Genomic DNA, 1,072,298 nt, shown 5'->3' on the forward strand with positions numbered 1-1,072,298 from the left:
TGTCAGAGAAAAGCCAGGATCCATTGAGGCAAGAAGTTAAAAGTGTTTTAGGGAAAGTCGTTTAGAGCTCTATAAGATTGTGTTTTCATGGGATCTTCTAGATTCTTCCCCTAGAATCAGAGTTGGATTTTCCATTAAGTGAATGAAGCCGAAGTTTCGGGGCCTCTCCCTCGCCTTTTAAGTCCCTGTTCATAATTCGGTATTTGTAATTATTTAAACCGCCCCACCCTGATTATATAACTTTTAGATCTCGCAGAAGCTTAGCCAGTCTCTGCCTTAGAGCTCCAGGAGTTGGGAGGATGAAAGAACTTCCATGTTTTGATTTCCAAACAATTTCCCTGCTCTTGCATTGTTAAAAGATACGCAGGAATAAGTGTTCTAGCTGGGAGTGAATTGTTTTCTTAACATTTTTTGGCCTGGATACTATCTGAAGGTGTTACTGTGACCTTGGTGAGGACACAAGTTACCCAATACTGCCCAGCTCAGGGTAAAGGTTAGGTGGCACGTTGGCGGGACATGTGACTCACATGCACAGGTGTGTTCCTTGGAAGGAAGGCTTGGACCAGACACCTGCGTTTGCCCAAGTGTTTCTAGCAAACACGGGGACCCGAGTGTCTAAGTACAGGCCCATTTTATAGGGGCGAAACCCTACCCACCTCCCCCTCCTGAGAACTGTGCCTTCCCAGCCAGAAGTCACTCATACAGAATGTTCCCAACTTATGAATGGGCATTGTTCTCAGAAAGAGAATTTGTAAGTCAGTTGTTTAGAAAGGGAAGGCATCTCCCCAGATAAACAAGTGTATGTGTGATCTTTGTTATTTAGGACAGCCCAAAAGAACATTTTGTGTCCCAGAAATCAAGGACTGTACAATGGTAACAGAAAACTCCAGCTGGTGGAATCATGTGGCCCTCAGAAAATGCCTTCCAACTTCTAGCCTGAGATCCTGGGAATCTTCTCCCCTGTCAGAGACCTGTGAGGAGGGGAGACACTTACCAGCTCCAGGCCCCTGTTGTGGCTGCCATGGCCTGGGGCAGAGGCCAGTGAGGAGAAGCAGCTGGGTATAGGCAGCCAGGCCACAGGGGTTGGGGGGCAGAGTCCATTCCCAGAGCTCCTTTCAGAGTCTGCCCCCTGCCCATGTCCTCTGAGGGCCCAGGAGTGGGCCTCCTTCCCTTTGCCTTCTTGAAATTCCCTTGGCCAGGAGCGGTGGCTTGCTCCTCTAATCCCAGCACTTTGGGAGGCCGGGGTGGGCGGATCACTTGAGGTCAGGACATAAGAGACCAACCTGGCCAGCATGGTGAAACCTTGTCTCTACTAAAAAAAATTCAAAAGTTAGCCAGGCATGGTGGCACACACCTGTAATTCCAGCTACTCAGGAGGCTGAGGCAGGAGAATCGCTTGAGCCTGGGAGGCAGAGGTTGCAGTGAGCTGAGATCATGCCACTGCACTCCAACCTGGGTGACAGAGTGAGGCCCTGTCTCAAAAAAAAAAAAAAAAGTTTCCTAATTCGTCTATTTCTTAGGACAAAGTGGTAAACAGACTGGGGAGGATTAGAAAAAAAAAAAAGACTCCCATGTGAGTGGGGGTGGAAAGTGGGATGCTCATTTTTCAGGTACTGGCCTTCTCAGGAAGACCAACATAGAGAAGGATGGTGGATTTCTGGGTATACAAAAGACCAAACAAATCCAGCTCATCAACGTTAGATCCCTTGCATTTGTGGTTGGCTTCAGTTGAGATGATTCCTAAGAGCTTACATAATAAACTTTACTTTTTAAAAAAAGCATATTTTCATTGATCTTGCCATGATATAAGCAAGCTATATCTTATACACTTATCTATATCTATATAAGATACACCATTACCGTTTTCTTTTTTATTCTTTTATTTTTTTATATTTATTTATTTATTTATTTATTTTTTTTTTTTTTGAGACGGAGTCTTGCTCTGCCGTCCAGGCTGGAGTGCAGTGGCCGGCTCTCAGCTCACTGCAAGCTCCGCCTCCCGGGTTCACGCCATTTTCCTGTCTCAGCCTCCCGAGTAGCTGGGACTACAGGCGCCCGCCTCCTCGCCCAGCTAGTTTTTTGTATTTTTTAGTAGAGACGGGGTTTCACCGTATCAGCCAGGATGGTCTCGATCTCCTGACCTCACGATCCGCCCGTCTCGGCCTCCCAAAGTGCTGGGATTACAGGCTTGAGCCACCGCGCCCGGCCTACACTTTGAATTTATGTATTGGAAACCATGTATTGGTAACTATTAGAAATAGAATTATTTATTTTATTATAAGTGAGGGTGAGCACCTTTTCATGTGTTTGAAGGCCAGGCAGGCTGGGCACGGTGGCTCACGCCTGTAATTGCAGCACTTTGGGAGGCCGATGTGGGCAGATCATGAGGTCAGGAGTTCAAGACCAGTGTGACCAACATGGAGAAACTCCGTCTCTACTAAAAAATACAAAATTAGCCAGGTGTGGTGGCACATGCCTGTAATCCCAGCTACTTGGGAGGCTGAGGCAGGAGAATCACTTGAACCTGGGAGGCGGAGGTTGCAGTGAGCTGAGTTCATGCCATTGCACTCCAGCCTGGGCAAAAAGAGCAAAAACTCTGTCTCAAAAAAAAAAAAGAAAGAAAGCCAGGCATATTTCTTCTTCTATGGTTTTTTAAGGTCTTTTGCCCATTTTTCTTTGGGGCTGATTATCTTATTGACTCTGAAGTGTACTATGCATGTGAAGAAAATTAACTCATATGTGTTGCAAATATTTTCCCCGTTAATTTCTTCTATTTTGGTTCATCTTAGCTATTTTTGCCACATGGAAATTTTTAATTTTTATGCAATTTTATCAATAAAATGTTTTTTTTTGTTTGTTTGTTTTTTGTTTTTTTTTGAGATGGAGTCTCCCTCTGTCACCCAGGCTGGAGTGCAGTGGTGCAATCTCAGCTCACTGCAAGCTCCGCCTCCCGGGTTTATGCCATTCTCCTGCCTCAGCCTCCGAGTAGCTGGGACTACAGGCACCCGCCACCACGTCCGGCTAGTTTTTTGTATTTTTTAGTAGTGACGGGGTTTCACCATGTTAGCCAGGATGATCTCGATCTCCTGACCTCGTGATCCGCCCGTCTCGGCCTCCCAAAGGGCTGGGATTACAGGCTTGAGCCACCGCGCCCGGCCAGTTCTAATGTTTTTAAGTGGAGATACACTTTCTGTTTTCTTTTAATTTTCTTCATTTCTCCCTTACTTCCCATTTCTAACTCAGATCATACCTCAGATTCCTGGGTCTAGGGTGATAGCAACAGCTGGAAGCCACCTGAGTTAATCCAGGTGAACCCTCGAGGTTCAACATAACCCCGAAGGCTCCAGGGGCCCTTGACTCAACTTTGCCCTGCTGTATATTTATAGGGTATCCTAACTCTGTCCTAAGCACTGACACTTCCCATTGTTCTTTCGATCTGAAGAAACTTCTGGTTCCAAGTTGGTCTCCTTAAAGACCTCTGCCCCAGGCAGGTCTTCACCCTTGGAAGCACCACGGCAAGGCTGGCACAGGGAGGCTGGGACCTTAGTGACCTACTGCTGCTTTTTCATTTGTTTCACTCCCCGTGGAGCCGGGTTTCTTACTGGCAGAGAAGCGAAAGGGAGAAAACAAGAATGGACTCATGCTGCCTAGACTTGGAGATTATCAGTGTGAACTTGTGCTTTCCAATACAAAATGGAGAGAGAGATACAGGTGTAAAAGTGTGTGTTATATTTTGAATCTACCTTTGTGTGTTCTTTCATTTTATTATTTTATTCATTTATTTTTGAAACAGGGTCTTGCTCTGTTACCCAGACTGGAGCACGGTGGTGAGATCATAGCTTACTGCAGCCTTGACCTCCTGGGCTCAAGTGGTCCTCCCACCTCAGGCTCCTGAGTAGCTGAGACCACAGGTGCGTACCAACCACACCCAGCTAATTTTTCTATGATTTGTAGAGACAGGTTTATACCATGTTGCTCAGGTTGGTCTCAAATTCCTGGGCTCAAGTGATCCTCCTGTCCCAGCCTCCCAAAGTGCTGGGATTACAGGCAAGAGCCACTGCGCCCGGCCTTGTGTGTCTTTAAATTTGTTGTTGTTGTTGTTGTTTGTTTGTTTGTTTTTTGAGAGAGAGTCTCGCTCTGTCATCTAAGCTGGAGTGCAATGGCATGGTCTTGACTCACTGCAAACTCCACCTCCCGGGTCAAGTGATTCTCCTGCCTCAACCTCCCAAGTAGCTGGGATTACAGGCACCTGCCACCACCCCTGACTAATTTTTGTATTTTTAGTAGAGACGGGGTTTCACCATGTTGGCCAGGCTGGTATCGAACTGCTGACCTCGTGATCCACCCACCTCGGCCTCCCAAAGTGCTGGGATTACAGGCTTGAGCCACCGCGCCCGGCCTTTTTTTAAATATCTTTCTTTCTTTCCTTTCTTCCTCAATTCCCTCCTTCCTTCCTTCATCAAATGTTTACTGCACTGCTAACAGAGTCCATGCTGTGCTTGGTGCTGACAATTCTGTAGTGAACAGTGCGACAGATAACTGGTGCCGCCTTCAGCAAGCGTACAATCTAGCAGGCATCCTACAGTGAACTGGCCACTACATAACTCAGCACCGTCGTCCAGAGGCCCCAGCTGTAGCCACTTTCAAGCCTCCAGCAGGAAACTATGTCCTTAACAAAATCATTGTTCTCTCCCCACCAGAGGAGAGAGCCGCTAAGTGCTCTGACTCCCTTGCTTCCAGCCCGTTAATACGAATTGGGAGTTTGTGGCTTCACACGCATTGGCTCACGATCCTCACAGCGGGGAGGGAAGACGCCACGACCTGCATTTTACAGACAGGAGGCGGAGGAACTTGCTGGAGACCACAAAGCAGGTTAGTACCGAGGTGGTGGGAAGCGACTCTCAGGCTGGGTGAGACCCTGAAGGCCGCCCTGTCCAGCCAGTTGTTTTCCCCGGGGCTTCTGCTTCCGGACTGTCTTCCTAGACGGGACAGCAGGCTGGGGCGGCCCTGCCTCCCAAGGGCCGCGCTGAGTGCCCAGTGCACCCCTTCACTCCGCACTCTGCCCCAGCGGACCCCCCGGCTGCCTCATGTTCACGGGCAGGTGCGCTGAGTTCACCAGCAGGTGCGCTGAGTTCACGAGCAGGTGCGCTGGCTGAGACACGGAAGCGCGGGCAGCTCCTCCAGGGTAGAGGCCTCCTCCGGCCGGGCCCTGGGCGACGGGCGATCAGGAAGGCAGGGTCCCCATCCTTGCAGTTGGTGGGTGAGGGGGCTAACCCAGCTGCAGGAAGCTCTGCCTGTGCCCTGAGGGAATCTCACGGAGGGTGAGCGGAGCACGCTCCGAGTCCTCTCTCCCGACAGCGGCCTCTCAGGAGGGAGGCGGGAAGTGAGGAGGGGGAGGCGGAGGGCGGCGGAACCTCCGCGGGCGCAGCTCAGGCAGCGCAGGCCGCGGCCACAGAGGCTGGGGCTGTGAGCGAGAGAAAGTCCGAGAGGGGAGAGGAAAACAGCCGCGGGGCCGCGAGGCCAGGAAGCGGGAATCTGGACAGGGGCAAATTCGCCCCAGTCTGCAAACGTTCTTGAGCCAACTCTGCAGTGGGAGAAAACAGGAAGAGAGGGCTGGACAGCGGACGCTGCAGCTGGGAAGGTTGAGAGGATGCACGTGTGACTCGCTCTGCGCCCGCGGAGGGGCCCGTCCGCACTGTGAGCAGCTGGCGTGGCCCCGCGGGGTGGGGGTCGCTGCGGACCGCACCTGAAGACAGTTCCCGGCGAGGGAGGCGGAGCCATTTCCCGAGGGCGGAGCTGCGGCCCCGCCCCCCCTCCCCCCTCCCCCCCACCTTCCCCCCCTCCCCCCTCCCCCCTCCCCCCTCCCCCCCTCCCCCCTCCCCCCTCCCCCCTTCCCCCGCGCCGCGCGCGGAGGCCGTCGCGAGGCCGTCGAGGGCACGGGAAAGTCGCGGCTGCTGCTGGGGTGGGGTGGAGTGGCTGGCAGTGGGAGAGAGCCGGCAGGGGAGGGGCGAAGATGAAGTCAGGGAGGGCACACGGGCTCCGGAGGGCGGTGCCGAGGCGGAGGAGACAGCAAGGGTGGGGTCGCAGGGGGCCGCAGGGGGCGCTGAGCAGGGAGGCTTCAGGTCCCGAAGGAGTGACGGACCCTCGGCTCAGCTCGCTGGGGGATGTGGGGCTGGGAGGAAGACGCCCGCGCGCCCCTGACCCTCGGTGCTTTGCAGAGGGGCCCCAAGGTGGGTGGAGGGCAGGGACCAACAGGCAGAGAGGCTGGTCCGGCTGGAGAGGCGGCTGAGCGAAGGGCTGCAGCAGCGGGGTGTGAGGACCCAGAGAGCAGGACCTCCCGCCGGCATGGGGGTGCCGGGAGGCGAAGAGCCTTCACCCGGAGGGTTTTCAACTGAATGACATTGTCAGAGAAAAGCCAGGATCCATTGAGGCAAGAAGTATTAAAAGTGTTTTAGGGAAAGTCGTTTAAAGCTCTATAAGATTGTGTTTTCATGGGATCTTCTAGATTCTTCCCCTAGAATCAGAGTTGGATTTTCTTTTTTTTTTTTTTGAGGCGGAGTCTCGCTCTGTCGCCCGGACTGGAGTGCAGTGGCCAGATCTCAGCTCACTGCAAGCTCCGCCTCCTGGGTTTCCGCCATTCTCCTGCCTCAGCCTCCGAGTAGCTGGGACTACAGGCGCCCGCCACCTCGCCCGGCTAGTTTTTGTATTTTTAGTAGAGACGGGGTTTCACCGTATTAGCCAGGATGGTCTCGATCTCCTGACCTCGTGATCCGCCCGTCTCGGCCTCCCAAAGTGCTGGGATTACAGGCTTGAGCCACCGCGCCCGGCCAGAGTTGGATTTTCCATTAAGTGAATGAAGCCGAAGTTTCGGGGCCTCTCCCTCGCCTTTTAAGTCCCTGTTCATAATTCGGTATTTGTAATTATTTAAACCGCCCCACCTGATTATATAACTTTTAGATCTCGCAGAAGCTTAGCCAGTCTCTGCCTTAGAGCTCCAGGAGTTGGGAGGATGAAAGAACTTCCATGTTTTGATTTCCAAACAATTTCCCTGCTCTTGCATTGTTAAAAGATACGCAGGAATAAGTGTTCTAGCTGGGAGTGAATTGTTTTCTTAACATTTTTTGGCCTGGATACTATCTGAAGGTGTTACTGTGACCCTACCCACCTCCCCCTCCTGAGAACTGTGCCTTCCCAGCCAGAAGTCACTCATACAGAATGTTCCCAACTTATGAATGGGCATGGTTCTCAGAAAGAGAATTTGTAAGTCAGTTGTTTAGAAAGGGAAGGCATCTCCCCAGATAAACAAGTGTATGTGTGATCTTTGTTATTCAGGACAGCCCAAAAGAACATTTTGTGTCCCAGAAATCAAGGACTGTGCAATGGTAACAGAAAACTCCAGCTGGTGGAATCATGTGGCCCTCAGAAAATGCCTTCCAACTTCTAGCCTGAGATCCTGGGAATCTTCTCCCCTGTCAGAGACCTGTGAGGAGGGGAGACACTTACCAGCTCCAGGCCCCTGTTGTGGCTGCCATGGCCTGGGGCAGAGGCCAGTGAGGAGAAGCAGCTGGGTATAGGCAGCCAGGCCACAGGGGTTGGGGGGCAGAGTCCATTCCCAGAGCTCCTTTCAGAGTCTGCCCCCTGCCCATGTCCTCTGAGCGCCTGGGAGTGGGCCTCCTTCCCTTTGCCTTCTTGAAATTCCCTTGGCTAGGAGCGGTGGCTTGCTCCTCTAATGCCAGCACTTTGGGAGGCCGAGGCGGGCGGATCACTTGAGGTCAGGAGATGAGAGACCAGCCTGGCCAGCATGGTGAAACCTCGTCTCTACTAAAAAAAATTCAAAAGTTAGCCAGGCATGGTGGCACACACCTGTAATTCCAGCTACTCAGGAGGCTGAGGCAGGAGAATCGCTTGAGCCTGGGAGGCAGAGGTTGCAGTGAGCTGAGATCATGCCACTGCACTCCAACCTGGGTGATAGAGTGAGGCCCTGTCTCAAAAAAAAAAAAAAAAAGTTTCCTAAGTCGTCTATTTCTTAGGACAAAGTGGTAAACAGACTGGGGAGGATTAAAAAAAAAAAAAAGACTCCCATGTGAGTGGGGGTGGAAGGTGGGATGCTCATTTTTCAGGTACTGGCCTTCTCAGGAAGACCAACATAGAGAAGGATGGTGGATTTCTGGGTATACAAAAGACCAAACAAATCCAGATCATCGACGTTAGACCCCTTGCATTTGTGGTTGGCTTCAGTTGAGATGATTCCTAAGAGCTTACATAATAAACTTTACTTTTTAAAAAAAGCATATTTTCAGGCCGGGCGCGGTGGCTTAAGCCTGTAATCCCAGCACTTTGGGAGGCCGAGACGGGCGGATCGCGAGGTCAGGAGATCGAGACCATCCTGGCTAATACAGTGAAACCCCGTCTCTACTAAAAAATACAAAAAATAAAAAACTAGCCGGGCGACGAGGCGTGCGCCTGTAGTCCCAGCTACTGGGGAGGCTGAGACAGGAGAATGGCCTGAACCCGGGAGGCGGAGCTTGCAGTGAGCTGAGAGCCGGCCACTGCACTCCAGCCTGGGCGGCAGAGCAAGACTCCGTCTCAAAAAAAAAATAAAATAAATAAAATAATAAAAATAAAAAAAAATAAAAAACATATTTTCATTGATCTTGCCATGATATAAGCAAGCTATATCTTATACACTTATCTATATCTATATAAGATACACCATTACCGTTTTCTTTTTTAATATAGGGTCTTGGTCTGTCACCCAGGCTGGAGTGAAGTGGCTTAATCCTAGCTCACTGCAACCTCAAACTTCTGGGCTCAAGTAATCCTCCTACCTCAGCCTCCCAAAGTGCTGGGATTACAGGCACGAGCCACCATGCCCGGGCTTAATATTTTAAAAGTTTATATTTTGCAAGAGGCTTTCACATCCATGTTATTTAATTTGAGGTAGAGAGAGTATTATTTCTGTTTTATTGCTGAGGAAACTGCCTGGAATCACTTAACTAGTTGGTTGGGAAGCCAGGTCCCCTCTACGGAATCCTGTGCCCTTGCTGTGTTTAGAGGCTGATTAACTCCTGAAAGGGAGACGGGACACACGGAACCCTCTAGTTGAAATGAATCTCTGGCCTGGCGCGGTGGCTCAAGCCTGTAATCCCAGCACTTTGGGAGGCCGAGACGGGCGGATCACGAGGTCAGGAGATCGAGACCATCCTGGCTAACACAGTGAAACCCCGTCTCTACTAAAAATACAAAAACTAGCCGGGCGAGGTGGCGGGCGCCTGTAGTCCCAGCTACTCGGGAGGCTGAGGCAGGAGAATGGCGTGAAGCCGGGAGGCGGAGCTTGCAGTGAGCTGAGATCCGGCCACTGCACTCCAGTCCGGGCGACAGAGCGAGACTCCGCCTCAAAAACAAAAAACAAAAAAAAAAAAAAATGAATCTCCAGAGAATGTCTGGTTTTCTCCCTGGCTCTAGACTCTACTAAATTCTAAAAACATCTAAATGCTCTTATTTTCTTAAACTTCTCTGGGGAATGAAATCTATCCTCTCATTTACCTGTCCCAGCAACAAATAGCCACTCTGTTTAGAAATCCATGCTGTGAGGCCAGGCGCGGTGGCTCAGCCAGCACTTTGGGAGGTCGAGGTGGGTGGATCGCCTAAGGTCATGAGTTTGAGACCAGCCTGGCCAACATGGCAAAACCCCATTTCTACTAAAAATACAAAAATTAGCCAGGTGTGGTGGCAGGCGCCTGTAGTTCCAGCTACTAGGGAGACTGAGGCAGGAGAATCGCTTGAGCCTGGCGGGGCAGAGGTTGCAGTGAGCCGAAATCTCACCACTGCACTCCAGCCTGGGCAACGAGCAAGACTGTCTTAAAAAAAAAAAAAAAAAAAAAAGCCACGCTGTATTTCTACTTTTGGTTTGGTCTTTTTGTTACAAAAAAGAAAAAAAGTTTGGTGAGCAGAGAAAGTGTTTCTGAGTACTTCGTCGGGAAAAAGCAGTAAGGGGCTTGGAAAACAAAGAACTAGCCTGTGGTGACGGGGTCAGTTCACAACAGTCCACAGCAGAACTGAAATAATAACGAATGCAAGAATAGGATCATATACATTTCCCAGAGCACTTTCTCACTTCCTGTGGCAGCTAAACTTTGCGGAAACCCTGAGCCGGCACTGGGAACTGAGGAGCAAATAAAGCCTGGAAGCCTGATCCTTCTTCCTCAGAGGCTCTTGAACAAGTTGACGACAGAGCCAGGGCCACAATTCTGGTTTCTTGACCCTGGGATTAAAAAACCAAATCTCTGACCTGACTCCTGGCACGGTGGTTTAGGGCTGTAATCCCAGGACTTTGGGTGGCCAAGGCAGGAAGATTGCTTGAGCCCAGGAGTTTGAGGCCAGCCTAGGCAACACAGTGAGACCCCAGTCTCTACAAAAAATGGCTTAAAAAAAATAGCCGGTCATGGTAGCGCACACTGGTGGTCTGAGCTACTTGGGAGGCTGAGGCAGGAGGAATACTTGAGTCTAGGAATTCGAGACCAGCCTGGGCAATATAGTGAGACCCTGTCTCTACAAAAAATGAACAAAATTGTCTGGGCGTGCTGGCTTGCACCTGTAGTCCTGGCTACTGAGGAGGCTGAGATGGGAGGATCTCTTGAGCGCAAGAGATCAAGTCTCCAGTGAGCTATGATTGAGCTACTGCACTCCAGCCTGGGTGACAGAGTGAGACTCTGTCTGAAAATAAATAAATAAATACATAAATAAATAAAGCCAAATTTCTCTGCCCATCAAAAAGTCAAGTTGACTTCACAGATGAACACAGTTTTCACTTGGGTGAGTTCTCACTTCAGCGTGCAGCCCAGGTTCTCAAGTTCAGGACTGCTGAAGACAGCCCCTGGGGACTTGCTCAAGCGAGAACAAGAAGCCCCAGTTGGATTCTGGCCCAGTCCTAGGGCAGAGCCAGCGGCATGTGTGCAACTGTGTGGTTGCTGGCTTTTCCCTGCTCAGGCCTGCATGGGAGCCAGCGACATTCAGAGGCTTTGTTTGATATATGATCCGTCAGGTCTGTCCACATTTGTGAGCTGCGTGATCTGGTACGGTCTGATTGCGAGGCTGTTTCGATGCACATAGTCTCCTGTGCGCCTCTCCGAAGCTGTAGAACCAGGTCACAGATGATGCAGGCCAAGCTTAGGGCTTGAGTTTGCCTCACAAACATTCCCTTCCTCATTTGATCACCTAATGCTGGTCCAACTGACCACACTGAAGACTAGAAACAGATCCAGGAAATAAAGTCCACACATTTTATCATTTGGGAGGATTTGGGGATGAACTCTGATTTTAGTCTTTTGCAAGATGCTAATCCAGGTCAGTTTACCATTCCTCCATTCCTTCCTTCTCCCAGGTCCAATCTTTTTTTTTTTTTTATTTAAGAAATAGAGTCTCGGGCCGGGCACGGTGGCTCAAGCCTGTAATCCCAGCACTTTGGGAGGCCGAGACGGGCGGATCACGAGGTCAGGAGATCGAGACCATCCTGGCTAACACGGTGAAACCCCGTCTCTACTAAAAAAAATACAAAAAACTAGCCGGGCGAGGTGGTGGGCGCCTGTAGTCCCAGCTACTCGGGAGGCTGAGGCAGGAGAATGGCATAAAACCCGGGAGGCAGAGCTTGCAGTGAGCTGAGATCCGGCCACTGCACTCCAGCCTGGGTGACAGAGCGAGACTCCGTCTCAAAAAAAAAAAAAAAAAAAAAGAAATAGAGTCTCGGACCAGTGCAGTGGCTCACGCCTGTAATCCCAGCACTTTGGGAGGCTGAGGTGGGATGATCACGAGGTCAGGAGTTTGAGACCAGCCTGGCCAATATGGTGAAACCCCATCTTTACTAAAAATACAAAAAAATTAGCTAGGCGTTGTGGCGTGTGCCTGTAATCCCAGTTACTCGGGAGTCTGAGGCAGGAGAATTGCTTGAACCCAGAAGGCAGAGGTTGCAGTGAGCCGAGACTGCGCCACTGCCAATGGAGAGAGACTCCATCTCAAAAAAAAAAAAAACAGAAATGGAGTCTCACTATGTCGTCCAGGCTGGAGTGCAGAAGCAGTAGCTATTCACAGGCTTGATCATATCACACCACAACCCCCAACTGCTGGACTCAAGCAATCCTCTTTCTCACCTCAGCCTCCAGTGTAGCTGGGATGACAAGTGTGTGCCACCACGCTCACTCCAGGTCCAATGTTGAGTGGGTAGATACTGATGCTTTAGTCTGAATTCCCATCCTTAGACCTCTAAGAGCCTGAGGCCCTGGCTACGTTTCCTCTAAACCCAACTCTCTCTGCAAATGGCCATGTTACTGCATGGAAGGCTTGGTGTAGTCAAATGTAATCACATATTATAGCTGCTATCATCGTGCCACTGCACTCCAGCCTGGGTTGCAGTGAGACCCTGTCTCAACAATCCCCTATTATAGCTGCAAAGCAGAATCACCCAAGGCATCTTTTTAAAACAGAGTCGATCCCAGACCACACCCCAAATTCGCTTAATCAGAATCTCAAGGCCTGGGCCCTAGGAATCTGATTTTTTTTTTTCAGTAGAGACAAGGTCTTGCTATGTTGTCCAGGCTGGCCTCAAACCCGTGAGCTCAAGTGATTCTCCTGCCTCAGCCTCCCGAAGTGCTCAAATTCCAGGCGTGAGTCACGGTGGCCGGCAGACTCTGAATTTTTAAATGTCCCCAGATGATTTTAATTTAGCCAGATGAAGGGATGGAACCAGTGCCTACGATGCATGAACTCCCTCCTTACCAGCACCACAAAAAGGGGAAAAAAACCCCACCTCTGTCCCCATCGCCACACATTAGGTAGCACTTGAGACTCCTCAGACCAAGGTAGGCAGGTGCAGCCCAAGCTCTGCTGCACACCCAGTCACCCTCCCTCTCCCATATGAACACCTCTTCCCTCTCAGCTGGGCTCATTTTTCTCTGAGCAGGTAGAGACTGTGGGGCCATGAGGAGTCCCCAGAGCTGCTCATTCCACCTCTCTCGTCTAAGACCCTCATCCCTCCACTCCCCTGCTCTGAACCCAGAAGCCCCAGGCGGGAGCTGAGTCACGTAAAGACAAGAGCCACTGTTCCTTCTCTTGCCCCCTCAGTGGGTACACCAGGAAGCGAGCACTGCGTTCTCCCTTGGAATCCCAATACCTGCTTCTGCTTCCTACCTTCTGTCCCAGCAGAACCTCTCTTCGTGTCCCCTGTTCCAGCATGACATGCAGTTTCAGTGCTGTGATGGGTAGGACTCCATCGCCAGCATGTCACAATGCCAGGGCCACACTGAGTTTAGGGATGGGGCCTTTGAGCAGCTGAAAACATGTCACTTAATTTGAAAATATTTAAGGTTGTCTCCTTGTGATAGGAGCTGTGCATTCATGATGGAGTTGAGTCCTGGCACAGAGATCAAGAGGCTGGAAGAGCAGACTGGAAAAGGGAGTTCAGAAGCTCGGTCCATGGCCCTGTCTGCTCCAGATCAGACATGTTAGGAGCTCTTCTGAGTTTAATCTTCACTCTTATTCAAAAGCACTGACTCCTAATGCCTAGAAAAGCCAGTGGAGAGAGAGCTTCCCTCTGAGTAAATTCGAGGGAAGCATGTGCTAGAGAATGCACATGGCTGTCTTGTAAAATGAAGCCCTAGGCACCAGATCTGCATTTCCTACTGAATGCGACCTACCCATCTGGTTCCATTATCCAAGGCACCAGTTTTCTCTTTGCTTCAATATGTACATCAATGTACTGTCTTTATTGTTTGCATAATTTTCTGTGCCATTTAGCCCTGTATGCTTTATCTGTCCCCCTACCTTTTGTGTTTTGTTTTTGAGACAGGTCTCACTGCAACCCAGGCTGGAGTGCAGTGGCACGATGATGGCTCACTATAGCCTTGAACTCCTGAGCTCAAGCAATCCTCCCACCTCACCCTCCCCAGTAGCTGGGACTACAGGTATGTGCCACCATGCCTGGATTTTTTTTTTTTTTTTTTTTTTTTTTTGATGCAGAGTCTCTACGTTACCCAGGCTGGAGGAATGCAGTGGCATGATCATGGCTCACTGCAGCCTCAACCTCTTGTGCTCAGGTGATCCTCCCACTTTTGCTTCCTTAGTAGCTGGGACTACAGGCAGGCACCACCATGCCCAGCTAATTTTTTGTGTTTTTTTTTTTTTTTTTGTAGAGACAGGGGCTCACTGTGTTGCCCAGGCTGGTCTCGAACTCCTGGACTCATGCAATCTGTCTACTTCGGCCACCCAGAGGGCTGGGAGTACAGGAATAAGCCACTGCATTCAGCCTTTTTTTTTTTTTTTTTTTTTTTTTTTTTGGAGACGAAGTCTCGCTCTGTCGCCCAGGCTGGAGTGCTGTGGCCGGATCTCAGCTCACTGCAAGCTCCGCCTCCCGGGTTTAGGCCATTCTCCTGCCTCAGCCTCCCGAGTAGCTGGGACTACAGGCGCCCGCCACCTCACCCGGCTAATTTTTTGTATTTTTAGTGGAGACGGGGTTTCACCGTGTTAGCCAGGATGGTCTCGATCTCCTGACCTCGTGATCCGCCCGTCTTGGCCTCCCAAAGTGCTGGGATTACAGGCTTGAGCCACCGCGCCCGGCCAGCCTTTTTTTTTTTTTTTTGGAGAAACAGGGTCTCATTATGTTGCTCAGGCTGGTTCGAACTCCTGGTCTCAAGTGATCCCCCTGCCTCAGCCCCCCCAAAATGTTGGGATTGCAGGCGTGAGCCACCGCACCTGGCCTGTTCACTTTAGATTCGGGATTCCCAATTTCCCCCTGCCATATGCCCCTACCAAATGAAACCTCCCAAGTCACTCTTCTCATTCAAAATTCATGGTGGCAAGATGAGGAAGATCATCGTACACTCCCTGAGACGTAGAAGGAAATGGGCACCTGTTGTTGCAGGTGACTAGATTCCTTACCCAGAAATCTGCAGAAATTCCTTACCCAGAAATCCACCTGAAAGAGGTCTGGAGTCGGCATGAATTACTAGCTGTGTGAGGCGAAGGATACTGCTTCACTACTCGAGTGTTAGCTTTCCCATCTGAAACACGTGGATAATATTGGCTACACTGCAGAGGCACTGAGAGGATTACATGTAATATATGTAAAGCAGCTGGTACACAGTCGTACTCGATAAATGGTAGCTATAATTATTACCTCCTTCATCATAACCTTCAAGCACGAAGAGCACTGTGGATGTCTTGAGGGTCCAGCCGAGTAGGGCAAGGCATCCCTTTCATGTTTTCTTTCCTAACTGCATTGCCCTCCTCACTCAATCTTTTAAAAATAAGTAAAATAAGACTGATCTAATTCTTCCCACATTTATCAAAATGAAAAATCTAGAACTCAGCTTTTCTGCTGTCCAGATTCTGTTTTCTGCCATCAATCCGCAAGGACCCACCACCCAACTTTTTTTTTTAAATTTACAAGTATACTTTTTTTTTTTTTTTTGAGACAGAGTCTTGCTCTGTCACCCAGGCTGGAGTGCTGCAGTACAATGACATGGTCTCAACTCACTACAACCTCTGCCTCCCAGTTCAAGCGATTTTCCTGCCTCAGCCTACTCAGTAGCTGGGATTACCAGGGTGCAGGCTACCACACCCAACTAATTTTTTTGTATGTTTAGTAGAGATAGGGTTTCACCATGTTGGCCAGGCTGGTCTCGAACTCCTGACCTCAACTGATCCCCCGCCTCGGCCTCCCAAAGTGCTGGGATTACAGGTGTGAGCCACCGTGCCCAGCCAAAAAAGAAAAAAAAAAAAAAAAAAAAATTGTTTTGAACCAAGGTGTGAGCCGGAGCTATTTGGCTAGAACTGAGAAGGTAGCGACACTCTGTGGCCAGACGCAGAACTGCAGACCAGTCTGGAGCGGGTTCTGGGCTGACATCTGCTCTGACCTAAGGCTGTGTTCTCTGTCAGATGAGACGCTAGGTGCATTAAAAAGTTTACTTTCATGTTAGAAAATAAAATGAGGAAGGAAACATAGCACCTAAAAAGTGTGAGTGTAATTATTTCTTATTTTACAAATGTGTCCTGCTGTCATAGCATTCAAGGACTATATAACTTTTGCTGTCAAAACAAAAAGGATAAAAGAAGGCCAGCCACAGGGCGTAAGCCAGTTTTTTGTTTTGTTTTGTTTTTCTTTTTGAGACAGAGTTTCGCTCTATTTGCCCAGGCTGGAATGCAGTGGCGCCATCGCAGCTCACTGCAACCTCTGCCTCCCAGGTTCAAGCGATTCTCCTGCCTCAGCCTCCTGAGTAGCTGGGATTACAGGCACCCACCACCACGCCTGGCTAATTTTTGTATTTTTAGTAGAGACAGGGTTTCACCATGTTGTCCAGGCTGGTCTCAAACTCCTGGCCTCAGGTGATCTACCCGCCTTGACTTCCCAAAGTGCTGGGGTTACAGGCGTGAGCCACCACACCCGGCTGTAAGTCAGTTTTCTTTTTCTTTTTTTTTTTTTTTGAGGTGGAGTCTCGCTCTGTCACCCGGGCTGGAGTGCAGTGGCCGGATCTCAGCTCACTGCAAGCTCCGCCTCCCGGGTTTACGCCATTCTCCTGCCTCAGCCTCCCGAGTAGCTGGGACTACAGGCGCCCGCCACCTCGCCCGGCTAGTTTTTGTATTTTTAGTAGAGACGGGGTTTCACTGTGTTAGCCAGGATGGTCTCGATCTCCTGACCTCGTGATCCGCCCGTCTCGGCCTCCCAAAGTGCTGGGATTACAGGCTTGAGCCACCGCGCCCGGCAAGTCAGTTTTCAAGTGCCTGCTGGGTACCCCCAAGAGCTGTGGAAGATTTGCAGAAACATCCTGGCAACCCTTATCCCTCTCAGGTCTTCCTTTTTGGCATACTCAGGCCTTGAAGAATGAGGAAAATGTGTGAAGGAAGCAATTGATACTGTAGAGTGGTCCTGTCAGAGGGAAAATACCTTTAAATCATTCACAGGAATGAAGGGCCTTCAAATACAGCTCAGTATTGAGGACTGAATGCACCTGTAGGGCGGAATGCCAGCCAGGGTCTGTCACTGACTCTAGTCTATTCTCTGCTTCTTAGCAACCTGGCTCCCTCAGCCCTGCAGGGTAGATGAATGGGTGTGTGTCCTGTCCTGGGTTATTCAGAGAACAGAAGCCTTCCTCTTCACACTACTGGGCTCAAGTTTTTACTTGTAATTTTAGACAATCCTCAGGACTTGTTCCATAATTATGCATTTTCACAGATAAAAGACTCCTCAGTAAAGATATCATGAGAATTTCCAGAGTAAATGCTTAGGGGTGTCATTCACACCAGCCGGATTATGTGTTCTCTGGATCTAACCATCCGCAGAGAAATTCGCGAGAATGTGAGCGGCTCCTCTCACCTCCATGAGTTCTTCAGCCCTGCCACTCATTGACTTGAACCGCTGCAAAGTCATGCAATGGTGGACAGAGCCCTGACCAGAAGCCCCTCCTGGGAATTGGGGACAAGGAGCAGGAGAGATTCAGAGTCCCTTCCTGTGGCTGGAACCGTGAGAGAGTGAGAGACCTCAGAGGAGAGAGGAGGAAGGGAGAGAGATCCAGAGATGTCCAGGTCAGTTCCTGAAGACCCTGGCGTCTTTGAGACTCTTGGGACCCCTCCTGTCATACTCCTTCGTATCTGGCTCAAATTGGTTTCTATTACTTGCAATTTTGATAGAACAAATGATATGATGGACCAGGCAGTTAATCACATTATGCCTCAGTTTCCTCATCTGTTCATGAAGAAACATCATTCACTCAGCAAATATTTATCGAGTGCTTTCTTTGTGCTAGGCATTGTTGTGGGTGATGGCAGACATAGCAGGGAACAAAAGAGATATTAAAAATTCCTTTATGGAATGTAACTGCTGCTAAAAAGGTCTCTGGAAATAAATATATGAAAGATATAACTTTCAAACCAGGTACCAGCCGAAGAGCTGGCTGACTCAACAGAGAGGGCACCCATATGGGATGGGGCCAGGGTCACTGAAAACAGTACTCACTCCTTTTGGCTTTACAGTAAGATTGGATCAAAAGGGTTCACCTTTTCTATAGTGTCTTTTCTTTCACATCTTTCCTTGGGCCCCCACTGAAGTCCCCTCCTGATACTCTGCTGTAGGCCTCCCCACCACCCGGTTTCCACACCAGCAAACCCTCTCTTGCCCCGAGTGATTTGAGTCTGTTTCTCTCTCTCTCTCTCTCTCTCTCTCTCTCTCTCTCTCTCTCTCTCTCTCTCTCTCTCTCTCTCTCTCTCTCTCTATACTGCAGTTTCCTTCTGGCTTTGGCTGGGAGCAGCTTTCAGTCTATTTTCAGTTCTCCTGTAGAGCAGCAGATAATACACATACATCTGTAATTCTTTTTTATTTTTATTTTTTTTTTTTTATTTTTAAGTAGAGACAGGGTTTCACCATATTAGCCAGGATGGTCTCGATCTCCTGACCTCGTGATCTGCCCGTCTCGGCCTCCCAAAGTGCTGGGATTACAGGCTTGAGCCCGGCCAACATCTGTAATTCTTAAAATCTCATTTGAACCATCCCTCCTCCCACCCAGTTGTTTATCAAAACGACTTAGGAGGCCTAAATTTTTTTTTTTTTTTTTTTTTTTTTTTTTTTTTTTTGAGGCGGAGTCTCGCTCTGTCGCCCAGACTGGAGTGCAGTGGCGCAACCTCGGCTCACTGCAAGCTCCGCCTCCCGGGTTCACGCCATTCTCCTGCCTCAGCCTCCCGAGTAGCTGGGACTACAGGCGCCCGCCACCTCGCCCGGCTAGTTTTTTTTTTTGTATTTTTAGTAGAGACGGGGTTTCACCGTGTTAGCCAGGATGGTCTCGATCTCCTGACCTCGTGATCCGCCCGTCTCGGCCTAGGAGGCCTAAATTAACTGATTCGGCTCTGTCTGCTGCTGCTGCTTCTGGTAGGGTTGCAAATGAGCATCGTGAAGACCAAGAGACCTGCAGCAAGAAGCAGGAAGCAAGGACTGGAAAATCTATACGAGGAATGCCCAAACTCTCCCACAAGCTAGAAACTTAATTGTGGATGGGGTTCAGCCTTCCGCACTGCCTGATGTCCCATCCTCAATGCTGGGCCCAAAGCTTCTTACTTCAGATAAAAATGGGCAAACTCCCATACTTCTTATGTAAAAGCAGAATGAAAGCGCCCGCCCTTTACTTACTGTTTTAGTATCAACACAATGCAGAGATTCTTACATAATAAAGAACTAACAGTAACACTTAGCAACCATGGCTCACAGCCCTTCTCAGCTCCCCAACATTCCTTCTAGAGATATGAAGCCTGTCATCACCAGCCAGGCAGAGGACAAACATTTCCAATAAAGACAGACAACCCAGGCTCTGCGACGTCTCAGCCAGAAGTGGTGAGTTGTTTTTAATTTTTGACATACTCCATTGCCTCTGGTGCCTCTCCACCTCCACCCCCAAATTAGTGAAAAATATTCATTCCTGTGTGCCTAAGTGCATGAGCGCACACACACACACACACACACACACACACACACCACACACACACACACACACACACACGTTCTCCCAAAATCCATGTGCCCAGTGTCAGTGGTGTCTGGCAAGGAGCAGAGCCTGTGTTAAGATGGAAACACTGTTTTCCCCACGCTCTCAGGATGGTGTGGCTCTCCGCCCAAGGAATAGGCTTGTCTGATAAACTACTGTATCTGTAAGATCTCTATTTCATGGAGGACATCTTGCTAGTTCCTAAAACTCCAGGGGATGATGGAGCTTAAATAAGGTACTAATGAGAGGAAGCAGGGCAGAATTTCCAAGGCAACAGCCAATTTGAGTTTTTTTTTTTTTTTTTTTGAGACGGAGTCTCGCTCTGTCGCCCAGGCTGGAGTGCAGTGGCCGGATCTCAGCTCACTGCAAGCTCCGCCTCCCGGGTTTACGCCATTCTCCTGCCTCAGCCTCCCGAGTAGCTGGGACTACAGGCGCCGCCACCTCGCCCGGCTAGTTTTTTGTATTTTTAGTAGAGACAGGGTTTCACCATGTTAGCCAGGATGGTCTCGATCTCCTGACTCGTGATCCGCCCGTCTCGGCTTCCCAAAGTGCTGGGATTACAGGCTTGAGCCACCACGCCCGGCCCAATTTGAGGTTTTAATACAAAGAGTAAGTTTTGTTTCTCCCCTCAAAGGATGGAGAGTGGAAGAGAACAAAATGGGCTCTCCAAGTAAGGACTTAGAATCCAAGTTCTGGAGACTGTCCACGATGCTTGGATGAATGGAAGCCTGCCCTACCCTTAACCATACCTGTGACTGCCTTCCTGTCCTCCCATCCTCTAGCTGTCCATCCTGTCTTTTTATTCAATGGAGGCAGTCAGGCATACCTTTATCTTAATTTTTGAAGATAAGGCAAAGATAAATAGCTAAGAACACATCGCCTTATGATAGACATTCAGGAATTAGATCAGTAGGTCTGTACCCATCCTAGACAGAGGAGGGAGGTGGAACATCCCAAGGCAAATCAGTTCTGCTCTGTGCCAGAAAGCTCTTCCCAACGCATCAGAACGGTTCTCTGGGCTGGCTAGGACTGCTTGGTCAAGTAATGCAACGATCTGGTTAGACTACATGTTGATTATAACACATTTCAGGTATAGGGAACCCTGCCTGGGCTGCAAAGAGCACTGGGCTGGGAATCAGGACCAGGCTTCCTGCCTCCTGGCAGGTCTTAGCTCTCCGCATCTGCAAGTCCAGTGTAGTCTTTGAGCTAACAGCATCGGATCCCTTCCGGTCCCACATTCTGCCCCAGACCAGCTGAATATGAATCCTGGGTGTTGGGGACCCAGGACTCTGCATTTTTACAAGCACACTAAGGTGTGGGACCTGCTCAGAATCTGGAGGTTCTTGTCTGGAGCCCCAGGAGCTTAAGTTGTGATTGCCTGTTCCCTTCCTGTTCCAGCATCCTATGATTCTGAGCAGAAGCTCACTTGCTTTTCTCAGGCTGGTTTCCACATTCTCCAGCCGCATTCCCACAGCGTTACTGGTCACTTCACAGATTCACAGACAGCTGTCAATCCAGCAGGCTTCAACAAGCAAGTGACAAGTAACTATAACCGTATTCCCACCTGCTTAGAAACATAGGTCAGTGGACGCAACAACCACACTGGTATTTGAACACAACTTAGCCCCACATCAGAAAGAAAACGGATTTACTCCACCACTTGCCATGACTCTGCAGGAAAACCTTACTCTGATAAGGATTATCCATCCCCCTTCATGAACATGGAAGTGACTTCTGGGGATTATGGACAACCATTCTCAGCTAATTTCTGGGGGCTTCTAAAAACAGGTTAGTTTGAGCACCAGATACACAGTCATTCCCCAAACCTCTAGAACTGATGTGGGGAAGAACAGTCATGTTGGCCAGTGTTTCAAAACCCTATCATCACGGTTGATCCGTGCCACTGGAGAGTTCTGGTTAAAGGTGGTTAAGATGGTTAAATGTCAACGAATGAAGACAAGGACATGGTTTTCATCTTTTGTATTAACTTCAATCATTTTTTTTTTTTTTTTCGAGACAGGGTCTCATTCTGTTGCCCAGGCTAGAGTGCAATGGCACGATCTTGGTCACTGCAACTTCTGTCTCTCAGGTTCAAACAATTCTCCTGCCTCAGCCTCCTGAGTAGCTGGGATTACAGGTATGTGCCACCATGCCCAGCTAATTTTTGTATTTTCAGCAGAGATGGGGTTTCGCCATGTAGGCAAGACTGGTCTCGAACTCCTGACCTCCAGCGGATCCACCCACCTCAGCCTCCCAAAGTGCTGGGATTACAGGTGTGAGCCACCCCGCCCGACCATAACTTAAGTCATTTTCTTTAATGAAAATGAAATGTCACCTTCAAAGTATCAACCAAAGGAATCTGGGTGACAGTGTGAGTAGCTACAGGTAAAATAACTCTAGGTCTGAGGTTCTTGGCTGGGTCAGAACATTCTCCTTCAGGTACTAAAGAGACAAGTAGTATGGATGGCATAAATGCCCTCAGGCAGAATCTCTTTTATTTATTTATTTTTTTTTGAGACGGAGTCTTGCTCTGTTGCCAGGCTGGAGTGCAGTGGTGAGATCTCCGCACACTGCAATCTCTGCCTCCTGTGTTCAAGCAATTCCCCTACCTCAGACTCCCAAGTAGCTGGGACTAGGCGTGCACCACCATGCCCAGCTAATTTTTTTCATTTTAGTGGAGACGGGGTTTCATCACGTTGGCCAGGATGGTCGCGATCTCCTGACCTCGTCATCCGCTCGCCTCGGGCTCCCAAAGTGCTGGGATTACAGGCGTGAGCCACTGTGCCCAGCCCAGAATCTCTTTTAAGCAGTTTTGCAAAATAATTTGCTCATTATAACCCAAATTAACTCAGCAATTATTTCTCCAGAAATGAAGTTTTCTAGAATAGAACTGATGTCTTTCTGTAGTTACCGGCTCACCTGCAGGCTGGTCACTGTACAGCAGCCTGGCTCAGTGTCTCTCTCAATCACTCCTTCCTCCCTTTTTAGGATAATAATATCTCCCTTCCTGGATCCCCAAGCTCAGCCTTACCCTCCTGGCCCCAGATACTGGAGTCCAAAACTGCAGACAGCAACACAGAGCAGACAGCAAAGGGCATCTCCATCACCCATGCTTTACCAGGGACCCAGGGAACAAGCCAGGGTTCGCTTGATAAGCTATCAAATCGGGGAAGGGAAAGGGGAAGGTAAATGTGAGGTTTCAGCTTAAATCTCTGAATTCCCTTGTTCATAGTAGTAATATTAATGGCTACCGCTTCCTGAGTGTTTAACTGTGTGCTAGTCCTTGGGGTGATGCCTAAATGTATCACCTTATTTAATTCTCAAAACATTCTTCTGTCCCTCTCCCTAATCACCAGACTATATAAGTCTAAGGAGTCTCAATTCCCTTACCGTCTTCCACACTGCGGAGGAGAGTTCTAAAGATCAAGTAAAAAATAAAAGGAGACTCGTGAAAGATCAGTGTGGGTCCAAATAAGGAAAGGGAGCGAAGCCTCCACGAAGGGCATTTAATGTCAGAGAGAAACTGTACACCTGGGACAGATGATGAGCACGCCGGGCCCGCCAGCCTGACCTGTCACCGTGTCCTGTGGTTGGTGAGGCCTCCCTTGGTGGAGGAGTGACAGCAGCAGCTCAAGCTTCCCCTCCCGTGGGGGGAGGACAGCATGGCGTCCACGCAGCCCAGGCGCAAACATTCAGTTCAGGGCTTTCCTGACATGTCAGGTCAAACGGCCCCCATTCCTCTTCAGGCAGGAGCTAGTGAACGGTGGAGGGTGAAGAATTCTCACTGGAAAGGCAGGCCCAAAGTCCGGGAGGTGCAGAGCTCTTTGTGGTCACTGGGCCAGAGACGACCTTGGACTTCTTCTCATTTTAGGGAAGGAGCCGTTCCTGTAAACTGTAGATGCTGCACATATGCATGGGAATGAAAGAGTAAGACAGCACCAGGCCTCTTATGGAACCAATCTACATTCTGGGCAAGACCCTGAAGACATCGAGGTTGAAGCTGAGTTCCCGCCACCTTCGTGGGGCCTCTGGGCCTAGGGGCCAGGGTCACAGGCAGTCATCTAACCAGCAGAGCCTCCAGACTTCCAGACAAGCTCGTCTCCTCCAACCACCACCTCCCTCCTCCCGGCCACGGTGGACAGACAGAAAATATTTCCAAGTCCCCCTACATCCTGAGCGTCCTCGACAGAGGGAGAGAAAAAGCCCGTTTCCCACCCACCAGGAGGAGAGAACCAGCAAAGTCCACTCCTCAAAGCTCTCCAGCGTCTCTTAAATAAGCTTTTCCTTTCCATTTTCATCTTTTCATTATTTAGCATCCATCCATTTATTAATACAAATATAAAATAGATTTATATAGATTTATATAATATAGACCTTTGTGAGGCAGAGTGCAGGGGGGCCGGGAGCAGGCCCCCCGGGCTATTTACAGATGTACTGGTCCACGATCTCGGTGCACTTCTTGCACTTGACGAAGCAGCACCAGTGGAACTTGCAGTGGCAGCGCTCCACCTGCACGCTCTTGAACTGGTTGTAGCCACGCCCGCAGCACATGAGCTCACAGCCATCCATGCCCTCCGAGGTCTTGTTGCAGAGGCGACCCTGCGTGCCCAGGGAGCCCGTGCTCTCGTTGCGCAGGCAGTAGTCAGGGCTGGGGTCCACGTAGACCAGGTCCTCCGGGGTGGGCTGGGTGAAGCGGCTGTTGACCAGCTCCAGCCGGCCCCTGCGGGTGACGCGCATGGCGGCCGCGCTGTCGTACTTCTCCTTCAGCCGGTCCCCCACCTTGCGGAACTCGGCCAGCTGCAGCCAGCAGGTCTTGAGGCTGCAGGACCCCGAGACGCCGTGGCATTTGCAGGCTACGTCCGCCATCTTATACACAGCCTAGGGGAAGAGAAGGGAGTAAGGAGGAGGATCCCGGCAGAAGAGGCCCAGAGGGTGGCTGGGCTAGTCACAGGCCTCGGACACAGGAGGGGCGGGTAGGGTAGGGGACAGACAGCTTTTCAAATGCATGCAAAGATCCTTCCAGGATGCTCAGGGGCTCAGAGGGAAAACAAAAGGAGTGCCACAGAAAATAACACCGGGAGGCGACTTGTTCCGATCAGCCAAGAGGATGGCACCGAGGCACTTTCACTTTCCACTGTATCCGTTTCTCATTCCTCAAAACCTGTTACAATCAACGCATCCGTTTCACAATCGGAAAACAAAGATATCTCCATCTTGATCAAAGCCTCAAACAAATAAATAATAACCAACAAAATACAGCCAGGCACTGTGGCTAGTGCCTGTAGTCCCAGCTACTGGAGAGGCCAAGGAAGGAGGATCACTTGAGCCCAGGAATTTGAGGATGCAGCAAGCTAGGATTGTGCCACTGCACTCCAGCCTGGGCAACAGGGCAAGACTCCATCTCTAGAAACAAAGCAAAACACAACAAAACAGGCCGGGCGCGGTGGCTCAAGCCTGTAATCCCAGCACTTTGGGAGGCCGAGACGGGCAGATCACGAGGTCAGGAGATCGAGACCATCCTGGCTAACACTGTGAAACCCCGTCTCTACTAAAAAATACAAAAAAAAACTAGCCGGGCGAGGTGGCGGGTGCCTGTAGTCCCAGCTACTCAGGAGGCTGAGGCAGGAGAATGGCGTAAACCCGGGAGGCGGAGCTTGCAGTGAGCTGAGATGCGGCCACTGCACTCCAGCCTGGGCCATAGAGCGAGACTCCGTCTCAAAAAAAAAAAAAAAACAAAACGTGTCGAGCTTTTGCATAACAGGAGCACAAGTCAGAAAAAAGAATCCAATTGTATCACAAGTCTATCACAGAAATCCCTGGCATAGCCCTGGTTAGCCCAAAACTCTCCCTGATCTTGTCAAATACTCTGAGAATTAAATGGCCCCTTTCTCCATGTTGCCACGTAGTCACTAGCTCCATAGTCATCAGGAGTCTTGCCATACGCCATCCATTTGTAAGCAAGACCACTTTCTTCTTCCCCAGCAGCCCCCAGACACCCCCGGGAGAGGCAAAGTAACACAGTGAAGCAACGTGCAAGGGAACTGCAAGTGGCTGGGCCTGCCTGCAGGAGCACTTCGTCGGAAAGCAAGTCTAACCCAGAAGTCACAGAACCACAACCACCTGGATTAGATGTGAACTTGAGTTATCCCAAATCAAAATGTAAAAGCAAGAGCAGACCAGAAAGCTGCTTACAAAGTGCTTTTCAATGGCAGCATACTGACGCACCATGGCAACCAACCCTGGCAGCAGGCCCAGACGTGCAGATGGCGGGATGAAAACGCAAGCCGGCTGCAGACCATTTTCTTAGGCACAGCTATTGTCACCAACTGAGTCAGGACTCATTTTTCAAGGGTTTCTCTTAGATTTCTTTTCAAGAGCCCCCAGATTGTGTCTTTATTCAGAGCTAAGCAGAGACCACGGCAGGTGCAAGAGACAGCACAGCCATCGTCAGTGCATATGACTGTTGTCAAAAGTCTTCCTGAGTTTTTTCCGGTACGGAATTATTCCCACTATTTTACGGTGGAAAAGCTGAAGCTCTAGAGAGGGTCACTAACCTCCAAGGCCACCCAGAAAGGAGTCAGAACAACAAGCACTTACCCACTCCCATCTTGGGGCTTAAAGTTGGCTTAGAGCAGAGGAGGAAGGGAAGGAAGGCTCTTCCCAAGGTGAAAGGCACCAGCACTGAGCCGGGCAGCTCCAGGTCCAAGACATAAAGGAACTGACACCCCATTCCCACAGACACTTCAAAGCCGGGACCTGCAATTACCCTTCCGGCCCAAATGCCCTGGGTCTGAGCCGCAGCCTGACATTCCTCTGGAAATGGTCCTTGGTTTAGAGAGGGATGACAGGCGTCTGGCACTGCTGAGAGAAGGAAACATTGAGGGTTGGAAACTGCGCACCGTGCCGCTTAGCAGCTCGGAGCATGGATAAGCATCTCTTGCAGGGCAAACACTCAAGACAGAGTTGGGGAAGGAGAGTCGGAGCAAGACTCTGCAGGGCAAGGACCAGAATTTTAGGAAAACAAATCCAAGAGGAAGCACACCAGTTTAAACACCCCCTCCATCCTTTCCCTAATTCACAGACGTTGTAGAGATAGGAATATCTGCAATTTTTTTCATATTTTACTATTGATATATATGTGTATATATATATCAATATATATATATATACACACACACACAAGCTCCTTTTGTAGGCGATAGGGGGAATGCCAATTTTCAGCCCAGACTGCTAACTCAAAAAGCCAAAAAAAAAAAAAAGCTTTAAAAAATATTTTAGTTCTACGATTTGTCCCTGGAAAAGCCCCCTCTCAGCTCCTCTTCCACTTCTATCTAATGGTGTGTTGAGCCTGGTGACAGACAGGAATGTCACAGGATTAGGCACCAGGCTTTTATCTGGAAAATGCTTACAAACCCTTCAGTGGCAGAACAACATCAGCCGCGGTTGCTGTCGCCACTGTCTAAGAAGGAGCTATTCGATGCTCTTGCAGGCCAAGAGAAACTTCTGGCAAAGGAGCTTAAGATTGACTCTGTGTCAAGACATCAGGTCCTGGAAAATCTTTTCTTCTTTTTAATCTGGTTCTAAAATACTTGTCTATTTGCCATGCCAGCCATCACTCAGTCCTTGCTGGAGAACTTTGTGTGTAGGTGTGAGGAGGCAGGCAGTGAATACCTCTGGCCTCAGATGATGACTGATGGCCAGGCCTGTTCCTTGGAGAGGATAAAAAATAGAGAGGGCCAGGAATTCCCAACCTGAAGCAGGCAGAGGCAAAGGGAGAGATAAGGAGTAAAGGAAGAGGAGAGGTGTGGCGCCTGAAGGAAGGGGCTAAGCGGGGAGACAGACAGGGAAGGTGTGCAAGCCAGGAACAAGCCCGATGGGAGAGAAGGCTGCCAGATAAGAGCCCAGACAAGTCAACAATTAAGGGCAATAAAGTGAGACGGACCCAGCAGCAGGGGAAAGGGGAAGAGTGGGTGTCACCTGCCTGGTCACAGGCACGTGCGGACACCATAGCACAGCTCAGCAGAGCCAAAAGCAGCCTCTGTGAATCTGACCTCTCCCGAGGAGGCAACACGGAACTCCTCCTCTGTGCGGATCCATTTGCCCCACCCACATACAGCACATGCACGGTTGAAGCAAAGGGGTAGAGAGGGCAATCCCTGCCCACAGGAACCCACCACCAACCTTCCAAGGCGGAGGTAGAGTAAGGAATACTTGAGAAAAGCAAGAACGCCCGACTGAAGATCAGGCGGGAGAAAAACTACTAACAGCGGGGACTGGGGAGGGCAGTGTTTCAACTAGGATCTCAAGAACTGGATCGACTCTGGGCATTCAAGAGATAAAGTGTGGATCTTAACCCCTTCACTGACGTCTCTACTCCTCGGGCTCAGACACCCGAAGACGTGGGCAAATGGACTGGGAGACAGACAGGATGCCTGAGAGACCGGGAGGCTGCACACACGCCCTGAGCAGAAGTCACCTGAGATGCCTCCAGTCTCTCTGCCCTGGGTTAGCCTATAGTAATCACAGATTAGCAATTACCAGAACTCCTAACATCACCACTGACTGACACCACCTTACACACACCCTTTTCTGGGAAACAAAAGTAGCCTTTGGATAGAGGAGGTGTAAGGAAGACCCTGAGCAAATAACCCACTCTGGTCTCTACCTGATATCCCAGGGCTGGTGATGCTATGCACACAGGTGCACCACATTCCATCCAGCCAATACCACAAAATCCCCATTCAGACAAAAGACACTTCCTATTCCATTTCTTGGATATGTGCTCCAATAGATGAGTTCACATTTTTTTCTTTTTTTTTTTTTTGAGACAGAGTCTTGCTCTGTTGCCTGGGCTGGAGTGCAGTGGTGCAATCTCGGCTCACTGCAACCTCTGGCTCAAGCAATTCTCCTGCCTCGGCCTCCCAAGTAGCTGGGATTACAGGCGTGTGCCAGCACGTCTGGCTAATTTTTTGTATTTTTACTACAGATGGGGTTTCACCATGTTGGCCAGCCTGGTCTTGAACTCCTGACCTCAGGTGATCCACCCGCCTCGGCCTCCCAAAGTGTTGGGATTACAGGCGTGAGCCACCGTGCCCAGCCTCTCATGAGTTCACATTTTTAGATTTTGCTATGTAAAGAAATTTTGAAAAAAGAAAAAAAAAAAAAAGAAATTTTGAGGCATATATTCATACCCTGTTACTAAATCACCAGGGTGCCACCAATAAACTTCTAAGAAATTGCCATTTTCATTTTTTTTTTTTTTTTGAGATGGAGCCTTGCTCTGTTGCCCAGGCTAGAGTGCAGTGGCGTGATCTCGGCTCACTGCAGCCTCCGCCTCCCAGGTTCACGCAATTCTCTTGCCTCAGCCTCCCAAGTAGCTGGTGCCCAGCTAATTTTTTGTATTTTTAGTAGCGACAGGGTTTCACCATGTTGGTCAGGCTGGTCTCGAACTCCTGGCCTCAGGTGATCCACCTGCCTTGGCCTCCCAAAGTGCTGGGATTACAGGCGTGAGCCACTGCGCCATTCTCATTTTTGAGTGAGTTCATCTTTGTTACAATACGTCACCTGGGAACCAGAGCCAGCTGACTTGACATAGACCCAAGTGGGGACAACACTCCAGGAAAGAAGTCCGTGCTGTTTCCTGAGAGCTCTTTTTCCAGGAGAAACAGCCTCTCACCACCCAGTGCTCAGACCTCAGATCTTTCTCAGGGGAAACCTGGGTGCCCACCCATGTCGCCCTCGGTCCCTGTCAACATTGACTATACAGAAGCAGCAAAAGGCAGAGCTTCCTGCGGGGCAGGCCCTGCCTCTCGCAGGGCAGAGGCAGCCATGATGGGGGACAGCAAAGAAAAGTGGAGGCCGGATACATGCTCAGAGGAGGGGTTTTCAGGAACAAGGTTCACGCCTTCCAGCACGCCACCTAGGGGCCCGAGGCTGCTGCCCAGGTGTGCTCTGCACGTACAATGAACCAAGCTCCCCTCAAACCTGCCTTGTTGTTTCTACCAAAACAGGCTTAAAAGGCGGTCACATCTTACATGAGACTGGGGAGGCTGTTTCCCTGAACCTTAAACAGATGGCTGTCTTCTCACACTTGCGCTTAGGTTTAAAAACTCCTAGCACAGAAGTGTATTTGTCATTAGTACCTGATCATGTTTTTTGACTGGGTTTCTGGATACGTATGATAGCAGTTCTTAAAAGTCGACTCTGGGCCGGGCGCGGTGGCTCAAGCCTGTCATCCCAGCACTTTGGGAGGCCGAGACGGGTGGATCACGAGGTCAGGAGATCGAGACCATCCTGGCTAACACGGTGAAACCCCGTCTCTACTAAAAATACAAAAAAAAACTAGCCGGGCGAGGTGGCGGGCGCCTGTAGTCCCAGCTACTCGGAGACTGAGGCAGGAGAATGGCGTAAACCCGGGAGGCGGAGCTTGCAGTGAGCTGAGATCCGGCCACTGCACTCCAGTCCGGGCGACAGAGCGAGACTCCGTCTCAAAAAAAAAAAAAAAAAAAAAAGTCGACTCTGGTTTTACTGGAGCCTTTCACAGAGCATGAACCCTAGATGAGGTCTAATGGCCTAAATACCCAGTCGCATGATCTGTTCAAGTTACAAAGCAGGGGTGGCCAAGAGCTCTGCTGGAATTCTGATCTAAACATTGCACCTAAGTCCTCTAGGAACTGTGAAATAATAAAGTTAGTGAAAAAAACAAAACAAAAAACAAAAAAAAAAGCACACGTGCCCATTGGGAAGTGAGGCATTGTGAAAAGGATTTGTTCAATAGTGTGGACATCTAAACTTGCAATTGTAGGTAAGAATCTTCACCGTCAGACGAACTCTGGCCAGGCCACAGCTGGTGGCACAGCCCGGGGACAGCCCCGTAGGTCTACAGTGCTGGGGAGGCCGGGGAGGCCCAGCTTACCCTGCGACCCGCCTCGTTGTTCTGCAGGTTCATGAGCACCCGACCCTGTTCCTCTGATCCTTTGGCAAAGTTCTTCTCTCGCTCCCGGGCATCCACAAACTCCTTGGCGAAGCGGTAGCCGTACTCCACATTGTCCCCACAGCCACCCCACAGCCAGTCCCGGGGCAGGTCCTTGGGCCGCGCGGTCCGGCTGCAGCCGCAGGTGGAGAGCTCGCCCTCCCGACAGGCCCGGCTGATGGCGTTGACCACGCCTGCGGCGCTCACTGCGTAGGTGAAGGCGGTCTCACGGCTACCTGCAAAATGAGGCAGGGGCAGTAAGGGGGTGCACTGTCCTCTCCCAGAGATTGTCCTTCTCCCCATCTCCCCCGACTGACGCGCCCACGGCAGCCTCTGCTGACACTCCTGGGGCAGGGGGCTCAGGAGGAGCGCTTTTCACTTCCTTTAGCTCTAATGCTAGAAAACGTCTCTTTATAATGGGCTGAAATCGGCTCAGTTTTATTTCCGCCTCTGGGCCCTAGCTCAGCCCTAGGAAACCACCCAGAATAAAACAAGTCCTGGGCCGGGCGCGGTGGCTCAAGCCTGTAATCCCAGCACTTTGGGAGGCCGAGACGGGCGGATCACGAGGTCAGGAGATCGAGACCACCCTGGCTAACCCGGTGAAACCCCGTCTCTACTAAAAAAAATACCAAAAACTAGCCGGGCGAGGTGGCGGGCGCCTGTAGTCCCAGCCACTCGGGAGGCTGAGGCAGGAGAATGGCGTAAACCCGGGAGGCGGAGCTTGCAGTGAGCTGAGGTCCGGCCACTGCACTCCAGCCTGGGTGACAGAGCGAGACTCTGTCTCAAAAAAAAAAAAAAAAACAAAACAAACAAACAAACAAAAAACAAGTCCCTGGCCGGGCGCAGTGGCTCACGCCTGTAATCCCAGCACTTTGGGAGGCTGAGGCGGGCGGTACACGAGGTCAGGAGTTCAAGACCATCCTGGCCACGATGGTAAAACCCCATCTCTACTAAAAATACAAAAAATTAGCCGGGCGTGGTGGCGGGTGCTTGCAATCCCAGCTACTTGGGAGGCTGAGGCAGAGAATTGCTTGAACACAGGACGCAGAGGTTGCAGTGAGCCAAGACGGCACTACTGCACTCCAGCCTGGGCGACAGAGTGAGACTGTCTCAAAAACACAAACAAAAACAAAAACAAAACAAAACAAAAGTCCCTCCGACCCTGGCCTGCACTAATACCCACTGCAGAAGAGCCTGTATGACCTGTAGGTTCCTAGGAGGGAGACCTCAGCAGAGGGGAGAATAGGCATTCAGAGACACATAGAACATGGGAGTCCGACAGAATGAGGCTAAGGAAGAAATCATGGGATCAAGAGTAGGACACTGTAGCCTAACAGAAATGTCTCCCTCTCCCTCACAGATGCCATTTCTCACCACTCTATGAGCTGCACATCTGTCTGTCTGTACTGCTGCCATTATCTAGCTAGACAGTGGCAGAGGCCAGGAGTCAAAAATGAATTAGAATTACAGTGTCTAGAAAGATCCACGCTGTCTTCCTCTCTCTTCCACAGGATCCACACTGCCTGCTAACTCAGGAGCACTGGGAACCACATTTATAGCACCTACAATTCCAGACACTCATCACGGTCCCTCTCAATACCCAGATCATTTTCCAGCAGAAAATCCCAACTATGTTCCCCTTTACTGCTGTGGTGAACCACCTAAAAATTCATATAATGTATGCTCTATTTCAGTAAAATGTCTGTTTCAGAATACTCAGCTATCAGGGACACGCAAGCCCAAATCACATCCACTAGGATGCCGATCATCAAAAAGACGGCCAATAACAAGTTGGTGAGAATATGCAAAAAAACAGAAACCTCCCTTACTGTGGGTGGGAAAGGTAAGCAGTGCAGCTGCTTTGGAAAACAATCTGGCAGTCTGAGGCTAACAGTCACGAGGTTAAACATAGAGTTCCCATAGGACACAGCAATTCCACTAAGAACACAGGCAAAGCTCCTTGTTTTACTGTGCTCAGCTTTCCTCTGCTGTGCCGGTGTTGCGTTTTTGTTTCTTTCTTTGTTTTTGGTTTTTTTTTGAGACGGAGTCTCACTCTGTCGCCCAGGCCAGAGTGCAGTGGCACAATCTTGGCTCACTGCAAGCGCCGCCTCCTGGGTTCACGCCATTCTCCTGCCTCAGCCACCGGAGTAGCTGGGACTACAAGCGCACGCCGGCGCGCCTGGCTAATTTTTTGTATTTTTAGTAGAGACGGGGTTTCACCGTGTTAGCCAGGATGGTCTCCATCTCCTGACCTCATGATCCATCCGCCTCGGCCTCCCAAAGTGCTGGGATTACAGGCGTGAGCCACTACGCCTGGGTGGTGTTACGTTTTTTACAAATTGCAGGTTTGTGGCAATCCTGCTACAAATGTATCAGTGCTACTTTTCCAATAGCATGTACTTACTTTGTGTTTCTGTCAGCATTTTTTAGCAATAAAATATTTTTAATTATACCCAAGAGAAATGAAAACATGTGTCCACACAGAAACTGGCATAGGAATGGTTCTTGCGGCATTCTTCGTAACAGGCAAAATATGGAAACAACCAAACTATCAGTGAGTAAACGGGTTATCAAAATGTGGTGTTATCCATGCAATGGAATATTACTCAGCCATAAAAAGTGACTGGGCGTGGTGACTCACACCTGTAATCCCAGCAATTTGGGAGGCCGAGACAGGAGGATCACTCGAAGCCAGGAGTCTCAGAACAGCTTGGCAACATAGCAGTACCTCATCTCTACAAAAACATTAAAAAAGAAAAGCTGGGCGTGGTGGCTCATGCCTGTAATCCTAGCACTCTGGGAGGTCAAGGAGCATGGATCACCTGAAGTCAGGAGTGAGCCTGGCCAACATGGTAAAACCCTGTCTCTACTAAAAATACAAAATCTAGGCCAGGCGTGGTGGCTCAAGCCTGTAATCCCAGCACTTTGGGAGGCCGAGACGGGCGGATCGCGAGGTCAGGAGATCGAGACCATCCTGGCTAACACAGTGAAACCCCGTCTCTACTAAAAACTACAAAAAACTAGCCGGGCGAGGTGGCGGCGCCTGTAGTCCCAGCTACCTGGGAGGCTGAGGCAGGAGAATGGCGTGAACCCGGGAGGCGGAGCTTGCAGTGAGCTGAGATCCGGCCACTGCACTCCAGCCTGGGTGACAGAGCGAGACTCCGTCTCAAAAAAAAAAAAAAAAAAAACAAAATCTAGCCAGGCGTGGTGGCAGGTACCTATAATCCCAGCTACTCGGAGACTGAGACAGAAGAATCATTTGACCCCAGGAGGCAGAGGTTGCAGTGAGCCAAGATCATACCATTGCATTCCAGCCTGGGCAACAAGAGTGAAACTCCATCTCAAAAAAAAAAAAAAAAAATTAGCTGGGCATGATAGCACGTGCCTGTAGTCCCAGCTTCTCAGGAGGCTGAGGTGGAAGAATTGCTTAAGCCCAGGAGCTGGAGGCTGCAATGAGCTATGATTACACCACTGCACTCTAGCCTGGGCAACAGAGTGAGACCCTGTCTCAAAAAAAAAAAAAAAAACAGAAATATATATCGACTACAACACAGATGAACCTTTAAATCATGGTGCTAAGTAAAAGGAGCCGGTCATAAAAGGCCATGTATTATATAATCCCATTTATAAGAAATGCCCAGGATAGGCAAATCCGTGGAGAAAGAATAGTGGTTGCCTAGGGTTGAGGGTTGGAATACGGAGAGTGACAACTAACGAGTATGCAGTTTCTCTATGGAGTGGTGAAAATATTATGGAATTAGATAGTGGTGATGGTTGCACAACCTTGTGAATATGCTAAAAGCCACTGAATTGTACACTTTAAAATGGTGAATTGCATGGTATGTAAGTTATATATTTCAATAAAGCGGTTTATAAGAAATAACAAATTGGCCGGGCGCGGTGGCTCAAGCCTGTAATCCCAGCACTTTGGGAGGCCGAGACGGGCGGATCACGAGGTCAGGAGATGGAGACCATCCTGGCTAACATGGTGAAACCCCGTCTCCACTAAAAAATACAAAAAACTAGCCAGGCGAGGTGGCGGGCGCCTGTAGTCCCAGATACTCGGGAGGCTGAGGCAGGAGAATGGCGTGAACCCGGGAGGCGGAGCTTGCAGTGAGCTGAGATCTGGCCACTGCACTCCAGCCTGGGCAGCAGAGCGAGACTCCGTCTCAAAAAAAAAAAAAAAAGAAAGAAATAACAAATGATACTTATAGGGACTAAGATATGGAGAGAAGGGAGTGATTCTTGGCAGGAAACAGATTCAATCCTGATCTCAGAGATTAAACCAGGGAGAATCCCACAGTCTTGTCTTAGAAGGTAGAAAGGGAAGCAGTCCGAAATCAATCAATAGATCTAGAGAAATCTCCCCCTTGGCCCTCCTTCTTGATTATCTGGGCGTGACACAGTGAAGTTTACAAACAGACCATGCTGCGTGAGTCCGTTTTTCTCTATGAACCAGTGGCTGCCTTCTGGTCAGTTGTGAAATAACAACAGCCCAAGAAAAACCGAAATGATGGCAGGAAGTTACACTCATGATTTGGCCAATGGGACCTGGTCTACGGGGCTCAGAATGAGATAAGGAGCACTGGGGCGGTAAGATGGCCACAGAGGCTCTCAGGGAGGAGGGTCTGGGCCCCACTTTGAGGAATTCATCTCCTTAAAATGCAGCCTCAACCCCCTGACATGGCATCCTGGAATGGAAGGAGCCTCCCCAGCTTCAGCCCCGAGCTATCCTCCATATCCACCCGGAGCTTTCCCTCTACAGAGTTCCTCAGAGAAGTGGGCTGGGTTTTCAAGGCAATCCATTCCATCTTTTTTTAAATGACTCTAATCACCAGAATGCTCCTTCTTGTATTAAGCTGAAATATGCCTCCTTATGATTTCTGCCTGCTGCAGTTGCACTGTGCTATAATCCCTTTCCCATTTGACAGCTCTTCCGTGTTTGAAAACAACTATTAAGCCTTTTACGTTTTCACTTTTCCAAGCTACATATGTCTGATTTATTTCTATCATTCTTTAGCAAACACACTTTTCAGAGTTGAATCAGCCCTCTCAGAACTGCCTTCTAAAATCACGTACCTGCAGCTGAACTAACACACCAGAGACTTTGGGAGGCCGAGACGGGCGGATCACGAGGTCAGGAGATGGAGACCATCCTGGCTAACATGGTGAAACCCCGTCTCTACTAAAAAATACAAAAAAAAAACTAGCCGGGCGTGGTGGCGGGCGCCTGTAGTTCCAGCTACTCGGGAGGCTGAGGCAGGAGAATGGCGTGAACCGAAAGGCGGAGCTTGCAGTGAGCTGAGATCTGGCCACTGTACAGAGCAAGACTCCGTCTCAAAAAAAAAAAAAAAAAAAAAAAAAACCAGAGATTTTGTACGCAGACGATTCTAACCTATCATGACTGTTTGGGGTCCAGATTTACCCTCCAGTGCGCTGCCTGCCTCTTTCAGTCGGGGCCTCATCAGAAGCTGAGTGTGGGTAGCTCTGCCTTCACGGGGCAGCCTTTGGGCCCTTGGTTAAGCCTACTGAGTGCCATCTACTGTTGCTACCTTCATTAAGAAAGAGATAATTCGGGGTTTCAGAATGGACATGCAATGTTGGCGTTTATCTATATATGCAACAGTTCAGAGCTGAATCTCTAACCATCTCAAGAATAAACGGCTAAAAAAAAAAAGCAGCCATGCAGCTACTAGAGGGACGCGTATCTTTCCCCTACAGGAGAGCGCAGAACAATTTCATGCCCTCTCTGTTCCATAGCAGCCCAAGGTGCCTCCAAGCTCCCTAGGCAGAGGCTGGGCAACGGGCAGAGGCTCCTCCAAGCTGCTCTGCTGCCCTCTGGTGACCGACTTTCGCAGCGGCTTCAAAGGAGAAAGGAAGCCTTTGTCATTCTCAAGATAGGGCGAGGGAAGACTCACCAGGAGCTACTCTGGGCTCAGGGGGGAGGAAGGGAGGACAGCCTCCTAGGTAGCATGAGCCTTCAGTGATGCTATAAAAAGGGAGGGGGAACATCAGGCAAACAGAAGGGGTCCATTTGGTAACAGAATAGGGCACAGAGATGGGCTCTCTTCGACAGGGTCTGCTTTCGGTAGGCACCTGGTGCACATCTGAACCCAGCGGAGTGTCTTGTCTCGCCAACCCCTTTCTTTCCTAAAGTACAGCCTCACGTTGGGGCCTTAGGCACATGAAATACACATGAAAAGGATCCAGCCAACATCAGGCCTACATTAGCTCCCCAAGAGACATTAACTCCGCTGAAGAGATGAGAGGAGACTCTCTCTGCACCTGGGCCGTCCTAGTCTCCTTGCCCACAACACAGGGCAGGGAGTGCTGCCAAGATTTTCGCCAGAAAGAAGAGACAAATGCCAAGTGGGTTTGAGATGAATCAATAAACTGTGAGTAAATCCCACTAAACCCCCAAGTCCACTCTGTTGGGAAAGCCGCCCCCTAAGACTGTCCCAGGAACACTAGGACCTTCCTTTTATGCACCTGAGTTGATACCGAAGGAATCAAGAGAGGAGCAAGTTTCAACATGTACTTTCCCCATCTTTAATTCCCTCTCTCTCTTAAAAAAAATGTTTTTTAATAGAGACAGAGGTCTCACTATGTTGCTGGTCTTGAACTCCTGGCCTCAAGGAATCCTCCTGCCTCAGCCTCCCAAGGTGCTGGATTACAGGCGTAAGCCACTGCATTGGGCCTTACTTCTCCATATGGGACAGAGAGGGTAGGGAAAGAGGTCTGGAAAAAATGGGAGGGGGAAGGAGCCTTCCGAGTATCCTCCCTAAGAGAGGAGCACGAAGAAATCTCTACTTCCCCAACTCCCCTGCCAGGCTGAAATCCCTCTCTCAGGAAACTCCAGCCTCAGGTAACCTTCTGAAGGGAGGTGTTCTGGGAGAATGTCAGGCAGAAGGAATACAGCATTCTAACACTTCGCTTTTATGGCCCTGGGGATAAGACCCAGTAGAATAGGGCCGGATTTCTCAATTTCTTGCCAGAGAGGGGAGGATTGCATTTCAAAAGGCCCGAAAACAATTAGACCTCAGATCACACCTCCATCTAAGCCATAGGGTAGCCCAAGAATCCTTGGCCAGCAGTGGGAGAGGGGAAGGGACAGGAATCCAGGAAGACTTGGCCCTCTCCCTCTCATCTTTTCTTTCGTCGGACCCCTTCCCCCAGGTTCACACATCCCTTTCAAATGAAAAAGCTGGGACTGGACGGGGCTGGGTTGGCGACAGCTATCACCAGTTTGGCCCAACATTTCTCTCTCTGTTTCAAAGGTTCAAGTGGAAAAGACAAAAATCCAACAGACGTGCAGGGCTGCAATTTCTGGTTCTCTACCCAAGGCTCTTTTTTGTGCTGAGAGACAAAGGCGGTGGCGATGGGCGGCTCTCCTAATCCACTCTCAGTCAACTCAGATGTTCTGCCCCCTCTCAATGAGTCCCAAGCAGCCTGCCCCAGGCGAGGCTGGAAGGCAGAGAGCTAGAGGAACATGAAGCGTGTGGTTTCTGCAGCCTCCCAGAGCCCACTTCCTCATGTGCCTCTCTTGGTGCTTGGTACCCACCACTGCCAAGCCTAGAGAGAGCCCAGTTAGGCTCCATTTGGGCTCTCCCTGTGCCAGTCCTGAGAGCACTTCATTGTTCACAAACAAGATGAGTGCAGTTCCTTAGCCGAGCCCTCTTGTAATGGCCTCTTACCTATCTGCATGACTCTCCCAAAGACAGACACGTTGTCCACCGTGCTGCAGTTCCACCGCCGCTGCCGGAACTGGTGCTGGCACTCCTTGATGCCTGTCTTGGCTCCCTCCCCTATGTAGGCCATGTGCTCCTGGTACAGTTGGCACAGCTTCCTCTGGCCAGGGGAGAGCCCAGGAAGCTGACTGCACACGGGCTGGGCGCCGATGATAAACATCTCGGGTCTCTGCACCGGGTTCAGAGCTAATGACCTATGACAGCAATCCAGAAAGGGGAAAGAAAGGCCCAGGAGTGAGCATGCGCCTGTGTGCAGCATGAAGTCATTCATTCAACACATTTAGGGAATGCTTCCCTGTGTACAAGGTCCTGGAAAGAAAAATTAGTAAATCAGAGTTCTGGCCTTCAAAGGACAAACTGAAGGAAGCTGAGGCATGAACACAAAGGACACGCGAGAGGCCAAATGCCCCAGACAGACTCGAGTGTCTGGATCTGCTGTGATCAGAGAGGAAAATAGCTCTCATGGCTGAAGAGAAGCCTTTATAGGGAAATGGCCAGAATTTGAACTGGATCTTAAGAATGGGGGTGCAGGCAGATAAGAAGACAAGGGGTGGGGAGCAGCTCTTCATTTTAGGTAGAGGGCAAAAAAGAGCCAAACCTCAACGGGAGAGCGCAGGCCTCATTCAAGGAGTAGGAGTGACTAGTTCAGTGCAGCCCAAGTGCATGGTAAGCCATGAAAGCAATCAATTCCTTTGCATGGGACTCCCCTTGTGCCTTTAACATCCAATCACTTTACATACATCACGATCTATTCTACATGTTCTCGCTGCCATGTCTCACTTTGAGCCTCCTCTCATCCACTCTTCACCAGTTCAGAGGCTCTCCCTTTTGCTCATCATCTACCACCCATATAGAGTGTTAGATGAGAAGGCTGCAGATTTGCCATCTGAGTAAAAATGCTAGTGGCAGAGACCATGCAAAATAGGTGGTGATCGCCTGCCATTTCCACGTCAACTTGGCAATGACAATAGCCTTTAAAACACAAGAAGAAAGCCAGCCACCCATGGTGCTGTGAACCCCTCATCTGGCCTTCAGACTTAGAAAAGAGGAATTCTATCTCCTACCAGCAAAACACACAAAACAAAGGAACAAAAAACTACGAAGTATTGATATTCTTGTTGGCCCAAGAGCAATTTCTAACAATTCGTGGGTACGAGGGAAGGTCCAAGGAAAAGGCAATGCGGACAGGATTAGAGAAAAAATCAAATGAGCGGATCCTTTATCCTCGGGGAACCCTTACAAAGGTAAGGGCTGAGAGAGGCACAGAGCGTTCTTAGCTTTCCTGGGATCAAAGAGGCCCTTAGTATTCCTAGGAGTCAAGGTACCATGGACACACGGTACCCTTCCTCCTCATCTCAGCCGCTGAAGGGGGCCTCCGGCTGTGCAGGCGGGACCTCAGCCCCTCTCACTCACCACCAGGAGTTGGCGTCTGTCAGAAGCTGAGCCCAGCTGGACAGCAGGGCAGCCGTGAACAGCAGCAGCAGGCTGGGCATGGTCGGCCTCAGCCCTCCCCAGTGCCCTGGGACTGACAGCTTCCAGAGTAGGGCTCCCTGGAGAAAACAGAAATGAAGACTCAGTGGAAACTCAGCGGATAGGGGCACACCAGGAGCCGGGGTGAGGTGGAGAAAAGTGCATGGATGCTTACATGCTGCTTGCTCCCCACAAAGAGGCTCGGCCTCTTTCCAGTCTCCACCTCCCACCGCTCATCTTCCCACCCTAGGACTTCTGTCTCTTACCCCAAACTCTGGGAGCCCTGTGCAGGGCTTACTTTCCAAAGAAATAATGATCTGAGAAACCAGAAACAGAAATGAAAACAAGTCATTTCAAGAGTGGAGCTTGCTGCGTTCCTCCGTTCGGCATCCGGGAGGCCACTTAGGCTGTTGCAAAACACACCTGTCCTTGCTGCAGAACGTCCAAAGAAATGAGGACCATCCTATCCACTCCACTACGTCACTACCTCTCATTTCAGCCCAGAGACTTACTTCTCTCTGACCCTCAGGCTCTCCTTTGTGGAATTAAAAAAATTAGGTGAATTGGATTTACCTGCACCCAAGGAGGAGTTTTCCCCTCTCCATCTGTGCCGTGCTCACCTGCAGCAGATTTTCTGAGTCCCAACCCTTGTGTACAGATCAAGCACTTTTCACTTTCTCAAGGCACCTTCTCTGAGAAATGTAAAAGCCACACCGCGAACCGCCCGCCCAGAAAGCTTTGGTGGCTGAGGTGGTGCCTCCCTAGGCGGCCCCTGCCCCTCCTGGCACCGTGGCCCCCGAGGGCGGCACTGAGCACGTTGCCCAGCAGCTGCGCCGAGGACACTGCCAACGCCAGGCGGCAGCGCTGGCATCAAATGCCTGAGCTGAGGACGCATCTTCCAGATGCCACAGCCCTTCCCTGGTAGCTCCCGAGCCTCCCACCTCTCGGCCTCCTGCCTGCTGTAACTCACGCCTGTTCCTCTATCCATCCCCGAGAACCCCTGCCCCAGCCCCTCAGACCCGCGGCAGATCCGGGCTGCTGGACCCTAGCGCGAGCCGACGCCTAAGACACACGCCCCCTGCAGCTCCCCCGCGGTCCTCTGGGGCCTCCGTCTGGGCGGGACCCGCGCCTCCAGCGGCCTCCCTGGGCCCCTGCGGCCCCGGACCTGACGAGCGCAGCCCCGCGCGCCCCGGCTCACCGCGCCACTCTTGCGCGTCGACGTCCCCAGGCTCTCCGGGAGGGGGCGGCAGGTGCTTCGGGCCATCGACCCAGGAAGTATTTTTGTCCTGGGGCCACCAGGAGACGAAGGTGGCCCAAGCAGGATCCAGGAGAGCTGGGACACAGCCTTTCCCCCACCCCCTTTTGATTTTCCTTCTAGAAGTCTCAGCTGGAGCGGGGGAACCAACAGGCAGGTGTGTGGGGCCGGCAAGGGGCAGATCAAAGAAGAAACTTGCTCCTTCCCCTTTGTCATGCAGAGCCAGCTCGGAAATGAGCCGGCCTCCAGCCCGGGACTAACAGCCCCCACACCCGACTCTCCTCAGACCTCCCCTCCTCTGAAGGATGCCCCTCCCCCTCCCCTCTCCCCCCATAAATCCTCCTTGTCCCCCAGGGCAGAAGGTCTGTGAATGCACCGACTGGAACCAAGAGAGATGGAGCAGAGATAGGGCTGGCACCAGGAGCTAATGGTTTTATAGAGGGGAGGGGACCAGGTCCCGAGTAGGGAGGACAAGAGAAAAGCTTCAAAGCGTTTGCTAGTCCAAATATCCTTAACTCCACCTACCAGTCCTTCCCGGGATTGCAGAGCTAGGGCTGCCCATGCCCTCCTGCTTCTCTGGTCCCCGAAGCCTCCTGCCCAGCCCATGCCCAGCTCACCACCCTGCCGCCTGCAACACCTACTCTCCCTGCGGACTTTGAGCCTCACACATTTCCACCACTAGATAGCGGAGTTCTTCCTCTCCACCTGTGACACTTGTCCCTCACACCAGTGCCTCTCACCTGTCACCCTTCCATCAGGCTCCAGTGAAATCTCTCTGGTCCTGCAGTTCCTAGGTTCAACCCAGGCTACATTGGGGGCCACCGTTTCTGAGCCAAAGACAGGCCTGGGTGCCCGCTAATGGTCACTGTGGCTTTGACTGCCCCCAGGACAGGCTGACACAGCGACTAGGGCCAGACTTCCCAGGAGCCGCTAATCCCGCCCTCAGTGCCTTATAAACATATATGGAGACAAGAATCACTCCCGCAGCTGTTTCCACTCCACCCCCGCCCCCCGCCCCCCGCCCCGCCCCAGACTTTCCACCAGACTCTCGGCCTATTAAAAATGCTTTTTTTAAAAAAAAAATGGCCCCCCCCCATGGCTCTAACATGTGCAGTGGCTTCTTTCTCCGACTTCCAGATGTGTGGTACCTGAAACTGAACTCCCCCATACACACATGTGCACGCACACACACACACACACACACACACACACCCCAACCCCCTCAGGACGCTCTCTGTCCTGGCAGACAGATGCGAGCCAATTCTTGAGTGGCCATAGAACTGAAGCCAGGCAGCTGTTCGCCCTCTCTTACGTTCTCGTGCTGGGGTAGGCTGGGGTGGGAGGAGAAAGGACCCCTTAGAAAGCTAAATGCTGGCGACTGGTTTCATCAGCATGGGCAGTCAGCATGCTGACTGGGGCGGCAGGAAGCTGTATGGGGACTGATGGTTTTGTGTTAATAGGTCACATCAGGACCCCTGTTTGTGGGTCACTAGTGAGATTTATAGCAGGATTCAACCAGGAGAGGCTCTCTTCTGTGTAGGAAGAAAGATCTGGTAAATGCCCAACAGGCAGGGAAAGGCCTTTGCAATAACTACGGATTTCCTCAGGGTCTAAAAAGTTTCCCCTTCCTAAGAGGCAAGTGTCAATTCAAACACACCACAGTAGTTAAGAATGTGGGGCTCTTAGGGAGGCCAAGACAGGCAGATCACCTGAGGTCAGGAGTTCGAGACCAGCCCGGCCAACATGGTGAAATCTCATCTGTAATAAAAAATACATAAAAATTAGCCAGATGTGGTGGCACATGTCTGCAGTCCCAGCTCCTTGGGATTTGAACCTGAGAGAGGTGGAAGTTGCAGTGAGCCGAGATCGCGCTACTGTACTCCAACCTGGCTGACAGCAAGACTCCACCTCAAAAAAAAAAAAAAAAAAATGTAGGAATCAGGGTCTCTATGATTCAGTAGTGACTAGGAGGCAGTGGGGAGGGAAAGATGCAAAATTCCCAATCAGGATCCTTCCAGAAGCCAAAATGAGCTGGTCAGACATCTGCTCTGTTCCTCCTCTTCATTCATCCATTCAGCCATTCAACACATTCATTAATCAAATGAGTTACGCACTGGGTGCCTAATATGTGCCAGTTACTGCTCCCAGTACCAGAGACACGGCAGTGAACAAACAAATACATAATACGTTAGTATTATGAATACTATGAGGAAAATAGAGAGGGGACCAGAATCAAGAATGGGAAGGGGTGGTGGTATACTTGATGTAGGGTTCTCAGGAAGACTACTCTCCGAGATATCTGTGCCACCAAAAGCACAGTGTAGGCAGGATGGTGAGAGGGGGTGTAACGCCGCTACACCTCCAAGACCCCTTCTAGGGCACATCCAAGGTCCCTGCTGAGATGGCACTGTCCCACTTCACCATCACAACCAAAGAGGTGCGTGTTGGAAGACAGGAACTCCAAGATCTCCTCCTTTTTCTGCTAGGACTCAGTAACCCATTTTCATTCCCTTAAGGAGCCACGCCCATCCAGCCTAGCGTTAAGAGAACAAAAAGAGAGACCCGGACAGGTAGGCCTGAGACCCCAAGCAACTCTGTGCTTTCCACCATACTTCAGAGCAGTACCTGAAACGACATCCCCGCCCCACAGGACGAGGGGTTGATTTCAGGTCATTAGCCATTTACACAAACCCACCGATATCTAGAACTGACTCCCCAGCACCCAGGGACTCAAGCATCGCAGGACTCCTGCAGGAAATGGAGCCACCTCCCACCTCTGCCCCTCTCCCCAGACAGGCGCCCTCACACCTAGAAACCCATCCAGAAACAGCCACGAGCCTAGGTGGGGGCCTCTTTGAGGGTGCTGAGCAGACTCCTTGGTCATGGAGGTCACACCTTCCAAGGGGCCTTCCCTGACCATCCCTCCCAGAGCAGGCCCCCACCGCCATTATTCTACTTCTAGCTTCTCGCATGTTTTCGCCGCGGCGTTTAGTGTGACGTGGGAGAGTGTGGCATATGCTCATCTGTCGCACTTTTTCTTCTTCCCTCGTATGCTCTGGAAATGGTCTTGTTTACCGTGTTCTCCCCAGTGGATAGGATGGTACACAAGGGTAGGTGGGAGGTGCTAGAAAAATATTTGTCGACTGAAAGAAAAGAAAAGCACTCTTACTTGGTCACCCAGTGGGGAGCTACAGAATGTGTAATTTAAAAATACACTTGGCGGCCAGGCACGGTGGCTCACGCCTGTAATCCCAACACTTTGCGAGGCCGAGGCGGGTGGATCACGAGGTCAGGAGATCGAGACCATCCTGGCTAACATGGTGAAACCCCGTCTCTACTAAAAATACCAAATAATTAGTCAGGTGTGGTGGTGGGCACCTGTAGTCCCAGCTACTCAGGAGGCTGAGGCAGGAGAATGGCATGAACCAGGGAGGCGGAGCTTGCAGTGAGCCGAGATCGCACCACTGCACTCCAGCCTGGGTGATAGAGAGAGACTCCGTCTGAAAAAAAAACACTTGGCCCGGAGTGGTGGCTTAGGAGTTCGAGACCAGCCTGATTGACATGGAGAAACCCTGTCTCTACTAAAAATAAAAAATCAGCCGGGCATAGTGGCACATACCTGTAATCCCAGCTACTCGGGAGGCAGAGGCAGGATAATTGCTTGAATTCGGGAGGTGGAGGTTGCAGTGAGCCAAGACTGCACCATTACACTCTAGCCTGGGCAACAAGAGTGAAACTCTGTCTCAAAATAAAAATAAAAATAAAAATAAAAATACACTTGTGGCCAGGTGCAGTAGCTCACACCTACAATCCCGGCACTTTGAGAGGCTGAGGTGGGAGGCTTGCTTGAGCCCACGAGTTCAAGACCAGCCTAGGAAACACAGCAAGACCCTGTCTCTACAAAGAATGTAAAGTTAGCCGAGCATGGTGGTGCCGGGGAGGCTGAGGCTAGAGGATCACTCGAGCCCAGGAGTTCAAGGCTGTAGTGAGTCGTGATTGTGCTATTGCACTGCAGCGTGGATGACAGATTGAGACCTTGTCTCAAAAAAAAAAAAAAAAAAAAGAGAGACAGAATAAACAGGCCAGGTGTGGTGCTCACACCTGTAATCCTAGCACTTTGGGAGGCCAAGGCAGGAGGATCACTTGAGGTCAGGAGTTCGAGACCAGCCTGGCTGACATGGTGACACCCGTCACTACTAAAACTACAAAAAGTAGCTGGGCGTGGTGGTGCGCACCTGTAATCCCCGTTACTTGGGAGGCTGAGGCAGGAGAATCACTTGAACCTCGGAGGTGGAGGTTGCAGTGAGCTGAGATCACACCACTGCACTCCAGCCTGTGTGACAAAGTGAGCCTCCATCTCAAAAAAAAAAAGAGAAAAAACAAAAGAATGAAAATACATTTGCAATTTTGTTCACATTCCTGGCATAACAGGGTAAACCATCTCAGCAGTCTTTGGAAAGGAAATGCTTCCCTTTGTGAACTCCTGGCTGCACTGCTGTTGAAGGGGGGGCCTCAGCCTGGGTGATTTCCATGGGGCAGGGGAGGGGCAGGTGGAGGAGGACAAGGTGCTGCTAGCTGGAGTCCTGTGCCTTCTCTCTCTTTCTCTCTTGCTGTAGAGAAAGGCTGTTGATGGACCTCAGAACAATAGACAAATACCTCCTAAAATATACATCAGGTTCACTCATTTCTTTCCCAATTTCCAAGTGAGTACTCACCCTCCTGACATCTGAACACCAGAGTAGTTCTCCATGGTCTCACTCACAAGTGCACCTAGATGCACACCAGTTTTCTTTCAAATACTCATTTTACATCATAATATTCCTCTATTTGAAAACTTATAGTGGTTCCCAATTATTTATTTCCAATTTGGTCTCATCTTACCTCTCATTGTTTTCCTGAATTTCCCAACATGAGGTCTCCTTTTCCAATCTCCTTCTACTCTAGAACAAACCCCACTTTTCCCCCAAGACCTCATTCTGCTCCTCTTCCCAGGGAAGCATTCTCCTCTGCTCTGCAGCAATCCGGATCTTAAGCCACTTTCACATCCATGCTCAAGATTCACTCCCTCCATAAAACCATGCTTGATTAGTCCCACCCCATGAGAATCTCATCCCCTGAGACCTCTCTGGCCTTTATGAATCCATGTTTCTGGTCTGTACCTCCCTACCCCACTTATGCTGCCTTGGGCTGTTTTTTAGGTGAAGTATAAACTTCTTACTTCTCTAGTAGATCAAATGCTTCCTAAATGTTCAAACTTACCTTTTCTACTTTCTCTGAGAGCCTCTTTGTGCCCAGTATCATTTTACTCAGCAGTAACAAATGTCTTTTGATTGATAACCAATGACAATAGCTAGTATTAATCAACGTTTATTGAGCACCTCCTAGTGCACTGAACTAAGTATTTCACATCTATTTTTCTCATTTAATCTTTACTAAAATTTGTGTCATATGCCATTATTATTCTCACTTTGAAAACAGGGAAACTAAGTCCGGGCGCGGTGGCTCACGCCTGTAATCCCAGCACTTTGGGAGGCCGAGGCGGGCGGATCACGAGGTCAGGAGATCGAGGCCATCCTGGCTAACATGGTGAAACTCCATCACTACTAAAAATACAAAATATTAGCCAGGCGCCTGTAGTCCCAGCTACTTGAGAGGCTGCAGCAGAAGAATGGCGTTAACCCAGGAGGCGGAGGTTGCAGTGAGCCGAGATCACGCCACTGTACTCCAGCCTGGGTGAAAGAGCGAGACTCTGTCTCAAAAAAAAAAAAAAAAAAAAGAAAGAAACAAACAAACAAAAAAGAAAATAGGGAAACTAAAATTAAGTAATTGTTCATACAGCAATTAAATGGTTGACCCTGGCTTGGAATCCAGATCTTTCTACTCTTCCCCAAACACAGGTCCTCCCTGTCACTAGAACATAACACCTTCTCTGCTTTCCTTTCTTTCTTCTTTTCTTTTCTTTCTTTCTTTCTTTTTTTTTTTTTTGAGACAGTCTCACTCTGTTGCCCAGGCTGGAGTGCAGTGGCATGATCTCAGCTCACTGTAACCTCTGCCTCCTGGGTTCACACCATTCTTGTGACTCAGCCTCCTGAGTAGCTGGGATTACAGGTGCCCGCCACCACGCCCGGCTAATTTGTACGTTTTTAGTAGAGATGGGTTTCAACATGTTGGCCAGGCTGGTCTTAAACTCCTGACCTCAGGTGATCCACCTGCCTTGGCCTTCCAAAGTGCTAGGATTACAGGCGTGAGCCACCACACCAGGGCTGCTTTCTTTTCTTCGTTGCACCATGGCCCTGTTACTAAGGCTGCGAATAGTGTGAAAGTCAGAAAACAACATTCTGATATACAAGAGGTAACACAAAAAGCACGGTTTATAAAACATGCAAAGTTACTAGTATTAATACACATACTTAGATACACACACAGCCTTGTGGGCAGAAAGAGCCAGACTTTTCCTCTAGCCAAAATGGTATGTGGGTTGAGAACAGGCCAGGCTGCTTAAAGCTGAAGGAATTAAAATATGATAGTTTTAAAGAGTTATACTTAGTTTTACTTGGGGATAGAAAAGACAAACCAGGTCAAGAGCTAAGAGTCTGGAAGGGTGGACCCTGGTTTAGTGTGAGGGGCTCATGGGAGACACTGGCAGAGGTGAGGTACAGAGTGAATGTGAAGAAGCATAAGATTTGGAGAGAACGTGGAAGGACGTTTTAGATTAGCCTTAACAGTGAAACTGACCAAGAAGCTATATCCTCAGCAAGAGAGGACTACTTTGATAGCACAAAATTGTCTTGCCTTTCATTGGAGACCACGATCAAGGAGCTCTGTTCAAAGCTTAGATTTGACCATGTGACTTCTCCGCTTAAAACCCTTCAAAGGTTTCCTATCTTCTAAAGGATGGAGTCACAACGCCTCATCCGATAACACGACGCCTTCCAGAATCTGACCCCGCCAACCTTTCCATCCTCTTCAGGATTTCACGTTGTGCTCTAGAACCCCAAACTCCTATACCTCCTCACCCAGCCCCATCCTGTTTCTCCCCGCTGTGCCTTGCTGACTTCTGGGAATGGTTTCTCCTCTGTGGACAGAGCAGGCTCCTCTGTCATTGAGGCTGCACCTTCCAAGAGGCCCTCCCTGACCATCCCTCCCAGAGGAGGCCCCCAGCAGCATCATTCTGTTTCTAGCTTCTCGCGTGTTTTCGCCGCGGCGTTTAGTGTGACGTGGAAGAGTGTGGCGTACGCTCATCTGTTGCACTTTTGTTTCTTCCCTCATATGCTCTGGAAAAGGTCTTGTTTATCATTTTTCTCCTCAGTGGATAGGACGTTGCGCAAGGGCATTTGCTAGAAAAATATTTGTTGACTGAAAGAAAAGAAAAGCCCTCCTCTGGCTCTCAGGGTAAGAGGAAGCAGGCCACGAAGGCCAGCCTCTCATGAAGACAAGGAGAGTCCCTTTGGCTTCCATACAACTCGGTCCGTTCACTGTGACGAAGCTGCTTCCACCGTGGCTCCCCTTATCTGAGAATCCACTGCTAATTCAGGTTTTGGAGATTCCTGGTCCCAGACATATCTCTCTGTCTTTTCCTCAAAGACATGAGTAACATTCAGTTTCTAAGAGTAAAGTCTGGCACTGCTTAGTAAGATAATGTAAAAATGTGTAAGACCTTGGGGAGTGCCCCAAGGTGCGTTGGTCTAGCTGGGGAAAAGAGAAAACCTGCCCAGAAAAGCATACTATAAAAAGTGTCAGAAGAGCCTAAGGGAGCAGCTGTAGTCAGGATGTGGGATTTGAGTCGGGCCTTGAAGAACGTGAGGGCTTTTAGCAGGAGGAAAAGAGCAGGAAGGGTTTCACATGATGATGTGGTTTGGTCAAAGAGAAAATTTCAAGGTCCTTTTGGAAGAAGAGGAGAGATAGTGCAATAAAGGAGGACTTCAACAATTTCCAATGTTTTCAGAATCACTTGTTTGTGAAATTTATGTAGTCCCTCCACAATCTAATATGGGGTCAGGCATGGTGGCTAACACCAGTAATCTCAGAACTTTGGGAGGCCGGGGTGGGACAATCACTTGAGGCCAGGAGTTTGAGACCAGCCTGGCCGACATAGCAAGGCTCATCTCTACCAAAAAAAAAAAAAAAAAAAATTAGCTGGACATGGTGGCACATGTCTGCAATCCTAGCTACTCAGGAGGCTGAAGTGGGAGGATTGCAGGAGGTCAAGGCTGCAGTGAGCTCTGATTGTACCACTGCACTTCAGCCTGGATGACAGAGGTCTCTAAAGTAAAAGTTAAATTAACATTTTAAAAATCTGATTTGGTATTCCCATCGATAATTCAGTATCAATTATCCAGGAAAACTCCCATGCTGACATGCTTCCAGTTTCTGGGGGCAACACTGCAGGAATGGGGTCAAAGATACAGGGGACCAGTCACCCTGGGTACTGTCCTCTTGATCATAAAACGTGGGTTGAGTGAAACGTCCTAGAGAGCCAAATATAGAAGTTAAAATGCTCATTGATTACACACTTTCATTTCAATCATGCATGTTCTCTTTCAATTCTCTTCCTGGATCCAGGCCTGAAATCTTGGTATCCTTTGTGACTCCTCCCTCTCCTTTGCCTTCCAAGTCAAATCAATTGCCAAGGTCTCTTGACTGTATCTCTATAGTGTTTTTTGAATATATTCCCTACTCACCATTCCTACTGTCTCACTCTGAGCTACTACAAGAGCCTACTAATTGACCTCTTTTTCTCTAACAAATTCCAAGTGTCTTATGTCCCATTCTTATCTCTTGAGAGAATAAATGAATTTCCCCACACCAGTTCTCTAACTTTCAAAATAACAGCCAGCAACCAGGTTTCTCAAAGTGTGGTCCACTCTATCCGCATCATTTGGAAACTTGTTAGAAATACAAAATCTTTTTTTTTTTTTTGGATGGAATCTCACTCTGTCTTCCAGGCTGGAATGCAGTGGTCCACTGGAGTGCAGTGGCCCGATCTTGGCTCACTGCAACCTCTGCCTCCCGGGTTCAAGCGATTCTCCTGCCTCAGCCTCCCAAGTAGCTAGGACTACAGGTGCAGGCCACCACATCCAGCTAAGTTTTGTATTTTAGTAAAGATGGGGTTTCACCATGTTGACCAGGCTGGTCTCCACCTCCTGAGCTCAGACAATCTGCCGACTTTGGCCTCCCAAAGTGCTAGGATTACAGGCGTGAGCCACTGTGCCCGGCAGAAACACAAATTCTTTTTTTTTTTTTTTTTTTTTTTTTTTTGAGACGGAGTCTCGCTCTGTCGCCCACGCTGGTAGCAGTGGCCGAATCTCAGCTCACTGCAAGCTCCACCTCCTGGGTTTACGTCATTCTCCTGCCTCAGCCTCCCGAGTAGCTGGGACTACAGGCGCCCGCCACCTCGCCCGGCTAGTTTTTTGTATTTTTTAGTAGAGACGGGGTTTCACAGTGTTAGCCAGGATGGTCTTGATCTCCTGACCTCGTGATCCGCCCGTCTCGGCCTCCCAAAGTGCTGGGATTACAGGCTTGAGCCACCGCGCCCGGCCCAGAAACACAAATTCTTTTTTTTTTTTCCGAGACTGAGTTTCGCTCTGTTGCCCAGGCTGGAGTGCAGTGGCGTGATCTTGGCTCACTGCAAGCTCCGCCTCCTGGGTTCATGCCATTCTCCTGCCTCAGCCTCCCAAGTAGGTGGGACTACAGGTGCCCGCCACCACGCCCAGCTAATTTTTTTGTATTTTTAGTAGAGATGGGGTTTCACCATGTTAGCCAGGATGGTCTCGACCCCCTGACCTTGTGATCTGCCCGCCTCAGCCTCCCAAAATTCTGGGATTACAGGTGTGAGCCACCCTGCCCCACCGCAAGAAATACCCCACCAAGACCTACTAAATCTGAAGCTCTGTGGATGGAGCCTAGCAATCTGTCTTAAGCCCTGCAAGTGATTCTGATGCTCATGAAAATATGAGAACCACTGTAATTTAAGCCATCCATGGAAATAAGTAATGAATTAATACACTAAGGCCTTCAAGTAAAACTATATATTTTATTTTATTATTTATGTATTTATATATTTTTGAGACAGAGTTTCGCTCTTGTCGCCCAGGCTGGAGTACAGTGGTGTGATCTTGGCTCACTGAAACCTCTGCCTCCCAGGTTCAAGTGATTCTCCTGCCTCAGTCTCCCAGATAGCTGGGATTATAGGCGCACGCCACCATGCCCAGCTAATTTTGTATTTTTAGTAGAGACAGGGTTTCACCATGTTGGCCAGGTTGGTCTCAAACTCCTGACCTCATGTGATCCGCCCACCTCGGCCTCCCAAAGTGCTGGGATTACAGGTGTGAGCACCACCGCACCTGGCCTGAACTGTATACTTTAAATGGGTGAACTGTATGGTATGTAAATTATACCTCTGGAAAGCTGTTACATTTTTTAAAAGTGTTCCTGATGGTGCAGTTAATCCCACCCCACTAGAGATGTCTGTACAGCAGGAAATTTGTCAAGAATAGCAACACTCTTGACCGGCCAGGTGCTGTGGTTCACACCTGTAATCCCAGCACTCTGGGAGGCGGAGGAGGCAGATCACGAGGTCAAGAAATCAAGACTATCCTGGCCAACATGGTGAAACCTGACTCTACTAATAATAGAAAAATTAGCCAGGCGTGGTGGTAGGCGCCTGTAGTCCCAGCTACTTGGGAGGCTGAGGCAGGAGAATCACTTGAACCCAGGAGGCAGAGGTTGCAGTAAGCCTAGATCACGCCACTGCACTCCAGCCTATGTGACAAGCTGAGACGCCATCTCAAAAAAAAAAAGAATAGCAAGACTCTTAATAGCTTCAAACCAGAAACAACAATATCCATCAACAATAGAATGAACAGAACAATTAACTGTGAGATGCTACGACCATGAATTATTATACAGGAGGGAAAACAAACGACAGTTACATGCAACCACATGCATGGATCTTCTGAACATAATATTGAGAAGAAGCAAGTCACAAGAAAGTATATGAACTATGGTTTACATTCACAGCAAAACTGTCTTGTCTGGGGACCCACACATTGGTGGGTAAGCCATACAGAAAAGCAAGCAAGGGAATGACAACACGGAGCGGTTTCCGAGGGAGGGGCTGTGATGAGGAGGGAGCTCAAGGACGTTCCCGGGATGCCAGCCATGTTCTATTTTCCAACCTGGTGATGGATATGTGGCAGTTCACACTACAGCCGTTTATTAAGTTGTGCATATATTATGCTGTATGCAATTTTCTGTATTACATTATACAACAAAAATAGTTAAAAATGAAAAAGTCTTATTAATACCTAATGGCTTGAAGGTCTTTATATATTATATTTTCTTGGTGGAAAGTACAACTGTAGTCTCATGGGGCATGTGATTTTGTTTTTATTTTTATTTTTTGACTTAAAAAAGAGGATCCTCATACTCAAAAAGAAACAGATGTTGGGAAATTTAGGTACAGGGACAAGCTGGGATAACTCTTCGAGGGCAGGTGGGGCTGGTGGGAGGGAGTTCAGTGCAAACCACATGGGCATCGCACATGCAGTGCCAGCCACTATGCCAGAAGCCGACTCAGCATTTCGCTTCCTCTCTTGCTCAGTCCAGGAAATGAGGATCTGGCAAAATCACCCTCGGTCTCATTTTTTTTTTTTTTTTTTGGTCAGTTATTACTATTTAGTCCTGTAGCTAGCTGTTTCTCTTGCATGAATTTTTTTCTAGATACCATTCTTCCCCAAAAATCATTCTTTTTTTTTTTTTTTTTGAGACGGAGTCTCGCTCTGCCGCCCAGGCTGGAGTGCAGTGGCAGGATCTCAGCTCACTGCAAGCTCCGCCTCCCGGGTTCACACCATTCTCCTGCCTCAGCCTCCCGAGTAGCTGGGACTACAGGCGCCGCCACCTCGCCCGGCTAGTTTTTTGTATTTTTAGTAGAGACGGGGTTTCACCGTGTTAGCCAGGAGGGTCTCGATCTCCTGACCTCGTGATCCGCCCGCCTCGGCCTCCCAAAGTGCTGGGATTACAGGCTTGAGCCACCGCGCCCGGCCCAAAAATCATTTTTAAAAGGTAGTAACTAAAGACGAATCCAATAATGTACCAATGACTTTATCTGCAAATTCCACCGCCTCTTACAAGAATCCCTGATGCTCATCTTTCTGCTCAGCTCAATTAACACAGCCTTTCCCTGCCAGCCTTAATTATTTCTCCCAAGGGTCTCTGTCTCTAGGTCTCTCTCTAGTTCTTCCTTCCAAGCTTTGCTCAATGAATCCCCCTAGCCCTGAGGCATAGTATCCCTTTGGGTGATCTGCTTGTGTGTGTGTATAATCTACAGTTGGTAGAGATGAAAATAAAAAATTGGGCAGGGAGAGGGTTGTACCAGCTCCACCATGACCCCAGCAGTCCTTTGGGAAGCCTCATCGCCCAAATATTCTGTGTCTTTTCTCATTGTTTCTCTGACTTGCAGAAGAAATGTCTTAGGGGTGGGGAGGGGCTGGGGGCTCGGTAGGAGTGATGAGATTTAAATTCTGGCCCTTAAGAAAAATGCTAAACTACTCTTCCCCAGAAATGTGTGTGTCATTCCCAATGATAATGTACATAATTTGGGAAGCATACAGCAAAACAGACCCAATCACAGCGCAGGGTGGCAGGGGCGCAGAAATAAGTCCTGAGGCCTGCACACTAAAATCTAGTGCTTGAGGTTCCAGAGAATAGAGCTTCCCGGCTTCCAGCTCCTGGTGCCTGGAGCAGTGTGAAAGTGACCAACTCATGCACTGTGAGAATAAATTCCACAAAGTAGGCGGAGCAAAACCCCAAGACTCTGGGTCCCTGTTCAGTTCCCAGAAATGGCAGATCCCAGATGACTCATCTGACTTGGAAAAGCACAATTTTCTCCCCAGTTATCAAGCAAAAGTCCACTGGAAGTCTTATTCTGTGCAGATGATAATATGAGAGAGGAATTTCCCTTCTCCTGAATACTGATAAATTAAAATAGTTTTAAAAGATGCCTTGGAAAAAAAGGCAGAAGTGTATGGGTAACAGGTCAGTGTGGTTTAGAAATTGTTTCAAGAGAACAAGGCTGTGGACTTCCTTTTCAAGGGCTGGAAAATTGAGGGGTGTTTAGATGCTCTTGTCTTGCAAGTAATCTATTTTCACCAGCTCTAGAATTTTGGGGTATTGTACTCTAGGGGAAAAACATTGATTTGTGCAATTGCTACTGTTTTCTGCAAATTCCTGTCTACTTAGATAGAGTGAATGAAGTAAATAAATGGATTTCTGGATCGCCACCAAGGGCAGGTGGATAACGTCTCTCTATGCCATGCGCTAATTAGAATAAAAATGTGTCTTGTGCTACCAAGTAGATGGACTACTGTGTTTGCAAAATGGAGCATATTTTTAAAGGACCTGGGGAAATCATGCAACTTTAAAAACCCAGATCTCCAACTGGCAGACAGCTGTCTTGCCTTTTCTTTTTTGGAGACATCGTCTCACTGTCACCCAGGCTGGAGTACAGCGGCACGATCACAGTTCACTGCAGCCTCGAACTCCTGGGCTCAAACGATCCTCCCACCTCAACCTCCTGAGTAGCTGGGACTATAGGTGTGAGCCACTGTGTCTGGTTAGGTTTTTTTTTTTTTTTGAGATGGAGTCTCGCTCTGTCGCAGTGCAGAGTGATATGCACTGCAGTGGAGTGCAGTGGTGCGATCTCGGCTCACTGCAAGCTCTGCCCCCCGGGTTCACGCCATTCTCCTGCCTCAGCCTCCCAGTAGCTGGGACTACAGGCGCCCGCCACCACGTCCGGCTAATTTTTTGTATTTTTAGTAGAAACGGTTTCACAGTGTTAGCCAGGATGGTCTCCATCTCCTGACCTCGTGATCCACCTGCCTCAGCCTCCCAAAGTGCTGGGATTACAGGCATGAGCCACCGTGCCCGGCCTAAGTTTTAAAATTCTTTTGTAGAGATGGAGTCTCCCTATATTGTCCAGGCTGGTCTTGAACTCCCGGCCTCAAGCAATCCTCCCACCTAGGCTTCCCAAAGTGCTGGGATTACAGGCATGAGCCACTGTGCCCAACCCAAGTGTCCTTGACTAACACAATGTTTAAAAATCTTTGGAATATGAATGTCTTGGTGGGAGGCACACAGGCTCTCTAACTTTCCCAAATCCCCACTGCTCTCTGTTGTATTTCTCCTGGCTACTTCACTCATTCATTTTGGAATGTTTGGAGCATTCACAAGTCATGTTCCAAAAGACTTTCAAATTTGTCATGTGGTTTTTTCTTTTTCTTTTTTTTTTTTTTTTTTTTTTTTTGAGACGGAGTCTCGCTCTGTCGCCCAGGCTGGAGTGCAGTGGCCGGATCTCAGCTCACTGCAAGCTCCGCCTCCCGGGTTCACGCCATTCTCCTGCCTCAGCCTCCTGAGTAGCTGGGACCACAGGCGCCCGCCACCACTCCCGGCTAATTTTTGTATTTTTAGTAGAGACAGGGTTTCACCACGTTTGCCAGGATGGTCTTGATCTCCTGACCTTGTGATCTGCCCGTCTCGGCCTCCCAAAGTGCTGGGATTACAGGTGTGAGCCACCACGCCCGGCCTCTTTGTTGTTTTTTTTTTTTTTTTTTGAGACAGGGTCTCACTGTGTCGCCAGGCTGGACTGCAGTGGTGTGATCATGGCTCACTGCAGCTCTGACCTCTCTGGGGTCGGGTGATCCTCCTACCTCAGCATCCTGAGAAGGTGAGACTACAGGCACATGCCACAATGCCTGGCTAATTTTTATATTTTTTTGTAGAGTTTCACCATGTTGCCCAGACTGGTCTTGAACTCCTGGGCTCAAGCAATCCACCTGCCTCAGCTTCCCAAACTGCTAGGATTATAGGCATGAGCCAGTCTATCATCTGTTCTTTAAAGGGACCTCAATATACATTTTTAAAATATATATTACATATATGATAATCATTGTACTAAATGCATAATCACTATTTATAAATCTGGATTTCCACAGGTGGTATTTTCTGAAAGTGGTTATATTGACTCTTTTTCTAAACAATTCTGTAATTCCACCCCAGAAACTAAGTTTAGATAAGAAGTTATGGCCTCACCTGATTCCAGTCTTCTCGCGCTCTTGAAATCTTACTGAAGCTGTCAACCTTCTGCTTCAAAAATTAGCAATTTCCGTTTGGAAGAATAGGATAATTATTTTATTTTTCGTAAACAGGCAGGAGATGAATGTTGCAGTGAACGGAACGGCGGAAGTACAGCACCCCTGGGTCCACAGCACCTTCAGTGACGAACCCGAGCCTGTCTTCATCAGTCAGGCACCCAGGGGCAAACGGCAACACAGGGACAGGGGACGCGGCTAGAGGGACTCTAAAGGCAGAGCGTAGCGGAGAGGCTGCAAGCAAATTCTCCTGTCACTCACTGCTCATGCAGAAATGTCACCTGGGTTTTTATTTGGGAGGAAACCAGTAGCTCTAAGTAATGTGGGTCCCTCTAATGCTGTCCCCAGCTGACGCCCCTGCGTCTCAAACTGCTCCTTCAATGGTGCGGGGAAGACCTTCCAAATCCTCTGAGAGAAGAGGAGCCAAGCAGCTTTCTAAAGAAAACCACAGGCAAAACAAGTTCACGCCCACTCAGGCACAGCACCAGTTCCTTCCTCACTGATGAGAACCTTCAAAGCCGAAGTGGTCACTCTCCTGTCTTCCCCTCCAATGCTAAGCAGCCCACATTCCCTTTGCCAAAACTAGAGTCCCTGCTAGCAAACCTCAGACCAGGGCTGTGGGTCTCACAGGCCCTGGTTTTGAGAATGCAATAACTTCTGTGGCTGCCTCAGGCAAAAGCACGATCACCAAATTCAGGCCTGGGCAGGTTACAGAGGCTTTTGGTTCACCACCAATATTCTTTAGTTTCTTTTATGGCTCTGTCAGGCTTCGTTTCACGGAACTCCTGACCCTCTTGCTAAATTGCTCCCTCGGCTGCCTGTTTTCTTGGTGAAGGCTGCAATGACGGAGGTCAAGCCTTGCTGTCTATGCTGCCCCAACACAGCGCTCTGCAGAAAATGAAGGTAACACAAGGACAGCCTCTGGGAAGCACCTGGCATTCAGCAGGCACTCAATAAATGTTAACCGTTCATCATTTAACAAATGCTTTTTTGTTTTTTTTTTTTTTTGAGACAGAGTCTCGCTCTGTCGCCCGGGCTGGAGTGCAGTGGTGCGATCTCGACTCACTGCAAGGTCCGCCTCCCGGGTTCACGCCATTCTCCTGGCTCAGCCTCCCGAGTAGCTGGGACTACAGGGGCTGCCACCTCACCCGGCTAGTTTTTTGTATTTTTAGTAGAGACGGGGTTTCACTGTGTTAGCCAGGATGGTCTCGATCTCCTGACCTCGTGATCCTCCTGCCTCAGCCTCCCAAAGTGCTGGGATTACAGGCGTGAGCCACCGTGCCCGGCACAAATGCTTATTGTAGGTTTACTGAACACACAGTACTGTATAGGATATTCCAATAAATTAATAAAATGCTGCTCTCCTAGGAACTCAATATCACTGCCCAAGACGGTAGCCACTGGCCACATGTGGCTATTTAAATTAAAAATGAATTTAAATTAAATGTTCCGTTCCTCCATTGCAGAAGCCACGTTTCAAGGGTTCAGTAGCCACAAGTGGCTAGTGGCTATTGTTTTGGACAGCACAGATCATAGAACGTTTCCATGATCACAGAGAGTTCATGGACTCTTTCATAGTGCTGGTCTAGAGTGGAAGCCAGGCAAGAAAACAAAACATCACTTGTACAAAACCAAAAATTCAATTTGAAATCTACTGTTTAAATGTGGTACAGTAGGAACTTTAACAGAGTTACTTGCAAAGTACCATGGCACTCCAGGTAAGGGCAGCAAACTGTAACCTACCGCCCAGGAGCAAGACCCCACCTACCAGCCGTGGAGACAACCACTTTCTATTCCAATGATAACCTATACTTCCCATCATTACAGATAATCTTTAGGAAAAGCGGCCGTCCTGTAAGGACCCAGAGAGCAATTTTCCATTATCAGAACTAAACTGTTTGCTGTTTTAAATTTGCTACTCAGAGTAAACAAAAACGTTCAGACCCAGTGAAAATGCCAAAAAGTAATTTAAATGGAATTCTTTCCGTGACTCTTAATTCAAATCAACCAATATTATTGAGCATCTATCAGGTCTTACTCAAAGTTGAGTAACAGGAACTCTGAGTTGAGTAACAGGAATCTTGTAGAGGTGAGGCAAACGTATGTGATTATAATATTTAGCAGGGCAAAATGTTATAATGGAGGTTATCAATTACTATCCAAACACCCGAGACTATGTCGTTCCAGTGGTGGGGATGCTTCCTGGGGGTGACGGTATTTGAACCTGTCCCTAAGAGGACAGGCAGGATTCTCACAGCTGGAGATAGGAGAATGAGATCCGCCCACTGAGCAAAGGCACAGAGGCCTGAAAAACGCACGTCGTTTCAAGTCCAAAATTCAACTTCAGAAAACAGAAAAGGGAAGGGGCAGAGAAAGAGACAGAGAGAGAGAACCAAAGTCAAAATCTAAAGACAAACAAAAGGGATTACGTCTTGGTGAAGCAGAACCTTCCTACGGGGGCCCACGGATAAGGAGTTTGGGTGTCTCCTGTCATCTGCAGGAGACAGCTGAGGCATTTGAACAGGGGACAGGCATTATCAGATGTGGATTTAGAAAAGCTCTGGTAATCGTTTGCTCCAACAATGATGGATGGAGTGTGGAAGGTAAGAGTCTGGAGGGCGGGAGCCCAGCTGGGAGGTCTGATTCAGTAGAAACACTACAAGGAGCAGAAGGAGAGCACTGTCAGCCCGAGTGGAAAGGAGATGAGGAGGTGTGGTCTGTGCCTTATGCAGCCATGGGATGACAAATGTCAGCAGCTGGAACCAACCACCAGCAGAGGCCTCCGGCCGCTGGCCTCTGGTCACTGCTGAATGGAGATGAAGAGTCCTGATTATAGTCTATCTGCGTGTGGCTTTGGGGAGGGCCCACTGTTTCTGTGGTCACCTCCCCAGCTGCATGAGACGGATGGAGCAGGTGTGATCTCCCTGGGATCCGGGCTATCTTGTAAGCACAGGCCACGGATCAGAGAGAGTCACCACTCCTGAAAATACAAACAACTTGAGATACATATCCCACCACCTAGGAGGAGTCTGCAGAACTCTCTAATTAAAATTAAGACAAAATGACCATTAATAGTAGAAATAATTATTAATGATTTATGCCTTCCTAGGCATGTGTGTATTCATCCAAGAAGTTACTTCACTCTCATATGACCTCCTCCTCCTTTGGACGCTCAAAGCCCATTGTAGCAGAGATCACTTGATGGTCACTAAAATTGCGTGTCGCTGGACTATATTACCCAGCATCCATTGCACCAAGAGGTGGTCATATGGCTGGGTGCTATATCTAAAGGTATGCGAGAAGAAGTGATGTCTGCAACTCCCAGGCCTGGCCTCTAAAAATCTCCAACCAGGAGACCTCCAAGCTCACTTTTCTTCTTTCAGCTTGATGCACACAAGCATGGTGGCCTTCAAAACCAGGCCAAAGATAGAGTGATAAATCAGAAGAAGTCCAGACCCCCAAATTACCCAGGAGAGACCTGCCTGTTAATAATGAACATCCGTTTGGCTTTTACAGGGGCTAGAAATAAATTTCTATGATTTTAGAGCCAATTTACATTTGGGAGATTTGTTTGTTATAGGAACAGCAAGACCTTACTGAGTACAACCTCTTACAACATTTATTCTGTTTTGTATTAGACTTACCTATATACTTTTTTTTTTTTTGATACGGAGTCTCACTCTCGCCCAGGCTGGAGTGCAGTGGCGCGATCTTGGCTCACTGCAACCTTCACCTCCTGGGTTCAAGCAATTCTCCTGCCTCAGCCTCCTGAGTAGCTGGGACTACAGGCCCCTGCCACCACGCCCAGCTAATTTTTGTATTTGTAGTAGAGACGGGGTTTCACCATGTTGGTTAGGCTGGTCTTGAACCCCTGACCTTGTGATCCACCCACCTCGGCCTCCCAAAGTGCTGGGATTACAGGTGTGAGTCACCGTGCCCGGTGAGACTTACCTATATACTTTTTATCCCTCTTTTAGACTGTACATACCTTATTTTTATTTGTAGTTGCTCAAGGGGTTTCTAAGATTATCAAACAGGCATCAATTGTGCAAGGATTATTATCCCCATTAAACAGATTTAGGCTGGACGTGGTGGCTCGCGCCTGCAATCCCAGCAGTTTGGGAGGACGAGGTGGGAGAATCACTTGAGCCCAGAGGTTCCAGACCAGCCTGGGGAACCTAGTGAGACCCCTATCTCTACAAAAATAAAAACATTAAGCAGGCATGGTGGTGCACACCTGCAGTCCCAGCTACTCAGGAGGCTGAGGTGGGAGGATCGCTTGGCCCAGGAGTTGGAGGTTGCAGTGAGCCATGATCATGCTGCTGCACTCCAGCCTGGGTGGCAGAGTAAGACTGTATCTCAAAAAATTTTTTTTCTAAAGATGTAGAGGTATCCAGCCACTCGTTCATCTAAGGAGAAAGAGTGAATGAGGGAACAGTGCCTGATTTGAGGTCTCGGACATCTTGTCTGTCTGGAAAGACAGGGAGGCACAACATCCTTGAGGTATTGAAAACAAAAAGTTTAATCCTATGTGAAGCTATTTGCTGAGAGCAAGATCTAAATAAGAACTCGTGTTTTACTAATGCAATTCCAGCCTCCGTACAACTGTGTGACCCCAGACGAGTCACACAACGTCTCTACGTTCCAGCCTTCTCAGTTAGAAAATGACGGGGCAGAGCCACATAAGCCCTAACATCTTTTCCAGTCCTAACTTCTCTAGCATCTATTGACCAGTCAATCAATCGCTTAAATTGGACCATTAAGTTTATTGGGCCATTCATTACCCTTTCAAAATAAGTTATTTTTAGAATTCCCAACCTTTCATGAAAGTAAAGCCTAATAAAACACTAAACTGGGTTTTAGTATTAAATGACAAAAGCTAATTAAGATGTTTGGATATTATCATTAAAAAAAATTCTTTCTCACAGTAGTGAAAAAATGCTATCAAATTTTAAACTGCATTTCTTTGATTATTCGTGAGGGCATACATTTTTTAGGTGTTTACTAACCAATTGTATTCCCTTTTTCATAGTTTGTTTAGTTTTAAAAGCAGAACACTTGCAGTAGGATAACAGGAGGAGATATTACTGCCTGCATGTTTTAGCCGGCAGCCAACGAAAGAGGACTAAAGTATTTTGCCCAGAATTTTCACCAGCTCAACCTACTTGGAACTGCAGGACTCCCAGCACTGGTTCAGCTCTGTGCCTCTCAGAGTATGCCTGCCTTTCATTATGTGTGAAATTCAATGGAATAAAAGTGGCCGCAAGCATAGCATTGTGGGGTTCCATATTTATTCTCTTTCTGTGACAGCCGCATCCAATTTTCTCAGTTGAGAAGTCAAAGGGGTTACAAATTCCACCCAGGACCTGGAAATCCAGCTGGGCTGTTTGAGTTTTCTTCTACTTCTCCGTGAATACGGATTCTACAGAAGGGCTCTAAACAAACAATGCTGCTACTGATGTGTGAGGCAGATGGGTCCTCAAACTCTACCGGCCAGGGGGACGCTGGCTTTGCCTGGCTAACTCCAGTGCAAAAAAATTGCTTTTGCCAAAGCAACCTTGTAACTAGATATGTGCTTAAATCACATAGAATGGAAGTGTCGAATCAGAAGGCACTTTTTTTTTTTTTTTTGAGACGGAGTCTCGCTCTGTTGCCCAGGCTGGAGTGCAGTGGCCGGATCTCAGCTCACTGCAAGCTCCGCCTCCCGGGTTCACGCCATTCTCCTGCCTCGGCCTCCCGAGTAGCTGGGACTACAGGCGCCTGCCACCTCGCCCGGCTAGTTTTTTGAATTTTTTTTAGTAGAGACGGGGTTTCACCGTGTTAGCCAGGATGGTCTCGATCTCCTGACCTCGTGATCCGCCCGTCTCGGCCTCTCAAAGTGCTGGGATGACAGGCTTGAGCCACCGCGCCCGGCCTCAGAAGGCACTTTTTTTCCTCCCTGCTGCTTTTCCGAACTTAACCATGCTTTGTGACCACAGCACTGTCCTGAAATCACCCTGTTTCTAGGTGATATGGTGCTTGTGCAACGATTCAAACGATGAAAGAAAAAAAAAAAACCCAAAAACTCCCTCCTCCCATCTGGGTTCTGTCAGCACAATAAAACAACACTGTCGGTTTCAAAAGCATTTAGAAATTTAGCTTAAAAAATCAGGTTAAAAAACAGACAGAAAGAGAAATTCTAATGAGGACCCTCTGCAAAAAATGCCCAGTGGCCAGTGTCCTAAAGTTCAAGTCCAGGAAACATGAGTAATGGTCTCTGGCACATCCCAACTACTGGAGCAGGAATAAGGGAGGTGTGTTCTCCGTCTCCTGCAAAAGGGCCTCATCCTTGTGGATGTTACTGTCTGGGACGGCTGGATCTGAGGCTCCGATATTCCACAAATAAATGCGTGCTACTGGCACACGGCATCACAGCAGTTTCCTTGTCTCCCAGGCTGCATAAGAAAAGCCTCACTTCTTCTACTCATACGTAAGCACATTCACTGTTCCACAGAAAGCCTATGCTCTGGGTGGCACCCACAGATGAAAGTGAGAACCGGAATGTAAAAGTGCATCCCAATGACCATCTCCAACTCAAAATGACTGAACCCCTAGGAAAATCTCAGTGGTACAATGTATTCATGTTTGTGTGAAAAGAAACCACACATCCAACACTAAAAGCCAATATCCATAACCAAAAAGTCAATGGAAAACAGCGCAGTATAACATAGCAAGTGTAATATGACCTGATTTGGTTCAGTAGGGAACAGCATGGCAAGGTATGTGGCAAGTGATAAAACGATTGCATTTTTCCAACATTAAGAAAACATCGTCAAAGACAGAGGCAAAGCCAGAATGCCTTGTGTTCTTCACGCCAGCTCCTGCGCAGCCCCAGACTTCTCCCCATCTGTACATTAGAAACGAGCTCCCTTTCTCTCTTCTTTCCCATACTCACTGCCCACCCCAACACATATTTTTTTAAAATTATTTTGAAAAAAAAAATAAAATAGAGACTAAGTCTCACCGTATTGCCCAGGCTGGTTCTGAACTCCTGGGCTCAAGTGATCCTCGCACCTTGGCTCCCAAAGTTTTGAGATTACAGGCATGAGCCACCGCACCCAGCCCCCAACACCTATTAACCAGAGACAAACAATCAAAATTACAGTCAATATTTATTGAGTGCTAACTGCATACGTGGAACTAGGGGCTAAGGGATGGGATGAACAGAGGCCTGGCGAGATGAAGGGTAATGAAGAGAAACAAAATCGTTGCCCCAGTTCAGCAGCGAAAGCGGCCAGGCCAGAAAAGGCCAGGGAAGGAGTGGGAATCACAGGCAAGAGAAGGGTGGAGGGTTCAGCGGTACGGTCATGTTCCCATCTGTGTACAGCTCTGGGCAGCAGCCACTGTAGAATCTGTCCCTATTTGGTTACCCTGTTTGAACAAACACACCTTGAGATAATTTGTATGCACAGAAGTAAAATTTTCTTGACCCATTAAACCCCTTCTGACTTAAAAAATAAATAAATAAAAACGTTTTAAAATGGAAACAAAACACACAGACTAAAACGCACAAGTCTTAAATATACAGCTTGATGAGTTTTCACATATGTGTAGACCCGTGAAACTAAGACCCAGACCAAGAACCACCTAACCATGGGCAAACCAGATTGATATGCTGCAGATAAATGCAAGAGTAGAATCTAGTTGGATCTCTAACATACCTTTTAAAAGTTGTTTCAGCTGGGCACTGTGGCCCATGCCGGAAATCCCAGCATTTTGGGAGGCTGAGGCAGGAGGATCACTTGAGATCAGGAGTTACAGACCAGCCTGGGCAATATAGGGAGGCCCTGTCTGTACAAAAAATTTTAAAATTCGCTGGGTGTGGTGGCACACACCTGTAGTCCCAGCTGCTTGGTAGGCTGAGGCAGGAGAATAGCTTGAGACCAGGAGTTCAAGGCTGCAGTGAACCATAATTACACCACTGCACTCCAGCCTGAGCAACAGAGTGAGACACTGTCTCAAAAAAAAAAAGGAAAAAAAAAGAAAATATAAAAGTTGTTTCATTGTTGTTGTTTATTCTGACATTTAGAGACAGTTTACTCCTTCTGGGGGTTTGTGGGTGGGAATTCAACCAACAAGGATCTAGGAAATACTACGAAATATTCTACCAGGCACACACACACTCATTCAGGATAGAATTTTCTACTTGTTGGCCGGGCGCAGTGACTCACGCCTGTAATCCCAGCACTTTGGGAGGCCCAGGCAGGCGGATCACGAGGTCAGGAGATCGAGACCATCCTGGCTAACACGGTGAAACCCTGTCTCTACTAAAAACACAAAAAACGGCCGGGCGCGGTGGCTCAAGCCTGTAATCCCAGCACTCTGGGAGGCCGAGGCGGGCGGATCACGAGGTCAGGAGATCGAGACCATCCTGGCTAACATGGTGAAACCCCGTCTCACTAAAAAAATACAAAAAAAACTAGCCGGGCGAGGTGGCGGGCGCCTGTAGTCCCAGCTACTCGGGAGGCTGAGGCAGGAGAATGGCGTGAACCTGGGAGGCGGAGCTTGCAGTGAGCTGAGATCCGGCCACTGCACTCCAGCCTGGGTGACAGAGCGAGACTCCGTCTCAAAAACAAAACAAAACAAAAACCCTTAGTTTGGAACACAACCCATAGTTGGAAGTGAACCACCTGCTCTCTCCCAGAGCCATGGATAACTCAATGTTAACCATGGGATTATGCTGGCTGAGAATTTCAAAATGCTCATATTTTAAGCACTTACTGTCTTCTACTATATGACACTGAAAAATACTACTTAGCATATTAATTTATGCAATAGCCCCAACTTTCTATCAGTTTGTGACATCTTACAGGGTGTTTTTAATAAGCAATATGTTTACAAATAAAGTTGTGATGGTCAGGATGCTAACATAGCGTTAAGGAAGCAAATGTGTATTAAACTTTATTAGCAGCTCCTGGGCATTTCCTGTAGTGAAGCTTTACAGACTAAGACATGTTTCTGATTAAATCACAAGGCAAGCTGACTCAATTTTAGCTCTGCCAGTGGTGACAATTTCTTAGTATACTATTATTTAAAGTATGCCCTACTTTTTAAAGTTTATACATATAAAAGCAGGAAAGTGGCTGAAAGAGGGATCCCAAAGATTGTGTTTTCCATTTTCCCACAGCTCTTTAGCAGCTACTGACATGCCCGCGGACATCCATAATCACTCCATTTGAAATTTCTCCTTTTCCTCCCTTATTACAGGAATATCAACGAGCAATCCTAATCACATAGCAGTCTAAGTGATCGCCGGGGGCGGTGGCTCATGCCTGTAATCCCAGCACTTTGGGAGGCCGAGGCGGGCAGATCATGAGGTCAGGAGATCAAGACCATCCTGGCTAATATGGTGAAACCCCGTCTCTACTAAAAATATAAAAATTAGCTGGGCGTGGTGGCGGGCACCTGTAGTCCCAGCTACTTGGGAGGCTGAGGCAGGAGAATGGCGTGAACCTAGGAGGCGGAGCTTGCAGTGAGCCGAGATCGTGCCACTACACTCCAGACTGGCGACAGAGTGAGACTCCATCTCAAAATAAATAAATAAATAAATAATCAAACCTTTATGTACTGTAGCAAATTTCTTACCATTCCAATTGTTCACAAATTTATTGAAATATCAAGTAAAAAGGCAACAATAGGCCAGGTGCAGTGGCTCGTACCTGTAATCTCAGCACTTTGGGAGGCCAAGACCGGTGGATCACCTGAAGTCAGGAGTTCAAGACCAGCCTGGCCAACATGGTGAAACCCCATCTCTACTAAAAATACAAAAAAATTAGCTGAGTGTGGTGGCACATGCCTGTAGTCCCAGCTATTCAGGAGGCTGAAGCAGGAGAATCCCTTGAACCCGAGAGGTGGAGGTTGCAGTGAGCCGAGATCGCGTCACTACACACCAGCCTGGGTGACAAGAGCGAGACTCCGTCTCAAAATAAATAAATAAAGACAACAATAACAGATGACTGCAATCCTGAGTGTGCGCCTGGGTGAGGAGACTCCAAGATGCTCGGGTGGTGGTGGAGAGATGCACTCAACCTGAATTGTTCCCATGACCTGAGAAAGTGACTTCTCATTCTATGCCTTATTTTCATTTGTAAACAAACAAACCAAAAGCAAGCAAACAAAAAGCAACTATTGTCATTAAATGTCTACACAGTGCTTTTGTTAAATATCTACACCCTGCTTTGAGTGTCCTCTGGTTACTAAGATTTGCTAGTATGTGACAACTCTCATTTAGGTTCCCTGAACCAGTTAAATTAAGGAATCCTTTTTTTTTTTTTTTCTGAGACAGAGTGTCGCTCTGTCACCCAGGCTGGAGTGCAGTTGTGTGATCTCAGCTCACTGCAACCTCTACCTCCCCAGTTCAAGCAATTCTGCCTCAGCCTCCTGAGTAGCTAGGATTACAGGTGTGCTTCACCACACCCAGCTAATTTTTGTAGTAGAGACGGGGTTTCACCATGTTGGCCAGGCTGATCCCGAACTCCTGACCTGGTGATCCACCCGCCTCAGCCTCCCAAAGTGTTGGTGTTACAGGCATGAGCCACCGCGCCTGGTCCATTAAGGAATTCTTGATGGTTACAACGGTAGCCACTGATTTCTTATGTTAGTTACTTGAACTCTTTGGTCTTCAATAGTAAAGTTAGTTAGTTAGTTAGTTAATTTATTTTGAGACGGAGTCTTGCTCTGTCGCCCAGGCTGGAGTGCAGTGGCTCAATCTGAGCTGACTGCAACCTTCACCTCCCAGGTTCATGCGATTCTCCTGCTTCAGCCTCCTGAGCAGGTGGGATTACAGGCGTATACCATCACACTGGCTAATTTTTATATTTTTAGTAGAGATGGGGTTTCACCGTGTTGGCCAGGGTGGTCTCAAACTCCTGACCTCAAGTGATCTGCCTGCCTTGGCCTCCCAAAGTGCTGGGATTACAGGCATGAGCCACTGCGCCTGGCCAAATAGTACATTTAAAAATAAAAAATAAACAACAAAGAATCTCACTGAAGCTTGAGACTGAAGCTCAGTCTGAAGCCCCAGGCAAGCTGTTCCAACTTTAGAGAAAATGTGGACCGGGTTTTCATGCGTCTTTAATTTCCTGCACACAAGGGGGAAGGCCAGTGCTTGGTGTTACTGACCTCTTTAGGAATGACTGGATTCAGGAAGGCAGTGGCATCACGTGACATAAAGGTGTGGTTTTATCTCCGAACGCTCTTTTCTGGGGTGTGAAGAGTTAATGCTGGCACGGCCGAGCCTTTGCTTTTCTGCCCCTTGAGATTCTGGCTGTTTTTTTTAACCTTTAACCCTATCCTCTTGGCGGAAAAGGGGACCTGGTTGTGAGCTCTGCGGCAGGGCCAATCCCTAAAGCTCCTCTGGGTCTGACATTATGTAAGAAATGCAAATGATCTGGCTCATCCAGATAGGACTTTCCAGCAAAGCCTGGCCTGGTGCCAGCACCTTTTCAAAGAGGGAGTTAGGGGGCAGGGTCCCGCCTAACTCGGAGTTCCAAATCCGCTCTGAGCAACACTGATCTTGATTCCTTCTTGTCTTCTGAAATATTTATCAACATGCGAAAGCCTGTGTGGATCCTGATAAAAATGACCTTTACTGGCAGAGAGAACACAGCCCCAGGCTAGGCAGAAGCAGCCAAGTCTGCGGTCCACTCCACGGTGGTGACAGTTTGGAATTTAGTCAGCTGTAGGCGGTCTCTAAACCTGTGCCTACTTCCCTTGGAAAACAGAATTGAAACTGCTTTAAAATATTGCTTCTCCATGCCCACTTCGGCCCTCAGAACTGACATTCTGGAAAGAGCTCTAGCTGCGGTAATCATCCCACCCCACAAACATAAAACGGCACTTGACAAAAATTGACATGCAAGAGCCTCCCTTGAGAGCGCCTTCTCTTCTCCCCTCCAGATGCTCTGCCTCGCCTGCTTCCCCTTCTGCTCTGCAGGGATACACGAATCATCAGTCCTAGTTGTCCTTTTCCCTCTTCCCAGGTCGTCACTCTCTTCATGCCCGGCCACACCTCGCTTTTCCTGGCACTGCTCCTCCATGCCAAAATCTCCCTGAAGTTCTACTCCCGGGCTGTCACTGGGAAGAGAGGTCACCGACATCAGAGTGGGCTTTTCAAGGATAAGGGGCTAGTAAGGAAGTCACCGCTAGAGGGTGACATAATTACACACAAACACATTCCTGGCAATGCAGGGCCACAGTCAGCGGTGGGCCTGAAGGCATAAAACAGATAGCAGCATCTCTACCCTGCAGAACACACACTCACACAGGCACAAACACACACACACATTCTCTCTCTCTCTCTCACATCCTTCCCCTACCCGCCCCCCCCACACTCTGACCTACTTTAGCTAGCAAACCCACCAGAGCCTTCGAGTGTTTTGCATGATCACCACACCTCACCGTGACCAGGTCCTGCCCACACTATGGTCAGTATCACACTCACTGTTAACTCTATTTTTGTCCCAAGACAAAGGTACTTTGTTTTATGAGGAGTTGTTCAAATACCTAATGGGACAGCAGTACTCCTAACAAGCAAAACATACCATACATTTCATGGCACTTTAAAGATATTTGCACATCTTTTTTCCCTTTTGTTTTCAGTTGGCATGTGTAAAAGTTGTACACATTTATACAGCACAGAGTGCTATTTCTATCCATGTAGGCTACGTATAATGGATCCAGTCAGGGTAATCAGCATATCCATCACCTCAAAAACCATTTCTTTGTGTTGGGAACACTGAAAATCCTCTCTTCTAGCTTTTTGAACAAATACGTTAACTACATTTGCCCTACAGTGCTTTAGAACACTAGAACTTATTCCTCCTGTCTAGCTGTAATTTTACATCCATTAACCAACCTATTCCTGCCCTCCCCTCCCTGCTGCACTTCCCAGCCTCTTTCTTTCTTTCAGACAGGGTCTCCCTCTGTCACCCAGGCTGGAGTGCAGTGGTGTGATCATAGCTCACTGCAGCCTCAACCTCCTGGGCTTAAGCAATCTTCCCATCTTAGCCTCCAGAGTAGCTGGGATCCCTGGTGCGCACCACAATGCCAGGCTAATTTTTGTATTTTTGTAGAGATGGGGGTCTCCGCATGTTGCCCAGGCTGGTCTCGAACTCCTGGCCTCAAGTGATCCACCCGCCTCGGCCTCCCAAAGTGCTGGGATTACAGGCGTGAGCCACAGTGCCTCACCCCTACTTCTATTTCTATGAGCTCAGTTGTTTTTAGCTCCCACACACAAGTGAGAACATGTGGCATTTATCTTTCTGTGTCATGGACCTCTCTTTATGTGGCATCATAGAGTAACTGCATCCTAGCAAGGTGGAATGCTAAACGTATATTGTTAACACAGCAAAGCATGGTGGCTTGGCTATGGGCTCTAGATCCAGATCACAGAATTCAAATTCCAGTTCGGCCAGCTGTTTGGTCTTAAGCAAGTCACTTCTCTGGGCTGTACTTTCCTTATCTGTAAAACGGAGATAATAATGAACCCTCTTCATAGGTTGTGAAAATGGGCTGTTGTGACAATTAGGTAAGTTCATATATGTAAAGACATTAAAAGAAGGCCTACTACTCAATAAATGCTCAATAAACATCGGGCTGTTTTCATTATGGTCTGTCACTGTACTAGGAGGTTACACACATTATCCCAGTCAACCCTCACAAAACTCCCGAGATTTGGAAATCACAAGTCCATTTTATAGATGAGACAACTGAGGCTCTTAGTGGTTAAATAACTTGTCCAAAGTCATAGAGCTAATAAGGGACCGAGTCAAGATTTTATCCTAGAATTCATCTGACTGTAAAACCCAAGTTCTTTTCACCATACCACTGGAGAAAATTTCAACCTTTGTATCAGAGGAGTTTATGATCTAAAAGACAGAAGATGGAGGCAGGGGGGACTATAGTTTTTTCCTATATTCCTTTTTTTTTTTTTTTTTTTTTGAGGCGGAGTCTCGCTCTGTCGCCCGGACTGGAGTGCAGTGGCCGGATCTCAGCTCACTGCAAGCTCCGCCTCCCGGGTTTATGCCATTTCTCCTGCCTCGGCCTCCCGAGTAGCTGGGACTACAGGCGCCCGCCACCACGCCCGGCTAGTTTTTGTATTTTTAGTAGAGACAGGGTTTCACCGTGTTAGCCAGGATGGTCTCGATCTCCTGACCTTGTGATCCGCCCGTCTCGGCCTCCCAAAGTGCTGGGATTACAGGCTTGAGCCACCGCGCCTGGCCCCTATATTCTTTTTATTTTGCCAAAAATAGATAGCTTTTAAGAAGTATAATGTAACAAAAGTTTTAAAGAAGGAAAAAAAAAAAAAAAAGATGGGTACTACAAGGTTCTACCAGTGATTCTCAGTTCCGTGATCCCCAGTTCCCAAGTGATGCTGACAGCAATGTGAGAAATGCAAATTCTCAGGCCTCTCCCCAGATATCCTGCATCAAGAGCCCTCAAGTTTATTCTGATGCCTAGTCAAGCTTCAGAACCACCGCTCTAAGCAAAAGAAAGAGTAAGAGTTGGGCCAGGCGTAATGACTCACGCCTATAATCCCAGCACTTTGGGAGGCTGAGGCGGGTGGGTCACCTGAGATCAGGAGTTCAAGACCAGCCTGGCCAACATGGTGAAACCCCATCTCTACTAATAATATAAAAATCAGGCCGGGCGCGGTGGCTCAAGCCTGTAATCCCAGCACTTTGGGAGGCCAAGACAGGCGGATCACGAGGTCAGGAGATCGAGACCATCCTGGCTAACACGGTGAAACCCCGTCTCTACTAAAAAAATACAAAAAAAACTAGCGGGCAAGGTGGCGGGTGCCTGTAGTCCCAGCTACTCGGAGGCTGAGGCAGGAGAATGGCGTAAACCCGGGAGGCGGAGCTTGCAGTGAGCTGAGATCCGGCCACTGCACTCCAGCCTGGGCGGCAGAGCGAGACTCCGTCTCAAAAAAAAAAAAAAAAAAAAAAAAAAAAAAAAAAAAAAAATCAGGCTGGACGCGGTGGCTCACGCCTGTAATCCAGCACTTTGGGAGGCTGAGGTGGGTGGATCACGAGGTCAGGAGATAGGGACCATCCTGGCTAACACGGTGAAACCCCATCTCTACTAAAAATACAAAAAAAAAAACTAGCCGGGCGAGGTGGCGGGCGCCTGTAGTCCCAGCTACTCGGAGGCTGAGGCAGGAGAATGGCGTGAACTCGGGAGGTGGAGCTTGCAGTGAGCCGAGATTGCGCCACTGCACTCCAGCCTGGGTGACAGAGCGAGACTCCGTCTCAAAAAAAAAAAAAAAAAAAATCAGCCAGGCGTGGTGGCAGGTGCCTGTAATCCCAGCTACTCAGGAGGCTGAGGCAGGAGAATTGCTTGAACCCGGGAGGTGGAGGTTGCAGTGAGCCGAGATGGAGCCACTGCACTCCAGCCTGGGTGACAAAGTGAGACTCTGTCACAAAAAAAGAAAGAAAGAAAGAGTAAGAGTTGGTAGTGAAACCATAGGTCCAAGGCCACAGGATGGATGGATGTCTGGCAGAAGAGGAGTTCTGGACTATTTCTTTGTGGGTCAATGGAACACGCTGCCCTTCCTGACTTACAGAGGAGAAGATAAGATGCAAGCAGATGGCTGGCTCTACCTGAAAGATCATTCTCTTATGCTCCTACACTTTTGTTATGTTTCTAGTCCTTGAACCTGTACATTTCTTTTTCTTTTCTTTTTTTTTTTTTTTTTTTTTTTGAGACAGAGTCTCACTCTGTTGCCCAGGCTGGAGTGCAGTGGAGCGATCTCAGCTCACTGCAATCTCCGCATCCCAGGTTCAAGTTATTCTCCTGCCTCAGCCTCCCGAGTAGCTCCGAGTAGTAGCTGAGATTACAGGTGCCCCCCACTACACCCAGCTAATTTTCTGTATTTTTAGTAGAGACGAGGTTTCACCATGTTGGCCAGGCTGGTCTCAAATTCCTGACCTTGTGATTCACCTGCCTCTCGGCCTCCCACAGGGCTGGGATTACAGGCGTGAGCCACTGCGCCCAGCTTCAAACCTGTACATTTCTTTCTTTCTTTCTTTTTTTTTTTTTTGAGATGGAGTCTCGCTCTGCCGCCCAGGCTGGAGTGCAGTGGCCGGATCTCAGCTCACTGCAAGCTCCGCCTCCCGGGTTCACGCCATTCTCCTGCCTCAGCCTCCCGAGTAGCTGGGACTGCAGGCGCCGCCACCTCGCCCGGCTAGTTTTTTTTTTTTTTTTTTTGTATTTTTTAGTAGAGACGGGGTTTCACTGTGTTAGCCAGGATGGTCTCGAACTCCTGACCTCGTGATCCGCCCGTCTCGGCCTCCCAAAGTGCTGGGATTACAGGCTTGAGCCACCGCGCCCGGCCACCTGTACATTTCTTTAAAACAGGAAATAAAGTTTAAAAAAAGTTTAACTGTCAGCAAATGTGCATCTGTATAATTTGGAGGCACATATGTGAGGGTTTTTTTTTTTTTTTCTTTTTCAAAGTGCATCTTTATTTTTTAATTTTTTTTATTTTTTTATTTTTGAGACGGAGTCTCGCTCTGTCACCCAGGCTGGAGTGCAGTGGCCGGATCTCAGCTCACTGCAAGCTCCGCCTCCCGGGTTCACGCCATTCTCCTGCCTCAGCCTCCCGAGTAGCTGGGACTACAGGCGCCCGCCACCTCTCCCGGCTAGATTTTTGTATTTTTTAGTAGAGACGGGGTTTCACCATGTTAGCCAGGATGGTCTCGATCTCCTGACCTCGTGATCCACCCGTCTCGGCCTCCCAAAGTGCTGGGATTACAGGCGTGAGCCACCGCGCCCGGCCTCAAAGTGCATCTTTATAAAAGAAAAGAACAAAAGCAGCATTTACTAGGTCCCTACTATGTGCCAGATATGCCCTAGGCCTTTCCTTTCTTGTGGATGTTTTCTTTTTTTTTTTTTTTTTTTTGAGGCGGAGTCTCGCTCTGTCGCCCGGACTGGAGTGCAGTGGCGGATCTCAGCTCACTGCAAGCTCCGCCTCCGGGTTTACGCCATTCTCCTGCCTCAGCCTCCCGAGTAGCTGGGACTACAGGCGCCCGCCACCTCACCCGGCTAGTTTTTGTATTTTTAGTAGAGACGGGGTTTCACCGTGTTAGCCAGGATGGTCTCGATCTCCTGACCTCGTGATCCGCCCGTCTCGGCCTCCCAAAGTGCTGGGATTACAGGCTTGAGCCACCGCGCCCGGCCTTCTTGTGGATGTTTTCTTAATGAATTCTAACCACAGCTCTGTGAAGGGCAATCACTTTCGTTTTATAGATGAGGAAATTGAAGCTCAAAGAATTGAGTGACTTTGCCATAGGTCATGCAACAGACTACAGTGGGAGGGCAAGGACTCAAACACACAGCTTCAGACTCCAAGTGTGGTGTGAACACAGCTCATGGGAAATGGGAACAGAAGGCACAGGCATGTAAGGGAGAGTCACACATGGACGCCGCAGGCAGGACACCCTGAACTTCTCTCTTTTTCCATCCTTGTCTGGTTCTACTGTTAGAGAGAAGAATGGGGCACATGAGGAGAGAGCTGACTAAAACAAAAAAAAAAAAATTTTTTTTTTTTTTTAGGCAATCTTGGTTGTAAAAACAGTTGCAAAGTCCAGACAATGAATTAAAATTTTCTGACTTTAGATAAGACACTGACTTTCTTTTTTTTTTTTTTTTTTTTGAGACGGTGTCTGGCTCTGTCGCCCAGGCTGGAGTGCAGTGGCCGGATCTCAGCTCACTGCAAGCTCCGCCTCCCGGGTTCACGCCATTCTCCTGCCTCAGCCTCCCGAGTAGCTGGGACTACAGGCGCCCGCCACCTCGCCCGGCTAGTTTTTGTATTTTTAGTAGAGACGGGGTTTCACCGCATTAGCCAGGATGGTCTCGATCTCCTGACCTCGTGATCCGCCCGTCTCGGCCTCCCAAAGTGCTGGGATTACAGGCTTGAGCCACCGCGCCCGGCCAAGACACTGACTTTCAATTCCAAATACATAAGAGTTAAAATAAAGGTTTCTCTTTTTTCTTTCTCTCCTCTCGCTCTCTGTTACCCAGGCTGGAGTGCACTGGTGTGATCACGGCTCACTGCAGCCTCGACCTCCTGGGCTCAAACTATCCTCCTACCTCAGCCTTGTGAAGAGCTGGGACTATAGGTGCGCACCACTGTGTCTGGCTAATTTTTTAAATTTAATTTTGTAGGGCTAGGGTCTCCCTGTGTTACCCAGGCTGATCTTGAACTCTTGGGCTCAAGTGATCCTCCCACCTCAGCCACCCCAAATGCTGGGATTACGGGAATGATCCACCGTACCCAGCCAGATCTCTTATTCTTGGGAAAAATAAAAGCTAAGAATTCTTTGGGAAAGTGATTTTTTTAGATTAACATAACTGATGCCTCAATATGGGATATCCGTAACAATGTATGACAATATATGGTTGCTATTCTAATGTTCTTATTTTTTTCTAAACAACGTAAAACTTCAGCCTATTCTCTTTTTTTTTTTTTTGAGACGGAGTCTTGCTCTGCCACCCAGGCTGGAGTGCACTGGTGTGATCACGGCTCACTGCAGCCTCGACCTCCTGGGCTCAAACTATCCTCCTACCTCAGCCTTGTGAAGAGCTGGGACTATAGGTGCGCACCACTGTGTCTGGCTAATTTTTTAAATTTAATTTTGTAGGGCTAGGGTCTCCCTGTGTTACCCAGGCTGATCTTGAACTCTTGGGCTCAAGTGATCCTCCCACCTCAGCCACCCCAAATGCTGGGATTACGGGAATGATCCACCGTACCCAGCCAGATCTCCTATTCTTGGGAAAAATAAAAGCTAAGAATTCTTTGGGAAAGTGATTTTTTTAGATTAACATAACTGATGCCTCAATATGGGATATCCGTAACAATGTATGACAATATATGGTTGCTATTCTAATGTTCTTATTTTTTTCTAAACAACGTAAAACTTCAGCCTATTCTCTTTTTTTTTTTTTTTTTTTTTTTTGAGACGGAGTCTTGCTCTGCCACCCAGGCTGGAGTGCAGTGGCCAGATCTCAGCTCACTGCAAGCTCCGCCTCCGGGTTTACGCCATTCTCCTGCCTCAGCCTCCCGAGTAGCTGGGACTACAGGCGCCCGCCTCGTCGCCCGGCTAGTTTTTGTATTTTTTTTTAAGTAGAGACAGGGTTTCACCGTATTAGCCAGGATGGTCTCGATCTCCTGACCTCGTGATCCGCCCGTCTCGGCCCCCCAAAGTGCTGGGATTACAGGCTTGAGCCACCGCGCCCGGCCAACTTCAGCCTATTCTCTAATAAAATTTCCACTATAATGTAATGACATTCTTCCCATCAACACCTATTCAAATTCTAGTTTTCCAGGTTTCACTATGGATCCTCCAAACTGAGAACTTTATTTCTATCACTCTGCTGGCAAATAACACTAACAAATACTGTCACTGTCACAGGTATTTTCTAGCTCACCTGCTGGATCCCAAGTTCTTAAAGGCAAAAACATAATCTTCTACATCTTCATTTATTTCATAGCACAAGCAATGTATATAATTTGTATTAATATTTTCCTGAATTTTTTTTCTTGAGAGATGGTCTCGCTCTGTCACCCAAGCTGGAGTGCAGGGGTGCGAGCACAGTTCACTGCAGCCTTGGCCTCCTGGCTCAGTGGTCTTCCCGCTTGCCTCAGCCTCCCGACTAGCTGGGACTACAGGTGCATGCCATCATGCCTGGTTAATTATTTTTATTTTTATTTCTTGTAGAGATGGGATCTTGCTACGTTGCCTAGGCTGGTCTCAAACTCTTGGGATCAAGTGAGCCTCCCACCCTGGCCTCCCAAAGTGCTGGGATTACAGCCACCCTGCCCAGCCCGAATGAGTGAATAAATTGAAAACACATCTTTCTAAGTGTTCAGTGACCTGGAAATGGCCACATTTACAACACACTGTATTTTTCTAGAGTCGTTCTATCTACCTGTTTTGTAACAAGTACCTAAGGTGTTTGTCAACATTGAACAAACAATACCTGATATCCGAGATTATTCTATTACTGTATTTCTAATTCTTTGGTTGGGTGCCTGAAACTGCAAAAACACCTATTACAGTTAACACTCAAACGTTGCAGATAACAAATTACAAATAGCAACCCCATTTCAAGAGTAAAAGGGCACGACCATCCATCGGGGGTGAATAGTAATAGCACAGAACCTCCTTTCACCTCCATGAGTTTTCCAGTGTGGACAACACAGGACACATTCACCCTCACAGGAAGGCTCTTGCTACCCAGATCACAAGCCCTTACTTTTACAGTATTGGATAAAGATGATCCTAAGCCTGCATTTACAAGATATAGCAAGCTAACAATTTGGGAGAACATCTCAAATATCTCAGGGGGTTCCTGGCAATCTGTTGATGTGAGAATACTTTTCATCTATTTTTCTCTTTTTCTTTTCTATCTTTATTTCAAAATGTTTGTCCTGCTGAAATCTTTTAAAAAGTTTTAATTGTAAAGTACACATAACATAAAATTTGTCATCTTAACCATTTTTTTGTTTGTTTGTTTTTGTTTTTTTTTAGACAACGTTTTGCTCTTATTGCCCAGGTTGGAATGCAATGGCACAATCCTGGCTCACTGCAACCTCCACCTCCCAGGTTTAAGTGATTCTCCTGCCTCAGTCTCCCGAGTAGTTGGGATTACAGGCAGGCGCCACCACGCCCGGCTAATTTTGTATTTTTGTATTTTTAGTAGAGATGAGGTTTCTCCATGTTGGTCAGGCTGGTCTCGAACTCCTGACCTCAGGTGATCTGCCCGCCTTAGCCTCCCAAACTGCTGGGATTATAGGCGTGAGCCACCTCGCCTGGCCCATTTTTAAGTGTACAGCTCAGTAGTGTTAGGTATATTCACATTCTCGTGCAACCAATTTTCAGAACTTTTCCATCTCGTAAAACTGAAACTCTATACTCATTAAACAACTCCTCATTCCACATCAGCCCTCTCCCCAGCCCCTAGCAATGATTATTTTTTTCTGTTTCTATAATTTTGACTGCTCTAGATACTTCGTATAAGTGGAAGTTGTACAGTATTTGTTCTTTTGTGACTGGCTTATTAACTTAGCACAATGTCCTTAGGGTTCATCCATGTTGTACTATGTGTCAGAATCTCCTTCCTTTTCAAGACTGAATAATATTCCCTTGTGAGTATATACCACAATCTGTTTTTGTTTTTGTTTTTGTTTTGTTTTGTTTTTTGAGACGGAGTCTCGCTCTGTCACCCAGGCTGGAGTGCAGTGGCCAGATCTCAGCTCCCTGCAAGCTCCGCCTCCCGGGTTCACGCCATTCTCCTGCCTCAGCCTCCCCAGTAGCTGGGACTACAGGCGCCGCCACCTCGCCCGGCTAGTTTTTTTTGTATTTTTAGTAGAGACGGGGTTTTACCGTGTTAGCCAGGATGGTCTCGATCTCCTGACCTCGTGATCCGCCCGTCTCAGCCTCCCAAAGTGCTGGGATTACAGGCTTGAGCCACCGCGCCCGGCCACCACAATTTTTTTATCCATTCATTTGTCAATGGACATTCAGGTTGCTTCTAACTTTTGGTATTATGAATAATGTTAACTAGGAACATGGATGTACAAATAGCTCTTCGAGCCCTTGCTTTCAATTCTTTTAGGTACATACCTAGAAACAGAATCATATGGTATTTTTAATTTTTTGAGAAATGGCCATACCATTTTCCATAGCAGCTGCACAATGTTTTGTAATAGAGATGGGGTCTTGCTATGTTGCCCAGGTTGATCTTGAACTCCCGGGCTCAAGCAATCCTCCTGCTTCAGCCTCCTAAAGTGCTGGAATTACAGGTGTGAGTCACTGTGCCTGGCCCACAACTTTACATTCTCACCCACAGTGCACCAAGATTCTACTTTCTCCATATCCTTACCTACACTTGTTATTTTCTGTTTTATTAATAGTAGCCATCCTTATGGATATGAGGTGGTATCTTATTGTGGCTTTCATTTGCATTTCCCTGTGACTAATGATGTTGAGCATCTTTTCACACGCTGTGGGTCATTTGGTTATCTTCTTTGGAGAAATGTCTATTTAAATCTTTTGCCCATTTTTAAATAGGGTTTTTAAAAATTGTTTCTGCTTAAATCTTTTGTTTGTAATCAGCGAATCAAATTCTCACCCTCTCTTATCTTTAATATTCTATCACCAAGAAGTGTCGAGAGTGATGCTCTCCTACTTAGAAACACTTAGCAATAGAATGAATGTTATTCTCAAGAAACCTTTAAGTTGGAAAGGCAGCATTTTATTATAAACCTCAGATTACTAATGCCTGCCCAGCTCTTCAAGAAGTTCGATATGTATGAAGTCTTACATAAAGAGATTATTATTTATATTATCCATCTCGTTCATGTCAGTTCAACAACATTGACAAAATGTCTACTACATAGCAGGCATTGTGCCAAAGATACATTAGAGTTCAAGGAAAATAGACACAAAATATTTTAACTTTTTTTTTTTTTGACAAGGTCTCTTGCTCTGTTGCCCAGGCTGGAGTGCAGTGGGACAGTACCAGCTCACTGCAACCTCTGCCTCCTGGGTTCATGTGATTCTCATGCCTCAGCCTCCTGAGTAGCTGGGATTACATGCATGTGTCACCATGCCCGGCTAATAGTTTTGTATTTTTTTTAGTAGAGTTGGGGTTCACCATGTTGGCCAGGCTGGTCTCGAACTCCCGACCTCAAGGGATCAGCCCACCTCAGCCTCCCAAAGTGCTGGGATTACAGGCCTGAGCCACTTTGCCCAGCCCATTGTAACTCCTTTGACCCAACCCATAGACTAGACTCTGGACCACTAGTTTTGGAAATACATATATATTCTTGAATGAGGAGTTAAAAGCTCCAGAGCTCTTCTGACCTTTCCTGCCAGGTGTGCCCCTTCTGCAGGAGAAAGTATGAATCCTTAGGTAAGCCTGATCGTGGGGTTGGGCCTCTCACCCTACCCAGGTGAAAAGCACACTCCATCTGAAACATCTAGAATTAAAAGAAAAATTCTTGGTAAGGCTTTGGAGGGACTTCCCTACACAAGGCTGTCAATTCTGCTTTGAAATAGGCTATCGTTAGTTCAGAAAAAATCTTCTGGTTGCAATTTGTTAAATCATATACAAAAATCTCAACAAGTTTTAAAAGTATGAAGAGCAAGCCACGGAATTTTCTTCATTGGTGCACATCTTTGCCAGACAATCAGAGTCTCCCATCTATACATACTCTCCATATATTTTTAGGTCCTGAGTCTGAGCATAAACCAAAACTCCCAAGAAGTTAGTGTATTCAAAATTATTCTTAATATCTGGAGCCTGCATTAGGAACAATGTCTACTTCCATGGGCTAAGGAGATGCTATGCTAGGCTCTTGGCCTCACAGTGTTCCTACTGGAAAGGTCCCTGAAGATTACCTAGTCAAATCACCCTGTAACACAAGGAAACGGAGACCCAGAAAGGGGAGTTGCATAGGCACCAGGTGTTCAGATTCTGCATACGGCTCATTCTATGCCCTAGTTCCTTTTCCCCACGAATGCTTTTTCTGTGATGCCTCTTGATGCTATATTTTCCTATTTATTGCTGAAAATCCTTGTAATATATACTTGAGTGCCTTAAACAAAAGGCTCTGTGTTAATAAGATTCTAGAACTCAAGTCAAGAAAAACTGTTGCTAGAACAAGGACCAGACAGCCAACTTCTAGAGAAAGTGCTTCCAGATGCCTCTGAATGACTCTTCAGATTTGAGAACAAAGGCCTTTCTAGAGAAGGAAAACCTTTCAACTCCTTCTTAGTCCGAGCCTGGTCAGGCCCCCTGTCTAAAATTCCCCCCAAATGCGTGGGGTACTTGGTTTTGTATTAAACAGGATTAAGTTACACTAAGGTGCTTTGGGTTAAGGCCTTGATACCAACCCAAACACATCTAGGTGCATAGAACAACCCAAAAGTGACTTTCACGCAGAATTTAAGGTAAAAGTTTAGGCAGAAGTGACTGATAAGAATAAAAGCCTAGATAATCCCCAGGAGAAGAGTGAAACCCAGGCATACCCCAGAATCGTGACACTTACTACCACCATACATCTGGAGGTACTGGATGACTAACAGTACAGTCTATTTTTTTCAGGAAGGTTATAAAAATCTATGGGCTTCACACTGCGTGTAATGTGGGTGAGGTAACAAGCTGGTGAGAATTTTTGCTTCTGCATTTCCTGATTTAGGAAAGAGGAGTGGTAGGGGTGTAAAAGGTGTATTATGCCTATTACTGAATTTGTACGTATTTGGTCCAATATTGGTTGCTTGGGCAAAAGTTACTCTCCTACACTGAACATGGAACCCCTTCCAAATCTTGTTCAAGTCCTCAAAGAATCAATGAAACCATTTTCCCTTTCTGATAAATCCGGTTGTGTTGTATCTAGTTGTGTGGATCCATAAATTAAAATACAGAGGGTCATTTTCTCTGATCCAAAAATTCTTGGTTTGGGGGTAGTTAAAATGAAACTTCTGAAATTCTATCCTTAGTACGGACATTTAGGAGCCGGGGGCTACATCCTAGAATGTAATTGTGCCCTGTTTCCATAAAACAGTTGATAAACCAACAGACACAACTGGATTGTCTTAAACCAAGTTCAACTGTCATTCCATTTTAATCAAAAAGTAAACTGGATTCAGCATATACGAATATATTGACTATCAGTACAACTCAGCCATGCAACTGATAGTCTAAGGCTGATGACAAGGAGAAAGCTCCTAAAACAAGGCTTAGGGAAGGCTGTTCCCCTCTAAGCAAAGTGGGCTGAGGGTATTGGTAGTGCAGCAGCCTGCAGAAGTAGAGGGAAGTTTTGATGTATCAAGTACCGAGGGGTGAACACACACAGCATGTCTGGAAACCATCAGAAGATGCTGGAAATATAGATAATTCTAGAAATTTCTAGAATACCGACTGGAGGGGGTCATTGTTTAAGATGAGTAAAGCCGAGTTTCTCTACAATTTAAGACACAAGACTGGAGAGAAAGGAGTCATCGGAAACAGCCCCAACCGGGGGAGCAGGGGGTGTGATAATGAGATGTGTTAAGGGGCATTAGGGACAGTAAGAAAGGAGAGTTGGGGTGATGATTATTGAGCACTGCTATAGGAGGAGGCTCTCGCAGGGATAATCAAGGCAGAGGGGTGTGAAGTAAGGGTCAGGGATTGTAGGGGTAAACTGTGAGAAGGGGTTGCACAGACTTCAACAGCAAAGAAAAAGAAGGAACGGGGCTGGGGCGTGGCCCAGAGAGGGAACGGCTCAATAACGGGCTACGGGGTGAAAAAAAGCCGGGTGGGGAGGCGCTCTGCTGACAGCTGCTGCTCCCGCACGGCGCCCACAGGGTTAAAAACCAGGGGCCACGGGACCAGGCCGAACTCGGTTTCCAGGGCAACGGCTCCACAGTTCCGGCAGCGCAGGCCCGTACCATTGCGCGGGCGCGGGGGAGCGGGAGCGGTGGAGGGGACGCGCTGCAGGGCGGCGAAGCCGGAGCCGGCCCGGGCGCTACCAAACGCGCGGCCTGCCTGCTTGCCCGGGGTCTGCGCCGAGCCGCGCTCCGGCCGGACGGCCGCGGCGTCCTCGGTGCGGGGGCCGGCAGCTCCCAAGTGGCCGCGGACGGCGGGGGAGAAGGAACGCGCGCCGCCAGCCGGGATTGGCCTCCTGGTCCCCCCGCCTGGGCGGCGGAGTGCGGGCGGCCCGGGGCTGGGAGGTTTGAAAAGCGGGCGAGAGACAAAGGCAGCAGGAAGCCTCCTCCGCGCCCGGAGCCCGTGCGCCCGGTCCCCGGGGCCCCCTCGCCGCCCGCCGGCCCGCGGAGCAGCGGCGGCGGCAGGAGGCGGAGGATGCGGCAGGGGGCGTGGGCGCGGCGGCGCGGGCGGAGCGGCGCGGCCCGGGCGCGGCGTGGGTAGAGCCGAGGCGGCGGCGGCCGGCCTCCGGGAGCGAGAGCGAGGCGCCTTCCCCGCCCGGGATGTGAGCGCCGCGCGGAGCCCGGGGCGGGGGAGGGCCGGGCCGGAGGCGCAGCCGGCAGGAAGGAAGGACGGACCAGGAGGAGGAGCGGCGGCGGCGGCCGGAGCCGGAAGGCGGGGAGGGGCCGGCCGTTGGGCCCGAGGCGGCGGCAGCGGCGGCGGCTGGGGAGAAGCGCTCTCGTCGCCTGCCCGAGTCCGGAGCGGCGGGGCCCGCGCCTCCTCCCCCCAGCGCCGCGGAGGGGGGAGGAGGAAGATGGAGACCCACATCTCATGCCTGTTCCCGGAGCTGCTGGCCATGATCTTCGGCTACCTGGACGTCAGGGACAAGGGGCGCGCGGCGCAGGTGTGCACGGCCTGGCGGGACGCCGCCTACCACAAGTCGGTGTGGCGGGGGGTGGAGGCCAAGCTGCACCTGCGCCGGGCCAACCCGTCGCTGTTCCCCAGCCTGCAGGCCCGGGGCATCCGCCGGGTGCAGATCCTGAGCCTCCGCCGCAGCCTCAGCTACGTGATCCAGGGCATGGCCAACATCGAGAGCCTCAACCTCAGCGGCTGCTACAACCTCACTGACAACGGGCTGGGCCACGCGTTTGTGCAGGAGATCGGCTCCCTGCGCGCTCTCAACCTGAGCCTCTGCAAGCAGATCACTGACAGCAGCCTGGGCCGCATAGCCCAGTATCTTAAGGGCCTGGAGGTGCTGGAGCTGGGGGGTTGCAGCAACATCACCAACACTGGCCTTTTGCTCATCGCCTGGGGTCTGCAGCGCCTCAAGAGCCTTAACCTCCGCAGCTGCCGCCACCTCTCGGATGTCGGCATCGGGCACCTGGCCGGCATGACGCGCAGCGCTGCGGAGGGCTGCCTGGGCCTGGAGCAGCTCACGCTACAGGACTGCCAGAAGCTCACAGATCTTTCTCTAAAGCACATCTCCCGAGGGCTGACGGGCCTGAGGCTCCTCAACCTCAGCTTCTGTGGGGGCATCTCGGACGCTGGCCTCCTGCACCTGTCGCACATGGGCAGCCTGCGCAGCCTCAACCTGCGCTCCTGTGACAACATCAGTGACACGGGCATCATGCATCTGGCCATGGGCAGCCTGCGCCTCTCGGGGCTGGATGTGTCCTTCTGTGACAAGGTGGGAGACCAGAGTCTGGCTTACATAGCCCAGGGGCTGGATGGCCTCAAGTCTCTCTCCCTCTGCTCCTGCCACATCAGTGATGATGGCATCAACCGCATGGTGCGGCAGATGCACGGGCTGCGCACGCTCAACATTGGACAGTGTGTGCGCATCACGGACAAGGGCCTGGAGCTGATCGCTGAGCACCTGAGCCAGCTCACCGGCATAGACCTGTACGGCTGCACCCGAATCACCAAGCGCGGCCTGGAGCGCATCACGCAGCTGCCCTGCCTCAAGGTACTCAACCTGGGACTCTGGCAGATGACGGACAGTGAGAAGGTCAGGTGAGGGCGGCAGCGTCAGCTCCCCTTGTCCCGCCCTGTTCATCCTCCCATCACCACCGCCCCCGCACACTCACACGCACACTTATGCACAGATCATTGCAGCGGATGAGATGGGGCTATGACAGAAGCCTCAGGCTCTTTTTCTCCTCCCTCCTCCAGCCCCCTCCCAGCTTCCAGCCCATTCTCTTTGCAGCTGGGGTTCCTACCCTACCCAACTCCCAGCTCCTTTTCCCCGCGGATGGAGAGATGGACTCTGCTGCTTACCCACCCACTCCCCTGCAGGGGGTGGAGGACTGATTCAGCTACTGTATCCCCACTGCTGTGACTGGAAATGGGGGTGGGGAGTGACTGTCTTTTCAACCCTGGGGAGTTGAGGAAAATGTCTGCCTTCACTTCAGCTTTCATTTGAATACTGTGATCTGGTTTTTATTTTCAAATGTATAAAAAGCAAACCCAGCTACAAAGGCCTTTTCACCTTTCTTCCACTTTGTAACTAATCCCAGTCTCTTCTCATCACTCCTCCTCTTACAGTACTCTGCTATTCACGCTCATTTCATTTTCTCAATCTTCTTTCCTTTTTAAAATTTTTTTTTTGGAAAAAATTTGAAATCATGGTCCTTTTTTTCTGCTGAATATATTCTATATATTATATATATATAAATTATATATATATACATATATATGTCTGGCTACCTCGTTTTAGTTTACTTGTTTTCTGAAGCCCTGGAATTCTACAAGAGAGATATTTTGAGACTGAAACATGTTTGTGCCTAGACTGGAAAGATGCCCTTGGGTTTGTGTGTCTTTTTGTGTTGGCTTCCTCCCAGCCTCCATCCGTCCAGTGTGCCCCACTTCCACATTCTGCCTGTAATTTCCTTTTTCTCCTTGTTCATTGGGATTTGAGGACCTGTTTCTAAATCTTGACTTAATTTATAGCACAAATATGTGGGAGCAATGAGAGTTGAACCGTTGTTTTTGTTTGAGATGCACATTGTGTCTTGAAAATGATGATTATATATGCAAATTCTGCCCCACCCTCACCCTCTTCCAAGTTTCCCCCCAAAAAGGTCACACAGTGCGGCTTCCTGTGGGAAACAGGAGCAGAGCTGGCCTGCAAAGCCCCGGGGCTGTGATGAAGCTCATGTCTTATCTCTGTTCTGTTAACAAAATGGGAGTTTGTGGGTTTAAAAAAAATTCTGTTTCTAAATGGAGGAATAGATGACTTTCTTTATTTTGGTGGGGGTTGGGACTTGTGGCTTTAAAGAAATCACTTTTGAGTAGGATGTATATTTTTGTTGGATTTTTGTTGTTTATTTTTTTAGAATCCTCCACAGCAACATGCGAGACCATGGAGTTAAAGAAACCCAGAGACCTTTATCAATTAATTGTACTGTTTGTGAATTTGTATAAATAATAACAAAGATCCTCTTAAAACGTTTATATTCTTACAGTAAAAGGTTAAACTGATATTTATATAATAAAAGAGGAAATATGAAGTATGTTTTTGAAAAAAAAAAAACCAACAGCCTTGTATCTGCGAATTATTTTTAAGGCATTGTGTGCTTGGGTACATGCCAAGGTAGGAGGTGTTGTTTGTATACTCTCAGAGGACGCAAGGTGGAGTTCGGTGCATCCTATGTGGGGGGGAGTCAGCTCGTGGGCGAGATTTTATTCTGTATAAGGTTTACTACTGACCTGTTTTATTTCTAGAAATGTGATTAGACTGGAGATTTCTATAATTTTTGGCTTTAAACTGTCAACAACCTGGAAATTTAAAGAAATTGAACAAAATGAAACTTTTTAAAAAACCAGATTTGTATGTAAGTCACAGTTTCCCCGAGTGGCCAGTTTTTCTTTGGGTGAAAATGAGATCTAGGGGTGACGTTGAAAAGTGGATCACGATGTGGCCAAGAAAGATGGATCTCTTTACCCTGCGAGTGGGTGTGGGGAGGATGTGAAGGTGGAAGGACTGAAGCCATTGTTCAGAAAAGTTAAAAGAGCGCTGTCCTTGCGTGCTGGCCGGCTCAGTCATGCATGCTGGATCTCCCAGTGTGAGCGAGGGTCCCGGTGGAAAGGAGGAGGCAGCTCAGGCCCTCTTTAACATTCCCCTCCAGGCCTAGCTGTAAGGAAGCACTTTCCTGGGGGATGGGGAGCTTGGCCAGGATTCTTGCACATTTGCATTTTAGCACTTCCAACAGCCGAGGCTGGCCACTGGATCCACGCCGTCAAGGGTTTTTAGACTGAAATCGGGGCAGATTAATGAAATACCAACAATTCCAGCAAAGAGTTCCCTTTGGTAGACAATAACAAAATAATCTGACACCCTGTGGTTTGACTGTGGAGACCTATGGGTATGAATGCGCCGACAGGGGAGTGGCTCATATTCCTGGTTTCACATTGGTCTTCGTTGTTTCTGAGATTGTTAAAAAAGTACTGATCTCAGCAAGAGCTGATAAGAGTAGTATAAAACTTTCCTGGATCAACCCCTCTTTCCAGGAAGAGGGCTGGAACCCAGGTTTCTCCGGGGATAAGATTGTTTTGTAAAATGTCCAGGCTTTCTGCCTGAGCATCTCACAAAAGCCGCATTGTTCCTTTTTGGAGAGTCATCACAATTGGGTCTAATTGAGCCTGACACTAGATCCATCTTCTGTTTCTTTGGGGAAGGTGTGGGTCTCTTTCTTCCCACTTAGGTTACAGTGCTTAATGCCTGGAAAAAAAAAATGTGTGAAGCCTATTAAGAAGTAGGAACTCTGAATTAGGGTCAGCTTTCTAATTTAGCATTTGACACAACTCCTGAAGGTTACAAGGCTGTGGGTTCTTAGTCTGTTTTTCTTCCAAGAGACTGCATGGCTATACAGATTCAATTGATAAAAATTTGAGCACCCAAGTCTTAGGCTCTGTATTCACATTCTTCATTTTAATACGCAGAATATTCCTACCACCTATAACGTGAAGCATGTTCTTCTGTTTTGTCTCCTTTTTATGTTAAATGTCAAATACGTGCTTGACTAAAGGTGGGCAAATTAATGTTTGAAAGTTAAGACCATGGGTCTAGCTATATCCTTATCCTGAATGAGGCATATTTAGTATAGCGGGAGCTTCTCTGGAAAAGATGGTAAGCCACCTAAAGTGGTTAGTGAAGGTCAACTGCTAATCTCTCAGCCTTTTTGGATGGAAAGCAATTAATGTGTTGAGAACCTATGTGTGCTTTACAAGGTACTTGTAAGTTTTAATCTTCAAAGCAACCTGCTGAAACAGGTATTATCCCTGTTTTCCAGATAAGTCATAATTCCTGCCGTAAGTTATCCAGCCAGTAAGTGAGGGAGCCAGGATTGAAATCTAGGCTCCATGTCTCCATTTCCCTTTCCTTTTTTTTTTTTTTTTTTTTTGAGACAAGGTCTTGATCTGTTGCCCAGGCAGGAGTGCAGTGGTGCAAACACAACCCACTGCAGCCTTAACCTCTCAGGTTCAAGTGATCCTCCCACCTCAACCTCCCGAGTAGCTGAGACTACAGGCACACACCACCATGGCTGGTTATCTTTTTTTTTTTTTTTTGTATTTTTTTGTAGAAACAGGGTTTCACCATGTTGCCCAGGATGGTCTCAAACTCCTGGGCTCAAGCAATCTGCCCACCTCGGCCTCCCAAAGTCCTGGGATTACAGGCATGAGCCACTCTGCCTGGCCCAGGCTCCATTTCTAAAGTCCAGCTCCCTTTTGCTTGGTGAGAAGATTTAGTTACTCGTCATACCTTGGTTTCCTGTAAGGTGACCCTCAGAAGTGAACGGTAGCTGTTGGAACACGGTATGAACAAGCTTATGCCATAGGGTACGACGTCAAAGGGAATAAGGGTGATTCTTGGTGGAATAAAAAGCTGATCCCTACCATACCTATAGGAATGGGAGAAATGCATTGAAGAATAGAAGAGCTAAAGGACATGAGTTGATGGGACACTTTGCGTGGTGGTACAAGAGTTAAAAGGCACTCCAGGGCAGTTCTTAGAGTAACAGAAGAAAACTTGGTTCAGGTATCTGCTGAAACTTGAGAACTGAAAAAACAATGTAAACTTCGTGTAAACTTGGTCATCTAGAAGTAATAAACCTCCACAGAAACTGGGTAGTAGTCAAGGAACAACTTCATTTTCCTTCTTTTTCTAAGTGTCATCATGCATAGCCCTTCAATGTTCTTACTGAAAAGATTATAAATCACCTGCGAAGCTCGGCCAATGTCTGCAGCTCCCAAGCTAGGCCTTTCACTTGTCCAGCTTAACATTTACTACAACTAAAAGCCAGTGCCAGTATATCCTAAAAATAAACTCAAACTGATCACGTTCTTTCATGAGTCAGATGAACAACAAAGATCTAAACAAGTAAACGTTCCTTTTTCTTTTGAAAGCTATGAACTTTCTCTTACATAAGGACATATGATATGTAAATTAAAGCATGACCTAGCTCCCAAATCCTGCTGCTTTCCTGAAGTGGTTACTAGATAGGTGCTGGTCTTAGAATATAAACAAAACCTTTCACTTTTGACTTAGAGAATTCGAATTCAAGTTTTCAAAGGGAAGGGGTAGTGGCCCCCAGGGACCACTGTGTTTCTAAAGAATAAGAACCTCTTGATTAAAAGATCAGATTTGTAAAACAAAACCAAGACCTCATGCAGCTTCTGACAACTGTCTCTTCCCAGTTCTATGAAAGGGAAAGCCCTGGCCTCTGATCTCTGCTGTGTTCTGCGGTAGAAAGGGAGGGACTATAGTAAGTCATCTAGTGGTCCCCTCTCTCTGTTCTCTTTCTCTTCCCTGCATCAAACATCACCCCTTTTAAAAGTTAATTCCATCCCTTTGGTAGAGGGCAAGACCTAAATTTTGTGCCATTATGAACCCCTGAGGAGTCAGAGGGGTGAGGCTTTTTGATGAAATAATGTGGATCATGAGTAAAGCACAGGATTAGAAATTAGAAAGCTGCATTCAAACCTAAGCTCAGGCTTGGGCCACATATTTACCTAATTTCTGTCAATGTACCTGGTCAACTATTAGGCAGCAAGTTAAATTTTTTAAAAAGTGTTGTAAAATAGATGGGACATGCATGTTTAGATGAGTGCCAAATATTTATTTACTTAGTGAAATATCAAAGGTAAGTGCACAGTTGGAATAAGAGCATATATTCTCAGCTCTTGTATGGAATTTCTAGACAATTGGTAAATTTAAATATCCACAGATGATCAGTTTCAGTTTTTTCCTCTTTTCCAGGGATTGCTCTGATTTTGCCTGGTGGAGTTGCCTTTACCAACACAGAATATTTGGTCGTATGTAAAGCCAAGTCCTCCAGTTGAGGTGCAAAAGAAAGTAAGCTTGAGATCTTAGCAGTATTAGAGTAGGGTATATTAACCCCCCCCTACCAATAAAACAATAGAAGTGGAATTCCTCTGCCTGCTATTTGTTAACCCAGAAAAGTGCACATATTTTCTTCAAAAAGAAGACTGAAGTTTCTATTATTTCATTACTCTTCTACTTTCATTTTTTTTTTTGAGATGGAGACAGAGTTTCACTCTTGTTACCCAGGCTGCAGTGCAATAGTGTGATCTTGGCTCCCTGCAACCTCTGTCTCCCGGGTTCAAAAATTCTCCTGCTTCAGCCTCTCGAGTAGCTGGGATTACAGGCGTGCGCCACACCCGGCTAATTTTGTATTTTTGGTAGAGACGGGGCTTCTCCAGGTTGGTCAGGCTGGTCTCAAACTCCCGACCTCAAGTGATCCGCCCACCTCGGCCTCCCAAAGTGCTGGGATTACAGGCGTGAGCCAGCGTGCCTGGCCACTTAAATTGTTTAAGGAACAAATGCTATATATCCTTATAACAAACTTACAAGGATACTTGCATTTGTGATAGTGGAAACGAATGAGTCTCAATTACAAAGAAGGGAACTGAGTCTGCAGCCGTGGCACAGCAGAGAAACCCAAGTGACGCAAGGTTAGGAATGTGAATGTGGTCTGCTGAAGAACTTGGTCACACACAGTGTTCGGTTTCTCTGTCTCAAAATTTTTGTTTTCCCAAATCTGGCAGATGTGGTACATTTATTTTATTTTATTTTATTTTTTGAGACGGAGTCTCACTCTGTCGCCCAGGCTGGAGTGCAGTGGCCGATCTCGGCTCACTGCAAGCTCTGCCTCCCGGCTTCAGGCCATTCTCCTGCCTCAGACTCCCAAGTAGCCGGGACTACAGGCGCCGCCACCACCCCCGGCTAATTTTTTTTGTATTTTTAGTAGAGACGGGGTTTCACTTTGTTAGCCAGGATGGTCTCCATCTCCTGACCTCATGATCCGCCTGCCTCAGCCTCCCAAAGTGCTGGGATTACAGGCGTGAGCCACTGCGCCTGGCCACATTTAATTTTATAAAGGGGAAAAGATGCTTAATGAAGTGGAAAAGATTTTGCCTAGGTAATTAGTGGAGAACCTAGTCTCAGAACCTGGGCTGCTCTAGACTTAATGACCAATGCAGAGGTGACCAACACGGAGGTGGCTGACAGAGGCACTGCAGAGCACCACCCTGGCTCTCTTCGGAGACGCGCTGCACCAACCCAGGCACGGCACACATCTGTAGTCCCAGCTACTCACTAGGCTGAGGTGGGAGGATCACTTGAACACGGGAGTTCAAGGCCAGCCTGGGCGACACAGCAAAACTCCATCTCTTAAAAAATTTTGTTGTCTTTTTTTTTTTTTTGAGACAGAGCCTCACTCTGTTGCCCAGGCTGGAGTGCAGTGGCATGATCAGAGCTCACTACAATCTTGGACTCCTGGGCTCAAGGGATCTTTCCACCTCAGCCTTAAAAAAAAATAGTTTTTTTAAAGGTGCTACACCAAAGCATATTATTTTCACTGGGAGTTAAAAAAAAAAAAACCCAAAATGCTAAAAGTTATTACTATTTAATATGCACTACATTATGCAAACCTAGACATGTCTGCAAGTATTATATAGTGTTATTCAGGAAACCAAAAAACTAATACATGTTGTTAAATGGTCTATAAGGTACTGAAGTAGCTAATTGTCAAATCTGTTGCCTGTGGCTCTCAGAGGATTTGAGCCACCTTCCAAAACACTGCTTTGTCGCACACAGTAATGTGGAATACTAATGCTGGGAGTACATGCTTATGAGAGTTTCAAAGCTAGGAACTTATACATATTTCACATGCTATAAATATCTGCCACACAATCCTTTTATAAGGTAGAATCAAGTTGCAAAAACTCTATTTTCTCTTCATTCAAGGGTAAAAAGGCTTGACTTCACAGATGTTTTAGTTACAAATCCCACTTGTCCAGAAAGAGTAAAAGGGTCTAATTTGTTAATACTGGGCACCTTCTTATATTTATTACTCCCCCATTTACGTAATCCACACTCCAGAAGGATCAGACCTACCACACACTGGTGTGTCAACCATTACTCCTTACATCATGGATCTGGAGACACTGGAACTGGACTGTGGGAAAACAGTTCTTTGAGACCAGATTAATTTTTCATAAATATTAATGTGGAATTACTTAATACGGCCTGGAAAATATTGTTTTTCTCATCTAAAAAGGTATGAGGAAATATTTACTACCAAGGTTCATAATATTTCTCCTTAGGAAATCTTGATCTCAAACTGGCATTATTTATGTACACATCTGCTACCTTTTTCTAGCCCAAGACAAGGCTTTTTGAGAAGTGGTCACTACACAGGGAGGAGCCAAAAAAAGTAGTCCTATTTCTCAGAATCTCTAGAAAAATCACTGAGGCTACAATTGGACACATGAGTAAAGTAAGGGAGAAACTGTAAGAGTTAAGCCCCTCAAATGCCCCTCAGACAAATGCTTAATGTTCTTGGATGGAAGACAACCATTTCTGCTTTCAATCATTTAAACCTTAACTTCATTGCCCAAAAATCCACTGCTGTGAACAACAACAACAACAAAAATAAAAAGACAGCCAGTAGGTGTGCCTTAAGCAAACAACATGAAAATGACAAGATGAAAGTGACAGTTTCTACCTATTTCAAATGCATAGAATTTAGCCAGTTTTCAGGAATCTGTAAAAGCAGGATGGTTAAGTTCTGTGGCCCCCTGAACTTTATCCAGCTGACAGCTGACGATTGGAGGAAGCAGAGAAGGTCTTCAAGTTTCCAGAGCCTGGAGTAGATAGAGGATTGGCTCTTCCAGCCCTAGCTGACGTCTGTGCACTTGAGACAGATGCCCTGCCATTGTGCTCAGGGTCAGATGTCAACAATCAGAACAGCATGACCCACAGGAAGGCAGCTGGCCGCTCTCTTCCCTACACAGAAGGGTCTAATTTTCAATGGAATCACAAGAGGAACTGCAGAAACTCACTAACGTATGACACAGGACTTAGCAGCAAACAGCTTCATCACTGCTTTATTTATTTTTAGAGTTGGGGTCTCGCTCTGTCACCCAGGCTGAAGTACTGTGGTGTGATCATAGTTCACTGCGGCCTTGACTTCCTGAGCTCAAGCAATCCTCGCACCTCAGCCTCCCAAGTAGCTGGGACCACAGGCATGTGCCACCACGCCCATTATTACTATTATTATTACTATTTTGTAGAAACAGGGTCTCGCTATGCTGCCTAGGCTGGTCTCCAACTCCTGGGCTCAAGTGATCCTCCCATCTCGGCCTCCCAAAGTGCTGAGATTACAGGTGCCTATAACTTTAGAAATAAAAATGCACATATGTGGGTTAAAAGGTAAAAGTCAAGCACTAAACATTATTGAAAAGTAGGGCTGGAAAACTGTTATTGTCTCCTTCTGGACTGTTCCTTCAGCCTCCCCAACTCTTTGAAAACAACAACAACAAAAAACCCTCTTACACACAATTTACTTTCCCCATTGTGAAGCAGCTGTGAATCATATCCAAACCAGTCCTGGAGGTATTAAAGCTAGGAGTCCGACCTTGTGTTTTTCTGTACCCCAAGTTTGTGAAAATGATTTCAGGGTCCAATATAAGGTAGTACAATAAAGTATGGTTAGTGCAAAACTAAGTATTTGTTCTCTACTGTGGAAGAAAGTGGAGAAATCCAAGTCTGCAAGTCCCATGTCTTGTCAGTAGGTGGCAGCATTGTCTGTGAGTTGGAAGCTATTTCCGGTGGCGCACTACCACTTCCTCCCATCTCACAAATCCCCTCTGGTCCTTTCCCTTTCACCCGCACCCCCCGAAGTATTTCCTCAGGGCATAAGAGTTGACAAACGAGGAATTTCACTTCCTGGAAAAGATGAAATTGAGTTTTAAAATATCAGCGAGGTTACTCCCCAGGGCCATGTGTTATTTTGCAGCTCTCTGCTTTTGGAGGTAAGAGAATCAAACAGCAACTACTAATGCTTTTTTTTTTTTCTCTCTCTCTTTAAACTTCTAATTCTTCTTAAAGGGCATTTCATACAAATCCTTGTTAGATTGCCATATCTGGGGAGTTTGGGAGGAAAAAAATGGGGAAAATTTTAGTCATACATGGAGGTGTCAATTTAAACAGCAAGAAAAAAGCTAGTTTTTTTATTACAAAAGAAAAAAGTGTATCGTCTGTGATGAAAAATTCTAGAGAGCCTTTGAGGAAAAACAATTTTAAAATGTTAGGAGTATCTTTTTAAATTTTTAAAAATTTTTATTGGCCGGGCGCGGTGGCTCAAGCCTGTAATCCCAGCACTTTGGGAGGCCGAGACGGGCGGATCACGAGGTCAGGAGATCGAGACCATCCTGGCTAATACGGTGAAACCCCGTCTCTACTAAAGAATACAAAAAACTAGCGGGCGACGAGGCGGGCGCCTGTAGTCCCAGCTACTTGGGAGGTGAGGCAGGAGAATGGTGTGAACCTGGGAGGTGGAGCTTGCAGTGAGCTGAGATCGGGCCACCGCACTCCAGCCTGGGCGACAGAGCCAGACTCCGTCTCAAAAAAAAAAAAAAAAAAAAAAAAATTTTATTAAAAGGAGTACCTTTCTTGCCCAGATGAAGACATCTTCATAAAATATAAGAGAGTCTATGAGGATGAAAATAGTAAGAGCCCTGATGAAGAAGTGAAGTTGCTTGTGTGACCTAAATTCCTCCTACAGAAAACTGACATCAGAACAAGGTAGCAGAACTTACAAAAAGAATTTCTGAGCCAATATGACTAGATTCCGTAGAAAGGCACAAGAAGAGAGAGGCCGAGGGCAGGAGAGGCCTTCGGGTCTTGCCCTCCTGGTACTCAACAGCCTGGCCTCAGGGAATCAAAGTGTGAGTGGGAAGGGCAGGTGTAGAAGTGGGAAAGAAGGTGGAGGCGGTTGCCCCCTGCGGGTGCTTCCACCAAGCTGTATTGGCGAGAGGAGCCACAGCTTGTAAGCTCTGTAACATAGAGGTCATTTCTGGTTAGAGAATGAATAAAACAGGAAAAGTTTCAGGGACTTGGGGCCTATGCATGAGGCAAATTACATTCCTGGCACCATCTATGAAGGTCTTATGAAAGCAGAACATCTCCCTGGGCAGCTTTTGGAAAGTAATAGCTGAAATATGCCATTCTTAGTGACGACACTGAAAGAATACAGATTCAGGGAAGACACCCCAGAGAATACAGGTTATAAAGGAAAGAAAAGAAAACATGTATCAGCCCGTATAAAGCCAAGAAGGAGAAACCGGGGCTGGCTGAAGAGCCAGAATGAGAACTGAGTGAGGGGAATGTGTGAACACTGAGGACCAGCAGTTCCTAAAGCTGCTCCTTGGAAGAACTGGGAGACTGGGAGGGCTGCTCCTTGATTCTTCACAGCCTCCAAGAACAGCTTTCCTAGACTTCATTTTCTTTTTTTTTTTTTTAGACAGAGTCACTCTGTTGCTCAGGCTGGAAGTACAGTGGCGCAATCTCAGCTCACTGCGACTTCTGCTCCCCGGGTTCAAGCAATGCTCCTGCTTCAGCCTCCCGAGTAGCTGGGACTACAGGCACCTGCCACCATGCCTGGCTAATTTTTGTATTTGTAGTAGAGATGGGGTTTCACCATGTTGACCAGGCAGGTCTTGAACTCCTGACCTCAGGTGATCTGCCCGCCTCAGCCTCCCAAAGTGCTGGGATTACACGCGTGAATCACCACGCCCGGCCCTGGGCTTCATTTTCAAGAAGGTAGGCCGTCTTTCTGTGGTTGTTTGAATTTGACTTTAGACAAATCTCTTGCGAATGTGGCCACCAGGCTGGTGTGAGGGTGTTCCTGTGACTGAGACCTCTGAGGTGACAGTACTGCAAGCCTGAAAGTGTCCCACGCAGAGACAAGTGGCTCTCACTCCAGCTCTGTGTGCACAGCAGTTAGGACCAACATTGTTGTAATCCATACCTGTTTTTGCCAGGAAGACAAGCTAGAGCAACAGTGTAGAGAGGACAAATAGGAAAAAATGCTTCCGGGGCAGGCCGGCTCCGACATTCCTCACAGGGACCCTTCAGGCAGCAGTTACTCTACTGGTTTCAACATTCTCCATCCAGCCTCCGCGACTCCGGTTTCTGTGCTCCATTTTGCAGAGGAAGGTATGGCTGAGGGCTCCAGTAATCCCAAGAAGATGCACGTTTCTGTTTTAGGTGACCTTCCCCAAACCCTCTTCCCCGGAGGCTCCCGTGGCTCAGTCTGCAAATCCACATAGCCCGGACACTGATTCGCAGGCTGACAGCCACTGCTGCGGCTTTCCTGACCTTCCTCTGTACTCTTTTAGCCCCTACCAGCACCCGCACCCCCCACCCTAAAGGTGTCCATTTGCCCGTTAAAGGACTCCAGCATGGCCACTTCCCAGTTTCTGAATTTCCTATCGCCATCTATGGAGACTGTCAAGACTGGTGGAGTGTTGCGGGCGGGGGATTCCAGGTGGCGTGGCCATATATAACAGCAAGGAGGCCAGTCCCACGGCCATCTACACACCGAAGCAGGTATCAGCACCACCGTGCCGTCCTTCCTGATTTGGGCTGCTTTCCATGGGATGCCTCAGAGATAAGGCCTCCCTGTGCCATTTTCGAGCCTGTTAGTTCCACTCCTGCATTCATTCCTACCTCGGTACCTGCCAGGAACTTGCAGAGAAACTAAGGAACTTGTGTGCAAGTGGCTGCAAACACCTTCCCACTCTTCCACTGGTGCCAAAAACAAGCCCGCTAATGCTAATCTGCCCCTCTCTTGCACTCAACAGCTTTTCTCCTCTAAGCCCCTGATAATGGTTTTACTAAAATCCCCTTTTGATGGGAAAAATTCCCAGCTGGACATTTCAGGCCCCGGCACAATATCCAAGTCTGCAGGTCCCTTTCCCCACCTCACAAAGGCCTCTAATCAAGTGGAAAATGTGCTGGAGGCCAGAGGTTGGGGTCCGCAATTATTTTTTAAGGGATTACTGGAGAAGAATAGGGGGCAGCAAGGACTTCCCCCCCACTGTTTTCCATTCTGTCCTGCTTTTAGACACACTGAGCCAGGAGTAGCCGTCCAGTTCTCCAAGCCCAAGAGCTTCATCTCTCTCTTCCCAGGTGGAAGGATGTCATCTTTGAACACTATTGCTTCAAAAAGATGTAGAGAGTTTGGAAGCAATATGCGGGTCCTTTTCTGACCCCATTTAAGCCCTTATGTATAAAACCACTATTGAACGGGGTCCCGAGTGTGGAGAGAGCACCCATTCATTAACCTCTAACCTCTGGTCTGTATTCAGAGGGGAGCGTTCGTTCTGTGTCCATACACTGCAAGATTGGAGGCATTAACTTGGGCATCCCAGGCTTTGGAGGGCAAGAGGTCACGTTCCCAACCCTGCCAGAGCACCTTCTTCCTAGTTATACACACTGACCCTTCCCTCGCCACTGAGCAAATGTCCACGTTACTCCAAATGTTTAATCTTGGGGCAAAACGTGGCTAAAAATACAAAGTGTTAACTATGTGTATCGGTCTATTGGAACCTCAAATGTGAACTATGTGTATCCGTCTACTGGAACCTTCCTTTAAGAATGTACACTGCGGAAGGCGGTTTGTCTTCCTGCACATGGCAAAGGACCTTCTTTGAGATCATCCATGCATGAGTGTTCACTAAGGATTAATCGATGAGGATGAACATTTCAAGCTGGCCCTGGGTTCTCATCGTTCTAGTTCAGCATCGAGAGATTGCTCCTTCTAATCCCAGCTGGTCAGTGATGTATGCAAATACCTAGTAAAAAGGAAATGACTACAAATTCCTAAACTCACTCTGGAATGATCAAGGATTAGATTGTTGAGCTCTGAGAGTTAAAAGTCAGCATACATTTCAAACTAAATACCAGCCTGAGTAATAATTTCAGGTCCTTTCTTCAAAGTTCCTGAAATACTTTTGGTCAAAAACAAAAAATTGATAACTACATTTTTTTTTTTTGGAAATGGAGTCTCACCCTGTCGCCAAGGCTGGAGTGCAATGGCGCGATCTTGGCCCAATGCAAACTCCCCCTCCTCAAGCGATTCTCCGCCTCAGCCTCCCGAGTAGCTGGAATTATAGGTGCGCACCACCATGCCTGGCTAGTTTTTGTGTTTTAGTAGAGACGAGGTTTCACCATGTTGACCATGGCTGGTCTTGAACTCCTGACCTCAGGTGACCTGCTCACCTCAGCCTCCCAAAGTGCTGGGATTACAGGTGTGAGCCACCGTACCCGGCCCAGATTATTTTTTAAAACCTTTGGTTTTGTTTTCATCAGTATGATGCCTTATTGATATATTTTGCTTTACTGACATTTTTGGTTTGCCCTCAGAAGATCCCTAAACAATTGAGAACTGGATAGAGAGAAGCACAAATACTACATTGAAGATACTATATTTACTACTCAGGGCAAATATCATATTCGTATTTTATGTTGGCTTTCATACTTCTTTTGGGGAGTGTTACAGGAGGAGGGGACCATGTCGTTTCCCTAAAGAAAGGAAGTAGAAGTGTGTTATCTGGAGCCCCCTCCCCAGATAACGACCGGCTTGCTGAGGCACACTTGCTGCTTGTCCCAAAAATGTTGTCACAGCTTTCTCCAGGAGTGAAAAAGCTTCACCCTACTTTAGATGGAGATGAGCACCTCTAGAAAGGTGAGCAACAAAGCACACAGTGGAATATCTCTAAAGCAAAGCCCACAGTGGTCTGACTCCTTAAATGAGGAGGGAACCGTGAGATAAGTCTGCGTTACAGGAGGGCTGCTCTGAAGCCGCCCCTCATGGACACGCCCCTGAATCACTGCACAGATGCCTGTTTAGTTCTTTGCTTATCATCGTTACTTTAGTCTTCATCATCATTCTTCAGCTTCTCTGCCCTTTTAACATACCGTGTTAGACAAACTATCCATTGTTTTATTTTATTTTAGAGATGGTGTCTCGCTCTGTCACCCAGGCTGGAGAGTGGTGGAGCAATCTTGGGTTACTGCAACCTCTGCCTTCTGGTTCAAGTAATTCTCCTGCCTCAGCCTCCCAAGTAGCTGGAATTACAGGCGCCTGCCATCATGCCCGGCCAATTTTTGTATTTTTAGTAGATATGGGGTTTTACTATGTTGACCAGACTGGCCTCAAACTCCTGACCTCGGGTGATCCACCCACCTCGGCCTCCCAAAGTACTGGGATTACAGGTGTGAGTCACCATGCCCGGCTAATATCCATTGTTTTAAAAGTCACTCTTCCTACTAGAAGAGTAAAACAGCATTTTAGAAACAATAATTTGATAAAATAGTAGCAGCAATGCATCTCAGGTCTTTCAGGGTCATTGAAAATGTTAGTACGGTAGAATGTAATCATCTTTCAGACTGTCTATTAGAGGTAGATAAATAATTCAAAAAACAAGATGAACGGCCGGGCGCGGTGGCTCAAGCCTGTAATCCCAGCACTTTGGGAGGCCAAGACGGGCGGATCACGAGGTCAGGAGATCGAGACCACCCTGGCTAACACGGTGAAACCCCATCTCTACTAAAAAAATACAAAAAGCTAGCCAGGCGAGGTGGCGGGCGCCTGTAGTCCCAGCTACTCGGGAGGCTGAGGCAGGAGAATGGCGTAAACCCGGGAGGCGGAGCTTGCAGTGAGCTGAGATCCGGCCACTGCACTCCAGCCTGGGCAACAGAGCGAGACTCCGTCTCAAAAAAAAAAAAAACAAGATGAACATAATTAGAATTAAGTATAAAATATGTGCTTCCCCATTAAAGAAAATTTTATTCAGTGTCTAAAAACAGAAGGAAGTTATATCTCAATGATGAAATGTTATCAGTCTGAAGTTCATCGTGTCAAACTGGCATACCTAAAATAGGTGGGGAATGCCCCGAATCCACGGAGAAAACAAGTATCAGCCTCTCCCAGTCACACTAGGTGGGGTAACTACAGGGGGCAATGGAGCCGTGCTTCTCTGCAGTGTTTGTGCTTCTCTGCAGTGTTTTCGTTAGCTCCTCTGTGTACGTTCGTGATAGCCGAGAGCGTATCTACACTGAAATCCTGCTCAAATATCTTTAGCCTTTGTTGTATTGCTTCCAATTTCTAAGTGATCCCAGTTCACTCTTTTCCCGTCATTTTTGGGGCATATTTATCTGTTTCACCTGCCATCTCTATGCCTGGTCTCCTGAAGTCAGCATCTGCAGACCCTGCTTGGGGTGATCTCTGCACTCCTGCGGTGAGCTCTCTGCTCACCCTGCCCTGCCCTCAAAGCCCTCTCGGGCATCTCCCAGCAGCGATGAATGCTCTAAAACCATTCTAACTCTGCACTCTGTTTCCTCCAGGCTGGGGGCAGGGGCAGGGGAGTGATAATGGCCATCACTGTATTTGACTGGCAGTCTCCACACTGCAGGGTTAAAAAATCATTTTTATTAAAATATGCCTGCCTATTTAAGCCTGCTCTTTAAAATAATACATAAGTCCTTTTTTTTTTTTAATCCTTATTTAAAATTCCCCCAGAATAGGACAACTAGATGACAAGGCAAAGAGGAGCTCTTGAATCTTCACCTAACCCCACTGCCCTCCCCGAGGAGGGGCTGCATCCTTTGGCCCAAACTCCAGAGTTCCAACAGCAGTGAGGTGGCACGCACCCCACACTCAGCGCTGCTAGGAGACGCTTGCTCTTGATTTGTATACGATCTTGAAATGAAGCATTTGTCCACACAGGGCAGAGGCCTCCAGAGGGCCTGTGGTAAGCAGGCAGCATCAAGATTCTCTCTTCCCTGGCCTCCTGCTTAAGCATTGCTAGAAGTTTCTCCCTGGGAAGGATGAGGAGTTTATCCAGGCAGTGCTGACAGCCAACGGCAGGACTGATAAAGCCTGTGGCTGGCTTTATCAGTGACACAGCTAAGACGACTTTAAGAGCCCATAAAAATGCTAACAAATATTCCTGCTGGCCAACACATTGCAACAGTTTCACAATCACAAAATCCTGCCGGTTTATTGGGATTAATTACTAACTAATAGTTAAAATGTTAAAGTTTATGAATGACTTTTAAAAAAATACGAATTAGTGTGGATTCAGGGCTATCTTTCACTTAGTAAATATTTATTTGGCAGCTTTTACAGGCCGAGTCCCACGCCAAGGGCTGGGACGACAGAGCACCATCTCCCGCTTACTCGTATGGAGGTCTGCTTTCTTGAGTGGGAGAGAAAGAAGTGGGGTTTTACTGGGAACTGCGCCCAAGCCACAGCCTGATTTATCTGTACCGCAGCCTGCAATCTAGATATGCCCCATGGGAGTGCGTCTCGTGTATTTTAGGGGGAAAATAGTTGGGAATTGCTGCTTTACAGAGCTGGGCTTCAGATTCTTGGCGCAGAACGGAGCCAGCCAGTCCAGATAAGGAGCGGGAACTGAGATTAACATGTATTCAAGACAGAATTCCTTCTCAGTCCCCGAGCAGTAGCTCCTGAGGGTGACAGCCTCTGCATTGCTGCCCTCGTGGTCTCTCCCCGCCTTCTTGAAGCTACCCTTGATGTCAGTTTCAACCTGATTTTACTGGTACAGAAATATGGAGGAGTGAGGGGCCAGCCCAGCACTCAGGGACCCACACTGCCTGCCCCTGCGCTGCACCCCACCACGGGCACTGCCACCCTGCCGTCTACCCTGGTCGGTTTATCTCATACAGACGTTATCAGCGTAGCTAAAACGAAATCAGCATAGCTAAAACGTTATATCCAGCTAAAACTCCCAGGGAGGCCAAACCAAACCAGGTCCTTGATTTAAATGCCAATTTGAATCACTCCCTGCTTCATCTGCAGTAATTTTGTTTTATTAGATAAAGGGTTTGTGAGAAGAAAAGGAAATATTTAAGGCTTCCTCCCGCTGTCCAAGGCTAGTTAAGTGTAAACAGAAAAAACCTGTTGGGCTGTGCTGAGGCATCGCATGCGATTTGTCATGTGCATCTCCATGAGGACAAAAACACACATGCAGGCAGGCTTCATCAGCAAGAGAAGTGCCTCTGAGCATTTCCTCAGGACAGGACCTTTTTTTTTTTTTTTTTGAGACGGAGTCTTGCTCTGCCGCCCAGGCTGGAGTGCAGTGGCCGGCTCTCAGCTCACTGCAAGCTCCGCCTCCCGGGTTCACGCCATTCTCCTGTCTCAGCCTCCCGAGTAGCTGGGACTACAGGCGCCCGCCTCGTCGCCCGGCTAGTTTTTTGTATTTTTTTAGTAGAGACGGGGTTTCACCGTATTAGCCAGGATGGTCTCGATCTCCTGACCTCGTGATCCGCCCGTCTCGGCCTCCCAAAGTGCTGGGATTACAGGCTTGAGCCACCGCGCCCGGCCAGGACAGGACCTTTTTACTGAAGATCCTGCAGAGGGAGGAAGGTCAGAGTTCATGCCAAACCTGACCCCAGGATCCAGGCAAAGACAGTTCCCTAAGGACACTACCACAGAGACAGTGACCCTCTCATGCCGCTTCCTCAAACACGATCGCACACACTCCACACTATTTTCCTACCGAGAAGCCACCAGGTGCCTTCCTAAGCTCCCACGCCTGTCGGCTGCAGTTCGCGACCCACAGCATGGGCAGAAGCCCACAGCAACCTCCTGCAGCAAGGATCCTAGTGTGCTTGGAGCTGGAGAGGGCTGATCCGGAGGATCCCAGAGGCCTGCAGGGGCTTCAGACAGGAGATTCCAAGGGGGAGTAGAGCGTGAGCACAGGATTAGCACTGACCAATGAGGAAGAGGGTGTTTTCCCCACGGGATCCTGAGCAGCACAGTGTCAGTGTCTGCTCAAAGAACCATTAACCCCAGGGATGCAAAAGATCGACTACTGATGGCTGCAACATGGACTATTCAAAACCAGATAGACAGAGAGGTCGATAGATAAGACAGACAGATAAGCTTAGATGGATAAGATAGATTACATAGATAGAGATAGATAGATTAGACAGACATAAATACTTTCTTTTTGTTCCACTCTTAATCATCCAAACTACTTTTATCTCAAAGTGAAATAAAGCAAACCCAGTGAGCAAAGGAGGATGGAGCTGTAGGGGATCTTTATTTTTATTTAAATAGAAGTTTTTTCTCCCTTGGGGTTTTGTTTATCTGTCCATACACATCCATAGAAAAATATTATTCTTAGAGTCCTGAGGCCGTTCACATTTGTTTGCACAGACTTTAAAGGGCAAATAAAAGACAAACAGAGATATTTTCAGACATACTGTTGTACTTAGATGATGTGATCAGATCCCTCCATTTAGTTCAGGAGCCATTTGTTCATTCATTACTGGCTAAAAAGTGCTTTCAAAATATTCTACTAAATTTATCAAAGATAATTAACAAAAAAAAACTCCTAACTTTTCAAATAAACTCGTACCAAATCCTTTCCAATAGCCACACTAATACTCACATGACACTGAAATGACCCTCGGGACACCACGGGCTGTGACCCGAGTAAATCTCCAGAGTAAGGCGGGATTCTGCTGGCATGGCCCGCTCCCACAGCCTCCTGCCCACATCCAGTTGTTCAAGCAGGCACGAGGCAGGACTGCAAAGCTTCCTGAGGTTTTTGAACACTGATGATCTGAGGCATTTGAGAACTTGAATTTCAGATCCCTCAGAAGAAGCTTCTGCAAACTTTCTGGCTACTGAGCAGGGTGGCCTTTACCAGCTCTCAGTTGCTGTCCTTGTCCCTGCCTCCTGAGGCGTCTCCACTGCCACCAGCCTCCCCCACCCCAGCCTCCATTCACACGGCTGCCACCAGCCTCCTCTCACCACAGCCTCCCCTCATACCAGCCTCCATCTGTACTGCTGCCACCAGCCTCCCCTTACTCCGGCCTCCACCCACATCGCTGCCGCCAGCCTCCTCTCACCCTAGCCTCCACCCAGACCGCTGCCACCAGCCTCCCCTCACCCCAGCCTCCACTCACACTGCTGCCACCAGCCTACTCTCACCCCAGCCTCCATTCACATGGCTGTTCCTCCAGGTATGCTCTCTGGATGACCCACAGGAGAATCACTTGGATGCTGGCCAAAACTGCATTTTTCAGGGGGCAGGTTTCATCATCCCTGTATTCTATCCCCAGAGATTTCATCCTAAAAATGTCATAGGATCGTATGACTATCTTGTTTCAAAGTCCACTAACTTCCTGTTTCATAAAGAATAAAGTCCCAACCCCATTACAGTGGTCCCAATTACACCCCAAGCTACATCTCCTGCCAGTTCTCATCCTCCTGAATCGCAGCCTCTTATTCTGGTCACACACAACCGTTTCACTCCTTTTTTTTTTAAGATGGAGTTTCGCTCTTGTTGCCCAGGCTGGAGCGCAATGGCGCGATCTCAGCTCACCACAACTTCCGCTTCCCAGGTTCAAATGATTCTCCTGCCTCAGCTTCCCGAGTAGCTGAGATTACAGCCATGCACCACCACACCAGCTAATTTTGTATTTGTAGTAGAGACAAGGTTTCTCCATCTTGGTCAGGCTGGTCTCAAACTCCTGACCTCAGGTGATTCACCCGCCTTGGCCTCCCAGAATGTTGGGATTACAGGCGTGAGCCACTGTGCCCGGCCTCATTTCACTCTTTTGTGCATTTATGTATGTTGTACCCATGGACCTACAATGGTCTTCCCTCCCTGTTTGACTGGAGAACACTTCCTCATCCTTTAAGTCCTGGCTTGAACACTGTGCAGCCTTCCATTGCCACCTCTGTGCCCCTCAGCTGCCTGAGGCTCTGGTATTGGCCCTTCTGGCCCAAAAATGTTACATCCTAATTACATCACTGCTCTCCCGAGAAGGACCCCCAGTTGTGTGTGGCTGGGGTGGCTTTCAGCTGACAAGGTTGAACGTATGTGCTGTGCTTCCACGAGGCACCCTGTCCCGTGATAGGGGCTGAGGATACAGCGATGAACAGACCTCGGTTCCAGCCTAACAAAGCTTACAGTCTTGTGGAGAAGACAGACAAGAAATGTAACACCAAGGCATGGTGGCTCACACCTGTAATTGCAGCACTTTGGGAGGCTGAGGCAAGCAGATCACGGGGTCAGGAGATCGAGACCATCCTGGCTAACATGGTGAAACCCTGTCTCTACTAAAAATACAAAAAAATTAGCCGGGCGTGGTGGCGGCGCCTGTAATCCCAGCTACTCGGGAGGCTGAAGCAGGAGAATGGCGTGAACCCGGGAGGCGGAGCTTGCCGTGAGCCAAGATCGCGCCACTGAACTCCAGCCTGGGCGACAGAGCAAGACTCCGTCTCAAAAAAGAAAAGAAAAAAAAAAAAGAAATGTAACACCAGATACTAATGTAACCCAAATCAGGAGGCCCTGCCTGGTCCAGGGGTCAGAGAACGCCTCCCAGATAGTGCCGGCATTTACCTTTGCATTTCTAGCGCTGTGCCTTGTACTCTGGAAGGCTCTGAGTCAGTTTTCTTAGGTGAAGTGTCACTGAAATGCTAAAGACCCTCAAATATTCAGCCCAGACCTCTGGACCCACAGACTCAACTATAAGACATCTCTACGAGTGTATCCCACAGACATAGGAGCCCAAAATTAAACATATTTCCTCCTAAATCACTCTACTTGCCCAGATTTACAGCCTCCATAAAAGGCGCTGCCTGGATGACCACACAATCAGCCTGGAAGTTATGAATAACTCTTCTCTCTCCTATTACACCCTGTGCCCAAAGGACTGTCCCAGCTCCGTCGATTCTGTCTGCTGGATTCTGACTGCATTATCTCCTCTCCACCCCTCCCTCCGCCGCCACTGCCCTCAGTCAGTCCTCACCATTTCTCATTTTGACCCAGGTCCCAAGAGTGATTTTTCTAATGTGCAAATCTGATTCTATCACTTCCTGGTCACAATCTCCAGTTGCCAATAGGTTAAAATCTCAATTCTGCTGCATGCTGTCCAGGACCCTCGACAACCTGGCTCTGTCTTCCTCTCCATTGCCACCCCCCGCTCCATCCCCTACACTGAGCCCCTGCAGTCACCGTTCGTCCAATGATAGACCACAGCCTCTCTGGGAATGTGGGGGGGCCCCCTGGCCCTGGTGGTCTAGTAGTATATGGACTCAGACCTAAGGACTAGGGTGCCTGGGGCATCTTAGTTGGTAACAAAAAAAAAAAAACAAATCAAAATGCTCTTGTGTTGAAAGGGGCACATGATTGGCACTAACACATAGCCTGCGTCCGGTTGCAAATGTACAGCAGGAAACTCTTGGGAGCCAAGAAATGTTCTGTATTGTGACTGTGGTGCTGATTTCATGGGGGTATGCATCTGTCAAAACTCACCATATTGTGCACTTTATTTATTTATTTATTTATTTATTTATTTATTTATTTTTGAGACGGAGTTTCGCTCTTCCTGTCCAGGCTGGAGTGCAGTGGCGCAATCTCGGCTCACCGCAACCTCCGCCTCCCTGGTTCAAGCAATTCTCCTGCCTCAGCTTCCAGAGTAGCTGGGATTACAGGCGCCCGCCACCAGGCCCAGCTAATTTTTGTATTTTTAGTAGAGACAGGGTCTGGCCATGTTGGCCAGGCTGGTCTTGAACTCCTGACCTCGGGTGATCCACCCGCCTCGGCCTCCCAAAGTGCTGGGATTACAGGCGTGAGCCACCGCGCCTGGCCATATGGTGCACTTTAAATGAGTGCAGTTTGTTGTACATAAATTACGCCTCATACAGGTATTTAGAAAGTTCCCTCGATCAACACTAGCTTGCATGAATTGTCATACTCTCACTTAAAATGCTCTATCCTCGCCTATCTGCATGTAAATCCTACTTTTTTCTTCACTGTCCCCCAAAGCCTTTCCTGACTCCCCCACATAAACGCGACTGCCACTTCTCTTGTTGCTCATCGTTTCAGTCACCCCTCCCCATCCTTGGTGGTGAAGCCTCCTAATTCCCTCAGTGGGAATTTGTAGTTAAGGAACTTAACAATTCATAGAAATAACAGGCTTGGGGGTGTGGGGTCTCCAGGAACTAGAGCACAGCACTGTCTTCATTCTGGTACTCCTTGCACCTAGGGAGGTGCTGGGTATATAGTAGGTGTTCAGTCAATATTTGAGGAACAAGGAGATGGGAAGATCTGGAGTTGATACACTCAGTACATTAGCTCAGCTGATTCTTACTTGAGGAAGACAGATGGAGCTATTAGTAGTGACTTCAAATGGCATAGGGACAATCTTGCAGTAACCTTGCTAGTGAGAAATCGATGACAACCCCAGCCTCTGTTAAAAAGTCACTCTAGGCCGGGCGCGGTGGCTCAAGCCTGTAATCCCAGCACTTTGGGAGGCCGAGACGGGCGGATCACGAGGTCAGGAGATCGAGACCATCCTGGCTAACACGGTGAAACCCCATCTCTACTAAAAATACAAAAAACTAGCCAGGCGAGGTGGCGGGCGCCTGTAGTCCCAGCTACTCCGGAGGCTGAGGCAGGAGAATGGCGTAAACTCGGGAGGCGGAGCTTGCAGTGAGCTGAGATCTGGCCACTGCACTCCAGCCCGGGCAACAGAGCGAGACTCCGTCTCAAAAAAACAAAACAAAAAAAAGTCACTCTTTGATAATTGCTGTGTCTCTGTCCCAAGGTAATCATTTTAAAGTCAAATAAACAACATGTATGATTAGGATATTTCAAGTCTCTTTTTCAAAAGCACTATCTCTGTTTATGAAACTGATGAGGTGTGTTGCTTAAGCTTTGCTAACTAAGACAATAGTGTTTTACACCGGCTGGGCACGGTGGCTCGCGCCTGTAATCCCAGCACTTTGGGAGGCCAAGGTGGGCAGATCACCTGAGGTCAGGAGTTCGAGACCAGCCTGACCAACATGGAGAAACCCCCGTCTCCACTAAAAATACAAAATTAGCCGGGCGTGGTGGCGCATGCCTGTAATCCCAGATACTCTGGAGGCTGAGGCAGGAGAATCGCTTGAACCTGGCAGGCGGAGGTTGCTGTGAGTCAAGATCGCACCACTGCACTCCAGCCTGGGCAACAAGAACAAAAACTCCGTCTCAAACAAACAAACAAACAAAACCACCAGAAAAAAAAAAAAGTATTTTACACCTATTGCCATGCAATAGCATGCTTTTGATACATGAGTATATGTATAAATTATAAGATAGACACAAGATTCTAAAATAGTGGCTGAAGGACCATGCAATCAGGCAGTCATAACAATGACCGATTATTAGTGATAAACACATGCCACACAGAGAAAGGACTATGGACAATAATGGCCTATTTAACCTGCCACTGTCCTGCAGGAACCGCTCACCTGGAGCAGCAGCAGACAAGGGTAGATGGAGCTGCATTATATGGCGACACTGGGCGGCTTGGTCCATACCATCACTGCTCCTCCCATCATTACCACACCACCTGGGACGACCACCAAAGGGGAGAAGATCAAGAGAGACCGAGGAGAACTGCTACCGCTTGGTCTCGATGATCACGGCATCAAAGATTCATTCACTGACTATTCAGTGTATGCTCTGACTAAAATGGGAAAAAGTGATCGAGACACTTGCGTTCTGTTCTGCTTTGCTCACTTAGTCCTTAGCTTGACTACCCTTCCTCTGCCTCACATTTTTCACTTGCAAAACCAGACAAAATGCTAGACATTCTACTCACCATCAGACCCAGGAAAGCCTACAGGGAATCATCACACGGCATGAAATCAGCTCCAGCTCAGCAGGCAGGTATTGCAGGCAGAGCACACAGCCGTGCCCACCCACGGTTTCCACCTTCACCCTTCAGGCACAAGACCCCACCTTCTGACCACCAGCTCCTGCATGTTTTTGCGGAGCCCTCTTGCCCACCCTGGTAGGAAGGAGATACCAGGGATGAGTGCTCCCTGTGACAGCCCTCAACCAGGGACAGGCAGGAGCTGTCGTATAAGGACATATGTTCTACCCTGGCTGACTTCCCCAGCAGGTTTGGCTCCAATGGCCACAGCCATAACTGGAGTGATAACCCTCTCCTGATTGGCTGTCTTCCCTTCCTTGTCTCACTTGCCCACTCTCTCATCAGTAGCTCCTTCATGTCACAAGTAATCTACTGGCCCTCAAGTCACTGTTTCAGGGTGGGCTTCTGTACGAACACAAACTGGGACAACAGGTCTTCTCTGGACGGGACCCCACACTAGACAAAGCTGGGCAGGGCTTAGACCAGAGGGGAAAAAATTCAACTTCTAACATGCAACAACAGCCAAACTGGTTGTCTTAGAAAGAGTCTGAACCTCAAAAAAGCATCCTTCTTGTCTGGAAAGCTTCCTTGTGAAGGAGCTCAGTGGGTCTGAGGGAAGCAGTGCAGCTCTTGAGGGGCATGCTGGCTCTGCAGTGGGCATGTGGTGTGCCCTGCCCTCCCTTGGCTCTGTGTGAGCCTCCTTTCCTTTGCACAGGGGACTGTGGGTGAGTGGCAGAGCCTTCAACAAAAGTGGCTCTGCTCTTTGGCAGTGATCTTTTCTGCGGAACAACATAAAATGAGCATTAAGGCCGGGCGCGGTGGCTCACGCCTGTAATCCCAGCCCTTTGGGAGGCCCAGGCAGGCAGATCATGAGGTCAGGAGATCGAGACCATCCTGGCTAACACGGTGAAACCCCGTCTCTACTAAAAATACAAAAAATTAACCGGGGGCGCTGGTGGTGCCTGTAGTCCCAGCTACTCAGGAGGCTGAGGCAGGAGAATGGCGTGAACCCGGGAGGCGGAGGTTGCGGTGAGCCGAGATTGCGCCACTCACTCCAGCCTGGGCGACAGAGCGAGACTCCATCTCAAAAAAAAAAAAAAAAAAAAAATGAGCATTAAAAAAACTTCTAGGACGAGCTATGCTCAACAACTATAAAGAACCAAGCAGTTTCTTATTTAGCACATGAGAGCATGGGGTTGAAGAGGGAAGAAGGAAGAGGCGAAGCCAGGAGAAAGGAGAGGGAATGGGAGGGAGAGGGAGAGAGAGAGAGAGAGTTAGAAAACATCATAAATTAAGTGGATAAAAGGAAATGACCACTTCACAACCAACCACTACCTTTCCTCAACCTGGAAAGGAGAATGAAAAGGAGAAAAAAGAGAAGCAAAACAAGCATTGATTATATAAATTCGCATGTACAGAGATAAAGATGCACCAGCTTTTCCTTTTTGTTCTGTAAAAACGTCAATGTATTCTTTATAGCTCAATCTTATGAAAATACTTGTGATATTATAATTATGCTTTATATTATTAAAGATAATTATTCTGGGTTATTCTCCATGTCTCAGGACTTTGCCTTTTGCTGGTCAGCCTAAAGTGACCTCACAGAAGCACAGTTTATATCTGAAGTGGGTTTCTTGTAGACAGCGTATAGCTAGCTCTTATTTTTTGACCCATTATGACAATCTGTCTTTTTTTTTTTTTTTTTTTTTTGAAACGGAGTCTCACTGTCGCCCAGGCTGGAGGGCAATGGCGTGATCTCGGCTCACTGCAACCTCCACCTCCTGGGTTCAAGCAATTCTATTGCCTCAGCCGCACGAGTAGCTGAGATTACAGGCACGCACCGCCACGCCGGGCTAATTTTTGCATTTTTAGTAGAGAGGGGGTTTCACAGGTAGTATGAGTTTCTTATCATAACAACACAATCCTAATTCCTCCCCCCATCCTTTGTAATATTGTTGTCACTCATTTCCCTTATAAATAAGTATATATGTGAGGGCACATAATTGAATACATTGTTGCTATTATTTTGAACAGTTATCTGTTAGAGTAAGAGTAAGAAAAATAAGTTATTATTTGGCTTTCACTTATTCCTTCTCTGCTGTCTTTCTTTACTTAGATCTAAGTTTCTGACCTATGGCATTTTCTTTCTCTCTAAAGAATTTCAACATTCTTGCAAGACAGGTCTACTGGCAACAAATTCCCTGAAGTTTTGTTTGTCTGAAAAAGTCTTTATTCTTATTTACTTTTAAAGGATAATTGTGCAGGGTACAGAGTTCTAGGTTGGTCGTTTTTCTCTCTCAACCCTGACGTCTCACTCCACTCTCTCCTTGTTTGCCTGGTTTCTGAGATAAGTCAGATGCATTTCTTCTCTTTGCTCCTCTACAGGTAATGTGCTTTGTTCACTCTGGCCTCTTCCAGGATTTTTTCTTTATCTTTGATTTTCTGCAGTGGAAATGATATGCCCAGGTGTAGTTTTTCTGGCATTTGTCCTGATTCTCTGAGATTCCTGGATCTGTGGTTTAGTGTCTGACATTCATTTGGAGAAATCTGTCATTACCATCTCAAATATTTCTTCTTTCTTCTCCTTCTGGTATTCCCATTACACATTACACCTTTTGTAGATGTCCCACAGTTCTTGGATATTCTGTTCTGTGTGTGTGTGCACGCGTGTGTGTGTGTGCATGTGGGGGGGGTTTCTTTTCGCTTTTCGGATGTGGAGGTTTCTATTGAGATAAGCTTATGCTCAGAGATCCTTTCCTCTGCTGTGTCCAGTCCACAAATCCATCAAAGTCCATCAGTGGCATTCTTCATTTACGTCACTGTGCTTTGCTCTCTGCCACTTCATTTGTTTTTGTCTTAGAATTCCCATCTCCCTGCTTTCATCGCCCACCTGTTCCTGCATGCTGCCTACTTTATCCATTACATCACATTAATCAGAGTTGGTTTCGATTTCCTGCCTGATAATTCCAGCATCCCTGTTGTCTCTGAGTCTGGTTGTGAAGCTTGCTCTGTCTCTTCAACGTGTGTTATTTGCCTCTTATTTCATTTTATTATTATTATTATTATCATTATTTTTGAGACGGAGTCCCGCTCTGTCGCCCAGGCTGCAGTGCAGTGGTGCGATCTCGGCTCACCGCAACCTCCACCTCCCGGGTTCACGCCATTCTCCTGCCTCAGCCTCCGGAGTAGCTGGGATTACAGGCGCCGCCACCACGCCCGGCTAATTTTTGTTGTTGTTGCTTTTGTATTTTTAGTAGAGATGGGGTTTCGCCATGTTAGCCAGGCTAGTCTCGAACTCCTGACCTCGGGTGATCTGCCAGTTTCAGCCTCCCAAAGGGCTGGGATTACAGGCTTGAGCCACCGTGCCAGGCCCTATTTGCCTTTCAGTATGTCTTCTTTTTCTTGATAGTGGCTCTGACTGAGTGAAGGCAACTGCTGTAAAGAGGCCATGAGTGTGTGGTGGGAAGGTCTATTCTGTAGTCTACAACCAGGCCTCAGAGTTTTGGTAAGCCTGTGCCCCTCAGCTGGACACTCACAAATGCGTCTCAGTCCTCCCTCCCACCCCCACCTTAAGTGAGCCGGAAGCTGGCTAGAGCGGGCTGGCGTGGGGGTTTCCCTTGCCCCAGGTCAGTTAGGTGCTGAGAAAGCCACAGTGGTGTTAAGGGAGGCGACCTTGTTAGGAGGAGCAGAGTGCTGCGGCCTCGTTCAAAACGGTCCTTTTTCTTCTTTCCACTGCAGGAGGCACGAGGGGATTTTTCTCCATTATTCACTGTGAGAACTCGGGGAAGCTCCAGAAGGTGAGGGAGAGGGGACAACGACTTGGTTCCTGTGGATCTTTAACTTGCCCGCTCTGAGCCTCCGGCACTTTGGTGATGACAGCTCAGGCTTCCCCGCCTCCGCACTGCTCCTGCAGAGGCTGCTGCCCAGGGCTTCTGCTCCGGTACCTTGCGAAGCTGCATTCTCCTGCCGGTTTCTCCAGTGTTGGGGACTGTGGTTTACTCTGAGACCTTATGGATCCAAGGAGACTTGCTTTTTCAGTTTGTTCAGCTTTTTACTTGTTAGGATGGAATAGCAATTTGCAAGCTTCTTCGACAGGAAGCTAGAAGTTCCACACTTTAATTTTATACATATAAATATATACATGTGTACATATATACATGTGTAGGGGTCTTGTATATATACACATAAAATGATGACATGTATAATGATGATATGTATTACTGAGAACGTAAAATATAATTACATAGTGATAGCTGGACACAAAAGGAATTCACAACTCCCCAAAGAAAATACATCTGGATGACCTGCCTAGCAATTTCCCCATGAGATAGAGGAATGTCTCGTATTTCATCCCCTGTTCCTGCCCTGAAACAATTTCAATCACTTGACAAATCATTATCATTCATTAATAATGTTTACTGAGTGCCCATATGTGAAAGAAATCCACTATACATTCCACAGATGCATTTCCTCTCCCCACGGGGTTTCCATTTTAATGGGAACAATGTAGCATATATCTGTCTTCCCTTTATAGATTCTGTTTGGGTTTTTTGTTGTTGTTTCTTGTTCTCTCTCTCTCTCTCTGGTCCAGAGGAATAATTTCCTGGTTTTGTAAACTAAGCTGGATCATTTCACTTCCATGAATCAGGGAATACTTTATGAAGGAATAAGGATTTACAGAGGACTGGGGATAAGAGATGGAGGGAAGCTGAACAGAAGGCAAACGAAACTGGCTGAGCCTCTTCAGAACAGAGGACAATTCCTGATGGTGAGTCAGTCTGGATGGGGGAATGGGACACCTTAGATGGGGATCCAGAAAGAATCACTGGGGTCAGAAAGAGCATACGTCAAGAAGAGGTCCGACTGACGACAAGCAAATATTGCCCCAGTATTACCATTCCTGTGGCCCCATCTCAAAATTACCCTGTCAGTTTGATGGGATAAAATTCTCAGACCTCATTTCATACCACAGACACTGAATCTCTCTTCCACAGCTTAGGAAGTTCGAAGAAGTAGACTGTACGTGTGTCTTCCAAAGCTGTCTACCAGAGACGATCAAGGTGTTGGAGAACTTTGTCTTTCTTAATTGTTCTGGTAACTGCTGTGTACAACCAGGCTAAACACTCACTGATAAGAATTCTTTCCCTGCTGCCCCAGTACAACCTCTGGATTGCACACTAGTACAAGAGTCCTAACTCAGGAACTTGCCTACATGCAGAAACTGGCTGACCTGGGCTTTGGGTGTAGCAACCCTTCCTAAAAACATGAGTATCATCCAGCAGTCTAAACAATTTGATGGGTAGACCTTATATTGAATCACAAAGGTTTAGGAGTAGGAATTAGCTAGTCCAGTGGTTTTTTAAAAAAAATTTTAGGCCGGGCGCGGTGGCTCAAGCCTGTAATCCCAGCACTTTGGGAGGCCGAGACGGGCGGATCACGAGGTCAGGAGATCAAGACCATCCTGGCTAATACAGTGAAACCCCGTCTCTACTAAAAAAAAAATACAAAAAAACTAGCCGGGCGAGGTGGCGGGCGCCTGTAGTCCCAGCTGCTCGGGAGGCTGAGGCAGGAGAATGGTGTAAACTCGGGAGGCGGAGCTTGCAGTGAGCTGAGATCTGGCCACTGCACTCCAGCCTGGGCGACAGAGCGAGACTCCGTCTCAAAAAAAAAAAAAAAAAAAAAAAAAAATTTTTTAGCTGGGCACAGTGGCTCAAGCCTATGTAATCCCAGCACTTTGGGAGGCTGAGATGGGCGGATCACGAGGTCAGGAGATCAAGACCATCCTGGCTAACACAGTGAAACCCCGTCTCTACTGAAAAATACAAAAAACTAGCCGGGCAAGGTGGCGGGTGCCTGTAGTCCCAGCTACTTGGGAGGCTGAGGCAGGAGAATGGCATAAACCCGGGAGGCGGAGCTTGCAGTGAGCTGAGATCCGGCCACTGCACTCCAGCCTGGGCGAGAGAGCGAGACTCCATCTCAAAAAAAAAAAAAAATTTTTTTTAAAGAAGTAGAACATAAATAAATAACATTTATGTAGTTGAAAACTGGGGAGGAAAAGGGATCTCCACTGGCCCCTAAGTAAGAACTGTCTCAAAGTTCTGTCTCAAAAACCACTTATGTAGCCCAATTCCTCAATTTTTATTATTTTTTTTGTCTGTTTTTATTTGTATTATTTATTTATTTATTTTTGAGATGGAATTTCACTCTTGTCACCCAGGCTGGAGTGCAGTGGCATCATCCCTGCTCACTGCAACCTCCACCTTCAGGGTTCAGGTGATTCTCGTGCCTCAGCCTCCTGAGTAGCTGGGATTATAGGTGCACGCCACCCCATCCAGCTAATTTTTGTATTTTTAGTAGAGACAGGGTTTCGCCCTGTTGGCCAAGCTGGTCTTGAACTCCTGACCTCAGGTGATCCACCCACCTTGGCCTCCCAAAGTGCTGGGATTACAGGCATGAGCCACCGTGCCTGGCCTATTTTTATTTTTTTAAACAAGGTGTTGCCCTGTCACCCAGGCTGGAATGCAGGGGCAGTATGAGAACTCACTGCAGCCTTGAACTTCTGGCCTCAAGCAATCTTCCCACCTTGGTCTCCCAGTAGTGCTGGGGTTACAGGCATGAGCCACTGCACCCTGTGCAATCCCTCCATTCCTATAGGTGAGGAAATGGGTACACAAAGAAGTCAGGTAAATTACCCAGGGTTACGGGACTAGGGGTAAATCTGGTTCCTGATGCTTAATCCTGTGCTCTTTCAACACCCTGTCTCTGAGAATCAATTCTGAACCCATGAACTACACGTGGCGATCTTAAGCCACAAAAATTACTGACACAGTGTTTTCATTAAGGACTCCCCCTGCCCTGTCCATTTCCTGAGAATGAGAGGTTTCTACCACATTGACTCCAATTGGTAATTTTGAATTCCTTCTTGGCAGAAGTAATATAGGTCAGATTCCATTAAACATATTGTTACAGTGAAAATTTATTTTTTAAAAAAATTCAAACCCAGCTTATGGTCTACAGACTTCTGTAAGATTTAATCAGCACCAGTTTAGTATTATACTGCAAAAGAATGTGGATGGTGTTTGGGATTTTACTATAAGTAGGTTTTGCGTATGTTGCCTATATTGGCCTCATGTTGGTACCTTCAATAATTCCGACAGCAGTTGGTTTCCAAGTCCCTCACCATAAAAGTGGCTGCCTATTATGAAATCCAACACTAGGATATCACTATCCCAGGATCCCAAGGAGTTTATCCCTATATCTCATTTAGTTATCTTCCAAGTAATCTGCTGTGATATGCAATTTGCTACCCTGGCACAGAGAGGAGGAAAAGAATCATTAGCCACCCTAAGCCTGGAGTTCTGAGGCTCCCCCAAGGTTCCCTAGGCTCCCCCAAGGCCTCAATGTGGCCTTTCTAGGAGGTGGCTCTGTGAGTCCAGCTTCATCACCAAGGAATCTTGGGTTATTGATGAGATCAGAGCCCTTAGGAATGTAATTCTGTTCAAGACAATTTAAACGAATGAAACAGGCATGATGCTGCACGCCTGTGGTCCCAGCTACTTGGCATGCTGCGGAGGGAGGATCGCTGGAGCCCAGGAGTTTAAGGCTGCAGTGAGCCACAGTGGTGCCACTGCACTCCAGCCTGGCAACACAGCAAGACCCTGCCTCTAACATTTTTTTTTTAATTTAAAAAAAGGGAAGATAAGTGAGAATTTGAAAGAAATGATAGACATATTTGAAAGCTGCAGGGGCAGGGTGGAAGCAGCCACAGAGGACCCGGCGGGGCGTCAGCTTGTGGGACTGGAAGTTCCATGCGAGCACCTAGAGCGAGGTCTCTCATACTCATTCCCACACCACTGAGACTGGCCTTTCAGGAAGGACCGATTGAGGAAGCAACAGCCATGAAAATGAGGCCACAAAGAACGAGGAAACAGTCTACATGGAGTATAAACTCAAGGCCAGCATCCAAGTAAAACATCAAATTGGAAAGAAGAAAAACAGAAACATTTCAGATGGCGAAGCTGAAACTCAGTCTCTGGGATGTGGCGACTTCGGTCTCCCTCTCATGCCTGACAGTGGAGTCAGAGCCCTGTCATTTTTAGAGGCTGGGTCCCTGGCACGCAACGCCTCTGGTATAAAAGAACCCACTCACCGCGCAAATGGTGTGGGCAGGGGACTAGGTGTGTGGGGCCAACTCACATCCCTGACTCCCGTTTCTCAGCCATTAGCTCATATCTGAAACCTGGTATTAGAACAGTTCATGCCGGGACACTCTTTGAACTCTGTTTGCCCTAGTCCTGGCATTGCTGCCCTACAAAGGGAGGAGAATTTTAACAGCATTAAAAAAAAAAAAAAAAAAAAACCAAGGGAAAGAGGATGAAATACTTGTAAAGCTTTTGATAGTATTGAGTCACACACATATAAGCATGCAAGTGGTAAGAGTACTGAATGTTCCAGAACATACACAATACAAGTTGCAGTAGAACTACCTTTTATATTACCTCACGGAGCAGCAAGGCTACGTTGGAGCTGAGAACAAAACTGAGGCTTCTAAACATTTGGGGCTTTTGAATACCTCTCCCCACACATTGTTTTGAAGTGACCCCCAGCTTTCTGAAGAGCACGGAGGGTGGAGCATGGGCATCGTGCAGCACTGCAAAAAGAGCAGTGGGCTTTAGAGCTCACTTACACTGATTGTTTTCTGCATGACATAGAGCAGACGACCTAGCCTCTGGTCCTGTTTCCTCTTATTTATTTATTTATTTATTTATTTATTTATTTATTTTTTGAGACGGAGTCTCACTCTGTCACCTAGCCTGGAGTGCAGTGGCGTAATCTTGGCTCACTGCAACCTGCACCTACCAGGTTCAAGCAATTCTCCTGCCTCAGCCTCCAGGGTAGCTGGAATTATAGGTGCATGCTACCGCACCCGGCTAATTTTTCTGTTTTTAGTAGAGACAGGCTTTCACCATGTTGGCCAGGCTAGTCTTAAACTCCTGCACTTCAGGTGATCCATCCGCCTCGGCCTCCCCAAGTGCTGGGATTACAGGTGTGACCATGCCCGGCCCTGTTTCCTTGTCTTTGAAATGAGAATATGAAAGCCTACTTGACAGGGCTGTAGTTGGAATAAACGAAATGAGATGATGTCTGTCAAGCTTCTACTGTAGGGCCTGGCATATAGCAGATCCTTCGTTTATTTGATCAATTTTAAGCACCTTACTACATGCCAGGCACTGTGCAAGGTGCCAGAAATAAAAATTAGTATGAACAGACTTGGCATCTGTCTTCTGGGAGCATGCAGTGTAGCCACCATTGTGTCACTAATAGTGGCACTTACTGCGAATGGCCTGGCTTGACTGAGGTGCACAGGTGGTACTTACATAGGTCACAAAGATGAGCAAAATACAGGCACTGCTTCTGAACTGCTCACATCTTACTTAAAAGCTAGGACATAACCACATAACTGGATGGCTCTGCCACTAATTAAGTGATCTTGGGAACATTATTTAACAATTTTGGACCTCAGTTTCCCCATAAGTAAAACGAGGAGGTTGGACTGGATTCATGGTTCCCAAACTTGGCTGAGTATCACAATTGCCTGGGGAAGCTTTTAAAAGTACATATTCCAGGGACCCACCCCAGACCTGCTCATCAGAATCTATAAGTGGAGGGCTCAGTGATCTGTAGTAATTTTTTAAATGTTCCCAAGTGATCCAACACAGATATTTTGGTCTTAGTCCATATGTAAGGTCCCTTTTAACAAAAGAGTTCTGGGGTAAATTACTATCATCCAAAGCCGAAGCAAAGAGTGCCACAGAAAAGGCACCAGTACAATGTTACGAAGCAAACATCTCGGGGGAGGCAGCCGCACTGAAGCGAAATGTGAGCTGGGCCTTGGATGAGGGCTGGAACCGGAACTTGAGGGGACAGAGAAAGGGAAGAGTATGGAGAACTGAAGCCAAACATTTGGTGGAGGACAGACTGCTTGAATGGGAATTATGGGATCTAAGGCTGGCAAGGTAAATCAAGACAAACTCACTTAGTTATTCTATCCATCCATCTGTCTGTCCGTCTGCCCATCCATTCATTCATGTAAATGATCGTCCATCCAGGCAGTGAGGAATGCCTGGCAGTGTGAAATATGTACTAACCTAGGCCCTGAGGGTGGAAAGATAAAGACATAGTCCCGGCTGACCCGGCAGGGCTACAGACACCCAGGCAGTGACAGAAGCTAATGGTGCTAAAAGAAGTACAGGGCAGGCCGGGCACGGTGGCTCATGCCTTTAATCCCAGCACTTTGGGAGACCGAGGTGGGTGGTTCACGAGGTCAGGAGTTCAAGCCCAGCCTGGCCAACATGGTGAAACCCTGTTTCTACTAAAAATACAAAAATCTGCTGTGTGTGGTGGTGCCCGCCTATAATCCCAGCTACTCTGGAGGCTGAGGCAGAATTGCTTAAACCCGGGAGGCGGAGCTTGCAGTGAGCCAAGATCACACCACTGCACTCCAGCCTGGGTGACAAGAGCGAAACTCCATCTCGGAGCAAAAAAAAAAAAAAAGTGAAAAAAGTGCTGGGCAAAGGCAGCCCAGAGGACTAACTGTGCCCAGAAAAGACAGACATCTGAAAGCAAAGGAGAGATAACTGGGTGTTACAGGTTCCACTGTGTCGCCCCAAAATGATATATTGATGTCCTAACTTCCAGTTCCTCTGAAAATGCCCTTAGAGGATATCTGAACACAGAGACAGACATGCGCTGTCTTTTTGAAGACAGTGCGAAGACACAGAGAGGCCACATGAAGGTTGGGGACTGAGTGATGTTCTGCAGTCTAGGAATGTCAAAGACGGCCAGCAAATCACCAGATGTGGGGAGAGAGGCCTGGAGCAGCTTCTCCTCACAGCCTCAGAAGGAACCAACCCTGCCAACACCTTCATCTTGGACTTGGGGCCTCCAGAACTGTGAGAAAGTACATTTCTGTTGTTTGAAGCCCTCCAGCTTGGTGGTGCTTTGTTTCCACAGCTCTAGGAAACCATACGTACAGCAGACGCAAAAGGAGAGCTGTGGGAGACTGCATATTGTAGGCTTGGCAGGTGATTTTTGAATTGTTGGGTTAGCCAGCTAATTAAGCAGCTAGCACACAGCAAGAGCTCAATAAACACTTGGTGAGTGACGAATGGGAGCCTGGGGAGAAGGAGTAAAGATGGGTTCCCGGGGAGAATGCTGGGATGTGGAGGAAATGCAGTCCCAGTCTCAGGCACGTTGAATCTCTCCAGAGAGAGAGATCTAGGGGCAGCTGGAGCACAGCCATGAAGCTTGGGAGCCAGAGATTAAGTTTTGGGAATCATCCATATAGAGATAATAGATTAGATGCAGTTAAACATTATATAGAAAAAAGAAAAGAGCGCTACAGGCAGACACACTGTAATTTAAGGTCTCAGAAAAGGATAGAGAAAAAGTAGAGGAAAGAGACAAGTCCAGCATCACAGAAGACAGGAGAGGAGATTTCAGGGAGGAGGACCCAGCTACAAGAAAACAGAAAAGGAAGACCTGTCTCAAGTGATCTGTTTTCCATGTCACAACTGCTGTGTTGTTTTGTTTAACCTAAATCCATGACAATTCCTGAATGATTTCCAACACAGCAGGTTTTGAATTTCTTAAATTCAAGAAAGATTTTGGAGGAAAAGATGAAGACGTTAGTATTTTAATCCTGAGTGTTTCAATAGTAATCTCAGCCTAAGGAGCTCAAAGACTGTGGGATCAGGCAAACAATCTAGGAGTGAATATTATGTCCCTAATAAAAAGGCTTGGCTGGGTGCAGTGGCTCACGCCTGTAATCTCAGCACTTAGGGAGGCCAAGGCGGGCGGATCACGAGGTCAGAAGATCAAGACCATCCTGGCTAACATGGTGAAACCTCGTCTCTACTAAAAATACAAAAAAATTAGCCGGGCATGGTGGCGGGCGCCTGCAGTCCCAGCTACTTGGGAGGCTGAGGCAGGAGAATGGCGTGAACCCGGGAGGCAGAGCTTGCAGTGAGCCAAGATCGCGCCACTGCACTCCAGCCTGGGCGACAGAGCAAGACTCTGTCTTAAAAAAAAAAAAAGGCTTAGAGAAGTAAAAATTCGTGACTGGTTTTAGGTAGAAGATCAGGTTCTAGTGAAGAGTTCTGATTCTTGGGCAAATATTCAAATCAGAGTACCAGCCATTTATTCATTTAACACATTATTGACCACCTGGCACGGAGCTAGAAGCACAAAGATGAATAAACCCGCCAAGGAGCTTACAGTTTAATGGGGAAGACAGAGACATTATCGGGTACTTAAAAAATACGTTGAAGACCTTAGCTAAAGAAACTTTAGAAATCAATAATATGGAGGTTCCCCCAAAACTAAACATACTCTGCTCCTCTGTGTTCACAAGATCAGCATCAAGTAAAGATTAATCTCGAGTCGTGTTGTTTTCCTTGTTGGGTTTTGGACTTACTTGCAACTCCTTTCTTCTTATTTCTCCCTTTTGGAATGGGAACATCTATCCTATACATGTCCCACCATTGTATTGTGGAAGCACATTCACTTGTTTGATTTCACGGGTTCACAGCTGGAGAGCAGTTTGCCTCAGGATGAAACAAACCTTTGAGTCTCATCTGTGTCTGATTTAGATGAGATCCTGGTCTTTGGACTTTTGAGTTGGTGCTGGAAGAAGTTGAGACTTTTGGCTGGGCACAGTAGCTCAGGCCTGTAATCCCAACACTTTGGGAGGCCGAGGTGGGTGGATCACCTGAGGTCGGGAGTTCGAGACCAGCCTGACTAACCCGGAGAAACCCTGTCTCTACTAAATATACAAAATTAACCAGGCGTGGTGGTGCATGCCTGTAATCCCAGCTACTTGGGAGGCTGAGGCAGGATAATCACTTGAACCTGGGAGGTGGAGGTTGCAGTGAGCCGAGATTGCACCACTGCACTCCAGCCTGGGCAACAAGAGTGAAACGCCGTCTCAAAAAAAAAAAAAAGTGGCCGGGCGCGGTGGCTCACGCCTGTAATCCCAGCACTTTGGGAGGCCAAGGTGGGCGGATCACGAGGTCAGGAGATCAAGACCATCCTGGTTAACACGGCGAAACCCTGTCTCTACTAAAAATACAAAAAACTAGCCGGGCGAGGTGGCGGGCGCCTGTAGTCCCAGCTGCTCGGGAGGCTGAGGCAGGAGAATGGCGTGAACCCGGGAGGCGGACCTTGCAGTGAGCTGAGATCCGGCCACTGCACTCCAGCCTGGGTGTCAGAGCGAGACTCTGTCTCAAAAAAAAAAAAAAAAGGACTCTTAAGTCTACTGAGCTAGAACGATGAACGAATGTATTCTGTATGTAAGAAGGGCGTGAGTTTAAGGGAGCCAAGGCTGGAACGCTATGGTCTGAATGTGTCTAAAGCCCCCAAATTAATATGTTGAACTTACCCCCCAAGGTGATAGTACTAAAGGTAGGGCCTTTTGGGAAGTGATTAAGCCCCTTATAAAAATGTCTGAGAGGAGTGCTCTGGCTCCTTCCCTCTTGCATCCCTTCTGCCATGTGAGGACACAGCGGGAAGGCACCATCTTGGAAGTGGAGAACAAGCCCTCACCAGAAGCCAAACCTGCTGGTGCCTATCTTTTGAACTTCCCAGTCTCCAGAACTGAGAAAAGAATTTCTGTTGTTCATAAATTTTTTAAAGCCTAAAAATGGAATTACCATATGAATCTTCTGGATATAGATCCAAAATCACTGAAATCAGTATGGTGAATAGATCTCTGCACTCCCATGTTCATTTCAGCATTATTCATAATAATCAAGACATGGAATCAACCTAAGTGTCCATCAATGGCAGAATGGATGAAGAAAATGTGGCACATCTACAATGGATTACTAACAGCCTTTAAAAAGGAGGAAATCCTCTCATTTTTGACAACATGAATGAACCTGGAGGAAACTATGCTGAGTGAAATAAGCCAGGCAAGAGAGATAAGTACTATATAATATCACTTATGTGTGGAATCTTAAAAAGTCAAACTTAAAGAATTAGAGTGCAGAATGGTGGTTACCAGATACTGGGGGTGAGGGGTGGGGAATGCAGAGAAATTAACCAAAGGGTAGAAAGTTCCAGTTAGACAGGAGGAATAATTCTTCAAGATTTATTAACCTGCATGGCAACCACAGTTAATAATAATGTATTATATATCTCAAAATTGCTAAAAGAATAGATTTTGAATCTATTCTCACTACAAAAAAGGACAGGTATGTGAGCTGATAGACGTGTGTGTTAGCTTGATATAATCATTCCACAAGGTATACATGTATCGAAACATCACATCATCCCCTGTAAATCTACAATTGTTATTTGTCAACTACAAATAAAAACTGAAGTTAAAAAATAAAAAAGTTATATTCTACTGGGGGATAAATAAAAAAAATGCTATATACACATGCAACGGAATATGATTCAGCCTTAAAAAAGGAAGGAAATTCTGATGCATGCGATGACATGGATGAAATATTGCTAAGTTTCATCCATGGATGAAACATGGATGCTAAGCAAAATAAGCCAGACACAAAAGGACGTATTTTATAATTCCACTTCTAAGAGGCATTTAGGATAGACAAATTCATAGATAGAAAGTACATAATCCAGCACTTTGGGAGGCTGAGGTGGGAGGATCGCTTGAGCCCAGGAGTTTGAGGCTAGCCTGGTCAACATAATGAGACCCTGTCTCTACAAAAAATAAAAACTAAAAATTTAGCAAAGAGTGGTGGCACACACCTGTAGTCCCAGTTACTTAGGAGGCTGAGGTGGGAGGACTGCTTAAGCCCAGAAGTTTGAGCCTGCAGTGAGCTGTGGTTGCAGCACTGCACTCCAACTTGGGCAACAGAGCAAGACCCTGTCTCAAAAATAAATAAATACATGCATACAAAGGAAAGTAGAAGTAGACAGAAAGAAGTGGTTGTCAGGGGCTGGAAGGCAGGAGGGATGGGCAGTTATTGTTTAATGTTAATTAAACAATAGTGTTAATTCTGAACAGAATTTCAGTTGGGGAAGATGGAAAAGTTTTGTAGATGGACATAGTGATGATTATACAGCAGTGTGAATGTGCCCAACGCCACAGAACTGTACACTTAAAAATGATTAAAATGGAAAATTTTCTTAAGTACATTTTACCATAATTTTTTAAAAAACAATAATGTTTGTGAACCTATCTGATAATTAAAGAAACTGAAGGTCTTTTTCCATGAGTCCCTATTGGAACATAAAGCTTCTTCAGCTCAATGAATGACTGAGCAGATACAAGGCAGCATTGAAAGGAACGCATCCCACATTCGACCGTCCAATTTGATAGCTGGCAGCACCCCATGGGTCAAAAGACATATGAGGCCGGGTGCGGTGGCTCATGCCTGTAATCCCAGCACTTTGGGAGGCAAGGTGGGTGGATCACCTGAGGTCAGGAGTTCAAGACCAGCCTGGCCAGCATGGTGAAACCCCATATCTAGTAAAAATACAAAAATTAGCCAGGCATGATGGTTGGTGCCTGTAATCCCAGCTACTCGGGAGGCTGAGGCAGGAGAATCACCTGAACCAGGGAGGCAGAGGATGCAGTGAGCTGAGATCGTGCCACTGTACTCCAGCCTGGGTGACAAGAGAGAGACTCCATCTCAAAAAAAGAAAAAAATCCTGGCTAACACGGTGAAACCCTGTCTCTACTAAAAAATACAAAAAAAAAACTAGCCGGGCAAGGTGGCGGGCGCCTGTAGTCTCAGCTACTTGGGAGGCTGAGGCAGGAGAATGGCGTGAACCCGAGAGGTGGAGCTTGCAGTGAGCCGAGATCGCGCCACTGCACTCCAGCCTGGGCGACAGAGCGAGACTCCATCTCAAAAAACAAAAAAAAAAACAAAAAAACCTCCTCTGAGATGGTTTCAGTTATTTAAATGTTTGAGAGCCAGGTGCTCCTGGCCTGGGTGAGAGACTGCCAGAAAACCGCTGGGCAGCTGGAGGCCATATGGGAACTGCGCCCCTGCAGCTGCATGGCCCTGCCCACCTCCTGGCACTTCTCCTTCTAGGCCTTCCTTCCACCCTTTCTTCTGCCTGATCGCTGGTCTCCCTTGCTCCTCTGCCCCACCTGGCTTCTCTGCTCTGCCCAGGATAGGATCTCTCCCACCATCTTTGTTCCTGTATTCCCTGCCACACCTCTATTGACCTGTCCACTCTACCTTCACCTGGAAGGGTTTTTCCCTCTCTTGCTTGCCAGTCCAGGGGTTTCCTCCGAGTCCTTTTCAAATGCCATTTATCTCTGAAAGGCTTCCACGAACCTCCCACACGGGTAGCTCTCCTGCAGCATCTGCTGGCCAGTCAGCCTCACCAGGGAGGGCTCGTTCATTGAACGAAATTTGCCCACACCTGCTCCGGGCCGAGCCCTTCATGAGGGCAGGGCCATGGGCACAGTAGTAAATGGAAGGGGGTTTCTGCCCTCAAAGATGGGGGCCCGCTGAGGAGGACAAACTAAAACCACATAGTTAAAGGAATGCACTAGGCTTCGTATCAGAATTTTTGTGTAGAGGTGTCTTTGGGAGCTCTCAGGAGGAAGCAGTGTGCTTGGAGAGGTTGGGAGGTGTGAATCTTTAGTAAATGTGGTCGTCCCCCAGGCTCGGAGCTGCAAAAGGGCGCTGCCGACAGCAGCAAGGCATCGGCATCATGAGGACCACAAGTGTGGCTCTTTGGGTGTCATGCTCGGGAAGACGGTAGGCGGCTCTGACCGGCCGTGATGCTGGGCTCATCCAGGAGAGAGGTGGGAAATGGAATTGAATCAGAAGGGCCTGGAACTCTCTGCTCAGGAGTGACAGTCGGGCCTCCTCCTGGGGCCCCATTGCGCTGCTCAGTGCTCCCTAGTAAAAGGGGTGTCACTGGCTGTGGTCTCACCGGATTGCGTGTCTAATTCTTATTTCTCATTTGGGAAAGTTCAGAGCAGTTTTCCCTTGGCGTCAGTTCACAGCAGAGCCAAAACTGTTGCTAAAGGCATGGTTAAAGATTCACAAACATCACAGCAAGTGGCACTGTCACAATGGCTCCTGTTGGAGCCACAGACCAGTCCCCAGACCCTATCTAAGATGAGCAACCTCAGTGACTGATGTCAGACCCTCAGGGTGTGCGAATGTTCTCATCCACTAAACATGGCAGAGGACAGATCGATGGTACGCTCTGACGAAGGGTTCCACAGTCAAATAAGCATGGGATACACTCCCTCCTGCCCCTGAGGGAGTCGCACGGCATATGAACACATTAATGTTCTGTGGTTTTAACAAATGTGTTTAATTTGATGGAAACCAGCATTTCTCAGACTTACTTGATCATACAACCTTTTTTTCCTCCAAGTGCCTATTAACCTCTCAGGAAGAACAGATGTTGGGAAGCGCTGGATTAGATGATTTCCAGCCGGCCTTTCAGCCATTAAAATCTACTGCTTTATGGCTTGAGTATAAGTCACTGGGCTGGAACTTGAGTAACCAAAACATAATTGGGTTTTAGATATACTAACATTTATTCCGAGAAGGCTTCAAAACTGGAAACGGGCATGACTTTACAAAGGGGATGTGATAATGACAAATGGTCCAAGGGAGGCTGGAGGGCCATGAGTGGGAGAAGAACACAGAAAGCAGGAGAAAGAAAAGGCCTGAGAGGAAGGCAGACCGGTCGAAAGATTCGGATTGGAAGAAGAAAAGGATCTAGTTAAGTTACGAAAGTCTGGAAAGCATGAGACAGCTTCACAGAAATTCTCTGGGCACCGAGAAAGGCTGAGATAGGGATCAGGAGGCCATAAGGAGAACGGCCTCTACTTCAAGGCAGAGGAAACCTGTTCCCTTGGGGGCCACTGGAATGGAGGGAAGAACCATGGCAGAGCATGATGCGCAAGCCAGGACGGCCTAGCGGGAAAGCACGCTCACACGCAAGGAGACAGGGACCAGATAACTGGGGGGTGAAAAGGATGGAGAGAGGAAGGGCTAATAAGCACCTCAGCCCACATGAAGAGCAAGGGGCTGGCTACCTGTCTTCTACCCAAACAGCACGAGTAATTCCAGGCTAACTCCGTCACCTGACTCTCAATCCCGTCCCCTCTTGCAGCTGCTGGAACCTTGCCCCACGGATCACCCTCCTATCTCGCACATCTTAGGCCTTTGGCAATCTGCCTTCATGTTTCCTTTGACACTGCTCCTCCCTCCAATTACTGCCCAATTTCTATTCTTTGTCAAACTTCTTGAAAGAAGTTCCAGTGCCACATTTATAACATTTATAACATTTATGGTACGCTCTGACGAAGGGTTCCACAGTCAAATAAGCATGGGATACACCCCACCTGCCCTCCTATCTAGACTTTGGATAGACTAGCCACCTCAAAGTCAGCAGCTCCAAAAGTAGCTCCATCCACCCTCCCCTCCATCCAGCCCCTAACTTAGTTATTTACACAACTGCTACAGCTATGTGCTGCCAGTCAGCCAGACTCAAAGTCACAGCCACCTCCCACGTCTACTTCAGTGACAAGTCTGACATCTTCCTCTGAAATAATCTTTTACCTCTGTGACTCTCTGCTGTCTCACTGCACCGCCCTGACCCCAATTACGGTGGTCTTCTGAATGTTCTCTAAGGCTGGGAGGGCAAATCCTCATCTTCATACGCGTGCCCCACCTCTTCCTCACCTGGAGACCAACCGGAGGACATGAGTGATGGGGCAATGGAGTTCTTTCCCGTGGATGATCTCACAATCCTCTCCAACAAAGCGTACATTCCTGGGAGGCCACCACCAGTCAGCTAAAGTGGGCATTCAAGATGTATACACTCCATCCCAGCTAATGACTCCAAAGTCCAAACAGGAATCTCAATGCTGGCAGCCAAGCCATAGTCATGACACAGTTGTTACTGTCTCCAAATGGCAGCACTTGGTCCCAGTTGTCCTGTTCCTGTCCCTCCAACTGAGTAATGTGCTTTGGTGGTATATACACGCTGAGTTTAATTGCCATGTCACCAAAAAGATGGCAGCACAATTCAGCATTGAAACACAGTTTCAGCTGTACACAGAAAGGCATGAATTTACATTTTCTATTGGCGAATCAAATGTTTTCATTGAAGAAGTGACCAAAATTCCAAACTCCTGACCTCAAGAGATCCACCCGCCTCAGCCTACCAAAGTGCTAGGATTACAGGCGTGAACCACCGTGCCTGGCCTGCTTCCCTTTTAAATATAAGTTCCAGTTTCTGATAATGTCTTTGCTCATGAATAAGAGGATATGCTGTTAGAAGCCAGGTCACATCTTGAATGCTTTGCTGCTTAGACATTTCTTCTGCCAAATACCCTAAATCATCTCTCTCAAGTTCAAAGTTCCACAGATCCCTAGAGAAGGGGCACAATGCTGCCAGTCTCTTTGCTAAAGCACAGCAAGAGTGACCTTTACTCCAGTACCCAACGAATTCCTCATCTCCATCTGAGAACACTTCAGCCTGGACTTCATTGTTCATATCACTATCAGCATTTTGGTCACAATCATTCAACAAATCTCTAGGCAGTTCCAAACTTTCCCTCATCTTCCTATCTTCTTCTGAGCCCTCCAAACTATTCCAACCTCTACCCGTTACCCAGTTCCAAAGTTGCTTCCACATTTTCAGGTATCTGTATAGCAATACCCCATTCCTGGTACCAATTTTCTGTATTTGTCTGTTCTCACACTGGTATAAAGACATACCTGAGACTGGGTAATTTATAAAGAGGTTTAATTGGCTCACAGTTCTGCAGGCTGTACAGGCTTCTGCTTCTCTTGGAAGTCCTCAGGAAACTTACAATCATGGCAGAAGGCAAAGGGGAAGCAAGTACATCTTCACGTGGCCAAGAGGAGAGAGGGTGGGGAGGTGCCACGCATTTTCAGACAATCAGATCTTGTGAGAACTCTATCATGAGAAAGCACGAGGACGTTGGTGCTAAACCATTAGAAACCACCCCTATTGATCTAATCACCTCCCACCAGGTCCTACCTCCAACATTGGGAATTACAAGTCAGTGTGAGATATGGGTGGGGACGCAGAGCCAAACCATATCACAGGCCAAACAATATGTCTGGAGGGAAGAGAAATGGACGAGTCTCCCAGAACAGATGAAAGAAAGTGCAGAGCAGGAGAGGCTGGCATGACTAACTCAAGTGTTTGAAAGTACTCTTTTAAAGGCATTATTTTATAGGGAATTGGCACTGTTTTTCTTTCTTTGTGATATGGAAAATAAAAGTAAAGTATAGACTAAAGGCATCTTAGAGTCAATGAACTTAGTTCATGTTGTCTTTAGCATTGCAGTAACTTTTACATAGAGTCTCTAGGCCAAAAGAAATGCCTAGTAGTCTCACTTATTAAGCAGGGAAATACAAACAACTTAATAAGTACTTATGTCCCAATAACATAAGTCCTGCCATCTGAAAAGACGATACACATCAATTGAAAGAAAAACATTCTTATTCCACTCTTAAGCAACTTCATAATAACCCTTTGAGGTGAATTTTCATAGTCCCTTTACGGATGAGGAAGCTGAAACTCAGAGAAGTTCAGCAACCTTCCCAGGGTCTTCGAGCTCCCAAATGGTTCTGCCGTGTCATATAGCACTGTGTGTAATTTAAAATTTCCTCTTAGAATACGAACTCTTGAAAGGCAAAGACTGTGCCTCAGTCATGTTACAGAACCTTGCCACAAAATAAAGAGTAAGAAAATCTTTCTTGGATTAAATCCTGTCTACCAAAAGCACCCTTCTTCTTATGGCACCTTTTGCATTTTTAGTAGCTAACTTGGTGCCTGCCACATTGAAGAGGATAGTGAGAAAAAGGTAAAAGGAAGTGGAAAGAAGAATGGCTGTAGTACCCTGGATAGAGGTGGCTAACAGTCATCCCAGTGGTGACCCCTCCTTGCTAGCAGCAAGCACAGCCGGAAAAGCCTTAAACTCACGAGCCACTCCTGGGCTGCTTGGCCTCCTCACATCCCCGCCCGCGGTGCCCCAGCCAGCTCTGCAGCACCAGCACGAACAGAAGGACATGAGTCCTCGGCCCCCCATGCACGAACACCCTCACGGTAAAACCACATCAGTGTGACTGCCAAGGAGTTCACCACGTGGACGCTAAAGCAAGGTGCACCAGAGGACAGAGGGCGGACGGCAGAGGCTCAGAGCCAACGTCGGACACCCGAGTCTCCTCTCCGCAGCAGTGTTCAGGGTCTCTGTGAGGGAGACTGGAGAAATTACTGGTTTGTGGAAACAAAAGTTTCCATCACAACTAGAACCACGAAAGCACCGTTGCCGTAGGACCCTGACAAGGCGACGCATTGCTGAGCGGCACCAGCTGCATTTCAGGAGACCGATTTGACTTCTGCTGTAATCACCAAACACAGCACAAGCTCCATCTTACACACTAAGCTGTGGCATGGGTGTGAGCCACACAGCTCAGTTATCTGTCCTAAAAAGGGCTTTTATTTCTCCTCTGAAGAAAGATCGCCTCTGAAGAAAGTGCAGAGGACGGTGGAGGGCAAACAGTTCTCCACAGGAATTCATTTAATTCACTTCACCTCACGTACCCTCCTCCATCCTGAACCTGAGGTCTGGATGTGTGTGTAATACGGGGGGGGGGGGGGGGGGCTGACAGAAAATGTGTCCCCAGGGACACAGCCAAGGAGAAACTCCGTAAGGATTACCTGGATCTCCCATGCAGAAACACTGCCAAGCCCCTGCAGTTCTGAAATGACAGCAAGTGAAGAACACGGGATTCACAGACCTCCCGAGGCCACAGAAGCCATCCAGTGGAAGTTACATGTGACAGAATGCGCAGTCAACAGGACGGGACACAAACAACCTGGGGGCCGCACAGCCCGTCCGTTTGGAGACCTTGCGAAAGCCCCGAAGCGGGCGCTCCCTTGTCCTTCTCCGAGGCCTGCTGCTTCCCCGGCTGCCCGTCTCAGTAGGGGCTGTCAGGGCGGGCGACCCGGTGGGAAATAAACCTAGCAGCAGCTCCACGATGCTTCAGGTTTGTGGGAACGGGTGCAGCGTCCAAGGCACTCTCATGGGTATCCCTTCACTTGATCCTCACAGCACCTCAGTGAAACGGCAGAGCACACATGAGCCCCCAAAAGAAACTGCTACTCACAAAAGCCACGTGTGAGCCTCGGGTCAGACCACTGGATCTCAAATCCAGATCTCCTCAAGTCAGGACCTGTCTACCTCATCTTTAATCCAAGCTCAAAGCATTTTTACCACGACACCAGTGGGCAAATGGCAGGAGAAAGCGATGTGCTCGAGTCATGCACAAACACAAAGCATTATCATCTTATTACCCGCTCTTGCAAACTGCTTCCCATAGACTCCAAGGTTCCCACAGACTCCAAGGTTGCTGGCTGATTGAAAGGGCTGCCAGGGCTGGGTGTGGCTCACTCCTGTAATCCCAGCACTTTGGGAGGCCGAGGTGGGCGGATCATGAGGTCAGGAGATTGAGACCATCCTGGCTAACAAGATGAAACCCCGTCTCTACTAAAAATACAAGAAATTAGCTGGGTGTGGTGGCGGGCGCCTGTAGTCCCAGCTACTTGGGAGGCTGAGGCAGGAGAATTCCTTGAATCTGGGAGGCTCGCGCCACTGCGCTCCAGCCTGGGTGACACAGCGAGACTCCGTCTCAAAAAAACAAAAAAAAAAAAAAAAAAGGGGGCAGCCGTACATGGAGACGGAGCCCTTACTCACACATGGAGGTGTGCCATTGAAATGTGACTCCTAGAAATGCATTTCAGGGTGTTTAACAAGATAGTAATGTTCAATTAGAGGTTTGTATTATCCCTGATTAGCTCCAATTGTTTTATGAGGTATCATGAAATACAAAACTAAATTAATTTCCATTCTTCTTTATTTATTTATAAGACGGCTTTGCTCTGTCACCAAGGCTGGAGTACAGTGACACAATCGTAGCTCCCTGCAGCCTCGACCTCCTGGCTTCAAGCAATCCTCTTGCCTCAGCCTCCAAAAGTGCTGGAATTACATGTGTGAGCCACTGCACCCGGTTAATTTTTTTTTTTTAACTTTCTTGTGGAGATGAGGTCTTGCTAATCACATTTCCTTAAAAGACACACACCATGTAGTATTTTGGGAGCAGGGACAGCAGAGCTGTCACAGCAGAGAATGATAAATACTTCCATTCCAAAAAGTTTGCTTTTATTTTTGGAGGACTTTCACTTCCCCTGACACTTCTAAAACTGTGAAAAGACACTATGGGTATAAACTCAAATTGCCATGGAATTTGAATATCCCTAAAATCCCTGAGGTCTAATCAGTAGGTGTCTCACTTACTCAGTGCTCAGATTCAACAAGCCGATTGTCAGATGGGGCTTTGCTACCCAAGTCATCTGTCCCAAAGGAAAGTCCTTAGGTGTGTGAGCTCCTGAAACCCCAGTGTATCAGTTTGTGATGATTTATAGTATTTTCTACTTATTATTTATTTATTTTTTTTTTTTTTTGAGACAGCGTCTCGCTCTTGTCACCCAGGCTGGAGTGCAGTGGTGCGATCTCAGCTCACTGCAAGCTCCGCCTCCCGTGTTCACGCCATTCTCCTGCCTCAGCCTCCTGAGTAGCTCGGACTACAGGTGCCCACCATGACGCCTGGCTAATTTTTTTGTATTTTTAGTAGAGACGGGGTTTCACCATAGCCAGGATGGTCTCGATCTCTTGACCTCGTGATCCGTCCGCCTTGGCCTCCCAAAGTGCTGGGATTACAGGAGTAAGCCACCGTGCCCAGCCTGTATTTTCTACTTATTATATAAGGAAACAGTATTTAAAATGCCAAATATATGAAGATTTACATTTTGTCAATTTATCATGGCTTGACGAGATTGTCTAAAGATATTCAGGTGGGCTGGGAGTGGTGGCTCAAGCCTGTAATCCTAGCACTTTGGGAGGCCGAGACGGGTGGATCACAAGGTCAGGAGATCGAGACCATTCTGGCTAACACAGTGAAACCCCGTCTCTACTAAAAATATGAAAAATTAGCTGGGTGTGGTGGCGGGCCCCTGTAGTCCCAGCTACTAGGGAGGCTGAGGCAGGAGACTGGCATGAACCCGGGGGGCGGAGCTTGCAGTGAGCTGAGATCGCACCACTGCACTCCAGCCGGGCGACAGAGCGAGACTCTGTCTCAAAAAAAATAAAAATAAAAATAATAAAAAATAAATAAAAATTAGCCAGGCATGGTGGTGTACACCTATAGTACCGGCTGCTCAGAAGGCTGAGAGGGGAGGATCGCTTGACATCAGGAGTTTTGAGGCTGCAGTGAGCCATGACTGCACCAATGCACTACGGCCTGGGTGATCTGAGCAAGATTCTGCCTCAAAGAAAAAAAAGAAAAAAGAATGAATGAACCACTGATACCTGCAACAACCCAGATAAATCCCACAGATATTATGCTGAGCAAAAGAAGGCAAACACCAAAAAGCTGAAAAAAAAAAAAACCATAATTCTGGTATAAATCTATTCATGTAAAATTCTAGAACAGACGAAAGTAATCTCGAATGACACAAATCAAGTCAGTGGGTGCCTGAGTTGGGGTGGTGGTGGGCTGTGGCTATAGGGAAGGGGGACAAGGAGATTTCTGGGGAAGCAGAAATATCTTGATTGAGGTGGTGTTGCATGGGTGTGTATATCCATCCAAATTTATTGACCTGTACATGTACAATGTGTGAATTTTATTGTATGTAAGTTATACTTCAATAGAGTTGATTAAGAAGAAAAGTCAGTAGTATCTCCACCATTCAGCTGTGGCAACACAGGGCGGGCAGTGGAGAAATACAGACAGGGCAGAGTGTGTGAAGCTAATGAATTTCACACAGTGCATGGAGCTAATGAATTTCACACTGTAAGACTTTCCCTAGCCCTCAACTGGGAAAATAGGTTCATGGTAACTTCTCAGAAGTCTATGCCATACTGAACGAGAGAGATCAGTAGGACACCACCTCCCCACAGCACATTTTTTGAGGGCAGGTCTCCTAGGCTTTTTTTTTTTTTTTGAGACATACTCCTGCTCTGTTGTCCAGGCTGGAGTGCAATAGCATGATCTCAGCTCACTGCAACCTCCACCTCCTGGGTTCAAATAATTATCCTGCCTCAGCCTCCCGAGTAGCTGGGATTACAGGTGCCTGCCACCATGCCTGGCTAATTTTTGTATTTTTAGTACAGACGGGGTTTCCACCATGCCAGGCTGGTCTCAAACTCCTGACCTCAGGTGATCCACCCACCTCGGCCTCTCAAAGTGCTGGGATTACAAGCATGAGCCACCATGCCTGGCCAGGTCTCCTAGGCTTTTAAGCATAAAAGTGGGATGCTGCTTAAGACTTCACCACATGGAGTGGGTAACAGTGAACTTCAAGAATCTCATTTGAAAGGAAATATTTCAAAGCTGTCTGGTAAGGTTTCGACCAGGATTCCTGATTTGGTTACTCTATAACATGCTGTATGTGTTGAAAATCCAGTATTATTTAGGTCAGACTACTGTTGAATTGACATGTTTGTGTAGCTTATTAATGCCATGGTTTAGCATGAAAATAACACCACTCCATTCCTTCTTCCAAGACATAACCAAGTTTTTGATTCTGTCAGCAGAACCAGTCACTGGCAATTGCACAATAGCGTGTTTTGTGGTTGTTCAGAAGCATAATTAGAGCCAGCATTTTCTGGTGCTTTCTAAGTGCAAGGCCCTGCATGCATTTACAATGTAAGTGCTTTCTGTTCACTTCATTTCATCCTCACAACAGCCTTTTAAGATTTTAGCAGATGAGGAAACTGGGGTCAAGAAAGTTTGCCTAACTTGCTTCAAGGTCACCTCTGTGTGGTGGTCACACTGCCATGAGGTTTTGGAGCGAGGGTTGAGCCAGCACCTGTTGCACTGCAGAATTTTTTTTTTTTTTTTTTTGAGACAGAGTCTTGCTCTGTCGCCAGGCTGGAGTGCAGTGGCGTGATCTCGGCTCACTGCAAGCTCTGCCTCCCAGGTTCAAGCGATTCTCCTGCCTCAGCCTCCTGAGTAGCTGGGACTACAGGCGCGCACTACCATGCCTGGCTAATTTTGTATTTTTGGTAGAGATGGGGTTTCACCATGTTAGCCAGAATGGTCTCGATCTCTTGGCCTCCTGATCCGCCCGCCTCGGCCTCCCAAAGTGCTGGGATTACAGGCTTGAGCCACCGCCCCTGGCCAGAACTTGATTTTTTTAAAACACTGTACATAAGAGATTAGACTTACTCTTCATGATAAATATATTTGTGTTAATGTTAACAATATTTTACCCCATATTTTCCAATGCCAAGGCAGTGAAACAGGAAAGTATAAAATGAAAAAAGAAAAAAAAAAGCTTGCATTCTATTTATAGGATGTAACTTCTTTTTGATCCTTTGGGATACTATTTCATCTCACCAGACAAGCTTCTATAATTTCAAAGTCTCTCTCCTAGAAATAGACAAATAAGAAGGTCAGTGCCAGGTATGAATCCACGCTGAGTCACCTGGGGCTGTGTTTTGTCAGTGAATTTCAACAAGTCTTTGGGTCACAGTTCCCTTCTGTGTATCAGGCAGGAATAGCACTTAGTTGTTCTTACGTTGGTTATAAAGCACTTTCCTACACACCATGTCGCTTGACCCTAACAATTCTATGAGATAGGAAGGGGTTACGTTGTGATTCCATTTACCAATGAGAAGAGGGAGACTGCCAGTGACAAGTACATTTGCTCAAGATGCTCAGTAATGCAAGGGCAGAAATCCTGGACTGCTGATCCCCAGGTGGCCACAAGCAGCCCAGCAGGCTCAAGCATCAGGGTCCAGGGTCCACAGGACGTTCAGTTTTTGCCTGGAATTTCCTCTCTCAATTTCTTTTTTTTTTTTTTTTTGAGATGGAGTCTTGCTCTGTCGCCCACGCTGGAGTGCAGTGGCTGGATCTCAGCTCACTGCAAGCTCTGTCTTCCGGGTTCACGCCATTCTCCTGCCTCAGCCTCCCGAGTAGCTGGGACTACAGGCGCTTGCCACCTCGCCCAGCTAGTTTTTTTTTTTTTTGTATTTTTTAGTAGAGACGGGGTTTCACCGTGTTAGCCAGGATGGTCTCGATCTCCTGACCTCGTGATCCGCCCGTCTCGGCCTCCCAAAGTGCTGGGATTACAGGCTTGAGCCACCGCGCCCGGCCTTCCTCTCTCAATTTTAACATGGTTAATAGATGTTCAGCTTGAAGGTGACAGGAAACAAATATTCTGTTTGGCAAAATACAAAAGTGCATTTCCAAGTGAACACTAAGGTAGGTGCCAGGAAATGACAACAGGCTACCTTAGTCAACGCTGATCGATTACCGTATTTCACCACACCTAAGAGGCTACTGATTCTAGAATGCACCATTATTTTGTACCACTAAGATAGAAAAGTACTTGTCATCGAACTGTCATACAATATTGATTCTGAGATGCATTCTGACCTCATATGTTGAAATGCATCTTAATATCAATGAAATGCGGTAATGCAAGGCTGGATTTCTTGAACTGGGGATGATAACCTGCTTAGAAGTCACTAGCTCATTAACTTGTCAGTATGACTGAGTAGCAGCAACGCTGAGTAGTGGGGTTATCAGTGAGGAGAGAGGAGCCCAGACAAGGAGGACATCATTCCTGCCATCCAGGAACCCACATCTTGGTTGGAAGGACTGTCTAGGAAAAGTTCGAGAGCCTGGAGCTGCACAGCTCTCACCAGCTCTTTGGTAAAAGCAGCTGTCGTGTAAATGAATTCTCAGGTCTCCTTTGTCTCCTCAAATTGTCAACAAAAACCAAATTATAAAACACTCAGTTCTTCTGCAAAAATTCTGACGAGGTATTTGAGAATCTAGGGGTCAATTTCTTGACACTTACTTTTTTTCAATGAAATGTTAAAGAGGGAGCTAACATTGACTAAGTACATGATATATGTCAGGCATTGCCCTAACTCACAAAATTATCACATTTCATTCTCAAAAATGACCTTAGGAGTTGGGCAGTATTATCTCTGTTTAAACAGTGAAGAAACTGGAGTTCAGAAAACCTAAATGGGCAAGGCAAGCCAGTCAGGCTTGAACAGCTGAGTTGGTTTAAACCCAAGTCCACCTGAGCCTCAAGGCCACGTACTTTCCACTGGACAGGACGGAAAGCATGGGCCTTGCAAAGACTTGTAAAAGCTTGAAAATCACTGCCAGACTAAACCAAGGAAGGCTGATACCCCAATTACATAGTAAATACCAAAACCTCTTCTGCCACGGGACACCTCGTTCAACTTGCGGACCTGTTTAATCAGCAGGGTGGCCGTTCATGGGTGAAGAGGGTAGCGTCATGGCACACTGCCAGCAGCGGGGGAGACGGCCTTGCGGGGGTGGGCCCGGGGACCAACAGCTAGTTAGAAAGCTGCTGCCATAATTCACATCGGCTCCCCAACGGCCTGCCCTCGGCAGTAGCATGGAAATAGGACGTAAAACGGATAATAAATCCACAGGATTTAGGGGAGACAAAAACAAGGGAAGATTGTCAGGAAAAAACCAGCGCATTTTAGAACAGCAGTCACCTCCCAGGGTGACCCTGCTCCCTCCCACTCTCCCCATGGGACACGTGGCAATGTCCAGAGACATTCTTGGTTGTCATCCTTCGGAGTGGGGTGCTACTGGCATCTTGTGGGTAGGCGCCAGGTATGTTCCCTCTTCAACAACGAATTACTACTGGGTCCAAAATATCCATAGTGTCGGGGCTGAGAAACCTGACTCTGGAACAACCTTAGGGAAACAAAAGTGGTGAACACATTGCCCTTACCAAGCAGCTCATGAACCAAAAAGGCAAAGAAATCACAGAGATTGGCTCTGCATGGACTCCAAGTGCTCACCAGGAAACTGACCACGCACCTGTCCAGTCACCCCTGTGACCTACCACTGTGTGCACCTGATCCACGCCAGGCTGGAGAGGAGCTGGAGAGGAGGAGAACAGGCATGGCGCTGGCCCTCAAGGTGTCACCGTCTGTCTGGAGGAGACACGCATGTGCAGAAACACACACCTGGGCCCGTAGATACATGTGTGCTCGTACACACAGGCAGAAAAACCGGAAAAGGAATGCACCAAAATCCCACCAATGATGACTCAAAATCATCATTTTCTTCGTGTTTTCAATGAAAATATGAACGAATTAAAAATTGAAAAAAAACTCAGGCCGGGCGCGGTGGCTCACGCCTGTAATCCCAGCACTTTGGGAGGCTGAGACGGGCGGATCACGAGGTCAGGAGATCAAGACTATCCTGGCTAACACGGTGAAACCCCATCTCTACTAAAAAATACAAAAAACTAGCCGGGCGAGGTGGCAGGCGCCTGTAGTCCCAGCTACTTGGGAGGCTGAGGCAGGAGAATGGCATAAACCCGGGAGGCGGAGCTTGCAGTGAGCTGAGATCCGGCCACTGCACTCCAGGCTGGGCAACAGAGCGAGACTCCATCTCAAAAAATAAAAATAAAAATAAATAAAAAAATAAAAAAATAGAAAAAAAAGCCAATGTTTTTCAGTGAACACGTTATACTTTTGTCAGTTCTGATAAAACAGGCACATCTCAGGGCCACATGTTCTCGCCAGTGGCCCCACTCTGTGGTGCGGCAAAAGAGGCCAAGATGGGGAGGGAGCAACGGAGCCGAGGAAGGATCAACGATTTTGTTTGTTCGTTTTCAGACAAGGTCTCCCTCTGTCACCCAGGCTGGAGTGCAGCAGTGTAATCATAGCTCACGGCAGCCTCAACCTCCCAGGTCAAGTGATGCTCCCACCTCAGCCTCCCAGATAGCTGGGACTCCAGGTGTGCGCCATCACACCTAGATACTTTTTAACATTTTTTGTAGAGACGGGTGTCTTGTTACGTTGCTCAGGCTGGTCTCAAACTCCTGGCCTCAAGCCATCCCTCCCAAAGCGCTGGGATTACAGGAATGCGCCACCACGCCCAGCCTGTTCCCACTGTTAACACGCTTCCCTGCCAACAGGTGATACCGCTGTCTTTCATCCATGTAAGTCTTTCAGCAAATGTTTACTCAACACCCACTGCATGTCAGGCACTGTCCCATGGACTCAAGATACAACAGTGGACAAGACATACAACAATCCCTGCCCTCCTGGTGTTTCTAGTTTAGCAAGGGGAAGCCGACAGAGGACCAGTAAGTGAAATATAAAACACCTGTATGTTCCATGGGCGGAACAGAGAGAAATAAAGCAGAGAAGAGGGCTAGAGAATGGAGAGAGGGTTATGATCTATAAAGGAAAGTCACAGGAGCCCTTGCTAGGGTGAGGCCGCAGAGGTCAGTGGAGGTTGGCTACCAAGGGCTTGTAAGCCAGTGTGGGAACTTGGCTTTGTCCCGCATGAGATGGAAGGCCACCGGAAAGTTCTGAAGAGAAAAGTGACAAGATCTGACATGTCACAACAGGACTGCTGCCCTAACTCACTCAGAAAGACCAATTAGGAGACGCCGCCTAATGAGCCAGGATGAGCCGGGATAAGAGGGGTAGAGGAGGTGAGAAGTCATCAGAGGGGGCTGGGAATGTTCTGAATTTGGATTTGGTAAGAATCACTGATGGATTCGATGTCGGAAGGGAGAGAAGGGAAAAGTCAAGACTGACTCCAGGGTTTACAGCATGAGCAACAAGGAGGATGAGACGGAGAGGGCTGTGCGAAGGCAGGGACGACCTCACAGGCGCGTAATTCTGCAGAGAACGTGCTGCTTCAGCAACACCCGTCTGGAGTTCAAGAGAGAGGAGCAGGCAAGACACAAAAACGTGAGGTTCCTAAGGGTAGAGACAGTACTTACAGCCATCAGTACAGTAGTCACGCGTCGCCTAACGACAGGGATACCTCCTGAGAAGCATGTCATTAGGCCATGTCATCACTGTGTGAGGTCAGAGTGAACCTACACAAACCTAGATGGTAGAGTCTATTATACATCCAAGTGAGATGCTCTAGCGGATTGCTCCTGGGCTGCAAACCTGCACAGCATGTGACTGTACTGAATACCCTAGGCAGCTGGAACACAGTGGTAAGTATTCACGTATCTAAACAAATATAAACACAGAAAAGGCACAGTGAAATATCTTATGCAACCACTGTGGTCTATGCAGTCCATCATGAACCGAAACATCGTTATGCAGTGTATAACTGTACATAGAGAAGATAAGAGGTCCAAAGAGATACAGAAAATCAAGTAAGCTGCTGCCAAGGAGCAAGAAGGGAAACTGGAAGAGTGAGACGCCCTGGAAGCCAAGTGAAGATCGTGCAGCAAAGGGGAGGCAATAGGCCAGGAGGCATGGCTCACACCTGCAATCCCAGAGCTCCCACCTTCCCAGAGGCCACGGTGGGAAGGTCACTTGAAGTGGAGTTCAAGACCAGCCTGGACAACATAATGAGACCCTATCTCTACAAAAAATTTAAAAATTAGTTGGACATGGTCGTGCGTGCCTGTAGTCTCAGCTACTCAGGAGGCTGAGACAGGAGGATCACCTGAGCTTAGGAGTTGGAGGCTGCAGTGAACTATGATTGAGCCACCGCACTCCAGCCTGGGTGACAGAGCGATGCCTCTAAGATCAATGCACCTGCGCATGAAACTGGAGACCTTTTTCCTAATAGTTATCTTCTAATTATATTTAATAAGACCTTAGTGAATACTGGTGCTGGGCAACCTGGAACCAAAGAGAGGAGTTAGAGATGGTAACGACAGCCTGGAATGAGGGCCTAGAATTGTTTCCTTCGGCAATGACTGAGAGCCTGTGATGTGCGGCATTGGGTGTGGAGCACTCACGGAACCCCAATCCGGTTCCTTTCACCACTTCTCAATCGGACCGCACAGATGGGTGAAATAGATTCCACCCGTAATGGCAGCACCTGAGGACCTAGCCTGAGCAAGGGGTCGCCTCTGTGCCTCCTCCAGGTTCTACTGCTTGGCCTGGGCAGCTTCCTCTGGTTTCCTGTTCCCTCTGCATTTCTACTCTATACTGAAAACCACCTTCCATGTACAGCATCCCAAGTTGATCTTAGGCACAGGATACGGGAGATGGAAGACTTGGAAGGTTCTGGAATACTGCACACTTGCTACTTGCACATAGTAGAAGTTATGAGAACAATAGCTCCTAAAGTTCAGGAGCTATATATTTTTTCTTTTTCTTTTTTTTAGTTTTAGAGACAAGGGTCTCACACTGTTGCTCAGGCTGGAGTCCAGTGGCACTATCGTAGCTCACTGCAGCCTCACACTCCAAGGCTCGAGTGATCCTCCCACTAGAAGAAACAGACAGGAAGAGAGAGCAGCTGGGGCCCGCGGCTACTCCCAACACAGGGCCTTTTTGAGACACCGAAAGCTGAAGGGCGGGGAAGAGCCACGCTAACACAGAGGGGACCAGGAGCAGTCAGCAGAGGGAGCACAGACGCGAGGGCCCTGAAAGACCACGGGTGTTCATATAAATTCAAGGAGGCCCCCCATCAGGAACTGGGTGGGAGAGGGCACCGTTCAAGACGAGGCTGCAGAGGCAGGGGAGGCAGGCTGTGGAGGGCTTGGTAGACCACGCTGCCAAGTCTGGGTTGTGTTTTAAGCTGCAGTGATGGTAAGGAGGGTATTCTAGGGAAGTGTGAAATCTCCCTATTGATGTCAGGAATGATACACAAAACTGGCAGGAAAGAGGACTCAGTGTGCGCTGGCTCAGTACCTGACACCTCCATAAGAGATGCCATTTGCGGCGGCCGGGCGCGGTGGCTCAAACCTGTAATCCCAGCACTTTGGGAGGCCGAGACGGGCGGATCACGAGGTCAGGAGATCGAGACCATCCTGGCTAACACGGTGAAACCCCATCTCTACTAAAAAATACAGAAAACTAGCTGGGCGTGGTGGCGGCGCCTGTAGTCCCAGCTACTTGGGAGGCTGAGGCAGGAGAATGGCGTGAACCCGGAAGGCAGAGCTTGCAGTGAGCTGAGATCCAGCCACTGCACTCCAGCCTGGGCCACAGAGCAAGACTCTGTCTCAAAAAAAAAAAAGAGATGCCATTCTCTTAGAGAAGCTGGGAGATTGAGTAGGTGAGAGCAGGGCTTGGGGGGGACAGTTGTCCCTGGGCCCTCACAAGTTAAAGGACCTGACCCAACTCCCTAGGTCAGGCACTCACCCCCACGCTGGGAAAGGGCCTTGATCGGGAAAGCAGGTGGGTCCCACTACTCAACCGGAGGCCCCCTGCCTGGCCAGGTGCACGCTCACTAACAACGGGTCCCTGACAGTACCCAGCCTGTTGCCAGGTGTTTGGATGTTTGGTAGGGCTGACTCTGAGTGCTCATAGATGAACCAGATGCCTTTAGGTGGAAACGCATTCGCAAGTCGGCCACAGGGGGTGCCCCTCCATTCCCTCTTGTGTTCTAAGCCCTCTCCTCTTCCCTCACTCAGTTCAGCCACCCACCTGGCTCCTGGGGCCCCCAGGTGGGAGGTCCTCAAACCTTTCCCTTCACAGGCAAACTGCTCTGCCTCAAAGGGTAGGTGGCCCTGGCCTAGGGGAAAAGGAAGAGTCTCAAGCAGGGTCTCCCCCACCTCGTATTTAAAGCTATTTTTTTTTTGAGATGGAGTCTTGCTGTGCTGTCCAGGCTGTAGTGCAGTGGCGAAATCTTGGCTCACTGCAACCTCCACCTCCTGGGTTCAGGAGATTCTCCTGCCTCAGCCTCCCAAGTAGCTGGGCCTACAGGCACCTGCTACCACGCACGGCTAATTTTTTGTATTTTTAGTAGAGACGGGGTTTCACCACGTTGGTCAGGCTGGTCTTGAACTCCTGACCTCAAATGATTCTCAGCCTCCCAAAGTGTTGGGATTATAGGCGTGAGCCGCCGCGCCCAGCATAAAGTTGATTTTAGATATTACTTCACAGAGGTTACCTTTTTAAGAATAACAAAATGCCGGGTGCGGTGGCTCAAGCCTGTAATCCCAGCACTTTCGGAGGCCGAGACGGGCGGATCACGAGGTCAGCAGATCGAGACCATCCTGGCTAACATGGTGAAACCCCGTCTCTACTAAAAAATACAAAAAACTAGCCGGGCGAGGTGGCGGGCGCCTGTAGTCCCAGCTACTTTGGAGGCTGAGGCAGGAGAATGGTGTGAACCCGGGAGGCGGGGCTTGCAGTGAGCTGAGATCCGGCCACTGCAGTCCAGCCTGGGCGACACAGCAAGACTCTGTCTCAAAAAAAAAAAAAAAAAAAAAAGAATAACAAAATGCAACAAGTTACGATTTTGGATGATTTCCAAATCCATGGAACATATCAGCATTTGCTTCGTTTAAACGACAGATGCCTCGGAGATGGGGTCAGCAGGACCCCTTCCTTTTCAGCCAGGGACTTGCTGGATTCTCAGCCGCGCAGGACAATGTCAGCACAGCTCTCCTTTCCCATCGACCTGCCTGCCTCTTCCTTCCCTTCGTGGCAGCTCACCCTGAGCATCTGTGCTCTCCCAGTCATTCCACAAACCTCTCTTCCTGTCGTGTAATGATCAAAATGATCCACAAACCTCTCTCCCTGTCGTGTAATGATCAAAATGACTCCTATGCCTGATGGGACACAATCAATGTCCATGAGATGCATTTCCCTGGAGAAGGGCGATGCATGCCGACATAAATAGTGGGTGATGCTAGTGTCCCACATAAAGCCGCCTCCATCTTTCAAGGCAGAGCAAGTCCAGGGCAGGTGCCAAGGGGTTCTAGCGGCCGTGCCAGCCAGCCCGCATCAATATCGCCATGAAAGCTGTTGTGTCTAGAGCCCCACAAGGCTCCAGGCATGGTCCAGGTGCTTTATGTACGCTAGTCCCAGCCACCACATACCACATAGCAACCATGTGAGATAGGTATAAAGTTACTGTTTCCAGTATACAAGTAAGAAAACCGAGACACAGAGAAGTCAGGTAACCTGCCCTGCCTCAGGTGACACAGCTGTGCTGGGGTTCGCATCCAGGAAGTCTGCCTCAAAAGCTCTCCTCGTCCCAGAGTATACCCTGCCAGCCCCATCCCAGAGTATACCCTGCCAGCCCCATCCCAGAGTATACCCTGCCAGCACAACTGAGGATGCCCCCTCTTCCCTCACTCACCAGCCCCCGCTCCCAAGGGTGATATTCTAGTTCTCAATTTATATACACAATCTCTTTTTTTTTTTTTTTTTGAGACGGAGTCTCGCTCTGTAGCCCAGGCTGGAGTGCAGTGGCCGGATCTCAGCTCACTGCAAGCTCCGCCTCCCGGGTTTACGCCATTCTCCTGCCTCAGCCTCCCGAGTAGCTGGGACTACAGGCGCCCGCCAACTCGCCCGGCTAGTTTTTTGTATTTTTTAGTAGAGACGGGGTTTCGCCGTGTTAGCTAGGTTGGTCTCGATCTCCTGACCTCGCGATCCACCCGTCTCGGCCTCCCAAAGTGCTGGGATTACAGGCTTGAGCCACCGCGCCCGGCCTATATACACAATCTCTTTAAAAGTTCAATTGCTTTGATTGCAGGTCTCATACCCCCAAACAAGATTTCTAAGAAAATTCAGTAATTCTTTACTCAAAATGTCTCAGGAGAAACTTCTCAACAAATACGGGTGAAATCTATAACCTTAGGGAGGAGTCTATGACAGGCACTCAACTCTGCCCCAACCGCCCAGAGCAAGACAAGCCTCCTGTCATCTGGGGGATACTCACCGGTAGGAGCAATGGGTGCAGGGCCACTGGCCTCTTGCCCATGTCCATCCACTGGTTAAGTTCAGAAAGTGTCACCAGCGCAGGCACGACACCAGCAAGAGCCCAGGAGCTCAGGGCTGCTCTGGGGCTGCACACCTTCGGTTCTGGGCCTGACCTCTCTAAGAGAAGCCAGACTGAGAGCAGCAAACAGCATGGCCACGAGCTAACCTCAGAAAAGCTTTGTTACTTTACATTTTTCATAACATTATATTTTTTATGTTATAGTTTTTGCTTCCCAACAGGACTCAGAGCAAATCCAACAATTAATCATTTGCAGATAACTCTAAAGTGACCTTTGGGGGCTAAAGTGTGTAAACCAGGAACTTTTGAGTCCATTGCCTTTTCTAAGCCAAGGCCAGCTATCATTTCCTAGGCCTCAGGAAATCCACTGTATAAATTAGACAGGAGTAACCTTTTAGGAGTTAGCATTTCTGGGGACTGAGGCTACAGAGGAGAGGAGACTGTACACCCCTTTAAGAAAGGTTCGGGTACCTCCCCCCAGGAACGCAAGCACCAGCCCCAAAGTCACCCAAAGCTGGAGACAGAGGCTTGTCATAATCTCCCAGATACCAGCGAACCACAGAGGCCCCTGGCAGGCCCAAGCCCAAAGCCAGGAGCACAACCTGAGCCTCCAGCTTGACCACAAACCCTGCCTCTGAGACCACGACTGGTGAAACAGTAACTCTGTGAAAGCAACAGGCCCAGAGCACCCACCCGCCCTCTGGTGGGGACACCCCAGGCCTGTCCACAGCTGAGGGATTCCCAAACCTGAAAGAGCTGGAGCTGTTCAGAGTGACAGGACGTTAGAGCTGGAGGGGCCTCTGGGACCAACTAACCCAATGCTCTCACTTTATAGAAAAGACAAGCAAGGCTGGGCAAGGTGGCTCGTGTCTATAATCCCAGAACTTTGGGAGGCTGAGGCAGGAGAATCACTTAAGCCCGGGAATTCAAGACCAGCCTGGGCAACATAGCGAAACCTGATTTATACAAAAAATTTAAAAAAACAATTAGCCAAGTGTGATGGTGCATGCCTCCTACGGTCCCAGTCACCGGGGAGACTGAGGTGAGAGCATCACTTGAGCTCAGGAGGTTGAGGCTGCAGTGAGCCATTATCACACCACTGCACTCTAGCCTGAGCAACAGAGAAAGACTCTGTAAAAAAAAAAAAAAAGGGGGGGGGAGAAAAGAAAATATTACTGAGATCCACAGAGAAGCTACCGTGTGCACCCCCACCCACTCAAACACAATCCCCAGCAAAACCTCAAGAAAACACAGTGAGGCAAAGAACAGGACATCCAGGTGAGTTGGCTTCTTAGGGGAGTTGGAGGTTTGGGGTGCCAAAGACCTTCTCAGAGAACGTCCCTGTCCCTTTAAGGGCTGCACTGCTGCCAGCACCCTATGTGCTTACCCAAAGGGGATCCGAGAGCCTGGCAGCCAGGCTGGGCAATGATTACAGTCAGCACAGCCCCCTGAGGACCTTAAGTGACAGCCAGAGTCTAGGCTTCCTGAGATCTCCGTGCACAGTATCTGGAAGGGTTAGGGGAGAGCATCTTCCCCCAGTACCGAACCAGGTTCCAAATCAACCAGGAGGAAAGAGTTGTGAAGAAAGCCACATGGGTGGAGAAGCAGTGGGGAGAGAGACCAACTTTAGAAAGTCTAGAAGAGGATTCATGCAGCACAAAAAGACCAAACTGCAACCACAGGGGCGAAGAAGTCAGGAAATGCTGCCGCAGCAGCCAGCCCAGTGGCGAGACCACAAGCCAGTGGGTCAAACTGGGATGGAGGGGGCGGAGGTTTAAATTTAGCCAGGTAAACAGAGCCGCGCCAGGGGTGGAGAGGGCCTGGTAGGGGCTGTGCAGTCACCTGCTCCACAGAGTTGGGGCATTTCTCGCTGAAGGGAACAGTCCAGTCAGAACTGCACCAAAGGGTTCCCATTTTCCGGGTTCCTCCAGCATGCTGCTTCGGGGAGTGCACAGGCTGCACCCCAGCGATGGACAGAAGGTTAGTTTTACTTTAAAGGGTGGCTCAGATTTAAAATGAGCATGTCTTTTCATCTATATGGCAATATCGATGCACAATCCCTCTGCTGGATGTTTCTGGACTCCTAGATACGGTGAAGACACTCAACAGAAACCAGCCAAGGCTGCCCTTAACTGGAGCTCCGACATGCTCTCATTGCCCCCGGGGTTTTACATCTATGGCTGTTGTGTGTCTTCAGAGACCTGATGGAGTTACCAAACAACCAGGAACTACCACCAGGACCAAACACTCTGAGGACTGCATTCAGGAGTGGCACTGGAGCAAAGGTGGGCTCTGAAGACCTGCTTAGAAGATTAAGGAGATAAATGGCAGGCGGTTTGAAAAGGAGCCAGAGAGAAGCAGCAGCTCTCACAGACGCGAGAGCTTTTGTGAACTGACTGGTTTCTGTTTCAGAGAAGACGACTATCACTTCATGTGAAAACTTTCCTCCATGCTAGAGAAGCCAGGCTGTGACAATCCAGAAACCAGCAGGACTGTCCTAGAATTAAAAATTAGAACAGACCAGCCTAGTCCTCTGCCTTTCTTGATTTTGAAGAAGAGCAAAAAATCTTTCAGCTGCCACTAGAGTCAGAGGGTGAAATACACAAGGGAAGAAGAATCCCAGATTTTTTCCTTTTGCAGCATTTGGCTCCCAGCAATTTTGGCGATATCCCTTTAACTTATGCTCTTTGGACAGAAGAACATTTAGAAAGGGTGGTTTCAAGTCAGTAAGAAACCCCTGGTGATATTACCATCACCAAATGAACTAAAGAGGGGACTGGTTTCAGACACCCTGGAGAAACACAGAGACACACACCCTCACTCACCTATTCATATTCAAATAGATATGATATCAGAGCCTGGGAAAGTACGAAACCCATCGGTGGAAAAAGACCAGCAAGCTCCTCCAAGCCTGGCTCCTGCTCCCCTGGCAGGCAGACCCCACGGAGCGCCGCACGCCCTTGGCCTGACTGTCTTTAACAAGAGAAAGAAAGGGAAAGGGAGCTGTCTCTTCCCGCTGCCCTTAGGTACTGACCCATCCACTGCCGCTTTAGGTTCCTTTACTTCCTTCACCTCCTGCCCTGTTGTCCGCGCCACCTGCACCTGTGAGTAAAAAGCCCTGGTTGTCACTGTGAGCCTTCCCTTGGACTGCTGGACTTGTCATCGCCATGAAGACTCCAGCTCCATCACTCCTCTCACAAGGGTGCCTAAGAGTCTCTTTCAGCACTGCCGCCCTTCCAAGGAGACACACCTCCTCCTTCTTGCTATTTATAACCACAAATCTTGTGTGTCCAAGAGAGAACAGACACTATTTTGAGACGGAGGAAAACCACCCCTCAGTCTTTCACCTCTAATAGGTCGGTGTGTTTGCCAGGACCTGTGTGTGAGCCTAGGCAGGGCTGTGGGTGCAAGCTCCAAGTCTGAAGTCCACTCCTCTGTGTCTGAGATGGGGAGTCCTGCCTTTGATAAGTGAATTCTGCCGGTTAATCGGACGGCAGGAGAGGCTGGGTGCAGGAAAGGGTCCTTAGGCTCTCTGAGGGCGTGCCCGCTGCTGCCTGGGCTCTCTGTTGCCTTAGGGGCCAGCCACAGGAGGGGGCTCCCTAAGCGTCCCCCCGTGTGCTTGGATGAGTGCTGGTGGCTGGCTAGCAGCTGACCCTGCCCTGCTGAGCCAGGCTTTGCGGCTCCACACTGCGGCATGGGCACAGACGTCCCATCGCAGCTCTGGTGAATGGGCACATTCCGGGGCCCCTGGAGCAGCGTGGGGGGTTGATTCCGTGATCCCTAGCCTTTCTCCTCCAGGTACCAGGCGGAACCTCTGCCCAGGGCAGTAGCAACTGGAAGCTGTTGCCAACGTGGCCAGGTGGCAAAAGCAGTGAAGAAGGGCCCGGGGAAAGTGGAGAGGGACACCCGACACACACACCCCTTCAGCTGAGTAACCAACCCAGGGCCGGAGCCACCTCAGTTTCCCTGCCTGTAAAACAGAGCCAGTCAGGCTCCCCGCAAACCGAATTGCCTCTCCCAGCGATTTGCAGCATGCAACTACCCCGGAGTTCGGCTCTGACTGGCGCGCTGCCCACATGTCCACCGAGGCTCCAGGAAGGTGGAGCAGGAGGTCACGTCCCGCCTCTCCCACGGCGGGGACGTGGAGCGCTGGAGCAAGCGGAGAAACACAAAGCTGAGCGGCACGCGGGCTCTACCTGCCCGGTCCAGGCAGAAATGCAGGCACCAACTCGCTTCTGGCGGGTAAAGTAATCCAGATGTGGTCCTCGAGCGGGGCTGCTCGATGCCGGCGCAGACCTCGGCGGAGGGTCCAGGCTGGGCCCGACCAAACCCGGGAGAGTGAGCGCGAAGCTCCGAGGCCCACCCCCCGCCCCTCTCGGACAGCCGCGGGCAGTGCCCGGCCCCGCCTGCGCTGCCGCCCCCGGAGCCTACCTGCCCGCGCCCAGGCCCGGCGGTCCCCAGCTTTGTTCGCCGCCCCGGCCCGGGGCGACTCCCTTCCCCCCACCTGACCCCGCCGTCGCCGCCGCGGCCCGCCCCGGCCCGCCCCGACCCGACGCCCGCGGCGCGCAGACCCACCCGGCGGAGACCCAGCGGGGCCGCGGGGCCGGGAGGGCGGAGGAGCCGCGCGAGGTTCCGCGGCGGGGCCGTCCCCGGGGGCGAGGCCGGCGCTTACCTGCATGTCCCGCCGCTTGTCAGGCCCGCGGGCTCCGGGCGCCGCTCGACCCGGCCCGGCTCTTCCTGCGCTCGGCGGCGCGGGGTCGGCGGGCGAGGCGCGGCCCGCGGGGGCGCAGGGGGCGGCTGGCGGGGCCCGGGACAGACCCTGCCCGCTCCTCTCAGCGCGCGGGCCGCTCGGGCCGCCGCATCCGACTCTTCATCCGCGGCCGGGCGTGGGCTGGCGGCGCGGGCGGGCGTGCTCCGCTCCCGGGGTCCCGCAGAGGCGTCTCGAGCCCCCCAGATGCCTGGGCAGCCTCCGAGGGGGCCAGCGGAGCCCGGCCAGGCAGCCCCGGCGCTCGGCGTCTGCGCGCCCTTCTGCCGCCGGGAGGGCTCCCTGCTCCGCGCCGGGGACCCCCGAACTCGGCCGGCCGGGACGGTCGGGGGTGCGGAGCCTGCGGCCGAGCCGGAGGGGGGCCCTGGGGGCCGCCGTCGGTCTCCCTGGGCTGCGCGCCCTGCTCCGGAGCGCGGGACCCGGGGAAGTTTCGGCCCAAGTTGGCTGCGGGGCGGGCGGCGGCCGCGGCTGGGAGTGCAGGGGCCGGCGCTGGGCGAGTGGATCCCGGGGGCGCCGCCGCCTCCGCCCCGCCTCCCGCGCCTCCTCCCCGCCCCCCGGCGGCCGCGCCGGCCCCGGCTCGCTCCTGCCCACCAGCCGGGCCGCGACACCCTCCCGAGGGCTCCTCCCCGGCGCTGGGACCGTGACCTCCGCACCTGCCTCCCGCCCGGCTCCCTCGGCCCCTCAGCAGAGCGGCCCGGGGGTCTCGCCGCGGGGGTGCGAACGGGGAGTCCCCGCCGCCCGGCCCCCTCCCCCGGCCCTGCACGCCCGCCGCCTCCTTCTCCTGGAACGTGACCCGGTCCTCCGAAGAGACCGCGGGTCTTACCCCGGCCAGCAGCCCCCTCGGCGCGCCCAAGGAGCCAGTGCCCGCGCCCCGCGATCCTGGCACGAGCTCCCACCCCGAGGTCTGCGGGGCCAGAGGCTCTGAGAGGGGAAGAGAGTTACGTCCTCCGCTTTCTTGCTACGCCTGCTCCTTTGAATGCCCCAAATCAGTGATCCGGGGGCTACTTCGCCGCTTTGCAAACCCAGATGACCCCCCCCTCCCACAGCGCCCAGCTCAGAAAGACCCCTGGGTTTGGGGAAAATGAGGCAGGAGGGTTTCAAGGGGCAAATGTGTTCTCTCAATACTTTTGTCATGGATATAGGGCTAAATAATTCTCCTGACGGTTTATGGAGAAACTGAGGCACAGAAAAGTGCGACGACCAGCCCATAGTCACTAAAGGGGCTAATAGCTTGAGAAGGTCTCTAGAGTCCAGGGCTCGACCTTAGTTCAGATCCAAGTTTAAATACTTTTCTGGAAGTCCCAGGTCCTTTTGCAGGTAACCTCATAGCACCCCTGGGTGAACTGCCCAAGAGGGTGTCCAAGGAGGCGAAGCGGGTGAGCTAAGGTCCCAGTGAAGGCAGGAGCTGCTGGTCCCTGCTCCAGACACAGGTAACAAGGACCAATCAAGAGCAGCCAGCAGGATCCCAGGCCTGCCCTCCAGCCCCTTTGAAAAACCCAGTCTGAAAAACCCAGTCTCTTCCTGAGTAGGATGTCACCCTGCTAAAGAAATTGCCTTCGAATGCAGTACAGTGAGGGGAGGGAAAATACAATAGTAATCATCAAAGACTTTGCCTTTTTAAAATTGGTAACCAAACAAGGTGACAGCCTCCCCCTTTCAGTGGGGGAAGGGGCAGCAGGGAGGGTCAGGGAATGGATGGAACCAGGAACCCACCACATTGGCCAGGCAATAAGGAGCTATTGTCCTCTGGATTTTACAATAGGAGGGTAAGAGCTGTTGTAGCAAATACCCCACTAATTAGAGGGCAAGGCTTCTTTGGAACTGTGCTGGCCTGGGCCGGAGGTGCACTGGGACCTTTCTCACCTCGGAGTGAATGAATGCGGTTTATGAGACCAGGTTCAGCAACCATAAATGAATGGCCTATAATTGTTGTGGGGAGCCTGCCTGTGCTGGAAGGAAGCTAGTTCAAGGCTTTATCTTAGGGACAGATGGGACAAGGAGAGTTGGCCTAAAGCAAGTAAAAAAGCTTTGAATCCATTTTGCCAAATCACAAACAGGCTCAGTTTCTCTCTTCCTCAGAATAAAACATCAGTTCTGGTGTTACGGTCTTCTTTTTCTTTTTCTTTTTCTTTTGAGATGGAGTTTTGCTCTTGTTGACGAGGCTGGAGTGCAGTGGCACAATCTCGGCTCACTGCAACCTCCTTCTCCTGGGTTCAAGCGATTCTCGTGCCTCAACCTCCCGAGTAGCTGAGATTACAGGTGTGCACTACCATGCCCAGCTAATTTTGTATTTTTAGTAGAGACAGGGTTTCACCGTGTTGGTCAGGCTGGTCTCGAACTCATGACCCCAAGCAATTCACCTGCCTCGGCCTCCCAAAGTGCTGGGATTACAGATGTGGGCCACCGTGCCCAGCCATGGTGTTAGGGTCTTTGCGGGAGGTCAAGGGAAAGTCTTGTCCCCAGACGCTGATTACTCCAGAATGCAACATGGGAGAAACCGAAGATTCACTTCATTTGTTGAGCCCTAAACACCCAGAGATGAATGAGAGCAGTTCCACCCTCAGGAAGTTTACAGTCTGAAGAATGAGGTGTGGAGAGGCTGACCTTTGATTTGAAGCCTAGAACAAGAAACAAGGGACGACTTTGCTTGGCCCCAAGCTGACAGTCTAGGATGAGAGCAACTGACAGACGACAGCAACCCCAGCTGAATGCTCTGCGAGTCCCCCACCTCCCACCATCTCTGTCCAAGATGAGTCAAAACTTGTGGCACCGGGAGGGAAGCTGCAGTGCCCCCAGGAAAGGAGCTTGTGGCTGAGTAGCTGGGAAAACATTTGAATCGGGAGACAGCAGAGACGTGGGCCAGATTCCCCAAGGGAAGTGGTGAGCACCCCATAGCTTGAGTCACTGGACTGCTGCGGCATCTACCTCCAGCTCTGAAGGAGGCACTGATGGGAATGCAGACAAATCTCACCTATGTGTTGTCTGTGGCTGTTGGGTGGGGTCTCTTGCCTTCTCTTCCAAATAAAGCACATCCCAATTTGGCATCTGTGATTAAAAAGAAAGGATGCAAGAAAGTAAGGAAGAGAGAGAAGAAAAAAAGAGAAGAGAAAGAAAGAATATTTGGTCCTATGCAAATGCGTAATGATCACTGCTCTTTTTATTCAGGACGCTGCTCCCCGCTCCTGGTCCTGCCCTCCCAGGCCCCAATCCACACTCAGAGGTCCCGTCCCAGCAGGAAAGTCTAACGAAAACCCTATCAGAACTAGTCAGAGAGGAGGCTGAGACTCGTCCGTGTGCTTAGATCTCAGTGGCTTTCCTGCCAGGCACATCTAGGGCTGAGCACTGGTCCTCAGGCATGATCTTTGGTTGACTGTTCCATGTTACCACCCCCAGTGCCGGGGGAGGAACTTCAGGAACACTGCTGTTCGGCCGCTTCTGGGTTCAGGAGGAGAGCACCCCTGTTGCAGGGCATCCCTCTACTCCATCCCAGTCTGCTTCTCTGGCACCTTTCAAAGGTGTTCTTTAAGAGGCACAGAAAATTTCTTGGGGGAACTGATGAGCCTTCAAAGCCCAGAACAAGACCGAGAGGCAAAGCTAATAATAAGGCTATTTCACAGGTATTTGACCCCATTGCCTGTGGTATTGTGTTATTCAGTGTTCAGTTTCTGCTTGTTCTCTGGACGTAACATAGAAGTCACAGTTTGGCTAAGAAAGAGGGCTTTTTAAAAACTGGTAGCATCTGACCCAAATATCCAGACACTATCCATTGATTACCACCACAGACTCACAGTCGCCAAGACAATTTGGGACAGCTGGATTGGGGGAATTCCTTTTTTTTTTTTTTTTTTTGAGACGGAGTCTCCCTCTGTCACCCAGGCTGGAGTGCAGTGGCCATATCTCGGCTCACTGCAAGCTCTACCTCCCGGGTTCACGCCATTCTCCTGCCTCAGCCTCCCGAGTAGCTGGGACTACAGGCGCCCGCCACCACGCCTGGCTAATTTTTTGTATTTTTAGTAGAGACGGGGTTTCACCGTGTTAGCCAGGATGGTCTCGATCTCTTGACCTCGTGATTCGCCTGCCTCGGCCTCCCAAAGTGCTGGGATTTTAGGCATAAGCCACTTGTGCCCAGCCAATTGGGGAAATTGTAAGTGCTGAAGGCAGCCGGGCTGATAAGAAGGAAACTGCTATCATGAGTTCTAATCTGGCTCTGCAGTGGATCCCTAGAGGGAAAAGATCATACCAGGATGTCAGCAGCATAAAGGAATTTTTATAAAAGCAGGAGACAGTTCTTAACACCTCATATGTGCATAGAGCTTACCAGTTTAAAAACTGCTTTTCTTTTCCTCCCACCTCAGCCTCCTGAGTAGCTGGGACTACAGGTGAATGCCACCACATCCAACTAATTTTTATATTTTTTTGTAGAGATGGGGTTTTGCCATGTTACCCAGGCTGGTCTTGAACTCCTGGGCTCAAGCAATCCTCTGGCCTTGGCCTCCCAAAGTGCTGGAATTCCCGGTGTGCACCACTGTACCTGGCCGATATGGTTTGGCCGTGCCCCAACCAAGTCTCATCTTGAATTCCCACATGTTGTGGGAGGGACCAGGTGAGAGGTAATTAAATCATGGGGGCAGATCTTTCCCGTGCTATTCTCTTGATAGTAAGTCTCATGAGATCTGATGGTTATTACAAGGGGAAGTTTTCCCACACAAGCTCTGTTTTTGCCTGCTGCCAACCACAAAATATGTGACTTTGCTCCTCCGTGCCTTCTGCCATGATTGCAAGGCCTCCCTAGCCACGTGGAATCGTAAGTCCAATTAAACCTCTTTCTTTTGTAAATTGCCCAGTCTCAGGTGTGTCTTTATCAGCAGCGTGAAAACAGACTAATACAGTGGCCCTCTCGTTGTGTCTTAATGGAGATTCATCAGAATGGTGACAGCCTTACTCATCTCACTTGGACGGCTCTCCTCTAACCACCTCTCCCCAAAAGAGAAGTTAGTGCCCCTCCAGGGAGAAGACGGCATGGCTGCTGCGCAGGGTGCCAGGTCAGTCCTCACAGGTGAAATTCAGACTCACCACCTGTGTGATCTTGAGCAAGACACTGATCTCTCTAAGCCTCAGGTTTTCTCATCTAAAAGATAGCGGTGGTAAGATCACCTACTTAAGGCGATGTGAGAAGTCAGAGAATACACATAAAGGATCCAAGTACTGCGCACGCCTGTAATCGCAGCACTTTGGGAGGCTGAGGCGGGCAGATCGCTTGAACTCAGGAGTTCCAGAACAGCCTGGGCAACATGGCAAAACCCTGACTCTACAAAAATACAAAAATTGGCTGGGTGTTTTGGCGTGCACCTGTAGTCCCAGCTGCTCAGGAGGCTGAGGCAAGCGGATCACCTGAGCTTGGGAGGTTGAGGCTGCGGTGAGCTGTGATTATACACCACTGCACTCCAGCAGCCTGGGTGACAGAGTGAGATCCTGTCTATTTCTTGCACATAGTATATATTCAATAAGTATTAATGATTGTATTATTATGATGAAGTAGACATGACCTCATTTTCTGTCGTCCACTCTAATGGAATGCTCTATCCTTGAACTCCTGGATTTTAATCCCTATTTTTTTCTCCCAAGACAGGGTCCTAAATTGTCTCTTTAATGAATTTCTGCTTTACTAGTACCTAGAATGAAGCAGTTGAAGGTGTCACTGAAAACTGGCAAAATCTGGAGGCTCCAGTCAACTGCATCATCATTTCATCAGTGCCACTCGTTAGTCAACTGCAGTGGGAAGAGTTTCATCATTTCATCAGTGCCACTCGTTAGTCAACTGCAGTGGGAAGAATTTCATCATTTCATCAGTACCACTCGTCAGGGGCCCATAAAAAGAAAATGGGGGCCAGGTGCGGTGGCTCACGCCTGTAATTCCAGCACTTTGAGAAACTGAGGTGGGAGGATTGCTTGAGGCCAGAGGTTTGAGACCAGCCTGGGCAACAAAGTGAGACCCCCCCCCAACCCCGCATCTCTTAAAAACAAGCAAACAAACAAAAGAATGGCGAGCAAACGGGAAAAACTAATGAATGTGATCCTGTTAATGAACTACTCATATGCTTGACAAAATCAAGGCACTCTTTGGAATTATGTTTGACAAGAAATACCATTTTCCCTTTGGAGACTCTAACATCCCCATATGCCTCCTCTTTTTCCCTCATCTCAGCTTTGACTGAAGCCCTTTAATGCTTTCTATACTGAGGGACATTTCAGAGGAAACGGAGACAGGGTCCCTGCCCCCAAGGAGCTTTGCTCTTATGGTGGGGCCAGGACATAAGCAAATGGAAACGAAATGAACATCAGATGCCCAGGCCACAGGCCTCTGGTGCCAGAGCCCCGGCGGCTCAAGGCCATCAGGAGTAAGGGTGGTGGCCGAGCTTCTCCTTCCCTCTCTCTTAGGAGCTGGTTTCCCCCGGGGAAGGTCACTCACCTTCTTGGATCTTCACCTGTAAAGAGCTTGGGTCTAAATACTCCCCAAGAGTAAGCAAATCTATGATGGAGCCAAAGGGGAGATGGAGAAAGATGGAGGTTTGAGAGGAAGGCGGTGAATCTGACGCCAAGACACTTACTTTTAAGGGTCAAGGGGGTATTCAAGTGTTGACAGCAAGAAACGGGCACGTAAGGAGCGTTAGAGGTCAGGGTGGCTGGAGGTGCAGTTTCAAGAAGTGAACCGATAAATACGAAGGCCAGAGGGCAAGGCGAGAGAGAGGGCCGAGTGGGCAACCTGTGTAGACAGGACCTACAAGTTTAGGAAGAGGAGAGGGCAGACTGGAGGGTGCAGGAGGGGTCCTCGGGTCGAGTGATGTGTGCTCCACAATAAGGGAGCCACAATAAGACACGCACAAAGGCAGAGGCAAAGCCAGGAGCACTGGCCGTTCCATTGGTAGAGGGGGCTGGCAGCAAGGAAGAGAGGAAGCCAGGAACTCAGCAGGGGGCTGGCATTCCAGAGTGGGGGCAGCGCCTTCTTCCTTCCTCTCCAGAGACTGTGAGGACGACAGAAAATGCAGATACCAAAGGAGAGGCCAGCAAGGAAAGGGAGAAAGGATGGCCACAGTGCTCCCACAAGGACACTAAAGTGGCCTCTCCAGCTGTCAGGGGAGGCTGACCACTCCAAAGTGGCTGCCCTGTGTGGGAGGCACACCTGTGCCAGGTGACCAGAGGGTGTCTCAAAGTTGTTCACTCACAAACAGCTCCTTGAGGGGCTTCCTAGGGCACTGAGGGTTGAGTCCCTGGTTTATCAGAATCTCCTGGAAAAGGACGTTTAAAATCCAGTTTCCAAGGCTGTGTCTCTTGTCTGTGACTTCTAAGGCTCCACAGGTCATTCTGATCCTGAACTCAGCCAGGGATCCCAAAGGCCCAGCATCCAGTGAGGTTTGCGGGATGGGAGAGGCTTGCGGGATGGGAGAGGCATGCGGGATGGGAGAGGCTTGCGGGATGGGAGAGGCATGCGGGATGGGAGAGGCTTGCGGGATGGGAGAGGCATGCGGGATGGGAGAGGCTTGCGGGATGGGAGAGGCATGCGGGATGGGAGAGGCTTGCGGGATGGGAGAGGCTTGCGGGATGGGAGAGGCATGCGGGATGGGAGAGGCTTGAGGGATGGGAGAGGCTTGCGGGATGGGAGAGGCTTGCTAACAGGTACAGGGTAGCCCGGAAGAGTTGTGGCACCCCCCACCCCAGGTCCAGGAAACACATCACTAAGTTCCCTGGGGCCACATTGCAGCAGAGGGTGGCAGAGAGGCGGGCAAGAACTGGAGTCTGCGAGGTCTTTCACCATCCTGGCTTCTTCCTACTTGGTCTTGCTAGAGACCAGGTGTGCTCAGCCTGAGCTGAGACTGGGTCCTGGGTTCCGCCATTGTGTTACCTTTTGCTAAATGGTACTAAGAGGGATGACAAAGGAAACCCACAGGTAATCCAGACGTCTCAAGGAAGTAATGGTTTGTCTCCTGACCTATGATTATTATCAAAAGCATTTATGGGCCGGGCGCTGTGGCTCACGCCTATAATCCCAGCACTTTGGGAGGTCGAGGCCGGCGGATCACCTGAGGTCAGGAGTTTGAGACCAGCCTGGCCAACATGGTGAAACCCCATCTCTACTAAAAATACAAAATTAGCCGGGCGTGGTGGCGCATGCCTGTAATCCCAGCTACTCGGGAGGCTGAGGCAGGAGAATCACTTGAACCCGGGAGGCGGAGGTTGTGGTGAGCCGAGATCACACCATTGTACTCCAGCCTGGGCAACAAGAGTGAAACTCTGTCTCGGAAAAAAAAAAAAAAGAAAAAAAAAAGCGTTTATAAACGATTGAATTCCGCCCTATGAGCTGCGATGCTTTGCTAGAATGTCTTATCTGAAGCACTTGTTTGGCTTCAGAAAAAAATGATTGTTTCACCAGAGACAAACAGTAATAAGTGAAAATGCATCATTGTAATGGACAACTGTTGTTTAACAATTGAAGTTTTTAAATATTCAAATGTTAAGCTGAAAGCATTTAGCCTGGCACTCTTCCTCTCTCACTGATGCTTTTCTCTCTATGCATTTATACAGTCAGCCCTCCCTATTCGTGGTCCCGTGTTCACAGAGTCAACCAACCTCAGATTGACAATATTTTTATTTTTTAATTTATTTTTTGGAGACACAGTCTCGCTGTGTTGCCCAGGCTGGAGTGCAGTGGCACAATCTTTGCTTACTGCAGCCTCCGCCTCCTGGGTTCAAGTGATTATCTTGCCTCAGCCTCACAAGTAACTGGGACTATAGGCACACACTGCGACGCCCGGCTAATTTTTTGTATTTTTAGCAGAGATGGGGTTTCACCGTGTTGCCCAGGCTGGTCTCTAACTCCTGAGCTGAGGCAATCTGCCTGCTTCGGCCTCCCAAAGTGCTGGGATTGCAGGCACGAGCCACCATGCCCAGCCTAATTTTTGTATTTTTTCAGTAGAGACGGGATTTCACCATGTTGACCAGGCTGGTCGCGAACTCCTGAGTTCAAGTGATCCACCTGCCTTGGCCTCCCAAAGTGCTGGGATTATAGGCATGAGCCACTGCACCCAGCCTGAAAATGTTTTTTAAAAATAAAAAATAATACTGCAACTATAAAAAATAATATAAACAAAAAGCAATACAGTATAACAACTACTTATATCACATTTACATTGTATTGGGTATTATAAGTAATTGAGAGATGATTTAAAGTATTTGGGAGGATGTGCGTAGGTTATATGCAAATACTATCCCATTTTATATCAGGAACTTGAGCATTCATAGAATTTGATAGATTCTGATATCATCAGGGTCCTGGAACCAGTCCCCCAGTGGGTATCCCGAGACAACTGTACAGGCATCTGGGTCCTAACATGTAACTAACATTAGCATCCTTTGTCAATTGTTGAGGTTCCTAAGTATGTTGGTCAGTGAAATGACTCATAGAAAATAGCAGTCACTGCCAGGCTTGGTGGCTCATGCCTGTAATCCCAGCACTTTGGGAGGCTGAGGTGGGTGGATCATGAGGTCAAGAGATTGAGACCATCCTGACCAACATGGTGAAACCTCATCTCTACTAAAAATACAAAAAAAAAAAAAAAAAAAGAGAAAGAAAAAAAATTAGCCAGGCATGGTGGTGCACGCCTGTAGTCCCAGCTACTCCGGAGGCTGAGGCAGGAGAATCGCTCAAACCCAGGAGGTGGAGGTTGCAGTGAGCTGAGATCATGACACTGCACTCCAGCCTGGCGACAGAGGGAGACTCCGTCACACACACACAAAAAGGCAGTCAGTTTTAATGCTAATTAGACCCTAACATTCCTCCATTCCTAGAAGTCTTCTCCGAGACTTCATGCATTGGCCATACTAAAGAAGGTGAGGGCCAGGCATGGTGGCTCACGCTTATAGTCCCAGCTACTTAGGAGGCTGAGGCAGGAGGATCACTTAAGCCTGGGAGATGAAGGCTGCAGTGAGCTATGATCGTGCCACTGCACTGTAGCCAGGTGACAAAGCGAGACTCTATCTCTAAAAAGAATTAATAAATAAATAAAGAGGATGATATAGACAAAGGTGATTACCGAAGAATGGAAATTATATCCAGTGATTTTTTAAATTTCATGTTTCAAATTATGAGCCTCGAACGCCTTTGTGTTCTCACAGAAGAATGAACAGATAAATATCATAGGTTTTTGTAGGCTTAGAAAGATATTCGAGGTGCTGATTTTCGTGCCCCAAACCTAAGTCCATAGGAGAGAAACAGATAAGGAGAGAACAGGGCAAGAGGGAACTAGCCTGGGAGAGAGAAGCACCATCTAGTCACTTTGTCCTCATGCAAAATGCTGACGATCTCTTGTAGACCCATACTCGTATGTCCCCCTCCCCTCAGCCTGGAGTGTAGTGGCATGATCTCGGCTCACTTCAACCTCTGGCTCCTGGGTTCACGTGATTCTCGTGCCTCAGCCTCTCAAGTCGCTGGGATTACAAATGTGCACCACCACACCTGGCTAATTTTTTGTTTTTAGTAGAGACCGGGTTTCACCACGTTTGCCATGTTGGCTAGGCTTGTCTCAAACTCTTGGCCTCAACTGATCTGCCTGCCTCAGACTCCCAAAGTGTTGGGATTACAGATGTGAGCCACTGCACCCAGGCCCTCTTCCCCCACTTTTAATTTTCCTTTTGCCTTTCTTGTAGCTTGATAACATGACCTCTATCCCACCTGCTTGTTTTATTCTTGGGCTGACATTTATGGTGCGCTTTAAGCTGGAATTTCTGGAAGCAGAAAGCTACAAGATCCACAGCAAAAGCTACAAAATGCAGTGGTGGAATTTCAGGCACCAGGGCATCTGCATGGAGGAGACATTCCAGGGCCCCAGAGTGGGTGGGGAAGCTGCAGAGAGCCTTCCAGTACCTTCAGACCCTACCACCCAGGCAGCAGCCTACCCAGAGTCCACTCCCTTGGGTGACTCCGCTTAGGGCTCCCCCATCATCTAGCTGGTGGCAGGCAGCCAGGAGCTACTGGCCTTCTTTAATTTAAATGTACATCCCGGTTTGCAGTAAGTTACAGGGACAAGGGTCTCCAGGATCGACCAGGGAAGGCCCTGCCCAGGTAACCAAGCCCATGTCAAGCAATCCACAGTCCTCAGGCTTCTTCCTCCATGGGTGGGGTTTTGATTGTGTGTTTTAAAGATGCCTTCATTGTAACAATTAAAGGATCAGAATAAATCTGGCCACAATCAGTACTTTAAAACCTTCTTCCCTTGCACTTAGAGAACGCTTGGCATGGCCCTGCTTGCCACTGTGACTGACAACAATGACCCAGACAGACAGAGGACACTCACTCGCTACACATACTGAGCACATAAATATTTACTTAGGTACAAGCAATGGCCTGAGTGCCTTTTATGCGGTAGGGAGAGAGGAATGAATCATGCGGGTTGGCAGCTGGAACAAGACAGGGAGAGGAAGGGGAGTCTCTTCTCTGGGGAGCAGCTGCCTAGGAGCTGCCAGAAATAGGAGAGGGAGGACTGGAGCTGGGGGAACTTGAACGTGGAGAGCCCTGAGAGGATGAGAGAGAGGATCACCGGTGGGCAGCCCTGGGAGGACCCAACCTCTGCCTGGGAGGAGCCTCAGGCTGCTGCCTGCCAGCCAGTGCCAAGGGCTGGAGGGGCCCCAGCGGAGTCTCACTACTGTTTGGAACAAAGAGTAGTAGAATCTCAGCCCTGCTCCCAGAGGGTGGAGGACAGGAGGCAGGGAAGAGTACACCTGGTGAGGGAGGGTTCACCACAGGGCCCCATGGAACTGCCAGGGGCCTGCAGTTCCACCCTCCCCAGTCCTGGGCTCCAGAAGCTACCTGCCAAGAAGGTGGGCCAGGTGTGCACCGTGCTGCAGAAGGTGTGTCTTCTCCCATGCCAGTAGCACCGTCACCCCATTCACACCCTGCCCCCAGCCTAGACCTGGTTTTTCCCACAGAACCCCACCGAGACCTTTGTCTCTTCATCTTCCATCTCACTGGGGTCAAGGAGTGGCTGACTACCTGGTAGCAACAAAGGACGTGTTGAGCCGCAGAATCCACAGGTTTCAACTGGGATCCTGGGGCTGGGAACAGAAGTCCCAACACCAGGTAGGGGCAGCCCGTGGACATGCAGGAGGCAGTCCCAGCACCAGGGAGGGGGTGGTCCCAGGACAAGGTGGGGGCAGCCCAGTGTGCATCCCTTCCTGTCTACATCCTCATCACTCGGCTGGTCCACCAACAAGAACTGCTTAACCTGGGGCTGCTTCTATGACTCCCCATGGGACCACTTCTCTGCCCCAGAGGGCAGCTGAGAGAGAAGGAAGGAAGGAAGGAGATTCTCTTTGGTCCTTGTTCCTGGCTTAGGTAAGAGAATGGGGGTGTTTGCTCCTCCTGAGCCAGGTCCTGGCCACCCCCTTTCTGCTGTCCCTCAGTAGACACCTGCACTGTGATCCTACGCATGGCGACTGGTGGAGGTGGAGGTGATGGGGTCATGGGAGGAACATCTTCTCCAGCACAATGCAGCTTTAAAACCATTGCCTCGGCAGCACGGACTCTGGAGGCCAGCTCCCAGGAAAAGCTTCAGATTAGGATATTTCTATTGTTACTACATGTAGGCACTTCATCAGTTGCACTGTAGCTTTTCTATACTGTATTTGCATGGGGTGTGAGGAAGTATGTGCAGGGATAGCAGCTCCTACCCAGGACTAACTTCTGCAGGATAATTATGATAGCATCGGGAAACAACGGTAATAACCCACTCTAGTTGAGAGTTTATTTGTACCAAGGAATTTAATCCTTACAGCAACACGATGAGGTTGGCTCTATTATCCCATTTCACAGATGAGAAAACTGAGGTTTAAAGAGGCCAAATTACTTCCCACAATCACACAACTAGCAGGAGTCCAGGTCAGGCTTCACACCCAGTTGTAGAAAAGCCTGTCTATAGAGAAATCTGGAGACCTTTGCTGCGTTTAGGCCAAATTCTGCCCCCAACCACCACAGACTGGGAAGTGGTTCTTCGTTCCTACTTTTCAGAGCCTACCTTCCTACAATCACTCAGGACAGGAAATCTACCACGCTGGCCCTAATCCTATATATAGTGGGAGAGGATGCATTGGCTGGAAAACTTGAGAGAAATGTGTAAGATGAAGTGCTTTTTATATCATCTGTTCAAATTCACAGTGAGGCAGGAAACCAGTTTTCCCCAAACTGAGAACTGAGGAAAGGGCCGTCCTTTGAATCTTACCTCCCTTTCTCACCCCTGTGGCCAGAGAGGTGTTGCTTTTAATAAAGCAGTTTCCAGGTGGTGCTTGGAACTCCAAGGAACAAAAACCCATGAGAAATGGCTTGGGGATGGGGTGGGGGCTGCCACTTCCTTCACTTTTCTCGGTTTTCTTTTACTTCCACCAAGCTTGAGATCACAAAACAAGCCAGAGACCCCACCAAATCGCAGGGTGGGGAGCTCCCCCTAGTGGCCCAGTGGGCCCCCTTATAGACCCCCCGGGGGTCTCGACAAAAGGGAAAGGAGCAGATGTTTGAACAAGTCTAGAGTCTTGTATAAGAGAAAATGGTCCACTCCTGGGCATACACCCAAAGAATAGTGCAGGGACTCAAAGAGATATTTGCACAGCCGTCCATAGCAACGTTATTCACAGTGGCCAAACAATCCAAGTGTCCATCAGTGGATGAGTGTATAAACAAAAATGAGGTGTAACCACACAATGAAATATTATTCAGTCTTAAAAAGGAATGAAATTCTGCCACAGGCCACAACATGGATGATCCTGAGAGACGTTATGCTAAGTGAAATAGTCAGACACCAAAGGACAAAAACTGCATTATTCTGCTTCTATGAGGTACTCAGAGTAGTCAAACTCAGAGATACAGAAAGTAGAATGGTGGTGGCCGAAGACCTGGGGGAGAAGGGAATGGAGAGTTATGGTTTAATAGGTACAGAATTCCAGTTGGGGATGATTAAAAATTTTGGAGCTGGTGGTTGCACAACAATGTGTGTATACTTAATGCCACTGAATTAGACACTTAATAATTGCTAACATGGTAATTTTATGTTATGTATCTTTTATCAAACACAAAAAAATAAAAATAAAACGAGAGAAAATAATTGCACCCATTTTTGTGGAAAAAGCACATCTTTTTCCAGGTTTCTAGAAATTTTGCCAAATCACTCAATTTAGGTGGAAATTCTCTGTACTTAGTCTCAGCCTAGAATGAAATCTAGGGTAAATATTGTATGGAAATTTATTTCATTAGTAGAATAAAATGTGGTCTTAGGCTGGGCGTGGTGGCTCACACCTGTAATTCCAGCAATTTGGGAGGCAAAGGTGGGTGGATCACTCGAGATCAGGAGTTCGAGACCAGCCTGGCCAATATGGTGAAACCCTGTCTCTATTAAAAAAAAAAAAAAAAAAAAATTAGCCAGGTATGGTGGCACGTGCCTGTAGTCCCAGCTACTTGGGAGGGTGAGACAGGAGAATTGCTTGAAACTGGGAGTCAGAGGCTGCAGTGAGCCAAGGTTACACCACTGCACTCTAGCCTGGGTAAGACAGCAAGACTCTGTCTCAAAAAAAAAAAAAAAATTGTCTTAAGGAAGGATAGGCAGGTCAATGGAACAGTATAGAAAACCCTGAAACAGGCCTACACAAATAACATCCAACTGATTTTTGCCAAAGGTGCAAAAGAAAATCAATGGAGGAAAAATCGTCTTTTCAACAAATGATGCTGAAGCAATTATACATCCATAGATTAAAAATATGAATCTCAACCTAAACCTCACATTTTACACAAAAAATAATTTAAAATGCATCATAGATTTAAATGTAAAATATGACCAGGGGAAAATCTTTAGGACTCAGGGCTAAATAAAGAGTTCTTAGACTTACTACCAAAAGTATGATCCATAAAAGGAAAAAAATCAATAAAGAAAAAAGCCCTGTTAGGATAAAAAGACAGGTTATAGACTAGGAGAAAATGTTTTCAAACTATATCTGACAAAATTTTATATCTAGAAAATAAGAACTCTCAAGACTCAACAGTTAAAAAAAATCCAATTAGAAAACGGGCAAAAAATACGAACAGGTATTTCACTAAAGAGGATATATGGATTGCAAACAGGCACACAAAAGGACATTCATGGTTAACCATTGGGGAAATGGAAATTTGAAAGCACAGCGAGATATCATTACACATTTATTAGAACAACTCAAATAAAAATAGTGACAACGCCAAATGCTGGCGAGGATGTGAGGAAACTATGTCTTTCATATATTGCTAGTGGAAATGTAAAATGGTTCAGCCACTCTGGAAAACAATTTGGTGGTTTCTTAAAAAACAATTTCTAAACGTAGATTTACTATATGATCCATGAATTGCCCACCTGGGCATTTACCCCAGAGAAATGCCAACTTATGCTTACACAGAAATCTATACTTAAAAGTTCATAGCAGGCCGGGCGCGGTGGCTCAAGCCTGTAATCCCAGCACTTTGGGAGGCCGAGACGGGCGGATCACGAGGTCAGGAGATCGAGACCATCCTGGCTAACACGGTGAAACCCCGTCTCTACTAAAAAAATACAAAAAATTAGCCGGGCGAGATGGCGGGCGCCTGTAGTCCCAGCTACTCGGGAGGCTGAGGCGAGAGAATGGCGTAAACCCGGGAGGCGGAGCTTGCAGTGAGCTGAGATCCGGCCACTGCACTCCAGCCTGGGCGACAGAGCGAGACTCCGTCTCAAAAAAAAAAAAAAAAAAAAAAAAAAAAGTTCATAGCAGTTCTATTTGTAATAAGTGAAAATTGCAAAAAGCCCGGATGTCCTTCAGTGGGTGAGTGGTTAAACAAAACTCTGGTACATCCATATCCTGGAATACTACGGAGCACAAAAAAGAAAGAAAAAAATTGTTGATACATGCAACAATTTGGATGGATCTCAAGGGTGTTAGGCTGAGAAAAACCAGTCTCCAAAGGTTACTGGATGAAAGATACCTGTATGATTTTTGTAACTTCCTGTGTATCTATAAGCATTTCAGAAACAATGAAGACTGGGATAAAACCCACTGCAACTCTGCAAGACAAGGAAGAGAAGGGAGGTAAGTTTATGAAGCAATTGCCCTGTGCCAGGACGTCCAGGACGCGGGCCAGGCAGTCTGCATGGGTCATCTTGTTTGATTCCTTCAGGGCCTGTGAAGTTATGCAGCATCCCCTGTTACAGACAAGGAGATCAAGGCCTCAAGTGGTATAATTGCGTTTCAAACCAAGTCTGTCTGACCCTAAAGCCTCCTCTCTTTTAGGGAGCCGAAGTGTATATGAACGTTTTTTTTTTTTTTTTTTTCTGAGGCGGAGTCTCGCTCTGTCGCCCAGGCTGGAGTGCAGTGGCCAGATCTCAGCTCACTGCAAGCTCCGCCTCCCGGGTTCACGCCATTCTCCTGCCTCAGCCTCCCAAGTAGCTGGGACTACAGGCGCCGCCACCACACCCAGCTAATTTTTTGTATTTTTTTTAGTAGAGACGGGGTTTCACTGTGTTAGCCAGGATGGTCTCGATCTCCTGACCTCGTGATCCACCCGCCTCGGCCTCTCAAAGTGCTGGGATTACAGGCTTGAGCCACTGCGCCCGGCCTTATTTCTTCTATCTAACTATATGTTAGTACCTATTCAATAAGCTCTCTTCATCTCCCCTTCGACCGACCACCCTGCCCAGTCTCTGGTACCTATCACTTCTACTCTCTATGTCCATGAGATCAAGTTTGTTAGCTCCTGCAAATGAGTGAAAACATGCATTATTTATCTTTCTGTACCTGGCTTATTTCACTTAACGTAATGACCTCCAGTTCCATCCATATGGCTGCAAATGACACAATTTCATTCTCCAAATAGTATTTTTTTTATGTCCAAATAGTATTTCATTGTCTGTATATACAACATTTTTAAATTCATTCATCTGTTAATGGACATACAGCTTGTTTCCCTACCTTTGTTATTGTGGCTAGTGCTGCAATAAACATGTGAGTGAAGGTATCCCTTTGATATACTGATTTCTTTTCCTTTGGATAAATACCCAGTAGTGGCATTGCTGAATCGAATGCTAAATCTATTTTTAGTTTTTGAGAAATCTCCATACTACTTTCCATAGTGGTTGTACTAATTTACATTCCCTCTAGCAATGTTTAAGAGTCCCCTTTTTTTCCATATCCTCCCTAGCATCTGTTATTTTTTTTTAACTTTTTGATAATAGCTATTCTAACTAGGGTGAGATGATATCTCTTTGTAGTTTTGGTTTACATTTCCCTGATGGTTGGTGATATTGAGCATTTTTTCATGTATCTGTTGGCCATTTGTATGTCTTTTGAGAAATGTCTATTCATATCCTTTGCCCATTTTTATTTTTTTATTATTTTATTTTATTATTATTATTTTTTAAGATGGAGTCTCACTCTTGTTGCCCAGGATGGAGTGCAGTGGCGCGATCTCGGCTCACTGCAACTTCCGCCTCCCGGGTTCAAGCAATTTTCCTGTCTCAGCCTCCTGAGTAGCTGGGATTACAGGCGCCCACCACCACACCCAGCCAATTTTGTATTTTTAGTAGAGATGGGGTTTCGCCATGTTGACCAGGCTGATCTCAAACTCCTGACCTCAAGTTATCTGCCTGCCTCAGTCTCCCAAAGTGCTGGAATTACAGGTATGAGCCACCGTGCCCGGCCTCTTTGCCCATTTTTTTTTTTTTTTTTTTTTTTTTTTTGTTGAGACGGAGTCTCGCTCTGTCGCCCAGGCTGGAGTGCAGTGGCCGGATCTCAGCTCACTGCAAGCTCCGCCTCCCGGGTTTACGCCATTCTCTCGCCTCAGCCTCCCAAGTAGCTGGGACTACAGGCGCCCGCCATCTCGCCCGCTAATTTTTTGTATTTTTTTAGTAGACGGGGTTTCACCGTGTTAGCCAGATGGTCTCGATCTCCTGACCTCGTGATCCGCCCGTCTCGGCCTCCAAAGTGCTGGGATTACAGGCTTGAGCCACCGCGCCCGGCCTCTTTGCCCATTTTTTTTTTTTTTTTTTTTTTTTTTTTGTTGAGACGGAGTCTCGCTCTGTCGCCCAGCTGGAGTGCAGTGGCCGGATCTCAGCTCACTGCAAGCTCCGCCTCCCGGGTTTACGCCATTCTCTCGCCTCAGCCTCCCAAGTAGCTGGGACTACAGGCGCCCGCCATCTCGCCGGCTAATTTTTTGTATTTTTTTAGTAGACGGGGTTTCACCGTGTTAGCCAGATGGTCTCGATCTCCTGACCTCGTGATCCGCCCGTCTCGGCCTCCCAAAGTGCTGGGATTACAGGCTTGAGCCACCGCGCCCGGCCTCTTTGCCCATTTTTAATGAGATTACTCATTTTTTATTATTGAGTGTTGAGTTCCTTGTATATTCTAGATATTAGCCCCTTATTGGATGAGTAGTTTGCAAATATTTTCTCCCATTCAAGAAGTTGTCTTTTTACCCTGTTGACTGTTTCTCTTGCTGTACAGAGGATTTTTAGTTTAATAGAGTCCCATTTATCTATTTTTGTTTAGGTTGCCTGTGCTTTTGAGGTCTTAGCCATAAAATATTTGTCTAGTCCAATATTCTGAAGAGTTTTCCCTTAATAGTTTTATAGTTTCAGTCTTGTATTTAAGTCTTTTTTTTTTTTTTTTAAAGACTGGTCTCACGCTGTCGCCCAGTCTGGAGTACAGTTGCATGATCATGGCTCACTGTAGCCTCCACTTCCTGGGCTCAAGTGATTCTCCCACCTCAGCCTCCTGAGTAGCCAGGAGTACAGGTGCACACCACCACACCTGCCTAATTTTTAAATTTATTTTATTATTATTTCTTTGAGATTGAGTTTTGCTCTTGTTGCCCAGGCTAGAGTGCAATGGCGCAGTCTCGGCTCACAGCAACCTCCACCTCCCAAGTTCAAGTGATTTTCCTGTCTCAGCCTCCCTAGTAGCTGGGGTTACAGGCATGTGCCACCATGCCTGACTAATTTTGTATTTTTAGTGGAGACAGGGTTTCTCCATGTTGGTTTGGCTGGTCTCAAACTCTTGACCTCAGGTGTTCCACCTGCCTTGGCCTCCCAAAGTGCAGGAAATATAGGCGTGGGCCACCACGCCTGGCCTAATTTTTTAATTTTTTTGTAAAGATGGGGTCTCATTACGTTGCCCTAGATGCTGTGTTTAAGTCTGTAGTCCATCTTGAGTTGACTTTTGTACATGGTGAGAGTTAGGGGTCTAGTTTCATTCTTCTGCATATAAATATCTAGTTCTCCCAGCACCATTTATTGAAGGGTGTCCTTTACCTAATGTATGATGTTGGCAGCTTTGTTGAAGATCAGTTGGCTGTAAATATGTGGGTGTATTTCTGGGTTCTCCCTTCTGTTACATTGATCTATGTGTTTGTTTTTATGTCAATACTATGCTGTTTTTGTTACTATATCCTCATAGTATGTTTTGAAGTCAGAAAGTGTGATGGATTCAGCTTTGTTCTTTTTGCTCAAGATTGCTTTGTCTATTCTGATTCTTTTTTGGTTCAGTATGAAATTTAAGACTGTGTTTCCTATTTCTGTGAAAAATGATGTTGATATTTTGATAGGGATTGCATTGAATCTGTAGATTGCTTTGGGCAACATGGTCATGTTAACAATATTAATTCTTCCAATCCATGAGTATGAGATGTTTTTCCATTTGTTTGTGTCCTCTTCAATGTCTGTCATCAGTGTTTTGGATTCTACCTTTTAGAGATCTTTCCCCTTATTGGTTAAATTTATTCCTAGGTATTTTTATTTTTGTTGGCTATTGTAAATGGGATTGGCTTCTTGATTTTTTTCTCAGCTAGTTCATTATAGGTGTATAGAAACACTACTGATTTTTGTGTATTGATTTTGTATCCTGCAACTTTATGGAATTTATGAGATCTAAGGGTTTTGGTGCAGTCTTTAGTTTTTTCTAGATATAAGATCATGTAATCTGCAAAGAGGGAAAATTTGATTTCTGGTTTTTCAATCTGGCTTCCTTTTATGTCATTCTCTTGCTTGATTGCTCTGGCTAGGACTTCCAGTTCTATGTTGAATAGAAGCGGTGACAGTCAGCACCCTTGTCTTGTTCCAGTTCTTAGGGGAAAGGCTTTCAACTTTTCTCCATTCAGTATGATATTAGCTGTGGGTTTGCCATATATGGCTTTTATTATGTTAAGGCATGTTCTGTGTATGCCTAGTTTGTTGGAAGTTTTTTTTTTTTTTAATTATAAAGGGGTGGTGAGGTTTATCAAATGCATTTTCTGCATCTATTGAGATGATCAGACGGGTTTTGTCCTTCATTCTGTTGATGTGATGTATCACATTTATTGATTTGCATATGTTGAACCATCCTTGCATTCCTGGTATAAATCCTACTTAATCGTGGTACATCATTTTTTTTGATGTGCTGTTGGATTTGGCTTGCTAATATTTTGTTGAGAATTTTTGCATCTCTGTTAATCAAGGATATTGGCCTGTAGTTTTCCTTTTTTGTTGTGTCCTTGTCTGGTTTGGGTATCAGGGTAATGCTGGCTTTGTAGAATGAGTTAGGGAAAATTCCCTCCTCTTCAATTTTTTGAGATATTTTTAGATAAAGAGGATTGGTATTGATTTTTGTAGGTTTAGTAGAATTCAGCAGTGAATCCACTCAGTCCTGGGATTTTCTTTGTTAAAAAACTTTGTATTATTGATTCAGTCTTGCTACTCATCATTGGTCTGGTCAGGTTTTCCATTTCCTCCTGATTCAATCTGCTAGGTTGCATGTTTCCAGGAAATTTATCCATTTCCTCTAGGCTTTCCAATTTGTTAGCATATGGTTGTTCATAATAGTCTCTGAAAGGTCAGGTGCAGTGGCTCATGCCTGTAATTCCAGTATTTTGGGAGGCCGAGGCAGGCAGATTGCCTGAGGTCAGGAGTTTGAGGCCAGTCTGGCCAACATGGTGAAATCCTGTCTCTACTTAAGAAAAAAAAAAATTAGCCAGGCATGGTGGCGTGCCCCTGTAATCCTACTTACTTGGGAGGCTGAGGCAGGGGAATAGCTTGAACCAGGGAGGTGGAGGTTGCAGTGAGCTGAGACCGTGTCACTGCACTCCAGCCTGGGTGACAGAATGAGACTCCATCTCAAAAAAAAAGTCTCTGATCATCTTTTATATTCCTGTGGTATCAGTTGTAATGTCTTGTTTTTCATTTCTGATTTTGTTCATTTGGGCCTTATCTCTTCTTGGTTAGTCTAGCTAGCGGTTTATCAATTTTGTTTGTCTTTTCAAAGAGCCAACTATTCATTTCATCAATCCTTTGTAATTTTTTTAGTCTCTATTTTATTCTTCTCTGATATATATATATATATATATATATTTTTTTTTTTTTTAGAGATGGAGTTTCACTCGTTGCCCAGGCTGGAATGCAATGGCACAATCTTGGCTCACTGCAACCTTCACCTCATGGGTTCCAGTGATTCTCCTGCCTCAGCCTCCAGAGTAGCTAGAATTACAGGCACGCACTGCCATGCCAGCTAATTTTGTATTTTTAATAGAGACGGAGTTTCTCCATGTTGGTCAGGCTGGTCTTGAACTCCTGACCTCAGGTGATCTGCCCACCTTGGCCTCCCAGAGTTCTGGGATTACAGGTGTGAGCCACCATGCCCAGCCCTCTGATCTTTATTATTTAATTCTTCTGCTAATTTTGGGAATTAATTTTGGTTTGTTCTTGCTTTTCTAGTTTCTGAAGTACATTGTTAGATTGTTTATTTGAAATCTTTCTGTGTTTTTGACTTAGGCATTTATTGCTATAAACGTTTCTCTTAGGACTGCTTTTGCTGTATCCCACAGGTTTGGTATGCTGTGTTTCCACTATCATTTGTTTCAATACATTTTTAAATTTTCATCTTAACTTCTTCATTGACCTAAGTATCATTCAGGAGCATGTTGTTTAATTTCCATGTATTTTTATAGTTTCCCAAGTTCCTCTTGGTATTGCTATCTAGTTTTATTCTGTTGTGGTCTAAGAAGATACTTGATATGACTTAGATTTTAAAAAATTTGTTGAGATTTGTTTTGTGACCTACCATATGGTCTATCCTGGAAAATGTTCCACGTACTGATGAGAAGAATGGGTATGCTGCAGTTATTGCATAAAATGTTCTGTAAATATCTTTAGGTCTATTTAGCCAAAAGTCCAGCTTAAATCTAATGTTTCTTTTTAAATTTTCTCTCTAGATGATCTGTCGAATGCTGAGAGTGGGGTATCAAAGTCCCCCACTATTATTGCACTGGAGTCTATCTCTCTCATTAGATCTGGTAATATTTGCTTTATGACTCTGGGTGCTGTAGTGTTAGGTGCATATAGTTAGAATTGTTATATCCTCTTGCTGGATTGATCCCTTTATCATTATATAATGACTTTTTTTGCCTTTTAATTTTTTTTTTACTGTTTTTGACTTAACATCTGTCTTATCTGATATAAGTATAGCTACTTCAGCTTGTTTTTGGTTTCCATTTGCATAGAATATCTTTTTCCATCCCTTTACTTGCAGTCTTTATGTGTCTTTACAGGTAAAGTGTGTTTTTTGTAGGCAGCATATAGTTGGATCATTTAAAAAAATCCATTCAGCCAATCTATACCTTTAAGCGGAGAATTTAATGCATTTACATTCAAGGTTATTATTGATATGTGAGGTTTTGTTCCTGTCATATTGTTAGTTGTTTTCTGGTTGTTTTACATGTTCTTTGCTCATTTTTCTTTTATTGTTTGTCCTTATGGTTTGGTGGTTTTCTGTAGTGACACCACTTGAGTCTTTTCTCTTTCTCATTTATGTGTTTAGTTTACCAGTGAGTTTTACCCTTTCTTTTTTTTTTTTTTTTTTGAGACGGAGTCTCGCTCTGTCACCCAGGCTGGAGTGCAGTGGTGTGATCTCAGCTTACTGCAAGCTCCATCTCCTGGGTTCATGCCATTCTCCTGCCTCAGCCTCCTGAATAGCTGGGACTACAGGTGCCCGCCACCACGCCTGGCTAATTTTTTAATATTTTTTAGTAGAGATGGGGTTTCACCGTGTTAGCCAAGATGTCTTGATCTCCTGACCCCATGATCTGCCTGCCTTGGCCTCCCAAAGTGCTGAGATTACGGGTGTGAGCCACTGTGCCCGGCTGAGTTTTATACTTTTATGTGTTTTCCTGATGGTAACTGTTGTCCTTTGCTTCCAAGTATAGTACTCCTTTGAGCATTTCTTGTAAGGTTGACCTAGTGGTGATGAATTCCCTCAGCTATTGTTTGTCTGAAAAATACTTTATTTATCTTTCATTTATGAAGGGTAATTTTTCTAGATATAGTATCTTCTGGTGGCATTATTTTTCTTTTTCTTTTCTTTTTTTTTTGAGACGGAGTCTCGCTCTCTATCGCCCAGGCTGGAGTGCAGTGGCCGGATCTCAGCTCACTGCAAGCTCCGCTTCCCAGGTTTACGCCATTCTCCTGCCTCAGCCTCCCGAGTAGCTGGGACTACAGGCGCCCGCCACCTCGCCCGGCTAGTTTTTTGTATTTTTTAGTAGAGATGGGGTTTCACCGTGTTAGCCAGGATGGTCTCGATCTCCTGACCTCATGATCCACCCGTCTCGGCCTCCCAAAGTGCTGGGATTATAGGCTTGAGCCACCGCGCCCGGCCTTCTTTTTCTTTTTTTTTATTTGGGACAGAATCTCACTGTGTTGCCCACGCTGGAGTGCAGTGGTGCGATCTCGGCTCACTGAAACCTTCACGTCCTGGGTTCAAACCATTCTCCTGCCTCAGCCTCCTGAGTAGCTTGGATTACAGGTGTGCACCACCACGCCCTGCTAAATTTTTATATTTTTAGTGGTGACAGGGTTTCACCATATTGGCCAGGCTGGTTTTGAACTCCTGATCTCCAGTGATCCGCCTACCTCGGCCTCCCAAAGTGCTAGGATTACAGGCATGAGCCACCGTGCTCAGCCATATTTTTAAATGCTCGACACCTCTAATCATCGGGGAAAGGCAAATTAAAAACAAAATGAGATATCACCTCACACATGTTAGAATGCCTATTATCAAAAAGACAGATGATAATTATTGGTGAGGCTGTGGAGAAAAGGGAACTCTTGTACACTGTCGATGGGGATGTCAGTTAGTACAGCCATTTTGGAAAACAGTATGAAGGTTCCTCAAAAACATAAAAATAGAATTACCATATGATCTAGCAATCCCATTTCTGGGTATATATCCAGAGGAACTGAAATTCGTATGTTGCAGAGATATCTGCACTCCCACATTCATTTCAGCATTGTTCACAAGTGCCAAAATATAGAAGTAATCTAAATGTCCATCAATAGGTGACTGGATAAAGAAAATGTGGCATATATACACAATGGAATACTATTCAGCCTTTAAAAAGAAGGACATTCTGTCATTTGTGACACCATCGATGGAACCAGAGGGCATTATGCTAAGTGAAATAAACCAGGGCAGAAAGACAAGACCGTATAATCTCATTTACATATGGGATCTAAAGAAGTTGATCTCATAGAAGCAAAGAGTGGCAGGGCTGGGAATATGAGGGGGAGGGATTGGGAGATGGAAGAGGTTGATTAAAGGATAGAAAGTTTCAGTCAGACAGGAGGAATAAGTATTGGTGACTGTTCTGCACAGTGACCTCAATAATAATGTATATTTCAAATTGCTAAAAATAGATATTTAATGTTCTAGCCACACACAAAAAAATGATGTTAGTGAGGTGAGGGAATGTTATTCAGATTGATTGAATCTTTCTATAACATACAGATAGATCAAAATATCTCATTGCACCCCATAAATATGTACAATTATTATTTGTCAATTAAAAATAAGTAAAAACAAATTGAAAAAGGAACTTAAGTCTAGCATACAGTCGGCACTCAATACAGGCTTGTCGAATAAGTTCATTATGAACCTATCACATGTGGCCTTTTATTTGCATTAAATGTGTATTTATGAATTCATTTTACCTTTCTAACCAGATGCTAAGTTCCTTGGCTCACACTGTTTTATATTCTCAACAGCCCTTAGCTCAGATTGTTAAATGATTTTAAAACAGCCACTAATAATGAGAGCTCATTCTCACTCTGCAAATGAGTAGCCACTCTCACTGCAGTCATCTATGTGGATGACCTTGCTTTAGACAAGTCACTGCTGGGGTGCTGGTGAGCTTGGGGTCCAGCTGCCACTGACATTCTCCTTGTTCCTTCTCTGCTTTTGTGGAGAAGTTTGAGTTGCCAAGGTCCCAAGACACACAATCTCTTAGCCATAGCCCGTCCATCCACCTCCCTCCTCATTATTTCCTTCAGCAATTATAACTTCCTTAGGGGGCTGACTGGGCTCCTTCAGTTTCAAGCCCGCATCTGGCATGAACTCAGACACCAGTGCTCACCACCCTGGTCATCCATCTCTGGGGATGAGCAAATCAGGAAGGAGCCATGGAAAGCGTCACTGAAGAAGAACGGGTTAGAGGCTGGGGAAGGGGCTGGGGTTGTTGCCATGAGTGGGCCTGACCTGACGGCCTTTCATAAATCACATGCACTGGACTTGAGGCTTGAGAGAGACACGCCAGAGGGAGGAAGGTGTTTGGGAAACTCACATGACTGTGGAGAATGAGCTTGTGTCAGAGGCAGTGAGTGGGAAAAGCTGCTTCTCCTTTCCGTTACCCAGGTTCTCTGAGCCAGCGTTGTGGGGCTCTGGTGACCCTCCTGAGCCGGTCAGACCTTGAAGGCATCTGCTCAAGGCGGCTTTTCAGAGAGGCTTTCTGAGTGTTCTTGAGCCTTGGAGCACAGGAGTCAGGCTATGTTTCTAGCATCCAACCTCATTCCCCAGGAAAGCACCGTGGGGTCCACGCAGAGAGGCTCTGGTGAAGGACTCGGCCATGTGTGTTTTGCTGCTGAGTCTGCTCAGGCAGAGGAGGAGAACCAGGATCACAACCTTGGAGACTAGAGTGACTCTGTATAGTGAGAGAGGAACGGGAAGGGAGGAAATGGCTGGACTTCTGTCTCTACTGCCATCATGTGGGTCAGGTCCAGGCTGTCAAAGGAACAGGTGCTGCCGCAGGTACATCTCCCACCTCTCGCAACAGTGTAGACACATGCAACTCTTGGCTACTGCTGACACCTCATTCCTGTGCCCCAGTGGGGCAGCATGTCAGCACGAACTGTGCAGAGCAGGCTGGGTAGGTCCCCAGGAGTCTGGGCCACCACGCAGAATTGCAACAAGAGGAAAATGATGGTATTCCCAAATATTTCTTTAAAGGCAGGGGTTGGCAAGCTACGCTTCCCCATCACATCCAGCTCAGTACCTATTTTTGTACAGGCTGCAAGCTAAAATGACTTATATTTTGAAGTGGTTGGAAACAATTTTTTTAAGAATATTTCATGACATGAAAATTACATGAAATTCAAATTTCAGTGTGCACAGATAGTTTTATTGCAACACGTGCCATATTTGATGTGTTGCTGTAGTGCTCTGACAATGGCATCAGAGACTGTATGGGTTTCATATGCTAAAATCAAGACTGGCCAATAATTAGAGATACAATATGCAAATATAGGGCCCCTTGTTTAAAAAAAAAATTAAGAATTCCACGATGGCAACAGTTGAGCATTAAACCAAGTGTGGCCCCGAAACCCAGAGTCCTGTGTGACTGCCTGTGAATCTGGCCCTGGCTAAAATATTTACTGTCTCTCTGGCCCTTTACAGAAAAAAATTGCCAACCTTTGCTGTAGGGGCTAAAATACCAACAAATGTTTTCTCTTTTATTTTATTTTATTTTACTTTTTTCTTGAGACAGAGTCTTGCTCTGTCACCCAGGCTGGAGTGCAGTGGTGTGATCTCGGCTCACTGCAAGCTCCACCTCCTGGGTTCACGCCATTCTCCTGCCTCAGCCTCCCCAGTAGCTGGGACTATAGGCGCCCGCCACCACGCCTGGCTAATTTTTTTGTATTTTTAGTAGAGACGGAGTTTCACCGTGTTAGTCAGGATAGCCTCGATCTCCTGACCTCGTGATCCGCCCGCCTCGGCCTCCCAAAGTGCTGGGATTATAGGCCTGAGCCACCGTGCCCGGCCATGTTTTCTCTTTTCTTTCGTACTATTGATGTTAATCTCCAGCAAAAAATACAGGGGAAAGTATTAAGGTATTTCTAGATACTTTGGAAAGGAAGTATTAAATACTAGGACTCAATATGGGTTGACTAAAAATAAATAATTCCAAATTAGAGTCATTTTCTTTTCTGCCACAATGACCTCTTGGGATGGGAGGGTGTGTAAGGCTGAGCAGGCGAGTGCCATATATCCGTGCAGCAGTCCTTCCACTCAGGCAGTCACCCACATCGATACCAAAACTATCAGGAAAACTGTGTGATTCTTCATGCATGAAGTTAAATTCAATGTGCAAATATTTTCTTATTTTTCAGTCACATAATAGCTCCTTCAAAAGTACTTCAGGCCAGGAGCAGTGGCTCATGCCTATATTCCCAGCACCCTGGGAAGCCGAGGTGGGCAGATCACTTGAAGTCAGGAGTTTGAGACTAGCCTGGCCAACATGGTGAAACCTCATCTCTACTCTACCATACAAAAATTAGCCGGGCATGGTGGTGCATGCTTGTAATCCCAGCTACTGGGGAGGCTGAGGCAGGAGACTCTCTTGAACCCAGGAGGGGGAGGTTGCAGCGAGCTGAGATCGCACCACTGCACTCCAGCCTAGGCGACAAGAGTGAAACACTGCCCAAAAAAAAAAAAAAAATGTATTTCAGATGCGTTATAGTTGGATTGATAAGTTACTTTTGAAAGTTATTTCCTCGGGAGGCTGAGGCAGGAGAATTGCTTGAACCTGGGAGGCAGACGTTGCAGTGAGTGGAGATTGTACCATTGCACTCCAGCCTAGGTGACAAGAGTGGAACTCCACCTCAAAAAAAAAAAAAAAAGAAAGAAAGAAAGAAAGAAAGAAAGAAAGTTATTTCCAAGTCTTGAGCTTTTTCTCAAGCCATTTTCGGAGGTTGTGAATGAAGCTGAACGTACATGAGCGTTTCTGTCAGATGCATTCATTGGATTTGGTACTTATGAGGCAGCAGATACAGTTTATGACTCCAAAATGGGGAATGAGTGAATCCTGGTCTTCATCCCCAAGGCTCATGTCTACACTTTGTAGCTGCTGAATTTTAGAATCTGAGTGATGTTATCAGTTGGAAGCATCACACAGTCTTTTGCTGTTTCCACCAGATGACATCAGCTTATTAAACAAAATGTGAGATGCAGCTTCTGTAGGAGGTCCCAATGGGGAATTCAGTTCTAGCTGGAGCAAATGGTATTGACCTTTGCTATTATTTCTGAAAGAAAAGATTCATGCTTGTTGAGGTAGAAACGGGCTGTGGGATGGGATTCAGGCTCTGCTTATGGCCAGTGGTACTTGCCCAGCTCTTGGGTCAATCTCAGGAAGACACGCTCTTCACTTCCTGTGGACAAGGAGTTTCCCAGAGTGGGGGAGCACATTGTCGGGGCTAAGGCAGGAGGAAGAGCTGGCTGTAGGGGGAACAAACTAGCAGGTGTCCAGGTCACCTGGGGCCAGGGTGCCCCAGCTCCAAGATCTTTTGTGTGCTACTGGAGGGAGCTTGGAGCCGAGGAGCAGGGTCCGGGTGCTGCCACGCATGGCCATGTGACTTTGAACACGTGGTCACATATTTTGAGGCCTCCTTGTGTTTAGAATGAAGAGACTGGACAGGATTATTTCTAAGATCCTTTACTGCTCTAATCATCCATGAGTCTTTAAGGAAGACTTTTTTAAACATAAAAATCTGTTTAAAAATAGAACTGGGCTGGGCATGGTGGCTCACACCTAAAATCCTAGTACTTTGGGAGGTCGAAGTAGGAGGGTCACTTGAGGCCAGGAGTTTGAGACCAGCCTGGGCAACATGGTGAAACTCTGTCTCTACAAAAAGCACAAAACAAATTATCCAGGTATGGTGGCACGTGCTTGTCGTCTCAGCTACTAGAGAGGCTGAGGCATGAGGATTGCTTGAGTCCAGGAGGTCAAGGTATGATCGTGCCACTGCACTCCAGTCTGGGTGACAGAAAGACTCTGTCTCAAAAAAAAACAAAAAAAAAACAAAAAAAAAACTAACTGCCTTCACGAGGTAGAGAGGATGTGCGCGTGGAGGGGATTCTTTTCATCCGAGGGAAGTTGGGGTGACCCCCACTGCCCTCCTGTGGTGCCCTTAATTGAAAGCAGCCTTTCCTTTTTCTTATATAAAATGAGTTTCTCAGGAGATTTGTGCTCTCAATCAAACAGATCGAAAAAAAAGTCATTTACTCAACCTCCTTGTGCCCTATTCCCCATTCAGAAAACAGAACACATGTTCAGAGATGCTTATTGACTGGGCGGGAGGGAGCCAACACAGTGGCTAGACAGCCTGGGTCCGCAGGGCTGGGGAGGTGCTGCCTCTGGACTGCAGGAAGGGCCGGGCTGGGCATGGGCCAGGAGCCTCTCAACAGCCCAGGGACACCACCCTCAACCCAGCCCAGGGTGGGCACCAGCGCCAGCAGGCCTGGGGTGCTGGGCCAGGGGTCTGTTGGGGGACAGGTCTTGGTGACAGGCTGGCAAATTGGCTTTTATAATTAATTACTTTTTTTTTTTTGAGACTCTGTAACCCAGGCTGGAGTGCAGTGGTGCCATCTCAGCTCACTGCAACCTCCGCCTCCTGGGATTCTCCTGCCTCAGCCTCCCGAGTAGCTGGGATTACAGGCTGTGCCACCACACTGGGCTGTATTTTTAGTAGGGACGGGGTTTTGCCATGTTGGCCAGACTAATCTTGAACTCCTGACCTCAAGTGATCCGCCTGCCTCGGCCTCCCAAAGTGCTGGGATTACAGGGGTGATCCACCGTGCCTGGCCAGAATTCATTAATTTTTTTATTGTGGTAAAGTGTACATAATACTTATCATCTTAGCCATTCAGAAGTATACAAGTACACACCGTGAATACATTAAATGCTGTGGCACTAAATTCATTCACGATGTTGTGGAACCATGACCACAATCTGTACCGAAAACTTTGCCCATCACCCCTAACAACTCTACCCATCAAACAATAACTCGCCTTTCCTCCCTGCCCCTCATTTGCTGTCTCTACCTACCTTAGGTCCACATGGGTGCCAGTGGCAGGAGGTGGCAAGGTGGGGGCCGGCTGGCCCAGGCTTGTTGGGTAACTCGAGTCTCTGACAGTGCAGTGACTGATGCAAACCTGAGACACACACACACCAGCAAACCTCAAAGGGCATCTCAACAAAAGCGAGTGAGGGACACAGAACGTCAATCATGGGGCTTGGGTCAGGAAACTCCTCCACCAGCCCAGCCCAGCTGCAGACAGCTGCGATTTTGTGTCCTGGAGACCCAGGAGAAATTCCTTCCAATCTTGAAACCCGTCCTGCTCAGCACCCGAATACGGAGAACTCTGGGCCACAGGCCCCCACAATTTCCACCCTGCGGTTTCCTGATCCCAGTTGCTACAAGTGGAGGAAGAGAAGAAAACAGTTTTGTGGTGGGATCTTTTGAAGCACAGGAAAAAACAGAAGAGAAAGAAAACAAGGAGAGCTCTGGGCAAGGGCCTGACAGGTTTGGGGTTGGAGATGCCCCCCCAGAGCCCAACTGGCAATTAGCGGGCAACGGTGGGTGCAGGTGAGGCGGGTGCGGGCGAGGCGGGGCGGGTGAGGCGAGGCGGGGCGGGCGCGGGTGAGGCGGTGGCGGGTGCGGGACCAGGGCCCACTGCATGCCACAGCCCTTCCTAGGTTGCAAAGATTCTGGGCAAAGCATCCATGCTCTCATGAGGTTATCCTGGGGAGATTTTGAAGAATTCTGTGGCCAGTCCCAAGCTGTGCTGATAATTTTTAACACCTAATGCTAGTACCAATACTTTTGTTACAACAGGAAAGACCAGTGGGTCTCCTGACGCCATTTGGCCACTGAAGTCTAGGTGGCCAGAGAACGACCAGCACAGAGCTGTGCCCACTACCAAGGCACCCTCCCCTCCTTCCTTCATCTTCACTGCCTCCCTCAGGCCAAGGAAATCAGAGATGCCAGCTCCACGGAGCTTTGTCACATGTAGGATGGGGTGGTCCCTGTCCCAGGTGCCACAAGGTCCTGTCCTTGCAAGCTTCTGTTGGATTGTGTGGATGAGATGCAAGTTCAGTGATGCAGAATCTCAAGAGCCCCTCACGGTGCAGAAATGTCATCAATTCAAGCCTTCTGGAGCTGAACCGCCGGGGGAGGGGGTCGCTGAGTGGGTGTGGGGGGAGGTGCCTGAGGTGGCAGGGCACTTGTGGGGAGTCATGGAGCCCAGTCTGGGTGGAGGTGGAGCCGGCTCTTTGCACTGTGAAAGCTTCTCTAGCTGGTCTGCCACGCTGGCTCCTGTCTGGAGGCCCGTGCTCACTGCGGAGTCGTGTCTTCATTCTGATTCCTGCCCTGGGTGTGGTGCCCTTACAAGCAGGACTATCCCGTGTGTGTCCTGTGGGAGGCTGACACCGTCCCTGCTCCTGCTGGAGTAGCATCTTATGTCTGGAGGAGAAAGGGTGCCTCTGGGTTGGGGGGTAAGGAACGGGTGCTCTTTGTCGGGGAGGACCCACTGGGACTTCGCTCTCTGCGAGTCTAGCAAGTGGGCATTCTGGCCAGTTCTCAGTCTTGCAGGAGTTGGCCCTCCCTCCCCTGCCTTGCTCTGGGCTCTTTAGGCATGAAGGAGGCTCCATTTGCTAAGGAAACACTATGAGGAGAGTAGAAGCAAGAACAGTTTAGAGGTCTTGCCAGGCTCCTGCGCCACCCTGCTCTGGCCACCGGGTGGGTGGCTGTGTCGGGGCTGTGCCTCACTCTGCCTGTCCTGGCTGGACGCGTGTACTCACCCCCACCCTGCTGTCTTCCTCCGCTCGATTCCTTCTGGATTAGCTCAGCGTAGCATTACCCCAAAGACTCTGTCCAAGCTGGCAAGAATCGCGCATTGGGCTGTTTGGCTTTTAATAAAGTTTATGATTTAAATCTTGTGCTCTTAACACCTTCTTTGCAAGCCTCAGAGGGAAACAAAAATGTTGAAGTTGTTGACTCATTTCCTTCGTAACATGGAGACCCTCACATTCGGCCAGGGCCTGTGTGTGTGTTAACACAGAGTCGGGTTGTGTGGCTGTACACACGCACACACACGTGCGCGCACACACACATGCACTCAGAGGAGAGGAGGAATCTTCGGGAAGACTGGTTGTATTTCAGTACCTGGCAAATTTCCAGAACATCAAATGAGCCCTTAAGCAGAAAGACTCCTCTGCAGAATTAACACCTGCAGCAGATTCGGAGCGTTTGCCTCCTCACCGAAGTCAGTACTGTTTCCCTGGAAGTAAAGGAGACTCATCAGGCCTCTTGTGTGCCCCTGGGAGGAAACACAAGTTGGAAGAGCACCAGAGGACCTGTGTGGAAATTTCAGTGTAGGGGAGTGAGGAGAGGAGAGGAGGCTGTGGTCGGATCCTCACACAGGATCCTGAGGCTCTGGGGTCAAGCCCCAGCTGCTTCCCTCCTGGCTGCTTGCACTGGAGATGCAGTCGGGCCCAGCACCAAGGCAGCTAAGGCTGCAGCAGACCCTGCTGTCCTGGACCCTGGCCTGGAAACAAGGAATTCCACAGAGGCAGCAAATGGGATTCCCCTTGACCTCAGGGAGCCACCGTGTAGGCTTGCTCTGACCTGTCCCGCCCACAGGGGAAGCTGGAGTCATAACGGATGTCCATGCTAATATTTCAAGGCCCGGCACATTTCCAATGCCATGGGCTGGACCTGTGCCAGCTGCGGAAAAGAAGGTCCTGGACTACGAAGCCCTGGGAGCCCTGCAAGTCCTCAAATCAGTGCTGATCCCTTGGCAAGGTCAGCATGTGTACAGGCACGCTTGACTGGGTGTGCAGGGGACCCAAAAGCAAGAACAGACACATGCCCTGCCCTCAAGGGGCTTGCAGTCAATGAGGAGAAGGAAAGACAGGAGAAGGAAAGCAGGCCGCCTGTTTTGGGTGGGAGGCAATGGAGATCAACATGCTATCTCTGTGGAGGCTGCCTGGGGACTCTTCAAGGGCCTTTTGTGACGTTTAGTCCGTGTAGGAGAGTTCAGAGATATTGGAGCCCAGGGATGGCTTGCATGCTGCAGCCTGACCCCATGACATGACATCCTGACAAAGAATCCAATGTTGGGTGCCAGTCTCCCTGGGTCCCCTTTGTCACAGTGACTAACAGGCAGGGAGACAAAGCTCTCATTCAAGAGACCATCCTGGCTGGGCGTGGTTGCTCAGGCCTGTCATCCCAGCGCTTTGGGAGGCCGAGGCACGTGGATCACCTGAGGTCAGGAGCTCGACATCAGCCTGACCAACATGGTGAAACCCCGTCTCTACTAAGGATACAAAAAATTAGCCGGGCGTGGTGGCAGGCACCTGTAATCCCAGCTACTCGGGAGGCTGAGGCAGGAGAATGGCTTGAACCCGGAAGGCGGAGGTTGCAGTGAGCTGAGACTGTGTCACTGCACTCCAGCCTGGGTGACAAAATGAGACTCCGTCTCAAAAAAATAAAAAAGAAAAAAAGAAAATAAAGAAAAAGAAAAAAGAGACCATCTCTGCAGGAGGATGATGTGGCCCCAGATGATGAGGCTGGTGGATTGGCATCTGGGCTTTTTTCCCTCCTCAAGCAGAAACGATCTGATGGTTGGCATCTGACTTCTTGGGGTGGGGTGGGGTGGGCATCACAGCCCTGCCTGGAGTGGCCTTTCAGGAAGGCAGGCCCAGAGGCCTCTGTGAGGGCTGGAGGGGGTCTTGGTAGCGTGAAGAGGCCAGCAACGCCCTCCCGTCTCCAGGAGAGCTCCCATTGCAGGCCTCAGTGCTCCTGTCTCTAGCTGGTTTCTACACCCATGGAGGATTTTAGACGCAGGAAATGGCCCTTGGAATAGGGTCTGGTCAGAGCGGCATGACCTCTATAAGGGTGACGGTCCTGTTCTCAAGAGTCTAGGCTTTAGGACAAATGATAGGAGGGTTTCCTCACAGCCTCTGAGGATGATGCCACCGACTTCCTGCAGACACCGCCTAGCAAGTTCCCAAGCAGGAGCCAGCTGGCCAAGGCCGACGGAATGAAGCCATGGGTGCTGGGCCCTGCTGTGTGCACGTCAGGCCTCACGCGGTCCCCTAGTCCCCTTGCCCACCTGCCTTCATGTGCAAGGCCAAGGTTCCCACAATCCGAGCCCCACTTTGCCCTGAAATGGAGAGCTGGTTCTTTGCCATTCCGCAGGACAAGCGTCCTGTCCCCACTGCCCTGTAGGCCCCATAAAGGTTGTGCTCAGGGAGGAGCGGTGAAGCCGGAGGCAGCCTCCCCTGAGACAGGTCAGTCCCCTTGGAGCCAGCCTCCCCCCATCCCCTGCAGCTGGCCCCATGGGAGTGCCCAGGCGTGACAGTGGGATGAGAAAGGCCAACTGGCTTCTTGCCTAAAGGGCCAGATGGCTCCTCAAAGCTGCTGGGTCATCCTGACATCAGTACTTAGGAGAAAAGCCAGGAACTTCAGGATGGAGAAATGTGGCACGCCTCCCATCACCTGGACCTGCCCTGCTTGTCTAGGGTCGCTGCCTGTGTCCTGGGGTTTACCGCTGACCTCAAGGCCCAGCCCTGGCTTCTGCGGGAGGCGCGGTGGTGGCTGGGGCACCGTCGCACGGAAGTCCTCATTCCTGGGTTGTGCTCCCGGCACGGGAGCGCTGCACAAATGCAGAGGCAGGAGTCCAGGCACATCAGCCCTTTACATCCTGCAACAGGGCAGGTCCAAGTCAAGATGCAGATTCCCACAACCCTGAAGAATAAAATCATAGTAATAAAAAAGTGTAAGCCCAAGATGAACTAAGCAGGAACCATCTTTCGAGTGTGAATTCTTTCAGATGCCAGAGATGGCTTTTTGTTATGGAAATTTTTCAGACATTTCATGCTCTTTTTTTTTTTTTTTGCCCACATCTGACCCTCCCTCTTCAAAGGAGCGTGGCTCAAGTTCTTCACTCGTATGAGCAAGGCTGAGGCGACCAAGTGCTGTGGATGCTGAGACTGAGGAGATGGGAAGGTGCCAAAGTGGTCAAGACAGAACTAAGCGTTCACTCGGGAAGGGAAAGATGAATGTCGCACGCCGGAAGCAGCAGGGAGAGTTGGGAAGAAGAGCGCTTCACGGCTGGACCTAGCCGAAGGCTGCGGATGTCCCAGGCCACCGTGTAAGCCATTGCCTATGGCAGAGGATGGCTTCTTCCCCAGACGACACGGGAAAGGAATGGTCCCTGTGGACAAGGTGGGCTGGCATGGCATTACCGAGCCTGCAAACCTCATTCCTGTCCCATCAAGGGCCTGAAGGAGAGAACATTCATAGGGCTTTGTCGCCCCATTCCCAGGAAATAAACAGTGCCCAGAGCCAAACGGAGCCTGAAATCCTGATGTGACACATCCACCCCAACGGTGACCAAGCCATGCAGGTTATTTTCCTCTTTCCTCTGAAACCCCCAGCCACCGTGTGGCCCTGATGCCTCAACCCCTCTGAGGCTGTCAGGGAGTCTGGGTCCAGAGAAAGGTTTGGAAGCGATGGACCCACTTTGAACCCAGGTCCAGTGAAGTCGCTGTGTAACCCAGGGCAACCTAACCTTTGATTTCTAGTTTCTCTGCCGGAGAAGTGGGTGAAGGGAGGCAAAATCCATACCTCATGTTGAGTAACTGAAGACTAAGTGATGCCCTTTCAAAAGGTCCCACCTGCCCGGATGCAGTAATAAACAACGTCACTTGTCAGCTGGCATTTTGTTCACACCTATATCCTAGCACTTAGGGAGGCTGGGGCGGGAGGATCGCCAGAGCTCAGGAGTCAAGACCAGTCTAGGCGACATAGTGAGACCTCATCTCTACAAGAGTTAAACAATTAGCCGGGTGTGGTGGTGCACACCTGTTACCCCAGCTACGCAGGAGGCTTAGGCCGGAGGATCACTCGAGCCCAGGAGGTCGAGGCTGCAGTGAGCTATGACCGCACCACTGTACTCCAGCCGGGGTGACAGAGCCCGATGTGTCTCTCCATGAATCAGTAAGAACGTTCTCCTCCCCTTAGGGAAGCAGTGTCCCCTCATGCAGCGTCTCTGCACGTGGCCTGGGGAGCCCTCCCTCAGGTCCCAGGCTGGCAACTCCAGAATGGGTGTGACCAGGTGTATTTCCTTTCCTTCGCTTTTTTATATCAGCCCCTGGGGAGGCGTTACCTTGTTGGTAGCTGGGGAAGGGTCAGGACCCGTGGGGCTGTGAGATTGTGTCTCCCAAGCTGGCCTCCTTCCTAGGGCACTGGGGACCTGCTTTCATGCGGCACCTGTGGCCATGGCCACGCCTCGTCGCTCTGAAGCCAGGCAGGGACGCACGTCCTCTGTCTACTTGCTGTCCCGAGCGCCCTCCTTGTACTTTCTTACCTCCCTGGTCTTGCTCATCTGTCTTTTGGACCTCCCTTCACCCCCTTTTCTGGCAAAATCCACCTGTTGAAGTTGTGTGACGAGCACTGCCTGCCCTCGTGCCCCACTGCACTTCACTGGGCTTAGCTGTCCCCAGCAGACTGTCCTCCCCGGGAGGTGGCCACAGCAGTGGGCTGAAGAACAAGACTGTCCTCCCCGGGAGGTGGCCACAGCAGTGGGCTGAAGAACACACACTCTGGAGACAGTCGGGTGTGAATTCCAGTCTCACCACGAACATGCTGTGTGATGCTGGGAAGGTCCTGCGTCCACTCTGTGCCTCTCCTGTAAAACGGGTAACAGTACCCGCCTCGTAGGACTGCTATGAAGGTGAACTGCCACCAAACCTGTGCAGTGCTCAGAACTGAAGCTGGCAGGTGGTCCACATGTCACTAGCTTTTATTGTTTGTAGCCTGGAGTGTAGAACACAGAGAAATACAAATTCTGAATGGAGCGCTACGGTGGCCCTGTGTGAATGTGGATTGCTTGGATCTTGTTGGGGGAGAGGCCTGGATGTGTTGTTTGGGCACGTACAATTGCAGGATGTGAATATTTAACTGATTCAGGAAAAATTCAAACACAAGAATAAGGAGAATGGACTTACAAACCCCATGCACCCAGTTCCCCAGCTTCCTAGTTACTTACCTCTGGCCCATCTTTTTGTCTCCACATCCTGCTCCTCACCCTCGCTCCTCCCCGACAGACACGCTGGATTATGTCTGAGCAAATCGCAGATGTGAAGAAAGCAATTTATGCTCTGTGGTCTTAAAGGAAATTTCAAGAAGGAAAAAGATTATCCTACAGCACCTTCATTATGACCTAGGCTGAGGACAGGGATGAAGGAGGCGTTCTTTCAGAGGGGAAGGAGAGGCTGGGAGGTCAAGGGGCAGCCCAGGGCTGCAGTCTGCGAGTCTGGGCCCTTTCCAGGACGCCTGGGAAAGCTCACGAACCTCACACCAGCTTCCCCCAGCCCCAGAGCCTAACTAGTTATTTTTGTTTTGAGATAGGGTTTCTCTGCACCTCTAGGCTGGAGTGCAGTGGTGTAATCACTGACGCTCACTGCACCCTCCATCTCCTGGGCTCAAGTCACCCTCTTGCCTCAGCCTCCAGAGCAGCTGGGACTATAGGCACATGCCACCATGCCCTGCTAAATTTTTAATTTTTTGTAACAGGAGAGGTCTCACTATGTTGTCCGGGCTGGTCTTGAACTCCTCGCCTCAAGCGATCTTCCCACCTTGGCCTCTCAGAGTGTTGGGATGAAAGGTTTCAGGCAGAGCCCCCAGTCCCTAACTAGTTCCTAATCATTTCTGAGCCAGCCTGAGATATTCTGTCTCAAAAATAAAGTACTAGTGATCTTTTCTCAATTCAGAAAAAAAAAATTAATGGATGGAATTCTTAAAGTTTCCACAGATTTTCGTCTGTGTTCACTTGCCTGCAACTGGGTGCTGGTAGAATGCAGCGTGAATAAATAGTAAAAAATGGGATGAATGGGAAACCTTGGAAACAGCTGACCAGGGTAATCTGACAGCTTTCTGTGGATACATCTGCTTGTGGTTGTGATTTTATATTGTGCAGAATAATACATGCTCTGCTAGTGAAACTGTTCCTGCTTCATATGATGAAAGTACAAGCAACCTCAGCCCTGCGGCCCTGTCCACAGCGCCCTGTCTCCCACGCACTCCTCCCCTGGCAGAGCTTCCTAACAGCTGCTCTGGCTGCAGAGAGGGAGGCCGGGGAGGGGGACCTGGGCACTGGGAGGGCTGACCAGGAAGAATGAGTTTGGACTCTCTTGCTACAATTCCCAAGAGCCACCACCCAGCGTGTGACAGAATTTACACGGGCGAGGGAAGGAATGCAGGAAGCTGACTTGATTCCTTTCTCGGGTAGACACAGAAGTGTGGCTAAGCAGAAAAGTAATTCTCATAAAAGAAATCCCCCAGAATAATTTCTTACTGAGCATAAGGCCCAAGACAAATAGCAAAGCTGGAAATGGCAGCCGCGTCCAAGTGCAGGGCTTCTCAGCTCCTTTCACTCTTGGAACTCACACTTGGGTGACACAGCCTGCCCGCCTCAGAGTCAGTGCATCAGAACACGCCCCACGGAAGCCTGAGTCCCAGTTCTGGGCAAAGCCCTCCCTCGAAGGCCCACCCTTACGGCTCTTCTATCTTGGCACGAGAGTAACACCATCCCTCAGCGCTGGGCACCTACTCCAAGCTCTGCGACAGTGAGATCTGACACGGATAACCTGGCCCGGGGCTGAGGGTGTAAAGAAGGAAAAAGGGAACTGGGAATTGACTTTGAGAGCTGCCAACCTGGAGATCAGGCGGGAAGGGAGAGGAGGCTCACTCCTCCGAGGTCCCAGCAGGCTGGGGGAGGCGGCACCACGCCCGTCAGGGCTGTGTGGGGACTCCCACACCCACGGTCAATCCTGGGACCCTGGCCCTCGGGCTGCCTGCCACTGGAGTTGGCCTCTTGGGGACTGCGGGCCTTGTCCATCTTTTCTAGCATTTGCGGACACATCTTGCTTAGACGAGCAGCTGGGTGAGACTCAAAGGAGGACACAGCACACAGTTTTTAAATAACTTTATAATTTCCTGGTGGATTTAGTTTGTGAATAAAAAAGAAAAAATGAACAAAGTGTTTACAATAATTATCAAGGCAAAGTTGAATATAACACAATTTCTTTGTAATGTCATTATCCTGTCAGTAACACAACTCCAGCAGGAACACACACATACAGTTGAAGGCAGCGGGTGCATTTGCATCACAGACACCACCATGGAGGCTGCTACTGTTACCAAAAGGAACTCAAGCTACAAGGGAGGCAGGTGCTCCTCGGCTCCTCCAGTAAAGTGCAACACGTCCTTCCAGTGCCGCAGGGAGCAAGTCACAGGCCCCGCTGGACATCCTGCAGTGCCCGGAAGGTGCCCGGGCCAGTCCTGCCATGGGCCAGCAGGCCCGAGTGGGTGGTGCTGCCCTCAGGATGTGTAGCTGCAGTAGGTGGATGCAATACTGGCGTGGCGTGGAAAGAGGGGCTGGACCCCGAGGGCTTGCTTTGGCCGGGGTGGATTCTCTGGCTTTAGTAGGGTTCACTTCCTTTCTTGACAGTGGCTTCTCTGGGCCCAAGAGAGACAGCCTGGGCCTAGGAGATCTGGGGTCGAAAAAAGCTCAAAGGGAAAGAATTGAGGGCCCGAAGCCAGAAGGAACTGACATGGAATACGGTCTGTTCCACCTGGACTGCAAGCTCCAGGCTGGACAGTGCTCACCCGTGCTGGGCGGTCACTGGATGAGATAGCACCATTGGGCAGGAGAGGTCCTGTGGCCTGCTGGGCAGGGCTGCAGGGTCAAGCCCAGGTTACCATGCAGTATTAGGCACACTGAGCTAGGACCCACGTGGGGTGAGGGTGGTTATGGGGTCACAAACTGTGAAACCTTTACCCAGAGGTCCTGAGCATGTATAGGAAAACCCTGGCACAACTGCGCGGCTCTGAGTCCTAGATTCTCGTTCCTGTTGCTCGGCAGGTGTCTCTCGCCCAGGCGGGCACTACCGTTCAGTGTGCTCCACGCTTGCTAAGCTGCCAGCCCGGGGCCACCTACGCCAGCTTGGCAGGAGGAGGGGAGCGTGGCTGCCCTGTAACTTGAATTCCTTTATTAACAAGATATTGGTTTGCATGTTTAAAACACAGCTCTTTTTCATTCTACAACTACGTTTTAATCTTTTAATAATCTCAACAGACACAATGTAACTGCCCCAATTCTCTGAATCACACAGACAATATCGACAAGCAGAGAAAGAAGAGAGGAGGTGGGATGGGACGAGCACCCGCTCCCCCAAATCAATCCCTAAAACCACTTCCCCCCCGAGTCAGGAGAAGTGCCTACAACAGGGTCACAGCACTTGCCAAACACATTGGAAACAATCAGGAGACAGGTGGTTACAGTTTTGACACTAAAAAGTCTGGAGACAGTTTTTGCTTAAAGAGTAGGTAAAGACAGCCATTTTGTTCAGAAGGATTTCCCTGTAATGTATGTCTTGTCTTGCCCAATTGTTCCCTAATTTGCATGGGGGAAACTCCAGATTCTCTTTAAGACATTCCTTTGAGTGGTTCACGTCCCCTCCTGAGAAGCCCAGGGCTGGCGGTGGTGGGTGGGCGGCCTTGCTCTGCGGAGGGCGTCTGCGGCACTGCGGTCTCTTCTCTTCCTTCCTCCTCAGTTCCGAACCCAGGCAGGTGAAGATGAGGCCGCGCACAGATGTTAAATTACTGGTATTTGCTGACACGGGGTCCGCTGGGCTTGAGAAATGCCATGTGGTGTCATACTCCACGCAGCGAGGTCTTCCGTGCTTGGCTCTTTCCTCAAAGACTCTGAGGGTAGCCACCAGGCCTACACTCAAGTAACATGGTCAACAGGAGGGCGGTGTGGTCCTCGGAGGAACAGGACTCTGGCAGCAAATCCAAATGCCAGTGGATGGGCAGCCCAGAAACATGTATATTTTGGGTGATACATGATGGTTTCCTGACAACCCTGACCCTCAATAGGGAGGGGTTAGGTCAGCAGGTGGCTAAGACCGTGTCTGTGATGACGTCGCCTTCCTCTTCTCCCACTCTGGGGTGGGTGAGTCCGCAAGTTCCTCATGGACAACCAGACTTCAATCGACAGAAAGTGGCAAGTCACAATGCCCCTCTCAACACTGAAGGCGGCCTTGGGTCCAGTCTGCTTTACAAGTTATTTCTAAAACCCAAGTATGAGGAAGTCCGAGAGCCACAGGTAGATCTTCTTTAGATTATAAAGTGCAAGGACAAAGGTTAAAAGGTTAGAGCTGAGATGAATTTGGCGATTCCCATCCATATATATATATATTTTTAAACGGAGTCTCTGTCACCCAGACTGGAGTGCAGTGACGCGATCTTGGCTCACTGCAGCCTCTGCCTCCCAGCCTCCAGCGATTCTCCTGCCTCCCAAGTAGCTGGGATTACAGGCGTGTGCCACCACGCCTGGCTAATTTTGTATTTTTAGTAGAGTCGGGGTTTTTGTCATCCTGGCCAGGCTGGTCTCAAACTCCTGATCTCAAGTGATCCACCTGCCTCAGCCTCCCAAAGTGCTGGGATTATAGGTGTGAGCCACCGTGGCCGGCCCCATCCATATTTCTTAAATATGTTAAAGCCCGTTCAAAATCTTTTCCATTTCAAATGGTATCAAAGTCCTTGCAAATCTCAACTGATACCTCATCAATGATTCAATGAGTACCGGGGGTTAGAGGTCTATGAAAACATGAGACACTCATACTGTACTTCTTCAGTCACAAAACCCCGCTGGGATCACACCTGCTCTTCTTCTTGCCCTCTTTATGGTGACACTGATGGGAGGTGCAGATCTTTAGGTGTTAAAGGGCAACTAGACTTGCCGATGGAGGGGTCTGGGGAAAATGAAGGGCAACCTGCATTGCGTTTTCAAGGCTATAAAACTTTAGTAGCAGCTGCATGGCCATATGAAACCATGACTACTAGGAGAGGGGCGTGGCATGACGAGTCCTAGTGTGACGGGAGTGGCACATTTGGTTAAGTGTTGGTTCAATGATTTAGACTCAATGAGATACTCTGAATGCTACAAACTGCATCCACTCTGCCCTACAGCACAAAGGCAGGCCATGTTTATTACTGAACTCTTAGGCAGTCTCCACATCATTTGAGAAGCCAGAACAGTGCCCAAGAAGGGTCAAGATTCCTTGCTGTTCATAGAAACCAGACAGATGATATCTGTCCCAGAAATTTTTCTTCTCAGAAGCACGGTCACAGAGGGCTTCCTTCCACCCGTTGTTCCGGGGCCAGTGATGGAGAATACTGAGATGAAGAGGAGCGCCACACACCCAGTGGCTGAGAGTGGCAGGTGCTGCACCTGATGAGAAAGGCCATGTGGGTGGATCTGGGGCACCTGCTTGATGCCTTCCTGGATAGACCAGGGAGAGAGCAGCTGGCCAGTGCCAGTGCCAGGCCACCTGTGTAGGCATGGCCTCGCCTGCTTTCTTGGTTCCACTGTGGCCCTGTGAAGGCTGAGGTCATACCCTAGTTCTTTACATTAAGGTGGATAAAGTGAGATTCGAACACTCCTGCCTTTCAGTACTGGGAGCTTTCTATATGGTGTATGGGCACTGCCATAAACAGAACTGAGGTAACTGACCACAAACGACCACCACTTACTATCTAACCCCTGCACCCCTCTCTGGCCAGCCTGGCGATCAGGAAGCATCTCAGTAACAGGTTTATGAGCAGAGTCCATTTAAACCTTCGATAAGAAACAGGCCACAGTTTCCTCTCACAGGAGAGGGATTGCTGCACAGCAGGGAAAAGGGGAGCTGGAGATCTGACCGCATCAGTTAATGGGACAGTCAAGGGCTGTTGGTGGGAAGTTCCTGGACTGATGGGGCTGTGCTGACTCTGCAGACTTTACATTCTCGGAGCAAGTGGGGAAGGAGAGGAGAAAATGCAAAAAAACCCAACGAGTCCAGCAACTCTTATCAGGAGATGTGAGTGTCTGCTGGGCTCTGGGGTAGAGATGGTCAAAGAACTAGATTTGGGTTAAGTGGTTTACTTCCTCGTGCCCAATTATTTACGACTCTGTTGTCTACGCTTGGGAAAATGTCCTTAACAATGCCAACACCTTCAACTGGATTTGCAGTCTTGGGGTCAGCTTTCTGATTGGCAACATGAAGCTGGCTGAATTCTACAAGGTACACGCAGATGTCAGCAAATGGCCACCCACAAGTAGATACTCAGAGCCCTCTCAGGGCAACAACAAACAGCCAAAATCCAGAATCATCAAATGGAATCCCAAAGGCAAGTGGGTGACTGAGCCCCCCAAACTCACGAATTCCATTAGGGAACTTTTCTAGAAAACATACCTTAAGATCGGGGAGGGGAAGGACATGCTATTTACTGCTTCGACTTCAGCTGGTATGTCACAGAATCCACTGCACCTCTCCCTTACTGAGAAGTGGCCTTTTCAAGGATGGATGACTTGCACACAGTAGGCATTTCATAAATATTCTCTGAATGAAATAATCGAGGAAGGAATGTGTGTAGGACAAGAAACCTTCATTTATGCCAGAAGAAGGTTCCAGGTAATGCATGAGGCTGAGGTTCTGAGAGGATGAGTCTAGGGCAAAGCTAGCAGGTGGAGTGAGGGATCAAAACTTCAGCAGCCACTGGGCTGCAGGAGCTCGGGATGCGGGTGCTGGGAAAGCAGGCAGCCTCCTGGAGGTGTTCAGGGGAAAGCAGCCCAACCCTGAGGCACGGGCATCTGCTATGGGGCAAAGTTGCAAGTGGGGACAACAGGGCCTCGTATGTCACCTTTGTATGTTCTCTTTTTACTTTTTTGTAGAGACAGGGTCTCGCTATGTTGCCCTGGATGGTGCTCTTTTAACCTCACATGTTCTCCTTCAGTTAGACATTTGATCTAATTGTATGATAAGGTCAACAGTCTCAAACAGGAGAGACTGGTGGAGAACACCTCACACCATCTTCTTGGTAACTGGCCGAGGAACAGAGTAAGGAAGGCTGGGACAGACAGTCAGGGCTGGGTGAAGACTCAGACCTTGGGGGACGAGTGCTCCCCAGCCATGGTGAGGTCTGCTCACAGCTCCCCGGTATAAAGCATCTCATGGGGAAAGTAAGCAGAAGAGACAGTGAAAACAAGAGTCGATTTTCTCTTCCCTTCCCCCTTCTCTTTTTCTCATCTTTTTGAGATTGTTTTTTACCCTTTTAGGAGAAAGCACCTATTGTGATATTAGAACACTCAGCTCTCTGGTCCACTGGAGGCATCCTCTCAGCCCGTTGAACTCCAAGTACATTCCTGGTTTCATTCTCACGTCAGAGGACAGGAGATGAGAGGCTCCTCTGCTCCATGGCCCTCTGTCAGGGCCGAGCCACCAGCTTCCACAGTCACTGTTGACGACCAGGTGGCAGTTCTTCAGAGACATTCACCTTTTATCTACCCTGGAGATCAGGAAGGTTAGTGTAGAGACCACATCCAAAGCAGGAAGGCAGAGAAAGATGGCAGATGTAGAGGCGGTGCTGGGATCACACTTCTTCAAGTGAGCAAGATGGGATCAAGTTGGTAGTGTTTGGTGCCAAGAAGGTTCCGGGCGCCTGTTCCTTGTAGTTCTCCTTTCTTGGCCCCTGGGTTGACTACCTCAGGCTTCCCCACAAAGCAGGGTCAAGAGGACTCTTCCAGGGCGTTGACCACCTGCTCTAGGATGTCGGGACAATGGTCTGCTATCTGCTGAAGAATGGCGTTGGCAAACTCCTGCAGTTCTGCATTGTCCCGTTCACCTTTCTCTAGCTCATCCTGAAGCTGAAAGGGAAAGGAGAGACGGATTTCAGATACAACAATCTCACTTGCACTGAGCTAAGAATTATGTTTCATCAATACATGACAAAAAAGGCACTTTCGATGTGAAGTCTCTCTGCATGAAAATTAACCATGAGAAAAGTGTAAAAGTAAGGATCAAATGTGTCTTCATGCAAGTGAGGCCCAAAAAGTCACTGGTTCTAGGCCCAAAGCTGATTATTTTTGCAGAGCTGTGGCTTCAGCCCTGGCCTCTCACTCTAAACAGAATGTTCTCTCCACGAAGTCCCAGGCTCACGAACCTGCGTGAGAGTGCGAGAGAGGGCATGTTGATCTCAGATAGGATCTCAACCTTGTGGAGTGACCCTTGCCCTGAGGGAACTTACAGTTTAAAGGACTTCTCCATTTGCTGTGTGTCACTTTCATTCGGTACATTAGCCTGCCCCACCTGAGGCCTGCTGATTTAGCTGAAGAGATTACTCTGAGAAACACAAGATAATCCCTTTGCTTAGAAGTAAGTATATTTCTAACTTCCTGTTGTTTTTAACAACCTCTTTCCCATTCCTTCAAGCGTTTTCACCAACATTTATTGAGCGCTACTCTGTGCTCGGTGCTGAAAGCTGAAGGGATTCGGTCCTTGTCCTAAAGACCCATTTAGGTGAATGGAGAAAAGCATGTAAACAGATAAACGACCACCCAGCAGAGTGAGGCCACAGCTGAGGCTTGAGCATGTGCTGTGGCAGCCCGAAGAGTGACTGTCTCACCCCGGAGGAATCTGAGGAAACGCTACGAAAGAGGCATGGGGTCTGGATCTTGAGAGCTGACTAGAGTCTGTCTGGGAGATCAAAGACAGAGGAGGCTTAGAGCAAAAGAACAAAGGCTGATGCGTGGAGCTAGGACAGGCCTGGCCCAGATCTTGCAAAAAGGGATGCCTCAGGATGGCAGGAATGTAAGGCACAGGGAGTGGGTGGAGAATGACAGGAAATGGAGCTGAAAACACACGCGAGGGCCGGACTGAGCATGTGAAGTGAGGGAGTTCCAGTGTGATCTGCTTAAAAACCAAACCCAAACTCAAACCACAAAAAGGAAGTCCACGAACTTTTAAATGGTCCAGTGACATGAGCACCTTCACTTTCTTAGACTGAGCAGAAGGAAGAGTCCACCAAGGGCAGCTCCTGCGCCCAGCCCAGGTCTGGGTTAGGCGGGGCTGACACGAGGGAGGGTTGGGGACGTGGAAAGGAACACACGGGTCTGAGCATCTTCAAAGGCAGGACTAAAAGGAGGAGGTGTTAAGTGAGGGAGAACCGGAGAATCATTTCTGACAGTTCTAGCTGGGGATACTGGACAAATAAGACCGAAAATGTAGGAGGCAGAGCAGGTTTTAGGAAAGAAAGGAGGAAAATTAAAAATGGCGTATAAAGTGTAGTTAAGAACACAGGCTCTGGAGTTAGGCTGCCTGGGTTTCAAGGGCAGTTCTGCCAATGAGTTATCTGATCTTGACTTCTCCGAGTCTCAGTTTCCCCATCTGTAAAATGGGGCAATAATAACCATGTCAGGCCAATGTCTTCAAGTTTAATTTTTTGGAGAGATGGGAGTCTATGTTGCCTACGCTTGTCTTGAATGCCTGGGCTCAAGTAATCCTCCTGCCTCTGCCTCAGCCTCCCAAAGTGCTGAGATTACAGAAGTGAGCTCCTGTGCCCTACCTCATACGGCTGTTTTAAGGTTTAATGAGACAGTCATATAAAGTGCAGTGTAATGCCTAACAAATAGAAAATGCCTGACAAATATGAGGTGTTCTGTTATTAAATGGATAAGATCACCCAGCAAGAGCATATAGATTAAAAAGCAAAAAGGGAGCTTGGTACAGCGATGCACGCCTGTAATCCCAGCTACTGAGGAGGCTGAGGGTGTGGGAATCGTTTGAGCCCAGGAGTTTGAGTCCAGCCTGGGCAACATAGTGAAACCCCATCTATCTTTCTTTTCTTTCTCTCTCTCTTTTTTTTTTCTTTTTTGAGATGGAGTCTGCTCTGTCGCCCAGGCTAGAGTGCAGTGGCGCAATCTCAGCTCACTGCAACCTCCGCCTCCTGAGTTCACGCCATTCTCCTGTCTCAGCCTCCCGAGTAGCTGGGACTACAGGCATCTGCCACTTCGTCCGGCTAATTTTTTATATTTTTAGTAGAGACGGAGTTTCACCGTGTTAGCCAGGATGGTCTCGATCTCCTGACCTCGTGATCCGCCCGTCTCAGCCTCCCAAAGTGCTGAGATTACAGGCGTGAGCCTCTTTCTCTCTTTCCTTTCCTTTCTTTTCTTTTCTTTCTTTCTTTTTCTTTCCTTCTTTCCTTCCTTCCTCCCTTCCTCCCTCCTTCCCTCTCTCCCTTCTTCTCTCTCTCGCTCTCTCTATTAATTTGAGACAGGGTCTCCCTCGGTTGTCCAGGCTGGAGTGCAATGGTTTGATCAGGCTTGCTGTGGCCTCGACCTCCTGAGCTCCTGTGATCCTCCTGCTGCAGCCTCCCAAGTAGCCGGCATTACAGATGTGTACCACCATGCCTGGCTGATTTTTGTATTTCTTTTTTCTTTTCTTTTTTTTAGAAGTGGGGTCTAACTATGTTGCCCAGGCTGGTCTTGAAACTCCTGGCCTCAAGTGACCCTCCTGCCTTGGCCTCCCAAAATGTTGAGATTACAGGTGTGAGCCACCACACCCAGCTGAGATTCCATCTTAAAACAAGCAAAAAAAAAAAAAAAAAAAAAAAAAAAAAACCTAGATGCTTGGCACCATAAGACAGGGCAAGAAAAAAAGAAGAGAAAAGAAAAAAAGAATCCAGATGCTCTGAGTCAAGAATTAGCACAGTGCTTCTTAAATATATCAGAGTTAAGAATAGACCTAGTAATCTCTTTCTGCTAAACGGTGACTAAAAGACCAGGACACTGAGGGGCCAGGTTTAGACGACATTGCCTTGATATATCTCAAGCTCTGGCTGCGCCACATGAATAGGAATAACAGGGAAAGCTAGGAGGCTGGGTACCTTGTAAATACAGCTGCAGAGAAAACACCCCAGAAATGCTGCTCGGTGAAAAGGCTACAAACTTTAAAGTCTCAGCAGAACTGACACCAACCAAGTTGAGAAGAGGTTGCGGGGTGGTGTTGCTTCAGCAGCTCGATTCCAGCTTGATCCTTCCCAGGAATATTCCAGACAATTCTAGTTTATATCCTGAGCCAGGTATCTCTTCTTCACTCTCTACAAGTCACTTATTTATTTCCCATGAAATAGTCTTTATTCCAGCCGGGTGCGGTGGCTCACGCCTGTAATCCCAGCACTTTGGGAGGCAGAGGCGGGTGGATCACTTGAGGTCAGGAGTTCGAGACCAGCCTGGCCAACATGGTGAAACCTCGCCTCTACTAAAAATACAAAAATTAGCCGGGCGTGGTGGCGGGCGCCTGTAGTCCCAGCTACTTGGGAGGCTGTGGCAGGAGAATTGCTTGAACCCAGGAAGCGGAGGTTGCAGTGAGCCGAGATCGCGCCACTGTACTCCAGTCTTGGTGACAGAGCGAGACTCTATCTCAAAAATAAAATAAAATAAAATAAAATAAAGTAAAAAGTGCTTCACAAATACTGTAAAAACTTTGGAAAATAAAGAAAAAAAACAAGAAAAAAATCACCCAGAATATTAGCATCATCTAGAGATAACCACTGCTATATATTTTATCATGCCTTGTTCGAGGCTTTATTTATGTCTGTATTTGTGTGTATAATACATTTCCAAACAAATCCTAAAGGTTCTTTTTGGAATTCGATAATGGATTCTAACATTTATCCTGAAGTATAAACATAGAGAAGAGTCAAGAAAATATTTTAAAGAAAGAAGAGTGATATTAAGACTTGCTTTACCAAATAAAACATGCTATAAAAGTACAATAATTAGAAGAGTATTGGGTTGATAGCATTAAATGAGTGGGACTTAGGATATGACCAGGAGGCATATGAAGTCAATGAACTGTACTGGGTCAACTGGGCCTATTTATGGTTGTATTCTTGCTCATACCATACAGCAACATACATTCCAAACTGGTTAAAGATGTATAATTAAAACCTATGCTGGGAAAATACTGAAAGTAAACTTAAGAGCATATTTTTTATAATCTTAGGATGGGAGACAGAAAAGTATTTTTAGCTTTATTTTGGGGAGGAGGGTAGGTGCTTTTAAATTCAGAAGTCATAAACGAATATAAGGGCAAGTTGGACTATTTAGAAATTTAAAATGTCTATGGAGACAAAAGAGCTATAAATTTAATTAAAGCACAAATTATGGCTTGAAAAACAATAAATACAAAACAAAAAGACAAAGGATTGACATCAATGTATTATGAAGTGGTACTATAAGCCTAAAAACCTATAACCTAATAGAAAAACAGGCAGAGAAAATGAACAAAAAACTCACAGAAGAAATACAAATGGCTAACAAGCACAAAAATAATACCCAACTTCATTAATAATTAAATATGGCCAGACGCAGTGGCTCACACTTGTAATCCCAGCACTTTAGGAGGCCAAAGTGGGCAGATCACGAGGTCAGGAGTTTAAGACCAGTCTGGCCAATATGGTGAAACTCTGTCTCTACTAAAAATATAGAAATTAGCTGGGCGTGATGGCGGGTGCCTATAATCCCAGCTACTTGGGTGGCAGAGGCAGAAGAATTGCTTGAATCCAGGAGGTGGAGGTTGCAGTGGGCCAAGATCACGCCACTGCACTCCAGCCTGGGTGACAAAGTGAGACTCTGTCTCAGAAAAAAAAAGAAATATTGACCAGGTGTGGGGACTCACACCTGTAATCCCAGCACTTTGGGAGGCTGAGGCAGGCAGATCACTTGAGCCCAGGAGATAAGAGACCAGCCTGGGCAACATAGAGAGATCCTATCTCTACAAAAAATTAAAATGAAAAAATTGGTCAGGTGTGGTTGTGCATGCCTGTAGTTCTCGCCACTCTGGAGGCTGAGGTGGGAGGAACTCTTGAGCCCAGGAGGTTGAGGCTGCAATGAGCTATATGATTGTATTGCTGCACTCTAGCCTGGGCAAGACAGCGAGACCCTGTCTCAAAAAAAGAACAAGAAGACCCAGCGCGGTGGCTCATGCCTGTAATCCCAGCACTTTGGGAGGCTGAGGCGGGCGGATCACGAGGTCAGGAGATCGAGACCAGCCTGATCAGCATGGGGAATCCCCATCTCTACTAAAAAAAAAACACAAAAAATTAGCTGGGCATGGTGGTGGGCACCTGTAATCCCAGCTATTCAGGAGGCTGAGGCAGGAGAATTGCTTGAACCCGGGAGGTGGAGCTTGCAGTGAGCTGAGATTGCACCACTGCACTCCAGCCTAGGCAACACAGCGAGACTCTGTCTCAAAAAAAAAAGGAAAAGGAAAACTCAAAACAAACAAACAAGAAATATAAACTACACAAGATAGGTTTATGTTTTTCCCCGATCACACGGGCAGACATTTCGAGGTCACTGACAATCAGAGTTGATTAGGGCATGGGAAGTGGGACACTGAAGCAATGACCTGTGGGACAACTGTTAGTAGGGGAGAAATTTGGTCTCATCAGCCAAATTTAATTCTATATTTCCTTTGACCAAATAATTCTACTTTTAGAGTATATTCAATAGAAACACCAGTAAGAAATTTAAGAATCTATGTACACGTATGTTTACTAAGGCAATTTGTGGGAACAAATAATTTTTTTTTCTTTTTTTTTTTTTTTTTGAGACAGTCTCACTCTGTCGCCCAGGCTGGAGTGCAGGGGCGCGATCTCAGCTCACGGCAAGCTCCACATCCCGGGTTTACACCATTCTCCTGCCTCAGCCTCCCAAGTAGCTGGGACTACAGGTGCCCGCCACCACACCCAGCTAATTTTTTATATTTTTAGTAGAGATCGGGTTTCACTGTGTTAGCCAGGATGGTCTTGATCTCCTGACCTTGTGATCCGCCCGCCTCAGCCTCCAAAAGTGATGAGATTACAGGCGTGAGCCACCGCGCCCAGTTGGAACAAAGAGTTTTTAAAGACCTCAGTGAGGCCGGGCGTGGTAGTTCATGCCTGTAATCCTAGCACTTTGGGAGGTAGGCGGATCACTTGAGGTCAGGAGTTTGAGGCCAGCCTGGCCAACATGGTGAAACCCCATCTCTACTAAAAATACAAAAAAAATCAGTCACATGTGGTGGCGAGCGCCTGTAGTCCCAGCTACTCAGGAAGCTGAGGCACAAAAAAGCTTGAACACCGGAGGCAGAGGCTGCAGTGAGGCGAGATCGTGCTACTGTACTCCAGCCTGGGTGACAGAGCAGAGACTCTGTCTCAAAAAAAAAGAAAAAAAAGCCCTCAGTGGATGGAAGGAGTTTCAATTTTACTTTACATACTTCAGTACTGTTTACAGCACAAGCAATATCAATTTTGCAATAATATACGAAAATATGTAACATAAATAATAAACACCCTTTAAAACTGTATATACTTTTAAAGGCAAAATTCTGATACTCTACAACCTTAAGGAGGGAAAAATTGAAGCGTATAAAATATCCACTCAAAAAGTATTAACCGACTGGCCAATAAAAAGGAACAAAGTTCTGACACGTTACATTATGTAAAGCTACACTACGTAAAGTATACAAAAACATGACGCTAAATGAAAGAAGCCGGTCTCAAAAGACCACATATTGTATGATTCTATTCTTTTTTTAGTTTTGAGACAGGGTCTCATTCTGTTGCTCAGGCTGGAGTGCAGTGGCAGAATCTCAGCTCACTGCAACCTCCACCTCCCAGACTCAAGTGATCCTCCCGTGTTAGACTCCCAAGTAGCTGGGACTATATGCGCATGCCACTACACCTGGCTAATTTTTGTATTTTTTTGTAGAGATGGGGGTTTTGCCACGTTGCCCAGGCTGGACTCGAACTCCTGGGCTCAAGCCATCTGCCCACCTTGGTCTCCCAAAGTGCTGGGATTACAGGCGTGAGCCACCATGCCCAGCCTGATTCCATTCTTGATGAAATTCCAGAGTAGCCGAATCCAGAGTTGGGAAGTAAGAGTAGCAGCTGCGTGAGGCTGGGGCAGGATGGGGTGATTGGCAGTGACTGCTAATGGGTTGGGGTTTCCTTTTGGGGTGACAAAAATGCTCGAAAATTGACTATGGTGATGGCTGCACAACTCTGAGAACACACTAAACCTACTGAATTATGTACCTGCAATGGGTGAGTTGTATGTATGTAAATTATATCTCAATAAAACTATAAAAAAATTGGCTGGGCACAGTGGCTCACATCTGTAATTTCAGCATTATGGGAGGCCGAGGGGCAGATTACTTGAGATCAGGAGTTCGAGACCAGCCTGCCCAACATGGTGAAACCCCATCTATCAAAAATACAAAAAATTAGCCGAGAGTGGTGGCGGGTGCCTGTAATCCCAGCTACTCAGGAGGCTGAGGCAGGAGAATCACTTGAACCCGGGAGGCGGAGCTTGCAGTGAGCCGAGGTGGTGCCATTGCACTCCAGCCTGGGTGACAAGAGCGAGACTCCGTCTCAAAAAAAAAAAAAAAAAAAAAGCAACAACAAAAAACTCTTTTAAAAAATTGACTGAGTGCTCTACGCAAAACAGTGTAGTAGCTGCCACAAAGACGTAGAGATAAAATGCTACTGCCTTCAGTCTGGACAGAAAGGAAGGCGGGGTGGGGGGTGGGTATTTTCTTGCCAGCAGGGGACAGAAAAGGGTCATTTCAATGGAAACACAGTATGAGGTGAGGCACAGAGGAGGAAAGGCACTGGCCTGCTCACTGCAGTTCTGGAGCACGGAATCACTGGCTCTTGACGGAAGCAATCCCAGCTCTTCAAGAGAGACAAAAGACCCTGGGCTGGCCAGCCATGGGCATCACTCCTGAGCAGACCCCCATTCCATTACACAGTTTCGGCGAGGCCACACCTAAGGGCACTGTGTTCCGTTTCAGACACCTCATTACTAGAAAAATGGAGACAAACTGGAGTAAGTTCAAAGAAAAATGGCAGCATGACTAAGAAGCTGAAAGAATCATTTTATGAGGCAGGATTAGAAAAACTAAACATGTAGACCTGAACTACGTAAAAACGAAGGGCAGGGAAATGTGATTATTACCTACAAATGCCAGAAGGGTGTAAACAAGAAGGGGGACTGGTGATTTAGCACTGGAGGAGGAATTATAACAAGAAGCGGTGGAATAAGATTAAGGTGAAAAAAAAATAGAGGCAGACTAGAAGGCTACGCTTTCTCCAGGGTCTAATGTATGCTATGCCTGGGAAAAGGTGTTTAAAAATAGAGGGAATCACAGAATTGAAAAGTTTAGAGAAGGAAGTGTTCCTTCACTAGTTGGAGTTGCTTTCCATCTGGTAGGCCTTTCTCTGTTCTCCAGGGATTAGGCACGGTTCACGTTTTATCTGAAAGCAGTATTACATGTGGGCACAGCTGAGCAGGGAGACATTTCACCGGTACTTGATCCATTCTATTTTTTCTTGTTTTGAAAGAATCTCAAGGATCAACTTCTCTTGTGTAACTGTGATTACTTTTAAAATGTGATTTTTATTTTGTTGACTTTGATTGTAAAGCTTTAGTCATTCTGAAGTCAAAGCAGTACAGGCACGTGTTGTTAAAGCTTTTAGATTGCTTAGGAAAGATAGGCAATGTGAAGAAACCAAACTAAAAACTTAGATGAACGTGTTATGCAGCACAGGTGTGAAAACAAAACCTGAAATGGACTAGCATCTCATTATACTAAAATACAGCAGCGCCCCCTTGTCCGCGGTTTCCGTTTCCACAGTTTTAATTACCCTCAGTCAACTGTGATCTGGAATTATTAAATGGAAAATTCCAGAAATAAACAATTCATAAGTTTTACAGTGCATGCTATTCTGAGTATTGTTATAACTGTCCTAGTTTATTATTAATCTCTGACTGTACCTAATTTATAAACTAAACTTTATCTCGGGTATGTATGTACAGGAGAAAACAGTATCTACAGGCTCCAGTACCATCTACAGTTTCAGCATCCACTGGGGGCGCTGCAACGTATCTCCACAGTAAAGGTGGGTATTTGCATTTCTTTGCTGTGTGCATCACATGAAAAGAGGCAGGTTTTGCATGGCCTTGGGATGCAATGGATTCTGTGGATAAGTTGGGAAAGACGTGTATTAGCGTCTGAAACTTCCCCTAACAGATACTGCTCAAGATATTCTTGCTCTCTTCGACTCCCTGCCCACTACCCACGCCCCTTCCCACACCTCCCACACCTGCTTGTCTTCCTCACCTCCTCTTCAAGGCAGGCCCCTTAAGGCTTAAAACCAGAAAAGAATTTCCCAAAGAGTACAAATTAAATTGTGATTTAATGAAAGTACTCATTACATTCTAGTTACAATGAATTGATTCCTTCTTTCCCCTTCCTTTTATTGACTTGTTAAGGCTACAAAGCCAAATGTAGTAGATCTAAGGAGTAATCCAATGAGATTTTCCATTTCCCACTGTCCATTTTCTAATACTGCCAAGTAATCCCACCACTGCAAGTCTTACGGTGAAACACATTGTCTTCTTGTTGACTTTATTAAAAACACCAAATTATGGGCAGCACGTAAGCTCACCCTATCAGTCCCCTAGATACGCAGATGCCATGTTCTGTGCATGTGCTGAAAGCTTTGTATCTAAACACAAACAATAACAAAACATCTAAACACACTTCCAGAGTAAACCAATTATCGCTCAACTGCAAAACAAGTTTGTTCCCATGAATTCTGCCAGCCCTTTCTATAACTTAAGCATGAAGTCTCGTATCTCAGCACCTAAGTCTCCTCCATTATAACATTTCTACTACGAAATGTTCCTCAAGCCTCCCGGGCACTGCAAGATTTTGTGAAAAAGCCCCTTTCCACCAAACCTTACTTTAAGACACTCTAGAGGAAAGGACTGTTGGAATGACACATGTACAAATACGCACCTCCGGTAGAGAAAATGCGGAATACGCTCTGTTAAAATAGCACGTGCTGTATTCCAGGGTGGAGGTGTGAAAACAGCCGTGAGGGCAGCAGGGCTTGCTGCTGCTCTCAGTGCAAAGGGCATGGCTCACGATGGCTCTGTGCTGCCGACTATGTGAGCACCCAGGGAGTCCGAGGTAACGTGTGCTGGACCCATCCTGCCTCAAAATGACCCCACCTGGCTTCTCCAGGGTGGCAGCGTTCCCTGCCCACACTCGAGCTAACTCTCCATGTCTCTGTCCCTTCAGTGAACTCTGTGTTTCCAATCCCTCCCCGCTGTGGCTTCTGAGGGCACTGAATCCCGCCCGTCCTGAAAAGACTTTCGGAATCTCCATCTCTCAAGCGTAGAAACTTTTCTCTTCCTGTAACGAAATTTCTCAAAAGAAGAGTCTACATGTGTCACCTGCATTTCTGAGTTCTCTCCTTAATAACTAAGAATTTAGTTTCTGCTATTTCACTGAAGTTACTCTCGAAAGATTACAAAAGCCTCTCTAACGAAACTATAAAATATTTGGAGAAACTAAAAATGTCTTAAATGAAGAGGAATAAACATGATTAAGGATTCGAAGCCTCAATTCTGCAAAGGTGTGAATTCTGCCTCAACTAATCTCTACAGTCGATGCAAGCCAAATCGAAACTGGCAGGTGTGTATGTGAATAGACGGGCTGATTCCAAAGAGTAAGTGAAATGCAGAGAACCAAGAACAGCGAAGATGGCCACCAAGAATGAAGCTACACAAACGTTCCTCTCTGGAAGAAGACTGTCACTGCAAGGTGGCAGCAATGAACATACGCAACACTGGCACAAGAGCAGATACACAGACCAATGGGACAAAAAGGGAACATGGAAAATGGCCACTTGATTGTGCAGTGGGGCAAGGATGGTCTTTCTGATAAATGGTGGGACTATATGCAAAACAAATTTGGATTTCTACCTCACACCATTCACAAACATCAATTCATGATGAACACATATATAAATGTGAAGGGTGAAACAATAACGCATTTACAAGAAAATGTAAGAGACCATCTTTAGGGAATATAAAGATTTCTTAAACAGAACACAAAAAGCAATAATCACAAAAAGAAAAAATTGATAAACTGATCTACATTAAAATTAAGGATTTCTGTCTCTCTTTTTTTGTTTTGAGACGGAGCCTCGCTCTGTCGCCCAGGCTGGAGCGCAGTGGCGTGATCTTGGCTCACTGCAAGCTCCGCCTCGCGGGTTCACGCCATTCTCCTGCCTCAGCCTCCCAAGTAGCTGGGACTACACACGCCCGCCACCTCGCCTGGCTAATTTTTTGTATTTTTAGTAGAGATGGGGTTTCACCATGTTAGCCAGGACGGTCTTGATCTCCTGACTTCGTGATCGGCCCGCCTCAGCCTCCCAAAGTGCTGGGATTACAGGTATGAGCCACCGCGCGTGGCCAGATTTCTGTCTCTTAAAAGACACCATTAAGAGAGTGAAAAGGGCAGTCCACAGATAGAAGATACATATCTGATGTATGCATATCCATAATATATAACTCCTATAAAGCAGTAACAACAGTTAGTAATGAAAAACAGGCAAGACATTTGAATGACCACTTCACAGGAGTATACTGAAATGGTTAACAGACATATAAGGCCGGGTGCGGTGGCTCAAGTCTGTAATCCCAGCACTTTGGGAGGCCGAGACGGCCGGATCACGAGGTCAGGAGATCGAGACCATCCTGGCTAACACGGTGAAACCCCATCTCTACTCAAAAGAATACAAAAAACTAGCTGGGCGAGGTGGCGGGCGCCTGTAGTCCCAGCTACTCGGGAGGCTGAGGCAGGAGAATGGCATAAACCCGGGAGGCGGAACTTGCAGTGAGCTGAGATCCGGCCACTGCACTCCAGCCTGGGAGACAGAGGGAGACTCCGTCTCAAAAAAAAAAAAAAGAAAAACAAACAAACAAAAAAACCAGACATATAAAAAGGTGGATAACTCATTAGCCATCAGGAAAATACAAGTTAAAATCACAAGGAGATACCACTAAATGCCCACCAGAATGGCTGAAACTTAAAGACACACAATACCAAGTGCTGACAAGGATGTGGAACCACTTGACCTCTCCCACACTCCTGGGGGGAGTGTAAATGGGCATGACCACTTTAGAAAAACATCTGGCAGTGTCCACCAAAGTTCAATGCCAAGGCTGAACATGTGGACTCGTAGGTACATGTAAATTCACCTGAAGACACTGATAAGAGTATTAAAACCGGGGAACAACCCGACTGTCCATACTGAATGAGAAATAGACGATAAATAATTCGTGGCACATTCATACAATGGAGTATCCTAGAGCAATGAGATTGAATGAAGCGTATGTCTAACAAAACAGATGCAGCTCATAAACACGACGCTGAATGACAGAAGTCAGACGTAATAGAGTCTACGTGGTATGATTCCAGGCATAGAAAGTTTAAAAACAGGCAGAACTAATCTGTGGTGTTTGAGGTCGGGTTACCCTTGGAGGAGGAGGAGTGACTGGAAGGAGGATGACAAGGGGCTTCTAGGCACTGATAACATTCTGCTGCTTGTTCCAAGAATTTGCTATATGAGTAATTCAGCTATATACACGATTTGTGTACTTTTCTGTATGCAAGTTATATTTCAAAAATTAAGAAAAAAAAACCCACCAAGGACCCCCAAGGATTATCTAACTGTACGATCCAATCTGACCCGAAAACACCTGCTAAGCTGTCTGCCCTAGAGGCCCCCAACACCCACATGTTTCCGGTTCTCCTCTGCCTGCCCCAACATTTCTTCCCTGTCCCGGTGCTGTTCCTCTTCTTTCTGCTCAGTCTCACATGTGCAGGGGTTTCCTGAGGTCTAAGGAGACTGTCCACTGTTCTTCCTCTTAGATCCTCTGCTTAGGGAACCTTGTTTACTTTTAGCTTTAAAAGGGGGGATGATAATAACAGCAACTAACTTACTGGGCATTTATTATGGGCCAAGTATTATTCTAAGTGCTTTAGGGCATTAACACATTTAATCCACTTTCTTTCAAATTTATTTATTTTGAGGTAGGTGTTTTATTAAATTTTTTTAAATCACAGAAAATATCACACGTATACAAAACAAACTGGCATAATAACTCTTCTATGTCCTCATCTAAATATAACCACTACGAAGGTGGATCCACACAGTTATAACCGTAGCTTCTTTCTCTACTGAGTTTCAGACGCACATCTTTCCAGTGCCTGATAAACATCCCTTGGTGAATGTTGCCTTTACACATCAAATCATACTGTTCATACTATTTAATGAATTGTTCATTTCACCTAATAATTAAACAGTTTTTCATGTGATAAAATATTCTTCTAAAATAATTCATAATGGGCTGCTTTGTAATCCATTTTATTAATATATTATAATTTAACTCCAATAGACATTTAGTTTGTTCTCAAGTTTTCATTACTATATTGATGTATTATATTTTCCCATATGTAAATCTTTGCATGTCTATGATTTCTTACTTAAAATTCCTGTGTACAGCTTTTGAGTGTAAAATTCCTGTGTACAGCTACAAAGGGTGTAGACCTGTGTACAGCTTTTGACAAGTAACTGGACCATTCTAGAATAGCTGTACTAATACTCAGCCCGTAAGTAAGAAATAAAGCTGCCCATTTTCCCACTCTCTTAACATACTAGGGACTCAAACCAACCAACCAATCCCAACCTTCCCAATAAGACAGCACTGTTTTCATCTGCAGTTCTTTCCATCTGTAGTGAAGTCAAAAGTTGGGGTAAAACATTAAAAAATATATTTATTGGCCACTTCTTCTGTGAGTTTCCTATTAATGTTCTTTCCAGATCATGTTTCTTCTAATTTAGTTTTTTCTTTTGAAGAGAAAGAGTCTGGCTCTGTTGCCCAGGCTGGAGTGCAGTGGAGTGATCATAGCTCACTGTAGCCTCCAACTCCTGGCCTCAAGTGATCCTCCTGCATTAGCTTCCCGAGTAGCTAGGACTACAGGAGAGCGCCACCACACCTGGTTAAGTTTTTTTTTTTTCTTTTTCTTTGAGACGGAGTCTCGCTCTGTCGCCCAGGCTGGAGTGCTGTGGCGCGATCTCGGCTCACTGCAAGCTGTGCCTCCCGGGTTCACACCATTCTCCTGCCTCAGCCTTCTGAGTAGCTGGGACCACAGGTGCCCGCCACCACGCCCGCCTAATTGCTTTTGTATTATTAGTAGAGAGGGGGTTTCACTGTGTTAGCCAGGATGGTCTCAATCTCCTGACCTTGTGATCTACCCACCTCAGCCTCCCAAAGTGCTAGGATTACAGGCGTGAGCCACCACGCCTGGCTTTTTTTTTTTTTTTTTAAAGAGATGAAGTTTCACTATGTTGCCCAGGCTGCTCTTCAACTCCTGGCCTTAAGCAATCCTCCCACTTCAGCCTCCCATAATGTTGAAATTACAGGTGTGAGCCATCACACCTAGCCTAGTTTTTTCATTTCTGATATCCTTGTTACAATCCTAATTCAAGCTCTCATGTCCTACCATCTTGCAATAGCTTCATAACCACTTCAACCCTGGTGTGAGAGAATCTTTCTAAAAGAGGCTGGAACAGTTCCCTCCTCCTCCTCCAATATCTTAAACGATTTCTTTCCTACAAAAGAAAAGACAGGCCGGGCGAAGTGGCTCAAGCCTGTAATCCCAGCACTTTGGGAGGCCGAGACGGGCGGATCATGAGGTCAGGAGATCGAGACCATCCTGGCTAACACAGTGAAACCCCGTCTCTACTAAAAAATACAAAAAAAACTAGCCAGGCAAGGTGGTGGGCACCTGTGGTCCCAGCTACTCGGGAGGCTGAGGCAGGAGAATGGCATAAACCCAGGAGGTGGAGCTTGCAGTGAGCTGAGATCCAGCCACTGCACTCCAGCCTGGGCAACAGAGCCAGACTCCATCTCAAAAAAAAAAAAAAGAAAAGACAAAGTGTTTTGGCCTGGGAGCTACTGCTCCAACTTCATCTCCTGGTACATTCCTGCCATTCCCTGTCTTTGCTTTTCCCTTTCTCTCATTCTAGAACGTGGACAATCTTATTTCCTACACATCTTTCTTCTCTATCTTTCTTCTCCTTCACGGTTGAACCCCTTTTCTCTGTAATGTCATCCCTAGTTAGAAGTGTCAACTGCTACAGTATTCATTTTGTCCCCTCCCAATAGCTGGTTCTATGTTTAATTCCTCAACTGTTCTTCAAGCTCCTTGGTGAATTCTTTTTTGTATACCAATGTTGCCTTGTAACAAAAGGCCTGCACAGAGCAGACAATCTGAAAATGACTGGTGAATGAAATAAAGGAACAGACACTAATTCTGGGGAAAGGCCTTGATCATGTTCTCAAGAGCTATTTAAGTTCAAATTTGAAGCACGTCCAAACCAAAACAGTCTGAGGATACAGGCCCTTTGGTAGACAGCAGGGCACATAAACTATACAGTGTAGCACCCCACTCTGTTTAAAGTTCTTAAGAGATGGAATACAGGACAAGTATAAGATACAAAGGTGGCCTCTGGCAGAAATTCTCTGGCTTTTGTGTGCTGAATGTTATTAAAATGCATTCTGTTCTTAGTAGCTGTTCCAGCCCTCCTTGAACTCAGAGTAGTAATATGATTTCTAGAGGGACTTGAGCCAAGAATCACAAATGCAACAGCAACTCAATCTGAATGCTCAAAGCAACACAGGCTGGAAGCGTATGCAGGGGAGAATGCCGCAGCCCCTACCACTGCGCAGGAAGAAACCGACAGAGGAAGCTCAGACGAAGGGAACATTTCAGAGATGAGGCTCTCCAAGCACATGGCAGACAAAAGCATGGTTACGGCTGGCTACAGGCGAAATCACTCAGGCCCCCTTCCCTCTTTCATTGTTAGGATAACTGCCAGAGAACAAGCTGACAGTCTAAAGAATAAGGAATGTGAGGTGGCTGAATGGAGGAAGAGAAGCAGAGTTGAGGGGTGGGCTGCTTGATTCAGGGAGACTGCCCCAAACATTTACCGCTCGGCACAAGTCATGATTTTAGAACAGAAATGACATTTTCTCTCTAGTAAAGATGTTAGAGAGAGCTACCAGAACTCCGTGAAATAAATTTGTAAAAGAGAAAAAAACAGTTAAAAGTTCTGTAGACTTGGCCTGATTTCAAGGTAAACAACTCTATTCATAGTCACAAAGCATGAGGTGAAACGGAGGATGTATTGATGGGTATAAAGAAGGGACGGCTACAAGAGGGGTCAGCGAATGAGTTCCGCTGTGGTTGGCAGTGACTCAGATTAATTCCTTTCTGCAGATGGTTTGGTGGAGGGCAGGAAATTATTCAGAAATGCCTAGTTTGGTTTAAGCAGACAAGAATCTAAACTTGAGGTTCTAACAGCTAAGTCCCAGGATGTGTCGGCCGTGAGGTCTGAGCTGTAATCTGGCGTGACGGCCGGAGCCTTTTGGAGCTGACAGATCAGGTGGAAATGGTGCTCGTCCTGGCCAGGTCTGGCCCACAAGCCCCCAGCTTGAATCTGCAGACTTCTTAGGACATATGAAGACATAAAATAACTTCCTACTTTGGAATTTCACACAACTGGAATGAATGGAAATGTATTTTGCCGTAAGAGCATCTATTGAATAAGACATAAAACTTACATGGTTAGAAGGATCTGCAATCCCTCTAAACCTCAGTATTTTCTGCCCAGGCATCTGGTCACTTTTTTACTCTACAGAATCCCTTTAGCACTTAGTACCAGGGAAAACTAAAATTGCTCTTGAAGAATTTATCCCATGGTTATTTCCCACTGGTTAAAGTTAACTCCAAAGTCCTCTGTTCCTTTCAAGTCTGCACTTGCAGCAGACTGTGTGCAAGTGGGCTGGAAGTGGTAATGACTGTGAGGTTGCTATGGAGCCTTCCCCTTCTCCCTCCCCGTACTTTTATTTTTTGAGATAGGGTCTCACTCTGTCCCCCAGGCTGGAGTGCAGTGGCGAGATCACAGCTCACTGCAGCCTGGAACTCCTGGGCTCAAGCGATCTTCCTGCCTCAGACCCCTGAGTAGCTGGTACTACGGGTGCGCACCACTACACCCAGCTTCCCCTCCTACTTTGTGATGAACTTCTTTGCCGGGCAATGTATGAATTTGTTTTTACAGGAAAGAAAGGCTGTTGCTTAGATCAAAAGTAAATAAGATGCTACTGCTCTCCCATAACTAACCTTGAACAAAATGGCATAATAAAAACAAGAGTTTGGGCCGGGCGCAGTGGCTCACATCTGTAATCCCAGCACTTTGGGAGGCCGAGGCGGGTAGGTCACGAGTTCAAGACCAGCCTGATCAACATGGTGAAACCCCCTTCTCTACTAAAAAGAATACAAAAATTAGCCGGGTGTTGTGGTGCATGCCTGTAATCCTAGCTACTCAGGAAGCTGAGGCAGAACTGCTTGAACCCGGGAAGTGGAGGTTGCAGTGAGCTGAGATCATACCACTGCACTCCATCCTGGGCAACAGAGTGAGACTCCGTCTCAGAAAAACAAACAAACAAAAAACAACAAGAGTTTGGCTCCATTCGGGTCTGTCTATCCAAAGTCAAAATTCCACTGCTTAAAAATTTGATAGGCCGGGCGTGGTGGCTCAAGCCTGTAATCCCAGCACTTTGGGAGGCCGAGGCGGGCGGATCACAAGGTCAGGAGATCGAGACCATCCTTGCTAACACGGTGAAACCCCGTCTCTACTAAAAAATACAAAAAAGTAGCCGGGCGAGGTGGCGGGCACCTGTAGTCCCAGCTACTCGGGAGGCGGAGGCAGGAGAATGGCGTGAACCTGGGAGGCGGAGCTTGCAGTGAGCTGAGATCCGGCCACTGCACTCCAGCTTGGGTGACAGAGCGAGACTCCGTCTCAAAAAAAAAAAAAAAAAAAAAAATTGATAGTCCACAGTCAAGTCCTCCAGATTCAAGCGGTGATATAAAGGGACCTCCTCTTTCTTCCCCTCATGAGAGAAGATGGGACTCCCTGGACAGGAGGAATCTCAAGTATGTCATTACTTTCTAGTATCATCAACAACACTTTATGCCTGGCACGTAATAAGTGTTCATTAAATATTTATTGAGTGAATGCTAGCCACATGCCTTAGTGGTAGCTGGATTTATCTTCTTTCCTCCCTCCTTCCCTTCCTTCCTTTTTTCCTTTCCTTTCTCCCTACCTTCCTTTTCTCTTTTTTTTCTTTAGAAACAGGGTTGCACTCTGTTGCCTACGCTGGAGTACAGTGGTATGATCATGGCTCACTGCAATCTCTACCTTCTGGGCTCAAGTGATTCTCCCACCTCAGCTTTCCGAGTAGCTGGGACTACAGGGACATGCCACCTCATCCCGCTAATTCTAAAAGTTTTTTGTAGAGAGGAGGTCTCACTATGTTACCCAGACTGGTCTTGAACTCCTGGCCTCAAGCAATCCTCCCACCTTGGCTTCCCAAAGGGCTGGGATTATAGTGGGGAGCCACTGTGCTTGGCCTAGATTTTTAAATGTTAAGTCGTCATATATTTCTACCATTCATTTTCAAAGGTTAAAAACAAAACAAAAACAAATCAAGAGCTTCTCTGCTTCCCAGCTATGGCACTGAAAACACTGCAACTGACACTGGCAGCCCCCAGCCCTAAAAGAAATAAGACCATTAAGATTTCTAGTGAACCTATATAAAAACATAAATTATCATTTAGTTTTCTACCCTGTCCCGTCCCCGACCTGCAGCTCAGGCAAATACCCAACAATGGAACAACTAGACCTACAAACGCTACACCCAAAATAGGCCAGTTCTGAAATTTAGACTCATCAGCCCGGAAGGGAGCTACAAGAACTACCAGTTCCATTCTCTAACCTTACAAGTAAGACAGCTGAGGTCTCAAGAGGTACAGAGCCAGGTACACAGGTTAGACTGATAGATCTAGCTGTTGTAGGAAAACTTAATATGCCTCTCTCAAGCCTGGCCAGTGGTTAGAGGATCAGGCTCTACTGCATCCAGGTGCACGAGCTCTCCATGGAGAAAAAGAGGACGTCTCCCCTGCCTGAGAGGAAAGCTTGACAAGGAATCTGGTCTTGCTAGCTATCAGACCTCTCTGAGCTGTCCCATCACTCACAGTTGTTTATTATTCTTTGGAAGGTTAGAGTCAACCATTATTTTGTGAAAGTCAACCACTGAGAGACCAAGTAACCCAAGCAAAGGTGGATAAATGAATTGGGGTCAGTGGCAGTCTAGAGGACCAGGAAACACATGTTGCTAACACCCGTCACTCCAAATTCACCTCCTCAGGTATAGCAGGAGCTGGAACCACGTAGTACAACAGATACGATGATTCAGTTTTACACCGTTATCTGGACAAAAACCAGCACAAATGTTTGCTTTCTGATGATTATATTTTGTATTTGCAGACGTTACCAACATACTCATGTCTTAATTTCTAACTTACTTATGTCTAGACACTTCTAAAATTCTGGCTGTCTTCCTGCCTAAAGCATTCTTCCCTAGCTGAGATAATTTCAGTTTTTTCTATGTGATAGTCTGCGCCTACAGCCACTTTCCAGATTATCCTCTTTCCTGAAAAGTTAGATCTTTCTAATTTTTTAGAGAAAGGGTCTCACTACGTTGCTCAGGTGGGTCTTCAACTCTTGGCCTTAAGCGATTCTCCTGCCTCAGCCTCCTGAGCAGCTGGAACTACGGGTGTGTGCCACCATGCTCAGCAGGTTTTATCTTGATGTGGGTGTTACACCTTCTCTCAACAAGCTGGGAAGGGAGGTGAACAGAACGGGAGTTTGGCAAGAAAACAGAAAACATGACTGTAAAAGACAAAAATGGGAATTAAAAAAAAAAAACTCAACAGGAGATTTGCATTGGTCTGATGAGCCTCTATCCACTAAGAAAACAGGGGACCATCTCTTGTGTAGAAATGTCCCTGGAACATCAAAGGAACGGTGACATGGTATCCCACTGAAATAACAAGCCAGTTACCCTTCTGTGTGGAGAGGTTGGATGAAGTATAGTCCTGAAGCAAGAGATGGACAGATGGACTCTAGAAGCCTTTATCAGGCCAAAGATTTGCTGATGCAGGCTTGAGAAAGTGTGGAGTGTCCTAAACAAAGAAGAAGATTTCCCAGCGAGGCAGCATTTTAATCCGGTTGTCTAAGTTGATTTGGTAGTATCTCACGTTATTTCTTACAAATCTATTAACTGAAGTGGACAGAGACATTCAAATTAAGGGTCCGTCATCATAAAACTGGAGAAAAACTTCCCTCCTTGCCAAAGGGACCCATCAGAGCAGCAGCAGGGCTCTGGGAATCGCAGACACGCCAGGTTAGCTAGTCCGCCTAGTGTGTTTGGTTTGGCTCTAAGAAATGAAAAGTGTCAAAGGGAGAAGATGAAGAAAAAAAAAAACAACAAACCCCCAAACCCAAACAACTAATAAGAAACCTAATGCTGAAACTGTCAGGGCGGTAAGAACAAGGCTTTGTTGCAGTTAAGATTTAAGTGCTAAACCAGCACAAAGCCTGATCCATGTCCAGCCAATCTCTCTGGCCAGGCAGGAAGAGAGAAGGAAGTTTCCCCCACAGCCACAGTGGCATGTGCTCAATGCACCCTCTATGTCCAGGACTGCACTCTGCCTTTTCCAGTGCTTGCTGTCTGATTCTAGGGCCACTGTGACAGGCAGAGACTGGAATGGCTCCCACAGACCTATGGTTCTTGCTGGATTTTCTTTTAGCACAAATCTGATACATTCTTTGGGTGGTATCTCCTGACTCCCTGGTGAGATGACGAAATGACCCTTTAATGTAATACAAACTCCTGGCCTAGTAACTCACAAGGGCCATGGGAGGGGTTCCACGGCTGCCACAGCTCTGGGGTCCAGCGGGCTGCTCTGAGTGACCCTGGACATATCTGCCCAGTTCATGGCACACCACAATGCTATGGTAAGTTGTGTCTGATTTGGCTGACATTGAGGAGGATGGGGTGGGGTGGGGTGGGGTAGGGCCTGGAGCTGCATGTTACTAATTTTGGATTGCTAAAGGGAAAAATGTGATGTGATTTGAAAGCTCTTGGGGAAGGTTGGGGTTGAAAGAAAAATATTCCCACAGCCCCCTAAAGCTCAGAGACTTTTGCTGTGTGTTTACTTAGGTGAAGAAGGGTGAGAACGAGGGACTCCCGGGACATTTCCAGGCCAGTCTGGCTCAATGAATGCTTCAGGCTCACCACACTTGTGAGCGCAGTTCCCCCAGAAAGTGTGGGTGCAGCCCCCCCAGAAAGTGTGGGTGCAGCCATGGCGCTCCAGGCCCCACACGGCTTCACATAGTTTATTCCCACAGGGAGGGAAGGCGAAGCCCGCACCACAGCAAGCACTCTGGAAGGATCGCCAGGTCTTTCTTCTTCGCCTCTCTTCCTAAGGAAACAGCTGGAGAGGGCGGTGGGCCCCTCCTCCGAAGGAGCCAAGAGAGAGAGTGAGGTCCACACAGGCCAGAGGCCTGGAATCATCCACTGCACACAGCCCATGGAGGCTGTTCCCAATCAACAGCTGCCCCAGCTACTCCCATGTTGCAGCACTTTCCAACGATCCCAATGCCCGTATGACAGCTGCTGGCAGGCTGCAGGGCGCTACACCAGACAGTGCTCAAGGCTTCCACCAGCAGGACAGGGAGCGAGAGAGCTGCGTGGAGTCACAGCCCTGTAGGAGACTCTTAATAAGATATTCTTGGCCAGGCGCGGTGGCTCAAGCCTGTAATCCCAGCACTTTGGGAGGCCGAGACGGGTGGATCATAAGGTCAGGAGATCGAGACCATCCTGGCTAATAAGGTGAAACCCCGTCTCTACTAAAGAATACAAAAAACTAGCCGGGCGACGAGACGGGCGCCTGTAGTCCCAGCTACTTGGGAGGCGGAGGCAGGAGAATGGCGTGAACCCGGGAGGCGGAGCTTGCAGTGAGCTGAGATCTGGCCACTGCACTCCAGCCTGGGCGACAGAGCCAGACTCCGTCTCAAAAAAAAAAAAAAAAAAAAAAAAAAAGATATTCTTAGTTATCTACTCTTCCTTTTCCTCCCCCCAAGAAATCCATAGTGCTTGGTTAGTGCACAACACCTAGCACAGACATGTATCTATCTGCTGTTATGCATTACAGAAATACTCTGCTTGAGCTAGAAGGCAAACGTCCCTGCGGCATCCTGCGGAGCAGTTAACATTCGTGAAGAACAGTCACAGCCAGAGATGCTTCTGACCGGCTAAGAGGACTTTCTTCCCAAGGTTGCAGAGGGAAGCAGTGGGAAAAGGTCTGAAATGGAAGAAATGTGTCTAGTTCTAACCCTGTCACTCAGCTTTACCATCTTGAGCCCTTCTGTCCTCAGCTTCATTATGTGAATAAAGGGGAGATTAGATGATTTCTAAATTCTTTCCAGATTTAATAATCTGTGGCTAAATACAGCCCATCCCTGGTTTGCCTTATGAAATAACAGAACAGTGATCCCTAACTGAGCCTGCAGGCTCTTTCTTTCCTTTCTTTTCCTTTCCTCTCTTTTCTCCTTTCTTTCCTTTTCTCTCTCTTTCCTTTTTGACGGGGTCTTGCTCTGTCGCCCAGGCTGGAGTACAATGGTTCGATCTCAGCTCACTGCAACCTTCACCTCCCGGGTTCTAGCGATTCTCCTGCCTCAGCCTCCCGAATAGCTGGGACTACAGATGTGCACCACAATGCCCGGCTAATGTTTGTATTTTCAGTAGAGACGGGTTTCACCTTGTTGGCCAGGCTGACCTTGAACTCTTGACCTCAAGTGATCCACCCGCCTTGGCCTCCCAAAGTGCTGGGATTACAGGCGTGAGCTGCTACACCTGGCCCCTGCAGGCTATTTCTAGTTGGAGTTTTTTGCTTTCGTGAAGGCTTCCTCCTGCAGCTTTTCTGTGTCGTATCACACAGTGCTAAGAAAACTCATTACTCCATCTTTTCCATGAGTCCTTACCTTCTTGCTAGTTGTATTCTGATATCTATCTGTGGCTTACTTACTTTTAGAAATAAGTATTTTTTGATTCAAATTTAGGCTCAACCCTTGTGAAAGGTTCATGTGATTTCTCATATACTCTAGATTGGGAGTCCCCAACTCCCAGTACTGGTGTACAACTCCGTGTACTGGTCCAGGCCCTGCTAGGAACTGGGCCACACAGCAGGAGGTGAGGCGCTAGCCAGGAAACAAAGCTTCATCTGCATTTACAGCTGCTCTCCATTGCATGCATTACTGCCTGAGCTCTCCCTCCTGTCAGATCAGCTGTGGCATTAGATTCTCATAGGAGGGAAAACCCTGCTGTGAATGGCGCATGAGAGGGATCTGGGTTGGGGGCTCGTTACGAGAATCTAATGCCTGATGATCTATCACTGTCTCCCATCACCCCCAAATGGGACAGTCTAGTTGCAGGAAAACAAGCTCAGGGCTCTCACTGATTCTACATTATGGTGAATTGTATAATTATTTCATTATATACTACAATGCAATAATAACAGAAATCAAGTGCACAATACATGTAATGTGCTTCAGTCATCCCGAAACCATCCCTTCCCTGCCGCTCCCCGTCTGGGGAAAAACTGCCTTCCATGAAACCAGTCCCCGGTGCCGAAAACGCTGGGGACTGCCACTCTACATGTATGAGGTAGCCTGAAGTTGGAGAATCCTAAGAATCAAGATGCTTAATCATCAGGCCTGGGACACAGTGAAGAGGTTAAGCTGGCTTTTAATCTGGCCAGTGGGTCCCTTTTTTGAGCCCTACTTTTCCCAGTCACTCGCCATTGGTATCATCCCAGATACACTGGGCATGCGAAGGAGAAACTGACAACGTGCTGCCCTTCCTAGGAAACTTGCACTTACAAAGCCAGTGCCTCAGAAAGATGCCTGATTCAAAGGAACAAATCGAACCACTGAAATTTCAGGCATGCAGGTAGGAGAGATGAAGTCAGGTCGGTTGGAGCCTTATCCAATATCCCATCACACTTTTCTGTTACATTGGCAGTAAGATGTTAGTGTCTGAAGTTTGGTTTTACAGTTTACATTAGAAAAGAGTAAGATTTTTCCAGTCTGATAACATTAAAAACTACTATTTATCTTTAACAAGAACACGATGAAAAAATCCCATCAATCGCAACCTGATCTTCAGAGCCATTAAACATCATCGCACTTTCCAGCAAGATCTGTTATCTTTGGTGTTAACATTAAAGGCTCTCTCCCACCCCTTCAGCATAGGCTAGGTAGGGGCACTTCCTTTTGTGCCTAGGTGGTCTTTTGTATAAAAAAAGGTAAACAAAGCAGTGAGATAGCATTTATACAGTGTAGAAGAATACCATAATCTTATCTCTGGAAAATTCCTGATTTCATTCACTTGCTAAACAAGCATCTACTTCATATTTTATGGCTTTATGTCTCTTACATAACTCTTTTAGAAAGGGCCAGAGACAGTGCTTTTCATACAGCAGTCTTTATTGAAGTAACCAGCAGACCCTGAATGGCCCCTAAGGGAATATTCGGTAATTAGTGGATGTAACAGATTTGCCCGGACCCCCACCTTTTAACAGGCAGAGCCCCGCAGTTTATTTGGAATGCAGTTTCCAGAGCCGGTTTGGCAGTCAGTTATTTTGAAACCCTTAACCATTACCCAAGTAGTAGTTAGGTTTGGAAGTTGTTGCCATGAGTCTATTTTACCCATAATGTTTGTGATGGGCTGAGCTGTGTCCCCACCACATTCATAGGTGGAAGTCGAAATCACCAGAACCTCAGAATGACGTGGCTGCGTTTGGAGACAGGACCTCTCAAGAGGCGATTCAGTTAAAATGAGGCAGGTCGGATGCTTCCTAATGCGATATGACTGGTATCTCCATAAAAGGAGGAAATCTGGACGTACAGAAAGACGCTGCGGCGCACAGGAAGAGAGGAGAGACCACGTGAGGACACAGCGAGCAGGCAGCCACGTGTACACCAAGGAGGGGGGGCCTCAGGAGAAACCAACCCTGCCAACCCCTTGATCTCGGACTTCCAGCCTCCTGAACTGTGAGAAAATCAATTTCTGTTGCTTACGCCACGCAGTCTGTGGTATTTTGTTATGGTGGCCCGAGCAAGCTAACGTAGTGTTGTCAGTGTGCAGTGCCACAGGAAATAACCACCGTTTCCTAACAGTGTATACACTGGAAGGCACCTTCTGACTTCTAACTCCAGACATCAGGAATATGTCCTGTCCCAGTGGCAACAGAGTTAGCCTGGTCCCATCTTTCCTCCTTGGCACCAGAAGGGGGTCTGGGAGAAAACCCACTACTGTGACAGTGGCCCCAGCATCAGGACATTCTCACAAGGCATGCAGGAGATTCTCCAGAAGGCTCAGGGAGTAACAGCAACAACAGCAAGGAGGCCTCACTAGTGCTGCTGTGGAGGGCTGGGACTTTTGGGAGCAGGTGGGACTGCGGGAAGAGGGGCTGTGGCAGCACTGCCCCCAGCTCTCTAGGGGAAGCGGGCCTTTCTGGCATGGGCACAGGGGAGTCAGGTGGAGAATGGCAGCAATGTCTGTCTGTAAACTGGAGAGGGTTCCTATTTCACGGTTCCCGTCTGATTTTACACCCGGGCAGTTATGCCCCACTGGGAGAGGGTGCGGCCCCACACCTTTTTGTTTAAATTTACATTGGTTGTCTAGAGATCACTGTTGTACATAGCTACTGTTCCTACAGGAACCTCACATCCTTCAGGTGGGCTGAGTGCCCTGGCACGCCCCATTGTAGACACTCTGTAAGTTACTTGTATTTCTAGGCTGCCTCAGGAAGATGAGTACCACCAAACCTTTTGAAAAGAATTTAAAAGTCTGGAAGAAAACTGTGGGCAATTTATTTCAGATGCTCTGAACGGACCGAAAAGCTCATTTCCTAGGTTTCCAGGCCCACTGGCTTTAGGTCTGCAGTGCCTCTGCAGGTCCCGTTCATGCTTCTTTGCTATGTGCAAGGGCTCATTTTCTTCTCTGCTTAGTTGGGGGAGCATTATCTCTGGAAGATGACACGGGCGACAACAGACCCGTGTTCAGTGTCCTGGATTATAGTAATTGTCAAGACTCATTAAAATTCCAGGATGGTAAGTAATTGTTCCTGCAGGAGCTCAGGGACCCGGGGGGTGAACTTTCCTCTCCCATGGGAATACATTCGACACAAAGGAAAAAAGCAATTAGGGCAGCTAAGAAACGCTAAGATCTCTACAAATGCAGAGCTTCGTATTTTATAAAGTATTCCATATTCGTATTTTAGGACTCTCTTAGAGTCCAGTGTGAGGCCAAGCTAATAAACACTAGATTAAAAAAGGCTTTTGTGGCCATGCACGGTAGCTCACGCCTGTAATCCCAGCACTTTGGGAGGCTGAGGTGGGCAGATCATGAGGTCAAGAGATCGAGACCACCCTGGCTAACACGGTGAAACCCTCTTACCAAAAATACAAAAATGAGCGGGGCGTCATGGTGCACACCTGTAGTCCCAGCTACTCGGGAGGCTGAGGCAGGAGAATCGCTGAATGGTGTGAACCCGGGATGCGGAGCTTGCAGTGAGCCAAGATCGCGCCACTGCACTCCAGCCTGGGCGACGAGTGAGACTCCGTCTCAAAAAAAAAAAAAAGAAAAGAAAAGTCTTCTGCATTCTTTGCTGCAAAGCTGAAGGTACGGAGAACTGAATTCACAATAGGATGTTTTTATGTTCAGTTTTATTTACACCTGGTGAGTCTGGGGTAGGTACCAGTAACGAGGATCAAGAGCTGCCCTAGTTTAGAGGTGGAGGGAAGACCCGGTAGGCGAGCCACGGACACCGGAACTCCCCTTCTCTGAGATAAGCTATGGAAGGAAATGGCTGGAACAATCTTTTGTATCATAGCGCTTTGGTCTACACAGGTCTCCTAATATTTTCTCTTTCTTTCTCTTTCCCCACAAACTAGATTATTCAACAGTTAGCACAAGGTCCCACATATACACCAAAAATCCATGAGGAGGTCTCACATCCATCGGGAGTGAACTGCAAATAATATGCAATATCTGTGTAATTTCAACTATGTAAAAGAGTTCCTTATCTCCCTCATACTCACATCCCCATTTCCTCTTCCATTCCCCAACTTCATCTGAGGGGATATTATCAGAAGGAAAGCAGCCATTTCGCATCCTAAGGTCCAGCTTAGTATCCACCGTCTTCCCCTGGACCTTTGGTGTGTCTGCCCAGCCTTCCCCACATTACCCCCCTCCTTCTTCTTTTTTTAAAGCAAGCTTTTCCTTGCCAGAGATTTCAACATCCAATTGGCAAGATACCCTTGTCTTCACATTAAAAGGTTAATGGCAGCTGTCACAGGAAGAAGAAAGTGCCAGACTGTGTGAGAGCGGAGAGGAGAAAATTACTCTAAAATGTTTCTCATCAGTTTGTCAAGACACACACACACACACACACACGCACACACACGCACACACGCACGCACACACGCACGCGCACACACACACACACACACGCACATGCACACACACACGCTCAGTCTCAGCCCCCCCAACCCCTCTCTTCCCGTTCTCCAGCCCAGTCCTGATATGGACACACATTTATCTTCACAGTTCTGCAATTCTTTTTGCTGGGTTGCTGGACTTGCCTCCCACAGTCTCTCACACTCTGCTGCTCTGAGGTTTTTTGGACAAGAGTTCAGCATCTGAACTGAGGAAACAAGTTCAAACATCACAAAAAGAAGCAAACCAGATCAGAAACATTCAGGCTGGGAAGCAGAAGACAGTTTGCTGCCCTACAAAGAACCATTCTTTTTTCTTTCTTTTCTTTTTTTCTTTTCTTTTCCCCTCCCTCCCTCCTTCCCTCTCTCTCTCTCTCTCTCTCTCTCTCTTTTCTCTCCCTGCTGCCCCTCAGGCCCTGCCCCCAACAGCGACATCCATTTGGCTACGTGTGCGACGCACCCATCTGTGCAGGCGCGTTCAGGAGGGAAGAACGAGCTGTCATGTCTGCGACTGATGACTGATGCGGTCCCTGAGCGAGGGAGATGACTTCGAGGTTCTGTGGCTAACACTGCCCCAGCATTAACATCCCCTAATCCACCGCTTTGAAGAAAGAGGGGTGCACGTCAAAGAGTGGGTGAGCAACACCGAGAAAACAAATGGAGAAAGGAATCCACGGAGAACAGGTCTGAGCCAAGTTCTGGAACAATACTTCTTGAGAATTAAAGATGGGACTAAGTGCTGGGAAAGGGACCTGGAATCCAGAGCTCAGTGACCCAGAGGGGCTGGCTGGCGAGAGCTCCCTCCCCTGTGGTTCAGCCTCTGACGGGAGGCTGGCATTCATGTCGGAAAAAAGAGAAATCGTACTCTACGGAAAATTTCTGTTTTTAGCTGTGCAGCAGAATCTGCCTATCGGTGGTACTGCTTCAAACAGCTCCAAAGGAGACTGGAGGTGGAGTATTGTTTTATTAAACATGGCCATGTAACAAAATGCACAGATCTTTAAGTGTACAATTTAATGAATTTTGATGAATTTATCTACCCACATGGCCATCTCCTCAGTCAAAATATAGGACATGTTCATTACCCCGAAGGTTCTATTTTATCCTGTTTCAGCCAATTCCTGTAAGTAATCACTGTTCTAATTTTTACCACCATAATTTATTCTGTTCCTGAATGTTAAATAAATGGAATAACACATTTAGTACATTTTTTGTGTGTGTGTCTGGCTTCTTTTGCTTAACATAGTGTTTTTGAAGATTCAGTTGTTTGTATTAGTTCATTCTTTTTTATTGCTGAGTAGTATTCCATTACATGCTATGTGATCATTTTAAAACACCTGTTCTCCTGTTAACGGATATTTGGATTGTTTCCACTTTTGGACTTTTTCCAATAAAGCTGCTATAAACACTCTTGTACAAGTCTTTTTATGGATGTATGCTTTCATTGCTTTTGAGTAAGAAGAGGATTCCTGGGTTACAGGACAGATGTACATCTATAAGAAACTGCTTATCAGTTTTCTAAAATATTATGCCATTTTACCCTCTCACCAAAATGTATCAGAGTTCCAGTTGCTCCATATCTGCACCAACATTTGGTACTGTCAGTTTTGTTAATTTTAGCTATTTTAGTGATACTGTAGTACTATCTCTTTGTGGCTTTCATTTGCATAAACATTTATTCATGTGCTCACTTTGTGTATTTGGAGCGTCCGTTCAAGTCTTCTGCCCACTTAAAAACTTACGTTGTTTTACATATCTAATAGATATTAAATATCTATTAAATATCTTTTGTTACTGACTTTTAAAATATCTTCTCAATACAAGTACTTTGTTGTGTATGTGTTTGTGTGTGTGTATGTATGTATTAAGTGACTATTTTTTCCCAGTGTTGATGAACAGAAGTTTAAAGTTTCATAAAGTCCAATTTACCATTTTGTTCTCTTAAGTTTAGTGTTTTATGTCTTTATGCTTGCTGAATTGGGGGTAGTTTTAGCAAAATATGTTATGTGCCTTTTGGTTTATATCTGGAATTAAAACACATTTCTTTATTAAGGCTTAAAACCACCACCCATTGCTACAAAGGTTCAATTTTATTTTATTATTATTATTATTTTTTGAGACAGAGTTTTGCTCTTGTCGCCCAGGCTGGAGTGCAATGGCGTGATCTCAGCTCACTGCAACCTCTGCTTCCTGGGTTCAAGCAATTCTCCTGCCTCAGCCTCCCAAGTAGCTGGGATTTTAGGTGCCCGCCACCACACCCGGTTAATTTTTGTATTTTTAGTAGAGATGGGATTTTCCCAGGTTGGCCAGACTGGTCTCAAACTCCTGACCTAAGGTGATCTGCCCGCCTCAGCCTCCCAAAGTGCTGGGATTACAGGCGTGAGCCACTGTACCTGGCTCAAAGGCTCAATTTTAGAACCCAAAACATCGGCTTTATCTAAAATTCCTGGGCGACAAAGGTTTTAAAAAGGAAAGCTGCACTTTTGAAAGTATTCAATCATTTAACATACAGGTCATACGTGTCTCATATTCATATATATTCCATATGACTAATTATGAGATGATCTGTGCCAAAGGGGTACAATATTGACAAGTATGGTGAGGTTGGAGAGGGGCGCTAAGTGATGGGGATTCAAGTTTAGTTTTTAAAATTCTCCAAAAGGAAATTCTACAACATTCTTTTGAATTTTTTTCCATGTTTCATAGTTTTCTGGTCAGACAGTTGTTCCTTACGTTTAATTAAAATATTTCTTTTTGTAATTTAGTATATCCTCTTGGCCTATCCTAAGTGGAACTAGAAAAAAGAAGAAAAAAGGGCCTCCTCATCGTTTAGGCAAGTTTTTATCATATGAAAACTGCCTTTTCTTTCTTTTTTTTTTTTTTTGAGACGGAGTCTCACTCTGTCACCCAGGCTGGAGTGCAGTGGCCGGATCTCAGCTCACTGCAAGCTCCGCCTCCCGGGCTCACGCCATTCTCCTGCCTCAGCCTCCTGAGTAGCTGGGACTACAGGCGCCCGCCACCTCGCCCGGCTAGTTTTTTGTATTTTTTAGTAGAGACGGGGTTTCACCATATTAGCCAGGATGGTCTCGATCTCCTGACCTTGTGATCCGCCCGTCTCGGCCTCCCAAAGTGCTGGGATTACAGGCTTGAGCCACCGCGCCCGGCCCGAAAACTGCCTTTTCTAAACACTGGTTCATTTTTCATTCCTCGTATCTTCCCCTTTTCAAGTCTTTTTACCTAATTTATTTTTTGTGGAGTTCGAGTTAGGATGTCACATTCAAATACTGTCCTAAAATTGGGAGGAGGGGCTATTTTACATCCTTTTTATACTAGATAATAGACAATCAGGGTTAGAAAAAAAAAAAAAAGGAAAAAAAGAAAAAACCTTAGAAACTGGCGGACTCAAATCATCTTGCAATCCTGAATTCTTTTTATAACCCCACCCAGTAGCTTCTCTCCTAGCAAAGGAACTTATTTCGTATTTGGCTGCCCATTCTTTTTGTGGAGAGATCTAGGAAGTTTCACTTTCTGTTAAACTAAAACCTGCCTTCTTGTAATGTTCACCATTAAACACCGTAACAGTAATGAAATGGATGTCGCATTCAAATGTATTTACCTTCTGTCATGGTGTAGTGACAGGTGGGGCTTGGTGTAACTGGCAACACTCGTCACGGGGTAACACCGACTCAGTCTGTACACAAAGCTCCACCGGCCACTACACCATTTTGCTGCTGCCTGTGGGTATTACCTTAGGGTTGTCTATTTAGGCTAACACTTGTATTTTCAATACTCCTGTGCCTCTCAATTTTCACAAGAGGATTAAAATCTTAATCCTAGTTTACTAACTTTAGTTTTAAAAAACTTTTTATTTTAAAGTAATTTCAAAAGAACATCTTCTTATACTAGAAAGTAAGGAAGTTTTCCAAGAGTGGTGGGCATATATTAGAAGGATGTGGGAAAAATCCTGGAGAATTTGATCACTGAAATAAATGATGATAACATATTATAACTCACTGAATAAAGCAGAAATCTGTAAGTCTATTCTGGTCTAGACTTCACCTGGATTCCTTAACTGCTAACATTTTACATTTGTCTTATCATTCATTAATTAATTCTCTATCTTGATAAATATATGTGTGTATACACATCTGTCTATATCTGTATCCTTATCTGTGTCTCTATCTGTACCACTCTATGTATGTTTCCTAGTGTTAAATTCCGGTGATAATTGTTTGGCAACAGTACCAACGGTACCTGTGTTCTTAGTGCGTAAGATGGAGAAGCACATATTGATGTGTCCTATTATTGGAGATGCTAGCCTTAATCACTTGGTTTAGATGGTATGTGTCAGATTTTTCCAATGTAAATTCACTACAAATACTTTGTGCTAATTAACTGAAACACATTTTTGCGTGTTTGAAGATACACTTTCAGTCTACGCAAACAAGTCTGTTCTCAGTAAACCTTTACCCAGTGTTTTCACATTCATTGATGATACTTGCCGAAATCAGTTACTACTATAATGGTGCCAAATAGAGATTCTTTAATTCCATAATTCTGTCTACGTTACGCTGGCATCAGCTACAGGGTAGAGTTTTCCGTTCTCTCCCATTTACTGGTTCATTCATTCATTCACTTCTTTTTTTTTTTTTTTTTTTTTTTTTGAGACGGAGTCTCGCTCTGTCACCCGGACTGGAGTGCAGTGGCCGGATCTCAGCTCACTGCAAGCTCCGCCTCCCGGGTTTACGCCATTCTCCTGCCTCAGCCTCCCGAGTAGCTGGGACTACAGGCGCCAGCCACCTCGCCCGGCTAGTTTTTTTTGTATTTTTAGTAGAGACGGGGTTTCAGCGTATTAGCCAGGATGGTCTCGATCTCCTGACCTCGTGATCCGCCCGTCTCGGCCTCCCAAAGTGCTGGGATTACAGGCTTGAGCCACCGCGCCCGGCCTCATTCACTTCTTTATACCATCACAGACTCACACATTTCTATTTTATTCATTAGAATATTGGTTATTTCTAGTCCTGAGATCTGAAAGAAATTTCTCCCCCTGGGTCCTCATAACAAGTCTAATTGTAAGCAACATCTTCAGCATCCTTCCAGATATACAGCCATGAGGTTCAGAGATTTCTTTAAAAAAAAATCTCAGCAATATCATAATGTCAAAGTTCATTTCATAGAAACCATTTTCTAGGAGACCCTAAATATTGCTGACCAAGTACTCAGCAATCTAATGTATGATTTAATATAGGAAATATATTTTCAAGTCTTTGCAAAGATTTAGGCAATACTCTCTGTATCTTAGCTGTTATGATCTGTTACTATCATTACTTATTTTGATGCTCGAATTACTCGAGACTTTCCCCGTGTTGTTTTGACATATTCCCAGCACTTTGGGAACGTTTCCTACTTTCTGGTATAAAACTGCTCTGGGATTCTCATGTGCTTTCCCACACACAGCCCTGGACTCAGTCCTCTCCCCAAAGAGCTCTGGTTCCTCCGAGTGGGAAAGGCGTCTGGAAACCGACATTTGAGCTCTCAGTGAGCTCTCTGTTCCTGGTATCACTGCTGGTCCCTTCGGCAGATGAGGTTAGAAAATACATACATGCTTTGGGAGGCCAAGGCGGGCAGATCACCTGAGGTCAGGAGTTCGAGACCAGCCTGACCAACATGGAGGAACCCCGTCTCTACCAAAAATACAAAATTAGCCAGGCGTGGTGGCGCGTGTCTGTAATCCGATTCAGTTACTCGGGAGGCTGAGGCAGGAGAATCCCTTGAACCTGGGACGTGGAGGTTGCAGTGGGCCAAGATTGTACCATTGCACTTCAGCCTGGGCAACAAGAGCAAAACTCCATCTCAAAAAAAATAAATAAATAAGAGCCAGGCGCGGTGGCTCATGCCTGTAATCCCAGCACTTTGGGAGGCCAAGGCAGGTGGATCACAAGATCAAGAGACTGAGACCATCCTGGCCAACATGGTGAAACTCCGTCTCTACTAAAAATACAAAAATTAGGCAGGTGTGGTGGTGCATGCCTGTAGTCCCAGCTACCTGGGAGGCTGAGGCAGGAGAATCACTTGAACCTGGGAGGCGGAGGTTGCAGTGAGCCAAGATTGCGCCACTGCACTCCAGCCTGGTGACAGAGTCAGACTCCATCTAACAAAAAAAAAAAAAAAAAAAAGAAAATACATACATGTGTATATATGTATATATACACATATAAAGACACACACACACAGAGAGAAATCTAAATCTATTTATCTGCTAAAAACCATGAATTCATATCAATGCCTCTAAAACAATCCAATACGACAGGGCTTGTCTTTACTCTTTCTGTATCTGGTTCTCTTATCTTCTATAATGACAAACACAAGCCCCAACATATTTTCTAATTTGCTTGATCTCCTGGTATGTAACCAATCTCCCAACCATGTGGGCCACCTTCTTGGCCCTGGCCTGCTTTTCCACTCCTGCTAGCCGAATCCTCAGCCCTTGCCGGCCAAAAATGTTGGCCATATGGGTTGGCTTCTTGGTCCCAGATGACAAACACACCAGCTATGCTAGCAGAATCCATGGTCCTGCCAAATGCCCAGGGCATGATCCTGAGGACCAGCTCCACTACCAAATACGCCAACCATGCTGGTCAAACCCGGTGCCTTTGTCCTGCCAGCATTTTGGCTACATCAGTTGAATACTTGGCACCAGCCTCACTGACCATACCAGCTGATTCCTCAGCCACAATTAAGGGGAAGGGGCAGATTGACTAACTGTTTTTTTTTTTTTTTTCCTTTTTTGTTGAGACAGGGTCTCGCTTTGTGGCTCAGGCTGGAGGACAGTGGTGCTATCTTGGCTCACTGCAGCCTCAACCTGCTGGACTCAAGTGACCCTCCCACTTCAGCCACCCAAGTAGCTGGGACCACAGGCATGCACCATACTTGGCTAATTTTTTTTCCTTTTTTGATTAACTTTTAAAGTGTATGACTCTATACTTGAAAGGAACACTGAATAGCTACATTCTGGTATCTGTCAAAGACTAGATCCTAAACACACTGCTGCTTAACGTACAAAAAAATTTGGTCAAGACAACTATTTAGAGAGTATTGCCTAAATCTTTCCAAAGACTTGAAAATTTATTCCCAATGTTAAATAATATATTAGATATCTGAGTACTTGGGTAGCAATATTTATGGTCCCCTAGAAAATGGTTTTTATGAGATGAACTTTGGCCTTATTATATTGCTGAGATGTTTCTTAAAAAAATAAGTCTTCTGAACCTCATGGCTGTACATATGGAAGGATGCTGAAGATGCTGCTTACAGTCCGACTCTTTATGAGGACCCATGAGGGAGAAATTTCTTTTTCTGTTTTTGTTTTAACATTGTGGGGTACTATAAACTGCATACTACAGACATGTCACTTAATGGTGGGGATACATTTTGAGAAATGCATCGTCAGGAGATCTTGTGGGAACATCAGAGAGTGACTTTCACAGATCTCGGTGGTATGGCTGCTACACACCGAGGTGGTACAGTACAGCCTATTGCTCCCACGCTACAAACCTGTACAGCATGTGACTCTACTGAATACTGTAGGCAACTGGAACACAGTGGTATTTCTGCATCCAAACATATCTAAACACAGACAAGGTACAGTAAAAATATGGTCTTCTCGTCTTATGGGAACACTATGGAATAAGGGGTCCGTCAATGACTGAAATATTGTTATGTAGCGCATGACAATAATTAAATCTCTGACAGTGCCTGTGAGCTCACTCCTGGCTTCACCCTATTTTTTCTCTCTTCATTTTCTCTAGATTATTAGAATTATGGGGATGGGAATGCAGAAGGGAACGAAGTTCTTCTGTGATCCTGATGGCCCCACCTCTCTGACTGCCCGCTCTCTGAGAAGTACAGCTCCAGAACCACTCACTGCATCTGGAGTACTGTGAGACTCAGACCCGAGCTTCTGCTTGCTTATTCCATCTTCTGATGTGTGCTCCCCCTTGGCCCTACATTACAACAATATTATAAATGTAACTTCGAATTTTATATAATTCAAAATAAGTAAAAAACATAACATGAACAAGATAAGAAAATTACCTTGAAGCAATAAAATAATGGCTGTTCTTTCATGTATACAAGATATTTAGAAACAATATCTTCTTGGTCATAAGGTGTCTCAAATCTGACCTGACCCAAGTTTACTTAGCTGCTGGGACTTGACAAGATTGCAGCTCGGGGTAAAGTGGCCCTGAGCTCATTATTTCAACAACATATGCTTGGTTGAATCTACAGACAGGAAACCCAAAGAAATAGAAACCAAATACTTAAGCCTTCAAAAAATACCTGCAAACCAAACTATTTAAAGTGTGTAGAATTAACTACATATAGGTAACCAAAACCAAATCTATTTAATCAAACTATCTGACTCTGGCCTTTTGGTGTAAAATCACGATACATAAAATTTCTTCTGGCCGGGCGCGGTGGCTCAAGCCTGTTAATTCCAGCACTTTGGGAGGCCGAGACGGGCGGATCACGAGGTCAGGAGATCGAGACCATCCTGGCTAACACGGTGAAACCCCGTCTCTACTAAAAATACAAAAACTAGCTGGGCGAGGTGGCGGCGCCTGTAGTCCCAGCTACTCGGGAGGCTGAGACAGGAGAATGGCAGGAACCTGGGAGGCGGAGCTTGCAGTGAGCTGAGATCTGGCCACTGCACTCCAGCCTGGGCGACAGAGCGAGACTCTGTCTCAAAAAAAAAATTTTTTTTTCTTCAAATTAGGATACTTTGAAGAACAGTATTATGTCCCAAATTGGTCACCGCATTCACTTTTTAATTACGTGAGCTATTGCACTGGTGACAAATTGAAAAGCTGAAGTTCACTGTTGCAGGGAAATTGTGTTACACAGCACAGCGGTGAGCGAACAGGAGAGCCATGGGAGGCCCATAAATGTTTCCTCACCTCACTGGAAAGCTGAACACAGTCACTGGCAGCTACGAGAAAGATCATATATGTGAGTGTGGTCTTTCCAGCATCCGCACCTGTGGATATCCAACTTTCCCACTCGGTTGCATCTTTTGAAACGCAGGAATTAATGTGTAGCACATGTTCAGTACTGCCTTTTAAAATCACACACAATGTTTATGTAAAACCCACTGTTATCCCTCTCAAAGGAAGCAGGACTCAAATCCTTGAGTTCTATGAAATTCTGAAGTTTGAAATTCTGAAGATGAAAAACGGTTTGCATTTATATACAAGGGAGAGGTGATTTGTCAAAAATGTTTCCATTGACGTTTTCTCACAATTTTCATGGAGTTCAACTTAAGAGCCACTAACGCAATTCCCTGAGTCGATGTTAGTTCTGTGTTAGCTAATGTCAATGCCGGATCCATGGAGGCACTAACAAGGCTGCCAGTCCAACAGATGGCAATAGGGCTTGGTGGTGCAACCAGGGCATCTTATATATGAGGAGAAGTTCTAAGTGCAGTGCAGAACCCCTGGACCTGGAATTTCCGTGATCTGTGATTCTGAAAGCTAACTAACAGTGGTCAAATATGGGAGCATCCTAAAGTAAACAGAGAAGATGCTCAAATCTAAAACTGAACTTGAGAGGTCAGGAAGGGGGCTGGGGCATGCTGAAGAGAGGTTGATTAGTGGGTAAAAATATAGTTAGATAGAAGACCTAGTGTTCTATAGATCAATAGGGTGACCACAGTTAATGTTAATCTGTTGTACATTTTACGAAGATGAGAAGAGAATTTCAAGGTTCCTAGCATTAAGAAAGGAACGTATTTAAGGTGACAGATATCCCAATTATTCTGATTTATCTTTACACAGTATATGAATGTATCAAATTATCCATACTCCAAAAATATGTATTTCTATTGTGTATCAATTTTAAAAACTCCTGAATTTCATAAAACCTTTTTCTTAGTGCTAGGTCAAGGCACTTTGTACCACAATAGTGTTCCCCCTTGACATTACCTCAATCTATTTTCTTTAAAGAAGGTCTCCTTTAGGGCTCCAGGACCATAAAAAGAAGTTCTAAGAATCATCCTCTCTGAAAAACTTCAAGAATATGTTTTCTTCTATTATCAAATGACTAGCGGGCCTGAGTTCAGTAAGTAATAATGAACTGACAGCCTAACTAGTATGAGGCCATATATTTCAACTTTATATCACACTCAACAATATTGTACATTGTTTATGGAAACATATATGTATTAAAAAGCTAAAAATACGGACTGTAAAAATGCACACCAATTTAGGACAGTGGCTGCCACTGTAGTTGAAAAAAGAAAAATACAGCTGAGAAGAGATACAAAGAAGACTTTAATTATTATTAGAGGCAGGAAAAAACAGAAAAAACGAAGTGTTCTTCCTCATCTCACAGAGTCAGCACAACTCTTCTGACCCAGAGTCTCCAGCAGACACCAACTGGGTGTCTTATAATTTAATTCAATTCTGACACCAGTTCCCTGGAGACAGTGTCAGACCCCCCAGATTAAGGGCTCAGTCCCACAATATCCACCCTCCAGCTTCCGATGCCAGTCACAGGTTGTGAGCTGTGCTTCTGACTGACCAGTTATAAACCGGAGTTCCCAAGATCCCTTCCTCGGATTAGGTTAATTTGATAGAATGGCTTACGGGACTTGGGGAAACACTTACTTATGTTTATCCATTTATTACAAAGGATATTTCAAAGGATAATACAAATGAACAGGCAGATGAAGAGATGCATAGGGCAAGGCATATGGAGAGGGAGCTTCCATGATCTCTCTGGGCACCACCCTCCCGCACCTCCGTGTGTTCTGCTGGCAATCTGGAACCCATCTGGACACTATCCTTTAGAGTGTTTACGGAGGATTCATTAAGCAGGCATGATTAATTACATCATTGGCCATGGGCAATCAACTCAACCTGCAGCTCCCCTCCTCTCCCTAGAGGCTGGGTGTGGGCTGGAGCGTCCCAACCATCTATCACAAGGTTGGTCCCCTTGGCAACCAGTCTCCATCCAGAGCTCCCAGCCACCAGTCGTCTATTAGCATTAAAAAAACAAACAAGCATCACTCCAGAGATTCCAAGAGTTTTAGGAGCTGTGTATAAGGAACTAGGGGCAGAGGCCAAACATATATTTCTTATTATATCACAATATCATACTCTATTTAGCATTTAAAAAGATCTGAAGCAGATAGGACAAAGTAATATTTGTTAATTCTGGGTAAAAAGGTAATGTTATATTCATCGCTATACTTTTCCAAATGCTTGAAATATTTCATTAAAGTTAATTTGATACAATCACACACAATAAAGAAAAAAGTCTGGGGACAAAAATAGAAATAATATATATATTATGTAAAAAATGGTAAGGGAAGGTTTTCACAGAGGAAACCTTCTTCTGGAATCTTCTGCAAATAATTTTTTGTGACTCCTAAAATATGTATGTTTAAGACTGCTTTCTTGGATGACAATATGGACACAGAATGACAGGGAGCTTGACATTAAGAAAGCCCAGAAGTAAGAAGATGTAAGGTCAAATTTTCCATGCTCAACATTCTAGAACAAGGGAAAATTCCAAGATTGATGTGGGGCTATCAGGCTGCTTCCTGGGAAAATACTAGCTGAAAATGATGATGGTAACAGCAATAACCACTACCACCTCTAAGCACTGTAATTCTCACAACAGCATTATGTCCATTGCAAGATGAAGGAACAGATAGAGAGATGTGAAAAAAATTCAGATCGAATAGGAAGTGGAGGGGAAACAAAGCAAATTCAAGTGTGTCTGACTCTAAAATGTGTGCCCTTACCTTCCATCATGCACTGAAGCAGACCCACAGCAAGTGGTCCTCGTGTACGTCTGCCTGCCTATCATCCACGTACCCATCTACTAATTCAGTTCAATCCAAATGAATATATCATGCCCAAAGAAAACTCCAGAGAGTAAAAATTTGGGGGCAGACTTACAAAATGCAAAAATGAAAAGTCACTGCTATGAACACATTCAAGGGAGAACCTAGAAAGAAGTTCATCATGCTCTGCCAGCTAGCAATCCTGTTTAACTGTCATTAACTTACCACAGGAAGTCTGATAAAAAAAAAACCTGAGAGTTCTATGGGTTAAATAATCTAACTTTCAAAAATGGAACGTTCCACTTGAAGTAAATCAATGCCAGTTCAGTCGATTGTGTAGCACCAGGAATAAAATGACAGCATTCCTCGTATTTCCTAAATGGACCGTCATGGAATTCTGACACAATGGTAAGTCTTTACTTCCTAATTCCTTCTCAGGCTCTGCCTTGAATCTATTCATAGCAGTGAGTTTTAATTTTTCAGTTTATAACTCTGACAAAAAAATTTAAGTTCTCATCTCTGGATTTATTTTCTTATAAGAGACAGTGTCTTGCTCTGTTGCCTAGGCTAGAGTGCAGTGATGCAGTCATAGCTCACTACAGTCTCGAACTCATGGGCTCAAGTGGATCCTCCAATCTCAGCCTCCTGAGTAGCTGGGACTACAGGTGTGTGCCACCACGCCTGGCTAATTTATTTTATGTTTATTTTTTGTAGAGACAGGGTCTCACTACGCTGCCTGGGCTGGCCTTGAACTCTTGGCCACAAGCAATCCTCCCACTTCCCAAAGCATTGAGATTACAGGCGTGAGCCGCTGGGGTCAGCCTAGGTTTTTTTTTTTTTTTTTAAGATAAAATTTATTCATCCTTCCAATCTATCTGAATTATTTCTATTCTTTATGATATAATAACAGGTTCTACAAGAACAAATGCCAAATGTACAACTGTCTCAAAAGAAAAAAAAAAGCTTAAGGAATTGAGAAATCTGAACTAGTCTATAGGGAGAACCTTTGATAAAGTGATTCATGATTGAACATATAGCCTGACATTCACTTGCTTTAATACACCACTACAGGTTGTTTCTTTGTAATTATTATTATTTTTTTTGAGACGGAGTCTCACTCTGTCGCCCAGGCTGGAGTGCAGTGGTGTGATCCCGGCTCACTGCAAGCTCCACCACCCAGGTTCATGCCATTCTCCTGCCTCAGCTTCCTGAGTAGCTGGGACTACAGGCCCTGCCACTGCACCCAGCTAATTTTTTGTATTTTTAGTAGAGATGGGGCTTCACCACGTTAGCCAGGATGGTCTTGATCTCCTGACCTCATGATCCGCCCGCCTCAGCCTTCCAAAGTGCTGGGATTACAGGCGTGAGCCACCAGGCCTGGCCTCTTTGTAACTATTTAGGTAATAATATCTCATTAAGCCTAAAACAATCCTGGGGGCCAAGTATGATCCCTATTTTAGAGTTGAAAAGACTAGGTAGGGCTCAGAAGGATTAAGAGTTGTTGCATGTCCCAAAGCCAGAAAGTGATGGAGCTGGACTTTGAACTCAGATCTGTTTTACCCAGTGTCATTATTTTTCTACTATGCCACTCTGTGCGCACCTGTGTGTGTGTGTGTGTGTGTGTGTGAGAGAGAGAGAGAGAGAGAGAGAGAATGAGTATGTGTAAGACGTGGGGACCATTCTCTTGAGTATGTTCCTTGGGTTTTATTTTTACTTGGTCAAAAGAGATTTTTCAAACTGGTTGAGCAGAAGAACACCTCAACCGGTGTTGCAGCAGGGGTTGGGGGGAAACGGAGTTTCCCTCTGTCCCCCAGGGCTGAGTGTAGTGGCGCGATCTTGGCTCACTGCAACCTCTGCCTCCTGAGTTCCAGCGATTCTCCCGCCTCAGCATCTCAAGCAGCTGGGATTACTGGAGTGTGCTACCACGCCCGCCTGGCTAATTTTTGTATTTTTGTAAAGGGGGGTTTTGCCATGTTGGCCAGGCTGGTCTCGAACTCCTGGCCTCAAGTGATCTGCCTGGCTTGGCCTCAAAATGTGCTAGGATTACAGGCGTGAGTCACTGCGTCCGGCCTCATACTATCATTCTTTAAGGACATGAGACGTTACCATGTTCTCTCTCTGGCTCTTCAAATAGTCCACCTCTCCTCTCCAACCAGTTATCCATCCGCACTCAAAAAGCTTAAGAACGCATAGGCAATGGGCTGTTTTCATCATCTCTCTTTTACATGTATTCTATACAGAAATGTATTTAAAAATTGGCACATAAGCTTAATAGACTACAGCTGTCCAGGTAGGTAGAACTTGAGGGTGCTAAATAAAGAGAACTTTGTGTAAACATGTGCAAAGGACCAGGAGATGCTGAAAGCCTGAAAATAATGCCCTTTGTGTATTTTCTTCTTTTACCTTGCAAACTGACAATAATCCAAGTTTATAAGGAGTTCCACTTCTGCACAGAATGTAGAAATCCCTCAAAGAACATTGTTTTCACACTAACAAGAATAGGCTGGACAATCTACAAACTCAAAAAAAATTTTTTTTTAGCTCATCGGAGTGGCAGTCCCAAGGTAACTAGGTGAACTGAATTCACAGGTAACGAGCCCATCTGAGGAGAGATGGGACACAGCTCTGGGTAGAGCACAGGAGGAAGAGGTGGCAGCCATAAAGTGGGCAGGAAGAAAACAGCTTGACAGATTCGAATCCCTCAGAGCCCCAGACACAAAGGAGTACACACCCACTATCCAGCTCTTCCACGGCCTCCCACTGGCTTTGTTGGAAAGACCGAGCACAGAGCAGGAAGAGGTGTGGGCCTGCCAACACAGGGCAGAGCAGCAGCACGAGAAATCTAGCCGTGTTCTGGCATGTATGAGCACAGGCGTGACTGGCTCCAGTGAGGACAGGTCCATGAGTTCCACCTGCACCCTGGACTTTCCTTTGACATGAAGAAAAAAAAAATGTGCCAGGGAAGAGATTTTCCAATTTGGGTGAGCAGAAAGAACATCTTGTTTCCCTTCTGATTCTCAGGCTATCATTCTTTAAGAACGCGAGACCCAGAAAAGGGCTGGAAAGACTTCAGTGCCTGGAGCCTGGTCCTACTGTGACAGGAAAAGCTGTGTGTTGCTGGGGGTAGGGCAGCAACCTTCATGGCCTCTGTTCCTAGGCTAGAGAAAGGGTATAAAATCTACCCTACCTCTTGTGCTGACATTAGGCAAAAGCAAATTGTTGCCAGGAAGGAGACAGGGAGTCCAGTAGACCCCCAAATTATGAAGGGATTCAAACCAGAAGTCTGCTGCTACTGGGGAAGGGATAGGAAATCAGCCGACAGTCGAGACCGGTGCTGAGTAGGGGGAGATGTTGTCTGTCACTGGGGGTGGGACAGAAGTACCAAGACCAAGACTGGAGCAGGAAAATGAAGAAGCTACTCCTGCCCAACCCTGAGTCTTCACTGAGTAACAAGAAGAGTCCCCTGCTTCGAGAAGGACAAGAGCATGGAGAGACAGCCCTCTGTGGTGCAGGCATGAAGGACATGCTGAAAGCTGAGAGAGAAGCATGAAACAGAAACACGGGCACCACAGAGCTCACATTAAGCGTATGAAGTGGCAATCCGCCACTGCAAATCTCAAGGTCTGTGACACAGTGAAGGTAACTACAGTGGAAAGAAGCCCAAACTCAGCTCAATTAGTGGATTATCTGATTCAGTCCCCAATGCTAAAGGCCTGACAGAAGAAGAGGAAAGTATATTTCCAGACACAAGTTTTATTTACCTTGGTTTCCACTGTTCTTTTTACTTAGAATATTTAACATTTAATACAAAATTATGACACACACACAGAAAGAAAGTGAACTCAAGTATAGATCAATATAAATTATCCAAACTGATCACAGAAAACTTCCAGTATAATAAGAAAATACAGAAAACAAAACAAAACAGAAATCCAAGAGATATGGGACAATATCAAATGATCTAACAAATACGTAACAGTAGTTACCAAAGGAAAAGAGACAAGTGGCAGAAGATAGATCTGAAGAGATAATGGCCAAGAATTTTCCAAAATTAATGAAAGACAACAAAACACAGATCCAGAGAAGGGGCTCAGAGAATTCCAAACAGGATAAATACACAGAAAAACACAACTAGGTACATTATCATCAAATGGTTGAAAACTAAAGATAGAGAATATCTTGAAAGCCTCCGGAGAAAAAAGAACATGGTATATCAACCAACCAACCCACTCACCCCAAAACAAAGCTACATGAATATAGCAGACCTCAGCAGAAACTATACAAGCCAAAAAAAATCCTTGTCAACCAAGAAATCTCTGCCCAGAGGACATCTCAAAAACAAGGTGTACAGTTTTCTAGGGCTGCCGTAACAAAATACCAGTCTGGGTGGCTTAAACAACAGAGAAAGTTAATTTTCTCACCGCTCTGGAAGCCGGAAGTCGAACATCAAAGTATTAGCAGGTTTTATCTCTTCTGAGGCCTCCCTCTCCTTGGCTTACCGACGGCCGCCTTCTAGCTTTGCCCTTACGTGGTGTTTTCCTGTGTGTGTACCGCAGTGTGTCTCTTAAAAGGACATCAGTTACAATGGATCAGGGCTCACCGTAATGGCCTCATTTTAACTTAATTATCTCTTTAAAGGTCTTATCTCTAAACATACTCATACTTTGAGGTACTGAAGGTTAAGACTTCAACACAGGAATTTTAGGAGGGGGGACACAATTCCGGCCATAACAGAAGGTGATACAAATACATTTCTTTAGACAAATAAACACAGAATTCATTACCAGCAGACGTGTACTACAAGGCATTTAAAAGGAAGGTCTCTTTAACAATTTATTTTTAATTTTCTGAGACAGGGTCTCATACTGTGGCCCAGGCTGGAGTGCAGTGGTGTGATCACAGCTCACTGCAATCTTGAACTCCTGGGCTAAAGTGATCCTCCCACCTGGGCCTCCTGAGTAGGTGGGACTGAGGCACACACTACGATAACCAGCTAATTTTTTAAATTTAAATTTAAATTTTTATGGAGATAAAGGTTTTACTGTTGTCCAGGTTAGTCTTGAACTCCCGGCCTCAAGCAATCCTCCTGCTTTGGCCTTCCAAAGTGCTGCGATTAGAGGCAGGAGCTACTGCACTCAGCCTCAGTAAGTTCTTTAGAGAGAAGGAATATGATGACAGATGGAAATTCAGACATACACAGTTAAAAAACAAAGATTTTTGAAAATGGTAAACATATTTTATAATCTTCATCTCTATAAAATATAAATGATTAAAATAGACAAATGGGACTTTATGAAAATAAAAAAATTTGTGCATCAAAAGACACTATTAACACAGTAACAGTAAGAAGGTAACAACAGAATGGGAGAAAATATTTGCAAATCATATATCTGATTAGGGATAACTATCTAAATATGTAGAGAACTTCAACAACTTAGTAACAACAAGAAGAAAACACTGATTTAAAAATAAGCTGAAAACTTGAATAGATATTTCTCCAAAGAAAAAATACAAATGACCAATAAGCACATGGAGAGATGCTCAACATCATGAATCATTAGGGAAATGCAAATCAAAACTATGCAATGCCACCTTACACCCATGAGGATGGCTACTATTTAAAAAACACACTAAAGACTACGAAATACCCAGCGCTGGCCAGGATATGGAGAAACTGGAATCCTGTGTGCCGCTGGTGGGAGTGTAAATTGGTACAGCCGCTGTGGAAAACAGCATGGTGGTTCCTCAAAAAATTGAAATTACGATTTACCACATGGTCCAGCAATTTCTCTCCTTTTGATTTTATATCAAAAGAACGGAAAGCAAGGTCTCGAAAAGATACTTATACACCCATGTTCATGGCAGCATTATTCACGACAGCTAAAATGTGGAAGCAGCCCAAGTGTCCATCGATGGAGGAATGAATAAGGAAAATGTGGTATATACAACAAGAGCCTTAAAAAGGAAGGAAATTCTGACACAAGAATTTCCCTAAACAAGGTATGACACAGATGAACCTTGCTCAATGAAATAAGTCAGTCACAAAGAGACAAATCTACATGATTCCATTTATATGAAATCCTTAGAATAGTAAAATCAGACAGCAGATGGAATAGTGGCGCAAGGGAGAATGGGGAGTTATTGTTTAACAGGTATAGAGTTTCAGTTCTGCAAGATGAAAAGAGCTACAGAGATAGATGGTGGTGACAGTTTACATTATGAATACAACCCTGAACTGTACACGTAAAAAATGTTAAGATGGTAAAATTTATGTTGTGTATGTTTTACCACAACAAAACAATCGAAAAAAATAACTGATTAAAGCAAAGACAGTAACAATGCACTATGGAGTTTATAACATATGGAGGAATAAAATGTGTACCAACAAGAGCATCAAGTCTGAGACAAAGGAAATAGAAGTATACTATTGGCAGATTCCTATACTATACCTGAAGTGGTATCTTATATTTTCACAATTTGACTATGATAAGCTAAAACTGTACACCGTAAACCACGGAGCAATCACTTAAAGGGGATGGGGAGTTGAGCTTTAAGCTACTAGTGGAAATAAAATTAAAAAAAACATTACTTTAAAAGAAAACAGAAACAGAGAAAAAAACAGATGAAATAAATAAATATAAAGATGACAGACTATCATGTGCAAATATTCTAAACACTTCAATCAGAAGACAATTACTGATTTGATATATGTTCTCTACAAGAAACCCACCTTAAATATAAAGACATAGTGTATCAGCCCTTTCTCACGCTGCTATGAAGAAATACCTGAGCCTGGGTAATTTATAAAGGAGAGAGGTTTAATTGACTCACACTTCTGCATGGCTGGGGAGGCCTCAGGAAACTTGCAATCATGGTGGCAGGAGACAGAAGTGCAAGGCAAAGGGGGAAAAGCTTATAAAGCCATCAAATCTCATGAGAAGTCACGAGATTCATCATGAGAACAGCATGGGGGTGGGGGGTAACAATCTCCATGATTCAATTACCTCTCACTGGGTCCCTCCCACGACGTGGGGATTATGGGAACAACAATTTAAGATGAGATTTGGGTGGGGACACAGCCAAACCATATTATTCTGTCCCTGGCCCCTCCCAAATCTCATGTCCTCACATTTCAAAACACAATCATGCCTTTCCAACAGTCCCCCAAAGTCTTAGCTTATTCCAGCATTAATCCAAAAGTCCAAGTCCAAAGTCTCATAGTCTCATCTGAGGCGAGGCAAGTCCCTTCCGCCTATGAGCCTGTAAAATCTAAATCAAGTTAGTTACTTCCTAGATACAATGAGGGTATAGGCATTGGCTAAATACACCTATTCCAAATGGGAGAAACTGGCCAAAACCAAGAGGCTGCAGGCGCCAGGCAAGTCTCAAATCCAATTGGGCAGTCATTAAACCTTAAACTTCCAAAATCATCTCCTTTAACTTCATGTCTCACATCCAGGTCATGCTGATGCAAGAGGTGGGCTCTCAGGGCTGTGGGCAGCTCTGCCCCTGAGGCTCTGCAGGGCACAGCCCCCTCCCAGCCGCTTTCATGGGCTGACACTGAGTGCCTACGGCTTTTCCCAGTGCACGCTGCAAACCAGCGGTGGGTCTACTGTTCTGCAGTCTGGAGGACGGCGGCCTTCTTCTCAGAGCTCCACCAGGCAGTGCCCCAGTGGGGACTGTGCAGGGGCTCTGATCCTACAGTTACTTCCCTCCTGCACTGCCCTAGCATTGAAAAAGATAGACAAAGTTCTTGCCCTGTCCTCAGGGGGGCGGTGTTGGTGGGAGCACGGTGGCAGTGAAATGCACTGGAGATAAGAGGTGAAAAACGCAAATGTCAGGAGCAGAAGGCTCTGCACCACAAAAACAAAACTACAAAACTATAAACAACACACACACACAGAAAATAAAGCAATATGCGTATTTGACAGTGACTCACATCTTCTGTTTCTTGGCCTTTACAGCTGAAGTCAAACTCTGATCACAATACTTTCCCAGGCAAGTCATTTTATATTGTTAGACAGCCTACATTACTTCCTTAAATTCTTACTTGGGGTAAGGAAGCAGGAAATCGGTTGGTTTCTCCACCAATCTTTAGAAGCTATGAAGAAGCTTATAGTAGGGGTTGTTAGTTATTGTATTCCTCTATAGATGACCCAGGTCTCTCGTTTCCCAGGGACTATTGGGGAGAATACAATTTCACACACCTCAAACAATAACTTCAGTAACCAAAGTACTTTCTCAATTAAAGGGAAACATGACAATATTAACAGAATTCATGTGTATGAGCACAATTATTTTGATGAGTGCAGAGCTTGATCTGCAATGGGAAGTCTATTAATCAGGTTTCATTCACTCAAAACTTGTTGAAAAATCCTTAGTTTGAAATTTTCTATCTTGGTATCACCCTGAAGATTTTTTTTTTCCCTTGGTTAGATTGAGTTAAGTCCATCTAGGCAGATTGAAAATACAGGACTGAGCAAAAATATCTTTTCCATTTCAAAGACAAGCTGGCCAGGCATGGTCACTCATTCCTGTAATCCTAGCACTTTGGGAGGTTGAGGCAGGCGGTCTGCCTGGGCTCAGGAGTTCGAGACCAGTCTGGGTAACCTGGTGAAACCCCATCTCTACTAAAAAACAAAAAATTAGCTAGGCACAGTGGTGCACGCCTGTAGTTCCAGCTATTCGGGAGGCTGAGGCACATGAATTGCTTGAACGTGAGAGGTGGAGGCTGCAGTGAGCCAAGATCACGCCACTGCACTCCAGCCTGGGTGACACAGTGAGACACTGTCTCCAAAACAAAAACAAAAACAAAACAAACTGTTTTACAAAGGAATAATTTAATGCCAGTTAAACTTTAATACATTAATAAGCACTGGGTTTTTTTTGTTGCTGTTGTTTGTTTTTGAGATGGGGTCTTGCTCTGCCACTCAGGCTGGAGTACGGTGGCACAATCTCAGCTCATTGCAGCCACGACTGCCTGGGCTCAGGCCATCCTCCCACCTTAACTACCTGAGCAGCTGGGACTACAGGCGTGTGACACCATGTCACTGCCCAGGCTGGTTTTGAACTCCTGGGCTCAAGGGATTCTCCTGCCTCAGCCTCCCAAGAGCCGGGATTACAGATGTGAGCCACTGTGCCCAGGAGCACTGCTTTTAAGAAGCACCGATTTTTTGCAAAATTCTGAAGCAAAAGTCTCTAAAATGAATAGCCATGTGCCCTGTTTCCAATGGGCTTTTGGTTGCACTGTAATTATGCATATATTTATTTATTTATTTCCATTACATTTTTACTATATGGCTATCAATATCAAAAAGAGCTATTAGGAATTTAATTTAATACTGTCCTTTTTTTTTTTTCCCCACTTTAGAGACAGGGTCTCACTTTGTCACCACCCAGGCTGGAATACAGTGGCACAATCATAGCTCTCTGCAGCCTTGAACTCCTGGGCTCAAGCAATCCTCTCGCCTCAGTCTCCTGAGTAGCTGGGACTACAGGTGTGAGCCACAGCACCTTGATGAATTTAATACTGTCCTTTCAATTTGTTTCCTCTTTCAAGAAAGAAAAAGATTAAAATTCCTATGGCAACATGCTAAATTTGAGAAGTAGGCCTTATCTTTACACATCAAATAAATGACGGATAACTAGTTATGCAGCAGGACGAGCGGCAGACAAAACTGCTCAGACACCGAGTTAAAGAAGGAAGGGGTTTATTCAGCCGGGAGCATCGGCAAGACTCCTGTCTCAAGAGCCGAGCTCCCCGAGTGAGGAATTCCTGTCCCTTTTCAGGGCTCACAACTCTAAGGGGGTGTGTGTGAGAGGGTCGTGATCGATTGATTGAACAAGCAGGGGGTACGTGACTGGGGGCTGCATGCACCAGTAATTAGATCAGAACAGAACGGGACAGGGATTTTCACAGTGCTTCTCCATACAATGTCTGTAATCTATAGATAACATAACCGGTTAGGTCAGGGGTCGATCTTTAACTACCAGGCCCAGGGTGTGGCGCCGGGATGTCTCCCTGTGGATTTCATTTCTGCCTTTTGGTTTTTATTCTTCTTTCTTTGGAGGCAGAAATTTGGCATAAGACAATATGAGGGGTGGTCTCCTCCCTTATTCCCTGCTTTTGAGACTCTCACTCATTTTATTAGTGGGAGTTCTCACTTTCATTTTTACTACCCATGTCTTCTTGCAAGACAGATTGATAGTGATTTATATAGTACACCTGTGCTGAGGCTTTTTGGTGAACTAAGGTAGCAAAGCAGCTTTTATCATTCGAAGAAGTACAGGTATCAAACAAGGGAGCAGTAGGCAGGTTCCTATTATTATTATAACTCCTTATTTTTTTTCCTTCTGGTTGATGAAATGCCAGGGTGAAAGGGATAGCCAATTAGACTAAAGTACAAGTGCCACTCCAGTTATGCAGCAGAGTGCCCAGTAAAGGTCCACCACAATACCACCACACATCTGCTCAGGGATGAACAAGGGCTGACTGACTGATAAGCTCTTGAAATTCTTAAGCTCATTGCATCCCTTCAGGTCTCCAAGGAATGCTAAGTTTCCTCCCTGCTGTGAGAGACATGAAGTGAACTCAGTGTTGGGAGACAGAAGCTGGATGGCTCTCGGGGGCTGACCCGCTGTGACTTTGGGATATAGCAGAGAGAGCTTGGCATGACTTACTACTCCAGGCTGTAGAATCCTGGAAAAGAGCTATCATGCAGCCCACGCCTGGTCGACTGGAGGACCACCTTAGTGGAAGGGGGACAATCTAGGCCTCTGGCCTGCCATGTGCACAAGCGTAACAATTGCTTTTGTTTAATGTGCAGATGGAATATTTGATCCATTTTATCCAGGCATTTGCATCTTGGTATCCTGTCTGAATTGCTAAAGTTTGTTTTAAGTCTTTAACTTCTATGATCCTCTAGTAAAATGAATGTATGGTTTTAGGGAAATTACAAAAACCAGTTGGGGCAGTCCATCCTTGCTCGTTAGTGGTCCACAGAACATTGGATCAACTATGGCATGAAAGCTGTACATCGAGGGCAACACTCCTGGTTGGCACTGAGGTCTTTATCGAAATCTCCCTGGATTAAATGGTCCTAGTTTACTAATGCCCAGTCTGAGGAGAGTCAGGAGCGACAGAAGCACTCTTCTGAAGTAGAGAACTGTCTTTGACTTGGCAAGTCCTCACAGAGTATAACAAAGCAAGCATTAAATGCAATAGTTTGAGGTGAAATTGACTTGGTTATATTAATCACTAGATGGTCAGCAATAGAACGAGGAAAGAAGAAAGAGTAATAGAATAGATTAAAAGAGTTAAATTTTTCTTCACTTTAGTTTGGCAGGGTTTTCCCCTGGGACTATGGCCCACGACTCTGAAGGGGGTGGCGCTTTCTTGACTCGGGTGTGATGAGTCCCTTCTTTTTTGTGCTGTACGAACAGCAGTCTTGGTGGTTAGCAACACAAGGTAGGATCCTTCCCAGGCTGGCTCGAGTTTTTTTCTTTCCACCTTTCGATGAGAACATGATCTTCAGGCTGGTGCTGGTTTACCAGAAATTCTAGGGATGGTACATGTGCTAAAATTGACTTTTAGTTTTTTTGTTTGTTTGTTTGTTTGTTTTGTGAGAAAGGAAAGTGGAAGATAAACCAGGTATATAATTGTTAAGAAATTGACTTTTTGTTTTAAATGTGGGGACCTTTGCAGTTGACTTTATAGTCCTTAGTGCCTTTTTACTGAGAAATTTCCCTTAGCATCTATTTTTATTAGTTTTTAAGCCAAAGAAAGCCAAATACCATTTTACATTTAACAATGCTTCTCGTATGATTTTTATACCAGATAAGCTAAAATTTATCTTTATATTAGTGTGTTATTAATGTTAAACCTAACTTTAATGAAACCTTGTAGACATATTTATTTAATTTTTAATGTTTGACCATAAGGGAAGATTTTATAGACTCTTTTTAATCTTTTATAATTTTTGCTAAAGAGCAGGTTGGTGCTTTAAGAAAAACCTATTACGCTTTCTTTTTAATGTCCAGTTCACATAAAAACTGGATGATACTTTTTAACCTTAGTATGTTTACACACAGAATGTTCTTTACAATTAACATGTTAAAACTTGCTTAAACCTTCAAAACAATAATTTTTAACTTTTTAATGTAGGTAAAAATGTACATTCTTATGCCTCCTTATAATCCTTTTACCAAAGGTATATTTTGCTTTTCTTATACACCTTGCACATAAACTGTTTTTTATTTTTTTTTCCAATAGTTTTACATTCAGGAGGCCTAGTTACTTTTAAATTAGACAACATTTTTTGCATAAAATTCTTTTTTTAACATGCATTTTTTATAACCTTTTTTTTTTTCATGACTTTTACAGGCAATTTTTTGACATGCCTTAACTTTCTGACTTATTACAAACATTTCTTTCTTTAAACAACCAGTTAATTTATTTCAGGACAAGAATTTACCATGTAACACTCTTTTTATATAAATTCTGCCCTCCCCTTTTTCTCTGAAGATGATAACCATTCTTTTCCAAAGCAAACCTTTTTTTTTTTTTTTTTTTTATGTCTGTGGACTAGACTGTCTAAGGCCACAAGATTAGAAGTTACTATAATACATGTCACACTGTTAACTTTGAGCAAACTTTACTTTTGTTGAAAACCTTGTACGTTTGGGATTTTAATTAATCTTTGCTGTTCATAAGACCTTGTTTTGTCCAAGTTAGAAGTGGTATGATGGCTTTTAAAGGAACAGGGTACACTTTTTTTTTTCTTAACTACTTGTATATCTCGTTCTTTTTTTCTTCTCTCTTTGACTTTGTCTCTCTCTCTTTGACTTTCCTTTTGCCTCTGTCTCTTTCTCTCTCTCTGCCTGTTTTCTTCTCTGTCTCTTTCCTTTCTCTCTCTCTGCTGGTCTTTCCTTGCCTCTGCCAGCCACTTATGCTGCTGTTCTCTCAACCACCGTGTGTTGGGGGCGGGGGATCCAAAACAAGCTGGTCTGGGTTCCTTGGCTTACAGGTTACCTTGTGCCATACCTTTGAAACAAGGGACCTGTCAAGGCTTCCTTCTAATGGCCAACCTACCTCTAATGCTGGCCAGTCTATCTTAACAAAGTTTTAAGTTTTCCTGGTGTTATAGTACTCCACAGTCTCCCTTAAATCCCTTTTTTTTTTTTTTGAAAATTTTCAATATAGCTCCTAGTGGAGTGGGCTTACTTTGTGCCTCACCCATGTTTCCTCAAGACAAAACACCACGCTCACACCACACACACACCACAAAACAAAGAACAGGTAAAAAGGGCACACACACACTTTTGTAGTTTACACCAAACCAAAATCAAAACCAAAATCAGAGTATGCAGAAATCCAAGCCAGGTCAAAACCAAAACCAAAGTATCAAGCAATCCAAGTCAAGTCAAAAACAAAAACCAAAGTGCCGGTACAGGCACACCGTGGGTGATCAGGCCACGCTTCCACTCAAATGGAGTGGGCAAGTTCCCAAGACCGGTCCTGTCAAGCAATTCAAACCAAGTCAAAACCAAAACCAAAGTGCCGATAAAGGCACACCATGGGTGATCAGGCCAGGCTTCCACTCAAACGGAGTGGGCAAGTTTCAAAGACTAGTCTTACCAAGTTTTAGATGTCCAGACTCCAAGTGCCCGTTCCTTCCCAATGTTCAGCCACTGCATTGATCCCCCATGGAGGCCTGCCACACACTGCTCTGGCGAGGCGTCCCACCGGGGCAAATGCCTACCCGGGAGCGCTCTCAGGATCTGCATCACTGGGGCTAGTCGGAGTCCCCCGCAGGGATGTTCCACAGGGCAGGCTTAAGCCACCTAAGGAGCTGCCTCAACCATCCGCCAATCGCCTCGCTTCCCGGTCAGGGAACCAAGAAATGTAGCAGGACGAGCGGCAGACAAAACTCCTCAGACACCGAGTTAAAGAAGGAAGGGGTTTATTCGACCGGGAGCATCGGCAAGACTCCTGTCTCACGAGCGGAGCTCCCTGAGTGAGCAATTCCTGTCCCTTTTCAGGGCTCACAACTCTAAGGGGGTGCACGTGAGAGGGTCGTGATCGATTGAGCAAGCAGGGGGTACGTGACCGGGGGCTACATGCACCGGTAATTAGATCGGAACAAAACAGGACAGGGATTTTCACGGTGCATTTCTATACAATGTCTGTAATCTATAGATAACAGAACCAATTAGGTCAGGGGTCGATCTTGAACTACCAGGCCCAGGGTGTGGCTCTGCGCTGTCTGCTGTGGATTTCATTTCTGCCTTTTAGTTTTTACTTCTTCTTTCTTTGGAGGCAAAAATTTGGCATAAGACAATATGAGGGGTGGTCTCCTCCCTTAGTTAGGCTGTGAAATATGTCTACGTACTATTAGGCAATATTCACATCATGGGAAAGTAAGTACAGCTCTAAGGCTCACCAGTTTGCATTTCTTGACTTGAGGGTTGTCACTGTCATCTTTAATATCACACCACAGGAAGTTCTGTATTAAATACAATTTACCTTCACACCATGAGTAAACAAACAATATTTAATAAATAGAAAGTATTTAGCTAGAAATAGTGCATAGCTTCAGGCCGGGCGCGGTGGCTCAAGCCTGTAATCCCAGCACTTTGGGAGGCTGAGACGGGCGGATCACGAGGTCAGGAGATCGAGACCATCCTGGCTAACACGGTGAAACCCCGTCTCTACTAAAAAATACAAAAAACTAGCCGGGCGAGGTGGCAGCGCCTGTAGTCCCAGCTACACGGTAGGCTGAGGCAGGAGAATGGCGTGAACCCGAGGGACGGAGCTTACAGTGAGTGGAGATTGCACCACTGCACTCCAGCCTGGGTGACAGAGTGAGACTCGGTCTCAAAAAAAAAAAAAAAAAAAAAAAGAAATAGTGCATAGCTTCAAAGTTCTGATGAAGAGTTTCAGTAAGTTTACAACACCTGTGCATTTCGTTAGACTTCTCTTGGTATGATGAAGTCTACAAGGGGTAAGGAATATAAGTAAACTAGGAGTTAAGTGAATATTTCAAAAACTGATCTATTTTTCTCTTTTTCTGTTTCTATGTCTCAATGTTTATTCACTTTTTCTTTCCTTCACTTTCCATGTCTGTACTCTATCCCTATTCTCATCCTGTCTTCTGTTTCTTTTATTCCTGGTTTTTTGTCTCCAGGCTAGCCTTACCTTGTCTTTTACTGAATTAAAAATCACAACATGTACAAAAGAGAATCACTGGATTTTTACAGGTGACAGTAGACAGAAAATGCAGTATAGGGAGTATTATAGGCAGAATGTTTACTCTCCTCCCCTCAGTTCCTACGGTGAAATCCCAACCCCCAACGTGATGCTGTTAGGAGGGGGGCCTTTGGGAGGTGATTCGGTCATGAGGGCAGCAGTATGCAACAGGACAAAAGGAACCAGAAACCAACCCTGCTGGGGCCCTGGTCTGGGACTTCCAGCCTCCAGAACTGAGAGCAGTAAATGTCTGCTGTTTATCAGCCACCCTGTCTGTGTTACTTTGTTTTAGCAGCCTGAATGGTCTAAGACATGGGATCAACCTAAACTACTCAGACTTTCCTTTAGGGGCTACCACTTCATGTAGTAACCTACGGCAACGTTAACAGAACGTCCTTAGTCTTCTCCCTTATAAATCAGCCCTTTCTGATACCTGAGTAAGTTATAAGAGGCAAGAATCGTACTTCCTTTAAAAGGTAACTCCAAATACCTGTTCAAGACTATTCTTTGCCAAGAATCTTGAATCTAAGAGGAAAATGGTGGTTACCAGGGGCTGGAAAGATGTTGCTAAAAGGTTACAAAATATCAACTGATAGGAGGATTACGTTCAAGAGATCTAGTGTACAATTGGCCAGGTGCAGTGACTCAGGCCCATAATCCCAACACCTTGGGAGACCGAGGCGGGCGGATCACTTGAGGTCAGGAGTTCGAGACCAGCCTGGCCACCATGGTGAAACCCCATCTCTACTAAAAATACAAAAAACTAGCCAGGCATGGTGGCGGGCGCCTGTAGTCCCAGCTACCTGGAAGGCTGAGGTAGGACAATGGCATGAACTCGGGAGGTGGAAGTTGCAGTGAGCTGAGATCGTACCATCGTACTCCAGCCTGGACAACAGAGCAAGACTCTATCTCAAAAAAAAAAAAGGAAAAAAAAGATCTAGTGTACAACATGCTGACTAGACTGAACAACAATGTATTGCCGAGAGTAGATTTTAAAGTGTTTTCACCACACATACACATGGAAAGTATGTGAGGAATGTGTATGCTAATTAGCTCTATTTAGCCATTCCACAATGTACACACGTCAAAATTACATGTTGCACATGAGAAATATACATTTTTAATTTGTGAATTTAAAAAAATAAAACAGTAAAAAATCAATTAAAAATCAGTTAAAAAATGGTATCTGGAAACCCCTCCCCACCCCAAAATCTTGAATCTAAACATGGAATTCCCCAAGGTAGCTCCCACTGCATCAACCTACACAGCAACTGGATTTTCACAGGCTCTTTTCAATGTGTGAGTGAGAAGCTCACCTGTCCCCGGGTCATCTTCTGCAGCTCATTCTCCCAAGCCGCCTGGTCATCGTCCAAATTATAGGAAGCTGGTGGAGTGAGTCCACGGAGGATCAGGGGGTCTCGGTCATGGCAGAGAGCTGTCAGGTGTCCAATGTACAACTTTAATTTACTTCTATTTTGGTCAAGTTCTAAGAGGGGCTGGATGATCTGAGGCAAAAAAAAAAAAGAAAAAAAAATGAGGAAAGTCAAGGTCAGTCTGAAATGAGAGGTTCAAATATTCTTTATGCCTCCCAAGTCAAAGAAAATTGAGCAAAGACTAAAGCTCTTCTAATCACTACTGAAATCTTCAGGATTACAGAAGCATTTTCACATACTGTCACACGTTTACGCTATCACACCCAGCCACCCTTCTGGGAGGCAGGAAGAGAATGCTGGCTTAATATACCCACACCAGACAGATAGCTCTGTAGTGAGGCAGGGATTAAGCACAGGACTAACTCATTTTTACAGGGATGTTATTCCGGATACAGAGAGACTCCAGTTACCTCACAATTTCTCTTTTCACTTATTTATGAGTAGATTACAAAAAACTGCTAGTGAAAGCTGCTCATCTGAAACCCTGGACTACATATACATCAAGCGTTCCTCCACCTCCTGGAATGGAAGGAAAATCCTGTCTCTGGAGAAAGTGCCTGTTTTTCTTGGCCGAGAGATGTGATGAGGGAACTCATTACGAATTCTGCCTCATCCTGGCTTATGCTCCCCTCAGTTCATTTCACAGAGGTTATCCGATATTCTTCTGAAACAGCGACTGATAAATCCTTATATAACACCTAGCACCTGACTTGCAGCCAGGGACTCTAAGATTCTTGGTTGGAACACTGGTTCTGTGTTGTTCTTAAGTAACAGACTTGCTCTACGTTTTTTTCTTTTCTCCTTTCTTTCCCCTGCTTGAACAGCGACTCCTTCGATTCCTTCTGGAAGCACACTGAATGACGGATGACTCCTGCCCCAGGACTTCATTTGACAGCTCTCGTGACAATAGTCTGGCCAGGTATTTGGTAGCTGGTCAAAGCCTGGAGTGTTCAGGAAGAGAGTGGGGCCAGACCTCACATCACAGAACACGGAAGCATTACAGCAGCACCTGCCTGACACAGCAGCTGTGAGCACTGCCAAAAGGCTGGCGGTTCTCAGCGTGTTCCCAGGGCTCACACGGCAGAGGTCTGCACCTGTTGCATGTCACCAGCCTGGCAACTTTCATGAACAGGACACCTCCGGCCTCACGAATGAACTGGGAGCTCAATGAGCAAGTCAACAGAAGCAGGGTCTGGTATTACTTTCCACAGTAACACTGATCCCTCCTCAGACCCTCTCAGAGGACTGCTCCTGCCACCTTCCTTTCTTTCTTTTTAAACAAGAGTTTTTTAAGCAAATAAAGTTTAATGTTTTTATTATAAAAACAATATACACTTTACTCCAAAAAATGTGGGGGAAAAAAAGAAAAATATAAAGGAAATAAGACAACTGCATACACTTCCACCAAGAAGTAATCATGTGGCCGGGCGCAGTGGCTCACGCCTGTAATGCCAGCACTTTGGGGGCCGAGGAGGGCGGATCACAAGGTCAGGAGATTGAGATCATCCTGGTTAACACGGTGAAACTCCGTCTCTACTAAAAACACAAAAAATTAGCTGGGTGTGGTAGTGGGCGCCTGTAGTCCCAGCTACTCGGGAGGCTGAGGCAGGAGAATGGCGTGAACCTGGGAGGTGGAGCTTGCAGTGAACCGAGATTGCGCCACTGCACTCTAGCCTGGGCGACAGAGCGAGACTCCATCTCAAAAAAAAAATAAAAATAAAAAAATAACCGAAGTAATCATTTGTAACATTTTGGTAATTTTCCTGCCAAGTCTTTTAATACATTTATATATATCAGCTTCTAACAGTATCATACCTCACATTTTGCTTGATACATTGTTTATCTATTTAACATTATATTGTGAGTACTGTTCACTACATTATATATGTATATATAAACCTATATATATATGTATATAAACCTATTTTCAGTGAAAATAGGTTTTTAATGGCTGTATAATAAATACAGCACATTTTCTTTGTTTCTAATACTATTTCCAGGAAACAATTAAAAGAGAATAAAGAGCAAGGACTTCGTGGCTGAAACAATGTTTAGCTTACTAAAAAGATCAGAGTTCAGTGTAGGCCTATACAGTATATAACACAGAAGCTGGAGCCTGGCTAGACAAACCAGAGAACATTAATCAATTTAGCATTACTTTTGTTTGTAAAGTACTCTCTCTCACTCTAAGGATAAACGATACACACCAAAGTGCTGCTGTGGAAGGCTCCTGGGCTCCATGAGACTCCTAATCAGCAGGTTTATGGTATCAGTTCTGTGCTGGAATTTCCTGCCTATGAAGGCCCTGACAACACAGCCAGTCACAGAAGGAAGATGGTGTTTCAATCGAGTAGAGAATTTAGAGTGGGGGAGTTGGATAGTTTTTTGCAAACAATACCAACCTTTCAAAAACATTGTGTGTTATTTCTGGGCATACACGTACACTTGTGGTTGGGCGTGGTGGAGCACGCCTGGAAACCAGCACTTTGGGAGGCCAAGGCGGGCAGATGACTTGAGGTCAGGAGTTCCAGAGCAGCCTGGCCAACATGGTGAAACCCTGTCTCTACTAAAAATACAAAAATTAGCTGGGTGTGGTGGTGCGCGCCTGTAATCCCAGCTATTTGGGAGGCTGAGGCTGGAGAACAGCTTGAACCTGGGAGGCGGAGGCTGCAGTGAGCAGAGATCGCACCACCGCACTCCAGCCTGAGTGACAGAGTGAGACTCTGTCTCAAAAAAAAAAAAAAAAAAAAAAAAAAGATACTCATTGTGGAAAGTTTAAAAAGAATTCCAAGTGCAATCTTTAAAGGTAAAATTACTTTAAATGCAAGTACACTTTGGGCACTGATGACGAAACTGTCTGATCACGGTTCCATTACTACATCCCCCACGATGCTCATGTGTCCCTATTTCATTCCCCATTTTTTAAAAGCTTGGTTTTCTCTATCTTCTTTCACAGATACATTGATTTAAAAAAATCACTTTTGGGATTTTCATTGGGTTTGTGCAATTTATTCCCATTCTCTTAGTGCACACGCGCATGTTTGAGTGCACACAGCTACCATCACAAATACCACATCTGGGATGCAAAGGCTGAAAGAGCTGATTATCTTAGGTAATTACTTTTGATGGACAAACTGGCAGAAAAAAGTATGACCACGAAGAAAGGGGACAATGTGATAAATGGTCACATTGAGAAGGTCAAATTCCTTATAGTAAAACAGAATTTAAAAAGATATTATTAGCTCACTCCTACCACTACTATGACTGTGGATGCTGACTTTTTAGGTCCTTATTCTTAATAAAAAATAAATTTCAGCTGGGCATGGTGGCTCATGCCTGTAATCCCAGCACTCTGGGAGGCCAAAGTGGGTAGATCACTTGACGTCAGCAGTTCGAGACCAGCCTGGCCAATATGGTGAAACTCCATCTCTACTAAAAAAATAGAAAAATCAGCCAGGCATGGTGGCACATGCCTGTAATTCCAGCTACTTGGGAGGCTGGGGCAGGAGAGTTGCTTGAACCTGAAAAGGGGAGGCTGCAGTGAGCCGAGATCGTGCCATTGTACTCCAAGCTGGGCATTGTAGCGAGACTCTGTCTCAAAAGAAAAAAAAAAAAATTTCAAATTGATGTAAATGCATTTTATACTGAAGGCTAATTGATTAAATAAACATGATGGCATTTGGTATTCTGAAAAATTTCAGAGTCCAACTGAAAACTTAAAAAATAAGGCTAAGGCCAGGTGTGGTGGCTCATGCCTGTAATTCCAGCACTTTGGGAGGCCAAGGTGGGTGGATCACTTGAGGTCAGGAGTTCGACAGCAGTCTGGCCAACATGGTAAAACCTTGTCTCCACTAAAAATACGAAAAGTAGCTGGGTGTAGTGGCATGCACCTGTAGTCTCAGCTACTCAGTACGCTGAGGTATGAGAATTGCTTGAACCTGGGAGGCAGAGGTTGCAGTGAGCTGAGATCACACCACTGCACTCCAGCCTGGGCAACAGAGTGAGACTCCATCACAAAAAAACAACCAAAAAAATAAGTCTGAGGCAGGGGGATCGCTTAAGGCCAGGAGTTTGAGACCAGCCTGGGCAACATAGCAAGACTGTGTCTCTATTTAAAAAAAAAAAAAAAAAAAGAAAATGCCGGGCACGGCAGATCACAAGGTCAGGAGATCAAGACCATCTTGGCTAACACAGTGAAACCCCATCTCTACTAAAAATATTAAAAAAATTAGCCAGGCGTGGTGGCGGGCGCCTGTAGTCCCAGCTACAAGGGAGGCTGAGGCAGGAGAATTGCTTGAACCTGAAAAGGGGAGGTTGCAGTGAGCCGAGATCGCGCCACTGCACTCCAGGCTGGGTATTGCAGTGAGACTGTCTCAAAAAAATAAAAAAACTTTCAAACTGATTTAAATGCATTTTATGGTGAAGGCTAATGATTAAATAAACATGATGGCATTTGGTATTCTGAAAAATTTCAGAGTCCAATCGAAAACTTAAAAAATAAGGTTGAGGCTAGGTGTGGTGGCTCATGCCTGTAATTCCAGCACTTTGGGAGGCCAAGGTGGGTGGATCACTTGAGGTCAGGAGTTCGACAGCAGTCTGGCCAACATGGTAAAACTTTGTCTCTACTAAAAATACGAAAAGTAGCTGGTGTAGTGGCATGCACCTGTAGTCTCAGCTACTCAGTACGCTGAGGTATGAGAATTGCTTGAACCTGGGAGGCAGAGGTTGCAGTGAGCTGAGATCACACCACTGCACTCCAGCCTGGGCAACAGAGTGAGACTCCATCACAAAAAAACAACCAAAAAAATAAGTCTGAGGCAGGGGGATCGCTTAAGGCCAGGAGTTTGAGACCAGCCTGGGCAACATAGCAAGACTGTGTCTCTATTTAAAAAAAAAAAAAAAGAAAATGCCGGGCACGGCAGATCACAAGGTCAGGAGATCAAGACCATCTTGGCTAACACAGTGAAACCCCATCTCTACTAAAAATATTAAAAAAATTAGCCAGGCGTGGTGGCGGGCGCCTGTAGTCCCAGCTACAAGGGAGGCTGAGGCAGGAGAATTGCTTGAACCTGAAAAGGGGAGGTTGCAGTGAGCCGAGATCGCGCCACTGCACTCCAGGCTGGGTATTGCAGTGAGACTGTCTCAAAAAAATAAAAAAACTTTCAAACTGATTTAAATGCATTTTATGGTGAAGGCTAATTGATTAAATAAACATGATGGCATTTGGTATTCTGAAAAATTTCAGAGTCCAATCGAAAACTTAAAAAATAAGGTTGAGGCTAGGTGTGGTGGCTCATGCCTGTAATTCCAGCACTTTGGGAGGCCAAGGTGGGTGGATCACTTGAGGTCAGGAGTTCGACAGCAGTCTGGCCAACATGGTAAAACTTTGTCTCTACTAAAAATACGAAAAGTAGCTGGGTGTAGTGGCATGCACCTGTAGTCTCAGCTACTCAGTACGCTGAGGTATGAGAATTGCTTGAACCTGGGAGGCAGAGGTTGCAGTGAGCTGAGATCACGCCACTGCACTCCAGCCTGGGCAACAGAGTGAGACTCCATCACAAAAAAACAACCAAAAAAATAAGTCTGAGGCAGGGGGATCGCTTAAGGCCAGGAGTTTGAGACCAGCCTGGGCAACATAGCAAGACTCTGTCTCTATTTAAAAAAAAAAAAAAAAAAATTGGCTGTGTGCGGTGGCTCACACCTGTAATCCCAGCACTTTGGGAGGCTGAGGAGGGCGGATCACAAGGTCAGGAGATCACGACCATCCTGGCTAACAAGAGGAAACCCCGTCTCCACTAAAAATACAAAAAAAAACCCCAAAAAACAAAAAACTATCCGGGCAAGGTGGCGGGCGCCTATAGTCCCAGCTACTCGGGAGGCTGAGGCAGGAGAATGGCGTAAACCTGGGAGGCGGAGCTTGCAGTGAGCTGAGATCGCACCACTGCACTCCAGCCTGGCGACAGAGCGAGACTCCATCTCAAAAAAAAAAAAAGAAAAAGAAAGAAAATTTTAAAAAGAATGAAATTCTAAATTGTTTATCCAGGATAAAAACTCATTTTACAAAGAAAAAATAGAGGCTGAGGTGATGGATTACTCTGATTTGATCATTTACATTGTATAGAGGTATCAAAATACCACATATACTTCCAAAATATGTACAAATACGGTATATCAATAAAAATACAAACCTTTACTCCAAAACAAAACAAACAAACCCCACTCTATGCAATGACTAGAGTGTCTATTCTTTCTTCCCCTGTCAAAGGGAAATGTCTTAAAAACAAAACTATAGAACTTACTTCGTGAAAGCATATGAAACTGCCCAGCTAGCAGAGTCCCCAAATCTGTCCAGAAAAAAACTACTTAAGCCTCTCGGGACACATGAACCATGTCAATCACGTGGGAAATGCCCTTATCTCTTCCTTTTTCTCCCTATCTAATTTGAGCAGTCCGCTTAGAAAAGAAACTGTTTCCCACAAGGTAGAACTGCCACTGCCTAATCTCAACAGGGAAGAAGGACATTTCCCATAAGTTGTAACTTTTTTCCACATACGACCTCAACACATTGTCAAGGAGTCCTACTAAAAATCATCAGATATGTGGTCAGGCCAAATTGGTTGTACAGGTATGCTGAACTACAGTTAAATATACTTTTCTGCACCAGGAAAAAAAGAAGTTAAAAAGTGAACTTGTCACAATTATTTGCTTGTACCAAATATGATGCCAAAACGTCATTATGGCCCCAGTGCTACATTTACATAATTGTGGAGGAAATTTAAATTATAAAAAGGGATGAGACATTTTTGGTTAAATACTAAGAGCTTTGTTTCATCTTATAATAATTGATTGTTTATGTAGCAGATTCTCAAACAGCTTTCAGAGGCCAGCATTTGATGGCATAGTGACAAGACCAGTGATCTTCCAAAGGTGTTTATTTTAACCCAGTTTCCACTTAAGTGAGGTTAGATAACTAATGGTCTTTAGGAAGATAGTTAAGCTGTTCCTGTATCATTCAATACAAATAGTAACAGAAGATTCTACAGCATTCCGTTTCTGCAACTCATTTATTTACGAGATCTAAACACACTTTCCTGAGCCATGTGACTTCAATACCTGGATGAAATGTGCAGAGTGAAACTTCTGTCCAATAGGTTTTTCTCTTCCCACTCGACTGTTTCTGTGCCAGAGAGTTACTCTAAGAACTCACCTTGAGAGGTATAATACAGCCTCCTCATAAAGACTAGACGAATAGCTACTGAATGTTATTTGGGGCTTAAGGTGTTTTCTCGTGGGGTACTAACATTTTGTCCTTTGAAAGATGTCATTTTTTATAATAATTTTTTTTTAATTGAGACAAGGTCTCGCTTTGTCACCCAAACTGGAGTGCAGTGGTGCAATCACAGCTCACTGACGCCTCAGCCACCTGGGCTCAGTGGTTCTCCTATCTTAGCCCTCAAAATAGCTGGGACTAGACACATGCGCCACCATACCTGGCTAATTTTAAAAATTTATTGTAGAGACAGGGCCTCACAATATCGCTTAGGCTGGTCTTTAACTCCTGGGCTCATGTGACCCTCCCGCCTCAGCTTCCCACCCAAAGTGCTAGGATTACAAGCATGAGCCACTGCACCCAGCCCAAAAGACACCATTTTTTTAAAGCTAACATTATTGATCACTTGCTGTTTTCCTGGCAAATTATTTTGATATCTACTGTGATTCTTCTGTGGTTAGCTCAGAGCCCTGAAGTGGCTACAAAATCTTTCTGTTCTTTTTACCTGCTGAAGTCTTCAGAGGCAGGTTCAACTGTCCATATATTAACTGCATAAATGTTAGTGGTCGTTTTGATTTCTTGTTGGACTATCACTGCACTACTGTCTCTCAACACAGACTACATTAAGAAAATCCCAGAACAACAGATTAACTTTCCATAAAAATTATCATCTTACAATGGCATTCTTATCCAGAGGCCCCAGCTGAGAGCTAAACTCTGAAAAGTAAAAGATGCAAGAAAATAAAATTCATTAATTCTGCCTCAAAGTCTTTACCCTCAATAACTAAGACATCTTCTTAGTCAATAATGTACTTCAGGGTCAGGAAAATGAAGGATAGTATGTCAAGCCTCGGCACAAAGGTTTGGAGCAATGCGTTATGTTCTTATTTAAACACAGCTATTTTGTGAAAGAATAGAGTTCACAAAATCATATAATTCAGTTACCACTGAGTTCAGGTCCAGGGACCACTAGGTCACTGAGATGAATGAATGTTAATCAGAAATCTCACTACTAATAGAAATATCTGGTTCTAAAAGTAGAAACTCTCTCCAGAAGTTTCAGATTTGAACGGTTTTATGGTCTGACAAAGTGTAAGTGTGCCTATGAAAACCACAAAAGACTATAGGTTTTGAAATGCAAAGAAACGTGAGAGTCACTTTTGAAAAAAACAAACGATCACTTCTTCTTCGTTTTACAACTCACAAATCTGTTGCCAATTTTTCTTTAAGCATGCATTACCACTCTAGCAAACAAAACACAACAAAACATCCTTTATTTCTGGACTCAGGTATGAAGAGAAAACATTATGTCCTCAAAGCTGTAAGGAGATGTGGAACAGTGTTCAGAATAAAATAAATCTTGAAATCTCAACTACAGAGCTGCTAACCGCATTCTGCCTATTCAATCTTCATTCAGTTAAAATCTCTTTTGCCTTACGCATTATAAAAAATGCTACTCAAAAGAAATCTAAGGGATGTGCATAGGGAACAGACTGTTAGGGGCTTGCCTACTAGTGAGGGAAGGACATTTCTGGCTGAGTATATCTATGATTCTCTTCATGTGCTACAAAGGATGTCAAGACTGTAGGCTTCTCTATACTTGCTTTAGTACTTGGAAACTTGTAAGATACATTAAAACCAGGTCATTCATCACCAGGTGGGCTAATATGTATATACAGATGAGCACAGCACATAGAAAAGGGGTGAAAAGTGAAAAGAATGCTACTGGGAGGCACAGAAGCTATTATTACAAGCCAACCAGTCAAGGGTACATACAGTATGCACCCTGAAAGGATGGCTGCTAAAAGTCAACGAGATAACCAGAATCAAGTCAAGAACGCCACTCAGAAAGCCACTTACTGCTGCCCTCAGAAATTCCAGGAGCAGAAATGTGTTCCAAAATTCTTTCTTGCTGTTAAGAGTTAACAAAGATGAGAAAACATTTTCAATTCAGTTCTCGGCTTGAGGCCTGGCTCCCCACAACAAATCACTCATTGTGTTTTAGTGAAAAACAGAAGAGTTAAATATAAGTGCATATATATATATACACACACATCTCTGAATGGCTTCCCTACTGTACATTACAGTTCCAGGGCTACAGATTTATGAATGAGACATTAGGGGCACACATCTAGGAATGTGGAAGAAACATGAGGCAAAAGAGGGAGAAGCGAGTCATACTTTTGAAGCAGGCCAGTCCAACAAGGACTGACGCTGGATTTCAAAGGAAAAGCTAGTTAGGCAGTTGGTCACAGGGAAAAACAGTGGCCTTTAACTCCCTGCGTGCCTGCGTGAACATGTAAACATTGAAACTGATAACTCACACTCTATCCTGGCCCTCTGAGGCCTGGTGCCTCACGTGCCCTGCTGTAACTGCTACAGTCAAGCACAACAGCACCTTCCGGCATTATCACATGTCTGCTAGACAGACGGATCTGAAAAACGGCAATACGCTGGTTGCCTACGGGGCAAAACAGTGTAACAACCTCATCATCACATTTTATTTTCTCCTTTCTCTCCTATGGCATTGGGAGTGGAGGGGAAAAGCAAGTGGAGTTACCCAGGGCAAACGAGAGGGACCTCCTGACCTTGACAGCTCTCAATCAACAAGGAACAACATAACCACGACGTGAACTGAAATGATGAGGAACACATTACGGGCTCCTCCTCAGTCCGCAAGACTACACAGAAGAGCCAAGGATGACTGTCTAGTCACTATGAGATTTGATGGCTTAGCTGTACAAAGGCTCTTCTGTGAGTGGTAGTTATCTCAAGGTCAGGTTAAGAGGGCATGTGTGTGTGTCCATCTGCCTGTACATGGAAGGGCTGGGGGAGTAGGCAGAGACAGTTTGCCATTAGTCACCTTATTATTTGAACTCTAGTGACTCTAGTCAAAGCAAACACAACAGACTATGCAGATATAAGTCTCCTGCCGAGTGCCCACAGACAGGCTATAGCCACTGAGGGTCTCACTATGTGTCTGGAGCCTGTGGTAGACGTGGCTTCTTATTAGAGTGCCTAATAAGAACATGGTCTAAGAGGGCACAGGTGGCAGGGAAGAAGAGTTAGCTATCACCTGAAATCCAAGGGAAACTATAAATATATCTGTAGCTGTGTGTAAGTATCAGAAATGGGCACCTCTCCATTGGAGAAAGGCAAGTCACATACAGATATCTGATCTGGGCTGGGCGCGGTGGCTCACGCCTGTAATCCCAGCACTTTGGGAGGCTGAGGTGGGCGGATCACGAGGTCAGGAGATCGAGACCATCCTGGCTAACACATTGAAACCCCGTCTCTACTAAAAATACAAAAATTGGCCGGGCGCGGTGGCTCAAGCCTGTAATCCCAGCACTTTGGGAGGCCGAGACGGGCGGATCACGAGGTCAGGAGATCGAGACCATCCTGGCTAACTCGGTGAAACCCTGTCTCTACTAAAAAATACAAAAAAAAAACCTAGCCGGGCGAGGTGGCGGGAGCCTATAGTCCCAGCTACTGGGGAAGCTGAGGCAGGAGAATGGCGTTAACCCGGGAGACGGAGCTTGCAGTGAGCCAAGATCCGGCCACTGCACTCCAGCCTGGGCGACAGAGCGAGACTCCGTCTCAAAAAAAAAAAAAAAAAAAAAAAAAATTAGCCAGGCGTGCTGGCGGGTGCTTGTAGTCCCAGCTACTAGGGAGGCTGAGGCAGGAGAATGGCGTGAACCCAGGAAGTGGAGCTTGCAATAAGCCGAGATCGCGCTACTGCACTCCAGCTTGGGAGACAGCGAGACTCCATCTCAAAAAAAAAAAAAAAAAAAGAAACAAATCTGATCTGTTAATGCTAACATAGGAACAGCCAGAAAACTGTTTCTCACTTTAACAGGTGAGAAATGGTTGTGATTTGGTGTTTAAGAATGCATGGGGGCACAAAGTCCAGATGGGAGGAGAGATCTGAGCAAAAGGGCCCTCAGCCAATATTTTCAGCTTAGTTTTCTCTGAAAATAGTGGCCCAAGAACTTTGTATCACCAAGAGGATGAGGAAATGTTTCTTAATATTAAAAAAGAGCACTTCAAGAATGAAAGCAGTTCCAGGACAGAAGGCACTAAGGGTGCCTCCTTAGCTTCTTCCTCTCAGGACTATAAACTAAAACAAAGCTGGATTTTCAGGGGGACAGCTGCTTATTCCAGGAAAGCCATGGGTACATACCTGCCTCCCCCAACTCCAGCAGCTTTGGTTTGTTTCTGTATACTACTATTCTCCTCCTTTCTTCTCCTGCCTCCCCTCTCTCCTTCTGACCTGTCCACAGGAAGAATCTTTACTTCCACTCCACACATGCACTAAAAAATCTCATACATTTGAGAAGCTAATAAGGACCTTGGCTGCTCTGACAGAGTTGTACTTCCTGGACTTATATCTGCTATAGTCAATCAGGAAATCATCTTTAAAAGGCAAATTCTTTCTGAAAATTTTATATACCATGAACAGATCCCATGGATTAACGATTTCCAGACATCACCCCTTTCACTTTGAGAGTAATCCAGACTTTGGGTGGAAAAAAAGATTTGGGAAAAACAAACATGGGAAAGACAAGGCTTTCTCTACCAACTGCCTTTATTTGAGAATAAAACCTCCCATGCAGTCACTGAATTATTCTCTCTCAGAACGTTAAACTGCACAGCACAACACAAACTCTGATGGTCATCACCACTTCAATATTAATAGCTGTGGATGCTTAAGCAAAGCTTTATTATTTGAAGATATACAATTGACTAAGACAAAAGAGGCTCAGCATGGCAAATACCAGAGATACTACAAATGGTGGCTGATGTTTTAAGTGAACAGCCAGGAGAGTTCAAGATTAAACAACCTGGACCAGAATTAGCCTAAGGATCTCCAGTCAGATGACCCTTTGGGCATATATATCACCTGTCTCTGGAAGAAGGACCCATGTGCTCTGTTGCCCTCTACTCCAAACACAGGATTATTAAGCAGGGACTGGAGATCAATTCTGAAGGGCAGTGGCAAAGTGAGGCAGCCCTACTGGAAAGTGGGAAGTGAAATGGGCAGAAAGAACAAACCCCAGCATTTGACAGAACTGACTGATACTCATGGGGGAACAGCAGAGTACCAGGAAGTGAAAAAATGGGGTGCAGGCAGGCCACAGATGGAAGTTCCAAGGGGTACGTGGTATATACATCGAGACTGAAGCACAGGTAACTACGTGAGTCAAAAGAGAGTAAGCAGGCTCCTAGTTCAGCTGTAAAGTGACTTGATAGTAAAAAAGAAAAAGGAAAAAGTTAAGCTTGCATAGAATCTTCATATATCTATTTTTTAATCTCCCAGACTCTCATACCAGTGCCACCTTTTAGTACTCATAAAAAAGCTACTGCACAAAGGAAGCCACAACCAATTTTAGTGAGGAAATCCAGAGGATGCAGGCCACGTTTTTGATATAATCAGATAATCTAATATATTATGGGTGTTTAGAAAATAGGAAACAGAATAAAGAGTGAAATGATAAAATCTAACTCTAGAAATCAAGCAAAGAAAAGGGATAAGAGCAAGCAGAACATGCCTTTTCTGCATCATGTTAATCTGCTCTTGTTTGTAGCTGCTTTTCCCTGGTTCTCCTACCAGCGAGTATCCATATATATATATATATATAGATATATATATATGATCACAGCTCACTGCAGCCTCAGCCTTGGGGAGTATACTTTTGATAGCACAGACACAGCAATTTCTACTTTAACGGTAGGAAAAGCGCTCTCCATGCTTTAAGCAGTCAGCCCAAATATACACAACATACAATTCTGAGAAATTCTCCATACTCAAGTTGCCTTGTGGGCTTCAGCAACTGTAATCTTCTTGCATGAGATGCTACTATTGACAGGAAACAGAAAGCCTTTGTTGGACCATTCAGAGGGAGTAAAGTCTCTGCCGTCTTGTTCATTTACACAGTAAGATCTCATGCTATTGGTCAGATACATTTCTAATTAATAAACTATCCTCTAGCTAGCAAACCATCCACACATCATTTCCCAGATGCAGCATTTCAAGGAATACTGCAAAGTCATTCTAAGGTGGGTGTGTGTGCCTCTGACTACCTGTGAGTTTAGTGCTGTACATTCTACGTACGAGAAGGTTTTCAGCTCCCCCTGATTTCATTAACACATTTTGTCTCAATGATCATGTATTTCTGTACACCAGAATAAAGCATCAGGTTAACATGCTATTTAAAACGTACACGTGCATATAGCTACGAAATGTCTGATTGGCTGGAGCCAGGCTCCTCTGAACTAGGACTCCTATCCCTGCCATCTCTTGGAGCAATTACAACTTGTACCTTCCAGGAAAGCACAGCTGTTTGCCTGGATGCTTGCCCTTATCTGCTCTCACGTCAGTTACTTCCCGCATGAAATTTTTTTTTTTTTAAGACGGAGTCTGGCTGTGTCGCCCAGGCTGGAGTGCGGTGGCGCCATCTCGGCTCACTGCAAGCTCCGCCTCCCGGGTTTACGCCATTCTCCTGCCTCAGCCTCCGAGTAGCTGGGACTACAGGCGCCCGCCACCTCGCCCCGCTAATTTTTTCTATTTTTAGTAGAGACGGGATTTCACCATGTTAGCCAAGGTGGTCTCGATCTCCTGACCTCGTGATCCGCCCGCCTCGGCCTCCCAAAGTGCTGGGATTACAGGCGTGAGCCACCGCGCCCGGCCTGAAATTTTTTAATTAGCCTGGAATTAAATTAATTTAGGTGATCCTCTGTATCTTATCATCTTAACTAAGAATTCCATGTACCTAAACATTTCTTTGGCAACAGATGCTGTGGCATCACAAACATTTCTTTGGCAACAGATGCTGTGATCCTCTGTATCTTATAATCTTAACTAAGAATTGCATCTACCTAAACATTTTTTTGGCAACAGATGCTGTGGCATCGCAGCACCTTACAGTGCTACGCTGGATGCAGACACGGTAGTCCATCCTTTAGTACCAGGGAAGGCAATGGGGCTCCTGTGGCTATGGCCATTTAAACACTGTACAGCCAGGAGGATGCAGGCGTGTGGCTGGTAACACCATGTTAATGACTGGGTATTCAGTTTCAGAGACTGGGGTGGAAAAGGTTTTTTTGGTTTTTGTTTTTTAGCCCAGAGGCTACCCTCACTAGAGACAGATGTGTATCACGTGCTATGACATCTTTGCACTGTATTGATAGTTCTGTACAACAGAGCAGAACCACACACAGAGTGACCCAGCGGTGAAGAGCATGGGCTCTGGACACATGCTGTATGGATTGATTCCAGGGTCTGTGACATTCTAGGTAGGAGACCTGGAACAAGTTGCTTTGGTAACAGTATATTAATGGGGTTGTCATAATCGCTGTGCCTGCCACGTAGTAAACTTCTTCAATAATTATTCACTACTATTATTTCCAATAACCTGTTTTGTCATCTGTAAAATGGGAATAATCATGCCCATCCTTGTGAGGATTACAGTACCTGCAAAGACAAGTTATTCTTGGTAACTACCTGACATCCTCACTCTGAGGACATTTTAATGCCACCACATGTGCGTGGCCTCACCAAGGACTGTGGATGGCTAGGAAGGCATGTAAAATGGTAAGAGACACAACAAGAACCAGACAAGCACCACAACACTACAGTCCATGAGCCAAATTCAGCACTGCCTGGTTTTGTGCAGCCTATCAACTAAGAACGGTTTTTATATGAACACGAGAGTTCAGTGTCTAAAACTGATTACTTCATGGCCACAGTCATTCATTTACATGTTGCCTGCGGGTGCTTTCACACTACAGCAGCAGAGGCGAACTGTTCTGGCAGGAAGTACACAGTTTGCAAAGCGTAAGTAAATGCTGCCCCAGCACTTTGGGAGGTCAAGGTGGGAGGACTGCTTGAGCTCAGGAGTTCGAGACCAGCCTGGGCAACACAGAGAGACTCATCTCTACAAAAAGTTTAAAAAATCAGCAGGGTAAGGTAGTGCATACCAATAGTCCCAGTTACTCAGGAGGCTGAGGGAAGAGGACTGCTTGAGACTGGGCAGGAGGTTGAGGCTGCAGTGAACTGTGATTGCATCACTGCATTCCCTGTCTCAAGAACAGACAGAAACCAAAAGTGTAACTATATACTATTTACTATCTGGACCATTAAAAAATGTTTGCCAATTTCCATAATAGACCAATCTCAGACAACAGGGTAAATATAATACTAAAGAGGAAATTCTTATAACTTTCTAACGTATTATTTTAAAAAGGAATACTAATTACTACCTTAAAAAATCCATTCACAATGAAAATTACTTGTATCATGAATAATATTAACACAAAATAAAACACTGGCTAAAAGGAAAACTGGATTTGGCGACAGGCATAAAATGAAAACTGACAGTTATAGGAAGTTATAATGAGTAAAATCTATGTAAAAACTCTGATAAATAAAATCATTATACAATTTAAATATGAAAAAGAACTGATACTAATTAAAGTGATTCCATAGGATAAGAAAATTTAAAAAGCTGAACATTTTCAACTACATGTATAAATGGATCGAGATACTAAGTTAACTCGGTTTCAGCTCCAGAAAACACTCAGTTAAAAATTCCTTGACACTGATACAACCTGAATTAAATATCTGTGAATAGGTTAAATGTTTCTATTGAGTCACATGTCCTCAAGGTTAGACAAGTCTAAAACACGAATTGGATCCAAACAGCATCCTGTCCTCATTTTGAGTACAGAATACAAAAGATAGAAGGAATTTTAGAGACATCTGCTCCCGTCCCCTGCCTAACTTTCTAAATGAAAAATTCAAAATCCTGAGAGGTGACTTGATCTGTAAAGATGAGCAGGAGCTAAGTTCTCAATCAGCATCAGTTCATCACAGCTCGCGGTCCTCCCCTGGAGCGGTTAGAGAACTTTCAGGCTTTATGTCATTGTTTTTACCTGAGTAGTTCCTGTGGGCAAATTACCTTTCTGAATTATAACTGGGCATTCAAATGGTGTTCTCTATTTTCTAAACCAAGAGGGACTGGAAACCATTTGGGACATTTCCTAGAAGAACCAGAGCTTCTTGATAATAAACATATTCTCACTTCTAAACTCTTCTATCACTGCACCCATTCAGCCCCTCAGTATCACTCTCCAGGACAAAGTAGCAAGCTCTGAACTGGCTGTCCTGTTTCCAGTACTGTGCCCCCTGTACCTCCCTCTCCACCTGTCCATCCTCTACAGATTGCAATGGCATGCTAAGGTCTTCACAATCCACCTGCTGCTGACTGCAACCACCTAATGGCTTGTTTCTCCCTCTCTGACATCCCGTAGTAACTGCAAAAACAAACCTGAGGCTGGGCACGGTGGCTCATGCCTGTAATCCCAGCACTTTGGGAGGCCAAGGCAGGTGAATCTCTTGAGGTCAGGAGTTTGAGACTAGCCTGGCCAACATGATGAAACCCTGCCTCTACTAAAACTACAAAAAAATTAGCTGGGTGTGGTGGCAGGTGTCTGTAATCCCAGATACTCGGGAGGCTGAAGCAGGAGAATCCCTTGAATCCGGGAGGCGGAGGTTGCAGGCAGCCAAGATCAAGCCACTGCACTCCAGCCTGGGCGACAGAGCGAGACTGTGTTGCAAAAAAAAAAAAAAAAAAAAAAAAAAAAGCCCGAAAATTATTTAGCATTCATCTTTTCAAATAGTGATGCCTAAGCCCTAATACCCTGCTCAGTGTGGGATGGTCTTAGTGACTCACTTCTAAGGAACAGAATGTGGCCAAAGTGATGTTGTATAATTTATGATTCCAGGTCATCAAAAGGCATTGTGGCTTCCTTCTGGCTCTCATCTCCTGGGTCACTCATTTTGGGTGAAGCTGGACTCCATGTCACCACATCCAGCAGCCCTATGGAGAGGTTCCATATGGCAAGGAACTGAAGGTTCCTTCCAGCAGATAGCACAAACTATGGGTTAGCAATCCTGGAATTGGCTGTTCTATCCCCAGGGAAGGTTTTAGATAACTGCGGTCCCATGAGAGACCCCAAGTAAGAACTACTCAGCTAAGACGCTGCTGAATTCCTGACACACAGAAACCATTGAGATAAAAATCATTTATTGTTGTTTTATGTGCCAGACTTTGGGGTCATGTGTCATGTTGCAACAGATAACTGATATGTACCCTAACTACGATCTATAATGAGCTACCAAGAATATACTAAATTTGTTATGCTGTTTATGCTTCTGTATCTTTGCAAATGTCTTTATCTAAAATTACATCTGCCTGGCAAATGCCTGTTGCTCCTTCAAGAGTTAGCTCAAGTGTCACCTTCTCTGTGAACCCCTCAATCTCTTTGGAGACCTGGGTTTTTCTATTATATCTTACATAATTTTTCTCTGTTGGAGAAAATCCATCATTCAGCATTTGTTTCAATGTCTTGAAACATGTATTTTTTACCATGTACCTAATGCAGTGTTAGGTACATGGTAGATGTCCCCAAAATATTTTTGAATTAATCTTATTTCTCATTTCAGTTTTAAACCAAAATAATAAAAGTTTCATATCACATGGAATTATTCCACATGAACTTGAGGACTCAGATGTAAATGATACAGGAGTGTGGAGAATGTACTTTTCAGTTAAAACATGAAATCAGAGATAAACATCCTGGTTCAGTTCTCAGAAGAGATAACAATATGAATACTGGATTTTTAAATAGTGACCCAACAACAAAATGATTACGTGACCAAATGTAAGATGCTTTCATTTGATTCTAGAATACCAACAGCAAAATTTTAATAACTTACTTCATATTCACATGAAAACCCAGACAATCTAATACCTAATTTCTAGGTTTGCCAAATCCCCCCTCCAACAAAAAGTTTGTGATCCTAGTCTTGAAATTCAGGAAGAAACAGTGATATGTGTTCAGTAGTGACTATCTTTCAATGAAAAGAAATGAAGTTTTGCTAACAAGTGTTTTGCCTTAAAACCTGAATTTTCACCAAAAAGAAGAAGCCATCTGTTTTGAATATTTTATAGACCAAGCCTCTATTTGTGCTCTGCTTTGATCTCCTAGCATAATAGGAAGCCAGTGATACAGTCCAGCTACACCTCAATCAAGTGTGCTCATTTAACTTATCCCAGAAATGCCAAGCCAGATCCAGCTGGAAACTTTAGCCTCGTCGTCCTAGGATCAGGAAGAAGAAGGAAGACACATCAGGGAGAAAAGCTCTTTTGTTTTGGTTGATAATGCAGTTTTGTGTCTAAGAAAGTATTCCTTTAACCCGAAACAGAGAGTAATCCCGAAGACAGAGACTGTGTATACAAAGTAACAAATTAGCAGGGAGCTGAGGACAAGTTAATGAAAGCAGTACTGTAGAGTCCTATTGTAACGAGTCTGCTGTTTAATATTTCAGATAAAATGTGAGTTGAATCATATCCTGCACAACATAACTCTATAAAATCAAAATGTGATATAATACGCAAGTGTTAGGCCTGTCTTCCAAAACTGGTATTAAAAAAGGTCAAATCATAGGCTGAGGGCGGTGAGTAATGAACTTAATGATATAGCATTCTAGAAAGCACACTAGGTATTGACTGGAGCTAAAATCAGCCTGGGACACTAATACACATGAATGGAATCAAATTATAGGATAACCTATTAGGGTGCAGGGAGAAACCGAAAGATTAAAAATAGCTACTACACTGCATACAACTGTAAATAACATACATGCAACTTTTCTTTAGGGCAAAACTCATCAATGTTTTCATTTAATAAATATTTATTGAGCCCTGTCAGGTCCCCACATTTACAGATGACTGTGTGGGAAAAAGTAATACACGAAGAGTTTTATTTCTTACAAAGTACAAAGATATTTTGTTGTCCAGGAAGAATGTTTAAATCACAAATAATACCACAAATAGGGCAAGACAGCTCTTCCTCATTAGTAAAATGCCCATAATCATTAAGACATGAACCCACAGATCTGAGTGCGTATGTTCCAGAGATGCTTCAAATGCTATACAATTTTCAGTCTAAGAAATAAATCAAGTGAGTCGCAGGACAACGCCACCTTAAATCACTCAACAGAAACCACAGAAATGCAGGGTCTACCTATGAAACACTATAAATGATGTATTAAAATATATTAAGTAAAAGGTTCTATCCCAAATTACTTACAATGCACTCATGTAGCCTAAGATGTCTCTGCCTCAACGTCACCCTCGCTGTCATTCAGTGAGCACATCCTATATGTCAGGCAAAGGGCTGAGTGCACTGACTACATTATTCTATTTAACTCTCACCATAACCTTTGGTACAGGTTTTACGATTGCCATTTAACAAATGAGGAATCTGATGCGTAGAGAAGAAGTTAAGTGACTTGTGGGCCGTTACACAGCCACCACACTGGATTCAGATTAGGTCTTAGGGCAAAGCATACTCTTTATCACCAAGTTAAAAGGCCCTCAAAATAATACAACTGCCCTGTAGGGGAAGCAAAAGAAAATATATTTTGCCAGTTTTATAGGTGGGATGCAATATATTAAAAAAAGAAGATAGGAAATTTATAGTTGCACTGTTGTCATGTATCACAATTATGACACCACCACATAAGAGAAATAGTAATGTTGATCTGTGATACACCAAAATATAAACTGAGATTGCATTGGGGTGATAGGATTATGCGATCCTTTTTGTTTTCTATTTTTCATGTAGTTACTGTTGACTACAAATCTCTCTTCCAATCCAACTTCCTTATGTAAAAGTTCTGATATGTATCGAGGCACCCAGGTTTCACACAAAGAAGGTCCCCAGTAGTGATTTACACAGTATGAGTACTGTCTGCCAGGTAGAGAGCACACATTATAAATCTAGGAGATATGGTGAGACCTACTTCTTTCTTGTCTGCTTCCAGAATGGGAAAATGGAATTGAGTATGCTTTTGATGGTCATCTAGTTCTGGAAGGGTCTGTCTGGGATTTAAGAACACAAAGAGTAGGTGAAAGCAGGTCTGAGACACTTCTAGGCTGGTGTCCAGTTATCAGAGAAATCCTAGTTAAGAATAAAGTGGCTGGGCACGATGGCTCACACCTGTAATCCCAGCACCTTGGGAGGCCGATGGGGGGGTGGGGTGGATCATCAGGTCAGGAGTTCAAGACCAGCCTGGCCAAGATCGTGAAACCCTATCTCCACTAAAAATACAAAAAAAAAAAAAAAAAAAAAAGCCGGTTGTGGTGGTGGCCGCCTGTAATCCCAGCTACTGAGGAGGCTGAGGGAGGAGAACCGCTTAAACCTCAGAGGCGGAGGTTCCAGTGAGGTGAGAGAATGCCACTGCACTCTAGCCTGGGCGACATAGCAAGACTCCGTTTCAAAAAAAAAAAAGTATATAAACCTGCCTGTAGTGTCCCAGGCATTGCAGCTCTCCAGACATATATGCTCTGGGGGCCACTAGAAGGAGCAGACACAGCTGTTTTGACGGAATCCCAATGGTTCTGAAACTTACATGGAGAAAAAATGGTTTTACGAAAAAAGTGGAAGATGGAATGTGGCCCAGTCACAAACCATGCTAAATTATGAAGAAAAAAGAGTGATACATTGAATTTAGAGGTACAAAGACAGAACATGGTAAGAAAAACTAGGGTAGAATTAGGAAATAAAAGAGCATTATATTGATATGATAATGTTGGCAGAGCTTTCAAATCTGAAATAGTATGCATTACTATACCACATTAGATGAACTACTGCAGTCCACAAAACATATAATATAGTTGTGGACTAAATTTGGCAAAAGCTGTATAGTCTAGAGCAAAGATCCTCGAATTCTGGGAATTTCTGCAAGTTATCCAAAAGTAATTGAGTTCTAGAGAATATTAATGTTTAAGGAGAGAGACTAACCCGAAAAATCCAGAAATCTGGTATCCTCCAACATTAGTGAACGACTACAGCCTGCTCTTATTGACATTACTCTAACTTACTCGTAAAGAATGTCTAAAGGCTGGGCGCAGTGGCTCACATCTGTAATCCCAGCACTTTGGGAGGTTGAGGCGGGTGGATCACCTGAGGTCAGGAGTTTGAGACCAGCCTGGCCAACATGGTGAAACCCTGTCTCTACTAAAAATACAAAACTAGACGGGTGTGGTGGTACGTGCCCTTGGGAGGCTGAGGCAGGAGAATCACTTCAACCCGGGAGGTGGAGGCTGCAGTGAGCAGAGATCATACCATTGCACTCCAGCCTGGGCAATAAGAGTGAAACTCCGTCTTGAAAAAAAAAAAAAAAAAAAAAGAAGGTTCTAAAAACTCCCTGTGTTAGACTTCAGATACTATGCAAAAGCTATACAGAAATACATGTTGGCTACCGGCAGGTTAGTAAACAACAGCCATTAATTATATGGCAAATCATGGATTTACAAACTACTTTCACATTCATTACATCAGTGCCTCAAGAAAAGTAGGATAGTTACCATCACGCCCACTTCAGAGATGAATAAACTGAGGTACCAAGAGGTTAATGGATTACTTTGAAGTCTCTGACCCTGATTCAATGCTTTTTCTATTAAGTAGGTGTCTACACTTTTCTTGGATAATTCATGTTACACAGAAAAACAGACATATCTGACCCGTGAGGAATTTAAGAGCTCTGTGCATTAGGGCCAGAAAAATGATAAGTTGATCCTAATACTAAGTCTGTCAGGAAAAAAGTAACTTTGGCCATTAAAAGGCTGTGCTAACAGCTCTAAGTCACGTACACAGATCAACATTGTCTCACAGTCATTCTGTAAGCCAAAAACACACTGAGGAGAAATGATTGCATGAGACCTTTGTTCCCAGGGGAATGATGATTATTGTAACCAATTCCTTTTCTGTCCCAGTCCTTGCTATGAGGAAAGGTTGGATAGGTACAGATGACTGGCATGTCTTAGTAGAGTCAGAGATTCAGGAATCTGGGCTGGTGACAATGCTGGTACAGAAAGTCTGTTTCTCTGCTCTGTTTGTCACAAGCTTCTACAAGTCTGTGGGGAAAGGGAAGAAAGCAGAATGCAGAAGAGGTCGCCATCCACTGTAACAGGAAAATATCCTATCCCCACAAGAGAGGTGGCTACGCCATCACACTAAAAAGTGCTCTCACTGCCAATTACCAAGCACAATCCAGTGTAAGTGCCTACTAAAATTATGTCTGTGCTTTATATTCCAGGAAGTAGATAGCTTTCTTTACACAACAGAAACACAAATTTAAAGAAATAATACTCTTGGCAGCAAAGAATTCTAACCCTGTTCTACTTTAAGCAGGAGCATGCTAGTCCAACCCTTACTCCCCACAAAAAATTAGCAGGCAACTGAACAATAAGAAAGAAAAAAAAAAGGTTCTTAGGTTTTAAGGATTTAAGAAAAAAGCTTCTGGAGGTTTCAAGCCACTCTGACATCTCCCTGGCTATGCGTTAGTGAGTTATTATTGACCTGTGGAGTAGAGACAGATTCTCTCTCTCTCTCTCTCCTCTCTCTCTCTCTCTCTCAAGCTCTTCTCAAGACACACTTTTAGCAGACAGCTGGGTAAAGAGAATCACAGGGGATTACTTCAATGTTTATTTCCTTTTCAAATGTCAAAACCAGTTTTCCTTTGTTTACTTCTAGGGATAAAGAAACAAGAGGAAAAAGGGAAGATTATCGGGAGCTTCCTTAAGGCTGCATGGGTCTCTCCTATTTTCCTGCTTAAGACACCACTGCCTTGAGGATCTTTAGAATTAAGAAAAACTACTCTTCTTTTCCAATGATTCTTTCAGAGACATGAGCAACTACTCTTTTTAAATCATGATATGAAGAAACTACTTTGTTTTAAACAGCTAAAGAACGGAATAGAATTGTACTTGTGTTGGTATATAGAGAATGAGCTTTGGTTCAAGTAAATATCAGGAAAGCAGTAAAAGTGTAGCCAAAGGTCCTAAGATCAGGTATTTATGAAGCTGTCCTTCCTGACCTGCTATTCCTCTCTACTGAAAACACCTGACATTGTATGTGCAATCATTAGTTTTTCTCTCAAGATTTAAGCTAGACTGCCTACTCATTCATTGTGTCATTACGAGCTGCTTCTTCCTTCAGTGTTAGGTATTAGAAGGCTAGGACCAACGCTCAACCTTGGAAGTAACTAACTAACTTCCTGAAGTGCACACTATTTTATCCATAGCATCTCATCCACTCTGAGACTTAGAAAACAGATTATTAAAAAAGAAACACACACACATGAAACTGTATTATCTGGCAATCTGCCACACAGAAAATACTAAAATTCAATATTCAACAAGTATTCACTGAATGCCTATTACTTGTTAAACATTATTTACATCTGCCTTTTCTGTCACTTTGTAGTGCCCCTTGCTGATTTAAGACAGGTAAAGTAGATTTCAAGATAAACAATATTTCTGAAAATAAAAAGGTTTATCAGGAGTATGTAATAATCATAAATGAGTTTGCAAACACATCCAGAGCTTCAAAATACAAAATAAAACCTGAAATAATTCAAAGGACAAGCAGAAAAATCTCTAATTTTTGTTGGAGATTTGAATGCTTCTTTCTCTGCAATTAACAGACCTCTTCCTCTACAAAAATTCAGTGAAGACATGGAGGATCTTACAAACTCTATCAACCACCCTGACCTAATTGATATTTACAGAACACTGTATGTGACAATTAAAGAATATCATTCCTTTAAGAGCACAAGGTATGTTCATTAAGATGGTCATGTTTTGGGCCATAAAACAAAAGTCTCAAAAATATAAAATGATTAATACAATGTATGGTTTGTGATCACAGTGAGATTAAACAGGTGTTAAAAGATAAACGCACATTAAAATGTTAAAGAGTTTATTTAAGCAGACCGCAATTCATTAATCAGGCAGTCTTAGGCCATAAGTGGTTGGGGGTTCTTCTGATGAAGAGATTGGGAGAAGACTTTTGTAAGGTGAAAGCAGAAGCAAGGTAAAGAAAATCCCTTATTGGTTAAAGTAGGGCAGTAATGTTTTTTGGATCATTCCAGTGGAAAGTCCCTGGTTAGAGGTTAGCCAGGCAGTTTCTGATTGGTTAAACTTAAGTATTGGGAAGCCCCAAGGTAGGGGGTTAGTTGGTGGTTTCTGATTGGCCTAGAATATGGCTGTTTACAAAAGTTGGGTTTCAGTTTGTTTATATAGGAACTCAGGGCATTGGAGCTGCCTTAGCCTAATGGCCTCCCAACCAAAATTACACTGTGTTTGAACCAGGTATATGAAAAAATGCTGAGCATCGCGAATCATCATACAAATGCAAACCATGATGAGATACCATCACACACCAATTAAAATGGCTATTATTTTAAAACCCCAAAAAACAAAAAATAACAAATGCTGGAGAGGATGTGGAGAAAGGGGAACTCTTATACAGTGTAGGTGGCAATGTAAATTAGAACAGCTGTTATAGGAAACAGTATGGAGGGTTTTCAAAAAACTAGAATAGAACTATCATACGATCTAGCTATTATACCACCGGGTATACATCCAAAGGAAAGGAAATCGGTACATCAGAGAGATAACTGTACTCCCATGTTTAGTGCAGCACTATTTACAACTGCCAAGATATGGAACTAACCTAAGTATCCATCAACAGATGAATGGATAAATGTGGCAAATATATATACAATGGAATGCTATTTAGTGATAAAAAAAAAAAAGAATGAAACTCTGTAATTTCAGCAACATGGATGAGCTGGGAGGACAATATGCTAGGTGAAAAAGTCAGGCACAGAGAGATAAATACCATATGTTCTCATTCATGTGCAGAAGCTTAAAAAGTTGATCTCATAGAAACAGAGAGTAGAATAGTGATTACTAGAGGCCAGGAAGGGTAGGGGGAAGGGGAAAGCCAGAGGTGGGTTAATGAATATAAAATTGCTTCTGCAAGAATTATAAAAGTGAGAGAAATCTAACCTAACTGACTCCATCTTGCTTCTAACCTCACAAGCTCACTCCCCTTGCTCATTCCTGGGCATAGGCCAAGCTAACTATGGGAGGAATTTAGTTTATAGTTTAACTTTGAAGCAAAAATGATAATCGTCCCTCTGCAAGCTGACCCCCTCTGGGGGCTGAAACCATCTTTGTGAGATGAATGAAAGGCCACAAGGTTAGGATTATGAGAAAAGACTGAATTCCTCTAAGACGTAGAGTTAAATGATAACCAGCCATTGTTCCCTAGCTTACTGTTTTTTTTTTTGTTTTTTGTTTTTTTTTGAGACGGACTCTTGCTGTGTCACCAGGCTGCAGTGCAGTGGCACGATCTCGGCTCACTACAACCTCTGCCTCCCTGGTTCAAGCAATTCTCCTGCCTCAGCCTCCCAAGTAGTTGAGACTATAGGCACACGCCACCGTACCCAGCTGAATTGTTTTGTATTTTTAGTAGAGATGGGGTTTCACCATGTTGGCCAGGATGGTCTCGATCTCCTGACCTCATGATCCACCCACCTCAGCCTCCCAAAGTGTCAGGATTACAGGCATGAGCCACCGTGCCCGGCCTGTTCCCCAGCTTACTTTTCTAAAATTGCTTACTCATCAAGAGTCATGTAGCTGGAGGTTACAAAATTTGTAACTTCCCCAATTGCTCCTATAGATAACATCACTGTTGTAAAACCTAAGATTGGTCTTTAAGATATTTTTGAGACTTTTGCATTCCGGCAACCAACTGACTCCACTTGGACCTGTCATTCATACCAAGGAACTGACTCAACTGGTCTTGTGACCCCCATCTAGAAACTGACTTAGTGTATAAAGATAGTTTCTGACACCTCTATGATCTCAACCCCAACCAATCAGCAGTACCCATTCCCTGGCCCTCAGCCTGCTAAATTATCCTGGAAAACCCTAGCCTCTGAATTCTTGGGGAGGCAGATTTGAGAAATATCTCTCGTCCTCTGATCAGCGGCCTTGAGATAATTAAACTCTTTCTCTACTGTAATGCTTCTGTCTCAGTGTATTGGCTTTTCTGTGCAGTGGGTGAGAAGAATCCGCTGAGTGAGTAAAAGTACAGGTAGATGGGAGGAACAAGTTCTAGTGTTCTATAGCACTATAACGTGACTATAATTAACAACAATTTGTTATGTGTTTTTCAATAGCTAGAAGAGTGAATTTTAAATGTTCCCAACACAAAGAAATGATACATGTCTGAGGTGATAGATATGCTAATTACCCTGATTTGAGCATTATACATTATACACATTTGTCAAAATGTCACTGTACCCCACAAACATGTAAAATTATTAGATGTCAATTTTAAAATAATAATAATAATAAAGGAAAAGATTTAAATATAACAATATAGTGCCTTATAATTTTAAAAAACCCCAAAATACCAAAAACAAACAAACACAAACACTGGGCTTGGGGAAGTAAACCAATAAATGCATACATTTGCACTCCACACACTGTTCTTCTCACAAAGAAATACACTCATTTTGTCAAGAGTTCCAGATAACTTTCCTGTAGAGTTTTGCTGAAAAGTTTAACCTCGGCCGGGCGTGGTGGATCACACCTGTAATCCCAGCACTTTGGGGGGCCGAGGTGGGTGGATCACAAGGTCAGGAGATTGAGACCATCCTGGCTAACACAGTGAAACCCCATCTTTACTAAAAATACAAAACATTAGCCAGGCAAGGTGGCGGGTGTCTGTAGTCCCAGCTACTTGGGCGGCTGAGGCAGGAGAACGGTGTGAACTCGGGAGGTGGAGCTTGCAGTGAGCCAAGATCCAGGCACTGCACTCCAGCCTGGGTGACAGAGAGAGACTCTGTCTCAAAAAAAAGTTTAACCGCATTAAGCAAAACAAAAAATGTTTAAAAAAAAAAAAAGGAAAAATTTCATTTAATTGATGTTGGGAAATTATTTAAGAGCCTGGTTCAGAATATTTTTCTGGATCCAATTTCTAAAAGATGGTCCCCAAATTTGTCTATTGAATGAAAAGTGCTTCAATTCATTAAAAAGCTCAGTTTGTAGCTGTCAAGTTGCCTAAATGTTCAGTCTTTGTAAAAGGTATAGGTGTGTATCTTTGTTAAAGGAAATGCTGAATGTGAACGTATTTAAAAATAATAAATTATGCAAATGATTAAAGACTTCTAAGCAGTTCAAATCAAGGAAGAACAAACAGTGTAATGCTTTACTACGCTAATAAAGCAACCAGTTAAATAAACAAACAAACAGCCCAGTTCCCAAGCAGAGAACAAAAGGCTAAATCAAAGCCTCATGGGCAGTTCTTTGCCATTTCAAAACCTTGAAATATTTACCTAGGAAAGAGGAAGTTGCCTCTTTCTCTTCACTAAGAAAACTTTTCCAAATAATATTCAGTGCATGTTTTGAACACATCTTTTTTTTTTTTTTGCCAGAAAATCAGCATTACTTCTTTTTTAATTAGGAAAGTTTTAAAATTATAGTAAAATACACCTAACATAAAATTCACCATCTTAACCATTTGAAGTGCACAGTTTACGAGTGCTAAATACATTCACATTGTTGTGCAACCATTCTCCAGAACTTTTTCATCTTGCAAAACTAAAACTCTACATCCATTAAACAACAATTCCTCATTTCCTCCATTACTTTGGTTTTTCACAAGGTTTTATGTCTTGAATGAAACGATGAAAAACATGGCTTCCATTTTGATATGAAACATTATGGGAAAAATAAATTTAAATGTAGACATTTATTTTATTGTCAGCTTTTTTTTTCCTCTCAAGAATGAGACCTGAGAGATGGCTTGCTAGATAGAATAAAGGATGTGAGTTCCAGCTTTAAAAAGACCACACCCTTGGAGGCTTCTTACACTACATGTTACTGATATTTGAAGCAAGAGGGGTATGTCATATCTACATAAGTGAATGCATCCAGGATTTGTAATTTTGGAGAAAAAGTACATTTGTAGTACACCAATCCTAACATGCATTATCAGAAACATTAAGGTAAACACTTAGGAGAACAGTTACAAATTAGTCCAACATACACACATTGCTACCATGGGGTCCCTTTCTACTCACATTTTAAAAGGAGTTTATTGTTAGTCTTCATTATTTATAATTGGATATTCTTATGGGAATATTCTTAGGGCAGAAGAGATTTTCTTTTTTCATCCACTGCTAGGTTAATGGGGGAGAACCCTATAACAGAGACTAGCAAGAGAAAAACATACACATTTATTTACTGTAAGTTTTACGTAACATGGAAGCCTTCGGAAATGAAGACCTCAGCCAGGCTCTGTGGCTCAGGCCTGTAATCACAGAACTTTGGGAGGCGGAGGTGGGAGGATTGCTTGAACTCAGGAGTTTGAGACCAGCCTGGGCAACATAGTGAGACCCTGCTTCTACTAAAAAATACAAAATTTAGCAGGGCATGGTGGTACACGCCTGTAGTCCCTGCTACTCAGGAGTCTGAGGCAAGAGGATCCCTTGAGCCCATGAGTCTGAGGCTACAGTAAGCTATGATCATGCCACTACACTCCAGTCTGAGCGACAGAGAGAGAGACTGTCTCTAAAAAAAAAAAAAAGAAAGAAAGAAATGAAGACTTCAAAAAAGGAAATCTGTGTATTTTTATACTAAGATGAAGAGTAGACAGTCATAGAGAAATGGATTTGAGGACAAAGAGTATAATCTAATAATAGTAATAAACTGGGCAAGGCCTGTTTGCTGTTCTTTGTGTTCCTCTGTCTTCAGAGATAAGGACATTCTTTTCCTCCAGCTATGGGGTGAGTACCTCTGCAATGAAGGTTTTATGACTTACTTTAGGGGCAGGTCAGAAAATTCTTTTATCACTTGCTTCAGGCAAGAAGGGTGAGGAGAAGGTCAGAGAGACCTTCCTGCTTCTGTTGTTTTATCCAGTGCCAAGGTGCCATATTTTGGGGTAGCATATCCTGAATTCCATCATTTACTCTCCTTTCTCTTGTAATCAGTATGGACACAAAGGCATAATAACCTCTTTTAAAAATGCTTCTAGCTTTGCTTCCTTATCAGAGGTGGGTCAAGTTTTGATATAACTAGACATATCTGGCTTCAAATCTGGCTTCTACTGTGTACTGGGTATGTGAACTTGGATAAGTAAGCTAACTTCTCCATGGTTCGGTTTCCTCAGCAGTAAAATAATGAAAATGGTACCTATCTCTTAGAAGTGTTACATTGGTTTCCACGAAAACATGCTTACAATGTGCTTACAAACTTGCAACTCCGTGTTTGGCACTTACTAGGTATTCTTTTAAAGGGAAACTACTAGCATCACTGATCATTTAGTCTTTATTTCCCAATGTCTTTGTCAAAAATAACTCTTCTTCAAAATCTTTTTTTTTTGAGATGCAGTCTTGCTCTGTCGCCCGGGCTGGAGTGCAGTGGCGTCATCTCAGCTCACTGCAACCTCCGCCTCCCGGGTTCAAGCGATTCTCCTGCCTCAGCCTCCCGAGTGGCTGGGATTACAGGCGTGCTCCACCACACCCGGCTAATTCTTACATTTTTAGCAGAGACACGGTTTTGCCATGTTGGCCAGGCTGCTTTCGAACTCCTGACCTTAGGGTGATCTGCCCGCCTCGGCCTCCTTAAGTGCTGGGATTACAGGTGTGAGCCACCGTGCCCGGCTTACAGAATCTTTTTTGATTTGACATAGGTTCAAGCTGCTTGGGACCAGGGAAAAAAAAAAAAAAAAAAAAAGCTGCAGCAGCAAAACTGTTTTTATGTTTCAGTGTATGAGTATCTGCTCATGAGAAGAGATGGTGGCTCAGCGAAGACAGAGGCCCACAGAAGGGACCGGCTAAGTATGGTATGCAAAAAGGGCTGGTGGAAAGCTTGGCTTGTAATAGCAGTGGGCAGAGTTCTGAGACAGTTGGTGAGAATCCAGGGTAGAAGGATGAGGTGGAAAGGGAGTGAACCCTCTGGAAAATAGTGAAAAGCAGAAATGAGGATTTTAAATTTCTTTGTGGAGAGGCGGGAAGAAGAGAAACCGGAAAAGCAGAAATCAGGTAGTGTGCCGAGGTCAAACAATAAACTAGTTAAAGACATTTCTGAGCATATAGAGGGAACACTATTAAACTGGAGTTCAGGTGGTGCAAGAATAGTTTGAATCCAGAGTTGAAGAGTAAGGAACTCTTATTCAATCCTCCCATTAAGTGAAGCTGAGAGGAAGACAGAGAAAGTGAGGAAGGGAGGGGAAAGAGAAAAGTGGGAAGGGTATTAATGCTGTAAGTGGTCAGCTTGTGCCTTCAGGTTAAAGCCAGTTAATAGCTAACATTAACTGACCAACTACTGACATGTAAAAGCATCGTTCTGTTTTAAGGGATTTATATTACTTTATTTAATCATCAAATAGCCCTCCGGGGCAGGTATATTATTATCCTGATTTTACAAATGAAGAAAGTGAGGTACACAGAAATTTGAAACCAAGTAATCTGGTTCCAAAGCCCACCTCTGACCAGGACCTGAAAGCAACAGAACTAGATAAAGGGACAATGAACTTAGAAGACAGTGATTCAGACAATGTCCAAAGAAAGCTGATTACTACTTTAATCCTCTGTAAAGCTCAATACGTAACTGTTCTTGTGAACGCCTCACATTTGTAGTTAGTCTCTTGAATTATGGTGCCCAATATTAAAACAGAAGTGTGGGTTGGGGGTAACCATGGAACGAATGAAAGGACAGACACCCTCTGTTTCAGTTGGGCTGGTTTCCTCACCAGCCCCTACACATCACATTCTCTTTCTTAGGTTGGAACTCCTGGAAGTTAGCTCCTATCTGAAATACTTTTCTTTTCCTGTTTCATCTTCCCAAACTTTATTCAACCTCCAAGACCCACTTTTTCTCCCTTCTATAGTTCCAAATTCCTCACTAGATTCCTGGTTAGTCACATGTCTCAGTGAAGTCAGAAACCGCTTAGCTCCCTTTCAGTGAGGGACTGTCTTGGGTAACCTACAGATATTTTTTACCAGCAAAGACCATTTTGTTATTTCCCCAGTTAGGAATGCAATTCAATTCAACACGTTTTTATGGAGTGTCTACTATGTCCAAGGAACTAGACTGGAAAACGGAAGACTCCTCTTTCGGTATGGTGTAATGGAAAGAGCAGGGGGTCTGGAGTCTGTCCTGGGTTTAAATATCTGCCATTTGTTAGCTGTGTAATCTTGGAAAATTATTTAACGTCTATGAGCTCTGTATGCGATAAGATATATGAAAGTGCTGGGCCCGTAGTAAATGCTTAATAAATATTCATTTTCTCCCTCCTATTTCTCTGCAGCTAGATCCTTGTGCTTCTTGAATTTCACTGGCTTTGTGCTAAGCTTTCCAGGAGAGAAGTTTCTTGCTAAAATCTCTGATCCACTTCTGAAAATAGATAAAATTCTTCCTTGTCTGTGATATCAAAAGTCAGTCTTGATATTGGCCCAAACTGGTTTTTGGACCATTTTCTCTATACCAGGACAATAGTGCAATTCACTGCACCATTTAATTCTGCAAGATAATTGAACACCTGCCTTCTGCGGATGTATTCTCTAGAGATTTAAAGCTTCCATTGTTGCACTGTTGCAGTGAGAATAATTTTAGGATGTTTCAAACTGATAAGGACATTGACAACTCTGCTAAGATGGACAAAAAGGAAATGCCAAAAGAGAAGAAGACACTTGCTCTGTAACACTTGTCTTAAAAATCTGTGTTAATATTTACATCATCTCTAATGAAAAATGAAAAGTCTGGCATACTGGTCCAAATCCTGTTCTGAGATGCTACAGGGCTGATCCAACAGTTAGGCCATCTCCAGATTTTAGTAAGTGGCAGGTTCTTAGACCAAGACCAACTTCTAAGGCCCTTGGTAGGTGCATCCTTTACTGGAGGGACCAACCACCAGTTCACACAAACTGCTCCACAGGGTGAAGTCCAGAAAGAGCACAGGCTGCTCTTCTTAATGGCTAAGAACCACAGGTTACCGGAAGGAATGAAAAAGATTCCAGAGTTACATTCAACTCCATTATACTCAGTGTCAAATTTTAGGAGGCAGACTCTAGGACTTCATTATGATTTTCCTTTAAATTCTCAACGTTTCTCTAAAATTCTTTTGTTTCTATTCGTCTTTCTTATCTTCCCTTTCTAGTAATAGCAGTGCTGATAATAAAGCTGACAACCAATTTCTATGCTCCTGGTTTCAATGCAAACTTTACTTCTACTTTTCTGGATTTTTGTCAATTCAGTAGTTAACAAAATAAATACACACAGACACACACACACACACACACACACAGACACACACACACGCATATATTTACTGAGAACCTACTATATCCTGGGCATTTATTTAGATGATGGGAATACATAAATAAGCATATTAAAGTCCCTATCCTCATGGGGCCTACATTCTACTCTAAGGAGGGAGGAGGAGGAGGGAGGGTAAAGGGAGATGGGGAGGAGGAGAAGAAAGGATAAAGAAAAAAGAAGAAAACTTACAGTAAATGGATAGAGAGTGGCATGGATAAACTAACTTACATAGGAAATCTTTGCTCTGGAACTCCCTATTGGGTTGAGACTAAGATTTGCACCGAGTTCTATGAGTCAGCAACGTTATTGCTATGAACTGAATGTTTGTGTCCTCTCAAAATTCATATGTTGAAACCCTAATCTCCAATATGATGGTACCTGGATGGCTTCGGGGAGGTTATCAGGTCATGAGGGTGGAGTCCTCATGATAGAATAGGTGCCTTTATAAAAAGAACCATGAGACAGCTCGCTTCCTGTCTCTCTTAGCCCTGTGAAGACACAGTGAGAAGCCAGCTATCTGCAAAGTAGGAGGAGGGCCCTCACCAAACACCTGACCATGCTGGGGGATCCTGACCTCAGACTTTCAGCCTCTAGAACTGTAAAAAATAAACGTTTGTTGGGGCCATGACCCAGTACCTGTCCGCGGCCTGTTTGAACTGTGCTGCACAGTAGGAGAGGAGAGGCAGGCAAGTGGGCATCACAGCCTGAGCTCCGCCTCCTGTCAGATCAGCGGCGGCATGGAATTCTCAGAGGAGCACGAACCCTGTTGTGAACTGCGCAGGGAGGGATCCAGGTTGAGTGCTCCTGATGAGAATCTGATGCCTGATGATGTCAGGTAGAACAGTTTCATAAAGCCATCTCCCCCAACTCCCTGTTGTGGAAAAATTGTCTTCTATGAAACCTGCTCCTGGTGCCAAAAAGGTTGGGGACTGCTGGTTTTTAAGCCATTCAGTCTACGATATTTTCAATAGCCTGAGCTGACTGAGACAGTCATATAAGACTTCATAGCTATAGCACCCAATGCAATTTAAACACATTACAATAGACATTGATTCAAGTGATTTATTGAATAGTTATATAACTATTATCAAATCATGCTCAAATTCTACTTAGTTATTGAACTTAAAACACCTAACATGAAGGTCTGAGCAGACGGACATGTGAGAGAGAGAACCAGTTTCTTTTTTCTTTTTTTTTTTGAGACAGTCTCGCTCTGTCACCCAGGCTGGAGTGCAGGGGCGCGATCCCGGCTCACTGCAACCTCTGCCTCCCAAGGTTCAAGTGATTCTTGTCTCAGTTTCCTGAGTAGCTGGGACTACAGGTGTGCGCCACCACGCCCAGCTAGTTTTTGTATTTTCAGTAGAGATGGGGTTTTGTCATGCTGGCCAGGCTGGTCTCCAACTCCTGGCTTCAACGGATCCGCCTGCCTCGGCCTCCCAAAGTGCTGGGATGACAGGTGTGAGCCACTGAGTCTGGCCCTCACTCAGATTTTCTACAGGCCAAGAGGAGAGTGAAGGAACTGTTATTTTTTCTGAGTGGAGGCAGTCCTGGCTTCAGTCTGTGTGTCTTAGGAGGGCTGCTTGAGAGCTAATGCTTTCCAAGATTTCACTGACTAAATGTCATCTCATAGGGAATTTCTTTATAAAATTCAAGGTGTTTTCCCAAAGGAAAAAATTCCTCAACATATAGGAGATAAAACTTGTGGTGATGAAAGAGAGCTATCACCATCAATATGTCTTTACTACCTCTTCTACTGTCAGATACTAGTTCTTCCTTCCAGACCACGGAAAAGCCTGGGGACCTTAAGTCACAACTTTGAAATCTTTGTTTTGCATCCTGACCTATAAAATGAGGGCACGGGATTAGATGATGAGGTTAATAACAACAGTAACTAACACTTCTTGAAAGCTTACTATTTCCTGGAGATGAATCTAAGTTAATGATGATAACAGCAACAATCGAAATAATAACAGCATGGAATAAGAGCATGTACAGTACTGTTCAAAGCATTCTACAGATATCAACCTATTAATCTATCATTAATCCTATAAAGTAGGCATTATTAATAAATCCATTTTTTAGATAAAGGAATTGGGGTTCAGGGAGTTTAAGTTACTTTTCCAAGGTTACAGGGCAGGTGGAGAGGTCTAGATTCAAAGCTGTGCAGTCTGGCTCCGGAGTCCATGTGCCTCACAACTTATCTACTCCCCACAACAACTTCCATCCTAAAGATGAAGAAACTGAAGTGCAGCGCCATTACATACCTTGTCCAAATCAGAAGCTGGTACATGGTGGTGTTAGAATCTGAACATAGGCATCCTGCTCTAAAGCCTACACTCTCAAGCATTGCGCTTTACCACCTCTCCTGAAATGGCCTAACTCCAGAATCCTTTTCAGTTCAGTACATCTATGGTTCTCTTCCCATCTATGGATTATATCAAGGAAGGCTCATACTTGATCAGTATATATTAGTATCCTAGAAAATGTTTTAGATGCAAAGTATATGTTCTTAAGTTTGATAAGGTAAATCATCAATTTCAAAAGTTTGAATTTTTAAAGAAAATCAATTTTCTGTAAAATTAGTAAGGAAACAGGAGAAGGAAAGTGGATAGCCAGTCAAAACTTCTGCAGTGTTTTAAGGGTCACTCATGCACTTCTTCAGGTAAAATCCTTATCCTATAATGACGTTTACAGCACATTTTATAAAATGGGAAACTCCATATCATAGAAACTCCAGTTATGGCTGGCTAATTGCAATTGCATGGTGTTAAACCAGTGAAAATTAATATATTAGTGCAATATACTCAACAGTGTGATAATTGGAAAAAGCTAAGAGTTATTCCATTTTGGTAGAGAAAGGAAAATGAAGATTTCAGGAACAAGTTTACGTGCTGGTTTCTTGACTTTTTAGTCTCCTGGTGAAGTTACCTATGGGCCTGTTGCCTAGAATACCAACAGGCTTCCTCTGATTGGCCAGAAAAAGGATTTGCAACAAAAATGTCATCATGTCCATGTGTGTGGTGCTTCCAGCTCAGGGAAGCTAAGAAGCTCCTGTGTTCTGCCAAAACAGACAAGGTAGAGGCATGCTCATTTCTAAGAGACCAGTAGACTACATCCAGCTACTGCATGGCCTCACATGCTTGATGATGACAAATACCCACCCTTGTAGAGTGCAGATAAATCAGCACACTGATTGCTCTCGCGTTAACTTTCTCTGACTTGCAGCATTCTAACCTGAAGAGCTTTCTGGTTGATCCAGTGCATTTCTTTTTTTTTTTTTTGAGACGGAGTCTTGCTCTGTTGCTCGGGCTAGGGTGCAGTGGTGTGATCTCAGCTCACTGCAAGCTCCACCTCCCGGGTTCACGGCATTCTCCTGCCTCAGCCTCCCGAGTAGCTGGGACTACAGGCGCCCGCCACCATGTCTGGCTAATATTTTTGTATTTTTAGTAGAGACAGGGTTTCACTGTGTTAGCCAGGATGGCCTCGATCTCCTGACCTCGTGATCCACCCGCCTTGGCCTCCCAAAGTGCTGGGATTACAGGTGTGAGCCACCGCGCCCGGCCGATCCAGTGCATTTCAACCTCATTCATGCCCTCAGGACAAAGCCATCTGGACAGCTTCCCACCTCACAGTGCCCCTTTCCACAGCTTACCTCTCCATCCTTCTTGGTTGTGTTCAACAGTTAAGAGGTCTACACATGTCCTCATCATTTTAAGCAGTTTAACACCAAGACAAAGACATTTCAGGGAGAACTGACTCCAAGGGAGTGAGATCACTGATAAGCATGGGCAGTGAATCCACGGTGCCAGGCCACCAATATGTGTGAACGTATTAATCATAATTGTTACTTTTTCTAAGAAAAGGATTTCCTTAGTCAAACCTCAAGGGCATCAGATCAAAGGGAGATACTGCCACAGCTGGACTATACTTTCCAGCCAATTGGCCTGAAAAGGAGAATCTAGACAGTGTCCTGGCAACTGTTGAACGCAGCAGCAATCCATGAAAACGGAGGGAAAAGAATTTTTAGAATGACTTCTAAAAAAAGTCTTCCTTTCCTTTGCTCCTCCCTATTTTTAGGGATAGTTTGAGCGTAACATCAAAGCCCCAGGGGTTGCATCCTAGGTGCTGACTGTGAGAGTTCATTCTTCTAGAGATAGAAACAAAGCGAGGTTTTAGTTCACAGTGCATTTTTTTTTTTTTTAAACACCATGTATTTACAATTAATCATCATAATAAGTATATGTCAAACTTAGGCCAATGGGCAAAGTACTTGTTCAATTTTCTATTGCCAGTTTCATATAAAGTTACTACAGACCTTGCCAGGACACTGTAAAATCACCCTAGAAAGGGTAATTAATAAAATCACAACTGGAGAAATTTAGTTACATGTCCTAGAAGTTCTCCCAAAAATGTATGAAAAGAAATTATAGAAGTGACTATGAACACACGAGAAAAAAAAAAAAAAGCCACAAAATCCAAACCCCACTATGTCAGAAGCACAGCAATACACACAAAAATCACGTGAAAATGAAAAAACAGAAAGCACACCAGGATTTCATGAATTACAGAGAAATGAGATGTGAGAGTTACTGTGTAAAAAGAAAAATGAAAACCAACAAAAACCGTTTCTATAGTCAAGGAAAGCTGTTTCTCACCGTTCTGAACAAAATGGCTGAACTAAGAGCCTCTGATTGGCTATGCCCATATACCCTCCTCCTCATCCTACAGGGAGAGCGATGACAAGGGGGCAATGCCCCAGAGCAGCATGGAATGAAAAAGAGGTGGTTAGTATTTAAAACAAAGACGTAAGCATAATGTCGCAGAAGATAATTTCTTGACTCTCTTAAACATATTCTAATTCCCTAAACTATCAAAATTAGTAGTTACTGTCGGTCCTCTGTATCTGCGGGTTCCACATCTGTGGATTCAACCAACTGCGGATGAAATACATACATATACATACATATATATAAAAATCAATAAAAATAACAATGCATTAATACATAAATTTTTAAAAATACAGTATAACAACTATTTACACAGTATTTACATTGTATTAGGTTATAAGTAATCTAAAGATGATTTAAAGTATATGGGAGGGTCTGAGTGCGGTGGCTCATACCTGTAATCCCAGCACTTTGGGAGGCCAAGGCGGGCAGATCACCTGAGGTCAGGAGTTCGAGACCAGCCTGGCCACATGGTGAAACCCTGTCTCTACTAAAATACAGAAATTAGCCAGGCGTGGTGGCAGGTGCCTGTAATCCCAGCTACTCAGAAGGCTGAGGCAGGAGAATCACTTGAACCCAGGAGGCAGAGGTTGCAGTGAACTGAGATCATGCCACTGCACTCCAGCCTGGGCAACAGAGCAAGACTCCGTCTCAAAAACAAAACAAAACAATATAAAACAAAACAAAACTAAACAAAACAAAAGTATACGGGAGGATGTGTATCGCTTATATGCAAATACCATGCCATTTTATATAAGGGACTTGAGCAACCATGGATTTTGGTATTTGTGAGTGGGTTTGTCCTGAAACCAATTCCCCGAGGATACAGAGGAACAACTGTAGTTTGTCATTATACTTCTATTCTTCCTACTTTCCAAGATGCCATCTCTATCTCAGGGCTGGATCTGGGCAAAATTATCAAGTTGGAGGGTTTTCCTTATGTTTTGCTTTTCCTTCAACCTTTCTCTGTTTCCCTCTTCCTACTCCAGACATCCGGTTCTCTATATTATCAAAGACCTGTTTTCATGTGGAATGAAACATGCATCTTATATCCCCTGGCACAGATTCAGTTCCAGGCATCAGGGAGCAGGCAGAAAAGGTAAAATGGTCTCTTGGCAGGGAAAGACTGCTGACACCAGGCAGATAGCTCTCCATTTTGCCCACATTACATATTTATACTGTTTTCCTTCTAAAATACAAGGTTTGCCTCAACTGGCTTAGTAAATGTCATCATAATAGGACGGACTATACCTTCTGAATCTTAGAAGCAACGGCAATTTGAATACCATTGCTGCTTTCATCTGCACTATCTCTGCTGCTTCTGCTAAGACAATGTCATAGCTATTATTTAGTAGAGATGTTTAGCAGGAAAGTTTTCCTTGATGCTTTAGTCATATGGATGTAATTACTGGACTATTTTTTTTCCCCTTAGCTATCTATTTTAAGGCTGGGTGTGATAGAGATGTTAACATTTGATTTTTGGCAATGGGATATGAGGTAATCTGTTCACCACTCTCCCATCCATCATTTTCAAGATTTGGGGAGAGTTCCCTTTTTCTAAGACACTAGAATTGAATATGGTTCCCCTCAGCTTCATCAGTGTCTCTTGTGTGTTGATGAGAAGTTGAAGGCCACAATTTTCCTTAAGCATGACATGCTGGAGGGATCCACAAGGACAGGGAGTGAAGAACTAAGTTTCAATCTTCACTTTTAATAGGTAATGAGCAGAGAGTTCATAATTTGCAATTAAACAGAAATAACCTAAAAACTGTGCCTCACTAGGCTTGCAAGGAAAGAGTCTTGTTTTTCTAATAAGGTACTACTTCTTTAAAAGGAAAATCAAAACAGTTAAAAATGAGTAAAGACAGTTAAAAATTACATATTATTAGTACATATCTCTGAGAAAGTTAATTTTTTTTTCTCAACCCAATTCAAGGATTCTTTGTTGTTCAAATCTTTCAAGTATCTGCTCTTAAAATATTTAGAATCACCAACTTTCTACAAAGAAACTGAATCTGTGATTTTTTTGAAAAGAATAGAGTTTTCTTTTTATTTATTATTATTTATTATTCTATTTATTTTTCTTCTTCTAACTTGTATCTCAGAATTTGCAACATGCTAGTACAAAACATTTCAAAATTTAAGTGTGTGGATTTTTTAATAAAACACTGCAGAGCCATCTTACCTGGTCTGGGGAGGGCTTGTGATTTGTCTGATTGGAATGAGAGGATTTGAAGTGGTCATCCTCGTAGTTGTCGGCCATGAGCTTCATTCGATTTTGCGTCTAGGAAGAAATTGTTCATAAGGTTAAATTTACGTCAAGTTTCTACGACACACTGTAAAGTAATGAGTATTTTAAGAGTTTCACAAGAAAGGATAAAACTAATCCTGTCTGCAATAAAATAAACTAAATATAGGATTTCTGAGGATATTGGAAAGAGTTTAGGCGCTACTATGGGCTGAATGGTGCCCCTGCAAAGTTCCTATGGACAACTCCTAACCCCAATGTTACTGTACCCAGAGACAGGGCCTTCAGGAAGTAATTAAGGTTAAATGAGGTCATAAGGGTGGGGCCTTACTCTGATAGGCTGGGCTTTGTAAGAAGAGGAAGAGACAAAGAGAGGGATTTCTCTATTTCTCTGCCGTATGAGGATGCAGTAACTAGGCAGCCTCCCAGGAGGAGCCTTCACTAGGAACTGCACCAAACACTGCCTTGTTTCGGACTTCCCAGTCACCAAACTGTGAGAAAATAAATTTCTGTTGGATTAAGCTACCCAGTTCATGGCATTTTATTACAGCAGCTTGAACTACGACTGGCAGTTACATTGATACAGAAATTTTGGGGGAAGAGGAGGCAATATCCCCAAAACAAGCATTTCATGAATTCTTTTTTTTTTTTTGAGACGGAGTCTCGCTCTGTCACCCAGGCTGGAGTGCAGTGGCCAGATCTCAGCTCACTGCAAGCTCCGCCTCCCGGGTTTACGCCATTCTCCTGCCTCAGCCTCCCGAGTAGCTGGGACTACAGGCGCCGCCACCTCGCCCGGCTAGTTTTTTGTATTTTTAGTAGAGACGGGGTTTCACCGTGTTAGCCAGGGTGGTCTCGATCTCCTGACCTCGCGATCCGCCCGTCTCGGCCTCCCAAAGTGCTGGGATTACAGGCGTGAGCCACCGCGCCCGGCCTTTTTTTTTTTTTTTTAAAAAGGGTTTCACTATGTTGCCCAGGCTTGTCTCAAGCTCCTGGCCTCAAGCTGGCCTCAGCTTCCCGAGCAGCTGGGACTACAGGTACATGCCACCATACTTGACTAATTTTAAAATTTTCTTTTGTAGAGACACGGTCTCACTAAAAAAATCAATTGAACAACTATTACAATTTACTACAGAGTTCAGTGATGTATTCAGACAGAAGCGCGCTCTCTCTCATACACACACACACACACACACACACACACACACACACAAATAGCTTTTCTTTATACCATCAATAAACAATTCAGGTCTTAAAAATAGGTAAAAAGTTCTGAAATCCTTCTCCTTAACCCTAAGCCAGAAGATGACTATAATCCTATTGTCTTTTCTCCGTCTTTATCAAAAACGAAGACTGGATTAGTGATTCTGTGTGGGTGGCTAATTTAGGCCTTGAATAAATGAATAATATACGGAACATTTTAGAAAATTATCTCTGCAGAGTAAGCAGCTTAGAAAATGCCAGGGTACATGATGCATAAAATCAAACAGCAATATGTTACACTAGTAACGTATAGTAAAATATTGCTGAAACCTGAAGTTTTAAAGCATTAAAAATAAACTTGCTAATATTGTATGATTTAAAAATGCTCACTATAGATAATTTGGGTTTTCTTTGTTATATTTTAGAAAGAGTCTCATTCTGTCACCCAGGCCGTATAGTATAGTGGCATAATCACTGCTCACTACAACCTCAGACTCCTGGGCTCAAGTGATCCTCCCAACTCAGCTTCCTGAGTAGCGGGGACTACAGGTATGCACCACCACACCCAGCTAAGTAGAGACAGGGTCTCACTATGTTGTCTAGGCTGGTCTTGAACTCCTGGCATTATATAAAATTAAAAAAAAAAGTACAAACAAAAAAGAGAAATGAAAGAAAAATCATCTATAATTCCTCTATCAGTGATTATCACTCTTAATATTTAAGTGTATCCATTTAGTCTCCTCCCTGTGAACATAAAAAGTGGCATGCTCTTCTGATTTATTCTATTTCTTCTCTTTTTTTTTTTTTGAGATGGAGTCTCTCTCTGTTGTCCAGTGGCACTATCTCAGCTCACTGCAAGCTCCGCCTCCTGGGTTCACACTATTCTCCTGCCTCAGCCTCCCGAGTAGCTGGGACTACAGGCGCCCGCCACCTCGCCCGGCTAGTTTTTTTTTTTGTATTTTTTAGTAGAAACGGGGTTTCACCGTGTTAGCCAGGATGGTCTTGATCTCCTGACCTCGTGATCCACCCGCCTCGGCCTCACGAAGTGCTGGGATTACAGGCGTGAGCCACCGCGCCTGGCCTTTCTTCTCTATTTCAGCTACACTGTGATATTTTAAAAATTACTATATCTTATAGCATATTTTCCTACCTGGTAGAATATGTTCACCAATTCTACTGTGTCAAAATTTGATTGGTTATTTTTAACACATTTTCTTTTCTAGATGAATTAAAAATAGTTTGTCTAGTTTCATAAAAAAATTTACAGAGATATGTAATGATGCCTAAGTGAGGGCTTTAAAAGAGCCAAATTGCCTGAGTTCAAATTCTAGTTCTGTCTCTTACCAGTTGACTGCAGGCAAACTATGTAAATGCTGTGAGCCTCTGTTTCCTCACCTTTAAAATGGGGATAACAATAGTTTCTCCTACATAAGACTGCTGCGAGTATTAACCTGTTGAATTAACACAAGGAAAGCACTTAAAAAGGTGCCTGGCATAAAACTGACACCCAGTACATTTTAGCTATCATCATTGTCAAGACCATTTTTTCATGTCATTAAATAGTGTTTTAAAATACTGCTTTAAAAAATTACATATATATGTATATGTGTATATGTATGTGTGTGTGTATATATATGTATATATATTTATTTTTTGGTTTTAGAAAGTTTATGTCGTTTTTTAGAAACTGTAGAAATGGGGTCTCACTATGTTGCCCAGGCTGGTCTTAAACTCCTGGCCTTAAGTGATCTTCCTGTCTTGGCCTCTCCAAGAGTTGGGATTACAGGCATGAGCCACTGTGACCAGCCTAAAATCTACTTCTAACTGGCTGCACAGCATTCAGCTGAATGGATAACCATTGATTTATATATTTTTTTGAGATGGAGTCTTGCTCTGTCACCTGGACTGGAGTGCAATGGAGCCATCTCAGCTCATTGTAACCTTCGCCTCCTGGGTTCAAGTGATTCTCCCGCCTCAGCCTCCCAAGTATAGCTGGGATTACGGGCGGCTGCCACCATGCCTGGCTAATTTTTGTATTTTTAATAGAGACGGGTTTCACCATGTTGGCCTGGCTGGTCTCGAGCTCCTGATCTCATATAATCTGCCTGCCTCTGCCTCTCAAAGTGCTGGGAATACAGGCGTGAGCAACTGCGCCCAGTCCCCTGAATGGATTTTTAGTGAGTCCCACATTGTTGAAGATTTAGGTTCTTTACATTTTCACCTAATAATGTACGTACATTTTAAAGTCAGTTCCTCCCTCTAGTATATAATGACAGGAAAAAAAACCTATTAATAAATTATCTGTGAATCAAATTTCTCTTTTCTGGGAAGACCCCCAGTGACCTTTGCTATGGTCTGAATGTTTGTGTTCCCCCCCAATTTATTTTATTTTAATTATTATTTTTTTGAGCCGGAGTCTCGTTCTCTTGCCCAGGCAAGATCTCGGCTCACTGCAACTTCTGCCTCCCGGGCTCAAGCAATTCTCTTGCCTCAACCTCCCAAGTAGCTAGGATTAGAGGAACACACCACCACGGTGGCTAATTGTTTTTGTATTTTTAGTAGAGACAGGGTTTGGCTATGTTGGCCTGGCTGGTGTCAAACTCCTGACCTCGAGTGATCAGCCCGCCTCAGCCTCTCAAAGTGCTGGGTTTACAGGCATGAGCCACTGTGCCCAGCTCCCCTCCAATTTAGATGCTGAAACTTAACCTTCAATTCCGTGGTATTATGAAATGGGGCCTTTTGGAGACGATTAGGTCAGAGGGTGGAACCCTCATGAATGAGATTAGTACCCTTATAAAAAAGGCCTGAGGGCATCATGCAATATACCCAGGTAACAAACCTGTATATGTATCCCCAGAATCCAAAATAAAAGTTGAAAATAAAAAGAAGATAATGAGGAACAAGGTTCTACTGCCAAAGTTTGTACTTTGATTTGGGAGACGTAAATATCGCGTTGTATCACGGGTGGGAAACTGAACTCCTAAAGAGGATAGTACGTCACTCAAAAGAGAAGATACGAACATAACTTTTTTCTTCTGTTTTTCTTCTCACTTTGCTTGTGAGACCAACTATAGATGTTTTCATATAGAACTGTTATCTCCTTTATCAAACTGGTGGCAAATAACATACTTTTTTTTTTGCAAATAGTAGTTGCTCAAAGGATAATTACAAATGAATGAATAAGTAAATGGATAAGTAAATAAACGTATCCATTATACTTGGAAAAAAAAAAAGGCCCAAGGGAGTCTGTTCGCCTTTCTGGAGTGTGAAGATGCGAAGCAGCGTTATCTATGAAGCTGAGAGCAAGTCCTCATCAGACACTGAATCTGCTGCTGCCCTTCATCTCGCACTTCTGGTCTCCAAAACGGTGAGCGATAAACTTCTGTTGTTTATAAATTACTCAGTCTAAGTTATTTTGTTATAGCACTCTGAATGGACCAAGACAATTTTGAAAAGATGTAGGCTAATTTTTCTTATGGTATGTGGTATCTCTTGACAAAGTCTTCTGCAAAGTAGCTCTCAGCAAAAAAGGAAAATAGAAGAAAGCAAAGAGGCACATAGAGAAAGTGAGCAAAACATCTGTATCATGTCATTCAATTGGCTAAGAGACCTTTCCATGTTGACTTTAATAGGAATGTGGGTGAAAGTATACTTGGCTAGTTATTTTCTTAGAACATGAGACAATCTTTAATATCTGATATCTCGCATAAGTTTAAAAACTTAAAAAGAAATCCTAATAAAGCACACACAAATCCATTTTCAAGGCAGAATGCATTTAAAGTACTTCTTAGGAATGAGTATGTATGCCTGCCTGAAGAAACTGATCCAAGTGGACAGATAAGACCAAAGATTACTTATTTGATCCACATCAGAGGATGAAAAAAATAGTTGTAAGAACTTCCTTCTCCATTTCCAAAAGACATGAAGATGGCCAACGTTTAGTGTTCCTAGGTCTAGTATGAAGACACTTGGTGTGAAGTCTGTTCCCTGCATAGTTATGATACTGAGCACTAAATATCTGACAGCTCACAGAGCATCAGATGCTACACAGATCATATAAATGACTCTGTGTTCTTAAGGGGCTCTCACAGTATGCTCTTCTCAAGATAAGACCAAAAAGCAAAAGGAGTAATTCCTTCATGTTTCACTGACGTGAAAGATATTTTACATCCAAATGTTTTTCCTCTTGAACCATGCCAGGTGCATGTGCAGGCAGAAGAAACCCTTGGTCCCAATGACATAAAGAATCAGATTTCCTGAAGGAAGGAAGGAAAAAAAAAAAGGAAGAAGGGAAGAAGGAAGAAACTTGCTGAAATAGACTTCTTTAGCTATCAATGCATATCTGTGTATCCAGGTATACATACCCTCCCAGACGAAAAAGGAATCAGTTGTCTATTCTGTTTATCTTTTCTTCTAAGACAAAAATGTCAATGTCCAAACAGAAACCATATTTCACAGGAGAATACATAAGCTAAGAAACAGGATAGGTTATCCAAACCCAGCTATTAAAAGAAAAAGTTTAAATCCTAATCAGATTTACGTTTTAGTACTGATAAAAAAAAAAATCTGAGAGTTCAGTTACAGGTTCTGTTAACCAGAATAAAAGCAGACTAATTAATTATCTAATAATAGAAGTCTGAAGGGACATCAGATGAAGTCACTGTTAAAATTATTACAATATCTGGTCTTTTCTTCATGAACAATCTGTCCACTATGTATTTCACATCTGATTAAGTCATTAAATCCTATCTATCTTGTGTGTTTTCTCCAAGAACCAGCTTTTAGTTTCACTGATCTTCTCTATAGCTTGTTTTCTATTTCATTTAATTTCTGTTTTAATTTTCTTTCTTCTTTTTTCTTGTGTGTGTGCTGGGGGTTACACAGATGTTCTTTCTCTATTTCTTGATGTAGATACTTAGCTCATTAATTTTCTTTCTTTTTTTCTTTCTTTCCTTCTTTCTTTTCTTTGAGATAGTCTCTCTCTCTCTGTCGCCCAGGCTGGAGTGCAGTGGTGCAATCTCGGCTCACTACAACCTCTGGGTTCAAGCAATTCTCCTGCCTCAGCCTCCCGAGTAGCTGAGATTACAAGTGCCTGCCACCATGCCCAATCAATTTTTGTATTTTTAGTAGAGACGGGGTTTCACTATGTTGGCCAGGCTGGTTGACCTCAAGTGATCCACCCACCTTGGCCTCCCAAAGTGCTGGGGTTATGGCGTGAGCCACCGTGCCCTGCCTTTTAACTTTCAATTTTATATATGTGTTAAGACTATAAATTTTCCTCCAAGAACTGCTTTAGCAGTATATCACAAATTTTGATACATAGTGTTTTCTCTGTTCTAAATATTTTGCAATTTCTCTTTTTTACAATATTTGCAATTTCCTTATTTTCTACTTTGCAAAATTTGTAATTTCCAAATTTTTAAATGTATACTTTCCTATTTTGCAATATTGGTCCTTCTGAATTTTCCGTATGATCTTTCTCAAAATTCCTATCAGGTGAATGTACCTACTCAGTCTGTTTTCCATGTCTCCTAGTCTCTCTTTGATATTTTCAATTTTGTTTTATCCTTCTGCACTGTATTTTGGATAATTTCTGCAGTGTTATCTTCAAGTTCATTAATTCTCCTTTCATATATGTTAACCTGCCACTAAGTTTTTAATTGAATGACTAGATTTACTGATTATCTGGTAAATCTACATGTACTTTTAAAAATGTTTTTTTTTTTTTTAACCACCCTCCCTTCAAAAATAGTCACTTTCCAAGCCAACATTTATTGAATACTTACTATGTGCCAAGCATTATTCTAAGAGCTTTAGGTAATTTAATCTTCATAACAATATGAAGTTGGTACAATTTTCATGTCGATTTTATAGAGGAAAAACTGAGCTACAGAGAGCCTAAATAACTTTGTGACATTCATATGATGAATAAGTCACAGGGCTAGGGCTCTAATACAAACAGTCTAGCTTTAGAGCCTTTCTCCTTTTAAAACTAAAAGAATTATAATTTATATTGAGAATTTCCAAACATACACAAGAGGATAGAAAAAAAAAAAAAAAAACCCATATATCCATGTCCTCCTTCAGAAACTATTCTATTGCTCTATTTGTTTCCTTTATCCTCCCTTCCCTTTATTGCTACAGCATTTCCTCTTCTACTACTATGACTACTACTATTAGTGCCACTTCTATTACTACTTCTTCAATTTTTATTTTGAGAGAATTGTAAATTCACATGGGGTTTTATAAAATAACACAAAAATAGCCAAAACAATATTGATTGAGAAGAATGAAGTTAGGAAGACTCATACGTCCTGATTTCAGAGCCTACAGTAAAGTAGGTTTACCCACAGTGTGTTATCGGAATACAGATGGACAAAGAAATCAAAGAAACAAAACTGAGAGTCCAGAAACAAACCATAATTGTTTGTGGTCAACTGATTTCCAGTAGGAGTGCCAAGACAACCTGATGGGAAAGAACACTCTTTTCATCCAATGGTGTGGGGCAAATAGAAACGGACATGCAAAGAAAATGATGTCAAACTCATTAGGTCTCAGAATATGTAAAAGAATAAACTCAAAATTGGCCAAACACCTAAATGTAAGAGCTAAAACTATAAAACTCTTAGAACAAAACATAAGAGTAAATCTTTGAGGCCTGGGTTAGGCAGTCATTTCTTAGATAAGATACCCAAAGAGCAAAAGTGGCAAAAGAAAAAAAAAAAAATTGGAACACATTAAAATTTATAAAATTTTATGCTGTAAATGGTATCAACAAGAAAGTGAAAAGAGAACGACAGGATGGGAGAACATATTTATAAATCATATATATGATAAAGGACTTGTGTCTATAACTCTTACAACTCAATAAAAATACAAATACCCCAATAGCAAATGAGCAAAGGATTTGAATCTTTTCAATCAACAAAGAGGATTTACAAATAGGCAGTAAGCAGAAGAAAAGATGTGCAATATCAATAGGGAAATGCGCATCAAAGCCACCATGATCTATGGGAACAACGGAGAAGCAATAAAATATAAAGCAAAACTAACAAAACCCCACAGTGAGATACCACATCACATCCACCGGGGTGGCTATTAAAAGTCAGTGACAAGTGTTGGTGAGAATGTGTAGGGATGGTCATATATTGCTGGTGGGATTGTAGAGTGGTACAGTCTCTTTGCAAAACATTTTGGTAGTTCCTTAAACAAACAAACAATTACCATATGACTTAGCAGTTCCAATCCGAGGTATACACTCAAGGTAACTGAAAACATGTTTCCATGCAAAAAAGTACCCACAAATGTTCACAGCATCATCATTTATTATGGTCAAAAAAGAGAACCAACCCAAATATCCAACAACTTATGAATGGGTCCATAAAATCTGGTATATCCATATAATGAGCTATTAGCCATAAAAAGGAATGGAATACTGACATGCTACAGATACGAATGAACCTTGAAAACATTACGCTCAGTTAAAGAAGTCATGCAAAAGGCAACACAGTATATTATTTCACTTATATGAAATCTCCAGAACAGGCAAATCTGTAGAGATAGAAAGTAGACCAGCGGGTGCCAGGCCTGGGGGAAAGGGACAATGGCTAAACTGAACAATGTGAGCAGCAAAATCAGTAATGCTTTCAATTTGTCAAAATGTATTTAATATATAAAAAGCTATGACACTGAAATAATACTAGAAAAAGATACTTTAAAAAATAGGATATTGTAGTGATGGTTACACATTTCTGTAACTTACTAAACAATATGGAATGGCATACTTGAAATGGGTAAATTGCACGGGATGAGAATCATATCTCAATAAAGGTATATAAAATAAGCCAAGGTGCAGCCATGCGAGTAAATAATGCTTTTGCTCTTAAAAAGTAGTAAGAGAGGCCAGGCATGGTGGTTCACACCTGTAATCCCAGCACTTTGGAATGCTGAGGTGGGAGGTCTACTTGAACCTACAAGTTTGAGACCAGCCTGGGCAACATAACCAGACCCTGTTTCTACAAAAAATACAAAAAATAAAAAAAAGTGCTGGGCATGATGTCACATGCCTGTGTGTAGTCCCAGCTACTTTGGAGGCTGAGGTGGGATGACTTCTTGAGCCCAGAAGGTCAAGGCTGCCTTGGGTCATGATCACACCATTGTTCCCCAGCCTGGTTGACAGAGTGAGACCTTCTAGGGAACTCATTAAATAAACAAATGAGTAAAGGAATAGATGTGTGCGAGGACACAGCGTCCCTGCCCTCGGGAGGATACAGCAACAAGGTACCGTCTTAAAAGCCAAAAGCAGCCCTTGCCAACAATCAAACCTGCTGGTGCCTTGATCTTAGACTTCCCAGTTCCAGAACTGTGAAAAAAATAAATTTATGTTCTTTATAAATTACTGACCTACCGATTTTGTGTGTAGCAGCATACCATACACAGACTGAGTGGGAAACCGCAGTCCGGGTGCTGGGGTGTTTACTGCTGCTGGAGTGTTTATTATCTATCATTTCTTCTAGTCTGGTTCAGAGATTGGAAATAAATATTTTTTTAAAAGGGAGAAAACTATTAGTTAATAATTATGTTTTACATTCAGATTTAAGATTACAAACCTCAATCTTGAAGACTGAGTTTACTAAAGTACTTTGATTTTACACTTTATATTTTTTCTCTTATGCTGAAAAATTTTGGTTCCCAACAATAACATAATTAGTTTTATCTAACAATATAGTGCTTTTAAAATACCAAAACCAATACAATCACTACCAATATGCCTTCAGGATGAACTCTACAATTTATTTGGGCTAGGCGTGGTGGATCATGTCTATAATCCCAGCACTTCGGGAGGCTGAGGAGGGAGGATGACTTGAGCCCAGGAGTTTGAGACCAGCCTGGGCAACATGGTGAAACCCCATCTCTACAAAAAATACAAAAACTAGCCAGACACGGTGGCACGCGCCTGCAGTCCCAGCGACTTGGGAGGCTGAGGTGGGAGGACCAATTGAGCCTGGGAGGTTGAGGCTGCAGCGAGTGGTGACTGTGCCACTGCCCTCCAGCCTGGGAGGCAGAGCGAAACCATTAAAAAAAAAAAAAAATGTGCATTTTTGTTCTTTTACTTGGAGTTTACCCTACTAAGATGTACAGAGAAAAATCTGTATTACAAAGTTAGCTGAAATCATTATCTGCTCAAAGTGAATGTCAACAATTTAATATATAATTAGATTCATTTGTTTGTTTTTAAATTTCAAGGACTGCTTTTTTTCCTTTTTTCTGATCTAATTTTATTTTTGATTATGTAATACATTCATTTGATTCTAGAGTCAAAACTATATAACTAGGTATAATCACAGAATGCTTGCTTCCACCCCGTCTCCTCTATCCTGTTCCCTCCTTTTTAATAGATAACCTTTTTGGGTACATTTTTGATTTATCCTTCAATTGTTTCTTCTTGCAATTATTAGCAATCATATGCTCATATAATTGCATGTTACCCCTTTTCTTACGTAAAAAGGAATATGTTAAATACATTATTCTGCATCTTGCTTTTTCATTTAACAGTATGTTCTGGGAATCACTCCGTATCAATAGAGATCTTTCTCATCCCTTTCTACAGCTGCACAGTATTCCACTCTGTTGGATATACTATAATTGACAACAAATATCCCACTGTGGCACAACTGGGTTATTTTGAATCTGTTGCTATTACAAATACCATAGCAATGAATTATCTTGTGTATATGTTATTTTGCTTTTTTGAAGATGTGTCTGTGGGACCAATTCCTAGGAGTAAAGCGCTTCTGGGTGAAAAAGTCAATGCACAGATAAGTATTTTACTACCCACTGCCAGACTGCCTCTATAAGAGGTCTACATTTTGCATTCCCACCAGTAGAGTCTCAGAGTTCCCAACTGGCACAGCCCGCTTCACTGAGTGTGTTGTTAAATTCTCGATTTTGGCCAAATAGCACCTCAGTTTGCCATTATCTTACTATGAATGAGCTGAGCATCTTTTCATGTGTTTAAGGACCATGTACATGTCTTTCTTTGTGATCTTCAGGTAGGAACTTCCCAGACATGTAGTGACATAAATTTTTAGTCTAAACCTGGGGAAGGTACAGGCTTTATAACTTTGATTTCTTAGAGCCAACTCTGGGCTCCTTCCCAGAGTCAGGGCAGAGAAAAGCTTCTTTGTCATCTATCATGGGTAGAAGTTTGACTGAATGAGTCTTGCTTTTCTGTACAGCAAGCCTCTAACTGACCCATCTTCAGCAGAGGTTCAGTTCCAACTCCCCACTTCTTGTGAGCCCAATGCCTCACTTCATTTTCTGTATAGGCATTTTGTAAACTCAAGTTCTAATCATAACTAGGTCTGCCAGCCCCTGGGCAGCTGCTGCACAGGCTCACATACCTCATCTTTATCTTTCAGCCCCCTCTTCGATTCTGACATCATTCTCTCACATGAGCTCAACCACACATCGCAAATTTTTAGAGGTGGTAAAAGCTTATCCAGCTTCTTGAGGTTTGGAACAAAAGGCTTTCGGTGCTATCTGAAACAGATTATAATCATCTGTTTACATAACTTTTCTTCCAATAGATTTGAGTTTATGAGGGCTGTGACAGAGTCTCATTCATCTTTCTATCAACTCAGTACCTAGTAAAATTGCCAGCATAGATAAAATCCTTAATACATATGTTTGTTGAATTCAAGAATCAATTTTCCATGATTGGTACAAAACAATGATAGGTTTGTAGCTCCCACCTTTCCTACCATTAAGGACTATATATATATTTTTGGCAATGAGCTTAATATTTTGAATGCTTTTTCTATAAAACTTCCTTTATTAAATAATTCATTTTCCTCTTTGTATTAATCAAAAATAGATATAGAGTTACCAATCAGAATTTAAAACCCAGTGTTACCACAATGAGTTATCTCAGTCAAAAGGAAAGAAAATCGACATTTTAACTGGCAGTTTTTTCTCAGATAAAAAGACAATTTCTGTTCCTTATACTAGTTTCAAAAAAGAACTCCAGAATCCACGGACTCCAGTTTATAAGTATTTATAAAGTTTTCTCCTTCATTTCCTTCCACACAAATAGATTTAATATGAAAAGGAAAATTTTTGATTATGGATATTCACTTACTTACTTTAGGACTTAGTGATTTTATTTTATTTTTTTTAAAGACTCCATGAAGTTTTTCTTCTTATCTCAGGGTATTCTTGGGCACATCACCATTTATGAAATTAAGCTCACAAGACATCTGTTCTTTCAACATATTCTGTATTTCCCACGAAAACTACTTTTTTTTTCCCTCTCTTGGTAGAAAGCAAAGGAAAAAACTTTTTTTTTTTTTTTTTGAGACGGAGTCTTGCTCTGTCACCCAGGCTGGAGTGCAGTGGCCGGATCTCGGCTCACGGCAAGCTCCGCCTCCCAGGTTTACGCCATTCTCCTGCCTCAGCCTCCCGAGTAGCTGGGATTACAGGCGCCCGCCACCTCGCCCGGCTAGTTTTTTGCACTTTTTAGTAGAGACGGGGTTTCACCGTGTTAGCCAGGATGGTCTCGATCTCCTGACCTCGTGATCCGCCCGTCTCGGCCTCCCAAAGTGCTGGGATTACAGGCTTGAGCCACTGCGTCCGGCCTGGAAAAAACTTTTTTTTTTTTTTTTTTGGTCAATCTGCTCATTCTTAAGAAACTGTTCTCTTCCATCTCATCATGACCATTTTCGTAATCCTTAGAAATGCCTGTATGGGATTCCTGGCTTCTATAACATAGACACATTGCCTACCTGGGCAGACGTATAAACACAGCTTACAGTTTTCCCTAAGCTGAAGATACTCCTTCTTAGCTGCCAGCATCAGTATGTTCATCTTAATGGTTAATTCCAATTACCATGTATATTTAGCACTTTCCCATATGCTGTGCAGATTTTAACTGTGAACTCTGGAGAAGAGCAGCCTATATTTTCTCTCTTCACACATGTATTAACGCAAGGATACAAACATATTCAACATTCTAAAACTGAAAAAAAAAAAAAAATCACAAAATTTCTATTCCACTCCTAATTTTTGAAAGATTTCCTGTTTTCTGGCAAGGCCATGGTATATAATTATGGCACATTCTGGGGAAAAAGTTACAGTCAGATCTAAAAAGCCATTCCTAAAAGTAGGTCATGAACTTAAGTTCCAGGAGTGAAATATCTTGTGGGGCAATTTGCCTATAATGGCCCACTGCAGTATCTAACATGAAACTGTTCACAAACAAAGAGTGGTTGAGCCTTTGCTCCTGATCACTGCCACACTTCGTGCTACAGATCTCACATCCTGGGAATAAACCTAACGCAATACAATTCAAGTTTTAATGTCATAGAATCATTTCTCCCAGCTGTATCTGTTCTCAAAGAACAGAATGTTTAAAGGGAATTATTAACTGGATACAGTGAGACTCAACACTATATCTAAAGAAAAGAAGAAAATGTAGGCAAGTATTTTCTGTTATTCTAAAAATCAGTCAACAATGGCCAGGATCTAAGAACATTTACCACAGTTTGTCTGTAATTTAGGTTATCTGAGTGGCTGAGTGTATTAGTCCACTCTCACACTGCTGTAAAGAACTACCTGAGACTGGGTAATTTAGGAAGAAAATAGGTTCAATTGACTCAGTCCCTCAGGCTTCACAGGAAACATGACCGGAAGGCCTCAGGAAACTTCAATCATGGTGGAAGGCGAAGGGGAAGCAAGCATCTTTTCTACATGGTGGCAGGAGAGAGTGAGAGCACAGGTGACGGGAAGTGTCGCACACTTTTAAACCATCAGATCTCATGAGAACTCACTCACTATCACGAGAACAACATGGAGGAATGCCGCCCCCATGATCCAATCACCTCTCACCAGGCCCCTTCCTCAACACTGTGAGTAACAATCAACACAAGATTTGGTTGGGGACACAAAGCCAAACCATATCACTGAGTATACAGTTGTATTTTACAGATACAGAGGCCATGAAAACAAGAAGTAATACTAAATTTCTTCACAGCTAACAGAAAGATTTTTTTTTTTTTTTTTTTTTGAGACCAGTCTCGCTCTGTCGCCCAGGCTGGAGTGCAGTGGCCGGATCTCAGCTCACTGCAAGCTCCGCCTCCCGGGTTCACGCCATTCTCCTGCCTCAGCCTCCCGAGTAGCTGGGACTACAGGCGCCCGCCACCTTGCCCGGCTAGTTTTCTGTATTTTTAGTAAAGACGGGGTTTCACCGTGTTAGCCAGGATGGTCTCGATCTCCTGACCTCGTGATCCGCCCGTCTCGGCCTCCCAAAGTGCTGGGATTACAGGCTTGAGCCACCGCGCCCGGCCCTAGAAAGATCATTTTTGTGTGTGATTTTAAATGGTGTTAAAATGCAGGCTAAAAAAATATTTTCTCAAGGATGGTGGCACAAGCTGCACCCCAACCCAACTATTTTATTACTGCAAAGTAGGGAAGTTTAGTATTTCTTCTTCAAATAAAAGTATAGGGCAGGAATGGTGGCTTACACCTGTAACACTAGCACTTTGGGAGGTTGAGGTGAGGATCTCTTGAGGCCAAGAGTGCAAGACCAGCCTGGGCAATGTAGCAAGACTCTGCCTCTATAAAAAAGCAATTTTTTTTTTTTTTTTGAGACGGAGTCTCGCTCTGCCGCCCAGGCTGGAGTGCAGTGGCCGGGTCTCAGCTCACTGCAAGCTCCGCCTCCCGGGTTTACGCCATTCTCCTGCCTCAGCCTCCCAAGCAGCTGGGACTACAGGCGCCCGCCATGTCGCCCGGCTAGTTTTTTGTATTTTTTAGTAGAGACGGGGTTTCACCATGTTAGCCATAAAAAAGCATTTTTTAAAATTAGCTGAGCATGGTGGTGGGCACCTGTTGTGCCAGCTACTTCGGAGGCTGAGGTGAGAGGACAGCTTGAGGCCAGGTGTTTGAGGCTGTCAAAAGCTATGATTATGCCACTGCATGTCAGCCTACGTGACAGTGAGAGACCCTATTTCTAAAAAAAAAAAAAAAAAGTTTTTTTTAAGTATGATCATTTCCTTACTAAATATACAGAAATTAAATTGCTTAATGCTTTTTATAATCACACAAATACAGCATATTTTATCCTGCTTGAAGAACAGCTAAGCAGAGAAAGTGATCTTCAAGAATCCAAGCACTTTACACACACACACACACACACACACACACACACACACACGTGCTCTCTCTAAAAGAAAAAAAAAACACTTGAGATCACAAGAATAAAAGTTATTTTTATATTTAAATTGAGACAGGGTCTCCTCTGTCACCCAGGCTGAAGTGCAGTAGCACAATCACAGCGCACTGCAGCCTTGACCTCCTGGGCTCAAGTGATCTTCCCATCTCAGCTTCCTAAGGGCTGGGACTACAGATATGCCCCACCACGCCCAGCTAAGTTTAAAATTTGTTGTTGTGTAGAGATGAGGTTTCCCCATGTTGCTCAGGCTGGTCACGAACTCCTGGGCTCAAGTGATCCTCTTGCCTTTCGGTTTCCCAAAGTGTTGGGACTACAGGCGTAAGCCACCATGCCCAAAGTTCTTAAAGCTAGAAGTTCTGAGGGGATTTTACCTCTTCTTTTTACAGAATCATGGTCCATATATGGTAAGAAAACAATATAATTGACTCAAAACATAAACCAACTATACACCTGTGTGTACATACACTGAAGTAGCTTTCTTTAAATAAACCCAGAGGATATAAAAGCATTTTTAGATTCTTACTGAACCATTCAGATAGAAAGCAAATGAAATGAAAGCAAATGATAAAAGGCCATACTCTCCAATACCACTTTTTCCTCCTATTCTCTGACTAAAGGATTTATCTGTATATATGTATTTGTACAAACATATGTGGTTACATTGTTAAAATTTTCCCACAACTACTATTGCATTCTTTATTTTTTTCTCTATTCTCCAAAGTTTCTTTTTTGTACAACTGAGATAAATGGCCTTCAGTCTTTTGTGTAGAAGAAAAAAACAGAAAACCACCATTTATTAAAATCAGGTTTTTCTAAAAAAAAGTTGTTATAGAAAAGTATCTGAAATGATCTATCTCTTCATAGTTGTTGAAATATCTCCACTTTAGAAAAGTGTTTTAAATGACCTATCTCTTCATAGTTACTGAAATATTTCCAACTTACAATTTTATAAATGCAAGTATTTGAAAAACTTTGATTTCTAGAAATACACTAGTATCAGGTATAGATTGATTCTGATAAGCAATGAATATCCATTAAGGACCACTTAAAATGAATTAGAAGCTGAATAAAGCAATGATACTAGACATCAAAACTCAACTGCTGCCAGAGGTATGGTTTTCCAAGACATGGAAATATGTGACTGGGGCTAAGGGATGAGGTAGTAATGAAAACTGTAACTTAAAAAAATTGGTGATCTGCATGTAAGCATTAAAATTCAACCTACTGATTACCTATATACCTAAGCCCAGAACATACATTTTGTTTTCCTAAAGAGAAAAGGTAGTTTGCTTAAGTCTTCCTTCAAAAATAAATCCCCATGCTTGACATCTGATCACTCATGAGATCTGATCAAATTCCTCATCTCCCGCTATCAATATGTCATCTCTCTGGCTTGTCTTCAGCAACTCCTCTTGAGTAGGTCTGGCAAGAACCCCCAGCCATGACATGTCTTCTTAGTAATTTTCCATCACTGACCCCCACCCTGCTCCTTGGCTACATATCTCCATTGGTCCTTATGTATTCTGAGTTGAGCCCGATCTCTGTCCTCTAATACAAATCCTCATCTCAGTGGTCCCCTGAATAGCGTCTGCCTTACTGTCTTTAAGAAGTATCAGGAATATTTTTTTTCTCTAGCACACTAAGTATAAAAGTTCAACAAAAACTATACACACAGAGAGAAACATTAAAAAGGCAGAGAGAAGGCAGACAAGTCAGGAGTGCTGTGACCTGCACCTCCCTGGATCTTCTTTTTGCCTTATATATCCAGATGTGGAGCTGAAGAAGCCTACGACCTGGAAATATCAACAGGCATAGACAAAAAAAGCCTCAACAGAAGCCCACTCTCTCTAGCCAAAGAAGCCTCTAAAGGAAAGGGACAGCCTAGCAAGAGAGAAACCTGTGGGACAATCATCACTCTACTCCAAAGACCACAGAAAAAACTGTGGTCTACTGTGACTCATGTCAGTAAAGACCAAACAGCAGGCCCCATGCTAACTAGGTTGTGGGGAGGTGCTTCAGCCTCTCCTTGCTCCACCGGAAGGTGTCAGGGAAAGCCGAGGGAGGCAGGGCTTTAATTTCCATCTGTCAGCAATGAAGTCTCCCCTCCACAGTGTCACTGGAGACTAGGTGAGGATTCTAGAATTCCATCCCCATGGAGCAGTAACAGCCGTGTCTCCTAGTGGAGAGTCAGGACCTTCACTACTGCACAGCAGTAACTAGGCCCCACTTCCTTCACCCACACGGTGTTACTGGAGGCCTTCCTACCCCAACCAGGCAGGGACACATCAGTGAAGCCTAGTGGGGACACGAATACCCATCTCCAGCTAGGAGTAACACGGAGGCTCTACCCCTTGACTGTCAGCAGGGCCCAAGTGGGGAATCTGGACTTCTACCTCCACTGGGCAACACTGAGGCAGCACCCCACTCTTCCCCTACTGGAGTGGTGTCAAAGAAAACCAGCTAAAACAGAAGTCTAAGTAAGACCCAGAGTCATACAGCATAACATCCAAAATGTCCAGGTTTCAACTGAGAATCACTCAACATCCCAAGAACCAGGAAGACCTCCAACTGAATGAATAAAAGACAATTATGAGTAAAGGCACAGCAGGGAACTAAAACATTCATCTTGCCAACAGGGTTAGGAATTGGGCAGCAGCTGATTAGCTACCATCATTGGACTCCTGCTCACCAGAAGTCAGAAACGGCTCCTTGGAAGACATGCTGACATAGTTGCTCCCTCCCTCATCAAACTTGTCATTAAGGCTTCATTAATTTCCTCTCCGTTCCTGGAGTGGGATGGTTGAATCAGAGCGGGACTGTGTGTGTCTGGAAGTGACCTCAACTCACTCAACTAGGAAACGTCCAGGGCAGGGCAACCTATTCCAGTCCCAGTTCTTGCAGTAATATGACCATAGTGAATCCCCAGCTGGGTCCATTTAATACTCCAAAACTCATGGTTGGACCACAGTTTTATTTTGGTGGTGACGAAACTACCCCCGCCTCCGGGAGGTGGACTGACAGTACCTCTGGGCATCCAAAGCATGTTCCGGTAAGTACTTTTGACTTTCCTTCCGGTTTTTAGGTTCAGAAACATTCATTCCTTGTCCCATGTTTCACCTTCCCATTTAGATTAAAAATAAATGTTAATTTTATTAACTCAGTAATATATCAATTTAGCAATTTTTACTTTTATCAATTTGAAAAATTAAACTATTATGTTTAAAATGTATTGATTTATTAATCAATATTAATGGACAGTTGGTATGTACTGCATCCTTGATTTTTTAAGACATTTAATGTATGTCACTGTGGGTTACACTGTCCTAGAAACAGAGACATAGTGGCTAGTGATCAGTTCTAATTATATCAAAAGACAGGTTTATCACTAAACAGGCTGACTTATCCCTGTTTAGATATTTGTTATAAGCTAATCACTAACCATAACATACCAGTGTTTACTCCTATAATTGGAAGGAAATAATCTATCAAAGAAAACAATATTTTAAATAAAATGTCTACTGGTATTTTGAAGTATAATTTACCACCCAACTGTACAAAGGTCATTTCCAGACACACACAGCCCTGCTCTGATTCAACCATCCCACTCCAGGAGTGGAGAGGAAATTCATGAAGCCTTAACGACAAGTTTCATTAGTTCATGAAATACGTGTGTCACTTAAAATGGACAGATGAACCGACTCAAGAGTTTTTTGTTGTTGTTTCTTTAAAGGCACTACATATTTTTGCTTAGAGACTGAATGCAAAACAGATTTTTTAATGGGAGGTGCTTTTAAGGAAAACAGACAAAATACCCTGGAATCAATAGCATTTGGACAGAATTCTTTTCTTGAGGGAATGCTTTTCAAGACTACTTTTATGTTAACTCTTTGGAGTATTCATGTAGCATTATCCTCATTTCCAGGAACAGAGCTTTATTAATTTATATATCAAAACAGCAAAATGGCTATGCGGTACCTAAGATCACAATCACTTGTGATACATTGTGCCATAAAGGCTTAAAGCATTTTCAACACATGTAAGACGTGAAAAAAAAGGTCTTAAAAACCCTAGAACTGCATAAAAACTTCTGGCAATGCCTATCCAGTAGAGCCAGTTCTGAAATCCATTACCAACAGGCTTACAGAGGGCATGTGCTAATTGAGCTATAATCTATAAGGATGACAATAATGGCCTCTATTAATATTTTAGTATGTGTCAGAAAACAGTAAAAAGTATAACTTGCCTATATTCTCTCTTTTTTTTTTTTTTTTTTTTGAGATGGAGTCTCGCTCTGTCACCCAGGCTGGAGTGCAGTGGCCGGACCTCAGCTCACTGCAAGCTCCGCCTCCTGGGTTCACGCCATTCTCCTGCCTCAGCCTCCCGAGTAGCTGGGACTACAGGCGCCCGCCACCTCGCCCGGCTAATTTTTTAAAAATTTTTTAGTAGAGACGGGGTTTCACCGGGTTAGCCAGGATGATCTCGATCTCCTGACCTTGTGATCCGCCCGTCTCGGCCTCCCAAAGTGCTGGGATTACAGGCTTGAGCCACCGCACCCGGCCGATTGCCTATATTCTCTCTTAAGTAAGCTATTCCATTTTCATGGGTTTAACTAGTATTTCTGTTCTGATGACTCCAAAATTAACATCTCTAGCCAATGGCCTTCTTGACATATCTATTTGGGTATAAATCACCTCAAATTCAACTCTACTAAAAAGGAACGTGTTATATTCTCTTCCATAAATGGTCTTTCTTCTTTATTACTCATTTTAATTAGGGAGACCACTTCCACTTACTCGGCCAAACCAGACATCTGACTGCTCAGTGGTCTGGGGGTAGTGACCTTGGGGCCCAAGTATAGAGGAAACAGCATGGGAACTACCAATTATTTGTTCCTTTGCCACAGTCACCAAGAAGGCCTCACACTGAAAGAGCTAAACTAGAAAATTTTAAGTAGAGTTGGATTACTGAATTGCTGTATGGAGGGCAACTTCCTCACAGAGTCAGCAAGATCTGCAGTGGACTTTGCATAACCAAGAAATAAGCGTTTACTGTGTTAAGGCACTAAAATTAGGTGGTGTTTGATACACAGACTGGCCTAGTGAATACATTACTCCATCTCAACTACCCTGTATTCTTGTCCGCATCATTTTCTATCTGCATAACTGGAATAGATTCTTAAACAGTCTCCCTGCTTTTAATCTTAGCATCTTCTTACTTCAGGCTCCCCTTAACTTCCTCCATTAGCTGCCAGAGCGACTGATTTATCTATAAAAGAAAACTCTGAAAACATCAGTGAGACTAAAAGCTTCTCCATGGCTTGGCATCACCTACAGGAGCAAGTCCAGACTCCTCTCACCATTGTCCATACAGGGATCTCCATGATCTGTCCCCTCCCAGCTCTGGAGTCTCACATTACTGCCCAGTAGTGCAGACTTGGTTAATAAGAAGCCTTCTATGGCTCCCTGATCTCAGGATGCTTCAAGCTTCAGCACCCCCGGCCACAATGATCCCTCTGCCTAAGAGGCTCCTTTTCTAGCTCATTCATGAGTCTAACTCTTATTAGTTTTTTAGTATTCTCCTTTCTCCAAAAATATTGTTTGACCTCTTCTGCCCCAGGCTGTCTTAAGAATGTCTTCTTTGCATATATCAACAAATGCTAGTCATTAAGCAGAGATAATGTATTTATCTTTCTCCTTCAAATAAAGCGGAACCCTAATACACTCAGAGGCAACAAGCTTGTCATACTCATACATGAAGGACTTGAGAAGGTGTGTTACCTACTCCATGCGTTAGTTTCCTGGAGCTGCCATAAGAAATGATCACAAACAACATAAACACAACATAAATTTACTCTCTCACCGTTCTAGTGGCCCCAAGTACAAAAGTATGGTGTTGGCCGGGCCATATTCCCTGTGGAGATGCTAAGGGAGAATTTTTCCTTGCCACTTTTGGCTTCGGTGACGGTGGACATTTCTTGATTCATAGCCACCCAGTCTAATCTCTGCTTCTGCCTTTACATCACCTTATCTTCTGTATCTGTCTTCTGTCTCTCACAAGGACTTGTCATTAGGGTTAGGGCCCCACCTGGATAATTAAGAATGATCTCTTCGGCCGGGCGCGGTGGCTCAAGCCTGTAATCCCAGCACTTTGGGAGGCCGAGACGGGCGGATCACGAGGTCAGGAGATCGAGACCATCCTGGCTAACACGGTGAAACCCCATCTCTACTAAAAATACAAAAACTAGCCGGGCGAAGTGGCGGGCGCCTGTAGTCCCAGCTACTCGGGAGGCTGAGGCAGGAGAATGGTGTAAACCCGGGAGGCGGAGCTTGCAGTGAGCTGAGATCCGGCCACTGCACTCCAGTCCGGGCGACAGAGCGAGACTCTGCCTCAAAAAAAAAAAAAAAAAAAAAAAAAAAAAAAAAAAAGAATGATCTCTTCTTGAAATCCTTAATTTAATCCCATCTGCAAAGACCCTTTACCCAAATACGGTTACATTTATAGGTTATAGGAATTTGGATGTGGACATATGTTTTTTGGGGGCAATATGTTTGGGCAGGGCATATGTTTTGGGGGGCATTCAATCTACTACAGCCTGCCTTCTAGTCCCACCAAATTAATATCTGTCCCATACACAAAATATGTTCACCTCATTCCAGTATCCCCAAAAATCTTAACCCAGTACCGCATCAACTGTAAATCCAAAAGTCCATCTAAATAGCATCACTCAAAAGTCCCATATCTCCTCATCTAATTAATCTGAATTGGGTATGAGGGAGACAAAGTATGATCCATCTTCTCCATCTGTCAACATGCGAAACAGAAAACAAGTTATCAGGTTCCAAAATACAATGGTGGGACCAGTATATAATAGACATTCTCATTCCAAAAGGGAAAAACTGGAAGAAAAAAAGGGGTCGTCAGTCCCAAGCAAGTCTGAAATCCAGCAGAGAAAATTCCATTAGGTTTCAAGGTCTGAGAACAATCCTCTAGCTCAAGGCTATGCCCTCTGCCTGTGGTGGCTCCGCTGGCTTCTGCCTCTGGATCCCTGGTTGCTCCGTTGACATAAAATCTTTAGGTTTTGACTTTTTAAGACACAACTAATCAATACGGTCAGAATTCAGTAGTTACTCTTGGAGGAATAGGCAGGGGATGGTACCTGAAAAGGGAGTGTAAGAACTAGTTGCTGGGGTGTTGGCAATAATCTGCTTCCTGGATGTAGATGCTGGTTACATAAGTGTGTAAAATTTCACTGACATGTATACTTAGACATGTGTACTTTTTAATGTATGTAATTATTATTATTATTATTTTTTGAGACAAAGTCTTGCTCTGCTGCCCAGGCTGGAGTGCAATGGTGCGATCTTGGCTCACTGCAATCTCTGCCTCCTGGGTCCATGCCATCTTCCCGCCTCAGCCTCTGGAGTAGCTGGGATTACAGGTGTGCACCATCACGGCCGGCTACTTTTTGTATTTTTAGTAGAGACAGGGTTTCACCATGTTGGCCAGGCTGGTCTCGAGCTCTTGACCTCAAGTGATCCACCCGCCTCAGCCTCCCAAAGTGCTGGGATTACAGGTATAAGCCACCGTGCCTGGCTGTATGCATTTCATTAAAAATTTTTTTGTGACTGGGCACAGTGGCTCAGGCCTGTAATCCCAACATTTTGGGAGGCCGAGGTGGGCAGATCACAAGGTCAGGAGTTCGAGATCAGCCTGGCCAATATGGTGAAACCTTGTCTGTACTAAAAATACAAAAATTAGCCGGGTGTGGTGGCAGGCACCTGTAGTCCCAGCTACTAGGGAGGCTGAGGCAGGAGAATCGCTTGAACCTGGGAGGTGGAGGTTGCAGTGAGCCAAGCTCATGCCACGGCACTCCAGCCTGGGCGAAAGAGCAAGACTCTGTCTCAAAAAAACAAACAAACAAAAAAAGGCTGTATTGCAAGAAGCTTTAAGCAATGGAGGAAATGATCTTGATATCTGACAAGGAGAGTAATTTCTGTCAATCATGGCTCATGCTTTTTCTTTGCTATAGTTATATCATTATGGTAATAAAAAGAAGGATATTTAAGTTATGGTTCATCTTACCAGACAACATAAAAGTGAGAGACCCACTTAGTCTCATCTCAGATTGTTAAAATATGTATTAAGAGAAACAGTTATTTTGGTGCACAGCCGTAAGAACAGCCACAAGTCAGCTGCTGGTAATTTCATCTACCATTCAGGAGGACAATGTGGGCTTAGGGAACATTGCTGTGACTACTGTCTTGATGTCTAAATACAAAGAGAGCTCTAGATAGCGATCAGCTGAACTAGAACCAGCCTTAGAAACAGGGTTCCTTCAGTTCTTCCTGGCTATTGTTTCTCAGTAATAAGACAGATAGGAAGGTAACTGTGAGCAAACTTGTTAGGGAAGAAAACCTGATTTATAAGAATCTTCCATGTAACAGAAGTTGAAATGAAGAACTGGTAAACACTGTGGACTGGGGTGGACTAGGGGAACGTGGTGCACCTGTCTCCCTTCACTGGCTTCGGGCCATGACTGGGAACCAACCAGGCTTCTCTAAGTGTTTCAGCATCTGGGTCTGGGGAGGCAGTTTGGTAATTGTTTCCGGTGTGCAATTTGGGTGTGCTCGTAAAGTGCCTATGTAGATTTAAACATAGTAATATCCACTCAATCTCTTTGTATATTTCTACTGAATCAGCTAGTTAAAAGTTAGGTAGGCCCAGACTGTACATGTTCCAAATTATTTTCTGAGAACCCATAATTTTAGATTTAACCATTAGTAGGTTGCAATTTTATGCAAGACCAGGAAAAACATCATATCCAATTCAAAATGCTCCAGGAAAAACATCATACCCAATTCAAAATGCTCCATTCAGGAACAAGGCTGGCGATACCATAAACTTTCAGCATTCTCTACCCTGAAAACCAACTACTACAAATACTGTTTTAGTATTAAAGCTCAACAATCTATTTCTTTAAATTCTTATATTTCATAAAACTTTTGAAATATAGGGGGAAAAATATTGAACTTCAGGTATGATAGACGTTCCTCCTTCAACAGTCACTATTTTCTATGAACTTTTCAACAGCTTTCCAATCACTCATCTCTATGAGCTCTTAAGAACAATTAATTCTCAAGAATTAATTGATTCTTAAAATTAAAAAAAATGCGGGTGGCTGAAAGCTATCTTAATAAATGCCGTGCAATACTTTGAAACCAGATTTGCATACATCTTGTCTATGTATATATGACAGTCAATAGTATTTTAATAACAAAATTATTTCCAAAGATAATTTAGAGTTATTAGCACATGGATTTTTGAACTTAGCTACTTAAAAATCAGCTTGTCATTTTACCCTCTCCTCTGCTGTACAGCTGTTCATTAATCCAGTCAACTATTTATAAGGTAATTGCTAAAATTAGAAGACATCTTTTTAATACAAGATTTGGAAAACAGTTTGACCTGTCAGGATTCTGAATTAATTTTTTAAAATTGGGGGCAGTCCTTTACAGTAATGTATATATTTCACTGTAATTTATAATAAGGGTAGATTAAAGCACTATTTATTACAACTGAGTACGATGGGGTTATTAATAATATGGCTGAAGGATATTGAAATCTCTTACCTAAAGCACATACTGTAATGATGGTAACACATTTTGGTGCAGTGATTAGGAATGTCAGCTCTGGAGTGATATGATTTGTTCTGAATCCTGGTTCAGTCACTTACGAGCTACGTGACTTAGGGCAAGTTACTTAACCTCTTTCCCTCTCTGTAAAATGAGGATAACTCTACTTCTTAGGGCTGTAGTGATGACTAAATGAATTAATTTACAGAAAGAACTCAAAATAGGGCTCAGCTGCCTAGATGTTAAATATTATCTTCTTGAGATGACTAATGGCATGAATACTGTTTTCTAGAAAGTCATGTGATAGTACATTGGGTCATATAAATTACAGCTTCTGAAAATGGCACTCAGTGACAGCTAATATTCTGGTTTAATACCACTCCTATTATCCTTGAATGCAAATATCATTTAATTCCACATTCGTTTTTTGTTGTGTGTGTCACAGAGTCTTGTTCTGTCTCCCAGGCTGGAATGCAGTGGTGCCATCTTGCCTCACTGCAGCCTCTGCCTCCCAGGTTCAAGTGATTCTCCTGCCTCAGCCTCCCAAGTAGCTGGGATTATAGGCGCCCACCACACCTGTCTAATTTACATCTGCTTTTAATGAGCGTCTACATCAGTTCAAAAGAGATCAAAAGAGGCAGCAGGAACAGATTTTTGGCATATATTGGTCTGACTGATTCCCACCAAGAGAAGTTTAATGGAGGAGGGAGTGACCCTCAAACTAATCTTTCTAGTTTTACATATGCTTAATGAGATCCTCAGGCCAACGTCAAGGAGCATAGGAAAGGCAGCTATAAATCATACCACCTGATGGACACAGAAGAAACGGAGAGGAGGGCACCGGCATACAGGCAGGAAACCTAGGCTGATTTATCTGCATTGAGATCATTCAAGAGGGATCAGGAAACTCAGAAGATTTATAAATTAATTCCCTGTGGCATCATAAAAGGGAGCAGTTTGACGATAGGAAAGGCAAGTTAGATTTGACGCTGGAAATGAAGGGAAGAGTCTTATCAAATTGTTGTGAGGGATTTTTCCTACATCTGGAATTTATGACAAAAAATGCAACAGATGATGAAAGGAGACTGGGCTGAATCCAGGTTTCCCCACATTCCCAGCCTCGGGACTTTTTACTTATCAATAGCTCCAATCAAGCAGAATTTATCAAAATATGATCTATTTCTTTGAAGGATTCAAAAAAAAAAAAAAAAAACCAGGATTTTTTCATCTTCAAAATGCAATACTTTTTAATAAAATTAATACTTTCATAAAAAAGCAAATTTCTATAGACAGAGTTAAACAATCTTTACATATGTTTTCTTATGCTTTTTGATTGCTTCTTTTTAAACTCTTAATGTCAGCACTTAGCAGATGATACAGCTACAGGTAAATAAGTTGATTTATCAAAATACAGAAAATAATGAATTTTAGACTTTAAAATCATTTGATCTATCCACCCAATATTATAGATGAGGAAGATAAAGCCCAAAGAGGCAAGTTAGGCAGCTTGTGGCCTTATTTGTGTTAAAACAAATAAAATGAAATCAGCCTCGTGGCCTGATTTATATAAAAATAAAAAATACATTAGCTGCCGACCCTTAGACATAAAGAGATTTATATAAAAGTCTGAATTCTCCAGGGAAACATGGATGCCTGAATAACACAGGACTCACGTCTAACATGGTCACAAGAGCTGGAATTAACAGTGCCTGCCTCTTTAGACAACACCATGCGGCCCCTGTGGCCTTAAACCACTTCACTCACTCCTTTTATTTATGACATCTGCCTGGCCCATACAGCCCTAGGGTTAGGCCCTATTAAGTATCCCAAGAGTACTTTGTAAAGTGTGAAGTGTTTGATGTTCTTTGATGGTGTTACTACGTTCAAGATTATATACTTAGTTATCAGTAGAGTTGGATCTAGAGCTCAGGTCTCCTGACTCTCAGTGTAGTGTTATTTCTATTGTACCACACTCTACATACAAACAGGAAAAACAGCCAGGAATGGTTAGAGAATGGGAATTCTTAGAGTCGAACAAATAATCACACCAAGAATATAGAATAAAGAATAAATACAATGAACAACTCTGGTCCAAGTGAAAAGTTTCTTTCTCTTTCTCTCTGCTCCCTCCCTTTCTCCTTTCTTCTCATTTGTTCAACTTAAGCCCAAGGGAAAATGAATATGTGAATAAAAAAAGCACAGAATGGTGTTGCTAATGATAAGGAAAAATACTGACTTCAGGCTAGGAAATTCCAGCCTATGAGGATGATTTGAAGAGAAGTTTAAAGTAGAGATTAAGCTGAGGAAGTGCAAGGCAATTCCAGAAGTGAGGACAGTGAATGAAAAATGGTTTGCATCTATCTCCTTTCAAAACAATCTGGATACCATCAGTAGGAACAATCTAGTTGATCTTAGTGTTTGTAATGGTTCAGAGGAAGAAGTGTATACATTCGAGTACTTAATATACACAAACTTAGGGTTGAAAGGAGATAAAATAGTTTTTAAAAGATTAACATTTTTATCTTAACTAGTCAATAGGGGCCACTGAGGCCAGTTGTGGTGGCTCATGTGTGTAAGCTCAGCACTTTGGGAGGTCAAGGTGGGAGGATGGCTTGAGGCCAGAAGCTATGACTGCACACTGCACTCCAGCCTGGGCAAGAGTGAGTCTCTGTCTCTATTAAAAATAAATAAGTACATACAAAAAATAAGGGCCACTGAATTATTAAATATAGACTGAATGAACTGTAATCTTCCATACTTTCTGAATTGTATTCTTCTGTCAAATTCTGAATATTCTAACCGAAGTTTTCATTTTCTAGGATATAACAACAGTCACTTTCAAGGAGATAATACCATACAGGACAGCTGGGAGGCTGATACTCATGTACACAGCAGATACAATATGACGTAGGCACCATCAAGGACAAGCAAGGTGAAGGGGCCCTGGCAGTGCCTAACACAGATGTGTTTTAAGGAATGTCTTCTCAGTCATAAAACAGGCACCTGGCATTATAAATAACAGATTTATATATAAAACAAAGGGGCACATAAATGCTCTCAGAGGCTGGCCTCCTTATCAAGAATTTAAACCAAGTGAGATGAACAGATGTTTACAACATTTTACTCCCACAATTTCTGCAGCACTTAAGCTGCTATCACACTTGCTATCTGATTTTCCCTTTATTCACTGACCACTCAGGAGCTCTCCGTGGTTTTATTCTACCACTGTTAGCTTCTTTTAGAATGTAAAACAGTTTTAACAGTATGATGAGTGGGCTTTTCCAGTTGTTACAGAATTGGTGACCAAGGCCCAAAGCAGGTGACAAAAAAGAGCTAAGCAACCAACGTGTATAAAGGCAGTTTAGTGGCCAGTGGCCGAAAAGGCACTATTGTCAGCAGTCCAATGTCTCAGCAGGTGCCCCTACATCCATCTAAGACTGGTGTGAGCTAGTGTTAAGGCTGGAAGAAGGACTTGTCACATGGAGAGTTATGTGTTCGGCCGGGCGCGGTGGCTCAAGCCTGTAATCCCAGCACTTTGGGAGGCCGAGACGGGTGGATCACGAGGTCAGGAGATCAAGACCATCCTGGCTAACACGGTGAAACCCCGTCTCTACTAAAAATACAAAAAAACTAGCCGGGCGAGGTGGCGGGCGCCTGTAGTCCCAGCTACTCGGGAGGCTGAGGCAGGAGAATGACGTAAACCCGGGAGGCGGAGCTTGCAGTGAGCTGAGATCCGGCCACTGCACTCCAGTCCGGGCGACAGAGCGAGACTCCGCCTCAAAAAAAAAAAAAAGAGAGTTATGTGTTCATTCACAAGAAAGCCCCTTCTGCCTTAGCTAAGAGACAGAGGGCTCAAAGAGAACCACTCCTGAAGACTGGGTGCGAGGACAAGACAAGGAGACTGACATCTCATTCCTTCATTTTGTATCTACTTAGGCATCAGACTTGTTGATCTGCCTGGTGCTTATCTGAGGAGGAGACAGATGGCAGATGGAAACAGAAATATCGAGGCAGCCTGTTTCTCACCATTTGGCATGGCAAGGATGCACGCGCTTTCCGTGGGTCAAGTGATGTTATAGAGAGCTGTCAGGTTTGTGTCTTTTGGCTGCTGCTCCACCCCAAAGGAAACAATGCTGGCCAGAGAAGCAGCATCAGAAGATGAAGAAGGCAGAGGAGTGAGAGAGAATGGGACTTGTCCCTTTCCCCCTGCAGGCCTCTCAAGTGAGCTGACGAGGGGAAGGAAAGATGAAGTAAGTTCTGCTTTGCTGTCTGATCTGCTTTCTTACACTATAGAGTGTGGTGGAATCACACAGTGTGTACTTTTCTGTGTCTCCATTTTTGCTCGGTGCGTCTTTGCGATTCGTCCATCCTGTTGTGTGTCTGTAGTTCACTTCTATCCACTGCTGAGCGGCATTTCACTGTGTGAACATACCCGATTCGTTTATTCATGCACTTGCTGTGGTAGTCGGCCTTCAGTATGGCTGCGAGGATCTCCGTCTCCGGGTGTTCGCATCATTGTGCTGTCCCCTCCCACAGGATGTAAGGGCTGGTCTGTGCGATCGACAGAATAAGGCAGAAGTGATGGTATGTCACCTCTGAGGTGAGGTTATGGAAGACACTGCAAATTCCGTTTTGGTTGCTCTCTTCCTCTCTTGGGCCACTTGTTCTGGAGAAGCTGGCTCTCGTGTCCTACACAACCCTGCGGAGGAGTCCATACGGTGGGGAGCCAAACCATCTCTGGAGAGAAAACAGGGACCCAGCTCCGGGGGAAGATGGAGGTGTTAAGGTTCCAGACATCACTCCCTGGCCACGAGGACTGCGGGACCATCCTCACAGTTTACAACATTCCGCGTGGCATCCAGGGCCCCAAGCACCCCAACCGCGGAAAGCCGTTTACTGCCAGAGGGTTTCCCTGCCAGTGCTACCATCCAGACAACACCCAGGGCCACAAGGTCCTGGAGCTCCCGAAGGTGGCCTGGAAAAGGTGGCTCATCTTCACAGTGGGCACGTCCAGTACCATGGGTGACAGCGATACTGCGGTGTGGAATGAGATCTACCACAAGACAGAGATGGACTGCAACACGACAGGCCACGGCTACCCCGACCCCAACTACCTGCAGAATGTGCTGGTCAAGTTGGCCTCCCAGAGGGTGACCGAGGACTGCCTGAAGCAGCAGTGACCTCTTGCCCTGGCACGCTGCCTCTGGTGGCCACCCTGCTGTCCCATGGCTGGCTGGGTGGGCAGGGGGGAAAGCGCCCAGCCTAAGAGGCTGGAATGTTTGTTGGGGCGTGGGGTATGCCCCACCTGAAGCTAGGGCTCCACCTGCCTGCCCCTCCCTCCTCCTCCCCTCCAGACAGGGATCTGTGTGGGAACTGGGCAATCCTAGGGAGTTGTAGGGGCTTAAGATGCAGCCACCTCAGTGTGTGGGGCATGTCTGTCCTCCGGGGGCTGCTTTGGGCCCGAGGTGCTCAGGGACTGGTGTGGGGCAAGTAGAGACGGCCCCAGCCTGGGCGGGTGTGGCTTCTGGGTCAGCTTCTTTTACCTCAATTTTGTTTGTAATAAATGCTCTAAAGCAAAAAAAAAAAAAAAAAAAAAACAAAGAATAAATAAAAAAAAAAACAAAAATAAATTCACGAATGAATCTGGAAGTGGGTCCTCCATCCCTAGCCAACCCTTCAGATGACCGAATACCAAGAGCTTGACTGTAAACTCATAAGGGACCCCGAGTCAGAACCACCTGCTAAGCTGCGTGGAGATTCCTGGCGCTCAGCCACTGTGTGAGACAATGATGATTACTTTAAGCCACTAAGTTAAGGGTAATTTTTATGCAGTAATAGATAACTAACAGATTCTGGCATAACTGGGAACGGGGTGACACTGTAACAAAAACTTCAAACGCCAGTGTGGCTTTGGAGCTGGGCAGTGGGCGGAAGCTGGAAGACTTGGAAACATTCTGAGGAGAGTACTAGTATAAACCTAAAGTGCCCTGAACTGGCTGTTTGCTGAAATGGGGGCTTTCAGGAGGCTGCCACTGGATCTTAAAGGGAAGCGAAGAACTTGTTCCTGGGATCGTTGATAAGCGGTACCAGAACGTTAACAACAACGTCATCTGCAGCTGTGTGGAAAGTGGAGCATGTGCTGAATGAACTGAGAGATCCGGCTAAGTAGATTTCCAGTTAAAGTGCTGAAGGTGTGGGCCTGGTTTCTTCTTGCTGCTTATGGCAAAATGTGAGAGGAAAATACACTAGTGTGGCCACCCCAAACACAGCTTAGCATGGCCCTTTTATGTATTTATGGGAATGTACAAACACAGCATCAATCTAAAATACATATATTTTAAAAATTCCGTATGTGTATTACAGCAACAAACTGAAAGTGAAAAATCAGACCAAAATATCACACAATATACTCCCTAGATTAGTCAGTATTTGACCTGCAAGTAGTGTCCCTGGTGATGTGCTTCCCTTTGACAGTGTATTTGTCAAAACCATGAAGCCCCTAATGAGAATTATAGATATAAAATACCCTAACTATGCAATTTATTTCAGGATGTCATCTGAAGGCTCAGATGCAATAATATAACAGTCAACAAGGTACGCCCTACCCTCATATTCCTTAAATCGTCACAAGGTACACCCCACCCTCATTTTCCTTAAATCTTAAGTCTTAACTTTCTGCCTCTGTAAGAAAATTTAGGCCGGGCGCGGTGGCTCAAGCCTGTAATCCCAGCACTTTGGGAGGCCGAGACGGGCGGATCACGAGGTCAGGAGATCGAGACCATCCTGGCTAACACGGTGAAACCCCGTCTCTACAAAAAAATTACAAAAAACTAGCCGGGCGAGGTGGTGGGCGCCTGTAGTCCCAGCTACTCGGGAGGCTGAGGCGGGAGAATGGCGTAAACCCAGGAGGCGGAGCTTGCAGTGAGCTGAGATCCGGCCACTGCACTCCAGCCTGGGCGACAGAGCGAGACTCCGTCTCAAAAAAAAAAAAAAAAAAAAAAAAAAAGAAAATTTAGTCCTCTGTTGGTTCAGAAAAGAGGACAGAGGAAAGGAAGGGAAAGTAGTTAATAAAACTGACTAGACATGTCTCTCTGGCTCACATTACAATACGGAATAATGGCAACTTGAGATTTTACATCATGTATGTGGCTTTAAAGGTTGATTCTCCATTATTCTTACTGGCAAGAAGCTTCCATCGTGGATTTCATTTCTAAGGAAAAGCCTTTAAATCACTAAGTAGACTACAGACAGGTCTATTTGCTTGGCTAGTTGGGAGAACTTTTCACATGATTTTTTTTTCATAGAACAGAATCAGTCCCAAAAGGTGATTTTCATCTAACTGGGTTCATATTAGATTATTAGTATGTCGTCACAGGATTTTAGCTGCGTTCAAAAACAATTCATGTATACTACAGAGAGCCAACAGTTTGACATGTAAGAATCCAATTATTTATTGTCTTCCAGCTTGGTGGTCCTAAATATTGCTCCAATGGGGAGTGGTCAGGACCTTGGGCTAAGAATTTGAAAATCAAATTTGAGCATTTTTTTAAAAAAAGTATCTGACCCCTACATTCTTCAGATCAATGTTAAGCCAGTTCTTTCCAAATTTTAGTAAATAAGAACAAATCACATTTTTCACATACAAAACAACTTATATTCTTCACTCAAAACTCTGAGATAGATAAAGAAGACACATTTCAAACCAGCAAAATGATTTGAGTTTGACTGCAGAATAACAAAACTGCATTTTCTCTCATAAAAGCTATGATCAAAGCACATGTCCACCAAAACTGAAAGCTGAAACGATACTATTTTACTGTTGTCATAACCCTAAGTTCCAAACAAACGGAGTTTACTGAACCTTCAAAAAGGTTCAGTAAACCTTTGTACCAATAAATAATAAGCCTGGGAAATTTTCGTCCAAATAATGATTTATTCGGAAAGTTCCAAGCGCCTAGAGTGGTGATGATAAAAGTGTCTTTTCAACCGCAACTTCATAATGAGTACACCATGCTACGAGAGTAGACAGTAGCCTTTCATGCCACGAGGAGGAAAAGATAGATGATATACAGTCATTTAAAGGTGGGCCAATGGCCAGCCCTACATCATGTGAGAAAAGTTGAAGTCAAAATAAGAAAGGCATTAACCTATATACATTTTCTATTCACTAACAAAGGAGTAAAATAACCCTAAATAAATGAATCAAAAGACAGTGAGTCCATATTAGGGGACAGATAGTTTCTGAGTGGGATATGTGGACAGAGCATTGAATCCGGTTACGACGGTAAGCAGCATTCTAACAGGGATGGGGAAGTGTGAAAGCATGTACAAATGTGGGTTCACAGATGCGTGAATGTGTGCCAGACGTCTGCTAGACTGAAGAAAGAGCCAATTCAGAGCATAGGCTGGTTTTCCCGACCTACTCAGCGAATGTGAAAGTATTCAGCTTTACCAGATAAAACAATAAGAGCACAGGTATCATTCAAGGTATCCTATGCAGTGCCACAAGAGAGACGAAAAATTGTTAACTACAGAGTGGACAGAAGTTAATAAAAGACAGGTACTCAAAATATTATTCACTTGATTCAGGTATTTTTTCTTTTTTTTTTTGAGACGGAGTCTCGCTCTGTCGCCCAGGCTGGAGTGCAGTGGCCGGATCTCAGCTCACTGCAAGCTCCGCCTCCCGGGTTCACGCCATTCTCCTGCCTCAGCCTCCCAAGTAGCTGGGACTACAAGCGCCCGCCACCTCGCCCGGCTAGTTTTTTTTTATTTATTTTTATTTTTTAGTAGAGACGGGGTTTCACCATGTTAGCCAGGATGGTCTCGATCTCCTGACCTCGTGATCCGCCCGTCTCAGCCTCCCAAAGTGCTGGGATTACAGGCTTGAGCCACCGCGCCCGGCAGCAGGTATTTTTTCATACCATACCTACCGAAAGTACTTGGGGCAACAGTGAAATACTCTTTCCATCAAGAACTTAGTGATTAGGGAAATAAAGTGGTCTTTGGAGGATTAAGCAAGTAAAATACACATAACACAGTAGAAAACTACTCTACGAAAATGCTTGACTGAAGAACATAGGATCATTCCCAAGACCAACTGGATCACCTGATGTAATCTCAAGGAAGTAGTGCTGGGACGACGGGAGAAAGACCGTGTGCACAGAAAGGTGATGCTCAGCCTGGAACAGTGAAAAGGGAAACCCAAGGAAAACAAATCACACCATTTCTGTTTTGTTTCTGGTTCTTTATAGACAGAGAGGGGAAGGGCTGGAGTATAAATAGATACTCTTTTCTGTCTCTCAGGGAAACAAATGAGTATCATAAAAACATAAAATAGCATTGTTTGTATTATTCTAATTCTAATACAGTCTAATTACCAACCATCTGGAATATTCACGTAAGATGGTAAGGGAGAGAAGAGGATCACTTCTAATTCTCGGTCCACCACTTAGTCTTCATGGAAATTTAGCCACCATTTTAACGTTTTTGGGTCTGAAGTGCTTCCCCTACATAACGAAGATACTATCCAGAGCTGTGGGGAAGAGCCTGTGATATAAAGCCCTTGTGCCCTGCACACTACAGTCAAGTGGTACGTGGTGGCCATTATTGTCACTGCTCTGTTTTCACAGAATTATGAAACGTTATACTACTCAGGGATATTTAGAACAGGCAGGTGACATGTGGAAAATCACAGAACTAGAAGGCGAGTGAGATGGGATGTATGCTTGGGAGTTATCACTTTCCTAATGTGGAGGACTTCAGGCAGATGGGCATTTAAATGTTCTTCAGTGATGAAAATTTAAGATTTAAGAAAGACATTTTAGAATTTAGAATTATTTTTTAAAAATTCTGTATTAGAGTCATATCATTAAAAAGAACAGGTGGTAAAAAGGAAGGATAAAAAGCACCTCTCCCTCTTTTTCCTAACTGCCCTGAGAAATACGTTCTTCCTCAGAGGAGTGGAACACCACGTGCTAGTGGTGTAATTCTGAACACTATGTGAGTCTGCACATTTAAATAAAGTGGTTAGAAATAACCAAGAATTAGAGCCAGGTTGGGGGCGTTGGCTCACGCCTGTAATCCCAGCACTTTGGGAGGCAGAGGCGGGTGGATCACAAGGTCAGGAGTTCAGGATCAGCCTGGCCAAGATGGTGAAACCCTGTCTCTACTAAAATTACAAAAAATTAGCCGGGCATGGTGGCGGGCGCTCGTAATCCCTGTTACTCAGGAGGCTGAGGCAGAGAATTGTTTGAACCCAGGAGGCGGAGGTTGCAGTGAGCCGAGATCGCGCCACTGCACTCCAGCCTGGGCAACAGAGCAAAACTCCGTCTCAAAAAAAAAAAAAAAAAGAATGAGAGCCATGCTTCCTGTGGCACAGTTCTCACTATGAACAGGGCTATCAGTGATAGAGAATGGAAGTGGGGATTCTAGGCACTTTAGGTTTGCTATCTTATTTAATTTCACACCAACTCTGTGAGGTAAATCTGAGGTGAATGGGTAAATAAGTTACATAATGTTTGGATGACCTGCTAAAGCTGTCAGTAGAAAAAGCTGGCAAGGCCAGGACCACCTTCCACAGAGTGTGATATGATTTGGCTCTGTGTCCCCACCCAAACCTTACCTTGAATTGTAATCCCCAAGTGTCAGGGGAGGGGCCTGGAGGGAGGCGACTGGATCATGCGGGCAGATTTCCCCTTTGCTGTTGTCAAGACAGTGAGTTATCGCGAGATCTGATGGTTTAAAAGGGTGTGGCAGTTCCTCACTTGATCGCTCTCTCTCTCCTGCCACCATGTAAAATGTGCCTTGCTACTCCTTCACCTTCCACCATGATTGTAAGTTTCCTGAGGGCTCCCCAGTCATGGGCATCTGTGAGTCAATTAAACCTCTCGTCTTTAAATTACCCAGTCTCAGGTAGTACTTGATAGCAGTGTGAAAGCGGACCAATACAGAATGTCTGCCAAGTGTCTAGAACAACCAGTGTTTGATGCATTAGCCTGTGAGTTCCTTTAAGATGAATACTGTGCCTTTGTATCCCCATGCCTACAAAATACTGAAATCAAATAATATATTATATGACAATTCTAATATAGAGGATTACAAAATTATAGTTGTAAATGAGATTATCTAGATTCAAACCAAATCAGTTTAAGTTTGTAGCCTTTACTTTTATATTGTTATAGTCAACTCTTAAAAACCGGGAAAAAAAAAAAAAATCCCAGCCTGTCCTGAAAAGCCCAGCCTGCTATGACACATCTGTGTAGAGCACACAGCGGCAAAACCAGATTTCACACTAGCAACCAGTACAATATGGAGGCTGTAAAATTCTGGAGGTGAAAAGAAGAAAATAATGCTGAGAGAAAGGCCATCTGGTGACAGCTGCTGTGACTCAACAGATTGTATCAGTGCTTTCCAGGGTTCTATCTGAGTTTACACGAAATCTCGTGTGGGGACCTGACAGTCGCAGCAGGGCTTCTTCATGACTTAAGGTCTGAACACACTGGTTGGCACCCACCACAGAACATCTGGAGCTTGTTAGACAGCCTTTCGTTTTTATTTTTTTCACTGGCCCTGGCCCCTTCCTCTGATGCAGCCTCTCCAAGTGCTGCTTTGCCATGAATGAGTCAAGGAGACAAGTTACCCTGGGGGGTTGGGGGTGGTTAGAGGGGATAAGTAAATTGGGACCATATTAGAAGGTGAACCCCAAATCTATATAACCCTCATTGCTTCACCTCTTTCTGACGATAGGAATCACAGGTGAACGCCAAGAGCCTATCAGGCAGTGGCAGCTCCATTTGCTGGAAAGCCTGGTCAATGCTGACGGTTTCCCTGTTAGGAAATAGCCTTTAGATTGAGGCACATTCCAGCAATTCAAGGACTAGAAGCTTTAAATTAAAACAGCATTGATGCCATATCCTCTTTCCAAAAGGCCTCTCCCTTGTCCAAAAGTTAGTACACACTCTTGGAGGAATGGAAGAATCAGATGCCTTTGGCAAGACTCCTTCCTTCTTGCTCACAGCATCCAGATACAGTTTGAAAGGGCAGGAACGTAAAAGGGAGGCAGGAGATGGCTGTAGGAAGGACTCCTGAGAACTGTTATTATTTTTCTCTGTATACAGGACACATCACTACAGAAAATTCAAGGCATATGGTTTGATATAAAGACACTGAGAATTTCTTAGCTACTTCCTTCTAAGGTTATAAGCTTATAGATTAATTAATTTCCGTAATTTTCTTTTTCTTTTTTCTTTTTTTTTGAGACGGTGCCTCATTCTGTTGCCAGGCTAGAGTGCTGTGGCGTGATCTCGGCTCACTGCAACCCCCACCTCCTGGACTCGAGTGATTCTCCTGCCTCAGCCTCCCAAGGAGCTGGGACTACAGACGCCTGCCACCACATCCAGGTAATTTTTGTATTTTTAGTGGAGATGGGCTTTTACCATGTTGGTCAGATGGTCTCGATCTCCTGACCTCGTGATCCACCGTGCTCGGCCAATTTCCTTAATTTTCACATAATGAAAACATATGGTCTTCAGAGGCCAGTAATCAAAAACCACTGTGAATGAAGTACGGTATTCTGGTCTGCTAGATACTCAATTCTATTTGGTGTCTTAAGTGAAGGGATCATGAACCGCTTAAATCACAGGCCTACGTATTCAAGCCTAAGTACTTAAGATAACTGATATTGCTAAATACATAAACTCACAGCACAGTGAACTCCTTTCTTCAATAATATCCTCCAATTTGCTATTATCAGCTTTGATGAGCCAAATTTCAGTTTTCAACTACTGGATGGATGTCTTTAATAATAAGCACATTCTTCCTATTTTACATAACAGGTAGTCAAAATATGAGATGATGTCCTCTTCTTGCTAAAAAGTATTTTAGGGCCCTGGAAAAGTTTTCTTTCACTTGTGAATGAGCAATGCGTTAATTTTTGCTGGTCAACTACCCATGCTGCAGAAAAAAGACATCTTTTGGTATTTTCTCAGCAAAGTGTGCAACATAAATACATATAAAGTCTATTTCTAAGCAGTTTTAATTCGATCCACAGAGAAAATAACTTCGTTGTTTAAATATTGATTCTTGTTAATATAAACATTATACCAAAATACCATCAGCTGATGACTGACCTCCAAAAATAGAAAAAAAGAAATTTCTTTACTTGAAAAGCTCTTTCTTGGTCTCACGACTTGAGGGAGAAGAGCACACCTGGTCAGCCAAAATGTACAGACAACGTGACTCAATGCAGGAGACAGTCACGGAGGCGGGGACGTGGGTGCTGCGCACAGCCAGGAGCACTCAGTGAGGAGCACTGAAGCTCAAGCAGGGCTCCGATGTAAACATCCAGCACTCTCATCTTCAAAGGGAAATGTTTTTCCCCATTTTTTTTATTGTGGTAAAATATGTCTAATATAAAACGTTATCATTTTAACGATTTTTAAGTTGATGGTTTTCTGTATTAGGTACATTCACACTCTTTGCAACTATCATCAAAGGGGAAAATTTTAGCTTTTATTTTCACAAACAAAAGGCGTTACATGAATATTAAAGCACTAAATTTTGAGAGCATTTAGGCTGGAAAAGAAAAGGGCCAACCTTTGTTCTTATCTTCAGAGCTTACCCGATCCTGAACAACTGAAAATCTTCTCATGAAAATATCCTTAGTGGCTGCTGTCACAGAAATCTTGCTGGATGTTTAAAAAAAAAAAAAAAGCCTTTTCACGTCAAATGGGCTAATTTCACCAATTTCTACAATCCATTGTACAAAATTAAAAAACATTCTCACAGAAGACCTGTGACATTGTCCAAAACAGCCCTCTTACCAAGAACGCTCTGCATTTCCTAGACACAGATTTGTGGAGGTAAAAAGTCTCTAATGATGGAAACTAACGAGCTCCAAGGATCAGATGTCTAATAGGAAACAAGAGACCTTAAAGTGCAAGCTGGCAGACACCCGTGTAGGGACGGTGCGAAGGCTGGCCCCACTGACCCTCCTCCTGGCATTTAATATACCTGCTGCTTAAGCTGCTGTACCAGACGATCCTTCTCCCGCTTCAGCGCAGCCACTTCCTCTTGGGTCTTTTTCTTAGAGGACGAAAGCTCCAAGAGAGCTATATTGGCATCCTTTTCACTAATGGCAGCCAGAAGAGCTTCCTGCCTGCAAAAGAAAGAAAACGCCGACAGTGTGACTTACCCCTTCTAACACTTCTTCGAGGTTACTATTATCATTACCCCCATTTTAAGGGTAATAAAACCAAGACTTTCAGAGTTCACACAGCTTGTCCAGGTTCACACTTGGAGTCAGTGGTACAGTCAGGAATCCCATTCAGGCTAATCTGACTCTAAAGGTCTGTATCATGTTGTTATATTGCTATCTTAATAAGTTCCCCTATATTAGGCTAAGTGAAATAAGCCAGTCACAGAAGGACAAATACTGCATGATTCCATTTACATGAGGTATCTAAAATAGTCAAACTCATGCAAACGGAGAGTAGAACGGTGGTTGCAAGAGAGAGGAGAGAGGGGGAAACGGGGAGTTGCCAATCAGTGGGCACAAAGCCTAAGTCGCATAAGATGAGTAAGTTCTAGAGATCTGCTGTGTGGCATTCTCCCTATAATTAACAATACTACATTGTACACTTAAGTGATTAAGAGGGTAGATCCCGGCCGGGCGCGGTGGCTCAAGCCTGTAATCCCAGCACTTTGGGAGGCCGAGACGGGCGGATCACGAGGTCAGGAGATCGAGACCATCCTGGCTAACATGGTGAAACCCCGTCTCTACTAAAAAATACAAAAAAACTAGCCGGGCGAGGTGGCGGGCGCCTGTAGTCCCAGCTACTCGGGAGGCTGAGGCAGGAGAATGGCGTGAACCCGGGAGGCGGCGCTTGCAGTGAGCTGAGATCCGGCCACTGCACTCCAGCCTGGGCGACAGAGCGAAACTCTGTCTCAAACAAAAAAAAAAAAAAAAAGAGGGTAGATCCCATGTTAAGTCTTCTTACTACGATAAAATAGTTTAAAAAATATTTAGGCCAGGCGTGGTGGCTTGTGCCTGTAATCCCAGCACTTTGGGAGGCCGAGGCAGGTGGATCACTTGAGGCCAGGAGTTTGAGACCAGCCTAGGTGACATGGCAAAACTCCACAAAAATTAGCTGGGTGCGGTGGCACACGCCTATGGTCCCAGCTACTCACTACTCAGTACTTGGGAGACTAAGGCAGGAGGATCTCTTGAGCCTGGGAGGTGGGGTTGCAGTGAGCTGAGATGGCACCATTGTACTCCAGCATGGGTGGACAAACTGAGACCCTATCTCAAAATAAATAAATAAAAAAAAATTGTTAACCTTTAAAAAAAAAACTATATTAGTAAGAACGTAGTATTTCATTCTATATTTTAAAAAAAGTTCCTATAGTTGCAGTTGAACTTGAAAAGTAAACAAAGTTACTTTCTGTAAGAATAATCCTGTCACTTACATACTTTATCCATTTAATTTATTCCTTTGATAATTATTCTGTAGCTTCCAGACCACTTGAGGCATCACTGACACTGAAAACACTTTCATGCATACAGTGTACAACGAACCGCAAACTTTAATAAAGTGGATATGGAAACCCAGCTACCTATTCCTGGGGCATTATGAACATCAATCGTTCTTTTTATCTCATCAATGCAAAGGAGTTTGCAGTTGTGGCTTTATTGGCAATGATCTGCACACTTTGACACAGTAATTTAAACTTTACAGATTCCTTGTGGTTTAGCTAATAATTACTTTATGGTTTGTGTCCAAAGAAAAACAAGGTGGATTTAGTGGGGAGGCTGATGTAAGAAATTTACAAAATAATCATAATGAAGTTGGTGAACAATTAGTTTCATAATCCAAAATGCATTTGTCAGGGGCTCATCTTTTATGAAAGAAGACATGTTTGATTTATAGGAACTATATAAGTGGCCTGAGCTTTTGACCTGAGGAAATGCTGAATCTGAGAATGCATTGCCCAAGTTTAACCTTGCTTCTGTCTTTTGTTAAGATAATTGAGCTTCAATAGCAGTCATATGGAAGAGTTTTAGTTTAGCCACAAACTGGAAGACTATCCGTCTACTGAATATTCTAATGGCTATTCTTTATTCTGGATGCGTAGGTATACTCAACTCTGAAAGCAAAACTAACAAATGGAAGATGTACACTCGGTTTACATCATGGAAATAAAGATCCGTTTCACTAGTTTTGCTACTGGAAGAGGAGAGAAGCTCCTCATTGCACTGTCCCCACACTACGTGATTCTAAGAAATGGCAGGCAACTTACACCACGAGGATCCAGTCAACACTAAAGGGATAATGACAGTCTAAATATATCCACGGACCACTTGAAAAAAATATGTTAAGTGGCGAAATGAGCTTAAAGGTGAAAGAGTTCAAGATGGTCTAACGATGCCGTTTCCTGTTGATTGCGGTCATCTGTTCCCTTTTGGGAAGCTCAAAGACTGACCAAGCTGGAAGAAGCGGCGTGCTTTCCCAGTAAGGGCGCTACATTTCTGTGCACCAATAGTCAGAATCACACATTTCGTAGCAGGCAAGCAGCAGAAGATGAATGACAGATAAATTATCTAATTAGATTGAAATAGCAGCAGCAGATGAATGACAGATAAATTACTCTATCTAATTAGGTTGAAATACCAGCACCTTTGCTGAATGCACAAGACAAAGGTGATCGGACCTGAGGCCTATTTTATGCTTAAGGAAAATATTGTAATATGACATAGCAAAAACGATTCCATGTTGTTGAATCTTCGTGACTGAATTCCAAACTCTTTCATAAATGCTATGCTTGGACAGCTAGTGTGGTACAGTTAATCTCTGGGGTAAAATGCCAGATGTGCAAATCACAATATGAGATAACAGATGACAGTTTAGATCTCTAATTTCAAAGTTTGAAGGAACGTGGCAATGGGAGTCTGAGCCACTGGAATAACGTCTTTGTAATAAGACATTTAATAAGACATAATTGGAAGGATTTTTTATGTAATTCAAATAGAGATTTTATTTCACTGATGCTGTTTCTTTCCTGAGCAGTGATAACATGCTACGGACTATACAGAACCAAACTTTCTCTCCTGTGACCACAGCTCTCATCCTCCAAAAACTCCCTCACAGACTATCCTGGCTTTGTCCTTTCCATTTAAAACGTACACTCCCGACGTTGACTGCTACATGCATAGGTGCCTGAGAAGGGCAATTCATAGTCAACAGAATAACATGTTTTGATTATATGCTGTACACATAATCATGTGAATTCTGAGTAATGTCTATCTTTGATAGGTATACCAGCTTTTAGGTTTTTCTTTTATTTTCCAAAAGGGACAACGACAGTATTGTTCGCTTGGTTACAATTCTGGTAAATGTGAAGTGGATACTATGAGAGAGAACAACCTCTTGGAAAAAATGTGGAGGACAGGCAAGAATGTGAAAGCTAGTACACAGTAACAGCAAAGACTTTTAGGAAATAAGAAAAATTGTTGTTCCTCAAATACATCTCTTAGAAAGGACTATATGGTATAGTTGAACTTACCTGATTAAGTTTTACATGGCACACTTGAGAGTGTCTAAACTCAAAAATGTTAAAAATATTCTGCTTTTCAGAGCGAATGGAATTCACAACAACAACAACAAAAAAAACAAGCAAATTGAAAAAGAATCTTATTTTAATAGCTGTCTATTCAATATAATTGCTTCTTTGACAAAAAGTATTTTCTGATAAAAGTAGTACACAGTCACTGAAGAAAAACTGAAAGATACAGAAAACTATAAAGAAAATAAAAATTACCAGAAATAATTCCTTTTTATAATTTCTTTTAATCTGAGTCAGTGGTTTGAGATCACCTGTTCTAATACTGATATAAATATTTTAAAGAAATTGAACCTCAGAGGAATTAATCACTGACTCTAAGAGCTTTACTAACTAAAGACTATCCACAGAAAGGGGAGACTTGCTCGTGTAGCACATTCTGACTTCATTCCCACGAGTCCCTACGGAGTAATACAAGCACATAAAATGTGAACGGTAATATATGTATGCCACAAGCCCAGGGCAAAATAAGAACTGCAATGCTCTTCCCGTCAAATTACTCTCCTTGTTCTGTTCCCTTCTTTTCCACAGTTAAAAAAAAAAAAAAAAGAAAAGGAAAATGTGGACATGAAACCTTTCAAAGTGATCAGTAATCCCCCCCCACCCGCTGCCTGACCAACATGCACATTACTGGCATAATGAGTAGGTAGCAGCAGAAATCCAACTTTAAGTCATCACAGTAGTCTATTCACTCTATCCCTGGTGCTTTAAACTACCAGGCCAGTTGAGTCTGCCCTTTGACTTGCAAATTCTAATAGAATCAAGATGTCTCTAAAAGGACTCTGCTGCGGCATCTGGGCTTCAGGAAACAGTAGAGCCACCTCCTCTACCCCTTCCCCCATCTGGGCAGATGTCAGAAACTGGAGGCAAACATCAAAGGCAAATGGAGCTCAAAATGCTTTTGAATAATATTCCTGAATCCCTGAGACCACTACCACATTAGCCTTCCATTGCCAGTAAATAAGAGACCATAATTAGCATTGGAATATGGTGGTTAAAAATCTGAATGAGTCCTAAGTATGTGTGTGTGTGTTTAACAGAAATGCAAGACAAAAAAAGAGGAGTATGAATGAAGGGATGTTACCAAGGTTTATTATTCGCTCCTTCTCCAACCAAGTATGCCAAATTGAATGATTGCGTAATCATGTTCTATACATTCTATAATACTGAAAAATGCCAGATGAAAACAAGAACAAGATAAGTAGCTTTGGACATTTTAATGTCATGGACACATAGGAATAGTTTAATTTACTCTAATTTCAAGATAAATCTGAAATCTAGATTCTCTTGCTGATGGACTAAATAAACCTTTGATTCTGCTGCCTTCCTTGTTATTTAACCAATTAGCTATCAAGAGTGAGTAGTAAACTACCAATATATCTCTTCTCCTCTTCTATGTCTTCTCCTGAAGAAATCCTCTAAGGACTAGATTCTTCAGCTTCCCTTGCAGAGGTTTCAGAGACTACGGTAGACACACTACTTAAATAAACTCTGAAAACCATAGTCCATGGGAGAGCCTCTGTGGGTGGACCTCACCGAAATGCCTGCTCCCGCCAACTTTGGTCCCTGTATATCTTATGTCCTCTGTAGGTCATCTTGATTTAGGTGCCCAGAAATATCTCTTTAATGTAAAATGTCAACATGAAATTAACTTTTCCTTCCACCATAACAAATTACCCTTTTAATGTTAATAGAGCCATCATATTCCTGGATCCACAGGCTGACCACATTTAAATCATTTGATTTCTTCTTTGCTCTCACTGGCTAATATCCAAGTTTTGCTGGTTCTTCTTGTCTAATAGTTTTTAATGTACCCGCTGCTTTGTATGTGCAGGTCACTCCCACCCTTTTATCTTGGGCCTGCATTATTCTTAAAGCTTCTTCTCTGATTTCTCCATCATTCTATACTGTCCTACTTCTCCAAGCTCACCGTCATTAGGTCTCTTGCCATAGCAAATATTGTGGCCTAATACTCAGGATCACCTACAATTTTTTAACCCATTTCTTCCCTATTGTCTTCCAAGGACTCTGTCATGGAGCTGCTATGTGTTTTCACTTAGGTTTATGTTATGTCCTCTGCCTGAAATGCCTGTGGCTTTCTCTCCTTCAAAATCTGGCTTCTCACTTAACTGCTAATTTCTCTCCATTCAGCATCTCCTTTCAGCACTTACACAGTTTGGATGATATTAACAGGCATTTGCTCTGTAAATGTTTTTTGATTCTTCTACATGGGTAGGGTCTGTTTCTCTGATTATAGTATGTTTATGACTTACCTCTTCAAAACTGTTTAACATTTCTGGTTTATTGGACTTTCGGTTTATTAGCTCATTAATTTTTATCTTTTAGATTTTAGTTGTGGTAAAACACACATAAAATTTACCATAACCATTTATACATGAACCGTTCAGTAAAGTACATTTAGATTGTTGTGCAGCCAATCTCCAGAGCTCTTTTCACCTTACAAAGGTGAAACTATACCCATAAACAGTAACTCCTCTTTTCCACCTCCCCCAGCCTCTGGCAGTCATCATTTACTTTCTATCTCTATGAATCTGACTTCTCTAGGTACCTCCCATAAGTGAAATCAAACAGTATTTGTCTTTTTGTGACTGGTTTATTTGACTTAACATGATGTTTTCAAGGTTCGTCCATGTAGCATGTGGCAGAATCTCCTTTTTCAAGGCTGAATAATATTCCATTGCATGCACATATCACATTTTGTTTATCCATTCATCCATCATGGACACTTGGGTTGTGTCTATCTTTTAGGTATTATGATAATACTGCTATTTTTACTTTTTTTTTTTTGGAGATGAAGTCTTGCTCCGTCACCCAGGCTGGAGTGCAGTGGTGCCATCTCAGCTCACTGCAAGCTCCGCCTCCTGGCTTCACACCATTCTCCTGCCTCAGCCTCCCAAGAAGCTGGGACTACAGGCGCCCGCCACCACGCCTGGCTAATTTTTTTGTATTTTTAGTAGACGGAGTTTCACCGTGTTAGCCAGGATGGTTGCGATCTACTGACCTCGTGATCCGTCTGCCTCGGCCTCCCAAAGTGCTGGGATTACAGGCATGAGCCACCACACCCGGCCTTAACTAAGTAATTTAATCCTTACATCAACCTCATGAAAACTAAAAGCTTTCAAATATTGTTAATGTTCTACATTGCATTAGCCGAAACTGCTTCAGCTTTCTTGTTTTATTTTATTGAGGGCTGCAGTTACTCGATACACTGATCATATCTGCTAGTCTTCACTGTTTGCCCAAAGCCTGTGCTTAGGAATAGTTGGAATACAAACTGCACAAAGACAGGATCTTTGTTTTATTCCCTAATGTATCCCAAATGCTAAGAATAGTTCCCAGCACAGAGTAGGCTCATAATAAATATATCTTGAACCAATAGCTGCTCTGATTCTGACTTCATTTCTGTCTGTTGTGGTGGTTCCCCAGCTGTTCAGTGTTTTCACCTATTCTGAAGCTGTATTTCACTGTACTTTTAAGGCATTTTTTTTTTCCAGGCCAGTAGCATCCAGGCAAGTGAGCAGAGCGCATAAGGAAGATAAACATAAAAGAAACTACAACTAGAAAGAAACCATGAGCTTTGGGCAATCTACATTTCATTTAAAGAAAGAAAGACTTGTGCTTTCTCTAACTGAACAGCTGACACCTAGTTCACTAGGTTCAATTCTATACGCCATAATTTAAGAGGGTACAAAAGTAGAAGGTATCAAAGGAAGGTGACATAGTGGGATTATATAAGGGTATGTTAATCAAAAAGATTTACTAACATAGCACAATCATTGCTACCAAAATTTTTAAGGTAGGTTTTGCAAAAACAGAACATTGAATCTGTGTTTGTCAAGAGGGCACAACTGTTACCAAAGTGGGGGAAGTCATAAAGGAGAGAGACTTTGGTTTATAAAAGGAACGGCTAGTGTATTAATATTTGTTAATAAGTAGAATTGGAAAGCCAAAAAATTATAGAAATTTCCATGACTACGTGTTTAAAGAGATTATCAGAGATACTGTGCAAGTAATTTTGTTTTCAGTGGTGAGACTGTCATTTTCAACTCTAAGATTTTAATATAACTAATGGGATGAAACAATAAATGATAGGTGCCAGATATATTGCCTGGGCAGTAAATGCTGAAGTAGTGCAGCAGAGAGGAGTCACCTCAGGCTAAGGACGTGGGAACTGAGACGGGCCCTATTTTGACAGAGCAATAAGAAAGACAGAGTGGCAAGTGTGAAAGCACCAGTCACATGTGAGGACACATCGTAGAACTGGATTACAGAGTGTCTACAGGGACAGGATTTGGCAGAGAAGCTGAAGAGGTAGCTCTAAATCAGAGGAGGGACAGTCTGGAATGATGGCCTAAGGAATAAACACAGAATGTGAAATCCTTGAGGGTTCTAACTGGAACCGGCAGGCAGAGGGTACACAAAAATGCTGAATGAGAAATGATTTGATTTTGTGTGTGATACAGAAATACCAAAAGTTTTAGAGAAGTAAAGCAAGGTCTTAGAAAGACTGAGCCGAAGGTAATGAGGAGAGATTACAAGATTCTGCAAGGAGAAAGGCCAGGATGCTACTACTAGAGATGTGTTAGAAGTAAAAATCTTATATTTCAAAAGCAATTCCTAAAGAATGAAGAATAAAACGCTGCTGTCTGACTCCTGGATTCAAGAATTGCAGTTAGGACTCTAAGTGAAAGACTGCGATGCTAGTCAATGAGTACGCAACACAAAATAACTAAAATAACTATCACATTTATGCTTAAATGCTACAAAGAAACTTTTAAAGGTCACCAAATATAGGCTATTTTAGGGCATTGTTTCAACACTGCATGCTGGGGTCCCGCCTAGCACAGCCTTCCTGCAGCACGATGGCAAGTCCTGTGCAAAGCACAATGTCCAAGTTTTCTCATTTGCTGCTCATCTCATGTTTTTCCATCTCCTAAAACAAGGGAAAGGAACTGACCTACACAGTGAGAAATATACTCGTGATTGGGCTCGGTGGCTCACACCTGTAATGGCAACAATTTGGGAGGCTGAGGCAGGTGGATCATTTGAGCCCAGGAGTTCGAGACCAGCCTGTGCAACATAGTGGAACCTCATCTCTGCAAAAAACTTTAAAAAACTAGCTGGGCCTGGTGGTGCATGCCTATAGTCCCAGCTACCTGGGGGGCTGAGGTGGGAGCATCCTTTGAGCCCAGCAGGTCGAGGCTGCAGTGAACCGTGATCGTACCACACTGCATTCCAGTCTAGGTGACAGAGCAAGACCTTGTCTCCAGAAAAAAGAAAAAAAAAAAAAAAAAGGAAAGAAATACGCTCACAAGGGAAGGGTAGAGAAGTTATCCCAATATGGACTGACTTCCATTTTTCACAAGTTCTTGAAAAGGATCAAAATTAACATCATAAAGGCAGAAACTGCTGGTGATTACAGCTTAGTAAATGACACTGACTGAACAAAATTGTGGGTGGAAAACTTGCCTTCAGTTTTTTCCTTCACTTTTTCCAAAAAATGAGCATATTCATACAAGATTATGGCAAGTTTAGAAGACTTAGTTGTACAGTGCTACTGAGGCTTTTGCTATAAAGCCTCTACCTGCTTCTCAGATGGGCAAAACCTCGACATTTGTATCTCCCCTTGTTAAAAAACAAGTTTATATATTCCAAATTTGTTTAAAAAATATAAAAATGAATTGTATTCTAATCTACAAGGATAGGAGGCAGATCAGTCGTTGCCAGGGGCTGCAGTGGGAAATGGAGTGTGAGTAGAAAGGGACAGAGAGAAGCTCCTGGAAATGACTGTAGTTTGACAAACTCTCAAAATGTACGACTAAAATGTTTGCACTTTATTGTATTTATACTATTTCTCAAACTAGTTTAAAAACCATAAAATCTTCTGAATGAGGAATGTTCTCATATAGCAAACATGATAAGTATAAGCACTTTTTTTTAAAATCTATGGTCAAATATAGATAACATAAAATTTACCATTTTAAACCATTTTAAAGCATGTACTTCTGTGGCATTAAGTACACCGACATTGCTGTGCAACTGTCACCACCATCCATATCCAAAGATTTTTCATTTTCCCAAAAAGAAGCTCTCTACCTGTGAAATGCTAACACCCCTCCTCTGCCCCCTCTAGCCCTTGGCAGCCACCATTCTACTTTCTGTGTGTTTGAATCTGACTACTCCAGGTATCTCATACAAGTAGGATCACACAGCATTTGGCCTTTTGTATCTGGCTTATTTCACCTAGTATGATTCAAACACAATATATTTTTATGTTTCCAAATTTAAATAATATGGAAGATACAAATTACTCTATGAATATTTTTTCCTCCAGTCTTCTTTTCCAACTCTTTACTGTATTCTCCAGACACACACACACACACACACACACAGAGATACACACACACACACACACACAGAGATACACACACACACACACACACATACAGAGATACACACACACACACACACAGATACACACACACACACACACATACAGAGACACACACACACACACACACACATACAGAGACACACACACACACACACAGATACACACACACGCACACACATACAGAGACACACACACACACACGCAGAGAGAGAGAGAGAGAGAGAGAGAGACTTCTAAAGATCAATGGTTCTTATCTAGCCACTGCTGGACTACGAAGGCAGAGTTGGCAAGTGCCAAGATCAGATGGACAAAGCAGATGAGAAAAGGTCTAGGGCAGAAGAACTCACAAGGCCTGGGGAATGCTGGCAACTTTGCTGGGGTCCTGATGGCCTTTTTTCTTTTCTTTTTTTTTTTTTTTTGAGACGGAGTCTGGCTCTGTCGCCCAGGCTGGAGTGCAGTGGCCAGATCTCAGCTCACTGCAAGCTCCGCCTCCCGGGTTTACGCCATTCTCCTGCCTCAGCCTCCCGAGTAACTGGGACTACAGGCGCCCGCCACCTCACCCGGCTAGATTTTTGTATTTTTTTTAGTAGAGACGGGGTTTCACCATGTTAGCCAGGATGGTCTCGATCTCCTGACCTCGTGATCCACCCGTCTCGGCCTCCCAAAGTGCTGGGATGACAGGCTTGAGCCACCGCGCCCGGCCAATGTCCTTTTTTCTTAAGTCTAGTTAAAAATATATAACCACAGCTTCCGTGCTGTCTGGCCGAATTGATGCAGAATCTCTGTGAATGACTTGTTTTTGGTCCCTTAATGTTACACATCATTTATAGTGATACTGAAAATTTGTTCAAGAAACGACGTATTTATAGGAATTCCAATATTTGGTTAAAATTCACATGCACCCAATAGTGTGTCTTATTTTCTACAGGGCTGTAAGATAATGACACCTGAAGAAATACTAGCAACAAAATAAAACAACTTGAAGATAAAAGGTCTAAAAGCAAACAAGGAACTGCAAGGAAAAACAGAATGACTTTAAGCAGCATTGGAATCCAGGTGCTTTTCCGTGAATATATTTTTTTTTTTTCATTTTTTTTTTTTTATATACTTTAAGTTCTAGGGTTCATGTGCATAATGTGCAGGTTTGTTACATATGTATACTTGTGCCATGTTGGTGTGCTGCACCCATCAACTCGTCAGCACCCATCAATTCATCATTTATATCAGGTATAACTCCCCAGTGCAATCCCTCCCTCCTCCCCCCTCCCCATGATAGGCCCCAGTGTGTGATGTTCCCCTTCCCGAGTCCAAGTGATCTCATTGTTCAGTTCCCACCTATGAGTGAGAACATGCGGTGTTTGGTTTCTCTTCTTGTGATAGTTTGCTAAGAATGATGGTTTCCAGCTGCATCCATGTCCCTACAAAGGACGCAAACTCATCCTTTTTGATGGCTGCATAGTATTCCATGGTGTATATGTGCCACATCTTCTTCATCCAGTCTGTCACAGATGGACATTTGGGTTGATTCCAAGTCTTTGCTATTGTGAATAGTGCCGCAATAAACATACGTGTGCATGTGTCTTTGTAGTAGAGTAATTTATAATCCTTGGGTATATACCCAGTAGTGGGATGGCTGGGTCATATGGTACATCTAGTTCTAGATCCTTGAGGAATTGCCATACTGTTTTCCATAATGGTTGAACTAGTTTACAATCCCACCAACAGTGTAAAAGTGTTCCTATTTCTCCACATCCTCTCCAACACCTGTTGTTTCCTGACTTCTAATGATTGCCATTCTGACTGGTGTGAGATGGTATCTCATTGTGGTTTTGATTTGCATTTCTTGATGGCGAGTGATGATGAGCATTTTTTCATGTGTCTGTTGGCTGTATGGATGTCTTCTTTTGAGAAATGTCTGTTCATATCCTTCCCCACTTTTTGATGGGGTTGTTTGTTTTTTTCTTGTATATTTGTTTGAGTTCTTTGTAGATTCTGGATATTAGCCCTTTGTCAGATGAGTAGGTTGCAAAAATTTTCTCCCATTCTGTAGGTTGCCTGTTCACTCTGATGGTAGTTTCTTTTGCTGTGCAAAAGCTCTTTATTTAATTAGATCCCATTGTCAATTTTGGCTTTTGCTGCCGTTGCTTTTGGTGTTTTAGACATGAAGTCCTTGCCCATGCCTATGTCCTGAATGGTACTACCTAGATTTTCTTCTAGGGTTTTTATGGTATTAGGTCTAACATTTAAGTCTCTAATCCATCTTGAATAATCTTCGTATAAGGGGTAAGGAAAGGATCCAGTTTCAGCTTTCTACTTATGGCTAGCCAATTTTCCCAGCACCATTTATTAAATAGGGAATCCTTTCCCCATTTCTTGTTTCTCTCAGGTTTGTCAAAGATCAGATGGCTGTAGATGTGTGGTATTATTTCTGAGGACTCTGTTCTGTTCCATTGGTCTATATCTCTGTTGTGGTACCAGTACCATGCTGTTTTGGTTACTGTAGCCTTGTAGTATAGTTTGAAGTCAGGTAGCGTGACGCCTCCAGCTTTGTCCTTTTGACTTAGGATTGTCTTGGCAATGCGGGCTCTTTTTTGGTTCCATATGAACTTTAAAGCCGTTTTTTCCAATTCTGTGAAGAAACTCATTGGTAGCTTGATGGGGATGGCATTGAATCTATAAATAACCTTGGGTAGTATGGCCATTTTCACGATATTGATTCTTCCTATCCATGAGCATGGTATGTTCTTCCATTTGTTTGTGTCCTCTTTGATTTCACTGAGCAGTGGTTTGTAGTTCTCCTTGAAGAGGTCCTTTACATCTCTTGTAAGCTGGATTCCTAGGTATTTTATTCTCTTTGAAGCAATTGTGAATGGAAGTTCATTCCTGATTTGGCTCTCTGCTTGTCTGTTACTGGTGTATAAGAATGCTTGTGATTTTTGCACATTAATTTTGTATCCTGAGACTTTGCTGAAGTTGCTTATCAGCTTAAGGAGGTTTTGGGCTGAGACGATGGGGTTTTCTAAATATACAATCATGTCATCTGCAAACAAGGACAATTTGACTTCTTCTTTTCCTAACTGGATACCCTTGATTTCTTTCTCTTGCCTGATTGCCCTAGCCAGAACTTCCAACACTATGTTGAATAGGAGTGGTGAGAGAGGGCATCCCTGTCTTGTGCCAGTTTTCAAAGGGAATTTTTCCAGTTTTTGCCCATTCAGTATGATATTAGCTGTGGGTTTGTCATAAATAGCTCTTATTATTTTGAGCTATGTTCCATCAATACCGAATTTATTGAGCGTTTTTAGCATAAAGGGCTGTTGAATTTTGTCAAAAGCCTTTTCTGCATCTATTGAGATAATCATGTGGTTCTTGTCTTTGGTTCTGTTTATATGCTGGATTACGTTTATGGATTTGCGAATGTTGAACCAGCCTTGCATCCCAGGGATGAAGCCCACTTGATCATGGTGGATAAGCTTTTTGATGTGCTGCTGAATCCGGTTTGCCAGTATTTTATTGAGAATTTTTGCATCGATGTTCATCAGGGATATTGGTCTAAAATTCTCTTTTTTTGTTGTGTCTCTGCCAGGCTTTGGTATCAGGATGATGTTGGCCTCATAAAATGAGTTAGGGAGGATTCCCTCTTTTTCTATTGATTGGAATAGTTTCAGAAGGAATGGTACCAGCTCCTCCTTGTACCTCTGGTAGAATTCAGCTGTGAATCCATCTGGTCCTGGACTTTTTTTGTGGGTAGGCTATTAATTGTTGCCTCAATTCAGAGCCTGCTATTGGTCTATTCAGGGATTCAACTTCTTCCTGGTTTAGTCTTGGGAGAGTGTAAGTGTCCAGGAAATTATCCATTTCTTCTAGATTTTCTAGTTGATTTGCATAGAGGCATTTATAGTATTCTCTGATGGTAGTTTGTATTTCTGTGGGGTCGGTGGTGATATCCCCTTTATCATTTTTTCTTGCGTCTGTTTGATTCCTCTCTCTTTTCTTCTTTATTAGTCTTGCTAGCGGTCTGTCAATTTTGTTGATCTTTTCAAAAAACCAACTTCTGGATTCATTGATTTTTTGGAGGGTTTTTGTGTCCCTAATTCCTTCAGTTCTGCTCTGATCTTAGTTATTTCTTGCCTTCTGCTAGCTTTTGAATGTGTTTGCTCTTGCCACTCTAGTTCTTTTAATTGTGATGTTAAGTGTCAATTTTAGATCTTTCCTGCTTTCTCTTGTGGGCATTTAGTGCTATAAATTTCCCTCTACACACTGCTTTAAATGTGTCCCAGAGATTCTGGTATGTTGTATCTTTGTTCTCATTGGTTTCAAAGAACATCTTTATTTCTGCTTTCATTTTGTTATGTACCCAGTAGTCATTCAGGAGCAGATTGTTCAGTTTCCATGTAGTTGAGCGGTTTTGATTGAGTTTCTTAGTCCTGAGTTCTAGTTTGATTGCACTGTGGTCTGAGAGACAGTTTGTTATAATTTCTGTTCTTTTACATTTGCTGAGGAGTGCTTTACTTCCAATTATGTGGTCAATTTTGGAATAAGTGCGATGTGGTGCTGAGAAGAATGTATATTCTGTTGATTTGGGGTGGAGAGTTCTATAGATGTCTATTAGGTCCGCTTGGTGCAGAGATGAGTTCAATTCCTGGACATCCTTGTTAACTTTCTGTCTCGTTGATCTGTCTAATGTTGACAGTGGAGTGTTGAAGTCTCCCATTATTATTGTATGGGAGTCTAAGTCTCTTTGTAGGTCTCTAAGGACTTGCTTTATGAATCTGGGTGCTCCTGTATTGGGTGCATATATATTTAGGAGAGTTAGCTCTTCCTGTTGAACTGATCCCTTTACCATTATGTAATGGCCTTCTTTGTCTCTTTTGATCTTTGATGGTTTAAAGTCTGTTTTATCACAGACTAGGATTGCAACCCCTGCTTTTTTTTGTTCTCCATTTGCTTGGTAGATCTTCCTCCATCCCTTTATTTTGAGCCTACCTATGTCTCTGCATGTGAGATGGGTCTCCTGAATACAGCAGACTGATGGGTCTTGACTCTTTATCCAGTTTGCCAGTCTGTGTCTTTTAATTGGAGCATTTAGTCCATTTACATTTAAGGTTAATATTGTTATGTGTGAACTTGATCCTGCCATTATGATATTAACTGGTTATTTTGCTCGTTAGTTGATGCAGTTTCTTCCTAGCCTCGATGGTCTTTACATTTTGGCATGTTTTTGCAATGGCTGGTACCGGTTGTTCCTTTCCATGTTTAGGGCTTCCTTCAGGGTCTCTTGTAAGGCAGGCCTGGTGGTGACAAAATCTCTAAGCATTTGCTTATCTGTAAAGGATTTTATTTCTCCTTCACTTATGAAACTTAGTTTGGCTGGATATGAAATTCTGGGTTGAAAATTCTTTTCTTTAAGAACGTTGAATATTGGCCCCCACTCTCTTCTGGCTTGTAGAGTTTCTGCCGAGAGATCTGCTGTGAGTCTGATGGGCTTCCCTTTGTGGGTAACTCGACCTTTCTCTCTGGCTGCCCTTAAGATTTTTTCCTTCATTTCAACTTTGGTGAATCTGGCAATTATGTGTCTTGGAGTTGCTCTTCTCAAGGAGTATCTTTGTGGCGTTCTCTGTATTTCCTGAATTTGAATGTTGGCCTGCCCTACTAGGTTGGGGAAGTTCTCCTGGATGATATCCTGAAGAGTGTTTTCCAACTTGGTTCCATTTCCCCCTCACTTTCAGGCACCCCAATCAGACGTAGATTTGGTCTTTTTACATAATCCCATACTTCTTGCAGGCTTTGTTCATTTCTTTTTCTTCTTTTTTCTTTTGGTTTCTCTTCTTGCTTCATTTCATTCATTTGATCCTCAATCGCTGATACTCTTTCTTCCAGTTGATCGAGTCGGTTACTGAAGCTTGTGCATTTGTCACGTATTTCTCGTGTCATGGTTTTCATCTCTGTCATTTCGTTTATGATCTTCTCTGCATTAATTAGTCTAGCTGTCAATTCTTCCACTCTTTTTTCAAGATTTTTAGTTTCTTTGCGCTGGGTACGTAATTCCTCCTTTAGCTCTGAGAAGTTTGATGGACTGAAGCCTTCTTCTCTCATCTCGTCAAAGTCATTCTCTGACCAGCTTTGATCCGTTGCTGGCGATGGGCTGCGCTCCTTTGCAGGGGGAGATGCGCTCTTATTTTTTGAATTTCCAGCTTTTCTGCCCTGCTTCTTCCCCATCTTTGTGGTTTTATCTGCCTCTGGTCTTTGATGATGGTGACGTACTGATGGGGTTTTGGTATAGGTGTCCTCCTGTTTGATAGTTTTCTGTCTGACAGTCAGAAGGACTGTCTGTTGGTCTGTTGGAGATTGCTTGAGGTCCACTCCAGACCCTGTTTGCCTGGTTATCAGCAGCAGAGGTTGCCGAAGATAGAATATTGCTGAACAGCGAGTGTACCTGTCTGATTCTTCCTTTGGAAGTTTCCTCTCAGGGGTGACTCCACCCTGTGAGGTGTGGGGTGTCCGACTGCCCCTAGTGGGGGATGTCTCCCAGCTAGGCTACTCAGGGGTCAGGGACCCACCTGAGCAGGCAGTCTCTCTGTTCTCGGATCTCAACCGCGGTGTTGGGAGATCCACGGCTCTCCCCAAAGCTGTCAGACAGAGTCGTTCGTGTCTGCACCGGCCCCCACTGCTTCTCCTATTGGACTTCAGCTGTGGGCTGTCCCCAGAGGTGGAGTCTACAGAGACAGGCAGGCTTCCTTGAGCTGCTGTGAGCTCCACCCAGTTCGAGCTTCCCAGCGGCTTTGTTTACCTACTTAAGCCTCAGCAATGGCGGACGCCCCTCCCCCAGCCTCGCTGCTGCCTTGCGGATAGATCGCCTCAGACTGCTGAGTTAGCAGTGAGGGAGGCTCCGTGGGCGTGGGACCCTCCCGGCCAGGTGTGGGATATATTCTCCTGGTGTGCCTGTTTCCTTAAAGCGCAGTATTGGGGTGGGAGTTACCCAATTTTCCAGGTGTTGTGTGTCTCAGTTCCCTGGCTAGGAAAACGGATTTCCTTCCCCCTTGCGCTTCCAGGTGAGGCGATGCCTCGCCCTGCTTCAGCTCACGCTGGTCAGGCTGCAGCAGCTGACCAGCACCGATTGTCGGGCACTCCCTAGTGAGATGACCCCAGTACCTCAGTTGAAAATGCAGAAATCACCGGTCTTCTGTGTCGCTCGCGCTGGGAGTTGGAGACTGGAGCTGTTCCTATTCGGCCATCTTGCTCCGATCTTCCGTGAATATTTTAAATAAAATTCAGCCCCATGGCTCTAAAGAAGGTCCCAGGGAACTCTGGACATTCTTTCCACTCTTTCCCCCATACTGCATACAGAGAGTCAAGCTGTTAGTTTCATCCCATACTAAGCAAAGGCCTTCCAAAAACTACATCCTCAGTTTTTACTGAATAATCATGGTCTTACAAATGTGGTACTCTGTGGCCCAATGTTCCAGAGTTTTGCTTTCCTGGAGGCACTTTCGTGAAAACCAACTCATGACAGATTTTCATTCCATATTCATGATGGTAGAATGGGAATTTAGGCTACGGTTTTAGATAGAGGTCTTAGTTTTAGTGCTCAAGATTAAGAAGGCAGCGGGACTCCTGGTATTTAAGTACAGTTCTAGCTTTTTTTATGAAGGTGGCCTCCAAAACTCATTTAATCAAATCATGCATTTCTACAAACTGTTTAATAGTTTAATAAAAACAGGCCATTATTTTTTTAGGCCAGAGACTGAAATAGCATTTCGTCAATTTAGTGGGTCTATCTTTGAGTATCTTCCATTCATCTTCTATCCCCACTTTTTTTTTTTTTTTTTTTTTTTTTGAGACAGAGTCTCACTCCCATCACCCAGGCTAGAGTGCAGTGGTGAGATCACAGACAACTGCAGCCTAGACTTCCCAGACTCTGGTGATTCTCCCACCTCAGCATTCCAAGCAGCTGGGACTACATACCAAGTAGCTGGCACCATCATACCCAGCCAATTCTTTCTATCTATCTATCTATCTATCTATATTAGAGAGGGGGTTTCGCCATGTGGCCCAGGCTGCTGTCCTTGGCTCAAGTGATCCTCTCACCTTGGCCTCCCAAAGTGCTGGAATTACAGGTGCGAGCCACTGTACCCAGCCCTTTATTTCCTTAAATGTTACTTTAGCAAAATTATCTAGCTGCTTCCTTTATAAAATATACTTGTACTTATATTTGAAATGAAAGATATGTTCTTTGGGTAATTAATTTTGGGAAGTTATACAAAAATTTATTCTAGTGATGCTGCCAAATTTCTCTTTAAGCTGGCTTCAAAGTTTTATTGCATTATTTAAATATTTGGAATTATGACAAATATCCTATTTATTAAACTTAATTTTAATTCTGACACCAAGTCTTGTGGACAATGAGTCAGAGTGCTATGTTTTGGATCACAGTGAGGTGTAAGTACATATTTATTTTCAGGGGCATCCTGCAAACTGGCTCTGAAAGCAATTTCCAAGAAAAGGATCACAAATATATTTGAGCCACGACAGCCCCAATGAAGTAAGTGCAAAATCACCTATATGACTCTTGTGAGACTCTACTGGATCCTAGGTTCGTTCCAACATTCTTGTTTTTTGATAGAAATATTCTTCTACTTCATAGCCAAGCGTCATTTTCTTCATGACTAGAGAGTCCCTTCTGCTGAATATGACATCCAGATCCTTGTTTATATTCTGAGCTTCTTTACTTTTGAATTATACTTAATAATGTCTGTCAACAGTAAAACAGACAATATAACCAAAATAAAAAAATTATAAGAGAAATTAAGAAATTACAACATGCCTCAGAATGCCTTCTTAAACAAAAAAAGAAGATGCCAGAGGAGAAAGGGATACCTTGTCAGGACAATGTCTGCTCATTTGGTATTTACTGTTTAGAATAAGAACCACTAACATTTTTTAAGATTTACATTAATTTGCAAAATAATGGCACATAGTATCTTTCTTTAAAGAAAAGCCTACATCTATAGAGTTACTCAACTGTCAAATTGTATATAAAATGTATCTATATATTCTCCATGTTAGAAGACTCTAAAGATGACGTAACTCTTTTGTGATACACAAATACATAGAGACCAATAGTTCTTTCAACATAATAGGTAGGGAACTACAATTTATGGTGAAACATAACAGAAAGGAAAACAGCATCAATTCAGTGAGACTGGGCCAAGGTTTGACTATTCCCTCCCAAACTCATGTTGAAATTTAACTGCCTTTCTAACAGTATTAATGGGTAGCACCCTTAGGGTATGTTAGGCCCTGACTGCTGTGCCTTCATGAATGGATTAATGCCATTTCGTGGGGGTAGGTCTGTTAACAAGGAAGCAGGGTCTGTGTAAAAGGAGGGGTTTGGCCTCCTTTCGCCTGCCTTCTGCCTTTCTCTTACTCTCTCTCTGCCCTTCCGCCATGGCATGACACAGCAAAAACACCCTTGTCAGGTGTCAGCTCCTTGCTGTTGGACTTTCCAACTTCCGGAACCATAAGGCAAAATTTCTGCTCATTATAAATTACTCAGTCTGTGGTACTCTATTATTGCAGCACAAAATGAATTAAGACCATCTTAGACTGTTCCCGACAGTCATAGTTCTAGTGAGTTGTCTCTATTTCTGTTGAGTGTAGAAGTGATTCTGGATTCTACCTAATGTCTACCTATTTTGACAGAACTCGTAAAGAAAATGTGTTTTATTTGACCTAAAATGATTGCTTATTCAACCCCTCACCATGCTACAATTACTGACGCTCAGGGAGAAAGCCTCGACTGAACCTACTTTTCCCTAAAGCTGTTATGCTTTCTCTTTCCCCACTTTGGTCAAAGTTTTGAGGACTCCAATACAGTACTAATGACAATTTTGGATTCTCGACTTCAAGGGAGCAGAGCAAAGACCTATCAGTGACATTTTCCTCCAGAAAATTACTCCCACACACCAGAATGCAAAAATGAAGCAAACGCTATCTTTGTTGATGTAAGATTTATGTCATGCCAAACTATAACGGTTAAAGTGAAAATGGATATAGAAATTCTAAACGATTTAGCCTATGAAAATCAATCCAGAGTGTCTATACCAGGAAATATCTATAAGCGGGAAGCAGCTTTCCCCTGCAGAACCCAAGAAGGGCTCACAGATAGGTCGACGGCTGTGGAGAGTTGTACAGCTTATTACATGGTGTCGGATTTGCTTTACAATAGTGGTTCTCAAACATGAAAGAAATTATTCAAAACAGAAGTCCGTGCTCTACTCCAGACCTACTGAGTTTCCGGAATGGACATCCGTACTTGAGATCCACTGTTTTAGAGAAAGAGGAGCTAATTTAAAAGACCAACATTAAGGTATTAGATACCTCTGATTCCCTACATCCTTGCCAAGACTGGATTTTTAGCATTTGTATGTACTTTCCTAATTCAATAAGTATATAAAAAAGAATCTTTCAATTCCATAGTGAAAATGATCAAAGTAACTTTCAACTCTTAAACTCTGATGATATTGCAGGCACTCATAATGTTGATCATTATTGGACTTAGAAATATTAGGCAGAGATGACTTCTATGGGTTGGTTCTATCTAACGTATTATTTGAAAAAAAAAAACAAAAAAACAGTTTTTTTTTTTGAACAGACAAGGCCTTGCTGTTGTCCAGGTTGGGGTACAATGTTTTTTCACAGGCATGATCACAGCTCACTGTAGCCTCAAACTGCTGGGCTCAAGCCATCCTCCCAAGAAGCTGGGACTACAGGCATGTACCATAAGAACATCCTATAATACATTCTTGTGCAAATCTCCTCCTATTTTCCTGGCAAGGGCTATCACAAGACAGATAGGTGAATTTAGGATCTTCTGCTTTCTACATATCTGCCTTTAAAAATAGCTGGCAAGCCAAGGGAGTTTCTGTTAGGGATTTACTCAAATCCTGTCAAAATCTCTACTGAATTATGTCTTAAATCCACTGATCTGTGCTGGAGATCTGGGGATGAAGTTGGAGGAGGGGAAGCTGAGCTTGAGTCTCAAGAGATGAAGCTAAGTAGGTTCACAGTAACATCTGGAGATGGTCTGATAAAAAGATTTATATTGGCCTTTTCTCTCATTTTGTCTTTATTATTTTACAATAGTATGTCCTTTATACTTCATGTTTGATAGTATATGTAACATGAACAGAAAATTTCAGAATACAATCTTCCCATATGAAGATATAGTCCCTTCAAACTAAGGTACACCTGTTGTTATACACGTCTACTTTTGGATTACACCATCTATCTTGTCTTCTTTCCTTAGGAAGCCTCTGTCTCCAAAAGAAAATAAAGTCTTCTTATGTTGCCTCTTAGAACTCAAACTCCAGAATGCTTCTACTTATTTAGACATCTGTTTTAAGAATTATTGAATGCTGTCAGCAATTACTCTCTGCACTTTGTCGCTGTCCCACTGTTTATTTAACTTTCCCAGTTTTAGATGGATAACATGTCCATACCAGCTGTCCACACTGTGCTACTGAGGGGGCTTGCTTGACTTTCTTTAGCCTGTGCTGCATTCCAAGTTTGTTTGCTATGACATTTGCTAGAAGAATGTCAGCAGTGTCAGGGCACTCAATTCTCCACCTCCAGCAAAATCAAGATCCAACTGTGTCTTGATCTCATAAAATAGCCAACGTTATATAGAATATCTAATTTTGGGATTTGTGGTACACTTAAAAAAAAAGTAGGAACTGCTCCAATGAGTAAGTATCCAAAATATACTCCTATAGCTGTATAGGAAGCCTATGAAAGCTGTCAGGAATATGTATGAGTGCATGCTGGGATGCTGAGAGAGAACTGAACACATTGGGGCTACTGAGATCTTGGAGGTCACCAAAAACATCTGTTGGCCAAATGGATGAAAACAAACCTGGTAATTTATTACCTTCTTGCATTAATGATTCAACAATTTTATTATTCATGAGCTATCAATTTGTTAGCAAAAACTGTAAGAGTACCTTTTCTCCTACACAGGTTTGGAAAGAGACACCTGGTATGTAAATTCTGTGGGAATGGGCAAATGACTACGCTTGTATCAGGTAGGTAAGTTACCATCAGCTGGGATGATCCCGTCTTTTCTGCATCCTCCTATAGGTTCTAGCTGCTTGTCATATGCCAGACAAAATCTAAAAACAATGCTTACTACACCGATTTTTCCTTTTAATAAGGGGCATACAGTTAAAGTAGGCATAAAAAGATGGGAAGTGCAGACTTTTAAAATGAAAGTGATCTTGTTTTTAATTTGAAGGTTCTCTCCTTAGCTATGGCATTATTTTTATTAGGGAAAAATATGCTCAAAATAGTAAAGCAATAACCTTTACTGCCTACTGAGTCACACATCCTACTTCTCAAAGATACAAAAAAAAACAAAAAAAACAAAAAAAAAACCCAGCAACTGAAAAGATTATTTCAAAGCAAGTTTTAGAATTTTATTATATACAAACTCAATTTTTTAAAGTTTTTCACTTTTGCATATTTTAAGACAGTAGCAGTAAAGATTTCAAAACTATAGAAACTGATACCTATTAATGTTTGTATTTTGCATATGACCTCTGGATCTCTTCTTCCTCTCAACAGAATATAAATATAAATATATATTATATACACACACACACTTTTGTTTTAAGACAGAGTCTCACTTTGTCACCCAGCCAGGAGGGCAGTGGTGTGATCTCAGCTCACTGCAGCCTTGACCTCCTTTGCTCAAGCGATCCTCCCACCTCAGCCCTGCAAGTAGCTGGGACCATAGGCATGTGCCACCAGGCCTGGCTATTTTTTTTGTATATTTTGTAGAGACGGGGTTTCATCATGTTGCCCAGGCTGGTCTTGAACTTCTGAGCTCAAGCAATCCACCCACCTTGGCCTCCCAAAGTGCTAGGATTACAGGCGTAAGCTACCGTACCCAGCCTGGACCGAATATTTTATCTCACTTAGAACACTTCTATTCTACCTTATGTTAAAGCCATTTTTCCCATTTCTGAAGCTGGTTGATGGAATTAACTTCATCATGTCCACCCTCAATTCAGCCCATCTTTGACTCGGCTTTAGTGGTTCACTGGTGCCTACCTCATAGAGTGAATTCAGTTTCCCAAAATACCATTCTGTCTGTGACCAGTTAGCGCTGACGATCAGAGCAAGAGGAATCAAGACAAGATGCTTTCGCTTGTTTTTTATAGTCTGCTCCACAGGCCAACCCTTACCTCTGGCATGCATAGCTATTCTCTAGGTCAGTATTTCTCAAAAGTACCTTCCACGGAAGTATAGCAAGAGACAGTAACAAACAAGCATGACAAAAGATTTCCACGGTCAAATATGTTTGAGGAACACTGGTCATAATAGCACTGCTGCGGAACTTAGAAAAGCTTTTCACGGTGGTGTTGGTTGTCTATCTTCAATAGGGGCCTATATTTTAAAGCAGGAATCAGCCAGCTACTGCCCACCCATGGCCAAAGCTGGCCCATGGCCCGTGAACAAAGAATGGCTTTTCCATTTTTAAATGGTTAGAAAAAAGAAAATAATAATACTTTTGTACCCCCAAATAATATAACATATAATAATTACATTTTGTGAAAATTATAGGAGATTCAAATTTTAGTGGCCACAAATAAAATTTTAGTGGAACAAAACCTTGCTCATGTTCTTACATATTTTCCATGGCTGCTTTGGTGCTACAAGAGATTTGAGTGTGACAGAGACCAAATGGCCCACAAAGCCCAGTAAGTTTACAGTCTGGCTCGTGAAAAAGTTCCAACCCTACCTATAAAGTATTTTCCAAACTTAATTGATCATGGAACCCCACCTTCTCTTTTTTCTGGGTAGAACATCACTTAACACCTTGAGGGATACTAGTATACAAGAAAACAGTTTGGGAAGTAGTGATTTAAAGATAAATCAGTGGGCGGGCTGCTGTAATTCCAGGATTTTGGGAGGCCGAGGTGGGTGATCACCTGAGGTGAGTAGTTCAAGACCAGCATGGCCAACTTGGTGACATCCCGTCTCTACAAAAACACAGAAACTAGCCAGGCGCACTCTTGTAGTCTCAGCTACTCAGGAGGCTGAGGCAGGAGAATCAATTGAACCTACGACATGGAGGTTACAGTGAGCCGATACTGCGCTTCTACACTCCAGCCTGGATGACAGAGCAAGGCTCCACTGCTCCTTGACCCCAAAAAAAGGATAAATAAACGATTCTTCAAGAGTATGAATGAACTGGGTAAAAGCTCACTATAATTAGCATGGCCAGCATGATTACTATAGAGCCAGATATTCTACTAGGCACCTTTAACTAAGTAATTTTTTTTTTTTTTTTGAGATGGAGTTTCACTCTTGTCACCCACGCTGGAATGCAATGGCACAATCTCGGCTCACTGAAACCTCTGCCTCCCGGGTTCAAATGATTCTCCTGCCTCAGCCTCCTGAGTAGCTGGGGTTACAGGCGCCTGCCACCATGCCCAGTTAGTTTTTCCAATTTTAGTAGACACGGGGTTTCACCATGTTGGCAAGACTTGTCTCGAACTCCTGACCTCAACTGATTGGCCCACCTCGGCCTCCCAAAGGGCTGGGATTATAGGCGTGAGCCACCATGCCTGGCCTTAACTGAGTAATTTAATCTTTACATCAACCTTATGAATTTGGGGAGATATCTGGTAGGCAGCTGTACTGACAGTCCTGCAATCAGGACCCGATTAAAGACTACGTGGGAATGATCCGCACTGAAAGTAACTGAAATCACCGGAGTTCATGAGACCACCAAGATAAGAGGCGGGGGCACACAGCACTGCTGGAAGAAGTCTATGAGGAACTAAGGTGGAATGGTCTTAGAGGAAAAAGAAAACAAAAAGAAGGTGGTCCCTTGGAAGCCAAAGATAAAGAAAGTTTCCAGAAATAAGAAGAGATTAAACATGTTAAAGTGTTCACAGGCAGGTCAAGATAAAGAATACAAAATTTCCATTGGATTTAGTTTTTCAAAAGTTACTACTTTGGGCCAGGCACGGTGGCTCACGCCTATAATCCCAGCACTTTGAGAGGCTGAGGCGGGTAGATCACGAGGTCAGGAGATGGAGACCATCCTGGCTAACACGGTGAAACCCCATCTCTACTAAAAATACAAAAAAAAAAAAAAAAAAAATTAGCCGGGCGTGGTGGCGGGCGCCTGTAGTCCCAGCTACTTGGGAGGCTGAGGCAGGAGAATGGTGTGAACCCGGGAGGGGGAGGTTGCAGTGAGCCCAGATCGCGCCACTGCACTCCAGCCTGGGTGACAGAGCGAGACTCCGTCTCAAAAAAAAAAAAAAAGTAAAATGCAAAACCATACTTTTATTTTTTTTTTAAAGTTTTCACTTTTATTAAAAACACAGGGGAAAATCTTGAGCTAGGCAGAGTTCTGAGACTTAAAATCAAAAGCACAATCTCTAGCAGGAAAAACTGATAAACTGGGTTTCATCAAAATGAACTTTTCCGTGAAAGATCCTGTTAAAGGCCAGGCGTGGTGGCTCACACCTGTAATCCCAACACTTTGGGAGGCTGAAGTGGGTGGATCATGAGGTCAAGAGATCGAGACCATCCTGGCCAACACGGTGAAACCCTGTCTCTCCTAAAAATACAAAAAATTAGCCGGGCGTGGTGGCGGGCGCCTGTAGTCCCAGCTACTCAGGAGGCTGAGGAAGGAGAATGGCGTGAACTTGGGAGACAGAGGTTGCAGTGAGCTGCAATGCCTGAGAGACAGAGTGAGACTCCGTCTCCAAAAAAAAAAAAAAAAAAAAAAAATTATTTGTCAAAAATTTGACCAAGTTCCTGTGGCTTAATTTAGCTCTTTCCTAAGCTCAAGTATACTGAGTCAAAGTCTTAAAGAGCCAGGTGACCTGTATGAACTGGCAGTTTATGGGTTGATTTGCTGAGGTTATTTCTAGGATATGCAAATATGTCTGGAATATTTTATTTAAGGCAATTATAAGCTGTGTCATGTGTAAAATAATGTTTTCTTTTTGAGACGGTGTCTCGCTCTGTCGCCCAGGCTGGAGTTCAATGGCGCAATCTCAGCTCACTGCAACCTCTGCCACCCAGGTTCAAGCGATTCTCCTGCCTCAGCCTGCCGAGTAGCAGGGATTCCAGGCACCGACCACCATGCCAGGCTAATTTTTGTATTTTTAGTAGAGATGGGGTTTAAGCATCTTGGCCAGGCTGGTCTTGAACTCCTGACCTCGTGATCCCCCCGTCTCAGCCTCCCAAAGTGCTGGGATTACAAGCGTGCAAGCGGAGATCGTGCCACTGCACTCCAGCTTGGGTGACACAGCGAGACTCCGTCTCAAAAACAAAAACAAAAAACACCTCAGTTAAACAAAGAGTCGATACATGTTGGAGGCTCCTGTCCTGATGATTTTATAGAACAAAGTCAGTCTTACGAAATTAGTACAAAGAGTACAAACAACAAATGTGGATCCTTCATGGCTTGTTCATGATTAGACTGATTTTAGGAAATTTTAAAGAGATTAAGCCATAACATCTCTTAATTTATAAAGTTCATTATTTTTCTTGTTCAAACATATTTCTAGAAAAGAAGACTTGATTGTTTCTCACGCCCAATAATTTTATCAAGGTGAGAGCTAAAAGATCTGACTGAATATACATGCTTAAATCACACTCCTCTGTAAGAAAAAAGGCATTTCAAACTTAAGGTAGTCCTATTCTAAATACACATTCCCTTACATAGGATATAATCACTATGTATTTGTATGTACTTTGAAAGAAACAAAAAGAGAAAAATAGAAAGAATAGAGTAAAAACAAGTGCTACAGTCTCCAAGAACAATCTCTCTTTAAACATATTATTTCCATTCTCACAGATGTCTGCGGTCACGGTGTGCATGTGCAAGTGTACCAGAGAAAACGGCAGGAAGAGCTCAGACTGAAGGCCAATGAGGACAAGAAATCACTGCCGGGGGGATACTGACAGATCGCAATGTGATGTTTTCTGAATTAAGAAGATACATTCTAAGAACATTCTAGCTATTATAAAATAATATCAAGCCTGTAATCCCAGCACTTTGGGAGGCCGAGACGGGCGGATCACGAGGTCAGGAGATCGAGACCATCCTGGCTAACACGGTGAAACCCCGTCTCTACTAAAAAAATACAAAAACTAGCCGGGCGAGGTGGCGGGCGCCTGTAGTCCCAGCTACTCGGGAGGCTGAGGCAGGAGAATGGCGTAAACCCAGGAGGTGGAGCTTGCAGTGAGCTGAGATTCGGCCACTGCTACCAGCCTGGGCGACAGAGCGAGACTCCGTCTCAAAAAAAAAAAATAAAAATAAAAAAATAAAATAAAATAATAATTCACCCTTCTACGAGAAAGGTAAGTATATATAAATACATAAACTATACATGATGACATTTCAAACCATTTGCAGTTTGGCTCCAACCTAAATTTTCTAGGCTGAGGGTCCAGTGATTTAGAAATTTCTCATATTCCCCCAAATACATGCTGCCTTTCCCAGTGTCTTTTTAATCCTTTTCAATTACAATGGCAGTCTTTTAAATCCCTTTTGCGCTTGCTGGTTCAGTTCAGTTCAGCACATTTATTAAATGCCTTCTACGTGACAAAGGTCACAAGCAGCACTGAGAAAACTAGGATGGGTACTTAATCTTGAAATGCTATCCTGAGAAAGCGCCTAAGCAACAGGAATAGGGTGATATGATGAAGGCTTGTGGTAAATGGAGCCTGGTGAGCTCTAAGAGTTCTTGAGGCAATGAGTGGTTAAGGCCTGGGGACTCCTGAAACTCTGGGGAGAACTGGGTATTTCAGAATGCTGTGCTGGGTTATAGCTGGAGGCCTAATGGATCCCTGGGCCCTTCCAAGCAGTATATGCTCAGTAGTGATTACTTACCAACCGTTTAACCATTATTATAAATGATGTACCATTAATTTATAAATGTGTTTAAATATTCAAATAGTAAGATAATGAGAAGATAAACCACAGAATGGGAGAAAATACTTGCAAAAGATACATTTGATCAAGGACTGTTATCCAAAATATACAAGACACTTAAAATGCAACACTAAGAAAATAAATGATCTGATTAAAAAATGGGCCTTATGATACATTGCATGTATTAAAACATCACTATGTACCCCATATATATGTACAACTATGCTGTATCAATTTGAAATTAAAACTATTATAAAAAACAAAAATAAAACAAGATGAAAGGAAGAAAATGCACCAGAGACCTTAACAGACACCTCACCAAAGACTAGATACAGACGGCACATCAGCATCCAAAAAGATGCTGCACGCCATATGGAATCAGGAAATGCACGTATGAGAACAATGAGAAACCAGTGCACACTTACTACAATGGACAAAATCCAGAGCACTCACACCACCACATTATGGCAAGAATGCTGAGCAACAGGAATTCTCATTCTCCGCGGGTGGGAATGCAAAATGGTGCAGCACTCCGGAAGACAGTTTGGCAGTTTTGTACACTTAAGATCTGGCCATCGCACGCCTTAGTATTTACTCAAAACATAGAAATGATTTGAAAAACATGGGCGACACTTCACAGAAATAAATCCAAGAGAAAGTATCAGTGACAACAGTGCTAGACTATATTTCAGAGCTATTCTTTAGATTTGTAAGCAGTAAATCAAAGACTGGATAAACCAACACAGCACACAAAGAGTCCAAGGATATTGCTATGGTGTGGATACGGTTCGTCTGTCCCCACCAAAACTCCTGTTGCAATTTGATTCCCAGTATGATGGTGTTGGCAGGTGGGGCCTAATGGGAGGTGTTCAGGTCATGGGGGCGAATCCTTCAGGAACGGCTCGGTGCTGTTCTTGTGGTAGTGATTGAGCTCCCACTCTGACAAGACGGCATTAGGTATTGCAGGGAACGGATGAGTTCCCAGGAGAGTGGGTTGTGATAAAGCCGGGACGGACCCTCGGGTTTTCCTGTTTGCGTGTGTCCCCTTCCCCGTTGACCTTCTCTGCTATTTGGTGAGGCAGCATGAAAGCCCTTGCCAGAAGCCAGGGCCATGCCCTTGAACTTCTTAGCCTGCAGAACCATGAGCTAAATAAACCTGGTTACATTACCCAGGCGCAGGTATTCTTTTATAACAACACAAAACAGATTAAGACAGATATATATTCCAAGAAGGATGAAGAACTGAATAAGCTCTAGAACTGTAAGTCCCTGTAAAACAGGAAGAAATCGTTTACCCGACATGAGCTCCTGCGGGCTCTGTCCTATCTGACTTCGTGGATTTACGGCAGTTTCCCAGTTAAAGGCCCATCCCATAGACCATGTGTGGCTTACATAGTTGCCATTCCTACTGTGGCATGGCATACATAAATCATGAGGCTTGGGTCAGTACAGCCAGTCTGTAAAGTGATTCATGGAGCTAGAAGTACCATCCCCTAGGACTGTGTACTTTATTACAGTAAACCTCAGAACAAGATACAATTTCCTGACTTAAGAAGCAGCCTTTAAATCAGGACACCTGGACAGCCTTGAAACCACTTGAAAAATACAATAGGTCTCAACCCACCACTGTTTCTCAGCGCTGGCCTACGCTTGCCCCAGGCCTGTTCTTTTAACACTAAATACGACCTTCAGAACGAGTCCCTTCTGAGTGAATTCTTGTGGTGAAAGAGCTATAGGATAAATTTAATGCATCCCATCCTCTTATCTCCATTGTTTTCTGTTTTTCCCTGACTTTACTTACCCGCTAAGGAAAATAACATTCCCCAGGACGAATTTTTCCCTCGTCCTTTAAAACTCATCAACCAGGAGGAGTCCCTTTTGGTGCCAAAAGAAGAAAGCACAACACTGTGAACCTGGTCTCCCTTCTCAGTAAGCAGCAGTAGAGTGGACCTGGAGACAACGTTGTCAGAGCATTCTCCGCTGCAGTCAGTGCTCTTTTATGTAAATTATATATACTTTAAACCCACACCGGCAAGAGCACCATACTCTAGTCTAGGAAAGCAGGAAGTCTAACCAGCTGTAAAGGTTATGTGTTTGATGAACTCCTACACGTTTTTTAAGGTCTAAGTATAATCAAGCTATCTTTTATGTTCTCAACTCTTTGAATAAAATACTGGAAGCAGCTAAAACAGCCAACACCTTCCAAGGTATCCAAAATAATTTTTTTTTTTTTTGAGACAGTCTCACTCTGTTGCCCAGGCTGGAGTGCAGTGGTGCAATCTCAGCTCACTGCAACCTCTGTCTGCTGGGTTCAAGCGACTCTTCTGCCTCAGTCTCCCGAGTAGCTGGGACCACAGGCGCCGCCACCACGCCCGGCTGATTTTTTTGTATTTTTAGTAGAGACGGGGTTTACACCGTGTTAGCCAGGATGGTCTCGATCTCCTGACCTCGTGACCCACCCGCCTGGGCCTCCCAAAGTGCTGGGCTTACAGGCTTGAGCCACCGTGCCCGGCCCTGAGTAGGAAATCTTGTTGCCTTATATTGTGAGACATTGTACTTTTTGTTTTTGAGATGGAGTCTTCGCTCTGTTGCCTGGGCTGGAATGCAGTGGCACGATCTCGGCTCACTGCAACCTCTGCCTCCCAGGTTCAAGCAATTCTCCTGCCTCAGCCTCCTGAGTAACTGAGACTACGGGCGCCTGCCATCACGCCTGGCTAAGTTTTGTATTTTTGGTAGAGACGGGGTTTCACCATGTTGGCCAGGCTGGTCTCGAACTCCTGACCTCAAGTGATCTGCCCACCTCGGCCTCCCAAAGGGCTTGGATTATGGGCGTGAGCCACTGTGCCTGGCTGGATGTTATACATTTTTTCCCCTTAAGCTGATTCTTCATCATTAGCCATACAGGCAATGTGTGGGTCACTAAGTTTCCTAAAAAGAATTCAGTAACAAAAGTCCTTTAATGAATAAATATAAACACTTTTGGAAACAAGAGGTGGCAGACATGCTCCTTCTTAAAGATGTCTGGGTCACTTCTTATATCCGTATTTTGCGAGGAAAGAAATCCAAACCAGGAAGAGGCAGTGGTAGATCATTTACATTGGTCACTAGAGTGGTTCCTTATTAGCAAATGCTACCAACCTTTGTAGCATGCCAGACAATGTAAATAAATACTGTAGACAACACATTGTAAAATGTATCACACTCTAGAGAATCAACGAAGTGGACAGACATACAAGAAGCCTGTGTTCATTTTTAATTTTAATTTTTTTTTTCTTGAGACCAAGTCTTACTCTGTTGACCAGGTGGGAGTGCAGTGGTGCCATCTCAGCTCAATGCAACCTCTGCCTCCCGGGTTCAAGCAATGCTCATGCCTCAGCTTCCTGAGTAGCTGGGACTATAGGCATGTGCCACCACACCCGGCTAATTTTTGTATTTTTAGTAGAGATGGGGTTTCACCATGTTGGCCAGGCTGGTCTTGAACTCCTGACCTCAGGTGATCTTCCTGTCTCAGCCTCCCAAGTGCTGGGATTACAGGCGTGAGCCACCATGCCCGGCCCTGTGGTCATTTTTGTAAGCCTTGAATTCTTAACCTGGGAGCAAAAAGGAAAATTTACGTGGCTAGCGTGAAAACTGGTATGAATCACAAAATTTATACTGTATTTTCTTGGAAATACATCTTAAGAACCTTCAAAATAGATAAGCCCTGAGTTCTACAGATTTTCTCTATATAGAAATTACATCTTGAAAATTGCTGAGTACAGATTCTAAGTGTTCTCACCATGAACAATGGTAAGCATGTGAGGTAATGAATATGTTAATTAGCTTAATTCCACAAAATATACGTATTTCAAAACATCATGTTGTACATGATGGACATACACAATTTTTATTTGTCAATTTAGGAAAACTAATTGTTTTAAAAATAAATTGCTATACCATATTATCTCGACTTCCCTTTTCAGTTGATCTTAGCCAAATGGCCGAGAAGCCATCAGCTTCCCTTTTTAAAGCAGTTAATTTTGATTTGGGTGCATTTTACACTGACTAATAAGCACACTGTGAAAAAGTAAAAAGGAGCCGGGCGAGGTGGCGGGCGCCTGTAGTCCCAGCTACTCGGGAGGCTGAGACAGGAGAATGGCGTGAACCCGGGAGACGGAGCTTGCCGTGAGCTGAGATCCGGCCACTGCACTCCAGCCCGGGGCCACAGAGCGAGACTCCGTCTCAAAAAAAAAAAAAAAGAAAAAGTAAAAAGGTACCTAAAATGTACGCTAGTATTTCAATGATGCATTTCAACGAAGGTATGTTTGAAAACTGCCAGGAGTGAGTCTCGACAAAGATAAATAATTGTGTTTGTCTCAATTTTATTACCTTGTCACAATTCTAAATACCTTCTCTGGACTACAACACATGATCCTCAAAGGATCAAAACAAACAAAACCCAAAAAACCTGAAAGCCATCATCTCTTAAATAAACAAATGTCACAATATGCTCTGTTTCCTATACACTGTTTTCCTATACTCTGTTTCCTATAATAACTGACTGACAGAATCTATTTATTCTATTAGGGTCAATCAGTTGTTCTCCTAGAAATGAAAGAAGGCTTGTCAGTGTTTTTGAGTTAGGCTGCAGGTAAGAAAATCAAACAAAAATTTTGGTGAAAAATAGTGTTACTCTTTACCCTATTCTAAGCCCAGAAACAATTGAGAAGTGAGGTGATAAAACTGTGAGAATTGCCAGTAATACCCCCAAATTTGGAGAAAAACAGATTGAAAGGGTGAACTGGTGGTTTAAGAGATGAGTCAGGACAAAACATTTAACTATGGCAACCTCATAAAGGCAAGAAAAATTACCAGGATATGCTGTTTTCTAGCAGTCTCTAAAGAATTTCACAGATGATCTGAACCTACTCACGCTTACCAGGATGAATACATGACATTTATCAAAATTTCAGGAAAAAAAAAACCAACCTGAGTCCAGGGCTTCCACAAAGACTGTGCAGATCCCTAGCTGAGCATGGTCCTAGCTCCTCACATTTCCCAGGCTACAGAAAAGCAGACTGAAGTCAATTCCTAGCCCCTCTGTTCTGACTCAGAGGGTGACATCAGACACACTGATGGTAGGAAGAGAGCATCAGGGAACATTCATCCACTCTGCATCAGAAGAACACACCTAAGAATTTCATAACCAGCTAAGTAATACTTCAAGTAGAATGGCAAATAAACACTATCAAGCATGTAAACAGAAAACAAGAAAAGCAGAATTCAGCATCAGTCTTTCCTGAAATAGTTAAGTGAAGATAAAATTAAATAAGCAAAACGATAAAGCAAAAAATTCAGGGATAGGGAAAATGTGGCAAAAGGTGTTAACTGCTGAATTTAAATGTAGAACCTAGACTAAGTAGCCTGGGAGTTATAAAATAAGATGTAAATGTTATAAACCTTGGTAAAGCTGATATAAAAATATATTGTTAAAAATTGATGAGAAGAATTGCTAATTTCTTCATCCTTTAGAGCATGGCATGAATTAATAATGATTAAAATAAAAATAAAAGATGTTGTTGTAAAACATAACCCCAATCTCTTATCTCTTTTCTTAAACTTGCAAGGATGGCTTAGGAATTCTCCTTTATAATAAAGAAATACTCTACTGAAATTCCCTTTGTTTATTCTGCTAATGTCAAGTAAAATTAAATTCAATTTTTACTTAAAATAGCACGTCATTATGATATGTTAATTTTTTTCTATATGTGCGTAGGAATATGACAGGAAGCCTGCTTACCTACCACACATGATGATTATTTTCTAGGCAATTGACTTTGGGGTTGTTTTTTTCTTTATTCTTTCTACTTTTTACTACTGTTTAAATTTATAAAAGAATAACAAATAAGTAAATCATATAAGTGACTGAAGGAGCACTAAAATACAGAAGAAAAGGCATGTACTTTGGAGTTGGATCATGCTGCTTACTAGTTGTACGACCCTACACAGGCAGCTTCCTGAACTTCATTGTTTGTATCTATCAAATGGAAACATAAATGTGTAAACTTACTAGAGTTGTTGTTAAGATTGAGACGGTATAAAACAATGATTATACCTCTCTTACAGATATGGATCTGGCACATGGCAGACCCTTAACAACTGTTAGTTTTCCTAGAGAGCTCAGGTTCCAACAACAGAAAGAGGAAGAAAAAGTGGAATTACCACTCTGGGTTTTAGATTTCTTTTTAATTATATCTTTTAATCTTTAGTCAAGAGTTAAATGAATACTTGTTTTAGTTCCCAAGAATTCTGTGGCTGAGGACTGTCAGCTCTGTTAAAACACATGATCAAAATGCACCATCAGGGTTTCACAGCACAAATCTTCATGTGGTTCCTGTCTCTCCTTTCCTCCTTGAGAGATCAACAGCTTCTTCACTCAATGCAAAGAGAACCCTGTATTACAACTGTATTGAAACTCCTCTTTCCCCTACTGAGATGCTGACTGCATCTACTGCATACTCCAAGCAAAGTTCATGATTAGTGAAGAAAAGACGCCACCACAGAACTAGGCCAGACATCTTTAAAAGATAAGTAAGTAAATAAACGACAGACCCCACCCCAACCCTGACTCGCCTCTGAGTCCTATAAAAGTATTTTAGTATAATCAGATGTTTTATTTATAAACAAAGATGAAAATGTTTTTACAGGCTGGACACAGTGGCTCACTCCTGTAATCCCAGCACTTTGGGAGGACGAGGTGGGAAGATCACGAGGTTGGAAGATCGAGACCATCCTGGCTAACACAGTGAAACCCCGTCTCTACTAAATAATACAAAGAATTAGCCAGGTGTGGTGGCAGCGCCTGTAGTCCCAGTTACTCGGTGGGGAGCTGAGGCAGGAGAATGGTGTGAACCTGGGAGGTGGAGTTTGCAGTGAGCCGAGATCAAGCCACTGCACTCCAGCCTGGGAGACAGAGCGAGACTCCGTCTCAAAAAAAGAAAAAAAAAAGTTTTTACATATGAAATCTGCACTTTAAATGATAAGCCTCGGAATATACTTTATTTCAGCATACTGGCATGTAGTTTAGAAGCTTTAAAGGAAAGCCCTGCAGTCACTGGCATTATATGATGCGTTTAATCTTTCCTGGTAGTATAAAGAATGAAAAGGCATCTAAGACTCGGGTGAGAAGCGAGACCGCGTAAGTGGCACAGATGTTCAGAAAGGGTAGTTAAGTGAATGAGTGATGAAAACACTGAGCCACTCACTAACCGCCACAGGACTCTCTAAAAATAACTCAATATCAATACTAAGATAACTAAATTCTTAAGTTATAAGAGAATCTGCTCCACGGAAGAACAGACATACAGTTTTTATACTAGATATGATATTCCTGGTGCAGCTCACAGGAACCTTTTGAATTAAAAGCAGCATGATGACTGCATGGGATATTTTCAAGCCAAAATAATCACCGGAGCACTGAAACTGAAATATAAAGACTAATACCAAAGCTGCTATAATTTGAATGACCCATGAACTAATTTAGCATTAGTGATACAGATAAAAGCGGGGGAAATACTAGTTGGGACGAATGGCACTCTCTTTTGAAGGACGAAGTCTATAATGGAAAAAAAATGGTCCTTTGCTCATGATGCTTGTTTGCACCGGGCTCTGCTGGCCTCATGTCGCCTACATGAGAGATCCCTGGAAGAGCTGGAAAGCCTGCTTTAAGTCCAGGTGCTCTAACCCCTGTCTGTCAAAATAGGACTGTTTTCTTAATAAACATTTCCAAGCTGTCTAACGCCCGGACTGATTAGTTTAAGGGCTGGAGGGAGTTGTGAGGACTGCATGAGTGACAGGCAAAAAAGGCAGATAACATAGATACTGGTAATTATTTCATTAAGTGTGTTTAATCAATTTTGAGAGTGTTGCTGTCTGCATTCATGTAATGGACTCCAGGGTCAGCACTACCTTCCTGAAATGTGGATTGGATCACTCATTTCCTTGCTATAGAATAAGAATTTAAATCAGTGGCATGGCATACAAAGCCCTTCTAGCCTTTTCCCTCAAAATTTTCCTCAAACATTTTTCGCTCGAGCAATACTAAATTTCTTCTAGTTCCTCAAATACATGTTAATAGTAATATTTCATACCTCTGTGACTTTTCATCTGCCATGTTATCAATTAAGAATACTCACAAGGCTCTCTTCTCTGATTTATCCTTTAGGAGACAGCTAAAAGACTAGGAGGGTCTGTACAATAGCATGGAGACCTGGGATAACGTACTCTCAGAATGAGTCTAGGTTCTAGATTTGAATTCAGCACTTATCACCTTTTGCCATGGTTTCTCTATCCCTGAATTATTTGCTCTGTTTTTTTTTTTTTTTTTTTGAGACAGAGTTTTGCTCCTGTCGCCCAGGCTGGAGTGCAATGGCACGATCTCGGCTCACTGCAACCTCGGCCTCCCAGGTCCAAACGATTCTCCTGCCTCAGCCTCCCGAGTGGCTGGGATTACAGGTGTGCACCACCACACCCAGCTCATTTTTGTGCTTTTTCAGTAGAGACGGGGTTTCACCATGTTGGCCAGGCTGGTCTCAAACTCCTGACCTCAGGTGATCCACCGGCCTTCGGCCTTAGCCTCCCAAAGTGCTGGGATTACAGGTGTGAGCCACCGCGCCCGGTCTGCTTTATCTTTTTGCTTACTGAGTTTTATCTTTACTTGACTTTTTCAGGAAAAACTCTCTACAAGCTCCCACTGAAACCTGGTCATATGTCCTTTATATCTATTACTGCAGTATATTATTAATATAATCTCCTGTGTTGTGTCTCTCTCCACAGATCTGGAAAGGTAAAACCATGCCCTTTCATCTATGAATTCCCAGAACAGAGCAGAAACTGTTTACCATTCAGTGAAATATAAAAAGAAATTCTTTTTTTTTTTTTTTTTTTGAGACGGAGTCTCGCTCTGTCTCCCAGGCTGGAGTGCAGTGGCCGGATCTCAGCTCACTGCAAGCTCCGCCTCCCGGGTTCACACCATTCTCCTGCCTCAGCCTCCCGAGCAGCTGGGACTACAGGCGACCGCCACCTCGCCCGGCTATTTTTTTGTATTTTTTTAGTAGAGACGGGGTTTCACCATGTTAGCCAGGATGGTCTCGATCTCCTGACCTCGTGATCCGCCCGTCTCGGCCTCCCAAAGTGCTGGGATTACAGGCTTGAGCCACCGCGCCCGGCCAAAATTCTTATTTTTCTTAAGTTCAAACGAAGTTTTGAATATCCATTCAAGTGATTCAGCAAGAAAGTGTCAACAGAATTTACCCAAAGTATTCTAGGCTGATCTCAAAGCTTCAAATTTCCTTTTTTAAAAAAATTATAATTTCTAGGGTACGTGTACACAACGTGCAGTTTTCATACACAGGTATACACGTGCCATGCTGGTTTGCTGTACCCATCAACTCGTCATTTATATTAGGTATTTCTCCTAATGCTATCCCTCCCCCAGTCCCCCCGCAAAAGGCCCCAGTGTGTGATGTTCCCCTCACTATGTCCAGGTGTTCTCATTCTTCAATTCCCACCTATGAGTGAGAACAAGTGGTGTTTGGTTTTCCGTCCTTGTGATTGGTTTTCCGTCCTTGTGATAGTTTGCTGAGAATGATGGTTCCAGCTTCATCCATGTTCCTGCAAAGGACATGAACTCATCCTTTTTTATGGCTGCATAGTATTTCATGGTGTATATGTGCCACATTTTCTTAATCCAGTCTATTGTTGATGGACATTTGGGTTGGTTCCAAGTCTTTGCTATTGTGAATAGTGCCGCAATAAACATACGTGTGCATGTGTCTTTATAGTAGCATGATTTATAATCCTCAGGAGATTAAGACCACCTTGGTCAACATGGTGAAACCCCGTCTCTACTAAAAATACAAAACAAATTAGCTGGGCATGGTGGCGGGCACCTGTAGTCCCAAAAACTCAGGAGGCTGAGGCAGGAGAATCGCTTGAACCCAGGAGTCAGAGGCTGTTGTGAGCTGAGATCGTGCCACTGCACTCCAGCCTGGGCGACAGAGTGAGACTCTGTCTCAAAAAAAAAAAAAAAAAAAAAAAAGAATAAATGGACATTCAAGGAAAAATAGAAATGCTAATATTCTGCGTTTTAAACCAATCTATATTTATTCCTCTGGAAGAAGGTAGAATACACTGGCAATGTACCCCTTAGAATGAAACTAACAAGAACTGGAAAACAGATCCTTAAAGAGAGTACTGGCTGGACACGGTGGCTCATGCCTATAATTCCAGCACTTTGGGAGGCCAAGGCAGGAGGACTGTTTGCGCCCTGGAATTCGAGACAAGCCTGGGCAATATGGAGAGACTCTGTCTCTACATTAAAAAAGAGGGGAAGGTCAATAAAGCCTACTAAATGTAGCCAGGTGGAACAGCTGCCAGAGAGAAACCGAGATGACTGGTACACTCCTAACAGACCTTCAGAGGGAAGGCAGTGAGGGTGGGTGGAGGGAACACACAGCAGTCAGGCTGAAAGGGGAGGATGCTGGGAACCCCGCACCGGGCTACTGCACACAGGGACTCATTCCTAGCCCCCAGCGACTCCAAGGCAACGAGTGAGTTGTACTCACAAAGAGTAACCTGCTCTTGCTACAGGCCTCTGGAATCCCAGCAGAAGATGACCCCGCAACTACCACAGACACCGAATGGGCAGGGAGAGCTGCTTAGAGAAGTAAGGGCAGCACATTAGCTGAGGTGGAATCCAGGGGGTGGTGTGGTCGTGTCTGCAGTGCAGGATGGCTAGGGAAGCGCATCTCCCTAGGCTTGACTGGCTTCCATAGAAGACTTTAGCCCTGGGGAGCAGCTGGACCCAACCTCTGCAGGACCTGAACTCTGGAGGTCTTGCCCATCAGATGGGGCTAGTCCAACCTGAGCACCCCTTGGTCTGCTGGACTCTCTGGGGACCACAGCCTAGCTGTGCCTGCTTGCAGGACAGCCGTGGGTACCCTGGAGGCTGTCATTATAGCCCCTGTGCTGGGGAACTAAGCCTGACTGGCAAAAAACTCCAGCAGGCAAAAAACCCCACGGTCACACACTGGCCCCACACCAGGCCTGCCTGCTTTCTCCGCACACTGCAGCTTCCCCCAGGCCTATGGCAAGCCTCCACATCTCTTTGCCAGCACGTGTGTACGTGGGCAGATTTTGCTTTCCTTGCCCTGCCAGTGTGCACATGTGTGTACAACCTGCTCTGCCAATGTTGTGCACCCTGCCCCGTTCCCCCGCTGCTGGACCGTCACTGCAGTTGGAGCCTTGGTGGGCACAGAGCCAGCCACCCCTGCCCTTGCGCCAACACTGCCATGGGAGTGAAAGTAGGCACAGAGGACAGCAGACCCTCCCCAACCCTGAGCAACCACCCCTGCCTGGGGCACACAGAGACCTGTCCCCACCAGTAACCCACACCCATGTTAACACAACCACCAGCAACATCACATGCACAGTCACCAGCAAGGGCTTCCTAGCCCCTCAAGCCGAGCTGCCTCTGCCACTGTGGTGAATGTCTGCATGGGGGCAGACACCCTGGTACCTGCTAGGCAGGTGTGTGGGCAGGCACCCTGGTACCTGCTAGCACCCTGTCACAGTCGTCCACTCTGCTGCACTGCTGCTATGGCTGACATGTGCAAATGAGGATGGATCCTGCTGCCGCCACACTACGAAGCACTTTGGCAGACACCACCCATCAGAGTGTAGTGACCAGCCATCGTGGAGCACCTCGGCCCCACCAGAACAGTGGACTCCTAACCTCGAGGAGCCACACAACAAAGTCATTGCCCAATACAAGTTCCCCAAAGTTAGAGCACACAGTCTAGAAGATCAGAGCTGAGTGCTGGCCCCCTAAAATCTTCCAGAAACAAAGTCAATTGGCTCAATCCACCTTATACCACAATGAAACACTGAAGGCCATCAAATAGTATAAAAGAAGAAAAAAAAAAAAACAACTATCCAAAGGTCAGCCAGTTCAAAGATTGAACAAACATTAGCCCAGAAAGATAAGGAAGAACCAGTTCAAGAACTCTGAAAACTCAAAAAGCCAGAGTGCCCTCTTTCCTCAAAATGAGTACACCACCACTCCAGCAAGGGCCCTGAGCCGGGCTGAGATGGCAGAGGTGACAGAAACAGCATGCAGAATGTGGGTAGGAATGCAGGTGGTTGAGGCGCAGGAGCAGGCTGAAATAAAATCAAGGGAGCTAAGAATCACAGTAAAACAATACAGGAGCAGACAGACAAAACAGCCAGCAACGGGAAACGCAACCAACCTGACAGAGCTGGACAGCACGCCGCAAGGACTCCCTAACGCAGTCACAAGTCTTAACAGCAGAACACACCAACGGGAGGACAGAGTCTAAGGGCTTGAAGACTGGTGTTTTGAAATAAGGAAGTCAGACAATAATAGAGAAAAGAGAATATAAAGGAATAAACAAAACCTCCAGGAAATGTGGTATTATATAAAGAGACCAAATCTGTGAATCGCTGGTATCCCTGAAAGAGATGGGGAGAGCATAGCAACGGAAAACATATTCCAGGGTATCATCCATGAGAGCTTCCCATCCCTAGCTAGAGACACTAATATTCAAATTCAAGAAATGCAGAGAACCCCAGTGAGATCCTTCACGAGAAGAACATCCTCAAGACATAATTGTAAGATTCCTGCAGGTTAAGATGAAAGAAAAAAGTGTTGAAGGCAGCTAGAGGGTAAGGTCAGGTCACCTACAAAGGGAAGTCCATCAGACTAACAGTGGACCTCTCAGCAGAAACCCTAAAAGCCAGAAGAGACTGGGCACCAATAACCAACATTCTTAAAGAAATTCCAAGCCAGAATTTCCTATCTGGCCAAACTAACGAGTGAGGGAAAAATAAGATCCTGTTCACACCCGCAAATGCTGAGGAAATTCGTTACTAGCAAACCTGCCTTACAAGAGCTCCTTCAGGAAGCACTAAAGATGGAAAGGAAAGACCATTACCAGCCACTTCAAAAACGCATTTAAGTAAACACACCAGTGACATGATAAAGCAACCACACAAACAAGTCTGCAACATAACCAGCTAACATCATGAGGACAGGTTCAGATCCACACATATCAATACAAACCTTGAATGTAAATGGGGTAAATATCCCTATTAAAAGGCACCAAGTGGGAAGCTACATAAAGAACCAAAACCCACCAGGGTGCTATCGTCAAGAGACCCATTTCATATGCAACGACATGCACAGACTCAAAATAAATGGTGAAAAATCTACGAAGCAAACAGAAAAAAGCAGGATTACATCCTAATTTCAGACAAAACAGACTTTACACCAACAAAGATTAAAAAAAAGAAAAAGAGCATTACTAAATAGTAAGGGGTTCAATGCAACAAGACGGCCTAACTCTCCTAAATATATATGCACCTAACACAGGAGCACCCGGATTCATAAAGCACGTTCTTAGAGTCCTTCAGACAGATTTAGACTCCCACACAATAATAGTGGGAGACTTCCACACCCCACTGACAGTATTAGATCAAAGATTAAGGCCAGGAGCGGTGGCTCACGCCTGTAATCCCAGCACTTTGGAAGGCTGAGGTGGACAGATCACTTGAGGTTAGGAGTTTGAGACCAGCCTGGCCAACATGGCGAAACCGTCTCTACTAAAAATACAAAAAAAAAAAAAAAAAAAAAAAAAATAGTGGGCATGCTAGTGCATGCCTGTAGTCCCAGTTACTGAAGAGGCTGAGGCAAGAGAACTGCTTGAACCCGGGAGGCGGAGGGTGCAGTGAGCCGAGATCGTACCACTGCACTCCAGCCTGGGCAATGGAGACTGTCTCAAAAAACAAAACAAAACCAAAAAAACCAAAGATTTAAGACCTGAACTCAGCATAGGATCAAAGGGACTTGACAGGAATCTACAGAACTCTCCACTCAAAAGCAACAGAATGTACATTCTCACCTTCACATGGCACACACTCTAAAATTGACCACATAATTGGACAGAAAATACTCCTCAGTAAATGCAAAAGAACTTAAATCATAAACACTCTCTCAGACCACAGCACGATCAAATTAGAAATCAAGGCTAAGAATTTTGCTCGAAACCATACAATCACATGGAAATTGAATAACCTGCTCCTGAATGACTTTTGCATAAATAGTGAAATTAAGGCAGAAATCAAGAAGTTCTTTGAAACGAATGAGAACAAAGATACAACATACCAGAATCTCTGAGACACAGCCACGACAATGTTAACAGGGACGTTTGTATCATTAAATGTCCACATCAAAGAGTTAGAAAGATCTCAATATAACAACTTTATATCACAACTAAAAGAACTAGAGAAGCGAGAGCAAACCAACCTCAAAGCCAGCAGAAGACAAGAAATCACAAAAATTAGAACTGAACTGAGGGAGACTGAGACATGAAAAGCCATTCAAAGGATCAATGAGTCCAGGAGTTTATTTTTTGAAAAACAATTAATAAAATAAACTGCTAAGTAGGCTAGTAAGAGAGAAAATCCAAATAAACACGATTAGAAATAACAAAAAGGATATTATCACCGAACCCACAGAAATACAACCAACCACCAGAGAATATATGAACAACTTCATGCGTGTAAACTAGGAAATCTAGAAGAAAGGGATAAATTCCTGGACACATACACCCTCCTAAGACTGAACCAGGAAGAAACTGAATCCCTGAACAGACCAGTAATGAGCCCTGAAATTGAGGAAGTAACAAATAGCCCACCAACCAAATAAATAAATAAATAAGCCCAGTATAAGATAAATTCAAAGCTAAATGCTACCAGATGTACAAAGAAGAGCTGGTACCATTAACACTGAAACTATTTCAAAAAAATTAAGGAGGAGGGACTCCTCCCCAACTCATCCTATGAGATTGGCATCATCCTGATATCAAAACCTGGCAGAGATAAAACAAAAAAAGAAAACTTCAGACCAATATCCTTGATGAACATGAATGCAAAATCCTCAACAAAATCCTGACAAACTGAATCCAGAAGCACATCAAAAAGCTTATCCACCAAGATCAAGTAGGCTTTGTCTCTATGATGCAAGGTCGGTTCAACATGCAAAAATCAATTTGATTCATCACATAAACAGAACTAAGACAAAAACTACACGATTATCACAACACATGCAGAAACGGCTTTTGATAAAATTCAACATCCCTTCATGTTAAAAACTCTCAATAAACTACATATTGAAGGAACATACCTCAAAATAATAAGAACTATCTATGACAAATCCACAGCCAATATCATACTGGATAAACAAAAGCTGGAAGCATTTCCCTTGAAAACTGGCATGAGACAAGAATGCCCTCTCTCACCACTCCTATTCAATGTAGTACTGAAGGTCCTGGACAGGGCAATCAGGCAAGAGAAAGAAATAAAGGCATCCAAATGGGAAGAGAGGAAATCAAACTATCCCTATTTGCAGATGACACAATTCTATATTTAGAAAACCCCATCGTCTTGGTCCAAAATCTTCTTAAGGTGATAAAAAACTTCAGCAAACTCTCAGGATACAAAATCAACATACAGATATCACTAGCATTCCTATACACGAACAGTCAAGCCAAGAGACAAATCAGGAATGTAATTCCATTTACACGTGCCTGAAAAAGTATAAACTATCTATAAATACAGCTAACCAAGGAGAACTACAAAACACTGCTCAAAGAAATCAGAAATAACACAAACAAATGGAAAAACATTCCATGCTCATGGATAGGAAAAATCAGTCTCATTTAATAGCCACACTGAACAAAGCAATTTATAGATTTGATGCTATTCCTATCAAACTACCAATGACATCCTTCACAGAACTAGAAAACTATTTTAAAATTCATACGAAAACAAAAAAAGATTCCCAATAGCCAAGGCAATCCTACCCAAAAAGAACAAAGCTGGAGGCATCATGCTACCTGACTTCAAACTATACTACAGGGCTATAGTAACCAAAACAGCATGGTAACTGGTACAAAGACACAAAGACCAATGGAACAGAAGAGAGAGCCCCAAAATAAGGTTGCACATCTAGAACTATCTGATCTTCAACAAACCTGACAAAAGCAAGCAATGAAGGAAAGAACTCCCTATTCAGTAAATGATGCTGTGGTGACTGGCTAGCCATATGCAGAAGATTGAAACTGGACCCCTTCCTTACACCCTATACAAAAATTAATTCAAGATGGATTAAAGACTTAAATGTAAAACCCAAAACTATAAAAAACCTGGAAGACCACCTAGTCCATACCATTCAGGACACAGGAATGGGCAAAGATTTTACAAGGAGGATGCCAAAAGCAACTGCGACAAAAGCAAAAATTGATGAACAGGATCTATGTAAACTAGAGAGTTTTTGTACAGCAAAATAAACTTTCTACAGTATACAGTCTACAGAATGGGAGAAAATTTTTGCAAGGTATGCATGTGACAAAGGTCTAATATCCAAGATCTATAAGGAGCTTAAACAAGAAAAAAATCCCATTAAAAAGTGGGCAAAATACATAAACAGACGTTTTTCAAAAGAAGACATACATGTGGCCAAGAAGCACATGAAAAAAGCTCAACATCAGGGATCATCAGAGAAATGTAAATTGAAACCACAATATTATCTCATACTAGTCAGAATGGCTATTATTAAAAAGTCAAAAAATAACAGATGCTGGTGAGGTTGTGGACAAAGGAAACTGAACACTTACACATTGTTGGTGGGAGTGTAAATTAGTTCAACCACTGTGGGAGACAGCATGACGATTCCTCAAATAACTAAAGACAGACATACCATCTGACCCAGCAATCCCATTACTGTCTACATACTAAAAGGAATATAAACTGTTCTATTATAAAGACACATGCACGTGTATGTTCACTGCAGTACTATTAACAATAGCAAACACACAGAATCAACCTAAATGCTCATCAATGATAGAATAAAGAAAACGTGGGGCCAGGTGTGGTGGCTCACGCCTGCAATCCCAGCACTTGGGGAGGCTGAGGTGGGCGGATCATGAGGTCAGGAGATCGAGACCATCCTCGCCAACATGGCGAAACCCTGTCTGTACTAAAAATACAAAAAGTAGCCAGGCGTGCTGGCACGTGCCTGTAATCTGAGCTACTTAGGAAGCTGAAGCAGGAGAATCACTTGAACCTGAGAGGAGGAGATTGCAGTGAGCCGAGATCGCGCCACTGCACTCAGGCCTGGCGACAGAGCGAGACTCCATCTCAAAAAAAAAAAAAAAAAAAGAAAAAAATCCGAAAAACGCGGTACATATACACCACGGAATACTATACAGCCATAAAAAAAGAATGAGCTCATGTCCTTTTGCAGGCACACGGATGGAGCTGGAGACCATTATCCTTAAAAAACAACACAGGAACAGAAAACCAAATACCACATGCTCTCACTTACAAGTGGTAGCGAAATGATGAGAACACGTGGACACATAGCGGGAACAAGAGCCACCAGAGCCTAATGGAGGATGGAGGGTGGGAGGAGGAAGAGGATCAGGGCAAATTATAAAATAACTAAAGGGTACTAAGTTTAATACCTGGGCGAGGAAATGATCTGTACAACAAACCTCCATGGCCTACGTTTACCTATGTAACAAACCTGCACATGTACCCCTGCACTTAAAATAAAAGATTTAAAACAAGTCTACTTTGAATAGCTGTAATAGTTGCCCCTCCTCACTTCCCTACGCTCTTATATAGGATATGTAGTTTATTATTTTCCCCACCTATAACAAGTAAGCAAACAAACCTGAAAGAATCTTCTCTATGATACTAAATAAACTACTGAAATGATCTAGGGCTGCTTATATCACAGTTGGTGCCCCAGAGTAAATCCTTTTCATTCTCAAATTTGGGGGGTGCCTCCCACCTAACAGTGGATCCACACCATCCATCCTAAAGAGACGTCTACCAATGGACAGGTTCTGCCAGTTCTACAAAGCTGCTAGTCAGCTGTATCGCCCAGAGCAGAGGCCTAGCTGGGAAGTCAACCTACAAACACCACCCAAGGAATTTCCATCTGGCATGTACCACAATCAATCCAGTACTCCTTAAACATGAAGGGACAATGAAGAATCGACTCATACGTGAAAAACCTCTGAAATAAAAGAGAAGATACATGAATCTAACAACTAAGGCTGTAGGAAACACAAATAAGTCAGGAAATAGAAGAACATTTTTTAAAAGGTCTAATCAATTTCTTAAGAGAAATCCAAGAAGATGCTAAAGCTACAAAACAGACACAGCAGGCTATGAAAAAGAACATTCCAATTATAAGAAAGTTAAAATGCTCGTTAGCAAAATAAAAAAATTCAAAAGTACTGTAAGATACTATAATACAATAAGTTTTCTGAGCTTAAACAAAGGAAGAAAAAAAGAAGTCATAAATATATCCCTAAATCCAGGAGTCTTCAGATTCAAAGAAATGCTTCTGGTTAAGATGGTTTAGTAAAGTCATGCTCTGAGATATAAAATACATAGTGATGACTATAAGGAGAGATCTAGAAAGCTACAGCTGGGCTCAAATACAACTTAAACATACGTGTGGCGCATAAATGGAACAGAGCTGCAAAATACCCCATGGCCTGCCAGGAATATTGATCCGAAAGCAGCCTGGGGGAGCTAGAAATCTCACTCCTACTGGATGATGGGGACTAACGACACTTTATAGAAGATACAGGCTCATCAGTTAACATCAGAACTATAATGCTTTACTCACCTCCTGTCCCAATTACTAATTACTTATTAGGATCAGGGCATAACGAATCACTCAGATGGATTCAAGAACAGAAACAGAACCAAGATATCTACCAGCTCTGTGACTGGATCTCCGTGACAGCCTCACTATCTCCCTGGGTCAAGAACCACTACTAGACTGGAAATGTTCATGGTACCACTATCTGTAAGAGCCCCAAACTAAATGATCTCTGTCTCCATCAACAGTGAATAAATAAGTAGATGGATAACTGCTAGACAAATAAATATTGTATAGTCACCCAATGTAATACCATATGGGATGAGACTGAAAGAACTATTGGGTACACGTAAAAACATGAAAAAAACTCACAATGCAGAGTGAAAGAACCCAGACACAAAAGAGTATTAACTCGATAACTCCATTTATATATAACACAAAAACAGGAAAAATTAAAATATGCATTCAGAAGTCAGAATAGTGATTACTCAAGGGAGGTGTTACTTACTGGAGGGAAGCCTAAAGAGGACTTCCGGAGTATTGAAATACTCTGTTTCTTGATTTGGGTGTCAGGTTACATAAATTTTTCAGATTGTAAAAATACAATCTATATTGTATTTTGTAACTGTAAATGAACTAAACTGATAGTACACGCATTCTTTCAGAGGTAAAGTATACCCTTCAATAAAAAATTTAGCAAATATGTTAGTAAAATTACAGACAAAAACTGAATAAGCAGTGGACAGTACATTGAATGTAGCTGAAGACAGAATCAGCAAATTGAAAGACAGTACTAGGAATTTACTCAGAACATGGAACAGAGACATAGAGAGATAAAAAAGAGAGAAGATAAATTAACAGACATGTAAAAAAGACAAAGAGACTCTAAGTCTACTAGGAGTTGCAGAACAAAACATTCGAGAAAAAAATATTTGGGAGAATTGTTCATAATTTTCCAAAATAGAAGGACAAGATGAGTCTTCAAGTTTAAGATATTGCTGCATGTCCTGTGTAAATGAATAAAAATAAAAATTCAACTGTCAGAAGTTAGGGAAGGGGAAGAGAGAAGAAGGGAGGGGAAGAAAAGTGGAAGGAAGAGTAGAGGTACTGATAACCTTATTTTACATGTCACTAGGAGAGAGCCTGTGAGAAGATGATAATGAGAAATTAGTTTTAAGTGTATGATTTAAAGTTACAAAGGTAACGAACAGGAGTAATAAAATAATAATAATAATAATACAGAAACTGGGAGAAGGAGTGAGGGAAAGCAGGCAGCAATTTAAGTAAGCTAAATATTGACTGTAGCAAGAAGTCAATAAAAAATAACATTACGAGTCTGAAGTTTTGAGTGATGATTGCTTCTCAGCCTTAGCTAAGAGCAAGTGCAAAGTTTTGAGTGAAGAAAGTTCAAAGGATCATTCGGTCAAGGATGTGGAAAGGGGGACAGAAAAGGTAGAGGTGTTGTTGCTTTTCCTCATAGGCCTTTCTGTACTATCTGACTTTTCACCATTATCATGCATTATGTTGTTTATGCATTTCACAGAAGAAAATAAAATGTTGGTCCTGTGAAAAGTGAACTTGTTCTTCCTAGTTAAATAACAGATGATATTGGTTACGGCTTGAAACTTCAGGGTTGAATCCACTGCTGCTGGCTCTAGGGTTTAAATATCCCCATCTCAGCTTTTATAATTTACTTCCATTGGGAACTGTTAAGCTGTTCTCCAGAATCTTTTTAAAGGAGAAACCAAGCACGCTAGAAAAGTGGGGTCAGAAGTCCTGGGAGCTTTTAGCTTAAATCATCTTTAACTCCTCCCTTTCCTTCAAATTCCACATATCCCGACGTCATTAAATCTTCTGTTCATTCTACCTCCTCAATATTTCTTCATCCTCTACCTCTGACATAACCCTAATTCATAATTTCTTGCCTGAATTACTTTAACATTCACTTATTTTGGTATCTTATTCACATTTTCCCCTTCCCCAGCTAGGTAAGATCTAGAAGAGCAACATCAGATAGCAAAAGGAAACCAAAGTTACGGATTTGTTCCTTTCCATTTATTAGTATAACTGGGAAAATTACTCACTTTATTATAGTCTCAGTTTCCTCAACTATAAAATAAGCATAATGAAAGCAGCTTTCTCAAAGGCTGCTTGTGAGGCTTTCATAATACATACATGGTAAATGTAAAACAATATATTATTATTGTTCTATTTATTGCATCACTTTGCATCTCAAATAGGAATAGAAGGCCATTATTAATATGTGTGTAGTTGATTTTATTTAGGCTATTATAAAACTATTTTGAGATTATTAGATGAATCTATATTGAAAAATTTAGAAAAAAATATAACCTTTTCTAAGACTTTTCTTTTCTTTTCTTGAGACAGTCTTGCTCTATCGCCCAAGCTGGAGTACAGTGGCACGATCTTGGCTCACTCCAACCTCCGCCTCTGGGGTTCAAGTGATTCTCCTGCCTCAGCCTCCCAAGTAGCTGGGATATAGGCGTGTGCCACCACGCCTGGCTAATTTTTTAGTAGAGATGGGGTTTCGCTATGTTGGCCAGGTTGGTCTCAAAATCCTGACCTCAAGTCATCGCTGCCTGCCTCGGTCTCCCAAAGTGCTGGGATTACAGGCGTGAGCCACCATGCGTGGCCTCTAAGGCTTTTTTTTAAAGTAACTTTTAAATAGACATTTATTTGTCAAATCAGCTCTAAAAAGTTCCAAGAATGAAAAAGACAAGGACCCTCCCTCCTCAAGAACACAGGCTTATTCCAGGCGATACTGCTAACAGGTAGAACCATGTCTAACACTGAATTAGATGCTCCTAATTCAACAGAAAACATGTACACAGATATTTTAACCCATGATAAGAAAAAAAGAAGAAGCAATGGGAGGGGTTCAAAGCAAACTCAGAGAAAGAAATGACTTCCTGCTGTAGCATCATTTGTCATGGAAGAAGTAGCATCTTAATTGAGGGAGAAAAGGGGAGGCGGGGGGAGAAAGAGAGAAAGGCAAGAGAAGGAAAAAGTGACAGACAGAGAAAGGAGAAAAGTGAGGTAATACGGGCCTGGTGCACAACAGGAGGAGCCAGATTATGGGCAACCTTCAACGCTGGGCTTAAGAGTCTGAATTTTATCCTGAAAGGATAAGCAGCCTTTGGAAAATGTTAAGGGGAAATAACACGACTATATACGTGTTTTCAAAAGTATGAAGGCCAGGTGCGGTGGCTCGTGTCTGTAATCCCAGCACTTGGGCAGGCCACGGGAGGAGAACTGCTTGAGCTCAGACGTTTAAGACCAGCCTGGGCAATGAAGTGAGGCTTCATTTCTAACAACAACAACAAAAATTAAGCTGGGCATCGTGGCATGCAGTTACTTGGAAGGTCCCAGCTACTTGGGAGGCTGAGGCAGGAGGATCGCTTGAGCCTGGGAGGTTGAGGTTATGGTGACCAGTGACTATGCCAATGCACTCCAGCCTGGGTGACAGAACGAGACACCATCTCCAAAGGAGAAAAAAAACCAAAAACAAGTATTAACATGGAAGAAGCAGAAGAAAAGGTCTGGCAAAGGGTAAAATTACTTAGAAATTAGCTAGATGCTGTTGCAAAAACAAAGTGATAAACTAGAATAATTCCTGTGAAGAGAGAAACAAAATGATGTAGAGATATCTTTCAAAAGCTATGAGAAGCAAGGGATAAAAAGTTGTTAGGAACAATTTAATTAGTTTCTGGCTTGCACAACTGAGTAAACTACATTTATTGATGATGAAAATACTGAGGAGCATATTTGTAAAAAAAAATGATGAGATGATTATAGGTATGTTGAGATTGTTTATGGAATGTTCGTGTAGTCAGATGCAGTTGGCAGGTGACAGGGGCCCAACGCTGGGAAGAGAGGTATGGGCTAGAGTAAACCACTTGTGTATTTATTTGTACTCGGACGTCATGAGCATGTATCAACAGTGGTTGATGCCACTGAACAGATGACATTACTTTGGAAAAAAATATAGAGGAAGAAAGTATAGAAGGAAAGGAGAAGGGAGCTAAAAGTGGACTCATGGGGACCATCAGTTGTCACGGAGAGAAAAGGGAGACTTTTACGGAATGGCTGAAGACACGGGAGGAACACCAAGGAAAGGATTGAACGAACCAAATATCAACTGTCATGTGTAGGCAGCATGAAGAAGTTCCTACAGAAAAATGTATCTGGGGGCTACATATCGCTGAATGTTATATAATCATGGGAATAAAAGACCTCCAAATGTTACTGTAGGTATATTTTGTTATGTATATGTATATATGTATATTTTGCTAAAAGTAGGTTACAAAAACTTCATTGTTAGAACATAAAGATATAAGAAATGACTCTGGGGGATGGATCCACAAGATACATAAAAATCACTCATGAATTTAATAGAAATGTCTAGTATTTTTCTTTTCCAGAGTGGGCCTCAAATCATAAAGAGGTTATACATTTGAATTAATATGGTAATTAGTAACTTAGCACACAAGATTTAGAATCAAAACAAGGCCAGCAATGTGGGAGATGAAATGATGTTAAATTGTGTTACTTTTTAATATTAGGTATAAAAAGAGTTAAATTAAAAAACCCCAGCATTTATAAACCGAGGACTATTAACGAGGTAACAGGTTACGACATGCAATTGTCACAAACTGAAATACCTTAGCTCTAGTAGGATGTACATCAGCTTATTACACATTATCCACAGATTTTTGGCATTATTAAAAAATATACCACAAAGTGTCTATAATTGAGCCTGGAGTAATGTGACTATGTCACACACTATTTCAGAGAAAAACACGCACAGACAGGAAGTTCTACTTTCTCTTGGAAATCTATAACCATTCCAAGAGGGAGATATAATGAGTTTGCTATGACTGACAACATTACCCTGTGAACTATTCATAAACAGGGAAATTAAAAATACCAACTTTTCAACCTAAAACATTTGCCCTTATAAGCAATTTCTTTCAAAAACTCAAGGGAGACTTTTTGTCTCTACGTCTAAAATATCACCCTTCAAACACAAAGAATTACAGTACCTAGTCTGTTCTAAATTCTTCTTGCTTATAGTCTTTCTGGCTTTGATAAAGAATGCTAGACAAGGTATAACTGGAAAATGGCACTACCAGGCAGGATCAAAACTTAGTTTGCATCCTTTTTTGACACAGATGAATTGCTTTTCTGATTCAAAGGGTGAGCTTTGTCATGAATGCCTGTGGCACCGTAGATTCATGATTATCCCAGTCTGACTAGAAGTTATCACTTGATAAACAGGCAAAATAGGGAAAATAATGGGACTTAACGCAGTTCATAATTCAATCTAATTTGAGAGTTCAAGGACTTGGGCCAGACTCTGACTTACCAGTTTAAATCAGTAGTCTTTGAGTAAAATGTCTTGATTCTAACACCTTTGTTCACTTTACCAGAGTCTGCAAATCATAAAACAGTGAGGATTTTTCTACCTTAGTTTTGGAAAATAAGGATTCAAAGATAAACTGGTGGATTCAAAGATAAAAAGTTTCTGGCATTCATTCATGAATAGAAATGAAAACGTATTTCCAGGATGACTACTAACTTAGGCTCATTTTCTCCAAAGGAACAAGAAGGTTTTGAATCACGAATATCAAAGTAGAAGACTGGTAGTTTCATGCACAAGCACATCCCTGAAACCAGTGTGGTTCATCTGACTTCAGCAAAAATCAAACTAAAGAGACTGTACACAACAGTAACAACTAACGATCAAATAAAGAAATGAGTCACAAACAAAGATGTAAACAGGTTTGGAGAAGCAAAAAGGAATGAATAGACAAACTGGTGTGTATCTTGTATTACAAAAGAGAAAAGAGAAATTATACTCATGAAAGAACTGAGTCAAAACTACAATCCTTAGATTATTCTTTAGAATGTCTAAAAACTTTTGTTTATTCTATTTGGTTTTCAACAAAGAGGAGTAAATGGTATGGCAAATTCTAAGAATTACAATCTGAAATATCTAATTTGAAAAGTGAATGGAATCAAAGAAAGTTAAAATATATATAAAATTTACTGAACTGTCTTCTCAAGCTTCTAATATTAAATTTATAGAGTTTTATGAAACATGCCTCATTCATATGTTTACCAATAAAATCAGTTGTTGTGGCTCCTAAGGACTGTTTTCTTACAGCAGAGAAAATGCCAGTTAAACAGGATAAAGAATAAAGCCAAACTCAACGGATACTTGGCACGATGAACAATGTTATCCAAACCTCTGGACACAAACCCTTACCATTTTTTCAACCTCGAAACTGGTTAAACGTAGTACACTCTGGGGTCCCTGAAATTTATCATCAAGGGAAACTAAACAAGAAAGGCCCTGACAACTGAGCAATACCGATCCCAGAACACTGATGCATTTCACCACAGCTTAAAGCAAAGGGAAACATGAACAGAATGTTTTAAACGTCTCAAAGTCCACGTTCTGCCTAAAACTGAACAAGGGAAGCTGAAGAGCTTCTTTAACACGACCCAAAAGACAAGTCTTTACATTAGGAACGTTGAGTCACAACAACAATAATTCATTTTTTTTCTACAAACACTTATTTTTAAAGTTTAGAGACTTTAAAAACTCACCAATATTCTGTGTTTAACACATTTCCAGTAATTAACTTAAAACATTTTATACGTTCACATTAAGTTGCTTCCTGTGTGGGCTACAAAATATATGTGTATGAGGGGTGACTACCAGCGTGAAGTAGGGATGAACAGACTTGAAAATGCTTCATTCACTTCTACGATACCTGAAGAAACATGGGCGGTGGAAGCATAAACTGAATTTGGAAAATAAAGATTCACCAACATTCATAACTAGAAACAAAATTGGAAGATTTACCTTAGGTATACTCACTGTCTCCAATTAAGTTTGAGACTGCTAGGCAACATTCTAGAAATCAAATAAACAGGAGTAGCAGATAATTCTGGAAGGTCTAATCTGTCATACCATATGCACTGGATAATTATTTTAATGGAAAGAAGGAAAGAGTTATTTTTAAAAATGAACGTTGTATTCAAGACCTGTTTTGGATGCTTCCTCTCTGACTGGATTCCCCCAGTGACCATCTGAGACTGAGGCCTCTGGCTTGTTATGTTGAGAGAAATAAAACGTGTATTTGTCTTTGGTATCCATGAATGATAAGTTACACTTCTGACATGCATCCAGCAAAGTCTACCTGCTAAACTCCTTGAAATGAATTCTAAGAAAAAGCAAGTATCTTGGCAGGCTCCACAGTGAGGCGTGCCTGCTGTCTGGGTTCTCATCCCACCCGCGGTTCCTGGGGTGGACTTCTGAGTTCATTATCACCTCATCAGTAGGTCTGTCAGCTGCCAATGATGAGAGAAGACTAAGCCACTCACTAATTCTGGGCCTTTTTGCCTTCTCCAGAGCAAAAGCAAATCCAGAATAGATGGATATGTTTTAAACCCACTGTATTCACTTGCTCATTGTAATTTGCCAGATCAATTAACTTAACTCAGAATGGGAAATGACTGACATCAGATATTCCTCTAAAGGGGACTGTTTAAATACTGTTCAAGAACATCAAGATATACATTAGCAGGGAGACAAGACCAGTGACCAGTCTTTGATGTACTGCTAATAACAGGGAGGCAGGAGGGCAGGGGTAGTTCAAAAAGGATGACAGAGGGCCGGGCGCGGTGGCTCAAGCCTGTAATCCCAGCACTTTGGGAGGCCGAGACGGGCGGATCACGAGGTCAGGAGATCGAGACCATCCTGGCTAACACGGTGAAACCCCGTCTCTACTAAAAATACAAAAAACTAGCCGGGCAACGTGGCGGGCGCCTGTAGTCCCAGCTACTCCGGAGGCTGAGGCAGGAGAATGGCGTGAACCCGGGAGGCGGAGCTTGCAGTGAGCTGAGATCCGGCCACTGCACTCCAGCCTGGGAGACAGAGCGAGACTCCGTCTCAAAAAAAAAAAAAAAAAAAAAAAAAAAAGGGGTGAAGATGTTGGGAAGCCGCAACAATCAGCCATATAGCTTTCAAGGTAAGGAGTAGTTTCATGTTGCACATTTAAAAGAAAAAAATTGAAAAGACAAAAACAAAGAATAATCATTCCTTCTAAGCAAAATGGTTTCCTAATTTTGGAATATGGCTTCAAGTTTTTTATTTTTCCCTGAGTAAAATGTGGTCATAGCTAATTTTCTGCAACAAATTTGCTATACTTTATCTAACCCCACTCAGATAAAAAAACTTAAAAGAACAATGAGAAAATGAACTCTAGGTATAATATGTAAGTGAATGTATTCTAGATATGATTTGTGATTTCCTTGTACAAATATAGCATTTGAGTCTCAATATTCACAAAACTCACAGAGTAATAAATCTCTGTGGCCTTTTTCAAATGGTGTGGCAGTATAAGAATTATAGACAGTGATCATTTCTTTATTCTGAAATATAATTTATATAAATACCACATGTGTACAAAAGTGCTTTGAAAAACTGCAATATGTAAATGTAAGAAGTTGTTATTTTCCATGTTAACTAATATCTTACACTGGCTGATGGGAAAGCTAATATTTAAAGTGAAGGCACAACAAATCACATGTAATTTTATGTAACACAATACCTTTGGTTGCAGGCTCTTCTATTACCAGCAAGCACCACTTCAACTCATCAAGTGCACTGACATTAAAATTAGAATTATTTGTGTTTTAGACATTGCACACTTACGTCCAAAATTATTTGTCAAATGTTGAATAGTCACATAATTAATTCCCCACAAAATATACAGTCTATACCAACTTGAGCCCTCTTCATAAGACATAAGATTACAAACATAATTTTTCCTATCATGGTGAGGAAACAGCTTGGCAATAAGAAGAGAGATGGGACAGAAAGTAGGTTTCCCAATTCCTAGAACACAGTTTTCTTTGTATCATCCACTGTTAGGGCATACAAACTCTTACTAATCTTTGATCAACGAAACTAAGGAAAATCAGGTGTGAAAAAAGAAGTCAGAGATAATTTGAGATAGCTGAATTAATCCAGCAAAATCAAGAATATTTTGGTTGTTCTAAAATGGACAAATTAAGGTTGCCAAGCTGGAAAACCAAGTTAAAAGTTAAGTTTAGAAAATATAAGCATGCTCAAAATGGAAAAACGATTACTAAGACAAGTTACATCAGATTTCAATCAGGATAAAGAGCTTAGAATTGGAAAATGTTATCAAGTGAGAAGAGGTCAATCTAAAAGAAACAGCTGAGAATTATGGAATTATCATTATTAAAGATGTTTATACTAGAACTCAACATCCACCTCTCTGGCATGGGTTTATGTAATAAATGCTTACTTCTTAGCAATTTCTGTAAGTGCTAGATTTTATCAGGATTGAAGAAAGACGAACTGATAGTTTCTGCTCATTTTTTCTCAAAGAAAATTGTACACATGAAAACAAATGACCATGGATGCTGCTTGGCATAATGGAAAGAATCCAGCTGTAATGAAAGTCATCGATCCAGTCTTAGTTCTATCACTAAAGTGGCCTTTTAACTATGCACAGATCACTTAGTCATTCTGAATATCAGTTTTAATCCTTAAATGTAAATTAAGAGAATGGAAAGGAAGAAGGAAAACTAGCATGTAGTGAGAGCCTACAATCTACTGTACATTCTTAGTGAATAATACTCATTTTATGTTTACAGCATTCTTATGAATTATTATGCTCATTTTAAGTGATAAAACTTGGTTCAGAAAGATAAATTTGCCCAAGATCATACATTTCTTTTTTTTAAGCTGGTGAAGTTTGTATTAAATTCAGAGAAGTAAAAACCATATCGTGAGGCACCAGGCGATGGGGCCACCAAGGAGTGGGAGTCAGGCCACCAGGGGAGTGGGGACGGGGTGACTGAGGACAGAGAATGGAGCCAGGCTGGGTTGGCCACCAAGCTCACACTTTTATGACAGACAGCTGAGCAGACTACGTGTCTTATCTCTATTTTTCTCTGAATTCCATAATAAAATATTAACTGCCTCTTAGCCCCCAAAGGTACCTGTAGCCTTAATTCTCTGTGGTTTTGCTGGTTAGAGATTTGCCATCCCTATTGCCATCAAGATTTTTCTACTGGCATTCTCTGTGCCAGATCCCTGAAAGGGTCTCCTGCCCCCAGTCACTAACCTCCCTCCTTTAGTTCTTACATTGTTGCCACAGTGATACTCCTATGAAATACAAACTTTATATTTTCACATCCTTGGAACAAAGGCTCCAAAGATAGAAAAAAACGCAAAAATCTTTGGAAGCACATAGGAATGTCTTCACAGTCCAGTTTCAACTCCCCCTTCTAATTTCATTGTGATGGTTAACACTAGGTGTCAATTTGATCGGACTGAAGGACGCGCAGATAGCTGGTACAGTATTGTTCCTGGGTGTGTCTATGACGGTGGTGCCAGAGGAGATTAACATTCGGACTGGGAGAGGAAGACCCACCTTCAGTGTCGGTGGGCACCATCCAATCGGCTGCCAGCATGGCCAGAATAAAGGAGGCAGAAGGGGGGATAAAGTGGCTCAATGAGTCTTCTGGCTTTCATCTTTCTCCCGTGCTGGATGCTTCCCGCCCTTGGGCATCAGACTCCAGGTTCTTCTGCCTTTGGACTCTTAAGACTTACACCAGTGGTTGGCCGGGGGTGCTCGGGCCTTCAGCCACAGACTGCTAGGGGTCCTAGGGCCTTCAGCCACAGACTGCCGGGGGTGCTCGGGCCTTCAGCCACAGACTGCCGGGGGTGCTCCGGCCTTCAGCCACAGACTAAAGGCTGTACTGTGGCTTCCCTACTTTTGAGGCCTTTGGACTTGGACTGAGCCACTACTGGCTTCCTTGCTCCTCAGCTTGCAGACGCCTATTGTGGGACTTTACCTTGTGATTGTGTGAGTCAATTCTCCTCTATAAACTTTTCAAACATACATATATCCTATTAGTCCTGTCTCTCAAGAACCCTAATACATTCATCATCACTCCAGTCAAAATGACCTACACGCTACTACCAGAAAACGCCGATGCCTTTAGGAAGGCTGAAGATGTGCCTGGCGTGCCGTTCCTCATGCATCCATACAGAAAAAACATCCTTGAATTTTAAGTGTAGTCTGTTTTTACCAAGTACTGTAACTTCCTCCATGCAATTACCATGCTGACCAATCCAGACTGTATTTCTTCCTCTTCTCTACTGGCAAAATCTTGATCTTCAAAATGCTACTTGGCCGGGCGCGGTGGCTCAAGTCTGTAATCCCAGCACTTTGGGAGGCCGAGACGGGCGGATCACGAGGTCAGGAGATCGAGACCATCCTGGCTAACACGGTGAAACCTCGTCTCTACTAAAAAATACAAAAAACTAGCCGGGCGAGGTGGCGGCGCCTGTAGTCCCAGCTACTCGGAGGCTGAGGCAGGAGAATGGCGTAAACCCGGGAGGCGGAGCTTGCAGTGAGCTGAGAACCGGCCACTGCACTTCAGCCCAGGCGACAGAGCGAGACTCCGTCTCAAAAAAAAAAAAAAAAAATGCTACTCAACTGCTACCTCTTCTGTGACTTCCCCCTCCAAACTCCCACTGAGCTGATTTTTCCTTTGACCTTCCATACAGCATGTCACACACACCTTTATAAGACATTATCTTACATTAGTTTTTGAGCCTGTCTTCTCTATTGCTCTCAGGCTTTTACTTATCTTTGCATTATTGTGCTTCTCTTGTCACCCAGCAGTGCCTAATAAATAATAAATATTAAATTTAAGTTTGTTGAATGAATTAACAAATCTGGAAAAGATAATGCTTTCATTATCAGTAAACATCATTACTTCCTCATTGATACTGCAGTGGCCCCATTTCCAGCAAGACGTATCAAACCACAAGAGGTCAAAAATCATCTCGTTTAGGATGTATGTGTATATGATGCAAGAGTAAGGGGAGGGAGAGAAGGAAAGAAAAGGAAAAAGAAGGAGGAGCTAGAAAGATGGGCTAGGAACAAATTGTGCAGGGCCTAGTGAGGCTAGAGAAGGGATGAACCGCAGGGGCAAGGAGGGGTGGTCAGGAGTAGGAATCAAAGTTTTCAAGTTTAGGGAACTGGGTGGAGGTTAGTGCCTCTTCTTTTTTTGAGATGGAGCCTGATAACAGCAGAGGACAGTTTCGAGACATCTAGTGAGAATCCAGGACAGATGGATTAGGAGTAAAGGGAGTGAGTGTCCTGGAAAATCATGAAAAGCAGAAGCGAGGATTTTTTTTTTTTTTTGCTCTGTTGCCCAGGCTGGAGTGCAGTGGCGCAGTCTCGGCTCACTTGCAAGCTCCACCTCCCGGGTTCATGCCATTCTCTTGCCTCAGCTTCCCGAGTAGCTGGGACTACAGGCGCCCGCCACCGCGCCCGGCTAATTTTTTTGTATTTTTAGTAGAGACGGGGTTTCACCGTGTTAGCCAGGGTGGTCTCGATCTCCTGACCTCGTGATCCGCCCGCCTCGGCCTCCCAAAATGCTGGGATTACAGGCGTGAGCCACCGCGCCCGGCCAGAAGTGAGGATTTTAAATTTCTTTTTGGGGAAGTGGGAGAAGTAGAAACAAAGGCAGAAAGTCTAGGACAAAGAATAAACTAGTGAATGACATTTCTGAGAGTACACAGGAGACATTATTACTATTGTTATTATTTTTTTCAGAGACATGGTCTCACTCTGTCATCCAGGCTGGAGTGCAGTAGCACAACCAGAGCTCACTTCAGCCTTGAACTCCTGGACTCAAACAATCCTCCTGCTTTAGCGTCCTGAATAGTTGAAATTACATGTGTGTGTTACCGTGCCTGGCTACTTTTTATTCTTGAGACAGGGTCTTGCTCTGTCACCCCAGGTTGCAGTGTGATGGCATGATCATTGCTCACTGCAGACCTCCCAGGTTTCAAGAGATCCTCCCACCTCAGCCTCCTGAGTAGCTGGGACCACAGGCATGCACTACCACGTTTGGCTAATTTATTTTTATTTTTTTAGTAGAGACAGAGACAGGGTCTCAGTATGTTGCCCAGGCTGGTGCGGAACTCCTGGGCTCAAGATATTCTCTCGCCTTGGCCTCCCAAAGTGCTGGGACTACAGGCGTGAGGCATGACGCTGGGCCTAGTTTTTTATTTGTTAGAGACGGGGACTTGCTATGTTGCTCAGGCTGGTCTTGAACTCCTGGCCTCAAGTGATCCTCCTGCCTGGGCCTCCAAAGAACTGGGATTACAGGCATGAGAGCCACTGTGCGCGGCCAATACCATTATCTAAGGTAGGAAATATAGAAGGCAGGATACATGCACAGGCAGAAATAATAAGTTTTAGTTCAAAATTCCTGTAGGGCACTTATCTGAAAATGCCCAATGGCCATATGAAAATGTAAGTCCAGAGAGCTTCAAGATAACAGGTTTGAAGTTATAGATACATACATGGCAGCTGAGGGTGAAGAAGAAAAAAACAAGAACTGTTATCTGACATTAAGGGCTTTCTGAATGCCAGGCATGATGCTAAGAACAAACAAGGATCAATGCATTACATTTTTAGACTACAGGAAGGAGATTTTATTATCTTCACTTTAAAAATAAGGAAATAGAGATGAAAATATTTCTAGTATTGGCCGGGCGCGGTGGCTCAAGCCTGTAATCCCAGCACTTTGGGAGGCCGAGACGGGCGGATCACGAGGTCAGGAGATCGAGACCATCCTGGCTAACATGGTGAAACTCCGTCTCTACTAAAAAAAATACAAAAAACCAGCCGGGCGAGGTGGCGGGCGCCTGTAGTCCCAGCTACTCCGGAGGCTGAGGCAGGAGAATGGCGTGAACCCGGGAGGCGGAGCTTGCAGTGAGCTGAGATCCGGCCACTGCACTCCAGCCTGGGCGACAGAGCGAGACTCCGTCTCAAAAAAAAAAAAAAAAAAAAGAAAATATTTCTAGTATTATCTTGACAAGTTTACATGGCTAGACACTGGTAGAGCTGGTATCTGAACCCAGGCAGTCTAGTTTCAGAGACCCCCTCTCTAACATAACTTCTGAGTAGTTAGCATAAGAGAGAAAAAAATGCACAAGGTGAACCAGTACGTGGGAGACGAGCAACCTCAGGCTGGAAGGGGACACCAGCATTGAAGGAGTGGCTACAGCTTACTTCCGTAAACGTTGACAAAGCATCCACTACATCACAGTCAATAGGTTCTAGATATTGGGAGGTAAAAAGGTAAGAAACAGTGGGCCAGGTGCAGTGGCTCAGGCCTGTAATCCCAGCACTTTGGGAGGCTGAGGAGGGCGGGTCACCTGAGGTCGGGAGTTTGAGACCAGCCTGACCAATACGGAGAAACGCCATCTCTACTAAAAATACAAAATTAGCCAGACGTAGTGGCACATGCCTGTAATCCCAGCTACTCGGGAGTCTGAGGCAGGACAATTGCTTGAACCCGGGAGACGGAGGTTGTGGTGAGCCGAGATCACGCCACTGCACTCCGGCCTGGGCAACAAGAGTGAAACTCCATCTCAAAAACAAACAAACAAACAAAAAGAAACAATGCACAGTTAAATAGGAGAAACAGACTTTTAAACAATGAACTAAAATATATAATGATGATTCATTTTAAAAAGGGCCATTTTCAAAGGATTAAAAGGAATAGTTGAAGAAAAATATGAGAGTGAGGTAACACATAATCCAAGGGAGGAAACAGTTTCAAGAAAACATTTTAAAAAGAGTATTTAGTAGGGTGGCAAATGCTACCAAGTAGCCACATAGAACGAGACCCAAATACATGATATTGGGCTGCTTCTTAACTTTTGAAAGGAAACACATTCTGAAATTTCATTCTGAAAAAAGTAGCATCTCTGGTTAAGTATTTTCTCTCAGGTATAGATTAGAAATTCCCAGCTGGGTGCAATGGGTCATGTCTGTCATCCCAGCACTTTGGGAGGCTGAAGTGAGCAGATCACGAGGTCAGGAGATTGAGACCATCCCGGCTATGGCGAAACCCCGTCTCTACTAAAAATACAAAAAAATTAGCCAGGCGTGGTGGCAGGCACCTGTAATCCCAGCTACTTTGGAGGCTGAAGCAGGAGAATGGTGTGAACCCAAGAGGCGGAGCTTGCAGTGAGCCGAGATTGAGCCACTGCACTCCAGCCTGGCCGTCAGAGCGAGACCCTGTCTCAAAAAAAAAAAAAAAAAAAAAAAGAAAGAAATTCCCATTATTCTAAACCCTACGTATAATTCAAGCATCAAAGACTTTAACAGTATGGGATCTAAGTTCTACTGGTTTCCTCACTTGCATCAGTGAGCTATATTATCATTTAAGTATATAATCCTGCGTGAGCACAAGGACACTTAATCTACTATCACAAACTGAAAAGCAGATGACTACTTCTCAAAGCATCAAAACACAGAGGCCGCCTTGATTAGTGGGTATAAAAACACATCACCACTGCTGAACATGGTATGGAAAGATGGAAAGCTTTTCATCTCTATTTCCTTATTTTTAAAATGAAGGTAGTAACTCCTTCCTGTATTCTAAAGATGTAATGCATTGATTCCTGTTTGTTCTTAGAATCATCCCTTTCAAGGAATATGCTATGAACTTGGGAGTAACTTTGTCTTTTGCTTAATTTTATTAGCATAAAGGGAGATAAATGCTTCTCACTGTGTAGATGTGTACAGTGAGTTCAATAAACTTATAGAAGAGATGGAGGAAACGGTTATGAAAGCCAAACATTCGTATATTGAACACTCAAGTATTATTTATAAAGCCTTCTAAAGCAAAGGCATGCTTTCCCAGTATATCACCTAAAGCCATGAGTAACATACTTGAAGAGCCCAAAGAGAACATTCGTCAGGAAGAGAACAAGTTTTAGAGGTCTCAGGTTTCTAGGAGTGAAGCCATTTTGCCTTTAAATTATACTCAGAAGTAAAACATAATTCAAAACAGAAGCTGCCTTTTCCATGCTGACAACTCTATGTATAATTGATTAAATAAAAGCATCACTGACAAGCAGGCTCCACAGTGTAGGAATACAACAGGCAATTGCTACCTTTACAAGAAATACCTGTGACACACCTGGCATGCTACAGAGCAGGAAAAAAAAAGAATATAGAGAAAAAAATTCAGCTGGAGAAAATCTGACACTGAGAAAATAAGCATAAACCTGGCTTACAGTACCAGAAGTAAGAGGCAATCAAATGCCACCGACGCTCCCTATCCTCGACAGCGATGTGACATAAAACAGCCGTGAACACCACAATAGCGAACACTGCACCACCGGTCCCAGGGGAAACATGGGATTAGGTTCCTGGAAGCCACTTGCCACAACACTGCTGTCATTCAATCAATGCGTAACCTTGTTTTATGGGTGTTTCTGTTTAAAAGCATCTTATTTATGTGCGTGTACGTCTATATAAAATACACATATTTGATACATTGGAAATCACAGCCAGCAGCCCTATAACTCATGCCTGAAAGAAGCGTATTTAATGCCAGTGTTTTTTCCCTGTAAAGCACCTATCACAGCCTCCCTGTGCTTAGGAAAAGATTAGCCCTTCAGCACTGTGCTTGGGGGCCATGTTTTAAACAGGGAAACCACCATCAAAACATGCAAATATAAAATGTGTGAAAATGTGCTGCTACACAGACCATAAGAAGGACACTGGATTACCGCAGGAGAGCTGAAATAAGAAGGCAGAGCATCACCTTGGTTTGTTTTGTTTGTTTGTTTGAGACGAAGTCTCACTGTGTCACCCAGGCTGGAGTGCAGTGGTGTGATGGCTGCTCAATGCAACCTCCACCATACGGGTTTAAGCAATTCTCCTGCCTCAGCCTCCTGAGTAGCTGAGACTACAGGCGTGCATCACCACACCTGACTAATTTTTGAATTTTTAGTAGAGATGGAGTTTTACCATGATGGCCAGTCTGGTCTTGAACTCCTGATCTCAAGTGATCCATCTGCCTTGGCCTCGCAAAGTGCTGGGATTACAGGCTTGAGCCACCGCACCTGGCCCATCACCTTGTTTGACTGCAGCTGGGAACATGAACGTTGAGGGACTCAAAAGTTTTTGCTGCTCTGCCCCTGTCTGTGAATGACTGAAAATACCACGAGCATTACAAATACATGTTAGCAACAAGGTGAATTCACAAATATGAAATCCACAAATAAGAGGATTAACTGTACTTGTTTCTAAAATGTATCCCATAAAAACAAACTTTGATTTTCCAGCCCATTCATCAATACTGCTTCCTATTAGAGTGACCATGATCTGACAGGGGCCACTTCCTCATTTTGCTTCTAGTTTAGAAAAGAAGAAGCAATGAGGCGGGCGCGGTGGCTCACGCCTGTAATCCCAGCACACTGGGAGGCCGAGGCGGGCGGATCATGAGGTCAGGAGATCGAGACCATCTGGCTAGCATGGTAAAACTCCGTCTCTATTAAAAATACAAAAAAAGTAGCCAGGGTGTGGTGGCGGGCACCTGTAGTCCCAGCTACTCGGGAGGCTGAGGCAAGAGAATGGCGTGAATCCAGGAGGCGGAGCTTGCAGTGAGCCGAGATCGCGCCACTGCACTCCAGCCTGGGCGAGAGAGCGAGCCTCTGTCTCAAAAAAAAAAAAAAGAAAAGAAAAGAAAGGAAGCGAAGCAATGAAGCTACTGCATATCAAGAAACTTGTCCTTGTCCTAAAACTAGGACAAAATATCTGAGGAGTCTACCAGTCTTCCATCACAAAGTCATGAAAAAAGACATGTAAAAAAATGTAAAAAAATTGTGGGTAAATAAAGACCAAATTTATAAATGGATCCAAACAAGAAATTAGAATTCACAATTCTTTACTCCCTCAGGTTACACTTCACATGGTAAGGATTCTCTTCTGCCAATTCTAAGATAAATTTCACTCCTAGAGGACTCTTGAGACAGAAAGGTTCGGGAAGGTAAAGGTCTGATCACAGCTGTTACTATTCTTCCAGCAACTGTGAGAGGTTCCTTTATATGTGAATGCTCTACCACTGATTGCGTGTAGCCAACTTTGCTTCTACGTTAGAAATAAAAATGTGTTCAGTGATCCTAATAAGTAATGGGAGAATTTGGTTAAAATATGGAAAAGTTGCTGTTTAAACAAATCCCTACTGTTTACTAGAGAGTTAACTTTTCCATTACAAAGGCCTGTGAGCATAAACTCATAAACTACAATAAAGAGTCTGAGAAACAGGGCAATTTTTTTTTTGAATTACATTCTAATAATGGCAGTGGGTATTGTCTAATTTGTTACAACACTAGAGTAACCTCCCTTCTCTTTCCCTCTATTCTTTCAAAAAAACCTCTATGCCATTTAATGCACTAGAAATCAAAGTTACAAAGATATAAAAAACATGCCTTCAATAAGCTCAGAATCTGTTGGAAAATACTCTAAGAGGCAAATAAAACATAATGTGGTCTATTTGTATTATGTCCAAACCGCAACAACTCAAATTTCTATTTGTGGTTGAATGGATAAAGTGTAGTATAGTCAGAGTGTGGAATACTACACAGCAATGAGAATAAGTGAACTGCTATTACACACAGGGGTAACAGAAAGCAAGGACGTAGCATGAGGGGTGTATATGCATATCAAGAAAACACATTTATTTCTTTATTATTTGTTTTTTGGGTGAGAATGATGACGGGAGCGATGGGGACACAGAGGAAGTTTACGTGGCAGATTCAGCACACCTGAATTTTATGCCAGTAATTTTGGCAGGCAATGTGAAGAATTTATTACAATGGGACAAGAAGACCAATTAGGAGGCCATTAAGGAAATAAAAGCTAGAATGATCATGAAGATACAAATTCAGTGGTGACAGCTAGGACCTGTTTAATATGGGAATCTGTTTTGTAAAAGTATTTTTGAATGTTACATAAATTGAATAGTTCTTCTGTACCATGTAGGTAGAATGGGAAACAGGAAATTGCACACCTGCTCCGTAATTGTGTATGTTGTAGTCCACACGCAAAAACTATAATATTTACAGAAAACCAACCTATACAGTGCAGGCTGACCTTATAGGGAAAATATTTGAAAATCACTGAAGTTACATCTTCAAAGAGTTATTAACAATAGAAATACTGGTCAGCAGAAATTGTGATAAACAAAGTAAAGAACATGGTAGTATCTATTAATTCAGTGCAATTCTAACTATATTAAAACAAATGAAACAATACTTGAATGTTCTGCATGTAGACTGGAAAGGTATTTCATAAAACATTTTTTCAGAAATATAGAAATGTAGTGTGTGTGTATACATTACACAGATACTTTATTGAATTTGAATAAAGGTCATCCAAAAATTTATAAGAAAAGTAGATACTATATTAACTTTAGAATAAGTTACAGTGTTTACATGTGTTTCTGAATATGAATTGTAACATTTCAGAGGACGGTCTACAGAACAATCAGATTAACAGTTTATCAAGTCAATCTAATTATGGCACCTATAATCACCTTCACTCTGTTCTTTTCAGCAGTAAATATAAAAAGAGGGGCTTTCAGACCAGGTGTGATGGTTCACGCCTGTAATCCCAGCACTTTGGGAGACCGAGGCGGGCAGATCATGAGGTCACGAGATCGAGACCATCCTGGCCAACATGGTGAAACCCTGTCTTACTAAAAATGCAAAAAAATTAGCTGGGCGTGGTGGTAATCCCAGCTACTCGGGAGGCTGAGGCAGGAGAATTGCTTGAACTCGGGAGGTGGAGGTTGCAGTGAGCCGCGATCACGCTACTGCGCTCCAGCCTGGCGACAGAGTGAGACTCTGTGTTAAATCAAAAAAAAATAAAGGGGGAGGCGGGGCTTTCAGAACTACACATATATTTGTGTCAGTAAACAACTTATCTGTTACAAATGCTGACTATCTGAAGTGGGAAAAAGTTATCAGGTAAGAGTGGACTGGGTAATCTGAAGCATATCCAAGCAAACTGATACAGAGAAAAAAGGAGAAAAATTAGTATAAAATATGCAAAATGTTAGCAAGAGCAAAAAGGAAAAAAGAAAGAAAAGAATTGCACTAGAAAAAAATCGCACTCAGGGTTTCTTCAGTTCTTTTGGGTTGGTAACTATGATCAAGGGCAGCTTGGATGTCAGCAGAAATTGCTAGGAATAAACTTTTTAGCAGTCTTTTCTAATTTGACATCTTTGACAAGATAACTTTTATGAAGTCTTTGTGATTCAAATCATTTGGAAGGGAAAGGTGAAGGAGTAAATCTGGAAGGAACACTAGACATTTAAAAACACTGTTAGTGATAACATGTACTTGTTATTTAAGAGAGTGGATATTATTGCACTGTGTGTGTTTCAGTAATTCAAAATTTATTTCCGTAGGAATTACCCAGAAGCTAAACTGGCTAAACTGCACTGGCTTATAAGCAGATCTAGTTCTCCTACCTATACACACACACACACACACACACACACACACACACACACCCCAATTCAAGAGTATTCACACATGCCTGGTAACGTATGAACCTGGCTTAAGGATTGCTTGCAGAAGCCATAGCTTCTGAGTAGATGTTTTCCTCACTGAAGTACTACAGCACCTCTATTCTACACTTTTTTTTTTTCCTGGAGACGGAGTCTTACTCAGTTGCCCAGGCTGGAGTGCACTGGCGTGATCTCGGCTCACTGCAAGCTCTGCCTCCTGGGTTCACGCCATTCTCCTGCTTCGGCCTCCTGAGTAGCTGGGACTACAAGCGTCCACCACTATGCCTGGCTAATTTTTTTGGTATTTTTAGTAGAGAGGAGGTTTCACTGTGTTAGCCAGGATGGTCTCAATCTCCTGACCTCGTAATCCACCTGCCTCGGCCTCTCAAAGTGCTGGGATTACAGGCAATGAGCCACCTCTCCTGGACTCTTTTTTTTTTTTTGAGATGGAGTCTCACTCTGTCACCCAGGCTGGAGTGCAGTGGTGTGATCTCAGCTTACTGCAGCCTCAGCCCCCTAAGTAGCTGGGACTACAGGTGCCTGCCACCACGCCCGGCTAACTTTTGTATTTTTAGTAGAGATGGGGTTTCACCAGATTGGCCAGGCCGGCCTCAAACTCCTGACCTTGTGATCTGCCCGCCTTGGCCTCCCAAAGCGCTGGGATTACAGGTGTGAGCCACTGTGCCTGGCCTCCATACTCATTTTTAGACACATCAGTTTCCCACTCATGTTCATTTTTCCACTGTCTGGTAACATTTTTATGAATTCTTTTAAAGTCACTGTCTTGCTGCTTTAGCTTTTTTTTTTTTTTTAAAGTGTCAAAATCAAGCCAGGGTTAATAGCCTCCTTCCCAGTAAAACATATGGGTCACTTGTGCCTCCACATTCACATTTAAAAAGAGAAGACTAGATAACAGACATTCCATGACTAAGTTTTCTCTCTCTAAATAGAACCTCTCAGGGATTTCATATTACAGAAATAACTTTGGTAGAATGAAAGAAATCTAAAAGAACTTATTTACTACATGTATCACATGCTGGCCACAATGTCACATAATTTCACATACAATTCTGCTTTTAATTCTTGTAATACTGTCAAACAGGCATTTACTAGCTTTATTTACATACATGTGGAAACTGAGGCTCAGAGTAAATTAAATGTTTATGTCCTGTTGTGACCTAAGTCACAGTGTTAGTTCTAACTTGAAAGCTCATTTTCCTCTGCACTCAACATGTTAACATGTATGCCTGCACATGGATATTCTTATACCCTTCCCCTTGTAAACAAATGGTAGCATATACTGTTTTCCATCTTTCTTTTTCATTTAACACTATCAACTAGAGGTCAGGCGTGGCGGCTCACGCCTGTAATACCAGCACTTTGGGAGGCCGAGGCAGGAGTCCCAGCTACTCGGGAGGCTGAGGCAGGAGAATGGCGGGAACCCGGGAGGCGGAGCTTGCAGTGAGCCGAGATCGCGCCACTGCATTCCAGCCTGGGTGACAGAGCGAGACTGTCTCAAAAAAAAAAAAAGACAAATATTCATGATTCCACTAATATGAGGAATCTAAAATAGTCAAATTCACAAAAACAGAGAGTAGGCCAGGCACAGTGGCTCAGGCCTGTAATCCCAGGACTTTGGGAAACCGAGGTGGGCGGATCTCAAGGTCAGCAGTTCAAGACCATCCTGGCCAACATGGTGAAACCTCGTCTCTACTAAAAATACAAAAAAATTAGCCGGGTGCGGTAGCGGCGCCTGTAGTCCCAGCTACTCGGGAGGCTGAGGCAGGAGAATGGCGTGAACCCGGGAGGCGGAGCTTGCAGTGAGCCAAGATGGTGCCACTGCACTCCAGCCTGGGTGACAGAGGGAGTCTCAAAAAAAAAAAAAAACAAAAACAAACAAACGAAAAAAACCAAAAAAACCCCCACCATCAACTAGAGTTACGAATACATACTCCCTCTGTCACATTTTAGAATTTATCCTGCAGACACACTTGCATACATGTAAAATGACTTTCGTAATAAGGTTATTCTTATAGTTAAGAAAATTTTGCATTACAAATTTGTTAAGATTTTGTAGCATCACATGTAATGGCAAACTGTTAGAAGTAACTTAATGGATGACTAATTAAATATAATACTATGGAATATTACTCTGCTGGAGAGAAAAGAGTAAGTAATGGTGTAGAAAGATATCTCAAATACAAAAATAAGTCAGCGAAAATTTAAAAGGTGGAAAGTATCCACTACACCAAACAATGTAAGGAAATGCAACTCTCATACACACGTAGGTGAGAGCACACGTGGGGCAGAGCCTTTTATAAAAGTGCTTGAGCAACAGTTTTCAACATAAAATATGCCATATTATGTTTTGAACCAGCAATTCCATTATCTATCCTAGAAAAATATGCTTACATGTGTGAAAAGATGCAAGTATAATGATATTCTACATTACAAAACTGGAAATAACCTAAATAACCTTCAACCAAGAAAGGATTAAATCAATAATGCAATATCTATACACTGGAACATAAAGCAGTTGTTACACAGAATACAGCGGACCTTTATGCTGACATTAAAAAATGAGCATGAATATTCTTCCACTGAAATATAAATTGCAGAACAACATATCTAACATTGTATATATAAAATCAGAAAAACAAAAGGTAAAAATAAGACCCCTTCGGCATACAAACACACACACAAGTATTCTATATGCTATTCCATTTCTATCATAGCTTTAGGCATTTTGAAAAGGTATTACAGGTAAGGGAAAAAATACAGAATTTAAATATGCCAAACACATTTTTGTGATGGTCCAAAACAATTACCAAAATTCTAAGGCCTTCATTTTCTAATGATGAACTCAATTCATAAATTTGTTTCAATAATGATACCAAAATGTAACATATATGAGCCTAAATGGAAAGACAAAATCTGAAATAATACATCATTACAAGAAAGTCTTGCTAATAAAATAATCCAAGTGATATTTTAGTAATATAAACGTATGGGACTGACCAGCTATGCATGGATATTGGTTGTTTATTTACTTGAAAGAAAATAATAAATATCTCACATAGTACCTAACAGTATCCTGCATATATAGAGAGCTTAGTACATAAATAGGAAAAAGCAATGTAAGAAACAGAAATTGTGTAATACAGAAACTCAAACTGAATCATGTGATAACAGGCACATGCTTTGGGGCTTTCAAATCAGTTACCAAATTAGAGATGGGGGTGAGTGGATGAGAATTTTTCAATTTGGTTTATGAAGGAAAGCAGAAAGCTAACAAATAGAGGTAAATACTATGCTTAAAGCAAACATAAAAAATATACTCACATATAATATGGGATGAATTAAAATCAAAATTTATTCTTAAAGTTTCACTCTTAGCAGAACTGGATAGTATCACTGTTGACTTTTAAAAACTGGCAATAAAACTGACACTGACTTGAGACGAAGGGATGAAAAATGAAGAAAATATCACTATAGAACATAAAATAGCAGAAATAATAAGACAGCTATCATAAAGCAAGCATCGGTTCAGAAGTCAGGAACATGGAATAAACAGGCCAAAGTTCTGTGCTTTGTGAACCTTCCCCCTTTATTGGGGAATGGCATTTTCTGACACATAATTACTCCCACAGAGGAAATGCTTTTCCAGAACCTCTTCTTCAAAATTACAAAGAGCTGAGAATTACACAGTAAATTTTTGGCAGTTAACTTGGAGAGACTGTTGCTTGGAGCTGCTGCACCCAAACAGTGAGTTTCTCAGCAAACAGGGCCTGCTGCAGCCCATAAACTCATCTTTGTGGAGGCCCCACTGAGAGACCCACATGTTCTGCAGCTCAGTGCCAACACCCCTTCAATGCTCCAAAGGTTCACTTGCAACTCTGCATAAACTGCCAGTTTCTCTTGGCTCCAGAGACAGCTTCACCTGCAGGGTTTCATTTTTCTGTTTGACACCTTAATGTTGATTTTCCTATGCACCACAAAAGAGCCCTCTCCAGTGCTTCTCACACAATTACACAATCCCTCTATTGTAACTCAGAAGAGGATTAATGATTGAGTTTTATTTGATTATAGTCTTGATTAATCCTGACTTTGTTTAATTTGTGACCTTTGCTGGAATCCCAGGGGCTGGGAATTAGAAAATGCACACTGTACCACTGTACTCTGAAGAGTTGGAGCTTGCCAATTTATTTCATGCCTCATTAGCCACAAAAGCTATAAAATTTTAGTCCAAAAACAGTTCCACATTTTTTCAGAGTACGGGTACAAAATTTTGTATGAGCTTTTCATTTTGATTTAAATACAGTAAGCCAATAATTAAGTCTACCCTAGTTATACCCATAGGGTTCTAATTCCAACTGGCAGGTATCTCAGCTAAATACCAAATCCCAGGCAAGTCATATCATGATGCAGCTGCCCTGATTTCCCAAGGCTCAGAATTAGTTTTTGTGAAGGGCAGAAAAAATAAAATCTGCTTTTAAAAAATCCTCCCAAATGACAATATTCCTTGATAAATAAATCTTAAAACATACCACATCATGGAGATTTTAGTTCTAACTTGAAAGCTCATATATACTTATTTACTATTTGAGAATAGTTTTTGTAATTTTTTAGTTATTTACTATTTCAGAATTAGGTCTTTTAAAACAGTTTTATAAATAATTTACAATATACACATGCTATATAAAATATTCACCTTTTAGAGTTCCCAGAATCAGCAAATTATTTATGAGAAACTATAGAAGAAGCCCTTTTATGTGACACTCAAAAGTCCGCTAGCTGATTAACGAGACATTTCTTAAAGAACAAAAAAAGTATATGGAGAAGTGTTTTGCTGCTTTGAAGCTGCTTTGCTGGTTTTTCACATAGACGAGATCCAAAGATCACCACAGAATCTGATGACTTAGGCTCAGTATAGTCTTTTTCACATCCTTTTCAGTTCTGGTTTTGTGAAAGTGGGGCTAGCCAGTAGGCAGACATTTGAAATCCATTGCTAATTTCAAACTTTAAGGTTTCGAAAAGTCTCCCGATATTCAGTAACTATCTGTCATCCAATTTAACAGCAGTAATTTTTTTGGATTTAAGTTTTTAAAAATTATACTTTAAGTTCTGGGATACACATGCAGAACGTGCAGGTTTGTTACATAGACACGTGCCATGGTGGTTTGCTGCACCCACCAACCCGTCGTCTACATTAGGTATTTCTCCTAATGCTATGCCTCCCCTAGCCCCTGATCCCCCGACAGGCCCCGGTGTGTGATGTTCCCCTCCCTGTGTTCATGTGTTCTCATTGTTCAACTCCCACTTATGAGTGAGAACATGCAGTGTCTGGTTTTCTGCTCCTGCGTTAGTTTGCTGAGAATGATGGTTTCCAGCTTCATCCATGTCCTTGCAAAAGACATGAACTCATCCTTTTTTATGACTGCACAGTATTCCATGGTATGTATGTGCCACAGTTTCTTTTTTTTTTTTCATTTTTGAGACAGAGTTTCTCTCTTGTTGCCCAGGCTGGAGTACAATGGCATGATCTCAGCTCACTGCAACCTCTGCCTCCCGGGTTCAAGCGATTCTCCTGTCTCAGCCTCCTGAGTAGCTGGGATTACAGGTGCCTGCCAGTATGCCCGGATAATTTTTGGTAATTTTAGAAGAGATGTGGTTTCACCATGTTGGCCAAGCTGGTCTCGAACTCCTGACCTGAGGTGATCCACCCGCCTTGGCCTCCCAAAGTGCTGGAATTACAGGCGTGAGTCACCATGCCTGGCCATGTGCCACATTTTCTTTATCCAGTCTATCACTGATGGGCATTTGGGTTGGTTCCAAGTCTTTGCTATTGTGAACAGTGCTGCAATAAACATATGTGTGCATGTGTCTTTATAGCAGAATGATTTATAATCCTTTGGGTATATACCTAGTAATGGGATTGCTGGGTCAAATGGTATTTCTGGTTCTAGATCCTTGAGGAATCGCCACTGTCTTCCACAATGGTTGAACTAATTTACACTCCCAACAACAGTATAAAAGCGTTCCTATTTCTCCAAATCCTCTCCTGCATCAACAACAGCAATATTTAAATGACTTACCTGCATCCTTTTTCTAAAACATTTTGCTTTATTTCACAGAGATATTTTTTCATATGAGTATGTCACTGGTTTCTTATAATAAGAAAAAATAATTAAAATGTCAAGAATAGCTGGAATAAACAACTTTTCAGCAATAACACAACTCAGCAGGTTAACGAGCCATGCCTGGTATATTTGACAATAATCTAGAAGCTTTTCCAGCATGCTCTGGGCAAAAACTGGCAGGGTTAACAGAGAAAAGAAAGTCTCAGCCTGGCAAGTAGTTATGAGTTAAGTGGAAGATGGTTTAAAAAGCTTCTCATATATTTAATAGTGTTCACTGCTCAGTTAGCCTAAAAGTGCCCATTAGCTATAAAAAGATGTTTACTGGCCAGGCGCGGAGGCTCAAGCCTGTAAACTCAGCATTTTGGGAGGCCAAGGTGGGCAGATCATGAGGTAAGGAGATCGAGACCATCCCGGCTAATACAGTGAAACCTCGTCTCTACTAAAAATACAAAAAATTAGCCGGGCGTGGCGGCGTGCGCCTGTAGTCCCAGCTGCTGGGGAGGCTGAGGCAGGGGAATGGTGTGAACCCGGGAGGCAGAGCTTGCAGTGAGCCGAGATTGCGCCACTGCACTCCAGCCTGGGCGACAGAGCAAGACTCCGTCTCAAAAAAAAAAAAAAAAAGTTTACCATTTCAAACTGTAAATTTACGTTTCTAGAAATGATATTATCATCAGTTTTGTAAAGTGATGAAACACCCATGATTCACTTCACTGTCGTTCTATGAACTCAATTATAACAACTGTCCCACCTTGTCTCTTCTTTCCTCTCTCTCTCTCTCTCTCTCTGGCTTTCTCTCTCTCTAATGTGCCATTCAGAAATAAAACTAGTAAAAAGAATAAGTCTGAGAATAAATTTGGGAAGAGGCATAACTTCATGTTTTAAATTACTGTAGATCTACCCATCTTGGCCTCCCAAAGTGTGGATCACCTGAGGTCAGGAGTTCGAGATCAGCCTGGCCAACATGGTGAAAGCTTGTCTCTACTAAAAATACAAAAATTAGCTGGGCGTGGTGGGTGCCTGTAATCCCACCTACTTGGGAGGCTGAGGCAGGAGAATGGCTTGAACCTGGGAGGTGGAGGTTGCAGTGAGCCAAGATCATGCCATTGCACTCCAGCCTGGGCAACAGAGCAAGGTTTCATCTCAACAAAACAAAACAACTGTAGAAAACTTCTGAATATGGGCTGGGTGCAGTGGCTCACTTCTATAATCCCAGCACTTTGGAAGACTGAGGTGGTTGGATCACCTGAGGTCAGGAGTTCAAGATCAGCCTGGACAACATGGTGAAACCCCACCTATACTAAAAATACGATTAGCCAAATGTGGTGGTGTACACCTGTAGTCCCAGCTACTTGGCAGGCTGAGGAAGGAGAATTGCTTGAATCTGGGAGGCGGAGGTTGCAGTGAGCAGAGAGAGTGAGACTCTGTCTCAATAAACAAATAAACAAACAAATAAATAAAAAAGAAATAAAATGTACTGACTAAAATACAATGAAGACAGAAGACAGAAGCAGAAGTCTTTATGGCATTAGACTATTAGGCAAGTTTCATTTGGAAATACTTCATTGACATAGTTAGAAAACTACTTCTCAGAGTTGGGAGAAGAGTTAGGAAGACTGGTTGTAGTAAAGATACAGCCCAGAGGTAAAACAGACAAGACCAAAATGGACAGACAGATTGAAACAAAAATAAAGATATGAACAAAAAAATAATTTTTATTTTTAAAAGACTGCCATTATCTTCCTAATACAATATAAAAGGAAAACATATTAAATGTTCATGACTTAGATTTTCTAAGAGAAAAAAGCTTTGTCAGTCAATTACATATTTACTTCTTAGAAAGCTTCACACAATTTCAGTCAATTACATATTTACTTCTTAGAAAGCTTCACACAAATTACTACAGGAAAGAAAAAAACTGGCTGAGTTAAAAATATCTTATGTCATTTTACCAGGTTCAGTCATTGTGTGCTTGTCAAAAATTTAGGTAGGAAAGTTCCTCAAAGTAGAATTGCAGGGCCAAAAGTTTTTGAGCATTGTTTAAAACCTTTGATAAATACACCTAGTTGTCCTGGTTTACTACTTCAGGCTATCTTTACACTAAAGTACTTGTTTCTTTATATTCTTATTGCCACTGGGTATTACATCTCTGCTACTATGTTACATTTTTAGAAAGGGACTTTTAGTTTAAATTTAATCTTCTTTTGTCGTAAGTGAAGCTTAATATTTTCTCATAGTTTTATTGGTCATCTGCATGTACAGTTTTGTGAATTGCTTGATTATATTCTTTGCCTACTTTTCTATTATGATCAATGTTCTCATTTCATGGATGGAGAAACAGAGGCCCAGATAGGATAAGTATTTTTCTTAAGGCTCTACGGTAAATGAATCACCTCTATTGAGTTAAAATTTAAGCAACCTTCTCATCTTTCTAATACAATAGGAAATACTGATGAAGTAGACAGAATGTGGGTTAGCATGTCAGCAACATACCCTCCAGCCCATTACCACTGCCACACACAAAAAAGAAAAACACTATTTTATTTATTATTATTTTTTTGTACAGAGTCTTGCTCTGTCACCCAGAATGGAGTGCACTGGCGTGATATGGACTCACTGCAAACTCCACCTTCCAGGTTCAAGCAATTCTCCTGACTCAGCCTCCCAAGTAGCTGGGATTACAGGTGCCTACCACCATGCCCGGCTAATTTTTGTATTATAGTAGAGACAGGGTTTCACCATGTTGGCCAGGCTGGTCTCGAACTCCTGACCTCAGGGGATCCGCCCCGCTTGGCCTCTCAAAGTGTTGGGATTACAGGAGTGAGCCACCGTACCCGGGCAAAAAAACAATTTTAGAATATTTAATACTTCCAGAAAAATACTGAAATGTCATAGGATAAATCAAAATGTTTCTGGACTTTACGTGTATATTTTTCAACTTTTTGAACAATTTGATTTACATATGGGAGGTGATTAGCCTCTTTTCAGTGGTTGGTTAGTGCCTCTAAAGGTCTGGTTCTAGTCTTGTGAGTCTGTCTAGGATAGACAGAATTAAAGCAATATATGGAGTTATAACGTGTTTCTGAACAGGAAAGCTGAGGTAGTCACTGCTCCTTCTCTGTTTAATATCCATCTACTCTTCACCATCCTTTGCTCGCGGGATCTGGCTTTTGCACCGGATATACTCACTGCCCAACTAAAACTGATATTCCAGGCTCCCGTGCAGCTTGCTGTGTACACTGGGTGGGCATGCTACAAAGTTCTGGCCATTGTTGTTTAACCAGTTGGCACGTCCCTTTTTCTCTGTCTTTCTTCATATTCTGGAATATGAAAGGCTTCGGTATGCCACCATTTTGCAAGCATGAGGAAGGCGGCCATATACTAAGGACAGTGGAAAAGAAAGATAGAACCCAGAACCATTTGGTATCATGGAGCCACTGTAGCAGCCCCAAATTGCCTATTAACAGAATAAACCTTTATTCTATTACGATTTTCTTATGCTTTTATTGCAATAGGAGCATCTTTTAGATTTTCATTAAAAATGAACTAAGACAGTCCTAAGTGATACTGCTGTCACCCGTCAAAAGTCATAACTGAGCGTTAAGAAGACTGGCTGCCAGGAATAACATGATAAATGGTACAGTGAAAGTGGCTGCAGCAGAAACAGAAGGGGACTTTAAAAGTAAAACTTTTAAAAACAAGCTCAACTCATAAAAGAACTGACCAACTCATAAATATAGTGGATGATTCAAGCCTAAAAATGAATGTAATCTAACAGAAGCAATTATCTTGGAAGTGAGGTAAGAATCAACCAAAGTCAATATATTAAATGCTTATATATTAAAAAAAACTGCTTTGCCGGGTGTGGTGGCTCACGCCTGTAATCCCAGCACTTTGGGAGGACAAGGTGGGCAGATCACTTGAGGTCAGGAGTTCGAGATCAGCCTGACCAACATGGTGAAACCCATCTCTACTAAAAATACACAAATTAGCCAGGCACGGTGGTGCGCCTGTAATCCCAGCTAGTCGGGAGGCTGAGGCATGAGAATCGCTCAAACCCGGGAGGTGGTTGCAGTGAGCCGAGATCCCGCCACTGCACTCCAGCCTGGGTGACAGGGTAAGACTGTCTCCAAAAAAAAAATTGCTTTACTTCTCTGAGAAACAACACAATGTCAAGGAGCCAGAGGTGCCATCAGCGGGTTAGGAGGACACAAGCAAACAGACTGACTCTGGCAACTGATTTTCTTTGAGGCCTTTGCTGCTGAAAGCTAGAGGTCAAGCCCAAGGTACTGAAGGGGCAGGTCAGCAGCACTAAGTTCAAAACAAAAAGTCCATATGGGGTATGTGATGATACCACTGATTACAGAGATGGCAGGAACTCCACGTCTTCCTGTAGCGGTTGATGAAAAAACAGAAATAGTAGCTACAAGCAGCAGAAAATGGGTTTCTAGGAGAAGAAATTACGCTATCCAACCCCTGCACTGAGATGCAAAAGACAAAATGATGTTCTTGAGGAAAAATGGGGATATAGTTTTCAAATAATAAACTATATACTGGGTAGCATAAGAAATAACTGGTTTAATTTTACATAGTGGAAATTCAATCATATAAAGCCAATGGGAAAGTTTTTATATTACTCAAATGTTATCAAATTTCATATTATCCAGCTGGTGAAAAGACTTCCTTTTGGCCATGTATCTCCATAGAAAAAAAGACATAGCATGGCTACTTCAAGTGAAATAGCCAGAAAAATAACTGATAACTCCATGAGTAAAGCAACTGCATCTTTTTGAGGAAACAACAGAATAGCGCTTGCAAATTTTATGCCAACTGGATAGGTACCATTTCCAAGAATTTCTGGTGTAAAATAAGTTGTTAGTTGCTTGATACATGAGAAAAACTATTACCACTTCCCACACATAGAAAAAAAAAAGACTGTTTCAGATGCTCACAGGAAAAAAAGGTCCCCATTAATAGGACAACTATGTATTTAGAAGTGACAATAAAAATTAGGTTAATAAATGATTTTCCCATAAATAACAAAGATCAAAGGCATATCTCTCTTGCTATCTTAGGTAAATAAAATCTTTCTTACTAATTAACTAAGGCTGATCTCATACCTCTAACACTACTGAAGTTTGACAGAAACAAACATTAATAAATTTAATGTTGTATCAATAGAACAGGGGAGATAAGTCAGTGGTCAATTTTTCTTGCAAAGTAGTTTTATCTGTTTTACGGCTCTTAGAAATTCCAGGATGCCTGAGCCAGTGCAATAAGTGACACAGGCAGAATTCAAACCCTGGTATATCTGTTTTTAAAGTTCATGCCAGAAAGGATAGCTAACTGCTAAAAGTTACGAAACACGAACTTGATTATGGGCCTCCTGTATCCCTATAAAATGTTCCCTTTGTTAAGGTGACATTCTCATTCTTCACATTTCTGTGCCTATGTTTCCCGTCTCCCTCCCTTGTGAGTGACATCATTGGCAGATTTTGAAGAAAGAGGTGAACACACTCAGTTCGGCCCCTTCTGCTCTCCTCTCTTCAGACCTGGCCGGCTACGCAGAAGGTCCATCCTGTTCCACTCTCCGCCATGCAGTAAGAAGCCTGCAGCTCAGCTGTGCTGGTGAGCAGATCTGTCTACTTCAGGAGGGATATACTAGTGAAGATACTTGGGCGCAAATATAAAGTCATGTTTTCTAATCAGTTTTGTTAGTAATAATGATAGTATTTTCATCTCCCTCATTTGGACTCCCCCGTTGACTACTCAGCTGGATCCAGATTCAAGAGGATAAACACGGAAAACCTTTGGCAAGAGATACACAATCTGTCTGCCCACGAGTAGAAATTCAGAAAAGTCTTCTGACTGCATGTGGTACCCTTCAGAGCACAGAACTATTGCATCTCTCTAATTTCCCAAATGTTTTAGCCTCTGATTATTCACTGAGATTCTAGTAATAAAGCAGTAACTACTGATCAAGAACTGTTTAAATGGCCGGGCGCGGTGGCTCCTGCCTGTAATCTCAGCACTTTGGGAGGCCAAGGCAGGCAGATCACCTGAGGTCAGGAGTTCGAGACTAGCCCGGCCAACATGGTAAAACCCCATCTCTACTAAAAACACAAAAAATTAGCTGGGCCTGGTGGTGCGCACCTGTATTCCCAGCTACTTGGAAGGCTGACGAAGAGGCAGAGGTTGCAGTGAGCTGAGATCGTCCCACTGCACTCCAGTCTGGGAGATAAGAGCAAAACTCTTCCTCAAAAAAAAACCAAAAAACAAAAACTGTTTAAAGTGTTTTGTATGTATTAACTTCCTTAAAATCCCCTCAGCACTAACACGGTGAAACCCTGTCTCTACTAAAAACACAAAAAGTTAGCCGGGCGTGGTGGCGGATGCCTGTAGTCCCAGCTACTCGGGAGGCTGAGGCAGGAGAATGGCGTGAACCTGGGCGTCAGAGCTTGCAGTGAGCTGAGATTGCGCCACTGCACTCCAGCCTGGGTGACAGAGCGAGACTCCGCCTCAAAAAAAAAAAAAAAATCCCCTCAGCACTAGGTACTATTACAAATTCCCATTCTATAGATGAGGAAACTGAGTGACAGAGAGGTTCAATATCCTGCTAAGAGTCACACAGACAGGAAACGGTGAAGGCCGTTTCAAAGTCAAGTCAGGCCCTCGAGTCTGCGACCTTAACTAGTTTTCGTCCATTCAGTAGGTCTTAAGGGGACATTTAAAAAAAAAGAAAGAAAAAGAAAACGTCAGAGGGCACATAATAAGAATATTGTTTTGTTACATACTTATTTGATTATTTGTGTGTCTGTCAGAGTGACAGTGAGAGACAGAAAGGGAGCGAGAAGGGGGAAGGTACAGAATACTTTTCCTATTGGGGTCAGAGTAAAAAAATAGGAAATTGTGTCTCTCTACAGGTGGGTGAAGAAATTCATAATCGTTCTGATAACAACCTAGTATATGATTTACTCACTTCCCCTCTAGTGTGACATACGAATAATTATTCCTACACTAAGATGCCATCAATACTTATTATTAGATAATCTTACTATCTACAATACTACCACAGTTCCCAAACTGTGCACTGCAGCACCCCAGGGAACTCACAGGGGTACTACAGAGTCTTTTAAATTCTGAGAAACACAGTGCTGTCAGACAGTGTGCAGATTACTAGCTTGTGGTATTTCACAGTTCGATACGACATCATGCAAAATTATTGTTCATGATATTCCATCTCTTTGAAATTGAGTTTTTGATGGTTGCTGTGTATCTTAGTCTATTCAAGCTGCTATAACAAAATTTCATAAACAAGGTAGCTTATAAACAACAAAAAATTACTTCTCACAGTTCCAGAGGCTGGAAAGTCTAAAATCAAAGTGCTGTAAGATTCCGTATCTGGTGGCAGCCCACTTTCGGGTTCACAGATGGCATCTGCTCACAGCTTTTCTCACACAGTGGAAGCGGCAAATGAGTTCTCTGGGGTCTCTCTTACAAGGACACTAATGCCATTCATAAGAACTCCAGCTTCAAGACCTGATCGCTCCCAAAGACTCCCCATCTCCTCGTACCATCCCCTTGGGGGTGAGAATTCCAACATATGAATTCTGGGGGGACATAGCCATGCAGACCACAGCACTGTGACTGAAAGCACAACACAGTTCTGCACAGAAATTAGTATGGAACAAGAGAGGAAGTTGGCAGTGGCCAATCTGATTCCAAGGTTTAAAAAACTACGCCATGCCCAACAAGTACACATTTGATTAGTAAGTAATAAGAAATTAAGCGGGCGCGGTGGCTCAAGCCTGTAATCCCAGCACTTTGGGAGGCCGAGACGGGCGGATCACGAGGTCAGGAGATCGAGACCATCCTGGCTAACACTGTGAAACCCCGTCTCTACTAAAAAATACAAAAAACTAGCCGGGCGAGGTGGTGGGCGCCTGTAGTCCCAGCTACTCGGGAGGCTGAGGCAGGAGAATGGCGTGAACCCAGGAGGTGGAGCTTGCAGTGAGCTGAGATCCGGCCACTGCACTCCAGCCCTGACGACAGAGTGAGACTCCGTCTCAAAAAAAATAAAAAATAAATAAATAAAAATAAAAAAAAAGAAATTAAAACATTTTCTTTCAATTCATTATTACTAATATGTCTATTATTTCTTGACATGATTACAAACTGTTGGAACATAACAAAGTGTTAGGGACTGTTAAGTATTTATTTTGGCCTAAAAGTCACGAAAAATTCAGTGATTGTGCTAGAACCAAGTAATGTTAGGAACTTCTGTCCTACTGCAAAGAAACTGACTTCCTTTCCGAAAGCTGTAAGATAATGTCTCCCATTCAAGTTTGAAGAATTGTCAAGTATTCTTTCAATTTATGCATGCAGAACAACATAAACTACTTTAGTTTTTTGACATGTCCTCATTTTAATATAACTGAATAAAAGCATGTTTTTTCTTTATCTCAGGTCTTTATTTGCTGCTAATCTGTTGCAATACTCTGGGATTCAAAGGAAATTTGCCTGTGGAGTAACTGCTACCATTCGTGCAAATAATAATAATAACAATAATAACAGCTGAAGAAGAAACAGAACCTCAACTACAAAAACATTACTATTTGGCAGCTCCTGATTCTCATCTTACCGCTATCCCTGTCAGAGGTTAGGACACTGCCCTATCTCAAGAGCAACACTGCTATTTTTAAAATAATAAAACAATGTCTTATATGCACAATGACCATTCACACAAATGTGACCTTTGAGGTTTATCTCCTGATAGTTTGAACTACGTTGTCAGCATTCAGATGGGATTTACAATGAATCAAAGCTACTACTGTTCACACTACATTACGTCTACAATAGAGTGCAACGAGATACCATAATATTTTCATATGGTACTTTTTATTAGCCTGCACTTCAGTTCACTTCAGTTCTAGTCAATGAAATACACAGTACTTTTTAGGTTGAAAGCCTCTATTTATAATACTGCTTTAAGAAACTTAGATGGAGGAGGAATACCACAGAGGACATCGATCCTCTGACCTAAAAAGCAAGTTAAAAATGCTCAATTTTAAATAAAAAAATGTTGGGTAGCGTAAAGGAATCATCAACTTACCTAAACAGTGATTGTGACTAACTAAAGGGGCGCTCTGGTATTAGTTTAAAATAAAAACCAAACATAGCTCTGGAACCGTCTTATGCTTTAAAAGCGAAAACAAGAATACAATTTTTAGCAGGATGCAGAAAGGATGCACCCACAGCTAAAAGTAGGAGGCGAGAAGCAGCTGCAACAAAGAAACTCCTTCAAACCAATGACATCCAAGTTAACTGTGCAGAAAAGTCACTTCACTCAAATTCAGTGTGCAACTTCTATTTAATCCCAACTACTAATAAACAACGAACACCTCATCTAACATGTTTACGGGGCCTGTGGACTCATTACTCATACAACACCGAAAGTGGGCAGCAGGGAGTTGAAAAGAAAGAAAATTCATGCCAGCTCAACCCAGGGTCAAATCACAAAGAACTTATTTTATGCAATACTTACTAAACTCAATTATTCTTTTACTGATTGGTCCAAAATTAAACGACCTGATTAGCTATATTCAGGAAAACACCAAAGTTGATTTATCTTTCCCTTTAAGACAATCAATCCACAGAAACTGACAGCAGGGGGCTTTAGTAAAACAGCTATCTTCTTAGTAATCGAAGAGATGAGGCACAAATGAACAGTAGCGTGTCATCAACAGTCTCTAGGGCCTCACTTGCCCCGGAGCCCGTCAGCACTTCCCAGAATGCCAGCAGGGAAGAAGAGGGCATGTGCCCACAGTATCTCCATATGAAAGCCCCCAACTACAACCATGCCAAAGTTCACCTATTGTTTGCCTGTGATATATCCATAAAAGTTTACATATATAAACTTTGCAATTATTTGGGTACTTTCTAACAGATGAAATTACAATAAAATTGAGTAATTAACCCACTGAAATATGTATATGTGTCTGGTCAGAAAACTTTCTGGGCCGGGCGCTGTCTCAAAAAAAAAACAAACACAACTTTCTGATTAGGCCCTCTTCTACAACTGGAAATTACTGACAGCGTCACACTATATTATCTCATACAACAGGATTTTATCCCTAGCAAGCAGAGCTACAGCATCTATGTAATAATATAACAATTTCACTCATCTCCTGATATCTTAAATTGAAGCACAGAGGGGTTTAGCTACAGGAAGTCTGCCAATAAAATAAAACAACAACAACAAAAATTCAGACCTAGAAATAAAAAGAAATGTTTTCCAATAGTTTTACATGGAGAGATGGAAATACACAAGCACAGTGTGACTGTCTTATCTCTGCAGGAAATTAGCAACTGAAAGAGGTTTATTCCTCCAATTTGTACTTTAATATTAACGGGTTGAGCAATTGCCTCATGGAACAAGCCCCTTTAATACCACCTGGTCTACTTCCCAGCAGTAAGTTCCACCCCCAAGCCTGTCATGGCTCATTTAAGTAGTACAGTATGCTCCCTCTGTAAGTCTGCTCCTAGAGCTTAGAGAATTTAAGATATAATGAGATACGAAGGTGTTTACCATGAGCTAGAATGGAACTCTGAGCCAAAGCAACAGGAGCTGGATGTCATCAGCAGGCTGAGAACAGAAGGTTTTTTTTTTTCCTTTAAAGTATACTGGAAAAATAAACTATTCCAGAAGACACCATAAAGTTTGGGTGAAGGCAGAAGTTTTAAGCAGAAGTAACTCTTACAGAAACTCAAGAGAACAAAATAAGATTTCAGAAACAGAAATGAAGAGCAGGAAGTACATTTTTCATCATTGCCTTCTGCTGCCTTTCCACAGAAAACTGTTGTTTAAGAGAGTTGTAATTCATCCCATCTCATAAGCAACAGCAAAAACTTTGCAACAGATACTCTATCTAAAAAGCAACAATCAAATCCATCTGATGGATTTTGAAGACTTCAGGAAGAAAAGAATGATTATAAAAATAACAGCTGACAAAAATTAGGAGAGAAGGAGAAAAAAAAACCTAACAGACTGAAAATAGTTTAAATTAGAACCTATACTTGTGATAACTATCATGAAGAAACCCAACATGATCCTCCCCTCTTGCTCCAAACACATAAAAATCGTTCTTAAAAGGAAAATAATAATTAGGTATTGAGATTTAGCCAAACCAGGAGAAGTGCTTATAACAAAGAAAGAATTCAGTTATAGCTGATGAGTTTAAGTGGAAGTAGCTTACGGGAGTGGGGCGAGGGAGCAGGAGGTAAAAAAACTGGCTTCTAAGCCTTAGGGAGGAGATCCCAGGATTGGGGCTCAGGAGGAAATGGAACTAACCTTTCTGCATAAAGTTAAGGAAAGTCACAAGGTTGGCTACCCCTGTGAAAACAGAGACCTTTAGAAAAACTTTACTTACTAGCCCATGAAGCAACAAAGACTCTTAGGCTATGGGTAGAAACGAATTACTCACGAGAACTCACTGATGCATGAGAGACACACAGAATCTCAAGCACAGAAATCCACATAAAAATGGGTCCAGAAAGAATGAACGTACTAAGTCCCCAGAGAGAGAAACTGGAAGCTGCTCTGAAGGGACAGGACTCCCGAGGACAGGAGCTCTGCGGAAGCAGAGCTATCAAAGATTACCAACCAGATGAGAAAACAAGTCCTCACCTAAGAAGACTTCACATTGTAAAAACCAGAAGTACTGGAACTGTGTTAAAGGGCCTTTAAATAAGTGTAACAGAGGTTCTCCTAACAGAATGCCAATTATCAGACTCTCCAGATCCACCAACATTCCTTCTCCCTTCCAGTAAATCGGCTGATACCCAGGCATACTGAAAGATAGCAACTCAGAGACAACTGAAGACTCTTGGCTGCTTAACCAACATTTGTGCTTCCAGCGGTTTTTCACGTATCTTTTCTTCGCAGAGTGCCTTAAAGACTATCTCTAAAGCTCAGAGGTAGATGCTGATTAGACTAAGCCAAGAAAGGTAATCCCACTTTCCTTCTTCAGAGACTTGGCATGGGACTCAGTCTGGCCTAACAGATGTTGAGTAAAAGTCTACTGTTGGGGGACGCTGGATATCAGGACTTCTGAGAAACATTTTCAAATATCTAAGAAAGAGACCTAGGAACACGCAAAAGGATGGCATCACTTGACACCAGCCTGAGGACAAAAATCAACAGATAGTTCAATGCCAGTACATCGGGTCAGTGGATAGTTTTAAAAATCTTGACTGGAGTTGTATTTACGCCTCCTGTGCTTTCCTTTTATAGACTATGTTTTCTCACCACAATACAATAATACTGTGAACTCAACAAGAAATACCTCTCTCCCAACTCCCAATTTGATGAAATGAAACCACCACACCCTGGCTCAAGCCTGTAATCCCAGCACTTTGGGAGGCCGAGACGGGCGGATCACGAGGTCAGAGATCGAGACCATCCTGGCTAACACGTGAAACCCCGTCTCTACTAAAAAATACAAAAAACTAGCCGGGCGAGGTGGCGGGTGCCTGTAGTCCCAGCTACTCGGGAGGCTGAGGCAGGAGAATGGCGTGAACCACTGCAGTGAGCTGAGATCCGGCCACTGCACTTCAGCCTGGGCGACAGAGCGAGACTCCGTCTCAACAAAAAAAAAAAAAAAAAAAAAAAAAAAAAAAAAAAAAAAAAAAAAAAAGAAACCACCACACCCTAGATAGGTTAAAAAGAAACACTCGGAAATCCAGAGACTTCCTCATACATGGGAAAACAAATATATAGATATATATATCAAACCTTGGATATACCTAATGAATTTTTTTTTCCCCTGAGATGGAGTTTTGTTCTTGTTGCCCAGGCTGGAGTGCAATGGTGTGATCTTGGCTTACCACAACCTCTGCCCACTCTGGGTTCAAGTGATTCTCCTGCCTCAGCCTCCTGAGTAGCTGGGATTACAGGCATGCGACACCACACCTGGCTAATTTTGTATTTTTAGTAGAGATAGGGTTTCTCCATGTTGGTCAGGCTGGTCTCGAACTCCTGACCTAAAGTGATCCACCCGCCTTGGCCTCCCAAAGTGCTGGGATTACAGACATGAGCCACTGCGCCTGGCCAATAGAATTCTTTTTTTTTTTTTTCAGACGGAGTCTTCCTCTGTCACCCAGGCTGGAGTGCGGTGGCGCGATCTCAGCTCACTGCAAGCTCTGCTTTCCGGGTTCACGCCATTCTCCTGCTTTAGCCTCCCCTGCAGCTGGGACTACAGGTGCCCGCCACCATGCCCGGCTAATTTTTCTGTATTTTTTTCTTTTCTTTTTTCTTTTTTTTGAGACAGAGTCTTGCTCTGTCGCCCAGGCGGGAGTGAGTGGCACGATCTCAGCTCACTGCAAGCTCCGCCTCCCGGGTTCACGCCATTCTCCTGCCTCAGCCTCCCAAGTAGCTGGGACTACAGGCGCCTGCCACCGCGCCCGGCTAGTTTTTTGTATTTTTAGTAGAGACGGGGTTTCACCAAGTTAGCCAGGATGGTCTCGATCTCCTGACCTCGTGATCTGTCCGTCTCGGCCTCCCAAAGTGCTGAGATTACAGGCATGAGCCACCATGCCCGGCCGGTAAAGCAGCATCAAGATTGAGAGGATTGACTCCAATTTTGAAAGAAGTTCTACTGTGGGTAAAATGCTATCAAACAGCATCACATGCTTCAGAAAAATCTTTTGTGAAAGGAAGAGTCCATTGATGTGGTAACGTTATTATTGTCTTATTTTAAGAAATTGCCACAGCTGCCCAAACCTTCAGCAACCACTACTCTGATTAGCCAGCAGCCATCAACCATCAAGATAGGGGCAAGACCCTCCCACAGCAAAAAGATCATGACTCCCTGAAGGCTCAAGATGATCGCGAGAATTTTTTTTTTAAATAAAGCATTTTTAAAGTATGCACATTTTTTTAGACACAATGCTATTGCACACTTAACAGACTATAGCATAGTGTACATATAACTTTTTCTTTTCGAGACAAGGGCTCACTTTATCACCCAGGCTGGAGTACAGTGACGTGATTACAGCTCACTGCAGCCCTGACTTTCTGGGCTCAAGCAACCCTCCCACCTCCGCCTCCCGAGTAGCTGGGACCACCGGTGTGTGCCACCATGCCCAGCTATTTATTTTCTTTCTTTGTAGAGACAGGGTCTATGTTGCCCAGGCTGGTCCTGAACTCCTGGGCTCAAGCAATCCACCTTCCATGGCCCATAAGTGCTGGGATTACAGGCATGACCCATTCCACCCTGCTTACATATAACTTTTATAAGCACTTATGGGCCATTTGTGTGACTCGCCTTATTACAATATGCACTTTATTTCAGTAATCTGGAACAAAACTTGCAGTATCCCCAAACTATGCCTAAAATGCCCTAAACAACCATGTTTATGAATACATGTTTTAGAATTTTCTTTTGAATTTTATTCTTTTTCCTTCCTTCCTTTCTTGCATTACTAGGATCTCCAATATAGTACTGAATGGGGGGGGGGGGTATGGACATCCTTATCTCTTTTGCAATCTCAGGGTTCAGGTTACATCATTAGGTATGATGTTAGCTGTAAATTTTTCATGATGCTCTTTATTGAGCTGAATTACCTCCTATCTCTAGTCAGCTAAGATATTTTATCATAAATGGGTGTTGCCTTTTATTAAAAGCCTTTTCTGAATGTTCTCAGGTGACTAAATGATTTTTTTCTGTATTTTGTTCAGGTAGTGAGTTTAATTAATTCATTTTTAAATACTGACTAAACCTCGCATTCTAGAAATAAGGCCAACCTGGCTGTGATATATTAGCTTTCTTGTTTATCTTGATTTCAAATTGCTAAGGTTTTGTTAGGGACTTTTATGTCAACGTTCATGAGTGACACTGATGTGTAATGTATTCTTTTGTAACGTCTCTGTCAAGCTCAGGCATGAGGGTCACAATTCTAAGCTGGCTTGGTAAGTACTTCTATAACACCCTCTTTATTTTGTGGATGAGTTTCTCTAAGACTGCTTACACATTTGGTAGAATTCAACAGTAAAGCCATCTGGACCTGGAGTTTTCTTTGTAGGAATGTTTTTGATTATAAATTCAATTTATTTTTCTTTTCATTTCTTAATTTTTTTTTTTTTGAGACGGAGTCTCGCTCTGTCACCCAGGCTGGAGTGTAGTCCCACCATCTCGGCTCACTGCAAGCTCCGCTTCCCGGGTCCACGCCATTCTCCTGCCTCCGCCTCCCGAGTAGCTGGGACTACAGGCGCCGCCACCTCGCCCGGCTAATTTTTTGTATTTTTAGTAGAGACGGGGTTTCACCGTGTTAGCCAGGATGGTCTTGATCTCCTGACCTCGTGATCCGCCCGCCTCGGCATCCCAAAGTGCTGGGATTACAAGCATGGGCCACTGTGCCCGGACTTTTTTCTTAATTTTTTAGTTCAGGGTCACATGTGAAGGTTTGTTATACAGGTAAACTTGTGTCACGAAGGCTTGTTGTACAGATTATTTCATCGCCCAGGTATTAAGTCCAGTACTCATTAGTCTTTTTTTCCTGATCCTCTCCCTTCTCCCATCCTCCACCCTCCAATAGACCCCAGAGTCTGCTGTTCTCCTATATGTGTCCATGTGTTGCCACCATTTAGCTCCCACTTGTGAGAACATGTGGTATTTGGTTTTCTGTTCCTGCGTTAGTTTGCTAAGGATAATGACCTCTAGCTCCATCCATGTTTCTATAAAAGACATGATCTTGTTCGTTTTTATGGCTGCACAATATTCCATGGTGTACAGACACTACATTTTCTTTATCCAGTCTACCACTGATGAGCATTTAGGCTGATTCCATGTCTTTGTTATTGAGAACAGTGCTGCAATGAACATAGGTGTACATGTGTCTTGTTTTATTTCAAATAGCTTTTGGGGTGTTAAGTGTTTTTTGTAATAAGAATGAGTTATATAGTGGTGAATTCTAAGATTTCAGGACACCCATCGACTGAGTAGTATATATACATGGTACCTAATATATAGTTTTTTATCCATATCCTCCCTCATCTACCCCCTCGGCGTCTCTAAAGTCGATTGTATCACCCTGTATGCCTTTACATACTCATAGCTTAGCTCCCACTTATAAGTGAGAACATAAGGCTTTTGGTTTTTAACTCCTGTGTTACTTCACTTAGAATAATGGCCTCCAGCTCCATACAAGTTGCAAAAAACATTATCTTGTTACTTTTAACGGCTGAGTAGTATTTAATGATGTATATATGATAGAACAATTGATATTCCTTTGGGTATATACCTAGGGATGGGATTGCTGGATCAAATTGCATTTGTTTTCAGGTCTCTGAGGAATCAACACATTGTCTTCCACAACGGTTGAACTAAGTTATACTCCCACCGATAGTGTATAAGAGTTCCTTTTTCTCTGCAACCTCACCAGCATCTGTTATTTGACTTTGTAATAACAGCCATTCTGACTAGTGTGAGATGGTATCTCATTGTGGTTTTGATTTGCATTTTATCTAGTAATCAGTGACTTTGAGCTTTTATTCACATGCTCATTAGCCACATGTATGTCTTCTTTTGAGAAGTGTCTGTTCATGTCCTTTGCCCATTTTTTAATGGGGTTGTTTTTTCTTGTTAATTTGTTTAAATTCCCTATAGATGCTGGATATTCAACCTTTGTCACATAATTTGGAAAAATTATCTCCCATTCTGTAGGGTGTCTGTTTACTCTGTTGGTAGTTTCTTTTGCTGTGCAGAATCTCTTTAGTTTAATTAGATCCCATTTGTCAATGTTTGTTTTTGTTGCAGCAGCTTTTGGCATCTTTGTCATGAGATCTTTGCCTGTGCCCATGGTATTGCCTAGGTTGTCTTCCAGGGTTTTTACAGTTTTGGGTTTTACTTAAGTCTTTAATCCATTTTGAGTTGATTTTTGTATATGGTGTAAGGAAAGAGTCCAGTTTTAATCTTCTGCATATGGCTAGGCAGTTATCCCAGGACCATTTACCGAATAAGGAATCCTTTCCCCCATTGCTTGTTTTTGTCAGGTTGGTGGAAGAGCAGATAGTTGTAGGTGTACAGCCTTATTTCTGGGTTCTCTATTCTGTTCCTTTGCTCTGTGCGTCTGTTTCACTACCACTACCATGCTGTTTTGGTTACTGTAGTCCTGCAGTATAGTTTGAAGTTGGGTAGCATGATGCCTCCAGCTTTGCTTTTTTTACTTAGGGCTGCCTTGGCGATTTGGGCTCTTTTTGGTTCCATAGGACAAATTTAATTTCTTTAATAAAGGCCTGTTCCATTTTCTATTCCTTCTTGAGCCAGTCTTAATAAATCGTATTTTTCAAAGAATTTGTCTAATATATTTATTAAATTTATTGTTATAAGGCTGCTCAAAATATTCTCTTTCTAAGTATCTTTCGAAACTGGAGTGATAACCCCTCTCTCATTCCAGGTATTGGCAATTCATGTGCCTTCCTTTTTGCCTTCATCCGTTTGCTAGGGACCTATCAGTTTTTTTAATCCTTTAAAGAACCATGGTTATGAATTTTGTGGATTTTCTCTGTTGATTCTCTGTCTCCTAAGTGTTTGATTTCTGTTATCTTTGTTATTTCAGTTATCCTACTTACTGTGGTTTGCTCTGCTTGCTTTTCTGGTACCTTAGTGTAGAAACTAAGATCAATGAGTTTCAACTTTTCTTCTTTTCTAATATAGGTATATAAAGGTAAACATTTCATTCTAACCACTTCTTCAACTGTGAAACACAAAATTTCACATTTGAATTTTCATTCAGTTCAAAATGATTCCTAATATTCCTTCTTCTCTAAGCCATGGTATTTAGAATTATGTTATCTAATTTCCAAACATTTTCTAAGTATCTTATTAACTTCTAACTGAATTCTACTATTGTTAAAGAACAACTCCAACATATCTCAGTCTTCTGAAATTTACTGAGACTTACTTTTAAGGCCCAGCATATGGTCTGTATCTGTGGAACTTCCATATGCACTTAAAAATATATATATTTTCTTCAGTTGTTAGATGTAGTATTCTATAAATGCTAAATAAGTCAAGTTAATAGTCTTTAGATCTTCTGTATTTCTGATTGCTTTTGTTTATTGACTAAATTCTATCAGTTTCTAAGGAACAGAGGTCAAAATCCCCAGTGATGACTGATGACCACAGATCTGTTTGACCTTTAGTTCTGTCAGTCTGTCCTTCATGAATTTTAAAGCTCTATTAGATATATATTTATAAGGATTATTATGTCATTCAGATGTGTTGTCTGCTTTATCTTTATGATATGCTCTTTTTTTATCACTGGGAATACTCCTTGTCTGGAAGTCTCCTTTGTCTGATATTAATATAGCTATGCCAGGCTTCTTAGGATTACTATTTCCAAGAACTACCTTTTTCCATTCTTTAATTCCAGCCAGTGTTTATGATAGTATAGGTCTTTTGTACAGCACACAGTTGAGCCTTGCCTTTTTTTTTTTTTTTTCCTCTAATACATCCATTCTAATATCTCTGTCCTTTACTTGGTGTGTTTCATTTCACCATAAACATTGATATGGTTGAATTTATGTCATTCATTTGTTGTTCCTGTTCTTTGTCCATTTGTTGTTCCTTTTCTGCCTTTATTGGTTGGATAAATGAAATAATTTCTAGCATTGAATTTTATTTCCTCTATTAGCTCTTCAGGTGTTTTTTCTTTTTCTTTTTCTTTTTTTTTTTTTTTTTTGTGACAGAGGCTCGTTCTGTCGTCCAGGCTGGAGTGCAGTGGCACCATCTTGGCTCACTGCAACCTTTGCCTCCCAGGTTCAGGCAATTCTCCTGCCTCAGAATCCTGAGTACCTGGGATAACAGGCACCCGCCACCACACCCGGCTAGTTTTTGTATTTTTAGTAGAGATGGGGGTTTCACCGTGTTGCCCAAGCTGGTCTCAAACTCCTGACCTCAAGTAATCTGCCCGCCTTGGCCTCCCAAAGTGCTGGGATTACAGGCATGAGATATGGTGCCTGGTCGCTCTTCGGGGTTTGTAAAATTTTTCTTCTTATTATTCTGGTAGTTGGTCTACAGCTAACAATATGCACCTTATCAGAGTCTACTTAGATTATAAATTGTACTACTTCACATCTAACACTTCATAATTTTTCTCTTTCTTTCTCCTTTTTTTTTTTTTTTTTGAGACGGAGTCTCGCTCTGTCACCCAGGCTGGAGTGCAGTGGCCGGATCTCAGCTCACTGCAAGCTCCACCTCCTGGGTTCACGCCATTCTCCTGCCTCAGCCTCCCGAGTAGCTGGGACTATAGGCGCCCGACACCTCGCCCGGCTAGTTTTTTGTATTTTTTAGTAGAGATGGTGTTTCACCGTGTTAGCCAGGATGGTCTTGATCTCCTGACCTTGTGATCCACCCGTCTTGGCCTCTCAAAGTGCTGGGATTACAGGCATGAGCCACCGCGCCCGGCCACCTTTCTTTTCTTTTTTTTTTTGTTAGAGACAGGATTTTACTCTGTCAATCATGCTAGTGTGCAGTGGCACAAACAGAGCTCAGTGTAAACTCAAATTCCTGGGCTCAAATGATCCTCCAGTCTCAGCCTCCCAAAGCTTCACAGAAATGAGCCACCATGCCCAGCCAACACTTCATATTTTCTACGTCACAAACGTAATAACCTTACAATTCTACCTCCTAATATTTTGGGATACTGTTGTCCTATCTTTCACTTTTACACATATTATAAATGCCAGCTCATCATGTTATTTTTACTTTAAAGCTTTAGTTGTCTTTTAAGGGAATTCTGAAAAGAAAAAATACATTTTCTATATGTATCAACTGTTACCATGTCCGTGTTTTTTTTTTTTTTTTTTTGGCGGGGGGACAGAGTCTCACTCTGCCACCCAGGCTAGAGTGCAGTGGTGTGATCTTGGCTCACTACAGCCTCCATGTCCCGGGCCCAGGAATCCTCAGTCTCAGCATCCCAAGTAATTGGAAAAAAAGGTATGAGCTACTATCCTCAAAAGAAAGAAAAATTTCTTTTTTTTTTTTTTTTTTTGTAGAAACAGGGTTTTGTCATGTTGTCTAGGCTGGTCTCAAACTCCTGGACTCCAGCGATCCTCCTACCTTGGCCTCTCAAAGCGTTGAGATTACAGGCGTGAGCCACAGTGCCCGGCCCATGTCTGGTGTTCTTCGTTCCTTCCTGTAGATTCATGTTCCCACCTGGATTCACTTCCCTTCAGCTTGAAGAACACCCATTAGCGTTTCTTGCAGAGTGCTTTCTAGAGATGAATTCTTCTCATATTTGTTTATATGAAATTGTCTTTATTTAATCCTAGTTTTTAAAGGATCTTTTTCTCTGGTTACAGAATTTTAGGCTAATTTTTTTTTTTTTAGTACCCTAAAAGAAGTTCCATTGTCTTCAGGTCCTCACTGTTCCTGATAAGGACTCAGCTATCACAGTTTACCTTTATGCGCTGTGCCTTTTTTCTTAGGCTGCTTTTCTTTTTCTCTGCATATTTTGTTTCCAGCGACTAGATTATGATATTTCTAGTTGTGATTTTTTATTTTTTGTATTTATCTTGCCTGGTTTCACTTAGTTTCTGGGATTTGTAAATCAAAGATTTATGGTTTCAAATTAAATTAGATAAATATGTTGGTCATTTTTAAAAACTATCTTTCATGTGCTTCATTCTCACTCTTTTATCCTTCTAGTGTTCCAGTTACATGCATGTCAAACCATTTGAAACTGTCCTACATGTCACTGAGGCTCTGTTCATTTGGTAAAAATCCTTTTGCTCACTGTTCTATAGACTGAACAATTTCAATTGATCTATTTTGAAGTTCACTGACTCTTCCTTTTGACAGCTCTAATTTGCCATTAAGACTATCCACCAGGCCGGGCGCAGTGGCTCACGCCTGTAATCCCAGCACTTTGGGAGGCCAACCTGAGGTCAGGAGTTTGAGAACAGCCTGACCAACATGGAAAAGCCTCGTCTCTACTAAAAATACAAAATTAGCTGGGCGTGGTGGCGCATGCCTGTAATCCCAGCTACTCGGGAGGCTAAGGCAGGGGAATTGCTTGAACCAGGGAGGCGGAGGTTGTGGTGAGCTGAGATGGCGCCACTGCACTCCAGCCTGGGCAACAAGAGCGAGACTCCATCTCAAAAAAAAAAAAAAAAAAAAAAAGACTATCCAATAAATTTTTCATTTCTATTTCAATTATCAAATTTCCATTTTCATTTTACGATTATTACTTTTTTGAGATAGGGTCTCATTTTGGTGCCCGGGCTGGAGTACAGTGGCACAATCACAGCTCACTGCAGCCTCGATCTCCCGGGCTCAAGCGATCTTCTCACCTCACCCTCCCAAGTAGTTGGGACTATAGGTGTGCACCACCACACCTGGCTGATATTTAAAAAAATGTTTGTAGAGACAAGTTCTCACTATGTCAAATTTCCATTTGAAAATAGTTTTCCTTTCTCTGTTGAGATTTCCTATCTATTCCATCACCAACATGACATTTTTCTCTAATTCTTTGATGTATATTTATAAGGGTGAATTTGGTTGTTTTTTTTTTTTTTTTTTCTGTTAAACCACATAGGACTCCTCAGAGGTGATTTCTACCGCATGCTCCTTTTCTGCTCTACAGATCACATGTTCCTGATGCTTTGCATGTCTGGTAATTTTTAAAAGTTCAACATGGGATCTATTGCAAATATGGTTCTGTTAATTTCTTCTGAGGAGCAGTGATTTTTATTCTGGTACATATAAGTCAGTTAATAGTTTACTCCTTGCACTTGTATAGATTTGGATTTAACCTCTGATAGCCAGATCTGCTGAGAGCTCAGGATATTTCCCAGGCTTCTCTATCTCAGTGAGACTCACTGTCCAGATTTGGTCTACCCTGTAAGACTTAATTGGGGCCTCGTTTTACTAGTCTTAGCCTGGGTCTAGAGTAGGCCTGATATTAGAGCATGGTCCTCGCTCCTAAGACCGATCTTTTTTGTTATCTCAGCTAGATAACTGAAGTTAACAAGAATTTCTCCATGCTGACTGGGTTGGAACTGCAGACTCCCCACAGCTCTAACATTACAATTCCACTCTCATTCTGTAGCATGTAATCTCTGGTAAGCCTCGGGCAGTGTCGCTCAGTGAACATGTAGCCTAGTCCTCAGCCAGGAATCATGACATCTGGCCTCCAACTTCTCCTCAGTATACTGTTTGTATATGAATTACTTCCCTGATTTACACAGGACATTTACGACTACAGAATCAGGGGACCTTAGGAGATCATCTGGCCAAAGTACACAATTTTTAAATCGATGGGGGATCTTAGAGATTTAGGAAACCCTTTCAAATCTGAGTGAGAAAACTGCAAACCTGAAAAGTTAAGTGATTTCTCCAGGTACAAATACAAAGGTACAAATTGGATTTTCAGTTGTAAATATCATGCTTTGCAAGCATTCAGCTTTACCATCGTAAACGTGTTTTTTTAAAATCCATTTGATCCTCACAACAACTTCATTAGATGGGGCTAAGTATTATTATGCCTGTTTCATGGGTAAGCAAACTGGCTCAAAATGTAAGCACATCCTTTGCTACACAGAGCATCTTCTAACACTCTTTCATTCAGTAACTTCTGAAAGAAAAGCTGATGATTAAATGGATACGTTACTATCTTTGACATCCATAGCTTGAGGGGAGTTTTACCTATTTGCAGAGTGAGTAGCTACCTATAGGGTACACTCTGGAGGACAATGAAAAAGACGGTCCTGAAAGGAAAATTAAAAAACAAACAAAAAAACCATCAAAAATCCAAACAAAACCAAAAACACCTGCCATACTGGTAAATTATATATCAGATTTTCTTCAAATGGTTACTGCAATTAGGTTAAGGCATCAGGTTACCTACCTGCAATAATTAACCTTTCAAATGATTCATTTATATTTAACAAAAGGGATCAGGGTTGATCCTATACCTCCAGCAGAGAAAAAAAGAAAAGATAAGGAAAAAGTAGGACAATAATCTCACTTCCTTCCTCTTGTGAGGAGTAGATGACAGTCAGTCTTAATTTCGTCCCTACACAAGTAAGCACATTTTTACATGTGAACCATATATTGATAGAGAGAGAGAAAGAATTTTGAAAGTTGAAAACAAGAGGGATTTTGGGGGGCCTTTACCTGAAAAGTTTAGTTCTTTATTTGCTAGACCTTATTCCAGCCACTTGAGGCTTTTTACATAAAAATATGATTAGAAAGCATGGATTTTTTTTTAAACGTGGTTTCTTCTATTTGGAAGTTATTTAAAAATAAGTTTAAAATTTATAGAAGGAGAAAGGCAAAGAACATTTAGGGTTATTTGTAATTTATTCCAATTCAGGTCACAAGAAAGTAAATAAATTTCTATAGGGTTTGCCGTATAAGAGCACTGAATATCAGGGCAGAAAAAAAGGGGAGCAGAATAAGACAGTTAAGCAAAACTGAGGAGGAGTCCCAAGGGATAGCTGATTGCAGATATAAACTTTGCTCTATAATTTTAACTAGTCCCAGATCCACCAATGCTATTTGTTTATAGCTATACTGTACAACATATTTTGTTTTCTTTTTCAAGTGTAAAATAATTTTATATTAATTTATGTGGGTTTCCTACACAACATTCAACCTCAGTATTCCAGCTCATTGTGAAAAATGCTTCCAAGTCTACTAAAAGTCTTTTATCATATGTGTACAGACTTAAAAAAAAAAGGCTTTTGGTGGAAGTATAAATAAATATGATTTTGTGAAGAGTAAACATGCTCTTACATAACTCAGAATGCATTTTCATTTTTATTTCCCCCCTAAATTGTTACTAGGATATAATTTGGATAACTATTTACAATTTCGTGGTAAATTTGGAACACTATGTCATAAATCCCAAATGAGATTTTTTTTTTTTAAATGTCAGCAACCCCGCAATTTTTTTTTTTTTTTTTTGAGACAGAGTTTCAAAAACTTGTCGCCCAGGCTGGAGTAGAGTGGCGAGATCTCGGCTCACTGAAACCTCCGCCTCCTGGGTTCAAGTGATTCTCCTGCCTCAGCCTCCTGAGTAGCTGGGATTACAGTGTGTGCCACCATACCTGGCTCATTTTTGTACTTTTCGTACATGTTGGCCAGGCTGGTCTCAAACTCCTGACCTTGTGATCCACCGGCCTCGGCCTCCCAAACTGCTGGGATTGCAGGCGTGAGTCACCGTGTCCAGCCAATTTTTTGTATTTTTAGTAGAGCCAGGGTTTCACCACGTCGGCCAGGCTGGTCTTGAACTCCTGACCTCAGGTGATCTGCCCGCCTCGGCCTCCCAAAGTGCTGGGATTACTGGTGTGAGCCACCGCGCCCGGCCTGTTAACAGCTCTCTTAATTGCAATTATTCTCTACTTTTCTCTCTTAACAGTCAATAATTTTTAAAATGTCAGAATTTAGTACTGGACTCCTCTTAGGTACATATGAAAATTTATTCTCTGTTTGTGGGAGACCTTTTTCCGGCCAGAAGGCATCTCGTGAGTATATAATTTAACACAGAGATAGTTGGATTTTTCTGCCAGCTTTACTTGTTTCCAGAGAAAACCAGTCTTCTAAACATGTCTGTCTAGTCAGTTCAGGAGATTCTAATATTTTTCATTTTTCACTTGTGTTGACGTCAACTTTTAAATCATATTTATTTATTTTTTAAGCTCCCAATGCGTATAGCGATTTGTTTAACTTCTACTCGTTGGTTTCATTCTTTGAATGACTTACAACGAACTGCCTGCACATAGGAGGCTACCTATCGAATAGCTCTAAACTCTCAATGCAACCAAACAGCTCTGCCACCCCTTCCCTGAACAAACCAGTTGTCAGGGCAGTCAAATTCACAGCTCAATAAAAATTCTATTAAAAATAAAAAATGGATCTTGTAAAATTTATTCTGAATGCTGATGCAGGGTGGGACTGCAGGAGGTGTCTGAATGCAGGGCAGTGTCGAACGAACTAGCTCATCTAGAATTCTTAATAGTGAACCTCATGACCTCAACTGATACTTAAAATTTATTACAGTTATTACAGTTGTTATTTTATTATTTTTCCCCTGCTTCCTTTTATCCTTTCTTTCTTAAGGGAAAAAGGCTAACATAAAAGTGGAATAAAAAAGTAATGGTTAACAAAACCACAGCATAAGGAAGAGAAGAACCATTGTGGGATCTGCCAATAAAAATGTTCCTTCTCTTCAGGGCTGGCTAACCAACGCAAATGTTTCTAATGCACCACTGGCAGGCTACCAAGTGAACCGTTTTACGTCTCCCCAAACTTACGGTCACCATTTATCTGTAACAGACGCTCAAAAATTACAATAATATATGCTAGGAATGGAAAACAGCTATTAATTCATTTCTCTTGGCTTGATGAGGTCAGGATTATTCCAGAAAACAAGGCTATTCTAGTGCTTTGCTGAAGAATTTTCTATACAAATGGGCCAACTACCTTTTCCTCAGGGAAGACTATTTCTTATTCTAGATCCAGAGTCACACATATGCATGTTTCAGCCTCCCTGCACATTTCATTCCCCTCATATTTCCGCCTCTCAAGTTCTCTAGGTAGACTAAGTGTTTTTACTTGTTCAATGATCAATAATTGAATAATTTAAACCTTTACAATATGGTGGGTCCTGCAATGACTACAGAGTGACGAATCTAGTGTCGTGGCCAATAGTCACAGGGAGGACTTCCCTTTCTCCACTTAAATTTGCAAGCTTTTTTCTCATGATGCTACTTGGAACCCTAACCTCTCTTAATTCTCCCCGTATGCCAATCCACTTTTGGCTTCACTTATGCATTATTTCCAAGACATATCACCTGTAATGTTTTTCTAAAAGGATAGAATCTCTTAGCCTTGCACTGTAGCCCAAGACCGTGAAAGCACAGAGGACACCTCAACATTCTTGGGTTGCAGTCACAATATCGCAATCATCATGTCCCATGAGAATTCATGCCAAGGTATCATGGCAAGATTCTGTACAGCTCTATTATTCAGGTATTCAAAGTTTACTGATATTTCAAAGTAGCAGAAAAGTAATCTGATGTCAGTTTAAAGCACTAGTTGGAGAGAAAAAATGTTATTTTAGGCCAAAGACAGACTGTGCATTTATGCAGAGAAGAAGTAAGCAGGGATTACGTGAGAGAGAACTGACAGCGAAAGGCTGCTGAGGTGGGGACTTAAAATCAGTGACAGAAATAAGAATCTGGCCTTATGAAGGAGAAGAAAACCTATCCTCTGAGACAGAAAAGAAGACAACAAAAATAAGATAACTGCTGACATAACGAAGGTAACTGAGGGATCCCACGATAGACCTGGTTTCGGTAAAGTAATAGTAGGGCCTTTAGGTAAGGGGAAGGCAAAAAGACATGTTTGTTTTAAGTAGAAGGTTACTGAGAAGAAAAAGAAACATCTACTATGTATTAGCAGATGTATACATGCTTCACAACAGATTACAGTCTCAGCAACCTACAAAATGTAGGGAAAGCAGGAAAATGTTGTATAGCAAAGTTTTGCTAAAAGTGACAATTTTCTAAAAACTGGTTTCCAGTGTGGCAAAATGTTAACTATTCAATCGTGGAGACAGGTATATGGGGGTTCATTCTCTCTACTTGTGTGTACCTTTGGAAATGTTTATAATAAAAAATGTGTTTAAAAAGTGCCTAGTCTTCCTACCACCTCAGAACCAATAGCCCTCTTCCCAGTAAGCTTACCATTTTGCCTGAACTTTCCAGAAGATTTTAGGAATTTCAGAGAGTTAATTACACACAGATAAGTATATGCCAGAGGATTTAAAATTCATTAGAGGAACCAAAAATATTTCTGTTTGATCAGGATTTGTTCCACCTTTGACCAAATTTATTCTAGAGAGTGAGAAATACAAGTTAGCATTAAAATGAGGTAAGTGTACTGGGGTAATAAACAGAGCCAGATGAAGACAGGGAGAAAAAGTATTTCCACTAAGCATATGCTTGAAGAATAAGATACAAACACTTACTTCATCTCCAGAACTTCCTCTAAGTGTTTCCTTCTCTCCGCCCGAAGATTAGTCAAGTGAGTTTCCTTTTCTGCCAGAGACTGTTGGGTGGAGGACAGCTTTGCTTTCATGGATTCTAGTTCCTGCTTTACTTTCTCCATGGCCATCAGTAACTCCTCCACCTATCATAAATATGGGAAGGAGAAACACAGAACATCTCGATTAATAAAAGTCAGAGGACCTGGGTAACGGGCAACTCCTGGGTCCAGAAAATTGGAGAGACCCGGGAACACATTAAAAATTCTGTACTCTTTCTGGATCAGGCATGTGTATGTGTATATCAAGAGACCGTGAACACATTAAAAATTCTGTACTCTTTCTGGATCAGGTATGTGTATGTATGTATCAAGAATCAATACAGCAGTATAACATCCCTACAGTATAAGAATTATACAGTATAATTCTCTTCCGTTTCGATCAGCAAGAACTTAATACATGCAAGGATGTCGAGTCATCAGTTAACAAGCCGCACGCTGCCACTGACAATACCTTTTAAGGAAGTTCTCTGGAAATGACCCAGAAATTTCCATGGAAATAATATAATGCAAATATAAACATAAAAAAACAAAATAATATACAGAATGATTTTAGGAAATAAAAGACATAAACTTGGCTAATGCTAATAACAGATTTCCTGTATATATAGATGAATAATTTTTAGTCCTCTAAACTAAAATTTTCCTATTTACATCATTAAGAAGAATTTCTTTTTAAAGAAACTGCTAGAATTCAATCAATTTCTTGCTCTAAATCCAGGTAGGTAGGGTTTCTTTTTTAAGGAAGGCAGGAAGGAAATATATACCTGTATACCTATATATATGTATGTGTATATATATACACACACATACACACACCAGATAGAAAGGAGACAGAATGCTTGAAAAATGACATGAGGAAAAATAAAAAAAGCCTTGACAGAAACAGACCTGAAAAACAACAAACAAAAAACCACCAGAGAAGAAAGACAAAATGCTAAAACACAAGGAAAAGAAACTAAGAGAACAACGTAAGTGCTTTATCAGTAATTTCCACTTATTTCAGGTGGCTACCAAATCAGAATTATTTAAATAAACATGTTCATTTTAATTCAGAAGCAAATGTAACCAAACAGCCAACTGCATCAATTACAAGAGTTTATGTTAAGTTGTTAATTGCCAAGAAATAATCTTGGTAATAACCAGACTTTTCAGAAGTAAAGGGTAGGGCAGGTAGAGGTGGGGCATTTGCCATTCATTGACTCCTACGTAAGCCTCATTTGTGTGAGGCTAAAACAGAGAAGCCTAGAGTCAAAAATCAGCATGACAAATCAAAGTTGTTTCATTGACCCTTGGAAATTAGTGCTTCATACCTAAACAAAGTTTCCATGTTGATTGGTAACAGCTGTTAAACAATGATAGTAAGCAGATGCATTTAGCTTTTTTGGCACCCGAATTATTTTATCCTTCCAGAAGTGAGCAAGTAAAATGTCTTCTGCTAACAGCATCCTCACAGTCCCAGTTGCCATAAGAATATATTGTTACGGCCAGGTGCTGTGGCTCATGCCTGTTATCTGAGCACTTTGGGAGGCCAAGGCAGGTGGATCACCTGAGGTTAGGAGTTCGAGACTAACCTGGCCAACATGGAGAAACCCTGTCTTTAATAAACAAACAAATATATTGCTATGTAATACATTGGGATATGTATTCACATCTCTGCAAGCTTTACATGAACATATACCATTGATTCAATTTTATCAGTTTAATTCATGTAAAATTTTATCTAAAATAGGGTACAAATAATACATCAAGCTATGTTTTTATAACATAAAATCAGTAATGGATAAGAACCATTTATAGGAGCTCCAACACACAAAGCACAGGATGTGCCCATCTTTCATGAACTTATCTTAAACAGATCTCAAAAAATCTTCCTCCCATCCTGTCTTTTGCCACTCCAGGCAACCAACATTGTCACTTTCTTACATAACTTTGACAGATATTTTACATATACACCAGCAAGCATGTATAAATAACCTATTTCTCCTTTTTCTACACAAATGGAAGCCCATTCCATACATACTCCTACGCATTTAAACATTTGGGGAAACTTTTTATAAAATATAAAATAAACATAGAAAAATACACAAATAATAATGTGCACAGCTTTAAGAATTTTCTGAGTGAACACATGTATGTAACCAGCACACAAAACAATAAACTAAACGTTACCAGTACCCCAGAAACTGCCCGCATATCCCCTTTCCAGATAAAGAGTAACTGGAGTAAAAGAGTATTCTGTCTTTTAACACTCTAGATTAATTATGACTGTTTTTAATTTATACAAATGAAATTATGTAGTATATAATTTTACAGATTTTTAAAATCTGTACTATCTGTGAGATTCATCCAGGTTACATGATGCAATTATCATAACTGTATGGTATGCCATTGTGTGAAAATACCAACATTTACTTAAAGCACTTGTAATAATGAGCAGTTTTTAATTTTAATGGAGTTTAATCAATTTTCTCCTTTATATTTCTTATATGCTCAGAGCTTTTCGTATACTGAATAAGATTTTCTCTACTTCAAGGTCACCAGTATACTCTTCTATCCTTTCCTATAAATGCTTTATTGTTTCATGTTTTCATTTATAATACATATGCAACCAATTTTGGCATACATTGTAATGGTTAAAATTCATTTTTATTAGTATGAAGATAGAAGAATTTCAAAAGTCATGGTTAGAAGAAACTTACTACCTACTTTGCAAAAGATGACGGCTTTAAAGACTACTCATAAATTGTAGGAAAAAACGTAGGGTCCCGCCCTACGGGGCCTGTGGGTTTTCTCTTTGTGTGCAGAGATGAGAGATCACAGAAATAAAGACACAGGACGAGATACGAGAAAAGACAGCTGGGCCCGGGGGACCACCAAGACGCAGAGATGGGTAGTGGCCCCGCACGCTTGCACTCACCGCTATTTACTGTGTGCTAGGCAAGCGGGCAGGGTAAGAAGTGTGAGTCATCTCAAATGACTGATAGGGTCACGCGAGTCATGTGTGCACCGGACAGGGGCCCTTTCCCTTTAGGGTAGCCGAGGCGGGGAGGAAGGACGGCATCCGTCAGCATTTCTTGTATGCACTTAACAGAAAGATCAAAAGACTTTAATACTTTTACTAATTCTGCTACACCCGAGAGGAGGAACCAGGTGTGCAGGCGGAATGTGAACGTGGACAAGGAGCGGAAGCACAGCACCACAGAGAGGGGTTTAAGCCTCCGGATGACGGTGGGCAGGCCCGGCTAACGTCAGGCCTCCCACAAGAGGTGGTGCAGCAGGGTGTCCTCTAACTCCCCCAGGGAAACAGAGACTCCCCCTCCCAGTCTGCTAAGTAATGGGTGCCTTCCCAGGCACTGGCGCTACCGCTAGATCAAGGAGCCCTCAAGCGGCCCTTATCTGGGCGTGACAGAGGACTCACACTCTAGTCTTCTGGTCACTGCTCACGGTGTCCCTTCAGCTCCTAATTCTGTATGGCCTGGTATTTCCTTAGGTTATAACTACAGAACTGAGATTATTATAATAATAAAACACAGAGTAACACTGCAAGCTAAAGATTTATAATATTCATATATAATCATATCTCTATCCTGTTTCTAATATAACTTTTATTATTCTAATTATTTTCTTTCTGATACTGGAACAGCTTGTGCCTTCAGTCTCCTGCCTCGGCACCTGGCTGGCTTGCCTCCCACAAAAAAAGATTTCACAATGTTTTATATTGCACATAACTACCTTACATTTTATGAATGAGCAATGTCAAATATTGCATGCAAAAGAAGGGGCCTACCATATGCATGTATTTTGGAATCAAGAGCAAAGCACACATGTATATACTCACTACCCGGGAGCTTTGTAAGTGCAATTGCAACTGTATCCTGCTGAGTCTCCCACCAAAGGTCATCAGCATTCTTAGTGTTATCCCCTTACATGTCTTTATTTTTACCTCTAATGTATATATGCCAAAATAAATCACGGATTATTTTTACCAGTTTATGAACTTCATATAAACAGTATCTTCTTATTTCATCCAACATTATGCTTTTTTGATGCTTTTTTTTTTTGAGCGAGCACTCACTGCATCCTCCACCTCCTGGGCTCAAGTAATTCTGATACCAAAACCAGCCAGGAAGGAAGGGAGGGATTCAGGGAGGGAACTAAGTGACTACAGAGGAATATCTCCTACACAGATGCAAAAATCCTCAACGAAATACTGGAGAACCAAACCCAACAACATGTAAAAATTGAGATTTATCCCAGGAATACAAAGGTGGTTTAACATATAAAAATGAATCGATGTAATTGGCCTGGTTTGAATATCTGTCCCCTCCAAATCTCATGTTGAAATTTGATTCCCAGCGTTGGAGGTGGGGTGCCCAGTGGGAGTTATGTGGGTCATGGGGCGGATCCCTCACAAATAAATTAATGCCCTTCCTCAGGGGTGAACTGAGTTCTCATTCTATTAGTTCACTGAGAAAGAACTGGCTGTTAAAAAAAGAGCATGACACCGCCCCGTCTGTCTTGCCTCCTCCCTACCATAAGACCTCTGCAAAAGCTGGCTCCGCTTCACCCTCCACCATGCGCAGAAGCACCCTGAGGCCCACACCAGGTACAGACACCTGTTCTCGAACTTTCAAGTCATCCTGAATCATGAGCAGAACAACCTTTTTTCATTATAAATTACCTAGCCCAAGGTATTCCTTTATAGCAACACTAAATGGACTCAAGGCTACTGGATATCCTATTAATAATATACCGTATTAATAGACTACAAGAAAAAACTCTATGATCATTTCAATCGATGGAGAAAAAGCATTCGACAAGTTCTAACATCCTTTCATGCTAAAAACACTCAACAAACTAGGAGTGGAAGAGCACCTCTTCAGCTGATAAAGGCATCTGTGAAAAACCCACAGGTAATATCATCCTTAATGATGAAAGGCTGAATGTTTTTCCTCTAAGACTAGGACCAAGAACAAGACCAGAATGTCTACTATTATCATTTCAATTTAACACTGTACTAGACATAATAGCCAGGGATATTAGGCCACAAAAAAATTAAAAGGATCCACATCAGAAAGGAAGACCTAAACTATCTTTAGTTTACAATGACATGCTCTTATCGTAAGGAATCCACTAAAAATCAATTACAATAAATGAGCACTCAAATGTTGAAGGGCACAATAGCAATATACAAAAATCAACTGTATATCCATACACAGCAATGAAAATGAAATTAAGAAAACAATTTCATTTAAAATAACATCAAAAAGAATAAAATATCTAGGCATAAATTTAACAAATGAAATGTAAGATATATAAACTGAAAATGACAAAACATTGTTGAAAGAAATAAAAGACTTAAAATAAATGGAACATCTCGGCCGGGCGCGGTGGCTCAAGCCTGTAATCCCAGCACTTTGGGAGGCCGAGACGGGCGGATCACGAGGTCAGGAGATCGAGACCATCCTGGCTAATACGGTGAAACCCCGTCTCTACTAAAAAATACAAAAAACTAGCCGGGCGACGAGGCGGGCGCCTGTAGTCCCAGCTACTCGGGAGGCTGAGACAGGAGAATGGCGTGAACCCGGGAGGCGGAGCTTGCAGTGAGCTGAGAGCCGGCCACTGCACTCCAGCCTGGGTGGCAGAGCAAGACTCCGTCTCAAAAAAAAAAAAAATAAAAAAATAAATAAATAAATGGAACATCTATGTTTATGGATGAAAGACTTAATACTGTTAAGATGGCCAATACTTTCCAGGTTCAACATAATCTCTATAAAAATCCAAGCTGTTGTTTTTTTGCAGAAATTGACAAGTGATTCTCAGATTCACATGGAAATAAAAAGGAGCCAGAATAGCCAAAAACATCTTGAAAGAGACAAAGTTGGAGGACTACTCATACTTCAAAACATACTGCAAAGCTTCTGGGTTGGTACTGGTTTAACGATGGACAAATATATCAATGGAAAGGAAATGAGAGTCCAGAAATCAATCCTAACTTTCTGGTCATAATTTTGACAAGGGTACCAAGCCAATTCAATGGGGAAAGAATATTCATTTGAACAAACGGTGCTCGGACAAATGCCCCAGTACTTCATACTTCTAATTTCTTAATGGCATTACCTTCCTGATGACACTGGGTCACTTGCGCTGTACTAGGTACCACATTCTGGATTCCACTGACTATTTCTTTTCTTTTTTTTTTTTTTGAGGCAGAGTCTCACTTTATTGCCCAGGCTGGAGTGCGGTGGTGCAATCTCGGCTCACTGCAACCTTCACCTCCTGGGTTCAAGCGATTCTCGTGCCTTAGCCACCCCGCCGCCAGCTAATTTTTCTACTTTTAGTACAGACAGGGTTTTGCCATGTTAGCCAGGCTGGTCTTGAACTCCTGGACTCATGGGATCTGCCTGCCTTGGTCTCCCAAAGTGCTAGGATTACAGGTATGAGCCACTGCACCCGGCCTTTTGACTATTTCTTAATGGTGCCGTTTAACCTGTTCCTCTTGTCCTCATTTGTCTTGTAAACTGAAAGATGTAAAGGCGTTACGGCTTCGTTAGACTTGGGTTCAGTGTTTTTGGTCTTTTTGACGATAGTATTTCATAAGTAAGGCTGTGTGGTTCATCGCATGTCACACGAGACACGTAACTGGTGGTCCTTCCCATCTTTAACAACAACATTGATTAGTGGGTTCAGGCGACAGCAGTACGATATAAATATTTTTTAATCAATTTATGTGTTATTTTTTTTTTTAGACAGTCTTGCTCTGTTGCCCAGGCTGGAGTGCAGTGGTGCGACCTCGGCTCACTGCAACCGCTGCCTCCTGGGTTCAAGCAGTTCTCCTGTCTCAGTCTTCCGTAGCTGGGATTACAGGTGCCCACCACCACACCAGGCTAATTTTTGTATTTTTGGTAGAGACAGGGTTTTGCCATGTTGGCCAAGTTGGTCTTGAACTCCTGACCTCAGGTGATCTGCCCGCCTCGGCCTCCAGAAGTGCTGGGATTACAGGTGTGAGCCACTACGCCTGGCCTGATAGAAATCTTCATTATAAATTTATTAATTAATCTTTTATCAAATTATTTAATCATCTAAATAATATTCACGTTTTATTTGTTTAGGAACCACTTATACTTCTTATTCCTTCAAATTTCCAGGGACATCTATCCCCACCTTCCCACACACCACCAACAGCTTGTTCTTCTTAGTCTTGCTGACTTAAAGGAGTTATAAACACATTAATGAACACATATTCTAGAAAACAACACTTTATCAACTACATGTGTAGCCAATTTATTCTTCCAGTTTATGGTTTATTTTTTCTTTCCATTATACTGGTTTTTGATAATCAGAAATACAGTTGCATGCCATGTAATGCTTTAGTCAACAATGGCTCACATATATGATGGTGGTCCCATCAGATTACGATGGAGCTGAAAAATTCCTATTGCCTAGTGATGTAGCTGCCATCATAATGTTGTAGCACAATGCATTACTCAAGTGTTTGTAGTGACACTGGTTAAATAAACCTACTGCACTGCCAGTTATGTAAAAGTATGGCACATACAATTATGTACAATACATAATAATAATGAACAACTGTTACTGGTTTACGTATTTATTATAGTATACTTATTACTTCAGAGTGTACTCCTTCTACTTTTTTTTTTTTTAAGTTAACTGTAAACCAGTCTCAGGCAGGTCCCTCAGGAGGTATCCAGAAGACACTGACATCCTAGGAAGAGGACAGCTCCACGTGTGTTATTGCCCCTGAAGGCATTCCCGTGGGACAAGATCTAGAGGTAGAAGATAGTGATACTGATGATCCTGACCCTATGTTGGCATAGGCTAATGTGTGTGCTTATGTCTTAGTTTTGGAAAAAAAAGTTTTGAAAGGTCATAAAAAAGTAAAAAATTTTTAAAATAGAAAAATGGTTATATAAGGATATAAAGAAAAATTTTTTAATATATTTGTACAGCTGTACAATATGTTTGTGTTTTAGGCTAAGGTATTAATTTGTGTTTTTGGCTAAGTTATTACTATAATGCTATAATAAAAGAGTCAAAAAGCTTTAAAAAATTTAACAGTTTATAAAATAAAAAAGTAAGCTTAGTAAGCTAAAGTTAATTTATTATTGAGGGAAGAAAAACATTTAAAAAATAAGCATAGTGTAGCCTAAGTGCTCAGCGTTTATAAAGTCTACAATGGCATGTAGTAATATCCTAGGCCTTCATATTCACCCACCACTCACTCACTGACTCACCCAGAGCAACTTCCAGCCCTGCAAGCTCCACTCATGGTAAGTTTCCTTAACAGATGTATCTTTTAAAAAATATTTTATATTGTACTTTTACTGTACTTTTCTATATTTAGATATGTTTGAATACTAAAACACTTACCTTTGTGCTACTACATTATTCAGTACAGTAATGCTTTCTACAAGTTTGTAGCCCAGAAGCGAAAGGCTATACCACACAGTGTAGGTGTGTAGTAGACTATACCATCTAGACTTGTGTAAGTTCACTCTATGATGTTTGCAGAAGACTGCCTAACAATGAATTTCTCAGATGTAATTAGAGTCTTTGTTGTTAAGCAATGCACGACTATACCACATATGAATATATTCAAATTTATCAGACATTTATTTTAGAATGTGTGATGTTTACATTCTGTTTAACAAATCCTTCTTATACTCAAAGTCGTATTTCCTACTTTTATACTGGTTTCACTGGTAGACTGAATTAGTGGTCTCAATTATTCATTCCTCCAGAGTAAAAATATACATCTCTATCCTTGCTATGGGCTTATGATGGGCAAAGTACCCTGAGTACCTCTGGCTAGGCTACATGACTTGCTTTGGGCAAAGAGATGTTTGCAGAGTTGACACAAGCTGAGGCTTACAGTCTGAGTGGCGGAGTTGCGTTTCTACCATTGCCAGGAGAACAACATTTCGCACAGCTGCTGCCCCTCAGTTGGGCTCTAGAAAGAGCCATGTGGATCAGAGCTGCCCCAGTTAAAACCTAACTCAGAGCCAACCGTGCTCACCCTCCATGAACGTGAATGAGAAATAGATGCTTGTTATTATATGTACCTTAGTCAGAATTCTCCAGAGAAACAGAGTGTATATGTGTAAATAAAGACTTATTATAAGAAACTGGCTCATAAATCACAAGATCTATAGGGTGAGTTGGCAAGCTGGAGACCCAGGAAAGCCAATGGCATAGTTTCCACGCAAATCCAAAGGCTTGAAAAACCAGGAGAGTCGATGGGATAGTGCTAGTCTGAAGGCCAGCAGGCTCCAGACCCAGGAAGAGTCAACGCTTCAGTCTGAGTCTGAATGAAAGCAAGAAAAAGCTGATGTTCCAGTTCAAAGGGAGTTAGGCAGAGGGAATTCTCTCTCACTTGGGAAAGATCAAGAGTTTTGTTCTACTCAGGCCTTTAACTGATTGGATAAGGTCCACCCACATCAGGGAGGGCAATCCGCTCTATTCAATTTTGCTGACTTAAATGTTAATCTCATCCCCAAACACCCTCACAGACACATCCAGAATACTGTCTGAGGAAGTATCCGGGCACCCTGTGGCCAGTCAAGTTAACCATCACAATATGCTACCGATATTTTGTGGTTGTTCATTACACAACATCTGATTGATAAACTCTGTAAGAGTTTTAAAGTATTGCTTTTCATCTGTAGTCCTTAATCCATCTGGAATTCATTTTTGTATATGGTATGAGGCAGGGGTCTGATTTCATTTTTCCCCATATGGATAGCCAGTGTTGTAATACCATTTATTTAAAAATCTATTCTCCCTTAATCTTTGATATATATATCAAGTATATTCATAAACATGGATATGTCTGCACTTTCTATTATAATCCACTCTTTTGTCTACTCCTGTACCAATACTACATTCATTATCTTAATTATTATCACTTTATAAGGCTTGGTATCTAATAAGATAAGTCTCAGCTTGTTCTCTTCAAGAGCATCTTAGCTGTTCTTGAACTTCTGCAAAAATATTTGGATTTTATCATACGCCAGGTACTGTTCTGGAACAGGTAATGAACTAGATATATTTTTAGAACTTTAATATCTTTCATAAAGTTTAATAATTTTTCTCATTAGGATGTTAAACATCCTAATAATATTTATTCCTAGGTACTTTATGTGTCTTAATTTTCTAGTAAATAGTATCGTTTTTACAAAAAACGTAAATTTTCTGTTCAGTGCGGATTATGGATATTGAATTTTTTATATTGATTCTGTATCTAGAAGTCTTCTTAAATGCTCTGAGAGATTTTGAAGCTTACTATATAGACAACTATGATAGTTTTATTTCTTTTCTTGTAATTCTTACAACATTCATTTCTTTCACTTGCCATGCTGCATAATCCAGAATGACTACTACAATGCTGTACAGACACGATGATAGCATGCATTCTATTTTATTCCTATTTAAAAAGAATCCTTTATAAGTTTTATCTATAAGTAGTGTAATTTTTAATAGATACCCTTAATTAAGTTAAGGAAATTCCCTTGTATTGCTAGGTAAAGAATTTTTGAAAATTATAAATGAATGTAAATTTTCTGCATTTCTTGAGATGACCATATAACTTTTCTTCTATTATCTTTTACTGTGGTGGACTATAGTAGAGTAATTAGTTTTCTTTTCCTTTTTTTTTTTTTTTTTGAGATGGAGTCTTGCTCTGTTGCCTGGGCTGCAGTGCAGTGGTGTGTTCTCAGCTCAGTGCAACCTCCGTCTCCTGGGTTCAAGCAATTCTCCTGCCTCAGTTTCCCAGGTAGCTGGGATTACAGGTATGCGCCACCACGTCTGGTTAATTTTTGTTTTTCCTAGAGACAGGGTTTTGCCACATTGGCCAGGCTGGTCTCAAACTCCTGACTTCAAGTGATCCATCTGCCTCGGCCTCCCGAAGTGCTGGGGTTATAGGCGTGAGCCACCGCGCCCGACCAGGACTACAGGAGTTTTCTAATGTGAAGCCAAACTGGAACTCCTGGGATAAAACTTGCTCATGCACATTTTTCTTTTTTGTGTACACTAATTTGGATTAGGAATTTTTGCTACATGTTCAGGACTGAGACAGGCCGAAGCTTTTCTTTTCCTGTATTAACTTGTAAAGTTTTGATATAGTTATGTGAGCCTTATTAAATATGTTGTTGAGTGATTGTTCCCTCTCTTTTATATTTCTGAATTGTGTCTGTAAGATTGAAATTATTTGCTCCTTGTATATTTGCCAAAAGTTACCAATATAAATCTCTGGGCTTGAAATTTGTAGGAAAAATTTTTATTACTCCCTCATTTTTCTTAAGTTTTCTTTTTCATATTTAGCTGGCTTTGCTAAGTTCAATTTTTCTTGGCATTTGGTCATTTAGAGTACATTTTCGAATGTGCTGGCAAAGATATCTTTGTATCTTTTTAGCACCTGCAAGACTAGTAGTTGTGAACCCTCTATCATTCTAAAATAAATATTGTTCATTTTGCCATCTTTCTTTTTTTCTTTCAGTCTCACCAAAGACCAGCTGACTTTCTTGGTGTTTTCAAAGAATGAATTTTGGGCTTTGTGGATTTGTTTTATAAAAGGGTGAGAGGGGATTTGGTTTTCCACTTGTCTATATTGGGCTGCCTTGATCTTTTCTTTTATCCTATGGAGATACAAAATCCAATGTTCAACAGTTATCAAGTACTTATTTTTGAATTCCCTACCTGTTCATCCCCTGACCTGAGAATTTCTTAGCTTTCTGCCAACATATAAATGCATATTTTATTGACTATCTTCAATTGTTTCTGTGAAAGTTACTTCCCCAGCATCAAGTCTGTCATATTTAAGAACACATTTTACCCTTCATTCAAAACTCTTACTTCCAAAACAAACACAAAAAATTTGATTAAAATATGAGCAAAAGATCTCTATAGACATTTCTGAAAAGAAGACATAAAAATAGCCGAAAGGTATATGAAAAATGCTTGACATCACTAATCATCAAGGAAATGCAAACCAAAACCACAGTGAAGCTGAGAGTGGTGGCTCATGCCTGTCATTCCAGAAGGCCAAGGCAGGAGGGAGGGGTTTGAGGCCAGCCTAGGCCACAGAGTGAGACTCCATCTCTACAAAAAATGAGCCAGGCATGATAGTGTGCCCCGGTAGTCTCGGCCATTCTGGAGGGCTGCTTGAGTCCAGGAGTTTGCAGCTGCAGTGAGCTGTGATCACGCCACCGTGCTCCAGCCTGGGTAACAGAACAAGATACTGTCTTTCCCTCAGACCACTCCTAAAAAAACCACACAACGAGATACTATCTCATCCCAGTTAAAATGGCTATTATCAAAAAAGCAGAAAATAAAAAATTCTGGCAAGGATGCAGAGAAGGGAGAACACTCATACACTGTTAGTGAGAATGTAAATTAGTACAGAAACTATGGAAAACAGTATGGTGTTTCCTTAAATAACTAAAAATAGAACTATCTCATGATCCAGCAATCCCACTACTGGGTATATATCCAAAAGAAAGGAAATCAGTATATCAAACAGATATTTGCACTCCCAAGTTTACTGTGTGGCACTATTCACAACAGCCAAAATATGGAATCAACCTAAGTATCCATCAGTGGATGAATGAATAAAGAAAATGTGGTACGTACACACACACACACTATTCACACACACACACTATTCACACACACACACTATCCACACACACACTATCCACACACACACTATTCACACATACACACTATTCACACACACACACACTATTCACACACACACTATTCACACACACACTATTCACACACACTATTCACACACACACTATTCACACACACACACTATTCACACACACACTATCCACACACACACTATTCACACACACACACTATTCACACACACTATTCACACACACTATTCACACACACACTATTCACACACCACTATCCACACACACACTATTCACACACACACACACACTATTCACACACACACTATTCACACACACTATTCACACACACACTATTCACACACACTATTCACACACACACACTATCCACACACACACACTATTCACACACACACACTATTCACACACACACTATTCACACACACACACTATTCACACACACACTATTCACACACACACACACACACACACAGAGGAATATTATTCAGCCACAAAAAGAATGAAATCCTATCATTTGCAGCAACATGAATGGAACTAGAGAATATTATGTTAAGTGAAACAAGCCACGCACAGAAAGACACATGTTGCTTGTTCTCACTCATATGTGGGAGCTAGAAGAAATGTGATTTCTGGAGGTAGTGAATACAATGGTGGTTACCAGAGGCTTGGAAGGGTAGGAGGGAGAGGGGGAAGAAGGAGGGTTGGTTAATGGGTACAAAAATACAGTTAGATAGAAGGAGTAAGTTCTAGTGTTCAACAGCACAGTAGGGAGACTATAGTTAACAATCATTTATTGTGAATTTCAAAATAGCTAGAAGAGAAGATTTGGAATGTTGCAACACAAAGAAATAATAGATGTTAGAGGTGATGGATACCCCAGTAATACAATTATTACACATTGTATACATATAACAAAATATCACACGTAGCCCATAAATATGTCATACAACTATTACATATTGTTAAAAAATTTAAAAATCTCTACCTTCCGGATTGTTATCTGTGAGTAAAATCGTTTTCTTAAAGATTGCTTAATTTTCCCATCCATTTGAGTGCCACATCCTCAAAGTATTTCTGCTTCAGATTATACATATATCCACATAAGTTCTAAAGCATTTTGGTATTCAAGGCAAGAAGGGTACCATAAACCGGGATTTCCAATCAATCATCTGATTTGCTCTCTGGCTCTAAGCCAGGGAAACAGTTTCAAAGTCAAATTTAATTGCTTCATTTTCTGTTACCTTTCCACAATCCAGGAGAACACTTCCAGCTAGAATCACTTGGTTCCATTTCATGCCTACCACTGAGCAGTTGTAGAGTACTGGGGACAGCCAGAGAAACGAGGGTAAAGACTGCTGAGTAGAAGAAAAGAAGAGATAAATCCTATACTAAACAATGAAGAATTTCTCACACTTTTAAAGTCTACTCCAGGTCATAGCACAATTCTCAAAAGCAGACGTTTTAAAACACAGAAAAGCTCAGGCCAGAGCTGGGACTCAAATATGTAACTTAACTGCCTCCAGTAACATATTAAGGAGAAAGCACGGGGCTTGACAGTGTGCAGTGCCAGCAGGACCAGATGGTTTGCTTAAATCACAAGCTAATAAACGTTTGCTCAGAATAAGAAGGGAACAAATTATGACTTTACCACAGACCTATTTTCCTTAAGAAAGCAGCACAACAGGGGGCTTTGGAGGCTGGCAAAGCCAGCTTCTTTAAGTTTCCCACCTTCTTCTGTTCCACAACCAGGAGAAAAATACTTTCTGTAGTTTCCAAGATGCGTATGGAAAATCTTGTTATACTCTCTTGGGAGAGTAAAAGGCACAAGTCTCCACAGGAAGAAAACAATTAGAAGAAAAAGGGAGTGGTACAAAACAATTATCTAGAGGTTCAGCAGTCATCACGCAAGCCAGATTGTCACTTGAGAAGTCCACTGGTTTCCCTGACTAGAACAAAATTCCAGATTAAAACCTACTCTCTGTTTTATAGTTACAAAGAAAAAAAGGTAACAAGCTCTTGAGTTAAGGAGCATTTTTGAAGTATTAGTGAAAACATATATACATATATACCTACATACATAAATTCTATTATCCTTTCCTAGGAAATTCCTTTAGGGGATCTCACAATCATTGCTAATGAAAATTTGAATTCACATTTCCCAAGAGAGCTTTAGGCTAGTATTTACACTAGAAATCTCTTTTTTCCAATACGTTCTTTTTGCCAACTCATGGTAATTCTTTGACAAGATATATACCAGTAGGACAGCATTTTATAAGCATGGAATAGCTATAGTTATTGCAATAATAACTACATTATTTGACTACTTTGAAGTACACTGTTCTAAGTGCTTTAGCTGTATTGTCTCATTAAAGCCTCAAAATGATCCTATATGGTAGGTATAAAGTATTATTATTATCCTCATTTTTATGGCAGAAGAAAGAGGGTTCGTGGGTTTAAGTGCCTTGTCCGAGGTCATATAGTCAGAGAAAGCAAAGCTAGGATTCTAAGCTAAGTAGTCCCGCTCCATCCCAGCATACACACTGAGTGCTGCTTTGCTATAATGTATCTGTGTTCGCCACAATCATCCACAATGGTATCCAATGAGTCACTCTGGGGAGTGTTCCCATTCCCACTCCTTTTAAAAGAGGGTAGAAACATATCAGTGTGAAAGAAAAGCTTCTTTTTCAAGCCATCTCAGTTTTCCTTTTCTTTTAAAAAAAATCAACCCAGAAGGCTTAGGTAGATAAATCCCACAATAAGCACTTATCACTCCTAAGTAAGGCCTGAAAAATCAAACACAATAAAATGTGGACGCATATTTTCAAAGCAAACGTCACCCTGCTGCTATGAGTCCCAGGATCTTGTGTCACTGATGTTAGAAAGAGGCTAACAGAAGCCAGTGTTTCGTCACTGCCAATTCTATTTAGGTGACTTTGGCAGCATAGCATCAAAACTAAAAAATAAAAATCTGAATTAATGCACTGAAAACAAACTATTTTTTCAGTAGAATATTATTTATTTCATTTTTTCTATTTTTAAGTCAGTCTACATCATGCTTTGACAGCAAAATATTATTTATCTCCCAAGATTTGCTTATTTCAGCAACAAACAGATTGTAATGGAATCAATTAACACAAAAAAATTAATGATCTACTGGGTACACATAAGCTCCATGGTTCTTTCTTCCTGGAAGAAGGGAGGACAGAAATAATCTAAGTAATAGACTGCATTTTCTTCCTCCAGCAGTAGTAACAAAGAAGATGGGGCAACCACCATTTTATGCTTTCTTCTGCATCTGGGTCTGAGAGCTCTTAGTATTTCATTAGGGCTTGTGACAAATGTCTAATTTAGGAAATGAAATATAAATAGAGGTGGAATGACAAAGACCATCCCCAGAAATCTGAGCTCTGATAAGTTCTCTTCTGAAAAGGCATTTTCCCCCCGCTTTGCTAGGGAGTTAAGACAACAGAATAAACAGGTGTTGAATGGCTATATAATTTGTCCAGGTTTTGCAATGAAATTTCCTTGTTAGTTGAAATAATCTGATCATTTCAAATGGAGAAAATAATTATTGCATTTTATTCGAAAAACAGCAAACAAAACAGATCATGTAGGGATTCAGTCCTTCTTCTAAGATCAAATGAAACAATGTGAGTAAAACAGATTCATACTCTTTCCTTAAGTTTTCAACAAAAATAAAAGTTCACTGCCATTTTAACTGGAAATTTTAATTCTTCTCATTTGCAATGCTGGAAAAAATCAAACTGCCACATTGAAATAAATAAAGTTGACATTTCATTAATTAAATGCACATTTTGTGGAGAAAATTTATTTCAACATAACCCTGGACAGTTGTTAGAAACATAGTGTTGGCAAATAAAATGACACTTACTTGACCTTATCAAAACTATACTATAGCCAAAGAAGAAAAGTGTAAGGATGGGATTTTATATCTGGTAACCCTAGGATACCAAGAGAGAACTCATAAACATCACGTAAATGCGTGTATAATATGTGTGTCTCTGTGCATATATGATACATGTATGTTCGTGCATGTCGTGTGTGTGTGATTTTGGCCATAATAAGGTTCAATACTTGTATGCTGCCTTTGTAAGCTAATAAAACCCTTGGAAACACTTATCTCAGTGTGAGGTAGTGAGTGGATACTTGTGGGGATAACAATTTCTTCCATCTAGCTGAGGTTACAGATACTTGGAGAGATTACAAAACTTATGCCAAATCACTGTTAGTACACAGAACAAGGATTAGAATCCATGTCGCTTGACTTCTAATCCAAAGCACTTTACACTAATTTTATTGCACCTTTATTCATTTATTAAAGAGGGTGGAGATAAGAGGAAGGGACAATTCAATGTCAAAATCGGGCTCGGGACATGACACACACAAAAACTATCGGTTGAATAGGATAAATCCCATCATGCACATTTCTCCAGAAAAAATATCTTTCACGGAAACATCCCGGAGGACACAGCCAAGGAGAATATAAACGGCCTATAAAAATCAGCGGGGCCGGGCGCGGCGGCTCACGCCTGTCATCCCAGCACCCAGCCGAGACGGGCGGATCACGAGGTCAGGAGATCGAGACCATCCTGGCTAACACGGTGAAACCCGTCTCTACTAAAAAATACAAAAAAAAAAAAAACTAGCCGGGCGAGATGGCGGGCGCCTGTAGTCCCAGCTACTCGGGAGGCTGAGGCAGGAGAATGGCGGAAACCCGGGAGGCGGAGCTTGCAGTGAGCTGAGATCCGGCTACTGCACTCCAGCCTGGGCGACAGAGCGAGACTCCATCTCAAACAAACAAACAAACAAACAAACAAAAAATCAGCGGGAAGCCATCTGGCTCCCAGAGTTTTACCTTCAGCCCTATCTTGCATGACTGCTTCTATGATCAATAACTTAGTTTATCAAACTTCTCAGTAGGAGAAAAGAAGTGAGAGCCAAACACCCCAAGAACTCATTACAAGCAAATGATATATCCCTTGTTATAGATCCGCCACACAGACTCCAAGAGCGCTGCCTGGTACAGAAGTTGTTCCGCAGTTTACAGAAGAGTATAGGGTATAAAAACATGTCTGGCTGGGCACGGGGGCTCACACCTGTCATTCCAGCACTTTGGGAGGCTGAGGTGGGCGAATCACAAGGTCAGAAGTTCAAGACCAGCCTGGCCAACATGGCGAAACTCCTTCTCCACTAAAAATACAAAAATCAGCTGGGCGTGGTGGCGCGCGCCTGTAGTCCCAGCTACTTGGGAAGCTGAGGCAGAAGAATTGCTTGAACATGGGAGGCGGAGCTTGCAGTGAACCAAGAGTGCCTCTGCACTCCAGCCTGGGCAACAGAGCAAGATTCCAGCTTAAAAAAAAAAAAAAAAAAATTGCTTTGAAAACCAGTATCCATAGACTTCTAGCAGTCATTTCTGGGGTTAAATTTTGGAGGTGCCAAAATTTTGTTTCCACTGTAGTTAATTTTTTCACATGGCTATAACTTTTGAAAACACAGATATAGTCCTTTTGCTGAATACAATGAAAACTTGAGCCTAAATTTAAAGGCATAGATATTTCCTGAACTTCCAGGATAGTATTATCATGTACTACTTTATCAAAAAAAATTTCTGGAGGTTTTTCTAGAGGAGGAAACTAAGATAACAAAAAAAGACAAATCCAAATGCATTACTTGAAGAGTGACTACTCGTGTTTCTAGAGAAGTTTTTGGTCATACCATGTCATGGGGTTACTTCCTGGGGCTTCAGTTCTGCTTCAGAATTTCTTTAGTAGTTATCTACTGACCCCATCTGGCAACATTATAGAGGAAGTTAGAGTTGTTAAAGCTTCTGTCAACTTGATTTCTAAAAAGTTTATGTAAAGAGAAATTTTAAGAGAAATAAGAAATACGAGATCAGGACAAATGAATCCAAAGATCTTTAGCTTTATCTTCCTATAACACATAGGATGAGACAGAAAACAGGACTATGTGTATTCTAAAAGAAAGAGTTCATGTTGCTGCCTTTTCCCTTGTTATTCTTGAAGATGATTGTTAGTATTCTGACCTTTTATTACGGGTTCTATTAAAACTTCGAGGCTTTTTTTGTTGTTTAATATAAACACAAGGTAATTATTTTAAAATTGCATCCAGCAGAAAGGGATGAATATAACTTTAAATATAGTACAAGGTAGCTTCAAACTTTAAGTGCAGAGTTACTAAAAGTGGAAAAATGTCAGTTTTAACCAAGAAAATTAGCCTTATGATTAAAGACTTGTGTTGTTTTCCAGTCTATCAATATTCAGAATCTGATTATATTAAAAGGACTAAAAATGACACGAAGAAACAGAAACTTTTAAAAACACATTGAGTTTCATTTTCTTTCCCATATTATTTCCACATTTTTTAAGGTGGCTACAAATACTTTGAAATTTCAACTCTTCCTTTGGATATTCATTCTCTGAGACATTGAGTTTTTAAACCTCCTGTTACTAGAACATATTTGGGTAATTTCCATTAATAAATGGATCAAAATGCAGAATACTGGGTTACCACTACTAGAGACTTTCTCATTCCTCTAACTTAAGTCATTTCATACATCTTTCTAAGATCAAAAGAAGGAGAAGTCTAAACATGGAGATTTCTGGTAGGGCAGGGTACAGCCATTTAACTTCTTTCGACAAGCCAGAGATGGCAGAATTCTCTTTGAAGTGGCAGCCCTGTTGGCCTTTGAAGTCCCTTGTCAACTGCAGAAGGGCTGTGGTGGGGTTTGTTTTGTAGCCAGCTGTCACCATGAAGGCAGACATGACGTATTTCCAGCAGTCTCACTTCAGGGTCTGTCAAGTGACTGATTTCATAACCAGTCACCATAACAAAGGGGATTCAACCTCCTTGACAGTAGAGCAAGAGTCTACAACGGAACTTGCTAGGTTCCTCTTGACAGAACTGGATTTAAATACTGAACTGATGACACAATGGCAAAGAGAAAATGACTGTGAACTTAGCCGTCATATCTCTTAGGTACCTGAAACATTAAAAATGTACTTTCTATATGCTTATCAATATCATGTTCCATAATGACATCTTACATTCTTAAAACGAAGTATCTTTGAACAACAGTATCTACAATCTGTGCATTGACAAAACACGATGCACTTCTGCAGAAACCAGTAAACTGCTTTACAAGCACAGTTTACGTTCCCAACTTAACACTATACATTTTTTTTTTGTAAGACAGAATGATTCTACATAGTTCTGAATAACGTTTGTATCTGTAACACTTTTGGACTGCTTAGCGACTCATTTCAAGAATCCCTCACACAAATCAGTTTAAGACTTACAAGAGCAAGTAAAGAAAATGAATTTAGGGTATGTTAAGAAGAGATTTCTGTAAACTATTAAATGTAACCCATTATAGTACTATCGAAAATGAACCAGTCTTAATAATATTATGAACCGATTTCCAAGTCTGGGAAAGATGAGGCAAATCTTTAAAAACCTAATGTCAAGTTTATCAATGATGATCGGAAGTATCAGTCCCACTAGAGGGCGGGTCCAAGACGGCCGAGTAGGAACAGCTCCAGTCTACAGCTCCCAGTGTGAGCCACGCAGAAGACGGGTGATTTCTGCATTTCTAACTTGAGGTGCCAGGTTCATCTCACTGGAGCTTGTCCAACAGTGGTGAGCCAAAGCAGGCTGAGGCATCGCCTCACCTGGGCAGTGCAAGGGGCCAGGGAATTCCCTTTCCAAGCCAAGGGAAGCAGTGACAGACAGCACCTGGAAAATCGAGTCACTCCCATCCTAATACTGTGCTTTTCCAACGGTCTTAGCAAACGGCACACCAGGAGATTATGTCCTGCACCTGGCTGGGAGGGTCCCACATCCATGGAGTCTCACTCATTGCCAGCACAGCAGTCTGAGATCAAACTGCAAGGTGGCAGCGAGGCTGGGGGAGGGGCGCCCACCATTGCTGAGGCTTGAGTAGGTAAACAAAGTGGCCCGGAAGCTCCAACTGGGTGGAACCCACTGCAGCTCAAGAAGACCTGCCGGCCCTGGTAGACTCCACCTCTGGGGGCAGGGCATAGCCTAACAAAAGGCAGCAGAAACCTCTGCAGACTTCAATGTCCCTGTCTGACAGCTTTGAAGAGAGTAGTGGTTCTCCCAGCACGGAGTTTCAGATCTGAGAATGGACAGATTGCCTCCTCAAGTGGGTCCCTGATCCCTCAGTAGCCTAACTGGGAGGCACTCCCCCAAGTAGGGGCAGACCGACATCTCACAGGGCCGGGTACCCCTCTGAGATGAAGCTTTCAGAGGAACGATCAGGCAGCAACATTTGCTGTTCAGCAATATTTGCTGTTCTGCAGCCTCTGCTGGTGATACCCAGGCAAACAGGGTCTGGGGTGGACCTCCAGCAAACTCCAACAGACCTGCAGCTGAGGGTCCTGACTGTTAGAAGGAAAACTAACAAACAGAAAGGACATCCACACCAAAACCCCATCAGTACGTCACCATCATCAAAGACCAAAGGTAGATAAAACCACAAAGATGGGGAAAAAACTGAGCAGAAAAGCTGAAAATTATAAAAATCAGAGCGCCTCTCCCACTCCAAAGGAACGTAGCTCCTCACCAGCAATGGAGCAAAGCTGGATGGAGAATGACTTTGACAAGTTGAGAGAAGAAGGCTTCAGAAGATAAACTTCTCCAAGCTAAAGGAGGAAGTTCGAACCCATCACAAAGAAGCTAAAAACCTTGAAAAAAGATTAGACGAATGGCTAACTAGAATAACCAGTGTAGAGAAGTCCTTAAATGACCTGATGGAGCTGAAAACCATGGCACAAAAACTACGTGACGAATACACAAGCTTCAGAAGCCAATTCGATCAACTGGAAGAAAGGGTATCAGTGATTGAAGATCAAATAAGTGAAATGAAGCAAGAAGAGAAGTTTAGAGAAAAAAGAGTAAAAAGAAACAAACAAAGCCTCCAAGAAATATGGGACTATGTGACAAGACCAAACCTACGTCTGATTGTTGTACCTGAAAGTGACAGGGAAGATGGAACCAAGTTGGAAAACACTCTGCAGGATATCATCCAGGAGAACTTCCCCAACCTAGCAGGGCAGGCCAACATGCAAATTCAGGAAATATAGAGAACACCACAAAGATACTCCTCGAGAAGAGCAACCCCAAGACACATAATTGTCAGATTCACCAAGGTTGAAATGAAGGAAAAACTGTTAAGGGCAGCCAGAGAGAAAGGTCGGGTTACCCACAAAGGGAAGCCCATCAGACTAACAGCGGAGCTCTCAGCAGAAACTCTACAAGTCAAAAGACAGTGGGGGCCAATATTCAACATTCTTAAAGAAAAGAACTTCCAACCCAGAATTTCATATCCAGCCAAACTAAGCTTCATAAGTGAAGGAATAATAAAATCCTTTACAGAAAAGCAAATGCTGAGAGATTCTGTCACCACCAGGCCTGCCTTATAAGAGCTCCTGAAGGAAGCACTGAATATGGAAAGGAACAACTGGTATGAGCCAGTGCAAAAACATGCAAAATTGTAAAGTCCATCAATGCTAGGAATAAACTGCATCAACTAACGAGCAAAATAACCAGCTAACATCAGAATGACAGGATCAAATTCACATATAACAATATTAGCTTTAAATGTAAATGGGCTAAATGCTCCCATTAAAAGACACAGACTGGCAAATTGGATAAAGAGTCAAGACTCATCAGTCTGCTGTATTCAGGAGACCCATCTCACATGCAGAGACACACATAGGCTCAAAAATAAAGGGATGGAGGAATATCTACCAAGCAAATGGAAAACAAAAAAAGGCAGGGGTTGCAAACCTACTCTCTGATAACATAGACTTTAAACCAACAAAGATCAAAAGACACAAAGAAGGCCATTACATAATGGTAAAGGGATAAATTCAACAAGAAGACCTAACTATCTAAATATATATGCACCCAATACAGGAGCACCCACATTCATAAAGCAAGCCCTTAGAGACCTACAAAGAGACTCAGACTCCCACACAATAATAATGGGAGACTTTAACACCCCACTGTCATCATTAGACAGATCAACGAGACAGAAAGTTAACAAGGATATCCAGGAATTGAACTCAGCTCTGCACCAAGCAGACCTAATAGACATCTACAGAACCCTCCACCCCAAATCAACAGAATATACATTCTTCTCAGCACCACATCACACTTATTCCAAAATTGACCACATAGTTGGAAGTACAGCACTCCTCAGCAAATGTAAAAGAACAGAAATTATAACAATCTGTCTCTCAGACCGCAGTGCAATCAAACTAGAACTCAGGATTAAGAAACTCACTCAGAACTGCTCAATTACACGGAAACTGAACAACCTGCTCCTGAATGACTACTGGGTACATAATGAAATGAAGGCAGAAATAAAGATGGTCTTTGAAACCAACGACAACAAAGACACAACACACGAGAATCTCTGGGACACATTTAAAGCAGTGTGTAGAGGCAAATTTATTACACTAAATGCCCACAAGAGAAAGCAGGAAAGATCTAAAATTGACACCCTAACATCACAATTAAAAGAACTAGAGAAGCAAGAGCAAACACATTCAAAAGCTAGCAGAAGACAAGAAATAACTAAGATCAGAGCAGAACTGAAGGAGACAGAGACAAAAAAAACCCTTCCAAAAACCAGTGAATCAGGAGCTGGTTTTTTGAAAAGATCAACAAAACTGATAGACCGCTAGCAAGACTAATAAAGAAGAAAAGAGAAGAATCAAATAGACGCAATAAAAAATGATAAAGGGGATATCACCACCGATCCCACAGAAATACAAACTACCATCAGAGAATACTATAAACACCTCTACGCAAATAAACTAGAAAATCTAGAAGAAATGGATAAATTCCCAGACACATACACCATCCCAAGACTACACCAGGAAGAAGTTGAATCCCTGAATAGACCAATAACAGGCTCTGAAATTGAGGCAATAATTAATAGCCTACCAACCAACAAAAGTACAGGACCAGATTGATTCACAGCCGAATTCTACCAGAGGTACAAGGAGGAGTTGGTACCATTCCTTCTGAAACTATTCTAGTCAACAGAAAAAGAGGGAATCCTCCCTAACTCATTTTATGAGACCAGCATCATCCTGATACCAAAACCTGGCAGAGACACAACAAAAAAAGAGCATTTTAGACCAATATCCCTGATGAACATCGATGCAAAAATCCTCAATAAAATACCAGCAAACTGAATCCAGCAGCACATCAAAAAGCTTATCCACCACGATCAAGTGGGCTTCATCCCTGGGATGCAAGGCTGGTTCAACATTCGCAAATCAATAAATGTAATCCAGCATATAAACAGAACCAAAGACAAAAACCACATGATTATCTCAATAGATGCAGAAAAGGCCTTTGACAAAATTCAACTGCCCTTCATGCTAAAAACTGTCAATAAATTCGGTATTGATGGAACATATCTCAAAATAATAAGAGCGATTTATGACAAACCCATAGCCAGTATCATACTGAATGGGCAAAAGCTGAAAGCATTCCCCTTGAAAACTGGCACAAGACAGGGATGCCCTCTCTCATCACTCCTACTCAACATAGTGTTGGAAGTTCTGGCCAGGGCAATCAGGCAGGAGATAGAAATAAAGGGTATTCAGTTAGGAAAAGAGGAAGTCAAATTGTCCCTGTTTGCAGATGACATGATTGTATATTTAGAAAACCCCATTGTCTCAGCCCAAAATCTCCTTAAGCTGATAAGCAACTTCAGCAAAGTCTCAGGATACAAAATCAATGTGCAAAATCACAAGCATTCTTCTACACCAATAACAGACAGAGAGCCAAATCATGAGTGAACTCCCATTCACAACTGCTTCAAAGACAATACAACACCTAGGAATCCAACTTACAAGAGATGTGAAGGACCTCTTCAAGGAGAACTACAAACCACTGCTCAATGAAATAAAAGAGGACACAAACAAAGGGAAGAACATTCCATGCTCATGGATAGGAAGAATCAATATTGTGAAAATGGCCATACTGCCCAAGGTAATTTATAGATTCAATGCCATCCCCATCAAGCTACCAATGACTTTCTTCACAGAATTGGAAAACACTACTTTAAAGTTCACATGGAACCAAAAAAGAGCCCGCATTGCCAAGACAATCCTAAGCCAAAAGAACAAAGCTGGAGGCATCACGCTACCTGACTTCAAACTATATTACAAGGCTACAGTAACCAAAACAGCATGGTACTGGTACCAAAACAGGTATATAGACAAATGGAACAGAACAGAGCCCTCAGAAACAATACCACACATCTACAACCATCTGGTCTTTGACAAACCTGATAAAAACAAGAAATGTGGAAAGGATTCCCTATTTAATAAATGGTGCTAGGAAAACTGGCTAGCCATATGTAGAAAGCTGAAACTGGATTCCTTCCTTACACCTTACACAAAAATTAATTCGAGATGGATTAAAGACTTAAGTGTTAAATCTAAAATCATAAAAACCCTAGAAGAAAACCTAGGCAATACCATTCAGGACATAGGCATGGGCAAGGACTTCATGTCTAAAACACCAAAAGCAATGGCAACAAAAGCCAAAATTGACAAATGGGATCTAATTAAACTAAAGAGCTTTTGCACAGCAAAAGAAACTACCATCAGAGTGAACAGGCAACCTACAGAATGGGAGAAAATTTTTGCAATCTACTCATCTGACAAAGGGCTACTATCCAGAACCTACAAAGAACTCAAACAAATTTACAAGAAAAAATCAAACAACCCCATCAAAAAGTGGGCGAAGGATATGAACAGACACATCTCAAAAGAAGACATTTATGCAGCCAACAGACACATGAAAAAATGCTCATCATCACTCGCCATCAGAGAAATGCAAATCAAAACCACAATGAGATAACATCTCATACCAGTTAGAATGACGATCATTAAAAAGTCAGGAAACAATAGGTGCTGGAGAGGATGTGGAGAAATAGGAACACTTTTACACTGTTGGTGGGACTGTAAACTAGTTCAACCATTGTGGAAGACAGTGTGGCCATTCCTCAAGGATCTAGAACTAGAAATACCATTTGACCCAGCCATCCCATTACTGGGTATATACCCTAAGGATTATAAATCATGCTGCTATAAAGACACATGCACACGTATGTTTACTGAGGCACTGTTCACAATAGCAAAGACTTGGAACCAACCCAAATGTCCATCAATGATACACTGGTTTAAGAAAATGTGGCCCATATATACCATGGAATATTATGCAGCCATAAAAAAGGATGAGTTCATGTCCTTTGTAGGGACATGGATGAAGCTGGAAACCATCATTCTCAGCAAACTATCCCAAGGACAGAAAACCAAACACCACATGTTCTCACTCATAGGTGGGAATTGAACAATGAGATCACTTGGACACAGGAAGGGGAACATCACACACCAGGGCCTGTCATGGGGTGGGGGGAGGGGGGAAGGACAGCATTAGGAGATATACCTAATGTAAACGATGAGTTAATGGGTGCAGCACACGAACATGACACATGTATACATATGTAACAAACCTGCACGTTGTGCACAGGTACCCTAGAACTTAAAGTATAATAACAATTTTAAAAAAAAGAATTTGAGATAGAAAAAAAAAAGATACCATTGTACTTCCACTAGGATGGTATAATTTTGTTCAGTGGCAAGTAGCAAGTGTTGGTGAGGATATGGAAGAAATCTGGAACCTTCATATAGTGCTGGTGGGAATGTAGAAGGGTGTAGCTGGTTTGGGAAAAGGTATGGCAATTTCTCAAAATGTTCAACGTGGAGTTACCATGTGATCTGGCAATTCTACTGATAGGTATAAACATACCCGAGAAAAACGAAAACGTACATCCACACAAAAGCTTGAACACAAATGTTCATAGTAGCATTATCCATAATAGCAAAAAAGTGAACCTAAATGTCTGTCAACTGATACATGGGTAATGAAAATGTGACAGAGCTGTACAATGACATCTTATTTATTCCTAAAGAGGAAGAAAGTACTGATGCATGCTACATCATGAGAGAGCCTTGATAACATTAAGCTGAGTGAAAGAAGCCAGTCACAAAGTTCTCATACTGTATGATTCCATTTATATAAAATGTCCAGAACTGGCCAATCTATACATAGAGAAAATAGATAGGTGGTTACCGGAAGTTGGGGTTTGGGGAAAGAAGGGAGTAAGTGCTAATAGGTATGGGATTTCTTTATGGGGTGATGAAAATCAGTTCTAAAATTGGTTATGGTGACAGTTTGTACAACTAACTGTGCATATGCATAAAATATTAAATTGCATATACTTTGAGTGAAAAAAAAAAGAAGTATCAGTCCCACTAAAAGGAAATAAAGTAGGATCAAAAAGATTTTCAAACTATTCTCATCAGTTTATATCTGCTACGCAGAATGTTTTGAATTATTACATGTTTCCATAAACATGGTGGCCTGGTATTTCAGAGTGGGAGGCTCACTGCCACGTAAGACTTTCAGCTATAGCTCCCGCTAGCCAAACGGTCAACAACAGTGGGCCTAGAATTTTGCACATTCATTTTTTGAGACATATAAGCTCTCTGTTTTCCCACTGAAGGACAGGTCAGGGATAATAATGATTTCTAAATTTTATTTTTCCACTCTAGCTGCCATGCTTTAAAATCAAGCACAAAAAATGTAAATAACTTTCAAATATCTATTCTGGTTCTTTAAATCTACAATTCTGACACCTTTAAGTTCTTCTGTTCAGAGGAAAAAGTATTTTATCAAATCCAGTAGAAAGGCAGTTGCAACAAAGAAAACATTTCAAAACATTGTCTAGGTAAGTATAAAAATATGATAAAATTACCATTAAATCCCAAATTGTTTAGTAAGTACAGTGATGCTACAAACATTAAGTAATTCAGAACAAAATTTCATTTATTCGCTCATAAGTTAATTTAATTACTCAGCAAATATTCATTGAATGCCCTTGTGTACCAGGCACAATGGTAGGCATTGAGGATACAACAGTAAATAAGACACAGCTCCTGCCCTCAAGGAGCTTTCATTCTAGGAGACAAAACGGAGACAGTCTCTTAAAGCAATAGGTAGTAAATACGTAAACAATGCAGTGTTACTGAAAAAAAAAAAACCGGACTAAGTACAAGTGCATCTGAAAAACATGAGAGGCCGTGCACAGTGGCTCATGCTAGTAATCCCAGCATTTGGGAGGCTGGGCAGATTGCCTGAGGTCAGGAGTTCAAGACCAGCCTGGTCAACATGGCGAAATCTGGTCTCTACTAAAAACACAAAAAATTAACTGGGCGTGGTGGCGGGCGCCTGTAATCCCAGCTACTTAGGAGGCTGAGGCACGGATAATTGCTTGAACCCAGGAGGCGGAGGTTGCAGTGAGCCGAGATCAAGCCACTGCACTCCAGTCTGGGCAACAGAGTGTGACTCCATCTCAAACTAAAAACTAAACTAAACTAAACTAAACTACACTACACTAAACAAAATAAAATAAAATAACATAGAAGAGATGCTTTCTCTGACCACTCTGAATAAGGTCCCCTGTTACATACTTTTATAAAATACTATACTTTTTTTATTTGCATGATCAAATTTTAAAGTGTATGTTTCTCCCCTACTAACATATAAGCTCCATGAGGAAAGGACCATACTCATTTGGTTTAGTAAAGTATTCTCAGTTTCTAGCACACAGGAGGATCTCGATAAACAATGAATGAATAGTGAAATGAATGGACGATAGATATAAACTTTTAACAATGCTGGAGTGGCATGTTCTCACTACGGACATCTAATGTAGATGACTCTCATTTCTTTAACTATTCTACTCCTTTTTCCTCCACTCATGTTGTAACTTTAAGCATCTATGGCTACTACATGAATATGGAAGAAAACACTCAAATGCAATTATAATATCCCTTGAAAGTGATCTAGGCTTCCACCATTACTTCTTAAAGGGAAAATTACTTTTGACAAACACGGTGTTGGGTCGCAAATGTTTTTCCAAAAACAAAAATTTAAAAAATGACTATATCAGAAAATGCTTGTATTTGAATATCCTAGTATCACAACTCTGTCAGGCTTAGGAGGAAAAACTAACTAGTATCTGTTAACTATGTATATGTAGATAGATATCCATGTATCTATCTGTCTATCCATCCATCTGACCGTCTGACCGACCGACCATCCATCCATCCATCCATCCATCCATCCATCCATCCACTCACCCATCTGTCCAACACACTATAGAGTTGAACTGTCCAATACAGTAGCTACTAGGCAGATACGGCCATTAAAATTTACTTAAAATTAAATAAAAGCAAAATATCAGTTTTTCAGGTGCTCTAGCCACATTTTAAGTGTTCAATAGAAACGTGGCTAGAGGCTACCATCTTGGTAGAACAGACATAAAACATTACCACTGTTTTAGAAAGTTCTATTTGACAGTGCTGCTACAAAGACTACAGAGGTTTCAGAAGCCAATAAGCACTTGTGAAGAAAAATGTATACTTATAATATTCACTTTATGCCAAAAAAGTAACTTTTGTTTAGATTTCAAGTCCTTCTAATATTGAATAGTATTTAGAAATCATATCTGAGCACTACGAGTGAGCATTGCTACTAAGAAGATAATTTGTTTTCTAGGTATTTGCAGTACATAGGAAATGCATGTGTGACTATGTGTTTAAGAGAAAAAAAGTCATAAATTTAAACAAATGTTTCCAATTCCAATTTAAGATTACAAAGACTAAACCCTTAAAACATTTTTACAGTTTTAAAATTTCCATATCTTCTTCCTTCTAGGAATAAGATCTAAGGATAATACTCTGAAACCAATACTTTGTTTTAAATAATGCTAAGAAGGTATTTTTCCCCCCACTCCCTTCCAGAAACTATAGAACATCTGGTTTAGTAAAAGTGAAAGACAGCATTAGAACTGGATATAGCATATATTTCTATCAGTTTACTAAAGCTACTCAAGTTTTTATTTTTCTTTTCTTTTTTTTTTTGGAGATGGAGTCTCACTTTATCACTCAGGCTGGAGTGCAGTGGCATGATCTCGGCTCACTGCAACCTCTGCCGCCTGGGTTCAAACAATTCTCCTGCCTCAGCCTCTGAGTAGATGGGATTACAGGCACCTACCACTGTGGCTGGCTAATTTTTGTATTTTTAGTAGAGATGGGGTTTCACCATCTTGGACAGGCTAGTCTTGAACTCCTGATCTCGCAATCCACCTGCCTCGGCCTCCTAAAGTGCTGGGATTACAGGCATGAACCACAGCGCCCAGCCTACTCAAACTATTTTTATGAGAAAAGCATGGATGTAAAATGGGAAATAATGTACAGATTAAGAAGCTGTATTGATCTAAGACAGACTCTCGGAGAATAAATAATCCAGTTATAAGAGCCATGTCCATCTCATCAACATATTAGGTGACTGTGTTATTCTCAGTTGATGCAAATCTACAACTTCTAGAATGTGAGACCAGATGGGGGAGAGGACAAGAATTTCCTTGAGTCACAGTATTAAAACTTGACTTATGTAAATTAGAATTTAACAGTAAGTTTGTCACTACTGGTGCTGAATCAACCAGATAGGGTCTATAAATATGACATTTCTCTGGGGCCTTCAACCAACCAGTAAGAGCAATGCCTCCCCTTGGTACTACAGAGGGCAGTGGTGGTGACAACAGAAGTACCAGTAGTGGTAGATGTTTACTATGGGTTTACTATGTGTCAGAATCTGTTCAAGGTACTTTTTACAGATATCATCTCTTTAATGTGGCAGATGTAATAACTATTCCTTTTACAGCTCAGAGAACTAACCCACAAGTAACCTGCCTAAGATCATAATTTGTAAGTGGTGGAAGCCTCATTCCAACCACGGCTTCTAACTCCAGAGTCCACTTTCTTAGCCGTTACGGAATACAGCTTCCCTAAGGTTCAGGAATGACCTTCTGAACTGGAAAGCCACAGTACACAAATTTCTGTACCTAACCTATCACTTCTGCATTTCTCAGACTCGACTTCCCTCACATTCAGTAAGCCTACTTTCAGCTTTGTAAGATTCAAAGAAGTCCTCCCAGATGAGACGAGCAAGCCTGAGGAAAAAAACTGGTTTGAAGGTAAGAATCAAAAGATTGAACTCAGACAGTTTCTGGTTGAGGTATCAATGAAATATGGTGTAGAGATATGAAATGGGCTGTTGTCTATTTCATAAGCTTGGATCTCAGAAGAGAAAACTGGTCTAAAAATATAAATTGTGCATGCATACAGTCCCAGCTTTGTGGAAAGGTAGCTTGAGCCCAGGAGTTCGGGTCCGCAGTGTGCTACGGTCATGCCTGTAAATAGCTACTAGAGTCTGGCCCGGACAACGTATCGAGAACCCATCTCTAAATACATAAATAATAAAAATATCTGATGTGATAACAATTCTAAAACTGATGATAATGTAGCTAACATTTCTTTAACGCCGTGTCGTGCTTCTTATCCTCAAACAAAGTTTTCCCTCAGGCTTTCTCATCTCAAAAAACTGTACCACTATTCTCCCAGCTGGCCACTAGAAATCCAACAACGGCCATCTCTGTTTTCTCTTCTATCCTTATCCATACATGTAATTCACCAAATCCTTTTAGCTCTACTTCCAAAAGACATTTTAAATCTACCTATTTCTCTTTATCTCCACTGGCACTGTGGAATCTTTTCAGCTATTGCCTGATCTGCCCAAACTCTTGCGTAGACCGAGTCTCTCTACACATTTTTGCTTGTATACGTCCTAAAAGAGTTTGTACAACTATGATTTAAAAAATTTTTTTTATATTTCTTTTTTTCTGCTCACAAACGTACTGAGACAGAATGATTTTAACTTGATAAATTTTTTACATCGAAAGTTTAAAGAGTTGCAAAGATTTAATTTCTTGGGTATTAAAGACTGCTTTTTAAAAAAGCATCACTTTTTTAAAGAAAAGGAAATATCCAATAAAATACAAATACCATACTTGATATCCATCATCATCTATTCAAAAACTGTAGGACAAATTATTATTTACATTTTCCTTTTTCTCTCTGACTTTATGTTTCCATTCTACTTCTCCTTAGAATTTTATACTAATGTAATTTACTGTGTGCTAGACTGCTTGTGTGAATCTTTTGTACTTTTCTCAATAAAAATATTTATATAAATTTAAATTTCATATTTTAATATTTTCCTGTGGTCATAACCCTTAAGAATTCTTGTGGACTGAGTTATCATTAGAATCACTAGTTATATAGTATCAATCAAAACCAATATACATATTAAATATCATGAAAAAATAATTATTAAACATGAAGAATACATTTTAATTAAAATGTATCTTATTAAACATATTTATCTTAACAAGAATAATGGGACTTTAATACTTTTATTAGTTTAGATCTCTCTTGTTAATATTATTATTACTAGAAAGATAAAGGTTCAAGCTGGGCGCAGTGGCTCACGCCTGTAATCCCAGCACTTTGGGAGGCAGAGGCGGGCAGATCACCTGAGGTCAGGAGTTTGAAACCAGCCTGGCCAACATGATGAAACTTGTCTATAATAAAAATGCAAAAAAATTAGCCAGGGGTAGTGGTGGGTACCTTTAGTCCCAGCTACTCGGGAGGTTGAGGCACGAGAACTGCTTGAACCCGGGAGGCGGAGGTTGCAGTGAGCCATGATCCCACCACTGCACTCCAGCCTGGGTGAAGGAGTGAGACTCCATCTCAACAACAACAACAACAACAACAACAACAGAAGATAGGGGTTCAGCATCAATTCCATTGGTATGTTTCACTGTTACAGATGTAAGCACTAAGAAAGCTTCATCATATAAATGGATAGGAATGGAAGGAGTTTTGCTGTAGCAATATAACTCAACTCTTTGCATTCCTTCAGAATGACATGCCCCAAACCCGACAGTAACCTGTCATCGAAAATCATTTATAATAATCGACCAATTGGCAACTTAATTAGGTTTTATTTCAATTCTGTTGAAAACAAAGAACTGAAAACAACCTGACAGACTCATCCATTATCTTAACACCAATACGCTAAACGGCCCCTTTGTTAACATTCCAGAGTTTTTTTGCCTCTGAGGAATAGAGGATAGTAAGTCAGGAGAGTTTTGTCTGTTGTAAAGTGAGAAGTAGAGGATAGTAAGAGTCAGGAGAGTTTTGTCTGTTGTAAAGTGAGGAGTGCAGAACCGTGAAGGGGAAAATGAAAAAGGAGAATCTGCACACCTTAGGTGTCTTTTGAGCAGATCAGTTTCAGGGATACGTATGTTCAGAGGCTGAGAGCCTGTGCCCACGTGCCTTTTGGGAAAGTGTCATGCACTTTCAGGTGTAGGCACACCTCAGTTAGAAGATCTCCAGCCTAGGCTACTTTAATCGCCCATCTGATCCTCCCCCTTCCAATCTTACTGCCCCCCCAATTCATCCTCCACCCAATACCCAGAATGATCTTTTAAAAACAGAAATCAGATGATGTCATGCCCTCTTTAAAACTCTTCCATCCCTCTTACGAAGCACAACCTTCTGCCATGGCTCATATAAAAGGCCCTGCACAGCTTGCACTGTTCCTGCCCGCCAGTCACATTAGTCTTCCTTAGACACGTTCAGCTCTTCTCCACCTCATCACCACTAGAACTGCTGCTTCTGGCCCACTGGTCACACGGCACGCTTCTTCTCAGCCTTCAGGCTCAGGACAAAGCTGCTTTCACTGAGGACCCTTCTCTGGGCACTTAATCTAAAACAGCTGCTAACCCTGCAACTTTCAAGAAACGATTGCGTATTTCTGAAAACCTGTTCCTTTGTCATAACTAGTAATTAAATGTTAGTGTCCGTGTCCCCATCTGAACTGTAAGGTCTCAGGCAAGAAACTAAAGCTACTTTGTTTATCACTATGTATTATCCAGGACTACCACAGCACCCACTGAGTAAGTAATAAAGATCTGTTGAATGAATGAATGAGCAAGTAAACTAAAAATAAATACTGTTCTTTGCTTCAAAGGTGCTCTGCTTCCTTGAACATAAGCTTGAACATGCTTCATTCAGCACGATCTGACTGTGCACACCTATACAAATGATCTCTCTTACTCTCTCATCTTTTTCTCTTCTTTACATAGTTCTTGCCATTCCTATTTACACTGATCTGTAGCTACCAACCACAACTTGGTTTCCTAGACGCTTCCAGCTTTCACCTCTGTTCCCGCTACATGGAGTACGTTGAACATCTTTCACTTCTTTGCCTAATTCTTTCTTTCTAAGACTCAATTCACACATAAACACCTCCTCCAGGAAGCCTGTAGACCTCCCATATTTGGATTTCAGGCTTGCCCCCCTTCTTCTATTCTCAAAGCTTTGTATTAAGACCTCTATCATGGTAGTTATCAAACAGAACCATAATTATAAGTTTATTCTTCAGTCTTTCCCAATAAACTATAAGCTTCTTGAAGACAGAGGCTGTATCTATTACCTTTCCATTTTCAGTGCTTAATGTGGCATTTGGAAAAGCATATTTTTTAAATATTAGCAGGAAAAAAAGGCATAAGTGACAGTATAATTTTATTTTCAGAGCATCACTGCCATTTAATAAACAATGAGGGAAATATAACTTAATATTCAGACCAATAAAGAATTATGTTTATAAAAGTAAATAATCAACTGTACACTCTGGAAATTGCTAAAAGTAAAAAAGGCAGTAAGAAAGACTAAGGAATACAATTATAGTTCTATTAGTGCACATCATCTTCTACAGACACACTCCTCTACCAGTTTTGCTTCTGTAGTAGCAACTGTTCATTCTGAAAATGAACTTGGCTATTCTGGTGATAACTGCTGCATAAATGACAGGGGAGATTTTCAGCCAATCAAGAACTTTATACATTAAAAAAAATAAATGTAATCCTTAAAAATGCTCATTAATGTATAATTACCTAGCAAACCACAGATATAATTTATACTTTATAAGCCAAATAATGTCAAAATGGCAATTTGAAAAAATATCACTGTTTATCACTGAGTATCACGCTTAAAAAATGGGGCTTTTAAAAGAAAAGTCTAATTAATATGTGCAAATGTCATTATTATCATTATTTTTAAAGACAGGGCCTCACGCTGTTGCCCAGGCTGGGATACAGCGGTACAATCAAGGCTCACTGCAGCCTCAAACTCCTGGGCTCAGGTGATCCTCTCACCTCAGTCCCTCAAGCAGCTGGGAATATAGGCGTACCCCACCATGTCCAGCTAATTACAATTTGTTGTTGTTGTTGTTGAGACGAGGCCTTGCATTGTTGTACAGGCTGGTCTCGAACTCTTGGCTTCAAGCAGTGCTCCAACCTCTGCCTCCCAAAGTGCTGGGATTACAGGCATGAGCCACTGTATCCCGGGCCCAGTGAAGATATTTAAATCATTCTTTTAAAATGTTAAAAGAAAATTCAAAAATTTAAAGTTCATCACATCATAGCTGAGCTAAGCATACTGCTCTTTAGCCCCTGGCAATTCTGAGACTTGTTTAGGAGACCTTGTTTGTGCTCAGTTTAAGAAGATAGACACATTCAACAAAACACAAAACCCACCAAAAGTTAAACAGAGAAAGGTTCCAGAAACAGAATCCGCATGTGGAAAGGGACAAAGCGAACGTGAAGGAGCTGTGGGGTTCTCCCTTGCGGGGATCATTCCCTTCATCTCTCGATCTGCTTGCACAGGTGAGGGGCACCTTCCCTCATTAGGTCATTACACAACTTCTCTACATTTCTAGCATGGGCTCAGTGTGGGGCCGCATGTATTAGGAACAAGTAAACTGTAAGCGGATCCTGTGAGAATCAAGAAAAGGCAGTAAGAGATGTTTTCTTATGGGAATTCTTCCTTGTTCGAACTTTGGAAGGTTCTACATCTTATTTTAATAAAGTTATGACTCCCATACAATTTTACTTTGCTCTGGGAGGAATTAAGAGATGTAGATACCCTACCTTTATCAGAGAAAGTCCTTCTTTCCCAGAAGCTAAATTTAAGTGAGAAACAGGTAACTTCTGAATCTGAGAAAGAAAATAAGAATAATGTTCCTAAACAAAAAAGCCTCATTTAAGGCATTTCAAAAGAACATCTGTAGATTATCTCAGTACATATAATTAACATACATAAGTAAAATTAACAGTGGAGCTAAAAGACAGGAACAGATGGGCTGGGCGCGGTGGCTCACGCCTGTAACCCCAGCACTTTTGGAGGCCGAGGCGGGCAGATCACTTGAAGTCAGGAGTTCAAGACTAGCTTGGCCAATGTGGTGAAACCCCGTCTCTACTAAAAACATAAAAATTAGCTGGGCGTGGTGGCACATGCCTGTAGTCCCAGCTAGTTGGGAGGCTGAGGCAGGAGAATGACTTGAACCCAGGAGGCAGAGGTTGCAGTGAGCTGAGATCACGCCATTACTCCAGCCTGGGTGACAGAGCAAGACTCCATCTCAAAAAAAAAAAAAAAAAAAAAAGACAGGAAAAGATAAAAATAATACTAATACTAAATGGGAGAGGAGAGGACAGTAGATGAAGGTTGTAAGGCTTCAGAAGTGTAAACATAAAAGCAATTTCTTCATACCTCGAACCACTTCAAGTTCAAATAACTGGTCTCATGCAGTATTTTACCCAACAGATTCAGATAGGCAGTGAGTAGCAGAAAGGCGGAAAACAGGAAAACAGAAAAGGAAAAAAAGCATGCAATTAAAAGCAAAAGATATACAGCCACTTTGGGAGAGAGTTTGGCAGCTTTTTCCAAAACTTTTACCATATGATCTTACCACAGAATCCGGCAATCACACTCACAGTTATTTACCCAAATGGGCTGAGAATTTATGTCCACACAAAAGTCTGCATGTGAATGTTTACAGCAGCTTTAGTCCTAAGTGCCAAAAACTGAATGGCACCAAGATGGCCTTCGGCAGCTGAAGGACTGAGCAAACTGTGGCGCACTCGCACAACGAAATACTGCTCAGAGATAAAGAGAAATGAGCTACCAAGCCACAAAAAGAAGAACCTTAAATGTAGATGCTAAGTGAAAGAAGCCAGTCTGAACATGCTACATACTATATGACTCCAACTATCACTAAAGGAAAAGGCAGAACTACAGCGGCAGTAAAAAGATCAGGGACGGGCGAGATGGGGGAGGAATAAATCGGTGGCGCATGATACTTTCAGGGCAGTGAAACTACTCTGCGTAACAGTGTAATGGCAGATACAGGTCACTACACATTTGGCAAAACTCATGGGACTGTGTACCACAAACAGTGAACCCTAAGCTATGGACCACACAGTCACAATGTATTAAAACTGGTTCATTAATTTTAACAAATACTACACTAATGCCATATGTTAACAATAGGGGAAACTGAGGTAGAGAAAGGAGTAAATGGAAGCTCTTTGTACTTTCTGCTCAATTTTTCTGTAAACCTAAAAACTGCAGTCTATTAATCATTAATAAAACATACCCCTAAAGCATATTATAATCAGTTTACACAATAGCCTCAAAAAGGAAAACACATAACAGAAGTCTATACCCATCGTGACATGATCTATTATTAATTGCCAAAGTCTCTGCATGATCTCTGATGTTTAATACTTGTCAATAAATAATGAGGCCAAAGTAGAAGAAAAATCTTTATTTGAAAAATAAAGGAGAGAATATAAAAAGGGTAAAATCAAGATTAAAGAAAATTCCTCCCCACCCTTGGGTGACACAATGGCTGTCACCGTCCCTTCTCTGGAGCTCTCCACTACCCAAGCTCCAGGTGACTGTGCATTAGGAACGTATCCGAAGAAAGAGTAGACGAGGTATTCATCTAGGAACAGGGTACTGAAAGGCACTCATTCTGCAAAAGGTTCAATGATCTCTTAGCTTTGCTAACGAAGTTGGTCTTTCTACACTTGACACTAAAGAAACCGTATCTTTGCAACCCACAGAGCTATGAAGGGGCTCCCTGGGGAACACGCTATGTCTGCCTTGGAAACGTGCCCTTCTTTACTGTACCTACCTTAACTCAAAATAACACCAGTGGTCTGACCAAGGGGCTCCTAGAAAGATTCCTGTCACCCTCTCATTGAGCATTTTTTTCCTCTTTAACATTTATATTTCTCCCACTAAGAAATGGAAAGGAAACAATTACTGCAAAATTAAGTGTTATGAACCTCTGTGTCGGTTAGATTTGAAATCTTAAATCACATTCTCATAATGGGAACTGAGATTATAACCTTCACTTGTTAAAACTATTTCTTCCATTCACACTTCCCATCTGTAGTTATTCTTCCTAATGACAAGTCAAAAGCAAGAGTATGGAGAATCTTAAAAGACGCAGGAAATATGTAAAACAAACACCACAAACTGCCAAGCAGATCTCTTCAGCAAGCCCCTCCATACACTGGGACTCAAGTGTATGGTTTCTATGTCCTTCACACTCACTATTAACCTTAACTTGTTACAACCTCAACTCTTCTCTTCAGTGAGGCAGGGTATGAAATGAATAAACTATTAGCTATTTGAAATTAACATTTTTCAGTCAGAAATGTTTGTGTACTTTTTTTTGCCAGGCATGGTAGCTCATGCCTGTAATCCCAGCACTTTGGGAGGCCGGGGTGGGTGGATCACCTGAGATCAGGAGTTCGAGACCAGCCTGACCAATACAGTGAAACCGCAACTTTATTAAAAACACAAAAGTTAGCCGGGCGTGCTGGCAGGTGTCTGTAATCCCAGCTACTTGGGAGGCTGAGGCAGGGGAATCGCTTGAACCCGGGAGGCGGAGGTTGCAGTGAGCCGAGATAGTGCCATCGCACTCCAGCCTGGGGGACAAGAGGGAGACTTCGTCTCAAAAAAAAAAAAAAGTTTGCGTTTTTTCTTTCCATTTAAAAGCCAGGGTTGTGCCCAGTCTTGTAGCAGACAGATAAGCTCCATTTTATCTCATCTAATATATTAGCACATGCTACATAAATATATATGGGATCAGACCTAAGTTATTAACACAGAGACTGCTGTGTTAACACGAGTCAATTCTCATACAACTTTATTTCAATTTTTATTTAAGAAACAGCAGACAAGGCATTTATCTAGCAACAGGGTACTGAAAGGCACCCATTCTGCAAAATGTTCAATGCTCTCTCAGCTTTGCCAATAAAGTTGGTCTTTCTTTCTATACTTGACACAAAAGAAACCATATCCTTGTATCTAATACCGCTATGAAGGAACTCCTTGGGACTTACCCTCTATGAAGTGTTTTTGAAACCCTATAAACATACAATATGTGTAGTTTACCTAAACTATACTGGTTGTGTTTTACCTTTCGGTTAACCAGCAGCATTGCTTGGAACTGTATAAAATAGCAGACCTGTTTTTCAGCATTGGTCCTGGCTGATTCCTCTTGTGCTAGCACCATTTCCCGCTCTGCAGTTATCTGTACACTTTCTCTTAGTGCTTCTTCCAGCTCTTCAATCCTGTCATCCTTCTTACGGAGACTGTCCTAGAAAATGATGGAAGACTAGGTGAAGCAGATTAATTACTTAACCCAGGGAGAGCCTATTTACTAAGAAAGGGCTGTTTACTTATTCAATGTTCTTCCCATCAGAAGCAAATCCAACAAGATATCGTCACAGAGGACACAATAAAGAAAGCAAGGAAAGAAAAGAAGTAAAGGAGGCTGAAGTAGTATATTATTAAGAGCCAAGCATCAAGTTAGTCAAGCAAGATAAATGTGAGGAATTTGCTCTCTGTAACAGAGAATAAAACTGTGTTAGACAGCAGAGGTGGCAAGGGCTTGATTATTTAAAAGTACAAAGTTGTTTTTGAACTACTCTCTAAGCATAAAGCCAGCTTTGATGAAATGATAATTAGATTGAATTATCAAAACATTCTCTTTTCCTGCAGTTAAGCCTGGATGAGAAAAGTGCAGTAAACAGCATGATCTTTCAGATTATATTCTTCATAGACAATTGTTGGCAAACAATTTCTTAAGAGACATTAAAAAGCAAGTGATGCATCCTCGTATTTCAAGAATGTATGGTTTTCTCATAATCTCATATGAGAAAACCAAAAATGACAACTGGATATAAGTGACTGGTCTGGCTAAGAATGAGCCATTTTATTAGCCAACCAAGCAATTCCCAGCCCTGATGTTCTACACAAGTGTAAAACGCAGCTTCTGGAGAGGCGGCTGTTGATCTCTCAGAAAGTCAAACAGAATCCTACAGAACGCTGAGTTCATGTAAGACAGGAGAGATGTTAAGAAGAGCTCAAGTAGGATGGAGAACTGAGTCATCAGGTTATTGGAAGCACTTCCTTCTTCAACTTCTTACGAAACTAGAGGATTAAGAATAAAGTGCTTCCTTTAAAAAATATATAAAACAAAAGAACAAGACTTGCTAAACCATTCTCCAATTTTCAGAACACTCATATCAGGAAAAGATATCCAAGAATTTTTTCTTTCATCTAAGAAACTCAATTATACTGCAGTCCACTTTTGTAAGGCCTTTTTGACAACCTTACCTTCAAAAATCTAGAACTTGAAATCCGTCCAAGATAAGCCAGATTTTTCTCCCCATTTTGGAAGAATAGCATCTACTATTTCATATTCTTCTTAATGAACAGTGGATAAATCTTTCGCTCTCTCATTTTTCTAAACTTTAAAAAATGAGATTTAGGAAAAAATTCACATTTTGGTGATGTACGTTATGTTCATGTTAAGAGAAAAGTTTTCATGCTTCTCAGAGAACTGTGGTTCTTCACAGTTATAAAATACTGTGATCTATTCCCATAAGTAAGGTTCTGTTTTATGCAGGGCAGTTTAGCTGTACCAAACAAAACAAAACAAAACAAACAAACAAAAAAACGCTCTCTGTTGACATCTTTGTTCCCTCTGTTGACTTGCCGTGAACAGCAGAGCACAGCGGAGGTTTAAGGAATGTCACGCAGAGACAAGGAACGATGCCAGAGTCAAAACAAAGGCCAGGTGGCTTTTTCAGAATCAAAGAAAACTACACATAAAAGAAGGATTATGAAGTAAGAGATGGATGCAATGATTAGTTCAGTCTTCTCAAACCCTCTAATGAATGAGAATGACCATATCTGTAGTCATATGGGATTCTAAAATACAGACTGCTGTAAGTGTAAAGAAGCATAAAGAAACATTATTAACACATAAAGTTGAAAATGTTTCTCATTAGCTACTTGTGGAGAACTCAGTATTATGTCTTGTGCAGTCTATCCTATCCCACTCTTAAACTGTTTCTTGGAAGTCTCCTGAGAGGCTTCTATTATCTACATTGAGGCTCAAACAGTTAATTCCAAACAACTTCTCAGGAATCTATTTCAAGCAAACAACTTTACTTGTACATATGCGTGGGGTAAAAATAGCTTTGTGGCTGTATCAATAAAAAACTTTTAGGGGGAAAATGATGAGTAATTTGTCATAATGCAGAGAATCAAGTTTTCAAAATATTTCATTGTGAAACTCATTTCATAACTTTATTTGAAACCAGCAGTGAAACTAGAGTTCATGGCCTTACTTAAAAAAAGATTTCTGGAATTAATGGCAAAGCCTGGTTCAAAATCTTTCTTAATAATAAGGATGAAAAACAAAAGCCAAGTGACACTACAAATAAAAGCAAACGGCTGATAAGTAATATTTAGGTGATATTATAAGTTACATTTCAATATAAAGCTGAGTAAGGAATCATTTGCTTAGTCTAAGGCAACTGGATCAAACTAGGATAGTATAATGCCAGAGAATGGAGACAGCAAATACCTCTCTCACCTTCATTTACAAAGTCCAGAATTACTTAATCTATCGAGTGGGTAAAATCTGGCACCAATTTTAGTTTTGGAATCTTGAGAGATCTGCTAAAATAAACCAAGGAAGTTTCTCTTGTGTTGAACCACAGCTTGAATCTCCTATTTAATTTAATAAAATGTTGAGCCAGTGTAAGAAATAAACAGGAAAGCCTTTGAGTCCTACAAATACCAGGGTAGCAATAGCACTTCTAGGTAATATTTATAATCATTCTTTCTTGCCTCACTCTTGCGAAAAGACTAAATCCATCATTTGGTGCTTAGATGATAACATGAATACTCTTTTTTTAAAGTTTAGAACACTAGAGGAAAGAAAACATCTTGAAAACTTTTAGAAAGGCCAAAAACGATCACTTGTTGAATCAAAAAATCTGAAGACATTGGAGTTTTTAAAGGCAACACAGGACACTAGAAGACAATTTGAGTAATGGTTTCAAAACTCTAAGGGGGAAAAAATGATTACCAATCTAGAATTCTGTAGCTAAACTACCAATCAAATATGGGAGTTGAATACAAAATCCCCCCCGAAAAAGGACTTCACTCAACGACTCTCTCAGGAAGCTACTAGGGTATACTCTATTAAAGTGAAGAGGTAAATCTGGAAAGAAGATGTGGGATCCAGAGAAAAGGAGCTCTATCATAGGTGAGTGGTGAAGTGAACCATAAGGATGACACAACTTGGAGACTAAGTATACATTACAGCAGAGAAAGGAAATGAATTTTTCCAAGAAAAAAAGCAGATGTATAGATTATCTGAGGGCAATTAATAAGGGATGATGTATTTTACAGCAGTAATGATACTGGGAGGAATTTTGTGGGTGTAGAAAGGAATCTGGGAACAGATACCCAAGACAGGAAAAACAAAAAGGAAAACTAAGGTACACTAGGAAAAATCAAAATGTAAATTATAATATACTATGTGCCTCAGTTTTAATAATGTAGACCTAGAGATAATTATGTTGGAAGGATAGAAAGAAGGAAGTGTGTGTTGGTTTGTGTAAAAATACTAATTCCTCATCATCTATGATAAGAAATCAACAGACGATGTCCAAATAAGAAAAATAATAGAACAATAATATAAAAATGTCACTTGGAAAGACAAAAATAAACGACAGTAGAAACCACCAAAAGAGATGAAAGTGGTCATCTCAGAGGAAGAGGAATCAGAGTTACACAAGGATAACAGAAGTGACTATTATTCTAAGACATGTAAGTATTATTTGTGTAAATAATATAAAATATATATTGTCCTGATATAAAATCAAAAGCAAATTGAAAAATATGTTAAAAGAGTATATTGCACTGCAAAGAAATCAATAAGGATATAAAGAGACCTTCTGGAAATAGTTACAAGTGTCATTGTTTAGGTAACAGATACTCTCAGTACGTAAGTTAACTGTTTCCTGTGAAAAGAGAAAAGCAGACCAGGCAAACACATCTTCAGGCAGTGCTCATTATCAAAAGAAAGGTAAAGAGAACAAAACACGTATGGATTATACATCACTGTGTTCTTCAGCTTTTTATTCAAAAGTCCTATGAATTTCTTCATAGCAATATTTTACAGAAGTGGGTCAGAATTATAAGAAATTCCTTTCAAGTCTTTTGATAACCATGGGCTAGTCTAAATAAGAACACTTTTAAAAAGGGACAATATTATCCCAATAAGTTCTTCCATAAATTCTGAAGATTCTGAAGATAAATCTCAAACTTAAAAAGACAAATCTCTAATCTGTCAATGCCAGACTTTAAGTTGAAGAAGTGACAGTTATCACCAGCTTCCTTGAAACTGAGTGAGACAATAAGATGTCATATTAGACTTGAGAAGGTATGAAATGCAACAGACTTCACATACTTCTGCTCTCAGGACCACATCCAATGAAGTAAGGGGATGTGCTAAAGCCCCTGGAAAGTGCTTCCTGGTGGCTCAAGTACAAGAGGGATCATACCACGTGTGGCCCGAGGCTTGGAATATATGCTTTACATGGTAAAGTGTATTTTCTCCTTCAAACAGTCCACATTCACCAACCTTCATGATAAACTATGAGACAGTAAAAGCCATTCTGAGTCTGTAATGCTGAAGGAATCTACGTATACTATCTACTATCCCTAACTCCTCCTCTCCCTATATTCCTTAGGTTTGAAGGATCTGAAGCATCTGGAAATTAGGAAGTTAACTTACTGGAACTAAATGTAGCTAGAGATTAAGGTAGGACATGCCACACTTAATTTGTGAAAATCATACCTGTTGTTTATAGGCATTCTTAATCTGCTGCTAGCTTAGAAGAAAAGGTTCTTCTTTAGTTAATATACTATTTGTACTGTCCAATGCAAGAGCCACTAGCAACAAGTAGCTACTGAGCCATTAAACGTGGCTAGTCCAAATTGAGATGTGCTATAAACACACACTAAATTTCAAAAACTTACTCTTGGCCGGGCGCGGTGGCTCAAGTCTGTAATCCCAGCACTTTGGGAGGCCGAGACGGGCGGATCACGAGGTCAGGAGATCGAGACCATCCTGTCTAACACAGTGAAACCCCGTCTCTACTAAAAATACAAAAAATTAGCCGGGCGAGGTGGCGGGCGCCTGTAGTCCCAGCTACTCGGGAGGCTGAGGCAGGAGAATGGCCTAAACCCGGGAGGCGGAGCTTGCAGTGAGCTGAGATCCGGCCACAGCGCTCCAGCCCAGGCAACAGAGCGAGACTCCGTCTCAAAAAAAAAAAAAAAAAAAAAAATTAAAAATCAAAAACTTACTCTTAAACAAAAGAAGGTACAACACTTCTTTAAGAATTTTCATATTGATTATATGCTGAAATAATATTCTGGATATATTTGATTAAAGAAAACATTATTAAAATTAATATCATCTGTTTCCTTTTAGTTTTTTAAATGAGACTATTAGAAAATTCAAAATTATACATGTGGCTCACATTCTATTTCTACTGGAGAATGTGGCAGTAGTTAGAGCAGTTTTTACATATGAAATAAATCTACAAAAGGCTATATGACACATCATGTTTTACATACATTTTTAACTCTTTTCCCAGCTTACAGGCTATCAGCAAACAAACAGGAATTATATAGGTGATAAACACCAACAAAAGCTCCAACAGAACCCAACCCTGATAATTACCATGGTGATAATATTAATAAAACAATTTAAAATAGCGTTTACTACTCTAACAGAGAAAACCAAACTGTGGATTTAGGGGGAAAAATCAGATTATGGTAGATCACCTTAATACTAAAAATATAAAATATTTGTAATCATTGTTTATTGTTATATTAATGAGTTACTTCAAAACTTAGCAGCATAAGACAACAGTGAAAACTGATTATCTCACACAGATTGTGTGGGTCAAGAACTCAAAAGCAGCTTAGCTGAACAGTTCTGGTGCCAGGGTCTCTTATGAGGTTGTAGTCAAGATGTCAACCAGGCTTCAGTCCTTTACTTCCACTTAGACGGCTGGCAAGGTGGTGCACCTATTGGCAAGAGGCCTCTGTTCGTCTCCAGGGGGCTGCCTGAGTGTCATTACAACACAGAGGCTGGCTTTCACCAGGGCCAATGATTCAGGAGTGCAAGGCAGTTGCGTCAGGGTCTTTTAGATCTAGCTTCAAAAGTCGGTGCCATCACTTCTGCCTTCTAGTACAGTTCATAAGACCAATCCCGACAGGGTGTGGGAGAGGACTACACAAGGGCATGAACACCAGGAGATAAGGATGACTTGGAGTCAAACAGAAGGAGGGTGTCATACAGCCTGAGGATGTAGCTCCAGTATAACAAAACCGGATTACCGATGAAGACCAAATTCCTTCTCAAAGACAAACGCCTGTTAGGCTAACAGGACCTCTACTACAAAAACACAGCTGCTGGGATGAGACTGTTTTAAAATGGAACCCAAACATACCTAAAATATAAAGGCAGATACTAAGGAGATGACAGAATTGAGGTATGGCTCAGCACTTCACTGAATGTGAAACCAGCAAAACACGCATTACATCAGGAATCATTCAGAATAAACTCTGCGAATGAACTGACTTCTAATAAAATATTTTCTTGTGACTATGATTACCAACCGGAATAATTCAACATATTCATAAACAGTTCAACACCAAGATGACTCAGCGATAGGCCAATCATCAAAGTTCAACTGAAAAAAAACTGGGCAAATGTTTTCAGAGATTTACAATGGAGGTTTATGACCAAGCTTAGTCATCACATTTGAGTGAATCCTCACATTTGACTGTTGGGAATCAACCTTTTTTTTTTTTTTTTTAGAAATATGAGAATGAAATACTCAAGAGTCTGTTGGCCCCCAGTGAATAAAGATCCTCCTTCAATTCCTGTTTCCTCATGAGTTTTCATTATAACTGATTCTAGTCTTAAAGTAGACAGGGGAAAAAGTTAAAAGAAAAAAAAAGCCAAAAACAGAGTCTAATTTTAAATTATAACTGTGTATTTCAAAATTGTTTTTAAAGAAGTAAATTTCATCAGAGTAAACAGGCAACCTACAGAATGGGAGAAAATTTTTGCAATCTATCCATCTGACAAAGGGCTAATATCCAGAATCTACAAAGAACTCAAATTTACAAGAAAAAAGCAAACCCCATCAAAAAATGGGCAAAGGATATGAACAGGCACTTCTCAAAAGAAGACATTTATGTAGCCAACAGACATATGAAAAAATGCTCATCATCACTGGTCATTAGAGAAATGCAAATCAAAACCACAATGAGATACCATCTCACACTAGTTAGAATGGTGATCATTAAACTCACACCTGTAATCCCAGCACTTTGGGAGGCTGAGGTGGGTGGATCACGAGGTCAGGAGATTGAGACCATCCTGGCTAACATGGTGAAACCTTGTCTCTACTAAAAAAAAAACACAAAAAAATTAGCCAGGCCTGGTGGCGAGCGCCTGTAGTCCCAGCTACTCAGGAGGCTGAGGCGGGAAAATGGCGTGAACCCGGGAGGTGGAGCTTGCAGTGAGCCGAGATTGAGCCACTGCACTCCAGCCTGGGCGACAGAGTGAGACTCCGTCTCAAAAAACAAAACAAAACAAAACCAATACAAAAACAAAAAACAAAAAACAAAAAAAAAACTCAGGAACCAGATGCTGAAGAGGTTGTGGAAAAACAGGAACACTTTTACACTGTTGGTGGGAGTGTAAATTAGTTCAACCATTGTGGAAGACAATGTGGTGATTCCTCAAGGATCTAGAACTAGAAACACCATTTGACCCGGCAATCCCATTACTGGGTATATACCCAAAGGATTATAAATCATTCTGTGATAAAGACATGTACACGTTATGTTTACTGCGGCACTATTCACAATAGCAAAGACTTGGAACCACCCCAAATGCCCATCAATGATAGACTGGATTAAGAAAATGTGGCACATATACACCATGGAATACTATGCAGCCATAAAAAAGGGTAAGTTCATGTCTTTTGCAGGGACATGGATGAAAACATGTCCTGGAACATAATTCTCAGCAAACTAACACAAGAACAGAAAACCAAACACCGCATGTTCTCACTCATAAGTGGGAGTTGAACAATCAGAACACATGGACACAAGGAGGAGAACATCACACACTGGGGCTGGTTGGTGGGGTATGGGGCTGGGGGAGGGATAACATTAGGAGAAATACCTAATGTAGGTAATGGGTTGATTGGTGCAGCAAATCACCATGGCACGTATATACCTATGTAACAAACCTGCACATTCTGCACACGGAACCCAGAACTTAAAGTATTAAAAAAAAAAAAAAAAAAAAGTAGATTTGAGATGTTTTCACCACAAAGAAATGATAAGTATGTGAGATGATGGATATGTTAATTAGCCTGATTTGATCATTCCACAATGCATACATGTATTCAAATATCACCATACATATGTACAATTATTATTTGTCAATTAAAAATAAAGCCTGTAATCCCATCACTTTGGGAAGCTGAGGTGGGTGGATCACCTGAGGTCAGGAGTTCAAGACCAGCCTGGCCAACATGGTGAAACCCTCATCTCTACTAAAAAATACAAAAATTATCCAGGGTGGTGGTGCACACCTGTAATCCCAGCCACCCGGGAGGCTGAGGCAGGGAGAACTGCCTGAACTGAGGAGACAGTGGTTGCAGTGAGCCAAGATTATGCCACTGCACTCCAGCCTGGGAGAGGGAGTAAGACTCTGGCTCAAAAAAATATATAAAATAAAATAAAATAAAATAAATATAAAATTTTAAAAATGTCAAAGGGGAATTATTAGGTTGGTGCCAAATTAATTGTGGTTTTTGCCATTAATACATGTATTGCTTGGAGATAAGCCATTTTATAGCACTCATTAATTAGAAAAAAGCATAAAATTGGCAGCCTAGGGGAGTAAGACTAAGTAGAGAGAGGGTTTTATTTCACTCACCTACCCTAACTTGGTTATTTCCCTCTGCTTAAACAATTCAGGCAACCCAAAAGTTAGCAATGTACAGTGTGCCACAGACATCTCACTTAATAGCTATCTAGAGATAGTAAAGGAACAGACTTTATCATTTTAAATATTTCATATCAGCTAAAATGAAAGCAGTTATCTTCAGAGTTTACTTCAATTGCTATTAATCACATTTGCACTCACCAAAACGAACCCAGACCATTTTTCCTACCACTGGATTATGTAACTGAAGCTTAATTTTGCCAACCTCATATATTTGCTGAAATCAAATAAGAATACTTCCCTCACAGAGTATACGGTTCACGGCAGGAGGTCTGTGTGACTACTTTGAGGGGTCTGGTAAAGGGAGAGGAAGGAAGACCTTTCAGAGAATTCCTCATCTCCTTAAATAAGAAGACTCCTATATTCAAAGAGACGAGGGCAGAAGTTGGGACAGCCTAACTACAGCTTCACTCAGGCAGATTAACCGGGAGAGGCTGGACTCTACAGCAACTCTCACGATACCACTCCCAATACATCTCTCAGAACTTTACTTCTTGGCGTCAGCTCTGTCAACTCCAAACTACACATCACTGCAGCCGTAAGACTCTAGCCTCCGTTGCCTTTTTCTTTTTAATTTTTTTTTAGATGGAGTTTCACTCTTGTTGCCCAGGCTGGAGTGCAATGGTGTGATCTCGGCTCACCGCAACCTCCGCCTCCCGGGTTCAAGCGATTCTCCTGCCTCGGCCTCCAGAGTAGCTGGGATTACAGGCAGGCACCGCTACACCCAGCTAATTTTGTATTTTTCGTAGAGATGGGGTTTCTCCATGTTGGTCAGGCTGGTCTTGAACTCCTGACCTGAGGTGATCTGTCCGCCTTGGCCTCCCAAAGTGCTAGGATTACAGGTGTGAGCCATTGCGCCGGGCTAACTGCCTTACTTTCCAATCAAACGTTCAATCAGAAAAGCAAAGGTAAAGGAGAAACCACAATTAAAATTTAATTTGTTATTCCCTCAGAAACTGTTAACAAGGCTGTATAGTAACATAAAAAAGAGCTACTTGATAACGGTAGATCTTACTATGCTTTTGCCTTTTTCTGCAGCAGAAAGGAGGCCAATTCAGATTTCACAGACATTATCCAAAGCAACAATCTCCCACATTCTCTCCTCCCTCTCCCAACTCTCATTCTGACATGATAATGGAAATCATTTATTTGAATTAATAATAAGAGCTGCTGCCTTGGAAGTAAACACCACTTACCAGATAGACTTTAACCTGTTCTGAAAGATATTAATGTTAACTGCTATCCATTATCCTTAATGTAAAGAGACAGTAATTCTTTATTACCCTCAACCCCACTGCTTATTCTGCCTCCCTCTTCCCCATCCCCTAAGCATATATACACATCCAGAAGATTTCATTAAAATCATTCAACATGTCAGAATTCATTTACCAACTTCTCAGATGCTTTGTGGGGAAAAATACTGAAGCCATATGCACTGATGAAGTGAAAGCTAGCATAACACAGAGACAGAATTTGGTTACATACCAACTACTTTAAGGCAATACTGTGGGTTAAAATTTAAAAAGATTCTCTCCTTCCTTCTCTTTAAAACTCCTCAAATATCTCCCCTCAGTTAGAGTGCTGCTCTGTTATAACCTCAATTGTTAAAAACCAAAGTCAAAACAAAAGCAGATGTATTTCATTAAATAAACAGAAAAGTACACATATAAAAATGATGCTTTATATCAATAAATTTTACAGAACATATAGCACAAATATCCCATATAGACTGGGAAGGTTCTCATCTTGAAAATCATGGTAGCTGAGTATGAGAAACTTGGGCAAGGACATGTGGTTTACCTAATCCTAGGACACTACAAATCTTTGATCTGTAATGCTTATAAAAAGAACAAGCATACGTTTTCAAAGTCTTTACCAAAAATTCCCAAAAATAACTTTTCCTTAAAACAACAGACAACTGGCCGGGCGCGGTGGCTCAAGCCTGTAATCCCAGCACTTTGGGAGGCCGAGACGGGCGGATCACGAGGTCAGGAGATCGAGACCATCCTGGCTAACACGGTGAAACCCCGTCTCTACTAAAAATACAAAAAACTAGCCGGGCGACGTGGCGGGCGCCTGTAGTCTCAGCTACTCGGGAGGCTGAGGCAGGAGAATGGCCTAAACCCAGGAGGCAGAGCTTGCAGTGAGCTGAGATCCGGCCACTGCACTCCAGCCTGGGCGGCAGAGCGAGACTCTGTCTCAAAAAAAAAAAAAAAAAAACAGACAACTGATGTAGTCCATAAGAGGCTGACTTTTGCCTCTGAGGTCTTAGAAAACGGACTATTTACATACCTGCTTCTGTTCTCTTAAAAAACAAAAGGATTAGTATTCAGTGGCATAATAAGGCAACTATAATTAACAACAGTTTGTTGTACATGTTAAAATATCTAAAAGAATAGAATTACTATGTTCCTAACACAGAGAAATGATAAATGCTTGAGGTGACGAGTGCCCTAATTATCCTGATCTGATCATTACACATTGCAAGCTTGTACCAAAACATCATGTGTACCTCCCAAATATGTGTAACTATTATGTATCCATTATAATTAAAAATAAAATTTAAGAGAAAAAGAATCTCATTGGAGACTTTTGCTTCCAATGCAAACCAAGAAGAGCTCACACAACACAAAGGAGTAAACCATTCATTTTGCTGAGAACGTAGTAGTCCACTTTTTAATAATTTTAGTGCCTAATGTAATTTTATTCATCATTTTATGGAGAGCACGTTAGTCCTATCAACAAACAGTCTTTCAATAAATTTCACTGCTATTAAATTGAACTGACATGTGGTCAGAGGGAAAAGTACTACAAAGTCCATTTCAAACGCTGCAGAATTTTAAAAAATAATGTTAAGCTGTGTTTTTGCTTTTTTTCTAAATGGTAAAAAATGGCCCAGTTTGAGATAGGAGTTTTTAAAAGCTGCACACAATTCGTACAGATGCTTCACCTGCAGTAAAAGAGAATTTTCATGGGTAATTTCAGCAACTATCCACAGGGATGTAAAAACAGATGCTGATTTATACGCATACTTTTCCATTGTGGTCCGTTCCTCTAACATTCATTAAGAACACCATAAAAACTCACCTACGACAATATTCTATACAGAAAAAGCCCTGTTTTACTAAGAAAAAATTTTTATTAAAAAGGAAGAAATGATACAGGGTTAAACATTTAAATAGGTGAAGAAGTTCTAGAAACAGGAAATCAAAATTTATTTTTGCAAAAACAATGACATTAATAAATTAGATGTACCCAGCATGTGACAAATCACATACTATTTCTAGAAACAGTACTTCTAAAAAGATGTCAGACAATCTTAATTTTTATAAAAGGCTTTCTTAAATAATTATCCCCCTGGCAAATCTAAAAATGAAGTATAAGAAGTGTTCGTCTCAGAAAGGAAAAAAATCTCTTATCAAAATGAAGAAACTGTTTTTGTAGACAGAGTTAAATCAAATTACAGAGAAAAACACAGATGTTTCGTTGACTATATATCTAAGAAGAGAATATGCTTAAATATATGTAAAGCTGATTTTCCCCGTCTCTATTTCCATTGTTTTCACTTTCTTTGAACTTTGTTCTTAATATTCATTGGTCTTGGGAGAGCTGACTCAGCACCACAGCATTCTTTTTTTTTTTTTTTTTTCTTTTTGAGGCGGAGTCTCGCTTTGTTGCCCAGACTGGAGTGCAGTGGCCGGATCTCAGCTCACTGCAAGCTCCGCCTTCCACCACAGCATTCTTTCAGCAGTTCCAATAATCTCTCTCACAACAACCTCTTTCAAGGTTAAATTTAGATACTTATCTTTGTTATAAAGAAAAACAAAGCCCCAAACCACTATTGATAGGAGCCTCCTTTCAGTCCACTCTACTTTGCATTATTAGGATGTGACTAAAACTTACAGCCTTGTCGAAAGGTATATCTGAGTGTTACTGCTCAAAGAATTAATATTCTCAACTAAGGGAAAATGGCATTTCCCGTGTTAAAACATACAAGGCTCTTAAAGGATAGCCTACGGAATTTTAGAGACTATTTATTAGGATGCCGAACTGAATATCATTCCATTTCAAAAAAATTATAACTAAATTAAATTTTATTATTTATAACTCAATAAGTACAGCTATAATTAATGAACCTATGTAAAACAATGTTTAAGAAAAACTAAAAAGAAACTTTAAAGCAATTCTTCACTTACGGCAGATAAAAACTAATTGAGAAGGGAAAATTAAATTGGTTAAGTCACACGGGCAATTATAAAACAATGTATTGAAAAGTATGTCAACAATAAAGCATGATTAAACACAGAGGGTAAGGAACAATGGGTAAGACAGTAACAAGTCCAGGTAGAGTTCATCAACAAAAGTTAATTTTAAGGCAGAATCTTTATGTAGTAAAACTGGAAATCCACAGGACAAAGATTCTGCGTAAGTAGAAGAATATACATTAGGAAAACAATGTGTTATATTCAAAGAACACCAACACTGTCAGCTTGTGTAAAACAGGAAAGCCACGCATCCGACCCAAAGATGAGGTTAAAAACAGAGAGCTTGGTTTCATAGGAGGCTCCAAATGCCAGGTGCAATGATCTGAATCAGATCAGATCAGAATCAGAATCTGAATTTTGTGTGCCCCCAAAAAATTCATATGTTGAAATCTAATCACCAATGTGATGGTATTAGGAGGTGGAGCTTTTGGGAGGTCATTAGGTCATGAGAGCAGAGCCCTCGTGAATGGCATTAATGCCCTTATAAAAGAGACTGCAGAGAGCTGCCTTGCCCCTTCCACCATGTGAGGACACAAAAAGAAGGTGCTACCTATGAACCAGAAAGTGGGCCTGTACCAGACACCAGATCTGTTGCTTCCCTGATTTTGGACTTTCCAGGCACAGAACGGTGAGAAATAAATTTCTAGTGTTTATAAGCTAGCCAGTTTACAGTATTTTACTATAACAGCCCAAATAGACTAGGAGACCAGGCTAAGATGCATGTGACTGAAAGTTCTTGACATCTATAGATACAATTAAAATCTATAAACATTTATGAAGTACCAACTATATGTAAAATACCAAGACATGATTCCCAAGCTCAAGTATGTGGAGGAACCAGCACACAAGTAGTATATAATACAAAGTAATATAAAATAAATTCCAAAATCAATGCAGACACAAACGAATGAAATTACAACAGAAGGTATGATTAATTCCAACTGTCAGCACTTAAGCAGCTTCACAAGAAAAAGTATCTGACCCTTAAAAGATGGGTAAGCTTTCAAGAGAAAGCTTTTTTTCATCCCCAAATCACCAACAGTCAAATCAGCTAAGACTATGCTTCTACGTTTCATTTCAGAGGTCCTTGCTGTTGCTGGAATTTACCTAATTTCAGTTCTGTGTACAGCAATTACTATAATTGAAATTACTGTATTTGTATTATAACACGTTTTGACATTCAGCAGAAATAAAAAGTTGTAGTAAGTAAAGTATAATCCATGCATTTTGGAGGCCAAGGCAGAAGGACTGCTTGAGGCCCGGAGTTCAAGTCCAGCCTGGGCAACATAGCAAGACTCAGTCTCTACTTAAAATTAGAAAAAAACCAATTAGCCCGGTGTGGTGGCACACCCCTATAGTCCCAGCTACTCCAGAGGCTGAGGCAGGAGAATTGCTTAAGTCCAGGAGTGTGAGGCTGCAGTGAACTATGATCATGCCACTGCACTCTAGCCTGAGTGATAGAGCGAGACTGTCTCTAAAAAAAAATTTTTTTAATATAAATAAAAACCTCTCTCCTCCACTCTCACAGAGCCCTTACCAGAATGTGAGCTTCTTGAGAGTAAGAAGCTTGTCTTGTGCAACATTATTTCTAGCATAGAAAACTGCACAGCACAAAAAGGCATGAAATAGTGAGCAAACACTTTCTGTATGACTCTTGTCCTACTCCAATCATTCTCCAGATATTGCAAAAAACAGTATCCTGAAAATGCAAATCAGATCCTGTCAACTTTTCGCGTAGAATGTTTCACTGCTTGTAAAATCTAAACAACTTTTCATGGCCTATAAGGTCCCTTTTGACCTAATCCTTACCTATTCTCTACTTTGAAAATGCCAAGCTTTTCACTGCCATATGGATCACCTCCATTTTAAACACTGTTTTCTCCACGTTTTAATACGGCCTTTTCAGATCTCAACGTCATATCCTTTGGGAGGACTCCTCTGAAGTCACCACCTCAATTTGCTGCCCAAAATACTTCCCTCCCCGTCATCTCTCACAGGGCCCTGTTTATTTCTTTGTAGTACTTACCCTGGTTGATATTTACTTATCTGTTTAGTTTAATCGTTTTTCCATGAGACAATGTTCCAGAAGGACAGAGATGTCTCTTCACCACTGTATAACCAAAGATGAGCAACAGTGCTTAGAAAGCACTCGATAAATTTATATTGAAAAAATGAAAGACATCTCAAGCACATCTAAAAATAAGTAAAATTAAACCTTCTATACTTGAAGGATACAGACAGGCCAAGGTTCACCTCTAGGCCTAGGTATAACTCTACTGATAATAGCCATATTACATCATCATGGCTTGAGGATTTGAGTCCAATCTTTAGAACGATCAACGTGATTAGCTACATCTTTTTTCTTTTTCCTTTTTTGAGATGGAGTTTTGCTCTTGTTGCCCACGCTACAGTGCAGTGGCACGATCTCGGCTCACCGCAACCTCCACCTCCACCTCCACCTCCCAGGTTCAAGGACTTCTCCTGCCTCAGCCTCCCAAGTAGCTGGGATTACAGGCATGTGCCACCACGCCCAGCTAATGTTGTATTTTCAGTAGAGACGGGGTTTCCCCATGTTGGTCAGGCTGGTGTTGAATTCCCAACCTCAGGTGATCCACCAGCCTCGGCCTCCCAAAGTGCTGGGATTACAGATAGGAGCCACTGTGCCCAGCCTGATCAGCTACATTCTTAATTAAACTATGGGTTTAGGAAGTCAACAATATGAGAAAATAATATCTGCATTCCTAGGTTCAGGAAAAATGCCTGAGCTAACTACCCTGTAACGTTAATTTTGGTAGTAAGACATCTTTAAATTCAAAAGCATACTTATTTCAAAGGGATGGCAAAGTGAAGTGGGTGATTAAAAGTGCTGAGAAATAGAGTGTCAACACATTTTTTAAATAAAACTTTTATTCTGAATGAATTACAGACATATAGAAAAGCTGCAAAAACAGAACAGTGCCCATCTACTCCTTATTCAGGCTCCTCTAATGTTAAAAGCTGACAAAACCATAGTAAAATGATCAAGACTAGGAAATTAACATTGGTTCAATGCTATTTACCAACCTGCAAACCTTACTTTCATTGTTTTTCCACCAATGTCCTTTCTTTCTGGATTTTTTTTTTTTTTTTCTTCTTAGACAGGGTCTCACTCTGTCCTGTAGGCTGAAGTGCAGTAGTGCAAACAGGGCTCACTGCAACCTCAAACTCCTGGGCTCCACTGATTCTCCCTCTTCAGCCTCCCAAGTAGCTGGGACTATAGGTATGCACCACTATACCCAGCCAATTTTCTGTTCCTTTTCCTGAAATCTGCTTTAGTCCAAGATCCCACAATTCATTTAGTTGACATTTCCCCTCAAATCCATCTGTAACTGCTCAGTCTTTCCTTGTCTTTCATGATCTTGACATATTTAGGCCGGGCGCGGTGGCTCAAGCCTGTAATCCCAGCACTTTGGGAGGCCGAGAAGGGCGGATCACGAGGTCAGGAGATCGAGACCATCCTGGCTAACACGGTGAAACCCCGTCTCTACTAAAAAATACAAAAAACTAGCCGGGCGAGGAGGCGGGCGCCTGTAGTCCCAGCTACTGGGGAGGCTGAGACAGGAGAATGGCGTGAACCAGGGAGGCGGAGCTTGCAGTGAGCTGAGATCCGGCCACTGCACTCCAGCCCGGGCGACAGAGCGAGACTCCGTCTCAAAAAAAAAAAAAAAAAAAAGACATATTTAAAGTGTACTTACTACTCAGTTATTTTGTAAAATGTCCCAGAATTTGCATCTGTCTGGCATTTTCTCATTATTGGAATGAGGTTACATGTTTTTGGAGAGAATAACACAGAAATGATACTGTGTCCCTCTCAATGCCTTGTATCAAGGGGTTCGGGAGGTTAATGTCTCCGTATTACTGGTAATGTGAACTCTAAACACTTTGTTAAGGTGGTCTGGTTGGTTTCTTCACTGAAAAGTTATAGTCTTCTGTTAAAATAAACAAACACCTTGGGGAAAACATTTTGAGACGATGAAAGTCATGTTTAACCTCAAACTTTCACACACTAATTTTCACAACCATCATTTTGTCTCATGGTGAGTTTCTTTTGGTTTCTTCCCATCTATACTTATTAACTGAAATTCTTCTATGAGAAAGAGCCGTCTGTCCGTATGCCATTTATTTATGTATTTGATTACTTATTTATATCAGTATAAACTCATGGATATATATTTTATTCTACAATTAAAATACTATCTTTTTTTTTTGCTCACACATTTTATTTCTTTTTTAAAACTGCCAGTCTCTTTTTGTGTAGATTCACCATGATGAATTTAAGCACTCTCCTACCTATAGGCAATTAGGTTTTCAAAATTTTGCAATTAGGAATAATGTTGTAAGTCACCTTGTACATATGTATTTTTATATTTTTGGACATGTATATGCATATAAATCTAGACATGGGATAGGTGGGTCAAAAGATCTACACATGTATATCACATATAACCCATATAAAAAAATCACTTTGGCCGGGCGCGGTGGCTCAAGCCTGTAATCCCAGCACTTTGGGAGGCCGAGACGGGCGGATCACGAGGTCAGGAGATCGAGACCATCCTGGCGAACACAGTGAAACCCCGTCTCTACTAAAAATACAAAAAACTAGCCGGGCGAGGTGGCGGGCGCCTGTAGTCCCAGCTACTCGGGAGGCTGAGGCAGGAGAATGGCGTAAACCCGGGAGGCGGAGCTTGCAGTGAGCTGAGATCCGGCCACTGCACTCCAGCCTGGGCGACAGAGCAAGACTCCGTCTCAACAAAAAAAAAAAAAAAAAAAAAAAAATCACTTTGAGGCCTGGTGCAGTGGCTCATGCCTATCATCCCAGCATCCTGGGAGGCAAAGATGGGAGGATCACTTGAGACCAGGAGTTCGAGACCAGCCTGGGTAACACAGTAAGACTCAGTCTGTATTTAAAAAAAGAAAAAAAAAATCACTTTGGGAACTTTAATAATATTTAAATGTAAAGAGGCTTTTGAGACCAAAAAGTGTGAAATAAGTTACCATAAATCACAGTAACTAACTGTCCAAAACACAAAGGTACAAATAGGATACAAGTCAGTGGAAACGTGACATCATAAGGAAGAGTATTCACATCGAAGGCCATGATAAATGACAAAAAGGTGTTTAGAACTTCTGGGATCCTCAGATTCTCTCAATTTTTCAGGTATCATTTTCATTCCACATGTAAGACAGTGTTTAATCAGAACATGATTAATGTGTTGAACCAAAAACAAACAGCAAAGTAACCACTTACTTCCAAACTCACTTTCTGCCAAAAGGAATTACTCTTGGTACCATCTGAAGTATTCAAAGAATGGAAAATTGAAAAGAAATGAAGTTGTCTTTTCAGAAGACTTTCAATATAAATGTGGAATTCTGAATTAAATAAAAAACAGTACAAGGACAATAAAGGTGTGGATGATACATATAACTAATACAAATGAATCTCACAAATCATAATCAACAAAAGAAGTGAAAAAGAAGAAATATAATTCCATTTATTGAAGTACAAAATATATAAGACGGGCAGATCATGAGGTTAGGATCGAGATCATCCTGGCTAACACGGTGAAACCCTGTCTCTACTAAAAATACAAAAAATTAGCCGGACATGGTGCGGGTGCCTGTAGTCCCAGCTCCTCGGGAGGCTGAGGCAGGAGAATGGCGTAAACCCGGGAGGCGGAGCTTGCAGTGAGCTGAGATCGCGCCACTGCACTCCAGTCCGGGCGACAGAGCGAGACTCCGCCTCAAAACAAACAAACAAACACATTAAGTACGTGGTCAGGTGTGCCGGCTCACGCCTGTAATCCCAGCACTTCTGGTGGCTGAGGCAGGCAGATCACACGATGCCAGGACCAGCCTGGCCAATATGGTGAAACCCCATCTCTAATAAAAACACACACAAAATTAGCCAGGCATAGTGGCACGCGCCTGGAATCCCAGCTACTCGGGTGGCTGAGGCATGAGAATCACTTGAACCCGGTAGAAAGAGGCTGCAGTGAGCTGAGATCACACCACTGCATTCCTTCCTGGGTGACAGAGCAAGACCCTCTCTAAAAAATAAAATAAAATACGACAACCAGGCCGGGCGCGGTGGCTCAAGCCTGTAATCCCAGCACTTTGGGAGGCCGAGACGGGCGGATCACGAGGTCAGGAGATCGAGACCATCCTGGCTAATACGGTGAAACCCCGTCTCTACTAGAAATACAAAAAACTAGCCGGGCGAGGTGGCGGGCGCCTGTAGTCCCAGCTACTCGGGAGGCTGAGGCAGGAGAATGGCGGAAACCCGGGAGGCGGAGCTTGCAGTGAGCTGAGATCCGGCCACTGCACTCCAGCCCGGGCGGCAGAGCAAGACTCCGTCTCAAAAAAATAAAAAAAAATAAAAAAATAAAAATAAAAAAAATACGACAACCATTAAGTATAAAACACTTAATGAATATTTTAATCCCAGAATTATTATACTTAAGATAGAAACACTAAAATAATTCCTTCAAAAAACAGAAATAAGGTAGTAATGTTTCCCTTTACTTCTCCTATTTCATGAAGACATCAACAGATCACCTAAATAGCCAGAAATTTAAAACACAAAACATTGTGATAAAAATGTTTAAAACAAGAAGACAGAATTAATTGCTATTCTACTATTCTATGACACACCAAATATAACCAAAGTCATTCGATTACAACCGTGTGACAAATATTCAATACTTCTAGAGCACCAAGTCTTCTTTCACAGTAATACAGAATACTTCAATCACATGGTACACTAACTGCAAACTGGAATTATGTGCCTGAGAATGATGGTTAATGTGTATTTATGTAAATTACTCACTCACCACAACGCTCCTAGCATTACTTCACATCAAATTAGTGTATGGTACCAGAAAACTATGTATCTGGGCAGTATTATTTGGTACTGTAGCACTGCCACTACTGAGTTTTAACTAAATAGCATTGGTCTTAGCTCTACATAGAAAAAAATATAAATATGGCCATACGTATTAGGTTTCCAAAGCTAATCATGCAAACTTCATCCACAGTAACACTCTGGATAAAGAACTGGTGTTCAAAGTGTTTCTAAATGTGGTTTCAAACTCAGCACTATTTGCAGTGTGGGCCGAATAACTCTTTGCTGTGGGGGCTAGCCAGCGAACGACAGGATATTTAGCAGCATCCCAGCACTCTACTCACTAGGTGACAGCAGCACCTCTCAAGCTGCAAACGTCCCCAGACAGTGCCAAATACTCCTTAGCGCCAAAATTGAGCCTTCATTGAGAACCACTGCTCTAAATGAAGTAACAGGAGGCAAATTTCTCACAAAATTCTACTGGAAAAATGAAAAGTTCCCTCCTAATGAAGTGAATGCCTCCTTTTATAAGAAAATTCTAGAATCTCTCACGTTTCATTACATCCCTACAGTAGCACTTCAGTATCTTCTGGGGATTGGTTCTAAGACTCCCCTGGAATATAAAAATCCACAGATGCTCAAGTCCCTGATATAAAATGCTATCGTATTTGCAGATAATCTACGCACATCTTCGCATGTAATTTAAATCATCTCTTGATTTCTTCTCATACCCAATACAGTGTAAACACTATGTAAACAGCTGGTATATTATTTTCTATTTATTTTTTATTGTTTTACTATTCTGTTTTATTGGTGTTTTTTTCCATAATATTGTCAATCCACCATTGGCTGAGTCCAAAAATGCAGAACCTATGGATATGGAGGGCCCACTGTACCTGTTATGTTACTACTACATAGTCCAGTCCTGTTAACATGTGCTCTTATAGAAGCTTTTACATGTGTCATCTCATTAATGTTCACAACCTTTAGAGACAGGAGCTCTGTAAGGAATTTGTCTCCGTTTTCATCCGGAGAAACATTATTTTATAGGCAAATACAATAAAGAGCATTTGCTAATACTTTTTTCATCTTTTTTATGGCTTGAAGTTTCATTTACTCTTTTCTTCTCTATGATCTACCAGAAATCTTTAATAATTTGGTTGTAATCTGGATATTAGGTTTCTTTAGAAAATATTTTATATTCCTTAAATCTTTAACATGATAAATAATAAACATAGATAGAAATAAAAAAAGGAATGAATTTAGTTCCTGGCTGGAGATGACTGAATAAATTACAAGTGATAATATTCTTTAAGTTATTAGTATAATTTAACAAACTAAAGAGACTCAAACGATATTTCAAAGCTTATTAAAAACACTGGTACATTTACCTAGAAAAAAAGTTTGGAAGGCCGGGCGTGGTGGCTCAAGCCTGTAATCCCAGCACTTTGGGAGGACGAGACGGGCGGATCACGAGGTCAGGAGATCGAGACCATCCTGGCTAACACGGTGAAACCCCGTCTCTACTAAAAAATATTTAAAAAACTAGCCGGGCGAGGTGGCGGGCGCCTGTAGTCCCAGCTACTCAGGAGGCTGAGGCAGGAGAATGGCGTAAACCCGGAAGGCGGAGCTTGCAGTGAGCTGAGATCCGGCCACTGTACTCCGGCCTGGGCGACAGAGCGAGACTCCGTCTCAAAAAAAAAAAAAAAGTTTGGAGATAGAGTTAATGACGCTGAAGCTGACCTACTGACTTTGTAAACAAAGTGCAAGAGAAATGCAGAAAGGCTGGGCTCAGGCCTGGAATCCAGCACTTTGGGAGGCCGAGGCCGGTGGATGACCTGAGGTCGGGAGTTCAAGACCAGCCTGGCCAACATGGTGAAACCCCATCGCTACTAAAAATGCAAAAAAATTAGCCAGGTGTGTAATCCTAGCTTCTTGGGAGGCTGAAGCAGAAGAATCGCTTCAACCCAGGAGGTGAAGGTTGCAGCGAGCTGAGATCACACCACTGCACTCCAGTCTTGGGGACAGGGCAAAAGAGACTCCGTTTAAAAAAATAAAAAATTGGATTAAAGACAAAACAATGAATCTAGAATGAAATGGAAACTTCTATGTGATTATCTAGCATATGATTAGGTAGATTTAAAAAAATTTTTTAAAGAATACCTATTTACTAAGTGCTACCAGGAGAACTGGGTATCAGAGTAAAGAAAGAGTACTTTAAATTTATGTTTTATAAGATATATCAAATAAACTCCACATGCATTGAAGCAATGAACACTTACAAGAAACAAACACATACACACAGCTAAAGAACTCAAAGAAACTAGTAAGTTTAACTCTGTTGCAAATGGGAGATTAAGTGAAAAAATAGCCTAGAAAGGACAAGGTAAGAAATTTAAAAGTTTTTTTTGAAAAGAGGTTTAAACAACACAATCTAATAAATTTCAAAAGAAAGATTACTGAAAGAGAAAAAATACACAACAATCATCATTCCTCAATGTCATTTATAACATAGCAATCCAAAGTAGGTGACATGCAAAGATCTTCATGATAGGTAGCAAATGTAATTAAAATGTGACATGGAAATTTCAGATAATAAATCATTACATGTGAAAAACGGACAGTGTCACTGAAGAAATGAAATATAACAACTTGAAGACGCCATTATATATGTGTAAAATGAGCAAAAAATTAAATAGAACCGAAGTGGCTATGGGGAAAACAGAATGCCTGCAAACTGCTGGGGGTTCTATAAATTAGCTCATCTTTGGTAACAGAAATTTAAGAAAAGCTACAACACTTCATATACTTCAAGTTTGCTCTGAGAAATAGCCAAAGGAAATCACCAAACTGGGTACAATTCATCTGTACAAATTTCCTCTGTGAAAATTGAAAATTAAGTAATGTCCAGAAAAAGAGGAACGTGTACAAAGCTACTGAACTCTGGATTCAACTGAAAATAATAAGTACAAGCATCATTATGAAACATACAACTCATGGAAATGTTTAAATGATAAAAAGTTTTTAAAAAGCAAAATATAAAAGAAGGTATATATATATTAGTATTAAAAGTAAAATTATAGTTTAAAAGAAAATGTAGAGGGATGTAAACAATAAATATTATGGATTAATTTTTCTAGTACGTTAATTAAAAGTTATAATTTTTAAACAAAAGCAAAGGTATATGACCTTCAGTTTAAAAACAGAAGAAACCAACTCCATGAAATTCAAGCAAAGATATGAAAAAAGAAGTTACTTGGAAAATATAGGAAATATTTCTCAAGTAAAGGGAAAACACAAATAAGGAGTCTGGCTAAGAAATGAAGCCAGAGTCAAAGGCTCCATTCCAGGGCTATGTAAATATGGTTAAAAAGCTAGTTTAGAACTGAAAGGCATACTAAAGTCTAAGGAGTGAAATCTTATCTGTCTTAAGACTCATTTTAGAGATATGAAAGTTTCAAGTGGCTAAGTGATATCTTTCTTTTTCAGCATTTTATTAGGGACAATTTCAAACATGCAAAAGTATAGGGAAGATAATATCATAAACCCCATGTCACCATCACTCGACTTCAATAACCTATCAAAAAATGGCCAACGTTCCCCTACTATCACTGGAATTTTAAAAAGCAAATCCCAGTGTTAGGGCACTGGTGCCCCAGCAATCTCCAAAGTACTTTTAGAGTCTCATCAGGAAGTTTCCAGATTTAAAAATACTTTGTTTTAAACAACTTACTCATTAGTCTTTCTTATGCTCCAACTGTCTGTCCTAGGCCAATGATAGCTCCTTCATTCTAGCTCCTCTGTCCATCCTTACATGACCCCAGCAGTCTTTGACAGGTTCTCAATTTTTCGTATCACATGATGCTACAGGGCAGTGATTTTTCAAAATGTGGTTCCTGGTCCAGGAATGTTATCATCACCCAGGAATGTATTAGAAATGCAAATTCCCGGGGCTTTCCCCAAACTTACTGAATCAAAACCCCTAGGGATAGGAGACAGCAATCTATAATAGCCCTCCATGGAACTCCAATGCACACAAGTTTGAGAACTACTAATTTAGGTTTATCCCATACATTTCTTGCTCTAATCCTGGAATGAGTAATTTCGCCAAGAATTCCTAACTTCTTTTATTTTTATTTAATTTATTTTAGAGACAGGGTTTTGTCCTGTCACATATGCTGGAGTACGGTGGCACAATCATAGCTCACTGCAACCCTGAACTCCTGGGATAAAGCAATTCTCCAGCCTCAGCCTCTAAAGTAGCTGGGAGTGTTCAGGTACACCATCCTGCCAGGCTAATTTCTTAAATTTCTTTAGAGACAAGGCCTCACTATGTTGCTCAGGTTCGTCTTGAACTCCTGGTCTCAAGTGATCCTCCATCTCACCTCCCGAGTCGCTAGGATTAGCATAAGCCACAATGCCCCACTGTATTTCTTAATCATGTTGTTGTAAATGACAATCCAGTGGTGGGGAGTATCCCTAATACCCAGATTGTGATCTCTAAATATGATTAACGGGGCCAGGCACAGTGGCTCACGCCTATAATCCTAGCACTTTGGGAGGCTGATGCAGGAGGTTTGTGTGGCGCCAGGAGTTGGAGAACAGACTAAGGCAACATAGTGAGACCTCGTCTCTATAAAAAATTTAAAAATTACAGGTCTGCAGTCCCAGCTACTCAGCAGGCTGAGACAGGAGGATCACACAACTGCCCGCCAGCCTAGGTGACAGAGTGAGACTGTCTGTAAAATAAGTAAATAAATAAATAAACAGAAATATACTTAAGTAACTGAGTAGTTAGTAAAAGAACTGAGATCAGATCCTAAGTATCCTAACTTGTAGTCCAGTGCTCTTTTCACAGTATTTGAATGAATTACATCTCTGTGTAACTTGCACATGGCCATCAGCTATCTTTTTCATAACTTTGATACCTATCATTTACTTAGACAACTTGGGGAAGTCAGTCATCCACTCTAAATTAGTTTTCCTTATATGTAAAATATAAATAATACAATCTATCTTATTTATCTTTTAGTTTATATAAAAAGGAAATAAGAGATTACATATGAAAGCACTTTTGGTGTTAAAACAATTGACAGAAGATTAGAAGAGTATTTTTGGTTCATAAAGACAGACTGCTAACAGAAAACATTAAATGATGAGGGGGGAAGATAAATGAAACAGTTAAAGCACTAACAAAACGAGGGGCTTTCCTTATCATAAATATTTTCTACAATTAAACAACAATGTGGCCATAGTTCAAGAAGGAAGATTAAACTGAAATCCTAGAAACAGATTAATCATCAATTTCATAAAATACAAAGACATCAAGTGTGTAAGCAATGAAGTAATTCCCTATAAACATTCTAGTGAAGTTGTTAGCAATAAAGAAAAAGCATCCTCACCACACAAATACCATAAAATGAATTAAAAAGTAAAGGTAAAAATATGAAAGCACAGAACAACTCACAAGTATTTATGTGTAAATACATACTCTCAAAATGGGGATACACTAAGCAAAAGATTTATGGGAGGAAAAGCTAACAATGGAAGAGAGATTTAAATTACATTAACAAACAAAAGAAAATGCAACACTTGAAAAAACAGTATCACTGGTAATCAGAGAAATGTAAATTAACACAAAATGAAATATTTTCCACTCATCAGATTTGTATTTTGATAATAAAAAAAGGAGGAATAACAGAAAGAGGAGAAACTGCCAATATTAACTGTTATTGGCAAGGACGAGGAAAAACTGGCATGCTGCTTTTTTCCAACTTTGGTGCATTTGAGGAAATTTAGACTTTTTCTTTCTTTTTTTTTTCTTTTGAGACGGAGTCTTGCTCTGTCGCCCAGGCTGGAGTGCAGTGGCCGGATCTCAGCTCACTGCAAGCTCCGCCTCCCGGGTTTACACCATTCTCCTGCCTCAGCCTCCGGAGTAGCTGGGACTACAGGCGCCCGCCACCTCGCCTGGCTAGTTTTTTTTTTGTATTTTTTAGTAGAGACGGGGTTTCACCGTGTTAGCCAGGATGGTCTCGATCTCCTGGCCTCGTGATCCGCCCGTCTCGGCCTCCCAAAGTGCTGGGATTACAGGCTTGAGCCACTGCGCCCGGCCTAGGCTTTTTCTATAAGTATAATCAGTAAAAGTTACATAAAAGAGGAATGAGAAAAACAAGTAAAAAGTAGAGGCTTCTTCACGTTAAATCAATTTGTTGTAAAGCCTCCAAATGGCTTCTGCATAGTAACTCCTCCAAATCTCTCCAGTAAAGGTTGTCATTGTGGCATATACACAGTATCAGAACCAATTAGAAACTGCTAACTGGAGAAAAACAATCTGGCAGTGGCTTTGTCTTAGCATGAGTTTCAGAGACTCCAGCACGTTTATGGTATTCTTCCCTAGAATACAAACCTTCGTTCTGAAGCATTATGATCAAGACAGAGAGGACAGTCTACAGATTCAGGAAGTCCCAGTTAAAATCATGGCTGAGCCATTTAGAAGCTGTGTGCGTTTATGTACGGAACGCAATGTCTCTGAATCTATTTTCCCCGGTGCAAAATGTATACAGTACCACCTGCTCCACTTGGATTACTGCGAAGGTTAGAACAAAACCAATGACCAGAGCCTAGTTTCAAATACTGAGGACCTAAGTGGCACTTATGATATGGTAGCTGCTACTGCTATTATTGAGCCTGGTTTAATTAATCTGTGAATAATTAGGTTTAGGCATCAATTATCACTCCACTGAAGTGAAAAAATACAGTTTATATGTCACATTCTGTATGACTGTAAAATATTCTTGCTAAATTGAATATTTAAAGAGGAAAGGAAGGAAAGATAGAGGAAGGTTAGAAGGAAAAGAGGAAGAATGGAAAAAAGGAAGAAAGACACAAACTAAGATTAGCAATCCATTGTAATGGACGGAACTGGCAGAGAAGTATACTGACAACCCTGAAGCCTAATATAACCCACTCATTAAACTGTCATTGAACTTACCAATTACGTGTGATCAACTCGAAGCAAGATGAACCTTCTCCTATGCTGAGGTGTCCTCATAAAGCTGTGGAATAAAACTTGCATTTTCTATTTAAAGCCATTCCTTCATTGCTAAACAGTTGGTCTGAGAGGAAGGCAGCAAGCAGGGTTAGAAAGAGAAAAAAAGAGGAGGATAAAGATGAAGAGGAAAACAACATGCGATTATGGATCAAATCTCTTCGCCCGGTCCTTTCGGGCTCTCCTTGTGTTCTAACCTGGAGCTGCTGAGAGCTGTCATTGAGGTTGTCCTCCCGTCGTCGAGCCTCCTCCAGCATTTGTGCACTCTTCTTTTTTTCCACCTGTTCCTTGTGCTTCAGATTTGCTACCTTCTTATTCTGGTCTTTCACTTGCCTAATGACAGAAGGAGAAGAATCAAGCTTTGCATATGCATGCATAGAAACAATATGTTTGTTTAGAGACTTACACCCGTGACAATAAGGAGTCGTTGAAAACCAACAAATAAATATATGCTGCAAAATTTTTCCACAATTCCAAATTCTTTCCTGTCAATGGTAGCACATTTGCTTACACAAATAAGTTTTCCCATAAAGAACATGTATTTCAGCATGTACTCTACGAAGAACAATGAAATCATTAAACAAAAGAAAGGCATGAGATAATCTGAAATGACTAAAAAGAAACCAAGTCAGAGATTTTGGAAATAGGGAAGCAGTCTCCTGATGATCGATGCACTGAAATATTAGAATGGCTGATAGAAAAAGAAAGTTTTGTAAAACAACTCTAATGTTACCATTATTAAACATTTCAAACATTAAATACACTGTATATAATGTAGATGTATATGAAAGTAATGACATAAAAATCTATAAACCTAGCCTAAGAAATGGAACATTATATTTACTTCTGAAGCTCCCTGTTGTGTCTCTCTCTACTATTGGTCTATCCTCCATTAATAAGAACAACCTATATCTCGAAATTTATGTTTAAAATCCCCTTGCTTTTACTACTGTTTTGCTACATATATATATGAGCTGTTCATTTATACTTTACATGTTTTTGAGCTTTATAAAGATAAATAATTATTCCTTTTTCTTTTTAGTACAGAATGATATTCAGTATTATTCCCTTTCAATAGGTTTTGAGACTTAGACCATTAAGAGTGTAATGTATCTTTTAATCCTCTCCACTTTCACTGAGGTATGAAATAATATATGGCAATTATTTTAATCCACTCCCCAGAAGATCACAATTGGGTTGTTTCAATTTTCTTGCTATTTTAAATAACGCTGCTAGGCGCACTCTGATTTACCTGGGCAAGAAGATCTCTAAGGTATAGGCCTAGGAATTAAATTGCTAGGAAATACAGTAGGTACACCTTATTTTATTTTCCAAGAAGCTATATTAATTTATACTCTTGCTAGCTGTGCTTAACAGTGGCCATTATACCTCTTCACATCCATTAACACACGGTACTTTCTAAATGTTTCCAATTGGGTACATAAAAAAAAATAGTGCCTCATTATACTTTTAAAATGCATGTCAAATGCATTTAACCACCTTGGCTGAATATCTTATCATACAGTTTTTGGTCATTCCTGTTTCCACTTTTATGAAATAGCTATTTGTGTCTTTTGTACATTTTTAAAATTAAGGTATCTTTTTCTTAATGACTTGTAGATATTCTTTATACATTATAGATAATAATACTTTATCCGTCTGTTATATAAGTATTTTCTTCTAGTCTATGATATCTTTACATCTTTTCATTGATAGAATTCAATTTTTTTTTTTTTTTTTGAGATGGGATCTCACTCAGTCGCTAAGGCTAGTGTGCAGTGGCACAATCTCAGCTCACTGCAGCCTTGACCTCCCAGGCTCAGGTGATTCTTCTACCTCGGCCTCCTGAATAGCTGGAATTACAGGCGCGTGCCACCACAGCCCGCTAATTTTTAGTAGAGATGAGGTTTCACTATGTTGCCTATGCTGGTCTTGAACTCCTGGACTCAAGCAATCCACTGGCTTCCGCCTCCGAGTGTTGGGGTTACAGACATGAGTCACCACGTCCAGCTTAAAATTTTTAATTGTTTCAAATGTATCAATCTTCTCCTTTATAATATACAATTTTGTGACATTTCCACAAAATCTTGTCCTTCCCAAGTTCATAAAGATATTCCCCTAAAACAACGTTAACTTTGTCTTTCACATTGTAGTCATTAATCTATCTGAAACCGATGTTGTATATATTATGAGGTAAGAACATACTTCTATTTTGGGGGGGTCTGGTATAAGAATAAAATTTCTTTTTTTTTTTTACAAGTATTTAGAATGAATTTTCCCAGGAATATTTACATGCATTGCCACTTCTGGCATGTACAAAGTTTCTATATACATGTATACCTGTTTTGTGGCTATGTTTGTATATTTCTGTGCCAGATCTATACCACCTTAATTACTATACCTTTACAAGAAGTAATTAGTAAGGCAAAACTCCCTACCTTTTTCTTCTTCAAACCTGTCTTGACTATTCTTGGCGCTTTACACTTCTCATAGAAATTTCAGAACTAGCCAGTCAAGTTCCACCAAACCAACCAATCAACTACAGCAACAAAAAACCCAACAGCAGCCTCTGGGATTTTGATTCCAATTACACTGAAGCAATATCAGTTTGGGAAAAAATTCATGCTTTTGGATCTTTCAATTCATTAACATACTACAGATGCTCCTCAACTTACCATTGGCTATATCCCAATAAACCCACCATAAGTTGAAAATATCCTAAGTCCAAAATGCATTTAAAACACCTAATCTGGAAACTATCAGTTGTTTACTCTCCTGGTTGTGTGACTAACTGGGATCTGTGGCTCACTGCCACTGTCCAGCATCACAAGACAGTATCATACTACATACCACTACTACAGGAAAAGACCAAAATTCAAAGTATGGTTTTACTGAATGTGTATCACTTTTGCATTATTGTTAAGTTGAAAACTTGTCAGTGTGTTTATCTATTTCTTTAGGTCTCCTTAAAAGGCTTCTAGCAAAGCATTATATTTTCTTCCATAAAAGATGTGTATACATTTTATTCCTATGTACATTATACATTTTGCCATCATTTAAAATTCCAGACATCATGTCATTACAACCTTATACATGCTTCCTTATGCATCTCCAAAAAAGAGCACTTCTCAACAATGTAAATTGTAACAAAATTAACTAATTTCTCGATATCAATATAGCCCATATTCAAATTTCCCCATTTGTATCAAAGTTTATTTTTTTACAGCTACTTTATTTGAATCAAAATACAAAAGTGCCCATACTTTGTACTTATTTGTTAGATCCTTTCATCCCCTACTAATCTAGAAAAAAGTCTCTTACCTCCTCCAATGTACCCTTTTTGAATGCCAGTGATTTTTTTTTAAAGGAAATCAATTATTCCATACAACGTATCACATTCTGGATTGTACGTTTGCTTCTTCATGATAAAATTCAACTTGTTTCTCTATATCTCTTGCTTTTTGTTTGTGTTGATACTGAATATTAGCTTTACAGACTTGAATATATTCAATTTTCATTTTTAGGTAAAAATAATAATTAATGGTGTTGTGTAACCGACATTGCCTCACATCTGAGAGCACATAATATAATGTCTGGTTTTCTAGCTCTTTTTTATTTTATTTTATATTTTTGAGACAGGGTCTCACTCTGTTGCCCAGGCTGGAGTGCAATGGTGCAGTGTTGGCTCACTGCAACCTCCACCTCTCGGGTTCAAGCCATTCTGGTGCTTCAGCCTCCCAAGTAGCTGGGATTATAGACATGCAACATCACGCCTGGCTAGTTTTTGTATTTTTAGTAGAGAAGGGGTTTCACCATGTGGGGCAAGCTGGTCTCAAACTCCTGGCCTCAAGTGACCCACCTGCCTTGGCCTCCCAAAGTGCTGGGATTACAGGCATAAGCCACTGTGCCTGGTCCTTGGTTTTCTCACTCTTAAAGAGCCTAAGATTAACCAGTGCGTCATGGCAGTCACAGCCTGGTCTCTTCTGTGTGTAGAGTTCACCTTTTCTCAACCTTCCACCTAATGACTCGATGCACTAATGAACTTTTCCCAAATAAATCATTTTAATAACTTTTTAAAATTATATTTTCTAGTGGCTTTTTGCTGGCATATAAATAGGAACATGATTCCCATATATGGATATTATATCTAGAAAACCTGTTAAATGCTCTTGCTAATTCTAATTATTTTTCTACAGTTTTTTTTTTTTTGGTTTTCTATGTATTTGGTTTACAATTATATAATACATCACTGAAGTAAACCAATAAAGTCCTTATGATTGATCACAAAGGAATGGAGATTCATGAAATGACTGATAGAATTAAAGATTATCATCCTAAAGAAGCTCAATGAGATTCAAGAGAACCCAGAAACAAAAATCAGGAAACTCAACAAAAATCAGGAAAACAATACATGAACAAAACAAATAGTTTAATAAAGGATTAGAAACTCTAAAAGAACGAAACAGAAATCCTGAAACTGAAGAGTACACTGACAACTGAAAAAAAAAAAAACTAACAGCTTCAATAGGAAACCCAGTAATGCAGAAGAAAGCATCAGCGAACTCTAACACACATTGTTTAAAATTATCCAGTTAGAGAAACTAAAGAGAAAAATGAATTAAAAATGACAAAAGCATACAGAAACTATGATGCAGCATCAAATGAATGAATATGTGCACTACCAAGGTCCCAAAAGGAGAACAGAAGAAATATCTAGCTTACTTAAATGAATGTTTGTTCCCTGAGAACTTCTCAAATCTTGAAAGAAATATGGACATCTAGATTCACGAAGCTCAAAAGCTCAAGTCAAAGAAACTTGCACTGAAACACATTATAATTGAATTCTGAAAAATCAAAGGCAAAGAGGAAATTTTGAAAGCAGCAGGAGAAAAGCAACCTATATAATTCAAGGAAACCCCCAACACACACACACCACCATTACCACCATCAATAAGGTAATCAGTGCATTTCTCAGCCAAAACCTAGCAGATCAGGAGGGAATGAGATGATATAGTCAAAGTGCTAATAGATAAAAAGTTGCCAGCCAAGAATATTATACATAAGAAAGTTATTGCTGGGCGCAGTGGCTCACGCCTGTAATCCCAGCACTTTAGGAGGCCGAAGTGGGTGGATCACAAGGTCAGGATATCGAGATCATCCTGGCTAACACAGTGAAACCCCATCTCTACTAAACTACAAAAAATTAGCCGGGTGTGCTGGCACGCACCTGTAGTCCCAGCTACTGAGGAGGCTGAGGCAGGAGAATCGCTGGAATACAGGAGGCGGAGATTGCAGTGAGCCGAGAACACGCCACTACACTCCTGCCTGGGCAACAGAGCGAGACTGCGTCTCAAAAGAAAAAAAAAACTGCTTTACTTCTCTGAGAAACAAATAATACAACGTCAAGGAGTCAGAGGTGCCGTCAGATGGAAAAAAAAAAAAAAAACAAAAGTTACCCTTCAGAAAAAAAGATGAGATAAAGACATTTCCAGACAAACAAAAGCTGAGGGAGTTCATCGCACTAGACCCGCCTTATAAGAAATGCTAAAGGGAGTCCTTTGAGTTGAAACTAAAGGACAGTAAATAAACACATGAAAACACATTAAATTATAAAACTCACTGGTAAAAATAAATATAGTCAAATTCAGAATACTGTAATGCTGTAATCGAGGTACATAAATCAATTTTAACTAGTATAAAAGTTAAAAGACAAAATTATAAAAATAACTACAGCTGGCCGGGCGCGGTGGCTCAAGCCTGTAATCCCAGCACTTTGGGAGGCCGAGACGGGCGGATCACGAGGTCAGGAGATCGAGACCATCCTGGCTAATATGGTGAAACCCTGTCTCTACTAAAAATGCAAAAACTAGCCGGGCGAGGTGGCGGGCGCCTGTAGTCCCAGCTACTTGGGAGGCTGAGGCAGGAGAATGGCGTGAACCCGGGAGGCGGAGCTTGCAGTGAGCTGAGATCTGGCCACTGCACTCCAGTCTGGGCGACAGAGCGAGACTCCGCCTCAAAAAAAAAAAAAAAAAAAAAAAACTACAGCTACAATAACTTGTCAGTGGGTACACAAATATAAAAAGATGTAAAGTGTGACATCAATAGCATAAACTGTGAAAGAGGGAGAAGTAAAATTGTAGAATTTCTGTAGGTGATTATAGTTATTATAATCTTAAAACAGCCTGTTATAAGATGTCTTATGTAACCCTCATGGTAACCACAAAGAAAACTAACCTCCAGTAACATATAAAAGATAGAAAGGAATTAATCATACCATTACAAAAAAAAATCATCAAATCACAAAGGAAGGCAGCAAGAGAGAAAGGAACAAAGGACCTACAAAACAGAGAACAACAAAATGGCCTTAACTATCAATAATTACTTTAAATGGATTAAATTCTCCAATCGAAAGATAGAGAGTGACTACCAGATTTTTTTTAAGTATCCAACAATATGTTGCCTACAAGAGACTCACTTTAGTTGTAAGGACACACACAGGCTGAAAATAAAAGGACAGAAAAAGATATTCCATGGAAATGGTCACCAAAAAAGAATAGAAATGGGGTTACTTATATCAGACACAATAGACTTTCTGTCTCAAGAGACAAAGAAGGTTATCATACAGCAATAAATGGGTCAATTCATCAAGAGAATATTACAGTTGTAAATGTATTAGTATATCTGTACCCAACCTCAGAGCACCTAAAAATATAAAGCAAATACTAACAGAACTGAAGGGAGAAATAGACAGCAATACAGTAACCAGAGAGGACTTTACTACCCCACTTCTAACAACTGATAGGTCAAACAGTCTATCAACAAGAAAACGTTAGACCTAAATAGAGTTATAGAACAAGTAACAGACTCTATGAAACATCCACCCAGCAGCCGCAGGAGACATATCCTTCTCAAGTACACACAGAGCATTCCCCAGAATGTATCATATGTCAGGCCACAAAACTCAGTGTTAAATCCAACTATGTTAAAATCGTATCAAGTATGTTTTCCAACTACAATGGTATAAAATTAGAAATCAATAATAGGAGAGAAATTTAAAAATTCGCAAATACATGGAAAGTAAACAATATACTCTAGACAAAACCAAGAGGTCAAAGAAGAAGTCAAAAGGAGAAAGTCAGGCCGGGCACGGTGGCTCACGCCTTTAATCCCAGCACTTTGGGAGACCGAGGTGGGCGGGTCACTTGAGGTCAGGGCTTTGAGACCAGCCTGGCCAACATGGTGAAACCCCATCTATACTAAGAATTAGCCGAGTGTGGTGGCAATGCCTGTAATTCCAGCTATTCAGGAGGCTGAGGCAGGAGAATCGCTTGAACCTGGGAGGTGGAGGTTGCAGTGAGCCAAGACAGCCATTGCACTCTAGCCTGGGCGACAGAGTGAGACTCCAACTCAAAAAAAAAAAAGTCAAAAAGCATCTTCAGGCAAATAAAATGAAAACACAACATTCTAAAACCTATAGAATACAGCCAAGTAGTTCAAAGAGACAAGTTTATGGCAATAAACTTTAAGAAAAAAAAGATCTCAAATAACCTAACTTTATACCTCCAAAAAATAGAAAAAAGAACAAACTAAGCCCAAAGTTAGCTAAAGTAAGGAAATAATAAAGAGAAGAAATAAATGAGAGACCAGAAGGAAAATTTTTAAAAATCAACATAATAGCTGTTTGTCAAAAGATAATCAAAACTGACAAGCTTCGAGCTAGAATAACTAAGAAAGAGAATTCAAATAAAGAAAATCAGACATGAAAGAGAAGACATTACAACTGATCCACAGGAATACAAGGAGAATATTATGAAAATTAATACACCAACAACTTGGATAACCAAGAAGAAATGGATAAATTTCTAGAAACATGTACCCTAACAAGACTGAAACACTAAAACAACAACAAAAAAATCAAGACTTTTTTTAAAGAGATTCATTCTTGCTTTGTTGTCCAGGCTGGAGCACAGTGGCACCATCATAGTTCATCAAAATTCTGAGGTCAAGGGATCCTCCCGCCTCAGTCTCTCAAGTTGCTGCAACTACAGGCATGCACCACTGCAACTAGTTAACGTTTTATTTTTTGTAGAGACGAGGTCTTGCTATGTTGCCCAGTCTAGTCTCCAACTCCTGCCTCAAGTGATCCTCCCACCTTGGCTTCCCAAAGCGCTGGGATTACAGGTGTACGCCACTGCACCTGGACAAGTGAAGAAATATTAATAGCTGAACAGACCAAAAACAAGTAAGAAGACTAACGCGTAGTCAAAAACCTCCCAACAAAGAAAAGCGGAGGACCAGACGGCTTCAGGGGTGATTTCCACCAAACACCTGAGCACAACTAGTATCAATTCTTCTCAAATTCATCCAAAGAATTCAAGAGGCAGGAACACTTCCAAACTCATTTTAAAAGGCCAGTATTACCCTTATACCACGGCCAGGTAAGGATACTATAAGAAAAGAAAATTACAGGTCAATATTCCCGATGAAACTAGATGCAAAAGTTTCAACAAAATACTAGGAAACTGAATTCAACAGCACATGAAAAGGATCATTCACTATAACCAAGTGGTATTTGCAAGGATAGTTCAAAATATACAAATTAATGTCATACACCAAACTAACAGAATGAAGGATAAAAATCACACAATCATCTGAAAAAGTATTTGACAAAATTAAATATCCTTTCATGACAAAGACTCTCAGTAAATTAGGTAAAGAAGGAATGTACCTCAACACAACAATAAAGGCCACATATGATCAGTCCACGGCCAATATACCTAATGGTGAAAAGTTCAAAGCTTTCCTCCTAACATCAGGAACAAGAAAAGGGAGTCCACTCTCACCACTTCTCTTTAACAGAATGTTCCAAGTCCTAGTCAATCAGGCAAGAAAAAGAACTAAATGGCACACCAATTGAAAAAGACAAAAGATCACAAGTATTGGCAAGGATGTGGAGAAAAGAGAATCCTGGTACACTATGGGTGGGAATGTAAACTGGTACAGCCATTATGGAAAACAGTAAGAAGGTTCCTCTAAACATTAAAAACAGAACTACCGTATGACTCAGGAATGTCACTTCTGCTACATATCAAAAGCACTGAAATCAGGATCTCAAGAAAGACATCTGCACTCCCATGACCACTGCGGTATTCGTCACGATAGCCAAACTGTGAAGACAACGTAGGTGTGCATCAGATGAATGGATAAAGAAAATGTGGCATATATAATCAAATGGAATATTTATCAGCCATAAAACAAAAGTGGCCAGGCACAGTGGCTCATGCCTGTCATCCCAGCACTTTGGGAGGCCGAGGCGGGTGGATCACTTGAGGCCAGACGTTTGAGGCCAGCCTGGCCAACATGGCGAAACCCCATCTCTACTAAAAATAGGAAAATTAGCCAGGCACGGTGGTGCACACCAGCAATCCCAGCTACTCAAGAGTTGAGGCACAAACATTGCTTGAGCTCGGGAGGCAGAGGTTGCAGTGAGCCGAGATTGCACCGCTGCACTCCAGCCTGGGTGACCAAGTGAGACTCTGTTTCGAAACAACAAAAGGGAGATACTGCCACTTGTGACATGAGTGAGCCTAAAAACATCCAACTCACAGAGCTCACAGAGAACAGAACGGTGGGTTCTAGAGGGCTGGGAAAGGGGGAGATCCTGGAAGATGTCTGTCAGAGGGCACAAACCTTCAGTTACATAAGATGAGTAAGTTCTGAAGACTCAGTGTATAGCATGGTAGTCTATAATTAATAATACGGTACAGTACACTTGAAATTTGCTAAGAGCAGGTCTTTTTTTTTTTTTTTTGAGACGGAGTCTCGCTCAGTCGCCCAGGCTGGAGTGCAGTGGCCGGATCTCAGCTCACTGCAAGCTCCGCCTCCCGGGTTCACGCCATTCTCCTGCCTCAGCCTCCCGAGTAGCTGGGACTACAGGCGCCCGCCACCTCGCCCGGCTAGTTTTTTGTATTTTTTAGTAGAGACGGGGTTTCACCGTGTTAGCCAGGATGGTCTTGATCTCCTGACCTCGTGATCCACCCGTCTCGGTCTCCCAAAGTGCTGGGATTAGAGGCTTGAGCCACCGAGCCCGGCCAAGAGCAGGTCTTAAGGGTTCTAACAACAAACAAAAAAAGTGGTAACCATGTGAGGTGATGGATGTGTTAATTAGCTTGATTGCAGTAATCCTTCACAATGTATACATGTATCAAATCATGTTGTACACCTTACTCAAATGCACACTACAATTTATAATTCAATAAAGCTGGAAAAAGTTATTAAAGATAAAATCATGAATTAATGACACAGGTGATAAGATAAAAAATTCATTCTCCGTTGAAAATGCACACTAAGAAGTTACATTTCGGATCTCCACTTTTGGCCATCTTCAATATCTACAGAAGAATTCTGCCACAGACAATATAATAAAATCAGCTATCACTAGAGAAAATAAAAAGAAAAACAATGTTTATATTTATTCTCCTTACTCTTTTTTTATTTCGCATGTTAACAATCTGATATCAATCATATTAAATAATGGAAAAAGCAGACTGGCTCCTGGCATTAGAAAAGACAAAGAAATGGAGCAAAATTCTGTTTTTATGAATCAAATTGCTTTTTCTCAAAATTAAGTTCTCATAACATTCATTTACTAGATGCAAAAATTTTGCTCTGCTTTAAGAGAGAGAAAAAAATTTAAATGGTGCAGAAATTCCTTTCACCTTGCATTTGTATATTATTCCACATGGTGCTGGCAACCCTTAATGCCAATACCAGTAGCCTGGTTATTTGGGGCATTATGACACATGGAATAAATAACTGAATTAAAACTACTAGACTATGTTTTGGTTAGAAGGCAGATATTTAATCCAATCAAAGCCAATTTCATTCCTCAGCACTTTTCATCACAATTATATAGAAAAGTGATTTTAAAAATCCTACTTTACCTACAAATCACAAAACTAGGTTATCGTGTTTTTAGTCATGTTTCAGAAAAAAACCAATTCAAAAAATTCATTGCCCTCATCCTATCCAATCAACCACTGTGTGTCTGTGTGTGTGCGCGTGTGTGTGTATTGTTTAAGAGAAACAGCCTCAATTTGTTGTCCTGGCTGTAGTACAGTGGTGTGATCATAGCTCACTATAGCCTTGAACTCTTGGGCTCAAGTGATCCTCTTGCCTCAGCCTCCCAAGTAGCTGGGACTATAGGCACACACCATCATGCCCAGTTAATTTTTTAGTTTTTGTAGAGAGAGCGCTTTCCTATGTTGTCGAGGCTGGTCTTGAACTCCTGGCCCCAAGTGATCCTCTCGTCTCAGACTCCTGAGTGGCTGAGATTAGAGGTGTGAGCATTCCACCGGGCTCACAGACATACTAATGACTACCTCCATCAACTCCAGAAAGACACATCAAATGCTAACTAAAGAACACACAGCATGATCCCAAATGTATGTATATATACATGTATAAGGAAGATTATTAGGATGGAAAAATTAAGCATATTTTTGTTTTTTAAAAAGTAATTTTTTTCTTTTTAATACTTTAAGTTCTAGGGTACATGTGTACAACGTGCAGGTTTGTTACATATGTATACATGTGTCATGTTGGTGTGCTACACCCATTAACTCGTCATTTACATTAGATATATCTCCTAATGCTATCCCTTCCCCCTCCCCCCTCCCCACAATAGGAACTGGTGTGTGATGCTCCCCTTCCTGTGCCCAAGTGTTCTCATTGTTCAATTCCCACCTATGAGTGAGAACATGTGGTGTTTGGTTTTCTGTCCTTGGGATAGTTTGCTGTGAATGATGGTTTCCAGCTTCATCCATGTCCCTACAAAGGACATAAACTCATCCTTTTTTATGGCTGCATAGTATTCCATGGTGTATATGTGCCACATTTTCTTTAACCAGTTTATCGTTGATGGACATTTGGGTTGGTTCCAAGTCTTTGCTATTGTGAACAGTGCCGCAATAAACATACGTGAGCATGTGTCTTTATAGCAGCATGATTTATAATCCTTTGGGTATATACCCAGTAATGGGATGGCTGGGTCAAATGGTATTTCCAGTTCTAGATCCTTGAGGAATGGTCACACTGTCTTCCACAATGGTTGAACTAGTTTACAGTCCTACCAGCAGTGTAAAAGTGTTCCTGTTTCTCCACATCCTCTCCAGCACCTGTTGTTTCCTGACTTTTTAATGATCGTCATTCTAACTGGTGTGAGATGTTATCTCATTGTGGTTTTGATTTGCATTTCTCTGATGGCCAGTGATAATGAGCATTTTTTTATGTGTCTGTTGGCTGCATAAATGTCTTCTTTTGAGATGTGTCTGTTCATATCCTTTACCCACTTTTTGATAGGGTTGTTTTGTTCTTGTAAATTTGTTTGAGTTCTTTGTAGGTTCTGGATATTAGCCCTTTGTCAGATGAGTAGATTGCAAAAATTTTCCCCCATTCTGTAGGTTGCCTGTTCACTCTGATGGTAGTTTCTTTTGCTGTGCAGAAGCTCTTTAATTAGATCCCATTTGTCAATTTTGGCTTTTGTTGACATTGCTTTTGGTGTTTTAGACATGAAGTCCTTGCCCATGCCTATGTCTTGAATGGTACTGCCTAGGTTTTATTCTAGAGTTTTTAAGGTTTTGGGTCTAACATTTAAGTCTTTAATCCATCTCGAATTAATTTTTGTATAAGGTATAAGGAAGGGATCCAGTTTCAGCTTTCTACATACGGCTAGCCAGTTTTCCCAGCACCATTTATTAAATAGGGAATCCTTTCCCCATTTCTTGTTTTTGTCAGGTTTGTCAAAGATCAGATGGCTGTAGATGTGCGGTATTACTTCTGAGGGTTCTGTTCTGTTCCATTGGTCTATATCTCTGTTTTGATACCAGTACCATGCTGTTTTGGTTACTGTATCCTCGTAGTATAGTTTCAAGTCAGGTAGCGTGATGCCTCTAGCTTTGTCCTTTTGACTTAGGATTGTCTTGGCAATGTGTGTTCTTTTTTGGTTCGATATAAATTTTAAAGTAGTTTTTTTTTCCAATTCTGTGAAGAAAGTCATTGGTAGCTTGATGGGGATGGCATTGAATCTATAAATTACCTTGGGCAGTATGGCCATTTTCACGATATTGATTCTTTCTATCCATGAGCATGGAATGTTCTTCCCTTTGTTTGCGTCCTCTTTTACTATATTGGGCAGTGGTTTGTAGTTCTCCTTGAAGAGGTCCTTCACATCCCTTCTAAGTTGGATTCCTAGGTGTTGTATTGTCTTTGAAGCAGTTGTGAATGGGAGTTCACTCATGATTTGGTTCTCTGTTACTGGTGTAGAAGAATGCTTGTGATTTTGCACATTGATTTTGTATCCTGAGACTTTGCTGAAGTTGCTTATCAGCTTAAGGAGATTTTGGGCTGAGACGATGGGGTTTCCTAAATATACAATCATGTCATCTGCAAACAGGGACAATTTGACTTCCTCTTTTCCTAACTGAATACCCTTTATTTCTATCTCCTGCCTGATTGCCCTGGTCAGAACTTCCAACACTATGTTGAATAGGAGTGGTAAGAGAGGGCATCCCTGTCTTGTGCCAGTTTTCAAGGGGAATGCTTCCAGTTTTTGCCCAATTCAGTATGATATTGGCTGTGGGTTTGTCATAAATCGCTCTTACTATTTTGAGATACATCCCGTCAATACCTAATTTATTGAGAATTTTTAGCATGAAGGGCTGCTGAATTTTGTCAAAGGCCTTTTCTGCATCTATTGAGATAATCATGTGGTTTTTGTCATTGGTTCTGTTTACATGCTGGATTATGTTTATTGATTTGTGTATGTTGAACCAGCGTTGCATATCAGGGATGAAGCCCACTTGATCGTGGTGGATAAGCTTTTTGATGTGCTGCTGGATTCGGTTTGCCAGTATTTTATTGAGGATTTTTGCACTGATGTTCATCAGGGATATTGGTCTAAAATTCTCTTTTTTTGTTATGTTTCTGCCAGGTTTTGGTATCAGGATGATGCTGGTCTCATAAAATGAGTTTGGGAGGCTTCCCTCTTTTTCTATTGACTGGAATAGTTTCAGGAGGAATCGTACTAGCTCCTCCTTGTACCTCCAGTGGAATTCGGCTGTGAATCCATCTGGTCCTGGACTTTTGTTGGTTGGTAGGTTATTAATTATTGCCTCAATTTCAGAGCCTGTTATTGGACTATTCAGGGATTCAACTTCTTCCTGGTTTAGTCTTGGGAGGGTGTATTTGTCCAGGAATTTATTCACTTTCTCTAGGTTTTCTAGTTTATTTGCAGAGGTGTTTATAGTATTCTCTGATGGCAGTTTGTATTTCTGTGGGATCGGTGGTGATATCCCCTTTATCATTTTTTATTGCATCTATTTGATTCTTCTCTCTTTTCTTCTTTATTAGTCTTGCTAGCGGTCTATCAATTTTGTTGATCTTTTCAAAAAACCAGCTCCTGGATTCATTGATTTTTTGGAGAGTTTTTTGTGTCTCTGTCTCCTTCAGTTCTGCTCTGATCTCAGTTATTTCTTGCCTTCTGCTAGCTTTTGAATGTGTTTGCTCTTGCTTCTCTAGTTCTTTTAATTGTGATGTTAGGGTGTCAATTTTAGATCTTTCCTGCTTTCTCTTATGGGCATTTAATGCTATAAATTTGCCTCTACACACTGCTTTAAATGTGTCCCAGAGATTCTGGTATGTTGTGTCTTTGTTCTCACTGGTTTCAAAGACCATCTTCATTTCTGCCTTCATTTCGTTATGTACCCAGTAGTCATTCAGGAGCAGATTGTTCAGTTTCCATGTCGTTGAGCGGTTTTGAGTGAGTTTCTTAATCCTGAGTGTTAGTTTGATTGCACTGTGGCCTGAGAGACGGTTTGTTATAATTTCTGCTCTTTTACATGTGCTGAGGAGTGCTTTACTTCCAACTATGTGGTCAATTTTGGAATAAGTGTGATGTGGTGCTGAGGAAAATTCATTTTTTTCTTTTCTTTTCATTTCTTTCCCAAGGTCTCACTTACTCACCTAGGCTAAACTGCCGTGGCACAATCACAGCTCACATCCCAGGCTGAAATGCTCTTCCCATGTCAGCCTCCCAAGTAGCTGGCACTACAGACACATGCCACCATGCCTGGCCAATTTTGTTATTGTTATTTATTTTTTGTAGAGACAAGGTCTCACTATGTTGCCCAGGCTGGGCTCAAACTCCTGGGCTGAAGCAATCCTCCAGCCTCGGCCTCTGAAAGTGCTGGAGTCACAGGAGTGAGCTACAGCGCCCAGGCTATTCTTTTCTCTCATTTTTTTATATGAAAAATTATAGTTTTTTATATGAGAAATTATAGTTTCTAAATTTTCTGCTATAGACATAAAATATTTTAAATTTTTCTTTAAAAATTGTTTTTAAAAAGAGATATGGCTGTATATCAAAATAGGTTCTTTGCTTATATCAGACTAGATATACAAAGTCGTACTTGTATATAGAACATTTTTTTGGTCTTTGATTTTCTTAATCCATTTTCTTTTCATATTTTAAATCTCCTATCTTTAGTTTTACTAGTATTATTTCTACATCTTCACTCTATAGGCTAAAGGATGACTAAATATCAAGATAAAATGTTTTTATCTATGATAGGCAACCAAGAAAAGTATAGAAAATTGTGAGAGAATTAAATCAATCTCTTTCTTACTGCCACCTTCTTGTCTTGTGTATGCGTGTCTGTGTACGTGTGTGTGTGCAAGCACATGTTTATGAATGCATGTAAAGTTCTGAATTCATGAATTAACTAGAAAAGATGAAAATACACAATGATTTTCTCGCCTCATTATTATCCTTTTCAATATTGTTTCTCTGAGAAGAGACATAGGAGGGAATATCATCTAAATATAGGTTAAAAGAGTAGAAGGAGGCTATTTCTGGAATGTATATTTAGGAAAAAACATTCTGAGACATAACATAACCTGTGAAATGAGGAATTTCCTTCTTTTTCCTTACAAATAGATTAACATCTAGTTTGATTTAAATCTAAATTCTCAAAAAAACCCAGATGTTTGTAAATTCCTGTCGTGAGGTGCCATGGATTTAATGGTTTAGTAGATTTGTTAAAACTCTCAACTGCTGTTTTGCCTGAACTAATCTGAATTTAATGCAAAGTGAATGTAGATGTTTTACCATTCTTCAAGCAGGAAGAGGAGAAATTAGAGTAATTCATAAATAAATTAATGCTTTAAAATTAGATTCACGATTGCTAAGCTCCCAACTATTATAATAAACAATGAAATGATGAATAAAAGATTTAACTCTCTCCACTAGCACACAGATGTAAGCAAACAGAAGCGTAAGAAGAGAGGAAAGCAAAGATGGGAAAGAAAACAGTAGCTGAATTTGTATTAGTCTCTGCCACCAGAAGCTTTACACAATGTGGTCCACCATCTTGCTATTGAAAGCGTGATCCATGGACTTCCATCATGAGCATCACCTTAGTGCTTGCTGGAAACACCCAAACTCAGGGTGACACCTGACCTATTAAGTCAGAATCTGCACTTTAACAAGGTTCCCAGGGGATATAGATGCACACTAAACGCACAATGTTAAGGAACAACAGTCAGTGCAGACTATGTCAGGCAGGCTTTACCCATTTTTATTTTGTTATTGCAGCCCTAAGACTCTGTCTCTTAAAATCTAAACTCAAATTTAGGTAAATCTACTAGATCACAACTATTATGAATGCTCCTAACTCCAATATCAGTTTAACTGAATCTCTCTTATGACATGTGAACTTGTTCTCTACATTAGGGGAGGGGGTCTACATACCTGTCTCACGATACTTCATGAACATGCCTTCCAGAGGTTAAAGTCCTCCTCTGATACATTTTCAAAATTCACAATTCCTAGCACAGTTGCTTGTGGTTTATAGGTGCTCATTGAACATTTGTTGAACAAATGCATAAAAAGGAAACTAATAATACCCTACTGACAAATCCACCCAAAACAAAACTCTGAGGGAGAATACAGCTTGTTTGAAGTTCTAAAACAATGGAATCACTAAAAAATAAAAAACTTCCTTATATCTTAAACACCCAGCAAAATTAACTGGGAAAGGAATTTTTATTATCTGTCTTTACCTTACTCCTTCCTATTAAGAAAGTAACAACATTTGTCAGAGGCTACATTTCTACTGGCTGTTTTGCTTTACCAAAAAGAAAGATACATATAGTTAGTGCTATATGTTACTATACCATAAAATCTCCCACATGAATTTAAGAAAAAATAGGATGCTTCTATTGTCAAATTTAAAAAAATAGTATCAATCGAATTCACTCAGGTATTTGTGTTTTCACTCAAGAATAGAAGCTTAAGCTAGGGCTTAAATATACAATAATTAAAAATAAAATGACATTGCTGAAGCACTGTGTATATTATACATAAACATCTATAATATTTATAAAATGTTACATATAGAGAATATGGGCCAGATGTGGTGGCTCACGCCTGTAATCTCAGCACTTTGGGGGGCCAAGATGGATGGATCACTTGAGGTCAGGAGTTTGAGACCAGCCTGGGCAACATGTCAAAACCCCGTTATCTACTAAAAATACCAAAATTAGTTGGGCATGTTGGCACCTGCAATCTTAGCTATTCGGGAGTCTGAAGCACAAGAATTGCTTGAACCCAGGAAATAGACGTTGCAGTGAGCCAAGATCGTGCCACTGCTCTCCAGTCTGGATGACAGAGTGAGACCCTGTCTCCTTCAAAAAAAAAAAAAAACAGGGACTATGTACACTCGTAACAGTCACACAGCACATAATGATAATGCTTTGGTCAATAATGGACTCTGCATATACGATGCAGTCTCCTAAGATTGTAATACTGTATTGTTACTAATGTTTACATGTTTAGGTACACAAATACCACTGTGTTACACGGCCTACAGTATTGAGTACAGTAACATGCTGTACAGGATTACAGCCAAGGAGCAAGTCTATGCCTTACAGCCTAGCTGTGCAGTAGGCTAGACCGTCTAGGTTTGTGTTAGTATACAGTATTTGTACAATGACACCACATACTGATGTGTTTCTCAGCACCTATCATCCCCATTGCTCAGTGACTCACGACTATATATATTGCACACATGCACACACATACACACTCTGTCTCATTTTACCTTCCCCCAAAGAGCTCCACTCACAGTCAACATAAAAATTAAGACATAAAATTTTACAATACTACCTAAATACCTAATTGTAGCTTTAAAAACTACCTACCCAAAAAGTAACCAAAAAGCTAAAAATAAAATGCTAATAGTTTCACTTGCTATTTACCTAATTAAAATGATTTTGACTATTTCAAAGCCATTTTAAATATGGGTTTTATTTTCATGGAACCATATCCCTAATTGTCTAAAGAAAATAAGCCATAATGAAAAGGAGAAAAGATGTCAATACAGAACATAAAACTATTAATTTCTTTTTATTTTTTATTTATTTTTTTTTTTGAGACGGAGTCTCGCTCTGTCGTCCAGGCTGGAGTGCAGTGGCCGGATCTCAGCTCACTGCAAGCTCCGCCTCCCGGGTTCACGCCATTCTCCTGCCTCAGCCTCCCGAGTAGCTGGGACTACAGGCGCCGCCACCTCACCCGGCTAGTTTTTTGTATTTTTTAGTAGAGACGGGGTTTCACCGTGTTAGCCAGGATGGTCTCGATCTCCTGACCTCGTGATCCGCCCGTCTCGGCCTCCCAAAGTGCTGGGATTACAGGCTTGAGCCACCGTGCCCGGCCAAAACTATTAATTATTTGGAGTTTTACATAAACACTTTTAACTTCTGCAAAAATATTTTAAATGATCAATTCAACATTTTTTTAATCGGCAAGGAAACTGTATAATTAGCCTCATCTTACATTTAGTGTCTTTTATTTCTATGCTTATTCTCACTACTACACTGATTTCTTTGAAGACAAGGACCCGATTTTATACAACTCCATAGATCTGAGATGAGGACCATCTTATGGCAATTAATCAATGTTTACTGAAGTTTTGACTTTTTTTAAGGTTGGTTCTCAAGATAACTTTAATCTACGACCATTAATTCAACAAATATTTAATAAAAGCTTCTATGGGCCAGGTGCTATCTTTGACAATATGGCCGTGAACCAAACAGACAAAAACCTCTGTCCTCACTGAGTTTACTGTCCGCTGGAAAGAAACAGAACATGAGTAAAATACATGGTAGGTCAGACAGTGATAAGCCCAAAGGGAAAAATAAAAAGACGAAAGGAGATGAGGTGTGTCGGAACGGGTGGTGGGACTGGAATTTAAATAAATGCTCAGGAAAGGCTCCACTGCAAAGGCAATAGCTAAGCAAAGATGTGAAGGAAGTAAGGGACTGAGCCTGAGTGTTCCTCACGAAGGAAACAGCAAAGGCGAATGCGCACGAGGCCCAGGTGAAGCCGACGCAGACGGGAGCGGCAGGCCGCTCAGGAGGAAGGCAGGTAAGGAGGGCCACTGCCGCCAACAAGCGTTAGCAAACTTTCCTTAAAAAGGATCAGAGAGCAAATAGTTTACGGTTTGTGAATCATGTAAAATCTGTCTCATATAGTTTTCTTTTTGTGCTACCCCTGAAAAATGTAAAATCCGTTCTTAGTTTGCAGGTTTTACAAAAATAGGTGCCCGATGAGCTGAAGTTTGCCAATCCCTGCTGAAGAGCTCTGCAGGTCACTGGAAAGGTCTTTTGCATTTGGAAGCAATGACTTGTTATCACAGAGTACGAAAGAATTGCTCAAAAACACGAATAAAAGTAACAGTAACCTAATAAATATTCGAGTTTCTCTCAACTGATGTAAAACTACGTATTTGTCCATAATTTAAAACTAGCATGCATTCTCAATTGTCAACTTTTTCCGAAACAGCCGGCCCTTGTTCATCTATTCAGCAAATATTTACTGAATGCCTGCCAAGAGTTAAATACAGCTAAGGAAGGAAAAAAAGAAGACAGTGTCCCCACCCTCAACAAACATATTGAACTTATTTTTACAAGGGGGAGGCAGGAACATAAACTAATAAAAAAGGACGTCATAGCACAGTGACATGTCCTAGGAAAAAAAATTAAAACAGGCAATGTAATGGAGACACTGGATGTGACAGCATATTTCAGGTACAATGGTCAGGGAAGAGACATGTAATGATCCAGGAGAAGAGGCCCAGAGAGTCATACCCACAAAGGCTTTGAGGATAGAAAAATGCTTAGCTTGTTTTAACAACAACAAAAAAGCTGGTAGGTGGAATATATGGAATGGGAGGTTGTGGTGGGGTTACAGCAGCGGCAAGACGCCAGAGGATGCAGAGCCTACGCTGTGGAAGGAGCTTGGGTTTTACTGTGTATGATGGGAGAATACAGGAAGGTTTTAACCAAGGAGTGATAATGTCTACTTTAAGAGTTCAGTTCAGGCCAGGCGCAGTGGCTCACGCCTGTACTCCCAGCTCTTTGGGGGGCTGAGGTGGGCAGATCACTTGAGCTCAGGAGTTTGAGGCCAGCCTGGGTAACATGGCAAAACCCTGTCTCTACAAAAAATACAAAAATTAGCCAGGCATGGTGGTGTGAACCTGTAGTCCCAGCTAGTTGGGAGGCTGAGGTGGGAGGGTGGCTTGAGCCTGGGAGGCAGAGGTTGCAGTGAGCTGAGATTATGCCAGGGTACTCCAGCCTGGATAACAGAGTGAGATCCTGTCTCAAAAAAGAAAAAGAGTTCAGTCTGATTGCTATGGAGATGGGACGAGTACAGAAGTAAGATACAGAAACAGATAGCCATTGGAAAACTGCTGCAGTAGTTTGAGCAAGGGATAATGGTTCATAGAGCAGAATGGAATCATTGAATTAAAGATACATTTTTGAAGTGTGATCGGGCTTACTAATAGATTTAAGGTAGGGAGCAAGAAAAATCAAGGACTGCTTGGTGATTTATTGCCTGCACGGTGAGTGAATGGTAGTACCATTTATTGAAGGTGGGAAACTGGGGAAGAAGAAGTTTTGAAAACGGTGGGCCAGATCAAGAGATCTGAGTAAAACTAAATTTGATATTTAACTGAAGACATTGTGTAGGTAATAAGGAGAGAGTTCTGGAGCACCTTGTATATTATTAATTTGGTAGCTATTGCTGTGTTTTTCATAATGAATGCCTTAGACCTGAAGAAGTCTGACGCCAGGCACGCTGGCTCACGCCTGTAATCCCAGCACTTCGGGAGGCCAAAGCGGGTGGGTCACTTGAGGCCAGGAGTTCAAGACCAGCCTGGCCAACATGGTGAAATCCTGTCTTCACGAAAAATATAAAAATTAGCCGGGTGTGGTGGTACATGCCTGTAATCCCAGCTACTTGGGAGGCTGAGGCCAGAGAATCACTTGAACCTGGGAGGCAGAGGTTGCAGTGAGCTGAGATGGCACCATTATCCTCCAGCCTGGGCGACAGAGTAAGACTCCATCTCAAAAAAAAAAAAAAGAAAAGAAGTATGAGAATATATATATGTGTGTATATATATGTGTATGTGTGTATATATATATATGTATATATGAGAATAGGACTGAGAGTAGAGCCTTTTAGAGGTCTAGAGGAAAGTGGTAGAATCAGAAACACCACAAAAGGAATGACAGGTGAAAGAGGGAGAAACTAAGGAGAAACTGATATCACAGATACCCAAAGAAACTAGTGTTTCAAGGAAGAAGTGCGTGGTATGATGCTGAAAGGTAAAGTTAAGATGAGGTCATGGAAGTGATTTTTGTATTTGGTAACATGGATATTAATGATAACTTGACAACAGCAGTTTCGTAGGAATACTAAAAATAGAAGCCTGATTAAACAAACTTGAAGAAAGGTAAGGAAAGGCAGATAGCAACTACAGTCAATTTTTTAAACAAGATTTGCTGAGAAGGGAAAGAGAGAAACAGGGTAGCAACTAGAATAAGACATCACATCAAGAAGGATTTTTTTTTTTTTTTTTAAAGATGTTAAGTGGAGCTCTAAAGACAGGTTAGCACACTTGTGAACCAGGAGAAAGCAAAAATTTGAAAATGAAGGAGGGAGAAGGATAACAAGGGAGAAGCGCCGGGCGCGGTGGCTCAAGCCTGTAATCCCAGCACTTTGGGAGGCCGAGACGGGCGGATCACGACGTCAGGAGATCGAGACCATCCTGGCTAACACGGTGAAACCCTGTCTCTACTAAAAAGTACAAAAAACTAGCCGGGCGAGGTGGCGGCGCCTGTAGTCCCAGCTACTCGGAGGCTGAGGCAGGAGAATGGCGTGAACCCGGGAGGCGGAGCTTGCAGTGAGCTGAGAACCGGCCACTGCACTCCAGCCTGGGCGACAGAGTGAGACTCCGTCTCAAAAAAAAAAAAAAAAAAAAAAAACAAGGGAGAAGCATCTTTAGGTTGGGGAACTGGGACAGGATTAAGAGAAAAGGCGGCAGAGGTAAATTTAGGAATAGTGGCACGGTTCAGGCAAAGGATACAGGTATAGATGCAAGTAGGCTGGTACATTTAATGACCGGGAGACACACTGGGTAGCATCCAATTATTTGAATTTTCTCAAAGTTATATCAAGTGAAGCCAGAAACTTTTGAGTGGAGGGGAAGGATTTGCAGATTTGATAAGAAAATGATATTGTCACCTCTGAGGATGGGAAATCAAATCTAAGAGTCCTCTTTAGTAGGACTGCCTGCAGAATTAGGAGCAGTTTGAGATCTGTGGCCATAAATTCAATGTGAGACCAGTCCGCAAAGCGTTGTGACTCTTCTTGCCTGGTAATATGCAGCTGCTCAGGGCAGAGGCAGTATAAGAAGACACTTGCTTTAAATTAGGATTGAGGTTTTGCAAGCAACAGAAGAGAAAAGGAAGTAAGTCAAGGGGATTTAGAAGGGAGTGATTACAGTGCTGGACCATGAAATCCGACCCAGGTAAGGAAGGATGCGTGAGGCCACACGAGGTTCAAAACAAACAAAAAAAGTAGTAGGTTGTTATTTCAAGGTCCTAATCAGATGGAATAACTGGAGTGGAGACGAAAGTAAGTGAACTGGGAAGACAGGAGGTGTTGGCCAGAGCTGAACTGTATCTTTCAGCATCACCATTCCAAGGTGGAGAATTCTGGCAGGTAGCAATCTATTCCACATTTACAGGCAGGTTTACTCTACCCAGAACAGCTACACAATGCCCTAAATCAGAGAAATGACACCGTCTAGGAATGGCAGCAGACTAGAGGAACAGTAAAGTAGAGGACCTACTCTCACACACCAGAGCACAATTTATAGAGCTGTTTTTCTAAAACAGTCATTGTCCATTTCCCAAACTGCGTAAAGATAAGAATCTAGTACTGCTGGTATAGTCAAAATCAATTTATACAGTCTGATAAAACAGACCAAGGATATCACACAATGCTGTGACTGTACTGTGCCAAGAAATTTGAAGGTGTGGTTGAGAAATAGAAAACCAAAGAAAACCCCTGCCTTAAAACGCAGTCTTGGCTTTTTGGATTTATGACAGAATAAATACATTGTCAACTTTTTTCACTGTTTAAAAAAAGGAGGAGGGAACACTTTTATGTTGTTCACTTCTGGATTTCTTGCTGATTAATTCATAATGACAGAGGAAAGCATTGAGCACTTTTATGGAGCAAAGTATCCATTTATGTTAAGCATTATCATAATTTTTATCACTGTATAAAACAGGACATGCAACCTCACACTTCTGAGTAAAATGTTCATAGTAAGAGAAATAAGTGTATATAACCTCTTCCTCTACCTCTATTATTTTCTCCCTTGATTGTATTATTGTTCTCCAACACTCCCACTTCATTTAATTTTCCTCTCCCTTTCATGTTTCTTGTCTATATGCCTCAGGCCTCACAGGATCAACCAGGGATTCAACCCTTCTTGGTAGAAGTCAGACATAGAGCGGGTGCTAGCCCCATGACTTTGGAAAAGTAATGTACCAGTCTGAACAGACAATATGGCCTTTTATTTCCTGTTATCTTGTTTCACTCTTCCCAACTGAAAAGTGTTTTTGTAGATATCATTCCACTCACTCCCGCTCCCCACCGCCCCCGCCAAGGCTGTGTCAATGATGAAAATTGTGAATGCTACAGTTTAATTACACTGCACCAGTAACATATGAAAATGTATATGCAGGAGTAATATGCCACCCATACTTCTCCAGCTGGTAATTTCACAGGGCTCAGCTTAAAAACTAATTTAACTTGGACATTTCACTCTAACATGCATAATACAGAAGTAACAGCTGGAGGCTAACTGTGGGAAATCAAGGCATAAATAAAATCATTAATAAAAGAAGATCTATTAAGTAAATAATAGTTAACACCTTCTGTGCAAATAAATATTAGTTATCAGAAAATTTCATGTGTAGTTTTCTCAATAAACATTAGTTAAAATGCAATAAAAATCATAAATCAATTGGGTAGAAGACTATTAATCACTAAAGTATCCCAGTGAGATGAGAGAGAAGAATAAAGTTACGAGTTTTAAAGTATGCACCTAGAGGAAAAGAAGGAAAAAGGGATGAATGCAAAGAAGGAAGGAGAGTGGGAGGCCAAAAAAAAGGTAACATAAATCTGAAAATTTGGGGACAATTTATTTTCATACAAAAACATTTACATTCCATTTCCAAATAGTCTTTAACCAACCAATAAGATTCTGATTTTATGTAAAACATGACTTAATTCACAAAGATTCCATACGCACACAATGGAATTATAAAAGTTGTTTATATTGCCATACTTTTTGCTTTTTTTGGATTCATACTAACTACGTAATAAAATCCATATTCCCTTAATTAGCACTAAAGGTCTTTAACAATCACCTATATTTTTAATATTCCCTCACGCAGTAAGCATGAGGAATAGATTCTTTTTTTTTTGCCTTTTCAGATGTCTTAATATCCTTGCCCTTTCCCTTACCTTGTTTTTGCTAAGCATAAGAGCATACATGCACTCATTCTGCAAGAAGCTTAAATGGCAGTATCTTGGCAAAGCTTTCCAGCACTCCCCTAAACAGAACTAACTCCTTCATCTCCATGAGCTAAACGGTCTGTATCTAGATTATAATATAAAATAGTATAATTGTAAAAGAAAATATTTTCTAAATCCACTGATAAACTGTAAAACTGTAAAAAATGCAAATATTATATCTAGAGTTTCCAAATTAAATGCAATTCAAACTAAAAGACATAATGCAAAGTACCAGTATTAACTGAACATGCTGTTAAACTGCTGCTCAGAGTGCACTCATGGTACTTATGACTACGGTCCAAGTTGTTTTGTTGTGAGCCATAAGATGATCCAACTGTCTCAGAAATTTTGTCAAGTTACTTTTTTAAAAAGTTTGCTGCTTACAAGTACATTATGGCATCATTTGAACTCTGCTTGGTTAAAAAGCAACAGTGTGGATTAGGCCCATCACTGTTCTTTTCTCATTGGCCCATGCCAATTACAACAGTAATAGCTGAAGACAATGAGATGATATCCATAAATATAAATGAAACTACATACAGTATTTCACTGTAAGCTATTCAGCCAGGTGATCCAGAATATGTATATAAACTTTTTTATTGTCATTGAAATGAAAATGCAAAATCATAAAATTTACATGGTAACTTGCAAATCTCAGAATATGTTCAAGGTCTCCCAAGGATGTGAGGACCCCTAACAGGAATACAATGGTAGAGTGGTTAAAAGCAAAAGTCTGAAGGGCTAAAGAGCTCTGGGTTAAATACTGGTTCACTATTCATGATCTCTATGATCTTCAGCCTCTCTACGCTTCAGAGTGTTCTTATCTCTTTTATGGATGACATGGGACTAACGCCCACCTCTTACAGAACTGTGAGAAGTAAATAAAATAATGCATGAAAAATGCTTAGCATAAGATTTGGCCCACTGCAAGAGGTTACTAACATATCCTTTTTCTCCCCACTCCAAACATATGTATACACACACACACGTATCTGTTTTATATGTTAATATAGAAATTTAAATACCTAAATTTGCCCATACATTAAGATCCAAAGAAACATGGAATATGCTTCTTCTTCACTCTTTGAGGGGAGGCAGAGAGGGGGGGAGTGGAGGGAAGGAGGATACTATTGAAGTTATGTGTTACATGTTTATATCTAACTCTAGCACTATGCTAAATATAATACTATAATAACCCTTATAAGTACTTATCATATACCAAGCACCTTAATGGTTATCATAGCATATTTATCATCTTATTCAAAATGTCTTTATAAGGTTTTATTAACTCCACATTAAAAATGAAAAGAGCAAACCTTCAATAAAATTTAATCATTACCCCAAATCAGTTTTAAACATCCTAGAACTAGTACTTAAACTCAGGTCTGTCTGACTGTAACTACTATACTTTTAACCTCTCTACTATAGAAATTATGAGCAAATATTGTTTATCTGGGAGATCTCCGACACCAAATATTAAATGAAGATGGCATACACAGTACATAAAATACATCAGAAGGCAGAAACCCACCGCTCTACACCGTTGTTACCTTACCAGGATTCCATTACCGTGGTTAACTGCATGTATTCCTCTGTTCTTAGGACACTGCATCTTTCAGTGTCTTTCTTCTTTCCAGAAGTGCAGCATATCCAATGATATAAGTACCCTGGCATTCTCATATGGATTCATTTCGTTTTTTAAAAACTCAACTTTTCCTTTTTTTTTCTTCTTTTTTTTTGGAGACGGAGTCTCACTCTGTCACCCAGGCTGGAGTGCAGTGGCGTGATCTTGGCTCACTGCAACCTCCACCTTCTGGGTTCAACCGATTCTTGTGCCTCAGCCTCCCGAGCAGCTGGGACTACAGGCGTGCACCACCACACCCAACTATTTTTTTGTTTTGTTTTGTTTTGAGATGGAGTCTCACTCTGTCACCTAGGGTGGAGTGCAGGGGCAGCGATCTCGGCTCGCTGCAACCTCCGGCCTCCTGGGTTCAAGTGACTCTTGTGCGTCTGCCTCCTGAGGAGCTGGGATTACAGGCATGCACCACCGTGCCTGGCAATTTTTTTTTTTTTTTTTTGAGATGGAGTCTTGCTGTGTCGCCTGGGGTGGAGTGCAGTGGCAGCAATCTTGGCTCACTGCAATCTCCACCTCCTAGGTTCATGAGATTCTCCTGTCTCAGCCTCCCGAGTAGCTAGGACCACAGGTGCCCACCACCAAAACCAGGTAGTTTCTGTATTTTTCGTAGAGATGGGGTTTCACCATGTTGAAACCTAGTCTCAAACTCCTGAGCTTGAGTGATCCGCCCACCTCGACCTCCCAAAGTGCTGGGATTACAGGCATGAGCCATTGCACCTGGTCTTAAAACTCAACTCCTCTGAAAGCAAGCTTCGACTCTAAAACAGTATTTCTGTGCACTTTTCCTTTTAAAAGCTACCACTTTCTTTCCACTTGAAATGATGAGTATGACTGGATGAGTTTAGTTCTTCCACAGAATTTCTCTCTCCACTCACATTAGATGGTGAATGTGAAAGTGCACTGTAAGCTACTAGGTACTATAAAATGTAAGACACTATGGGTTTTTTTTTCCCCCTCTTTATGTGAATAGTCAAAATGGAAGCCAAAGGATTTAGGCAGAAACAGTAAGGAAATAATTTTACATCTAGAAAAAACTACCGGTAAGTCAGAAAACTAGACTAAATGCTAGGTTACAAGTAAAGGTGTAGAAAGATTAACCTCACAAAGGGTAGAATCAGGATCACTAGACAACTAAAAAATATGCTTTAGGCATTGCCCAGGAGAAAACAGACTCTGAGATGTAAGAGGATCTACATTTATCTAAGCTTTGACAGCCTGCTAAGTTTTTTACATATTCACTACTCATTAAATAGACAAATATTTCATTAAATACTACTATTATATATCCAACACTGAGGACATAATTTTGAGAGAGCCAGGTAGGAAGGGGTCCCCAGAGAAACTCCAGCCAGCAGTGCACTGGGAGGACCACACACTGGGATGGAGCCAGCGGTGCACTGGGAGGAGCACACACTGGGATGGAGCCAGTGGTGCACTGGGAGGAGCACACACTGGGATGGAGACACAGAAACCTGCACCTTGTGCAGCAGGGAGGAGCCTGGCCCCTCCTTTTCATCGCTGTAACCTGGGATTCAATCTGCAAGGCGAGAAGCACTCTAGCAAGGAATCTGGCCTAAAGAGAGTCCCTGTTTCCCCCTTTTCCTTTTCACCCAATAAAACCCTATCCTACTCAACGTTCGAATCGTCTGCCAGCCTACATTTTCATGGTCGTGGGACAAAGACCCTGTCTTTAGCTGAACTAAGAAAAATTCCTGCAACAATTTCATGAATAGAATTGTTTGTGTTCTCAAATACCTCCCAGGCATCTAAGGAAACACAGTATATAAGTGCTGTTAGAGCGGACATGAAAGAGACCTAAGCTAGTCTGGAGGTGGGGGTGGTGGTGGTGATGATCAGGACAGGCTTCCTGGAAAAAACAACATCTTTCCCAAGGGATGAAGTCCAAGTCACTCGGCAGCTGATCCAGTCCTAGGCAGAGAAGAACTATGAACAAAAACCTGAGGAAAAGGAGAATGTGTTATCTTGGGGAAAACCTCACGGTTCAGAATGACTACAGCTTAGAGTGGGAGGAGAGAATAGAGAAAAAGGAAGCTAAAGGTAAGCAAAGCCAAACAATCATACGCTAAGCAAGGAATCTGTAGCTTACCCAAACTATATAGGACTTATAAAAGGAAGTGACATAATCAGATTTCTGAAAATCTGGAAGAAGCTGAAAGGGAAACATAATGAGAGAGGACAGGAGGAAGCATTAGACAGCTTTTGCCGTAATGCAGGAAAGAATCAACTTACTCTACTGCTGCATCAATAAACTAATAGTGACGATAAGCAAGCTACTATGGTTTGTATTTCATTGACCTCCTTTAAATAAGGTAAAGATAGCCTGTGGTGAGTTTTCCTCTCACAACACATTGTATAAAACTTCTGATTATGGCCGGGCACAGAGGCTCACATCTGTAATCCCAGCACTTTGGGAGGCCGAGGAGGATGGATCACCTAAGGTTAGGAGTTTGAGACCAGCTTGGCCAACATGATGAAACCATGTCTCTACTAAAAATACAAAAAAACAAAAAAAAAACCAGCCAGGCATGATCCCAGCTACTAGAGAGGCCGAGGCAAAAGAATCGCTTGAACCCAGGAGGCAGAGGTTACAGTGAGCTGAGACTGCACCATTGCACTCCAGCTTGGGTGACAAGAGCGAAACTCCATCTCAAAAAAAAGAAAAAAAGTTCTGATTATATCCAAGCTATATCATTATGATCACTTCCCCAAGCCAATTGTTCCTTCTAGTTTTCTTGGAAAGTCATCTGCAAAGAACTTTCCTTTTTACATCTCAACTTAGGCCAGGCGTGGTGGCTCACGCCTATAATTCCAGCACTACGGGAGGCCAAGGCGGGTGGATTACCTGAGGTCGGGAATTCGAGACCAGCCTGACCAACACAGAGAAACCCTGTCTCCACTAAAAATACAAAATCAGCCAGGCATGGGGGCGCATGCCTGTAATCCTAGCTACTCCAGAGCCTAAGGCAGGAGAATCTCTTGAACCCAGGAGGCAGAGGTTGTGGTGAGCCGAGATTGCTCCATTGCACTCCAGCCTGGGCAACAAGAGCGAAACTCTGTCTCAAAGAAAAAAATTCTTAATTTAAAAGATTGCATTTGAAGGGGATTATTTTTCACTAACACTTTCAAAATCGTTGTGTAACATACTTAACTGATTTTTTAATATAGAAACTTACAATAACATAGAAATCTATAATACCTAGGCCACACAGCTAGTTATATATATATATTTTTTTTTTTTTTTTGAGACAGAGTCTCACTCTGTTGCCAGGCATGGCACAATCTCAGCTCATTGCAACCTCCGCCTCCCAGGTTCAAGAGATTCTCCTGCCTCAGCTTGAGTAGCTGGGACTACAGGCGCGTGCCACCACACCCAACTAATTTTTGTATTTTTTAGGAGAGAAGGGGTTTCACCATGTTGGCCAGGCTGGTCTTGATCTCTTGACCTCGTGATCCGTCCGCCTCAGCCTCCCAAAATGCTGGGATTACAGGCGTGAGCCACCACGCCCAGCCCTAGCTAAAGAACGTTAAGATTGTCTTTTGTAGCCATTGAGAGCAACTATCCCAAACACACCAGAAAAAAAAAAAAATCCCATATTAAGGAAAACGAAGTAAAGAAAAATTAAACATACATTTCCCTCCTGCCTATGACAGAAGTCAAGTTTCTGAATCCCATTACACTATACCTTAAAGATGAGATCTGCTTGCAAAAAGAACTAGTTTTGCAATCTTGGCTATCATGCTCAAACATCTGACAACCCAGACAAGAGCTGAAAGGTTAAAACAAAATAATACAACTTCACCAACAAAGAAAATGCCAACAGCGGATAAACACTCTAGCTTAAAAAGATCGTCTTAAAGACAGAGCAATCCCAATGTGTGCACAATTACACCAAATCACTTATAGGTCTGCTAGCTGCCAGTTAAGGCCACTGATTTCCTCATCTGTTTCTCCCAAAGTACAATCTCAAATTCTGAGACCTTAAAGCCACATACATGGATAACAGAAACTGGAGGTTGGAAGGAAGGTTTCTGTGAAAACATAAGCCATACCCAAGAAGCCAGTTCAACAGTTCTGAAGTTTGTGACTCTTTTCTCCAGTTGCCTCACCCTAAATTTCTTGTCACTTTGTTCCACTGCTCAATATGTTTTTATACATTTGAAGTAACAAGGCAACAGGTGCCAGTGAAAACAATGCTTTTGCTCTAACCTCCTGAAATTTCAACCCGACTCTTGTACCCATGCCAATAGAAAACCTCAAACGTCCTTTAACAGAGGCAAACGGTCACCTTGATATCCTAAACCCAAGGAAAGGTTGCTTTTTATAACAAGTTCAAATATGAGTTAGTATAAATAAATCAACAGAGATATTGTTAAATGTTTGTGAATTTTTTAAAAAAGGAGAAAAATCTACTCCAAAAACGTTAACTCACTAAAGTCTTGTGAGTCAAAGCATGCTCAACAGACCAACAGTATCAGTACCGACTGGGAGCTTTTGGAAATGTAGAAAAATTCAAGCCCCAACCAAATCCATCAAATAAGAACTGTATTTTAACAAGCTCCCATCCAATGTGTATGACACTTAAGTTTGAGAAGCACTGTATATATATAGCCTTAGTATATAATCAAAAGAATAATTATAGAATAATCAAAAGAAGACACAACTGGAACACCAGCTGCCAACAGCTGCTAAATAAGAGAAAGAGCTGCATGCAGTTTCCACTCCAAGACCACACTTTCTGCTTCTCTGGATACTGTGCACACCAAATAATACAAGGAATCCAACCCTCCACCCCCATGCTCCAAGGATCTAAAAAACATAAATTTAAAAAGGTATTATTATAACCTAGATGTCATCTCTAGACATCACAAAAACGTAACAGAACAAGATATAGAGCAGGGGTGTCTAATCTTTTTGCTTCCCTGGGCCACATTGGAAGAGTAAGAATTGTCTTGGCCCACACGTAAAATACACTAACGCTAATAATAGTTGATGAGCTTAAAAAAAAATACAAAAAAAGCTGATAATGTTTTCAGAAAGTTTACACATTTGTGTTGGGCCACATTCAAAGGTGACCTGAGCAGCACGCTGGGCTGTGGGCCGTGGGTTGGACAAGCTTGATACAGAGGAAAGGAAAGTGTGGGTAAACTCGCAATCAGACAAACTAGATTTGTACCCTACATTCTGCCACTTAGTAGCTATGACCCTAAGTAAATCCTCTAATCTCTCTAAACTCAATTTTCTGATGTATGGAATGGGAAAATGTCATCCAATTCACACAGCTGTTATGAGTTGAAGTGAGATAAGGAATGTGATAGCATTTTTAACAGTGTCAAACTGTAATTAGAAATTAGATGTGTTGCTGTGGTTTTGAGACGGGGCGGGGTGGGGGGGGTGCCAGAGTAAGTATGGCCCAATATTTATGATAAGACATACTAAAAGATGATTTGTGGTTTACATGAAATTTAACCGGGCATCCATATTTTTATTTGCCAAATCTGGCAACTCTCTAAAAACTCAAATTTTGGCTAATTTTAAATATATTCTTTCTTCCCTTCTCTGTTGAATTTGCCATCTTCAGCACATTTACACAATTTGTGGTGATCTACAACCGCTATCTAGAAAAACATTAACCACTGATCAATGCACAACAGTATAAACTATCATTTTCAGTAGAAGAGTTAGGAAGATCAGCACAAGTCTGTAGTCGCATATTGTTTTTTCCTACCAACGAATTATTCAAAAGAGTACACTACTACACCAGCAGATGTCATTTAACAGAGAAGATGGTACACTTGCTTGTGCAGGCTATTACAAAACCACTAGGCACTATTATTTGAAAGAAAAATAAATAAGAAAGTACACTCTTGAACAACAGAGTTGCTTAAGAAAGCTAAAGGAATGAAAAGTGGAAGCTAAAAATGCAAATAAAAACAGATCATTCTCCTGGGTTATAAACTCTTGCCCATAAGTCAAATTCCTTGTAAATAGATTTTATGGGGTCAGAAATTTTCTAGGGCCTATTAAAAAAAAAAAAAAAGCTGTAGCTAAAAAAATAATAAACTAACCCTTTCAAAAATACAATTACATCTATTTTTGTGAGTGACATATCTTATGAGGTTTTAGCAACCAGTGCCTTTTCTTAATGAAACCAGACAATAATGTAAAAAATCTTTCTAAAGTGTGTAATCAGAGAAATAACTATTTGAGTTAGATTTTAGAAACCAATGTGAAATATTTTCATCAAACTATATAAAAGAGACTATAACAATGGGATTTTTTGGAGGCAAAGTATAAAAGTATTTTAACTTTTAACAACATAGGGACTCTGGTCTTAACCCATTTATGCCTAGTGTTCTATTATCGGAACGCTAAGCTTGTGGGAGTTATTTACATCCTGCTGCTCAAGGTCATCACGGAGATCTGCTTTTTCACACACACAAAAAATGTGCAACCTCTGGCATAAATGGGTTAATGAAGTTGGTAGGAACTATCACACACATTACAAACATTTGTTTTAAAAACAAGTCTACAATGGTAAATGATAATTAAAACATAGATATTAATAATATTGAGCTCAATTTTAGACCTAAGTGTTAATGAGAATAAAGAGATGACATTTATAGCTCTCACCTCTGAATGACCGTTAGCCAAAGAAGAATTCTGAACCAAATCATATATTTTCATCTATACATGGAATAATGTCTTTGTATTCATTCTCTGGTGCTAATGTCACTGAACAGGAAATAAAAAGATGTGTATGTCTGAAGATAGAAAATGTGAGTCTTCAGTCAGTATCACTCTAAATAAAATCTCACTACTCCGTACTGAATGCAAAGGAAGACAGAGGAGAGCAGGGGAAGAAGACAAGGGAGAAGAGAGGAATAAAAATAAACCTCTACAAAATAGAAATGTTTAGTAGAGACACTAAAAAACAAATACTACAGCTAAGCATCACTATTAACACAAAACAAATGGTTAAAATAAACACTGAAAGGTTAAGTATCTTGCCCAAGGTCATATAATGAAGTCACCCAAACGATCCAGTATCAGGGCGGTAATAAATTATACTCTCTTTATGACCTATTCAACGGGACTTGGCAAAACCATAATCAAAATGGTAAAATGTTTCTATCTAGAAAAAAAATACTGCACTAAATCATAATCTGGAATGAAGAGAGACTTTCAGCTTAGCATACTGCAGCTCAGATGATCTTTGCCACTGAAAAAACAATGACTATTTTATTTTGTATTCCTTGGAAAATAAACTTATTTAGAAATAAGTGTGATTTAATGGCATTTGCTGCTGGGTAAAAGTTAAGTAAAATAAACCAGCTAACAATATTATAATATAACCTGTAACTCAGTGAATTATGTATAAACCAATGGCTTCACAGACAAATTCTTCTGAAGCTTTTCCCAGGGTTTCATTTAGAGAGACTGAGAGCAAAACCAGTCATGCAAAGGACTAACTACGGGACAAATGGTAAAACTTCCCACTAAAATATGAGTCAGCTTGAAGCTTCAGTTAGAGATGAAAGTTCTCTAAACACAAGGCAAAACACTTCTGAAATTTTTCTACTAAAACTCAACTACTTTCAGATTGTGTCATAATTGGAATTACTTAAGTGGTACCCATACTGTTTTACTACAATACATGGAGAAAATGCAGAAATGGCAAAATCTATTTTTTAAATGCAGCATTTGTGTTTGCTATTTTTATTGCAAGCACTGTAAGACTTCTTCTGTAACGAATACAGCTTTCTCAAAATGGGGGAGGTCACAAATTTTTTTCAATTTGTTTTCTTTTTTCGGAGGCTAACTCTTTAACACTTATCCCAGTGTAACCCATATGCTAGCTGTTGACAGTCAAAGAGGTACTTTTATAAACAGCAAATACACACACACACACACACACACACACATATGTAATCACTATTATTATTAGGTAGCTGCTAGGTAAAACATATATGATATTAACAGGCTCATTTCTGAATCCTATCAGAAATCCTCACACTTTATATTGACATGGCTCATACGCAAAATAAGTAACTTTTTAAATGCAGTTTGATTGATTTGTGCTGCTTCTCTTACTATTTACTTACTAATGAAGATGGGCAAGTTACTTCATGGTCTCTGCACTTGTGCTTTTTCACCTAAAAAATCCAAATAATAAATCTCTCTTCCTAGTTGCTAAGATCAACGGAAACGAAGTATGTTCTGCTACAGTGCCTCTGGCACATACAAATAGTAGTAATGGTTGTTGTTTTGTTATCACTAGGTTCCACCACGCAGCAGAATCACAAAAATGAAACCAAAATTTAAAGGATGTGGGCGTGTATGTGTCTGAAAGTTTGTCTCAGTAAACAATTCAAGGTTTCTTCTATAAAGCCATAGACAGGTGTGACTTTCCCTCCGTCATTTTGCTGCACTTTACCCTGTTTAATAGCCAGAATGTCTCTATTGAATGCTGAATTAAATTAATGCAATTTTTTCCCCTCCTCTTTCCTCTGATGGCTCTTTTCATCTCCACTTCTCTCAGTCAAAACCTGGCCATCCGGTTCTTGCTCTCTGACTACTCACACCACCTTTTCAAAGCACACAAATCTGAACCTATCTTCTGATAAACCCAATACTGCTGACATCTTATACTCGCAGCCAGATTCCTAGACATGTCTCTCCTGAAATATGTTCAGTTCCCTATAAGAATTCAAGATAATGTTCACAAACCATGCTCAACCACATAATCTTTGTTTTAGTGCAAGCATACTGACCTTGAGGTGAGACTGAAGGAAACAGCAAATCCAGGAAGAAAATGTGAAAAAGAAAGTTAGAAAGAATTAATAAGGACAATATTCAGAAATATTATTTGTGGACATCATAAAATGCAGGATTAGAGAAGGGAAGGAGTCACAAATTCTATGCAGGCACTAAAAAAGAATCATTTCAGATTTTCAACTCTCAACAAATTTACTTTCTTATTAGATTACACCATTGTAGTTTAATGAAAGTTTCTAAAGAAAAAAAAATTTGTCTAAAATTTACCATTTCCTGGGGCAGGAAAAAAACACAATTTCTTAAACACTAAGAAAAATAGAGAAGGTCAGCCATCCCATTCTCATTTAAGTAGTTAGAACTGGCATTAAGTAACTGCACAATTTTAGTCTGCTTAGTTTTATAGACACCCACCTTATAACTAACTATGCCTTAATCACCCCATTCCATTAAGAGGATCCAAGTTACCCAAAATTAAAAGCAGAAAAACACAGCTTCTGTAGAATATAGAACTATAGAACTCTACTTGAAAGAACTTGAAATAATTTTCTCAAATGTTAAAACATAATTTTCTCCTAATAATAACCGGTATTTCTCACTCCAAATCTACCAAAATCCTCAAATGGTGCAATCTAAAAGCAATAAAGAACAAGAATGCGCAGGTCTGTTTACATCAATTCATTTCCAATGCTGCTTAGCAGTAGGAGATTTAAAGCAGTCATGCTACCAGCAGAGCATGTAGCCCTTACAGTTCATTACTGCCTTTTATGACAACAAGCAGTTTTTTTTTTTTTTCTTTTTTAAAAAGTAATCGGTTTCACTGAAATTAGTATGATCCTCCAAATAGTCAGGGCTTCTAATGACCAGTTATCATCTGGATTATCTTCATGGTCTAAATTTTACCTTAAGAATCTGAAACAAAATATTTATTTCTTGAACGCAAGCACCATTTCCAATTATACTTTAATCTTTTCTAAAACTTAGTGATTTCTTGCACAAGTATAATTCAGTACCTAAAAGTTTTAAAAACTCATTGTGAGAATAAAAAAAGATAGGGAGGACAAGATTTGTTACCTTGTAACATGAAGAGATGAAAAACAGAAAGAAAACGACTTGCTCACAATCACATGGTGTGTGACTGGCAGATATAGAATAAAAATGTAGCAACTGGGCAGCGCGTGGTAGCTCATGCGTGTAATCCCAGCACTTTGGGAGGCCGAGGCATGCAGATCACCTGAGGTCAGGAGTTCGAGACCAGCCTAGCCAACATGGTGAAACCCCATCTCTACTAAAAATACAAAAATCAGCCAGGCGTGATGGCACATGCCTATAGTCCCAGGTACTCAGGAGGCTGAGGCACAAGAATCGGTTGAACCCAGGAGGTGGAGGTTGCAGTGAGCCGAGATTGTGCCACTGCACTCCAGCCTGGGCAACACAGCGAGACTCTGTCTCAAAAAGAGTGAGAATGTAGGTCTGCTGACATCTCACCTGGGCACAATTTGTATGTTTGATGATGCTTCCTCAGGAATCTATAAAACTCCATGAACCTTTAGCATCTACAATGCAGTGTAAAATGCAGACAATGTCCAAAATGTTCAAAGGCAGGAAGAAGCCAATCTCTAAATGACTGTTCCCAATGATCCTTTTTATTTCATTGGTCATGACACAGGAAGTCAAAATAATTTTAGATGAACAAGAACATTATGTGAATCTCCTTTGTATGCAAGTTTTTATATAATACATGGGTAAATCCATGGGAAGAAACTGAATGTATTCCTGCCAGAGAGCAACTTTAATTATTTAATTTTTACCTACTTTATTATTCATGAATCATATTTCACTTTAGCATCAAATTACAACTCTTTTTTTTCTTTTCCTTTTTGAGACAGGGTTTCACCTGCCACCTAGGCTAGAGTGCAGTGGTGCAATCTCCGCTCACTGCAAACTCTACTTCCCAGACTCAAGTGATCCTCCCACCTCAGCCTCCCAAATAGCTGAGACTATAGGCATATACCACCACACCTGGCTGATTTTTGTATTTTCTGTAGAGACGAGGTTTCACCATGTGCCCAAGCTGGTCTCGAACTCCTGCACTCAAGCAATCCACCCACCTTGACCTCCCAAAGTGCTAGGATTACAGGCATGAGCCACCACGTCCAGCTAAACTATAACTCTTGGGAAATAACTTTAAGAGAAAAAATCTGTACATCGAATTACATGTAATCCTAATGTTTATACTTTTAGGTAAAACATTACAGTAGCCATTAAACCCAGATTTCTATAAGACCACAGTAACAAATTATAAGGTACTGTGCCCACAAGGAAGTTGGCGAAGACAACCTAACAGAATGACTACAAAAAGCTTTGTAACTTACTCTCCTTTTACAGGAAATCTTTGATACTCATCAAGGAGGAAGAAGAAAGAAACGAGCAGCTTCCCCAGAAAGCAAGCTGAAGCAGGCAGGATCAGATAAAAAAACCAGTCATCTTCAGTTGTAATATGCTGGCATCTTTCTTTTCCTTTTTTGTTTTTTCATTTTTTAAACACAGACCATTCTCCCTCAAGCAATAACACACATTATATAATTACTCTGAGCCACCATCCGCAGCCCCAGTCATCTCTCTTCCATTCTGACCACATTAAGAGCATATTCTCTGACACTATACTTCATGGATTGAGGATGCATATCCATAAATTTAAAAGGAAGAATATTTTTCCCTAAAGAGACACTTTCCTCATGAATTATATAGCAGTCTCTGTCAAACTTGCATATGGCTTAATTTCTGTATGGTAGATCTTTGAAGACATAGTAAATAAGTATCCATTTAAGATTTAAGGAAAAATATTTACAAGAATAAAAACTAAATACCTAGGTTTACATTTTCGGGTTACACTATGCAATATAAATTAATATCATAAAGCCCATTTTCCCAATGAGATGGTCCAAAAGAAACCATTAGGTTGATTTTGGGTCAACATAATAAACAAACTCAGGATATAGGTAAACCAGTCAAATATCTAACTTACAATTTATACTAGTAAATACATTCATTTGGTTACTACACGTACATTTAAAATGAAATATGACAAAATAATATTAATTAAGAAATACTATTGTCTCCTACTCCCACATTCAACAAAACAACTTTATTCACTCTCTTTGAAAGTATTCTTAACATCAATTCACCAAGGATAGAAGATGCATCATAGTAAAAAATATTTTATATTACTGAGAAAGAAAAAAAGTTACACCAATTAGATTATACCATGCCATTTACTTGTGTGTGTATCCAAATTTCAGAGATGTTAAAATACAAACACAAGGTCAGAATTGGCATTTCATTGTGACAAAAAGGAAAAAGGGAAAGTTATCTACACTTTTGTTTAATCTACAAATCTAAAAGTAATTAGACTGAATTACATTAAATTGTATAAGAATATTTTAGGCATATGAATGTACTTACATTTTTACAGAAGGAAAAGCATGTGTAAATATATATGTATGCATATATAAACATGTACATGTGTAAGCATACTATGTACATATGAAAGAAACAAAAATATTTTCAATATAATATCAAGGTATGGGAGACTACTGAATCTATCTTTTTAATTTCTAAAGGTCTGAATATTATGGGTAATGGTAAGACAAGGAAATGTGGGCCAGGCACAGTGGCTCACGCCTGTAATCCCAGCACTTTAGGAGTCCAAGGCGGGCAGATCACGAGGTCAGGAGATCGAGACCATCCTGGCTAACATGGTGAAACCTCGTCTCTACTAAAAATACAAAAAATTAGCCAGGCGTGGTGGCAGCTGCCTGTAGTCCCAGCTACCCGGGAAGCTAAGACAGGAGAATGGCGTGAACCCGGGAGGTGGAGCTTGCAGTGAGCCAAGATTGTGCCACTGCACTCCAGCCTGGGCAACAGAGTGAGACTCCGCCTCTGTGAGATGATTAGACAGCAGAATGAGAAGAGTACTACTTCTCTTTTTTAACATATACACATTGGTCTCTCAATAATGTACAGTCACAGCACAGAATGTGATTCCTACTATTGGAAAAGCACAAGTAAAGGAAAGAGATTACTAGTGAAAGGAGGTCAGTAAAGTTTTCTTTTTAGAAAAAAGTAACAGTTAAAATAGGTCAGATTCCCACAAACAAATAAAGGGAACAAAACTTTTAGTCAAAGAGAAAAGAATAAGAAAAGGCAGATAAGAAAAAAGCATTCATCTAGGCCGGGCACGGTGGCTCAAGCCTGTAATCCCAGCACTTTGGGAGGCCAAGACGGGCAGATCACGAGGTCAGGAGATCAAGACCATCCTGGCTAACACGGTGAAACCCCGTCTCTACTAAAAATACAAAAAAAAAAAAAAAACCTAGCCGGGCGAGGTGGCGGGCGCCTGTAGTCCCAGCTACTCCGGAGGCTGAGGCAGGAGAATGGCGTAAAACCTGGGAGGCAGAGCTTGCAGTGAGCTGAGATCCGGCCACTGCACTCCAGCCCGGGCGACAGAGCAAGACTCCGTCTCAAAAAAAAAAAAAAAAAAGCATTCATCTAAAAAATTTGACTTCTATTTTCAAGAAAACAGCAAATTCTTCTCAGACTATCAAGCCAAAAATTGGTAATATCATCCTATAAACTAGTTCAAGTTTGCCAACACATTTTACAAGATTTATGAAAGATAAAAACCTCCATTTTCATCGTATAAAAATTTTAGAAACTACTTGTAAAATCTTTAAAAGAAAATTTAAAAACTCAAAAGGCAATAATCTTTAGGCATTAAGTTGGAGCCTAGCAGCTATCTTCCCAAATGCCATCAGAAAAGTTCTCTTCCTCTTACACATACACATGTGCAAACGACACTCCCAGATTAAAAATCACTACTGGCATGACAGGAAAATGACCAACAAAACTGATCTGCAGTTCTCCTATCCTTCTCAGAATAACTGTAGCAGTGCAACATCCTGGCTTTCCCTCTGTATTCCATGTCTCTGTACTAGAGTTGGAAAACCTGAAATTAGTATTAATAGTTTAGGATCCAAAATTACTTATTAGCTTTCCAACCAAATAACCTCCCAAGCTACTATCATTTAATATTGGCTTCGAAAATGGAAAGACCAAAGACTTAAGAGTCCAAAGTTCAGGGCTGGGTGCAGTGGTTCACCTCTGTAATAGTATCACTCTGGGATGCAGAGGCAGATGGATCACTTCAGCCCAGGAGCTCCAGACCAGTCTAGGCTATATGGCAAAAATCCATCTCTACAAAAAAAATACAAAAATTAGGTGGGCATGGTAGCACGTGCCTCTAGTCTCAGCTACCCAGGAAGCTGAGGTGGGAGGATCACCTGAGCCCAGGAGGTCAAGGCTGCAGTGGGCTGTGACAGTGCCACTGCACTCTAGCCTGGATGAGAGAGTTTCTTTCTGATACTACTACATTCTGGGCACATGAGAACTGGGATGACCAGCCTCTGTGGTATGGTAAGTGATACCTTCCAGTAGAGCTCAACCAGTCCTTAAGGAACTAAAATTTCATCACCGGAATTTCTAGCCATTGGACAAGCTATAGACAAACACCAATGCTAGCATAATCTACAAATGAAATGACAACAGCTTCTGTATTGATGGAGTCTTAGTCTCTTTGAGCCAGACGTACCCCTTTAACCCAGTCCAGACTGAGAGAAGCACTAAAAAGTACATGTGTAGAAAAACTGGCCCCTAGCAGCAAACAACCCACATACAGCCCAATTCCACGGTACCTGTCCTGTACGTGGGCGTTCCAGCATGTGGGAAAAGACTGCGGCCTCAGTAAGATCCTCAAGTGAACAGACTCTGGATCGTCTAGCTGTCTATAGCCTCCTATTCTAGGAGGTGAGGTCATTAATGAAAACTGAATACCTGAAAAGGATTTCTTTTCAGGAAGAAGAGACAGACACTGGAATTGTTAGGCAAAAGACTCTGCTGCCTACTTATGTAATACAGGACCAGTCGTTTAACCTCAAACATCTGTATAACAAAAATCTAGGCCAGGCACAATAGTTCATTCCTGTAACCCCAGCACTTTGGGAAACCAAGGCAGGCAGATCACTTGAGGCCAGGAGTTCGAGACCACCCTGGCTAACAGGGCGAAATCCCATCTCTACTAAAAATACAAAAATTAGCTGGGCATGGTGGTGTATGCCTGTATTCCCAGCTACTCGGAGGTTGCAGTGGGCCTAGATCATACCATTGCACTCCAGCCTGCGTGACAGAGGGAAAATCTGTCTTAAAAACATATATATAGATATAGATACAGATACAGATAGAGACAGAGAGACAGAGAGAGAGAGAGAGAGAGAGAGAGAGAGAGAGAGAGAGAGAAGGAGAGAGCATATGCGCCAGGTGTGGTGGCTCATGCTTGTAATTCCAGCACTTTGGGAGGCCGAGGCAAGGGGATCACTTGAGCCCAGGAGTTCAAGACCAGGCTGGACAGCATAGTGAGGCACCATCCCTACAAAAACATTAAACTATTAGCTGGGCATGGTGGTGTGTGCCTGTGGTCCCACCTACTCAAGACACCGAGGTGGGAGGATCGCTTGAGGTTGGGAGGTCTAGGCTACAGTGAGCTGTGATCACGTCACTACCCTCCAGCCTAAGCAAAAGAGTGAGATTCTGTCTTTAAAAAAAAAACTCTATATTAGAAAGCGTTCCAACACATACCCCCACCAACGCAAAAAGTCATGATGTAGAAGGGGTAGCTAAAATGAACAAATATAACTAAACAAATTGCATTAAAATTTTTGGATATCTTTCTTAGATTCAAAATACATTCCTCTTTAAAGCAGTTGCCTAGTCGGAGACGAAAATCTGCTATACGCATTCCTCTCAAAAGATGAAAGGGTGAGATCTGTTCTAGGCATTTGGGTGGGGGATGAGGTGGAGGCAGAGACCAAGGGAAATAAAGAGGACTAAAACAAAGGAAAAGTAGGATTGATACCTGAGTGGGCTGATTTGAAAAGAACGGCATAGAATAATCTATGACTGGTTTAACTCTTACCCTCAAATTACCACCTTATTTTAAAAAGAACCAAAATGGGCACAGTGATGAAGTTATTCCTGATTTGGGGAAGTAATTAAAATACTAGGGAAATTACTTCTTGATTTGGAAGGTATTAAGTAGACAAAGAAACTCCAGTTTGGTCAGGGCCCCTATGTTGCTCCTGCTTTCAGCAGCACTGATCCTTATTTGACTTACCAAAAAACTTTAACTCTTTTCAAAATGATTGCTTCCATGACAATAAGAGGGGGAGGGGAAATAAGTACATAATTATCTATACCCATTTGAATGCACTGGGTTGCAAGTAATGGAGAATCCTGATTCAAACTGGCTTAAACAATCCTACACTGTCCTCCTATCTCACGTAACAAGCAGCACAGAGGTAGTTTCAGGAATAGTCCATTTCAGCTCCAGCTCTGCTGTGCTGGGATTTTGTTGCCTGTCACTCTCTGGATACTGGTTTCATCTTAGGGTGGTAGAAGTAGCTGCAGCTGCTTCTGGGTATGGGTATCATATCCAGACAAGATCATGTTCAGGAGAAAGGGCTCATCTTTCTTCTTGTAGGTCCTTCTTATAAGAAAATCATTCCCAGAACATTCCCCGTGGTTTTTCCTTCAAATCAAAATGCACATATGCTCAATGCGTAAGTAGTCACTAAGAAAGAGAATGCCATTATCCTGATTGCGTTTAAAAAATCCGAATCTACTTCTGGAGCTGAGGAAATAGGGAATTACACACACTTAGGGTTGTGTTGGAATGGGAAAGTAGACAATTAAATGTTAAGGCAAAAGGCAGAAACTGAAGTTTAATGTATAAAATTAATTTTAAAAGTGGGTCTCAGATCTGCAAAGGCTGGGGCTAGGGTTGGGAAGAGATTTGCTGTAAAGGGGCAAAAGGGAACTTTTGGGGATGAGGAAACGCTCTGTATCTTGATCATGGTGGTACTCATGTAGGTGTATAGATTTGTCAAATCTCAAAACAATCAGCTTAAAATGGGTGCATTTTATTGTATGTAAATTATACCTCAAAGTTGTTGAGGTTTTTTTAGGGGCTTCTGAGGACTTCTTATAGAGCCCCTCCTTCAAATCGCTGCTCATATATCAGTAACTTTATCAGACAGGTCTTTCTCGACTACTCCATAAATAATCCCTTGGCTAAATTTCAAAACACACCCCTCCAAAAAAATCTACATCCATTAAAATCCTGGTTCATATATTTCCTCAAATCAGGAAATACAGTAAATCTACAATTCCTATTAATCTTTAGATCACACAATAAAAGACTCTACTATTCTTTGGATCACTGAAAATTTCTAACCTTGATAAACCAAAGGCAACCTTTGTTATCTAAATTATACAAAAATCAGATGGCTGCCATTCTCTGAATACAAGTTCTGAATGGCATTATTAAATCTAACAATCTCATATTAGAGTAAAATTGAAGATTTCTGCTGCAAACACTAAACTCTGTGAATCCATTAGTCATTATGGTATTAGAAAAAAGGTAACAAAGCACATTAAAAAGCAAAATTATAAGGCACAATACAATACATGGCACAGGGGACTATGTTCCCAGTGTGGTGCTATAACACGGGCACATTCAGCCAAAAGGGACAGTATGAGTGAAAAAGCAGACAGCAAACAATTCTGTATTAGCCTCCAGTACACTTCTAAGTACTATTTTATTTTATTTTATTTATTTTTTGAGACAGAGTCTCGTTCTGTCGCCCAGGCTGGAGTGCAGTGGCACAATCTTGGCTCACTGCAACCTCCGCCTTCTGAGTTCAAGCGATTCTCCTGCCTCAGCCTCTGGAGTAGCTGGCATTACAGGCATGCACCACTATGCCTGGCTAATTTTTGTGTTTTTAGTAGAGACGGGGTTTCACCATGTTGGCCAGGCTGGTCTTGAAATCCTGACCTCAGGTGATCCGCCTGCCTCGGGCCTCTCAAAGTGCTGGGATTACAGGCGTGAGCCACTGCGCCCAGTCACTCTAATCATTTTAAACATTGTATCAAAGAAAAGCCTACTCACGATTAATCTAAATGGAAACTCTAATATGCTCATTTTAGGAGAGAAATTCTCAGTTACATTCAGGGTTCCTGAGGTTAATCTAAATCTATCTACTTACCTAACGACTTTTCAAGCTCTGATGTGTTTTTTTCTGTACTATCCAGAACCACCAGATGATGACTTTCTGGAAATATTAACTTGTCTACGTTACAGTGCCCAGTTACTCCATCAAACATTAATCTAGATGGTGCCTGTGAAGGTAGTTGGCTGACATAATTAAAGCCTCTAATCAATTTAAGTAAAAAAGACTATCCTAGATAATCCCAATGGGCATAAATGAATCCTCTGGGAAGACTTTACAACAGGGCTGAGGTTTCCCCATGAGAGAAAAGAAATTCTGCCTGTGGACCACAGCTTTGGCTTCTGCCTGCAACAGTTTCCAGCCTGCTCATGATCTTCTCTTCCTGTAGCCTCCACAGGGATTTCAGTCTTGCTTAGCCAGCCCCACGATTTTACAAGACTATTCTCTGCAATAAATCTCTTAATATATGTAGGCATATATTACTATATGTACAAATACACATATAAATCTCATAACACATGTATGCTTCTGTGTGTGTTTATATGTGAGTGTGTGTATATACGTATTTATCTCTGTGTGTGTGTGTGTGTGTGTATATATATACACCCTACTAATTCTGCTTCTCACTGGATTCCAACTACTATGCACCACAGTACGGAATGTGAATTTAGAAGTACTGCTTCTTAGATTTACTTGGGGAAATATTTTATATTTATAGATGTATTCGTGGGCTCACCCAATCCTCCTTTTAAAATTGCAGCGGGTCAGGAGAGAAGTACAACACTGAATCATCTTCTGACAAGAACTACTGTTTTCTGTAACAGCCAACATGGGAAGGAACTATTCATTTATTTCTTTCGATCACAAAGAATAGGCCTGGGAATCCTTCAGAACACAATCTGAACCATTTAATATTGGAGATCCTTTTCTAAGAAGCACTATAAAATGCAAAGAATAGTAAGGATTTTCTTGAGTTCAATTACTGTAACAGTCTCCTTTTATTTTTGCACTTAGTGGGTAGCTGAACACCCTTAAGAAATTAATCCTACATGCTGAATCTACAGTGTGGCACTACAGTTACATTAATGGAGGAACTATTTAAGGAGTATTCCAGCATAAGAACAACTAAATAAAAGCTGGGCTAGAAACAAAGACGAAAACAATTACAAGTAGCATTATCAGAACTTTACCAGAATGAACACAGACCCATCTTATCAAAAAGTAAGGTACCTAAAGAGGTATAGTTCAACTTGACATATAATCAGCTGTTCTTTAATTCTGATCAAGCACAATTCCCAACAGCCCCAGGAGTAGCAAGAGCAGCAGCAGTAATTCACTCTAGTATAAGACTGTAGCCTTATATGATGCTCACTTTCCCAGGAAGTCCCAAACAAAACCCCCTGATGGTACAGGGACAGAAACCTGGCATGGAGGGTACAGTGTGCAAGAGACTGGCTTTCTGAGAAACAGCCACGGACAAGGGGCAGAAGGAGCACACACATACAAACACACGGACACCAACAACCCCAGTGGAATAGGACCACGATAAAACAAAAAGAAAGATGAAGAAACTCAAATGATAAATTACAGGGAGCCAGACACACACACACAGGAAATAGCGAAACGGCAACACAAGAAGCAAATGACGAGTAAGAAACACCGCGGCCACACGCATGCAAATCAGTACTAAACCTGGGAACAAGAGGTATAGTACATCCCAACTGTGCTTGACAAAGCATGCACTGATTATCTCCTGAAATAAACAGAGCTCAGTCTATACAAATCACATGCAAGGCCATAAGTGAAAACTACAATCTACCTTAGTTTGTAAGCAAGCCATAATACTAAATATAACCACTTCTACTTAAGACATTGGGGTCCAGACGGGGTAAAAGAATAAATCACCTAAGTGTAGGGAGCCTTCAAATCACAGTTGCCAGGAAGTCCAAAAAGAACATACTAACCCTGGCGGAACAGAAAGAAAATGGATTTGGAATTTACAAACCCCATTCGATTAGCCCTGGCTCAACCACTGTGTCATTTCAGCAATAACTTCTCTGGGCCTCGGTTTCCTCTTCCATAAAATGCCATGCTAGATCACTTTCACAAATTCTATGATTCTACTGTTTATTCAACATCTTAAACTATGTTACCAAGTAACAAATTACAAAGCTGGTAGCAAAAGCTGAGTTATGAAAGCTGTTTCCTCTTTTTTTTTCTCCAGTAGCCAAGAAACTGTGTTAAATCCTAAAACAAAATTATAATGCTATAGGGCCAGAGGACAGAACTGTGCAGTGCTTTTTCCAACTTTTATAAGAGTTACATTCTGTGGAAAGAGTAGATCATTCCAACTCTTTCTCAAAATGCGAGAAATACAGTGACTAATAAAAGCTGCTATTTGGTGTGCTTTGGATATCAAATACAGACTTAGTCCTATTTCTTACTCTCCTTCAGTTCACATCCATCTCCCAAAAATCAATATTGGCGCCAAAAATGAATCAAAAACGTTTCCAAGTAAGCTGCCTGGCATAGCAAGCAATAATTTCAAATGTAGATTTCTAATAAGAAATTAAACCATAAAACTTATTCAAGGAATTTCTTTTCTGAAATATATTTAGTGGGAAGTCACTAATCAATCAAAAGCACCACATTTTAATATCTATGCAGTACTGCTGCAGATTTCAGGCCTTTCCATAAGCAAAGAGAGGCATGCATTCATGTAAGTACATAAGGGGTGAGGGGGTATATACACATGCATGCATGTGTGTGTTGCGGGGAAGGGTACAGTATAAAAATGAAGACATAACAAACGCACATAATCTAATCTTGAGGCTATTTTAATTTTAAAATTCTGATTTAAAAAATTTTATCCATATGTCTTATCCAGAACTGAACAAAATGAGTAGAGTTAATATCAAAATAAAAGGAAGTAAGTGACCAGGTAATCAGTCCGTGTTATTTACACTTTCAGTACTGTGAAGGTTAGACTTTATAGTTTTGGTTTCTTGAAAATTAAAATTCTATGACTATAAAATAGGAAAAAATAACTTCAGAGGACAATATCAAGTCTACCACTAACCCCAAAACTTTAAAACTTAGTAAAAAATTTATGGAAGTACTCTAACACTTCTCAGCCTTCAAGATCATGAAAAAACTATATTCTTAAGGATCAGTCCCCAAAAGGCCAAGTCGATTAATGACGCCGTTCTGTCACTGTCAGTCTTTCTGGCTGTTCAGAATATACGTGATCAATAAAGTTCTACTGGCAGAGTTGTTTCTGCATACTTTTAAATTTGTATTAAATATGTGGTGTAAAAGAAGAGGTCAAGAGGCACAATGCTTGACCTTTAGCATAAAATTATAAGAAAACACACCAAAAAAATTCTAGGAGACCTGTCTGCCTAGATCTGTTCAAACACAGAATATTTTGAAGAATTCCAAGTCAGAGACAGCTTCATAAAAAACACATTTGTGGCTCCTAAATTGTCCTCAAAGTGTCTCTCCTCCTAATTTTGATCTAATGCACTGCAGTAACAGTTTGTTTTTCAACAATAAAAATTGTGAAAAGTCTAAAAATTTATAGCCCAAGAGAGCGTTAGCTCAACAACAAAGGTCTAAACCAGTGATAAAAGATTAACTCCTTATGCTTGAGGATCATTTGGTCATTACATACAGAAATTAAAAAGTAGACATTTGTCCTCTCTTGATTTGCCAGTTAAAAAAAAAAACTTTAATTTTAAATTAATGAATACTTTCTCTTTTGCCAATCAGTGATGTTATAGTTCATAGCTTCCCAGTTTATTCCCATTCTATGTTGCCTTTTAGATACCGCAACAAAGAACGTACACTGACCTAGAAGAAAATGCAGCTAATACAGTAACAGCAAGAACTCAAGAACCTAAATTCAGAGTCAGATACTGAAAAAGTATGTCCCCAGAAGTATACTTTTAAAACCATACTTTAACCTCATGAGTCCAAATCAGCTTCCCTTTCTTACCTTTCCAACTCAGCTATCTTCTTATCTTTGTCATTCTTCTCGTTTTCCACCTCCTTCAAGATTTCTAAGAGTCGATCAACTTCTGCCTGGGCCTTGCTAGATTCATCTTTGTACCTGGTGATCTCTCTCTCCAAGTGCTGTATACGGTCACTCATCTCTGGACTGGCTCTGGCTTCCAGTGCTGCCTCATGCGCCTACAAAGAAAAGCATTTCAATCCTATCAGATACACACAGGTGGCAATGGGCAAACTATGTCCCAAAAAATGATTTATATTCCAATTTAAGTACAGAATTATCAAATATCTAACAGCTAGTTTGCAACTTATAAGGTTTTTATCTGCTTAAGTATTATATACACAAATATTAGTAATAAACGGAGAATTATCTTAGGTTCCAAGTAGATTAGTTGTTTTAAATAATACATCTCTGAATATTATTAAATCAAAAATCATCATAAGCCAAAAGATGCTGCAGAGTTTACTGAGACAAACTAACAAGTCATTGGACTGTTGTTATTGATCCCTCCAAGATAATATCAAAAGGCAACACCAGGGACTCACTGCTGATCGTACAGCCGGACCAGTGCAGAGACCTAATTCCCACTAGACCCTAACTTCCATTTCCATTTCCTATATGCTGCTTTAGCTAACACGTGTGAATCACATGGCCTTGGGTATCCAGAGTCATACAGATACTGTGAGTGTGATGCCATAAAAATGTGAGTTAGGTTAAGAAAATAGCTGCTACCATCACACAGGTACCTCCCTCATGCACGGACTAGAGAATTTACAAAATAACATGGGACAAACAAATGAATTCAGAAATCAAGAACTGCACTTAAGGATGGGCTCTGTGGCTTGAGCCTGTAATCCCAGCACTATAAGAGGCCCAAGCAGGGGGACTGCTTGCAGCCACAAGTTGAAGACCAGCCTGGGCAACACGGCAAGGCCCCATTTCTACTGGGAAAAAAAATTGTTTAAAAAAAATTTTTTAAAAAGAATCACACTAAGATCTGAGAAAAAAATTTTTATTCAGGATCCTATAAAAGTCAACTATTATTATTAATGCATTCTGGAATACAAAACAGTTTCAATAATTACAAACTAATTTTCAAGTCCTTAATTGTCTTCTGGAATCTCTAAAGCCACGTATGTATAACGTATTTAATGAGACGACAACAGCTGTTTTATTTTTTCTTATTCAATAGACAATATATTTAGTCCCTTAAAATGGTGTGAAAAACTATTAAAGGAGAAAATACATACTCTTAGCAAATATTTCAGAAAGCTCTCAAGCAAAGTACCTTAAGTAAATGAGAAACGTTTATATAAATTGTATTAAAACGCTTGGTGAAAGTAACAGCTATACTTTTAAGACAAGTCATTTCCTAAGTTTATTTGTTTAAGGCTTCACACGTGTAGAAAAAATCTGTTATCTGTCTTAAATATAGGCTTCCCTAACACCTAACCTTGATCTACATATGAAGTATATTTTCAGCAACGAAAATCATGTAAGTTTGGAAGGTAAGAAGAGATCACTGTTCTGCACTGAATGTTGCCCAATGTCTAAAATCAGTTGTTTCACATGGTTTCTGTTTTTGAGTTGTTATTTGTAGGAGGGAACTTCCTGTAGCAGTCAATCCTTCATGGGCGGGAGAAGGCTATAAACATATCTAATAGGCCGGGCGCGGTGGCTCAAGCCTGTAATCCCAGCACTTTGGGAGGCCGAGACGGGCGGATCACGAGGTCAGGAGATCGAGACCATCCTGGCTGACACGGTGAAACCCCGTCTCTACTAAAAAAATACAAAAAAACTAGCCGGGCGAGGTGGCGGGCGCCTGTAGTCCCAGCTACTCGGGAGGCTGAGGCAGGAGAATGGCGTGAACCCGGGAGGCGGAGATTGCAGTGAGCTGAGATCCGGCCACTGCGCTCCAGCCCGGGCGACAGAGCGAGACTCCGCCTCAAAAAAAAAAAAAAAAAAAAAAAAACATATCTAATAGAGAAGGAGAGAGGAAAGAAGAGTATAAGGAGTACCAAGATCAGGAGATATTTCAATAGAAAGCTGATCATATTACACATAAAGAGAGGGGACAACAAAGGGGAAGAGATTGAAGATGCAAACAAAAGCAGAAGTAACAGAAAACTCTTAGTATCCACAAAGAAAGATGGTGATGGAATAGACAATAGGAGGCAACTTGATGTAGGGGCACAAAGACGACTGTGTAAACAAATATGAGGGCCAGCTGCCATTTAACGTCACTGAGATAACTCTGATTTGTAATAATTTATTTAAATTATTCACTATAACTCCACAAATATAACTACTGCATATCAGCATTCTGGGCCCTCATACATGCTAGCGAGTCCTTACTTGAGGTCTCAGCTTAGAAAGTGTTACTTCTGTTAGGAGGTACTCCATGACCTGGACCTAGGTTAGTTCTCTTTGATATAAGCTTCCCTCACACCATGTGATTTACTACAATTACCTTCTTAAGTGTCTATCTTCCTGACAGAGGCAATAAATTATATGAGTCAAGGGACAGGTCTGTCTTGTCCACCACTATATATCCTCAGTGCATAGTGTGGTAACTGTCAGAGTAAAAATTCAATTATTTGTAGAAAAAATGAATATGCAAAAGCAGTGGGCTAGTTTCCATTTGATTTAAAACAGTCCCGAGGTCTAAACGGTAGGAAAAGAAAAATGATTGGGAAGAAGAGAAATTAATCAGTAACTAAATATAAGTGCACGATTAAATGTAGCCAGAAGATGATTAAGAATATCAAATGAGGCCAGGTGCAGTGGTTCAGCCTCTAATCCCAGCACTTCAGGAGGCTAAGCTGGGAGAATTCCTTGAGCCCAGAAGTTCAGCACCTGCCAGGGTAACATAGTGGGACCTCACCTCTACAAAAAAATAATAAAATAATAACAATAAAGATAATAAAAGAATGCTAAATGACAATCTTTAAAGACAAAATAAATCAAGCTAGAAAAAAAAAAGGTACTATAAACTTTCCCCTTCCCTTATGACAACAAATTCTGTATCAGAGTAGTTTACATCTAAACTCTTGTTGAGTTAATTTGTACTTTAAAATAAAATTCTAAGAATTTTAAACCACCTTAATGATCTTTACAACTTCATAAATTACAATACAAACTCCAAAAAAGGCATTATTTTTCAAATCAGTGTTATAAACATCCCTTTAAAATGGACTTCTAAGCCAAGTGCAGTGGCTCACGCCTGTCACCCCACCACTTTGGGAGGCCAAGGTGGGTGGATCACCTGAGGCCAGGAGTTTGAGACCAGTCTGGCCAACATGGCAAAACCCCGTCTCCACGAAAAAATACAAAAATTAGCCAGGGGTGGTGGTGCACACCTGTAATCCCAGCTACCTGGGAGGCTGTGGCACGAGAATTGCTTGAACCTGGGAGGTGGAGGCTGCAGTGAGTCCAGATTGTGCTACTGCACTCCAGCCTGGGCAAGAGTGAGACTCTGTCACAAAAATAAATAAAAATAAAATGGTTCTCTAAATTGTGGAATATGACATTGAATTCGAGATGTAAGTATTTCTTCTGTCCATAGAGTCACTTATCATGGTATCAGTATGAAAGGCATTTTTCTGGATGAAGGTGTTTAATTTCATGGCTTCACTTTCTTCTCCCCTTTCTTACCCATTGAGTTCTAACTACACGTTAACCTATGCTTTAAAAATGCAGATCATCTCTACACCTTGCTTTTAGAATGTGAAAAGGTCAAGAAGATTCAGAAGCAAAAGCTACAAACTTTAGTGAAATAACAATATTTGTATAAAATGTCACCTTTGGACAAGAGAAGCTGACGTAACAGTGAATAATCCTTCTTAAAATACTGACTTAAAGGTTAAGCTCTCCATCCACAGGCCTTGTTCTCCTGAAAAATACCTACCTTTAACATTATTAAAACCTCAGTACTCACACACCGGAGGCAGATTTTGTTCTTTCGTATTTCATACATGTTACAGTAAAACATGTAAGGTTGCAAAACCATGCAGATAATCATATTCCCATAGAAATCAACATTTTCACCACATAAGCTATTTAATGAGAAAGTAAAGACTAAGACAAGTTTTTTTCCTTATTCAATAAACAACAAAACATATTCAGTCCCTTAAAATGGTTTCAAAAACTATTAAAGGGGTAAACATCCATACTTAGGAAAGCTCTGATTCAAAGTACTTTTGGGTAAAAGAGAAATGTTCATGTAAATTTTCTTCAATGCTTTGTGAAAGCAACAGAGGTACTTTCAAGATTAAGTCTTCTACCACCTTCTTTTGTTTCAGGTTTCATCAGTTGTCAAAATTCAGTTACTAAGCATGGCCTTTATAAAAGACTCTATTGGCAGATATATGATTTAATGCGTTAGCAAAACTGTACCCTAAACTGGTGTGGCTAAAAGCTACAACAGGGTGGAAATAAAAGCAATGAGAAGCAGTCCTGAATGAATTAACTCACTAGGAACAGAACAAAGCAAAAGCAGCAGAAACGCAAACACTTTCCAAAGTATGAGAAAAAATGTTGTCTTAGAGAACCTTTTCTATTTTGTAGTCATCTCAATATACTTCAGAGAGGAATCATTAAAAAAAAACAAAAAACCTCGAGTTCCTATTTCGGGAAGGGAGAGATGAGAAGGTTAAGTATATTCATTTATCTACAGGGTGATAAAAATGTCATTCACATAAAAGCCAGAAAAAAACTATCAACTGGGACTTTATGGCAACACTTGGCGAGGCCACTCACTGGCTCGGATGAGAGGCCCCACACTATTACAGGACGCTGAAGACAGTAAGAAGCATCAGGGAGAAAAGGAGACAGAAAAGTAGAGAAAATGGTTTTAAGAGTAGGATAATCAAGGGAAAGAAAATTAATGGTTAAAAAATTTTTTTAAAAGCTTCAACAACAAAAATCAGAGTATAGAAATAAATATTTCACCCTACAAGGAAAAAAAAGAATTAAGCATTTTAAAAATTCTGATAACTCAAGGCTGAGCATAGTGGTCTTGCTCCCAGCAATTTGGGAGGCCATGGCGGAAGGATCTCTTGAGGCAGGGGTTTGAGACCAGCCTAGGCAACATGGCAAGATCCCTCTATTTAAAAAAAAACAAAAGGCCGAGTGTGGTGGCTCACGCCTGTAATCACAGCACTTTGGGAGGCCAAGGCGGGTGGATCATGAGCTCAGGAGTTCAAGACTTGCCTGGTCAACAAGGTGAAACCCTGTCTCTACTAAAAATACAAAAATTAGCTGGGCGCGGTGGCACACGCCTATAAACCCAGCTACTATGGAGGCTGAGGCAGGAGAATCACCTGAGTCCGGGAGGCAGAGGTTGCAGTGAGACGAGATGACGCCACCGCACTCCAGCCTGGGTGACAGAGTGAGACTCTGTCTCAAAATTAACTTAGCCAGGTGTTGTGGCATGGGTCTGTTGTCCCAGCTCTTCGGGAAGATGAGGCAGGAAGATCACTTAAACCCAGAAGTTTGAAATCACAGAAAACTATGATTATGCTACTGTACTCCAGCCTGGACGACAGAGCAAAATCCTGTCTCCAAAAAACAAAGAAAAAAAGACAAAAAAAAATCTGGTATCTCAAAAGCTGAGTTTCAATCCTTTCCTTAATAAATTCTGAGGACATTATCTCATACTGAAGACATGGAATGCCAATATTCAGATACAGGATATCAATTCTTAAGCTATAAATAGGTCAAAAATGACTTCAATTATCATTACCTCAAGACCAGTCATTTCCCACTCCAAACAAAACAGCGAAGAAATCTACTTTAAAAATTTCAATGATAAGCACAGGCTTTTGAATAAATGTAAATTACAACACTAATAATACACCAGTAATAGTTTCCAAGAAAATATGCCAAATAGTCCTTCATGTAAATCTACATATAAGCTGTAAACCAAAAAATAGACCCTAATGTAGAAGGTGAAGATAACAAAATTCTAGGCCTCATAAGCTGCTATGAAAAATTAAAAGTATAACAAATAAAAAAAACTTTCTGACAACATGTGCCCTGTCTTTTAAAAAAAATGCTAGGAAATTAACATTCTCCAAAATGAGATAAAATCTGAAACAGGATATTTAACAATTGTTCTGAGTCTCAGATCTTACTACATAGGTTAAATCAGAAAAAAAGCTCTCACTTAGTCTTCTTTTTTGTGTATGTGAGATGGAGTCTTGCTCTGTCGCCCAGGCTGGAATGCAGTGGTGTGATCTCGGCTCAATGCAACCTCCGCCTCCTGGGTTCAAGCGATTCTCTTGCCTCGGCCTCCTGAATAGCTGGGATTACAGGCCCGCACCACCACGCCTGGCTAATTTTTTTTGTGTTTTTAGTAGAGACGGGGTTTTGCCATGTTGGTCAGGCTGGTCTCAAACTCCTGACCTCATGATCTGCCCGCCTCGGCCTCCCAAAGTGCAGGATTACAGGCATGAGCCACCGTTTTTTCTGTTTTTACGAGAAGGGGTCTCACTCTGTGGCACAGGCTGGTGTCCAACTCCTGACATGAAGTAATCCTCCCACCTCAACCTCCCAAGTAGCTGGAATTACAGGCACGAGTCACCGCACCTGGCAGAAGTCTGATTCTAATGGAAGAAAAATATCAGGTAACTGAGATTTTTACACTGTGGTCTCATATTTTACCCACGAGGGAGCTGCATATTTTAATCTTTCTCTGAACTGTCAATTTTCAAAGACTTGGGGGATTATCTTGAATAAAATAAAGTAGGATAAAAATGCTAAGATAATTAATTCAGGTATACATGGTATTTTAAAGTTTGGGGGATTATTACTCCATTGGTAAATTATTTCATATAAACATGCTAAGGCTATGCTCTTATTTAAAGCAAAGCAAAAAAAAATGTGAAAAATTTTCTTTAACCTTTTTCAATTGTGATTCCATTTTCACACACTCCTCCTTCTTCTGCTCCAAAGCAATCTCTAGTGTCTTAAGCCGTGAGTCCTTTTTCAGTCCTGAGGATGCCAGAGAAGAAGCATGCTCTTTCAGATCCAGAAGTGAAGCCTAAAAGAAGCAACACACATCTAGAATAAATAACTATAAACAAAATAGAGATTTAAAATTTTAAATTTATCGTGGTAGCTGTAATTTCCTTCCATTACCAAATGCTGACATATTTCAATTTCAAGGAAATTCATCATGAAATATAAAACAATATTAGCTCTAGCTTTCAACTCTTAACAAATAAGATGGATTCTCAAGAAATACCAATTGAACAGTGATTTAAAGAGTTCTGTCAATACATACCCATTCTACAAAATAAACCAAAGTAGATCAAGTTTTGTGAATGTAAGTAGTCAAACCTCAGTAGCTACATTAACTTAAACGAAAAACATTTTTCAGCCAGATACCTGTAATCCCAGCATTTTGGGAGGCTGAGGCAGGGGGATCACTTAAGGCCAGGAGTTCAAGACCAGCCTGGGCGACAGAGCAAGACTCTGTCTTCACAAAAAAAAATTTTTTTTTTTTTTTTGAGACGGAGTTTTGCTCTGTCGCCCAGGCTGGAGTGCAGTGGCCGGATCTCAGCTCACTGCAAGCTCCGCCTCCTGGGTTTACGCCATTCTCCTGCCTCAGCCTCCCGAGTAGCTGGGACTACAGGCGCCCGCCACCACGCCCAGCTAGTTTTTTTTTGTATTTTTTAGAAGAGACGGGGTTTCACCGTGTTAGCCAGGATGGTCTCGATCTCCTGACCTCGTGATCTGCCCGTCTCGGCCTCCCAAAGTGCTGGGATTACAGGCTTGAGCCACCGCGCCCGGCCAAAAAAAAATTTTTTTACCTTAGCTGGGCATGGTAGTGCACACATATAGTCCCAGCTACTTGGAAGACTGAAATAGGAAGATCCCTTGGGCCCAGGAGTTCAAGACTGCAGTGAGCTATGATAATGCCACTGCACTCCAGCCTGGGCAACAGAGTGAGATGCTATCTCTTAAAAGAAAAAAAAAAATAAATCACATTTTTCCCTATTAAAAGAAAAATTCTATTAGGAATTTAAACTTCCATAACATTTCCTAAAGGTATTAGAAAGAAAATCCACAGAAAGATGCTAAAGCTCATGCATTATCATCTTCTGATTACACAGCATGAGGCATCTTTGCTCTTTAGGTCATATTAACAGGATTCGCCAAAAGCAAGATCCAAGTAGATTAAATCGCCCAATTTGATAGCTGTTGTGTCCTTTAATAGCTCTTATACATGAAATTTCCTTCTTTTGCATATTCCTATCTGTCAACTTTCTTATCTTTAGCACACTATTTCTCCAAATGTATCTGAGCTTCAGTTACTTTAGGTCTATAAAAATATTAGTAAGTAAAAAACCAACATAAAACATAGTGAGTAACACTTAGAAAATGAATGAACTAATCCACTATGTCTCTGCAAAGCTTTCTGAAATATTCCTTAAGGTATTCACAAAAAGCCTGCTAAAAGAACATTAAGAAAATTTTCCATCGAATACTTTTGTACATGCATTATGAAAACACGAATAACATACAGACACGTGCAATGATTAAGCAAACAAACTAATTCCATTTTGGTGAGCTTAACCTCTTTCTCTGAAAGGTCGCCTTGCAATAGGCTGACTTTTTCCTTCAAGTCTTTAAGATCCTTTTTGTAGTTATCAATTTCCTCTTGCTTCTCTCGCTCATCTCTGTCCCTCTGCTCCTTTAAGCGTTCAATTGTCCGCTCCTGATGAGAGAATATATCAACATGTGAGGAAATTCCCTTTTGCACTTATATGACTGTAATTCTTTTAGCTGATAAAATTTCAAATTTCTATGTTCAAAAGATAACGGTAAGTTTTTAAAGAATCCACCTTTTTTTTTTTTGCTTTTTTTTTTTGAGACAGAGTTTCGCTCTTGTTGCCCAGGCTGGAGTGCAATGGCATGATCTCGGCTCACTGCAACCTCCGCCTCCCGGGTTCAAGTGATTCTCCTGCTTCAGCCTCCCAAGTAGCGCACCACCACACCTGGCTAATTTTGTATTTTTAGTAGAGACAGGGTTTCTCCATGTTGGTCAGGCTGGTCTCGAACTTGTGACCTCAGGTGATCCGCCCGCCCTGGCCTCCCAAAGTGCTGAGATTACAGACATGAGCCATCGTGCCTAGCCAGAACACACTTTCTAAATAATTCATCCTTCTTATTCATCTTGCCATAACAAGGATGTAGCTTTATTCATTTCAATCCCAAGGTTTCTTTTCTTATAATCTCAACTGGTATTTGATACCACTAAAGTATTCTTTTGGAATATTTCCGTTTATTCAATTTCCAGGTAACTAAAAGCTTACATATACACCCTAAGGGCAATAACTAGCAAATATTCCTTCTGTATATATTATTCACATGTCGCCTACAAGGCAATGGAAACAACTCACAACTCACACACCAAAAAGGGGGAATGGGAAAGATGCTGATACATTGAGTTTAAAATATAAAGGAAGGTAAAGAAAAGAGAAATCATCAGAACTTTCTGTCAACAGATACTCAAGAAGTTTGAAAATGAGAGCAATTTGGCCAAGTGCAGGGACTCATGCCTGTAATCCCAACACTTTGGGAGGCTGAGATGGGTGGATCACTTGAGGTCAGGAGTTCAAAACCAGTCTGGCCAACATGGCAAAACCCCATCTCTACAGAAAACACAAAAGATTAGTTGGGCATAGTGGCTCATGCTTGTAATCCCAGCTACTTGGGAGGCTGAGGCAGGACAATCGCTTGAAACTGGGAGGTGGAATTTGCAGTGAGACAAGATCACACCACTGCCCTCCAGCCTGGGCACAGAGTGAGACTCTTAAAAAAAAAAAAAAATTTCCCTTCACACTACGTATGTCAGCAACAGCACACAGCAGTTCTTTTCCCTTTTGCCCACAGGGATTTCTTTTGTATTCTACATCCAGTCGTAGATTAATGAGAACGCAGAAAACGTGTGTGGAGTCGGGGCCAGTCACTCACTTTCTCTGCAAGGGCCTCCTCCAAAGTTGTCAAGGCAGTGTCAGTGTTGGTGGTGTCAGCCTGCAAGGATTTGACCCGTTCTTTCAAGCTGCTCATCTGCTTTTCCTTATCTCTAAGCTGCTCTTGAAGATTTTCAATCTAAATGCACATATTTAAGGGAAAAGAGAGGACATTTATAAAAACACAGCAGCACAATCAAAATCGTTTCAATTTGAAAACAGTTCAGGGTTGTCTGTGTGTGTGCGTTCTGTAGAAATCATTTAATCCTAAGAGTTTCAGAATTACATGCAAAACCTTAAATTTGTAGGCAAATTGAATTTGTAGGAATTTGTAGGCCAAAAAAAAAAAAAGGTACACCCGTGTATGGACACACACACACACACACGCACGCACTCACACACATATACACAAATCCCTAACAAAATAAGAAAAGTAGCTAGCAGAAAAGATCCAGTATAGAGATGGCCATGTAGAGAGGAAAGCTATGAGGACTAGAATTACTTCTAATATGACATTGTAAATGCCAAGAGGGATTCCTTGACAAAGAATAAAGGGAGGACAGAGAATAGAGCAGCTAAACAGCGAGAAAGACAAATCAGCTATATAAAGAAAAGGCTGTTCTTAAAGGCTAGTGTTATGTCAGTTTTATATCATCTTTTATCTAAGCAGCAAACGTTTTTGTGGCCATTCATTCATATACACTTATATGCGCTCATTTACTCAAAAAACATTTGTTGAATTATTTATTACATGCCGGACACTACGGATATGAAGAAAAATGAATAGGCTCATTTTTATTCCACTATGAGATGGTAAGAAAATGCATCATTACACAGCTGAAGCCAAGCTATAGAAGAGCTTGTGTACCAAGCTAAGGAGCCCAGACTTTATTCCAGAGAGAGGGAAGCCATTAGAGATTTTTAAGCACAGAAATGGTCTGGCCAATTCTGTACTTTAAATAAATAACAGTGCCAGTGTTGGCAGTGTCAGCATGCAAGGACCCGACCCATTCTGTCAACGAAAATTTAAGAGGACTTCGCATATAGACATAGAAAACCATTAGCGTTTGTATCAGTTCAGGCAAGATTATGGGGACTAAACATACCATGAGATAACATTGTGGAAATAGCGCGTTATCACTCAAGCACAACAAGCAGCACGTACTCAAGTACAATAAAAAATTATTATTATTATTATTATTATTTTTTTTTTTTTTTGAGACGGAGTCTCGCTCTGTCGTCCAGGCTGGAGTGCAGTGGCCGGATCTCAGCTCACTGCAAGCCCCGCCTCCCGGGTTCACGCCATTCTCCTGCCTCAGCCTCCCGAGTAGCTGGGACTACAGGCGCCGCCACCTCGCCCGGCTAGTTTTTTGTATTTTTTAGTAGAGACGGGGTTTCACCGTGTTAGCCAGGAGGGTCTCGAACTCCTGACCTCGTGATCCGCCCGTCTCGGCCTCCCAAAGTGCTGGGATTACAGGCTTGAGCCACCGTGCCTGGCCAGAAATTATTATTCAAGTATAATAAAAAAAATCAAGCAAAACTATAAGGAAATTCTGAGGAGCTATCCTTAATAAGCTAAAGGAAAATTATAAATAAACCAATTACTCACAAAGTTCATTCATTCACTATATACACACAAGTTCAAAGTCCTGCCATAGATCAGGCACTTTTCCAGTTGCTGAGGAAACAGAGCAATGAAAACAGACCAAATTCCTGCCTTCACGGAGCTTACATTCTAGTAAGGCAGATAAACGAATGATGGAAGGAGGGAGGGAGTGACTGAAGAAATGAATGAATCAATACAGCGTAGGGCAGAGGTAAGTTCTATGGAGAAAAATGAAGCAGGAGAACATGATCACCGTCTCCTCTTGAGCTGATACTAGAACTACCTGATTTTTCTACCTGGTTTTCAAAATGCAAGATAAACATTATCTCCTCTAGGAATAGCTTGTTGTCCTCACCCCCACGAGAAAAACTTGATCATTGTCTGTACCCCATTAATGATACATATACATGTATACATTACGTATAAATACACACTCCTCCATTCTTCCATGTATCTATATAATGATCACACATCTCCATTCCTCCATCTATCAATCATTATAGCACTGATCAATGTATGTAGCCATATGTAATTCTTTGTTTTATACATGCCTCCACAAGTAGACATGGATCCTGCCCCTCCATCTGTTTTGTACCTTCCTATACGGTACATCTCACATCGTAGCAAACATTAATCAATAAATGAATAAAATATAAGTTTGGACTTTCATAAACTGTATTTAGGGATTCACAAAAACTCTTGCCAAGAACGGAATTACAAAACAATCCTGGATCCAATTGTCAGGTAGTTTCTTACATTAATAAATTTAGTACAAGCTCTTTAAGCTACCTCTCTAGAGTCAAGAAGGACTTGACAGGCAGAACAAAAAAGCTAAGAAACAGATTTGGTAAGTTTAGAATAGGGTGCATGGATATGCTGAAGCTTACATTTCACTTGTTAACAAAGAGATAATCATGTGGGTGAACCACTGAATTGCCCAATAAGAGACCAAAGCCTATTATAAGAATTGAGTTCATCCCAGATGGAAAGCAGTAGTCTTCCCTTGATTTAGTCAGATACTACTATTGAAATCTCATCTGGATCAACACTTACGGAAACTCATAACCATTAAAGAGAATTTTGCCACTCAAAAATTCAGTACTCTATATACGGGTATACCTTCATTTCTTATGCTTTGCTTTACTGCTCTTCACAGATACTGGTTTTTTACTAACTGAAGGTTCGTGGCAACCCTGCGTCAAGCAAGTCTATCAGCGCTACTTTTCAACAGCATTCTAACTTGGTATCTCTGTCACATTTTGGTAATTCCTGCAATATTTTTCATTATTACTGTATCTATTATGGTGATCTGTGATCAGTGATCTTTGATACTATTGTGATTTATTTGGGGTGCCATGAACTCTGCCTGTATGAGATGGTGAAATTAAGAAACGTTGCATGTGTTCTGACTGTTCCACTGATCAATCATTCCCTCTTCTCTCTCCCTCTGTGTCAGCCTTCCTATCCCTGAAAACACAACTACATTGAAATTAGGCCAGTTCATAACCCAACAATGCTCTCTAAATAGTCAAGTGGAAGGAGAAGTCGCACATCTCTCACTTCTAGTCAAAATTTGGAAATGATTAAGTCAAATGCTACAAGCAGAGTTTGAAAAGTAAAAAAGATTAAGCTTAGTGAGGAAGGCATGTCAAAAGCCAAGGCAGGCTGAAAGCTAGGCCTCTGGAACCAAACAGTCAAGTCACTGAAGGAAATCAAAAGTGCCACTCCAGTGAACACACAAAAAACAAATCAACCTTATTGCTGATACGGGAAAAGTTGACTGGTTTGGATACAGGATCAAACCAGCCACAGCATTCCTCAAGCCAACGCCTAATGGAGAGCAAGGCCCTAACTCTCTTCATTTCAATGAAGACTGAGAGAGGTGAAGAAGCTAAAGGAGAAAAGTTTCAAGCTAGCAGAGGCTGGTTCATGAGGTTTAAGGAAAGAAGCCCTCTCCATAATCTAAAAGTGTAAAGTAAAACAGCACGTGCTGATGGAGAAGCTGCAGCACCTTATCCAGGTCTAGCTAGGATAATCAATGAAGGTAGCCTCAACAATGGACTTTCAATGCATTTGGTTGGTGCAAAAGTAATTGCAGATTTTGCCATTGAAATTACTTTTGCACCAACCTAATAGATGAAACAGCCTTTTATTGGCAAAAGATGCCATCTAGAACTTTCATAGCTAGAGAGGATAAGTCAATGTCTGGCTTCAAAGCTTCAAACATTAGCCGGGTGTGGTGGCCCATGCCTGTAATCCCAGCTACTCAGGAGGCTGAGACGGGAGAACTTTGAACCCAAAAGGCAGAGGCTGCAGTGAGCCAAGTTCATGCCACTGCACTCCAGCCTGGGCAACGAAGCGAGACTCTGTCTCAAAAAGAAAAAAAAAACAACAACAAAGAAAACAAAGCTTCAAAGAAGAGGATGACTCTCTTGTTAGGGGATAATGCAGCTGGTGACTGAAAACTGAGGCCAATGTTCATTTATCATTCTGAAAATCCTATGGCCCTTAAGAATTATGGCAAATCTGCTCTGCCTATGCTTTATAAAGGAACAATGAAGCCTGGATCAAAGCCCATCTGTTTACAACATGGTGTACTTGGTGTATTAAACCCACTGTGGAGACCTACTGCTCAGAAAAAAAAGATTCCTTTCAAAATATTACTGCTCATCAACAACGCATCTGGTCACCCAAGAGCTCTGACAGAGAGGTACAAGGAGATTCATGCTTTTCCTATGCCTGCTAATACAACATCCATTCTGCAACTCATGGATCAAGGAGTCATTCTGATTTCTAGTCTTACTATTTAAGAAACATATTTTGTAAGGCCATAGTTGGTGATTCCTCTGATGGATCTGGGCAAAGTAAATTGAAAACTTTTTGGAAAGGATTCACCATTCCTGATGTCATTAAGAACATTTGTGATTCCTAAGGGGAGGTCAAAATATCAACATTAACAGGAGATCAGAAGAAGTTGGGGTAACTCTGACAGACTCAAGACTTCAGTAGAATTAGTCACTAAAGATGTGGAAATAGCAAGAGAACCAGAATTAGAAGTGGAGCCTGAAGCTGTGACTGAACTGCTGCAACCTCATGATAATATTTGAACAGATGGGCCAGGCATGGTGGCTCACACCTGTAATCCCAGCACTTTGGGAGGCCGAGGCAGGCAGATCACTCGAGCTCAGGAGTTCAAGACCAGCCTGGCCAACATGGAGAAACCCCATCTCTACTAAAAATACAAAAAGTTAGCCAGGCATGGTGGTGGGCGCCTGTAACCCCAGCTACTCGGTAGGCTCAGGCAGAAGAATCACTTGAACCCAGGAGGCACAGGTTGCAGCGAATCAAGATCAAGCCATTGCACTCCAGCCTGGGCAACAATAGCAAACTCTGTCTCCAAAAAAAAACTGAACAGCTGTGGAGCTGCTGCTTCTGAATGAGTAAAAAGAGTTGGTTTTTTTTTTTTTTTGAGACAGAATCTACTCTTGGTGAAGATGCTGTGAACATTGCTGAAATCACAACAAAATATGCAGAATATTAATAAACTCCGTTGATAAAGCAGTGTCAAGGGTTGAGAGGACTGACTCTAATTTTGAAAGAAATTCTACTGTGGGTAGAATGCTATCAAATAGCACTGCATGATTCAGAGAAATCTTTCTTGAAAGGACGAGTCCATCGATGCAGCAAACTTCATTGATGTCTTTAAGAAATTGCCACAGCTGCCCCAACCTTCAGCAATGACCACCCTGATCAGTCAGCAGCCACCAACACAGAGGCAAGACCCTCCACCAGCAACAATATTACGACTTGCTGAAGGCTCAGAAAATCATTAGCGTATTTTGCAATACAGTATTTTTAAGTTACGCACATTTTTAGATATAACGCTATTGCATACTTAATAAACTACAATATAGTATAAACATAACTTTTACATGCTCTGGGAAGCCAAAAAATGTGTATGACTCATTTCATTGTGGTAGGGAACTGAATCTGCAATGTCTCCGAGCTATACCTGTATATACAGAACACCATGCCTTGGTGTTTACATGTTTAACCAGCTGTGCAGGTCATTCCAGTTGCTAACATATAGGTCTTACACAAAGAAAAGCTACGGCCATGCTGTTGATTAGACTTTCTTGTCAAGAAAGGACAATACAAGAAACATTATTTAAAATGAAATTTCACAGAACCAACCAAGTTTTACAAGAAGACAGATTGGTTTTATGAGCCTACCTAATATACAAACACCTCTTACATACATAATAAGGATAATACCCTTCTTTCTACTCCATCGTCTGCATCTAGGGAGAAATTAAGGAATTAAAATGTTAACAATTTCACTTTTATACCTTATATGTAATTAAACTATTAAAGGAACCCATTATTCTTTGCTAGTAAACACTTCTGCTGATATACTCAGGTGCAGAAGCTGCTGAACCAGGTAAAATCCCATCAGCAAGTTCTCGACAAGCTACTTTCTTTTTCAATTACCCACTCTAGACAGACAGACTGTTAGTCAGAGAGGTGAAAAGGGATGGCTATTCTTAGACTCTTATTTACTTCTAAAAGAAGAGAAACAAACATTCATAGTGAAAGGATCTCACAAAATGAAAAAAGAAGAGTGGACACTAAGATGACCTCCTCTGGGCAAGTTGCCATCAGTGAGGAAGATCTGAAATAGACACAGATGGGTGCAAACCAGCTGTATAAGCACTGAACAAACCCAAAGCACACAAGGGGTGGGAGGTGGGTGTGTCTATAAAAATACGTCTCTTTCCATTTATCCAGCATCATGATGGATAACATTTGAGCCCCACTGAAGGCTCCTGTGACATATCCTCACTTTCCTTGTGATCAAGGACCTCAGTTGATATGAGTCACTAACCAGCTGAAGTATGAATGTTACATTATTCTTGTCATGATTCTCTTCTTTTTCACTAAGCTAAAGCTGAGGTTATAAATGTTGTTTACTCTGATAGTCCCATACCATATTATTTCAGTATGTATTATGCCATTTTTATAAAATATTCAGCAGAGATCCTATCCTACACTAAGTTCAATAATCCACAGGATCTGAAATACAAGATTTATAAGAAGCTTTGAACAGCCAAGAGAAAAACTGGATCCATTATGCACATACTAGAATATAAAGATCAAAATGATTGTTCAGAATCATGTTTAGCGGAAAAATACCCCTTTAATATGCTCGGTATATCCAGTTTTTAAAAAGTCTCCATGGTTTAGGACTATAAACCACAGAATCCCTAGAAAACAATAACAAGAACAACAATGATAACAGTGGCGGTGTGGAGGCAGATCACAGGAGCAGCCAACACTTAAACACGTGCCAGGTACTGGTGTAAGGACTTTATATGTAATAACGATTGAAGCATCACTACAGGACTATGAGAAAATCACTAGGCAACCTAGCTCCCGAATCTACTCTTAATTACCACCCTATAAATAATACGTTCTATGGTGAAAAACTGAAAAAGTAATCACATAAAGCATCTTTCCATAAATGATCTTATGATTATAGTGTTCATTCATATAGTATATCATTACTACAATCATGTATTTAAAATGTACCCCCTACTGAAGCAAAGAATAAACGAACCCCCAAAGAATGAGGTACCAAACCACTGCAAATGGAAAAGTACATCCTTCATGGATGAAACAGCAAAGCTGGTGGGCAGAGCCAAAGATACCTGACATAAGGATTTCAGGACCACGATGTGATTAAAATAATCTGTTTAGCCTCACTTTCAAGGCTAAAGGAAGCTAGTTTATTTACAGACAGATAGACCAAGGAGGACTTGCTAATAAAACATTTAAAAGGTTTTTCTTCTGCTACACAAATTAGTTTTAAAATTGAAAATTAATAAAATAACTGTTACAGAAAAGAATACATTTTATAATCCCATGGGGTTTTTTTGTATAAACTCTCCCTGACATAGAAAGAAATCACTACCATTAGCATGTATTCAATTTCTGTACAAGCAAAATTTCGTAGCGATCAAAGGAACTGGCATTTATTCCACACATCTGGGCCCTCAATGATAACAGAAGGGGGGTGATATCAAACAGGTTTATATATACAGTTTACCATCAGAGATAATTATCACTGAGTAGTAAACTCAAGGAATACCTATTTGTCTGTTCTGTTTTTGAGACAGGTGTTGCTCCGTCACCAAGGCTGAGGTGTGACAGTATAATTGTTGCTCACTGCATCCTCGAACTCCTGAGCTCCAGTAATCCTCCCGTCTCAGCCTCCAGAGTAGCAGAGACTACACATGCATGCCACCACACCCAGCCAATAGTTAATTTTTGTAGAGACGAAGTATTGCAACATTGCCCAGGCTGTTCTCAAACTCCTGGCATCAAGTGATCCTCCCACCGTGCCCTCTCAAAGCACTGGGATTACAGATGTGAGTCACTGTACCCAGCCCAAGGAAGAAACATTTTTAAATTAACTGTTTGGAGAAAGACGACATTATTCCTTAAAAATGACCTCTGTAATCATGGTACAGTTTTGTTTACTAGGGTGGAAAGAAACAGAAATAAAATAGTTACTTTATATACAGGCTTTCTTGTCCTCATACAATTTTCATTTTAACAAGAAAGAAAAACTGATGAAATCAGAGGAAGTCTAATGCTGACTGCAATGCTACATAGTGAATTCATCAAATCTGCATACTAATTCCACACTGGCACAGATTTATTGACATCTTTTGTTTTGGCTTTTATCAGCACTGCCCAGTTGTCAGGAGCTATCATGTTTCAGTGTGGGTGATTTATTTCCAGTCAAGTGGAACTGATTACTCTGCCTTTGAGGCCCAAATCACCGGGTAAATGCAGAAGAGACATCCTCTAGGACACAGTTCTGTGGACAAGACAGCTCAGACACACTTCTTGCAATCCCCTGGTTCACTTTAAATATCATTTAAAGGAACATTTCTGAGGGTGCCTCCACAGTTCTTTGAAGTAGCCATCAGCATCAAATTTACTGTATGAAGTCAGTTATTCGAAAAGGCTCTGACCTTTACTTTCTCGGTTAATAATACCTTTTGGTATTGATGGCAGAAATACAGTCTGGATGAACTGGTCATAATCAGTTGGCAAAGAGGGATCTATAGTAATTAATAGTGAATTTTTCCTTTTCAGGTTCTAAGTCCCCTGATTTCTAGTCAACAGTTTGTCCACCATCAGACACTCAAACAAAATATACAAACAAGGCAAAACTATAATTTACCAAAAAAAAAAAAAAAAAAAAAGGTCTTGCCCAGACTATTATGTTGACATCTAAATTTTGCTTCTCCACTTGTTTCCAGTGATGAGAAGCTACAAGACTGACAAAACCATAAGAAACTCTAAGCAATGTTTTAAATTCGATTTGGGTTTTTAAAAGTTTTCATATCAGTATTCTCAATTACTGCTCATGGTCCTCAATAAGCCCAGCAAAGATGTCGTCAGGCACCACTAATCTTTCCTTGGTTGGGTTTCCCTCTCAGTTGTGCTGTTCTCTCATAGTACGGATTATGGAGTGAATTATTGTAGTAAGTGACTAGCTACGTGGCACTGAGCAATTTGCTTAATCTTTCTCATCACTTTAACTATAAAACAAAAGACCATTAACATGTCTTTCGACTATAAAATATAACAATGTTCTTATAAGGAAGACGAGAACATTTGAAAAGTAATAAACTTCACCAGAATACTACCATATTTTATCTTTAAAACTATTCAAATTTAATTATACAGGAATGGCATAGGCCTTAAGAAAATAGCTTTTCAGAGTCCACTGCTCCAGGCAGATTTTATTAATTGCTGGTAGGAAAGAAAGTTCCTTGGCAGATTTGTTCATGGTACAGATCATGGAACTATGGGCCTCTTGCATTAGAACAACCGGATAAAACGACACAAAAGCTGGTAAGACCAAAGGTCACTGCCAGTCAAGATCTGCCTGGTAGATAATTATGGAAAGTAGCTCAAACCCTTCTTTTTATATCTAGTCGGCATATATATATAAAATTGACAGACCTCCCTGTGCTATAATTATAATTGCTCAAAAGACAAAAAGGGCACATAAATCCACAATGGCAATCCTTCTGTGGCATTAGCAATGATGAGATTTCACTGCGGCCCTCAACTCCTATCATCTATGTGAATGGCTTCCCTTGAAGTTGTTCTGTTACAGTGGCTATCCAGGTAGCCTAGTCTCAGTTCACTACATTTTAGTGATGAGAGATCCAATATCTTTTTAAAAACTAAAGCAGGCACAAGAGGCTTAATTTAAAAAAAAAAATCCATTGTATTGCAATAATTTAAAAATTGGGAATAATTAAACACATAACAATAAAAGGCTGGCCAAATTCAGTATGGTCTATCTAGTGGGTGGAAAGAATATTATACCATTACAACTCATATTCTTGAGAATTAAGGATACAAAAACTTGTTTATTATACACTATTACATGAATAAGATAGGTCACCAAAAAGTATGAGTAATACTATACCAATTTCAAGTGAGAAGTTTATTTTTACATAGATTTTTCCTTTTTATAGCTTTTCTATACTTTTCATATATTTAGAATGGACATCTATAATTTTAATGAATACGAAAAAACCAAATATTTTATAAATACAATCCAAGAAATCTTAGCAAAAGGAGATTCTCTTATCATATTCACTTGTCAACATGGAAAATCTCTAAGGGTTTCTTTGGGGCATGTAAGCAACTGTAGTATTTAACCCATACCTTTTACAAGGTCATAATGTGTAACCAAACAAATCAAGTTTTCAGAGATTTGGGGAGTTTTCTTCAATGCCAAAGAAAGACTAAGAGACACAAATAAATTCAAAGAAATCAAGACTTTCAAAAACTACCTGAATATAAGGTCTGAAAGAAATATGATGAGATGTTTCACGTATTTTTAATTTAAATTCAGGTTCATCTCACTGAATTTTTATTTTCGCCAGGTCTACTTTTATGGGTTGAAAGATGCTAACTTGTACTAACATCCTTCCCTATATTCTACCCAAGACTGGGTTTCCCAGGAAGTAGACCCTGAGATAGACATTACTATGCAAGAAGTTCATTAGAGTTTGTCTTTGGGATGAGTGTCAGTAGAAAGGAAGAGAAAACTCAGGATTGTACAGAGGGAGCAATTCAGCTGCCATGAAGTCCCAAAGGATTCTGACAACCCCATGAGGAGCTCTCAAGCTGTCGTCCCAAGTAGGGGGAAGGAGTTTAAGCCATGGTCCCTCACAAGGATCAATCACTGGATGTCCACGGGAGGGGCATGCCCTCGGGCAAGGTGCTGTCTGTAGCCAAGACAATCTCGAGAGAAAGCTGAGGGCTTTCTGTCAATCACACTTCCAGCGATCTGGAGGAGTAAGTCTTTCAACACTCAGGAGAGAACCAGGTTGCACTGATCACTCTTTCCAGTGAAATTATAATTAACATGAAATTATAGTTGTCCTGAATTTCTGTTGTATTTGAACCATATACATATTTTATGATTTTGTGAAACCTAGAAACCAGTGTATATCACCAACTTGGTTGCTCCACAGACGGTGGGTGCTTTTATTTATTTATTTTTTTCTTCACCATGTCATGATGAAAGGTGGGTGTTTTTCATCAGAAGTTCACGGATAAACCTTAAGGTGTATATTATATCCCAGTTCACACAAACGAACTATGCACACTTTTACCTGGAGAAAGCCCATAGCTTTCATCAGACTGTCAAAAGCATAACAGAAGTTACAAACCATTAATTGGTGGCATTCTTTTCAAGAATCCAGAATGTTGTTTAAAATGACCAGTCACAGCCGGGTGTGACGGCTCATGCCTGTAATCCCAGCACTTTGGGAGGCTGAGGCGGGCAGATCGTCTGAGGTCAGGAGTTCGAGACCAGCTTGGCCAACATGGTAAAACCCTATCTCTATTAAAAATACAAAAAAATTAGCCAGGAGTGGTGGTGGGCACCTGTAATCCCAGCTATTCGGGAGGCTGTGGCAGGAGAATCACTTGAACCTGGGAGGTGAAGGTTGCAGTGAGCTAAGACTGTGCCACTGCACTCCAGCCTGGGCGACGGAGAGAGACTCCTCCTCCAAAAAAAAAAAAAAAGACCAGTTACTTCATTTAAAGTTGTTTGCTTAGCCGCTTTATAAAAGTACCAAATTTGGCCAGTGCAGTGGCTCACACCTGTAATCCCAGCACTTCAGGAGGCTGAGGCAGGTAGATCACTTGATCCCAGGAGTTTGAGACCAGCCTAAGCAACATGGCGAAACCCATCTCTAATACAAAAAATATTAACAATCAGCCAGGCATGGTGGTGTACAACTGTAGTCTTAGTTACTTGCAGCACTGAGGTAGGAGGATCACTTGAGCCCAGGAAGTTGAGGTTGCAGTGAACCATGATCGCACCACTACACTCCAGCCTGGGCGACAGAATGAGACCCTGTCTCAAAAAAATAAAAATACTGAATTTGCTGTGTATAAAGGCAGAGTTCAACCTGAATGGGATGCAAGGAGAACAAATCCAAATGTTAGTTCCTTACCTATACGCAATGTATATAAGAAGCCAAAAGATTGACAGGGCATGGTGACTCATGCCTGCAATCCCAGCACTTTGGGTGGCCAAGGTGCGCGGATCACCAGGTCAGGAGATCGAGAACATCCTGGCCAACATGGTGAAACCCCATCTCTACTAAAAATACAAAAATTAGCTGGGTGTGGTGGCACGTGCCTGTCACCTGTAGTCCCAGGTACTAAGGAGGCTGAGGCAGGCTGAGGCAGGAGAATGGCTTGAACCCAGGAGGCGGAGGTCGCAGTGAGCTGAGATCACACCACTGCACTCCAGCCTGGGTAAAAGAGCGAGACTCTGTCTCAAAAAAAAAAAAAAGTCCAAAGATCTTACAGAATTTTGCCAATTTTTCTCTGTAAAATTACATGATTTTTCTAATCTGAAAAACTCCTTTAGGAAAAAAAAAATTGTTAGGAGAAAAAAGTGAGGAAGTCTGGTAATTACAGGAAGATTAAACAGATAAAGAACAAAATACATGTCTGATTCTTGAAGCTATTTTCTGGTTAGGATATACATACTGGTGTAGCAGGAAAAAGGAAGAGCATAAAAGGCAGATCCATCAGAGTCTGATTTAATAACTTCTTCACGTGGTTAGTTACTTCAATTTCTCAACTAGAGTTGACAGATACCTGGGCATCTAATCAAACAGCCATTCCCACAGATAAGAATGCAATGTAAGAGAATTCATGTCAAGTTATAAGCAGTTTTTAAGCAGAATAAAAATATTGACTCTGCTTTAAAACTGTGACCAGGCACTTTTCCCTAAATCCTTTGTCTTTTTCTAAGATATGTGTCTGTATATTTATTACTGTGACAAGTTCCTGCTACAGGATCTCCTGAGAAACAACTAAGAACAATCTTCGTCAGAAGAGGGATCGGACCCTTCCTTACTGACGTGTTAATTATCATTTTTCAAGTTTAAAACGTGTGCTCAGTCAAAACACTCAACTAGAACTTGCAAGACTCTGAGAACATTAATGTGGCGTACTAACAACGATGAAAAACAACACAGATAAGCCCAAATCCTCAAATTATTCACTCAGTTACTTAAAAGCCCAAAGAAATAATGTTTAATAAGAGCTAAAATTATTTCCACGATGTAAAAATATTACAATATAAGCCCTTGCATACGCCCATTTATATTACACCTTAGTACTTGAAAAGTAAGCATTTATCCAAAGGCTATATTCTCTCAGGTCCACTTTTATTGTCTCCATAATAATGCTGGTAGAACAAATTTCCACATTTATCTAGCTGAAAAAAAACAAAGCTATTTAAAAACACATCTATCTTTACCCAGGAATGCAAGGTTGGTTTCAAAATACAAAAGTCAATCAGTATAATGTACCACGTTAAAACAGGCGACCGGAGAAAAATCACATGATCATCTCAATAGATACAGAAAAAGAATTTTATAAAATCCAACATCTTTTTATAAAAACATGCAACAAGCTAGGAATGGGAGGGAATTCTCAACCTGATAAACAGCATCTAGGAAAAACCCACAGTCAACATCATACCTCAAGGTGAAGACTGAAAGCCTTCCGCATTTGTCCATTTTCATGCTGCTGATAAAGACATACCTGAGACTGGGAAGAAAAAGAGGTTTAATGGACTTGCAGTTGCACACGGCTGGGAGGCCTCACAATCGTGGTGGAAGGCAAGCCACCATGTGACTTGCTTGGATGGCACCAGGCAAACAGAGAGAGAGCTTGTGCAGGGGAACTCCTCTTTATAAAACCATCAGATCTCACGAGACTTACTCACTGTTGCAAGAACAGCACAAGAAAGACCCATCCCATGATTCAATTGCCTCCCACTAGGTCCCTCCCACAATACAGGGGAGCTGTGGCTATTACAATCAAGATGAGGTATGGCTGGGGACACAGCCAAACCCTATCATTCCAACCCAGGCCCTGCCAGATCTCATGTCCTCACATTTCAGAACCAATCATGCCTTCCCAACGGTCCCCTAAAGCCTTAACTCATTTCAGCATTAGCTCCAAAGTTCACAGTCAAAGGTCTCATCCAGTACAGGCAAATCCACAGAGACAAAAAGGAGGTCAGCGGTTGTCAGGGGATGAGGGCTTGTAATTGCCAGCAGGTGTGAGTTTCTTTCTGATGTGAGGAAAATCTTCTGAAATTGGACAGTGGTGATGGTTGCATAGCATTGTAAATATTCTAAAAATCACTGAATCATATAGTTTAAAATGGTAAATTTTATGATCTGTGAATTATCTCTTGATTGGAAAAAAATTCCATCCAAATTAACCCCTTAGAGCTGGTTCAAAGCAATATCGATCAATGAAGTGTGAAAATACTTGAAGTTCTGAGATGTATCTTGCTTTATCCCCCTCAAATAACACAAAACAGTTTAGCCAAGTTTATCTCTTCTTTATGTTCTTAAAAATTGTCGCCGGGCGCAGTGGCTCACACCTGTAATTTCAGCACTTTAGGAGGCCGAGGCGGGCGGATCACGAGGTCAAGAGATCGAGACTATCCTGGCTAACACGGTGAAATGCCATCTCTACTAAAAATACAAAAAATTAGTCAGGTGTGGTGGCGGCACCTGTAGTCCCAGCTACTTGGGAGGCTGAGGCAGGAGAACGGCGTGAACCCGGGAGGCGGAGCTTGCAGTGAGCTGAGATCGCTCCACTGCACTCCAGCCCGGGCGACAGAGCGAGACTCTGTCTCAAAAAAAAAAAAAATTAAAATTCTCCTGCATTCTGTGTATCATCAATACACACTTCTATCTTCTAAAAGGCAGTCTTGTAGCAAGCAGACCGGTTCTTGTTAGAATACTAATACCCAAAGTTTCATTCTAGATAGTTGTGCCTCTCACCCAAAGTGAATCTCCAAAATCAATAAGTAGCATTAATTTACCTTCAGTTAGTCCTCTTCCTTTCCACATACCTTATTCTTCTGTACTTTGTTCCTATGAATTACATTTATACCCTGTGGTAATAGGTAAAACAACTCTTAAGTTGTTTAGAATCCTTTCCCATTTGGAGTAGCATGTTTGAAAGCAACAGGTAATAGTAAAAACCCTAAAAATAACAGATTAAAACACTGAGCAAAACATGGAAACAGAAACATTCCACTTCCATTCTGGTTAATAAGGCTGCAACATCATAAGACAACAGAAAAGGGAGTAAGAATTTTATTGCAATATTGCACAGAAAACTCACTCTTTGATTTCCAATCTCTTATCCAATGTTTTATTCCATTGAAGTAGATATTTTCCAAAAATGGTCACAACAGTATCTCCCATCTCACATACTCTTCTGCCATGAACTCTACCCCTTCTCAGGAAAAAGGTGGAGTCCCATTCTTGACACTACCACCACCTTGCTTTAAAAAGGGCAGGTTTTGGCCGGGCGTGGTGGCTCACACCTGTAATCCCAGCACTTTGGGAGGCCGAGGTGGGCAGATCATGAGGTCAGGAGATCAAGACTAACCAGGCTAACACGGTGAAATCCCATCTCTACTAAAAATACAAAAAGTCAGCTGGGTGTGGTGGCGGCGCCTCTAATCCCAGCTACTCAGGAGGCTGAGGCAGGAGAATGGTGTGAACCTGGGAGGCGGAGCTTCCAGTGAGCCGAGATTGCGCCACTGCACTCCAGCCTGGATGACAGAAAGAGACTCTGTCTCAAAAAAAAAAAAAAAAAAAAGGCAGGGGGGCAAGTTCTGTGACTACTATGACTGACAGAATATAACAGAAGTGACCTGCTACTTCCAAGCCACTTTCAAGAATAACCCTTAACTGACCAAGCAGCTTCTGCTTCCAGCATCTATAAATCTGGAAGCCAGCTTCCACATTAGAAGTGTGACTACTCTCCCCATGCCACAAGGAACCCAAGGCACCTGCAGAAGCTGAGGCAAAAGACACCATGTAGGCCAGACATGGTGTCTCAGGCCCATAATCCCAGCACTTCAAGAGGCCATGACGGGCGGATCACTTGAGGCCAGGAGTTTGAGACTAGCCTGGCCAACATGGCAAAACCCCGTCTCTACTAAAAATAAAAAAAATTAGCCAGGTGCGGTGGTGCACGCCTGTAATGCCAGCTACTAGGGAGGCTGAGGCATGAGAATTGTTTGAACCCAGGAGGTGGAGGTTGCAGTGAGCTGAGACTGTGCCACTGCACTCCAGCCTGGGTGACAGAGTGAGACTCTATCTCAGAAAATAAAAATAAAGAAAAAAAAAATGAAAACCACCATGTAAACAGAGGCTAAGGAGCAAAGATAGAACATAAGCAAGTGAGTAAGCCATCTTGGTAGGAGATCACCCAATCACAGACACTTCCAGGTGAAAACACACAAATCAAGAACAAACTACCTACGTGAGCTCTTCTGGAATCCCAGATTCACAAATAAACAAGCAAAAGAAAATGGCCGCCTACGCCACTGCGTTTCAGGGTAGTTACTATGCAGCAATAGAGTTTGCTAGATCTAGCACAATACATCCATTTTTATTGTTGTTTTAATCACTTATATCTGAAGTTTATTTCTAGATTATCAAAATGTAGGTATGAGTGGGTATTTTGTTAATTTGTGGTATTTTTTGGAAAGCAGCACTCTGGAAGTGGAAGGAATACTGCTAAGGAACATATCATAATTAAAAGATTTACATTATAACAAGGTTAAACAAAAAACTTCCCTTTCTAAGAGAATAATTCTTCAATAATTATAAAATATCACTTGTATAGGATCAACATCATTTAAAACCAGAAACCTGTCAACATATAGAAGTCAAATCATACTTTGCAAGTTAAACTCTCTGCTTCCTTCAGGTTTACTTTTTAAAAGGAGGGGAAAAAAGCTGTACGAAGCAAATAAATGTACGCAGAGTGTATTTCCTTAGCTACCAGTAAAAATACCATCATCAAATCCAACTTCAGTTACTCTGCATTGTTTTTGCAATAAAATGATACTTCAAGAGTTTAACTATACATATTCTCCATCAACAAAGAATTGAAAGTGAGTTCTATTAGACAATTATAAGTAAAGGAAGAAAAGGAAAAAATTCTAATGTCTAACTAAATTATGTTTCAAACGTAGAATTCAATTAGGCCTGACACAGTCTTCTCTAAACTTAGCTTGTTCCACAGCTGGGTTAAGATTTAAAATAATAACATTTAGAAAATACAGGAATTGATCCTTATTAAAAACAAAAAGGCGCAATTTTAAAAATAAAATATTTTCTCAGAATATATTAGTAAACACTGTCTTTAATTAAAAACACAACAACCTTACTCTCCCATCCGATTTTGTGATATGGAAAAAGTGAAGAAACTAACAACTGTCTTACCCAAGACTTCACAGAAAACAAACAGAACATACAAAGAACCTATTCTCTCTGACCTCCTACCCAAAACAAAACAGAAGAGATTTAAAGAACCGACTATGACAGAAAAAACAAAACCAAACAAAAACCTATGTATCAATCAGCTTTCTGCTCCTGCTAAATCTAAAACTCTAAATATCAAAACCTAGGAAACTGGCGATGCAAGCAAAATGAAATAAACAGAAGTTACAGAAGCATGGAAGGGAATTGCTGATAGCATCTGGGTAAGCAAATTAAACTCCAAGCTACATTATCATTTATAATCAATCAAGCAAGAAGCTGTACAATTTTAACACGGATTTTGAATGCAGCTCAGATTCAAATGCTCAATTACATTTTCCAGGTCAGTGATTTATTATAAAGATAAGAAATTTACTGTAACACAAAACTACTTTAAACCACAGGGGAGAACCCTGGGAAGGAGGAGCCCAATACTAATCCCATTGTACAGCACGCTTGGCCATCTGCTATTGTCTCGTTTCATTCTCTAAGCACAGGGTTACCCTAGTGCATACAAATATGTAGACTACCTAGAAAGCAAGGAAGACTGTGGGCGGACAGTGGTGGCCCAGACACAGCCAGACAGTCCACAGTATGTGACTCACTTATAACCCAGCCACTACCATAATTGCCATTGTGCTCGGAAGCAAAAATTTAGTTTAAGCATATCTAGATAAATAGCTTCTCAGGACTCCTCCCTCAATATTACAACATTTAAATATTACTTAAATATACAAGTATAAATAATATTCATGAAAGAAATGATTAGAGAATGTAGACACTAAAGAACAAGAAAAGGATAAATGTAGTGTTACCTTATTCTTCTTCCTTAGGGGACAAGTGTCTGAATCAGGAAGCAAAGTACAGAAGAATTAAGGCTTTTTGTACAGAATTAAGGCATCTCTACAGGGATACCTAAAGTTCTACCTTAAAAGTTTTACCACAATATCCCACTGAAGATACATTTCTACAGTTTTTGATTGAAAATCTTCTGGGACAGAGGAAAGAAAAACTCAACTGAACTGCTTCCTAAATAAACAGGACAATAAAGATGACTACATTCACTGAAATCTTTCTCATTATGTAAAAATTGGGGATAATTTTCCCAGGGAGCAGGTGACTTCAAAGTTCCTAAGACAGAAACGGCATTCATATGCAGAGCTCTACCAGAAATTTTAAGAGCGTCTATTACAAATGTTTAAAGAGCAAAAGTGAAATGCCAGGGTGACACACTGAAAGGGAACACTCATCCTCGTTTTTATTCACACCGCTCCCTAGGCTCAGATGCCCCCTTCTCCATCGACCTCGCAAACTTTCAAGACGCAGCTCCTAAGACTTCCTCAGACTCCCTTCATACAGGGCTAAATCTAAAATTCCTTGTTTTTTTGCCCCACCGTCTATCATTCATATCGTAACTTTCTAACCTCCCATAATTCTCGGCCTCCTGAGCGCAGAGACCACATCTATATGTCTTTGTACTTAACACAGTGCCTAGCACATAGTGGAAAATACGATGTGGAATGAGGACAGTTTAGAAAGACCGGGAGACCCACGAGAACATAATTTTGACTGTACAACTATAAATGTACTCATTAGGGAAAAAGAAGAAGAAACAGCAAAGACTATTCCCGTGTATACATTGCTTAGAACGCTAGGAAGATACGTGCAGGTGGTGGTCCTGACAAAGCTGAAATGGTTGGGTATGCCGACTCCCTATCAAGGCATCATCATTAGAAGGAATTTCAGGCTGGGCACAGTGGCTCCTGCCTGTAATCTCAGCACTTTGGGAGGCCAAGGCAGGAGGATTGCTTAAGACCAGAAGTTTGATACCAGCCTGGCCAACACAGTGAGACCTTGTCTCTACAAAAATAAAAATAAAGAAGAAGGAATTGTACAGGCTGATCTTAGATTTTTTTTCTTTTTTTTTTTTTAAGGCAGAGTCTTGTTCTTTCGCCCAGGCTGGAGTACAGTGGCGTGACCTCAGCTCACTGCAATCCCCACCTCCTGGGTTCAAGAAATTCTCCTGCCTCAGCCTCCCCAGTAGCTGGGATTACAGGTGTGCACCACCACGCCCAGCTCATTTTTTGTATTTTTACTAGAGACAGGGTCAAGCTCCTGACCTCAGGTGATCCACCCTCCTCAGCCTCCCAAAGTGCTGGGATTACAGGTGTGAGCCACCACGCCCAGCCTGATCTTAGATTTTTAAGGGTCTTATTGAAGAACATACATGAAAGACAAATAGGAATACAGATTTATAGAAGTCTGGACCTGCAAACAAAGTGAGCTTACAAAAAAAAAAAATTCTACAGGCAACAAAAAAAGCTTTTAGAATTGTTGTGATGGATACATCAATCTGATCAGCAGTTTCTTACAATGCATCACCTACACCTTTTGGAGGCTTGTTCAATATTTTATTGCCTATATTAAAGTATAAAGAGCACATTTATAAATGGGTAGAAGGCATGAAATTGAAGGACTGACAATCCTTCAACCAAATCAAGACTAAACAATTTGTTAGTCTAAACAATTTGTTAGTCAAATCAAGATTTGATTGTTAGACTAAACAACTGTTAAACTAAACTATCAAGAGTCAAAAGATTCTCCATGATTCTAAATTCAGAGTCATTGGCTAAATTTAAATTAGCAAAGTAAAATTTAATGAGAATAAATTATATTGATACCTCATATCCTGAGTATGTATATACCACTTTACAGGTTCCAAGGTGCATGATTTCATACAAATTACATCATTCAACAAGAACCTCCTTAGGCAGCTATTACATCCACTCTACACATGAAGAAACTGAATGTTACTGAGTTTCACTGAGTAGCCCACATTTCAGCTAAGGGCCATGAACGGAACATGAATCCCATTTTAATCATCTCTCTTGCAATTAGATCCAAAATTCTAACTAAACAAGTCAAGATGGAAGAAAAATGAGTTTAGACAAATAACAGTCATCAGAAAAAATAACCACAGCAAATAAGAACAATGAGGGGCATAAAAATATTTCACGTAGGATATTAAGATTTGAGGGCTGCCAAAGAGCGAGCTCCAAATATCTAAATATCGTGCGGAAGAAAGATCTGACTTACTCAGTAGTGCTCCAACTTAATCCCAACCAGCAAATACTCTAAGGCAGGGGTCCCCACCCCTAGGCCATGCACCAGTGCTGGTCTGTGGCCTGTTAGGAGCTGGGCTGCACAGCAGGAAGTAAGCGGTGAGACAGGTGAGCATGACCGCCTGAGCTCCACCTCCTTCAGATCAGTGGCAGCACCAGACTCTCACAGCAGTGTGAATCCTATTGTGAACTGTGCCTTCGAGGGACCTAGGTGGCATGTTCCTTATGAGATTCTAATGCCTGATGATCTGACGTGGGACAGTTTCATCCCAAAACTGTTCCCTGCCCTCTGGCCTGTGGAAAAATTGTACTCCACAAAACAGGTCCCTGGTGTCAAAGGCTCTAAGGAGTCAATTCTGGTTAAACAAAAGAGGGTCAAAACCGTCCAAAACTGATACATGCTACCTGAGAGGAAATCAATTCATTCATCATAACTGGACATATTTCTCATATTTATTTGCTGTATGTACTTCCTCTCATTGACCTAAGGTATAGGAACATGCATAAATACTAAAATCAAGTATTAATCTCTGGGACAGAATAAAAAGGAATACTATCAAGAAGAGATATGCCAATGAACTTCAACAATATTTGAAATGTTTACTTGAGTGATTATATTCACTATATTATTCTCTATACATTTTTATATCTGAGATAATTTTTAAAATATAAAAAGATAACATAAACACGTGGTCAACAAACAAGGAATTGGGATAGCACCCATAACCCTTCATACAAAATAATTCAAAGAAATTCCTGGGCAACCAAAAATTAAGGTTTAAAACTTGGGAACAGCTGGGCACGGTGGCTCATGCCTGTGATCCCAGCACTTTGGGAGGCCAAGGCGGGCAAATCACCTGAGGACGGGAGTTCGAGACCAGCCTGACCAACAGGGAGAAACCCCATCTCTACTAAAAATACACACACACACACAAATTAGCTGGGTGTGGTGGCGCATACCTGTAATCCCAGCTACTCGGGAGGCTGAGGCAGGAGAATCGCTTGAACCAGGGAGGTGGAGGTTGCAGTGAGCCGAGATCGTGCCACTGCACTCCAGCCTGGGCAACAAGAGCGAAACTCCTTCTCAAAAGAAAAAAAAAAAACTTTGGAAACAGTTAAGCTGTTTTTAACGACTAGTGATGAGCATTAAATATACTGAAATTCAGAAATAAAAGCTAATTATGAATCATCATTACAGTAAGCAATGTTTTTCCTTTACAAAAAAACAACACAATATAAAACTGAAAAGTACTATGAACTCAGCAAAATACAACAAAAGTTTACCAACAAAAATCAAGAAGGCCGATTGGTAATATAAATAAACTATTTTTAATAAAAAGTAGTCAATAAACGTGGCTTCATTTTTAAACGTGTTAAATCAAGACACAGCAAGTTTTAAAATACTGTTTAAAGTAATAGACAATCACAAGAGAAACTAGGCACAAACCATAAACTTTCCCCACTCTATTGGACATATAGCAAAATTAGATGAAGTGAAGGATTACACTTTAATTCTGCTATACATCCAGTTACAATGAACGAATGGATTTCCTCCCAGGTAGTGTGTTTTAGTTTAGGACAGTTTGACCCTCTTTAGAATTGACTCCTTAGAGCACCTGCTGCTTGAGTTAACGTGGGGTCATATTGAACAAGTCTAATCTTTCTTCTGCATGATGGTTTTTTAGATACTTGGATCTCCACTTTATTAAAGCCAATGGTCAGTTTTCATTTTTTGGAACTCATCAGCAGTAGCTGAAAAAGCTGATCATCCTCTCTTCTTTGAAACCCTTTCTTCACTTGACTTCTGAGATACCACATCCAATAAAAAAAGTTACAAGGTCATTTTTTGGAAGAGGAAAATCTGACAAAATTGTACTAAAGTTCATCTGAAAAAGTAAATGAGTGAGAAGAGTGAGAAATTCCTGCAAAAATAAAATCAATATAGCAAAACGATCTAATCTGATAATTTATTTGTGGCATTTCAAATCACAAGAGAAAGGGTGCATTATTTAACACGTACTATAATGACAACTGGCCAGCCACATGTAAAAACATAAAACTGAATCATTACAGCAATATATAAATTATAAACCAGTTTTTAGGTGTAAAAAAATAAACTTTAAAAGTACCAGAGAAAAGCATGTATGAATGATTGAATAACCTTGGCAAGGGCAGACTGCTTGAGCCCAGCAGTTCAAGGCCAGCCTGGGCAACATAGCAAAACCCTGTGTCTCTATAAAAAGGTAAAAAATTAGCTGGGCATGGTGGTGTGTGTGGCTGTAGCCCAGCTACTCGAGAGTCTGAGGTGGGAGGCTGGCTTGAGACTGGGAGGTAGAGGTTGCCGTGAGCCGAGATTGTGACACTGCACTCCAGCCTGGGTGACAGAGGTGACAGAGCGAGACCCTGTCTCAAAAAAATATAAAAATAAAAATGACTTTGGCATGTATAAGGGCTTTCAAAGTGTGACCTAAAATTGAGAGGACATAAAGAAAGTACTACTAAATTTGGTGACATAAACCCCAAAACAAATACATAAATGAAGTAAAAAAAAAAAAAAAAAAAAAAAAAAAAAAACAGGAAAATATATTTGTAAAACATAAAAGGAACCAGACCAATGTATTCCCTAGAGAAAAAATTCATATAAATCAACAAGAAAAAATATATCATCAAACAGAAAAATATGGCAAAGAAATGAATACACACTTCCCAATTAAAACAAACCAAAAACCTATGAAAAAACGCTCAATGAGAACTCAACTTTAAATAAATACTAAGCAAGAAAAGAGACACTTCAGAATTGCCTACCAAGTCGGTGGACATTTAAAAAGGTTTGATAACAAATGTTTAATGAAACTGTGCAGAAAAACATTCTTAGTATAAACCAGTGAAAGACTTTTGGTGGACAATTAAACAGCTATCAGTATTTTAGATGCATACAACATTAAATCATGAATGAGATGGCTATGTCATTATGCATTACACTACTATAATAAACAAGAGACCAGGCGCGGTGGCTCACGACTGTAATTCCTGCACTTTGGGAGGCCAAGGTGAGCAGGTCATGAGGTCAGGAGTTCGAGACCAGCCTGGCCAACATGGTAAAACCCTGTCTCTACTAATAATACAAAAATTAGCCAGGTGTGGTGGCACACATCTGTAATCCCAGCTACTCAGGGAGCTGAGGCATGAGAGAATCGCTTGAACCCGGGAGGCGGAAGCTGCAGTGAGCTAAGATCCAATCACTGCACTCCAACTTGGGCGACAGAGCGAGACTCTGTCTCAAAAAAATAAATAAAATAAGAAAAACCCCTATCTTCACCTACCTGTAAAGCTTAGGTTAAGTTTAAATTATGACAGAAATATGATTCAGAAAACCATGTAGATATTTTTTAAGATGGGATAAAGCTGCATATAAAATGATATTAAAATGTTTATTTTTAAGTTAATAAAAAGTATGATTCCAGTTGTTTTTTAAAAGGTATATAACAAATAAATGCTTGATATGCATAGAAACTTTATGAAATGGCACACAAAGAGCTGTTAACAACAGTTAATATCCCTAGAGAATTGCACTGAGAGGAGCAAAGGATGGCAGAAGGAACTTTAATATCACTCCATATGTTTTAGTAATTTTTTTTTTTTTCCAACCCGGAACACATATTACTCTCATAATGTTAACACTAGTCATTTTTACAATCCTACTTTGTCCTTTCTCAGGGCTTTTAAAAAAATACTTATCGGCCGGGCATGGTGGCTCACGCCTGTAATCCCAGCACTTTGGGAGGCCAAGGTGGGCGGATCACAAGGTCAGGAGATCAAGACCCGGCTAACACGGTGAAATCCTGTCTCTACTAAAAAATACAAAAAATTAGCCGGGCATGGCCCAGCTACTCAGGAGGCTGAGGCAGGAGAATGGCGTGAACCCGGGAGGCGGAGCTTGCAGTGAGCTGAGATCGCGCCACCACACTCCAGCCTGGGCGACAGAGCGAGACTCTGTCTCAAAAAAAAAAAACAACTTACCTAGACTTTTTAAAAGTTTAATCCATTCATTAGTTGATGGGCACTTAGGTTGATCCATATCACAGATGTCTTTTTTTCAGAATGACTTCTTTTCCTCAGGGTAGACACCTAGTAGTGGGACTGCTGGATGAAATGATACATCTTTTTTTTTTTTTTTGAGATGAAGTCTCGCCCTGTGAGTGCAGTGACATGATCTGGGCTCACTGCAACCTCCGCCCCCCAGGTCCAAGCAATTCTCATGCCTCAGCCTCTCAAGTAGCTGAGACTTCAGGCATGCACCAATATGCCCGGCAAATTTTTGTATTTTCAGTAGAGACGGGGTTTCACCACGTTGACCATGTTGCCAGGTTTGTCTCAAACTCCTAACCACAGGTGATCCGTCTGCCTCGGCCTCCCAAAGTGCTGGGACTACAGGTGTGAGCCACCACGCCCAGCCTGAAATGATAAATCTACTTTTAGTTCTTTGAGAAATATCCATACAGTTTTCTATAAAGGTTGTACTAATTTACGTTTGCACCAACAGTGTGTAAGAGTTCCCTTTTCACTACATCCATGATACCAGCTATTATTTTTTAACTTTTTAATAAGAGCCCTTCTGAATGGGGTAGGGTGGTATCTCATTGTGATTTTAATTTGCATTTCCCTGATGATTAGTGATGCTGAGCATTTTTTCATACATTTTTGGGCAACTGTATATCTTCTTTTGAGAAATGTCTATTCATGCTATTTGCCCACTTTTTATGGGATTATTTATTTTTTCTTGCTGATTTCAGTTCCTTGTAGACTATGGATATTAGTATTTTGTTGAATATGATGCAAATATTTTCTCCCATTCTGTAGGTGGTCTATTTACTCTTTTATTTATTTTGCTGTACAGAAGATTTTTAGTTTAATTAAGTCCGTTAAGTCCCATTTATTCATTTTTATTTTGTTGTGCTTTTGAGATCTTAGTCATAAATCCTTCACCTAAGCCAATGTTCAGAAGAGTTTTCCCTGTGTTATCTTCCAGAATTTTTATGGTTTCAGGTCTTAGATTAAGTCTTTAATCCACCTTGGCTAATTTTTGTATATGGCAAGAGACAGAAAATGTGTGTGTGTATAAATACACGTGTGTGTGTGTATGTCTATACATATACACATACATAATACACATACATACGCACACACATCATGGAATACTACTCGGCCATGAAAAAAAGAATGAAATCATGTCTTTTGCAGCAACCTGGATGAAACTGGAGGCCATCATCCTAAGTGAAGTAACTCAGGAATGGAAAACCAAATACTGTGTGTTCTCACTCATAAGTGGGAGGAAGTGCTGAGTACCCAAAGGCATACAGAGTGGGAAAATGGACACTGGAGACTCAGAGCAGGGGGAAGCAGGCAGGGGAGAATTGAAAAATTACCTATTGGATACAATGTACATTATTCAGGTGACAGGTACACTTAAAGCCCAAACTTCACCACTGCACTAGTCATCCATGTGACCAAAAACCACTCATACTCCTAAAGTCATTGAAACAAAGTTTAAAAGATAAAAGAGTTTAATGTATTTATATTTCAAATATAATAGTTCTAGATTACATATAAAAAAGCAGAAAGAAAAAAGTTTCAGTGGCCAAACTTTTACAATGGTCGTACAATCCTCTCTCTCAAGGGATACTTTGGAATTACTTTTTCTATAAAAAAAGACTGCTGGCATGCTAGCAGTCAGTAGCAAAGCTATAGCAATAATCCACAGCAGTAATAACCCAAGAGCTTGACAGCAAGCCAAAACATTAATGTACATTGGCCAAGAAAAAAATACTCAAGTTGTATAACATCTTTTGTAAAGCTAGTATGTTTCAAAGTCTCCAATTCAGAAGCAATATAGGCACAATATAGCAATACAGTTTCTTAGAAACTGAACATAGACTAACCACAAATCCAGCCATCACACTCCTGCGTGTTTACCCAAATGAGTTGAAAATGTATGTCTACACAAAAATCTGCCCATAAATGTTTATAGTAGTTTATTCAAAATCACCAAAAGCTGGAAGCAACCAAGATCAAGATGTCTTTCAATAGATAATTAGATAAAGTGTGGTATATCTAGACAATGGAATATTATTCAGTAATAAAAAGAAATGAGATATCGGCCGGGCGCGGTGGCTCAAGCCTGTAATCCCAGCACTTTGGGAGGCCGAGACGGGCGGATCACGAGATCAGGAGATCGAGACCATCCTGGCTAACACGGTGAAACCCCGTCTCTACTAAAAATACAAAAAACTAGCCGGGCGAGGTGGCGGGCGCCTGTAGTCCCAGCTACTCCGGAGGCTGAGGCAGGAGAATGGCGTAAACCCGGGAGGCGGAGCTTGCAGTGAGCTGAGATCCGGCCACTGCACTCCAGCCCGGGCGACAGAGCAAGACTCCGTCTCAAAAAAAAAAAAAAAAAAAAAAAAAGAAATGAGATATCAAGCCACAAAATAAATGAAGGAACCTTAAATGCACACTGTAAGTGAAAGGAGACAGTCTGAAAAGAGTACGTACTATATGATTCCAATGACGTGACATTCTGGAGAAAGCAAAACTATAAAGATAATAAAACAATCAGTACTGACTGAGGGTTGGGAGGGAGTGGGAGAGAGAGATGGAGTGCAGAGGAGTTGTAGAATACAGTGAAACTACTCAGTATTAGACCGTAATGGTGGATACCTGTCATTAGATATTTAGCAAAACCCAGAGATCCCCACAAAACAAAGAGCGAACCCTAATGTGAACCATGAACTTTAGTTAGTAATAATGTGTCAACGCTGGCTCACTGATTTTAACAAATGTAGCATACTAATACAAGTGCTATTAATAGGGGAAGCTGTGAGCAAGGAAGAGGAAGTATAAGGGAACTTCCCAAACTACTCCAAATGAATAAAATTATAAATTAACAAAAAAAGAAATGGAGTATCCCAAAAGTGCAGGATGGGAAAGAGCCAGGGGAAGGCGCAGGGCTGGGGACTGGGATCATGTAGGCCAAAATCAGACCATGTGAAGAAAGGTGAGCCCAGGAGGGCAAGCCTAGCATTCCACGTGCACGGCCAGCGAGGGGCTTCTACACACCTGCACCTCTTGGCAAACTCACAGTGATCGTTTGTTTTACCTTCTCCGAGTTCATGCATTCTTCAAGCTTTGGTAACCGGAATGTTTGTCTTTTCAGGCTCAAAAACAGTCAGTGGAAGTGGAACCAAAATTAAGTACCAATCGTATGTCAGGATTCACCTAGGAAAACTGTGAGCTGCTGACTGGACTGCTTCTCTGAATAAGCTGGTACTCCCTTGTCTCTAACTTTAAAAGCTCCTAGGCAGCAACCTGAAATCCACAATCTCTTTGGACTAGGATGGGAAATATTCTGAAGACACGGTTAAACATGGATAAGTCTCAAGCCTTAAAAAGGGTGAAAATGCCAAAGGCAAGAAATTGTGCAGCTTTGACCACAGTGGTGTGATAACCTGCAATTGTCTAACATATTCAGCATGTGTGCATCAGAGTTCCGGAACACAGAGACATCTTGGGATTTCATCTGATTTGGGGAAAGCCTTTAACTGTAGCTAGGAGTCACCTCACCTCAGTGTTCTTCATGTAATCAAGCCTTGGGGATTTTCTGTTGTGGTTCGCTCTTCTGATGTACAGTTCCCAGTAGTATGAAATGGAAAGATGACCTTTCACAGACAACTGTGAAAGGAGAAGCTATGACTGTGGAAGAGAAAGCTCCCTAGAATGCCCTCACAAAACCATCCAATGGAAGACACCCTCTAGGAGGCCTCCAACAGATCCCTTGATACTACAAAAATACCAGAGGCTTAGGAGCTGAGAACTTACAGGGCTAGAGATCTCTTGCTGTGGTCCTTTCCATCATCACACAGACAACAGTTCTCTCCAACACCTTTCTGCTTGCCACCATCTTCCTCACCAGGAAGCTACATACACCAGCCAACTATCTCACTGGCTCCCTGGAGCACAAGCCTCTTGGTTTTCATCTCGTTTATATCCATGAGCATCACATATACCATCACACACACCTGGAAATTTGGCTAACTCCTATGCAACATCTGGCTGTCTTCTAGCATCACATGCTACATGGCCTCCAACCTCTATTTCTGTCTGTTGCTCTGACCAGGTACCGGGCCATCACCAGTGCCCTGTAGTACAGTAAATGGGTCATCTCAAATTGTATCTCTATCTCTTATCCGAGTGCTCTTCTCCTGGATCTCTTGCAGCACCTACTCCACATGTAAGACCTTCTACATTCTGGCTGTGTTGTTCATCATCTTCCCACAGTGCCCAACAAGAACATCCAGACGCCATCATCACAGCACCACTCCCAGGTCATCACAGCTCACTCTGCTCCCTCAACCCCAGCCACCATGAGAGGCAAAGGTGCTTAACTGGTTCTCCTCCACCTGTGAAACACATGAAAAGCAAGCATGCTGATAGTGTCCTAGAACGACAGGAAATTTACTTACCAACAAGGAAAGCCACAGAAACCCTGGGGCTCATTTTAGGGGCTTTTAACATCTGCTGGCTGCCCCTCTTTATTGTGTCTCTGCCAGCCAAGACACCCGACCATACTGAACATTTTCATCTTGCTAAGCTTTTTTTTTTTTTTGATACAAAGTCTCGCTCTTGTCTCCCAGGCTGGAATGCAATGGTACAATCTCAGCTCACTGCAACCTCTGCCTCCCGGGTTCAAGCAATTCTCCTGCCTCAGCCTCCCGAGTAGCTGGGATTACAGCCATCTGCCACTATTCCTAGCTAATTTTTGTATTTTTAGTAGAGACGGGGTTTCACGTTGGCCAGGCTGGTCTCGAACTCCTGATCTCGGGTGATCCGCCCACCTAGGTCTCCCAAAGTGCTGGGATTACAGCCGTGGGCCACCGCGCCAAGCCTTGCTGAGCTATTTTTAAACTCCATCATCAATTCAGTGATGTACATTCTGTCTAATGAACAGTTTCACCAAGCATTTCAGAAAGCTGTCTTTTTTTGCAGAAAGTCTCCTAGTCTTATTTGGTGGCTACTTGGTTATCTTTACCTGTTGTCTTCTGAGCCACCAAAAGTTGGGCAGCTGTGTGAAATGAAACAGGACTGAAATTTGTCAACTGTGTTCGGTAGAAACATGGCTCACAGGGCTACCTGTTGATATAATTCACATAGAAAAGTGCCTGGCACTGAGAAAGAACCCTGGCTCAAAGGACGGTTTCCCGGTGTACCTAAGATTTGTATAAACCTCTAAGGAAAGCAGAGGAGAATAATGACCTGAATTGAAACAGAATTTAAGAGTTCGAATGGAAGGGTCCGTTCCACTAACACTCTCCACTGGAATATAACAGGGATTTCTTGCATTGAGTCTTTCTTAGATCAGATCTGTCCTGTTTGTTCATGAGATATTCAACAGTGGAGTGCAAATGGTCTATGGTGTGGAGAGAGATCCTGAAGCCAGGGGCAAAGAAGACAAATAGAATTAGGTTGACTACTTTGTATCCTTCCTTCTTCCCAATAAATTCATACCACCTTACTGTTGCGAAGGTAAAATCCCTGATCTCCCCGACTGAAGTATTTATAGGTTTTGGGTCCACCAAGCTTTGAAAAGAATGGCAATCCAAATTTTTTATTTCTGAGCTCTCTCAAAATCACTGTTACTATATTTTTCTTAACCCTAATACAGTGCCAAATTGGAATTGATTTTTTAAATGCACTTTTTGTTTAGAATCGTTTTGGATTTGCAGAGAGGTGAGGATGGTACAGAGAAGGCGATACAGAGAGTTCCTGTGTCCCCAGAGGCCAGGTTCCCATACTGTTAACATCTTACATTAGTATCAACACGAAAACACAGACACATTACTCTTAACAAGAGTCCATGCTTTATTCATGGACTAAGAGTCCTTAGTTTTTGTCTGCTGTCATTTTTCTGCTCCAAGATACTGCCTAGGATATGTCATTACGTTTGGATGGCATGTCTCCTTGGGCTCTTCTTGCCTGTGGCAGTTTCTTGGACTTCCCGAGTTTTTGGAGGCTTGGCAGTTTTGAATAGCACTAGTTAAGTGTTTGGTGGAATGATTCTTCGCTAGGATTTGTCTACTGTTTTGCTCATAATTGGACTGGGGTTGTGTGTTTTGGGGAAGAAAACCACAGAGGTGAAGTATCACTGATCATTTCAAGTGCACACACTGTCAAAATGACCTATCATTGTTAATAATGACCCAATGATTTTTTATATCCCATTCTCATTAGGAATCTTAAGATGTTGACTCATCAAATAAAAAGCCTGAAACATCATGATCCGAAAATAAGCAATATAAATAATAAATAAAAATGGTAATAACTGCTCAAAACACATGATCTATTTTTACTTGATCAATTTATATGTAATGGTTTGAAGATAAAAGAGTTGTAAATAACTTTGAATTTATCCTTTCCCTACCAATACGTTCTGCTTCTGGAAAATATTTTAGTTCTACTGTTCTATTTTTATTGCCATGGCTATTAAGAGAAGCCTCTGACTGGGGGAGAGAGAGTAGGGGGTTGCTGCTACCAGCTAATTCAGGGTTCAGTAGTAAACTATGAGATGGATCGTTTCCACATATAAGTATGCCTAAACTGCATCTGAGTTCCTTCAGTAGGAAAATGTCCTGTACTGTCTGAGGGAACTGCTTCAAAGACTCTGTTTAAAGATAACACACACAGTTATGAACATTTTATCCCACGCCAAAATGCTTTGTGATGTAAGCTGCAGGAGAGTGCACTGTAAACTCCCCTAAGATATTCAAAACACCCTTCCCCTCAAGCAAAATCTTGATTCAATTCTTCTCAGTCTTGGTGATGGCCGAGGGACTATGGTCCCAGAGATTAGTTCAAGTAATATTAAGTAGGTGAAATTTTTCTATGTTTTACCTACCACCACCCATGTCATTCCTAATACCTCACAAAGCAGGCAAATGAATGAAAACTAAAGAATAATAATATTCAATCTGAAGTCCTGTTCAAGTAATACACTTTACCTCCATGACTTTTTGCGTGTCAATATCTATGTATTAGTCTCTATACATCATATTGGCTGAGTTTCAGAAATAAATGATAATACAAAATGAAAAAAAGATGTCGGGCACGGTGGCTCATGCCTGTAATCCTAGCACTTTGGGAGGTCAAGGCGGGCAGATCCCTTCAGTCCAGGAGTTCGAGACCAGCCTGCCCAACATGGTGAAACTCCATCTCTACAAAAAATACAAAAAATTAGCTGGGCATGGTGGCATGTGCCTGTAGTCCCAGCTATTCAGGAAGTGAGGTAGGAGGACTGCTTGAGCCCCAGACACAAGAGTTGCAGTGAGCCATAATTGCACCACTGCATTCCAGCCTGGGCAACACAGTGAGATCCTGTCTCAAAAACAAGCAAATCAACCAACATATATGTATGTATGATACTGTATTAAAACAAACAAATCAATCGACATATATGTATGCATGATACTGTATTAAAACTAAGTTACAGCCGTAAGCACCACTCTTCTCTCCACGGTCCTACACAAAATTTCAAAAGTTTAAACAGTAAAAATATGGTGGCTGGAATAATAAATGCTGTTTTGACCTTTGCTCTCTGGATGGAAATGTGGAAAGTGTTGTTACTCCTGCCTAAAAATACATAAAACTGCACGTTTTACCAAGAAAAAAATGATTACTTATTTTAAAGTTATTTTTATATAATTTTTAAAAAATATATAGATCCCTTGAGAAGTTTAAACTGTCTCTAAACCTACTGAATTCATTTTATTTTTTATGGATACTAAATTTAAAGCTATCTCTATTTTATCAGCCAACAATGGTGCTGGAAATACATCAAAAATGTTGATTCTGATCACATTAATACAGTAACGTCAACAAAAATAGTATATAGAATGGGAAGGATCTAAGCACTGAAAAACAACAAGCATAAAGGTAATTGTCTACAAAGCAGTAGTACTAGGCCGAACTCGGTGGCTCATGCCTGTAATCCCTGCACTTTGGGAGGCCAAGGTGGGTGGATCATCTGAGGCCACAAGTTCGAGATCAGCCTGACCAATATGGTGAAACCCTATCTCTACTAAAAATACAAAAATTAGCTGGGCGAGGTGGTGGGTGCCTGTAATCCCAGCTACTCAGGAGGCTGAGGCAGGAGAATCACTTGAACCTGGGAGGTGGAGGATACAGGGAGCCAAGATTATGCCACTGCACTCCAGCCTGTGTGACAGAGTGAGTGAGACTCAGTCTCAAAAAATAAATTAATTAATTAAATTAAATAAAAAAGAAGCACTAATAACATAAACCTATTTTGCAAATAGCTGTACGAACTATCTGGTAAGTTTTAAGACACGTAAAAGTATGTAACATGATGAATTATTGGGGCTGTAGTGTACTAAGAGAGCACGATTACTGATCCTCTGCTCTGCTGCCTCCTGTGAAGGATGAAAAGGAAGGACAAAGAAAATATATACAAGATTTGCATGGTGTGTGTATGTGTGGGTGTACGTGTATGTGTGTGTATGTGTGTGTGTACGTGTATGTGTGTGTGTGTATGTGTGTATGTGTGTATTTGTATGTGTGTGTACGTGTATGTATGTATGTGTATGTATATATGTGTGTGTATGTGTATGTGTCTGTGTATGTGTGTGCATATGTGTGTGTATCTGTATGTGTGTGTATATATGTGTATGTGTGTATATGTGTGTATATGTGTGTGTATGTATGTGTATGTGTGTGTCTGTGTGTATATATGTGTATGTGTGTGTATATGTGTGTGTATATATGTGTGTATGTGTATGTATGTATTTGTATGTGTGTGTATGTGTGTGCATGTGTGTCTGTATGTCTGTGTGTATGCCTGTGTATGTGTGTGTGTACGTGTATGTGCATGTGTGTATGTGTGTATATGTGTGTGTCTGTGTGTGTATATGTGTGTGTATGTGTATGTGTCTGTGTATGTGTGTGTTTGTGTGTATGTGTGTGTATATATGTGTATGTGTGTGTATATGTGTGTGTGTCTGTGAATATGTATGTGTGTCTGTGAATATGTATGTGTGTCTGTGTGTCTGTGTATATGTATGTGTGTGTATGTGTGTCTGTGTATGTGTGTCTGTGTATGTGTGTATATATGTGTATGTGTGTATATGTGTGTGTATTTGTATGTGTGTGTATTTGTATGTGTATGTGTGTGTGTCTGTGTGTATGTATGTGTGTATGTGTATGTGTGTGTCTCTCCTGCTGCCATGTAAGATGTGCCTTGCTTTCCCTTCACCTTCTGCCATTATTGTAAGTTTCCCGAAGCCTCCCTAGTGACTCAGATATGGAAATGTGAGTCAATTAAACCTCTTTTCTTCATAAATTACTTAGTCTCAGGTAGTGTCTTTATAGCAGTGTGAAAATGGACTAATACAAAAACTTTTCTGAAAATGTTTAGTTAAAAATAAGAAATGCATTACTTGCAAACAACCTTTGAATTCTAATCAGTCTATCTTTTCTTGTAACGTTAATCATCTAAGGCTTTTTTAGTAGCTTGCTGTCATGTCCTCATGATCTGAAAGGCAAAGTTTAATGACTGAAAACCCGTGCAATCTTTCAACACTTTGGTTTTAAATGAAGTAATCCTTATAGAATGAGAGCGAAGAAAATGGGAGCTGAAAAATAAATGTTATATAAGTAAAATACATGCCCCTAACACTTACAACCTAATAAAGTGATAATCCATCATGTCACCAACATTTTGAGTATAATCAGCCTACAGCGACAAACAGGCTGTGGGCACAGTGGTGAGTCAAGTCTTCGTGCATCCAGATGCCTTCAGAAACCTGCACTGTATTAAACCAAATAATTAAATCACTCCCCTCCTCACAGACTTCACAACTGCAATAACCAGTGAAACTTTAAAAATTCATATTTTACTAATAATATCCTACACTTAAAGAAAAGTTTAATAGGAAACGGAACCCAAAAGGCTTACGCATTACTAATCATAGTAAAAATTACAAATAACTTCTGATCCACTAAAAGTCGTCTGGTTATATTTCTTACCAACATGCTACTATGCCTAATAAGAAGTAAATGCATGAGAAGCACAATGGGGGGAAAATATACAATGATCACGTGAGATCACGAGAAGTGACAGCATGAGAAGTGAAAATGTTTTGAAACTACTAAGTCTACTACTTGGAAATATTACTATTGAAAGATCAAAACGAACACAAACATAAAACACAAATCAGATGATCATCTCAATAGGCCCCAAAAAAGCAGTTAACAAAATCCCAGCCTCCCTTTATGATTAAAACCCTCAGCAAAATTGGCACACAAGGGACATATCCTAAGCCATCTATGACAAAGCCACAGCCAACACTGTGCAGAACGGGGAAAAGTTGAAAGCATTTCCCCTGAGAACTGGAACAAGATAAGGATGCCCACTTTCACCACTTCTGTTCAACGTAGTACTAGAATTCCTCGCCAGAGCAATCTAACAAGAGAAAGAAATCCAAATCGGAAAAGAGGAAGTCCAACTATCATTGTTCGCTGATGATAAGGTCATATACCTAGAAAGGCCTAAAGACTCATCCAAAAGCTCCTAGATCTGATAAACGAATTCAGTAAAGTTTCAGGATACAAAATTAATGTACACAAATCAGCAGCACTACTATACACCAAGAGTGACCAAGCTGAGAATCAAATCAACTCAATCCCTTTTACAATAACTGCAAAAAACAGTAAAATACCTAAACAAGGAAGGGAAAGACCTCTACAAGAAAAACTACAAAACTACTGAAAGAAATCACAGATGACACAAATAAATGGAAACACATCCCATGCTCATGGATGCACAGAATCAATACTGTGAAAATGACCACACTGCCAAAAGCAATCTACACACTCAATGAAATTGCCATTAAAATACCATCATCATTCTTCACAGAACTAGAAAAAACATTCCTAAAATTCATATGGAACCAAAAAAGAGCCTGCACAGCCAAGGCAAGACTAAGCAATAAGAACAAATGTGGAGGCATCACATTACCCAACTTCAAACTATACAAGGCTATAGTCGCCAAAACCAGTCATGGTACTGGTGTAAACATAGGCACATAGACCAATGGAACAGAATAGAGAACCCAGAAATGAAGCCAGATACTTACAGTCAACTGATCTTCCACAAAGCAAACAAAAACATAAAGCAGGGAAAGGACACCCTATTCAACAAATGGTGCTGGGATAACTGGCAAGCCACATGTGAAAAATGAAACTGGATCTTCATCTCTCACCTTATACAAAAATCAACTCAAGATGGATCAAAGGCTTAAATCTAAGACTTGAAACCATAAAAATTCTAGAAGATAACACTGGAAAAACTCTTCTAGACATTGGCTTAGGCAAAAACTTCACAAACAACAATCCAAAAACAAATGCAACAAAAAGATAAACAGATGGGACTTAATTAAACTAAAAAGTTTCTGCAAGGCAAAAGAAATAATCAGAAGAGTAAACAGACAACCTACAGAATGGGAGAAAATATTCACAAACTATGCATCTGATAAAGGACTAATATCCAGAATCTACAAGGAATTCAAATCATCAAATAAAAAACAAATAAATCAAAGAGTGGGCTAAGGACATGAATAGACAATTCTCAAAAGAAGATGTACAAATGGCCAACAAACATATTAAAGCTCAACAATGGCCAAGTGTGGTCGCTCACACCTGTAATCCCAGCACTCTGGGAGGCCAAGGAGGGCAGATCGCCTGAGGTCAGGAGTTCAAGACCAGCCTGGCCAACATGGTGAAACCCTGTCTTGACTAAAAATGCAAAAATTAGCAGGATGTGGTGGCAGATACCTGTAATCCCAGCTACTCAGGAGGCTGAAGTAGGAGAATTGCTTGAACCCAGGAGACGGAGGTTGCAGTGAGCCGAGACTGTGCCACCGCACTCCAGCCTGGGCAACAGAACGAGATTCCATCTCAAAAAAAAAAAAAGCTCAACATCACTAATTATTACGGAAATGCAAATCAAAACCACAATGTGATATTTAAAAATCAAAAACTAATAGATAGTGGCATGGATGTGGTAAAAAGGGAACACTTTTACACTGCTGGTGGGAATGTAAACTAGTACAACCACTATGGAAAACAGTGTGGAGATTCCTTAAAGAACGAAAAGTAGATCTACCATTGATCCAGCAATCCCACTACTGGCATCGACCCAGAGGAAAAGAAGGCATCGTACGAAAAAGACACTTGCACAGGCATGTTTATAGTAGCACAATTCACAATTCCTAAAAATACGGAACCAGCCCAAATGCCCATCAATCAACAAGTGGATAAAGAAAATGTGGTGTATATCACCACAAAATTCTACCCAGCCATAAAAAGGAACGAAATAATAGCATTCGCAACAATCTGGATGGAGTTAGAGACCATTATTCTAAGTGAAGTAACTCACGAATGGAAAACCAAACATTGCATATTCTCACTTACAAGTAGGAACTAAGCTATGAGGGTGCAAAGGCATAAGAAAGATACAATGGACTGTGGGGAGTCAAGCAGACGTGGGAGTGGGTGAGGGATGAAAGACTACACATGGGGTACGGTGTCCACTGTTCAGGTGGTGGGTGCACCAAAATCTCAGAAATCACCACTGAAGAACTTATCCATGTAACCAGATACCACCTGTTCTCCAAAAACTATTGAAACAAAAAATAACAATAAAAAAATTTTTAAGTTTTAACTCATTTTATTTAGATAGATACTTTCTTGATGTATCTATCAATTCTAACACAAAAGCAAGCACTGTACTTTAGTGGGAGAGAACTAACAGCATTCTCATGCAGATCAGGTATAATCTGAAGATGTCCACGACCATGCAGTGTGGTTTCATGTGCACTGGTACACATCCGTAGAAAAGAAAGAAAATGGGGACATACATTAAAATTGAACACTGGAAAATAAGCGTTGTTTAGAGGAAAAGCCAAAAGAATAAACTAAAAAAAAAAAAAAAAAAAAAAATCCAAACCTTTAAGAGAATTCAGTATGATGACTAAGTACAAAACTGATATACAGAAATCACAAGCCTTCATGTGTACCAAAAAACAAGCAGTTAGAAGATATAATGAAAACTGTAACACTTTGTAACAAAAAGAAAACCTAGGAATAAGCTGAATAAATGTATAAAATCTATATGAAGGAAACATTAAAACATTTCTGAGAAACAAAAATGAATTAATAGTAAGATATACCCTACTCTTGTCAATTCTCCATAAATTAGTAACTACAAATTTTATGTAATCCCAATAAAAAACACAACAGAAAGAATTAAAGGCAGGAGATGATAAAAGCTGACTCTAAATTTCAAATAGAAAAACAGCCAAGAAAAAAAAAGCTAGGGCACTTCTGAAAAAGAAAAGTACCTTGGAAGGAATTAGCTATTAACATGTATCACAAAAACACAAAAATGAAAGCAATGTTAATGGATAGACAGATCAATATCACTAGAAAATAAGAAACATTCTAAAATACAACTTTTGTAATATGTCACAAAATCCAGAAGTCTTAAAACATTCACTTTAAGATGTCTGAACACACACACACACACACACACACACACACACACACACACACACACATACAAGTCAAAAGCCAAACAGAGCTAGGAGCAGGGAGGCTGAGATGGGAAGATGGCTTGGGGCCAGGAGTTTGAGACCAGCCTGGACGACATCTTTCTTTAAAAAAAAAGCGCAGGGGCTGGGTGCAGTGGTTCACACCTGTAATCCCAGTACTTCGGGAGGCCAAGGTGGGTGGCTCCCTTGAGGCCACGGAATTCAAACCCAGCCTGGCCAACATGGTGGTAAAACCCCATCTCTACTAAAAATACAAAAAATTAACCAGATGTGGTGGTGGGCACCTGTAGTCCCAGTGACTTGGGAGGCTGAGGCAGGGGAATCACTTGAACCCAGGAGGCAGAGGTTGCACTGAGCCGAGATCGTGTCACTGCACTCCAGTCTGGGTGACAAAGCGAGACTCATCTCAATAAATAAGCCAAACAGGAAGAAATGTTTAGAACTCACATCAGACAAAAGAGCTAATGTTTAAACTGGGAAGCAATTTCTAGAAATCAACTTTTAAGAAAGCAGAAAAGAACTCAAAATAAAAATGGGTAAAGCATATAATCAAATAACAGAAAATACAAAGGATTTTAAATATAAAAATATATTCAACTTTACTTATAATGAAAGAACTGCAACTACAATGACAGTGTTTTCTCACCTATTAGATTGCCAAAAAGTAAAAAAGTCTTTTAACACACTCTGTAGACAACTATGCGGGAATATACCGCTTTCATCACTGATAGTAGAAATGAAACTTGGTACAATCTCTTTAAGGCTACTTGGCAAAATCCATCAAAATTATAAATGCATATCCTTTCACTCAGCAGTTCAACTTCAAGGACTTTATCCTAGAAATATACTTGACTTGACATATGTATAAACTAAATATGTACGTTTTTTACTATAGAATCATTTTATGTAAAGGAAGAAATTTTTAGCAAAACAAATGTCCATCAGTAGAAATTTTGGTAATTATAGTACATCCATACAATGTTATTTGTAACAACAATGAAGAAACCCTTGGAAAGAATACCAAAATATATTAATCGAAAAAATGAGAAAGAACAAGCGGCAAGGAACAGTAAGATTTGTACTGAAATACACAAACACACACTTTTTTTGCTCATATATGAACGACATGTTTGTCTGGATGCCCCTGGTCTGGGCTTAAAATTGTCATCTTATTAAACACATAAATGAAGTTGTACCATCCCAAGTCCATGCACTGAACCAATTTAGTACAGTTTCAAGAAAAGACAGAAAGGGAAAAAGAATGTCAGTTCAAACACTTTGGCAATTTACAAGGCACTTTTGAGAAACAGCATGAAAAGCACTACTGGAAGATACTAACCGTGTTTAAATTTTTAAAAACTGAATATGTCTTAACAATCTACCTACTGCAGCAACAGTTCCAAATTACTAATCACAAAAATATAAATTGAAGAATGAGCAAGAAACTCTGACAGCATTTAGATATAACTTAGTGGTAGGAGTGAGGACGTCTGAGGAGCGGGCCGCGGAACTCAGAAGACCTGCACCTTACCTTCTTCTGAAGAACATTAACCTTCCGCTCCTTCACATCCAACATGTCCTTCAGGTCATGTATCTCTCCAGCTTGTGTCCCCTTCTCTTCGGCCATATCCTGAATCTGTTTTGTCTTTTTATTCAACATGGTTTCCTTCTCTTCCAAACGCAACCGGAGAGCATCCACCTAAGAATGTAAGAGTTTTACAAGTGATGAATTAAAAAGAAAAGAATGTAATTCCTTTCAAATAGATATGTTATAAAGCTTATAAAGAGGTTGAGTTTTGTTACTTTATAAAAGTAAGTATCGTCTACATCTATGTTTCTGTGGATTCAGAGTCCGGCGTGCTCACCAGTGCTCACCATTACACAACGGAACCTCTACGACTATGTTTCTGAAACTTCATGTGCATGAGAATCATCTGGAGGCCTAAATCAAGTCCGTCGTTTCTGATTCAACAGCGTTGGGGGTTCAAAATGAGTATTTCTAACAAGTTTCCAAATGAAGCTACACTGCTTTAGGAAATCTAAAACTAGGAAAAGGGAAAAAAAGCATCACCAAGCATAACACTGGCTATCTCAGATAATACAACCTAGCCATAGGCTATGAAGCGTTTATGAAAAACAACCCCATAATGCACTTAGATATCCATACAAAGCAAAAGCAAAGGTCTACTTTTAGATGGCAAGACTAACCAGCAAAAAAGTTTGGTAACTAGTTACCTTTATCCCTGAAGTTGAATGCCTTTCATTAGATATAACTTTAAAATAACAAGAAATCTAATGACATTTATTTTAAAATCCATTCACAGAAAATTTTATTAAGCTTTTAGCACCCCATACATATTCGCACACCAATTTTGCTTTTTGCTTTTCCACCCAAGGAGTAATAACAAATAGTTAAACATTTGATTACAGGAAAAGAAGGAAGTGGATTTCTTTTATCTAAGATTCAGGACTGTTCAACAGGAAAATAGTGAGTCATATTTTCAAGCCGAAAATGGTTAATAAGCTGTTTTACATTCTTTTCTCATTATTGTCATTTCAAACATATAATCCATACAAAAACTATTAATGAACTATTTTATATTTTTTCACACTAACTCTGATAGTTAATGTATATTTCACCTTTACATCACATCTCAATTTGGGCTAGCCACATTGCAAGTACTTAATAGCCACAAATGGCTGGTGGCTACCACAGAGAACAGTGCAAATCTAAGAAATCAAGTATGGTTTTACGGTCTCTCATCTTTAACTTGTCTTATCTTATTTTTCCTATCTGAACGTGGATTAAACCACAAAGAAAATATGAATAATGTTTCATATTTAGGGTACATCAAAGCACTCAGGAAGATCTAATACAGGTTGACCATCCCAAGATCTGAAAATCCAAAATCCAAAATGCTCCCAACTCCAGAACTTTTTCAGCACTGACGTGACACTTAAAGGAAATGTTCAATGGAACATTTTGAATTTTCGGATTAGGAATGCTCAACCAGTAAGCATAAGTGTAAGGCAAATATTCCCAAGTTCAAACTCTGAAACACTTCTAGTCCCATGCATTTTAGGTAAGGGTGTAGTGTGTCTAAACAATGTGTAGTGTATCTAAACTACAAGGTATCTGAGAACCAATACTGTGTGTATGGTGGTGCTTCCTGCTCAGTTAAGGAGTATGGAAAATTTCTTAACAAGACTTAAGTCTCACTGGAGATTGCTCTAATAAGTACTTGCTACTACTGTAAGTACTTACAAATTATGTTGGACCATACTGGAAAGGAAAAAACATGTAGATAAGCCATATTTCACTCTGCTAAACTACATTTCTACCAACTACTTCTTTTATTTTTGTTTTTATTTTTGAGACGGAGTCTTGCTCTCTTGCCCAGGCTGGAGTACAGTGGCGCAATCTCAGCTCACTGCAAGCTCCACCCCCCGGGTTCACGCCATTCTCCTGCCTCAGCCTCCTGAGTAGCTGGGACTATAGGTGCCCGCCACCACGCCCGGCTAATTTTTTGTATTTTTAGTAGAGACGGGGTTTCACCATGTTAGCCAGGATGGTCTTGATCTGCTGACCTCGTGATCTAACCGCCTTGGCCTCCCAAAGTGCTGGGATTACAGGAGTGAGCCACTGCACCCAGCCTCTCCCAACTACTTCTATGCAACCAGTCTCACCAAGTCAGAAAGTAAAGAACAATCATTTGAGCTCCCATTTGTAGTTACTCACTACAAGTTCCACCATGCTCCTTCAAAAGACTCCTTCATCTGTAATTTACCTCTATTCTACTTTAACAAATATACATAGTTAATCTAATTATAATCTGGAAAGATCTACCTGAGAACTTTCAAACTCTTAAAAAATCTTTTTCTGAATCACAAACACTATTCTTTTCTTTCTCTTACACCTACTAAATCTACTCTTCGTCCACAGCATTACCTCTGATCTATCACACCTTCTTGTTCTGTCATTCGCCTGTATTGTTTGTCCACAGCATTACCTCTGATCTATCATACCTTCTTGTTCTGTCATTCGTCTCTATTCTGTTTTTTGTTTTGTTTTGTTTTCGTCCCAGCTTAAGCAATGATTTCAGTCTCATATCAACTCCTTAAAAAAAGAAAATCATACCTGTTTTACTTTACTACTTTATTTCTGAATGAAACAGTCTTCTGGGCCTTCCTGCATGTGTTCATGTGTATTTTTGTCACCATATACAGTAATCCCCCCTTATCATCCAGGAATATAATCCAAGACCCCCAGTGGGTGCCTGAAACCACGGACAGTATCAAACGCTACACACACTCTGTTTTTCCTCCATATACATACCTATTACATAACAAAATTTAATTTACAAATTAGTCACGGTAAGAGATTAACAACAATAACTAATAACAAAATAGAACAATTTTAACCGTATGCCAGCATCATTACTCTTGTGCTTTGGGGTCATTATTAAATAAAATAAGGGTTATGTGAACACAAGCACTGAGATACTGCAACAGTCGATCTAATAACCGAGACAGCTACTAAGTGACTAAGGGGCAGGTAGTACGGACACGTGGATACACTGGACACAAGGAAGATTCCCCTCCAGGGTGGAATAGGGTGGAATGGCACAAGATTTCATCACACCACTTAGAAAAAAAGCATAAAATTAAAATCTGTAAGCTGCTCCTTTCTGGAATTTTCCATCTAATATTTTCAGACCACAGTTGACCACAGGTAACAGAAACCAAGGAAAGCACAAAAGCAGTGAAGGGAGGACCACTGTATATACATTAAAATCCTCACAGTTCTCAAGTATCATATTTTCTTCCCTTGCATTCTCCCTGTGGAAAAGTTTACACTTTCTCATGGCAATGTGGGAAACTGGGCCTTAGAGAAGAAAGCAGGCCCAAGATCTCACAGCTACCATAGAGCAGAGATTTAAGATTAAGTGGTCTTGCCTCCAGATCCCATACTCTTAACCACTAATTTCCTAATACCACCCTAACCCACAGGATCCCAGCAGGGAATTTGAGGCCCTCCATGGTCAGACGGTCCCAATGTACCCGCACTGCCTAAACCTTTGCCATATGCCTCTTTGCCCCACTTCCAGGGGCTCTCTGTTCCAGCAGTACTGCCATTCTCTGAATAAACACCATCCTTTCTTGTCATTGCTCATTTTGTCCTATGCTTGTAATATCCTTAACCCCTACCACTTACAAACAATTCTGCCTATTGAACACATCTTTCAAGACCCTCTTCCTATGCTGCCATTTTAATAAATATGTTCCAATCCCCCAACAGACAAGTACTGTCACCCTCATCCTTTCCCAGGGTATTTTGTTATATAATTTAACACTTTTTTTCTTCTTATAGAACTTAATAACATTATCATACAGAACTTACCAATATTTCTATATATTTTTTTTTTTTTTGAGACAGAGTCTTGCTCTGTCACCCAGGCTGGAGTTCAGTGGTGCAATCTCGGCTCACTGCAACCTCTGCCTCCCGGGTTCAAGTGATTCTCCTGCCTCAGCCTCCTGGTAGCTGGGATTACAGGTGCACGCCACCACGCTCAGCTAATTTTTTGTGTGTTTTTAGTAGAGATGGGGTTTCACCATGTTGGCCAGGCTGGTCTCGAACTCCTGACCTCAGATGATCCACTTGCCTTGGCCTCCCAAAGTGCTGGGATTACAGGCATGAGCCACCACACTTGGCCCATATTTTGCCCACCCTTTTATCCTCAGTAATCCTATCTCACTTAAAACATATAGCACTGTAAAGTAGCTAACATTTTAGTAGCTAACATCTCCCTATTTTAAAAGATGATAAAATTGTGACTCAGAGGAGTTAAATAGTTTACCTCATATTATATTATAGAACTGGTGAGTAGAAGGACTATGGCCGGGCGTGGTGGCTCACATCTGTAATCTCAGCACTTTGGGAAGCCAGGATGGGCAGATCACCAGGTCAGAAGATCGAGACCATCCTGGCCAACATGGTGAAACCCCATCTCTACTAAAAATATGAAAATTAGCTGGGCATGGTGGCACATGCCTATAATCCAAGTTACTCGGGAGGCTGAGGCAGAAGAATTGCTTGAACCAGGAAGTCAGGGGTTGCGGCGAGCTGAGATCGTGCCACTGGACTCCAGCCTGGCAATGGAGCGAGACTCCGTCTCAAAAAAGAAAAAGAAAAAAGAAAAAGAAAAAAGAATGGGGTGAGTAGAAGAACTGGAACTCAAAGACTAGATATGACATCAAAGATTATAATCTGTTATGACATACCAAAAAATACCAGCATAAAGGAACACAGGTGAACACAGGCAGGCAGGGAAATCTCTCCTATGAACAGTATGTCAAAAGAGTCAGAAAAGTTTTCTAAAAGAATAAATGTCTGCATTGATTTTTGAATGATGACTAGAACATCACTAGACACAAAATGGAAGGCAGAGAGAAATGCATAGATATCTAGGAAGAGGAAAGAGAATATTTAAAAATCTAGAAACATGAAACAGCATGATATACTTATAAATTCATTTGGTATTGCTTAGCATAAAGTAACAAAAGAAGGACAAGAGACAAGCCTGAAAAGATAGATCATATCCTTGCCTGCCAAAACAAGACGGTTAAATTTTATCCTACTTGCAAATGGGAGACAGTGAAGATTTTTAAGCAGGAGAAAGTCATGGTATTTGTATATCGGAAAGATTATACTGGGCTGGTTACTGGAGACACAAAGATAACTAAGATATTCCGTCTTCTGCAGAAGTTACAACCTAATGGAAAAGAATGTTGCCAAAATAGATCACATAAATGTATTATAGAAAGTGTTGCAACAGAAGTGTAGAGAATATTTTCTTAAAGTACAGAAAAGAAGCACTCAGTTTGCTTGGAGATACCTCAAAGCAGGTAAAGATGAGCAGAAGATGGCTGGTGAGGAAGATAAATGGAAGAACCTTTGAGCAGAGATCACAAGTAAAGATTAGATTAGAAAGGATGTTAACTTCTCAGAAAGCTATGAATAGAGAATTGCTAAAGCATAGAATAGGTGGTAAGTTATGTGAGGTGCAGCAGAAGACAAGGCCTTAGCCACGGAAAGCATTAGTGTCATGTCTAGGAGCTTGACTTTTATTGGTTGTATGAAAGGGATAAAACAGAGAAAAGTCAAAGATGGGTTCCCAGGTTTCTGATGAAGAAGACTAAATGGGTCTTGGCTTTGAGAGAGAATAAGAATCTTATTTTTGGTGTGTTATTTCTGACATGACATATATCTTAACAGCCTCCCTGATAATACCTGAAATGTTTTGATAATAACCTGAAAATATCTGATAATCACCTGAATATGAGCTAGAAATCCAGAAAAACCTGTTTTACTTTCTTAGGACTGCCCTTACAAAGTACCACAAACCAGGTGGCTTTAAACAGCAGATTTTTTCTTCTCTCTCAAAGTTCTGGAGTTCAGAAGTCTGACATAAAGGTGTCCGCAGGGCCTTGCTCTCTCTGAGGGCTCTAAGAAAGAACACTTCCTTGTCTCTTGCTGTCTTCTGGTGGCTCCTGGCTCCTTGTCTTGTAGACGATGCATCACCCCAATCTCTGCTTCCACCTTCACTTCACCCTCTTCTTCGTATCTTTGTATGTCCTCTCTCTTCTATAAGGACACCAGTCATCGCATTTAGGGCCCACCCCATCATGATCTTATCTCAAACCTTAACTAATTATAGCTTCAAAGACCCTATTTCCAAATATGGTCACATTCTGAGTACCAGGCAGACACAGATTTATGGAGGATACTATTCAACCCACCACACCTACTGCTACGAAACACCTAGAAATGCTAGGTAAAGCACAACAAACTTCTTTTCAAATTCACAGATCAGCATGCATATGCACATACACAAAAGTGTACACATAGAGAAAGAGACAAAATCACGAAAATGTTGGAAACAGAGACTGAAGCCCAAAGTGGTACGCTGATAACAGAAGTGACGCCTGTCCTGCTTTTTCATTTACTTGTTTCTGTGACCTAGAGGACTGAGTTTGGAAGATGCCTCCGGTAACAGAAAATAAGATATTAGGGCAATACAAAGGTGAGGGTGGAACAGAAAGCAAAATCCCAAGCCCCCTTTGGGCAAGTGCCCGGCTCTAGAGGAGTCTCAGGCACCCAGACGTTCTGAATGCTCCCTTACATTACCATTCTCAGACCCTCTGCTCTCAGGACTCCTCGGCACTCTTAAAAATTACTGAGGACTGGCAGGGCACGGTGGCTGATGCCTGTAATCCCAGCACTTTGGAAGACCAAGGTGGCCGGATCACCAGAGGTCGGGAGTTCGACACCAGCCTGACCAACAGAGAGAAACCCCGTCTCTACTAAAAATACAAAATTAGTCAGGCGTGGTGGCACATGCCTGTAATCCCAGCTACTCAGGAGGCTGAGGCAGGAGAATCGTTTGAACCCGGGAGGCAGAGGTTGCAGTGAGCTGAGATCACGCCATTGCATTCCGGCCTGGGCAACAAGAGCAAAACAATGCCTCAAAAAAAAAAAAAAAAAAAAATTCCTGAGGACCCCCAGTTACTGAGTTTTTCTTTATGTGGGTTATATCTATCAATATTTGCTATACTCAAAATTAGGGCCAGGTGTGGCGGCTCACACCTGTAATCCCAACACTTTGGGAGGCTGAGGCAGAAGGATCACTTCAGGCCAAAAGTTTGAGACCTCCCTGGGCAACATAGCAAGACACCATCTCTACAAAAAAAATTTTTTTAAATTAGCCAAGCATGGTGGCACACGCCTACAGTTCTAGCTACTCAGGAGGCTGAAGCAGGAAGATCGTTTGAGTCCAGGAGTTCAAGGCTGTAGTGAGCTATGATCACACCACTGTACTCCAGCCTCCATAGCAAAGCAAAACACTGTATCTTTAAAAAAATAAAATAAAATATTAGAAAAGCTTTTGAATAACAATAAGCTCATTATGCTAATCAAAGTAACATTTTAATTTCAAAAACCTGTATTTTCCCCCTAAAATAGTTAAGAAGAATATAATTGTTTTAAATTTTTGCAAATCTCTTTAATATCTGGCTTATAACCAAGCAGGGGGTGCACAAGGAGACTAGCTTTAGAATAAATGCAATTTTGGTATCATCTAACAAAGCTTAAATGAAAGACCCAAAAGAATGAAACTATTTCCAAGTATTTTACCCACATCACAAAACAAAGTTCTGTAATATTTACAGGAATACAAAATGCCTAGCACCCAACAAGGTAAAACTCACAACGTTTGGCATCCAATCCAAACTCACCAGACATGCAAAGAAGCAGAAAAACACAACTCATAATAAAGACAAAAAGTATTCAATGAAAACTGAAATCAGAAATAACACAGATTATGGTATGATCTCACTTACATTTGGAATCTAAAAATAGCTGAACTCAAAGGAACAGAATAGAATGGTGGTTACCAGGGGCTGGGGATAGGAACAGGGAGAGGAATGGGGAGATGCTGATCAAAGCGTACAAACCCTCAGTTACGAAATGAGTAAGTTCTGGGGATCTAATATACAGCAGCGTGTAATTAATAATGTTGTATTATATAGCTGAAATTTGCTAAGAGAGTAAAAATCACAACACTCCACCACACAAACAAAAAAGGTCCAAAAGGGCAGTGTCAGAACAGACTGAATATTGATTCCGTTAAAAGGACTGCAGCCACAGAGTAAAGACCTCAGTGGAATATGAAATTCAACAACCAGGCTGCTCAAGATGCCAAAGAACCCACTGGCCCTTATCCACTGGCACTCAGGCACAGCTCAAGCCAGGCAGTGTCGCTACTAATCCTATTTGACAGTATCAGATTTGGTTCCTATTAGCTGAACCCATGACAGGGCATCAGTGATGGTAAAGGTGGGTGTCGCTACTAATCCTATTTGACAGTATCAGATTTGGTTCCTATTAGCTGAACCCATGACAGGGCATCAGTGATGGTAAAGGTGCTTACTGAATCTGGTGACCCTTCTACACAGTGAAGGAAGTCAAACCCTTAGAAAAGTATACATGTCAGAAATTTGAAAAATAAATAAATCACATAATCATTTGTATCTAATTACTACACGTTAATCTGTATTTTGTATACCATACATTATTCTACTACTACCTCTAACCAAAAGCAAAAAACAAAGCAACTCATAAAAAAGAAAAAAAAATGGCCGGGTGTGGTGGCTCATGCCTGTAATCCCAGCACTTTGGGAGGCCGAGGTGAGCGGATCACTTGAGGTCAGGAGTTCAAGACCAGCCTGGCCAACAATGTAAAATCCCATCACTGCTAAAAATACAAAAAAAATTATTCAGGCGTGGTGGTGCATGCCTGTAGTCCCAGCTACTCGGGAGGCTGAAGCAGGAGAAACACTTGAACCCAGGAGGCAGAGGTTGCAGTGAGCCAAGATTGTGCCACTGCACTCCAGCCTGGGCGACAAGAGCAAAACTCCGTCTCAATTAAAAAAAAAAAAAAAAAAGTATTTTATCCTACATCCCCTAAACACCTAATTAAATTCTTACTATAAAGGCAAAAAGCTAAGGTATTCAAACCTAAAGTCTCAAATCTAATTTTCCTGTCTCTCAGTTCTTCTAAGCATTAATTTCAGAAAAAGAAAAGCCCTTCCCTCTGCAGGCCATGGATCTGTATGTAGGAAAACATCCCTCATCACTTCTAAGGGTTTGTCATTCTGACGGTACCAATACCACATAAGACAACATTTGTGAGACCCCACATTGCTGCTTCTTTATGAAAGGTACCCAGAAGCCCAAGCTGCGCTTCATACTGGATCCGCGATTCAGTTACGTGACCTGGAAACGTGTCAATGCTGACCTGACATAAATACCCTCATGGCACTAAGAGAGGGTCAAGTATGAATCGGTGACCGAAAAAGGTGAAGAATAAGAACTCTTGTTATAAACATATCAACCTTTAGTGTAAGTGTGGCTGGAAACACAGGCTTTGATACCAAAAATATTTCATATTATAAACATTAGGCACAGAAACTGCCCAAGTCCATACCCCTAATTACTAAATGATCTTTTCTTTACTAAGTATTCAATTCAAATCACCTGTGTACACTTTTTCTTAGTCTGCTTTCTCGTGCAGTACAGAATTCAAATACGCTAGTCTGGAGATTTGAGATAAAAACCACCACACAAACCACTTTGCCACTACTAGATTAATTGCTCTGAATTCTACACTGATCTTGTGGTTTGGAGTGAACTAAATTTGTAGTATAATTTTGCGTGAGGTCCATATTTTACAAACCACAAAAAACATATTCAGGAAAACTCCTCAAAGACCAGCAGGACACACAGTCATCACCCTAACACCAATCCTGGCAGGAGGAATCAAACCTGTTTATTCACATCGGTGGAGCTGGAGGAATGGCATTCACCCAACTTGCCAAGGTTGTCTGTCGCAAACGGGTCACGCCAACTTCAATAAAAACAGAAGGCTTTTGTCCACAAGGTTTTCTCTACCAATGGAAGTGAACAGAAAATGGCTACACGACTGTTTTGGCCTTTCACTTCTGATAAAAAACAATTAATTCTGGCCGGGCGCGGTGGCTCACGCCTGTAATCCCAGCACTTTGGAAGGCCAAGGCGGGCAGATCACAAGGTCAGGAGATAGAGACCATCCTGGCTAATACGGTGAAACCCCATCTCTGCTAAAAATACAAAAAAAATTAGCCGGGCGAGGTGGCGGGCACCTGTAGTACCAGCTACTTGGGAGGCTGAGGCAGGAGAATGGTGTGAACCCAGGAGACTGAGCTTGCAGTGAGCCGAGATCGCACCACTGCGCTCCAGCCTGGGCGACAGAGCGAGACTCCGTCTCAGAAAGAAAACAATTTAAGTCTCTCAACCTACCTTAACTTTCGTTTGTTTTAAATCAAGAAATAGATCTATCTAAAGGCACATTAGTAGTAACAATTAGTTGCATGGAAATGTGGCTTGTCTCCTATCACTCCTCTCTTGGCTTTGCCAACAAGACACTTTCCCTTTCGAACTCTGTGATCACACCTTTTCAGTCTTCTCCATCCTCTGTCATTTCCCCTCCTCACATCTCACTGCATGGAACCTCCTCTGGAGAAACTAACCCAATTCTACGGCTTTAACCACCATCTCCACAGCTTCCAAATCTTTATTCCTGGCCCCAAACTAGTTCTAAAACCCTGAAATTTTAGTAATTTTTATTTAAACCACATCTTCCATTGATTCATTTAGAAAGAGACATTTTTAAGAACTTTTTAATGTATGTTAAATCTGACTGCTATCATATTTTCTACACTTTTCCTGTATTCTGCAGTATTTCATAATTTTTTTAAAGAGTTAAATAACTGAATTTAAACTCCCAACTTTAAAGCTGAGAAAAATCAAGGCCCAAACTAATTAAGTGACGTGCTCAAATCTACTCTAAATGGTATATCTTATGACTGCATTTCCCATTGTTCCCACCTAGATGGGAGGCTGAATGCTAGGTGAAGGGCACTGAGCCACGGGACTGACAGCATTACAGACCAGACAGAAGTAAACCTTTTTAGAGCACTATTTCAACAAACTGCATTGAGCTCTGTTTGATGCCCCATACTTGACAAGAAGATGAAAAGCTCAGATATCAAAATAGTCAAGGTAGAAATGAGTCATTCCACAGTACACAGCTTAAAAAAAAAAAAAAGACTATACATTTCACCAATTTATATTCTGAAAAATTAATGTTGACACCTTCACTCACTTTCGTTTGAAAATTCATAGCAGACAAAGAAGACACAGTATTGGCTATACAAAGTATACTGCAATAAGTGGTATCAGGTACGCAGCCCCAAGAAACTCTTGGCCTCTGGAAACCTGATAAAGCATGGCAGTCAGCCAACCTACTGTGACCCCTTTAAGCCAACATATAATGTAACACTTCCTCATTCTGGTATCAGAACTAAGATCAACAAAGCCTTATAACTCTATGTGAAAACCCTCACAGAAAGGGAGAATTCCTTATAGCTTTCTCTATGTGAAAACCCTCCTGGGCTCAAGTGATCCTCCTGTCTCGGCCTTCCGAAGTGCTGGAATGACAGGCATGAGTCACTCTGCCCGGTCATTGCAGAAGTCTTTACACTTTCTTACACTTTCTGTCTTCACACACCTTGAGCTTCATTTTCATTTTGCCACTGTTGAAATATATATTCCTTTATTTCATTCCTATGCTCTTGACAGGTAGAAACAATCTAGAGGCAGAATTCCACCTGCTCTATTATTTAGCAACATTGTATCAACAAGAAGCAGCAACAGACAAGCTCTTCCTTTTGTGACCTTTCTCTGAAATTCTTCAGCTTTACTGAATAAACCTCAGCTGATTTGCGAGTTTTGGCTTTAAAGGCATTATTACTGTAAGGTCTATGCCATACTATTGTATTGATATTAGATTATTTTTTCCTGTTACATTAATGCCTTTTTGTGTCTTGTTTTTTTCTTGCATCTCATTCTTCCCTTCTTTCTAACATACATCTTTTAACAGTTCTTTCCATAGGGATCCTGGGCAGTCAACTCTCATTTGTATTAATCTGGAAGAAAAAGTCTTTCTTCTCTCTTTACTGAAGAATAGTGAGAGTTCAGCTTGGTACAGAATTCTGAGTTGCCAATGTTTTTCACTAAACTTTAAAGATTTTACACTACCATATTCTCACTACTGTTGTCGTTACTGAAAAGTCTGATGTTGGACTAATTGTTAATCCTTAGTAGGTAACGTATTTTTTCTCCCTAGCAGGTTGTTTGTTTCCTTTTTTAGAGACAGGGTCTTGCTCTACTGCCCAAACTGGAGTGCAGTGGCACAATCACAGCTCACTACTGCCCTGAAGCCCTTAGGCTCAAGGGATACTCTTGCCTCAGACTTCTGAGTAGCCAGGACTACATGTACACACCACCATGCCGGGTTACTTTTTTGTTGTTGTTGTTGTTATTGTTTGTGGAGACACGGTCTCACTATGTTGCCCACGCTGGTCTCAAACTCCTGGTCTCAAGTGATCCTCCTACCTTGACCTCCCAAAGTACTGGGATGACAGGTGTGAGCCACCATGCCCAGTCTACCCGGCAGTTTTTTTTTTTTTTTTTTCTGGAGACGGAGTCTCGCTCTGTCGCCCAGGCTGGAGTGCAGTGGCCGGATCTCAGCTCATCGCAAGCTCCGCCTCCCGGGTTGACGCCATTCTCCTGCCTCAGCCTCCCGAGTAGCTGGGACTATAGGTGCCCGCCACCTCGCCCGGCTAGTTTTTTGTATTTTTTAGTAGAGACGGGGTTTCACCATGTTAGCCAGGAGGGTCTCGATCTCCTGACCTCGTGATCCGCCCGTCTCGGCCTCCCAAAGTGCTGGGATTACAGGCTTGAGCCACCGCGCCCGGCCCCGGCAGTTTTTAAGATCAGGTTACCTATGGTTCCACTATGTTGTATGTAGGTGTAGATATTTTCCTGCTCAAGAATAATTTGTTCCTGAATTGCAGGATCCATTCCTATCACCAAAATCAGAAAAATTCTCAGCAATTCTCTCTTTTAAGATTGCCTCTTTATCCTCTCCTGAAACTCCTGCAGATATAAGTTGGGCTCAATTTCCATAGAGTTCTTTTTAATAATTTCTATCTTCCTATCTTTCCTATTGTTTGCTGGGTAATATCTCATCAGATCTATGTTCCAATTCACTAACTGGTCCTGCAGCTCTCTATAATCTGCAATTAAACGAATATACTGAGTTTTCCATTTTAGTTACTATATATTTCATGTCTAAAACCCTGTTTTGATATTTTATAACCTGGTTGGTTTTATGTACAGTGCCTTTGTTTTTTTCCTCATGTTTTAAATAATTCCTTTATGCATTTATTAATTATAATAGCTAATATTTACTGAATGTTACTATATAGATACATTAACATTTAATTCTCACAACATTATTAGGTAAGGCTATTATTCTTCTCACAGATGAGAAAACTGAGGCAAAAAAGTATACACTCATACAGCAAGTGGCAGAGCCGAGATTCAAAGACACTAAACAGCTAGTGCTAGCTGGGCACGGTGCCTCACGCCTACAATCACAACACTAGTGGAGGCTGAGTCAGGAGGATCGCTTGAGCCCAGGAGCTGAAGACCAGCATGGGCAACATAAGGAGGTTCTGTCTCTATAAAAATTAAAAATTAAGGAAATAAAAATTAAATACCTAGTGCTACTTCAGCTTCTGCTCTCAACAGTCATGAAACAACATCCAACAAGTTACATCTGCTCATCCCTCTGGAGGGTGCTCCCAGGCCTCCTAGTCCATGATCATCCCTCTAGAGGGTGCTCCCAGGCCTCCTAGTCCATCCTTCAATCATTTAACTTATATTCTCGCTCTATTATCCAACGTTTCCAAGGGTCTGATCACTCCGTTTGTTCTCACTCCCGTTATTGGTTCAGGGGAGATCACAATCCACAAGTGATGAACTAATGTGGAATTGCAAATTCATTCTAAGCAATGCTTTTATCTGTGGGAATCTACACATACTAAGTTGAAAGAATGTCCCTTCAGAGCAGTTACGTCTATTGAAACTCAAACCTGCATGATGAGAGACCTTTCTCCACAAAATCAAAGCCCAAGGAATCAGTCTCTCATATTGCCACTAATACTGGTAGGAGGAATTTTTTTCTTGTCCCACCTTTCTCAGGAGAGTACTAGATTTACGCAGAGGTCTTGGCTTCAGATCCCTATCTCATTTAGGAACAACGTCTATCTGCTGTCCATGCGTTATCGTTGATCCGTGTAAAGTTCTACTCTTGTTTCGTTTTACTATTTTTCCATTTATGTCCAATACCCATACCCTCCTTCAATATGCAGCTATTCTAATACGTTTTAATATGTTCCTGAATATGTATCTTAGAAACACAGAGGGTGATTTTTATATTCATACATGTTTTCAATTTATATTAATGCTGTATACCTCAACCTGTTTTTACTTTTAAAAAACAGGATGGATGCTGTTTTTTAAACAATATACTACTTGTATAACAAGTACTATAAAGTGAGCCAAGACCACGCCATTGCACTCAAGCCTGGGCAACAAGAGCAGAACTCCGTCTCAAAAAAAAAAAGGAACCACGGATAGTCCTCATATCTCTCCATGGTCTAATGTAGACATGCTTCTGCGTCACTGCTTTTGCCTTTTGTACAGTATTCCACAGTACATATCCACAATACTTTTATTTATCCAACCCCCTAGTAATGAACACTTACGCTGCTTTTAATTCCTTGTTCCCACAAATAATCCTGTGGTGAACATCCTTGTACACGTCCTTTTGTGGACCAGCAGGAAACTTTCTCCGGGAAATACACCAAGGAATGGGATTACTGAAACCACCTACATCATCTGTGTTACCGTTTGCCCAAATCCTCACAAGCACTGAATGTTATCTCATATTCTAATTTTTATCAATTTGATGAACAAAATATAGTATTTCATCATCTTTGAAATTTGCATTTATTTACTACTGAGAGTGACGATATCATGGCATAGTTGTTAACCACTTAGGTTTATCTGTTAACTGTCTATTCAAATCCTTCCCTCTCCCTATAGTCTCTATTTCTTAATGATTTTCAAGTTTGTTTGTTTTTTTTTTTTTTTAAGACAGAGTCTCGCTCTGTCGCCAGGCTGGAGTGCAGTGGCCTGATCTCAGCTCACTGCAACCTCCGCCTCCTGGGTTCAAGTGATTCTCCTGCCTCAGCCTCCTGAGTAGCTGGGATTACAGGCACGTGCCACCACACCCAGCTAATTTTTTTATTTTTAGTAGAGATGGGGTTTCACCATATTGGTCAGAATGGTGTCGATCTCTTGGCCTCATGATCTGCCCACTTCCGCCTCCCAAAGTGCTGGGATTACAGGCATGAGAAACCACGCCTGGCCTCAAGCATCTCTTTTTTATTCTTTATCTGAATCCTTACTATTTTAAGAGGCTCTAAAACAACTCTTCTCCCAATCTCATACGTTGGCTTTGCCAATGGTTTTCTTTCTTGAACAGAAATGCTTAAATTTGATGGAGTCACTTAAGTTCTCTTACCCAATATATACCTACTAAACATTTTCATTGATTAGCTTTGTAGTTTCTCTTTAACACTGAGGTCTTTAATCAATCTAGAGTTCACTGTTTCATCCAGCATGAAGTAGGTGGCCAACTTTATTCTCTATATGGTATGTCAGTTTTCTCACACTTGCTTAATTTTGCATTAGTTTATGACTGACTCTCTCTCCACATAAATGTTTCTGATTTCACACGCCCTATTCTTTTCACTACCTGCTCCTTCCTGTGCTAGTTATCGCACTGTTCTGAGGTGTACTGTTTGGTTTCGTTTGGTTACGTATCTACATTTTCATGTATCACAGGGCAGGGTTCTCCCATTTTCTCTTCTCTCTTTGTTTAATGTTAGAATAGCTTTATTCATCCATATAAATTTTTAAAAATTTAATAATAAGATATACAGACATAAAATTTGCTTTCTTAATCATTTTAAGTCTACAGTTCAATAGTGTTGAGTATATTCATGCTGTTGTACAACCAATCTCCAGAAGTCATTTCATCTTACAAAACTAAAATTCTACACCCATTAAACTCCACATTCTCTCCCTCCCAGCCGCTGGTAACCACCTTTCTACTTTTTGTCTCCATGAATTTCACTCTAGGTATGACAAGTGGAATCATATATAGTATTTGTCTTTTTGTAACTCATCCTTACAAAATTTAAAATAAAATGAATTCCTAAAAAAATACTGTTTGGTATTTTGTTTGTTTTGAGATGGAGTCTCGCTCTTGTCGCCCAGGCTGGAGTGCAGTGGCATGATCTCGGCTCACTGTAACCTCCGCCTCCCAGGTTCAAGTGATTCTCCTGCCTCAGCCTTCCGAGTAGCTGAGATTACAGGCGCCCGCCATCATGCCCGGCTAATTTTGTATTTTTAGTAGAGAAGGGGTTTCACTGTGTTGGCCAGGCTGGTCTTGAACCCCTGACCTCAGATAATCCACCCACCTCAGCCTCCCAAAGTGCTGGGGTTATAGGTGTGAGTCACTGTGCCTGGCCTAGTGCTTGGTGTTTAATTGGAAATGCAAAAGAATATATACATTAATTTCAGGAAAACTGATATCCCTGGAGGATTAAATTATACCATCTATTGATATGCAGTTTCTTTTAATTTATTTATTTTTCCTCATATCCTCTGGTAGAGTATTAGTCTTTCTTGTTTTCTTCTTGGGGAGCAGGGAACAACTTCAGGATGAAAATGACTATTTTTAAATATTTGATAGAAAATACCAAATATTGGGCCAGCACTTTAGGAGGCCGAGGTGGGCGGATCACAAGGTCAGGAGATCGAGACCAGCCTGGCTAACATGGTGAAACCCCATTTCTACTAAAAATACAAAAAATTAGCTGGGCGTGGTGCCATGCGCCTGTAGTCCCAGTTACTTGGAAGGCTGAGACAGGAGAATCACGTGAACTTGAGAGGTGGGAAAGAAAAAGAAAAAAAGAAAATACCAAATATTTTCTCCTCGAAAGCCATCTGGGCCTTAGGATTTGGGAGGGAAAAAGGGATGAGGTTGATTACCATTTCAATTTCTATAATGACTGTTATCCATGTTTTATGTTAACTCTTGAACTTATTCTGTCATTTTATATTTTTCCAGAAATTTATTTCGTTTTTCAAGCTTATTCAAATATAATTGTTTAGAGTTGTCTTGTATTATTTTTAAACTCTGTAGCACTAGTAGTTATTTTTCCTTTATCATCTGTAAGAGCTGTTCTTGTCTTATTAATCTTTTTCAAATAACTACCTCTTGGTGTTGCTTTATTCCCTACTTTATTTATTTCTCATCCTATATTTATTACTCTTTATTGTTTTTGGATTAACTCTGTTACTTTTTTCTAAGTTTCCTGATTTGAACACCTAGATTACTTGCTTTTCTATTTTCTGATGAATATGTTAAAAACTAGAAATTTCCCTCTAAATATTGCTTTAGTTATACCCACAGATTTTTTTCTAATGATGTTCCACAAATTTTTATATAGAGAGCTTTCACTGCCACTCATTTCTAAAATGTTTATATTTCTCCTTTAACCCACAAGTCATTTCGGTAGTATGTTTCAAGATTGTAGACTTATTTTGGTTTTCTGTTTCTATTCTTTACTATCTTTATAACTACTTTACTATTACTATCTTTACTCCTGATTTCTAATTTTGTTGCATTAGGAGTGCAAAGTCATGTGACTTTGACTCTTGGGAATTTTGAAGTTTCCTTTATGACCCAGTACATGGTTAGTTTTTATGACTGTTCAGTAAGTTCTTAAAAATATTGTTTATTCTCTATTTGTTAGTACAAAATTTTATATACACATCTACGAATGTGGGCTTGTTAATGTTATTAAAACTTGACATTGATGCTTGTTTATTTGATCAAATTCTGACAGGAGCACATCCAAATGACCAACTACAGCTGTTGATTTATCTATTTCACCTCATTGCTGCTATATACTCATTCATTCATTCATTCGTTCGTTCATTCATTCATTCATTCATTCGTTTAGAGACAGAACCTTGCTCTGTCGTGCAGGGGCATGATCTTAGCTCACTGCAACCTCCACCTCCTGAGTTCAAGGAGTTCTCCTGCCTCAGGCTCTCAAGTAGCTGAAACTACAGGTGCATGCCACCATATCCAGCTCATTTTTGTATTTTCAGTAGAGACATGGTTTCACTATGGTGGCCAGACTGGTCTCAAGCTCCTGAACTCAGGTGATCTACTCACCTTGGCCTCCCACAATGCTGGGATTACAGGCATGAGCCACTGTGCCCAGCCTGCTTTACATATCTAAATGCCACGCTGTTAGATGCATAAATTGACACAATTATATTTTCTTGATCTATCAGCACATAACATTGTTCTGTGTGCCTTAAAAGATAATTTAATTAATATTAAAATAAATCATATTTGGGAAGGCCTATTTTCCTGATATAACTTTTATTGTTAAATTTTTTTCTATCTCTGTATTTTTAGCTTTGCTGTTACTTTTTGTCTCCATTTAACTCTTGTTGACAGTATATTTCTGTATCTTTTTAGCCCAACTGAGATTTATATTTTCATTTTAATCCAAGTACTTATTTGTATGTATTGACTTCCCCATTATTTGTACTGATTTCAGCCTTCTTTGTTCACGATGTCCACATACCATCACATTTCTTTCTCTCCCCCCCCCACTCTTTTCTATTCTCCATTGGGTAAACTGAGTTTCACTCTGATGGTTTGAAACTTATACATTCCATTTTGATTTTTCTAGTATATTAAGAGCCATACTTATGCTTATATTTTCTTGTCAACTTCTTAAGCTTATCATTATCTACATCTTCCCGCAAACCAGACATTACCCCATCACCTCTGTAAGCAGTGCCATCTCACCAGCTGGAACTGAGGGAGTGGCTGTGGCAGGAAGCAAGCCTCCTCGATCAGAACGCCTCTGGTATCATCATCTGTACTGCTGCTACAAGAAATGCTCTGCCCCAGTTATAGAAAGCATGCTGAAAGAGGAAGGAGCACTCCAAAGTCAGTCTACCTTCACAAGCAGACTTGAATATCATGACAATGTCACCCTGCAGCACCCAGCCCCAACCCCTACCCCATAACTCACACAATCCACCTACAACAGGAAGACAAAAACACATTCACTTGAAAAGATTCTAAGCCCTATCTCTGTTCACGGTACCTAGTTCTCTTTTATTCTGAGCAGTTATTTCAGAGATATAGATAGATATATACAGATATATGAATAGATACAGATAGAGATATAGATCATCAGCCTTTCTGTTTTATTTGCCACGATATCCCCAGTGCTCAGAAGAGTTCTCAGCAGGTACTCCCAAAACCCTGTTGAATGAATGAAGAGATCAATCAATCAATACATCTTTCTCTTCTCTCATAATCTCTTGTCACAAAAGACGCCTATCTCTTTCTGAGGCTGTATAATTCCAACAACCTAAATCCTTTACTCCTCTCTACCAACATGAATTGTTTCTTCTTCTCCCCACTTTTCTTTGTGGCTAGTCCCCAACCTACCAGTCAAACAAGAGTCATGGTCATCTATGCATATCATAATTCGCCAAGCCAGAAATGATGAATTCCAGTCCCAAAACTAATACCAAGTAGTTGTATAGGCCTTCAGCATCTTGTTTATACTCTCTCTGCACTGGGAGGAACTGCAGCATTATGATCAAGAACAAAAGTTTGGGGGTTTCAATCAATCGGGCACTAGCTCACGCAACCTCAATCTCTCTAAATTTTAGCTCCCTGTCTGTAAAATGTTATAGCAATTCTTATTTCTTGGAAGGTTACTCTAAGAATTAACTGGGAAAATGAAAGTATACAAACCCTCCATGGTACATAGAAAGCACTCAGGTTAGATACTATCATAAATATTCTTTAAATTATGGAAAGACTGGATGATCTCTAAAACTGCCCTCGTATTCTGAACTCTAAGTATGCTGAAGAAGTCAGAACTCTAGCTTCAAGTGGCACGGGGCTGGGGCTGCAAGCAGAGGGTGCTCGTCAAACAGCAGCATCCTAGCTCTAGTGCCTAAACATCCCAGGGCAAGGGCAGTTCCTCACCTTGTGCTAGATGCTGATCTCCTGAGCGCCTCTGAAAAAAGAACCACTTCCTCTTACTGTTACTAAGATATAGATTATATTCCTTACCTATAATAAACAGAATTCCAAAACACAATTTCCTGGAGAAGTAAGGGAAAAAAACTGGAATACTTTGAAGCAGTAAGGTCCACATTATTTTGGTTTATTGATAAAATCAGCTCTGCTCTGCACATTGGGAATTAATTCTGAAAATACATTTAATGGTAGCTCCCTAGTATAGCATCATGATTTTGGAACAAGAAAATAACTTTAATTCTTGAGAATACTGTAACTGATATAGCAAAAGTCCCAGGGTTACTAGTGAGAGTAGCTTCAAGTGCCAATCAAAAGTGGTATGCTAATAAGCAGTTCATAAAATTCTCAATTATAAAAGCAAAACAACAATACTTACGTTGTCTAACCCATGCCATTACTATGAAGAGCAAATAAAACAATAAAGACCAAATCAAATCAAAGTGTTATAAACTGTAAGGTGTTTCAAAATTGTCTGAACCCACTGAATTCCAATTTTCCTCCGTGGCTGGGCACAGCGGCTCTTGCCTGTAATTCCTGCGCTTTGGGGGCTGAGGCGGGAGGTCTGCTTGAAGCCAGGAGTTCAAGAACATCCTGGGCAATACAGTGAGACCCCATGTCTACAAAAAATACAAATTAAAAAATCAGCCAGGACTGGTAGGCCTGCATCTATAGTCCTCGCTCTCAAGATGCTGAGGTGGGAGGATCACTTGAGCCCACAAGTTCAAGGTTACAGTGAGCTATGATTGAGGCACTGCACTACAGCCTGAATGACAAAGTGAAACCTTGTCACAAAAAATAATAATAATAGGCCGGGCGCGGTGGCTCAAGCCTGTAATCCCAGCACTTTGGGAGGCCCAGACGGGCGGATCACGAGGTCAGGAGATCGAGACCATCCTGGCTAACATGGTGAAACCCCGTCTCTACTAAAAATACAAAAAAACTAGCCGGGCGAGGTGGCGGGTGCCTGTAGTCCCAGCTACTAGGGAGGCTGAGGCAGGAGAATGGTGTAAGCCAGGGAGGCGGAACTTGCAGTGAGCTGAGATCCAGCCACTGCACTCCAGCCTGGGCGACAGAGCAAGACTCCGTCTCAAAAAAAAAAAAATAATAATAATAATAATAATAATAATTAATAAAATAAATGTCCCTCCAAACTCAGAAGAGAACATAATTAAACACCTAGCCAAAAAACCTTAAGTTGTTATTATCACTATCCTCATTTTATAGATGAGGAAAGGGAGGCTTAAAGAAGTAAAGTAATTCTTAGATGGTCACGGTAGCTCACGCCTGTAATCCCAGCACTTTGGGAGGCCGAGGAGGGCGGATCACCTGAGGTTGGGGGTTTGAGACCAGCCTGACCAACAGGGAGAAATCCCATCTCTACTAAAAATACAAAATTAGCCAGGCGTGGTGGTGCATGCCTGTAATCCCAGCTACTCGGGAGGCTGAGGCAGGAGAATCGCTTGAACCGAGGAGGCAGAGTCTGCAGTGAGCCAAGATTGCGCCACTGCACTCCAGCCTGGGCAACAAGAGCAAAACTCCATCTCACACACACACAAAAAAAGAAGTAAAGTAACTCCTCTAAGGTCACACAACTAGTAAAGGTAGAGGGCTGGGTTTCAAGCCTATGTCTGACTCCAAAGACCATCCTTTTAACCACTGTGTCACTAAATCCAGACCACCTCTGTCAAAGTCATCAGATTAAAAGAGACGGTTACAAAATGGGAGCAATTTCATATATACTGTACACCAGAGGGCCTCATCCCATGTACCCCGAATAGGAAAAAAAAAACAGGTCTTTTCACATGTAACTGTTTTCCTTAAAGGATTTTTAAAACTGTTCAAACTCCAGGCTAGGCATAGTGGCTCATGCCTGTAATCCCAGCTCTTTGGGAGGCAGAGGAAGGAGGATTGCTTGAGCTCAGGAGTCCTAGACCAGCCTAGGCAACATAGTGAGACTCTGTCTCTGCAAAAAAATTTTAAAAATTAGCCAGGTGAGGCCAGGTGCAGTGGCTCAAGCCTGTAATCCCAGCACTTTGGGAGGCCAAGACGGGTGGATCACGAGGTCAGGAGATCGAGAGCATCCTGGGTAACACGGTGAAACCCCGTCTCCACTAAAAAATACAAAAAAACAAGCCGGGCCTGGTGGTGGGCACCTGTAGTCCCAGTTACTCTGGAGGCGTAAACCCGGGAGGCGGAGCTTGCAGTGAGCTGAGATCCGGCCACTGCACTCCAGCCTGGGCGACAGAGCGAGACTCCGTCTCAAAAAACAAAAAAAAAATTAGCCAGGGTGTGATGGCACATGCCTATAAGTCCTGACTACTCAGGAGGCTGAGGCAGGAGAAGCGTTTGATCCCAGGAGTTCCAGGCTGCAATGAGCTATTAATATAATCGTGCCACTGCACTCCAGCTTGGGTGAGAGTAAGATTCTATCTCTAAAAATAAAAATGAAAGAAAAACTCCATGATCCATGTTCTTTTTTCATACATACTTAATTTAGTAATCTGAGTGTTAGATCAAAGTCTAGGATAGCTGCAGAAAAGAAGATGAAATCAACTAAGAGCAAATTATAGAAATACATGAAAACTTTCAAAGAGCTGGTATAAACTGCTTTTTACTGGGCTCTAACACTGGCAAGTTGTATTGGAAAAGGTGACCCTTGTCAAGTGTCACCAGAGTAATTTTTTAAGTAATGCTAATATCTGAAGTAAGCGTTCATTCTTTCATCTTTTATGATGAGATGGTTCTATTTGAGCAGTTTCCCTGGTAACTTACAGAAATAATCACTGAGACTCAGCTACTCCTGCAATGGCTAAAAACTAAAAACCATTCGTGAATGACAACAAATACAATCTATTCTCTATGGTACAAGAAACCAATCACAAGCCCATCTGGGTGAGACCTGGCTAATAAGAACATTATTTGAGACGGGTACAAAGAGAAGCATGGATTGCCAAGGGGGAAAAGTCATTTATTAGACTGTGACAAGCTTTTAAATGTTTGCATTATCATTAACCAACTGCCTGGTTCTCTGGTTTGCACACCTGCCACCTCCAACCAAAGTTATTACAGTAGCAAACTTGGAAGTACGCCTGACCTCTAGAACACTGGCACCCTCTTCTGACCCTTTTGCTGTATTGCATGCACTCAAGCTACCGAAACGAAAAACTATTAATAAAGCTATTACATTTTAAAATAACTTAAAAAGTGTAACTGGATTGTTTGTAACTCAAAGGACACACGTTTGAGGGGATGGATACTCCCATTCTCCATCATTTATTTTCACTGCATGCCTGTAATAAATATCTCACATACCCCATAAATATATACACCTACTATGTACCCACAAACAATTTTAAAAATAAAGCTATAAATGAATAACTCTGCAGGTAACATTATCTAGATGATTTCATATTTATAATTCCCTGAAAAAACCTACGTTTAACTTAATAAAAGAAAAGGCAGATCATCTAAATACTATGTTCTCTTAACATCTCAACAGTATATGTATTAGTTGATTTTATTACAAGAATTATAAAATGGTAACAATGACGAATGTACAAAGACTTTACCATGTGCCAAACACTGGCAGTAAATAAATGAGTTTAATTCTAATAACAAACTTATGAGTTAAGTACTACTATTCTCTTCATCTTACAGATGTGAAAAGTGAAGTGTAATGAAGTTCAATACATTCCCAGGATCACGCAATTCGTAGTAAGTGGTAAAGATGAAGTCCAAACTCAGTAAACATGACTCTACAGCCAAAGCCTCAGCCACTACCGCATCTCATGATTTTATACCCAAAATATCTCTGTGAGATAGAATGGAGCTGATATCACAACAAAATGAAACATAATTAAAATAGAAAAAGGGTAAGATAATAAGAAAAATGACAAATACATCAGCTAAAATCTCCCATTTTTAACAAAGTCCCAAATTGTACAGATAAAAATATTATATGAAACAGTTTAGGTTCCTTCTTCATTCTTCCTTACTGGAAGATTCTTGTCTTCTAGGACTACGATGTTTTTATTCTTTCTTTTCCTCCTCATTCTTTTTTTCCATCAAATTGCATTCTTAATTTTCTTTAAAGAAGAAAAACTAATCTACATCATATGCTTTATATTTCTTCTATAAAGCAAAACTACTTATCTACTCTTAAATTATCTATTTCACTGCGACCTTTAAAAAATATTTATATTAAGACAGTAAATCCACATGGCATCATCAACTCTTTCTCTTTGATCACTGAAAATAAAATAGATAAGAATTGATCTGGGATTATTTAGCAATACATTAAATATCTATCTGAAGTCATATACCTATCTGAAGATGGTAAATACCTAACTGAAGTCATGGCCAATAGTCTAGATACTAATCTTCTAAGATTTCTAAAAACACTGCCTGGACATGGTGGCTCATGCCTGTAATCCTAGCATTCTGGGAGGCCGAGGTGGGTAGACAAGAGGTCAGGAGTTCAAGACCAGCCTGACCAATATGGTGAAACCACGTATCTACTAAAAATACAAAAATTAGCCAGGCGTGGTGGCGTGCGCCTGTAATCCCAGCTACTCAGGAGGCTATGGCAGGAGAATCACTTGAACCCAGGAGGCAAAGGTAGCAGTGAGCCAAGATCACGCCACTGCACTCCAGCCTGGGCGACATAGCAAGACTCCATTTCAAAAAACAAAAAAAATTTCTGAAAACACTAACTTTATTTTCAAACAGGATATGAAGACACATTGCTAATAATCTGTGGTTTAAAATTAAAGTATCTACAACTTTAACAGATTCCAGTTTCCCATATACAGTTATTCATAATATCACAACTTAAAGACACTTAAATGTACTCCAAACACAGTGTAACCAAGCTCACTGTCATTCGTGACTAGAAAATTCACCAGGGGTTGAACTGAAGCTTCTAAATCAATGATTACTCTTTAACAATTATCCTTTTATTTTTAATACTGTTAGAGTATACTTTGAAGTACAGACTTGGTGAAAGTTTAAAGAATTAAAAACATAAACCACCCGTTTTAACTTGTTAGATCTAAGAACAACTGAAACGAGATAGTTACATTTTAGCACAGTAACTGATCACGCTGCTAAAGAATTAACGATAACATTACTCATATTTCCCCATTCTAAACATAACAAAAACAGCACAGGTAATGCTTATGAAAAGGTGCCAAGAAATCAGCTCCCCACAGATCCCCGAACTCTCTCTACCTCCGTCTGCAGGATGGCAGCCCTCTGCTCCTTAGCAGTCAAGGACTCCTTCAACACTTCAATGTGCTGTTTACTATCTGAGAACTGGTTTGTGAGTGTCTCCAGCTTTGTCTGCAGGGCGAGGAGTTCTGTGTCCTTTCTGGACAGCTCCTGCTTCACCTGGCCAATCTAGAAAAGAAGTAAAACACTTTAAGGAAAAAAGAAATCAAACAAACACCTCTTATCTGGCTCTTTGACAGATCTGAGTCACAAAATACGAAACTAAATGCAGCACAAATTGTATGACAGGTCATATTCACCTTTTTGCGTTACATAATCTTGGATCTCCCCCAACCTTGCACCACAAAAAAAAAAAAAAAAAAAAAAAACCTAAACTTATTCAATAGGTAAATGTCCAGTTTTCAGTTACTGTGTCTTCTAAATATTCTTTGAAACCTCTTAGAAAGGGAATGGAGGGAAAGGAATTCCAATTCAATTAGAGGCCTATGAGACAGCAGTAAGCAACTGAACACCACTGTACTGATAAAATGGTTTTCATTTTTCTAGGTGAGCCCTCTTCAGAACACGATGGGTCAAATGCAGGATGAGTGTAGATATTAACACAAAAGGTTTTAGAAACCTCCCAGTACTACTATTTAAAATTCAAAATCTGCTGCTACTGTGCTTATTTTTCATTGTCATTTTTCATTCTCAAAAGTTTGCATAAAATTCTTCCCTTAAAAAGCTACTTTTAAGGTTATACATATGTGGTTTTGTAAAATCCTATAATTTGATGTTACATGTATTGATTAATTTCTCTCTTAACATTGAAAGTATTTCTTTCAAACACCTTCGTTACATTCCTACTGTTTTCTAAGAATTTTAAAAATAGTTTTTTACCCTAAATGTAAGCCATTAAACAGAAATTACATCTGCTTTTACATTACGTCTACCGCCTAACAAGGAACTAAAAAAGATACTAATTATTGGAAGTATAAATTTGACAAGTCAGTAATTTCGGTGTCACTGATGAAACAAAAAGTTATCTTTTTATTTTTAAAACTTTGAATGTATCTAAAGTATTGTCATTGTAATAATCTTAGGTACAAGGGATAAAGCTTTTGAGAACAATTTCCCATGAAGAAATAAATTTCACATTAATTAAAATTAGACATTTGAGGAGCACCAAAAATAAATTTCCAATTTAGCCTTCTGTTTCAAAAAACATTAAGTACTTTTCTCATACGCATAAAATCTCTTCTTAGAGATATATTCATTCAACAAATATTTCTGTATGTTTACTGTATACAAAGTACCTGAGGATACTAAAAACATCAGTGGAAGGTAATTTTAAATGGTGGCCATATTCATCCTGCAAAATAGTATGTACCCACTCCGGAGTTACCACACACTGTAACAGCGTGGGATCTTTTATGATATTCCTTTATCAGTAAAAACAACCCACTGGCATTATTCCATTCCCTAACATACTGACTGTAACAAAAACACATCTGTTGTACGAATGAATATTTTGGGGATGTTCAAAGTGCTACCATTTTTTCAGCTAAAGAACTATGACTTAAAGATTATTCAAATTTCCAGGTACCTCAAATCATGTGATCAAAAACAAATATAAAAATGTTTCGTCATCATCTGCATTATTAAGCAAGCTTCAAATAATGCTATATTGACCTTAAAGACTGAGACAGAAAATATTTTAAATGAAAAGCAGGGTTTAGGCCGGGTACAGTGGCTCACGCCTGTAATCATAGCACTTGGGGAGGCCGAGGTGGGTGGATCACAAGGTCAGGAGATCAAGACCATCCTGGCCAACATGGTGAAACCCATCTCTACTAAAAATACAAAAATTAGCTGGGCGTGGTGGCGCGTGCCTGTAACCCCAGCTACTCAGGAGGATGAGACAGGAGAATCGCTTCAACCAGGGAGTCAGAGGTTGTAGTGAGCCGAGATCTCGCCACTGCACTCCAGCCTGGCGACAGAGCAAGACTCCGTCTCAAAAAAAAAAAAGAAAGAAAAAGAAAAAAAAGAAAAGCAGAGTTTAGAAGCGCAAATTTTCCTTAAAGACTGAGACAGGAAGATATTATAAAGGGGAAGTAAATATAATACAAAGCTTAGGAGCACAAGGCTTTGCAGACAATCACACATCAGAACTAAGTTAGCTATGTGTCCCTGAATAATTACTTTCCTAATCAGTTTCCTAATCAGTAATAAGGAGAAATTATACCAATGCCACTGTACTGTTTATGGATTCAATAAAATAAAGTGTGAAATGTGCTTAGCCTGTTGTCTGACTCAATGCAGAAATTACTAACAGTAGCTATTTTAAAAAGGAAGTTATCGATCAACCTTACCTCTAGACAATATATGGTTTTCATAAACCAAATTAGACCCTTTCCACCAAAATATTTCACTTTTTAATATATACTATAAAGTGGACCACAAATAGCAAATCTACCAAAGTAGCACAAGTTTGGTTTTTTAAATGCTGTATTTCAGTCTTAGCCGACAATTATTTTCTGAAGCAGTTTTTGCTGACACTTTGACAAATGTGTACACAGCCTAGTATAGGTCAGTATAGTAAATAACTTGTAAGCAGTATGTGGAAGAAGACTGCTTGTATAAAACCAAATCCTGCCTCTTACTAGCTGTGTTTTCCTAGGCACCATCCTGTTACCTCAGTTTCCTCATCTATAATTTGGAGTTGATAATATGCCTAACTCAGCACGTTATAAAATGTTTATAGTAAGTGCGCAAGTTTTAGCTACTTTATTATTTAGTCATCCCTCAGTATCCATGGGTCCATGGGGGACTGGTTCCAAGACACACTTTGGATACCAAAATTAATGAATGATGAAGTCCCTGATACAAAATGATGGAGAATTTGCATATAACCTATGCACATCCTCCAGTATACTTTAAATCATCTCTAGATTACTTATAATACCTAACACAATGTAAATGCTACGTAAATAGTTGTCATACTGTATTGTTAAGGGAATAATGACATGGGAAAAAAGTCTGTACATGTTCAGTACAGACATAACATCCATTTTTTTACCCTGAAAATAAAAAACAGTTGGTTAAATCCACAGATGCAAAATCCACAGATATGGAGGGCCAACTGTATTTATTGTATTATTACGTTCTGCATTGAAATTTTAAGTTCATTAGAATACTGAACTAGATAGATGTAGATACCTGACGTAAGTCTCTTAGTAATTTTAATTTACTAGATAAATATTATCTATGTATCTGTCCTAAAGAAAGGAATATTTGTGGCAAAATCACTCACTGAAGACTTAAAGATAATGTCTACATAAGAAGGTAAAGCACTTTACTCAAGAGTTTCAAATTCAAATAAATTCTAGGTGTTGGGCCTAGAACAATTGCATATATTCTTGTACCTAGGGAGAAAAGGAGGCCACCATTCATATAAATCAACAATAAGGGGTTGAGGAAAAAACAGGCTTTGAAATACCATCCATCGAGTGATAAAAGCAACAATAAAGCACCAGGTATAAGGCTTCCAGAACACGTGAAGGCTCACTGCACACAAAGTGATGTGTGGGTCAAGCTGGTGAACAGGAGTCAGTTAAAGAGCAGAGCAGGCTGGTTAGTGCTAGTAATGGGCAAAGCTGCCAACCATAGAGAATGAAAGGGTAAGCCACTCAGAAGCCACAGAGCTGGCAGGGTCCCACTGTGGGATCACCGCACACAAAGAGGGACATCTTACGGCAAAGACCTCAGCCTGAAGACCAGCCGCTCTCTTTTTCAGCTCCTCCCATTGAGCCTCTTTCGAACTTAGTTCCTCCTTCAGTTGTTCTACCTGTCACGACATTATTATTCTTTTTCACTTATGTGTCAACTTAGGTCTTCTTATTATCTACTTTTGAGCCAGAATGGTAACTGGAAATAACAATAACTTATACAATACAATCAGATCTGTTCCCCTCATTCCCTCTTCCAAGAGCCATCGGTAGTTTCCCTAAGTTCACAGGTTTTCTTTTCCCCACAGTGGACTGGAATGTGCTAATCAATAAACAAAAAACATAAACACAGAGATCATGCTGCACTATGTTTTGTTCTCAAATTAGAGTGAAAAATCCAAACTCATCGAAAGTTGGATATGTGAGGCCAGGCACAGCAGCTCACACCTGAAATCCCAGCACTTTGGGAGGACAAGGCAGGAGGATCACTTGAGGTCAGGAGTTCGAGACCTGCCTGGCCATCACAGTGAAACCTGTCTCTACTAAAACTACAAAAATTAGCCGGGCATGGTGGCAGGCGCCTGTAATCCCAGCTACTCGGCAGGCTGAAGCTTGAACCCTGGAGATGCAGGTTGCAGGAACCGAGATGATGCCACTGCACTCCAGCCTGGTCGACAAAGCATACCTCCAACTCAAAAAAAAGAAAGAAAGAAAGAAAGTTGGATATGTGAGTTTTTAATTTTTAAACCTGAAATGAAACTAGTAGAAATAATTAATAACAGAGTCTGAAGGTAGTAGAGGAATATTCTGTAGACTTACATGCCAGGTATGGGCACCATGGCAAGAAGCCAGAAACTGGAGGGGAAGTGATGATTATCATTACTTCACACTACTGGGATGTTTCGGTTTTCATTTCTAAGAACTTGGAGAATATAATTGGGAAATCAAGGGGGAAAACACTTATTTTCTGGCTAAAACTTTATAACTGCAATCATAATGTTTAATTAAACCACAACAAAACTGGTAAATTGATCATTGTGATAAACTAAATCCTCCAACTTGCCGAAATAGTTTACAGAATCAAACTAAATGACTTTGGATACAAGGAAGGAACCCTGTGACTGATTGCGAACATAGACTGATAGGTCTTGGTGTATCTCTCTTTGTCATATTACCCCTGAAATGTACATGGGAAGCAGTAAACCTGACAGCAAGTGGATCTTCCCCACAGGATAGGGCAGAGAAAGGGCCTTCCTTTACAGAACTGTATTTGGAGGGGAAACGGAACGTCATTTAACCCATTTCATTAAAAAGCCTCTTAGGGCTGGGCACGGTGGCTCACGCCTGTAATCCCAGCACTTTGGGAGGCTGAGTCAGGTGGATCATGGGATCAGGAGTTCGAGACCAGCCTGGCCAACATGATGAAACCCCGTCTCTACCAAAAATAGAAAAAAAATTAGCCAGGCGTGGTGGTATGCACCTGTAATCTCAGTTACTCAGGAGGCTGAGGCAGGAGAATCACTTGAACATGGAGGCAGAGGCTGCACTGAGCTGAGATCACACCACTGCACTCTAGCCTGGGTGACAAGAGCGAAACTCCATCTCAAGCCTCTTAGGGTTTTGACTTTTTAAATAGTTCACAAGAGGTAAAGAACTTAATATTTCACATAGTGAGAAAAACTCATCTGGAAGTTTTTCAGGAAGTACTAATAGATATGAAAAGTTAAACCGTGCAAATACATATGTAGCCTCATACAGAGAATCGTCTTTATAAGTAAAAACTGGTAATAACTATCTAAGTCAGTAATTCTGACTTTAATTCTGGAGAAGTTTCATTTGAAAGAACTGTGCTAAAAGTATTCTTCCCTTAAACCTGATAAAACAGTGTAAAATACAGTTTTATCATTGTTAGAGAAGTAAAAAATACGCGTCAATTTTTCAAACCCCCTTTAAGAATCAAAAGTCTCACAGGCCATTACCTTATTTTTCATAAATTTAGAATGGCTCCGATACACTTCCATTTGCTTCATTTCTTCCTCCCGTTCCTCAGTACTCAAAGCCCCATTTGATTTCAGCATCTGAATCTCCTCTTCCAGGTCTCGGAGCCCACGCTCCATAGAGGAAATTTTTGAATCCTGAAGACAAGAGAAGATTTAGTGATTGAAGTATTCACAAAAGCCCAGAAAAGCTGAATAACATGATATTTAAAGATGTTACATTTAATAAGATAGACAAATAGACAGAAAAAATGCTGTCTGGCAATTCGTGCCTTGCTTCCTTTTTTTGAGACAGAGTCTCACTCTGTAGTCCAGGTTCGAATGCAGTGGCACGATCTTAGCTCACCGCAACCTCTGCCTCTGGGTTCAAGCAGCTCTCCTGCCTCAGCCTCCCAAGTAGCTGGGATTACAAGTGTGCACTACCACACCCAGCTAATTTTTGTATTTTTAGTAGAGACAGGGTTTCGCTGTCTGTTGTTGGCCAGGCTGGTCTCAAACTCCTGACTTCACGTGATCCACCTGCCTCGGACTCCCAAAGTGGTGGGCTTAAGGGCGTGAGCCACCGTGCCCGGCCAGTGCCTTCCTTCTAAAATACGTCCTTTACAGCCTTTTGAGTGGGAGGAGAAGTACTCATATCCACAGTATGATTTTTCCTCTATGGCTGCCTCCAGTTCTGAATCCCTTAAATTAAAGTTGAAAATAATTACTAAATTACTAAAGTAAATGCAATGAAAAACTGGTTAAAATTTCTTTGTATCAGAAATTACAAATTTCTGGTGAAAAAAATTTCCAATATTAATAGTAAAGCCTTTTCTAGTTCTAATATTTTATCATTTATTTGGTGACCCATAAAAAACATATTATGCCCCAAAGGAGGGGAAAAAAGTAAGAGAGTTTCAAAGATTTATACAGTAATGTGTACAGCGATATGTGCAATAATAAAAATCACCTAACATCCCATTGCAGAAAAATGAGGGAATAGTTAAGTTGTTATTTATCATGTTAGAAATCCTTATTGTCTATACTTCTCCATACATTTAAAATAATTCATAATGTTTAAAAATCACTGTCCTTATAAATCATCATCTCGACCACAAACATCACCTTTCATATTCGATTTCTTCATTTTGTTTGTCGCAGCACCCAGTTTCTCCCCAGACTACTTGAGCTGTCCTGAATTACAGAAAGACTCCCGCATGGAATGAAGAGTTTTATACATCTGTAGTTGCACATGCTTACTCACCAAAGAAACAGAGGCCTTAAAGAGCAGAAATTAAGTGTAGCTTTATTTCACTTGGAGTTTTAGAGAAACCATTCCTTTGGAAGCTATTTTGAAATTAACTTCCTTTTCTTCTTTACCTCAATGATTTCTTGATTAAGTTTCCTTAATTCTCATAGCATGAAGATAGGCGAGATTAAGGCTTTATCTTGAGAAAACTCCACCTAGCTATTTTCAGGTTCAAGGGAGGGGAGAAGAGAGGATGTATTCCTCTGTCTTGCTCATCACATGACCTTTAAAAATATCACCACGAAAATTTTCTTTTATAAATTCATTCAAATTAAAATGTATCTGTTCAAAATCCATTGTACCAAATTAATACAATCAGCGTCATTCTATCCCTGAACCGGGATTTTTATTTACTCATGTGAAATGACTGACCTATAAGAAGTCCTACTTCAATTGCACCACCTGAAAATTTACTTTTAAGATTGCTATAAAATTTCTCTGGAAATATCAAAACACAGCCCCTTAAAAAAGACTAAAATACTAGGCATAAGCATATGACTAGCCTACAAATGAAAGTGAAAGTTAAATGTAAGTTCTCCTCTGTCATTAGCCTGAGTGGTAATGAAACTGGACCAGCTGAAAGAGTGAAGTGTATCTCCAGCAGCACTGGGGCTCCACTCAAGACAATGTAGTCCCAGGTGAGAACTCCAACTCTGCACATCACATGGCAGCCTGCACCTGTACAGAGCTTCTAGAAAGTCTCTACAACGCCCTTAAAAAATATTGTCTATCTTCTCCCATACCCCAACCACAGACAGAGGAAGCTTTTAAGAAATTTTAAAAATATATTAGGCCGGGCACGGTGGCTCAAGCCTGTAATCCCAGCTCTTTGGGAGGCCGAGACGGGTGGATCACGAGGTCAGGAGATTGAGACCATCCTGGCTAACACGGTGAAACCCCGTCTCTACTAAAAAATACAAAAACTAGCCGGGCGAGGTGGCGGCGCCTGTAGTCCCAGCTACACGGGAGGCTGAGGCAGGAGAATGGTGTGAATCCGGGAGGTGGAGCTTGCAGTGAGCTGAGATCCGGCCACAGCACTCCAGCCTGGGTGACAGAGCGAGACTCCATCTCAAAAAAAAAAAGAAAAAAATATATATTATCTATCTTCTCCCCTACCCCAAACACAGACAGAGGCAGCTTTTGACAAATTAGCACCCTCACTACCTAATCATGCACCATAAAACCTTCTTCCCAAAAAGGGATCACGACTCCAGTTCTGAAAACCAGGAAGCAGGTACTGACTGACCAGAAAACTTACCAAGGAAATCAGGCCAAAAAATTAAGGCCTGATACTCTCAACTAGTTCTAGCACCAACCCAACTGGTACCCACGCAGGGTTTGAGGAGAGTCATTCCAACTAGGTTTCTTACTCCTAGAATGTGTAATATTTAAATAAATAAATTCCTTCTCACTTTACTCCTCTGTACTTCCCCAGCCCCAGCCCTTCCATCATTGACAAACCAATCCCATGGACTTACTGAAATCCTCTGCTCTTTGTCAAATCCCCAAATGCTCAACCTTTTTCCCATGAACTCTCTCCAGTGAAGGCCAGTAATACCCCAACACCACAAAGGAGCAGGGGAAGGGGTTGACGTTCTCCTGGCTCCTCAAGGCTGCTTCCCTTCATGGAAAGCTCATACTCCTCTTCACCCTCCCTCCCCATTGCTGCCATCCAGGGACTTCTCAATCACTCCTGCCCATTTTTGGAAGTCTTTGGCACCTAGCTTACAATATCCCCTTCAATCACCACTCTTGCCATAATCCGAGGATTGCAATGTCAGAATTCCTTGACGCCCTTAATTGCAATGATCTCATCCTCCAGTCCATTTCAGCAATCCAGTTTATACGATTGTACTCTGGATCCTATCAATACCCAGAACTCTCTTCCCCAGGCCTGTCGTACCCTCACTCTGATTATTTCCTGTTCAACCTCAAAGAGAATTCCACTTTCCTAACTTTTACATTTTCTCCCAACCTGTCAGTCCACCTGAATTTTATTCTTTCCACATCCAGGGTACAGTCTAGGACCAACCTCCAAACTACCCTGTTATGATCACCCTCAATTCATTTGCATCCCAATCACTCTGCCTTATCTATACCAGCAACACTCTAACCCTTGAGCAGTACAGTAATTCTTCCCTGTTCCTCCACTGATAAGGGAAAAACAAACAAATAGTAGAGAAAGGGGAGGAGGAGAAACAGAAGAAGAGGGGCAAAGAAGGAAAGGCTGGAATGAGGGAAATTGGTGGGAGAAGGGATAAGAAGAAGAAAGAGAGGAAGAGGAGGAGGAGGAAGAAGAGGCGAAAGAGGAGAGGGTGAAGAAAATTGCATCACCTTGAAGATTACGGGGCTCTTTTACTTCAGTCATCTTTCCTCCCTGCTTTCCCTAAAGACTATTCTAGATTTTCATAATTCTCTTAAGCGCATTCCACGTTCTCAGCAACACAGCCATTTCTGTTGTGATTTCAGCATCACATCCTCTTGACCCCACTGGGCCACCAGAATCTTTCTCCTTCTTAGCAGAATAGCTGAAGGTTCACACAACTTAAAATGCATCCAGTGCCACCAAGTAATACTACTACTCGTCCTCATTCTGTCAAAAGGTGGTTAAACAAATAATTTTGTGAACATAGGCACATTCGTGTGTTGTATTCTTAGGTGTTAACAGGGATCAGGAAATAACATGACAGATAAACTTGTGATGAATGTGAAAAAGGTAAACCATGCAATTGAACCATTCTAAAGACCCTTCACAAGATCATACTCAAGACTACCAATTAACTACAAAGAACCCAGAACCCACTAATTTGGAATTTGTTTGGTAAATCCTTTCCTCACCGAGAATAAAGATGTATACAATATAAAGTTTTAAGAGGAAATCATCCAAATTAAGATAACAGTTCCCATAACTACTTCAGAAGTATCTATTTACATAAAATTATTTATATACCATTAACTGTTCTTGTCATATCAACAAATATTAAATGAAGGCCCACAATGCAAAATACAGAATTGAGCTTTCTGGAGGATATGAAGAAGTAGTTGTGGGGGGAGGTCCCTAACTACACAAGCTTTTATGAGAAAGAACAGATTGTTAACAAAAATAACAGCAGCAGCTAGTATAGATTGAATGTTTACTATGCGTTAGGTCCTGTTCAAAGTGTTTTTAAATGTTTTAACTAATTTAAACCTCAAAACGACCCACTGGATGAGTACTATTACTATCACCATTTGTTGATGAAGAAACTGAGGCATAGGTGATTTGCTCTGTATCTTACAGTTGGTTAAGTGAAGCGAGATTTTGAATCAGGGAGTTTAACCTAGAAAGCAAGCTCTTAATCACTATACTGAACAGCCTAAAGATTTCTAAACATTCATTAACTTAAGGCAGAGGTTTTCAAAGGATGATCTATGGGACCCTCAGGGTACCCTCAATCCTTTCATAAAGTATGCACGATCAAAACTATTTTCATAATAATACCATGATGTCACTTGACCTTTCCACTGTCTGCACTAAAGATATAAAGCAAGGATGGGTAAAATTGCTAGTGCCTTAGCACAAATCAAGGCAATGCATCAAACTATACTTGCAGTCATTACATTAATATTTGTCACATCAAGTACTTGTAGGAAAAAAATGAAAAATAAGAAATAAAATTTTTAAAAGACCACTTCACTTAAAACTGTCCTTGAAGAAGCAGTAAAAAGTACTACTTTTAATAAATCTCGGCTGGGCGCAGTGGCTCACGCCTGTTATCCCAGCACTTTGGGAGGCCAAGGCAGGCGGATCACAAGGTTAGGAGATCAACACCATCCTGGCTACCACGGTGAAACCCCGTCTCTACTAAAAATACAAAAAATTAGCTGGGCACAGTGGCGGCGCCTTATTCCCAGCTACTTGGGAGGCTGAGGCAAGAGAATAGCATGAACCCGGGAGGCGGGGCTTGCAGAGAGCCGAGATCGCGCCGCTGCACTCCAGTCTGGGTGAAAGAGTAAGACTCCGTCTCAAAAAAAAAAAAAAATAGAAAAAAAAAAAATCTCAGCTCTGGAGTACACATACTTTAAATATATTGTGTGTGAGAAAACGGAATGAAGCTGCATACTGAAATACGATGGTTGTCCCTAAGCACAGTACTTGTGTGTTGCTTTGAGTTGTAAGCTGAATTCAGTATTTTCTTCATGGAACATCATTTTTACCTGAAAGAACAACTGACAAGCTTTTTGGTCCAGTTTGAATTATGGTCTACAAGTAAAAGGAAATAAAATTGAAATTCTTTTAGGATATCATTTACATTGATTCTCACTCTTAATCTCCAAATAAGTAAAATACTATTATATGCCATTTCCTAACACTCACACATGGAAGTTTTTGATCACTTAAAAGTATAAGGTGATTCATAAGATTCTTTACTAGATTCTCACTTACCTTCATCTCAATAACAGTTTGCAGAGCTTTTGTTTTGGCAGAATCAGGAGCATTCTCAAACCTTCGATGCATCTCCTGTGGAAAAAAGGCAAAAAGAGATTCAGTGTTCTCCTGTTCGCTCTCATTTTTTTCAAAGAGGAGCGAGAGCCGATGTATGCAAAAGATCACTACAGCCTCATGAGACACTGACCCCTTCGGTGTTACCAACCCTTCCCTGTGAACCAGGGAATCCACAGACTGCATTCAGGCTCACTCACCCATGCAGGCATAGGAGGATCCCTACCTCTGAACACCCAGTTACTTAAAATCAGTCACACAGACGCCAGCTACCATAACAGTTCAAACTACTGTTTCACATCCTCAGGCGGCGTGTCCATCTTCCACATGACCCCGAGACACGTCATCAGAATTCCAAACCATCCAAAAAGGGGATGAGAAATGCTCCCTTTTAAAAGGAGAAATAATAGACACCATCACAATCGGTCTGCACTGCTGACTGCAGCTATGGAGCAATCTGTGTTGACAACATCCTTTCCATGGCATCCACCCCCAGAATAACCACCACCTGGTTACCTACGGTGAAGATCTCTCTCTAGTGGTGCTACAGTTAGGAAGAAAAAGATGACACTGTTGAACAAGTTTTCTAAGTAGGTCAGGTTCAGAAAATGTCAGAAAAACATCGTTTTTTTTTGTTTGTTTGTTTTTTACCCAAATTTTACTGAGTTCAGGATAGAAAAGGAAGGAAGGGATATATCAGAGTCTTCCAGGTTACCGAACCACCTCAGTGATTTTCTTGTCAGACTCTGCGAATGTCTCTAAATAAATCAGTCAGTACTTCCCGGTACCCTGGGGACAGGCTCTTGGGAACCCAGGGACTACAGAGATGAATGCTTTATGCTACCTCTCTCCCTACTTCCAGCTTTAACTATCCGCCTAGTTATCCCACTTTCATGTCCAATAAACATTTCAAACTCTACATGCTCAAAACTCAACTCCCGGCCAAGTGTGATGGCTCACACTGTAATCACAGCACTTTGGGAGGTCAAGGCAGGAGGGTCCCTTTGGGCCAGGAGTTCGAGACCAGCCTGGGCAACATGGCAAGACGTCATCTCCACTCCTGATGGTGCCCCCAAACCTGCTCCATCCTTCCTGTTACTCAGGCCAAAAGCCTATGAGTCTTCGTAATGCCTTCCTCTCGCTCTCAAGCCGCAGCCAGGAAATCCAGTTAGCTCTAGCTTTAAAACATACCCAAACTCCAAGCACTTCTTGCTGTCTCCACTGCCAACACCTGGAATGAACCACTAAACAAAAATACACCTTTTAATCCATGACAGCCTTCTAGCTGAGCTCCCCTTATCTTCTACAGTGCATTCTTAATGGAACACTTAAAGTGACCCTTTCAAACATAAAGTTGTCCTTGTCAGTCCTCTGCTGAAAACCCTGCCATAGCTCCCCATTCAGCTCAAAGTAGAGCCAAAGTCCTCTCAGTAGCCTGCAAGGCCTCATCTCTTCTCGTCCTTCCCTGGGTCACCATATGCTTTACCACCCCGGACTCCTTGCTACTCCTCAAATATGCTAAGCATGCTCCTGATCCTTAAGGCCTTTGCACAAGCTGCTAGGGGAAGACTTCACTTCCTTCCAGTCTTGGCTCAAATGCCTTTTTTGTATTAGTATTAGGTGTAGTTGTTCTGTCGTCAGGCAAGAAAATGTCCGTATATTTTAGAGATGCATATTAAAGTCTGCAGAGGAAAATGACACCATGAGAGGGATTGGCTTTAAAATCTTTGGTAAAGAAAGGAGGAAAAAGAAAAAAGGATACAGGAAGGAAGTGTGGCCAAAGTTTCGAAACTGGTGTACCTGAGTGATTAGTATAGGGAGATTCATTATACGGTTCTTACCGCTTTTGTGTAGGCTTGAAAACAAAATGAATGTTCAATGTTCTCAGTATAATCTACCCCTTATTTTAAAACGTAACACAGCCAAAAAAGAACGCACGTGTCCTTCCCCCTTTCCTCACTCTGCTTTTTCCTTCCCCCTTTCCTCGCTCTGCTTTTTCCTGTACACAGCACTTGCCCTCTAACACATTTTACGACTTATTGATTACGTTTACTTACTATTCTCTACGAGAATGTACGCCCCACAAAGGCTAAGATCTTTGTTTCATTCACGCGCTGATGGATCCAAAGCACCTACAACAGCAGCTGCCACTCTGGTAAGTGCTTAACAGACATTTAGGGCACGAATACTGAATGAATGAAATGGCTACCAAACATTCAAGAATTAGCTAGAAAGGAAATATTTCAATGCCTTCCTACTCCTGTGCTGAATTTTGCACACCTCCTGTTTCTCATACAGCATGCTACACAGCTTACACAGCTCGTCAGCACTTCCCACACTGTGTCAGCAATCATTTGTCTTCTCTAACGTACCATACTGTGAACTCTTTAAGGACAGAAACCGTCCTCCGTATTCCTCAGGCACTGTCTGATACGTAAGCAGTCATTAAAAATTACTTCTCCTCCCTGTCTGTTCCTCTTTTGTTAGATGAAGGAATGAATGATAAATGAATGAATGATCACCCAGTTTCTATCCTCACCTCTCTACTGAACCACATGCTCTAAAATAGCAAATAAAAAACCTCCTTGTTTCTAAACCTAATAGCCATTGTCAGTTCACCTTCTTTGCAAACTCTAGCTGGTACCGGAAAAAAAAAAAAATTAACCACAGAGTTGAAGGAACATCTTTAAAATTTTCAAGTGGCTTCCATTAAAGAATTATCCTAGCTCTAAATTCTTATTCTCCACTCTTTTCCTTTCCTACCTGCAGACATTTTCTAAATTCCTGTCCTCGGAACATCAGGATTCTATAGCCTGAATCCAAAGCCTTCATTAATCCACAGAGCAATTTTATGTGAATTTAAAAAAAAGCAACCCTTCTCGGGTAGATGCGACATCACCACAAAGCACAGGCTGGATTTTTAGGGGAAGCTGTTTTTTGTGAACAACCCACACAAATAACCATCCAAAAGAGCCCTTCCCGAATCCTGTGGTTTCAACTATTACCTTTTCATGTGCACCCCACAAAATCTATTTCATCTATTTATCTTGCACTGTGGCAGGCATCCATCACTATTCCCTGCCGTGTGATATCTGACCTCCTTAGTCTGTGCGGGAACTCCGTATTTTAAGGCAGAGTCTACCTCCCACAATAGAAACTGAAAATGCCGCATACTTGCTGCCCAGCCTTTCTTGTAATTAAAGCCCAGGTACGTGACCTAATCACCTCAATCAGACTCATTCATCACGTACTTTAAAACAGACTCCTGTGACATGAAGAAGCCGGGACATGAATATTTACAGACAAGTCCAGCAATGGGTGGCAGAGGCAGCAGCCTCCTCAGGCTTCCGGACACACCAACAGCGGGGACTCCAGTGGTGGTAAGCAGTGTTAGTGATGACAGTGTAACACACTAACACGTCTGTGCCACGCAGCACTGTCTAAACCAACAGAGGAGTAGGACTGATTCGAGGCATTCTTCTTGTCTACATAATACATTATTCTTGTCTCCTAGAACTGGCTTCTGAGCCCGGTTCTAGTCCTCCCAGAGGCTCTGGGACGGGACCTATGTATTTATCCCATTGGTGCACTCCAGGAACAACGCTTTGGAGATATAATAATGAGAAATAACATATTTGGTCTCTTTTATCATGGAAGCTTTAATAGGAAAAATAGAGTTTAATCAAATAATCATCGACGCAATTCATCAGGGTCACTGACGACCTCCACATTGCTACCACCACGATGTATCCTTAGTCACTGTGCTTGATCTATCAGCAGCATTTTACACAACCGCTCAATTCCTCTTCCTTATTCTACTCTCTTCCCTTGGCTTTCAAGATATGGCACTCTAAGCTTTCCTCCTATCTTACTGGTTCTTTTTCTTCCCAACTCCTCAGGAGTGTCCCAAGCGTCCGTTCTTTGTAGTCTTCTCTTCTCCACCTACACTCATTCCCTTGGTATTTACCATTCAGTATCATGCATACACTGATAACTCCCAAGTGTTTACTTCCTACTGAAATCCACACTTGTATGTACCTTTGCTTTACTGGCATATCGAATATCTGCCCCACTGTTAACACATCGACAAGTGACCTCCTGGCCTTCCCCTCTCAACCTGCTTCACTCATTCTGCCTTGACTCATGGTATGCATCCAGCCAGTTGTTCAAGCCAAAACCATAGGAGTCTCTTTTTGTCTTACGCCTATATCCAACTCATCAGGAAATCCTGCTCTTCCCATTTTCAACATATATCCTGACAATTACCACCTCCACCGTCACACTGCCACCATTATCTTTTGCCTAAATTACACCAACAGTCTCCCAAATCTATCTCACCATTCAAAATAGGGCATCCAGAGTGATCTTTTTAAAACAGAAGTCAAAACATGCTTGCAATTATCAAAAGCTTCTCGTTTTACTCACAGTAAAAGTCACAGTCCTTATGCTGACCTAGAAGGCTCTACATGATCCAGCCCTGTTACCTCTCTGGACTCATCTCTTATACTCCTCTCTCTCATCCAGTTGGCTCCAGCCACACTCACCTCTTTGCTTTTCCTCAACATGTCAGTCACACTCTTGACTTAAGGCCTTTGCACTCACTGCTCCCTTTGACAGGCTCTCTCCTTCCCTTAACTGTTAAGTCTGTTCAAAAGTCAAAGTCTCGGCTGGGCACAATGGTGCACGCCTGTAATCCCAACACTTTGGAAGGCTGAGGCGGATGGATCACGAGGTCAGGAGGTCAAGACCAGCCTGGCCAACACGGTAAAACCTTATCTCTACTAAAAATACAAAGAAATTAGCTGGGTTGGGCCGGGCGCGGTGGCTCAAGCCTGTAATCCCAGCACTTTGGGAGATCAAGACGGGCGGATCACAAGGTCAGGAGATCGAGACCATCCTGGCTAATACGGTGAAACCCCGTCTCTACTAAAAAATACAAAAATCTAGCCGGGCGAGGTGGCGGGCGCCTGTAGTCCCAGCTACTCGGGAGGCTGAGGCAGGAGAATGGCGTAAACCCGGGAGGCGGAGCTTGCAGTGAGCTGAGATCCGGCCACTGCACTCCAGCCTGGGCAACAGAGCGAGACTCCATCTCAAAAAAAAAAAAAAATTAGCTGGGCCTGGTGGTGCACACCTGTAATCCCAGCTACTGGGGAGGCTGAGGCAGGAGAGTGGCTTGAACCCAGGAGGTGGAGGTTGCAGTGAGCCGAGATGGTGCCACTGCAGTCCAGCCTCGGTGACAGAGCAAGACTGTCTAAAAAAAAAAGTCAAAGTCTCAAGCAGGCTCATTCTTATTACTCCATTTTAAATTACGATTTGACTCTGATATACACTCCCAATCTCCCTAACCAAGATCTAGTTTTTTCTTGGTATTTGTAACTGTTTATTAGCATATTCCGTTTTTATATTTATTGTTTATCTCTCCTATCCCAGGGATTTTTTTTTATTCTCTGATGTATATGAGCACCCAGAACAATACATAGTGCGATGATAGTACTCAAATATTTGTCAAATGAAGAAAATAATTTTTAAGTAATTGTGTAACATGTAAAAAGTGTTACAATGAAAATATCCACAATACTATAAAAGAGTAATTAGGAGATCCTGACATAGACTTGGGATCTTGTAAAGTTTCCTAAGGAACACCTGAGAGCTGAAGGATGAACAGGAGTTAGAGTGGGCAAAGTACAACCATAAAAAGGGAGGGGAAAGACGATCTCACAGGTATGTTTTCGGCGAACTAAAATGCAGAGAATGACATGTGGGAGTTAAAAATCTGAAATTGCCCTGCATACTGCCCACATACCACTGGAAAGTCTTTGTGAACTCCAAGGTGTTCAAATACCCACCCTGAAGACAGCTGGTCCACACCTGCTGTCTCTCCTTCCTCTTCTCCCTCTTTTTATTTTAATTCATTTTAAAATATTTCAGACATACAAGATCCCTTTACCTCATAAAAGCAGCCTAATCTGCCTTCTTTCTCTACCCCTCCATTGAAACAACTCATCAAGACCATCAACAAATTCTAAGTTACCAACTCGAATGAACACATTTCTGTCCTCATCTTCCTGGAACTCTCAGAAGCACTCAAAGCAACGGCCCAACTGCTCCTACACACTTTTCTCTTGACTATGATGACATCACACTCTCCTGTTTTTAGTTCTTTCTCTCCAATTACACTTTCTCTGTTTCCTTCACAGGTTCATCCTTCTAAATTAGACCTCCGGGTCTAAATTAGACCAGTGACCAGGTGATCAGTTCTAACCTTTTTCTCTTTTCCATCTAAACTCTAATCTACGACATGGTTTAAAATACAATGGAAATGCTGATGAATTTCTAGGCCTGCCCTCTGCTCTAATTTCAGGACTCATACATCCAACTGCCCATTTGGCATCTCTAGTTAGATGTCTAATAGGCAACTCACACTTATTTTATCCAAAAAAAATTCTTGATTTCCTCTTCAATCTCACCCATCATCTGGTGACTCTGATGAGAGATGAGTCTTCTCTGTCTCATTAAATGGCACTGCCATTCCAGTGGCTCACGCCAAACACCAGAGCTCTCCTTTTACTCCTCCTGATCTTCACTTCCCACAACCAAGTCAACAGCAGGTCCTAATTGTTCTAGTACGAAAGTATTTCTTTAGTCTAACCATTTCACCCCATTTCCAGTCTAGCTTGCAACAGCCTCTAGTTAGCTTTTTTCCACCTCCTTTGTCTATTTTCAAGAGAGCACCAGGGTGATCTTGATAAAACATCCACAAATCATGACATTAATCTGTTTTAAATCTTTCAATAAATTTACCATTATACTTCTCACTTTGACCACAATGTGAGACTGGCCCTCCTGTCGTAAACTATTATAAAATTAAACAAAATGCATGAAATAACTGTTTTCAGACCCTGGATAACAAGCAGTACAGGACTATGATCCTTGAGAGAAAATAAACAAGATGATGGCCCAGTAATGTCTAGTATGTGACGTAGGGAGGGGAAGCTCAAACGAAGAACAGTAGTCTTGCAAAGCTCCCAAGACAGTTGAATGAGTAAGGTTCCCATTAATCTGTGAAAATCTGCAGAATTCCCTAGCCTAGAACATATTCAAATATTAGCACTTTTAATCTCAAAGATTTTTGCAAACCTAACATGATAGCAGTTGTACTAACACGGTATGTTGACTAAAATAGAGACAAAAAACTAGTAGGCTGCAATAATGCTTTAAAACAAAGTTGTATTTAATAATCACAATAGCATCTACCAGCATTAAATAAGTAGGAGCACATATTGAAATATATTATTTAGTTGGCCTATAGACAATGGTTGGTATGCATATGGATTGAAGACCCGAAAATATCCACAGAGGATACCATAGCAGGTACCCTCTGCTAGCGAACTGAAAACCAAAGTTGGGGCCCAAATGTTGTTGTATTAACAGAATCACCTGTCAAGCCCCCAGCACTAAGTCTTGCCTGTAATTCAGCATTTGTCCAATAGATGTCCCCACTCTTCTATCAATCAAATGAAAGCAGCTACAGCAAAATACAAAATCTAAGAATAAATAGTCACACAAAAATGTGATTTGAGTATAAACAGAAAATGCAATGCTTAATTGAAATCTTTTTATCTTTCGGCTTTTTGGAGGGAGAATTATTTACCTCCTAGCTATAAAATCATGTTCATAAAGAAAATGTAAAACTAATTACAAATGCCATTTTAATGCTATCTTATTTCATCAAATCTAAGATGCCACTGATTATAAGACACACCACTGTTGTAAGTGCTGAAAAGAAATAGTGGAAATGCCTCCAAATAAATCATGACACAAAATTTTATCATTTAGGGGTTTTCTGTCGGTTGGTTTGTTTCTGAGGCAGAGCGTTGCCCAGGCTGAAGTGCAATGGTGCAATCCTGACTCACTGCAATCTCCGCCTCCTGGGGTGAAGCTGATTCTCATGTGTCAGCCTCCCACAGAGCTGGGATTACAGCTGTGCACCACCACACTCTGTAAAATTTTTGTATTTTTAGTAGAGACAGGGTTTTGTCATATTGCCCAGGCTGGTCTTGAACTCCTGGCCTCAGGCAATCCACCCGCCTTGGCCTCCCAAAGCGCTGGGATTACAGGCGTGAGCCACTGCACCCGCCCTAGAATTTTTACTTAATACTGATTGCAACAGTTAGTTTTTTTAAACTTATTTAAACAGAATTTAATCACATATCATCATAAACTGTTTTCATAACTGTCTCCATACCCAGTAATTTTGTTTCAATGCTGGTTTACAGAATATTTATGCAGAAACACTGAACGACAAAGTTAACGTGGAAAATACCAACAACGCTCATACCTCAGCGGAAATGATGACAAAATGAAGGACACAATAATGTTTGTGAATCCACAGGCAAATAAATATGCCAAAACTGCTGCTTTGCTGATAGAGACTGTTAACGTGACACCAGGTGTTAACACTTAACTCAATTCCATTGTTAAAACAGGGAAAGCTGTGACCTTTAGAACTGACGAAATGAGGGCCGGACACGGTGGCTCACGCCTGTAATCCCAGCACTTTGGGAGGCCGAGGTGGGGGGATCACAAGGTCAGGAGTTCCGAGACCAGCCTGGCCAACATGGTGAAACCTCATCTCTACTAAAAACACAAAAATTAGCCAGGCATGGTGGTGGGCGCCTGTCATCCCAGCTACTCGGGAGGCTGAGGCAAGAGAATCACTTGAACCCAGGAGGCGGAGGTTGCAGTGAGCCAAGATCGTGCCACTGCACTCCAGCCTGGGTGACAGAGCAAGACTCCGTCTCAGAAAAAAAAAAAAAAAAAAAGAATTGATTAAATGCCAGTTTTTTAAAAAGATGGACAATAATTCAATAACTAATGAAATTTCTGGATATCCTAACATTGCCAGCCCACAATTCTTTGTGCTTCTTGATACGCTAGTGATATTCTGTACATCTCCAGCAATCATTTCAAGTCCCCATTCCCCTAACCTAGATCACAGCAGTTAAATTGCTTACTATACTCCCTTGCTACTCTTCTCTCCTTCCTCCTTTATTCTCAGCACAACCAGAGTAAATTCTAAAAGCTAAATCAGATTGTGTCACTCCCTTGATTCAACAGTGGAATGGTTTTCTCTCCCATTTTGAATAAGATTGTTGCATTATCTGCAAGGATCATAAAGGCAGGTACTTTGTCTCAAAGACAGCATGGATTTGTTTGCTGCTATATCCTTAGTGCTGTGCACATGGTTGGTGTCCAATAAATACGTGACGAGTGAATCTGACTCTGGCTACCTCTCCAATTTCGCATCTCATTAAGTCTTCCCCTTATACAGTATATTCTGGCCCTCCGGCCTCCCTCCTGTTTCCTCAAAATTCCTTCCTGTGAGGTCTTTAAAACTGTTAATGCGTCTTCGTGAAACGATTTTACTTGGCAAAGCTGGCTTCTTTTCTTCAGATCTCCACTGAAAGCGTACCTCCTAAAGGACACTTACCCTGTAATAATATCCCCTTCCCAATTAGCACTCCACTCAGAAAGTCTTACTGAACAGTGCTGATGCACAGTATTCCATCCTTATAAGAGAATATAAGAAACAGAAATAATGAAGGAATGTATAAATAATAAAAATGGGGCTGGGTGCAGTAGCTTATGACTGTAATCCCAGCACTCTGGGAGGCAGAGGCAGGTGGATCACCTGAGATCAGGAGTTCGAGACCAGCCTGCCCAACATGGTGAAACCCTGTCTCTACTAAAAATACAAAAACTAGCTTGTGCACACCTGTTGTCCTAGCTACTCGGGAAGCTGAGGCAGAACAGCTTGAACCTGGGAGGTGGAGGTTGCAGTGAGCCAAGATCGCACCACTGCACTCCAGCCTGGGACAGAGCAAAACTCTGTCTCAAATAATAATAACAATAACAATAATAATAATGGGCCAGGCATGGGCATAGTGCCTGTAATCTCAGCACTTTCAGAAGCCAAAGAGGGAGGACTGCTTGAGGCCAGGAGTTCAAGACCAGCCTAGGCAACACAGGGAGACTCTATCTCTACAAAATATTTTTTTAAATTTAAAAATTAACAATGCATGGTGGTATGCACCTATAGACCTACCTACTAGAGAGGCTAAGGCAGAGGGCTCACCTAAGCCCAGGATTTCAAGGCTGCAGTGAGCCATGATCATGCCACTGCACTCCAGCCTGAGTGACAGAGTGAGACCCTGTCTCTAAAAATAAAAATAATAAAAATTTAAAATTAAAAAAAATGACTGGGAGCATATACATAACAAAAATTAATAATTATTACTAAGTAACAATACCTTGGGTTATAAGTTTTTGTTAATCTATTTCCTAATTTTACTACAATGGATTTCCAGTGCGTTAACATCATGTTTTTTTTAAAAAAATGATGTTCTACTTCAAAAATAAAAATGCCCTCACTGTAAATACAGATTTCAGACTTTTTACAAAACGAAAAATTATAGAACAACCTACAAATTTAGAAGTATTTTTTTAAATTATTATTTTGCTGCTTTGGGAATATGTCATTTTTTAAACCTCCTCCCTCACATTTCATTTAAAAAGGAATTATTCATACTCATACTAACACAGATTGGGGATTTATTTTCCCCTGTCCAAAAGTGAAAATTATCTGAAATCCAACCATATATAGAGAATATATTATGGCTATTAATTTTTTAATTCAATATAATATGATTTCTTCCTTTACGCCTTCTTAAAATGATACATTATTTAGAAAAGTAAAAAATTATCAGTAGTCACCAAGGTCGGTTAAAAATAAGTAACACTGTGTCTCTACATCACTCTCTCCAGCTATGCCTCCATGGCAGCCAACGATTTTTATCACGTATCTTTTACAGCAAGGCAACAGTTTCCATGGAAACCACAGGGCAAATATCCATTACTGCTGCCAAGGACTTTTATGAGCACACATAAGCTGAGATAACCGCTTACTCTCTTTTATTAATATTTTTAAATGGTTAGCTACTCTGATTCTGGTTTTGTTGTGTTTGTTGTCTCTTGAACAGATCTAGAGATTAGTGAAAAATCAAGTAATTTTTGTACCACTTTAGCAACAAATGAACTCTCAAAATCAGGGGAGCAGGAGAGAAAAGACCCAGAAAGTCATTGAGCCAGCATACATGCCAGACAATGTCATCCCATTTGCCCTTACAACAGGGCAAATCAGAACAGAAATCAGTGACGCACTTCAATACAAAAGATGAAATTCTCTTCCACTAGCACAGCAAAGCACGTAGATTTATTGGGGCCAAGATGCTGATTAATCATGGAAAAAAAAGATAATCAATAAATCATAAAACTAAAAAAGTAGTCACATACCTCTCTCAACATATTGTTCTCTTTTTCCTTCTGCTCCAAAAGGCTTTCTAGGTGATGAACGTGCATCTCCGCCTCTGCCAGTCGTCTTGTTCTCTCATGGTCTTCCTCGGTAGCCTTGGCAGAAAGTCCTTTGCTCTGCAACATTTCCAGAAGCTTCTTAATGGATTCATCCCGAGCATTTAGGGTCTGCTTTTGAGTCTCAATACGCAGCTCCATTTCCTCCAATGTCTTTCGAAGAAGAAACAGTTCTTTGGCCTGCCGCTCATGCTCAGCATGAAGCCTCTGAAAGTTCTCCTCTGTCAGCTCTGCTACACAAGGTTCGCCAGTCCTACTGCTACTATCTTGCTGAAACAGCTGATTCAGGTCCCTCTGGATCCGCAGTTCATCCTGGAGAGCCTGGATCGTCATCTGCATGTGCTAGAACGAAGACAAAAAGAAAACCCCAAATCAGCTTTCCTCCTCAAGTAGCAAATCAGAGCAGCCTGCAGGAATCAAAAATAGCTACAAGAAATCTGCATCTAGCAAATTAGGATTCACCTTATTCTGTTTCACAGGTCCTTAAAAAATAATTGAGATAATATGGAAAATGTCAGTAATTTAACTTCAGTTTATTCCCAACAGGAAGCGAAATAAGTATGGTACTCCTCACTTTGCATAAACTATAATGAAGACACTGTTCAAAATTAATAGAAGGTATTACACAGAAACTAAAGTTGAGGGAAAGTGGGAAATGGGAAATCTACAGGAATATGAATACATCAATTCAAAAAATTTAATCAAAACAGCCGGGCATGGTGGCTCACGCCTGTAATCCAGCACATTGGGAGGCCGAGGTGGGCGAATCAGCTGAGGTCAGGAGTTCAAGACCAGCCTGACCAACATGATGAAACCCTGTTTCTACTAAAATACAAAAGTTAGCCGGGCATGGTGGCATACGCCTGTAATCCCAGCAACTCGAGAGCTGAGACAGGAGAATCCCTTGAACCTGAGAGGTGGGGGTTACAGTGAGCCAAGATCGCACCCACTGCACTCCAGCCCAGGAAACAAGAGTGAAACTCTGTCTTAAAAAAATTTTTTTTTTCATTAAAAAATACAAAGGATGGCCAGGTGCGAGGGCTCACACCTGTAATCCCAGCACTTTGGGAGGCCAAGGCAGGTGGATCACCAGGCCTGACCAAGACCAGCCTGGCCAACATGATAAAACCCCATCTCTACTAAAAATACAAAAATTGGCCAGGTACGGTGGCTCACGCCTATAATCCTAGCAGTTTGGGAGGCCGAGTCGGGCACATCACAAGGTCAGGAGTTCAAGACCAGCCTGGCCAACATGGTGAAACCCTGTCTCTACTAAAAATATAAAAATTAGCCAGGTGTGGTGGCACAGACCTGTAATCCCAGCTACTCGGGAGGCTGAGGCAGGAGAATTGCTTGAACTGGGAGGTGGAGTTTGCAGTGAGCCAAGATCACACCACTGCACTCCAGCCTGGGTGACAGAGCAAGGCTCCGTGTCAAACAAACAAACAAACAAACAAAACCAAAGGACAGCGAAACATAAAATGACTCTTAAGTATTACAAACATTAAATAATAAATATTAACATTTAACAAGTAATCTGTACATGCCAGATTGTGCCACACATTTTTTATGTTATTTCATCTTCATTATGACACACGGACTTTTTTTTTACTTTATTGTAGTAAAAATCCTTAACATGACATCTACTCTCCTAACAACTTTGAAGTGTACATTATTGCTGACTACAGGTACAATGTTATACATCAAATCTCGAGAGCTTATTCACCTTAACCGAAAGTTTATACTCCTGTTGATTAGTAACTCTCCATTTCCCCCACCCCCAGCAACTACCATGACACTCTTTGATTCTGTGAATTTGACTATTTTAGATACCCAACACATGTTCTATTATTTAATTTTATAGACGAGGGCACGAGGTTAGAGAGGTTTAAGCACTTGTCCAAGATCACAGAGTAAGTCACAGAGCTGGCATTCAAAGCAATCCTTGCAGCCCACTAAATCTAGAACCAAGAAAAAAAGAAAACTTACCAGCTTTCCTCCTCTAGTAGCAAAAACAGAGCAGATTGCAGAAATCAAAACTAGTAATATCTAAAGATAATAATATAGCGAAGTTTTTAAAAATTAGAATATGCAAAGCTTTTTATACAAGGGATGATAACAACATGGGTGACTAATTAAATAAAGGTATTAATGCAGATAAACTACTAAAAATGTTTGAGAGGGCATATCTTTAGCTCGTATCCCTAAAGAAGGTATATGAACCTTGAATCTGAATGGATACGTAAAGTCCAGGACATTATACAATGAATTCCAAAAGGCTATTACATCAAAAATCTTATTTTTAGGAATGAAGAAGCAACAATAAAAGACCACTCCCTGATTCAAAGTCTAGCAGTGTACCGTACTGGCAAGAACACTAAACTGGGATGAGAAAACATGAGTGTTAGTTCTGGCTCTCACACTGACTACTTAGGACATTTAGACAGGTCACCATCTTTCTGGGGTTCAGATTCCTCATACTTTAAATGAGGGTATAAATACCTGCATTATCCATTCAAAAAAATCTCTTTTTTTTTGGAAACAAGGTGCCTGCTGCATTAGTTTGTTTTCTTTTTTTTTTTTTTTTTTTGAGGCGCAGTCTCGCTCTGTCGCAGGGGCTGGAGTGCAGTGGCCGGATCTCAGCTCACTGCAAGCTCCGCCTCCCGGGTTTACACCATTCTCCTGCCTCAGCCTCCCGAGTAGCTGGGACTACAGGCGCCCGCCACCTCGCCCGGCTAGTTTTTTGTATTTTTTAGTAGAGACGGGGTTTCACCGTGTTAGCCAGGATGGTCTCGATCTCCTGACCTCGTGATCCGCCCGTCTCGGCCTCCCAAAGTGCTGGGATTACAGGCTTGAGCCACCGCGCCCGGCCGCATTAGTTTGTTTTCACACTGCTGATAAAGACATACCCAAAACTGGAAACAAAAAGAGGTTTAATTGAACTTACAGTTCCGCATGGCTGAGGAAGCCTCAGAATCATGGCGGGAGGCAAAAGGCCCTTCTTACATGGCGGTGGCAAGAGAAAATAAGGAACAAGCAAAAGCGTAACCCCCTGATAAACCCGTCAGATCTCAAGAGACTCATTCACTACCATGAGAAGAGCACGGCCCCCATGGTTCAGTCACCTCCTCCTATGTCCCTCCCACAACAGGTGGAAATTCTGAGAGATACAATTCCAGGTGAGATGTGAACGGAGACACAGTCAAACCATATCACCTGCCAATGTTTTTCAGCCTTAAAAAGGAAAGAAATTCTTACACATGCTACAACACGGATGAACCTTAAAGACATTGTGCTAAGTGAAATAAGCCAATCACAAAAAGACAAACACTGTATGTATCCATTTACATGACGTATCTAGAGTAGTCAAATTGATAAAAAGGAACTAGAAGAGTGGTTGCCAGGATGCAGGAGGGGGACAGAATGAGGAGTTACTGTTTAATGGGTATAGAGTTTCAGTCCGTCAAGATGAAAAGAGTTCTGGAGACAGATGGGACATACGGAATGCCACCAAACCGTACACTTCAAAATGGTTAAGACAGTAAATTGTATGTTATATGTATTTTACCATAATAAAAAATTGGTTGGAGAGAAGATATTTGTCATAAAATTTCACTCGTGGATATTTTAGGTTAGTTCTCATTTTTCACTATTGTAAGAGGCACCTTCACGTATGCATCTTTACACATAAATCCACATTTTTCTTGGGAATTCTCAAAGATGGAATTGCTGGGTCACGAAGTGTGCACAGTTGTAATTCCGACACATATTACAGATCATTTCTACGTGTATCTTCGTGTATCTACTTTTGGGACTCCTCTCTTCTCGTTCTTTGCCCATTTTGTTATTGAACATTTTTTCCTAATCCATGTTAAGAGCTCTTCATATTAGGAAAATAATCTTTCACCTGCTGTGTATGTTACAAATATTTTTCCAAGTGTGCCATTTTTCTTTTAACATTGTTTATGATGACTTTTAATAGATATCTTCTTTTTTAACACAAAGACAATGACATTTTCCTTTATCATTTCCAGTTGGGGTATTATGCTTTTAGCAAGTAGTGAACTTTCCATTACGGTAGTCTTTAAACACTTGAAAAAGCACTGCTATTTCTTTCGTAGAATAAACTCACCAAAAAAAAAAAAAAAAAAAAATCAGGAGGTTAAATTTATGAACATAAATTTAAAAATGCATTTCACTACCAGCATCATCTTTTAATGATTAACAGTTGCTGGAGTTCAAAAGACCCTCAATAAAAAGATGTATCAAAATGCTAATTCTCTGAAAGCCTAGTTTCTTTCCCTTGGAAGTCAACGAAATATCCTGACACTCCTGAGTGAATATATCCCAAAGGGAAACACCAGAAGTTAAATTCAACAGGGAAGCTGATTTCTAGGTAAGACTGTTCCTCCTTTTTTGAACATTCATCATCAATTCATTCAAGTTAGGAGAAATATACGTTGTCTATAGCTAATAGTTTCACATACGCTTTGGCACATATGGCTAAATGTAGCATGGCAATTACTATTTTGGTAAAGAAAGAAAACGTTAACTACTAGTGTGTCTGGTTCTTCAGCTCTGCTTGCACCCATTTTACTAGAGTATAAAAATACAACAATGCTGAGTGGTAGCCTAGAAGTCCATACAGCAGTTTTCTCCACTAAAATATAAACCAACATTTCCTCTTTTGGCTACAATCAGGCTAGCTTTATTTTATAAAAATTCCTGCCAACTCCTTTAGAAGAAGGAGGAGGAAAAAAGCAGACTACAAGCAAGACTACTGTTTCTCCAGCATATTCATACAGAGGATAAAATGGGCATATTCACACATCACAGCCATCCATAATGATCAACCAAAAACAGACACACTGAGTTTAAGGAAAGATCTAGTTGTAAGATAATACTAGAATGTCTGTTTGGGAAGTCTGGTCCCAACACACTGCAAAATGATCTCACACTCCAAATCTTACAGCAACACCCACTAGTCGTCTTCTCACTCTCACACTCGCTTGATTTTGAAAGGCTGGGAAGGTATTTGCCTAAAATTGACTCCAGGGACTGCACTATTATCACATCAAGCTATATCTCAATGAGATGGCAGGATATTGCGAACAATAATGACAATGCTGAATTCTCCTGACAGGGCCTACGGCTTTCATTACAGCAATAATATATCTGCAAAAAACAAAGACAGATCACAACTACTATTCATCTATTTTAGATAAGTATCAGAAGCTCTTCTGAGGCAGAACTTCCAACAAATAAACTCGCTAGTTTCTTAGAACAAGAGTACACTTTGAGCCCGTTTATTCTCATTCCTAAAATAACAGAACTATGTAGTCTAGAGACATTTTTAGAGAAAAAAAAATGTGGATACGTGAAATGGCCATGATCACAAGCAAAACATATCACAGAGAACTCAGTACACTGTTTATCAAGATCAGAGTCAGAGAAAACACCAGCACGGTACCCTTTCATAAATGTTAAATTAAGAACATTTATTTTCTGAAACATATAAATCCATGTATTAAATAAACTTTATTAATGTAACATGCAAAAGAGTTTTAAATAATTCTTAAGTCAACCAAGTCAAGCTTCCCATTTAGTTAGGCTATCTGATGTCCTCATCTGTGCTGCCCAGGGCTGTATGCTTATCCACAGAATAGCACTTATCAGACTGATCTGCAATTTAATTCTTGGTATTTATCACCAATGAACTTTCTAGGACTTAGGACTGTCATCTTCTTACCCTGGGCACAGCACAGTACTTGACTACCATAAGTCCTCGATAAATTTTTGATGAAACACTGACAAAAATTAAATGTTGAGAAATTATGTTGAAAGTAAATGGCTACTGTATATTAGCTGCATTTCAAGTATCTGGGAAGTTATACCTATTCCTTAAAAAAATAATGCAGTGAATTACTCTTATTCTAAAAAAATCACCACACCTGTAATCCCAGCACTTTGGGAGGCCGAGGCAGGTGGATCACAAGGTCAGGAGTTCAAGATCAGCCTGACCACCATGGTAAAACCCCTTTTCTACCAAAAATACAAGAATTAGCCAGGCATGGTGGTGCACACCTGTAATCCCAGCTACTCAGGAGGCTGAGGCAGGAGAATCGCTAGAACCCAGGAGGCGGAGACTGCAGTGAGCTGAGATCACGCCATTGCACTCCAGCCTGGGCAACAGAGAGAGACTCCATCTCCAAAAAAAAAAAAAAAAAAGAAAGAAAAGAAAAAGAAAAAAAAATCAGTTCTACATCAACCAATACAAATAATTCTTAAATCCAAGCTGGCCGAAATACAAACCACAGTCCTAATAAATATGTTAATCATATGCTCTAGGTTTATTCAATATTTGACCTGAAGCAAAAAGAAGCATTTTCAGATAATTAACAGTCAACAAGGATCTTTCATAGTTGTAGTACTACACAAAGCACAGCAAAAGTACAGGATAAAGTTCTTATCCAAAAATAAAGCTCACAAGTGGGTAAAACCTAAGAGTTATAATCTATTACAAATTTTAAATTAACAACAATAGTCAAGAAAGACAAAAGGAACACAGATAAAGCACTTATTTTACATGCACTATATTCAAATGAAGCTTAGAACCTATAAGATCACTATGAACTAAACTCATAAAACTTTAATATATCTCTATGAAAACAAAGCACTGTTGAGCCTTATACCACACAGGTTTGAACTTGAAGGGTCTGCCGACACATGGATTTTCTTCTGCCTCTGTCATCCCTGAGACAGCAATATCAACCCCTTTTCTTCTTCCTCTTCCTCAGCCTACTCAACACATAAATGATGAGGATGAAGATCTTCGCGATGGTCTACTTCTACTTAATGAATAGTAAATGTATTTTCTCTTGCTTGTGATTTTCTTTTTTTTCTTTTCCCCCAAAACGGTGTCTCGCTCTGTCGCCCAGGCTAGAGTGCAATGGCACGATCTCGGCTCACTACAACCTCCACCTCCCAGGTTCAAGCGATTCTCCTGCCTCTGCCTCCCGAGTAGCTGGGATTACAGATGCCCACCACCACGCCCAGCTAATGTTTGTATTTTTAGTAGAGATGGGGTTTCACCATATTGGCCAGGATGGTCTTAATCTCTTGACAGCGTGATCTGCATGTCTTGGCCTCCCAAAGAGCTGGAATTACATGAGGCACCACACCCAGACAATTTCCTTAATAACATTTTCTTTTCTCTAGCTTGCTTTACTGTAAGAATGCAGTATATACATAAAATACATGTTAACATATAACATACAAAGTAAGTGTTAATCAACTATGTCATCAGTTAGGCCCCTGGTCAACAGTAGGCTATTAACAGTTAAATTTGGGGGGAGTCAAAACTTATATACAGATATAATCCCCTCTTTGTACAAACGTCAACTGAATTCTAATTTCCATCATTTTAAAAGAAGAAACTAATTTAAAGAGTCTGAATCACAGAGAATGAGACAGGGGAAGAGCCTCCAAGGTAATTTACTCCTCCTTATGGTTAGTTCAGTATTCTTTGAGTTAATGACAGAGATTTATTTTCTGTACAGCAAAGCACACTGAAAGCCCTCAAATATTAAACCAAATCAAAGTTTTCAGACTAATCTAAACACAAGCAGGAGACTCACCAAAATGCAAAAAAGACCCACACTAGAACTCAAATGGATAAATTAAATTGTTTAACATTCTCACCCATTATCTGGAGCTTACTAACCAAAGTTATTCTCCTCCAAAAAAAAATGTCAGAGTCAAGAAAATGAACAAGCAATTACACTAGAATTCTAACAACTACTCTCTGCCTCTGAACCCAGGAAAAGTAAGATAATCTATCTTTTTGCTCTGCGAATGCTGTACATAAATCTAAGTAGCAAGATAATTGCTGGGGAACATCAAAATTTGGACAACAGGTTTATTTCAGTAATAGACATAATCCATCTTTATGCCACCACAACCCAGAACAGAAGTTAAAGAATAAATGAAGGCCGGGCGCGGTGGCTCAAGCCTGTAATCCCAGCACTTTGGGAGGCCGAGACAGGCAGATCACAAGGACAGGAGATCGAGACCATCCTGGCTAATACGGTGAAACCCCATCTCTACTAAAAAATTCAAAAAACTAGCTGGGTGACGAGGTGGGCGCCTATAGTCCCAGCTACTCGGGAGGCTGAGGCAGGAGAATGGCGTAAACCCGGGAGGCGGAGCTTGCAGTGAGCTGAGATCCGGCCACTGCACTCCAGCCTGGGCGGCAGAGCGAGACTCCGTCTCAAAAAAAAAAAAAAAAAAAGGAATAAATGAAAATGTGGTCGGGTGCAGTGGCTCATGCCTGTAATCCCAGCATTTGGGGAGGCCGAAGTGGGTGGATCACTTGGGGTGGGGGAGTTTGAGACCAGTCTGACCAACATGGTCAAACCTCATCTCTAAAACTACAAAACATAGCTGGACATGGTGGCGGGTGACTATAATCCCAGCAATTTGGGAGGCTGAGGCAGGAAAATCACTTGCACCCTGGAGTTGAAGGATGCCAAATCATGCCACTGCACTCCAGCCTGGGTGACAGAGCAAAGCTGTCTCAAGGGAAAAAAAAAAAAGAACAAATGAAAATGCTGTGAAAATGGGGAAGTCCTACTGTCATAAATGCATTCTATATACACCACATAATAACGTTTCGGTCAACGAGAGACTGCATGTATCATAGTGGTCCCATAACATTACAATGAAGCTAAAAAAATTCCTATCACAGGCCAGGAATGGTGGCTCACACCTGTAATCCCAGCACTTTGGGAGGCAGAGGCGGGTGGATCACGAGGTCAAGAGATCAAGACCATCCTGGCCAACATGGTGAAAGCCCGTCTCTACTAAAAATGCAAACATTAGCTGGGTGTCGTGGTGGGTGCCCGTAATCCCAGCTACTCGGGAGGCTAAGGCAGGAGAATCGCTTATCCCGGAGGTGGACATTGCAGTGAGCGGATAGCATGCCACTGCACTCCAGCCTAGTGACACAGCAAGACTCCGTCTCGGGTCGGGGGGTGGGAAATTCCTATCACATTGTCACACCCATCATACTGTTGTAACACATACATTATTCATGTGTTTGCAATAATGTTAGTGTAAATAAACCTACTGCATTGCCGGTCATATAAAAGTGTGGTACATACAATTATATACAGTACATAATACTTGATAATGATAATAAATGACTATGTTACGGGTTTTTGTTGTTAGCTGTTTTTATTTCCAAGTCCTTTCTGTTTTGAGACAGTCTCTCAGTCTGTCGCCCAGGCTGGAATGCAGTGGTGTGATCTCAGCTCACTGCAACCTCCTCCTTCAGGGTTCAAGCTATTCTCATGTCTCAGCCGCCCAAGTGGCTGGGATTACAGGTGTACGCCACCACCCCCTACTTTTTGTATTTTTAGTAGAGATGGAGTTTCGCCATGCTGGCCAGGCTGGTCTCAAAACTCCTGACCTCAGGTTATCTGCCCACCTCGGTGCTGGATTCAGGTATGAGCTACCTCATCTCTCAGACAGTAGCATTTTATTGTTCTTATATTTTATGTATATTTTCCTCACACTGCTGAAAAAAATTTTTTTTTTTTTTTTTTTTGAGACGGAGTCTTGCTCTGTCACCAGGCTGGAGTGCAGTGGTGTGATCTCAGCTCACAGCAACCTCTGCCTTCCAGGTTCAAGCAATTCTCCTGCCTCAGCCTCCCAAGTAGCTGGGACTACAGGCGCTCGCCACCATGCCTAGCTAATTTTTGTATTTTTAGTAGAGACGGGGTTTCACCATATTGGCCAGGATGGTCTCGATCTCTTGACCTCATGATCCACCCACCTCAGCCTCCCAAAGTGCTGGGATAACAGGCATGAGCCACCGTGCCCTGCCTGAAAATTTATTTTTAAAGTATTTATTGGCTGGACACAGAGGCTCACGCCTGTAATCCCAGCACTTTGGGAGGTCGAGGCACGCGGATTATGCGAGGTCAGGAGTTAGAGACCAGCATAGCCAACATGGTAAAACCCCATCTCTACTAAAAATACAAAAATTAGCTGGGCATGGTGGTGCATGCCTGTAACCCCAGCTACTAGGGAAGCTGAGGCACAAGAACTGCTTGAACCCAGAAAGCAGAGGTGGCAGTGAGCTGAGATTGCACCACTGCACTCCGGCCTGGGTGACAGAGTGAGACTCTGTCTCAAAAACAAAAGTAAAAATTTAAAAAAAAAACAAAACACAGAAAGGACCTGGAAATAAAAACAACAAACAACAAAAATGATAAAACTTGCATAGAGAAGACCATAAATTCTTGGAAGCAAAACACCACGGTATAAATATAAACATTTGTACAAAAACCCTTAATATTTTCCATGACAATCATCAAATAAGCTGTGTCTGAAACTCTTTTGCATATGTGTTTGTAAAGACATTAAGTAGATAGAAGAGTTCCTCAAGAAAATTAATGAGGAAAATTTTTGAGAAATTAATGCAGAGAAAGGCAATCAATGTAGGTTTGCCTAACAAGATTACTTCATGTTTCCATATTTAAAAGGAAAATAAATCTGCTTTTCCTTCATAAATTTTCCTTCATATTTAAAAGGAAAATAAATTTGTTTTCCTGGTTATCTGCCAATTCTATCACACAAACCCCAATAAATACATTTGTTACCATTATTTCCAGACAGACATTTAATTCCTGCATCCATACTGCAGAGCTTTTATACACCAAGTTATATTTGCAATTCATATGCTTAGGTCTACGATCACAAAAGCTTTCACATCACTTTAGCTGACTTTATACTTTTTTTTTTTTTGGTTTTCTTTGAGACAGAGTCTCACTCTGCTGCCCAGGCTGGAGTGTAGTGGCACGATGTCGGCTCATTGCACCTCTGCCTCCCAGGTTCAAGCGATTCTCATACCTCAGTCTCCCGAGTAGCTGAGATAACAGGTGCTCGCCACCAAACCCAGCTAGTTTTTGTATTTTTAGTAGAGACGGGGTTTTCGCCATGTTGGTCAGGCTGATCTCAAACTCCTGACCTCAGCCTCCAGCCTCAGCCTCCCAAAGTGCTGGGATTACAGGTATGAACCACCATGAACAGCTTCAGACTTTATACTTATGATAAAATTTTAAATTCACAAATCAGTGTTCAAAATTTTTAATTTCTGCTTATCAAAAGAGACCATTATATCATATGGAAAGAGTGATGAGGAAAAATTTTAAAAGGAAAGAGACCACTATAAAAATAAAATTGGCATGCCACATATAACTGTTAAAGGACTTGTATCCAGAATACATAAACTACTTCTACAACTCAAAAAAAAATTTTTTTAAGTGGTTTTTAGATACTTCAAAAAGAAAAATACACTCCTGGGGAAGATGAACATTCTTCTAAGGACAATAAGCAATTGAACTAACTAACCAATAAGTAAATCAAAAAGTGACTAGCATCTTTAGTAACTGGGGAAATGCAAATCAAAACCACAATAAGATACCACTACACGCCCACTAGAATGGCTAAAATTTAGACAACTAACAATACCAAATGTTGGCAAGAATGGGAAGCAGTCAGAACCAACACTGAAAATTGGTCTGGTAGTTTCTCACAAAGTTAAGTATGCACCTACCCTAGGACCCCAGGAATTCCACCCTTAGGTATTACCTCAAGAGAAATGAAAACATGTACCAATAAACAACCACATAAAAATGTTTACAGGCCGGGTGCGGTGGCTCAAGCCTGTAATCCCAGCACTTTGGGAGGCCGAGGCGGGTGGATCATGAGGTCAGGAGATCGAGACCATCCTGGCTAACATGGTGAAACCCCGTCTCTACTAAAAAATACAAAAGAACTAGCCGGGCGAGGTGGCGGACGCCTGTAGTCCCAGTTACTTGGGAGGCTGAGGCAGGAGAATGGCGTAAACCCGGGAGGCAGAGCTTGCTGAGATCCGGCCACTGCACCCCAGCCTGGGCAGCAGGAAAAAAAAAAAAAAATGTTTACAGTGGTTTTATCGATAAAAGCCAAAAACTGGAAACAACACAAATGTCCATCAACAGAAGACTGGATAAACTGATGGTACCACATTCATACAAGGGAGTATTAGTATATAAAAGGATAACTAGGGATACATGCAACAACATGGATAAATGTAAAAAAAACATGCGGAGCAAAAAAAGCCGGACACAACAGGGTACAGACTGTATGATTCCATTTAAATGAAGTTCTAGAACATGTAAAATTAAAGTGAAAGGAATCAGAACACCACCTGTGCTGGGCGGCAGGGATGATACTAACTGGGAAGAGATGCAAGGGAACTTTGTGGGATGATGGAAATGTTCTGTATCTTGACAGAATTGTGGATTACATGGGTGCTGGCATTTATCAAAACTCATGGAAACAAGATACTTAAGGTATGTGCATTTCACTGTATGGAAACTATATCTCAACCAACATATGTTTTGAAAAGAAATAAAAGGTGTAAGGTTTAAAAAGGGAAAATAAATAAATATTCAAGAGAATCTCTTAACAATTAGAAATGACTTGGATTGGAAGAAAGAAGAGTAGACCAGGCGCAGTGGCTCACACTTTGAGAAGCCGAGGAGGAAGGACTGCTTGAGTCCAGGAGTTCAAGACCAGCCTGGGCAACACAGATACTGTCTCTACAAAAAAATTTTAAAAATTAGCCGGGCACAGTGGCATGCATCTACAGTCCCAGATACTCAAGACGTTCCCCTGAGCCCAGGAGTATGATGCTGCAGTGAACCATGATCATGCCACTAAACTCTAGCCTAGGCAACAGAGTGAGACCCTGTCTCAAAAAAAAAAAAAAAGAAAGAAAAAGAAAAAAAGAAGGGATGATAATTTTAATAATTTTAAAGAACTCTTCCAGTTCTAACGTGCTTTGTGGCATACTCTTATTGCCTAACTCAATGTAACCTTACATTCTTAAGGTAAAACAGAAGGTTTAAAAGCAGAGGTTTGACGTTATAAAGTCACATTCAGACATAAACAACAAAGTAAGAACACCGCCACCAATAATTTGCCTTATTTGCTTCAGAGCTCTCTCTCTCACTATTATGTAAAAATTCACATAAATGATGTTATTCGCACTTTTGATGTTATTTGCAGTTATCTCTGCAACTTCCTTTTGTTACTTAACATAATAAGCTTGAGATTTATCCACATGGATACACGTAACTCTACTTCATTCATTTTATGAACTGTATAATGTGGGTCCACAATTCTTTATCCAAACATCTAAAATCCAAAAAGCTCTTAAGTTTTCCCATAACTTTTTTTAAAAATATAATTAACCCAAACAGTATGAAGCCATTTAAAATCTATTTATCCCACTTAATATGAATATTCATAAATTTTGCTACAGAAAAATTGTATGTTTGATTATGAGGTGTTTCCCAAATCCCAGTGGGAGTGTTATACAATAAATGGTATACATACTGAATTACCTTTAATGTTTAAAAATTTCTGATTTCCAAACTGTATCTGCCCTAAGTATTCTGGAGAAAAGGATTGTTTACTTGAATTCCACTACACGAATAATATCAATTTATCCATCCACTTACTGAGGAACACAAGTATTTTCGTACTTATTCACTATTATAATAAATACACCACCTCCATCTATCTAGATCCCATCTAGATCACTATTATAATAAATTACAGCTCCATTTATCTAGATCCTTGAGCACATGGGTAAAAGTTTCTCTCAAGAAGACACAGAAATAGAACTGCTAGGTAGCAGAGTGTGCCTCCAACTTTACCAGTCATTTAAACTTGCTACTTTTCCATTTTACATACAGCTAAGTACATCATGCAGATGATAAAAGGAGTCAGATATCCAGCCTGGAATGTTTCTATCTAAGGAACTTTTATATCATCATATAGCACTAACTTTTGGTATAAATGATCAAATTGCTATTTCATTAAAAAAAAAACCCACAAATGATTGTGCATTCAAGTCCCTCAATAAGGAATAAAGGCCAAGCATGTTCAAAGAAAGCTGTGAATTACAGAGCTGCCTTAGCAGGACCCTCACTTCATTCTGAGACAGGAGAAGTATTTTTAAAATTATATCTGTGGAATATTAAATAAATTTACCTCTCAATATAAGACCTTATGTTTCTCCATTTAAACAGAGAACCATTCGCCAAAAAAGAAATAACCCTTCGTGTCTTAATGTGCTACTTACTGCCGTTTTCAAGACAGTTTCGCTTAAGAAGGTATACATAAAGATGCCGTCTTCACGCTCTACGTATGCAGAGACTATGAGAACACAGTGTAAGAAGGTGAGAGTTCCCTGTTGTAAAAAAAATTAGTCTGCTAATTGGATCATTCTCAGACAAAAGAACCAAATTGATAAGCAATCAGGCATAAGAGGAGAAATCAATAAATTTACCATGCTGGTTTATTCTGAGGTTTTGTTCACTCAAAAAACAAAATTATTAATAAAATCAGAGCTTCAATGGTATGAAATGGAATTAATTTTCATTTTCTTCAAGGGCTTTTAACATCATTTTACTATTAGAGGGATAAAAATTATTCCCACAAAAAAAATGCTAAGCATTAGTAAAGAATCAGGTATCCCTGTGTGACTACTATTTTTTTTAATTCCTAAATTGAAAAGTAATTATTTCTGTATGTAATAAATAAGAAAGGGCCAGAAGAGAAACTTCATTGTTGTGTCTTTTAAGCCTTCAGGTTCCTTATCTCCAAGATAATTTCATAATTTTGGCACCTTAGTGAACAAGTACAGTATTTGGCATTTTGTAGGCATTCTCAGGGAAAGATGAAAAACTTGAAACAACTCTCTCTAAAACTTGAGAGTCTTAATTAAGATTGCATCATCGCCGGGCGCGGTGGCTCACGCCTGTAATCCCAGCACTTTCGGAGGCCGAGGCAGACAGGACACGAGGTCAGGAGTTCAACACCAGCCTGACCAACATAGTGAAACCCCGTCTCTACTAAAACTACAAAAATTAGCCGGGCGTGGTGGTGCGCGCCTGTAATCCCAGCTACTCAGGAGGCTGAGGCAGCAGAATCATTGAACCTGGGAAGCGGAGGCTGCAGTGAGCTGAGACTGCGCCACTGCACTCCAGCCTAGGTGACAGAAACTCCATATCAAAAAAAAAAAAAAAAAGATCTCATCTCATCATCTCTTCAAAAACTTAAACATCTCTCTCCATCTATGTTTCTTCCCACCCTGCTGCTTCGTCTTTTCAACTATAATCTCTCTCAAAGAAGGAAAGAGAGAGGAAACAGAAAAGATTGGGAATAATTTCTCTCCTCGTTTCACCTAATATCATAAAATAACATCTTTCCGTGAGAATCCCTACAAAATGCCAAGTACTGTTGTACACTAAGGTGCCAAAATTTTGATCTCAAAAATCTCTATAAAATTATCTTGGAGACAAGGAACCTGAAGGATGAAAAGACACAACAATCAAGTTTCTCTTCTGGTCCTTTCTTATTTATTGCATACAAAAATAATTACTTTTCACTTTAGGAATTAAAAAAAAAATTAAGTAGCCACACAGGGATATCCGATTCTTCACTGATGCTTAGCATTTTTTTAATCCAAATATATGAGCTGGGATAGATGCTTATATATTTCTTTATTCTGACAAATTCCTGTGTGTGAGTGTGTGTGTATCTATGTGTGTGTGTGTGTGTGTGTGTGTGTGTGCGCGCATGTGTGTTTAATAGAGAGAGAGGGGTTTCGCTTTACTGCCCAGGTTGATCTCAAATTCCTGAGCTCAAGCAATCCTCCCACCTCAGCCTCTCCTGAGTAGTTGGGACTACAGGCACACATGCCACCATGCACAGCTTTTTCTGATAGTTTTTAACAAATTTTTTGGTCCCCATATTACAGGGGTAATTGACATTTCAAATAAAGCTACTTGTTTAACCTTAAGGTGTCTATACAAAAACAAGAAAACTTAAAAGAAATGTTCACACAAGAATATTAAATAACTTTAGTGAACCTAAAATTTTCACACCAGAAAGAAAGGAAGTACTCAAAGAATAACAGGAACATGTCTAACAGACACAGGAGTGAGCCTGAATGGGCTCCCACTGGCCAACTCTAGGACAGATTGAGCATCAAATTCAATAATGGTGGTTATATACAAACTACTGAGAAAACCAAGGATCTATAAATCCATACAGACATGACATAAATAAATTGAACAGTTGATGAAGAATGAGATATGTATATAGTTTCAAGGTATCGCCTCACAAAACAAGTATTAATTACAAAAGGAGAGTAACTGCCCAGTGGAGAAGCTGGAAAGGGATTATCACCTTGCTCAAGTAATCAAAGTGATCATCTTCAGTAACAAGACAGCCTGACAATCATCTGCCATCTGCCACGGTACAATGACAAGAACAGAGCGTCACTTCTGTGATATTCTTTTCAGCGATATACAACCTGAGCATATAATGAAGAAACACAGGACAACCCAAATAGAAGTCTATTCTGTAAAATTACTAGTCTGTAATCCTTGAAGGTATCCAGCTTACCAAGCCAAAAAGAGACAGAAACTGTCTCAGATTGAAGGAGATGAAAGAGACATGTAACCTGTGGATTGAAGGAGATAAAAGAGACATGCAACCTGTGATTCTAAACTCAATCTTTTTTATTTACAACGACTGTTTTTGTTTATTAGAACAACAAATGAAATGTGAATCCAAAGGTAATTTCCTGAATGTGATGGCTGTGCCAAAGGTCCCTTTTTGTGGGAAACACACACTGTATGAAGGGAGAGGTATCATGACATATAGGTTGGCGATTTATCCTCAAATGGTTACGGAGGCAAAAAAGTTATTTTTACTGTATTTGCAATTTTTCTCTAAATTTGAGATTGTTTCAATTTTTAATTACTCAAAAAATATGACAGGGAAAAAATCCATTCGCAGTACGAAAAAAATTTTACAAATTACATAGCAGTAGCCTTGACAAGAAATGTACAACACTTACATGAAGAAAACCACAACACTTGGCTGGAACATGTAAATAAACTTTTAATCAATTAAAAAATAATAGGAAGCCATACTTTATTTTTATTTTTTTGACACAGGGTCTCACTCTGTCACCCAGGCTCAAGTGCAGTGACGCAGTCCTGGCTCACTGCACCCTCGACCTCCCGGGCTCGAGTGATCCTCCCACCTCGGCCTCCACCGCAGCTGAGACCACACGTATATGCCACAAAACTTGGCTAACTTTTTATTTTTATTTTTTTTACAGATGAGGTCTCACCATGTTGCCCAGGCAGGTCATGACGTCCTCGGCTCAAGCAATCCACCCACCTCAGCTTCCCAAGGTGCTGGGATTAGTGACATGAGCCACCGTATGCCATACTTGAAAAATAATTTGTAGCCGGGCGCGGTGGCTCAAGCCTGTAATCCCAGCACTTTGGGAGGCCGAGACGGGCGGATCATGAGGTCAGGAGATCGAGACCATCCTGGCTAACACGGTGAAACCCCGTCTCTACTAAAAAAAAAATACAAAAAACTAGCCGGGCGAGGTGGCGGGCGCCTGTAGTCCCAGCTACTCAGGAGGCTGAGGCAGGAGAATGATGTGAACCCGGGAGGCGGAGCTTGCAGTGAGCTGAGATCCGGCCACTGCACTCCAGCCTGGGCGACAGAGCGAGACTCTGTCTCAAAAAAAAAAAAAAAAAGAAAGAAAAATAATTTGTAGGTTTAACACAACCCTGATTGTGGTTGACTGAGAAAAAGAACAGTTCTGAAGTTCATTTTTAATTTATTCAGGGATCCAAAATATATTTATTGAGTATTTACTATGTGTCAGGTACAAGGGATACAGCAGTAAGCAAGAAAAATAAGATCTTTACCCTCATAGAACTGAAATTCCAATGAAAAAGAAAGTAGACAAACTGTCAAGAATGTTATTTACAAATTGCGATAAATGATATTGAAGAGATAGGATACTATGGCAGATTGGGTCCAGGATTTCCTACTTTAGATAGGGTTGGGTTCAGGAGGGCCCTGTGAAGAAACAGCATCTGAGCTGAGCCCTGAGGCAGGTGGGTTATAAAAAGAGTTGGGTAAGAGTATCTGGCAGCACCTAAGAATAAAGAGTGAGAATGGCAAAAATACAGATATGGGATGGAAATTTTTTCAATGTCCAACCGGCCATTAATACAAAATTATTAGCCTGTAATAATTAAATCAATGTAGTACTAGAAAAAAGTATTAGAAAAAAGGATAACAAACAGAAAAGTAGATCTTATAATATATAAGCACTAAACAACAACAACAAAAAATTCCACAAACCAAAGGGAAAGGGACCAATCTTTTTTTTTTTTTTTTTTGAGGCGGACTCTTGCTCTGTCGCCCGGGCTGGAGTGCAGTCGTGAGATCTCAGCTCACTGCAAGCTCCGCCTCCCGGGTTTACGCCATTCTCCTGCCTCAGCCTCCCGAGTAGCTGGGACTACAGGCGCCGCCACCTCGACCGGCTAATTTTTTGTATTTCTTAGTAGAGACGGGATTTCACCGTGTTAGCCAGGATGGTCTCGATCTCCTGACCTCGTGATCCACCCGTCTCGGCCTCCCAAAGTGCTGGGATTACAGGCTTGAGCCACCGCGCCCAGCTAGGGACTGATCTTTACCACACAATGTGTAGAAGGATCTTCAGTTATTAGGAAAACATCAAAATAAGTTTGTCTCCTCACACAAAAATACAAAATAAATTCTTAACGAAGCTTAAAGAACTAAGAGTAAAATGCAAATTAATTAGAAAATAAAAAACATATATACACATTTAATGATATTCATTCAGATAAAGAAGGCCTTTCCAAGAAAAAAAGAAACGTAAGGAATTGCAAAAAAAAAAAAAAAAGTGTGGTACATTTTACTGCTTACCAATATAAAATGTGTATACATCAAAAACATAAAAACTAAAGAGCAAACAACAAACACTGAAAATTATTTATAACAAATGTGAGAGAAAAAACTTTATCCTCCCTATATAGAGCCCATATAAATTAAATATTAAGCTCTTCCCTTCACCCAAGAAAAATTAACAAAAAATACACAATTCACAGATAATACCCAAATAGCCAGTAAACACATGAAAAATGTAAACAAAAAAATGCAAATTAAAACAAAATAATACTTTTTACCCTATAAAACAGGCCAGTTTGTTTTTTCAGGGTAAAGATAACATTAAGATGTAAAGTGAGACAGGCATTCTTACAGACTGCTAGTGAGATAGTCTAATCTTTATGGAAAACAATTTGTCAGTAGGTATATCCAGAATAGCCTTTCTAAACCAGTACTGTATTCTGCTAAAGAATTAAGCCTTACATAAAATAATTTCATGACTGTTTTCTCAATTCTCTCAAGGACAATTCAAGCCAGTATAGTTCGAGATGCATAGGAAATACATTAATTTTACTACACAGGGTAGATACCTCAGGGCATTAGAGCTTAATTTCCTCAAGGACCGAATTGAGAAGGGCTGATCAAGAGCTATTTTAAAAAGATGTATTCTTTAAGAATATTATAATACACCTCTTTCATTTTTTAAGCACAATTGTGTCATCATCAAGAAGTAGAGACTATATTTTAGCAATGTTGCTTTTCTCTCCAAACACAAGATAGATAATATAATAATCTGTGGACTAGGACGGGCCTGGTGGCTCACGCCTGTAATCCCAGCACTTTGGGAGGCCGAGGCGGGCGGATCACGAGGTCAGGAGATCGAGACCATCCTGGCTAATACGGTGAAACCCCGTCTCTACTAAAAACACAAAAAATTAGCCGGGTGTGGTGGCAGGTGCCTGTAGTCCCAGCTACTCGGGAGGCTGAGGCAGGAGAATGGCGGGAACCCAGGAGGTGGAGCTTGCAGTGAGCTGAGATCCGGCCACTGCACTCCAGCCTGGGCGACAGAGCGAGACTCCGTCTCAAAAAAAAAAAAAAAAAAAAAAAATCTGTGGACTAATTTTTGTAACTTTTTTTCATTACAAACTAATGAATACCACGTTAAACACTTTAAGAATGTATAATGTATACGGGGGGAAAAATGGACTCTCCCGTAATTCCTTTGATCATCTTTGACAAATAGATTCAATTATTTAGCAATCTACCTTAGGAAAATAATCAGAAAATGTGAAAATGTATTAACAAAGATAGCCATAACAGTATTATAATTAAAAAAAAGGAATATCCTAAATATGCAACAATAAAAGAACAGCTAAAAACATGACATCATTTCATATAGTCATTTAAAATAACCTCCCTGAAGAATATTTAGTAACATGGGGCAGATGCTCTAAAGTTTTGTAATCAGTTTTTTAAAGTCATATAAAGAGTGTGTGGACCAGGTGTAGTGGCTAACACCTATAATCCCAGCACTCTAGGAGGCTGAGGAGGGAGGATTGCTTAAGGCTAAGAATTCGAGACCAGCCCAGGCAACAGAGTGACGACACCCTTTCTCTACAAAAAAAATTTTTTTAATTAGCCAGGGCTGTTGGTTCACACCTGTAATCCCAGCTACTCAGGCAGCTGAGGCAAGAGGATCACTTGAGCCCAGGAGCTTGAGGCTCCATTAGCTATGATTGTACCACTGCACTCCAGCCTGGGCAACACAGTGAGACCCTGTCTCTCTACAAGAACGAAAGAAATGTGTATGGTATGTGTACACATGCATGCATAAACCCAATTGGGTATATCTATGACACATAGACGTATAGAAGGTTTTTTTTCCTACATACTCTTTAGTATTCTTACACACTTTTTATCATGTTAAGTATTACTTTGTAATGAGGAAAAACTATTAAAGAAATAGCTCTACAAATTACTGTTATCTACTCTGCGTTTAGGGAGAAGTAACATTGGTAAAAGATAACGAGTGCTTCCTGAAGATGGTACAATTGTGCTTATAAAGTAAAAGAGGGGGAATAGAATATTCTTCTTAAAGAATACAGAGATCAGGCCAGACGCAGTAGCTCACGCCTACAACTCAGTACTTTGGGAGGCTTAGGAGGAAGAACTGCTTGAGCCCAAGAGGTCAAGACCAGTCTGGGCACCATGGTGGGGGCCCTGTCTCTACAAAAAAAAATTTAAAAATTAAAAAAAAAAAATGGCATGGTGGCACACGCTTGTGGTCTCAGCTACTCAGGAGGCTGAGACGGGGATCACTTGAGCTGGGATGGTCAAGGCTACAATGATCCATGATCACACCACTGCACTCCAGCCTGGATTACAGAGCAATACCCCATCTCAAAAACAAAAAATGCACAGATCAAGAATCAGTGCTACTCTAACAATACACTCTTCCACATACTCCAAAATCAGTTTCAAAGTTAGTCTCCAGTCAAGAAACAACAAACACTAAAACTAAGAAATCTGCCAAACCTTCAAATGTACACTCATGAGGGACATTTTAAAGCTAGAAAGCAATAGCTGTCCTTGAGACCTTGGCCTGTAAGTAAAATCCACCTGCTTTTTGAAAATCCCTTACCCACCCCGTAGCATCAAAGTTCTAATCAAGTTATAAGTTCACTTAAGTATTAAAGTCAGGCAGCAAATAACCTGAAATCAACACATAAAAGTTTCATTAGGCAATATGAATATACTCTTTAGAGTCCAGGGAAACTCGCATTTAAGCACTATACACAGACTTTACAGACAAAATAAGAAAGTATAAGCCAGGCGCGGCGGCTCACGCCTGTAATCCCAGCACTTTGGGAGGCCAAGGCAGATCACGAGGTCAGGAGTTCGAGACCAGCCTGACGGACATGGAGAAACCCAGTTTCTACTAAAAATACAAAAATTAGCCGAGCGTGCTGGTGCCTGCCTGTAGTCCCAGCTACTCAGGAGGTTGAGGTAGGAGAATAGCTTCAACCCGAGAGGCGGGGCTTGCAGTGAGCCGACATCGTGCCACTGCACTCCAACCTGGGAAACAGAGCGAGACTTCGTCTCAAAAAAAAAAAAAAAAAAGAAAGAAAAAAAGGCCGGGCACGATGGCTCATGCCTGTAATTCCAGCACTTTGGGAGGCCAAGGCAGGAGGATCATGAGGTCAGGAGATGGAGACCATCCTGGCTAACACAGTGAAACCCCGTCTCTACTAAAAATATAAAAAATCAGCCGGGCGTGGTGGCGGGTGCCTGTAGTGCCAGCTACTCGGGAGGCTGAGGCAGAAGAATGGCAGGAACCTGGGAGACGGAGGTTGTAGTGAGCCGAGATGGCGTCACTGGACTCTGCCTGGGGGAACGAGCAAGACTCCTTCTCAAAAAAAAAAAAAATATATATATATATATATAATCCTCTTATATAATACCCTTAACAAACAAAGCACCAGTGAGTTTATGCCTATCATTCAAGAACCTTGAACTCACTGTTTAACATTTGGCAAACGACTATAATACAATCTTTGAAATCAAAATGTCAAACTGACACAACCAGCTATGGCAATTACTCTAAAAAGCAGTGGCTAGGCCAGCCGCAGTGGCTCACACATGTAATCCCAGCACTCTGGAAGGCCGAGGCGGGCGGATCACAAGGTCAGGATTTCGCGACCAGTCTGGCTAAGATGGTGAAAACCCGTCTCTACTAAAAATACAAAAATTAGCTGGACTTGATAGTGGGTGCCTATAGTCCCTGCTACTCGGAAGGCTGAGGTAGAAGAATCACTTGAACCTGGGAGGCCAACGTTGCCGTGAGCTGAGATTGCGCCACTGCACTCCAGCCTGGACGACAGGGTGAGACTCTGTCTCAAAAAAAAAAAAGCAGTGGCTAACATGAAATACAGTAAAATTGGCAAACTACATTGGACCCACAGTTTTACTTTAAATATATTTTTTACAATATAAATTAGCTCATACACGATTACGGTAAAGAGAGGACCATCATGACAACAAAGCTGTGCTGATTCATATATACCTTTTCCTGGGCAAAAGAACTACAAAGAGAGGCAGAATTACAGCCTTCAGCAGGAAAGGCAAATGTCCTCAGCTTGGCTGCTGAATAAACAGCAATCCTTTCAGCTCTATTTTGAGAAAACTAAAAAAGAGCACCTGCATCCAGGGCTCCCTTCCTACAGGGGCACACCCCGGAGCACTCATGGCCCTCTGCTCAAAACAGGCTGCACTTTCTTCTGCACTCAGAGATCCACTTTCATCAGCATTTTCTCAGCACCGTAAGCAAGCATTTCTACTCAACTATTTCTGTGAGTTTTCAATATATATTGAAGCATTCTCTGGCTACTATGACCTGGTATCCTAGGGCTATCCAAGTAATCTCCTAAGGTACCATTTATTAATATTACTTCTGTTTGTGTTAGAACTACAAAGTTACATATATTTAGAATAGTCTTCCCCAAATGCTAACTTTCCAATAGTAAAATTTTATACAACTTGATGCTCTTCATCAGATAGCAGAAACACTGGCATTTTACACTAAAAACTTCTCAAACTGGCTTGTTATAAAATGAGTTGTAAAAACAATTTAGTGGTTGCCAACTGTTTTTCATTAAAAGAAAACAAAACTTAAAACATCTAACATCGCCCATAGAGCAAGTGTTATATCATAAAACTTATGTTTTGGCCGGGCACAGAAGCTCACACCTGTAATTCCAGCACCTTGGGAGGTGGAGGCAGGCAGATCGCCTGAACTCAACAGTTCGAGACCAGTCTGGGCAACATGGCAAAACCCCATCTCTACAAAAACTACAAAAACTAGCTGAGTGTGGTGGCACACGCCTTTAGTTCCTTATTTTCAGAAAGATAAAATACAGAACTCAAATAAATATAAGTTCATAATCAGATACTTCTTGCTTTTTTTTTTTTTTGAGACAGAGTCTCGCTCTGTTGCCCAGGCTGGAGTACAATGACGCAATCTCAGCTCACTGCAACCTCCACCTCTCGCCTTCTGCCTTGGCCTCCTGCGTAGTTGGGATTACTGGCGCCCCCCACCACACCCAGATAATTTTTCTATTTTTAGTAGAGATGAGGTCTCACCATGTTGGCCAGGCTGGTCTTGAACTCCTGACATCAGGTGATCCACCTGCCTCAGTCTCCCAAAGTGCTGGGATGACAGGCATGAGCCACCGCAACCGGCCTCTAGCTGATAATTTTCAAAGTATCAAACTCATTCAACAGATCTGTGTTTATGATTTAAGATGCTCTCAACATAGCCAGAGCAACACAAGTATCACAGGTACTCCCTTTTGTCCAGTTCCCTGATTAAATTTCAAGGGCTCACTTCATTTGATAAACAAGGTATTAAGCAGTTTAAAGCCACTGTTTTAAACTACTAATATAGTTCTTTGTTTGTTCTTCCTAATCTATCTTGCAATGCTGACATAATGCTTAGAATCAATATATGAGAAGGTTCCAGCTAACAGTAAATACTCAACAAAGGGCAATTATATTAATCACCATAGTGAATATCTGTTTTAATTTATGACTGTTCATAAAACTTTTAAAAAATAATGTATTGAGGTGTAGTTCACATAACATAAAATTAACCATTTTAAAGTGAACAATTCAGTAACATTTAGTACATTCACAATGTTCTGCAACGACTGCCTCTACCTAGTTCCATAATATTTCCATCACTCCAAGGTAAAACTCCTTACCCTTAAGCAGTCTCTTCCCATTCCTCACGCTTTCCAGCCCCTGGCAACCACCAATTAGCATTCTACATCTGTAGATTTATCTACAAAATATATTACATATACATGGAACCATGCAATAAGTGACCTTTTGTATTTGGCTCCTTTCAGTCAGGATAAAGTTTTGGAGGTATATCCACACTGCAGCATGGATCAGAACTTCAGTCCTCTTCATGGCTGAATAATATTCTATTGTACGGCCAAAGCACGTTACCCAACCAATACCGTAGATATACCTACAAGAAAAAGTATTTCCGCACAAATGCTGCTCCATAAAATCAGAAGGAGCAGCTGCTGCACCAGATGCACAGATGCCAAAGTATAAACACAAGAAACATAAAAAAGCAAGGGAAATACAATGCCTCAAAAGAAACTCAGTAATTCTCTAGGAACAAATCCCCCCCCAAAAAAAAATCCCTGAAATGCCTGAAAAAATTGAAAAATAATGATCTTAACTTCACTCTAGAATTCTGCTCCTCCACAAATTCATGTTTATAAAACCACACACAGTCTATATATTTCATGTTAACATTATTTTAAACTCAAATGCATGTCTCTCTTTCTTTCTACCCTGCCCCCTTGTGAAAAACTCTCTCAAAGTACACAGCATACTACTGGGCATTCATGGTAGGCACTCAATAAATATGTATTGATAGACTGATTAGACAATGCTCTGTTAAAGCAGAGAATGCGTAGAAACAAAGGTCACCTTGTGAGAGTGAACGCAGCCAGCCCTCCCTCCTCTCGTTGGGAAACCACACAGATACTCACAAAGCATGCCATCCCAGATAACGCACAGTGACACGCCAGGAGAAAAACAGCTAACACTGCCATCCATTTTGCCTAAATGCTGAACTTTGACTGCAGCACTGTATAAGGTCAGTTAAATATATCTAGTAGCCAAACAGGCAAGGGACAAACTAGGTAAATTTTTTAAGAAGAGCTGGGGGTGTGGTGGGAAAGAATCCTAGTGAAACGTAAGTTAAAACAAAAATCTTAAAGGAATCCCAATATGCAGATCCTAAACAAGGGCAATTGCTCTGTGATATTCATCATACTACATAATATACCCAGGCCCTGGGAAAGCACTGGCCTTAGAAGAGCCCTCTACAAAGAAGAAAGTTATTGATTAGGCTTTAATTTGAATGTTTGGCAAATCCTCATGAATCCAGAATTGTGACAGTGCAAACTTTGAATACATGATTTTTACAGCACATAACAGTCAAGATAATTTTCTCTTTGTTAGTTTTGGAATTCTTATCCATAAATATAGGAAATCCAGTTATAAAAATAACAACCTTTTTTTTTTTTCTGAATCTAGAAGATCAGGACAATAAAAACAACATAAGCAGCGTGCTTTTTTTAATATACTGGTCCTGATTACTGCAAACCTTGAAAGATAAGCACAGATCACCCAAAAGGTCAAGGCTAGCTTAAAGATCACACTCTCATCTGCAAGACAAAACAGAGGTGGTTTCCAGGGAAAAGAGACCAAGCTCCCAGACTGTATGAAAACTGAAGTAAACATGCCATAATTTGCCAAGTATTTGCTTTCATCTGTCTTCTACTACCTGCATATATCACATGAGCTGTAAAACAAGCTGGCTTCCCTGTTAAAGGAAACATGGGAAGGACTCTTTTCTTAAAGTTTAGTTAACGAGTGAAGATAAAGAGTTCTAGCAAGAGAGAACAAATAGTCCAAGAAGGAAGCAAACAGAAGAGTCTGGAAGACTAAATAGAAAACAGACAAGTGTGTCAAGAGAATAATTTCATGTAAAATAAATAGGAGGGAGGACAACCGAAGCTATACAAGGATTTTCATGAGACAGTAAGTCCATACTTTCCAAAGCCCTTGTTTCAAAGAAGGCTGAGGAGGACTTATAGAAGCTAGCAAGTTCAGGGAATCCTAATATTAGCTCCAAGATGAAAAAACACATATATTCTTCAGGAGAATATAAAAACAGCATTATTTCTATCTGACAGAACTAACCTGGCTGGGGTGATCTCTTCCTGAATGAAGTACGTATTTAATGCATAACAAAAAGCGAGGCAAGACTGATGAAAACTACTTGAATGGTTCCATAATCAAGTTGACAGTACCGAATATAAACTCAATGTTTGCTGAATAAATAATACCCATTAATGCTTTTTCCCTCCTGACCTATATCAAGCATAGCGGAAACAAGTCATTTTAGAATTGAACAAGTGCTTTAGAATTGAAAATAATATTTTCACAACACTTATAAATTTTTATACCATACATAGCAGTTTACCCTTCCCCTCCCAAGTTTCTAGATACAGAAATAAATTCAACTTATTAATCCTGTGAACTATTCAAAGAAACTATTCAAACAGAAAAACAGGATAAAATGATTGCAGCTGACAATTTTTTTTTTTTTTTTGAAACAGAGTTTCACTCTTGTTGCCCAGACTGGAGTGCAATGGCACGATCTCTGCTCACCACGACCTCCACCTCCTGGGTTCAAGCAATTCTCCTGCCTCAGCCTCCTGAGTAGCTGGGATTGCAGGCTTCTGCCACCACGCCCGGCTAATTTTTGTATTTTTGGTAGAGACGGGGTTTCTCCATGTTGGGCAGGCTGATCTTGAACTCCCGACCTCAGGTGATCTTCCCTCCTCAGCCTCCCAAAGTGCTGTGATTATAGGCATGAGTCACCTCGCCCGGCTGATAATTTCATTTTCAGATACATAATACTTTGTAATGTTTCTTCTCAGATGGAGTATACAATCTAGATGGTATTGTTTTTCTATGCTTCTCTCATTTGGTTGCTGAAAAGACTAATCAAACAACTTAATGGAGCACTATTTTCTCTTCAGCGTTATAGCTTAACCTAAAGAGCACTTATCTCAGCAGGGCACGGTGGCTCATGCCTGTAATCCCAGCACTGTGGGAGGCCGAGGCAGGCCGATCACAAGGTCAGGAGATCGAGACCATCCTGGCTAACACAGTGAAACCTCGTCTCTACTAAAAATACAAAAATTAGCCGGGCATGGTGGCGGGCGCCTGTAGTCCCAGCTACTCAGGAAGCTGAGGCAGGAGAATGGCGTGAACCCAGGAGGTGAGCTTGCAGTGAGCTGAGATCGCGCCACTGCACTCCGGCCTGGGCAACAAAGCGAGACTCCATCTCCAAAAAAAAAAAAAAAAGGCGCTTATCTCAAGCCCAGAAAAGTCATATTTTTTTATTCCTTGTACTCAAAAGTGTGAAAAAAAAAATACAACAGCTTATTATCACCAAAAAGGGAATATTTATTCATAATTAATATTTATCCACACACCCATCAACATTTACTAATTCTAGGTGAAGGATACACAGGTTTGTGTTTATGTAATTATCTTTAAAGTTCACTGGATATATATAAAATATATAGAGACAATAAATGTCAGGCTACTGTTCTAAGTTTTCAGCTTGGTTAACTAGATGGGTGCTTCCAGTGTGGTTCCCTGACCAGCAGCATAAGTATCAACTGGGAAATTGTTAGAAATACGAAATCTTGTGCCCCACCCCAGACTTACTTGATCAGAAATTCTGAGGATGAGTCCCAGCAATTTGTGTTTTAACAAACCCTCCAGTTAATTCTGATGCAAACTTAAGTTTGGGGACTGGCTGACTAAAAGATCACGCTATTCATCAAGAACAGAAAACAAGAGAAGCAGGCAGAGCCAGAGGAGATCATAAGGCCAAGATGGCTTAGTGCTTTATGAATTCACCTTCTTGTCCCCTCCCCCTGCCCACATCCCCCAGGTGGTCAACGTGGTGTTTTTCATTCTTAAGAGACAGGGTCTCGCTCTGTCACCCAGGCTGGAGTGCAGTGACAGGATCAGGACTCACCGCAGCCTCAACCTCCTGGCCTCCAGTAATCCTCCCACCTTAGCCTCCTGAGTAGTTGGGATTTACAAGCACTGCACCTGGCTAATTTTTGTTCTTTTTTTTTTTGTTTTTGTTTGGTTTGGTTTGGTTTGGTAGAGACGAGGTCTTGCTATGTAGCCCTTGCTGGTCTCAAACTCCTGGCTTCAAGCAATCCTCCCACCTCGACCTCCCAAACCACTGGGATTACAAGCATGAGCAACCATGTCCAGCCAGTTTTCTTTATTTCTAATTATACCCAGATAAATGTATTTTAGTATTCATGAATTTATGCTTCTTAGTCTAACTGCATTATATGCTTTTTAACCTCTAAATCCTCAACCCAGAGTATACATTACAATTACCTTAGGAGAGTGTTTTAAAAATCCTGATGTCCAGGTTGTAGACTATACCAATTAAATCGGAGGATGGAAGCTGACCAAAAGTATTGTAAAAGCGCCCCAGGCAATTCCAAGTGTGCAACAATAGCTGGAAATCATGCAATCTAGGTGAAACTTTTTGCCTCTAGTTCAATATTTCTCCAAGTACCAGGACAAAACTGTCTGCATCAGAATCACTAGAAGTATATTTCCCAAAATGATATTAAAAATAATCTTCAGTGGTACATATATGACTTTTTGTTTTGTTTTGTTTTTTGAGACTGAGTCTCACTCTGTTGCCAGGCTGGAGTGCAGTGGCGCGATCTCGGCTCCCTGCAACCTCCGCCTCCCGGGTTCAAGCGATTCTCCTACCTCAGCCTCTCTAGTAGCTGGGACTACAGGAACTCGCCACCATGCCCAGCTAATTTTTGCATTTTTTGTAGAGATGCGGTTTCACCATGTTGACCAGGATGGTCTCAATCCCTTAACCTCGTGATCCACCCGCCTCGGCCTCCCAAAGTGCTCGGTCTGACCTTTTTCTTAATAGTTATGTATTTACACTTTCATTTTTTGTTTTTTGGCAAATGTTTTCCACATGCAGTAGTGAGAGTTTCATTTTAAAATATGATTCAGTTTTTTAAAATGAGTCAATTTTTTAAATTACTAATAGAACAAATAGGGAAAACATTGAAGACATGGTAAGCAAACAAAAAAGGTTCAGTTAACGTTCACAAATACAGATTCCTGAGCCCTCCCCGGTAGTCCTGAACCAGAAACTTTGGGAGGGGGTCCGGAAATTTTAATTTTTTTTTTTGTTTCTTTTTTTTTGAGACGGAGTCTTGCTCTGTCACCCAGGCTGGAGTGCAGTGGCCGGATCTCAGCTCACTGCAAGCTCCGCCTCCCGGGTTTACACCATTCTCCTGCCTCAGCCTCCCAAGTAGCTGGGACTACAAGCGCCGGCCACCTCGCCCGGCTAGTTTTTTGTATTTTTTAGTAGAGACGGGGTTTCACCGTGTTAGCCAGGATGATCTCAATCTCCTGACCTCGTGATCTGCCCGTCTCGGCCTCCCAAAGTGCTGGGATTACAGGCATGAGCCACTGCACCCAGCAAATTTTAATTTTTAACAGTGCTCACAGGTGATTCACATATAGTAAAGCTCGTAATGCTGTAATAAAGAAAATGCTCTAATAAAGAAAAATTTGAGCCTTCTGCTACTAAGCAAAGAACAAGTTTGGGTGTAAAAGGGAACCTCTCATTCCATCCTGTTTAGTACCACCACTTGACTGTCTCACACTTCTCGGGTCAGGAAGAAGTACAGTTTCTGCTTCAAGTCTTAGATCTTATCCTGACGTCCTGTTCCATCCTTTCTTTTTTTGGCCAAGTCCCAAAATCCAGGGCTTATCATTTTGCTCTCTCCTCACCCTTCTCATTCTCCTTAACGCTGCCACAGAGTGGGTATCCCCCACCCCAGCAGGTTGTGGGACAACCTCTTGTACCACATCCATTTGCTTTTCCGGCTACCTCTGAAGGCAATTCTTTTAAAATGTCATTGGCTGGGTGTGGTGGCTCACACCTGTAATCCCAGCACTTTGGGAGGCCAAGGCGGGTGGATCACCTGAGGTCAGGAGTTCGAGACCAGCCTGGCCAACATGGTCAAACCCTGTCTCTACTAAAAACACAAAATTAGCCAGGCATGGTGGCAGGCGCCTGTAAATCCCAGCTACTCAGGAGGCTGAGACAGGAGAATCGCTTGAACCCGGGAGGCGGAGGTTGCAGTGAGCTGAGATCGTACCATCGCACTTCAGCCTGGGCAACAAGAGTAAGACTCCATCTCAAAAAGAAAAAAAAAAGTCACAAAACACTGGTAAATCATCCCATCTTACTTGTCATTTGTCCTTTCCAATTCCAATGATAACCAACCTCTATCCACTCAAATTGCAAATTGTTTATATATTGTGGCATGGTTAGAAAATCCCCTCACTAGACGGGATGGCGAATACATTTCAATTCACACTACCAACTCTTATCCATCAGCAGTAGCCAGCGGTTCTCAACCTTGACTTCACATTAGAATGACTTGGGGAGATTTTTCAAATCCCCACAGCAAGACCAACCCCAAGCCCAAGTAAATCAAATTATCTGAGGGTTTGGGTGAGACTCAGGTATCAGGTTTTGGTTTGTTTTTGAAGCTTCTCGGTGATACCAATATGCAGCTGAGGTTGAGAATCACCGATCTGGGTTCAGCTAGAGATGTTGCCAAGGCAGATTCTGAGATGACCTGCCATGAGCGGCAACATTTTTGCCGATCCAGCACGAGACTCACTCAGGCAAGTACGGGAGACGCTGACAGAACAGGGACTTCTGAAGACAGAAACGTCCAATTCCAGTATCAATGAGGGTGATATGCAAATATTTGTTTACATTTATCTCGGGGTATTTCTTGACGCTGACAGAACAGGGACTTCTGAAGACAGAAACGTCCGATTCCAGTATCAATGAGGGTGATATGCAAATATTTGTTTACATTTATCTCGGGGTATTTCTTGACGCTGACAGAACAGGGACTTCTGAAGACAGAAACGTCCAATTCCAGCATCAATGAGGGTGATATGCAAATATTTGTTTACATTTATCTTGGGGTATTTCTTGACAAAAACATACAAAATATTTTACTCTGGCCTGCCAGGTTTTTTTTTTAAAACCAAACACTATCCCTCCAAATATGCACAGTAGCTTTATGAAATTAAGCTGTCTCAGATACTTACAATTTTCAACAAGGCCTAAGATGGTGAAATTTATAAATTATTTATCTGAATCTACTCAAGGGGCGATCCGAAGCAAGAGAGTTAAAATAGACAACTACTACTGTCTATAGGCACCACAAAGCATATGCAGTCACAAGTTCAATACCACACATCACAAACAATTCCAGTTGTTTCTGTGATACAGAAGTCTCTGTGATACAGATCCCTTTCATAATTATATTTATTATATTAGCGCAATTAGAGCTACTCATTCAATATCTTGCACAGACTATAAATCTTTGAATATGTGAAATTCGGATTTAAAAATCTATTTTGTAATACATTTGCCACCAAAAAATTTTTATAATACAACATTAAGTGTAAAGCATACTCTAAAAAGTAATAAAGTTTAGCTTTACTCTTGATGTGACAGAAAAATAATGTTTAATTTTAGGAAGCACAATTTTTCTAATAAATGAACACTTGGCACAAAGTATCGCAGTTGTATCCACTTCCTGCCATAAATGCCAGCAGCAAGTACATCCTATTTCAAGTTCCTCCGAAGCCAATGAGTGGGTAGAACACAACCAGAGCCAAAATGGGGAACACATGGTATTCATTCTTTGAAAAAAATCAGCAGCGGATTACAACCAGGAGGGGAAGCCATCTGTCGCAAGGAAAAGAGGTAGCAGGAGCTGTAACATGCCACCTCAACCTGCACAGTCATATTTTAGATTTTAACCCTTGTAATGAATGAGTTTTCAAAATTATTAGCGTCAAGGTTATGGATGGAATGCGAAGACGAAGAAAAACCACCAACATGGCAATTCCACCAACACCATAACCATATCTCATACGGGGAGAGTAACAACACAGCAGCAAACAGAAACCAAACAAAGGCAACAAGATCAGAAACAAGTCAACACTTTGAGAAATTCAATGCCCTCTAGTATGGGAAGCGCTGGCCGTTGTTATCTGCATTATCTGCATCTAGCCTAAGAACACTGCCCAAAACTTCAAAATGAACAAAAGGTGACTTCCAAAATTTAAAGATAAAAGCGAACTAAAAGTCAAAAATCAAGTTTTACCACTGTCTCAACTCCCCCTACCCTGTACCCACCCTAATTCACCCACCATCACCTTCTTTTTCTTTTTTTTTTTTTTTTGAGGCGGAGTCTTGCTCTGTCACCCAGGCTGGAGTGCAGTGACCGGATCTCAGCTCACTGCAAGCTCCGCCTCCTGGGTTTACGCCATTCTCCTGCCTCAGCCTCCCAAGTAGCTGGGACTACAGGCGTCCGCCACTTCGCCAGGCTAGTTTTTTGCATTTTTTAGTAGAGACGGGGTTTCACCGTGTTAGCCAGGATGGTCTCGATCTCCTGACCTCGTGATCCGCCCGTCTCGGCCTCCCAAAGTGCTGGGATTACAGGCTTGAGCCACCGCGCCCGGCCACCATCACCTTCAATAAGGTAAAATCATAGAACAATTAAATAGATTGAAAAAAAGAATCTTTAGACTAAAGTGTTCGTCCTATCTTCTCTGTGGTCTTATACCCATTAAAACCCATTTTAGACATATGTGTCTAACCTTCAGAGAAGCTCAAAACTAATATTAGTTAACTGTCGTTTTTAAATCTCAGAATACAGTGAGGTTTAACTAAGAAAAAGTATAGTCACTAAACTTCTATGTATTTAAATCAGCATTTTATACTGCCATTACAATGTAGGAACACTGTTCACAAACACCTTATTTGTGAAATCAGAAGTGGTCACACTAATTCTAGTTTATTCACTTACTTGTCAATGTTCTGTAATTTAACCAGTTCTTGAAACTTTACCTACTCCACCCACAGCCATCTCTAAAAAGAAAATAGTGATTTCCCCTTGAATAGATTCAGCTAAAAACCCAATTACTGGTAATTTAATTCTTCTTTCAGGCTTTGGCATACAAAGACATATATATTCTACCCAAAAAAAAAAGCCATTTAACAAATTTTTAATTAAAGTGCGTCTGTGTATGTGTTTTATTTTTAAATTAAATCAATAACAGGGGGTTATGTATCACGCTCCTTAAGAACAACACAATAAATATTTATGATAGAGAAACAGTTACCCTCCAAGTTAATAGTGTTATTATTCTAATTATACCAAAAATGAACTCAATAGTTCCGAAATGACAGATTTATTTGTTCAAAAGTTCAATAACTAGGACATCAATAAGTAGGACATTTCAATCAACAGACCTCTGGGGAAAATCCACTGGGTCACATAAAAATACACCAAATGTTCACACATCATGAAGTAAGTAAAGCTGAATTCTTCATTCAACTCCTCAATGATAACACTTGGGGCAACTCTAGAATAAGGCTACTTTCCTCTTTCCCTAAAACAACGAAGGCAAATGTGAAGGGGGTGTCACATCCTAAAGTCTCTGATTCCCCGATAAAGCACATACCGTGGAGTGGCACCATCTGGTCGGAAGGCTGCCTCTGCCACCTAACAGCCATGTGACTTTGGGCAACTTACTCTCAGCCTCAGTCTCTACTTCAATAAAATTAACAGTACCTACCTCATAAAATTGTTACGATGGTTACTAACACAGAGCACATAAAACAGGGCCTGTTTCTTAGTAAACACTACACAAGTGTTAGCTATTATTATTTACTGTGTTATCTAAACAAAGTACTGAAAAACTCTGTAAAAGGTCAGAGTTAAGTAAACACTGTATTTCAGGTCTAGCAAGTCACACAGACTCTATCACAACGACTCTATCTACCACTGGTGTGAAAGCAGCCATACATAATACAAAAATAAACATAGCTGTGTCCCAATAAAACTTTATTTATACACACTGAATTTTGAATTTCATATAATTTTCACATATCACATTAATTTTTTAATCATTTAAAAATGTAAAAGCTATTCTTTGCTTGTAGGATGTACAACTCCTGTAGGAAGGATTTGGCTATAATATGGTGATCCCTATCAAAAACTAATGCTTCCCAAAGCCAGTTCATGACCAAGTTGACTTAATAAAATTGTCACTACAAAGTTAAAATCTGTATTTTCTTGAAAGAACTCTTATTGTGAAATTATGCACAATTCCTTTGGTGTTAGATTGACTTTCCCCTTATAAAATAACAGTAATAATATGTATTATCATTTTTTAATTGTTTTTATTTGACAATCCTATGCCAGTCTCCCCCACTTTTTTTTGTTGTTGTTATTTACTTTTTATTTTGCTAGTGTGTGAAATGCAAGTCTGGGAATCATTAATCTAATGCTTTCTGCCTAATCAAAACAAGAAAAGTACTGATGCATGTCATTTACACCTGCTGATATTGACTGATTATTTAAACTAATCAGATTATATGTATCATCTTCTCAACTGATCACCTATTATCTCTTTCCTCTACCCCTTCTCTCAATGTTAACCCCTTCTCAGGAGCCTTTGGATCCTATGATACACCTATTCTCGTATTTCCCCCTCCAACGAAAACACAGAGGAATTTTAACGCCATCTTTTACATTTAATAAATGACTGAATAAATATTAATTTTTCAATAAATATTTTAAACAAGTATGTACACTTCATTCATTTGTCCTTAGTCAAAAACACAATGACATCTGGCTTTGTAGCCAGACAGACCAATATCTGTCACTAGAGACATGTGAACCTGAACAAATTCCTCTCTTACTTTTCAATTTCCTCACCTATAAATGAGGACAACATTGCTTACCTACAGAACTGTTAATAAGGATTAGAAGCAACGTGTATGAAAGCATCTAGGATGGTATCTATAAATATTCTATAACAATTATTACTAGCATCTACAACAGTCTAGATATATTAGCATCTATATCTATAATAGATATGAACACCTTCACTAGTTCTCTATCACAGGTACTCAGAGATGCATTTGATAACAGCATCACAGTAAGACATCAGTTCCACTGACAAATCTATTATAGTATTTTTTAAAGGATACAACAGCAAATGATACATAAAAACCAAACGGAATCTCAGATGTAATGCTACAATTTTAATGTCAGTGGAGTAAATAATAGGTATTGTGGGCAAAGTATACCTTTTAGTGACATACACTTATCATGTAAGAATTTAATGTACAGGACCACAGTACAAAAATTAGTAATTTAAAATAAGCAGAATAAGAAAATACAAGCATTCTACGTTGCCCATTCAAGAGAAATCTCCACTGCCTTGTTAAGTCATCTTCATAAAAAAGCACGTATTTTAAATTATTTGCGGAGAGTTTTGGGCGCAACTAACCAACCAGGAACCCCATACCTTAGAAAGAAAACAGAGCAATAAAAACTGTATTTCCAGCAACACTACATTCCTTCTGGGAAAGCACTCCATAATTCATGGTTGAGTCGTTGTGGAAATTAAAATGTTAAATAATGAATACGACTGTAACTGAAAATCCTGAGAGCTAATTACCCTACTCAAAGTTCCTGGTAACTCCTACAGGAATATTCAGGCTGGGCTGGTAGTGATGAGTTATCCAGATGAAACCGATGATCCACTGTGACCCACTTTCTAAAGACATTTTATAGGTCCCAGCTACTGTTTGCCTCTGGTAGCACATCACGTAAGGTGTATTTCATACTTCAAAATATATTATAAAATGTATTTGTATTTAAGAAATGTTTGACTTAATTTTAATTCAACTACCATTTATTATATTGCATACCTATTATGTCAAGTAGTCTTGTCCATAATTTATAAATATTATCTTCTGTAATCTCACTTAAATATTGCAACAATACAAGTATTATTATCCCCATTTGTCACCTGAAATTCACATGAAGGCTCTTTGCCCTTTATAGGTAAACAGTGATTTTATGCTACCTACCTTGAAAAGCACTTCATTAGTCATACATGTCTCATTCCCTGAAGCACTCAACCTGGTTATACGAATCAGTTTTGAATTTGGGCATTATGATCAAAGTGAACAGACTCTTAGAGAATTCCACTAGGATAAATGACAAAAACAAAATCAAGTAATTTCAAAAGAAAGAATCTCTAAAGAGCACCTAGTCCAACTCTCTGGGTTTTAAAGATGAGGAAACTGGCATTCAAAAAGCTTAAATATTGCCATGGCTACACAGCTGGCAGAGCCAGGATGAGAACTAGAATGCAGATCTCCAGATTCAGTGTTCCATCTATTATTCACTGAAATTCCAGTGAATTTCAGGCTTATCAGACTTAATACCCTCCCATTTTATAACAAATATTTTGTAAATATGCCCTTTGCTATCCTGAAATGCACAGATAATACCCACTCACACATATGGTTTCAAAAAAAGTTATATAATCCTATATGAAGGAAAAATGAAAAGAAATAATTGATAATAAAATAGAATGTCTGTCAACATGTAAATGCTAGGGCACAACTACAGCGAAAGACATGCAAACAGAGGCTGAAGAGACAGCAGCATGAGCGACAATGCAATGTTGCTGCTGAAGTGGTTTTCCCAAATGGCAAAAACTCTAGGTAAAGCTACAAACAAAATGAAGTATAATCTTCTTTCAACTTCGTCCTCAGTCAAACGATGCTAATGTACTTACACACATTTATTTATCATAGGATCTTGGCTCAAATGACTATAAGCAGACTTTTTATCCTATCAAATTTCTAGCAAGACACATGAAAATCATATGGTATGAGGGAAAGCTTTTCAGTAGGCAGACCTGTCCTAAGCCGTGCGGGGAATGTGGGAACTTTAAGCCCTCTCCACCCTACATCCTAGAAACACCTTCTGCCCCTAGTGATTATTCTAACAGCCAGTGTTCCCACAACTTTCCAACAATTGAGACCCAACATACCAATCCCTGAAAATAAGTATCTTCCATCAGAAATACCAAGAGAAATCCAAAAGCTTATCTGCTACCAGTTAAGTAAATATCCTTTTACCTGCTTCATCTCTTAAAAGTACTATGTACAGGCTGGGCACAGTGGCTCACGTCTGTAATCCCAGCACTTTGGGAGGCCGAGGCTGGCAGATCACAAGGTCAGGAGTTCGAGACCAGCCTGGCCAATATGGTGAAACCCTGTCTCTACTAAAAATTACAAAAATTAGCCAGGTGTGGTAGCAGGCGTCTGTAATCCCAGCTACTCGGGAGGCTGAGGTAGGAGAAGCGCTTGAACCTGGGAGGCAGAGGTAGCAGTGAGCCAAGATCGCACCACTGCACTCCAGCATGGATGAGAGAGCAAGGCTCGTCTAAAAAAAAAAAGAAGAAGAAGAAAAAGAAAATACTCTGTACCATAGATAACACGTTTTCACAGAAAAATAAGAAATAGACCCTCATAAAATTACAAGATAGGAAAGGCTGGAAACACTCATTACAATATGCTTCCCTCCTAAGAATGCGGCACCTGCTTTAAGTTCCTATGCCCATGAAGAGGAGTCATGTGAAAAGAAGAAATTACTAATTATGCAGTTATCATATTCAAGAAAGATAATCAAAAGAATATTTTTTGAATGTATTCTCCCAATTTTTCAAATTTTAAGTGCTATAAAACAAACTTAGTTCCCAAAAATGTTTCTTTGAAATACAACAAATGCTGTAGGTTTATCACATAAATACAATGCAACTGTATTAAAAAAAAAAAAAATTAAACATACTAAGCCAGGCACAGTGGCTCATACCTGTAATCCCAGCACTTTAGGAGGCTAAGGTGGGTGGATCACTGGAGGTCAGGCATTTGAGACCTGGCATGGTGAAACCCTGTCTCCACTAAAAATTCAAAAATTAGCTGAGCATAGTGGCAGGTGCCTGTAATACCAGCTACTCTGGAGGCTGAAGCAAGGGAACCAGTTGAACCCAGGAGGTGGAGGTTACAGTGAGCCGAGATCATGTCACTGCACTCTAGCCTGGGCAACAGAGCTAGACTCCATCTCCAGGAAAAAAAAAAAAATCAGGTCAGTCATGGTGGCTCACGCCTGTAATCTCAGCACTTTGGGAGGCTGAGGCGGGCAGATCACAAGGTCAAGAGATCGAGACCATCCTGGCTAACACTGTGAAACCCCATCTCTACTAAAAATACCAAAAAATAGCAGGGTGTGGTGGTGGGCGCCTGCAGTCCCAGCTACTCAGGAGGCTGAGGCAGGAGAATGGTGTGAACCCAGGAGGCGGAGCTTGCAGTGAGCCAAGATCGCACCACTGCACTCCAGCCTGGGCGACAGAGCTAGATTCCATCTCAAAAAAAAAAAAGGAAAGTCCTGGTTGGCCAGATGCAGTGGCTCACGCCTGTAATGCCAGCACTTTGGGAGGTCGAAGCAGGTGGATCACCTGAGGTCTGGAGATTGAGACCAGCCTGGCCAACAAGGCAACACCCCGTGTCTACTAAAAATACAAAAATGAGCTGGGCGTGATGGTGCGGGCCTACTGCTTAGCCAACTACAGTACAAGGGCTTCCTTAAGACAGCCCACCCAAAGAACCTCTCTAAGGGTCGAGAAATACATGCTATCAACAACAAACCAACAAAGTCACCAGTCCTCACCATTACTCACCACATTTTCAATTACTCACTGTTACTAAAGAAACAGTGTAACTTCTTAACCCTTGATGAAAATGTCAGAGATCCTTGTTAATCCATGTTGATGTCACAGGTCATAATATTTAATTACAATACTGAACCAATAAGAGAGATCTTACCTAAAGAGTGACCTAGTCAGGACTCTAGTGGCAGCCTCTTACAAGAGTCAGAAGGACCACCTAAGGCCGTTAGACTTGTAGTCCTCCTTTCCTTAAAGAGACCTGCAAAACTAGGCCAGGTGCGGTAGCTCACACTTGAAATCCCAGCACTTTGGGAGACTGAGGCAGGTGGATCACCTGAGGTCAGGAGTTCGAGACCAGTCTGGCCAATATGGCAAAACCCTGTCTCTACTAAAAATACAAAAAGTAGCCAGGCATGGTGGTGGATGCCTGTAATCCCACCTACTTAGGAGGCTGAGGTAGGAGAATCGCTTGAACCCAGGAGGCGGAGGCTGCAGTTAGCCAGGATCATGCCACTGCAGTCCAACCTAGGAAATAGTGCAAAGGCTCTGTCTAAAAAAAAAAAAAAAGAGAGAGAGAGAGACTTGCAAAACTGTTTTTCATTTTAAAACATTACTTATGATAACATTTATTAGGTTGTTTCTAAATGTATTAATAAATATTAATTTTTTATTTTAGTATCTAATATGACAAATATTGGTACATATAACCTACGTAAACAAAAGCTGCTTGGGGTCCTCAATAATTTTTACAATATACAGAGGTCCTGGGGCCAACAAGTTTAAGAATTACTGCTACAGAGGACTACTCAAGTACCTGAGGGTCATTTAAGATCACAGCAGTTATCTCAGGTTGACTTCAAAGCTAAACAGATCCTTGCATATCACATTCTCTGGAAGTACACAAGCCACCGGCCACTGGTAAGAGATGGTACAGTGTGTACATTAAGGCTGAACTATCTCACTTTCTCGGCCTATATAGTCATCACATATGAAATTAAGCAAGTGTCACTGCAATCCAGTATTAGGTAGGAAAGCCTAGTAGGTAGAAAAGACTGGCAAAATAAAGGGCGGGAGGGTTCAGTAAGTATTGTTAATATATGGAAAAATCAAAGGAAAAGATCTATGTTAAAGACTAACTTTCCAAATCTGGAAAGAAATATGAGTATTTTTAGGCCGGGCGTGGTGGCTCTCGCCTGTAATCCCAGCACTTTGGGAGGCCAAGGTGGGCGGATCACAATGTCAGGAGATTGAGACCATCCTGGCTAACACGGTGAAACCCCATCCCTACTAAAAATACAAAAAATTAGCTGGGCATGATGGTGGGTGCCTGTAGTCCCAGCTACTCAGAAGGCTGAGGCAGGAGAATGGTGTGAACCCGGGAGGCAGAGCTTCACGCCACTGCACTCCAGCCTGTTTGACAGAGCGAGACTCCGTCTCAAAAAAAAAAAAAGAAAGAAAGAAAGAAAAAGAAAAATGAGTATTTTTAGAAACGTGTATGGCAGCACAAAAACAGTTCATAAAAGCATTTCTAATCTTATCCATAAGGGAAGAACAGAACATTTTCAAAAACAAAATTTATCATTTCCTCACTGAAAGCACATTTTTTATATTTCTCTTTTTCCCAAAGTCACTCCTAATTTATCAAACAGAGGTAGGTACATGATCTCCAATAAACTTGTTGTTAACTAAAACAAAGTAAGGGACATCTAAAAGTTTATGAAAAAATCATAAATCAGTATTAACTTTTTTAATAAATAATAACTTTCAGGAATTGAGAGAATCACTCGAGGTATCTGCTGTCAAACAAAAAAACCACAATAAAGACAGAGAACCAAAACACAAATCGAGCTGGATGAGAAAAAATACATAAAACTGTATTGTCTTTTTTTTTTTTTTTTGAGGCGGAGTCTCGCTCTGTCGCCCGGACTGGAGTGCAGTGGCCGGATCTCAGCTCACTGCAAGCTCCGCCTCCCGGGTTCACACCATTCTCCTGCCTCAGCCTCCCGAGTAGCTGGGACTACAGGCGCCCGCCACCTCGCCTGGCTAGTTTTTGTATTTTTAGTAGAGACGGGGTTTCACTGTGTTAGCCAGGATGGTCTCGATCTCCTGACCTCATGATCCGCCCGTCTCCGCCTCCCAAAGTGCTGGGATTACAGGCTTGAGCCACCGCGCCCGGCCTAAAACTGTATTTTCTAATGGCTTCTCCCTCTCCACTTCTTACTCCCATAAGCAGAGACGTGTAGCTGATACTGAGTTAACCAGACAAGTGAGTTCCCCAACATTAACAAGCACACCTTCATAACATCTATATGCACGTACCTGAGGTCACAGTCATTAGTCTGCTATCTCCAAATTCTTATGAAAAACTTTTATTCACATAATTAAAACCAAGTTCATCATTCCTGACTCTAAATTTAGTTCCACTTTCTAATCCACTTTTCCCAGTGTTAATCATCAGGAAGCGAGCTCCCCAATCTCAATACCATGGTTCACTGTATTCTTCTCTCTTGCCGTCTATATCCAATTTTTTTTTTTTTTGAGAGCCTCTTGCTCCGTCACTTAGGTGGAAGTACAGTAGTGCAATCACAGCTCATCACAGCTTCCACCTCCCGTGGTCAAGCGATCCTCCTGCCCTAGCCTCCCAAGTAGCTGGGGCTACAGGCGCACACCACCATGCCAGCTAATTTTTTATTTTTTTAAGAGATGGGGTCTCAATATTTTGCCCAGGCTGGTCTTGAACTCCTGGGCTCAAGTAACCTGCCCACCTTGGCCTCCCAAAGTGCTGGGATTACAGGCACGAGCCATCGTGCCCTGCATATATCCAAATATTTCTTTGAAAATCTCATGGATGTGTACCTTCTTCATTGCTATTACCCTGTTTAATCCAGGTCTTCTACAAGAAACTCATTTCCTTTCCCCACCCTTTCTTCAATCCACTCTGCTGACAGCAGTAAAAGCTGCTCCTAAACAGTACTTTTTATTACATCACTTATGCTCTCGTTCTAGAACTCCCTAGGGCAACTTACTATTACTTTCTTCAAAATCTTCATTGAGTAAATCAGATTAAGAAAGAAAAGGCTGGGCACGGCGGCTCATGCCTCTAATCCCAGCACTTTGGGAGGCCGAAGCAGGTAGATCACCAGGTCAGGAATTCAAGAGCAATCTGGCCAAGATGGTGAAACCTTGTCTCTACTAAAAATACAAATATTAGCAGGGTGTGGTGGCGTGTGTCTATAATCCCAGCTGCTTGGGAGGCTAAGGCAGAGAACTGCTTGAACCCGGGAGGCGGAGGTTGCAGTGAGCCAAGATCGCACCATTGCACTCCAGCCTGGGCGACAGAGCGGGACTCCATCTCAAAAAAAAAAGAAAGAAAAAACTGTACACTTCAAAGGGTGAATTCAATTATATCTCAACAAAATTGTCATAAAGGAAGGATAGGAGACAGGGAGGGAGAAAAAGGACAACAGGGCCTGGGAGGACGGGATAAACTCCCTAAATGTTTCTCCACAAAGTAACACTTTCTTCCATACCACTTTGGGCATTCTGAAGAGTTCGATGACTTGGAGCACCCACACAGCTGTCAGAAGGTCATCTGACCTCCCAGTGACCACTTCTAGTGATGATGAAGCATTACTTTGTGAAACTGTTCTTCCATCAAATGGATATCACTTTTTTCTTCTCTTTTTTTTTTTTGGAGAGTGTCTCGCCTTGTCGCCCAGGCTGGAGTGCAGTGGCACCATCTCGACTCACTGCAAGCTCCACCTCCCGGGTTCACGCCATTCTCCTGCCTCAGCCTCTCAAGTAGCTGGGACCACAGGCAGCCGCCACCACACCCGGCTAATTTTTTGTACTTTTAGTAGAGACAGGGTTTCACTGAGGTCTCGATCTCCTGACTCGTGATCTGCCCGCCTTGGCCTCCCAAAGTTCTAGGGTTACAGGTGTGGGCCACCGTGCCCGGCTGGATATAGCTTTTTTCAAAAATCCATTCCTCCTTGCAGCCAAAATTTAAAACCCTAATATTTATGCTGTTTCCGGTGTTTGCTCTCCAAAAACAATACTAACAAAGAAAGAAAAAAGGAAAAATCACCTTCAACATGGCGGTCCATCAAATACTTAAGAGTATAATTAAAATGTTGCAAGTCTTCTCTCTGCTTGAGTTCCGTCAGCCATTTCTTATAAAGCATGGTTTCTAGGCACCTCCTATACTCTTCTGGGCATAACAGAGCACTCAAAACAGATGTCGAGTTCCAGAGGGTGTTACGATTGTAAATGTTAAAAAAACGAAACTACGACCTCCACTGATTAACATTTATGTAACTAAAAACTAAACCCATTTTCTGATTTCTTTTGCACAATAAAAAGTAGGACCCCCAAATTATACTTAAGATGCTATCTGCAAATTTGTTGTAAATTAGCAAATCTCTAAAAATAATTTTATTTCATTGAGAGGAGATAACACACTACACTGCACTGTGAAATCCAAAAACACAGAGGAAAATAGAAAGTGAGAGAGAAACTGCAATTATCTGGCATACTATGCCCTTATTTCTTCATATAAGCCCTATCTCATATTTGTGCAACATTTTTATTAGATCTGCTGAATTATTTTTCATAATACTTCACTACATTCCAGATAAGCAAACTTACCAACTGTAAAAGCAAATTTCCCATACCAACTTAAATACCTTCACATATGATCAAGACCCGATAAATGCGTAGTTCAAATTTCCGTAAGCCATAGATGTACAAATTTTGCTTCTCAAAATGATTATTAACTCCCCAAAAGGAACATTATCCATTTTATATTTGATTTCATTTTCTCATGGCACTCTACATAGTGCCTTTAACATATTCCCCTTCTGAAACAACAAAAAAGATTTAACTGATCTGGGAAATAAACAAGGATGCCAATTTATCTATATCTCCTTGTTAAAACAGAATTATCAAAAAGAAAATTTAAACAATAATCTGAGACATAAATCCCAAATTGTAAGATCAGACTTTAAATGACAGTGAAACAACTAGCAATCTCATGAAAAAGTTTATTTAAGGCCGGGAGCAGTGGCTCACACCTGTAATCCCAACACTTTGGGAGGCCAAGGTCGGCGGATCACCTGAGACCAGGAGTTTGAGATCAGCCTGCCCAACATGGCGAAACATCATCTCTACTAAAAATACAAAAAATTAGCCGGTGTGGTGGCGTGCACCTGCAGTTCCAGCTACTCGGGAGGCTGAGGCAGGAGAATCCCTTGAACCTGGGAGGTGGAGGCTGCACTGAGCCAAGATCGCACCATTGCACTCCAGGCTGAGCAACAAGAGGAAAACTCTGTCTCAAAAAAAAAAAAAAAAATTATTTAATGGCAAATAATAATGGCTTTTACCATATGGAAAATCAAGGTACGACCTAAAATTACATAAATGTTAATAGTCAAAAGTCTCCAAATAACGAGAAAAAAAAGACACAGAATTACATGAGGTTATCTTTCTGCATTTCTGAACTAGAAATTCTCTTGATTCCTAAGTAAATGAGAATCACAAAAATCAGACTCCAAAAAGAAAAGAAACACACAAGGCAAAAAACATTAAATTCACCTGCCACCCTATAATATTAAACAGTATTTTGTTCACACAAAATTTCAATGACAGTGCTTTAAGTAATTATTTTTAAAATAAGCTTCCAACTAAATTCAACATACAGAATTACTTCAAGGCATAATCAAAAAATAAGTATGATGACAATCTGGTTAACTGTTGTTTAGAATAAAAAAATATAAATCATCCAGTCTTTTTTTGGGGGGAGGGGGACGGAGTCACACCCTGTCGCCCAGGCTGGAGTGCAGTGGCGGGATCTTGGTTCACTGCAAGCTCTGCCTCCCGGGTTCATGCCATTCTCTTGCCTCAGCCTCCCGAGTAGCTGGGACTACAGGTGCCCACCACCACGCTCGGCTAATTTTTTGTATTCTTAATAGAAACGGGGTTTCACCATATTAGCCAGGATGGTCTCGATCTCCTGACCTCGTGATCCGCCCGCCTTGGCCTCCCAAAGTGCTGGGATTATAGGCGTGAGCCGCCGCGCCCGGCCACATCCAAAGTCTTGGTAGCTCTGCAGTTCCACCAAGCTCACAGCTAGGTTTTCACTCTTCGTCAAACATACGCTAAAAACCTTCCTTACTCCCAATTTTAAAAAAAGCCTTCCCTTTTAAATACATACTATTCTAACTCTCCAACTAGCAGTATCTGAAAGTTCAGTAACAAAAGAAGGATGAGACAGAAAAACTGCTGAGTATTTATATTAGACACATCTTCTAAAAGAACTCCATAATAAAGAATCGCACAGATCAAGCAGTTATAAGCAAATGTGTCTTTACATTTGATAGGATCCTAGAACAAGATCTCTATGGTCCAATCAGACCAAATATTTAGAATGGACCTAAATCCCCAGTCTCAAACTGAAATGGGAAACTACTTAATTACTGTAAATCCTATTAAACCAATCTTCTTTATAAAGTGGAAGATGCCTGACCTCTGAGGGCTATGGAGGGTATAATGAATGCAGGGTTTAATTAGGCCCCACTGCTGGCTGACTATAATCTATTAATTAGCATTCTCTGTCTCTGTATCTCATTGCAGTGTTTCACTTTACTTTAAAATTGCACCCTTCGTTTTTTGGACCAAAGTTATACAATTTTAGGATTGTGTAGTAATTACAGTGGGTATAGGAAGAATATATCGCTGCCAGCACTGGCGTTTAATTAGGGCAAGGGGTGGAATCTAGATAAGGCGGTGTTCACCATTCTTCAGCACATATGGGTTTTTTGGCATGAAAATCCTGTGGACTGTTTCACTGGAACTGAACTGAAGGATTCAGAAGATTGAAATATTTTGCCTTTGAATGCAGACCGTACTTAGGATATTACCTATTTTCCACACAGCTTCTGAAGTATAGGCATAAGCAACTGCTTCAATTATTTCAAAATGAACAAGTACGCCAATAACTTTTTTCATTAAATTGACATTTCTGAGTCACTTCATAATAAAAACCATCTTAGTGAGGGGCATAGTTTCAGCATCACCAACACGGTATAATGGTGACTAATTCAAGGTATAGTGGTGATAAATCCAGTAACTTCAAATCTACTCTAAATTCGATACACACACACGTATAATCTTATACACACATATATTGTCAATCCATTCTTGAAAAGTCAAGCCTTCAAAATGAAATGTTTATTCATATGCAATTTTTCCACAAGATTTATTAATTCTTTTAAATTTTTATTTATTTATTTATTTAAGAGACAAGGTGTCACTGTGTTGCCCAGGCTGGACTCAAACTCCTGGACTCAAGGGATTCTCCTGCCTCAGCCTCCTCAGTAGCTGAGACTACAGGCACATACCACCATACCCAGCTCACAATATTTCTTATAATAAAAAATTATGTCTCAGCCATTTTTCAATTAAACTATGATTTTTTATTAACAATACATTTGAAATTGTATAATATTCAAATATGATATACTATGATAATTATCTAAATACATATAAAGAATCTCACATTTGGGCACTAGTATACACAGTACATACTCCAAATTCACCAATCTTGTTTTTACCAAGAAAAAAAAAAAGAACCCAATACAACCCCTAAGAGTACAATTTCCAAGACCTAGGTTATATTGATACTTAACCACAAAACTAAAGAAAGCAAACTCATTTTTTTTCTCCTGATATTTACAACTCAATACCAAACTATAAAAACAGAATTTAGGCAGGGCATGGTGACGCATGCCTGTATCCCAACACTTTGGGAGGCTTAGGCGGGCAGATCACCTGAGGTCAGGAGTTCGAGACCAGCCTGGCCAACATGGTAAAATCCCGTCTCTACTAATATACAAAAAATTAGCTGGGCATGGTGGCATGTGCCTGTAATCCCAGCTACTTGAGAGGCTGAGGCAGGGGAATCGCTTAAACCCAGGAGGCAGAGGTTGCAGTGAACTGAGATCAAGCCACTGCACTCCAGCCTGGTGAGAGCAAGATTCTGTCTCAAAAAAAAAAAATACAAAAATTAGCCGAGCATGGTGGCACATGCCTGTAATTCTGGCCACTTGGGAGGCTGAGGCAGAAGAATCGCTTGAACCCGGGAGGAAGAGGTTCCAGTAAGCCAAGATTGTGCCATTCTGAGACTCCCTCTCAAATAAAAAAAGGGCCGGGTGCGGTGGCTCATGCCTGTAATCCCAACACTTTGGGAGGCCAAGGCAGGTGGATTACCTGAGGTGGAGAGTTCGAGACTGGCCTGGTCAATATGGTGAAACCAGTCTCTACTAAAAATACAAAAAATTGGCTGGGCGTGACGGCTCACACCTGTAATTCCAGCACTTTGGGAGGCTGAGGTGGGCAAATCACGAGGTCAGGAGATTGAGACCATCCTGACTAACACAGTGAAACTCCATCTCTACTGAAAATATAAAAAATTAGCTGGGCGTGGTGGCAGGCGCCTGTAGTCCCAGTTACTCGGGATGGCTGAGACAGGAGAATGGCGTTAACCTGGGAGGCAGAGCTTGCAGTGAACAGAGATCACACCACTGCACTCTAGCCTGAGCAACAGAGCGAGACTCCATCTCAAAAACAAACAACAACAACAACAAATTAGCATGATATGGCATACAGGCATGATGGCACACGCCTGTAATCCCAGCTACTCCAGAGGCTGAAACAGGAGAATCACTTGAACCCTGCAGACGGAGGTTGCAATGAGCCAAGATTGCGCCATGCACTCCAGCCTGGGTGACACAGCGAGACTCTGTCTCAAAACAACAACAATTTAAAAAACAACTGAGAACGTACTATTATTTTGTATTTAGGAATGATTTTTTTTTGGTGTTGTACTTCAACTAATTCAACTAATTTACTTGGTAGTGCAATGCAAATTAAAAACTAAAGTCAGTATTGTACTGACAACTCAAAAACGTCAACTGAAGAAACTGTACTTCACTGTTCTGCTGTCATATATCATTTGAACATTTATCTGGTGCATCAATGATTCACAAGGTGAGAAGACATCAAAATCACCTGGAGGGCTCTTTTTAACTAAACATATCTAAAATTTTAAACACCCTTTTCTCCTACACACGCCCCATCCACTGAGGGTCCCTGTCACAGTGAATGATCATTATGAACAGGAGTAGGTCACATCCCTGAGATGTAAAGTGGAAGAATAAAGGATGAGACACACTGAGCAAATGGTCCCTTGTTTCTTCCCCTTTCTTTTATGGTTGAGCTCAAAAGTGCCACAACAGAACCATCATAAATTGATAAACAGCAACAGACAAGTTTAAGAATTAGACTGACACCCAGCGCAGTGGCTCATGCCCTTAATTCCAGCACTTTGGGAGGCCAAGGCGGGCAGATCATGAGGTCAGGAGTTCAAGACCAGCCTGGCCAACAAGGTGAAACTCCATCTTAACTAAAATACAAAAATTAGCCAGGTGTGGTGGGGGGCACCTATAATCCCAGCTACTCAGGAGGCTGAGGCCGGAGAACTGCTTGAACCAGGACCCAGGAGGCAGAGGTTGCAATGAGCCAAGATCGCATCACTGCACTCCAGGCTGGGCTACAGAGCGAGACTCCATCTCAAAAAAAAGAGAAAGAATTAGATTAGATTTGCTAAATTCTAAAGATCCCAAGAGTGGTTTCTCATTAGAACAACCAGAGAAGCTTGTTCAAAACATAAGTTCCTGGACCCCATCTCCAGAGATTGTACTTAGCTGGTATGAAAGAAGGCCTAGCAATCTCTGTTTTAACCAAATATGCCTGTTGATGTTGACGTTTCCGAGCCAGCATTTAAGAACCCTGTCCTTAATTTTAGACTCCATCAGTGGGGTCTATTTGAGCTTTTTTCTTTCTTTACACATTCTTAAAGTCTTAATGACTCAAACTCAAAGAACTTCCTAAGGAATATTTTTTAAAGGACAATTTCTCTTCTTTAAAGAAGCTAAGTCTCTAAGAAAGAGATTTAAGTATATTAAAATATTCCAATTTTGAGTAGTGACAACTTTAATAACTGATTAAAAAGTAAAAGCAAAGTAGTTTGAAGTCATAATGTATCTGAGAAAGAATAAATCATTATTTATAATTACTTAGATATCTGATTCAAATGAATTCAAGGTTTAGTTTTTAATTTGCGTTGCAATACCAAGTAAATTTGAAGAATTTTAGCCCTGTGATATTAACTAGAATAACAATAGAATAGTAGAAGGCATTAAAAATGATGATTTAGATACATAGTAGAGGCCTTTAATATACAGTAGAAATGCTGTTAGCTAAAAAAAGGTCACAGCATAATACCAACAGTATTCCATTCAGGTAAATCTGTTATGTGTATATGCATACAGGTATTCCAGTAAAGAGAAATGTCAAAATGCTAACAGTGGAATAGCAAAGTTGTCAGTAGATAGGAGGATCTGGAATATATTTTGCTTTCATATCTATGCTTTTCTGTTTTATATTTATGAACAGAAAAAATGAGCTATTTTTATTGCTGAAAATGTGTCTGGAGCTTTAACATACAAAATGTAACGTAACTAGAGATCTTCAAGTAGCCAAAACAGTAGATCTGAGTATCTGGACTGCATATTGGTAAGAATGGTTAAGACAATCGACAGAAATCTTAAATTAGATTCACAGTCATATGTTGCTTAATGACAGAGATACGTTCTGAGAAAGGCGATTTCATCATTGTGCAAAGATCATCAAGTGGACTCATACAAACGCATCTGGTCCAGCCTACCACACACCTAGGACATAGGATATAGCCTACTGCTTCTAGACTACAAACCCATACAGCATGCTACTGTACTGAAAACTGTAGGCAACTGTAACACAATGGTAAATATTTGTGTATCTAAACACATCTAAGCATAGAAAAGATACAGTGAAAACACTGTATTATAATCTTTGTTTTGTTTTTAGAGACAGGGTCTCACTCTGTCACCCAGGCTGGAGCACAGTGGCCCAATCTCGACTCACTGTGGCCTCGACCTCCCAGGCTCAGGTGATCCTCCTGCCTCAGCCTCCCAAGTAGTACAGGCACCCACCACCAAACCCAGCTAATTTTTTTCTATTTTTTGCAGAGACAGGGTTTCACCATTTTGCCCAGGCTGGTCTCAAACTCCTGGACTCAACCAATCCGCACCCTCTCAGCCTCACAAAGTGCTGGGAGTACAGGTGCGAGCTACCACACCTGGTAATACTATATTGTAACCTTATGGGACCACAGTCACACATTAGGTCCATCAGTGACCTAAACAGCTTTGTGTGGCAGACGACTCCTTCATCAGAGACACAGATAATTTCTAGTTGCTTCTTTACTTCTTAGTATCATTTAAGAAGAATTGCTTTCTTTATAATTCTGATTAACCTAATCCAAAAAGAAAGTGTAATACCAACAATGAGGTAGTTAATTAAATAGTCTCCTTTTAAGAGTGTAAGACAGCTTTTTTTTTTTTTTTTTTTTTTTTTTGAGGCGGAGTCTCGCTCTGTCGCCCGGACTGGAGTGCAGTGGCCAGATCTCAGCTCACTGCAAGCTCCGCCTCCCAGGTTTACGCCATTCTCCTGCCTCAGCCTCCCGAGTAGCTGGGACTACAGGCGCCCGCCACTTCGCCCGGCTAGTTTTTGTATTTTTAGTAGAGACGGGGTTTCACCGTGTTAGCCAGGATGGTCTCGATCTCCTGACCTCGTGATCCGCCCGTCTCGGCCTCCCAAAGTGCTGGGATTACAGGCTTGAGCCACCACGCCCGGCCAAGACAGCTTTTTTAAGAAGGAAAAAAATTCAAGCTTGCAAGTTTAAGAAAACTTTTAAAAGTACACACAACTTGCACCACAGGGGAAAAAAATGTGAAGAGAGAAAAATTCTAAAAGTCTTTTAAACAAAAAGTACGGGCCGGGCATGGTGGCTCACACCTATAATCTCAGCACTTCGGGAGGCCGAGGCAGGTGGATCACCTGAGGTCAGGAGTTTCAGATCAGCCTGGCCAACACAGTGGAACCCCGTCTCTAATAAAAATATAAAAATTAGCCGGGTGTGGGAACAGGCACCTGTAATCCCAGCTACTCAGGAGTCTGAGACAGGAGAATCACTTGAACCTGGGTGGACGTTGCGGTGAGCCAAGATTGCGTCACTGTATTCCCGCCTGGGAGACACAGCAAGACTCTCTCTCAAAAAAACCAAAAACAAAAAAGTATGTTTAACATTTTAACTGATAGAGCCTGAATATGATTTGTTCACATCTTTGGAGTCATCAGCTTCCTCACTGTGACATGGCTATCACCAAACACATCAACTATAACCTGGAGGAGCACAGAAAAATAAGTATTTCCTGTAGCTAATGTGACAGCACTTAGCTCTCAAACTGCAAAGCCCCATGACGATAAAGCCCAGTCATCTCACTTACTTTCTACAAGCAAATAATCACACCAGGTTGCCTTTCCTCTACCTTAAACGTAAAGAATTAAAGAACAAAAAGCTACAAAAGCATCCTGAAGTTAAACTTTTGTGAATGGCAACAAAATGAATAGTTATTGTTCGTACTTAATAAATACATCATCAACATTTTTTTTTGAGACAGAGTCTCACGGTGTCACCCCAGACTGGAGTGCAGTGGCAGGATCTCAGCTCACTGCAGCCTCTGCCTCCCAGGTTCAGGTGATTCTCCTGCCTCAGCCTCCTTAGAAGCTGGGATTACAGGTACACACCATCACACCTGGCTAATTTTTGTATTTTTAGTAGAGTCGGGGTTTCACCGTGTTGCTAGGCTGGTCTCGAACTCCTGACCTCAATGATCTGCCCACCTCGGCCTCCCAAGTGCTGTAATTACAGGTGTAAGCCACCATACCCGGCCAATATTAACTTTTTAAAAGTAATTTCTGTTCTCAGCTGACAACACTGATTTATCTTGTGATAGTCATTTTGTTTTGTTTTTACGAATGACTTTTTGACATTATGACAAATCTTAATGGTATACCTTACAGTTAAGTTACCTAGTCTAAATACATTTGGTAATAGATATTACAGTGTGTAGCAAAATTATAACCTCAGAAGAATTGAAAAAAAAAAAAAAAAGATAACATATGCTGAAAGGAAAGACACGAAGAGAAACAGAAACCAGAGAAAAGAACCAAGCAAGAATGGAAGCAAGCAGACATGGGCAACTAGAAAAAAACAGGGCACAGGACCAAATTTGGAAAGGGCTGAGAAATGGAGGACACAAAATTGTAAAATAAACAGGAAAAAGGAAGATACATATACTACGAAGGGAAAAATCTAGGAAAAGGAAAAAAAAAAAAAAGGCTATTTCATTTACATACATGAATTTAGCCAATAAACACATATGTAGAACTTACCTGGTTTTCCTCCTGTACAACTCTGTACTGTTCCTTCCAAATGGTGATTTTGGAAGCTTCATCTTTTCTCAGGGCTCGTTCTTTCTTCAGCTCTGGACTCCAGAAGGTCTTGATGCTATTCATTGAAGAACTCAATTTGCTCTCCTTCACTTCCACATCCTTCCGCAAGAGATCATTTTCCCTTAATACTTCCTTCAACTGTGTCTGCAGATCCATGATTGTGTTATCTCTCGCCTGGCGAAGGGAGTGAGGTACAGTGGATGCCATACTCACAGGAGGGAGGTGATGCTCTCCGAATGCTATGGTGTCACTGGCAACCCCACTGCTAGCTATGTTGGGGCTACTGCCCATAGCAGTCATCCGAACACCGTAAGGTAGACGTCCCCCAGAACGGCCAAGTGTCATGGTGCTTTTAGGTGTTTCTGAACCCATATTTTCATGGTCACTGAGATACATAGGGCCAGAGGTGGCATAGGCAGCATTTAAAGATTGTATATTTTCCATTGAAAGGGTTTTCCCACTGCCACCTCCAACACTGCTTCCCGAACTCCCTCCTGTACTGTTGGTTCGACGATGACCCAAGCGAGGGGAACGTGGAAGCCTGGGTGAACGCCCAGGGCTCTGGTTGCTCGGTTCCACCTTCCCAACAGAGCGAGCACTTCCATACATGATTGCAAGGTCAGAAAAGGTGTAAAGCAGAAAATCAACAACAACGACAACAACGAAAAATGGGAACTTTGTGAGGTGTCTCTATGGCTGTAAGTCGGTTTAAGGTTAATCAGAAGAAGGTCCCCAGCTGTCCAATCTTGAAGAAGTATCTTACATCATATCTGTAACGACAAGATCACACATTAAATCCTCCAGTAATAAATATTTCCCTTCTCAGAAACTTTCCATTACCCCCACTTAAAGATCTACCCCTTCTACCATGTATTTACTGAGGCATTCAGAATGTGATTACAGCACAATGTACAGCATAGTAAACAATATTTTAGAGATATTTTAGATGTCTCAAAACTGAATGCTGAAAACATACCACGCAACTGGAAAACAAACAAACAAAAAAGTGCCAGGTGCAATGGCTCATGCCTATAATCCCAGCACTTTGGGAGGCCAAGGTAGGAAGATCGCTTGAGGCCAGGAGTTCAAGACCAACCTGGGATACATAGCAAGAGCCTGTCTCTACAAAAAAGTAAAAGAAAAAAAACCAAGAAGTATAAAGACAGACAAGGAAAAGATTAAAATCAATGTCTGAATATATGACTTTCTAACTGAAAACCCAAGATAATCAACTGACAAGTTATTAGAATAACAGAACTCAACAAACTGGTCAGACTCAATATCAATATATAAATTTCAATATTTTCATGTATAAATCAATAGTAACAACTAGAAAATGCAGTTTTTAATTTAAAAGAAACTTTAAATCCATTCACAACAGCAACAAAACCATAAAAGTACTTTGATACAAATCAACAAAAATGTGCAAGTATTTTGGGGGAAAAAAACTAAAACTTTACTGAAAGACATAAAAGAACATCTAAACAAAAGAAAAGTTAACTGTGTTCATGGACAAGAAGACAAACACTGTTTTTTTTTTTTTTTGAGACGGAGTCTCGCTCTGTCACCCAGGCTGGAGTGCTGGGGCGTCTCTCGACTCACTGCAAGCTCCGCCTCCCGGGTTCACGCCATTCTCCTGCCTCAGCCTCCCAGGTAGCTGGGACTACAGGCGCCGCCATCTCGCCCAGCTAGTTTTTTTTTTTGTAGTTTTTAGTAGAGACGGGGTTTCACCGTGTTAGCCAGGATGGTCTCGATCTCCTGACCTCGCGATCCGCCCGTCTCGGCCTCCCAAAGTGCTGGGATTACAGGCTTGAGCCACCGCGCCCGGCCGACAAACACTGTTAAGATTCAGTTCTTCCCCAACTAGTTAGCACAATCCCAATGAAAAATCTCTACAGGATTTTGCTAATCAGCTGTAGGTCCCTTCCTTTCACAGGTGTTGAAGGATTTTTCAAGTAACTCGACAAACTGACTCTAAAATTCAAATGGAGAGTAAAGATACAAGAGTAACCAAACAATTTTAAAAAGATGAACAAAGAAGGAAAACAGCCCTCAACAGCAAGGTAAATTACAAATCCATAATTCTTTATTTGTACTGCAAAAATCAAAAAAGCTCTGAAAATATGTAAGAATTCCTACATGGGAAATGCCAATTTTGAAACAGCAATAATTACAGGGAAGGAAACTTGTGTTATAAAGGGGAAAAATGTTTGTGGAGGCTTTAACTCAACTTATAAAGCTTTATACTCAAATGACCATAAAGCACCTGAATTTTTTTTTCAAAAAAGAAAACATGTTCATACTCTACAAGTGTAATTAAAACAAATTTTAAAACCACAGGCAGTTGTCCCTTGGTATCTGCTGGGGACTGGTTCCAGCAGAACGTATCCAGATATCCAAGACCCTCTCAGACAACAAAAATCCCAGGCTGCTCAAGTCCCTGATTCCAACTGACATAGTAATTGCATAAAACCTATGGACATCCTCCAGTATACTTTAAATCATCTCTAAATTATTTATAATACTTCATACAATGTAGATGCTATGTAAATTGTTGTTATACTTACTGTGTTTTATTATTTTTCCATGTTGTATTATTTTTTCCCAACTTTTTTTTTCTCCCCATTTTTTTTTTTCAAGGTGACTTTAAAATTCCTTCCCAAATATTTTTGGTCCACAGTTGGTTAGTTCTGTGGATGCAGAATCCACTATACTATAGCTATCAACTTTACACACTTCTTTCAAAGACAATACAGATCTAAACTAGATCTCTCTGATTTCCTGGCATCATTTCAAAGAATTGGCTTAGGTCAAATAACAACAGACTTCAGCATATTAAACAGTATTTTCCCAAAATCCATTGTTATGTAATTTCTTATAAGTGTTTCTTCATTGAAAATAGCACCCAAGTAAATCATATTGTCGAAAATAAGATTCTTTTTTTTTTTTTTTGAGACGGCGTCTCGCTCTGTCGCCCGGGCTGGAGTGCAGTGGCCGGATCTCAGCTCACTGCAAGCTCCGCCTCCAGGGTTTACGCCATTCTCCTGCCTCAGCCTCCCGAGTAGCTGGGACTACAGGCGCCTGCCACCTCGCCCGGCTAGTTTTTTGTAATTTTTAGTAGAGACAGGGTTTCACCAGGTTAGCCAGGATGGTCTCGATCTCCTGACCTCGTGATCCGCCCGTCTCGGCCTCCCAAAGTGCTGGGATTACAGGCTTGACCCACCGCGCCCGGTCCCTAAAATAAGATTCTAAAGACAGTATCTATTCTGGTCAAACTCAAACAGGTTAAAAATCCTCAAAAATGTGAACACACAGGTGGTCTCATCTCTATAATACTGAACCAGTAAACAAAGCCTAGGGCTAACAACAAACAAGACAGGAAATACACAGAGCCTGACCTTTTAAGGAAAGACTCCAATCTCCCTCCATCTCAGAAACTGCTATGGCACACTGAGTTCAGCAATGGCAGTATTTTGTTAGTAATGTTACGAAATTCCTTTCCAGGACAAACCTAGCTCATGAAGTAAAAATTCCTTTTCAGGAGTAATCTGGACTGTAAAGTGGGTGACAGGTAGTGATCTACAAATCATGCTTCAGATGAATTCTATTTCAAGATCCAAGAGGGATACAAAGTTTTTTCTTTTTTTAAGTAATTTGAATATTGCATAAAATACGGGAGCCATTAATTATCTGGAATCCTTTCAATGATAACAAAAGCTAACCTTTAGCGAGTGTGTGTGTCATATGCCAGGCACTGCACTATGAGTTTTACAAGATTTAATATTTACATTAAATATTCAATATTCATGTATAATTTAGTATTTTGTATGAATAAGATGGGTCCTGTCATTATTTCCATTTTACAGATAAAGAAAGTTGAGGCTTAGTGACTTATCTAAAGACACACAGCTATTAAATGGTAGGGTCAAGATTTGAATTAAGGCAGCCTAATTCCAGATCCCTGGAGGCTGCTAACTATCATGCTTAACCACTATCATCTGCTGATGTTAACGTCTCAAGTGTCCACAGGATATTAAAGGTTCTCACAATTTTAAGGTAGTGTATTCTACTAATTTACCACTCTAAACTTTAGGTTATGTCTTAGATTTTCCCAGGTGTAAAACTTAAACAATCACTTATATCTTTCTATTAAGTAGGAGAAAGTCTTTTTTAAAAGATGGAAGGCAGAACAAAATAAGTCAAACAATAAAATAATTCAGAAATGCAAGAGTCTCAGGAATCACACCATGAGAACTTTAAACTGCCACATTCACCAAAAAAAAAAAAAAAATCCCAACTCTGCCACTGTGCTGAATTCTATTTCCACGTAGTGGAGGAACTAAATCACATTAAAGAGGCTAAGATCAGGCCGGGCGCGGTGGCTCAAGCCTGTAATCCCAGCACTTTGGGAGGCCGAGATGGGTGGATCACGAGGTCTAGAAGATCGAGACCATCCTGGCTAACCCGGTGAAACCCCATCTCTACTAAAAATACAAAAAACTAGCCAAGTGTGGTGGCAGTGCCTGTGGTCCCAGCTACTCGGGAGGCTGAGGCAGGAGAATGGCGGGAACCCGGGAGGCGGAGCTTTTGCAGTGAGCTGAGATGGCGCCACTGCACTCCAGCCTGGGTGACAGAGCGAGACTCCATCTCAAAAAAAAGAAAAAAAAGAGGCTAAGATCCAATAACAAAAATTCACATTGTTTTCAACATTAGCAGGTGCACTCTAATATTCAAGTCACTTTCAAATCCAATATGGTATTTCCAAGTGGAGTGTGTTAATTTCAGAACTATATTCATTTATAGGACAAGGGAAGGAATTCACCAGTTGTATCTGAGGGAAGCCCTCATATAGCTTTTTAATCCCATGAGCTTCAGGGAAGACGGTGTTTTTAAAAAATTCTTTTAAAAAATATGGAATATAAAAAAAAATTAAATTAAATTAAAAAAATAAAAATAAAAAATATGGAATAAGGCCACAAAATAATAATTCTAGCACTTTAAACAATCTGACCAAAAATATGATCAAATAAGTCACACAGTATGACTCAATTTATGTAAAATTCTAGATTTATTATGACAGAAAGTTACTAAGTACATGACTAGGCACTGGGTAGAGGGAGGCATGGATCATAAAGGCGCAAGGGGAAACTTTTGGGGGTGACTGAAATGTTCTCTATTGTATTTGGGATGATGGTTTCACAGGCATGTATCTATGTTAAAACTGATCAAACTGTACACTTTAAATACGTGCAATGACTGTACATATATTATACCACAGAAGTTTGGGGAAAATTGCACATATTTTAAACTCTTTCTCTAAATTAAGTCAAAAGAAACACCTTTAGTGATTGATTTATATTCCTAGAGTCCCGATTGCTGCTAGAGAAAATCATGCAGCTGTTCAGTTTGAGTTCCTCCCTCAGCTGGGCCCATGTTTCTCTCCCAGAGCCCCACAAGCCTCTTAGTTAGCTTCCTATGCAATACTTGTTATGGTGGGTTACTTCAAATCTCGGCCTTCTGCCTCTCACTTTCAGCAAATGACTTCATGTCATTTGACTGAATTGTGTCCCCTAATCCAAAATTCCTAAATTGAAGTCTTAACCCCCATACCTCAGAATGTGACCATATTTTAGATAGGGTCCTTAAAGAATTAAGGTTCAAGGAGGGTACTGGGGTGGGCTCTAATCCAATATAACTAGTATCCTCATAAAAACAGATTAGGACACAGGCAAGCACAGAGGAAAGAACATGTAAAGACACCAGAAAATGGCCATGTACAACCCAGAGATAGGCCTCCAGAAGAAACCAAGCAGGCCAACACCTTTGTCTCAGAATTCTAGCTTCCAGAATTATGAGAAAACAAATTCTTGTGCCAGGCACGATGGCTCATGCCTGTAATCCCAACACTTTGGGAGGCCACAATGGGTGGATCACCTGAGGTCAGAAGTTCAAGACCAGCCTGGCCAGCATGGTGAAACCCTGTCACTACTAAAAATGCAAAAATTAGCTGGGCATGGTGGCGCGTGCCTGTAGTTCTAGGAGAATCACTTGGACCCGGGAGGCGGAGGTTGCAGTGAACAGAGATGGCGCCACTGCACTCCAACCTGGGTGACAGAGCGAGACTCTCTCTTGGAACAAAAAAAAAAAGAAATTGTTGTTAAGCCACATCATTAGTGGTCTTGTGTGTGGGGGTGGAGGGGCGGGAGATGTTTTGTGTTTTTGTTTGCTGAGACAGGGTCTCCTCTGTTCCCCAGGCTGGAGTGCAGTGGTAGGATCACAGCTCCCCATGGCCTCAACCTCCCAGGCTCAAGCACTTCTCCCACCTCAGCCACCCGAGTGGCTGAGACTACAGTCAAGCACCAGCACACCCAGCTAATTTTTGTATTTTTGGTAAAGGTGGGGTTTCACCATGTTGCCCAGGCTGGTCTTAAACTCCTGGGCCCGAGGGATTCACCTGCCTCAGCCTCCCAAAGTACTGGGATTACAGGCGTGAGCCACCGTGCCCAGCTGATGGTACTTTCTTATGACAGCCCTACCAAATTTATATATCTCACCTCCTATATTAGAGAGAAACAGAGAAATCAAACAGGAACTATCTCAACTTCCTCTCACCACATGTTCTGCTGGAAGTGGGCTACAGCTAATCCTTCCACAGGGTACTTTAGTCCCTATTCCCACTGGCTTCTCCAGAGAAACCTTAGTTAATGATTGCTTTTCCTCTCTAATGCCTTTTTAACTTCCGTCTATAAATACACCTTGTTTCTTTTTGACACTCTCCTCTCTTGGTTTTTTTTTTTATATCATATGCTCTTTTCTTCTAACCCTCCTCCTCCTTTGTTTGTTCCTCCCTTAAATGTTTCTGATCTTCATCCCTATGTTATTTTCACACTACAATATCATCCTTAAGAAATCCTTTCTCCCTGCCACCAGCTTAAAATAACATATGTACAACAAAGACTCCAAATTTACTACTTCTCCAGTACTTTTTTACTTCTCCTTTGAGAATCAGAACTATGTATTCCACTTCTGGACATCTTTACTTATACTCCTCATATGCACCTCAAACACACCTGCCCGCAAACTGAATTCCACATCAAGGTCTCCCCACTCCATAACCAAATCTGCTGCTGCAGGGAAAAAAATAAAATAAAAAAAAGAACATGGCAGTAGATAACATCTATTCAAATGAATAACATCAGCTGCTCAAGCCAGAGCCTGAGAGTCCTTCCGAAATCTTCATATTCCATATATACACATATTATCAACAAAATACAATTCCTGTTTCTTTGATTTCCAGATACCTCTGAAATTGACCCTCTTCCTCCATTCCCACAATTAGTACCTTGGTTTATGCCATCCTCTCCTACCTGAATTAAAACAACTTTCTAACCTGACTGCCTGCCTCTAACCTCAGAGTCCTGTGTTAGTCCATTCTCAAGCTCTATGTAGAACTGCCCACGAGGCTGAGTAATTTATAAAAGAAAGAGGTTTAATTGACTCACAGTTCTGCAGGGCTGGGGAGGCCTCAGGAAGCTTACAATCGTGGCAGAAGGGGAAGCAAACACATCCTCCTTCACATGGCAGCAGGAAGAAGTGCCAAGCAAAGGGGGAAAAGACCCCTATAAAACCATCAGATCCAGGCTGGGCGCGGTGGCTCACGCCTGTAATCCCAACACTTTGGGAGGCCAAGGTCGGTGGATCACTTGAGATCAGGAGTTCAAGACCAGCCTGGCCAACATGGTGAAACCCTGTCTCTACTAAAAATACACGTATTACCCAGGCATGCTCACTTGAACCCAGGAGGCAAAGGTTTCAGTGAGCCAAGATTATGCCACTGCACTCAGGCCTGGGTGACAGAGCAAGACTCTTGTCTCAAAAAAGAAAAAAAATATCGATCTCGTGGGCACTCACTATCAGAACAGCATGGAGTAACCGACTCCATGATTCAGTTACCACCAGGTCCCTCCACAACATGTAGGGATTATGGGAACTACAAGATGAGATATCTGGGGACACAGTCAAACCATATCAGCCCCCTAATCAGTGTTTTTAAAACTTAGAACTATGACCCAATAGTAGGTTGTGAAATCAGCTTGATAAACTGCGACCAAGCTTGTTTTCTTGTTTGTTTTAAATGAAATCAAATCACTAGATACCCTGAGCCAGAATCACCCAACACACTCTTCATGAAATCTGAGATGTTTTTCAAATTCAGTAAGTTCTGAAGTAAATGTAACGCAACAAGAGATAGTAGTGTTGTGTTGTTTTCTACAACGTTTCAGGAGTGCATATGCATGCACCTGTGCATACTGGATCACAATATAAAATGTACTTCTTGGCCAGGCACAGCAGCCCGTGCCTGTAATCCTAGCACTTGGGGAGACCAAGGCAGTAGGATTGTTTGAGTCAAGGAATTCAAGATCAGCCTGGACAATACAGCAAGATCCAATCTCCAGGAGAATAGAGATAGGCTCTCTAAAATAAACAGATAAATAGAACTGAAAATGAAACGTATAGCTTATTTTCACAGTGTATCACACTAAAGTAAACATAAGCATTGTTGAGAACTGTGAAGGAACTAGGGTTTTATTTAACCCTACTTAGAGGTTAATACGTTTGGCCTATGACCATTTCATGGATACTGACAGAATACATGAGTCTCCTGGGTCAAACACAAAGAACTTTATTACTCACAACACAGCAAGCATGAGCATGTTTGCACTGTCTCCCTGTTACCCCCAAGTTCCATAAGGTGACATGGAGCAGCTCAGATGGATGCTACACATGCAGTGGGTTTGCATCACAGCTAAGGAACATTGGGCTTAGGGAATCCACTGTTTTTTTTTTTTTTGGTTTTTTTTTTGGGTTTTCTTTGAGACGGAGTATCGCTCTGTTGCCCAGGCTGGAGTGCAGTGGCGCAGTCTCGGCTCACTGCAAGCTCTGCCTCCGAGTTCCCGCCAATCTCCTGCCTCAGACTCCCAAGTAGCTGGGACTACGGGCGCCCGACACCGCGCCCAGCTAATTTTTTTGAATTTTTTAGTAGAGACGGGGTTTCATCGTGTGAGTCAGGATGGTCTCGAACCCTTGACCTCGTGACCCACCCGCCTCGGCTTCCCAAAATGCTGGGATTACAGGCATGAGCCACCGTGTCCGGCCAGAATCCACCACTTTTACAGTAAGTAATAAGTAGGCCTGCTCTTTGTCCCAATGAAAGACATTACTTCCTCCCGCAAAGTGGCCCGCTGCAAACACAGTCCTGAAAAATGGCCTGGGTTAGGAACAGTCGAGGCCCTGCTTGCAGTCCTAGCATACTCAGCAGGGTGTATATGAAATAAGAGTCTCGGCTGGGTGCGGTGGCCCATGCCTGTAATCCTAGCACTTTGGGAGGCTGAGACAGGCGGGTCACTTGACACCAGGAGTTTGAGACCAGCCTGGCCAATATGGTGAAACCCCGTCTATACTAAAAATACAAAAATTAGCCGGGCATGGTGGCACACACCTGTAATCCCAGCTACTCGGGAGGCTGAGGCAGGACAATCGCTTGAACCCGGGAGGTGGAGGTTGCAGTGAGCCCAGACTGCGCCACTGCACTGCTGCCTGAGCGAAAGAGCGGGACTCCATCTCAAAAAAAAAGAAATAGGAAGCTCATGGGAGATTCATTCTCCTGACAATTATTTGTGGTACTTTTGAAGTATGTCCATAAATTATTTAATGCTCCTCCTTTTAAGAGGGAGAGTAAATTTCCTCTCCTTGAGTGTAGACTGAACTTAGTGACTTGCTTCCAATGATGTACTTTCATGACTAACTCTTATAAGACACTGGAGCTTCTGTCTTGGTCACTCTCTCAAATCACTCTCTCTCAGGAATCCAGCTGCCATGTCATGAGGATACTCAAACTTCAAAGGATCCTGTGAAGAGAGTCACATATTCAGGAACCGAGGCTTCCTGCCAACAGCCATGTGAGAGAGCTTCAAAGATCCTCCAACCTCAGTCAAGAATTGAAATGAGTGTAAACTCAGCAGTCAACATCTTGACTGCAACCTCACTAGAGACCCTGAGTGAGAATCACCCAGTACACACGCTTCATAAAATCTGAGATGTTTGTTTCTTTTTGTTTTGTTGAGAAGGAGTCTCACTCTGTTGCCCAGGCTGGAGTGCAGTAGCACAATCTCAGCTCACTGCAACCTCCGTCTCCCAGGTTCAAGCGATTCTCCTGCCTCAGCCTCCCAAGTAGCTGGGATTATAGGAATGTGCCGCCAGGCCCTGCTCATTTCTGTATTTTTAGTAGAGATGGAGTTTCGCCATATTGGCCAGGCTAGTCTCAAACTCTTGATATCAGGTGATCCACCTGCCTTGGTCTCTCAAAGTGCTGGGGTTACAAGCATGAGCCACTGTGCCCAGCCAGATGTTTGTTCTTTAAGTCCAGTAAGTTTTGAAGTAACTTGTAATGCAGCAAGAGATAATATAGTCTTGTTTTCTGCAATGTTTAAGGTGTGCATACTGAATCACAATATAAAATGTCCTTCTTGGCCAGACACAGCGGCCCATGCCTATAATCCTAACACTTTGGGAGACTAAGGCAGGAGAATTGCTTGAGTCTAGGAGTTCAAGACCAGACTGGACAACACAGCAAGATCCTATCTCTGTAAAAAAATAAAAAAAATAAAAAAAATAGCCCAGCATAGTGGCTCATGCCTGTAGTCCCAGCTACTTAGGAAGCTGAGGCAAGAAGATTCCTTGAAACCAAGAGTTCACGGCTACAGTGAGTCATGATAGTGCCACTGCACTATGCCGTGGATGACATGGCAAGACCTTGTCCCAAAAAAGCAAAAATAAATGTGATTCTTTTTATAAGTTCTAAACAATTCTCAACACCAGTGCCATAACGACCTTCTAATATGGTGATTCTCCAAATGGGTAAGGGATTCCAGGGGTGTTCAAGACCCTTGCAGGAGGTCCATGAGGGCAAAGCTATTTTCGTAACAGGATGACGTTATTGGCCTTTTTCATTGTGATTCTCTCATGAGTGCATAAGTGTTTTCCAGAGCTACATGACGTGTGATAAGATCCCACTGACAGCTAATGGAACGTGTGCTTGTGTATTCCCACATTTTAAAAATGTCTTGGCTGGGCATGGTGGCTCATACCTATAACCCCAGCACTTTGGGAACCTGAGGCAGGAGGATCACTTGAGCTCAGGAGTTCAAGACTGCCCTGGGCAACATGGCGAAATCCCGTTTCTACTAAAAATACAAAAAATGAGCCAGGCCAGGTGGCGTACACCTGTAATCCCAACTACTTGGGAGGCTGAGGTGGGAGGATAACTTCAGCCCAAGAGGCGGAGGTTGCAGTGAGCAGAGATCACGTCCACTGCACTCCAGCCTGGGAGACAGAGCCAGACCTTGTCTCAAAAAATATATTTTTTTTAATCTGAATTCCTTGGTAGTGCATATGAGATTTTTTATCACTTGACCCTGCCTATCTCACTGAAGCTACTCCTTATCCACTCTCCTTCTCCATGTGACAACCATAATCAGGTCTATGCAATTCCCTGAAATACCAAGCTGTCTCTGGTTTCCATGACCTTCTTTTGCCCCATTAACTGGCTAACTACTGATCATTTTTCCAGACTAAGTTCAACAGTCACAATCCTACACAAACCTTCATGACCCTCAGTCTAATTTAGGTGCTCCTCTGAGGTAACCAGGGGCTTTTAAAATAATGTAATTATTATTTTAATTACTTCCTTAAAAGTAATGTCTTACTCCATCTCCAAAACCTAGCACAAAGTCTAACATAAATCAAGCAGGCAATAAGTGTTTGCCAATGCCACAATTAATCTAAATCCACATAAAAATCATTAGATAGTTCATATACATTTAAAAAGTAGTAATAATCTTGAATGTAGTTTATGGAACCTGCAACTAAATGTAATCTAAAATAAATATAATGAAAGCATTTTTTAACATTTTCCTCAAGTTAAGAAAATTTTCTCTATCTTTAAACAGTATCCCAATTTCATGAATTAGGCCAGGTGCGGTGGCTCACGCCTGTAACCCTAGCACTTTGGGAGGCCGAGGAGGGCAGATCACTTGAGGTCAGGAGTTCGAGACCAGCCTGGCTAACATGGTAAAACCCCGTTTCTACCAAAAATACAAAAACTAGCTGGGCGTGATGGCGCCACCTGTACTCCCAGCAACTCCACAGGCTGAGGGAGGAGAATCACTTGGAGAATCGCTTGAACCTGGGAGGTGGAGGCTGCCGTGAGCTGAGGCCACGCCACTGCGCTCCAGCCTGGGCAACAGAGTGAGACTCTGAATACAAACAAATAAATAAATAAAACTAATTCCATGAACTGACAACCTCCTTCTGTATATGTCTTGCTATTTATTTTTGTCATCTATTCCCTGAAAATAATAAACTAACTAAATGGGCAAGATTTCAATTTTTTAAAAAACTGTTCTTCCTGCATTAGTAAAAACACAAACTTCTGTAATGAAATCTTAATTCCAAGAAGATGGCATAAGCTCAGACTGATGCCTCTCATCTAAGACAGAAATTTAAAATGAACACACACAGAGCAATCACGTGCAGAAAATATCATGTCTGTGGGGACAAATGGGTTCTCAATACTAAAAAACTCTATTAAACTCTATGGCAGAGACCTACCAAGCTAAAGATGTACCAAGCACTTAAGATGAATTTTGTACCCTGTATTTTGAGTTTTTAAAAAATACCACATGGCTGGGTGTGGTGGCTCATGCCTGTAATCCTAGCACTCTGGGAGGCTGAAGCGGGCAGATCACCTGAGACCAGGAGTTCGAGGCCAGCCTGGCCAATAAGGCGAAACTCCATCTCTATGAAAAATACAAAAATTAGCAGGGCATGGTAGCGTGCGCCTCTAGTCCCAGCTACTTTGGAGGCTGAGGCATGAGAATCATTTGAATCTGGGAGGCGGAGGTTGCAATGAGCCAATATTGTGCCACTGCACTCCAGCCTGGGTGACAGAACAAGACACCATCTCAAAAAAAAAAAAAAAAAAAAAAAACCGGAACAGCATTTAAATCTCTGCAAGCTTTCCAGGATTTACATTTAGAGAAATTTCCTAACATCTAATTCTGAGAAGAATATTACCAGAAATCTGCCTTATCTTAAATTATGAGTTTATTAACAATACAGTTTCACTATCAATTCATCACTATTCACATCACAAAGCCTGTCAGAAAAAAACACAAAGAATATTCAGGACAGGCACAGTGGCTCACGCCTATAATCCCAGCACTTTGGGAGGCCAAGGCGGGTGGATCACCTGAGGTCAGGAGTTCGAGATCAGCAGGCCAACATGGTGAAACTCCATCTCTACTAAAAATACAAAAATTAGCTGGGCGTGGGGCACATACCTGTAACCCAAGCTACTCAGGAGGCTGAGGCAGGAGAATCACTTGAACCCAGGATGTGGAGGCTGCAGTGAGCCGAGATCGCGCCACTGCACTCCAGCCTGAGTGACGGAGTGAAACTGTGTACTGAAAAAAAACAAAAAAAACAAAAAAAAACAAAAAAAAAAGAAAAGAAAAGCACTGATCCCAATGGTTATACACACACTGTGAGAGAAAAACAGCCCCAGTCTCACCTCACCCCACAGAAATCCATTATACTCAGAGGTCTAAAAATAAAAATACTTCTACCCACAATGATTCTATGTTAGCCTTTAATTCTCAACTCTTCCTCCAAATAGCTACAAGCATAACATGCAACTGCAGACAGCAATCTCTCTCTCCTCCTAGACTAGAAAAATCATAATAGCTCTTTACGAACTGAGTCTCCAAAGGAACACCAAATATTCTTAAGACAAATGAAGCAAAAACAAATTTTTTTTTTTTTTTTTTGAGACGGAGTCTCGCTCTGTCGCCCAGGCTGGAGTGCAGTGGCACGATCTTGGCTCACTGCAAGCTCCACCTCCCAGGTTCACACCATTCTCCTGCCTCAGCCTCCCGAGTAGCTGGGACTACAGGCGCCCACCACCACGCCCGGCTAATTTTTTGTATATATATATTTTTTTAATAGAGACGGGTTTCACCATGTTTGCCAGGATGGTCTGAATCTCCTGACCTCGTGATCCACCCGTCTCGGCCTCCCAAAGTGCTGGGATTACAGGCGTGAGCCTCCGTGCCCGGTGGATAAAAGCAAAAAATTCTTTAATAGCAACATAGTAGCTAACTTCAAATTAACTACGGTTGACTAGGCTGACACAGATGTGCTATGATATTTATAAGTTGAACCAGAAAATTTAATATACCACCTATTAGCTATTTAAATAATTATATGTGAAATTCTGACATAAATCTCAAAATTACTAGTCCAACCTGATGTAATGGGGTTATGCTCATCAATGAGTCAAATATTTTTAATACTGTACTTCAACATTTCTAAAGATCCTGTTCATTTTCTTAAAGGGTTATTTATAAATACTACTAGGGACGAGAAATATGCTGCTCTCCCAGGTCCCCTGTGAAAACATGAACAATAGACCCAAATTTTAAAATCCCACTGAAGTACAATTTGGCATAATCTATCAAAATTTAAAATGCGCTGTTGAACTAGAAGTTTCACTTTAAAAAGTATTCTCCATAAAATATATTTTCACAGGTTCACGGACATAACGTGCAATGATATTCAATTATTGCATTGTCTGTACCAGCAAGGACACAGCTTAAATTTCCAACAAGAGATTAGCTGAATAAATGTATGTATCTCTCAACTATAATAAGACAATGCTGCTGTTTAAAAAAAATTTCTTTTAGTCCTAATTTAAAAAAAGAAAAAGAAAAACAATGGCCAGGCATGGTGGCTCATACTTGTAATCCCAGGACTTTAAAAAGCTGAGGCAGGCAGATCACTTGAGGTCAGGAGTTCAAGACCAGTCTGGCCAACCTGGTGAATTCCTGTCTCTAACAAAAAATACAAAACTTACCTGGGCAAAAAATACAAAATTTACACATTACAGGGTGTGTGCCTGTAGTACCAGTTACTCAGATGGGAGGACTGCTTGAACTCCAGAGGTAGAGGTTGCAGTGAGCCAAGATCATGCCACTGCACTCCAGCCTGGGCAACACAGCAAGACTCTCTCAAAAAAAAGAAAAAGAAAAAGAAAAAGAGGCCGGGCACAGTAGCTCAAGCCTGTGATCCCAACACTTTGGGAGGCCAAGGCAGGCAGATCACTTGAGGTCAGGAGTTCGGGACCAGCCTAGCCAACATGGTGAAACTCCATCTCTACTAAAAATACAAAAATTAGCCAGGCATGGTGGTGTGCACCTGTGATCCCAGCTACTTGGGAGGCTGAGGCAGGAGAATCGCTTGAACCTGGGAAACAGAGGTTGCAGTGAGGTGAGATTGCACCACTGCACTCCAGCTTGGGTGGAAAGAGAGAGATTTCCTTTCCAAAAAAAGGTAAAAGAAACCAAAATAAACAAAATATTTAAGTAAATATCTATATCTGACATGCAAAAACATACTGTGAAGTGGAAAAAAAGCAAGTTATAGAAGAATGCTTACAAGACAATCTCATTTGAGTACAAAGGATATATATACATATATTTGTATATATACATACATATATATATATTTGTATGAATTGTATGGTAACAGCCTATTTCTGAAAGACCAGATGGAATCACCTTTTTCCTCACTTATATACTTTTCTTTTCTGTTCCATTTTCTTTTTATAGTGAGCATGTACTACTTTTACTTTTTTTTTTTTTTTTTTTTTTGGCGTGGTGTTGTGGCTCAGGCCTGTAATCCCAACAGCTTGGGAGGCCAAGATGGGTGGATCTCCTGAGCTCAGGAGTTCGAGACCAGCCTGGGCAACACGGTGAAACCCTGTCTCTACCAAAATATCAAAATTAGCCAGGCATGATGGCACACGCCTATGATCTCAGCTACTCAGGAGGCTGAGTCATAAAAATTGCTTGAACTCCAGAGACAGAGGCTACGGTGAGCCAAGAACACACCACTGCATCCCAGCATGGACAACAGAGTGAAATCCTATCTCAAAAAAAAAAAAAAAAAAAACTTGTATTTTTTTTAAGTCTCATTATAAACTACAGGTTTAAATAAAGACCTCCACAACCATTCAGCACTAATTTACACAGTAATTAATGGGCTAAGCATGAACACTAATTGCTAATATCTCTGTAATAGCAGGAGACTTGAAAAAAAAAAAATCACAAGGCACATGGCTTATGCGTATAATCCCAACAGTTTGGGAAGCCAAGGCGAAAGGATCACTTCAGACCAGCCTGGGCAACACGGCAAGACCTTGTCTCTACAAAAAAATTTTTTTAATTAGCCAGGTGTGGCGGCATACATCTTTAGCCCTAGTTACTTGGGAGGCTGTAGCAGCAAGACAACTTGAGCCCAGGAGTTCAAGGCTGCAGCAACCTATGATCACATCACTATACTCCAGCCTGGGTGACAAACAAGGACCAACAGGAAAGACAGAAAGGAAGGAAAGGGGAAGAAAAAGGAAAAGAAAAAAGAAAAGAGAGGAAGAGAGGGAAGGAGGGAGGGAGACAGGGAGGGAAAGGAAAGGAAAGGAAAGGAAAGGAAAGGAAAGGGGAAAGGAAAAAGGATAGGAAAGGAAAGGAAAAAGGAAAGGAAAGGGGAAAGGAAAGGAAAGGAAAGGAAAGGGAAAAAATATCTACAAGTCAATGAAGGCACAGATTTCTCTGCTTCTGCACTCAACATGTAACTAAAATGTATTAAGTTTGCTAACACTATGCATCTAGTTGTGTAACCTTAATCTGATTCTCCAATACTGACTAGAGACTAAAACTATACAACAGTGTGGCTAAAGCAGCACTGTTTTAGGGCAAACCTATCTGAAAGGCCACCTCTGCTTGGAGCAGCAATTCGTAAAGGAGCAATCTTAACACCTGTCAGATACTATTCACCTTTTTTTTAATGCAAGGGTAACTCAGTTTACAATCAAGTTAACTGCAGTTTTTAATACTTCTTATCAGTTAATCAAGTTAATTATAAGTTCTCTCAAAGTTCTCATCATGACAAATATTTTGTCAAGCTAGATACTTAGAAATAAACACAAGGTTGTTGGGCTGGGCGCAGAGGCTCACGCCTGTAATTCCAGCACTTCGGGAGGCCGAGGCGGGCAGATTACGAGGTCAGGAGATCAAGACCATCCCAGCGACCACAGTGAAACCCCATCTCTACTAAAAATACAAAAAATTAGCCAGGCACGGTGGCGGGCACCTGTAGTCTCAGCTATTCAGGAGGCTGAGGCAGGAGAATGGCGTGAACCCGGGAGGCGGAGCTTGCAGGAGGCCGAGATCGCGCCACTGCACTCCAGCCCGGGGTCAAAAAAAAAAACAAAAAAAAGAAAGAAACACAAGGTTGTTAACCATAGTGGTTCTCTAGTTATAACAGCAATCCGCGCCACTTAGTTGAAACAAGTCAAGTTCTAGGTTGTGTAGCCTCCCCCAACGACTACAGTGCTCACTGATAACCTGATTTCATAAAATTCTAAAATATTAAGTTGTTTGGACATAAAATTATGTTATCTTGCATTTTATACAACTCATACTACATCGTGATCAGCTCAACAAAAAGTTCAACAAATTCTACCAGAATGATTAAGCTGAACAAAGTAAAACAGATGTACCTGTTCACAAACCTTTATTCACAAGTCTGAATAACAAAAATGTCTAAAAATCCAAAAATTTGTAACTAATATGGTAATAAAACCAGACCCAGCCGGGCACGGTGGCTCAAGCCTGTAATCCCAGCACTTTGGGAGGCCGAGACGGGCGGATCACAAGGTCAGGAGATCGAGACCATCATGGCTAATACGGTGAAACCCTGTCTCTACTAAAGAATACAAAAAACTAGCCGGGCGACGAGGCGGGCGCCTGTAGTCCCAGCTACTTGGGAGGCGGAGGCAGGAGAATGGCGTGAACCTGGGAGGCGGAGCTTGCAGTGAGCTGAGATCGGGCCACCGCACTCCAGCCTGGGCGACAGAGCCAGACTCCGTCTCAAAAAAAAAAACAAAAAACAAAAAACAAAAAAACCAGACCTGGACTGGGTCAGGAATCCCAAAGTGTTTGATGAAGAAATTAGGGACCATTCCCAAAACATGCTTGAAAAGTTAGGTTATACATAGTACATGCATATCACTTATCTGAAAATCTGAAAACCATTCTGAATTCTGGTCCAAAGGGATCTTGGATGCAGACCTGAATTAATGGTTAAGATTAAATATCAGCTGGGAGCAATGGCTCACACCTGTAATCCCAGTACTTTGGGAGGCCAAGGCAGGCAGATCACGAGGTCAAGAGATCGAGACCATCCTGGTTAACATGGTGAAACCCTGTCTCTACTAAAAATACAATTAGCTGGGCGTGGTGGCACGTGCCTATAATCCCAGCTACTCGGGAGGCTGAGGCAGGAGAATCGCTTGAACCCAAGAGGCGGAGGTTGCCGTGGGCCATGATCACGCCACTGCGCTCCAGCCTGGCAACAGAGCAAGACTCTGTCTCAAAAAAAAAAAAAGATTAAATATCCACATCACTGTTGGTAAATACAGACATTTATAATCAGGAAGAGCTGCACAGGAATTTTAACTCTGTAACTGTTTATTTCTTAAGCTAGGTGGTAGGTACACAGCTGTTAATTACATAATTCTCTATATCTTTCTGCAGGTCTGAAACATAAATTTAAAAGGGTTTAAGTGAAAAATTATAGGTACCCAGGAAGTATTTGTTTCTTCCCGAAAACAATACAAGTATCTGAGAAGCAGCAGGTTTGAAAATGGTTCTGGTAAGGGTCTTAAACACATATCTTGGGCCGGGCGCGGTGGCTCAAGCCTGTCATCCCAGCACTTTGGGAGGCCGAGGCGGGCGGATCACGAGGTCAGGAGATGGAGACCATCCTGGCTAACACGGTGAAACCCCGTCTCTACTAAAAAATACAAAAAAAAAACTAGCCAGGCGAGGTGGCGGGTGCCTGTAGTCCCAGCTACTCGGGAGGCTGAGGCAGGAGAATGGCGTGAACCCGGGAGGTGGAGCTTGCAGTGAGCTGAGATCGCGCCACTGTACTCCAGCCTGGGCGACAGAGCGAGACTCCGTCTCAAAAAAAAAAAAAAACATATCTTTTGATCCAGTAATTCTATGAACGGGAAAATCCAATCTACTCAAATGATCCAAAATGTAGAGAAAAGTTTATAAAGATACACCGGCTTTATTAGGACTCATTTCATTGAGGAATGTTTAAGTGGAGTATTTATGACTTAACATGAAGCCTACAAAAACCATTTACAAACCAATGTCTGCCATTTAAAAAATGTTTATAATACAATAATGAAAAAGGATTTTTTTTTTTTTTTTCAGAGTCTCACTCTGTCTCCCACACTGGAGTGCAGTGGCGTCATCTCCACTCATTGCAACCTCCACCTCCTGAGTTCAAACAATTCTCGTGCCTCAGCCTCCCAAGTAGCTGGGACTACAGGCATTCTCAACCATACCCAGTTAATTTTTGCATTTTTAGGCAAGACAAGGTTTCACCATGTTAGCCAGGCTAACCAGACAGGCTGGTCTCGAACTACTGACCTCAGGTGATCCACCCAACTTGGCTTCCCAAAGTGCTAGGATCACAGGCATGAGCCACTGTGCCTGGCCTTCAAGAATATATTTTAGGCCGGGCGCGGTGGCTCAAGCCTGTAATCCCAGCACTTTGGGAGGCCGAGACGGGCGGATCACGAGGTCAGGAGATCGAGACCATCCTGGCTAACATGGTGAAACCCCGTCTCTACTAAAAAATACAAAAAACTAGCCGGGCGACATGGCGGGCGCCTGTAGTCCCAGCTGCTTGGGAGGCTGAGGCAGGAGAATGGCGTAAACCCAGGAGGCGGAGCTTGCAGTGAGCTGAGACCCGGCCACTGCACTACAGCCTGGGCGGCAGAGCGAGACTCCGTCTCAAAAAAAAAAAAAAAAAAAAAAAAAAAGAATATATTTTAATGTGCAGTATACTCTCAATTTTGCAAATATAAGCAGAGCCAAAAGATGAGACGAACCTAGTTATTTCCTAACAGTTGTCAAAATTTTCCAAACAGGTAAACACTACTTATTTAAAAAGCAAAATGTTGGCCAAATAAGGTGGCTCACACCTGTAATCCTAGAACTTTGGGAGGCCACGGTAGACAGATCGCTTGAGCCTAGGAGTTTGAGACCAACCGGGGCAATATGGAGAGACCCTGTCTCTACAAAAAAATTGTTTTAATTAGCCAGGCGTGGCGGTGCATGCCTGTAGCCCCAGCTACTTGGGAGCTGAGGTAGGAGGACAGCTTGGGCCCAAAAGGTCAAGGCTGCTGTGAACATGAGAGGTGATGGCACCACTGCACTCCAGCCTGGGTGATGGAGTGAGACCCTGTCTCAAAAAACAAAAGAAAGGAAAAATGTTAAGAAGACTTAAACAGAAACAAAAGGAAAGTCACTGTAATTCCAGGGTGAACATTTCGTCCTTTTGTACCTAGTCTCAAAGTCATTTTCAACACAGCACTTGCAGTTGCTATCACCAAATGTACTTGGCACATATAAGATTTTTCATTATTTCCAATAATACAGATGTAAAATGCCTAATATTATTTCAGACCTGAGTGGGTATGCTGACACTACCACAAAAAAGGCAGTAAGATTTCCTAGTACATGCTGTGTATATGATGCATGGGTAAGCATTATAAACACGTTTCTTGTCTACTCCAAGAAACTGGTGGAATGGCACACTGCCAGAAGATGAGACTTAAGAAAAAGACCGCAGAAAAGAATTTGCGGCCTGGCGCGGCGGCTCACGCCTGTAATCCCAGCACTTTGGGAGGCTGAAGCGGGCGGATCACGAGGTCAGGAGATCGAGACCATCCTGACTAACAGGTGAAACCCCGTCTCTACTAAAAATACAAAAATTAACCGGGCGTAGTGGCGGGCGCCTGTGGTCCCAGCTACTTGGGAGGCTGAGGCAGGAGAATGGCGTGAACCCGGGAGGCGGAGCTTGCAGTGAGCTGAGATCGCGTCACTGCACTTCAGCCTGGGCAAGACAGTGAGACTCTGTCTCCAAAAAAAGAAAAGAATTTGCAGAGCATTAAAATTCATATAGCCAGCCAGGCTCGGTGACTCATGTCTGGAATCCCAGCACTTTGGGAGGCCAAGGCGGGCAGATCACCTGAGGTCAGGAGTTCAAGACTAGCCTGGCCAACATGGTGAAAACCTGTCTCTACTAATAATAAAAAAAAAATTAGCCAAGTGTGCTAGTGCACACCTGTAATCCCAGCTACTCAGAATCACTTGAACCTGGGAGGTGGAGGTTGCAGTGAGACAAGATTGTGCCATTGTACTGCAGCCTGGGCGACAAGAATGAAACTGTCTCAAAAAAAAAAAAAAAGTCATATTTCTTTTTTTTTTTAGACAAAGTCCTCCTCTGTCACCCAAGCTGGAATGTAGTGGCACGATCTCGGCTCACTGCAACCTCTCCTCTTGGGTTCAAGTGATTCTCCTGCTTCAGCCTCCGGAATAGCTGGGATTACAGGCACCCGCCACCACGCCCAGCTAATTTTTGTATTTTTAGTAGAGATGAGTTTTTACCATATTGGCCAGGCTGGTCTCGAACTCCTGACCTGAAGTGATCTGCTCACCTTGGCCTCCCAAAGTGCTGAAATTACAGGCATGAGCATGGCACCCAGCCAGTATTTCCTCTCTCTTTGATCTGGAAAAGTCCATTTTCCTCTCCTCGGTTACCATGCCTCTCTGAATAAACTCTACCAAGGCAGTTTTTTAAATAGTAATTCTTTATATGTGTACTCACTACGGTAGAATTACAGACTCAAATTCTGCAGATTTAGCCTGGAGAAATCATAAATTTAAAAGTATCCAAAGAGATTCAAGCAGAATTCAGTGGTCCCTGAAATAACTAAGAAAGGAGTTATACCATCATGCATTTTAAAGTTTCCAGAAGTATAAGAAATTTGTATTACGGAATTTACTGAAATGAAACTTTACAACAGAAATATATTACATTGCATATTTATAAAAATCAAACCTTTTACATCAGCATATAAAGCATTTAACACACTATCTAGTTTATAATGAACACTCATCAATATTAATATTTTAAGATGAACAGTTTTTCATATTTTAAAGTTTCTGAATTGGGATACAGCTTATAATTAACATGTATAACTAAATTATATTTCTTTTGTCCTAAAAAGAATGAATTATTAAGTTGATGGTACACCCCACCAAAAAGAAATGGCAACTTAAAAGTAAAAAAATACGGTATTACATGCAGTAAACATTTGTCACAATACTTCATTTAATCCCAACAGCAAACCCCTTTCAAGGAGAAAGATTTTATTAGGCCCAGAGAGTTGCCCAAGATCACAGAGCTCCATCGAACTCTAAAGTCAAAATCTTTACCACTACAAGATAATGCATATTCATCTACTATTATACTCTCACCAAGATGCTTTTATCGATTTTAAGTGGAGCACCAAGATTAAAACTGATTTGTTCAAAGTCACAAACTTTTTTTTTTAATCCCATTGTTCCTCACAGTTCTTCCCTTCTAATTTCTGTTTTGCTACCTCTTTCCTAAACTCCAGACCTGACTTTCCAACCATCCAGTGAGCAGTTATTCCAGAGCTGTGTTGTCCAATACGGTAGCCACTAGCCATATGCAGATGCTGAGTGCTGAGCACTTGAAAGGTGGCTAGTGAGAGTGAGAAACTGAATTTTTAATCTTATTTCACGGAATTGAAACTTAAATTTAAAAACCGATACTTAACTACATTACTGGAAAAGTTTTAAGCATGTTTGGAATAACCTGGACATGTAAATCTACTTTTTCAACTGTAAATTTTATGATTTACAGATATAAATAGGGATTAAATATTTCTGATAAAACTTAGCATTTGAAAATAACGAAAGAATTTAAAAAAAAGCATTTCAATTGATATACTATGAAAGTATACAATTGATTTCAAAGATCTACTATTAAAAACAAATGTGGCTTACACCTGTGATCTCAGCACTTTGGGAGGCTGAAGCAAGTGGATCACTCGAGCCCAGGAGTTTGAGACCAGCCTGAGCAACACAGCAAGACCCTGTCTCAAAAAAATAAAAAAAATTTACGTAAATAGATCAATAATTTTTAAATGTTTAAATGTGCTGTAAATCATTATTTTGGACATACTGTGTTAAATAAGATAAAATCCAATTGTTTCTTTTTACTCTTTAATGTGGCTACTAAAAATTTTTTAATTACATACGTGGCTTCTATTTCTAATAAACAGTGTTTTCTAGCAGCTCCTGTTGTCCCCCACCACAACCATCAATAGCTCAATGAATGACATCACCACCTCTCTAGCTCGGTGCTGTCCAAAAGAACCTTCTCTGATTACAGAAACGTCCTATTCTGATGACTGGGTGATGGTAGTTGACAGTAGTAGGATGGTATCTAGCAGAATCCCTGGCTAACAATATCCCACAACAGAATATTGTGGAACAAAAATTCTTAGGAGACTAGAGAAAACCACCTGTTATTCTGACTTTCCTCTGGGGGGAAAAGAAAGTAGAAACCAAAAACTGCAGACCACTGCTGTCCCACTGAACTTTCTGTAACAGAAATGTTCTATATCTGCACTGTCCAACACAGAGGTCATCCTGCTGTTAAACACATATAGCCAGATATTATTTTCTGCTTGAATCTCTGTGAATACTCTTGAATTTATAACTTCATAATACTCTGGACTAAATCTGCACAATTTAAGAGGCTGCCATTCTGTATTTGTGTGGCTAGTGCAACTGAAGAACTGAATTTTAAATCTTATTTTATTTAAATTAGTTTAGACATACCTTAATGGCCAACGTGGCTAGTGGCTACTGTACCCAACAGCACTGTTCCTAGTCTAGGGGTTCCATCTGAAAGTCTGGGAGTCACCTTAGTCTTCTTCCTCTTCATCAACTGTCATTTCCCCACAAAGTGTGTACACACACACACACACACACACAGAGAAAAAATTAACCAGTGAGAGAGAGAGAGAGAGAGAGAGAGAGAGAGAAAGAATTACCCAGTCCTGTCAAACCTTTCAACTCTGTATGCATCTCTATCCCCACTGTCACTACTTTAGTGTTTAGGCTTTAGTGGGAACAAGTCCACAGCCTCCTAATTGGCTTCCTCACTTAGCCTCCTCTTATCCATTTGTTGTAAAATACAAATATACAACTGTTATTTCCTTTACTCAAGTCTCCAGTCTTGCCATTGCCCCAAGGTAAAAGTCAGATATCAACAGGGTTTACAAAGCCCTTCATGATCCAAATCCAATTTCCAGCCTCTTTCGCCACTCCCTTAAACCTTCTAGTTCTTGTACATATCATTAACACTTATCACACTCTAACTGCCCGTTTACTGTCTCCCTCCCTGGTCACCAGCATCCTGAGGGCGGAGACACGGCCTCAAACATTGTACTGCCAAGATGGAACACAATACAGAGTCATATATATACACAGACTATACTATGTTACTATATATACCCTATATATACACATATACATTTTATGTACTATATACATATACATTATATGTTATATAAACATTATATATACTATGTATTCACATACATATATACATTATATATACCATATACACACATATACTGTATATTAGATTTTCCATATTTTTTGAATGAGGAACAAAAAAAGAAAAAACGAAATACATGTGTACTTTTGAACAACTACAAAAATGAAAAATTTATAAAGCAGGTATTTTTGCTACACTATTTAGAAGAATTGTATCCTAGGGCTTTCGGAGGCCGAGGCAGAAGATCGCCTGAGGCCAAAGAGTTCAAGACCAGCCTGGACTGCAAGACCCTGTCTCTATTAAAAGAAGAAAAGGCCAGATACAGTGATACATGCCTGTAATACCAGCACTTTGGGAGGCCAAGGTAGGGGGATCATTTGAGCCCAGGGTTTTGACACCAACTTGGGCAACATGGCAAAACCCCATCTCTTAAAAACAAAACAAAATAATTACAAAAATGAGCTGGGCATGGTGGCACAGCCCTGTAGTCCCAGCTATGCAGGAGGCGAGGTGGGTAGATCGCTTAAGAGTGGAAGGTCAAGACTACAGTGAGCTGAAATTGCGCCTAAGTGGCAGAGTAACACCCTGTCTCTAAAAACAGAAAAATTGCCAGGCATGCTGGTGCGTGCCTACAGTCCCAGCTACTTGGAAGGTTGAGGTAGAAGGATTGCTTAAGACTAAGAATTCAAGGCTGCAATGAGCTCCAGCCTGAGCGAGAAAAATCTGTCTCAAAAAATAGTAATAATACTGGCCGGGCGTGGTGGCTCATGCCTGTAATCCCACCACTTTGGGAGGCCAAGTTGGGTGAATCACGAGGTCAGGGGTTCAAGACCGGCCTGGCCAAAGATACGGAACAAAATGAACTCTCAAACAGTCTTTGGGGCATGAAATTTTGTACAACCACAGGGAAGAATACTGTTTGGCAATTATCTAAAATTGTACATATGCATATCCTACGACCCAGCACTTTCACTGCTGGCTAAACACACAAAAGAATTACATACACATATGCACTAAAAGACTTGCACAAGGCAAGGTGCAGTGGTTCACGCCTGTAGTCCCAGGACTTTGGGAGGCCAAGGCAGGCAGATCACTTGAGCTCAGGAGTTCCAAGACCAGCCTGAGCAACACGATAAAACTCCACCTCTACAAAAAAGTACCAAAAAAAAAAAAAATAGCCAAGCATGGTGGTATGCACCTGTAGTCCCAATTACTTGGGAGGCCGAGGTGGGAGGATCACTTGAGCCCAGAAGGTCAAGGCTGCAGCGAGCCATGATCACAACACTGCACTCCGGTCTGGGTGACAGAGCGAAACTGTCTCAAAAAAAAAAAAAAAGCCGGGCACAGGGGGTCACACCTGTAATCCCAGCACTTTGAGAGGCTGAGGCAGTTGGATCATTTGAAGCCAGGAGTTCGAGACCAGTCTGGTCAACATGGCAAAACCCTATCTCTACTAAAAATACAAAAAACAGCTGGGTGTGGTGGTGGGCACCTGTCATCCCAGCTACTCAGGAGGCTGAGGCAGGAGAATCGCCTAAATCCAGGAGACGGCGGTTGCAGTGAGCAGAGATCACACCACTGCACTCCAGCCTGGGCAACAGAGTGAGACTCCGTCTCAGAAAAAAAAAAAAGAGACTTTACAAGAATAGTCACAGTGGCATAATCCATAATAGCCCAAAACTAGAAGCAACCTAAATATCCATCAATAATATAATAAACTATGGTATATTTATACAACAGAATACTATTTAGCAATGAAAATGAACAGCTGCGGCCGGGCGCGGTGGCTCAAGCCTGTAATCCCAGCACTTTGGGAGGCCGAGACGGGCGGATCACGAGATCAGGAGATCGAGACCATCCTGGCTAACACGGTGAAACCCCGTCTCTACTAAAAATACAAAAAACTAGCCGGGCGAGGTGGCGGCGCCTGTAGTCCCAGCTACTTGGGAGGCTGAGGCAGGAGAATGGCGTGAACCCGGGAGGCGGAGCTTGCAGTGAGCTGAGATCCGGCCACTGCACTCCAGCCTGGGCAGCAGAGCCAGACTCCGTCTCAAAAAAAAAAAAAAAAGAAAAGAAAATGAACAGCTGCCTACAAATCTAAATCTTACAAACAAAATGTTGAGTCGAAGCCAGACGTGAGCACATACAATATGATTTCATGCACATAAAGATGCAAAACAGTCAAAACTATGCCAAAACTAAAAAGGTCTACATACACACAAAAAAGCAAGACGGTAATTCCCCTACAATCAGGACAGAGATCACGTTTATGAGAGAAGGACCAGGTTGTGACTGGGAAGCCGCAAGGAAAGCTTGTGGAATGCCAGTAAGGTCCTAATGCTGGACCCACATCATGGTTACACCAGTGTCTGATTCATACGTTGTAAAGCTTTCCTTTTGTTTTACACACTTTTCTACATATGTGTTACATTCCAGAAGGGCTTCAAGGCCGGGCGCAGTGGTTCATCCCAGCATTTTGGGAGGCCAAGGCAGGAGAATCATTTTAAGCTATGAATTCGATACCAGCCTGGGCAAAACACCAAAACCCAATCTCTACAAAAAACAAGTTTTAAAATGAGCCAGGCAAGGTGGCAAGCACCAGTCGTCCTAGCTACTGAGGAGGCTGAGGCAGGAGGATCACTTGAGCCCAAGAGTTTGAGGATGCAGTGAGCTTTGATCTCACCACTGCATCCAGCCTGGGCAACAGAGTGAGACCCTCTCTCTACAAAACAAATAAAAAATAGGCTGGGTACGGTGGCTCATTCCTGTAATCCCAGCACTTCGCGAGGCTGAGGCAACCAGATCACCTGAGGTCAGGAGTTTGAGACCAGCCTAGCCAACATGGTGAAACTCCATCTCTACTGAAAACAAAAATTAGCCAGGTGTGGTTGCCTATGCCTGTAATCCCAGCTACTTGGGAGGCTGAGGTGGGAGAATCGCTTGAACCTGGGAGGCGAAGATTGCTGTGAAACGAGATCATGCCATTGAACTCCAGTCTGGGCAAAACTCCATCTCAAAAAAAAAAAAAAAGTTAATTAATTAAAAATAAATACATAGGCCGGGCGCGGTGGCTCAAGCCTGTAATCCCAGCACTTTCGGAGGCCGAGACGGGCGGATCACGAGGTCAGGAGATCAAGACCATCCTGGCTAACACGGTGAAACCCCGTCTCTACTAAAAAAATACAAAAAATTTGCCAGGCGTGGTGGCGGGCACCTGTAGTCCCAGCTACTCCGGAGGCTGAGCCAGGAGAATGGTGTGAACCTGGGAGGCGGAGCTTGCAGTGAGCTGAGATCCGGCCACTGCACTCCAGCCTGGGCGACAGAGCAAGACTCCTTCTCAAACAAAAAAATAAATAAATAAATACATACATACATAAATACATAATGGCTTCAAGAAAGAATTCCTTCAAAAGATAAGTTATACTCCTACAGTAAAATTATGTTTAAGGTCTGAACTTTTATTTCTTGAGAAGTTTTTACAATTTCAGAGACATTTAATTTTTTTTTTTTTTTTTTTGAGATGGAATCTTGCTCTGTCACCAGGCTGAGTGCAACGGCGTGATCTCGGCTCACTGTAACCTCCGCGTCCCAGGTTCAAGCGATTCTCCTGCCTCAGGCTCCCAAATAGCTGGGACTACAGGTGCGCACCACCACGTCCAGCTAATTTTTGTATTTTCAGTAGAGACAGGGTTTCACCATGTTGGCCAGGATGGCAGAGATACTTAATTTAAGGTCACATAAATTTTCGTCCCGTTGGGTTTTTTTTTTTTTTTTTTTTTGAGACAGGGTCTCACTCTGTCACCCAGGCTGGAGTGCAGTGGTACAATCCCGGTTCACCGCAACCTCCGCCTCCAGGGTTCAAGCAATTCTTGTGCCTCAGCCTCCAGAGTAGCTGGGATTACAGGCATGCACCACCACACCCAGCTAGTTTTTCTTATTTTTTAGTAGAGATGGGTTTTCACCATGTTGGTCAGGCTGGTCTTGAACTCCTGGCCTCCACCCACTCCAGTCTGCCAAAGTGCTGGGATTACAGGCGTGAGCCACTGCACCTGGCCTGATTACCTTACTTCCATGCAAAAGGGCTTCCAAACATAAATGCATAACAATGAGAAAAAAATAAAAATAATATATACAAAAGGGCTGTCATATAAAAATTATCTATTCATCACTTAGCACACCATAATAAAGTTAAAAGGAATACAGGTGTTTAGGTTCGTTCTTTGGTGAACAACTAAAAATGACTGTTCAAGAGTTGCCACCTTTCTGAAGTACAGCCCTGATCATGCGTCTCCTACTCAAAAATCTTCAACAGCTACACACGCAGTATCTCAAGATTAGAAGGAACCTTAAAAATTACCTAGTGGACCGGACACAGTGGCTCACACCTGGAATCCTAGCACTCACTCTGGGAGGCCAAGACAGGCAGATCACCTGAGGTCGGGAGTTTGAGACCAGCCTGACCAACATGGAGAAATCCTGTCTCTACTAAAAATACAAAATTAGGTGGGCGTGGTAGCACATGCCTATAATCCCATCTACTGGGGAGGCTGAGGCAGGAGAATCGCTTGAACCTGGGAGGCAGAGGTTGTGGTGAGCCGAGATCACACCATTGCACTCCAGCCTGGGCAACAAGGGCAAAACTTCATCTCAAAAAAAAAAAAAAAAATCACCTAGCACCAGGTTCAATGCTTGCAACCTAGAAGACGATGTACTACCTCATAAAAACACACAGCCATGGCTTTAAAAAAATAAAAAGGAATAGTAAAATGGAAGGTGGAGGAGAGGGAGAAATCAAGAACACCATATACATTTCCACTTAAGCACCCAGTGGTGTAATTTAACAAATTAAGAAACCCCAGAGGAAATGCAGGAATCATACATTCTGTTCTGGATGTGCTCAGTTTAAGGGGCATCCAAATGGAAACATTCAGTGGCAATTAGATATAGTGGTCCTCAGACTCAGGAGAGAGGTAAACACCGAAGACATAAAAATGAATACTCAGCACACAGATGAAAAATGAAACAAAGTGATGAGAAAGCCCAAAGAAATTCAAACATTTAATAAATGAGCATAGAATGACTCAAAAGGTGACTGAGGGGCCAGGCACAGTGGCTCATGCCTGTAATCCCAACACTTTGGGAGGCTGAGGCGGACAGATCGCCTGAAGCCAGTTCCAGACCAGCCTGGCCAACACAGTGAAACCCCATCTTCATGAAAAATACAAAAATTAGCTGGGTGTGGTGATGCACACCTGTAATCCCAGCTACTCGAGAGGCTAAGGCAAGAGAATCACTTGAAACCAGGAGGCGGAGGTTGCAGTGAGCCAAGATTGTGCCACTGCACCCCAGTCTGGGCGACAGAGCAAGACTCTGCCTCAAAAAAAAAAAAAAACGTGACAGAGAAAGAGCCCAGAGAACCAGCAAGAAAAACAGAAAAGGGCTCTGAAGACCTCAAGAGAAGAGGGAGCTTTACAAAGGAAGGAGAGGTGTCCCCTCTGTCATCTGTTGCTATGGTAGGCAGTCCTGAAATGGCTATGAATGATCTTGCCATTGTGAAATCCCGCCTCGAGTGTGCCGGACCTAGTGACTGGCTGATAACAGAATACATCAAGTGATAGCACATCACTTCCAAGATAAGGTTACAAAAAGATTCTGGCTAATATCTGTCCTCTTCCCTGACAGAGCTTTTGATACAGAAGTAGCGAGATATCATATTTTAAGTAATCATATTTTAAGTAATCGTATGCAGAAACCCAAATGGCAAGAGACTGATCTCTCCAGCAAGCAGCCAACAAGGACCTGAGGCCTGCCAATTGCCTCGGGAGTGAGCTTGGAAACAGCCTCCCCAAGTAGAGCTTTGAGATGACTGCAGCCTTGTAAGAGATCCCGAATCATAGGTACCAACCACACCCACATTCCTGACCTACAAACACTGTGAAACAATAAACATTTCTTAAGTTAGGGGGTAATTTGTTACACAGCCAATAGACAACTAGTATAGCTGCTAAGAGGTTAAACAAGAACAGGATGAACAATAATATAGACATTGGCTATTGTCATACATATTTCACTAGCTATTTTCAGTTTCACTGAAATGGTGGTGATAGAAACAAGACAGAAATAGGTTGAGAAGGAAGTCACAGGTGAAGAAACGGGGATCTATAGCAAATGCAGCAACTCAAACAGCTTGTAAAGCAGAGAGCAACTTAGAGCAATAACGTATGAATCTGGAGTCTTTTATCAAGATGAAGAGACATTTTAAAGTTTAAATGATGATAACATGAAGCCAATAGGGTGGAAAAATACACTGTCATGGAACTCCATTCTTTAATCAAGAAACTCTGGCTGGGCGCAGTGGCTCACACCTGTAATCCCAGCACTTTGGGAGGCCGAGGCGGGTGGATCACCTGAGGTCAGGAGCTCAAGACCAGCCTAACCAACATGGAGAAACCCCGTTTCTACTAAAAATACAGCCAGGCATGGTGGCACATGCCTGTAATCCCAGTTACTCGGGAGGCTGAGGCAGGAGAATCGCTTGAATCCGGGAGGTAGAGGTTGCGGTGAGCCGAGATCACGCCATTGCACTCCAGCCTGGGCAAAAAGAGCGAAACTCCGCCTCAAAAAAAGAAACTCCTCTAAAAGTCCTCAACCCTCAACTTCCTTGGGAAATGTTCTTGCTACCTCTCTGCCTTAACTGAAACCTGGCTTTCCAATCAGGACACCTCTTCTCATATAGTCCTTTTAAGAGAAAGCTGCTCAGTCTCTTACACGCCACACCTAATACTGGGAAATGAGAACGGTACGCCAGTGCCAGTTGCAGACCACTGTTCCTGAATCTTCATGTAAAAGGCTTAGTCTAATTCTCATGCTATTCAGCAGCAGAGTCTTTGACCTCTACCTCTTCACTATCAGCTAATGACCACCTGGACATCTCCCGTACTCAGTGAGGACATGCTGGCAACTAGTTCACAGCTGCCATTATCCTCTATGCCACCAGTTTTGCTACCATCCTGTGTCATTTCAATAAATATATGGATGAGTTGTCTAACGCCAAGTTCCTCAAACCCATGATCCTCAACAAGCACTTCTGTATTTCCTGGGGATAGCCATTCAACAGGTTGTGAATTCACATTATTATGCTAGCATCCATTCATTCACCAAGTATTTAATAAGTATCTAATAGATAGTTCCTGTCCTCAAGAAATCTAGGACACATATGTTCACACTTTCCACAAAGATGGCATGAAAAACCCTAGCTGACGTCTAGATAAATTCCAACTACTGCATTTCCTTTATTTATCAGTCAAGTAACCAAGTCAATTCTAGGCAACTACTGTCTGATGTGACTTAGTGAATCCATGTTTGATCCTAGCAGTCACTATTTCCCTTGACAGGCTTCTAAAACTATCTTTTAAATAATCTATTCTAAAACAGTGCCTGGGCAACATAATGACGCCTTGTCTCTCTACAAATTTTTTTTTAATTAGCCGGGCATGGTGGCACATGGCTATAGTCCCAGCTACTCTGGAGGCTGAGGTGGGAAGATTGTTTGAGCCCAGGAATTCAAGGTTGCAGTAAGCTATAGCCACAACACTGCATTCCAGACCGAATAACAGACAAAGGCCCTTCTCAAAAAGCATAAAATATTGCCAGTGTTCAATATCAAAGTGGAAGATAAAATATGTCTTATATTTATGCAATTTTAAACTAGGTAATGAATGTCATATTACACAAAATTTCACTAGTTAAAAAGAAAAAATAAGAAACTGCAAACAGTGATTGCCTACAGAAAGAACTAGATGGGAGAGGAGAGACTTTTAACTGTATATTCTCTTACACTTTCTAATTTAGCACATATATTACCTATTTCTTAAACTAAGTGTACATAAAATTAACAACAATAAAAAGTCATGTACCTTTCCTTAGTACTCCCAGGTTGCCTATTTTGTTCTGAAAAGAATGAATTTTTTTTTAATTAGAGATGGAGTCTCACTATGTTGCCCAGGCTGGAGTGCAGTGGCTACACACATATGCAATCATAGCACACTATAGCCTTGATCTCCTGGACTCAAGCAATCCTCCTGCCTCAGCCTCCAGAGCAGCTGGAACTACAGGCATGTGACACTGTGCCTGGCTGAAATATTTCTTAAAAATCAACCTGGAGCGGGAAGCGGGGAGAGGGGAGGGATAGCATTAGGAGATATACCTAACATAAATGACAAGTTAATGGGTGCAGCACACCAACATGGCACATGGATACATATGTAATAAACCTGCACTTTGTGCACATGTACCCTAGAACATAAAGTAAAAAAAAAAAAAAAAAAAAAACCTGGAGAATGAGGCCAGGCGTGGTGGCTCATGCCTGTAATCCCAGCACTTTGGGAGGCCAAGGCGGGTGGATCACGAGGTCAGGAGATCGAGCATCCTGGCTAACACAGTGAAACCCTGTCTCTACTAAAAATACAACCAAAAAAAAAATAGCCAAGCATGGTGGCGGGCACCTGTAGTTCCAGCTACTCTGGAGGCTGAGGCAGGAGAATGGCGTGAACTCAGGAGGCGGAGCTTGCAGTGAGCAGAGATTGCACCACTGCCCTCCAGCCTGGCCGACAGAGCAAGACTCCCTCTGAAAAAAAAAAAAAAAAAAACCCAGAGAAGTAAAAAATTAAAAGTAAAAGACTCTTACATTTGTTTCATCTATCTCACACTAAAATGTATTTAGTCATTTCTCTGTTATTAGACATTATAATCAAGCAGAATTCTCTCTTATTCAACATTCTGACACAACTTTAAACAATGACACAGTCGATCGTTCCCTCCTTCTTGACAGCTTCCTTTCCTTTACTTCTAGAACATCACACTCCCCTGGTTTTCCTCCGAACTCATTGATTTCTCATCACTCTACTGGTTCCTCTTCATTTCCCCCCATGTATCTAGAAGGTAAGTTTCATGAAGGTGAAGATTTTTGTCAAGTTTATATCCCCAACGCCTAAAAAGGTACATAGAAGAACCATACTCAGTAAGTAACTTCTGAATGAATAAGGGAATGAATCAGCCCCCAAGGCTCAGATGCTTGGATCTCTTCTCTACCAAAATTCACTCCCCTGATATCTCACCTATCTCATAATTGTAAGTACTACAAATAAGCTGAAAACAGTCACATTTCTCACTCTTCCTGGACATCACCCTGAACTTCTGGTTTCTCCACAAACATGCTCCACCAATTACCATCTCCATTTAAGTTACTGGTAACTTTATTCTTCTAGTTACTCAGGCCAAAAGCCTTATTCTTTATTCTTCTGTTTGGCCCACATCCCACAAACAATCACCAACAAATTCTACAGGTCTACCCTCAAAATATATCCAAAATCCAACCCCTTCTCAGCATTTCACCTTGGTCAGAGATACCCTCACCTGGAACAGTACAACATAAGCTCCTGACTACTGCCCTTACTTTTATTTATTTATTATTTATTTGAGATAGCCTCCCTCCCTCTGTCACCCAGGCTGGAGTGCAATGACAGAATGACAGCTCACTGCAACCTCAAACTCAAGTGATCCTCCTGCTTCAGTCTCCTGAGTAGATAAGACTACAGGCACATACTGCCATGCTTTTTTTTTTTTTTTTTTAAGACAGAGTCTTCCTTTGTCCCCTAGGCTGGAGTGCAATGGCATCATCTCCACTCACTGCGACCTCCGCCTCCTGGGTTCAAGAGATTCTCCTGCCTCAGCCTTGCAAGTAGCCAGGATTATAGGCATGTGCCACCACCCCCAACTAATTTTTTGTATTTTTAGTAAAGATGGGGGTTTCACCAAGTTGACCAGGCTGGTCTTGAACTCCTGACCTCACGATCCGCCCGCCTCGGCCTCCCAAAGTGCTGGGATTACAGGCATGAGCCACTGCGCCTGGCCTAATTATTTTATTTTTGTAGAGACATGGTGTCACTACATTGCTCGGCCATCCTCCCACCTCAGCCTCCCAAAGTGCTGGGAGACCTGTTCACTACTATGATACCAGCATCTAGAATATGTGGTATATAATATGTATTTAATATATACTTAAGTAAAAATAGTATTCACAGTAAAACTTCAAATGATGTTAGTGAACCAGCTAATTATGTGCCCAAACTATTCTAAATACATGAATTAATTCACATTCATTTGACCAGTTTAAGAGATTAGGTGCTACTGTTATTATTTCTATTTCACAGATGAAGAAATTAAGGCACAAGTTAAGGATGGGAAATAAACAACATTAAGCAGTTTGCCCTCATCATACCATGGCAAAGCCAGGATTTGAACTCGGGCACTCTGACCCCAGAACCCACACTCTAATACACTGAAAGACTTGGTGACCAACAGATTGCAATTATATTCCACACACACACACACACACAAAGACATAAAGAAAATGATATTCCACATATTCTGTATGCTAAGTTTATTTTATTATATGTCTCTGAAAACTGATCATCAGTACTGATTCTTAATTAACCAAAATACTTCATTCCTTGATCTTTCTCCATTAATGTTTCTGATGAAATATGTGTAAAATACACATTTAACAACTCTCATACTACTTCTAAAAGTAAACATAGTGTAAAACCAAGCAGCTGTTGCTATGAAAACCTTCACTTTTTTTTTTCTTTTTTGAGACAGAGTCTCGCTCTGTGAGCCAGGCTGGAGAGCAGTGGCGCAATCTCGGCTCACTGCAACCTCCACCTCGAAGGTTCAAGCGATTCTTCTGCCTCAGCCTCCCGAGTAGCTGGCGTTACAGGTGTGCGCCACCATGCCTGGCTAATTTTTGTATTTTAAATAGAGATGAGGTTTCACCATGTTGGCCAGGTTAGTCTCGAACTCCTGACCTTGTGATCCGCCTGCCTCAGCCTCCCAAAGTGCTGGGATTACAAGCGTGAGCCACCGAGCCCAGCTGAGAACCTTCACTTTTAAGTTTGCAGTATTAATGCTGAATTAACAGACTGGCATACTTATCTATGACATAGGTAATAAAGGAAAAAAAAAAAGAACACCTCAGTAGACTCAACAAGGATATCACAAGTAACGACTAGCAAGCAACATTTTTTGAAAAATAAAATGTAGGGCCGGGCGCGGTGGCTCAAGCCTGTAATTCCAGCACTTTGGGAGGCCGAGACGGGCGGATCACGAGGTCAGGAGATCGAGACCATCCTGGCTAACACGGTGAAACCCCGTCTCTACTAAAAATACAAAAAACTAGCCAGGCGAGGTGGCGGGCGCCTGTAATCCCAGCTACTCGGGAGGCTGAGGCAGGAGAATGGCGTAAACCCGGGAGGCAGAGCTTGCAGTGAGCTGAGATCCGGCCACTGCACTCCAGCCTGGGCGACAGAGCGAGACTCCGTCTCAACAACAACAACAAAAAAAAAAAAAAAAAAGAAAAAGAAAATGTAGGCACAAGAAATGCTAAACGAAATAGCTTACTTTTACCTTAGACTTTCCCCAAATTATGTGATTTCATTCCTACAAGGACAAGAATCACAGCTTACTACCAGCCATGCAAATGTCTTTTAGGAGTACACACAAGTTTTACCCAGTATCTTAGTTCACATTTGTCCCAATTAATTAAGTTTATGTATAATTTAAAAGCCAAAACTAGATATGTCAATTTTAAGTTTTCCTTCTAACTAATCCAAAGTCAAAACTATTCACTTTACCAAATGAACTGAATACAGTTAATTATTTATTTATAATTATAAATTGGACCACACACTTTCTCACTTAATACCTATTATGTCCTGCTTCCCATACCTCTCTACAAAGTAGAACTATTTGCTGGAAGACAAGAATCTGCTCATTAAGTAGGCACTTAGAAAAAGCAATGATCGCCGGGCGCGGTGGCTCAAGCCTGTAATTCCAGCACTTTGGGAGGCTGAGACGCGCGGATCACGAGGTCAGGAGATCGAGACCATCCTCGCTGACCTGGTGAAACCCCGTCTCCACTAAAAAATACAAAAAACTAGCCGGGCGAGGTGGCGGGCGCCTGTAGTTGCAGCTACTCCGGAGGCTGAGCCAGGAGAATGGCGTAAACCCGGGAGGTGGAGCTTGCAGTGAGCCGAGATCGCGCCACTGCACTCCAGCCTGGGCGACAGAGCGAGACTCCGTCCCAAAAAAAGAAAAAGCAATGATCTGCAACTACTGAAATTCGTATCTGTATATTTCTCTTTTGGGTTAAGGAAAGCACTTCTCTGGCTATTTTTCCAAATAAACCGGGTAAGCCTTGGGAAAGTCACCGCTTAAATACCACTTTCTGACAGCTTCTCTTCCTCCATTAATGAATTATTGAGAGCCATGTCTACTTCCATCCATTACATAATACATGTCCATCATGGGACCTGTTTTCTGAACAAGAAATAGCTTAAATGACACTGACTGATAAGTAGAGCCAGTGAATATTGTAATCTAACATGGGGCAGGAATCCAGAAAACAAGATTCTGATTTACAGTGCTAAGTTGTGAAACAGTGGTGTGAAGAACATTGAACACGGCTTATTTTTAGTAATATTTCCATACAAAGTGAGACACATGCCCCCAAAATGTTTTTAAAACACTTGACTCCAAGAACATTTCTCTGAAATTCAGGGGCCTATCAAAAAAAAAGTTCCATTTCATTTTAAAGTGTTTTAATAAAGACTGCAAGAAGTGTAACTGCGAATGAGAAATAAAATTTCAACAATTTAGCACTGCACACAAAATGTCTAAAAGTCAAGGTCTACTGGGCAACACGGTGTAAAAGACGGTTGTATTTTAAAACATTTCAGCATTTTTCACATAATTAGCTCCAACAGAACTATTCAAATTGTTCACTTTATCCACCCAAAGCAGTCAACCACAACCACCTGCAACTATTTTTCAGAAACGTGCCTTCCAAAGCAACCACTTGAGTCTGGGGCCTTCTCTCAAGGGGCCAGGATAAAGCCTGTAAAAGGGTGGTATAAAGAGATCTTTTAGGCATGGGGGAAGAAAAACCTGGAAGACACCACCTTGAAGGAGCTAAGAGTAATGCGACCCAAATGGTGGCTGGCAGAACGAAGTTGTCTAAACCGAAGATCTCCCTCTTCTTGGGTGTAAAACTTTCAGATCCATCCACATTCGCAGTTTACCTGAGCCAAAGCACCTTCCCTCTCCGACCCCCCACCCACCCCGCCAGAAGAAAAAGAATCGAACTCTTAAGTAGAAACGTGACAGATCTAGTGCAATAAAATCGGTTCTCCGACTGCCTCAAAGGTAACATGCACAGCTGATCGTCCTTTTGAAATACAACACTTCATCTTTTATCTCATCATTTCATCAAAAAGAATCATCTTCAGCATTTTACATCACTCACCTAACCCAAAGATACACCCTGACCGCACCCCAACCTCATGGCTCCCCAATTTCTCCGTCTCCCCACTACCTCGTCCGCAGCTTCACTAGTCCTAAGCCTCCCACCCTCCGCTCCCCAAGTGCCCAGAGACCCAGACCCCAGTTCCCGACCTCCCGCCCCAGGATCCCCACATCGACCGCCTCGGCTCCCGCCCAATCCCGGAGCCCGGCTGGGTGGAGCCCGCGGGTGGGCGCCGTGGTCTGGGTGGGGCCCGCCCCTCCCCATTCCCCGGGTTGGCCAGGAGGGGGAGGGGGTCGCGAAGCCTCACCTACAGCTCCGCCCCTCCCCGGGGGCGCGTCGCCCAGCCCAGCCCGGGCCGTGAGCAAGAAGCTGGGTAGGAAAGGCGAAAGCCTCAGGGCTAGCGACAGGGGGGAAGCTCTGGGTCCCGCGCGACTTCCGCGCTGCCCCCGCCGTCGCGGCCGTCTCACCCTTCTCAGGGCTGCCGCTGCTGCCGCCGCTGCCGCCCGGGCGCCGCCGCCGCCGCCACTACCGCCGCCGCTGCCACTACCGCCACCGCCGCCGCCACAGCACGGCCCGGGCGCCCGCGACGTCACCGCGCCCCGCCCCCTGCGCGAGACACCTAGCCCCGCCCCCAGCCCCGCCGCGGGGCGCCGCGCGCCTCTCCGGGCTCCCGGCCCGGCTGCCTCCCTTTCCCTCAGCCTCCCGGGAGCGTGACGCGGCGGCCGGGGGGCCTCCGGGCGCCTTCCGAGGCACGCGGATGAGGAACTGGGAAGCGGGGGAAATTCGGCGCCACGGCGGTGGATCAGCACCGAAACAGAGCGATGGGCGCGGAGCGTCCCTGCGTACACACACTCACACACACTCACACACATGACCCCTGCGGCCGCGGGAGAGGAGAGCCGGGGTCGGCTCCGCGAGCGCAGGGCGGCGCTTGTCTCTTCCTGCTTGCCGTAGGAAGTGGACGCTGGAAGCCCGAGGAGCCGCTTGGCGTCTTCCCGAACCTAAGTGGCGCCCCACCCCCTTCTTCTCGTGGCCCGTTACCCACGCCCGGGGCCGCCGAGCGCCGCGGGAGCAGCGCTGGGACCGACCCTGGCGGCTGGGGGCACGCTTTGTTCCACGAAAGCTGGTTTTTTGCCCCTTAGCTTGGCGGAACGTGGCCGCGAAATTAGTGGTCATCTGACCTGAGACTCGCGGGGCTGCGCACACGGGCATCGCCGAGGACCCCAGCAATGGACGTCGTGTTCTGTGGCGATCCGGCCAGGACGCGGGGAGCGTGGGCGGAAATTAGTGTCCACGTTCCGACCCTGCGCTGTGCCAAACGCGGCTTCGGGAGCTGTTTCTTTGGCCTCCGACAGCTAGGCGAGTCGGCGGGCGCCTGGGGCCCGGTGCAACACGATTTTCTCGGGCAGACTCGCAGCCGGTTTGGGTTTTTTTTTTTTTATTTGGAGCCATGCAGAGGGTAGCTACAGCCATTAATTTCAGGATGTAGATAAGCTATCTCTAAACCAAGAAAGTGAGAATGGTGTGAATTATATTTATTCCCAGCCTTCCAGTGTTTATTAAAATAATTCTCGGTGTCCTTAAAAGGAGTTAAAAGCCATCATTTTACTCCTACTTACCTCCACCACCGTAATTAACCACTGCCTCATAATCCCACTAACAAATTCCAGTCGCTCCTCTGCGTTCACATTCATTCACTCACCAGTTTCTACTGTTTTTCATCCTGCCCAGACTGTAATTGTTCCCTCCCAGGATCGACATGCACTTGGATCACTGCAGTTCCTGGGCCTGCTGTCATCGCTCCCTTCAGTACTTCCCACATATGACTACCAACTGTTAGACGATGTGCTGCCAGACCAGCATTTCATTTCTTGGACATCCGGCTATTTACCCAGGAAAAGTCATCCTTTGACTTTTCTCATCTGACTCGTGATCTGCCCATCTTGTTACTCCCTAGCAGTGTGGTAAAGTAAGAAAAAATTGAACTGGGAGTCAATAGATCTTTCTATTCTCATTCTCCCACTGTCTACTTGTGTGGCCTCAGGCAAATCATTCTACTTGTGGTCTTAACTGTAAAGTGAGGTTTGAAGTAGGTGTCTGAGACACATCGTGTCCTTAAAATATGTGGATCTGGAGAGTTAAGTTGCTAAGTGCTATGTTATACACAGAAATACTGTCCTAACACAGATTCAGATTTTTATTTTTTGTTTTTTGCCACCACACTGGCAACAATTATTATTTCCTACCCTGCTCCAGATATCTTTTTTAAAACCTACATTTAGGATTTTTTGTTAAAGCTAGCTAACCGAGCACATGTATTTACTACCTCTTCCTGAGACCCCATAAAATGATGATAAATAAAAATGATAGAAAAGGAGAAGGGGGCCATCGGAAGATAATTGTTTTTCAATTCGACATGTGAAAAGTAAGTGTGGTCTGACAAAATAAAATGAAGAAAACCATAATGTGGAATGGGTGTAGAGGGTGCTGCAGAAAGGAAGGGGGGCCTGTCAGCCCAGAACTGCTTTAGGGAGACCGAGATTTGGAGATACCTACAAGACAGAGCAAGAGTGAGAAGCAGGGTTGAGAACAGGGAGACTAAATAAAGGTCTATATGAGGAAGAGCAGAACTCTCCCTCTGTCTCAGATATAATATCTAGGCATTTATCCCAGGCTAAAATTAAGTATTCTGATAATCTGGGGAGATTTGGGCTAACTGAGTATTGAATGGCCTAAGAGTAAAGCATTCTTTATCCTAGCACAATAGCTGATTTCCTACCCACCCACTGTAAAGTGAAGTTGGGCAAGTTGGCAGGAACTTCCTGCTGTGGTTTGGATGAGGTATTTTTGTCTCGACCACATCGATGTTGAAGTTTGATTACCCGTGTGATAGTATTGGGAAGTGGGTCCTGATGGGAGGTGTGTGAGTCATGGGGGCAGATTCTTCATGAAGGACTTGGTGTCATTCTTGCAGTAGTGAGTTCTCACACTTGCGAAACTACATTGGTTATCAGGAGAATGGATTTGTTCCTTCGAGAGTGGTTGGTTGTAAAGCCAGGACTCACCTCGGGTTTGATTTCTCTTTGCCTGTGCACAGACACTTTTCCTTGACCTTCTCCGCCATGTTTTGATGCAGCACGAAAACCCTCACCAGAACTGAGCAGGTGCTGGTGCCTTGCTTCTTGTACAGCCTGCAGAATTGTGAGCTAAATAAACCCGTTTTCTTTATAAATGACCCAGCCGCAGGCATGCCTTTATAGCAACATAAAATGGACTAAGACACCTCCCAAGTTCACAAGACTCCCCATCAGCATTCCAACTGCCTCATCTTATGTATGAACAGACAACTAAACGTTACTAGATTTTTAAGAGAAGTCTCCAACATGGAGTGTGGGGGAGATAAACAGAAACCTCAGAGAATGTAGAAAGGAAAACTTAATTAGTATACTAGCATACTCAGATGAAGTAACAATCCAAGGTTTAAAAGTAGATCTTGAAATTTAAAATAAATTGCCAAATTATAAATTTAATTAAAATATTGAAAGATAAAGTCAGTGAACTTTTAAAGAAAATAGAAGGAGCCTGGGCAACATAGTGAGACCCTGTCTCTGTAAAAACTGTTTTAAAACTTAACCGGGTCTGGTGATGTGCACCTGTGGTCCTGGCTACTCAGGAGGCCGGGGTGGGAGTATTGCCTGATCCTGGGAGGTCAAGGGAGCCGTGAGCCACGATGGTGGTGCTGCACCCCAGCCTGGGTGACAGAGCAAGAGACCTGACTTCAAAAAAGAAAAGAAAAAGAAAATAGGGCCGGGTGCAGTGGGCCTGTAATTCCAACACGTTAGGAGCCGGCACCCCAGTCTGGGTGACGGAGCAAGAGACCTTATTTCAAACAAAGAAAATAGGGCTGGGTGCTGTGGCTCGCGTATGTAATCCCAACACTTTAGGAGGCCAAGGCAGGCAGATCAGCCCAGGAGTTTAAGACCAGCCTGGGCAACGTGGCAAAACCCTATCTCTACAAAAAAAAAATACAAAAATAAGCCAAGAGGCCGGGCGCGGTGGCTCAAGCCTGTAATCCCAGCACTTTGGGAGGCCGAGACGGGCGGATCACGAGGTCAGGAGACCAAGACCATCCTGGCTAACATGGTGAAACCCCGTTTCTACTAAAAATACAAAAAACTAGCCGGGCGACGTGGCGGGCGCCTGTAGTCCCAGCTGCTTGGGAGGCTGAGGCAGGAGCATGGCGTAAACCCAGGAGGCGGAGCTTGCAGTGAGCTGAGACCCGGCCACTGCACTCCAGCCTGGGCGGCAAAGCGAGACTCCGCCTCAAAAAAATAAATAAATAAATAAATAAATAAGCCAAGTGTGGTGGCGTATGCCTGTAATCCCAGCTACTCAGGTGAATGAGGTGGGAGGATGGCCTAAGCCCAGGAGGCAGAGGTTGCAGTGAGCTGAAATAACACCACTGCACTGCAGCCTGGGCAACAGAGCCAGACCCTGTCTCAGTAAAAATAAAAAATAAAAAAATATATATATAAAGAGGTGGAAATTGTGAGAGAAAATAAGATAAAGAATCAATTCAACAGGGCTAATATTATGTGAGAAAGAGAAAACAAAGTAAATGAAAGACAGAAAATTATTGAAAAAAAAATGCAAGAAAATTTCCTAGAACTGAAAGAATCCACTAGTACAGAACTAGAAGAAAAAAAAAAAATCAACCATGAGAAATGTTTAAACTCTAAATATAAAGAAGATTCTAAGTTTCCAAAGAAGAAAAAAAGGAGCTCATAAAAGAACAAAAATCAAACTGGCGGGCCAGGCATGGTGGCTCATGCCTGTAATCCCAGCACTTTGGGAGGCTGAGGCGGGTGGATCACAATGTCAGGAGTTTAAGACCAGCCTGGCCAACATGGTGAAACCTCGTCTCTACTAAAACTACAAAAATTAGCCTGGCATGGCAGCAGGCGCCTGTAATCCCAGCTACTCAGGAGGCCGAGGCAGGAGAATCGCTTGAACCTGGGAGGCGGAGGTTTCAGTGAGCCGAGATTGTGCCACTGCACTCCAGCCTGGGCAATGAGCAAAACTCCGTCTCAAAAAATAAAAATAAATTTTAAAAAAGAGTTACTTAACGTGTGCTCAAGCAAAATGAGGGAGAAATCAGGGTATCTGACAACATCCAGTAATCGCTAGATACAATTCAGGAAAACAGTAAAGGGAAGTCCCAGGAGCTAAGTTAGACTGGAACAGAAGGAGAGGAGTTCTGAGAGAGAAAAATCCTGGAAAAGAGAAAATTAAACAGAACAGTTAGTTACTATGATAAAAAAAAAAGCAGAGAAGCTGCTGCTTTTAAGGGTTTCAACTTTTACACCCAACCTATTACTGAAGCATAGATAGTCTTGCTATCATTAAAACAGTTTAGGCCAGGCACAGTAGCTCACATCTGTAATCCCAACACTTTTGGAGGCCAAGACCGGAAGATCACTTGAGGACAGGAGTCAGAGACCACCCCAGGCAACACAGCAAGACCCTGACTCTACAAAAAAAATTTAAAAATTAGCCGGGAATGGTGGCACACACCTGCAGTCCTTAGCTTCTTGGGAGGCTAAGGCAGGAGGATCCCTTGAGCCCAGGAGTTCAAGGCTGCAATGCACTATAATGGTACCGCTCTCCAGCCTGGGCAACAGAGTGAGACCCTGTCTCAAAAGTGAAAGCAGGCTGGATGTGGTGGCTCACTCCTGTAATTCCAGCACTTTGGGAAGCAGAAGGATTGCTTGAGCCCAGGAGTTCAAAGCCAACCTGGGCAACGTAAGGAGAGCCTGCCTCTATTTTAAAGACAAGGCCAGGTCCGGTGACTCACACCTGTAATCCCAGCACTTTGGGAGGCCGAGGCAGGTGGATCACCTGAGATCGGGAATTCAAGACCAGCCTAATCAACATGGAGAAACCCCATCTCTACTAAAAATACAAAATTAGACGGATGTGGTGGCACATGCCTGTAATCTCAGCTACTCTGGAGGCTGAGGCAGGAGAATCACTTGAACCTGGGAGGCGGAGGTTGCAGTGAGCCAAGATTGCACCATTGTACTCCCTCCTGGGCAACAAAAGCGAAACTCCATCTCAAAAAAAAAAACAACAAAAAAAAGGCTGGGTGTGTTAGCTCAGGCCTATAATCCAGCACTTTGGGAGGCTGAGGCGGGTGGATCACCAGGTTAGGAGTTCAAGACCAGCCTGCCCAAGATAGTGAACTACAAAAATTAGTCGGGCATGGTGGTGGGTACCTGTAATCCTAACTACTCAGGAGGCTGAGGCAGGAGAAGCGCTTGAACCCGGGAGCTGGAGGTTGCAGTGAGCCAAAATTGTGCCATTGCACTCTAGCCTGGGTGACACAGCAAGACTCCATCTCCAAATAAATAAATAAATAAATTTTTTTTAAAAGTGGTGCTGAACAGTTGTATATCACATGCAAAAGAATGAAGTTCAACCCATACGTCACATATATGAAAATTAGTTCAAAATGAATCAAAAACCTAAATGTAAAGCTAAAGCTAAAATATTCATTGAAGAAAATATAGGTATAAATCCTCATGACTTTGGATTAGGCAATAGTTTCTTAGCTGTGAGACCAAAGGACAAGTAACAAAAAAATTGAGACCAGGTGCAGTGGCTTCATGCCTGTAATCTCAGCACTTTGGTGGGGCCAAGGCAGGAGGATCACTTGAGCCCAGGATTCAAGACCAGCCTGAGCAACATAAAGAGACCCCCCCATGTCTGCAAAAAATTTAAAAGATCAGCTGGGCGTGTTGGCACGCACCTGTAGTCCTAGCTACTTGTGAGGTTGATACAGAAGGATTCCTCGAGCCCAGCAGATCAAGGCTGTAGTGAACCATGATTGTGCCAGTGTACTTTATGCCTGGGTGACAGACCAAGATCCTGTCTCCAAAAAAATAAAACTAACTGGACTTCATCAAAATATAAAATTTTTGTATTGGCCAGGCGTGGTGGCTCACGCCTGTAATCCCAGCACTTTGGGAGGCCAAGGCGGGCGGATCATGAGGTCAGGAGATTGAGATCATCCTGGCTAACACAGTGAAACCCCATCTCTACTAAAAAGACAACAAATTAGCCGGGTGTGGCCAGGCGTGGTGGCTCACACCTGTACTCCCAGCACTTTGGGAGGCCAAGGCGGGTGGATCACGAATTCAAGAGATCGAGACCATCCTGGCTAACACAGTGAAACCCTGTCTCCGCTGAAAAATACAAAAAATTAGCCGACTGTGGCGGCTGGCGCCTGTAGTCCCAGCTACTCTGGAGGCTATAGCGGAGAATGGTGTGAACCCGGGAGGCGGAGCATGCAGTGAGCCGAGATTGGGCCACTGCACTCCAGCCTGGGTGACAGAGCGAGACTCTGTCTCAAAATAAAGTAAAATAAAATAAAATAAGCTGGGCGTGGTGGTGGGCACCTGTAGTCCCAGCTACTCGGGAGGCTGAGACAGAAGAATGGCGTGAACCCGGGAGGCAGAGCTTGCAATGAGCTGAGATCACGCCACTGCACTCCAGCCTGGGCGACAGAGCAAGACTCCATCTCAAAATATATATATATATTTGTGTGTGTGTGTGTGTGTGTGTGTGTGTGTGTTATTCAGCCTTAAAAAAAGAAGGAAATTCTGACATGCTACATGTCAGACATTACACCAAGTAATATATGCCAATCATGAAAGTATAGATATGATTATATTAATATGAGGTACCCAAAGTAGTCAAATTTATAGAGACAGGACCGGGCACGGTGGCTCATGCATGTAATTCTAGCACTTTGGGAGCCTGAGGCGGGTGGATCACCTGAGGTCAGGAGTTCAAGACCAGCCTGGCCAATATGGCGAAACCCCATCTCTACTAACAATACAAAAAAATTAGCTGGGCGTGATGGCAGGTACCTGTAATCCCAGCTACTCAGGAGGCTGAGGCAGGAAAATTGCTTGAACCTGGGAGGCAGAGGTTGCAGTGAGCCGAGATTGCCCAACTTGACTCCAGCCTAGGCAAAAGGGTGAAACTCTGTCTCAAAAAAAAAAAAAAAAAAAAAAAAAAGGAGATAGAAATCGTAATGGTGGCTGCCAGAGGATGGGGGAGGAGGAAGAGGGAGTGTTTAATGGGTACAGAGTTTCGGTTTGGGAAGAAGAACCATTTCTGGAGAAGGGTGATGGCTGCAGATGATTATGAATGTACTTAATGCCACAGAACTATACACTAAAAAATAGTTAAAATAGTAAGTGTTATTTACATTTTACCACAATAAATAAATATTTTAAAACTTGTCTGCATCCATTACCCTGTTAAAGACTGAATTATGTTCCTCCAAAATTCATATGTTGAAGCCCTAACTCGCAGTGTGACTATATTTGGAGATGAGCCCCTAAAGAGGTAATGAAAGTTAAATAAGTCGTAAGAATGGCATCTAATCCAGTAGGACTGGTGTCCTTATAAGACGAGGAAGAGATACCAGGGATACACCTCAGATAAAAGGTCATGTGAGGATCCAAGAAGATTTGGCCGGCCGATTGTGGTGGCTCACGCCTGTAATCCTAATCCCAGCACTTTGGGAGGCCAAGGCAGGTGGATCACCTGAGGTCAGGAGTTCAAGACCAGCCTGGCCAACATGGAGAAACCCTGTCTCTACTAAAAATACAAAAATTAGCTGGGCATGGTGGCGGGCACCTGTATTCCCAGCTACTCAAGAGGCCAGGACAGGAGAATCATCACTTGAATCTGGGAGGCAGAGGTTCCAGTGAGCCGAGATTGCGCCATTGCTCTCCAGCCTGGGTGACAAGGGAAACTCCGTCTCAAAAAAAAAAAAAAAGAAAAGAAAAGAAAAGATATGGCCATCTGCAAGCCTGGGAGAAGGGCTTCAGGAAAAAACAACTTGCTGACACCTTGATCTTGGACTTCCAGGTTCCACAACTATGGCAAATTTCTGTTGTTTAAACCACCCAAGCTGTATTATTTTGTTATGGTATTCCTAGCAGAATAATGTAGATTTTTATACCAAGAAGTGGAGTGCTGCTTTAGTAAATACTTTCTAAATGTGGAAGTAACTCAGGAACCGGATCATGGGTAGAGAGTGAGAGTTTTGAGGTGCATGCTAGAAAAAGCCTAGATTGAGCTGTGTGCAGCTGCTCACACCTGTAATCTCAGCACTGTGGGAGGCTGAGGCGGGCAGATTACTTGAAATCAAGAGTTCGAGACCAGCCTGGCCAACATGCGAAACCTTGTCTCCACTAAAAATACAAAAATTATCCGGGCCTGGTGGCACATACCTGTAACCCCAACTACTCAGGAGGCTGAGGCAGGAGAATCGCTTGAACCCAGGAAGTGGAGGTTGCAGTGAGCCAGGATCACACCACTGCGTTCCGGCCTGCATGACGGAGTGAGACTCTGTCTCAAAACAGAACAAAAATTAGCAGGCATGGCGGTGCACACCTGTAGTGCTAGCTCCTCGGGGCAGGGGGTTTGTAGGGGGCGGAGCTGAGGTAGGAGGATCACTCGAGCCTGGGAGGTCCAGGCTGAATGAGCCCTGATCCCACCACTGCACTCCAGCCTGTGTGACAGAACGAGACCCTGTCTCCCCCCACAAAAAAATTTAAAAAAGTCTAGATTGTCTTGAAGAAATTATTGGTAGGAGAAAGAAATAAAGGTGATTCTGGTGAGGTCTCAGATGGAAATTAGGAACACATTATTGGAAAGTGCAGGAAAGGCCATCCTTTCTTCCACAAAGAATTTGGCCAAATGGTGTTCTAGTGTTTTGTGGAAAGTGCAGGTTCAGAGTGATAACTTTGGTTCTTTAGCTGAGGAGATTTCTAACCAAACTGTTGAAGGTATGGCCTAGCTTCTTGTAGTTGCTTTAGTAAAATGTGGGAAGAAAGATAAACTGAGAGAATTAGTAAGCAAAAACAGAACTTGAAGATTTGAAAAATTCTCAGCATTTCAGAGAGATTATAGGTGCAATTTACAAATTTATTCAGCTTTCTCAGCACAAACCAGGAAGAGAGATGAGATTATACCAGCGTAAACACTGTCATCTGGGACTAAAGGGGACACAGATAGGACAGAAGGAAAGAAGGCTGTCGTACTTCTGGGATCCTAAGGGGTGAGGCAACAGAGTTATCTGGCTGTGAACACACGTTACCCTTGAAGAAAAGGGAAGACTGATCCCAAAGGAGATTTATTTAGCAACAGGGCTGCCATTCGAACTGCAGGCCCAGAAGATACAGGTCTGGGGAGCTAAGATGTCTCCTCAGTTCGAGAGAGTCCAGCTGCTGCCATCCAGTGCCTCAGAAGCATGGCTGCTACCCAGGACCGATAGGGCCAACGTGGTGATGCTGCCTCCCCACTGGCCCTAGAAGGCAAGCTTGCTAATCCACTGGGCCAGGAGGGCAGAGTGCCAAGCCAAAGACAATTCTTGAGCCTTAAAGTTCAGCAGAATTTGTCTTTATAGGTTTATTTTATTTTATTGATTGAGACAGAGTCTCACTCACTCTGTTGCCCAGGCTAGAGTGCAGTGGCTCAATTTCAGCTCACTGCAACCTCCGCCTCCAGGGTTCAAGCATTTGTCTTGCCTCAGCCTCCTGAGTAGCTGAGATTACAGGCGCGTACCACCATGCCCGGCTAAAGTCTTACAGGTTTTGAACTTGCTTGGGACCCATGTCCCTGTCTTCTTTCCAGTTTTTGCCTTTGGAATGGGAATGTCTGGTCTATGCTTGTCCCACTGTTATACTTAGGAAGTACATAACTGGCCTGATTTCATATATTCACAGCCAGAAAGGAACTTTGCCACAGAATGACTCATAGCTCAAGTCTCACCCACACCTGATTTAGATAATATTTATTTTGGGGTTTTATTATTGTTGTGGTGGTGGTTGTGGTAGTTGTTGTTTTGAGACGGCCGCACTCTGTCACCCAGGCTGAAGTGCAGTGGCACAATCTTGACTCACTGGAAACTCCGCCTCCCTGGCTCAAGTGATCCTCCCACCTCAGCCTCCCGAGTAGCTGGGACTACAGCCACTTACCCCCACACCTGGCTGATTTTTTTTTTTGGTAGAGATGGGGTTTCACCATGTTGCCCAGGCTGGTCTTGAACTGCTGACCTCAAGCTGTCTGCCCACCGCAGCCTCCCAGAATGCTCAGATTACAGGTGTGAGCTACCGCACCTAGCTATGATTTACATCATATTTAAATGAGCCTTTGGACTTAGAGTTGATGCTGAAATGAGTTAAGACTTATGCGACTGTCGGGGTCAGGGTAAATGCATTTTGTATGTAAGAAGGACATGAATTTTGGGTGTCCAGAGGATAGAATATTATGGATTGAATTGTGTTCCCCCAAAACTCATGTGGAAGTCCTAATCCCCAGTGAGGTCATACCCAGTCTGTGGTATTTTGGTATGGCAGCCCTAGCCGACGAATATAGACACTGTCAAGAAAATGAAAAGGCACCTGGGTGCAGTGGCATGGTGGCACATGCCTGTACTGCCAGCTACTCAAGAGGCTGAAGCAGGAGAATTGCTTGAACCCAGGAGGCGGAGGTTGCAGTGAACCTGTTGCCCAGGCTGGAGTGCAATGGCGCAATCTCGGCTCACTGCAACCTCCACCTCATGGGTTCAAGCAATTTTCCTTGCCTCAGCCTCCCGTGTAGATGGGATTACAGGTGCCCGCCACCAAGCCCGGCAAATTTTTGTGTTTTTAATAGAGATGAGGTTTCTTTTCTTTTTTTTTTTTTTGAGACGGAGTCTCGCTCTGTCGCCCAGGCTGGAGTGCAGTGGCGCAATCTCGGCTCACTGCAACTTCCGCCTCCCGAGTTCATGCCATTCTCCTGCCTCAGCCTCCCGAGTAGCTGGGACTACTACAGGCGCCCGCCACCACACCTGGCTAACTTTTTGTATTTTTAGTAGAGACAGGGTTTCACCGTATTAGCCAGGATGGTCTCAATCTTCTGACCTCATGATCCACCTGCCTCGGCCTCCCAAAGTGCTGGGATTACAGGCATGAGCCACCACGCCTGGCCCTGAGACGGAGTTTCATCATGTTGGCCAGGCTGGTCTCAAACTCCTGACCTCGTGATCCACCCGACTCAGCCGCCCAAAGTGCTGGGATTACAGGCGTGAGCCACCGTGCCCAGCAGTATACTATATACATAACTCTTAAAACTGAACAGCAAAAAGGCAGCCCCATTTAAAAATGGGTAAAGGGTCTGAAGAGATATTTGTTCAAAGATATACAAATAGCCAATAAGCACATTGAAAATATGCTCAACATCATAACTCAATAAGGAAATGCAAATCAAAACCACAATGACCAGCCTGGGCATTGTAGCAAAGCCCCATCTCTATGAGAAAATACAAAAATTAGGTGTGGTGGCACATGCCTGTAGTCCCAGCTATTTCGGAGGCTGAGGTGGAAAGATCCTTTGAGCCAGGTAGGTGGAGGCTGCAGTGTGCTGAAATTGTGCCACTGCACTCCAGCCTGGATGGCAAATTGAGACCTTGTCTCAAAAAAAAAAAAAAAAAAAAAAATGAGGTATCACATCACACCCACTATGATGACTAAAATCAAAAACATGGATAATAACAAGTATTGGTAAGGGTGTGAAGAATTGGAATTTGGCTGAGTGCCTTACCACTGTAATGCCAGCACTTTGGGAGGCCGAGGTGGGTGGATCACTTGAGGTCAGGAGTTCGAGACCAGCCTGGCCAACATGGTGAAACCCCATCTCTACTAAAAAGTAGCCGGGTGTGGTGGCACATGCCTGTAGTCCCAGCTACTCAGGAGGCTGAGATAGGAGAATCACTTGAACCCAGGAGGCAGAGGTTGCAGTGAGCTGAGATCGTGCAGCCTGGGTGACAGAGCGAGACTCCATCTCAAAAACAAAGAATTGGAACTCATACATTGATTGCTGAGGAGAATGTAAAATTATGTAGCCACTTTGTAAAACAATCTGCTAGTCCCTTGAAAAGTTAAATGTAGAGTTACCATATGATCCAGCAATTCCATGGCTAGGTGTATAGCCAACAAAATGGAAAACACATGTCCACACACAAACTTATACGTGAATGTTGTAGCAGCATTATTCATAATAGCTAGACAATTAAAAAGTCATGAATAAATTACAAAAAAGACTAATTTTTTTTTTTTTTTTGAGACAGAGTCTCGCTCTGTCCCCCAGGCTGGAGTGCAGTGGTGCGATCTGGGCTCACTGCAAGCTCCGCCTCCCGGATTCACGGCATTCTCCTGCCTCAGCCTCTCAAGTAGCTGGGACTACAGGCGCCCGCCACCTCGCCTGGCCAATTTTTTGTATTTTTAGTAGAGATGGGGTTTCATCATGTTAGCCAGGATAGTCTCGATCTCCTGACCTCATGATCCGCCCACCTTGACCTCCCAAAGTGCTGGGTTTATAGGTGTGAGCCACCACGCCCGGCCAAGATCTGCCATAATAAAGTACTGGAGACTGGGTGGCTTAAATAACAGAAATTTATTTTCTCACAGCTTCAGAGGCTAGAAGGACCAAGATCAGGGTGCTGGCAATTTGGTTTATTGTGAGGCCTCTCTTCCTGATTGCAGACAGCCACCTTCTCACTGTGTCCTTACGTGGCATATTCTCTGTGTATGCACAGAGAGAGAGAGACAGCACATGTGCTCCGGTGCCTCTTCTTCTGACAAGGACACCAGTCCTATCTGATAAGAGCCCCATTCTTACAACCTCAATTAACCTTTTTTTTTTTTTTCCTTTTCATGAGATACAGTCTCACTCTGTTGCCCAGGCTGGAGTGCAGTGGCACGATCTCGGCTCACTGCAACCTCCACCTCCCAGGTTCAAGCAATTCTTATGCTTCAGCCTCCCAAGTAGCTGGGATTACAGGCTCATCACCACGCTGTGCTAATTCTTTGTATTTTTAGTAGAGACCGGGTTTCACCATGTTGCCCAGGTTGTTCTTGAACTCCTAAGCTCAGGCAATCCACCCACCTCAGCCTCCTGAAGTGCTAGGATTACAGGCGTGAGCCACCGTGCCTGGCCACATCATTAAACCTCTTTAAGGCCCTTCTCCAAATACAGGCACATTGGGGGTTAGGGCTAAAATCTATAAATTTGGGGTGAGCACAATTTCAGTTCATAACAATTAACCTGTGGGGGTGGGTGGAATGGATGAGAATGGTAATGAGATTTCCCTGAGCACACCTTTTTTTTTTTTAAGTTTTACATTTTGAATGCTATGCATGGCTTATATCTCTATCTATATATCTATATCTATAGATATCTATCTATCTATAGATATAGATATAGATATAGATATAGATTTTTTTTTTTTTTTAAGAGACAGAGTCTAGCTCTGTCGCCCAGTCTGGAATGCAGTGGTGCAATCTCAGCTCATTGCAACCTCTGCCTCACAGGTTCAAGCAATTCTCCTGCCTCAGCTTCCCAAGTAGTTTGGATCACAGGTGTGCACCACCACCTCCTGGGTTCCAGCAATTCTCCTCCCTCAGCCTCCTGAGTAGCTGCGACTACAGGTGCACGCCACCATGCCCAGCTAATTTCATTTGTATTTTAGTGGAGACAGGGTTTCACCGTGTTGCCCAGACTCGTCTCGAACTCCTGAGCTCAAGCAATCCGCCCGCCTTGGGCTCCCAAAGTGCTAGGATTATGGGCCTGAGCCACCTCGCCCTGCCAGTTTATATATTTTTAAGAACTTAATTCAAAAATGATGAAGCAAATGAACCTAGTTATATAAAATTGATACTATAGCCACACTGAAAAAATTTTAATTCAAGTTACATTTGAACATAGTATTCTGACTGCACCTCCTTAATTGTATGTAGTTTAAGAACTACAAACGGCCGGGCGCAGTGGCTCATGCCTGTAATTCCAGCACTTTGGGAGGCCAAGGCAGGCGGATCACAAGGTCAGGAGTTCGAGACCAACCCGACCAACATGGTGAAACCTTGTGTCTACTAAAAATGTAGAAAAAAAGAAAAATTAGCCAGGCCTGGTGGCAGGCACCTGTAATCTCAGCTACTTGCGAGGCTGAGGCAGGAGAATTGCTTGAACCCGGGAGGCAGAGGTTGCAGTGAGTCGAGATTGCTCCACTGCACTCCAGCCTGGGCAACAGTGCAAGACTCAGTCTCAAAAAAAAAACAAAAAAAAAAACTATAAACAAATTCTGAAAGTTACTTAGATTTTGTTGGTGGCGACATCAAAGGTATAGTAATTATAACTATTTTGTCTTTATTGTAAGGTAGAGCAAATGGGTAAACATATTGATGTTGTGAGAAATGAGAAATTCAAATATGGACTGCGGGAAGGTGAAGATGAAGACTCCTGTAGTGTTGGCTTGAGTTCCAAGTTATCAGTGTGAACTCGTGATTTTTCCCCCTACTTCTGTCCACTGAAAGGTCTAGAAGCAAATAAATTCCAGTAGCAATGAGCACGTCCAGCATTGAGATCTTGGAAGGTAACAGATTAGCCTGCAGTTTCATGGATACTGACAGTTTCAGTGGATGCTGACAGAAGAATCTTGCATTAGAGACTGAGGATAGTTTATCACTCACAGCAGCAGCAGTAGTCAAGCATCATCATTTTCTTGTGCCGATTTCCTAAGCCCCAGTTCCTACAAGTTGATACAGTGAACAACAGATACATGCTGTGGTTGAATTATAGGAGAGGAATCCCAAATCTTGTGGTATTTTGTTTTGAGACAGAGTCTCACTTTGTCCCAGGCTGGAGTGCATTGGCACAATCACTGCTCCCTGCAGCCTCAGCCTTCTGTATTCAGGTGATCCACCTGCCTCGGCCTCCCAAATAGCTGGGACTACAGGTGCGCACCACAACACCCAACTGTTTTCTTTTTTTTGTATTTTTTTGTAGACACAGGGTTTCACCATGTTGCCAAGGCTGCTCTCGAACTTCTGAGTTCAAGGAATCCACCCACCTTGCACCCGCAAAGTGCTGGGATTATAGGCCCATGTGTGTGTGTGTTTTTTTTTAAGATGGAGTTTCACTCTTGTTGCCCAGGCTGGAGTGCAAAATGGCATGATCTCGGTTCACATCTACCTCCGCCTCCCAGGTTCAAGCGATTCTCCTGCCTCACCCTCCTGAGTAGCTAGGATTACAGGCGTGTGCCACCATGCCTGGCTAATTTTTATATTTTCAGTAGAGACAGGGTTTCACCATGTTGGCCAGGCTGGTCTCAAACACCTGACCTCAAGTGATCCGCCTGGCTCGGCCTCCCAAAGTGCTTGGATTACAGGCGTGAGCCACCACGCCCAGCGGCCCACATCTTTCTAATGTGCTGCAGACAACCCTGCCTGGCCTTTGTCTTAGAGACGTTGCCATTATTATATTGGATCATAAACAAACCTGTCCTCAAGGGAGACATTGTCTCTAGCTTCCAAGCTGTTCACTGTCTAAATGTCTGTGGAAAGGTAGTCCGGAACAAAAGGACAGTTGGTGCCTGTGCTCACAGGGATTGAAGGAACACGAGACCATGGGGAGCTGTACCTCAGTAGCCAATCTGTGGGACATTCTATAAGACAACTGGCCTGGAATCATTAAAAATATCAATCAGTATCAATGTCACTGTCATTGTACCAAATATCGGTGTTCTGCCCCTATTCACTCAACTTGATCATTTCAATGTCCCATTCACAGCTGATGTCCCACTCACAGGATTTGCATTTCTTTGCTCAAGGGCTTTTTCCCTAAACCCATATCTAAGGCAGAGAATTAATACCCTCCCAGGAACAACCCTCAGCTAGTGACTGATGAGAGTCAGTGTACAGATATTCCAGCTCCCTCACCTTCTGAGTGAGATAACTCTGAAATACATGGTTACACTAGTTCCCTGAGCTCCCCAACACTCCCAAAGCAGTGTGCAGTGGTGACTGGCTTGATAACACACGCTACTGTCTGCTTTCTTTCCCTGAATCACTTCCCCATTACCTACTGGTGGTGTTAGAGTAGGTAATAGGCAGATATGAGCAGGATAGGGCCCCAAAGAATGTCAGACAACTCTCAGGTCACTGCCAGGCAAATGTCTGGTGAAAGGGAAGGGGAAATTTTCCTGATAAACAGGAGACATCTTGAGCTTGTGGGCAACAACTTCTTGGTAAGAACTTAAAATGGTGGAGTTGGACCTTCCTCAGGGGACATGGCCAGGCAAGCACAGTAAGGTGCAAAATGGCAGAGTTTGATGCATATGTGACCTTCCTCTGGGGGCACCAGACCAATAAGGGAAAACTGCCCTAAGAGAGCATGCACATAACTTCAGTATGGCACGTGTGCCCCTCCCAAATACTAGCAAGACATTGCACATGCAGCAATTAGCCAACAGCCTGCTGAGGCGGAGGGACAAGAGGGAGAGATAGGGGAAAAAAAATCAGAAAATAGCAAATCTATGAGAGTCCTGAGCCAGCAATCAGGCAGAGTACTCAATCTTTGAGTTTTGCCTGCTTGGTTCTTTGCAAGTGTGCTTTTCTTTGCTTCGATGAACTCTTGTTTCTGCCTTAAATCTACTTGTCTCAGCCAAATTCATTCTCCCAAGAAGACAAGGATCGAGGACTATGGAGCCAACCCAGACTTCCCACGGCGAACAGTGTTTCCTGGGGTCGCCTCCCAAATAAACTACTTGTGCTCGAACCCTCGTCTCAGAGTTGACTACTGGAAGAACCCCAGATGAGACAGTCTGCGAGTAGAAATGTCAGATACTGCAGTTAGATACGAATCGAATTCAGAGGAGAGGCTCATGCAGTTTGTGAGTTATCATCAAAAAGATGTCATTTGTTCAGTTATCTACTGCAGGAAGACAGATTACCCTAAACTTTAGTGGCTGAAAACAACTCTATTTTATTGTAGCTTACAATTTTGTGGACTGGGAATTAGAGCCTGTGTCATCTGGGCAACTCTTCTGTTCCTCATGGTATCACCTGAGGTGACTCCATGGTATTCAGCTACCAGACGATCTCATCTGGGGCACCCGAGTACTCATTCACGCTCATATCTGGCACCTTGGCAGGGATGACTGGAAGCCTGGGCTCAGCTGGGACTGCAGACCGCAGTACCGACAGACGGCCTCTTCAGCTTCTTAAATGGCTGCTCAGAGCTACCGAGAGACAGGAAGTAGAAGCTCCTAGTTTCTTAAGACCCAGAGAAGGTACAATTTCATTCCTGCCACTGGTCAAAGCAGTCACAGAGCCTTCCAGGAGGACACATAGACCCTCATTTCTCACTGGGAAGTATGTCAAAGAGTTTGGGGCTTTCTTTTTTTTTTTTTTTTTTTGAGACGGAGTTTCGCACTGTCGCCCAGGCTGCAGTGCAGTGGCAAGATCTCTGCTCACTGCAAGCTCCACCTCCAGATTCAAGCAATTCTCCTGCCTTGGCCTCCCGAGTAGCTGGGATTACAGGCATGCGCCACCACACCCAGCTAATTTTTTTGTATTTTTGGTAGAGACGAGGTTTCACTATATTGGCCAGGCTGGTCTCGAACTCCTGACCTTGTGATTCACCCGCCTCAGCCTCCCAAAGTGCTAGGATTACAGACGTGAGCCACTGTGCCCAGCCCTGGGGCTATCTTTAATCTACTACAACATTGCAAAGCTGTGGGCCAGGATGAGAACACCAGAGGTATGAATGTGGGTTAAAAGTCCAAGCACTGGAGCTTTCAATGTTTAGAGACCAATGAAAGAACCAGCAACAGAGACTCAGAACTATGTCCTATTTTGCTGCTGAGCCAGTAAGATGATAATGATAACTAAGAATTGACAGTTGGCCGGGCGCGGTGGCTCAAGCCTGTAATCCCAGCACTTTGGGAGGCCGAGACGGGCGGATCACGAGATCAGGAGTTCGAGACCATCCTGGTGAACACGGTGAAACCCCGTCTCTACTAAAAAATACAAAAACTAGCCAGGCGAGGTGGCAGCGCCTGTAGTCCCAGCTACTCGGGAGGCTGAGGCAGGAGAATGGCGTAAACCAGGGAGGCGGAGCTTGCAGTGAGCTGAGATCCGGCCACTGCACTCCAGCCTGGGCGACAGAGCGAGACTCCGTCTCAAAAAAAAAAAAAAAGAATTGACAGTGGCTTTAGTGATGTAGACGATTGGGGACCCTGACAAGAGCAGTTTACTGGGGGTGGTTGAGTTGAAAGTTTGATTGGTTCAAGAGAGAATGGAATGGGTGGAAAGATAGTTCGTGAGTGCTAGCAATTATTTAGAGAATTTCTGCTATAAATGGGAGCAGGAGGATGTATCAGGAGCTAATGGGAGAAATGAGGTCAACATTATTTCCTGTGCAGCTTTCTCTTATGCCCACATTCCACTGGATATCATCCACTTCTGGTTACTTCTGGTTTGGGATGTATAGGTGAAGGAATAGTTTTGGATCCTCCTTTATTACCTGTTTTATTTGCATAAGTGGACAATAACTAAACTTGTTTTAAATATCTCTTAAAGCATTTTAAATTCAAAATTGGAGACAGGAATATGAGAGTGGTTTTTGGTCATTGTTTAGCCGTATACAATATTGTCTTACCCTCTGCATTTGAAGTTTTTGATACCTCATAAATGTTTGTATTGTGTAGTTGAACAAGAATTTGCCACATGAGGGTTTATAGTTGTAGTTTTATGTCAAGTTATTTGCGGTAGTCCCCTCTCATCTTTATCCCCCACTTGAAATTATCTACAGTAGTTCCAAGACCCCCCCCGCCGCCGCCGTGGATGCTTGAAACCATGGATAGTACGAAACCCTGTATATATATTATGTTTATCCTATACAGACATACCTATGATGTTTAATTTCTAAATTAGGCAGAGTAAGAGATTAGCAACAACTAATAATGAAATAGAACGGTTATAACAATATACTATAATAAAAGTTACATGAATGTGGTTTCTCCCTCTCAAAATATCTTACTGTACTCACCTATCTTACTGTGCTCACGGTTGTCTGTGGGTCACTGAAACTGCACATAAGGCAGGGGACTACCATAACCACAGGTATTGACGGGAAGGCAGTATAGCAGAGTCGTTAGGGTCAGGACTGTGGAGTAAGACTGCCTAGGTTCATACTATGACGTAAACTCTCCATGCCTCAATTTTCTTATCTAATGTGGAGATAATAACAGGAACTTACTTGTAAAGTTATTATAAGGATTAAATGAAAAAATACATGTGAAATGCTTAGAGTAGCACAGGTCGTCACTTACTTAGTGCGTAGTGAGTGCTTGATGAGGTTAGTTACTGTTGTTATTGAGCAGTGAATTGGGAATGCTTTCAGCTGCGAGGAGGAGAATACTGATTTACAGTGGCTTCAGCAAGAAGCCTTTATTTCTCTCACAGAGCAGGCACTGCAGAGGTGAGCAGCTGCTAAAACTGGTTCCTTTCTACAGCTCCAGGGCTCTGAGTTGGCCCCTCTTCAAGTCCCTTGGACTCCCCTGTTGTTTGCCACACCACCAGTCATCACATTCTCCAAGGCATTCGAGGCAGAAAGCTGGGAACAAGGAAGGCCAGAGAGTTTCTCTGCATGAGCCTCCCTCTCATTAGAGAAGGAAAAAACCTGCCTTTTAGGTGTTCTTTTGTCTTGTTTTCATGACTGTCTTCGTTTGAGCAAAGTCCTCAGGCCAAGAAATCGAGGTGCTGGCAGTTGGAGATCAGGCTGTCCATAGTGCACTGATGTGGCACAGGCAAGGAATATGGCCAAGGCACCAATTTGCTGCTACTGCTGTCTAACAGGCATTGGAAGTCATGCATTCAAAAATAAACTTCTGATTTCTACTCCCGAACCTGCTCTTCCCACATCTTCCCCATCTCAGTAGATGGCAACTCTATTTGTCCGGTTACTCAGACCAAATATTAGAGTCCTCCTTAATTTCCTCTCTCTCACGTTTCACATTCAGTTTATTAATAAATCCTGTTGACAGCCTGGGCAATATGGCAAGAATCCATCTCACAAAATAAATAAATAAGCCAAGTGTGGTGGTGCGTGCCTGTGGTCCCCAGTTACTCGAGAAGCTGAGGTGGAGGATCAGTTGAGCCCAGGAGTTGAGGCTACAGAAAGCTATGATCACACCACTGCACTCTAGCCTGGGCGACAGCGAGACCACATTTCTTAAAAAAAAAAAAAAAAAAAAGGACCGGGCGTGGTGGCTCATGCCTGTAATCCCAACATTTTGGGAGGTCAAGGCGGACAGATCACTTGAGCCCAGGGGTTTGAGATCAGTCTGCATAACATGGTGAGACCCCTGTCTTTACAAAAAATACAAAATTTAGCTGGGCATGGTGGCACATGCCTGTAGTCCCAGCTACTCGGGGGGCCGGGGCAGGAGGATCTCTTGAGCCTGGGAGGTGGAGATTGCAATGAACCGAGATCGTACCACTGCACTCCAGCCTGGGCGACAGAGCCAGACTATGTCTAAAAAAAAAAAAAAAAAAAAATCCTGTCAGATCTACCTTCAGATTATGTTCAAAATTCAACCACTTTCATCACCTGTATCATTACTACACTGACCCAATCCACCAACATTTCTTGCCTGTATTATTTAAAGTTTCTGGCCAGGCATGGTGGCTCACGCCTGTAATCCCAGCACTTTGGGAGGCCGAGGAGGGCGGATCACGAGGTCAGGAGATCGAGACCAGCCTGGCTAACACGGTGAAACCCCATCTCTACTAAAAATACAAAAAAATTAGCCGGGCATGGTGGTGGGCACCTGTAGTCCCAGCTACTCGGGAGGCTGAGGCAGGAGAATGGCGTGAATCCAGAAGGCAGAGCTTGCAGTGAGCTAAGATCGCACCACTGCACTCCAGCCTGGGTGACAGAGCGAGACTCTGTCTCAAAAAAGAAAAAATTCCTAACTGGTTTTTGTGTTTTCTTCCCCTTTCCCCCATTGATTTAAAAGTTAGATTATATTCTGTCACTTTCTTGTGCAAAATTCTCCGATGGCTTCCAGTCTCACTCAGAGTAAAATCCAAATTCTTAGGATGGCCTATAATGTCCTACAAAATTTGTCCCCTCTTTGACTCTTTGACCTCATCTGCTAGTCTCCTAGCTCATTCTGCTCCAGTTGCCCCAATTTCCCTACTGTTCCCCCAACCGTGCCAGGTGTGCCCCCACCTCAAGGGCACAGTTTTCTGCCAGGTTGCCTCAAGGCTTGCTTCCTTACTTCCTTCAGGTCTCAGATGTCGCCATCCCTGAGCCTTCGCTGGTGCTCCTATGTGAAACAGCCATTTCCTCATGCACTTTCTGTCCCCATATCCTGTTTTATTTTTCTCCACCTGGTATACTAGATATGTATGTACACACACACACACACACGCGCGCTATGCTTGCTTATTTTCAGTCTCCCCCACTGAAATATAAGTTCCATGAGAGAAAAGACTTTCTTGTATTACCTGTTTCACCCCTAGTGCTTGGAACGTAATAGGCACTTGAAAAAGATTTGCTGAATGAATACATAAACAAACAATATTGAGTATTAGGGTTGCCTCAAGATTTGTGCTCATTCCTTCCATATTATGTGATTAATTCCCCCCACCTACTCCCAAAATGAGATTATTGAATCAAAAGGTAAAGGTGTTTTTAGCTTTTAATAAAAATTACCAAATAGCTTTCAAAAACAAAGCAATTATGTAGAGAGTATCATACGAGTTACATGATGTTCTTGTTAAGCATTGTACTTTTAAACTTTTTCACGAATTTTATAGGAAAAACTAGCAAAATTTATTATTTTTCCATATTTATTTATAACCAATAATCATACTTTTGAATAAATAATGTAATATTTTTTAAAGTATTTAAAAAACTAAAATCTTACACAAAGGCTTTCTCAGGTTTATTCATCTTTTTGGCTGTGATCTGACCATGGCTGCCTGTAACCAAAGGTGAACTTACTAACCCCACTCTGCACACTGCTGCTTATTTTCCTTCGTTAAGTGCAATACCTGCCTTCCCAGTTCACAATTCTAAGTCCTATATATTAGCTTATCTTTATATCTTAGTTATATAATTCTCACAGTAGAGGAAAAGGCAGTCTTTTCTGGCTCAATGACTGTCTTTAAAAAAAAAAAAAAATACCATCCATGCCCTTCCCCACAATGTTTTCTGTATCCTCTAATAATATGAAAAAAAGCAAAAGGTTGATTAAATGAACATTTATATTGGTTGCATCATAGTCACCCCAAAGGAAATATTAGGCCCCAATGAAAGTAAAGACATACAAGTTCCTTTTCTTCTCCAACCAAAGGAGCTTGCTGCTCAGATTTCAAAATCTATATTTTGCAAATAGGTTATCTGTATTTTATCTTTGCATATGCAATGATAAGATTCCATGGAAAAAAATGGTGACATATGCACATAAATCCACTTCTATATACATACACTTTGACTCTTAGAAACAGCTACTATATAACACTATCAAGTATCGATTTATTGCCTGTCTCTCTCTCTCTCTCTCTCCATATATATTTGGTTCAAAGTCTCAGCAAGGGATGTAGCTGGCTTTGGTTATTGATGAGAAAGTACTTAATATAATGTTGTTTGCTGTGATACCTTTACCCAAAATAGTTCAGTTGTCAGTTCACTTTCTTCACATACCTCCTTGTCTCATGAACCACCTACTGACTCCCAGATGCCATTCTGAATAACCATGTGTAACCACCTCCTCCCAAACGCCCCCTCCCAGCTGCCTTTCTAAATCCATGTTTCACTGTCCTAATTTCTTACTGTTCTTTCCAGTTGTCATTTTAAGACATTATCTTTGCCAAACACCATTCCTAATAGGCCAAACTTTCAAACTGGAAAAAGAATCTTAGGAAGTCTTTTGGTAAAAAGAAATGTTCCTTTATTTTTGGTTATTAGTATTTTGTTTTTTATTTTAAACTATGGATAGCTTCTTGACTGCCAAAGATTGCGCTACATAAAAATCCAGTAACCACCCTCATCAGCAAAATGAGATAATAAAACAATCCCAAAAGGAATGTGACTAGGACTAAATTATGACTTTTTTTTATTTTTATTTTTTGAGACAAAGGCTTATTCTGGTGCCATCTCGACTTACTGCAACCTCTGCCTCCTGGGTTCAAGCAATTCTCCTGCCTCAGCACTCCCCTGCACCTCCCGGGTAGCTGGGATTACAGGCACCCGCCACCACACCCAGCTAGTTTTTGTATTTTTAGTAGAGACGGGGTTTCGCCATGTTGTACAGGCTAGTCTCGAACTCCTGACCTCAGGTGATCCGCCGACCTCGGCCTCCCAAAATGCTGGGATTACAGGCATGAGTCACTGCACCCAGCCCTAAATTATGATTATATCACCAGAAATGGAGTGGGATATATGAAGACAATGTGTCTTACTTCACACTGACGCAAAGTCTGTCAACAGAACGGAAGCAAGAATTCCTGAATTAAGTTATCACCAGTATATATAGAATGCTGTCTGATAAACCTCTTTACATAGTTTCTTCATTTTACTTTTCCCAGATTTTGTACTTCACTCTTAATATCGTACACACATACTAAAATCTTTTTTTTTTTTAAGTCAGGATCTTGCTCTGTTGCCCAGGCTGGAGTGCAGTGGTGTGATCATAGCTCCCTGCAGCCTCAACTCCTGGGCTCAAGAGATCCTCCCACCTCAGCCTCCCATGTAGCTGGGACTGCAGGAGCATAACAGCACGCCTGGCTAATCTTTAAATTTTATTTTTGTAGAGACAAGGGCTCCCTATGTTGCCCAGGCTGGTCTCAAACTTTTGGGCTCAAGTGATCTTCCTCCCTCAGCCTCCCAAGGTGTTGGAATTACAGGCTTGAGCCACCATGCCTAGCCTAAAATTCTTGTAATAAAAACAACTATGGTCAAATGTAATAAATTGTGATTACATATATAATAAAATAAGTAAAATGTCTATTTCATATAATTTATATGACAAATATAATACAATTAGTGCATCCCCACCAAAGTCTCATCTAAATAAAATTGTTGACTATTATACTTTTGGTATGAATCAGTTCTCATTGTGAGAATGTTAAATAATTCTTTGACTGGTGTTCCTGGGATGCAAATATATATGTTGTTCCTCAGTATCTGTGGTGGATTGGTTCCGGCACCCCCTTCCAAAACCAAAATCTGCAGATACAGTTACTGATATGAAATGGCATAGTATTTACATATAAACTACGTACATCCTCCTGTACACTTTAAATCACCTCTAGATGATTGTAATATCTAATACAAAGTAAATGCTATGTATATTGTTATACTGTATTGTTTAGGGAATAATGCCAAGAAAAAAAAAGTCTATACATGTTCAGTACAGATGCAGCCATCCATTTTCTTGTCCAAATATTTTTTATCTCCAGTTGGTTGAATCCATGGATGCAGAAGTCACAGATACGGAGAACTGACTGTGTGTGTGTGTGTGTGTGTGTGTGTGTGTGTGTGTGTATACACTCACCAATTCTTTATTTATTCAACAAATATTTATTGAATTTCTACTATGTGTGAAGCATAGTTCACGATCCTGGGGATATGGTAGACAAGCTCCCTGCCTTACTGAGCTCACACTCCTATGGGGAAGGGCAGGTTCAGGGCCTTCTCAGATCTTTGCTGGGCATGCGCACAGCCCTATGCATATGCTGCTTTGTAGATTCCCAGAATGAGCTGAAGCTTTTCAAAGCTCCTAGTGACATACCATCCTCTGGCTTTTCCTTTTGAGCTTTAGGTTAGCCTCTTCTTTGCCCTGATATCACCCACTACGCAGGCAGGAATGAGGTCAAAAAATTGCCTTGAAATATTTTCAATAAATGCCTCTGGAGAAAAGGATTTCTGTTTTTTTAGCCCTGGATAAGATCCTAGTTAGGTTAAATAAAGGCAGCCTTGCAAGTGGGGTCTTCCAGGGAAGCACCAGACAAACGAATAACTACAGTACCATGAGAATGAAGCTTTGAAGGTGTTCTAACCCCATTCTGCCTTATCCAGTGGCTGCCAGGTTCCTGGGGGTCACCAGGATTGTGGACTGTTGGTTTCCAAGACTGCCAGGGAGCTGGAGAAAGGGGGCTGGAAATAGGATAGTTCAAATGCCACAAACCTCTTTGTTTTTACTAAGATTCAACCATTTGTCTTGATAAATGCGTCCCAGATTGCTGCAAGCAAGTCTTTGGTTAATTTCCAGAGTCCTGCTAAACTTAATACTAACAATTTTTGTCAGTTTTCTACTTGCTTTTATGGAGGAAAGAATTGTGGGAGTTTCTTACTCTGTTATTTTCACTGCTAACATTCATAGGCATGACTCTTATAAACTTAATGTCATGGAATGAAATGGAAAAGGCATAAAATAATACATTGGGCGTAATTCCATGAATATAAAGCTCAAAAATAGGCCAGACACAGTGGCTAACACTAGTAATCCCAGCACTTTGGGAGTCCGAGGTGGGAGGGCTGCTTGAGCCCAGGCTGGAGAGCAGAGGCGCCATCTCAGCTCACTGCAACCTCCCCTTCCTGAGCTCAGGTGATCCTCCCACCTCAGCCTTTCAAATAGCTGGGACTACAGACATGAGCCACCACACCCAGCCTCAAAATTTTTTTTTAAATTAGCTGAGCGTGGTGGCATGCACCTGTAGTTACAGCTACTCAGGAGGTTGAGGAGGGAGGATGACTGGAGCCAGGGAGGCAGAGGTTGCAGGAAACTGAGTCATGCCACTGCATTCCAGCCTGGGTGACAGAGCCGGACCCTGTCTCAGGAAAATAAATAAATAAGGCATGCAAACATACTCGAGTATCTGTCTTTAAAAATGTCTTCCTTGGGCTGGGTGCAGTGGCTCACGCCTGTAATCCCAGCACTTTAGGAGGCCGAGGTGGGTGGATCACGAGGTCAGGAGTTCGAGACCATCCTGGCCAACCTGGTGAAACCGTCTCTACAAATACGGTTTTGTATTTTTAAAATACAAAAAATAAGCTGGGTGTGGTGGCACACGCCTGTAATCCCAGGTACTCGGGAGGCTGAGACGTGAGAATTGCTTGAACCCAGGAGGTGGAGGTTGCAGTGAGCCAATATTGTGCCACTGCACTCCAGCCTGGGTGACACAGCAAGACTCAAAAAAAAAAAAGTCTTATTTGACCCAACATTCCCCTCCAATTATCATCTAATTATCTGGCCACTTTCATGACACATCTTGAAAGTGTGGCATATAGGGCCGGGCGCGGTGGCTCACGCCTGTAATCCCAGCTCTTTGGGAGGCCGAAGCAAGTGGATCATGACGTCAGGAGATCGAGACCATCCTGGCTAAGAAGATGAAACCCCGTCTCTACTAAAAATCCAAATAAAAAACTAGCCGGGCGTGGTGGCGGCGCCTGTAGTCCCAGGTACTCGGGAGGCTGAGGCAGGAGAATGGCATGAACCCAGGAGGCGGAGCTTGCAGTGAGCCGAGATCACGCCACTGCACTCCAGCCTGGGCGACAGAGCAAGGCTCCGTCTCAAAAAAAAAAAAAAAAAAAAACAAAGCGTGGCATATAGGGCCGCCTCTACCTCCTTACTGCTCAGTCTCTCGATTCTACTCATGCTTCCGGGAAACTGCTCTTACTAGAGTTGGTAAGATTATCTTGTTTCCTTATTAGTGGTCACTTCTCCATCTTTATTTTGCCCTGCCTGTTGTCAGTGTCCTACACAGCAGACCATTTGTCTTACTTGAAGCATTTTCTTCTCTTTGCTTCTGGAGTTAAATACTGTAGTACTTTGCTAGGGCTGCCATAACTAAATACCACAGACTGGGTGGCTTTAAGAACAGAAATTTGTTCTAGAGGCTAGAGTCTGAGATCAAGGTGTCAGCAGGCTTGGTTTCTCCTGAGGCATCTCTCCTTGGCTTACAGATGGCCACCGTCTCACTGGGTTCTCACATGGCTCTTCCACTGTGTGGGCACATCCCTTTAGTGTGTGTCTCTCTCTCTCTTTTTTCTTTTTTAGATACAGGGTCTCATTCTGTCACCCAGGCTGCAGTGCAGTGGCTCGATCTTGGCTCACTGCAACCTCTGCCTCCTGGGCTCAACCAAGTCTACTTCTCCAACCTCCCGAGTAGCTGGGATTGCAGGTGCATTCCACCACACCCTGCTAATTTTTTTGTGTTTTTAGTAAAGACAAGGTTTTGCTATGTGGACCATGCTGGTCTTGAACACCTGGCAACAAGTAATCTATCCACCTCAGCCTCCCAAAGTGCTGGGAATACAGGCATGAGCCACCGTACCCAGCCATAGTGTCTCTCTTTGTGACAAAATTTCCTCCTCCTTTAAGGACATCAGTCAGGTTAGATTAGGGCCCACCCTAATGGCTTCATTTCAACTTAATTATGGCTTCAAAGGCTCTATTTCCAAATATGGTCACATTCTGAGGTGTTGGACATTAGGGGTTCAACACATGAATTTGGGAGGAACATAATTCAGCCCGTAACAAGTAACTTCCTGGCTTTCTTCTTTACCTCACCGGCCCTTTTTTTTTTTTTTTTTTTGAGATGGAGTCTCACTCTGTCACCCAGGCTGGAGTGCAATGGCACGATCTTGGCTCACTGCAACCTCTGCCTCCCAGGTTCAAGCAATTCTCCTGCCTCGGCCACCGGAGTAGCTGGGATAAAAGGCACTTGCCACCACGCCCGGCGAATTTTTGTACTTTTAGTATGGGGTTTCGCCATGTTGGCCAGGCTGGTCTTGAACTCCTGACCTCAGGTGATCTGCCCACCTCTGCCTCTCAAAGTGCTGGGATTTTAGGCGTGAGCCACCGTGCCCAGAGTTTTGTTTTTGTTTTTGTTTTTTTTAGAGACAGGATCTAACTCTGTTGCCTAGGCTGGAGTGCAGTGGTGCAATCATAGCTCACTGCAGCCTCAAATTCCTGGGCTCAAGTGACCTTCCTGCCTCCTGCGTAGCTGGGACTATAAGTGTGCGCCACTGTGCCTGGCTAATTTTTTGTAGAGATAAAGTCTCACTGTGTTGCCCAGGCTGGTCTTGAACTTCTGGATTCAAGCAATTCTTCTGCCTCAGCCTCCCAAAGTGTTAGGATTACAGGTATGAGTCACTGCACCTGGCCTGGCCATTTTTTTTCAATTTTCTTTTTTGTTTGGTTTTTGTTTTTGTTTTTTGTTTGTTTGTTTGTTTTTGAGATGGAGTCTCGCTCTGTCACCCAGGCTGGAGTGCAGTGGCGCGATCTCAGCTCACTGTAAGCTCTGCCTCCCGGGTTCACCCCATTCTCCTGCCTCAGCCTCCCAAGTAGCTGGGACTGCAAGCGCCCGCCACCATGCCTGCCTGCCTAATTTTTGTATTTTCAGTAGAGACGGGGTTCCACCATGTTAGCCAGGATGGTCTCAATCTCCTGACCTCGTGATCCGCCCTCCTCGGCCTCCCAAAGTGCTGGGATTACAGGCGTGAGCCACTGCACCCAGCCATTTTTTAATTTTTATTTTTATTTTGTTTATTTTTATTTTTTTTTAGATGGAGACTCGCTCTGTCGCCCAGGCTGGAGTGCAGTGGCGCAATCTCAGTTCACAACAAGCTCTGCCTCCCAGGTTCATGCCATTCTCTTGCCTCAGCCTCTCGAGTAGCTGGGACCACCGTTGCCCGCCACCACACCCAGCTAATTTTTTATATTTTTTAGTAGAGATGGGGTGTCACCGTGTTAGTCAGGATAGTCTCGATCTCCTGACCTCGTGATCCACCCGCATCGGCCTCCCAAAGTGCTGGGATTACAGGCGTGAGCCACCGTGCCCAGCCCCTCATTTTCAATTTTCTTTGCTTATTTCTTCTCTGTCTTGCTTCTATGTGTTGCAGTGCTCAGGACTCAGTGTTGGGGTTTCTTCTCTTTATTTATACTTTATTCTTACCTACTCCAATGGCTTCAAATAATATCTATGTGCCAATGACTTCTTTATGTATATTTCCAGCTCTGCGCTACTCTTTGTCCTGACTTCTGATTCACATATTAAGTTGACATTTTCATCTGGATGCCTAATAGGTAACATATTAACATACTTGAAACAGAACTTTGGTTGGGTGAGGTGGCTCACATCTATAATCCCAACACTTTGGGAGGCTAAGAAGGGAGGATCGCTTGAGGTCAAGAGTTCAAGACCAGCCTGGGCAACATAGCAAGACCCTGTCTTTACAAACAACAACAACAAAAATAGGGGGTGGTGGCGTGTGCCTATAGTCCTAGTACTCAAAAGGCTGAGGGAAGAGGATTGCTTGAGCCCAGAAGTTCAAGGCTGCAGTGAGCTGTGACCGAGTGCAGCTCCAGCCTGGGTGTCAGAACAAGCAAACAAATCCAAGAAAATCAGACCTCTCCATTTCCTCCAAACCTGCTCCTGCCTCTGTCTTTCCTACTTCAGTAAAAAACACGAACATTTACTCGGTTACTCAAGTGAAGAACCCAGGTGTTATCCTTGATTCCTTTCTTTACCACATTATCCAAACTATGGTCACGTCCAGCAGTTCAGATCCTCTACAGATTCTCTATGAACACATTTTCCATATCTGTTATTTTCTCTCCAACTTCACTAAGCGTCCACACATTTCCCTACAATCCATTCTCCCTGCAACAACCGGAGTGATGTTTCTATTCAGATAGGTCGTTTTCCTGCTTGAAATCTCGAAAGTGCCCTTGGTCCTTTATAGATGGTCCACCTTATGGGGGTACCATCAACTTAGAATAAACCCCCAAATCTTTACCCTGGCTTCTAAGGCCTGTGCCCTCCCTCCCTACGTCTTGTACGAATCTCCCTTTGACCCATTACCCAAACTCCTTCCCACCTCTGGACCTTTGTATTTGCTGTGCCCAGTGTGAAAAGACTTGATTTTGGAGAACATTAGGCTGAAAGAGCTTCAGGGCCATGGGTTTCTCAGTAAGCAAACTAAAGCCCACGTAAAGAGCGAAACTTCAGCTCAAGCACTCAGAAGTCAGCAGCCAACCCTAACTAGGGCGAAACTTCAGCTTAACCACTCAGAAGTCAGCAGCCAACCCTAACTAGGGCGAAACTTCAGCTTAACCACTCAGAAGTCAGCAGCCAACCCTAACTAGGGACTTTACTGATGAGAAACTTCCGGCTCACCTTTAACTAGGGACTTTCCAATGTCACCAAGTCAGACAGATGGTCTTCATCTTGCTTCTGAGAACGCCTCATGAAGGTTTTGCTCTTGCACAGGACCCTAGTGGAGCACTGAACTTCTTGGATTCTGGTGCCCCTGATTCGTGAACCACTGCCTGCTGAAGCACACTTTTCAAAAGTGAAATGTACCTCCGTGTATCTCAGCACCAGCCAGAATTGCTCTCCCCAGCCTTAGCCATGACTGGCTTCCTCCTGTTACTCAGTTATCGACATAGTCATTATCAAGCATCACTCTCATTTAATGTCGTCCTGACATGTGACCTGCTATTTTAGTGTCAGCTTCGTGACACTAGACTTTGTCTCCATGAGATTATAACTTTATCGCCTTCATTCACAAATGTACTCTTAGTGCTTAGAACAACGCTCACTCATGATAGGGGCTCATACATACGCATTACGTTAATGAAATTATAGATTTAACCATAATAAGATGGTACAGCTAAGAGGCACTGCAGTCAGCCTTGGATTGGAGACTCCCGAACCTTGCCAATTACGTCACATCTCTCAAATGCAGTTTCCTAACCGTGAAATAGAGATGATACTGGTGCCCGGTTCTTAGAATCCTTTTGAGAACTAAATGAGATAATGCTTAGGAAACCCTCAGCACTTGGTTGAGTAAACATTTAATGTTAGCATTATTCTTATTTTTTAAGAATTCTCCTGTGAAAGTATTAAGTCATATGCCTAAATGCACCCTTCTCTGGTGGGCGGAGTGACAGCGCCTGGATCAGTAGTACAGCTGCTGTCACACAATAGCCAAGGACAGGAAACAGAAAGAATACTTTATCCCCTGAGGATCGCAGGGGAATTCAAAGAGGAAGCTGGCCGAGTTACTAATACCAGCATAGGGTGCTTGAGGAAAATGCCCCCAACCTCCTGAAGCCAGCCTCCATCCTAGCTGAGTGCCCCACCCACCTCCACTTGTAGAAGGGCCTCTGAATCGCCACATCCACTCTGCAGGACCCAGATCCTTCCCATTGCAGCCTGTGTTCCACGTGAAGCACACCACAGGCTGCCACACACTTCATTTCCTGGCCCAGACGGTCAGTATTCTGTGGCCAGCAGCATTTTCCAAAAACGGCTGTAACCACCACACCGGTTCCGCATGTTTGTCCACATGACTTCAGCAGTCTCCCAGTGAGAGGTGAGGCTGTTTCCTTCTCAGGCTAGGTCATAAAAGGCACAATACAGCCCGGGCACAGTGGCTCAGGCCTGTAATCCCAGCACATTGGAAGGCCGAGGCGGGCGGATCACCTGAGGTCAGGAGTTTGAGACCAGCCTGGCCAACATGGTGAAACCCCGTCTCTACTAAGAATACAAAAATTAGCCAGGCGTGGTGGCAAGCGCTTGTAATCCCACCTACTTGGGAGGCTGAGGCAGGAAAATGGCTTGAACCCGGGAGGCCGAATTTGCAGCGAGCTGAGATCTGGCCATTGCACTCCAGCCTGGGCAACAAGAGCAACACTCTGTCTGAAAAAATAAAATAGAATAGAAGGTAACACAGCTTCCTGACATTCTCCTGGAATGCTCACTCTTAGAATCCAGTCACGCACCCTGAGAAACCCCGTCTATGGAGAGGCCCACATGGAGAGGAACCCCGTGTTCCTCCCAGCCCCTGAGCCCCCTGACCTCTGGGCTGGGAGCCAGCACCTCCTTGCTGGCCATGTGAGTGAGCCGTCCTGAAGAGCAGATCCTGCAGCCCCCAGTCAAGCCACCTGCTCTTACCACAGGTGCAGGGGCGAGACTGCCCTGGTGAGCACTGCCCAAAATGAGATTCAGCAAAACAAATGATGATTCCGTCTCCAGAAAAATATTCCTGGTAACAAAGTAGACAATTAATATGCGTAAAGCCCATTTTGGCTAATACCTAATCCAAATGGCAATTTTTTTTTTGTTTTTTATTATTTATTTATTTTTGAGATAGGGCCTCACTCTATTGCCCAGGCTAGAGTACAATGGTGTGATCCCCACTCAGTGCAACCTCTGCCTCCTGGGCTCAAGTGATTCTCGTGCCTCAGCCTCCGAAGTAGCTGGGACCACAGGCATGTGCCACCACACCCAGGTAAATTTTTTTTGTATTTTTAGCAGAGATGGGTTCTCACTGTGTTGCCCAGATGGTCTCGAACTCCTGGACTCAAGTGATTCACCCACCTTGGCCTCTCAAACTGCTAAGATTACAGGCATGAGCCACCATGCCCATCCAAAATGATAAAATGATAATTTTTTTTTCTTTTTTTTGAGATGAAGTTTTACTTTTGTTGCCCAGGCTGGAGCGCAATGGCACAATCTTGGCTCACTGCAACCTCCTCTGCCTCCCGGCTTCAAGCGATTCTCCTGTCTCAGCCTCCTGAGTAGCTGGGATTACAGGCACCCACCACCACACCCAGCTAATTTTTTTTTGTATTTTTAGTAGAGACAGGGTTTCACCATGTTGACCAGGCTAGTCTCGAACTCCTGACCTCAGGTGATCCACCTGCCTCAGCCTCCCAAAGTGCTGGGATTACAGGCATGAGTCACTGCGCCCAGCCTCAAAATGGTAATCCTTAATAAGTGAAAATTTTATTTCCTTATTTTTTTTAATTATTCAATTTATCTACTCCTTAAATGTTTGGCTTTTGTAAACAATTGAGATCTGAAGGAGTTGGCCCAGATAAGGACTTTTGTCAGCATGGAATTTTTATGCTTCTCTCCTTTCATCAGGTGGGTTTATTGTAAGGTGTGGAAGTGAAAAAGAATGCAATTAACATTACAGAAGGTCAAGCGCGGTGGCTCATGCCTGTAGTTCTAGCACTTTGGGAGGCCAAGGTGGGTGGATCACGAGGTCAGAAGATCAAGACCCCATCTCTACTAAAAATCCAAAAAATTAGCTGGGTGTGGTGGCAGATGCCTGTAGTCTCAGCTACTCGGGAGGCTGAGGCAGGAGAATGGTGTAAACCCGGGAGGCAGAGGTTGCAGTGAGCCAAGATCGTGCCACTGCACTCCAGCCTGGGTGACAGAGCAAGACTCCTTCTCAAAAGAAAAAAAAAAAAAAATACAGAAACATCTATTAAATGTCAGATATTAAGTGTATGCTTTATATGTTAACTTATCTAGTCTTCCTACAACTCTAACTAGTAGATGTTATTTATTCTCACTTTAAGAATAAGGAAACGGAGCCGGGCGCAGTGGCTCACGCCTGTAATCCCAGCACTTTGAGAGGCCAAGGTAGGCAGATCACCTGAGGTCAGGAGTTTGAGACCAGCCTGGCCAACGTGGTGAAACCCTGTCTCTACTAAAAATACAGAAATTAGCCAGGTGTGGTGGTGGGTGCCTGTAATCCCAGCTACTTGGGAGGCTGAGGCAGGAGAATCACTTGAACCCAGGAGGTGGAGGTTAGAGGTTAGAGTGAGCCAAGATCACGCCACTGCACTCTAGCCTGGGTGACAGAACAAGACTCTGTCTCAAAAACAAAAAAAAAGAAGAAGGAGGAGGAAATGGTTTCAGAGGTTTAGAGCTTCTGAAATCCAAAATTCATGGTCTTTACACAATTTCAGGCTTTTCCCCCTGGAGACTCCAGGTGAATCTTGCCTCTAGTTTAAATACCATATCAGAATGTGTTTGGGCCGGGTGCAGTGGCTCATGCCTGTAATCCTAGTGTTTTGGGAGGCTGAGGTGGGCAGATCACTTGAGCTCAGGAGTTCGATACCAGCCTGGGCAACATGGTCAAACCCTATCTATATCAAGAATACAGCCGGGCGCGGTGGCTCAAGCCTGTAATCCCAGCACTTTGGGAGGCCGAGACGGGCGGATCACGAGGTCAGGAGATCGAGACCATCCTGGCTAATACGGTGAAACCCCGTCTCTACTAAAAAAATACAAAAAACTAGCCGGGCGAGGTGGCAGGCGCCTGTAGCCCCAGCTACTCCGGAGGCTGAGGCAGGAGAATGGCGTGAACCCGGGAGGCGGAGCTTGCAGTGAGCTGAGATCTGGCCACTGCACTCCAGCTGGGTGGCAGAGCGAGACTCCGTCTCAAAAAAAAAAAAAAAAAAAAAAAAAAAAGAATACAAAAAAATTAGCTGGGTGTGGTGGTGCACCTCTGTAGTCCCAGCTGCTTGGGAGGCTGAGCTTGAGCCCAGGAGACGGAGGTTGCAGTGAGCCAGGATCACACCACTGCACTCCAGCCTGAGTCAAACAGCAAGATTCTGTCTCAAAACAAAACAAAACAGAATGTGTTTAGCTGTAACAGAAAACCCAACCAACAGTGTTTTCATCCATAAGAATATTTATTGTTAACAAAAGGATGAGAAATAAGGATTCCAGAATTTGCACTGTGGTTCCTATCAGGAGTAGCTATACAATTTGTAGGGCCAAATGCATAATAATAAAACAGGGCCCCCTGTTGAAAACGATGAATAACTTACAGCAGCATAGAACATTCAACCAAGCCAGGGTTGTTCTAAGTGCTGAGGCCTATACAACAGGTTCAGAGGCGGACCCTGGTGCTAACGACGTCAGAATGATGGGTGGGCATCTGAAATGTTCTTGTCCCCTCTAAGTGCTGAGGCCTATACAACAGGTTCAGAGGCGGACCCTGGTGCTAACGACGTCAGAATGATGGGTGAGCATCTGAAATGTTCTTGTCCCTGCTTATTGGGTTGGAAGATGGCTGTTGTAGTGCTAAACAGAAGAGGATGAACAAAAAAGTTCCCAGAAGACTTCCACTTGCATTCTGTTGGCCAGAGCTGAGTCATGTGGCTGCCCCTTGTTCAAGGGAGTATAGAAAGGGGAGTAGCAGGCAAAGGGAAGTAAATTGCCGCAGTGAACTTAGATCAATCCAGATTTAACCTCTACAGAAGAGTACATTGGGCTGGGCAGCCAACATGGTGAAACCCTCTCTCTACTAAAAATACAAAAATTACCGGGCATGGTGGTGCATGCCTGTAATCCCAGCTATTAGGGAGGTTAAGGCAGGAGAACTGCTTGAACCTGGGAGGTGGTGGTTGCAGTGAGCCAAGATGGCGCCACTGCACTCAGCCTGGGCGCAACAGAGCAAGACTCTGTCTCAAAAAAAAAAAAAAAAAAAAAGCTCAGGCATGGTGGCTCACACCTGTAATCCCAGCACTTTGGGAGGCTGAGGCGGGCGGATCGTAAGATCAGGAGCTCAAGACCAGCCTGGCCAATATGGTGAACCCCATCTCTAATAAAAATACAAAAAAGTAGCTGGGCATGGTGGCGGGCGCCTGTAGTCCCAGTTACTCAGGAGGCTGAGACTGGAGAATTGCTTGAACCTGGGAGGCAGAGGTTGCAGTGAGCTGAGATTGCACTTGCACTACAGCCTGGGCGACAGAGTGAGACTCCATCTCAAAACAAAACAAAAAGAATAAAAAAGAAGAAGAATAGTACATTGCTGTTCCAAATCAGGGTTCTATTTAGCAAGATAATAGGTTGGGGTCATAGCCGTTGATTAAGCAATCACTGTATCTTCTACAAATATCTTTACACAGTCAGCACATACTAAACCTTCCTGTATCCTATGGTTCAGCCAAACTGGATTATACTGTAAACATACTCTTAATTTCTTGCCTTTGCATTCTTACTTATGCTTTATCCTCCATTTAGAAGTCATCATACCTAGACTTTTGTATGCATATAAATCTTACCCATACTTCAGTCTATTGAAAATGTCATTTCTGTCATGAAGAACTATCTGGTTCCCCCCAATAGGGTGCAATTGTCCCACCTCTTCAATCCTTAAGAGTTCTTACCTTTAAATTCTAATTAATGTGTTTATTTACCTTGTCACTGCTGTAGCAAATATTGTTTTGTCTGCCTAGCACTTAGAAAGGTGTCTTGCTAACTGGGCCATAATAATGGGCAACCCAATCCAGTGAGTCAGAGCCTTTCTCTGTAATTTTTCAAATTGGATCTAGGGAAAAGAATCCCCTTTCCTCACTGGTCACAGAAGTAAAAATTTGCATAACTGGAATGCTTTAGATATGTCCCTAATGTATCCCTAACCAATGCCATGTATCAAGGAAAATTCTAAATGAAAGACCTAATTAAAAAGAGTACTCTGGCCGAGACGGGCGGATCACGAGGTCAGGAGATCGAGACCATCCTGGCTAACACGGTGAAACCCCGTCTCTACTAAAAAAATACAAAAAATTAGCCGGGCGAGATGGCGGGCGCCTGTAGTCCCAGCTACTCGGGAGGCTGAGGCAGGAGAATGGCATAAACCGGGGAGGCGGAGCTTGCAGTGAGCTGAGATCCGGCCACTGCACTCCAGCCTGGGCGACAGAGCGAGACTCTATCTCAAAAAAAAAAAAAAAAAAAAAAAAAGAGTACTCTATCCAGGTTTAATTTAGAATTTTAATAGAAAATGTAAGTCAGGATTTTTGCCACCTACAACCAGAAAGAGATTTTTAAATACAATTTTAAAAGGATTAATCAATAAGGAAAAATATCTATGACTGTTATTACACGTTTTTTGGGGGGGACGAAGTCTTGCTCTGTCGCCCAAGCTGGAGTGCCGTAGCACGATCTCGGCTCAACGCAACCTCCACCTCCCGAGTTCAAGCGATTCTCATGCCTCTCAGCCTCCCGAGTAGCTGGGATTACAGGCACATGTCAACACACCTGACTAATTTTTGTATTTTTTGTAGAGATAGGGTTTTGCCATGTTGGCCAGGCTGGTCTCAAACTCCTAACCTCAAGTGATCCACCCGCCTCAGCCTCCCAAAGTGCTGGCATAAGCCACTGCGCCCAGCCTGTTATTATATAAAATTTCAGGATTTCTGTTGAGGAAATGACACTATGGACAAAGTTAATAAGCAGCTAACAGAGTAAGAGAAGACATTTACAAAGTCGAAATCTGACCAGAGATTAATATCTAGATTTCAAAGAATACCTGCAAATCAACAAGAAAAAGGTCATGACCACATACAGAAATGAGTGAATGATATGAACTGCCTATTAAACAACGGAAAACCAAAAACTGAGCATGCACAGGAAGTGCTTAAAATCATCAGTAATCAGAAATGTAATGTTTAAAAAAGATCACATTTCACACTCATTACTCTGCCAAAAGTTATAAATCAGCATGATGTCAAGAATTGGCAGGACGCGGAGACACAGGAGCCTCATGCAAGGCTGTGGACAGCGAGCTATCATGACTTAGGCAAATAAAATCGACGTCTGCCACCCAACGGTTCCACTGCTGTTTGTACGGAAAGTTCTCACACAGTTTATAAAGGAACGTGTAGGAACATGTTCACTGTAGTGTAATTGTTATTTATGATGTTCACAGTGGGGAAGGTAGATGGGTGAAATATGGTGGATGCACACCATGGGAAATTCTGTGGCGGGTGGGCACAAGGTATTAGAAATAACATTGTATTAGTTTCCTAGAGCCGTTGTAACAAATTACCACAAACTGGGTGGCTTAAAACACCCGAAATCGGCCGGGCGCGGTGGCTCAAGCCTGGGATCCCAGCACTTTGGGAGGCCGAGACGGGCGGATCACGAGGTCAGGAGATCGAGACCCTCCTGGCTAACACGGTGAAACCCCGTCTCTATTAAAAAAATACAAAAAACCAGCCGGGCGAGGTGGCGGCGCCTGTAATCCCAGCTACTCGGGAGGCGGAGGCAGGAGAATGGCGGGAACCCGGGAGGCGGAGCTTGCAGTGAGCTGAGATCTGGCCACTGCACTCCAGTCTGGGCGACAGAGCGAGACTCCGTCTCAAAAAAAAAAAAAAAAAAAAAAACAGAAATTTAGTTTCTCTCAGTTCTTGAGGCTCTAAGTCCAAGATTAAAGAACCTGGCATGGCCATGTTTTGAAGTATATGTCCCTTCGTAAATGGTGTGAGGCCTTTTTGTACACAGGAGTGGAATCGCTGGGTCATAGACGTACACTTTATTGACTAAGTAACGACAGCTTGCTCTCCCAGCAGGAGAGGATACTTCCTTGCCTCTTCCAGTTTCTGGTGGCCTCATGTTCTTTGGCTTCTGGCATAATGACTGCAGTCTCTGCCTCCATCTTCACATGACTGTCTTCCTTCTGTCTTTGTCTCTGTTTTCTTATTTTTATTTTTATTTTTATTTTTTTTGAGACTCAGTCTCACTCTGTCGCCCAGGCTGGAGTGCAATGGCACAATCTTGGCTCACTACAACCTCCACTTCCCAGGTTCTAAGCGATTCTCTTGCCTCAGCCTCCCGAGTAGCTGGGATTAAAGGTGTGTGCCACCACGCACAGCTAATTTTTGTATTTTTAGTAGAGACGGGGTTTCACCATGCTGGCTAGGGTGGTCTCAAACTCCTGACCTCAAGTGATCCGCCCACCTCGGCCTCCCAAAGTGCTGGGATTACAGGTGTGAGCCACCTTGCCGGGACGTCTCCCTTCCCTCCCCTCCCCTCTCCACCTCTCTACCTTCCCAACTCTCCCCTCCCCCCTCCCCATCTCCCCACCCCTCCCCTCCTCCCTCCTCCTTCCCTCCCTTGCCTTCCCTTCCCCCGCCTCCCTGTCTTCCCCTCCCCTTCCCCTCCCTTCCCCCTCGCCACCCCTCCCCCTCCCTTCCCCCACTCCCCCTCCCCTTCCCTTTCCCCCTCCCTCTTACCCCCTCCCTTTTCCTCCCTTCCCTCCCTTTCCCTCCCTTCCCCTTCCCCTTCCCCTTTCCCTTTCCCTTCCCCTTCCCTTTGAGACAGAGTTTTGTTCTTGTCGCCCAGGCTCAAGTACAATGACTCAATCTCAGCTCACTACAAACTCCACCTCCCAGGTTCAAGCGATTCTCCTGCCTCAGCCTCCTGAGTAGCTGGGATTACAGGCACCCACCACCACGCCCAGCTAATTTTTGTAGTTTTAGTAAAGACGGGGTTTTAGCATGTTGGCCAGGCTGGTCTCAAACTCCTGACCTCTGGCGATCCGCCCGCCTTGACCTCCCAAAGTGTTGGCATTACAGGTGGGAGCCATCAAACCCAGCCTATTTTCTTATAACAGCAAATATATTGAAGAGGGTCTGCCCTGAATTGAGTATGACCTCATCCTACTTGATTACATCTACAAAGACCCCATTCTAATTAAGGTCACATTCACAAGTACTGGAGGTTATAATTTCTACCTGTCTTTTTGAGGAACACATTCAACCCCCAACAAAGAACAGCAGGAACTATTTGTAAAATGTAGTTTTTAGAGCTGAGCATGGTGGTGAGCACCTGTAGTCCCAGCTACTCAGGAGGCTGAGGCAGGAGGATAGCTTCCACCCTGGAGTTTAGGACAAGTCTGAGAAACAGTAACAACCCCTCTCTAAATTGTTTTTTTAATTAGCCAGGCGTAGTGTCTTGCACCTTCAGTCCCAGCACTTTGGGAGGCCAAGGTGGGAGAATTGCTTGAGGTTAGGAGTTCAAGACCAGCCTGGGCAACATAGCAAGACCCTTTCTCTACCAAAAAAATGTTTTTTTACTTAGCTGGGCATGTAGCCCCTGTAATCCTAGCTACTTGGGAGACTGAGGCAGGAGGATCACTTGAGCGCAGGCATTTGAGGTTACAGTGAGCTATGATCGTGCCACTGCACCATAGCCTGGGCAACAGAGTGAGGTGCTGTCTCTTAGAAAAGAAGTTTTTTGTAAAAAAACAAAAACAAAAGAAAACAATATATTATATTCAATAACATGCAGGTAGGTAACTTTAAAATACACTTACTCCAAAAATTATGTTTCAGAATTTATACAATTCAGCTAAAGGAGTTCTTAGAGGAAAATTTATAGTTTAATAGTTTAAATGCTTTTACTTAAAGCAAAAAAAAGGTTCAAATCATAGGTTTAGCTTCCACCATAAGAAACAAAAAGAAAGAAAAGTAAATTAAACCTAAAGTGAGCAGAAGAAAGGAAATGATGAAGATAACAATGAAAATCAGTGAAACAAATGGAAAAACAATTGTAGTACTTAATAAAACCATGAGCTGGTTCTTTGAAAATATAGGTAAAATTAATAAACATCTAGTTGGACTAGGGAAAAAAGGAGAGGACACAAATTACCAAAATCAGACATGAAAGGACACAACAAGGAAAACAACAGAGTGAGAGAAAATGTTTGCAAATTATAGATCCAATAAAGGGTCACTATCCTATTCTAAATATGTAAAGAGAACAAACAACTCATAGCAAAATCAACGTGTCCTAAAAGGGGCGAACGGCACCAGGCGCGCTGGTTTACACCTGCAATCCCAGTGCTTTGGGAGGATGAGACAGAATTGCTTGAGGCCAGAAGTTGTGAAAAGCCTGGACAGCATAGAAAGACCTTGTCCCTATGGAAAAATTTTTTTTTTTTTTTTTTTTTTTTTTTTTTTTTTTTTTTTTTTTTTTTTTTTTGGAGACGGAGTCTCGCTCTGTCGCCCAGGCTGGAGTGCTGTGGCCGGATCTCAGCTCACTGCAAGCTCCGCCTCCCGGGTTCACGCCATTCTCCTGTCTCAGCCTCCCGGGTAGCTGGGACTACAGGCGCCGCCACGTCGCCCGGCTAGTTTTTTGTAGTTTTTAGTAGAGACGGGGTTTCACCGTGTTAGCCAGGATGGTCTCGATCTCCTGACCTCGTGATCCGCCCGTCTCGGCCTCCCAAAGTGCTGGGATTACAGGCTTGAGCCACCGCGCCCGGCCGAAAAATTTTAAATTAGCCAGGTGTGATGACATATGTTTGTAGTCCCAGCTACCTGGGAAGCAGAGGTAGGAGGATAATTGAGCCCAGGAGTTAGAGGTTGCAGTGAGCCATGATTGCAGCACTGCAGTACAGTCTGGGCAACAGCTTGGCAGCCTGACACCCTGACTCTAAAAAAAAAAAAAAAAAAAATCATTTATCAAAAGATGGCATACAAATGATCAACAGGTTCATAAAAATGCTCAATATTGGCCAGGCGCAGTGGCTCATGCCTGTAATCCCAGCACTTCGGGAGGCCAAGGTGGGCAGATACCTGAGGTAGGAAGTTCGAGACCAGCCTGACCAACATGGAGAAACCCCGTCTCTACTAAAAATTCCCCAGAGGCTGGGGAATAAGGGGGTGCGGGTTGGGGAGAGAATGGGGAGATGAAGATGTTGGTCTCAGGGTACAAAGTTACAGTTAAACAGGAGGAATACAATTTTGAGATTTATTGCACAGCATAGTGACTATAGTTAATAATAATTTATTGTATATTTCAAAATTTCTAGGAGAGTAAGTTGAAAATATCTTGCCACAAAAACAATGATAAGTGGGCTAGGTGCAGTGGCTCATACCTGTCATCCTAGCACTTTGGGAGGCTGAGGCAAGAGGATCACTTGTAGGCAAGGAGCTCAAGACCAGCGTGGGCAACATAGCAAGACCCCGTCTCTACAAAAACTTTTTTGAAAAATTAGCCAAGCATGGTGATTCCTGCCTGTAGTCCTAGCTACTCAGGAGGCTGAGGTGGGAAAAATGCTTGAGCCTAGGAGGTCGACACTGCAGGGAGCCGTGATTGCACCACTGCATTTTAATTTGGGCAACCAAGTGAGATTCCATCTCTAAAAAAAACAAAAAGATGGCTGGCAAGGTGGCTTACACCTGTAATCCTGGCACTTTGGGAGGCTGAGGCGGGTGGATTACCTGAGGTCAGGAGTTTGAGACCAGCCTGGCCAACACGGCAAAACCCTGTCACGACTAAGAACACTAAAAATTAACTGGGCGTGGTAGCAGGCGCCTTTAATCCCAGCGACTTGGGAAGCTGACGCAGGAGAATTGCTGGAACCTGGAAGACAGAGGTTGCAGTGAGCCAACATTGTGCCATTGTACTCCAGCCTGAGTGACAGAGTGAGACTGTGTCTCAAAACAAATCAAAAACAAAGAATAAAAAAGGACAAATAGATAAAGCTAGCCAGGCACAGTGGCTCATGCCTGTAATCCCAGCGCTTTGGGATGCTGAGGCGGGAGTTCAAGATCAGCCTGGCCAACATGGTGAAACCTCGCCTCTACTAAAAATACAAAAATTAGCCAGGCGTGGCGGTTTGCATCTACAGCCCCAGCTACTGGGGAGGCTGAGGCAGGAGAATTGCCTGGACCTGGGAGTTGGAGGTTGCGGTGAGCCGAGATAGCGCCATTGCACTCCAGCCTGTGTGACAGAGCAAATCTCCATCTCAATAAAAAAAACAAAAAACAAAAAACAAAAAAAACAAAGAATAAGTAGATAAAGCTATTAATAATAGTCATGTATCTCCAAAATAAATTGAATGTGTAGTTAGAAACCTTCGCAAAAAAGAACATTTCAGGTGACCTTACTATTGAATTCTACCAAACATTTAATAATGAAATAATTTTAATTCTATATAAACATTTTCAGAAAATTAAAGAGAATGGAATACTTCCTAGCTAATTTTCTTTTCTTTTCTTTTCTTTTTTTTTTCTTTGAGACAGAGTTTTGCTCTTTTTGCCCAGGCTGGAGTGCAATGGCATAGTCTCCGCCTCCTGGGTTAATGTGATTCTCCTGCCTCAGCCTCCCAAGCAGCTGGGATTACAGGAGCGCACCACCACGCCTGGCTAATTTTGTGTTTTCGGTAGATGGGTTTCTCCATGTTGGCCAGGCTGGTCTTGAACTCCTGCCTTCACGTGATCTGCCCACCTTGGCTTCCCAAAGTGCTGGGATTACAGGCATGAGCCGCCCACCACTCCCGGTCTGCTTTCTCTCTAGGACTAGTAACGTTTTAAGGTTGTCTGTTCTCAACACATCTATCCAACAGTCTAGCTGAATAGATCCTAGTTGGTTCAAGAAGTTTTCAAAAAAAGCGGTAGGGGAGTGCAGTGGCTCACGCCTGTAATCCCAGCACTTTTGGCTGCCAAGGTGGGTGGCTCAGTTGAGGTCAGGAGGTCGAGATCAGCCTGGCCAACGTGGTGAAACCCCGTCTCTACTAAAAATACAAAAATTAGCTGGGCATGGTGGTACATGCCTATAGTCCCAGCTATTTGGGAGCATGAGGCATGAGAATCAGTTGAACCTGGGAGGCGGAGGTTGTTGTGAGCGGACATCTCACCATTGCACTCCAGCTTGGGCAACAGAATGAGACTCTGTCTCAAAAAAAAAAAAAAAAAAAAAAAAAATCAGGAGGAGGGAAAGGCACATATTGATTGAGAAAGAAGATATATGAGTTTTTTTGTTTGATTTGGTTTGGTTTTTGAGACAGAGTCTGGCTCTGTCTCCCAGGCTGGAGTGCAGTGGCGCGATCTCGGCTCACTGCGACCTCCGCCTCCCGGGTTCACACCATTCTGCTGCCTCAGCCTCCCGAATAGCTGGGACTACAGGCACCCACCACCACGCCCGGCTAATTTTTTTGTATTTTTAGTAGAGATGGGGTTTCACTGTGTTAGCCAGGATGGTCTCGAGCTCCTGACCTCACGATCTGCCCACCTCGGCCTCCCAAAGTGCTGGGATTACAGGTGTGAGCCACCATACCTGGCCTAAATATTTATATATTTTTTAAAAATGTTGACATTTACCTTGCAGTATATACAAAAACTACCTTAAAAAAGAACATAGACCCAAAAGTAAGAGCTAACACTGTAAGATTTCTTGAAGAAAACATAGGAGGAAATCTCTGTGACACTGAGTTAGCTAAAGATTTAAAAAATTGACATTAAAAGCACAACTATAAAAGAAAATATTGATAAGTCAGACTTATCAGTTACAGTTGAAAGTTGCACAGGGAAAGTCTTACGTAGATAAGGAATTTGTCAATGAGAAAAAATGAAATGATACCAGGCATAGAGCCCAGATTCGGATCTCCTAGATTTCTTTCGGAACTTCAACAGTAGTGCCTGAATTTTTCTTTCTGCCATTGATATGCAGATTCTTTTCTCTGATTCCCTTTGTTGTCTTAAGAACAATTGCATACAGTCAAATCCTGATTTTATTTGGCAGCAAAGAGAAATGATATTTCACAAACAATGAAAGTCTATAGATACTTCCCAGATGACAATGAAGCCGATCGTGTCCACCCACTATTTCGCCAGTACTGCTGTGGTAACCTAGGCTGTAGTTCTTTTCCCGCTTTCTGGTGTACAGGTGTTACGGAGTTGTGAAAGGGCCGAACTGCCCTCATTCAAGCGGAAGGGGGGCAAACAGCCTGGAGGGTCCAACACTACATAATAAGTAAGAATTTCTTTGCCTGTGCAATACGTTAGCTCAACTGCAGGTTCACCCATAAGAAATTGCTGAGATTCAAACATTTTTGACCAGTAAAAAAAAAAAAAAAAAAAAAAAAAATGAGTATTCCTTTTTTTTTTTTTGAGACAGAGTCTTGCTCTGTCACCCAGGCTGGAGTGCAATGGCGCGATCTCGGCTCACTGCAACCTCAGCCTCCTGAGTAGCTGGGATTACAGTCATGCACCACCATGCCCTGCTACTTTTTGTGTTTTTAGTGGAGGAGGGATTTCACCATGTTGACCAGGCCTCCTCAGGTGATCCGCCCACCTCGGCCTCCCACAGTGCTGGGATTACAGGTGTGAGTCACTGCGTCCAGTCATTTCTTTATTCTTTTTTCTTTTTTTTTTTTTTTTTTTTTTTTTTTTTTTTTTTTTTTTTTTTTTTTGAGGCGGAGTCTCGCTCTGTCGCCCGGACTGGAGTGCAGTGGCCGGATCTCAGCTCACTGCAAGCTCCGCCTCCCGGGTCTACGCCATTCTCCTGCCTCAGCCTCCCGAGTAGCTGGGACTACAGGCGCCCGCCACCTCGCCCGGCTAGTTTTTGTATTTTTAGTAGAGACGGGGTTTCACCATGTTAGCCAGGATGGTCTCGATCTCCTGACCTCGTGATCCGCCCGTCTCGGCCTCCCAAAGTGCTGGGATTACAGGCTTGAGCCACCGCGCCCGGCTCTTTTTTCTTTTTTTAAGAGATGATGTCGGCCGGGCGCGGTGGCTCAAGCCTGTAATCCCAGCACTTTGGGAGGCCGAGACGGGCGGATCACGAGGTCAGGAGATCGAGACCATCCTGGCTAACATGGTGAAACCCCGTCTCTACTAAAAAATACAAAAAACTAGCCGGGCGAGGTGGCGGTGCCTGTAGTCCCAGCTACTCGGGAGGCTGAGGCAGGAGAATGGCGTGAACCCGGGAGGCGGAGCTTGCAGTGAGCTGAGATCCGGCCACTGCACTCCAGCCCGGGCGACAGAGCGAGACTCCGTCTCAAAAAAAAAAAAAAAAAGCCTTTCCGGCGGTGACGACCTATCCACACGAGAACATGCCTCTCGCAAAGGATCTCCTTCATCCCTCCCCAGAAGAGGAGAAGAGGAAACACAAGAAGAAACGCCTGGTGCAGAGCCCCAATTCCTACTTCATGGATGTGAAATGCCCAGGATGCTATAAAATCACCACGGTCTTTAGCCATGCACAAACGGTAGTTTTGTGTGTTGGCTGCTCCACTGTCCTCTGCCAGCCTACAGGAGGAAAAGCAAGGCTTACAGAAGGATGTTCCTTTAGGAGGAAGCAGCACTAAAGGCACTCTGAATCAAGATGAGTGGGAAACCATCTCAATAAACACATTTTGGGTAAAAAAAAAAAAAAAAAAAAAAAAAAAAAAGATGATGTCTTGGTTGGGCACAGTGGCTCACGTCTGTAATCCCAGCACTGTAGGAGGCCGAGGCAGGAGGGTCACCTGAGGTCAGGCATTCGAGACCAGCCTGGCTAACATGGCGAAAACCCATCTCTACTAAAAAATACAAAAATTAGAGGCTGAGACAGGAGAATCACCTGAACCTGGGAGGTGGAGGTTGCACTGAGCTGAGATGGTGTCACTGCATTCCAGCCTGGATGACAGAGCAATTCCGTCTCAAAAGAAAAAAAAAAAGAAAAAAATGCATGAGCCCTCCTGCCAATGGCTTTTCTGTGTTACTTTCATTAAATCATGAAATTCCAGTGTTGGGAAGGAACTTGAAGGTCATTTAGACTCAGGCAGTAAATGTAGAACAAGAGACAATATTTTAGGCTATCGATTTCTGCAATAAATGAGCTAATAAAGTTACTATTGCTCACTGACCCTCCTAAAGCAATGAGACCAAGGGGCAATACTTCTCTTAAAAGAGTAATAACTGAGTAAATGGATACAGAACTAGATGTTTTCTCTGTACAAGCTACAAAAAATGCAGTAAAAAATAATTGTTTTACATTTGTTAAAGTATAAAGCTCTTTTCAGTAGTTATAATTAAGTTTTACATTTTTTTTTTTTTTTTTTTTGAGGCAGAGTCTCGCTCTGTCGCCCAGACTGGAGTGCAGTGGCGCAATCTCGGCTCACTGCAAGCTCCGCCTCCCGGGTTTACACCATTCTCCTGCCTCAGCCTCCCAAGTAGCTGGGACTACAGGCGCCCGCCACCTCGCCCGGCTAGTTTTTTGTATTTTTAGTAGAGACGGGGTTTCGCCATGTTAGCCAGGATGGTCTCGATCTCCTGACCTCGTGATCCGCCCGTCTCGGCCTCCCAAAGTGCTGGGATTACAGGCTTGAGCCACCGCGCCCGGCCAAGTTTTACATTTGTAGAGAAACTTACAGTTTTCAAAGCTCTTTCACTCACAAGATTTTATTTGATCTTCCCCAAAATTCTATGACGTAGGTAAGACAGATATTCTCTTCACCTAAAAAGCATTTCATTTTGACATAATTTTTGTCTTTAAGAAAAGTTGCGCCCAGTGCAATGTGTGTGCCTGAAGTCCCAGCTACTGTGGAGGCTGAGGTGGGAGCATTGCTTCAGCCCAGGGGTATGAGACCAGCCTACACAACCTAGCGAGACTCTGGTCTCTACAAAACAAAAGAAAAGAAAAAGAGTTGCAATCGTGCAAATAATTTCTATACACCCTACACTCAGATCTTCCAGTTGTTAACCTTTTACCATATTTGCTTTCTCTCTCTCTCAAATGTTTTCTTTTTTGAACTGTGTGAAAGTTGCAGCCCTTTACTCCTAAATATGCCAATGTTGTTTTCATTTTTTTCTCTTCAAATTCCTTTTCACCATGATGTGTATTTTATTTTTTATTTTTGGCTGAGCACAGGGGACTTTATTGATGGTAGACGACAAGGTGAGGCTCCTTAGGCCCCTCCCTCTTCAAAGGGTCTGCATGGAAACTGTGAGGAGGGGAGATTCAGTGTGGTGGGGGACTGAGTGTGGCAGGGACTCCCAGCAGTGAGGGCCTCTCTCTTCCTCTTGTGCTCTCGCTGGGGCTGGTGGTCCAGGGGTCTTACTCCTTGGAGGCCATGTGGGCCATGAGGTCCACCACCCTGTTGCTGTAGCCAAATTCATTGTTATACCAGGAAATGAGCTTGACAAAGCGATCGCTGAGGTTTGTGCCAGCCCCAGCGTCGAAGGTGGAAGAGTGGGGGTTGCTGTTAAAGTCGGAGGAGACCACCTGTTGCTCAGTGTAGCCCAGGATGCCCTAGAGGGGGCGCTCCGACGCCTGCTTCACCACCTTCTTGATGTCATCATATTTGGCAGGTTTTTCCAGACGGCAGGTCAGGTCCACCACTGACACGTTGGTAGTGGGGACACGGAAGGCCATGCCAGTGAGCTTCCCGTTCAGCTCAGGGATGACCTTGCCCACAGCCTTGGCAGCACCAGTAGAGGCAGGGATGACATTCTGGAGAGCCCCGTGGCCATCACACCACAGTTTCCCGGAGGGGCCATCCAGTCTTCTGGGTGGCAGTGATGGCGTGGACTGTGGTCGTGAGTCCTTCCACGATACCAAAGTTGTCACGGATGAACTTGGCCGGGGTGCTAAGCAGTTGGTGGTACAGGAGGCATCGCTGATGATCTTGAGGCTGTTGTCATACTTCTCATGGTTCACGCCCATCACGAACATGGGGGCGTCAGCAGAGGGGGCAGAGATGATGACCCTTTTGGCTCCCCCCTGCATGTGAGCCCCAGCCTTCTCCATGGTGGTGAAGACGCCAGTGGACTCCACGACGTACTCAGCGCCAGCATCGCCCCACTTGATTTTGGAGGGATCTCGCTCCTGGAAGATGGTGATGGGGCTTCCATTGATGACAAGCTTCCCGTTCTCAGCCTTCACGGTGCCATGGAATTTACCATGGGTGGACTCATACTGGAACATGTAGACCGTGTAGTTGAGGGCAACGAAGGGGTCATTGATGGCAACAATATCCACTTTACCAGAGTTAAAAGCAGCCCTGGTGACCAGGCGCCCAATACGACCAAATCCATTGACTCCGACCTTCACCTCCCCCATGTCTCAGGGATGCAGCTGGTGATGTGAGAGAAGATGTGGCTGTCTGTCAAGCAGGAGGAGCACAGAGCCAATGTATATTTTCTAATAACAAATATAATCTTTTACATAACCACCACATCATTTTCAAAATCAGGAATTGACGTTAATATAATATTATTAGCGAATTTACATATATTATTCAAATTTTGACAATTGTTCCAATAGAAAAACAAAATTTCAAGTCCAGGTGGCATTCAGTTGTCATGACTCTTTCAAATTAGTAGTCTTCAATCTGCTAGAATTTCCTCAAGTTTTTCTTCTCTTTCATGACGTTGGCATTTTTGATGATTACTGGCCAGTTATGTCAGAGAATATCCCTCATTCTGAGTTTTTCTGATGCTTTATTTACATCTTTTTAAGTATGGGAAATAAGACTCAAAAAAGTCTGAAAGATGGACAATAAATAGTAGAACTAAGCAAATTTGGGTCTTTTGATCTCAGTACAATTGACCTATAGTCCATAATAACTTAATTCACTTATGTGTATGTATTACTTACTTTTGCATATATTATGTCTGTCAACACAGGCTCTCAAACATGGGCAGGTTGATTATTTTACAGGTAAGTAAACATTGAATGGGAATGGGTAGTGATTTTCAGATTATTCTGTGGAGGCACCTCAAGACTAAGAGATCCGGGCCACAGGTTCCTGACCCAATTTCAGCTGGGGCAGAACCACTGTGTTTTCTGTATTGGGGATACACCCACGATTTCCTTTGAGAAAAAGGTTTCTGCTTTTAAGAATTCAAAAAACTTCCTTTTCTTCCCTTTTTAACTTCTGCAATAAGAATCTGAAAAACTGGGCCAGGCACAGTGGCTCATGCCTATAATCCCAGCACTTTGGGAGGCCGAGGCGGGCGGATCATGAGGTCAGGAGATCAAGACCATCCTGGCTAACACGGTGAAACCCCATCTCTACTAAAAATACAAAAAATTAGCTGGGCGTGGTGGTGGGCGCCTGTAGTCCTAGCTACTTGGGAGGCTGAAGCAGGAGAATGGTGTGAACCTGGGAGGCAGAGCTTGCAGTGAGCCAAGATTGCACCACTGCACGCCTGCCTGGGTGACAAAGTGAGACTCCATCTCAAAAAAAAGAATCTGAAAAACTGGGCTGGGTGCGGTGGCTCATGCCTGTAATCCCAGCACTTTGGGAGGCTGAGGCCGGTGAATCATGAGGTTGGGAGATCAAGACCATCCTGGCCAATATGGCGAAACCCCTTCCCTACTAAAAATACAAAAATTAGCCGGGCGTGGTGGCATGGGCCTGTAGTCCCAGCTACTCAAGAGGCTGAGGCAGGAGAATCACTTGAACCTGGGAAGCAGAGGTTGCCGTGAGCCGAGATTGTGCCACTGCACTCCAGCCTGGGTGACAGAGCAAGACTCTGTAAAAAAAAGAAAAGAAAGAAAAAGAATGTGAAAAACTGGCTGGGCACAGTGGTTCATGCTTGTAATCCTAGTACTTTGGGAGGCCAAGGCAGGCAAATCCCTTGAGCCCAGGAGTTACAGACCAGCCTGGGCAACAAGGTGAAAACCTATGTCTACAAAAAAATACAAAAATTAGCCGGGTGTGGTGGCATGTGCCTGTGGTCCCAGCTACTTAGGAGGCTGAGGTGGGAGAATAGCTTGAACCTGGGAGGTCAAAACTGCAGTGAACCGGGATTGCACCACTGCACTTCAGCCTGGGTGACAAAGTGAGACTCTGTCTCTAAAAAAAAAAAAAAGAATTTGAGGCCAGGCACAATGGCCCATGCCTGTAATCTCAGCACTTTGGGAGGCCGAGGCAGGCAGATCACGAGGTCAGGAGATCGAGACCATCCTGGCTAACACGGTGAAACCCCATCTCTACTAAAAACACAAAAAACTAGCTGGGCGAGGTGGCGGGCGCCTGTGGTCCCAGCTACTCAGGAGGCTGAGGCAAGAGAATGGCGTGAACCCGGGAGGCGGAGCTTGCAGTGAGCCGAGATCGCGCCATTGCACTCCAGCCTGGGCGACAGAGCGACTCCGTCTCAAAAAAAAAGAGAGAGAATTTGAAAAGCTTTAGATGAGATGATCTTTAAGCTTACTTCAAGTAGTGCTCAATGGAATAAATAATAAGAGAAATAAGGTGGAGATTGATACACTGTTAAGCAGGAGAAAGAAAAAAAAATGACTAAAGTTACTCCAGAAAAAGCAGTTCTAGAAAATTCAATACATTGCAGAATAATGTTCCTAGGTATTACAGTAGGTATAGTATCAATCAATCTACAGTCTGATATTAGTCCAGATACATAGATATTAAATTCCAGTTCTTGTGCTGTTTCCTCCATGAAGGCTTTCTGCTGCTTCTTTAGAGATAACGTCTTCACTCATCTCAATTTTCTTATCTGGACTGCTTATGATTTACTACATTTAGCTTGTAGTTATCGCGAATATATGTCTCATTGTCCTACTGTAGTGTAAATTCCTTAAGAGTAGGTCCTGAGTTTCTTTTTTTTTTTTTTTTTGAGATGGTGTCTCACTCTGTCACCCAGGCTGGAGAGCAGTGGCTGATCTCCGCTCACTGCAACCTCTGCCTCCTGGGTTCAAGCGATTCTTCTGCCTCATCCTCCTGAGTAGCTGGGACTACAGGCTCATGCCACCACGCCCAGCTAATTTAGTAGAGACAGGGTTTCACCAAGTTGGCCAGAATGGTCTCAATCTTTTGACCGTGTGATCCACCCGCCTCGGCCTCCCAAAGTGCTGGGATTGCAGGTGTGAGCTGCCACACCCAGCCCTGACTTTCATATTTTATATTCCCTATTGTTCCCTGCACAGTGTTTTACACATAGTATATGCTCAATAAATACCTGTTTAAATGAATGAAATCCAATCGTTCCCACATTATTTGGAAAAGTAAAACCAAAACAATGTCATATGAAAGAGGCATTCAACTTGTTCTGTGTGATCCCAAAGGATAGATCAAAAAGTGCAAGATTTTGATTCAGAAGCACTTTTTTTTTTTTTTCCTTCTGGCAAATGCTTAACATCCAACAGAAGCACTTTCTTTCAATTAGAGTTGTCCAAAAATAGATTTGCTGAATTGCAAGGTAGTGATTTCCTGTCTTGGGAGATTTCTACCGGAGAAATGGGATGACCACTGGAGATGCATAGAGCATTATCTTACATGGCTCTGAAAGTCTTTTAGTGGCAAAAGCACTGACTCTGAAACCAGAGCGCTTTGACTACCTAAGTTCAAAGTCCTGATAAGGCAATAGCTGTGCGGTTTTGGCAAACCACAGAATCTCTGTACCACAGTTTCCATACAGCAAAATGGGGATAATTTGTTCGATTCTGAGATTCAATTTCTTGAACACTTCAACATTTCTGAAATTGGGATGCTTCTTACAATTATTGTCAGCCAGCTGGCAGTTGTGATGCTACTGCCAGTTCATATCATTCATACTTGGAGTTCTGTGTCATTTGAAATGTCTTTTGAAAGATTATAGTATAAATTGGCACTGAAACTCAAAGCTTTTGTGTATTGAAAAAGACATGGAAACAGCGGAGGGGGGTAAATTCCAGATTCGTGAACAAGCATTTACTGATGATTGGAAACTTTTCTCCTTTCCCCCTCAGAGACCTTTGTTCTAATTTATTTCCTTTCATGACGGTAAGTAAAATAATGCTAAGTCTTAAAATGGACAACATCGGCCGGGCACAGTGGCTCACGCCTGTAATCCCAGCACTTTGGGAGCCCAAGGCAGGCAGATAACTTGAGGTCGGGAGTTCGAGACCAGCCTGACCAACGTGGAGAAACCCCTTCTCTACTAAAAATAAAAAATTAGCTGAATTTGGTGGCGCATGCCTGTAATTTCGGCTACTCGGGAGGCTAAGGCAGGAGAATCGCTTGAGCCCAGGAGGCAGAGGTTGTGGTGAGCCGAGATCGCGCCATTGCACTAGCCTGGGCAACAAGAGCGAAACTCCATCTCAAAAAAAAAAAAAAAAAAAAAGACAACATCTTAGTCAATGAATATGGCATCTCATTATGTGGCAGGCCAGGTCTCACTAACGCAGGGCTCTGTAACAACTGTTTCAGCTTTGACTGATTAGATAAGTTAAATATTAAAAGTTTTAAAAAAAAAAAAAAGGCCAGTGCCCTTATAGAAAGGCTGGAATGTAACAAAAGCCCACCAAGCGTTTTGCCTAGGCCTTTCCTAGGCCTTAAGGCATGACAAAATAACGAAGGAATCCTTTTTTTTTTTTTGAGACGAAGTTTTTGCTCTTGTTACCCAGGCTGGAGCGCAATGGCGCGATCTCGGCTCACTGCAACCTCCGCCTCCCGGATTCAAGCAATTCTCCTGCCTCAGCTTCCCGAGTAGCTGGGATTACAGGCGACTGCCACCACGCCCGGCTAATTTTTGTATATTTAGTAGAGATGGGGTTTCACCATGTGGACCAGGCTGGTCTTGAACTTCTGACCTCAGGTGATCCACCGGCCTTGGCCTCCCAAAGTGCTGGGATTACAGGCCTGAGCCACCGCGCCTGGCCAATAACGAAGGAATTCTTAACAGGACACATTTAGGATTAAACAAGTTTTAATGGGGGTCTGAAGAAACTCCCCCAAGGCCTCCAAAAACAAGTTTATTGGAGGTCTGAAGGAACTCTCCAAACCTCTGTGATTTAGCAGGAGACAAGGGTAATCACCCCAGCACCTGGACCCACTTAGATGAAGTAAATTTGCTGAGGCTCCAGAGGAAGGTCTTCAAGACTCAGACCTTAGTTATAGATTAAAAGAAGTTATTCACATATGTCTTTAGATAAAGGCACACTTATACATAGACATATAGCTTAGGAGGGATGTAGCTCTGGAAAGCTTTGTAATTTTGAGTTGGTCTGGTGATAATTTCCAGGCCATCTCCCTGTAACTGGTTGCAGAAATAAAAACTCTCTTCCTCCCCAGTTCATTTGCATCTTGTTATTGGGCTCCGAGAAATAGCAGCCTGACCCTCAGTTTGGTCCAGGAACAATTAGTTGCCTCATGAGGTTATTGTAAAGATTATAATAATTAAATGAGGCCAGGAGCAGTGGCTCACGACTGTAATCCCAACACTTTGGGAGGCCAAGGCCGGCGGATCACATGAGGTCAGTGTTCGAGACCAGCCTGATCAACACGGAGAAACCCCATCTCTACAAAAAACACAAAATTAGCTGGGCGTGGTGGCACATGCCTGTAATCCAAGCTACTTGGGAGGCTGAGGCAGGAGAATCGCTTGAACCCGGGAGGCAGAGGTTGCAGTGAGCCAAGATCGTGCCATTGCATTCCAGCCTGGGCAAGAAGAGCAAAACTCCGTCTCAAAAAAAAAAAAAAAAAAAAAAAAGAATTAAATGAATTAGGCTGGGTGAGGTAGCTCATGCCTGTAATCCCAGCATTTTGGGAGGCGGAGGCAGATGGATTGCCTGAGCTCAGGAGTTCAAGACCAGCCTGGGCAACACAGTGAAACCCTGCCTCTACTAAAATACAAAAAAACTATCTGGGTGTGGCAGCATCAGCCTGTAGTCCCAGCTACTTGGGAGGCTGAGGCAGGAGAATTGCTTGAACCCAGGAGGTGGAGGCTGCAGTGAGGCAAGATCACACCACTGCACTCCAGCCTGGGTGACACCAAGATTCCGTCTCAAAAAAAAAAAAAAAAAAGATCAAGGTCTAGTGGCAGCACTGGCCTTATCTCTCTCTCTTTTACTCTCAATAGTTTTTGTGCTGACCCACATTTCCCTTCTGCCACTTTACGGCCTGGCAGAAGTTCTACCGTTTTGAAGATCAGTCACTTGTAAAAGACACACTTCAATCTAAACACCGACTGATTCTGCAGTAACGGGAAGAAAGCCAGTGCTTCTCTATACTTCTTTCCCTCCCACTGTCTTAAATCCAGTTAAAATAACTTTTTCCAGGGAATAGATTAGTTAGAAAAATATGTTTGCATTGAAGTAAGGTAGTTCTGATCCCAGCTGGCTCCATCTCAGAACCAGTGGCTTGGATATTCTGCCCAGGGTGGGCTCTGTGGAATGATAATTATTGAGAAATGCAATATGGAGAGTTCCACTTGACAGCTGCTACTTTGAGTTCTAAAAGACTTTTATTTCCTTTTAAGAAACAGGCAGTGAAATATAGGAAATTAAGGGCTAATTGGATGCACTGCCTTGGCTGAGACCTATGCCTCTGTATTAAATGTCTCCTAGTAGGTCAGCTACTGTTATTTGAAAAATAGGAGTGAATTAATGATCTGTTAAAACTTGACTAGTCCAAGCAGGGCATGGTAGCCCACACCTGTAGTCCCAGGTACTCAGGATGCTGAAGCAGGAGGGTGCTTGAGGCTAAGCGTTTGAGGCTGTAGTGGGCTATGATCATGCCAATGCACTCAAACCTGAGCAAAAGAGTGTGACACCATCTCAAAAACAACAACAACAACAATAAAAATCTTTACTAGTCATAAGAAAGAAGAACAAAGTGACTGGGTATGGTGGCTCAAACCTGTAACCCCAGCACTGTGGGAGGCTGAGGCGGGCAGATCACCTGAGGTCAGGAGTTGGAGACCAGCCTGGCCAACATGGTGAAACCCCATCTCTACTAAAAAAACAAAAAAATGAGCCGGGAGTGGTGGTACATGCCTGTAATCCCAGCTACTCGGGAGGCTGAGGCAGGAAAATCGCTTGAACCTGGGAGGTGGAGGTTGCAGTGAGTTGAGATTGCACCATTGCACTCCTGCCTAGGCAACAAGAGTGAAACTCTGTCTCAAAAAAAGAAAAAGGAAAAGAAAATAAGCATTGGCGAGGTTGTGGAGAAATCAGAACCCTTGCATACTGTTGGATGGAATGTAAACTGGTACAAGTGCTAAGGAAATCAGTACAGTGGTTCTTCAAAAAATTAACAAATAAGGTCGGGCACGGTGGCTCACGCCTGTAATCTTAGCACTTTGGGAGGCCGAGGCAGGCAGATCATCAGGTCAGGAGATTGAGACCATCCTGGCTAACACGGTGAAACCCTGTCTCTACTAAAAATACAAAAAAAAAAAAAAAAAAAAAAATTAGCCAGGCGTGGTGGCGGGCGCCTGTAGTCCCAGCTACTCGGGAGGCTGAGGCGGGAGAATGGCGTGAACCCGGGAGGCGGAGCTTGCAGTGAACCGAGATCGCGCCACTGCACTCCAGCCTGGGCGGCAGAGCCAGGCTCTGTCTCAAAAAAAAAAAAAAAGACAAATATTCATGATTCCACTAATATGAGGAATCTAAAATAGTCAAATTCACAAAAACAGAGAGTAGGCCAGGCACAGTGGCTCACGCCTGTAATCCCAGGACTTTGGGAAACCAAGGTGGGCGGATCTCAAGGACAGCAGTTCAAGACCAGCCTGGCCAACATGGTGAAACCCCATCTCTACTAAAAATACAAAAATTAGCCGGGCGTGGTGGCGGGCGCCTGTAATCCCAGCTACTCAGGAGGCTGAGGCAGGAGAATCACTCGAACCCGAGGTGGAGGTTGCAGTGAGCCAAGCTTGTGCCTCTGTACTCCAGCCTGGGCAACAGAGCAAGACTCTGTCTCAAAAAAAAAAAAAAGGCCTGATTTTAGCATGTGTTGAAGGCACGTTCACAAACAACTAGCAGTATTGGAAGAGTTTAGAATTCATGCAACTCACAGGAGTGTGCTTACGGTTGTGGAGTAATACCTCTGCTATGAAGTGTGAGGGGTGACTTCACCTGTCCCCCTCTCTATCTCAAAGAATTATGCTCAGGATAAAGTATAATTTTAAAAGCCTGGAGCATCTTAGAAGGAAGTTGTTTAATAAATACAGGTGTTTCAATAAGGCTAATTCTATCATTGTGAGACAACTTGAGAAAGTGTCAGCACAGTAGTATTGAAGGCATATACCAGTAGAAGCAAGGGACACCTCAGCGGCCACTGAAACAATTTATTTATTTATTTCTTCACAATGAAAAAATTGATATACAGGGCAGGTCACAGTGGCTCATGCCTGTAATCCCAGCACTTTGGTATGCCAAGGTGGGAGGATCACCTGAGGTCGGGAGTTCGAGACCAGCCTGGCCATTGTGGTGAAACCCTATCTCTATTAAAAATACAAAAATTAGCTGGAAATGGTGGTGCATGCCTGTAATCCCAGCTACTTGGGAGGCTGAGGCAGCAGAATCTCTTGAACCCAGGTGCCAAAGGTCACGCTGGGCCGAGATGGTGCCACTGCACTCCAGCCTGGACAATAAAGTAAGACCCTATCTCCAAAGAATCCCAAAAAACAAATATAATAGTTGTATATACTTTTGAGGTACATGTGCTATTTTCATACCTGTAAACAACGTGTAAATGATCACCTCAGGGTAATTGGGTTATCCATTTATTTCTTCTTTTCTTTGTTTAGAAAAAGGGTCTCACTTGTTGCCCAGGCTGGAGTCCAGTGTCGTGATCTTGGCTCATTGCAACCTCTGTCTGCCTCCTGGGTTCCAGGGATTCTCACACCTCAGCTTCCTGAGTAGGTGGGACTACAGGTGTGTGCCACCATGCCTGGCTAATGTTTGTATTTTTGGTAGAGATGGGGTTTCACCATGTCGGCCAGACTAGTCTTGAAATCCTTCCCTCAGGTGATCCACCCACCTCGGCCTCCCACAGTGGTGGGATTACAGGCATGAGCCATGGCGCCTGGCCTCTATTCATTTTATCTTTTCATGTTTATTATTATTATTTTTTTTAAGATGGAGTTTCACTCTCGTCACCCAGGCTGGAGTGCAGTGCCACAATCTCAGCTCACTGCAGCCTCTGCCTTCTGGTTTCAAGCAATTCTCCTGCCTCAGCCTCCTGAGTAGCTGGCATTACAGGTGCCCGGCCACTACTCCCAGCTAATTTTTGTATTTTTAGTAGAGATGGGGTTTTACTATGTTGGCCAGGCTAGTCTCGAACTCCTGACCTCAGGTGATCTACCCGCCTCAGCCTCCCAAAGTGCTGGGACTACAGGCGTGAGCCACCACTCCCGGCCCATTCATCTTTTCTTTGTGGTGGGAACATTACAATCCTTCTTTTCTAGCTATTTTGAAATACATAATAAACTATGGTTAACTATACTTTCCCTACTATATTGAATACTAGAACTTGTTCTTCCATCTCATTGTATTTTTGTACCTTTTAACCAATTTCTCTTCATCCTCCTCCACTTCCCTTCCTAGCCTCTGGTAACCACCATTCTACTGTCTGCCACCATGAGATCCACTTTTTTAGCTCCCACATATGAGTAAGAAGGTGTAATAGTTGTCTTTCTGTGCCTGGCTGATTTCACTTAACATAATGACTTCCAGTTCCATTCATGTTGCTGCAAATGACAGGATTTGTTAATGGCTGCATAGTATTCCACGGTGAATATTTACTACATTTGCTTTATCCATTCATTCATTGGTGGACACGTGGGTTGATTCCGTATCTTGTCTGCTGTGAATAGGGCTGCAATAAACATGGGAATGCAGACAGCTCTTCAACATAACTGATTTCCTTTCTTTTGGATATAGACCCAGCAGTGGCCTTGCTGGGTCATATGGTAGTTCTTAGTTTTTTGAGCAACTGCCGTACTGTTTTCCATAGTGACTGTAAGACTTGACTTTCCCACTAACAGTGTGCAAGCGTTCCCCTTTCTCCACATCTTCGCCAACATCAGTTACCTTGCATCTTTTTGTTAATAGCCACTCTAACAGGGGTGAGGTAATATTTCACTGCAGTTCTAATTTATATTTCCATAATTATTAGTGATATTGAGCACTTAAAAAAACTGTTAGTCATTTGTATGTCTTGTTTTAAGAAATGTCTATGCAGGTCTTTGGAACATTTTTAAATAAAATTATTTGGGTATTTTTTGCTTTTGAGTTGCTTGAGTTTTTATATATATGTGTGTATATATATATATTTTTTTTAGTTACTAATCCCTTGTTGGATGTATAGTTTGCAAGTATTTTCTCCCATTCTGTATGTTGTCTCTTCCCTTTATTGCTTATTTCTTTTGTGGTGCAAATGCTTTTTAATGTGATGTAATCCCATTTATCTATTGTTGCTTTTATTGCATGGGTTTTGGGGGACTTACCTAAAAAATCTTTGCCTAGATCAATGTCGGGTAGCATTTCCCTGTTTTTTTAAAGAAATCTTTTGTGTAGAGATGGGGTCTAGGGTTTCACTAACTGTCTGGGCTGGTCTTGAATTCCAGGCCTCAAGCGATCCTCCTACCTCAGCCTCCTAAAGTGCTGGGATTACAGGCAAGAGCCCGGACACGATTTTTTTTTTTTTTTTTTTTTTTTTTGAGAGGGAGTCTCGCTCTGTCACCCAGGCTGGAGTGCAGTGGCCGGATCTCAGCTCACTGCAAGCTCCGCCTCCCGGGTTTACGCCATTCTCTCGCCTCAGCCTCCGGAGTAGCTGGGACTACAGGCGCCCACCATCTCGCCTGGCTAATTTTTTGTATTTTTTTAGTAGAGACGGGGTTTCACCGTGTTAGCCAGGATGATCTCGATCTCCTGACCTCGTGATCCACCCGTCTCGGCCTCCCAAAGTGCTGGGATTACAGGCTTGAGCCACCGCGCCCGGCCACGATTTTTCTAAATATTAGATCATGTCATCTGCAAACCAGAGTAATCTGACTTCATTCTTTTCAATTTGGATGCCCTTTTTTTCTTTCTCTTGCCTAACTGCTCTGGCTGGGACTTCAAGTACTATGTTAAATAAGAGTAGTAAAAGTAGGCATACTTGCCTTATTCAAAAATATTAGTTGGCTGGGCACAGTGGTTCACACCTGTAATCCCAGCACTTTGGGAGGCCGAGGCAGGTGGATCACCTGAGATCAGGAGTTCGAGACCAGCCTGGCCAACATGGTCAAACCCCATCTCTACTAAAAATACACAAAAAATTAGCTGGGCGTGGTGGTGGGCACCTGTAATCCCAGCTACTAGGGAGGCTGAGGCAGGAGAATCACTTGAACCTGGGAGACGGAGGTTGCAGTGAGCTGAGATTGCGCCATTGTTCTCCAACCTGAGCGATAAAGAGTGAGACTCTGTCTACAAAAAAAAAAAAAAAGAAAGAAAGAAAGAAAGAGAAAGAAGAAAATCCCAAAAACCAAAACCAAAATCTTAGTGGAAAGACTTTCAATATTTCCCTATTCTGTATAATATTAGCTGTGCGTTTGTCATATATGGCCTTTGTCATGTTGAGGTATGTTCCTTCCATATCCAAGTTGTTGTTTTTATCATAAAGAGATGTTGAATTTTATGCAATGCTTTTTCAGCACCTTTTTTTGAGATGCAGTCTCACTGTCACCCAGGCTGAAGTGCTGGGCTGGAGTGCAATGGCACGATCTTGGCTCACTGCAACCTCCACCTTTTGGGTTCAAGCAATTCTCCTGCCTCAGCCTCCTGAGTAGCTGGGATTACAAGCGCCCACCACCACACCCAGGTAATTTTTTTGTATTTTTAGTAGAGACGGGGGTTTCACCATGTTGGCCAGGCTAGTCTTGAACTCCTGACCTCAAATGATCCACCTGCCTCAGCCTCCCAAAGTGCTGGGATTACAGGCGTAAGCTACCACACCTAGGCTTTCAGCAACTTTTGAAATAAAAAATCTAACAATATTCCTCAAGGAACTAGAAAAAGCAACAAAAAGCCAAACCCAAAATTAGGAGGAGGAAAAAAACAATAAAGATCAGTGTAGTGGCCGGGCGCAGTGGGTGGCTCACGCCTGTAATCCCAACACTTTGGGAGCCCAAGGCAGGCGGATCACCTGAGGTGTTGGAATAAATTGAAATCAGGTTGATAAAATGAAAAAATAAAAAAAAATTTAGAAATACATATTCTAAAAAAAAAATTATTGCCCACCCTTTCTCAGAAAGTTACAGAATAATGTCTCCCTCAAAATGTAAAAGGAAACCTAGAAAGAGGAAGATGCAGGATTTAGGAAACAAGATCCAACACAGAGGAAAGGTAAATGAAATTCCTGGGTGAGGAGTATAAATCTTGGGAAGGCAAGATTCACCAGGCCAGAAGACCATCAGTCCAAAGTAGAGAGGTTGAAGAGCTCCAGGTGGAATAGCTACACTGAGAAATTCTAGATTGTAAGAGGTAAAGGAAATATCTTAAATGAAAATATCTCTATGAAAACTAAAAAAAGTATAATTATATTCTTTTTTTTTTTTTTTTTTTTTTTTTTGAGATGGAGTCTCACTGTGTCGCCCAGGCTGGAGTGCAGTGGCGCGATCTCGGCTCACTGCAAGCTCCGCCTCCCGGGTTCCAGCCATTCTCCCGCCTCAGCCTCCGAGTAGCTGGGACTACAGGCGCCCGCCACCGTGCCCGGCTAGTTTTTTGTATTTTTAGTAGAGACGGGGTTTCACCGTGTTAGCCAGGAGGGTCTCGATCTCCTGACCTCGTGATCCGCCCGCCTCGGCCTCCCAAAGTGCTGGGATTACAGGCTTGAGCCACCGCGCCCGGCCTAATTATATTCTTTTCACATACAAAGTATCAGGTTATATAAAAAGCAACAGGAATTAGAATGGCATTGGACTTCCCCAGTGCAGCAAAGATAAAAAACACTAAAGCAATACCTTCAAAATTCATTAAGAATGTGTTCATGTTTGTGTAAAAAGAAACATTTTAATTTTTTAATTTAATCGGTGAAATGATGTTATACTTGTTTTAATATATATACATTACTTTTATTGAAGTTAAACCTTTTTTCGTATTTATTGTATTTCTCCTTTTGTGAAATATTCACTCATTTATTTTTCTTTGAAGTTAATATATGAACTCTCTTACCATATATGGTAATGATATTTACCTTTCTTCTTGTTTAAAGTTTTGTTAGTATGGGTGACAAAGCATGACTCCGTATCTACAAAAAAAAAAAAAATTCTGGGCACAGTGACATGGGCCTGTGGTTCCACCTACTTAGGAGGCTGAGGCAGGAGGATCCCTTAAGCCCAGAAGTTCAAGGGTGCAGTGAGCTATGATCATGCCACTGCATTCTAGCCTGGGCAGCAGAATGAGACCCTATCTCCAAAAAAAAAAAAAAAAAAAAAAAAGTGTTTTTTTTAACATACGTTTAAAAAGTTTTATGTAGGTAGTTACATTTATCCATTTACTTTATGATTTATTGCTCAGTTTTTATACATAGAAGGCCCTTTTCCTTTCTGAGGTTGGACTATCTATCAATCAATCATCTATCTATCCATCCATCCATCCATCCATCCATCTTTTTCCGAGACAGAGTCTTGCTCTGTCGCTCAGGCTGGAGTGCAGAGGCGCGATCTCGGCTCACCGCAACCTCCGCCTCCCGGGTTCATGCCATTCTCCTGCCTCAGCCTCCCGAGGAGCTGGGATTACAGGCGCCGCTACCACGCTCGGTGTCTTTTTTGTATTTTTTAGTAGAGACAGGGTTTCACCATGTTGACCAGGCTGGTCTCGAACTCCTGACCTCATGATCCGCCCGCCTCGGCCTCCCAAAGTGCGGGGATTACAGGCCTGAGCCGCCGCGCCGGCCCCAGGGGCATTCTCGAGGGGGCTTCGCCAAGCCGCACTCCTCCATTTCCCCGCAGTCGTCGCTAACCGAAGGCGCCATCCGGTGACGACTGGATGTGCGCGGCGGTGGTGAGGGGCCTCCGGAACCACCAGGTCCACCGCTGCCTCGGCCCGGGCGGAATCTGGGAAAGTCTCCGACAACCATTCTGCCTAAGAGCTTCCCAGTTGTGCACAGGTGAGCCCCGCATCCTAATGGGCGCCGGGCATGTGAAGTGTGAACCACGCCGGCCTCACTTGCTCCTAAAGGCCTGACGCATCCCCCGAGCCCACCAGGGGGCAGCAGAGATCCGACGGCCGCGGACCGAGGGAAGCTGGAGGGATGTAGGAGGCAGGGCGCGCGCAGGGAAGGGGCAGGCCGAGCGGCTCAGCACGTAGACGCCAGCGCTGCGCCTCCAGGTTGCTTTACGGCTGCCGCAGACGGCTTTGCGGCTCCTTTCCCCTCCTACTTGATTTACGGTTCCTCCTCCGGTCTGTCTTTTTTTGCCCTCCGGCGCTGGGCGTGGGTTGGGACCTTCTTCCCAGAGACCCTCGCACACCCTTCCCATTCTCCTCTGCGCGGCCTCCATCTAAGCGCTCTTCTCCTTGTCCGTAGCCTAGATCGAGCTCCCTGCGTGCACCGCGCGCTGCCGGAGGCGAGTAAGTGGGGGAGGAGAGCGGCTTCCCCCGGGGTGGTTCTGGCCGTGGGTGTGGAGCGTGGCAAGGCTCAGCTTCCGAGTCGAGAACCTGGGGCTGCGGTGGAGCTGATCCTGAGGTCTCAGCGTAGAGATGCTGAGTCCAGAGGCCTGTTCTCGTTCACCGGCGCAGTGAGGGGCTCAGTATCGCGGCTTCCCGAGAGATGGGCAGGAAGGCGGGGTACGGGAAACCGGGCACCAGCGCGCCGGCACCCCACCGCGGTGCGGACAGCCGGGTGTCCGTGGTGGCGCTTCCCTGGAGACGCTGCCCGGAGGCAGGCGTGGGGAAGCTGAAGTTGGTGTTAACAGCTAAACGAAGCTGAGTTGCAGGGAGCGGGGGACGCTGGGAAGAAATGACTGATTTAAAAGGAATTTGACGCCGGGCATGGTGGCGGCCTGCCCGCCTGTTCCCCGGAGGTCGAGCCTATGGTGAGCCGGGATCGCACCCGTACCACGACACTGCACCCCGGGCGACAGAGCGAGACCCTGTCACGGGGAAAATAAATAAATAAATAAAAATCTGACGCTCAGTTTAGCTGAGTATTGAGCCTTGTTACCAAATTGAGATAGAGATCTGGCGCGGTGTCTCACCTGTAATCCCAGAAATTTGAAAGGCCGACGGGAGCATCGCTTGAGGCCAGGAGTTCTGGACCAGCCTGGCTAACATAGCGAAACCCCCTCTCTACTGAAAAATACAAAAATAGGCAGGCCTGGTGGCGGGCGCCTGTAATCCCCGCTACTCGGGAGGCGGAGGCATGAGATTCGCTTGAACCCGGGAGGCAGGGGTTGCCCACCGGTGAGCCGAGATGGCACCAGTGCACTCCAGCCTGGGGGACAGGGCGAGACTCATCTCAAAAAAAAGTTGAGATATAATTCACATACAATTAAATTCACCCCCTTTTTGAAAAAATGGAGACGTAGTCTCGCTCTATTGCCCAGGCTGGAGTACAGTGGCGCCGTCTCGGCTCCCTGCAACCTCCGCCTCCGGAGTTCAAGCGATTCTTTTGCTTCAGCCTCCCGAGTAGCTGGAATTACAGGCACACGCCACCACACCCAGCTAATATTTGTATTTTTCACCAGGTTGGCTAGGCTAGTCTCGACTCCTCGCCCTTCTAAAGTGCAGGGATTACAGGTGTGAGCCATCACGTCCAGAGTGTGCAATTCAGTGGCTTAGGTATATTCACAGGGTTGTGCAACCACCACCATTGTCTGATTCCAGAACATTTTTATCATCCCTAAAAGAAACCCTGAAACCCATTAGCAGACACCCATTATGTCCTCCTCCTCCCAGCAGCACTAATCTGTGAATTCACCTATTCTCAGTACTGTATTATACACTATTTGTTCTTTTGTTTGGTTTATTTCACTTAATACAGTGATTCAAAGTTCATGTATGTTGTATGTAGCATGTATCAACTTCATTTTTTAGATAGCTGAATTATTTATTGTGTGGATATACCACATTTGTTTCTCCGTGATTGGATGGATATTGGTGGTTTTCTAGACTTTCTAGGTCTAGGCCTCCATGGAACTTGCAGTCTGAGGCACAGACATTTAAAACTTTAGTTTTTGGAAACTAGCGTTTAACTCTTGGATTGAGTCAGGTAATTCAGGGGTCTCAGGTCTAGTATTGTTTAGGGGAGTTTCTTTTTTTTTTTTTTGAGATGGAGTTTCACTCTTGCTGCCCAGGGTGGAGTGCAATGGCGGATCTCGGCGCACTGCAGCCTCCGCCTCCCGGGTTCAAACGACTCTCCTGTCTCAGCCTCCTCAGTGGCTGGGCTGACAGGCGCGGGCCACTACGCCCAACTAATTTTTGGTATTTTTAGTGGAGACGGGGTTTCACCATGTTGGCCAGGCTGGTCTCAAACTCCTGACCTCAGATGATCCACCTGCCTCAGCCTCCCAAAGTGCTGGGATTACAGGCGTGAGCCACCGCGCCTGGGCGGGAGTTTTGTTTTCTGTTTGTCTGTTGTGTTTTTGGGGGACAGAGTTTCACTCTTGTTGCCCAGGTCTCAGTGCAATGGCCCGATCTTGACTCACTGCCACCTCTGCCTCCCAGGTTCAAGCGATTCTCCTGCCTCAGCCTCCCAAGTAGCTGGGATTACAGGTGTGCGCCACCAGACCTGGCTAATTTTGTATTTTTAGTAGAGAAGGGGTTTCTCCATGTTGGTTACCCTGGTCTCGAACTCCCGACCTCCGTTGGTCCTCCTGCCTTGGCCTCCCAAAATGCTGGGATTACAGACGTGAGCCACCGCGCCCCTCACGGAATGTTTTTTAAAGTCATCTATTCTCAGTTCAACACTTAGCAGGCCGTTAATTACAGTGGTATCAAGCAGAGAAATGTTTGTGTGCTGGTCTTCTCAGGGAGGCAGAAACCGTCAGAGGTTGCTGTTATGTAATGTACACCAAAACGTGTTATCTTGTATAAACGGTATAGTTGGAGATGAGTGTATGAAAAAGGTAACTGAGCCAGCTGTGGGAGAGGATAGTTGTGCAAAATTTTGAGTCGCCCTCTGTATGCTTTCCCAGCTGTGTTCAAATAAGGTGACACTCTGCCTTCCTGTTTCAGCTCTGAGACTATTCATAAGTGTTATTTTGGCTGTATACTTAGTGCCATTTTGTGTGTGTGTGTGTGTGTGCTTTTGGTGATTTTGCTGTTTACAATGGCCTCCAAGAGTAGAACTGCTATCTAGCATTTCCAAGTTGAAGGCTGTGATCTTATAGAGAAAAGATAAGCTTTTTTTTTTTTTTTTTTTTTTTTTGAGGCGGAGTCTCGCTCTGTCGCCCGGACTGGAGTGCAGTGGCCGGATCTCAGCTCACTGCAAGCTCCACCTCCCGGGTTTATGCCGTTCTCCGGCCTCAGCCTCCCGAGTAGCTGGGACTACAGGCGCCCGCCACCTCGCCCGGCTAGTTTTTGTATTTTTAGTAGAGACGGGGTTTCACCGTGTTAGCCAGGATGGTCTCGATCTCCTGACCTCGTGATCCGCCCGTCTCGGCCTCCCAAAGTGCTGGGATTACAGGCTTGAGCCACCGCGCCCGGCGGAGAAAAGATAAGCTTTTAGTTTAGCTTTGTTCAGGCACCACTTTTGTTGTCGGTTGTGAGTTCCGTGTTAATGCATTCACAATATATATTAAATAAGATGTCTTTAAACAGAAGCACACATAAAACAAGGTTCTGTATTGGCCTGTATTTCCCCTAGGAGCAGTGGCTCAGTATTTGCTAGTTCAGTGTTCATGATACCATTAAAGGACATAACTACCCTGAATAATGATGATTGACTCTCTCAGCAGTGGTTCAAGGGCGGAAAGCCTAGTGGATATTTTTCCATCTCTGCAGCTTTTAACGTTTCTTCACTCAGGGCACTCATTTTTAATACTGAACTGGCAGTTTTGATGTGGAGAGAAGCTAAAATAAGGCTAAAATGCTCTTCATACTCTGTGCTGGGTGGGGACTGTGCTGAGTGTTGGGGATTCAGTGATTAGCGTATGGCCCCGCAGTTCTCTAATGGCTGCGTGTGGGAGTGTAGAGAAATGATCATAGTGTGAGGGAATTAATCCTATATTCCCACAGGTTTTTTTTCTTTTTTTTTTTGAGACGGAGTTTCACTCTTGTCGCCCAGGCTGGAGTGCAGTGGTGTGATCTCGGCTCACTGCAACCTCTGTCTCCCAGGTTCAAGTGATTCTCCTGCCTCAGCCTCCCACGTAGCTGGGATTACAGGCGCCCGCCACCATGCCTGGCTACTTTTTGTATTTTTAGTAGTAACGGAGTTTCACCATGTTGTCCAGGCTGGTCTCAAACCCCTGACCTCGTGATCTGCCCACCTCGGCCTCCAAAGTGCTGAGATTCCCGGGTTCCCTTCCCACAGATTTTTTTTTTTTTTTTTTTTTTTTTTGAGACGGAGTCTTGCTCTGCCGCCCAGGCTGGAGTGCAGTGGCCGGGTCTCAGCTCACTGCAAGCTCCGCCTCCTGGGTTTACGCCATTCTCCTGCCTCAGCCTCCCAAGCAGCTGGGACTACAGGCGCCCGCCATGTCGCCCGGCTAGTTTTTTTTGTATTTTTTAGTAGAGACGGGGTTTCACCATGTTAGCCAGGATGGTCTCGATCTCCTGACCTCGTGATCCGCCCGTCTCGGCCTCCCAAAGTGCTGGGATTACAGGCTTGAGCCACCGCGCCCGGCCCCCACAGATTTTAAGACATACTTCAGGCCGGGTGTGGTGGCTCTTGCCTGTAATCCCAGCATTTTGGGAGGCTGAGGTGGGCAGAACACCTGAGGTCAGGAGTTTGAGACCAACCTGGCCAACATGGCGAAGCCCTGTCTCTACTAAAAATACAGAAAATTAGCTGGGGGTGGTGATGCATGCCTGTAGTTCCAGGTACTCAGGAGACTGAGGCACGAGAATCACTTGAACCTGGGAGGTGGAGGTTGCAGTGAGCTGAGATTGCGCCATTGTACTCCAGCCTGGGCAACGGAACGTCTCCGAAAAAAAAAAAACACATACTTCAGACTGTGTTGAGCTGCATAAGGCTTTAGAGGTAACCATATTTTGAGATTTCTTTTCAATTAAAAATTTTTTTCTACTTTTTCTTTTTTTTGAGACGGAGTCTCACTCTTGCTCAAGCTCGAGTGCAGTGGCGTGATACCAACTCATTGCAACCTTTGCCTCCCAGATTCAAGTGATTCTCGTGCCTCAGCCTCCTGAGGAGCTGGAATTACAGGCACCCACCACCATGCCCCGCTAAGTTTTGTATCTTTGGTAGAGACGAGGTTTCACCATGTTAGCCAGGCTGGTCTTGAACACCTGACCTCAGGTGATCTGCCTGCGTTGGCCTCCCAGAGTGCTGAGATGACAGATGTGAGCCACCGTGCCTGGCCATTTCTTTCTACTTCTGCCAATTCTTTTTAAGTACCATGAACATTATAGCACTGTGTTCATAAATGAAAATAGAAGAAACTTGCTCCAGTCTTGTTCATCGAGCCATTCTTTTTTTTTTTTTTTTTTTTGAGACGGAGTCTCGCTCTGTCGCCCAGGCTGGAGTGCAGTGGCCGGATCTCAGCTCACTGCAAGCTCCGCCTCCCGGGTTCACGCCATTCTCCTGCCTCAGCCTCCCGAGTCGCTGGGACTACAGGCGCCCGCCACCTCGCACGGCTAGTTTTTTTGTATTTTTTAGTAGAGACGGGGTTTCACCATGTTAGCCAGGATGGTCTCCATCTCCTGACCTCGTGATCCGCCCGTCTCGGCCTCCCAAAGTGCTGGGATGACAGGCTTGAGCCACCGCGCCCGGCCCATCGAGCCATTCTTGACCGTCACAATCAGAATCTCACCCATCACCTTGTCACATCTCTCTCTTGTACTTTATATCCAGAGTCCACCTGGCCCGCTTCTCCAGCCCTCCACATATAATAAGAAATGCTTTTGGGAGCCGAGATTGTACCATTGTACTGCAGCTTGGGCAACAGAGTGAGACTCCTCAAAAAAAGAAAAAAAAAAAAAAGGAAATGCTTTTAGGTGGTAAGGAAATGGAGAAGAATAAAACATCTTTGCCAGTCTTTACCTTTTTAATATCTTGAATTCATGATTTCTTGCCATAGCCACTATCCTAGTCCAGGCTCTCTCCCTTCTACCCCGACTTTTTTTTTTTTTGTTGGATCATGTTTTTACTTCCTCTGGGAAAACACCTATCAGAATTTTGGGATCATGTGACAGGTATATATTTAATTTCTTTCTTTCTTTTTTGAGACAGAATCTTCCTGTGTTGCCCAGGCTGGAGTGCAGTGGTGTGATCATGGCTCACTACAGCCTTGACCCCCTCCTGAGCCTCAAGCGATCCTTCCACTTCAGCCTCAAGTGCTGGGATTACAGGCGTGAGCCACCGCTCCTGGCTACTTAATTTCTTTCTTTCTTCCTTTTTTTTTTGAGACAGAATTTCACTCTTGTTGCCCAGGCTGGAGTGCAATGGTGCGATCTCGGCTCACCGCAACCTCTGCCTCCCAGGTTCAAGCGATTCTCCTGCCTCAGCCTCCCGAGTAGCTGGGATTACAGGCATGCACCACCACACCCGGCTAATTTTATATTTTTCGTAGAGATGAGGTTTCTCCATGTTGGTCAGGCCGGTCTCGAACTCCCTACCTTAGGTGATCTGCTTGCCTTGGCCTCCCAAAGTGTTGGGATTACAGGCTTGAGCCACTGCACCAGGCCTAGTTTCTTTCTACCGCACCCGGCCTAATTTCTTCCTTTTTTTTTGAGACAGAGTCTCATTCTATCACCCAGGCTGGAGTGCAGTGGAGTGATCTCAGCTCACTGCAGCCTCCACCTTCCAGGCTGAAGCAAGCCTTCCATCTCATCACCCTTAGTAGCTAGGACTACGGGAACATGTCACCAGGACCAGCTAATTTTTGTGTTGTTTGTAGAGATGGAATTTCACGATGTTGGCCAGGCTGGTCTTGAACTCCTCACCTCATGCAATCCACCTGCCTCAGCCTCCCAAAGTGCTGGGATTACAGGTGTGAGCAACTGCACCCAGCGCACCCAGCCTAGACCTATTTCCAAAATTAGAAAACCGTGAGGCTTTTAGAAAATGAGAAGAATATCTCTATGATCTGATTGTGTGTAAAGGTTTCTTAGGGCTCAGGATGCCATAGAGTCACTTAGAAAAGCAAACACACACAAAGATCAATATGATTGATTACATCAAAATGTAATCACAGACTACTGTAAGAAAAGGAATGGGGAAGCACAGGGACCTCTTTGACAAAAGACTGATATTCAAGATCTATAAAGAACCAATAGGCCGGGTGCGGTGGCTCACGCCTGTAATCCTGGCACTTTGGGAGGCCGAGGCGGGTGGATCACTTGAGCTCAGGAGTTCGAGACCAGCCTACGCAACACAGTGAAATCCCGTCTCTACTAAAAATACAAGAATCAGAATTAGCTGGGCATGATGGCGCGTGCCTGTAGTCCCAGTTACTTGGGAGGCTGAGGCTGGAGAGTTGCTTGAATCTGGGAGACGGAGACTGCAGTGAGCCGAGATTGTGCCACTGCACTCCAGCCTGGGCGACTGAAAAGACTTCGTCTCAAAAAACCAGTAGGGCTCAAGGCCTGGGATTGGGCCTCTGCTGCTCTGCTCCCTGGGCCTGTGGCTCAGTCCTTAGAGTCGTCCTTTCTTTTTCGTGAAGAGTAGTGTGCATTAACAGCTGAGTGGTTATCAGCCTGTTTCCTGCCAACCGTGTATGAGAGTTCCAGTTGCTTTGTGTCCTTGCCAACATTTGGTGTTGTCAGTCGTTTTAGTTATTCTGATGGGTGTGGTGTGTCATGGTCTTAATTTTAGTCCTCAGTCACTCGTGGTGTTGAGCACTTTTTCCTGTGCTGATGACAACGTATAATACATTGTGAAGTGCCTGCTCAAATCTTTTGACCATTTTAAATTGGGTGTGTGTCTTTTTATTGAGTTGTAGGAGTTATTTATATAACCTTTATATCCTGGTTACCTGTCCTCTGTCTGCTTGCCTATTCATTTTCTTAGAGTTGTGTGATGAACAGAAGTTTTACATTTTGATGTAATCAGTTTTCTCTTATATTTTCTTTTATAGTTATTGCTTTCTGAGTCCTAAGAAATCTTGGCTGCCTTCAGACTGTGAAGATAATCTTTCATGTTTTCTTCTGTAATTTTTTTTTTTTGGAGACAGAGTCTCGCTCTGTCACCCAGGCTGGAGTGCAGTGGCCAGATCTCAGCTCACTGCAAGCTCCACCTCCCGGGTTCACGCCATTCTCCTGCCTCAGCCTCCCGAGTAGCTGGGACTACAGGCGCCCGCCACCTCGCCTGGCTAGTTTTTTGTATTTTTAGTAGAGACGGGGTTTCACCGTGTTAGCCAGGATGGTCTCCATCTCCTGACCTTGTGATCCACCTGTCTTGGCCTCCCAAAGTGCTGGGATTACAGGCTTGAGCCACCGCACCCAGCCTTTTTTTTTTTGAGACAGAGTCTTACTCTGTCATCCAGGTGGGGGCGCAGTGACGCTGTCTCGGCTCACTGCAACCTCTGCCTCTCAGGTTCAAGTGATTCTCCTGCCTCAGCCTCCCGAGTAGCTGGGATTATGGATGCGCAGCACCACGGCCCAACTAATTTTTGTATTTTTAGTAGAGACAGGATTTCACCATGTTGGCCAGGTTGGTCTTGAATTCTTGACCTCGTGATCCGCCCATCTTGGCCTCCCAACATGCTGGGATTACAGGCGTGAGCCACCATGCCCGGCCTATAAATGTTATAGTTTTAGTTTTATGTATAGGCCTATCATCTATCTCTAGTTTATGTGAATGGTGTGAGATATAAATATTAATTTTTTTCCCAGTCGTTCCAGCACCAATTGTTGAAAATGCTATGGTATTGCATTTTTGAAATTAAGGTGACTGTACAAATGGTAATTGATTTCTGCGCTCCCTTTTCAGTTCCATTGTTCAATCCTTATGTTAGTACCGCACTTTTAATTACTGTAGCTTTAGTGAGTCTTGAAGTCTTGTCATTGTAGGTCCTCCAATTTTGTTGTTGTTTTTCAAGCTTGATGTGAATATTCTAAATCCTCTGCATTTCCATTATAAATATTAGAATTATCTTAACCAGTTTCCACAGAAAAATTTGGTAAAATTGTGATTGGGATTTCATTGAATCTATGGATCAATTTGTAAAGAAATGATACCTAAAGAGTATTGAGTCTTCAAATATATGAATTTGGTGCATTTTCCTTCTTATTTAGGCCTTTTAAAATTTCTTTTTAGGCTGGGCGTGGTGGCTCACACCTGTAATACTGCACTTTGGGAGTCTGAGACGGGCGGAGACCAGCCTGGTCAACATGGTGAAACCCCATCTCTACTAAAAATGCAAAACTTAGCCAGGTGTGGTGGCAGACGCCTGTAGCCCCAGCTAGTTGGGAGGCTGAGGCAGCAGAATTGCTTCAACTTGCTCAGGAGGCGGAGGTTGCAGTGAGCCGAGATACCGCCATTGCACTCCAGCCTGGGCAGCAAGAGCAAAACTCTGTCTCAAAAAATAATAATAATAAAAATAAAAATTTCAGGCCAGGTGTGGAGGCTCACACCTGTAATCCCAGCACTTTGGGAGGCCGAGGTAGGCAGATCACCTGAGGTAGGGGGATCACCTGAGATAGGGAGTTCGAGACCAGCCTGAGCAACGTGGACAAACCCCTTCTCTATGAAAAATACAAAATTAGCTGGGTGTGGTGGTGCATTCCTGTAATCCCAGCTACTCGGGAGGCTGAGGCAGGAGAATCGCTTGAACCCGGGAGGCGGAGGTTGCAGTGAGCCGAGATCACGCATTGCACTCCAGCCTGGGCGACAGAGCAAAACTCCATCTCAAAAATAAAATTTCTTTTTAGTTCTGTTTTATAGTTTTCAGTTCAGAAGTCTTACACATATTTTGTTAAATTTATTTCTAGATGTGTTTCTTACCTTTATTGTAAAATGGAGCCATCATTTGCATCATTCATTACTCTGTATGAAATGTGTTATTACTCTCTGCCTGCTTTCAAGATTTTCTCTTTATTTTTTTTAGCAGTTTGCCTGTGGTGTATCTAGGCATCATTTTATTTGTATTTATCCTTAGATTTATCCTTGAGATTTGCAGAGCTTCTTAAATCTGTAAATTTATGTCTGTCAGCCAGTTTGGAAAATTTGGAGCTATTTTAAAAATATTTCTTCTGTTCCATTCTCTTTCACTTCTTCTGGGATCAATTATATGTGAGTTAGACATTTTGGTATTAGCCCACAGGAACCTGAGGTTCTTTCAATCTTTTCAGTCTTTTTTTCCTCGAAGTTTGCATTTTGTGAGCCGGAGTGACAAATCATTCAGGATGATTTTTGAGATTCCTACTTCAAGAGTAGTTCCGAATCTTTTGCAGGTGTAGAAAAGTCTGGCTTCTAATTCTACTGGAAGGCCTTTTTGTGGGGGAGACGGTTGTGTGTCCCTTGGCTTTTAAATTTTCTCTTGTGTCTTTCACAGCACAGTTTTCAGAGGGTGCCCTTTCTTTTTCTTTTTCTTTTTCTTTTTTTTTTATTTGAGGCGGAGTCTCACTCTATTGCCAGGCTGGAGTGCAGTGACGCAATCTCCGCTCACTGCTCCCTCCGCTTCCCGGGTTCAAGTGATTCTCCTGCCTCAGCCTCCTGAGTAGCTGGGACTACAGGCGCCTGCCACCCTGCCCGGCTAATTTTTGTATTTTTAGTAGAGATTAAAAATACAAACCCAGCAGGTTTGTACAAAGCCCAGGAGGTTGTGGCCGCAGCCTCATGTTCATTCCATCATCACATTTCCCCCGTTGTCCTAATAATATTCTTTGTGGGTTTTCTTTATCCCTGATCCAAAGTTTCTTCAAAGATTACACAGTGCATTTAGTTTTCATGTCTCTTAAGCCTTTATTTATTTATTTTCTGAGATGGAATCTTGCTCCGTTACCCAGACTGGAGTTCAGTGGCACCATCTTGGCTCAGTGTAGCCTCCACCTGCTGGTTTCAAGTGATTCTCCTGCCTCAGCCTCACAAGTCGCTGGGACTACAGGTGTGCGCCACCACGCCCAGCTAATTTTTATATTTTTAGTAGAGACGGGATTTTTCCCATTTTGGCCAGGCTGGTCTTGACCTCCTGAGCTCGGATGATCCACCCGCCTTGGCCTCCCAAAGTGCTAGGATTACAGGCGTGGGCCACTGCACCTGGCCGTAAACCTCTTTTTATATTGAAGAGTCCACCAGCCCTTGTATTTTGTTTTGTTTTTTGAGACAGTGATGCTTTGGAGAGTCCAGGCCAATTGCTTTATAGATTTCAACTTGCTTGATTATTTCCTCATGATTAGATTGGTAGAAATACTACCTAAGTGATTGGACCTTCTTAGTGCATCCATCAGGAAGCACATGATGTGACTGTAATTGGTGACATTAAGTTTGATTACTTAATGATTAAGGTGGTAACTCCCAGCTTTCTACACTGTAAAGGTATCTTTTGCCGCCCTCCTTTTTATTCCCAAGTAGTTGATTTGGAGATTAGTCCTTTACACAGTAGAGGAGGAAGGGGAAGGGAGACAGGAGAGGGGAAGGGAGACAGGAGAGGGAAGGGAGACAGGAGGGGGAAGGGAGACAGAGAGGGGAAGGGAGACAGGAGGGGGAAGGGAGACAGGAGAGGGGAAGGGGACAGGAGAGGGGAAGGGAGACAGGAGAGGGGAAGGGAGACAGGAGAGGGGAAGGGAGACAGAGAGGGGAAGGGAGACAGGAGAGGGGAAGGGAGACAGGAGAGGGGAAGGGAGACAGGAGAGGGGAAGGGAGACAGGAGAGGGGAAGGGAGACAGGAGAGGGGAAGGGAGACAGGAGAGGGGAAGGGAGACAGAGAGGGGAAGGGAGACAGGAGAGGGGAAGGGAGACAGGAGAGGGGAAGGGAGACAGGAGGGGGAAGGGAGACAGGAGGGGGAAGGGAGACAGGAGAGGGGAAGGGAGACAGGAGAGGGGAAGGGAGACAGGAGGGGGAAGGGAGACAGGAGGGGGAAGGGAGACAGGGGGAAGGGAGACAGGAGAGGGGAAGGGAGACAGGGGGAAGGGAGACAGGAGGGGGAAGGGAGACGGGGGAAGGGAGACAGGAGAGGGGAAGGGAGACAGGAGGGGGAAGGGAGACAGGGGGAAGGGAGACAGGAGGGGGAAGGGAGACAGGAGAGGGGAAGGGAGACAGGAGAGGGGAAGGGAGACAGGAGAGGGGAAGGGAGACAGGAGAGGGGAAGGGAGACAGGAGAGGGGAAGGGAGACAGGAGAGGGAAGGGAGACAGGAGAGGAAAGCTTGACAACTAAGGGTGAGTTATCAAGCCTGTTGCCACTGGTAGCAACCCCCCTAATTCCACTGGGGAAGCTCGCAGCTTGCTGGTGCCCCACAGAGGGGTGAGAGCTTGAGGGTATTTCAACAGCAGCTCCTGTCAGGCACCATTTGAGGGCTGCGCCCGGGTGGTTCCATTTTCTGGTGCTTCCAGCTTGCCATCAACAGGTGCAAAGAAGTCTGGATACTAAAGAAAGCTCTCAGGTAACAAGATGCAGATGGCATTTGGAAGTCAGAGTAGGGTGCACTATTGCGGTAAGAGCTGAAGGGATGGCCGGGCGTGGTGGCTCACACCTGTAATCCCAGCACTTTGGGAGGCTGAGGCGGGTGAATCACCTGAGGTCAGAAGTTCGAGAGCAGCCTGGTCAACATGACGAAACCCCGTCTCTACTAAAAATACAAAAATTAGCCACGTGTGGAGGTGGACGCCTGTAGTCCCAGCTACTCAGGAGGCTGAGGTAGGAGAATTGCTTGAATCTGGGAGGTGGAGGTTGCAGTGAGCCTAGATTGCGCCACTGCACTCCAGCCTGGGCGACAGAGCGACACTGTCTCAAAACAAAACAAAAAGCTGAAGGGATGATTAATAGAGCATTCGTAGTGTCTGCTGTACCTGGGTACCCTAGAACCTAGAGAACCTACAGCTTGAGGCAAGAGCGTATGTGCTATTAATTTTTCAAGAAGTGTACTTTCAGGAAGCAGAGGTAGGGGAAAGATGAGTGAAGGGAGAAGGAAGATGAAGTCAGTTCGAGGGTGCATTTTGAAGTTGGCCACCCTTGGTGCAAGTACAGTTGGTTGCTTGTTCCCCTAAAGCTGTTTTCCAGGAGGATGTATGAATAACTGCACCAGGGCAATCCATCTGAAGGAAGGATGGACGGACCCCTCAGCTTCTGTATCTCATTGGAAAAAGGTTTGCTTCATGGCAGATGAATTCCCACAGACTTCTGGGCTGTGTATGTGTGGGTACCAGGTGGGTCCCACAGGCCCTCACACCTCCAAGGCAAGGGGCAATCCAAGAGTGGGAAGTGATAGGTACCCAGTATGAGCAGGAGGTAAAGGATCGTGGGGTTGTACCTGTGGGCAGTTGGTCATAACCCAAACGTGCTTGATCAGCCCAGTGACAGCTGGGGTGGAAAAAGTGACCAAGGGCCTCAGGGACACACGAGGCGAAGAAGATTTGAGGTGCTGCATAAGATATGCCTAATGCATTTGGATTCTACCTTTGTTTAACAAATATGCACATATAAAAAACACAGACAAACACAATCACATACACAAAAAGACAACAGCTATCTCTTGGGGAGATCCAGCTGAATGTTACTTCCATATTCTCTGATATGTGTTTAAAGCTTTCTACAATAAAGATATTTTAATTTTATAATGGAGGCTGGGCACAGTGGCTCATGCCTTTAATCTCAGCATTTTGTGAGGCCAAGGCAGGAGGATTGCTTGAGCCCAGGAATTCACGACCAACCTGGGCAACAGAGTGAGACAGTCATCTCTAAAAAAATTAAAAAAAATTAGCCAGGCATGATAGCACTAACCTGTAGTCCTATCTACTCGGGAGGCTGCAGAGGGAGGATCACCTGAGCCCTGGAGGTCAAGATTACATTAAGCTATGATTACACCACTGCATTCCAGCTGGGTAACAGAGCAAGACTCTGTCTCTTAAATTTTTTTTTTACAATGGGAAAACCATTGTAGACAGTTTTAGGAAGGAAAGCAGAACAGTAGGCATCTTTTTCAAAGTAAAAGAGCAAAAAAGGCAAAAAATATTTCATGTTTACATTATGGACAAAGACAAGATTGTCCTTCAATAAAAGGCTGAATTTTTTTTTTTTTTTTTTTTGGAGAAAGAGTCTTGCTCCATCGCCCATACTGGAATGCAGTGGCGTGATCTCGGCTCACTGCAGCCTCCACCTCCCGGGTTCAAGCGATTCTCCAGCCTCAGCCCCCCGAGTAGCTGGGACTACAGGCACATGCCACTGTGTCTCGCTAATTTTTATATTTTTAGTACAGACAGGGTTTCATCATGTTGACGAGGCTGGTCTTCAACTCCTGACCTCAGGTGATCTGCCCACCTCAGCCTCCCAAAGTTCTGGGATTACGGACGCGAGCCACCGTGCCAGACCTGGCTGAGTGTTTTAAGTTATTTATAAAAGTAGAACAAGTTGCTCTTTATTTATTATTATTATTATTTTTGAGATGGAGTCTCATTCTGTTGTCCAGGCTGGAGTGCTGTGGCATGATCTTGGCTCACTGTGACCTCCGCCTCCCGGGTTCAAGCGATTCTGCCTCGGCCTCCCTAGTAGCTGGGATTACAGGGGTGCATCACCACGCCTGGATAATTTTTGTATTTTTAGTAGAGATGGGGTTTTACCGTGTTGACCAGGCTGGTCTCGAACTCCTGACCTCAGGTGATCCACCCGCCTAGGCCTCCCAAAGTGCTGGGATTACAAGTGTGAGCCACTACTCCCGGCCACAGATTGCTCTTTAAATGTGAGACGTGTTCTGGCATGGTGGCTCACACCTGTAATCCCAGCACTTTGGGAGGCTGAGGCGGGCGGATCAGTTGTGGTCAGGAGTTCGAGATCAGGCTGGTGGACATGGTGAAACCCCATTTCTACTTATTTATTTATTTTTTTCAGATGGAGTTTCACTCTTGTTGCCCAGGCCGAAGTGCAATGGCGCAATCACGGCTCACTGCAACCTCTGCCTCCCGGGTTCAAGTGATTCTCCTGCCTCAGCCTCCCGAGTAGCAGGGACTACAGGCGCCCGCCACCACGCCCAGCTAATTTTTTGTATTTTTAGTAGAGACAGGGCTTCACCATGTTGGCCAGGCTGGTCTCTAATTCCTGACCTCAGATGATCCGCCTGCCTCGGCCTCCCAAAGTACTGGGACTACAAGTGTGAGCCACCGCACCTGGCTGGTTTTTTTAAACTTTAAAACGGATTCACTTGGTTTTTCTTCCCTACCCCCCAGCTTTTTTGAGGTATGACTGACAAAAATGATATATATTTAGGGTGTAGAGTGTGATGATTTGATACGTGAGCGCATTGTGAAATGATTACCACAGTCAAGGTGATTCACATATCCACCACCTTCCAGAGCTGCCCTCTTAGCTAGTACAGGTTGGGTATTGCTTCTCTGAAATGCTTTGGGACCAGAAGTGTTTTGGGCTTCAGATTTTGGAATATTTGCATATATATAATCAAATATGTTGGGAATGGGACCCAAGTCTAAACGTGAAATTCATTTGTTATCAGAGCCTAAAGATAGTTTTTTTTTTTTTTTTTTGGGGGGGACGGAATCTCGCTCTGTCGCCCAGGCTGGAGTGCAGTGGCCGGATCTCAGCTCACTGCAAGCTCCACCTCCCAGGTTTACACCATTCTCCTGCCTCAGCCTCCCGAGTAGCTGGGACTACAGGCTCCTGCCACCTTGCCCAGCTAGTTTTTTGTATTTTTTAGTAGAGACGGGGTTTCACCGTGTTAGCCAGGATGGTCTTGATCTCCTGACCTCGTGATCCGCCCGCCTCGGCCTCCCAAAGTGCTGGGATTACAGGCTTGAGCCACCGCGCCCGGCCTTTTTTTTTTTTTTGAGAGTCTCGCTCTGTCGCCCAGGATGGAGTGCCGTGGTGCAATCTCGGTTCACTGCAACCTCTGCCTCCTGGGTTCAGGCGATTCTCCCACCTCAGCCTCCTGAGTAGCTGGAATTACAGGCACGCGCCACCATGCCCAGCTAATTGTTGTATTTTTATAGAGACGTGGTTTCGCTATGTTGGCCATGCTGGTCTCGAACTCCTGACCTCAGCTTATCCACCCGCCTCAGCCTTCCAAAATGCTGGGATTATAGGTGTCAGCAGCAGCATCTGGCTGATTATTGTATTTTTCTCTTGGAGAAGCTCAATAAACTGTGTGTTGTGTGCCTGCCATTTTTGGGTTTTTATTTGAGACAAGAGTCAGACGCTCTGTCACCCAGGCTGGAGTGCAGTGGGGTGATCATAGCTCACTGCAGCTTCAAACTCCTGAGCTCAAGCGATCCTCCCGCATCGGCCTCCTAAGTAGCACCACATCTGGCTAATTGTTAAATTTTTTGTAGCGATGGGGTTTTGCTGTTTAGGCTGGTCTCAAACTCCTGGGCTCAAGCAGTTCTTCTGCCTCGGGCTCCCAAGGTGCTGGGATTATAGGTTTGAGCCACTGTGCCTGGCCATTACCTGTGTTTTGACTACAGCACATCATGTTGGCACTCAAAACGTTTTGGATTTTGGAGCATTTTGAGTTTTGGATTTTTGGATTAGCAGTGTTCCACCAATAGTAAATTTTTTGTTTGCTTTCCCATAAAGAATATTTTTGTAATTTTGATTTTATAGTTATAAATGTAATATATTCTTATTGTAAAAATCACCTTTAATAGCACCACCATTGGTCGGGCCTGGTGGCTCACGCCTGTAATCCCAGCGCTTTGGGAGGCCGAGGCGGGCGGATTGAGAGATCAGGAGATTGAGACCATCCTGGCTACGACGGTGAAACCCCGTCTCTACTAAAAATACAAAAAAACTAGCCGGGTGTGGTGGCGGCGCCTGTAGTCCCAGCTACTCGGGAGGCTGAGGCAGGAGAATGGCAGGAACCCGGCAGGCGGAGCTTGCAGTGAGCCGAGATCACACCACTGCACTCCAGTCTGGGCGACAGAGCAAGACTCCGTCTCAAAAAAAAAAAGGAGCACCAACACAATAGCAAACATGTTAACAAAAAGGTAGAAGCAGACCTTAAAGAATCTCCAGTAGCTTGAGAGACCGTAGCTGACCACTGAGGAGCTCTGCTCTGGGTTGGAGCAGTGCTTAGAAGTTTGTAAATAACTCTTAGGATATTGCATATATTGTTTTTTTTTTTTTCTCCCTGAAATGGAGTCTTGCTCTGTCGCCAGACTGGAGTGCAGTGGCTCCATCTCGGCTCACTGCAGGCTCTGCCTCCCGAGTTCAAGCAATTCTTTGCCTCAACCTCCTGAATATCTGGGACTACAGGCGCCGCCACCATGCCCAGCTAGTTTTTTGTATTTTTAGTAGAGACAGGGTTTCACCATGTTAGCCAGGCTGGTCTCGATCTCCTGAACTTGTGATCCGCCCGCCTCGGCTTCCCAAAGTGCTGGGATCCCAGGCATGAGCCACTGCGCCCGGCTACATAAGGATGTGATTTTTTAGTAGAGGCTCTTGCCTTTTACTTTAAACATTCTTTGAGGGTTGTTGTTGTTCCTGCCCCGCCTTTTGTTTATATAGAGGTCAACCAGAGTCAAGATGTCTGGGACTGAGGAAGCAGTTCTCGGAGGACGTGAAAGCCATCCTGCTGCTGGCAGCAGTGCGGTGTTATGCTTTGGACAGGTAACTGGTTCCTTCATGCCTGGAAAGGTTGAGGTTGAGTAAAGTTAGGGTGCGGCAGTTTGTAGAGCACCGTAGTACATGTGTGAGTAGTACATAGTACATTTACATAGTACATGTGTGAGCTATTTGTTTTTATTGGTTTTTCCTTTAGATGCATTTTTTGGGGGTCTTTTGTGAACTCTTGAGGGCATTTTGGAACATTAGCTATCAAAAGACTGATAGTACTGGGGATTAGATTTAGATTTAAATTTATTTTTTGGGGGGAGTAGATAACATTTGTATAACATCAAATTCAAAATGAAACTACGTGAAAATCTCCCTATTTCCCATTGCCCCTGTATGCATGCCACCCAGTTCTATTTCTTTTTTTTTCGAGGCTGAGTCTTGCTTTGTCACCCAGGCTGCAGTGCAGTGGTGCAATCTCAGCTCATTCAGCCTCCACCCCCTGGATTCAAGCAATTCTCCTGCCTCAGCCTCCCAAGTAGCTGGGATTACAGGCATGCGCCACCATGCCCACCTAATTTTTGTATTTTTAGTAGAGATGGGATTTAACCATGTTGGCCAGGCTGGTCTCGAACTCCAGACCTCAGGTGATCCGCCTGCCTCGGCCTCCCAAAGTGTTCAGATTACAGGCATGAGCCACCATGCCCGGGATTAATTTGTATTTTTAGTAGAGATGTGGTTTCACCATGTTGGCCAGGGTGGTCTTGAACTCCTGACCTTGTGATCCGCCCGCCTCGGCCTCCTAAATGCTGAGATTACAGGCATGAGCCACCGCGCCTGGCTCCTTGTCTTTCTTGGAGGCATGGAAAGTTCCTGGGGGTCGTATTCCTTGTAGGGACATTGTGTGCATAGAAAAGTTTCTTGCTTTGTCCACCCAAACTCCATCTTTATTTTTACCAGAGAGTGGTGAGTATTCATTTCATCCAAATAGGGCAAGGGGGACAAAACCCAAATCAGCAAGCAGTCGTGTGTTTCCGTTTGTGCAGGACAGGAGATTGTTGCGTTGGAGAAGGTGTCAATCTCTGGAAAGGGCAAATGGAAGCAGGGCTTCCCGTCCCTGTGCCGTTTCCATACTCGCTTCCTGTGCTGACGTCGTTTACAGCTCTGAAGCCAGGACATCGTAGCTTCCTATGCTTCAGAAACTTTTATGAGGATGGTAGCAGCAGCTAAGGCAGCAGTTCTCAAAATGTAATCCTGGGACCCAGATTCAGAGTCCCGAAGGTCAAAATTACCTTCATAATAATACTGTTTGCCTCTTTCACACTCATTCTCTCATGAGTGAACGGCAGAGTCTTCAGAGACTGCATAAGTGATACGCGATGTCACTGCTATGATGCCTAATGGCGTGCATGCCTTAAAAGTTTCTCAGTTTTCATTTCTAATAAGATAAATACAACCCACATAAACAAAGGTTCTGGGGGGTCTTTTTAAGAGTATAAAGGTCAAAAAGCTGGAGACTCGGTGATGTGAGGAATGGTGAAGTGTGAACTGAATTTTCTTTTTTGGGGTTGCAGTGCCAGTACACAGCGGAAGAGTACCAGGCCATCCAGAAGGCCCTGAGGCAGAGGCTGGGCCCAGAATACATAAGTAGCCGCATGGCTGGAGGAGGCCAGAAGGTAGGAGAGTTCATGTGCCTGGAAAGCAGGCATCCAAAGACAGACTCCGATGGTCTTGCCAGTTCCCTCTCTGGGTCCTCAGGGATTTGGAAGGCTCCTGTTAACTTCCTGGAGGTCTCCCAGTGTCCCTGGGAGGGGATGGGTTTCCGACTTCATTCTCATCTGAAGGGGCCCAGGCATGGTCTTGACACTTGCGTAACCGCCATCTTAGGATTTTTACATCATCTTTTTTTTTTTTTTTTTTTTTAAAGACAGGGTCTTGCTGTCACCCAGGCTGGAGTCCGACCGGTGGTGTCATCTCGGCTCACTGCAGCCTCCCCCAGACTCAAGCGATCCTTCTGCCTCAGCTTCCTGACTAGCTGGGACTGCAGGCACATGCCACCATGCCTGGTTAATTTTTAAATTTTCTGTAGAGACGACATCTCGCCATGTTGCCCAGGCTGGTCTCGAACTGCTGGGCTCAAGTGATCCTCCCACCTCAGCCTCTCAAAGTGCTGGGATTATAGGTGTGGGCCACCATGCCCAGCCTTTACATCATTAAAAAAAAATGTTCGTTTTGCCATTTGCTTCTTTTTTTTTTTAATTAAACGCTTTTTAAAGAACTTATGATTGACACATAATAATTGCATGTCATTTGCTTCTAATTTTAACTTCTGTGAGTATTTTTGGTCTTCCATAAAATAACGTCAAACCGAGATTTATACTTTTTGCAAACTGAATTTTAGCAACTGCTGGGTGAGTTCCTCCTCCCAACAGACCATTAGTTCTCGCAGGCACCATCTAGAAGATTTTTGAAATAAATTCATTGAGAATTTTCTTGAAAAATAATTTTTTTTTTTTTGAAAGACTGGGTCTCACTGTGTCGCTTAGGCCGGCGTGCAGTGGCATGGTCATAGCTCACCACAGCCTTGAGCTCCTGGGCTCAAGCGATCCTCCCACCTCAACCTCCCGAGTAGAATGTTTAAGGGCAGTTTATCCAAAAAAGTAGATGAGGAATAAATTATGTAAATTTTGATTCACATTTAAGTGTGGTAAGGACTCAACCCAGCTTTTCCTTAAAAACATTTCTTTTCTAGGTGTGTTACATTGAGGGTCATCGAGTAATTAATCTGGCCAATGAGATGTTTGGTTACAATGGCTGGGCACACTCCATCACGCAGCAGAATGTGGGTGAGTACGCTCTGCAGCAGTGGGGACTTGTGCATTGTCCAGCTCCTGGTGAAAGGGTGCTGTGAGTGAGGAGGTGAGGTAGGTGGACTTAGTGCCAGCAGGAAGAGCGGCTGTGGCACAGCGATCAGCATCCTCTTCAACTTGCTCTCTTTCCCACTCCTAGATTTTGTTGACCTCAACAATGGCAAGTTCTACGTGGGAGTCTGTGCGTTTGTGAGGGTCCAGTTGAAGGTGAGGAGGATGGAGTAGACCTGCCCGGAGGGATCAGTGGGTGGTAGGAGAAGGTGAGCAGGTAGGGAGGTAGGTAGCTGGACAGGGACCCGGGCTGCAGAGTTGTGGGATTCAAGTACTGTTGCTCCTGTCTCCCTAAAAGGATAGAAAAACTGTTCTCTTGCACATTGTCAAGTTGACACTTAAAAGTTTTCACCACATATAAAAATTGTTGCAAAGGGTATATTTTTTGGCATATGGTAAAATCTGACGTTCTAAAATACAATAATTTTACCATCACTGATAAGTTTTTGGTAACTCAACTTTAGGCAAAGCACGTCCTTTTGTTACAGATAAAAACAAAAATTGGATTTTGTTAAGAAGTTGTTTTGCTTAAAGTTACAGTGATTTAAGATGTTAAGTGAGGACTTACCGTAAGTCTGTTAGATCTTTGTTAAATGTTCCAGTGGACTCTCAGTACTATACAGGGTTAGATCTATCATTTATTTGAAGAAATACAATGAACAGGCTTTTTTTTTAATCTTAGAAATTTTACATGGTTCTTTCTTTATCTGAATTTATATTTCCATTCTGTTTCCCTACTGGTTTTTATCCTAATACATATTTATGGTTGAGATTACAGGTGGCTCATTCCTGTAATCCCAGCACTTTGGGAGGCTCAGGTGGAAGGACTGCTTGAGCCCAGGGATCTGAGACCAGCCTGGGCAACATGGTGAAAGCCCATCTCTACTAAAAATACAAAAAATTAGCTGGGCATGGTGGCGCACGCTTGTAGTCCTAGCTACTCAGGAGGCTGAGGTGGGAGGATCACCTGAGCCCGGGAAGTCGAGGCTGTGATGAGCTGTGATTGTGCCACTGAACTCCTGGGTGAAAAAAAAGAAACGTTTTATTGATAGCCTCATTATGCTTCTCTGCCTTTGCATGTGTATACAAATAAAAATTTTTGGTAAATTTTCAGAGCACTTAAGGCTCTAAATATTAAGAGATTTATTTTGGATTTAGTTATGTTATAGCTACTGTTAACACACAGTTGACCAGACAATTGTATTTATGGTGAAGAGAAAACATAAATATAGCAAAATTTTGATAACTTAGAAAAATTAAAGATTTGAAATCTTGCCACAAAAATAAAAAATATAAAATTTATGGAAAACGAATATCTTAATGAGATGGATAGTGCTGTTTTTTCAATTAGTTTAGTTACTTTATATATCCATGTAGCCATAATTGAATATTACTTTTTTTTTTTTTTTTGAGACGGAGTCTTGCTCTGTCGCCCGGGCTGGAGTGCAGTGGCCGGATCTCAGCTCACTGCAAGCTCCGCCTCCCGGGTTTACGCCATTCTCCTGCCTCAGCCTCCCAAGTAGCTGGGACTACAGGCGCCAGTCACCTCGCCCGGCTAGCTTTTTGTATTTTTTAGTAGAGATGGGGTTTCCCCGTGTTAGCCAGGATGGTCTCGAACTCCTGACCTCGTGATCCACCCATCTCGGCCTCCCAAAGTGCCAAAGTGCTGGGATTACAGGCTTGAGCCACCGCGCCTGGCCGCTTTTTTTTTTTTTTTTTTTTTGAGACAGAGTTTCGCTCTTGTTGCCCAGGCTGGAGTGTAATGGCTTGATCTCAGCTCACCGCCACCTCCACCTCCCGGGTTCAAGCAATTCTCCTGCCTCAGCCTCACGAGTAGCTGGGATTACAGGCACGTGCCACGTGCCTGCCTAATTTTTTGTGTGTGATTTTAGCAGAGACGGGTTTCTCCATGTTGGTCAGGCTGGTCTTGGACTCACGACCTCAGGTGATCCACCTGCCTCATCCTCCCAAAGTGCTGGGATTACAGGTGTGAGCCACCGTGCCCAGCCTGCTTATTTCTTGAATGAACAATTCAGCATTAATTCTATTCTGACTTATTTTTCTAAATAGTACTAGAAAACCTCGTGTCTATGAGTGAGTAGCTGAGAATGGAAAGAGTTTTGTTACAGTGTCACTCATTTATTTCTGAGTTATTTTTTACAAATCACTGAGTGCTATCATCAAACATTGTATTTAATTCTCAATCAGCGAATGATGTGTTCTGGTTCACCTTCACTTTTGATGAACGGCAGGAGCTGGATGCCACCTGCCTTCCAAAGGGATTTGCTCTCCAATCCTTAGAGACCATTAGATCCAATATTCACATTATCCCTTTTTTTGATAGCCCAGAGGGTTTTTTTTTGAGATGGAGTCTCACTCTGTCATCCAGGCTGGAGTGCAGTGGCACGATCTCGGCTCACTGCAACCTCTGCCTCCTGGGTTCAAGTGATTCTCCTGCCTCAGCCTCCTGAGTAGCTGGGATGACAGGTGCCTGCCACCACACCCGGCTAATTTTTGTATTTTTAGTAGAGACGGGGTTTCACCATGTTGACCAGGCTGGTCTTGAACTCCTGACCTCAAGTGATCCACCTGCCTCGGCCTCCAAAGGGTTGGGATTACAGGCGTGAGCCACCGCGCCCAGCCTGGCTGTTCCAGAGGTTTTTTACCTTAGGGTAATGCACACTGGTAGGATTTGGGGTGGGTTTCTAATGTGCCCTTTGTGTGTCAGGGAAGTTGGGAAGGGAGGATCGTCTTGACACCTTGACCACAGGCACATGTCCAGGCAGACCAGGTCTAGGAAGCAGCACTGAGCATGGATTCTCACCCAGACTCTGCCCGTGCCCCTGTGGCAAGGCTGCCAGGTGGGAGATTCCTGCTTCGAACGCTGCTGCTTGAGGAAAGGGGGCGTTGTGGCGCGCCTGCCGCTCTCGTGTTTGAGTTTGAACTCCTTTTCTGCCCCCAGGATGGTTCCTATCACGAAGATGTTGGTTATGGGGTTAGTGAGGGCCTCAAGTCCAAGGCCTTATCTCTGGAGAAGGCCAGGAAGGAGGCGGTGACAGATGGGCTGAAGCGAGCCCTCAGGTGAGTGCGGGGCTGGGAGTCTAACCTGTGTCATTTCAGCGCTTGCTTCACAGCAGGTTTCGGTTGTTTTTGGAAGAGGTGATACAGCCACATGGTTCAAAAATCTAAGCAACATGGAAGATAAGTCTCACCCCTGCCCCGGCTCCTGTCTGCCCTGTTTTTCCACTTTCGTTAGTATGTTTTCAATGTTTCTGTTTCAGGCTTCCCTCGCAGGAATAAGTGGTAGAATCCTGCGTTGTCTCTTCTCTGCGCACTCAGTCATGTGTGCCGGAGACCTTCGCCCTCCTACTGCGAGTGCACGGACAGCACCCTCATCCTCTCCGTGCGCCTCAGCAGCCCTCCGCTATGCACAGTAGCATAGTTGACTTAGTTACACAGTCACGCGGGTGTCTGCGTTAGTCCATTTATGTTGTCATGCAGGAATACCAGAGGCTGGGTGATTTATAAATAAAGGAGGTTTGATTGGCTTATGGTTGTGTGGACTGTACTGGAAGCCTGGGGCCAGCATCCACTTCTGGTGAGGCCTCAGGAGACTTCTAATCATGGCAGAAGACGGAGAGGGAACATGGAGAGGAGGAGCAAGAGAGACAGGGAAGAGGTCCCAGGCTTATTTATTTATTTTATGTTTGTTTTTCATTTTTTGAGACAGGATCTTGCTCTGATGCACAGGCTGGGGTGCAGTGGTGCCAGCATTGCTCACTGCAACCTTGAACTCCTGGGCATAAGTGATCTTCCTGCTTCAGCCTCCCGAGTAGCTGGGATCACAGGCACATGACACCACCCCCAGTTAATAAAAAAAATTTTTTTTTTTTTTTTTTTTTTTTTGTAGAGACAGGGTCTCCCTATGTTGCCTAGGCCGGTCTGAAACTCCTGGACTCAAGTCATCCTCCTGCCTTGTGCCTCCCAAAGTGCCAGGATTACAGGCGTGAGCCGTCATGCCCAGCCCCATACTCCAACCACCAGATCTCTTGTGAACTGAGAGAGAAGTCACTGAAGACCAAGGGGTGGCACTAAGCTGTTTATGAGGAACCCACCCCAGGTTCCAGTGCTTCCCACCAGGCCGCACCTCCAGCATTGGAGGCCGCGTTCCAACGTGAAATTGGGAGGGAATAAACAGGAAACCGTATCCGTGTCTTTGAGAATTGAAGTGAATTGAACCAGAAAAACCTGTGAATTCTGTGGGGGAGTCGGCAGACCCCAAGTTAAGAACTTTGTTCATGGAAGGTTGTGCCCTGGAGCCCCCAATCCCCAAGTGTGTGTTGCCTACTCCTGCTGGGAAATTGGAGCATTCTTTGGGAAAAAAAAAAAAGGAAAACTCTCTGCAGTTTGTTCTCCATATCAGGAGGTGGCTGATGGGTTTTGTGAATGGTGCCTCAGCCTTCATCGCCTCTGTGAAGGCAGGGATTTGTGTCTTGTTCTCACTGCAGTATTCTCAGAAACTAACATGGTGCAGGAACACACCAGATGCTTACCCTACGTCAATGGGGAACGCATGTTAGGGTCCATTTTCTCTGCTGCACCTGAGAAGCAACCTGTACAAAAGTTGTAAGTCTATTCTCTGATACTCATGTGTGACCATTCTTAACCCTGGTTCACTTTGTTTCCCCTCTTGCCCTTAGGAGTTTTGGAAACGCACTTGGAAACTGTGTTCTGGACAAAGACTACCTGAGGGCCCTAAATAAGCTTCCACGCCAGGTACGTCAGACATGGATGAGTGCAGTGCGGAGGGTGCAGCCAGCTTCTGTGGCGTGAGTTGAGTGCTTGGAGGATGCAAGGAGAAGAAGTGAGGACTCAGCCATTTAGAGGGTCTGGAATGTTTATTTCAGATTTTGAATGTCAGAGCTAGCAGGAACTAATCACAACAGTTTACTTTTTTTCAAATCACATCATTTGACGGGAATGTGAGATCGGGAGCATTTGTGTTACGTGTAGGTAGAGAGCTGTGGTTGGGGGTAGTCTGTGAAGCCTACCCCCTCTGCAGCACCGCTGTCCTTCCCAGACACTCCCAGCCTCACTGCTGAGCCTTCTTTGTTTTCCTTAGTTCTGGTGTCATTAAGATTTAGATGCCCATTATTTCTGTCAGTACCTGTCACGTGATCTGAGCATTTGCCTTTGGAGAATGGGGTCTGTGGCTGGGCAGCCCTGGAGTCACACCTGACTTGCGATGAGTAGCTTCTGGAGTGTTCCTCCTGCCTCATCTGCTCTCCGAGGTCCCTGCCATGTCACCCCACAGGGCAGCATTTCCATCCTGTGCCTGAGATTCTTTTCCTCACGGAGCCCCACAAGGTGTGTGTCTCTGGGCATCTGTAAAAACTCCTTTAAAAAATCATTTGTAAACATGATTGGATTCAGTTTGCTAATATTTTGTTAGGCATTTTTTTTTTTTTTTTGAGACGGAGTCTTGCTCTGTCACCCAGGCTGGAGTGCAGTGGTGTGATCTCGGCTCACTGCAAGCTCCGTCTCCTGGGTTCACACTGTTCTCCTGCCTCAGCCTCCCGAGTAGTTGGGACTACAGGCGCCGCCACCATGCCTGGCTAGTTTTTGTATTTTTAGTAGATGGAGTTTCTCCCTGTTGACCAGGCTGGTCTTGAACTCCTGACCTCAAGTCATCCGCCTGCCTGGGCGTCCCAAAGTTCTGGGATGATAGGCATGAGCCACTGCATCCGGCCTTTTGTTTTTTTAAATTGTAGTAAAACACATCACATGTTAACTATTTTTAGTGTATGGTTGAGTAGCGTTAAGTGTATTCACATTGTTGTGAAATTGATCTGCAGAACTAAGACTCTATACCCCTAAAACAAGAACTCCACATTTCCCCCTTTTCCCAGACCCTTGTAACTACTTCCACTTTCTTTCTTTTTTTTTTTTTTATTTATTTTTTGAAAGATGAGGTTTTGCTCTGTCACCCAGGCTGGAATGCAGGAGTGCAACCCTAATTCACTGCATCCTTGAACTCCTGGGCCCAAGGGATCCTCCTGGATCCTCCTGCCTCAGCCTCTCAAGTGGCGAGGACTACAGGTATGTGCCACCACACCTAGCTACTTTATTTTTTAAACAATTATTATTTTTTTTGTAGAGACAGAATTTCTCAGGGCTGGTCTTGAACTACTGGGCTCATGTGATCCTCCTGCGTCGGCCTCCCAAAGCGCTGGGATTACAGCATGGGCCACTGCACCTGGACCCAGCTAATTAACTTTTTTTTTTTTTTTAAGAGATGAGCTCTTACTGTGTTGCCGAGGATGGTCTTGATTTTTTTTTATTTCTTTTATAAAAAATGAGGCTGGGCGCTGTGGCTCCTGCCTGTCATCCCAGCACTTTGGGAGGCCAAGGTGGTTAGATCCCTTGAGCCCAGGAGTTTGAGACCAGCCTGGCCAAATGGTGAAACCCTGTCTCTACTAAAAAATACGGCCAGGTGCAGTGGCTCACGCCTGTAATCCCAGCACTTTGGTAGGCTGAGGCGGGCAGATCACGAGGTCAGGAGATCGAGACCATCCTGGCCAACACAGTGAAACCCCGTCTCTACTAAAAATACAAAAAACTAGCCGGATGAGGTGGCGGGCGCCTGTAGTCCCAGCTACTCGGGAGGCTGAGGCAGGAGAATGGCGTGAGCCCGGGAGGCGGAGGTTGTGGTGAGCTGAGATCGCGCCACTGCCCTCCAGCCTGGGCGACAGAGCGAGACTCCATCTCAAAAGAAAAAGAAAAAAGAAAAAAGAAAAAAATTAGCTGGGCATGGTGGTCAGCCTGCCTGTAATCCCAGGTCTTCCAGAGACTGGGGCATGAGAATCGCTTGAATCTGGGAGGTGGAAGCTGCAGTGAGCCGAGATCATGCCACTGTACTCCAGCCTGGGAGACGGAGTGAGATTCTGTCTCAAAATAATAATAACAAAATAAAAATAAAATAAATTTCTTTTGTGGACATGGAGTTTTGCTGTTTCCCTGGCTAGTCTCAAACTCCTGGCCACAAGCGATCCTCCCACTCCGCCTCCGTAAGTGCTGAGACTATAGGTGTGTGTGTCTCTTTCCTGTTTCTATGAATTTGTCTACTCTGGACACCTCATATAAATGGAATCACATAATTTTTGTCTTTTTGTGACTGGCTTATTTCACTTAGCATTAATGCCCTTAAGGTCCATCCATGTAGTCGTATGTATCAGAATTCCCTTCTTTTTTTTTTTTGAGACGGAGTCTAGCTCTGTCGCCCAGGCTGGAGTGCAGTGGCGCGATCTCCGCTCACTGCAAGCTCCGCCTCCCGGGTTCACGCCATTCTCCTGCCTCAGCCTCCCGAGTAGCTGGGACTACAGGCGCCGCCACCTCGCCCGGCTAGTTTTTTGTAGTTTTTAGTAGAGACGGGGTTTCACCGTGTAGACCAGGATGGTCTCGATCTCCTGACCTCGTGATCCGCCCGTCTTGGCCTCCCAAAGTGCTGGGATTACAGGCTTGAGCCACCGCGCCCGACCCAGAATTCCCTTCTTTTTAGGGCTGACTATTGCATCGTATAGACCACAGTTTGTTCATTTGTCGAGGGACATTGGGGTTACTTTCAGCCTCTTGGCTACTGTGAATAATGCTGCTGTGAACGTGGGTGTGTAACCCTCTTTGAGATCCTGTTTTGAATTCTTTTAGACATATTCTGAAGGGGATTGCTGGGTCATATGTAATCCTGTTTTTCAGTTTTCGAGGAGCTGTCATACCGATTTTCATAGCAGTTGCCTCATTTGACAATTCCACCAGCTGTGCACATGAGTTCAGGTTTTTCTAAATCCTAACCAGCACGTGTTATTTTCTGAGTTTTTGGCTTTTTTTTTTTGAGTAGCCATCTTAATGGGTGTGATATTTTATTGTGATTATGAGTTGCATACCCCTGATGATTAGTGATGTTGACCATATTTTCTTTTTTGAGACAGAGTCTCACTCTGTTGCCCAGGCTGGAGTGCAGTGGCACCATCTTGGCTCACCACAACCTCCGCCTCTGGGTTCAAATAATTCTACTGTCTCAGCCTCCCAAGTAGCTGGGACTATAGAGGTGCCCGCCACCATGCCAGGCGGAGAATACAGAAAATTTTACCATGTTGCCCAGGCTGGTCTCAAACCCCCAGCCTCAAGTGATCCACCTGCCTCGGCCTCCCAAATGCTGGGATGACTCCTATTTCTGTTGAGCTTTTTCGTATTGTTTTTGTACTTTCTCTTTCACTTATGTCTGCTCTCCTCTTTTTAGAATTTCTTTTCTTCTGCTAGCTTTGGGTATAGCTTTTGTTTCTAGTTCTTTGAGGTATAACGTAGATTTGAGATCTCCTTTTTTTAGAAAAATGTGTGTGTAACTTCCCTCTGAAGACTTTTCACTGCACCCCAGAAGCTTGGCATGTTGTGTTGTGTCATTTGGTGTGCTGTGTTGTGGTATTCATTTGTCTCAAGGAATTACTTCTAAGTTTCCTTGTTACGTTTCCTTTGACTTTAAGAGTGTGGTGATTCGTGGATTTTCCAGTTCTCTTTTTTTTTTTTTTTGAGACGGAGTCTCGCTCTGTCGCCCAGGCTGGAGTGCAGTGGCCGGATCTCAGCTCACTACAAGCTCCGCCTCCCGGGTTCACGCCATTCTCCTGCCTCAGCCTCCCGAGTAGCTGGGACTACAGGCGCCCGCCACCTCGCCCGGCTAGTTTTTTTGTATTTTTTAGTAGAGACGGGGTTTCACCGTGTTAGCCAGGATGGTCTCGATCTCCTGACCTCGTGATCCGCCCGTCTCGGCCTCCCAAAGTGCTGGGATTACAGGCTTGAGCCACCGCGCCCGGCCTCCAGTTCTCTTTTTGCTGTTGATTTCTAGTTTAATTCCGTTGTGACTGAAAAGATACTTTATATGATTTCCATCTTGAATTTGTTAGGACTGGTTTTGTGGCCTGACATGTGGTCTGTCTTGTTGCATGTGTACTTGCAAAGAATGTATTTTTTGCTGTTGGTAGGTGGAATGTTATGTATATGACTGTTAGGTCCAGTTGGCCTATAGTATTGTTCAAATACTCTATTGCCTTATTCATCTTTTGGTTGTTTTATCCAGTATTGAAAGTTAGGTAGTGAAGTCTCCTACTATTATTGTGTTGCTTTTATTTCACCTTACAATCCTCTCAAAGTTTGCTTCATATATTTAGGACCTCTGGTGTTTGGTGCATAAATATTTATAATCGTTATATCTTCTTGGTGAATTGACATTCTTTTTTTTTTTTTTTTGAGACGCAGTCTCGCTCTGTCACCCGGGCTGGAGTGCAGTGGCCAGATCTCAGCTCACTGCAAGCTCCGCCTCCCGGGTTTACGCCATTCTCCCGCCTCAGCCTCCCGAGTAGCTGGGACTACAGGCGCCCTTCACCTCGCCCGACTAGTTTTTTGTATTTTTTAGTAGAGACGAGGTTTCACCGTGTTAGCCAGGATGGTCTCGATCTCCTGACCTCGTGATCTGCCCGTCTCGGCCTCCCAAAGTGCTGGGATGACAGGCGTGAGCCACCGCGCCCGGCTGACATTCTTATCGTTATATAATACCCTCTTCTCCTATAACAGTTTTTTGTTTTTTGAGACGGAGTCTTGCTCTGCTGCCCAGGCTGGAGTGCAGTGGTGTGATCTCGGCTCACTGCAACCTCCACCTCCCGGGTTCAAGCAATTCTCCTACCTTAGCCTCCTGAGTAGCTGGAACTACAGGCGTGTGCTACCATGCCCAGCTAATTTTTCTTTTTTTTTTTTGAGACTTCTGGTTGCCTGGGCTGCAGTGCAGTTGTGTGATCTCAGCTCACTGCAATCTCTGCCTCCCAGGTTCAGGTGATTCTTCTACCTCAGCCTCCCAGCTAACTGGGACTACAGATGTGTGCCACCACGCCCAGGTAATTTTTTGTATTTTGTAGAGACAGAGTTTCACCAAGTTGGTCAGGCTGATCTCAAACTCCCGACCTCGGGTGATCTGCCCACCTCGGCCTCCCAAGGTGCTGGGATTACAGGCGTGAGCCACCGCACCCAGCCCTAATTTTTTATTTATTTATTTTTTTTAGACAGAGCCTTGCTCTGTTGCCCAGGCTAGAGTGCAGTGGTGGTATCTTGGCTCACGGCAACCTCTGCCTCCCAGGTTTAAGCAATTCTCGTGCCTCAGCTTCCTGAGTAGCTGGACTACAGGTACCCGCCACCATGTCCAACTAATGTTTTGTATTTTTAGTAGAGCAGTGTTTTGCTGTGTTGGCCAGGCTGGTCTCAAACTCCTGGGCTCAAGTGATCAATCCACCTGCCTTGTCCTCCCAAAGTGCTGGGATTACAGGTATAAGCCACTGAGCCTGGTCCCAAATTTCTCTTTTTTTTTTTTGTTGAGACAGAGTTTCACTCTTGTCACTGAGGCTGGAGTGCAGTCACGGCAACCTCTGCCTCGTGGGTTCAAACCATTCTCCAGCCTTAGCCTCCCAAGTAACTGGGATTATAGGCACCCACCACCACGCCTGGCTAATTTTTGTATTTTTAGTAGAAATGGGGTTTCACCATGTTGGCCAAGGTGATCTTGAACTCCTGACCTCAAGTAATCCACCTGCCTCAGCCTCCCAAAGTGTTGGGATTACAGGCGTGAGCCACCGTTTCATAAGTGAGCGCAGCTATTCACCTCCCGGACAGGGAAACAGCTTTACCAGTAGCCCGGAAGCCCCATCCCGCCCTCTTCCAGCCACTGCCTTGCTTTCTTTTTTTCAAAAGTAACTACTGTCCTGTCTTCTATTCTGACTTTCATAGATTTTTTCCTGTTTTTGAACTTTATGTATGTAAAGTTCACACATGGAATTGTACTGTAAGTGGAATTGTACAGTTTATATTTTAAGAAAATTGACCGAAGTATTAAAAAGAACATATAGACATGTAGACAAGTGCACATATCATCCATGCTCTGCTTGATGAATTTTCAAACCAAACACATCTACATAGCCAACATCTGAATCAAGACAGGACATTGCCAGTACCTAGAAGGCCCAGCTGTGTTCCTTGCAGTCATTGCCATCCCCTGCCTTTCTTCCCACTATGGAGCAAAGCACTTTTAACAACACAGACTGGCCGGGTGTGGTGACTCACTCCTGTAATCCCACCACTTGGAGAGGCCAAGGAGGAAGGATGGCTTGAGCCCAGGAGTTGGAGACCAGCCAGGACAACATAGTGGGACCCTGTCTCTACAAAATAAATATAAAAATCAGCTGGGCCTGGTGGTGCATGCCTGTAGTCCCAGCTACTTGGAAGGCTGAGCTGGGAGAATCATTTGAGCCTAGGAGGCCCAGGTTGCAGTGAGCTGTCACTACGCCACTGCACTCCAGCCTGGGCCACAGAGCGAGACCCTCTCTCAAAAACAAACAAACAAAAACAAAGCCACAAATTTGTTTTTATTGTTATGTACTTTTTTGCAATCCTACAGATTGAACTCTTTGTATCTTACTTGAATTCAGCATGGTTGTGAGGTTCGTTCATGGTGCGTGCAGCAGTTGCATTGCTGTATAGTTTTCTTTTGCATGAGTATGTGGCAGTTTACTTTTCTAGTCCTTTCCTAGTAGACATTTTGGTCTGTGTAGCTTTGGATGTTGTGAATGGAGCTGCTGTTGGCGTCCTGCTGTACATTCGCGCTCATTTTTGTTGGGAATCATTGGGTGAGAAGATAGGTACATGTTTAGTTTTAGCAGGTTCTTCCCGTGTTCCTGTATGGCTGTGTTCACACCCCACGTGGCATTGTGTAAGTTCCAGTTGTTCCGTATCTTTGACAGCACTTGGTATTGACAGTCGTTCAGAGTTTTCAAAGCTCATTTCTTTTTTTTGAGACAGTCTTGCTCCGTCGCCCAGGCTGGAGTGCAGTGGTGCGATCTCGGCTCGCTGCAAGCTCTGCCTCCCGGGTTCAGGCGATTCTCCGGCTCAGCCTCCCGAGTCGCTAGTGTGTGCCACCGTGCCCAGCTAAATTTTTTATTTTTTTATTTTTTGTATTTTTAGTAGAGATAGGCTGTTACCCAGGAGCTCCTTCAATGTTTTTTGTATTTTTGTATTTTTGCCATGTTGGCCAGGCTGGTCTTGAACTCCTGGACTCAAGTGATCTGCCTTGGCTTGCCAAAGTGCTGGGATTACAGGCATGAGCCACCGTGCCTGGCCAAAGCTCGCTTCTTTTTAAACTACTCATTTATCTTTCAATGTAGATATGAAATCTACACTATAATTTTCATTTTCAGGTCAAAATGTAATCGTCTTAATCCCTCATATTCAAACAATTACTCCATCAGCATCAGTTTTATGAATTGAGAGATATTTTCCCAAGTAAAAGTATTCTGGATTTCTGTAGGAATCAGTGTGGAAATGAAATCATTTGCCCTGTGCCACGCAGCACAGGAGTGTCCGTTCCCATGTCGAGGAGACGCAGGACCAGCCCCGTCCTGGAAGATTCCTTGCAGCCTTGGCTGGCAGCCGACGTCCGTGCCTCCAGGTGTTGCTCCCTCTGTCGTCTGAAGGGTCCTTCGTGATGCCACAGCATACCCGAGGCTCCCTCAGTGACAAGTGCTCTTTCCAGGGATGGCCCTGGCAGAAAGGGTTGAGAAGGTGCGGACCTCCGCGGAGACTGCGTGCGCTCATATCCGTGGAACAAGGACCAGGAGGCAGCACAGACAGACCCAGCTGCCGAGGAAAGATTCCAGTTCGATTTTACAGAACATCTGCCCTAAGCAAAACCAAAGAAGGATTCCTTTTTATCAAAACTTCACTAACACAGAAGGGTATACATAAAACATGAAATTGTTTGGCTTCTCCTTCTCGTAGAGTTACAAATACTACTTGGAAGTTGTAGATCCTTTGCCTCAGCAGGACCTAGAAGGCGCAGTGGATGGAGGATATCAAATGCGATTTTCCAGGAATCTATACCTGTGAGTCAGGGAGAAGAAGCGGAGGCCAAGGGCCAGTTGAACGAATTTTTTTTCTCCTCTCTTTCTTTCCTTACTAGTTGCCTCTTGAAGTGGATTTAACTAAAGCGAAGAGACAAGATTTTGAACCATCTGTGGAAGAGGCAAGATATAACAGCTGCCGACTGAACATGACCCTGGGACACCCACAGCTACAGGAGGTGACCTCCCCTTCCAGACCAAGTCATGTTATGATACAGGGGGACAAGGACTGCAGCTCCCGGTATGCGGCCCAAGTCCCCTTCCTTTCCTCTCGGCCCCTTCCTGTGTCATTGGGGCTGCCTCCACTGCCTTCTTCAGCGCCGGCCAGCCGTGTGCGTGCTCCCAGGAGCCATGGCTGTTACTCAGGGGCTCCTCTCCCCGTTGGTCCTCTCATGCAGAAGCCTGACTTCATCCACCGTGGAGAGCGAGGCCACGTACCAGCGGAAGCTCCGGCAAAAGCAGCTGCAGCAGCAGTTCCGGGAGCGGATGGAGAAACAGCACGTTCACGTCTCCACGCCGTCAGTTGAGAAGAGTGAGGGTGTGTGAGACGGTGGGAGCAGAGCCCTGGGAGGTGTCTGCAGGAGGAAGTCTGGCCGCAGGGTCACCTGATTCTCTGCCAGTAACCCTGTGGCCGGCTCCAAACCAGGCCTCGCTGGGACTTCTCTCCTGCCACACGCAGGAGAGATGAGCCCAGGAAATTCAGATATTTAAATCTGCCATACATTTTCCCATTTCTAAAGATAGTGATTTTTTTTTTTTTCCTATAGAACTAAATGGGCCTTGGTAAAATCTTCTAGAATTAGCAATTTCAGGGTAAATAACTTTTTTTTGCTTCAAATACTTTGGCCATCTCTCATTAGAAAGCCTTGGCCGGGCACGGTGGCTCACATCTGTAATCCCAGCACTTTGGGAGGCCGAGGTGGGCAGATCACTTGAGGTCAGGAGTTTGACACCAGCCTGGCCGTCATGGCGAAACCCCATCTCTACCAAAAATACATAAAAATTAGCCAGGTGTGGTGGCACCTGCCTGTGGTCCCCCCTACTCGGGAGGCTGAGGCAGGAGAATTGCTTGAATCCAGAAGGCAGAGGTTGCAGTGAGCCAGGATCGTGCCACTGCACTCCAGCCTGGGCAACACAGTGAGACCTGGCCTCGGAAAAAAAAACAAACGCAAGCCTTGTTTCTGAGATGTCTTCAAATACAAGGCAAAACTGGGGTTGAGAATAACGGGAACCTTTGGCAGATGGTTTATCTATCAACTTTATTTTGGAGTCCAGAGTCAGTGGGAACCGTGATACGGGCGCCTTCCTCTCTTCCTTCTCTGTCTCCCCTCCTGTTCTCTCCTGCCCGTCCAGGGGTAGGTAGTCCTTACTCAGAGTGGAAACAGAGAGAAGCCTTGTCCCAGATCCGTCGAGCTTTTGCCCAGTTTTTCCCTGCGAATTGTGAAGAAGATTCAGAGGACTGGCTCCATGGTTGTGCATTGATGTGCCCCTCAGCACTCACAGGTGGAAATTAACATAAAAACTCAAACAGAACCACTTCCTGTCCTGTGGATGTGCTGACTGGGTTATTCCAGATGTTTAGCTTCTCAACCATTGCAGAGGCTCCCGGGTAGACTGTGGAGGAAGCTGCCCTCCAGGCCTTTCCTGCCCCTTGGCAGACAACCTGAGCCATTGTTATTTTAATCCATTTCACACATCAGGTTTTGCCTTAAGATTTTGTTTGTTGGTTTGTTTTCAGACAGGGTCTTGCTCTGTCACCCAGCCTGGAGTGCAGTGGTGGGATCAGGGTTCCCTGCAGCCTTGACCTTCCTGGGCTCAAGTGATCCTCCTTCCTCAGCCTCCTGAGTAGCTGGGACTACAAGTGCATGCTACCACACCCGCTAATATTTTATTTTTTGTAGAGGTGGGATCTGGAACTCCTGGTTTCAAGTGATCCTCCCACCTTGGCCTCCCGAAGTCCTGGGGTTACAGGGGTAAGCCCCTGCGCCTGGTCAGATTTTAGTTTAAGATTTTGTTTGATGTAATCCCAGCACTTTGGGAGGCTGAGACGGGCGGATCACGAGGTCAGGAGATCGAGACCATCCTGGCTAACACGGTGAAACCCCGTCTCTACTAAAATATACAAAAAATTAGCCGGGCGAGATGGCGGGCGCCTGTAGTCCCAGCTACTCGGGAGGCTGAGGCAGGAGAATGGCGTAAACCCGGGAGGCGGAGCTTGCAGTGAGCTGAGATCCGGCCACTGCACTCCAGCCTGGGCGACAGAGCGAGACTCCGTCTAAAAAAAAAAAAAAAAGATTTTGTTTGAGCAAGGGTTATGGCTGTAACAAGCAAGCCAGACACTGGACTAGATAGCCTATAAGAACCCTTTTACTTTTGCTATGAAAGGAGAAAAGAAACTTGTCTTTCCCACTGGTGAGAAGAGTTCAAACCACAGACAGATCTGTAGGTGGGACTGGGACTCGGGAATCCGAAGTCCTTTTTACTGGCTGAGGCAGCTCAGCCCGAAGCGGTGTTGTCCTGAGAGTGTGCCCTCTGACGAGAGGGGAGTGGACTCAGCTCTGAAATCCCACGTAGTGATGTGATTATGACTTGTCCTTTCTCTCCTCTGTGAACCGTAGCAGCGCCTCCGGCCCCTCCTCTGACGCACAGCACTCCTGTAATTGCCGTCTCAGAACCACTCCTGGAGAAAGACTTCCTTGCAGGAGTGACTCAAGAATTAATCAGTAAATACCTTGAAATGCTTGTAAGCTACTGTGCTGTATGTTTTTAGTAGCCACAGAATACCTTTTAGGCAGCACAGGCGTCCTCATTTCCGTGGGTTTTCGTGGAGGGGTTCTGGCTGATCGCGTATGTCCAGTTTCTGTTTCGTCCTAACTGAAGGGAAGTGTACTTTGAGGGGGAGGGGAGCGAAATTCCAGAAACTTTCAGAAGGTACTCAAGATATGGAATTTCTGATGGCCAGTTTTTCCAGTGCTTTCTGTGAGAATATTTCATTATTCGCTGATGACACACTTTCCCTTGCCCTCTGTAGAGACTCTTGAAGACAACTCTGAAAAGTGGGCTGTAACTCCAGATGCAGGGGATGGTGTGGGCAAGCCCTCGTCCAGAGCAGACCCAGCCCAGACCGCTGACACACCAGCCTTGAACCACCAGGTGGTGACCCAGAACAGGACTCCACACAGCCTTTGCCACCAGAAACCACAAGCAAAATCTGGATCCTGGGACCTCCAGACTTACAGCACTGACCAACGCGGAACAGGTAGCAGAGAGGTGTTTGGGCACAAAAATAAAGGGAGGTCCTAGCTTTAATTCTGGGAATTTTTGAGGAAGGATGACATTTTATTTAAAGTTTGATAGAACAGGGAACTTCTATTAGGGAATGGCACCACACGTAGAAGGTAATTGGTTTAAGAGCCAGAACTTTTCCTTTGGGCTCCTGACTGCAGGTGCAGCCCTTTTCAGCTCCTGATAATAGCAGGAAGCGGAAGTGCGACTGCAGGGAGAGCTTTCCCTCCTAGTAGCAGGTCTGTCGTGAGCACGATGCCACTTGGTCGAGGAGAATCATCTGCCTTCCTCCTAACAGTAATTCTCCTTCTTGGGCTTAGTCTAGATTAGGATCATTAATATAATCCAGAAATCATTAGCTGTCAGTTTATTTTAAAATCATGGCAGCTACATTTAAGCCATTTTGTCTTCCGTAGGAAACTGGGAATCTCATAGGAAGAGCCAGGACATGAAGAAAAGGAAATACGATCCGTCTTAACTGAGGCGCAGGCCACGTGACTGGACTCTGTCACAAAGGGACTTTGGAAAACTGCTTTTTCGTCATGAAATTGTTCATCTCTCCTGGAGAATGAACTTGATTGCGATTTATCTTGCTTCATTCTGAGCCTTACCAAGAGGATCTGAGAGCGAGCGCACTGCAATCAGAGCTGAGCACTTTTGGAAAGCTGGTCTGCCACGCTGGTAGGGGGAGGCTCGGGACAGATGAAATAGCTTTTCTTTGGCTTGTGAGGCTTCCCACTATTTATTACTAAACTATTATGTTAATACAGATGGACATTTTAGGAATCACCAATGGCTCCCTGCCCTCAAGCAATATAGGCCAGACTTGCTTCTAAGCACCTGCCTCAGCAATGGCCTACATTCAGTTGTTTTGTATAACATCTGCCTTCTTTCCTTTAGGGTCCATGCCTTTAACGTTGTCCATATTACACACTGTCGATCACAGCAGGAAAAAGGTTGGAGTAGTGCTTTTACTACTTTGTATCAATCCAGGTTACAGTCTTCATTTAATATAAACTCTAATTTATGGGTTTACGACATTACAATCCTGCATTCTTTCAAGACTTCAAGACTGACATTTTTTTCCTAAGGAAGGAAATAATCATCTAAGACTAAAAAAAAGGCTTTTTTGTTTGTTTTTGAGACAGAGGAGTCTTGCTGTGTTGCCCGGACTGGAGTTCAGTGGTGCAAACACAACTCAACCTGCTGGGCTCAAGTGATCCTCCCACCTCTGCCTTACAAAATGCAGGGATTACTTGTGTGAGCCACTGTGGCCAGAAAAGGCATTTTTGAGAAAGCAAATCGTATACCTTATAACAAAATAGAATATATATATATATATTGCATAGCCCCTTACCTGAAATGCTTGAAACCAGAACTGTGCATTTTTTGAATACTTGTATATACATAGTGAGACCTTGGGGACGGGACTTCACCTGTGTTTCATATATGTACCTCACACACATCATGTTTCCATGAAACAAAGCTTGTGTATAAGAGATACTGCAGCTGAAGGGGACTGGGTCTTTTTTTTCCTCTTAGGGTCACTGAATAAGCTTGTATGCCTGGTGCTTTGCCACTTGTCACACGAGATCATGTGTGGAATTTTCCATTTCTGGCATCATGTCAGTGCTCAGAAATTTTTGGATCTCGGAGCATTTCAATTAGGGGGATACTCAAACACAACTGTTTCTACTTCCTCATTTCAGATGTGAGATGTAACCCACCTTGCCCATAAATTGGCTTTTCATAATAGTGTTCAGATGTTTCATAATTCTTCCCCCCAAATAATGAAGTTTGCAATTTTACTTATTTTTTTTTTTTTCGCGAGGGTGTCTGGCTCTGTAGCCCAGGCTGGAGTGCAGTGGCGCGATCGTAGCTCATTGCAACCTCCGCCTGCCGGGATTCAAGTGATTCTCCCGCCTTAGGTTCCCACGTAGCTGGGATTACAGGCGCCCACCGAGACGCCCGGCTAATTTTTGTATTTCTGGTAGAGGAGACGGGGTTTCTCCATGTTGACTAGGCTGGTCTCAAACTCCTGACCTCAAGTGATCTGCCTGCCTCGGCCTCCCAAAGCGCTGGACTCACAGGCATGAGTCACCGCATTCAGCCACTTTAATTTTTTTTAGATCTATTTTGGGGCTTGGCTGTGCCTAATCTTGAAGTGGTGACTTCTTATTTTTCGGCTCACAGACCCATTTGGGAAGCTGTGAACCTGAGATAAGGAAGTCGGAAAGTACTAGCCGGCAGCCGACCATTTCTATTCCTTTGGAAGATGAAGAGGCAGCAAAAGAGCTCCCAGGAATTAGGAATCCAGTTATAAATTGCACTTAACTCAAAATAGTGCCAATGAGAATGTGAAGGAATTTTCTAGAAATGAAACCCCACAGCTCAACAAAAGCAAGTTTGGTTTATTTGAATGGTTTCATTAAATAAGTCTACAAAGGTAACAAACTGAAGCACAAAGCGCAATCTTACAAGAAGCGCAACACCCAGAGTTAGTGCAAAATGTACAGTTAACGGCTGCTGAGAAACCCCCGAAGTCTGAGTTTTTATTTTTAAACAGTGTACATTGTTAAATAATGTAAGGGAAACATTTCTAATTCAGAAAGTTTTTAATGTGGAAAAAGATACTCAAAGTGTACTATTATTAACACAAAAATAATTTAAACAGTTCAGTAGCACTAGTTCATTCCTCTAGGCTTCAGTTATTTCATCCACAGGAGGATGAAATTCAACAGTGAATAAAACCAGTTCTGACTTTTTGTGCATGAGTGAAAAGATGTCAAAATGATTAAACCCAAAGAACAAATGCGAATGTGCCGCCTCAGGCTCCCTGCGCCTCTGTAGAAAGGAGGTTTCCCTCCTAGGCGGCCCCTTTCTCAGCCACTCAGCCCCTGCTTGGTTCTATCCTTACTCTCTCCACAAGAAATAATATAAGCAGAGAATAAATAAGTCAATCGTTTTATAGCAGGGGTTGAAGCCCCTGCCCTTTTCCTTTCTACCTTTTAAAACCCTTCGGCTCTCATTTGCATCTTTAGGGCCATAGACCAACTTAATAAGGGAAGCAGGGCCCCTTAAGGAATGAACAGGGCACGGGAGCCTCCAGCCTTTCTGTGGTGGTGGTGGTGGTGATTTCCGGAATATGCCATTGACGTGGGTAAAAGGTTGGAAATATTTTCAGTTTCCCAACTAAGAGTCAATAAGCACCCCAACATTAAGAGTCCTAGCTTCTTTGTCTGTCTTCAGAGATAACAAAGATCCTAAACATAGCCAATTAGGACAGTATTTCCGGAAAGCTCTGAAAATAGTAACTACCCATTACAAGTAGGCATAGCACTAAATAACACTGATTGGTTGCAGTTATTACTTACGGGGAATATTTATTTGAAAATGTGAACATATTAGTTGTACTTCTAGAAATAAAGGTGGCACAATAGATGATGATCCTGCAACCATTTGGACATCATAAAGGAAATGAGTAGGAATAAGAATTCTTTCCTACAATGAGTAATTCAGACGTGGAAAGATTCAGATGTGGAAAGATTCACTTTCCACAAAATATAGTACCCCAAGCTGAGAAATGCATGGCACATGTGCAACAAAGGAAAACAATCCAAACAGTTTTTCTGAGAGCAACTTTCTCCATCTGTGACTTTTCACTATCAGGTTCCCCAACTTGAAAACTAGCCCCCACCCCCTTCTCTTTATGTTCAATTTCTTCTAGGTCACGTCTGTTCAAGCCTAGCTCAAGTAAGAAAGGTTTATACGACAGTCACTGGCCAGGCATCACGTATCTTCAAAACAAGTTTGTTTCCTCATTCTTCAGTCTGTCTGTCACCCAGCACACACCATTCTTTTCAGTTGCCCAATTTTGTTACAACACCCCCTCCTCACTATTCCTGAAACAGAACTTTCTGTTTTTAACCACTGATGCCAACTTAACTTCCCACCCTACTCATCTTACACCTGCTCTAGACAAAGTTGTTGAAGGACTTAAAAAAATACTTTTTCAATTTCCCTTTGGCATAACCACTGCTGGACTGCTGGGGTCACATGGACCTAAGATTTCCTTCCACATGCCCTTTATTGATCTGGGGTCTGATAAGTTGATGCTAATGGCAGAAGCAATAGAAGTCCAAGGCACTAAAATGTCCAGCAAGCAACACTGGGAAACAGAAGTATTCAAGTACAGTAATTTATACAATTTTACATTCACATTTATTCATCTAATACAATGGAAATACAAAGGAAAAAGTTAAAGTGTCTCAATAAGTAAAGGACAGAGCTAGCTTTTTTTGGAACTTTTTAAACGTTTCATATTTTACTCTTAAAACTACTGTTGTCCAACAACATTTTATATATCACAGTGTTTCCACATCAAAACTGATGGCAAAGTTACATGTCCGCAGGGAACTTAATTTTTTTTTTTCCTAATTGCTAATGCTGCAGTCAAAGCTGCTAATATCTTTTGCTTAAAGCACTAATGACCTATCGTAAGAAAGAGTTGCACCCCAGTCCCCTGGTATTTTTCACTGGGTTCTAAAGAGCAAAGAAAGACAAAATAAAAAAGAGAGGGGTAAAAAAAAGGGAGGAGGGCAGGGTAGGAGAGAGCCCAGTAGGTTGTTTTTGTCTCTTGTGGTTCAGATTCTTGAGGGAGTGAGGGATCTGGGGCATGAGCCCCACCCACTCGGAAGTACAGATGGGTTGGATTTGACGTTGAGTTCTCTGGCTTCCTTATGAACAAGACTTTCCTAGCCCTCATCCTCACTACTGAGTACAGATAAACAGCAAAGCATGGTCTGAAGCTGCCCCTTTACAAAAAAGCTGTTCTTTGCTTCCTCTCCCACTCCAATAACTGGAGTGGGGGAGACTCTCCATTCTGAGGGCTCAATGCAGTATGAAAAACATTCCCTTCTGGCAAGAAGTAACCAGTTAAATGCAGCACTAGTAGTTAGTATACAGGCTACTTCCCACCCCCCACCCCCCCCACATTCCATCTCCTGCCCCCAGATCTGTTGGGCTAATGTCTCTAGGTCTACGTGGTCCGCAGGTTGGAGCCTGGGGGGTTGCTGATGGATTTCTGCAAATTGCTGATGTTGAAATTCTGCAAGGAGGCAGTTCCCACAGGTTGGAACTGGCCAATCGGCTGTGGTGCTGGGCCACCCGTCCCACTCCACTGGGCTCCAAATGGGGTAGCTGGAAAGCCATACTGCTGTGGGGGGCACATAGACTTGGTGAAGTGACCTAGAGAGGTAGCTGATGCTGCAGAGATGGGGGCAGAGCCACCCAGGTTCGAGGTCATGGAGATGCACAGTTGCCCAGGTGCAGAGAACTTCCTTGCCATTCCAGGGCCCTGAAAACCAAACCACATGTCAAGTGTGGTGTGGGCCATGGGTATAAAATGTGTGGCACTAACATACACTTCTAGTCTAATCCTGTAAGATACAGCAAAACAGTCTTCTGTAGTGTTTATTGGCTCTTTATATTTACCAAGTAAGGGTGAAAATAATCCTGATGAGAGGGGAGGGACGTCATGTGCATGTGTGTGTCTGTGTGTAGTTCAGGATGACGAAGGAAAAACGACAAAGAAAAAGTTGAGCTGACCAATAAGAGGCTAAGAATTCAGGGAAGGAAAAATAAAAGGGTACCTGGAGGATTTTTACCTTGTTTTTCTAAAGTGTTAAAATTCATGAGCTACTGAAGAAGGTCATGGTGTAAGACGTTACGCAGCAGCCTAGTTGTTTATATCACCTTGATTCAGGTGTGTGTTACTGATTCTCCACGGCAAAAGAGAGACTTACCTCATAATTCATGTGTCCTTTGCTTCCTCTCCTGCCTGAGAGATTCATGGCATCTCGGGCCCAATTGTCTACCAATTTGTGCAAGTCATCTGTGAATGTGCCCTTCCGGCTGGACGTCATGGCAGGAGGCTGAGCTTGGGCGGCTTGGCTGTTCACTGTTGCCCCAACAGTGTTTGTGCTGCTGGTCCCTATTATAAGCAACAGAATACAAGCATTAAAAGAAGCCTAGGTTACAATTTCGGGAAGAGGGAAAACTTCACGGGATGATGAATGGCAAGCCACAGAATGGGAAGAGGATGAATTGGGAAGCCATGCAAGAAGGGAAGATTCCAAGGTTTTGTTTAGCCATTTGTTTTGGTATAATAGGGTGGTGAAAACAGTTTCTCTTCAGTAGCTGCTGATAAGGCTGAACAACTCAGGATGACGGTAGGTACACAGGCAGGGGCCTCTTTCAGTCCATTCACAAAGCGCCTGAGAACTGGAACTGCTCGCCAGTACGCTATCCCCAACATCACGTTGCTGATGGAGGTGTAATACGATCAGCAAGGCTAGTTGCTCTGGAATTTTGCAGAATGCAGGATAAAAGAGTGCATTGGGCAGGGTTAAAGTAGGAGTAGGAAAAGATGCTTGGCTAAGGAGAAGGTGGGTTTCCAAACCATGTGGACATTGCCACAATCTTTAGCCCTTTTTTTTTTTTTTCCAGATGGAGTCTCACTCTATTACCCAGGCTGGAGTGCAGTGGTACAACCTCAGCTAACTGCAACCCCTGCCTCCCCGGGTTCAAGCGATTCTCCTGTCTCAGCCTCCAGAGTAGCTGGGATTGCAGGTGTGCGCCACTATGCCCAGCTAATTTTTGTATTTTAGTAGAGATAAGGTTTTGCCATGTTGGCCAGGCTGGTCTCAAACTCCTGACCTCAGGTGATCTGCCCACCTTGGCCTCCCAAAGTGCTGGGATTCCAGACGTGAGCTACCATGCCTGGCTTTTTTTTTTTTTTTTTAAGGAAGGGTCTCTTCTTTTTCTGTCACCCAGGCTGGATACAGCGGCACAATCACGTCTCGCTGCAGTCTCAAACTCCTCCTGCCTCAGCCTCCCAAGTAGTTTGGGACTAGACATATGCACTACCACACCCAGTTAATTTTTTAAATAGACAGAATCTCCATATGTTGCTTAGGAACTGCTGGGCTTAGGCAATCCTGCCATGTCAGCCTCCCAAAGAGCTGGGATTACAGGTGTGAGCCACCATGCTCAGCCTAGCCATTCTTTATATAGAGAGAGGTAATAACAGAAGTAGCATGCTGTGTTCAGAAGAGTTTTTCACCTGGACCCATAAACATGATTTTGCAAACATAAGCTTGGGAGGGGTTAGCCTCTTCCAATTTCCCATGAGTAAAGAACAAGATTATTCATGAGGAAAGGACTATATGTTGTGCCTGAATCTTTCAACTTCAGGAAGACATGGTTTTCCTGAAGATGACCTCTGTTTCAATTGGCTCAAGGATTCCCACGGCTTCTCCCCACTCTTCCCAGAACAGCAAGCACTCCCATGTAGAAGCGACAAGAAAATGCAGCTGAGGCAGGGTGCAAAGGGGAGGAGGAAGCTTTGCGGTTATGATGAAGGAATTCTATTTCTATGGTTTGATGAAAAAGGAAGAAGGAGTCTATGTCCTGCCTGATTTCGGCTCTGCTGGAGGGCACACTGAAGATTATTCGAGGAGGCACATTTTGGGGAAGAGGGAAAGAAGAGTCATGGTCTTGTCTATTTTCCTTACCCCCCACTGTCTTACCAGATCTCACGTTACAGAATAAATAAAAGCGACTAAAAGTCCGTTGTGAACCACTAGTCCTTAAAGGCACCCAAGTTACGCTGGGGGTAAGTGCATGCGTTTCCTGCTTTCCAGGTCAAAGCAGCACACCTAACACAACCCTGCCACTTAAAAGCCTGTTATTGACCATCGCTCGTCTCAAGTCAAGCTTATACCCTACCACCTGGGGAATGGCACACACAAGCATGTCTGTGCTGGAGTAACAGCTAATTCTGAGGTGAAGCTGCAGAGTGAGGAAGGTCACATGCTTCCTACCACTATGGCAAGACATGGAACTACTCCAGTGTGAGTGTCAGCTCACTTCTTGGTGCCTGCTGGAGCCACGAGGGGATTGCTATTGCACATACAGTGTGAAGGGAAGAGTAAGTTCCCCTACAGTACAGGAAACCCAAGTGGAGAAGTATTAAAGCACAGAAAACAGACTTCCATGAACAGCAAATGTGAGAGAGTGGTGAAGGGGGAAGCACAGGCAATGAGGATGGGCAGTCATGACAGTGAGTGACTCAATCTAGAAAGCAAGCGTATCACATGCATGGGGGATTGTCATCCTGTTTGAACAATTATTGCTCGGTGAGCTTGATGTGAGAGACAATCAAAACAAAAAACAAATAATCACAGGGGAGCAGGGCTGTCAAAAGCTAAACACAAGAAGCTCAGGAGACATGACCATTGCTCATCCACACAGAGCTCATGCTGGGAGACACACCCCTCTGTCTGATGCTGGGAGACACACCCCTCTGTCTGATGCTGCGAGGCCCCTTTAGAACCAAATTTCACTTTTCATTTTAACCTACATGACCTCATACAGGAGTCTCTTCCCATGAGGAAAGAGAAATCATGAGGAAGAGTCAACCATACAGTTAAACCTTCACATTCTGGCTGCTGTATACAGTCCTCTCATTAAAGAATGAAACAAACCTATCCTTTTCTAACCAGAAATTAACTCCTAAGAAAAGGAGACTTGACTATAAAAGCTGTAGAAAGGCCTTTGAGAGAATATGCTAACTTCTTAACCTTTTTTAGTTCTTCTGAAAAGCCCTAATAAGTAGTATAGACTTACCCCCAAGATTCATTTTTAAATTTCCTCCTGCCATTATAATACATTTCCCCTACTCCCACATCACCAGATCCTAGTAACAATAACCTAGTATGAACCATAACTTACAGCCCAGCATCCCAAGTACAGAATTTCCCTGTTGACCCTACCTAGAACACTGTAAGTGGCCTTCTCATTAAAATATGAGAAGCCACGGTCTAAGAAGACAAACTCTAGAAAGTGGTGTTTTTCTCCTCATCAATCTAGCACACATCTCCCACTTCAACATGAACAATGGGAGGGCATGGATTTTCGCATGCTTTCATCACTGCTGAGTTTCCAGTTGGGGTAATAACACTGGCCGGCACATATTTGCTTGACTAGAGGATCGCTCTCCCGTAGGAACCTAGGCACCCTTGATCTCCCTGTACACATCCATGGCCATTACCAATCCATGTCTGTCACAAGCTAGGCTCACACAGGGTTATCACTGAGGGCACCGACTATGAGATGATTTCTCAATGAAGCATGTTAAATATCTATTAGAATAGGATACAGAGCTAGATGGAAGTTAGGAATCAGGGAGCTGTGAGACTGCAGAGTTGAAAGAACTCGTGGTTAACAGGCTTTGCAATCAAGGACCAAAAATAACAGAAAAGATAATTACTACAGAGCTGGTTGCAAGGACAGACTTTTTTCACCATCTTCCCTGAAGCACAAAGAGAGAAGCAATGTGTTAAAGATAAAGAAACATCAGTGTAAAATATTTAGAATCTCCAAACAGCACACAAACGCCCAGCAAGAGAAAGCAGGAGGGGAGACAGATAGGTAGGACTTGGTAGCCCTTGAATAGATACAGTTCTGCAGAATGTTTCTAACTGTCTATTAGCCTTAACATGATTATCTCATGAGCTGTGTTACCTGGCTGACAGATGTTGGGTTTCTACACCCACTCTCTGTATCTAAAAGAGTAATGCCCTGCATTGAGGTTCTGGAATCGGAGAGGAACTCCAGTCTCTCAGGTCTCACTGCTTGAATTTCAAATACCCAAGCAGCATTTCCACTGATCCTGTCCCACTCCTGTTTCTCCAGCTGGGCTGTTAAAAAAGCACTCAATTAAATGCATTAGCAATCCCACCATAGTAGACTGACAGTATCACTGTTACAGTTTTAAGTTCATTTAAATTGGCTACATTTCCACATCCTAGATATATATACTAACCCCTTCCCTTCAGGAATAATTTTTAAAAGTACATGGAAAACAAGCAACCTCTAAACATAAATATAGCGGTAAGCCAAGCCGTGCTTCCAAATCATTATCTATTTTGAGAGCATAGAATAATACAACTCCAGCTAGTAAGGTCCTTACTCTTTCAAGTACCTGTTTCCTTTCCATAGTTCAAGTCTGTCTCGGGATTTGTTCACCAGGCTTACATGATGTATCCTGATGTGACTTCAAAATATGTAGGGCCTTTCATTTTACACCCAAAGGGAAGTGACAAGATTCAATATTTCTGACCAGTTTCATTTGAACCACAAGGGTAATACCACCTACCTTTAAAAGTGGGATGAGAATTTATGGAATTTAATTAAAGTGGTATTTGTCACATTATATTTCAGAAACAGAAGCTTTGGTTCTCTTTCTTCCCTGTCAGGCACTTCAGGCTGTAGACCATAGGCCTGACATGTAACATTCTACTTTAAAAATACTCAGCTCCTACTGTTAATGTCCTTGCAACTTTCTAGGTGGACATGCAAATTAAATGTTTATTCAACTGTCAAAGTGCTAATATGCACAGTCCAGGAAATCTGACCAGAAGAATTATTGATCTGAGTCCTTAAAAAAAAAAAAAAACACACGCCTGGAAAACTATCGAACTGGGTAATGCCTTCCACCCACTTCTTTGTTAAAGAGCCTGGGACTAGTGAATGTGGGGGAAGTCAGTAAAAGTAAAAAGGCAGTCTTTTTACCTGCAATCCATTACTAATGCAGGTAAAAAGAACAGGAGTGCTAGAAGGATTACAACTGTGTGAGGGAAATGGAAGTTAAATGTGTTATATACTTCGCTTTAAATGTGGTCACTACAGAGAACAAAGGGAGGTATAAATTCTACCCACCATGAAGAGGCCCGAGGACCTCTGACCCATACTCAGAATCAGTGATGGCCTGAGCACATGCATTTAAAAAAGCACTTCAATAATCACATCAGAAGTTTGAGGCCTTAACAGAGAAGATTTTTATCCAAATTATAACAAAGGTTTTTCTACTTGAACCATGTTTTTGTTTTAAACTTTTCTTCAACGAACAGTTATTGACTACCTATTATGTGCCAGGTAGGCACTGACTAATCAGAGAGAAATCACAAGTGCTTTTCAAGTGCTACCTGTTTCTCTGTACATGATCTTAACTTGATTTGTACGATGGCCCTAGGACACTGGCATCATCTTCATTTCACATATGGGGAAGATGGGGTGACCTGCTGTTGTGCCTTGTTTTTAAGTAGAAAGCTGGGAAATCCCAGAAATCCTGTTAAAAGGATAATTTTCACTTGCAGTTGCTGGGCTTTGGTCTTTATCAGACGAAGTGCTTTATTGGAACAACCAAACTAAAACCCCTTTTTTTGATTTTATGGGGTTAGAGGAGAGTAGTGGTGGAATGATCCAATCAAGAGATTCTAGCATCTTTTCAACTAGTAGATGCTTAGGCTTAATTGAGAAGAAAAAAAAGATTTCAATCTACTCTGACAAAGAATGGGAAAAAATGGTACATAATTTTTACCTGCTGCCAGGATCTAAGAGCATCATTGGTCAAAATGCTTTCTGTCATTTCGTTTCTTTTCTTTGAGATAGAGTCTTGCTCTGTTGCTCAGGCTGGGGTGCAGTGGCACAATCATGGCTCACTGCAGTCTCACAACCTCCTGGTCTCAAGGTGGTAATCCTCCCGCCTCAGCCTCCTGGGTAGCTGGGACTACAGATGCACACTACCACGCCAGGCTTTTTTTTTTTTTTTTTTTTTTTTTTAAGAAATGGGGCATCACCATGTTGCCCAGGTTGGTCTCGAGCTCCTGGCCTCAAGCAATCTTCCCGCCTTGGCCTCCCAAAGGGCTGGGATTATAAGTGTAAGCCACTGTGTCTGGCTGATTTCTGTCATTTGTAATGCTAGGGCAGAGGGAGAGCACTGACTATGACTGTGGAGTTCAGTCTTTATTATTCTGGGTAGTGACCCAGCAATCTACTGCCTAGATACCATATCTGCTCTCTGTCACAGATCTATGAAGAAGCACTTCTACCAGAAAGTTACATTGAAATTTGTAGAAACTTGTCATTTTGACTTTTTTTTATCATAATGTTGGGGCCCAAACTTCTGAGGGTAACAGTAATTCAGCCAAGCCACTGAGTAGATGATATACAAAAAGAGACAAATGAAAATGGACTGCGTGAAACATCAGATCCAAGCAGCAGAAAAACAAGGACAAGGAAGGAGTAAAGGTGTTACACACAAAGAGCCAAGCAGGGCGTACTCAGAAATCGGGTCCTCCTGCCACCAGTTTTGAATGTCACCTGTTCAGATGCACAGTTAAACTTCGCACAGCCTGTGAGAGGGGAAAAACAGGGAAGAACAGAGAGAGGAGAAGAGACAGAACACAACTACAAGATGTTAGAAACTTGAGGCTGGAGTGGTGAAATGCACTAAGATGGCACACAGAAGAACAAGCTTCTGGGGGAAGGTCAGATATGTAAGAGATGAAATATTAGGTCTTAATTCTACCCATCTGCAAAATGCGGAAGCTTTTCTTAGTTGATACAATGCTAGCTAGTTTGCCCTCCTTGCCAATCGAGTGCATTCTTCCTGTGAAGAGACTAATCTCTAATTACTGTGAAACTGTGGCAAAGGCACATAAGCCAGTACCTATATTTTTTTTATTCTTCTCACTCAGATGCCCAAGTCTTTTCAATTCTTGTTCTAATATGGCTAGAAGCTCTTTCCTCTGCAGGAATTTTTTCAGCGATCATTAATAAACAGAGCTATATTTGGAAAGTAGATTATGGATAAAAAACTGAATTGTATGGTTATTCATTTTAGTATGCCACTCCCATACTTAAAAGTAACAAAATTCTACAATGGCTAAGAAAATGCATTAGCTTTCAGAAACTGCTAAAACACCTTAGAATTTCATCCAGGAAATCTCAGCCTAATTTTAAAGCGTTAAGTTCCAAATCCCACATGAGCGAGTCATATAGGTCACACAGATGTAACTTTTCACTGCAATTCCTCGGAAAAAAGTAATTTCACCTAATGGGAGCAATGAGCCCACTGAGTCTCATCACTCCACTTCCCTTTCACCCGAAGATTCTTAAGTGTACAACACACAGGCTGTGTTCTGGTCAGCTAGTCTCCCAATCCGCCTTAACAGGCTTTTGTCCCAGGTATGGCAACATCTCCATTTTACTGTTTTTGGCGATGATGGTTGCTTTATTACCTTGACCTGGAGCAGAAAGGCTGGGTACTGAAATGGCACCATCACTGGTGAAGGCTGAATAGAGGTTGTCACTGGAGGGAGATGGCTTAAGGGGCTGTAACAGCTGATTCTGCCCGGACTCTGGGATGTTGCCAGGAGGGTGGAGGGTCTGCTGGGGGTGCAAGACTGAAGCTGCACTCTGACCAGACAGGTTACCTGCCAAAAGATAAAGTGGCATGAGGAAACATGTCCAGCTTTCCCCATGTACTCATTAGGTACTGTTCTTAGACATTTGGTTTGTTCCACTGAGTGATGGATGATGGGTCAGAAGCTATGATGAGAAGAACAAAGTCCTCACTAACGGGAGAAGTGAGGAATGACACTAAGAATCAATAGGTAGGCTGGGCTTAGTGGCTCACGCCTATAATCCCAGCACTTTGGGAAGCCAAGGCAGGCAGACCACCTGAGGTCAGGAGTTTGAGACTAGCCTGGCCAACATGGTGAAACCCTGTCTCCAATAAAAATACAAAAACTGGCCAGGCATGGTGGAGGGTGCCTGTAATCCCAGCTACTCAGGAGGCTGAGGCAGGAGAATTGCTTGAACCCAGAGGTGGAGGTTGCAGTGAGCCGACATCATGCCATTGCACTAAAAAAAAAAAAAAAAAATCCATAGGTAATAGGGCTATATGTACTATTTCAGAAGCTTTTTAGCTTTAGAAAACCTAGATGGGCCACGTGTCTGAGCAGAGTAAGACCAGAGTATGTAGTGGATATCCAGATTCCAATCTGCAATTCCACGACTGCTTTTTTTTTTTTTTACCCTATTAGAAAATGTGTTGAATCATTACACAAAAAGGTTTGTTAGGCAGTCTCTGCTTAGACTTTCCTATAAACATGCATTAGATCAAATACAAAAGAGGTGCCAAAAAATGATGTAGGTCACTACAGAGCAATGGATGTTTAAAATTATTTTTGGTAGGTTGCTTTCAATAGGTCAATTGTCCTAAAATTGACTCTGTTCCCTGGCTCCCAGTTGAATTCAAGTCCACTCAAAACGTATGTCAAAATTGGGATTAGAATCTTTTTGGGATCATAGCTGGGCATAGTGGCTCATGCCTGTAATCCACACTTTGGGAGGCTGAGGCGGCCGGATCACTTGAGGCCAGAAGTTTGAGACCAGCCTGGCCAACATAGTGCAACCCGGTCTCTACTAAAAATACAAAAATTAACCAGGTGTGGTGGCACACGCCTATAATCCCAGCTACTTGGGAGGCTCTGAGGCACGAGAATTGCTTGAACCCGGGAGTTGGAGGTTGCCCCACTGCCGACTCTGTCTCAAAAACAAAAAAAAAAGATCTGATTTGGATCAGATCAGAAATTAGCTGATTTCTCTTACAATCACATCTCTACTAATGGACTGCATGAACTGTTCCTAATGTGCTAGATTTGGATATCTATGAACCCTTCCAGAGAATGGAACTGCTAAGAAGTTTGCAACTGCTTTTTAATGTATTTTAACCTTCTTTTACTTTTCAACTAATTGTGTTAACACTACCATAATTTCACCAAAGGATTAGAAACTCTCTATCCCAATTAAAATACAGTCCAGGGCCCGGCACGGTGGCTCACGCCTGTAATCCCAGCACTTTGGGAGGCCAAGACGGGTCGATCACCTGAGTCAGGAGTTTGAGACCAGCCTGGTCAACATGGGAAACCCCATCTCTACTAAAAATACAAAAATTAGCCGGGCATGGTGACATGTGCCTGTAATCCCAGCTACTAGGGAGGCTGAGGCAGGTGGATCACTTGAAACTGGGAGGCAGAAAATGCAGTGAGCCGAGATCGTGCCACTGCACTCCAGCCTGGGCAACAGAGCGGGAGTCTGTCTCAAAAAATAATTCAAAGTTAGCGGGGCATGGTAGTATGTGCCTGTAATCCCAGCTACTCAGGAAGCTAAGGTAGGAGGACCACCTGGGCCTAGCAGTTTGAGGCCGTTGTGTTGTGTGCTATGATCACACTACTACACTCCAGTCTGGGCAACAGAGTGAGGCCCTGTCTCTTAAAATAAATAAATAAATAAATAAATTACATTTCAAAATATATATATAATATATAATGGATAATTATATAATGAAATATGTATATATTCTATTACAAAAGAGTATGACTTAACTATTTCTTTGATTTTAATGACTAGCAAGTTCTTTTTTTTTTTGAGATGGAGTCTCACTCTGTCTCCCAGGCTGGAGTGCAGTGGCCGGATCTCAGCTCATTGCAAGCTCCACCTCTTGGGTTCATGCCATTCTCCTGCCTCAGCCTCCCGAGTAGCTGGGACTACAGGCGCCCGCCACCATGCCCAGCTAATTTTTTGTATTTTTAGTAGAGACAGGGTTTCACCGTGTTAGCCAGGATGCTCTCACTCTCCTGACCTCATGATCCACCCGCCTCGGCCTCCCAAAGTTCTGCAATTCCAGGCGTGAGCCACCGCGCCTGACCAATGACCAGCAAGTTCTTTAACCCAATATAAATGAAATAAAAACCTTAATCAAGAAGTTACCAATTAGACATACACACAAATATCTATATGACAATTACATTCATCTAAGTTACAATTATGACTAAGTCATCCATTAAAAGAAATAATCCACCCAAGTTTTACTGAACAGAGAATAATATATTTTCTTCCAACTGCCCAAGAGTTTGGTTAAATGCAATATGGATTACAATGGAATAAGCCATTGTATTCACTAAGTCTACTTCTATAGGCTCAAAAAGAGGTACAATAAATGTAAGTACAGCAGTCAAGGAAGCAAAAATACCAGGAGAGCCAAATTCCTTTGAAATTTAACAAAAATAACAAACGTTCGGCAGGTCACATACAGATGGAGACAGAAACAAAAGATGAGGACAGCTGTGGCTGGCCTAGTCCACGGCTTTTTACCTGAAAGCTGGGGGCTTTTATTCCCCAAGGAACTGCTTCGACTAGATTTGCTGCCTTTGCTTTTAGTGGGTCGTCGTCTTCTCCCTGAAAGGGGAGCAGCTGGGGGAATAATAACAGCAGGGGGCACCTTGCCCAGTTTGGTATACAAAGATTCAATTTCATGCTTCTGGCGACTCTGCAGGTCCTGAATCTCTTTAAGATGTCTATGAAAGATAACCAAACATAATTCAAAATACCATAATCCTCTTCATTCAAACAAGAATTAACAGCATATTCCTAAATCTGCTTTCAAGTATGTACCAGTTACTAATGAACCTTTTCCCTAAATGTACTACCATAAGATTCTAGTTTGTCGACTCACCTTGCTGGCCTGCATTACCCAAGCCATATTACAAGCTCCTAGCCAACAACAAATGGTTGATAATGTTTTAGGAGGAAAACATTTCCTCACTTTTGAGGCCATGCACACAATAGCTGAATTTGCTACTCTGATCCAATTTGCCAAACAAAACCTGCCAACATAATCATACATCCAAGTGCCATTACCAGATTCATTTAGTGAACTAATAAAGAGCAGTTAACAGTGATAAAATATGCTATTAATACAAATAACAATACAATAACAATAACACAGTAATAATATATTAACAATGAAGAAGTTCTAGAACTAGAAATGCTATGGGTCTGTATTGTATAAGTACAAGAGAAGCTGCCTGTGCCTCTGAGTCAGAGGTTGGGAATCTTTTGTGTGTGTGTGTGTGTGTGTGTGTGTGTGTGTGTGTGTGTGGCTGTGTGTGTGGTAGGATGCCGAGGTGTGGGGTAGGGCTTCTGTGGCACTGTCTCTTTAAAAGAAATGAGACATTAGCATATTGTGGCAAAAATATTATTAACCTTGGCTCTAGGATCTAGGACTTAAAACCTTATCTGACTTTCTTTCACAAGAAAAAATATACTTACTTATCTCGTAGTCGTCGCAGCTCTAACTTTAAGTCTTCATCTTCGATATCTGACTCATTGTCACTACTCATGTAAGAGGAGTTAAATGAATTACTAAGGCTTTGACTTAGATTCTGGATAGGAAGGCTCTTTGAGCTCAGGTGATGAGGGGAGTGTGGACTACCTGAACCATCATCCACATCCCTACTTAAAAAGGCAGCCTCCAGGTCAGAAGATGGCCCATTTAGATGTGAAGGCTCTGACAGTTCAGGCTTTTCTTTCTTTGGTATCACAGCAGGAAGAACAGCTTGTTCCAAATCCATAAAAGGAGGAGATGCCACTGGTCCTTCTTTCTTTGTGTCAGTGATCTTGTCCTCAGTTTTCGATACAGAGAAACGACCCACTTTGTTTGCTGTGGTTGTCACCTGAAAACGTCCAACCTTGGTAGGCTGCCCAGTGTCTGACTTTGCCTCTGAGGCAGTAGTTTTGTGGGCACTCTCTGGCACATCTGAAGAGATACCAGGGATGGTTATCCCATTCGGCTCTGGTTTCACCAAGGTACTCTCTGGACTACTACTCGACAACACCGAGGACTCTGAAGTGCTGGATTCAAAATGAACAGACTTTGCATCTTCTGACTTACTTTTACCCTCTTTCTGGGTATCATCTGCTGCAACTGAAACCTGATGAAAAAAAGAACAAAGATTAAAAACTGAAGTTCTCAATATCCAATTTCTATCACAGACAATTTAAAAAAGGAAAAATAAAGTCACTTTATTTCCCTGTCAACGAGTAGGCTGATTATCTCTTTACATAGTACCTCCATCTTTGACTATGAAGAAAAATTGAATACCATCACAGAGAACACATGTGTACAGAGAAGCAGATTCTGTGTGGCTACGCTTACAAAGTAAATAATTTACTTTCGTATTCGATGTCATACACAGAATTCAGATTTATGTCTTAGTCAACATATAAATAACAAAAGGTCAGGGCTAGGCATAGTGGCTCACGCCTGTAATCCCAACACTTTGGGAGGCTGAGGCAGGCGGATCACTTGAGGTCAGGAGTTTCAGATCAGCCTGGCCAACGTGGTGAAACCCTGTCTCTACTAAAAATACAAAAATTAGCCAGGCATGGTAGCGTGTGCCTGTAATCCCAGTTACTTGGGAGGCTGAGGCAGGAGAATCACTTAAACCCGGGAGGCGGAGGCTGCAGTGGCCTGGGTGACAGAGTGAGACGCCATCTCAAAAAAGAAAATAAATAAATAAATAAATAAAATGAACAAGATGTACAATTTTTAGGGCTGCCTGTGAACAAGAAAAACTACAAGGTAAATGTTAAATGCCTGTTAATCCTCAAGAATCAACACAACTAACTGGTGACTAAAAAAGAGAACCAGATCCTTGCTCTGGTTTGTCCATGTATTTACAGATACAAACTCAGCCCACCTATAAACACTTAGGACCTGTTCACAAATGAGAAAAATATCACTTACTCTTCCCAGCCAGAAAATGCTCACATGTTGGACAGTTAGTAAAATAAAGTGATATGGTATCATGTGTTTTAATTTAAAGAATTAATCTTATGACAGTTATTTCAAATGTGGAAAACATTTTTATACACAAAGATGTTTGCTGTTACTTAACTTATTATGTTGGAAAAACTAGAGATGATGATGGAGACTGGTTAGGTAAACCAATTACTGAATGGGGAAAAAAGCTGTAACATTTGGAACAGGAGAAATGGTACTCAATTTTAAATACACACTTGTACAGAAAACAAGGAGTGGAAGGAAATACACCCCAAAAAGTAATCTTGGGAGGTGGGCGGATAAAGAGTACGACTATCTACCGTGTTTTTACTGTTCTAAGTAATCTATATTTTCTTTAGTATATATTACTTTTATTAGGAAAATGCTAAAAAGAGCTACAAAGTACTATGTAATAGAAATCACTAGACTGGCAATTACATCCCAAATTAGGTCCCAAATAGGTAGGCAGTAATTTTATTATATAGACAACTCCTCCAAAGGAAGGAATCAAGGCAACGCAAAGTGACTGTCTTACCTGAAATCGTCCCATCTTAAAAACACCAGCTCCTGAACTAGTTGCTAGGACAGGGCCTTTTTCTGTGACTTGAGAAACTGAAACACATACATGGTGAGGAAAATATAAGTGTCTCTTTCCAGTTAACTTATTTTCCCGTTGGCTAGAAATACAGCAAAACCAAACTACACACGAGGAAAGCTGTTAGAGGCAAAGAGAACTTCCTTATCTCCTCCCTCCATGAGGCTTTGTCCAACAGGGGAAAATAGTTATTGTTTGCTCTACTACTAGATACCAACTATAACATTAATATATACTATAAAAACAAAGGTTAACAGGCATTAAAAACTCACTACTCATTCTTTAATTCAGAGATATACATGAAATGAAGGATGAGATGTTACTGAAGACGTTAAGGACCCATCTTTATTTTATTTTATTGAGATGGAGTTTCGCTCTGTTGCCCAGGCTGGAGCAGAGTGGTGCGATCTCAGCTCACTGCAACCTCCACCTACTGGGTTCAAGTGATCCTCCTGCCTCAGCCTCCCGAGTAGCGGGATTACAGGTGTGCGCCACCACACCCGGCTAATTTTTGTATTTTTAGTAGAGATGGAGTTTCACCATGTTGCCCAGGCTGCTCTCAAACTCCTGATCTCAGGTAATATGCCTGCCTCAGCCTCCCAAAGTGCTGGGATTATAGGTGTGACTCACCATGTCCAGCCAAGACCCATTTTTAAATGAAAACCAGCTAATTTTATTTTCTCAATGTAACACAGGCAAATTCTAGAATAGGATAGTACAGTTCTCAGAATTATTATTATTATTATTATTATTATTATTATGAGACGGAGTCTTGCTCTGTCGCCCAGGCTGGAGTGCAGTGGTGCGATCTTGGCTCACTGTAGGCTGCACCTCCTGGGTTCATGCCATTCTCCTGCCTCAGCCTCCCAGTAGCTGGGACTACAGGCGCCTGCCACCACGCCTGGCTAATTTTTTTGTATTTTTAGTAGAGATGGGGTTTCACCGTGTTAGCCAGGATGGTCTCGATCTCCTGACCTCATGATCCGCCCACCTCAGCCTCCCAAAGTGCTGGGATTACAGGCGTGAGCCACTGCACCTGGCCCTCAGAATTATTGATAAGTAGTTTTGGGCAATTTTAAAATCTTTCTGGGGAACAATGCTTTGAGTTTCTTTCTAGAGATATATTTATTTTATACAGCTAGTAGAACATTGAGCAATTGTGATGTTTTCATGTAATTCTGTATCTTTGAGATCATTCCATAGCAATGCCTCATTCTTTTTAATGACTGCATACTGTCATACCCTATGTATACACCATACATATATTTCACATTTCATCAGGCTTCTACTGATGGGCATTTAAATTATTCAGAATTTCTTTTCTTTTTTCCCTGAGACAGGGTCTCACTCTGTGCCCCAGGCTAGAGTACAGTGACGCCATCACAGCTCACTAGTCTCGACCTCCCAGGCTCACGTGATCCTTCCTCCTCAACCTCCTGGGAAGCTAGAACAACAGGTGCATAGCACCACATCCAGCTAATTTAAAAAATTTCTTGCAGAGATGGGGTCTCACTATGTTGCCCAAGCTGGTCTCAAAATCCTAAGCTCAAGCAATCCACCTGCTTTGGCCTCCCGAAGTGCTGGGATTACAGGCGTGAGCCACGATGCCCGGCCCAGAATTTCTTGCTAGTTTAAAAATAAATATTTTCTTATAGATCTGTACAATAAATCCACCGAAATGAAAGTGCTGAATTATTTCCATTTAAGACTGCAGTAGACATTACTATTATAAATTGATGCCCACGGAGGCTGCACCAAGTCACTGGTGGCTATTAAACCCCTGATTTACCAATGAGAGGTGGGAACTGCTATCAGCTGTAGGCTTACTTTGTATTTCTATCATTACGGACGTTAAATACTTTCACGTCTAAGTTTCCTTTTCTGTATCTTCTGATTGTTTTTTGGTTCATGTTGAATTTTAGGAACTCTATATTAGCAAAACGAGTTCTTTTTGTGATATGAGTACACATACCCCTCCCCCTCTCACAAATATATATATTTCCCCAGGTTTTCATTTATCTTTGCAATCAATGGCACTTTTCTTCCATGAAGAAAATTTTATATCTATTACTACTTGCTTCTGGATTAGACATTGAACTTAACACCTCTATTAAACTTATCTGAGAACTCCAAACTGATCCATGGACCAAATTCAGCCTACTGCCTGTTTTTGTAGATAAATTTTATTGAAACACAAACTTATTTATTTATGTATTGTCCACTGCTACTTTTGAGATCTGAGTAAGCTGCAAGAGACTATATGGTCTAGAAAGCCTAAAATTTGTACTATCTCGCCCTTTGCAGAAAAAAAGTTTGTCAACCCTGTTCTAGACAGCTGAAAAAAATCCCCTTATGATTTCATATAATACTATTTTAGGATACAATATTTCATCTTTGGTCCACTTGGACTTTACTTATGTCTAGGCTAGTGGATCCACCTTTGCTTTTTTCAAGATGGCTTTCCAGTTGTTCTAAACCAATTATAAAAATATCCCATCTTTCAGCCAGGCGTGGTGGCTCATGCCTATAATCCCAGCACTTTGGGAGGCCAAGGCGGGCGGATCACCTGAGGCTGGTGACCAGCCTGACCAACATGGAGAAACCCTGTCTCTACTAAAAATACAAAATTAACTAGGTGTGGTGATGCATGCCTGTAATCCCAGATACTTGGGAGGCTGAGGCAGGAAAATCGCTTGAACATGGGAGGTGGAGATTGCAGTGAGCTGTGATCATGCCATTGGACTCCAGCCTAGGCAACAAGGGCGAAACTCCAACTCAAAAAAAAAAAAAGAAAAGAAAAGAAAAATTCCATCTTTCAATGATTTGAAAAGCTACCTTTTTCATATTCTACATTCTTTTTATTGGTAGCAAACTTTTAATTTACTATTTTCATTGTATATATTTGATAATCTACATTATCATTTCTAGACTGTTCTAATGATTTGCAAATGACTTCTTTTAAAATGAGAGCCAACTGAGAATATAACTGCCTTGAAAATAAAAATATTTAAATTGACTAACTGAAATCTTACATTTGTATTTCCATACAAATATATGTCCAGACTATTCAAGCTTCTATCCCTATATATCCAGTGTCACAAAAGCTAAGAGGTTATCAGTGAATTAACTTTTCTAAATACAGTATGCTTTAATTTCCTAATCTCTAATACCAAGGATCTGGCCTAGCTAATAATGAAGGGTCTTATCATTACCTCCTGTATAACCTTCCCTCTGCCAAATAACAACAGATTTATTAATTTGCTAATCTTTCAAGCTTCAGATATTACTATCAATGCTCCTCAGTTATCAAATACATGGAAATGTGTCTTTGAAACAGTAAACCTCCTGAATCAACTGCAGGTAGGACTGGAATTAGTAATATAAAAGGAAGAAGGATGTTTCTCACCATCCTTCTGAGGCTGTGCTCCTGCTTCTGTAACTGCTGTTGGAGCCACCATGGACACAGGCTGCAAAACATACACAGACAGATACCACAGATCTTTAGCTTCAGTCACTCAGACTTTGGCCTCGTTGCCTTTCCTATGGTCTTTGTAAAAGGGCAGAAAGAAAGTGTATGTGATGAAACACTTATGTCTGAGAACATTTTCTTTTCTTTCCTTTTTCTTTTAAAGTCTAAAAGTCTGACGTAAAGAAAGGCAGCTGTCAGGGCCAGGCATGGTGGCTCACACCTGTAATCCCAGCATTTCGGGAGGCCAAGGTGGGCAGATCATTTGAGGTCAGGAGTTTGAGACCAGCCTGGCCAATATGGAGAAATCCTGTCTCTTAATAAAAATACAAAAATTAGCTGGATGTGGTGGCGGGCACCCTGTAATCCCAGCTACACGGGAGGCTAAGGTAGAAGAATCACTTGAACCTGGGAGGCGGTGGTTGCAGTGAGCTGAGATCGTGCCACTGCACTACAGCCTGGGCAACAGTGCAAGACTCTGTCTCAACAACAACAAAAAAAAGGGCACATTTTAAAAGAAGGAATTTCTACTCTTAATTCTTGATTGTCTTCTTCATTTTCTCATAGGATGCTTAAGGGTATAACTTGGATAGTCACAGAAAAACAGTTTCAATCAAAACATTATTATTATTATTATTTTTGAGATGGAGTCTCTGTTGCCCAGGCTGGAGTGCAGTGGTGCAATCTCAGCTCACTGCAAGTTCGCCTCCTGGGTTTTACGCTATTCTCCTGCCGCAGCCTCCTGAGTAGCTGGGACTAGAGGTGTGCACCACCACATCTGGCTAATTTTTTGTATTTTTAGTAGAGATGGGGTTTCACCGTGTTAGCCAGGATGGTCTCGATCTCCTGACCTCATGATCCGCCCGCCTCGGCCTCCCAAAGTGCTGGGATTACAGGCGTGAGCCACTGTGCCTGGCCCAAAACATTATTTTAATCTGACAAAATTTAGCCTCCTCTAAAACAAAAATACAAAATCCATAGAATTGATCTTTGGCACAGTCTAACCAGACGTACAACTAGAAAAGCACCTCTCAAATACCATCTTTTCCACAGTGATACTCCTGAGTCAGCATTAATCTTTCATTAACCAGTCTCATTTCTTTTGGCTAGAATAAGCAGGGACTCTGAATACATGTTAAACGTATTCATAATGGTTTAGGTTATAGTTTGTGTCCCAGGCATAGAATATATTAAGGTTATGAGGAGATTTTATCAAGATTTTCAAAACTTACACCAACCGCAGAAGTCACTGGAATAATCTCTGGACTAAGTGTTCTTCTCAATTGAGCATCAAGATCCTCTAGAGGTTGCTGGGCCTGAATGAAAACAATCAGAGTAAATACACTTCCTTGGCACCTCCAGAGTCACGATATAGAGCCAATTTAGATAGGACACACTGTTTTACGCTTCATATTGGCACAACATAACATGTGTCTTTACAGAACATATAAAACTATACTCAAATTTAGTACACTGCTTTGATTATTTTGCTGGTTTCTCAAGATTGTATGTCAGACTCTTAAGGCTTAGAGTCGTTCAGTTTGCAGTTTAAGAGAAGTCTTTTTTTTTTTTTTTTTTTTTTTTGAGACGGAGTCTCGCTCTGTCACCCAGGCTGGAGTGCAGTGGCCAGATCTCAGCTCACTGTAAGCTCCGCCTCCCGGGTTTACGCCATCCTCCTGCCTCAGCCTCCCGAGTAGCTGGAATTACAGGCGCCGCCACCTCGCCCGGCTAGTTTTTTGTATTTTTAGTAGAGATGGGGTTTCACAGTGTTAGCCAGGATGGTCTCGATCTCCTGACCTCGTGATCCGCCCGTCTCGGCCTCCCAAAGTGCTGGGATTACAGGCTTGAGCCACCGCGCCCGGCCAAGAAGTGTTATTACATTCTATGTTTGATGTTACTCAAAATGGTAGAAAGAGTTGTTTATTTGTGCGATCTTTAAAATATATTGTGAAAAATGTACAAAGATCTACTGGTAGAGCCACTGTATCTCATATTCCCTCTTTTCTTTCTCAGTTTTATACGCCTTTCTGGGAAGTTGCCCCTATGAGTAAAAGATGGCATTAACGTATTCTGTCACTATCACAGGGTATTATTCTCTTCTTCAGGTCTTACATGTATACTTCTTCCCTACAGATGGTGGCAAGGAGATCTGGGTATTCCATCCTGTTAACCATTCCGTCCACCCCACGCACGCAGCTTCCTTCTACCCTTCCACAGTCTAATCCTCCATCCGTCTTGGCTTCTATCAATCTGTTCTTGCACAGCCTTCACAGATGCCTCTCCCTGTATCTAGGACCCCTCCACATTCTCACTTGCTATTTCTCATCACACTTTATGCTCCCTTAGAAATGTGAATACATGTTTTTAAATGAGAAAATAAGTTTAAAACTAAACTCCTGATTTATGGACTTTCACAATGCACTTTCCCCCAAATCTGGTGGCTGACGGAGCGCGTTTTCTGTTGGAGTTTTCACTTTATTGTGGCAAGTTCCTTAAATGGTGTTCCCCTGTATACTGGGACCAAAGAAATAGGGATAAATTCCAACTCAGCCTCTCAAGTAAGCAGTTTACCACGTTTTTCTTATTTCTTTTTTTTTTTTTTTGAGACGGAGTCTCGCTCTGTCACCCAGGCGGGAGTGCTGTGGCCGGATCTCAGCTCACTGCAAGCTCTGCCTCCCGAGTTCACGCCATTCTCCTGCCTCAGCCTCCCGGGTAGCTGGGACTACAGGCGCCGCCACCTCGCCCGGCTAGTTTTTTGTATTTTTAGTAGAGACGGGGTTTCACCGTGTTAGCCAGGATGGTCTCGATCTCCTGACCTCATGATCCGCCCGTCTCGGCCTCCCAAAGTGCTAGGATTACAGGCTTGAGCCACCGCGCCCAGCTCTTATTTCTTACATATGATTCAAAAATAAGTTCCTAATTTAGTTTAAAAGTTTACTGGCTTGTCTCATGTCAGAAGCTCTTTCCTGGTCACAACAGGTTCACAATTAGTACTTCTCTTATGGAAATTAAACTAAATGTGTTGGTGGTAGGCTGGGGTGAGAAAGGGAAATAATAAATATTACACGTAATTCTGTCCACCACTGCACTCAGTGAGCAGAACTGACTGTGAGATGGGAACCTCAAGTTCATGTGGCTGGTCTCAGTTCCTCCATGAGTAATCTCATGTTAGCACCTCAGTGAGCTGGGTGGCTTTTATTTTAAAAGATATAGCACACACAGTTTTCATGAATTATCACTCCTATACCTACCTATATGTAAGCTGATTACTTCATTAGGTGGCTAGTGAAAGAAATGATAAACACTCAAGAAAAAACTGGTTGCTCTGGACTCACAGAAAAAGTTTATCAGTTGCCACTGTGCTTCTTCTTTCTAAGGCACTCTCAAAGTTAATTTTGATTATATATGCAATTTCGCTATTCTACAGAAGTACGAATGACAAAGGGAGCAGTATGGGTCTGGCAAAATGTTGGCTTTGCTGTTTTCTTCCTTTGTAAGATACAAAAAAAATATTAGTATCAAGTGTTTTCAGATAACTGGAAACATGACAAACAGAAGAGGTATGAAGCTTCTTACTTTAAGTAGGACCTGGGTCATTGGCTATAACGTTTTAAAAGAAAGGTGTTACTAAATCAAAGCCAAATAGACAAAAGCCAAGACCACAGTGCATAACTTCAGCAAGCTTTGTCAAAGAAAGTAGGGCGCAGGAAGAAACTGGTCAAGTCCTGAGGCACCTGGGTTAGAGAAGGTCCTGGAAAAGGTGGCAGCTGCTCGCTGGGCAGAGCACCTGCTGGAAGTTCAGTACGCACCGGCAGCACCTACAGACAACAAAGGGAAATTCAAGTCCATGAGACACTGAATATAAAGACTGCATCCTGAAGAGCAAATCAACTCATTTGAATGCACAAATATAAGAATGAAATGTATCTAGTTAAGACATGTTTGTCACCAAGGTTACACTCTGGTATCTGTCTTAAAAAAAGGTGTGACGACCAGTGATATTCTTATAGGGGTTACTACAATATACCTATAAAATGAATAGTAAAATACAGTAAAAAGTCGTTCCCTCGGGAGAACAGAACAAAGGCTGTATGTACATAAGTGGCAGTATCCAGATACTCTTGAGCTACTTATTTGGTACAGTACGTATCAGGCTTTTGCCATGCAAAACAAGATTTTCTGAGAAAAGAAAACAGTAGCTGGTTAAGAAATAACCAACAGGCAGGCCTGAGAACAAAAGGCATCAGAAATCTAATACTATTATCAAGAATTTCTGTTTTATCTGAGTGAAGATTCTGCATTATCCTACTATAAAAAGAACCTCACATCAATGGCAATGCAGAAAGAGGATGAAGCATACAATACAGTAGATATAACACAGCCTTGTTATTTGGAGAAGGTGGCAGAACAAGAGGAAATCCACCACAGCATAATTAGATAATAAATTCCAGTTACTTCAGTCCTAGGATTAGATTATTTCTTCCTCCTCTGTATCTATTTCCTTACTAACTTCCAATTTTTTATAACCCCCAAATTGTACAACTATGGAATCTACAATGAAGCCAAAAATTTGCTTCATTCTCACTGAAACAAAGATTATGAACTGCTGTTATGTGCATACATTTTGCTGACAGATGCATTTAGCTCCCTTTTGGGATACAGACTTCTTCCGTTTGTACCAATTCAGATGAAATACTTGTATTTTACCCGATAATTATACATTCATGGAAAACTGTGCAGCAGAATTAACCCCCAAATCCTGCCACACTTGAAATAAAATCTTATATTCATTGTAGATATACCCTCAAACTGCTGTCAATTTATTTATTTATTTATTTTTTTTGAGACGGAGTCTCGCTCTGCCGCCCAGGCTGGAGTGCTGTGGCCAGATCTCAGCTCACTGCAAGCTCCGCCTCCCGGGTTCACGCCATTCTCCTGCCTCAGCCTCCCGAGTAGCTGGGACTACAGGCGCCCGCCACCTCGCCCAGCTAATTTTTTTGTATTTTTTAGTAGAGACGGGGTTTCACCGTGTTAGCCAGGATGGTCTCGATCTCCTGACCTCGTGATCCACCCGTCTCGGCCTCCCAAAGTGCTGGGATTACAGGCTTGAGCCACCGCGCCCGGCCGTCAATTTGTTTAATAAATACTATAAGCCAGGTAACTTTATAACTATGTTTCTAACTTGCAAGGCTGAATTGAAAAATGTACTTAATAGAGAGAAAAAAAACTGATCATATTTATCTAATTCTTTTATCCCAATAATTTTACCAGAGGCTTAGTTAAAGGTGGCTTTGAGGGAGCAGTTCCAGGTTTCACTCCTGATGTAGCAGTGCTGACTGGGGTAGAAACTTGCCCAGGTGTGGCCACTGGTGTAACTGGCAAAGCAACTGTTCCTAGTGGCAAATTGGTTGGTGGTAAGCAAGTACTTGTGGTAGAAGTCAGGAGTTTGCTTGGTGCAACAGCAGTAGTTGGGATGCCTGGTGTGACAGTGCTCTCTATGACTAGTGAGGTCTCCAGTGAGACAGGGGCATGCTGAGCTCCAGATGAGCTGTGTTCACTGAAGAGAGACCGCAGCTTTTCTTCTAGAGTCTTTATGTCATCGATCCCAGGAGCTTTGGGTTGTGTATCAGAATCTATTTCAGGACAATGAGTATGGGGCTGGTTGGGAAGCAAAGCTGGCTGAGGCTGACTATGAATTAGTGTCTGCTGTACAGCAGGCACATTGGCAACAGGCTGTACCAAGGGTGGGATACTAGGTACTTGGGGTAATAAAGGTGTAGAAGTAGGTCCTGCTGCTTGGGGAAGAATAGGAGTAGAAGCTATCACTGATGGAATGACCAAAGGATGCAGCCCACCAGGCTGAGAAATAGAACTAGACACTCCTGCTCCAGGAGAGGAAGAGGAAGATGGTGCAGAGAGGGACAAAGCCAATCCAGTTGTAATGCTATGAGATGTCTTATCTAGTGAGTGTGCACTAACTACAACGGTCTCAGCTAAAGTAGGAGCAGAAGTACTGCTGCTAAGCTGAACAGACAGCTGTGAAGCTGTGCTTGGGAGTGAAGTGGTGGCAGAAACTGATGTTAATGTGACTCCCACAGTAGTGCTGCCTGCTGCCTGCGGAGACACGACGGCTGGAGGCTTAGGACCTGGGGTCACAGTGCTGCCCCCTGCAGAAGCTGAAGTTGCTGAAACTGTTACTGAAGGATACGGTGCTGTACTAGAAACAATGTTCTCCGATGTGGATGTGGGGACTTGAAGTGATGGGGAAGTAGTAGATATTGAGACAACTGCAGGTATTGTGATACTTGAAACTACACTGGAAAGTACTGGTGATTCAGACACAGGTGGTATGTGGAGACCACCTGAAGTTACAACACCCGTGCTGGTGACAACTCCAGCAATCCCCTCTTCAGTGGGCACCGTAACCTCAGACTGAATTACTGATGTGGAAATGTCATTAGGAGGTATGCTTGTTGCAGGGACTGGTACTGTGGCTGCTGCTGTGGCTGGGACTCCAGCAATGCTACTTAAGAAAGGAGGTACTACGGGAAATGTTGGTGCTGTATGACTAAAGTTTGGAGGTGCTGTATTGGGTCCTTCTGTCATTTGGGCATGTCTAAGTTCAGAAAAGGCCTGTTGTAGACTAAGGGATGATGCAGAGTGAGACAAGTTCATTCCAGGGCTCTGAGATGTAGAGGCAGCAACTACAAAGGAATACAAAAAAATAAGAATCAGCCCATTTTAAAAGGATGGATTCAAAAGACTGTCCACTAGCCTAGGTCAGCTCCTATAAATATCTGTTTTTGATAAAAAAATAAGGAGTAATCTTAAAACACAGACAATAGTACTCAGTGCAGAAATAAACACATACTACAGTATCTATTATACAGGCTATATCTAGGTATGGCCGTGCTTCTTGGCTTTTTCTGTAATCCTCTCTATTCTACACCTATTTCCCTCTCTCATATGTTTATCTGTTGGTTATAACTTCAGTTTTCTATTCTTTTTTATTATCTGTGTCATCATAAACTACTGCTTTATGATTAAGCTTTCAACATAGCAGAGGTACTGTAGAATTTACATAACAATGTGGCAGAATCAATCCCTTACCTGTATCTGTTATTTCACTGGTGAAAAGTTTTGATTCTCGTAATCGACTTTCTGGCACAGGACTCACTATAAACCTTCTTCCAGCAGAATGAACAACTTGAGTTAAAGAACTGGTAGGAATGCCTGGTCAAAAACCAACAAACAAACGCAACTTATTATTATAAGTATTGTTAGACTTCATTATTGGCACACACAATTGCTTTTTTTTTTTTTTGACACACAGTCTCACTCTGTCACCCAGGCTGGAGTGCAGTGGCGCGATCTCAGCTCACTGCAACCTCCGCCTCCTGGGTTCAAGCGATTCTCAGGCCTCAGCCTCCCGAGCAGCTGGGACTACAGATGCCCGCCACCATTCCCAGCTAATGGCTTCTTAAGTCAAAGGTAAAAACAAGGAAAGAAAATAAATTCACCTATTTGCTGTGGCATGGAAGACACAGGAATTGGTTGTTTGAACTCTCCTTCCAATTTCTACAACAAACAAAAGTGATTAAATACATTCTCAAACGCAATCTCAATGACTAGGCAAAGCAAACTGCCACATGCGAAGAGAACATAAAATGTTGTTGGTCATGGGTATCAGGTGATATCACTGGACATTTTGCATAGCAAATTTAGAACTATGAAAATATTTTAAATCAACAAAGTTTCACTATGGGAGTGGTGAACCTACCTGAGAACCTGAAAATCCATAGTCATCCTTTCCCTGTAGACTCTCCAATCCCTGGTCACCCTCTGGTTCCACACTGACATCCTCACTGAGCATTTCATCAGCTTTTTCAATAATTTCTCGTACTTGATCCACAAATGACTCTCTCTCTATTGCTAGAATAAAGTCATTGTTCACCTGTAAAAGAAATGTGATGTCAGTCTAATTAGTGTCATTTCTTAAACTTTATGTCATTCAACTATCACTTTTATGACTTCTGTCCTATCTGCATACTTACCTATATTTTTATTTATTTTGTACTCAAGTTAGCTCTTATCTTAGTAAGAACTTCAATATCTAGTTAGACATAGCCTAGACAAAAACATCACTAAATCACAGGTTGGGTGTGCTAGTTTTACTCACATTGAAGTGAATGCATAACTTTAAATAAACATGGATTACAAAATATGGCATATTTGCCTAGAGCAATGGCTATTAAGATCAAGTACTAAGGAAAAACTTAGAACTCCAAATGCAGACATACCATAATTGTTGCTATCTCCTCAGGGTTGTCACCATCTAGGTCAAATTTGAATGTAACCATTTTCCTATTATGAGTCTCTAATTGACATTCTACCACTCGGTCTCCTTTATTTGAAACCTAAAAAGAAAAAAGGTACATCATCTCCAAAGACCATATTCAGCTTTATTACTGAATTTCAGAAAAGCAATGCAGATTAGCACTTGACTTTATGTCTAAGGAAGCATAGTGTCATCACCGTTCCTTGGAGCAATAGTACTTTGTCTCTTAAACTGGTAGCAAGAAAAATCTGAGAAGACGTTAGCCTTTGAGCTACTTACTAAAACTCTCTATTCTTTTTCTAAAAGGTAAGTAGTGCTTTATCACAGAAATATGGATGTAAGAATATCATTTGGCTAATTATAAGATTCTATACCTTCATCAATTCATCTCAGCCTTAAGAAATATTTAAATGATATTAACTGCTGACCCTATCATAGCTTTATGAACCACATTTTCATTTTTCTAAAAATGTGATATTTAAGTCAAAGAGACTGTAGGCATTAAATGAGAAGAGTACTATATAAATTATCTGGCTGGGTCCCTGTAATCCCAGTGGTTGGGGGGGCCGAGGCAGGTGAGTCACTTGAGGTCAGGAGTTCGAAACCAGCCTGACCAATACAGTGAAACCCTGTCTCTACTAAAAATGCAAAAACTAGCCATGCGTGGTGGCATCTGTCTGTAGTCCCAGCTACTTGGGAGACTGAGGCAGAAGAATCGCCTGAACCCGGGAGGCAGAGATTGCCGAGATCATGCCACTACACTCTAGCCTGGGTGACAGAGCAAGACTCTGTCTAAAAACACAAAAAAAGAAATTATCTATCACACATAGATAGTTATCTTTATTTCATGAAGTGAGTGGTTTGGATTTGATGACTTCTAAAATCTTTTTCAGTGTCACATTTCTTTAACGACATGAAACCCACAAATCAGGAATACTTACATTTAAAATTCTTAATTTTGGGCGTGAAGTTTTTTCATGTCGAGAACGACTCCTTACAGATTTTCGGTAATGCCGTTTTGTAGTTCTTCCCTCATGTCTTCCACTGGAAGATGGGATGTTCTCATTGCCATCACTCATACCTGAAGCAACATCTGAATGTGCACTTTGAAATTTAAAAAGAAAATAAAAGTGCAGTTTATAATATGAGATTTAAAGGTCTGACAGTTTGGTGTTTCACATCATCTTATCTACCAGTCGAGGAAGGAGAATTCTAGTTTTACATACCTGTCTATAGAGGAAGCCAAAGTGGCCGGCTGGGTAGGTTGTGGCTGTGCTACTGGAACGGGCTCTGGAGGAGCAACCTGAGAGACTCCCTGAGTACTCTGTGAATCGAAAAGATAATTCAAATCTTGGTAGTTAATATATTTATCAATCCCTATCCCCAATAATCTACTTATTTTTTTCCTTATCCCTCCCCACTAAGTCCTAGAAGCACTAAATTTACTAGTAAATTCTCAATATTTAGCGTCTAGAGATAATGGACTTAAAATTCCAAAGGAAGTTTCTAAAGCTAGTCTCTGGTATAGACTGCATGGTATGAGGTCAGCCAACATATCTGCTAGGCAGTGTGAACCTACAACTCGCCATGCAGCCAGCATCTTACCAGAAGTGTGCCATAGGGCAGGCAGAGCAAAGTACAAAGATGAATTCAGATCTTTCTCCTAGCAGGGCAAAAACGATTGCTGAGAGAGCACAGGAGGATAAGATACTCCTATGACTGCCCATGGAAACAGTTTGTGAAAGGACAAGAACAACGGCTAAAGTGCCAGCTAGAGAGGTGAAGTGCTAACAGGTTAATCCTCTCCAAGGCACACTCACTCCCAACAGAACAGCCAGTGGAAACAAGGACCCCACACTGGCATTTCATTCTGCTGTAAGAAAAAGTCAGGCAGAAGTTAGTTTGACGTAGTCTCCAAATCAGTTCTAAACCAAGGGAGCCTGTTTCTTTCTCCTTTATCATTTTTATCCATTTATGTATGTTTTATATATAAACATGCAGTCATTCTATTTACCTCCAAAACTGCTTGCTGGGAGGATGTAGTGGGGGCTTGTGCTAAACTCACTCCTGGCTGGGACACGTGAACCTGTCCTCCTACACCACCCATAGGAACTAAAAGATTTGAGTCCACGTAAGGCTGCACCACCGTGGGAAAGTACCCAGGTGTAGCCAGTACTTCTGTCGGCATGGGAGGGGATAGGACTGTAGAATGGATGCAAACAGAAGCCACGTTGGAAGAGGGAGCAATATTTGAATCTCCTGGGTACTGTGGTGGCAGTCGAGGTGGGAAACCCTGTGACAGAAATGAGGAAGGTGAGTTAGAGCAGGTTGGGGGTCATTAAATTAGCAAAACAGCAAGACATGCAAAAAAAAAAAAAAAAAAAAAAGCACACAGCAAAGAAGAACAGTAGCCAATCTCTTTCTAATAATCTAAAGGGCATATAAAGACCACATTCTTGAAATGAAGTAGTAGACTGGTTCCAACAGAAGAAACAGGACTCTACAATAACACTTTTATTGTTGGTTGTCTTCACTCACAGATGATTTAAGGAGGAGGAACACAATTTCTTCCTAGCCAATCTTAAATGGAAGAATGCAAAAATTCTTCCACATAACAGTCATATCATGAAATGCTAATTCTCCCAATGTAAACTCTGAAGCTCTTTGTTGATACCATGTTGGCTATTCTATTTATTCTACCCATGTATGTAAAAGTTGTCAGGTGTCCTATTAACCACATCTAGCATTCAATCAGCTTACACTGAATACTGAGAGAACCATTTTTCTCTGAAGAAGTGTCTTGAGAAAAATGGATCAGGAATCACTGAACATCATTACCCAATCCTTTCTCAGAATTTTACTGTTTTGCTTCTCTAGTTGACATGTTATTGCTAGTTATTCTGACACTCAACTATTAGATTTCCATGTTCTTGCTGATCTATTAGGATCAAACTCTGTGGTGCCCTCTTTTGCTAGCTAACACAATACCTGGTACAGAACATCTCCAGAGGAAAGCGGAACCTCAGCAGCTTGTCCAAGGTTAGCTGGTACTCCCATGGACTGAACTGCTGGTTGTAGGAGCTGTGGGTGAACCTGACTTGGCAGCTGAGTCACAGGCTGCAGAAGGGTTGGAAGCTGACTAGGAACCACAGTTGATACACCCGGGATCGCAGCTGTTGTAGCAGATGAAGCCAACGTGAGCAGAGGCTGAGTAATGCCAGCTGCTAGCGTGATGGGAAGGGATGAGAAACCTGTCTGAGCCGTAGACACATGAGGAGCTGATATGGGAATTTGAGAGACAGGGTACTGAGGGAGCAAGGAAGTAGGGAGCGGCTGTCCCACTGGAAGGAAATGAGCACCAGAGTGGACTGGAACAGCCGAGGGTTGTGTTGCAACTGGGATCTGAGGTTCGCCTTGGATAGTTGGTACTGGCTGGGAAACTGGAAGCTGGGAAGGTAAAGAAAAACAAAACAGACAGGCTTTAAAAAAAAAAACAAAAACAAAAAAAAGCAAGGCTGCCAAAAGCAAGATTTACGTATTAGCCAAAAAGAAGGAAAACACAAAACAAAACAAAACAAAACAAAACAACACCAAACCAACAAAACCCTGCATACATTAGTGTTAAGTTAATATGCCACATAAGAATATGGAAAGGAGAGCAGGAGAGAAAGAGGCTAAATAGACTATGACTGTTCTATACCTTTTGTCATAGAAATACTTGCTAATGCTTCAGCATTTGGCAATAAAAGAGGACCCTTCCATAGACAAGGGGTTTGCTTTTTTTTTTTAACAGCTTTATTGGAATATATTTTATATACCATAATGCTATCACTAAAGTTATGACTGCTATTACAGTAGTTAGTGAAATTCAAACGAATTCCTTCCCAGTGGAATTAAGATCATTCATATTATTTCTAAAATTCTTAAGTCTAACATGACTCAATAAAAATTGGTGTAATTCACATTATTTCACTCATTCTAGGATGCAATCATCACTCTCCACTACCCGATCATTTTAACATGTGAGAAACTGGGATCTATCTTATAACTGATGATGTGGTACATAAAATATGGTACATTTTAAAGTTGATAGCATCTCAGATGTGATGAAATATTAGGGTAACAATACACTGTGCACATACATGCACAACAGTACTCAAAAATAAAGTTGAAAAAAGGTCATTTAGAAGTGCATACCTTCTACAGGGTACTTTTCAAGTGATTAGGAGGACTACTTAAGAAAAAAAAGTTCCACATAGTAAACAGTGCAGAAATCTACATGAAAATAAAGCATAGTTGGAAACCTAGAATATCAGACACAGCTGACACAATTCTAGGGAATGTCATAGGTTCAGTTACCGAAGCACCTTTATTTAACCCGTTATTTCTAGTACCTGTTAAATTGATTTTGGCCTGGTAAGACTAAAAGTGAAACTCTGGATTGTCAATGTTGTCAGTGATGTACCCACTTACATTAAACAATGCATACGCACAAATGAGGTGATTTTCACTTCATTTTTGCAACAAGATTAACCTACTTCAAGGGTCTATCCACATGAAAGGACAAGTTACATGGAGACCCCTTTTAGCATCCTTTCAGAAATTAAGAGTTTACCTGATTTAAAAAAAAAAAGTTTACCTGTTTTCCAGCTGATACTTGAGGCAAGACTTGTGGAGCTTGAGGTTGACTCACTGGCTGTGCAGTAGTGGCCTCACTGGAGGTTGATGTCTGTGAAAGTGAATACTGCACTGTCTGTTGAGGAGGGGCTGTCTGCTGTATTCCCTGCTGCTAAGAATAAAATACCATGATTCAGTTTTATTTCAAATCAGTAACAGCATATTTCTAAGGAAGCATGTTTACCTAAAGCCTTCAGTGTCTGTAAATAATGATTTTAGTAATCAAGACATGCACAAACCCAAATTCATCAATTTCCATTATATATTTGTTTTCCCTCTGATGTTCTTTGTGATGTTGCCACCAGGAACAATTAACCAATCTTTTAATACCCGAGTTACCATTGGCTCTTCACGCAGTATCTCCCTCACCCCAACAACAGGTCTTTACAAAGACATTTAGATAACATATCCAGACGGTTCCTTTCCCCATCCCATCCCTGCCATTCCCTTTTTCCCTATCTCTTGGCATCAGCTCTCACTTTGGCACCTATATCAGATAAATCCAGTAGCTTCCTTTAATCTTTTCTCCTCACCCTATTTTATCAACTGTATAATTAATATGCTTGAAGAATAGTTTTGATTATAGCTACAAAATAGTGAGGAAAGCACTGGATTTGGAATAACAGACATTTTCAAATTTTAGCTTTAATATTTACTAGCTGTTAATGCCTTAGATTGCTTATTTTATTATAAAAATGAAGTTTCTCTTTTTGAAACAAGGACATTATCATTTAACTCAAAGTGGGGCAAAGGGAATGACACCTGGGAATATACTATGTACTAGGCACTCAGGTATAATTTAATGCATGGCACATAATTTTACACCTAATTTAATGCACAGCACATAACTATACTCGAATACTAAATTTTGTAATAAATCAAGCAAACAAAACCAAACAAAACAGGACTATGACCCCTAGAGTACTGCCCCTTCTGCCTAACAAATAAAAACTTGAGGCAGGGCGCAGTAATTCATGCCCGTAATTCCAGCACTTTGGGAGGCCGAGGCGGGCAGATCACCTGAGGTCTGGAGATCGAGACCAGCCTGACCAACAAGGAGAAAACTCCATCTCTACTAAAATTGCAAAAAATTAGCTGGGCCTAGTGGCACATGCCTATAATCAGCCCCAGCTACTCAGGAGGCTGAGGCAGGAGAATCACTTGAACCAGGGAGGTGGCGGTTGCAGTGAGCCGAGATTGTGCCACTGCACTCCAGCCTGTGCAACAACAGTGAAACTGTCTCCACAAAAAAAAAAAAAAAAAAGAAATAAAATTTGAAGTTTACGGCTGACTTTCAAGATCCTCTAATACCTAATTTAAATTTTTCCTTAATACATCTACTTGTAATAAAAATTTTAACTAGTGTATCATATTACAAAGCTAATGAAAATACTCCTAATCCTGTTCTCAAGAGGAAACCACTATTAGTGGTTTGGTGCATAACCTTCATGGATTTTTTTCTATGCCTAAGTGGCCATTTTCACACAGTTTTTGTTAAAATAAATAAAAACATGCCTTTCCTATACATAGTGTTCTATAGCATACTACTTTCATTTAATTTCTAAATGGGATCAATCTCCTAATGATAAACACTTTGGTTGTTTCATTTTTGCTACTTAAAATAATGCTGCAACCAACAGCCTTTTGCGAATATGCTGGTATATCCATACAACTAATTGGTTACTGCTGGCATAAAGATACGCTATTTATTTGTACATGCCACTGTGATAAGCGTCTTAGATTTTGTTAGGTGATAATCTACAAATAATATTTTTGCTCTTCTTATATTTCTATCAATTAAAATCACCAAAAGAATGTTAAAATATAATGGCAACAGCAGTCATATTTGGCTTATTCCTATTTAAGTATTTCTGATCACGTATTTTTTTTTTTTTTTGAGACAGAGTCTCGCTCCGTTGCCCAGGGTGGAGTGCAGCGGTGCGATCTTGGCTCACTGCAAGCTCCACCTCCCAGGTTCATGCCATTCTCCTGCCTCAGACTCCTGAGTAGCTAGGACTACAGGCGCCTGCTACCACGCCTGGCTAATTTTTTTTTATTTTTAGTAGAGAGGGGGTTTCATCATGTTAGCCAGGATGGTTTTGATCTCCTGACCTCGTGATCTGTCCTCCTCGGCCTCCCAAATTTCTGGGATTACAGGTGTGAGCTACCGCACCCGGCCTCTGATAATGTATTCTTATTTTAACTATTAAAAAAGCAGAAATGGCTGCTGAATTATATGAAATTTATTTTCTGCAAACTAAGATCCACCACACGTAGCCAATTCTAAAGGTGCTCTGAATATAAGACACATTTGTTAATTCCCACCTGAGAAAAAGGAACTAAAAAACCAGAAAACCTTTTTTATTTGCCAACTTGAATATATTTAAACTTTAAGGAATGTGAATGAGATATCTATAATTATCAAACTTATTAATTTATACACCTAAATAAGATTGCACACTAAATACATTAATTCAGAAATATTGCTCCCTCTCCCCCAAACTCCTCACAGGTAAAGACACCAGCATCTTCACCGTCACAGAAGCGAAGTTATGAATGCTCCTGCAGTTTTCTGGCATAACATAACACATTCCCTCTGAGCTGTGTCTTCAGGTAAAATGTGCAGCGAAAGGCACCTACTTACGTAACATTAAAATAACCACCAGATTTTTTTTTTTTTTGCATTTCTCTTACAGGTTTTTATTCATGTAACCCTTATACTGACATCTTAAAGAGATCTTTAAACTAGTTGTTTAAAATCACATACAGTCCTCAGAACAGCGAAGTCATATTGCTGAAGAACAAGGACTGAATTTATGTTTATGGCTTAAAAACAATTGTCTGATGTTCTCAATAAACATTTCTAACTACATGAGCTAAAGTCTTTGCAGGCACATTTGTTCTCACCTGTTTCATTTGATTTCATTAACCTTTTTGGGTTTGTTGTTGTTCAAAGTAAAGGACAGTGAAAACCCTGGAATATGAGAGTGCGATAAAGGTTTGAATACATGGTGATTCCCCTCTTTTCTAAAGGATAAATTTGAGAAAGAATCTCCATGTTATCTTTGGGCATATGGTAATCACATACTCCCAGTCCCCAATACATCCTCCTTAATTCAAAATTATGCTCATATCAAAATTTAGACTCTACCAACTCTTTCCTGAACTTATACTTTCACATATCTATGCTCTAGTTCAACCAAACTAAAGGCACATTTGTTTTTGTCCCCTATTTTTCTATCTTTGGGCCTTTCACCTTGCTCACAGTATAATTTTTGTATCTTCTGGCCTGGAATATTCTTTTTTTTCTATATCTGAGTCTAACTTATAATCAAAGTCCATTTCAAATGCCTCCTTTTTCCTAAAGTCTTCCTGATATTCCCTTTCCTGCTTGGGAGAGATGTTAATTTCTTCCCTTTTTTTGGACGTAATTAGGTAGTAGTCCAATTAGTACACACAAAGTAGTGAGCTGTGGAATTAGATTATTTGGATTTAAATTCTGTTTTTACCTCTTATAAGCTGTAAGTTTGGGTAAACTACTCACCTTCTCCAGATCTCAGCTTTCCCATCAGTAAAATGGAAATAATTATAGCATCTATACTTACAGGGTTCTTAAAAAGATTAAATGAGAATGTAGGTACAATGTGCAAAGCACTTTAATATTAGCTATTATCCTTATTTGTTTTGTAGAAATTTACCTATATATTTACTATATTATTTAGACTCTTTCAAAGTAGTTGTATCTCATCCATCTCTGCAGACCTTCAGTATCCGAACTCAGTTAGGAAAAAAAGCTGAAAGGACTGTCAAAAATGATCAGTTTTATGGACAAGCTATTTATTTGCTTAAGATAACTGAGAGGTATCTGTGACAGTAACCCTTGTATTAACATCTTAAAGAGATCTCTAGACCAGTTATTTACAATGGCTAATGGTTAATGTTATATCTTAGAGCATTTGGGAAGAAGTGGCACCTCTGGATATGCCAGAAGTACATGTTTATCTGCTGTGCACAGTCCCACTGACTAATAATTAGCACTTCAGCCAGGCAGGGGTGGTCTAGCTTAACAGTTAAGCATCATGCTTTGCCCAAGCTTGCCTCATGAAACCAGTTCAAACAGACTTTAGTAGGGTAAGTAGTTCACAACTTCGGTGGGTTTTTTTTTTTTTTTTTTTGAGATGGGTCATGCTCGGTTGCCCAGGCTGGAGTGCGGTGGCACTATCATAGTTCACTGTAGCCTTGAACTCCTGGGCTCAAGTGATCCTCCTGCCTCAGCCTTCCAAGTAGCTGGCATTGTGTCTGACAAAGTTCACAACTTTGTTTGTGGTCATAAAGTTTTTCAGCAGGAGGCAGCTATTTTTGGTACCTTGTTAAGATCTAGCGTATCACTATACGAGACCCTATAAAAACACACAAAAGATCGAGACCATCCTGGCTAACACGGTGAAACCCCGTCTCCACTAAAAATACAAAAAATGAGCCGGGCGAGGTGGCGGGCGCCTGTAGTCCCAGCTACTCGGGAGGCTGAGGCAGGAGAATGGCATAAACCCGGGAGGCGGAGCTTACAGTGAGCTGAGATCCAGCCACTGCACTCCAGCCTGGGCGACAGAGCGAGACTCCATCTCAAAAAAAAAAAAAACACACACACAAAAAAGCAATTCCTCATTTACTATGTTCAAGAAATCCATGAAATAAAGTAAATTTTAACAGAAGTACATTTCTCTCCTCACTAAAATAAAACAAGAGATATTGTTCTCTAAGGTGGGATTGGACCTGAAAGTATGTAAAACAAAAATCATGTCTAAAAATAGACTATCCATACAGTACAAAAAGTTTTCAACCTTTCTTTTTTTAAATGTGGAACTCCAATAATTAAAACAAATAAAGACAGCTTCTGAGGTACATTTGCAGAATCATTAAGTCCCTGTAGAACTTTATTTAAAATGGAAGAAACAATACTATTCTAGGAATCTTAAATTCTGGGTTACAATTTGTACTTTATTATCTAGGTGACCTTGGAGAAGTTAATTATTCTAGACTGAATATACTTCCTATATATATCGAGGGCTCAATTGTATGATTCTACAACACATGCTATGACAGTATGTAAAACAAAAACATCACTGAAACAAATAATTAACTTTTGTTTCTGCTATAGAGATAGCATTTAGCCATATTTTTTCTCCAGGAGAGGGAGCTACCTAACTCTTTTAACTTGACATTTATGGTACTGCTCTCTTCTATTCTCACACTCTTTCTTACCATGAAACTCAATGAATTATTTTATTATCTTCTTCATTTGGTAGTAAGTATACATGTATATCCCCAAATACAAGACATATAACAAATTCCTTTGGAAAAGAAAGAACAGAGCACATACAATTTGCTCAGTTCACTGGTGTTCGTCTACATCCAAAGATAAGCAAGTTAGGAGATTAGTACTCTGCACTTCCGTTCTCAACCAGCTTTATGTGACTTGTAATTTGCATTCTAATTAGGAACTGTTAACAGAATAAAACAGATTTTGTTAAGGTTGGCAAAAATATGTTTACTTGAATTTAACCAGTCTTGGAAGAAAGGACAGGTACAAAACAAAGCATGTAAGTCCCAGCCCTTCAGTTCTACAGAGGTATTGATCACAGAGTGAATGCATGTATAACCAAACTAATCAATTATTTCTGTAGAAAGTGCCTTTAAGTGATTTTCATCTTGTACAAGCAACTCCTGATCTTAAACCAGCATCGAATGACTACATGACCAAATGATGGACTGAAAGAGGGCCATTTGTAATTAAGAATTGAAAACTTTGTTTCAAAACTAAAAACGAATAGAAACAGAAGCCAGTTTAAAGTTTGGTGATTAAAAAACCCACATGGGGAACTATCATTAGGAAGTTTGCATTACACACATAGTGGCTATGAATTTTATGTCGAATAGCTAATAAGTATTCAATTATGCCAAAAATGCATTATTCCCTTGCAAATAATTACTATTATCAGTGATGCACTACAAATCTTTAATTTCAGAATTACCAGTTTTATTGTTGGATGTATCTGGATTACACTAATCTCTTGAATTCCTTGAACTTTCTGGAACAATCTCCCCAAAGCAGAAGTTAAAATTATTTTGGCCGGGCGCAGTGGCTCCCAGTACTTTGAGAGGCCGAAGCGGGTGGATCACTTGAGGTCAGGAGTTCAAGACCAGCCTGGCCAACATGGTGAAACCCATCTCTGCTAAATTAGCTGGGCATAAGTAGAACATAAAAGAAAAATTAGCCGGGCATAGTGGCATGCACCTGTAGTCCCAGCTACTAGGGCGGCTGAGGCATGAGAATCGCTTGAACCTGGGAGGTGGAAATTGCAGTAAGCCAAGATTGCACCACTGCACTCCAGCCTGGGCAACAGAGCAAGTCTGTCTCTAAATAAATAAATAAATAAACAAAAATTCGCCTGGCGTGGTGGCTCAAGCCTATAATCCCAGCACTTTGGGAGGCCGAGACGGGCAGATCACGAGGTCAGAAGATCAAGACCATCCTGGCTAACACGGTGAAACCCTATCTCTACTAAAAAATACAAAAAACTAGCTGGGCGAGGTGGTGGGCGCCTGTAGTCCCAGCTACTCGGGAGGCTGAGGCAGGAGAATGGCGTAAACCCGGGAGGCAGAGCTTGCAGTGAGCTGAGATCCGGCCACTGCACTCCAGCCTGGGCGACAGAGCAAGACTCCATCTCAAAAATAAAATAAAAAATAAAATAAATAAATAAAAATTTAAAATTAAAAAACAATGTTCCTGAAGTAATTGTTCTTAAGCTTTCATTAGATACTTCTTAGTATAAAATCTGACACATCAGTCTACAGATTAGAAATAATTAAAAAGAAGTGCAGGATTAGTAGAGGCAAGCACAATGAAGGTAATGACAAATCACTGCTGCAAGCAGTGGAAAAAAAAAAAGGAATGACATATTCTTTGTACCGTAAATTATGTGTAAAATCCAGGCTGGGTGAGGTGGCGCATGCCTGTAATCCCAGCACTTTGGAAAGCCGAGGCAGGTGGATCACCTGAGGTCAGGAGTATGAGACCAACCTGGCTAGCATGGTGAAACCCTGTCTCTACTAAAAAATACAAAAATTAGCTAAGCGTGGTGGTAGGCACCTGTAGTCCCAGCTACATGAGAAGCTGTGGTGGGAGGATTGCTTGAACCTGGGAGGCAGTGGTTGCAGTGAGCCAAGATTGCCACCACTGCACTCCAGCCTGGGTGACAGAGTGAGACTCTGTCTCAAAAAAAAAAAAAAGTGTAGGATCTTCTTTTAAAAAAAGACAATTATATCAGTAATAATGTATGTCTACTAAATTGTTCAAAAGCACATTAAAGAAAAAAAAGATTTTTTCTGAAACACATTTTCTGTTTCTGCGAAACACAGAAAATGTGTTTCAGAAAAAATCTCTTTTGTTTCTTTGTTATTGAACACAAGACATGGTATGCCTCTTAATTTTCCTTTCAAAAACTTAGCAGGCCATTTATATCACGAATCACAAATGTTAAAATAGTGTTCTGGCCACTGCTAATCCATAAAATGTTGCAATGCATTGTTCTCACCTGCTGAGGATGTTGTATGGGTTGGGAAGATGAAACCCCTGTTAAGCTACTTGAGGATGGCTGACCCTGGCTCTGCCCCTGTGCCTGAAGGAGAGAAGTGAACACAACAAATTAGAGAAGGCTTAAAGTAAGTGTATAGAGGTCAGGCTTTTGCAATGAATATTTAATCTCCTCAGAGTTTGCTTGATCAAAATGAAACATTAACCTGATCATGTATGGGAGAGGCCTCTGGGTCATCTTTTGTAAGAAAAATTTAGAGAAGGATCATACCACACAACATGTTCTGATCCCAACCCATGCAAAACCCACTGATAGTGAAAACCTAAGCTGTCAATGCTGCTCAGGCTGTAATTTTAGCTGGCTAGAATGGTCAGATTCACAATAAAATTTGTTATTAGAAATACAATAATCAGGAACAAAGTGTTAATACTATCAATCTGAAATTTATCTGAAAAATTAAAGAAAGGTATTTGGTAATGCTAATTTGGTAACACTTCTTATAGTGCCACAATGACTTTTATCAAAAGTATCAAAAAATCTGTTATCATCATCAACTGCTAAGTACCTAGGACGATCATTGCTATCCAGGAGCAATTGTGCCACCCCCGGGGGGCACTTGGCAATATGTGGAGATATTTCTGGTTGTCACAAGTGAGGGAGATGGCTGCTACTAGTATTTAGGAGGTATAAACCAAGGATGTTGCTAAATATCCTACAATACATAGAACAGTCCACCACAACAAAGAATTATCCAACCTCAGATGTCAACAGTGTTGAGTTTGAGAAACCCCAACTAGAGCATTCTGATCACTGAGAAGTCCAAATTAAAACAAATGAGAAAGTGAGAAATGAATGCAGGACTATATATAGGTACGTTAAAGAAATGAAAAGGCTACCACTTTTGTCATTCCATTTCAGTTTAGAAGGGGTTCCTTTAAGCTTACATGGATATAATATCACATTCCACTGCAGCTTAACTATTGTAAGTATTGATTCCTTCTGTAGTATGTCTATACATTAACCACCTGGTATTTTTTACTTTGGAAAGTCTAAAGGATAATTACTGGCAATACATTAATATTTATAATAGGGGCTGCAACTTGAATACTGATGTGAATATACTGCATGCCCATGTATAGTTTTCAAGCTTCTGGATCTTTTTGTGTCTTAGTGTAACTCTAAATAATTGATAATTTGTGCAATTTTGGGAGTTGTTTATGCTCCTGATGAGGGAAGAACATAGGAAGAAAGTAGGAAGAACACCACACAGTACTTTTTTTAAAAGAGTAGAATATGTAGCATATCCAAATGTCTTCAATATATAACTGCATAGTCTTCTACGTAGATCTTACAAGATGTACACATTTGATAAAATATACCAAATGAATATATGAAACAGTAAACACTGACTGTACTTTTGAATTCTATTACGTTCATTACATTGTCTTTATATGCTAAGTGTGTATATGCTCATACACATAAATAACTAAAATTAAATTTGTTGAGGAAAATACAAGGCCTGCGATGTCTACTGTTCCTTAGTTTGCAACATTCACAAAATCCTTTTTTTTTTTTTTTTTTTTTTTGAGACGGAGTCTTGCTGTGTCGCCCAGGCTGGAGTGCAGTGGCCGGATCTCAGCTCACTGCACACTCCACCTCCTGGGTTCACGCCATTCTCCTGCCTCAGCCTCCCGAGTAGCTGGGACTATAGGCGCCCGCCACCTCGCCCGGCTAATTTTTATTATTTTTTTAGTAGAGACGGGGTTTCACCGTGTTAGCCAGGATGGTCTCGATCTCCTGACCTCGTGATCCGCCCGTCTCGGCCTCCCAAAGTGCTGGGATTACAGGCTTCAGCCACCGCGCCCGGCCATATCACAAATTCTTATAACAAAAAAAAAGCCCACCACTCACTAGATTGTTAGTTGCCAGAAATTAGAATCAGTCCTTAATTTTATGAATTAGCATTTTATTTTGACATATAATAATACACAGCAACTTGCTTGACTGATGCCATTTTGAAAAGGCAATTTCATTTAAGGCAAATTCCTAAACTGTTTCCTTTTCTATCTTTTTTTGTTCCCGTAAGATATATTTTGTCTTTTTAGATCCTTCTACACTAATGAAAATTCTGTGTATTATTAATACTACTCCAAAAAAAGCATTCCCTATTTTCCATTTTTTATATTTTATAGAAAAAAAATTTATCCTATTTTTTAAAAACTTGTTTGGAGGAAGAAAGTAATACTTAAGATTTGTATTCCTAAATAATGCTGGGTCAACCATACATTATATACACTTGCATTTTCACTACTGGTTGAACATAATGTGCATAGGGATAGAAGTCGTTGATTTTGATGAATGACTAAAATTCTAGTTTTTGCGTTCTTTTTTCCACCGGTTTTCACATATAATAGGTATATCAGGTAGCTTCTCTCATATTTTCTTTTTAAATACATATATGTAGTTCACAACCCTCCAAAGATGGGGAAACTCTACTGATAAACAATATTTCTCAAAAATCCGTGATTCAGGGAAATGAGGAATAGAAAATTTAAATGTTATGGTGCAAAGTAGGGTAGTTTAAAATAATTGTGGAAGTTTTCCTATAACCTGTGGATGAAGTGCAGATCCTCCTGAAGAAAATGAGGCAGTTAAGACCTGCTGAGATGTGGTTCCTTGGGGGAAACAGAAGAAAAGTGGGGATTCTTGTAACACTGTCTGAGGCAGATGGATAAAGGGTAACGAGACGTCAGAGCCAAAAGATGCAGCTGCTCCCCCTGTAGGGGGAGGTGACTGAAAATCACTGGGGTCTGAAGAAGTGATTTGTGAGGAATCACTGGAATATTCTGGGCTTCCTATTGGCCAGTTCTGTCCGATAGGCTCTACCACAGAAACGGTCAATTCTGGGGCATGGTAATCATGCTTTTCTTCAGTCACAGGCTGCAGGTAGCCATGTAATCCAACTGTTTGAGGAGGCAGTTCTTCTTGATTCAAGTCCACTGCAACCTGCCGATTTCGGTAAACACGCTGAGGTAAAATTCCACCTCCTTCTCCTGAAGAGGAGCTTGGTGTGTGAACATGAAATTCAAATACACAGTTGCTTCTGCTCTCATTGTTATGAGTTAACACAGCGGGCGCAGAATGAGGAACAAAGACAGGGTGAAATTTCAAACGTGTAGCATCTGTACTGATAGGTGCAGAAATACTAGAGAGGGGAGATCCTGGACTCAATCCAGAATCTAATCTTAGATTCTGAAGGTGTCCTACCAGGAAAGCCTGTCCAGATGGAAATTCAAAGACAGAACTTGGAGTAGGGCCCCCTTGTACTGGCTTCTGTTCAGGTATCTGTTTCATAGGACTTGACAGTACTGATGAGTTGTATGGAATGCCCTCATACTGTTCTGCCACCCGGGCCTGGTAATGTACCCCAGCTAGATACATTGCTTCCTGAGGAATAAAATAGTGAGCTTCTTCTGGAAGTACTAGTCCCGGTCTATAGTCACTGTAAACTTGAGATGGTTCAAGCATAGGATGGACCTGTATCTCACATGACTCTCCAGTTACTCTACTGGCTGTAGTACCCAACATAACTACGGCCTCTGGTGTCCAGTTAGTTGGGCTGCCACCAGGTGGAAGAAGACTCTGGCCAACAGTCCTCAGCAGGGGTTGGAAGTGGTGAGTTTGGGCTTCCAGGAAGGAGGTGCTCTTACGCCGCTGGGAAATGGCTACTTTCGGTGGGCAGGTGGGAGGTGGTGAGAAAGAAACTGGACGTTCATGAATAGTTGGGAAAAATATCTGTGATTCTGGGTATGTTGGGGTCCCCCCACACGGATGCGCCATGGACTGAGGCTGTATCAACATGAATAAGACAAGTAATTCATACATTCATATGTGAAATTACATCAGACATGCACAACTGGGTAGTTTTGTGTAACCCTATGAAACGGTTACACCAAATTTATAATTAATAAATAAATAACAATGCTTCTGGAAATTATGTGCACAGTAAAAACCCATTAAATACATCCAGGGCCAACGAAATCAATCTGTGGGCTCTTTGCTTTAGATAAGAGCTGCTTTTCCATAACTTTTCTCTCTCAAAGGAAATGAAGAATTAAACTTTGTAAGTAATTATTTCATTTTTACCCACACTTAAAGTTTACTCTTAAGCATTAATGTAAATTATATCAACAGAAAAAGAGTTAAAGGAAGAATAAGAACTAAAACAAGGCATAAAAGCCCGACTAGTTCTATACTGTAAGAAGTGTGCTTTAATTTAACTTAATTTAAAGTGAACTAACTTGCCCTATATTCTTATTATACTGTGATATGATAGAGGCCTTCAGTGTGATTTTCTTATCAATTAATAGTATGCCTTCTAACCAGAAATCAGATAGTAAAAGATATATAATTTGACTAGTGACAGTAACGTCTTTCTCCTATCGATCCCAAACTAGATGATTAATAGTTTTACTCTATTTTTACTACACGAAACATGTTACAGAGTTAAATCACAAAATGTCCACTTTTCTGATCCTAAATAAGAGTTGCATAACCATGAAATTTCTTTTTTCTTTTTTTGAGATGGAGTCTTGCTCTGTCGCCCAGGCTGGAGTGCAGCGACATAATCTTGGCTCACTGCAACCTCTGCCTCCTGGGTTCAAGGGATTCTCCTGCCTCAGCCTCCCAAATAGCTGGGACTACACACGTGTGCCACCACGTCCAGCTAATTTTTGTATTTTTAGTAGAGACGTGCTTTGCCATGTTGGCCAGGCTGGTCTAGAATTCCTGACCTCAGGTGATCTGCTCACTTCGGCCTCCCAAAGTACTAGAATTAGAGGCATGAGCCACCGAGCCCGGCTGTAACCATGAATTTTCTGATTCTGACATCCTGGTGTTCAAATCAACTGACAAGGGTAATGTAAATGACAGCCAATTTTATTTGATGGCACTTTTTATTCAAGAAGCAGTTCTAGATTTAAGACTAAATTTAGAAACATAGCTTGCCAAATGCAAACAATATACACTATAATAAATCACTATCGGCTGGGCGCGGTGGCTCACGCCTATAATCCCAACACTGTGGGAGGCTGAAGGGGGTGGATCACAAGGTCAGGAGATCGAGACCACCCTGGCCAAACATGGTGAAACCCATCTCTACTAAAATACAAAAATTAGCTGGGTGTGGGGGCATGCACCTGTAGTCCGAGCTACTCGGGAGGCTGAGGCAGGAGCATCACTTGAACCCGGGAGGCAGAGGTTGCCATGGGTCGAGATCATGCCACTGCACTCCAGCCTGGCGACAGAGCAAGATTCCACCTCCAATAAATAAATAAATAAATAAATAAATAAGCAAATAATTTACTATCACAGACTCCCCCTTTTAAAATAATTCAGTTTCATTCTTCCATAGGAAAGATCCTTATCGAGCTGGCAAAGTAGATCAACTGTTCACAATAGCTAAAAGATGATTTCTATTTTCAATACAAATGCTCATTTTATTGTTATTTACTCATGGTATGTCTCAAAGCCATAACATTGTACAGTTCTTCATTCTCCTAAGTAAAAATCTGAAAATTCTAGGGTTGCTAGTCAGAAAGTTAACTACACTCTTTATTTGGAAAAGCAGCAGCAAGAACCCACATGCTTAAAATAATTTTAAGAAATATATCTTTTATAAACATTAATGGAGCCAAAGAAAGTCACACATACTATATATGTGTCTAATGTATTCATTAGAGCTACAGTCCCACCTTAGGTTGAAACCTAAGGAAAAAATACTCCCATGGGGGAACATTATGTAGCCCTTTGGTTTGCTGACACATCATCTTACATAAATGATTAAATTAAAATAAATGTTCACTCCAAGGTTATCCTTTGCTGACTAAGGTTATTAAAAAAAAGGACTCATCCAGTTTCATTAGTGTCTCCTTAGAATAAAGTGAGGAGAAAAAATGTTTCGGTAATGTTTGATAAAATTTGCTTTTGATTAAGGCAATAACTTTAAAATTAAGTAATACTTTTAAAACTAGAATATGAAAATGAAAGAAATGTTGATAGGAAATAGGAAGATATAATAAAAGGTAAATTTTATTGGACACATGCTGGTATGTGCCAAGGACATTATAAGTATTCTCTCTCATTACCTCCTTGCTTTTTATTCCCCCTAAGAGCCTTATTACAAAAAAAGTTTCCTATAGGAATAACTGGTATCCTAGAAGCATAATATAACTGAGTTTAGTCCTGTTCTTTATTCAATTTTAATTAAAATTCTTGTTGCCTGGATGTATTCATTGGTAATAATTGTTCATTTGTCAGAAGTTTACAGTTACATACAGTACTGACAAAGAGGGAAGGCAGGCTGGAGCGTCGGTGCTTGCGCTGAGAGGCAGAGTGCATAGGCAGGACACTCTCCAATGCTTTAGAAAGCTTTTCGGCAAAAGTTTCCTCAGGGGCAGTCCGAAGGAGGGAAGGAGAAAGAGGTGCAGACAGCACTGGTGGTGGGGTGGAAGGAGCACTGGGAGAGATGCGGGACAGAGAGGGAACAGCAGAAAGATGGGGAACACAAACCGACATGCTACGGCCACGACGAGGCTAAACAGAAAACAAACACACACATGAAAAACACAGTACTTTGAAAACAAAATAAACAAAAGTACAATGATAACAGGGCATAGTTGCATAAAGAAATGTTCCATCCTCTCCCAATTCCACAAAGTCAGTTTTTTTTGAGGAGAGCTATAACTCAACATAGCACATCTGACAGATCACAACTATTCTAGGTTGTCAGCCAAGTACAGGTTTTTTTAATGAATGATCATGATAATGATCAATTATCATGCTAAATATTCTGAAATAACACCAGGTGTTATGAGTGTATGAATTTAAGAATGACCAACTGACTGAAGGGTGCAGACAGGGAAAGCAGTGAATATTAGCTTGCAACTTTGGCAAACTTAAGATTCAACAAGAATGAATTCTATTAGTTTAAAGTACATTAAAAGATACAGAGAATTTTAAGATTGGATTATTTTGCAAGAGCTCTGGAAACCTCAGAAAAAGACTCTCGTTTCTATTTTAGAAGACATGAGACGGAAAGTTGCTGGCTCACAGTATTTCTTATACTTGCCACTCTTTATTTGTAAAGGTAAGAAGTCATGATCTACTACTAGGAAAAAGTTTAGCTTTCTAGAAGAAATTCACAACTGGATATAGGTAATATTTTGTACTTTTACAAAGTAATCAATGGGAGAATATCTTCAATCTGAATCTCTGAAGAATAATTTAGGCTGGGCGTGGTGGCTCACACCTGTAAATCCCGGCACTTTGGGAGGCCGAGGCAGGTGGATCACTTGAGGTCAGGAGTTCGAGACCAGTCTAGCCAACACGGTGAAATTGGGTCTCTAATAAAAAAATACAAAAATTAGCTGGGCATGGTGATGGGTGCCTGTAATCTTAGCTATTGGGGAGGCTGAGGCAGGAGAATCGCTTGAGCCCAGGAGGTGGAAGTTGCAGTGAGCCAAGATCATGCCACTGTATTCCCACCTGGGAGACAGAATGAGATGCTGTCAAAAAAAAAAAAAAGAATAACTTAAAAAAATTTTCAGGCACAGGGTTTAATACAGTTATAAGGCAGTATGAGCAATACTATAAAGGTTGTCTTGAATAAGACTGTTATTTTCCTTTTAGATGTTGTGAACTATGAAAACTATGTTTTCATTTCCAAAACTTGGCTGTGTAGAATGCTTTGGGTCGAATCTGTGGCCCACCAATAGCAAGGATTTAAAAATCATCATATGGTTATTTAGTTTCACTCCTGTTTTGATTTCTCTCCAGGCTTATTTCTTTTATTCTAATTTCTAAAATTTCACTTATAATTTGTCTATATTATTGTAAGCCACATTCCTGAAATGAGACAAGAATAGAATTAGACAAATTTTTAAATTCTCAATATTTAATAATTCTTCATAATACCTCCATAGAATACTGTCATTAAAAAGCAAGAACGTCTGCTTTTAGAGCATCAATAAACATGGCTATATTCGTGGCTCAAATACTTAGTATCTTCATGTCATTCTACTTGCTTTCTAAAACAGAGAACTAATGCTCCCCCATGATGAGTATAGACAAGAGAAAATTTAAAAAAACAAAACAAGTTTTAGCAAAATCTAGTTATAATAATCCAGAAAAAAAATCAATTAAAAGTAGAAACTGACAAAAAATGCTGACAAGTAATATTTGTCAGAACACAAAAATATATTTTCTGTGCAGCCTTTATAAAGTTCTTCTGTCCTACCCTCACTTAATTATTTTAAAGAGAGAAAGTAGATTGTTAAAAAAAAAAATTAGTACATTAGTTGTTTTTATTTGTGTTACTGTGGCCATTCATCTTGAGACCCAGCCAAAGCAGGATTAAATGGACGCTGAAACAAATGAACATCTTTTATTCCAAGCTGTAGGATAAAAAATAAGAAAAAGCAGAAGTATTTTCTTAACAGAGAAAGATTTTCATTTAAAAAAGGGCAAGAATTCCACAAAGTTTAGAGGAGGGGGAAATCTGTCTGCTTAAAGATCTCACTAAACAAGTGCTATACAGTGACAAGTTACTTATTTTCTAGTACCTTTCAGAGGCAGATGACGTATTTTATTTTCCTCTGAGGTCAACAAAAGAAATGGAGTAGTATCTGATGATCTACTTTAACATTCTCTATATGAGAAGCAAGAGTGCCTAATCTAAAACATAGGATAATTGTGTGTGTGTGTGTCTGTGTGTGTGCAAGCATAAAATGTTTCAGGAAATAATTTCCGTAAGTTGATTCTGAAATTAGTAATAAAACAGTTACCAACTAAAGGGAAAAAGCAAAAGAACATATACTAGGGAAGGAACTTGTGTCCAACACAGACTTTAAAAGGCAGGAACACACACAGCAACGGATGATTAACTCAACACAAGCGCTAAATTAAACAGTCATTCAAATAAAGGATTCCCTCAATCTAGAGTACTCACATGCAGCATTCTATAATGGTTTGAAGGTCTTACCTGTGTTTTGTACAATACGGAATCTTACAGGAAATACTTAGTAATTATTTTAACAAGCTTTTGAAAAACTCTCCTTGCCCCACCCGCAGAACATTTGTATATCCAGCTTTTATTGCTGTGAATAGTTTCAACTCAAGTGTTAAAGAGAGCATTACCTTTAGTAAATAAAAATGCAGACTAGTCTAAATCTTGTATGTAGTTGCTTCATGTAGGCAGTTCAGCTAATGCCCACACATTAATGTCTATATCCTACTCTACCAGGACTACTCTAATTATACTCTAGAATAAGCCTTTAGAGATACAGCTTTTTATATTTTCTACTTCAGACTCATACTGCTACTTGGTTTGTACAAAGAATTTTAATTTAGCAGACTATCCATTGGCTCTCACTGTAGTATTACATTCCCTTAAGCATTTACTTACCACACTTGAGGGTGGATATACTCCATGGGGCTGAGATTGTGCTTGGACAGCAGACGGTACATGCCCTGGGACTGTGCCTGTAGAATGTGCCTGCTCATGTTGGGAACCATATGAAACTGTCTGCTGGCTGCTCACTCGAGATTCTGTGAAGACAGAGGATCCCTGACCACTGTCAACCGTCCCATCAGCTGAAGGAAAAATGAATCACCCAAAAAAAAAAAAAAAAAGAAAAAGAGAGAGAAAGACAAATCACAAAACGGAGGTTCATATTTTCTCCTATTTTAGACCCATTATATTACTAGTTATTCTTTGCACAGATTTGAACTAAATAAAAAATGAATTATAACCATATTCCTTAGATTTCTATATTTAAATGAGGAATCCATATGGCTATCACAGAATCTTATCACCTGAAGAGTAAGGGAAACAACATGGAACACTATAAGCCTTAAATTTGACACAGCTTTCAAAGTATGGAGGCCAGAAGGTTCTCAGTGTTAAACAGGTAATTAAATTAATAACCAGTGTTCTCATTAGTTTTTAGTCTATACACCACTCAGCTTTGCTAAAAGAGCTCAACCAGACTGATGGGTTCAATTTTAGTAGCCAAGCCAGTTCATTCTTTATTATTAATTCCATTTTATTTAAATAAATTGTGAAAAGTAGAAATCTACAAATTGAAACCTCCAGGATGTTGGAGTTTATAAAATTATTTTGTATCCTAATCACATTTCCTTACCGCCCCATCCTTCTATTCGCCTAGTCACAGATATAAGAATCAAGAGAAGCTAGACGACAACCATTTCACATTTTGTATAATAGTAGGATTCATCATTCAAAACCAAGAAGCCAATGCAAAATAACAAGAAGCTCAAAAAACCAATTAGGAGAATCAGTAGCCTATCTGTCACTTCCCAAGATACGTACATAACACAGATATATTGGGTTGCTGGTACTGTAGCTGTTGATGTTGATCTGCCTCGGGTTCTTCAGGTTCTACTTGTGTAGAAACTGAAGCTGAAGTGGTAGAAGCAGTAGGTATGCCGGTGCTAGCAGAAGGTTGCTGCTTGATTCCTGTCTGGGAAGCATTTGATTGTTCTACCTGCTGTTTGAGACTGCTCTCTTCCTGCTTTTTTTTTTCTTGCTCCTCCCGTACCAACTGCCGCTGCTCTCGTTTTCTCTTAATTAATGATACTCTGTCTTTGATAGCTTTAGCCATGGTCTTGTGATCACCTTCACAGACATACCCAGACTCTACCTACAGAATAAAAGGGTATATTAAGCAGTAGTATACTGAAAGAAAACAACACCCGCCCATTCGCCCCCCCACCGCCCAAAAAAAGGCATTGTAAAAAAGTCGAGAAGAGGAGGAACAAAGAATTCTCTCAGGACTGGCCTTAATCGAACTGTAAAATTCCTGGTCTGCATTATGCATTTCCCTACCATCTTTGTAGATACTTGAGGAGTGGGTACCACCATTTTGCAGAAACCCGAAGGGTAGGTATACCTTCACTCCTTATAACAAACAACCAAACAATGGGGCAACTAAAACCTCAGTTCCTAAACCAAGTAAGGTACTCTGCTCTAGTCACTGTATTTCGCCTCACACGTAACCATTAACATTAACCTGTGTTCATTTTACTTTCTTTTACAAGGCAACCACTCAATCTGATAAAACAACTGTGGTACGAATATGAAGATTTAACACTGCTCCTCCCCTCCAAAAAAGCAAAAAAGCTCAGATAATACAAACAACTAACAGTTAAACACAAGTAACTCATACCTGATCTCTTCCCAGAGGCAACTACCACTTTTGAATGGTTCTTATAAAACCGAGTAGAGATATTCGGAGTTATCTTTCCATAATAATTAGCTATTTTGGGCACTATGGCAAGCGTAAATTTGGGGAAGGGTTTCCTTATGGAAGGGTGATCTTTTAGACATACTTCAAATAATAATACATCAAAGGCTTCCTACTAATATTTGATCAGGAAAACTCTCTTCAAAGTAAAAACAATTCATGGTCCTATGTCTGTTTATAGGGTTCATCCAGATAACTGATCAAAGGCTAATGAATCAGTATGTAGAAACATAAGTTGTCATTCTAAATGAATGATGCTTATATAAACTGGGAGTCACTCAATCTTATAGACTTTTCAAAATGACTTTGGAATGCATTCTACTAGTTCTACCTATCTATCTCATCCATCTATCCCTGTGTGTGTGTGTGTGTGTGTGTATCTATCTATCTATCTACATATTTTCTCAAAAATAACTTTTGGCCAGGCGAAATGGCTCACACCTGTACTCCCAGCACTTTGGAGGGCTGAAGTGGGAGGATCACTTGAGATCAGGAGTTCGAGACAAGCCTGGCCAACATGGTGAGACCCTGTCTATACTAAAAATACAAAAATTAGTCGGGCGTAGTGGCATGCCCCTATGGTCCCAGCTTCCCGGGAGGCTGAGGCAGAAGGATTGCTTGAGTTCAGGAGTCTAAGGCTGCAGTAAGCTGTGATTATCAGGCCACTGCACTCCAGCCTGGTGACAGAGCAAGACCCTGTCTCTCTCTCCCTCAAAAAAAAAAAAAATTTACTTTTAAAAAGGACTATAAAATCTAACACCCCTTATAAAAGCAATACAAAGAAGGGAGTTAAAAACAAAAACAAAAAAAAAAAACACACACTGGAAAATCCCACTAATCAAAGATAACTTTTAGGGTCATCACAATTTTCTGTCAGTGGGGTATGTCACACACAGCACTTCATCAACTGCTTTTTTACTTAATAATAGTATCGATGTATATAAGTCTAAATCAATTTTTAAATGGCTAAAGTCAATTTACCATTTCTTGAGCAACGTCTTCTGGGACATCTCTCTCTAAATCAAAAGAAAACTCAATAGCTTCATTGTCTTTGTATTTTCCCTTTAATTTCTTAATATCTTCAATACGTAGCCATAATTTTATGGCTATTTTTTCTCCATCGTCTTCTTCTGCTAATTCTACCCGTACTCCTGTTTCCTCTTGGAAGAAGGCATGATTCAAAAGGTCTTTGATGGAATATCTTCCAAACAGAGGGGAAAAGAAAAGGAACAAAAATAAAACACCATTAGTTTGAAAAAATAATTTTCAAATGTGGCCAATTATTGTTATTCACAGAAGAAAAAAATGGGAAAAAATACATGGGAAAGTTTATAAGTCATTTTAACATTGCTGCATTTGAATGGTAACTACAGAGGCTTACTCTCAAGTTATAAAACATCATAACAATCTCATTCATGAATAAGAACTGATAGTGATAATTTTTAAATCCAATGATCTCTTTAGTAATAGTATACTAGTAATGGTGAGCTAACACAATTGGCTCTATTAAAGCTTCAAAATATCACATGATCATTTATACAGCATTTTATAAGTAACACAAATCTTCATATTTATGATCTTGTTGACCAACACCCAATTCAATATCATCTCCTGATTATTAGGAAATGGAGGCGCAGAAAGGTTGAGAATCTTGCTCACAGTTATAAAAGCTGTAAATAATGAAATAAAAACTAGAAAATAAACATTTTTGTTTCTAGTTTGGTACCTTCTACCACAGTAAGCTTTATTTACACCAATAAGTTCTCTTAATCCTTGTTCAATAATTTGTGTACTGGGCAAGCAGAAGTCTGATTGCGAAACAGTCTTAAGATAAAATGATTTCAATATGCCAATAATCTAATAAGCTGCTCCATCAAGAGTTGAAACAGGCTGGGCGCAGTGACTCACACCTGCAATCCCAGTACTTTGGGAGGCCAAGGTGGGTGGTTCACCTCAGGTCAGGAGTCCGCGACCTGCCTGACCAATATGGTGAAACCCCGTCTCTACTAAAAATACAAAAATTAGCCGGGGGTGGTGATGTGCGCCTCTAGTTCCAGCTACTCAGGAGGCTGAGACAGGAGAATTGCTTGAACCCGGGAGGCAGAGGTTGCAGTGAGCTGAGACTGTGACACTGTACTCCAGCCTAGGCGACAGAACAAGGCTATGTCAAAAAAAAAAAAAAAGAGTTGAAACAAACGTTCCTTTGTTTATAGTTAAAAAAAAAAAAGTTCTTGAAGAGATTTAATGACCCAGCATATATACAAATGAAAACTCAAATTAAATTTTTACTTAATAAAGCCTTAAAAGCCATGAAGTTAAGCTCTCCTAAATAATGATGTTATAAAAAGAACGAGACTGGAGAGGTGAAAAGATGGAATTCTTTAGTTTGGTTGATATATCTGATTGCTCTCATTCTTCAGGTGGTTGATTATGCTCAATTTGCAATTTATATCTGTACTAGCTGGTCTCCTTTTTCTTTTTTGGAGGATGGAAGCAGGTGGCAAAGATAGACTGTTTTCCAAAAACAGACACTGGACCTTCACCATGCCTAACGGGTGATGAATCAGCTATATGGCAGATCAGATACTTGCTACTCCTCTAAGAAAAGTCCTCTGTTAGTACAAATGACTAAGCCACATCTCTTTCTAACCCCTGGGTGAAGTCTTCTCTTTTTACTCAAGGAATTTTTGTGTTTTGCTCTTCTTCAATTCTGGCATAAGGACAGCAAATCAGACCTATAATAGTTGAGTTGACTTTAAAGAGCCAAGGTTTTATTTCACCATTTAGAATTCAATGGTAAACGACTAAGGAAAGATTTCCTGTGTTAGATACTAAACTCTTTTTTGAGTTTTATAAATCATGCTGATGTTTTAAGTAAGTAGTTCCCATGGAATGTAGCTATGTTTACGGTGGTTCTGGTTTACTGAAACTCTACCAAACCATATTTTTACAGTGTTCCAGTATATCACATCTGTATAACCATAATGAACAAAACCCTATCTTTAAAACTGTTACAGGCACAAATAGAGAAACCAATCACAAATATTAAATACACCGAAGAATAAGTGTTGTACTCAAAGCACATTACTTTTTAGGTTTTGTTCAAGTATCACTCAGGTCAAAAGAGGCAACTTACCTTTCATCTTTGTTTTGTCGTATGCATCCTTCAATAATTTCCTTCACTTCAGGAATTGCTACTTTGTCAAAACTGGCTGGCTTCACCCCCTGAAAAGCATAAACAGAAATACATTAGTAAAAAGCAGGGTCTTCGAACTTTGTTTTTTAAATTTCCAATTAAGGTTCTTCTAGGTTCCTTTCTTACTATCCTGGCTTTTTTTCTGATTTGCCTGCAGGAGTTGGTCCACACAGTGTCACAGTTGGGTAGCAGCAATTTAGCTCTTCACAAGAAAACATGGAACAGTGACAGTGGGGTCACTTACTTCCATATGTGGCAATGAAAAAATTTAGGCAGATGTTAATAATATCTTCAGCTATGTTTCAAGTAAAGGAAGTTATTGACTAAAAAAGAAAACTAAATGTTCCAATCGATTAGAAGATCTTTTGTTCAAACTTGTTCCCTAAACACATCAATCAATACAGGATTTAACTATTTGGAACACCAAACCCATGTTTGGGCATGAATTCATATACTTAGTTTGGCAGGCATTATATTATCATAGTAATCTTTAACAAACTCAATTTATATTGTTTTGGTATGATAACTGAAGGGCAAATTGTCCTGCAGAAATAAAACACAATGAAAAGTAAAATATTGGACCCATGTGAAAGACAAGCTCTGCAATTAATCTCAGAAGAAAACTCATTACCACTATTACATGTGATACTACATAGTGGTCATCACAGTAATAGTTTAGAATCTTTATAAAGAATAAATAGGCCGGGCGCAGTGGCTCAAGCCTGTAATCCTGGCACTTTGGGAGGCCGAGACGGGCGGATCACAAGGTCGGGAGATTGAGACCAGCCTGGCTAACACGGTGAAACCCCGTCTCTACTAAAAATACAAAAAACTAGCCGGGCGCAGTGGCGGGCGCCTGTAGTCCCAGCTACTCGGGAGGCTGAGGCCGGAGAATGGCATAAACCCGGGAGGCACAGCTTGCAGTGAGCTGAGATCCGGCCACTGCACTCCAGCCTGGGCGACAGAGCGAGACTCCATCTCGGAAAAAAAAAAAAAAAGAATAAATAAATTCTTTCTTTTTAAAAAAAATTTTTCCCCGAGATGAAGTCTTGCTCTGTTGCCAGTATGGAGTGCAGTGGTGCGATCTTGGCTCACTACAACCTCCGCCTCCTGGGTTCACACGATTCTCCTGCCTCAGCCTCTTGAGCAGCTGGGAGTACAAGTATACACCACCACACCCAGCTAATTGTTTTATTTTTAGTAGAGACGGGATGGGGGTTTCTCCATGTTGGCCAGGCTGGTCTCGAACACCTGACCTCAGGTGATCTGCCCTCCTCGGCCTCCCAAAGTGCCGGGATCACAGGCGTGAGCCACCATACCCAGCCAATAAATTCTTCAAAAATAAATTTTCAGGTTGGGCGCCGTGGCTCACACCTGTCATCTCAGCACTTTGGGGAGGCCGAGGTGGGCGGATCACGAGGTCAAGAGATTGAGACCATCCTGGCCAACACAGTGAAACCTCGTCTCTACTAAAAATACAAAAATTAGACGGGCATGGTAGTGCGTGCCTGTAGTCCCAGCTACTCAGGAGGCTGAGGCAGGAGAATCTCTTGAACTCGGGTGGCAGAGGTTGCAGTGAGCCGAGGTCGAGCCACTGCACTCCAGCCTGGTGACAGAGCAAGACTCCATCTTTAAAAACGAAACCAAAACCAAAACAGCAATGTGTGGAAAATATACATAAGATGTAAGAACAAAATGCTACTGTCTAATAAGAGGTGGGGTAAAAGAGAAAAATATCTCATCTATTCTGACCTCATCTAAGTCACCACACAGATCCAGAGCTGAAGCACTGATATGCTGTTCAAGTGGCACTGTAAGTCAATAGACACATAAAACAAAGGGAATGGAGTTGGGGTGGGGCGGTCAGAAAAGTTATTAAATATACATAATTCTAATTATCTATAGTTTCAATGACAGATATGGTAAAACAAAATTAGTAACTAATAAATCACAGAAACGCATGTAATCTCTCATAGATCTAAATGAAATAAATGAAATACATAAAATGATTAGCTCTAAAGTCTTTTTTATTTTTTTTTGAGACGGAGTCTGGCTCTGTTGCCCAGGCTGGAGTGCAGTGGCCGGATCTCAGTTCACTGCAAGCTCCGCCTCCTGGGTGCACGCCATTCTCCTGCCTCAGCCTCCCGAGTAGCTGGGACTACAGGCGCCCGCCACCTCGCCCAGCTCGTTTTTTGTATTTTTTTAGTAGAGACGGGGTTTCACCATGTTAGCCAGGATGGTCTCGATCTCCTGACCTAATGATCCGCCCGTCTCGGCTTCCCAAAGTGCTGGGATTACAGGCGTGAGCCACGGTGCCCGGCTAAAGTCTTTTAAGTACAAGAGTTATATCCAAAGCTGGATAATACTCAATTACTCATTATATTATTCCGAAGACCCAATTTGGAGAATTCTACTCCCAGGGCTAACTTTTCACAGCAAGGAACTGTGCAGTAGGGCTGACTTTAAAGTTAAATTCATGTATTTAAAAGCTTCATTTATGAGAATGACTACAAGGATCACTATCTGTATTTTCCTCATCTTATTTTTCCAACTCCATCTAAGTTTTTTCCCAGCTTGTTTTTATGTTCGTATAATTCTAGTGAAAACAAAATAATGCTGCTGAAGCAAAGGCTGCTTTAATTGAGCAAGCTGGTATTTCAAACTTAAGACTTATGAAAATAGGAAATGCAAGAAAAAAATGAATACTATGCACTAAAAATTCTCTGGTAGTAGAAACTGAGTACAGTTGGCCCTTCTTATTCATGGTTTCCACGTCTGTGGATTCAACCAACTGTAAATTGAAAATTTAAAAGAGAAAACCATCTGTACTGAACACGTACAGGCTTTTCCCTGTCATTATTATCTAAACAATACAGTATAACAACTGCTTATGTAACACTCACAGTGTATTAGATATTGTAAATGATTTTTACATGTAAATATTATGGGTCATTTTATATTTCTGGAACTTGAGCATTTTCAAATTTTGGTATCCACAGGAGTGTGGAGTCCTGGAACCAATTCCCCAGACAAGGAGGAACAACTGTATTTTGGTTTACATTTGGTTTTAGTTTTCTACAATAAACATGTAAAAATTGCATAAACTTTTTTTTGTAAAGATAAGTTCTTGGCCAGGCGTGGTGGCTCACACCTACAATCCCAGCACTTTGGGAGGCCAAGGCAGGCGGATCACTGAGACCAGCCTGGCCAACATGGTGAAACCCCATCTCTACAAAAATTAGCTGGGTATGATGGCGGGTGTCTGTAATCCCAGCTACTTGAGAGGCTGAGGCAGGAGAATCACTTGAACCCAGGAGGCAGAGGTTGCAGTGAGCCCAGACAGGGCCGTTGCACTCCAGCCTGGGTGACCAAGCAAGCTTCTGTCTCAAAAAAAAAAAAAAGAAAGAAAGAAAATAAGTTCTTGCTCTGTTGCCCAGGCTGGAGTGCAGTGGTGGGATTGTGGCTCACTGCAGCCTCAAACTCCTCCTGCCTCAGCCTCCCAAGTAGCTGGGACTACAGGCATGTGCCACCATGCCCAGCTCATTTTTTGTCTTTTTGGAGAAACAAAGTCTTGCTATGTTGCCCAGGCTAATCTCGAACTGGGCTCAAACGATCCTTCCACCTTGGCCTCTCAAACTGCTGGGATTACTGGCGTGAGCTAACACAATTGGCTCTTCTGATTATTTTGATAGCATTTTAAAAGTCTAGGGCCAGGTGTGGTGGCTCAAACCTGTAGTCCCAGCACTTTGGGAGGCCGAGGCAGGAGGATCGTTTGAGCCCAGCATGGGCACAAAGCAAGACCCTGTCTCTCCAAGGAGACAAAAACTAGTGGGGTGTGGCGGCACATGTGCCTGTAGTAGTTGGATGTGGCAGCACATGTGCCTGCAGTCCACTTACTCAGGAGGCTGGGCCAGAGGATGATTTGAGCCTGGGAGGTAAAGGCTGCAGTGAGCCATGATTGTGCCACTGCCCTCTAGCCTGGGTGACCCAGTGAGATCCTGTCTCAAAAAACAGGTTCCTTCTTCCATAAGCACATACATTTCAGGGGAATGTATGTAGCCTACTGGCAATAAAACTATGTATTAATTTAACAAAGCAAATGTATACTGATTCTTCTGTTTTAATCTAGCATAGGCACATTGAAAGGACAAAAACATTTAACAATAAAAGACTTGAATTCAGTGTGAACTGGACAAACAGAAGTAGTTCTGAGCTTCAGATTTCATGTCTAGCCAATAATGATAATACCTGTCCAACTTGTCTATCTAAATTTACAACAACTGAATTCAAATGTCGTATCTGGGTTCAAAGCTCTTTGAAGTATTAAGTTCGCTGACCCAAGGCTACCTGAGTAAAAAGGCAATCACCAAAGATAATAAAGGAAGGAAAATCTTCTCTTGAACCTGCTTTCATCCTTGATTATCCTTAATAATAATCCTCTTGCTAATCCTATCCCTGCAAACATACATGAATTCACGACTTTACAAACAGGAATACTTATTGAGCAAAACAGGTATTAAGATACAGCAAAACCAGTAACTGTGCATCATACAACTTAACATTTAGTAGGTTCTGCTGCTTTTTCAACCTATAGTCAAGAGTTTTGTATAGAAAATTCCATACCAATGCTATACCACATATTCAGATACTACTACTGCCTTAAAAAATGTACTGTAGGTGCAAAGGGAGCCAATAAAACTGAGACACACCTTACCAGTCCAGTAGCTGGTATTAAAAGATTAAGACTGCTTAATGCTACCCACTTAAATACTGAAAAATATAACAAGGAATTTTACCAGTCAGCAACCATCAATAAGCCAGGATTATTAAACTACCTAGCAGAGGTATTCTGAATCATTTAAGAAGCAAGCATATACAGGTATTGTATTATTAAAAGTAAAAGTGTACATGCAATGATTATGAAACCTCACTGATAGTAAAAGTGACCCACAGAAAAGTCATCTGGGACATGTAATAGAAAGCTGTTTAAAATAAATACAAAATTACAGTTTTTAAAATATACTTGCAGGCTTCTTGTTCTTAAGACATGAGAACTCAATGTAATTTTTGTAACTGATAATTTTTGAAAGGTGAACTAGATTATTCTAAAACACGATTTTTAGCACCAGACAGAACAAAATAATGGTAACAAGATGTTTTCATGATAAAAGAAAAAAGAGCTAAGCTAGATAAGTTGGGCTACTATCTTACACAGAACAAAACCAGAGTTTGTTAAGGACATACAGCCCTCTCAGTCCGCTCCTCCAGAGCCAACAACTCACTGGCTCCACAGGTATTTTTCTCTTATTTTTCTAATTCACAAGAGTTATCTTTAGGCAGTAGTGTCATACATTTTTTTGACATGGGACAGTAGCTTATTTTTCTCCATTAAATCTAAGTATTTCTTGAACATCTACTGTACACTCACTACAAAACACAAAGGCCACTTCTGCACAATTTTAAATGGGGTACAAAAAATGAACAACTGTAACTCTATGACAGCACAATAAGAGTCTGATATAAGAGAAATGTTTATCAAATTTTATGTTGCGCTATTTGAACTAAAAAACCCACAAAAACATGTACACATTTTATGGACTGACTTCTCACTTGAATTCTATAGACTATGTTTTGCCAACTAATCTGCTAGAAAAACAAAAGTGAGTCATAATACGGGATTCTCTGACTCAGTCTTTCAGATCCTAAAAACTGCCAGCACTTGCTTCTTAAAAGCTTATGCTTTGACTGTGGTAGGGTAACATTAACAGGAACTCTTAATAAAGGTTAAACTTCTCTCTAACTATTCAGAATTAACAAAAGCCTACCTCCTCCTCACACAGAATACAGTGTAAATTCACTAAATTATAGAACTCTAAATATTTTTAAAGCATTCTCAAGTTAATAATTTCAATACTTTAATGGAAACTTTCTACCAATATCAGCAAAAAGGCTACAATATAGACTGATATATATACTGGAAATTCTTACCTACCTCCTTTATACAATCCTTCTGAGGGCAGCAGCAGCAATGAGAATGTATGATGACAAATACTGAGCAAAAGTCTTTCTTTGTAAAAATATCCATCAGAAAAGGCAAAACAGATTTCTTATCGGAGGAAAATGAGGGAAAAAATGGCTATGATATACATTAGCCCACAGCATAAGGAAGGCAGACATCAAAGTCAGACCGAAACACAGTTTCTTGTTTAACACTAGCCATACTTCCCCAACTCTCAGACATGAATTTGCTCTACTCAGCCAACAATAGATTTATTTTAGATCGACAAAACTACATGCCCAACAGCAGGAAAACTATTCTGTTAATATTCCTCCTGCTTCTCTGCCAACAGTAAAAGATTCCTGGACAAGCAAAATGAGATTTTTACTTGCTCAATGCTCCACCTACTTTGTCCACAGGTTCTGTCTCCTTGACCTATCAAAACCTTTCTTAGATGCTTAACTGTATGTACACTAGAAACCCATTTACCGAAAACACTCCCTTTCCCCAATCATTTTGAAAGCGTACTTTGAAAGAAAAAGGGGATTTTCAATGAACAAAGTATAAACTCGGAATATGTAGCCAAACAAACACTGGACAGTGAATCACAATACTGGGGCTGGGTTGTCAGTTCAATCCATCGTATACTATGTTTGCATGACCTGGACCATATCCCTTAACTTTGTTTTTAAAGTGGAGATAATAGTTCCTCTGTTCACCTGATTTAAAAGGCAGTGATATTAAGGCAGACTGCTGTCCTACTCTTTCACAGTACATTTAAAAACAATCAACAGTATTTATGTACACAAGTGGTATGAATTTTTTGCTTCTTCTCCCTCCTATAAAAGTCTCAAAATTAAGACATTCCACTTGCTAGGAAGATCTCATAGACCCAAACAAAAACTACTTTAATTTTAGTGATTAAGGGAAAGTTTTTCTTCAGGGCATTAACAAAGATTGTAGGAACAGCATTGCTCATTGCTTTGTTATAATGGGTAACAGATTAAAGTCCTCTCTCCCTTGTAATTTTGTAGGCTTGAATCCTGATGAAGACAGTGGATGCTAAGGCTTCAATTACCAACAGGAGCATAAGATAATGGCTTGGAAGCTGTTTGGAAGTAATGTATCTAAAGGTTAGAAATGCTACCAATTCTAACAGGCTATCTCAAAGCAACTACCACTAATCTCTGGCTCAACACAATTTATTACTACTAAGGAGTCTAGGATGTCAGGTATTGCTCAGAAATGCAGCAATGTGCGCTGCAAAGTGCAGCCTACCTCTAACTTAAGTGTATGAACAAGCCTGTGTAGGACCATGCTTGGCTAAATGAAAGAGCTAGAAAACAAGTGCCATGTGTCCTGCTTCAAAGGTCCATCAGATATAAAGATGTGGGTTAAGTTTTAAAACTCTATTAGGCAACAAATAAACCAAGCTGAGGGGACTTTTGGGGGCTTGAGGAGACAAAGGTATGATGTAGGCACAAATATATAGATTCTTTTTTTTTTTTTTTGAGACGGAGTCTCACTGTCGCCCAGGCTGGAGTGCAGTGGCGCGATCTCAGCTCACTGTAAGCTCCGCCTCCCGGGTTCACGCCATTCTCCTGCCTCAGCCTCCCGAGTAGCTGGGACTACAGGTGCCCGCCACCTCGCCCGGCTAGTTTTTTGTATTTTTTAGTAGAGACGGGGTTTCACCGTGTTAGCCAGGATGGTCTCGATCTCCTGACCTCGTGATCCGCCCGTCTGGGCCTCCCAAAGTGCTGGGATTACAGGCTTGAGCCACCGCGCCCGGCCAAATATCTAGACTCTATAAAGAGCAACCTTTTCTATAAATCAAAATAAGAGTTTTCAATATATACAACAAAAATACCATTCACAAATAGATAACAGTTTACATATCTAAAGTAATTCCTCTTTCTCTCAAACTCAGTGCCCTTCTCTGGATTTCCCCCATTTTTTTCAATCGTGTCATTATTTCCATAGTCCAGAGAAGAAACCTTAGTCATTGTTGGATGCTTCTTCCCCCACAATATTTAAGTACTACTATTATTCTCTATGGGCTCTTAAAACAAAGTAAAGTTAAAAACAACTGGGAAATGGTTTTGTGACTAGTACTCTTACTCTTCTCCAATAGCCAAAGATCTCTGACCAAGCAAAAAAAAAAAAAAAAAAAAAAAAAAAGTTTTTTACTGGCTTCTTTGCTGCCTGTCAAGTCATTGTTTTTGTATTACAAAAGTAACCATCAAAGTTCTAATTTCTAATACCTCATCTCTTTAAGCCTAGACCAATTTAAGATGGGCCTCATATTTCCATTCTCTTCATCTCCAATTTGTGTTTTACATTGTGGCTAGCTCCAACCATCTGATAGCCATTTAAGCATCTGACATTTAACCATTTCCAATCATCTGATATCATTTAATATAATCACACTGCTCAAAAATGGTTAATAGTTCTCCACAGCTACTAAATGGTCACAGGATCACAGATCTAGAAGGAACCAGATTAACAGTCCTTCCTTGTTCAGATGACAGAAATGTGGTCCAGAGATTAATTCTACGTCAAAGTTAGAATTAATCCATTAGCCAGCCAGGCGCGGCGGCTCACTCCTGTAATACCAACACTTTAGGGGGCCAAAGCTGGCGAATCACGAGGAGGTCGAGACCATCCTGGCCAACAGGGTGAAACCCCGTCTCTACTAAAAATACAAAAATTAGCTGGGCATGTTGGCACAAGCCTGTATTCCCAGCTACTCAAGAGGCTGAGTCAGGAGTATCATTGGAACCTGGGAGGCGGAGGCTGCAGTGAGCCAAGATCACACCACTGCACTCCAGCCTGGTAACAGAGCAAGATTCCATCTCAAAAAACAACAACAACAACAACAACAACAAAAAAGAATTAATCCATTAACTCAACTGGTTGACTATGGAGTGTCTCATCTAGTCTAACAGCTATCAGGCAATCTGCTAGAGATATACTGCACCACCTTCAGCACCTGTAAGACAAATATAATCTATATTCCAGTGAAGTATGGGCCTAATCAATGGTAACACAAAAACTAGAATCCAGATTTTCCAGTGTCTAATTTAATGTTATTTCTAGTCCATGTTATTGTGCTTTTAAAGGTGGTATGAAAATCATAATCAAACTTCCACCCACATCTTTACCTAATCTCCCCAAAGTAAGTTCAAACTGGTTACTTGTTCACTGAATACTTTAGTGAACACTTCTACCAACAAGAATACTTTTCCTATTCTGCCCCCTTTTTTCAGTCAACTGAGTCTTATGCTTCTTTCAAGGTACACCTCAAATCATATATACATATAATCCATTAGAGAAAGTAGCAATTACAAAGTATTTATATGAATCTTTTAGCATTTAGGTTATCTACACTATATCAGAAAACTCAGTACTGCTGTATTTAAATATGGAAAATAATCTTTCTATATCCTTTCAGTTTTTATTCTGTAGTCTACTGCCTTGTGAATTACAGACCAATATTCCGGGTAGGTAAGTAAGGTCAGCTTTTTTGAGGAATTCTGAAATAATGATTTCATTAATAATTATTATTTAGTAGCTAAACACAGGGAATTGCTACCACCTTTAATCTTAATCAAATCACAGTAGAATAATGAAATGCTTCTGAAAATCATACAAAATGTTCCTAAGATATAGCCCCTCAATACTTGAACTTTTCTTTTACATTTATAACCTAAATTTGCTGGATGGATATAGAAACAAAACTTATTAAGGAACCAGTTCAGCTAAATCCAATAGATTTTCACTGATAGCACAACAAATTCTAGCTGCTAAAGAAATAAATACAAAGTTTCCTTCAACTTTTCAAACACCATCTAATCAGGAATCAGTCTCACTTGTTTGAGTAAAAAAGTAGGGTGAATTGCAATCTGTTATATAAAAACTAAAAGGAATTTTACCCTAATGGCTTTAATTCTGTTTTTCCCAGACAAAATGTTCAAGCCTTGCAATCCAAAAGCTAATGGAATCAGTGACAAAGTCAAATTACACAAACAAAGTAATTAAAAATCCCCATTATTTCTAACTTGGTTGTTATAGGGCTGGATTCAGCCAGATTCTTACAGGTATGAACCATTAGTTTACAGGAATTTGAACATACCTTATGATCCCATTGGAAAACAAGCCTCTTCGAACTCCCTACCAAATCAAGCTAGCTCTATCAAAGAAATTAACTTACTCATGATTCCCCAAGGCTCGTTACTCTCTGAATACATGAAAGCTTGTGTACTGCTCCAGTTCAAATGCACTATCCTTCATATAAAAAGTTGATATCATTGCTTGCTGCAGTTTTTATTATTTTAAAAGCACACCAAAGTTGTGCTACATTCCTACTTTTACTTGGACCTTCTCATTATCAGTGGCATAGATTTTCATGATAACTGGGTCAAGATTACAAGTATAGCATACAATTAAGAAGTTTTTCTCTGTTAAACAGGGAGAATGAATCTTTGCTTAGAGCTCAAAACTGCAGTACCAGACTTTTGCTACTCACATCTCCTAAACTTTTTACCCTCAGTTTTCCTTGTGGTCTAGAAAACAGATTAAAAACAAAACAAAAAAGAGGTAAAGGAAAATAATGTTTGTATCAGTATCATGTTAAGAGAACCTTGATTTCTGACTACTATTATTTCTCCTGCATGTCCTTAGGCAAAATGCTTAAACTCTGAGTCTATTTTCTTACCTGTGAAATGAAGACATTATCTACTTACCATGATATAAAAGATTAAAACAGTATATGTAAAGTACTTTACAAGGTGAGGTGATTGACAAGATTACAAATAAATGTTAGCTCATTCTCCCGTTTAAAGCTTGATTTTATGTGATACTTATGAAACACATTTAAATTAATGCAATTTGCTGAATGTCACTGGTTAAAATAACATAAAAAGAGACACCTTATTTCACTACTAAATATGTATTAATAATAATGATGTTGATGATAATGGTGATACCTATTAGGCACTGATTGATAACCACATGCCAGGCACTTTGCCTTTCTCATTTAATCTTCACAAATACTTTAGGCTCAGAGAAGTCAATAATTTGCTCAAGGTCTCACAGCTGGGCAATGACATTACCGGGATTTGAAAGGAAGCAGATCCAACTCCAGAGCCTGTTTCTTCCACCTAAAAAGGCAATCCTGAGCTGTTCAATACAAACTCTTCTTTGTATCCTTTTTCTAAGTTAGTACTAAATCTACAGAAGGGGGAGAGTGGTTTACTGGTTACTAATAGCCAGGGTATACACAATAAGACCTGGGATGAAAACCGGAAATCTAGAGTGGCTGGGGTCTGTGGCTGTGTTTGTATCAGGAAGCCCTAGGACTTCTTCCGATGGATAACCACGCACGTTTCTGTAATAAGTATGCAACAGTTAAGCAGACTGACACTAACATAATTTTTAAATTAGTTAAATTTACTAATTCAAATTTTAAATCCCAAGCTGACTTAAGAGAGGGTACAATATTTCAAGGCCTATTTCAACACAGAATCGTCATGATTGTTTATATAATTATATAAATTATATTATCTAATAACTTATTTAAACCCTACACATTTATCTCAGCACCCAAAACATAAGAAAACTTTTAGAAAAGTAACAAAGATCACAGCCCTTTTTATTCTTTACTAGAAGCCAGAAGATGGGAATGGAGATTGGTAAAATTTAGACAGTATTTCCTAGGCAAGAAGTATGGTAATGGACGGTGCAGAATTAAGGACTATAGAGCATACACAACTAAATTTTCACAGCTTAGAGGAAAAATAAAGCACAAATGTATGCCACCTGCAGCATCCTTAGAAACTAAGGATTCTAGCACAGTTTCAATTGTTTTTATTTCACATTTTCTACAGCTTGATTTACTGGTTTTCCTTTTTAAAAAGCAACAACCAGGACTGGCGTGGTCATTCATGCCTGTAATCCCAGAACTTTGGGAGGCCAGGGCTGGCAGATTGCTTGAGGTCAGGAATTTGAGACCAGCCTGGCCAACATGGTGAAACCCCCGTCTCTACCAGAAAATACATGTTAGGCGGCTGTGGTGGCACATGCCTGTTGTCCCTCCCAGTTACTTGGGAGGCTGAAGCAGGAGAATCACTTGAACCCAGGAGGCATAGGTTGCAGGGAGCCAAGATCGCACCACTGCACTCCAGCCTGGGTGACAGAGTGAGACCCCGTCTCAAAAAAAAAATAAAGAAAATAAAGAAAAATTTAAAAAAGCAACAACCAAAAAGGCAGAAAAAATGCAAAATTGCATAGAAATGCTATAATAATACAATTTTTAAGTCAAATTGGTTACTTATAATGTGACTTAAAAGTTTACATGAATGACTGAACAATAGTTTATTTAAATAACATTTTGCTATATTATATCGCCTACTTTTTATTTAAGTAACCAAATAAAGGTACATGGAACCTTTAAGCTGGGTCATTAAGGGATTAATGACCCAGCTCATACTACTCAAACTTTAATGTACATATGAATTGCCCTTGTACTATGTAAAATGCAGATTTTAATTTAACAGGCTTGGAAAGGGGCCAAAATTTTACATTAAATACAAGCACCCTGAGATGCTGATTCTGTTGGTCCGAGGACTGCACTTTGCATGGTTTGCTAAAACTGTGGTTCTCAAAGGTGTGGTATCAAGACCCTTCAGGGTCCTCAATATCCTTTCTTGTGGCCTATAAAGTATTTCCTTTCACAACTACATATCTGCATGAGGCCAGATTTTCTTCATATACTTCAACCCAAACAACATATTGTAACAGACTGAATAGAAAAGCAGATATGAGAATTTAGCAATCTTCTTTTAGACTAGACATCAGATTTGCAAAAATGTGGAAATGCCCCTCTTCTCAATAAGTTTTTAAAATTTGTTTTGGAAAATACAATAACTTTTAATACCATGCTGAACTAATCACTCAAGCCTGGGCCGGGCGTGGTGGCTCACGCCTGTAATCCAAGCACTTTGGGAGGCCAAGGCGGGTGGATCACTTGAGCTCAGGAGTTCCAGAACAGGCTGGCTAACATGGTAAAACCCTCGTTTTAACTAAAAATACAAAAATTAGCCGGGCATGGTGGTGGGCGCCTGTAATCCCAGCTACTCGGGAGGCTGAGGCAGGAGAATTGCTTGAATCCAGGAGGCACAGGTTGCAGTGAGCTGAGATCATGCCACTGCACTCCCACCTGGGCGAGAGACAGACTCCGTCTCCAAAAAAAAAAAAAAAAAAGTCACTTGAGTGTCTGTTAGCTGTCTTGATTCCTTCTCAAAAATTCTCAGGTGACAGAACCTCAAAACCTTTACCACCAAGGCCTCTGCAATATTATACAATGTTGCCAAGTTCATTATGTTCAATTACAGTTTATCTTCTTTCTTATGTAACCTCCTGAAGATCAAGAAAACAATTGTTGAGCATCTCCCTCTTCCAAGAACGAATATAAGCCCCTTCCCTCAAGAAATTCAAAGGAACAAGTTTTAGTTTTACAAATTGACAATGATGGGTCTTGACAAAAAAAGACTCCTAACATTAGAAAAACTGTCTTGAGACATTTGAGGGACTACCAAGTGAAATTACGATTTGGTCTGCCCTATGAAGTCCCAGGGAAGAAAGCACAAGGTGAGAGTAATTATAGGGTAAAAATTATGGGGAAATACCTACCAAAAAAAAAATACAGACCTAGCCCCACAATGGAAAGAGTTAAGCTAGTTGTTCAGAAATTACAACTGAGATTTGAGAACCTATAGAAGAGCCTTTCTAGTCCTGAGATAGCCTTTCTACCTATTATTGTTTTCTGCTTTATTTGCACAAAATAGTTTTTCCTATTCTATTAGGTTCATGCAAAAGTGTGTTTTCTGCCATTAAAATATATTGCTTTTATAGGTACATCAGTTTCTACTTGCTGCTATTCAACTTCATTTTAGTAGGATAATTTTGAAAGTCATCTTAAATTTCACTTCTCTTTCATTGAGTAAATACAACTCTCCTAAATTTATATAATGTCTAATTTTGACTATATTTGATATTCCTTTGAATCATTTATTCAAAATATTAATGAGTGCCTACAGTGTGCTGTGCACAATGAATATAAACAACGATGTAAGAAACCAAGCTCTAGGACAATACCTTTTAAGACACTATAATTTTCTCCTTCATGTATGCTACAGTCTGAATGTCTGTGTCTCCCTAAAATTTTTACCTTGAAATCTAATGTCCAATGAGATAGTATTAAGAGGTGAAGGTCTCTGGGAGGAGATCAAGTCATGAGAGCAGATCAGGTCATGATGGCAGAACCGTGAAAGGGATTACTGCCCTTATAAAAGTCCTGAGGGGGCTTGTTTGACTCCTCCACCATGTGAAAATGACACGAGAAAGTCTGGTGTGTGAGGAACAGAACCTCACTAGATACCAAATCTGATGGCACCTGATCTTGGGCTTTCCAGCCTTCAGAACTGTGAGAAATAAATGGTTGTTGTTTTATATGCCACCTAGTTTATGGCATTATTGATATAGCAGCCCAAATGGACTAAAACACTGTTCTCAATCTCTCTCCAGATTAAGAGGCAGCTATAGAGTTAAGCAGTTTAACAATGAGAAAAAGAGGAAGAAACTAAAGAACTAAAGGGAAATAAAACCTGCTGAATAGAACAAAATGTAGTATATATGCAATGGAATAGTACTTAACCATTAAAAAGTACTGATACATGCTACCAAATGGATGTACCTTGCAAACATTTTGCTAAGTGAAAGAGGTCAGACACAAAATGCCATTTATTGTATAATTCCATTTACATGAAATACTTAAAATAGGAAAATCAAATCCAGAAACAGAAAGTAGATTAGTGGTTGCTAGGGGATGGGCTGGAGAGGGGAATGGGAAATGACTACTAACGGGTATGGGGCTTCATTTTGGGGATGATGGGAAGGTTCTGGAATTAGTAGTGATAACTGCATTAACGTTGTGAATATACTAAAAACCAGTGAACTGCATACTTAAAAATGGTTAAAATGGTTAATTTTATGATATATGAATTTTGTCTCAGTTTAATAAAAAATAAAAGCTGCTGAACAACTGAAAACAGGTTAAATACTACAGAGAATACAGTGACACAGAAACAGTGACACCAGTCTTTCTAGGTTCTGTTAAACTTACTACCAAAGACATCTTTCATTTAAGAAGATTTTCTTCTCAACTGAGCTTTTGAGTTTCTGGGTGGCAAATAAAAATGTTAAAGTTTTAGTTCTACTCTTAACAGAGAGAAAAGACTGCCTATACATTTTCTGACCTGTTAAGTAGCTACTTGCTTGCACCAAGATTCTCATGTCTATTACAAGTACCGAGGCTAACGCATTCTTATAGAAGAACATCACCACTACTTTCGCAGATCAGTAATTTCGTACAGAACTCTACTGGGGAACATGTTTTACAAAGTTCTGGTGACATGTTTAGCACAGGACTGAGTAACTTTTCCTGTTAAGAGCCTAATAGTAAATATTGTAGGCTTTATGTATCATACAGTCTGTTGCAATTACTCAACTCAGCCATTATAGTGTGAAAGCAGCCATAAATAATATGGAAGCAAATGAGTGTGGTTGTATGCCAGAAAAATTTATTTATGGACACTGAAATTTGAATTTCATGTAGTTTTCGTATCATATAAAATACTCTTCTTTTGACATTTTCCCCAAACATTAAAAAATATAAAAATAAGCCAGGTGTGGTACTCACAACTGTAATCCCAGCATTTTGGGAGGCTAAAGTAGGAGGATCACTTGAGGCCAGGAGTTTGAGACCAGTCTGGGCAAAATAGTGAGACCCCACCTCTACAAAAAAAAAAAAAAAAAATAGCTGGACATGGTGGCACATGTCTGTAGAAGTTCAAGGCTACAGAGAGCTATGATTGTACCACTGCACTCAAGCCTGCGTGATAGAGCGAGACTTTCTCTCAAAAAATTAAAAACAAAACCAAAAACCATATGTATGTCATGGGCTGTAAAAAATGGGCACCAGGCTGGATTTGGCCAGGAAGCATAGTTTGCTATTCCATTTAGAATATGACAGAATGGGCCAGGCGTTGTGGCTCATGCCTGTAATCCCAGCACTTTGGTGGGCCAAGGTGGGCAGATCACTTGAGGTCAGGAGTTCGAGACCAGCATGGCCAACATGGTGAAACTCCATCTCTACTTAAAAAAAAAAAAAGCCAGACATGGTGGCAGGCACCTGTAATCCCAGTTACTCAGGAGGCTCGAGGCAGGAAAATCACTTGAACCTGGGAGGCAGAGGTTGCAGTGAGACGAGACTGAGCCATGCACTCCTGCCTGAAGGACAGAGTAAGACTCTGTCTCAAAAAAATAAATAAATAAAAGGAATGATTAAGTTAGTAAATAAAATATGTAAACCATTTCATATACAAATTATAAATTTTATACTCCCCAAATCTAAAGTTATATATTTAACCTCACAATCAGGTTTGATATTTTGTTTGATCTTAAGTATATATATGTACATGAGCATTTATTTTCATAAATGTTAAGTGGAAAAAAAAATGAGGTTAGCTCAAATCTAATTCACAAACAAAATCTCTCTAATCCACCCACTTTGGCCTTCTCTCTTACAACTCCTTATTTCAGACTATTAGTCATTTTCCTTAGATTACTTCAATACCCTTTTAACTGGGTTTTCAACATTTAGTCTTTCCTCAGAAATCCATTCTCCACTCTGCAGTCAGAAACAATCTTTCTAAAATTTAAGTCTGTATGTGTTGACATACATGATACCTATTCACTTTTAAAACAGTCCCCTCAGTGATCTACATTAAAGGCTAAGTTTTCCTTTTGTCTCTTAGCCCTTGCTTCCTCTTTTTCCTACTTCCAAACTTGGTTGATATAGAAAATTGTGGATCTTCAAATACAACACTATCTTAGTCTTTCCCTAATTCTTTAACACCATATACCTAACGTGTCCAAACTTGATTAGGTACCACTCTTACATGCTTTCATTAAGTACCTATCCCTAAAATAAGTGTTTTCTATTGTATTGTAACTGTTTGCTTTATTTGTTTGTTCTCCTTCCCTTGGTAAGTTCTTTAGAGACAGGGACTGTTTTTGACATGACAATAATATTCAGTATCTAGGATCTAGAAAACAGTCTGCAACATAGAAGAGACTTGAAAATTTGTTGAATGAACCCACGAATTGTTATGGGGTTGAACTGCGTCCCTCAAAAATATACGTTGTGGTTCTAATCTCTACTACCTTACAATGTGAATTGTTTTCGAAACAAGATCATTGCACAAGTAATTAGTTAAGATGAAGTCATCCAGGAGCAGTGTGGGTCCTTAACCCAATGACTGTTGTCTTTTTAAGGACAGAAGACAGGCTGGCACAGTGGCTCACACCTGTAATCCCAGCACTTTGGGAGGCCAAAGCAGGCAGATTGCTTGATCTGAGGAGTTCTAGACCAGCCTGGGCAACATGGCAAAACCTCATCTCTACAAAAAATACAAAAAAATCAGCCAACGTGGTGGTGTGTGTCTGTGGTCCCAGATACTCAGGAGGCTGAGGCGGGAGAATCGCTTGAGCCCAGAAGGCGGAAATTGCAGTGAGCTGAGATCGTGCCACTGCACTCCAGCCTGGGTGACAGAGCGAGATTCTGTCTCCAAAAATAAATAATAATAATAACAACAAGAGTTGGCAAGAATATGGAGAGATCAGAATTTTCTCACACTGATGGTGGGAATGTAATATGGTACAGGTATTGGAAAATAGGCTGGCAGTTCCTCAAATGGTTAAACATAGGACTAGCATACACGCATGGCAATTTCACTTCCAGGTATATACCTAAAGGAAGTAAAAACAGATATTCAAACAAAAACTTGCACATTAATATTCTTCATAGCAGCTCTATTCACAACAGCCAATGGTAGGAACAGTCCAAACGTCTACCAATGGATAAATGGCTAAACAATTGTGTTTATATACACACACACACACACACACACACACACATACAATGGAATATTACTACTCAGACTTAAAAAGGAATGAAGCATGAACATTTGCTACAACATGGACGAACCTTGAGAACACTATACTAAGTGAAAGAGGCTAGTCACAAAAGACCACATATTAAATGACTATTTAGATGAAATGTCCAGAACAGAAAAACCTATAGTGACAGAAACAGATTCGGGGTTGCACAGGAGTTGGGGGAATGTTTGTATAGAAAAGTGATTGCTACAGGGTGCAGAATTTCTTTATCATGTGATAAAATTATTCTAAAGTTGACTGTGGTGATGGTTGCACATACCTATTGTTAAAGCAAACTAAATAGGGCCCAAGAAGGACTTTGTACTTCTAATTTGAGTCTCTGTGGACTAACTGCAACCTAACTTCATAGGTAGACAAGACTGAAAACCTAACTTAGGAGTATGTGCCTATAACAACTGCTGAGGCTTGGCCAATCCCAACGGCCAAATTTCCTTCCTTCCTTCCTCCTTCCTTCCTTCCTTCCTTCCTTCCTCCCTCCCTCCTTCCCTCCTCCCTTCCTCCCTTCCTCCTTCCCTCCCCTCCCCTCCCCTCCCCTCCCTTCCCTTCTCTTCCCTTCCTTCCTTCCTCCTTCCTCCCTTCCCTCCCCTCCCTCCCCTCCCCTCCCTTCCCTTCTCTTCCCTTCCTTCCCTTCCTCCTTCCCTCTCTTTCTCTCTTTCTTTCTTTCTTTTTTGAGACAGGGTCTCACTCTGTCACCCAGGCAGGAGTACAATGGCGTGATCTTGGCTCACTGCAACTTCTGCCGCTCAGGTTCAAGTGCTTCTCCTGCCTCAGCCTCCCAAGTAGCTGGGATTACAGGCGCCCACCACCACGCATGGGTAATTTTTATAGTTTTAGTAGAGACGAGGTTTCACCGTGTTGGCCAGGCCGGTCTCGAACTCCTGGACTCAGGTGATCTGCCCGCCTCGGCCTCCCACAGTGCTGGGGTCACAGGCGTGAGCCACCGCGCCCGGGTGATCTGCCCGCCTCAGCCTCCCACAGTGCTGGGGTCACAGGCGTGAGCCACCGCGCCCGGGTGATCTGCCCGCCTCGGCCTCCCACAGTGCTGGGGTCACAGGCGTGAGCCACCGCGCCCGGTGATCTGCCCGCCTCGGCCTCCCACAGTGCTGGGGTCACAGGCGTGAGCCACCGCGCCCGGGTGATCTGCCCGCCTCGGCCTCCCACAGTGCTGGGGTCACAGGCGTGAGCCACCGCGCCCGGGTGATCTGCCCGCCTCGGCCTCCCACAGTGCTGGGGTCACAGGCGTGAGCCACCGCGCCCGGGTGATCTGCCCGCCTCGGCCTCCCACAGTGCTGGGGTCACAGGCGTGAGCCACCGCGCCCGGGTGATCTGCCCGCCTCGGCCTCCCACAGTGCTGGGGTCACAGGCGTGAGCCACCGCGCCCGGCCCTAGTGGCCATATTTCAACCACTCACACATTGCTGAGTGTTCAAACGGTGTTCAAATAAGGCAACCAGCAAGCTGTAACCAGCAAGCTGTACAGACACAGTTGTTTCTGTACCTCACTTCTGATTTCTGTATGTCACATCCCTTTTTCTTGTCTATAAATCTGTTCTGACCACGAGGCATCCCTGGAGTCTCTCTGAATCTGCTGTGATTCTGGGGGCTGCTCAATTCACGAATCGTTCATTGCTCAATTATACGCCTTTAAATTTAATTTGGCTTAAGTTTTTAACACTGTGAAGATGCTAAAACCAGTGAATTATACACTTTAAATGGGTTAATTATATAATATATTCAGTAACGCTGCTAGAAAAAAATCTAAATGTACATTTTTAGCATGCACATACAAAAAAGAAAATTCTTCCTGATTAATACTCTGACTTAGCACATTATGCCATGCAGAGAATCAATCAAGTCCCCAAAGGTCTTCTAATGTTTAATTTGATAAGCACAAAATATTCTATTAACAAAGTTCGAAAATTCACTGAAGGATAGAAAGCAGACTTTAAGGACTACTGAAAGCCTATGACTTGATTATATAATCAGAATCGTACTTTTAAGTTTTAATATCTAGATATTCATCTCTACACAGAATAATTTGTCATCTATTTACTTTTTTATTGAAAAGTTGGAGGCGCTTTTAAAAATAAAATTCCTTGAATATATCACAATCACAGATTTTGTAACTTCTGTGCAAATATGAGCCTCCTTACACTTAAAAAAGCTAGCTACTGCTACTATCCTCCCAATCTTTTGTGGCAGAAACCGTAAGTCAAACCCTTCTGAAACACCAAGAATCTATTGAGATAGAAGACATTTCAGAGTCAATCTAGTTACATGTCAAACACAACAAATATATTTCTAAACTTTTTCAAATGTACTTTCTTATGTAATTTCAACAGATTTGTTCTTCACAACCTTAGCAGGCCTGGCAGTTATGACTATCACAATCATGAGGAAATTAAGGCTCAGGAGTCACAGAACAGAAACACCTGTTACTGTTTAGCAATATCACTCATATAGCATGTTGATCTACAAATCAACTTTGATCCACTACAACTTTTGTTATTTTTCCCCTCAGTTTTGAATCTACTGGCTTATATTTCCTCCATAATTACTTCATTACATGTTTTAATAAAAAAATCTGATTGCATTAGTACCTAGTCATATATTTTGGGCAAAAAGAAATGATTGAGTTTGCTGTGCTGTAACAATAAACCTAGTTCAGCTTCTCACCCTTTATCTCCCATCTATTCTAGACACAAACCTTATCACTCTAATAGAGTTATCAAAAAAAAAAACCAAGTCTTGCTCTGCCACCCAGGCTGGAGTACAATGGCGCTATCTCAGCTCACTGCAATTTCTGTCTCCTGGGTTCAGGTGATTCTCCTCCCTCAGCCTCCCAAGGAGCTGCAATTACAGGTGCATGCCATCATGCCATCATGCCCAGCTAATTTTTGTATTTTTAGTAGAGACTGGGGTTTCACCATGTTGGCCAGGCTGGTCTCAAATTCCTGAACTCAAGTGATCACCCAGTCTTGGCCTCCCAAAGTGCTGGGATTACAGGCGTGAGCTATCACGCCTAGTCAACTTACCGACTTTCATCAACATTTTTTTTGTTTTTTTACACAACTTTTTGACTTGGTATATCCCCAATACCTAGTATAGTGCTTGGTCACAGTTTATAATTAATAAATATTCACGAATACACAGATGAAATTTATTAAGTAGAAAAGACACCAAGTAAAATTAACTTTTCTCCTATGAAACCTAATTCATTTATGTCAATAATTTATATTCTATTCTTCAAACCCTGATACACAGAATTCAGAATATAGAAAACTGAGGACCAATTTAGCAATCTAAGCTATTGTGGGTTTTTTTTGTTGTTTTTTTAAGACAGGCTTTCACTCTATTGTCCAGGCTGGCGTGCAATGGCACAATCTACGCTCACTGCAACCTCCACCTCCCTGGCTCAGGCGATCCTTCCACCTCAGCCTCCCAGTGGTTGGGACTACAGGCATGCACCACCACGGCCAACTAATTTTTATATTTTTTGTAGAGATATGGTTTCATTATGTTACCCAGGCTAGTCTCGAACTCCTGAGCTCAAGTGATTCGCCTACCTCAGCTTCCCAAAGTGCTGGGATTATAGGCGTGAGTCTACAGGCCCAGCCTATTATTGGTTATTCACAAGAAAGAAGTATGTAATAGGTAAAAATTTGCCCTTTTCTACTTGCATACACATAGACACGAGTACAAACAATATATTCATTGCTTACATAATAGTGTTTATCAACACTAAAAAGGAAGATTCTGGATGCCTGGTGCTGCCTCACAATTATTATTTTCTAATCAGTTCAAAGTTTCATAGGTGTTATTTTAAGCCTTTATCATTCTTAAAGACCATCTTTCATTCTACACACACCCCTAAGAGGATGACAACTCATATTTCACAGAAAATAACCAGAGTCTACTATCAGTGCCAGTACCAGCCACTGTGCTAAGCAATCTGTAAGAGGGTAATGGTATCTCTTTTACAGAGAACCAAATAATTGAAGTATAGGGAAATTAAGTGAATTGCTCAACATAGTATGGCAATAACTAGGGCAGGGATGTGAACCCAAGACTTTGCTTCCAAAACCCATCTTGCTTCCCTTATCTCATCTCAGGAGAAAACCTTCCCTATCAAGACTTACCATTATACCATGTCACAAGCCCACTGAATCCTGGATATTACTCTATCCTATCCACCACCACCCACCATGATTTCTACTTCTCTCTCTCTTCCTCTTGCTCCTTCCAAAAGCCTATAAACAAATAAGATCTCTTTCACCATTAAAACACAACAATATAATAGCAGCAAAAATACACGTATTAGGAGTCAGAAGGTTGCCTCTTAATTACTGACCCCAAACACTGTGCTCTGAGATGAGACAGGATCTGGGAGCAGGAGACACTAAGTAGCAATTGATTTGTCCCTCCTTTACAACCACAGGACAACAGCTTCACTCTATTTGACCAATTTGCCTTTCCTTCCATTGTACTACGATGTTTGGCACCTCAGCATTCATGTAAATCCTATTCCTGCTTCTTAGAATGGCCTCTCACCATTCTTCCACCTTTTCTTTTTGACAGTTCATAAAACAGCTCTTTTTGTGAAATCTTCCCTAATCCATAGCAGGGTTAACCATTGTTCCTCCACTCTCCTTAGTGCTTGTGTCCATTAAAATACCCACCATAATGTAATTATAATTCTTTGTTCACATATTAATCTTCTATATTAGAGGTAGCTTTCTGAAGACAGGAAATGTGATTATTCACCTTTACTTAGTATCAAGCTCTGGGCATGGGACATAGGAGGGATTCAGAAAATGTTGCATTTATTGACACTGAGATTTATTTTGTATTTAGGATAGTGCTTCGGAAAAGGATGAAATTATACAGATGTACTAGATTAAAACATTTTAAAGAATATAAAGCAATAAAAATAAGCAGTAAGTACATTAATTGAATTTATGAGTTTATAAGTACAATAACCAATTATAAACAAAATTTTATAATTCATATCAAGTCAGAAGAATCAGCTCAAAAAGGGCAAAGATCATTATACAGTGAAACCAATCAGATAAAATGTCATGGAGGAAGACTGTTAAGTATATGGATTGACTGGATAGCAGAAAAGCTTATAGAAGAGGTACAGTATTATATAACGTTTACAAATGGATAGAAATACTGGAAAGGATGTGGCGTATGTGCGAGATAATGATTTAATTAAAATAAAGTGCTTGGATGAAGATGAAGAATAGCAAAAGATTAAGAATTTGTACTTGCTCTGATATAAGCAAACTGGTATCAGAAGTTCCTTATACCAAGAAAGGGGAGCAAGAAAGCTCAACAAGTTTAAGTGAAATAAAAAAATAAATTCACAGTGTAAACTACTTCTGGAATATAATGCAAGGTGTAAAGTAAGGAAGATGTGAAATCAGAGTTGTGGCAATGGGAATGAAGAAGGCTTGCATCTAAGAGGTATTCTGAAGCAAGAACCTAATAAACTGGAAGTAGTGGAAGTAGTGAGTAAAAAACAAGAAATCAAATATATCGCTTAAGTTTTCTACAATTTTAAACAAAATAAAGGAGGACATTACCCAATAAACAGTCTACCCTATGCTCAAAGGGAAAAAAAAAAAAGAGAGAATGTAAATTACTATGCATCAGCGGAAGAAAGGGGAATGATAAGAGACATGAACTGGGAATGATGATATCTCTGAGAGGCAAAGCAGATGAGCTTTCTAAGGGCATAAATGTAGAATAATGACTAGGGTACTTATCAAAATCATCTGAAGGCATAAAAAATATTTATCCTGCCCCCATTCAGCCCAAATTGAGAGTCAGTGCTTCAGGGATTACAATTATAACATGTATTAGAATCTGGGTGAGTATTAAGAAGAGGTTAATACGTCCGTAATCCCAGCACTTTGGGAGGCTGAGACGGGCGGATCGAGAGGTCAGGAGATCGAGACCATCCTGGCTAACATGGTGAAACCCTGTCTCTACTAAAAATACAAAAAAATTAGCCGGGCGCGGTGGCGGCGCCTGTGGTCCCAGCTACTTGGGAGGCGGAGGCAGGAGAATGGTGTGAACCCCGGAGGCGGAGCTTGCAGTGAGCCCAGACTGCACCACTGCACTCCAGCCCGGGAGAGAGAGAGAGACTCCGTCTCAAAAAAAAAAGAAGAGGTTAATAAATTTAACAGTAAGCCCTCAGGCCAAAGACTTGGAGACATACACCCAATAATAATAACTGACAAACTACCATCCCAATTACAAAGCCAGAAGTAACTTGAGAGTTATGCTGCGTTCTCTGTAAACAACAGCTGTCATTTTTACTGGGTATGAAACCTCCACCAGTTCTTACACTTCACATGAAATTAAACTAATTGTCCAAAGTAGCTCCATATCCATCAACAACAGAATCACATACAAATACACAACAAGGATACTGAAGGAATATTCACAGCAATAAATAATTATAATTAATCTTTGACTCCCAAGACTTCTTCCAAGCCTTTATGAAGAGGTAAAATTTGGTCTACCTAAAGCAAAATGTTTCCTATCGGTTTTTAATAATAAACATTTCTGGCTCACGCCTGTAATCCCAGCACTTTGGGAGGCCGAGGCGGGTGGATCACGAGGTCAGGAGATGGAGACTATCCTGGCGAACACGGTGAAACCCCGTCTCTATTAAAAATACAAAAAAATTAGCCGGGAGTAGTTGCGGGCGCCTGTAGTCCCAGCTACTCGGAAGGATGAGGCAGCAGAACGCCATGAACCCGGGAGGTGGAGTTTGCAGTGAGTCGAGATCACGCCACTGCACTCTGGCCTGGGGCGACAGAGGGAGACTACGTCTCACAAAAAAAAAAAAAAAAAACACTTCCATTCTGTTCAGCTATCAAAATCTAAATAAGCAATTTATAATTACATTTTCTATATCAAAATTCAATTAAATTACATTTCTAAAAATGAGATAATGAGATACTATGAGACTCTTGGTGCAATACAACATATACAGCACCACATATTAAGTATCGTTGCAAAAAATGTTTAGCCTAAATTTTATCAAGACTTTTGAACAGTGGTTCTCAAACTTTTGTCTCAGGAACCCTTTATACTCTTAAAATTAACATTACTGGGGACCTCAGAGGGATTTTATCTATGTGTTACATCTATTATTATTCACCATGGCAGATGGTAAACCTGAGAAAGTTTCAAAATATTTATTAATTCATTTAAAATTATAACTCATTGTTACAAATATATAATATTTAAAATTAAAAATTCAGTATTTTCCAAAATAAGACAAATTTAGTGATAAGATTGGTATTGTTTTACATTTTGTAATCTTTTTAAAAATATGGTTTAATGGAAGACAAATGAATCTTTTTTTTTTTTTTTTGAGACAGAGTCTTACTCTGTCACCCAGGCTGGAGTGTAGTGGCACAATCCTGGCTCACTGCAAACTCCACCTCCCGGGTTCCAGAGATTCTCAGGCCTCAGCCTCTAGAGTAGCTGGGATTACAGGGGCGCACCACCAACACCTGGCTAATTTTTGTATTTTTAGTAAAGATGGGGTTTCACCACGTTGGCCAGTCTAGTCTCATACTCCTGACCTCAAATGATCCACCCGCCTCAGCCTCCCGAAGTGCTGAGATTACAGGCATGAGCCACCGCGCCCGGCCTTACAAATGAATTCTTATATCTGCTTCTGCGTGTACTCTGCTGCAGTATCATATGTGCAGTATCATATAGCCTCTGGAAAACGACAACGTACATTCTGGGGTGAATGCGAGTAAAAAAGACAAAATTATTTTTACATTGTTACCCTACCCCAACTATTTAAGGTAAACTTCTCTTTACAGAAATGTAGAAGAATAAACCAGTTAAATGATACTACAAGGAAAATTCAGAATGTGGTACATTCCTCAAAATAATCCAAGTTTTTCTTTTCTTTTTTTTTTTTTTTTTTTTGAGATGGAGTCTCGCTCTGTCGCCCAGGCTGGATTGCAGTGGCCGGATCTCAGCTCACTGCAAGCTCCGCCCCCCGGGTTTACGCCATTCTCCTGCCTCAGCCTCCCTAGTAGCTGGGACTACAGGCACCTGCCACCTCGCCCAGCTCGTTTTTTGTATTTTTTTAGTAGAGACGGGGTTTCACCGTGTTAGCCAGGATGGTCTCGATCTCCTGACCTTGTGATCTGCCCGTCTTGGCCTCCCAAAGTGCTGGGATTACAGGCTTGATCCACTGCGCCCGGCCCAAGTTTTTCAGTAAATCTCTGGCATGCAGAAAATGAAAGTAAAAGCAATAGTTCTAGATTAAGAACTACAACAATAAAATACATTTTGTGGACCTTGATGGAACCTATTTTGAACACTGTCAACGGACATTTTTTGAAACAATGGAGAGAATATCTGAACAGGTTCAGGGTGTTGGATGATCCAGAAATGATTGTTCATTTTTTCAGGCATAATATGGTTATGTAAGAAAATGTATTTTAGAGTAGCATAATGAAGTATGTAGTGATAAAGTGAAGGGAATCGTAACAACTACCTTTCAGGTTTCAATTAGACAGCCGTAGAAAGTATCTGTCAGCAGACATGAACTACCATGGGTAATTTAAACTACAAAAAGGTATTTATTTATGCCTTAAATATGGTAGGTACTAATATATAAGATTTAATAAATCATATCAAGTCGTTCAGAGAAAAGTCAGTGAACAAATTAATTTGACAAGGCATCTTGAATTAAAAACATTACTTTTAACTCTGACCTATGTGGTGGGAGAAAATGGGAGTTTAGCTGAATTAATAGGGGGTTAAAAAGTAAGCAATGAGGGTGTGTTTCTAAACATAATAAAGATTTAAATGAATGCAAGGTGGGTACAGGATAAACTAGTGGTTCTTTGATCTTTATCGTTCACTGTATCATGAGCAATAGCCTTACACATACCTCAACACCACCACCTCCACTCCAACAGTTCACTCAGTATGCCTTCCACTATTGTCCTCTTTTACATGGTTTGATGTCATCCACCTTGGGATTCTTTGTTAGATATAACCCAAGTTCAACAATCAGTTAGCGGAAGACTTACACTGGTCACGCGACGGTAGATCTGCGCAGCATTCTGGCACTCCGAGTAAGGATATTCAGATGTAGCCATCTCAAGCATGCACATCCCAAAAGCATAAACATCAACGGATTCATCATATTTCTCCTCATACATCTCAGGGGCCATGAACTCTGGGGTACCTTAAATTAAAAGAACGATTCAGACTCAATGCGAGCAGAAGCTTCAGACGTTACTCACCGGGGAGAGAAGTAGAGGGGTTGACCTGTGAGAGAGAAGAAATTGGAATGGGGAGAAAAAGGAAAGGGGGGAAAAACAGGAAGGAAAACTTCTCAGTCAGTCTGTTCCATCAAATGTCTCGTAAAAGATCTTCCACTGCAAGGCCTTTATATGAAACTGGAATAAGGTCAAGGATCTATTTATTGATTTACTGTGTAAAATGAATTTCTCTAAACAATATGTCAAAATAAAGCCTTGGCTAAGAGATAAACTAATATTCATATTGAAAACAAATAGAAGGAAAAGGAAAGACACTATGCAAGGAACAAAACAGATATAATGGTACATCTGTAAGATAAGATGATGGGTTTAAAAAGATCAAAATACTTGTTTGTGTGTCCACTAATGTATGGTAGTTGTAGGTTAATATTTACAGCTACACTCTTGGCATTAACACTCAATCTGATTAGTTTCACTTTTTAAGAAGGCCTTGCAGTGAAAAACCCGATATTCAATACATTTTTTAAAAAATGAAATAAAACATAATTGTCTCCAAAGGCCACTCACCAGAGCCCTTTTCTTCACATACTTACCATCGCACCTGTAGTGCACAAATAAGCCTACTACAGACACAAGAAATATAGTGAGGGGCATCCTACAGGCAAAAAGACAAACACACACAAATACAGCACCCAAATACAGACTGACTTATGAGCACAGTGTGTGATCTCACAAGACCAGGTTTTATAATGCTTCCAGAAAATTAGGTCTGCATACCTCAAATTATAATGCATTCCAAGAAACAGACATGCACACTATGACTTAATGAACAAAGAAAATAAAAACTCTATTGGGTCAGAGATTTCAGGATGCCAAAGACAATCAAAGAAATGTTTCCTGTGAAGAAGGCAAAAAAAGAAATTCAGCTTTAAATGACACTGTTCCCATTCTTCTTGTGAATGTATTATAAGAAAAGGTGAAAGTGTTCCTAACCGAAGTTACATAATATTCCAAGGAGAACACTGTTTTTGAAAGATGTACAAATAACTGGTGTTCTGTGCTTTTCCTAGTAATACTTAGGATCCAAGTTCACTTAAAAATTAATGGGTTTCTTTTGTTATTGTCACCTTTTAGAGGGAGTAAACAGAGTGTTTATGAAGACTTCAAGTTTTTAAATTGTGATACCCTCTTCATAGAGTGAAAGCTTATCAAAATAGGCATTAAATTATTTTTCTAGCTTTAGAGTTTCTAACATATAAAGTCTGAAAGGGACAGCCTTATTCTTTAGATAAGTGATTCTCAACAGGGGGCAATTTTGTCTTCTCGGAGCCATATATAGTAATGTCTGGACACGCTTTTGGTCATAACAACTAGAAGACAGACAGGGAGCGTGCTACTGGTATCTAACGGGTAGAGGCTGGGAATGCTGCTCAAGTCTTACAATGTACAAGACAGCCCCTTACAACAAAGAATTGTCCAACCCCAAATCTCAGTAGTACTGAGGTTGAGAAACACTCTTTTAGATAGATCATAACTTCTGAAGAGTCAGACTAAGAAAAAAGTTGATAAAACCAACTTTTCAGAATGAATTGTCATATTTATTTTCACAAAATGTTAGGAGGCTAGATATTCTTTTTTTTTTTTGGAGATGGAGTCTTGCTCTGTTGCCCAGGCTGGAGTGTAGTGGTGCAATCTCAGCTCAGTGCAACCTCCACTTCCCGGGTTCAAGCGATTCTCCTGCCTCAGCCTCCCAAGTAGCTGGGACTACAGGCACCCGCCACCACACCCGGCTAATTTTTTTTTTTTTGTATTTTTAATAGAGATGGGGTTTTTCCATGTTGGCCAGACTGGTCTGAAACTCCTGACCTCAAGTGATCCTCCCACCTCAGCCTCCCAAAGTGCTGGGATTACAGGTATGAGCCACTGCGCTTGGCCAATATTCTTGAATATACATATATACCCAACAGACATTTTATATGTCTAAAAATTTAATTTTTTTTTTTTTTTTTTTTTTTTTTTTTTTGAGACAGAGTCTCGCTCTGTCGCCCGGACTGGAGTGCAGTGGCCAGATCTCAGCTCACTGCAAGCTCTGCCTCCTGGGTTTACGCCATTCTCCTGCCTCAGCCTCCCGAGTAGCTGGGACTACAGGCGCCAGCCACCTCGCCCGGCTAGTTTTTGTATTTTTAGTAGAGACGGGGTTTCAGCGTATTAGCCAGGATGGTCTCGATCTCCTGACCTCGTGATCCGCCCGTCTCGGCCTCCCAAAGTGCTGGGATTACAGGCTTGAGCCACCGCGCCCGGCCTAAAAATTTAATTTTTATCTTTTACTTTTAGGAAGTAAAACTAAATATAAATTCCATTTCTTTCATGAAGTGACATACTGTATGTATTACATAAATAGTGCATGATATTAAGTATCAACAGTGTGTAATGAAAAGATGGCTGGCTGGGCAAGGTGGCTCATTCCTGTAATCCCAGCACTTGAGGCTGAGGCAGGTGGATCACTTGAGGTCAGGAGTTCGAGACCAGCCTGGCCAACATGGTGAAACCCCATTTCTACTAAAAATACAAAAATTAGCTAGGCGTGGTGATGCATGCCTGTAATCCCAGCTACTCGGGAGGCTGAGGCACAAGAATCGCTTGAATCCGGTGGGTGGAGGTTGCAATGAACTGAGATCGCACCACTGCACTCCAGCCTGGGTGACACAGAGAGACTCCATCTCAACAACAATAACAACAAAGACTGTTACATTAAGTTTTATCAACAAAGTTCACTTTATTCCTTGTAATGTAATGTTATCAACAGTCTCTAAGATGATTCCAAGAAGCACAAATATAGAGAATCCTACATCTCGTAAATAGAACGGATCACCTCCCTGAGTTCAAGCTATGAATGTCTTAAGGTTTATATCACTTAAAACTCTGACAGGGCCAGGATTCTAAATAAAAGGAATGTCAGAAAGCCAGTCAGGCTCCAAGGTACACCTGAAACATACCTATCACACTCTTGGCAAAGGAAGCCCGCTTCAGGGTTGCCAGACCAAGGTCTCCAATCTTGACGGAGCCAGTAGGGCCCGTGATAAAGATGTTGTCACATTTAAGATCGCGGTGAATAATAGGTGGAGTTCGAGTATGAAGAAACTGAAGTCCTTTAAGGATCTGACGGCACCAGCTTCTTAGAACTTTGATCTTCATCACTTTAAACCTTTTCAGATACCTAGAAAAAGCAAAGTATACCAAACAAGTTATCAATGATACGAGTTTGTTGCTTTGAAGAATTCCATTAAATTCTAACATGACTGGAGATGGGAATATCAAATTTAGAATACTAAGATTCAGTAACATTAAAGGTTAGTAATACTTTTAGTAAGCAGGGCTACGATAGTTTAGAATAAAAATTCTATTAAGAGACACAGAAAAATAAGTCTTCCAAATACTTTTTCATCTAAACAATGATAGTATTAAGTAACTAGTTTTTTCTTAAAGAAATGGGAGATGAAGCTGGCTATATCAGCTACATATTTCAGAACCAAAAATATTTAATTAGTGATTGGTAAGAGAATTATGATAACAAAGCACCAAATATGAATTCCTTAAAATTAGGTCACCATTTAAATGATTAAGAGGTGGAGATCTGCTTCTGTTAAACAGTGCAGTAGTTCTATCAGACACAGATGTATTTATAAACTCTAGTCAAAAATATACAAAACAACTATTACTTGAAGGCTCTGGAGAGCAATCAAAATCAGTCATAGTTGGCAGGGACAAAGGGAAAGTACTGCTTGAGTTTCCTTCTTCATAATACATTTGTACCTAAGAAAAGGCCCTGTTCTGATTCTGCGGGTCTGCTAAACCCCAGACAGAAATGGGGACTGAGTTTGCAATGACCACAGCATCAAGAACAGTGCTAACAGACCTTTCTGCAAGGATAGTCTGTCCAATAAAGTTGCCACTAGCCAAATGTGACTACTCAAATGTAGATTAAAATAAAAAATTCCATTTCTCAACTGCACTAGCCACACTTCATGTGCTCAACAGCCACATGAAGCAAATAGCTACCATTCTGGATGGTGTACATTATACAACATTTCCATAATGGCAGAAAGTTCTACTGGACAGCACAGATCTAGAAAGGAAAGGAGGAAATCTCAGAAAGCAGGCACCAAAGGAGAGTCCTAAATTCTGTGTATTCACTCTGCCCAAATCTCTAGTTGACCTCTGAAATACGTATATGTAGGAAAGATTCCAAGCAGCCCAAGTATGCTAAAAGAACTGAACGGAGACCTCTGATGCTACCCACTGTAGAAAAGATACATCTGGGGATTGAGTTCCAATGCCTACTTTATCTGGCAATATTCAGGGAAAAAAAAAGAGCACTAAAAATGTTAAATATAAAAGACTACATTTTCCTTTCAGTATCTTTAAAATACACGATTAGTTAAAGGAAAATCTATAATACTGTGACATATACGATATGCTTACATATTATATTATATAGTTATTGTTTTTCAGTTCCTGAATGTTTCATTTTTATAATTTCTATGTCTTTACTGATATTCTCTATTTGTTGAGCTAAAATTTTCTATACTCTTAACATTTGCCTGTCACTGTTTCCTGCATTTAGTATTCCAATTTTGTTGAATAGGTACTATAATTACTCCCATTTAATAATGACTTACCATTTTCTATATACTTACGTAAGATATGAAAATTACAGCATACAAAACAAGTGGTAGAGGGGTTAAATGAAAACTTCGTTTGTGCAAAGGTCTTATATTTTACATGAAATTGTAAAGTATTAGTCCTAAATAGTGAAAAGTAACAACATAAATGTAATCTTCAGGGCAACTACTTAAAATGACAAACATGCAGAGATCCAGATCTAACTAAAAATCAAATAGTAGAACTAAAATAAAATTTTACTTCATTTGGGTGGGTTAACTGAAGAAAACTAATAGCAAAAGTGGGCTTTGTGGTTTAAAAAATATATTAAAACAGTAATGCTGGATGGAGGGTAAGGAAAAGGCTGCCTGGAAAGCGGCATAAGGGCATTTTCTGATATGATGGAAATGTTCTCTATCTTAAGAGTTTTGGTTACACAAATGAATGCCTTGTCAAAACTCATTCAATCATACGATAATAATTTATTATATCCTGATGCTGCTTGGAGGTAAAAGAAAAAGTACACAGGCCGGGCCTGGTGGCTCACGCCTGTAATCCCAGCACTTTGGGAGGCCGAGGCAGGTGGATCACGAGGTCAGGAGATCGAGACCATCCTGACTAACACGGTGAAACCCTGAAAATACAAGAAAATGAGCCGGGCGTGGTGGCGGGCGCCTGTAGTCCCAGCTTCTAGGGAGACTGAGGCAGGAGAATGGCATTAACCCGGGAGGCGGCAGAGCTTGCAGTGAGCTGAGATCGCGCCACTGCACTCCAGCCTGGGCAACAGAGTGAGACTCCGTCTCAAAAAAAAAAAAAAAGAAAAAGAAAAAGTACACAAAGATTAGAACTCTACTGAAATGCATACTGAATAGTTTATAGGTGAAGCATAATGAGATCTACTATTTATTTTATTATGGAATGAGTAAGATAGAAGGATGATGAATAAATGGACGTATTAACAATATGGTAATGCAAGTGATGCAAAAAGTAACAATAGAATCTTGGTGCTGAGTGTGTGCTCACTGTATTGTTCTTTTGCCTTTTCTATATAATTTTTAGAATTTTATATTAAAATACTGGAAACTTTGTTTGTCATTAGTCCTTCTTATAAACATCCTATTTTTAAACAAAAGGGTATCCTACCATGAACTTTACATTACTTCTGCCTCTCTCTTTTAACTATTCCTGTAGCACCTCCCTAATTACAGAAAGCCTGTCTATCCTTTAAGATCTACTTAAATTGTATCTATCATTTTAGTAAAGACCTTCAAGATTATCCCAGCCAGCAGGAAATCGTACCTTTGTCTCAACTGCTATACAAATGAAAATTACACATATATTATGATTCACATTTCATTTTAAGAACCTATTCTATGGGAATTGTGTACAAACATGATTATTATAGCAACGTTCATAAGGAAAGTATAAGGACAAGAAAGGATCCAATCTGCTCCATATTACAAATGGAACATTTCTAAACTCAGAGAAGCTAAGTTTGGTGAGAATGAAAAGTGGTTCTAGAAATATGAATATTAATTAAAATCACCATAACCAACCACATCTTGAGAAAGAAAAGTGACAATCAGGCACCATTGGTGCAGACAGGACAAAAAAAAGATGTCTCTGCCGGGTGCAATGGCTCACGCTGGCTCACTCCCAGCACTTTGGGAGGCTGAGGTGGGTGGATTACCTGAGGTCAGGAGTTAAAGACCAGCCTGACCAATATGGTGAAACACGGTGTCTACTAAAAATATAAAAACTAGCTGGGCGTGGTGGCATGCACCTGTAGTCCCAGCTACTCGGGAGGCTGAGGTCAGAGAATCGCTTCAACCCGGGAGGCGGAGGTTGCAGTGAGCCGAGATCACGCCACTGCACTCCACCCTGGGCGACAGACTCACCTCCAAAAAAAAAAAAAAAAAAAAAGATGTCTCTGATATATCAAGCACTTCAGGGTCTTCCATTATGACGGATTTTTGCCCAATCACATTGAAGAAAAAACCCAGTTGCTGAAAAGCTCCACTCTCATAAGCAGAGCTCTTAATCAGTTCTTCAGTACTAAGATATTTACTAAAAACAATCAATTCATGGTTAAACGGGGATAACTACAGTACCTATGCCAAAAACTGGCAGACTAAATGCTGAGAACAATGGTTGCTAAATGTTAGAGTACAAAGAATATTCCATTCAAGTAGAGAATATCAACAGAGACAGAAACTTTAAAAAAGAACCAAGTAGAAATTCAGGTGCTGAAAAACACAGTGAAGATTCACTAACGGATTTCAACAGCATATGTGAACACAAGGAAGAAAAAGGCAATCAACTTGAAAATAGGAAGTGAAACTATACAGTCTGAGGGGCAGAAATGAGCAGTCTACAAGACCTGTGGGACACCATCAAGTTGACCAAAATATACACAATGGGAGTCCTAGATAAAGAAGAGAGAAAAGAGCAAAAAGAATATTTAAGAAAATAATGGCCACAAATTTCCCAAACTCAGTAAAAGACATGAATCTACACATCCAAAAAGTTGAACAAACTCTAAGGATAAATGCAAATAGGTCCACAATGAGCAACATTATATTCAAACTGCTAAAAGGCAAAGACAAAGAGAGAATCTTGAAAGTAGCAAGGGAGAGTGACTTATGACCATGGGATCCTCAATGAGATTATGAGCTGATTTTTCAGCAAAAACCATGGAGGATAGAAAGCAATGGAATGACACATTCAAAGTGCTAAAAAGAAACAAAAGCAAAACCCCAAAAAAAACTTAAGGCTGCCAACCAAGAATTATATATCCAGCAAAATTATACTACAGAAATGAAAGAGAAATTAAGACATTGCCAGGTAAACAAAAGCTGGAGGAGTTTGATAGCAGTACACCTTCCCTGTAAGAAACGCTAAAGAGAATCCTTGGAGGAAATAAAAGAACACTAGATAACAACTTGAAGCCATAAAACCAAATCAAATCTCGGTAAAGTCCATCACACACCTAAATATTAAAACCAATATTAATGTATTTTTGGTTTATAACTCCTTTTATTTCCTACATGATTTAAAAGACAAATGCATGTAAAATAATGATTATAAAACTATGTTAATGAGTACACAATGTAGAAAGATAAAATCTGAGACAACGAAAACATAAAATGGGAAGGAGGAGTGACGCTGTATAGGATCAGAGATTTGTATGCTATAATATTAAAGCTAAGTTGGTATCAATTCAGGGTAGGCTGTTGGAGGTTTACGATGTTAGTTGTGATCTTCAAGATAACCACTGAAAAAATATCTAAATATATACACAAAAGGAAATGAGAAAGGAATCAAAACGGTATACTACAAAAGAAAAATAAATACATCTAAATTATTTAATCTCCAAAGAAAAGTCTAGGACTGGATGGCTTCACTGATGAGTTCTACCAAACATTTAAAGGAGAATTAACACAAATCCTACTCTTCCAAAAAGTAGAAATGGAGGAAACATTTTCTAAATCATCCTATGAGGCCAGTATTGCCCTGACACTGAAGATACCACAAGAAAACTATAGACTAACACTGTTACTAATGTAGATGTAAAAACTCTCAACAAGGCTGGGCGCGGTGGCTCAAGCCTGTAATCCCAGCACTTTGGGAGGCCGAGACGGGCGGATCACGAGGTCAGGAGAACGAGACCATCCTGGCTAACACGGTGAAACCCCATCTCTACTAAATAATACAAAAAAAAAAAAAAAACTAGCCGGGTGAGGTGGCGGGCGCCTGTAGTCCCAGCTACTCGGGAGGCTGAGGCACGAGAATGGCGTGAACCCGGGAGGCGGAGCTTGCAGTGAGCTGAGATGCGGCCACTGCACTCCAGCCTGGGCAACAGAGCAAGACTCCGTCTCAAAAAAAAAAAACAAAAAACAAAAAACTCTCAACAAAATATTGGCAAGCCAAACCCAACTGCATAGTAAAAGGATTATACGCCATTTATCTATGAAATGCAAGGGTGATTCAACATAAGAAAATTAATCAGTATAACGTGTCACACTAATAGAACGAAGCAGTCTCATGATTATCTAACTTGATGCAGAATAGCATTTGAGAAAATCTAATACCTTTCCATTAAAAAAAAAAAACCAACAAACTAGGATAGGACTAGCAGAGAACTTCCTCAACATGATAAAGAACATTTATGAAAAACTCACAGCTAACATATACTCAATGGTGAAAGACCAAAAGCTTTCTCCTTAAAATCAAGAGTATGACAAGGATAATCAGTGCTAATCATAATTCAAGTTCTAGCCAAAACAATTAGACAAGAAAAATAAAGCCATTCAAACCAGAAAGAACTATCTATTCACATATGACTTGATCCAATATATAAAAATCCCAAAGAATGGTTAAGTGTGGTGGCACACACCTGAATCTCAGCACTTTGGGAGTCAGAGGCAAGGAGATCACTTGAGGCCAGGAATTTGTGACCAGCTTAAGCAATACATTGAGTCCCTATCTTTATAAAAAATTTGAAAATTAGCCGGGCATGGTGGTACACACCTGGAGTCCCAGCTACTCAGGAGACTGAAGTGGGAGGATCCTTTAAGCCTAGGAGTTCAAGTCTGTAGTGAGCTATGACTGCACCACTGCACTCCAGCCTGGGTGACAGAGTGAAACCCCATTTGCTTAAAAAAAAAAAAAAAAAAAAAAACCCAAAGAATGAACACATACACACAGACGAGCTAATACAAGAATTCAGCAAATCTGCAAAAGTACAAGACTGACACACAAAAATTAGTTGTTTTATATATACCAGCAATTAACAATCTGAAAAGGAAATTAAGAAAACAATTTCATTTGCAATAGCATATAAAGGATCCAGGAATAAATTTAACCAAGGATGTGAAAGACTTGAATAATGAAACTACAAAACATTGCTGAAAGAAATTTTAAAAAGACATAAATAAATGGACAGACACCCTGTGTTCATGGATTAGAAGACAATATAGTTAAAGATGGTGATGCTACACAAAGTGATCTACAGATTCAACACAATCTGTCAAAATTCCACCATCCTTTTCTTGTAGAAATGGAAATCTAATCCTCAAATTCACATGAAATTTCAAGAAGACCTCAACTGTCAAAAACAATAGTGAGGCCGGGCGCAGTGGCTCAAGCCTGTAATCCCAGCACTTTGGGAGGCCGAGGCGGGCGGATCACGAGGTCAGGAGATTGAGACCAACCTGGTCTAGACGGTGAAACCCCGTCTCTACTACAAAATACAAAAAACTAGCCGGGCGAGGTGGCGGGCGCCTGTAGTCCCAGCTACTCGGGAGGCTGAGGCAGGAGAATGGCGTAAACCCGGGAGGCGGAGCTTGCAGTGAGCTGAGATCCGGCCACTGCACTCCAGTCCGGGCGACAGAGCGAGACTCCGTCTCAAAAAAAAAAAACAAAAAACAAAAAACAAAAAAACAATAGTGAAAAAGAAGAACAAAATTAGAGGAAATCACTTCTAATTTTCAAAATTTACCACAAAACTACAGTAATCAGAGCAGTGTGGTACTGGCCTAAGAACAGACATGTAAATCAGTGAAACAGAATTGAGAGTCCAGAAATAAACCTATACATATCACCAAATAATTTTTGAGAAGGGTACCAAGACCATTCAATGGGGGAAAAAGTCTCTTCAACAAATGATGCTGGGATAACTGGGTATCAACATGCAAAAGAATGAAATCAGACCCTACCTCACGGCATATACAAAAGTTAACTTAAAAATGGAACAATATCGGCTGGGCGCGGTGGCTCAAGCCTGTAATCCCAGCACTTTGGGAGGCCGAGACGGGTGGATCACGAGGTCAGGAGATCGAGACCATCCTGCCTAACATGGTGAAACCCCGTCTCTACTAAAAATACAAAAAAAAAAAAAAAAAAAAAAAAAGGAACAATAGCCTAAATAGAAGAGTTAAATTGATAGAACTCTTAGAAGAAAACTTAGGTATAAATCTGTATGACCTTGGTTATTTATGACAATGGAGTCTTACATGACACCAAAAGCCCAACCATCAAAAGACAAAACAGGTACACTGCATTTTATCAAAATTTAAAACTTGGCACAGGCTTGAGCATCCCAATCAGAAAATCCAAGATCCAAAATGCTCCAATCCAAAATCTGAAACTTCTTGAGCACCAACATGACACACAACAAAAATGCTCATTTGAACATTTTGGAGTTCAGATTTAGGAGGCTCAACTGGTAAGTATAATTCAAAGTTTCAATATCTGAAAAAATTCAAAGCCCAAAACACTTCTGGTCCCAAGCATTTTGGATAAGAGATACTACACTCAATCTGTATGTCACAGCACATTATCAAGGAGCAAAAAAGGCTACCTAGAGGAGAAAATACCTGTAAATCATGGACAAGGGTCTAGTTTCTAAAATATATAAAGAACTCGTATAAATCAACAAAAAGACAAGCAATCCAATAAAAAAATGAGCAAAGAACTTGAATAAACATTTCTCCAAAGATATACAAATAGCCAATAAGCATATGAAAAGATGTTCCACATCATTAATCATTAGGGAAATGCAAATCTAATCCATAATGAGATACCATGTCACTCCCAGTAAGATGGCTCCTCAAAAAGTTAAACAAAGATTTCCACATGACTCAGCAATTCCATTCCTAGTGTACAGCCAAAAGAAATGAAAACAGGTACTCAAAAAAATACTTGTGCACAAATATTTATAGCAGCAGCACTCATAATGGCCAAAAGGTGGATATAGCCCAAATGTTCATCAATGGATGAATAAACAAATTGTGATATTTCCATGGAATGGAATGGTATTTAGTCATAAAAGGGAATGAAGTACTGATGCGTGCAATCACGATGATCCTCGAAAACACCGTGCTAAGTCAAAGATGCCAAACACAAGGATCCATAACATACTCTGAGTCTACTCACAGGACATATCCTAATGAGACAAATCCATACAGATGGTAAAAAGTTGGTAGCTGTCAGGAGCTGAGGGTTGGGAGAAATGGGAAATTGTTCCATGGGCATAGAGTTTTAGTTTTGTGAGACGAAAAGCATTCTAGAAATTGCACAGAAATGTGTATGTATTAACACTACTGAACTGTACACTTAAAAATGGTTAAGATGGTAAATTTTGTTATGTTTTTTACAATAAAAAAATCCCATCCACGAATGGATGGTCCCAGAGATCAGGTAGTCCAACCACTTGTTTTACATGTACATGGGGAACTGAGACCCAAAAAAGGTTAGCTATTTGCCCAAAATCACAGTTGATCAGGGGCAGCACTGGGAGTAGTCACAACTTCTACTTCAAGTCTATCACTCTTTCTACTAAATAAACCCTCCTGTTGGCATAAGCCTCTGAAGCTCAGAAACTGAAAATTTCTTTTTAAATGTAAAAAGAAAAAGAACTTAGATAATGCGCAATTAAAGAAAAAATATGCTGCCTGGCTGGAAGAAGGGAAATGCGGAGTAACTGCTTAATGGGCACAGAGTGTTCTTTTGAGGTGATGAAAATGTTTAGTAACTTGATAGATGTGGTACTTACAAAACATTGTGAATGTACTAAGTGCCACTGAATTGTACATTCTAAAACGGTTAATTGTATGATATTCGAATTTCATGTCTATTTAAAAAAAATAAGTCTAAATTTATTTCAATTTTTAATCCAAATTTTCTTTTTTCTTTTTTTGAGACGGAGTCTCACTCTGTCACCCAGGCTAGAGTGCAGTGGCACAATCTCGGCTCACTGCAACCTCCACCTGCAGGGTCAAGTGATTCTCTTGCCTCAGCCTCCCGAGTATCTGGGATTACAGGTGCCCGCCATCATGTCCAGCTAATTTTTGTATTTTTAGTAGAGACAGGGTTTTACCATGTTGGACAGGCTAGTTTCGAGCTGACCTCAGGTGATCCTGACCTCAGATGATCCACCCACCTCGGCCTCTCAAAGTGCTGGGATTACAGGTGTGAACTACCACACCCGGCCTTAATCCAAATTTTCTAACTCATACATTCCCATCTCATTTTTCAGCTATGGGTGTTTTATCTGCTTCAATGTAAATATACATATAGAACAAAGGTAGAAACTCAAAAGGTCCAAATTTCAACCTACTTGCGTAGGAATCTGTATACATTCTCAATCAGAATTCTTAAATTCTGAAATTTTTCTTTTTCTCATTCTCTCTACTTTTTCATTTTTATTTTTGAGATGGAGTCTCGCTGTGGCACCCAGGCTGGAGTGCAGAGGCACGATCTCGGCTCATTGCAACCTCCACCTCCTGGGCTCAAGTGATTCTCTGCCTCAGCCTACAGAGTAGCTGGGATTACAGACAAACCCCTTTTAGATAATTAAATCTAACTAGGTATTCTCACTACTATGTCATCCTCTTTTAATATTTTCTGTCTTTTTTGTGCCTTCTGTTGCTCATTTCTTCATAGTTATTATTCCTGTCAATTCAATTTAGTCTGTTGTTTAACCATTAAACCATTTAAGTTTGAATTTTAATGTTCACATTTCTAGAAGTTCTTCAGAAGCTTTTAAATTATGCCTGTCTTTTTTTTCTTTGATGGTGTCTTATTCCTTCAATTCCTTTTCTTTTTTTTTTTTTTTTTTTTTTTTTTTTGAGACGGAGTCTCGCAGTCGCCCAGGCTGGAGTGCAGTGGCCGGATCTCAGCTCACTGCAAGCTCCGCCTCCCGGGTTTACGCCATTCTCCTGCCTCAGCCTCCTGAGTAGCTGGGACTACAGGCGCCCGCCAACTCGCCCGGCTAGTTTTTTCTATTTTTTAGTAGAGACGGGGTTTCGCCGTGTTAGCCAGGATGGTCTCGATCTCCTGACCTCGCGATCCACCCGTCTCGGCCTCCCAAAGTGCTGGGATTACAGGCTTGAGCCACCGCGCCCGGCCCCTTCTTTTCTCTTATACACTTCATATACACTTACATATATCTTTACTGACATCATTATGTAAATAATTGTAATCACTTTCAGACTTGTCCATGATATCTTTAATTGTTGCAGTGCTATTTTCTGGTTGTGTCTATTCACCTTCATTGGTATGATCTGTAATTTAATTGTGAGGTCATCTTCTCTGGAAACTGTTTTGCCTCTGGACACTGACCAAGGAACTGTGAAAATGTCCCTGGGAGTTTTCTTTCAGTTCCTGATCAATTATGATGTACGTTCTTTGGTTTGGGACTCCTGTACCAAGTAGATGGTATAAATTTATGTTACAGCGCCATCTACAGATGAGATGGAAGAATACCAAACAGGCTGGGCGCCGTGGCTCATGCTTGTAATCCCAGCAGTTTGGGAGGTCAAATGGGGATGAGGCCAAATCGGGATGAGCTCAGGAGTTTGAGAGCAGCCTGGGCAACAAAATACACACTGTCTCTACAAAAAAAAAATTTTTTTTTAATTAGCCAGGTATGGTGGTGAGCAACTATAGTCCCAAGTACTGGGGAGGCTGAGGTGGAAGGATTCCCTGAGCCAGGAGTTTGAGGGTGCAGTGAGCTATGATTGTGCTGCTGCACTCCGTCCTGGGCAACAGAGTGAGACCCTGTCTCCAAAAAAAGAAAAAGAAGATTAGATTAAAGAATAATTAAGAACACTGTTAGCATTTGATGGGAATTTCTATTTTTCATAGGTCTCGCCTCTTATCCACAGTCTTCTGCACACAGGTAAAATTCCTTGCAGCTTTCACTAGCTGGGGCATTAAGATCTCTCTTTTCATGGATAATTCAGTTTTTTGACACAGGCTATGTTCTAGCTCCCCTCTCTACCTAGTTCTAAGGCTTTCTGTCCTTGCATGGACATTAAAATTAGCATCAACTCCTCAACCAATATGTGGTCTAAAATCCCAGAGTATAAGTTCCTGTTTTGGCTTCGAGTTATCTCTGCTTATGATCTGGAGGTTAACCTCTCTTTCCTTAAAGCTTAGATATGTATTGGAAAAAACTTGTATTATATTCCACATTTCAGTTTGTCGCTGGGGGACAGCCATTCCACGGGGGCTTACCCCACTATGCTACCCAAAGCCCCTCAATATAGTTTTTAAAACAAGGAAACCATTGTATTTTAGAGTAATCTTAGGCATGCCAGACAAACAGTTGACAACCAACTAAGTATCCAAACCAATGGAAAGAATCTCAAGATGTACACATAATTACTACCACATAATTCTCCTTAATTCATTCAAACACTTACCATTCAGTATGAGATACTTCCACCAGAAGGTGATATCTAGCACTTGTTCATAGTGCTAGGTATATAATGCTAGTTAGCACATTCTAGTGGAAGAAAAGAGAATATCAAGAAGCCTGTCTAACGAGGATAAAGGTATTGCCATAAACAAGAGTGGAAGTTGGATAAAGAAATTAGAATTTGCAGGACAGAAATGATCTGTTGATGTTTCAACATGTTAACTGTAAGCATTTCAGAATACATGCAAGTGACTATATCCAGGTGCTATAACACTGTATTCCAATGATCTGGAATTAATCAGCTCAGCAGTATTAACTTTAACAATTAATAAAGAATATATCGCCATAGTGACAATTTTAAAATATCGAATTTCACCAAATAAAAAATTTATACAAGGTAACTTAAAACAGGTTCTTCTCTGGGTAAAAATAGATCCTCTAAGACACCAGGGGTCCCCAACCACTGGACCACAGGTTGATACCAGTCCATGGCCTTTTAGGAACTTGGCCACACAGCAGGAGGTGGGTGGCAGGCAAGGAAGCAAAGCTTCATCTGTATTTACAGCTGCTCCCTCATTGCTCGCATTACCACCTGAGCTCTGCCTCCTGTCAGCAGCATTAGATTTCTCATAGGACCATGAACGCTACTGTAAACTGTGGATGCAAGGGATCCAGGTTAAGCGTTCTTTATGAGAATCTAATGCCTGATTATCTGTCCTGTCTCCCATCACCCGCAGATGGGACAGTTTACTTGCAGGAAAACAAGCTCAGGGCTCCCACTGATTCTACATTATGGTGAGTTGTATAACTACTTCATTATATATTTTAATGTGATAATAATAGAAATAAAGTGCACAATAAATGTAATGTGCTTGAATCATTCCAAACTCCCCCAACCCCACCCCCCACCCAACAGTTCATGGAAAAACTGTCTTCCACGAAACCAATCCCTGGTGCCAAAAAGTTTGAGGACTGCTGCTCTAAGAAACCTGGGATTACAAAGGCATACTCCAACTCTTACCAAAAGCTCTTCACAATAAGTAATGAGAAATTTCTGCATTAAACCTTTTTCCGTGAAAGGAATGACAGAACTAGCTATTTGGGGATTAATTTCTGATGCTATGGGAAATGGAACTAAAAGTATTTTTTAAGTGATAACTGTCACAATATAATTTGCATTTGATATAAAAGTTGCAGGGATATAGCAAAGCACAATACAAATGAAAAAAATAAACAGGTAGTTTCTTAATAAATCTTAATCTCATTTTAACCACTAGAGGGCTACCTTGACATTTGATTTCTGATCCCTTAGCCACTCAATTTTTTTTTTTTTTTTTAGATGGAGTCTCACTCTGTCACCTAGGCTGGAATGCAGTGGGGTGATCTCGGTTCACTGCAACCTCCACCTCCTGGGTTCAAGCGATTCTCCTGCCTCAGCCTCCTGAGTAGCTGGGATTACAGGTGCACGCCACCATGCCCAGCTATTTGCATTTTTAGTAGCGACGGGGTTTCACCATGTTGGCCAGGCTAGTCTCGAACTCCTGACCTCAGGTGATCTGCCTGCCTCGGCCTCCCAAAGTTCTGGGATTACAGGCGTGAGCCACCACGCTTGGCCATAACTTCTCATTTCAATACTTACCAAGAAATAATTATCAAATCACTTTATATACCAGAGGACTTTGTGGGCAAGGAAATATGCTAATACAGTAACAGTTGGAAGGATTGTTCCCTTCTTAGTACGCTGGACAACAAAAGCAAAACTGGGAGACCTGAAATTTAAGAAATTAAACTCTCTCATACTTCTTGGTCAGCTTTTGTAATATTGATGAACTTACGTTTTAAGTGTTCCAGATGTCATAAGTTCAGTCACCAAAACAATGCACTTCTTTCCTTTTACTGTGGATTCCCAGGAATCATAAAATCTAACAATATTGGGATGCTGAAGACCCTTTAACATTTCAGCTTCTTCTTTAAATCTCTGCCTCTCAGACTTTGTTAATTTTCGATCCTAAAATGAAAAACCAAAACAGAACGTGGTTTAAAATGATAAAACACTAAATCAAGACAGTTAATCTTAGATACTAAACATTACTAAATCATGATCGATGGTGTTTAAAACATGCAAATGCTGAAGTTATAAATGATAGATTTGGATTATATAAATTCATGCTTGAGATCATTTTAGTATCTTTACTGTTAATGTGTAACTCAGATACAGTCTCACTTTTGTAAGGTGCAGTTAACTTTCCACATCCAAAATAAGTCATCAATTGCTAGACATGCAATTTAATGTCAGGAAATGAACATAGGCTTTAGAAGTAGAAAGACCTAAATATAAATTCCAGTTCTATCTTTGCCTTGATTAAAATCAATCTATCTTTAACCAAAACATTGTTTTTATTTTTGTTTGATTGAAAGGCGCTCACTCTGTGACCAAGGCTGGAATGCAGTGGTGCTATCATAGCTCACTGTAGCCTCAAATCCTGGGCTCAAGGGATCCTCCCACCTCAGCCTCCAAAGTAGCTAGGACTACAGGCATGTGCCACCTTGCTTGGCTAATTTTTAAATTTTCTGTAGAGATGAGGTCTTGCTATGATACACTGGCTGGTCTTGAACTTCTGGTGATCCTCCTACTTTGGCATCCCAAAGCCTGGGATTACAGGTGTGAGCCACTGCACGAAGCCTAATTTTTTTTTTTTTTTTTTTAAAGCAATAACTTAAATACTCAAGTATTTGTCTTTAAGTCAGGAAAATTCTCAGTTATTATCTCTCTAAACACTGTCTCCTCTCATTCTCTTTTTTCCCCTCCCAATTCTTCTTTTTAAACAATTTTTAAATGTGTGTGTGTGTGTATAACCTTATTTTATCCTTTAATTTCTCTTTCATTTTCCATTTCCTTCTCTATGCTACTTTCTGGGCAATGTTTTCTGATCTACCTTCTTGTTCATTAATTTTTCTCTTCAATTATTATATCAATTATTAATTGAACTTTAAGGTTCTCACTCTGTCACCAAAAGTACCCAATGAAGAATGTAATAAAAGGAAACCAAGTTACTACTCCTGTTTCTACTCTGCCCAATAGCGTCAAAACCAATGGATACTAGGTACATGCCTCTTACAAAACACTTAATTACAGGCAACATTATATTGACTCTTATCCCTGCAGAATAAGCCCTCAGAGGCTTTATTTTGTCATGAAAAGGCAGTGACAAAATACCTTTTTGGTATCTTTAGCACCTGACAACCTAGCATAGTGACTTGTTCAACAGCCATTTGTTGAATGAATTCCATAAATGTCTTTTCCCCTGCAATACCCCTTTAAAAGTGTGTGTGTGTGTGTGTGTCCTTAATAAGCAATTAGCATTTCCCCAAGGATAAAAAATTCCTATGACTTAAAAGAAAAATGATAATTGAAATTGGGCCTCTGAATCTCAGTTAAGTCCAATACAACCTGTGCAGAATGATCAACTTGCAAACAGCTCTTGATTTTTAAAAATGGTTTGTAAAAGTTTATTGTAAAAAAGCTGCCAACTACTTATTTATAGCAAGGTGCAGAGGGAAAAAAACAGGGGGGACTTCTTTGCCATCAAAAATCCGTATTTAATTTTTCTTGAGAATACACTGAATGGCAAACTAAAAATTCCATAGAAATATTTAGGTTATTCTATCTCTAATTTGCCCAGAAGACATCTATACTATAAATACAGGCTACTTTCTAGATCTAAGTGTTTCTATCCTTTCTGAAATGTATTATTTGTGTTAAGGGATCTGGGAACCCCTGCTTACTGTTTGAAGTTAGAAAGACAGGACACCAGATTGTCATCAGCAAAGCAGGAAACGGGGAGACCTAAACACACAATTTAGGGCTTCTTTCAATAATTCGTCTACGTGTTTCCTCTGTAACTAAATTTTGTTTTTTTTTAAATCTAGGAACATTTCACAAAATATCTTATAGAAGTACATTATTTTAGCACCCAAAAGACTTTAAGACAATAATAAAGTAGATCAAAACTAACATAAGACACAGATCAGAAGGAACACCTGCGGTTTTAAAAATAATTTTTGCCAAGTATTTGCTATTTACTGGCTGGCTGCTTTACTTCATTTAATTCTCAGAAAAACGTCGTGAGATGAACTGACTCAGAAAATTTTATTATCTCCCTCAAATTCACAGGAAAAGCAGAACTAAGAGACAAATGAAGGTTTGCTTCAAAGCTCATGTTTCACTGACAACAAACCCTAAATACTTTGCAAAACTTCTAAAATAATTTTCTTCTCAGAAGATTCATGTTTGTTATTATATAATAATTACTGAAAAGCAATAGGAACTTTATACTAAATTACAGCTGAAGGTAAAATAAGAGGAACCATGTATTGTTTAAATATTACCAACTGTCAATCAAATTATCATGAATACAATGATAAAATTTTAAAATACCGTATCAAAAAGTAGCATTAAAACGTCAAGTGAGACTTAGAATGGGTTAGCCACTGTTGCTTTTTAGAACCTTCTCTTCATCATTATGGAGCTGGATATTCCTGGGGCCTTAATATACTATATTATCCCAATTGCAGCATTAATTACCTTCAATATAAACTAAAGCTGATGCATAACCCATTCTATTCATTTTGTTCATTTCTTTCCATCTACATTAAGTTGTTTTGACAGGATAAATGAGCAAAACCAAGGATCAGCGTCACATTACCTCTTCATAACATGCACAATTCCAGACTACTGGGGGTGGGGTGTGGGTCAGGCAACAACTAAAATAATTGTTCATCTCAGTACTTCCCAAATTATAGTGCTCAGTAGATTATCTGCTAATTTCTTCTTGAGAAGCACAATGCTAATGTTTAATACAATGACCTCATAACCATTTGCACATCTTCAGTCCCTTGCTTTTAAGAAGTTACTTCATTTTAAACATCCTCTGACAGACATCTCTCTTTATCCTCATATTTTAGTATTTTTAAAGTAGCAATCCCATCCTTTGCCACTGTTCACTTCATTCGCCCAGAAGCAAACCTTCCAAACCAATTGTGCTAATGAAGCAGTGAGACTGGTTTTCAATCATTAAACTTGAAATTTTTACTTTACAGCTAACAACTGTATCCCCAAAATTACCTGGTCCTCAAGTCTTATTAACATTCATACATTTCTCTAATATATATGTGCAATATTCAACATTTTACTACTAAATTAAGACGGCATATGTTAAATCCACGTATCAAAATATGGGTGGAGAAAAGTGTCTGGAATTCTTGATTAAAATATTTTAGGTCACTATTGGAATACTCCCTCCTTATCATTTTCTGCACCACACTGACTTAGCAAAGACATGGGCATCTATTTCATCTTTTTTTTTTTTTTTTTTTTTGAGACAGAGTCTTGCTCTGTTGCACAGGCTGGAGTGCAGTGACACAATCTCGGCTCACTGCAACCTCTGCCTCCCGGGTTCAAGCAATTCTGCCTCAGCCTCCTGAGTAGCTGGGATTACAGGCGTGTGCTACCACACCTGGCTAATTTTTGTATGTTTAGAGACGGGGTTTTGCCAAGTTGGTCAGGCTGGTCTCGGACTCCTGACATTGTGATCCGCCCGCCTCCGCCACCCCAAGTACGGAGATTACAAACGTGAGCCACCATGCCCGGCCTCTATTTCATCTTTTAAAGTGATACTAATTGTTGTTGGGTATTAGGATAAAGAAATAAAAACTTGTCTTCAGGCAGAGGGTACAGCAGTTTGAAACACTGCTTTCCAGTGCAGCATGGGTTTCGGTCACAGTTTACAGAGAAAAAAAATTTTTAAACAATTATTCTGTATGTTGAAAGAAATTAAGCATATAAATAATTATTTAAGTCTGGCAACTCTCTCTCATAGACCTATATGGTATAACAGCAATTCAAAGATGACAGAAGTATTAACTGTAGGTAACAAACTCTTCTTAAAAACTTCAGAATTAGAGATTGAAGGCCTGGGAAAGGTTGGAAAAACTACTACTAGAAACAAAATAGGTAATTCTCATGCAAAAATTCTTAACTGTTAAAGACAGCAAAAAGACTAACATGGCTTTCAAGGTGTTTTGAAGTATAACATAAAAAGTACACCTGCACTTTATGTGGCCAAATCTACAGATTAAATTCCTACTGCAGATTTCTTTATGACTTTCCAGTTTGGTACTCTTAGACATGAAACTCAGGGTCTGTCCCATGAAGAAGAGAGTCTATGTGAGCCCAACTTTCCTCAATAGGTGAAAAGATAATTATGGGGATAGGGGGCAAGTAAACATGGCATCACATCCCCTGCTTCTCCATGGAGACTTTTACCTATCATTCTGAAATAGTACCAGTTTCAGAAAGACCAAAAAAAAAAAAAAATTTTTTTTTTCTTTTTTCAAAAGAATAGGAAAAAAAAATCTGGTTACCTGCTTGTTCTAACTCCTCTATTAGCCCCTTCTTCCCAATATGGCTCACCTTTATACACTTTATTTACAAAAAGTTTCTGTTTCAAAGAAGCAAGAAGAAAAGTCTACTTATAAGAGAGATAGGAGACCAGGTGCAGTGGCTCACACCTGTAATCCCAGCACTTTGGGAGGCCGAGGTGGGCAGATCACCTGAGGTCAGGAGTTCAAGACCAGACTGGCCAAGATGGTGAAACTCCATTTCTTTTAAAACCACAAAAATTAGCCGGGCGTGGTGGCAGGCGCCTGTAATCCCAGACACTCGGGAGGCTGAGGCCAGAGAATCACTTGAATCTGAGAAGCAGCGATTGCAGTGAATCCAGTGAAGTGAGTCAAGATCTCACCATTGCACTCCAGCATGGGCAACAAGAGTGGAACTCCACCTCAAAAAAAAAAAAGGACAGAAAGAGAGAGAGAGGGGAGTTTTCTCAAGCCAGATGTATACGAATGTATAGGTTCTATTCGTTAGGTACCCTTCACTTAATCCCCAAATCTAGGCCAAGAGTATCCAGAAGTTGGGGTCTAAGAGGTTCTCTCCACCCTTCTTTGGAGGGCACAAGAGCCACATGGAATTCCAAAATACCTGGGACTTGGCATATACAGGAAGCTTTAGGTTAATGCTAAAAGTAGCAGATACATATAATAGCTGAACCACAAAAGGAAAAAAAACACATTTAGTTCTATTAGAAAATGGCTTAGAACATGTGGAAAAGGGCAATAAATAAAAATATAATAAATAAAACAGAAAATGGCAAACTAGGTCTGGGCATGATGGCTCACATCTATAATCGCAGTACTTTGGGAGGATGGGGCAGAAGAACTGCTTGAGGCCAGGAGCTTGAGACCAGCCTACAACATAGCAAAACCCCATCACTAAAAGTAAAAACAAAAAAAAAGGCAAACTATTTTCACTAAGTGACTTACAGTATCTATTGCATAGCAAAACTTCGAACAATACCTAGTCATTCACATACATTTGAAAAGTTTTCTATTAAAGTAGATTAAATTGATTTCAATGTGAAAGCAGCTAATTAACAGGGTTAAACTCAGACTACCACAGGTGAGATCTTGCAGGAGATCTTCCTGAAGAAAGCAAGAAGGCTGAGAAAGGGAGAAAAAGGAAAGATGACTGTGAATGAGAACAAAAACAGAAAACTTATTGCTCACTATGGGAAGGAAATCTTACACTTCAGAGACAAATGTTACTCTGCAGTAAACGGGGTAGAAACAGTTCCCAGTGTTTTTTGAATAGGGTAATGAGGGTTTGCCAAAGGGGAAACCAGCAAAACAGAACTGAAAAGCTCAAATGGAGTTATTAGCACTGAAACTTAGTGGGTCATCCTGTAAGAATCTGCCACCACAGGAAAGCAAAAGTGGCTGTGCCCATCACAAAGACAAGCATCTCGAAGAATTGTTTCATTTTGTTCAGGAAAGAAATCAAGAAAAAAAATAAGACCAGTATATAAAAACAAAGAGTTAGGTTTTCAGTGTGCCTGATGTGGCTTTCACTTAAAGAACTAAAAGCAAAAGAGGGAGGACTCATTAGTTTCAGAAAAAAAAAAAAAATAGAGACAGGGTCTCACTCTGTTGCTCAGGCTGGTCTAGAATTCTCAGCCTCAAGTGATTCTCTGCCTTGGCCTCCCAAAGTGCTGGGATTACAGGTGTTAACAACCACACCCAGCTCCTGTTAACTTTAAATACTGTGTACTACCTCCCCCGCCCCGCCAGGGTCTTCTCCTTATCAGCTCAATCTTAACCTTTCTGTCTCTTTTTTCCATACTTACTTGGGGAATAAGGAATAACTATTTCAAATTTATGGGAGATCTAGCCCAGAAGCCTAGCGAGAAGATTTGAAGAGTCAGGAAAAACAAAAACTGAAAGCAGAATTTCTACAACAAATGCAACCTGCAACTGAGTTTAATATTGAGAATATATGATACTGAGAATGTACATAAGAATATACAATATCTTTAGCCTGGCAAGGTCTGACTTAAATGTTTTACCAATTCTGGAATTCAAATTAGATTTTCAAATATCTACTGGACATTTTATGAACAAAGACTCAATATATGTCCAAGCCTATAAAATCTCTCCACAAATCACTCATTCCCTATTTTCCTTTGTTTTCCCAGGCAATCTCTATAATTCCATGATTCCCCGTATCTCATTTCCATGGTCGCAAACTAATAAAAGCCACAACTACCTCATATAAAAATAAACATTGCCTTATGACTCTCTTTAACCCTTCAACCTACCCTTTAGATAAATATATTCCCCCAGACACTATTTTTATGACACCAAGCTCCTTGCTCAAAAATAATAAATGCGTAATTAACCAATTTGGCTTAAGTATAAGAATCCTCAGGGGCACTTGTTAAGTAAGGATTCTAGGACCCTGGAACCAGTCTCCAAGGAAGGGACTTCTTATGACCAGCAAGTTTGGAAAATACTCCATTACATCAAATCCAAATTCCAGAGTCACTTGGATCCAGCTTATTTCTCAATACTTTCCAAAAACAACCCAATACAGATAAGGACTCTTGTTATTTTCACATGCCATGCTTATTTCTTCTTTTGCACTCCTATTTCTAAAGTAACCGCCATGAGTTTTAGTTTCCTTGTTTGTAAAATGAAAACACCATCTTTCCTGAATAGCTAAGAATTATTTTGAGGATTCAACATACTGTAAGTGTGCTTTGAAAACTGAAAATAATTACACAAATTAAGAACATTATTTTTATGGCAGCTACCCCATTCACATTGATTTATTCTCCCATATGTATTCCTGAATATGTTTCACAGGCTGAAACAGGCTGTTGAAGAAGTCATCAGGAGAAGTTAGCATTTTCTTAATTTTGGGCTATCGATATTATCAGAGGTGGCAAAACTAATTTTATTTTTTTTCTTTAAATTTCAGAAAAAAGAATTTGGGTTCTAACTTAGACAATTAATTAAAAATAAATATATGTATATTATGGCTCATGTAGGTGACCACAAGATTTCATTAGGCAGTTTGCTTTTTGAATCATACTAGCAACCAAATGATAAACTAAATGACAATTTATAAGTCTGACACATTAATCGTTAATTTTGTTAATTAATTTTGACTATAGGTAGTTTGGCAAGTCCTAATGTCAGCAAACTTCCCTAACTATATACTCTGAATTCCTTTACCAGTTAAAGTTTCTGCAGTTATAATTTGTAACTGAAATAGATAGTCTCACATAAGACTAAGTTATTTATAAAGGAAGACAGCCACAATTTGGTTTACACTGTCAAAAACATTAATTTTAATAGGTTTTAATTTGCACTTAAATTGAAAATTCGTTTTGCTGTTATAGCTGTGTAAGATCGTAAGTCACAAGAAGTGTATATGTATTTTTTTCACTTACACATACAATATTTTAACAATTTAAGTCACATTAAAGAACTGTCCTTTTTTCCTTTAAAACATATCTAGCAGTAAGATACCACTTCACACCAATCAGGATGGCTATTACCCCCCCCCCCAAAAAAAATAGGGCCAGTAGGGAACAAAAAAGTGTTGGTAAGGATGTGGACAAAATGAAATCCTCATGCACTGCTGTGATTGTAAAATGGCATAGACAATGTGGAAGAGAACATGATAGTTCCTCAAAAAGTTGAACACAGAATTACCATATAATTCAGCAACTTCACTTCTAAGTATATGCCCCGAGAAGCTGAAAGCAGATACTCCAACAGATACATGAACACCAATGTTAATAGCAGCATTTTTTACAAGTCAAAGGGTAAAAATGACCCAAGTGTCCAGCAACAAATGAACAGAACACAGAATATACACATATAAAGGAATATTATTTAATATTAAAAAGGAATGAAATTTTGACACACGGTACAACTCAGATGAACCTTGAGAACATTACGCTAGGTAAAATAAGCCAGACACAAAAGGATAAATAATGTCTGAGTCTACTTATACATCTTGTACATCTAGAATATGCAAATTCATAGAGACAAAGCAGAAAAAAGGTTACCGGCCGGGCGCGGTGGCTCAAGCCTGTAATCCCAGCACTTTGGGAGGCCGAGACGGGCGGATCACGAGGTCAGGAGATCGAGACCATCCTGGCTAACACGGTGAAACCCCGTCTCTACTAAAAAAATACAAAAAATTAGCCGGGCGAGATGGCTGGCGCCTGTAGTCCCAGCTACTCGGGAGGCTGAGACGAGAGAATGGCGTAAAACCCGGGAGGCGGAGCTTGCAGTGAGCTGAGATCCGGCCACTGCACTCCAGCCTGGGCGACAGAGCCAGACTCCGTCTCAAAAAAAAAAAAAAAAAAAAAAGAAAGAAAAAAGGTTACCAGGGACCAGGGAAAGGGGATAACAGGCACTTAGTTTTTAAGAGCTAAGAGTTTTGGTTTGGGGCCAGGCACAGTGGCTCACACCTGTAATCCCAGTACTTTGGGAGGCCAAGGCAGGCGGATCACCTGAGGTGAGGAGTTCAAGACCAGCCTGGCCAACATAGTGAATCCCCCGTCTCTACTAAAAATACAAAAATTAGCTAGGCATGGTGGCGGGATGTAATCCCAGCTACTCAGGAGGCTGAGGTAGGAAAATCACCTGAACCTGGGACACACAGGTTCCAGTGAGCCAAGATCATGCCATTGCACTCCAGCCTGGGCGACAGAGCAAGACTCTGTCTCAAAAAAAAAAAAAAAGTTTCAGTTTGGGATGCTGAAAAGGTTCTAGATGTGGATGACAGTAATTGCACAACACTGTGAATGTGCTTAATGCCACAAAATTGTATACTTTTAAGTTACCTGTAAATGGTTAAAATGGTAAATTTACGTTATGTATATTTCACTACCAAAAAGGCTGAATATGACTTGACTTTGATGAACCTTTCCCTTGACACTTAAGACAAGAAAATGAAATGTAAAATTCAGGACAGGGGAGGCAGGGAGATATTACTAGGGAGAAGTACACTGAGAACTTCGGAGATGCAGATACTGTTCTACTTCTTATACTTGGTAAGGACTTGATGTACATGAGAAATAATGTCCACTGGTCATCTTAGGTCCTTAAATAAAAGTTAAAAATTTTACATTTTCTTATTTGCAAAGCAAGCAAATAATACTGACCTCTTGATAACTGTAACTAGAAAATAGACTTGTCTGCATTAATATTGTTATAATTTAATCCAATTGTCATTTCACTCAATGGATTGGTTTTAGCATATTACTTTTAAAAAGTCACTGTAGATCAGTGGGTAATCACACATAAAAAAATTTACATAAACTTTTCCAAGCATACAGAAATGTGGAATATGTAAGTACCTATATATGTCCCTCCGATACTTGTCACTTCTTAATGTTTTGCCATATTTCTTTTTTTATTATTTTTAATTTTTGAGACGGAGTCTCACTCTGTCACCCAGGCTGGAGTGCAGTGGCACAATCTCGGCTCACTGCAACACCTGCTTCCTGGGTTCAAGCGATTCTCCTGCCTCAGCCTCCTGAGTAGCTGGGAGTAGACAGGGTTTCACTGGGTTGGCCAGGCTGGTCTCGAACTCCTGACCTCAGGTGATCCACCCGCCTCGGCCTCCCAAAGTGCTGGGATTACAGGCGTGAGCCACTGTGCCCGACTGCCATATTTCTTCTAGATTATTTTCTATGAAATAATACCACTATTCCTCTCTCCACATCCCCAGAGCCACTATCTGGAATATGGCATTTATCACACTATTGTACATTTTTATAGTTTTACAACATATTACTTATTCATGAATGACATACTATCCTGTTTTGCACTTCGATTTTTATATAAATGTTATTTCTGTATTTATATTGCTCAATCCTGCTATTTTGATCTCTTAAAATGAACTGATTTTCTACCCCAACAGAGAAGACCATCCTTAGAGTATAACTAAATAAACACATTTCCTTGTCAAATCAGCAGCATTTACTGTGGATTTTCAAAGTAACCATTATTTATCTAACTATAGTTTACAATACATAAAACTAACCTTTGAATTAGCATTCTATTAGAAGCTGCTTATCAATCCAGGGAAAAAAGAATACACACATTAATTTTTTCAATTTTATTCTTTTTCTTTTTTTGTGTGATGTCCCTGAGTCATAAGAATATGCACATATTTTTTGGCTAAATCTTGTTCATCATGTTCAAAATATGAATACTATGGAGAATGGCTCTTATTTATTGAACATATTCATCTAACTTTATGAAACTAGTTCTGACTACATTTATTTATGGCCGCAGGCTGGCTGCAGGGTCTGACAAAAAGAAAATCAGTTGCTGCTTCAAAAATATGTATCTCATTTACTGCCCATCTTCACACTGTAGTTTCAGTTTATGTATAATCATAACATTTTCATTTAGAAACAAATATAATTCCCCAGTCTTAACCTTTAAACTCTGTGACAAGAGATCAGTTCCAACCTCCTACATTTCCAAACTTTGCTGTTCAAAGAAGAAACTGAAAATTAAGTAAATGATTTTTTTTTTTTAATTGCCTTTTTTTACTTCTAGAGGAAAAAAGATTCAAACGAAATCAGATTAGTTTAGTATCAGGGCTTCAACAATAAGTCAAAGTCATTTCCCTATCAATCATAATAGAACTTCTATATTGAGCAAGGATAGATCCTCCAAACCTACTGTTTATGACTCCACTGTCTGACACACAAGTGGATGTCAAACTCCCATATTTACAACTGTGGTATGTGTAAAAGGCAGTACTATTGCCAGTTTCTAGCAAGCTTTTATCTAGAGGAAATGTTTCAAGCGTCTGTCATTTGTCTACTACTTTCATAATGTTTTGCCAAAATAATAAACAGCTATAATATTTACTTGATATTTTTAACATCATAAAACAGGTCCTTACTACCTAATTTAGCATCCTCATAACTAGTTAGTATTGCTGTTATTAAAAGAAATTTTGGGGTTTTAAAACATTCATTCACATACAACCTAAAATATCTACTATTTCTAGAAGTATACGTATCATATTTTGGATAATAATGCACAATTATACTACATGTACATTATCAGTTTCCCATTTCCACAGTCCTCTTCCCCATCACCCTAATTTTACTAATATGCTTATATGTAGAAAAACTGTGAGGGGAAGTTGATGACTGCTCAGTTTTCTGGTTAGCAGTGGCTCCAGGTCTGACTTTTGAACAAACAATGGGGACAAGGATTTTTCCTCCTGGTAGTCATCATTTCAAAAAACAAAGTAAATACACGTTGTACAAATTGAAATTTATATAGTATTTCTCTGATTCAATCTGCCTCATCATTAGTACCACTTACTCCCAGAGTTCTGTCTTTGTATCTGTCAATTTTCATTTGTAGTAATGATTGCAGCTTTCATTCATTTCTGATTTTATGATTATTTTAGTGGGAAAAATAGGAATGGTTTGCTGGACACAATGGCTGACGCCTATAATCCTAGTACTTTGGGAGGCCAAGGCAGGAGGACCACTTGAGGCCAGGAGTTCGAGACCAGCCTGGGCAACAGAGCAAGACCTTGTCTCTTAAAAAAAAAAAAAAAAAAAGGTCAGGCATGGTGGCACATGGCTGTAGTCACAGCTAGTGGGGAGGCTGAGGTGGGAGGATCCCTTAAGCCCAGGAGGTTGAGGCTGCAATGAGTGTGATCACGCCACTGCACACGCGCGCGCACACACAGAAAGAAAGAAAGGAAGGGAGGGAGGGAGGGAGGGAGGGAGGGAGGGAGGGAGGAAGGAAGGAAGGAAGGAAGGAAGGAAGGAAGGAAGGAAGGTAGGTTGGTTATATTGGGAGCTGCTAGTGAGATACTATCCTGAACCAAATTTATACATACACGTCTGCCTTCTCAATTTTCTTCGCTGCTAAGCAAACAACCAAAGAGCAATACACGTGACACCAAGGAACAGGCTTGTGCCTCCACATTGAAAGGTGATTCAACATCCATTAACATCACTCAAGAAGTCTGCAGGGGCTTACAATTCCGAATGACAGTATAAACAGCTTACTTTACTGTTACCTACTTTCCCTCGAGATTCCATTAACATAACTCAAGAAAGTTACAGAAATAAAATATTAAATGCAAATAATAAAGAGGATGAGAGAGGAGCCATCAGCAGATACAAATGGTGAAATTCTGCCCAAGGAGTAACCGCCTAAACTATCGTTGGAGGGTACCTGAGAAAGGAACCAATACCTTTCCTCCAAAAAACAATGAGAGATCCAGCAAAGCAGAAATGAGACATGAGATTTTTAAAAATGAAGAATCTGTAGGACAGACTAATCAATGCCTCTTACCTTCTGTGCACATAGCAAAATGATCACCCAATGCTTACCCTTGGGTAGGCAGGAAATTAAGATTCTACTCTGAAGATATCAAAACAACTAGTAGGGCCATTAGAGTGCAAATTAACATCCCAGAACAAAACCAGTTACCATTTATCATTTTGGGGGTTCCCTGACCATTCACCTGATAATGAAGTCTGACCATTAACAAGTAATGAGACTTACTATGAGCTCTAAATACAGACAAACTCTAAACACAGAGTTTGCCTCACGGAAAGCCTCATTCCTAAATATCAGCAGGCCCACAGATCATCACACTTGAGAACTCACAAAGATAAAACATTCTTCCCATCAAAAAGGGGAAACTGCCTCAGAGAAACAAAAAATTCAGGAAATAGAATATACTTTTTTAAATGGTAAATGTTAAGTTATATATTTTACCAAAATAAAAAATAATTATAGCAGGCAATTAAAATAAAAACTGACTCCCATACAGCAAAACACCTGAATGCTAGAGGAAAGCTATATGATCTTTTTATTTTCTGTATAAAACTATTACAAAGTCACTGCCAAATAAAAAGGTGATCAAAGAAAAAGCAGCCAAAAAATGAAGGAAAAGCAAAAGTAGGATGTGTCCAGTACTTAACAAATTTTTTTTCTGGATTTTGTGATTTTTTGATATGACTTCTTTTAACTTTACAATTTGCTGTCATTTCTTCTTTCAGTCCAAATAAATATTCAGTTTTAAATTTTTTTTTTTTTTTTTTTTTTTTTGAGACGGGGTCTTACTGTTGCCCAGACTGGAGCGCAGTACTCCAATCCTAGACCATTGCAGCCTTAACCTCTCAGGCTCAAGTGATGCTACCATCTCAGCCTCCCCCGTAGCTGGGACTATGGGTGTGCACCACCATGCCTAATGAATTTTCTCTAAAAATTTTTGTAGGCCGAGTGCAGAGTAATCCCAGCACTTTGGGAGGCCGAGGCAGGTGGATCACTTGAGGTCAGGAGTTTGAGAACAGCCTGGCCAACATGGTGAAACCCCATCTCTACTAAAAATACAAAAATTAGCCAGGTGTGGTGGCATGCACCTGTAATCCCAGCTACCTGAGAGGCTAAGGCAGGAGAATCATTTGAACCCGGGAGGCGGAGGTTGCAGCAAGCTGAGATTGTGCCACTGCACTCCAGCCTGGACGACAGCGAGATTCTATCTCAAAAAATAAATAAATAAAAACTTTTTGTAATGGCAGGGTCTCACTATGTTGCCCAGGTTGGCCCTGAATTCTTGGTTTCAAGTGATCCTCCTGTTTCAGCCTCCTAAAACTCTGAGATTACAAGGTGTAAGCTACCCTGCCCAATCTACTTTTATAATTTTATAAGAAATCTTTTACTTTAGAGAAGGCATAAAAATACTGCAATATTAAAGCAAGAAGAGAAAATGTTTAGGGGCGAGAAAATCAGAAGAAACTTAGAATGAAAGACATGCAGGCCATGTGCGGTGACTCATGCCTGTAATCCCAGCACTTTGGGAGGCCAAGGCGGCCAGACTGCTTGAGCTCAGGAGTTCACGACCAGTCTGGGAAACAGGGTAAAACCCTATCTCTACCAAAAAAAAAAAAATTAGACAGACATGGTGGTGCATGCCTGAGGTCTCAGTTACTCAGGAGGCTGAGGTGGGAGGACTGCTTGAGCCCAGGAGGTTGAGGCTGCAGTAAGCTAAAACTGCGCCACTACAATCCAGCCTGGGCAACAGAGCGAGACTCTGTCTCAAAAGAGACATGCTCACCAAAACAAATATTCAATGAAAGTTTGCAAAAATAATGTCGACCTAAAATGTCAGGCAAGTAGTTGGGGATGGGGGGAAGGTTGTTACAGGAATTCCAACATACAAATAATATATGCCTCCCCAAAAAAAGAGAATAGAGAAAAATGAATGAGTGAAAATTATCCAAGAATTAGAACACTTCCCAAAACAGAAAAACATATTTACAAGGGTCTATTTAACAACCCAGTACAATAGATGGTAGAGAAAAAGTAAAATAAAAACAAAGCTAAAGAGGGGAGGCTCATTCCTTTAAGAGAAGTTTCCAAAACCAAAAAATATCTAGGGGATGGGGAGAAATACCAGGAGCGTCAGGGAGGAAAATGAAATAAGCAGAATCCTAAACAGAACCAGATTTTTTAAAAAAGGAAAAGCATTTTCATATGTGGAGGCACAGTTTATTATACATGCATATTTTCTTACTAGCAAGACACTTAAATATGTATTCATAGATTTTAAAATAATTTATTAAAAATAGGAACACAATTAAAGGGAAAAAAAAGACAGTTGTGCAGCATACTCAGAAAGCAGTAAGTTCAGATTAGCAGGATAGAAAAGTCTGAAGAATTCCCTAGGAAGGCAGAAGACTCGATATACTGGATGGGAAAATGAAAACTTTGAAAATGCAATAAGAAAATGCAATAAGAAAAAAACCAAGGCAATTTGAGATGACAGGAAAAACAGAAAGCAGAACAAGGAAGTACAAAAAGGAACTCTATCCATAACTAGTTACCTTAGAGAATGTCAGTCAGACACACTTGATTTTCACTTTTAGACAATTTTAAAACACAGAAGGCAGATATTAATATTACTCATCTTCACAATGTAAAATACATAGAATAGAGGTTAGATAGTGATTTTTTTTTTTTTTTGGAGACAGATTCTCACTCTGTCGCCCAGGCTGGAGTACAGTGGTGTGATCTCGGCTCACTGCAACCTCCACCTCCTGGGTTCAAGCGATTATCCTATCTCAGCCTCCTGAGTAGCTGAGATTACAGGCGCCCGCCACCATGTCCAGCTAATTTTTTTGTATTTTTAGTAGAGATGGGGTTTCACGGTGTTGGCAGGCTGGTCTCGAACTCTTGACCTCAAGTGATCTACCAGCCTCGGCCTCCCAAAGTGCTGGGATTACAGGCATGAACCACCGCTGCCTGGCCAGATAGTGATTTTAAGAGAATGAGAGTATTATGGTCATCTTACAAACCAGAGAGTGGAAACTGCATTTGATGCAGTAATAAAAAGTATGGCATAGGCAGAATACCTAAAGTTGAAATTGACACCAACTGAATGCCGATAATTTGCATACTAGCATTAGGACTGCTGCTGTATTATTATGATCATTTAAAAATCTAACATTCCCCCAAATCTACCTTTTTATAAAAGTTAAATTGATTGGTATAAAGAAATTTTACATTACAATACTGATTCAAAACCACTAATCTGGTGTTTCTCTTATATAGAAGGTAATCGTAAAAATGTTACTAAATTCTAGTTAAATTCTGCCAATCTTTATTGAACACAATATCCATCCAACAATAAAAGGTACAGCCTTAAAGAACACAGTCATCACAGTAAGAATGACACATCATTGTAACAAGAACGTATAAGTACAAGAAGGAGACAAAAAAGAAATTAATTTCTGAGAGGATTCTTTAAAGAAACATTTATTTATTTTAATGAATAAATAGGAATGCAAAAAGAAGAATGTGCGTGTGGTAATGAAAATCAGCATGTGTATAGTAACTTAAAGTCTGGGAATTGTTTATATAATTTTAGAAGAGATGGTAGGAGAGAAGATTGGATAAACACTAAAATCTTGAGAACTTCATATAACAATAAGGAGATTAATATTTATACTGTGGAGAATAGAGTACCACTGAAAATTTTAAAAGATGTGATCAGATTTGCATCTTCGTAATATTGATCATGCTTGCATTGGTGGGGAACAGACAGAAGTGTAATTAGGCTTAGGAAGATTATTTTTGGTTGATATATTGGTACAGATGAGGGAGAATCAAGATGACAAGGTGGCTGATTAGAAATGGAAAATGAAGATATAAAGGAGGAAGAGAAGTCTAGGATGATTCTCAGAACTTTCTGGTTTTGTTTTTTAGGGGCAGGAAAAACGGTTAGGTAGCGAGACTTCTTGAAATAGATCTGTCTATAGCCACAAAGAAATTTAAGTTATCCCAAATTGATCATTCAACTTCAATTTGAGATATCAGATGGGTGCAGTGGCTCACACCTGTAATCCCAGCACTTTGGGAGGCCAAGGCAGGTGGATCACCTGAGGTTTCAAATTTCATTAAGAATTCTGATTATACTCTTTCTGACTTTCTCATATATTCATTTCCCTTTCCCTTTCCAATTATCAAGCTCCTTATTGCATAATACAGGAAAGTATGTATTTCCTACTCCTCTGCCTTATGATTTCTCTGGTTCCTATACTTCAGAAAAATAAATGACAAGTAGCACAATGGATAGAATAAAGGAATTAAGAATATACTGTTACACGGTCTTTATACTAATCTTGAAGGGTAGAATATTATTTGAAGGTAGATTAATTTAAAATGTATATTATAAGCACAAGAGCAACCACTAAAAAATATTAAAAATAAGATACATGATCAGGAGTGGTGGCTCACGCCTGTAATCCCAACACTTTGGGAGGCCAGGAAGGGCAGATCACTTGAGTTCAGGAATTCAAGACTAGCCTGGACAACATGGTGAAACCCTGTCTCTACAAACACATACAAACATTAGCTGGGCATGGTGGCAGGCTACTCGAGAGGCTGCGTGCGGTGGGAAGGTCACTTGAACCCGGGAGGCAAAGATTACAGTCAGCTGAGATTTGCACCAGTGCACTCCAGCCTGGGTGACAGAGTGTGACTCTGTCTCAAAAAGAAGAAGAAAAGAAGATACTTATGAAGCCAATGAATAAAAAGAGAAATGTTAAATTAACCCTAAGGCATAAAATTTTTTTTCTTTAAAGGAACAAAGACAAAACAGTAAGCAACAGTATCAGTAAAGCTATTACATTTACATGGCCTATTATAATAGGCAAACTTCAAGAAACTGTATAGCAAAAGAGTAGATGATCTAGATAAAATGGAAAGCAATTCCTAGAAAGACATGAACTATACAAACTGTATTGGTCAGTTTCCATGCTGCTGATAGACATATCCAAGACTGGGTTTAACTGGACTCACAGTTCCATGTGGCTGGGGAGGCCTCAGAATCATGGCGTAAGGCAAAGAGGAGCAAGTCATGTCTTATATCAATGTCAGCAGACAGAAAGTAAGAACCAACCAAGCAAAACAGTTTCCCCTTATCAAACCATCAGATCTCATGAGACTTATTCACTATCATGAGAACACTATGGAGGAAACAGCCCCGATGATTCAATTATCTCCAGCTGGAACCGCCATTGACACGTGGAGATTATTACAATTCAAAGTGAGACTTGGGTAGGGATACAGCGCCAAACCGTATCAGAAACTGACTCAAGAAAACAAACAAACAAACAAAAAAACCAGAAAATCTGAATAGACCTATAACAAGAAAGGAGACTGAATTAGTAATTTAACAAACTTTCCACAATGAAAAGCCCAGGCTCAGATCACTTCACTGATGAGCTCTATAAAACACTTAAATAATTGACATCAATTCTTCACAAATTCTTTCAAAAAATATAAGAGGAATTCTATGAGGCCAGTATTAACCTAACACCAACACCAGATAGAGACATCACAAGAAAACTAAAGAACAGTATCTTGGCCAGGCATGGTAGCGCATGACTGTAATCCTAGCTCTTCAGGAGGCCAAGGCAGGAGGATTGCTTCAGGTTAGAACAAGAACAGCTTGGGCAACACACCAAGACCTTGTCTCCACAAAAATTTTTTAAAAAATTAGCCAGGCACGATGATACACACCCACAGTCTTAGCTACCTGGGAGACAGAGTTGGGAAGACTACCTGAGCTCAGGAGTTTGAGGTTACAGTGAGCCATGATTGCACCTCTGCACTCCAGCCAAGATGACAGAGCAAGACTGTCTCTAATAAATAAATACATAAATATTTTAAAAGAGCAATATTCCTTATAAATACAAACACAAAAATCCTCACCAAAATACAAGCAAACCAAATCCAGCAATAACTAAAAAGGATTATTTCCCATGGTCACATGGGATTTATCCCAGGAACGCAAGGTTTAACATCCAAAAATTAGCAGAGTACATCCCATAGAGCACAAAGTCCATACGATTATCTCCGTAGACACAGAAAAAGCACCAAAGTCCAACATCCTTTCATTTTTTAAAAAAACATTCAACCAACTAGGAAAAAGGAACATCTTCAGTTGGATAAAGGACATCTAGGAAAACTCCACAGCTAACATTATACTTAACCTTACTAGTGCAGATGAGGATGTAGAGAAATTGGAACCCTCATTCGCTGCTGAAGAGAATGTAAAATGGTACAGCCACCTTGAAAAACAGGTTGGCAGTTCCTTAAAAGGTTCAACAGAATTACCTTATGACCCAGCAATTTCACTCTTTAGTATCTGCTCAAGAGAAATTAAAATATATATTAATTATATATAATATATAATATATATATAAGGTTATAAAACCTCATAAATGAACGTTTATAGCAGTATTATTCATAATAACCCAAAACTGGAAACAACACGAATGTCAATCAACTGATGAATAAACACAATGGTATCTCCATACAATCAAATATTACTCAACCATAAAAATCAAGCGCTGATCCATGCTATAACATGGATGAACATTAAAAACATTACACTAAGTGAAAAAAGCCAGTCACAAGAGACCATGTATTACATGGTTCCACTTATTATATGTCCAGAATAGGCAAATCTAGAGACAAAGTAGGTTAGTGGTTATCCACACAACTGGAAGAGTTGAGGGGAAATGGGGTTTTCTTTGTTTTTTTTGGAGGAGGTGATTAAAATGTTCTAAAATTTAGTACTGTGATGGCTGCACAATTCTGAATATACTTTTAAAACCACTGAATTGTATATTTTAACCAAGTGAATTGTATAGTATGTGAATTATTTCAATAAAGCTGTTTATAAAAATCCAAATGGCAAGTTAACAATAAAATAATGTAAACCATCATTATATAGATTTAAGAACTGCCGGCCGGGCGCAGTGGCTCAAGCCTGTAATCCCAGCACTTTGGGAGGCCGAGACGGGCGGATCACGAGGTCAGGAGATAGAGACCATCCTGGCTAACACGGTGAAACCCTGTCTCTACTAAAAAATACAAAAAACTAGCCGGGCGCGGTGTCGGGCACCTGTAGTCCCAGTTACTCGGAAGGCTAAGGCAGGAGAATGGCGTGAACCCAGGAGGTGGAGCTTGCAGTGAGCCAAGATCCCGCCACTGCACTCCAGCCTGGGCGACAGGGTAAGACTCTGTCTCAAAAAAAAAAAGAAAGAAAGAAAAGAAAACTGCCATATTTAGTCAAACCTATAGTGCTTCTAATCCAGTGTTCTGTCTCAGGGCCAGAAAAGAATATATATACAGTAAGAAGAAATGGCCCACTTCATTTAGGAAGAATAGGAAAGATAGTTCTAACACCATACTGTCACCCAATATGAATCTCTATTATCCTGATCCTTTTGAAAACTGTTAGCAACCTCTCTTTTCATTTGGGATAATTATTTCCAATGTTTACTACCAGTTGAAAAAAGAAATACTATCATTATTTTTTACCTAAATTTACTATTTAGCTCTTGTAGGCAGTCTCCTTGTTTTAATGTACATTAATTAGGAGAACCAACAGGTTTTCTCCTTTTTAACTTTACAGGCTTTTCTAGTCACCCAACTTCAGTAAACTCTACTTTATAAAGTTCTTCCATAAAACAGCTAAGAATATGGTATCTCAATGATTCTAAAAACTACAGAGAAAACGTCTGACTCATTCATTCATCGTAAAAAGCCTGTTACTTGGTAGCAGTCATTTTTACTGGGCCACATGAAGATGTTATTCTCTAAAATTAAATGGCTGGCTGATTGTGCTCTATTGCTGTAAGTTTCTTTCTTAGGTACAGGAGGATCACAGAAGTATGTTAGCCTTGTTTATTAATAATAGCAGCTACCGTGACTTGGTTACCCAGACTTAATTATCACGCTAAGGTGTCCATATGTAGTCTCATTTAAACCTTGTAATAACCTTAAAAGATAGATGTCATTACCCTCATTTTACACATGAAGAAAACAGAGGCTTAAAGGTATTTAAATCCAAGTTGTGTCTCTTGTCCTGAGTTCACTAGACCTGATAAGAATTCTATGAATTAGGCCGGGCGCGGTGGCTCAAGCCTGTAATCCCAGCACTTTGGGAGGCTGAGACGGGCGGATCATGAGGTCAGGAGATCGAGACCATCCTGGCTAACACAGTGAAACCCCGTCTCTACTAAAAAATACAAAAAACTAGCCGGGCGTGGTGGCGGTGCCTGTGGTCCCAGCTACTCGGGAGGCTGAGGCAGGAGAATGGCGTGAACCCGGGAGGCGGAGCTTGCAGTGAGCAGAGATCCGGCCACTGCACTCCAGCCTGGGCGGCAGAGCGAGACTCCGTCTCAAAAAAAAAAAAAAAAAAAAAAAAGAATTCTATGAATTAAAGCAAAAATAAAGGTCATAGAATATGTTTATGTATAGATATATAAAAATATATATATATTTTATGTGAGTACATATTTGTGTAAGAGCATGAAGAATTGGAAATACATACAAATATCTAGTTGCCTCTAGGCAAAGGAATAAAGGAGGCTATAGGGTCAAGGAGGAACTTTCACCGTTCTGCTGTGAATTTTTTATATGGCTTTAATCTTAACACAATGTAAATGTATTCCTCAATGTAAGCTTTTTCATTACAAGAATAATAGTATCGGCTGGGCGTGGTGGCTCACACCTGTAATCCCAGCACTTGGGGAGGCCAAGGTGGGTGGATCACGAGGTCAGGAGTTCCAGACCAGGCTGGCCAACATGGTGAAACTCTGTATCTACTAAAAGTACAAAAAAACTAGCCGGGCGTGGTGGCGGGTGCCTGTAGTCCCAGCTACTTAGGAGGCTGAGGCAGGGAGAATCGCTTGAAGCCAGGAGGCAGAGGTTACAGTGAGCCCAGATCACGCCTCTGCACTCCAGCCTGGGCGACAGAGTGAGACTCCCTCTCAAAACAAAAAAAAAAGAGGAACAGTACCACAAACATTGAAACATTTATTAATCAGAACTAATATATATACTACTGTAGTTCTGTGCCAAGCTCTCTCTCACCTTTAGACCTTTGCACTTCCTAAGCTTACAATATACATTATTTCCCTCTCCCATTTCATGTGGCTTCTTCCTTCAAAAAACTTTGCCTTGACAAGCTCTCTCACTTTTGCAGGGCTAGGGTTGGGGAGTAGCAATGTTTAGGTATAACCAAGATAATTAAAAGGTTCCTGTATTTAGGTCTATGTGGGAAAGAAAGGCAGGAAGGCCGACCAACAGTTCGGTGTACTGGAAACTCCTGCAATTCCCCTCATCTGTTTTGCCCCCTCTGATAAGACCTGGGTAGAATAAAACTGCTATTTCCTATTGGAGCCTGGGAAGTGGAGGCAGTGACATTATGATGTGTTCTAAACCTGGGTTAATACATGACTCTTGGACCACCATATGTATAAAAATAAAAAGACTGAAAAGAAACATCCTCCCCCATTTTAAGATTAGAGATCAAAAAATATCATCAAGAAAGGGCATCATTTATATTGTCATGTATTTTAAGCACAATGTACTGTGCTAAGTAAGCTGTAAACAACAATTTTATCTGCCCTCTTAAATATCTTTCACGAAGTTAAACCATTAATAAATACCTGATGAACTAAAACGGATTTCCACCTTAGGGTGGCAGGCTAGGTATAAAATGTCATAGGAAATGTAGTTTTTTTAAAAAAGAAGCTCTCTCAAAGAACCTCTTGGGTCAAGTATAAGCTGAAACCTATAAGAGACTAGTATTAAAGAAAAGCAAAGATCTATGTTTTAGATACATTAAGAACCATACTGTACAAAAAACAATTTTCACATACATGGTATAATTTATAACATCACCTTATGATCATTATTCATAATAGCACTCTGTTACCACTGAAATGTTGTGCATATACATGAAAATTTCCAGATAGGCCTCTTTACTCATTTAGTAATTATCTCTTTTTCTTAGTTATGAGAAAGTCCTTTACTATGTGTTCATAATTGTGTGTGTGTGTGTGTGTGTGTGTGTGTGTGTGTGAGAGTGAGAGAAACAGTAAAATTCTGTTACTGACATTTCTAGATTTCTATTCTAAGCATGTTACTTAATTATTATACCTTGTGGTACTATGACATCCACAATATTAACTACGATCTGTCAACCCTTTAAAAAAGGTTTTATACCCCCTTTTTCAAATATCAAGCTGTCTTGGGTTTAGAAGATTTTCTATTCTAGAGAATTATCTCTAGTATCTAAACATAGTACATTTCCCTTATTTTTTCACTATCGCTATAATTCATTTCTGTAGAAGACCTGATTAAACCTAGCTTTCCTAGTCAAATGATCAAGTAAATCCTCTTTGGACTTCTATATCTTCATTTCTAAAATTAAGAGGGAGAGATCAGGCAGAAAGAACCAAAAGATGTACTAAAGCTCCCTTCCAAAAGAAAAGAAAGAAAGAAAGAAAAGGAAAGGAAGGAAGGAAAAAAAAAAGGCAAGACAGAGTAAACACTAAACAAAATAACAGGCTATAAACTCATAGTAACACTAAGATATGAGACATCAAAAGATTATCTTTTTAAAACTGTGATTAGCACTTTTTTATAAGCCCTTAATCTCAGACCATGTTGCATTCAACTGAACTGGTTATTATATGTTCTTTTTCAAAAAGTCCACAATGCAGCTTTTACACACACATACACAGGTCAAGACAGATTCCTTGGGAAATGTTAAGTATGTTTACTATCCTTAAAAATAAAAACAAGCAACAGTACCCACAGACAACCAAGGGCTCAGGAGGATAAGGAAAAGTCTTTCTCCCTAATAATCTCCATTTGTCCACTAAACTTAGTTTACAAATCACTTTCTCCAGACTGGGCACAGTGACTCATGCCTGTAATCCCACCATTTTGGGAGGCCGAGATGACAGGATGGCTTGAGGCCAGGAGTTTGCGAGAAGCTTGGTCAGCATAGCAAGACCCCATCTCTAAGTAAAAAAAAAAAAAAAAAAATTAAAAAATAAAAATATGAAAAGATAAAAAGAAATCACTTTCTCCAAAAAGTCATTTCCTTCTATTCTACTATAGCCCCAACCCTCAAAACTGTGTTAAGTATCTTACTTCCCCGTCTCACAAGATTGAGTTAAGCAGCAGACACTGTTGGCAGTCTACTACTGGGTCATTCCCAAACCCCCTCCTCCTTGCTAGCCATAATTATTTGGTTTAAGTATCTATCTTGTACTAGAGGAAAAGCAAGCCCCATCTTCAGTCAAGAAAGTCATAACTGGCCTAACCCAGTCATGGAAGTTCCATGTTCAGTATTTGATCTAGACAAAGCCATGTGACCCACAACTCTGACCAGTAAGATATTAGGCGTTGTAAATTGTAAACGAAACTGCTGCTCCTGCTGCAGAATGCTGTCCAGGATGCATGTGATGGCAGAAAACAGGGCCACAAGGGGCATTCGCCTGAAATACATGCTGAGAATGCCAGAGAGACATTTGATGACATAACTGAATCAATCTGACACTGCCTTACTGTCTATGAAAAATTATAAAAACATCCTGAAAACTCTGTGCTTTCAGAAGATGCTTTATCAAGGCAGAAATATCACAGAAAATATTTCTATTACAGGATTTTTCTCACTCCATTTTAACAAAGATTACTTGCAACTCAAAGGCAGAGAATAGCCTCTGGATCCTTGCAGCATCTAAAATCAGAGTATACATCCTCAATACATGTTCCCTGAATAACTACGCTAGTGTATGTGTGTACAGTGGGAAGAGGAGTTGAGGCTAAAAAAATGCTGGTTGACTGAAAAAGACTTAGCTAAGTTAAGCCAGGAGTTCAAGAGCAGCCTAGGCAACGCAGTGAGACCCTATCTCTAGAAACGCTATTGTTGTTTTTTTGTGCTTTTGATTTTTGAGACAGAGTCTTGCTCTGTCACCCAGGCTGGAGTGCAAAGGCGCGATCTGGATTCACCACAACCTCCGCCTCCCGGGCTCAGGCGATTCTCCTGCCTCCGTCTCCCGAGTAGCTGTGATGACAGGCACACACCACCACACCCAATTTTTGTATTTTTAGTAGATATGGTGTTCCACCATGTTGGCCAGGCTGGTCTCGAACTCCTGACCTCATGGTCCACCCACCTCGGCCTCCCAAAGTGCTGGGATGACAGGCGTGAGCCACTGCACCCATCCTAGAATTTTTTTAAAAACTTAGCCTGGCGTTTGGTGGCATACACCTGTAGTCCCAGCTACTCAGTGGGAGGACTGCTTGAGCCCAGGAGTTCGAGGCTGCAGTGCGTATTGAACCACTGCATTCCAGTCTGAGTGACAGAGTGAGACTGTCTCAAAAAAAAAAAAAAAAAGAAGTATAACCACACAGTTTCTACTAGGACACGGAACAGAGTACAAAGGACTAATAATACAGGTAGAACTGGGGACAAAATCTAAATTTTATGACTAGCAGGGTGTAACATTTATTAGTATAGTACCATACTATACTAGGTAAAAATTATTCTTTCATTTTTAACAGCAAATAATTCTGTCTTTTACTTTATTCTTATCTACCTATACATAGTACACTGTTTAGCTTCTCACAGAAGAACTAGAATGGAAAAACGGGGGTTTTGTACTTCAGACTGTAACTTTTATCAAATTTATGATTCTTTATCATAAATCAGGAGCCCTGTTTAGTGCCATCAACAAAAAACTACTTTCTCTCAAAATTATGGGCTAAGAATCTTACCTCTCCACTTCCCAATCTGTATCTGTTCTAGTTTCTCCCCTTTCCTCTACTCCTGATTTCACCAACAAAGATGTAATGTAGCCTATTATTTCATTATTATGCCTTAACTGAAGGAAGCATGTGGCCTTCATATCTGAGAACCAACTAATAAACTTTCCCACAAAAACTGTTATAAGCAAAGGTTAAAGTCTAAACTACTAACATTACTGGCACCGAATAGATGTACAGTGTTAACATTGCTCTCTTTCTTCCCCCTACCCCTTCCCCGAGACGGAGTCTTGCTCTGTCACCCAGACTGGAGTGCAGAGGCACGATCTCGGCTCACTGCAACCTCTGCCTCGTGGGTTCAAGCAATTCTCCTCCCTCAGCCTCCTGGGTAGCTGGGATTACAGGCACCTGCCACCACGCCTGGCTAATTTTTGTATTCTTAGTAGAGATGGGGATTCACCATTTTGGCCAGGCTGGTTTCGAACTCCTGACCTTGTGATCCACCTGCCTCGGCCTCCAAAAGTGCTGGGATTACAGGCGTGAGCCATCTTGCCTGGTCCTCTCACTTCCATTTTTAAATATGTTTTCCATATGTAATATATTTCAGATATACTGTCTCGGTATCAGTTTTTGCTGGTTATTCTGGGAACAATCATTTCCGGTACTGGAATTATAGGCCTTTTTCACTTAAGTCAACAAACAACTCACAAACTTTTAGAAATATGATCCATTAGTGTGTAAGTTGATCTCTTGTTAGCAGAATATAACTATAAATTATTTTACTAAAAATATGGACAATGTTTAATTTCCATATAGTATCACACGCAATAGCTTTTTTTTATTTCAAGAAGCTGATGTGAAGGACAATCTATCATGAAACAATACACCCATCTATGATGGTTAGTTTTATGTTACAATTTTGCTACAATACTCAATTATTCTATCAAACACTAACGAGGTGTTGCTATAAAGGTATTTTTGTAGATGTGGTTAAACCTACAATCAGCTGACTACATGTAAAGGAGACTACCTTCAATTATGTGGGTGGGTCTCATGTAATCACAACACAGTAAACTGGGATTTCCTGAGAAATCCTGGCTAAAGATTGCAGCATCAGCTCCTGTCCTAGAGTTCCCAACTCAACAGCCAGCTCAACCAGAAGACAGATTTCAGACTTGCCGGCCCCAATGACCAAGTAAGCTAATTCCTGGAAATGACATGTAATATCTATCTGTTATATACAAAATCTTCTAATGGTTTTGTTGCCTTGGAGAAACTTGATACCATTTTTCACACTAACACTACACACACACACGCACACACCCGCCATGTAAAGCATCCATATATCAATGACAACATTCAAGTTTTTAACAGTTTTTTGTTGTGCCTGTCCTGAGATGGAGAAAGAGTGGAAATGCACAGAGGTCCTCAGCCTAGCAGAAGACAGATGGTCTTTATAACAGAGCAGGCTACATACATTAAAGTGTGTAAGAATAATGAAAATCAACTTACAAAAAGAAAGAATTTTTTTAAACGCACAGAAAGCTAATATGGGTTAAGACCCAGGCAAGCATTAAACACAGGAACCCAGAGAAACTACGCTAATAATGTAGTTTCAAGCTTTTGTTAATAACGACACCTAATAATAATAGCTAACATTTATTGACTTCCAGACCCTGTTCTGGTGCTTTACATATATTAACATATTGAAACTCAGTAACACCTCTGTGAAGTAAGTACCTACTTGGGCTTGGTGGCTCCCGCCTGAAATCCTAGCACTTTGGGAGGCTGAGGCAGGAGGATCACTTGAGCCCAGAGTTTCAGATCAGCAATAGTGAGACCCCATCTCTACTTTAACCAATAAAGAAATGGATGCACAAAAGGATTACAACAAAAAAGTGGCAAAGCCAAGCCAAGATGTAAACATAAGCTGCCTTGTTCTAGAGTCTGTGCTTTGCCATTCCACAATATCACCTATGAAAGTAGAGAAATAATGTTATTTTTTAAAAGCAGATTTACAGTCTAAAGTGTAGGTGTTTTAAAAAATAATGAAAATTACATAATTTCATTTAAGTCACTTAAATAACGAAAATTGCATGAAACACAGACTACTAGGTGTAAAATGCAAAGAAAATCTAAGAAAGGCAAGGCAGAAACAAAACACACAGAAGGCAGGAAGACCAACTCCAAACATACCAATTATTACCATAAATGTGAATACGTTAAAGTTCTCTCTTCCAAAAAACCCATGGAACAGGCTTTAAAAAAAAGTCTAGCTAAACACTGTTTATTTATAAGAAACACATCAAAATTAAACTGACATAAAAAAGATAAAGGGCCGGGCACAGTGGCTCACACTGGTAATCCCAGCACTTTGGGAGGCTGAGGTGGGTGGATCACCTGAGGTCAGGAGTTCGACACCAACCTAACAACATGATGAAACCCCATCTCTACTAAAATGCAAAAATTAGCCAGGCCTAGTGGCGGGAGCTTATAATCTCAGCTACTCAGGAGGCTGAGACAGGAGAATCGCTTAAACCCTGGAGGCAGAAGTTGCAGTGAGCCAAGATCATGCCATTGCACTCCAGCCTGGGCAACAAGAGTGAAATTCTGTCTCAAAAAAAAAAAAAGTAAGATATAGGTACAAGTAAGACAAATGTGAAAAAAGAATGACAATATAAAAAAGGAATGTGTTAAGCAAAGAGATTTAAGAAAATGCTGCATATTTTATAGATAAAAAGTGCAACTATTTAAGTATATAACATTCATGCTTAACCCAGCCTAAATATAAAGCTATGAATATGTAACATAAAAACTGTTAGAAATACAGAAATTGACAAATCCACAATTATTTTATAGGGCTGACACGTTTATCAAATATCAGCTAATCAAGTAGTCTAATGCAACAAAAATATATGAGATTTAAGCAATACAATTAACAAAGACAGAATTTTTCCCCTTAATAGAATATACCATTTTCAAATAAACATAGTTTTAATTTTTCAAACACCATACATTACACTATAAACAAAAAGTTTTAATAAAATCTCTAAAGTAGAAATCACATAAAGCATAAGTTATACTTTGGCGTATAAAACGAGGGTTCTGAGTAGCATAAATGAACAGATCTAAAGATCCCAACATCTGCATTTTGTAAGATGCCAGAACAGCACAGATTACAGTGAGCCCCACAATCAGGAAACCCCATTCACAGTTTTCAGTGCCCAACTCAAAAGCGACAACCAAGGCTCATGGGATTACATGAATAAAGCTTTTAAAATTAAAGAGCATCCAATCGACAAGGGAAGCAAAAAAATAAAATAAAAGAGCAACTAAAATCAGTAACAAACAACAACAACCAAAAAAAGGAATCTGGAAAAGGCAGAGTCATGTGGTGGCTCATGCCTGTAATCCCCGCACTTTGGGAGGCTGAGGTGGAAGGATTGCTTGAGCCCAGAAGTTTGAAACAGGCTTGGGCAACACAGCAAGACCTCATCTCTAGAAAAAACTTTTTAAAAAATTAGCTGGGCATGGTGGCGGGCGCCTGTAGGCCCAGCTAGCTGGGAGGCTGAGGTGTCAGATTCACTGGAGCCCAGGAGTTCCTGTGAACTAGCTGCAACCAACTGTGATCACGCCACTGCACTATAGCCTGGGCAGCAGAGCAAGATCTCGTCTTAGAAAAAAAGGAAAAGCAGGCCAGGCGCAGTGGCTCACGCCTGTAATCCCAGCACTTTGGGAAGCTGAGGGGGGCGGATCACGAGGTCAGGAGATCCAGACTATCTTGGCGAACACGGCGAAACCCCGTCTCTACTAAAAAGACAAAAAACTAGCCGGGCGAGGTGGCGGGCGCCTGTAGTCCCAGCTACTCGGGAGGCTGAGGCAGGAGAATGGCGTGAACCCGGGAGGCGGAGCTTGCAGTGAGCTGAGATCCGGTCACTGCACTCCAGCCTGGGCGACAGAGTGAGACTCCATCTCAAAAAAAAAAAGGAAAAAAAGAAAAAAAAAATCTCTTGGAAGTTAAAAATATATAATAGCAAAAATGAAACTCAATAGGATGATCAAGCCATGATTTTCCATTAGGAAATCTCATAGAAAACAAAACCAAAAAATAATGTGAAAAAAAGGAGAAAAAGATATGGACAGGCTGGGCGCAGTGCCTCACGCCTGTAATCCCAGCACTTTGGGAGTCCGAAGCGGGTGGACCACGAGGTCAGGAGTTTGGGACCAGCCTGGTCAACATGGTGAAACCCCCATCTCTACTAAAAATACAAAAATTAGCTGGGTGTGGTGGTGGGCGTCTGTAATCCCAGCTACTCGGCAGGCTGAGGCAGAACTGCTTGAACCTGGGAGGCGGAGGTTGCAGTGAGGCAAGATCACACCATTGCACTCCAGCTCTGGGTGACAGAGCAAGACTCCATTTCAGGGGAGTGGAGGCGCGGGGAGAAAATGATATGGATATTAGACCATTCGTGTGGGAGAACCAACATACATGTAACAGGAGTTCTAGAAGGGGTAACATAAAAACAGAGGGCAAGAAATGAAATGAGTAGAAGGTAAATTTTCAGAATTGATGGCCAGTGAGTTTCCAGACAGAAAGCCACAATACCCATACCAAGGCACATTGCTGAAATTTCAAAACGCTGAGGACAAGACAAAAAACCTGAAAACTTCCAGAGGAAAAAAAAAAAAAAGGTTACAGGGAACAGAGAATCCTACTAGCCTCAGACTTTTAACAGCAGTACCGGAAGCTAGAAGAAAATAGAATAAATGTCTTTAAAATTCTGAAATAAATTATTTCCAATCTAGAATTTGTTATCCAAACCACCTATTAAAGAGGAAAGGGAAAGGAAGATGAAGGAAGATATTTTCAGACATGTAAGTTCTCAAAAATATAGTTATCTCCCAAATGACTTTTCCCAAAGAGTTATGAAGTTATTCTTTCACAAATGAGGAGACCAAGAAACAGAATGAAATGGGATTCTGGAAGCAGGATCAAAAACCAGTTAGATGTAAGAAGAATCTCCAAAATGAGAATGAATGAAGATCCCCAACCTAAACAACAACCTAGAATGCAACCAGTACAAATGGTGAAGTTTAGAAGTTTAAGAGAGGTTATCTCCAAAAAAGAAGGATATCTAAAAGTTTTAATGTAGAGACAGGAGATTTACACAACTAGGAAAGAAGACTTCAGGAAAATAGTAATAAATATCTTGACTGTGGTGATGGTTTCATGGATGTGGACAACTAATTAAATTTGTACCTTTTAAATATGCACATTTTATTATGTCAATTATACTTCAATAATGCTATTTTAAGAAATAAATGTCAACAAAAATATTCATATTAAATGCTAGCATATTATAAAATAAGACACAATTACATCAAAGGCAAAAATTTTAAAACTGCAATTCATTACTGATAATTTTTATCACCAACTTCTTGAGATGGTAGGGAAAGGTTGTTGAAGAACAGTTTAACGAGAGGTACTTGGCATTCAGAAATTGAGTTGTCCAGTAATAGTAGCCATTAGACAATTTAAAAAAAATTCCCTCAAGATTCACACATCTGGGCTGTAAAAATAAAATAAATAAAATACAATTTATTTAGAGATGGGAATCTTGCTCTGATGCCCAGGCTGGAGTACAGTGGCACGATCATGACTCACTGTGGCCTCAAGCTCCTTGGCTCAAGCAATCCTCCCACCTCAGCCTCCCAAATAGCTGGGACTACAGGCACATGCCACTGTGCCTGGATAATTTTTTATTTTTTCGGTGGAGACAGCATCTTGGTTTGTTGCCTAGCCTGGTCTCAAACTCCTGGGCTCTAGCAATCCTCCCACCTCAGCCTCCCAAAGTGCTGGGATTCAGGCACGTATGTGTCACCACGCCTGGCTCCAAGTATGGTTATTGAGTACTTCACGGAAATGTTGCTGGTGTGAACTGAGATATGTTAAATGTAAAACACACAGCAGATTTTGAAGATGTAATAGAAAAGAATATATAGTATCTTTATAATTTTTATATTGATTATATGCTGAAAGATGTTTAGGCCAGGATGGTGGCTCACACTTATAATCCCAGCACTTTGGGAGGCTGAGGCGGGAGGATCACTTGAGGCCAGGAGTTCGAGACCAGTGTGGGTAATATAGTGAGACCCCCTCTGTCTCTACAAAAAAAATTTAAACATTAGCAGAGTGTGGTGGCACATGCTTGTAGTCCCAGCTACTTGGAAAGCTAAGGCCGGAGGATTGCTTAAGCCCAGGAGTTTGAAGCTGCAGTGAGCCATGGTTGTACACCAGTCACTGCACTCCAGCCTGGGTGACAGGGCAAGACTCTGTCTCAGAAAAAAAAAGAAACAATGTTTGGATACACTGGGTTATATGAAACATATTACCAAATTAATTCCACCTGTTTTTTTTAAATGTGGCTACTAGAAAATTTAAACTAGGTTGGGCGCAGTGGCTCATGTCTGTAATCCCAGCACTTTGGGAGGCTGAGGCGGGTGGATCACTTGAGGTCAGGAGTTCGAGATCAGCCTGGCCAACATGGTAAAACCTCATCTCTATAAAAATACAAAAATTAGCCAGGGGTGGTGGTGCATGCCTGTAATCTTAGCTGCTCGGGAGGTGAAGGCAGGAGAATCGCTTAAACCTGGGAGGTGGAGGTTGCAGTGAGCTGATATCACTCACTACAATTTTATTTCTATCACTTTCTCCTTGGATTTCAATTAGATTTCAAAATTCCCATTAATTCATAGACTCAGGAACCCCAGAGTAATAAATCCCATGTTATTCAACTACACCTTCTAAGATTAGATCTCTGATTTTGGAAAAATTATTCTATCAACTAGTTGCCTTGGTTTTCTCATCTGTAAAACAGGAATGACAACATACTATGTAGCTATTGAGAGAACTAAGTAAGATGTACTACAGGATAGCTTAGTGGCACACTGTTAGGGACTTGCTAGATCAGGCAGGCAGCAATGTAACTACTTCCACACTATTTTCTCTCAAATGCAACATTCACACTCAGGCCTAATAAAATGACAATTAGGTCATAAACTTTCAGGGTCACTTCAGACCAAAAATCTCAGAACTCACTTTCCAAAGTCAGTCTATGACAATGATTTAAAATTATATGAAACTTCAAACTGTACTGTTAGTCTACCACATTTTTTGTTATTTGTTACTTAAAATAATCCAGCCAAGTATACAAAATTATCATTTTCAGATGAAGAAAAAGGCTTAGAAGTTAAGTGAGTAGGATATCCAGATTCATACAAATATTAATATTGCCAGAAAACTTCATTTTAATCATTAGATTTTAAAAATAAGCCACAAATCCCATAAGAACTCAACCACTGGGGAGGGGGAACAAAGAAATCTGACAGAACTAGAGAAAACTGGGAATTTTAATTTAAGTTCTCAAAAAAAAGTTATCTTAATTGTTAGAACACAAAATATAAAGCCCATTTGTTTAAAATAAGAACACATTTATACTTTAAAATTAAATCTGTAGTCTCCACAAAATATCTTTCAAAAACTCAAATCCAAAAAGGTTCTGAAGATTTTTAGTGCCATTGGTTTGTGTTATAGCTAATGCCAGTATTGTGCCTATTAATAAGAGACTAAACAAAAAGCAAAAATAAAACAGATCATTTAATTAACAGATCATTTAATTATAATTTATCTAATGAAGACCAGCAATTATAAAACTTCAAACACACCTAACTTCAATTGTTACACAAAATCATAATCATTTGTTCCTTTCTAAGAAGGAACACTGTGTTCAGAGCTTATGTTATGAAAAATGAACAATGACAGGAGCTAAAATTCATATGGCCACTATGTTTTCATTTTGTGGCAAATAGCTATCAACAACTTACCAAATGATTTAATTAAGTGGTTAAAAGGATCGAAAGCTTCAAGTTTATGCTCTGAGTAAAACGTTTTTCAAAGAGTGGGCAGTAAACAGTTTTTTCCCCCTGTGGAAAAGCAGTTTTTCATTTTTCAAAAAATAGTACCAAGGTAAAGCAAAGCTCTAGATGATGCAGGCATGTTGTATAGGCGTCAGCAGTACTGCCCTCACTATGTGCTCATTGGACAGTAGTGCAACCCCAAGAAAAAGATGGTTAACAGTTTTTGTTGTTGTTGTTGTTGTTAATGAAATAAAACAAAAAACGGCTCATCGCTAGTAAGGAAACTATTTTGTGAAACTTTCTTCTTTTTATGTGTGCATATACTAAGTCACAATGTAAATGTATTTCTTAAAATGAGTCTCAGAAAGGTTTGAAAGCCATGCAAAGCTATAGTCTGTCTATAGCAAACTACTATACATTCAGTAACTGGAGGGGTTTTGCAGGAATCAGACTGTACCAAGAGTATCAGACTGTACTCTTTTTGACTGTGACAGAGTAAGAAGCGTATTTTTAAGGCATGGGCCTAAAGCTGACTGGATTATCCAATTCTACCACTCAGTTTACTAATTAGACAACAAACTTACCCAAGGTCATTCTTCTATAGTTTGCATTAGAACTAAGTCTCCCACTCTAATGCTCAAAATAAGCTCCACAAAGACACTTCAGCATGTAAGTATTAATTCAGAATTTCCTATTTGGTTTTCAATAACCAAAAGAAACTGCAGCTTAACACATGCAACTGTTTCCTCAAATACTATTCTACCAGATTAATGACCATGCCAGCTCTCCCATTAAAAGCTTTTTCTAGCTAGTTACTTGGTACTTAGGATTTTATAGCACTTTTCTTTTCCCATTATGCTCAGTAGTGCATGCAACACACTATACTTAGGAATGCAACACACTTCCTTTGGGAATGCATAACTGTGGCCATAACTATGACTGAAATTTTCGTGAATTTCTATCATCTGTCTAAACTTAGAAGCAAAGTACTACAAAATCAAGTTAAATCAGACCATATTTCTGTGATCAGTGTACCTCACTATTAAAACATTATATGTATTTTAACAGATATCATTCAAAACTTGAAGTATATCCAAAATACTCCATTCCCATCTCCTGATAAATAAATCTTCACTGACAACTGAGTCAGTAAGAAGAGAAACATGTTAAGGAGAAAAGTTAAAACAGAATTAGACAAAGATGGGGCAGAGTATCATAGCTTCATACTGCAAGCACAGGTTTGTTTCCACATCCTCTTTCCTAAATATCCATAATAAATTCATAACATTACTTGCAAAGAACCCCTGAGAAGGTGCCTCAAATTATTTCCATAAAGAAAATAACATTATTACCCATTAAGCAACTCTGTTAATGATTATCCACCAAATTCCAAATATCAAAAAATTGCTTAACATTGGGAATGGCAGAGGTACCGAGCCTTACGATGTCTAATCAAGTCAGTGAAGTACACAAAAAATGCAGGCAAGAGAAAAAGGAAGCTGAGTCAGGTACATAGTTCTTTGCATCCACAAATAAAATGCTTCAAAAAAAATCCACTATTTTAATTTCACAGTCCAGTCAATTCACATGGCTGTATGTGAATTTTTCTTTCAGAAAATTAAGGGAAAGGAGCCAGGCACAGGGCTCACATCTGTAATCCCAGCACTTTGGGAGGCTGAGGCAGGTGGATCACTTGAGGTCAGGAGTTTGAGACCAGCCTGGCCAATATGGTGAAACCCCGTATCTACTAAAAATACAAAGATTAGCCAGGTGTGGCACACACCTGTAATCCTAGCTACTCAGGAGGCTGAGACAGGAGAATTGCTTGAACTCAGGAGGCAGAGGTTGCAGTGAGCCCAGATCGCGCCACTGCACTCCAGCCTGGGCGACAAAGTGAAACTATGTCTCAAAAAAAGAAAAGAAAAGAAAAGAAAAGAAAATTAAGTGAAAGGGAATTTATAATGTATCTGTGTATTTTAATATTATAGTCACAGCAACATAACCTAAATTACTTTCCCAACAGGGAATTAGAAATCTGAAAGCAAATACCACTCACATCTCAAATAAAATAACTGCCAAAAATTTACTCATTTTTCTAAAATGTTATGAAAACGAGTACATTATTCAACTCTTTTGGAGAAAAGTAGACAACATGATTTATAAAAAACACATAATTAGTGGCCATTTTAACAGAAGAGAATGCTCTCCCACTGAACTTTGTAAAAACAAAAGAAAATCCAGACTTCATCTGTTTTACTTTTACATTTTAGAGCAGTAAAATTCTTAATTTCTTATCTCCCAAACAATACTCCCCATTATTGTTTGCTTCCTCTGTAATGTTTATTCCTCCCTGAGTTCTGAGATTCCTAGGTATGGAATTTGAATTTCCTGGTAGTAACAGCTTTTGCTCATATTTTTAGAACCTTACTGTGACCCTGTGGTGGTGTTCACCAGAACGAACATGAGACAGAAGTCACACCTGTATTAATAACTACTATCAGTATTACTAAGAATTTAACATTTTTGTTCTAGTTACATGTCCTGTCCTTATAATTTTATATTTTAATAAGTCACTCATAATCTCAAACTCTAATAACAATGACTGTTAGCAAGATAGACATTTCGTTCCAATTTCTATGAATTACTTTAAAAAAAAAAAAAAAAAGACCATTGGCAGGGCGCAGTGGCTCACACCTGTAATACCAGCACTTTGGGAGGCTGAGGCGGGTGGATCAATTGAGGTCAGGAGTTCGAGGTCAGCCTGGCCAACATAGTGAAACTCCATCTCTACTGAAAATATAAAAATTAGCCAGGCATGGTGGCGTGCCTGTAATCCCAGCTACTCGGGAGGCTGAGGCAGGAGAACTGCTTGAACCCGGGAGGTAGAAGTTGCAATGAGCCGAGATCGCGCCACTGCACTCTAGCTTGGGTGACAGGGCAAGACTCCGTCTCAGAAAAAAAGAAAGAAAAAGGAAAAAGAAAAAACAATTAATAAAAAAATTAAAAAGATGATTTTACATAAATTTCAAGATTTTCAATGCCTTTTAAAACTGAAACATCAAACCACAATCACAGGTATTAAAATTCTAAATATTCAATAGTATAAGGGAGTAGCCTTCTTCTGGTTTCCCACAGGTCAAGTAAACAGTTTAAGCAAAATTTAACCCTAATTATAAGCAAAGAGGTGAAAATTGCTTAGGTTGGTAAATGAGTCCTTTTAGGTGAAAATATCATCATTTAAATCATTTAAGTAACCAGGACTCAGCTACTACTTATAGATTTGATAGCTAGAGCACTAAATACAAAGGGAGGTGTAAAGTCCTTCTAAAGTAAGTAACAAGGCATCCATTGCCAAAGTTTTGGATTATGTTTTAGAGTCACATTTACCACTATTGTGTTTAATATAACAAATCTACCATATCTGAACAGCAAACAAAGACAGACGATAAATACTGTCAATTGTTGGAAGTCAAACACTGTAAAGTTTCCTGAGTCTGTGGTAAGTTATTTTTCTTAAATAGCTACCATGTATGATGTTTCACTGAGCAACTACAGTGAACTTTAATAGATACTATTTACCACTTGTCATTTCATGAAAAATACCAGGAGCTTTGCTTTCACTGTTTCTCTTCAAATGCTTCCCAGTTCATAATACACTAATACTTAAGAAATTACATAGCCGAATTATAGTTCCATGGTAGATCGTATCTACATATCTAGCTCTATCTCAAAATTCTAGCAGACTACGTTTGGTCCAAAGTAACACAAGTGCCTAACTCTATGACAAAATCATATCTTTCACATAAAAACGAATCTAATTCTTCAGCTACTTAAAAACTCCAGGCTGGGTGCAGTGGCTCATACCTATAATCCTAGCACTTTGGGAGGCTGAGGCAGGCAGATCACGGTGTCAGGAGAACGAGACCATCTTGGTCAACATGGTAAAACCCCGTTTCTACTAAAAATACAAAAATTAGCTGGGCGTGGTGGCGTGCGCCTGTAGTCCCAGCTACTCGGGAGGCCGAGGTACCAGAATTGCTTGAACCCAGGAGGCAGAGGTTGCAGTGAGCCGAGATCGCGCCACTGCACTCCACCCTGGCAACAGAGTGAGACTCCATCTCAAAAAAAAACAAAAAACAAACAAACAAAAAACCCTCCAAATGATAAGCACAGATGCTAATTTATTTTTTTTTTTTTTTGAGACGGACTCTCGCTCTGGATGCTGACTAACTTTATCCAATAAGAAAAGTAACTAAAAAGTTAACATTGCACATCATGGAGTGAGTTTAAATATACACATAATTCTCAATAAATCACAGAATAGTAACAATAAAGGGACCAAGAGCTCATTTAGTACAGTCTATTTATCTTCAACACTTCTGAATGAATACCTACTCTGTGTGAAAAAGTCTTCGTAAACACTCTAGTCGGTTATTATGACTCAAACATAGCATTATGGGTCATTTCTTTATAGTTCACATTCTAATTTATAATAAATCCTAACTTTCTTTTACTGTCTCTTAGAAGTTCTTGAACAACCATACAATGCAACTTCTCTCCCAAAGCACCAGCCCAGGTACAAATACCATATAGAGCGAGAACACATTGAGATCTGGGCCAGGCATAGTGGCTCACACCTGTAACCCCAGCACTTCGGGAGACCGAGGTGGGCAGATCACAAGGTAAAGAGAGCAAGACCATCCTGGCCAACATGGTGAAACTCCATCTCTCCTAAAAATACAAAAAATTAGCCAGGCGTGGTGGCAGGCGCCTGTAGTCCCAGCTACTCGGGAGGCTGAGGCAGGAGAATCGCTTGAATCCGGGAGGTGGAGGTTGCAGTGAGCCAAGATCACGCTACTGCACTCCAGCCTGGCAATAAAGTGAGACTCTGTCTCAAGAAACACAAACACACACACACACACACACACACACACAGAGATCTGACTTTAACTTCACATTTTTAAAATGTAACAACAAACAGAAGCTTAAAAACTGAAAAGGCCACAGTGTCTCACACCTATAATCCTAGCACATTGGGAGGCTGAGGCAAAGGATCACTTGTGGCCAAGAGTTCGAGACCAGCCTGGGCAAAACAGCTTGACCCCATCTCTACAAAAAATTGGAAAAATTAGCCAGGCATGGTGGTACATGCCTGTAGTCCCAGCTACTTGGGAGGCTAAAGGGGAAGGACTGCTTCAGCCCAGGAGTTCAAAGCTGCAGTAAGCCATGATCCTGCCACTCAACTCCAGTCTGGGCCACAGAATGAGATCCTGTCTTTATTGTCTTTGGGGTCACAGACAACCTGACCTATTAGTTTTAATGTGCACTACAAGGTAATTATGACGTTTGAAGAGAAGCATGCTCAGCTTTTAAAACAAAAATGAAAAACAAACAAACAAGAATGATCTAGGCTCCACTCCCACTTCTATGTTTGTTGAATGTAAGTTTGGCAAATTATTTCATTTCAGTCTCTTCACCCTGTAAAATGGGACTAATACCTTATTCAAGTGACACAAGAATATACGAGAATATACATAAAACACAGTGCTTCATAAATATCAAATCGCCACCCTTTTCTCACCATTTTGACAACAAAAGTCCTTCAAACATACACCGTTCAAACTTTTTTTTTTGAGACAACATGTTGCTCTATTGCCCAGGCTAGAGTGCAGTGGCACAACCATAGCTCACTGCAGCCTTGAACTACAGCGAGGACTCCAGGCACGTACCACCTCACTCAGCTAATATGTTAATTTTTTTGCAGAGATGAGGTCTTGCTATGTTGCACAGGCTGGTCTCAAATTCTCGGTCTCAAGTGATCCTCTGGCCTTGGACTCCCAAAGTGCTGGCATTACACACCAAACTTTTGATCAAACTTTACATTAGGCCCTAAAAAAAGTTGCCATTAAAAACACAACTTGCCATAACAAGACAAATTTAAAGACAACTGATCTAAGAACTCATTTGTGTTACAAGAAAGACCATTACCTGATATGCCGTTTATCTTATTGTATTCAGTAATGTCTTCATTTACTCTCTACTAGTAAATACAGAAATAAGGGAATAACCATTATTGTAACTGCAAAAGTAAAATTTTAAACATTGATAAGGAGCTAGCATAAACATTTTAAAAATCTATTTTTTGTATATTAAGTTCAATTTTAGATTTTAATACTACAACGTAAAAATATCCATGAAGATAAATCAATTTTAAATACCAATAGCAAAAAGATAAAATATAAGAAATTCACCTATCAAGTTCAGAGATAAGATTCACTATACTTAAATGAAAAAAAGAAAAACAGAATTAAGATGATTAACCAATTTGATGGTATAAACAGTGCTATACTATTGACATTAAATTCTCGCCATTGAAAAATATTTGTAGAAAATATAAAAGGATTCATTCTGATATAAGGAACTTACGAAAATTGGTTAGGGGAGAAAAGCATCTGAAGGCAAAAATATACCAAAAGACAACAGAGGAAATACAATTAGTTATTATTATCAAAGCATATGGGGGAAAGTTCTGCAGACATAAACTATAGTTTATGAAATATTTAATAGTATTGATAAATAGGGTTAGTAAAATAAGAACTCTCACTTGGGTCACTGAAAATCTACATAACTCTTTTGGAAAACAATCTTACAATGAATAGAAAGTATTTAAATGTTCATGCCCTTAGAACCAGTAATTCCATTTCTGAAATTTAATCCTAAGAAAATAGTTCTAAACAGTGAAATCTGAGGTATTAATAAGTGCTTTGTTCACAAGGCTAAGTAGGTAAATTCCCTTCTCCTATTCCAAGCCCTTGTGGGCCTCTAGCCTCAAGACTGTTGTTTTAGAACCAGCAATTAGAAGACAGTCTCCTCAGCTGGCTTTTGTCTGAGACAGTCCAGGCCCAAACAAAGGGGTTTGGCTGGATTATATTCAAGAGGAAGGGGACGAGAATGGAGTTTGAGAGGTAGATGCTGGAGGAAAGGAAGGGATTAGAGGATTCATCCAGACAAGATCAATACACTCATCCTCCTTGTGAGCTGCAGGGAGAAGGGAGGACAATGGAGAGACAATAATGGTAAAAACTTTCCTTTGGAACATTATGCAAAGATCCTATTACCCAATATTCTCTGTAACAAGGCCTTAAAGAAATCTTCCAGACTTACATAAACGGGCATGTCAATGACAAGCGGTGTAGGTGAAAGACTGGAGGAAAGCCCTTTCCTGATAGAATGTATGAAGCTCACCAAGGATATTGGGGAGGAAGATTTGTACAGGGAAATAATGGCCAATTCAATTAGGTAAGGATACAACACAGATTAAATTTGGTTTTCATAAAATATTGTTTCATGGTTACAACCCTGTGGAGTAAGACCCTAGCCCACTATATTTACAATAGAAAAAATAACAATACCTAACACTGCAGGGAAACGAAGGAAATTATGGTATATGCACATAAGGAACTGTCAAGCAGCTATTAAAAATATTTATACTAATTCTTATGTTACACTGAATTATAAAATTTTCAGGATATAAAATTGCAAACATACATCTATGATCCCACTAAAACATAAGTTTCACGAAGGCAGAATTTTTTTCTCTATTTGCTACCTAAGACAGCCTCAAGCACATAGGAGTACAATAAACATTTGGTGAATAAATATTAAAATCCATCATGAAAGGGAACAGGTCAACATTCTAAATCATATATCGACATTGTCTTTTCTGATGAAACTTCAGTGGGGTTATTTTGGTTTTTATTTTTCCTTGTTTCCTAAGATATCTCTGAGGAATTACTTCTATGATGGGAAAAAACTGACTGGGAAGTAGTTCCTTTTAAATGCATTAAGAACTTCCTATATTTTCAAAATATCTTTGGTATGCTCTAGAGTAGATTTAACAGTTTAAATAAAGGAAGCCGACTTAGGATATCTTGAGAGGGTAGGAAGTGGAAAAGGCACACTAAGGTTTTCCCCCTATAGCTTAGTCAATATACGAAACTAAACTTCCTCAAAGAACTTTTTTTTTTTTTTTTTTTGAGACGGAGTTTTGCTCTTGTTGCCCAGGCTAGAATATGTAATGGCGCGATCTCAGCTCACCACAACCTCTGCCTCCTGGGTTCAAGCAATTCTCCTGCCTCAGCCTCCCGAGTAGCTGGGATTACAGGCATGTGCCACCGTGCCCAGCTAATTTTGTATTTTTAGCAGAGACGGGGTTTCTCCATGTTGGTCAGGCTGGTCTTGAACTCCTGACCTCAGGTGATCCGCCCGCCTTGGCCTCCCAAAGTGCTGGATTACAGGTGTGAGCCACCGCGCCAGGCTCCTCAAAGAACGTTCAATGTAATGTTATTCAAGCCCCTAATACTTGGCTTTTACAAATTTCTGAACCACACAGTACCACTGTTCTAAAAACAAACTACTGAATTATAATGTTCTGATAATACCCCAAATTATATGCGAAGCAGTAAATGCACTTTCTTGCAAATCTCTGAACAAAGGCTGGAAGTGAGAAGACTAATTTAGCTTTGTAATATATCAACCATGACTTCTAAACTTCTGTTCACAGTGATCAGATGTATTTATGATCAATTTACTAGATTTAGTTCTAACTAAATGTTTGCATCTGTGGGACAAACATTCTAATTTTCTCTTACTGAGAATTAAAAAAATAATATATACTCAATAATTCGAGTGTTTTTTATACATAACTTCAAAATTTTAATGTGGGAAATGGTTTTCCTCTACGGCAAATCTGGCAAATTATGCCACCACACAGCAACATAACTATGTGTGTGCATATGTATGTATACTCATAATTACATTGCTGTGTGGTGGCATACATATATACATACACATACACCCCTATACATAGATACACACACACATACATACATACACACACACCCATTATGATTACTGTGTACAAATATTTTGCTGTTTTTTAATCTAAAAACCTCAAATTCTTAAATGGGAAAATGCTTTTGCTATGTGGTAAAACAGACAAACTGTACAACCATACAATACAATGATAACTATAAAAACAGAGTTCAAACACACAGAAACCAGTATGTCATACATAGTAACAACGCTTATCTCTGGATAAAGGTACTGACTGCAGGTGGTTTCTTATTTCTTTTTTCCTCCTCTAATTTCCTAACTTTTATAATGAGAGTGTTTTACTAATTTTTTAAAGCATCTTTTTTTGTGTATGATTTAAGGATGGTTACAATAACAAAGGTGGAAATAAAAGAAATTTATAACTCAGATAATTTAGTCAAAATCAAATTCATTTGTAGCCATAAACAGTGACTATCAAAGGCCCTTATGCAAAAAGAAAGTAAGCTTCTATAGTCATTAAATTAAGAGGGTTTCTCAAGCCTGTAATCCCAATACTTTAGGAGGCTGAGACAGGAGGATTGTTTGAACCTAGGAGTTCAAGACCAGCCTGGGTGACAGTGTGTAACCCAGTCTAAAAATAAAAAATAATTTTAAAAAATTACCATTAACAGTTTGAAGAGAACGGTCTTGCCACCTCAAATATATTACAACTTTATTAAAATAAATCAGTTAAGGCTGGGTGCAGTGGCTCACGCCTGTAATCCCAACACTGGGAGGCCGAGACAGGCAGATCACCTGAGGTCAGGAGTTCAAGATCAACTGGGCCAATACGGTGAAACCCAGTCTCTACTAAAAATACAAAAATTAGCTGGGCGTGGTGGCGCACCCCTGTAATCCCAGCTACTCAGGAGGCTGAGTCAGGAGAATCACTTGAACCCAGGGGGCAGAACAAGATCCTATTTCAAAAACAAAAAAATTTAACGCTTCTAGAAAAACTCAATGCTAATAAATAGCTGAACTACAAACAGTTTATCTTTCATAAGCAAGAGCCAGACACCAAACACCAACTGAAACCATTTCTCAGTATCATTAAGATATGAATATGGACACTAAATTAATTAACAAGCTTAAGGAGCCACAATGGCCAGAAATTACTAAAGAATATAAAACGCCAGGCACAGTAGCTCACGCCTGTCATCCCAGCACTTTGGGAGGCCGAGGTGGGCAGATCGCAAGGTCAGGACAGGAGACCAAGACCATCCTGGCTAACACGGTGAAACCCCATCTCTACTAAAAATACAAAAAATTAGCCGGGCGCGGTGGCACGCGCCTGTAGTCCCAGCTACTCAAGGGGTGGAGGCAGGAGAGTCGCTTGAACCCAGCAGGTGGAGGTTGCAGTGAGCCGAGATCACACCACTGCACTCCAGCCTGGGCGACAGAGCGAGACTCCGTCTCCAAAAAAAAAAAAAAAAAGAATATAAAGCAGTTAAGTTTATGCACTTAATGTATTCCAAACACACACTAGCAGTTTATCTGAAATAAACCAAAATATTTACCAAATATTTCAAGATATTTACAGTAAACCCTTCTAGTATTCTCTTAACAACGACTAAAGTACTCAAAGAACAAAGCCATAAAGAAATGCCATTTCTGATTACTGGACATGTTGGCAAATAACAAAAGATAATATTTTAAAGGGTGAGGATTCCAATTTTCTTAACAATCTGGTATTAAAAGCATCACAAACCACTAAGAGTTTAAAACCCCAAATTTCTGTGTTCAACAACAGCCAAGAATTATGGCTTGTAAAGGATGCTAATGCAAGAAACCACAAAAAGGAAGGTGTTAAGATATTTTTAAAAAGGAAGTAGTAAACTTACTGTAGCATCAACTTTCACAGCATTTTAATAGAATATTCTAAATTAGCGATGGTCAACAGAAACATAATGTGAGCTAAATGCAATTTAATTTTCTAGTAGTTACATTAAAAATGTGAAAAGAAACAGATTAATATATTTAACAAATATACCTAAACATCATCATTTCAATATGTAATCCAATTTTTTGGAAACAAATGTTGTTCTTTTTTATACTAAATTTTCAAAATCCAAAACACACATGCTTACTTATAAATATTTCCTAACTCCTATAGTCTAAATGCTTCCTCCCCACCAAATTCATGCATCAGAAACTTAATCCCGGGCTGGGTGCAGTGGCTCACGCCTGAGGCAGGTGGATCACCTGAGGTCAGGAGTTTGAGACCAGTCTGACCACCATGGAGAAACTCCATCTCCACTAAAAACACAAAATTAGCCAGGTGTGGTGGCACGTGCCTGTAATGCCAGCTACTCAGGGAGGCTGAGGCAGAAGAATCGCTTGAACCCGGGAGGCGGAGGTTGCGGTGAGCTGAGATCACACCATTGCACTCCAGCCTGGACACCAAGAGTGATGCTCCATCTCAAAAAAAAAAAAAAAAAAAAAGGAAAAAAGAAACTTAATCCCCAATGCAACAGTGTTCTCAGAAGTGGGGCTCTGCCTCCATGAATGAATTAATGCAGATGTAAAAAGGGCTTCTGAGTGTGGGTTCACACTCTCTTGCCCTCAGGCCCTCTGCCATGTGAGCATGTGGCAAGAAAGCCTCAACTTCCCAAGTAACTCATGATGCCAGTGTCTTGCTTGGAATTCTAGGCCTACAGAACTGCGAGGAAACAAACTTCTGTTCTTCATAGATCATGTTAATAGTAGTGCAAATGAACTAAGACACTAATTCTTCACCGAAAACAGGCCCAGTAGCCGAGCACACCTGGCACCCATATTTTTCTGAATACCTTTCTACAGCAAAAAGAACCAGGGCTCTAGGAGAAATGGCTGGCGCAGGACTGGGCTGGGGAAATAATAAAATGAACTGAGAACATCTTGTACAGAAAGTAAGGATGTCATCAAAACATGGTAGGGACATGTTAACAACCAGGATGCAGAAGGGGCCAGGCATGGTGGCTCACACCTGTAATCCCAGCACTTTGGGAGGCTGAGACGGGATTACTTAAGGTCAGGTCTGAGACCAGCCTGGCCAACATGGCGAAATCTGTCTCTACCAAAAATACAAAAACTAGCCGGTCGTGGTGGCATGCGCCTGTAATCCCAGCAATGTGGGAGGCTGAGGCATGAGAATCACTTGAAGCCAGGAGGCAGAGTGTGCAGTGAGCAAAGATGGCGCCTCCAGCCTGGTGACAGAGTTAGAATCTGTCTCAAAAAAAAAAAAAAAAAAAAGGAAACGGAAGGTAGCTTCTAGCCAAATCTGGGACAACTGTTATGTTTGAAAGTATTTCACAGTCAAGAGTTTTCTTAAAGTTTGTTCTTTAAATATTACTACATCCAGGCTAGGCACGGTGGCTCACGCCAGGAGTTTAAGACCAGCCGAACCGACATGATGAAATCCCGTCTCTACTAAAATACAAAAAAAAAATTAGCCGGGTGTGGTGATGCGTGCCTGTAATCCCAGCTACTCGGGAGGCTGAGGCCTCAAGAGTAGGAAACAAGGAAAATTGCTTGAACCTGGGAAGCAGAGGTGGCAGTGAGCCGAGACTGCACCACTGCACTCCAGCCTGGTGACAGAGCAAGACTCCGTCTAAAAAAAAAAAATTACTACATCCATTACATGAAGAAAGGGAAAAATTGTATTGTGTAATATTTAGCTAAGTACTGGTTGTTGAAGAAGTTAACTTTACTCATTAAGAGAATAAGAATGGCAGATGTTTAAAATATTAATGAGGTATTCACACCAAGTGCACAATCAGTAAATTTGTGAAAGCCTTTAATAGTGATATTTATGGGTAATATGGCAGTTTCATTTCTGCCCTTCTAAGAGGGATAGAATATGGTCAAGATTCTCATCACAGAAATCAAACTATGCTTTCGCCAGAGGATGATCACTAGCAAAATATCTCTATGCTCCCCACTTATGTCCATGAAAACAAAAAAAATCTGTGGAGACATAAAGAAACTGATACAAGCAGGCTGGGCATGGTACCTCACGCCTGTAATCCCAGCACTTTGGGAGGCCAAGGAGGGCAGATCACTTGAGGTCAGGAGTTCTAGACCAGCCTGGCCAACATGGTGAAACTCCATCTCTACTAAAAATACAAAAATTAGCTGGGCGTCGTTGCAGGCGCCTGTAATCCCAGCTACTCGGGAGGTTGAGGAACGATAATCGCCTGAACCCGGGAAATGGAGGTTGCAGTGAGCCAATACATCTCTCCACTGCACTCCAGCCTGGGCCTGGACAGAGAGAGACTCTGCCTCAAAAACAAACAAACAAAAAACCTGATACAATGCAACACAAACAATTTGTCACCAAACTAAAACCTAAACTAGCCCCTCTATGTAGTAGGGTGCCTGGGTAGGCAGAACAAATATTTGAGTTGATAGTTTACTATTTACTAATGGCTGGTGGCTTTTTTTGTCTAGGTAGAAAAGAGCATGTCTAGGTAGAAAGGAGCCACCTAGAGTGGTCCTTCTGTTACGTCACTGAAGCAAATAGATCTGAATTGAAAGGGAGTAGCAGATTCTATGTGTGACTTGATAAAAAGCTATCTCTATCAATAATATTAGGAAGGGAGTTAAGAGGTGTGTAGAAGTATGCAGAAAATGCCAGAAACTCTTCTGGTAAACAACTGCAACTCCAAGGCCTTCCATTTTAAGTTTACTATTATTAGAAATTCCCTGATAAACTTCCATGTACTTCAATGACATAAACTGGCAGAAAAGTTTCCCTCACCCTGAATCCACACAGAGTAAGGCAACTCACCTTGAAAGACAGAGAATTAGTCTAAATTTGGGGATTACAGAGGGAAAGGAGATTTGCATGTGTAGGTAACGCTGAAAACCCCTATCAACCAGGCCAGGCGTGGTGGCTCAAGCCTGTAATACCAGCACTGTGGGAGGCCAAAGCGGGTGGATCACGAGGTCAGGACTTGGAGACCAGCCTGACCAACATGGTGAAACCCCGTCTCTACTAAAAATACAAAAATTAGCCGGGCGTGGTGGTGCGCGCCTGTAGTCCCAGCTACTCCGGAGGCTGAGGCAGAAGAATCACTTGAACCCAGGAGGCAGAGGTTGCAGCGAGCCGAGATTGCATCACTGCACTCCAGCCTGGGTGACAGAGCGAGACTGTCTCAAAAAAAAAAAAAAAAAAAGAATAATCAAAGCTAAAGCAGTAATTGGCTTGGAACAGACTTATGATACCAAAGCAGACAAAACATTACAGTTCAATGCTTCAACTCTTAAAGACCTTTTCCAGCTCATCTATTCATCTCATCCTTGACCATGCTTTCTACTTACCCAACCTTCCCTGCTCTTATTCATTCAAAATTACCAGAAGAAATGGCCTACACTTATTTTGTTCATGGTTTTATTTTTTAATTTTTATTTACAGACATATATTTTATTATGGATTCAGGGGGTACATGTGCAAGTTTGCTACATGGATATACTGCATAATGCTGAGGTTAGAGTTTCTAGTTACTTAACCTTATCACCCAAACAGTGAATATTGTACCCAATATGTAATTTTTCAACCCTCACCCCAGCCTACACTTACTGTCTCTACTTTCTAAACTTCCTCTCATCCACTCATTAAACCCACTGCAAATTTTCCCCTCTTCTGAAACTGTAAGGTCACCAAATATTGAGTAACTATGACATATAGTTAACCTTTATTAATTCTGCATGTATGTTTGTGATAACATCCTTTGTACATTTGCCAAAAAAATAACTATTTTTTCTTTATTAATAGAGTATACATATTTAAATGTGTAACTTCAGTTCTAAAAACCACACTCTATATGCTTTAACGGGATGAACTTTATGGTTAAAGTCGAACTTTTTAAAGTCGAATTATGGTTAAAATAATAAAGTTATTATTTTTATTTTTAAAAATTTTTGGAGACTCAGATCTTGCTACATTGTCCCAGCTAGTCTTAAACTCCTGGCCTCAAGCAATGCTCTCAGCTCGGCCTCCCAAAAGTGCTGAGATTAGAAGTATGAGCCGCCAGGCCCGGTCTTGATATAGTTATATTTTTAAAAAGCACAACTTGACCCAAGATCTGATACAGTGCATTCCAAAAGAATTTTCTGCAATGATTAAAAAATAATTTGCTTTTGAAACAGGGTCATAGCTCTGTCACCCAGGCTGAAGTGCAAGTGGCATGATCAAGCCTCACTGCAGCCCTGACCTCCCCAGCTCAAGCAATCCACCCAGCTCAGTCTCTTAAAGTAGCTGGGACTACAGATGCACACCACCAGGCCCAGCTAATTTTTAAATTTTTTGTAGAGGCAGGGTCTTGCTATGTTGCCCAGACTGGTCTTGTAACCGCTGGGCTCAAGCAATCCTCCTGTCTCAGCCTTCCAAAGTGTTGAGATTATAGGTATAAGCCACCATGCCCAGCCTGAAAATGTTATTTATCTGTGCAATCCAATATTGTAGGCACATGTTGTCACTGAGCACTCGAAATGTGGCTAGTACAAGAAAATTAAGTTTTAAAAATTTCATTTTAATTCATTTAAATCTGAATAGCCACATAAAGGCTGGATGCAGTGGCTCACACCTGTAATCTCAGCACTTTGGAAGACTGAGGTGGGTGGATCACCTGAGCTTAGGAGTTCCAGACCAGCCTGGCCAACATGGCAAAACCCCGTCTCTACTAAAAATACAAAATTAGCTGGGCATGGTGGCACGTGCCTGTAATCCCAGCTACTCAGGAGGCTGAGGCAGAATGCTTGAACCTAGGAGGCAGAAGTTATAGTGAGCTGAGATCACGCCACTGCACTCCAGCCTGGGTGGCAAGAGGGAAATAGCCACGTGAGGCTGGTGGATACTGTATTAGATAGTGAACAGTGCAGAAATCTAGGGCATTACCAGTGACTTACATGTATTTATGTGCTTCTCTCTTATTCAACCTCCCCCTTACTTAGGCAACCTTAAATTTAATTGTTAATGACTTTTTTAAAAATTTCTTTTTGTCAGGGCTGTTTCTCAGTGTGAATGTTAATGATTTCTTTTTTTCTTTTCTGAGACGGAGTTTTACTTTTGTTGCCCAGGCTGGAGTGCAATGCCGTGAACTCGGCTCACCACAACCTCCGCCTCCCGGGTTCAAGCGATTCTCCTGCCTCAGCCTGCCGAGTAGTTGGGATTATAGGTATGCGCCACCAGGCCCAGCTGATTTTTGTATTTTTAGTAGAGACGAGGTTTCTCCATGTTGGTCAGGCTGGTCTCCAACTTCTGACGTCAGGTGATCTGCGCACCTCAGCCTCCCAAAGTGCTGGGATTATAGGCGTGAGCCACTGTGCCCGATTAATGATTTCTTAATAGCCAAGTACAACAATTTCAACAGCCTAACTACTATACTTCTTTACTACCTGTTAAATTCATTCTCCACAATTACTACTATGAAAACAGAACTTCTCTTACATATTATTTTCTTGAAATTTTATTCCCTTGGTAATTGTTACTATTTTGCCTAAGGACCATTATTCTTCCCTCTCCCCCTCTCTAATTTTTCTGTAACTTTATATCCTCTCCCTAGCTTATCTCATTGACTTCCATTATTCCAGCTACAACTAATACATCCGTTTTTGGGAATCATTAGCTTTTATCTCCATCTCAGGCCTCATCTTCAAGTTTCAGTAATATATCCAACTGCCTATTGAACTTCTTCTGGAAATTTCACAAGAATCTCAAACTCAACATGTCCAACTGAATACGTCTCCATACCTCCTCCCATCTAAAAAACAAAAAACCTTAAAACTTAAAAAAAACCTTTGATTTTTCTCCCTCAGTTGACAGCACTATCAACCCCAACCTCTTATCTATGCTTCATTTTTCCTCCAAACACCAATTAATCACTAAACCCTAAATATTTTATCTCCTAAATATTTAAATGTTCTATTCCTTCTGTTATCTCCCTAGTTTAGGTCCTAAGAATCTCACATTCATATCCTAACTAGAGTAGCCCTCCCTTACTTGAGGCTTCACTTCCCACCATCCAAAAATATTAAATGGAAAATTCCAGAAATAATTCAAAACTTTTTTTTTTTTGAGATGGAGTTTCCCTTTTGTCGCCCAGGATGGAGGGCAATGGCGCAATCTTGGCTCACTGCAACCTCTACCTCCTGGGTTCAAGTGATTCTCCTGCCTCAACCTCCCAAGTAGCTGAGATTACAGGCATGTACCACCATGCCCGGCTAGTTTTTTTTGTATTTTCAGTAGAGACAGGGTTTCACCATGTTGATTAGGCTGGTCTCAAACTTCTGACCTCAGGTTATCCACTAGCCTCGGCCTCCCAAAGTGTTGGGATTACAAGCGTGAACCACCATACCTGGCCAACAATTCATAACTTTTAAATTGTGTGCCATTCTGAGTAGTGTGATGAAATCTTGAATGGGACATATATCATCCCTTTGTTCAGCATATTCACACTGTTAATGCCACCCACCCATCTCGTCCTTTAGTCACTTAGTCGAATGGGTTATGGGATGGAAAATGCACAGTATGCATAGGGTTCAGTAGTGTCTGTAGCTTCAGGTATCCACTGAGGGGTCTTGCAAACCGCAAAGAAAACAGAATCAAAAGATAAAAATATGGACCAGGAGTGGTGGCTCACACCTATAATTCCAGCACTTTGGGAGGCCGAGGCTGGTGGATCACCTGAGGTCAGGAGTTGGAGACCAGTCTGACCAACATGGAGAAACCCCATCTCTACTAAAAATACAAAATTAGCCGGGCATAGTGGCGCCTTCCTGTAATCCCAGCTACTCGGGAGGCTGAGGTAGGAGAATCCCTTGAACCCAGGAGGCAAAGGTTGTGGTGAGCCGAGATCGCGCCATTGCGCTCCAGCTGGGCAACAAGAGCAAAACTCTGTCTCAAAAAAAAAAAAAAAAGAAAAAAGAAAAAAAAGGAAAAAAAAGAAAAGCAGGAGAAAAAAATAATCATTATTCCCTAAGAAGAAGAGCAGGGACTACTGGAATCTCTACACTTCCCCCTGTATGCCTTTAATCCATTCTTGGACAATTACTGCTATGCAAATCTAACCAATTAATTTCTCTGTTTAAAATTCAACTCTTCCGTTACTCTCTACTTTCTATACATAAGAAGAGTCCACCCTCCACATCCTCAGGTTCCATATCCACAGGTTCTGCATCCATGGATTCAACTAACTGCAGATGAAAATATTGGGGGAAAAAACAGTAACAAAACTCAATAATAAAAAAAACATGAATTTTAAAACACTACAGTATAAAAACTATTTACATAGCACTTACATTGTATTAGGCATTACAAGTAATTTAGCGATGATTTAAACTATACATGAGGAGTCACACCTGTAATCTCAGCGTTTTGGGAGGCAGAGGCAGACGGATCACTTGAGGTCAGGAGTTCGGAACCAGCCTGGCCAACACGGTGAAACCCCATCTCTACTAAAAATACAAAAAATAGCCAGGCATGGTGGCATGTGCCTGTAATCCCAGCTACTCAGGAGGCTGAGGCATGACAATCGCTTGAACCCAGGAGACAGAGGTAGCAGTGAGCTGAGATTGTGCCACTGCACTCCAGCCTGGGCGACAGGGCAAGACTCAGTCTCAAAAAAAAAAAATTAAATTAAAAAAATAAACTATACAGGAGGATGTACTACTGTAGGTTATATGAAAATACACCATTTTATTTAAGAGACTTGTGCATTCGTGAATTTTGGTACCCTATGGTGGGGGCTGTCTGGAACCAATCTCCTACGTATACTGAGGGATGATGACTGTGTGTGAGAGGAGCAGTATGAAGAGTTCAAAGAACATTTTAATACGACAGTGATACCTAGTAACTCTTTAGCATGTTAAAGAGATAAATCTGTTGCATCTCCCAGTTTACCTTAATCCACAATAACCTACCAGTCCATGTAAGGAGATTACCCACATAAAGATAGATATATCAAGTTATATAGCTCAAAACTCTTAGCCATGAAAATGCTCTTATCCCAAGATATCTGTTAATCTCTATCTAGTAATAGACAATGTGCACATTAACAATTTGATTCACTAATTAATTTCACCTCTCACTGTCTGGTTTATACATTAGTGTGTGTTTGATTAACTAGACCATCTATCACGTATATACTGACAAAAATAATATTGTCTCTGAGAAGGTGAACCTCAGTTGCACAAAAGGTATCTTACAGGAAAGGCAGTATGCTTTTTCTTAACTAACCTGAGTATGATGATTTTAACAAGCAAATTTCCAAACACTCCTAAATTCAAACTATTAAATTTCTTAAGAATTCTTACATTCCTGAGAAAATTATTTGCTTGTAATGACTAATAGCTTATCTGAGGACTCTCTTCTAAAAAATCATTCAACACATTCATTTAGCATAATGTATTTAATATGGTAATTTGGCAAGGCCAAGATTCAAGTCACAACACTAAAAAGTAAATGATTTATGAAACCCCACCTGAAAAATCTAAATGAATATAAATGAAGGTGGAGATAATATATGATCAATTAAGTTGGTCACAAAACCACAGCTTACTGATGCTTTTCCTCTTATGTAAAAAGTACAAGTAACCAATCTTTTAAAAACTACATATAGGCCAGGAACGGTGGGTCACGCCTGTAATCCCAGCACTTTGAGAGGCCAAGGCAGGAGGATCACCTGAGGTCAGGAGTTTGAGTCCAGCCTGTCCAACACGGTGAAACTGTCTCTATTAAAAATACAAATAAATAAATAAATAAATAATTAGCCGGGTGTGGTGGTGGGTGCCTGCAATCCCAGCTACACTGGAGGCTGAGGCAGGAGAATCACTTGAATGCAGGAGGTGGAGGTTTCAGTGAGCCAGGATCCCAAGATCACGCCATTGTACTCCAGCCTGGGCGACAGAGCGAGACCCCATCAAAACAACAACAACAACAACAAAACAAAACCTACATGGCCGGGCGCGGTGGCTCAAGCCTGTAATCCCAGCACTTTGGGAGGCCGAGATGGGCGGATCACGAGATCAGGAGATCGAGACCATCCTGGCTAACATGGTGAAACCCCGTCTCTACTAAAAACACAAAAAGAAAAAAACTAGCCGGGCGAGGTGGCGGCTGCCTGTAGTCCCAGCTACTCCGGAGGCTGAGGCAGGAGAATGGCCGTAAACCCGGGAGGCGGAGCTTGCAGTGAGCTGAGATCCGGCCACTGCACTCCAGCCTGGGCGACAGAGCAAGACTCCGTCTCAAAAAAAAAAAAAAAAAAAACCTACATATAAAATTAAGTCTGCTACCTGTCAAAGGCATAATCCTCTTCCAAACAAAATATTAAGAGCTTCTGACAATTTCTCTTCAAACTGAAAAGCTCCCCTTTTAAGATTTGAGAAATTAAGTTGACAAAGCAAAAAGCTCCCCAAATCCAACTAACTTTAATATATTCCATTTGTAACAGGTGATAACTTATAGCCTTCTAAATGAATATTTAAGTATCCTTTGTTATATTTTATATAACACTTAACATTTTTCAAAGTACTTTCACATAGTATTTCAGTTGATCTTCAACAATCCTAAATCAGTAAGACATATTGCTAATAAATGAGCATTACAGATTAAGTTCCTTACTCAAGGTCAGAAAATTGGGTAATCTAGAACTCAAGGGTTCTGCCTTGGTGCTCCTTTTCAGTGTATAGTATTCTACTACACCATAGTGAACTTTCTGAAGACTAATGGATTAGACAAAGTATATAAACTATTTCAATATGATAAATATATACTGTAAGAATTATATACGAGATCCACCAAAAGAAAATCTGCTTTCCAGATTCATGCAAAGTAGATGAGACAAGGAACTTAGCAGATTCTGAAAATAAGCAGTTCAGAAACGTCAGCATTTGGGTGATGGGTCACAGAATTAGAATATTAGGCAAGGGCCAGGTAAAGCTAAGGAATTTAAAAGCACCAGTACATAAAGGTCAATACCTGCTTTCCTCCTCCTCCAAGAATAGTAGTTAAGTTTTGCTATATGATTTTTCAAGCATAAATATAAACAAAATCTTCACAGATTCCCTCAAAAGGACATCCTAAAAAAGATGCTGCATCATCATAGTTAACATTTATGTGGCAGGCCCTGTCCTACATGTTTTATATAGGTTCATTCATTTAATCAGCACAACTCTATAAAGTGGGTGCTCTTTTTTACACCCATTTTACAGACAGGAAACTGTAGCACAAGACTTGCTTATTGAATCCAGGCAATCTAGTTCTTAACTACTATGTTACAAGGCAGAAAAATGGCCTCTTCAAACATAAACTGAGGTCATCCTAAGTCTCACCTATTCCTGCAGACCAGGTTTTAAAACAAAACAAAACGTCTGGGCATGGTGGCTCAAGCCTGTAATCCCAGCGCTTTGGGAGGCCAAGGCAGGCAGATCACGAGGTCAGGTGTTCAAGACCAGCCGGGCCAACATGGTGAAACCCCGTCTATACTAAAAATACAAAAATTAGCCGGGCGTGGTGGCGGGCACCTGTAATCCTAGCTATTCAGGAGGCTGAGGCAGGGGAATCGCTTGAACCTGGGAGGTGGAGGTTGCAGTGAGCTGAGATCAAGCCACTGTACTCCAGCCTGGGCATCAGAGTGAGACTCTGTCTCAAAAAACAAACAAAACAAAAAACTCAAATAAAATGCAAGTTACTAAATATATAATTTAAATTATCAACATAATTTAAAGAATTGGTATAGCAAAAGTGTACTAATTGTAATTATGAATTATTTCATAGTATGCTAAATATTTTCAGAAATGATAATTGAATATAGCTACCCTTGCTGCTTTTACAGCTTTATCTAAAAAAGTGTAAAAACTACCAGAAAAACCAAATTAACAGGTTTAGGATGATTTCTGAAAATGAGAGCCAAGTTTTAATTGAATGTTTCCATAGGGATGAACTGGGATGAATTTTATTTATATTTATATACATATATTTTTTATTTTTTGAATTTCTTTGATAAGCTGCTGGTGGAATAAGATGAATTTTAAATGAATTTGAATGTCAAGAAATGAACTGTCACCAAGCAACAATAGATTCCTAGTTTGTTTTACACAAAAACAACCTCTTTCCAGGTTTTTAGATTACTTCTCAGACTGTGTTACCACGGGTCAGAAAAAAGGTAAGAGAAAAAATTTTGCCAATACTCCTCCTAATCGCTGACTTTGAGGATTTAAGAACAAACTCCAAAAACTATTCCCTGAGATGGAAAGTTACGCTGATTCTCATCCTAAAAATAAGGAATGTGGTACAAATTTAAAAAGAGGGAAAAAATCACCAACATTCAAATAGAAAGAATCAGTTCTATGAGATATTTTAAGAACTATAGCAAAGAAATAAATTATGGTTTCTTAATCACAGAACCGCATCCCATTTCTGTAACACTGCTAAACTTTTCACAAAATATTAATGTCATATACTCATGACATATAGTCTTAATAAAAGAGAAAAGTAAAGCAGTTAAGTATATTGGAGCTTCGACAAAAATATGATTTGATCTCTTTTCAGGTAGATGTGGAAACAATCTCATCAACATATAATGCATCATACGAACTCTTCAAAGGCAACTTGGGGGGAAGGTGCTTAAAATAAATCATTCTTAAATCTGTGCATCAATGTTTTATTTATTTTTTTGTTTGTTTGTTTTTTTTTTTGAGAGCGGAGTCTCGCTGTGTCGCCCAGGCTGGAGTGCAGTGGCGCGATCTCGGCTCACTGCAAGCTCCATCCCCGGGGTTCCCGCCATTCTCGCGCCTCAGCCTCCGAGTAGCTGGGACTACAGGCACCCGCCACCGCGCCCGGCTAGTTTTTTGTATTTTTTTAGTAGAGACGGGGTTTCACCGTGTTAGCCAGGAGGGTCTCGATCTCCTGACCTCGTGATCCACCCGCCTCGGCCTCCCAAAGTGCTGGGATTACAGGCGTGAGCCACCGCGCCCGGCTTTTTTTTTTTTTTTTTTTGAAACGGAGTCTCGCCCTTTCGCCCAGGTTGGAGTGCAATGGCGCGATCTCGACTCACTTCAACCTCCGCCTCCCGGGTTCAAACGATTCGCCTGCCTCAGCCTTCCGAGTAGCTGGGATTACAGGCGCATGGAGCACGCCCAGCTAATTTTTGTATTTTTATAGAGATGGGGTTTCACCATGTTAGCCAGGCTGGTCTAGAACTCCTGACCATGTGATCCGCCCACCTTGGCCTCCCAAAGTGCTGGGATTACAGGCGTGAGCCACCACATCCGGCTGCATAAAGGTTTTCTTAAAGGAAATTGTGCTATCTTTTTTGAAAAACAAGATCCCTTTCTAGAAAAGCAATGTAAACTCTGCAGACACAGCCCAACAGTAGTATTTTCTGACCAAGACAATCAAATATTAAAATTAAGGTGCACTACTTGTCTAATAAAACCAGGTAAAGAAATCTGCATCTTAAACAACTCAGTAATTACTGAAGATCCTGTGGTGTCAAAATATTACCTACGTATTATTTACTAAGAATTGATGCTTGTAATTAGCTGGGTGTGGTGGGCGCCTGTATTCCCAGCTACTTGGGAGGCTGAGGCAGGAGAATCGCTTGAACCCAGGAGGTGGAGGTTGCAGTGAGCTGAGATAGAGCCACTGCACTCTAGCCTGGAGATACAGCAAGACTCCGTCTCCTTTTTTTTTTTTGGAAAAAAAAAAAAAAAGAATTGATGCTTGTTTTACTAAAGAGCAATGCATATAGCATAACATGACTCTTTAAAAAATAAGCTTGGCAGAAAACAGCTTGATTTGTATACCACATTCACCCATCCACGAAAGCCTATTTATGTTTCAATTTGAAGTGATGAAAATCAATACCCAAAACAGAAGCCTGAAATTTGCCACAGGTATAGGACCAGGTTCCTCCAGATCTCCAACAGCCACTTCCACACCAAAACAATATGGCTTCATTTGAAATTACTTATTAGCCATCTACTGGACTACAAATACTTTGTCATCTCCCAAATTATTAGATCCTAACTAGCTTTTGTTCTTCATCTACCTAATCAAGTTATTTACCTGCTCTATGATTTCACTTTTCTTATTTGTCAAATAAATAGCTGGGCAGGATAACCTAAGATGTCTTCCAGTTTTAATACACGAAGATTTTTAAGTCAACAACTTAACACAATATTCTCCTGTCTTGCTTCAGAAATATGTGTATATTAAAAGGATACATTTAGCAAAAAAGTTTCTATCTTCCCAATGCTTTAGTAATCCCTTGGGCTTGTCCTTTAATTTGGCTCCAAAGATAAAAGTTCAAACACTGACCCAGTGAATACATATTAGGCATACAGTGCAACTGTCCTGGTCAAAAAACCAAAAATACTTCCTAACTACTGCTATAAAGGATTTTTCAGATAGGATAATCTTTTCAAAATCAAAACAAAAAATTATAGAAGCACAGACAAATGACATGGAAGTTTCTAAACCAGGTACCACTTAATAAGCAAGGATTCATCTAGTTCTGCAGCCAAATCCGGAAATGACTCAAAAATAATATGCAATGTAAGATTTTCTTTAGTTTGGTCATGTCCATGTCTAGATAATTAAAAATCCAAAAAGTTACCAGTTCTAAGAAAACCTGAGAAGCTTAGACAAACTTTGTATCGTGATATTAGACAAATTAAGTTTTTTTCACTCTATTATCAGTTCCAAGATAATAAAGTATCAGAAAATTCCAGGTGATAAAGGGAAAACACACATCACATTCTGAAAAGTCTCAGAAGTGAAATAATTAAAACTAACAAAATTAATTCATAAAGTGCTCAACAAGTAATTGGGTCCAGTCTCAAAAAAGTAAGGCAACCGGTTAAGGAAAAAAAAAATTGTTGAAAAGCACTTATTCAAATATAAAACTATAATGGAAGAATAAAATTCCAGCATCAGTAGCAATAGGCGTCGAAAGTACAAGAAAGAAATGTAAATTCTGTAAATTTCTGCCTGTAAACCAAAAGGAATCAGACATAAGTTGTTTTCGTTTTTGAGACGGAGTCTCGCTCTGTCACCACGCTGCAGTGCAATGGTGTGATCTCCGCTCACTGCAACCTCCGCCTCTCGGGTTCAAGCTATTATCCTGCCTCAGCCTCCTGAGTAGTTGGGATTACAGGCGCGTGCCACCATACCTGACTAATTTTTATATTTTTAGTAGAGTCGGGGTTTCGCTATGTTGGTCAGGCTGGTCTCAAACTCCTGACCCCGTGATCCACCCGCCTTGGCTTCCCAAAGTGCTGGGATTACAGGCGTGAGCCACCGTGCCTGGCCCAGACTAAGTTTTTTGAGTATGACTGACCAAAATGAATAGTTTTCGTTTGACGAGGTTTTTTTTTTTTTTTTAAGATCTGTCACCTTTCCAATTCTAAAATACTATACAATTAATGAGTAGTTTTAATTTCACACTACCTTAGAAGTTCTACATCATTAACTGTAAAAGTTAAGAAATGACTATGTTTGTAAAGAACTTCTTAGTTTTTAAGTTTACTTCCACATGCTGTGTTAATTTCACATTTGATATGGCCTTAATTATTTGGAACCTGACATTCAAAGGGTTACATGTTAACATATTAGTTCATGGATAAAACAAGTTGCAAGATCATTCAGTTATTTTCATATCCTGTATCAGGCTGGTCTAATGACATATTTTTATGTATGCATAATGTGGCTGACTTTTTTCCTTCACTATAACCCTGCTCCTACTAATAACCTATGTTCACCTATGCCCAGTCAGGGCAATATTCAAGCAAGCTGCTTCAGTTAGTCGAGCAACAAGTAGCCCAAACTCAGCTGTTTAAACCTAGAATGTACTAGTCAACCAGAATGACACACCATTATTTACACCACTAGAGGTTAAAAAAGGAAGTATTGCGACTCCTTTGGACTCTTAGGAAAGTTTAGCTTAAAAATATTTTATAAGATTAAAACAATGATGATGACATTACAACTCTCAAAGCACTTACACAATTTTGCATGGGCTCCTGTACTATTCGCTGTATAGTGAATGGGCTGAAAGACGTTAGTTTAACGAACAATGTCAGAGCAATGCTGCTACTGCAAGGCTTAAGCATCATTAGGTAGAACAACATCAAACATTTATTTGCACGTCACTACTGTCAAGGCATTCATCCAAAAGGGGCAGAGAAGAGTCTTTTTTAATACTTATTTTATACTAAATGCCTGTGCAACCATCAAGCAAGATATATCCAGAGGTACAAGGTCGTTCTCATTTGAAAAGAACAGCCTGATCTCAGGAATGGAAACAGGCTTCTACGCCCAGAGGCAGCTCATCACTGCAGAGTCTTGGATGAGACTGAAACGCACGGGGAAGAAGCATCTGTCCTTTCAACTTCCCCACTCATTCCAAGTTTCTTGCCAGACACTAAACCAGGAGACAATTCGTTTATACTAAGACGACCTTCACCACCCCTGCCCGGTAGCAAATCCCTCTGGCTACCAGTAATTCTTATCCTATCCCAACACCGAGCACATGCTCCACATTCTCCTAATTTCAACCCCTTTCAGAAGTGGGCCTCCCCCTCCCACTCGGAGTCCAACAGTTCGAGAATGCCAAGTGAACGGTGAACTGGCTTCGCCAAGCCACATTTAGGACCCAAAGGACCTTCAAATAAAGAAGTAGGTGGGGCTTTACCTGCAGTTCACACCAGGCGACTTCCACCGTGGTTTCAGTGTCCAGACCTTTGTAGACCGTCTTAAAGGAGCCTCTGCCGATTTCGATGTCAAACTTGAGAAAGCGGCCATCGTTCGACATTCCCACGGCCTTGGTCTCCAGCTCTTCGATGTCATCCTGCTGCTGGCTCCGTTCCTCCTGCGGCTCCTTGGCGCTGCCGCCGCCGCTGCCGCTTCTCGCTGGCGGCGGCTCCTCTTTGCTCCCCCCCAGGCTAGGCTGGGACACTGCGCGGTCTTTGCTGGTACTGCTGGGGACAGTCGAGGGGGCAGGGCCCGCGACGGCCTGTTCCCCAGGGGCGGCAGCGGCCGGAGGCTGCTGGGCTACCTGAGAAGCGGCGGCGGCGGCGGCCACGGTCTCCTCCCGGTGGGGCTCCGGTGGGGCACTCTGCGGGGCGACCGCGGGGATGCTGGGCTGGGGGAGGGCAAGAGGGAGGCCGGGCAGCTCCAGCGCAGTGGCGTTGGAGTCGCAGATGACACTCCGGCGGAAGAAGCGGTGCTCAGTGGTGGCGGTGGTCGCGGCCGCCCCGCGGCTGTCCTTGTCCATCGTGTGGCGGCGGCGCCGGTACTCCTCAGTCCTGCCGGTCACAGCGTCGGCGGCCGCGGCCCCCAGTTTCTCCCCCACGGAGGAATCGGAGCTGGAGCCATTCTTGGGGACAGGAGCCGGCGGCGACAGGAACAGGGAACCGGGAGTGCTGCTCTGCTTCTCGGCGGCGCCGCCAGACATGGTCGGTTCGCTGGCGAGAGGCGAGCGGGCTCGGAGTCGTGGATGAAAAGGGCGTGAGGGGCCGAGCCGCCCGCGCAGAGGTCCGCAGGGCACCGCGGCCGGGCGGGTTCGCGCCGCCCCGGACGACGCCTCACTCAGCACCGACCAGCCGCAGCGAGGGAGAGGCGGACCGCGGGGCCAGGCTGCGGCGGCTGCTGGCACCGAGACTGCGGCGGCTCGCGAGGAGGGCTCGAAGGCGGGCGAGTCGGGAGCGGAGCCACGGGGGTTAGCGCCGCACGGTCCGCATCCATCCTGCGGCGAGCGGCGGCCGGGCGGGCGGTGGCAGCGGAGGCGCCGCAGTCATGAGGGGAGGGCCAGGGGCCGGCACCGAGTCGAGGCGGATGCGGCGGACGCGGCTCCCACTGCCGCCGCTCGCCGAGCTGGGCGGGCTAGGCCCAGAGGGCGGCGGCGCCGCGAGCACGGGACCAGGTCCGACGCCCGGGCGGTGGCAGCCCCGGGGCAGGGGAGTGGGAGGGGCCGAGGCGAGCGAGGGAAGGCCGCGGCCCGGCTCCGGTCACTCGGCGGCCGCCTCCTCCCACACGCGCCCCCAGCGATGGGGACCGGCCTCACAGGTCGCCCATGGCCCAGAGGCGAAGGGCCGGAGCCTCGGAGCCTCGGCGCCTGAGGAGCGGGCCCCCCCTTCCCCGAGGCCTCCCCGCCCGCCCCAGGCCTGGCAAACCCGTCTCCTCCCGGGCCGGTGCCGGGGGCTGACGGCGGAGGGAACGGTGGGGAGGGGAGGGCCGCTCACCGCGGGGCCCGAGCTCCGCTGCTTCTCTCAGGCAAGAGGAGAGGAGACCCAGAGGACTGGGTGAGGGGGAATAGGGAGAGAAAAGGGCAGTCACCCCCACCAGGCGCCTTCTGTCACCGAAGACGGGGGTGCGGAGTGGCCGAGATAGGACCCGCGTCCGCCCGGGAAACTCTCTGCGCTAAATGGCGCCGGGAGTCTGAAGCCTCCACACAGCCCGCTCGGATCCCGCCCCCCGCCGCCCGGGGCAGCCCCACCCCCCACCTCGCTCCGGGGTTTTGCGCAGGCGTGCCAGCCCCGAGGCACCTTGGGACTTATAGTTTACGGGCTGGAGGAGATGAACGGGACCTAGGAGAAAAGTGCCTACGACTTCCATGATGCCTCGCGGTTGCTGTAGCCTGATGCCTCGTGGGAGTTGTAGTTTTCTTTAGAAACCGTCCCTTCTGAAAGGCTGATGGGAGCGTCATCGCGGGTCGCTCAACCCCATCCTGAAGTCCTCGCCAGCTTAGGAAAATCATTATTTAGGGATTAATTGTGGAAGAAGGGAAGGAAGGGGAAAAAAAAGAAGAGGAAGGTGGGGGGGACATGGAAAGACTCCCATCATGCTCTGCTAAGCGAGAGCGCTCTTAGGGTTGCCATGCAATGAAAAATGATCTGTTGTTCATCTTTAATGGAGAGAGCCGCAGTAGTGTTGAGTGACTGCAGGGCTGTGGGGGTGGAGGGGAAGGGTAAAGCAGGATAACCGGAGCCTGAGTTCTGAGTTGGAGGAGGGGAAAAGAAACTTTGTGAAGATGGTGCATGAAATTAATATTGATTAAATGGATTGGAGGAGGAGACAGGGAGGATTATCTTCCATCCTCCTCCCCTCAACAATTAAGGCCACATTCTCAGCTCCTGCCCGACACGGACATTCTGGCTCTCAAAAAAGGGCTGCCTTACTGAAATGGGGGATCCTAGTGAACTCTATCTTTGCTTTGCCTGAAACATAATAAAAGGGGGGGTTGGGGGAGCGGTGGATTCAAGAAAAGATAAGGTCTACGGATCTATGGGTCTTTGACCACACTTGGGGGGCTGGGCTGACTTCTGCCTTTGTAGTTGGTAGAAACTTATTTTCCACCTTTCTTCTGCTGGGTGGCTTCGTGAAACAACACCCCCTCTTTCTCTAGAGCTCCTCAATGTCCACATGCAATGTCTACCAGGGCTCTGGGCCCGGGAAATGTGGATCCCTGCGGCTCGCCGCCATAGAAGGTTTTTCTTGAAAGCATCCTTGTCTCCCTGGACCTCTGTGCTCCTCGCAACTACTCAAGATGTGGAGGGCATGAGCACCAGGGGGCACCAGACGGAGTAGGAAGCCGGACTCGGGAGCAGATGGCAGTTTAAAAGCCTCGGTCCAACCGGTAGAGAGCGGGAAGCGCTGAAAACGTACGCAGCCGCATCGGAGCGTCCGGACGCGACCGCCTCTCCTCGGCGCCCGCTGCGGAACCAGCTCGGAAGCGCGCGTCCCGGCCGAGGACCACGCTGCGAGCGAGCAGCTAGCGAGGAACTTGGCGGGAGGTTCCTTAGCACAGTTATCGGATGAGCTCCACCTGCAGAATTCTTGCCGCACAGTTCATGTTAATTCATCTGATACGTAAAATGGTTAATGCTGTTTTCTTTCTTTTTTTTGTTGTTTATCGCAAGCTACACTTTCAAGTTTACAAAAATGTTTTAAGCCAATGATGGTGAGGTTTCATGAAGCTGACAGGTTGTGAACATTTTAAAATGCCAATTCAGTAAGAACAACTAGAGTACTAAAGTATTAGTGTTCCATTGCTTTAGAAAATGTATCTTTCATTCGTTTGCTGTTGGTAATGGTAAATAATCTCATTATGGTAAATGGAATTAAGAGTGTACTTCTAACCGTAAACCTACTGTAAGCAAGGGAAGAAATGGCCGTAAAATACATTTTTATTATACTTCTTGAGTCAAATAAAACTTGCCCAATTGTTGCTTCAGGAGGAAAAATAGTCTGATTTTAAACATAAGGCAGCTAATTACAAATTGGCAAGTTAAAAGAAAATCAGTAAATCATAATGTTCCCTTTTGGCACCATAAAAAAATTAGGATATTTTTGTGTGGGTGGTTATTAAAGGATTTTATTATTGCCTGTTCCTGTTTACTGAGCCCTGAAACTTTGGCCATACTGCATTGGACACAAGTCCCTTGATAATCACCATGCCCTATCAACATGTCTTTTCAACCAGGAACAACTAAATTCATTGTAAGTAATTTAATTAACTGTTGACTTGAAACCACACTTGCCTAGGAGACAGCTTTTCCCACTTGTGTAATGTTAGCTTTACAATGAAAACAGATACAATTTTAAGTTGAATATAATCTTATTATGTACAATGATTAGATTTAAAAGTTATGTTGTTTAGTGTGTGTATTTAACTAACACTTTTTTGTTCAGTTTTTTTTTTTTTTTTTTTTGAGAGAGAGTCTCATTCTGTTACCCAGGCTGGAGTCCAGTGGCTTGATCCCGGCTCACTCAGTTCTTTTTAATGCTTACCAACCTATCTCCAAGTAAATGATGTTTTCTGTTACTCATTACTGTAATTCCTAATAGTACTTTTCCTTTCTCTGTCCTTTCAATTATCGAGTAAAGAATCAACCTCTCTGTATTCCGTATAAAACATCAAGTGACTGTAAACAGAGATAACAAGGAAACCAGGATACAATGAATGCACTAAGCTCAGAGGTTTGACTTCCTGACATTTGGTTCCACAAGAATACAAGTATGTTATTCTCTCTCACCATTTCTCTGTTCTCTCTAGTTCTTGTTCATGTTCTCACATTGATTGATTCATGTTTCTTTCTATTCCCATCCATTCACATTTTTCGTTTACATGGTTTCTGCCATTGGTAACTAGCTAGCAATGAAAGAGACACCTTTGATTTAGACAGTGACTGAAATATCCTGAACACACAAAATCTACCTTACTTTGAATGTGGCATAATATTAATACATAAAGTTGCTTCTTGAAGTGTAGGGGAAAAATTGTCCTATCTTAAGAGCATTTCTCTTTTTTTCTTTGTCTCCTTCCCCTCATTTTCCCATGCTCCTTTGTCTTGCCTATGGGTAATTTTTATTTTACCTCTTTGTCATCTGGAACCCTGTCATCTGGAAGTAGGCAATGAAAATCAGGCAGCTAAACGATGAAGAATAGTTTTTAAGAACTTTATATTATAAATGAAATAAAGGGCATGGGATTTTACTTATATCAAAGTATATTATAAAACCACAAAATTAAATCTGTATGGTATTGAGGTAAGCATAGGCAATGGAACAGAAGAGAGTACAAAAACAGTCTCATGTATGTATGGGAAGTTCATATATAAGGAAAATTGCATTTGAAGTCAGTAAGGCAAAATAATAAACAGTGCTTGGACAATTAGTTATTCATTTGAAAAATAAATGCAGTCAGTTTACTTCAGACTGTTCACAAAATTAATTTCCACATAGATTGAATAACTAAACTTTAAAAAAAACTCTAAAGAATTTTTTAAATATAGGAGAACATAAGGTACTAAAGGGCTTCAAAGAACAATCCAGGAGCCACAAAGAAAAATATTTGACAATATCAAAATTGATAATCTATTCAACAAAACACAAGCTGCCAGAAAAAACTCTGGAGACTGTATAACAAAAGATTAATATCCAAAAGATATGGCTTTTGAGAAAAAAAAACCCTCTTAAATCTCTGAGAAAAAGGCAAACCACTGTATAGAAAAGGAGGATATGAAAAGATAATTTAGAAAGCAGTAAATGTCATGGGCTTACACCTGTAATCCCAGCACTTTGGGAGACCTCAGTGGGAGGATCACTTGAGGTCAGGAGTTCGAGACCAGCCTGGCCAACATGGTGAAACCCCATCTTTACTAAAAATACAAAAATTAGCTGAGTATGGTGGTGCACGCCTATAGTCCCAGCTACCCGGGAGGTTGAGGCATGAGAAGCACTTGAACCCAGGAGGCGGAAGTTGCAGTGAGCCGAGATTTTGCACCACTGCACTCCAGCCTGGGCAACAAAGCGAGACTCTGTCTCAAAAAAAAAAAAAATAAATAAAGCAGTAAATGCAAATAACAAAAATAAACATGAAAAAAATGCTGAAACTCAGTAGCTAGCAAAATGCAGATTAAAATATATTTTCTCTCATAAAATTGAAAGATTATCTTTTTGAGACAGAGTCTCACTCTGTTGTCCAGGCTGGAGTGCAGTGATGCAATCACAGCTCACTGTAGCCTCATACTTCTGGGCTCAAGCCTGCCAAGTAGCTGGGACCACAAGTGTGCACCACCATGTCCAGCTAATTTTTAAGTGTTTTGTAGAGTTGAAGTCTCACTACGTTACCCTGGCTGATCTGAACTCTCTGGACTTAAGCAGTTCTCCTATTTCAGCCTCCCAAAGTGCTAGGATTGCAGGCGTGAACCACCACACCTGGTGTAAATTGAGCACAAAAAAAGAAAGTTTTTTTTTTTCTTTTAGTGTCCCCAGCATGGCAATTTGCAAAATTTTTAAGGATTGGTAATATCAAGTGTTGGCAAGGATGTGGGGAAACGTGCTGTTAATGATATGGTAACTTAGTACAACCTTTTTTGAGGGCAGTTTGTCAGCAATTATTAAAATGTACAATGTGCATCGCCTTTTTCTTTCGTTTTGGTACCTATCTTGGAAAAACACTTGCATGTATTTCCTAAGAAATATCTATAAGAGGCTGGGTGCAGTGGCTCACGCCTGGAATCCCAACACTTTGGAAGGCCGAGGCGGGTAGATCACAAGGTCAGGAGTCCGAGATCAGTCTGGCCAATATGGTGAAACCCCGTCTCTACTAAAAATACAAAAAATTAGCCAGGTGGGGTGGTGTGTGCCTGTAATCCCAGCTACTCGGAAGGCTAAGGCAGGAGAATCACGTGAACCGGGAGGCAGAGGTTGCAATGAGCCACGATCGTGCCACTGCACTCCAGTCTGGGCAACAGTGCAAGACTCTGTCTCAAAAAAAAAAAAAAAAGAAGAAGAAGAAGAAAAGAAATATCTATAAGAATATAAGAATATTCACTATAGCCAGGTGCAGTGGTGTGTGCTTGTAGTCAGCTACTTGGGAGGTTGAGGTGGGAGAATTACTTGAACCCAGGAGGTCAAGGTTGCAGTGAGCTATGATCACGCCACTGCACTCCAATCTGAGTGACAGAGCAAGACCCTGTCTCTAAAAAACAAAAACAAAACAAAAAACCATTCACTGTGGCTTTATCTGTAACAAAAAATCCAAATGATCTGCATGTTCATTAAAAAGAAAATAGTTAAACTATGGTATATCCAATTTGGGGTACACCATGCAACAAACAGTAGGAAAAAGGAGATAAATATCTATGTGGTGCCATAACTATTAAGTGAAAGACTCAAGTTTCAGGATAATATGCACTAGATCACATCTTGTATTTTTTTAAAAAGTTATGTTTCTATGTGTATTTAAAGGCATGCAGAAAAAGTCTAGGTAGTACACACCAAAATGAAAAGGGGGGTTACTTCAGGGGAATACTAGATCTTTTTTGTTGTTTCTTTTTTTTTTTTTTTGAGATGGAATCTTGCTGTCTCGCCCAGGCTGGGGTGCAGTGGCGCGGTCTGGGCTCACTGGAAGCTCCGCCTCCCGGGTTCATGCCATTCTCCTGCCTCAGCCTCCAGAGTAGCTGGGACTACAGGCGCCCGCCACCTCGCCCGGCTAATTTTTTGTGTTTTTAGTAGAGACGGGGTTTCACCGTGTTAGCCAGGATAGTCTCGATCTCCTGACCTCGTGATCCGCCCGCCTCGGCCTCCTAAAGTGTGTTGTTTCTTTTTTGAGACGGAGTCTCGCCCTGTCGCCCAGGCTGGAGTGCAGTGGTACAATCTTGGCTCACTGCAACCTCTGCCTCCCGGGTTCAAGTGGTTCTCCTGCCTTAACCTCCCAAGAAGCTGGGACTACAGGCATACACCACCATGCCCGGCTCATTTTTTGTATTTTTAGTAGTGGTGGGGTTTCACCGTGTTGGCCAGGTGTAAGCCCAGCCGAATACTCATATCTTTATTTTGTGAATTTCTTAATACATTCTCACTCATTGCAGATAATTTGAACGTTACAGAATAAAGTATGGAAGAAAGTGAAATTTGCCAGAAAATCTACCCAGCCATAGATAGCAACCTTTAATATGTAGGTGTATTTCTTTCCAGACAGATAAAAATTTTATAATCATGTCATAAGTTTTTCCAGTGTATTACATACTCTCTGGAAACATCATTCTTTAATAACTGCATAGTATTTCACCATATGACATTACCAAGTATAAGTCTTTCACATTATCTGGAAGGAACATAGGGGAAAATATTTTAAATGTCCCAGGCTTTAACATGCTCTGACAGGAAAAGATTTATCAGAATCACCTAGGAAGCTTTTACAAAATACACCTGTTGGACTGTTTCACCACTACTCCCCATGCAATCTAGATATATTTTTTGGTGAGAGAATTCATTGCAAGCAGACCTGTGTTGCAAGAAATTTTTAAAGGAAAGTATTAGTATATTAGTAAAAGGATTAGCAAATTAGGATTTAAACAAGGAATGAAAATACCAGAAAAAAAAATATGTTGGAAAATATAAAAGGCCAGAAAATAAAAAAGAAAATAAATAAAAGAAAACATAAAAGGCATTTTATTAGTCGTGTTAAAAGGTAAATGATGGCTTCAAGCAAATGTAATAACAAGGTATGATATGCATTATAATATATGAAGAAGTAAGCGGGACATGGTGGCTCATGCCTGTAATCCTAACACTTTGGGAGGCCGAGGAGTGAGGATCACTTGAGGCCAGGAGTTTGAGAGCAACCTGGGCAACATAGTGAGACCTTGTCTCTAAAAACAAAAAATATTTTGAAGTAAATAAAATTAAAAATATATATATAGAGAGAGAAGTAAATGTATAATGGTTATAGCATAAGGGACAGGAGGAGGAAATGGAAGAATAACATTATTAGGGTCTTATACTATATATGAAATGGCATAATATTATTTGAAGGTAAACTATAATAAGTTCAAGTTGCATATTGGAAACACTGAAGCAATCACTAAAATTATCAGATACAGAGGTATAGGTAATAAACCAGTAGTAGGGATAAAATTGAGTCATTAAAAAGTACTTAAATAATTCAGAAGAAGGAAGAAAAAGAACAAAAAGAGAGCAAATGAAATGACTAGAAAACTGACCAACAAGAGGATTTCAGTTCAACCACACTGACAATTATGTTAAAATTAAATGGTTTAAACTCTTTTAAACTCTCCAATTCAATGGAAGACATTAAGAGATTGGATAAAAAACACCACCATACTACATACTGCCTATAAAAAAAACTTTAAAGATTAAAACAGATTAAAAGGATAAAAAATACCAAGAAAACACCAATCAAAATAAAACAAGAGTGGCTATATTAATACAAAACAAGGACTATTAACAGGATAGAAAGGGATCTCTCATAATTACAAAGAGGTCAATTCCTCAAGAAGACATTTCAATTCTAAATAAGGGTTAAAACTATAATGCTTTGAGAAGAAAACAGGAGAAAATCTTTGTGACTCTGGGTTAAGCAAAGAATTTTTTTTTTCTGAGACAGAGTCTCGCTCTGTCGCCAGGCTGCAGTGCAATGGCATGATCTTGGCTCACTGCAACTTCCACCTCCTAGGTTCAAGCAATTCTCCTGCCTCAGCCTCCCGAGTAGCTGGGACTATAGGCACGTGCCACCACACCCAGCTAATTTTTGTATTTTTAGTAGAGACGGGGTTTCACCCTGTTGGCCAGGGTGGTCTCAATCTCTTGACCTCGTGATCTGCCCGCCTCAGCCTCCCAAAGTGCTGGGATTACAGGCGTGAACCACCACACCTGGCCTAAACGAAGAACTTTTAGGTCCGGCGGCAGCGGCTCACATCTGTGATCCCAACACTTTAGGAGCCTAGGAAGATTACTCGAGACCAGGAGTTCAAGACCAGCTTGGGCAACATAGTAAAACCCTGTCTCTACAGAAAATAAAAATAAAAGACATTTAAGGACACAAAAAGCACAAACCATAAAAGAAAAAATAGTTAAACTGACTTCACCAAAATTAGAAATTTGTGTTCTTTTTGTTTGTTTTGTTTGTTTTTTATAGAATAGAGACAAAGTCTTTCTGTGTTACCCAGGCTGGTCTCAAACTCCTGGGCTCAAGGAAACTTCCTGCCTCAGCCTGCCAAAGTGCTGGGATTACAGGTGTGAACCACTGTGCCCAGCCAGACATTTTTGTTCTTTAAAGATGATGTTATGAAAACGAAAGGGCCACAGACTGGGAGTCGATATTGCAAAACAAAGATCTGAAAAAATATTTGTAAACAGAATATATAGGAAACTCTTACAATTCAACCTTAAGATAATAGTACAGTAAAAATGTGTGCAAAAGATTTGAACAGATACTTCAGCAAACAATATAAATGAATGGATAAATAGGCACTTGAAAAGATGTCCATCATTAGTCATTAAGGAAGTGAAAATTAAAATTACTATGAAATAGCACCACGTACCCAGTAAAATCACTACAATTAAACATGGTTGGTGAGGATGTAGGAGCAACTCGTTTCTCGCACGTTGCTACTGGGAGTACAGTGGTTCAGCCAATTTGGGAAATAGCTTGACGCTCTAATAATTAAAGTTGAACATATACTTACCATATGATCCAGCAGTTCCACTGCTAGATATTTGCCCCAGAGAAATGGAAACATATGTCCACACAAAGAGTTGCATGGAAAATTTCAGAACAATTTTACTCATGATGGCCGAAAACTAGAAACAAACCAAATATCTATCAACTGGTGAACAGGCAAGTAAATTGTGATGTGTCCTTATGATGGAATGCTACTCAGCAATAAAAATAGAGTACTATGTACAATAATGTGGATAACTCTCGAAAGCATTATGCTAAAGGAAAGGAGCCAGACACAGAAGTCCACTGATTTCATTTACATGGCCATCTAGAAAACGCAAAACTGATAGCAGAACGATCAGTTCTGGGGTTAGAGGGGAAGGAAAAGAACTGCAAAGGAGCACAGAGAATTTTTTGAGTGATGAGAATGTTTTCCGTCTTAATTTTGGTGATGGTCACATGACTGTATTCATTCAAAACTCATTAAGTGGGTGATTATCCTTTTTTTTTTTTTTTTTTAAAGACAGGGTCTTGCTCTGTTGCCCAGGCTAGAGTGCTGTGGTGCAATCATAGCTCATCACAGCCTCAAACTCCTGGGCTCAAGGGATCCTCAGACCTCAGCCTCCTGAGTAGCTGGGACTATAGATGCACACCACCACTCCAAGCTACTTTTTTTTTTTTTTGTAGAGATGAGGATCTTGCTATGTTAGTGATCATCCTACCTTGGCCTCCCAAAGTGCTGGGATTACAGGTGTGAGCCACCGCACCTGGCCCTGGCTATATTTTAAATGGGCAATTTTTTATTGTATACAAGTTATTCTTCAAGAAATCAGATTTTTTAAATATTTCGTTCTGCCAAAATTATTGAAACATAATATACTCTATAAAGCACCCTATTCTGCTTACAAACTATTTGTCTCAATACCCAAGAGATATGAAACGTAACTGAAAAGTCTACATAAACTTTATGGTAAAAATGAAAAAATGGTATTACTAGTTCAGTTTGAAAAACCTTTAAGCAGTGGTCATTTTCATCCATTTCGATGGTTTGGAGGGATAGGGATAGCTATCAAGACAGATATTCTGAACATAATCAATGCTCATCTGAGTACCTCCTTATTAGTAAATAGAAAGATGAGCTTCCCAACTCCTTATGATCTCTAAGAGTTTGCTTACATTATTTAGTCATTTATGATCAAGGCACATTCTGTATGCTACTTATATATTCATAATTTGACATTCAGTGATAATTTTTTGAATCTTTTTTTTTTTTTGAGACAGAGTCTTGCTCTGTTGCCCAGGCTGGAGTACAATGGCACAATCTCAGCTCACTGCAACCTCCGCCTCCCAGGTTCAAACAATTCTCCTGCCTCAGCTTCCCAAGTAGCTGGGATTACAGGCACCTGCCACCACGCCGGGCTAATTTTTGTATTTTTAGTAGAAACGGGGTTTCACCGTGCTGGCCAGGCTGGTCTCAAACTCCCGACTTCAGGTGATCTGCCCGCCTTGGCCTTCCAAAGTGCTGGGATTACAGGCATAAGCCACCGCGCCCAGCCAATTTTCTGAATCTTAAGATAATTTTACTGAACATATTTTGCTTAATTAACCTCTACAGTCAGGTTAATTCTGTAACTAAAAAGCGTATGTAGCAAATTCAACAACAGCAATAATATTATCACCTTCCAATGTCTGCCTGTGTTTGGACCAATTGAAGATATGGTAAATTGACTTCCTTAGAATAGCTGGGAAATAGGAAAAGAGTGCCAACCTCTGTAGTGGGTAATACTCCTCAGAAGACAGAAGTATACATTCTCTTAAGACAGTAATAATACTCTTTGAATAGTAGTCTCGGCCAGGTGCAGTGGTTCACACCTGTAATCCCAGCACTCTGGGAGGCCAAGGTGAGTGAACCACCTGAGCTCAGGAGTTCAAGACAAGCCTGGCCAACATGGCGAAACCCTGTCTCTACTAAAAATACAAAAATTAGCTGGGCGTGGTGGCAGGTGCCTATAGTCCCAGCTGCTTGAGAGACTGAGGCAGGAGAATCACTTGAACCCAGGAGGCGGAGTTTGCAGTGAGCGAAGATTGAGACACCGCACTCCAGTCTGGGTGACAGAGCGAGACTCCTAAAAAATAATAATAATAATCACAAAGCTCATGAAATTATACCAGGAAACAATAGGGGAAGAAGGTGAAGAAAAGGAACCTGGGCCACTGAGGTCCGTAGTGGATGAGATCTTAGCAAGCTGACCTTCCCAGAGCCGGGCCCTTCGTTGAACTGAATAAGTTGGCATTCCATTTCAGAGTGGCAAGTTACCTCAACCTACTCCCTTTGGAACCCACTTCCTGTGAAGTTTCTTACTAGAAAAATCCTAAAATGATTATTTATTTCACCCTCCTGTGTTTTCCCTCCCCCACCCTTCCTAAGATACTCTGAAATGTCTTTCGTATGCATATCTAGATGAGGTTCCCACTGGAGAAGAAGCAGGTTGAATTTCACATCTTGTGTGCTATGCAATTTTCATTCTTCAATAAGGGTGCTAAGCAATAATTATAGTCATGATGATCAAGGGGCCAGGCTATGGATATGCATGTGTACAAGGAAACTAGATATGAATGTGGGGGTTCCTAGAGAAAAACAAGGTAGTGTGGCCTCATCGCTTAGTACAGGTAGGGAGTAGCTTCTCAAATTAGACCCTGTCAGCTGCCAGGCTGATTTCAGCTCTCTATCTATGCATCTCTACAGATCTCACCATGGAGCTTTGACAGAGGTATTACCTTATGACAGGATAGGACTGGGGGAATCTTATCACTTGTCTCTGCCTATAACAAGCCAGGACAGGTTGAAGTGTTGGATTGGCTTTCAACAAGAATCAGGACACCAGGGCTAGGTCTTGATTAGAAAAATAAAGTCTGTCAGGCTGTCTTTGCCCACAGGTGGTTATTAGAAGGAAGCCTAGAGGGCTGAACACCAGCCCAAAGAGCAATGTGAAGCCCCTGTAAAGACTTAGCCCTTATTGCCAAATCAATTCTGATTCAATTTTTGAAATGGAAAAAAGGTGTTACCTCTGCAGACACCTGTGATACATAGCCATCACCTAGAGTTGGATGATATTCCAAAATAGATTTCCTAAGAGGTTTTCAAGTGTACAATCCTCTCAAGAAGCATCTTCTGATCATCGAGTTACATGAATGAAAATCTGTGTAGCAGTTTGTTGAAAAACTTATCAGCTAACCGGGAGGATCATGGTTGACATTCCCACATATTTCCACAATCAGAGGTAAGCCGGCTGAGAATAAGATCTAGGCCTCGTGCTTACTTGTGTTCTAAGACGGCCTTGGGCACAGCAGATGTTGATTAACTACGTGATTGATTCAAAATGTTAAATTTAATTTTGTGTATCCAAGCCCACCCTCACACACATTCATGCACACTGATACATACACACACACACAGAACAAACTAGGTTTCTTAATGAAATGTGTTCATCATAATAGTAAAAGATATACTTTTATTTTATTTATTTATTTTTCCTGAGACAGTTTCACTCTTGTTGCCCAGGCTGGAGTACAATGGCATGATCTCGGCTCACCGCAACCTCCACTTCCTGGGTTTAGTCAATTCTCCTGCCTCAGACTCCCGAGTAGCTGGGATTACAAGCATGCGCCACCACGCCTGGCTAATTTTTGTATTTTTAGTAGAGACGGGGGTTTCTCCATGTTGGTCAGGTTGGTCTCGAACTCCCGACCTCAGGTGATCCGCCCGCCTTGGCCTCCCAAAGTGCTGGGATTACAGGCGTGAGCAACCATGCCCGGCCAAAGACATACGTTTAAAAATTACATTATCTCTTCAAAGGCCAGAAAATCATGGTATTTCACTTTTTTTTATTGTAATCTTTTAAAAAGTAACTTTCATCATTACTTTTTCATTCTAGCAGTAATACATGTCCTTTTAGTCTTATTTTTTAGAAAACTTAAAAAATAAGAATAAGGCGGGGCGCTTTGGTTGAGGCTTGTATCCCAGCACTTAGGGAGGTGGAGGTGGGCAGATCACGAGGTCAAGAGATGGAGACCATCCTGGCCAACATGGTGAAACCCCATCTCTACTAAAAATACAAATATTAGCTGGGCGTGGTGGCACATGCCTGAAATCCCAGCTACTCAGGAGGCTGAGGCAGGAGAATTGCTTGAACCCAGGAGGTGGAGGTTGCAGTGAGCCGAGATCCTGCCACTGCACTCCAACCTGGTGACAGAGTAAGACTCTGTGTCAAAAAAACAAACAAAAAAAAAAGCCAAAAGAAGTAAAAGCTACTCGTAATTCCTACCACAGAGAGAGAGAACCTCATTCACATTTACTATATTTCTTTGCAATATTTCTCTGTGCTTTTATGTGTGGGTGTTTGTTTCTTCTTTTTTTACTGTATATTATTGTCTTATAATTTTTATCTCATGATATACTTTCATTTCGCTAAGTTTTTAATTATAATATTTTAAGTCGTAGCATAGTCTTCCATCATGTGGCTGAACCAAAACATATTTTATTTTTTTATTTTTATTTTTTCTGAGATGACCTGCCAGTCTGTGTTGTTTTTGATCACATTAAGGCCCTCAAAGTAATTTTTTTTTTTTCCGTGACCACTGAGAATAACAGGAGTTGACAATGGGAAAAGGTGGGGAAGGAAATAAGCAGGAAATTGTGAGAAATGGACGTGAGAGCCAAGCTCCATTTTAAAGGTCAGCAGATCCATTTAGATACTGCGATAGCTTGTCGGCTTCTAACACACTATAAGCTTTTAGTATTTATATGATATTAACTGGGGTTTTAAAGGGCCTTCGCAGTCAGTTTGTTTTTTTTTTTAGATAAAAATAAAGGCACAAGGGACAGTCAATGTTGTGTCAGATAAAGTCTGACCTGCTTCCTGATCCTGACAACAGTCCACTTCACCATTAAAATCCCTCATTAACAATAGTCCCTGAAGTTACAGCTGGCAATTTATGTGACTCTTAATTTAAATGAGGCTGGCAGGCCTCATCCTTGTGTAAAATTTAGGATTCGTTTTCTAGCTGGGCTTGTATGTCTGTATTTTTAAAAGGTGATGCAATGGCCCACTCAAATTGGTTATTTTACTATAGTTTTAATTCCAAAACTGTATTTTTCATTTCTTTTCTTTTTGGCAGGGGCAGGCAGGGTCTCACTCTGTCACCCAGGCTGGAGTGCAGTGGCGTGATCTCAACTCACTGCAGCTTTCAACTCCTGGGCTCAAATGATCCTCCCACCTCAGCCTCCCCAGTAGCTAGGACTACAGGTGCCTGACACCGCACCTGGCCTGTTTATTGGTCTGTAATGGCTTATCGTTCAGGACAGATAACTTCTTTTTTTTTTTTGAGACAGAGTTTTGCTCTGTCGCCCGGGCTGGAGTGCAGTGGCCGGATCTCAGCTCACTGCAAGCTCCGCCTCCCGGGTTTACGCCATTCTCCTGCCTCAGCCTCCCGAGTAGCTGGGACTACAGGCGCCCGCCACCTCGCCCGGCTAGTTTTTTGTATTTCTAGTAGAGACGGGGTTTCACCATGTTAGCCAGGATGGTCTCGATCTCCTGACCTCGTGATCCACCCGTCTCGGCCTCCCAAAGTGCTGGAGGACAGATAACTTCTAATGGCACCTTGTATTTTTCTAGTATCTTTTTCTCAAACTCATATACTTACCCTCCTTCTCCCACAGTCCCTTTGAGGAAGGGTGCAAACTGGGATAAACTAGATGGGGAAACTGAGACACAGAAAGGGGATGAGTTCAGCTGTAGAGCCACCTACCCAGTGACTAACTTTACTAGTAGGTTATTGTATGTCCAAATATAACCTCCATCTAGACCCAAGACACTGAATCCTAGTGAATCCTAGGATTTTCCCCCTCTCATATTTACTGGTTAGAAAGAAACTTGCCTACCTTACAACATATTTTTCTAGGCAAATAGCAAGTGCTAAGGATGCTCTTTGACAGGTAAATAGCATGGAACCAGGATAGACATCCTGAGAGAGGAAACCAGAGTTGCAGATCATTATTAAAAGTTCAGTGCTCCTCCAAGTCTGAGACTGTAACATTACCAGGCTGTATATGCACATGAATTCTCTAGACAAACCCTGGCTCTGCCACATAGTAGCTCCTTAACTTGTCCAAGCTCCTTAATCTCCCTCCGCCTTTTCCCTTGTCTATAAAATGCGGGTAATAGTAGCACCCATGGCATCAGTTGTTAGATTAAATTAGCAAGTGGGCGTAAATCCTTTAGAACAGCCCCTATTAGTAAGCTCTATATATGTTGGTCATTATTAATGTATTATTTGTACAAATCTTAGAAGCACAACTGTTGCATAAAATGATAAATATGGTATCAACCCTAAAACTCCTTGTTATAATGCCCGCTTCCTTTTCTTTTTTGTTTTTGTTTTTTTTTTTTTTTTTGAGACGGAGTCTCGCTCTGTCCCCAGGCTGGAGGGCAGTGGTGCAATCTCGGCTCACTGCAACCTCCACCTCTCGGGTTCACGCCATTCTCCTGCCTCAGCCTCCCGAGTAGCTGGGACTACAGGCGCCACCACCTCGCCCGGCTAGTTTTTTGTATTTTTTAGTAGACACGGGGTTTCACCGTGTTCGCCAGGATGGTCTCGATCTCCTGACCTCGTGATCCGCCCTCCTCGGCCTCCCAAAGTGCTGGGATTACAGGATTGAGTCACTGCGCCCGTCCCGCACCCCCAGCCCCCGCCGCCTGCTTCCTTTTCTGATAAGAACACTAACCTGCTGAATCAAGGAAATGCTGTAAGACGTGGTGTCCTATTTTCATCAAGGCTTATTACGAAGTCTTTTAGGATATTTTCATGGGCATGATGGAGAAATGTGAGCTGGCAGATATCAAGAGCACAGCTGTGTGGAGGGAGGACTTCACGCACATGCCAAATGTCCTTGATCTGTACTATTCAACATCTTAACGACTCAGTGAACACTAAAAGAAACACCAACCAAATTTTCCGAGCCATGGGCTTGGTTGGTTTGTTGATTAATATTAATACCATGCCTCAGCAAATAAAGAACTTTGTGTCTATATTCCTTTATAGGAAGGGTGCATAGTTTTCACTGGACTCCCAAAGGTGTGTTTGACCCCCACCTCCTCAAAAAAAAAAAAAAGTTAGAGCTTAAGAACCATTAATCTGTAGATAGTACGATACTGAGTTCTGGCCACTATATATTTTTTTAGTTTTAGAGATGGGATCTCACTATGTTGTCCCGGCTGGTCTTAAACTCCTGGGGTCAAGTAATCCTTCTGCCTCAGCCTCCCAAAGTACTGGAATTACAGGTGTGAACCACTGTCCCCAGCCCTGACCACTATTAAAAAAAAATTTTTTTTTGGAAATAGGGTCTTGCTCTGTCAACAGTGATGTGATCATGGCTCACTGCATCCTCAAACTCCCTGTCTGAAGTGATCCTCCCACCTCAGCCTCCCAAGTAGCTGAGACTACAGGCACACACCACCATACCCAGCTAATTTGTAAATTTTTTGTAGAGACAGAGTCTCGCCGTGTTGTTCAGGCCAGAATTCCTGGGCTCAAGAAATCCTCCCATCTCAGCTTCTGAAAATGCTGGGATTATAGGTATGAGCCACTGCACCCAGCCTGACTGCTATTTTTAAAGAAGAAATTGACAAAACAAGTGCCAAATATTGGAGCCTGGCGGGGGGGCAAAAGGTTTGGAAATCACGTCCTGTGAAAGTTGTTGAGGAAACCTGGAAAACAGCATGGATAAGATAATTTGCGTTGGGGACAAGATGACATTCTTCAAATATCCGAAGGACTTGTGTGTGTAAAATGGATGAGATTTATTCTGTATGGCTCCAACAGGCAGAAGGGTGGAAGTTACAAGGAGGTAGATTTCAGCTTTAGTATAAGCAACAATTTGCTAATGATTAAAGCTTCCCTAAATTGGAATCGACTGTTGTGTGAGCTCCTTGTTATAGAAAATGTTCAGCCGGGCGCCGTGGCTCACGCCTCTAATCCCAGCACTTTGGGAGGCCGAGGCGGGCGGATCACGAGGTCAGGAGATCGAGACTACCCTGGAGAACATGGCGAAACCCCGTCTCTACTAAAAATACAAAAAATTAGCCGGGCGAGGTGGTGGGCGCCTGTGGTTCCAGCTACTCGGGAGGCTGAGGCAGGAGAATGGCGCGAACCCGGGAGGTGGAGCTTGAAGTGAGCTGAGATCCGGCCACTGCACTCCAGCCTGGGTGACAGAGCGAGACTCCGTCTCAAAAAAAAAAAAGAAAATGTTCAAGCAGGAGCTGGATCATCAGTCAGCGATACCAAGGGCGATTTCCACATTGGACCTTCGGCCGGAATGAATGGCCTCTAAGGACTCTTTCGGCTCCAGCAGTCTGTCATTTCCTGATCCTTGTCTTGACACAGACAGATTCCTTAGCACCCTTTCCCATCATCCCAAAATAAGAATGAAAAGTGTTTTTTATCTACCTTGTATTTTTTCAGTTACATTTAATGGAGCGTATAAAATAGTACCTTCCTGGAGAAAAAAAGTGACTTAAATGGAAACATAAAACAGGGTCTTAGAAGAAACTTGCAGAGCACTTAGAGTTAAATCTAGTCCTATTTGGGATCCCAGCCACTTTTCAAAAATAGATAAGGAAACTGTGGCCTAAGGAAACAAAGGTATTTGCTCAAGATCCTGACATTTATTGTATTGTAATTCCACTTATTTGTTTATTTATTTACTTATTTATTTGAGATAGAGTCTCTCTCTCTCTCTGGAGTGCAGTGGCGCCATCTTGGCTCACTACAGTCCCCACCTCCCAGGTTTAGGTAATTCTCATGCCTCAACCTCTCTAGTAGCTGGGACTCAGGAATGTGTCACCACAACCAGCTAATTTTTGTATTTTTAGTAGAGACAGGATTTCACCATATTGGCCAGGCTGGTCTCAAACTCCTGGCCTCAAGTGATCCACCTGCCTCGGCCTCCCAAACTGCTGGGGTTACAGGTGTGGGTCACCGTGCCTGGCCCCTGTAATTCCATTTACAATAGCATAAAAAAGAATAAAACACTCAGAAATAAGTTTAACAAAAGAAGTACAAAACTTATACTCTAAACTTATTCTCAAAACTTATACTCTAAAAATTACAAAACTTGACAGATCTTGTAAACGCCCTGGTCTATTCTTTCCCCTTCTCACTACTGGACTCAACTAGTCTTAAAAAAAATCACAAAACATTGCAAAAAGAAGTTAAATGCCTAAATAAATATAAATAAAAAGACATCTCATGTTCTGTTTAGAAGACTTAATATTGTTAAGATGGAAATACTTCCGAATTAAACTACAAATTCAGTATGATCCCTATTAAAATTCCACTTGGCTTCTTTGCAAAAACTGACAAGTTAATACTAAAATTTGTGTAAAATGTCAAGAGAATCAGCAACCCAGTTGTGAAAAAGAAGAACAAAGTTAAAGCACACTTATTGATTTCAAAACATTCTACAAAACTACAGTAATCAAACAGTGTGGCATTCGGATAGAATAAATGTAGAGATCAATGAAATAGAATTGAGCATCAGAAATAATTCCTCACATTTATGACAAATTCATTTTCAACAAGGGTGACAAGAAAGAATCCAATTCAATGGGAGAAAGAATAGTCTTTTCAACAAATGGTGCTAAGGCAATTATAGCCACAGGCAAAAGAATGAAACTGAACACCTACCTCACACCATACATAAAAGTTAACTCAGAATGGATTATAGACCTAATTGTAAGAGGTACAACTATAAAATACTTAGAATAAAACAGGAATAAATCTTTGTGACCATTAGGTTATTACTCGAGAGGCTGAGGTGGGAGGATTGCTTGAACCCAGGAGTTCGAGGATGATTGTGCCACTGCACTTCAACCTGGGTGACAGAGTGAGACTCTATCTCTAAAAAAAGCCTATACACACACACACAAACTATATATAATACATATATACACACAAATGTTCAATTAACACATGAAAAGATGCTACTGGATTGATGATAGTCAAAACCATAATGATGTACTTATCACATCCACTAGGATGACTATAATCAAAAAGAAAGATAGGCCGGGCATGGTGCCTCATGCCTGTAATCCCAGCACTTTGGGAGGCTGAGGTGAGTGGATCACCTGAGGTCAGGAGTTTGAGAGCAGCCTGGTCAACATGGTGAAACACTGTATCTACTAAAAATACAAAAATTAGTCAAGCATGGTGGAAGCTACTTGGGAGACTGAGGCAGGAGAATCACTTGAACTGGTAGGTGGAGGTTGCAGTGAGCCGAGATTGCACCATTGCACTCCAGCCTGGGCAACAGAGTGAGACTTCATCTCAAACAAACAAAGATAATAATAAGTATTGGTGAGGATGTGGAGAAATTGGAACCCTCATTTACTATTGGTGGGAATATAAGGTGATGTACGTTACAGACTTGGAAAACAGTCTTGCATTTCCTCAAAAGTTTCAACACAAGTGGTGGGGAGGCAGTTACTTAGGCCTGTAATCTCAGCACTTTGGGAGGCTGTGGCAGGAATATCCCTTGAGCCCAGGAGTTCAAGACCATTCTAGTGAGACCCTATCTAAAAAAAAAAAAAAATTAAAAATTAGCCAGTTGTGGTGCCACACACCTGTAGTCCTAGCTACTTGGAGGCTGGAGTGGGAAGATGGCTTGAGCCCAGGAGATCAAAGCTTCAGTGAGCCATCATTGCACCACTGTACTCCAGCCTGCACAACAGAACAAGATTCTGTCTCAAACAACAAAAAGTTTCAACACAAAGTTGCCATACAATTTTGGCAATTCTAGCTTGTTCCAGCAATTCCACTCCGAGGTACATACTCACGAAAAATAAAAACATATATCCACACAATAACTTGTACATGAATGTTCATAGCAGTATTATTCATAACAGCCAACCCAAATGTCCATCAATTGATAGATAAATAAAAATGTGCATATCCATACAATTGAATATTATTCAGGCATAAAAAAGAATGAAGTACTGTTACAGACTAAAACATGGATAAACTTTTAAAACATGATGGATAATCTGTCATTTATCCCATCCAGTATAGTGGTCATCTCAGACATTGTAGTTTTCATTTATAAAAGTTAAATTTGGGTCTTTTACTATCTTCCATGTCTCTACTTAATATATTTAGTCTTTCCCCTAGCTTTATTATTATTATTTTTTCAAGACAGAGTTTTGCTCTTGTTGCCCAGGCTGGAGCGCAATGCCGCGATCTCGGTTTACCACAACCTCTGCCTCCCAGGTTCAAGTGATTCTCCTGCCTCAGCCTCCCAAGTAGCTGGGATTACAGGTATGTGCCACCATGCCCGGCTAATTTTGTATTTTTAGTAGAGATGGGGTTTCTCCATGTTGGTCAGGCTGGTCTCGAACTCCCGACTTCAGGTGATCCACCTGCCTCAGCCTCCCAAAGTGCTGGGATTATAGGCGTGAGCCACCGTGCCCAGCCTAGCTTTTTGAACATACAGAATAGAGTTATAATAACTATTGTAATGCTCTTGCCTGCTAATTCTAATATCTGCATAAGTTCCAGGTCAGTTTGATTGATTAATTACATTCCTCATTTGGGTCATCCTTTCCTGCTCTTTGTACACTCAGTAATTTTTATTTAATATTATTTATAGTGAATGTACCTTGTTAGGGGCTGGATATGTTTATAGTCCCACAAATATTCTTGAGTTAGTTCTGGGACACAGTTCTTTGGAAACAGTTTAATCCTTTAAGGTCTTGCTTTTAAGATTTGTTAGGCAGAACCAGAGCAGCCTTTAGGCTAGGGACAATTTTGGTCTAGAACTGAGGCAAGACCCTCCTGAATACTTTATTTTTTTATTTTTTTATTTTTTTTGAGATGGAGTCTCGCTCTGTCGCCCAGGCTGGAGTGCAGTAGCGCGATCTCAGCTCACTGCAAGCTCTGCCTCCTGGGGCCATGCCATTCTCCTGCCTCAGCCTCCCGAGTAACTGGGACTGCAGGCGCCCGCCACCTCGCCCGGCTAAGTTTTTGTATTTTTACTAGAGACGGGGTTTCACCGTGTTCGCCAGGATGGTCTCGATCTCTTGACTTAGTGATCCGCCCGCCTCAGCCTCCCAAAGTGCTGGGATTACAGGGTGAGCCATCGCACCCGGCCGACCCTCCTGAATACTTTAACCAATGCCCTGTGAATTATGGATTTCCAGTATGCCTGGTGGGAACAGGCACTACTTCTGGCCCCATGTGAGTTCTAGCTACTGGGGCCTCAATCCTTTCAGGTGGTTCTGTCCCCAGCCTGGAGCAGCATCCTCACATTCATGTCCTATCGAGTACTGTGCTGTGTACTCAGGGGGGCTCTCTGAAGATCTGTGGATTTGTTGTTGCTGTGCGTCTTTTTTCTCTCTGTGTACAGTTCTCTCCTATCTGCTGTTCTGCCCTGTCCACTCTAGCTGTCTTGGTCACCCTGGACTCTCAGCTCCATCTCCTCACCTCAGGCTCTGCCAGGCTCTACCTAGGATCCACCTTTCTGTGCCACCACCTGGAAACTCTCTCCAGGCAGTCAGCTGGGCAATCACAGGGCTCACCTCCTTTGTTTCCCATCTCTCATAAATGATTGTTCCTCGTGGCCTGATGTCCCACTTGTTGAAAACAGTTACTTTTACAAATATATTTTGTCTGAATGTTTAGTAATTTCTGATGGAAGGTAAATGTGATCACTGTTATTCCATCTGGATCAGAAGTAGACATCCACACTCATGCTATGTTTAGCAAAAAAGGTAGAATTAATTGGCTCACGTCATCCAACCATAGCAAGGAAGAAAATACACTGGCCTTAAGGTTAACAGGATAGATCATCTCAAATTATACCAGTATGCTTTCTCTTTCGCTGTCTCTCCAGCTGATCTCTACTTCTGTATGTTGACCACATTCTCGTGGAAGATATGGCTACTGATAGTTCTAGAATCCCAACCACATAGCCAGAATGCCAGAGGCCACAGACAGAACTCCTCTTCTATCTCCGGCTTGGATAATTCTATAAGAGTGGCATCTCATGTCTGTGTCTTGTAGCAAACACTGAGGTCAAGAGGATATTACAAGGATTGACCCAACGAACCCACAAAACGTTCATGTGGACATGGTTTGGACGTGTGTCCCCGCCCAAATCTCAGATCGAATTGTAATCCCCATTGTTGGAGGTGGGGCCTGGTGGGAGGTGACTGGATAATGGGAGACGGATTTCCCCCTTTGGTGCTGTGCTGGTAGCAAAGTTCTCACCAGGTCTGGCTGTTTAAAAGTGTGTGGCACCTCCCCCCAACTCTCTCTCTTCCTTCTGCTCTGGCCACGTAACACAGGCCTGCTTTGAATTCGCCTTCCACCATGATTTGAACTTTTCTGAGGCCTCCCCAGAAGCAGATGCCACTATGTTTCCTGTACGGACTGCAGAACCACGATCTGATTAAACCTCTTTTCTTTACAAATTATCCAACCTCAAATATTTATTTATAGCAATGTGCGAATAGACTAATACATATATCATCTACATTGCCATCGTACACAAAGGTTTGGGCATTTGTAAGTATTCTCTCGGACTACCTCAAAATGAAATTGCTGTGTCAAAGGTTTTGGACAAATTTTTTTCACATGTTGTCAACTTGCCCATCAGAAAGTTTATATCGCTTTACGTTCCCATCAACAATGTGTATATGGCATCATATTTCTCCTCACCATTACCGACACTGGGTATTAATTTTTTTCACTATTGCCAAGCTGACAGGTGAAAACGATATGTCACTGTTATATTTTAATTTGTCATTCTTACATCAGTCCTGAAGTCAAACATTCTTTCATAGACGTTTATTCACGTGGTGGCTATTTACTGTCTGTGTACTATGTCACCTACAGAACAGTATTTTCAAATTTAAGTCATCTGCCTTTATTTTGTTTTTAATATCTTCTTTTTTTCTTTTTAGAGGTGGAGTCAGACTATGTTGCCCAGGCTGGACTTGAACCCCTAGCTGACCTACTTTTTATAACTTTGATGGACAACTTTTGAGTATCTTGGGTCAAGTCTATCAGTTGTTTTCTTTATGATTTCTGCCTTTCATGTCGATGTAGGTTTCATTCACTTTTAGCTGGCCCCATTTGGTATGACAGCCAGATTCTGTTAAGACTTGCCAAGTCTATGTAAAAATCAGCTTTTGGCACATTATCTCTTCTAGATCTTAATCGGCTCCTGCTCTTAAAAGATTCCCAGGGCTATAGGCAGCAATTCAAAACATGGTTTCTCCCAACAGGCTAATTAAGAGAGGCAGTCCTCCTGCTGTGTTTACCAAGTGAATCAATGACTTGGGCTTTAAGCAGATATTCTAGTAGATGATGCTCTCTGATTATTACTTTAAGAAAATCTATGAATAATAATACTAGTAAGTGATATACACTCGTTTTTCATTTAGGAGCTTTTAAATTTTTGCTTGCTTTGGACGGATAGCTAGCTTATTTTCAGCTAGTCCAGAAGGAAAGCAGAACAAGTGCCTCCACAAACGTAGATCCACAAAAGCTGCTTCTGTCATATCAACTTGGTTTTTTTCTGGAACAAAGATGCCTTCTCCCTTTTCGTCAAACACCTTGCGTATTCAGTAAGAGTAACAGATGAACAGGAAGACTGTGGCTTGGCTAGGTCAGAAGGGGCCTTCTAGGGTTTCCTGGCAGTTTCCCAGCCTCAAACATAGTTTTTTTAACAAGCTGTAAAATAGTTTCTTACAAGCTATCTTTTGCTTGGCAAAAGTGATGTCCAATGGAACGTTCTGTGATGATGGAAATGTTCTATATTTGTACTGTTCAAGATGGTAACTATTAGCCACATGTGGCTACTGAGTGCTTAAAATGTGACTAGTAGACTGAGGAACTAAATTTTAAATTAAATTTTAATTAAGTTAAATTCAGATATTCATGAGTAGGGTTATTAGATTTAACAAATAAAGTACAGGATGCTTAGTTAATTTTCACTTACAAATCAGCAACACACAATTCTGTAACTGAAGTACACTCCAAATCTTGCATGGAACACACTTATACTCTAAAATTATCCTTTTTTATCTGAAATTCAAATGTAACTGAGCATGCCATATTTTACCTAACAACCTTCTACATGTGGCTAGAAGCTATACATTGGGCATTGCAGGTACAGAGTGTCCTGTTTTTTGTAAAGGTCTTCCAAATTACTCACAGACTCCTGTAGAATCTAAATCAAGGAGGAAAAAAGTCACTATGATCATATTTTGACAAAAAAAATAAAAAGCTGCCTGACTTCTGAAAGAAAGCCATTGGATACCACAACCAGGTCTACTAAACCAGTAACATTCAATTCAAAATTGCTTTTGGATGCTTTCTACGTGTAGCACAAATATTCAGCTCTATACACCACCATTGCCATGCAACTTGCTTAAGACCTCTGTCAGCTTGGATTGGTTGGTGTCTGTGCTGTACTGAGTGTCAACTAGTATGAATATTGTCCTTCACTAGGAGGAGAATGGGGTAGGTCTTGAGATCTTTCCAGGAACTCACAACCGGTGGAGAAGTCAGACACCAGCTCCAAAAACAAACCAACAAACATTAGCAAGCAATGGATTTCTGAAAAACAAACAAAAATAAAACAAAAAGTTATTTAATATAAGACAGATTCTAAGTGATATAGACAAGAAAAAGTGCTTTGGGAATGTAAGGGGTCAGCCATAGAGGGGAACCACTGGGTGGGTGATATCGCCTGACTATTTCTTTTTTTTCTTTTTTTCCCCAAGACCTAACAAACTCTCATCTTTTCTTCCAAGGGCTTCCAAGGGCCTGACAAATGAGGGCATTTTGTTGCTGTTGTCACCCAGGCTAGAGTGTAGCGGCATGATCATAGCTCACTGTAGCCTTGACCTACTGGACTCCAGCAATCCTTAGTTGTGAGGCTGAGGTGGCAGAGGGTTGTTTGAGCCTAGGAATTCAAGGTTGAATTGCTGCTGCAGTCCAGCCTGTGTGACAGAGACCTTGTCTCTAAAAAATAAAAAATAGGCCGGGCGCGGTGGCTCACGCCTGTAATCCCAGCACTTTGGGAGGCTGAGGTGGGTGGATCACGAGGTCAGGAGATCGAGACCATCCTGGCTAACATGGTGAAACCCCGTCTCTACTAAAAAATACAAAAAATTAGCCGGGCATGGTGGTGGGCTCCTGTAGTCCCAGTTACTCGGGAGGCTGAGGCGGGAGAATGGCGTGAACCCGGGAGGCGGAGCTTGCAGTGAGCCGAGATCAAGCCACTGCACTCCAGCCTGGGCGACAGAGCCAGACTCCATCTCAAAAAATAAAAAAATAAATTAATTAATTAATAAAAAATAAACCAACAAGCCAACATTTCTCATAGATTTTGAGATTTAAATACGATTCAGAGTTGCACAGCAGGCTATGGGGGATACTCGGATCCTCACACCGGTAGCTGTTGGCACCTCATAGCTGAGTGCATCTCCTGGAATAGCTCTCAGCAAGGGCCTTGCACGAGCCTACACCCCTTCCCTGGGGTCACGCAGCATTGAATGGTCGCTAATGGATACAAAGGCCCACACCTTGCCTCACTGGGGGTAACTTAGCAGTTTTGTCACTCTGTGCCCCGTAAGCCCAGCTGAAGCCTCTAGAGCAATGATACTATTCTTCAGCTTCTCCCCCTGCCCAGTTCTGCTTCCCTGACTCCCAGGAGCTGTCACTCTGTACTCGCCGTGAACAGCAAACCAATGAGCCCTGCATGCACACCTCTGTCCAGGAGTCTGTGTCTGGGGAGCTTCACCTAAGACATAGGTTGTTGAAATCGCTTTTAAGTAACCCTCCAGATTCTTAGGACAAACTTCTAGCTTTATTGAGATGGGCTTCTTCTACTGCTTGCGAAAAATGAGACCTGAACTGTCTTTTTCCAGACAGATGTGCAAACTTCACAGAGTCAGGAGACTTAGTGGTTTCTGGAATGAGAGAGGAATTTTCTGGGGCTGGTTACATTAAGTGGGATGACTAGACTGGCAGGTGCCCGCAATTAATCTTCCCATTCCTCAGTAAAATGCAGACAACTCAGTGAGCTCCGTAGATCTTTGAATGCCCTTACACTAATCCAATTCTGGCCAACACAGTCGTCACTCATCACAGTAAAAGAATCCCAAGGACGAATTTCGCCCTCTGCTAGGAATAAATACTTCCTCTTTCTTCCATTAGGCCTCTCACTGATCCCTCTCCTGCCTCACTTTTCCTGCAAGACTAAAAGCTGCTCTTTGGAATCTCGGGAGTGGACCTTGACACCTCTGATTCACAATCACGTAACCCTGTGGAATCCGACCAACATCTCTCGTGTTGCCAGCTGTCATCTTTCATCTCTCCTGTTGGCTTTGTGCCTTCTTTCAGCTTAGCTGCAAAGCAGGGATGAGGCTAGAGGGGAGGGTAGTGTTAACGTGTGAAGTTCTTTCTATGCACCAAGCACTGTTCTGGGCACTTCACATTATCTCATTAAACCTCACCACAGCCCTACAAGGTAGATATGGCTGCCCCCTCCCCGCCCCCGACACACACAACAAACACCACAGTTCAAAGAGTTACGTAATTTAGTTCTCTGAGATGTGTAACGTCTCCTTTTTAGGAAGTCATCAGACTTGGCTAGGTCTGCATGGCACTGTGAAGCTGTGTCTTGGGTTAACTCTAATATTACTAATGTTAGTCTTGGAAGAACTCAGTTTGATAGTGGTTTGGATAGGAAAGGATCTCACCCTGATTTTATTCCTAAGTCCTTTATGGTCTTAGCTGTCCTAAGGTGTAGGTCAGAAGAGGTGTCTGAAACTGGGATGGTCTCCTAACAGCTGCCCAACATCCTTGGATCATGGATGAACTGATTAATGAATTCGTGTAACAGGTGTCTACTGCATTTTTACTGCTGACAATGTGCAGAAAGCGTTATTCAGGGGTGCTCTGGCCCAGTGGTTAAGAGCATAGACTCTCAAGTCAGGCCAGTTGAATTCAAGTCCAGGCTGCACCACTCAGTAGCTGTGTCACATTATGCCAGATGTGATATTAATCTTTTGGGACTTCAGGTTTCTCGCTTGTAAAATGAAGATGAAAATGCTTCATGGGAAGTAGTTGTGAGGCTTAAGCAGCATTGTCCGTGTAAAGGGCCTGGCACACAAGTAACTGCTTGAACCATGTTATCTTATCATAGGACAAAGCAGGCCATGGAAGAATGGATCCGAATCTTAGGAAACACAGAGTCCAGGAGGGGAGATGAGCTGTGTGCATAAATAACTGTAACACAAATTTAGAAAGTGATGGGTGATGTGGAGGTAAAAAGCACGTAATAAAACTTAGAGGAAGAAAAGATTACTTCTAGGTAAGGAGATCAGGGGAGGCTTCTTGGTTGAAAGAACATTCAAGCTGATAGATAATAAACACAATCGGTTTTAAACCTGTGAGTGGAAACCCCATTGTAAACCAGCAAACACTAACTGAAGTCAAAAATAATACCAAATGACAGGCTGCTGGTACAGAGTCCTGGAATACAGCACTGCGCATCTGGGTGCCCGTGGAGCAAGATCAACACGAGGCAAAACCTGTCCAACCCACAGATCTGCTTTCCAGTCAGTTCCACAAGCGTCAGTCTGACCTAGGCAAGACTTCTGTCGAGTGACCTTCATCAGGACTAGCTCTGGAGAAGACTCCAAATCAATGACTGTCAGCAAGCGTTCACTAAGTGGATACCATGAGCCCAACACTGCAGGTGTGGGAAAGGCTACCACATGCACACACAAGTGACTCCCTCTCTCAGGGAGCTTATATAGTCTTGTTAGGAAGATAAGATTAATATACTACATGATTTTTATGGCATTTATTGTTCTTTTTCTTGTTCATAAAAGCAATACGAGCTCATTGTAGAAAATTCAGAAATACAGACCATTACAGATAATAAAAGCAAATGTATCCCAAATCCCACTATCCAAGATTAACCAGAGTTAAAAATTCAAAGTATGATTTTTTACAGCCCTGTCCCCCGAGACAGGCGTCTTATCCCTACCCTCACCTAACACTTGCTCATAGGAGGAGATTCTTGGGTAAGTGGATCCTTCATTTTCTTGTTCCTTCTTTCCCCTCTGGACATGTCTGCCTGGGAATGCAATTTGGCTTCAAGTACAGAGAGGGAGTTATTTGAACACTATTTCAGGTTCTCAGTGTAGCCGTCCATCAACAGGCAGCTCTGGGAAGCCTCCTGCTGCTTCTGCAGGTAGGCCTCTGGGCCTGGTGCTACCATATAAGGCAAGGAGAAAGGAAGCAACTCACACAGCCCTGCACAAAAAACCTAAAGCACTGTTCCCATTTGGGCAGGGGAAGGGTCAACACATATTATGTTGCATATAGGGAAATGGTTTCCTTCCATAATACAGCTCCAAATTATACTGTATGAGAGAGAGAATATTAACTGGGCATGCGTGTGTGTGTGTGTGTGTGTGTGTGTAATCCTGGATGACTAAAATGAAATCTTCATTCTGCATCACTCAGTGGCAGTGAGATCGGAAAAAGTATTCATAGGCCATTTTGGACTGACCTGCACAAGGGAAGGCCCCCTGTGGTGGTGGTCTAGACCAGAGAACCCAAACCAGGCGCCCCACGCTGTGTTGGCTTGTACAGTGTGTTTAAAAATCAAATTAGTTTTCAACATGAAACCTTCAGGAGACAGCGTATGAAAATTTGGAATTCCAGCTTTGAAGGGAAGAGAGAGAGAGAGAGCGAGACGAGAGAGAATGAGAGTAAATGGATCTGGCAATCTAAGGAAATTAGGTCTTGGGTGTCGTTATGTTTTCCTAACTTATTATTTGTTTTTCGAATTGGTTGGGGGGAGCTTTTTATTGCTGCTGCAGTTTGTTTTTGTTTTTCTGCAGAAATTTTCCATTTTTATGCAGTTAAATTTATCAATCATTTCTTTTACTGCTTCTGAACCTTGTATCTTGCTTAGAAAGATTTAATCCCCACATTGGTTGGCTAGGGCTTCCATAATAGAGTACCATAGGCTGAGTGGCTTCAACTACAAAGAGATTTATTTCCTCACAGTTCTGGAGGCTAAAAGTCCACGATCGAGGTGTAGGCAGGGTTGGTTTCTTCTGAGAACTCTGTCCGTGACTTGTAAGGTACCGTCTGCATGTGTCTTCACACGGTCTTGTCTCTGCTTGCCTGGGTCCTGATCTCTTCTTATAAGGACATCAGTCATGTTGGATTAGGGCCCACCCTAACAACTTCATTTTAACTTAATTACCTTTCCAAAGACCCTATCTCTAAATGCAGTCACATTCCGAGATACTGGGAGTTAGAGTTTCAAACATGAATTTTGGGGAACACAACTCAGTTGATAACATCACTCGGATTTTTTTAAATTCTCCCGTGTTTTATTTCAGTACTTTTTTTTTTTTTTTTTTTCTTTTTTTTGAGACGGAGTCTTGCTCTGTCACCCAGGCTGGAGTGCAGTGGCCGGATCTCAGCTCACTACAAGCTCCGCCTCCTGGGTTTATGCCATTCTCCTGCCTCAGCCTCCCGAGTAGCTGGGACTACAGGTGCCCACCACCTCGCCCGGCTAATTTTTTGTATTTTTTAGTAGAGACGGGGTTTCACCATGTTAGCCAGGATGGTCTCGATCTCCTGACCTCGTGATCCACCCATCTCGGCCTCCTAAAGTGCTGGGATTACAGGCTTGAGCCACCACGCCTGGCCTATTTCAGTACTTTTATGGCTTTATTTTTAAAGGTTAAATATGTGATTCGTCTGAATTTTGTTTGATATAAGGAATGAGATAGGGATCTAATTTTATGTTTTTCTAGATACTAAGGTAAATGGTTCAGCTCCATTTATTCGTAATATTTTCCCTCAGATCTTAAAATTCGACCTCTGTCTTACACTCCATTTCCCTGTATATTTGGGCTATTTCTATATACTGTTTTGTACCATTAATCCGTCTATTCTTGTGCCACTACCAAGCTTTTAATTATGATACTTTTACATTTTCACCTTCTTGGGTAAATCTTCCTCTGCTATTTTCTGTTTCCGAATTTTCATCATGTTTTTGCACATTTACTTTTCCCAATATACTTCAGTGTTGCCTTGTGTGATCCTAAAATATTCTGATAGCAATTTTTACTGGGATAGGGTTAAAGCTATAGATGAATTTAGGAAGACTTGACATGTTTATGTTGTTGAAAAAAGACTTCCTTAGCATTGCATACCCTTTGTACTGCTGGAATTTTTAACCCACATGCACTATTTTTATGACAAGGAAAAATTTAATTTCATTCTTAAAAAAAATAAAAAATAAAAGAACACAGCAGAGGTAAACAATGATTAGTAGATATAAATTTATCTAGAGGAGCCATTTTGGAGCTCCTTCAATTCTAAACCCCACAATTATAACTTCTCCTCTGTTTACGGATGTCTTACTTTCTCACGGTTAGAATAAAATAGATTCGGCAACTCATTTTGACCGGCTGCACGGTGTACTAAGGAGAAACGTTAGTTCTTCCCCCTGCTCTGTCTCATTTCTGCCAATTCAAGAGATACACTCCTCTGTCAGAGGCTGTCTAGGCTGAGAGGCAGACTGCACACTTGGCAGGTTTCCCTAACATTCCCCAACCAAGGCGGTCATTGTCTGGCTAAACCGAAAAGGGTCAGGTTTCTAGTGACAATGAAGCTGCCTCGGGTCTTTCTCCCACCTCACCAGCAGCCAGCTGCTTTTCTCTCCTGAGCTCAAGTGTCTTCCCTGCCCCTCCCACAGAGCTGCAAGCCTAAGGAGAGAGCTGTGGCAAGCAACGCTGGCACCTTAAATGGTCTTCATGTCTGTAATTCGGTGAGGAAGTGACCCTGGAGTTACACTTCTCTATGAGTCCTCCTATTTCTTCCTCCTTCCTTCCTTCCTTCCTTCCTTCCTTCCTTCCTTCCTTCCCTCCCTCCTTTCTTCCTTTCTTCCTTCCTTCCTCCCTCCCTTCTTTCTTCCTTCCCTCCCTCCCTCCCTCCCTCCCTTCCTCCTCCTTTCTTTCTTTCTTCTTTCTTTCTTTCTTTCTTTCTTCTTTCTTTCTCTCTCTCTCTCTCTCTCTCTCTCTTTCTTCTGTTCTTCTTTTTTCTCTCTTTGTCTCTCTCTCCTCTCTCTCTCTCTCTCTCTCCTCTCTCTCTGAAGGAGTCTGGCTCTGTCACAGGCTGGAGTTCAGTGGCGCGATCTCAGCTCACTGCAACCTCCGCCTCCCAGGTTCAAGCAATTCTTCTGCCTCAGCCTCCCCAGTAGCTGGGATTACAGGCACATGCTGCCATGCCCGGATAATTTTTGTTTTCGTTTTGAGACATAATTTCACTCTTGTTGCCCAGGCTGGAGTGCAATGGCATGATCTCAGCTCACTGCAACCTCTGTCTCCCGGGTTCAAGCAATTCTTCTGCCTCAGCCTCCCGAGTAGCTGGGATTACAGGCATGTGCCACCACACCCAGCTAATTTTATACTTTTAGTAGAGATGGGGTTTCTCCATGTTGGTCAGGCTGGTCTCGAACTCCTGACCTCAGGTGATCCACCCGCCTTGGCCTCCCAAAGTGCTAGGATTACAGGCGTGAGCCACTGTGCCTGGCCCTCTATTTTCTTTCTCGTCTCCATTTTCTTCATTCACTCCTCTGTTCGTTCACCCGTTCTTTCACATGTAGCACATGAGAGTGATCCTACTAAGACATAAGCCAGAACCATGGCATCCTCTGCCTATAGCCCTACACTGGCATCTCGCCTTGCTCAGAGGAAAAACCAAAGGCAAAAGCGTTACAATGGCCGACTTAGGCTTCACGTGATCCGTCCACCATCCTCACTATCTGTGACCTCAACTCCAGCTTCTTTCCCTGTCATTGACTCACTCCACCACACTGGCCTCCTGGCTGTCTCCTTCTTGCCTGGAATGCTCTTACTTCAGATGGCCACATATTCTCACCTCCTTAAGTTCTTGATGCGAATATCACCATCTCAGTGGTTAGTAACACAGTATAAATAGAAAAGAGATGGGGGCTATGGCCCAACCCAGTGGCTTACATCTGTAATCCCAGCACTTTGGGAGGCCGAGGCGGGCGGATCACCTGAGGTCAGGAGTTCAAGACCAGCCTGGCCAACATCGCGAAACCCCATCTCTACTAAAAGTACCAAAAAAAAAAAAAAAAAAAAAAAAACTTAACTGGACGCAGTGGCACACGCCTGTAATCCCAGCTACTTGGGAGGCTGAGGCTGGAGAATCGTTTCAACCTGGGAGGCGGAGGTTGCAGTGAGCAGAGATCGCCCCACTGCACTCCAGCCTGGGTGACAGAGCCATCTCAAAAAAAAAAAAAAAAGAGAGAGAGAGATCAGGGCTCTAGGTGATATGGTTTGGCTTTGTGTCCCCACCCAAATCTAATCTCAATTGTCATCCCCACGTGTGGAGGAAGAGACCTGGTGGGAGGTGACGGAATCATGGGACAGTTCCGCCGTGCTGTTTTGTGATAGTGAGGGAGTTCTCAGGAGATCTGATGGTTTTAGAAGTGGCAGTTTTGCCTGTGCTCTTCTCTCTCTCTTTCCTGCCACCATGTGAAGAGATCTTTCCTTCCCCTTTGCCTTCCATCATGATTGTAAGTTTCCTGAGGCCTCCCCAGCCATGCAGAACTGTGAGTCAATTAAACCTCTTTTGTTTATAGATTACCCAGTCTCAGGCTGAAAGCGGACTGAGCCCTGTATCGTTTAGTTACTTTACCTATCACACTATTAGAGTTTGGGTAGAACACAAGGGCCCTGCAAAAGAGAACAAAAGGAAAAATCAGCGACCTATGAGTAAAACAAGGAGGTTGTGGTGTCGAGAAAGGAACTTGAAGAAAAACAGAGTTCCCAGCTATGGCGAAGGCTGCTGAGAGGTCCGGTAGTAGAAATGAGTGCAGATTCATAGGTTCAAGCAATAAGCAAGCTATATAGTGTTGAGAAACATGACAAAATCCATTTTTCAGTGAAGGGATGGGAACAGAAGCAATGTAGCGTAACTGAGTATTCACAGTTTTTTCTAAGAGATATTTAAATTATTCTCTTCTCTCTCTCCTTTTTTTCTCACTCCCTGAGTTCCTCATTTCCTACTTAGCCTTTTAGAAATGCAAAGATAGCCTTTTACTTCCCCTTCACCAGACACTCCACAGGGCAAGTTCATCTAACTGTGCTTCCAGATCGACCTCTCCTCGACAGTCAACAGTCCACTGGCCGACCAAAGTGTGCTCACAGTGGAACTCTCACTCTCCAGGAGGTTCCCCAGAGAAATAGCAGTCCAAAAGCATGCCCACTACTCTCTCCCACTTGGAGAGTTTTCAGTCTAGTAAGATGCCAGCAGTCACCAGCTCGGCTGCCCAGTAGATAAGGCCCTACCTTGCTTGCTTCCTCCCCTGCCTTTTAAAAGTGCCTGCTTTCTGCTCCAAAAGAGAAGTGTACGTTTAAAGGCAGGATGCCTGTGCCTCTTCCCTAAGCTAGCTTTGGAAATAAATCACTTTCTTTCTTTTTTTTTTTTTTTTTTTTTGAGACGGAGTCTCGCTCTGCCGCCCAGGCTGGAGTGCAGTGGCCGGATCTCAGCTCACTGCAAGCTCCGCCTCCCGGGTTCACGCCATTCTCCTGCCTCAGCCTCCCGAGTAGCTGGGACTACAGGCGCCCGCCACGTCGCCCGGCTAGTTTTTTTTTTGTATTTTTAGTAGAGACGGGGTTTCACCGTGTTAGCCAGGATGGTCTCGATCTCCTGACCTCGTGATCCACCCGTCTCGGCCTCCCAAAGTGCTGGGATTACAGGCTTGAGCCACCGCGCCCGGCCAAATCACTTTCTTTCTACCAGACCTCACTCTTGTTAGTTTAACTCTGCAAGCAGAATGACTGACTTGCACTTCAGTTCCAGTAGGAACAGGAGGAAGGGGAATGGAAGGCGAAGGAGTAGCGTGCAAAGAAGACTTAACTCTTCCAAGAAGGTTGCCTCTGAAGAGATCAGAGACAAGGGAGGCTCCTGGAGAGAGACGAGAAGTCAAAGAGGACGGACGCGTGTAAATAGTGGTAGATGGAGTGAAATTAAAGACACAGAAAAGGGAAGGGATCATCAAAGAAGCCAAGTCCTTGAGAAGGTGAGAGAAGATGACGTCAGGGACACGGGTGCAGGAAGAGAAAGATTTATCACAAAGTCAGTGAAGCCAAAGACTTAGGGCTCCTCACTTACATGGGCCATCTTTCAACACTTACATTTTATTTATAATTTTATGTTCTTTTTCTTAAAGAGGCCCCTGGAGTTATGTAGGTTTCAGGCCCCCACAAAACATGGTTCTGACCCTGTGTGGAGGGACTGGCCTTTGATAGGAAGAGAGCTGCCCCAGTGTTTCTCAAACTTGAGTGATGACAGGAAAGCAACGCCAGAAAGTCTAACCGATAGAGAACTATAACAGAGGAACTCCAGGCATTGGTGTCCCTCTGTTTGAGAACCACTGGTCTGCTTGAGACATTCACACACCTGATTGGGAACCCCAAGACCTGAGGTCTATGTCTGACTTTACCTGTACCATGGAAAGGGCCGGCTTCCTGGGCAAGCGGCCTATAGAGGGCCAGAGTTCTCACGCCTGGTTTACTGCTCTGCTGTCACTGTCCTGCAATTCCTCATACTAATTGAACAAGGGGTCCCACATTTTCTTTTTGTAAATGGGCCTTTCTGTAAATGGGCCCTGTAAATTCTGTAACTGGTCCTGGTCAAACATTATGATTTAGTAGTCTTATTGTGTGACCTTGGGCAAGATATTTGACTTAAAAAAAAAAAAATTGAGCTGGTGGGGCACGGTGGCTCACGCCTGTAATCCCAGCACTTTGGGAGGCCAGGGCGGGTGGATCTTCTGAGGTCAGGAGTTCGAGACCAGCCTGGCCAACCTGGTGAAACTCCGTCTCTCCTAAAGATACAACAACTTAGCCGGGCGTGGTGGCACGCTCCTGTAATCCCAGCTACTCGGGAGGCTAAGGCAGGAGAATTGCCTGAACCCAGGAGGCGGAGGTTGCAGTGAGCCGAGATCTCACCATTGCATTCCAGCCTGGGCAACAGGGTGAGACTCCGTCTCAAAAAAACAAAACAAAAAAAATTAGCTAGCGTGGTAGTACACACCTGTAATCCCAGTTACTCAGGAGGCCGAGCCTATAATCCCAGCTACTTGGCAGGCTGAGGCAGGAGAATCGCTTGAACCTGGGAGGTGGAGGTTGCAGTGAGCTGAGATTGCACCACTGCACTCCAGCCTGGGCGACAGTGTGAGACTCCATCTCAAAAAAAAAAAAAAAGAAAATTGCTCTATGTCTGGGAGTGGTGGCTCACCCCTGTAATCCCAGCATTTTGCGGGGCCAAGTCAGGAGGATCACTTGAGCCCAGGAGTTTGAGACCAGTCTGAGCAACACAGGAAGACCCCCTCTCTACAAATAATTTAAAAGTTAGCCAGGCATGGTGGCACGTGCTTGTGGTGCCAGCTACTTAGGAGACTGAGGTGGGAGGATGGCTTGTGCCTGGGAGGTCGAGGCTGCAGTGAACTGTGATTATACCACTTCACTCTAGCCTGGGCAACACAGCAAGACCCTATCTCAAAAAAAAAAAAAAGGCCGGGTGTGGTGGCTCATGCCTGTAATCCCAGCAGTTTGGGAGGCTGAGGTGGGTGGATCACGAGGTTAGGAGATCAAGACCATCCTGGCTAACACGGTGAAACCCCGCCTCTACTAAAAATACAAAAAAATTAGCCGGGCGTGGTGGCAGCGCCTGTAGTCCCAGCTACTTGGGAGGCTGAGGCAGGAGAATGGCATGAACCAGAGAGGTGGAGCTTGCAGTGAGCCGAGACCGCACCACTGCACTCCAGCCTGGGCAACAGAGCGAGACTCCGTCTCAAAAAAAAAAAAAAACTGAGATATAATTAACATACCATAAATACTTGAGTTATTTGTGCCTGTTTCCTTGTCTTCAAGAAACCATAGTAAATCTCCCTTCCCGGGTAGGTAGTGTGACAGTGAATGCAAGTTGTCAATGAAAGACATGGAAAGTTCTGTGACCCCTCCTGGGAGGCGTTTTCTTCCGTGAGGCGAGTGCTCACACGTGTTGCATACCCCTGCTTATCGTGCCTGGGCTTCTTGCAGCTGCTGATGAAGCTTTCTATTCTTAACCCACTCTGACATGCTTTGTTTTTTCTTCCTTTTGACACCCAACAACCTTTGCCAAAGGAGACCTAAGTACATTGATCACATCATACTCTTTCCTAAGCTGTCTCTGCTCGCTAGCGTTTGAGTCTGTCAGTGATTCTCCTACACAGAAGGCACAGCTGATACACCTTCAAGACAGGAGAGGGCAAGGTAAGTGCTTTGGGTTCCCTTCTTTTAATGCGAATGCTAAGACCTATACCTCAGCAGAGTTGGCAAGAAGAGGAAGAAAAGAAAGGGAGGATCGCTTCTAACATTTGCAAGGCCCAAGGCACAGATGAAGAAAGAAACTCTAGACTTGATATTTAAAATTTATAAATAAGCAAGCAAATTGTTGACATGTTATAGTCTTCTACCTTGACAAATATGTTGTCATAATGTTGACCAGGCTTAAATTTAGAAGTTTGGATCTCCTTGGAGTTCTTGCAGGAACACAATTGTGAGAGGTGAGCCAGCCTCTGGTCCTCTCCACTTCTTTTCCCATCCTTGGCTCAAAAAATGTGAGGGGATGATAGAGAAGTAGCCACAGAGGGCCAGAAGACATAGAGGATAAAAAAACTTTCAAATTTTTCCAGGGTCGGTGGCTAAATGCCTGTAATCGCAGTACTTTGGGAGGCTGAGGTGGAAGGCTTGCTGGAGTCCAGGAGTTCAAGACCAGCTTGGGCAACATAATGAGACCCTCCCATCTCAGTCTTTACAAAAAAAGTAAAAAAATATATATATCCAGGAAGGCTGGCATGTGCCTGTAGTCCTAGCTACCCAGGAGGCTGAGGTAGGAGGATCATTGTGTGAGCCCAGGAGGTTGAGGCTACAGTGAGGCATGACTGCACCACCACACTCCCACCTGGATGACAGAGAGAGAGACTCTGTATTAAAAAAAAAGAAAAAAAGGCCAGGTGTGTTGGCTCATACCTGCAATCCCAGCACTTTGGGAGGCAGAGGCAGGTGGATCACCTGAGGCCAGGAGTTCAAGACCAGCCTGGCCAACATGGTAAAACCCCGTCTTTACTAAAAATACAAACCTTAGCTGGGCATGGTGTTGCATGCCTGTAATTCCAGTTACTAGGGGGTGCTGAGGCAGGAGGATCACTTGAACCTGGGAGGTGGAGGTTGCAGTTAACCAAGATCGTGCCACTGCTCTCCAGCCTGGGCAACAGAGTGAGACTCCATCTCAAAAAAAAAAAAAAAAAAGAGGCCAGGTGCAGTGGTTCATGCCTGTAATCCCAGCACTTTGGGAGGTCAAGGTGAGAGGTTCGCTTGAGCCCAGGAGTTTGAGACCAGCTTGAGCATCATAGTGAGATCCCATTTCTATTAAATATTAGAAGAAAAGAACTTCCAAGTCTCATCCTTGAATTGAGCTGAGCTTGCGAAGGCATCCTAGTTTTTATTACTAATTTTATTATGGTTCAGATGTTTGCCCTCTCCAAATCTTACATTGAAATGTGATTCCCAATGCTGGGCCAATGTGGGGCCTAGTGGGAGGTGACTTGATCGTGGAAGTGGATGGATCCTTCATTAACGGCTTAGCACCATCCCCTTGGTGGTGAGTTCTCACTCAGTTAATTCATGAGAGATCGGTTATTTAAAAGTCTAGGACTTCCCTGCTTTCCCTCTTGCTCTCGCTGTGGACATGTGACATGATGCTGGCACTGTGCTTTGTGTACAACCTGCAGAACCGTGAGCCAGTTAAACCTCTTTTCTTTATAAAGTACCCAGTCTTGGGTATTTCTTTTTATTATTATTTTTCTTTATTTTATTTATAATTTTGAGACCCGGTCTCACTCTTGCTCAGGCGGGAGTGCAGAGCTTCCGTAACAGCTCACCATAGCCTCGACCTCCCAGGTTCAAGGGATTCTCCCACCTCAGCCTCCCAAAGTGCTGGGATTACAGGCATGAACCACCGTGGCCAGCCTCAAGTTTTTTGTGTGTGTTTTCGTTTGTTTGTTGGTTTGTTTGTTTGAGATACAGTCTTGCTCTGTTGCCCAGGCTGGAGTGCAGTGGCACAATCTTGGCTCACTGCAACCTTCCCCTCCCGGGTTCAAGCGATTCTCCTGCCTCAGCCTCCCGGGTAGCTGGGATTACAGGTGCTCACCACCACGCCCGGCTAATTTTTCTATTTTTAGTAGAGACAGGGTTTCACCATGTTGGCCAGGCTGGTCTCAAACTCCTGACCTCGTGATCCGCCCACCTCGGCCTCCCAATGTTCTGGGTACAGGCGTGAGCCACCACACCCCACCTTAAAGTATTTCTTTATAGAAACACAAGAGTGGACTAACACAGTCATCATTGTAGGGATCCGTTTCCTAATATTGGAAAAGACTAAGTGTTATGTTAGTACCATGAGCCCAGCAGGAATGCTGGGGTCAGCTGAAGAAAGTGCTCAGGTGTGCGCTCTACACCATGCCCTGCACACCACCTGGCTCAGCCTCCTGCACCCTGAAGTCCTCTTCCAGGAATGCCTGCTCAGCAGCACCAGGCCCCTTGCAGGACAGAAGAGCAGGACCAAAGCAAAGGTATGAGAAGGAAAGGAATGGCAGGCAGTGTCAAAGAACGGGTCCCGAAACACGATTATTTTCCAAGCATTCGACAGGTAATTTTCACCGATGTTGCCAATACGTACAGACGGGTTTCCGTGCTTGCTATCTGAACATGAGTTGCAAGTTGGTGAGCCTAGCATTTCCACAAGAACTTGTGTGGAGAAAAGCAGTGACACTGGGCGACTCTGAGGGTATCTCCAGAGTTTCCACCATGATGAGATTGACTTCAGCTGGATATTAGGTTACTATTGTTACAGGCAGATTGGTAAATACAACCTAGTTGCCTTGCTTTCTCATGTTTGTGTCAAAGAAGTAATGACGGGAAAGGGAGCTGCTGGGGAACATCTCACTGCCAGGGAACATCTCACTGCCAGGGAACATTTCACTGCCAGGTGAAAAGAACCTTTCTGAGAATAAAGCCAAGACAGAATAAAGCAGAGCCCTTCGAGTCAGGAGGACACGGAGCACAAGTGCACAATCTGATGACCATCGCCCCAGCCTCGTCTGAAGCTTAGGTGCTCTAATACTGAGAGCCAAATATACATTCCTCTTTTTTTTTTTTTTATTTTATTTTATTTTTGGTGGGGAGCAGGGATAGGCTTAAATTAGTTTAAGTTAGTTTTCTGGCACTTGACACTGAGAAAGTCCTGACTAGCCTCTGTAATAAGGCTCCCTAAGCATGAACAGATTGAGAGGAGTTGAAGAGCGCAGGGAAGATCCTCCCAAGTCACCACCGGTCTGTGAATGTAGCTTACACTTAAGCTCTATCACTTTGAATAAGAACAGATTTGGCCGAGCGTGGTGGTTCACGCCTGTAATCCCAGCACTTTGGGAGGCCGAGGCGGGTGGATCACAAGGTCAGGGGTTCGTGACCAGCCTGACCAACATGGTGAAACCCCGTCTCTACTAAAAATACAAAAATTATCTGGACATAGTGGCACATGCCTGTAATCCCAGCTACTCAGGAGGCCAAGGCGGGAGAATCGCTTGAACCTGGGAGGCAGAGGTTGCAGTGAGCCAAGATCGCGCCACTGTACTCCAGTCTGGGAGACAGAGAGAGACTCTGTCTCAAAAAAACAACAAAAATAAAATAAAACAAAACAAAACAAGAATGGATTCTTCTCTCCTGGGACTCTGGATGAACACTGTACCGGAGGATTAGGTAAGCCACTCTCCCTAATCCCATCTCCCTTACACCACCACCCGCCAACCACCATCACCAAACTGTCTACTCCCCGTGACATACACACACCCACAGCTGCTTGAATTTCTCCAGCATGTTAAGTAAGGAAAACAAAGACAGCTATATATATGTACATGTCCCCCAGCCAGCTGACAGTATGACTGTTTCTGTACTGACTCTCAGGCTAGAGGACATATTGTCTTAATTACATATTCACACACAAATACTAGGTGTAGGTATTAACGTAGATACTGTGGCAGATGCCAGGAAGTAGAAAACTGTTCCTTCCTTCAAGGAGTTTATGAAGTTAATTGGGAGATAAAAACCTGTGAAAGGAAAATGAAAAGTCAGCACCCCAATTCATTCTGCAGAAAGAAAAAAAATAAAACTGAAAGCTGAGTCATGCAAGAAGCAGCCTTTCCTTTTGTTCCTATGCAGAAAGCTACAGAGAAAAGGCTAAAGACCTCCACAGATAGCTACTCCATGTTCACCTTATCTTACGTCCAGTGCCAACTTACTGAGCATCAGATGAACAAATAATTGACTGTTCCCCTACCTGCTCCTTTTTCTTGCAACATATGGATCACCACATCCTCCTCGTTTCTCTCCAGCCCACTTTTCCCTTTTAAATATTGAAGACTTCAAAATCATCTTTGGAGAAAGACATAGACCACAGACTGTTTCTGAGACTCCATGTTATTTTCTTCTGAGCATTTCCTTAACCTTGGCAAAATAAACTTCTAAATTGATTGAGACCTTTCCCAGACACTTTTTGATTTACAAACCTAAATACTATATCTAGAAAGTTAAATATATGTGTGTGTGTGTGTATATATATACGTGTGTGTGTGTGTATATATATGTGTGTGTGTATATATATGTGTGTGTGTATATATGTGTGTGTGTGTGTATATATATATGTGTGTGTGTATATATATATGTGTGTGTGTGTGTATATGTGTGTGTGTGTGTGTGTATAAGCACTTTTGAAGATAGTTTCACAGTTTGGCAGTTCCTCAAAAAGTAACATGGGATAACTATTTGATCCAACAATTCCACTTCTAGGTATTTGCTTAAGAGCAATGAAACACATGCCCACACAAAAACGTGTGCGCGAGTGTTCGCAGCAGTACTGGTCACAGTAGCCAAAAGGCAGAAACAAGCCAGATGTCTGTCAGCCAAGGCGTGGATAAACAGAATGTGGTGTACCCAAAAACCAGAGTGTCACTCAGCAGGATTTTATTCATGCAAAGGAAGAAAACATTGTGGTATCATAAGACAACTCAAGAGCACAGTAGGGGATTTAGTTAATGATACTTTATTGTGTGTTTCAAAATAGCGAGGAGACATTTGTAATGCTCCAACATAAAAAAAGATGAATGAGGTTGGGGGCAGTGGCTCATGCCTGTAATCCCAGCACTTTTGGAGGCTGAGATGAGAGGATCACTTGAAGCTAGGAGTGTGAGACTAGCCTGGGCAACATAGCAAGACCCCGTCTATAGAGATAATAAAAAAATTAGCTGGGTGTAGTGACGAATGCCTGCAATCGGGAGGCTGAGGTGGGAGGATTGGTTGAGCCCAGAAGGTCGAGGCTGCAGTGAGCCATGATTGTGCCACTGCACTCCAGTCTGGGTGACAGAGCAATACCCTGTCTCAAAAGAAAAAAAAAGAAAAGAAGAAAAGAAAAGAAATGAAAAGACAAATGTTTGAGGTGATGACTAGCCCAATTACCCTGAGTTGATCATTACACATTGTATACAAGTATTAAAATATCACAGATACCCCCAAAATATGTATAACTAATATAGATGTAATTTTTTAGGCTGGGTGTAGTGACTCACACCTGCAATTCCAGCACTTTGGGAGGCTGAGACAGGCAGATCACTTGAGGTCAGAAGTTCGAGACCAGCCTGCCCAACATGGTGAAACCCCATCTCTACTAAAAATACAAAAATTAGCTGGGTGTGGTGGCACGACCTGTAATCCCAGCTACTCAGGATGCTGAGGCAGGAGAATCACTTGAACCCAGGAAGCAGCGGTTGTGGTGAGCTGAGATTGCTCCACTGCACTCCAGCCTGGGCCACAGAGTGAGACTCCCTCTCAAAAAAAAAAAAAATATATATATATATATATATATAATTTTTAAAATATAAAAGAAATTAACACAATGAAAATAAAATAAAATAACAACAAAAAAAGATGAGATAAATCAAAATTTCCATTTGCTAAAAAAAAAAAAAAAAATAGAAAGCCGGGCGCAGTAGCTCACGCCTATAATCCCAGCACTTTGGGAGGCTGAGGCAGGCGGATCATGAGGTCAGGAGTTCGAGACCAGCCTGACCAACATGATGAAACCCTGTCTCTACTAAAAATACAAAAATTAGCCAGGTGTGGTGGTGCACGCCTATAATCCCAGCTACTCAGGAGGCTGAGGCAGGAGAATTGCTTGGAGCCTGGAGGCAGAGGTTGCAGTGAGCTGAGATTGTGCCACTGCACTCCAGCCTGGGCAACAGAATGAGAGCGAGACTCGGTCTCAAAAAAAAAGAAAGAAAGAAAAGAAAAGGAAAAGAAAATATATTTGGTCTTTGTTTCTGCTTCCTGGCACAGAGCTCCTAAAACCCTTGTGATAGGGGGATTGGAGTGTCTTCTGTTGTTCATAATGAACTTCTTTCAGCCATACCTGAGTTTGTACTAACGAGATGCCTCTTGCTGGTGGGAGGTGGGTGTTGATAACTTCACCATGGAAGCTGGTTGCCAACCCTTGATTACAGGGTTTCACCCTCACCTTCCACCTCCGGCCTCCAGGGAGGAGAGAAGGGCTGGAGATCTAGTTCCCAATCACCAATGGCCAACGATTTAATCCATCATGCCCATGTAATGAAACCTCCATAAAACCCCTACACGGCAGGGCTCGGAGAACTTTTGGGTTGGTGAACACATTCAAGTGCTGGGAGGATGGTGCCTTGGAGAGGGCAGGGAAGCTCCAGCCTAATTCATGGGTTTCTGCTTGGAATGGTCAAAACGTTGAGGAATTAAATAGTGGTGGTGATTGCGTGACTTTGTGAACACGCTAAAAACCACTGAATTGTACACTTAAAACCATTTTTTTAAAGGCAAGGGGAAAGAGTATGACACAGTTCGATATGAAAGATTATTCCACCCGCTCTCCGCATACAGCCATGTCTTGTGAAGCGGGCACTGTAATGACAGACAGTAGAAATTACAGCTTCCAGTTTACTGATAGTGACTTCCAAGTAAGAGTGGCTATTTTCAGGCTATTGCCTTTGCTTAGCGCAACGTAAAAATCAAGTATTTCTCTCTTAATCACATAGCAAAATCCTTTCCAATTCCCAACAGTCACTTTCCTCTTAGTCTTATATTACAGTTGCACGAAATCATTTGTTATTTTAGACTTAAAAATATATATATGCGAGATGGCTGGGCACGATAGCTCACACCTGTAACCCTAACACCTTGGGAGGCCAAGGTGGGCAGATTGCTTCCGCCCAATTGTTCAAGATGTGCCTGGCAACATGGTGAAACCCCATCTCTACAAAAAATGCAAAAACTAGCCAGGGGTGGTGGCATGAGCCCGTAGTCCCAGCTACTTGGAAGGCTGAGTCAGGAGGATTGCATGAGCCTGGGAGTCAAGGCTGCAGTGAGCCAAGATGGTGTGGGGAGCGGGAGGAAGAGACTGATCTCATGGAACTGGGAAGAGTGAAACATGAAAGCAGGAAAAACCATTATAAAGGCATCTTCTCAAATCATTCACTGGGGGCAACTGGCAGTCTCTCTCTCTGGGGCCTTCTGGGGAGCCATACAGAATGACCTTGGAATGATCCACCTGACATAAGGAAGGACTAGTTCCTGTCCCCACTGGTCAAGGTTTGCCCCATGGACACGCTTGCACGGGTGAGTAGTGGGTTTTGCATGCGTTCACCACCTCAGTCTTCAAGTTCTGGGACAGAACACAGGAATTATGCTCAAGAAAAGTAGGTTGCCGGCTGAGTGCAGTGGCTCATGCCTGTAATCCCAGCACTTTGGGAGGCCAAGGTGGGTAGATCACCTGAGGTCAGGAGTTCGAGACCAGCCTGGCCAACACGGTGAAACCCCGTCTCTACTAAAAATTAGCCAGGCGTAGTGGTGGGCACCTGTAATCCCAACTACTCAGGAGGCTGAGGCAGGAGAATTGCTTGAACCCGGGAGGCAGAGGTTGTAGTGAGCCAAGATTGAGCCACTGCACTCCAGCCTGGGTGACAAAATAAGACTCTGTCCCAAAAAAAAAAAAAAAGAAAAAATATCCCGTCCAGCGGGATCGTTAACACAGACCTTGGAGGAGGGGGTGGGAATTTAGAGAGACAAGAGACACAAGAAATGGAGACAAGACAGTATCCTGATCAAGTCTCGTTTAATGGCGGCGGTGCAATGCCTTACATAGGCTGGCAGGGAAGAGGAAGTGAGGCAGAGCAGGCGGGGAGGAGAATAACGAGACATGTCACCAGGCGCATGCTCGGTAGACTTAGTCTTTCCCGGGCGCGGGAAGTTATCTGCGCGCGCGCGCGGGAAAAGTTCGCGCGCACGGGAAAAGTTGATGATGAAGAACCAGGAAGTGCGCCATCTTGTCACCGCAATGCGGAGCTTAAGCAACAGAGGTCGCGGCAATTTCCGAGCCTCACGGCTCCGGACAAAAAAAGAAAAGTCAGTTGCCTCAACAGTGGCTGGACTGAAAGGTTAATTTTAATAACTTTCATAGTTTAAACTTTTTTAATAATTTAAGAAACATTACAGACAATGAATGCTAAGAGCTGAATGAAAGGACTCGCTCTAGTCTGAGGAGGTAGGGCATCATAAATAAGGTAAAACTTAGATTTGCAATATTAACCTATGTAATAGTTACCCGGTTTAATTCTCATATTTATTTAAATATATGTTAACAGGCCGGGCACAGTGGCTCACACCTGTAATCCCAGCACTTTGGGAGGCTGAGGCGGGTGGATCATGAGGTCAGGAGATCGAGACCACCCTGGCTAACATGGTGAAACCCTGTCTCTACTAAAATACAAAAAATTAGCCAGCAGGCATGGTAGTGGGCACCTGTAGTCCCAGCTACTCAGGAGGCTGAGGCAGGAGAATGGCGTGAACCCAGGAGGCGGAGCTTGCAGTGAGCCAAGATGGCGCCACTGCACTCCAATATGGGTGACAGAGCGAGACTCTGTCTCAAAATAAATAAATAATAAATAAATACATAAATATATGTTGCTTATGCATTGCTTACAATTTTTGTAATTACCACTTTTCCTTCCATAACAAGGAAACTAAAAACATGTAAATATGAAATAAATTAAGCCTGGGAAAGGACAGTCTCTTCAACAAATGGTGCTGGGGAAACTGGATACCTACAAGAAGAGAATGAAGTTGAACTCTTACTTTTCTGCATTTACAAAAATTAGCTCAAAATAGATCAAAGACCTAAAACTATAAATGTAAGCACTACAACTCTTAGAAACTCTTAGAAGAATTAGCATAACATTTTTATGACATTGGGTTTGGTGATGATGTCTTGCATATGACACCAAAATCACAGAAAAGAAAACAAAAAATAGGGCCGGGCACTGTGGCTCACGCCTGCAATCCTAGCACTTTGGGAGGCCAAGGAGGACGGATCATGAGGTCAGGAGTTCGAGACCAGCCTGACCAACATAGTGAAACCTCGTCTCTACTAAAAATACAAAAAATTTAGCATGGTGGCGGGTGCCTGTAATCCCAGCTACTCCAGAGGCTGAGGCAGGAGAATCGCTTGAACCTGGGAGGTGGGGTTGCAGTGAGTCGAGATCGTGCCACTGCACTCCAGCCGGGTGACAGTGCAAGACTTCATCTCAATAAATAAATAAATAAATTTAAATGTCTATCATAAAGAAAATATGCAGATGGCCAATAAGCACATAAAAGATGTTCAACTTCACTAGTCATTAGAGAAATGCAAATTTAAAACACAATGAGATACCACTTTATAATCATTAGGATGGCTATTTTTTTTTTTTTAAAAAAACACACCACAAAATCAAAAGCTGGTAAAGATGTATAGAAGCTAGAACACTTGTGCACTGCTGGTAAGAATGCAAAATGGTGCAGCTGCTGTGGAAAGCAGTTTGGCAGTTCCTTAAAAGATTAAACATAGAATTACTATTTCATCCAGCAGTTTTACTCCTGGGGACACACCTCCAAATAATTGAAAACAGGGACTGAAACAGATACCTACACACCATGTTCATAGCAGCATTATATCCACAATGTGTAGCAGCAGCCAAAAGTTAGAAACAACCCAAATGTCTATCAATAGAGGAACGGATAAACAAAATGTGGTATACACTTAGAATAGAATATGATTCAGCCTCACAAAGGAATGAAGCTTTGATACATGCTACGTGAATAAACCTTGAAAACGTTATGCTCAGTGAAATAAGCCAGCAACGTATTTCACAAAGGACAAAGATTGCATGGTTCCACTTATCTGAGGTAGAATAGGCAAATTCTTAGAGATAGAAAGGAAATGAGAGGTTACCAGGGGCAGGGGGTTACTCAGTTACTCAGTAGGCTGAGGCAGGAGGATTGCTTGAGCCCAAGAGTTTGAGTTCAGCCTGGGCAACATAGTGAGACCCTGTCTGTAATAAAAAACAAAACCAAAAACCTTTTTTAAAGGTAAATGTTGATATGTATGTTTTGCCACAATAAGGAAGGAAGGAAGGAGGGAGGAAGGACAGAAGGAGGAGAGGGAAAGAAGAAAGGAAGGAAGAAAGAAAGGGAGGAAAGAAGAAAGGAAGGAAGGAAAGAAGGAAGGAGACAGAGAGTGAGGGAAGGAAGGAAAGAAGGAGGGAAGGAAGGAAAACAGTACAGAAAATACTCCAAAGGGACCTCTTCGACAACATCCAGGGCAACCTGTATCATCTTAATTGTATAAGGCAATGTTTAAGGGCCTTTGGGAAAGGAAACAAGGTGGATTTATGAGCTGGACAGGTCATTGTCATCTGTACATCACACGGGGCGTTTCTAGCTAGGGCACCTGGTAGTGACAATGCCTTGAGAAAGTGGTTTCAGGTTGTCAGTTGGCTGGGGTTACTCTGAAATCAAACCCTACAAGGTTTAGCTCTCCTCTTGATTTGTTTGTGTGGATCCTCTTTCACTGTTGTGAGCCAAGGCCAAGGCCAGATCACCACCTGGCACCCAAGGATGCAAGAGGGACTTGGATCCATGATCATAGCATCTCTTTAGCTCCTGTCCCAGGTTACTAGAGTCCACACACTGATCCATGCCTGTTGTCATCTTTGCTTGCTTGTTTGTTTTGTTTTGTTTTTTGAGATGGAATCTCTCTCTGTCACCCAGGCTGGAGTACAGTGGCATGATCTCAGCTCACTGCAAATTCTGCCCACCAGGTTCAAGTGATTCTCCTGCCTTAGCCTCCCAAGTAGATGGGATTACAGGCATGTGCCACCACACCCGGCTAATGTTTGCATTTTTAGTAGAGACAGGGTTTCACCATGTTGGCCAGGCTGGTCTCGAACTCCTGACCTCAAATGATTCATCCACCTCAGCCTCCCAAAATGCTGGGATTTCAGGCGTGAGCCACCTGGCCTGGCCCATCTTTGCTTTCAAAACTTCAGTCTTGGAGTGCTTTGAGGCATTTTTCTCCAGAGGCGCTGAATGGGGTTTCCAGAATTGTTTTTTGGGTTCTTCCTGTTTAGCACCCATTGTGATGACCCTCACAGCAAAGTCACAACAAAAGGTTTTTCCTCCAGTTTATTTTGGCCGTGGCATGCAACTACCTTCAGTTAGTTTGCAGCCCTGAGTGAACCCAAGTGCTTGCTCCACGCTCTTCCTCATTCTTCCTCACTCAGAGTACCCTCGCAGGACACAAAAAGTGCCTGTCCCCACAGACACCACACATCAACGCTTGTGGCTTATGGCAGGCACGCCTGCACTTGGCACTATTTCCCCTGAGAACTTCCTGCTTGTTCTTTTTCTTCTTTTTCATGGTTCTTCAAGGCTTTGTCTTTCTCTGGTTGCATACGTTGGGGAAAAATTTACATCTCTCTTTCCAAGGCTTACAACTGGGCAAGATCTCAGATTTATTACCATTTTCAGAGAATTATATGCCCACGAGCACGTTTGAGAAAGGCTCTCTGAAAAAGGTTCCCTTGCCAAAATTTAATTTTGAAGTCTGTCCTCATGAAGGGTTTTTTTTAAAAATTGAGATTAAAAAACACATAACATTTACCATTTTAACCATTTTTACGTGTATAGTATTAGGCCGGGCGCGGTGGCTCACGCCTGTAATCCCAGCACTTTGGGAGGCTGAGGCGGGCGAATTGCCTGAGGTCAGGATTGCGAGACCAGCCTGGCCAATATGGTGAAACCCCATCTCTACTAAAAATACAAAGATTAGCCTGGCATGGTGGCAATCCCCGTTACTCAAGAGGCTGAGGTAGGAGAAGCGCTTGAACCCGGGAGGCGGAGTTTGCAGTGAGCTGAGATCACGCCACTGCACTCCAGCCTGAGCGACAAGAGCGAGACTTTGTCTCAAAAAAAAAAAAAAAGGATCTTAGTTGTAGCAAAATTGCAAATTGCTTGGGATTCCCACTCTCTCTTCCTCTTTCCAGCCATCCCGTTCTATTTCACCTTCTTCCTACGCATTTTTCAAGCCCCAACCCCTACTGACCAATTGCTAGGAGTTGTCAAAGTGGGCACGTTTCAAAGGCAAGTACAGTGCATTCTCTAAACCTAACACAGGCGTCGACAGGAGTGGAAACCTGTAAACCTCGTGGTGAGAAAATAGTCCCTCCCATCCCCTTTACACCGAGCCGCCATGTGTCCCAGAGGAAAGAAACTGGAGTATAATGGAACCGTCAAGAGCACACAGACTCGGTCTACATTCTGTGACAGAGGGAATGAAGACTGTGAGGACATATGTAAAAATCACACATTTTCCAAGACAGAACTTAAAAACAAAAAGGTTAGAGCATCTTGGTATACTTGACTGACAATCGTCTGTCATTGCTCTGACTAAATGAGCGTCCTGTCCCTGTCCCATCTGTGTGAGCTGAACTTCTTCCCAGACGTGTTAGTCCTGCTGTGCGCACACTGTGGCCTGGAGGATTCTGAAGAGTTTACCCCACCCAAACCTGCGAGGACGGATTTCTCTTTATCAGACAGGTACGGTCTGAGTTCCAGGCCATTTATTTGTATTCTTATTCTTATTCTTATTATTTTAGAGTCCTGGTCTCGTTCTATTGCCCAGGCTGGAGGGCAAAGGCATGGTTATAGCTCACCTGCAGCCTTGATCACCTGGGTTCCAACGATCCTCCTGCCTCAGCCTCCCAAGTAGCTGGGACTCCAGGTATGCACCACCACACCTGTTTAATTTATTTTATTTTTTGCAGAGAAAGGGGGTCTCACTGTGTCACTCAGGCTGGTCTTGAACTCTTGGCCTCAAGTGATCCTCCCACCTCAGCCTCTCAAAGCGCTGGGATTACAGGATGTGCCACCATGCCCAACTATTTGCATTCTTAGTGTGTGCATGGTTCAAGCCTGTATTGGATACTAGATTCCTCCCCTGGCTTCCCAGCATAACTGTATGTCTTTGAAAAGTGGCTGTGCTTCTGAGAATACTCAGAATGAAAGGAGAGAAGCGGGACTGGTCCCCACGTTCAGAGCCCCCATCTTTAGCTGCTATGCCAACAATGGAAGTATTATTCTCATCCCTCCCTTAGCAGGACCCATTGTTCTCTGGTTACAACAGGAGTGAGATAAACAGCAGCTGCGAGGACCCTGCCCTTCCTCCCTCCAGGCCTGGGCACTGAACGTGAGGAGCCTGGCATTATTAGCACAGAGGGTTCTGACAGTTCTTGAAGGACAGAGCTGATGAAGATGGGGGCATGAGGCTCCCTTTTTACCGACAAAATGTCGTCCGTAAGGATAACAGGGGAAGGCTGAGATGTTCCAACAACTGTTTTCCCTATAACCATTTCCTGTATTCTGGCGTATCAAATAAGTAGAGAAACAACATGATATGTGATATAGTGAGACCCCCTTCTCTACGAAAAATAAAATAACATTTTTATATTACATATATATGTTTGTATTTGCCAAGTCTTTGAGTCAATTTTCAAGTTTTTTTCATTTTTTTTCTTCTCTTGATTTTTGTGGTTCTTTCGTGTGCCTTGAGCCATCAGATTCCTTACGGTATGCAGCCGATTCTCATTTTCCATACGGTTACTATGAATACTGAGGTGTTGCTCCCAGGGGCAACACAGGGTGAGGTTCCTGTGAGCCTCTGATCACATGTCTCATCAACCAATCAATTACATGTGCTTGTGTTTAAAGATAATTATTATATATTGTTGATCCATTAACATTAGATCCATGGCCAACAGCACTGTAACTCACGCCGGAATGAAGCTCATTTAACACACGTATTTTCTCCGTAAGACGTATTACAGCTTTCTTGCCCTTAGGAACGGTCGACAGCACTTCAGCACTATGCTTGGGGACCATTTTTTAAAGAGCAAAATCACCAACAAAAAGCACAAAAATGTCAAAACCTGACACTACATATACTGCAAGCAGGAAGGATGCTGCTTTACTGTGGAGAGCTAAAACAAGAAGGCAGGGCCTGGCTTTGTTCAACTGCTGCTGGAAATGGGCATCACCGTGGTCTGAGTGACTCAAACCTTTCACTTCTCTACGCATGTCTGTGAACGACTGAAAGTCCTGCAAGGATGGATTTGGGGGTTCCAAATAAATTTCAGAGAGTAGGCAAATTCCCAAAGATGCAATCCAGGAATAATGAGGATTGATTGTAACCATGCACATTCAAGAATGAAAATATTTTGTGGGTGAAATCTTGCATTGGAATCAGGAGTCAAGAGCACGTGGTTCTGTCACCTCTCAGAACATAGGGAATTCTATTTAAGGGCACTTTGGGATGCGTTAGCCTTCCCGCAGGAGAGTGACACTGTCACCTTCCCTGACCCCACTGTCATTAGAATGTGAACCGGGAAATGCTTTTTCCATTCCTGGAGACTATCAGCTCTAAGGTAGTTCATCTCAAGGTGTGGTTCTGGATGGACCGACACCTTCTTAGAAACGTAAAGTGTCTGGTTCCACTCCAGACCTACAGGACCAGAAACTCAGAGGCGGGGTCTTCCGTGTTTTAAAAGGCTCCCCGGGAGATTCTGCGCCGTGCTTCGGTTAGAGAACAGTGCTCTAAGCCACTCAACTCATCCGGCGCCTCTAGTGGCTAAGGGCCTGTAGGATGCCTGGCTGATTCTCCTTTGGTGTGGAAAAAGCGAGGCCTTAATAGAAGAATCCCACTTCTGCCTTTTATAATGGAGAGAACTTGTTACTTAAATACTCTGACCCTCCCGTTTCCTCACATATAAAAATGTGGAGATTAAAAGAAACCATGGAGGAGAAAGTGCCTAGTTCACAAAAGGACCTCAGTAAACGTCAGCATTCTTTATCTTCCTCTCTTTTGTTATTCCTTCCTGAATAAGACATGAAGGGTGAAGAAAAAAATCCTAGAGAGCCAGTTTTCTTTCCTTAGCACAGAGCTCAGGTTTTTATCTCAGAAGAAACAATCATCATCGTTTATCATTTTCATCATTGTTTCTCTCTCCCCCTTCTCACTCCCTTTCTCTCTCTGCAGGGAAAGCTGGTACTCTGGTCTCAATGTAGCTGTAGGAGGAAAAACACACTAAAGTCATTCAAAAAGAATGCAGGATATTTGAGAGTTCTTACACTTTAGTATACAATTAAAAGCAAGTCCTCAGAACTCATTGCCTTCTGCCTATTTTATTTTCCTTCTACCTTCACATAGCAACTTTTTTTTTTTGAGACAGAGTCTCACTGTGTCACCCAGGTTGAAGTGCAGTGGCATGATCTCGGCTAAATGCAACCTCTGCCTCCTGGGGTTAAGTGATTCTTCTGCCTAAGCCTCCTGAGCAGCTGGGATTACAGGCGCCCGCCTCCTCGCCCAGCTAATTTTTATATTTTTAGTAGAGACAGACTTTCACCATGTTGGTCAGGCTGGTCTTGAACTCCTGACCTCAGGTGATCCACCCACCTTGGCCTCCCAAAGTGCTAGGATTACAGGTGTGAGTCACCACTCCCGGCCCACATAGCAACATTTCTGAAAAAAATCATTGTTTAAATTATCGAAGTGGGGCCTCACTCTGTCACCCAGGCTGGAGTCCAGCCCTATAGTCAGAGCTCACTGCAGCCTCAAATTCCTGAGCTCCCACCTGAGCCTCCCAAGTAGCTAGGACTGCAGACATGTATCACCACACCTGGCTAATTTGTTTGTTTGTTTGTTTGTTTGTTTGTTTATTTGAGACAGGGTGTCACCCAGGCTGAAGTACAGTGGTACAATCACAGCTCACTGCAGCCTCGAACTCCTGGGCTCAAGCCATCATGCCTTCTCAGCCTCCCAAGTATGTGGGACCACAGACATGTGCCACCATGCCTGGCTAATTTTTAAATTTTTTGTAGAGACAGTCTCACCAGCCCAGGCTGGTCTTAAACTCCTGGCCTCAAGTGATCCCTCCGTAGCCTCCCAAAGTGCTGGGATTATAGGTGTGAGGCACGGGGTGCCCATCCCACAGAGCCACTTCTGTGCTCTTTTAGCCTGAGGAACTACGAAGTCCTTTCAGTTGGCTTACTAGGAGCCTTAAAGACTTAATTTGAAAAATGGGTGAGTTGGCCGGGCGCGGTGGCTCACGCCTGTAATCCCAGCACTTTGGGAGGCCGAGGCGGGCGGATCACGAGGTCAGGAGATCGAGACCATCCTGGCTCACACGGTGAAACCCCGTCTCTACTAAAAAATACAAAAAACTAGCCAGGTGAGGTGGCGGGCGCCTGTAATCCCAGCTACTCGGGAGGCTGAGGCAGAAGAATGGCGTGAACCTGGGAGGCGGAGTTTGCAGTGAGCTGAGATCCGGCCACTGCACTCCAGCCTGGGCGACAGAGCCAGACTCCACCTCAAAAAAAAAAAAAGAAAAATGGGGAGTACAGTACACCACCCCCCATTCCTCCAACTCCCCCTGGTTGTTGCTGAAGGAGAATTCAGGTCTCAATTCACCAGCCCTTAATCTTGAACCATGCAGTCAATTAAAATCAAAATAGAGGCCAGGGAATTGTGTTCAGAGATTGTAATTCTGCATATTCGAAGGATCTTTTCTTTGAAATTGACTGTTCTGTCTCCTCCCTAGGTTTTAGTTCTTTGGCTGCAATAACTGTCTTCCTGACTTTCTCTGCTGGAGTCAACCTTGCAGACCTGCTATGACTACCAATGTGTAAAATTGTGTTAGAAATGCTTGTTCCCTGGTGCCATAAAGAAATAGCACTTGAACATTAATTTAATTTCCTCAGCAAGGCCATTTTTACTTTCTGCAGAAAGGGTACGCTCGCCAGCAGTTTTGCCACGAGAGTGCACTGAACAAAGGAGCAGGGTAATTTAGAACCTGAGGCATCCACCCTACCACTGCGTCCAGTTTCCACTGACTGGAACAGGACCTTACATTCCGTATTTGTCCCGATTGGCTGCAACTTAGAACTTTTTAAAAGAGGCAAATGCAGAGGAGAACAAAGGAAGGAGGAGTAACTTGTGGAATGCTGAGGAAGGTAAAAACACCTTCAAATAAGGAAGAGGAACAGGCTATGACCTAATGCTTGCTTGGATCAGTATAAGCATGCCAGGGCAAATATTTAGGCTAAATTGTGGGAGCTAAGAACATAAAGTCATTTAATTTCTTTATTACGGTTAGCAGATATTTAAGAACAGTAGCACAGGTCTTTGAATAAATTTTGCTTCTAAGAGAAGTTACTATTTATTCCTAATTAGATGGGGAGGAAAGTCTGAAGAAGAACCTCTACTTTACTGTTTAGAATTGTTTCTTCTAATCTCAACTAGTTTCCCCTGAGCATTGGTAATGTCCAATAGTGGCTAACCAACATTGACAAAGAGGAAGAAAGGGCCGTAACTTTGGGATTTTAATGGTAAAAACCAAAGGGATTTTAATGGTAAAAACCAATTGCCCTGTTCTAAGCCAGGGAAATTCCTTAACACAGGTTTGAAGATACCTCACCAGCTTTCTGCAGCCTTCCTCTCACTCCAGCCCACCTTAAATTTTTTTTTATACTTCAACTTAGGCTGCTTCAGCCAGACAAACCTGACTGCCATTTCCTTTCCCATGCAACTTCCTTCTCTGAATAACCGAGCTGGAGGAAGTTGAGACCCAGAAAAGAGAAACAAGTCACCCACACCCCATTTTGGTCCAGGTTTCTTTCTCCAGCACCACACTTCTATTCCTGCTTGAGAAGTGGCCCTCCTCATAGCCACCTGTATTCCCCAAACCCCACCTCCATGCCCCTGGGCGCAACTGTTTAAAGGCATTTTGTTCTTTCTTTTCTTCCCTATAGTTTCCTGCCTCACCCATTATCTTCATGTTCCTGGGATGTGTGATACAAATAACAATGTATAGCCAGTCAATATGTTACGTGATTTTTATGTAAATTCTTGGTACATAGGAACTGCCTTTTTCTTTTCCTTTATTTTTTTTTCCTTTAAAAGAAGGAAAATCTACTACCACTTGTACCTGTTACAAGAAATAAAGTTCCAGAAAAAGAAAAGGAAAGAAAAGAAAAACCCACTTGTAGGCAGGTGCGGTGACTCCCGCCTGGATTCCCAGCACTTTGGGAGGCTGAGGTGGGTGGATCACTTGAGCCCAGGAGTTCGAGACTAGCCTGGGCGACATGGTGAAAGCCCCATCTCTATCAAAAATACAAAACTTAGCCAGTCTCATAACCCAGTCAATAAATAAATAAATAAATAGATTAAACACACACACCACCCACCCACCCACACACACACACACACGACTACTGCTACTGGGAGGAGAGATTCAGGGCAGCTTGAATCTATGCTTCTGGGTTGCAGTCCTCAAACTTGGCCCAAGTAAACTGTCAACTCAGAAAGTATTTTCCCTTAGGTTGATACCGCTGGCGTAAGTCAGCAGGATTCAGCGTGAACCCCCCACACCAACCACCCACTGTTTTTCTCTGAAGGCGGTGCGTGGTACTGGCACAAACCCATTGTGTTCTCCACCTTCAGAAGTGTCACTGATGTTGCGGGTGAGTTCTCCTGAATCCAGACCCCCGTTGCTTTGGTGGAGGTCTAGATTTCATTTGAGCGGTTTCTCTTTGACTCTCTCTGAATGAGGGTTCTGTCTCTGACTTTCCGATTTAAGTCAGAGATCAGGATATTTTTCTGGCCACTCATAGGTCTGGAGTTGGCAGTTTGCTTTCATTTTCGGTCAAGACATTGTTGCATCATGACCTTTCATTTTGGAAATCAAACTTTTATGCGTGACCAACCTCTCTTAGATTCCCTTTTTCTAATGGATGAGAGTGGATTCTTCACTCCAAAGTTAAAGGCACTTGCTCCCTCCAGCCCGTTAGGGACCCTGAATCACTGGAGACTTCCTGGGGGTATTGGGACTTGCGTGCCTTAAAGGGTTTCCTCTCTCAGGAGAACATCCATCATCTCTCTCACTCTGCCAGCAAGGGCACGTAAAGGCTGGTCACCCAGCACTCGTGAGGACTCTTGACCCTCCGGGGACTCAGCGTTTCTGAGACACATAAAAAAGTGGACACAACTCAGTAGTGACGCACTGAGGAGTTACACTCACAAGCAGCACATTTGGACCCAAAACACAGCCCAGAGCTTGGCGGTGAACGATTCAGGCCTCTACATTACGGGTAACAAAGCATTCAAGTCCGAAGACTCCCTGAGGACGCAGCCTCCCTTGGAAGCATCGGCTGCTTTTCCGTACAGCACCGGTGGAACTTCGTCTTGCAGATATTTGAACAAATGGGCCCACAGGACTTCAGATGACCCTAAATTACAAAGGCCAAAATGGAGGGCCTTTGACGTGCCTAAAAGAACTCATTTGTGCACTCGATCAGAAGAATAAGATAAAATAAATAAAAGTTGTTTTAGAACCAAACAGAATGGGAGACCTGCTTTCTATTTGTCCTGGCTGAAATCTGATAAAAGATTTGAGAAGTTTTTTTTTTTTTTTTTTTTTTTAAAGAGCTCTATGGTTAGAAATCAGCTTCATTAAAAGCTGATATTCAAGCTATAATTTTTATTGACAAGGAGGATCTTTCTGCTTTTTCTCCCTGGGATCCCATTTCTGGGAATTCTTTTTTCAGTCGACTGAAACTCCCTTTGGGGAAAAAAAAAAAAAAAACTTTAATCCCTCTGCTTGCTTCCTTTCTTGTTGGCATGATTTTGCTGAGAAAAATGGAAAACTTCATTGGCCTTTCAGAAAATTTAAAATCTTTCCAAATTACCTCCTCTAGGACTTGTTCTTCCATTTCCTTCCGCTTCTGCTCCTCCTTTCTTTGGCCATCTTCGCTACCACGTGAAGAAATCTAGAGGAGACTTCCAGCAGAGACTTCTGAGACCCCTTGAGGAACACAGGAAAAGGCACCACACACACACACACCACACACACACACACAGACACTCTCTCTCTCTCTCTCTCTCTCTCTCTCTCTCTCGGTCTTCTCTTTCTCTTGTGGAGTCCTGAGAATTGTGGGCATGCTTTTCTCAGGTCTAGAGCGCTGCTCTTGGTTGCATTGGGTTTCCTGATCTCTGGCTTTTGGAGTACAAAAGGATTACTTTGTATTGAGAGAGAACTTGACCTTTGTGTGTGCAATGGCTGGCATGTCACCGGCAAAAGCTGCAGTTTCAGAAGTAGCTGACAGCAAATGTGGTGAATGGTTATTACTGCAGGGGGCTACTTGTTTCTTGGTGTGTTTCAATAAGAAAGGTGAAGTTTGAAGGCTTGGAGGTGATGAAAACACTCTCCCGGCTGGGCGCGGTGGCTCAAGCCTGTAATCCCAGGACTTTGGGAGGCCAAGACGGGTGGATCGCGAGATCAGGAGATCGAGACCATCCTGGCTAACACAGTGAAACCCCGTCTCTACTAAAAAAATACAAAAAACTAGCCGGGCGAGGTGGCGGGCGCCTGTAGTCCCAGCTACTCAGGAGGCTGAGGCGGGAGAATGGCGTGAACCCGGGAGGCGAAGCTTGCAATGAGCTGAGATCCGGCCACTGCAATCCAGCCTGGGCGACAGAGCAAGACTCCTTCTCAAAAAAAAAAAGAAGAAAGAAAACACTCTCCCACAAGGGATAAGACTCCTGTGGGGACGGGCTGAGCACAGGATGGGCCGATGGTGCGAGGAGCACTGTGGAGACATTGTGTGGCCCTGGACCCACGCACTCTTTCCTCTTTTGGGGACCTGCGATTCAAAGTAAAAGTGGGATTCTTGATTTTTAAAGAGCGAGATCGCCTTCCTAGCTGTGCCTGCTTTTCACGTGTTCAATTACAAGGCCCTGAGAACTGCAAATACTTTCTTGGGCCTATTTGTTAATGGGCTCCACCCCAAGCTCAGTAATCCAGTTAAGAAATGGAAACTAAATTTAAAAATCCACCTATCCAACTAGATTGGTCTTCAAAGTACAACTTTTTGGCATTTGGCTATTTTGAAAAGGTTTTGGTTCGGGACACGCAAGCCCCAAAATGGGGGTTTAGCCCAGGAGGAGTCCTGGCTTTGCCCAGGAACGAACTCAGCAACTTTTTTTTTTTTTTTTGAGGCGGAGTCTCGCTCTGTCGCCCGGACTGGAGTGCAGTGGCCAGATCTCAGCTCACTGCAAGCTCCGCCTCCTGGGTTTCCGCCATTCTCCTGCCTCAGCCTCCCAAGTAGCTGGGACTACAGGCGCCCGCCACCTCGCCCGGCTAGTTTTTGTATTTTTAGTAGAGACGGGGTTTCACCGTATTAGCCAGGATGGTCTCGATCTCCTGACCTCGTGATCCGCCCGTCTCGGCCTCCCAAAGTGCTGGGATTACAGGCTTGAGCCACCGCGCCCGGCCACTCAGCAACTTTTATTGAAGTGGCAGAGGGTACAGCAGCACAAGCACTGCTCCTTCTGGAGCAGGGCTGCCCCATAATAACCCAGGGTAGCAGAGCAGCAGCTCAGAGGTGGTTCTGCTGTCATAATTATTACATCCACTGTTAATTATATGCAAATTAAGGGGTGGTTTATATAGAATTTTCTAAGGTGAGGGGAGTAACTACTGGGTCCTCCAGTTGTTGCCATGAAAAGGGGCAGTAACGGCTGGGTGTTGCCATGGCGATGGTAAACTGACATGGGACACTGCTGGGTGTGTCTTACGGAAGCTGCTTCCTCCTTGCACCTGTTTCAGCGAGTCTTCAGTTTGGTCTGGTGTCCAAGCTCCACCTCCAGAGTTGAGTCCTGCCTCCTACCTCAGTTTCTGAAGTTTTTCTAGGCCCATCTATGTATTTCCTTGTAAAACTTTCTAGTGAATTCCTAGGATTTTGCATTACCTTGACATCCACTGTTAATCTTCCTTCGACACATCTGAACTCCTTCTTGAAAATGCTTACATTCTCTCTGCTTTGAGACACAAATTCGCTTCCCTGTTTTCTTTAAAACTCCATAAAGGCTTGCAAAAACTTTAATCTGTTCCGTTTACGGAGACAGAATTTAATCCAACTGTCCTTTTAAACTAGGGAGTTTTACCTGTCTGATGACTAAAATTTTAGAATCAAAGCTGTAAAAATATTTTTTTTTCTTTTTTTTGAGACAGTCTTACTCTGTGGCCCAGGCTGGAGTGCAGTGGCATGATCTCGGCTCACTGCAACCTCTGCCTCCCGGGCTCAAGTGATTCTTCTGCCTCAGCCTCCTGAGTACCTGGGACTACAGGTGCGCGCCACCATGCCAGGTTAATTTTTGTATTTTCAGTAGAGACAGGTTTTTGCCATGTTGGCCAGGCTAGCCTCGAACTCCTCACCTCAAGTGATCCACCTGCCTCAGCTTCCCAAAGTGTTGTGATTATAGGCGTGAGCCACTGCACCCAGCCAAAGCTATAAAAATCTTAATTTGTGTCTGTGTCTATTTTTTCTTTTTTTTTTTTTGAGATGGAGTTTCACTCTTGTTGCCCAGGCGGGAGTGCAATGGTGCGATCTCAGCTCACCGCAACCTCCACCTCCTGGGTTCAAGTGATTCTTCTGCCTCAGCCTCCCGAGTAGCTGGGATTACAGGCCTGTGCCACCATGCCAGGCTATTTTTATATTTTTAATAGAGATGGGGTTTCTCTATGTTCGTCAGGCTGGTCTCAAACTCCCGACCTCAGGTGATCCACCTGCCTCAGCCTCCCAAAGTGCTGGGATTACAGGTGTGAGCCACCGTGCCTGGCAGTGTCTATTTTTTGTGTGTATCTGTGTACATGCTATGTTTTTATATTGTCTACATGATACCAAGTTGACTTCTAAATAAGTGAACACTCATAAATTAAGTCGATAAGCCCAAATGCTTTTCGAGTTCACATGATTTTCAGTAACCTTTGGGAAATAAAATTAGTTTTTAAATTGTTGTTAAATTAGAAAGTTTGAAGACTAAATATAGTTCAGACATTTTTGCCTGGTCTATTGGTCAAACAGATGTATACCGACTCTGCTAGATGTTTTGAGATTATAAAACTGTTGCCTCAGCTGAGTGCAGTGGCTCATGCCTATAACCCCAGCACTTTGGGAGGCAGAGGCGGATGGATTACTTGATTACCTGGGTGTGGTTGCACATACCTGTGATCCCAGCTACTCTGGAGGCTGAGGCACTAGAATCACTGGAACTCAAGAGGCGGAGATTGTAGTGAGATCTCACTAAGATCGTGCCACTGGACTCCAGCCTGGGCAACAGAGTGAGACTCTGTCTCAAAAAGAAACCCCAAAAAAACAACAAAAAACCCCTATTGCTTCTGTGATATTTTTGATACCTGCTGAATTTGTCTGTGAGCTAAAGTGGTGAGGGCTGGCTGCTGGGCTTCCCCCAACCCTTGCACACATTTTCCAGTGAGCTCACATCTTTGGTTTAGAGCCATTAGGTTCTGGGGTCTATACAGGTGGTCTTGGTGGGACCTGAAGACATTGGTGTGTCCATAGCACCAAGGACACTAGCTGCAGGGCAGGGCCAAACCCAGCATGTCCTCCCTGGCCCAGCTGTGCCTCCTGAGGACATGCTGGGAAGGGCTGGCCTCTTTAGGCGTCTTTACAGCTCTGTCCTCTGTCCTGAGCTCTGTGTCTGGTATATAATTCAGGACCCAGATGGTCCCTGCCCTTTGGAGTAACAAAGGCACAGATTTATTGAAGAAGCACAAGTACAACTCAGAGTCAAAGCAGGTGTGAGCAAGCAGCTAAAGTGACGCCGCAAGTAGGGTTTTTATTGAGCTGAAAGAACTTGGCAACACCCCTAGGGGCCCTTTCGAGGCCTCCGATTGGTTACACCCTATGAAGGCTTGGCCTGAGACCAATCAGAGGCTGAGGTGGAGGCTTGGCCTGCAGTCAATCAGAAGCTGAAGTGGAAACTCCTGTTCCACAGACGTGAAGATGTGGCCTGCGTGCTGCACAGTCTTGCCTAGCACTGGCTGCACTTGCTGCTCTCTTGCTTATGGGAACTAACTGCACCTGCTGTTCCTTTGCTTATGAGAATTAACTGCACCTGCCGTTCCTTTGCTTATGCCCCAACCCTTGGCTACCCTAATTCCCTATTCTCCTACCTCACCTTTGTGCTGCCAATCAATCTGGACTTGAGACCTTCTCTATGTTCTTTTTTTTTTTTTTTTTTTTTTGAGACGGAGTCTCGCTCTGTCACCCAGGCTGGAGTGCGGTGGCCGGATCTCAGCTCACTGCAAGCTCCGCCTCCCGGGTTCACGCCATTCTCCTGCCTCAGCCTCCGGAGTAGCTGGGACTACAGGCGCCCGCCACCTCGCCCGGCTAGTTTTTTGTATTTTTTAGTAGAGACGGGGTTTCACCGTGTTAGCCAGGATGGTCTCGATCTCCTGACCTCGTGATCGGCCCGTCTCGGCCTCCCAAAGTGCTGGGATTACAGGCTTGAGCCACCGCGCCCGGCCAAGACTTCTCTATGTTCTTGAGCCATAGTACCTGTTTCCTCTTTCCCTTCAATGTGCTTCGTGGTGACGTGGGACAGACATCTAAAATGTTGATCATCAACACTTTTTTTTTTTTTGAGATGGAGTTTCGCTCTTGTTACTCAGGCTGGACAGCAATGGCACCATCTCGGCACGATCCCACAACTTCTGCCTCCCAGGTTCAAGTGATTCTCCTGCCTCAGCCTTCCAAGTAGTTGGGATTACAGGCATGTGCCACCACGCCTGGCTACTTTTTTCTATGTTTAGTAGAGACAAGGTTTCACTATCTTAGCCAGGATGGTCTCGATCTCCCGACCTCAGGTGGTCCACCCTCCTCCGCCTCCCAAAGTGCTGGGATTACAGGGCATGAGCCACCGTGCCGGCTGATCATCAATACTTTTAGAAGAGAAAAATTCTGATCAAAAGCGAGAAATGGAAAAGAAAAATAGCTCAGAGCAGTCAGAGCTACGTGAGGTATGCAAAATTTATCTGGCCCAGAGAGAAGTGAGTATGGGACTTCAATCACATACATGCCCCCACCCATACCCGGGGCAATTATTTGAAGACATTTTGTTCTTTCTTTTCTTCCCTATAGTTTTCAGACTAGCTGCTTCACTCATTGTCTTCATGTTCCTGGAATTTTTGAGGCAAAGAAAAATGTATAGCCAATGAATATCTTATATCATTTTAATGTAACTTCTTGATAAACAACTCCAGAACTCGTCTCTTCTTTTCCTTTAAAAACTTACTTGTAACTGCTGCTAATCAGAGCATACATTCAGGGCAACTTGAATCTATGCTTCCAAGTTGCAGTGCTTAAACTTGGCTCAAATTAACTCTCTGCTTACATTTTCGATTTTTACCCTTTAGATCAGCGTACTCTCAAGCCATTATAGTGGGCCCTGTCTTCTACCCTAGACCTTGCCTTTTCCCCTCCGCCTGTAATCAAAAATAAAATTCTAAGGCCCCCTCCAACCATCTGAATGGACCCCACCTCTTGGCCAAGTGCATTCCAAAGTTAACCTGAAAAAGTAGTTCAGGCCATGATTGGAAGCGGGGGTCTGACATTCCTCATATACGCTCCTCCCTTTTGGAATTCAGGAAAAGCTGACCAGCATTAACATTAACACAGACCTTAAGTCTTGTTAGTCTAAAAAGAAACGTTTGTAATCTATTCTCTGCGAAGCCTGCTACTTGGAGGCTTCATCTGCATGATGAAGTCTTGGTCTCCACAACCTCTTATTGTAACCTAGACATTTCTTTCTATTGATAATAACTCTTCAACCAATTACCAATCAGAAAACGCTAAAATCTACCTATAACCTGGAAGCCCCCCGTTTTCAAATGTCCCACCCTTCCAGGTCAAACCAATGTAAATCTTACATTTATTAACCGATGTCTCATATCTCCCCAAAATGTATAAAGGCAAGCTGTATCCTAAGCACCTGGGTTGAGACTGTGTCACGGATGCATTCTTAACCTTGGCAAAATACACTTTTTAAATGGAATGAGATTTTCTTTTTTTTTTTTTTTTTGAGACATAGTCTCACTGTGTTGCCCAGGCTGGAGTGTGGTGGTACGATCTTGGCTCACTGCAACCTCTGCCTCCTGGGTTCAAGCAGTTCTCCTGCCTCAGCCTCCTGAGTAGCTGGGATTAACAGACGCACACCACCACGCCTGGCTAATTTTTGTATTTTTAGTATAGTTTCACTGTGTTGGTCAGGCTGGTCTCGAACTCTTGACCTCATGATCCACCCACCTCGGCCTCCCAAAGTGCTGGGATTACAGGCCTGAGCCACCGCGACTGGCTTGAATGAGATTTTCTCAGATACTTTAGGGTTTGCACACCAAAGGCTGTCCTCACGCCTTTTGAATCTCTCTTGAAGACTCATCTCCTAGGAAACCAGACCTTACTGATCCTCATCTGGCTCTAATCACCTCATTTATTCCAAGAGCCACTTTATCCTCCAGGCATAGAAATTATAGACTGTAGGATCCCAGACATTTCTGGCTTAGAAAGTCATTCCAATTTTTACAGATGTGGACCACAGCTAGCCAAGTGATGAATGTGAGATGGCTACGTGAATGATCTTAACTCACATAGTTAAGGGGCAAAGCCACGTCTAGAACCCAAGTCTTTGAGTCTTTAACTCAAGATTATTTTCACTACATGGAGATCTAATTATTTGTGTTCCTTTTCTCTATTGTATTCTTATGTTTTTTCAGGAGGCTCATCCTTCTCAATTCTTTTACTGTTGTTACCATCATCTTTGGCATCATAATCAACATCATCACTTCAGCTGTTCCCACAGCACCCCCCCACAGTGCCAGTGGGTACTCCATAACCATTACTGACAGCACAGCTTCTTAACCCTTTTTTCTCTATGCCAAATGATTACGTTTATCGCCCTGTAAACATCAATCGTCTTCAAGACTCAAGGTGACCAGAGTGGGTAGAATGAAAGCAGCATTGTTACTGATGCAAGAAACCCAATGCTGTATTTCAAAGGTCCAAATACAACTTGCTGTACTGAAACAGCAGGAAAGCTGGGAATATACTGGCCACAGTAGCAGGGAAGTTGACCCAGCTCTTGCCTATTAAAAATCACAGGAACCTCTTTCTCAGTGGCCGGGTCTTGCGCCTAGGCGCAGACGGGTAAGCGGAGCCAACGTGCCAGTGGCCCGCAGCTGGGTTTGTCGCAAAACTTACGTGACCCCGCGGAGACCCTTTGAGAAATCTCGTCTCCACCAAGAGCTGAAGCTGATCGGCGAGTGTGGGCTCCGGAACAAACGTGAGGTCTGGAGGGTCAAATTTACCCTGGCCAAGATCCGCAAGGCCGCCCGGGAACTGCTGACGCTTGCTGAGAAGGACCCACGGCGTCTGTTCCAAGGCAAGGCCCTGCTGCGGCGGCGGGTCCGCACTGGGGTGCTGGATGAGGGCAAGATGAAGCTGGATTACATCCTGGGCCTGCAGATCGAGGATTTCTTAGAGAGACGCCTACAGACCCAAGTCTTCCAGCTGGGCTTGGCCAAGTCCATCCACCAGGCTCGCGTGCTGACCCGCCAGCGCCCTATCAGGGTCCGCAAGCAGGTGGTGACCATCCCGTCCTTCATGGTCCGCCTGGACTTCTCCCTGCGCTCTCGCTATGGGGGTGGCCGCCTGGGCCGCGTGAAGAGGAAGAACGCCAAGCAGGGCCAGGGTGGGGCCGCGGCTGGAGACGACGAGGAGGGGATTAAGCCCACCTTTCTCTCCTGGGCTGCTGGATTGTCTAGTTTTCCTGCCAAATAAACAGGATCAGCGCTTTAAAAAAAAAAAAAAAAATCACAGGAACCATTGAGGGTGAGGCTGCTGGATTTCAGAAGGGCTGTTAATTGCTTACACCTTGACCTACCCTCGCTGTAATGCACCGTGCAGCAATGAACTCCCGACTCTAGCTGGGCCAATCTGACTTGCTAATGGCAACTTAGAATTGAGGCCAAGAAACACGGTGCCTTGTCTGGTAGGGGCTAGAATTGTGAAGTGATGTAAGGCTAGGCCAGATGGTCACGCCTGGTGAAGCTCAGAAAGAATGAAGGAGAACCTCACAGGAGCAGAGATGAGAGACGCCCAAAAAACAAACAGCAGCTATGGGTCCTCACTCCCACTCCAGCTCCCATCTTTTTGTGGTCTATACAAAACCCAGTATCTACAAAAGCCTTTCTTTTTTCTGGTTGACTTGAACTAATTGAGTGGGTTGCTTTCGCAACCAAGAAGTCTTCACTAAGACCCTCCCCTTCTCCACAGAGCTGAGAGATGAACCAGGCAGCTGCGCACAGTTGGAAGGTCAGGGAGAGGGTTGCCAAGAACTTAAAGATATTGTTTCCTTCTCTGTAGGAGATGGTGCTTGTCAGTCTGTGATTTTCTGTGAATCAGATCTCACAATCACAGATATGCCTCTCTGTCCCCACCTCCCCACTGCAGATAAACATAGCAACCGTTGCCAACCTTCACCTTCACTGAACTTCATTTCCTCTCTTGCACTTGAGCCTAGAGGAGACAGAAACAAGCTCAAAGCCTTGTTAATGTGAGTCTGCCAGGCATGGTGGTGCAGGCCTGTGATCCCAGCTACTCAGGAGGCTGAGGGAGGAGGATCCCTTGAGCCCAGGAGTTCAAGGCTACAATGAGCTATGATCACACCACTGCACTCCAGCCTGGATGACAGAGTGAGAGTGAAAACAAAACAAACAGCCTTGTTAAGGTGAATCTAACTGGGCTTTGACTTACCTTCTCTTTTTTGGGAGGTAGAAGGTTTTTGGAAGGTAGAAGGATGCGTTGCAATGATTCCCCAGCTTCATTCACTAGCACACCACGTTCACGATTTTTGACATTTCCACACATCAGTTGTACTATTATTTTCTTAATTAGACTTTATTATTTTCTTATCTTCGCCTATGACATTTTTGAATGAAACCATGGCTTTGCAATACATATTATATTTTTTCACATATACATTAAAATGCAAAACTATTAAAATAATTGTTTTTTACCACCTAAGATCATTTTATGTGTACCACCTTAGGAAACAATGCCATACAGGCTTTGGAATCAGGCAGGCCTGTTCAGGTAATACTTGTATGTCCTTGGGCAAGACACACTCTCTAACCTCCAATTGGGTCATAATAATTGTGTGTTCCTTAGGATTTTGGTGAGAGCTAGATGGGTCAATTTGTGTGTGTGTGTGTTGTGTGTCTGTGTGTGTAGATGTGCGTCTCACTATATTGCTCAGGCTGGTCTCGAACTCCTGGGCTCAAATGGTCCTCCTGCCTCGACCTTCCAAGTACTGGAATTAAAGACGTGAGCCACTGCACCCAGCCCTACATGGGATGATTTAAACACCGTGTTTCAACTGCCTGGCGTATGCGTAACACCTAGTAAGTACTCAGTCAATGTTAACCATTGTTGTTGTTCCTGCACTCTCTCTTTCTTCACTTGGTCTGTTTCTCTTTATTTCCTTTCTTGCCTTTTTGGTCTGTTTGAAACAGGAACCAGCATGAAATGGGTTTGCTTACTGGAGTCTATGGAATTTATATACAGCTCTCAGGGACCAGGACAGACAGGTAAGTGTGCAGCGCCTGCTAGGTCCGGGTGTGTATAATAGAACCTAACGATGTGACTTATTATCCCATCATGCTTATGTGGTTGAGATAATAACATTGTTTCTATAGAACCTGCTTTAAAGGTTCATGGACATTATCTAGCTCATCTCTATGAAGTGTGGACAAGTGTTATCTTCCTCATTTTTCAGGTGGAGAAATCAAGACCCCAGTAGAGGGCTGACCCAGTTACTCAGCAATGCTGTGGCAGAAACACACAAAAGAGTCCGTGGCTTCACAGGCCAAGATGTTGTCTTAGCGCAGCACTACCCATGTTGACGTGGAAGGTGGTAATGGAAGTGAGCAAAAAACTGATCCATGCACAGATAAATTGGTGAATACTGGATTAAACAAAGTTAAAATAGGTGGGTTTTTTTTTTCTGTAGGATTTCTCAGTCTTTCATAAGATAATATGCATGATGATTCTCCAAGAGAAAGAGAGAGCATACATCATTTTCCAAATCTGACCACTAAGTGTACCCACTTAGGAACTCTGACGATAGTGTTCCTCAGAGCACGAGTTTGGGAAATAGTGTCTTAGTTGATCATACTGGCTTGAAAGCTACTTTTCTGATGTCTTTATGTTATAAAAGAAAAGCTGCTTTTGGAATGCTCAAGCAAAACCAAAACCAAAAACAAATCCTATGTCTGAAATCATCCTACCCCTGTATCACCCTAGCCCCACCCTGGGAACTAAGATTCCATTCCTGTGTCACCTGTTGCTGCATGCCTGGGGAACTGCCTGCCTTTGATCACATGCTTACTAATGTGTAATATTTTAACTCTATTTGGTTTTTAAGTTACTTTATTTTATTTTTGAGATGGAGTTTCACTCTTGTTGCCCGGGCTGGAATACAACGGTGCTATCTCGGCTCATTGCAACCTCCACCTCCCGGGTTCAAGCGATTCTCCTGCCTCAGCTTCTCAAGTAGCTGGGATTACAAGCGCACACCACAATACCCGGCTAATTTTGTATTTTTAGTAGTTTTCTCCATGTGGGTCAGGCTGGTCTTGAACTCCTGACCTCAGGTGATCTACCCGCCTTGGCCTCCCAAAGTGCTGGGATTACAGGCGTGAGCCACTGCCCCCCGCCAAGTTATTTTTTTAATTTGTAATTTTTCTTTTTTTTTAATTTTGAGATTAAAAACTTAAAATAATACAAGAAAATAGTCACTTCTAATTTTAAAATGAAAGTATTAATAGAAAGTTAGTGTTAGGAGAAATGTCGTATTATACAAAAAGGACGCCAAGTCCTGCAGAGGCCAGATCACATGGCAGGACAATAGCATACCCACAAATAGAAGAGAAGTATCCTGTCTCCTGGTACAGACTGTTTTTCACTAGTGAAGTGTTCCTTTGCTTTGATTTATAGATGAGGTGTATTGCTGAGCCATTTGAATGATCTTGACTCTGTGTTTCTCATTTAGATATTTAATATAAAATACTGTGTGGGAAGAAAAGGAAGTCATGGAAGCATCTGTTTTACAAATATGAAGTAGACACAAAGGTTTATTTCCGCAGACAGCACTCCTTTATTATACCCATGTGAGAGGTCAGCACCAATCCCACGTCACAGGCTCACCCTGCTCACACTGGGCTTGGATGTGGCACAGTGGCCATGCTAAGGACTGACGAGCAGGTCTCTCCTGCGGTAGAGGTCCCCTTGCTGTAGGAGAAAGGAGGCACCGTCAGTGCAGAGGACCTGAAAAGGAGATGATGTGATGGAGGATTCACATCGTATCACTTCTGTTTTCTGAAGAGGTTTGAGATGGCTTAAAAGGAAGAACATGCATATCAGAATTGGTTTGTTGTTGTTGTTTGTTTTGTTTTGTTTTTGTTTTTGTTTGAGACAGAGTCTCACTTTGTTGCCCAGGCTGGAGTGCAGTGGTGCCATCTCGGCTCACTTCAACCTCTGCCTCCCGGGTTCAAGCAATTCTCTTGCCTCAGCCTCCCGAGTAGCTGGGATTACAGGCATCTGCCACCACGCCCAGCTAATTTTTGTATTTTTGATAGAGATGGGGTTTCACCATGTTGGCCAGGCTGGTCTCGATCTCCTGACCTCAGGCAATCTGCCCATCTCTGCCTCCCAAAGTGCTGGGATTACAGGCATGAGCCACCATGCCCAGCCAATTCCAGAGACTTTAATCACAAAAGTCTAAAAAGAATGAGGATAATATAAGACTCAGCACTGTCCATTCAAAATGAACAAATGTTAACACTTAGTCATATGTTCTCTAGACCTTAAAAATAAAAAGAAGGAATGAAACATTACAGATAAAGTTGAAGTCTCTGTGTCAATGTGATGGGCTAGCTATGCTACAGCAACAAACATATACTCCCAAAATTTCAGTGGCTTAAGGAGACAGAGGTCCATTTCTCAGTCATGCCTCACGTTCACTGTGGCTCATTTGGAAACTGTTGTACACTGTCTTCACTCGAGGACCCAGGGGATGAAGTGGACTGAAACACGGAAATCTGAAACATTGATGATCACTGCAGCAAAGGGAAGAGCTCGGCAAACGGTGCGTATCATTCTTAGATCTTCCACCCAAAAGTGACACTTCCAGTTACATTTTATTGGCCACAGTAAGTCATATGGTTGTGCCTAACTTCAAAGAATGTAAGGACATATAATCCTACCATGTACTGGAAGGAAATCCAGAAGATTCTTTTCTTTTTTTTTTTTTTGAGATGGAGTCTTGCTGTCGCCAGGCTGGAGTGCGATGGCGCGATCTCGGCTCATTGCAACCTCCACCTCCCGGGTTCAGGCGATTCCCCTGTCTCGGCCTCCTGAGTAGCTGTGACTACAGGCACACGCCACCATGCATGGCTAATTTTTTTTTTTTTTTGTATTTTAATAGAGACAGGGTTTCACCGTGTTGGCCAGGATGGTCTCGATCTCCTGACCTTGTGATCCGTCCGCCTCGGCCTCCCGAAGTGCTGGGATTACAGGCGTGAGCCACTGCGCCTGGCCAGAAAGATTCTTAAAGAGAATCTAATGACTTCCCTCTCCCGCTAGAAGAAGCCACATGAATGTGATGTGTATCTAAACCCTATTTTATATTTTCACTACAAATACACTGTAATATACGGTATTCATTTGCATATTTTATAAAATATTTGTTATGGGATCATCCTTTTATAATGTTGTACCATTTTGAGTCAATATTTTATTTTCAGGATTTATCAATGCTGAATCATACAGATCTAGTTCACTGATTTAAACTATTATATAGAATATTCCACCCAACACAGTACATTAGAAATATACTGTGTTGGGAGGCCGAGGCGGGCGGATCACGAGGTCAGGAGATCGAGACCATCCTGGCGAACACGGTGAAACCCCGTCTCTACTAAAAATACAAAAAAATTAGCCGGGCGAGGTGGCGGCGCCTGTAGTCCCAGCTACTCGTGAGGCTGAGGCAGGAGAATGGCGTGAACCTGGGAGGCGGAGCTTGCGGTGAGCTGAGATCACGCCAGTGCACTCCAGCCTGGGCAACTGAGTGAGACTCCATCTCAAAAAAATAATAATAATAATAAATAAACAAATAGAAATATACTGTGATTTATTTGTCTATTCTCCTACAAATGAACAAAGTATTTCCAATTTTTTTTTTTTTTTTTTTTTTGAGATGGAGTTTCACCCTGTTGCCCAGGCTGGAGTGCAGTGACGCAATCTTGGCTCACTGTAACCTCCACCTCCCAGGTTCAAGTGATTCTCCTGCCTCAGCCTCCCGAGTAGCTAGGACTACAGGTGTGCACCACTACACCTGCCTAATTTTTTTTGTATCTTTAGTAGAGATGGGATTTCACCATGTTGACCAGGCTGGTCTTGATCTCCTGACCTCGTGATCCGCCGACCTCAGCCTCCCAAAGTGCTGGGATTACAGGCATGAGCCACCATGTCCGGCCTCCAATTTTTTTTATTATTACTAGTAGTGAGGCATTATAAATATGTTTGGGAGATTCCCTTGCGGTTTTTCTTAACTGGGTTTAACAAGACAAACTCTAATGTCATAATGCAACCACTGTATGTAATAATTAACTTTTCTCCTGTGTATCTAGAATGATACTAGTTATGTACCATCCTTGGGAGAGTTGAGGAAAATAATCATTCAAATAATTTTCTGTTTTCTATGGTTCAGAAGAAGAATCTCAGTTGAGAAAAGCTGATTTGAATATGACCTAGAAGTGGATTGCAAGGTCTTAGACTAGGGACATTTTCAAGTTTTCTAGATGTGGTCAAGTTATTCTCACAAATGACCTTGTCCTTTACGCTTCGGCCAGATGAGCATGAGCGTTCTCACTTTCATACCTCTTTGCCAACACGTGCTATCGTCAAACATTTACTTTTGGCCAGTTCCATGGGTGTGAAATTGTATCTTATTGTTGTTTTTAAATTGCGCGTCCCCGGTTGCTAGTGAGTGGAGCCTGTTTTCACATTTGTCCATTGAGTTTCTTTTTCTGCACAGTACTGTTCAAATTCTTTGCCCATTTCTCTGCTGGGCTGTTTATGTTTTTCCTATTGATTTTTAGTAGGCTTTTTTTTTTTTTTTTTTGAGACAGAATTTCACTCTTGTTGTCCAGGCTGGAGTGCAATGGCATGATCTTGACTCACTGCAACCTCTGCCTGCCGGGTTCAAGCGATTCTCCTGCCTCAGCCTTCTGAGTAGCTGGGATTACAGGCATCCACCACCATGCCCAGCTAATTTTTGTATTTTTACTAGAGACGGGATTTCACTATGTTGGCCAGGCTGGTCTTGAACTCCTGACCTCAGGTGATCCACCTGCCTCGGCCTCCCAAAGTGGTGGGATTATAGGCTTGAGCCACCGCGCCCAGCTCTTTATTAGCTTTTTGTACCTTTTGAATCTAACGCTTCATCTGTTACACATGTGGCCATCTCCAGGTGATTCTGGTATACCCTCCCCCTACACATCAACCACAACCACCAACCATTCTTTCTGTTGTTTTTGAGACAGGATCTCCTCACTCTGTTGCCTAGACTGGAGTGCAGTGGTGATCTGGACTCACTGCAACCTCCACCTCCCAGGCTCAAGCAATTCTCCTGCCTCGGCCTCTCAAGTATCTGGGACTCCAGGCATTACACCACCACATGTGGCTAATTTTTGTATTTTTTGTAGAGACGAGGTTTTGCCATGTTGCCCAGGTTGGTCTTGAACTCCTGAGCTCAGGACTGTGTTTAACCCAACACAACCTTGTCCAGATCTAGCCATTCAAACATTTCTTACAATGTAGGCAAGTACAGAATACATCCTCTGTTCATGGCAGGGGTTACTTAGGGATAGAAGGACTATATAAAATGAGTCTATATATTCTTTTATTTCATTTTTTTAATTTAAAAACGTTTTCTTTTGTTGTTTTTTGTTTGTTTGTTTATAGAGACGGGGTCTTGCTGTGTTGCTCAGGCTGAGGACAAAATCCTGGGCTCAAGAGTCTCTGTCTATATAGACTGATTTTAGATATTCCTTCTATCCCTAAGTAACCCCCTCCATGAACAGAGGGTGTATTCTGTACTTGCCTACATTGCAAGGAATATTTGAATAGCTAGATCTGGACAAGGTTGTGTTGGTTAAGCACGGTTATTTTTTTTTTTTATTTTTTTTGAGACGGAGTCTCGCTCTGTCGCCGGGGCTGAAGTGCAGTGGCCGGATCTCAGCTCACTGTAAGCTCCGCCTCCCGGGTTCACGCCATTCTCCTGCCTCAGCCTCCCGAGTAGCTGGGACTACAGGCGCCCGCCACCTCGCCCGGCTAGTTTTTTGTATTTTTTAGTAGAGACGGGGTTTCACCGTGTTAGCCAGGATGGTCTCGATCTCCTGACCTCGTGATCCGCCCGTCTGGGCCTCCCAAAGTGCTGGGATTACAGGCTTGAGCCACCGCGCCTGGCCAAGCACGGTTATTGTTATCCAAAGATCAGCCAGTCCAAATGCTCTTCTCATAGAGGCCTTCTTTGACCTAGCAGGCAATAGAAGTGTTTAAAATAAGTTAATTAGTTCCTTAAATGAAACTGAATTTGTGGCTCTTTAACAGACCACGGCTGAGCAGTCAATGGTACCCTGTGCTCATGAATTGACTAGTGTCTTGCAAAGGAACCATGAGCTGAAAAGACATTCTAAGTGCAAAAATAGTGCGGTAATTATAGGAGTAAGTGGAGAGTCAATTTCTTCTTAGAACATCATCATTCTTAAAATAGACTAAGTGCAGGGGTGTTGTTGACATTATATTACGGTATTTACGGTATTGTTTTCCCTTCTCTATTCTCCAACTATTCTATAATGGACTTACACTATATTAATAATTCAAAAATCATAATGAGAAGAAAACCAAAATGTAACCCACTGTGATTATAAAGATTCTCAGTTTCTCAAGCAGTAAAAGGCGTGGGGAAAAATCCCAGGCAGAAAACTATAAGGGTCTTTCCCATTTGCAAGCTTTTCAAAGTCAGGTTGAAAGTGCTAGAAAACTAAAGCTTTACGTAGAAAATGGGGGAGGAAGTCGCCAAATACTGTGAATGAAAAGTATAAAGAGGAAGAAATGGTGATGAAAGGGGAGGAACAGAATGGAGGACGAAGGAAGAGGGAGACTTGGCCACGTTCAAGGGTGTCCTGGAATAGGAGGTGTGTGTGCCTGGGGGAGCCAGGCAGCCAGCAACAGAGGAAAGAATACGGGGAGATTTGCTGTCCAAGACTCGTGTGGAAGCCGTGGCTCTGCCCTTTGCTAGTGTTTGGTCATGAGCTCTTGGCACAGCCTGGTGTGTGAAATAAAGGAGCATGCAGGGTTGTCCTGTGACCCATATGTGATGACATTATAGGAACACATTTGGGGAACACAGAGGTTCTGTCCACAGGTTACTTAGTCTTAACGAGAAAAGGGCTTGACCTCAGCCTCTTGAAGAAGGTAAAAAAAGGGAGAGAGAAAAGGGCACCGGAGGAGTGCTACTAAAGAGCAGAAAGAGAAAAAACTCCAGGCTGGGGCACGGTGGGAGGTGAGCACGCGAGAGAACAGCGCCAGAGCCTCCAAACACAGGGGCCCACCCATTGCCATCCCTGCCTCATTCACTGTGAGTGACCTGGGGTTATGTCCCTGCTGGGCCTCAGAAGACAGATTTGGGGGGACCCTGTACATGCACTGTATATATCTAAAATCTAATCATGTTATTTATTTCTTTTCTTTTTCTTTTTCTTTTTCTTTTTTTTTTTTTTGAAATGGAGTCTTGCTCTGTTGCCCAGGCTGGAGTGCAGTGGCAGGATCTTAGCTCACTGCAAGCTCCGCCTCCCAGGTTCAAGCGATTCTCCTGCCTCAGTCTCTCAAGTAGCTGGGATGACAGGCACGTACCACCACGTCTGGCTAATTTTTGTATTCTTAGTAAAGGCGGGGTTTCACCATGTTGGCCAGGCTGGTCTCAAACTCTTGACCTTGTGATCTGTCCGCCTCGGCCTCCCAAAGTACTGGGATTACAGGCATGAGCCACTGCACTCGGCCCCTCTTTTTCTTTTTCTTTTTTGAGACAGAGATTCACTTTTGTTGTCCAGGCTGGAGCGCAATGACCCGATCTCGGCTCACCACAACTTCTGCCTCCCGGGTTCAAGTGATTCTCCTGCCTCAGCCTCCTGAGTAGCTGGGATTACAAACATGTGCCACCACGTCTGGCTAATTTTTGTATTTTTAGTAGAGACAGGGTTTCTCCATGTTGGTCAGGCTGGTCTTAAACTCCCGACCTCAGGTAATCTTCCTGCCTCGGCCTCCCAAAGTGCTCCGGAAGTGCTGGGCGCTATGAGCCACCGTTCCCGGCTTTCTCTCTCTTTTTTTTTTTTTTAGAGACAAGGTCTTGCTCTGTCACCCAGCTTGGAGTGCAGTGGCATAATCATAGCTCACTATAATTTACCACCATGCTCAGCTAATTATTTTTATTTGCTTTTTTTGTAGCGACGGGGTCTTGCAATGTCGCCCAGGCTGGTTTCAAACTCCTGGGCTCAAGTGATTCTTTTGCCTTGGTCTCCCAAAGTGCTGGGATGACAGGCCTGAGCCACCGTGCCCAGCCTGCTATTTCTTATTAAATCTCTTTGCACAACGTTGGGAGAGCTTGCGAGCTTGCGAGCAAAGGGCAGCAAGTCATCTAGAAAGATGCATTTTGATAGGTGGAAACTTAGCATCAAATGAAGAGGGATTTTTTTTCCTGCCCCCACGGCCCTCACTTTCTGTGGTCTGACGTTTGTGTCCCTTTAGCTGCTTAAATTCCCCAAGACTCAGTTGACTTCAGGGGCAAATCACTACCTTACTGTTCTCTCCCGCGTACACCTCGAAAGCTGCGGATTGTGTTTAGGTTTTTTCTCTCCCTAAGAGGTAGCTGTACTCTGCCTTCCTTTTAACCACAGTTCCCTAGAAAATAAGAACTGCGACCAACAAAAGGAGATGGGTACAGGAATAGGCCTTACTCCTCTTCTCCCCCGGTTCCTCGACCCTCGATCCCAGGGACCCTAACCATGGTTGCGGTTTTCATGGAGGAATTAAGGCCTACAAAGAGAATCTAATTCGCAGTAACCTAAGCCTGACTCTTGGCTTTGAAATCCCAGCTTTAGGTAAAGCCTACCTGCTAGGTTCTTTCCTCATTCTGTTGAGGTAGCTCTTACGAGCCTCTATTTTACACATGTGGCTCCTCAGACTTAGAGAGGTTAAGTCAATTTCCCAAACTCTGCAGTGGTGTATAGTAACATTTTTAATATTACCTTCAGGACTGGCTCTTTTTTACATGTAACTTGGTGCTTGCCAAGGAAGACGGGAATACACAGCCCCATAAAGGTACCTGAGCGTGTGTGTGTGTGTGTGTGGTGTGTGTGTGTGTAAGGAGGAGGTTGAAAATTATGTTCTATATAATATTATTTATGCTCAAAAAAGAACCCATTGCTTTCATTTTGCAATGAAACTTTTACTTTTGTGGAAAGTAAAATTGGACAGAAATCTTGACTGTTGGGGATCTGCAAAGATATCCTCTTCAATGTGGAGGATGTTCAGAGCAGGGAGAGTGAGATGTTTATTTTCTATTTATCAGTCGGGGGATGTGGGTTACACACAGCAGCCTAGGCTTTGCCACATGCTCCTGCTTTGGCTCACTGATATTTTGTATTTAATCTAATCTTGCAATGAAATTCTTCTCAGTGCTTTGTCATTTATGACTTCACTCTTTCTCATAAACAGCCACAGTTTTTCTCCTCTATCTAATGACAGAGGAAGAAAAAACAACCGTGATATAAAATGAAAAAGAATGCAATATAAGATTTTATGTGTAGTATAATCTCAACTTTATTAACAATTTTTAAATGAATTTATAAAAGTTAGCAGGCGAGGGAATGGACTCCAATGGAAAAAGCACAGACCTGAAGCCAGAAAGACTCAGGTGTGAATATTGTCTCTGCCCTGACTGGCCGTGTGAACTTGAGCAAGCTACTTAAACTTTCTGATCCCCAGTTGTTTTATCTGCGAAAATGGGGAGGGTGAGGAATTGTATTTATATCAGAGAAACCGAATTCAATTATAACTAATTAAATGAAACACTTGACACACAGAGAACCCTCAGTAAATGATCTTATTATTCTAAGTAGGGAATAGAAAGAGCCCGCTTCATGGCCACGTGACCACTCCGTCAAACAGGACTCCAGGCTGGGCTCAACGCTCTGCTCTTGCCTTCTTGAAGTTCTTCATAATTTGGGAACAGAGGGCCTAGGTTTTCATTTTGCATCGGACTCCACACATTACACACACGGCACACACACAGAGAAAAGATTAAAAAGCAATAAACCAATTACATCAATATTTTTTTGAGACAGAGTCTTGCTCTGTCACTGTGGCTGGAGTGCGGTGACACACTCTTGGCTCCCTGCAACCTCCACTTCTAGGTTCACGCCATTCTCCCGCCTCAGCCTCCCGAGTGGCTGGGACTACGGGCGCCCGCCATCACGCGTGGCTCATTTTTGTATTTTTAGTACAGGCAGGGTTTCACCACGTTGGCCAGGCTGGTCTCAAATTCCTGACCTCAAATGATCCACCCACCTCAGCCTCCCAAAGTGCTGGGATTATAGGTGTGAGCCACCACGCCTGGACTACATCAAATGTTTAATAGAAATAAATAAAAACAAAAAGCAATAAGCCAAAATGTAAGCAATGTTTAATCTCTGGATGGTTTTCTTTGTCCTTTTCTGTTTTTCTGCGGTAGGAGTGGGATTCGCTGTGTCTCTGAGGCTGTAGTGCAGTGGCACAAGCTTGGCTCACTGCAGCTCTGCCTCCCAAGTAGCTGGAACTAGGCATGCGCCACCATGTCCGGCTAATTTTTATATTTTTTGTAGAGACAGGATTGTGCCATGTTGCCCAGGCTGGTCTGGAACTCCTGGACTCAAGTGATCCACCCACCTCGACCTCCTAAAATGCTGGGATTACAGGCGTGAGCCACTGTGCCTGGCCTCTGGGTGGCTTTAAGTGGGGACTTTTATTTCTCACACATTCTTCTGTATATTCTATATTTTCTTCAAGAAAAATATCTTACTTTTCTAATCAGGAAAAAAAGTGAATATATGCATGTGCCTTTACAAAATTGTTCTCATTGTGCAGATGAGTGAAACCAAGGTAGCAGGTGGGAAGGAAATGACTCACATAAGATCGCACAACAGTCAATGTCACATTATGACAACGCTCAGGAAACTGCACTTCCATTTTTGCACCCCACTCTCTTGGGTCTGAGTTACCCACAGCTTTTCTAACAAGAATCTCGTGGGCATCTGACTTGAGTTGGAGACCTACCACTACACTGTGCAGAAGGGGCCCCCCCTCAGAAGCCCCGTATCAATTACTATGTGCTATCTGCACAGGGCTTACTGCTGTGGGAGTTTCAGAAGTGGAATCCACAACCCCTGTTCTCAAAGGGCTTACAGATGCATGCTTACAGTTGCATGTGAAACAGTGGCGTCAGTACTGTTGTGCAGACTCTGAACGCTGTAAGAACAGCCGGGGAAGGAACTGGTTGTCAGAGGAGCAACCAAGAACCGTTGGCACAAAATCTTTTCACCAGGGTTGTTCACACACACAAAAATGCTGGAAGCTCTGCTCCTTTTAATTTCCTCCAGCCACCCTGTGTAGGCACCTGAAGGTAAACAGCATGAAGGAGA

The 1,072,298-nt window shown here is 42.6% G+C and overlaps 8 protein-coding genes, 3 long non-coding RNA genes, 1 other non-coding gene and 1 pseudogene across 62 annotated transcripts; 7 read left to right on the forward strand and 6 right to left on the reverse strand.

Annotated features, from left to right (window-relative positions):
• Positions 1-4,584: 4,584 nt before the first annotated feature.
• On the forward strand, positions 4,585-21,593 carry LOC117090715. Its single transcript, XR_004440108.1, has 4 exons — positions 4,585-4,872; positions 17,329-17,571; positions 19,274-19,366; positions 21,538-21,593. It is a non-coding gene; the product is annotated as an uncharacterized LOC117090715 (long non-coding RNA).
• A 2,268-nt stretch (positions 21,594-23,861) lies between these two features.
• WNT5B (Wnt family member 5B) lies at positions 23,862-148,192 on the reverse strand. Of its 4 annotated transcripts, none has more exons than XM_033223287.1 (5): positions 148,066-148,192; positions 39,651-39,787; positions 38,184-38,431; positions 30,433-30,725; positions 23,862-24,395 (listed from the first exon to the last, which is right to left on the reverse strand). In XM_033223287.1, exons 1-5 carry the CDS (start codon positions 148,069-148,071, stop codon positions 23,937-23,939), a joined length of 1,143 nt encoding a protein of 380 aa, XP_033079178.1. In that variant the 5' UTR covers positions 148,072-148,192; the 3' UTR covers positions 23,862-23,936. The 4 variants fall into 4 exon arrangements, with proteins under 4 accessions (XP_033079178.1, XP_033079179.1, XP_033079176.1 ...); XM_033223288.1 differs by lacking the exon at positions 148,066-148,192 and adding an exon at positions 41,703-41,880; XM_033223285.1 differs by lacking the exon at positions 148,066-148,192 and adding an exon at positions 41,488-41,664.
• Positions 81,587-119,576, forward strand: FBXL14 (F-box and leucine rich repeat protein 14). 11 transcript variants are annotated; one of them, XR_004440109.1, is made up of 4 exons: positions 81,587-83,568; positions 111,352-111,410; positions 112,262-112,381; positions 118,312-119,576. XR_004440109.1 is itself a non-coding variant. In XM_033223283.1 (4 exons), exons 2-4 carry the CDS (start codon positions 82,639-82,641, stop codon positions 112,281-112,283), a joined length of 1,011 nt encoding a protein of 336 aa, XP_033079174.1. In that variant the 5' UTR covers positions 82,323-82,464; positions 82,566-82,638; the 3' UTR covers positions 112,284-113,066. The 11 variants fall into 11 exon arrangements, 10 of the variants coding, with proteins under 10 accessions (XP_033079169.1, XP_033079165.1, XP_033079170.1 ...); XM_033223283.1 differs by lacking the exon at positions 118,312-119,576 and having other exon boundaries at positions 82,323-82,464; positions 82,566-83,568; positions 112,262-113,066; XM_033223278.1 differs by lacking the exon at positions 118,312-119,576 and having other exon boundaries at positions 81,587-83,573; positions 112,262-113,065.
• Positions 148,193-187,293: 39,101 nt separating the features above from the next.
• Positions 187,294-732,984, reverse strand: ERC1 (ELKS/RAB6-interacting/CAST family member 1). 16 transcript variants are annotated; one of them, XM_033223291.1, is made up of 20 exons: positions 732,898-732,984; positions 693,664-694,493; positions 641,035-641,451; positions 629,626-629,700; positions 623,894-624,049; positions 621,941-622,033; positions 618,208-618,375; positions 592,782-592,949; positions 552,920-553,057; positions 551,520-551,660; positions 549,840-549,980; positions 542,924-543,117; positions 529,804-529,815; positions 494,581-494,716; positions 467,248-467,379; positions 428,043-428,203; positions 327,679-327,823; positions 288,547-288,645; positions 248,995-249,183; positions 187,294-193,074 (listed from the first exon to the last, which is right to left on the reverse strand). In XM_033223291.1, exons 2-20 carry the CDS (start codon positions 694,330-694,332, stop codon positions 192,937-192,939), a joined length of 3,372 nt encoding a protein of 1,123 aa, XP_033079182.1. In that variant the 5' UTR covers positions 694,333-694,493; positions 732,898-732,984; the 3' UTR covers positions 187,294-192,936. The 16 variants fall into 16 exon arrangements, with proteins under 16 accessions (XP_033079182.1, XP_033079181.1, XP_033079184.1 ...); XM_033223290.1 differs by lacking the exon at positions 732,898-732,984 and adding an exon at positions 732,184-732,254; XM_033223293.1 differs by lacking the exon at positions 732,898-732,984 and adding an exon at positions 732,024-732,143 and having other exon boundaries at positions 621,950-622,033.
• Positions 318,074-318,857, forward strand: LOC117090721 (probable E3 ubiquitin-protein ligase DTX2). Its single transcript, XM_033223306.1, has one exon. It carries the CDS (start codon positions 318,441-318,443, stop codon positions 318,846-318,848), a length of 408 nt encoding a protein of 135 aa, XP_033079197.1. The 5' UTR covers positions 318,074-318,440; the 3' UTR covers positions 318,849-318,857.
• Positions 732,985-778,018: 45,034 nt separating the features above from the next.
• Positions 778,019-778,370, forward strand: LOC117090722 (40S ribosomal protein S27). The gene has a single exon (XM_033223308.1). It carries the CDS (start codon positions 778,064-778,066, stop codon positions 778,316-778,318), a length of 255 nt encoding a protein of 84 aa, XP_033079199.1. The 5' UTR covers positions 778,019-778,063; the 3' UTR covers positions 778,319-778,370.
• Positions 778,371-779,845: 1,475 nt separating this feature from the next.
• LOC117090723 lies at positions 779,846-781,105 on the reverse strand (annotated as a pseudogene). Its single transcript, XR_004440110.1, has one exon. The product of XR_004440110.1 is annotated as a glyceraldehyde-3-phosphate dehydrogenase-like (transcript).
• Positions 781,106-795,130: 14,025 nt separating this feature from the next.
• Positions 795,131-832,778, forward strand: RAD52 (RAD52 homolog, DNA repair protein). Of its 10 annotated transcripts, none has more exons than XM_033223325.1 (12): positions 795,131-795,270; positions 812,426-812,527; positions 814,045-814,146; positions 815,223-815,316; positions 815,480-815,547; positions 818,354-818,472; positions 820,092-820,167; positions 828,437-828,618; positions 828,776-828,915; positions 830,996-831,100; positions 831,409-831,636; positions 832,079-832,778. In XM_033223325.1, exons 2-12 carry the CDS (start codon positions 812,444-812,446, stop codon positions 832,138-832,140), a joined length of 1,260 nt encoding a protein of 419 aa, XP_033079216.1. In that variant the 5' UTR covers positions 795,131-795,270; positions 812,426-812,443; the 3' UTR covers positions 832,141-832,778. The 10 variants fall into 10 exon arrangements, 7 of the variants coding, with proteins under 7 accessions (XP_033079216.1, XP_033079217.1, XP_033079215.1 ...); XM_033223326.1 differs by having other exon boundaries at positions 795,137-795,266; XM_033223324.1 differs by lacking the exon at positions 795,131-795,270 and adding an exon at positions 795,307-795,734.
• Positions 812,424-995,372, reverse strand: WNK1 (WNK lysine deficient protein kinase 1). 13 transcript variants are annotated; one of them, XM_033223315.1, is made up of 28 exons: positions 993,626-995,028; positions 933,443-933,615; positions 919,738-919,958; positions 916,547-916,704; positions 889,329-889,417; positions 887,174-887,393; positions 885,259-885,589; positions 884,332-884,519; positions 874,869-874,952; positions 867,236-867,385; positions 865,585-866,043; positions 864,611-864,889; positions 863,823-863,920; positions 863,538-863,700; positions 862,559-862,675; positions 862,039-862,212; positions 861,779-861,836; positions 861,369-861,491; positions 859,527-860,962; positions 857,993-858,076; positions 855,491-855,574; positions 854,199-854,259; positions 850,733-850,809; positions 848,685-849,346; positions 847,728-847,930; positions 844,808-845,002; positions 837,467-837,654; positions 812,424-812,546 (listed from the first exon to the last, which is right to left on the reverse strand). In XM_033223315.1, exons 1-28 carry the CDS (start codon positions 994,385-994,387, stop codon positions 812,541-812,543), a joined length of 6,843 nt encoding a protein of 2,280 aa, XP_033079206.1. In that variant the 5' UTR covers positions 994,388-995,028; the 3' UTR covers positions 812,424-812,540. The 13 variants fall into 13 exon arrangements, with proteins under 13 accessions (XP_033079206.1, XP_033079205.1, XP_033079213.1 ...); XM_033223314.1 differs by lacking the exon at positions 812,424-812,546 and adding an exon at positions 820,271-820,788; XM_033223322.1 differs by lacking the exons at positions 812,424-812,546; positions 865,585-866,043 and adding exons at positions 834,060-837,018; positions 877,479-878,717.
• On the reverse strand, positions 838,448-844,801 carry LOC117090728. The gene is made up of 3 exons (XR_004440115.1): positions 843,827-844,801; positions 840,994-841,035; positions 838,448-839,163 (listed from the first exon to the last, which is right to left on the reverse strand). It is a non-coding gene; the product is annotated as an uncharacterized LOC117090728 (long non-coding RNA).
• Positions 967,168-967,293, reverse strand: LOC117091246. The gene has a single exon (XR_004440353.1). It is a non-coding gene; the product is annotated as a U4atac minor spliceosomal RNA (small nuclear RNA).
• A 63,002-nt stretch (positions 995,373-1,058,374) lies between the features above and the next one.
• Positions 1,058,375-1,059,312, forward strand: LOC117090931 (40S ribosomal protein S9-like). The gene is made up of 2 exons (XM_033223505.1): positions 1,058,375-1,058,401; positions 1,058,602-1,059,312. Exons 1-2 carry the CDS (start codon positions 1,058,375-1,058,377, stop codon positions 1,059,277-1,059,279), a joined length of 705 nt encoding a protein of 234 aa, XP_033079396.1. The 3' UTR covers positions 1,059,280-1,059,312.
• Positions 1,059,313-1,060,540: 1,228 nt separating this feature from the next.
• LOC117090729 lies at positions 1,060,541-1,063,611 on the forward strand. Its single transcript, XR_004440116.1, has 4 exons — positions 1,060,541-1,060,901; positions 1,061,013-1,061,087; positions 1,061,276-1,061,488; positions 1,063,474-1,063,611. It is a non-coding gene; the product is annotated as an uncharacterized LOC117090729 (long non-coding RNA).
• Positions 1,063,612-1,072,298: the final 8,687 nt, after the last annotated feature.

The sequence above is a fragment of the Trachypithecus francoisi genome, unplaced genomic scaffold, assembly GCF_009764315.1.
Source record: "Trachypithecus francoisi isolate TF-2019V2 unplaced genomic scaffold, Tfra_2.0 Lachesis_group11, whole genome shotgun sequence".
NCBI lineage: Eukaryota > Metazoa > Chordata > Mammalia > Primates > Cercopithecidae > Trachypithecus > Trachypithecus francoisi.

Excerpts from the sequence above, each read along its gene's own strand:
- WNK1 (XM_033223322.1), bottom strand. The coding sequence starts at position 994,387 with ATGTCTGGCGGCGCCGCCGAGAAGCAGAGCAGCACTCCCGGTTCCCTG. Across the intron at positions 847,931-848,684 it reads CTGCGACGACTACGAGATAA|ACATCTTAAAGAGATTCAGG; the intron begins GTAAGTATATTT and ends TATCTTTCATAG. Across the intron at positions 845,003-847,727 it reads TAAAAGCCCCCAGCTTTCAG|GTAACCTGTCTGGTCAGAGT; the intron begins GTAAAAAGCCGT and ends ATCTTTTGGCAG.
- LOC117090721 (XM_033223306.1), top strand. The coding sequence starts at position 318,441 with ATGGAGGTGTTAAGGTTCCAGACATCACTCCCTGGCCACGAGGACTGC.
- LOC117090722 (XM_033223308.1), top strand. The coding sequence starts at position 778,064 with ATGCCTCTCGCAAAGGATCTCCTTCATCCCTCCCCAGAAGAGGAGAAG.
- RAD52 (XM_033223323.1), top strand. The coding sequence starts at position 807,985 with ATGAATAACTGCACCAGGGCAATCCATCTGAAGGAAGGATGGACGGAC. Across the intron at positions 808,063-812,425 it reads CTGTATCTCATTGGAAAAAG|AGGTCAACCAGAGTCAAGAT; the intron begins GTTTGCTTCATG and ends TTGTTTATATAG. Across the intron at positions 820,168-828,436 it reads TAAATAAGCTTCCACGCCAG|TTGCCTCTTGAAGTGGATTT; the intron begins GTACGTCAGACA and ends TTTCCTTACTAG.
- FBXL14 (XM_033223274.1), top strand. The coding sequence starts at position 82,375 with ATGGAGACCCACATCTCATGCCTGTTCCCGGAGCTGCTGGCCATGATC. Across the intron at positions 83,569-111,351 it reads AGATGACGGACAGTGAGAAG|GAGGCACGAGGGGATTTTTC; the intron begins GTCAGGTGAGGG and ends TTTCCACTGCAG. Across the intron at positions 111,411-112,261 it reads ACTCGGGGAAGCTCCAGAAG|GGAATACTTTATGAAGGAAT; the intron begins GTGAGGGAGAGG and ends TCCATGAATCAG.
- WNT5B (XM_033223284.1), bottom strand. The coding sequence starts at position 41,178 with ATGACAAAGGGGAAGGAGCAAGTTTCTTCTTTGATCTGCCCCTTGCCG. Across the intron at positions 39,788-40,905 it reads CGACGCGCAAGAGTGGCGCG|GGAGCCCTACTCTGGAAGCT; the intron begins GTGAGCCGGGGC and ends TGTTTTCTCCAG. Across the intron at positions 24,396-30,432 it reads ACAACGAGGCGGGTCGCAGG|GCTGTGTATAAGATGGCGGA; the intron begins GTAAGCTGGGCC and ends CTCTTCCCCTAG.
- ERC1 (XM_033223291.1), bottom strand. The coding sequence starts at position 694,332 with ATGTATGGAAGTGCTCGCTCTGTTGGGAAGGTGGAACCGAGCAACCAG. Across the intron at positions 641,452-693,663 it reads TTGTACAGGAGGAAAACCAG|CACATGCAGATGACGATCCA; the intron begins GTAAGTTCTACA and ends TCTTCGTTCTAG. Across the intron at positions 327,824-428,042 it reads GAGGAAGTTCTGGAGATGAA|GCAGGAAGCTCTTCTGGCTG; the intron begins GTAAGTGTTTGT and ends TTTCTTTTGCAG.
- LOC117090931 (XM_033223505.1), top strand. The coding sequence starts at position 1,058,375 with ATGCCAAATGATTACGTTTATCGCCCT. Across the intron at positions 1,058,402-1,058,601 it reads ATGATTACGTTTATCGCCCT|GAACCTCTTTCTCAGTGGCC; the intron begins GTAAACATCAAT and ends TAAAAATCACAG.